The 1,133,332-nt window shown below is 46.9% G+C and overlaps 1 protein-coding gene across 4 annotated transcripts; it reads left to right on the forward strand.

Moving 5' to 3' along the window:
* Nucleotides 1–150,791: 150,791 nt before the first annotated feature.
* On the forward strand, nt 150,792–678,049 carry MBTD1 (mbt domain containing 1). 4 transcript variants are annotated; one of them, XM_069200036.1, is made up of 17 exons: nt 150,792–150,980; nt 184,571–184,772; nt 186,551–186,684; nt 201,250–201,364; nt 201,455–201,537; nt 236,494–236,611; nt 247,473–247,607; nt 265,303–265,391; nt 266,180–266,414; nt 295,876–295,931; nt 302,017–302,121; nt 335,428–335,575; nt 403,468–403,550; nt 472,576–472,810; nt 520,574–520,651; nt 592,083–592,271; nt 673,863–678,049. In XM_069200036.1, exons 1-17 carry the CDS (start codon nt 150,960–150,962, stop codon nt 673,979–673,981), a joined length of 2,145 nt encoding a protein of 714 aa, XP_069056137.1. In that variant the 5' UTR covers nt 150,792–150,959; the 3' UTR covers nt 673,982–678,049. The 4 variants fall into 4 exon arrangements, with proteins under 4 accessions (XP_069056137.1, XP_069056138.1, XP_069056141.1 ...); XM_069200037.1 differs by lacking the exon at nt 592,083–592,271; XM_069200040.1 differs by lacking the exons at nt 472,576–472,810; nt 592,083–592,271 and having other exon boundaries at nt 150,818–150,980; nt 673,863–674,026.
* The last annotated feature ends 455,283 nt before the right edge of the window (nt 678,050–1,133,332 follow it).

The raw sequence follows: 1,133,332 nt of genomic DNA on the forward strand, positions 1-1,133,332 counted from the left end.
TGGACATCTTGAGATTCCTGTTCAAGATTAGGAATTCATTTCAACTGATTGTTACCTGATCCTGCCAAATCTGATGGGTGCAGAGTCATTATGGTTATGGTTGATTATTTTAGTAAAGTGGCACATTTTGCTGCTGTGGTACCGGTACCAACTGCAGATCAGACAGCTTCAATTCTCCTTTCTAATACAGTGAAAATACATTAATTTCTATGGAAAATCATCTCTGTTAGAGTAATTCAACCTGTGTCCAAATTTTGGACTGCATTATGCAAGGCACTGGACAATATTAGAGGTCTTTCCACTAGACGTCATCCTGGAACAGGTCCAACAGAGAGACTGATTTAGACCTAAGAAAAATATTTGCAATGTTTTTAAACGCATCTCATCTACTGTTTGCAGAATTTGCCTTTGACAATACTAGAAATTCATCAACTGGATTTAGTCCATTTTTTTGCTAGTAATGGATACCATCCTCAGGCTATACCTGTATTTGTTAATTCAGAATTCTCAGTTCCAGAAGTACAAAATCTTTTAGAAAATCTAAATAAAACACATGAGGTTATTTCTAAAACTTAAAAATTGATTCAAGAGAGACACGTGAAACAGTTAAACAGGTTCAGATTCAGATTAAGTTTATTGTTTCAGTTAATTAAAACCATAACAATTTTGCCATTTTGCATGCTAAGAACAATCTAATGTAAGTTAAGGATTTTAATACAAAGTAATGTAATGTGGGTTAGAAAGTTATGTGAGGGACAATACAATTTTACATTTTGGTTTTCTTAGAAAAAATAAAACTATTTGCTTGTAATATAAAAAAAAAAAAAGTCCCTGTGAGTCTTCCAAAGTATGCGACTGTCCTGACCCTCTGGAGCAGACTCAGTTACTCTAAAACACTCTTTGGGCTTAGGAAAAACAGAAAGAAATGGCCAGTAGTTCCCTATGTAGCGAGCTAGCACTGTGAATTAGATTGGTCTATATGCAGTTAAGGTCAACTCTGTGAGAGCAGAGGGAGTTGATTACGCATGCTATTTTGGGAGTGCCCTTACTGACACTACAAACCTGGACATCCCTTTGTTTGCATAGCCTGTTTCAGGAATTTGGCAAGCTTACAGTTTAGCTGGGAAACAGGCTACTATGGCTCCCCTACGGGTCCTCACAGCTCTGTTGTTGAACATCCTCTTGAGAAGTCTCCTTCGACGGTCTAACAGACCCGGGCAGATGCAGATAATGTGTTGTAGATCTTTCTTGTGGCATGAACAGTGCCTACACTGTTATGAAGTGATGTTCCTCCATGATGGAGCATTGGCCAAGGCTGGTAAATTGCCAAGTCGCAATGTCATGAATTCACGTTTCATGTGCGGTGCATAGGTAGTGGAGAGATAGGCAGCCAGTTTGAGTTTGGTGTAGTACCTTATAGTCATCCACGCATGTGCCTGGAGACACAATTTAGCGTTATCTTCTATGAGCGAAATAAATTTACTGGCCTTATTAACCCCTCTTGAAAATTAATGATATGCTGGTGCTGCCCTCCACAGGGCAAAATCTTGCCGTACAAGTCCGAATTCAAGGCGTATCTGCACCAGTGAGGTGGAGTTTGGTAATTTAAAGATTCATCTGAATACTTTAGCTGTGTTTTGTCTGTCAGGATCTCGTCCAGACCATGTATAGCCACTCTTGCATAGGATAGTGTGAGAAGCAAGTTAGATGCAATAACTCTTAGCAGGGGGCGAAATGATGGACCGTGTAGCTGCTTGGCCAGGAGAGAGAAGGCATAAATTAGTGCTGGGGCTCTTTGCGCGATGTATCTCTTCTGTTGCTGAAAGGAACCCTCAGCATCTAAGATTACTCCAACATAGTTATACCTTGGCACCGCCTCTAGCGAAACGTTGCTTAGGGCCATCCTTGATCTGGTGGTGTACCTGCCGCCTACACACATTATTTTTGATTTAGCCAGATGTATATGGCTGTTTGCAGGTGAGTTGCTCCCTTTATACTCTCCGTTTCTACCTGCTGGGATGTGGTAGTTGGGCCACCACGGTCACATTGGTGGTGTGCAACTTCAAGCAGAAACACAAGCTCAGCCTGACTGTTTGTGCTGCCTCGTGACTGCAGCGGTTTGTTCTGTCTGGCGGTGCTGGCAGAAGCGCAGCAGTCTTTGCTCATAGGCCCGTCTGACTCACAATACAGTGGTTGACAACTGGGCTGATGGCGGTCAGTGCGCCACCGCCACCATGGCAGCCACGGAACACCAAACTCGTAATGAGGCCCTAAGTGTGAGGGGTACCTTGCACATATCCTCGTTAGTTCTTCTTTGAATAATAACATTTCTGCTCCATAGTTTTCTACGTTCCCTGCTTGGACAGACACATTGATAACAATCATACACTTAAAATGCATGCTCCTTTTATACAATTGAACACAGCTTTCCACAGTCCAATTGTTTCCTACTTTTATCTTGGTCACTTTGGGTGCTAGTTTTGTAGAGATAAACTACCAGACAATTAAGCACAGGTTTAGTTTAGTGGCTTTTGAGATTCACTCTGCCAAGGACTGTGTTTATTTTTTGAGTGGGGCTTCCACCCCTCTCAATTAATAACCAAGGGCCAGATGTAGGTAGGTAAAAAATAGCGACTCGCAAATTGCGAGTATCTGCGACTCGCAATTTCCGACTCGCTAACTGCAATGCAGGTAGAAATTGCGAGGACAATTTGAGACTCGCACACGGAGTCGCACCGCAGATAGCGAGTCCGCTGTTTGCGAGGTCGCTTTTTGCAACCGCGCCAAAAACGGACTCGCAATTTGCGAGTGGGCGTCACAAATAGCGACTGTGCTGAAAACTGAATGCAGGTGCTGCAGAACACTCTGGAAAACACTTCAGAACACTCAGGAAAACACTTCCTGGCACATGATGATGACATCACAGCCTGGAAGTTTACAAATACACCTGGGAGGAGACCCATTTCAACTCAGCACAGCTAACAAACAGAGCTCCTGCAACCATGGCTGACAATCCTAGGAAAAGGAAGCTAAAGTTTGCTGAAAAGGAGTTGGAGGTGCTGACTGATGAGTGCTGTCAGCACCACGACGAGCTGTTTGGCAGGGCAGCCCTCACCGTGCCAGACACAGAGAAGAAAAGAATTTGGCTGGAGATCCAGGACAAGGTCAACTCCCTGGGGGTCAGCCACCGGATTGTGGAAGAATTGAAGAAAAGGTGGTATGACCTGCGCTCCCGGACCAAGGAGAGGGTGGCAGAGCGGCTCCGGGAGATGAGAGGCACAGGAGGGGGACCATTGACGGTACCACCACCCACACCTCTGGAGGAAAGGGTAGAAGAGACCCTAGAGCCTGAGGCTGTAAGCGGGATGGGAGATCTGGACACCTCTGAGCCAGGACCATCAACCGGTGAGTACCATGTGACATGCATGTACCCTCATCAATGCCATACCCCCACCCACCTTGTACACAGAGGCATGCACAACCAAGATAGCTCCATTTCAGAGTAGCAAACACCAGAATGATGCATTATGGGCAATGTAGTCAAGTAGGCAGTTCATAGGCAATAGTTTATTAGGAAGTTGATAACAGATAGTAGACACTGACAGTGTGTTCCCTATGTCCCACAGGTCTCCCACAAGACACCCCCACCAGCCCAAGCAGCAGGGGGCCAATGGTTAGCCAGCACACACAGGAGACAACAGGACCAGCCACCACTGCTACCTGCACCACCGACACCATGTCCTCTCAGGAAACACCTGTTGCAGTAGTGGTGTGTGAGCCTGTACCAGGTACGAGCCAGAGTGCCACGGCAGACAACACAGGGCCTCCACCGCTTCGCAGGCGAAGTGGAATATCAACAGCAGAGCGGCAGGCAGAGTTAGGGCCTGCCTCCACATCACCAACCGAGGCCCAACTTCTACGGGGTCAGCGCCTGCAAAACCAACAATTAAGGAGGATTAGTGGGGTATTGCGGCGCTTTGAACGCAATCATGCCATCAGTATGCAGCAGGTACATTTGGAGTTACAGGTGATCGGTACCAACACAGGTGACCTTGCATTGTCTATGCGCCAACTAGTGGCAGGACTGCTAACGCAGAGGGACAGTGCACGGCGCAGGGACCGCCAGCTGCTGCAACGCCTGGACAGGATGTCCTCCTCTATAGTTAGGCTGGCTGTCAATACAACAGGGCTGTCTAGGCGCACAGTCAGCCTCCAGGTGGACATGGGCCACTTTGCTGGTGACGTGGCACGGGGACTGGGCTGTCTCAGCCATGCAATAGACCTCATGGAGGCACGGCAGGTGGCCAAGGGCACAGGCGACACACCACAGGACAGTGAGGAGGGCTCCACTGTCAGCAGTGTCTCTGCCGGTGACACCAGGGTGCTTCGTAGTGGAAGCACAAGGCAGAGCACTGCTGACCCCCCTAGTACCAGCCAGGCTGGCCGAGCCCGCCGTAGGGTGTGAGCTCCACACTGTCCTTGGGGTTGGGGCACATGATGTCAATGTGTCCCATGCCAGGTGGACTATTGAAGCCCCTGAACTGTTCCTATTGTACATAGTTTTGTTATTTGCACTTATTAAATCACTTGTTCTTTCCACTTAACACATGGACTCTTGGTGTGTTACATTGGTGAGTATGGTAAAAGTTGGCACGTACCTTCCAAAGTATTGGTTTGCAATGTGTTCCCGTCTCAGTCTGCCTTGATTTGCGATGCTCCTATCCCCATGATGGCGATGTGGTAGCTCTTGCTCTTCATCCTCAGAATCTGGGTCTTCAGGGGTGAGAGGTAGCCCACGTCTGGTGGAAATGTTGTGCAGTATAGCGCATGCAACAACTATTTTGAAAGTTGTAATGGGGTATACTGGAGGGCACCTCCACTTCGGTGGAGGCATCTGAACCTTGCTTTCAGCAGTCCGAAGGTACGTTCGATTATGTTCCTGGTCCTCTTATGTGCACTGTTGTATCGCCTCTCGCAATCATTGCTGGGTGTTAAGTACGGAGTTAGTATCCATGGTCGTAGTGCATATGCACTGTCACCTGTTTGGCACAAAAAGTACAATGTTAGCAAGGCATGGGTGGTTTGCACATTGACCTGTGTGCATGTCTTCAAGGTGTATTCAGCTCTACCTAGGAGGTATCGTCTCCAAACTCCCCACGTTCCAGGCGTTGGTGTATCCCACTGTGCCTAAATATGTAGGAGTCATGAGTACTGCCTGGAAATTTGGCAACCATGTCGGTGATGACATAATGGGCGTCACATACCACCTGAATATTGAGTGAGTGGGTACACTTCCTATTGCGGAACAGATATTCCAGATTTGCAGGAGGGCAGATTTGTATATGTGTCCCGTCTACACACCCTATGACATGGGGGAAGTTGGCAATCCTGTAAAATTCCAACTTGGTGCTGTTGATTTCTGCCTCATTCCTGGGTAGGTATATGTATCGGGACATGTGTGTGAGTAAGGCGTCTAGGAATGCCCTAAAGAACCATGATAGTGCACTTTGGGATACCCCACCTGCCACAGCAATGACCCCCGATAGCTACCCGAGGCCTAGAGGTGCAGTGAGCATAGCACTTGCACATGCGTAGGGATGGCGCAGCCGCGCACAGTATGGCGTTCTAGCTGTGGTTTGAGTAATTCTATGAAATCTAGTATAGCTGCGCTGCTAAGTCTATATTTATCATATATTTCCTCCTCAGTTTGCTGGAAGAGTGTCTGCCTTGTTCTGTATATCTTCTCCTGTCTCTGGCTCCTCCTCCTCCTCTGCTGGGCGGCGTGGGCTCTCCTCCTCCCTTCTATCAGGTATATCTCCGCCATCTTGAGTAACCCAGATGCCTTCTGGGTCTCCTTTTATACTTTGGTAATGGTTACCACCTGCTCTGAGTTAGTGGTAAATTGGAAGTGCAAAATGGGCTTTTTGCGACTAGTCGCAATTTGCGAGTTGCTATTGCATATGGTTTGCGACTACCTATTTGCGGGTCGCAAATTTTGCGAGTCGGTAACGGCTTGCATCGCATTTTGCGAGTCGGAAATGAGATTTTTGCATCCCATTTCCGATTTTGCGGGGTCGCAAATTGGGAATCGGGCCATTTGCGACTCGCAAAATTTTGCTACATCTGGCCCCAAATTTCTTATAAGTTCCAATACACCATTATAAGAATGCCAGACACTCCAAAGCACTGTATTATCAGCATCTTTGTACACTTCTTCACGGTACGTGAATTGCCCTGGATGGATGGTTCATAGATTCACATTACAGAGGTGCTATGATAAGGATACATAACTGTAGAAGAACATTTTGAAGCTGAGACCAAGTATAAAGTATGAGTTGTGTTATCTTGTAGTGAAGAAAATTACTCAAAACAAAAGATGATGACATTCACTGACCCTAAGGCACTCAATACTTACCTTGATTACAATGAAGAAAATGGAATGGAGTGAGAGTATCCTCATTTATAATGGCCAAATTGTCTTCATGTTAGGTTCATATATGTGAGTTCTGGTCCTGCTCTCTCCCTTTCAAACAATGCCGACTTGATACAGGCATTGAGGACATCCACCCCTCAAACCACTCGGGAAGTCCAGTACAAGACAACTTCATCCTAGAACCAGCAACTCAATCCCACAATGAATGCGAAACCAATATGGCCTCACCATCATCAGACTCTGTCAAAGGGGACCACATGCAGGAAACAGCCCCGCCTAGGAACACGCAGCTCTCACCCGATACAAAGAGCCTCATAGTTCATCTCCCAACGCAGGGAACACCTAAGCAGGACAGCAACGCGGCATGCCTACAAAATCTTCAGCAAACCTCTTCCCCACTGCGGAAGCCCAAACAATCTACTGGGAACGATCCAATCATGCTGCTGTGGTGGGACAGCCTACTCGCAACCCTGCAATCTTCTGTCGAAGTCTTACATTTCCAGTCGGACAAGTTGGGCACACAGATAGACATCATGAACCTAATGGCTGAGCAAATTGCAGGAATAAACCAAAAAATGGAGACCCTTACATCCTTAATTGTGAATTCACAGGCAGGCCTCATACCAAATCAAGAGAAATGTGCTTGCGGCCCAATTATTGACAAATTAGCTGTACTTCCAGCCATCCTATCAAACATCTTAAAATCACTGCAGCCGGCCAGAGACCAGGAAGTAATAATGATACCGTCAACTGCAAGCTCTCCCCAAAAACTTGAGGCAAACCCCATCCAACATGAGCTGATCAGTGACTCACAAACACCCACTACTCAGACCAACCCTGCCTCTGAGTTATCTCACAAGGAAGCGATATCGGCAGGGCCAATCGGGATCAGCAACGAAACCGCCAACCCAAAACTGACAAAAAGACAACGCAAAAGCCTAAGGAAAGCCAGGAAGAAGCAAGCTGAACACAAGGACGGGGCGGGTAAAACTTGCCAACGTAGCCCCAAAAAAGGCACACAAAGACACCAGCAAACAGGACTACAGTAACCTCTCTGATCAGGCAGATTCATCTCTCTCAGTCTTAATGTCAGACGACACTGCCCTCTCCAATATGAATCAACTTAAAAACAAGAACAGGCCATCACCAGCTCTCCCCCAGACTCGGGGTGCAATTGCATTACAAGAAGATCAACACTTACTGACTGCTCACTCCCAACCCCGAGCCACCTTGCAGGCACAACATGAACCAATCCCAAAACACGGGATGAGAACCCAAGACAACATGGACAATCAACCAGGCTCTGCTGAAGCAGGCCAAGATGTATCTTGCAATCCAGTCCAGGCCAAACCGGCCCAACAGAACCTAACTAATAACAGATGACAGCAGGGAAAAAACTGCTCCAGGTCACCAGATCTTCCCTCCTCACATTAGGAGCCAAGTGTTACAATCACAACAATACAACATAGCTCCCTCCCCTCAGAGAGGATATGCCACCAACAAGCCAATGCTAGACCAAAAACCCTAAACCCACTGGCTGCCGGCTACTCACCTGGCCAAGGATATCAACCTGCTAGTGCAGGTGCCCCAAGAACTAACACAGTTAAACAAGTATCTGGCCCTCTTTCAATCAGTGGACTAATAGTGAATACAGGAATCATGGCCACTATGTTGTGGAAAAACCTGCAACACCATCCAGACAAGACCCATCCTCGCACATAGTCACTTTCCTCCATTGGAATCAAAGCCCCCCATCTCAAGTCCCACCAATACCTGCTAAGGCACCCAACTCAGAAGGCTCCTCTTCCTGCCGTCGCACGTCACAAAACATGAGGGATGGTACTCGCACACAATGCATTGCCACCGCAATCACTACCATCAAAGGGTGAGGGATATCCCCCTAAGCTTTGCTTCAACCTCACTACACCTCTCAGGGTAACTACAACATTCTGAATAGAGGGAATATCCTGAGGCTCTTCAAAGCAATTCCAGAACTTACCACATTGTCCTCCGCAGAACTATCCTCTGTAGAATTTCAACCTGTCAAGGACAACACCCGACCAGAAGCCACACTAACAACCTGAGAATCAGTAGAAATAGTTGATTACATCCTGGAGTTTGCACCACACTTTGAGTCTTGGGAGATCACCATAAACAGGCCAGAGCTGGTCAAATATCTGTTTCCATTTTTAACCTCCAGTGCTTCCAGGGTAGCAGACGAACAACCTGCAACAGTCCTGAGGGGAGCCCTAGGTGCTTCCCCCATGCAAAACAAACAGCTAACCCAAATTCAAACATCACTCGCCGAAGCTGGATGGAAGTGGCTCTGGCAGCCTTGAATGCTCCTCGTCTAGGATGATCATCACAACCACTACAGGCATGTCCTCCTCAGAAACATCTAAGGCTCCTATCGTGGAACATAGCAGGTGCCGACTCCTTGTTGGAAACAGGTTCTCCACCTAAAGCCTGGCACAACATGGACATAACTGCACTGCAGGAAACCTGGTCACAACAGTGTCTTCCACTGTCGGCCAAGTGGGGGTCTAGCAGTCTACTTTTCAATAACCCTGAAAATGGATATAAAAGAGCTGCCACAAGACGGCCAAGACTGCCAAGAGTTCAAACTCAGCAACTGGACTACCAACAACAGGCCACGATGCTGCTGGTCAACACCTATATACATCTCGGCCTTTCCCTCAAACGGGTCACAATAAAAATCTTAACAGCAATCATCTCGCACTACCGGCAGACCCACCCTAACTGGGACATTATTCTGACAGGAGACGTCAACTCAAATGTAATCAAAACACTAGAGGAAGATGAAATACTAAGTGCTGACAACTCCTACTGAAATGACCCGACACAAGTGTCATCAAACTTTCCCCATTGTTACCAGATGGGAGCCCAGTTGGTGACATCACTGGAATACCTTAAACTACGGGTCCTAAATTGAAGGTTCCTCGGTGATTCCCCACCAAGTCACACCTTCTACTGCCCTAATTCGTGGTCCATCTTAGATTACACTCTAGTCACACTACCTCTGATCCACCTGGTATGGCAATTTGAAATAAAATACTTCACATCTAGTGACCACTCCTACCTATTAATCACCCTAAGGTCATCCTTGCCTGTGCACTCACCCGCCCCAGCACAAGTCGGACCAATAGAGTCCACGAGCCTAAAGAGACTACGTTGGTTACCTGATACATTATGAACCTTATCTCTATCTGCAAAGCTGCTGATGCTGGAGAGCTTCAAAAACCACAGACATATAATGGACACCTGGGAAGATTTCCGATTGAAAATGCTGGACCAGCACTCTCCTCGTAACCTGCCACAGCCAACCCGGTGAATCATCCCGGTCCGCCTGTCAAAACAAGCCTAACGCTTTAAAAGAGCACAAAGGAAATTGGCAAGATGCCTGCAGGCTTGCCCAGGCAAACTGTTCCCAGTTACTCTGGGAAAAACGGAAGAATTCAAAGAAAGAGTATAAAAGACAAATACGCAAAGAAAAGGCCATAGGCAAGAACTCTCTTTGGCTAAAATTAAAACACACGGCAAAAGGAAAAAACACCAGGTAATTCTGGGGCATTATCAACAACTTAAACACCAGAAGGAAACCAATTAATAACTCAAACATCCTTGAAGAGACCTGGGTAAGTCACCTCAAGACAAACTTTACAGCGAAGAGCCACCCCTGCAAAAACACCTCTCAATCACCATCATGGACACCCGCAAGGGGAAATATCCTGCCGCTGGACAACGGGGAGACGAGCACACTCACTCTGTCCACTGATAGGACACATCGAGTACTCCTCAATGCCTGTCGAAGAGGAGCCCCCACCCCAAATGGCCACCCTCAAGCCATCTTTAGGGAAGAGGTTGTCTTCTGGTCAGAAGTCCTAACTTCCTTATACCAGGTATCAAGTCTAGGTGGAGGCATCCTTGAGAGCTGGTGAGGCTCTATAATCAACCCAATCTTCAAGGGCCGGTAACAAAGACAACGCAGACAACTACAGGTTAATTGCCCTCATCGATGTTGAAGCTAAAAATTATGCCTCCCTGCTCCTTGCTGAACTAATAATATGCTCGGAAAAACATAAAATTGTTCCAATTAACCAAACAGGCTTCAGGAAAGGGGTGGGCACCACAACAAACATCTTAATAACTTCCTTTCTTGTAGAGCAGAGCAGACGGTGGCACAGGAAACTACATCTTTATTGACTTCAAGGCCGCCTTTGACCAAGTGAATAGACACCTGCTTTGGAGCAAGCAGAAGCTATGGGGTCTTCCCGACCCCCTTCTCAATGCATTAATTGCTTTATATTCAGATACATGGGTACGCATAAAGATCAGAGATGGTACAAGGCTCTCACGGAAAATCCCCACAACCCTGGGATTGAAACAAGGCTGTGTGCTCGCTCCGCACCTGTTTAACTTATTCATGGCAGACCTGACCCCAGCCATTGTCCAGTCCTTTCTTTTGGCCTGTAACACTGAGGAGTAGTGGTCTGTTGCATTTAATTTGCACCCACAACAAATATTACTTGATTGATCAAGGTACACAGCTGTATATTATCCTTGGAGAGCACATTTTTTGTGGATTTTACACAGTTGTGTCCTATGTCCCTGGGCAAATAGGCATGGCACATCAATATGCACCACATGACATGTCTACACAATCATTCATCTACTGTGTTACACATGGCTCATCCCTAATGGTCAGGGGGAGATGTCAGAACCAAACACATTAACTTGCCAATGTGACAGGCAGGAATATGCCCTGTATTCACTCCCTTGTGGCTGCTGTGCTGTCCTCAAAGGTCCAAAAAGATCGGGGTAGCCCACCACCAGAATATGGGCCATTAGGAGTCATGGTCTGACATGTGCCCTGTCCACGTTATGAGGACATCCCCAGCTGAATGTCTGTGATCTTCCGGGCCCAGTGTCTCAGGTCCTCCCACTTCTTCCGACAGTGGGCGCTCTGTCGGCTGTAGACCCTCAGAGTCTGCACCTTTCTGGCTATGGCTTCCTATACCCCCTTCTTCTCATATGTGTCAACCAGTATGGATGCAAGCGACAAATCAAGAGGTTACCTATTCTTAATCTAGTCAATGGACGGAGGCATTCAGGGCAAGTTTTGCCTTTGCAACTGCAGCATCATATTGTCCACATAACAGGGTCTGCTGGTGTACAAGGAGTGAGCACAGTGCCACAGTGACACATCCACAGCCTAAACTAGGTCCCATACAGGGAGAAACACTTGACAGGTCCTGGCCTCTGCACAATGAGCATATAGAACCTACATTACACTCCATTACCATCACTTCCATGCATGACAGTACATAATGTGGCCATCAACAATTAGGCAGGTGGTGTGTGTGTGGCAACCTGAAGGACAGAGTGAGTCAGGACATGGATTCCAGACAACAGCCTGGCAAGGCCAGATGTCGGTTGAAAGATCTGTGGTACTATACACATTGCTTACAAGATCCTCAAATACAAAATGCATACACAGCCCATGCTGTTGTGCACATACATGTTGCCCAATGTTTATAACCATCAGAAGACAATGTCATTGGATGGTAGTAAAGTCTCCTTGCCTTGTAATGAGCATCCAACACTAGGGGGATTTAGCACCTCCCATGCCTCACACAACACACTGTGACTGAACTTAACATATAATACTGGGCACCAATACCTGCTCAATGTACAGCCCATTGATGCCACACCGACTGCAACAGCAGGCACACAAAAAGTCTAACTGGCACACCAGGGCACACTATAGCCTGTGAGGAGGGAAAGGATGGTGAAGTATAGAGTACAGCTCCTCTGGTGAGCCGTAGAGCTGTCTATACAGGGGTAGAACCTCACTGATTAGCTTCTCCAGCTCCTGGAGAGAAGGCAGGGGCCTTATCACCTGCTGGATGTGGCATGATTGCTCTCAGAGGCAGCACACAGCTGCCAAGTCGTGGAAATGTTGCTGGCAGCTGTGTCAGGAGTCAAGTGAGCAAATCTGCACAACATGTCAGTCACGTCTGCCACATACGCAGTTACTACCAGCTGACACAGCCATTGGGCTGCGACTGCCTTTGATGCTATGTGGATTTCATCATCATTTGACCATCGACTCCATATTATCTGTGTGACTCAATTTTGTGTCCTGTGGCAGTTGCAGGGCAGCACAGGTGTTTTTCTTCACAGAAGTTGTTTTTCTCTTCACAAGTACAGAGCAGGAAGTTTTCTGTAACGCGGTATGTGGGATGAGCATATGATAAGGTTCACAAGGCTGAGATTGTTTTGCCAGAGGAATGTACGACTCTGCCTTGGAACTAACATGGGATTCTGGACAGCTTCTGTGAGTGTTCTCAACACAGACTAGTACAGCCAGCTTTAATTTCATAACAGAAGGGAGGGGGTTACTAAAATTCTCTCCTTGAGCTTACTTTAAGGTATAAAAGACGGGGAAACTTGGCCCTCAGACAGGAGCTCACCTGTAGAACGGATGCTTGGCCCAGGCTCTGTTTAAGATACCGATCGAGACTCCTGCCTGACTGACCTGAGGGATCCCCAGACGTCCTGGGCCAGGATGTTGACTCAAGCAGTGATGTATTTTAAAACTTGATTATTTAGTTCATGTACACATGCTCTGTTGTTGCATTGCACAATTCTTTGTAAGATCTGACCACCTGATGTATACACTTATATTTGTATATACGCATGTTACGTTGTACTCAAGTTATACACTTATTCTCATATATTTGTGTCTTTTATTTGATGTTTGGGAAGTGCCTTAATAAATACATGATCTAGACTAAGAGTGCTGAATTCCTTTGCCATCGTGTACTATTATTTTCAAGTAAAAAACAATACACTGCCACAGGCAACAACGTTAGCCAATGGCTGTGGTGCAACCGCCTCCCGCCATCACGACTTACGCCGGCGGTCATGGGCGGTTCCTAATGTCAGGTGAAGTAGGCCTGACATCTGCCATTTTGGCAGCCTGAAATGCTGTTTTGGGCTTTTTAAGCTGCGTCACACCTACAATACATGTTGTGTTGCATCACAAACATCCTTATTGTGTCTTGTCATGTAGGTCCTTCAACGTAACCACCATTGAAGTATGTTGCAGGGCACAGATGGTATTTTACTGCGGTGCATGGTCCACCACCACTGACGGTTATTTTGGCGGTCATAATATACAGTCACATTTCGATGGGTAATTGTGTTGCACATCTATGAGTTTTGTCAAAATCCATGTTATGGACAAGTTTTTTGAAAAACATGGAGATCATATGTGACCCTTCTGTAGTTCCCAGTAGGGATGTGCACTGGGTGTCATGTATATCCAATCAAAAATGCTTTGTCACATGATATTATTGGCATACATAATGTATGTTGCTGTGGACACACTGACTAATGTTACAAATCATGACTTGTCACACATATGTACCCTGGGAGAGGGAGGATGCGACAACTTCCTGTCTACCGCCACTGCCAGACCTTCAGACCATGGAAGAATGCCATATCATAATGTACTACCATCTGAATAGGTTAAACAATAGTGGACTTATGCCGTCAGTTGGAGCCAGATCTGACGCCAGCTATTAGTTATCCAACCAGCATACCACCATTGTGCAAGTCATGTCAGTTTTGCACTTCCTGGCCACAGGGCCCTTTCCAACATACAGTGGCTCTATCTGCCGGTATGTCCCAACCTATGTTCAGTCTGGCATTGAAGGATTTCCTCTCAGAGATGTTGAAACACATTGACAGCTATCAGGTTCCCCCGACCTGAGGATTTAGCCAATGCTAAGGCTAGCTTCTATGGTTTTGGCCTCATCCCATATGTGGTGGGGGCCATTGATGGCACACATGTTGGCTTGGTGCCACTGAAAAAGTCTATTGCAACCGTAACAACTTCCATTCCATCGAAGTGCAAGTTGTCTGTTTGGCAGATCTCTACATTTCACATGTCTGTGCCCGTTATCAGGCACCATACCCCAACTGATGTCACTACTGCATCCAGAGAAGGCCTGGATGGTTGGTAAGTCATATCTGTCCTAATTGTGTGTGAGTAATGTCAGGTGCTACAATCATGAAGTCAGTGACTCGTTGCACGTATGTCCCATTCCTTGGTAGGAGACTCTGCATATTCAAACCATTGTAGGTTGTTGACACCGGTGAGGAATTTAACTACGCCAGGGAAAGTACGCTTCACTGATGCTCATGGAAGAACACGGAGGTTGGTGGAGCGAGTTTTTAGGCTCCTAAAGGCCAGATTCTGTTGCCTTGACTGGACTGGTGGAGTCCTCCTCTACTCACACGGGAAAGTGTGTCAGATCACTGTTGCATGCTGCATGCTCCACAACATCGCCCTGCAGAGGAATATCCCATACGTCCCAGAGGAGGGGGAACCTACAGTGCCACTGGTTGAGATTCCTGAAATGCCAACTGAGGATGACAGTGGTAAAGAGAAAGGAGCTGATCTGTGGGAATAGCTCATCAATGGCTACTCCTCGTGAGTGTAAGAATGTCATGTGATGTTATGACTGTACGATGAACTGTAGTTGTGACCATGTGTGGAGTTGAGTGTCTTGGAAACAGCTAGGGAGCTGATACCCTGCAATATTCACTAGCTTTTGACACATTCCCACCTTGATGATGCTGCTTTATTTGTGTCAGTTTCCTTGCAATGTACTTTGTTTTCCAGTTGCTTGCTATGTGACTTGCATCATAGGTATTGTTTAAAGCCTATACTCCTTGTTTTGTTTTTTATACAGGTACCTTCACCATGTCATCTTCATGTGGGCATTTCAGAGTTGTGACATTGGCAGGTATTGGATGCTGTTCTGTAATGTAGGTTGCACGATTAGAATGAATGAGACCTGTACCATGAGACTTATCACAGTTTTTGGGTGGAGGTACAGAAGTAAATACTGGACATTTTGTGTGTGTTGTGGTGGGCCTGATGCATCATTTGTGTCATCATGTGGTCCTAAGGTATGGAGTCCTAGCTTTTGACCAAGTAATTTTACCTTCATATTGGCTAAACACTCTTTTTTCTCTGACCTGTATGTAGCTGTAGATGTTTTACATCATTGCAGGCCACAGTGCCTGTGCCAAAACACTGACATAGGTTTGTGTTGTGCCACCAGATGCATGGTATACCTGTATTATGGCGGGTCTGTGAACAGGGACTGTTGTACTGACATCTATCTGTATCTTGGATTATGTGATGGATTCCTTAGATGTGGTATGTGATAAGGTTCAAGTTGTTGACATCAACCACTTCAATGTTTGCCTATTCTACAAGACAATGTTTGACAAAGCCCATCCTACCGTGGTCTGTACCTTGAAATATGAACTTTGACTCAGTATGAGTCATAGATTCTTGTTTATGAATGTCCCGACATATTGACAGTCTATGTGCTGTACACTGGATTTAAATTTTCAGTTTGACCAGGCACTTGTACTAATGTGTTTGTGTGTAATGGTTGTAATTCTGAGATGGACACTGTGATACATTTGTGCTTTCACAAGTAGCTTGTATACTCATCATATCGTTTTGTGGTCTCACATCTCAACATAGCAGAAAGTTGAAAATTAAGCAAACAAACAATGAGTTTGTGATGGGTAAATTTATTACAATGCTAATGAAAAAATTAAAATTGAGAAACAAAAAAGTAACGTGAAGGGGTCAGCCATGGTGAATTAAATAATTGGAGTAGGTGCCTCACCATTGGGAGGCCAAAGTCCAGAGTACTCCTCCCATTGAAACTGGTAGGTGGTTGAGGATCAGTCAACAGAGTGAATGTGTGGCACACAAAGGAGGTCCTTTAGCAAGAGATCACTTGCTGGCAGTGGTCGGTGTCTTGCCATTCGCACCTTTTGGATTCTTCGCTGGACGTTCCTGCTTTGCGTGGTGGTGAGGTGGTATCTGCTGCTACAGAGGCAGGGGTGTCTGGGTCTGGTTCTTCCTCTGGCAAGACCTCCCTTCCAGTGGCTGGCACCGATGTAGATGTTCCTGGTGTTGATAAGCAAAATGAAGAGGTAGACTGTTGTTAGAAAGCCCTGCTCAGGGTGGTGTGAAAGTCCCTCAGCACCACTGTTAGGGAGGCCATGTTGGTATTGTGGACGGCCATCTGCTGTTACAGCATGTCTCTGTGCATGTCCCTCTGGTGCTGCTTGATTTCCCAGAGTTCGGTTAGCACCTGGCCAATCACGCCTTGGGACTCCTTATATACCTGATAGACTGCCAAGAGGTGGCTGATGCCCTGGTGTTCTCACCCCGCTGGCCCACTGCATCCCTCCCACGCACCCTTCACCCACAGGCCTGTGCTCTTGCCACATGGTGCTCTCGCCAACTTGTTCTTGGACACTCAGTTTTAAATAAAAGAGCGTTCTGATGGCTCAGGGAGCTTTTTTACCCTTAGTCCAATTGGCTCCCATGGGAGACATGCTTCAGTTCTCTGACTGACTGCTAGAAACATGAGAAAAATATTGCTGGCAGACAACACTCAGGCACCTAGTCTCCTCCCCTGAAGTAAAAAAAAAAAAAAAAAAAAATATATATATATATATATATATATATATATATAAAATTTAGATAGTTATAGTTGCGCTGCAATTCAGAATCCAGGACTGGGGGGCACCAGATGGTACACACTGTGCTAGGTACACAGGTTGGGGGGGGAGAATGGTTGCCTGTGATGTTGAGGCAACCAGGCTGGGAGGTGTTGATGTGGCCACAGTGAGACTCACTGTTGCCATCTGACCAGGTTGTCAAGATGGGCCAGAATCGTCCTCCATGTCCAGGAGTGTCTTCTTTACTGAGGGCTTCATGAGGGGGGAGGTGGCAGCCTGTTCTGTGGCCTCTGTGTGGCCAGTGGCAGCTCTACCTGTGGATGTAAAACGTTCAATGTTACTGGTTGTATTGTGTCATCTACTTCTAACAGTTTAGTGTTACAGTAAGCAGAGACCTTGTACAAAGTTAAGTTGCAGTTAATACAATTGTGGCAAGTACACATGGTTGTGGTTGTCTTGACAAGACATTTTTGATGCATGACAATTCTTTTTAAGGTAAGCAACTGCTGACGTGCAGTTCATTAGCACTTGAGAGGATGGCCTGAGAATGTCATCTTGCCATCAGTGCAGGCAAAACAGTGGCTAGGCAAGATATGGCTTTGCCCAATAGGAGGCCGAATTGAGTGTGATGCTGGCAGACCCAGGACTTTGTTGTATATGTGACTGGAGTCATCATGTGCCTAGTGCAGTGTGAATGTGTCTGATACCAATACCAATCTGGTGAGGCATCTTGAAGACTTATGAATACTTGTTATTCACACTGGGTAACGTCCTCCAATATTTCATCTTGGGCTAGCAGGTCAAGATGGATCTATTTTGACAGTTAGGTCTGTGATTTGGGGGTGGTATGGGCTTGATCACTTCCAGGTGAGTATACTTCATTTGAGAGTTGACACACAGATGTATTGTAGCATGTGACTAATGTGCTGGTCTTTGGAGTTACTAAAACAGTGCCTCCTGGGAGATGCAGCCATGTCGCTCTCTATACTACACAGAATTGACAAATGTTATCCTCCCAGATGAGTAAACTTCAATTGTGAGTTCACAAATAGCAGTATTTGGCAGGTGACTAATGGGTTGTTGGTGTGTAACCGGACGTCTCCCGACGCCGGTTCCCCAGAGAGTACGGCTGCCGCAGAAGCATACCCCCGGGGCACCCCAGAGGGGCTCGGGGGTATGACGTCAGACGCCTACTGCGTCTGGAGAGGGACCAAAAGAAAAGACGGACCCGAAAAGGAGAAAGGGGAGGAGACGGAAACAGACGTGAGAGGAACGCGACAGGAGAAAGAACCACGAACACGGAGCACCGACAACGAGGGACCCGCAGTAGGGGGAAGAGCCCACAGAGAACGGAACGGAAAACGGAAAAGCTCAGGGGACCTCCCGACCCTGTCCCAGAGAAGTCGGGAGACTGCCAGAAAGCCGGCCGCGTCCCTGGAGGGGCGTGGCCACCACAGGTACGTTTGTACCGCAACTGGGGGTTTGGTTCAGGGTGGTTATGGGGAATACGGGGGAATAAGGGAAGAAGAGAGAGGTGTTGTAGAGAAGGGGAGATCCTTTAAAAAGAAAACCCTAAAATAACTCTAACACCACGGAGACCCATACAGCTAAAGTACTTTATAAGAAAAGAAAGGGAACTTAAGAGAAAACACCTGAGAAGAAACACAAAGGAAAGAAAAGTTATCCCTCACCTCCCTTCACTTCTACCTATTCCCCACCACCCTACTAACCCAATATATATATTATCTTATTCCCCACTTACCTGTTTTTTCCTTCTTTCATTTCTTTCGAGAACCTGGGCCACTGCCGTATGGGAAGATCGGATCCCTTTCCAAAGCTGGACCACACCCGGACTGCCACAGAAACCCTGAAAGAGAAAAGGGATTTTGTTTTTATTTTGTTTTTTTGGACTAAAAGCGGACTATCATTGTGAACAAGAAACAACAGATAGAAATTCCGTCTTAAAACAGAGTACGAATAAATTAAATACCCCTCACTTCCTACGCCTGTCACCTTATTCCAATATCTCCTCTAAATTGGGATAAAGAACCCACTACATGGTGGTAATTAAAGACACAGTGCCTGCAGTCATGTCTGTAGGAAGGTAGCCTCTTTCTAGCCTTGTTACCCCCACTTTTGGCCTGTTTGTGAGTATATGTCAGGGTGTTTTCACTGTCTCACTGGGATCCTGCTAGCCAGGGCCTAGTGCTCATAATGAAGACCCTATGTTGTCAGTGTGTTTGTTATGTGTCACTGGGATCCTGCTAGCCAGGACCCCAGTGCTCATAAGTTTATGGCCTATATGTGTTCCCTGTGTGATGCCTAACTGTCTCACTGAGGCTCTGCTAACCAAAACCTCAGCGGTTATGCTCTCTCTGCTTTCCAAATTTGTCACTAACAGGCTAGTGACTAAATTTACCAATTCACATTGGCATACTGGTACACCCATATAATTCCCTTGTGTATGGTACTGAGGTACCCAGGGTATTGGGGTTCCAGGAGATCCCTATGGGCTGCAGCATTTATTTTACCACTGCACATAAATAACTTATAAGTCACCTATATGTCTAACCTTCACCTGGTGAAGGTTGGGTGCAAAGTTACTTAGTGTGTGGGCACCCTGGCACTAGCCAAGGTGCCCCCACATCGTTCAGGGCAAATTCCCCGGACTTTGTGAGTGCGGGGACAGCATTACATGTTTGCACTATACATAGGTCACTACCTATGTATAGCGTCACAATGGTAACTCCGAACATGGCCATGTAACGTGTCTAAGATCATGGAATTGTAACCCCAATACCATTCTGGTATTGGGGGGGACAATTCCATGAACCCCCGGGTCTCTAGCACAGAACCTGTGTACTGCCAAACTGCCTTTCCTGGGTCTCCACTGCAGCTGCTGCTGCTGCCAACCCCTCAGACAGGTTTCTGCCCTCCTGGGGTCCAGGTAGCCCTGGCCCAGGAAGGCAGAACAAAGGATTTCCTCCTAGAGAGGGTGTTACACCCTCTCCCTTTAGAAATAGGTGTGAAGGGCTGGGGAGGTGTAGCCTCCCCCAGCCTCTGGAAATGCTTTGATGGGCACAGATGGTGCCCATCTCTGCATAAGCCAGTCTACACCGGTTCAGGGATCCCCCAGCCCTGCTCTGGCGCGAAACTGGACAAAGGAAAGGGGAGTGACCACTCCCCTGACCAGTACCTCCCAGGGGAGGTGCCCAGAGCTCCTCCAGTGTGTCCCAGACCTCTGCCATCTTGGAAACAGAGGTGTTGGGGGAACACTAGACTGCTCTGAGTGGCCAGTGCCAGCAGGTGACGCCAGAGGCTCCTTCTGATAGGCTCCTACCTCTCTTGGTAGCCAATCCTCCTAACTTGGTAGCCAAACCTCCTTTTCTGGCTATTTAGGGTCTCTGCTTTGAGGAATTCTTCAGATAACGAATGCAAGAGCTCACCAGAGTTCCTCTGCATCTCCCTCTTCACCTTCTACCAAGGGTCGACAGCTGACTGCTCCAGGACGCCTGCAAAACCGCAACAAAGTAGCAAGACGACTACCAGCAACAATGTAGCGCCTAATCCTGCCGGCTTTCTCGACTGTTTCCAGGTGGTGCATGCTCTGGGGGTAGCCTGCCTTCACCCTGCACCAGAAGCTCAGAAGAAATCTCCCGTGGGTCGACGGAATCTTCCACCTGCTAACGCAGGCACCAAAAGACTGCATCACTGGTCCTCTGGGTCCCCTCTCATCCTGACGAGCGTGGTCCCTGGAACACAGCAACTCTGTCCAAGTGACTCCCACAGTCCAGTGACTCTTCAATCCAAGTTTGGTGGAGGTAAGTCCTTGCCTCCCCACGCTAGACTGCAAAGCTGTGTATCACATGATTTGCAGCTGCTCCGGCTTCTGTGCACTCTTCCAGGATTTCCTTTGTGCACAGCCTAGCTTGGATCCCCAGCACTCTGTCCTGCAGTGCACAACCTTCTGAGTTGTCCTCCGGCGTCGTGGGACTCCCTTTTGTGACTTCGCGTGGTCTCCGGTTCACTTTCCTTCTAAGTGCCTGTTGGGGTACTTATGCGGGTGCTGCCTGCTTCCGTGAGGGCTCTCTGAGTTGCTGAGTGCCCCCTCTGTCTCCTCCTCCAAAAGGCGACATCCTGGTCCTTCCTGGTCCTCAGCAGCACCCAAAAACCTGTACTGCGACCCTTGCAGCTAGCAAGGCTTGTTTGTGGTCTTTCTGCAAGCTTCATCGTGACGTGGGACATCCGTCTTCCAAAGGAGAAGTTCCTAGTCCTCTTCTTTCTTGCAGAACTCCAAGCTTCTTCCAACCAGTGGCAGCTTCCTTGCACCTTCAGCTGGGGTTTCCTGGGCTCCTGCGACTATTGGACTTGGTCCCCTTGTCTTACAGGTACTCAGGTCCGGAAATCCGTTGTCATTTTGTGGTTCTAAAAATTCTGGACCCATGTAATTTACTTTGCCACAGCAGTACGATTTTAGTATCAAAAGACCGATAATGACTAGTACACTAAGCATGAGCATTTTCCCTCAATTCCAGCAGCGTTTTCACCTCGAAATCGCCATTTTCGTCCTGCACTCGTGGCTCCCATTTTATACACGGCAGCCATTTTTAAAAGTTGCCCTCACATAGGCTTATAATACAGTCAGATTTGATTCCAAGGACACGTACACCTTGATTGACTTTTCTCTGACCTGGGCAAGCTGGAACCATTGCCTCAGGCCAAACCTGTTTGGTCAGTCCCTCTCCCAGTGGCCGAATCAGATAGCATCAAGGCACACCAGGCCATAAAACCCTTATTATCGCTCACACACCCTGCCTAACTTGCTCACACCTGCACCTGCTCTTTTCTTCTTCTTACTTTACGAGGGGGAGGTGCCCGTTTTTATTAGGGGTCCACACTTATCTGATGTAAAATACTAGGCCTTGCCGGGTAATTTATTATGGGTTGGATGACATGAAATATGAGGTTTCATCATGACACTGTTTTTTCCTTTGTAGTGAAAACATGTGAATGACCAACCAAAATGTCAAGAATGTTTGCCTGAAGCTTAAAAAACTGTATATAAGGAAACCTGACTTTGCATTGAAACACAGTCTCCTGAGAACATACAAATCGTGCTGTTGTACTTCTAGGACACTTGTCAATTGGTTGCAGCCAATAAATTCGATCTTTGACTTCACCTAGAAGACTCTGAGTTTCTGTAGTCTGAAACAGGAAAGTACCCGAGGTCTTTGGGTGTACCCTGGCACCGCTGGGTTACCGGAGCAGTACCGGTTCTGAAAAACCCAGTACCTCAGTTGGCGCCCAAACGTGGGGCGATACCAGCGGTACCGGTCCAAGCCTGAGGTCCGTGGGGAGCTTCGTGTGAAAATTCTGGAGGAAGGCCGCCACTTCATCGACCCCTGCATGTCGACGTGGTCCAAAAGTCTTTGTTGCGAGGTTCCCTGCTTCCCGACGGCTATGAAGGACTGCTGCCCTGGCTATCGCCCTGATTTGGACCCTTGATTTTTGGTAGAGCGAAACGATAAGACGAGTCTTCTGGTGACGTCATTGATATTTTCAGTTAAGTATAAGTGGAGCGTCTCCCAGTCCTTAGTTGGACACTTGGTTTGGTCCTTAGTTGGACACTTGGTTTGGTCCTTAGTTGGACACTTGGTTTGGTCCTTAGTTGGACATTTGGTTTGGTATCCCTTTGGGATCACTTTGATTTGGAACTTGCAAGTACCAAAGCCGAAGGACTCGTGTATTCACGAGACTATCGTAAACGATAATCCTTTGAAGTTTGAAGCTAGACTAGTGAGCGAAGATGCCTGGTCTTAGCAGACTTGGAAATTTGTTTTGTCTTGGTTGTAAAAGGGACTCCCGGTTGGAGGACTCATGTCCGGTTCCTCCGATTGGAACTCCAACCTTTGAACTATATGTGAAGCACGGAGTAGGCCCCATCACGTTTAATAAAGTATGGGTCCGCTATTCTTGGAAATAAATGTCTGTGAGGCTGTTGTTGCAGTTTTTTGGAAACACTATTGAGAAAAGTTTTCTTTTCTCTTGTAAATATGACTTACAACTAGGATCTGCAAACGGTTCTGTAAGTAAATTGCGACGGCGCTATTTATGAAAAATGGCTAAAGCGCGCTGTATTGTGTGTCCTGAGTGTTTTCTGTTTATATCTGAAATGAGCTCAATGTGTGTTTGTGGGTCTTCTTGATGTTTACAGTTTGTTAAGTAAAATGTTGGTTAATTAATATTAAGTAGAAACTTAGAAAAAATCCAGAAATGAACCATGTGATGTGCTAACATAGCTATATGTTGCTCTTTAATTTATAGAATGAGCAATTGTGCACATATACAAAACTGCTGTTAAATGCTTAATAAATTAGAAAACACATTCAATAGATATAAATAGGGCCCCCCAAAAAAAAAAAAAAAAAAAAAATTATCTATTTTCAATTCAACCAGCACTTTCCCAGTTAAATATGGGTGGAATTTTGCATAACCTTCCTTTTAAATGAAAGTGGCGCAAAAATGTGACGCATTTCAAGTTAGGCTTGTGCGCTTAGGCTTGTGAGTTAATGTATCCCAAATAATAGGCAAGGGATGCAGCTTGCTTTTATATGTGGAATTATCAACAAAAAAAAAAGAATAATTGGGTTCTTATTTTTTTTTAAAAAAAAGAAAATTATTAATTATGGAAAAATTATTTAAAAAATAAGTGCCTTTCAAAATCGTTTTTTAATATTTATAAAGCTTAATACCTATACTATGACCTCCTAACATTAAAATTTAATTTAAGTTATGTTGCACCGCTAAAATGACATTTGTATGTGCAATTTTCCCTTGGCGCAGGAGCAAACAAGCTCATTTCTATAAAGTATAAGTTAATATTTTCAATGGCTGACTCATGGATTGTGTAATAGACATTCTGGTAATGCATATTATGCAAGAAAATTGTAGGATATTGATTTTTTAATGCCTAAAATATCAAAGTCGATTTTGGGGAAAAGCACTGTTTAAACTGCATTTTCTTTCATTCAGAGTACTTTTTAAAGTGTCTCAGGCTTCAGTAAATGCATACATTTAGGTTTGATATATATTTGCAGGTTGTGCCTTCTTATGATTCAATGAGTCAATGTGCCAGTACAAAGGCTTGTTTTAATATCAAGGTTGAAGGTTCTAACTTCAGATGGGCCTACTGAGACGTTCATTCATTCGAGGTTGATGAAATATGTACCATTGCATGGGATTGCAACAAGCATTTATTCTAACAACTGGTATGTGTGTTATTAAGGTTTGTGAATTATTCACAGTAAATGTAGTTTAATAATCTGGAAATAGAGATAATTTTTTTAGCGCCTAAAAAGGAATTTTCTTTTTTTTTTTTAAATAGAGTGAATTATTGCAGGTTAGAAGGAAAATAGAAAGGCCTACTGTCTTTGACAGATTCAGAGTGGCAGAAGCTAGGAGAGCTACAGAGGCTGGCTCAAGTCACGCTGCTGAGAGGCTATCTTTAGTTTTCCCATAAACAATGGAGGAGGCTGTCATGTTGACACCTGTGGCCTTTTAACTTAGGGCCTTGTCTCTGTGAAATGCAGAATGACCCTACGGGCCTCTAAAAGTGGGATTTCTGGTTTCTCCAGAAGAACATCAATACAATTAAAGAACTTAATTCCAAAGGGAAAATATAAAAAAAAGAGGTTTCTTCGAATGTCCCAACATCATGTTAAATGCTCTGCAGAACTGATAAATTTGTGTCTCCGCTCTAAAAAAATAAAATGATGCCTGCTAGTTGCTTTTATTTGACAGAAAACGAAGTGTTGCATTAAATCTTAGACAGAAAATAAGATGCAGCCCTTTTTTTTTTTTTTAATTTTGAAGGCTACATGCCTTAATGAGAACGATTTGCCAATTAAGACTTATTTTTCACAGTGGAAATTGTCGGTGCCAAATTAATATGGAGTGTCAGTGTAACAATTTTTACTTTTAGAAAGGTAAAACTAAGGTGGCTTGATGTTGCGAAGTAACTGACAAGAGGGTAACAGTTAAGTAATGGAAATTTATTTTTATGTATTTGGTCCTATCATGAATTGTTCTTGCTGGTCCTGTATGTTAGAAGAGAAACAGTAAAGTTATATTTGACAGCAGATTTCCATTGCATGGTGATCTACTGTCAAAAGGAGGGTAAGGATTTTAAACCTGACAAATTAAACAGGCCCAAATATTGGGTTTTGGGCTGCAGGTTTACAGTGCATAAAGTACATGACATGGTGTTGTGTGTCACCGCTTATTCACACATGCTATTGTTTTGTCTATGCTTTTTGTGCTTGATACACAGCAAGTATATCTGATGGCTTGACGTTTTGTGCGTTTTTTTTTTTTTTTTTTTTTTGCATGTTTGTTGCTGCTTTTGATACTATTACAAGCTCCCCTGTGTTGTGAGGGGATGGTCATGACGATGCCCATCGCTACGCAACAGTTGGTTGAACTTGTTCTGGTTACTAAATTCCACAGATAATGATATTTCATGCTGTGAACATAAAAGACAACACTTCACCAGTGAATGTCTATTTGGCTATAATGGTATTGAAGGAAAATAAAAAGAGATATACAGGATCAAAGTGTGTCACCTGCAGTTAGTCACGTTACTGCCCCTTCCCTTAAAGGAACAGGCAGCCCTACATTTATGTATCCTTGATTGGACCTAAGGATGAAATTATAGATCTGTGACTCAAGGTGGCCTAATTTCTATATTACATTAGTTAATGATGTTCTGTTTCCTAAGTAGCATATGGCTTTCGTTCCTTAAAAGAAAACCAGGTTTTCATTTTTTCCTGAAGAAGGAACTGAAACATTAGCTAGGAGTACCGTATATGGTGTAGTCGCCAACGGTAGAGTTAAAATTTGTGTAACTTTGGCCTTTGTGTATCACCCGTACTCTCGGTGTTGTGTCACATGCCTGACTATCACCCAAATAATTTTTTTTGTTCTTCCTATAGATTTTTTCTTTTGTTACTTCCCCTGACCAATGTCGCATCATGCTTAGTTATTGAGATTTTAGCTATGTCCTAGTCCCATTTCTCTTTTTCAAATTCCTTTCACCAGTCAGACCTTTTATTATTATTGATGTATTGTTCAGGTTCACATTTCCAGACTGCAGTGATGTACCAGGGACCCCCATGTTATGTATAATTCCCTTTGGTATGACCAGACTGGTTTTCAAGAATTTGCCTTAGGCCTGCTTCAATGTTTTCCAGCCTGACTGTCAGAGTAGCGATAGACTGGTTAACTGACTCAATATTACAGTATAGTAAGACAAGTTTTCCATCTCAATAGGAGATATCTTATGTTTACCTTTTTGAACATGACGAATTTTCAATGTCTATTTTAATTTGGTTTTCGGTTCCCTTCTGTTCCTGCTACTTTAATTTTTGGTGGGATCAGATGTGTCCTAATCATGCAAATATCAGGACCCTCTAGTTCTTGTCTTTTTGTTTGCACATTTGACTATTAGCCTGTGTATTGCATAGTGCACCTGATGCACAGTTTTTAAAGGAAGGTTTCTACATGTCCCTGATAATCGGTATCATGTGATTTCTCTATTGAGATGTTCTAAGGTAAGGAGGAACACCTAGACTTAATCATTGAGGAAAATATGTGTTTACCCCATTAGACAATGCCACTGTGTGAGGAAATCCATTCAGATAGAATTCTCATGTAGCTATAGCTGGCAGAGAATTATGGAGAGAACCCAATTAAAGATGCTAGAGACCCTGTTTTGCCCTTCTGCCTTTGTCTTTGTATTTTATGCCCATGGTGTATGGCTACTCCTTTGAAGATTGCAGACCACCTGCTTGCAGTCCCCTTGTTAAAAACCATGAACTGTTTTTTTTTACTAAATTGAAGGAAACTAACAACTGTGGCACATTTCCTACGTCACTAGATTCTGCGGGTATCAAGTCATAATAACCTGCAGGACATTGATTTAAGCCTAATTCCCATCAGTGACAGCTACAAGTGAAAGACGGACGTCTTGGCCCTACAGTCTCAGCACCCAGAAAGTAGCAAAGCTGGACAGCGATCGCCAGCGCATGGTATCGTACTTGCTCCATCAGACGGCGTTGGACATCACAAAACCAAAGTTTCAGTGTAAAAGAGCTAAAGAGAAGGATTCCTGTTGTTGATGGCAGAGCTGTTTTGAGGTTTCATTTCTCTACCTGTCATGTGCTGGTAACCTCTGACAGTGTGCAATCCCTTGAGCCCCTTGGCCTGAGTTTTGGCCACACACCCCTTTTCTTTGCTCCAACGGAAGAAGGGCAGTGCACCGGAGATTTCAAGTTTGGAAAAAGGCACTATATTGTGGTGCCCATGAAAGAGCAGCTTGAGCGTCCTCTGACACTAAATAATGAGTGTTGGAGTCTGCTGAGCTTGAGCTATTTCCCAATTAATGGTGCTTGCGTCTGCACCGGATGATTTGTGCCCTTGATCAATGAAGAGCACATTGTTTGTAGTGTCTGCCAGAGAGGAGAGACACTGGTGCATTGCTTTAAGACATTGAGACTTTCGAGTGAGCTGTGGGTGTTTGCCAGGAGGGCACTCCAACAAACCAGTACTTTTCTCACGAAGAGGCCTGAATTGAGAGGCCCATGCGAGAGAAAACAACAAAAGAAAAGTTGATGGACAATAGAAGCCTGCTAGAGAGGCTTTTTGAACTGACTCTGGGCATAGTTGGTTTCACAAGAGGTTTCCGTGTGATTGTATAGACTAGGTGTTAGGAGACTGATTGTTTTGCTGGCATTGTTTTAAAGTACTATTCTGTTTAGTAAAAGCAGAATAAAGTCCATTTTCTGTGGAAAGAGTACCCCCTTTTCACCTTAGAGCATTGATGAGAGTCACCACTGTTCCACCTGAACATACAAAAATTACTGAAATGCAGAGGAGCCCTAAAAATGTTACTAGATAATTTTAGGATTTGCTTTTTGGTTAGGGTTGTGAAAAATTATTATTTCATTTGTAAATAGTGGTCACTACTTTCTCCCGTTGTCTATATGTTCTTAATAACGTGTTTTCTAGTGTCTTTTAAACATGACGTTGTCATTTATGGGTGGGATTGTTTTTCTCTACTCAATTGACTTCTGCACCCACTTCCCAACCTATGTCTTTTCCTACTATTGTTTCTTTGCACTCTTTTCACCCTTTTCCTGAACATGAGCAGGTTAGAAGATCAGAATTTGTAAGCAATTCTTTTGTACAGCTTCTGCATCAACACTAGTTAGTAGTGAACATCACTAATTGTTGGGTGTGTGGGTGTGTGATCTTATGCCACCTACTGCAGATAGAGGTATTCCTTATTTTGTCCTGCCATATGTGGCCTTTTGTGCTACTTCATGTTCAAGGAGACCTGTCCAGAGAGAGTTACCAAGTACTAGAATTTTGCTCCAGCAACATCTCCATGGCCTTATAAACATAGACCTGGACTCAGATTAGCATGAGAATAGGTTTATTGCCTATGTAAGGGCAAAAGGAGGGTTTGTGGTTCTAAAAATTCTGGACCCATGTAATTTACTTTGCCACAGCAGTACGATTTTAGTATCAAAAGACCGATAATGACTAGTACACTAAGCATGAGCATTTTCGCTCAATTCCAGCAGCGTTTTCACCTCGAAATCGCCATTTTCGTCCTGCACTCGTGGCTCCCATTTTATACACGGCAGCCATTTTTAAAAGTTGCCCTCACATAGGCTTATAATACAGTCAGATTTGATTCCAAGTACACGTACACCTTGATTGACTTTTCTCTGACCTGGGCAAGCTGGAACCATTGCCTCAGGCCAAACCTGTTTGGTCAGTCCGTCTCCCAGTGGCCGAATCAGATAGCATCAAGGCACACCAGGCCATAAAACCCTTATTATCGCTCACACACCCTGCCTAACTTGCTCACACCTGCACCTGCTCTTTTCTTCTTCTTACTTTACGAGGGGGAGGTGCCCGTTTTTATTAGGGGTCCACACTTATCTGATGTAAAATACTAGGCCTTGCGGGTAATTTATTATGGGTTGGATGACATGAAATATGAGGTTTCATCATGACACAGTTTTTTCCTTTGTAGTGAAAACATGTGAATGACCAACCAAAATGTCAAGAATGTTTGCCTGAAGCTTAAAAAACTGTATATAAGGAAACCTGACTTTGCATTGAAACACAGTCTCCTGAGAACATACAAATCGTGCTGTTGTACTTCTAGGACACTTGTCAATTGGTTGCAGCCAATAAATTTGATCTTTGACTTCACCTAGAAGACTCTGAGTTTCTGTAGTCTGAATCAGGAAAGTACCCGAGGTCTTTGGGTGTACCCTGGCACCGCTGGGTTACCGGAGCAGTACCGGTTCTGAAAAACCCAGTACCTCAGTCAGTGCACTGCTGGTGTGTATCCTTCCTGCAGAATCCCCCTATCACGACTTCTGTGCTCTCTGGGAGTAGTAGGTGCACTTTACTCCTACTTTTCAGTGTCTTGGGGTGGGGTATTTTTCTAACTGTCACTGTTTTCTTACAGTCCCAGCGACCCTCTACAAGCTCACATAGGTCTGGGGTCCATTTGTGGTTCGCATTCCACTTTTGGAGTATATGGTTTGTGTTGCCCCTATACCTATGTGCTCCTATTGCAACCTATTGTGATTCTACACTGTTTGCATTACTTTTCTTGCTATTACTTACCTAATTTTGGTTTGTGTACATATAACTTGTGTATAGTACTTACCTTCTTACTGAGGGTACTCACTGAGATACTTTTGGCATATTGTCATAAAAATAAAGTACCTTTATTTTTTGTAACTCTGTGTATTGTGTTTTCTTATAATATTGTGCTTATGATATAAGTGGTATAGTAGGAGCTTTACATGTCTCCTAATTCAGCCTAAGCTGCTTTGCCACCTTCTATCAGTCTAAGCTGCTATAAACACCTCTTCTACACTAATAAAGGATAACTGGACCTGGCACAAGGTGTAAGTACCTCTTGTACCCACTACAAGCCAGGCCAGCCTCCTACAATGTCACCCCCTCTTCTTCTCACCACTTGACAAATGGTATCCTCCCAGGTGAGTACACTCCAATTGAGAGTTACCAAACAGGGGTATATGGGCAAGTGACTACTGGGCGGGTGTTTGTAGTCAGAGAAACAGGGCCTACTTGGCTTTGCAGTCAGATCACTCCCTCTAGTACCCACCACTTGATAAATCGTATACTCCCAGGTGAACAAACTTCATTTTGGAGTTCACTAACAGATGGATTTTGGCAAGTGAACACTGTACTGGTGGTAGGAGTTAGAGTTACAGGGTCTACTGGCATTTGCATTCAGGCCACTCCCTCTACTTCCCAACACTTGACAAATGTTATCCTCCCCGGTAAGTACACTTTCTTTTGAGAGTTCACTAACAGATGGATGTTGGCAAGTGAACACGGTGCTGGTGGTTGGAGTGAGAGTTAGAGGGCCTATTGGGCTTTGCATTCAGGTCACTCCCTCTACTTCCCATCACTTGACAAATGTTCCCCTCCCAGGTGAGAACACTTCATTTGAGAGTTCACTAACAAATAGATTTTAAGAAGTGAACCCTCCTCTGGTGTTCGGAGTTACAGGCATGAGGGCCTCCTGGCCTGGGCAGTCATGCCAGTCTCTGTACTACACACACTATACAAATGATATCCCCTCAGGTGAGTTCACTTCAATTGAGTTACCAATCAGTGGTATTTGGAGAAGAGAACACATAGCTGGTGAGTGGAGTAAGAGTAACAGAGTCTGTTGGCCTTAGCAGTCATGCCAGTCCCTGTACTATACACACTATACAAATTATATCTCCCCCGGTGAGTCCACTTCTTTTAAGAGTTACCAAATTGTATTTGGTAAGTGACCACTGTGCTGTTGTTTGGAGTCACATAAACAGTGCTTCCTGGGAGTTGTAGTCGGGTCAGTCCCTGTACTACACACACTTTACACATGGTATCTTCCCAGGTGGTATAATGGTAACATGGTATCTTCCCAGTGAATACACTTCCATTGAGAGATAACAAACAGGAGTATTTGGAGAAGAGAACAGTGGTCTGGGGTTTGGAGTTATGGAAACAGTGCATCCTGGGAGTTGCATTCGTGGCAGTCCCTGTACTACAGACACTATACAATGTTATCTCCCCAGGTGAGTTCACTTCAGTTGTGATTTGCCAAATAGGGGTCGTTGGGCAAGTGAACACTAGGCTGGTGAGTGGAGTAACAGGAAAAGTGGCAAAAGGCGAGCTGTGGGTATGCATGACATGGTATTTTGGTGACATTCTTAGTCTTGTGACTTACCAGACTCCTCTCCCCCAGGTATTCCTGTCAAGCCCTCAGGATGCACGATGGCTAAGACCGTCTCCTCCATATAAAGAAATGTAGTGGGACACTGGGAGGGCCACCACCAGTCTTCTTGCGGTGCCTGGAGACCAGGGAACAGACCCTTCCCCTGAGGTTGTTCCACCTCTTCCTGATTTCCTCCTTTGTGCACAGGGTGGTGCCTACAGAATTGACTCTGTTGACTATCTTGCCCTACATTTCAAGTTTCCTACTGAGAGGAGTGTTTTGGACTTGTGCTCCAAGCAATTGTGGCTCTACCCTTATGATTTCATTCACCATGACTCTTAACTCATCTTGTGAAAAACGTTTTTTTTTTTTTAAACCTGACATGGTGGAAAAAACTACAAGTGACTGTGACTCACTAAGTAGGAAAAGGGTATGAATGAATAAAAGTGTATGCAGGAAGTTCTATGAGATGGTAAAAAGGTGTTTCTAATCTATGGAGAGTTTGTAAAAATATTCGCCCAGGCTTCTGTGTCTTGCTGTGTAAATGCAAAGGATTGTGGTGTGTGAAGGGGGGTGTTTTATAGAGTCCTTTGCAGGTGTGTCCACTGTGGCAATGTGTGTCAGCTGTGTTATTTTCAAATTAATCCAATGTGAAGTTGTGTATTACTTTGCTGACTGGGACTGCTGTGGCTCAGACTGCCTTTGTCTGATCACCATGGGGGACCTCCACAGTGACTGTGTGCTTGTAATAAGCTCGGTGGATGGTCATGGTGCTGTTGGAGTTGGAGATAGGACCACCTATTTCCAGGCTGCCGTGCTGCTGGCAGCCTGCCATTTTTGCTTGGCAGTCAGCGGTCTTGCCTGTGTCACTCGTAATAAGGTGGTCTGAAAGACTGCCAACATGACAGTCTTTTTGGGACTGCCAACATGATGGTCCGACCACCAAACTCGTAATGAGGCCCTTAGTCCTATTGTTGGGAAATTTTATTCATAAACTGGATCCACAAAGAAGTACCATTGTATAAAGATATTTTACCAGCATATAATATTAGATCTGCAAACTTCCCACCAAGTGTAACGTCACCACTCAATGTAGCACTGTCACATTTTTTGCCATCAAACAGGATATTCAGCATGAATGGCTGTATTGGTTTAGAACATTCAACAAGGCAGACCTTCATCAATGGGATTAAATGGTAGCCAATTGATTACATTTTTATGCATGCATTGTTCTTTTATAAAATTGAGAGTTTCAAGGTTCAGCAAATGTATGGAAGTGATCACCTTCTTTGCATTCAGAACTAAATACTGGGGCTATTATGACTAGAGAAAAGGTCCTTCTATGTCAAGTGGATTACCCAAGACCTCTTACACCCAGGATTGCAGAGAAAAATGTACTGGTGTTGGCTGATTTTCAACAAAGACAAGATGTAATGCAGGGGAATGAGGAACTGCACAATTCTATAAATTGGTATAATGAAACCATAAACCAGGTTGTTCAATGTCAAAAGGTGGATTTAAATACCAATAACCAATGAGAGAAAGTGGTTTGGGCTGATACAAGAAAGGAAAATATTTGGGACAGTAGAATGTAAAAACAAATAGAAAAATGGGCTAAAAGTCCTAACTCTCCTCCTTAGATCTAAAAAAGATTATAAAAGAATGAGAAATAATGAGAAAAAACCCGACAAGGAGAAATGTTGGCAAAATATGCTGAAGGTGATAGAAACGAAAGATGTAAAAAGTTTTTTGAAGTTTGTGCAACAGGGATCAGGAAAGGAAGTGGAGAAAATGAAGTGTTTAGTGGATGAAGATGCATGAGTAGCTCATTTAGAAGAAATGTATGGTGCTGGATGTGAAGAGGAGACACAGGAGGAAAGATTGATAGTAGATAAAGAGGTACGAATACAGTTCCTAAGATCATCTGTCATTTTTAACTAGAGGGGCTGGGCCAGATAACCTCTGCTGTTATAATTAAAACAAATGTATATTGGTAGGCAAAACCATAGTATCTGATGTTTCAAAGAAAACTACTGACAGGCCCGTTTCTGGAACTCTAGAAAAGAGCAATCATAATAACGATTCACAATAATGATGCTGCAAGATTGCCCTAAAATTAAAGGTTGATTAACTTACTAGATGTGAGTGAAAAAGTGTTCTCAAAAATATTTCTGGATGTTGTAGGGAGGAGTCGCATGAAACCAGCTGTGATTCCAAGATGGCTGCCACACATTGCTATATGGAGCTAACAGTTAGCAGTCTAGCAGGGTACTCTCACCCCAAACCAGAAGCAGATGGTGGCAGAGAGTTTAAAAGATGGCAGTGGTAAAGAGCATAGCACGACTAGAGGGATGCCAGAAAAGTACATGAATGAAGGAATGAGGAAGACAGGGGGAGCCAAAGGTGCAAGGAGGAGCAGAGAGGTCATGAGAGACAACCTGGCGAAAGTGGGCTATCAGGAGAAACTGGCGCGAGTCAAGTCAGCTGGAGGACATTGGGAGGAGAGAGACTGGCGACCAGAGAAGATCTGCAGCCTATAGACTCCAAGCAGAGGGAGAAGGAGACGACAGACCCGGCAGCCACGGTCTCTGTTCACAGCAGTGGGCTAAGACAAGTGTTTGTTAATACACACTATGCATGATTAAAGTGGGAATAGAGGGAAACACCATATTTTTGTGGAGCTCTAACTACCATCATTAAAACACATAATCAGTATTACAGCCAAAGGTGAAGGGCACTTTTCTTTTCTTTATTAGTCTTAGAGAGTCAGATAACTCAGGGTGTTTGTTTTGATCTCCCAAGGGAAATGCGGAGAACAATCCCGCTGGCAAGAGGTGATCCACAGAGAGCAGTGGCTGCAGCCAAAGACCCATGTAAAACAGAATCATTTTTGGAGGAGACTATTTGTTTAAAGGCACAAACCCTAGACACTGAAAAACGTTTATTTTATTTTCATTCACATCATAACAGTAGTTGAGTCGTGACTCTGCTTCAGATTACAGTGGCGTCAAAAGTGGGATCATTCCCATAATAAAGTGGCAGTTGTGACTCAACCCATTACAATGGAGGACATGCTAAAGCAGAGGGGCAAAGACATCTACATCTTGCTGTGGAACAACAGGAGGAGGTGGTGCAGCAGGACAGAGAGACATTTCAAACTTTCTTAGAAACCCAAGTTGATCTCATTGCTAGCAACCAACCGATTTAGAATGCGGCTATTCTGAAGTTAACACATGTAATAGCATCTACCAAGGTACATCCCACTCTGCCTAGTTCAGTACTGCAAAAATATCAAACTGGAGAAGATCCCGATTTTTTCTTCACCAATTTCAAACATGCATCCTCTGCTGTGGCTTGACCGCTAGAATGGAAGGACCAATATATTCATCACTATTGTCCAGAGAACTGCAGGTGGCCTAACAGGCCACTAATCCAGCTGGCACTACTCCATATGCTGAAATCCACAAAAAAAAATTGGAGAGGCTAGGTTGTGACCCTGAGTACTACATGTCCAGGTTCTGCAAAGAAGAGTGGGTTCGCCTAATCCTAGGGCATTATACTATAGGATTCAGGACTTATGGAGTTGATGGCTAAAGCTTCAACAACCAAAGAGGTGGTGGAAAAGATTTATCTTGAACATTTCCTTGAGGCCTTATCAGCCATTACCCGCAACTGAATTTGACACCCAAATGTCACAGTTAATATGGCTATAGAGTTAGCCTGTGCATATCATAAGTCATTTGAGCTCAAAACAGGGCCAAACAAAGATCATACTTTGACAAACAACAAGTTGGAAAGGCCCACGTAAGTCCAGCTCTTGGGGAACTCCTGAGAATAGTTCCTTCATGAAACTATAAGAAAATAAGTTGGTCCATGTCCCTAATGCTTTCAGTGTGCTGAATGGGGCCCTATAACAAGAAACTGTCCTAAATAATCTTAGGCCCCAGAACCTCTGGAGGTAGGCTATGCTAAAGGCTGGGTTTTTATGTAGAAGAGATCCCTCTACAGCATTTATAAGAACCGTACTTTTAGAGGAACAGCCTGTTAAAGCTTTCGTAGACAGACTTGGGTTGTCAATAGACAGTTGTATACTCTATACTCTAGATGGGTGGATCCAGACAAAAAATAAGAGCAGGATAAAGTGGTTATCACTTGCGTCAATGGAGACAGGAAGGTATACCCCACAGCCCAAGTACAAATGGGATGGAGTAGAAAGGTAGTTAAGATGCAGGTAGGAGTCACCGCCAGTTTGGTAGAGGATATTATAATATGTACAGGTCACCCCTGGTTCCAGCAGTTACTGTTAACTAAACCGATATGGGACTCAGGGGCAGACTGGATGAGAGACGCCACATTCCACAGAGTGGAATTAGAAAGGGGTTAACCAAGAAAGAGAAGATCTAAAGCTGAACAATAACAAAAGAAAAAGATTTTTAGCAATGTTTATAGTGGTAATGATCCTACTGTATCTTCTCGTACAGATGACTCCGAAGAACCACCTTGTAGCTTCAGAGCTACACAAAGAGAGCACCCCGACTTGTCTCACGCTTGAAAGCAGGCCAAGACAGAAGAACAGGAGCAGGTAGGACTCTATTTTTATATAAAGAAGGGACTACTGTATTGCATTGTCAAGTCAAGAGTTGAGGGAAAAATACAGCTTTTAGTCCCACTACCATTATGACAAAAGGTTTTGTCTTGTGCACAGTCAAGTGGAGGGAGGTCATTATTGCACAGAGAAGACAGGGGAATATTTGCTAAAGAGAATTTATTGGCCTGGTGTATATGGTGATGTTAGGCGATTCAGTACTTATTGTACTTGTTGTCAACTGGTGAACAGCCCAAGATAACTTAGAACACCACAACAACCACTCCCTGTGATTGATATCCCATAGGGATGGATATAGTGGGACCATTACTACCCTCCACTAAAGGACATCAATACATCCTGGCACTTTTGGATTATGCAACAAGATATCCAGTAAGCCATGCCACATACTAGCAGGAATGCAACAGAAGTAGCAGAGGCAATAATTTAGCTTTTTTCCCCAGGTTGGGTTCCCCAAAGAACTATTACCTGACCAAGGAACTCCATTTTTGTCTAGAAAGATAGGTCAGGTTTGCCAGATTTTGGGAATAAAACAAATCTGTACATCAGTATATCACCCCCCATTTTGCTAGATCTTGGTAAAACTAATAAAACAAATAATAATAAAAAAAGTATATCACCCCCAAACAGATGGATTAGTGGAGAGTTATAACCGTACAATGAAAACAGTTTATGATAAGGTGACAAAAGTTGGAGAGTGCCAACCGGGGGATAAAGTCCTCATTCTGCTGCTTTCCCCCGAAAAAAAAACTATTGGCCAAATGGCTGGTACATATGTCATTTTAAACAACGTCAACCTAGTAACATATTGGATATCTGTTCCCCATAAAAAAGAAGATGGGCAAACATATGTGAATCTTCTGAAAAAAAAATGAGAGGAACCAGTAGCTACTGAGAAACCCATTTTGTTACTCACAACCCTTATGAATATCTTTTATATCCTCCAACCCCACAAATGGCCTGGAGAAACTAAAGAGAGGTACCCAAATCAATGCTGCAAAACAATCACAGTTAATCAATGTCTTACATCAATATCCGGATCTATTTTCAAGGAAACCAGGGAAAACACATCTTATCCAACGTGACATAGCCACTGAGGAGAATATGGTAGTGCGTTTACAGCCTTATAGAGTACCAGAAGCAAGGCAAAAGGCAATAGAGATGGAAGTGGTAAATATGCTGCAGGATAAAATTATTGTCCCCTCAAACAGGTCATGGTGCTCTGTTGTTGTTTTAGTCCCTAAACACAACGGGTCTCTACGATTTTTCATAGACTTACGTCAGCTTAACAGCATTTCAAAATTTTATACCTATCCCATGCCAAGGGTGGATGAGCCACTTACCGCCAGCAGAGGAGTGCCGACAACGAAGGCAGAGCCCGCCCACAGGCCAACAGCAAGACCCTACCCGCCCATCAAATAATGAAGCACTAGACCGCCGTCAGTTCCGGGGGGGGAACCACTGCCATGCAAAGCCAGGAGGAAACAAACCAAATATAAGGAAACACTCACCGGAGGCTCACACAACATGCCGAAGCAGACATGGCTAGAGAGCTGCAGATCATACCAGCCCTGCTCCTTGCCATATACATCCACGACCGACACCGCCGCCGAAGAAGACGAGGGTAAGTACCGCAACCTATGAAACAAGGCAAGAAAGGGCACAGTTACATGCCCACCCACTCCACCCACCTTGCAATGCTCCCACAACCCTTCATAGCAGCACAAGCCATACACCCCACAGCAAGAGGTACTTACCCGACACAAGGCAAATCCAACCTGTCCAAAGTACATACATGTGCCCCACACCCACAAACAATTAAACGAGAGACCACGGATCCAGAGTGTGCCTCCAACAACACAGGCCACACATTAACTTTCATTATGCTCAATGAGCAACCGAAGTGGATATAAGGCTAATGGCCAGTCCGTCTGAAGACAAGTCCAATGGGCCACAATGGCCCCAACCTGACTCCCACAAGTGCTACGGTACTCCACCTCATAGGGGCAGCAATGGGGCATCCAGGCACCTCAGGGAACAGGGACAGAGGGGTGTGGGGTGGTGATTTAAAACAGGTGTGGGGCTTAGATTTTCGTTCGGAAGGTGGATGGGGGTTTGGGTTTGGGTTTGGCCTTGGAAGGTAGGGGAGTGTGCTTGGACCAGGTAGAGGCAGATGGAACAGGCTCAGCACAGGGCTTCTTCCGCTCTGGGAAAGGGGCACGGGAATGTGAAGGGCGGACTTGGGTAGGCTGTGACGTGGAAGGAGTGGACAGGGCAAGGAGGTGTGCACGTTTAGGGACGAGACAGGGTGGGCCAGTGGGTTGGAATAGGTCAGCACGGAAGAGGAAAAGTTTCTTTGGTGCAATTGGGTTGGACCTGGTGGAGGGTGTGGGAGTGGAGGTAGAGGGAGTGGTCGTAAGTGGTGTAGGTGTGGTGATGTGGGTGCAGGTGACTGGACAGTATGCTGAGGTGTGGTGGAAGTGTGATTGGTGGGTGTTTTGGTGCATTTGAGTGTCTTGGGAGGAGGGGGGGCAGACACAGTGGGACAAGACAGGCTGCCAGTGTGAATGTATGTTGTCTGGGTGTCTGCAAGTCTGGTGAGTGTGCTGCATGTGTCAACTAAAGTAGTTGTGGTGAGTGCAGGTGTGGTGTCTGAGGTGCATGTATGGATGTGTGCTATTATGGTGACTGCAGGAATAGGGTCAGCAACAGTGAATGAAGGTGCAGAGCCTGGGGGAGTGCATGTAGAGGTGACAGACAGGGAGGCAGAAGAGGTGGGCACACTCGGGGAAGTGGATGTTGTTGTGTGTGCAGGTGTATGTTGGCTGTGTGTATGCTTGTGGTGTGAGGTGTGGTGCTAGTGTTTTGAAATGTGCTTCTTGTGTGTTGAGGTGTGTACCTGCGTGTCAGAATGTGTGCTGTGGACGGGTGAAGGGAGTGGGGTGCTGGAAGGGGTGGAGGAGGTTGGAGGGGGAACAGAATGACCAGGGACACTGTCTGCTGTCCAAGAGGAGGCCAGAGCCTGAAAAGATCTCTGTAGGCCAGACACGGCACCGTGAATGCCATCCAGATAGGCATTGGTCTGCTGCATCTCTGATGCTAGCCCCTAGAAGGCATTGACGATGGTTGTCTGCCCTACAGATATGGTTCTCAGGAGGTCAATAGCCTCCTCCGTGAGGGCAGCAGGGCTGACTGGGGCAGGGGAAGAGGTGCCTGGGGCGAAGGAGATGCCCACCCTTCTGGGTGAGTGGGCACGAGCAACTCGGGGGGGAGCAAATGGGAGGGCGGTGATGGTATGGGGGTGGCAGAAGATGACACAGTAGGTGTGGGCCCACTAGGGTCCACCACCACCAGGGAGCTCCCATCGGAGAAAGTATTGGAGTCACTACCTCCAGTGGTAGTTGCCTCCCCCGTGGTACTCCCCTCGCCCTCCAACCCACTGATCCCCTTGGCGTTGGACGACTCTGCCTCAGAGGATCCATGGGTCGCTGCATCCTCACTCGCCGGTGCCTCAGCTCCCTTGCCAGCTCCCTCGCCAGATGATGCTGATGTACACAGACAACACAAGAGAACAGGGGTGGGGGAGACAATACAGGAGAGACACTTATAAATAGCTGAATGGAGGTACAATAGTGGTTTACACATAGACCAACCCAGAAGACCCTCCAACAGGCAGCACCTACCGCTATACCCATGGCTATGCCCCTGACTAGTGCCCAGAAATAACTTAAGGACCTGACGTGTAGTAGACATGATCAAAACACCCCTACTCCCCACGGGGGCCATAATGTAGATGGACATCAGTCATAGTCCCTGCAACTAGGCAGCATAAACCCAAATGCACACACACACACGTGCATCAAGGATCAAAAATATGGTATGTACTCACTCCCTTGTGACTGCTGTGCAGCTTTCAAGCACCCATCCGGGTACGCCACTGCCAGGAAGCGTTGCATAAGGGGGGTCAGGGTCCGAAGGACACCCCTTTCCCGTTGGGAGGATTTCCCCAGCTGGTCCTCGCTGATCTTTCGCGCCCAGCGCCGCAGGTCCTCCCACCTCTTCCTGCAGTGGATGCTCCGCCGGTTGTAGACCCCCAAGGTCCGCACCTCCTTGGCGATGGCATGCCAAAGTCCCCTCTCCTGGTGGGCGCTTACCTAAAAGGGACTGGCCAATCATATACAGCTGACTATACGTCCACTATGGGACGAACAGTACAAACCGACTAACAGCACATACACACGCATCCATGGCCCCCAGTTCTCCTACTCACCTGTACCTCTGGCCGTCCGTAGAGCTTGGCGTACAGGGGCAGGACCCCGTCCGCAAACCTCTCCAATTCCTCTTGTATGAAGGCCAGGGCCCTTTCCCCTGCAACACGTACCACTTCCATGACCAGAGGCAGGACACAGCAGTACACTCAGTGGAGTACCTGCTTGCATGAGATCAGGGAGTCAAGTGAAGTTGGAGTGACGAGTTCACGTACGCACCGCGGCGGTGTGCACCGTCACCGCTGGCGGCGATCATCATATGCTAGGATTCCCCATTAACATCCATGTTAACCAATGAAATTGCGCACGGCGGTAAACACCGCCTTACGCTGTTACGTCAACTGCTAGCGGTATGAGGTCACTTCCACAACAACAGTTCTGGATTTCATGGGGCAGACATTTTGGCTAAAACTACACATTTGTAAAACTCCCAACTGCACAATGCAGGCCCCATTGTTCCCCAAACACCCATAGGCATGTGACAATTAACATTACCTCACATGACCAGCCCTGATCTATCATTGTGGTCAAGTTGCTGTTATGTCACACCCACTTTGCATTAGTGTCAACGACAATCATGCCAGCAGTGTTGAATGACTAGCAATGTGTACCGATGTATGTGTGTTCCTCACACGTGTATTCAACTTCTCCTAGGTACAGACCCTTGTGGCGAGGAAGGGCCCCATTGGTATACAGACCACTTGTGGATTTGCGGACCATGGTGGAGCATCACATCATTATCAATTACAGACTCACTCGTGCAACTATTCTTGAAATTTGTGCATTACTGGATCCTGCACTGACTCCTGCAAATCGTAATCAGCATGCCATCCCTACTGAAGTGTAGGTGCTCTCGGCACTCCATTTCCTGACCACTGGCTCATTTCAAGTGACAGTGGGCATACGTGCAGGTTTTTCACAGCTAATGTTTAGCATTATTCTGTCAAGATTCCTGAATGCATTTGTACGACAGCTGCAGTCATATGTGAGGTTTCTCCAAAGTGCTGACCTCCCTGCCATCAAGTCGGACTTCTATGCCTTTGCCAACATACCCTATGTGATAGGTGCCATCGATGGCACCCACCTAGCTATCATCTCCCCAACAGTCAGTGAACAGGAGTACAGAAACAGGAAGAACTTTCATTCCATGAACATTCAATTGGGGTGTACTGCAGACCTGTTCATCACACATGTGAATGCCATGTTCCCTGGTCCAGTCCATGATTCATTTGTGGTAGTGTGCCACACAAGATGGAACAACTGCAAGAGGACAGAGGGTGGATCATAGGTAGGTGTTTCTATCACTCATTGCCACCTAGCAGACAGCCAGGATGTCTGCCTTGTGTTGTGCACCATTTTCTAGGTGATCCTGGCTATCCCAACTTTCGTTGGCTCCTGACACCAGTGAGTAATCCTGGAACAGATACACAGAGGAATTACAATGAGACCCATGGACGTACTAGGAGGGTGATAGAGCGCATAAGGGGTCTCCTGAAGGATAGATTTTGTTGCCTACATATCTCTGGTGGTTCCCTGGCCTGGGCCTGAAAAGATGTGTAGTATAGTGGTGGCCTGCTGCACGCTGCACAACGTGGCTGTGAGATATTCTATCCCCCTCTTGGAGGAGGAGGATGCTGTATATCCAGACCAGCTTCCTCAGAGAGGGGATGAGAGTGATGGTGATGATGAGGAAGGGGAAGATGTAAATTCCAGGACCCAACTGATTCAACTTTACTTCCAGTAACTATGTGGGACAATTGGATGAGATTGGTGTCTGTGCATCATACTGTCAGTGTGCCTTCTCATCTAGGGGGGTGTTGGGTCAATACTAATTGCCACTGTGACCGGGTCTGCATAGGACAGATTACAATTTAGTCTATTATTTCAACACATATTTAGGCACAACAACATGTAAGGCCTGTGGTGCTTTTTATGCTACTCAGATACAAATAAAGGAGTTATCAACAAGTTGCATCCATACTTCACTTTGTTCAAACGTAATGACAGGGGACATTGTAACAGGTGAAAATGTGTTTTATTTGGTGCAGGGATAAAATCATGCAGATTACAGTGATGGGAGTGGGCTAATGGTGGTTATCCAAAATGGCAACATGGTGGCAGTATTGTTGGCAGTATTGGTAGGGCCATCCATGTTCACATGAGTTTGTATTATTTGTAGCACTGTTTGGTGGTTGATTGAGTGGGACACTTGGTGGACAGTTTTTTGCAGAGTCACTTCTTACAGGGGGCCTTGCTCTTGGCAGGTGTTCCTGTGCCATATCTTGGCCTGAGGGTCCATTTGGGCACCTGTTGTTGGCCTGTAGGGGTTGAGATGGATGTCTCCTGTGTGTCCTCAGAGGGTAGTACATGTGAAGTTGATGCTGATGCTCTTGTTGTCCGGTCTGTATCCTGTGCTGTAATGGGGGCTTCCTGTTCTGTGTGGGCCTCAGGCTGTGTTTGGACAAGCTGCAGCAGCGCACCTGCTATGCTGGCCATTGTGGCATTGTGCAGTTTCCACTGCTCCATGGCCACTTGGTGGTGTGCTTGCTGCATCCTCTGACTCTGCTCCAGGGTGGATACTATCTGGGCCAGTCTGTCCTGGGTACGGTGGTAGGTTCCCAGGACCTCAGAAATCACATCCTCGGCTGCAGCATCCATCCTGTGGCCTCTCCCCTGGGCCACTGATGCCCTCCCACTGGGCCTAGCCACCTGTGCCCGTGTCCCCTGCACAGGTCTGGCGGTACCACTTGTACTGGGGCCATCGTCTTCCTGCCTGTTGGTAGGGGTGAGTGTGGCCTCTGTACTTGTGTTCCACCACTCTGTGGCCTGGGGACGGTTGCCCTGGGCTGATGTTATTGGCTGGGTGGTAGGGGTGCCAGTGGTCTCCTGAGTGGGGCTGCTGGATGGTGACAATCCAGGACTGTGTGAGGGGCCAGCCTGATCGTCAGTGTCCAGGGTTCCTTCCCCAGTGTCCTGTGAGGTGCCTCTGTCTCCCTGTGGGGCACTGCCACTCCTTGTCCTGTCAGTCAGGGTGGCATGGGTGGTGGTGCCTGTTGGGGGAAATGGACATGTCTGTTACATTAGCATGGTCGGATGGGGTGCAGAGGTTTGGGGGGGTTTGTGCAGCTTACACACTTTGGGGCCATGCAGGATGCTTTGGTGAGGTTAGCATTGCTTTTAGCTTTGGATGTGGAGGTGCATTGTGGGTGTTATAGGCCATTGTGTTTCCTTGCAGGGGTGGGTGGTTGTGCACAGGGGGAGGGGTGTGGGCCTGTTAGTGGGCATGCTGAGGGAGTAGATTAAGTGCTTGTGGGCTGGGTGGAGTAGTGGTGCTGGTGAGTGTTGGAGGGGTGGGGTGGTGCATGCATTACAGGTGTGATGGACATGGGGTAATTGTAGACTACTTACCATAGTCCATTTCTCCAGTGAGGCCCTAAGGGTGCAGGATGACCAGTACCTTTTCCTCCCAGTCAGTGTAGTTGGGTGGTGTTGGATGTGGGTGATGGATATGGGGTAATTGTAGACGACTTACCCGGGTCCATTCCTCCAGTGAGGCCCTCAGGGTGCAGGATGGCCAGTACCTTTTCCTCCCAGTCAGTGTAGTTGGGTGGTGTAGGTGGAGGTCCTTCCCCAGTCTTCTGGACTGCAATGTGGTGCCTAGATGCCATGGCCCTGACCTTCCCCCGCAGGTTGTTCCATCTCTTGCGGATGTCGTCCCTGGTGAGTGGATGGTGCCCCACTGCATTGACCCTGTTGACTATTGTCTGCCTTAGCTCCATCTTCCTGGCAATGGGTGTGTGTTGCACCTGTGCCCCGAATAGTTGTGGCTCGACCTTCAGGATGTCATCCACCATGGTCCTTAGCTCCCTTTCTGTGAAGCGTGGGTGTTTGGGAGGTGCCATGGTGAGTGTTGTGAATTGTGTCTTGTGTGGATCTAGATGAGGGTGCTCTTGTGTGGTTGGGTGTAAGTATCGTGGATTGTGGCGTTCGGTGTCTGCTTCTGGTGTTCTCTATCTTAGTTGGCCTACTTTTGTTACAAAGGATTGTGGGGTGTGTCTGTGAGTGTTTTATAGTGTTGTGGATGTGTGTCAGGTGTGTGTGTTACTAACTAATCCAATGTGTGCACTTCTTACTGTTGGGTCCACATGCCGTCCGTGGTGGTCTGCACCGCCAATGGTTGTTTGCCTTCCACCAACCGACGCAGTGATTTGTGCATCATTATTTGGAGGGCGGGGTATTGGTGTGCTCGGCGGTGATTTTTGACCTCCATTTGTTTCTTCTTCACTCAGATCTGTTTCTTCTTTTGCTTCTGCTTCATCATTTATGCTTGATATTACATCAGGAGCCGTTTTCAGTTGCATGCAGAGAAGGCCATTTCTCTTCTTTCACAGTTTTTCTAGACAGTGATGGCACAACTGGGCTTACAATTCTTCTTGGTTTAGCAGGAATTTGACAAATGTTTCTTTGGCTTTGACTTGTTTCATCTGCACCATTAGCCACTTCAGGAGGAGTCAAATCTATGTGTGACTTTGATTCAACTCAACTCTACTTTTGGCTAATTCAGGAAACAATATCTGCTTTATCTCTTTTTCTGAATTGTCTGCTTCTGGGAGAGTCCTCCAGCTCAGACTCGATTCTCCTGCTACATCCACTTCCACTTCTGCTGACAGAGGAGTATCAGGATTGTCCTCAATTTTAGCTGCCAGAGGAATACATGGATCTTCACCTGTCTGCAATGTCTCTACTTCTGCAGTCTCTTGTTCTGTCTCTGTCACTTGCTCTTCTTGAGGCTGTACAATTTCTGCTGGTGCTCTCAGGAACACTGGATCTTCATCATCCAAAGGATATGGCACTTTACGAGTGTGACTTGCATGAATCCAGTTTGGAATCCTAGCACATTTCACAGCAGTTGTCATCACTAATATGACCTGATAGAGTCTGATCCGCCTAGGCTCCAATCAAGTCTTCCGCACGTGCTTCCTAATCACCACCCAATCACCAGCCTGAAAACTATGACACTGGTCTTGGGATGGTGGCATGGCTGTAGCTTCCACCTGGTGAGGCAAAGAGTGAACAACATCAGCTAGAGCCTTGCAGTAATCCAGCACCAAGTCATCTGTACGCTTAAAAGTGCATTTGCAGGAACAGCTGGCAATCTCATGGCTCTTCCTATTAATATTTCATGGGGAGAGAGACCAGTCTTTCCACTTACATACTTCGCACGATCATCAGAAAAAAAGGTAAAGCATTATTCCATTTCAGAGAAGTAGACGCACACATTTTTCCCAATTGAGCTTTCTAGGTCCCATTCATTTGCTCTAGTAATCCAGAAACATCAGGACTGTAGCTAGAGTGCAGCTTCTGTTCAATGTTTAAGGCTAAACATAGCATTTTTATCACCTCTTGGCTTCCTCTATCTCATTCTAAAGCGGCCAGGAAAACAAATCTTGGGATCAACTCCCTAAGTAATAGCTTTGCTACTGTGAGGTTATAATTTCTACATATAGGGTAGGCTTTAATCCAATGACTAAATATACAAACTATCACCAACATATCTCTCAAACCACCACACACAGGCATTTCATTGAAATCCATCTGCATTCTGTTAAATGGACCTGATCTTCCGATGACTCAAATAGACAACAGTTCTCTTCCCCGCGTTCATTTGTAATGCATCTCTGACAAATTTCTTCAGCAACCTGTCTAAATTTTGGATTGAACCAAGACAACTTAAAAGTTCGAATCATTGCATCTCTGCTAATGTGAGTCTGACCATGATAGTATCTAGCCATTTGTGTGAGTAGACAATTTGGCAATACTACCTGCCCTTCATTTGAAATCCAAATTTCATCAATTTCCCTTTGGTTCCAACCCAATTTTATCAAGTTTCTTTTCCCATCTCCTGGAACTTTATCTTGCAATCTTTTAATTTCCTCCCAAGCATCAACCACTGTCAAAAGAAAACTTTGGTTTGTCTCATCAGTACTCGTTACATTTTTCCACTCTTCATTAAAAGTGGCACAATTAAGTGCACAGTATCTAGCAACCTGATCAGCATATACATTGCCACTGGAAATACAATCATTTGCTTTTCGGTGTGCAATAGACTTAACTGCAACTTTCTCAGGTAATTGTAAAGCTTCTAACAATTCATGAATCTTGTCCCCATTTCGTATAGGGGAACCAGAAGAGGTAATAAAATCTCTCTGGGACCACAACTGCCCAAAGTCATGTACCACACCAAATCCACACTGGCTGTCCGTAAATTTTTTAATTTTAAGCTGTGTTGAAATACAGCATACTCTAGTAAGAGCAACCAATTCAGCCACTTGTGCAGAAAATACTCCCTGAAGCCTTGAAGCTTAGCTTCGAGTGCACCAGAAATGGTGTACACAACATAACCAGATCTCAATGTTCCCGCATTGTCTCTTAAAACAGGAACCATCAATAAAAATTATTTGTTCATCTTTCTCTAACGGAGTATCCTGAATATCAGGTCTGGGTTTGGTGCACAGTTCAGTAACATCCATACAGTGATGTTCCACTTCATTTACATTTTCAGATTCAGCAGCGTCTATAGGCAACAAGGTAGCAGAATTAAGTACTCAGCACCTTCTCAGGGTACCATTCTGTGATCCCAAAATCAGTAACTCATAGTGGGTCAACTGAGCATTTGTCAAATATTGAGTCTTCGTCCTGATTAGCAAGACCTCAACTGAGTGAGGGACCAGAACAGTTAAAAAGATGTCCCATTGCAATGCTCTCACTCTGGGCAAGACTAGCACCAAACGCAGCCACCTGTTCCAGGCAGCCCGGTAAAGCAGCGGCAACTGGATCTTAGGTAGCTGAAAAATATGCTGCAGGATGATTAACGCCACCATGTACCTCTGTTAGGATAGAAAGAGCACAACAATCATGTTCATGACAAAACAGTGAAAATGGTTTTGTGTAGTCAGGCATTCACATAGCCGGACCTCTGCACAGGCTTTCTCTCAACTCAGTAAAAACTTTCATACAAGCTTCATCTAAAGGAACCAGATCAGTAATGTCTTTGTGGGTCAATCTTTGCAAAGGCTTGGAAAAAAACAGGCACTTCTTTCGAAACCGCTTGCTCAACTAAATCTGCAGTTACAGAATTAACTCCTTCAATTACATCTGGTGCCATGTGATATTGGGGAGCTTTCAGAAAAAAGTGCATCAGGTTTCACTGTGACTTTAACTGGCTCCACTCCTTTAATTAGACCAATATCTTTTCCAGGGGGGTCCCACACTTTTAAAATAACTATATCTTGTAGGTCATTTGGCAGATTCTGTACTGTAAATGCAGGGAAAAAGAGTAATCAATGGGAGTTGCTCATTATTCAAATTCCAATGAACTAGTGTGCATGATTCCTCTTCGTCACTATTTGTCTGAATGGCAATTCAATCATTTTTACAAGCAACTGAGCATTTTAATTTCCACAAGTCTCTTCCCAGCAGGCATACCGGACTTGAGTCACAGACACCTTTGTACATTCCTTCAAAAGTACCAATTTTGACAGGAATCAATTCTGCAATCTGATTTGTCAGGTGTTGATTTGCTACTCCTAGAACCTGTACTGTTTTCCCAGAAAGTGGCAGGTTAGAAATGTCTGCAGTTCTAACAATAGAGCTTGTAGCTTCTGTGTCAACCAGGAATTAAACTTCATGACCCATAACTGTTCCATTTAACCCCTTTGCTGCCAGGCCTTTTCCCCCTCCTGTGCCAGGCCTTTTTTTGGTTATTTGGGGCAGTTCGCGCTTAGGCCCTCATAACGTTTTGTCCACATAAGCTAGCCAAGGCAAATTTGCGTCCTTTTTTCCAACTTACTAGGGATTCTAGAGGTACCCAGACTTTGTGGGTTCCCCTGAAGGAGGCCAAGAAATTAGCCAAAATACAGTGATAATTTCGTTTTTTTCAAAAAAATTGGAAAAAGTGGCTGCAGAAGAAGGCTTGTGGTTTTTTCCCTGAAAATGGCATCAACAAAGAGTTTGCGGTGCTAAAATCACCAGCTTCCCAGCTTTCAGGAACAGCCAGACTTGAATCAGAAAACCCAATTTTTCAACACAAATTTGGCATTATACTGGGACATACCCCATTTTTACAATCTTTTGTGCTTTCAGCCTCCTTCCAGTCAGTGACAGAAACGGGCATGAAACCAATGCTGGATCCCAGACACCTAAACATTTCTGAAAAGTAGACAAAATTCTGAATTTGGCAAGGGGTCATTTGTGTGGATCCTACAAGGGTTTCCTACAGAAAATAACAACTGAAAAAGAAAAATATTGAAATTGAGGTGAAAAAAACAGCAATTTTTCTCTATGTTTAACTTTTTCCTGCAATGTCAGATTTTCGAAAGCAATATACCGTTACGTCTGCTGAACTCCTCTGGTTGCGGGGATATATAGGGATTGTAGGTTCATCAAGAACCCTAGGTACCCAGAGCCACTAAATGAGCTCCACCCTGCAGTGCGTTTTCATTCTATACCGGGTATACAGCAATTCATTTGCTGAAATATAAAGAGTGAAAAATAGCTATCAAGAAAACCTTTGTATTTCCAAAATGGGCACAAGATAAGGTGTTGAGGAGCAGTGGTTATTTGCACACCTCTGAAGTCCGGGGTGACCATACTAGCATGTGAATTACAGGGCATTTCTCAAATAGATGTCTTTTTTACACACTCTCTTATATTTGGAAGGAAAAAATTTAGAGAAAGACAAGGGGCAATAACACTTGTTTTGCTAATCTATGTTCCCCCAAGTCTCCCGATAAAAATTATACCTCACTTGTGTGGGTAGGCCTAGCGCCCGCGACAGGAAACACCCCAAAACGCAACGTGGACACATCACATTTTTTTAAAGAAAACAGGTGTTTTTTGCAAAGTGCCTACCTGTAGATTTTGGCCTCTAGCTCAGCCGGCACCTAGGGAAACCTACCAAACCTGTGCATTTTTGAAAACTAGAGACCTAGGGGAATCCAAGACGGGTGACTTGTGGGGCTCTGACCAGGTTCTGTTACCCAGAATCCTTTGCAAACCTCAATATTTGGCTAAAAAAACACATTTTCCTCACATTTCGGTGACAGAAAGTTGTGGAATCTTAGAGGAGCCACGAATTTCCTTCCACCCAGCGTTCCCCCAAGTCTCCCGATAAAAATGATACCTCACTTGTGTGGGTAGGCCTAGCGCCCACGACAGGAAATGCCCCAAAACGCAACGTGGACACATCACATTTTTTTAAAGAAAACAGAGGTGTTTTTTGCAAAGTGCCTACCTGTAGATTTTGGCCTCTAGCTCAGCCGGCACCTAGGGAAACCTACCAAACCTGTGCATTTCTGAAAACTAGAGACCTAGGGGAATCCAAGATGGGGTGACTTGTGGGGCTCTGACCAGGTTCTGTTACCCAGAATCCTTTGTAAACCTCACAATTTGGCTAAAAAACAAGTTTTCCACTCATTTCGGTGACAGAAAGTTGTGGAATCTTAGAGGAGCCACCAATTTCCTTCCACCCAGCGTTCCCTCAAGTCTCCCGATAAAAATGGTACCTCACTTGTGTGGGTAGGCCTAGCGCCCACGAAAGGAAATGGCTCAAAACACAACGTGGACACATCACATTTTTTCATAGAAAACAGTGCCTACCTGCGGATTTTGGCCTCTAGCTCAGCCGGCACCTGGGGAAACCTAGCAAACCAACGCATTTTTGAAAACTAGAAACCCAGGGGAATCCAAGATGGGGTGACTTGTGGGGCTCTGACCAGGTTCTGTTACCCAGAATCCTTTGCAAACATCAAAATTTGGCCCAAAAAAACACTTTTTCCTCTCATTTCGGTGACAGAAAGTTCTGGAATCTGAGAGGAGCCACAAATTTCTTTCCACCCAGCGTTCCCCCAAGTCTCTCAATACAAATGGTACCTCACTTGTGTGGGTAGGCCTAGCGCCCACGAAAGGAAATGGCCCAAAACACAATGTGGACACGTCACATTTTTTCACAGAAAACAGAGGTGTTTTTTGCAAAGTGCCTACCTGTGGATTTTGGCCTCTAGCTCAGCCGGCCCCAGGGGGGGCAGAAATGGCCTAAAATAAATTTGAACCCCCAACCCCCCCCCCCTGGAGCGACCCTTGCCTACGGGATCGCTCCCCCTGCGTGACATTGGCGCCCAAAAAAAAATCCCCGGTGCCTAGTGGTTTCTGCCCCCTTGGGGGCAGATTGACCTAAAATCGGCCAATCTGCCCCAAGGGGGGCAGAAATGGTCTAAATACAATTTGCCCCCCAGGGGAGCGACCCTGGCCTAATGGGTCGCTCCCCATCTCTGAAAAACAAACACACAAAAAAAAATTGCCTTGGCGCCTAGAGGTTTCTGCCCCCCCTGGGGACAGATCGGCCTAATAACAATAGACCCATTTGCTCCCAGGGGGGCAGAAATGGCCTAAAATAAATGTGCCCCCCCACCACCGCATCCCCCTCCCCGGGAGCGACCCTTGCCTACAGGATCGCTCCCCCTGTGTGACATTGGCGCCAAAAAAAAAAATCCCCGGTGCCTATTGGTTTCTGCCCCCTTGGGGCCAGATTGGCATAGCAAAAATCGGCCGATCTGCCCTCAAAGGGGGCAGAAATGGCCTAAATACAATTTTCCCCACCAGGGGAGCGACCCTTGTCCAAGGGGTCGTTCCCCATCTGTAAAACAAAAAAAACAAAAAAGTCCCCGTTGCCTAGTGGTTCCTGCCCCCCTTGGGGGCAGATCGGCCTAATCAAAATAGGCTGATCTACCCCCCAGGGGGGCAGAAATGGCCTAAAATAATTCCCCCCCCCAGGGGAGCGACCCTTGCCTAAGGGGTCGCTCCCCACCTTAAAAAAAAAAAAAAAAAAAAAGATCCCTGGTGCCTAGAGGTTTCTGCCAGAAAGGTTTCTGCAGAAAAGGCCTTCCAAAAAAATGTCCCTTGCCCAAGGGGTCGCTCCCTTATGCCAGTTTAAAAATAAATAAAAAATCCCTGGTGTCTAGTGGGCGTTTCAAAAGCCGGATTGCAAGCAATCCGGCTTTTGATACGCTCGGAGAGACTTCAAAGGGAAGGAAATACATTTCCTTCCCTTTGAAGCCTCTCCGGGCCTCCCCCACGTGATCAAAAGAGAAATGCAGAGCATTTCTCTTTCGATCGCGCTGGAAGCTCAGCTTCCAGCGCGATGTGGAAGACTATGTGATTGTCAAGACGTCACTACGGGGGTGGAAGGGGAAGGGCTTCCCCTTCCATCCCTGCCTTGGGGGGGTGGGTGGGGAGCACAGCGCTAGCACTAGCGCTCCCCCCAGTTCCCGTGCCTTGGACGAGGTGACCTCGTTCAAGGCACACGGGAACCGGTGCCTTGGACGAGGTGACCTCGTCCAAGGCACCCGAAAGGTTAAATAGGGGCCACTCTGATCCAACTCTAATGAAGCTCCTAGCACACATTCTCCTTCAGCCGAACTCTTATGCTCAATTTCATCATTCAATTCATCTTCACTGTGTAAGGGATAGTGTGTGACCAATTGACTGTTTTGACTTGAACTTTGACCCATGTACTGCAGAGGAACTACTACCTGTTGCTGTGCCATTGGATCTTAAGGTATTCGCATTTGCTGCTGTGATGGCACCAATTGTATTTGCTGTTGCATCTGCTGTTCTGGTACCTCAAAATGTGGCACCTGCTGTTGGGGAATTTGCATTTGTGGAATCTGCATTTGATTATTCACATTCTGAACATTTACATTACGATTACGATTTCTCAGTCCTCTCAAATTTGGAAAATGCTTATGATTGTTCATCTGCATAACACTTTCTTGCACCATCAAAGGACATTCCTGCTTCCAGTACCCGAGACTCTCACTCGTGTGACAATTTAACATTTTCTTCACTACCTGCAAATCACCTGGATTAACTTTAGTATTCAGATCCACACGATTTCAGTTTCCACAACCACCACGTCCTCTTCCTCTCACCAGTCTTTGTCCCTGAAACACTTGCATGTTTCCCTGTTGTTGTGGAATTCCCTGCATCCCTCATTGTACTGCTCTAATCTGCATCACCATTGCCTTTTCTTTCAATCTTTTCTGCTTCATTTCAATTTCGTCACGACAATACTTAGCAAACTACAATGCTTCATCAATCGGTTTTGCTTGCCAGAAGATCAAATGACTCTTAAGCATGTTACCAACTTCAGGTCTCAACCATTGCACACAGCTGAACACAAAATGAATCATGTTTTTGGGCTCAATTGTCTCCGTACCACTGTAATGCCTGAACGCCTGCAACAACCTTTCATAATATGCATTTTTTTACTCCTGTGCTTTCTAAGTTATCCTATCAATTCTCTGCCAATCAATATCTTTGGGAGAAATCCCCGTTTAAAAAAATTCAATCACCTTATAATAGCTTGTCATTACTTCAGGAGACGGCGCACCTGTAACCGGATCTCGTGGGTGCTCTCTCGTCGGCCAGTCAACGCTCCTCTTGCATTCAATTCATAAATCAGCTGTGACCACTATTTCTAAAAGAGTATTTAAATCCTCCCACAAACATTTTGCAAGTTTCACAAATCTGTCTGTCTGCTGATACCATTCCGCTGGTTTCTCTCTCAGTCTCAGGTAATCATCTGTAAATGATAAAATATCACTCCTGCTCCAAGGAACATGAACATAATTCCCTCCAGAAATTTCTCTGATTGGTAATATCTTTACTGGACTATCAGTCTGCTCAGCGTCAGCAGAGTGTGAAGTTGCAGACTTTCTTCTCTTTATCCATCTACCTTCCCATTTATCTAATGCTCCCCATGTTTGAATATTTTGGATTAATTCTCTATTGTGAATTTTCATTCCAGGTGAGCTCATGTTTCCAATATCTTTTGAACTGAATTCTAATCTGTAACTCCTCTTTAATGGCTTGGATTTTCCAATATCCACTTCATATTTCTCTGGAAGCTCTGATAATTTCTGATGTGCCAATCCTGCTCTGTTTGTGACATCCTTAAACATGAAGCATAACTCATCTTCATTATATGAGTCAATTCTGTTTAATTCAAGTGTTCCCTCAATCATTTAATTTAATTATAATCTTAATCTTGCCAGATCCTGTGTTCTTTCCCCTTCAGCAACTGTTTTCATTGCGGATGCAGCACTCAATTTCTCCAACCATTCTGGTAATTGCTGAGCTGTCAAGCCTTGTAAAAAAACATTATTATTCACATTAGGCACATATTGTGATGAATTACATGGCAGGTGACACCCGAACAAATTTGGAGACACCAAAGTTTGTACAATCCCAAGACAAGTTACGTCTATAAGCGAACCTGTTTTGTCAAAAGTCTGATTTATTGGAGACATAACCCCCGCAGTAGCATTGAGTTTCTCCATTTCGGCATTTGAGTTAAATGGTGAAAATATTGCAGCATAAATTAAAATTCTGCATCTTGCTCTATTATTTTCCTGAGCGTACAATGGAACAAACTGAACCAATTGTGACAGGCACTGTTAATACTTCTGGACTTGATGAAGCATTCTGATTTCATGAGTAAATCATTCCAGCACTCTGACCTGTAAATACTGAGGAACTTGATTGTGATATTGTTAATGGGGTATACCCTGGCACTGTCTGAGCTTGACTAACAACTTGCACAGGAGTAATTGAATTAGTTGTAGTCTCCACCTGAACCATCATTTGTTTCTGAATAATCTGTAGTGCCACCGGTACTAAAGGTGCAAAACTGACATCATGAACTGTAGAATACATCACAGGCTGAACTACAGTTTGAATCACAGCAGTCTGAGTTACTGTAATAGTAGGAACATTAGTTTGCACCTGTACTTGACTCTGTATTACCACAACTGGAGGTGCACTTGGACTTGCACTAGCACCTTGATTTGTCTCTTCTGCTGCATATGGAAGACAAGATCTCAATAACTGTGTTATAAATTCATCATCTGAATCATTATCATAAGTCAGTGATCTTTTAGCTTCATCTGACTTCAACTCAGTTTCATCAGGATTCTTTTTCTTTGACTTTAGTCTGACACTGTTCCCTTTCTCTTGTTTAATTGCAGGGAACATTCCAATACCTTGTAAGGTTTCTGTTCTCCAGAACGTCTTCTCACTATCCCATTTGGCTTCTAACAATATTTTCTCAGCTTTCTGCATTTGTCTCTCAAATTTTAATTTCTGTTGTTGTCTGGCTACTAGCTCCCAAATAGCTAAAGCTTCAAATTGTGCTGGTCTCAGAGGAGGCTTTTATTCATAAAGTACTCTTTTCACATTTTCTAAACTTTTCATATTAAATCTTCCATGAGCAGGAAAACCTAAGCATCCTTCCTTCCTTATTTTGACCACTGTTTTAACCAAATACATGCTGATGGACCTTTCTCTACAATTACTATGTATGCAGGTGTACCTTCTGGCGGGGCTCTTTCTCCTATTCTGACTGGAATTAAAGCATCTCCTCTTATCGCACTCTTTAATGCTTTAAAAAAGTAATTTTTTACCTTTAATAGGGCTTAAAACTACAAATTAAATTAAAAACAGGAAGTATTTCAATCCCCAGATCCTTTTTGCTTGCTACTCTTAACCAACAGCTATACACGGTTGTCCACTAATCCCATGCATTGCTCTCCTTTCGCCAACTGACCAATCCCAGCGCGGACCTAGTGGCATCACACTCACTCACACAGCGGCTGACAAAGCCTCGTGGCTCGTCCTTCAAAACTCAATTCACACAGAAAACTGCAAAAAACAACTTGTCTGCTTACTGCAGGTAGGACTCAATCACTTCAGAAGCTGTATGGAAATTTTGACTGTGGTCTTTCCCTCAAACAGCTACTCTTCCGGCTGTGGCTTCCTCTAATGCGCAAGTAAAATTCAACCTGCAAATTTCACTCTTAACAAATACCAGAGCCTCCTTCTGCACTCAGAAATCACTCAGTACCTGTAAAAATAACATTCACTTAACACGCACACTAGGAATACAACTACACCAACTGCAGACAAGTAAACAACAACAAATCTCTCATATATTTGTACAACACTCATGAGTCTTAGACCTTGCAGGGTCCTTTACAGCAACAACCATGTGGGCACTTTTTTAGCACAAAGCGCCACACTCATTTGAAGTTCAATGACTTCCCTACACTCACCCTTTGAAGTATGCAAATTCCTTACTCAACTACTTTGGAATACGAAACTCCATACTTCACTGATACATCACAATTCACCTGCGATTTGCCAAAGCATTGCAAGCGCAATCCCTACTCAGAACTCACAAAGCACTGGAAACATACCAAATCTCATCTAAACAAGCATTGGCAAAACCAAATCTCCCAAAACCAGGATGATCTCTCTCCTATTGAGATGAAACCACATCTAAACAGGCATTGTCAAAACCAAATCTAAAAAAATCAGGATGATTTCTCTCACATTGAGGCAAAACCACATTTAAACAAGCATTGACAAAACCAAATAACCAAAAACCCATAGATGATCTCTCTCCTATTGAGGTAAAACCATCCTCTGCTACCAAATTCTGTGGGTTTGTGACCTCCTAAAATTAGGCTAAGGCAACATGTAATAGGGCAGTGACAGCTACCTCCCTCAGATGGACGACTTAAATCTTTTGACTCAGACAGGAGTAATAGGATAATCAAATCAAACAGTGAAAACCAATAGCCATAAACGATCAAAGTATTCAATGAGGAGTCAATAATTTATAAGTACCATGACCTATGTGGTCATGAATCACCACACCATTTTAGTAAAGTTTAATCATTTATTGCCCTTATATTAACAATGCTAGGGTCACGTAAATACTGTGCAAAAGCAAATAATAGCAATACAGAAACAAGACAGGTTGTCCAAAGCGTCTGAAGAATCTTAGGGGGTCATTCTGACCCCGGCCCAGGGTCGGCGGGAGCACCGCCGACAGGCCGGCGGTGCCCCGCAGGGCATTCTGACCGCGGCGGTTCGGCCGCGGTCAGAAGAGGCAAACCGGCGGTCTCCCGCTGGTTTACCACTGCCCTTAGAATCCCCCATGGCGGCGCAGCTTGCTGCGCCGCCATGGGGGATTCTGACACCCCCTACCGCCATCCTGTTCCTGGCGGTTCGCCCGCCAGGAACAGGATGGCGGTAGGGGGTGCCGCAGGGCCCCTGGGGGCCCCTGCCGTGCCCATGCCAATGGCATGGGCACGGCAGGGGCCCCCATAAGAGGGCCCCGCAAAGTATTTCAGTGTCTGCTAAGCAGACACTGAAATACGCAACGGGTGCAACTGCACCCGTCGCACCCCTGCAACTACGCCGGCTCAATTCTGAGCCGGCGTCCTCGTTGCAGGGGCATTTCCTCTGGGCCGGCGGGCGCTCTTTTGGAGAGCGCCCGCCGGCCCAGAGGAAATGTCTGAATGGCCGCCGCGCCGGTCATTCAGCGGCGGTACCCTGGCGGACGGCCTCCGCCGTCCGCCAGGGTCAGAATGAGGCCCTTAGTCTTATAAGAGCAATTACCATTAAACACTCTAATAAAGATTCAATTTAATTGTTAGTCAGACATTGTAGCCACAATATTCTGATTCAGAAAGCATGTGTGGGGTTGGGCTTTGCACATGTAAAAATTCAAAATAAGATAAAAAATTAATTTGGAAAAACATCTAACTATGGGGCTAAAAATGCTATTGGATTTCTAAGGGAAAAACCTGCAAAAAAAAATACAAATGCACATTGGTTATACCTTTCCTAAAGGAAACAGCAGCCAGCATATCCTCCATCAGCACAGCACAGGAACAGCAGGTCTTCAGCAGTCAGCATCAAGAACAAGAAAAGGGTAACAGTTCAGTGATGTTGGGCCTAATGTAACTGAACTGTTAAAATCATGAGTAACTGGAATTAAGAGCTGCACAGAATTGAAACTATAAAGAACTGAGCAGAACTGAACCGAAAAGAAACTGAACGGAATCTGACTCACATCACCTAAACGTTGCCTAATTAAACTCCCAAAAGTTACTAGCTAAACGTCTATTGGACATGACTATGAGGTGTGCTAGCGAGCAACAAGTGAATTTTGTTCGTTTTCCATTTGTGTATTTCGTCATTCCTTCTTCAAGACAGGCTCATGTTAATGCTCCTCTCCGGTCTGCAGTTTTCAGAGAATTATTAACATTGTAGAAAACAGCACAGAACATGACATTTAGCTAACATTACTTCCAGCCAGTAACTAAGGCCCATTGTTGAAACTTGAAGTGTTTATCACAAGGAAGTACAGAATGAACAAAATAAAAAAACAGTAGATTTCCCCTGTTAGCTTTCAATAGGATGTCTAATATACAATGTTTGCCAAAGAATGTCACTAAAGTCAGCACAACATTTCAACACTGTGCTTCTGGAAAAATACTAAAATGTGGGCCTTTTTATTAATGCTAATACATGAAGAATAAAACAATTCTCATAATAATTTCACATTATTAGTTTCGCTCATTAATATTAATCATCTTTTGTCAGTACATGTAGTTATAATTTATCAAAAGACATTTTCACAGTCATTTATTTTTTCACATTGAACTCAAGGTGGCTCACACCATGTCAACCACATTTCAGACATGCACGTTTCACATTTCTAGTATGAGTTTCTCTAATAAAGCCTTTTAATACACATTGGTGGTCATTACAACCCTGGCGGTCGGTGTTAAAGCGGCGTTAAGACCGCCAACAGGCCGGCTGAAAAAAAAATGGAATCACGACTGTGTCGGAAACCGCCAACATAGACAGCCACTTTAACACTCCGACCGCCACGGCGGTACAAACAAACAGCATGGCGGTCACCGCCAACAGACAGGCGGAGGACAATGTACCGCCCACAGTATCACAACCTGCCAATCCGCCACCTTTTCCGGGGCGGATTCACCGCGAACAAAAACACAGCGGAAACAGGGCTTCGAAGGGAAAACGCTCACCTCTACACACCCCACGAGGAATCCGGACGCCATGGAACCCGAGCTCCAGATCCTGCCAGCCCTTATCTTCTTGCTCCTCTACCAGGAGCATGAACGCCGGCTGCGAAGACCACGGTGAGTACTGCACCTACGACACAGGGGAGGGGGGAGGGAAAAAACAGGGACACACACACGCAACACCCCCACCCCCACCATCACCCACTACAACACACACACTAATACAGCATAATACATTACAGTTACACCCCCCAAGCCCCCCGGAAGAATGCAAAGACAAAAGGAAATGAGTGTAACCATTGTAATATATTAAAATCCAGTACGCAAAAATATATATACACTATAAACAAATATATACACCAAGAATAGTAGTCCAGGTAGTGCTCCATTGAAGTCCATGGAACACTGGGCCCACACGGCATGGGCGAGGCCCACACTCAATCACCGAACATGACGGAGAGAACACTGCAGGGGCATCAGACAGCAATAAAACAGGCACCTCAGGGGGAAGGGAAAGGGGGGGTGATCTCAGCCGGTTGAGTGCACGACGCCAAATCCACGAGGGGGCCACATGCCCACTGTTCAATCCTGGGGAGTGCAAAGCCACAGTCTCTCAAGTCTCTACAGTGAGTGGGTTGCCCACTGTTCAATCCTGGGAGTGCAAAGCCACAGTCTCTCAAGTCTCTCCAGTGGGTGGGTTGCCCACTGTTCAATCCTAGGGAGTGCAAAGCCACAGTCTCTCAAGTCTCTACAGTGGGTGGGCTGCCCACTGTTCCATCCTGGGGAGTGCAAAGCCACAGTCTCTCAAGTCTCCACAGTGGGTGGGTCGCCCATTGTTCCATCCTGGGGAGTGCAAAGCCACAGTCTCTCAAGTCTCTACAGTGGGTGGGTCGCCCACTGTTCCATCCTGGGGAGTGCAAAACCACAGTCTCTCAAGTCTCTACAGTGGGTGGGTTGCCCACTGTATATCCTGGGGAGTGCAAAGCCACAGTCTCTCAAGTCTCTCTACAGTGGGTGGGTTGACGACTGTTCCATCCTGGGGAGTTCAAAGCCACAGTCTCTCAAGTGGATAACAGTCTCCACTGGTTCTGGAGGGGCCCTTGTGCCCAGAGTGCTTCATCCTGCCAAGGACTGAGGTAGTGGATGTATCTCTTCACTGGTTCTGGAGGGGGCCTTGTGCCCAGAATCCTTCATCCTGCCCAGGACTGAGGTAGTGGATGTGAATCTCCACTGGTTCTGGTGGGGGCCTTGTGCCCAGAGTGCTTCATCCTGCCAAGGACTGAGGTAGTGGATGTGAATCTACACTGGTTCTAGAGGGGGCCTTGTGCCCAGAGTGCTTCATCCTGCCAAGGACTGAGGTAGTGGATGTATCTCTCCACTGGTTCTGGAGGGGGCTTTGTGCCCAGAGTGCTTCATCCTGCCAAGGACTGAGGTAGTGGATGTATCTCTCCACTGGTTCTGGAGGGGACCTTGTGCCCAGAGTGCTTCATCCTGCTTGCGACGGACTTAGTAGTGTCAGTGCCCTTGGCGCTCATGGGCCTGCGGTGCTTGTTGCGGCGGTGTCCTTGGCAGCGGTGCTTGTGGCGGCAGTGTCCTGTTCAGCGGTGCTTGTGGCGGCGGTGTCCTTGGCAGCGGTGCGTGTGGTGGCAGTGTCCTGTTCAGCGGTGCTTGTGGCTGCGGTGTCCTGTTCAGCGGTGCTTGTGGCGGCAGTGTCCTGTTCAGCGGTGCTTGTGGCGGCAGTGTCCTGTTTAGCGGTGCTTGTGGCGGTGGGGTCCTTGGCAGTGACTCAGCTGCTGGCGGTCCTGTCTGGCCCAGCGGGCTGGTGCTGGCGGTCCTTTATGGCCCAGCGGGCTGGTGGTCCCTTATGGCCCAGCGGGGCTGGTGCTGGCGGTCCTGTCCTGGGCAGCTGGCTGGTGCTGGCAGTCCTGTCCTGGGCAGCTGAGCCGGCTGCTGGCGGTGGCCTCCTGGGCAGCGGAGATGATGGTGGTGGCCTCCTGGGCAGCAGGCCTGGTGATGGTGGTGGCTTCCTGGGCAGCGGGGATGATGGCGGTGGCCTCCTGGGCAGCGGGGATGATGGCGGTTGCCTCCTGGGCAGCGGGGGTGATGGCGGTGGCCTCCTGGGCAGCAGGGCTGGTGATGGCCTCTTGGGCAGCGGGGATGATGGCGGTGGCCTCCTGGGCAGCGGGGATGATGGTGGTGGCCTCCTGGGCAGCAGGGCTGGTGATGGCGGTGGCCTCCTGGGCAGCTGGGCTGGTGCTGGTGGTGGCCTGCTGGGCAGCTGGGCTGGTGCTGGCCTCCTGGGCAGCGGGGATGATGGCGGTGGACTCCTGGGCAGCGGGGATGATGGCGGTGGCCTCCTGGGCAGCAGGCATGGTGATGGTGATGGCCTCCTGGGCAGCGGGGATGATGGCAGTGGCCTCCTGGGCACCGGGGATTATGGCGGTGGCCTCCTGGGCAGTGGGGATGATGGCGGTGGCCTCCTGGGCAGCAGGGCTGGTGATGGCGGTGGCCTCCTGGGCAGCGGGGATGATGGCGGTGGACTCCTGGGCAGCGGGGATGATGGCGGTGGCCTCCTGGGCAGCAGGGCTGGTGATGGCGGTGGCCTCCTGGGCTGCGGGGATGATGGCGGTGGCCTCCTGGGCAGTAGGGCTGGTGATGGCGGTGGCCTCCTGGGCAGCAGGGCTGGTGATGGCGGTGGCCTCCTGGGCAGCGGGGATGATGGTGGTGGCCTCCTGGGCAGCGGGGATGATGGCGGTCTTCTCCACCGTGCTGCTCTTCCCAGACTTGTTGAGTTTCTTGTGCCCCTTCCCCACCTTGGAAGGTTTTGCAGCTGACTCCACACTCCCACTTGTACCCCTGGGAGCGGCTTTGGTGGCTGGAGTCTTCCCCCTCTCCCGCCGGGCACTGGCCAACTTTTGATGCTTGACAGGTGGGGGACTGTCTGTGCTGTGACTCCGTGCCACACTGGCTGCCCTGCTGCCCGGTGAACTCCAGATTCCGGTGACTACAGGCACCACTGGTCCCGGAGATGTTGTGGCTGAGGTGCTAGGTTGGGACCTGGAGAGTCGGGCCCTAGGAGACTCACAGGGTGGGGGAGGTGACGGAAAGAGGTCAAGGGTGGACAGGAAAAGTTTCTTGGGAACACTGGGACGGGTAGCTGGAGGGTTTGGGAGTGGAGGAAGAGGTTGTGGTTGTAGGAGGTTTTCGTTTGGTGACTTTGGGTGAAGGTGCATGCGCTGTAGGCTGTTGTGAGATGGATGGCTGTTGGGTGGGTGTGTGGCTGCATTTGTGTATCTTGGGAGGTGGCGTCACAGACACAGGGCACGTGTGAATGGTAGTGGGGGTGGTGACTGCACATGAGCGGGGTGTGGTGGTGTGTGTGCTGGTGATGGAAGTAGTGGCTGTAGATGTAGTGCATGCAGGTGTGTGTGGAGACGAGACTGGGAGGGAGGAGGGAGACGAGGAGGATGGGGACACAGTGGAGGCAGTGGAGGGAGCTCCCATCAGAGGACGAGTCCGTATCACTGGTGTCAGCTCCTGTCCCCACCGTGGAGCTCCCCTCGCCCTCCGTCCCACTGGTGAATTCCGAGTCCGTAGTGTCGCCGTCCAGGGCCATGTGAGATGTAGCTCCCTCCTGCTCCGGTGCCAATGCTTCTCCGCCTGATGATGCTAATGCACACAAGAACAGGGAGACCACAAAAAGGAGAGGAACGACAGAAGAAAGACATGTTGAGTGCATGCATTACCGCTACCGTTGGCGGACACGACAGACACAGAAGCCCCCTGCACTACGCCGCGCACTTGGGGTCCACTGTTCAATCCCTGGGACATGGCCTACAAGGCTATGGCCGACATCTGCACACATGGATGTCACAGGAGCCTGACTAGCTGTAGTTGGCACTGTACACAGGTGGGGTGGGGTGCCACACGGTCTGCCAGAACAAGGGGACCTAACTAGCACACTTGCCCTGGCCTAAGGAAACCCACAGCCCACCTCCCCCACCCAGACACCTCCACTGCGCGTAAAATCAGCAGAATGAGAGTGTACCGCCAGGATCCTGAACATCAGGGGGGTCATGGTGCGACGGGCACCCCTCCCATGTTGGGAGGCCATCCCCAGCTGGTCCTCTGCCGTCTTCTTGCTCCAGCGGTGAATGTCCTCCCATCTCTTACGACAGTGAGTGCTCCATCTGTGGTAGACCCCCAGGGTGCGGACATCCTTGGCGATGGCACTCCAAATATCCTTCTTCTGGTGGGCGCTGACCTACATGAATTGTACAGGGGAAAAAGAAAAGGTATTACCAACCTCACCATCACAGTCATTGCCCCGCATCCCTACCCTTGCCATGTGGCACATGCACTCACCGTTGTTTCATGCGCGCCTCAATCTCCCCCCCCCCCATCTTTCATCCATCCCACTCCACACAGGCATAGCCCATACAGCATGCTCACAGTGTACTTACCTGTTTGTCTGGAGGACCGTAGAGTAGCGTGTACTGGGGGAGGACCCCATCCACGAGTTTCTCCATCTCCTCCGCTGTGAAGGCAGGGGCACTTTCCCCAGACGCACGAGCCATTGTCTCTTCCAGACTGAGGTCACAGCAGCACTTGCAGTGTAGGTCCTCTCCTGTCGACGATCAGGTATGGAGTGATTGAACAGATAGAAAATGGCGGTCACGTCCGCAGCGGTGCGTACCGTCACCGCCGGCGTACATCGTCATTGGCTCCTTGGGCCCATAGGGTCCAATGTTAACCAATGCAGAATTGCGCCGCGGTCTTTGACCACCTACCGCAACGGTGTACAACACCAGCGCAGTTACCTCACATCCCATTGTCCCACTTTACAGGTCAGGCAGATGCCATTTCAGGGGCCCACATGGCTTAATTTTTAACTACGTCACACATACCTAGGCCTTGCCTCAACACTCATACATGCCAAATTTCGGATTATGATTCGTGTTCTGTGTAAGCTGTGGGTACGTACCTCTGAGTTGGTTGACTCTGTGCTCGCTGTTGTCCTTTATAGGCACTGTCCGCTGCGACATGTGAGGAGATGGCGGCATCCTCCGGTGTACAGACCGCTGGTGGACCTGTCGACAATGGAGGAAAGACATGTGATCATCACCTACAGGCTTGATCGTGCCACAATCCTGGAACTGTGTGCCCAACTGGAGCCAGACCTGATGTCAGCTATCCGCCATCCCACAGGAATCCCCCCTCTAGTGCAGGTGCTATCAGTACTCAATTTCCTTGCAAGTGGGTCATTTCAAACAACAGTGGCCATAGCATCAGGGATGTCCCAGCCTATGTTTTCCAACGTGTTGTCCAGAGTGTTGTCTGCCCTGCTGAAACACATCCAGAGCTACATCGTTTTCCCTCAGGTGGAGGATTTGCCTACAGTGAAAGGTGACTTCTATGCCCTGGGATATATTCCCAATATCATAGGTGCCATTGATGGGACACATGTGGCTTTGGTACCCCCCCCGCAGGAGTGAACAGGTGTACAGAAACCGGAAGAATTATCATTCCATGAATGTGCAGATGGTGTGTTTGGCAGACCAGTACATCTCCCATGTGAATGCCAAATTCCCTGGCTCAGTGCATGACGCTTACATCCTGCGGAATAGCAGCATCCCTTATGTGATGGGTCAACTCCAGAGGCACTGTGTGTGGCTATTAGGTGAGCACCTGGAAGCAAGTCAGTGGGAATAGTTGTCTGGGTCTGGGGATATCCCTACAGGTTAGTGTGTGTCTAACAGTTGTCCTCGCCATTTGCAGGTGACTCTCGATACCCCAACCTGTCATGGCTACTGACCCCAGTGAGGAATCCCAGGACAAGGGCAGAGGAACGCTACAATGAGGCCCATGGGCGGACTCGGAGGATTATAGAGCGGACCTTCGGCCTCCTGAAGGCGAGGTTCAGGTGCCTCCATATGATAGGTGGATCCCTATTCTACTCACCAAAGAAGGTGTGCCAGATCATCGTGGCCTGCTGAATGCTTCACAACTTAGCTTTGCGACAACAGGTGCCTTTTCTGCAGGAGGATGGTCCAGATGGTGGTGTTGTGGCAGCTGTGGAGCCTGCGGGTGGTTCTCCCTCTGCAGGGGGTGTGGTGTTGGTGTGGTGGTCCTGTGGTGGTGCCTCCTGTCCACTAGCGCCGGCAGAGGTGGTGGGCAGTTCATCTTCCAGGCTAGTGTCAGGGGCCCCTTGTTGTGCCACAGTGTCCCTCCTGGTGTTGAGGACTTCCTTCAGCACTTCTACGATGGTGCCCAGGGTGGAAATGATGGATCTGAGTTCCTCCCTGAAGCCCAAATATTATTCCTCCTGCAGCCGCTGGGTCTCCTGAAACTTGGCCAGTACCGTTGCCATCGTCTCCTGGGAATGATGGTAGGCTCCAATGATGTTGGAGAGGGCCTCGTGGAGAGTGGGTTCCCTGGGCCTGTCCTCCCCCTGTTGCACAGCAGCCCTCCCAGTTCCCCTGTGTTCCTGGGCCTCTGTCCCCTGGGCCGTGTTGCCCACTGCCACTGCCCCCAGGTCCCTGTTGTTGTTGGGGTGCTGGATTAGCCTGGGTTCCCTGTAGTGGTGGACACACTGCTGATTGACGTGTCCTGGGGACAGAGGTATGGGCCCGCTGGGTGGGTGCTGTGCTGGTGTTTCCAGGGGGGGAAGCTCTGTGGTGGCCTGTGACTGTGTCAGGGAAACCGACTGTCCAGAGGTCCCAGATGGGCCGGGCTGGTCATCTAGATCCAGTTGGATAGAGCTGCTGTCATCACTGTGGGCCTCTTCTGTTGGTGCTGTGGACATGTGTGGACCCTCCTGTCCGGTGACTTTGGGTAGGGGTCCTGCGGGGGTATAAAAGGATGTTTATTACATCTGTGTGTGCCATGGTATGCAATGGGTGGGTGACCCTGTACCCCAGTGCTTGCATTCCTGTGTGGGTCCTTGTGTGATGGTGGTTTAGGGGGGTGTATGGGTATGTGCAGTGGCCATGCTTTGGTGATGGGTGTCCATGCTTTGTTGTTGCATGCAGGGCTTGGTGTTAGGATGTGTGGTTTGTGATGTTGGGACATTTGTGAGGAGTTGGAATGATGGGGGTGAGGGTGGGGGTATGTGATAGCATGCAAGTAGGGTGGGTGATGTAATAGTTGAGATTTGACTTACCAGAGTCCATTCCTCCATCTACTCCTGCGAGGCCCTCAGGATGCAGAATCGCCAAGACTTGCTCCTCCCATGTTGTTAGTTGTGGGGGAGGAGGTGGGGGTCTGCCGCCAGTCCCCTGTACCGCGATGTGGTATCTTGAGACCACGGAACGCACCTTCCCCTGTAGGTCGTTCCACCTCTTCCTGATGTCATCCCTATTTCTTGGGTGCTGTCCCACTGCATTGACCCTGTCCACTATTCTGCGCCATAGCTTCATCTTCCTAGTTATGGAGGTGTGTTGCACCTGTGATCCGAATAGCTGTGGCTCTACCCGGACGATTTCCTCCACCATGACCCTGAGCTCCTCCTCAGAGAACCTGGGGTATCTTTGCCGTGCCATGGGGTGGTGTGGGTGATGTGTGGGGTTGTATGTGTAGTGATAAGTGGTGTGATATTTAGTGGTGTGTTGTGTGAGGTGCGTGGATGTTATGTGGGTGATGGTATTGTGTGCCTGTGGATGCTTGGTAGTTGTTTGTAGTGTCTCTCTCTGGCCTTCTCTTGGTAATTTTGTCATAGGGGTTTGTGGGTGATGTGTGTTTTATATTGTAATGGGTGTGTGGGAGTGGTGTGTGTATGTGTATCAGGTGTGTGTATTTCGAATTGTCGTGATAGTGTGGCCGTATTTCTGTTGGCGTGACGGTGGAGGTTTTGTTTTCGCCAGTTTATCACTGACCTTTGGTGTGGCGGACTTGTGTGGGTGTCTGAATTTTGGCGGATTCCGAGCAGTGGGTCATAATGACTGTGGCGGAATTCCGCTGCCGTGGCGGTGTGTTGGCGCTCTTCTGCACGGCGGTAAGCGGCTTTTACTGCCAATGTTGTAATGACCCCCATTATGTTTTATGTTTTAGTTACTCGTTCTTATTGATAATGTTTGCTCTCTAACACCCATGAAGTAGCTACACTGTACAAAGAGAAGTAACAATTTTCTTACATTTGTGTACAACAATTTTTTTCAATTCTATTAAGGACACTGAGGCAAGGATTATGCATTCTCCTTCTTACATTAATTTAACAGCAGTCACATATGAATGTAAATATAGACACTCAAAGAACTACAGCATCGGGAGTTCTTAGCAGAAAAACTACAACTCCCAACCAATGTTGAACTCTAATTATTTGTCTTGGTATGCAGCAAAGTAAACTTTGTGTGCATTCTTTTCTGAGTAATGTGTGTACAACAAACACTATGGCCAAGTGCATGGGCAGTGCAGGGGCCTCCAGGGGCGCCCCAAATTCCCCTTACCGCCAGCCTTTCCATGGCGGTGTTTACCGCCGTGGCGATTATGACCGCCAGGCAAAAGCCTGGTGTTATAGTGGAGGGGCCAGCAGTGTGGCCGTGGCTTTTGCACCATGGTCATAATAGCTATCGTAACACTGCCAGCCTGTTGGACGTGTTACCGGCAGCTTACCGTCGGCCGCCAGGGTCGTAATGAGGCCCTATGAGAGTAACAGTGTCAGTGTTACTATACCCTGAGAAAAGTGCATGGATAAATATCTAATAAGCAAACAGGTATCTAAGAAAATAATCATGGCATTCAGGTCTATTGTGCCACTGAACATGCACACAATTCTCTGGTATTTCTTTGATATTGTCCTTCATTCTACCACGCCTAAGAACATCTAGTGTAGTACGTGCTCATGGATGTGGCATTGGGGGGTGTTTCGGGTGTTGCACCCCCCTCAAATAAATTTATTTTCTGATAAATACTTGGGTACAGATGATTTCAGTCGGGTATGGTGATGTGTCTGTCGGAATTCTCAAGGAATTTTTACATACACACAGACAAAAAGACACAAACTCTCCCCTTTTCTAGTTTGAAAGTCCTTGAAAATGTTGCTTATTTTACAAAATATTGGGCCAGATGTATGAAACTTTTTTGCACTCGCAAATGGTGTGAATCGCAAAATTCGCCCGTTTGCAAGTGCAAAAACGTGGTCTGCGATGCATGAAAGGCATTCGCAGACCAAAAATAAGAAATCGCAAAAAATATCGATTTTTTGCGTTGCGACCTGGTTTTGCGAGTCGCATTTTGCGATTTGGTATTTCCAGAATAAATTGCGAGGCGCAAATTGCGAGTCGCAAAACCCGAGTCGCAAAGAGATGCATCAAAAAATCGCAAATTGCGATTTTTCGCAGAATGGCAATTTGCACATGTAAAATACCACTAAGTGAAACCAGGTGGTAACCAGGTGCAACCTAAATAAAGAGGCCCAGAATGCCTCAGACTCTTTTCCACAATGGCTGCACTCTATGTCATGGCGAGGAGGATGAGGATCTTGGCAGGTCTGAGGAGAGGGAGGAGGAGACAGGAGCGCATTTTCAGAGTGCGCATTACACTTTTTAACCTGACAGAAGAGGAAATATATGAGAGATATAGGTTGAACTCAGCCATGATACTTGATCTGATAGCTGAGCTACAACCCATACTGCAGCGCAGAACACTAATGACTCACAGCATACCCACCCATGTGAAGGTATTATGCTCCCTCCACCTACTCGCCTCAGGGAGCTATCAAGGGGTCATAGCAGCAGCTGGAGGGGTCTCACAGAGTACCCTCTCCAGATTTTTCAATGCATTTATCAACACCATGCTGAGCAAACTACACCAGTACATCAGATTCCCCCACACCCCACAGGAAATACAGCAGACAAAAATTGAATTTTACCAGATAGCACAGTTCCCCCACGTCCTATGTGCCGTAGATGGGACACATGTGGCAATCTGTCCACCATCAGCCACAGAGTATGTGTACTGCAACCGGAAATACCAACATTCAATGAATATACAGGTGATATGCAATGCTTCCTACATCATAACTGATCTCGTGGCCAGGTACCCAGGGAGCACACATGATTCGTACATCTTTCGCCATAGCGGCATACGCACAAGACTGCTAGCTGGGGAGTTTGGGGAAGGATATCTACTAGGTATTGTCCCTCTATACTATGACGCATTGATGGCGTGCTGATGTCAGATGGCTCACTTACTCATCATACCCTCTGTCCCTTCAAGGTGACAGTGCCTACGCAGTGCGCACCTACATGATGACGCCCTACCTCAATCCTGCAACACCTGCTGAACGGAGATACAATGCAGCACACAGAGCGACCCGCAACGTGGTGGAGCGCACATTTGGACTGCTGAAGTGTCGCTTCCAGTGCCTACACAAAAGTAGAGGGGCACTACAGTACAGTCCAGAGACCACATGTAGAATAGTGGCTACTTGTGCAATCTTGCACAATATAGCTACCACCAGGGGCATACCTGTAGAACTATGTGATACTGAATCTGATGAGGATGATGATCCCATACCACCCCCACAGCCAACAGACAGGACCAGTACAGCAGAGGGAAGGCAAAGGCGTGCTGACATCACACACAACCATTTCAGACGTAAGTATGAATGACACAAATCCACTGACAACTGTACCTGTAGTGAAATAAATGTATTACATTAAGTCAGGTAATTTTCGTTTGACGAATTGCAAAAAAAAATTAAGTGAAAAACTAGAAACAATGAAGGACCTGAGTAATGCACTATTACGTCATAGTGAAAACTTAACTCCACTGGCAGCGACAGTCATTTTTTGCAACCACCACACCACTCGGGTGCCCAGTTACCTCACTGGCACCTCTATTGTCCGCCTCAGTGGCAGTGCTGTGCCTGGCACTGCGCCGCCTGGTGTCCAATGCTGGTACAGCTACACTGCTGAGGCTGGAACTGTCCTCTGTGTCCCCCAGAGCAAGCTCACTAGGTGTGGCTGACCTCTGTCCCATTATGTTATCGATCACATTGGTGATCTGTACCAGTCCGTTCGCAACATCCCTGCTGCTGTGTGCTGCCTCCACTTGTGCAGCCACTGCACGACGTGCAATCAGTGACGTTGCATTTGCCACCCTGTTCACAGAACGTCAGAAGCCGCCAAACATGTTCATAAATCTGCGCTCCTGTCTGCGGTGGCTCACCCTCTCATGGTGCAGCTCCTGGCATAGTTCACGCACAGCACATGTTAGCTCTCTGGTGTCCTGTGATGCCTGCACCTGCCCCTCATGCAGCAGTTCTATGTTACAATTGAGGGACTCAAGCTGGCGATGCAGGCCCCCCATGTTGGTGTTACGTTGCCACAAATTCTTTTGTAATCCAAGGATCCTTTTATTTTGTAGGCGCTGCTGCTGCAACATAGCAGCTTCCAGCCCACCAAAGGAGGGACCCTCACCTGCCTCATGCTGCTGTGCACCTGAATTTGTCGCCATCCTGCGGGGTGATGTGGTCTGCTGACAACTGGCCTCCTGCATCTGGCTGCACCTGCCTGTTGGTGATGGGGAAATTGGCCCTTCCTGCTGCTCATCTGAGTCTTGGCTGAGCTCTGGCAGTGGCAGTGTCCTGGTCCTGCGTCGGACAGGCGCAATGGTGAGAGACCCACTTGTATTGGAATCAGAGGCTGGATGGGTGTCAGTCTCGCCTACGCTTGCTGATGCTGTGGCTGCTGGGCCTGACCCACCTGCAGCAACAATATGCAGCATGTCAGTTATGTTTGTTACAGCTACGGTCACACAATGGTAATAAAGGTAAAGGTACTTCTCTTCACTGTGTTGTGGGTGTTGTGTTCCTCTGGGTGTCGCTCTACTTAAATACATTGTATGTGCTACTTTCAGCTATGAGTTGTGGACTGCCACTCCCATAATGCATTGTTGTGCTGCTTCTAAGATGTGGACTGGACTACTTCTCACAATGTTTAACATTACTCGTTAATTCCTAAGGGGCTTTTGTGCATACACATATTGGGTTACAATTCAATATTGCACTTACCTTGGCTGGTACTTGGTGTGCCGGAGGTGTCTATCTCTGTGACCCCTCAGTGACACCTCAGTGTAAACTCCACTAGGTCCTCTAATGGGGTAGATGGTGCCTCTGTGGGTGGACCGCCTCCTGTCCCCCTGCAGTCTTCTTGCCACCCTCTCCTTCGCACGGGACCGCAGGTCATACCACCTCTTTTTTATCTCGTCGACCGAGCACTGTGCCACTCCAATTGCGCAGATTTTGGATTGGATATCTGCACTGAGTCTTCTTTTCTCACTCTCTGGCACCTGGAGTTAGCTTTTGATAAAAAGGCGGTCATGGCCCCTGACCACCTCTTCCGTCAGCACCTCAAGCTCTTGCTCACTGAATTTGAGCTTCCTCTTTCTCTCTCCCTTCTCCTTTCCTTGGGCTGAGGTGTCCATCCTTGCTCAGGTGTGCTGCCTCCTTCAGAGTGCTGCTCTGTGTGGCTGGGCTGCTCTCTCTCTGGATGCTGGTTTGGGTGTGGCACCTGAAACTGCCTGGGATGACTCACTTCCTGCTTGTGATGTCATCAGGCTCCTCCAGGTGTGCTTTCCCGAAATTTCTCAAACTCTGTTTACACCTTAATTTTGGGATATTTTTACACCTAAGAAAAGCCTGGTTGACTAGAACAGTATGTTGGCAATCATGTATTTGAATGCATTTTTAAAAGGGTTAACTGAACTCAATTGGAATTTTTAAATATGATTAGATAAAGTTCAACATTGCTAGTTCTACAGAATATTTGTGAATAAAATGCTTTCATTTTGGGGTCGTGTGGGGCTAGTGATTGTTTTCACAAAGGGGGCAGCATTAAAATATCTGAAGACCACTGCACTATGGGCAGGCACCTCCAGGGTGGGAACACTGCCTTTGATGCATGTGTGACAATAGAATTACTTGTTTAAAGCTGCTGATGCTATTTTCCGAGCCGAATGTTCTCTCATTTTCTCTAAAACATGTTCTCTACGTCTCACAGCCAACCATAGCAAAGTCACTCTTTCACTTCTTCTAAGTGCTTTCTCTCGTATTACCAAGCTCTTACTGTTTCAGGTCAACAATTTCTCTCTTACTCCTTCGTTCTCCATAGCTGTGTAACTTACTTTCTGTTTTGTTCACTCCTTCGCACTGATATGCTCTCCTACACACACTGTCTCAAACTCTTGAGGAATAAATAACCATGTAAAGTAGCAGTGGCAAGAATGACAAAGACTTGCATAATTGTGCCATTACATAATAGTGAAACTGCTAGGAAAATTCTGAACCTATCCTGCAGTCTAGCTAAAAATAGCTTTCACCTGGTAAGATAAACCAGGATGCTAGTGGTTTGAAAATCCACTTGGTTGAAAAAAGTGAAATACCATAAACTAAAATTAATAAACAATATTTTTTTTATAAGGCAATGAGGTCAGAAATCTGAGCCCCCAATAGTAATTTGGTGTCTGCAAACCAAAAGAAATCAACATGAAGCATGGGGGATTGATTACGATGGAAGAGTTGCAGAATATGGGGCAACAGACGTGCTGACAGAAGACACACACTGCTAACTGCTTCAAACAGTGAATATTCAGGCTGTGAGTATTTTATTATATTGGTACTTAAACAGTGTGTTCCATACCCATTGTCAAGCTTAAAGCGCTTTTGTGTATTGTTAAGTGTTGCTATGTGAAGCCTCCAGTTACACATGTGTGTTTCTGTGGAATTATCATGGGACAATCTGGACATTAATGGAGCAATAATTCAAACTCAGTAGGTGAGGCGAGGTGGACATACAAGTCTATTAAAAGGGAGAGCCTGGAAGGACCCAAGTCAGGGGCTAAAACTGTCCTGAAAAGCCAGGGTATAAGCCAAGCCATACATCTTTGACATGTACATCATGCAATTTAGATTACATTTTTCTTTTTAATGTGTATACCCTTAACATTTGTGTTTCAGTGGGGTACATTAGGTATTATCACTGAACAGAATGACATACTAAAATTGATTGTTTAACATGAATTTACAAATATTTATGTACTTCCTGTGCTCTGCCAAGGATGCAATTAGTGAACCAAGAACAACAAACCACTTTTCCAAAGGCATGGTACACATGTATAGTATTGTTATAAATTAACATTATCTGTTCAGCTATATAAAAATGAGGTTTTTGTAACACACACATGCCTAAAGGTGCTCTGAAATTGGGCGTCATGCAATATGAGATCCAGAGGAGTTAAGCGATTTGCTGACGATCATACTTTTTGGTTGTGCGGGTGAGACGGAATTTCAGTTCAGGTTTCCTGATCAAGCACTGCTCACTTCACCCATTGATATCGCCTTTTCTTCCCATTTAATAATAAATGGTAGTTGTTGGAAAATGGGTTATTGGTAAGGGCAGGTAAGTACCTACACTTAGCAATAGGCCACTAACCTCCACTTAGGTCCAGTTAGGTCTCAGTAAATTAAAACTAGCTCAACCCTTGGAAGCTTGGCAACGAGCGACAAGGCTTAACTTGGGAGACAAAGCATAAAGCATTCAAATATCACAAAACAGTAATTAAATAAAACACAGGAAACAGTTTAAAACCTTAAAATCAATTTATAAAAATAAGAAATATTTTTAGCTTACAAATGACACCAAAACAAATAAAATTGGATAAGGGGAACCGGAGCTATGAATTTTTAAAGAAGTATTGCTTTCTAGCGCATAGAAACAAAAAGCGCCAATCTGGTCATCTGGTCGCACCTCAACCGGGGCAAAGTCAAAGTTTAAGGCCAACCGCGATGGAGCCCGACTCGGATACAACCCGCGGAAGGCCTTGGTCAAAAGTTTACCTTAGGACTTAGTCGTTTTTCTGGAGATTTTCTTCAGCGGGACGAACCTGCCAGTCCAATCCGACCTCCTGGATCTCTTCCTTGGATACGCGTTGCGGGAGCCCTCGGTGGAGATTTTTACCTTCGGACTTAGTTGTTTTTTCAAAGTGAAAATCCTTCGACCGGGGCAAACCTGAATCTTGATCTGACGTCCTTGGAGCCCTCTTCAGATACGCTGTCTGGGAGGTCCCGGTCAACTTCCTACGTTCTGACTTAGGGCCTGATTACAACTTTGGAGGACGGTGTTAAACCGTCCCAAAAGTGACGGATATACCACCTACCATATTACGAGTTCCATAGGATATAATGGACTCGTAATACGGTAGGTGGTATATCCGCCACTTTTGGGACGGTTTAACACTGTCCTCCAAAGTTGTAATCAGGCCCTTAGTCTCTTTTTTGGAGAGTTTCTTCACTGGGATGAACCTGCTAGTCACGCCGGGTCACGGTTGAGGCAAGCCGGCTAGAGTTGTTGCAGCGGGTCGGTCCCTCTGTGGAGCTTTTTTTTCAAAAGTTCTCTAAAGTTCTCCAAACTTCTGGATCTTCTCCCAGATGGTCTTTTAAGGTTCTTTTGAGGTCCACAGTTCACCCCAAGGTTCCAGAAGCTCTGAGATGCTCCTTGGGGGTGCAGACTACAACTCACAGAATGCACCTGGCACAAACTCCTTTTTGGCCACTGGACAGTGGTCACCTGGTTGGTTTCTTTGGACGTTGGTGCAGGGGACTCTGGTTAGCACGTTTTCACCTGTAGCAAACAGTGAGTCCCTCCTTGAACCAGTCAGGCAAAGTCCTTGTGGTGAAGCCCAAGTGTGCAGCTGGTGCAGTCCTCCAGAGTGCAGTGTCCAGGTGCAGGCCAGGGGTCCAGCAGGGCAGTCCTTCTTCTTCTGTAGTTCTTCCTTGTTGGAATCTGATAGGGATCTGAGGTGTGGGTGAAGGTCTGCCAGTTTTATCCTTGCTCCTGGGTGTAAAACAGGGGGATCCTGGTTCTGCAATCAGGGGCAGGGTCCTTCCCCCTGTGATGACCACTTCCTGGGAAGTGTAGCAAAAATCAATCCCAGGGAGCAACATTCCTATAAAATCCTTCATGGCTAAAAGTGATTTTTGGAGGTTACATCTGGCTGAGCCCACCCACTGGTGTGGCTAAAAATCCTAAACACACCCCTCTCCTGCCCTCTCCTAACCTAATCAATGGGGCACCTAATTGTCTGGGTTTGCAGGAGGTGAGGGTATTGTTGGGTTCCTCCAAATGTCCTTCTCTGCCTTTCAAGACCAGTTTTTCAGCCCTCCCCCTTCCTGCTTTCCCATCTGCTGATGGGAGATCTTCTCCCCCAGGCACATCTCTTTGTGTTGGGCCAGGCCACTTCACACCTCATCAATGCAGCCTGGCCAGGCTGCCAGAGGCTGGCCAATCAGAGCACAGCAGCAACAACACTGCAGGGCTGAAGTTGGCAACTTTTCAGGTAAAGTTTAAATCTCTTTACCTGAACATGTTATATTAAAGCCCACGACTGGAAGTTGTGGGATTTATTATAACAATTAATTTGATACCAAGCTCGTAGTATCTATTACTTAAGGGGATTTTTAAAATTAAAATAAAGTCTCCCCATTCTAGCCTCTGGAAGCCATTCACTACAATAAGGGAAATACTAATTTGCCTGTTTTACCTCACCAGGACTTATAAAATTATTTTTATAAGGTCCCTGCTTATAGTTACATGGCACCCAGTCCTAGGGGCCCAGAGGCCACACCTTAGGGGTGACATTTGTAAAAATAAGGTAGTTTAAGACTTTGGAACTACTTTTAATTCAAAAGTCGAATTTGCATGTAACTTTAGTTTAAAAGCAGCCAGCCAGGCAGGCCTGTCTTTAAAATGGCACTGGGTACCTCAGCAGTGCACCTATGGGGGCACTACCTATGCTGGGGTCCCTAAACCTCCATGCCCTACCATATACTAGGGACTTATAGGTAGGTTAATTTTGCCAATTATAATTAGCCTAATTTGCATATCCACTTTACACAGAGCACTGGCCCTGGGACTGGTAAACAGTGCCCAGGGCATAGCCAAGAGTCAGTAACCACCAGTACCTGTCGAAAACGTTTGGGGGTGACCAGGGCAAAAAGGAGGACTTTCCTACAGTAGTGCTCTGGATTTAATTGTTTCGGGAGTTAAATTACTGCAGAGACGTCAGTAAATGCATGAATGGCATGTTAAATCAACACAACCCAAGAAGTCTTTTAAGTACAAAGATAATTGTGTAGGCAGGGCATTTTTTTATGTTAACATTACTGCCTTCATTTAACTTAGCAAGCACAATAAGTTTTAGGAGGCTTTCAACAAACTATGGAAATCAATTGTAAAATTTGGCAAAATTAAGAGGTCTGTTAATCCCCCGGTTTGTTCACAGGTTAAGGGTCATTAATGGGTGAAAAGCAAACTGAAGCAGAACATGGCAACAGACAAAGTCAGCTTTTAACTTTCAGAAAAATGTTAAAGCAGTAATGCATGTGGTTGGTGGGGCATGGCCAAGCATCCAACATGGTGGATGCCTAAATCCGTGGCTCCGGACCCGGGTCGTAAAATCTACCCAAGCTCCGTCCCCAGCATTGTGAAAATGCAGAATTATACATTGTAGAGGGCCGGAGAGGTGCTGGACATAAGGCGGCATCCAGATTGAGGTGTGGCGATGCCCGTGCGGCAAGAACGATGAGCAGCTCCGGCCTGCTGCGGGGCCTCACGCCCAACGCTCGCCTTCCCGCTACTGCAGGGCAGACCTGCGGGCAATCGAAGATGGCTGGAAAAGACCAGTGACCAGCGGTGAGTGGCCGGAGCTCGTGGGAGCTGGATGTGGTGCCTAGCTGCTGAGGAATGCTGAAGGAGGGTGGCAGTCGCGCGCCTCGGGGCCCGGGGCAGCCAGGCCAGGGACGCGGGAGGCCCTTCAAATGATGTGGGTCTTTGCACGTAGTGGGCTGCAGCCTGTCTGTGTCCCCTGGGGACCCCACGTGGCTGCCTGTTATATGGGATAGCCTGAAGGGGGGCCTGGCACCGGCATAGACTGACAATGAGTGATACTGACTGAGGGCTAATGCAGGGCCTGGTGTGGCTTGCTGGAATTGTGATGGGGACTGAGGGAGAGTCTGAATGCGATCCAATGGTGGAGAGTCGAACTGGGCGGTGAACTAAATAAGAGCCGGAACCCCCCAAGAAGCAACGGGGAGACCGCGCTGTGTATGCTGAAGGAAGGCACAGATATGGTGGCCATGTGGTGTGAGGGCCGGCGGAGTGTCATAAGGTGCAGATTTGCAGTAGGGCCCGGTAGCACAGACCCGTGGCCGCGACTGGAAGCATGGAAGACCGAGCGGCCTAGGAACTAGCCCCCGATCAGCCACAGAGACAAGACGGTGGACGAGGCTGCAGACTGTGGCGGGAAGTAAGATCTGGGATTCTACTTGTTCGGCCTGTGCTGGAGAGACCTGACCAAGCTGAGCACTGGCCAATTCAATCCGATCACACTCTGAAGGAACTAAGAGTGCACTGGGAAGTAATACTGTGATTTGAGGAGCCGGTCGGTGGTGATCAGTCCCCCACAAGTTTCTAACGGATAAACATCTGGTGCAGCGAGTATGGCCCCCAATGTTACAGTGCCAATTCATCGATAAGATGGAGCTCAACAAAACCAAGCCTCCTAGGATGGAGGAATATGCACAGACACGCTCCCCACCCTCGGAAGACTCGATTTCCTCCACATCGTCTCAATGTGTTCCCCTCACAAGAGCAGAGTAATCAGGGGACAACTAGATCTTATTTTACAGGAAATCCGGTACTCCAGAGTAATCATGGAACCAAGACTTAGCGCTATTACCACGGACCTAAATCTGCTGAAGGATGACCAGCACAAATTGGCAGACAGAGTCAAATCGACTGCGCAAGTGCTAGCTACCTTGCTGCCAGCACAAGCAGAGCACAACTCAATGTTGACACAACTACGCAAACAAGTGGAACAACTCCAGGACCACGGCGAAGATGCCTAAGGCAGAGCGAGCAGAAATAACATCTGTATAATAGGCCTTCCAGAGGGGACTGAGGGAGATCGTCCCACTAAGTTCATTGAGACCTGGCTACAGTCGAAGATGGCGCCGAAGGGCCTATACGCCCTCTTCACGGTGGAGCGGTGCATCGTGTTCCGGCCAAGAGACCCATCTCAGGGGCCCGTTGCGGCAAATAGTGGTGAAAATACTGAACTACAGAGACATGTTGCTCCGGGCGCCGCAGGAACGGGCAGCGCTCAATGTAGATGTTAAACAATGTGAGGCTGAGGGAGGATCCCTGGGGCACTCCGCAGGTGGTGGGGTCTGCAAGGAAGGGGGCGAGTCTCACTCGTTGAGTTCTGCCGGAGAGGAAGGATTGGATCCAGTCGAGGGCCTTGTCTCTGATGCCAGCTTCGTGGAGTTCTCTTATCAGGGTGTGATTGGAGACTGTGTCGAAGGCCGCCGAGAGGTCTGGTAGGATGAGTGCCACCATCTCTCCCTTGTCCAGCAGGGAGCGGATTTCGTCTGTTGCGGCCAGGAGGGCTGTTTCGGTGCTATGGTTTTTCCTGAATCCGGATTGGTAGATGTCGAGGATGTTGTGGTCCTCTATAAACGTGGCGAGTTGGCTGTTGACTGCTTTTTCAATTACTTTCAGAGGAAATAGGAGTAGGGAGATGGGTCTAAAGCTTCTGAGGTCGGTTGGGTCTGCCGAGGGTTTCTTAGGAGGGGGTTGATCTCAGCGCATTTCCAGTCATCAGAGAAGGTGGCAGCAGCTAGTGAGCGGTTGATGGTGAGGCGGAGCCTGGGGGTGATGGTGTCTGCGGCTCTGTTGAAAATGTGGTGGGTGCATGGGTCTGTGGGGGCCCTGGAGTATATGGATCTCATTGTTCTCAGCGTACCTTCGGTGGTGAAGGGGGTCCAGGTGGTGATTGTTGGCTTGTTGGTGTTGGGATTTAGTAGAGGGTGTTCTGTGCTAAGATTGTCCTTGCTGAAACTGTCGTAGATGGTCTTGATTTTGTGGTGGAATTAGGTGTTGAGTCTGTCGCGGTGGTGGCGGCTCTGAAGCTGCTGTGGATTTGATGTTTCTCCAGATTTTTCTGAGGCGGCGACATGTGTGTCTAGATTCTCGGAGTTTTGGGGTGAACCAGCTGGCTTTCTTTGCATGGGTGCTGTTGTTCTTTATGAGGGGGCTAGGGTGTTGGCGCTGTCGGCGATCCATTTGTGGAAGGTACGTGCTGCGGTGTTTGGGTTGTTGTTGTGTGCAATTGTGGGGGCAGCGAGGGCAGCAGTGAGCTGATCATCGGTTTTTCCTGTCCAGTTTCTTTGTGATGGTTGGTGTTGGGGTCTGATAACGATGGGAGTGTTGAAGGTGAAATGGATGCATTGGTGGTCTGTCCATGGGAGTTCTGTGGTGTGACTGAAGGTAGCAGAGGTTTTTTGTAGTGAAGAGGGGATCAAGGGTGTGTCCTGCTGGGTGTTTTGGCTCTGTCACGATTTGTTGGAGTCCTATGTTGTGGAGGTTGTCTAGGAGGGATGCGGTGTTGGGATCTTGTAGATTTTTTAGGTGGAAGTTGAGGTCTCCCAGTAGGGTGTAGTTGGTGGCTGTGATGGCTTGTGCGGAGATGCAGTCTGTGATGGAGTCTGCAAAGGGTGTACGTGGTCTGGGAGGGCGGTAGATGAGGGTTCCCCTGATGATGGATGTCGGGCTGGTGTGTAGCTTGAAGTGGAGGTGTTCCATCAGGCTTGTGGATTCTTCGGCGTGTGTGTTGGAACAAGAGGCAACCCTAGATGACACCAAGGCAGCGCAATTACAAACAGCACGGATATGCCATGCAGAACTCCTAGAACGCTTGCATGTTGTGGATTACAGATCCTATACCCAAAGGGTACATGCAGAGGCACACAAACCTGGAGCCCTTCTTGCCAAATTAATCAGTCCACAGCAATCTCTCACACCTATATTAACATTACAATCGTCACAGTTGGGAATAGTTAATAATCAGACTACCATCAACGATGCCTTCTGTAAATACTATACTGACCTCTATGCCACACCTCCGCCTTTAGACCACAACACCATACACATTTCTGCACCAACATCTGCTTCCGCAGGTGACAGGAGTAGAGAGAGAGGAACTGCGAGCTCCAATCGTGATCCCTGAGATCTGCGAGGCATTGAAGGAGATGGCCCAAATTAAGAACCGTGGATTGTCGGTGGAATTTTATGCCACATTCACCATTCGCATACTCCCCCACACAGAGAAGTTATATAATAGGTCTCTTGAAGAAGGAATGCTTCTGGTCACAACTTGAGAAGCTGTAATTACTTTGCTTCCTAGACTGGATAGATCTCCTAAACAGATGTCCTTTTATAGACCCCTGTCTTTATTAAATACAGAATATAAGCTCCTTAGTAAGGTGTTAGTGTGCAGACTCCTCCCACTTCTTCAGAGGTACATCTATGAATATCCGCCGCCTATTTCAGTTGATAGATGAGACGAAACACCAATATCCACATGCTGGCTGCATTTCATTAGATATGCGACAAGCATTAGACACTTTCAGCTGGAACTATATATGTTGACCTCATAGGAAGCCTATGGCACACCCCCAGCTTTTATACAGTGGGTGAAGCTCTTATACACGTCTCCGACTGCTAGAGCCAGACGGGTGTGCATATCTCCTCCTCTTACCCCATATACCGTGGAACTAGGCAGGGTTGTCCTCTGTCCCCCCTTTTATTTGTATTGGCATTGGAACCCCTCGCACAACACCTTAGCCACAGCATGAGTGAATGGGGAATTGTGCTCAATCCCACTACCCACGCTTGCTCCTTATACGCAGATGACATGATTCTCTATTATAGGGATTTGAGGCAGGGCACGGAGACAGCAGTGCAGATTTTTTCTCAATCTGCACATCTATCAGGGCTTCAAATTAATCCCGATAAATGCTATGCATACTCCTACCGAGGCACCTATTCGGAATCTTCGATCCGATTTGGACCCATGACCACTGCAATAGCAGCTGTATCCTTCCGTTTTATTGGTATTCACATATACTGGGACAAAGCGGCTTTGCTAGAAGATAATTTAAGCTGGACTATTACATCGCTCCGGTCCCAAGTCGATTTCTGGATCACTCTACCCCTTTCGGTGCCAGGGAGAGTAAAACTGGCAAAAACGGTACTGTTGCCCCATGTCTTATACCATTTTGTGAACCTGCCGCTAATGGTTACACCTGGTATATTTCGAGCATTGAACTCCTTACTGATTGATTTAATATGGGGGAAGGGGTCACCGTCGCGTCAGATTGATGAAATTACAGTTACCCTCAGATATGGGTTGCCTGGGAGCCCAAACTTCAAAAATTATGGGGGGGGGGGGTTACCTTGCAATTGTGTACAGTGTTGGCTTACTGGAAATTAGCTACACGTTACACAGCCTCATCAACCCCCTATGCACCCAACATACCACTGTACGGGCTCCCTACCCCCTCAGGGACTATCACAGCAGGAATGCTTAGAGTACGGGAACAGCGGGGACCGCTTACACTAGGGGACATGTTTGAAGATGGCATGTTAATGATGCACTCGGACTTTGTGCAAGTACATGGTTTGACTGAAACTATCTTTTTAACCCATGCTAAGATATTGAGCTATGTACGCAATCATTGGGCACCACAGGGCACTAAACCAGTAACACACGAAGACCTTCAGGCTCCTCATACACTGGGATACCGCAGGCATCTTATTAGATGGCTATACCGAGGGATCCGAGCATATCTCCACACATCTTTGGATACGCTAAAAACTAAGTGGGCAACTGATACAGGTAGAGACATTACTACTAAAAAGTGGACCTTCCTATTACAATATGCTAAAAAAGTACCCCCCAACACTAGATTCAAATTAATACAATTTTACCTTTTTCATTGAGCGTACCTCACTCCGCACAGGCTCAATATGATATATCACACGACAACAGCGCAATGTCCTCGGTGTCATACCATTGACCTTCATATTATCTGGACGTGTCCGTCCCTCTCACAGTACTGGAGCACAATAGGAGCCACGCTGATAGAGGTCACAAAGGAGACAATGGAACTGACACCTGCTTATTTCCTCTTGGGCCTACACCCTAAAACATGAGGCTCTAAGGTAACTTCACGCTTTATGGACCTGGCTATGCTCTTGGCGACATGGTAGCTGACGCAGCGCGGAAGTCTCCCTATGCCCCATCCATTCCCTCATGGAGGGAAGAAGGATTACGCTGGGGCCAGGCTGAAAGTTTGGCACTCAGGAGAGAATACAGAGGGATGAGCAGAAAACCAATATCCCTAGAGTGGGACACACTGGTGAAAGCGTTTAGGGCACAGAATGAGACACAGGAATAACAGTACTGAGGCTAGTAGCATCCCTAAAACAATTCTGTGTCCAGAGAGACAGTAAAAAGCCTGAGGTTTAGACAAATTACGACCCAAGGGGTTTTTATCCTCACCTTCCCCACATATGACTCATAAAGGATGGTATTGTTCTCGAGAAGACTACATATGTCGACCCTACCTTCTAGGAGATGTACCCCTGAGAGGGTCACTGATACTTGCAACCCATATGGCTTTACTCATATAATTGATGACAGAAGCGGGTTGGGGGGCAGGGAGAGGGTGGGGAGAGGTCTAGTTGTTAATGTTCAAGAATATAAGAATGCTCAGACACACATAAAGGTTTGAGAATTGGACCGTTTGTTTACATTTCTGTTAAGTATAATCTATACAATGTATGCTGAACATGCTAAGGTTGGAAATCAATATAATTTATTTTTTTTAAAGCAGTAATGCATGTGTAAGGGTGTTCAGGCAGAATCGGAGAGCTTGTCGACATACAGTGAAATCATTTCACTGTTTAACAAAATCCTGGCAAATGACAGGAACATTTTCTAAAAAGTAAAATCTCCCTTTAACTTTCTGTTTCTGACTTGATCCTTTGTTGTCTTGCCTGATTCCCAACTAACACAAGAGCTCTCCTGCGCTCCTAAAGCTTCCTGTGTGGGGAGAAATTGGAGACTAAGTGGCCGCCCCACAGCACACTTTGGAGTGAACAGTGCTTTCAACAGATGGGGTAAACTATTGATCTTAGACCCCCGTAACATATAAACTTTCCTTGCAGCCGAAGTCCTTCCTCTTACTGGCTGAGCACAAAGGGATAAAAGGAGTGAATACAGAGGCATCTACAGAATATAAATCATTACATTATTCACTGTAAAACTTAGGGTGAGATAATCCTGGCCTCGTTGTTCTTAAAAGAATTGGAGATTCGTGTTCACTAATGCTGGAAAATGTTTGATTCTTTGTCAGGACTTGAAGCTTCAGATTATGCAAGTTCGAAGCTGATCAATAATATTAAAAAAAGAGGTACTTACTGGTCTATAATAAAATTGTTCAAAGGTAGATTCTGATGACCAATCTGCCGTACGCATGATATCCTGAAGACTGTGCCTAATGAAAAGGATTTGGAGGCCATAGCACCTCTAACGTGGGAATCAAAACTGGTTGTAAGGCCTAAGAAATTAAATGAGACGTTGACCACAATTTTGAAGACTTCAAATCTTTTGTACAAGCCTAAGAAATTCACAACACACAGCTTAGGATTCATGGAAAAGGAGGAGAAAAACATTTATTTTGAATTAATTTTAGTTCATCAGGTCATGAATGTGACTCCTTCTGGAGTTAAGTATCTAACAACTAGGTCCAATGCCTTGACATCCGAGATTCTTCTATAAGAGGCCAGGCAGAACACAGTAAATTTAGCACACTATTTTCTGGATAGGTGATCATTATTTTACCACACTTGAAGAATGCAAAGGACAATAGAAACATCCCAAAGTGCTGAGCATTTGAGTTTGGGAGGAAAGCAAATCGAATTCCCCTGAGCAGCTTTGAAAACTAGGGGATGCTGCCCAATCACATGGTCACCTACTGGAGTGTGTCCAGCTGAATTGGGGGGCCTGAAAGAATTAACCTTCCTGTAAAATGGACCTTCTCCTGCCAAAATTGCTTAGAATTTGACTACAAAGGTCACATCTGCCCCCATGAGATCAAGATGCTGATCAGAATACCAGAGTGCCTATCTAGCCCACGCTAATTAGCAACGTTTGTGTCTAATCCGACCAGGCTTTATGAATGAAGAAGAGAGCCTGCTTCGAAAGTCCATCCACTTGAAAAAGAGACATGTTCTCTTGCTCTTGTTAATTCCTGAGCCGTTTTCCTCTGTAAATTGTTTTTCTTTCCCTAATGACCCGCACCCTACTGTCGGCATAATTTCTTAAACCAGCATCTTGTTGTCTTTTCCTTTGATAGGCCATGCATCAAATACCTCTGCATGTTAAGAATTTGCACTTGAAAAGAATTAGAGGGAGAAAATTGCACTGCAAATCAAGGTTTTTATGCCTGGAGATTTTTCAGAGATGCCCCTTTTACGTGCAGACAGTGGCGCTGTTGGGCCCAGCAGGTCTGCCCGGTGGGGGAGAGGTGTAACCAGTCCGTCCACATTTCTGGATTGTTCGCAGACGTCCAACTAACCCAGACAAAAACGACATTGGGTCAGTATCCCGTACTGAAAGTGGGGCGCAGGAGACGCTGTCAATACAGTAAATCACTCATTTCAATGTGTGTGCAGGCCAGGGCTGCCTTGCAAGCAGAGATTTACAGAGTACACCATGTCTGCTGTCCTCAGGGCATCGTGGGTCCAGTTTTTGTGTCCGTACTTCTATAGTTATATGGAGAACCGCTGGGATGGTTGTTCCTGGCGAAACATGATTTGGTTTTAATACTTTTTTTTACATTATACACCTACACAATGCAGCACTGTCTGTAAGTGCGCAGGGCACGTCCAAAAGTAAAGTGCTTTCAAAGTGTTAAAGCTTACAGGAAGGGTGATCGCTTTTTCAAAACCAACATTCGGGACATGCTGTAGACACAGATGTAGGACTTACTTGCCTGGGGCTACATTAACAACACTACTGATCTATTGATGTGTTAGGCCAGTGGCTCCCAACCTGTGGTCCGGGAACCCCTGGAGGTCCGCAAAGCCTCCTCAGGGGGTCCACAACTGCTTAGAAAATTAAATAATATTAAAAGATTAGATTCCCATCTTTAAGCAATGTGTTGGGGGGTTCTCTCGATTCCAGTAATGATTCAGTCGGGGGTGGGAGGGAGGGGAGTCCCGGAGTTCCAGTAATGATAAAGTGGAGGTCCACAGAAGTCGAAAGGTTGGGAACCACTGTTTTAGGCAGTTTCAGGGACATTGCATTATCAGGGGCGGCTCCTCCGTAAGGGCAGAGGAGCGTCGTCCCCCCGCCAGAGTGACATAATTCGCTCACATAGAACTATATGGATGATAATAAGGACAATAATAACAAGCATTTTCAATGCAACGGGTCTCGCATTTGTTCGAGTTAGAGCTATTAGCATTGTAAAGCAAAAACAAAACGCTGCGCAATCGCGCTATGTAAAATGCAGCGCGATTGCACTGCGTGGAATATAAACAGATAAGGTAGTCCGGACTCCAGGCTGAAAACATCGAGCCTCGTATGTTTTTGGTACTTTGCCGGTGCTGTGTAGGTGAGCTAAACACCGGAAAAGGCATGACGTATGTATGCCTGTCACAAATGAAAGCAAGCGGATTTTAAAAGACAAGTACACAAACCAATGTAAGTGACTGACGTGGAATGGGTGTGGTTTCAAGCCCAAAGAGAGATTACAGAATGGACGGAGCACTTTGTGCTTGCCCATAAAAGGGACTCCATTGGCTTAGAATTCCAGCCACCAGGAGCTTCCATCCTTCATCACCAATTTTTGATTGGCCAAGTGCGTCTAATTGCCATGGAGGTATCCCCAAAACAAGACGCTGTCCCTCAAAACACCAGCTTCGTTTACCTGTTATGACTAAAGTGCCTTACATGGCTTGGAAAAGATGTGCCATCCTTTTTAATGTGTTTTTCTTCTGGCTTTCCCTATATATTTCCTCTCAAAAGTTTGGGAATATGCTCTGGGTACATTGGAGGTACTCCATGTTTTCACGTTGATGTTTGTCAGTGGGTCCCCTAACCTGAGATAGGGTGGCGACTGTCCCCACATTTCAGGCTATGAGACCTGGAGTGGTTGCACATAATTCTTGTATAGGCATATTGAAAGTAATCTCATTGGGAAAACTGCCTGCTGGTTTGCCCCAGTACAAGTCTTTTGAGTGACAGATCAAACTAAAGAAAAATAATGAGAGATTGAGTGAGCTATAGAGAACTGTGGAGTGAAGAGGAGCTGATCTGCCCTGCAAAGAGATTAACTGAATTCCCTGTGCAATGAAAGAAGCAGTTCTGACCTTTTGAAGACCCACACATGACTCCACTGAAAGAGCAATCTGATTGTAGGACACCTCAAGAAACCAAGATGTCGCTGAGTCATGTGTTCCCTGTATACTAGCTTACCAGGAGAATCAGTCAAGAAAGAATATGGGGTGTGGATGTGCTGCTAAGATGCCTTTACTTCAAGTTAAATGAATTTCGTATGAATATACTGAGAGACAAGCTTGACTCTGCCCCACTGCGTGAGGAGAACATGGCGGGCTACGCGGAGGCGGTAGCCCGTTAGAGCGCTTACCCGCCGTTCCTTGGGAGGCGTGGTACGGACGAGTCAGCCTGCAGATGTGCCTGCCGGCGTTTGGAGGCACAGGGATTCGGTCGGCTCTGCTTGAGCAGGAAGGAGAGGCCCCCAGCGGGAGACTCTGGCACTGGGAGCGTGCCGCACTGGAGCTCCGTCGGGTGCACTGAGGTGCAGCAAGGATTCCCCTCCGGGGGAATCCAAGCAGAATCAGCACAAGCAAGTTTCCTGGGAGGAATTCCCAGGAACTTGGTAGCGCGGCAACGCGCGCGAAACAGGCAGCCAGGAAGAGGTTGCAGCGGCAGCTGAGCTCGTTGGAGGCTCATTTAGGCAGAGTGGAGGGGGTTTGAGCCCCCCCTCCCCTCTCTTCTTTAATCCATCTCAGGTAGGGGGACCAGGGTTGAGAGAGGGTGAGAGGGGAAGCGAAGTTTGTGGAACACAGGGCAAGAGCTGTGCAAACGTTTTGGAACCAGTGAGGAACCCTGTAAGGAGAGGAAGTGAGGGAAGGCAAAAAGTAAAAAAACAAACTTACACCCTCACTAAGAGCCTATTTCAGGGCGAGACCGGAGGGTATTGTGCTTATTCCTGGTCAGGGGAAAATGGATGATCACACCGTTAAGGCAAGTGGGAATGGTGTGGGCTCTGGCAAGGGGGAGGAAGATAATTCTTTCCCTCCAATCGATGACTGGGCTCGCCAGGAGGTGGTACAAGTAGGATCTGAATCCTTGCTGGCTAGTCAAAGTAGTAATGCGTTGACCTTGCGGCAGGAGGAAGAAGTTCTGGTTTCGACGGATTCCAGTCCCCCTCCCACCCAAGCCCTGGCCCCTGGTTCAACTTATAGTCCCTCCATGGAGGCTGTGATCCTTTCCATTTCGGAAGATATAAAAAAAGGCTTTGCAAGTTCTGAGAGTAATCAAGGGGAAATTAGAGAGGCCTGTGAGGCATTGGAAAAAAAAATTGACAGTTTGATGGAGAGGATCCAAGTTTTAGAGGAAACGGTGGGGGGGATGAAGGAGGACTTGAAACACCATAAAGAGGAGATTCGAGAGTTAAATGAAAAGGAGCAAGGATTACAATCCAGGATGGAGCAATTGGAGGACTATTCACGAAGGAACAATATTAGACTTTTGAAGGATCCGGAAGGAGTGGAAGGGGAAAATTTGAAGTCTTATGTGGTCTCCTTAATAAAATCTGTATGTGAGTTGGAGGAGAGTAAAGAAGAGATCGAGCAAGATATCCAGAGAGTTCATCGTGACCCTTTGACGAGCCGGCCGAATAGCAGCAGGCCACGAAAAATCCTGGTTAACTTTTTAACTTATCAGCTGAAGGAAAAGATTCTGATCAGTGCATTAAGGCAGAAGTCGCTAAGAGTGGAAAATGTGACATTTGAGATTAGGTCTGATTTCTCTAAACTTACTATGGATAGGCAGTGGTAGCTGGGAAAGTGTTTGGATGAGTTCAAGAAGTTAGGGGCTTCCGTGCAGCTGAAATTCCCTGCATTTCTCCGAATTATGCACAATAATAAAATGTACAATATAAGGGATGTGGGCAGGGCAGATGAATTGTTGGCTGTTATCAGGAGAGAGCAGGCTGACCATATGTGAAGGGGGATTTTCCCCTGATTGCACTAAAGTCTCCCAGGTAGACGGGCCGCTCTAAAATAAGGGCCATGTTGGCCGACAAAGTGGGAGGGTTCTCTACGGGAGGGTTGAGGGAGGTAGGGGAGGGTGGGTCACAAGGAGGGGGGCAATTAGGGGGAAACAACAAAAATGTTCCTTATTCACCGAGGCTTAGGGATAGTTCGCTAGTGAGGAATGGCTAGTATAGGCAAAGGTCTGGGGAAGGGAAGGTTTACTATGCAATTGCTCTCCTGGAATATCAACGGTCTGAGGACTAGTGCGATAAGGAATAACATTTTACAATATTTAAGGGACTCGCCAGCACAAATTATTATCTTACAAGAGACTCACCTGGCGGCAGATGAGTGTAAGAAGTTATTTGAGACGCAAAAATGGGTGCAAACCTATATTTGTACTAGTCATAATTTTCATACGAGGGGGGTGGCTCTTCTGGTCAAACATGACTTGCAAGTCAGGCTAGAAATACTCGAAGTAAGATCAGATCAAGCAGGGCGTTGGGTCATAGTAATAGCTCAGGTTGGGGGAGCAGTTTTTGTATTGGTTGGATACTATGGCCCAAATCGTGATGACATTGAGCCTCTTAAGCGGGTGTTCTCTCAGTTAATCGAATTTTCAGACCCAGTTATTATGATGGGGGATTTTAATGTGGTACTGGACAACAAATTGGATAGAACGGATACCTGTAGATCTTTAGGCACGCCACAATCTCAGCAATATCTAAGGAGAATGATGAAAGAGCAAGGCCTGTGTGATATATGGCAGAAAAGGGGAGGGGATGCAAGGGTCTTCTCTTTTATTAATAAGAAATATAGCCATGCTTCGTGCATCGACTATTTTTTCGTTGATAGTAGGCTGCTGGAGAACGTGGATGAGGTAGAATATTTACCGTCTCATTTATCAGACCATGCAGCGGTGGCATTGCACTTAACCTTGTCTCAGAGGAGAATGTATAATAGATGGACACTCGAGCGTGCATTATTAATAGAGGACGATATAACATCTCAATTACGTAGGGAAACAGAAGTCTTTTTTTATACTAACGTAGGCTCGGCATCATTATCAGTGGTATGGGATACTTTTAAGGCCATTATAAGAGGGAAGATTAAGAGCATTGCATGCTATAAGCGTAAAATGTTTAGAAATTAAATAAGCTTTCTAGAACAGGAAATGTTAAAAAAAAGCGAGAAGTTGGTCGGCAAAGAGGAAACATCTCAGTCAGAGGCAGTGAGGGTGGAATTGGCCGAGTTAAGACATCGTATGGAAAGTATTTTACAATCAAGAATTGTTAAAAGATGGGAGGCTAGCAAACTAAAGCACTTTGAATATGGTGAGAATTCGGGAAAGTTGCTTGCTTGGAAGAATAAATCGGACCAGGTCAGGAATTATATTAAGGAAATCAACTTGGATGAGTCAGGGGTGAAACTGACATGATGTGAGGATATTGAGTGTGGGTTCCAGGAATTTTTTGCATCTCTGTATACTGAAAGCATAGAGAGGCGAGAAGAGTTGGTGGATGACTGGTTAGCTCCTGATGTGTTACAGGAAATTACTTTACAGCACCAGGAGTTTCTTACTTAATGGCCCTATAACTATTGACGAAGTACGGGCGGTGTTGTTTGGAGGCACCTCTGACCTGTTTTTGGTCTAGAGCTCGCCCCCCACGTCCGCAGCACCACCTTGCTGTCTCGTGCCCCTGATCCCCGCCCACGCTGCTGCTAGCGTGTTCGAGGCCCTCCTCCACCCGCATGAATCCTACTGCGCCTCATCCCTGGTGTCTAGTGGGCTATGGTAACCTTCGCTAGACCCGTGTGCAATCTGCTGCTTTTGCCGTATCTGTAAGTGTTTTTACTTTTCAGCGCCTTGCCTCATTGCGCTCTTGCCCCCATTTGTGCCCCTTCTGATTGCTGTTTTCCGCTTGTACTTTGTGCCTTTTTACCGTATTTGTGACTGTTTTTGACTTGTGCTTATCGTTCACTTTTGTGCCTTTTTTACCTGGTTTTTCACCCCTTAGGCGCTCCCCCTTGCCGCTGCGTCCCTGCGGCCCCGCCCCCTCGCACCCCCATTCGCCGCTCCCTCCCGCCTCCCAGCTGCTCCTCCCTCCCCCCCCTTCTTAATGGCTGGCGCTGCGCGTCAAGGGTGAGCGACCTCTGACCTGTTTTTGGTCTAGAGCTCGCCCCCCACGTCCGCAGCACCACCTTGCTGTCTCGTGCCCCTGACCCCCGCCCACGCTGCTGCTAGCGTGTTCGAGGCCCTCCTCCACCCGCAGGCATCCTCCTGCACCTCATCCCTGGTGTCTAGTGGGCTCTGGTAAGCTTCGCTAGACCCGTGTGCAATCTGCCGCTTTTGCCGTATCTGTAAGTGTTTTTTACTTTTCAGCGCCTTGCCTCATTGCGCTCTTGCCCCCATTTGTGCCCCTTCTGATTGCTGTTTTCCGCTTGTACTTTGTGCCTTTTTACCGTATTTGTGACTGTTTTTGATTTGTGTTTATCGTTCACTTTTGTGCCTTTTTTACCTGTTTTTTCGCCCCTTAGGCGCTCCCCCTTGCTGCTTCCCCTGCCGCTGCCTCCCTGCGGCCCGCCCCCCTCGCGCCCCCATTCGCCGCTCCCTCCCGCCTCCCAGCTGCTCCTCCCCCCCCTCCCTTCTTAATGGCTGGCGCTGCGCATCGAGGGTGAGCGACCTCTGACCTGTTTTTGGTCTAGAGCTCACCCACCACGTCTGCAGCACCACCTTGCTGTCTCGTGCCCCTGACCCCCGCCCACGCTGCTGCTAGCGTGTTCGAGGCCCTCCTCCACCCGCAGGCATCCTCCTGCGCCTCATCCCTGGTGTCTAGTGGACTCTGGTAAGCTTCGCTAGACCCATGTGCAATCTGCCGCTTTTGCCGTATCTGTAAGTGTTTTTTACTTTTCAGCGCCTTGCCTCATTGCGCTCTTGCCCCCATTTGTGCCCCTTCTGATTGCTGTTTTCCACTTGTACTTTGTACCTTTTTACCGTATTTGTGACTGTTTTTGACTTGTGCTTATCGTTCACTTTTGTGCCTTTTTTACCTGGTTTTTCGTCCCTTAGGCGCTCCCCCTTGCCGCATCCCCTGCCGCTGCCTCCCTGCGGCCCGCCCCCCTCGCGCCCCCATTCGCCGCTCCCTCCCGCCTCCCAGCTGCTCCTCCCTCCCCCCCCTTCTTAATGGCTGGCGCTGCGCGTCAAGGGTGAGCGACCTCTGACCTGTTTTTGGTCTAGAGCTCGCCCCCCACGTCCGCAGCACCACCTTGATGTCTCGTGCCCCTGACCCCCGCCCACACTGCTGCTAGCATGTTCGAGGCCCTCCTCCACCCGCAGGCATCCTCCTGCGCCTCATCCCTGGTGTCTAGTGGGCTCTGGTAAGCTTTGCTAGACCCGTGTGCAATCTGCCGTTTTTGCCGTATCTATAAGTGTTTTTTACTTTTCAGCGCCTTGCCTCATTGCGCTCTTGCCCCCATTTGTGCCCCTTCTGATTGCTGTTTTCCGCTTGTACTTTGTGCCTTTTTACCGTATTTGTGACTGTTTTTGATTTGTGTTTATCGTTCACTTTTGTGCCTTTTTTACCTGGTTTTTCGCCCCTTAGGCGCTCCCCCTTGCCGCTTCCCCTGCCGCTTCCTCCCTGCGGCCCGCCCCCGTCACGCCCCCATTCGCCGCTCCCTCCCGCCTCCCAGCTGCTCCTCCCCCCCTCCCTTCTTAATGGCTGGCGCTGCGCGTCGAGGGTGAGCGACCTCTGACCTGTTTTTGGTCTAGAGCTCGCCCCCCACGTCCGCAGCACCACCTTGCTGTCTCGTGCCCCTGACCCCCGCCCACGCTGCTGCTAGCGTGTTCAAGGCCCTCCTCCACCCGCAGGCATCCTCCTGCGCCTCATCCCTGGTGTCTAGTGGGCTCTGGTAAGCTTTGCTAGACCCGTGTGCAATCTGCCGCTTTTGCCGTAACTGTAAGTGTTTTTACTTTTCAGCGCCTTGCCTCATTGCGCTCTTGCCCCCATTTGTGCCCCTTCTGATTGCTGTTTTCCGCTTGTACTTTGTGCCTTTTTACCGTATTTGTGACTGTTTTTGACTTGTGCTTATCGTTCACTTTTGAGCCTTTTTTACCTGGTTTTTCGCCCCTTAGGCGCTCTCGCTTGCCGCTTCCCCTGCCGCTGCCTCCCTTCGGCCCGCCCCCCTCGCGCCCCCATTCGCCGCTCCCTCCCGCCTCCCGCCTCCCGCCTCCCAGCTGCTCCTCCCTCCCTTCTTAATGGCTGGCGCTGCGCGTCGAGGGTGAGCGACCTCTGACCTGTTTTTGGTCTAGAGCTCGCCCCCCACGTCCGCAGCACCACCTTGCTGTCTCGTGCCCCTGACCCCCGCCCACGCTGCTGCTAGCGTGTTCGAGGCCCTCCTCCACCCGCAGGCATCCTCCTGCGCCTCATCCCTGGTGTCTAGTGGGCTCTGGTAAGCTTCGCTAGACCCGTGTGCAATCTGCCGCTTTTGCCGTATCTGTAAGTGTTTTTACTTTTCAGCGCCTTGCCTCATTGCGCTCTCGCCCCCATTTGTGCCCCTTCTGATTGCTGTTTTCCGCTTGTACTTTGTGCCTTTTTACCGTATTTGTGACTGTTTTTGACTTGTGCTTATCGTTCACTTTTGTGCCTTTTTTACCTGGTTTTTCGCCCCTTAGGCGCTCCCCCTTGCTGCTTCCCCTGCCGCTGCCTCCCTGCGGCCCCGCCCCCCTTGTGCCCCCATTCGCCGCTCCCTCCCGCCTCCCACCTCCCAGCTGCTCCTCCCTCCCCCCTCCCTTCTTAATGGCTGGCGCGCCAGAGGCAAGCCCGTCTGCTCCTGTCCGCGCCTGGACCGCGCCCAGCGCCACCCCCGTGGTCTGCACGCCCCGCGCACCACCAGCCTTCGCTACTCGGCCAGCGAACTCCTCGCCCTCAACCCTGGCTCCTCCACAGCCTGCTTCCAGGCCACTCCGAAGCACACCAAAGGACCCTTCTCCTGCCGCACCTGCAACTTCACCTGTAACAGAACAAGGAAGCCTGCAACAACCAACACCAATCACCTCCACTGCATCCTCCTCAACACACGCTCCGCACGAAAGCACGCCATCGAGCTCTGGGACCTGCTCGACACCACCGCCCCAGACGTAGCCTTCCTGACCGAAACCTGGTGGAACGACTCCTCGGCCCCAGACATCGCCATCGCCATCCCTGACGGCTACAAGATCACCAAAAGAGATCGCACCAATGGAATCGGTGGAGGAATAGCCATCGTCCACAAATCTACCCTCAAGATCCACACCCGCGACACCCTCAAGACAGCTGAACACCTTCACTTCCAGATCCACACGGACCCCAACACTACCCTCAGAGGAACTCTCATATACCGACCCCAGGACCAAGAGCCCCCTTCAGTGACACCATTTCCGACATCGCAAGCACCCACGCCCTCGCCCTCGCCTCAACGGACTACATCCTCCTTGGAGACCTCAACTTCCACCTGGAGAACAACAACGACGCCAACACCGCATCACTGGCCACCAACCTCTCCAACCTCGGACTCAGACAACTGGTCAACACACCCACCCACATCGCCGGTCACACTTTAGACCCACTCTTCACTGCAAGCAACCACATCTCCTTCAGCCACACCACCGAACTCCACTGGACCGACCACCACTGCGTCCACTTCACATTCAAGAAACACACCGAACACCACCGCACCCCACTACCACCGCACCGCCGCTGGGGCAAAGTCACTGAGGACCAACTAACCAGCACCCTCGCCAAGAACCCGCCGACAGACCCTACCGACCCGGACTCCGCCGCCATCAACCTCCAACAGTGGATACTCAACTGCGCCAACACCCTCGCACCACTCAAGAGGCCCACTGTCAACCAAGAAAAGAAAAAAGCAGCCTGGTTCACAGACGAACTGATCACCTCCAAACGCACCTGCCAGAAACTTAAGAAAAAATGGCTTCTCGAGCGCACACCCGACAGCCTGGCAACCCACAAGGAAGCCACCCGCAAGCACCACCAACTTATCCGACTCGCCAAACGCTCCCATTTCACAGAACGCCTAAACAACAACGCACACGACAGCAAGGAGCTCTTCTGCATCGTGAAGGAGCTCTCCAACCCCAGCGCCAACGTCAACGACGTCCCACCATCCCAGAAACTCTGCAACGCACTCTTCACCTTCTTTTACCAGAAAATCGCCGCCATCCATGACAGCCTCAACACCACACCTCCGCCAGACTCCACCCCAGACAACTCCTTCTACGCCGACCGCCTCACCACCTGGACCCACGTAGATGACGCCGAAACCCGAAAGACCATGAACTCCATCCACTCAGGATCCCCCTCAGGCCCCTGCCCACACCATGTCTACAACAAAGCTGACTCCACCATCGCCCCCCAACTTCGTAAGATCATCAACCTATCCTTCGATACTGCGACCTTCCCGGACAGCTGGAAGCATGCCGACATCCAAGCCCTCCTCAAGAAACCCAAGGCTGACCTCAACGACCTCAAAAACTTCCGCCCGATCTCCCTCCTCCCCTTCCCAGCGAATGTCATTGAGAAGATCGTCAACGCCCAGCTCACCCACTACCTCGAGGACAACTCCATCCTAGACCCCTCCCAATCCGGATTCAGACGCAATCACAGCACCGAGACTGCGCTCCTCGCCTCCACAGATGACATCAGACAGCAAATGGACAGCGGCGAAACTTCAGCCCTCATCCTCCTAGACCTCTCCGCTGCCTTCCATACGGTCTGCCACCGCACCCTACTAACTCGTCTCCAGGAAGCCGGAATACAAGACAAAGCCCTCAACTGGATCTCCTCATTCCTCTCCGGCAGAACCCAGGGAGTCCGACTCTCACCCTTCCGCTCCGAAGCCACCAACCTCATCTGCGGCGTTCCCCAAGGCTCCTCGCTAAGCCCAACGCTGTTCAACGTCTACATGGCACCCCTCGCACAACTGGCCCGTCAGCACAACCTCAGCATCCTCTCCTACGCCGACGACACCCAGCTCATCCTCTCCCTCACCAATGACCCACACACCGCCAAAGCCAACCTCCATGAGGGATTGAAATCCATCGCCGAGTGGATGAGAAACAGCCGTCTGAAATTAAACTCCAACAAGACGGAAGTCCTCATCCTAGGACGCACCCCCTCGGCCTGGGATGACTCCTGGTGGCCCACAGTGCTGGGACCCCCCCCTACTCCAGCCAACCACACACGCAACCTCGGCTTCATCCTCGACTCCGCCCTCACCATGTCCAAACAGGTCAACGCAGTCTCCTCCTCCTGCTTCAACACCCTTCGCATGCTCCATAGAATCTACTAGTGGATCCCGACGGAAACCAGAAAAACGGTGACCCAGGCCCTCGTCAGTAGCAGACTTGACTACGGCAATGCACTCTACACAGGCATCGCAGCAAAAGACATCCAACGACTCCAACGCATCCAGAATGCATCCGCCCGCCTGATCCTCGACATATCCCGCCGATGCCACATCTCCCACCACCTGAAGGACCTCCACTGGCTCCCCGTGGACAAGAGGATCACCTTTAAACTCCTCACCCACGCGCACAAAGCACTACACAACGCCGGACCCGCCTACCTGAACAACAGACTCAACTTCTACGTCCCCTCCCGCCAACTCTGCTCTGCCAACCTCGCCCTCGCCATCGTTCCCCGATTCCAACGCAAGACCTCCGGTGGCAGATCCTTCTCCTACCTCGCCGCCAAGACCTGGAACTCCCTCCCGACCCCCCTGCGCCAGACCCAGGACCTCCTCACCTTCAGGAGACTCCTCAAGACCTGGCTCTTCGACCAATAGCAGCTGCCCCCCCCCCTCAGCGCCTTGAAACCCTAACGGGTACATAGCGCGCTTTATAAATTTAATGATTGATTGATTGATTGATTGAGGCAAAGACGGGAAAGCCCCTGGTCCTGATGGCATCCCAGTAGAGCTGTATAAAGTATTAGGTGATATAATCACCCCAATTTTGGCAGAGCTGTTCGGGAAGATTTTTTTTAATGAAATAGATATCCCAACTACATGGAATGTCGCGATTATTACGCTGATTTTGAAACCAGGGAAAAATGCGACAAAATGCGCATCCTACAGGCCTATCTCACTACTAAATAGTGATTATAAATTGTTTGCCAAAATAGTGGCAGATAGGTTGAATAGAGTAGTGAATAACTTGATACATCCGGACCAGAAGGGCTTTTCGAAGGGTAGACATTTGTACGAGTTGACATATGATTTGATTGGGGCTATAGACATGGCAACGTCTTTTGATTCCCCTTTGGGGGTCATCACTATTGATGCAGCAAAAGCCTTTGATCAAGTAAGTTGCGGCTATCTAAAATCACTTTTAAAAAGAGCTAATTTGGGAAATAATTTCTGTGGGGTTGTTAATCAGATATATAGGGCTCCTACAGCTAGAATACTCGTGAATGGAAATCTTACTGGAATTATTACAATAACCAGGGGTACTAGACAGGGATGTCCATTATCTCCCGCACTATTCAATTTATACATTGAGCCATTTGCTAGAAAGATTCGGCAAAATGCTGTGATTTCTCCTTTTCATTGTAGGGGTTGGGAAAGGAAACTTGCTTTGTACGCGGATGATCTTTTGGTGTATACAGATAACCTATCATCTGCAATTCCTGAGATCTTTAGATTAGCCGAAGGATTTGGCAAGGTATCTGGCTATCAGGTAAATGTGGAAAAGACGGAGATCATGGCCTGGAATATGGAATATAAATCAGTTTACAGTAAGAAGGAAATAAGGTACTTGGGAGTCCTGGTGACCCAGGATGTCAAACAGTTAGTAGAGAGGAATCAGCAAAAGCTGCTATTGGAGTGTAAGGGATTACTGCAGGGTTGGGCTCATCTTCCCTTAACGATTATTGGAAGGGTTAATTTGGTAAAAATGTCTATTCTTCCAAAGTGGAATTTCTTGTTTTCTGCTTCTCCACTCCCCATGCAGAAAAAATGTATAAATAAAATGCAGCAGCTTATAAATGATTTTATATGGAACTCTAAAGGGGTTAGAATTTCTCGGAGAAAGCTGCGTAGCTGTAAGGAAAAGGGTGGTTTGGCATTACCAGATCTACAGTATTATGCTTGGGCTTTCCTCTTGAAAAATACCAGGATTCTATTTCTTTCTCCAGACTCTACGACAACGGGCCTTATGTTTAAGGTGATGGCCTCTACCATCAAGGGTGCGTCAAGCAATTTTATTTTTAAATTTGGTGATCCTAAGTTTTTAAAAAAGGTAAAATTGAAAATTATGCAGGGATTAGCAGAATGTTGGTATCAGCTTAGACAAGCTGCAAAGGTTGCATATTATAATTGTAACGCACCTATCTGGGATTCCCCAGGTACACCAGAGTTCTTTCAAGAAGTTCTGGCCTTACCAATCAAACGGGCAGGTATAGAGTACTGGGGAGATCTCTTTCAGGAGCGGGTACTCCTTTCCTGGGAAGAGTTGAAGCAACAAACGGGTGGCTCCCTGACTAGATGGAAGATTCTGCAAATAAGGGATTGGGCACAGGGGGTTAAGGGAGGAGTTGGTATGCCCAATGTTCTGGAAGAGGTTGTTCCGAGTCCATTGGTAGGCCCCCATAGAGTGGCAGCTTGGTATTGGGGGATTCTAGAAGGGGTGGATGGTGAGTTCCAACTTCCCACAGCTCTGTGGAGTAAATTCTTCTCTAACGAGTCAGTTCATATGTGGTGGAAGAAGTCATTAACTTTTCTGTTTGACACCGTTAAGTCAGCTGCTTTGAGGAAGAACCACTACTATACGATCCATAGAGCTTACATCTCTCCTGAGACGTTATCTAAAATGAAAGGAGGGCAGGAGGTGAAATGTCCAAAATGTGGTTCAACACAAGCAACTGACATCCATATGTTCTGGGAATGTCCGGATATTCGTTATTTTTGGGAAAAGGTATGTGAGACTGTCTCGAGTATACTGGAGTGGGAAATTGCAGCATCTCTACCTTTAGTAATTTTTGATCAACCACAAGATTAGCAGGGGAGGAGTGAAAGAGGTATAACCCTGAATCTCAAATTTGTATTTTATGTAATTTTGTTGGGGAGAAGGGAAATATGCAGAAAATGGATGTCGACTTCCCTCCAGTATATTCGGAATGGCTTAATGATGTGTTTTGTACCGCGGATTTGGATTTAAGGTTACGGGAAAATAACAGGATGGGGGGGGGGGTTTTGGGCCCCATTATTGATTTGGAAACTTTGATTTAGGTAATGGTAATTTGGCAAAATATTATGTGTGAATAAGTTATTTGTTTCTGTTATTTGTCCAGTGATTTTACCCCCTGCTCTGAAATCCTCATGGAATCTAGGTAGATGGAGGATTGTTTGAGAGTAAAGGGCGTCCCCTGGCCTGGATAACTCTATTACTCTACTATTGGTAAAGTAAGAGGGGTTCTTTAATAGCCACGGTGAATGAAGACAAAAAAAAAAAAAAAAAAGCTTGACTCTGCCCCTTGTTCAGCGGGAGGCTTCCAACGAGATATGTAAGTGATGAGGTATCTGTGAATGGACCAGTTAGTTTTCCATTCACACCCCAGCTTGGGTCCAGCCTTTTGATGTTCTGATTCTGGAACAATTTAGACCTTTTAGTTGCTTATTATAGTTCCAGAGAAGGCATAATTTAAAGTTTTGGTTGATCTTGGATCTTAAATGAGGGTCACAAAGGGAACTGGTAATGCTTTAGGATGCAGCTGTATACGTTTGGCTAGCTGGTTGATTCAAGATACCCCCCCTAACTAGGTACTGTTAGGGGACGTCAAAGTGAGTGCAGATCCACTTTTAGATTTTTTTCACCTGTTCAAAGAAGCCGGGCCCTAGTTGTGTTTCAAAACTACTGAACTGTGTCTTGGTCGGGCACTGGTAACCGGGCCTACAGTAGCCACTGAATAAAACACCCAAGACTCAAAAGGGGCTGTGGACTGAACCATTGATTTCAATGGGTGAGGGCCATTGTGATTGGGGTTTGTGTTTTTGGCTCAGGAATATTTTGCTATTCTTATTGCTGGAAACAACGCTGCTGTAGTTTGAGCCCTGTACCCGCCAGTAGCCTTATACCAGCATGCAGCTCCATTGAAAGAGTCGCCAGACCTCTTGTAAGAAGGTTGGCATATTCTATCATTTTAGTCTCACAACTCTGTCCATTGACTGAAGCATTAAATAACTACGGTAAACATTTTAGTAGATAGTCCGATGGATCATGAAGTTCACCGAGCAGCCCTCTGCACAGCCCCTTAAATAACACCGGGCATACAACCAATGTTCTAGTAAAGGTAGTGCCTTATGGATAACACAATAAAAACCTTTTTTATGTTTCTCGGTCCTCCAAGGTGTCGGACGTTTTCTTAGTAAATCAGATGAACTGCTTTTTTTACCTACCTATTAATACAACTCTTCTTATTAGCTGGTATGGAACTGGGTGTGAATTATGTTTATTCTCTGTTATTTGCTACATCCTGCTGTAATAGTTTTATTTTAACCAATACCGGTCTTGACTGATCACCTTTTCGGGAGAGTCAAAAGCTTAAAAAGTTTACTTCTGTTATCCAGTTGGAGTGCAGCTGTAGTGTTAAATCCATAACATATATATATATATTTACAAATAAAATAAAGAAATATGAGAAATATTACCAATGTACACACTGGGAGGTCCTACACAGCGGGAGAAGGCTGGCCTGTGAAGGGTTGGGCCAGGCGGTGCAGCCTACCTGTGCTGCACAGAGGAGGTTTCCCACCCAAGGGCAGGTTGGGCAAAGAGCCTTGCAACCAGCTCCCTCTGTGCACAGCTGGGGCTATGTGCATTGGGTTGGTCTGCCCTCACAAGCTGTGTGCAGGCCAGCCCCAGTGGCATTAGCAGTGCAGTTTGGTTGCCCATGTCAAGTTTGGTCAGAGCCTGGCTGCTGTCGGGACTAACCATGCTGCACATGACTGGGTAGCCGCCCACTTCATGTTGAGTGCAAGGAGCACTGGCTGGTAAGGCCCTACCTGGAAACCCTCACTGTGGATGACCAAAAGCCTTGCACAGCAGGTATTTGCTGTCCATTGCTATTTGGTCCATTGCTCTTTGGGTGCAGGGCGTAACCATAGGCCAGGCCCTGTCGCCAAACCCGCTGTGCACCGGCAAAGGCCATGAGCAATGGAGGTTAAGAATGGACTGCATCATAAACATCCTTGAAATTCACTGAAAAAAAAGAAGCTGAGGTGTGAGTCTGGCTCATAGCTGAAAAATCAGATATTCACCAATTATGTAATTTTACACTCACAATGCATCCTATAACTCATGTCACCCTACCATGCTCAAAATACTCATTCTCCCATTGCACAGGTCAAACAATCATTTGCAATGCAACGGGTCTCGAGTTTGCTCGTGTTAGAGCTAGTAGTGTTGTAAACTCCAAACCGGACTTTTCACTCATAATGAAACCTATCGGCAAAAGTGCAATTATGTACGTAACCGGAAAAAGTGCAATTAACTGTATAACAGGGTCAATATTATGCAAAGCGCTTGACTTCTGCCAAGCGATCGTGCTGCGAAAATAGAGAAAAAGTAGTCCACGAACCGGTCGGAAAACAGCGAGCCTAGTATGTTTTCTGTACTTGGTCGATGCTCTCGAGGAGGGCTAACCACCGGAAAAGGCATGAGGTATGCATGCCTTCCACTAATGAAATCAAGCAGATTCTAACAGGCAAGCCCACAAACCAATGAAAGACACTGACATGACGTGGACGGGGCTCCGAGCCCTTTTTAATTCCTAAAGCGTCTTGCTAGCGAAATGCATGCGCAAGCGTGTGCGACGCAGGATCGACCCTAAAAAGGATGTGGTTTTTCATCCAAATCACAAGGTTTTGTCTAGCTAATAGAAGAGATAAAGGATATTGCAAGTTGTTCGATGTCACAGGAGTAGAGCACTGTCTAGTTTGCCTTGAGTCCTGGATCGGGTAGTCTTTTATTTTTATTGATTAAAAACAAAGCCACAGGTGCTAGAAAGTGAATTGTAGAACCCAGGCTGGATAAGTAAACATAGGAGTTTCTTTGGGACATCAGTGGTGTTGAGAGACATATAAATCAGAAATCAGAACTGTTTTAATTCCCTAGGCATAAAACTAAAGAAAACACAGCTAGGGCCCTTTTTGAGTATCGTATAGCTATCAAAAATGTGCAAAGCATGCTTAAGGCTATTATGCTAAAACACGATAAATACACTTGTTTTATGATTAAATACCACTTCTCCCTCTTACTCCCCAATTGCCCATGCTGTGATGAAGTGCAGAGAAAGGCCCCTGAACCTAGATTTTGGTCCATCTCTTGCTGAATCACGGTAGTCAGAAGACAACTCTTCTGATGTACTCATTATGAGGGCAGCAGTATTTAAGAGGACTAGAGCACACAGCTAACGGTAAAAATCAGGACATGTTTAAAATGATTGAAATGGAACAGTCCTGAAAAAACTGGACTGTCTTGGACAATCCGGGACATCTGGTAAACGTAGCTAGATATGTACTGATTTGGGACTCCAAGCAAGGCGTTAACAAAACTGTGACAGTCCGGGGTCATTTGGGACATCTGGTCACCAAACTGCCAGTCATTACAAAACATAACGGTTGAAATTATTTCTGTGTCATGCACAATGGAAGGCCCTGGCAGCACAAGGCTACGGAATGCTTGCAGCCATGCCTGTAGTAAAAATGAATACTGCTTTGGATTCCATGTTTTCTCTCTCTCTCTCTTTACCTCTTCCTTTTCTTCCCCTCAGCACTCCCTTTTCTTTCCCTCACACTTCCTTTTCTAACATCTGCTCCTCCCTCAATGATCTTACCCCCTCCCGACCCATCCACTACTGCCCACCAGAAGAGTGCCTGTAATTCATACAATAGCCTCACTGTACTTATGCAAAGTAACACAAAATGAAAATGTGTCAGTGTTATATTTTAGCGTGAAATACATTCTTACATTCATTTTGGATGCAGGAGCATATTTTGCTCTAAATACTGCAAAAAACACAGCTGCCGTGAACAAGGGCTGCTCATGTTCTGGCCCTTGCATTGTTCTAATGCTCCATGATAGCATTTTTTCTTAAACAGTTTCTCAATAATTGACAATGACTAAGGGCCTAATTAAGAGTTTGGCGGATGGGAAACCCCGTCTGCCAAACTCTAGATAAGGTAGCTGCCGCCTTTATGGCGACCACCCTGCTGAAGTTATTAAGTTCCCGCCAGGAAACCTCAGCTGGCCTAGCAGGACATAGGCTACAGCATTGTCTCCATCTCATAATCGAGCAGGTGGCAATGCTGTAGCCTAGTCTAATCTGCCCCACTCCAGTTCGACCCATTCCAATCCAAAACAGTCTGCACACCTCTAAAACAATCTGCCCCACTCCAATCCAAAATATTATTAAGGCCCTCTCCAATCCAAATCAGTCTGCCCCACTCCAGTCCCCACACTCCCATCTGCCCCACTCCAATCCAAAATAATTTGCCCCACTCCAATCCGCCTCACCTCATTCTGTCCCACTCCAAACCAAAACAATCTGCCCACTCCAATCTGCTCCAATCCAAAACAATCTGCCCCACTGCAATATGCTGCACTCCAATCCAAAGCAAGCTGCCCCACTCCAATCCAATCAACCTTTCCCCATTCCAATCCAATCCACCTCATCCCAATTCACCCCACTCCAACCCACCCCACTCACTCCCGTTCAGTCCACCCACCTCCATCCAATTCACCCCTAGCACGCCAATCCAAACCACCCAACCTAATCTAATCCACCCCACTCAAATCCACCCCAATCCAATCCACCTCAACCCATTCAATCCACCTCACACAACTCCAATTCAATCCACCCCACTCGCTCCACCCCACGTTACCCCAATCCAATCCAATCCACCCTACCCTACCACAACCCAATTCACCCCACATCAGTCCCCTCCAACTCACTCCACCCTATTCCACCCCACTTCCCTCCATGCTACAGTACTCTCTGCCACTGAACTCTACTCCCCTTTACTCAACTCTAAAACACTCTACTCCTCCTACTACACACTACGACATTCCAACAAATCCACTCTACCCCCCACTCCACTCTGGTACTCCACGCCACTAACTTTTACCTGTGCTGAAAAGCAGCCACACTATTGTACAACCTGGCAAAACACATTGCCAGAGCCAATACCTCTTGGATAAACGAGACCTATTGGCTTTGCCAATGCTTGTTTAAATCTGATACTGTCTGATACTGGGCAAGCAGAGAGCTGCAGATACATCAGACCCTACAGTTATTGTAAAACAAAGCCCAAGAAACCCAGTAGGGGCAATGCTGGTTCTCCTACACATGCAGCAAGTGTAAACACTCTTGATGATATTAGCAATCTAATTAAGGAAGTAGAGCCTATACATAACACCAAGCCAACGACCATCACTAATAGTTCCAAGCTGACCACAATTTCTGACATGTTTAGAAAAACCAAACATTCAATGAATAATGCCATTATTTCTGCTGATAATCTTTGCACCACTGTTTCTGATGCCTTGGATGTCTTTGGTGCCTTTACGGAACATTTCACGTGCAAACTGATTTGAGTCCTCCTTACCATGGGGATACACTTGCTCTACCACACATTCAGCCTGTAGTTCAGACAGGTAGAGAACTTGTAAATGTCTCACCCTTGCCTACTTCTCACTCAGATTGTATTTCTTTACTAACACAGATGGATGATGTGGAAAAGTTAGTAACTCTTCTTATAATATTAATTACAGATAGCTCGAATAGTCAATGCTGCTGCAAGTGTCCATGTAACAAGGATACTGATAAGCAAATTTACAGTTGAGATGCACGATGAGTGACAGCAGAGAGGCAAATTATTTATCCACCTTCATAGCACCTAAATGAGCTGTGTCCTGATGGGATTTCTCAGCTTTAAATCAAATGCCTCTAAAGACATTGTGCAATACTGTGTCTACCCAAATGCGGCCCAGTTAGTTCCAGACTTAGATGGTGCTCATTCAATACAGAAACATACTGCATAAACCACTGTCATGCAACTTACGTTCTTCTTTTCATTGTAACTTTAATGCCAATCCTTCGTACTCTACCACGATAACAAGGAAATCCTTAGCGAGTAGCCATCAGTACCGCTGGGCACGGATAGCTGTTTTAATCACCCCTGGTTTCAATGATATCCTCTTAAAACCCTTGCACAAAAAGGTACTAAGAAAACATTCTACATGACCCGGATTCCTAAGCTAATTAAGGGGACCTGCGAAGATAATGATTTATTGATTAATAAAATTATACATTGGCTGAGGAGCAAGAGAAATTGTATTTCAATCATTCGCTCTGATATTGAATATGTTAAATGACATTGTCTGGCAACTACAGCTTTTGACTATATTGCTGTGACTTTGATGGATACTACATTAATTGATAACCTCATAAATGTTGAGAAGCTCACCAGCCATCTTGAGGCATCCACAAAGTTAGCTGTATATCTCAAATTGGCACCTCCTACTAATAGTCCTCCCCCTAATAACCGGTTTATCTCTTGTAATTCTTGTGGGAAACTGGCACTTTGTTGCAGTACCACCCCTCCCCCCCCAATCTCTTTCTGCCTGGTTTCTGGATGCAACTTGGACTGGAGTGCACTGGGATTCTTCTAACTAGTTTCCCAGATCCAGGGTTCTTTCCCTAAAAATTGCGAAGGAAATCGGCAACACCTCTAGCTGCCACTCTGGGGTACCAAGGGTAAGCCCAGAGGACAGCAGCACTGACTGTGCCACCCTCTAGGGCCATTCATCCATATATACACCAAGCACTGCCATTGCAGGCTGAGTGTCCTGGTCCAATCCCCAAATGCAAACTTGACACAGCACACAGCCTGTGTGCCCTGTCCACAATACACTGCATACCATATAGGTAAGTCACCCCTCTGGCAGACCTTTCAGCCCTAAGGCAGGGTGCACTATAATTTATGTGAGGGCATACATGCATCAGCAATATGCCCCCCATGTGTCCTTGCCAAACCTGGGATATAGTGAGTAAACACAGCAGCCATTTTAAATGCATGTGCTGGACACAGCTACATGATGGCCACTCTGAACCCTGGATTGTTAGGTATCAAACAACTCGGAATGTTAAGTCTAAACTGGTATCAGCATTGGAGTTTTATAAAGTGTACCCACTGGTCACTTTAGAGGTGCCCCCTATAAAAGCTAACTACCTTGGCATGGTTGCTGACTGGTTCTAACCAGCCTGCCACCACCAGACAGCCAATCTACAACCTTGGGGTGAGAGATTCTTCTTTCTGGGTTGCGGACAAAGCCCTTCCTGAATGCAGGTGCTAACACCCCCTCCCTTGGGAATGTTCACAGCCCTGGCGGAAAGCTTCAAAGGGCTTATCGCCTTCGAAACTCAAGACCCAGGCCCGCTGCTAGCAGCAGATGGCCACCCTCATTGCAAACCCCCACTTTTGGCGGGGGCAATGGCAGAAAAATACACACAGGATAGGAGGAGTGGCCCCACCTGGCATGTACCACCCCTAAGGTGTTGCCTGCGAGGTAGGCACTCCATTTCATTTTCCTCCATCTTAGATTAAAGGAAAATAGCAAATCAGGTATCGGGAAGTGACCGCCTCCCCACCGGAAGTGATCACTTAGTTGGTATAGTCACCAGTGGGTCACTACCAGGTTCCCCGTAAAACACCCACTAAATACAGTATTTAGGAAGAGATTCAACTGGGAAAAAAAGACCAGCACCAAGAAGATCCGAAGTACAATAACTGTGGACCTGCTGCACCAAAGAAAAGGTGCCAAACCCTGTCGGCTGCACCCATGACCAGACAATCGCCGCTGAGGAGTTGCTGGACAACTCTACAAAAAGCCCAGAGGACCTCCAGGTTTCACAAATCACCAGAGAACTCCCTCCAGAGTGGAGGTTCCACTCTACAACAGAAAGAAACCATCAAGCCAGTGCAGGTCACTTCACTGACCAGTTGCTAACTCCACAACCAAAACCGGACCAGAACCGGATGCTGCAGCTGAACCAAACAGCAACCCGCCGACTGCGAGAACAAACCCTGCCAGAGTGTCATGTTTGGTGGCACTGTGACCTCCAGCCGCCAAGCCATGCCAAAATCAGGGGTACCGGTCAACCCACGTCGGACATCAAGAAAAACAGCCCAACGGGGCTGCAAAAGGACAAGGAGGAAGCCCCAATCATGGGACTTCAGTAACACCCCCGACCTCCCACCAGAGTGCCTCCGTTGTCCTGCAAAAGGCCCTTGAACTAACTTACCTCCTGCTTCTGAGGGCATCCTTACGCACAGCTCCTTGTCCACCGATTCGCTCTGCACCCAGCTGCCCTGCATCCAAGAACCTGCTGTGCTCTAAGGGTCCCCCACCCATTGCAACCTCAACACTCCAAGGGGACCCCAATGATCTATCTTTAAATTTACCTGTGCAGTGCTTTTTCAAGTGGTCCCCCACAGTGGCCCTTCTCCACCAGCTCTAGAGACCTTCTCACACTGCTCCCGCCGGAAACCACCCAAACTTCTCCAGCTGACAAATAGTGCCCACCAATGACCTCAACCTACCTGCAAAAGAACTTGGTGAACCAACTGTGCAATTTTATATATATTTTTAAAAGTGATCCTCCATTGATTACTATTTTGCGTAATTACGCATTAAAAGACTATTTTTATTAAACTTCAGAAATTCATGTCTCGAAAAGTACTACCCAATTCCAATGAAATTGGTCTTAAAATGTATATAAAGCTTGAAGTATTTTTATAAATTAGTCTTGAGTTATTCCTTTGAGTGTGTGAGTTGCAAGATTGATGCTGTGAGTACAAGTGCTTTAAACCTCTCCAAGATTGGCCTAACTGCTTGACGAAGCTGCCTTAAAAATTACAGCACTGGGTCAGTGGTTCCCAACCTTTCGACTTCTGTGGACCCCCACTTTATCATTACAGGGACCCATGGACCCCTACTGAATAATTATTGGAATCCGTAGACACCCACTGAGTCAATACTGAAAGCTGGGGTCCTAATCTATTAATATTATTTAATTTTCTAAGAAGTTGCTGACCTCCGGAGGAGGCTTCACCCCAGGGGCTGCATGACCACAGGTGGGAACCACTGCATTAGGTGATCTAGTTTCTACCCCTGGAAAACAAAGTGTTTGCCTGGACCCCCTGCACAGTGTGCCTAGCTTTTCACACCACATTGGGGGCAGCCTCCTACACTTCTTTTTCTTTGGTGCCTGATACAATAGCCTGCAGTAAACCATCTCATTTAAACACCAAGGACTGGCTCTGTATTAAGGCTGATTCTGCTGCAGACAATGATCCTTCTTATTATACTCCTGATGATCAATTATGTGACAGTATTTTTAGAATGGATGGGTCTAAAGTAACACTTGGCCAACTCAATGGTAAACTCAATAAGCATCGTGCCAGCCATAATATAAGCAGGGCTTTTACTTTTTAGAACCACCATCTTCAAAGAGACTATCTGCCATGTCCTATGCTACCTCTTATTTCATGAAATTTGGCTGGCATTAAGAAGAAGATTATAGATACAAAGTGGATTTCCTATGTTAACAACTACGATGTTTGTTCATTTCAAAAGACCTGGGCTACTGATAAGGTTTATGTTAGTGGGTTCCTATCACTTAGCATAGAGGGTCAGTCCTCTGAGAAGCACAAATGTGCCAAGGGTGGTTTACTAATTCTGCTTAACAATGACTTAACCTGTGGTTTTGACAATTAATTACCCCGATATAATGAGGGTTTTACTTGATTTTCCCTCAGGTTTGAGATTGACTTTACTTAATATTTATGTTAGACTGCTACATGGGGCAGCCCGTGTGCTAGAGGTCTCTCAGTGTTACATTGCTCATAACAGTGCTGGCATTCCTGCGCCTTGAAAAAAAGATTATGGTCTATTTTGATTTCTCAAGGGACTGTGAATGACCAACATATATTGAAGTTTGGGGTTCACTGATTGATTTGGGAGAGATCGGGGTTATAATTTCTACCTCCTGGTGTCAGGTTTGTCTGCCAGAAGTAGAACATGGTGCCCATCTTGAGCACTGTCAAAGCACAGACACTGTTTATCCCTACTCCATTACTGAACTATACTCTCTCCAAGATTCAAGACATGGTTGTTTCAAACTCATGGGGTACTGCATGAGCAATCTGAATGGTCGGTCTCCCAGAGCCCTATTGACAACAAGCCAAATTAATTATAACAAGTGTTTTTATTAAACTCCGGTGGGGCAGCAAGGGGGAACTAACTGAGCGCATCTCAAATCTGTAAGGCGTACGTCAAGGGTGCATTCTTGCTCTCACTCTATTTACTCTAATTATCAATGATGTGGTCCAGACACTTCTAGACTGCCAGAATGACTCTCCCACTTTGAATAAGAGGAAGATCCCAGTACTACTTTTTGCTGATGATTCCCTTCTTATTTCTAAAACCACTAAAAAGATTTACAAGTAATACTTCAAATGAAAGGTATTTCACTTAGGTACTCTATGAACTTTGAATAATCACAATATCATGTACAGTCTTTGTAAAAATGGCAATAAGCTATTTTAAAAGTGGACACAGTGCAAAAATCAACAGTTCCTGGGGGAGGTAAGCAAAGGTTAGGTTTGCAGGTAAGTAAAACACTTACAAGTCTCAAAGTTGGGTCCAAGGTAGCCCACCGTTGGGGGTTCAAGGCAACCCCAAAGTTACCACACCAGCAGCTCATGGCCGGTCAGGTGCAGAGGCCAAAGAGGTGCCCAAAACACATAGGTTTCAATGGAGAACAGGAGTGCCCCGGTTCCAGTCTGCCAGCAGGTAAGTACCCGCGTCCTTGGGGGGCAGATCAGGGGGGCTTTGTAGGGCACCGGTGGGGACACAAGCAGGCACAGAAAGTACACCCTCAGCGGCACCAGGGCGGCCGGATGCAGAGTGCAAACAGGCGTCGGGTTTTAGATAGGAAGTAATGGGGAGACCCGGGGGTCTTTTCAATGATGCAGGCAGGCATAGGGGGAGCTCCTCGGGGTAGCCACCACCTGGGCTAGGCAGAGGGTCGCCTGGGGGTCGCTCCTGCACTGGAGTTCGGTTCCTTCAGGTCCTGGGGGCTGCGGGTGCAGTATTGGTTCCAGGCGTCGGGTCCCTTGTTACAGGCAGTCGCGGTCAGGGGGAGCCTATGGATTTCCTCTGCAGGCGTCGCTGTGGGGGCTCAGGGGGGTCGTCTCTGGCTACTCAGGGGTTCGCAGTCGCCGGGGAATCCTCCTTGAAGTGTTGGTTTTCCGCAGGTCGAGCCGGGGGTGTCGGGTGCAGAGTGGAAAGTCTCACACTTCTGGCGGGAAACCTGAAGTCTTTAAAGTTCTCTCTTTGTTGCAAGAAAGTTGCAGATTGTTGAACAGGGTCGCTGTTCACTGGAGTTTCTTGGTCCTTGGTTGCAGGGCAGTCCTCTGAGGCTTCAGAGGTTGCTGGTCCCTGTTGGATGTTTCGCTGTTGCAGTTTTCCACGAAGTTGGGAGACAGGCCGGTAAGGCTGGGGCCAAAGCAGTTGTCATCTCCGTCTTCACTGCAGGGCTTCAGTCAGCAGTCCTTCTTCTTGTTAAGATTGCAGGAATCTGATTTCCTGGGTTCTGGGGTGCCCCTAAATACTGAATTTAGGGGTGTGTTTAGGTCTGGGAGGACTGTAGCCAATGGCTACTGTCCTTGAGGGTGGCTATACCCTCTTTGTGCCTCCTCCCTGAGGGGAGGTGGGCACATCCCTATTCCTATTGGGGAAATCCTCCAAAACCAAGATGGAGGATTTCTAAAGGCAGGGGTCACCTCATCTCAGGGCACCTTAGGGGCTGTCCTGACTGGTGGGTGACTCCTCCTGGTTTTTCTCATTATCTCCCCTGGACTTGCCGCCAAAAGTGGGGGCTGTGTCCAGGGGTCGGGCATCTCCACTAGATGGATGCCCTGGGGCATTGTAACATGAAGCCTGAGCCTTTGAGGCTCACTGCTAGGTGTTACAGTTCCTGCAGGGGGGAGGTGTTAAGCATCTCCACCCAATGCAGGCTTTTGTTTCTGGCCTCAGAGAGCACAAAGGCTCTCACCCCAGGGGGTGCGTCTTTCAGCAGCAGGCTGGCACAGACCAGTCAGTCCTGCACTGAAGGAATGGGTAAAATACAGGGGGCATCTTAGAGATGCCCTCTGTGTTAATCTTTTAATAAATCCAACACTGGCATCAGTGTGGGTTTATTATTCTGAGAAGTTTGATACCAAACTTCCCAGTATTCAGTGTAGCCATAATGGAGCTGTGGAGTTCGTTTTTGACAAACTCCCAGACCATATACTTAATATGACCACAATGTATTTACAATGTCTAAGAATAGACTTAGACACTGTAGGGGCATATTGCTCAAGCAGCTATGCCCTCACCTGTGGTATAGTGCACCTTGCCTTAGGGCTGTAAGGCCTGCTAGAGGGGTGACCTACCTATGCCACAGGCAGTATTTTGTGTGCATGGCACCCTGAGGGGGATGCCATGTCGACTTTGCCTTTTTCTCCCTACTAACACTCACAATATGAAATGGCAGTGTGCATGTGTTAGGTGCGGGGTCCCTTAGGGTGGCACAACATATGCTGCAGCCCTTGGGACCTTCCCTGGTCACAGGGCCCTTGGTACCACTGGTACCTTTTACAAGGGACTTATCTGTGTGCCAGGGGTGTGCCAATTGTGGAAACAATGGTACATTCTAGGTGAAAAAACACTGGTGCTGGGGCCTGGTTAGCAGGGTCCCAGCACACTTCTCAGTCAAGTCAGCATCAGTATCAGGCAAAAAGTGGGGGGTAACTGCAACAGGGAGCCATTTCCTTACATTTGGTATCAAACTTCTCAGCACAAAAAACCCACACTGATGTGGGATTTACTGAACAAATGCACACAGAGGGCATCCTAGAGATGCCCCCTGTATACCAGTCCAACTACTAGTGTTAGGCTGACCAGGTTCTGCCAGTCTGCCACATCCAGACGGGTTTCTGGCCACATAGGGTGAGTGCCTTTGTCACTCTGTGGCCAGGAACAAAGCATGTACTGGGTGGAGGTGCTTCTCACCTCCCCCTGCAGGAAATGAAACACCTGGCGGTGAGCCTCAAAGGCTCAAGCCTGGTGTTACAGTGCCCCAGGGCACTCCAGCTAGTGGAGATGCCCGCCCCGCCGGGCACGTCCCCCACTTTTGGTGGCAAGTCTAAAGGACATAATGAGAAAAACAAGGATGATCACCCACCAGTTAGGACAGCCCTAGGGTGTCCTGAGCTAAGGTGACCCCTGCCTTAAGAAATCCTCCATCTTGTTTTGGAGGATTCCCCCAATAGGATTAGGGATGTGCAACCCTCCCCCCACAGGGAGGAGGCACCAATAGGGTGTAGCCACCCTCCAGGACAGTAGCCATTGGCTACTGACCCCCAGAGCTAAACGCACCCCTAAATTGAGTATTTAGGAGCGACCCTGATCCCAGGAAATCAGATTCCTGCAACCTGAAGAAAGAAGAAAGACTGCTGACCTGAAAGCCCAGCAGAGATGACAACTGACATGGCCCCAGGTCTACCGGCCTCTCTCCAGACTCAAAGAACCTACACAGTGACACATCCAGCGGGACCAGCAACCTCTGAGGACTCAGAGGGCTGACTTGCACCTAAAGGACCAAGAAACTCCATGGGACAGCAGCTCTGTCCAAAACTGCAACAAAGAAACCATCTTTAAAGAGACTCCAGCCTCACTCCAGAAGCATCCGACACCCCAGGCTCGTGTTCAGAGGAACTAACACCGCAGAGAGGACCCCCATGTGACTCCAACGACGTAGACACCCTGAGTTGACCTACCTGCACCTCCACAGCGACGCCTGCGGAGAGGATCCAGAGTCTCCCCCTCACCGCGACTGCCCGGTAACAAAGGAACCCGACGCCTGGGAGAAGCACTGCACCCACAGCCCCCAGGACCGAGAGGAACCAACTACCCATGCAGGAGTGGCCAGCAGGCGGCCCTCATCCTAGCCCAGTCAGTGGCTGGCCCGAGAAGCCCCTCTGTGCCCTACCTGCATCGCCAGAGTGACCCCCGGGTCTCTCCATTGATTCCTATCTACAACTGACACCTACTTTACACACTGCACCATGCCGCCCCTGTGCCGCTGAGGGTGTATTTTGTGTGCCTGTTTGGGACCCCCCCCCAGTGCTCTACAAAACCACCCTGGTCTGCTCCCTGATGACATAGGTACTTACCTGCTAGCAGACTGGAACCATGGAACCAGAGCATCCCTGTTCCCCATAGGCACCTATGTTATTTGGGTCCTACTTTGGCCTCTGCACCTGACCGGCCCTGTGTTGCTGGTGCTGGGTGTTTGGGGTTGACTTGAACCCCCAACGGTGGGCTGCCTATGCCCAGGAGAGTGAACTTGTAAGTGCTTTACTTACCTCAGAAACTAACCATTACTTACCTCCCCCAGGAACGGTTGATTTTTGCAGTGTCCACTTTTAAAATAGCTTATTGCTATTTTTGCCAAAGCTGTGTACATTACTTTTTTAATTCAAAGTTCCATACTTACCTGTGTGAAGTACCTTACAATTTATGTACTTACCTAAATTCTGAATCTTGTGGTTCTAAAATAAATTAAGAAAATAATATATTCCTATATAAAAACCTATTGGCCTGGAGTTAAGTCATTTAGTGTGTGTTCTCATTTATTGCCTGTGTGTTTACAACCATTGCTTAACAGTACCCTCTGATAAGCCTACTGCTCGACCACACTACCACAAAATAGAGCATTAGTATTATCTAATTTTGCCATTGTCAACCTCTAAGAGGAACCCTGGGACTCTGTGCACACTATCTCTCACTTTGAGATAGTATATACAGAGACAACTTTCTACAACCATTCATCATTTACAGTTTCTTTTGCACTGAACTGTTCATAGAATTTAAGAATTATTTGTTCTTTGGCTTGTGTGCTAAATATGTTAACTAATATAGAGGGAAAATGTAAATGTTGTCTGTTCTTTTTATGATTATTTATGATAGTTGCACTTTTAGCCGAATTTGATGATGATGATTTACACGAGTTAAGGTGACCGAGCTCAGGGAAGAAGCCAAGAGGAAGCTCAACTTACAAAAGCAGCACCGAGCCCACATCTCAGCTGATCTGAAGAACTGAGTGGTGAGAAGCAAACACTAGAGGAGCTGCTTAGTCTTCCTCAATGTGTGAAAGCATACAAAAAGGTGGATGCTAAGGTGATTGTTATTGGGGGCAAGGTAAATTGAAAACGAGCGTGCAACACTCCAACCAACTGAAGCCTGAGGATAACTGAACAAAGGGAGTGGCATTGACAACTTAAATCTGCACAATGCCATATCCCAGAGTTTAACCCCTTTGGGTATTAAGGCTTTTTCCTCAAGAATACCAAGCCCTTTATTGCCATTTAGTGTACTGCACATTTACACCTTCATACCTTTTTTCCACTTAAGGGATCCATGCCAAATTTGTGTCCTTTTTTCCAACATCCTGGGGTTTCTAAAGATACCCAGGGCTTTAGGATTTCCCTAGAGGGGGCCGAGCAAGCCAAAATAAGGCCACATTTTGTTATTTTGCAAAAAACGGGGGAAAGGTTCAACGCACAAAAAGCATATGATTTTGTATTCCTAGATTTGGCATCAATGAAAGGTTTGCTTTGCTTGGACCACCGTGTTCCCAGCTTTCAGAAACTAGCACAGTTTTTACCACGTTTTTTTAATTTCTTTAAGCGATTTGTCCATTTCCCCAAATTTTTATGGTTTCTACCTACTTGCAGTTTGTGGTGGAAACAGGTGCAAATCCGAGAAAGTAGACACAATAATGGATTCAGCAAGAATTTGTGTAGACCCCAAAATGTTTTCACAAAGAAACGAACTATTGAAATAAAAAAATAATGCAGTAGGGCCAGTCGCACAAGTGGGGTAACTCTAGTTAGTAGACATTTTGTGGATCCCTGTGGACTCAGAAAGTTTACATCTCAGAAATGCAAAGTTAGAGGTCTTCAGGGCACTGTGTGTGAGAAAATGTTGTTGGATCCACGTGAGGCACACCGCCCCAACTCTCCTGGGTCTAGTTTTCAGAAATGTCTGGATTTGGTAGGGTGCCCTAGGTGGCTGATGAGCCTGGGCTCCCTGCTACCTGCATTGCTAAATCAGGTCATTTTTTGATAGGAAACTTTGTTGTCTCTATAGATTGAGGAAAACATGAGTACCACCACTAGTTGCAAGGAGAAGTAGTTTTTACTGCTCACTTAGGCCTAGACATTGGCCCCCAACATGGGACAGACTTGCATCAGTTCAGTTCCCCTCCTGTGTGTCTCCCTGGTCTTAGGGATTTTCTCTCCGGTGCCATCTGGGAAGTGATACGGCCCTTTCAAAGGAGAAAATAAACATAAGCATACTGTATTAGAAGCAACTTCCCTTGGGGCTTTCCCCACTCAATGTCACCTGGTACTTCTGTCACCTCTCACCCGTGTCTGTGAATTGTTTTCAATGATTCATTGGTCAACCAACAGCTTGTCTTTATTTTACTTACTGCCTCTTTCCCCATGTGGTCAACCCTAACCACAGTTAGTTATACTATCCCCCGACTTGCCTGAAGCCACAACCCTTCTCCTGGGCCTTGGCATTGGGGACCGAAGTTCCTTCCTCCTCTCAGCCACTTGGTCTGTTTGCATTCTGATCATGTGCTGTTGAGTCTCCAAATTCAGTTCCTCTGTGTCTCTCACCTTGTCCGCATCACTCGCCGGCTCTGTCTTGTTAGTACACCCTGTTCCTTCGGCCTCTCTTCGATCCTCTCTGGCAATCCTGGGCTCTATTCAGCTCTCACACCTCTTTCTTCTCCATCACGCGCCCCACTCTTCCTTTCACTAGCCATGTGGGTTGACCTTCCAGTGATACCAGTGGCTGCCACCAGATCGCTAACATCCTGAGCTCCAGACCTTATTTTGTCAACCATTTTGGAATGTTCATCGTATCATGCATCCTTGCTACAATACTCCCTTTCCAGGAATGGCCAATCAGGCCATTCCGAGACAGGACGTTGATAAAGAAAGTCCACATTTGTTAGCAGGTTGCCTGGTCGTTAGTAAGTCTGAAACAAAAACAGTTACAATGCCAAGAACCATCACAATATTCTTGGGCTGGTGTTTTTATTTTGAGCCAACCAAACCAAAGGTGCATAATCCAATAATAAGACAAAGAAACATCCCAGAAGGTATTGCAGAACCTTCACTGTCCATTTCATGGCAAAACACTATTTCTCAATGTATGAATAATGAATTTCCCCTAAAAAGAATCTGCAGCTAATATAAAGGACAGGTCCTGGGGCTCCTGAGTCATCCAGCTGAGACAATCCTGCCCCACTCATGTCCTGATGCAGCAGTCTGAAGGATAAAGGGTCTCTGAAAATTAAGGCAAATCAACACAAGGTCACTGCACAGATTGTCCTTCAACTACTAGAAACGGTTAGCATAACTGGGCGTCCATGTAATAAGTCTGGTTGGGTTGTTCTTAGTAAGTAGATCCGTAAGTGGACAATCAATTTCCAAAACCACATGTAGTACTCAAATAGTCCCAGAGAGGATCAAACGTCTTTCTTTGTAGTGGGTCTTGGGATTGGTTGTAATGTTGCCAGCTTATCTACCTTGTGCCGAACAGTGCCGCTTGTATGGAAAATCCTAGACACTAGATATGGTCTGTAGCCAAGGTAGTTTTCTTCTGAGACCTGCTTGTTCTAGAGCCTTCAATATCCTTTCTAGATGGACCTGATAAATCTCCTAGGTTGGAATAAATATAATTATATCATCCAAATATGCTGCTGCATAGGTACGACAGGGCTTCAGTAGGGTGTTCATTTGCCTCTGGAAGGCCGGGGGTGCCATATGATGCCCAAATGGGACAACTTTGAACTAGTACAGACCTGAGGATGTGGCAATAGCTGTTTTCTCCCTGGCCTTAGGGGCCAAAGCAATTTGCCAGTACCCTTTTGTTAGATCAACTGCGGACATGACCCAGGTGTTTTCTAACTTTTCGACTAGCTCATCTCCTCGGGCAAGGGGTATGTGTCAAATTCTGATTTTCTTTACTTGCCTAAAGTCAATGCAGAATCTGAGGCTACCATCCAGTTTTGGTACAAGTACAACAGGAGAACGCCAGGCATTCTGGAGTGTTCAATGATGTCCTATTTCAACATGGCTTTCACCTCTTGTTCCACCGTCTCCCCCCTGGCAGCAGGAATCCAGTACTGTCTTAGCCTCACCACCTGCTTCTTTGCTGTAGTTATGTTAAACTAAAGTTGTTCTTCCCGGTTTCCCCCAAAAAAGTGCAGAATATTTCCCCAGCAACTGATGGAGCTTTATGGCGTTACCTCTAGAGACAGATACTTTTCCTGTTTCCTGAGCAGGATGTAAAGTTATCTCTAGGGGTCATGTACTTATAATATAATTGGCTGTACCCTCATGGATTTATCTTAATTGTTCTGGTGTTTCAAATTGTTTCAACACGTTGAGGTGGCATATCTGCCCTTCTCTGTGTTTGTGGGGGTCAGCTACAGGTAAGTGGCTGGGGTTACCTTCAGTAAAATCTCATATGGTCCCTGTCATTTTGCTAACAATTTGTTTTTGGCAGTGGGTAGTAGTATGTGTACTTGTTCCCTCACTCTGAGCTATCTTAACTTTGACCCTTTATTGTATACTTGTGTTTGATGAGCCTACGCCTTTTCCAGATTCTCATGTACTTGTTCCCGTACTTTGTTTGAGCCTTACTGCATACTCCAGAAGGGCCATACCCTCATCCTCCTCCTCCTCCCAATGTTCTGCTGCCATGTCCAGGAGTGTACAGGGCTAGCGTCCAAATAGAAGCTTAAAAGTGGAAAACCCTGTTGACCCGTGAACACTGGATGGAAAGAGAACCATGGAAACTTTACAGTTCCACTCTTTCCTTGATTGAGTAATGATTTTCTTTAGCATGGTTATGAATGTTTGATTATATCACTCTACTAATCTGTCAATTTGAGGATGGTACACAAATGTTCGTATTTGTTGTACTCACAAGATTGTGCTGATTTGACTCTTTAATTGGGACATAAAGGGGGCACCCTCGTCTTTTATTAATTGACTCTTCAATTGGGACATAAAGGGGGCACCCTGGTCTGTTATTATCTCATGTGGGAACCCTATTCTAGGAAAAAAGGTAATTATAGCCTGAGCCACCATGGGGGTAGACATGCTGGGTAAGGGAACTGGCTCCATGTAGCGAGTGATGTAATCTACTAGAATTATTAGAAATTGATGTCCTCGAGCTGAAGGGGTTAGAGAGCCCACTAGATCCATGCCTACTCTCTTGAAGAGAATGTCAATAACGGGGAGTGGGTTCAAGTGCATCCGTGCTACTTCAGGTGGGTTGTGAAGTTGGTGGTGCAAAATGTGGCTATATCTCTAAATACTCCTAGCCAAAAGAACTTTTCAAAGAAATATTTTTCTGTTTTATCTTTCCCATTGTGCACCCCCCCTCACTAGCCTGTGGGCTAAGTCTAACACTTGTTCATGGAAAATCCCCATGCACCAGTAATTGATACACTCGCTTCTCACAACTTTGTACCACTCAGTATATCAAAACCTTCTTTAACAAACAAATAGGGACCTACCTGGTCTTTGTGCACCTTGTGGACTTGGTCCTAAGCCTATCTCATGTAAAGTGTTCCCTCTGTGTGGCCCTGAAGCTACAATGGTGTTCCCAGGTCACTTCTGTGGAGGAAAATAGAGGTTTGTTACCCTAGTACGTTTAATTAAAAATTCCTCTTTCTCTCACCTTCTCTCCTTCTGGGTTTTCATTTTCTTAGGGGATTTCACTTCTAACTCAGATTCTGAAAAAGGGGTTTTTAGCCACCCGTTTTCCTGTACCCCTGATTTAGGTCTAGGACAACGACTGAAATCTGGGATGTTCTATCCCCACTATCAACTGTTCAGCAAATGCGGGGATTACTCCTACTTCATCAGTGTTTGTTCCCTGTCAATCCCTAACAGTACCAGGGCTACTGGGTATGTCCTATTATGCCTATGGACACAGGTAATTAAGATTATTTCTCCAGCTCGCATTTCAGAGAGGTAGACCCATTGCTGATTAATCACAGTGCAATTACAACCAGTATCCATCAACACTTGCACTGCCATATCCAGACTTGGATACATAGGGGTAAGGCCTCAAGGAACTGCTCTAAATAAACCTTCTTGACTATGTCAGTGATGGTAGCAGTAGTGGGTTGTAGCCACTGATTACCTAGGTCCTGTATCCTGTAAAACAGTGTCCTGGGATTATCCTCCAAAAGCCATTTTTCTTTACGAAATGTAACCCTAAGGAATTCTGGATCACACACTAGTTTTTATAATATGGTTTTCTGTACATCAGCATAAGGAGTTGTCCTGGCTGGATTGGCTGCTTGGTAGGCGGACTGCAAATCCCCAGACAACAGCGGTGCTATGTACTGTCCCCATTGTTCTGGAGGCCACGCCATTGTGGACGCTACGTCTCAAAACTGGTGAAGAAAAGAAAAATCAGGATCATCCCCTTTCTGGTATTTCTATAGAACCATGCTAAGAACGTTCAGGAGTACCTTGGAACTGGCAATCATACTGATTAGGCAGGATATGTCCGAGTCCTGCATCTGTTGATTAGCAGTCATCAATGTGGCCTGTCCCTTAAGGTCCACTTCTATATGTTCGGGGTCTTGCTGGGATGCTTGAGCCTGCTGTTCAACTACCAGCTGCAAATGTCTTTGGCCTTCGGCGAGTTGTTTGATCATATCTTCCACAGATATGGGTTGCGTCATGTTGGCTGACACAAATATTCCACTTGTAACATGACTGGTTTGAGGAAACAATGACCATAAAAACAAGTTGCAGGAAGAAGGAGTTTTATTGCTTATTTAGGCTTAAACTTTGGCCCCAACATAGGACAGTCTTCCATTAGTTCAGTTCCCCTCCATTCTGTCTACTTAGTCTCAGGTTTCAGGGATTTTCTCTCCGGCTCCGTTTGGGAAGTGATGCGGCCCTCGCAAAGGAGGAAACAAACATAAGGTTACCATATTAGAATCAACCTCCTTGGGGACTTTCCCCACTCAATGTTACCCAGCGCTACCATCACCTCTCACTCATGCCTGTGCACTGTTTCCACTGCTTTGCTGCTCATCCAATAACTTGTATTTGTAATTCACCTGCTGCCTCTTTCTCCATTTTAAAAAAATGTGTTTTAACTTGCCCTTTTTGCAGGGTTATCCCCAAATGTTTCCTCTTATTTTTTCCGACCTGTTTTTGTTGGCTCTGGGCACTTTACCACTGCCAACCAGTGCTAAAGTGCTTATGCTCTCTATCAGAATTGTATTGGTGATTGGTTTATCCGTGACTGGCATATTTGATTTACTAGTGAGTCCCTAGTACAGTGCACCAGGTGTGCCCAGGGCCTGTAATTCAAATGCTACTAGTGGGCTGTAGCACTGATTGTGTCACCCACATGAGTAGCCTTGTAAACATGCCTCAGGTCTGCCATGGCAGTGTCTGTGTGTGCAGTTTTAACCTGGCAAGTGCACCCACTTGCCAGGCCCAAACCTTCCCTTTCACTACATGCAGGTCACCCATGAAATAGGCCCAAGGCAGCCCCATGGGCAGGGGCAGTGTATTTAGGTTTAAGAGGTAAGGCATGTGTGTTTTACATGTCCTGATAGTGAACTACTCTTAGATTCAGTTTTCACTATTGCAAGGCCTATGGGTAACATGGGGATCACCTTGAAATACATTTTAAGTGTAATTTTCCATTTGGAGCAGATAGAGATTTGGAGTTTGGGGCCTCTGAACTCACAATTAAAAAAAATATTTTTGGGTGAAATTGGTTTTTGAATTTTAAGTTTGAAAATGGCACTTTTAGAAAGTGGGCATTTTTCTGCTTAACCATTCTGTGCCTCTGTCTGTCTGCTGAATACACGTCTAGGTCAGCATGACAGCCCGGCTGTTTGTGTATTCACTCTAGACAGTCACACAAAGGGGGTTGAGGTGTGCCCTGTATATCCTGATGGACCATCACCAGGCTGATTGGTCTTCCTGAGCTAGAGTGGTGGGTGGAGCATTTGAATAGGGTGGCGCCTGTCCTTACACAAAACAGTCTCCAACTCCCTGTAGTGTGTTTAGGGCCAATGCAGGGTCTTGTGCACTTCAAAAACTTTTTTTTTAAGTTTGCCTACTTCACTGACAAAATGGGTATAAGCACTGGGCCTCTGACACTACACAGTTAGAAAACTTCTGGACTGAGGACATTCTGCCAGGAAGAAGAGCTGGGTGCTATAGGAGGGATTGGCACTCTGCCTGTTGCTTTGTTGTACTGGCCTGCTGCTTCTGTCCTGGGAGTGAAAGGGATGGGCTCTGCTTTCTACATCCTTCTTTCCAAACTTCTCCACAGGCTTTAATTGAGCTTGCCTCCTGTTAAGAAGTCTCAGGGACATCAAAGACTTCACCTGTCAGTGCCTGGGCTCTCTTGCTGAGAGTCCTGACTTTCCAGGTGGTGCCAAATCCAGTTCCCGGGCCCTTGGAAGTGAGCCCTGGTGCAACCAAGAAAAAACTAAGCACATCGATTCCAGAGTGACTTTGGAACCAGTGCCGCTTTCTGACTCTACTCCGCTGGCTGCACTGCAGCCGTGACCTGCAAAACAGGCACAACAACACTGCAGCGCCTCCGAAGTCCTGCCGCAGAGTGAGTCCTGAGCTCTGTATCCCTGACGTCTGGGACACCCGACTCCGTTGCAGCACCTGCAGCCCCATGGTGTGATCATGATACTTCAAAGTCAACGCCTTGCATCTTGCCCTGCTGGAATCATCTACCCTGCAGGGTCGTAAGGAACTAAGGCCTTGCAACCGACATTGCATCACCGCCCCTGCAACCGTAAGGAACAAATGCCTTGCCTCCCCTGCCTAGCAGTAAGGAACCAACACCTCAGCTCCCTGGTAGCAGTAAGGAACCCATGCTGCACCAGCCCCGGCGACATCTCACCTTTCCAACTCTGGGCAACGTCTTTGCTCCCTCATTGTTTTCCAAACTACTGTACCTGGGGTCCGTGAAACTCCATGACCAGCCCACACTCCCTCGCGAGTGGCATCAGATTGTTGGGAATTACTCCGTCAAGATGCTGTGATAACCCCAGTTTGAGCTATTTGTTTCTAAGCACTACACTAAGATTAAATCTTTGAAAATGTGTATATTTACTTTGTATGTTGGATTGTTGTCATTTTGGTCTTGTTTTACTCAGATAAACATTGGCTATTTTTGTAAGCTGGTGTGGAGTGCTTTTGGGGTGTTTTAACTGTGTTACAGTGTATGTGTACAAATACTTTACACATTGTCACTGAGATAAGCCTGACTGCTTGAGCCAAGCTACCAAGGGGATGTGTCACGACCTACTCGTAATCTGTGTCTGTGACCCACAGGAAGTGTGCCAGGCTTCTTGTTCTTGTAAGTCCTACCTTGGCCCAAATAGGGTCGACCCTTTCTGGTAGACACGGTGCTGCTGACGGAGGGAAACGCCAAAGGCAGTCCGTGCCCTCCAGAAGGAGTCCCAGAGGGAAAAAAAACCAAAAGGGGAAAAACCTCAACAAGATGGAACTCCTGAAACAAACATGAGTAAAAGAAAATCAGAACAAAAGGAAAAAATGACCAGGAAAAAAGCTGGAACAAAATCAGAGTTTCAATAGCAGATGCAGAGAAACAGGAGCGAAGATCACCACCAAACAGGAAGTGGTGCAGCGCAAAGAGAACAAGAATCACACACCTCATATACCCCAGGAACAGGAAGTAACCGACAGGAAGTAAAAAGGTGCCATCTTGACTTGGGATCCAGTGTTAGAATGCTATAGAAAAAATACCATAGTGAATAGGGAACCAGTGCAGGCAGGGAAAAAAAGAAGCATGCTGGGAAAAGAGAAAGAAACATAGGAAAGATAGTAAGTATATAGGGAGCTTTAAACAAGGGCGACAGGAAAGAAAAAAAGAAAGAAAAGAGGTAAGTGGGGGGAGCAGGATCTACTGGGGAAGCGCCGCACTGAAGAGAAAACGAGGCCCCATGCCCAATGTGGGGCCTCAACAAATATATGCAAGGCTCGGCACATCCTGCTGCCGCGCGCCGCGTCCTGAGCTCAACCTCCGGCTTGCGGAGCGGCGACTCCCTTCCCAGCCTAGTGCGAGGGTCCCTTCTTGGAATGGGTGCAAACCACTGCCAACTAGCGACCCTATCTCTAACAATATGTTTATTATCATTTTTACAACTTTGCACAAGTATTTACCAGGGCATCATGTAAATGTATTCTTTACCATCATGCCTTTCCATGGGGGTTACAGGGGTTCACAGACTGAAAATGCCACACATACACAGTTGGATATGGGTTACAGAACAGTTATACCAGGAACTTTCACTCATCCCTCTCTCCCATCATCGGTGTCTCTCAAAGTCCTATTTAAAGGAGTCATCCAATATGCAGAGTATACAGAAAACAATAAAACCTTTATCACAACAGTGAAATCAAACCATGAGTTCCAGGTGGGGATGCATCTAAAGATCTAATCAGGGGGTTACATACAGGGAATATGCAGCGTGGGTGGCCTCCACCCACCCAGCCCACGGACGGAACAGACAAGGTATGCCTGCTCCCAAACCTCAATAATATCATACCTGGGGTAAGGCCAGTAGGTTTGGCCAGCTCTCGCCACCCTGTCCATCCAGCACCAGGCACTATCACCGTCTGCATCTGCAGTCGGATCCTTAAGCATGCCCAAGTCAGTTGTTTCATTTTCACTTTCAGATGCAGACTCCTCCGAGGACAAGTGGACATGGTCCACGGGGTTTTCAAGGGCTTCCAGCACCTCCCTCCACAGTGAGGCTATCAGCTGTCTCCTCACCCCCTGCACTTCCTCTCTACAGAGTGCCAGATCTTCTGCACATGCCCAATTTCTAACTGCCAGCTCCCATCTAGCTAGTACTGTGCCAACAGCTAATTTCCAAATCATGGCTATGTGCTGTATGGCTAATATGACAGCCAAATCTAAAAAATTGCTCCCCACCTTCCTGGAGATCGGGTGGGAAAATAACCCCCAACAATCATACCTCTAAGGTGCATGGCACCTCTCAGGCCAGCGTCACATTCATCCTCTGCACCTCTGTAGTCCAGAACACCAGCACAGTAGCACAGGACGAGCTCATATGGCAGACATCAGCCTCTGCCATTGCCCAGTGGGGACAGCGTTTACGTACTCCCCATAAACTGCGGTCAGTTTCTTTGGGGGGACGTAAGTCATGTGAAGGTAGTTAAATTGGATTACTTTAATCCTGGTGTTATGAAATACCTTCTACAGGTATACCAGGAGCCTTGCCGAGTTCAGATAAGTTACATCTCTATCCAGCAGCGAGCTCTATTTTTGCCAGAGAGCCTAGGTCCTTCCACACCATTTCAAAATGGTCACCATAAGGCCACTTAACCAGATGCCTCCCATTCCCCGGGTCAACAGCGGATGTAAGAAACCAGGTGTGTGGGGTTCAACTGTCCCCGCCTTCCAGAGCATCACAATAGTCTGGGCCAATGCCTCATAAGTGAGGAAGTGCTCAGGAGGCAAGACATAGTTGTCAATAAATACCTCCAGGGGTATCAACATGGAGGCCTTGTAACAGTCACCCATCTTTGCTAGTCCCGCCTCTGTCCATGCGGCCAACTGAGGTACTGTCAAGAACGCGGGGGTCCTCACACAGGAGCCCTACCAGGGGCACAGAGGGGGCATACAGCGAGCATGCCCACGTCTTCCAAATTCAGCGTCTCCAGCACTGAAGCACCATATCCAGTAGTACTGTTTCTTCCTCCTTCCCCGGTGTACATCTCAGCAATTAGGCCAGAGGTGCTCCATGATTAGGCACAGTCCCCAGCTCAGACACTCTGGTGCCATTCAGCCACAGTAAGACCCACTGCCGCTGGACTGCCAGATAGTACTTCTAAAAGTCTGGCACCCCCAGACCTCCCTCCAGGATAGGAAGTTTGAGAGTGTCTAGGTATACCCTATGCCTTCCCCCATCCCAAACCAGCTCTCTCACTAGCGAGTCTGGTTGTTTGAACCACGACTCTGGGAGCCAGGTTGAGAGAATCTTAAAGTAATAAAGCAGATGGGGTAACAAAATCATCTTGGTCAGAGCCATACGTGCCATAATGGGGAAATGGAGCAAACGCCAGAAGGCTACACTCCCCTGCAAAGAACAGAGGACACTCCCACATTACCCACCTGTATGTCCTCTAGGGTATGTTAAATTTGGATACTTAAGTACCAGAAAGTGCAGGGGGCCCAACTAAGATCCACCGGGAATGTCTATGTCTGGTCCAAACTGGGCAGGAGCGGAAAGACTCAAGATTCACCCTTAGTCCAGAAAGCTCACCAAACTCATGCAGCAGCTGGAGCATGAGTAGCTACGTCAGACACATGTAACAGCAAATCATCAGCATAAAACGAGATCAGATGTTCGGTGCCTTCCAACCGTATTCCTATCCTGCACCTCTGCTGCCTACACAATTTCACTAGCCGTTTCAATGGCAAGGGCAAACAGGAGCGGGGACAGTGAGCACCCCTGCATACGTAATAGGACTCAGACACAAACTGGCCAGTTCGGACCCAAGCATCAGGGTTGATATACAAGAGACAACCCCATGCCACCCACAAGGCCCCCAAATGCATTTGATGTATGACTGCATCTAGATAAATCCAGCTGACTGTGTCAAAAACCATTTCCAAATCCACTGCCAGCAGGCCTGCCCCAGCGCTCTCATTCTAACAAGAAGCAAACAGTCCCGAGAATAAGCTGCGTAGGTTAAAGGAGTTGGTACGCTTCAGGATAAAGTCACACTGGTTGGGGTGAACCAATGCCTGCATGTGGAGATGGAGACACCTGGCCAGTATCTGACTTATCTTAAAGTCCACATTTAACATGGAAAGTTGGCGAAACGCCATAGTGGGCGCTCCCTGCCTGGTTGTCTTGAGAAGGGGAACTACCACCACATCTCTGGTAGTGGCAGGCAGCTCCTTTTTGGTTAGTGTCATGTTGTAAATGGTAGCCAGATGTGGGGCCAATGTTCTGGCAAAGGAAGAATACAATTCCACCAGTAGACCATCTGGCCCCAGAGACTCAGAAAGCAGAAGTAACACTTAGATAAAATGCAGTAAAAATCAAAAAATTCCTCTCTCACAGTTCAGTTTCACATCCAGGAACCCTCTTCCTCTGTCAAAATCGATTAGCAGCTTGTCACATCCAGTTTTCAGTGTCAAATCAAGTTATCAATGTCTCTTCCAGTATTATTTTCAAACAGTCTCTTTTAGGATTTTTAGATTAGCTCAACAATTCAGCTTCTTGATCACTTTCAGGTTACATCAAAAGTCTGACTCAGAACTTCTCTATCAAAACAAAAAGACAAACTCGTGTTGCCATTATTCAGTAGCTGCATATGCCCATTCAGGACCTGCGCAACGTCGTCTTGCTATTCTCTTTCTTTTTAACCTTCGATCACCACTTAGTTCTCCTTCACTTAAATCTTCCTTTCTCGTAGTGTCTACTTCTTCTTCTATTGTTTCATTTATGACCAGTTCCTTTTCCTTCCTTATTTGCGATTCAGGCCAATTATCTCCTTTTCTTGTTTTTTCTGTTAATATTCTTCTCAAGATTGGAATCTTCTCCTTTTTTTTTCTATGGTGTCTTTTCTTGATGGACCTGCAACGGGCTCAGGAGGAGTCAGATTACTTTGACTTTGATCCGTCTCAACTCTTTCCCCCTCTTTGTCTGGCACTTGCTCTGTCTGCTTTTCAGCACCGTCTGCTTCTGGGAGGAACTCTGTTGAGCTAGGCTCTCCTGCTGTATCCGTCGAGATAGGTTCTTGTACACGCTCCTGTAATTCTTCACTTTCGTCTCTTACAGGGGTAATGGAACCATCTTCCAAAAGCTCTGGTTGAACTTCAGGCCCTATTGGCTCTTTTTCTGGCTCAGGTGCGGCGACCTGTTTCCCTGTTGTTGGTGCTCTCAACAACGCTTCTTCATGATCGGGTGGACATACCACTCTCTTTGTATGACTTGCGTGTATCCAGTTCGGGAGTCCTGCACACTTCACAGCTGTTGTAGTTGTTAACACCACCTGGTAAGGACCCCTCCAACGTGGTTCCAAATAGGTCTTGCAAACATGTTTTCTGACAACGACCCAGTCTCTGGCTCTCAGATTGTGACCTGGATCATGGATGGATGGCAGGGTGGTGGCCTGCACCTGCTGAGAGAAAGAGCAAAGCACATCAGCCAGACCCTTGCAGTAGTCCAACACAATATCATCTGTAATATTGACAAGTGCATTGGCTGGAACTGCTGGTAATCTCATCGCTCTGCCCATGAGGATTTCATGGGGCGACAGCCCTATCTTCCTGTCAGCTGTGTTTCTCATTGATATCAACACCAAAGGCAATGCATCTGACCATTTCAGATTTGTAGTTGCACACATCTTTGCAATTCTTGATTTCAAGGTACCATTCCTTTGTTCCACCAGTCCTGATGCTTCAGTGCAGTAACTACAATGCAACTTCTGCTCGATGTTTAGTGGTGCACATAAGAGTTTAATCACTTCGTTATTGAAGTGAGCTCCCCTATCTGATTCTAAAGAGAATGGAAACCCAAAACGTGGTATCAACTCCCTAAGCAACAGCTTTGCTATTGTGAAACTGTCATTCCTTCTTGTAGGGTAGGCTTCAATCCAGTGACTAAAAACATACACAATCACCAATGCGTACCTCAAACCTCCACATGTAGGCATTTCAATGAAATCCAGTTGCATTCTGCTGAATGGACCTCCTGCTTTTCCAATGTGGCTCAAATTCACCACTGTCCCTTTTCCCATGTTTAGTTGCTGACAAACTATACAGCGATGACATACTGCCTCTGCTGCCTGCCTGAATTTAGGGTTAAAACAATACATTTTAAACAATCTAACCATGGCATCCCTCCCAATATGTGCCTGTCCGTGGTAGTACCTGGCCATTTGCGACTATAAACTATTGGGCAGGACCATCTGACCTTCCTCCGAAATCCAAATTTCATCAGGTCATTGGACACATTTTAGCTTAACCGAAAGACGTTTCTCTTCGTTCTCAACATTATTCTGCAACGTTTTTAACTCTTCCAGAGTATCAATCACTTTCAATGCAAAATGTGTACATGTATTGTCTTCTTCAGGCATTAATTCCTACTTGTCTTTAAACGATATACAGTTCAATGCGCAAAACCTTGCGACTTAATCCGCACATCCATATCACATTGAAATGTAATCCTGTGCCTTTTGATGTGCACTACATTTCACTATGGCAATTTCTTCAGGTAACTGTATTACATACAATAACTCTTTTAACTTGTCGCCATTTCTTTCTGGTGTACCAGTAGAGGTCAGAAAACCCCTTTGCGAGCACAATTGACCAAAATCATGAACAATTCCAAATCCATATTGACTGTTAGTATAGATTGTGTCTCTCAGTCTTGCAGAAACATGGTATGCCCTAGTAAGAGCTACCAATTCTGCCACTTGGGGCAGCATATACACCTCAAAGCCGGGAAGCTTCTAATGTACCTGGAATTGTGCACACAGCATTTTCTGCTCTCAATGTCCCTGTACCATCTCTGAGACACGAGCCATAGACAAAGACAATTTGGTCATTTTCTTCCAGTCGAGTATCTCTGATATCAGGCCTTGGTTCTGTACACAGTTCAGTTACCTCAAGACAATCATGCTCGATGTCTTCCTCCTTTTCAATTTCAACAGTATCACTTGGAAGTAATGTCTCTGGGTTCAACACTGTACATCTTTTCAATGTTACATTTGGAGCACCTAGTATGTTTGTCTCATACCTTGTCAGTCTTGCACCAGTCAAATACTGTGTTTTCGTCCTTGTCAGTAAAATCTCAACAGAGTGTGGTACCATTACCGTCAAATGTTATCCCATCCCTACTCCCTAACATTGAGAAAGACTTTGACCAACTGCAGCAACTACACGCAGACAACCTGTCAAAGCTGCTGCGACTGGCTGCAAGGTAGCTGAAAAATAGGCTACTGGGCGATAAGCACCTCCATGGACCTGTGTCAAAACACACAAAGAACAAGCATCATGTTCATAACAAAACAATGTGAATGGCTTGTATAATCAGGCATTCCCAACGCTGGAGCTCTACACAAACGCTGTTTCAGTTCAGTAAACTCTTTCATCTGATCTTCATCTAACGTAATGGGATCTGCAACATCCTTGTGTGTCAGCTGTTGCAATGGTTTGGCAATCTCAGCAAAAATTTGGAATCCACTGACGACAATATCCTACCATTCCCAGAAACATTCTGACTGCAATTTCAAAGGTGACACCTTATGTCCGAATTTTCCCAAATGATTTAACAGGGCAATCGAGTCATACTTAAGCTCGTCCCTTATCTTGGATGTGATCAGCATATCATCAATGTACTGCACTAGAGTCGATTGGTACGGTAGTTCCTATGACTCCAAATTCTTTTTCAAGATCTGATTAAACAGAGACAGTGACTCAGTATACCCTTGTGGAAGTCTGCACCAGCTGTAGACTCTGTCTAGGAATTTGAAACTAAAATGAAACTGACTATCCTCATGAAGAGGCATAGAAAAGAAAGCTTGTGACAAGTCAACCACTGTGAACCACTCAGCATCACAAGGAATCTGAAACAGTATCACTGCTGGGTTCGGCACTACAGGACAACACTTGAACACCATGTCGTTCACTTTTCGCAAGTCCTGCACAATGCGCACTTTCCCACTCAGCTTCTTTAAGCTGATTATCAGTGAATTACCTGGACTTTCAAAACCCCTTGTTTTAGAAAATCTCCAGTTATCTGCGCCACTTTCATCAGAACATCTTGTGCCATGTTATACTGTGGAAGCTGTGGAAACACTGCATTTGGTTTCAAAGTAATCTTAATCGGCTCCACTCCTTTGATTAAGCCCACTTCTTTACCTGTCTGGTCCCACACATTTTTATGTACTGTTCCCTGCAAGTCTGCATGCAATTCTTTAACAGTAAACATCGGGAAAAACTCAATCAATGGGTACTCTTCATTAACATTTTTATCTGCTGTTTCAAGGGTCTGTTCTTCCTCATCATCACTATTAGTCTGAACCTCTATTCCAGCAGTCAAACAATTAATGGAACATTTTGTCTTACACAGTAAGTCTCTTTCCCATTAAGGATACTGGACCTGAGTCACAGACTACAAACTTATGCAGTCCCTGGAAGTTGCCAATCTCAACCTGTACTGGATCTGTGATCAGATTTGTCAATTGTCTGTTTGCTACACCCACAACCTGAACTGTTCTACCCGAAAGAGGTAAATTCAGAACTTCTGCACTTCTCACTGTAGAGCATGTAGCTCCTGTGTCCACAAAAAATGAGACTGTGTGGCCCATCACTTTTCCCTTCACAAATGGTCCTCTCTGATCTACTGCTAAGGACGCTGCAAGCATACATGGCTCTTCATCCGAACTCATACTCATACATTCATCGTTTATTTCATTCTCACTATGTAATGGGAATTGGTGCACTGTGTCATTACTTCTGTCTTATCTCTGACCAGTGACCTGCTGAGTAAGCATCATCTGTTGCTGTTCCGTGGGAACTCGAGGTATCTGCATTTGCTGACTAGGTACCATGGGAACCTGCTGCTGCATTGGTTGCAATTGTGTTACTTGTGCACGCGGCATTTGCACCTGCTGCATGGATTGAAAATTCTGCACCTGATTCTGAACATTCGGATTAAGTCCTCTCATTCTAGGGACTTTCACAGTTTGAAATGTATTGACAACACCACCTTGCTGAACAACACCATCCTGCACCATCATCGGACACTCCTGCTTCCAATGTCCCATGTTTCTGCACAGATGACACAGTAACATCTTTTTCATCCCTTGCACATCATTCTGAACCACTACAGTATTCAAATCTGGATCACAAGTCATATTGACCCCTCGACCACTACCTCTCATCTGAGGTTGGAACATGACAGTTCCCTGCTGCTGTGGCGTTTGTTGCACTAAGGCTCCCTGCACTCCTGTCTGAGCTGCTTTGATTCGCTTCACCATCGCCTTTTCCTTCAACTTTTTCTGCTTCAACTCAATCTCATCACCACAGTATTTCGCATACTGCAACACCTCATCAATCAGCTTTGCTTGCCAGCAAATCAAATGACTCTTAATCATCTGCCCTATTTCTGGTCTCAATCCTTTGACGAACCTGAACACAAAGTGCAACATGTCCTTCGGCTAAATTGCCTCTTTGCCACTGTACTCCTTGAATGCTTTCAACAAGCTCTCATAATAGGTATGTATTGACTCTTTCGTCTCCTGCACTGTCCTGTCAATCCTCTGCCAGTCAATATTTTTAGGCAAAATTCTCGTCTTCAGGAACTCAATCACCTTCTAATAATGTTTCATCACTTCTGGTGATGGTGCACCTGTAACCCTGTCCCTTTCCAGTTCACACGTCGGCCAATCCACTGCTCTCTTCCATTCAACCCATAAGTCAGCTGGAACCACTATTTCCAACAAAGTATTCAAATCTTCCCTCAGACATTTAGAAAGCTTCACAAATCTATCTGTCTGCTGGCACCACTCAACCGGTTTTTCTCTTAGTTTTGGGTAATCATTTGTGAATGCAGTATATCACACCTATGCCATAGGACATGAACAAACTGCCCCCCTGGAATTTCCCTCATCGGTAATATCTTTACTGGATCCTTTTCTTTCTGAACACCTTCAGACCCTTCTTGTGAATGTCATTTCCGTTTATCCTTCTTCTTTGACCATCTGCCTTCCACACTTCTCTAATGCTCCACAAATCTGAGCACTCTGCAATAATTCTTTTAGATGCGCTTTCATCCCTGCTGACCTCATGTGCTCGAAATCCTTCGCCTCAAAATCTAACCTGTAACTCCCTTTCAATTGTTTGGTTCTCTCAATCTCTATGTCATGTTAGTCTGCCAGATTTGCCAATTTCTGACGTATCTTGCTCACCTCCCTTGTAGTCCTTGGACACAAGTACCTCAACTCTTCTTCTGTGTAGGATTCCAATCTGTTCACTCCCACCGTTCCTTCAACTAGCTCAGCTATTTCTGTAGCTAATCTTACACGATTTATCTGCTGTTCACCCTTGAAAGTATTTCGAGGAGTATTTAAACTATCCAACCATTACCTCAATTGCTGTGCTGTCAATCCCTGTAATGAGATGTTTCTCTCATTCAGCATTGGCTTCTGTTGTACCACTGCACTTGGAGTCTGCGGTGTCAAAAGCTTTAAGCTCTGATCTGTACTTGGGCCATTTACCGCATCTGGAAGCGCAACAAGTGGACTGAGATCCATTAAAGGTCCAGATCCATCAAAGGTCTGACTCATAGACGATACCACCTGCCCCTGATCACTCACTTCCCTCCTCACGAGGTTCTGTGATATTTCACCCTGATCTCCTGCAATTGTTTTCTGTCATGACCACACAAACTTGCCAAGTCAAATCAAAGAAGTGCATGAGAAAAGCAAAGAGATATCCTCAGTGGAGACAGCAAAGCCCAAACTGGAAGAAGGTTTGCAGAGTAATCTTGCGCTTATTTCAAAGGAAGAATCAAGAAGAGAAGATCCAAGATGGCCGCTGTGAGTCCTGAAGGTTAGTTACAATTCTAGTCTTGCAATCGGTTGGTTGCTAGGTTACGAGCTCTCCAGCTGGAAGCCTTGCACTTCAACTGAGGTCTGACAGGAATCAGCTATGTGGAGAGAGCGCGCTTCAGAACAGAAACTCCTGTGAGGTAAAATTACATTTGAAGATTATATTACAGAAAACGGATAAATATTGTCAAGGTTTATTCGAAGAGTTTGATAGTAGACCGTTCCCGTGGAAGTCGGCAAGGCTACAGAGTTAATGTATGAATTAACCTTATGTTTACAAGGTTCTTGTTTAAGATATTAAAGTCAAAGAAAAAACGAACTTTAAAAGAGCAAGTATCTACAAATGTCAAGGCTATAAACAAAGGCCAAGTTTAAAGGAGAAAAGAACTGTTAACAAATAAGCATTTACAAATTCAATGGTAATAAACCAAAATAGAGTTTAAAAGAGAAACAAACTTAAATAAACAAGCATTTACAACTACAAGTTATCGACAGATGTCGAAGTAAGGAAGGAGAAACTAACTGTAATAAACAAGCATTTACAAATACAAGTTATTAACAAATGTCGAAGTAAGAAAGGAGAAACGAACTTTAATAAACAAGCATTTACAAATACAAGTATTGACAGAAGTCACAATAAGACAGGAGAAATTAAATAACATCAGCTGATTTGAAGAACGCATTATCACCAACTATATATATATACATAGCAACATAAAACCAATCTCTAACAAAGGTTGAGAAGTTCTTCTAGAATCAGTAATAAGCATTTTTTAAGAAGAGCTATCATTTATAGAGAGAAGCAAGGCTACAGAGAACTCAGGGTGAGTGAAGAAATAATAGAATTAAAGAGAATTAAGTGTTGAGAGTAGAAAGTGAAAAACTGATGTTGTATGTCCCTAGTAATTGCGACTGTGACTCTTGCAGGTGCTGTATCCAATCTTAGATGTGAAGAGGCAGACTGAGTACTGGCGTTCATCATCTCTGTGGCAGTCTCTCTACCATCCCATTCCCCTTTCCCCCTCCGGGGTACTCAGCACAAAGGATTAATATTCGTTGTGAGTAGCTCGGGTCGGGACTGAGGAGTTATCTTCTGCTTCTGAGGAAATCGAATTGAAGTATCCTGACAGACTGAAGTGCCATCACCCTAATTTTAGGGAAAAAACAGATTTCCTCCTGAGCAGAATGGCAGAAGGAATTGATATAAAAGCATTAGCCACCGTTTTGGAAGGGTTACAGAAACAATTAAATAACACCATAGAAGAAACAGTCCAAATAAAACAGCGAATAAATGAGTTAGGGAACACCGCTAAATCAAATGAATCTGTGTTTTCACAAATCCCTAGCCCTTCACAGTCTGCAGGTATATCCACTCAAGTAATTCATGCGGTTTCCCCTATTATTCCTTTGGCTCAACCCGAGTGCTTCCGTGGGGATCCAAGTAAGGCGCAGATTTTTCTGACCCAATGCTCATTGCATTTTTTATGTAGACCAGTCATTTTTTCCGAAGACCAGTCCAAAGTGGCATTTATATTGTCTTTTCTGACAGGAGATGCGGCCGCATGGTCCATGCCAATAATTTCCAGAAATGATCCTGTTTTATATAATTTCCAAAATTTCAAGGAAGAGTTCATAAGAATATTTGATCGGCGAACGGCAGCTCAAGCCACTGACGATGAACTACTGGAAATCAGGCAAGGTAATAAAGATCTAGTAGCCTATCTGGCTCATTTCAATAAACTCATTGTAGAGACTGCCTAGCTGGAGTCAAAAAGAGCCGCCATATTTTATCGTGGACTGAGAGATGAATTGAAAGATGCCTTAGCACAAGTTCCAAATAGACCCACCGAAATTTCGGAGTTAATTGATCTTGTGTTACAGATTGACCACCGGTTAACTGAACCAAGAGCAGAAAAGAGAAGAGAGTATCGATCATTTCCCCTGAGAATTGATTGTGTAAGAAATGATCATACGAGAGCCGGAGAAGGGATAACGATAGAAGAACCAATGCAAATTGGTTCCATCCGAGGTCCTTTATCTAAGGAAGAAAAAGAGAAAAGAAGAGTGAATCAACTATGTTTATATTGTGGTGCATCTGGGCATTTTGTTAAAAACTGTCCCAAGAAACCCAAAGCTCTTAAGTCGGGAAAAGGCCAGCTTCATCAATAGAGGGAGTTGCCCTGATGAAAGCAGAACCCAAGACAACTCCTTTAGATCAACGAGTGGCGAATACCTTACAAACCGCAGTGCCACATTTGGTACAAACAGTATCAGTTAAGACCCTTAAGAAGGAAATTCAAGGGATCTCAGTTATGATAGACTCTGGAGCTACGGGCAACTTCTGTGATATCAAATACGCTCGTAAAATGGGTATTCGATTTATCAAGAAATCTACTTTGGAAGTAGTAAGAGCTGTGGATGGAACCAATCTTTCTTCAGGACCCATTTCCCATGAGACCGAACCAATTCAGATGCAAGGTTTTGGTGGACATCAGGATCAGATAATCTTTAATTTGATAGATGCTCCACAATTTCAACTCATTTTGGGTCTGCCCTGGCTTACAGAACATAATCCACAAATTGATTGGAGCAAAAGATCGATCAAGATGAATTCCTTTTACTGCAAAGAGAATTGCTTTCATGATGGAGTGGAAGTGTCCACCAAGTCCCAAGCAGCCTATTTATCATCACACTCTTCAATGATCTGTGCACTAAAGACAGCAGAAATCCCAAAAGAATATGAGGATTTAGTCGCCGTTTTTGATGAAAAAGAGGCTGAGAAATTGCCACCACATCGACCCTACGACTGCAAAATTGAACTGGAGCCAGGTGCGATATTGCCATGTAGCAGAATATACGCATTGACCGAAGCAGAGAATCAACATTTAAAGGAGTATTTGGATCAATATCTTGCTAATGGTTTTATTCGTCCTTCTGAATCTCCAGTGTCATCCCCACTATTTTCCATACCAAAGAAGGATGGGAGTCTTCGAACTTGCATTGATTATCGAGCCCTCAATCAGGTTACCATCAAGAATCGATACCCACTGCCTTTAGTGTCAGTTTTATTAGATCAAGTAAAGAATGCTAGAATCTACACCAAATTGGACCTGCGAGGAGCATATCATTTGATTCGAGTGGCTTCAGGGGATGAATGGAAAACCGCTTTTCGGACTCGATACGGATTATTTGAATATCAAGTGATGCCTTATGGGTTATGCAATGCTCCCGCTGCCTTCCAGCATTTCGTTAATGATATATTACGAGAATTCCTCGACCGGATTGCCGTGGTTTATATAGATGACATTTTAATATTTTCCGACAATCTACAGGAGCACATTTCCCATGTTCGATCCATCCTCACAAGGTTGCAAGAAAACCATCTCTATGTAAAATTGGAGAAGTGTGCATTTCATGTGGAACGAGTTGAGTTCTTAGGATTCATTTTGTCACCAGAAGGAGTTAGTATGGATCCTGCCAAGATAAAGACAGTGCAACATTGGCCTTCTCCTTGCAATGTCAAAGAGATCCAGAGTTTCTTGGGGTTCGCTAATTTTTATCGAAGATTCATATCCAATTTTTCTCAAACAGTTACACCCATTACTCGATTGTTGAAGAAAGGAGTGAAGTTTGAGTGGACAAAAGAAGCTGAAAATGCTTTTAATTTTTTGAAGAATTCCTTCGTCTCAGCTCCAATCTTGCTCCACCCCAATCCAGATGAGCCATATTATGTGGAGGCAGATGCTTCAGATGTTGCCATAGGAGGTATCCTTTCCAAGCGTCATAAAGATACAGGTCAATTACATCCAGTAGCCTATTTCTCTCGAAAATTAACACCACCAGAGATAAATTATTCAATTGCGGATAAGGAGCTATTGGCAGTCAAAGAAACTTTTTGTGAGTGGAGGCATTACATTTTGGGACCTAAGCATAAAGTGACCGTTTACACGGACCACCGAAATTTACAGTTTTTAAAATCAGCTCGAACTCTAACAGCTAGACAACTGCGTTGGTCCCTATATTTTGCAGACTTTGATTTTGTTATCACTTTCAGACCAGGAAAAGTAAATGGGAAGGCAGATGCTCTATCTCGAATTGATACTGGTGCAGTTAAAGAGCCTCCAGAAAAAGAATTGATTATTCCACAAGAGAAGTTCATATCTGCCATATTGTATGAAAATTTAACCAAAGAAATTCAAGAAAACTTAACATTCGAAGGAATGCTGAAGTGGTCCAAAGAAGGCCAAGGAAGAGAAATCAAAAAAGGTTTGCCATACTTTAAAGGTGCACTGTATGTTCTGACTCTGGAGCTGCACGAAAAAATTCTTCAGGCTTATCATGACGATCAATTGGCTGGACACAAAGGAATTCAAAAGACTCAAAATCTAATACAACGAGAATTTTGGTGGCCAAAAATGAAAACTCAGATAAGACAATATGTGTCAACTTGTGACAAATGTCAAAGAGGGAAACCAAATAGAACAGCTTCACAAGGTCTGTTAAGACCTTTGCCCACTGCACCCCATGCCTGGCATACTGTTACTATGGATCTTATAGTGGACCTCCCTAGTAGCCAAGGTTTTAACACTATCCTAGTTTTTGTAGACACTTTCACTAAAATGGCGCATTTCATTCCTTTGAAAGAAATCCCTCGAGCCCCACAGGTTGCACAGTTGTTTACACAACACATAGTACGCGCCCATGGTATCCCAAAAATTCTAGTTTCAGACAGGGGGTCCCAATTTGTTTCTCGCTTTTGGAAGGCCTTTAGTAAAAGATTAGGAATTGATTCTCGTTACTCTACCAGTTACCATCCTGAAACCGATGGGCAAACAGAGAGAGTGAATCAAGAGTTAAAACAGTATTTAAGACTCAATTTATTCGATAAAGAGAAGGAATGGCCCGAGTTGATGTGGGCAGCTGAATTTGCTTACAATAATGCTGTTCATTCCACCACTGGGTTCACCCCCATTTATCTGAACCATGGTAGACATCCTAATGTAATGTTGGGTAAAGAAGATGATTCAGTGCCTGCAGTAGAAGAGATGGTGAGGGATTTGCAGACCACGTTAGTTAGGGCTAGAAAAAACATCATTCAAGCAAAAGACTCATATAAGATTCAGGCTGATAGAAAAAGAAGAGAGAGACCCATTTATTCGAAAGGAGACAAAGTTTGGTTATCCACTCGTCATTTACGTCTCAAAGGAAATCGCAAATTTCAGCCACGATTTATAGGCCCATTCAAAGTTGACAAGATGATCAATCCACTGGCAGTTAAATTGCAGTTGCCAGCTCATCTAAAGATACATCCTGTTTTCCATGTCTCCTTGTTAAAGAATAGTCCTCCACATTTACGTCAAAACTCCCCTCTAATTCCTATCCAGATTAGCTCTGCAGAAGAGTATTAGGTCAATCAAATCTTAGATTCCAAATTCCGTAATGGCCAGCTTTATTATCTAATTGATTGGAAAGGTTATGGTCCAGAGGAACGATCCTGGGAGCCGCACAAGTATGTACATGCTTCAAGATTAGTGAGAAACTTTCATAGAACCTACCCAAGCAAACCTAAATTGGAGAACTGTTCCTTGAGGGGGAGTACTGTCATGACCACACAAACTTGCCAAGTCAAATCAAAGAAGTGCATGAGAAAAGCAAAGAGATATCCTCAGTGGAGACAGCAAAGCCCAAACTGGAAGAAGGTTTGCAGAGTAATCTTGCGCTTATTTCAAAGGAAGAATCAAGAAGAGAAGATCCAAGATGGCCGCTGTGAGTCCTGAAGGTTAGTTACAATTCTAGTCTTGCAATCGGTTGGTTGCTAGGTTACGAGCTCTCCAGCTGGAAGCCTTGCACTTCAACTGAGGTCTGACAGGAATCAGCTATGTGGAGAGAGAGCGCGCTTCAGAACAGAAACTCCTGTGAGGTAAAATTACATTTGAAGATTATATTACAGAAAACGGATAAATATTGTCAAGGTTTATTCGAAGAGTTTGATAGTAGACCGTTCCCGTGGAAGTCGGCAAGGCTACAGAGTTAATGTATGAATTAACCTTATGTTTACAAGGTTCTTGTTTAAGATATTAAAGTCAAAGAAAAAACGAACTTTAAAAGAGCAAGTATCTACAAATGTCAAGGCTATAAACAAAGGCCAAGTTTAAAGGAGAAAAGAACTGTTAACAAATAAGAATTTACAAATTCAATGGTAATAAACCAAAATAGAGTTTAAAAGAGAAACAAACTTAAATAAACAAGCATTTACAACTACAAGTTATCGACAGATGTCGAAGTAAGGAAGGAGAAACTAACTGTAATAAACAAGCATTTACAAATACAAGTTATTAACAAATGTCGAAGTAAGAAAGGAGAAACGAACTTTAATAAACAAGCATTTACAAATACAAGTATTGACAGAAGTCACAATAAGACAGGAGAAATTAAATAACATCAGCTGATTTGAAGAACGCATTATCACCAACTATATATATATACATAGCAACATAAAACCAATCTCTAACAAAGGTTGAGAAGTTCTTCCAGAATCAGTAATAAGCATTTTTTAAGAAGAGCTATCATTTATAGAGAGAAGCAAGGCTACAGAGAACTCAGGGTGAGTGAAGAAATAATAGAATTAAAGAGAATTAAGTGTTGAGAGTAGAAAGTGAAAAACTGATGTTGTATGTCCCTAGTAATTGCGACTGTGACTCTTGCAGGTGCTGTATCCAATCTTAGATGTGAAGAGGCAGACTGAGTACTGGCGTTCATCATCTCTGTGGCAGTCTCTCTACCATCCCATTCCCCTTTCCCCCTCCGGGGTACTCAGCACGAAGGATTAATATTCGTTGTGAGTAGCTCGGGTCGGGACTGAGGAGTTATCTTCTGCTTCTGAGGAAATCGAATTGAAGTATCCTGACAGACTGAAGTGCCATCACCCTAATTTTAGGGAAAAAACAGATTTCCTCCTGAGCAGAATGGCAGAAGGAATTGATATAAAAGCATTAGCCACCGTTTTGGAAGGGTTACAGAAACAATTAAATAACACCATAGAAGAAACAGTCTAAATAAAACAGCGAATAAATGAGTTAGGAAACACCGCTAAATCAAATGAATCTGTGTTTTCACAAATCCCTAGCCCTTCACAGTCTGCAGGTATATCCACTCAAGTAATTCATGCGGTTTCCCCTATTATTCCTTTGGCTCAACCCGAGTGCTTCCGTGGGGATCCAAATAAGGCGCAGATTTTTCTGACCCAATGCTCATTGCATTTTTTATGTAGACCAGTCATTTTTTCCGAAGACCAGTCCAAAGTGGTATTTATATTGTCTTATCTGACAGGAGATGCGGCCGCATGGTCCATGCCAATAATTTCCAGAAATGATCCTGTTTTATATAATTTCCAAAATTTCAAGGAAGAGTTCATAAGAATATTTGATCGGCGAACGGCAGCTCAAGCCACTGACAATGAACTACTGGAAATCAGGCAAGGTAATAAAGATCTAGTAGCCTATCTGGCTCATTTCAATAAACTCATTGTAGAGACTGCCTAGCCGGAGTCAAAAAGAGCCGCCATATTTTATCGTGGACTGAGAGATGAATTGAAAGATGCCTTAGCACAAGTTCCAAATAGACCCACCAAAATTTCGGAGTTAATTGATCTTGTGTGTAAGGAAATGCCTCCTTGGCATGGTTGCCCCCTGACTTTTTGCCTTTGCTGATGCTATGTTTACAATTGAAAGTGTGCTGAGGCCTGCTAACCAGACCCCAGCACCAGTGTTCTTTCCCTAACCTGTACTTTTGTATCCACAATTGGCAGACCCTGGCATCCAGATAAGTCCCTTGTAACTGGTACTTCTAGTACCAAGGGCCCTGATGCCAAGGAAGGTCTCTAAGGGCTGCAGCATGTCTTATGCCACCCTGGAGACCTCTCACTCAGCACAGACACACTGCTTGCCAGCTTGTGTGTGCTAGTGAGGACAAAACGAGTAAGTCGACATGGCACTCCCCTCAGGGTGCCATGCCAGCCTCTCACTGCCTATGCAGTATAGGTAAGACACCCCTCTAGCAGGCCTTACAGCCCTAAGGCAGGGTGCACTATACCATAGGTGAGGGTACCAGTGCATGAGCATGGTACCCCTACAGTGTCCAAACCAAACCTTAGACATTGTAAGTGCAGGGTAGCCATAAGAGTATATGGTCTGGGAGTTTGTCAAACACGAACTCCACAGCACCATAATGGCTACACTGAAAACTGGGAAGTTTGGTATCAAACTTCTCAGCACAATAAATGCACACTGATGCCAGTGTACATTTTATTGCAAAATACACCCCAGAGGGCACCTTAGAGGTGCCCCCTGAAACTTAACCGACTGTCTGTGTAGGCTGACTAGTTCCAGCAGCCTGCCACACCAGAGACATGTTGCTGGCCCCATGGGGAGAGTGCCTTTGTCACTCTGAGGCCAGCAACAAAGCCTGCACTGGGTGGAGATGCTAACACCTCCCCCAGGCAGGAGCTGTAACACCTGGCGGTGAGCCTCAAAGGCTCACCCCTTTGTCACAGCCCAGCAGGGCACTCCAGCTTAGTGGAGTTGCCCGCCCCCTCCGGCCACGGCCCCCACTTTTGGCGGCAAGGCTGGAGGGAACAAAGAAAGCAACAAGGAGGAGTCACTGGCCAGTCAGGACAGCCCCTAAGGTGTCCTGAGCTGAGGTGACTCTAACTTTTAGAAATCCTCCATCTTGCAGATGGAGGATTCCCCCAATAGGGTTAGGATTGTGACCCCCTCCCCTTGGGAGGAGGCACAAAGAGGGTGTACCCACCCTCAGGGCTAGTAGCCATTGGCTACTAACCCCCCAGACCTAAACACGCCCTTAAATTTAGTATTTAAGGGCTACCCTGAACCCTAGAAAATTAGATTCCTGCAACAACAAGAAGAAGGACTGCCCAGCTGAAAACCCCTGCAGAGGAAGACCAGAAGACAACAACTGCCTTGGCTCCAGAAACTCACCGGCCTCTCTCCTGCCTTCCAAAGAACTCTGCTCCAGCGACGCCTTCCAAAGGGACCAGCGACCTCTGAATCCTCTGAGGACTGCCCTGCTTCGACGACGACAAGAAACTCCTGAGGACAGCGGACCTGCTCCAAAAAGACTGCAACTTTGTCTCAAGAAGCAGCTTTAAAGAACCCTGCAACTCCCCGCAAGAAGCGTGAGACTTGCAACACTGCACCCGGCGACCCCGACTCGGCTGGTGGAGAACCAACACCTCAGGGAGGACCCCCGGACTACTCTCCGACTGTGAGTACCAAAACCTGTCCCCCCTGAGCCCCCACAGCGCCGCCTGCAGAGGGAATCCCGAGGCTTCCCCTGACCGCGACTCTCTGAAACCTAAGTCCCGACGCCTGGAAAGGACCCTGCACCCGCAGCCCCCAGGACCTGAAGGACCGGACTTTCACTGGAGAAGTGACCCCCAGGAGTCCCTCTCCCTTGCCCAAGTGGAGGTTTCCCCGAGGAAGCCCCCCCTTGCCTGCCTGCAGGGCTGAAGAGATCCGTTGATCTCTCATAGACTAACATTGCGAACCCAACGCTTGTTTCTACACTGCACCCGGCCGCCCCCGCGCTGCTGAGGGTGAAATTTCTGTGTGGGCTTGTGTCCCCCCCGGTGCCCTACAAAACCCCCCTGGTCTGCCCTCCGAAGACGCGGGTACTTACCTGCAAGCAGACCGGAACCGGGGCACCTCCTTCTCTCCATTCTAGCCTATGCGTTTTGGGCACCACTTTGAACTCTGCACCTGACCGGCCCTGAGCTGCTGGTGTGGTGACTTTGGGGTTGCTCTGAACCCCCAACGGTGGGCTACCTTGGACCAAGAACTGAACCCTGTAAGTGTCTTACTTACCTGGTAAAACTAACAAAAACTTACCTCCCCCAGGAACTGTGAAAATTGCACTAAGTGTCCACTTTTAAAGTAGCTATTTGTGAATAACTTGAAAAGTATACATGCAATTGAAATGATTCAAAGTTCCTAATGTACTTACCTGCAATACCTTTCAAACCAGATATTACATGTTAAATTTGAACCTGTGGTTCTTAAAATAAACTAAGAAAAGATATTTTTCTATAACAAAACCTATTGGCTGGATTTGTCTCTGAGTGTGTGTACCTCATTTATTGTCTATGTGTATGTACAACAAATGCTTAACACTACTCCTTGGATAAGCCTACTGCTCGACCACACTACCACAAAATAGAGCATTAGTATTATCTATTTTTACCACTATTTTACCTCTAAGGGGAACCCTTGGACTCTGTGCATGCTATTCCTTACTTTGAAATAGCACATACAGAGACAACTTCCTACATTGGTGGATCAGCGGTGGGGTACAAGACTTTGCATTTGCTGGACTACTCAGCCAATACCTGATCACACGACAAATTCCAAAATTGTCATTAGAAATTGATTTTTGCAATTTGAAAAGTTTTCTAAATTCTTAAAAGACCTGCTAGGGCCTTGTGTTAGATCCTGTTTAGCATTTCTTTTAGAGTTTAAAAGTTTGGTAAAAGTTTGAATTAGATTCTAGAACCAGTTGTAGATTCTTAAAAAGTATTCCAACTTTTAGAAGCAAAATGTCTAGCACAGATGTGACTGTGGTGGAACTCGACACCACACCTTACCTCCATCTTAAGATGAGGGAGCTAAGGTCACTCTGTAAAATAAAGAAAATAACAATGGGCCCCAAACCTACCAAAATACAGCTCCAGGAGCTTTTGGCAGAGTTTGAAAAGGCCAACCCCTCTGAGGGTGGCAACTCAGAGGAAGAGGATAGTGACTTGGAGGAAAATTACCCCCTACCAGTCCTATCTAGGGAGAACAGGGTCTCTCAAACCCTGACTCCAAAAATAATAGTCAGAGATGCTGGTTCCCTCACAGGAGAGACCAACACCTCTGAAATCACTGAGGATAACTCCAGTGAAGAGGACATCCAGTTAGCCAGGATGGCCAAAAGATTGGCTTTGGAAAGACAGATCCTAGCCATAGAGAGGGAAAGACAAGAGATGGGCCTAGGACCCATCAATGGTGGCAGCAACATAAATAGGGTCAGAGATTCTCCTGACATGTTGAAAATCCCTAAAGGGATTGTAACTAAATATGAAGATGGTGATGACATCACCAAATGGTTCACAGCTTTTGAGAGGGCTTGTGTAACCAGAAAAGTGAACAGATCTCACTGGGGTGCTCTCCTTTGGGAAATGTTCACAGGAAAGTGTAGGGATAGACTCCTCACACTCTCTGGACAAGATGCAGAATCTTATGACCTCATGAAGGGTACCCTGATTGAGGGCTTTGGATTCTCCACTGAGGAGTATAGGATTAGATTCAGGGGGGCTCAAAAATCCTCGAGCCAGACCTGGGTTGACTTTGTAGACTACTCAGTAAAAACACTAGATGGTTGGATTCAAGGCAGTGGTGTAAGTAATTATGATGGGCTGTACAATTTATTTGTGAAAGAACACCTGTTAAGTAATTGTTTCAATGATAAACTGCATCAGCATCTGGTAGACCTAGGACCAATTTCTCCCCAAGAATTGGGAAAGAAGGCGGACCATTGGGTCAAGACTAGGGTGTCCAAAACTTCCACAGGGGGTGACCAAAAGAAAGGGGTCACAAAACCTCCCCAGGGGAAAGGTGGTGAGACAGCCAAAAATAAAAATAGTCAAGAGTCTTCTAAAGGCCCCCAAAAACCTGCACAGGAGGGTGGGCCCAGAGCCTCTTCACAAAACAATCCTGGGTACAAGGGTAAAAACTTTGATCCCAAAAAGGCCTGGTGTCGAAACTGTAGTCAGTCTGGACACCAAACTGGAGACAAGGCCTGTCCCAAGAAAAGTTCCACTCCAAACTCCAATCCAGGTAACACTGGAATGGCTAGTCTCCAAGTGGGATCAACAGTGTGCCCAGAGCAAATCAGGGTCCACACTGAAGCTACTCTAGTCTCTGAGGGTGGGGTGGATTTAGCCACACTAGCTGCCTGGCCTCCTAACATGCAAAAATACAGGCAGCAGCTCTTTATTAATGGGACAAGTGTAGAGGGCCTGAGGGATACAGGTGCCAGTGTCACCATGGTGACAGAGAAACTGGTTTCCCCTGGCCAATACCTGACTGGAAAAACTTATACAGTCACCAATGCTGACAATCAAACTAAAGCACATCCCATGGCAATGGTAACTTTAGAATGGGGAGGGGTCAATGGCCTGAAACAGGTGGTGGTCTCCTCAAACATCACATGCAATTGAAATGATTCAAAGTTCCTAATGTACTTACCTGCAATACCTTTCAAACAAGATATTACATGTTAAATTTGAACCTGTGGTTCTTAAAATAAACTAAGAAAATATATTTTTCTATAACAAAACCTATTGGCTGGATTTGTCTCTGAGTGTGTGTACCTCATTTATTGTCTATGTGTATGTACAACAAATGCTTAACACTACTCCTTGGATAAGCCTACTGCTCGACCACACTACCACAAAATAGAGCATTAGTATTATCTATTTTTACCACTATTTTACCTCTAAGGGGAACCCTTAGACTCTGTGCATGCTATTCCTTACTTTGAAATAGCACATGCAGAGACAACTTCCTACATTGTGTTACAGATTGACCACCGGTTAACTGAACCAAGAGCAGAAAAGAGAAGAGAGTATCGACCATTTCCCCTGAGAATTGATTGTGTAAGAAATGATCATACGAGAGCCGGAGAAGGGATAACGATAGAAGAAGCAATGCAAATTGGTTCCATCCGAGGCCCTTTATCTAAGGAAGAAAAAGAGAAAAGAAGAGTGAATCAACTATGTTTATATTGTGGTGCATCTGGGCATTTTGTTAAAAACTGTCCCAAGAAACCCAAAGCTCTTAAGTCGGGAAAAGGCCAGCTTCATCAATAGAGGGAGTTGCCCTGATGAAAGCAGAACCCAAGACAACTCCTTTAGATCAACGAGTGGCGAATACCTTACAAACCGCAGTGCCACATTTGGTACAAACAGTATCAGTTAAGACCCTTAAGAAGGAAATTCAAGGGATCTCATTTATGATAGACTCTGGAGCTACGGGCAACTTCTGTGATATCAAATACGCTCGTAAAATGGGTATTCGATTTATCAGGAAATCTACTTTGGAAGTAGTAAGAGCTGTGGATGGAACCAATCTTTCTTCAGGACCCATTTCCCATGAGACCGAACCAATTCAGATGCAAGGTTTTGGTGGACATCAGGATCAGATAATCTTTAATTTGATAGATGCTCCACAATTTCAACTCATTTTGGGTCTGCCCTGGCTTACAGAACATAATCCACAAATTGATTGGAGCAAAAGATCGATCAAGATGAATTCCTTTTACTGCAAAGAGAATTGCTTTCATGATGGAGTGGAAGTGTCCACCAAGTCCCAAGCAGCCTATTTATCATCACACTCTTCAATGATCTGTGCACTAAAGACAGCAGAAATCCCAAAAGAATATGAGGATTTAGTCGCCGTTTTTGATGAAAAAGAGGCTGAGAAATTGCCACCACATCGACCCTACGACTGCAAAATTGAACTGGAGCCAGGTGCGATATTGCCATGTAGCAGAATATACGCATTGACCGAAGCAGAGAATCAACATTTAAAGGAGTATTTGGATCAATATCTTGCCAATGGTTTTATTCGTCCTTCTGAATCTCCAGTGTCATCCCCACTATTTTTCACACCAAAGAAGGATGGGAGTCTTCGAACTTGCATTGATTATCGAGCCCTCAATCAGGTTACCATCAAGAATCGATACCCACTGCCTTTAGTGTCAGTTTTATTAGATCAAGTAAAGAATGCTAGAATCTACACCAAATTGGACCTGCGAGGAGCATATCATTTGATTCGAGTGGCTTCAGGGGATGAATGGAAAACCGCTTTTCGGACTCGATACGGATTATTTGAATATCAAGTGATGCCTTATGGGTTATGCAATGCTCCCGCTGCCTTCCAGCATTTCGTTAATGATATATTACGAGAATTCCTCGACCGGATTGCCGTGGTTTATATAGATGACATTTTAATATTTTCCGACAATCTACAGGAGCACATTTCCCATGTTCGATCCATCTTCACAAGGTTGCAAGAAAACCATCTCTATGTAAAATTGGAGAAGTGTGCATTTCATGTGGAACGAGTTGAGTTCTTAGGATTCATTTTGTCACCAGAAGGAGTTAGTATGGATCCTGCCAAGATAAAGACAGTGCAACATTGGCCTTCTCCTTGCAATGTCAAAGAGATCCAGAGTTTCTTGGGGTTCGCTAATTTTTATCGAAGATTCATATCCAATTTTTCTCAAACAGTTACACCCATTACTCGATTGTTGAAGAAAGGAGTGAAGTTTGAGTGGACAAAAGAAGCTGAAAATGCTTTTAATTTTTTGAAGAATTCCTTCGTCTCAGCTCCAATCTTGCTCCACCCCAATCCAGATGAGCCATATTATGTGGAGGCAGATGCTTCAGATGTTGCCATAGGAGGTATCCTTTCCCAGCGTCATAAAGATACAGGTCAATTACATCCAGTAGCCTATTTCTCTCGAAAATTAACACCACCAGAGATAAATTATTCAATTGCGGATAAGGAGCTACTGGCAGTCAAAGAAACTTTTTGTGAGTGGAGGCATTACATTTTGGGACCTAAGCATAAAGTGACCGTTTACACGGACCACCGAAATTTACAGTTTTTAAAATCAGCTCGAACTCTAACAGCTAGACAACTGCGTTGGTCCCTATATTTTGCAGACTTTGATTTTGTTATCACTTTCAGACCAGGAAAAGTAAATGGGAAGGCAGATGCTCTATCTCGAATTGATACTGGTGCAGTTAAAGAGCCTCCAGAAAAAGAATTGATTATTCCACAAGAGAAGTTCATATCTGCCATATTGTATGAAAATTTAACCAAAGAAATTCAAGAAAACTCTGAGTAGAGCTCAATAGTGTATCCCTGAACGGTGTTTAATACCCAAGGATCTGATGTGAGCGGCTGCCACTTTGGGAGGAACAATGAAAGACGACCCCCTACAACAGGAATGTGAAAAGGTTGACTTACCGGGCTGGGAACAGAACCTGAAGCCTCTGTTGCCATTGTTTCTGAAACCTCAATTCCTTTGGGGGTAAAACTGAGGTCTGTATTCTTGATAGGTGCTGGAATAAGCGCCACGGGAACCTTGGTTATTATATGTTCGGTCGGCAAAGCGGTTCCTGCCTATGCCGGCACTGGTGAAAACCCGACTGGAAAACATCTTCTTCAGTGATTGTTGCGCCTTCTCTAGTGATGCAAAAGTGGCAACATATCTGAGTTCCTTGATAAATGAATTGCCAAAGAGGCAACCTTCCGCTTTAACCCCCGGATCTGAGGAAGCCAGACTGACGAGCTTGGGATCCAGCTTGAGTAAGAGCCCTTTTCTGCGCTCATGGGTTATGGCACAGTTGGCGTTGCCGAATAAGCATACAGCACGTTGTACCCATAATGACAGCTCTGCAGGATCCACACCAGCATTTTCTGAACTGGCCGTTTCCGCCATATCAAAAATGCGGGTTAAGGGTCCCACAATATCCAATAATTTGTCCTGGCAATTGAACCAGGCCTTATCGGCTCCTTTGTGTGGGTCTTTACCAAAATTGGAGAAAAAAGTGATGAGGGAAGCGTCAACTGGAGTTGCAGAGATGTTTGCACGGAGGGATGGATGGGGACATTCAGATTACAACTTCGCTCTGACTTGTTTATCAGTAGAATGCGGATGCTGAATGTCATTGGGGTCGCACATGGGTTCCCCATCTGCATCTGTGATCTTGCATGACTTAGAAAGCTCGGGGTGCCTAATTTGGCTTTCTTAAGGTGAGGAGGGGAGACAAAGTCTCCATTATCAATGTCAGAAGTGTCCGAATCCGGGTCATTGTCATGCAAATCATCGTCATCAGTGTCCAAAATATTTGAAATTATGATAGGCGAAACATGTTTAGTTTTAGCTATGCATTTTTTAGATGATTTATTTGAGATTAACCCCTCCTTTAAGGGAGGACTTTGAGGAACCGCGTCCTCTGTCTTGTGTGAGGAAACCTCACTGCTCAATAGCATCGTTTTGGTATTTTTGGAAACACTAGGACGCTTTCTGCTATCCCCCACAGATTGGGCCAAAATTGTCTTGGACACAATTTTTACCACAGACTTTTCAAGTGTTTTTGACAATTTGTCTAAAGAAGCAGAAACTGCTTCGTCAACTGAAAGTTGAATGAAGTCATTCCAAGTTTTCTTTGACCATCTCCTCCTCCTCAATGGCAGCATGAGAAAAGGGGAAGCTGTCCATTGTAATAAATTCAGGAGTAGTAAGCAGTAAGGGCAACAAAAAACGGTGAGGAAAGGGTTAATTTTTTCCTTCACCAGAGTGAAAGACAAGGAAGCTCCGCCTATGGGCGTGGAATGCAGACAAAGGAGCAAAGGCTGGGAAGAGGCACGGAATAGAACCGCTGTCGGAAGAACCGACACTAAAACAATTTAAAAAAAGGTAAGAAATATGCCCAGAATTACAGAGCGCAATGAAAACCTGCCATTCCTTCACCGCGACCGTCAATGGAAAATGGCGGTAGCGCTGAGGGAAAAACGGACAGAACTTCAGAGAGGGGCGCATGCGCCGAGAGGGAGACGTGCGGCTACAAGCCGACTAAATTAGAACAGAAGCGCGATGCACATACGCGAAAGGAAACACGCTGCATAGAAACACAGTTCGAGCTAAATAACTGCGAGCAGCAAGAAAAGAGGGCTGTTCTCAGTCAAGATAAATATTATAGGGGCAGCCCGACGGTGATTGGTTTTAGGACATCCTCATTCCTCACTCCTCATCCCTACTTCTCATCCATCATCCCTACTTCTCATCCATCATACACCATCCCTACTTCTCATCCATCATCCCTGCTTCTCATCCATCATCCCTACTTCTCATCATCATATATCATCCCTACTTCTCATCCATCATTCCTACTTCTCATCCCTGCGTCTCATCCCTGCTTCTCATTCATCATCCCTGCTTCTCATCCATCATGCCTACTTCTCATTCATCATCCCTGCTTCTCATCCATCATCCCTACTTCTCATTCATCATCCCTACTTCTCATCCCTGCGTCTCATCCATGCTTCTCATCCATAATCCCTACTTCTCATCCATCATTCCTGCTTCTCTTCCAGCATCCCTACTTCTCATCCATCATCCCTACTTCTCTTCCATCATCCCTACTTCTCATCCCTGCGTCTCATCCATCATCCCTACTTCTCATCCATCATCCCTGCTTCTCTTCAATCATCCCTACTTCTCATCCATCATCCCTACTTCTCATCCATCATATATCATCCCTACTTCTCATCCATCATACATCATCCATACTTCTCTTCCATCATCCCTGCTTCTCATCCATCATCCCTACTTCTCACTTCTCATCCATCATCCCTACTTCTCATCAATCATATATCATTCCTACATCTCATCCATCATCCCTGCTTCTCATCCATCATCCCTACTTCTCATCCATCATCCCTACTTCTCTCCCACCATCCCTACTTCTAATCCCTCATCTCTGCTTCTCATCCCTACTTCTCATCCATCTAGGCTGTTCCTAACCAATCAGTTTGAAGGTGTGTTTCACAAAACTGAAAATGTGTTGGTATGACTGAGGGATGAGGAATGAGGAGTATGGATGATGGATAAGGAATAGGGATGATGGCTGAGGCATGAGAAGTAGGAATGATGGATGAGAAGTAGGGATGAGAAGCAGGGATGAGAAGCAGGGATGATGAAAGAGAAGTAGGGATGAGAAGCAGGGATGAGGAGTAGGGATGATGGAAGAGAAGCAGGGATGATGGATGAGAAGCAGGGATGATGGATGAGAAGCAGGGATGATGGATGAGAAGTAGGGATGATGGATGAGAAGTGAGAAGTAGGGATGATGTATGATGGATGAGAAGCAGGGATGAGGAGTAGGGATAATGGATGAGAGGCAGGGATGATGGATAAGAAGTAGGGATGATGGAAGAGAAGCAGGGATGATGGATGAGAAGTAGGGATGATGTATGATGGATGAGAAGTAGGGATGATGGATAACTAGCAGGGATGAGAAGTAGGGATGATGGATGAGAAGTAGGGATGATAAATAGGGATGAGGAGAGAGGAATGAGGATGTCCTAAAATGGATGCTGAAAGCCTGACGGTGATTGGTCCATTATACTTGACTACCTGTTGCTTCCCATTGGCCACTTTTGTTTGCCTGATGGGAGTTGTAGTTTTTTCTTGACAGCAGCTGCTATTTAAATAAACAAGAAAAGAATAGCATAATAGGAGCCTCCGGTCTTGTCATAAAATTCAGCATTTTTTATACTTTTCTAAAAAGTTTAGCTTTTTGGATCAACCATGGATTTGACAGTGGTCTCCAAAACAAACTGAACGTAGTTAAAAGAAAAAATAGGAAAAACAGGGTCTTACAAAAATGCTGGTTAAAACAGGTGGTTAAAAAAAACTTTTAGATTCAGAAAACAGAAGCAAATTTAGAGTAGAGCCCATATTTGGAAAACCCATGGAGTCGCAAGCGTGAAGTACTGCACACAGATAGCCAAAAAAGGGCTCAGCAAGGGGGGTGGAAACTCCCCAGCATTTAAGGAGTTAAAGACATACAAAAATTTGAAAAATGTCGATACTTTATAATAGTTTACATTAAAACACTGTCGTGGCTTGGCTTGTGTGTACTGACTTTCACAGCCAAACCAAACCCTTCGTTCTGCTCTGCGTTAGTTGTTGCTTCGCCCACTCTTAGTGCCAGAGTGTCAGATGTTATAGAGGTTATCAAATATTTCACTGAAATGCAAAAACAAAGACTTAGATACAATATACTATATCACAAAATACCGCTTATAAACCACGAAACACCTTCCACTGAACAAGCCTTCGGTAATTGGAATAACACGGCATTAATCGGCGGCAACATTACTAGTCACGAGTGGGGGCTATCAAAGACAGCAACAACGGACTAATATCGTAAAAGGCTAGCCCTCTACATAGATGTGAAGATTAACAGCATATACTTATATATATATATATATATATATATATATATATATATATATATCCATACATATCTATAGCGATACATTTTTACACGTACACACCCCTTAATGTGCCATTACTCGGGATTGTAAAAAAAAAAATACAATCTTTATACGACGAAGGTCTCCCCTGCCTTTTTTTTATTTGAAGCGACTACTAATACAAATTCTAAAACAAACTTTCAAACTTCAAAAACGTTTCTTGTTTTGAAACGTAAACAACCTGATTCAATATGGCCTCCAGTTGTCCACCATATGAGGCGGGTATTGTTTGTTTTTTTTTTTTTTTTTACGTGAGTGAAAGTCCTCATTCGTTCCTGTTTTTTTTTTTTTTTTTTTTTTTTAAAGGCCGTGCCGCATAAACTACGTGTTTGACGGCGCTTAGAATTGACGTTCTCCATTTCCCACCAACCAGAAGCCAGTGTTTCGCGCAAGCGTCGTGAAGAGCACAATAATCGTGTTGTTATGTTTTGAAGCAGATCTGGGGTTTATTTTCTTTTTTGTTGGTTGGTGCTAACAGGGCTACTATTTTAATTAACATTTCCGTGTAACTCCGTGAAGCCTGCACATGTTCTGCATGAAGGTCTGATGGAAAGAGCCAAGGATTTGGTGAGTAATATTGGTATTATGCTGGGGTAGCTGGGTCTACCACCCCTTTGTTGTTTTTGTCTGATTGATTCGCCCAAAGGTGACAGGACAGTTCCCCAAACTGTGCTCCTAATGCTTATGTTTGAATATGCTTGAAACTAGTGTCCAGATGTTTGTTATTGCTGGTGTATAGCAACAGTTTCTAGATGCTTAATTATGTACGCACGATAGCATGTCAAGTTTTTTTTGTTCAAATCTAGCATTCAGTGTAGATATATTTTGAAAAGGTGACAAACTACTGGAAAGGTTTTAAATAGCATAGTAAACGTATTTCCTTGATGTCTATTCCATTCCATTAGGAGTATAATTGTGACATAGTAATTAATTATCTTTTGTATGCCTGTTAACATGTGGGCGTGTTTGTTCAGTAATAGTGCAAGTGCTGTGTTTGCGTATGTGGTATGTTAAGGGTGGGAGGTTTCTAGTGGTAACGACTGCAAGCTCGGATGCAGCGGAGCTTTCCTCTTGTTCTCATTAAATTTTTTGGTGCGAACGACTGAGATCAGCGGTTGAAACGTATCATGAGAGTGATTCGCCACCGTTTGCAGAGGCAGATGCCTGACTAAAAAGTACTCTGTAAATATGTTGTTGGTTTTTCACCTATAAGTAACTGCTAATTAAATGTCTGTTCTAACTACGCACTCAATTGAGAAACATATTTGTATTTGATTTGTTACGCATACATTGTTTACATGCAAACACGTTTTAATCGGTGGTCAAATAATGTTTCACTTTATCAGTGTATTTCGGGGTGAGATATCTTCCTAGTGAAGATACCCGTGATTAACTATTAACACACAGCTCTCTGTAGTAAGTGCATTAACCCACAGCTTTGCCTCTGTGCTTGGAATCTGTAGCCAGAATCTGTAGCTATGTCTTATCTGGATACCCCACTGAACTCTCTTACTGAGATTGGAATTTGTAGCCTGCAGGATATGCGTTTACCCACCTCAGTTTTCTGAGTGGGCTAACAATCTGAGCCGCTGTCTTCCTTTGGGTCGCCGCAGCCGTATGGTAGGGGTAGACAAACGTGTTGCTAAAGGATAGAGGAGTGTACGGGATCGCTGACGAGTCTCTAGAGCTCTACCTAATTAAGACATTGTATTTGAAGGGGTTTCGGGAGCTAGAGATTTAAAGTCACCTTCTAAATCTTACCTATAACAACACTACTGGAAGAGGAGGAGATGATGGGTGTAAACTGAAGCTGGTAAGTGGAAAGTGTCAGGTCTCGGGTTCATTAACATTCATATAGTATCTTTGCCAGACTGAGGGAGTTGAGGGCAAAACGAGAAATACGGGAACCTTTGATTATACAGGGCATGTTGCAGCATAAAATAGAGGCAAAATAGGATAATAGTATACATGCTACATCGACTTCGAAGGGCAAAGAAGTTTGTCATCAAACTGGAACCGTTTTTAGCCTTAACTCAGGGTCTGTTTGTTATTAGAAACAATATCCTAAGAAAAACATGCAATGGCAAAGCCAGCAGGCGTGACTTTAACATCTTTAAACATGCTACCATGGGCATGCCCAAATGCAGTTTGCGTGCGTTGGCATACTAAGCCATATCTTTTTGCTTTGCTATTGCTTATTTTTGTATATTTATTGGGTTAAACCAATTACACTATGTGCTCTATAGTGAAGGGTGTAACTCAGTGAGGCGAGAGACTGACGTAGATAACCAGGGGCTCAGATTTTAGCAAGGTGGACCCATCTTTATTACCTGTTCGTGTACTCTCTCTATAGTTTGATTTTAAAATTAATACCAATAAGTTGTATAACAATGTAGCTTATCTTCCAACTCCCCAAAAGCCCTTCAGTTTGTGATGTGTAATACAGCATCTTGTCTTTCCTTTTCTAGCTGGTTTTGTATATTGGATATGTAACTCACTGGAAAAATGTGTTTGTGTTTATCCTGCAGACACAGAGCTCATTAATTCCAACTAGTTTGAGTACAAGCAGGACTTTGTTTTAGGCTTTCCTTACTCTTATTTTGATTTATTTGATCACTTGTTATTTGGAGGTATTTTCTCTCTGCATTGCTACTCCATTTATAGACACCGATTGATTTTAATGAGATATCCCTGCAGCACTGGGAAGCCTGTCACTGTAACTTCACTTTGGGACTGTGAGACTCCTAATCACAGGTGGTAGAGATGAGGCAAATTGCACACATAAGGAGGGCTTAATTGTTAATCAAGAAGACCAGTGCATCAAGGTGCACAGTAATGAAAAAGTACTACCTACCTTTTATTCATGCATAAAATATAGCTCCCAGATACAAGGTAGATGCTGCTTATGGCCTGTCGATGTTCTGTGACACCCAGAGGGGCCCTTGTGGAGCTTCCTTCCTCTTAACTGTACAGCAGAGGAGACCCCTCCATACCACCCACTTTGACCGTCTGATTGAGAGGAAGCCACTCCAAGAGTAGAGAAAAACTGTCTGATCAGTTTATTATCTGGATTGTGCATCAGCACCAACAGAACGTTAAAGATTGTATTGGAATGGGAGGACTGTTGACCAGGGAAGCAGAGAGCTGAGTGGATGTTAAGCTGCTCTTCCTCCTGTGAAAAAACTCTTATGCTTCACCCTTGTTTGTGTGTGCTTTACCACACAAATTGTGACAAGTGAGGAAGAAGAGCAGTGCACAACAGTTCTTGGCAACGTTCTTCACCTGCAAAGTATGTTTTCCCTTCAGTATTGGCTGCATTCCTTGGAGTGTCGTTCTTTTATGTTTTTCTCTTCAACTGACTTATCCGCCTGTGGCTGAAATAGCTACATTTTAGCTGCGGTACCTGGCCTGGGTGTGGAGCAGAATTGCTTGCAGGGTCTTCAGCTTATGTGCAGAATACGTTGTTTTGTGATTGGTGCGCACTCCCACAGGCATATTAAGCTTAATCAGAAACTCATTCTTGAACCATAATGCTTTGTGGTGACTTTTCTGCTGTGAACAGGTTGGCCATTTTGGATTGTGTATTTCGGGCTTTCTGCCGGTTTCTTTTTCTTTTTCAACGGCCATCTTGCATTGGAAGCCTGGTAACTTTTTTTTTTTTTTTTTTGTACCTTCTTTAAGAAGTATTTTATTGTCTATCTTCAGTATACTATTTATGCATTTTTTTTTTTTTCAACGATGTGCTCATTTGAACTGTGTTGCATGGTCCCAGGTCTGATTGCCATTTTGGATTGGGATAAGTTTCTGAAGTGCCAAGGATATTTCCTTCTAGTTTTTTGTCTATTTAATTTTAAAACCATTGCAATCATTGTAGCTTCACCTCCTTTTTAGCAGTCTTTCGGGAACCACAAATGGAATGGGAATTGTGGCATCCCATGTTTTTGGCTTGTGTAGAAGTATTTGAAGGAGAAGATTGTTTAGCTCAGGAGGAATAAGATTGAAGGAATTTAAGAATTTGCCTCTTTTGAATAGAGAAGGAGATATGAACATCGTTGATGATCAGCTAACAACAACAACACTGCATTAAAAGAATGAGCATTCGTTTTGGAGGGAAAATTGATACAACAGTGGAAAGATATACATTTTATTCCTTTTGTTCAAAAAGAAAAGTCAGTTGAAGACTATGGACCTCATTACAAACCTGGTGGTCGGTGATAAAGCAACAGTAACACCGCCAACAGACCGGCGGTAAAAAAAAAATGGAATCATGACCACTGCGGAAGCCACCAATACAAACAGTCACTTTAACACACCAACTGCTACGGCGGTAGCAACAAACACTGCAGAGGTAATTGCCAACAGCCAGGCGGAAGACAATGTACCGCTCACTACATTACAACATGCCTTTCCGCCACCTTTTCTGGGACGGTACCAACGCCATCAAAAGCACAGCGGAAACAGTACTCTGAAGGGAAACGACTCACCTCTCGACACTCACTCACGAAGATGCTTAGCGTCTTATTTTGATGCTTGAGGGCACTCCTACTACACTACTGACACTTTTTTCGTCCTCATTGACCGACTTCTCTGGAACAGTGTACTCTTCATTTATAGGTACCTTCTCATGTACCAGGAACACAAACGCTGGCGAAGACGATCACGGTGAGTACTGCACCTAGCACACAAGGGAGGGTGGTGGAAAAAGGGTGACACACACACACGCAACACCCCCACCCCCAACACCATATACACAAACAGATGCAACAACATCACATATACACTCGTAGCCCTCAGGAATAACGCATGGACAAAAGGAATGGAGTAAAATGAGTGTAACAGTACAGTGTTAGAAAAATACGTACTTAAATCAATAAACAGTATGTACAATATATACAAAAGGAGGGACAATGCCCACTCCAAAATGTCCGTGGCCCACTGGGCCAAAACACATAGGCCAAGGCCACACTTGACTCCTGCCTCAATACGGAGAGAACACTGCAGGGGCATCAGGTCAAAAACACACAGGCACCTCAGGGGGACAGGGAATGGGGGGGGAGGGGCACCTCAGCTGGAAGATGGTACAACGCCACTGGCCTGGACAGGGCTCCATGCCCACTGCTTGGTCCTGGGGAGTGCAAGACCACAGTCTCTAGTTGGGTGGTTTGCCCGCTTCTTGGTCCTGGGGAGTGCAAGGCCACAGTCTCTCTAGTGGGTGGTTTGCCACCCACTGCCTGGTCCTGGGGAGTGCAAAGCCACAGTCTCTCAAGTGGGTGGTTTGTCCACTGCTTGGTCCTGGGGAGTGCAAGGCCACAGTCTCTCTAGTGGGTGGTTTGCCCACTGCTTGGTCCTGGGGAGTGCAAAGTCACAGTCTTTCTAGTGGATGTTTTTTTCCACTGGTGGTGGAGGGGGCCTTGTGCCCAGTGTGCTTCATCCTGGCAAGGAGGGGCTGAGTGGATGCCTTCTTCCACTGGTTCTGGAGGGGGCCTTTTGCCCAATATGCTTCATCCTGGCGAGGAGGGGCTGAGTGGATGCCTTCTTACACTGCTTCTGGAGGGGGCCCTGTCCCCAGTGTGCTTCATCCTGGATGGGGCAAGGTCACAGTCTGTCACCTGTGTGTCACACCAACAGGTGTTGCAGGGGCCGGGACGCACTGCAGCCCATGTAGTCACCACTACACACTGCTCGCCGGCGGTGACGGCGGATCAGTGGATGCAGGTGGCGGTGCTGTCCGTGGTGGTGGTAGCCTCCAGGCCTTCACCTACAGCCTTGGACTGCTGCTCTTGCCAGTGGTGCTGCTGGCCGCGGTGCATTTGGCGGTGCTAGCCGCAGTGCAGGTGGCGGTGCTGGCAGTGGTGGTGGTAGCCTCCAGGCCTTCACCTCCAGCCGTGGTCGGCTGCCCACTGGGGCTGCTTCGGCTGGCAGTGGTGCTACTGGCGGCGGTGCTGGACGAGGTGCATGTGGCAGTGCTGGCCGCGGTCCAGGTGGCGGTGCTGCCAGTGGGGGTGGTAGCCTCCAGGCCTTCACCTGCAGCCTCGGACGGTTGAAGTGCCATGGCTGGTGTTGTGTGCCCCTTCCTGCCCTTGGCAGATGGTGGTGCCTCCTTGCTTCTGCCAGCTGGTGTTTTTTTTTTTTTTTTTCTTCTTGGCCTTGGCAGGTGGTGCTGGCACACTGGCTTGGCTGACGGGTGCCTCCTTCGAGCCTCTCACACCTGCAGTTGCTGCAGAAACCACAGTGGCCGTGGACTGGGTGGCTGAGGTGCTGGGCTGTGTTCTGGCCACCCTGGCCCAAGGTGAATGACGGGGGCGGGGGAGGGAGATAGGTCAGTGTTGGCAAGGAAAAGCTTCTTAGGGACAGTGGGGCGGGAGGAGGGTGAAGGTTTGGTGTCAGTCTGCTGTGTTTGGGAGCATGGGCTGGATGGTGTTGAGGTGGATGGCTGTTGGGTGTCTGTGTGCTTGCGTTTGTGTAGTTTGGAAGGAGGAGGCACAGACACAGTGGGAGAGGACACAGGGGATGTGTGCATGGATGTTGGGGTGGTAACTTCCAGTGAGGGGCGTGTAGTGGTAGACGTGCTGGTGATGGAGGCAGTGGATGAGGATGTTGTGCATGCAGGTGTGAGTGGAGACGCTGCTTGGAGGGAGGTGGACAACGAGAAGAAGAGGGACACAGTGGAGGCAGTGGATGTTGGTGTGTCTGCATGTGGATGGTGCTGATGTGAGTGTGAGATTAAGTGTGGTGCTTGTGTTTGCCTAAGCCACTTCTGTGTTTTGATTTGGGTGATTGCTGGTCTGAAGGTGTGCTTGGGGTAGGCTGGGGTTGAGGGGAATGGGACTGGGTAGAGGAAGCTGGAGGGGGGGAGGCTAGAGACAGGAACAATGGCTGCCATCTGTGCGTAGGCCATAGCCTGGAATGCTCTCTGTTGGGCCGCCACACCAGAGTGAATGCCCTCCAAGTATGCATTTGTTTGTTACAAATGCCCTGCTACACCCTGGATGGCATTCAGTATGGTTGACTGCCCATCAGAGAGGGATCTCAGGAGGTCAATAGCCTCCTCACTGAGGGCGGCAGGGCTGACTGGGGCAGGGCCTGAGGTGCCTGGGACGAAGGAGTTGCCCACCCTCCTAGGTGAGCGTGCACAGGAAACACGCTGAGGGGCTGCTGGGAGGGTGGTGCTGGTACGGGGGTGGCGGCTGTAGTTGGGGTGGGCACAGAGGTGTCCGCCAGGGAGCTTCCATCGGAGGAGGTGTCTCTGTCGGTAGTGTCCCCTCCTGTCTCCATCATGGTGCTCCCCTCCCCCTCCGTCCCACTGGCGTCCTCACAGTCGGTGGATTCGGCCTCCAGGCCCATGTGGGATGCAGCTCCCTCCGTCGCCCGTGCCTCTGCTCCTCCGCCAGATGATGCTAATGCACACAAGGACAGGGTTACAAAACAAAAAGGGGGGGGGGAGACCGAGTATACACTTGGTCAATGCCAGCAACAACACTACCGTTGGCGTACACAACTCACAGGTAACAGCACTAGGCCATGCACTACCAGTTACAAGGCTAGTCACCAGCCCATGGGGTACAATGCCTAACGCCAATAGCTGCACACCTGAAACCCACAGGACCCTGCACAGTAGTAGATGCCCACTAGCATTATTGGGGTTGAAGTGCATCTGAGATTGACCATCATGCAACATATCCTGCCATGTTGGCTCTGGCCTAGGGGCACTCACAGTCCACATCCCCCACCCAGGTAATACCTTAACGCGCAGAAAGTAATGAATCAGAATCTGTACTCACCCCTTTGTTGCCTCTGTGATGCCTTCAAGCGCCCATCGAACTCCGGTTAGGCCACAGACAGGATGCAGAACATCAGGGGGGGGCAGGGTACGATGGGCACCCCTTCCTCGTCTTCCTTGACAGCGGTGCATGTCCTTCCACCGTTTGCGGCAGTGGGTGCTCCGCCTGTCAAAGACCCCCAGGGTCTGCACCTCATTGGCCACCTCACTCCACCAACCTAACCGACAACCTCGGCCTCAAGCAACTCGTCCCCTCACCCACCCACTCCGCAGGCCACACACTCGATACCATCTTCCCAGCCAGCAACCACGTCTCCTTCAGCCACACCACGAACTCAGCTGGACAGACCACCGCTGCATCCACTTCTCCTGCCAGAAACCAGTCACTCACCACAAACGCACACAAGCCCCCTGACGCAACTGGAGCAAAATGTCAACGGATCAACTGATTTCCACCCTTGCCCCACCCACTGGGACCCCGGACCCCAACACAGCCGCCACCAAACTTCATTGCTGGATAGAAGACTGCACCAACACCCTCGCACCGCTCCAAAAAAAAAACAAACACTCCCCACAGAATCAAGGCCAGCTGGTTCACCCCAGAGCTACAAGAATCCAAACGGCTATGCCGCAGACTGGCAAAAACCTGGCACACCAAACCTAGCAACTCCAACCACATCGCCTTCAAGGATGCCATTCGCAAACATCACCAACTGATCCGCACCACCAAAAGGACTCACTTCAAAAAATGCATTTACACCAACTCCCACAACAGTAAGGAGCTCTTCTGCATCATCTAAGAGCTCTCCACTCCCAGGACCTGCTCCAACGAACCCCCGCCTTCGCAGGAGCTCTGCAACTCACTCGCAACCCATTTCCATCGAAAGATAGAAGAAATCCACTACAGCTTCAACCCCCAGACCCACCAGCTTACTACAAACACCCACGAACCCAACGCCCCATGCAACACCCACCTCCTTCACACCTGGACCCCCGCCAGCATAGAAGACACCACCAACACCATGGCCTCCATCCACTCCGGATTTCCTTCTGACCCCTGCCCACACTATATCTTCAATAAAGCCAACATCATCATCGCCCCCTACCTCTGCAACACCATCAACGGCTCCTTCGAGTCAGCCACCTTCCCAGAAACAGGGGTGTGGAATTTATTAAAATATCTACTTGTCCAGGGGACAGGTTGCTTCTCAAATCTACTTGTCCTATAAAATGATCTTCTTGTCCCTTTGGTGCCATGTAGTGTGGCGACAAGTTATGGCAGCAATTAATAGCCTCTCTGATTATGCCAGGGCTACTACCATAGTAGGGCTTGAATATTTGGAGTTTCAATCCCTACTGTAGCAATTTCCTTATTTTGCCACCTTTCTGCAGATCTGCATACTGGGGCTGGAGGAAGCAGTAAGCAATAGTTCCAGGGCTGGAATGCCTTTGAGTCTGCAAACCTACTAACCTGCATGTTTTAAAGATTTTTACCAGCTTCTCTCTAATATTTTCCCATAATAAGAAAGGTTGGACATTTACTCCTAACAATGGCAGAATTAGAACTTCTTCCAGGGTTGGGAAGAAAGTGGCTGGAGGGAAAATGAACTTGCAAATGCTCAATAGATTTTCACATGAGCAAATCTACACATCGTATTTACCCATGCTAAAATACAGTTCACAAATATTTTATAGGGGTATGACATATACCATGGGTGCACTTTTGTGACTTTCTTTAAGAATTTGGGGCCACAAGTAGGTAGGTTCAGATTTGTGACCTGCAAATTGCGAGTCGCAAATCCGAATGTAGTATGGTGTCCTTGACACCATCTGTTATTCGCAAGGGCTTCGCAAATGCCCACATCATGAATAATCATGAGGTGGGTCGCAATTTGCGACCCCCTCGCGAATGGTGGCCTGCTGGAGACAGCAGACCACCATGTCTGTGACTGCTTTTCAATAAAGCAGGTTTTTTTGGGTTTTTTTGTAATGCAGCCCGTTTTCCTTAAAGGAAAACGAGATGCATAACAAAAATGAAACGTTTTAGTTTCATTTTTTCAGAGCAGGCAGTGGTCCACAGGACCACTGCCTGCTCTGAAAAAATGTTTACAGTGACATTCACAATGGGGGAAGGGGTCCCATTGGGATCCCTTCCCTTTTGCGAAAGTGTTAGCACCCATTTGAAATGGGTGCAAACTGCGATTAGTTTGCGCCCGCGGTCACAAAACAATCCTACATTGCACTGCGAGTTGCAATTAGGAAGGGAACACCCCTTACTAATTGCGAGTCGCAAACCCGTTTTGTGATTCGGTAACCAGGTTACTGAATCGCAAAACTGGGTTTGTGCATCGCAATGTGCTTTTTGCACGTCGCAAACAGCGAAAGTCGCTGTTTGCGACATGCAAAAAGCTACCTACATGTGGGTCTTGGTCCCTAATTAGGTCTGGTGTTAACAAAGACATTTTGTTTTCATTAAACTTCTATTTCTCTCTCTTTCGGCTGGCTTTACTGTGAGTGATCGCATTCTGCTCTTCCACAAGGAGCATATTTCCACACAAAGTAGTTTTGTTCAGTGTCAGGAACTACAGTGGCAATCAGTGACGTAACGAAACTGGAGGGTGCCCCTTTGCAAAGAACATGGAGGAGCCCCCTCTCCAGACTCACTCAGGGCAGGTGCTGTGCAGAAGGGCCCCCCTGGAGGGCGGCTGCAGGGCCTTTGTTATGCCGCTGGTGGCAACGTGTGCTTTAAGAGTTCAAAAACTTTTTGTGGGGGTTTTGCCAATGTTTGTTACAATGTTGAGGGCCTGGTAGCTCCCACAACAATAAAGTGTTACAAAAGCCATGTCAAAACATGACACGCATTGATGAAACTAAAAGACTTATAAAAATATGTCAGATCAATTGGCTTTGTCAGTGTTTGTTTATTTTCATGCTTCCCATAATCGTGTTGAAAATGGTTACACTGATTTTCCATTAGTAATATTTTTGGGAAATACTAGCATGCATCAACACATTTTACTAAATGACACTTCATTTGCATATAATCAGAGAGCATTCTGGGAGCATTATACTTAGCCTCTTAGCCTAAACTTTTCAAACATGTGTGTACACGTTTTTTTTTTTTGTACTGGAACCAACGTCAGTAGTGAAGTGTGACCTTAAAACATTTATTTACAGCACGCACCCTAATAATGAAGGCTTTCAAATAATGAACCATAAATACAAGTTCGAACAGCATTATCTTTTGGAAACACATTACCTCAGCTGCAGAGAGTTCCACTCTTTGTAAACAGGCAGCCAAAGGGTTTGTGCTGCAGGGGGTTGGGCCTATTTGTCCCAAGGACAAAGTAAACATAAAAACTTGTTGCCCTTGACCCCAAACAAAATGTCCCGGGCGTCGGGCTATAGGAATTCCACATCCCTGCAGAAAGTTGTAAGCACGCAGAAGTCAATGCCCAGCTAAAAAAGCCTAAGTCTGACCCAGACGACCCCAAGAACTACCAGCCGATCTCCCTCCTCCCTTTCCCAGCCAAGGTCATCCAAAAAATCGTAAACTGCCAATTATCCCGGTTCCTGGAAGACATCAAGGCACTCGACCTCCCAATCCGGATTCCGCAAAAACCACAGCACTGAGACCACACTCATTGGTGCCACAGACGACATCAGGACCATGCTCGACTAAGGTGAAACAGCAGCACTCATCCTCCTGGACCTCTCCGCCGCCTTTGACAAGGTATGTCATCACACTCTCTGCACACTCCTTCACAGCGCTGGAATCCGGGACAAGGCACTCGATTAGATCTCGTCATTTCTCGCAGGCAGAACCCAGAGAGTCCACCTTCCACCGTTCCGGTCAGAAGCCTCCAGACTCATCTCCGGCGTCCTCCAAGGATCATCGCTCAGCCCCACTCTTAAACGGCTACACGGCCCCACTCTCCACCATCGCACAAACCCACCACATCAACATAGTTACCTACACAGATGATACGTAGCTCATCCTATCCCTCACGAAAGACCCTTCAACGGCAAAGAACAACCTCCACAACGGACTTCTCACCATCGCCAGCTGGATGGAATCTAGCCGCCTCAAGTTGAACACCCGGCAAGGCAGAAATCCTCATGTTTGGCACCAACCCCTCAGCATGGAACAACTCCTGGTGGCTCACCTCCCTGGGATCCGCACCCTCACCCACCACACACGCACACAACTTGGGATTCATCCTGGACTCCACACTCCGCATGACTCAGGAGGTCAACGCCATCTCCTCTTCCTGCTACAACACTCTCTGCATGCTCCGTAAAATCTTCAAATGGATTCCTGTCGAAACCAGGAAAACCATCACCCACGCATTGGTCAGCAGCTGATTGGACTATGGAAATGCCCTATATGCAGGAACAACAACCAAACTCCAAACAAAGCTGCAAAGAATCCAGAACGCATCTGCCCGCCTCATTCTTGACATTCCACGCCGCAACCAGATCTCCCCCCACCTCAGAGACCTACACTGGCTACCAGTACCAAAGAGGATCACCTTCAAACTCCTCGTCCACGCACACAAGGCCCTCCACAATACAGGTCAAGCCTACCTCAACGACAGACTCACCTTCCACACCCCCACCCGCAATCTTCGCTCCACCAGCCTTGCCCTCGCCTCCGTCCCTCGCATCCGCCACACCACCGCCGGAGGAAGATCCTTCCCGCACCTAGCCGCCAAGACCTGGAACTCCCTCCCACTCCACCTTTGCCAGACCCAGAACCTCCTGACATTCAGGAAATGCCTCAAGACATGGCTCTTCGACCAGTAGCTCCCCCCCCCCTCCCCAGCGCCTTGAGACCCTAACAGGTGAGTAGTGCGCTTCATAAATTCCTTGATTGATTGATTGTATGGCGATGGCACGCCAAATACCGTTTTTCTGATGGGCGCTGACCTGCAGAAAAAAGACAGCAGAAAAGGTATTAGTCCAGTTGTACTACTCATGGCCCAACATTCCCCCCCCCAACCCCCTTACGCACATACATTGCCCACCATACATGCAGTACTCTGTCAAGGATCCCTCAGACTCCCCCCATACACAAGGCTTACACACACAACAATCCATACATTCATGGCCCACGCATCATTCTCAGTGTACTGACCTGTTTGTCTGGAGGACCATAAAGTAAAGTATACTGGGGTAGGACCCCACCCACCAGTCTCTCCAACTCCTCCGAAGTGAAGGCAGTGGCCCTTTCCCCAGACACTCTAGCCATTGTCGCTTCCAGACACGGGTCACAGCAGCACTTGCAGTGTAGGTCCTTTCCTGTTGAAGGTCGGGTAGCAAGTGAGTGCACAGATAGAAAATGGCGGTCATGTATGTGGCGGTGCGTATCACCACCGGCTTACATCGTCATTGCCTCCTGGAACCCATAGGGCCCAATGATAACCAATGTGGTGTTGCATGGCGGTCATTGACCGCCGACCGCAGCAGCGTAGAACGCCAGCAGAATTACCTCTTTTCCACTTGTCCCTCCTCACAGGTCAGGCAGACACCATTTCAGGGGGGCACAGGCCATGGCACCTAACTGTGTCACAGTAGACATTGGCACATTAACTGACTTTTTTTGTTTTCATACTGATTCTGTAAAGGAAAAAATGCATATTAATGTTGGAATATGTGTGGATATGACCTTCTGCTCACCGTTTTTCACCCTAGAGTTTAATCACTGAGGATGAATAGGAGATGGAGACATCCCCCGTGTACAGTCCCCTGGTGGATCTGGCAACAATGGAGGACAGGCACATTATCCTCACCTACAGACTTGATAGGGCCACAATCCCAGAACTGTGTGCCCAATTGGAGCCAGACCTGATCTCAGCTATCCGCCACCTCACAGGTATCCCCCGTCTAGTGCAGGTCCTGTCAGTGCTCCATTTCCTGGCAAGTGGTTTCTTCCAAGCGACAGTGGCTATGGCATCAGGTATGTCACAGCCTTTGTTCTCAAACCTGCTGACCAGAGTGCTATCTGCCCTGCTGAAACACATACGCAGCTACATCGTATTCCCCCAGGTGGAGGATTTGGCCACAGTGAAGACTGACTTCTATGCACTGGGACATATCCCCAACATCATTGGTGCCATTGATGGTACACATATTGCATTTGCCCCCCCTGGAGAAATGAGCAAGTGTTCAGAAATAGAAAAAGCTTTCACTCTCTGAATGTGCAGATGGTGTGTTTGGCTGACCAGTATGTCTCCCATGTCCATGCCAAGTATCCTGGCTCTGTGCATGATGCCTATATCCTGAGGAATAGCAGCATCCCATATGTGATGTCTCAACACCAGAGGCACCGGGTATGGCTAATAGGTGAGCCCGTGGTCCCCACCCAGTTGATGTCGGTATGTTGGGGTGGGGTTGGCCCAAAGGGTGAGTGTGTGGCTAACCGGTATCCCTCGATATTTGCAGATGACTCTGGTTACCCCAACCTCTCATGGCTACTGACCACAGTGAGGAATGCCAGGACAAGGGCAGAGGAATGTTACAATGAGGCACACTGGCGAACAAGGAGGATCATTGAGCGAACCTTTGGTCTCCTGAATGCCAGATTCTGGTGCCTCCATCTGAATGGTGGATCCCTGTACTACTCACCCAAGAAGGTGTGCCAGTCATCATTGCACGTTGCACAACCTGGCCTTGAAACACCAGGTGCCTTTTCTGCAGGAGGATGAGCCTGGGGATGGTGGTGTGGCAGTGGTGGAGCCTGTGGACAGTGACGAGGAGTCAGAGGAAGAAGATGTGGACAACAGAACCACACTAATTCAACAGTGCTTCTAGTGACACACAGGTAAGACACTAACTTCACCTTCTATTGCAGTTTTGTGTTGGACATTGAACATGGGAGCCTGTATTCCCCATTTCTTTGGCCACTTACTGTACCCTTTGGCATCTCTATTTTCAGATCTCTATGCCCCACTCTGGCTCCTGGTGTGTTTACTGCTGCCCACTATAGGTCATAGCTCTGTAAATATTACAGTACATTTGAATTGCAATGTTTACAGTTTGTGTAACTAATACATTTGTCAAACAATTGACAGACTCCATATTTGATTTTGTTCCAAGGGTGTTTATTTAGTTGCTAATAAGTGGAGGGGGTATTGCAATGGGTTGGGTTGCTGATGGAGGAAGGTCGAGGGTAGAGCCCAGTCTATTTGTATCACAGGTGCATTGTCCAAGGGGGCATAGGAAGGGGCGCAATGGCAGTTCAAGGTGGACAGGGTGACAGAGTGGGACACAAGGGTGACAATCAGGAGAGTCTTATTTCCTGGTGGGGGTCTTGGCAATGTTCTCTGGCTTCTGCCTGGATCGCAGGGACTGTTTGCATGGTGGTTCTCCTTCTGCAGGGGGTGGGGTGCTGGTGGCCTGTTCCTGTGGCGGGGCCTCCTGACCACTAGCATAGGCAGAGGCGGAGGGCTGTTCTTTGGTTTGGCTAGTTTCAGGGGCCTGTTGGTGTGCCACTGCCTCCCTCATGGTGTTGTCCATTTCTGCCAGCACCCCTGCAATGGTGACCAGGGTGGTGTGGATATCCCTCAGGTCCTCCCTGATCCCCAGGTACTGTCCCTCCTGCAGCTGCTGGGTCTCCTGCAACTTGGCCAGTATCTGGCCCATGGTCTCCTGGGAATGGTGGTATGGTCCCAGGATGTTGGTGAGTGCCTCGTGGAGAATCGGTTCCCTTGGCCTGTCCTCCTCCTGTCGCACAGCAGTCCTCCCAGCTTCCCTGTTGTCCTGTGCCTCTGTCCCCTGAACCGTGTGCCAACTGCCACTGACCCCAGGTCCCTGATCGTCCTGTGTTTGTGGGGTGTCCTGGGGTCCCTGTAGTGGTGGACATATTGCTGATTGACGTGTCCAGGGGCAGGAAGGATAGGCCCGATGGGTGTGTGCTGTGGCAGTGTTTTCTGAGGGGGGGGGAGTCTCTGTGGTGGGTTGGGACTGTGCCTGGGTAACCGACTGTCCAGTGGTCCCTGATGGGCCAGGTTGGTCATCGTGATCCAGGCGTGCAGAGTTGCTGTGATCACGGTGGGCATCTTCTGGGGGGACTGGATGTGGCTGGCACCTCCTCTACGGTGACGTTGGTTGGGGCTGTCCTGTGGGGATGTAAATGCAGTGTTATTGTTTCTGCGTGTGCCATCTTGTGCATGGATATGTTTCCCTCTATGGTTATTAGCAAGGCACCTTTGGGTTGTGTGAGTTGTGATTGGTTTGGCTAAGTGATTGTTACTAGTGTGCATGCTGTGGTGATGGGTGTCCATGCAGGTCTATGATGGGGGTCCATGCATTGGTGTTGCATGCAGGGCTTGGTATTGGGATGAGTGGGTTGTGATGGTGGGGTATATGTGAGGTGGTGGAGTAATGGGGGTGAGGGTAGGAGTAGGAGTTTGTGATGGCATGCAGGTGGGGGGGGTGATAGTAATAGAGATTTGACTTACCAGAGTCCAGTCCTCCTGCTACTCCAGTGAGGCCCTCAGGATGCATGATTGCCAAGACTTGCTCCTCCCATGTTGTTATTTTTGGGGGAGGAGCTGGGGGTCCACCGCCAGTTCTCTGTACAGCTATCTGGTGTCTTGCAACCACGGAACACACCTTCCCCGTAGGTCGTTCCACCTTTTTCTGATGTCATCCCTTGTTCTGGGGTGATGTCCCACGGCGTTGACCCTGTCCACGACTCAATGCCATAGCTCCATCTTCCTTGCAATAGATGTCTGCTGCACCTGTGATCCGAATAGCTGTGGCTCTGCCCGGATGATTTCCTCCACCATGACCCTTAGCTCCTCCTCTGGGAATCTGGGGTGTCTTTGTGGTGCCATGGGTGTAGTGTGAGTGATGTGTGAGGGTGTGTGCTGTGAGGTGTGTGGATGGTGTGTGGGTGATGGTGTTTTGTGGCTCAGATTCAGTGGGTGCTCCTGGATTGTCTCTCCCTCACTTGCCAAAATCTTTAGGTTGTAAAGGGTTGTGGGTAGTGTGGGTGTGTGTTTTATATTGGTGTGGTGTGTGTATGTATGTCAGGTGTGTGTATTTTGAATTGTCCAATGGGGTGGTGTTTTGTTAGTGTTTGTGTATTTTGAGCGTGGTGGTGTGTACCACCAAATGGTTTAACGCGGTTGAGTGACCGTTGCTGTGATTTGTGAGTCATGATGCCGTGGGCGTAGTTCTGTTGGCGTAACGGTGTGGGTTTTGGTACTGACAGTTTATTACTGACCTTTGGGCTGGCGGACTTGTGTTTGTGTCTGTATAATGGTGGATTTCTATGTGTGGGTCATTATACGGGTAGCGGTATACCGCCACTGTCGCTGTGTGTTGGCAGCAGTCAGCATGGCGGTAAGCGGCACTTACCGCCAATGTTGTAATGAGGGCCTATGTTTCCATTTTATGGACATTAGCTGGGTCATGTGAACCTGAAGTTATTACTTATGAGCAAATGTTTAGGGACCAAATAATGATGAAGGACAAAGGTAAGAAAATTTAAGACGGGCTATATGGGCAGGAATAGAATCTTCATTACATGTGATCATAAAGATCGCCACAGGGATTAAAGAATCTCAGAAGTTTTTTAATTAAATTAGGAGCCAGAACATAATTGCTAGATACTAGTTCACAAGTTATTGTGTTGAAAAATATAATTTATTTTAAGAGCAAGAAAAACACACAATGTAGAAGTAATGAAAGAAACAGTGGAATCAGTTGTTTTAGATGATGTGTTCCATATCATGTGGGGAATTAAAAGAATAAATCAATTCATAAAATCAGAAGTATTTTTTTTGCATCAGTATTGATAAGTGCCATTTACATTTTTATTATTACTGTTCAAAGCAATCACATCAATAATCTCCTTACCTTTATTTCTGTTGAATCTTCATTTAAATGAAGTTTGATTTGAAGTAGTCAATAAATTAAGAAATAACTGTTACCAGCCACCAATGAAAGGTTTTAGCCGAACTCCTATCTGTTATGTAATGAAATGGGTGTTTAACTCATTTAATGTGTTGTATCCTTCCCTGGCCACGGAATATGTGTTATTAGAGCTATGCACATAGTATCTGAAATTTTCTGACAGTCTTGTCGTAATATGAATAGAACACTACAGGTATGATATCTAAAAATCTTTGTAGGAGTCCAGTGGGAATTTGTTATCTCACCATTTTCTTCGTCTCTCTCAGTCAGTTGTAGAAGGCATCAGTTCATTGTAGGGTACTGCAGATCATTCCTAAAGGTATCAAACTCAATGTGTGTTGGCTCCACTACACTTCAAAAACATCTGCAAGAGACAATGCTCATCTTTGTACTATGTATCAATTGACCAAGCTAGGTTTTTCAGGAATAGTAAAAGTGAAAATTACAATAGGTACTCTTTAACGTTTTAAAAAAAACAAAGGAAAACTATTAACACACTGTTAATCCCCCAGACTTTTACCTTCACCCTTCCTGTTTTTGCTGAATAGTTTTTTTGTTAGCCTTCATACTCTGTGCACTTTACTACTGCTAACCAGTGCTAAAGTCCTTGTGCTCACTCCCTAAAATGTGGTAAAATTGGCTTTAACCTGATTGGCATATTTAGTTTACTTGTAAATCTGTAGTAAATGAATAACATAAATGTAATGTTGCTAGTGGGCCTGCATGGTTATTGTGCCACCCATTTAAGTATCCCCTTAAAACATGTCCCAGGTCTGCCACTGCAGCCTGAATGCAGTTTTAAACTGCCAATTCGACTTGACATTATAACCCTTTGCCCAGTCTTAAAAATTCCCGAAATTGCACATAAGTCACCCCTAAGTAGCCCATAGCTCAGGATGCATTTCAGTTAAAAGGTTGGACATGTACTTTTAAGATTTACATGCTCTGGTAGTGAAAAACTCCTAAATTCAATTGTCACAAATGTGAGGCCTGCTGTCGGGTCTGCAAACCCAGATATGCCCCACTAAAAAACTTCTGAGTTGATAATTTGCCTTTGCAGGGACCAATGCTTTTTTACAGAGACCAATGCTTGTTTGTAGAGACCAGTGCTTTTTTGGGAACCCATGTTGCACAAGCCTTCAGCATCCCTATGGCTCAGACTGGGTGTGGATCTCTATGACTCAGACTGGGTGTGGCTGGATGTAGCAGGTATTTATACAATACCTGGCCTGAGTGAATTGCTTGCTGTACAGTTCACCGGCTGCAGAGAAGGAATCTCTGCGCCTCTGATTTTGATCTTCATGTTCTGGTCTGTCCAGCATCTTGGAGGCTGCTTCTGGAAGAAGAGACCAAGGCAATTAACCCTTAAAAAGGTGGCAACGCGCTGCACGTGATTTAAGAACATTTATTGCTAAAACTTGATACTTGCTGACTTGAAACTTGATAAGCGAATGCTCCAGGGTGCAATGTGCCTAAAAGGGCACATATTTGGGTTTTAAGGTAATTGGGATGTTCACCGCTTGTCATGCTAAATACGCTTATTGTAGTTGCTTTCACTATACCACCGAAAGGAGGTTCTATTGAACATTTATTATTAAAATGATATACTTTGAATATGTGTATTATCGCAGAGTTTAGTGAGGCATTACTATTGTGGTTTGCATTATGTCAAATTGTTGTTGGTGATGCAGAACATTCTGTGTCTGGCGCTCGAACAAAGTTGTCGTGCTCAAAATTACGCTGTGAAGCAACAGTGATAAGCTGGTTGTTCATGAAGTTGAACCCTGTTGATTAAACCTATGTTTTCATAGTAATACAATGAGAACCATATTCCTTGATATTAACTCAGAGTTTTTTCTTATTATTGTTGCCTATGTAAATGTCTTTGAGTCAAGTGAGTTGGCATCTTGGGAAATCTCATCAAGGTGAAACATGCACAATATCCACTGAACGTCAAGGAGCATCTAGGTAGGCTTAAATGAGGTGATGAGGGGCTAATCTGAGATCACAGTGGGAGTAGTTATAGACAGTATAGGAGTTTCAAGGCTCTTATTTAATTACAGGTAATCCACATAGTTTCTGAAAATTCCTAGAATGAGGGAGAGCCATCAAAAGCGGGAAAGGGGATACCAACAGGTACATCTAGCTTGTACATCATAGTTTAACAGTAGAGTATAAATGGGTTATGATGTATTAGTTATTTGATTGATGTGCAATTTATCATAGGAAAGACTGGCTCTTCAAGAACCATCACTAGGCATCTGGATCCTGCCCTGCGACTCCATTGTCTCTCTCCTTCTCTCATCCATCCCCTTTCCCCCGGGACATTGCGGTGTCTATTATGTGTATTTAATTGGGAGGCACGCAATGTTTTCGTAAAATTTGGGAACAAGCAGCTTGGTCAACATTGTGTCGCTGTGGGACAGGTTATTGCTTGACACCTACGTCTTTCATAGGATAACATTGAGTTTCCTTATTACATTTAATAAGTGCTAACTTTTGATTGGGACCAGGTGAGCATTTTATGTTTGGTGCCTGAGAAATTCTAATTTAAACCCCCTCCCTTAACGGCAAAGTCTGATTTTAAGTTAAAAGTTTGAAAATGTCACTTTCTGAAAGTTATGGAACACTTTTTCTGAAATTATTTAACCAATGCACAAATTTAGTCCTTAATGATCAAGAAATGTAATTAACTTCACCATGTATCATATACATAATACATTTTCAATCTTTATTTGAACTCATTTAGCATAGCCAATCATAAACATTGGATGACACAGCCAAAGGTGTTATTAGCTTGTTTAACCCACACTTAATTCAGAAATCCAAAGTCATTGCTTATACAAACAAAACAATTGTTTAACAGTGCATAATGTTTATAAAATATACCAGTCCACATTCTTAAACAGTAAGAGTTCTGTGTTGTATCCAAATTGTCCATACTCATAGTATGTAGCATGTACAGGGGTTGTATCAACTAATTAATTGTACCAAGACATGGCACCTTATTTTAGAATAAGGACTTTAAGAGCGAGTTCTCACTTGCTAGGGTTCATTTTGCATTAAAAAAAAAAATCAAGATTCTCAGGATTGAATTATAAGTAGCCATGACTGGTCCTAGAGGATTACTGAAATATAACAGAAAATAAGACATCATCTTATTATGAGGATCCCATTCAAAAGCTGATATCTACCCCCTCTCCTTTTACCTCACTTACATTATGTTCTACTGCGCAACAATAAAATGAAGTTAAGATAGTAACATGACTCATAAAAAAGCAAATAAGAACAGAGCTCAACAGTTATTTTTTACTAGAGAATCTTAAACCATACACAATTCATTGGGGCCTACAGGTGTTCAGCATTCCAGTAATCTGCATATAGGACCAGGACTACCATCAAGGATTCAGTGTAATTGGAAATAAATGTAGTTGTGAATGTATTGTTCTGTCTTTTGAAACAGCCCAGTGACTCTGTCAAAAACAATTGGATGAGATTCTGTTACTAGAACAGGTTATTAAAGACAACCAGACAGTATCTAAAGCTAAAACACTACTGGAAAAAGTTTGAAAACGAAATAAAATACAAGGATTTCACCATCAATAACAAAAGCACCACATTTGAAAGTGATAACATTTGTCATTTAATTTGGAAACTGTTTATTCTTATCTAAAGGAATATTTGTACATTAGACCGGATTCTAGAAGGGCACTTCCTGACTATTAAGCAAGATCCAAACAAAGATTTATCACTTTCTTAGAAACTTCCTCTTCAGAATCCCCAGTTAAGTGTGATCCTGGTGAAGGGTCATCCCACCAGAATTTTAACACTAAAAAACATACTACTTATTCAGCGGAGGCCAACAAAGAAGCTGAGGGAGACACAGACCGGACACTCAGACATGGAAAATGTGCACAAGATGCCAGTTCTGCCAAAATCAATGAAGATATATGTCCATTGTCAACCTGTCCTGAAGTTTCACCACTGAGGAGGTAGCTATACTTGAAAAGGGATTGTCCTTTCTCCCCACACGACACACAGATTTTGTATGTCTAAAAACTAATTCTCTTGAATTATTTCAGAAGGTCCGTTTTGAAAGCATTTTTCACGATCCATGAATACCATGAGGCCTGTTCAATAGATAAACCTTCTCCCCACCTCCAAACACTATCCCAAAGGAAGTGTCAGTTTTTGAACAGTCAGTATTTTCCGCCATCTGTCAACTAGAACTCCAAAAAATTAAACCATTGAAATCCAGTAATGTAAATTCTTCCGAAGATGCATAAAGATGGGGGGAAAACCCCCCACATAAATACACCGGGGCAACCGAACCTCTCCAGGTGTGACTCAGCACTTGAATGTATCTCAACGTACGTTCACACCTTCTTAAAGCCTTTCATAAATGAAGCACCATCATATCTGCTGGACACAATGGATTTCATCAATAAAACAGAAGGATTTAAATTTGATACCAGTACACAGTGGGGTTTCACATTTGACGTATTCTCCCTTTTCTCGCTTATTTCCTAAGATTATGGCCTGCAAGTATTCAGTTTTAGCAGCGCTCACATATGCAATAAAATGAGCTTGGCATTTACCAGGAGTAGTGTTGTAAGGCGGTGTTAGGTTCGGAAGGAATTCACTCCAGTAGATTTGCTGATCTTGTAGTGAAATGTCAATGCCAGAAAGTACATGCCAGAGAGATTGGGTGCTTCACAAGTTAGCAACTGGCCATGCGAGAACATGCAGGCCTGGAATCTGCTGCAATGTCAGGGTTATATAGTGTCCTTGTGTTTAAACTAGCTCTGAGCCATCTATGCCAGATTTTCAATGACAGAGCTCTGGATAGACAAATAGTCCTAAATCAGAAATCCCAAATAAGTACAGCAACTTGCTTGTTTTTTGGTCGAGCCTATCGGACAGCACATGTGTCTGGTTGAAAACAACTTATTGTCAGTTTAACAAGAAAGTATAGTAGCGTAAAGCCCACCCATTTGTTACTATTGGTTACTTTATTGTAAGTCACATTTGTTTGCTTCTTATTCATTGGCTTACTTTGTTTCTTTGGTTGACCCTCTCATGGTACATAGCCTGTACTTGTAATTTTCCACTACTCACTTTTAGGGAACTATTTTTTTTTTCTTTTTTGCTTAAGCACACCAAGAGAGTGCATGTGTTTAGGAAATCCACCTTTTCTGCGTGGCCATCATAGACTTCACCTTTTGCCGGACCCTATATTTTTGCTGACTTTAGAACTCTGTGCACTTTAACCTTGCTAACCAATGATAAAGTTCCTGTGCTTGCCCTTGAAACATGGTGGAAATTGCAAATTTCTAGTTGGTATATTAATCTTGCCTATAAGTCCCTAGTATATGGCACAAAGTGCACTCAGGGTCTAGAAGTTAAATGCCATGAGTGTACTGCAACACCTATTATGCCATCTACTATAGTGACAGTACAAACATGGCAAGCCAGTGATTATCATTTGAAAAGGTGTGAGTGAGGTGTGAAATTTCTCCCAGGATCTACAGAGTAGGTATTTGGCAGGTTGATAACGCTGAACTGAGAATAGCAGTATTTGACGCTGATGCAAAAAGGATGACCACACCCTGCTTAAAGTGTCAAATATTGTTTGACAGGTCTGCTGTGGTTTACATATAGCACTTGGGGTGCACGTGAAAGGAAGACAACTGGATGCCAAGACAGTTCTTGTGTATCCACTATCTGGTTGCTGGAAAACCCTGGTTTTGCCTGGGAACTTTTCCAAAATAGTTAGATTGCATCCAGCAGTCATTTTCACCCACTAGATAGGTCGACTTGTAAATGTGGCACCTTCAGACACCCGATTCAGGACATTCCTGGACCTGAGGAGGAACAGAAGTTGACTGGACCTGCTGTCAATGACCTGTGAGGAGCACTAAAGTAGTGGACCTTCTTCCTCTTGTACCTTTTGGCTGTTGGAAATGGCCCTTTCTGCAGGGTTTTCCCTGTCTTTTTGCGCCTGACCTCCTGTTTTGATCCTGTGCTGATTTTCGTTTTTGCTGGCTTTAGGACTCTGGGCACTTAACCGCTACTGTCCAATGTTAAAGTGCAAGTGCTCTCTGTCTAAATGGTACTGGTGATTGGTTTATCCATGATTGGCAAATTTATTTTACTAGTAAGTCCCTAGTATAGTGCACCATGTGTGCCCAGGGCCTGTAAATCAAATGCTCCTAGTGGGCCTGCAGCACTGATTGTGCCACCCGCATGAATAGCCCTGTAAACATGTCTCAAACCTGCCACTGCAGTGTCTCTGTGTGCAGATTTAAACTGCTATGTCAACTTGGCAAGTGCAACCACTTGCCAGGCCCAAGCTGTAACTTTTTCTAATGTAAGTCACCCCTCAGGGCAGAGTACAGTGTATTTAAAAGGTAAGACATATACCGGTGTGTTTTACTTGTCCTGATAGTGAAATACTTCTAAATTCGGTTTTTATATTGCAATGACTATCTTTCCCATAGATTAACATAGGATTGCCTTGAAATATCTTAAGTGTCATTTTCCATTGGGAGTAGACAGGGATATGAAGTTTGCGGAGGTCTCTAAACTCACAATCTAAAAATACATCTTTGGTGAAGTTGTTTTTTAAATTGTAAGTTTCAAAATGTCACTTTAAGAAAATTGGCATTTTCTTGCTTAACCATTCTGTGCCTCTGCCTGTCTGCATAATATACGTCTGGGTCAGGATGACAGTTGGGTTGTTTGTGAATCTACTCTAGACAGTCACACAAAGGGAGCTGAGGTGTGCCATACATATAAGAATATGTACAAGTACACTGTTCCAATTAAAGAAAAAGAAGCTAATTCTGCAGGAGCGAGAGCCCTCAAGCATCACATTGGATGACTGGCTTCATCATCGGGAAAGCTCCTCGTCAGGCTAGTGCTGCAATGCCTAATGGGCTCCCCTGAAGGGGGGCTCTTAACCGTATTGCTCTAAGTGTAGCACAAGAAACCAGGTCCTGTAGTGTAACTACCTAAATCGAAATACCTGAGCAATATGGAGAGAAAAATAAAAATAAAATTGGTTACCCATCTTAGATCTACATCATAAATTTAATCAGTTACCATAAGTAGGGGACCAAGGTTAAAATCACAGGGAGAGTAAAGGTGAGTACAATGCTCACTTACTCTGTACAAAAACACGAGAGGACCAGATAGGTTCTAGGGCCTCGGATCGTGGGTCTACATGTTTTGCGTCTATTGGTCCAGTCGGATCCGTTGATGCTTCATCAGGACCAATACTCAAAGAAAACACCTTCTCCAAACAATAATCTAATACCAACCCTTTTGGGGGGAGGTTAGAAACAAAAGGCAGTCACTTACATTGAGGCTACCTGCTACGTAAAAAAAAAAAAAAGGGGGTCGCCCATTCCCAGTTTCAGGATAGGGTTTCAAAGGTAACACGTCAGGAAAACGGGACAACCTCTTAGTTGAGCCGTAACTGTAGGCCGATTCACCTACCCTCCTGACAGCGTCCCTGTGCCATACATATCCTAATGGGTCTTCCTGGGCTAGAGTGGTGGAAGATGCTGACACTTGCACCTGAATAGGGCTGTACCTGTCCTTAATCAAAGCAGGCTCCAGCTCCCCTGGAGTGTGTCTGGTGCGAGGGCAGGAAAGGCAGGGCCTTATGCATTACAAATACATTTTACATTTGCCTATCTTTATAGGCCGAATTGGGTATAAGTACTGGACGTCTGACCCCACAAAGTTAGACTTTTTTTAGACTGAGGACATTCTGCCAGGAAGAAGAGCTGGATGCTGTAGGAGCGACTGCCACTCTGCCTGTTGCTTTGCAGTGCTGGCCTGCTGCTTGCTGCTTCTGTCCTTGGAGTGAAAGGACTGGGCTTAGCTTTCTGCATCCTGCTTCCAAAGGTTCTTCAAGGGCTTGGACAGAGATTACCTCCTGTTAAGAAGTCTCAGTAACATCAAATACTTCACCCATCCAGGACCTGGGCTCTCTTGCAGAGAGTCCTGGCTTGCCAACTGGTGTCAAATTCAGTTCCTGGGCCCTTGGAAGTGAACTCAGTTGCAACTAAAAAGAAACTAAGCATGTCGACTCCAGAGTGACTTAGGAACTGGCACCGCTCTTCAGCTCCACATCGTTGCATGCACCAGAGCCATGGTCCTCACTGAATGCAGTTACCGTGACCTGCAACTAAAACCAAAGAATATTTAGCTCAAAATTGTCAGACATCCACCAATCCACTTATTGCCCATTATTCACAAATATTCCTTCAACTCACCTATAAAGCAGATCTCACCCATCGTGGATTATGTATAGCAGCCCATAAGCAAATAATTAGATTACTTTTTCACAACAATAGTTATGCTAAGAAGATTACATATCTAAGTCACCAGTGACATCTTGTGCAATTTGGAAGAGGGATGTCTAATCCATGCTAAATAACTAGTGCTGTGTACTTAAGATGTTAAGTTAGCCCCATTCACAAGAGTTCAAAGCAGTGGAATGAACCTTTCTTAACATGAGGATCACACTTGCAGATAATGTGTTTTGCTACATTTCCTAAATCTTGCTTTGTATCGGACACGTCCCTCCTCTGTCTCCATCTATCTGTCTGATTGGACCTTGTCACTACTGTGCCCTTTCCTCTATGCTTTGCCTTTCCCTCTGTGGCTAAAGAAATGCAGTGAGTGTTGCTAGCCCTTTCCCTGTAAGATCTCACCCAACAAGCCTTCAACAGCCAGGAAGAGAGAAACAACCTTTGAGGCATATGATAGTCCGCTTGGCATTTTCTTCAAGCCTGGTCCCATGGGTCTTGTAGTGAGAGGTAAGTCACTATATATAGGATATTTCACTAATCTACCTGTTCTCTGCTGCTCGAACCATAGGAGGTAACCTGAGTGGAAAGATCCACTTCCTGGCCCTGCACAGCAGTAGGAGTGAGAAGGTACAATCTGTGTCCTTGTTGGACCTGGAAATGGAGAGAGCAAGGTCTGCTTCCTTTCATGTCTTAACTCGCAACACTCCAACTGCGGGAGTAGGGATTACAGCTCCCTGTTGGTGGTAGTGTAGCACAACAGACTTCACACTTCAGCCTATGTCCACAGTAGGAAAGCCATATACATTAGATAATGCCTAGCAGTGTGATAAACCCCCTTGGTTGTGTATTACACAGTTGTATGCTTTAACCTTATATGATAGCTAAAGAAATTTCCAAATGCACAATTGCAGATTTGTCCATAATTCTGCAGGTTCTTATGGCTGGTTGTTAACGGGGAGAAGGTCTTATGGCGTTTGGAAATCTGGTCCACTCCCATCAGTGCATATTTGTGCCCTCACAAGGTGTTTGGAAACAGCCAAATAGGGTACAAACCGATAGCGTCCAAGGGTTAATTATCATGAAGTTCCTTCAAAGCACATTTTCTTCTTGCTGATAAGGCTGGTTTTGTACGTGCCATGTAGGCATCACTGAATGGTATGTAGCTTAGCCTGATGCTGCCTCGGCCACATGATCCTCTGGGGCATACCTGCAATCCTTTAAGACTTGACTCCAGCTCCATTGGTCCAATATTAAACCTATCATCATACTGTAGCATTCCACACTGGTACAAAAATGATAGACTGTTTTTAATAACTATGTATAGGTTTTATGTATGTTATTAGGACAATGTTAACATGTACATTGACATGTTTGAACCCGTGTTAGTGGTTAGGTATAGTAATGCATTGTAAGAGTTCTGTTACAACATATAGCTGAATTCACTTCTGTGTCTAAAGGCTAAAATTTCTGTGGTCAGCATTAGACAATATACAATAATCAAACTTAACATAGATCTAGAGTCAACAGTTATTCTTCTTCCATATTGCTGTTGATGATAATGTAAAAAAACTTTGTTACGTTTTATGCTTCAATTGTTTATTAGGGAGCAGCATTGTGAACTGTCTTTGGAAGAGGATAACATATCAGTTGAGGTTGGAGAATGTGGAAGATTAATGGAACACTGTTGACTTTGGGTCTATTGCTGCTTGCTTTTAGGACTCTCCAATTGAATGTTCTTTTTGCTGCAGACATTTTTGCAAAGTCCTTGAAAGTTAGGTGTTTGTTTTTGAATTTGCACAGAGTTTTTTTTGTAGAGATGGGCCCGAAAGCTCAGAACTAGTGTCAAATCAATGTTGCTTGATATCAGACATATTCTTGTGGGTGCCTCTTTTCCCATGTTAGACAGTAATTTGTTAATAATGATAAATGGTGACCGGGCTCGAAAAATCTACTAGACCACTCGCTGTGGCAACTCCTATTTGATCAGGTCGAGTTATTTTTAAGATTTACTTACTGGCGAGTTTACAAAGAACGGGTGTTCTGTTCAGTCAGAAAGTGGAGGAGCAATAAAAGACTCCTTTAAATTATGTTCTTCCATGTCACATTTCCTGTGTGCTCACAGATAGAGGTCAAAAGTCAGTTTGTCTTGCAATTAATGTTTCTTTTTATTGCAGAATGACAGGACTTTGTTAGGTGAACTGTTAAACTTGCTGTTTAGAGTGTAAATAAAAGGTTATAGTGTGTCAGGTTTTTCCTGACACACAACATTTATATGACTAAGTCAACTGTACAAACATTTCTAAATATATTTCAGTAGTTGTGAAAGCCAATTTTTTGTATTTGTGTGTGATAATTTTTTGTTTAATAGGATGAAAACAAATCTGAATACTTTACTTGTCAATGTGCAAAGGATATGTTTTCTGAGACCCAATTTTCGCTGATTGTTAATACACTATGTAGTTTTATCAGTAAACCTGTAAGTTAGTAGAAAGGTTTTTGGACATTTCTTGCTAAGTTACAGTTTGTAGATGACAATGTTACCACATCATGGATTAGTACTATATTTATTAAAATTAAGTGTTTAAGCAAACTGAAAAACACTCCTGCCCTGATTGCAATGCTGTTGGTAAACTAAAAGCAAGTCATGTGTCCCCTATATGTGGGTAGATTCTTGTGATACATGCAGCAACCTTTAGTCTACTTAAGAGGTTTTTTTGTACTGCAGATATGCTGAGCTCACATATTTGCATGTGCAGTCATATGTGAGAATGAAGAAAAAGGCAACTCTGTAAACTATTTTCCTAGGATCACGCAATTTGAGACCTGTTTCAGGTCAAGTACATTAGTTAGATCGAGTAGATTATTCAAGTTACTCGACCTGCAGGTAACATTTTTATGTTTTTTGGAGGGCTGCGTAAGCACTTCCATGCCTCCTTGCTACTGCAACAGCAAGGAACAACCAAGGGTGATTGAGGAACACCGGGTAGGGAATTAGGAAGAAAAGGGAAACTGATATACAGATGGGTGTGGGTCTCTTGGAAACTGTTCTCTGTACATCTGAATGATGATTCTCAACTACATGAAACAGAACAAGCAACGAATATATCAATATGTTATTTGATTGATGGACGACTTTCTCTATATAAACATAAACCTAAGTACATGCACCACTGGACTCTCAAGGGTTCAAGTCTTTCACCTCAGATACTGCTTAAGGGTAACGCAATTTGTGATATTGGAAATCAGAACATCATCAATATCCATGATAACTCTCAAGGACCAACATCAATATTTTCAGGTGAAACAGTACTTTCTGGGGATGTAATGAGCCAGAACACCTCAGAAAGATTGTGGCACTATTCATGAGCATGGCAGACATGGACACCAATCTGGGATGCTGGTCAGTGTGTCACAGGAAGAGCTGCAGTACAATCGGGATGTAGGTGAGCCAAGAGCTGAGAGCTGCAGAGGGACCTGTGAGGCTAAAAGTAACCAGCAAGATAATTAATACAGAAGGTATCTAGTCTGATCAGGGTTCTTTGTGTTTAATACTCAGATGGCCATATTTTTATGGCACGGGTCATAATGTTGCATAGCTTAACTTCGGGAAGAGTTTGTCAGTACTAGATGAGGAAGTGGGACTGGGTGGTGGGGAGAGAACCAGCTTTCATTTTTAAAGATTGTGTCCAGAAACTGCGAAGTTGATAAAGTTTGTGGAAAGGAGGGCAGCAGCTCATGCATTGATGAACATGAAGGAGATAGTGTACCTGTTTTGTATGGTAATGCACGCTCCGTTTATTTGTGTGTAAAAATAGAGCGCTTCTGCCATTTGGGCTTTTGTGGGGCCTGGATTGTTTAGGCAGTCCTCTTAACTCACAAATACCTTGCCTCAGATTTTTTGATTATATGTGATTTGGGATAGTCAATCAGAAGGTCATAGATGCCTGCAAGGTGCTTTTTGTATGATGTAAGGAGGTTGCACACTTAAAGACTGAAGCGTGAACTGAATCGTTATCATACACTGCCTGTGGTACACCTGTCCAAAAAGCAAGCTTTGTTTGAGGTGCACACTTGGAAATGCAAGACTTGAATCTGAAACCCAGCATTCATTTGGTACGCCCCTGCTTTTGACAACTCTCAGAGCACGGTCCGTAATGCGGTACAGATGGCAAACATCCCACTGGTTGTTGATTGATGTAAACAAATTGCACACAGTTCATAGAGTTTGTACTCTCAAAGGTACAATAAATGTGTCCCATTTATATATAATTACATTTTAGATGAATTGTATTAAGTCAAACACCAGGATATGTACAATAGTAGAAAACAAGTTGACCTCTCGTGACTTCAACACTAAACTCTGAAACATAATCTTTGTGTTCAGAGCAAAGCTACTTACATAAATGCCTAACCGACAGAACAGGAATATCAACAACCCAGCATAACCATTAAACTCCATGTACAGCATCAGGACATCTTGTGCTTATCATGAGCAGGAGTGACACCTTGAAATTGTATGTGGGCTGTTTGTAGTGATAGGTTGTATGCATGTGTCAGATGCTGGTCTGGTGTTAAGAACCACAACAACCATCTCACTCCTTCTAAAGCCTTCATGTAGCTTATCCTTAAAATGCCCAGTACAAATTTCACACTGCTATACAACTCCAAATCAATTTACTGACACCAACGGGAACTGAAATTAAAGAGGATGCTTCTATCATGCCCCAGTAAATAGCCAGTTTCCAGCATAAGAGAATAAATCAAACGCATTCAGTTTAGATCTTCCACTTGACTCATTACTTAAAACTAATAACTATTTCTCACTTTAAGAGAATAATTCAAACGACCTAGGGAAACATTCAATTTAGAGATTCTCCTCTACTCATTACACAAAACGAACACCTATACATTTTCCTGAGTTTAAAAAAAAAAAAAAAAAAAACACATAACGTGAAGTAGGCTGTATAAACAATCACTCTATTAGAAACAAAATAAAATCAACAACAAAAAGGTGAAATGGCTTAAAACAATACAGTTCTTAAAGAGTGTTTTTAAGGCACATAAGTACAAGCAATATGCTTGATGGAGTTTCATACTTGAAGTAAAAATAATTGTTTTGTTTTTTTTCATCTGTAATCTGTAAAATAAATAGTATAATGCCATAGTCCGTATCGGGCCAATGGGTCAAGCTGACTGAACTAGATGCTCATTCTCTCTGGTGGCATGCTTGCATCAAAAGTAGCGAGGCTGCAAAAACTACTGATTATTCAAAGATACTTATCTTCGGACCATTTTGTCCCAGTTCCAAAAGCAAGGCACAATAAGAAACATTCAGCTTCATATCTCGAGTCACGCAAGGCATTAAGGTTCTGCATGTCTGTCTGAACTCCAGAACCACACGGAATCCCCTCTTCTATATATGTTGGATGTTCACAACTGGGTCAAAAGATGAAATTCACTTTATACCTCTTTATTCCAAATGGTCCAGGTACCAAAATTGTGGAAAGGTTCCATCTTGTTTCCCATCTACGGAAAGGGGGGTATTTCAAGTCCTGGCAACTACCACCTCATAGCTGTTTTAGATGTAGAGGCAAAAGTCTTTGCCAGAATCCTTTGCGAAGACCTTGAAAACTGGGCAGAAGTGGACTGGGTGAAAAAAAACATTTTATCATACCGACTTCAGGCCTAATTGCAGCATTGCTGACATTTTTTTTCACCCTGTCCTACATGGCTTATAAATGTATTACCTCTTCAGACTCTCCTCTCTTGGTGTGATTTCATATTCTCAGCCGCTTCCGATAAGGCCTACCAGAATATACATTGTGAGAAGCTGCGCAACTGGGAAATAATTATCAACGGAAATAAGAGGAACAAGAGGAGTACGCCACCCACCCGGAGATTGTGTATTTCCTAATATCAACAAAATAAAATGACAATTTGGACTAGAGGGGGGAGCAGATGGGCTTCCAAAGATTTTTGAAAGTGCTTGGGATGGCGTTTAAGTACCTCCTTATGGTATAGGGAATTATTCCACAGCTAAAACTCCCTATTGAAAGACCGGACTGTCTTGTTTTTTAGCGGATTCTAAGGAGATATTAAAGACAATGATATTAGGGGATGTTATGGATATTTCTTAATCCTGCACCCCTCCAGGTTGACATGTTTTGGCTGTTTTTCTAACCTTGACCCGCTGTACGACAATGTGTCTTCAGGGCGTGAATCATGGTGGTTGGTTTAGTGCTTTTAAAGAGTGTTTGTTTTATGGCTGGTACCACCATAGTCTGTCGCCTGTCTGTCTGTGGAGGTACCTGTTCTTAAAAAATAAATAAAAAATAAAAAAAAAACACTCAATTCACTAATCTCACAAGCAAATGACTTCTTCTTTTGCACAGACTAGTAAGACTGGTGCCATTCATGATTTAGATGATAAAATCCGAAGACAAATATACTAAAAAGCTCAACGCAGAGGGTATCATGGCCCACTGTAATGCAGCTGTGAATCCAGATGTTGCCAATTAAAGAATACGGAAGACACTTTTCTAGATACACTCATGAATCCTGTCAATGCATACTTTGCATAGACCATCAGTAGACATTTCTGCACCAACTTTATTGCTGTTTTGGAGTCAAAGACAAAAGCTTCTGAAAGCAGTCTTTTTAAATGGCGGTATCTCAACATGTGGGCATGCCTTGATATATGGCTTAAGCACTGAAGACGTTTCTGAGTTATTTCAATTTTCAAAGATTCTAACTTTAACTTTTACAAAACTGAAGGCAAATTCTTGACTCCTAAGTATAGTCCCCTCGTCAAAATATGATTGTAAACTTTTTTTTGTTTGTTTTTTGTTGAAAATGATGCTATATTGTAGTAATTTTAATGAAACAGTAAATCCACTACTCGTTATCATCTCTTGCTAACCTAATTACCAGTGCATTCAGAATGTGTCTCATTATGTTTTCAGCAGGCAGAAATGTAGAGGATCACAACTGATCTATACAAGCACATAGGCACTTTGCCTGCTGCAGAAATGACCTTCGTCCAATCAGTGGGAGCTGCGCTATCATACATCCACTAGTAGCTCGAAAAAGAAAATAGATCTCTTCACTTTACATATATGGACTTTCCATGTGAAAGCATTGCAGTGCAACTAACTAAACATGTATTAAAATTAAACACCACAGATGCAAACAGCTTCTTGAGAAATACCTGTATGTTGTGTAGAAGAAAGGGTTGGATGATGTGCAAAAAGGATGATGCTTATTTGAGCCAGGGAAGGTGGTGGAAATGTATTTCCATTTCATCAAGTTGGACAATGTTGGGGTGTATCATCATGGGCTCAAAGCAACTTATGTACAGGGTTTTTTGTTGGTGATGTGGCTTGGGGGGAAAACAGCACCTTTTGCAGAAGAATGATGCCTTCTGCCGTTGGTCTAACTTCTTAGCATAAACTGCCCATTTTCCAGAATGCATTTAGATTAAGTGTGCCCCTTTCAGGGCTAGCAGCGACTGCAGACTTGCCTTAGTGCCACACAGAAGGCAGAAAGAGTTGAGAGGAGGGAGAACCCGGCAGGAGACAAAGCATCATGGAAAAAAAAAAAATACTCAGATACGTGAATGCTTGTAACATTCCATTTGATAATGAGTTTTCTAGGAAAGGCACTATAAATTCCATGTTTTCCATAGTAAAACATGGGAATGTGAAATCCAGGCATAACGCAGGTGCTGAGTGGCTTCAAAATAATTTCCGATTTGCACTCTGAACTTGTGGGTCTAGTACACAATCCTCTACATTTTTAGTTCAGGTTTTTCCAGCCCTTGCACACTTGTATACTCTCAACTCCTGCTTAAGCCATGAGTTTGATGAAGCTGCCCTTGATAACTGGTTGCATGAGCTGAGGTCTCCATGATTATCACGGATAACTGGTTTCATGACTTTGGGTTTGGAATGTTTTAATGCACACTACAAGATGTTACCAATATCTGTCTGATACTTCTCTTTATGTTCCCCTGAATGTTCACTGGATTTTTCAGTTCTTACTTTCTTTTGCTCTCATAACATTACAGTAATTTAATAAAATGCAGTGAGTGACTGAACACAGTTTAAACTGTATTTTCCCTATCATTTCAGACAGAACGTCCTTCGAAGTCAGAAAGAAAGAGGCACGATTCTTTTGGAATGTTTGACGGCTACGATAGCTGTAGCGAGGATACGAGCAGCAGCTCAAGCTCTGATGAGAGTGAAGAAGAAGTTGCTCCTTTACCATCCAGCCTCCCAATTATCAAGAATAATGGGCAGGTCTACACTTATCCAGATGGCAAATCTGGAATGGGTGGGTGTGCATGTTCCTACCATGTTTATGTTGTGAAATATCACGATTACAATATTAATACAGGAGGCAGTTGCACATGAAATAATGAAATCATTTTAGATACATGAACAATAATTTAAATGACCAATCGAGAAAACACAATTTTGGAAATAGAATGTAATTGAAATATCACTGGAACTCAAGTTTAGGTAGAGAACCTGGAAATGTTATCTAGGGAAAGACCACCAGGCACAGTTTGTATATAAAATATTATACATTTCCATTCCAATCCAGAAAACGTTGTAGTTTAATTTTACAATATTAATCCAATTACATAAAATAAGTTATCATTCATCAACAGTACAAATCTCCTTCTCTGACGACATGAATTGTATTCATATAGAGTTTTCCATTATTTAAAAACAAATTCCCTGGAGGCACTAGACAATAAAAACAAACAAGCATTTGCAATGTAGCAGGTCTCGCGTTTGCTTGCGTTAGAGCTATTAGCGTTGTAAACTCCAAACCAGACCTTTCTTGCCACATAAACTAATAATAAAAACTAAAACAGTTTCACATATGCGTGCCTATGGTCGCCATGAGCGTGAAGGAGACACAGAAAAGGAAACAGAAGTTTGCTTGCAGTGTAACTTATTCACAACAGTGCAGTTATCCATGTAACCAGTAAAAGTACAATTATCCATGTAACAGGTTCGATGTCATGCAAAGCGCTTGACTTCTGCCCAGCGAGATCACGCTGCGCAGAAAATGAAAAAATAAAGTAGTCCAGAAACCATACTTAAAACATGGAGTCTCGTATGTTTTCAGTAGTTTACTGGTGTGCTCGAGGAGGGCTAAACACTAGAAAAGGCATGACGTAAGCATGCCTTTCACAAATGGAATCAATTGTTTTTTTAGAGGGCAAGCCCACTAACTAATGAAAGTGACGGGCGTGACATGGGAGTGGTTAGAAGCCCACAGAGATTACAACATGGCGCTTTTGACCCTAAAAATGTGTCACTCTCATAGTTGTTAATAGAATTCAGCAAATTTCTCACTTATGGCAATAATCAAAGGACAGTAGAAGGTCCCAATGAAATCACATTATTGAAAATCTGTACTGCTTCATTCAAAGGTAGCTTCTTGTATAGTGTTCCTAAATAGTGTGTTGCAGTTTCACCTTTTAAAATAGTTTCTGGGTTTCCAGTGCGGGAGCTGCAAAAGAGGATCCCATCTTTCCATTCTGTACTTAAGTAATGGGTCACGGAAGTTAATGGTTTTTAAATGGCATAAAGTTAATTTCTTGGCATAGTCCCTAAAAGCTACTAGCAACACCTTATTCAACTCTAAAACATAAATCAGAACAGAATGTCTATCAATGTGGGTTTGCTGAGAACAGTGATTAACACACAGGGAATGCAATTCTGTTTGAGTTACGCCCATGTAACTAGGGCACTCTTTAGCAAGAATAGGCACTGCTAGTATTTGTAATATTTTGAAAACTAGATTTGTCATTAAATACTAACATTTAAAAACACACCTCAAATTCAGCATTTTAAAGCTCTTGGCTAATATAATTGTGATGCTAATAGACCAGTTGTCTTGAATGCTTGGCATTATGATGCTTAGTGTAATGGTTTATAAAGACTGCCACGTGGTATCTGTTTTATTTGTAGCTGAGTTTTAAAATTCATACTTATTTTTGAACGTAGAATTGTGTTTTTTTTAGTTTTTTTTGTACTTTAGGCTATTTTCAGGAATTAGTATTATAACATTTTTACTTGCTTTCTTGAAAACAGCTACATGTGAGATGTGTGGCATGGTTGGAGTAAGAGATGCATTTTATTCTAAAACCAAGCGTTTCTGCAGTGTTTCGTGTTCAAGAAGTTATTCCTCTAACTCAAAGAAAGCAAGTATTCTTGCACGACTTCAGGTAATATTTTCAAATTTTGTGTTAACTAAAATGTACTTTTGAAATAAAATATGATATTTCATTTGCAAGGAAGTATTCAAGTGAGTTAGAAATAACGTTCTCTTATTTGAGAAGTTGTTTAGGTTTTTTACTTTCTGTGCTCAGTAAAAAAACAACAAAAAAACCTGACCATTTGAATTTATTCAAAAGTAAAATAAATGAATTTGTAACTCAGAGTCTTCAGTGCACTACCTGCTTAAAGTTATGCTTCTAGTGTTTCAGTATACTTAGTTCACCCTTAAGTCCCACACCTTTCTATCTCCAATGATCTGACCTTTTCCTATTGTCCATTGTTTACTAAATACTCTAGAATCTTGATTGTGATCTCCTGGTTCCATTCACAAAGGCAGCCACCACATTAAAGGTGAATTGACATTTTCTTGCTACAGAGTTCCTTCTAAGTACAATGGTCTAGCATTAAGTACTTGCTTCATTCTGACCACATGACTTCATTTGTTGTTCATTTGAGGTACCTACGATTTGTTCAGCATATTACATAATCATTTACAACTAGTTTTTTTTACATATTTTAGTAAGTTTATGTTTAATTTTAATTATAAACCCATTTCATTTTGTTTTTATTACCCTTTTTTGTTACATCAAGAATTGATTTTTCATTTTTGTTTTATTTTTCTTCAATTTTTTTTGATGTTTACTTTAACTTGTAATGGGTGCCAGAGTTATTTTGTAGCTGTGGATGCAGATGCCACAAGCCCAGTTAAAACCTCTTTAAAAATGCCCTTGATCCAGCATGGGGATCTAGTTGGCAGCTGAAATCCACACCATCTACCCCAAATGAGGGATATCACTGCAGACAAATGACTGATCAAGGTTTTCCAAAGGAAATATGCCCTCCCCCCTCCATCAGACCTTGACGTTACTTCCTCTGTCCCCAATCTGCAGATGGGGGGGACACCTTGCTCTGTTGTGGTAGGAAATACTGGCAATTCTAGCTAAAGGAAGCTTTGAGAGGGTACCAGAAATAGATTGTGGATTCTATTCCTGCTACTTTCTGGTGCTTAAGAAGGATTGAGGCCTCTGTTCTGTCTTAGACCTGAACCTTTTCAATTACTTGTTGAAAAAGGAAATATTCATGATGCTCACCTGGGCTCAGTTCCTATTTGCCCTCAATCCTGGAGACTGGATGGTAGTGCTATACTTGCAGAATGCCTATTTCCACATTCCTGTCCTGTCTGCCTACATGCATTACCTGCAGTTCATGGAGGGCCCACAAGTGTTATCAGTTTGTTAAGCTCCCTTTTGGCTGTACCAGTGCCCCCCGGGTGTTCGCCAAGATGATGGTGGTGTTTGCAGCACATCTGCTGAGTTTAGGGCTTCCAGTCTTTCCCTTCCTCGAGGATTGGCTGTTTAAGGTGAGCTCGCCCCAGGGAGTTCTCTCATTACAGCAGACCGCCTGCACTTGCTGGGGTTCACTGTCAGTGGGCCGAAGTCACACCTGACTCCTCAGATGCTCCCTCTCATCTGAGCTGTTGTGGATGCAGTGCAGTTTTGGGCTTATCCTCTGGAACAGTTAGTCCAGGATATTCAGATTATGGTACCAATATTTCATTCTCTATCCTGCATTTTGGTGACTGGACTTCTTGTGTTTGGCTGTCCTCTAGAGCATAGACCAAGTACTTGTGTCCACCCACTGCTACTGTTTTTGGAGCTACTTTATTGGTGTTTAAACACTCAATATGAGTGCTCGTGTTCACTTGCTCTGTCCCCTATCATCCACCCCTCTCCTCGTTGCTTCTTGCCAACCCTCCCACTCGAGGCCCCCAATGCATCTTGCCAACAATCCCTCCCCCTTCATACCTGTTGCTTCTTACCAACCTTCCCATCCGCCCCTTCCTCTTTGATTCTTGCCAATCCTCCCCTCCCTGTTGCTTTTTGCCAACACTCCCATCCTTCCCCTCCCTGCTGATTCTTGCCACCCCTCCCTGTCGCTTTTTGCCAACCCAAGAAGCCACCCCACCTGTTTCTTGACATCCCACCCCTTCCCTGTTGCTTGTGGCCCTCCCACCCACCCCCCCCACCCCCAGTTGCTTCGTGGCCCTCCCACCCCCCCCACCCCCAGTTGCTTCGTGGCCCTCCCACCCACCCACCCCCAGTTGCTTCGTGGCCCTCCCACCCACCCACCCCCAGTTGCTTCGTGGCCCTCCCACCCACCCACCCCCAGTTGCTTCGTGGCCCTCCCACCCACCCACCCACCCCCAGTTGCTTCGTGGCCCTCCCACCCACCCACCCACCCCCAGTTGCTTCGTGGCCCTCCCACCCACCCACCCCCAGTTGCTTCGTGGCCCTCCCACCCACCCACCCACCCCCAGTTGCTTCGTGGCCCTCCCACCCACCCCCAGTTGCTTCGTGGCCCTCCCACCCACCCACCCCCAGTTGCTTCGTGGCCCTCCCTCCCACCCACCCACCCCCAGTTGCTTCGTGGCCCAAACACCCACCCACCCCCAGTTGCTTCGTGGCCCGATCCACCCACCCACCCCCAGTTGCTTCGTGGCCCCCCTCCCACCCCCCCCCAGTTGCTTTGTGGCCCCCCCCACCCACCCCCCCCCCCAGTTGCTTTGTGGCCCAGCCAGTTGCTTTGTGGCCCACCCTCCCACCCCCCCCAGTTGCTTTGTGGCCCTCCCTCCCACCCACCCCCAGTTGCTTTGTGGCCCTCCCTCCCACCCACCCCCAGTTGCTTTGTGGCCCTCCCTCCCACCCACCCCCAGTTGCTTTGTGGCCCTCCCTCCCACCCACCCCCAGTTGCTTTGTGGCCCTCCCTCCCATCCCCCCAACCACCCACCCCCAGTTGCTTTGTGGCCCTCCCTCCCACCCACCCCCAGTTGCTTTGTGGCCCTCCCAACCCCCAGTTGCTTTGTGGCCCTCCCTCCCACCCACCCCCAGTTGCTTTGTGGCCCTCCCTCCCACCCACCCCCAGTTGCTTTGTGGCCCTCCCTCCCATCCCCCCAACCACCCACCCCCAGTTGCTTTGTGGACCTCCCTCCCACCCACCCCCAGTTGCTTTGTGGCCCTCCCTCCCATCCCCCCAACCACCCACCCCCAGTTGCTTTGTGGCCCTCCCTCCCACCCACCCACCCACCCACCCCCAGTTGCTTTGTGGCCCTCCCTCCCACCCACCCACCCACCCACAGTTGCTTTGTGGCCCTCCCACCCCCAGTTGCTTTGTGGCCCTCCTTGCTTCGTGGCCCTCCCACCCACCCACCCACCCCCAGTTGCTTTGTGGCCCTCCCACCCACCCACCCACCCCCAGTTGCTTTGTGGCCCTCCCACCCACCCACCCACCCCCAGTTGCTTTGTGGCCCTAAAGTTGCTTTGTGGCCCTCCCTCCCACCCACCCCCAGTTGCTTTGTGGCCCTCCCTCCCACCCACCCACCCCCAGTTGCTTTGTGGCCCTCCCTCCCACCCACCCACCCCCCCCCAGTTGCTTTGTGGCCCACCCACCCACCCCCCCCCCAGTTGCTTTGTGGCCCAGCCAGTTGCTTTGTGGCCCACCCACCCACCCCCCCCCCCCAGTTGCTTTGTGGCCCACCCACCCACCCCCCCCCCAGTTGCTTTGTCACCCCCCCCCCCCCCCCCCAGTTGCTTTGTGGCCCACCCACCCACCCACCCCTCCCAGTTGCTTTGTGGCCCACCCACCCACCCACCCCTCCCAGTTGCTTTGTGGCCCACCCACCCACCCCTCCCAGTTGCTTTGTGGCCCACCAACCCACCCACCCCTCCCAGTTGCTTTGTGGCCCACCCACCCACCCACCCCTCCCAGTTGCTTTGTGGCCCACCCACCCACCCACCCCTCCCAGTTGCTTTGTGGCCCACCCCTCCCAGTTGCTTTGTGGCCCACCCACCCACCCCTCCCAGTTGCTTTGTGGCCCACCCACCCACCCCCCCCAGTTGCTTTGTGGCCCACCCACCCACCCCCCCCAGTTGCTTTGTGGCCCACCCAACCACCCACCCCCCCCAGTTGCTTTGTGGCCCACCCAACCACCCACCCCCCCCCCAGTTGCTTTGTGGCCCACCCAACCACCCCCCCCCCCAGTTGCTTTGTGGCCCTCCCTCCCACCCACCCACCCACCCACCCCCAGTTGCTTTGTGGCCCTCCCTCCCACCCACCCACCCACCCCCAGTTGCTTTGTGGCCCTCCCTCCCACCCACCCACCCACCCCCAGTTGCTTTGTGGCCCTCCCTCCCACCCACCCAACCACCCACCCCCAGTTGCTTTGTGGCCCACCCACCCACCCACCCCCCCCAGTTGCTTTGTGGCCCACCCACCCACCCACCCCCCCCAGTTGCTTTGTGGCCCACCCACCCACCCCCCCCAGTTGCTTTGTGGCCCACCCACCCACCCCCCCCAGTTGCTTTGTGGACCTCCCTCCCACCCACCCCCCCCAGTTGCTTTGTGGCCCACCCCCAGTTGCTTTGTGGCCCACCCACCCACCCACCCCCCCCCAGTTGCTTTGTGGCCCACCCACCCACCCACCCCCCCCAGTTGCTTTGTGGCCCACCCACCCACCCCCCCCAGTTGCTTTGTGGCCCACCCACCCACCCCCCCCAGTTGCTTTGTGGCCCACCCACCCACCCCCCCCAGTTGCTTTGTGGACCTCCCTCCCACCCACCCCCAGTTGCTTTGTGGCCCTCCCTCCCACCCACCCCCAGTTGCTTTGTGGCCCTCCCAACCCCCAGTTGCTTTGTGGCCCTCCCTCCCACCCACCCCCAGTTGCTTTGTGGCCCTCCCTCCCATCCCCCCAACCACCCACCCCCAGTTGCTTTGTGGCCCTCCCTCCCACCCACCCACCCCCAGTTGCTTTGTGGCCCTCCCTCCCACCCACCCACCCCCAGTTGCTTTGTGGCCCTCCCTCCCACCCAACCACCCACCCACCCCCAGTTGCTTTGTGGCCCTCCCTCCCACCCAACCACCCACCCACCCCCAGTTGCTTTGTGGCCCTCCCTCCCACCCAACCACCCACCCACCCCCAGTTGCTTTGTGGCCCTCCCTCCCACCCAACCACCCACCCACCCCCAGTTGCTTTGTGGCCCTCCCTCCCACCCAACCACCCACCCACCCCCAGTTGCTTTGTGGCCCTCCCTCCCACCCAACCACCCACCCACCCCCAGTTGCTTCGTGGCCCTAACCCACCCCCAGTTGCTTCGTGGCCCTCCCTCCCACCCACCCCCAGTTGCTTCGTGGCCCTCCCTCCCTACCACCCACCCACCCACCCACCCCCAGTTGCTTCGTGGCCCTCCCACCCACCCACCCCCAGTTGCTTTGTGGCCCTAAAGTTGCTTTGTGGCCCTCCCACCCACCCACCCCCAGTTGCTTTGTGGCCCTCCCTCCCACCCACCCACCCACCCCCAGTTGCTTTGTGGCCCTCCCTCCCACCCAGCCACCCACCCACCCCCAGTTGCTTTGTGGCCCTCCCTCCCACCCACCCCCCCACCCCCAGTTGCTTTGTGGCCCTCCCTCCCACCCACCCACCCACCCACCCCCAGTTGCTTTGTGGCCCTCCCTCCCACCCACCCACCCACCCCCAGTTGCTTTGTGGCCCACACACCCCCAGTTGCTTTGTGGCCCTCCCTCCCACCCCCCCACCCACCCCCAGTTGCTTTGTGGCCCTCCTTCCCACCCACCCCCAGTTGCTTTGTGGCCCTCCTTCCCACCCACCCCCAGTTGCTTTGTGGCCCTCCCACCCACCCACCCCCAGTTGCTTTGTGGCCCTCCCTCCCACCCACCCACCCCCAGTTGCTTTGTGGCCCTCCCACCCACCCACCCCCAGTTGCTTTGTGGCCCTCCCACCCACCCACCCCCAGTTGCTTTGTGGCCCATCCCACCCACCCACCCCCAGTTGCTTTGTGGCCCATCCCACCCACCCCCAGTTGCTTTGTGGCCCTCCCTCCCACCCACCCACCCCCAGTTGCTTTGTGGCCCTCCCTCCCACCCACCCACCCCCAGTTGCTTTGTGGCCCTCCCTCCCACCCACCCACCCCCAGTTGCTTCGTGGCCCTCCCTCCCACCCACCCAATCCTCCCCTCCCTGTTGCTTTTTGCCAACACTCCCATCCTTCCCCTCCCTACTGATTCTTGCCACCCCTCCCTGTCGCTTTTTGCCAACCCAAGAAGCCACCCCACCTGTTTCTTGACATCCCACCCCTTCCCTGTTGCTTGTTGCCCTCCCCCCCCACCCCCAGTTGCTTCGTGGCGTTCCCCCCCACCCCCCCACCCCCAGTTGCTTCGTGGCCCTCCCAAACACCCCCCCCCCCCCCCACCCCCAGTTGCTTCGTGGCCCTCCCCCCCACCCCCCCCCACCCCCAGTTGCTTCGTGGCCCTCCCTCCCACCCCACCCACCCCCAGTTGCTTCGTGGCCCACCCACCCCCCCCCACCCCCAGTTGCTTCGTGGCCCTCCCTCCCACCCCACCCACCCCCAGTTGCTTCGTGGCCCTCCCTCCCACCCCACCCACCCCCAGTTGCTTCGTGGCCCACCCACCCCCCCACCCACCCCCAGTTGCTTCGTGGCCCTCCCACCCACCCCACCCACCCCCAGTTGCTTCGTGGCCATCCCACCCACCCCACCCACCCCCAGTTGCTTCGTGGCCCTCCCACCCACCCACCCCCAGTTGCTTCGTGGCCCTCCCACCCACCCCCAGTTGCTTCGTGGCCCTCCCACCCACCCCACCCACCCCCAGTTGCTTCGTGGACCTCCCACCCACCCCCAGTTGCTTCGTGGACCTCCCACCCACCCCCCGCCAGTTGCTTCGTGGCCCTCCCACCCACCCACCGCCAGTTGCTTCGTGGCCCTCCCACCCCCAGTTGCTTCGTGGCCCTCCCACCCACCCACCCCCAGTTGCTTCGTGGCCCTCCCAGCCACCCACCCACCCCCAGTTGCTTCGTGGCCCTCCCAGCCACCCACCCACCCCCAGTTGCTTCGTGGCCCTCCCAGCCACCCACCCACCCCCAGTTGCTTCGTGGCCCTCCCAGCCACCCACCTACCCCCAGTTGCTTCGTGGCCCTCCCACCCACCCACCCACCCCCAGTTGCTTCGTGGCCCTCCCACCCACCCACCCACCCCCAGTTGCTTCGTGGCCCTCCCACCCACCCACCCACCCCCAGTTGCTTCGTGGCCCTCCCACCCACCCCCAGTTGCTTTGTGGCCCTCCCACCCACCCACCCACCCCCAGTTGCTTTGTGGCCCTCCCACCCACCCACCCACCCCCAGTTGCTTTGTGGCCCTCCCACCCACCCACCCACCCCCAGTTGCTTTGTGGCCCTCCCACCCACCCACAGTTGCTTTGTGGCCCTCCCTCCCACCCACCCACCCACCCCCAGTTGCTTTGTGGCCCTCCCTCCCACCCACCCACCCCCAGTTGCTTTGTGGCCCTCCCACCCACCCACCCCCCCCACCCCCAGTTGCTTCGTGGCCCTCCCACCCCCCCACCCCCCCCACCCCCAGTTGCTTCGTGGCCCACCCCCAGTTGCTTCGTGGCCCTCCCACCCACCCACCCCACCCACCCCCAGTTGCTTCGTGGCCCTCCCACCCACCCCACCCACCCCCAGTTGCTTCGTGGCCCTCCCACCCACCCACCCCCAGTTGCTTCGTGGCACCCACCCACCCCCAGTTGCTTCGTGGCCCTCCCAGCCACCCACCCACCCCCAGTTGCTTCGTGGCCCTCCCAGCCACCCACCCTCCCACCCACCCACCCCCAGTTGCTTCGTGGCCCTCCCACCCACCCACCCCCAGTTGCTTCGTGGCCCTCCCACCCACCCACCCCCAGTTGCTTCGTGGCCCTCCCACCCACCCACCCACCCCCAGTTGCATCGTGGCCCTCCCACCCACCCACCCACCCCCAGTTGCTTCGTGGCCCTCCCACCCACCCACCCCCAGTTGCTTCGTGGCCCCCCCACCCCCCCCCCCCCCAGTTGCTTTGTGGCCCTCCCTCCCACCCACCCCCAGTTGCTTTGTGGCCCTCCCTCCCTCCCACCCACCCCCAGTTGCTTTGTGGCCCTCCCTCCCTCCCACCCACCCACCCCCAGTTGCTTTGTGGCCCTCCCTCCCTCCCACCCACCCACCCCCAGTTGCTTTGTGGCCCTCCCTCCCACCCACCCCCCACCCCCAGTTGCTTTGTGGCCCTCCCTCCCACCCACCCCCCCACCCCCAGTTGCTTCGTGGCCCTCCCACCCCCCCACCCCCAGTTGCTTCGTGGCCCTCCCACCCCCCCACCCCCAGTTGCTTCGTGGCCCTCCCTCCCTCCCATCCACCCACCCACCCCCAGTTGCTTCGTGGCCCTCCCACCCACCCCCAGTAGCTTCGTGGCCCTCCCACCCCCAGTTGCTTCGTGGCCCACCCACCCACCCCCAGTTGCTTCGTGGCCCAAACCCCCCAGTTGCTTTGTGGCCCACCCACCCACCCCCCTCCAGTTGCTTTGTGGCCCACCCACCCACCCACCCCCAGTTGCTTTGTGGCCCAAACCAGTTGCTTTGTGGCCCACCCACCCACCCACCCCCAGTTGCTTTGTGGCCCAATAACCACCCACCCCCAGTTGCTTTGTGGCCCTCCCTCCCACCCACCCACCCCCAGTTGCTTTGTGGATCTCCCTCCCACCCACCCACCCCCAGTTGCTTTGTGGACCACCCCCAGTTGCTTCGTGGCCCTCCCTCCCACCCCCCCCACCCACCCCCAGTTGCTTCGTGGCCCTCCCTCCCACCCCCCCCACCCACCCCACCCCCAGTTGCTTCGTGGCCCTCCCACCCACCCACCCACCCCCAGTTGCTTCGTGGCCCTCCCACCCACCCACCCACCCCCAGTTGCTTCGTGGCCCTCCCTCCCTCCCACCCACAGTTGCTTCGTGGCCCTCCCTCCCTCCCTCCCACCCACCCCCAGTTGCTTTGTGGCCCTCCCACCCACCCCCAGTTGCTTCGTGGCACACACCCCTCCCACCCACCCACCCCCAGTTGCTTCGTGGCACACACCCCTCCCACCCACCCACCCCCAGTTGCTTCGTGGCACACACCCCTCCCACCCACCCACCCCCAGTTGCTTCGTGGCACACACCCCTCCCACCCACCCACCCCCAGTTGCTTCGTGGCACACACCCCTCCCACCCACCCACCCCCAGTTGCTTTGTGGCACACACCCCTCCCACCCACCCACCCCCAGTTGCTTCGTGGCACGCCCCCCTCCCACCCACCCACCCCCAGTTGCTTCGTGGCGCGCCCCTCCCAATCCACCCACCCCCCCCAGTTGCTTCGTGGCGCGCCCCTCCCAATCCACCCACCCCCCCAGTTGCTTTGTGGCGCGCCCCTCCCAATTCACCCACCCCCCCAGTTGCTTCGTGGCACGCCCCTCTAACCCACCCCCACCCCCGTTGCTTTGTGGCACGCCCCTCCCACCCACCCCCACCCCAGTTGCTTTGTGGCACGCCCCTCCCACCCTCCCCCCCCCCCAGTTGCTTTGTGGCACGCCCCTCCCACCCACCCTCCCCCCCCCCAGTTGCTTTGTGGCACGCCCCTCCCACCCACCCCCCTCCCCAGTTGCTTTGTGGCACGCCCCTCCCACCCACCCCCCTCCTCAGTTGCTTTGTGGCACGCCCCTCCCACCCACCCCCCTCCTCAGTTGCTTTGTGGCACGCCCCTCCCACCCACCCCCCTCCTCAGTTGCTTTGTGGCACGCCCCTCCCTCCCACCCACCCCCCTCCTCAGTTGCTTTGTGGCACGCCCCTCCCACCCACCCCCTCCTCAGTTGCTTTGTGGCACGCCCCTCCCACCCACCCCCTCCCCAGTTGCTTCGTGGCACGCCCCCCCCACCCACCCCCCTCCTCAGTTGCTTCGTGGCACGCCCCCCCCACCCACCCCCCTCCTCAGTTGCTTCGTGGCACGCCCCCCCCTCCTCAGTTGCTTCGTGGCACGCCCCTCCCACCCACCCCCCTCCTCAGTTGCTTCGTGGCACGTCCCGACCACCCACCCCCCTCCTCAGTTGCTTCGTGGCACGTCCGGACCACCCACTCCCCTCCTCAGTTGCTTCGTGGCACGCCCCGACCACCCACAACCCCAGTTGCTTCGTGGCACGCCCCTCCCACCCCCCCGTTGCTTCGTGGCTCAACCCTCCCGCCCCTCTCCCCCCCCCCCACCCCCCCAGTTTCTTCGTGGCTCAACCCTCCGGGCCCCCCCCCCCCAGTTGCTTCGTGGCTCCCCCCTCCCACCCCCCCCCCCAGTTGCTTCATGGCTCCCCCCTCCCACCCCCCCCCCCCAGTTGCTTCGTGGCTCACTCGCCCCAGTTGCTTCGTGGCTCACTCGCCCCAGTTGCTTCGTGGCCCACTCAGCCCCCCCACACCCTCAGGTGATTCGTGACCCACTCACCCTCCCCCACCCCCCCAGCTACTTTGTGGACCCCCACCTCCCCACTTGCTTTGTGGCCCACCCCCCAGTTGCTTCGTAACCTGGCGTTTTTACTTTGGAAAAGTTTGGTGGCCAGAGTGATGACTTTAGAGTTGTAAGCTGAATCCTCAGTTGTGCTAATTATGGACCTATGTGAGCAAAGTGCATCGTCCAGGGCATCACACAACTTGGTAAATCAAGCCTTATCTGATTCTTTGGTCGACTTTAATGTTATAAGTTGCAGTACACAACTTTTGCAAAAAGGGCTATCCCCTGTACCCTTACTGGTGGCACACGGGATCCTGTAACCAAGACCACTTTCTGCCCTACTTGGGAGACATGCTAACAACTCCCAAGAAATTATGCAACTTGGGCCTCCTCTGGAAGGAGGTTTCACCTCTCTCCTACAGAAAGCCATGTGGATGTTGGCCCATAAGGTAAACTTCAAAGGATAAGTCGCTTTGAAGGGCAAATGGATAACACTTGAGAGAGGTGCTGCTTCATTGTTCAGGCAGACAGGCTGGCACTTGGGATAGGAGAGGGGAAACCAGTTACCAAACTGATTTTCCAGGGGTGTGTAGCCCCCTTTGTGGCCACACCTCTGGGTTAGGCTAGAGAGCTCCACACAGCAGCAAAGGGGTCCATCTATATTGGGAGTATGAGGAATGGTGCATCATGGGATGCTCAGGAGCCACACTTCACAGGCAGTGACCATCAGGTGGGAGGGAACTTGATAACCCATTGGCTACTAACTGCATCCTGTCCTTTGGGCATTTTCTGAGCATCACTAGGACACGCTTGGAACCTCAAACTCAGAACTCGGTTGGACTGGAAGAAGGACTGTCTTGCTGCACTGCGGAACCAGCAGAGAGGCTGCAGTGGCATGGACTGCACCTGCTGAGCCTGGTGTCTAGCAAAAGAGAGGGACTGTGCCTGAATGTCTTGCTCAAGGAGAGGCTTTCTCCAGAGCCCAGCCAAAGCCAAGAGACTCCAAAGGTCAGGGAGCTTTCATCCTGTTCATAGCACAGAGACACTACAGCTGAGAAGCCTGCTGGAGTAAGCTGGAACCTCAAAGTTTTTAAACCACTGCCAGCCGCTGCTGTGCAGCACTAGGCGGCCAGAACCCAACTCACAAAGTTGCACTCAAGTTTGCTTAGCTGGGGGGTGTCATCAAGCTGCAGCTATAACCCCCAGAGAATGAGTTATTGACCCAGGAAGGATAGGTCTGAGACCATATGCTGGGCGAGCTGTAGTCCAGTGGCTACTGGACTTCTGCCAGCACCAAGAGGATGTTGAGGGAAGTTGACCCTGTGACCAGAACTGCCTCACCCTCTTTGTGGACAGAGGAGTAGTCTCAGCAAGACACCCGTCCACCGCATTGCAGTCGTAGCATCTTTCAGTCTTTGCATCAGGGTCACATCCATAGGAAATCACTCCAAAAGATCTAAGTGCTTGATGACCGAGGACTGCTTCAACTACAGAGCCAAATCGGCCTCCAGGTCACAATTGAGGCCCAAAAGGTGAGATTCAGCAGAGACTGGTCCGAGATAACTCTAGGGAAGATGACAGCAGATTGGACTTTTGGGGATATCAATGGTATTCGGAGCAGGTCTTTTGTAGGGGAGGGTGTATGTACTGCACAGGTGTGAGTATATTCCCTGTCCTTCGGGTACCATGTACTCCAGGTGTCTCATAGGCCCAGTGGGTCCATTCTGTCTGGCCTTTTGTGTGTGGGACTCTACTGTCCTAATCCTGCCCTGAGAATCAGCTGATACCAACTGTCAATGTCAGTGCAAAAGTTACATTGATAAGTATGGTGGTACCACAGGCTCCTCTCACAAAGTTGGATTAAAAGACTGTCATAGCAGAACCTGCTTATGAATGTGCAGTGGGACCCCGACAAGTGTGTCTCTTGTAGCATGAGGACAGATGGGCTGGTATCTTTGGCATATTGGAGGACTGCAGTCATCTTAATGCCGTCCAGGAGGCCTTTTCGAAGTATGAGTGGTCCTGGAAAAATATTTTAAGTTTAGCCGGGAAGAGCAGCATGTAGGGAGGGTCAATGGCACAGTGTTTTTGTTTAACCGCAACAAAGGACTTCTGCTGGCGTTGGATGGCTGAGTGTAGTCCCAAAGAAACATGTTGGGGGAGATTTGGAACTTTGAATCTCCAGCTTTGCAATCCTCCTTCTCAGTAATTGAGTATCCAGAAGATCAATTGGTGTTAGGGGGGTGCCTGGTAGAGGGCACTGAGCTAAGGACCAGTGCACCCTTGTGATGATGAACCACGGGGAAAGCAGACCCTCAGGGACCCAGGAGGAAAGCCATGTCTCTAGAAATTTCTCTGGGTTAGTGGATTCGACTTCTTCAGGGAAGTCGACCAGATGAAGATTATGTCTGAACCAATTTTTTGTGTCCTCTGCACGGGATTCTGAGGTGGCCGCAGCATGTTGAGTTTCATGTTGTTGATATAGTCTTCCAGTACTGAGACCCAGGCCTCCACTTTAGAGACTTTTTTAGCTACATTTTGTAGCAGAGGAGAGACATGTTGATTCGTACCTCTTTGATTTTGGTCTCCACCACTTCCTGTGAGGTGGGAATGGCCTATAGGATGGTGTGTAAACTTTTAGGAGTTCATCTGCAATTTGGTCCCCCCGCTCTGCCTGCTGTCGGCTCCCAGGACGGGACCTCAAATATGTCTATTTTGGTTGGATGTCTGCATCATAGCCCTTGGCCTTTCCCACTGCAATTTAGGGGAGATCTCTTGTGGCACAGAGGGCCAGAAGGGTACTCCCCATCCCACCAGATGACGGTGTCTGGATCGTAGACCACTTGGTGTCCAGCAGGCCTGCAGAGGGTGAGAAGGGAGGATGGAGGCATCTCTAAAGGTTTGTAGGCTGGTCTCCGACCCTTTTTATAAAACTGTGAACTTCAGGTGGCATCAATAGCAGTTGGTGTAGCCGGGCTCCAGGCCTAATGGGAGTGGAAAAGATGGCGAGGGGTGAGACCTCGCTTGGAGTCCACGCAGTACTTCCAAGGCAGAAGCAGGCGTCATCACCCTGCACCAGTCCACACAACACTGGTTCCCTGGTATCATGGTTCCCGGCACCTTGACAATCTAGTGTTGTGGGGGCAGAGCAGCATGAGTGGTCTGGGTAAGTACAGGATCCGGGCCCATCCGCAGCATGGTAATCAATGAAGAGGGCCATTACCTGGGCAGCAGCGTTCCCAAGTTTGCAGTGTTTATTCCAGCTTCCACGTCTTCCGGGCTTCGTGATCAGAGGGGTGTGTCCACTTCAGGATAGCAGGGGAGGTGTGGCTTCACAAGAAGTACAGCAGCTGGTCCAGGCAGGCCAGCAGAAGTGTTCCAGACCAGGCATCTAAGAGGTGCTGACCCCAGGGAGAACAGGGGCTGCCAGGCGGTTTACAGCCTGGTATACTCCGGTTGTGTAGCCGCAGCACCACGTTGGCATTAGTGCCCTCAAGTCAAGTGGTCCTCCCTTCTGGCCAGTGCAGTAGTCCAGGGTCAGGGCCATGGTCAGCGGGCCTACCTGTGGACCTGAACTACCACTGCACAGTGCCAGCAGCTGAGAACAGGCCAGTGATAATTCATCTGAGTCAGATGATGTGCTGGGGACAGCCATGAGAGGAAGCAGATGCACCTATGTGCGTCGGTCGCAGATCTGTAGCAGCGAACCCTCATGCCCAGTTGGCTCAACGTTCCTTGCCTCTGGCCGGCGGGTCTGCCTGGGTCTGAGTTTGCACCCAGTTGAGTGGCCCAGGCTATCAGGCCACCATTTTGCGCTCCTGTTGGCCAGGAGTGCTACAGCCTCCGCTGGTCACCAAACATTCACCTCGGCTGGCCTAAAGCACCAGTTCTGGGAGGGTGATCTAGAGTGGACCCTCAGAGGCCTTAAATGGGGGTTGTGCTGCAGCAGAACCGGCAGGGTTGCACTTGATGGCTTAAAAGGCGCGGGACACCAGCAAAGTGCATACGCATCTTGAGCTGCTGTCCTTTCATCTACTACTCTGCCTCCTAAATATTATGATGAAGTTATCTTTTATATTAAATTTTTTTGTATTTTGCAAACGTTATTTCTTCGGACAAGGTAGTCATTGTGTATGCACTAATATGTTATGTCATTCCAGGGCAAACCTCCAACAAAACAGGCAAAAGTACTTCAGAAACAACCTCTGGTTGCAAAACTAGCAGCTTATGCTCAGTATCAAGCCACGTTGCAAAATCAAATTAAATCAAAGCCAGGTAATGCGATTTTTACAAATATCTTTATTATGAATAGATATAACTATCCAGCTTTTTCATCCTTTTAAAAATAAATGTGTTTTGTTTCAGCAATCCCGTTGGAGGGATTTACTTGGGGTAACTATATCACAAGCAATAACTTTATAGCAGCTCCTGTTTCGTGTTTCAAACATGTAAGTAATTACTAATGCCTCTGTGACTTTGTTCATGTATTAAGTTTAATAAATTGCGTGAATTGTTTTACCCTCATTGTATCTTGTGTTTGAATAACATAGCAAAAGCCAAATGTAGCTTTTCTGCTTCATACATTCCCTGTTCCCATTTGTGTTTTTCCTGCCAAAAAAAAACAGTCATTCATTTAGAACAGACACACTTGATGAACATGCTCAATTTGAAGTAGATTTTAACACCCTGGTTAGGTGCTTTGGACTTCGGCAAATAATAAAATGAAAACCTCTGTACTTACAAATTCTTTAAATATTGTAGCACAACAAGGAAAAAGTTTCATTCATGCTATGAAGGCAGAGTGAAGAGTGGTGGTGGAAGAGTCATTTCACCAGGGAAAAACGAAAATATCACGACGTGAAATAAATGGCAAATCTTAATAAATGATGATGCATTTCTTCAAAGTAGTGAGGCATGTGAAAAGAATGTGAGACAGAGAAAGGTATAGGCCGAAAAGTTGTACAAAGATGTCACAAATTGATTGCCCATTCTGTGACCATTTGGCGTGAGGGATGGATGGAATGATCAACCAATGGCAAAGAGCTTGATTATTTTATTTTAGCCTTTTATATTTTGGCAGTTGGTTTTAATATATCATTTGTTTACCCTTTCTTCAGGGTGCCAGGTCTGTCACATTGTGGGTAGAAATCAAGAAGGCTACAGGTCAAGGTTTTTCCGTTGTAGTCTTTGCCATTCTATAGGGTTCAGATTGTTTTTGTGAGATAGCTTTTTTTCAGAGACTCTGCTTTCAGAGTTATTTGTGTCATTAACTCCCCTGTTGTGACTATATTTAATGTCGGTTGGTATTGAAGTCTTAAGACCTTTGGTGACTTAACCCTTTCATCAATAATTGTTTTGCACTTTGGACCCATTGATCATTTAAATAACGCTATGGTGTGTGATGAGGATCTGTGTTTTAGTTGCCTTGATCGATGGCATCACCACTTTGAATCTTATAATGAGGTTTCCCTGACCATGCAAATGATTGATCCCGGTAGCTTTCGAACAGTTTACAGGTTTTTAGCCAATATATGCTGTCTACTAGTTCTGCATTTGAGATTCCACCAATTTGCTGAGTGTAGGAAAGTGCCCTTTTTGACATAGTCACTGCCACTTTTTTTTATCTTACCATTGATGCTTTTTGACTAAAAGTGCAGCCAGTGCTCTTTCTATTAAAACAAGGTAAATGGCTAATTGTAACACAATTAGCAAGGACCTTAGCACCCCAGTATGTCCCTCAAAATGGTATCCCTGGTTCCTAGAGCATGGGTATTAAAGAGGGTCCACTGGGGCTGGAGCATGTATCATGCCACCCTAAGGGACCCACACACAAACTCCACGCAGACTGCCATTGCATTCTGCCTGAAATGGTGCAAACCATTCTGCAAATACGACATGGCACACTCATTTTGTGCCATGTCAAGGTACACTGCACTTAGTATATGTCAGTCACCACTACATCAGGCCTTAGAGCCCTAAGACAGGGTGCATTATATTATATGTTAGGACACATCTCTATGAGCAGATATGCCCCTGTGTTGTTGTAGGAAAGCACCCTTTTTGCCATTTTTGGCCCCACTTTTTGCCCGGTGTCTGATATCAGCTGAAAGTGCACTTGGTTCCTGCTAACCAGGCCCCCAGTGCCAAATCTCTTTCCCTAAATTGTATATTTGCTTCTCCTAAACTGGCACAATCTTTAGCACTCTCTGTAAGTCCCTAGTAAATGGTACCCCTGGTGCCTGGGGTACTAAAGAAGGTCCCCAAGGCTGCAGCGCAAATTGTGCCACCCTCGGGTACCTTTCACCAAACGCACACGAGTGCTACCTTTGCAGGCTGTCTCTTGGTGCAGATAAAAGCAAAAACATGACCTGTTGCCCATCCCCGTGTGCCAGGCCCTCTACCACTGCATGGGATATTTGTAAGTCACCCCTACAGAAGGCCTACAGCCTTAAAGCAGGGTGCATTATATCTCCTGTGAGGGCATGTCTGCAGATATACCCCTGTTATGTCTTTGTCAATTGTTAGACTTAGTAATTGGACAGAAAAGCCATTTTAAGTACATGTGCTGGACACTGGTCAATACGAGTTCCCAAGCTACATGATGGCTTCTCTGAACATAGGGACATTTGTTATCAAATATCTCATATGAATAAATCCTCATTGAATCCAGTAATGAATTATTAATAAATGCACCTAGAGGGCGTCTTAGAGATGCCCCTTGAAAACCTACCTGACTACTAGTGTGTTGACTGACTAATCTAAACTAGCACAGCCACTCAAGACAGATTTCTGATCTCCTGAGGTGAGAGCCAGTGTTCTCGGAGGCCAGGAACAAAGACTGCTTTGGGCAGATGTATTTCCACCTCTTCAGGCAGATTGGACATTCTAGGGCGGGAAGCTTCAAAGGACCAGACACCTTTTTTATGCTTCCGGGTTTGCGGCCGCAGGGAAGGTCTCAGTGAAGGGGCTACATAGGGTAGAGTGCTACGGTAGTCCCTCTGCTCACATTTTCCAAAGGGGCCCTTTCCCTAATAGAGGAGGGCTCATACCTATTAAGATCTTTTTGCTTAGCTCTTTATGTAAGTTACATTATTTTCACATTCTTCACACTCATTTGAGTTCTTTAGTGTAGCTTAGGATTTTTTTTTTCCTGCGGTCTTGAAAAAACGCCACCTGATCCGCAGAGACAATAAAGGCGTGAAACATGTTGAGTACATAGGGTTGAAGGACTAATCATCCTTTACCCAATTTCATTTTGGTAGAGTGGAGGAACATTTCCTTCTTCACTCCCCCTTGTTTTTAACCTTGACCTAGATCCTTCGCGTAGAATAAACATACTGTTGGTAGGGTCTATAGCCAATTTTAATTCACACTTTCCAGCTTTTCACTTCTCCTCATAGTTCTGAATCTATCCCTAAACTCAACCATGGCACGCATTCTAAAAGATCTCTGGCAAAGAGCCCCCTCCAGGGGCCCGTTGGACATTGCAGTGCCAGCCTAACGAGGAGCAGGCCCTATTATGAAGCATGACATTCATTGGGTGTGTGAGTGCCCTCGCTTCTACTTTTAAGAGTGCCCTACTGATCTGTGGTATCCCTGTGGAACAATGTACCTTATTTATTTGTATTTACCTTTTTTATGCAACCCAGATTGCTCCAGATGCTGAAGAAGAGAATCCCCCTGTCCTGACCCCACTTCTTGGCAAGACAGGTGGAAAAATTAATACGTTTCGGAGGTGTGCCCACATCATGCCAGTCCCACTCCTAAGGTGGACCAGCTGATGTCGACAGCACTTTTCAAGTTCCTCAATCTTGTTTTGGATAGAATTGGTATTCTAAGGACAGGGTTATGCCCACTTACCTTTCGGAAGTGGTCATATAGAGAATATAGTTGCCCCAAAGGCAGGCACGCCATTGGCTTATACCTGGCACTCCCTGTAACACCCCTGAATTGAGTATTTAGGTGGCACCCCTGGCTCCAAGAACTCAGATTTGATCAATCAGTCAAACAAAAATTTTATAGCGCGCGCTACTCACCTGTAAGGGTCTCAAGGTGCTGGGGGGGTGGGGGGAAGGCGGGTGGAGATGCCGATTACTGTTTGAAAAACCATGTCTTGAGGTGTTTTCTGAAAGGCAGGAGGTCCTGAGTCTTGTGGAGGTTGGTGGGGAGGGAATTCCAGGTTTTGGGGGCGGGGTAGGAGAATGATCTGCCTCCGGTGGTGGCGCGTTGGATGCGGGGGACTGTGGTAAGTGTGAGGTTGCTGGAGTTTAACTTGAGGTGGTTTGCTGTCCTCCATTTGGCGGTGTCAAGGAGTCCGGCTTGGAGGTTGGTTTTGCCAGTGGTAGAGTTTCAGGTGAGGGAGATGACGAGCTGGGTGTTGTCTGCGTGGGATATGATGGTGATTCCGTGTGGCTGGACAATGTTGGCGAGTGGGGCCATGTAAATGTTGAAAAGGGTGGTGCTGAGGGAGGATGCTTGGGGGACTCCGCAGATGATCTTGGTGGCTGGGGAGTGGAAGGGAGGGAGGCGGACTTTCTAGGTTCTTTCGGTGAGGAAGGAGGCCAGCCAGTCCAGGGCCTAATGTCGAATATCTGCGTTGTAGAGGCGTATGGCGAGTATTTGGTGGCAGACCGTATCGAAGGCAGCGGAGAGGTCCAGGAGGATGAGTGCGACGGTCTCGCCCTTTTCGACTCTGGTTCTGATGTCGTCAGTACATGCAATGAGGGCGGTCTCAGTGCTGTGGTTCTTGCGGAATCCAGACTGGGAGGCGTTAAGTGCGTTGTTTTCCTATAGGAAGTGAGACAGGCGGGTGTTCACTAGTTTCTCAGCGACCTTGGCGGGGAAGGGGAGAAGAGAAATTGGCCTGTAGTTGGTGAGGTCATCAGGGTCTGCTTTGGGCTTTTTCAGGAGTGTGGTGTCTTCTGCGTGCTTCCAGAAGTCTGGGAAGGTGGTGGCGTTGAAAGAGCTGTTGATTACGGTGCGAAGCTTGGGGGCGATGGTTGGGCTGACTTTGTTGAATATGCGGTGGTGGCAAGGGTCCGAAGGGGAGCCTAAGTGGATGGAATTCATTGTTTGTTTTTTCAGTTTCTTCGTCGTTGGTAGGGGCCTGGGTGTGTAGTAGGTTGGGGGGGGTGAGTCGTTGCTGGTCATGTCGGTGGTGGAGGTGGCGCGTGCCTGTGGTGTGAAGCTGTTGTGTATGTCTAAGATTTTGAGGTGGAAGTGGTTGGAGAGGGAGTCGCAGAGGTGTTGTGTGTGAGTGGGTTCGATGTTGCTGGCTTTGGGTTTGGAGAGCTCTGATGATGGTAAAGAGTTCCTTGCTGTTGTGTGAGTTACTGTCTATGCGTTCCTTGTAGTATGCCCTTTTGGTGGTGCGTATGAGTTGGTGATGTTTGTGTATGGTGGTTTTGAGGGTGGAGAAGTTGGTGGTTGAGGGTTCCTGTCGCCAAGCTTTCTCTGTTTTGCGGCATTCACGCTTGGAGGCTTGGAGTTCAGTGGTGAATCAGGGGGCGTTCTTGATGTTGTGGGTGGTGATATTTCTTCTAAGAGGAGTGAGTGAGTCAGCGAAGGTTGTAATCCATTGTGTGAAGTTATGGGCAGCAATGTTGGGGTTGTTGGTGTTGGGGGGGGGGGTTGAGCGTTCAGGTGTTCTGTGGGGATCTTGTCCCACATGCGGTAGGATGTGGTGTGCTGGTGGTGGTGTGTAGGGGGTTTCGAGAAGGAGAAATGGACGCAGTGGTGGTCAGTTCGGTGGTGAGTGCAGTTTATGTGGTTGCTCGAGGTGAAGATTGCGTGTACTGTGTGTCCTGCTGAGTGGGTGGGTGATGCGACCAGTTGTTTAAGTCCTAGGTTCGTGAGGTTGTCTAGAAGGGATGTGGAGTTGTGGTCGTGGGGGTTCTCCAGGTGAAAGTTAAAGTCACCAAGGAAGATCTAGTCTGTGGAAGTGAGGGCTGATGGTGTCAGTGATGGCGTCACAGAAGGTGGGGGGGGGGGCAAGGACCTGGTGGTCTCTAGATGAGGGTTCCTCTGAGGGTGGTGTTGGCGTTTATGTGAATTAGGAAGTGCATGTGTTCTACGCTGTCTAGGGTGTCGTGTGTGTTGGTGGTGACCTTAATGGTGTTTTTGTGTATAATGGCAATGCCACCTTTGTGAAAATAATATCCATAGATGAAATGTATCATTGAGATTTTATTAAGTCCAAGGTAAATATCTAATCCACAACGATAGCTCCAACAGCTCTAATCCCAGCTTCTTCCTTCCATCTCTCCTCCAATCTCTGTCTCTCTCCAGAATCCCCAGGCCCAAACATTCTTTATACTCATAACATTCCATAGCTAGAAGTGAAGAGATATACACTGTACATGAAGATACCACACACCTTCCCCCCAAAAAAACAGAATATGCAGAAACAAATCAAACAATTGAAACTATATACAATATAATAATGAAAGAATACAAAACACGTTTGGAAAAGAGGAAAAGAACAAGAGAAAGAGTCCCAAATGGAATATTTAAACACATTATTTTTTTTTTAGAAATAACAATGCGATTAAGATTTCAAATTCTGCCATCACTGACTTTCACAGCATTTCTAAACAACTTAGTTACACTAAACGGACCCCAAAACTTGCTCCCACCCTTACCAAAAGTAGGTTTCTTTATCAGAACTTTGTCCCCAATCTCCACTTTCACAGCACAAGTTCGCTTCGTCACATCAAAGTAATCTTTCCTCTAATCCTCCAATTTCTTCTCATGCATCCTTCTACAGTCACCACCAGACCAAGACACCGCATTGTTCTTATCCCCAATAACCCAACCAGGAACCAGAATAGTATTAGCCTTCCTTCCTCTAAACAATTCAAAAGGAACAGCCCCTGTGGATGAATGTGGGGTAAAACGATAAGCTACCAAAAATTTCTTCAGCCCTTCTTTCCAACACCTTCCCGCTGCCTTTTCTAATTGCACACATTCCTTTACGCATTTGTTGAACCTTTCAATGATCACATTCCCTTCAGGATGATACAGCGAACACAACTTGTGCTTAATTCCCAATTTCTTAAGATACTCTTCCATTTCCTTGGATACAAATTGTGGACCATTGTCTGTGAGAATAGCATTTGGAAAACCTTCTCGAGCAAAAATTTCCTCCAGTAGAATAATTATCCTTTTGGTTTCCACACTATGCATAATACCAATTTCCACCCACCTGGAAAAATGATCGACTAAAACTAAGATGTAACTATTCCCACCTTTACCGCGAATAGGTCCCACAATATCCATAGCCACAACATCCCACGGTCTGTTAGATGGACTCCTGATACACATCGAGGGTACTCTCATTTTATAGATCTTGTCACTGTTGCAACAGTCAGGACACTCCCTGATCACCCTTTCTATACCAACATCCATACCTGGCCACCAATAATTCATACGTAGCCTAGCTTTGGTTTTACTTATCCCTTGATGCCCAGAATGTCCTAGTTGAATTACTTTCTCCACCAAAGTGCTTGGTACCACTAGTCTTTCACCACGAAGTAATAATCCATCAGAAACCGACAATTCCTCTCTTACCTTCCAAAACACTTTTAATCCCTCAGAATTCCTTAAACTTTCAAAATTCCACTTGCTCTTTAGGAAAGTACATACATTTTGTAGAATGGGATCATTGGCAACCTCACGCACCCACTCATCATGACTAATCACCCCTTCAGTAACACTACACACACTGAAACTTTCCTCTTGCTTATTACAATTGTCCTCCTCTGAAATCATTGTAAGTCTGGACAAGCAATCTGCTGTGTTGTTGCATGCTCCTGGAACGTAAAACACCTTGAAATTGAAATCTTGAAGATTGACCACCCACCTACTTACTAATCCTGGATGATATTTGGTCGAAACCCTTTTTCATGAACACCTCAACTAAAGGTTTGTGATCTGTATACACATGGAAGGGTCTTCCCCATACAAAGTTCTTCAATTTGCCAATAGCCCATGCAACCCCAAGAGCTTCTTTTTCAATCGTGGAGTAATTCTCTTCAGAACCCCTTAAGGTCCTTGAACAATACACAACTGGCTTCCACTCATGCTTATCTCCTTTCTGTAGAAGTACAGCACCCAACCCCTTTGCGCTCGCGTCCGTCATAATGACACACAACTCATTAGGATTGAAAGATTTCAAGCACCCCACCTTGGATAATTCATTCTTAACATCATTAAATTCACTTTCACATCCTTCACTCTATATATAACCTACTCCCTTTTTTAGTAATTTACGCATATTTTCTGTTTTGGCAGCAAGATTGGGAAGAAACTTTCCATGAAATTCAACCATACCAAAGAAAGCTTGTAGCTCTTCTTTGTTCTCTGGCGATCGTAGTTTCAATATATTTTCTACTAATTCTCGTTTAGGATACAACCCAGAAGAGGTAATTCTATGTCCTAAATACTCTATCTCCTCCTTCCCAAAATGACATTAATTCAGTTTCAACGTAAGCCCATGATCTCCCAATATTCTCAGGACTTTTTTAACCCTCCTTTCATGTTCCTCTTTAGTCCGTCCAAAAACCAGAATATAATCCTGAAAATATTTTACTCCTTCTACAGAACCAAACAAATCATGCATCAAACGTTGAAACACAGACGCAGCTGATACCAAACCAAAGGGCATCCTTACAAACCTGAAAGTCCCAAAGGGTGTAATGAAAGTCGTGAGGTCCCTAGAATCCACATGGAGCATCACTTGATGACAGGCCGAAGCCAAATCTAGTGTGCCGAAATATTTAGCTCCATGCAACAAAGTTACCATCTCAGTGATATTAGGAAGAGGAAAAAGATCACTAACCACAGCTTTGTTGAGATTCCTCAAATCAACACAGTCGTATTTCACCAGAGGGTTTGCATGCTACAACTATAGGGGAGACCCATTCCGAAGCTTCAACCGGTTCTATGATCCCACTCTGACACAACTTGTGTAGTTCCTTACACACTACTGGCACTGCATTCTCCTTGAGTTTGATACAATGTACATATTTAGTAAGACATCCCAATGTATCTTTGAACACATCCTTAAATTCACTCACAAAATCCGGTAATTCACCCTCACAAATATCTGTGGATATTTCACAGATGTCACTACCACTATTCATAAAATCTTTCCTCAGCAACACAGGTGTAGAATTATTGGGATCTAAGATAACTTCGAGTTCTTTCTGATGTGGCCAGCTTAAAGCGCTATCCCCTTTTACTGGAACATAGATTTTCCCCACAGTCAAATTAGATTTAAACACAATTTCAGATTCAAAGTACCCCCTCAACTCTATAGCTTGACCACCATACCCCCCTGGAATTACATCTGGGTCTTTCAACTTCACAGAATGACTTAAATATTTATCAAACAATTCATTAGACATAAGAGTTAACCATGCTCCTGAATCAAAGAGAACTTCACACTTAATTCCCCCAATGGTTACAATGTCTTTAGGATATGTCTTCTTTGCTCCTTGTTCATCCACCATCAAAATACAGTCTTGCACCACTTTGACAGAGGTGGAAGGTAAATCTTTTTGTGATCTACAGCATTTAGCAAAATGTCAGCGTTTGCCACACAATTTGCAAACAGCTCCCACAGCAGGACACTTTTTATATGATGCTAAATGCCCCGGGTTTCCACATCGAAAACATTTAGTATCTTTAAACTTAGATTTCTGAATTTGTGTTAACTTTGGTTCTTCTTTCCCTCCATCAGTCTCCAAAGTACTGTTCTCATGTAGATCGTTCTTCGGAAATATTTTATTTACCGAAGGATATTTATTTTTCTCTAATTCACCTACACAGGCCAAAGTGTGCTCTATACTCTTAGCTATTGTAACCACCTCTTGTAGAGAAGGATCATCCTTACTCCAAAGTTCTTGCCTAACTTTGTCACTGGAGCACTTCAACATAAATTGATCCCTTATGCGTTCTTCAAGAGTTAATCCGAATTTGCATGTTGCAGCCAATTTCCTTAAGGCTGTTATATATTCTTCTGTAGATTAATTCTGTCCTTGTTCTCTCATTCCAAAATGGTAGCGTTCCAAAATTGTACTAATTTTTGGAAGATAATGAAGATCCAACTTTTTTAAACAAAGTTCAAATTCATTTAAGTCTGCTCCATCGTCATCAGGTTCAGGTAGAGTCTCAAAAATTTCCAGGCCTTCACAGCCTAAACAGTGCATGAGGAGTGATACTTTTCTTTCGTTAGTCAAAGAAGAACCACATGCTCTCGTATAATGAAGAAATGATTTCTTCCATTTCGACCATATAATAGGTGCATCTCCTGGTACAGTCAAGAAAAAAGGAGGAGGTGGTATGTTCTGCATATTTGTCTGACTGAGTAAAAGCTTATTGTAAATAGAAAACTGTACAATGTATATTATGAATTGAACCGTGCTCTGACTGTCTATATAACTCCTTACTGCAAATAGAAAACTGTAAAACGTTTATTATGAATTGCACTGTGCTCTCCTCCATATGTAACAAAACATACATGCTTCAAACAACACAAGACATTTTGTAAATCCAAAACCATTGGGTTATTTTTTATAGTGAGTTCGCCTTGTTCCCAATGTAAGGATTTCCCTGTAGAGAGGAGAGCCCAAAAAAAAAAAATCGTCAATCACGCCCTGATCACCGCACTAGGAGCTCCGTGTAGAAAAACAAAAAAATCAGTCATAAATCAAAAGCGCAAGATGTTTATTTAGGGAGCGCGAAGGAAAATGCGGCGAGCGCTCGGGATTAAACGTGCAGAGCCAGAATAACTAAACACGCTAGAGCGCTCACGTGTGAATGCGCTAAACACGAGGTTGGAGCGCGATGAGCGCTCGCGGCGATGCTCAATCCAACTGTGGATTTGAAAACAAACAAACGCCGAGTGCTTGCCCATACTGTATTCAAAATAAATATCATAGATTGAGCTCCTTCAAATCCCACACGATCGAAGATAGAAGCGTGTTGTACAGTCTGTTAAATTACACACTTATTAATATTTCATAATAATATTTTTACTATATCTTTTTTTTTCCCAAAAAAAAAATAGAGACAGGGCTTACTGTAGTCAATCCAATTGAGAATAATGGAGATGGCTTGTATAAATGAAGAATCTTCTTATTTTTTCCACGTACCTTGTATTTTTGATTGTTGGATCAAAAGAAAATAGGCAGTCCAAGACCAACCGACATAAGAGCTCCAAAGTCGCTGATTGTTGCGTTGAGATATCTTAATCAACGTATCCCATCCTCGTCGCCAATGTGAAAATAATATCCATAGATGAAATGTGTAATTGAGATTTTATTAAGTCCAAAGTAAATATCTCATCCACAACGATAGATCCAACAGCTCTAATCCCAGCTTCTTCCTTCCATCTCTCCTCCAATCTTTGTCTCTCTCCAGAATCCCCAGGCCCAAACATTCTTTATACTCGTAACTTTCCATAGCTAGAAGTGAAGAGATATACACTGTACATGAAGATACCACAACCTCCTAGTTTGTTTAGACGGTCTCTACGATGGATTTTGTAGCCATCTGGGGTGGCTGTGGCTATGTCGGCTCAGATGAGGGATTCATCCAAGTTTCCGTGAGGAAGGCAATATCTGGTGAGTGTGATGTGATCAGGTCCCAGAGTTCGATGGCATGCTTGTGTACTGAGCGGGTGTTTAGGAGTATGCAGTTTAGGTGATTTGGGCGGAGGGGGGCTGTTGTTGTGATGGTGTTGGTGTGGGGGGTGTTAGTGATATTGCGGAGTGTGGTGGCATTGTGGGGTGTGTTGGTGGTGGTGTGGGTTGCAGTGGTGTTGTGGAGTGTGCTAGGGTTGCGGGGTTTGTTGGTATTGGAGTAGGGTCTGTTGGGGTTGGAGAGGACTGTGTGGGTATGTTTGGTGTTCATGTTGTGGTGTCTGGTGGTGGTGGTGTTGTGGAGTGTCAAGTGTGACAAGAGAAGAAGGACGAAAAAGAGTCACTGCCTGGTGAGAACAGAGGAAGAGCTGTAGATTTGTTTGCATGAAACCCTGCCTGCCTGCACCTCCCTCGACAGTTGCGGCAGAGTGTCTCGTCCTGCAAGCTGGAGAACTACCAAAACCTCGGGTAGCCTGCCAGCATCTTGCAAATCGCCACCAGTCTCCCTTGGAGTAGAAGACATACTTCCCTGCATTCAGAAGGCACTGAAAAGAAGTCTGGTTCACTGCCTTGCAGCTCCCCGGCCCTGACCGATGCTACGGATGACCAGGAGGAGGTACCCATACTCTGGAGGACCAGGACTGTCTTCCCACCAAGTGTGATGAAAGCAGGACTAACAAGAGTGTGCGGCACCAATCCCTGGGGTACCGGAAGCCCTGCACCAACAGCGATAGTGCATTCCGGATTCCAACTGCACCAGGACCATGCAGCCATTGAGGGACGTCGGCACCACTGAGAGCCACTTCATGAATGGCCCAGCAGTCTTGTTTTTGCCCCTGCCAGCTCTTGGTCCCTAACCGTGAGGAGCACCTTTGCGCACAAAGTCCAGTCACCCTATCCACTCTGCATCCAAGCCGCCTGGCCCGGATCCATAAGAACCAGCTGTGCCCCCTTGCTCTAAGAGCCCTTGTGACCTAAGCCCCTGTTTGGGAGCTCTCAGACTTGTCCCCAAGTCCCATTTTTACAGCCTATGTTAAGGTGGCCCCCCTGCTTCTCTGTAGTGCGCTCAGTTACAACCTCACCAGCACCCTGCTCCCAGTGGAATACGTGAAGCTCCTGATGAACTGGTGGCAGTACTTTGCACCTTGGGCACCTACATCTCTAAACTCAGAAGGTGAACCCCTGAAACCGACTGTACTTATCTTTATGCATTATTGACCTTTCTTTTCATAGGATTGCATTGTGCGTAAATTTTCAAACCTTTGAACTCCTTACTTACCTGTAAAAAAAATAACAAAAACAGTACTTACACTTTTATGAAGTTCTTTGTTCCAAAACATTTATAATTTTTTTTTTTTTTTTTTTTTTTTTTTTTTTTAAATTGGTCTCGAATTTATGAGGGTGTGTCTCATTTTTGTGCCTCTGTGAGTACAACAAATGCTTAGCACTGCCTTCTGATAAGCCTAACTGCTCACCCACACTACCACAAAAGAGTACATTAGTATTATCTACTTTTGCCTCTGTCATCCAGTTGAGGATCCACTGGAATCTGCACGGTGTACTTCTTTTTAGTACACTATATGGAGAGGTAGCTTCCTACATTGGTGGATCAGCAGTGGGGTCTGCGACTTGGTGTTTGCTGATACCATTTGGTCAGTAGGTGACTACATGAGTAAATCCAAAGATTGTCCTTAGTTAAAATTGCATCTTTGGTTGCTCATTTTTCAAAATTCTCAAAAGTATCCGTTAGGGCCCTGGTTAAGTCTCTATTGTAGTAGAATTTAAAAAACCTACTGTAGTTAGGACTTCTGTTAGGATTTTTTGTAGCCCCAAAACAGGTCACAACTTCAGTGCAATAATGAGTACCTCAGAGGTTGTGGCTAAGGAGCTTGACTTCACCCCTTATCTGCAGCTTAAATACCCGCAGTTAAGTACCCTCTGTAAAGGGTACAAGATAAAAACCTACTCACATCCTACCACTGAATAACGCTTCAGAAGCTGTTGGCAGAGTAAGAGCTGGCTTTGGATGGGGCTACTGACCCTGAGAATCAGGCCGGAGTGAGTGAGGAGGAAGACCTAGATATTGTCGTCCCCCCCTCCAACCCCCCCCACACACACACACACACACACACACACACACTCGAAGAATAGATTGTGGATCTTGCACCCTGCAGACCACACAAAGTACAAAGGACACCTGCCTCTAGCAAGAATGTTGTGGGAAAGTACCATCTTTTTGGCATGGTTACCCCCACTTTTTGCTTGTACTGCACGCTCTCCCTTTGGATTTGGTTATCCTTAACTTTTTACACCCCACAGTTGGCATATAAGTCCATAGTATATGGTACCCAGGGCAATATACTATGTCTATAGTCTCCATATAAGTCCATACTATATGGTACCCAGGGCATAGTGGCATCAGGGGTTCCCTGTGGGCTGCAGCAGGTATTATGCCAACCATGGGAGCCCATGTACAGTGTGTCTGCAGGCCTGCCATTGCAGCCTGCGTGAAAGGGTGCATGCACCCTTTTCACTACAGGTCACTGCACCAGGTCACTAAGTCACCCCTATGGTAGGCCCTCCTAGCCCATAGGGCAGGCTGCAATTACCTGTGTGTGAGGGCACCCCTGCATGAGCAGAGGTGCCCCTATGAGCTCCAACTCCATTTTCTTGGACTTTGTGAGTGCTGGGAAGCCATTTTAGACGCGTACTGGACATAAGTCACTACCTTTGTCCAGCTACATAATGGTAACTTCGAACCTAGGCATGTTTGGTATCAAACATGTTGGAATCATACCCCAAGCCCAGTATTGGTTGTATGATCCCAGGCACTCTGGGAGCTCCTGAGAGGACTCCCAGTTTTGCTCCTACCAGTTTGTAGGGTTTTCCTGGGCAGCCTGCGCTCCTGCCATCCTACAGACGGGTTTCTGCTCTCCTGCTGCTTGAACAGATCAAGCCCAGGAAGGCAGAACAAAGGATTTCCTTTGGGAGAGGAAGGCAACACCCTCTCCCTTTGGAAATAGATATTACATGGCTTGGGAGGGGTAGCCTTCCTAAGCCACTTTTTTGCTTTGAAAGGCATATTTTGGGCTCTCCTTGCATAAATAAGTCTGCACCAGTTCAAGGACCTCCTGTCCGTGCTCTGGTGCAAAACTGGAAAATGATAGTTACCACTCCCCTGTCCATCACCACCCCAGTGGAGGTGCTCAAAGCACCTCCAGGTGGCCACTTGATTTTGCCATCTTGAATCCAAGGTGGGCAGAGGCCTCTGGGAGCATCTGAGTGGCCAGATCAGGCAGGTGACGTCACAGACTTCTCCTGATAGATGGTCACCTGGCTATGTGATTTTTAGGGTCTCCCTCTTGAGCAGGACTCCTCTACAATGTTTACTTATGCTTCTGGCCTCTGGAACCACAACTTGACTTCACAGGAACCTACTATCGACAGCTACAGAGACGACTTAGCTCTGCAACATTGTTTCTCCAGCTCCTTCCAGCAACTACAACATTTCCCCAGCTGTGCATCCTCTGAGAACAGCAACTGTTCAGTCTGCACCAAGAAGCAAGAAGGAATCTCTCTTGAAGTGAAGGAGTCACTCCCCTGCATCCGCAGTCACCAACTGCAACGATGACTGGCTGTGTGAATCCTCTCTCCTGCAACTCTGCGTGGACCCTGCAACACAGGTGGTGGTCTTAAGTGGTTCCCTTGGTCTCCTCAACCAGCTGTCCAACTTTGGAGGTGGTGAGTGTAAGGAAATGCCTCCTTGGCATGGTTACCCCCTGACTTTTTGCCTTTGCTGATGCTACGTTTTAACTGAAAGTGTGCTGGGACCCTGCTAACCAGGCCTCCGCACCAGTGCTCTTTCCGTAAACTGTACCTTTGCTTCCACAATTGGCACAGCCCTGGCACTCAGATAAGTCCCTTGTAACTGGTACCCCTGGTACCAAGGGCCTTGATGCCAGGGAAGGTCTCCAAGGGCTGCAGCATGTCTTATGCCACCCTGGGGACCCCTCACTCAGCACATGCACACTGCCTCACAGCTTGTGTGTGCTGGCGGGGAGAAAAAGACTAAGTCGACATGGTGCTCCCCTTAGGGTGCCATGCCAACCTCCGACTGCCTGTGGCATAGGTAAGTCACCCCTCTAGCAGGCCTCACAGCCCTAAGGCAGGGTGCACTATATCACAGGTGAGGGCATATGTTCATGAGCACTATGCCCCTACAGTGTCTAAGCAAATCCTTAGACATTGTAAGTGCAGGGTAGCCATAAGAGTATATGGTCTGGGAGTTTGTCAAACACGAACTCCACAGTTCCATAATGGCTACGCTGAAAACTGGGAAGTTTGGTATCAAACTTCTCAGCACAATAAATGCACACTGATGCCAGTGTGCAATTTATTGTAACATGCACCCAGAGGGCATCTTAGAGATGCCCTCTGAATACCAGTCCGACTTCTAGTGTAGGCTGACCAGTTCCTGCCTGCCTGCCTGCCACAAACCAGACAAGTTTCTGGCCACATGGGGATAGTGCCTTTGTCACTCTGTGGCCAGGAACAAAGTCTGTACTGGGTGGAGGTGTTTCTCACTTCCCCCTGCAGGAACTGTAACACCTGGCAGTGAGCCTCAAAGGCTCATGCCTTTTGTTACAGCACCACAGGGCATCCCAACTAGTGGAGATGCCCGCCCCTCCGGCCACTGCCCCAACTTTTGGCAGCAAGGCAGGAGGAGATAATGAGAAAAACAAGGAGGAGTCACCCACCAGTCAGGACAGCCCCTAAGGTGTCCTGAGCTGAGGTGACCCCTGCCTTTAGAAATCCTCCATCTTAGTTTTGGAGGATTCCCCCTCTCAGAGAGGAGGCACAAAGAGGGTGTAGCCACCCTCCAGGACAGTAGCCATTGGCTACTGCCCTCCCAGACCTAAACACACCCCTAAATTTAGTATTTAGGGGCATCCCAGAACCCAGGAAATCAGATTCTTGCAACCTGAACTACAAAGAAGGACTGCTGACCTACAAGCCTGCAGAGACGATGGATGACAACAACTGCTTTGGCCCCAGCCCTACCGGCCTGTCTCCAGAGTCGAAAACCTGCAACCAGTGACGCATCCAACAGGGACCAGCGACCTCTGAAGCCTCCGAGGACTTCCCTGACCCCCAGGACCAAGAAACTCCCATGAGCAGCGGCTCTGCTCAAAAACAGCTACATCTTTGCAACAAAGATGCAACTTTTAAAGACTTCACATTTCCCGCCGAAAGCGTGAGACTTCCCACTCTGCACCTGACGACCCCGGCTCGAGATCCAGAGAACAAACACCATAGGGAGGACTCCCCGGCGACTGCGACCCCATGAGTAGCCGGAGACGACACCCCTGAGCCTCCACAGCGACGCCTGCAGAGAAAATCCAGAGTCTCCCCCTGACCGCGACTGTCTGTAACAAGGGACCCGACACCTGGAATAAGCACTGCACCCGCAGCCCCCAGGACCTGAAGGAACCGAACCTCAGTGCAGGAGTGACCCCCAGGCGACCCTCTGCCTAGCCCAGGTGGTGGCTGTCCTGAGAAGCCCCCCGTGCCTGTCTGTACCGCTAGAGTGACCCCCGGGTCCCTCCATTGAATCCTATCTGAAACCCAACACCTGCTTTGCACACTGCACCCGGCCGCCCCTGTGCCGCTGAGGGTGTGTTTTGTGTGCCTACTTGTTCCCCCCCCCCCCCCACCCCCCCAGTGCTCTACAAAACCCCCCCTGGTCTGCCCCCCGAGGAAGCCTGTACTTACCTGCTGGCAGACTGGAACTGGAGCACCCCTGTTCTCTATAGGCGCCTATGTGTTTTTGCCACCTCTTTGGCCTCTGCACCTGACCGGCCCTGAGCTGCTGGTGTGGTAACTTTGGGGTTGCCGTGAACCCCCAATGGTGGGCTGCCTACGCCCAGGAACTTAGACTTGTAAGTGTCTTACTTACCTCACAATCTAACCTTTACTTACCTCCCCCAGGAACTGTTGATTTTTGCACTGTGTCCCCTTTTAAAATAGCTTATTGTCATTTTAGCAAAGACTGTATATGATATTGCTTTTATTCAAAGTTCCTAACTTACCTGTGTGGAGTACCTTGCATTTTATGTATTTACTTGAATCTGTGGTTCTTAAAATAAACTAAGAAAATAGATTTTTCTATATAAAAACCTATTGGGCTGGAATTGTCTTTGAGTGTGTGTTCCTCATTTATTGCCTGTGTGTGTACAACAAATGCTTAACACTACCCTCTTATAAGCCTACTGCTTGACCACACTACCACAAAATTGAGCATTGGAATTATCTAATTTTGCCACTATCTTACCTCTAAGGGGAACCCTTGGACTCTGTGCACACTATTTCTTACTTTGAAATAGTATATACAGAGCCAACTTCCTACAGTGAGCCTTTGCCTTTCCTTTTATGACTGTTCCCCTTTGCACTGCGACTCTTGCAGCAACCAAGGCTTGTTGGCTCATCTTCTGAGGGATCTTCAGGCTCCATGTAGCCCTGGCCTCTAGCATTCTTCCCTACAACCCGTGGTCTCCTGCCTGCTGCTCCAGTGACGTGGGACACCCTTCAAGGTGTGCTGGGTGGGCCTCACTGCGACTCCTGTGCCTGCTCCCTGTGAGTTTCCTGTGGGGAACTGCATTCACAACTTTTTGCTCTCCTGAATTCTGGGAGACGCTTGGGACTCTCCTCCTTGTGTTGCATCCCCTCAGACCTTCTCGGTCCCCAGCAACTCTACAACTTCTTGTCTTCAACTCTTGCCTTTGCCAAGGCTTTTTTGTGTTTTTTCCACAACACTGACGGACTGCAACTAATTCTTCTTCCGACGTGGGACATCGACTGCATCACTTCTGGAACTCTTCCTCTGCTCCTGTGGTGCGTAGCCAAGTCTTGGTCTTCACCATCAACCTGGTCCTGCATCTCCATAAGGGTGGGTAGAGGCTCCGGCTCTAACTGTAACTGGACTTGGGCCCCTTCATTTGCAGGTCCTCTTCCGTCTGGATCGCTCTTATGTCTCTCACGGTCTTGCTTTGGTCTTAAACATTCCTTTCACAAAGTTTCTGTGTGCGTTTGGGAAAAATCTGATACTTACCTCTTCTCTACTGGTCGCTGGGGGGGCACTCTGGTACTTACCTTTTGGGGGTCCTAGTTCCTCCAGCTCCCCCATACAGATTCCACTTAGCTCAGTGGGGGTCTGACTTTGGCATTCCAGTTTTTTAGTATCTGGTTTGGTCTCCCCCTAGGGTCTCTATTGATTACTGTTATTTCACTGTTTTCTATTGCTTTCTATGCTCATTCCTGACAACTAAGGTATATATAATAGTGTGTTTACTCACACTCATCAAGTATTGGATATATTGTATTTTAGTATTAGTGTCATTAAAATAAAATACCTTTATTTTTGTGACACTGTGTGGTTCTTTCATGTGTGAAAGTACTGTAGGAAGCTGGCCTGGTGTGTGGTGGGTACCCAAGGTACTTGCACCTTATAGTAGGTCCAGGTATCCCCTCTTAGTGAAGTGTAGTCAGTGTCTAGAAGCCAGGCTCTCTAGAGGTAGCTGTGGATGAGCAGCAAAGGCTTTTCTAGGAGACCTGCAAAGCAATACCACCTATTTCCAAAGGGAGAGTGTGTTCCCTCCTTCTCCCAAAGGAAATCCTTTGTTCTGTCTTCCTGGGCTTGATCAGATCAAGCAGCAGGAGGGCAGAAACCTGTCTGAGGGGTGGCAGCAGCTGGGCTGCCTGGAAACCCTGTAAGACTGCCCGGAAAATCTTGTAAGACTGGTGTTAGCAATGCTGGGGTTCCTCTAAGTGTCCCCAGAATGCATGGCATCATACTTCAAATACTTGCAACACTATTGGGGTATGAGTCCCATATGCTTGATACCAAACATGCCCAGGCTCAGAGTTACCATTATGTAGCTGGACATAGTGACCTATGTCCAGTGCGCACATAAAATGGCATCCCTGCTCTCACATAGTCCAGGAAAATGGATCTGGCGTTTGTGGGGGCACCTCTGCTAGTGCAGGTGTGCCCTAACACACAGATACCTGCACCCTGCGCTGAGAGGGCCTACCATAGGGGTGACTTAGAAGTGACCTGGTGCAGCGACCTGTAGTGAAAATGGGTGCATGCACCTGTTTCACGCAAGCTGCAATGGCAGGCCTGCAGAACCCTTTGCATGGGATCCCTATGGGTGTCATAATAACTGCTGCATCCCACAGTGATCCTCTGGAACCCCAATGACCTGGGTACCTAGGTACCGTACACTAGGGACTTGCATGGTGGAACCAGTATGCCAGTTGTGGGAATTAAAAGGTAGAATTTACAGGAGAGAGCTAAGCTACTGGGTTCCTTGTTAGCAGGATCCCAGTAGACAGAGTCAAACACACTGACAACAGGCAGAAAATGGGGATAACCATGCCAGGAATGAGTACTTTCCTACACCGCTCTTCCTCCTCTCCCCCCCCCCCTCCCCCAAACGAAGGACAATGTAGGAAAGTGCCACTGTTGGCATAGTTACCTTCTCCTCCCCACACTTTTTGCCTAGTGTGTTGATGCCATCTTTGGTTGAAAGTGTGATGGAATCCTGCTAACCAGGCCCCAGCACCAGTGTTCTTTCTCTAATACTGTACATTTGTTTCCACAATTGGCACAGCCCTGGCACACAGTTAAGTCTCTTGTAAAAGGTACCTCTACCAAGGGACTGTGGCAAGGGAAGATCCCTAAGGGCTGTAGCCTGCATTATGCCACCCTCGGGGGCCCTCACTCAGTACATGCAGACTGCTTTGCAGCTTGTGTGCCCTAGTGGGCTACTGCCCTCTGACCCTAACACAGCCCTAAATTTAGTATTTAGGGTTAACCCTGAACCCAGTTCTTAAAATTCCTGACGACCTCAAGAAAGAAGGACTGCTGAGCTGAAAACCTCAAGAGAAGAGAAGGAGACACCAACTGTCTTGGCCCCAGCCCTACCGGCCTGTCTCCTGCTTCCAAAACCTGCAAGAAAAGAAGCAACTGGTTCTGCAGGACCAGCGACCCCTGAAAAGCCTCCAGGGGACTGCCTGCATCACCGAGGACCAAGAAACTCCCTTGGACAGTGGACCTGTCCAAAAAGAAGAGAAAGAAACCATCTTTAAAGGGACCCCACCTGACTCCAGAAGCGTGAGTCCAATGCCTCTGCACCCGACGCGCCCGGCTTGTGCCCAGAGAAACCAACTAGCCAGAGAGGATCCCCAAGTGACTCGGACGACGTGTCCACCCTGGGCTGACCTCTGCACCCCCATGATGACACCTGTTTGCACACTACACCTGGCTGCCCGGTGTCGCTGAGGGTGTGGTTTCTGTGCCTACTTCAGGCCCCTCCAGTACTCCAAATCTCCCCGTCATCTGCCCTCTGACAACGCGGGTACTTAACTGCAAGCAGCCGGAACCGGAGTACCCCCTGTCTCCATAGGTGCCCATGTTATTTTGGCTCCTGTTTGACCTCTGCACCTAACCAGCCCTGTGTTGCTTGTGCTGGGTGTTGGGGGTTATCATGAACCCCCAACGGTGGGCTACCTATGCCCCGGAGATTGAACCCATGAGTTTGTTACTTCACTCAAAAATTATACTTTACTTACCTCCCCCAGGAACTGTTGAAAATTGCAGTGTCCCCTTTTAAAATAGCTTTTTGCCATTTTAAAGAAAACTGTACGTTGTTGATTCCATTCCAAGTTCTAAGTAGTGCTGTGTAAAGTACCTTTCATGCAAGGTACTTACCTGCTAAATTAATCTTGTGGTTCTAGAAATAAATTAACAAAATAATATTTTTCCATATTAAAAACCTATTGGCCTGGGGTTAAGTCATTGAGTGTGTGTTTTCACTTATTCCTTGTGTGTGTACAACAAATGATTAACACTACCCTCTGATAAGCCTAACTGCTCGACCACACTACCACAAATAGAGCATTAGTATTCTCTATTATTGCCTCTGTCAAGCCTCTTGGGGAATCCCTGGACTCTGTATATACTATATCAAAATGAGATATAGTGCACAGAGCCAGCTTCCCACACCTCTGATAAGCCTAACTGCTTGACTACACTACCACAAAAGAGAGCATTAGTATTATCTACTGTAGCCTCTGTTAAGCCTCTGGTGAACCCTTGGACTCTGTGCACTGTATGTCTCACTTTTATATATTATATACTGAGACAGCTTACTACATACAAGAAGGCTAATCTTGCCCAGATGAATCTTCATTTTCTAAGCAGAAATATCTGGAGAGCCCATCTGCATTGGAGTGGTTACTCCCAGGTCTATGTTCCACTGTATAGTCCATTGCCGCCTCAACAATTTTGAGTTTTCTCCCTTCATCTGTTTGAGCCATAGAAGAGGCTTGTGGTCTGTTTGATCAATGAAGTGAGTGCCAAACAGGTATGGCCTCATCTCCCCCCCACCCCCCCTCCTCTCAGTGCCTTGAATCCCTAGCGGGTGAGTAGTGCGCTTTACAAATGATTGATTGCTGTTGTCTGGGCCTTGAAGAATCAAACAAAGGCCTCTCTTTCTATAGCTGACTAACGCCTCTCTCTGGGGGTCAACCTCCTGCTTATAAAAATAATTAGTTGATCCTGGCCCTCAGTGTTGAGCTGAGCAAGAACTGCCCCAACCCCCACCTCAGAAGCATCAGTATGGACTATGAATTTCTTGGAATAGTCATTTTTCTTTTTTTTTTTTAACACTGGTTCTGAGCACATGGCCTGTTTGAGGTCCTCAAAAGCTTTTTGACAGCTAGCTGCCCATAAAACCCTTTTTGGGATCTTTTTAGATGTGAGGTCATTAAGAGGGGCTACAATGTTGCCATCATTATTGATAAATCTCCTTTAGTACCCAGTGAGGCCCAGGAAGGCTCTCACCTGAGTCGGGGTAGTGGAGCAAGCCCTCTGACCTTGTCAGTGAACTGCTCTACCTCTGTTTTGCTCCTCCAGTATGTGCAGCCCTTATCTGTCGAACTCTGCCCCTGTCAGAAGTTCGAGGCCCCCCTCCTCCCTCAGGCTCCTGTGCCTCATCCCTGGTGTTTAGTGGGAGAGCTTTGTTCTTCTGCCAGGCTGCCCGCTGGCCCTCAGCCTCTTTTTCTCTGTCTTCTCCCTTTGTGCTTTTCTGCTTGCCCTTGCGCTTTCTGTGCTTTTTCTATCCGATTCCTCTATTTGCTAGGCTTTTTTTCTCTCATTTTTACGCTTTCTTCTCTTCCGATTCTGATTTGTCTCTCTTCTCTTTCTCACTTCCCTCGCCCCCGCGGTCCTGCCCCCTTTTTGCGCCATTTTTTCCACTCCCGCCCCCTCCCAACTGTCCTCTCCTCCCCCCTCTCCCTACTTAATGGTGGCCTCTGTGCGGCCGTGGCGCTGGCACACCAAAGGCAAGCCCGTCTGTGCCCGTCCACGAGCAGCGCCAGGACCCTTGGACTGCCCACCCGCCAGCTCTACACGCCAGCAGCACTCCACACACTCAATCCTGTACTGCACAACAACTGCAATCCCTCACCACTGGCTGACACCCACAGACCCTTCTGCTGCCTCCACTGCCGCGAATCCTACAGCACCACCAAGACCCGGCACAACCCACCCTCAACAACACACCCACACCGAAGACCCTTAAATGCATCCTCCTCATTGTCCGCTCCCTCCACAAACACGCCACTGAAATCTGGGACCTCCTTGACGTCTCATTCCTCACTGAAACCTGGACCAACGCACAAGCCATCACAGCCTTCAACTGCACCCTGCTGGGAGACCTGAACTTCCATCTCGACAACCTACATGACCCCAATACTAAATCCTTCCTAGACAAGCTCCGCAACAAGGGTCTCCGGCAGATTGTGACGGAACCAACGCATTCAGCAGGACACACCCTCAACCCCATCTTCACAACAGGAACCTCTGCCACCTTCAGCCACACCTCCGAACTTCCATGAACAGATGATCGCTGCATCCATTTCACCTTCAACACACCCACCATCATCAGACCCCAACACCAACCATGCCATAAACTGGGTAGTCGCCAACTGGATGAAAAGCAGCTGCCTACAACTCAATGCAGATAAAACTGAAGTACTCATCATGGGCCCTCAACCCGATGCGTGGTAAGACTCCTGGTGGCCCTCCACCCCTGGAAGCCCACACCCACCCCCACAAACCAAGCCTGCAACCTCAGAATCATCCTGGACTCCAAACTCACCATGGACCGCCAAATAAACTCAGTCTCATCCACCTGTTTCTGCACCCTCTGCCTCCAACGCAAGACCTTCAAATGGATCCCCCTCGAACACCGAAAGTCCGTCACACATGCCCTTGTCACCAGCTGACTGGACTACAGCAACGCACTGTACGCCGGAATCAACAAGAAACTCACCTGCAAACTACAGAACATCCAGAACACCGCCGCTAGACTAGTCCACGACTTACCCCAACACTGTCACATCTCCAAGTACCTGCGCACACTACACTGGCTCCCCATAGTGAAAACAATCACCTTCAAGATCCTTATCCACTCACACAAAGCTCTTCACGACACCGGACCAGCCTACCTGAACAGGTGACTCAATTTCCACGTGCCCTACGGGACCCTACGCTCAGCCCAGCTCTCTCTCTCGCCAACGTACCCTGCATCAGAAAAACAAAAGCAGTGGGACGCTCATTCTCCTACCTCGCCACCACAACCAGGAACACCCTACCGCCCCACCTCAGTTAGACTACACCCCTCCTCAACTTCAATTAGCCATGTCTTCAGCTTTTTTGTGAAGACATTAATATTTGAAGAACCACCGCACTGATGGACGCTCCACAACCCACCGCCCCCCACCCCCTGAGTGCCTTGAGACCCACATGCGTGAGTAGAAGCGATTGACAAACGCTGATTGATTGAGGGGGAGTCCAGTCTAAAATAGTCTGGATCTTCAGCTACAATGGTTAAATCTGGCCTCCACCTACCAGGTGGCCCAGATATACAACCTTCCCCTGCCCTATCTGGCACTTAGCGGCCTTGATAGTGAGGCCTGCTGTAGGAAGTTGGCTCTGTATATACTATCTCAAAGTGAGAGATAGTGTGCACAGAGTCCAAGGGTTCCCCTTAGAGGTTGTTAGTGGCAAAATTAGATAATACTAATGCTCTGTTTTTGTGGTAGTGTGGTCGAGCAGTAGGCTTATCAGAGGGTAGTGTTAAGCATTTGTTGTACACACAGGCAGTAAATGAGGAACATGCACTCAAAGACTTAACTCCAGGCCAATAGTTTTTATATAGAAAAATATATTTTCTTAATTTATTTTAGAACCACAAGATTCAAGAATTGAGGTAAGTACATAAAATGCAAGGTACTTCACACAGGTAAGTATAGGACTTTGATTCAAAGCAGTAGTACACACAGTTTTAGTTAAAATGGCAATAAGCTATTTTAAAAGTGGACACAGTGCAAAAATCAACAGTTCCTGGGGGTGGTAAGTTTGGTTAACTTTCTCAGGTAAGTAAAGCACTTAAACAGGCAGTCTTCTGGGCATAGGCAGCCCACCGTTGGGGGCTCAAGGCAACCCCAAAGCCACTGCACCAGCAACACAGGGCCGGTCAGGTGCATAGGTCAAAGGAGGGCCCAAAACATAGGCGCCTATGAAGAACAGGGGTGCTCCAGTCCTAGTCTGCTTACAGGTAAGTACCTGCGTCCTCGGACCAGGGGGGGTTTTGTAGAGCACTGGTGGTGGTGGTGGGGGGGGGGGCGGGGGGCTGGGGGAGTTCCTGAGTAGGCACACAAAGTACACCCTCAGTAGCACAGGGACGGCCGGTGCAGTGGGCAAACAAGGCGTCGGGATTGTAATTGAAATCCGTGGAGGGACCCGGGGCTCACCCAGACGTTGCAGGCTGGGCACAGGGGGCGGCTTCTCGGGTCAGCCACAGACTGGGTAAGGGCCGCCTGCTGGTCACTGTTGCACCGGTGGTTGGTTCTTCATGAGCCTGGGGGACTGCGGGCACAATGCTTCTTCCAGGTGTCTTGTTTCTTCTTTCCGGGCAGTCGCGGTCAGGGGGGTCCTCTGGATTCCTTCTGCAGGAGTCATCTTGGGGGTGCAGGGAGGTCGGCCCAGGGTGGACATGTTGTCTGAATCACCTGGGGTTCCTCTATGGCTGCTTGGTTTCTTGGGACACGGGCCAGGGGTGTCGGGGGCAGAGTGGTGGCGACTCACACTTCAGGAGTGAGGGGAGAGTCCCTGTCAAGATAGTTTCCTTCCTTCTAGTTGGGCATATTGCTGCCCACAGGAGTTCTTGATCTTCGGCGATGCAGGCAGTCCCCTGAGGGTTTGTCAGGGGGTTGGTCAGGGGTTGCTGGTCCAGCAGAACGCGTTGCTTCCCTTCTTGTAGCTTTTTGAAGTAGGAGACAGGTTGGTAGGGCTGGGGACAATCAGGTGTTGGCTCCTTTTCTTCTCTGCAGGATTTTCAGCTCAGCAGTCCTCCTTCTTGTGAGGTCATCAGGAATCTGATTTCCTGGGTTCAGTGTCCCCCCTAAATACTAAATTTAGGGGTGTGGTAGGGCTGGAAGGCAGTAGCCAATGGCTACTGTCCCTTTGTGCCTCATCCCTTTGGGGAAGGGGCACATCCCTATCCCTATTCCTATTGGGCTACGTTCTCCAAAGTAAGATGGAGGATTTTCTAAGGAAGTGGGGGGGTGGGGAGTCAGATCAGCTCTGGGCAGCTAAGGGGGTGGACCTGGCTGAGGGGGTTGTGATGCCTTGTTTTTCTCATTATCTCCCCAGACTTGCTGCTGAAAGTGGGGGCTGTGTCCAGGGGGCGGGCATCCCCACTAGCTGGAGTGCCCTGGGGCGTTGTAACAGGCTTGAGCCTTTGAAGCTCACCCCCAGGTGTTAAAGGTCCTGCAGGGTGGCGGTGTGAATGACCTCCACCCAGGACAGGCTTTGTTCCTGGTCACAGAGTGCACAAAGGCACTCACCCCATGTGGCCAGAAACTGCTATGGAAGTGGCAGGCTGGCAGACACCGGTCAGCCTAGCACTAGCAGTTGGGCTGGCATGCAGGGGGCATCTCTAAGATGCCCTTTGTGTGTATTTCTCAATAAATCCCACACTGGCATCAGTGTGGATTTATTGTGCTGAGAAGTTTGATACCAAACTTCCCATTATTCAGTGTAGCCGTTATGGAACTGTAGAGTTCGTGTTTGACAAACTCCCAAACCATATACTCAGTATGGCTACCCTGCACTTACAATGTCTAAAAATTGGCTTAGACACTGTAGGGGCATAGTACTCATGCACATATGCCCTCACCTGTGGTATAGTGCACCCTGCCTTAGGGCTGTCAGGCCTGCCAGAGGGGTGACTTACCTATGCCACAGGCAATGGGTTGTGGGCATGGCACTCTGAGGGGAGTGCCATGTCGACTTAGTCATTTTCTCCCCACCAGCACACACAAGCTGTGAGGCAGTGTGCATGTGCTGAGAGAGGGGTCCCCTAGGGTGGCATAATACATGCTGCAGCCCTTAGAGACCTTCCCTGTCCACAGGGCCCATGGTACCAGGGGTACCTTTTACAAGGGACTTATCTGCGTGCCAGAGTTGTGTCAATTATGGAGACAAAGGTACAGGTTTAGGGAAAGAACACTGGTGCTGGGGCTTGGTTAGCAGGGTCCCAGCACACTTTCAATCAAAGCTGGCATTAACCAAAGGCAAAAAGGTCAGGGGTAACTATTCCAACAGTGGCATTTTCCTACAGTATGTGTTTGGTCAATGTCAGCCGGAGAAGGAGCTAGAGTGTTGGCGCATTCGTTGATCCATGCGTTGAGATTGCGCGCTGCTATGTTGGCGTTGCCAGATGAGGTGAGGGGGAGATTTGGCTAGCGATGAGGTGAGTTGCTTTTTGGTGATTTCATTTTATTTCTTAGGTGGGGGTTCTGGAGGTGCGGGTGTTGCTGCTGGGTGCGGTGATTGTGAAGTGTATGCAGATGGTCCGTCCAGTCTGGGGTGGAGATGGTTTTGATAGTGATCCAGTCGCTTGAGGTGAAGATTGTGGTCCACTGTGTGTCCTGTGATGTGTGTGGGTGTGGAGAGCAGCTGTCTGAGGTTGTCGAGTAGAGCGGTGGTGTTTGGGTCGGTACGGTCTTCAAGATGGAAGTTCAGGTCGCCGAGGAGGAGTTAATTGACTGACACCAGGGCCTGGGAGGCAGCGATTACTACGACGTTGTCTATGAAAGCTGGGTGGGGGCCAGTTGGCCTGTAGACCAGGGTGCCACGGATGAAGGAGTTGTGGTTGGAGTGGACCAGGAAGTGAAGGTGTTCCATGGTGGCGCAGTGTTCTTCTTGATGGCCTTGACACGTGGTGAAGACTGGTGTATGAGGGTGAGTCCTCCACCCGTGCTGGAGGGCCGGTCCCTCCTTAGGATGCTGTCACAGTCCGGGATGGGGATGGTGATGGTGATGTCTGGCCCCAAGGTGGGTTTGGTCCAGGTCTTGTTGAGGAAGGCGATGTCCGGTCGGGTGTTGTTGATCAGGTCCCAGAGTTCGGTGGTGTTTGTGGAGGGAGCGGATGTTCAGGAGCAGGCAGTTGATGGGGTTGTTGGTATCTGTGTGTGTGTGTGGAGAGTACCTTTGGATTGTTGAGGTTGGCGCTGAAGTTGCTGTTCCAGGAGGTGAAAGGACCGTGGCTGTCCTTTGGGGAGATGGTGCAGCAGTTGTTGAGACGTCTGGTGTTGAGGCGGAGGAGGGTCTCGGAGTTGTAGCAAAGGCAGTCCAGGGTGTGGTTTAACAGAGATCCAGGGTTCCTGGCGCTGGGTGCGGTCCAGGCGCAGACGAGCTTGCCTTTGGCGTGCCTTCGATGTGCAAGTGGCCGCCATCAAGAAGGGGAGGGGGGCCTAGGGGGTGCAGTCAGCTGGGAGGCGGGAGGGTGGGAAAGGTGCTTCGCGGGGGAAGGGGGCAAAGGAAAGAGGGGAGAAAGGAAAAAGAACTAAGGAAAAACAAGGGATGACAGAAGGAAAAAGGCAGAAAATACAAGAGTGAAAGAGCGATAGAGCAAAGAAAATATTTACTTGTGATGGCCACTAGACCACCAGGGATGAGGTGTAGAAACGAGCCTGCGGGTGGAGGAGGGCCTCGAACTGAGAGTCAGGACATTCTCAGTTCGGCCCAGGCAAAAGGCAGAGGAAGCCGCCACAGGAGCTGGGGAGGGCAGCAGACGCTGACCCAGAGGTCCAAAGTGTTCACTCCGCTCTCAGGCATGACTGGTGTGTTTTTGCGACCATCGCCAAAAATGGCTATTTTGGGATGTACCCTTGATGTACAAAAGGATCTCCAGTGCTTCACTTCTGTTGCGCTGGTGCTAGCAAAGTGGCAGGTGGCTTGCAACTCCACTGATATTTCAGAGTATGTATCAGAATTTTGAAAGTACAAAAGAAGCGCATTTTATTGTAATTCTGAAGTGTGATGAAAACAATTTTTTTAATATGATCAAAAGAAATCAACACACTAGGTGATGACATTTCCATAAATTATCCTTTATGCATAGTAAAACTGAATACATGTACAATTGTAACGGCCATTTCAATTTAAAATGTGTTGTCTGTAATGGCAGACCGCTACCACAGCATGTATACTCTACATCATGCATACTCCACACTACACCACCCCACTCTACAACACTGCTTGTCTCTCTGCCTCTCCACTCTATGCTACTCTATGCCACACCACTCTACTCTGACACTCCACGTCACCCCCCCCCCGTTCATGACACTCCACTTCACTTTACGACATGCCACTCCACTCTACCCCCCTCCAGGACATGCCACTCCACTCTGACACACCCCTCCACAACGTGCCCCTCCACTCCACTCCACACCACTTGCCACACTCCCCTTTATCCCAGTTTGCCCATTCCACGCCACTCTATCCCACTCGGAAGACTCTGAAGAATCCACAAACCTGAAAGAACACCTCCACTTCAAACTACATACCATCCCGACATTCCCAGTAGGGGAACCCTTATCTACTGCCCTCCCGGACCACGTGCTCCCTTCGCTAATTCCATCACATACTGCATTTTCGCTCAAGCAATCTATCCTATTACAGTCTACCCCACTCTACCGCTCTCCAGTTTACCCCACTCCACTCTTTCTGAATCTACCACTCCACTTTATCCCAAGATACTCCACTCCAAAGTACCCTATTCCAAGCTATCCCACACACGGCACTAACTTTTAGCCATACTCTAGGCGGAGCCAAGATGCCTGACTGATCAGACACAGCTGAACTGAGCTGTGGTGGACTGCACAAGCTGAGGCTCCCCCACCCCTAGTATGTATAAGTGGCATCTAGACCTCCTCGTGTGCAAGGGCCCTCAGCTGCGATTGCAGAGACGTCACGGGCTGCTTGAGTACAGCCCGAAGCCTGGTGAAGTGCAACACAGCCAGAGGGCATGGCGGCCAGGCGAGGGAACCGGCAGGTGGCTGGATCCGGCCTTGCTGGCATCTCAGAAGGGAATGCAGATGCTTGGGGTGGACGTAGCTCGAGCTCAGAGCTGCGTTTGGCCGCAGAGTGAGGTGAATAGCGGGGCTGAGTGGCTCTTTGTGATTGCGGGGGGCCGGGTGTGAACCTGGAAGCTGCACTTTGCTGCAACCTGTGTGAAGAACCAAGGGTGGCCTGTCTCGCCTCCACGCAGAGTGCATCAGTTAAACATGGGCAGCAGTGTCTGAAGTGGAGGGCGATCAGCTACCCGAGATTCATCCCTTTTGGGGAGAGAGAATTTAAGTACTGTGAGGTCTACGGTGTTGCAGGAAGGGGCTGAGGCCTACATGTACACACAGGGGGGTGGGGGATCAGGATGCGCAGTCAAAAGGTTTAAGGGTTAAAGCAGTTCATATGCATGCTCCCCTCCCCCACACCCGTATTGGAAAAACTGGTATGGAGCAGGCACAATAATAGGAGTGCAGGGCCAGTGAAGGTGGACTGCCACGCTCCACAGTGAGTGGTCATTATCTTGTGAACTAAGACTATCTGCTGGTGGATAACTGGGGCGGTTGGGGCGCCTTAGAGGCCCGGGCTAGGGGGGTGGGATTGGGTGATATCCCTGCATGCAAATTCTCCCTAAAATTAAGGGGGGGGATCCAGAGCGGCTCCAAAGCGACCCCACACAGTAGAGGAGAGTATTGCTAGGATGGCGCAGGATGGTGCCCCAGAAGACAAACTACTGATGGGCAAGGTGGCGACGCCCTCTACCCTTGACATTAAGAATCTGATACTGGAAGGGAACACAGCAATAACTGAGAAACTTGATGGAGTGGCTGTCACTGTGACACTACCAGGACATGGAGAAAATGAGGAAGCATGTGAAAGACTTGGGCACCAGGGCTGATGGCGCAGAGGAGATCCTGATTGCACACACTAGTCATCTGGCAGGTAAGAAGTGGGAAATGAAACAGGAGACCGAACTAGCTGATTTAGAGGACAGGTCATGTTGAAATAATGTATGGATCCTAGGGGTGCCAGAGGGCACTAATCTGTGTCAGTTGAGCAGTTTTTGGAGAAATGTCTCCCAATAGTGCTTCCAAGGCTGGACACTGGAGATGAACTACATGTGGATAGAGCACATAGGACACTGGGTGGCACACCCATACCTGGTACACCTCCTCGCATGCTGATTGCCCAAATGTTGCAATACAAGGATAAGTTGGGCGCATTGGCGGCAGATCGCCGTCAAGGAGGGGTTGAATTCAACGGGAATATTTCTTTCTACTCTGACTGTAGAGTGGAGACCCAAAGGAGATGCAGAAAATGTATAGCGGTGAAGAGATAAATCGGAGATAAAGGATGGGCCTACGCTTTAGTACCGCCAGCATGATGCAGGGTGGATCTTCAAGCGCAAAGGCATTTCTTCGACCAGGTCGAAGATGCCATGCTTTTTATTGAGAATCATTAGTTGATGGGCGCTATATGGATTGATGCTTGCTTGTTACTAAAGTTAGCAGTTACGTTTACAGAGGAATGTGATACATGCTGAGCTGGACGGACTACCACCAGTATTAGTAAAGAATTTCTCATGATGGAACAGATAGAGAAGGAGGGATGCTTGCACTTTAGGGATCCTAGATGCACAAAGCTTCTGACACAGTAGATTCGGTGTTAATGGACCAAGTGCTACAATGGTATAACTTAGGCACGGATTACCTGAAATGTGTCCACCTCCTGTATATCAACAGTAGAGAAAGAGTTAAAATGAGAAGCAGTGTGTCTGACAGATGGCAGGTGGAGCGGGGAACCCTGAGAGGAATGTCCCCCCTCCCCCGCTTATATTCGCCCTGGTCATTGAACCACTGGCATGTATCATTGGAGCCAAACATGCAGGAGACAGAAATCATTTTCCTTTTGTCTCCCATCCTTAATCTATGTATGCAGACAACATACTTTTGACCATCCGGAACCCAGAGACTACTTTGCTGGAGGTTTATAACACAATTGCTGCAGTGGGAATGCACTCAGGTTTCGAGTGTAACACAGACAAATCAGTGTTATATCCCGTGGGACATGACTGGGTGATTTGCCCAACATAAGACTACAAATGTAGTGTACACCTGAGCTTGAACATGCTGGAGGTATACGAGTCGAATGTGGGAAATATGATTGCTTCATTGGTGAAAAGTATATGTAGATGGTTGAAATTCCAGATGTCTTTAATGGGGAGCATAACGCTGTGTAAAATGATCATGTTGCCTAAAGTCCTATATCCTCGTATCTAAACAGGGTCCCTGAGCTAGATACAGAGAGTAACACACAGGGAAGCAATACTATGAGTATAACGTAGTTTACTCTCCATTAACATAGGAATGGAAATCTTAAATTCAAATATACAACATACAATATATTTCAATTTAGATATTTATTATAGCTAATTAAACATTCAGTTCGCACATAATATAATCAACATAGAATCAACCAAAAAAATATATAATACAACCCCCAACCCCCTATTTACAACCGCCTCGTACATGAGAGGATATTGGCAAATTTGAAGCCCTGACCAGGATTGGCTACCGTCAGGCCTGTAACACGAGAATTTGAATCAGGAAATTATAACCTAGAATTGGCTGTTATTATGTTGAATTTTATACAATCCAAACTACAACTCATAATTGTAGCATCAAAGCAGTAACTTTATTGTGCTGTTTAAATATCCTCTCATGTATGAGGCGGTTGTAAATTTGTATGTATACTATTTTGTGATTTTGTTGGTTCTGTGTTATTTGTTTATTTTTGCGTATTTACTGTTATGTTATTTATGTTTTCATATATGTATGTTTCATTTAGGGTAGGGGGTTGTATTATATATTTTTTTGGTTGATTCTATGTTGATTATATTATGTGCGAACTGAATGTTTAATTAGCTATAATAAATATCTAAATTGAAATATATTGTATGTTGTATATTTGAATTTAAGATTTCCATTCCTATGTTTGCTATGTTAATGGAGAGTAAACTACGTTATATGCCTAAAGTCCTATATACATTGCATTACATGCCTATGGGTATACTGGAGCCCTTCTTTGGACCCTTAGATGAGTTACTCAGGCTACTTTACTGGGGTGAAGGGAAGGCTTGCTTTAGCTTACAGATACTACAATTACCATGGAATGGAGGAGGGATGCAGTCCCTGAACTTGCGTACATATTATGGGGCATCCCAATTACAGCATATGGTGCGGTGGTTTTCAGGAGGGGACACTGATCCGGTTACCGAGCTTTTGGTTCAGTTAATTAAACCGTGTAGGCTACTAGCATTACCTCTAGCTCACACAAAAAATGTGCACAGCTGCCACTACAGATCTAAATGATGGTGGATGTGTGGGAACAAGCTTCTCAGAGAGAGGGGGATGAATAAATACCTACACCAACTGATACCATGGTATGCAGGGATTAGCCCGGGGCTCCCCCTTTTCCTGCAACACAGGGAGGAAGGTACTGTCCCGCAGACTCTGGGTGATCTGTATGAGGATGGCCGCTTAATGGGGTATGCAACCTTCTCCTCTAAATTGGGCTTTGACGGAGGGATGCTTTCTAGTCTATGCAGGGCCTGCGGTGGCTGGGTTTTCATAGGAGCCGGACACGCACATATTAAACCAGGCTTTGCCAGGCATGGTGGGAGAAGGTAAATTTATTTCTCAGTTACATTCATTGTTGTTGCCACAAACTTCCCCACGTATGGGTGCACTGAAATTGCAATAGGAATATGACCCAGGGAAAGAATACTGGCAGCCAATACTGAACAATTGCAGAAAGGTGTCACCCAGTGTGAAATTGAAACAGATTCATTTCAAATGAATGCACAGAGACTTGCACCTAGCTGGCTCCATAGGTTATATCTTATTGAACTCGTAATACGGTGGGTGGGATATCGTCACATTTGGGACGGATTAACCCCCTCCGCCAAAGGTGTAATCAGGCCCTAAGTCTGAATGGTGCCCAAAAAGCAAGATATCAATTTAAACATATATACACCTGTGGGGAAATGCTCAGGGGTGAGGGGGTACTAGGAGGAAGTGGTAAAGGTGTTTGAGGAACTGACGTAATTCTCATCAACATCAATGATTCAACTTTGTTCACTGGGCCTGGTGAAACAGGGTGAACCTACTAAACTTGTTGAAAAAATATTGAAACTTGGTCTAGTGGTGGTGAAGAAATGTATAGCTGTGTGATGGATAACAGCTTGTCTGTCAGCACGCAAACAGTGGCTTTGTGATCCACTGATGTCCGACAGGGAGGCAGGAATGTGTGGGACAGGGCAGAAATTCAACTACAACAAGAAATGGGATTGGAAGCGAAGACACAAACTGAGGAGACTGCAGAAGGATGATTGTAGGTAATGTCCCCGATAATAAACTGTGATGGACATGTATGTCGATACCGCAAAGATGATTGTACTGTTATTAAACATTGCTTGTTTCAACTCTGGAAAGGTAAAACTATGTCTAGCTTCTTCTCAGTGGGAGAGGGGAGGTGGTAGGGGGTGTGTTGAAAAATGTTTTGATTGTTTGGCTGGAAACCAATAAAATAAATATATTAAAAAAAAAAAAAACTTTATCCATACTGAACAACAGCCACACTGGTGTATAACATAACTAAGACACATTGTCAAAGCCAATAGCTTGCACATAGGTGAGACCTATTGGGTTTGCTAACACTTGTTTTTTTCCCCCTTTGGTGATACTACACTTTTGAGAGGTGTTATCTGGCATTAGTTATGCAGTGCATGGATACAGATTTAGGGCCTGATTTAGGTACTGGCAGAGGGAATACTCCATCATAAACGTGACTGATATCCCCTTAGCTGTATTACAATCCCCATAGGATAGAATGGGATATGGTAGAAGGGATATCTGTCACATTTATGACAGAGAATTTCCCTCCACAAATCCTGAGTCAGGCCCTGTCAACATAGACCACTCTTGACGTACTCCTGCCAACCCCTCAACAGTTAAACATAATGAGTACTTTTCAGGCTCCTGAAAGCAAAATCTTTTTTACAGCCAAACATTTCTTTTATCAAGCCATTTGTTTTTCTTGTCTTTTTCTGTACCTCGTTCTAATAGTTGGAAGCATACCACATTTTGCAAGACGTGTCCTCTGAGATGTTCACTTTACTGCTCTAGTTTATAGCACATATATTTCAAGTTATAATGTATGAAAGCAGCATTGAAAGAAGTATTGTTATGAAATTGTAACTGTTTTATTTTACATCGTAGGCACCAATGGGAAACTGCTGGGGTGATATATCAGAAGGCGTCAGAGTAGAAGTCCCAAACTCAGACTGCAACCTGCCAACCAAAGTCTTTTGGATAGCAGGGCTAGTGAAATTAGCAGGTTGGTGTTTTCTGTGTTTGTGTGTGTGTGTTGTTAGACATGGAGTCTCTAGTTGGCAGTGGTTTGCACTCTGTCCAAGTTGGGACCCTCTCTCTAGTCAGGGTAAAGGAACCACTCAGCTAAGATAACCCCTGTTTACCGCCTTGGTAGCTTGGCATAAGCAGTCAAGCTTATCACAGAGGCAATGTGTAAAGTATTTGTACATACACACAGTAACAGTGAAAACACCACAAAAGTACTCCACACTAGTTTAGAAAAAACAGCCAAGATTTAGCTGAATAAAACAAGACCAAAACAAAAAAGATTCCAACGTACACAACCAAAGATATCTCTTCTAAAGATTAAGTGTAATTGTAGTTCCTTGAAATCAGTGAAGCACTTAACTGAGGCAAAGTACCTGAGATGGCAGAACATGATGTCAAGACTAGGGTAACCAAGACTTCCACTGGGGGTGACCAAAAGAAAGACCTAGAAATAAAGAAAAAGATTCCTCAGTAGGCCCCAAAAAACCTGTCAAGGTGGTTGGGCCCCAAGATGCATCCCTAAACAAAGTGGGTACCAGGGCAAAAACTGGGATGCAACTAAGGCATGGTGCTGCAACTGTAGACAGAGGGCACCACACCAAGGACACTTCTTGTCCCAAAAATAAACCCACTAGCAAACCCCCAGGGGTAGCCAGTGTAGCCATTGGGGATGACTCTTCAGATGAGGATGTCCTCAGCCTTTAACTGGAAAGTGTGCCCTACAGGTGAGTTGGAGATTACAGAGGGGAGCTCACTCGTCCACCACCTACTGGTGAATGGAATCCTAGTCACTACCCTGAGAGACACCTCTGTCAGTCACACAATTGTGCATGACAGGCTGCTGCTCTCAAACCAGTACATCCCAGGTGATACTGCCAATGTAAGGTTAGCCCAGAGGAGGTCACTAATAGGCCTGTACCTTTAGTGCCCCTAGAAGTGGGTGGGTTTCTTAGCTGGAGAAGGGTAGTAATCAGTACAGACCTCACCCCTTGACTGTCTCCTGTGAAAGGACCACCCGGAGGTTGTTCAGAGCCCAACAGAGATGCTGGTCCAGTGTCGGGGATTCTGGAGGTGCTGCAGTATCCATAGGTAAGCCCCCAAAGAAAAAAAAAATGCAGGAAAGGTGGGAAGCCTTTAGTCAAGGCTCCAGTAAGCCAAGGAGATTCTGCTCCAGTATGGGAAGATTCAAAAATTGACACTGGTGAAGTCCAGCCTGACCCACAAGAAGTCCGGACTAGCCAGGTAGCTATTAACCATGAGTTAGTGGTTCTTCAGCTAACAGAAGAGAGAGTGGAAAGAGGATGTTTACTACAAGAAGTAGCAATTCCCACACTCTAACACAGCAAATAAGCACCCTAAACCCAAAGAAGCCCATAACTTAGCCTCTTCCCTTGTTGGTGGAGAGCTAAAGGCGTGGTTCTGGGCACTGACAGCTGTCAGTGGCTTCTGCTGGCTGTTAGCCTTTATGGCTGCATTGTGCTTGGCATGGTGGTCTGACCTCATGCCAAATAGCAAGATAACCCTCCTGACCTTGTTGGTCATGGTGGGGTTACTCAAACTGTGGGTAACCTCTTTGGGTAATCTGGGGATGTCCCTGGCCAAGATCGGATTAGCAGAGGTGGATGCCTCTAGCCCAAAGATAAGATGGGCGAAGACTTTAAAAACAGTCAAGATGCAATTCAGATTGGGTCCCGTCACTGAGGAGGGAGGTCTGTTTCCCTGAGGGAATGACCTGGACAGGAGGATGTAATGTAGAGTAGACCCTGCTACAAACCAGCCTGTCTTTCCCTACTCTTCCTCGCCTGACAGACTAGGAAGACTTTACCGGGTTCGGCTGAGTTTCCTGGCATGTGGGGGTGGGTAGTAGGGGGTAGGTACCTGTGTAGGAAACTGGCCCTTGTTACAGTTACCCCCAGTTTTTGCCTGATATTGTTGCTGACTTAACTGAGAGTGTGCTGGGATCCTGCTAACCAGGCCCCAGCACCAGTGTTCTTTCCCTAAAACTGTCTAGAGACTTCTAGCTGCAGATTGCTTACCTTTGAATTTCCTGGCAGCAGCTTGGAATCTGAATTTTTTTGCTGAGCAATACCCTGCGTGCACCGTCGCGTGGCATCGTTTGGATCGGTGTGCGTCGTTTGGCCTCACATGGCGTAGTTGGAGCCGTCTGTGACGTCACGGTTGCCTGTAAAGGCACCACCCCGGCGCGTATATGCCAGTTCTTTTCCTTCTGCGCCGGTTAAGCGCAGGTACAGATTTGAGCTACCCTCTGCCTTTTTTGGCAGACCTTTTTGTACCTTTTTGTCAAGTCTTTTGCAGTCTGTGCAGGATGACATTGAGGAAGACTGGGTTCCAGCAGTGTGGTTGCTGCCATCGTGCCATGTCGGTGACTGACCCCCATCAGGTATGTCTCAGGTACCTTGACAGAGACCACGACTCGAAGTTCTGTTACGACTGCCATGCCACAGCCTTGAAAACTTTGAGAGAGCGGTCTCTGAAGCTCATGGCGGCCAGGCAGTCTACCTAGGAGGTCACGGTCCCGATCAAGGAGGAGGTCGCGGCACTGTTCCGAGAGCCCTAAGTCCTCCTCTTTGCACTCGAGGTCCTCTGGGCACTCGGAGAAGAGGCACAAGAAGAAGAGGAAGTCTGTTTGCTGACGAGGCGTCTCGACTTACTTAGTCCTCAGTGCCATTGGGACTCCAGGATCTGATACCGGATCAGGGATGACACTGAGTTCACTCTGTCGGCTTCCTCAGGTGTTGCCCACTGACATAGATGCTCCGCTGGCACCCACCGATGGAGCAAGCCCCATCCTTAGCCCAGATGATTTAGAGCCAGAACAACATCGTATGACACCGATTCAGAGTTTGACGGTGCCGGCAGGGGCCAGATCAGCACCTGAGGCTTATTCTGAACAGCCAGGTACAGGAGAGGAATGAGAGGGGTTCCAGACCCTTTAGAGTACAGATTGGAGCATATGGACTGGTCTGAGGAACAAGGGGAATCCAGTGGATTTGATACTTCTCCAGATACTGGCATGGTCTCACCTCCTACCATGGCTAGGGAGGAGGAAGCTTCATATGCTATGGTGGTTTGTTGGGCAGATGAGGTCTTGGACCTAGATTTGCCGAAGGTATCGGTCAGGACTAACCTCATAACTGAGGTGCTTCAGCTAGGGGTTTCCACATCGGAGCCTATGTTATCCTTCAGTAAAGCCCTCACTGATGTCCTGCTGGGGACGTGGTCCAAACCCAGCACAGTGGCTCCTCTTAATAGGACTATCGGCCGCCGCCATAGACCAGCTCCAAACGATCCTAGTTACCTCACCCAACACCCCACCCCGGAGAACTTGGTGGTCCAGGCCTCACCTTCCCATGTTGCCTCCTTTCCGCTCCACCGGATAGGCAATCCAAGAGGCTGGACCAGCTTGGAAAGAACATTTTTCTTCCTCCAGCCTGGCAGAGGTGCTGCCCCGGGTCCCAGAGGGCCTTTGGGACACTCTCACACAAGCTGTAAAAGATGAGAGAGATGCAGCCAAGTTTACGATATGGTGTGGTTTGGACACGACCGACTCGGTGGGTAGGGCGATTTAATCGACCATGGCCCCTCGACGCCACGCCTGGCTCCATACGTTTGGCTTTTCGGGCATGGCCAGGCAAACCTTATGGACATGCCCTTCGATGGCTCGTGCCTATTAGGAGAAAAGGCAGACTCTGCGCTTGAGCGGTTCAAGGACTCTCGAGCTACAGCCAGATCCTTGGGCCTCTTGGCGCCTGCTCCCCAGTAGTCTGCCTTTTGCCCCTTTCATGGGATCAGAAAGGATGTGGTACCACGCCACCCACAAGTCAGCCACCGCCCTCCGTCAGCTTAGCATCCAGTGCGGGGACGAGCTTGTGGTACCTTCAGACCCAGAGGGTCTAGCCAGACTGCGGCCACCACCCAGCCCTCCTTATACAACGCCCGAGTCCTCCTAGTATGATTCGGCAAGACCATACTCGTCCAGTTGGAGGGAGGATTCTATTTCATCTCCCTCTCTGGCGGTCCATAACATCGGACAAATGGGACTTGCAGATCATACAGAAGGGCTATTCCCTACCCTTCCAGTCTTTTCCTCCCATTATGCCTCCATTAAACGAACTTCTGATGGAGGGTCACTTAATCTTGCTCTGTAAGGAAGTTACAGCTCTCTTGGCTAAGAGAGCCATAGAAAGGGTCCCGATGTCAGAAGTACGCAGTGGTTGTTATTCCCGCTACTTTCTGATTCCAGAAAAGAACAAGGGTCTTCGCCCTATCTTGGATTTAAGAGACGTCAGTCTTTTCTTCATAAAGGAGAAATTCAAGATGCTCACTCTTGATCGGGCCTTGTCTGCCCTAGACCAAGGAGACTGGATAATGGCGTTGGACTTGCATGTTTCATATTTTCACATCCCCATCCTGCCTACCCAGGCACTACTTGCGGTTCAAGGTAGTCCACGAGCACTTTCAGTTGACCATGCTTCCTTTAAGTTTCACCAGTGCCCCTCGGGTGTTCACCAAAGTGATGGCCTTGGTAGCAGCTCATCTGTGCAGATTTCAGTCTTCCCCTACCTCAACAACTGGCTGTTGAAGGCTCCTACGCCCAAGGCTCTCGTTACCCACCTTCAGCCTACACCGAACCTCCTGCATTCGCTAGGTTTCACTACAAATGTGCGGAAGTTACATCTTTCATCATAGCCGTTCTAGACACAGTGCAGTTTCAGGCTAATCCTCCCGAGCAGTGAGTCCAGGATATTCAGGTTATGATACCGATGTTTCAGCCTCTACCCTGGATTTCGGTGAGACAGACTCTGAGGTTGCTGGACCTCAAGGCCTCCTGCATCCTGTTAGTCACACATGCCAGATGGCATGTGAGGCCTCTGCAGTGGGACCTGAAGTTCCAGGGTGTGCAGCATCAGGGTAATGTTACCAGCACGGTTCAGGTCTCGGAGGTAACTGCAAAAGAGATGCATTGATGGTAAGTGAACTGCAATTGAGTCAGAGGCAGACTCCTCTCTCTTCCCCAGCCAGATCTCACAGTAGGCACAGATGATTCATTTCTGGAATGGGGGAGCCATCTGGGTGAGGCGGAAATCAGAGGCCTCTGGTCTCTGGTGAAATTAGGACTCTATATCAACTTATTGGAGCTTCTGGCGATCCGACTGTCATTGAAAGCATTTCTTCCTGTTGTAAAAGGGAAGATAGTGCAGGTGTTCACGGACAACATCACCGCAATGTGGCACTGCAACAAGCAGGGTGGAGTGGGGTCGTGGACCCTTTGTCAAGAGGCTCTGCGTCTCTGGACATGGCTGGAACAGCAGGGCATAATCCTGGTGGTTCAACACCTGCCAGGTTCTCTGAACGCCAGGGCAGACAAACTCAGCCATTGGTGCCTAGCAGTGGAGAGAGCCTTGGTTAGAACTGTTCGCCTCCGCAGAGAACATCAGCAGTATTGTGCATTGGAGTTTCCAAGGCGGCATTAGCTCGGCAATGTTTTTTATCGTGAGTGAAATTCAGGCCTCCTGTACTCCTTTCAACCCATATCCCTTCTGCCCAGAGTTCTCAAGAAGATCAAGAACAACCGGGCCCAAGTAATCCTAGTGGCTCTGGATAGGACAAGCAGAGTTTGGTATCATGAGCATCGACCCTCCAATCAGTTTGCCCGTTCGGGAGGTTCTTCTGTTGCAGCAGCGGGGAAAGGTTCTCCACTGAACCTGTCAACTATGTGTCTACATACGTGGAGATTGAGCGGCGACAGTTGATGGCTTTTGACCTTCCTTCCAAAGTCTGTAAAGTTAATTTAGCAGCCAGGCGTCCCTCCACTAAATACGGTATACGCCTGCCCTGTCGTTGGAAACGCTTTGTATATTATTGTAAAGAAAGGTCTATTAATCCTCTTTCTGCTTCTCTTTCTGGTATCCTTCTCTTTATACTATCCCTTGCCGTATGAAAGTGCCCTTATTGGCATGGTTACCACCCACTTTTTGCCTGATATTGATGCCAACTTTGATTGAAAGGGTTCTGGGATCCTGCTAACCAGGCCAAGCACCAGTGTTCTTTCCCCAAATATGTACCTTTGTTTCCCCAATTGGCACACCCATGGCACACAGTTAAGTCCCTTTAAAAGGTACCCATGGTACCAAGGGCCCTGAGGCCAGGGAAGGTCCCCAAAGGTTGCTGCATGTATTGTCACCTTGGGGGACCTCTCACCAGGCACTTGCATATACTGCCTTTGCCTTTTTCTTATCATCAGTACACACAAACTGCAATGTCAACATGGCACCCCTCTCAGGGTGCCATGCTCACAACCACTGCCTGTGGCATAGGTAAGTCACCCCTCTAGCAGGCCTTACAGCCCTAAGGCAGGGTGCGCTATACCATAGGTGAAAAAAAAAAAAGGTTGAACCAACAGGCTGTTTTTCTTTGCTTTTTGGTTAGGTGTGAGATTGATTTTCTTCTCTTTCTTCTTGAAACACGAGCACCATTTCTTCTGACACTTTTTCTGTCCTTCTTATCATAATTTCTTGATAGGGTTATTTTCAGGTTAATATGTTTATCAGTTTTGTATGTAAATAAAAGGAGTTTATTTAACCCCTTCGCTGCCAGGCCTTTTCCCCCTCCTGTGCCAGCCCTTTTTTTGGCTATTTGGGGCAGTTCGCGCTTAGGCCCTCATAACTTTTTGTCCACATAAGCTAACCAAGCCAAATGTGCGTCCTTTATTTCCAACATCCTAGGGATTCTAGAGGTACCCGGACTTTGTGGGTTCCCCTGAAGGAGGCCAAGAAATTAGCCAAAATACAGTGAAAATTTCGTTTTTTTAAAAAAAAAATTGAAAAAGTGGCAGCAGAAGAAGGCTTGTGGTTTTTCCCCTGAAAATGGCATCAACAAAGGGTTTGCGGTGCTAAACTCAGCAGCTTCCCAGGTTTCAGGAAGAGGCAGACTTGAATCAGAAAACCCAATTTTTCAACACAATTTTGGCATTTTACTGGGATATACCCCATTTTTGCAATTTTTTGTGCTTTCAGCCTCCTTCCAGTCAGTGACAGAAATGGGCATGAAACCAATGCTGGATTTCTGAAAAGTAGACAAAATTCTGAATTCAGCAAGGGGTCATTTGTGTAGATCCTACAAGGGTTTCCTACAGAAAATAACAACTGAAAAAGAAAAATATTGAAATTGAGGTGAAAAAAACATCAATTTTTCTCTACGTTTTACTCTAACTTTTCCCTGCAATGTCAGATTATCGAAAGCAATATACCGTTACGTCTGCTGGACTCCTCTGGTTGCGGGGATATATAGGGCTTGTAGGTTCATCAAGAACCCGAAGAACCCAGAGCCAATAAATGAGCTGCACCCTGCAGTGCGTTTTCATTCTATACCAGATATACAGCAATTCATTTGCTGAAATATAAAGAGTAAAAAATAGCTATCAAGAAAACCTTTGTTTTTCCAAAAAGGGCACAAGATAAGGTGTTGAGGAGCAGTGGTTATTTGCACATCTCTGAATTCCGGGGTGACCATACTAGCATGTGAATTACAGGGCATTTCTCAAGTAGATGTCTTTTTTACACACTCTCCTATATTTGGAAGGAAAAAATGTAGAGAAAGACAAGGGGCAATAACACTTGTTTTGCTAATCTATGTTCCCCCAAGTCTCCCGATAAAAATGATACCTCACTTGTGTGGGTAGGCCTAGCGCCCGCGACCGGAAACGCCCCAAAGCGCAACGTGGACACATCCTATTTTTTTGAAAGAAAACAGAGGTGTTTTTTGCAAAGTGCCTACCTGTAGATTTTGGCCTCTAGCTCAGCCGGCACCTAGGCAAACCTACCAAACCTGTGCATTTCTGAAAACTAGAGACCTAGGGGAATCCAAGGTGGGGTGACTTGTGGGGCTCGGATCAGGTTCTGTTACCCAGAATCCTTTACAAACCTCAAAATTTGGCTAAAAAAACACATGTTCCTCACATTTCTGTGGCAGAAAGTTCTGGAATCTGAGAGGAGCCACAAATTTCCTTCCACCCAGCATTCCCCCAAGTCTCCTGATAAAAATGATACCTCACTTGTGTGGGTAGGACTAGCGCCCACGAAAGGAAATGGCCCAAAACACAACGTGGACACATCACATTTTTTCATAGAAAACAGTGCCTACCTGTGGATTTTGGCCTGTAGCTCAGCCGGCACCTGTGGAAACCTAGCAAACCAGCGCATTTTTGAAAACTAGAAACCCAGAGCAATATGTCCTTACAGTGCCTAAGTCCATTCTTAAGCATTGTAAGTGCAGTGTAGCCATACTGAGTATATGGTCTGGGAAGTTGTCATTAGAAACCCCACAGCTCCATAATGACTGGGAAGTTTGATATCAAACTTCTCAGCACCATAAACTCCCACTGATGCGAGTGTCGGATTTATTTAAAATGCACACAGAGGGCATCTTAGAGATGCCCCCCTGTATGTTAGCCAAACTGCTGGTGTCAGACTGACTGGTCTGTGCCAGCCTGCCACTTTCAGACAAGTTTCTGACCACATGGGGTGAGAGCCTTTGTGCTCTCAGTGTTCAGAAACAAAGCCTGACCTGGGTGGAGGTGCTTCACACCTCCCCTCTGCAGGAACTGTAACACGTGGCGGTGAGCTTCTAAGGCTGAATCCTCTTGATACAGTCCCTTTGGGCACTCCAGCTAGTGGAGTTGCCCACCCCTCAGACAAAGACCCACTTTTGGTGGCAAGTGTGGCAGAAAAATTAGAGAAAGCAGGAAGGAGTGACCATCCCAGCTAGGACCATCCCTAAGGTTTCCAGAGCTGAGGTGACAACCTCCCTGCAGAATCCTCCATCTTGGTTTGGAGGACCGGGATCAATAGGGTTAGCTTTGTGTCCCTCATCCCCAAAGGAAGTGGACACAAGAAGAGTGCAGCCACCCTCAGGGACAGTAGCCATTGGATACTGCCCTCGGACCCCTGTAGTACCTCTAAATCCAGGATTTAAGGGCCTTTCTGGAGCCAGCTCACCAGATTCCTGGTGACCTGACAAGAAGAAGGAATGCATAGCTGCAACCCCTAGCAGAGAAGAAGTAAGACGACAACTACTGGCCTGTCCCCTGCTTCAAAGAACCTGCGAAAGACCAGCGATGCATCCTGCGGGACCAACGACCTCTGCCAAGCTCCAGAGGACTGCTCTGAATCACAAAGGACCAAGTCCTCCCATGGACAGCGTTCAGTGCCTACGTGTGGCCTCCCCAGTGCTTCTCTGAACCGCCCCCCCCATGTCTGCCCTCTGAAGTCGCGGGTACTTACTTACCTGCCTGCAGATCTGAAACAGAGTGCCCCCAGGCTCCATAGGAGCCCATGATTATTTTGCCTACACTTTGACCTATGCACCCAGGCGGCCCCGTGTTGCTGGTGGTGGGTGTTCAGGGTTAACTTGATCCCCACCCTGTGCGCTTCCTAACCCCTGGAGACTGGAACTGTAAGTGTTGTACTTACCTGTTAAAAAACCTTAACTTTTCTTCCCCCAGGAACTGTTTCTGAAAATTGCACTGTCCAGTTTTAAAACAGATAATTGCCAATATTTCAAAAACTGTATAACGTATTGATTTCAAACAACATACTGCTGATACATGTGTGAAATACAAATCTATTGAAATACTTAGCTGCAACTTGAATCTTGTGATTCTAAAAATAAATTAAGAAAATATAGTTTTGCTATATAAAACCATTGGTCTGGAGTTAAGTCATTGAGTGTGTGCTTCTTCTGTTGTCTTTTTGTGTGTACAACATATGCTTTGCACTACCCTTTTATAAGCCTAACTGCTCGACCATGCTACTACAAAAGAGAGCATTAGTATTATCTATTATTGCCTCTGGGGAATCCCTGGACTCTGTGCACACTATATCTCGCTTTGCTATAGTATATACAGAGCCAGCTTCCTACAGTAGGCTGTTTATTTTACTTGCTCTTCAGGTACCCAGTTAGATGGTGATGTATTTGCAGTCTGCTTTTTGAATGTTTAATTAATATGACAGCTGCTTGAAATCTTGGTTGGGTGAGGATTTCTTCTTGTATCATTCAGAAATAATAGTAACATGCATGCTGCAAGTGAAAAGTGTTTTGTTAATTTAAAGCCACATAAGTGAGTGTTTTTTAAATTTACCATTTTTATTGCACGTAGGCGGTGGCCAAATTTAGGTGACAACCTCTTTCCTTATTTATATTTATTTTATTTACATTTATTTATATTTATAGTTTAATATTCTTGCATTAAAAATATTTAAAAAAATTAATCACACACTCCACATGCCGTGGACAGACCTACTGGTTTTACCAGTGTGTGTTTAGCTATGTTATGGCACTACTAGAATCTACTGTGATGTGATTATTTCAATTTATTTTGTAATGCTGTTAACTGCATCAAGACCAGTGAAATTAAAAGGAACCTAACTGAAGCAGAGAAGTTGTAAATTTTTTTTTAAATAGTCTTTTGAAATCATTTGTCTTGTGGTTGAAAATATTCCAACCAGGATGTGCCATATAAGATGGGGTATTTGTCTGAAAAGCAGTGATACATCTTATTGTTTTCCCCATGAGTGTCTTTATCTATTGAAACACACACACCCACCCAGAGGACTCCTTGTTGTTGTGGGCTTTGTAATCCAATGCTTGGGGTAGAAAAGCTTAACTGTAGGCATATATTTTAGGCCCTTCAGAGGGAGTGTTAAATTTCCTACTACGCCTTTTAAAATATTACATAGGATGTCTGAGTCTTTCTGGGAGTTACACAGTGTTGTTTTTAAAATCATAGATCTTGTAAGTGTATCATTACTCCATTTCAGGTTTTAATGCTTTGCTTCGATATGAGGGCTTTGAAAACGATTCAAGTCTAGACTTCTGGTGTAACATATGTGGTCCCGACGTCCATCCAGTTGGTTGGTGCGCAACTAGTGGAAAGCCCTTAGTTCCACCTAGAAGTAAGTACATTTAATTGAAACCTGCATAGTTGTCTTACTGAAATGTGCTGTTTCATTTGTCATTGAGCATGATTATTTTGTTAGTTATTTTAGACTTCTCTTGAAGATAAAAATATTAATTCAGAGACTTTAATGCTAAACATCCTTCGCTATAGTCTTAAAATAAACCAAATTCAGAAAGACGCATTTAGTGGAGAATAGCAAACAATATGGAATGAAGTGCAAAACAAAATGTAGGATTGGGATTTGGTGGTCATCAAGATGGTGTGTTCTGTGCATGTTAGGCAAAGTTGAAAGGATTCTCATACAGAGCGTGGGGTACATTGGTAATGGAAAAGTGAGTTGTGATGTAGATTGGAAGAGGCTGAATAGTGGAGGGTTGCCAGAGACAAATGGGAGGTAGGCATCAAAGCACGCTTGTGGTACCTATATGAAAAAAATGGATGGTAGGGTGTAGACTAAGGAGCATGGTGATAGTGGTGTGAGAGGCAGTTCTGCCCAAATCATGCAAGGGCTGATAGTGTGTACCCAAATGCTGGTTAAAGGGGGGGATAAGATGCTGGTGGAGTAATGTTGCTGCAAATGCAGGCAGAAAGGGAAAGTGCAGCAATATTATAATGGGAGTCGGTAGAAGAAAGTAAACTGGAACATGAGCCGGCGTGAGAGGAAAAAGGGAAGATAATGAAAGCATAGAAGAAAGTAGAGAATGGATATGTGCAATTTTTTTTTTTTTTTTTTTTTTTTTAAAGTTTTCTGGTCAGAAGTTATAGTGGCTCCTTCCTATTACTATTAATAGCCATTGGTTCCATTGTTAAATTATATTTTTTCCACCATCTGGTTTGTACATGCATTCTGCATGGTAGTGGTCGACGCATAATGCTGGTTATCTCTGGTGCCTCTTGGTTCTTCCACCCCGGTTAGCATGGAAAATGATCCTTCTGCTTTGTTTTTCGACCACAGTAACCTGTCAGCCTCGATAACTGGGTATCTTTTATCGATCACCCACCCCCCAAAGGTGCACTTGCTCCCTCACAGGGCCTTCCTCTCCTCGTCTTCTATAAGAATGCAGATTCCATGAAGGAAAGGACCCCTTCCCAGTACTGTCCATAGTGCCTTTCTAAATACCCCTAGACAGATCCCCATTGGGTCTGTAATTGGTGTCTTTCACTGCTCTGCCTGCCTTGCCTTCCATTAAAAAAAGATGCCCCGGTACCTACAAGATCAGTACCTGGCTTGGTTTGCCATTTTGCACTGCTAGGAAGAAGACAGTCCTCACCTCTGTGGAGACCAAGTGGAGCCACAGCCAGAGACCTCCTGCTCCAGACCCTTTACTTCAGCCCGAACCGGGCACTCAGCCATACTCCAAGACAGAGAAGCTTCATCTCATCCAATAGAAGATATTGAGCATGAGTACAACACCTCCCACTGCAATACTGCCCCTGAGGGGGTCAGACGTCCAGCCCTAAAACCCAGACTCAAGCTTCTGGCTCGCTGCTGCCTGAAGGCCAGGATTGGCACTGAACGAGGGCCTTTGAACCAAGTCTAAGATAGCCACTGGCACTGAAGCAGCCCTTTCACTCCTATCCGTTGGTCCCAATAACTCCTTCAAAACTTAAAATGAAACCCGCCTTGGCTTCCAAGATTCCTTCAGCGCCAAAAGACGATTCTGCAAACGATGTTCAAAAAACACCTTAGGCTGTAAAACATCCAGGGCCTAAAGCCCCATTTTCTGGAGTGTCGGAGGACCAAGAAAAGCTCATTCTTCTTTGGAGGATTAACACTAAGCCACCTTTTAAGGAGCATAACTTTCTTTCCCGAGAAAGAAGGCTGATTTTTGAGGAGGAGCTTGTTTGAGAACCTGCTGCTAAACCCAAATTGGGAAACATCGTGACAAGTGCACTAGTCCATTACCACTCCATCTACCCCTACCTCCTCCTCGTCTAAACCGCCACCTCCCTCCACCCAATACAACCACACGCCCCTGAACAACAATCATCACATGAGTCACCACACTTCTCCTATGGGAGAGAGCACCACGTACCCCCTTGATCCATAGCAGGCACTGCTTGACCCTGATCTCAGGGGTGACCCATTAGATGATTATACCATTAACCCACCTGGAAATACAGATCCAGACCCCTTAACTGCAAAACCGTCCCCTCACGATTCTACTACCTCTATCATAATATAATTAGCAGGGCTGCCACTTTCCACAAAGTGAAAATAAATGGGCTCAGCTAGTCTGTCTTCTGTTTCTACACTGCATGCTTTACCGAAACTGGAGGTTTCATTGGTCTGTCCAAACTTTAAGAGGTTCAACTGCTCCCATTAAAAGGTGCTGCCATCCCATACAGGATTGTTTAAGAGCCAAGGGCTAATGTTCCAGAATGGAATATCTCTATTTATAAGGGTCCAAAAGATGATATGCTCCAGATTGTCCTTTTCATGGAGCTGAAAGAGAGGCACTCCTACAGTAAACTTAGAGGTATCGGTTGCCACAGTAAGTTTCTCTGACTGATCCAGGTTCCTGAGAATGGTGGGTGTATGCCTTTGGGAGCTAGAGAAAAGCCTCCTTAAGCCTTTGGAGTCAAAGTAAAACATTTACTTAGGTTTGCCTCCTTCAGAGTGGCAGAAACGTGACTGGTGATTTTAGCAAACGTTTATTAAACTTTCTATAAAAGATAGCCAGTTCCAAAAAAACATTGGGTCTCCTTCATGGACTTGGGGGTTAACCAGTCCAAAATGACAAATATCTTAAGAGGGTCAAGGGTAGTATACCCTCTCAAAGACGATACCACAGGTACTCCACTTCTGATGGTCTTCCCTGAGACGAAGAAGGACTGAACTGACATGGATTGAATGCTCTTGAATGGAAGCATAGAAGATCAGAATATTTTCTAGATATACCAAAAGAAACAGATTTTGGATGTCAGAGAATATGTTAGTGATTAACCTCTGAAAAGCTGCCTGGGCATTTTTAAGGCCTGAGGGCACGACTCAATATTTGTAGTGTCCTGGGGTATCCGAAAAACCATCTTCAACATCATTCCCAATCATATGGCGCAGATGGTAAGCTCCACAGATATCTAACTTGAATTAATTTGTACCACAAAAAAATTCAAGTATGTCTGAGTGGTGGCAGGTAGCAGTCCTTAAAGATGATCTTATTTAACCCCAACAATGATAAATGCAAGGTCTCGTTCCTTTGGATGTCTTATGGAGAAAAAAAGGTGGAGCTCTAGCAGATGATGTAGACCGAACAATCTGACCGTTCTGAAGATTCTTGTCTTTAATATTCCTTCAGAACCTATTTCTCCTGCTAGGATGGAGAGTACATTCTACCATAGGGAATTGAGGCTCTGGGTATGGTCCTGATGGCACAGTCAAAATGTTTACAAGGAGGGAAAGACACTGAACCAGGTTTCTGAAACACAATAGAAAATTAATGTTAAGCCATAGTAGAAATGGACATCCCTGTGTGTGTTGGAGACTGCATCATCGGTGGGGTAGCCATTGGTGATGGTTGTGGTGAGCGATGTGGTGATGGTGGCGGAGTTACTTGTTTTGCCACCTTTGCCTGTGGTTGCTTGTCGTTTTCTTGGAAAGCAAGTTTCCTTTTCATTCGGATTGGAGGGAGAGTTCTGATTTTTCCTGTCTCCTTTTGAATGTGGAGCCTTCTCTGTGTGTAATCTGGCTCCCCTGCTTCTAGCTCCTGTCCGAATTTGTGTCCTTGCATTTGTGAGGACAGGCCTTGTTCCTCAGTGTAGGAACTTGGTTTCGACTCCGAAACCGGAGGTTTCGGTATCAAAACCTTTTCAACTGTCTTTTTCGGTTCCGAAGACACTTTTTTGGCTTTCGGTGTTCCCATATCTCAGTGGCGAGTTATTTCGGTGCCGGTATCTCGTTGTCGAGATTGCACTGACCCTGTGTCTCGGTGTCGAGTCTGTTCTGTGCCGCACATGTGTGCCCTTTTTCGTTGCCGATGGACGGTCACCTAATTTTCGGGTTAAGCCATGGCCTGTCGGCGGTGGCGTCCCCTGGGCTTTAATGTATTTTCCGTGAGTCTTGGCCAGGGGTGTTTTGCTCACGGTTTTCGGCGTCTGTTCGGTTTCGGTCCCTCGTCCGCAATGGAGAAGGTTTCTTCTTCCTCCAAGTCTTGGTGTCCTGACGGCGCCGACGCCATTTGAAGTCTTCTTGCTCTCCGGTCCCTTAGCGTTTTCCTCGACCGAAATGCTTGACAGGCCTCGCAGGTATCCTCTTTGTGTTCGGGAGACAAACACAAATTACAGACCAAATGCTGATCTGTGTAAGGATACTTGTTGTGGCATTCGGGGCAGAAGCGGAATGGGGTCCGTTCCATTAGCCTTGAAGACGCACATGGTCGGGCCGACCAGGCCCCGCCTGGGAATCGAAACCCCGAAGGGCCACCGGAGCTCTTCAAAATTCGGTGTCGATCTGCGTTATCTAACCCGATACCGAACGCAAACAATATCGTCGCATTTTCCGAGATTTAACTAACTTTCCGAACCGAAACACGGAGCGAAGAGGAACACGTCCGAACCCGATGGCGGAAAGAAAACAATCTAAGATGGAGTGGACGCCCATGCGCAATGGAGCCGAAAGGGGAGGAGCCCCTCGATCTCGTGACTCGAAAAGACTTCTTCAAAGAAAAACAACTTGTAACACTCCGAGCCCAACACTAGATGGCGGGATGTGCACAGCATGTGAATCTGCAGCGTCTCATTTCACGAACAGATGTACACTGGGTAAGTGACATTATATATATATATATATATATATATATATATATATATATATATATATATATATATATATATATATATATATATATATATACACACACACACACACACTCTTTCTCTTTCTCTTTCTCTCTCTCTTTCCCCCCCACCCCCCAGTTAACAGGGATTGTCTTTCCAGCCGGGCATCCCAAGCACTAAGGAATAATTAGTAGACGTGATTAGATTAGAAGCAACGATCTCCTTTTGGTTGCTTGAGGACACTAAGAGCGGAACCTTAATGGACGTCATGAGACTTGTACTCAAAGGAGATTTATCAGTATTTTTATTTATTAATTTGTTTTGTGTGTGATGTGGAGAGTGTAGGAAAGTAGCCTTCTTCTAGCTTGGTTACCCACACTTTTGGCCTGTTAGTGTGTTTGACTGTGTCTACTGGGATCCTGCTAATCAGGACCCCAGTATTTATGCTCTCACCCTTAAATTATGGTTATTGCCTACTGGTAACCCTGTATTTTACCCCAAAATGGCATACTGGAGCCCCCTATAAGTCCCTAGTATATGGTTCTGAGGTACCCAAGGCATTGGGGATCCCTATGGACTGCAGCATATCGTTTGCCACCCTTAGGGAGCCCATGCAAAGGCTTCTACAGGACTGCCATTGCAGCCTGCGTGAAAAGGTGCATGCACCCTTTCACTGCCATTTAAACTGCACCAGGTCACTTATAAGTCACCCCTCTAGCAGGCCTTCCAGCCCTGAGGGCAGGGTGCAGAGGACCTGTGTGTGAGGGCAACCCTGCACTAGCAGAGGTGCCCCCACGACCTCCTGAAACATTTTCCCAGACTTTGTGAGTGCGGGGAGCCATTTTACACGTGTATTGGACATAGGTCACTACCAATGTCCAGCTACATAATGGTAACCCCGTACATAGGCATGTTTGGTATACAACATGTTGGAATCATACCCCAAGGCTTTTGCAAGCATTGGTTGTATGATTCCATTTACTCTGGGGGCTCCTTAGAGGACCCCCAGTATTGCAATTGCAGCTTTCTGAGGGTTTCTAGGCCGCCCCAGCTGCTGCCACCTCTCAGACAGGTTTCTGTCCTCCTGTTGCTTGAGCAGCTCAAGCCCAGGAAGGCAGTACAAAGGATTTCCTTTGGGAGAGGGGTGTTAACACCTCTCCCTTTGGAAATAGGTGTTACAGGCATGGGAGGGTAACCTCCCGAAGCCTCTGGAAACGCTTTGAAAGGCACAGATCGTGCCCTCAGTGCATAATCCAGTATATACCGGTTCAGGGACCCCCAGTCCCTGCTCTGGGGCGAAACTGAAAAAAGGAAAGGGGGGTGACCACTTCCCTGTCCATCACCACCCCAGGAGGGGGGTGCTCAGAGCTCCTCCAGAGGGTCCCTTGGTTTTGCCATTTTGGATTCCCAGTTGGCAGGCACTCTGGGAGCATCTGAGTGGCCAGTGCCAGCAGGTTACGTCAAACCCCCCACTCCCATGGTAGGTGCTTACCTGTGTAGCTGACCAATTCCCCTTTCATTGCTATTTAGGGTCTCTCTCTTAGGTGGTTCTTCAGATTTGGATTGCAAGACTCCAGCAGGAAACCTCTGCATCCTTTACTTCACCTTCTTAACGAAGAACCTGCATCTAGACCCTCCAGGAACTCTACAACTGCAACAAAGCAGCAAAGATGGCTTCTGCATCATTGGATCGTCAGCTCCTGCCAGCAACTTCACCCAACTGTTTCCCAGTCGTGCATCCCCAAAGGATAGCCTGTCTTCAGCCTGCACCTGAAGAACAAAGGAATCTGCCTTGGAGGGAAGGAGTCACTTCCCTGCTTCAGCAGCCACCCCTCTGCAGCGATGACCGGTGGCGTGGTTGCCCTCTCCTGACAAAGTGTGGATTCAGCATCACAGGTGGTGGACTGAAGTGGTTCTGACGTCCTACTGTCCAACTTTGGTGGAGGTAGAGCTTGCCTCCCCACGCAAGACAGTACCCCTGTGCACCGCATGTTTTGCAGTTGCCAAGGCTTGTTGGCATCTTTCCACAAATTTCTTTGTGCACCATGAAGCTCCGGCCCCCAGCACGCCTTCCTGTGACGCACAGCTTCCTGCATGTCTCTCCAGCGGCGTGTGATCCCTTTGTGTAGTGCTGCCTAGGCCTCCTTTTGCACCTTCTTTGTCCCTGTGCTGTGGGACTCCTGTGAATGCTGCCTGGTCTTCTGAGGGCTCTCTGAGTTGCTGAGAGCCCCCTCAGACTTCCCCCTTCTGGGTAGAGTCCACCAGGTCCCAGGCAGCGCCATTTTCCGCAAACGGCAAGCTTTGCGTGTGCCAAGGCTTGTTGGCAGATTCCAGCGACGCAAACCAGACCGTAATCATTCATCCAGCGTGAGACATCTTCTGCACCAACCAGGAACCCGCATCCGTCTTCTTGGGTGCAGTACTCACTGTTGTTCTTCCCCGGTGGTTCTTCTTTTGCACCTTCATCTGGGTTAGCATGGGATCCTATTCTCCCTTGACTCTTCAGTGCTTCTTGGACTTGGTCCCCTTCTTCTATAGGTCTTCAGGTCCAGGAATCCATCGTTGGTGTCTTGTAGTCTCTTCTGGTTCTTGCATAATCTTCTTTCTCGTGTTCTCTAGTGTTCTAGGAAAGTTACTGTGATTTACTCCCGCTTTCCTGGGCTCTGGGGTGGGTTCTATCAGTTAACTTTGTTTTTTCCTAATACTCCCAGCGCTACTCTACACACTACACACTACACTTGCCTAGGTGGGAAACCGACTTTCGCATTCCACTGTCTTAGTATATGGTTTATGTTTCCCCCAGGCCCATTTCTAACTATTGTGATTTTCACTATTTGCACTGTTTTCAAACTGTTTTTCAGCTATTTCTGCATACTAGTGTGTATAAAATTTGGCTATTTCTTACCTCCTAAGGGAGTATAATCTCTATGGTATTTTTGGCATTTGTGTCACCAAAATAAAGTATCTTTATTTTTGTAACACTGAGTATTTTCTTTCATGTATGTGAGTACTGTGTGACTACAGTGGTATTGCATGAGCTTTGCATGTCTCCCAGTTAGGCTTTGGCTACTCATCCACACTACCACTAGAGAGCCTGGCTCCTAGAGACTGTCTACATTTCACTAATAAGGGATAACTGAACCTGGTATAAAGTGTAAATACTTTAGGTACTCACTTCAAACCAGGCCAGCCTCCTACATAGAGGGCTTCTTTATGATTTGAAATTTAGAGTCCATGGGCACAACTCCAGCCTATACACATGCCAGACGCACCGGAATCTAACAGAGCAGGAAGAGATACAGTTTGTCCAGGATGGGCCTGACAGATCAGCACTGACACAAAAAAGCATTGTTCTGAATCCTAAACTTTAGGGAGAGTGGAATCGCCCACCCTTTCTCTTTTATAAAAGACGTTTCTTGGCTTTTCCCTATGGCCTGTAGGGTTGAAAAGTACAGTTCTGCAGCAGATGGTTAGGACGCACATAATAGAGACACAGACCTCCCATATGTCTTCATTCCCTTTCAGCTTTGCACAAGGACACACTAGCAAATCTGAGCTGCATTATCTCATCGGACATTTCAGAACAAGGACTAACTGGCTAAGTAATTGGATTTGTCTGCCTGAAAACTCAGGAAGGAAGGAGCAAAATTGCACCTTTTGACTTTTACCATTTTTCTTTCCTTGAGTTTGTGTTCAATCAGGAGAAATTGGTCCAGAAATTAAAAAAACTAGGAAGCTCTGCCAACTCCTCCTTCAACCCACTCCGGAATAAAGTTATCTCTGTGTCTTCAACCCAGGTGGTCTCAGCAGCAATCTTGCAAAACTGAGTGCAATAGGTGAGTTGTTCAGAATTTCCTTGAGAGATTTCCCAGAGGGTGTCCTCAGCAGAAGCTGAAACTGATAACGGTTCACAATTTGGTCTCTCAAGCATCTTCTTAAGGTTTGTCATAAAATCTGCGTAATTATTCGGGCAAGTATCTTCAGTGTCAATCGTTGATAACCAGAGGAGTTAGCCAGGCCAGTGCAGCACTGTAAGGGCTTGTCAAATATTCCACTTTGGATCGGTCAGAGGGAAAATTATCCAGGTCAAATAGGCAAAATCAACCTCCAGGCTATCCAAAAACTCTTTAAACCCTGTAGAATCTCCAGATTACTTAAATGTCGAGGGGCTGATGGCTGGCAGATTGCTAGACCTTGAATGGATTGCTTGCCAATAGGTACACTTCCAGGGTTTGTTGCTGGAGGACAGCAACCAAGTCAACTCCAGGAGCCATGCAGGAAACAGTTGGACTTTTTTGGCATTGCAATGTGTTAGGGTCTGGACGCTTATCCATAATTCAGATAGGAGTCGTCTGTTGTCCAAGGTAAGGGTCGCTGGTTACAGGCCCCACAATGTCACCACACATTGGCGTATGTGTTAGCTAAGTGCCCTTAAGAAGCTGACGAGTTGCATGTTTTAGTTAGCCTTTTCTCGACATATAATCAGTACATTCTGCCCAAGGCAGAGAGCACAGTACACAATATCCTAGTGTGCCTACGTTGCCCGTTCAGGAGACGGCGTCTACCATCCAGACATAGCACCGCATCCCAGTTGTGCTTCTAACACAGTGTGGGTTTATTATATAAATTATGCACTTTGATTTGCAGCTCTACCTGCACTAATATACCACCATCCAGAGAGGATTGCCATCTACAATAAAAGCTAATCCTATAGCTCGGGCAGACAGAAGGGTACCCCTCCTATGCTCCAGTATACTCTTAGATTTAGATAGGAACATCTACAACTTCTAGAACACATCTACCATGGCTGGACTGTCCATTATCTTCACCTAGTTCATAATGCTAGTAACTTTGCTTTGTTTCATTTGCATAATTATTGCCGCTCATTCTCTCTATGCAAGATTAAGATTGTTTCAATAAATGTAAAAAAAAGTATCTCATATCTCTCGTGTTTCGCCTGACCTTACATGAGTAATGCAACAAAAGGGTGAGATCTTTTTCCACGATTTCCCTGGGGAGTCAGTATCCTGTTCACGTTACCACAATCACCTTTCACCCTGGCAGGGAGGGTAGATGAGGGTCGATGTGAGGTAGCCAGGAATTGAGTCAACAGTTTCTGATGGTGTGGAAGGACCAGTCCCCACATTCTGAAGTTATGTCATCCTAATACAGAGTCCTATTATCTTAGTAGGAACCGTATAACCAGTGCTGTTCATTTTGGACCATAACTTCTCTGCATCGTAGCAGGGGAGATAGGAGATGGGCAAATGTTAGGAGTGAACCTATAGATGGCATGACTTGGGAGGTCAAGGCATGGAGTAATCGGAATGGGACAAAGAGTAGGGGGCTTTGATGAGGTGGGATGATGGAGACATTAAAGAGAGCGATATGCTGATTTGTATGTCTTCTCATGAGGCTACAGCGTTCTTTTACTATTAGATTATCATTTTGCTAACTTTGCTTTATCCCCGAAAAGCTTAAGAAAAATGTATTGAAAAATAAACTGTTGCCCTCTTTTACAGTATTTGATAACTTGCTGCATTGCTCTATGATTATTTTAGCTTACTTCCTGTTTTAGGATGTCGCACCTTCTTTTTAGTGCTCGCCCATTCTTTTTTTCCCTTTTTTTTTCAAAGGCATCTTATAATGTACTATGGTGTTTTTATATTCCTCCTCAATCAAAGCGTTTCAGAATTTGTTTATACCACTTTTTCAATTCTATGGTTTTCTACTGCTTTCGCTTATTTTTTCACAATTTGGTTGTACTTCATTACTGCAAACTCCACATATTCCATTATATTCCTTGCTATAGACTGCTCAGGGATTACCCCAGAAATCTTTAACTAGTGGTAGCCATTGCCTGATGTTTTGTCCCTAATCACTGCCTTTTTTTGTCCTGGGAACTGCCTTTGTAAGAAACTCTTTAAACCATAGATCCATAGACGATATATTGTGAATTTGTTGCTCCCCTCAACTGATCACTCCATTCATTTGATAGCGGTGTCAATCATGCCATCGGGTAGCATTCCTCATTGCATTCATTGTGTAGTTACGGACATTTCCCGGTTTGCCAAGCCTCCAACATTTTTGCAAGAGGCCAGGCGATTGACAGTGGTTGTCTGCTCTACCTCTTCATCCTAATTCAAGATGGCAGTTTCCACGTGACCAAAGGATCTAGTAGCAATTCATCAAGGCACCCAGGTCTTGCCTCTTCTTCCTAATGAGGGGATCATGTAACATAGATATATATGTATATATATGTTCGATGGCATGTGTAGCTGCAGATACACATGCTGTGCATTATCCTGCCATCTAGTGTTGGGCTCGGAGTGTTACAAGTTGTTTTTCTTCGAAGAAGTCTTTTTTCGAGTCACGAGACCGAGGACTCCTCCCTTTCGGCTCCATTGCGCATGGGCGTCGACTCCATCTTAGATTGTTTTCTTTCAGCCAACGGGTTTGTACGTGTTCCTCTTCGCTCCGTATTTCGAATCGGCGAAGTTAGCTAAATATAAAAAATTCAACTGTATTGTTCGCGCTCGGTACCGGTTTAGTGTTAGTATATCGACAACGATAGTAGAAGCGCTCCGGCGGCTCTTCGGCGCTTCCACTCTTTACCGGGGCCTGGTCGGCCTGACCGCGTCCATCGGCGAAACTAATGGACCGGACCCCCTTCCGCTTCTGTCCGGAGTGCCACGCGAAAGTATTCTTATACAGACCAACACTTGGTCTGTAATCTGTGTCTATCACCGGAACACAGGGAGGATACTTGCGAGGCCTGTAGGGCATTTCCATCAAAAAAGACCCTACAGAAGACTGCAAATGGCGTCGACACCAAGAGAACAGATCGACGTGGAAGAGGAGGAAAGAATCTCCATCCAGGAAACTGACTCAGATGACTCCGAAAGTGAGCGACCGGGGACAACGCAGAAAACTGTGAGTAAAACTGCCCCGTCCAAGACTCACTCCAAGATCATAAAGGCCAAGGGGATGCCACCGCCAGCAGGCCATGGCTTAACCCATCGAAAACACGGTGACCAACCATCGGCACCGAAAAAGGCCACACAACTGCTGAAGACATCCGACTCCGGTCGAGATTTAGGCTCCGGACGATCTCTGCACCGAGAGTTCGACACACCCAAGGTGAAAAAAAATACCTCGGAACCCAAAAAAACTTTTTCGAAACCTTCGGTACCGAAAAAAGCAGCCTCGGAGCCGAAATTTGGCTCTTACACGGAAGAGCAAGGACTTTCCGGCCAAATGCATGTACATAGGTTTGAGCAGGAAATAAGTATGGGAGAACCAGACCATACCCAAAAGAGGCTGCATATCCAGAAAGAGACTGGTAAAATACAAACTCTTCCTCCAATTAAAATCAAAAGAAAGCTGGCATTTCAGGAGTCAGAAATGCAGCCAAAGGCAAAGGTGGCAAGAGATAAAACACCACCACCAAGGTTTTCACCACAGCCTTCTCCACTACATTCACCACAGCTGTCCCCGGTAACAACACCCCCAATGCAGTCATTGACACATACGGGGATGACACAGGATGACCCTGATGCATGGGACTTATATGATGCACCGGTCTCCGACAACAGTCCAGATTGTTACCCGACAAGGCCGTCACCTCCAGAGGACAGCACTGCATACACGCAGGTATTATCAAGGGCAGCTACATTCCACAATGTAGCAATGCATTCAGAGCCAATAGAGGATGACTTCCTATTTAACACCTTGGCATCCACCCACAGTTCCTACCAAAGTCTGCCAATGCTCCCAGGCATGCTGAAGCATGCAAAACAAGTCTTCCAGGAGCCAGTGAAAGGAAGGGCTATCACGCCTAGGGTGGAGAAAAAATACAAACCTCCCCCAACGGACCCTGTGTTTATAACACAGCAACTGACACCAGATTCGGGGGTGGTGGGAGCAGCAAGAAAGAGGGCAAACTCTCAATTGTCAGGAGACGCACCACCGCCTGACAAAGAGAGTAGGAAGTTCGATGCAGCGGGCAAACGAGTGGCAGCACAGGCAGCCAATCAATGGCGCATCGCAAACTTGCAAGCCCTACTGGCTCGCTACGACAGGGCACACTGGGACGTGATGCAACACATTATACAGCACTTGCCCAAGGAACATCAGAAACGTGCCCAACAGGTTGTTGAAGAAGGACAAGCTATTTCCAACAACCAGATAAGGTCCGCATTAGATTCGGCAGATACAGCAGCACGGACAGTCAACACTGCGGTAACCATTCGCGGGCATGCATGGTTACGGAGCTCAGGATTTAAACCGGAAATCCAGCAAGCTGTGCTAAACATGCCTTTTAACCAGGAACAATTGCTTGGGCCGGAGGTGGACACGGCAATTGAGAAATTAAAGAAGGACACCGACACGGCCAAAGCCTTGGGCGCGCTCTACTCCCCACAAAGCAGAGGCACATTTAGAAAGCCACAATTTAGAGGGGGGTTTCGTATGCAAACGCCAGAGCCTTCCACCTCACAAACCAGACCCACCTATCAGGTGCAGTACCAGAGAGGAGGGTTTCGAGGCTCATACAGGGGTGGACAATTCCCAAGAGCACTGGGAAAATTCCAAAGCCTGAAAACAAGTCAAACCAAACAGTGACTTCAATGTCGCAAACCACCAACACTTAACACCAGTGGGGGGGGGGCGACTTACTGCATACTACAAAAACTGGACAAACATAACTACGGACGCATGGGTCCTAGCCATTATCCAACATGGTTATTGCATAGAATTCATAAATTTCCCAACAGATGTGCCCCTAAGAGCACACAATATGTCCAAACAACACTTAGACCTGTTACAACTAGAAGTCCAAGCATTGTTACAAAAACAAGCAATAGAATTAGTACCCAACCATCAAAAAGGAACAGGTGTCTACTCACTATATTTCCTAATTCCAAAGAAAGTCAAAACGTTGAGATCCATATCAGACCTCCGAACGCTGAATCTCTACATCAAATCAGATCACTTCCTCATGGTAACACTTCAAGACGTGATTCCCTTGCTCAAAAAACAGGACTACATGTCTACGTTAGATCTCAAAGATGTATATTTCCACATACCCATACATCCTTTGCACAGGAAATACTTATGGTTTGTAATCCACGGCGTGCATTATCAATTCAAGATGCTACTGTTCGGGATAACAACAGCCCCAAGGGTGTTCCCAAAATGCCTTGCAGTAGTAGCCGCTCATATAAGGAGATAGCACATGCACGTATTCCCATACTTAGACGATTTGTTAATAAAAACCAGCACTCAGCAACAGTGTCTTCTTCACACGCAATACGTTATAGAAACTTTACACAAACTAGGGTTTTCTATAAATTACCAAAAATCACATCTACAACCATCCCAGATACAACAATACTTGGGAGCAACACTCAATACACAAAAAGCGATTGCCACTCCAAGTCTGCAAAGGGTACAAGCGTTCCAAAATATAGCATTAAATATGCAGCCAAACCAACACTACGAAGTGAGGTTTTAATGAAACTCCTAAGCATGATGTCTTCATGCATAGCCATTGTCCCAAACGCAAGATTACACATGCGGCCCTTACAACAGTGCCTAGCAAAAGAATGGACACAAGCACAGGGTCAACTCCAAAACCTAGTGTTGGTAGACCGCCAGACACACTTCTCGCTTCAATGGTGGAACCCTATAAATTTAAACCAAGGGTGGCCATTCCAAGACCCAGTGCCTCAAAACGTGATCACAACAGATGCTTCCATGATGGGGTGGGGAGCACACCTCAACCAGCACAGTATACAGGGACAATGGGACAATCAACAAAAACTGCACATAGTTCATTTAGAACTGTTGGTAGTGTTTCTAGCATTGAAAGCATTTCAACCACTGATAGCCCACAAACACATTCTTGTCAAAACCGACAACATGACGACAATGTATTACCTCAAAAAACAAGGAGGGGCACACTCGTCACAACTGTGTCTCTTAGCACAGAAAATTTGGCATTCGGCAATTCACAATCGCATTCGCCTAATAGCACAATACATCCCAGGCATTCAAAACCAGTTAGCCGACAATCTCCGTCGAGATCATCAACAAACACACGAATGGTAAATTCATCCCCAGATCCTACAAGATTACTTTCTACGCTGGGGAACACCAAAAATAGACCTATTTGCAACAAAATCAAACGCAAAATGCCAAAACTTCGCGTCCAGGTACCCACACCCTCAGTCCAAGGGCAATGCGTTATGGATCAGTTGGTCAGGGATATTTGCTTACGCTTTTCCCCCTCTCCCACTCATTCCTTATCTGGTAAACAAACTGAGTCAAAAGAGACTCAAACTAATACTCATAGCACCAACTTGGGCTCCACAACCGTGGTACACAACACTGCTGGACCTATCAGTAGTACCTCACGTCAAATTACCAAACAGGCCAGATCTGTTAACTCAACACAAACAACAGATCAGACACCCGAATCCAGCATCGCTCTATCTAGCAATCTGGCTCCTGAAGTCTTAGAATTTGGACACTTCGACCTTACACAAGAATGTATGGAGGTCATTAAACAAGCTAGGAAACCTACTACAAGACATTGTTATGCAAACAAATGGAAAATATTTGTTTACTACTGCCACAATAATCAAATTCAACCACTACATGCTTCCGCAAAGAACATTGTAAGTTACTTATTACACTTACAAAAGTCTAAACTAGCATTCTCTTCTATTAAAATACATCTCACAGCAATATCTACCTATCTGCAGATTACACATCAACATTGCTTTTTAGAATCCCAGTTATCAAAGCATTTATGGAGGGATTAAAGAGAATCATACCACCGAGAACATCACCAGTACCTTCGTGGAACCTTAATATTGTATTAACACGACTCATGGGACAACCATTTGAACCCATGCACTCTTGTGAAATGCAATACTTAACTTGGAAGGTAGCCTTCCTAATAGCTATCACATCTCTTAAAAGAGTAAGTGAGATACGAGCATTCACTATACAAGAACCCTTTATACAAATGCATAAACATAAAGTGCTTCTACATACAAATCCCAAATTCTTACCAAAAGTCATATCACCATTCCACCTAAACCAAACAGTGGAACTCCCAGTCTTCTTTCCACAACCAGACTCAGTAGCCGAAAGAGCCTTACATACATTAGACATAAACAGAGCACTAATGTATTACATTGACAGAACAAAACAGTTTTGCAAAACAAAACAATTGTTTGTAGCCTTCCAAAAACCTCATGCAGGAAATCCTATATCCAAGCAAGGTATTGCCAGATGGATAGTGAAATGTATTCAAACTTGCTATATTAAAGCAAAAAGAGATCTACCTATTACACCAAGAGCGCATTCCACTAGGAAAAAAGGCGCCACAATGGCTTTTCTAGGAAATATACCTATGACAGAAATTTGTAAGGCAGCCCCATGGTCTACGCCTCATACATTCACAAAACATTACTGTGTAGATGTGTTAACAACACAACAAGCCACAGTAGGACAGGCTGTATTACGAACATTATTTCAAACAACTTCAACTCCTACAGGCTAAGCCACCGCTTTTAGGGAGATTACTGCTTATTAGTCTATGCACAGCATGTGTATCTGCAGCTACACATGCCATTGAACGGAAAATGTCACTTAGCCAGTGTACATCTGTTCGTGGCATAAGACGCTGCAGATTCACATGCGCCCTTCCCCCTCCCCGGGAGCCCTTAGCCGTTATAAGTTGAAGGAAAATTGTAAATTTGTAAATAAATACTATTTTAATACACATTATGTACATACATACTTACTCCATTGCATTGGCACTTTTAGTATATTCACAACTCCTACCTCACCCTCTGCGGGGAAAACAATCTAAGATGGAGTCAACGCCCATGCGCAATGGAGCCGTAAGGGAGGAGTCCCTCGGTCTCGTGACTCGAAAAGACTTCTTCGAATAAAAACAACTTGTAACACTCCGAGCCCAACACTAGATGGCAGGATAATGCACAGCATGTGACTCTGCAGCGTCTCATGCCACGAACAGATGTACTCTGGGCAAGTGACATTTTCCATATATATAGTCATGTTAAACCACCAATGGTTCTTTTCGAAGCCTTTTATGTGGTTCTCTTATCAAGGGCTTACTCCTAGCAATACACCAGTGAAAGCCAGTATCTCTGGGTGTGTATTTTCTTGCATTTTCAAATATAAAAAACAACATTCATGGAGGACAGATACCTCAGAAACATTATGCACATTACACCAGATATCTAGGCTGCTTAACGTACTTTCTGTAATCACTACTCTCATAACACATCTTTCAGAAAAAAGTAGCCGTCAGCATGTTCGATGCTAAGTGTTCGGTTGGTGTATAGTTGGGCACCTTATTTCACTTCCTTTACGTCCCTCCGATAGTTATCAGCTGTGAATACAGTTTCACAGCCATTTGTAGACCAATGATAGCAACATGAGTGAGAAAGTAAGAATTGCCTTCATGGTGAGTCCAGTACTGTTAATCCATGCTCTCTCACCTTCAGAACACCCATTCGTAAATCCCCTCAAGTGAAACCTGCTGTCCTACACTTTGCATGGATCTTACACTTTGGATTTAAGATCCGAAAATGGGCAGTTCCTACTTTATAGATGATGGGCGGAACATCTTCTTGGAGTGACACTTGTAGGACACCAACATCTAGAAAAAAAAGAACATTGCTACCTTAAACAGAAGATTTTTTTTTTTTCTATTTCCAACCACTTGTGAAGCAGGGAGAGCAAGGACTAAGGGTACCAGCGTGACCTTGAAGACTAATTTTGCTTTGTAAAAAAATATAATTAGCCAAAAATGCCACTTCGTTTTCTTTAAAATGGGCCACGTTGTTCTTGACTTCTTTGTTTTGTTTAAACAGCTATACAACACAAGTACACAAATTGGAAAGTGTTTTTAGTAAAACGACTTACTGGTGCCAAAACCCTCCCTCCTGATTTTTCTCAAAAGGTAAGAAATTTGTTTTTAAATCCGTGTTTACGGAATGTTATATTTAAACCTTTTAAGTGTGAATGTAACTGAAACAAAAAAGACTGATTTTAGGTAGAACTCCAGTAATTAACATCTACTACGCATTGACCACATTGTAGCCATTTAATAGTTTTGCCATTCTACCACCCAATTATTTACTGTTTATTTTTATCACTCTGAAAATGTCTCAGTTCTTTAGACATTGAATCCATGCAAGGTGGTTAAAGATGATTGTACGAGAGAAGGGCAGGCTGACATAAGACAATAGGAGAATATAGCTTCCTTAATACATATTAACAAATGTAGTCCATGAGTGGGACTCTATCATTCTGTTTCATCTCATTCTGAAATACATAGAGAGTAAAAAACCAAACATTGCCTTTATTCTAGCTCCCATTTTTTAGTTCTGACACACTCTTCTTTGCAGGCTTCCTGTTAACTGCTGTGCTACTGTTGGAAATTCAGTTATCAAGAGCAGATGGGCTACATTTTTAAAATATTATTCCTGTTATTTTTATTAACATCATTAACTCTTGGCAGAACACAGCAGGCCAATCCTTTTTTTTTTCTTTTTTTTTTTTTCTTTTTAAATAAAGTGTCCCGGGTTGGTCCAAGAAATGTATGCATTTTGTGCTTACTATCAACCTATGCATCATGTCTGCTCAGCCATGTACGAACCAAACACTGAGAAAACTACATATAAAATTAATAATGTAATCACTGTGTTAATGCTGCAGGTACTGGACCATTGTGTTTTTGATTTTTAGGTATCCGAAAGTATGCAGTATCCCTTCAAGCCTTCTATGCGGGTAGAAGTCGTTGACAAAACACACCTTTGTCGCACACGAGTGGCATATGTAGACAGTGTAATTGGTGGACGATTACGATTAGTTTATGAAGAAAGTGAAGACAAAACAGATGACTTTTGGTGCCACATGTATAGCCCACTGATTCATCACATTGGCTGGTCCCGAAGTATAGGCCATAGATTCAAAAGATCTGGTAAGCATCTGATGACAAATACTATTTATGGCATTGTGCTTGTTTTGATGAGTAAAAAGTATATGGAACTTGTCTTTTTATTGTAGGCTATTGAAGATAAAGTGAATAACATAAGTGGCCTAGCCAGGGTTAGTTTACTAGGGTGGTCCCAGGGTCTATACTCTTATGTCCAGTCCCCTGCTTCGCCACCATGTAGTAACATCACCATCCATCCAAAGCTGCGGTTTTATGGGTTAACTTTCTTAGGCCTTGATTTTGAGCGCCTCCTTAAACTGTAGCCCTAGTTAAAAGCGTCATTGATTACAAGTGGCTCAATACAGTAAGTACCATCCAGACTTTTCTCTCTTTGCATTTCAGCCAGTCAAACCAGCTGAAATTCAATGGGTGAAAATGCAGCTGCTGAAATCCAAAGCTAGGGTTATCCATTTTCACTGAGTGCAATAAATCACACCAAATCTAAAGGGAGCTCTTAATCCGGGCCTTTGACTTTGCTCCCGGTCAACAAAATTGAATGGTGTTATGGGTACTGATTTGTTGAGCAAGTTTGCAAGGTCAGTTACGTTATTAAGCCCTTCACTACAAGTCTGATGTTCCTTTTTTGCCATCCGACGGCCTGGTGGTGCCTGCGGTCTTAATCCACCAGGGCAGTGCTGCCCTGGGGATTATTAGTCCCCTCTGCGCCAGCCTTTAACCGCCATGTAAAAGCTGGCGGAGACAGGGTGCCAGAGGCCCATGGGGACCCCTGTACTGCCCATGCACTTGGCATGGGCAGTGCAGGGGCCCTCATGCGTTTTTCACTGTCTGCCTGGCAGACAGTGAAAAGCGGGACGGGTGCTGCTGCACCCGACGCACCGCAACATTGCCGCCGACTCTATTATGAGCCAAATCAATGTTGTGGGCTGTTACCTGCTGGGCTGGCGGGCGGAAACTGTTTCGGCCCGCCGACCAAGCGGGAAAGTCTTAATAGCCCTCGTGGTCAGATCACTGTCGGTTTTCTGACAGCACGGCTTCAGCGGATGGGCGTTTCCATCCTCTTAAGTCTTAATGAGGGCCTAAATATTTTAAACATGCAGGATATGAGCTAATTTATTTTCAGAGCCTGTTCCTCTATCTTTGGTGTGTTTTGCATTGCAAAACAAAAGTCACATGTCAATGTTACCTTCCTCTCCAAAGGGGCAGCACAATTGTGAAACTTCCTTCCAGACCAGGTGAGAACATCTATGCCCAGATTAAATTCAGAGAAGCAGTAAAGACTCTGAGCAACTCAAGCCCTTTTCCTCAATAGATGATGCAGGCACATATTCTCCCTAGAACCAATCCCTCAGTCAAGAAGGGTATGCACCAAGACTGTGTACAGCTATCTCTCACACCAGGTCACTGTTCTTTCCTTGTGACTACCCTTGCTACCCACACCATTCTATCTTTCATTTCTCTTTGCTCTACTACATGCTGTAACACAGCTATGAGTGACCCAATATGAAAACCACTCAGCATAAAATAAATTTCCCTCGTAGGCTACATTGCTAACCCACATCCTTGCAACCAAGCACAACCTCCATTAAGGTGCTACCTGTAGTTAAATGCAGGTAAAATAAATTATAAAGCCAGTAATGACTGCATTATAAATAGGTCTTCTGGTTCTCTGGTATTTTTTAAAACCTATCCATCTGTATTTATCCATATTTATTTTTTGGCCATCTTATTGATATTTAGCCCCGTATATTTTGTACCTTCAGAATATGAAATTGTGAAATGGTAGTCCTACATTTAGATTGTACATTTAGATTTATTGAACAGTGGTGCAACTAATAAACAGTACAGTATTGAATCCCTGCTGCTAAAATTCTAGTGAAACAAAAAATGTATTAAAAACTTTAATTGCCAGTCTCCGACTAGTTGCAATTCGTGGTCATCAGAATCCAACTATAGGGCCAGTGTTGAGAGCTAGAACACAATACTTAGCAATTATTAAAAATCATTACAATTGAGACGCCACTGCTAAAATACTAATAAAAATAAATGTTCATTAAATAATTTTACATTAGCAGATCAGATGGAGCGTATGTTTGAAAAAACTTTACATTTATCAAACATAAGCCTTTTAACTTTAAGGCGGACTGTGGATCTGCTGTGATGTCTATATTGAAGGGGTTTACGGTTCAAGCAGTGCAAAACAAAAACCCCAAGGGCCATAAATGTACGTAGCAAACCCAGATAAAACCATATTTAAAAACAGCTGCGTAGATGATAAAACTGCATTACTATGTTGGTCATCCACAAGGGAGGATACTACTTGATGGCTACTGTAACGGTCTTAAAGTGCTGGGCATGCACACAGTTCTCATTGAAACATTCTCTGTACATGGCAGGGACATGAGGAATGGCTGCTGTGTGGGCTGTTGATAAAAAGTGCTGATTAAAGTGCAAATTAAGGTGCTTTAAGGACCATTTAAAGTGCTTTTGACACCACCCCTGTATCCCATAGGTAATTAAAAGGGGTGCCTAACTGCTGCCAGAATGAACATTTTGGGGTGCGTCCATACTGTTTAAAGTTGCAAGAAGTACCATGCCCGTATTCCCTAGCTGGTAATCTGGTGTCTAACTGCTGTCTCAATTGGGGGATGCTATGGTCATTCCCTGTATCCCCTGCATCACAGGCTGTCAGGCCACAGAAAGGATCATAACTCCTGAGGGGCCTGGGGCTTTTGGGACAGCCTGGAGACCTGGAATTGCTGCTTTTTGAAATTTCGGGAAGCGTGCGGACAACTCTGTGGATAACCCCTTAAGGCAACATCAGTTGCCTCCTTGTAGGCACATATATTCAGAGACTTAGGAATAGGGCAAAGCCAGAATTTTCTATGGGTAATAGCACTCTGCAGATGCACACTAGGTGAATAAGCGTTTCAGATCTTGTTTGACACAATATGCACTGTATATCCCTGTCACTTTACCAGTATGCTTTCTGAGGGTCAGCCCAAATCATTGTCTTATCAGTGATTTCTCAAGGCCCTTTACAGGGGGCTCAGCCAGAGATAATACTGATAGCAGCCCCGGTCATAAAGGTTGGCAGCCCAGCTGCCAAGGAATTTTACCTTCAGTGTCTTCCTGTCCAGACCTGCAGAGACGATTTCCTTTAATGAGTATTGAAGACTGCTTCAGCAGGAGGTAAGAGTACCATAAATCATGCGATTTTAAGTTATTCAATGACATGTTCAGATACTGTTTCCAGGTGGTATTCTCCTTTTCTGTTACAGCCTACAGAAGATGGTTTAATGTCCCCGTCAAGGTCCTTTTCACTTTTAGGCAATAAGACAGGCACTTAGCATTCAATAGCAGGGATGGTCTTGTCAGATTGAATTATAAGTGGACTTGGGCATGTGTGGTGCAATCCGGCAGAGACAGAAAATTCCTGAAGCAATTTATTTGAACCCCGTTCAGTCAGTTTGCCAGCCTACCTTTTGAAGACCATAATGCCTTAGGCTGTTGAAGGTGATAACCAGCATGTTACTGCCTTCAATAATGCCCTTAAATTGGGGGCACTGCAGAGCCCTATGTAATTGACAAAATGGCCAGAGTCAGGGAGTTGACTGAGTATTGTTGAGCCTTAACATATGGAGCGATTCAACCGCTTTCATCCAGCCATACGTAGAAATATTTATAAGATGCCACCTTTGATTGGGCTTGTTTGAATGAACCAAGCCTTACTTTTTATTAGTTTGCGGAAACTGCTTATGACCTTGGTCTTGGCTACATTAATCAGTAAATTATTTAACTTACATTATTTGGCCAATACATCTAATAATCTCTGTAGGCCAGATTGTATCTGATCAATTAGCAAGTCATCAGCGCTTGACCTTTATGGCTGACTAGCTTGGGGGGGCAGGGGCTCTTGCTTCATCCAAATGGACAAGGATGCACTCTTGTTTTAGCCTTTAATTAATTTATATTGTACCAGATGTAGCCCAACTTGAGCTGACGCAAATTTTTTCCCATGTCCTTATAAAGTGCAGTAATAGCATTGAACATAGATGGATGAATGCCTGATTTTTTTAAACTTTTTTTTTATTATTTTTTTATTTATTTATTTTTTTAAGTTGGCCAACAGTTTTTCACTACACATGTTATCAAAGACGATAGCAAAATCAATAAATGCTGTATATAATAGTCTATCTTATTTTTGCCAGGGTTTTGTCTGTAAGATGTATTAGACAGATCAAATTGCTGTTGATGTTACAGCCCCTTTGGAAGTCTGTTTGAATAAAAGGGATTCATTGACTGTTTCTGGACCATTTTCCCAGCTCCTGGTTCAAGATTCTTGCATAGCATTTGCCCTCTACATCAAGAGTAGCAATCAGTCTGAAATTCTCAGGCCATTTGATGTCTGCTTTTTTCAGGTGCCAATTTGAAGATAGTGGCCAGCAGGCCATTGTGGCCAGAGGGCCTTTGTTTTGCATGAGGTGAATTGCTTTTTCCACAGACGTTAGTCGCTTAAATGTTATTGCCCATTTCATCCCATTTCATCAAGGCAGGATGAAGCTGATGTAGAGCTCATAAGGTCTATATTGACGTAAAGTTACTTGATGTATTTTTCCCAACTTGTGGATCAGTGTTTGCTGAGAGAGGCTTGTCTACTGCCATGGCATTAATCAGGCACCCACATTTCTTATAGTCATTTGTTTTTGTTTCATGCAGTTGTGCACATTTGATTTCTATTTCTTCCTTATTTTTTACCTTAATCTTTCTCCTATATTATGTTAGGGATTTGATGTTGTTCTGATGGACTGGTTGCCTTCTTTATTACAGCATTGGGCTCTCAAGGCTTTACATTGTTGTCGTCGGGTGCCTTATCTCCTCATTGAGCGGGGCATTCTGTAAAAACGGTATTGGGTGATGCCTCTTCATTCTTAGCAGCCTCCTGGAGTTGTGTTATCAAGGCCGACTGTGGGTCAGGGCATGTCGAGGTCCCAGTGCCCTTAGCTGAGAATTCATCTAAGCACTGTTCCAAATGGGAGGTTGGATTGTCCTAGTCCATTATGCACCATCTAATCTACTTAATTGGTTCTTGAATTTCCTGGGTGCTAAGTACTACCAGCTTAGTTCGGCAAGCATCCATTATCCACCTCTGCATAGCATGGTTGCTATCAAGTATTGGTACTACACCAAAGGCCCTTATTAGGTGACATTTTGCGGTTGATATCCATATATAATCAAATGTGGCCAGCCTTTTGGGATAGAAATAGATGTTAGCCACCGGTGAGTCAGTCTTGCATCTGCCATTCAATCATCATAGGCCCATTTCGATAAATGGCAAGCCCTGTTATTGACCATACTTATCAGGCCTCTGATATTGAATATGAGTTGGGGGTTGCTCCAGCATTGGCTATCATAGTCTTGCCATATTATGCAGGGTATATTCCATTTTTAGTACAATGTGCCATTGATGTTAAAATTACCTATGATTACCCCAACATCCTTTGGATATTCCATCTTTTGTACACTGTGTCGACAGCAAGTTCGCTAATGTCTCAGACATTCCATTTTTGTGGGGTACAAGTAGATGCTTCCAATTTTCAGTGTCAGTGGGCTGTCGTGGTTAGGTGTGTTAGTGGGCTTATTTTGATGATGACGAAATTGCCCTTTCCTATGGTGATTATGATGGCCACCACGGCAAGCCTGTTTTTCACATAAATTGCTACACCACCTTGGGTATTGCCCCCACCTTATACTGATTGGAGGGGGGAGGTTCATAGACTATAAAATCAGGCTAAAGAAAAGTGTAAGCTCCCACGTTTCTTGGTGTGAGACGATGTCAGTGTTTCTGAGGTTTAGGATAGCCTCTCTTTTACCATCCCCTACATGGATTTAACTGATAAACATGCACTCAGGCTTTGACGCCTGTCGTGTTTAAGCAAATTTAGAAGCCAAATTTAACCAACACCATGCCCACAGGTAAATATTAGCATTATACCACAAACGTATGTTAACACTATTTAAGGAAATCTTATCCTGTTTTTTATCTCCCAATGCATTCTCTCTGCTCGGCTGTTGACTTGGAATTCATGAAAGACAGCATGAAGAGTCACTCACAAGAAACCCAATATTCTGTTTTTTTCTACTTTTATAAATATACACACAGACAGGAAACACATTGTTTTCTGTTTTTTTTAAATTTATTTTTTAAACATTATGTACAAATGGAAAACGGGGAATCTTAATTATAAACTCTGCATGTTTTTTTGGTCCCGGTCTTCATATTTGCCCCCTCTTCATTTGCCTCAATAAGGAATAGTCAAGTTGCTGTGGACACTTTTGCTGGCATACTTTCATTCTGTTTTATGATCACTGATTTTACTCATTGATTCAATATGTGCCACAATTCATGATCAAGATTTCTTAAGGACTTGAGCTAACTTGTCTCTAACTTGCTGAAGGAGAAGGATAATGCTGTGCATTCCAATCATTAGTTTACATAACTATTATTTATTGGTAAATGTCAACAAATGGTTGTTCTATGTTTGATTTCTAGCCATAGAATTTGATTACTTAAGCATTCCTTTGTCTTGCATACCACCTAAGGGTCATGAAAGTCGGTGTTACGAAATGAATCACTTTTCTGCACAATGAAGAAGAGTTGTAATTTGTCTGTCTATTGCTGGATAACCATAGCTAATTTGGTCTTATGCTAGGAATGTATTAATGATGAGCAATCAGATGTCCACCTTTCATTTTTCCTCTTAGTATTTCAATAATCCCAGCAAGTTCTTACGAAAGATTATTATGATCTCAGATGTTTTTCAGCTGGATAGTCACATATTGCTGTTCTTTAACAACATGGAGGCACATCAGCTTGAGAGGCGTGCCAATCCAGAGATGAATTATGGATTTGGTCAACTCCATCTGTTTCTATATCCTTAAAATAAAGAATTCCTTTAAATGGAAGAGATGTCAGCCAAAGGGTTAAGTGACAGTAACATCATCATGTATGAAAGGGCCCTTACATTATGGTAGTTCTGTCCAGAGCTACAAGAACCCAGGGCCATGAGTGTTTCTCGCCTTTACAATGTGCAGATGATCACCTGTTGCCCCCTTTGGTTGAACACGACTTACCACAGTATGCTTTATCATTGGTTTTAATGTATTCACTGTGCCATGTATTCTTTTTCCTTCGAGTAGCCACACCTCTTACAGAAATGCTTTGTGTAGAGGCTACTATCACATGGTAGCCCAACTGTTGCAACACCACCTTCCAGATAAGATGAATGTGAATTGTAGACACAACATTTTTAATTCAATTAAATGTACTCTTTTCTAACTTACCTCGTTGAATATGAACTTTAGACCATTCACATTCCATGTCATTATCCTGGTGTGATTAATTTTTACCTATGAGCCAAAAACTGGCAGTTTATCAGTCTTCACTGCTACTCCTAAAGGCAAGTCCCTGTTTTTCCACATTTTCCTACCTCCATAACACCGTTCACACAAGACTTCATACCTTGACCTAGCTCCTTCCCACATACCTCTTCAGGGAAGTCTACCTGTCCATTTCACAGCCTTTAGAAATGACGAACATCTCTCAGAGCAAAAAGGAAAGTAAGATTACACCTCTCTCTACCTGGTGTCCTTCTTATACAAATGTACATAAGGATCACCACCACATACAAAAAAAGAGGACTGGAATATATACAACATAGCATATCACCCCCCTTTCAAGCATCCAAAAGATTTTGATCTTTGATCTCAGAAGAACAGAATTAACTTTTTAGGATTTTCAGTTTGGCAGGTTTTTGTAAGAAAACTCTTGCATCATTATCCCACCTGCATGTGCTTTGCAATGTTTCTGAAAAGGAAATCAGTGAGCCGTCTGAATCCGACAATTCATTTCCTGTCTCTAACCCAGAGAGTTTCTTTCCACTCCTTCTGTATGCACAGAATCTGAAGTTTCATCAAAGCTGTTTTTCAAGGACCTCCAGCTTCCTCGGTACACCATTGGATATAATTTCCTGCTCTGTCATGTGCTTGGCAAACTTTAAAGAATATTGAAGATTCCTCTAGTATAGTAGGTCTCTGTGTGTTTCTCCAAACAGAGTAACCAGTGCTATGGAATTTTCGTACTGACCAGCTGGTGAACCCTCCTTTTGAACCCTGGCATCACAGTAAATTTAAAACTTCTGACTTTGTGTTGATTATTTTGGTGGTGAATTGTAAGCACAGTCACTAACTTCTTATTCATTTACATTTCCAAAGACAAAATTACTTTGAGATTGAAACATCTGTTTGTCCTTATGTTGAAATGCACTGCAACTTAAACTAATGTGCTCTGCTGCCAGTTTTCTTCTTCCTTCTTAAATGAATAATAGATCACATAAGTTAGATCTTGGATGATTGTGCAGTCACTGTAATTATTTTGTGTTGCGATGTGCTGAGTTATCTTGCTTGCGTTGGAATGTGGAATGAAAATGTTACTTTTGGAAGAAGCTTGTCAGGTAGCTCCAGATTAGGCACAGGATGCCTGCTCACAGGGTTTCCTACATATTTTTAAACTGAGTGGTTTCCCCAATTTGTCTTGTTTGACTAGCTTGATGATATGTTGTTGGATTAACACTGTAACTCTGTACTTGTCTGCCTGACAGTATAGTTATTTGCTCTATCGTGAATGCAGCTGGGAAAATAACTTTTATGGGAGGTGTACCTTTCCATTAGGTATGTACGGTTTTCCTGCATAAATTTACCAAATATTATTGTGTTGATTCTTGCACTAGAACTGATGCCTTGTTTGGAAAATCTTTGGTCTAGTTTCTTCTTTCATGTTAATTGATCGTATAAAATTCCACCTGGAAGCTATTACAAAGATGTAGAAAGCTGGCTTGGTGTGTGGTGGGTTCCTAAGGTACTCACACCTTTTACCAGGTCCAGGTATCCCCTCTCAGTGAAATGTAGACAGTGTCTAGAAGCCAGGCTCCCTTGAGGTAGATGTGGATGAGCAGCCAAGGCTTATCTAGGAGAGATGCAAAGCTTATGCAAAACCACTGTAGTCACACAGCACTTACACACATGAAAGAAAACACTCAGTTATACAAAAATAAATGTACTTTATTTTTTAAACACAATACCACAAAATACTAGAAGGGCATCCCTCCAGTAGGAGGTTAGTAATACACCAGATATATATGCTAGTAAACAGTAATAGGCATAGAAAAGGTTAGAAAACAGTGCAAATAGCAATAACCAATAGTGACCCTAGGGGAGCACAAACCATGTACTAAAAAATGGAATGCGAATAAGGCACCCCTGCCTAGGTAAGTAAAATGTGTAGATGGGAGCTGGAAGTACTACAAAACCACAGAGGTAAGTAACACAGTTAGCCCCAGTGACCTGGAAAGCAGGAGTAAATCACAGGAATTTCCCCAAACCACCAAAAAGGAAAGAAAAGAAGACACCCAGACAAGACTGCAAGAAACCAGCGGTGGATTCCTGGAGAAGACCTGTGGAGAGATGGGGCCAAGTCCAAAAGTCACAGTAGAGTCCAGGAGGAGTAGGAGTGTAGGAAGTTGGCTCTGTATGTGCTATTTCAAAGTAAGGAATAGCATGCACAGAGTCCAAGGGTTCCCCTTAGAGGTAAAATAGTGGTAAAAATAGATAATACTAATGCTCTATTTTGTGGTAGTGTGGTCGAGCAGTAGGCTTATCCAAGGAGTAGTGTTAAGCATTTGTTGTACATACACATAGACAATAAATGAGGTACACACACTCAGAGACAAATCCAGCCAATAGGTTTTTATATAGAAAAATATCTTTTCTTAATTTATTTTAAGAACCACAGGTTCAAATTCTACATGTAATATCTCATTCGAAAGGTATTGCAGGTAAGTACTTTAGGAACTTCAAATCATCAAGATTGCATGTATACTTTTCAAGTTATTCACAAATAGCTGTTTTAAAAGTGGACACTTAGTGCAATTTTCACAGTTCCTAGGGGAGGTAAGTATTGGTTAGGTTAACCAGGTAAGTAAGACACTTACAGGGCTTAGTTCTTGGTCCAAGGTAGCCCACCGTTGGGGGTTCAGAGCAACCCCAAAGTCACCACACCAGCAGCTCAGGGCCGGTCAGGTGCAGAGTTCAAAGTGGTGCCCAAAACACATAGGCTAGAATGGAGAGAAGGGGGTGCCCCGGTTCCGGTCTGTTTGCAGGTAAGTACCCGCGTCTTCGGAGGGCAGACCAGGGGGGTTTTGTAGGGCACCGGGGGGGACACAAGTCCACACAGAAATTTCACCCTCAGCAGCGCGGGGGCGGCCGGGTGCAGTGTAGGAACAGGCGTCGGGTTCGCAATGTTAGTCTATGAGAGATCTCGGGATCTCTTCAGCGCTGCAGGCAGGCAAGGGGGGGATTCCTCGGGGAAACCTCCACTTGGGCAAGGGAGAGGGACTCCTGGGGGTCACTTCTCCAGTGAAAGTCCGGTCCTTCAGGTCCTGGGGGCTGCGGGTGCAGGGTCTCTCCCAGGCGTCGGGACTTTAGGTTCAAAGAGTCGCGGTCAGGGGAAGCCTCGGGATTCCCTCTGCAGGCGGCGCTGTGGGGTCTCAGGGGGGACAGGTTTTTGTACTCACAGTCTTAGAGTAGTCCTGGGGTCCCTCCTGAGGTGTTGGATCGCCACCAGCCGAGTCGGGGTCGCCGGGTGCAGTGTTGCAAGTCTCACGCTTCTTGCGGGGAGCTTGCAGGGTTCTTTAAAGCTGCTGGAAACAAAGTTGCAGCTTTTCTTGGAGCAGGTCCGCTGTCCTCGGGAGTTTCTTGTCTTTTCGAAGCAGGGGCAGTCCTCAGAGGATGTCGAGGTCGCTGGTCCCTTTGGAAGGCGTCGCTGGAGCAGGATCTTTGGAAGGCAGGAGACAGGCCGGTGAGTTTCTGGAGCCAAGGCAGTTGTCGTCTTCTGGTCTTCCTCTGCAGGGGTTTTTCAGCTAGGCAGTCCTTCTTCTTGTAGTTGCAGGAATCTAATTTTCTAGGGTTCAGGGTAGCCCTTAAATACTAAATTTAAGGGCGTGTTTAGGTCTGGGGGGTTAGTAGCCAATGGCTACTAGCCCTGAGGGTGGGTACACCCTCTTTGTGCCTCCTCCCAAGGGGAGGGGGTCACAATCCTAACCCTATTGGGGGAATCCTCCATCTGCAAGATGGAGGATTTCTAAAAGTTAGAGTCACCTCAGCTCAGGACACCTTAGGGGCTGTCCTGACTGGCCAGTGACTCCTCCTTGTTAGTCTTATTATTTTCTCCGGCCTTGCCGCCAAAAGTGGGGCCTGGCCGGAGGGGGCGGGCAACTCCACTAGCTGGAGTGTCCTGCTGGGTTGGCACAAAGGAGGTGAGCCTTTGAGGCTCACCGCCAGGTGTGACAATTCCTGCCTGGGAGAGGTGTTAGCATCTCCACCCAGTGCAGGCTTTGTTACTGGCCTCAGAGTGACAAAGGCACTCTCCCCATGGGGCCAGCAACATGTCTCGGTTTGTGGCAGGCTGCTAAAACTAGTCAGCCTACACAGATAGTCGGTTAAGTTTCAGGGGGCACCTCTAAGGTGCCCTCTGTGGTGTATTTTACAATAAAATGTACACTGGCATCAGTGTGCATTTATTGTGCTGAGAAGTTTGATACCAAACTTCCCAGTTTTCAGTGTAGCCATTATGGGGCTGTGGAGTTCGTGTTTGACAAACTCCCAGACCATATACTCTTATGGCTACCCTGCACTTACAATGTCCAAGGTTTTGTTTAGACACTGTAGGGGTACCATGCTCATGCACTGGTACCCTCACCTATGGTATAGTGCACCCTGCCTTAGGGCTGTAAGGCCTGCTAGAGGGGTGTCTTACCTATACTGCATAGGCAGTGAGAGGCTGGCATGGCACCCTGAGGGGAGTGCCATGTCGACTTACTCGTTTTGTCCTCACTAGCACACACAAGCTGGTAAGCAGTGTGTCTGTGCTGAGTGAGAGGTCTCCAGGGTGGCATAAGACATGCTGCAGCCCTTAGAGACCTTCCCTGGCATCAGGGCCCTTGGTACTAGAAGTACCAGTTACAAGGGACTTATCTGGATGCCAGGGTCTGCCAATTGTGGATACAAAAGTACAGGTTAGGGAAAGAACACTGGTGCTGGGGCCTGGTTAGCAGGCCTCAGCACACTTTCAATTGTAAACATAGCATCAGCAAAGGCAAAAAGTCAGGGGGCAACCATGCCAAGGAGGCATTTCCTTACACAACCCCCCCCCAAACGAAAGAGGATGAGACTAACCTTTCCCAAGAGAGTCTTCATTTTCTAAGTGGAAGAACCTGGAAAGGCCATCTGCATTGGCATGGGCAGTCCCAGGTCTGTGTTCCACTATAAAGTCCATTCCCTGTAGGGAGATGGACCACCTCAACAGTTTAGGATTTTCACCTTTCATTTGCATCAGCCATTTGAGAGGTCTGTGGTCAGTTTGAACTAGGAAGTGAGTCCCAAAGAGGTATGGTCTCAGCTTCTTCAGGGACCAGACCACAGCAAAGGCCTCCCTCTCAATGGCACTCCAACGCTGCTCCCTGGGGAGTAACCTCCTGCTAATGAAAGCAACAGGCTGGTCAAGGCCATCATCATTTGTTTGGGACAAAACTGCCCCTATCCCATGTTCAGAGGCATCAGTCTGCACAATGAACTGTTTAGAATAATCTGGAGCTTTGAGAACTGGTGCTGAGCACATTGCCTGTTTCAGGGTGTCAAAGGCCTGTTGGCAGTCCACAGTCCAGTTCACTTTCTTGGGCATTTTCTTGGAGGTGAGCTCAGTGAGGGCTGTCACAATGGATCCATATCCCTTCACAAACCTCCTGTAGTACCCAGTCAAGCCAAGGAATGCCCTGACTTGAGTCTGGGTTTTTGGAGCTACCCAGTCCAGAATAGTCTGGATCTTGGGTTGGAGTGGCTGAACTTGGCCTCCACCTACAAGGTGTCCCAAGTAAACCACAGTTCCCTGCCCTATCTGGTATTTGGATGCCTTGATAGAGAGGCCTGCAGATTGCAGAGCCTTCAAAACCTTCCTCAGGTGGACCAGGTGATCCTGCCAGGTGGAGCTAAAGACAGCAATATCATCAAGATAAGCTGTGCTAAAGGACTCCAAGCCAGCAAGGACTTGATTCACCAACCTTTGGAAGGTGGCAGGGGCATTCTTTAAACCAAAGGGCATAACAGTAAACTGATAATGCCCATCAGGTGTGGAGAATGCTGTCTTTTCTTTTGCTCCAGGTGCCATTTTTATTTGCCAGTACCCTGCTGTCAAGTCAAAGGTACTTAGAAATTTGGCAGCACCTAATTTATCAATGAGCTCATCAGCTCTTGGAATTGGATGAGCATCCGTCTTGGTGACAGAATTGAGCCCTCTGTAGTCCACACAAAACCTCATCTCTTTCTTTCCATCTGTGGTGTGAGGTTTGGGGACTAAGACCACTGGGCTAGCCCAGGGGCTGTCAGAGCGCTCAATGACTCCCAATTCCAGCATCTTGTGGACTTCCACCTTGATGCTTTCCTTAACATGGTCAGACTGTCTAAAGATTTTGTTCTTGACAGGCATGCTGTCTCCTGTGTCCACATCATGGGTACACAGGTGTGTCTGACCAGGGGTTAAGGAGAAGAGTTCAGGAAACTGTTGTAGGACTCTCCTACAATCAGCTTGCTGTTGGCCAGAGAGGGTGTCTGAGTAGATCACTCCATCTACTGTACCATCTTTTGGGTCTGATGACAGAAGATCAGGGAGAGGTTCACTCTCTGCCTCCTGATCCTCATCTGTTACCATCAACAGATTGACATCAGCCCTGTCGTGGAAGAGCTTAAGGCGGTTTACATGGATCACCCTTTTGGGGCTCCTGCTTGTGCCCAGGTCCACCAAGTAGGTGACCTGACTCTTCCTCTCTAGTACTGGGTAAGGGCCACTCCATTTGTCCTGGAGTGCCCTGGGAGCCACAGGCTCCAGAACCCAGACTTTCTGCCCTGGTTGGAACTCAACCAGTGCAGCCTTTTGGTCATACCAAAACTTCTGGAGCTGTTGGCTGGCCTCAAGGTTTTTGGTTGCCTTTTCCATGTACTCTGCCATTCTAGAGCGAAGGCCAAGTACATAGTCCACTATGTCCTGTTTAGGCTCATGGAGAGGTCTCTCCCAGCCTTCTTTAACAAGGGCAAGTGGTCCCCTTACAGGATGACCAAACAGAAGTTCAAAGGGTGAGAACCCTACTCCCTTCTGTGGTACCTCCCTGTAAGCGAAAAGCAGACATGGCAGGAGGACATCCCATCTCCTTTTGAGTTTTTCTGGGAGCCCCATGATCATGCCTTTTAATGTCTTGTTGAATCTCTCAACTAAGCCATTAGTTTGTGGATGGTAAGGTGTAGTGAATTTATAAGTCACTCCACACTCATTCCACATGTGCTTTAGGTATGCTGACATGAAGTTGGTACCTCTGTCAGACACCACCTCCTTAGGGAAACCCACCCTGGTAAAGATACCAATGAGGGCCTTGGCTACTGCAGGGGCAGTAGTCGACCTAAGGGGAATAGCTTCAGGATACCTGGTAGCATGATCCACTACTACCAGGATATACATATTTCCTGAGGCTGTGGGAGGTTCCAGTGGACCAACTATGTCCACACCCACTCTTTCAAAGGGCACCCCCACCACTGGAAGTGGAATGAGGGGGGCCTTTGGGTGCCCACCTGTCTTACCACTGGCTTGACAGGTGGGGCAGGAGAGGCAAAACTCCTTAACCATGTTGGACATATTGGGCCAGTAGAAGTGGTTGACTAACCTCTCCCACGTCTTGGTTTGTCCCAAATGTCCAGCAAGGGGAATGTCATGGGCCAATGTTAGGATGAACTCTCTGAACAGCTGAGGCACTACCACTCTCCTAGTGGCACCAGGTTTGGGGTCTCTGGCCTCAGTGTACAGGAGCCCATCTTCCCAATAGACCCTATGTGTTCCATTTTTCTTGCCTTTGGACTCTTCAGCAGCTTGCTGCCTAAGGCCTTCAAGAGAGGGACAGGTTTCTTGTCCCTTACACAGCTCTTCCCTTGAGGGTCCCCCTGGGCCTAAGAGCTCAACCTGATAAGGTTCAAGTTCCAAAGGCTCAGTTCCCTCAGAGGGCAGAACTTCTTCCTGAGAAGAGAGGTTCCCTTTCTTTTGCTGTGTTGCAGTTGGTTTCCCAACTGACTTTCCTGTTCTCTTGGTAGGCTGGGCCATTTTTCCAGACTCCAGCTCTACTTTTTCACCCTGTGCCTTGCATTGTGCTCTTGTTTTCACACACACCAGTTCAGGGATACCCAGCATGGCTGCATGGGTTTTTAGCTCTACCTCAGCCCATGCTGAGGACTCCAGGTCATTTCCAAGCAGACAGTCCACTGGGATATTTGAGGAGACCACCACCTGTTTCAGGCCATTGACCCCTCCCCATTCCAAAGTAACCATTGCCATGGGATGTACTTTTCTCTGATTGTCAGCGTTGGTGACTGTGTAAGTTTTTCCAGTCAGGTATTGGCCAGGGGAAACCAGTTTCTCTGTCACCATGGTGACACTGGCACCTGTATCCCTCAGGCCCTCTATTCTAGTCCCATTAATTAAGAGTTGCTGTCTGTATTTTTGCATGTTAGGCGGCCAGACAGCTAGTGTGGCTAAATCCACCCCACCCTCAGAAACTAGAGTAGCTTCAGTGTGGACCCTGATTTGCTCTGGGCACACTGTTGATCCCACTTGGAGACTAGCCATACCAGTGTTACCTGGATGGGAGTTTGGAGTGGAACCTTTCTTGGGACAGGCCTTGTCTCCAGTTTGGTGTCCATGCTGTTTACAGCTATGACACCAGGCCTTTTTGGGATCAAAGTTTTTACCCTTGTACCCATTGTTTTGTGAAGAGGCTCTGGGCCCACCCTCCTGTGCAGGTTTTTGGGGGCCTGTAGAAGACTCTTTACTATTTTTAGTTTTGGTTGTCTCATCACCCTTCTGCTGGGGAGTCTTTGTGACCCCTTTCTTTTGGTCACCCCCTGTTGAAGTCTTGGACACCCTTGTCTTGACCCAATGGTCCGCCTTCTTTCCCAATTCTTGGGGAGAAATTGGTCCTAGGTCTACCAGATGCTGATGCAGTTTATCATTGAAACAATTACTTAACAGGTGTTCTTTCACAAATAAATTGTACAGCCCATCATAATTACTTACACCACTGCCTTGAATCCAACCATCTAGTGTTTTCACTGAGTAGTCAACAAAGTCAACCCAGGTCTGGCTCGAGGATTTTTGAGCCCCCCTGAACCTAATCCTGTACTCCTCAGTGGAGAATCCAAAGCCCTCAATCAGGGTACCCTTCATGAGGTCATAAGATTCTGCATCTTGTCCAGAGAGTGTGAGGAGTCTATCCCTACACTTTCCTGTGAACATTTCCCAAAGGAGAGCACCCCAGTGAGATCTGTTCACTTTTCTGGTTACACAAGCCCTCTCAAAAGCTGTGAACCATTTGGTGATGTCATCACCATCTTCATATTTAGTTACAATCCCTTTGGGGATTTTCAACATGTCAGGAGAATCTCTGACCCTATTTATGTTGCTGCCACCATTGATGGGTCCTAGGCCCATCTCTTGTCTTTCCCTCTCTATGGCTAGGATCTGTCTTTCCAAAGCCAATCTTTTGGCCATCCTGGCTAACTGGATGTCCTCTTCACTGGAGTTATCCTCAGTGATTTCAGAGTTGTTGGTCCCTCCTGTGAGGGAACCAGCATCTCTGACTATTATTTGTGGAGTCAGGGCTTGAGAAGCCCTGCTCTCCCTAAGTAGGACTGGAGGGGGGGAATTTCCCTCCAAGTCACTATCTTCATCCTCTGAGTTGCCATCCTCAGAGGGGTTGGCCTTTTCAAACTCTGCCAAAAGCTCCTGGAGCTGTACTTTGGTAGGTTTGGGGCCCATTGCTATTTTCTTTAGTTTACAGAGTGACCTTAGCTCTCTCATCTGTAGATGGAGGTAAGGTGTGGTGTCGAGTTCCACCACATTCACATCTGTGCTAGACATTATGCTTCTAAAAGTTGGAATACTTTTTAAGAAACTAAAACTGGTTCTAGAATCTAATTCAAACTTTTACAAACTTTTAAACTCTAAAAGAAATGCTAAACAGGATCTAACACAAGGCCCTAGCAGGTCTTTTAAGAATTTAGAAAACTTTTCAAATTGCAAAAATCAATTTCTAATGACAATTTTGGAATTTGTCGTGTGATCAGGTATTGGCTGAGTAGTCCAGCAAATGCAAAGTCTTGTACCCCACCGCTGATCCACCAATGTAGGAAGTTGGCTCTGTATGTGCTATTTCAAAGTAAGGAATAGCATGCACAGAGTCCAAGGGTTCCCCTTAGAGGTAAAATAGTGGTAAAAATAGATAATACTAATGCTCTATTTTGTGGTAGTGTGGTCGAGCAGTAGGCTTATCCAAGGAGTAGTGTTAAGCATTTGTTGTACATACACATAGACAATAAATGAGGTACACACACTCAGAGACAAATCCAGCCAATAGGTTTTTATATAGAAAAATATCTTTTCTTAATTTATTTTAAGAACCACAGGTTCAAATTCTACATGTAATATCTCATTCGAAAGGTATTGCAGGTAAGTACTTTAGGAACTTCAAATCATCAAGATTGCATGTATACTTTTCAAGTTATTCACAAATAGCTGTTTTAAAAGTGGACACTTAGTGCAATTTTCACAGTTCCTAGGGGAGGTAAGTATTGGTTAGGTTAACCAGGTAAGTAAGACACTTACAGGGCTTAGTTCTTGGTCCAAGGTAGCCCACCGTTGGGGGTTCAGAGCAACCCCAAAGTCACCACACCAGCAGCTCAGGGCCGGTCAGGTGCAGAGTTCAAAGTGGTGCCCAAAACACATAGGCTAGAATGGAGAGAAGGGGGTGCCCCGGTTCCGGTCTGTTTGCAGGTAAGTACCCGCGTCTTCGGAGGGCAGACCAGGGGGGTTTTGTAGGGCACCGGGGGGGACACAAGTCCACACAGAAATTTCACCCTCAGCAGCGCGGGGGCGGCCGGGTGCAGTGTAGGAACAGGCGTCGGGTTCGCAATGTTAGTCTATGAGAGATCTCGGGATCTCTTCAGCGCTGCAGGCAGGCAAGGGGGGGATTCCTCGGGGAAACCTCCACTTGGGCAAGGGAGAGGGACTCCTGGGGGTCACTTCTCCAGTGAAAGTCCGGTCCTTCAGGTCCTGGGGGCTGCGGGTGCAGGGTCTCTCCCAGGCGTCGGGACTTTAGGTTCAAAGAGTCGCGGTCAGGGGAAGCCTCGGGATTCCCTCTGCAGGCGGCGCTGTGGGGTCTCAGGGGGGACAGGTTTTTGTACTCACAGTCTTAGAGTAGTCCTGGGGTCCCTCCTGAGGTGTTGGATCGCCACCAGCCGAGTCGGGGTCGCCGGGTGCAGTGTTGCAAGTCTCACGCTTCTTGCGGGGAGCTTGCAGGGTTCTTTAAAGCTGCTGGAAACAAAGTTGCAGCTTTTCTTGGAGCAGGTCCGCTGTCCTCGGGAGTTTCTTGTCTTTTCGAAGCAGGGGCAGTCCTCAGAGGATGTCGAGGTCGCTGGTCCCTTTGGAAGGCGTCGCTGGAGCAGGATCTTTGGAAGGCAGGAGACAGGCCGGTGAGTTTCTGGAGCCAAGGCAGTTGTCGTCTTCTGGTCTTCCTCTGCAGGGGTTTTTCAGCTAGGCAGTCCTTCTTCTTGTAGTTGCAGGAATCTAATTTTCTAGGGTTCAGGGTAGCCCTTAAATACTAAATTTAAGGGCGTGTTTAGGTCTGGGGGGTTAGTAGCCAATGGCTACTAGCCCTGAGGGTGGGTACACCCTCTTTGTGCCTCCTCCCAAGGGGAGGGGGTCACAATCCTAACCCTATTGGGGGAATCCTCCATCTGCAAGATGGAGGATTTCTAAAAGTTAGAGTCACCTCAGCTCAGGACACCTTAGGGGCTGTCCTGACTGGCCAGTGACTCCTCCTTGTTAGTCTTATTATTTTCTCCGGCCTTGCCGCCAAAAGTGGGGCCTGGCCGGAGGGGGCGGGCAACTCCACTAGCTGGAGTGTCCTGCTGGGTTGGCACAAAGGAGGTGAGCCTTTGAGGCTCACCGCCAGGTGTGACAATTCCTGCCTGGGAGAGGTGTTAGCATCTCCACCCAGTGCAGGCTTTGTTACTGGCCTCAGAGTGACAAAGGCACTCTCCCCATGGGGCCAGCAACATGTCTCGGTTTGTGGCAGGCTGCTAAAACTAGTCAGCCTACACAGATAGTCGGTTAAGTTTCAGGGGGCACCTCTAAGGTGCCCTCTGTGGTGTATTTTACAATAAAATGTACACTGGCATCAGTGTGCATTTATTGTGCTGAGAAGTTTGATACCAAACTTCCCAGTTTTCAGTGTAGCCATTATGGGGCTGTGGAGTTCGTGTTTGACAAACTCCCAGACCATATACTCTTATGGCTACCCTGCACTTACAATGTCCAAGGTTTTGTTTAGACACTGTAGGGGTACCATGCTCATGCACTGGTACCCTCACCTATGGTATAGTGCACCCTGCCTTAGGGCTGTAAGGCCTGCTAGAGGGGTGTCTTACCTATACTGCATAGGCAGTGAGAGGCTGGCATGGCACCCTGAGGGGAGTGCCATGTCGACTTACTCGTTTTGTCCTCACTAGCACACACAAGCTGGTAAGCAGTGTGTCTGTGCTGAGTGAGAGGTCTCCAGGGTGGCATAAGACATGCTGCAGCCCTTAGAGACCTTCCCTGGCATCAGGGCCCTTGGTACTAGAAGTACCAGTTACAAGGGACTTATCTGGATGCCAGGGTCTGCCAATTGTGGATACAAAAGTACAGGTTAGGGAAAGAACACTGGTGCTGGGGCCTGGTTAGCAGGCCTCAGCACACTTTCAATTGTAAACATAGCATCAGCAAAGGCAAAAAGTCAGGGGGCAACCATGCCAAGGAGGCATTTCCTTACAAGGAGCTACTACCCGCCCAGCTGTACTTGCAGGAGTTGGTCGACTGTGAGAAAGAGCAGGTCAGCCTGCAGCCCTGGAGCTGGAGAGGAGTTCCTGATGGATGCAGAAGATGCCCCACGCTGGAGTGAAGATTGCAAGCGAGTGTCTGTGCAGGAATTCCACCAACAAGCCTTAGCAAAGGCAAACTTGCGGTTAGTGGAAAAGTAGTGCTGCTGGGGACCAGCAAGGCCCAGAAGGAGTAAACCCAGCAGGGGGAGTCACACGGGACCCTCAGCGACACAGAGGGACCCACGAGAGTGGAGGCACCACCCGCAGGAGTCCCACAGGACGAGAATACAGAAGTTGCAGAAGGAGACCACATAGCACTATAGAAAGGGATCCCACACTGCAGGAGAACCACACAGAGGGCTGTGCATCGCAAGAATGAGTGCTGGGGACTGGAGCTACACGTCTCTTGAAGATCCCTTGGAGGAGATGCAAACAAGCTTTGGCAGCTGCAAAAGACATGGTGCACAGGGGTACTGTCCTGCGTGGGAAGGCCAGGGTTTACCTCCACGAAACGTGGACAGCTGGCAGAGAGGACCAAGAGGACCACTCTGGATCACCACCCGTGATGCAGGATCCACCCAGCTCAAGATTGGGGAGATCCACGCAGCCGGTTTTCGTTGCAGCAGGTCCTGCAGATGCAGGGGAGTGACTCCTTCACTCCAAGGGAGTTTCCTTCTTACTTCTTGTGCAGACTGAAGATATGCCACCCTCAGTGGATGCACAGCTGGTGGAAATGTTGCAATTCCTGGCAGGAGCCCTGGAAACAATGTTGCAGAAGAGTTCTTCTTCTTGGAAGTAGATTGTACGATCCTGGAGGTTACAGTCGCAGTTCAGGAGGCCAGAAGTGAAAGTAGAGGTTGCAGAGGAGTCCTGTTGAAATCTTGCAAGCCGAATCAGAGGACCCACCCATGAGAGAGACCCTTAATAGCCCAGAAAGGGGGATTGATCAACTAGCCAGGTAAACACCTATCAGGAGGGGGCTGTGAAGTCACCTGCCTGGCTTGGCCACTCAGATGATCCCAGAGTTCCCTGCCAACCTAGGAAACAAGATGGCAGAACCCAGGTACCCTCTGAAGGTGCTCTGAGCATCACCCCTGGGGTGGTGACCGACAAGGGGAGTGGTCACTCCCCCTTCTATTGTCCAGTTTTGTTCCAAAGCAAGTATTGGTGGTTCCTGAACATGGTATGGACTGGTTTATGCACAGAGGGCACCAAAGGTGCCCTTCAAAGCATACCAGTGGCTTGGGGAGGCTACCACCCCCAAGCCAGACACACCTATTTCTAAAGGGAGAGTGTTTTACCTCCCTCTCCCAAAGGAAATCCTTTGTTCTGCCTTCCCGGGCTTGATCAGATCAAGCAGCATGAGGGCAGAAACCTGTCTAAGGGGTAGCAGCAGCTTGGGCTGCCAGTAAAACCCTGTAAAGGGTGGTGGTAGCCATACTTCCAATATGTACAACAGTATTGGGGTATGATTCTGACATGTTAGATACCAAACATGCCCGGGTCCGGAGTTAACATTATATAGCTGGACATAGGGACCTATGTCCAGTACACGTGTAAAATGGTGTCCCTGCACTCGCAAAGTCCAGGGAAATGGGCCTGGAGTTTGTGGGGGCACCTCTGATAGTGCAGGGGTGCCTCTCACACACAGGTACCTTCACCCTGCCCTCTGGGCTGAGATGGTCTACCATTGGGGTGACTTAAAATGACCTGGTGCCTTGGCCTGTAGTGAAAATGGGTAAGGGGGCGTGGCTTCGGGCGTCAAGATGGCGGTCGCACTTTGAGAGTGCTCTGGACCCCTCCGTCATCCGCCCTTAACCACCGTGGTCCAAGAGAGCGGAAAAACGCTGTACATGGCGCCCCGGTGTCCCGGGGACCCGTAGAGAAGTTTGTTGGGGCGAATCGATGGAAAGCCGGCGGCTCGCCCTCATACGGCGACCCGGCTGCTCCCGTGAAGAGGAGCTCAAGATGGCGGCCGCTGCGAGATGCACCCGGCGGATCTGAGGTGGGCTTGGGGGCCCCGACGAAGTTGACTGCCACGGGCTGAGAGGCGGCGAGAGGCCCGGTGAGAGCTGGGGGCGTGCCCCGGAAGTGGACCCCTGCCGCGGGGGCGCCGGCGCCCCCCCCCCCCCGGCGTGGAGGAGGACGCAGGGTGAGTGGCGCCGCACCGGCGCGAGTGTGACCCGGAGGACCGGGAGCCCTCCCTGACCGCCTGGGCGGCTTGCGGTGCCGCGCTGGGGCCGTGGCGGAGGCCCTGGCCCCCGAGGTCCCCCTGCTGGGGGGAGTTTAAATTTGGAGGCGAGAGGCCCGGAGAGAGCTGGGGCGCGCCCCGAAGGTGGATCCCTGCCGCGGGGGCCTGGGGGCTTGGCTCCGGCCTCTCTCGAGCCCGAGCCCGGGTGGAGCGCGAGCTGGACTGCGGCAAAATCTGGACTGCGAGCCGAGCGGTGGAAGGCAACACCTTGAGGCAAGTGGATACCCTGGGTTCCGGGTCGTGCTTGGTTGACTTTAGACCCTGGTCGGAACGACCTGAGAGTTCGAGAGCGTGATCGCAACGGCACGAGGCCTACAATGGAGGCGCAGAGCCCTTAAGGTGGAGAGACCTGGGTCTGGGTCTCGGACGGGTCCCCCCCCACTGGTGGAGAGAGCGAGAAAAGGAGCTGAAAAGAAGGGGCCAACGGTGTCATTGCCGGCCGTCCTTGCGTGATCAGACACAGCGAACCCCCCCACAGTCCATGGTACTTAACAACGCACTAAATTCTCAGGCTTGAAACCGCGTTAAGGAAGGTGTGGCCCACCTGACGCCCGCCTCAAGTGCCACGATGGGGAAGGATAAAACTAACAAACAACCCCCGCCCTCCCAACAAAAAATCGACCAGTTCACGACTGCGACGGGCCAACGAGGAGGGGGAGAAGTGGCTGGTGGGGGTTCAACCCCGGACGGGGTGAGTGCCATTCTCCAAGCTATTCAATCATCGCAGATAGCCGTGGAAACGAAAATTGGTGAGGTGCGAGTGGACATGGGCCTCATCAGACAGGACCTTAGAAATGCTGTAACCCGAATTACGGAAGTGGAAACCCGAGTCTCCCAAACCGAAACCGATTTGTCTGACCTCAAAGCCAAAGTAGCCCAGCTGCAGTCCCGAACCGGCGAGCTTCACCGTCGTGCAGAAGATGCGGAATCAGGGCCAGGCGCAACAACCTACGCTTCATAGGTTTCCCGGAGGGCATAGAGGATGACAAGGCCGCCGAATTCCTGGAGACGTGGATCAAATCTTGGATGCCTGACCAATCCCTCTCGCCCTTGTTTGCAATTGAAAGAGCCCACAGGGCGCTCGCGCCTCGCCCACCTCCGGGCGGTCCGAAGCGCCCGATGATCGCACGATTCCTTAACTTTAAGGACAGAGACAATATCCTCAGGGAAGCAAGGCGGCAAGATGGTACGCAGTGGGAAAACTACAAAATCCAAATTTTCCCGGACTACACCAGAGAAGTCCAGACCCGCCGTAGGTCGTACGAACATGTTAAGCAAAAACTAAGGGCAATGCAGCTCTCGTACATGCTCCTTTTCCCCGCTCGCCTCAAAGTCCTCATGACTAGGAAAGCTTACTTTTTTGATTCCCCGGAGGAGGCTTGGGACTGGCTGACGGAGGAGGGCATTGGAGCCCGAAAGGGTCCCCCCGGGACCACTGGAAGAACCCCACATGTCGGGCCCTCACCATCAGAGGGGCCCCGGAGGAGCAGGCGGCGCACCAGATCCCAGAGAGGCAGACAGAAAGACACGATCGCTACTGCAGAGGACGAAGCAGCCCGGGACTCTGGTCCTCATACTAAATCTAACATTGAGACTCTTCCGGTGGCCCGAACACAGTCCCAACCCGCCGAGGATGGGCGATTGAGTCAGTCTCCGGTACTCGGCTGACAGGAGATGTAGGACCCCTGCGCGAGACGTAGGGGGATTCGGGCTTCGCCTGATCCTCTCAGGCGACCCCTAGCGAGATTAACATTGATGACTCTGGAGGCTTCCTAGAGTATGGTGTTGAACGCTTGTTTTGGGACTACTAATTGCAATTGATCCGAAAGAAAGGAGGGGTCCACCACTCCACCCCAATGACAGTTTTACTGGCTGTCTGGTTTTGGTTGGGTACATGGGCGACAGATGCTTCCGGGGGGGGAGTATGGGGAGGGGGGAGTTTAGGGGGGAGGGGCAGTTTAAGTTAGGTTTAAGAGGCGACAAGTTGGTTAGCCTGGTTTGTAGATTTAAAATTTTACGGTCATGTCCGAAACGGTCATCCCTGGGCTTGCTCCCGCACATCCAAACATGCCCAACAGTGTCACACCTCACGCTTGGTCCTCAGTAACCCAGGTCCTCTCCTGGAATGTAAATGGCCTGTTAGACAAGATCAAACGATCGGCAGTATTTAACACCCTCCGCAGGTATTCTCCCTCAGTAGTTCTGCTACATGAGACCCATCTTCTTGGGTCCAGATGCCCTATGCTTGCGAGAGGAGGATACGATAGGGTATATCATGCAGGGTTTTCCAGAGGCTCTAGAGGAGTGGCCATTCTGCTCCACCGCTCTCTGCCCATGGTAATCACTTCCACGCAATCTGACTCACAAGGTAGATTCATGGTGGTCACGGGGACTCTTCACGGACAACCGCTAAACTTGGTGTGCGCTTATGCGCCCCCGGCAAATCACGACTCCTTCCTACTTTCGCTCCACCGAGTAACTTCAGGATTACCCCAAGGAACTACCCTGCTGAGAGGCGACTTTAACGCGGTCCTTGACCCAAGGCTGGACATTTCTGGGGAAGCTACCATACATAGATCCAAGCGGGCCTCAGCCCTAAGTAGTTGGGCGGAGAGCCTTGGCTTGTGTGAGGTGTGGCGCACCTGGCATCCCAGGGAGCGCCAATACACACATACCTCAGCAGCCCACCAGACGCAATCCAGAATAGACCTGGTGTTCATGCCCGCCCTAGATTTCTTAAAAGTAGCAGGGGCTGAGATTCTTCCACGGGGGGTCTCCGATCATGCGCCAATACGGATCCGGCTGGATAGAGCAGACCCTACCAGACGGCCTGTGTGGCGCTTGAACGCGTGGCACTTACAAGATACAGAGTACACCCAAGATATCAGGTTGCACCTCGACCAATATTTCGAATTAAATGAAGGCTCGGTTCGATCCCCAGGAATGCTATGGGCTGCTTGCAAGGCCACTATTAGAGGACATGCCAGAAGCATTCTTCGGTCCCGTGAACGAGATCATAATTCCCAAATCACCGAGCTAGAGAACAAGGCCCGGAGACTCGAATGCCAACATATAAACTTGGCATCGGCCACGACCATGAGGAAACTGACCAGGGTAAGAGAAGATATTAAACATATAATGCTGGATTCGGCCAAGCCCATGTGGAGAGCCTCAGCAAGCCGAATTTATGGATGGGGGGATAAAAACGGGAAACTACTGCATTGGCTGGCCACCCGCCCCATGGCTAACAGTATTATACCGGAGATCTTAGATGACTCAGGCACCCTTGTCAAAACAGCAGTGGAAATCGCACATAGCTTCGCCTCCTACTACGCCCGTCTATACGCCAGGCATCCACGCCCTGCTGTTGAGAGAGAGTCCCCCCTATTAAATGAGATTACCCTTCCCGTGGTAACTCTAGAGGCGAGAGACAGACTGGACGAGGCCATCGATCTTGTGGAAGTCTGCAGCGCAATATCGGGACTGGCATCAGGCAAAACACCAGGCCCCGACGGCTTTCCAGCGGAATTTTATAGTAAATGTAGCGATATTCTGGGTCCCCACCTGCTCAACATGTACGAAGAAGCGGAGAATCAAGGCCGCTTCCCAACAGAGATTGATCAAGCCACTATTGTGGTGATCCCCAAAACTTAACCCCCATCACGACAATGTTCAGCGTACCGGCCTATCTCGCTCCTAAATGTGGAAGTCAAGGTGCTCTCTTCGATCCTTGCTTCCAGACTGAGGGAGGTAATGCCCACGCTGGTGCACCCTGACCAGTGTGGTTTTATGCCCACTCGTAGCACAAGACACTGCATCAGACGATTACATCTTGCTTTGGCGCACCGCAAAGTGCTATCGCATACGCAGTTGGCACTGCTTTTACTCGACTTCGAAAAAGCCTTTGATACGGTAGATTGGTCCTTCCTCAATCAGGTCTTATATAAAAACGGGCTCGGACCTAAATTCCGGGGACTGGTGAAACTCCTATACTCTAACCCGACGGCTCGAATCAGGGTGAACGGAGTAGTCTCCGACCCAATCCCCATTGGTCGTGGGACTCGACAGGGATGCCCTTTATCTCCCCTGCTCTTTGCACTAGTGATAGAGCCACTGGCGATATTAATGAGAGGCGACCCACTGATCGAGGGCTGGCATTGGCCCTCTGGTTCGGAAGACAGAGTGGCTTTGTACGCAGATGATGTGCTCCTGTATATCTCCAATCCATCCAAAAGCGGCCCACGCGTCCTAGAGATCCTTAGACTTTTCGCGGAAGCCTCAGGGCTGACCCTGAACCCAGCCAAATCTTTACTGATCCCCCTTCATCGCTCGCACGACTGTATAGATTGGCAACGGAATATCCCGATACGGAGAAACAGCTTTAAATATCTCGGGATACATATCTCACTTCTCCCCGAGCTAGCGTGGGAACTCAATGTCACGCCGCTATCAAAGAAAATCAAAACCGACCTTCTGCGCTGGAGGGCCCTCCCCCTGAATCTACTTGGTAGAATAGCGCTGTACAAGATGATGATTCTCCCCAGGATCTTATACCTCCTGCAGAATTTTCCACACCCCTTCCCCGCGGGATGGTTCAGGGAGATGGATTCTTTAGCACGCCAATTCATATGGAGTGGCTCACGTACAAGACTGTCGCTAAAAACCTGTCAGAGAGATGTTTATGAGGGTGGACTGGGCATGTCGAATATTCAATACTATTATCTAGCGATGCATATACTTGTAATTAATGACTGGATGGGAGGTGGATGGACAGACCCCGCATACCAACTAGAATTGCAGACAATGGGCTACCCACAGATCCTTGACATACTCTACGGGAGCCCGATACCCCGGGGTACTCCAGATGTGACCAAAATGGTACTTCTGGGATGGCGTACAGCCCAGAAAGTGACGGGGTGGTGGGGGCGCCTAACCCAACAAACTCCGCTATGGCAGGGGAAGCAGCTGATACATGTAGCAGGTCTGGAGGGCTTCCAGAAATGGGACACCATAGGAATCTCCACGCTGGGAGATATTTGGAGAGGGACACATATACGATCTTTTCAAGACCTCCAGAAACAATATTCCTTAAACAAAACACAATTCCATCGATATCTCCAACTACGTCATGCCCTACTAGTTCACCTGCAGACAGGAGACACCATACCCGAGCACAGCCCCATGGAAGCCAAGGCACTGATGGGAGTCCTGGGAAGGGGAGGGGTTTCTCAGATTTACCGCACCTTAATCACCGCCACTGGGGGACCCCTGAGAGAGCTTCGCCAAAGGTGGGAGAGTTGGGTGGGACCCATGGAGGAAACGGACTGGACAGAAGCACTAATGGCCCCACGCTCCCTAATAATGGCCACACGCTTCCGTTTAATACAATCCTATTTCCTTCACACCGCATACCTCACACCCGCCATGTTACATAAAGCAGGCCTCCGCCTCACAGCGGAATGCCCCCGCTGCAGGTATCCTACATCGGATTTCTACCACATGGTATGGACATGCCCGATTATAATGGCCTATTGGGAAAGGGTGGTGCAAGAGATATCTGAGGCCCTACAGAAGGAGGTAAAGAGGTCGCCATTGCCCCTCCTTCTCGGGGTGATGGGAGATACAGAGCTACGAAGAGCAGATCGGTCCTTCTTAGGGGTGGCATGTCTGGTGGCCAAAAGGGACATAATGGCAGACTGGAAGGCCAGGGTGGCTCCGGCACTGGCTAAGTGGAGACGGGGAGTGGATTGGTGTGCGCAGCGAGAGAAACTTGTGTACGAGGCCAGAGGTTGCTTACACAAACACAAGAAGATATGGGGGAAATGGGAGGATGTAGCGGGCCTTTAAGAGGGGATGGTGAGTAACATTAGTGATGAAAGCAGCAGGGACCGAGGACTTGACCATTACTGTATTGTTTTGATGCCCGTTGGCATCATGTTGTACTGTATTCATAATTGTTCTATGCAAAATTTAATAAAATTTCTTTATCAAAAAAAGAAAATGGGTGCATGTACCTGTTTCAGGCAGACTGCAATGGCAGTCTTGCAGAACCTTTTGCATGGGCTCCCTATGGGGGGGGGGGGGCAGAATAACTGCTGCAGCCCATAGGGATCCCCTGGATCCCCAATGCCCTGTGTACCTATGGGGGTACCAGTTTGCCAAATGTGGGGTGAAAATGGTACAAGTTACCACGTTAGAAGGGAAAGAGCATAATCACTGGGTTCTGGTTACCTGGATCCCCGTCAAACACACTGAAAACCGGCAAAAAGTGGGGGTAACTCTGCTAGAATGAGGCTGCTTTAATACAAAAGATAACTAATCCGAGGAAAAAATAGTAATCTTTAAAAGTAATACCTTTGGTAACATTGATCCTTGCACACAACTGGTCCCCGTAGCACCTTCAAGACATGAAAAAGTATCTAGGGTCAGAGCTACATTTTTAGGTTACTTTGGAGATAAATACTCTGAAGAGTAAACAAATAATCCATGAGGACCAGCTCTATAAATGGTACGTCATTTTTGCCCCCAATGAATACTAATCCTTATAAACTTGTTGATTCTGGCGTTTTTTCCTTCACAGATCAAGCTGATATTTGTCTGAAATTGTCAGGTATTGAGGGTTCCGTGTCAGTTGTACCAATTAGAATATTTGGGTTGTTCTTTCCAGTGACTCTTCAATACATCACAAGGCATTGCTTGCCATTTTATCATTTTTTGATCTCTCGACTTTCAAGACTTAATTTCAAGACTGACAATGGCATTGTGAAACTGCATTCTGCGGGCTGAATGCTTGCAAACATCTCACCCACAGGCAATCACTCAAACTGTATTTTAGTCACTGCCTACTGCAGATGGGGAGCAGCCATATGTAAAACATTCTTAATCATTCTTCAATGTGTACGGTTGAGTCTGAATTCCTAGGCCATGTCACTTCTGAATGGGAACATGAGCAACCTCGCACTTGTTTCAGTTATGTAAAAACTGGTTCCGTGAATAAAGGTGTACTTTGTTTTAAGTAGACTAGCATGTTTTAAAATGTTTCATTTTGGTCTCATAGTTATATATTTTGTACTTGCATTTGGCTCCTAATGAGTACAACAATGTAATCTCTACAGCCACTTTTGATACTTGTTCTTACTGTTTACTGTAGCAAAAATCACTTTGTTCTTTTAGATATCACAAAAAAACAAGATGGACAGATGGATGCACCGCCACATTTATTCATTAAGGTAAAGATCTGAATGGACCTGTCTAATACTTGTATGCATTCATGTGACCTCTTTTAGTATTTAGCTTTATGAACGAGTGCCATTCTATCTAGGAGGGATGTAAATCTCCCCCAATACTCATGTTTTTCTTTATGCGAGATAGAAAGAGTTAACTCAATGAGGTATTTATTCATCGTGGTTCAGTACTGTAAAATGATATACGTTTGATTCTAGTTTTGCTGGAGTCGTAGCTTTTCATTAAATCAAGTGGACTACAATTGCATCAGTACTGAGTAACTGTCATCCCTACATGTGTTTTAGCTGTTAGTATTGTGGGATGGTTTATACCTTTCCCTGAAGGGTTAACACCCAGTACAGCTACCAAAGAGTTTTTGGTAATAGTCTCCTAGTAAGTTTCTCCCTAATAGAAAGGGATTGTAGTATTCTACGAGGAAAAGACAACCATTTCTGGAAGCCCACTTTGTCTGTAGTCTGGCTAAAATGTATTTTTAATGCAGCTTTCTATGCAATAAAATGACAATGTATCAACTTGCAAGCACACCTTCACATACAGCACCCTCACATATGTACAAAGAGCATGCTTCGCAAGACAGTGAAAGTTGCCAGCACTCATTGCACTCAAACACATCATCTAATATTACAAAAGGCATTCTTCCTTATTTAGCACCACTTCATTCTGCCACTAGTAATCTTTAAAAGTGGCAGAGTGTAAATATGCACCTTAAATAGCACTGAGCAACTCAACCAATTTCTTCTAGTATGGCTTTTACCATGCGAACATTTGGAAAATAAAATTAGGGCTAAATACTGCATTTTAGAGCATAATTTATTTAATGTAAATTTGCTAAAGGCCATTGGTTCTGAAGGAGGGACTCGTAAAATATATATAGTGTACCAAGCAAACCTCGCCCTCTCAAAGGGTATTGCATTGTATGTGCCAACACAATATTTGGAGAAGTTAATGGCTAAATGGTGCATTGTTCAGAAAGATTTCCTGATAAATGACTAAAAAACAGTAGACAATATAGGAAGTTCATAAAGGGCCACCTAGTATATCGTGTATCATAGCATCTATCTTCACCTATACCTTTGCCCTCCTTTTTCAGTCCTGTCCATTCCTAAACGATTCTCAGTTATGTTATATCAAAGTTAACTATTTTTGAAACACACGGAGTTTACAAAAAAATAATAAGCTAGAAAGTAACATTTGGCTCCCTTTGATGGTACTGGGAAGTTGGTTTTACTGACGAAAGAACAGCAGGTTGCAGCATATGAACTGTCACTACACTGCAGCTATGCCCTGCATAAACCTCTCCTCAGTTTGATAATTAGACTCATCTAAGATGACGGTTTCTTTTGCATTGAGTGCCATATCACTGCAAAGTTGAGAAATTTTTCTTTGAAGCTTGAGTCGAGGCCAGGCATGCAGTTCGGCAACAAAATGGAAGAAAGTGTTCTCCATTTACTTCACGGTCTCCAGTAGGGAATAGTCTGCATCCTCATATTGGGGAAAACAGAATTGCAACTAGGCAATGGCAACACTTCCCTGTTTTCTTATGTGTCTCAGTGTAATATTCTGATTCCATTTGGGACAGCGATATAAAGGTTATGATTAGATGTAACGGTAAGCCAAGATTTGGTTATAAAAAGAACCTCTAGTTAGCTTTCTTTATCAGGTGTAAGGACTTCCCTCTGTTTTTGGTTAGCTATCTTAGACCATCCTCCAAAGGACCCCGCATATGAACCGTGATAGTCAGCAAAGCGTTTCTACTGCGTTGTGGAGCTGCGCAACACGCTATCAAGCGCTCGCAATCCTGGCTCCACCCCCCTCAAGCAGCAGTGGTATCCTGGGACAGGGAGTCCCCAGCCGGGCGCCAGTCAGCAAAGCAGCGTTGATAGTTTTTCCTAACAGTACCATAATGTCCCACCTATCCTTTAATATATCCTTAACTAACGAAAAGGAGTCCAGATGAGCATTTTGCACGATCTGATAGTGCTTAGATTCAAATGTGGTTTGTTCAGTCCAAATCTTATTCTAGCGATCTTACTGTGATGCCTAGTGTTTGTCATATTTACTTTCACAGCACACTTACAGTTGTGTGTTTGCCATTTTACTATTTGTGTTAAATTCACTTGAGTGTATTTCACTGTATTCTGTATTGAAAATGTCTGAGATTTAGAAAACATAAGGCAAATGCCAAGTTAATTTGCCGACTTTTTCAATCCATATGCCTGATTTTTGATTCAGGAAATACATGCCTTAGGCAATCCGTTTCATTGAGGCGTATGACATTTCAAATTGTTTTCCAGATGGCAATTCATTTATCCTTTCAGTTCGTGAAACGTCAGGTATTTACCCTCTTCCTTCCTTGAACCTGGGTTCAAACTATTTTTAGGGTTTAACTCTGTTAATCAGGCAAACACAGTTTTCAAGTTTAAATTGTCTCAAAAATATTGCTGATTGTATCCTTTCCTCCTTTTATGCATTCAAAGGCTAAGTAGCGAGGCCTCAGGTTGGATTATATATATCAGTTGTCTGCTACCAAGAAAGCAAAGGCAGTATTTAAACAAAAAAAGAAAACAATTTCACACCGGATTGCTCACTGTATGCAATTGTTTACATGCCAGCAAGTAAGGTTTCCCAGAATGAGTCATAACTCACTTGACAAAATGAAATGTGGCTACTCAAACCCTTATTTGAGCAGGTAATGGTTTAAACCTCTGATATTGATCCAGTTACTTCACGTGCCTCTAGTTATTTCGTCATATGGTATTATATGGTGCTGTCCATCAACAGAATTGAGTTCCTCTGACCTTTAATACTGCTGTCTGGTTAGGGAGTATCTTTATAAGGAAGAACAATATATAGGAAAGTGACTCCACTACCAGCCCACATTTGTAAGCATGTCATTTATAACTTTAGTTTTTTTGTTGTTGTTGATATTTCTCTCATGTCAGTTTGACACTTGGGTGAATTGTTTTTTTTACCATTTGTGTAAATGCTTATTTATGAAATCCTATATTATGACACTTTTCTTATGGTAGTAGGACTTGTTTTCCCTGCTGCCCAATCCCTTCTGACTTTGAGGCTCCACATATATCTGCAAACAAATAAGTTTTGTCTAAGTGACAACAGAACTATAATCCTGTTCACCAGGATTGTTAAAAACATGGCTTTGAAAGAATATCATAAAGCTATTAAAAATAGTCCCTGCTCCTTTAATTCCCAACACATTGCAGAGGATGAGAATTCCTGGAGGAAGATTTTTTTAAAAGGGGTGTTGATGTCATTAGACCACACCCCTTCTCATTACAGAGATGCACATCACCTAGTATGCTTAATTGGTAGTAGGCTTTCGAGCCTATACAGCTTGGAGTAAGACAACATGCATAAAGAGGATGATGTGGTCAAAATACTCATTTGCCTAATAATTCTGCACTCCCTGTGTATGTATGTATATATGTATATATATATATATATATACTTTTTGACCCTTCTACACTGTCCAATTATTCTCCCATCCCTTTGCTGACTGCCATTACTAAAATGATGGAAGGATTTCTCAGTATACAGTTTTCCAATTATCTGGAGGTGATCAATCTGCTTTATCACATTGTCGGGCTTTTGCCCACAGCACTGACCCCACCCTTGTTGAGGTGGTGAAAAAGATTACATTTGTTTTGGAAGAAGGTAAATGTGCTGCCTTGATCTATCTGTAGCATTCAGTACAGTGTCTCACTCTATCCTATCGCATCAGGTCGCTTAGTTAGGAACCCGTGGATAAGCTTGGCTCTGGTTTAAATCCTTTTTAGAAGGAAAAAACTAGATAGTTGACTAGCACCCTATTTTCCTTCCAGCAAGTGGCTAGCTTTTGGAGTGTGACAGGGCTCTTCTATGAGATCTACTGCATTTAACATATACATGGACTCCTTAGCTAATCTAATTGAATCGCATGGTCTTGTGACTATTTCACACACTGATGACACTCATCTGCTCCTCACCTTTGACCACTCTGCTAAAGATTAGGCTTCGTCCTTATCTGCATGTTTGAAGGTTGTCCTGCATTGTATAAGGGACAATCACCTACAATGTAATGCTGATAAAAGAGAAATCTTGTTGTTTGGGAAGGTTAGGGATCATTGGAAAACAACACTTGCCCATGGGATTTTCCCACTACTCACTTCTTACTCATGTTCCTAAGAATTTGAGTTATGATGAACGACAAGTTGTCCCTGCATTTCCTCATCCTGTCTGCGACAAGTACCTGTTTTAGCATGCTCTGGTCCATCAGGAAATTTCTTCATGTGCTGCCTCTAGAAGTACACAGAGTAGTAGCCTATGTGTTAATAATATATAGGCTGGGCCATTGTAATAGCTTATATTTTGGCCTGCCAGAGTTCAGAAGTGGGAAACTTCAGGTGGTGGGAAAAAACAATGGCCCATCTTGGGTGTTTACTTCAGCTCCCTATTAAGAAAAGAATCTAGTTCAAGGTACTTGCTATCATCCGTAGGGCCTTGTAAAAGTGCATGCCGAAGTATTTGATTAGCAGGTCAATACACTAAAATCATTCTAGAACCTTCCAGTCCGGCTGGAGTGCTGCTTGTACAGGTATCCCGATTTCATCTGGCCAGAACTGGCAGCGTTCCTTCTCAGTACTTGCCAGCAAAGCATAAAATCTGCTTCCGCTATCACTTTTTGCATTATCTCAAGAATCGTTATTTAGAAAAGCGCTCACAACGTACCTATTTTCACTCTGTTCACAGGCTAGTTCACAAGTTTGCTTGTACATGTGTAGCACCACGGCCTTTTCTTGAACTTTAGAAATATATTCATTAGTTCTACTTTGATTTCAGATTTCACTGTATATACTAAAACTATAGCAAATGTCTGAATACATAATTCATTGCTGTTAATGATCCCATGGAATATGTACCACTAGAAATAGAGTTCTTGAGCCTGACATTGCCTACTTTATTTGGGAGACATGGTCCCCAGGACTGTCAGCAATAATATCTGAATTATAAATCCCTTCTTGATAAAACAGATGGGGATGTACCTTTGAGTTTGTTAGGAAGGAAACAAAAATTAAGACCCTATCTGAATGTATGTATGTGTTCTTCATCAGTTCATGTTATTTAGTACCATTTTACTCGAAAAATAAATAGGTTGATAATTGTCTAAACGTCTTGGGGAAAGTGATCCTGAACTAGCTGAAAGAAGCTGAGAAGGAATCTCAAGAATCATTGGGGGAGGCTGGGCTTTTCCTTGACTTTACAAGATATTTCCGTAATAAAGGACACTTTATTGTAAGTGATTCTTGAATGTTAGATTGGTGACAGCTAGGTTTTATTTATTTGCATTTGCGTAGCATCCGCTTTGTAACTAGAAGTTGCAGCTTCTCCATGCTTTCACAGCTCCTGCTGTCCATGGTTGACATTTCACTGTCAGTTACTACTATGGCTGAACATGCAGCAAATGCGAACAGCAGGACCTGCGAAAAGAGGAGCAAGCCTCTGCAACCCCTGTTTCTCACTCAGCCTGTTTCTCAAAGGATTTAAACCAGAGCCTGCTTCTCACCCAGCCCTTTTTATTTGTTTGGCGAGAGAAAGACTGAAGCTGAGGACAATTCTCCCACCTCTTCCGCACTCCATCTGTCACTTCATATCATTGACAATATGACCCATGGTTGTTCTCTTGGTGTTTAGTTATAGGTTTTACTGGCATCCTATATGTACTTACTTCTCTTGGATTAAGTAGTGGATGACAAATATTAGACAAAGAGACCTAATGATTTATATGTACACATATCGTAATCACAGTGGATTGCCTCATGCTTTTGATTTAGCCATCTGCATATGTGATGCAATGTTTGGTGGGCTCTACCTCAGTCAACATGTTTATATCAGAGTTGTTTAACCACAACAATTGTGCATCAGAGATGTGCTTTAAAATATTTTTCTGCTACTGTAATGCTGTATGAGTGCTGAAATAAGGTATCTGAAAATGAATGTTTTACATAAGTTTTAACCATATTTTAGATAAAACCATATGTAGCTGTATGTAATTGAATTATGCTTTTTCAGGTAAAGGAAGTGGAGCAAAATGGGGAATGGTTTAAAGAAGGGATGAAACTGGAAGCTATTGATCCCTTGAACCTATCGGCAATTTGTGTTGCAACTATTAGAAAGGTAAGTGATTTAAATTACTGTTACATCTTTGCACACAGGGGTCGACAGTGAGCTGATGTGGAAACGTAATCACTCTTACAAACCTTTTTCATTCACACCACTGTGTAGATGGGTATTTTGTGGTCTACAATTTTCTAGTACCATATGAGAACCATTGCTAATCAAACTTTTTACAGTATAGCCCTTTCATTTCAGACTTGTTTTTTAAAAATAAAAATCTGACAAAATATATTTTCTCTAAATATAAGTGATTACGTTATAGGCTTACTTATATGGAAGTCTCCCCAGGCCACATTCAGATGTTTCATATTGCTTCCATTATTTCGAGGTTTGTCCCCATCTTTATCTTCCTGCCAGATCTCAGCGGGAACACTCGATGTAAGCTGAGTCTGGTGTGGGAGCACAGGTTTCATGTGTATTTCCCCATGTATTTTCTCCTTTTAAGTGAATACTTGCAAAATATTCAGAAGACAGTTTTTGCCTCTTTTTGTTGTGCCTAGCTTGAAGGTTGTGATGGGCATTCCTATTGAAACTCCACAGCCATCCATCCTGCTAGGCAAGCACTTCATGACCCAAATCTCCTCAAAGCCTTGAAATTCAAAGACCCTTAAGCCCTTACACTTACACTGTAATGGCTCACAAACATCTTCTGTTCTGGTCCCCAAATTCAGAAGACTGGGCAGATGTGTGCCTTAGCAGGGGTAGCAACAGGCAGGCACAGTGGTATACTGGAGTCCCGGAACTGGGTCTACTACAGCATATTTGTTTGAGAGACAGTGTTCCAATATGGAGAATTGTACAGTGAGATGCCCAGAGGGAGAGGCTCCTGTCTATTGAAGATTGGCAGAGGGCAGGGGCCCTGGGGGACTGGCAGGTGGCAGGGGCTTTTGCTGACAGGGATGTGGTGGACAGGCAAAATCAGTGGTCTTATGGAGTAGGCAAAGTCAGGGGTCATAGGGGATACAGAGGGGCCATAGGTCATGGAGATCAGGAGAAGGTGGGGTGTGGAGAATGGGTCTTGTATTGGGATCCCAAAACACCTGGACAATAAATTACAAAATCTTGTGAAAAATAAATTATATCAGATACAGAAAGATCATGAATGAAATCTGAAATCAATCTTTCTTCAGTCAGAATTTAAGCTGCATTATCAGATTTTGTGAAGGGGGGAGGTGGTAGGATATCTTTACAGTACAGACTTGCAAGCTTTTTAACACGCTGCTACATAAAATCAGGAAAACCATGGATAGAATGTTATTAAAGACCTAACGTCTGTTTCCTTAAGCTTAGACAGCGAGTAGACTAAACTCTGAAGAACCCAGTATATTGAAGCTTTAAAATTCCAGAGACCGTGGAAACCGGTCTGAAAACAACTGTATTGTAAAACTCCTCTTTTTCAAAAGAAAGTGTTTCTTTTAATGCAGGGTTATATTTGCACTCATTCAAATATATCCAACTCTGAGTAGATTAGGACACTAAGTTTCAGCCCTGAAGAATTCCCACTGGCTCATTTTGTCAACATTATTTTTTAATTTTTGTCATACACACATAAACATCAGTGATTGCAGTTAACTCAAATCCTCCCATGTTAAACATACAGTTAGTGTTGTAACCCTTGGTAGATCCTTGGGGGAGATTTCCCAGTGTACCTATATAATATCACCAACTTTAATGATTGCTGTAGTAAATAACATTCCCCCACCTCTCCTCTCCCACCCCGAATCCCCAAAACCAAGAACAGAAAATAAAAAGTACATTGCCCTTCAGGACCGTGCAGTAAAAAGTTACTTTGATATCTGTGAAACATGTTGTGAGCTAAAGCATCAAGATATAAAAGCATTGTTAGAGGGGAGTACTGTCACACACCTGACTTCTAAGGGACCATCTCTGGGTCCAATTTCTCATCATTTCCACACTTTAAAATTGGAAAAGGTGGGTAACTCTTGTGCTGGAGGGGCATGCACAGAGGGGGAGGCCTCTAATTAGATAAAAAACTAAGGGGCCCCAAATTAATTCAACATCTTCATAATTGTCTAGAAATATGTCACCCAGCAATTCCATTGTAATTGCCTTCCCAAGTCTGGCGTGCCATTGCATAAGTGAATGTGTCGCTTTTTTCTTCCATGCCACTGCCAAGGTGACTTTAGCAGCTCCCAAGCACAGGCACAGAATGGCTCTATCCACCTTGGTTTCCCGCTTGAGGGTGCCGTCCCGGTGACCTTATAGAGCAAAAGCGGGACTGTCTGGAAGCGGGTATCCCAAGATCTCCTTAATCTGAGCAAGAATTTCAGGCCAAAAGGTACAAATAGTCGGGCAGTCCCACCAAATATCTAGAATGTTTCTTCATAGACCACAACCCCTCCAGCAGATCTGAAGTGACAGGAAACATATTTTTGAGTTTAGTGGGATTTAGATACCAATCAAACAAATGCTTATAATGGACATCTTGCATGCCAGTGGGGTGGTTAAAGAGAGGAATATCTCTCCAGAGTTTACTCTAGCTAGCTTCTGATATATCCTGCCCAAGTACCTACTCTCGAAAGCTTTTGTATCTGGGTTGCGCTGAGTATGTGGAGCAGGAGGGAATACAGAAAGGATATAAAACCTCAAGACGGTCCCGCCCTCCCTGCAAACCTTTCAATGGGAGTTAGGTGTCTACTTGCTGCTTCTCTGACATCAGGTTGAAGAATCTAATGCTTTAGCTGCAAGTAACAAAAGTTTTCGGTGGGGCTGGAGGACGATGAAAGTCCCTTTGACAGTGTTCAAAAGAGTGAGTGTTTCAACCATGGAATCAATCGGCAATTGAGACAGCCCCCCTCCCTCCAGGCATCAAAGGGTCCCAGGTGCAGTGCAGGTGGAAAGGTTGGATTAAGGAGAGTTGGCTTAAAGTCGGGGGAGGGAGGTATCCAGCCACGCGTTGGAAGTACCTCATCCCAAGTGTTGTTGGGGTGCTCAGATAGGCATTGGGTGGTCTTTTTGCCTTCGGTTTACACAGGTCATTATATATGTATTCACCCACCACCGACCTGTCCATGTAGAGTCTGTGTTTGTCCAACTCCCGTAAGGACCATGCAGAGATGACTCGTTGAGCTGCTTTATAATATAAATAAATGGAAGTGTGGAAGACCCACCCCTCTTGTGTCTTTCGGTTGTCTCAATAGTTTGAGATAGGCGTGCTCTATGATTTTGCCACAGGAAGTGTATTATCAGGGAGCGGATGGATGTAAGGGCACGGTCTAACTCCACAGGAAGTCCCACAGAGGTAAAGTAACCTAGGCAGAACTGATAGTTTGATAGCATGAATATATCCTAGCAAGAAAATATACACGGTGGGCCCAGCATTTAAAATCTACTTCAAGTTGATGTAGGAGAGGAGGATAGTGAGCTTTAAAGAGGTCTGAGATTTTGCATGTAGGTTTTACACCCAAGTAGGTAATTTCCTTTTTGGCCCATTGGAAGGGTGAGTTGGACACCAGGTTTCCCATATCTCTGTGGGGAAGCATTAGGTTAAGGAGAAAGGATTGATTTAAGTTGGTACGAAAACCCGCCACCTCTTCAAACGTTTGGAGTTCTCTCTATAGAGCCTTTAATAACGACTGTGGAGAGGTCAGTGTCAAGTGAATGTCGTCTGCAAAGAGGGAAATTTTGGGGAGCTGCAAACCAAATGGCTGCCAGGGTTTCTATACTGAGAGCGAATAATAATGGGGAAAGGCGACACCCCTGTTGCGTTCCTCTTTGAAGTCTAAAAAATCAGTACCCACCCTTGTGACGATTACCATAGTGCGTGGGTAGGCATAGTTTGCCTGGATCGTGGCAATAAATTGGTGTGGAAGAGGCAGTGCCAATCCACTTGTCAAAGGCTTTCTCTGCATCGAGAGCCAACAATATAGTGGGTATCTTTTTCTTTGTTGCCTTTTCGATCAAGTGGACCATCCTCCTCAAATTGTCATGTTTCAGCCGGTCTTTAATAAAGGCTGATTGATATGGATGGATCAAATCTGGCAAGAGGTCCTCTAGTCTGGAGGCCAATATCTTTGTGTAGAGCAGTGGTCTCCAAACTTTTTAATGCTGCGCCCCCCCAGTTGAAAAATAAAAATCATTGGGTCCCCCTCAGAATTTTCCACAATTATTTTATAAAGATGGCAATGTTTAAATATGCCTAGACCTATGTAAACATTGCAGTTAAGTACTGTTACCTTGTTAAAAATGCAATAACATGCTTCTGCTTAAAAAAAAGACCTGTTATCTGTATATTGCTTCTTTTGGCCAGAGTATGCCTCCCACCTCCCGGGATCAATTGAGGCCCCCCTAGGGGGACCCGCCCCCCAGGGTGAAGGCCTCTGGTGTAGAGTTTGACATCTAAACTAAGTAAAGCTATGGGCGGTAGGAGCCACAGGAGCGAGGGTCTTTCCCTGGCTTGGGAATTTTCGAGTTAAGGCATTCACCCGTTAAGGGTGGGCTGTCCCTGACTGGATCACATAGTTAAAAAGGGAAACCATGAGTGGGATGATGTCCTAGCTGAATGTTTTATTTAAAAAAAATAAAAGGGCCATATACCCATCGGGTTCTTGTGATTTATGGGGCTTCAAGCTTTTTAATGGCTTCACGGACTTCGTCTGCACAAATTGGTTGTGGCTAGGAGCTCGTTCTGATCTGCGGTCATTTGTGGGAGTTGCACAGAATCTAGGTATTGTTTTTGGGCCTGAGCATCTGTGAGACTGGCAGTTCTCTTGCCAGTCATGGTTCTGCTTTATTGTCGTGTTCGTAGGAGGAGCGTTTAAGTCATAATAGTTTATATTCAGCCCTGTTGTTATAAATCGCATTGAATTTCCCCCTAAGTCTCGTGACTTTTCGCTGCAGGAGAAGTGTGGGTTGCTGTTTGTGTGCTTGCTCAGTCTTACTAAGTTCCGCCTCTAGTGTCAGTCGATCTTTCGTTCTTTGTTTATTAAGTGTTGCGACAAGAGCAATAGATATCCTCTTAATAAATGTGTGGAATGTATACTGGGAGGTAGAGGGACTAGTGAGTGTCCTGGGAGGGTTTCATGTTAAAGAAGTCCTAATGATGTTACAGAGTTTGTCTCTAAGGAAGGTGATCCCTTGACAGGGTTGTGGGGAAAAAACTGCGATGCAGCTTGGTAGTGGGGGACACCAACCCATGGTTGACTTTAGTGGGGCATGATCTGAGATGGTAAATGGAAGAAAGGAAGTTGTGAGTAGTACTCACTTGAGTGTTTGGCTGATGAAACCATAGTCTATCCTCAAATACTTATGATGGGTATGAGAGAAGCGTCTGTAAGTCCTTTAGCCCCTTAGAAAAGCACCCTGTGAGAGATGTATTGGGGTGAGTGCTATCCATATTCAGGTCCCATGTGAGATTAAAGTCTCCTAGAAGGATAATCTCCCCCTCAGCTAACTCTCCCGGCAGTGTAAAAAATGTCTGGATAAAGGGGACCTGGTTAATATTAGGGACGTAGACTGAAGCAAAGGTACAGTCACCCCGCATGGCGACCCTTTACTATGATAAGTCGTCTGTCTTTGTCCGATTTATAATCCTCTGGGGTAAAGCCTAGGGAGGAGTGAAAAACTAGCGTCGCCCCATTATGTTTTGTGGTTGCTGAGGATTTTTACACAATAGGGTAACTTTTGTCATGCGATCTATATTCATCCCCTCATTTTAAGATGGGTCTCCTGGAGTGCTACCACATCATACCATTAGTCCGATAAATATTTCCATAAGTTGTGGCATTTATTGGGTGAATTGAGGCTTTTAATGTTTCAAGACAGTGTAGCAATTACCATATTAATGTGGGTGTAACATGGTCTGCTGCTGGGATCCCCATCAGTGGGCCCCCGTGGGATGATTATCTCTCCCCAGTCTCTCCATCGTTAGGAAGCACCTTACCTGCCCAAAAGTGCAATTATTCATGTAACCGGCAAAAGTGCAACTATCTTTGTAACAGGACCGATGTTATGCAAAGCGCTCGTTTACTGCCCAGTGAGATCACGCTGCTAAATAAAGAGAAAAAGTAGTCCAGAAACCGGACGGAAAACATCGAGCCTCGTATGTTTTCAGTAGTTGTTCGGTGCGCTCGAGGAAGGCTATACACCGAAAAAGGCATGCCGTATGCATGCCTTTTACTAATGAAAGCAAGCGGATTTTGAAAGGCAATCCCATGAACCAACGAAAGTGACTGACGTGATATGGGCTTGGTTAGAAGCCCAAGGAGAGATTACAACAGGGGACGGAGCGCTTTGCGCTCGCCCCTAAAAAAGATAAACAGCTTGGGGGACAACATGTGCCCAACTTCATATTTCCTTTGGAGTCAGATGGTGCATAAAGGGCATGTGGTCTGGAGCCACTATTGCAGAGCTTTAGATGCTATTCATATACAAGGTGTGTGGGGCATACCGGATCTCATCTCCATATGAGGGTCTCATCTGTACGTGCCTATGTAGAGTTCCATTGGGGTCCATGTGCCTCTCGCGAACCACAAGGGCAGCGTCTGATTCTCCGTCTGGGTTGTAGGGTTTCTAGCGGGATGAATCCCCCTGTTCCGTCAAATCATTACAGTCCCCTGAAGACGAAGGTTTGCTGAACGAGGCAACAATGAAGAGTCTCCAAAGTATTACCGTTTCCTCTCAGGTTTGGATCTCCTCTGCGAGTGCCACTGGTTTCCCTCTATTGGGCTGGACTGACAGGTGGTGGGGAGACCTTGCTCTTACCTGTTGGTAATGATCACTGGGAGTGGGATCTCAAGAATCTTTGCGGCTGATTGTAGATCAGTAACATGGTGAGTGGTATTGTGATATTCAAACACAAAACCAAATGGGTATATCCACCTGTATCGGATGCATTCTTGCCGCGATTTGTCAGTAGCAGGACTCAATTGTCTCCAAGCTAAGGTCGCCGGGTCTATAGCCTGAAAAGGGAGCATTTGAAGCCTTGAAAGGAGATGTCTTCTTTTGACCGTGCCTCTCAAAGGATTGCCGCTTTATGCTTAAAGGAGTGCAATTTTACTAGCATGTCGCATGTGCGGCCTCCTCCGGCGGCATTTTGAGCACCCACCCAATGGACTCTGTCAACTTTGTTCTTTAAGTTAGCTCCCCTCACGTTCTCAGCAAATAGACCCACCACAAAGGTTTCCAGGTCAGGGCCTTCTGTTCCCTCTTCAAGACTGCAGATGCGCATGTTCTCCCGCTGTGATCTGTTCTCAAGGTCTTCACACTTGAGTCTTGTAGTTGCAATTGAAGAGAGACATCTGTTTCTTCATTTATAGCTGAGTATCTGTCAACTTCAAGGATCTTGGCTTCCTTGGTCAAGGGTGTGTGTGTGTGCACCCTTGGAATCAATAACAAGTTGAAGTGTAGAGAACTAAGTGTTGATATCAGATTGAAGTTGGGTCTAAGAGTCCGTCAAATCCCCCTTTAAACCGTTGGGTGCCTGGGACGAGCTGGTCTCACCCTCACCCTCGGCCACAGTTGCCATGTGCTGAGGATGAGACTAGCTCGTCCTGCACCTCGCCCCCTCCCCTGGGCAGGGATGGAAGGGGAATCGGTTCCCCTTACACTCACAAACCCCTCACCCCCGGGCTGCAGAAATGCCCACCAAACCCCAGGGAGTTTAAAAAAAATAAAAATAAAAAATAATAAAGTGGGAGCGACCCCTTGGACAAGGGTCGCTCCCCTGGGTGCCTTTTTTTTATTTTATTTTTATTAGACCTTTTCTGCCCCACCTGGGGCAGATCTGCCCTTGGGGGTGGAGGGGCGCAGAAGCCACTAAGCACCAGGGATCTTTTTTTTTTTCTTCTTCTTTACACGTGGGGAGCGACCCCTTAGCCAAGGATTGCGCCTCTGGGGGACAAATTTATTTTGGCCATTTCTGCCCCGCTTGGGGGCAGATCACCCTATTTTTATTTGGCCAATATGCCCCTAAAGGGGGCAGAAACCACTAGAAACTAGGGATTTTTTTTGTGCCAATTTCCCGCAAGGGGAGTGACCCCTTAGTTTGGATTCATTTTAGGCCATGTCTGTCTCCTCCCCCCCCCCCCTGGGGGCAGATCAGCCTATTTTAATTAGGCCAAACTGCCCCCAAGGGAGGCAGAAACCACGAGGCACCAGGGATTTTAATTTTTTTACAGATGGGGAGTGACCCCTTAGGCAATGGTCGCTCCTCTGGGAGGCAAATTTATTTTTGCCAATTCTGCCCATTTAGGGGCATATCGGCCTATTTTAATTAGGCCAATCTGCCCCCCAGGGGGGCATAAACCACTTAGGCACCAGGCATTGGTGTGTGTTTTGTTTGGGGGGGGGGCGCAGCCCCTTGGGCAAGGATCGCTCCCCATGGGGGCACATTTCTGTTGACCATTTGTGCCCCCTTGGGTGGCAGATCACCCTATTCTTGCAAGACCCATCTGCCCACAAGGGGGGCAAAAAGCCCACTAGTCACCAGGAAGGAATTAAAAAAAAAAAAGAAAGAGGGTGAGGGTATGGCTGTACCCACACCCCAGATATATTTGGACAGAGTTGTTCTGCAAATCCACAATTACCCTGATCAACTCCCGGGGGGGGGGGGGAGAAAGCCTACTAGATGCCAGGGAATTTAAAAAATAAATAGTGGGGTGGTGGCTACCAACCAGTATGGGCATGGGTATGCCTCACCCCGCATACTAAAAGATCTTATCCCAACGGCAAGCAAGAGGGTCATTTGATTATTTGGGGTTTTGGTTTTACACTTGGGCCATGAGAGCTTGTCTAACTCTCAATCATCCTACTTGGAATGGCGAGGGCTGCACTTTTTGGACTTTGGGACGCTTCCATGTAGAACAATTTACGAGACCTAGACACATCTAAAAACAAAACATCAACTGCACCATTTTCTTACCCACAATGCCCTGCAAACTTCCAAATTTGCTTGAAATCACACATTTTTCCCACATTTTTGTAATGGAGCCTTCCGGAATTTGCAGGACTCCACAAAATTCCTACCACCCAGCATTGTCGCTTCTATACGGATTAAAAATTCTGCCCCACTTGTCAGCCTAAAAATGTTTGTTTTTAAAAAAAATTTTTTCTTCAAACTGCCCTTTTGGACCTGCATTGGTTCCCCCTCAAGTTCAACATGTTTTTGGCTCTTCCCTGTCACAAGCACTTGGCCCACCTACACAAGTTAGGTATAATTTTTATCGAGCCACCGAGTAGAACGGTGGGTGGTAGGAAATTTGTGTCAGTGTGGTGATCCCACACAGAAATATGGGGAAAATGTGGGTTTTTTTAAGCTAAATTTAAGGTTTGCTGAGGATTCTTGGTTAAGAAAACACGGTAGGATCCACGCAAGTCTGGGTAACAGAACCTGGTGAGAAAGCCACAAGTTACCTCATCATGGGTTCCCCTAGGTGTCTAGTTTTCAGAAATGTCCAGGTTTGCTAGGTTTCCCAAGGTGCAGGCTGAGCGAGGGGCCAAAATCCACAGCTAGGCACTTTTCAAAAACTAGGTCGGTTTTCTTTGGGAAAATGTGCTGTGTCCAATTGTGTTTTGGGGGCATTTCCTGTTGTGGGCACTAGGCCTACCTGCACAAGTGAGGTTTGGTAGGTTTTCCTAGGTGCCGGCTGAGCTAGAGACAAAAATCCACAGTTAGGCACTTTCCAAAAAACACGTCCGTTGTCAATGTAAAAATGTGATGTCTCGATGTTGCTTTTAAGGTGTTTTCCTGTTGCGGACACTAGGTCTACCAACACAAGTGAGGTACCATTTTTATTGGGAGACTTGGTGGAATGCTGGCTGGAAGGAAATGTGTGGCTCCTCTCAGATTCCAGAACTTTCAATCACCGAAATGTGAAGAAAACTTGTTCTTTTTTTTTTTGTGCCAAATTTTGAGGTTTGCAAAGGATTCTGGGTTAATACCTGAGTGGCAAGCTCACTGTGTGTGGAGGCCCTTTGTAGTGCAGCGTGTTGTGGGAAGCCAGTGGAGGCACCCCATTGACTTAAGGCTAAACTGTTGGTCCTTCCGCCAAACTGAACCTGGGTACCGCCATTAGAGGATCCGGCAAATGGAGTCTGCAAGCCTGGAGCAAGAGGGTAAGACAGACCTTCGTTTTTGTAGAAAATTAAGTCCCACAGTGATGAGCGCCGCACCTGGAGTATGATGCACGGTTGGCACAATGATGAAACCTTACCCCCGGTATCGCCCAAGCCTCGATCACTCCCTAGCTGCACTCCACATGCGTTCAGTTAGCCTGTGGCAGCCGCTTCTTCGGCCCTAAGTTTGTTTTTTAACAGTTCCCCTCTGGTCGCTCACCTCTTAAGGCCTCAGTGTCCCCTGTGTGTGGTGAGAATCCCGGTATCTCGGCTAGGGCGAGGCGCTCAGGGATGCCTCTGGATTGAACGGACCAGCGGCAGTCAACCTCGCCTCCTCTCCCCAAGCCATAATTTACCACCATCAGTCCTCTGGAAGTCACACAGTCGCCTCCAATAAATGGATTTACATTCCTCAGAGCCAGATCTGGGGTTTACTGCCACCGTCGAGGTACTATATCCCTGCACACCTTGATTTTGCTGAGGTTCGCAGTGGAGCTCATGTGGATCACATTCACTCAGCCATCTTGGCTGGCCATGTCCCCACTGGCTTATTTGGGCCACAACATGCAAGAAACACATTTCCTGCCATAAGAAACTAGTGCTCATTACTTCACCTTTTGGTTCACATGTTATTTTATTCTTGGCATGGGCAACCCCTAGTAATAAAATTGGAAACAGACTTCCCATAGTCATTTGTACTCCAGGCACATTCCCAATCTACTAGCAAATCTCGCAGAGATCAGGTGAAAGACACCATCCATTTTTCTGGCTAACATCAGACATTAAGATTAGAAGATTTGTGGCAGAGTCCCCCTGAGGGGCCTGCTGGCTAGAGCAGCACCCTTCTAGCGAGGAGCACTACTCGATGATGAAGAATGCAAGTTTGGTGGGTAAGGTTTAGTACATCCTATAAAGGATGCTCTCAATGACCGTCCACAATCCATTTACCTCAGTGTAGTGTTGGTGGATCAACAAAACAGCACACTACTTTGTTCATAATTACTGTGTATGGAGAGGACATGTACTGGACCATCTAATTCTCCATGATGATTCTTGTTTGATGACAGAATAATTAGGCTTCAGTCCCGACTCTCACACTCCTTTTGTTACACTCTGCTCACTTAACTGCTACATTATGTCTCTACTATATATCTTTATGTGCAGCAACACTTTTAGAGCGCGGCTAATCACCCAGGAGGGTCTCAAGCTGCCCGGGGAGTAGTAGGAGTTCAGTCAAATCAATCAATCAGTGTCCTTGTAGAACGCGGCTAATCACCTAATTGTTGTTCTCAGACAAGTCTAAAATACTTTAAAGACAGTGTGCTGGGGTAGATATTTCTCCGCCCCCCCCCCCCCCCCCCCAAACAAAATTACAGGATTCAAGCTTTGCCATGATTGCAGGAAACAGATGTTGGTTATGGACCGCACAGAAGGTGCCTTTGGTGTCTGTACTCTGGTCACAACTCAAAGTTGTGTGGGAAATGTGTCCTTATGCACAAAAAAGTGATCAAAGAACAGAAGAGAAAGCCTAACGTACCCAAGCATAATAAGAGATCTCATTCAAAACTGTGGCTCTGCTCCCTCTCTTGGTCATAAACTGGTCTTGCACAAAGTCCTTCTCTGGCTCAAGGTCTTCAGATAAGTTGAAAACGTGCCATAAGTGTATGAAAGCCAAGCAGAACTTAACTCAGCATGCTATTAGAAATCAGGCAAGAATTTACTTGGACGATACTCAAAGGGCTCCATGACTCCAACATCTTCCTAATCCCATCCAGTGTCACAAGCTGGTTATGGTGTGCCCCTCTTTCTCTTGGCCATCCTTGACTGAAATCGACCACGCCAACCTTACGTTGCACTATAGGGCTACCAAGGCATAGCCAGTGATCCTTTGACCAGATTCTTCAGGGTGCCAATGTTACCAGAGGTTGGCGGGGCCTATTCCTCCCTACTTCTGATGCGAACCAGGGCCTGCAAAACATTACCTACAGCACTGATGATGCTGAGAAGGCAGTCAATCTGCACCCCTGTAATTCCACTGATGAGGGACATTACCGAGCTGGTCTCTCCACCAATGTAAGAAAGCACTGCCTATAGTTGAAACCAAAGCAAATTTGCTGACTGAAATACTCCAACCAGAGCAGGCTTCATCAGAGCCTCTATTGCCCTTTAGTTAGGCACTGACAGAGATCCTCATGCCCACTTGGTCAAAACCATGCTCAGCTTCTTCCGTCAGTCAAGCTGTGGCAAGATGACCACCACCCCCCTTGATCTCCTCCCTCCACTGTTATGAGCCTGATTTCCTGACGTAGCACACAAAACAATAAAGCCTTTTAGTGACTTAGTAGCCTTCCTCACAAACCCCTAGACAGGTAATCGAAGTGTAGTGACGCTTTGCAAATAGATGTTTTCGTCAGTTAGCCTGGCCTTATACTATTGGCAAAAGGTTGACTTAGCGCTTGAGTGTCTTACAGATAATCAGACCACAGCAGCATTCTTGGGGTAATTGTTCCCAGCCCGGCAAGTCAAATAAAAGTAGAGGACATTTGGGGTTAACTCCAGAGACCCAATGCACAAGCCAAGCCCTGTAAATTATAACAGTCTATTCAAAATTAAATATATATTTGTATATTTCTTTAACTTTTGGAAAATCTGATACTAGTAAGGCACATTATGGCACTGTACTGTGAAGTACTTAGTAAAAACAATAGTTTTGTACAACTGGTAGTCTCAACTCACTTAATTAAAAAGTGCCTTCATACGTGATAATGAAGAAAAGAGTTTTGGTGGAAAAAATTCGTTGCCTATTATTTCTGGTTTCACTTTATAGAAAGTAATGAGCAAATGGGTATCTATTTGTCATTCCTTATGTTAAGGTTTTTTTTTTTTTTAACCTTTTAATGCACTTCTCAAAATATAGCAGAAACCTGACCCAAAAGTATTGCAGCTCTTTACATGAGCACCAGTTGTAGTACTCAAGGACACATGCATTATTTATAGGCATGGTGCGATTAAAGTAATTTGCCCAGAATCACAAAATGGTGAGCCAAGATTCAAAGCTGTTTCCCCAGTTCCACAGTTGGCAGCACTGACAGTAATGTCAAATCCTGAGTTGAGGGAGAGAGACAGGCAGAAGCCACACGAAAGCTCGGCTCATCCTGGGCTCGAGGGTCCATCAGGACCTCATGCTGAGGCAGAGCCAGGCTTCAGTCTCAAGCCTAGCTCGAGCCTTCAGTGCCTTGCCCACAGCTGGTAGGCAAGAGCTACTGGCTTTACCAATGCTTGTCTTTCTCACATACATTTTTTTTTCAGTCCTTTTTTATGTTCGCCTGCGCAGCGATTGCATCTTAAAAGGAGGTTAGAACCTGCCCTATCACCCCAGCACTTAACATCTATAGGCTTGATGGTCACTCACATTTTCTGGCTTCTTATTGTTCAGCAGCCTCAGGGTCATAGCATCAAGGTTTGTTTCCACTTTTTTCTGCTGTTCCTTGGAGCCTGGACCAAGTACAGTTTCCGGTTGGCAGCCATTGTCCTTCCACAGCCACATGCTTCTCAAGATACTCTTTTTTGTTTTTAATTACTTTCTAGCACTCCATAAGTGTGCCCATGATTTGAGACGGCCTCCCCTCCTTCTGCATAGTTACTTGTGTGGAGTTGTGTCCTGCAGGTTTCTATTGATGTCTGTATCCAGCATTTAACACATGGCCCTGCTTCTTTGTATTGGATATTTTAACTGAGAGGCAAGTACACACCACACTTAACTCCTAAATCTGCCTCTCTCTGGGTCGCTGCAACGTAACACCTCTTACTTTTGTGTGCACTTGTGACGGAAGCTCCCTCCAGGCATTTGTGTAAGTGTTGGGAACTCTCAGCCTCCCGCTGTTGTTTCTCACACTCCCTTGTTCCCAACCCCTTCTCGCTAATCATTCTTGTATTTTATTTTGTCAATTTGAGATAGTGCAAACTCGATCCATAGGGAAAAGAAGAAAGTGAAAAAAAGACTACAGTATGAAAAAGAGGAAGAAAGAGAAGTAAAACCTCTGGAGTGGAATACCTTTGGAAGCGAATAGCTAGACAATTATAATCAAATCACGGGCAAATGCTTTCATCTGGTGGACAGACAGCACACGTTGCAAAGGCTAATTGTTTGCAATGCTAACTTGCATTTATGTATTGCTGGAGCACATTTCAGAAATAACCGTTTTATCAGAAAATCCAACAGAAAAACCTTCATGTACTCTTCACTGAGTTATTTCTGCCCAGGTGGCATTTACATATTTGCAGCTGGTTTCTGCTACGTGAATTTATCTGTTCTTTTTGGATGGTTCATTTGCCTTTGTGTTTTTTCCTGCTAGACACAGTCCTATGTCCAAAAGCACATTTGCTATAACTGAACACAGTACCAACTACTTGTACTCTTCCACCAGGGTTTGCTTGCTTTACCAAGGACCAGTTTGCCAATGTTTTTTCACATGGTTCACAGCAGTTACTGTGGAAAATAACTTAAAGTTAATTAAAAAACACTGATGCGGTCAAGGCTGGCCACGTCATAGCGTTTTTTTTTTGTTTTTTTTTACTTTGAGCCATATTGCACAGCAGGTCAATACTGTCCACTATGTAAAAAAAAAAACATTGACAAAGACAGTAGCTTTTGCATAGGCAAAATCTGTTGATTTGGCCAATGCATGTTTTGTGGTGGATAGGATCGTGTGTAAGCTTGTTAGACTGTACAAGATGACACTGGCATTTGACTGCAACAGTAGTGTCACAACACTCTTTTCTAATTTTACATTTAGCTGTTATGCACAGCCACGCTTTTGTACAACATTACTATAAGACAATGGCAAAGCCAATAGCTTTCACGTGGGTGCGACCCATTGACTTTGCCAGTGCTTGTTGCCTTTACCGTTCGTAAATTTGTCACTCCGGCGTACAACACAGCATTACAAATAGAGCCATTTCTAAACAACACCAGTTTGCTGTCTTTCTTTGCTACCTGGTGGTCACTAGAAAAACTGCAGAAATGTGAAAAATATAAAGTCGATCTTGAAAACATTGAGCACTACTTTAAACAAGCAATGGCAATGCCAATCTGTAGCATTAAATGTAATCATAAGGGTGACCAGTTGGCATTGCCAATGATTATTGTACTGGACTGTAAAAGTTATTAATAGTATAATCTTGTTAACGACCAGAACCTGCCTTTTCAGTGAGAAGGCAGTTAGTAATGAGGTGAAGCAAAATTGTATGTTTATATCAAAGAAGACATTTTTAAATGTGTTTTTATTGTTTTATCAGCCAAGTGGAAACATTTAAATGAAATACAAGAGGTTACATTATGCTTCATCGAACATTATACATATAATTATTACGTATGAACATAACGCAAGTCCCGTGTGATTGCACCAATATCCGGGTTGGGCCTTGCGAGTTGCGCGATCACACTCGAGGTATATTCGACATGTGCGAGATTGTTCAAGAAACTTAGAGAAGAGAGAGTTAGATAGGAGCTGAGGCGGCTCCGGCGGTCACGCACCGATGGGAGGGGGGAAGGGACCGACAGCGGGGGAAGGCACCAGGAGGGGGGGGTGAGGGGGGGAAGGCAACCAGCCGCCAAGGGGGGGGGGGAAGGCAAGGCAAGAGGCGCCCCACACGAACCATGCATAACAATTGCGCGAGCATCCCCGCGATTTCGCCGCATCAGCACTTAATCAAGCCACCCCAGGACCGCAGGGGACCGGCCCATTGTTGGCTGTGGAGCGCCGTGCACGGGCATCGGGCCGCAGCCGGAGGGAACCAGCAGGGCGCGAGGACTCCCAGCCACAGTACCCCCCCGCGCACCCCAAGACTCCAGCGATGCGCCCAGGGGTACACGCGAAGGGCGTCGCGATTTTATATTGGTTCTTTTTTATTTTTATTTATTTTTATTTATTTTTTTTCCCCCTTCCCCTCCCCTGCCTGCCCTGATCGCCCCATGCACTAACGCCTCACTATGGCCATTGCAATAATGTAAATTATCCCTTACACATTTGTTTAGGGAGGGCGTTCATCGTCTTTATTTTCTGCAGCTGTCAAGAACGAGTTCCACATCTCTAGGCCTTTAACTAATATACCTTTATCCAGTAGATTCTGTAATGTCTGTGTTTCTGCTTTGGTCCAACGTATTACCTCTTCACGCCACTGGGCAACACTGGGAGCGCCGGGGGCTTTCCACTTCATGGCGATAAGGCGTCTATACAGCACCAGCACCAGTGCCAGGGCAATGCATTTATATGTATGTTTGCGTTTCTTGGGATGAGGTGTTATGCCCAGTAGGCACACCTCAGGAGTGGGAGATAATGTGGTATTTGTCCATTCAGCTAGCAACGTTATTATCTCTATCCATGTGTTCCGGATCGGGAGGCATTCCCATGTCATGTGGTAGAATGTGGCCTCTTCTGTGTCGCATCTGGGGCATGTCTGCGGTGATCGGGGAAACATGCGTGTTATGCGGTGTGGTGATAGATAGGTCTGATGCACATAATTAAACTGTGTGTATCGGAAGCGAGGGTTGCGTGAGTTAAGGGATAGTGGTTCCGGTAGCACACGATCCCATTTATTTTTTGCATGTTCCTGTTTGTGTTCAGCCTGGGCGGCGAGGATGTTGTATATATTTGAAATGTTTGATGGGGCGTTTGTGCACCCCATCAGTTCGTGTAGCAGAGGGGAGACATCCGGTTCAGAGTTGCCTTTTCTCCAGCACTCTCTCATTACCTGCCGAATTGCTCCATAAGCTATAAAACCTCCCCGGCCGAGCGCGTGCCTATCGGCTAGCGCTCGGCCGGTTTGAGTTTCCCATCTTGGTAGATGTCTCCTAGTATATGTATGCCCCTGCTTCCCCATGTGTTCAGGCCCACTTTGGCTGCTATTTTTGCTAATGTCGGCTGGGCCAGCAGTGGGATCCTCGGTGAGTACTGCGGGTCTTTTGCGTTTTTCAACGCGTATCGGCCCCAAGCCCAGTGTGCAGTGTACAGCAGCACATTGCTAGTTTTTACTGGATCAGTGCGATTCATGAGGTATTGCATTATTTCTGTGCCTTCGAGGTCTAGCAACACCCTCTGAGTTTCGGCCCCGGTTGGGTTTCCAACCCATGTGGATATCCATTGTATTTGGGCAGCTGCGTAGTACGCTTCAAATTTGGGGGCACCCAGTCCCCCCAGTTTGAGCGGTAGGAGTACTTTTGTTAATGCAACGCGTCTGCGGCCATTGCCCCATATTAGGTCCGTTAGTAAGCTATTCAATAGTTTAAAAAAGGAGCTCGGAAGTATCAAGGGTAATGCCATAAAATAATAGAGTAGTCGGGGCAATACTATCATCTTTGCAATAGCTACTCTGCCCATAGGAGAGAGTGGGAGTGATCTCCAGAAGGGCAAGGAGCCCCTCGTTGATCTGACCACTTGGCCAAGGTTACCATCTCTGAGATCTTGACTGTCATGGTATATATTTACACCTAGATATTTAAATGTTGTATAGCACCATTTCAAGCCTCCTGGACCCGTTGGTGTTCTCAGTGCCTCGGGGACCGGAAGCATAGGGAATATGCAGGATTTTGTCCAATTCACTGTTAATCCGGCCACCGAACTAAATTTTTCTAGGAGTTCCAGCAGGCCAGGTAGGGCTCCCACGTGATCACGTAGGAAGATCAGCGCATCGTCCGCATATAAGGATACTATCTGGTGCGTCTGGCCATCCAAGACACCCCACGTGGGGGCCATTATGCGAAGACGAGCGGCTAGAGGTTCAATAGCTAATGCGAATAACAGTGGTGAAAGCGGGCATCCCTGTCTGGTGCCTCTACTAATGTTAAATTTTTCAGAGATCGTGTCGCCCGTCTTAACCCTAGCTGTTGGGTCAGTGTATAATGTTCTCACCCAACCAATGTATACTTGCCCGAAACCCATCCGCTTGAGTGTCTCTGTTAAGAAAGGCCAGCCCAACGTATCAAACGCTTTTTCTATGTCCAATGATACTGCCACCTGGTGGCTGCCTTCTACCGGGGAGTTTCTCATTAGGCGCAGTAAATTCCTGATGTTGCCGAATGTGTTGCGACCGGGTATGAAGCCTGCCTGGTCCTGATGTACCAGCTCTGACACATAAGGAAGCAGGCGGTTAGCTAGTATTTTGCCGAGTAATTTGCAATCAGTGTTTAGTAATGATAATGGCCTATATGAGCGAACATCCAAAGGGTCACGGCCTGCCTTTGGTAATATTGCTATCAGAGCCTCACGCCATGTTTCAGGGAGCTGGCCCAGTTCCAGTGCTTCCTTTAGCATTGCTAGATATGGGGCTAGAATCTGAGATTGGAACGTGCTGTAGTATTCTATGGGTATGCCATCGCTGCCGGGTGCTTTGCCATGTGTCAACTGTAGCAACGCTCGTTGGATTTCAGCTATCTCAATCGGGCTGTCTAGCTCTATAGTTTGAGCAGCTGTCAGGCTGCTCAGGGTTATATCGCTGATTAAGTCGTTTAATTGGGTATTAGTAGGTGGAGGCCGTGCCTGGTACAACAAGCTATAATACTCTTTGAAAGCATTATTTATCTCTACCTGTGTATTGACTATCCGACCTGATTCCAGGCGGATAGCGCCTATGGGGGGGGTTCCGGTGTTCGCTCTTTATAAGCCACGCTAATAGTTTACCGGATCTGTCACCCTCCGCATGTGTACGGGCCATGTGATGTCGATAGTTGAAGTGTCTGAGGCGACTGTCTGTCTCGGACCATTTGGAGCGCATGTTAGTGAGCATGGCCGCTGTTATGGCACCTTTAGCGATCTCGCCCTCAGCTAACTGAATTTCTTGTTCTAATGCTCGGAGTTCGCGCATCAGTGTTTGCTGCACTCCCACTGTGGTTGATATGCATACCCTTCTTATGACTGTCTTATGTGCATCCCATTCGATGGCTCTTGAGGTGGCCATCCCTTCATTCGATGTGAAATATGCTGAGATGTGTGTAGCAATGTCCTTCCTAAAAGGGGGGTCTTGTAAGAGTTGCGTTTGCAGACGCCAGGTAGGAATGCATGAGCGAGGTCTGCCCCATCTTATTTGTACTATGAGTGGACAGTGGTCTGAGATTACCCTAGCGGAATACTCCGCTCTCGTTACTTTATGCGTTCGATTCTGTGAAGTGAGGATGAGTTCTATACGGGTATGTAATAAGTGTACTGGGGAATAATAGGAGTACACATTTTCATGTGGATGCAAGTGTCTCCATATGTTGATCAGTCGACGTTCTTCCATCCATGCGCCCAGCATTTGGGAGTTTTTCATTGTTGGTGCGGCCACTAGCGGGGGATGTGATCTATCCTTATCTATGTGTGGGACACAGTTCATGTCCCCCCCATATGCATGATGAAGTTAGATCATTGGTTAATTGTGAAGTCTTGGTTTGTAAAAATTCACCTTGTTTGATGTTCGGTACATATAGCCCATTTATCACGAGTTCCTCCCCATCCAACAAGCCCTTTAGTTGTATAAACCTGCCCTCCTTGTCTTTCGTGCTGTGTTGTACTGTGTAAGGGACACCTGGCGCTATCCAGACCAGCACCCCTCTGGCGAAGGAAGAGTCACCAGCGCTGTATATTGAGCCCATCCAGCGCTTTTCTAACCCAGCAGCCTCTGTGGGTGTAATGTGTGTTTCCTGTAGTATTGCTATGTGTATATGGTGGCGTTTTAGGTACGCATGTATTCTGTGACGTTTGCTAGTCCCGGCCATGCCCTTCACATTCCAAGTCATGAGATTATAACTGGGTACCTTATTCATTGTGTTATGCTGAGGCGCAGGGAGCTATCTGATCTGTATCCGCCACGCCCATCCCCCCTGGCCCCCCCCCCCCCATCCTCCCCCCTTGGACCCCAAACGCCCGCCCCAGCCCCCAAGCCCCGAAGAGTGAGGAGTAAGCCCGTAGTGAGCTAAAGATAGGAAAGAAAGAGATAGCTATAACAACCAAAAGGATATTACGGACTGTATAAGTCCGTTAAATAAAGTGGCACAACCGGTGCCTAAGGTGGCTTCCAGAGAAGTCAGTTCCATTCGGATACCGTTTAGATATAAGGGGTCGTGGGTTACTTGATGTCTAGCCCTTGGGTGGCCCACCTGTAGGATACTTCACGATTCTGCAGTCCCATTCGCCTTTGTACAGTTTTCGCGGATTCAGTTGTAGTTACTCATATTAATGGCTGTTATTCACAGTGGATCTCGGGGCGAGGGTCCCGATGTTGGTGTTTTGCAGCACCTTAATTGCTGTCGCCGTCGGTGAGGGGCCACGGATGCCAGAACTACACTTTTAAAGTTTGTCCGCCAATCGTGGCGTAAGGTCCTGGCCCACCAGCAATGGGGATGGAGATGGGCATGTATCTCCCCCATGTGAGGCGGTGTCGTTGGTGTCTGTTTCACTCCTTGAGTCCAGCGTCCCACGAGCGAATGAGTTTGTGTATTTTAATATTTGCGCACAGTCCAATGCCATTTGCGCTTTTGTGGGACGGGAGGATGTTTTGGTGTTTTTTTTCTTCTTTCTGGAGTTAGCAATGGTCCATTCTTCGGATACTGTATCTTCCTTGGCCGGGTCGGCCAATCCTTTAGCATGGATCCAAGTCCATGCGTCTTCAGGAGTGGGGAACATTAGGGTTTTCTCGTCCATAACGATGCGCAGTCGTGCTGGGAACATGAGGGAGTAAGTGATGCCTTTCTCTCGCAGCAACTGCTTGATCTTGCTTTACGCGATTCTCCTGCTTTGTACCTCCATTGTGTAGTCAGGGTAGGCAGTTACCCTGCTGTTCTCCATCATGATCTGGTCAGACGTTCTGAAGTGCTGAAGGACCAAGTCTCTATCCCTATAATTTAGGAAGCGAGCTATTAGTGGTCGGGGCGGTGCTCCCGGCCTAGGTGGTCTGCCCGGTATTCTGTGTGCTCTTTCGATCACTGGTGTTGTGGTAGGGTACTGCTCTTTAAGTGTGTTCCTCAGCCAGGCCTCTAAGAACACCTCTGCCTTAGGGTGTTCGATTCTCTCAGGAATTCCAAGGAATCTGATATTATTCCGTCTGGAGCAACTTTCAGCTTCCTCAGGCCTGCGTTGTAGTTGAGTTATGTCTAGTTCAATTTTTTGCATTCTAGTTCTCATTTCTACTACTTCTGGTTGGATAGTTTTCAGTGTCGTTTCAGTGTCGTGGACCCTTCCAGTTAATTTGCGGTGGTCAGCTCGCAGCAATGAGACTTCCTGTACTGCAGCGTCTATTTTCCCTTCTAACGAGGATTTAGTGTCCATTATTGCTTGCATAATTTTGTCAAATTGAAGGGAGTGCGTGCGTAATGTTTCATTCAGCTGTAGCTGTGTGAGCGATTGCGTGTCCACATGTCAAGTCGGTTCGGGAGGGTCGCCTTCTCCCGTGGACGCCGTTTTGGGGTGTTTTGGTTTGACCATGATTTCCTTACTATTCTACACCAGTGCGTTACGACAGAGTTACCGGTCAGCTGTTTGCCGGGAGTATCCTCCCACGACTTCGGGCTTCCTCCAGTGCGTCCCTTAGTTCTCTGAGGTTCAGGAGGGAGTTGCGTATCCTTTACTGATATTGGTGTCAGTTTAGTTTCACCGTTTTCTTACTCTGTCTTTGTTGTTTTAGCCCCAGTTTGGTGCCTAGCCGATCCACGCCGCATGGCACCCGCCGCTCCCGGTAGCCAGCAGGACCCAGATGGGCCCGATGTCACGCGTGGTGCTCCTCGCCAGGGGGGGGGCCAGCTCGATATTCAGTGCTCCTGGAGATTCCAGGTTGAAAGCAGTAATAGTGTCATTAGTGACACCGGATGTCTGGTGAAGATCAGCGTATGTCCGCTCGGCGGGAGCACCCGTTCTGCCAGAGAACCGCCTCCGGCCTCCCCGCCAGCGGAGCCCAGATGCGCAACCCAGCACCAAGATGTCGATGTAACCAGGGTGTGAAGAGTGCACTGTGCGGGTAAGGCAGTTGGCGCACCAGTTCAGTATTTCAATAAGCCGTGCATGCCGTGAGTCTACGGTGCGGGAGCAGGTGAGGGATGCAAGCGTCGACGAGGGAACGGGGCAACGCCGCATACCTGCCCATCCAGGAAAGTCATGGATGGAGTCTTCACCTTCCCCAATTCACTGTTGTCCACTTCGCATGAGCAGGCCTCAAGGGGGAAAGAGCGATTTATTTATTTTTTCATTTTTCCCCCCTCCCCCCCCACCACACCGCGACCCGATCCGTGTCGCCGAAAAGGGTGCTGCACTGGAAAGCGTGAGCGCGACGGCCTCTCGGTCACCGCTGCACCCAGGTCTACTGCTGATTTAATTTGAGTTTGGCTTTAATGGCCTCAGCTCAATCGGGCCGTGCTTATATTAGAAGCTGTGTTCCAGCGCCATGGGGGGCCGCAATTATTGTTACCTTTGCGGACCGGTTAGTACGCTGAGGAACGGGGCCCAGCTGGGGATGGAGCCCCGCTGGCCGAGGAGCCCCAGCGCCGCCGCAGTCCTTCAAATTGCGCGGCGCCGGGTGCCCCGAGAGATCCGGCGCCGCCGCAGCAACTCCATCGCAGGTAAAGGGCCGCGTGCAGGCGCACCGTCACGGTGCGATCCCCGGGGCGCGAGTCCCTCGATTCTCCGGTAGCCTCCGGCTCCCTGCGGGTCTCCCCAGACCAGCGCCGCGCGCCAGAGGCCCCGGGGGTGGAGACGGCCCCGGGCAGCAAGCTCACCAGCCGCGGCCACGGGCATCGGCTCGACAGGCCGCCAGCTCCTCCTCAAGTCCAGAGGCAACCCCGGCGTCACAGAAAGGGTCGCTGCATCGGCTGGTGGTGCTGAGACGTTGGGCGGGCGGCACCTTCATCAGGGAGGGCGATGGGCGCCGCACTCAGGATATTATTGTGGGCCAGGCACGGAGCTGCAGTATTATCCTGCCGCTCCGGTCGCCATGTTGGCCACGCCCCATCAAAGAAGACACTTAACCTTTTAGCTGCTGGGCCTTTCCCCCCCCCCAGTGCTGAGCCCTTTTTTGGCTATTTGGGGTAGTTCGCGCTTAGGCCTTCATAACTTTTTGTCCACATAAGCTATCCACGCCAAATTTGTGTCCTTTTTTTCCAACATCCTAGGGATTCTAAAGGTACCCAGAGTTTCTGGGTTCCCCTGGAGGAGACCAAGAAATTAGCCAAAATACACAAAAAAAATTGTTTTTTTTAAAAAAATAGGAAAAAAGGGCTGCCGAAGAAGGCTTGTGGTTTTTCCCCTGAAAATGGCATCAACAACAGGTTTGTGGTGCTAAAATCACCATCTTCATAGCTTTCAGGTACAGGCAAACTTGAATCAGAAAACCACATTTTTCAACACAATTTTGGCATTTTACTAGGACATACCCCGTTTTTACTATTTTTGGTGCTTTCAGCCTCCTTCCAGTTAGTGACAGGAATGGGTGTGAAACCAATACTGGATCCCGGAAAGCTAAGCATTTCTGAAAAGTAAGACAGAATTTTGAATTCAGCAAGGGGACGTTTGTGTAGATCCTAAAAAAAAAAAAAGAAATCATTAACATTTATAAAGCGTGCTACTCACCCGTGCGGGTCTCAAGGCGCTAGGGGAAAAAGGGGGGGTTTATCGCTGCTCGAACAGCCAGGTCTTTAGGAGTCTCCGGAAAGCGGAGTGGTCCTGGGTGGTCCTGAGGCTGGTGGGGAGGGAGTTCCAGGTCTTGGCACCCAGGAAGGAGAAAGATCTCTCACCCGCCGTGGAGCGGCGGATGCGAGGGACAGCAGCGAGTGCGAGGCCAGAGGAGCGGAGGAGGCGGGTGGGGACGTAGAAGCTGAGGCGTCTGTTGAGGTATTCCGGTCCCTTGTCGTGGAGGGCTTTGTGTGCGTGGGTGAGAAGTCGGAAGGTGATCCTTTTGCTGACTGGGAGCCAGTGCAGGTGTCTCAGGTGTGCGGAGATGTGGCTGCTGCGGGTTATGTCGAGGATGAGGCGGGCCGAGGCGTTTTGAATGCGTTGCAGGCGATTTTGGAGTTTGGCTGTGGTCCCGGCGTAGAGGGTGTTGCCGTAGTCCAGGCGGCTCGTGACGAGGGCGTGGGTCACGGTTTTTCTGGTGTCGGCGGGGATCCAGCGGAAGATCTTGCGGAGGGTGAGGAAGCAGGCGGAGGACATGGCGTTGACTTGCTTGGTCATGGTGAGAAGAGGGTCCAAGATGAAGCCGAGGTTGCGGGCGTGGTCTGTGGGGGTCGGTGTGGTGCCGAGGGCTGTGGGCCACCAGGATTCGTCCCAGGCGGACGGGGTGTTGCCGAGGATGAGGACTTCCGTTTTTTCAGAGTTCAGCTTTAGGCGGTTGAGCCTCATCCAATCTGCGACGTCCTTCATACCCTCTTGTAGGTTGGTCTTGGCGCTGGCGGGGTCCTTGGTGAGGGAGAGTATAAGTTGCGTGTTGTCGGCGTAGGAGGTGATGATGATGTCGTGCTTGCGTACGATGTTGGCGAGGGGGCTCATGTAGACATTGAAGAGTGTCGGGCTGAGTGATGAGCCTTGGGGTACGCCGCAGATTATCTCGGTGGGTTCTGAGCGAAACGGAGGGAGGTAAACTCTTTGGGAACGGTTTGAGAGGAAGGAGGCGATCCAGTCCAGGGCCTGGCCTTGGATTCCGGTGGAGCGGAGGCGGGTGATTAGGGTGCGGTGACAGACGGTGTCAAAGGCAGCCGAGAGGTCGAGCAGAATGAGGGCGACTGTTTCACCGTTGTCCATCAGGGTTCTGATGTCGTCGGTGACTGAGATGAGGGCGGTTTCAGTGCTGTGGTTGGTTCGGAATCCGGTTTGTGAGGGGTCGAGCAGGTTGTTGTCTTCCAGGAAGGTGGTCAGCTGTTTGTTGACGGTCTTCTCTATTACTTTGGCTGGGAAAGGCAGAAGAGAGATGGGGCGGAAGTTTTTCAGGTCGCTCGGGTCAGCCGTAGGTTTCTTTAGTAGGGCGTTGACTTCGGCATGTTTCCAGCATTCGGGGAAGGTAGCGGAAGAAAAAGAAGAGTTGATGACGGTCTGGAGGTGCGGGGCGATGATGTCGTCGGCTTTGTTAAAGATGAAGTGCGGGCAGGGGTCCGAAGGGGCGCCGGAGTGGATAGAGTTCATGATGGATTTGGTTTCTTCCGTGTTGATGTGGGACCAGTTGTTGAGGGTGATGGCCGTGGATCGCGGTTCGGTGGTGTTTGGTTGGGTCTGGTGTCCGAAGCTGTCGTGGAGGTCGCTAATCTTGCGATGGAAGAAAGTGGTGAGGGATTCGCACAGATCCTGTGAGGGTGTGACGGCGTTGGCGTTGGCGCTGGGGTTGGAGAACTCCTTGACGATGCTGAAGAGTTCTCTGCTGTTGTCTGTTTTTGTCCAGTCGGTCGGTGAAAAAGTTCCTTTTGGCAGCGCGGATCAGGTGGTGGGGTTCGCGGGTAGCGTTCTTGAGGGCGGTCATGTTGTCAGCGGTGCGGTCCTTGTGCCAGGCTTTCTCAAGGGCGCGACAAGTTTTCTTTGATTCTTTGAGGGTGTCAGAGAACCAGAGAGGTGTTTTGGTGTTGGTCTGTCGATGCGTGCGTTTGAGGGGAGCAAGGATGTCTGCGCAGTTGGAGATCCAGTTTGTGAGGTTGAGGGCTGCGTCGTTGGGGTCGGTGGTGAGGGTGGGTTGGTTGGCGGCGGGTGCGGAGAAGAGTTGCTCTTCGGGGATCTTGTTCCACTGTCGACGAGGGATGGGTTGGGTGCGGAGGTGGCGGGTCTCGCGTCGGAATGTGAAGTGGACGCAGCTGTGGTCGGTCCAGTGTAGGGCGGAGGCGTGGCTGAAGAAGACGTGTTTGCTGGCGGAGAAGATGGGGTCAAGCGTGTGTCCGGCGATGTGGGTGGCGGTGTTCACCAGTTGTTTGAGGCCGAGGTTGGCGAGGTTGTCGAGCAGGATGGTGGTGTTGGGGTCGTTGTTTTGTTCCAGATGGAAGTTGAGGTCACCTAGGAGGATGTAGTCCGGCGAGGCGAGGGCGTGCGGGGAGATGAAGTCGGCGATGGCGTCGCTGAAAGGGGCGCGTGGCCCGGGAGGACGGTAGATGAGGGATCCTCTGAGGGTGGTCCTCGGATCGGTGCGAATCTGAAAATGCAGGTGTTCAGCGGCGAGAGGGGTGTCTTCGGTGGAGGTGGTGACGCTGATGGAGTCTTTGAAGACGATGGCGATACCTCCTCCTACCTGGTTGGTGCGGTCTTTTCTGGAGATCTTGTAGCCTTCGGGGATGGCAGTGGCGATGTCAGGGGCCGAGGAGGCGTTCATCCAGGTCTCCGTGATGAAGGCGACGTCCGGTGCTATGGAGTCCAGGAGGTCCCAGAGTTCAACGGCGTGTTTGTGGACGGAGCGAGCGTTGACTAGGATGCACTTGAGGTGGTTGATGGCGCGTGGGCTGGTGGTCATGGTTGTTGCGTGGTGGAAGGTGCGTTTGCAGGAGTTGCAGGCGAAGGGTCCATGGGTGCGTTTGGGGTGAGCTTGGAAGCAAGTGTTGGAGCGTCCTGGGTTGAGGACGTGGAGGGTGGTGGGATCGTAGCGGGTCAGCGGGGGTTGGGAGAGCTGGGGTCCAGGGGTCGTGGCGCTGGGCGCGGGACGGGCGCGGACGGGCGCAGATGGGCGCAGACGGGCTTGCCTCTGGCGCGCCTGCTGCGCAATCGCGCAGCGGCCGCCATATGAGGTAGGAGGGGGGGGGAGGGGTCAGGTGGGGGCGAATGGGAGCTGGGGGGCGGGGGCGTGCAGGAGGTCGCGGCGGGAAAGCGCGAGGGAGGGGGGGACAGGTAGAGTGAGAAGAGCTGGGGAGGGGGGTTTAAGGGTGGAGGGGGGTGAGTGTTAGGAGGTTTAGGAGATAGGGGAGAAAGATAGGAGTAGGGTTGAGAAGATAAGGGAGGGGGGGTTGTAGAGGTGGGTGAGGGTGAGAGGTAGAGTGAGAGGATAGGAAGATAGGTAATAGAGGGGGTGAGGGAGGGGGGGAGAGATAGAGAAATAGATGGAGAAAATAGATAGGGAAATCGATAGATAGGGAAATAGATAGAGAGAAAGGAAGATAGGAGGAGGTGGAGAGTGAGGGAGTTAGATAGTGGGATAGAGAGATAGGTAGATAGGAGGAGTGGGGGAGGTAGATAGTGAACGGGTTAGATAGGGGAGATAGAGAGGGGGATGCGAGTGGGGGAGGGGGATGAGGCAGGAGCAGGAGGGCAGGCGTGGGGAGAAGAGGACGGAGGAGGCAGAAGAGCCGAAGTCAGAAGACAAGAAGAACAGAAGACAAGAAGAACAGAAGACAAGAAGAACAGAAGACAAGAAGAACAGAAGACAAGAAGAACAGAAGACAAGAAGAACAGAAGACAAGAAGACCAGAAGACAAGAAGACCAGAAGACAAGAAGACCAGAAGACCAGAAGACCAGAAGACCAGAAGACCAGAAGACCGGAAGACCGGAAGAACACAGAAGAACACAGAAGAAGATAAAGAAAACGAAGAACAGAGGGCAGAAGACCACAGAAGAAGATGAGGAAGAAGAGAAGTAGATGTAATGGCCACAAGGAAGGCTGTTTTCAAAGCAAAAAGCCTGAGAGGATAATTGTGGACAGGCCCGAAAAGAGCACACATCAGAAATGTCAAAACCAAATTCAAATCCCGTTGGGGCATTGTAGTATGCTGGCTCTCTTTATAGTGCACTAAAATCAAGTACACTGTGCAGAGCATCCAGTGAATGCACAGTTGGGTTGCAGAGGCAAAAGTGCTTTATTTTGTGGTACTGTGGGCAGGAAGTAATGTTTATCGGAGGGTAGTGTTAAGCATTTGTTGTACTCACAGAGTACATGAATGAGGCACACACTCAAAGAATAAATCCGAGACCAAATTAGAAAAATAGCACTTCTTTTTATATGTTTCAAACCCCAAAACTTCGTAATCAGGTAAGTAGGTTTTCAAGCATAAATACTTTTCAGATTAAAAAATTAACACTTGGTGCAATACTCAGAGTTCTTCAGTGTTAACCTATTGAGGAAAACAATGTTAAGCAAATACAGGGTTAATAACGAGTTAGAGGCGAATCTCAGGAAGTAAGTACTGGACACTGATCAGAAACACACAAGCAGGTTACTCTGGGCAGCACTGAGGCGGCTGGGTGCAGTAAGGTGTCTGGTGCCCAATTATTTCCTATGCAAGTTTGGTCCTCGTGAAGGCATGCTGCAGGCTCTAGCTAGGAAGGCAGTTTGGGAAAACAAACAGGTAGATAGTAGACATGGGGTGCTCGGAACGTAGGTGCACCTTTGGTCCTTTTCTTCAGGGCCCGGGGGTGTCCTTAAGCATTGGGTTTCTTCGTCTGGGGACACTCGCACTCAGGGGTGCTGGTCGTGTTGAGGGTACAAGTGTTGTTTGTGAGTCCAGATTGGGGGGGACCCAGGGTGGACGTCCGGGGACGTTGTTGGCACCAGTGACCCACCTCAGATGGGATCAGGCTTGATGGTGCAGTGGTTGCTGGAGGTGTCTGGTTTTCTCGCACCACAAGAATGTTGGGGAGGGGGCCTGCGTGCAGAAGCTGCAGGCGATCTGGGGGAGTTCAAGATGGGTTAGACCACACTGGACTCGGACTCTAGACTGCTGGGGAACCGTGCTGGGGCTGTTGGTTGGCTTCACCTCGGGTCGTGGACGTTCAGTGCAGAGGTCAAGTCTTTGCTGTTCCAGGGGCTGCAGAGTCCTTTCTTGAGTCTTTGTTGCAAAGCAGAGCCACTACTCAATGGAATCTTGAGTCTTTATGGAAGGCAGGCAGTCTGCCTGGGCTTCTTGGAGGCTCAGCTGCAGCTCTATTGGGCAGAGTCCGTCGAGTTTAGCAGGCAAGCCGGAGGGCCTGGTTCCAAGTAAGCTGCCTCTTCTTTTCCTCTTCTGCAGGTGTTGACTCTTCTTTGTCCTTTGCTTCTTAGGTCACCTGAGTTTTGGGGTTTAGGGGTGCTGCCTAAATGCTTAATTTAGAGGTGTTACAGGAACTGCCAGGTGGGAGACAATGGGCTGCCCACCTTTAGGGTTACTACATCCTTTCTAAGACCACTTCCACTTTGAAGTGGATATAACCCTCGAGACCTAACTCCTTCCAAACAAGATGTAGGAATTTAAAAAGTATCGTCCACTTCAGTTTGTCCACCTTAGGGGTGGGGCTGGAATGAAGTTGACACTGTCCCTAATTTAACTAATTTTCCCACCTGCACTGCTGCCAAAAGTGGGGTCAGGACAGGGAGGCCGGTCATCTCCACCATCTGGAGATACCTGGTTCGCATTGCATTACAAAGGCTAGTCCTTTGAAGCTCCCCGCCCTGTAATGTTCATCCTGCCTGGGTGAGGTGCTAACACCCATACCTAGTGCAGGTTTTTTGTCTCTGGCCCTCAGGAGCGCTGGCTCTCACCTTGGGGGGTGGGTGGGTCTAAAACGCATCTGTGGTGTCTAAACTGGTCAGGACCAGTCAGTCAAGCCACTAGTAGCTGGTGAGCTTTCAGGGGGCACATTGTAAGGTGCCCTGTGGGTGCGGTTATTAATAAATCCCTCACTTACATCAGTGAGGGTTTATCAATCTGAGATGTTTGATACCAAACATCCCTATATTCAGAGAAGCTGTCATATAGCTGGTAAACTCGTAGTGACTATTGTCCAGCATATGCACTTTAAATAGCTGCACTGGTCGCTTACTATTTCAGAGAATCGACAAAGACATAGCTTGTGCAGATATACCCTCACATGTAATATAATGCCCCCCTGCCTTGGGGCCGTAAGCACTGCTAGAGGGGTGACTTACATACTTTAAATGCAGTGTCAGAGCACATGGCACACTGGCTGTGTGCCAGGTCGTGTTTTAAATTTTGGAAGTCCATGTCCTGTCTTGCAATGGCAGTCTGCATAAGGTTGGTGCTGGGTCCCTCAGAATGGCCTAAAGTATTGTGCTTCAGCTCTGCGGGGCTTTCTTCAGTACCCCTGCCCTAGATACCAGGGATACCATTTATTAGGGACTCACAGGGGACTGAAGGGCCTGGTCAAATGGGGATCAAGTAACCAGGTGTCTTGTTATAGGGAAGGAACACAGGCACTGGGGACCTGGTTAGCAGGAACCCAGTGCATTTCAGTCAAAGGTGCATCTAAAAACAAGGCAAAATGTGTGTGGGGAGTGGGGTTCTGCAACCAGGATCCAGCTCCCTCTACACACACACACACACACTCACACTCACACTCACACTCGGGATGTTATAATTAGGTTCTGAATTTACTCGCACAAAACCATAGAAATTCAGCGGTTATACGTATGGTTATCTCAAGCAACTAAAACGCGTTCCCCAAGGTAACTATAACTCCCACCCCCGCCGTGCACAGTTTTCTCATCAATAATTTGAGTGCTAATATTTCATTTATTTTTAATGATAATGTAAAAAAATGTCATGAGTGCTGTAATACCTGGGGTAATTAAAAGTTATCTTAAGGCGCTAGTTATAGTTACTCGTGATAACCATAACTATAACTGCTGAATTTGTATGATTTTGTGTGAGTAAATTCAGAACCGAACTATAACGTACCTGTAATCTTAGTTTTTTTTAAGTGTACACAAAAATATATATATTGCTCTCATTCAAGTGTCAGCTTTGTGGTATTGGGCTGTTTTTTTAAAATTCTGTTTACTTATTATAACGCCCCTATAAACTATGGTTTCTTTTCAGTGCATTTCTATTTTAATTTTTTTAATTTTATGTAAAGTAATTGTGATTACTTTACATTATTCCAACCACTGCCATGCACAGCCTTAGACCTTGTGCGGTGAGGGATGGCCCCAGTCCAGGTCCTGGGGCCAACCCCTATAACCACCCAACCCCACGCCACGCATGGCTTTTGGGCATGCACTGTAGGGATTGTCCGCAGGATTGTAGCCAGGCCCTGCAGTCTATCTCCTAGATCCATCCAACCCTGCGCATGCAGCGGGGGCTGAACGCACTGGGCTGCGGCCTACCCCCTAGGCAGGGGGTTAGCACAGGGCCTGGCCTGCAACTAGGCCCTGCGGCCTACCCTCTGCCTACCCCATGTACTCATGAAGTGCTTCTTTGTTCGGTGAAGATGTGATCATATTTCTGTGCATCAATAACGTGTCTCCAAAATTGGTGGGAAACACACTAAGAAGGTCCTTTAAGTAAGCTGTCCTTCATCCTGTGAAAATGGCGGGAAGATGTTGCATACCTCTAATTTATATGGGGTGGGGCCAAAAGAGCGGGGCTTCTAGGCCATTTTTCATACGTGTAGTTTTTAAAAGTAAAAACATGGTCTCTGGCCTCAGCAGCAGATAAGAAAGAACCTACTTGCCACAGTCACTACATGAGGTTTCCAGATAACTTTTCAAGATCGAAAGGCAGAGAAACAACTTGATTTGTCTTGACCATGCACAAGAAATTAGGATGATTAGTACTTTACAGAAGTAGAGCTTGAACTTGGTCACCTGCTTTGCTTATATCAGTAAGTACTTCCTGCTGAGGTTTGATTTCTATGAAATGAGCATCATGCCAGAATGAATCCTGCCCTGTGTTTTTATCCTAGAAGAGGCCACCGCTTTTTGCAGAATGTCTACCCAACTGGAGTAATTTGTACTGGCTAATTAGTATGTGCTACCTCGTATAGTGCATCTCTTACAGTACTATTGCTAAAGGACTCTGTGCTAATGTATCCAGTGACCTTGTGTGTGTGTGTAACTTATCCGATGTAATTGTTCTTAGTGCGTTTTCTTCAGATAGCTTTTTGAGTTGGAACTGCAGAGAAAACATACTTTTTTAATATTATTGGGGTCCGAGGGGGTGAGCCTCAAGGTTCCAGCAGACTCCCCACATCCTGCAGGAGCCGGTATTGCTCCAGCACGTAGGGAACGGCTGGAAATGCAGCTCCCACGTGTGGAAGTAATACTCTTTACCTGCCCGCATATCCGTGCAGCCCCCAACAATAATTTTGTATTTGTATGGGGAGGCGTTGGGCCCTGGGGCCTCATACAGCCCCAGCAGGGAGGTTCCCTGCTGCCCCCTCCTTTCTATAAAAAGTGGTGGTCCCCAGGGCGGTCCACGTGCCCACCCCCCCATATATTTATTTAAAACTAGCCCCACAGAGGTGGTGGGCCCTGGGACTTAAGAAAGCCCTTGGAAACGGGCCCCGTGCACCTCTGTCCATTTTTCTAATATTATTCCATTCCCTCCGGACCTGGCCTACAAAGGAGCTTCCTTAAAAATAAGCCCAGGAGATAAAGCTTTTCTTGGTTTTTCTTTTTTTATTTTACATTTTCTTTTTCTTTTTACATTTACTTGGAAATTTGCAATGTGCAAATTTTGTAGTGAATTAAAAAACGTTTTTTGCCTTGGCAGGTCTCCAGGGCAACCCCAGGACTAAGGCTAAGGGTTTTGGACATTCGTACTCTGCCTGCTTTTCTTTTTTTGTCACTTTTGGGGGGGGGGGGGGGGGGGAATTCGACTATAGCCCAAAATGGCCACCAACACTTCCTGATTGAAGTGTTGGCAGCCTGTCAGATCCCTGCACGAGATCAGGAGTACCCGCGAAGTTGTCGCAACCCTAGATATGCACATTTGGATTTCCTTTAATTTCTCTATAACTCCTGAACAGATTTACAACAAATAACAAAAAGTGTGCTTTCTGGACCCAAAGCTAACTTTTGGTCAAATTTGGTGTAATTCCACCCCGCAGTTCGGGCTGTAGTCGTGTTCAAAATCCTAATGAGAATTAGAATGTGAAACACATTTTTTTGCCCATACACCCTCACCCCCCTTCTCTCAGCCCCTGCTTGATGAATCACTCTGACACTTCATGTACAACAAGACCCTTGAGCACACTTTTTTAGGAAAATTTCTTGAAGTCTCGTCAAACAGCAGCAAAGATTTAGCCGAGCCTAAAAACTTTTTCTGTGAAAACTAGGTCCTAACTATAGCTACCTACTGGCGGTAAAGAGAAAAAAAATATATATATTTATATATATATATATAATTTACAAACGGAAAATTCATGCTGGTTGACCAGAATTGCTGGATTTGCTAATGTTGCTCCTTTTTTTCATTTTTTTTTTCTTCAACTTAGCTTTCAGAATAGTTTCACATACTATGCTGTATAATATAAAATATGATGTTGTATAACAGCACACAGCTAAACGTTTTGCAAACATTTTTTGTTTCTTTGTTACAACAGGTATTAGCTGATGGGTATCTCATGATAGCAATTGATGGTTCCGAAGCAGCAGATGGTTCAGACTGGTTTTGCTATCATGCCACCTCTCCTTCTGTATTTCCTGTTGGGTTCTGTGAAATTAACATGATTGAACTAACCCCACCAAGAGGTATGTTGTTTTAGACAAACATAGGCAGAATGAGAAATGTTCTATGGCAAACAATCACAAAAGCTCTATTATTTAGTCTTTACTAAATGACATGGTTGCTACATGGAGACAGACACTTAAGTTCCAACTACGCACGTGTTGTTTATATTTTTGACATTCGAACCAGTTCCTTTCCTCATTTGTCCTCTATAAAAAAAGGCCCAATACCTACTTGCTTACTTGATGTCTTAACACGTGGAAAACTAATGGCCATTTCATTGGCAATGTTCGATAGATGTAAAACTGTGACAAGGAAGAGAAATACTTCGATAAATGAAAACTACCAGTAAGTATTTGGACTGTTCTATGTTCCTGTTAGCTTTGTCAGCTCTTTCCAAATTAATCACAGTCCGCAGTGAACCATATAGCCCAGATATTTAATTCCCACAAAGCTGAAAAATCCCAGGGGAGGAGAGGTTATCCAAGATTTACTTTCCAAGAGCAGCATTTCAAGTGTATATAACACTCCATACAAAACAAACTACTTAGAAAAACATAAACACCTGACTTACACATCTATGCACACCATGTGAAGGTACAACTCTTGTAAAAGACAAAAATATCTGGGCTCTCCAGGCAGGACTGTTGTAAATACCATTTGTGCCCAATATCAACAGGAAAAGAAAAAACAAAATCATAAAGTCTGATCTGTCACTTACCAGAGGAACCTGTAGTCCTGCATAATGAGGTCCACCCACTAAGGACTCTGTCAGGCTGCGGTGTTTAAGTGCATTCAAGACCAGTCACCAGGAACTCTTGTGTGACGGCCATACACAGACTTCATAAATATGGTACATTATAAGAAGCTGGCTCTCTATACAGTATACCAAAATGAGGTATATTCTGCAGATAGTCCAGGGATCTCTTATTAGATAACAGGGGCTTGCTTTAACAATCCTAAGGTATTATTTTTGTGGTAGTGTGGTCGAGCAGCCTTAGGCTTATCAGAGGGAGTGTTAGGCATTTGTTGCACACACAGAGTCAATAAATGAGAAATACTCAATAAGGAAATCCGAGACCAGTTTAGAAAATAACTTTTAATATATTTTTTGGACACCAGACTTTCGGGATCAGGTAATTATTTTAGGCGTTATTAGATTTTTACAGGTAAACAGTAGAAAATCACAGTTGCCAGATTTGAGGCATGAGCCTCGAATGCTTAATGTTATCCTATTGGAGAAACATACACTGCACAGATATACTTGCAAATGGTTGTAGAAGATCTCCTCTTGAGTTAAGGTGCTTAAGGCCAAAGGTCCAAGAAACCACCAGCAGTAAGAGTGGCACTGCCCTGTCGAATCTGGTGCAGAGCACTACACCATTGAGCTGTCAGCGTTAAAAGGGACCTGCCAAACAACAAAGGTCTGCAAGGGAGGGGGGGGGTGTGACTTAGGGGCATGTCTGGTTGATCCCAACAGGAGACTCGACCCCTGGGCCAAGGGGACACCAGCAGAAAACGAGTTGAGTCTTTGCGATTGTCAGAATAGGAGCTGGTAGGCAAGGTTTGGCACCAACGTCCGAAGCTAGTCCACAGTTCTCACACCAGTCGACTCTTCTTTGTCTGTCTTCTTCTTTAGAGAGTCAAATCTGAGTTCCTGGTGTCCGGAAAATACTGAATTCAGGGGTGTTTTTGGGGAGTGTAGGGTAGTAGCCAATGGGCTACCTATCTCTGTGGTGACTAGTCCCCCCCTATCGGACCACTTCCAGTGGGGAGTGGGCATACCCCTGTCCCAGAGTTCCTAATTCTACCAAATACAAGATTTTAGAACCCTTCTTTTGTGGAGCACATCAGGCAGCACACCTCAACGGTGCGACTAGCCTGGAGGTGCAACACATCACTGTATAGCTAATTGTCTGCCTGTCCTAGTGCTAAATGAGCCTCAGGGTAGGAGGTGGCATTCTACAGGTCTAGAGGAAGCCGGGCTGCATATCAAAGTCAGCACAAGCTTTGAAACCTGTGGCCCTGGTATGCAGATTTACTAGCCTAGTGATAAAACCTTCCTCCGGAGCAGACATTGTTTCTTGCCTCAAAGAGTGTGGGCTCTCACCTACAGGTGGTCTGAAACGTACCTGTGCTTGTAGGCTGGTCGATACCAGTCAGCCAGCACACGAGAGGACTAGTAGCTTTTCAAAGGGCACCTCTAAGGTGCCCTCTGGATACATGTCATAATAAATCCAATACTGGCATTAGTACGGATTTATTAAGTCGAGGTGTTTGATACCAAACACCATGAGTTTTAGTGAAATGATTGTGTAACTGGGTAACTCGTAATGACATTGCCATGACATGACATACCTTAAGATGGCTACCCTGTTCATTGGCATTATCTAGTAATAGAACTAGACATCACAGAGACAGATCTGCTCCTTGAGATATGCCCTCACATATATTACAATACACCCTGCCTTAGGGCTCCTAAGGCCTGTTACATGCAGTGTATTTGGGTGTGTGCAATGTCATGTTTTCACACATGGTTTGCACCATGTCTTGCAGCCTGCAATGGCAGTCTGTATGCAATTTCTAGGGTGGGTCCCTTAGAGTGGCATAATACATCCTGCAGCCTTAGGGGCACTCTTTAGTACTCGTGCCCAAGGTACCATGAGTACCATTTACTAGGGACTTACAGGGGTGCTGAAGTGTATGCTAATTGTTATACAATGAGACCATTTTACTCTTTTAGGGGAAAGAACACTGGCACTAGTTCCTGGTTAGAAGGGACCGAGTGCACTGTCAGAGTGGAAAGTCAGAATCTAGTAGTTCAGATGGGGGCAAAAAGTGGCGGAGCAACCCGCAAAAAGCCTGGTGTCCTACATACATTGACCCCAAAAGCTCATCTTGGACCACATAATTGCCAGTATTACCAGACTGCAACCCAGACAAGCGATAAAAGTGGAATAATAAAGAACAGTCCTGAAAGATCTTAAAACTGTGAAGTGTAAGTTCTGCTGGCTGCACAAGTTTATCATAAGAAATATGTACCATATGAAAGACTGGCATCTACCTGCTCCTAATAACTGAATGAAATAGTGTTGGGGGAACATGGCTGCCCCTGCATGGCCGGCTGAAGCTGTGTTCATCATGACAAACGTTGCCTTATTTGGGGGGAGGAGGGGTAACGGGCTAAAAAGGCAGTGTGAGTGACCACATAGTCACAGGAACCATATAATGCCACAATTGCACAAAGCAGTAGTTGTAAAAAAATGTCAGTCGTAAGTGAAAATAATGCCATCTGCTCCATCGAACCATTTGCCAGCCTGACCATTATGACACTTGAAAGCGCTAGAAATGAGGGGTCTCCTTCCAACCTTTCATGAAAATTGTTCATCATTGTAGTAAGCTGGGTTCTGGTTGTAGTGCCACCCACTTTTTTTTTTTGCCTGGTGTCAGTATGTTTGGCACTGTAGTGCACTGGAAACCTGCTAACCAGGGACCTAGTGCCAGTGCTCTTTCCCCTAAATTTGGTTGCTTGTTAACTTTTTACACCCCCAATTGACATACTGGTGCACTCATGTAAGTCCTTAGTATATGGTACTTGGGTACCCAGGGCATTGGTTCTCCAGGGGTCTCCCATGAGCTGCAGCATATATTGTGCTACCCATGGGAGCACGTGCAAACTGTCTGCAGGCTTGCCATTGCAGCCTGCGTGAAAGGGTGGATGCACCCTTTCACAATCAAATCTGGTTACTGCCCTTAGACATTAAGTCAACGCCCTGGTAGGCCCTTCAGCCCAAGGGCAGGGTGCCTGTCCCTAAGTGTGAGGGTACCCCCTCCACGAGGAGGTTGCCCCTACAAACCACAGCCCATTTCCTGGACTCTTTAAGTTCGGGGAAGTCATCTTAAGGTATGTGGTGGACACTGGTCAACACAACTGATCCAACTACATAATGGCTTCTCTGAACCTAGGCATGTTTGGTATCAGACGTGTTGGAATCATGCAGCTACACTGATTCCAGTGTTAGTTGCATGTAGTCTGGGTGTTCCTTAGAGGATCCCCCTGTTCTTCCTGGGCAGCCTTACAGGGTCTAGCTGCCAACCCATGCTGCTGCTGTCCCCAGACACTGTTCTGGCCTCCTGCTGGTGAGCCAGGCTCAGGCTAGAGAGGCAGAACAAAGGATTTCCTGCAGGGGACAGGTGTGACCACCTCTCCCTTTGTATTAGATGTCTAAGGGCTAGGGTGCCACCAGACTGCTTTGAAGGGCACATTTGGTGCCCTACTTGCTTAATCTGGTTTTCACCAGTTCAGGAACCCCTGGTTCCCGCTCTGACGCGAAACTACAGAAAGGACAGTGGAGTGACCACCCCCTGTCCAGCTCTTCCCCTAGGGAGGTTCACACAGCTCTGCCAGGTAGCCACTTGATTCTGCAATCTTGAATACAGGGGGGCAGAGGCCCCTGGGAGTATATGACTGGTTAGGCCACATCGATGACGTCTCTGATAGGTGGGTCACTTCAGAGAGTGACCAAACTCTTTTTAGTGTTACTTAAGGGCTCCCCCATGGGTGGATCCTCAGATTCATCGAGCAAAGCACTCCAAGGAAAACTCTGCAAGACATCTTCTGCTGCAGGCCTCTGGAACCACTGCTGGTCTGCGGTGGAACCGAAACTCGTCTGCTTCTGGTGGAAAAGCTCCCACTGCAATATTCTTTCGCCGTATCCTGCAAGAATTCTGCAACATCCAAGGCTGTGAATCCTTCAGGGTCACAAGCACTCTGTTTGCACGTGGAAGCACAAAGGAATCTCCCTTGGATTGAAGGAAACACTCCCCTGCGTCCGTAGGCACCTCAAGACAACGTCAACCGGCTGGTGGGGTCTGCTGTCTAACCAACTTGGGAGACTGTGGGCCCCTGCTCCTGCCACTGGACTGGAACCCCTGTGCACCGCGACTGTTGCACTTGCCAAGACTCGTTGACTCTTCCTCCAGGAGATCTTTAGGCGCCAAGAAGCTCTAGCGCCAAGAAGCTCTAGCGTCAAGAACTCTGCAACTCGAAGATCAACCCCTGTCCTGAAACTTCTTTGACGTGGGATTTCTGTTTTGTTGTGCCAGTAAGGCCTCCTTTTGACTCCATGTACATCACCTGTGGGTCTCTCGTGAGGGCTTCATCAACTTCTGGTGGCCTTCCTGTGTGCTGAGGGCCAGTCCTGACTCCCCCTCCTGCGGAGAGTCTCCTGAATTTTGCTGGTCCCCAAAACTTTGCCAATACTTCTTGAACTCCTGCTTGCCTTTGCCAGTGCTTGTTGGTGACCTGGCTGGCCTCTGACATTCTTGCAATCCAGCGACCGTCGAGGGACAGCTCGTAGGTGACTTGTCAATCAATCAATCAACCATGGATTTGTAAAACGTGGCTAATCACCCATAGGGCTTCAGGGCGCTGAATGTAGGTGTGCTGCTCAGTTGAAGAGCCAGGTCTTGAGGACCTTTCTGAACTGCTTCAGTGATGTGGTCTGCCCGAGCTTGAGCGGTAGTGTGTTCCGTGTCCGGGCTACTAGGTAGGAGGAGGATCTTCCTCCTGCTGTACTTTTCCGGATCTTGGGGACGGCTGCAAGGGCAAGCTCGGAGGATCGGAGACGTCGTTTGGGTATGTAGAAGGTAAGGAAGTGGTTGAGGTATGCCGGTTGTAGGAAGTTGGCTCTGTATATACTATCTCAAAGTAAGCGATAGTGTGCACAGAGTCCAAGGGTTCCCCTTAGAGGTAAGATAGTGGCAACATTAGTTAATTCTAATGCTCTATTTTGTGGTAGTGTAGTCGAGCAGTAGGCTTATCAGAGGGTAGTGTTAAGCATTTGTTGTACACGCACAGGCAATAAATGAGGAACACACACTCAAAGGCTTAACTCCAGGCCAATAGTTTTTATAAAGAAAAATATATTTTCTTAATTTATTTTATAACCACAAGATTCAAGATTTAGTAAATACATAAAATGCAAGCTACTCCACAGAGGTAGGTAAGGAACTTTGAATTAGAGCAATAACATACACAGTTTTAGTTAAAATGGCAAAAAGCAATTTTAAAAGTGGACAGCGCAAAAAAAAAACAGTTCCTGGGGGAGGTAAGTATTGGTTAGTTTTTCAGGTAAGTAAAGCACTTACAAGTTAAGTTTCCTGGGCATAGGCAGCCCACCGTTGGGGGTTCAAGGCAACCCCAAAGTCACTGCACCAGCAACACAGGACCGGTTAGGTGCAGAGGTCAAAGGAGGGTCCAAAACACATAGGCACCTATGGAGCACAGGGGTGCTCCGGTTCTAGTCTGCCAACAGGTAAGTATCTGCGTCTTCGGAGGGCAGACCAGGGGAGTTTTGTAGAGCACTGGTGGGGGGGCGACACAAGTAGGCACACAAAACACACCCTCAGCAGCACAGGTGCGGCTGGGTGCAGTGTGCTTAGCAGGTGTCTGGTTTTCAATAGGAATCAATGGAGGGACCCAGGGGTCACTCTAGTGGTGCAGGCAGGGCACGGGGGCTTCTCGGGCCAGCCACTGGCTGGGCTAGGCAGAGGGTCGCATGATGGTCACTCCTGCACTGGAGTTCGGTTCCTTCTGGTCCTGGGGGCTGTGGGTGCAGTGCTTGGTCCAGGCGTCGGGTTCTTTGTTCCAGGCAGTCGCAGTCAGGGGGAGCCTCTGGATCCTCTTGGCATGTGTCGCTGTGGGGGCCCAGGGGGGTTTTCTCCGGTTACTCATGAGGTCGCAGTCGCCTGGGAGTCCTCTCTGCAGTGTTGGTTCTCTGGAACTCAAGCTGGGGGCATTGGGTGCAGAGTGTGAAGTCTCATGCTTCCAGCGGAAAGAGTGAGTTCTTTGAAAGTTGTTAGAAAGTTGCAAAGTTGTTGCTGTTTTTGAACAGTGCCGCTGTTCTCGGGAGTTTCTCGGTCCTTCGGGTTCAGAGCAGTCCTCTGAAGCTTCAGAAGTAGCTGGTCCCTGTCAGATGCATCGCTGTGCAGATTCCTTGAGTCTGGAGACAGACCGGTTGGGCTGGCGCCAAAGCAGTTGTCGTCTCCGTCATCTCTGCAGGGCTTTCAGGTCAGCAGTCCATCTTCTTTGTGTAAGTTGCAGGAGTCTGATTTCCTGGGTTCTGGGGAGCCCCTAAATACTAGATTTATTTAGTGTTTATGTCAGGAGGGCAGTAGCCAGTGGCTACTGTCCTGGAGGCTGGCTACACCCTCTTTGTGCCTCCTCCCTGAGGGGGAGAGGGGGCACATCCCTAATCCTATTGGGGAAATCCTCCAAACTCAAGATGGAGGATTTCTAAAGGCAGGGAGTCACCTCAGCTCAGGGCACCTTAGGGGCAGTCCTGACTGGTGGGTGACGCCTCCTTGTTTTTCTCATTATCTCCTCCAGCCTTGCCGCCAAAGTGGGGGCAGTGGCCGGAGGGTTGGGCATCTCTACTAGCTGGGATGCCTTGGGGTGCTGTAACAAAAGGGATGAGCCTTGGATGCTCACCGCCAGGTGTTAAAGTTCCTGCAGGGGGAGGTGAGAAACACCTCCACCCAGTACAGACTTTGTTCCTGGCCACAGAGTGACAAAGGCACTATCCCCATGTGGCCAGAAACTTGTCTGGTTGTGGCAGGCTGGCAGAAACTGGTCAGCCTAGCACTAGGAGTCGGACTGGTATTCAGGGGGCATCTCTAAGCATCAGTGTGCATTTATTGTGCTGAGAAGTTTGATACCAAACTTCCCAGATTTCAGTGTAGCCATTATGGAACTGTGGAGTTTGTGTTTGACAAGCTCCCAGACCATATACTCTTTATGGCTACCCTGCACTTACAATGTCTAAGGTTTTGCTTAGACACTGTAGGGGCATAGTGCTCATGCACATATGCCCTCTCCTGTGTTATAGTGCACCCTGCCTTAGGTCTGTTAGGCCTGCTAGAGGGGTGACTTACCTATGCCACAGGCAGTGTGAGGTGACATGGCACTCTGATGGGAGTGCCATGTTGACTTAGTAATTTTCTCCCCACCAGCACACACAAGCTGTGAGGCAGTGTGTATGTGCTGAGTGAGGGTTCCCCAGGGTGGCATAAGACATGACATGCTGCAGCCCTTGGAGACCTTCCCTGGCATCAGGACCCTTGATACCAGCGGTACCAGTTACAGGGGACTTACCTGGGTGCCAGGGCTGTGCCAATTGTGGGAACAAAGGTCCCGTTTAGGGAAAGAACACTGGTGTTGGGGCCTGGTTAGCAGGGTCCCAGCACACTTTCAATCATAACTGGCATCAACAAAAGGCAAAAAGTCAGGGGGTGACCATGCCAAGGAGGCATTTCCTTACACTGGTCCTATGTTGTGTAGTGCCTTGAAGGTGTGGATCAGGAGTTTGTATGTGATGCGCTTATTGACAGGGAGCCAGTGTAGGTCTCTGAGGTTCTGGTGGTGCGTGGTGACTGCATGTTTGTAGGCTGTACAGTCTTCGGTAGATTTGCTGATCCTCGATTTATGTTTTAATCATCTGCAGGCACACTTGCATTCCTGTAGGTCTGACGTAAACCACTTGGGTGTTTTGCTGTGTTGATTCCCTGCTGATTTTCTTTGGGGAACTACGTTGTTGGTGCAGTTTGAGAGCCAGCCGTGTAGGTTCCTTACGGCTTCATTTGCGTCTGGTGGGAGGGAGTGGTTGAGAGAGTTGAGCTGTGCTTCTGTGATTTTGCCGGGTCCTGGGGGTGATGGAGGGATACTGGTGGCCTGCAGTGTTCTTTGTGCAGGTAAACTGGATACACTTGTGGTCGGTCCAGTGGTGTCCAGTGATGTTCAGAGGTGTGGGAGATGTTGTCCCTTGCTGAGAAAACTGGGTTGAGAATGTGCCCGGCTCTGTGGAAGGAGACGTTGACGAGTTGTTTGAGGCTGAGAGTTGAGGTTGTCCAGGAGGTTTGAGGTGCTGGGGGTCATCGAGGGTATTCAAGTGAAAATGGAGGTCGCCAAGTAGGATGTAGTCGGAGGAGGTGAGGTCTTCCCAGAACTGGGGTCTGGTTCCATGTAGCCTGTAGATAAGAGTGCCATGTAGGGAGGTGTTTGGGTTTGTCTGGATCTGGAAATGTAGGTGCTTGTGCGTTGATTGAGACTTTGACTCGATGGTGGTAGTTAGGCGGTGGTTGTTCTTGTAGATTATGGCAATGCCTCCTCCAGACGGGTTGGCTCTGTCCTTGTGGATGATCTTGCAGTTGTCCGGGATAGCCGTAGTAATTTCTGGGGCAGCGGTGGGGATGATCCAAGTCTCCGTGAGGAAGGTGATGTCTGGGGCTGTTGAATCAAGGAGGACACAGACTTCTACTGCTTGCTTGATGAGGGAGTGTGTGTTGAGGAGAATGCACTTGAGGTGGCTGTCTGAGCTTGGTGCTGGATCGTGGTGTGGTACTTGGAGAGTGCTGGAGCAGGCGCGGCAAGGAAAAGGTCCATGGGTTTCCCTGTGGTCGGCTTGGTGGCAAGCTGATGATGTTCCTGGGTTTAGAATGCGTAGAATGCTGGCATTGAACCGACGGAGGGGGTGAGAAGCAGGATCCGTGGCACAGGGCGTGGTCCATGTGTGGACGGGTGCAGACGGACTTGTCGTACCTTTGGTGCGCCAGCAGCGCGTCCACTCAAGGCTTGCCTTTGGCTGGCATTAAGAAGGGGAGGAAGATGGGGGGGGGGGGGTCTGGTCAGCTGGGAGGCAGGAGGATGAGAAAAGCACTTTGCTGGGGCAGGGCAGCAGTGGCACTGGGAAAATGCGAGAGGGTGAGAAAGAGACAGAGGTGAAAAAATAGAAGGAAAGGCAGGAGTAAAGAAAGGCAGAAGTTACTTAAGTTCAGATGGCAACTAGGCCACCAGGGATGAGGCACAGGCATGAGCCTGCGGGTTGAGGTGGGCCTCGAACTGAGAGTCAGCAGGCTCTTAGCTTGACCCAAGCAGAGGCAGCAGCTGGAGGAGCTGCACTGGGGAGGGAAGGAGGTCAGAGGAGTCGTTGGATCTCCTGCAGCTCCTGGACTCTATCTCGGGGTTTTGTTGGTGGAGATTTTGAGATGGGACAAGCTCCTGAGCCAGAGAGCCTGCAAAGTTGTGGGTATATTTGATTCAGTCTTCAAATTCTCATGGAAACTTGGCCATAAGCCTGTAAAAAAGCTAATTTTATTGTGTAAAAGCGAATGCTTTACCCTGGGTACATATAGGGCTTGTGCTTTCTGGGCTATATTTCACCATGGATTTTACAAATTATAGAAAATAAATGACTATGCAGGCTGCTGGCGTACCACAAGAGTACTGTGTCATATTGTCCATCTGGAACTTTGGCAACGTTTTTTGGAGGATACAGTTAAGTTGGCCCCTCTCCTCCCTGGGCTCAAGATTTGGCTCTCCCGCACACCAGATTCTCCCGATTGGCCCTTAAAGACTGCATCAGGCAAGACCATAAGGATTCCATTCCCTGGTTAGTTTTCGTTAAGAGAACTCTCACTGATCTTGGTCTGCCAAATTTGTTTTACTCACCTAGTGAAATTGATAACAACTTAACAAATCTGGTGACATTTCTAGTTTTTAAAAACACAGAAATGAGGCCAGATTCTTTAATTGTCCATCTGTGAACTCTGTTTATCATTACTTTGAGATAAAACCTACAGAAGAGATAGAATTATATTTATCTTGGATAGTGAACACCGAAGACAGATTTTACTAATCAAAGTGTACATTCAACCTAATTAACTTTTGTTTATGGTCTAAGACATGGGTTCTCACAAACATTTCCCCAGAGGCCACAAAGTTTGATTTGTGGGGTGACCGAGGGCTGCACTGATGCTAGCAGCGTGGCGATCAAAGGTAGAAGTGGGCTCTGGATGGGGAGGGGTTGTGGCGTTATGGCAGGTGTAGGGGTCAGCAAAGCATATCGATCTAGTGGCTGAATCGCTCAAAGTGAAACCAGAAGACCTGGTATTAATCCCAGCGTCCCCACTTTACCAAATTGTGTGATCCTAGGCAATTGTTTTATTTCACGTTCCCTTCATTTTCTTCATTATTGTATGTAGGGGGACCTCCAAATACATGACTTCAGTATGTGTGCTGTGCGAACCCTTCTCCTGTGTTTGATTTAATAAACTATAAAGTTGTTCATGTATAATAACAAATCCGGCCAATCAAAGAGTGCAGATAACAACTGACTTGGCTTTTAATTCACTATTGGCATGGTTATCAAGGTGGGGGTAAGAATGAATGTTTCTGATTTTATGTTTGAAATCAATTGTTCTAAAAAAAAATAAAAAAAAAATACTTCTCCATGCACTGATATGATCTGATGTATTAAAATTAAATGGTCCTGCACGTAAATGAAATACACTTTTTTAATTTTTAAGAACACTTATCATAGTTGCAGACATTTGCTGCAAGATACCTTAAAAAATTAAAGTGTTCTTGCAGCTAAGCCGTTCAGGACAAATTCCTTACTTCCTTTCTTTATCTTTTATAATGTTTAAATAAAGTATTGCCTGTTGAGTCCAGTAAACAGCGGCCTAGTGCTACTGCTGCTCCTGGGGGCCGCATGTAAAGGTCAAAAGGGCTGCATGCGGCCCCCGGGCCGTACTTTGAGTATCAGTGGTCTGAGACATAGAGAGTAGCATTACAAATGTTACATACCATCTTTATGATTCTCATTGAATGGGGCTGAGCAGCAAGTCCGTGCTCAAAGATCTATTTTCAGTGCTGATTAAATCCTATGACAGTACAATCAAAGAGGTGAAGGTGGGATGAAGTGGTGAAAGGCAGAAATTGTTCAGGGATTAGAGAACAAATGAGACAAAGAAGAACCTATCAGTTCAATTAATGGGGAAAAAAGAGCTGTGGAGAAGGCTTTGTATACTGGATGTGCCTTGCCACAGTCAAAGCCATCAAAGCTCAAAGAGAATCTTTAACCCCTCTTTAGAAGAACAATATTAATTGTTCCTGGCAAGGAAGAGACAGGGTACTGCTTTTAAATGGAAAAAGGCCTTATTCTTAGTGTACAATGAACTGGTTTGTGCAGTAAGGTTTATGCACAGGATGCTCAGCTTTCTGACACAAGTGCTTAAGGTTTTTAAAACCATATCTCCAAACCAAACTATGCTACACTGCGGCCACACAGACGAAGTCCTCTGTAAAGATACAACAAGATCCAGAGGAGAGACCAGTCAGTCGTTAAAAGCAGAGGAGGTAATGCATTACAAAATCTTACACAGATCCATCAAATCCATTTGGGGTTATACTTTTTATAAGAAAAGGAAACATTTTTGCCTAATAATTTCTTCAGTCTTTTCCAGGGAAAGTACATTTGTAGTTTTATTATGACTGCACCATGGGTGGTGCCAGACGGTGATGCAAACTATATATGGATGCAACTAGTCATTAACTGCAAGGGTGGAAAGGGTGTTCTCTGGAATAAGCAAGCTTCTTTGGCACAGAAGAACTTGTGAAGTAATGACCCAAAGGTAGAGTGGGTTAAGTCCCTACAATGCCATTTTAACTCTGAATGATTGCAGGAGGCTGGCTCGGTTTATGGCGTACACCTATGGTATTGCACCCCATACTGACTCCAGGCAACCCTTAGTGATAGTGAAAGGTGTCCAGATGGCAAATGCTCTATAGGGGCAGCTGAGGCGAGCAGCTAAAGCTTATCCAAGAGGAATGTAAAGCACTTGAAATACCACAGTAGTCAGACAGTAACTCACTCACAAGAAAGAACCACACCAGTGTTGCAAAAATAAAGGATACTTTATTACAGCACTACTACTAGACCAGTATTGGAATATCTCCCTTTGGAGAAATCTATAAAAAATACATACACAAAATACCCATCAGGAATAGCTTAAGAATACACAGGGTCCTATGCAAGAGCCAAACCATATACTAAAAAAGTGGAATGTGAAATAGTGACCCTAACCGAGGCAACTGAAGTAGTTAGCTAGGGGATGGGGGCAGACAAACACCAGAGGCAAGTATAGTAAGTGTCCCCAGCAACCAGGTGCAAACTCAGAGAGCAGTGGTTGGAGTTTGTGGGATTCAGGACCCTTCCTAATGGACCCCAAGGAAACCAGTAGTCAAGAGGAAGGATGGAGAGTGCCCATTCCCCAGGATACCTAGAAGATAGAAGTACCTACATCAGGGACCCGGATGCAGAGGGTAGAAGGGACTCTCTCCGGTGTCAGTGGAAGCCCCAGATTGTCCAACTGCTGTCAGAACCCTTGGACCAGGCAGATGGAACTCCGGGACAGATACCAGACGTGGAGGACCTGCAAAGGAAAGGGACAGAGTTCAGCACCCTTGGAGGTACTAAGGAGCTGGCCACCCTCCTGAAGGTGAAGTTCCTGCAAGTCTGTGGAAGAAGAAGTCCAGCTGCGATCGAGGGCCAGGAAATCCCACAAGACACCAGGGATTTCACTTGTGGGTGGGTTGGCCACACCGGCAAACAGGCCGGCCCCCTCGGGGGCATTGGAAAAAACATATATATATAGATTTATTGGGGGGGGTTGTCTGGGAGGTGCGTGATCGTGCATGGTCGCTCCTCCTGGGGTTTAAAATTTGTTTAAAAAATATATATATTCATTTAAAAAAAAAAAAGGAAATTGCCAGGGGGTTGCCCGTGAAGAGGGCGACCCCCTGTGGGGGAAATCACTATGGCTTTTGTCATTTTACAGCTCGGCGAGGATGACACAGTGTCAATCCTATGCTTAAAGATTTTGCTGTACAAACGGCAAAAGACTTTGTCATTATCTAGCTCGGCGAGGCTAGCATTGTGCTGATCCTATGCTTAAAAACATTGCTAGATAAGCAGACATTTGAGGTGAGCATATCTAGAGTGTCGCTGGTGTTGCAGGGTGCTCTTTACTAGAGCAGCTCTCCACCTAAAACTGGGAACTTCCCAGAGTTCTCCTTTGCTTTTTGTATATATATATATATAATCTATGTATATATAGCAATCACTTTTGTCAACACATGTGTGGTTGCCCTGGGGGCTGCGTTCGTCCCCCAGGAAAACCACACCCATATATAAAAGTCATTTTGTGTGTGTATATATATCTATGTATTCTCCACCAGTTCGCTTGCCGTTGCTGCTTGCGTCTTCAAAGCAATGCACATACTTCAACTGACGCGTTTTAACTGTAGCTTTTAGGTAGCAATAAAAAAGTCAAGTCAGTCTTACGATTATGTTTCTGCTACCAAAGGATCTAACTTTTGTGTAGTGGCAGTTTTGATGCCATAAAGTAGCGCAAAAGGTTTATATGCCTACTGCAAAGATAAATCTGTATTTTATGTAAATAGCTGAGTGGATTAGTAAAGTCAGCCATTACCTGCGCTATAATATAAATGAAATGTATGTGTGGGGGGCTATGGAGAGATGAAGGGCACTTTTGCTGGGTGGCAGCGAAGGAATCCGAGGACGAAGTCATGGGAGTGGGAGCACCAATAATGATTGTTGGGCTGGGCGCTAGAGGCGCTAAAGACTGTGACGATTGGTATGTGACAAGGTGAAGTAATGGTGTGTCTTTTTTTTTGAGTGTCTTGAGAGAACGTGCTGATTGAGGGAAGAAGCAAAGGTAAGGTGACCTCTACTGTTGCACGTATCACACACACACAAACCACACAAACCACACACACCAACACCAATTTTGTGACTGTCTACATAGGATAGTGTTTTAGAGCGACTTTGTAGCCAGTAACAGAGATTGCATCTCGTTGGATGACTGCTGCTCAAGCCCCAACTCGGGTTATAGAGGACAGCTCTTGTAAAGAAATGGCTCCCTGTTGCAGTTACCCCCCACTTTTTGCCTGATACTGATGTTGACTTGACTGAGAAGTGTGCTGGGACCCTGCTAACCAGGCCCCAGCACCAGTGTTCTTTCACCTAAAATGTACCATTGTCTCCACAATTGGCACAACCCTGGCACCCAGGTAAGTCCCTTGTAACTGGTACCCCTGGTACCAAGGGCCCTGATGCCAGGGAAGGTCTCTAAGGGCTGCAGCATGACTTATGCCACCCTAGGGACCCCTCACTCAGCACAGACACACTGCTTGCCAGCTTGTGTGTGCTGGTGGGGAGAAAATGACTAAGTCGACATGGCACTCCCCTCAGGGTGCCATGCCAACCTCACACTGCCTGTGGCATAGGTAAGTCACCCCTCTAGCAGGCCTTACAGCCCTAAGGCAGGGTGCACTATACCACAGGTGAGGGCATATGTGCATGAGCACTATGCCCCTACAGTGTCTAAGCAAAACCTTAGACATTGTAAGTGCAGGGTAGCCATAAGAATATATGGTCTGGGAGTCTGTCAAAAACGAACTCCATAGCTCCATAATGGCTACACTGAATACTGGGAAGTTTAGTATCAAACTTCTCAGAATAATAAACCCACACTGATGCCAGTGTTGGATTTATTAAAAAATGCACACAGAGGGCATCTTAGAGATGCCCCCTGTATTTTACCCAATTGTTCAGTGCAGGACTGACTGGTCTCTGCCAGCCTGCTGCTGAGAGACGAGTTTCTGACCCCATGCGGTGAGAGCCTTTGTGCTCTCTGAGGACCGAAACAAAGCCTGCTCTGGGTGGAGGTGCTTCACACCTCCCCCCTGCAGGAACTGTAACACCTAGCAGTGAGCTTCAAAGGCTCAAGCTTCGTGTTACAATGCCCCAGGGCACTCCAGCTAGTGGAGATGCCTGCCCCCTGGACCCAGCCCCCACTTTTGGCGACAAGTCCAGGAGAGATAATGAGAAAAACAAGGAGGAGTCACTGGCCAGTCAGGACAGCCCCTAAGGTGTCCTGAGCTGAGGTGACTCTGACTTTTAGAAATCCTCCGTCTTGTAGAAGGAGGATTCCCCCAATAGGAATAGGGATGTGCCCCCCTCCCTTCAGGGAGGAGGCACAAAGAGGGTGTACCCACCCTCAAGGACAGTAGCCATTGGCTACTGCCCTCCCAGACCTAAACACACCCCTAAATTCAGTATTTAGGGGCTCCCCAGAACCTAGGAACTCCGATTCCTGCAACCTAAGAAGAAGAGGACTACTGAGCTGAAAAACCCTGCAGAGAAGACGGAGACACCAACTGCCTTGGCCCCAGCTCTACCGGCCTGTCTCCCCCCCCTCGGAAGAAAACTGCTCCAGCGACGCTTTCCCCAGGGCCAGCGACCTCTGAATCCTCAGAGGACTGCCCTGCTCCTAAAAGGACCAAGAAACTCCAGAGAACAGCGGCCCTGTTCACCCAAGACTGCAACTTTGTTTCCAAAGGAGCAACTTAAAGACAACAGCGTTTCCCGCCAGAAGCGTGAGACATGCAACCCTGCACCCGGCGAACCAGACTCGACTGGTGGAGAAACAACACTTCAGGGAGGACCCTCCGGCGACTCCGAGACTGTGAGTAACCAAAGTTGTCCCCCCTGAGCCCCCACAGCGACGCCTGCAGAGGGAATCCCGAGGCTCCCCCTGACCGCAACTGCCTGACTCTCAGATCCCGACGCCTGGAAAAGACCCTGCACCCGCAGCCCCCAGGACCTGAAGGATCGGAACTCCAGTGCAGGAGTGACCCCCAGGAGGCCCTCTCCCTTGCCCAGGTGGTGGCTACACCGAGGAGCCCCCCCCCCCCCCCTTGCCTGCCTGCATCGCTGAAGACCCCTTGGTCTCCCATTGATTCCTATTGCAAACCCGACGTGTGTTTGCACACTGCACCCGGCCGCCCCCGTGCTGCTGAGGGTGTACTTCCTGTGCTAACTTGTGTCCCCCCGGTGCCCTACAAAACCCCCCTGGTCTGCCCTCCGAAGACGCGAGTACTTACCTGCTGGCAGACTGTAACCGGGGCACCCCTTTCTCCATTGAAGCCTATGCGTTTTGGGCACCACTTTGAACTCTGCACCTGACCGGCCCTGAGCTGCTGGTGTGGTAACTTTGGAGTTGCTCCGAACCCCCAACGGTGGGCTACCTTGGACCCAAACTTGAACCCCGTAGGTGGTTTACTTACCTGCAAGAACTAACAATTACTTACCTCCCCTAGGAACTGTGAAAATTGCACTGTCTAGTTTTAAAATAGCTATATGTGTTTTATTTGAAAAGTATATATGCTATTGTGATTATTCAAAGTTCCTAAAGTACTTACCTGCAATACCTTTCATGCAAAGTATTACATGTAGAATTTGAACCTGTGGTTCTTAAAATAAACTAAGAAAATATATTTTTCTATACAAAAACCTATTGGCCTTGAATTGTCTCTGAGTGTGTGTTCCTCATTTATTGCCTGTGTGTATGTACAACAAATGCTTAACACTACTCCTTTGATAAGCCTAATGCTCGACCACACTACCACAAAATAGAGCATTAGTATTATCTCTTTTTGCCACTATCTTACCTCTAAGGGGAACCCTTGGACTCTGTGCATACTATTCCTTACTTTGAAATAGTGCATACAGAGCCAACTTCCTACATCTCTGATGTAGGATCAGAGGCTGAGACAACATCTGAAGGATAAGACAATGGCGTAGACTCTGGGAGTGATTTTTCAGTCGGAGGAGTCCCATTCGATAATTCCTCTTCCATTGATTATGAGGGAGGTGATGAGGACAGTCCTGTTGTCCCTTCACAAGAACAGTCTGTGCAGCGGGACAATAGCGGGATAGCCCAACCAAGAGAACAGGTGCATGCGGCAGCAAGCACAGAGAGAGTGGTCTCTTTGGAGCTCCCCAATTTAGTTCAGCCCCAAATTCCACCGCCCAAATCGTATTGTGGAGACATCAACATTTTCTATCACAAAACAACCTGGTTTTGTAAGGCAGGCACCTGCGTTTTTGGTCCTGGGCTCGTCGTCCATATAGGGAAACCTACCAGCACCAGACATTTCTGGAAACTAGACGTCCGGGGGAGTCCACAGAGGTGTGACTTCTGTGGATTCCCCAAACCTTTCTTACCCAGAATACAATGCAAAGGTGAAATGTTGAATAAAAACTAAATTTTTTCGTGCGTTTCTCTCACACAAACTACAGGAATATACTGGGATCCACAAATTTCCTACCACCCAGAATTTCCCCATCTGTCCTGATAAAAACACTCCCCACTTGAGTGCCTGTACCTAGTGCCTGCGTCAGGAATGGATCGCCCCAGGGTCAACAATTGCCCTCATGTAAGGACCAACATTGACTGTTGTGTGATCTATTCCTGTCGCGGGCACTAGGCCTACCCCCACACAAGTGAGGTACCATTTTTATCGGGAGACTTGGGGAATGCTGAGTGGAAGGAAATTTGTGGCTCCTCTCAGATTCCAGAACTTTCTACCACTGAAATGTGAGGAACATGTGTTTTTTTTGCCAAATATTGACATTGGCAAAGGATTCTCGGTAACAGAACCTGGTGAGAGCGCCACAAGTTACCCCATCCTCTGTTCCCCTAGGTGTCTAGTTTTAAAAAATGCAGAGGTTTGTTAAGTATTCTAAGGTACCAGATTAGCTAGTAACCAAAACCCACAGCTAGGCACTTTCCAACAAACATGTCAGTTTTCAATGCAAAAATGTGATGTGTCCATGTTGCGTTTTGGGGCGTTTCCTGTCGCGGGCACTAGGCTTGCCCACACAAGTGAGGTGCCATTTTTATCGTGAGACTTTGGGGAATGCTGTGTGGAAGGAAATTTGTGGCTCCTCTCAGATTTCAGAACTTTACATCACCGAAATGTGAGGAAAAGGTTTTTTTTTGTTCTTTTGCCAAATTTTGAGGTATGCAAAGGATTCTGGGTAACACCTCGTCAGAGCCCCATAAGTCACAACATTCTGACTTCCCCTAGATGTCTAGTTTTAAAACAATGTATAGGTTTACTAAGTTTCCCAAGGTGCCGGCTGATCTAGAAGACCACAGCTAGGCACTTTGCGAAAAACAGGTTAGTTTTCCTTGGGAAAATGTAGTTTGTCCATGTTGTGTTTTGGGGCAATTCCTATCACGGGCACTAGGCCTGCCCGCACAAGTGTGGTACCATTTTTATCGGGAGACTTGGGGGAATGCTGGGTGGAAGGAAGTTTGCGGCTCCTGTCAGATTCCAGAACATTGCAGCACCGATATTTGAGGAAAAAGTTTTTTTGTTTTTTTGTTTTTTTTACCAAATTTTGAGGTTTGCAAAGGATTCTGGGTAACAGAACCTGGTGCGAGCCCCACAAGTCACCCCATCCTGGATTCCCCTAGGTGTCTAGTTTTCAAACATGCACAGGTTTGGTAGGTTTCCTTAGGTGCTGCCTGAGCTAGAGGCCAAAATCCACAGCTAGGCACTTTCCAAAAAACACATCAGATTTCAATGTATAAATGTGATGTGTCCATGTTGCGTTTCTGTGCGTGGCATTAGGCCTACCCACACAAGAGAGGTACCATTTTTATCTGGAGACTTAGGGAAACACAGAATAGCAGAACAAGTGTTATTGCCCCTTGTTTTTCTCTACATTTTTTCCTTCTAAGTGTAAGACCGTGTGTAAAAAAGACGTCTAATTGAGAAATGCCCTGTAATTCACAGGCTAGTATGGTATGGGCATCCCCGGAATTCAGAGATGTGCAAATAACCACTGCCTCTCAACACCCTATCTTGTGCCCATTTTGGAAATACAAAGGTTTCCTTGATACCTATATTCACTCTTTATATTTCACCAAATGAATTGCTGTACACCCAGTATACAATGAAAACCCATTGCAAGGTGCAGCTCCTTTATTGGCTCTGGTTCCTAGGGTTCTTGATTAACGTACAAGCCCTATATATCCCCGCAACCAGAAGAGTCCAGCAGACGTAACGGTATATTATTTTTGAAAGTATGACATTGCAGGGAAAAGTTAGAGTAAAATGTGGAGAAAAATTGCTTTTTTTTTTTAACCTCAATCTCAATATGTTTTTATTTCAGCTATTATTTTCTGTAGGAAAACCTTGTAGGATCTACACAAATGACCCCTTGCTGAATTCAGAATTTTGTCTACGTTTCAGAAATGTTTATCTGTCCGGGATCCAGCATTGGTTTCACACCCATTTCTGTCATTAACTGGAAGGAGGCTAAAAGCAGAAAAAAATAGTAAAAATGGGGTATGTCCCAGGAAAATGCCAAAATTGTGTTGAAAAATGTCATTTTCTGATTCAAGTCTGCCTGTTTCTGAAAGCTGGGAAGATCGTGATTTTAGCACCGCAAACCCTTTGTTGATGCCATTTTCAGGGAAAAAAAACACATACTTTCTTCTGCAGCCCTTTTTTCACATTTTTCTGAAAAAACTTTTTAGATGTATTTTGGCTACTTTCTTGGTCTCCTCCATGGGGAACCCACAAACTCGGAGTACCTTTAGAATCTCTAGGATGTTGGGGAAAAAAAGGACACAAATGTGGCATTGATAGCTTATGTGGACAAAAAGTTATGAAGGCCTAAGCGCGAACTACCCCATATAGCCTAAAATGGGCTCAGCACAGGTGGGGGGAAAGGCCCAGCAGCTAAGGGGTTAATATAAATGTCTTTATTTTTTTGAAAACTGGAGGTTGGGAGATTAGCTGTATATTTCTGCTTTGACCAGGGGAACTTATATCAATAGGATTACGGTCGCTAATGCTCGTAGAGAGAATATATGATTCCTGTACATACGGATTATATGTATTAACAACAAAATAACATCTGTTGTGGAACCTTTAACCTTAACTGTAAAGATTGGCAGTTAAATGTTACCTTCCTTATAAAATTCTGAGCTAAAAAGTAGATTTTGTTTAATTATAATCTGGTTCAGTGCAACCCCACATCGAATGTGTATAAAATGCTTTACATTTTTCGCTTGCCAGTCAGTAACCCCACAGACGTGTTCTCCTCTGAGAGGACAGCTTGGGATGCCAAGGGATGATGACCTCCTTATCGGTCTTACTCTCATGACAGTCTGTAATATAGTGGTCCAGATCATCGATGAAATAAATAGGCTGATTTGTAAAATAATTAAAATAGAACTTGATTAATAAAGTGTAAAAAAAAAAAAAAAAAAAAAAAACAGGAAATAACAATTGTAAAATTTGACGACAAGGGGAACACATCAGCTCCTCAACTTGTAAGTGACTTATTCTTATAGAGATTAGACCCCCTAGACCGTCCGTCAGTTTGTCTGGTGTGGTTGGCGTAGCTGCTACACAAAAGGAATGAAAAGCATTCACGTGAAAAGCTTCAACACTCAAGACTCTTGGCAACACACTATGGCCCTCATTACAACATTGGCGGTAAATCCCGCTTAACACCGTGTAGAAGACCACCAACACACCGCGGCGGCGGAGGAATACCGCTACAGCTATTACGACCCACAGCCCAGAATCTGCCAAAAAACAGACACCAACACAAGTCCGCCACACCAAAGGTCAGTGATAAACTGGCGATAACAAAACCGACACCGTCACGCCAACAGGAATACGCCCACACTATCACGACCCACAAATCAACGCGGCGGTCTTTCGACCGCGGTAATCCATTGGCGGTACACACCACCGCGCTCAAAATACACACACATTTACAAAACACAACCACATTGGACAATTCGAAATACACACACCTGATACACATACACACACCACTCCCACACACCAAATCCAATATAAAACACACACCCACATCACCCACAAACCCCTACAACAAAAATTGAGAAAGAAGCCCAGAGAGACACCACCCGAAACAACACTAGCATCCACAGGCACACAACACCATCACTCACACAACAGCCACGCACCTCAGACAACACACACAAACACATCCCCTCACACATCACAACACACACCACCTCACACATCACCCACACCACATCATGGCACTGCAAAGACACCCCAGGTTCTCTGAGGAGGAGCTCAGGGTCATGGGTAGAGCCACAGCTATTTGGAGCACAGGTGCAGCACACCTCCATAGCTAGGAAGATGGAGCTATGGTGCAGAATCGTAGACAGGGTCAACGCAGTGGGACAGCATCCAAGAACTAGGGATGACATCAGGAAGAGGTGGAACGACCAACAGGGGAAGGTGCGTTCCGTGGTCTAAAGACACCAGATTGCAGTACAGAGGAATGGCGGCCAACCCCCACCTCCTCCCCCCACAACAAAAAACATGGGAGGAGCAAGTCTTGGCTATACTGCATCCTGAGGGCCTCGCAGGAGTAGCAGGAGGAATGGACTCTGGTAAGTCAAATCTTTACTATTACATCCCCCACCCTACCTGCATGCTATCACATACGCCAACCTCACCCTCACCCCCATCACTCCAACACCTTACAAATGTCCCACTATCACAACCCACCCATCCCAATACCAAGCCCTGCATGCAACAGCAAAGCATGGACACCCATCACCAAAGCATGTCCACTACAGATACCCACTCAGATTACAAACCGATTATCACACAAGGTCCTAGACAAGAATGCAAGCACTGGAGTACAGGGTCACCCACCCAGTGCACATGATGGCACACACAGATGCAATAATCATGCCTTTACACCCCTGCAGAACCCCTACCCAACGTCACTGGACAGGAGGTTCCATACATGTCCACTCCCCCCACAGAAGAGGCCCACAGTGATGATGGCAGCTCTGTCCAACTGGATCAAGATGACCAGCCCGGCCCATCTGGGACCCCGGGACAGTCTGTTCCCCTCACACTGGCACATGCCACCACAGAGCCTACCCCCTCAGGAAACACCAGCACAGCACCCACCCAGCGGGCCCATACCTCCGTACCCAGGACACATCAAGCAGCAGTGTGTCCACCACTACAGGGAACCCAGGCAAACCCACCACCTCAAGAACAACAGGGACCTGGGGGCAGGTGCAGTGGGCACACGGTTCAGGGGACAGAGGCACAGGAAACAGGGGTAAACTGGGAGGACTGCTGTGCGACAGGGTGAGGACAGGCCCAGGGAACTCTCTCTCCACGAGGCCCTCTCCAACATCATGGGAGCGTACCATAATTCCCAGGAGACGATGGCAACGGTACTGGCCAACTTTCAGGAGACCCAGCGGCTGCAGGAGGAACAGTACCTGGGGTTCAAGGAGGAACTCAAGTCCATCAACACCACCCTGGCCACCATTGTAGGGGTGCTGAAGGACCTTGTGAACACCAGGAGGGACACTGTGGCACAAGGGGCCCCTACCACTAGCCTGGATGATGAACAGCCCACCACCGGCGCTAGTGGACAGGAGACACCGCCACAGGACCACGACACCAGCACCCCACCCCCTGCAGATGGAGAACCACCTCACAAATGCTCCCTGAGATCCAGGACAAGGACAGAGAACAATACCAAGACCCCTGCCAGGAAATGAGACCCCCCTGAATGTCATCCTTCTGTCCCACTTCATCACCCTGTCCATCCATCAACTGCCCTTGCTCCACTTCCTATGCTCCTTTGGACAATGCACTTGTGAAACAAATAGACTGGACTCTGCCATTGACAATCCTCCACCATCACCCTTGCCCATTTTACAACCCCCTCCACTATTTTGCACTGAAATAAACACCCTTGAATCACAAAACAAGCTGGAGTCAGTCTGTGCTTTCACAAATCTGTATTTGCAATAACTATGGAATATAGCAGTTTCGATTGTATTGTCAACATACCGATGTAACACAGCTCTAGTCCATGAGGTAATATAGCAGAGGTCACACAGTGGGACCCACATCTGTGAAATGGAAAGGCAAAGTGACAAGTCAGGGTCCATACACTGGGTGAAAGTGACAGACATATATGATAGGTCTAACAATTGTATGAGAGGTGTGAGGCAGTGACATCTTACCTGTGTCTCACTGGAAGTACTGCTGAATAACGTTGTTTCTGTTGTCGATATCCTCTTCTTCTTCACTGTCCACAGGCTCCACAGCTGCCACAAGACCTCCTTCTGGACCATCCTCATGCAGAAAAAGCACCTGTCGTCGCAAAGCCAGGTTGTGCCGTATACAGCAGGCCACCATGATCTGGCACACCTTCTTTGGTGAGTAGTAGAGAGAACCACCTGTCATATGGAGGCACCGGAACCTGGCCTTCAGGAGGCCGAAGGTCCTTTCGATCACTCTCCTAGTTCGCCCATGTGCCTCATTGTAGCGTTCCTCTGCCCTTGTCCTGGGATTTCTCACTGGGGTCAGTAGCCATGACAGGTTGGGGGTACCAAGAGTCACCTGCAAATGTCAAGGGACAACTGTTAGACACACACTAACCCTTAGGGACAACCCCAGACCCAGACAACTGTTCACAGGGTATAGGGTCCTTGTCCTCACCTATTAGCCACACACGGTGCCTCTGGAGTTGCCCCATTCACATAAGGGATGCTGCTCTTCCTCAGAATGTAAGCGTCATGCACTGAGCCAGGAAATGTGGCATTCACATGGGAGATGTTCTGGTCGGCCAAACACACCATCTGCGCATTCATTGAATGGTAGCTCTTCCGGTTTCTGTACACCTGGTCCCTCCTGCGGGGGGGTGGCGGGGGTGGCGGAGGGGGTTGGGGGGGTGGTACCAAGGCCACATGTGTCCCATCAATGGCACCTATGATGTTGGGGATGTGTCCCAGGGCATAGAAGTCACCTTTCACTGTAGGCAAATCCTCCACCTGAGGGAAAAGGATGTAGCTGCGCATGTGTTTAAGCAGGGCAGACAACACGTTTGAGAACATAGGCTGTGACATCCCTGATGCAGTGGCCACTGTTGTTTGAAAATACCCACTTGCCAGGAAATGGAGTACTGACTGGACCCGCACTAGAGGGGGGGGGGACTACTGTGGGATGGCGGATTGCTGACATCAGGTCTGGCTCCAACTGGGCACACAGTTCATGGATTGTTGCACGATCAAGTCTGTAGGTGACTATTACGGGTCTCTCTTCCATTGTCGACAGGGCCACCACCGGTCTGTACACCGGAGGATGCCGCCATCTCACCACCTGCCCCAGCGGACGTGCCCTATGGAGTAGAACAGTGAGCAGAGAGTCATCCAACACTGAGGTATTACTAAATGTTATTAGCAAACATTTCTAAATCCGCAATGTGCCTGTTACTGTGTGTATGCAAAGCCTAGATAGGTGAGTTAATATTAATGCCATGTGGCCCCCTGAAATGGCGGCTGCCTGACCTGCAAGGTGAGACAAGGGGATATGAGGTGACCGCGCTGGCGTTCTACACCGTCGCAGTAGCTGGTCGAAGACCGCAGCGCAATCCTGCATTGGTTAACATTGGACCCTATGGGTCCCAGGAGCCAATGACGATGTACGCCGGCGGTGACGGTACGCACCGCCGCGGACGTCACCGCCATTTTCTGTCTGTTCAATCACTTGATAGCTGACCTTCGACAGGAGAGGACCTACACTGCAAGTGCTGCTGTGACCTCAGTCTGGAAGCAACGATGGCTCATGTGTCTGGGAAAAGGGCCCCGGCCTTCACTTCGGAGGAGTTGGAGAAGTTAGTGGATGGGGTCCTCCCCCAGTACACGCTACTCTACGGTCCTCCAGACAAACCGCTGAGTACACTGTGAGCATGCTGCATGGGCAATGCCTGTTTGAAGTGGTTTGGATGGAAGACACGGGGAGGGGGACTGAGGCCTGCATGAGCGGCCGGTGAGTGTATGTGCGTCAGGGCAAGGGTGGAAACGTGGGCCAATGACTGTGACGGTCCGGACGGTTAAAGTTTTTCCTTTTCCCCTGTACTATTCCTCTAGGTCAGCGCCCACCAGAAGAAGGATATTTGGCGTGCCATCGCCAAGGACGTCCGGACCCTGGGGGTCCACAACAGACAGAGCACCCACTGCCGTAAAAGATGGGAGGACATTCGCCGCTGGAGCAAGAAGACGGCGGCGGCCCAGCTGGGGATGGGCTCCCAACGTGGGATGAGTGCCCGTCGCACCATGACCCCCCTGATGTTCCGAATCCTGGCGGTGGCATATCTGGAGTTGGATGGGCGCTTGAGGACATCACAGCAGCCACAAGGGGGTGAGTACCGTCACATCTATCTGACTGCGCGCATTACGAGGTGTCTGGGTGGGGGAGGTGGGCAGTGGGTTACCCTAGGCCAGGACGAGCTTTGTAGGCAAGGACCCTTTGTGAGGCAGGCTGTGTGGCACCCCAACCCCACCAGTGGTAAGAGCCATCTACACCTAGTCAGGCTCCTGTGACTTCCATGTGTGCAGCAATCGGGCATAGGCCTTGTACCCCATGGGCATGTGATTAATCTAGGAACTATAAGTGCATGGCGTAGTACAGAGGGCTGCTGTGTTGTAGTGTCCGCCAACGGTAGTGGTAGTGCATGCACTGAACATGTCGGTCTTCTGTTTTCCCCCCCTTTTTTGTGGTGCCCCTGTTCTTGTGTGCAATAGCATCATCAGGCGGAGGAGGAGTTGCACCGGAGCAGGAGGGAGCTGCATCCCACTTGGCCCTTGAGGGCGAGACAACGGAGTCTGAAGCCACCAGTGGGACGGAGGGCGTGGGGAGCTCCACGGCAGGGACAGGAGGTGACATCAGCGACTCCTCCTCTGATGGGAGCTCCCTTGCGGTGGCGGGCCCCTCTGTGCCCCCGCATAAACAGGTACAGCTGCCACCCCCACTACCAGCACCGCCCTCCCAGCAGCCCCTCATTATGTGTCCTGTGCCCGATCACCCAGGAGGGTGGGCAACTCCTTCGCCCCAGGCACCTCAGGCCCTGCCCCAGTCAGCCCTGCTGCCCTCAGTGAGGAGGCTATTGACCTCCTGAGATCCCTCACGGTTGGGCAATCTACCATTGTGAATGCCATCCAGGGTGTCGAGAGGCATTTGCAACAAAGAAATACATACCTGGAGGGCATTCATTCTGGCCATGCAGCCCAACAGAGAGCATTTCAGGCTCTGGCCTCAGCACTGATGGCAGCCATTGTCCCTGTGTCCAGCCTCGCCCCTCCAACTTCCTCCACCCAGACCTAATTCCCTTTACCTCAGCCTATCCCAAGCACACCATCAGACCAGCATGCACACACATCAACACACAAGGGTGGGTTAGGCAAACCTAAGCACCACACATCCACTCCTCCACGTCATCCTCCTCCCTCCCTATCTTGTCTCCATTCACACCTGCATGCACTACATCTTCAGCCACTACCTCCATCACCAGCACGCCCATCACCACACACTGCTCACGTGCACTCACCACCCCCACTACCATTCACACATCTCCTGTGTCCTCCCCCAGTGTGTCTGTGAGCCCTCCTGCCAAAGTACACAAACGCAGGCACACACCCACCCAACAGCCATCCACCTCACAACAGCCTCCTGCCCATGCACCTTCAACCAAATTCAGCAAATGTACACCTCCTACAACCACTACCTCTTCCTCCACTCCCAAACCCACTCCATCTACCCGTCCCAGTGTGTCTAAAAAACATTTCCCGGCTAACATTGACCTCTTCCCAACACCATATGCCTCCCCCCCCCCCCCCCACCCCCCAATCCCCTAGGGCCAGGCTTTCCAGTTCCCAACCCAGCACCTCAGCCACCACATCACTGGGCACAGTGGTGCCAGCAACAGCGGGCTTTTGGAGTGCGCCAAGCATCAGGGCAGCCAGTGTGCCACAGAGCGAGGGCAACAACATTCCGCCACCTGCGAAAGTAAAAAAGTTGCCCACATCCCGGAGGGAGAAGGCTAAAACACCTGCCACCAAGGGCTCAGGGAAAAGAAAAGGTGATAGTGGCAAGACAGCTGCGCCACCATCCAAGGTGGGGAAGGGCCAGAAAATAAAGGGCAGGTCAGGAGAGGGCATGGTGGCACCGACAGTGGGACCAGTGTCACACCTTCTGTCCATGTCGATGCCAACCTGTACGGTGGAGAAGACCGACACATGCACTGCCACCAGCACCGCAGTCACTGATGCCCGCCGGCAGCACCGCAGTCACTGATGCCCGCCGGCAGCACGGCAGCCACTGATGCCCGCCGGCAGCACGGCAGCCACTGATGCCCGCCGGCAGCACGGCAGCCACTGATGCCCGCCGGCAGCACGGCAGCCACTGATGCCCGCCGCCAGCACGGCAGCCACTGATGCCCGCCGCCAGCACGGCAGCCACTGATGCCCGCCGCCAGCACGGCAGCCACTGATGCCCGCCGCCAGCACGGCAGCCACAGAGCCCGCCGCCAGCACGGCAGCCACAGAGCCCGCCGCCAGCACCGCCGCAACTGACACCGCCAGCGGCCCGCGGCATCCTGAGCTAGTGACACCACCGCAGACATGGCTGCCATCCCCATTGGTCCTGGTGGTCAGTTCCAGGAGCCTGGGCAGTTTCCATGATGCACCACCTTCAGTGGAGAAAGGCATCCACTACCTCAGTCTTTGGCAGGATGAAGCACTCTGGGCACAAAGCCCCCTCCAGAACTAGTGGAGAAAGGCATCCACCTTAGAGACTGTGGCTTTGCACTCCCCAGGATTGAACATTGGGCAACCCACCCACTGGAAAGACTTGTGAGACTGTGGCTTTGCACTCCCCAGGATACAGCAGTGGGCATGGAGCCCCCTCGTGGAGCAGTGGCGTTGTGCACTCATCCGGCTGAGGTGCCTGTTTCATTTCGATCTGATGCCCCTGCAGTGTTCTCTCCGTTTGAAGTCTGCCTTGCCCATGCATTTTGAGCCCAGTGGTCCACAGACAATAATTGATGCACTATCCGGACTTGTGTAGTTGGTGTACATAATTGTATATACTGTATTTCGATTTTTGACTACTGGTTATTTCTTGACAGAAAGTTAGATTTTAATCCAGAAAGATCTATAGTTGTAATTTGCTGTAAATCTGTAGACTGTGAAGTTTTTAAAGAAAAATGATTTCTGTATATGTAGAGAGATGAATCCACTGTGATGGATCAGTGATTCCAAGTACCAACAGCAAAGTAATGATTGCCTGGTCACAACCGGAGAGGAAATTTGCGGCCACTATTTTGTGAATCAGGACACAGTTCCTAGGTAGGGGGGTGCAAATAAAAATAAAATAGAATATAAGGGGTCAGGATAGAGGTCTGACGGAGGGTTTTTTGAAGGACCCCTCATGGACAGAAAATTGCTCCCCCCAATATTTTTTTTTAGTTTTTATTTAAGGGGGGAAGGGTAGTACTCATTGATCTGCGGGTCCATCATGGCTCTCAGCGCAGACTGTGTGTGAATCTGCAATGTATATTTAGATCCAGAGACCAATTAAAAGAAAATACAACAACTCACAGACCCATTTACACACTCCTTAACACACACACACCCATTAGCCACTCACACACCCACTCATTCACACACCCACTCAAAGACCCACACTGCCACTCACACACTTATTTAAACACTCAAACACACACACACTCACCTATCACACCCTCACACACCCACTCACAGACCCAACAAACCATTAACTTACCTACTCACAGACCCACACAGCAACATCAGGTCTGCAGATCAGTCATGGATCCTTCCACAATACAGCAGCAGATCCCTTGTTTGGCTAGGGAATCCGTGATAAGGCTGCGGATCCGTGTGAGAAATTAAACAAGGATTTGGAAAAGAACAGAGAACCAGTGTTCTGGAAAAGAATTAGCTCTGAAAAGAGATTTTGTTTGATGTGAGATGATAATTACACATAGAACAGGATGCAGTCTTTTCAGTTGTTGAGGAACACCTTGTTGCCTCTGTCTGCGAAATGGCCTCTGTCTTTTCAATATATTTCTTGATGATAAAAGCTTAAGTTGTTATGGTACATAGAGCCCTTGTTGTGATTTCGAAGGAATGCAGAAACAGTTATATGGACATGTTTCCTGGATTTTTCCATCTATGGACGAAATTCGGTTTATTACTGCCACTGCTGTCTTTGGAATGTATCAGAGAACATGTCATTAATTTACCAAAGACATCCTTCATTAGGATTTCCTGACTTAATCCAGTAATTGTGCCTAGGCCATTGACACCACAGTGCACTATCATAAAGTCTTGATGTTGGCAGTCCACATTGGTTTAAACCATAGGCTGCAATTGATGCCGCTTTAACACTCTTTGGCCAACTCTAGTAATGTCTACCTCATACAAAGCTACATCCTAAATCACAAAACTATGGCTCACAATACAGACTCCAACCTTTTTGGAGACAAGCAGGAGTAGCACACAGAAAAGGGCTGCAGCAGAATGAGGCAGATTTGAAGATGAAAGGCAGTTAAAATAGAATCCAGCAAGTCAAAACTAAGAGGATATTTGATGGAGATGTGCAGGGAACTAAAATTAGGAGGTGGATTTATGAATAAAATCAGCTCTGAGAATGGCTTTGGAAAAATATGAGTTATGTTTATCAGGATATGCTTGAAATTGCAAACCGTCAACCACACCTGCTACAGTTAACATGAAGCTAGTATGCTGTTGAGAGAAAGTCTTGTGAACTTTTGACCTAGTAGTAGACAGAGACTATTTGAAACATGGTTACTATGGAACCGGAGCTAAGAAAGTGTGGGAGTAAAGTAGCAAAAGAGACTGCAGTGTGAAACTGAAAAGCAGACTGATGTTCACAAATTCCTTAGTAGGGAGTGTATATCTTGTAATTGACAATATTTGACAAAATAACAAATAAATTAAAAGCATTGATGACAGATTGCTGAATGCTTTTAGGGGCTGCCATGTGGATCCACCGTGGACCACACTGGGGCCGCACTGAGCCTTGTGGTAGATATGCAGAAAAAATACCAAATCTGGCTTGTTTACAGGAAACGTGGAAAGGGTTAACAAACAAGGACTATTTAGAAGTGGTAGAACACAAATAAAAGATGCAGGGAAATCTGTATTTGCTAAATAAAACAGTATGAGTGAGAGCACAGTGGGAATGGTATTGATGATTGGTACTTCTCTACTGAGAGTGGAGGAGAACTGCCATATTTTTGACTTGAGCTTTTCAGTGGAAAAACATATATCAAGAGATATTAGCATAAAGGTTCCAATACAGCAAAGATATTTTACAGGTATGTGAATTAGGTTGTACTGTAAAAAGTATACTTAAGAAACCTTTGAGTATATAAGCTGAAAGATAATGTGTAGCTTCTGGACACTACAGTAAAAGAGGGATAATAGAGGGGAGGAGAGCATTAAGTAAAAATAAAAATAGTGGGCAGCAAAGGGGGAAGAGCAATTACTATACTGAAAATATAGTTGTTTTATCACGCCAGTATGAATTAATGTGTTTGAAATGAGATGTGGGTGCTTGCTTATAGAATGTCATTTAATTGTATGTAATTGACACACAGTTAGGCAGGCACGTGCACCCAGTTACACACCAACAAAAGCAATAATCTACCCGCTAGTCATATACACAGATAGTCAGTGACACATTTGGTCACATACCCATAAACCCATTCACACACCCATTTACTTAACTATACATCAACTTATGTAGAAATTAAAACCCACCCGTACAGCTACTCAAAAACCTATTTACAGAAGCATAGAGCCACACACACCCAGTCAGACAGGGACGGAGGCACTTAAGCATCCATTCACACACACCCACACAGCACTTATGTATCCACCACTAACAGAGCCTCTTGCACACAGTTAACATCCAAACACCCACTAACACAGCCAGTTAGCAATCTTTACAGCCACTTACTTTAGACACCAGTACAGTCACTAACACACCTAATCACACACCCACACAGCTAGTTACATATCCAGTGACACGCCAAAAGAGGTGCTGCTACTCACTCATATATCCATAAACCACTGACTCACCCACCAGTACACCCATTTATGCAACCACACTCCGACAGCTACGCATCCTGTTACACACTGACATAACTACTTGTGTAGCTACCCACTTGCTTTTATAGTATGTAATAATTTTATAGTATGTAATGTAGAGGTAAATGGATTCTATACTTGCTCTTCAGCTATCCTCATGTTTTTATTTAAGAAAAATAGAAGATGGAATGGTGAGGTTGGAAAAAAAAAATAAGAATTATGCCTGTTTACAGAATCTGTACCAACTGATAACATTTTTAGTGAATATGGCATTTGTTACAGTGAGTGACCATTTCTTCCAGTTGTGGTGAAACAACGGGGATGGTAACCATCTTGTCAAGACATGAGGGTCCCTCAGATAGTCCAGCTGCTGATGATGCACCACCTTCCTTCTCACATATTATGTTGAAATATGTTCTTCTCTGTGTGGTTTGCAGGTGTTTACCAATAGAGTATGTGCCATCTGAATACTTATTCACTATAAGTCTTCGTCTTCTTCGTCCTTCTCTTTCTCTCGTCAGCAGAAGACATCCTAACTTTGAAACTTTCTTCCTTTGAAGGAAAGCCAGAAAAACAAAGGAGCGGTGTGTGTTTTTTTTTTTTTTAGAGAATGGTTTGGAAGTGGCTGGGTGGAGGCAGTATATCCAATGAGAAAATTATGTTTGGGTGTGTTCTTGAAATTGCATCGGATTCATGGTGGCATTGCAGCAGATCTGTGGATCCATAAATTGAATACAAAAATGAGAAAGACTTGCTGTATTGCATTAATATACAGTTTACGTAAGTTACCAAATGTAGCCTTAATTGGTAATTTTATATTATGTATGATGAGAATAAGTGTCAACAAAATGTATTCATAAACTTCTGTAAATCTATATTTCTGAATTAAATGTATGGATAAAATTGTAGTACAATTTGTTTAAAAAAAAAAAAAAAAAAAAAACGTGAAATTCACTGAATAAACCAAAGGTTATAGGGACGTTATTGTTGGGTAATGGAATAAAAAAACTTGAATATTAACAGATAAATCCAAAGGTTGCAGTGATGTTATAGTTGAGAAATAGAATTAAAAAGCAGTGAAATTAAACGAAAAAATGAAGGTTACAGGGAAGTTTGAATTGGGAAGTAGAATTAAAGACACCTTAGAAATTCTCCCAAAAAACAAAGGTTACATGAACGTTATAGTTAGGCTCAGATTTTACAGACACGAAACCATTGAAATTCAGCAGTTATAGTTATCTGCGCTAATTACGCCCCCGAAATGCACTGCTTATGACCTCACATATTACATCCCTCATGACATGGTCAGTGACATCACTGATGAAATCCACCCAGCAAAGTAAACTTAAATATACTTAATAAAATACTATTTACATTTCTGAAAATTAAGACACACAAGTGAGAGATATACAGCACAGAACTGACTGTAAGGTTATGAACTATTACACTTACTTATCACATAGGAGACAGTTGTCAGCGGATAGTCCTGTCCCTTCTAAACCACTTCTCTAAACACTAATAGGACCACACTAAAATGTTTAACCATATAGGCTAGTCCATTGTAAACCACAACAACACCATTCTTAATCCTGAAAAGAGGTTTTAGTGCAAGTGTCAGATTTCCACAAACGACTACAACATACAATCTGTAAAGAGGTCTTACTGGACAGGCCACTGTGTCGAAAACCACTAGTGAAATTATTCTTCACCCTGAACCCTGAAGAAAGGTGTGAGCAGAGATGTCAGTGTGTTTTAAATGTCTACTACACTGAGCTATCACCCTAGAGGTCTTAGTGAACAGATGAACTTATTGTAGTCTGCTACTACAGTCATTCATCACAAAGGAGAGAGATGTAAGGAAAATGGTCAGCATTTCATAAGACAAAACTATTTTGAGCCTTTACTGGGGAGTGAAGTCTCAATGAACAGCTTAGACTGACACAAAGCAATACCATACACATAGATCCGCAGGGGACATGTGTCAGTGTAGAGGGCAGTTCATTGATAAATAGTACACCTGCTTTAAAAATGGGATTATAGATCAGATGACATACGTTAGAATTAGTCACTTAGTAGGAGTACAGAAAGAATAGTAATTTAACTTATGCAGTAGCTTCATGTATATCTTTAAGTCTCAAACGTTTATGAAATATTTACACTCATTGCATATCATCAGTTACGTCATTGAAATGTCATCAGTGAAGTCACTGACCATGTCATGAGTGATGTCATATCTGAGGTCATAAGCTGTCCATTGTGGGGCGTAAGTTATAGTTGGCTCAGGTAACTGTAACTACTCAATTTGTATGGTTGTGTGTGTAAAATCTGAGCCTAACTATAATGTCCCTGTAACCTTTGGTTTCTTTAAGTGAAAATATGATTATATAGATATGTTCAATGGAATGTGTAGCTGCAGATACACATGCCTTGCATAAGTCCGCCATCTGGTGTTGAGCACGGAGTGTTAAAAGTTGTTTTTCTTCTATGAAGTTTGATCGAGTCACAAGATCAAGTGACTCCTCCTCTCTGATATTGCGCATGAGAATCTAGTCCTTTGTTATATTGTTTTCTTTCCGGAGTCGGGTTCAGACATGTTCCCTCTCGCTCTGGTAGATCACAGTTCAATAGTAACTGAACTTCTCTATCTTGCCATGAAACAAGCACACAATAATAACAGAGAGGCCCTTTTGGACACCCCTCCCCTGAAAGAAAAAGAGCATAGATACTGAAAGTAGGTCACAAATGCACCACGTGTGTTTTCTTGGAGGTGCCTCACTTTTTGAAGTGTGTTGTAGTGTTTCTTATGTGCAGTATGTCTTGTATTTGTTTTTCTATGTGGAGTACAAGTGCCATTTAGCTGGGTGATGGTGGCAATAGCACCACACCCCTGAGAGAAGCATTTATTATTTAATTCCTTTTTTCTACCACAGGTTGCCCAGCAGAACAACAATACTGATGGGTATTATCTGATTTAATTTAGTTGTATATATCACCATACCACATAGCAAGTAGTAATAGTGTTTTTAGTAGTAGGTGCACAAGGAGTGACACTAGGGAGGTCACCTTGGTCTGGATGAGGAATCTTGATGAGGAATCTGGGGGTAGACTCCAAAACATGTAGACCATCTAGGAGGTAAGGTACATAATATACCCACTCTCCCAACACCCCTTTCTAATCATACCACCCCTTTGAGATGTATTAAATTAGTAATATCATCCAGAGGCTAGTATTTTTAACTCACCACTTCTATCCCTTTCTAGCATTCACATTGTTGAAACCATCAGTGCTCTCAAGTATTCTGTCGGTTGCAGCACGCCCAATGATGAAGCATGTCACCAAGGGGTAACCCTGGTGGATGAAGGTTTTTCATACAAAAACACCTTTTTGCCTCCCTGTGGAAGTTTCTTTCCGGGCTGGGCCTTTATGTACGTTTACTGAAGCTTTAAGGAGGATAGACCCAGCCCCTTTAAACCCTCCTTCTCCCCCTTAGTTAGTATATTAAGGCAGCGTGCAGCTACAGGAGTTTTTCTCGTGAAACCTCTTCATAACTTACACGTGAAGGACTAGTACCACATATGGTGTAAATCACAGGACTTACTTTCTCAACTGTGGAAATAGAAGGGATTTTAGCATCAACATCCCCTTTTGGTGACACACCAACATCTGGGAATATAAGTGATAGCAAGGATTGGGATGAACTTAATACCCTTAAACGAGATCGAGTGAAGACCATGATCCATGGTATTATGATGGCTGAGTATCTGAGGGAGAGTGCAGCACCACAGGGCCTAATAGTGAATAATTAACCATTTATTCTTCAAAATGATGAAGTTTTCAAGAAGGATTGGTCACTTATATCATGGCATTGTACACGCTTATTTTTATTATAAAAACGGCCATGCGCTTTGCAGAGGAACTCAAGGGCGAAACTGTCACCGAAGAGGTTCGCCTAAGAGCGTACATGTCCACAGGGGCCCTTAAAAAATGTTTAGAGGAACTTAACCAATCCATCAATGATTAACGTGTATCTACAACAGACTAAAAACCAGAAACTCAAGAAAGATGTCAGTAAATTCTCCCATGAGAAGGTATACCCCTACATTAGAGAAGACTATGTATCTTCGGGGGAGGAACCCAGGGTATAACACTGACTCAGAATTAATCCGACTCAGGCTCTAGCAATTCTGACTCCAACACAAGATCATTTTTTTCAGGTAGGGGGGCGGAATAGGAGGGCCACCACAGGATTCAGATCCGGGAGAGGATGGCCTATGTACCCCATGTACCCACCGCATTTAACACAAGGCCCCTTTATGACATGCCCTTTTTCGCAAGGTCTCATTCCACCACACATGTATCCTCTACCTTTTGAGCACTGGGGTTCCCAGGGAGACCATCACCACAGTACTGTCCTTTTTTAGGGACAGGCCAAGGACGCCCAAAGGGAAAATCTAAGAGACAGTCACAGGTTCATTGGGCACCGGAAGCAGAGCAGTGGAGAATGCTAACCTGGAGCATGACAGTGGAGAACTCAGAGTCAGGACATCTAAGTGGGCCCAAGCAACCACACAGTTTAGTTGTTAACTTGAGTGATTTGACACTTAAACCTGCACAAACAAGTGTCCTGGAGAAAGGTTTAGGATTTGTTCCAACTGCCCCGTTAGACAAATTCAAGTTATATATGGAGGTCAATGAATTCATAAGGAACGTTAAGCTTAGATCCTTCTTTGCGGACCGCCCACCTACTGTGGGCCCTACTAAGGTGATACTGGTCTACTCAATAAATCCTTTTTTACACCACATAGTGCATCTATCCCTGTGGAAATCTTGGCTTTCGAACAAGCGGTCATGAACGATATCAATGACATTGATCCTACATCTCTGAAGGTATTCCATAATACGACAAGGAAAGAAAAGAAAGTGCTACAAGACCTAGCCAACAATACAAGCATAGTCATCAAGCCAGCAGACAAAGGGGGCGCCATTGTCATTCACACCATAGACAACTATAGGAATGAGTGCTTGAGACTGCTAGGCGAAGCACATAAGTATGAGAGACTACAGGAAGATACAACTATTTTCCTGAAAAATAAGATCAGCAGTATGGTTGAGCAAGCACTGGCACATGACTGGATTTCCCAGAAAGAGGGTTAATTTCTGATGAACAAGAATCCAGTGACCCCATATTTTTACACTATTCCCAAGGTCCATAAAAACCTGTAAGCATGACCAGGGAGACCCATTGTGTCTGGCATTAAATCAGTTTTTGGAACCACTGTCCCGTTTTGCTGATGCTTTCTTGAGACCCTTAGTCCAAAACACAGACACATACTTAAAGGACACAAAGGATGTATTGTGTCTCCTAAGATAGGCCTTTCGACCCTACCAATGAAACACTGTTTGGTTTAGATGTGGAGAGCCTGTACACCAGTCTACCTCACTACGCATTATGGAGGAGGTCATTTTTTAAATAGACTTGGATTACCAGACACCACACAACATGGTTCTGACTGCTTCTGGGCATTAACCAAGAACTTTTTTGGCTTTGAAGACAATCTGTACCTTCAGAAATATGGCACCAGCATGGGAAGCACCTTTGCTCCAAGTCTGGCAGGTCTCTCCGTTCACCATCTGGAGAAGGAAGTAATTCTGAAAACCGCCAACCAATATAGGGAAAACATCTCACAATGGAAAAGATATATTGACGATATTCTAGTCATCTGGAAAGGAGAGGAAACACAAGTAGCCCCTTTTTTGGCATGGCTCAATGTGCAGGATCAGTTCCTGAAATTCACTTTAACGAAGAGTAAGGAACAACTAGTTTTCCTTGATCTCAACATTATAGCAATCAATGGCACCCTAAAAACTACCACTCATGAGAAACCGACAGCTAAGAACTGTTTGCTACTATTTGACAGTGCACACCCTCGTCATTTGAGAGAGAATCTTCTCTTTGGCCAGTTCCTCGGGCTCCGGAGAAATTGTTCTGCGGTATCCGACTATAAGCAGCAAGCTCAGAACCTTGCATTAGAAATGGAGGCTAGGAAATACCCCCCAGAATCATCAATCATGCCATGAAACGAGCACACAATAATAACAGAGAGGCCCTTTTGGACACCCCTCCCCAGAAAGAGGAAAGGCCTATATGTATTACGACATTCAATGTAGCCTCCACCCTGGTGAATAAGATTATCAACAAGCATTGGCGCATTTTGAATAGTGGCTGTTTGGACCTTCCCAAACCTATGCTTTCCCATAGACGTGGCAAAAGCATAAAGGACATACTAGTACATATTCCGCTGCTCCCACCCAAGAGAAGGTTGATTACTACCAACTTCCTACCACCACCCACAGGACATTATCCATGCGGCAATTGCAGTTTGTGCCACTTGACAAGCGCAACTAAGAGGGTTATTTTTAATGACAATACCACATGGGAAATCAAGGGTTTCACTAACTGCATCACCCAAGGAGTAGTCTATATGATTACATCTCCATTAAATCTATATTACATAGGAATGACTACCTGCAAAAGCGAAAATTCACATTGGGGAACATCGTAGTAACCTAAGGTCTTTTCCTTTAGCCCTGACATATGGTAGCTATTTCCTCTTATTATCCTTTAAATTTTTTTTATATTATTTGCACTATCACCGAGAGGAGGAGTCACTCCTGGACTCGAAAAAGTTTCTTCATAGAAAAACAACTTGTAACACTCCGAGCCCAACAATAGATGGCGGACTTATGCAAAGCATGTGAATCTGCAGCACTACATGCCATGAACATATGTCCACTGGGTAAGTGACATTTTCTCTCTCTCTCTCTCTCTCTCTCTATAATATATATATATATATATATATATATATATATATATATATATTAGATGGCATGTGTAGCTGCAGATACACATGCTGTGCACTGTTCCTGCCATCTAGTGTTGGGCTCGGAGTGTTACAAGTTTTTTTTCTTCGAAGAAGTCTTTGAGTCACGGGACCGAGTGACTCCTCCCTTTCGGCTCCATTGTGCATGGGCATCGACTCCATCTTAGATTGTTTTCTTTCCGCCATCGGTTTCAGACGTGTTCCTCTTCGCTCCGTTATTCGAATCGGAAAACAACTAAAAATCCTCGACAAGCATAGGTATTGTTTGCGATCGGGAAACATCTGGTATTGACACATCTACACCGACGAGACAGAGTTTCTGTGGGCCTTCGGGGCTTCCGCGGCCAGCCGAGGCCTGGTCGGCCCGACCATAAACGTCGTTGAAGCCTAATGGACCGGACCCCTTTTCCCTTCTGCCCAAAGTGCCATGCTAAGCATCCCTATACAGACCAGCATCGGGTCTGTAACCTGTGTCTGTCACCGGAGCACAGGGAAGATACTTGCGAGGCCTGCAAGTCCTTTCGATCAAAGAAGACCTTGAGGGATGGGAGGGTGAGGCGGATGCAGATGGCGTCAAAGTTTGGAACACCTCAACGTCGAACAGGAGGAGATGGCTATCTCCATCCAAGGATCGGATTCGGACGACTCTGACGCAGACCGAACGACTACAGCAGGCCAACACGTGAGTACGCCTGCCCCGACCTAAGCCCACAGCCAGCCTAAGAAACATAAGGCCTCGGGCGCCACTGCCTGAAGGCCATGGCTCAACCCATAAAAAACAAAGCGGTGAACAAGCAACACCTTTGGCACCGAAAAAGGCAAAAATCGTGCCAAAGTCTTCGGACTCGAGCCGAGAACCCGTTGTTGAAAAAACTCGACACCGACTTGTCGAGTCGACAAAGCTTCAAAAGAGCTTTTCGGAACCGAGTCCTTCCATCAGCATGGGCATTCTGGTGCTGAAAAAAACAGCTTCAGAGCCGAAAAAACCCCCGTACACCGAAGAACATGGGCTCTCTAAGCAACTAAAAGAGAGGCATAGATTTAAGGAGGAACTTCAAATGGAGGAGTTTGATCAAACGCAAACAAGGATACAGATCCATAAGGATACTGGGAAGATCCAAACTGCCCCTCCTCTCAAATTTAAAAGAAAACTGGCTTTCCAGGAACAATCAGAGACTGAACAGCCAACAGCTTAAGTGGCCAGGGAGAAATCGACAACTCGCCATTTTTCACCAGAAATTTCTCCTCCACATTCACCACGAAGGACAGCGTCACCTACTACCACGCCCACTGCACAGTCACCCACACACACTGTGCAGTCGCAAGGTGATGCAGACCCTTGGGACCTCTACGATCCCCCTGTGTCGGACAATAGCCCTGCGTGCTACCCTTCAAAACCCTCTCCACCAGAGGATAGCACCTCATACACCCAAGTCTTGGCCAGGGCGGCTGCATTTCATAATGTAAGTATTCACTCAGAGCCATTGGAGGACGATTTTCTCTGTAATACCTTGACCTCCACGCATGCTTCCTACCAAAGCCTGCCTATGCTTCCAGGCATGCTTAAACTCGCTCAACAAGTCTTTCAAGAGCCTGTAAAAAGAAGAGCCATCACACCGCGGGTGGAAAAGAAGCACAAGCCACCACCGTCTGACCCAGTGTTCCTCACACAACAGTTGCCCCCGGACTCTAGTGGTTGGAGCTGCAAGGAAAAGAGCCAACTCAGTCATCGGGAGATGCACCACCTCCAGATAAGGAGAGTCGGAAGTTCGACGCAGCAGGAAAGAGGGAAGCGTCACAGGCTGCCCATCAGTGGCGCATTGCAAATTCTCAAGCCCTCCTTGCACGTTATGACCGTGCTCATTGGGACGAGATGAGTGATATCATCCAACATCTCCCCAAGGAATATCAAAAACGGGCTCAGCAAGTGGTAGAGGAGGGACAAGCAATATCAACCAATCAAATTCGTTCGGCATTAGTTTCTGCAGACACTGCTGCAAGAACTGTGAACCTGCCAGTCACAATTAGACGACAAGCTTGGCTAAGATCCTCAGGGTTCAAACCAGAGATACAACAGGCAGTACTTAAAATGCCATTTAATCAGCAAAAACTGTTTGGACCACAAGTGGACACAGCCATCGAGAAAATGAAGGACACTGATACGGCCAAAGCCATTGGCGCGCTCTACTCAGCCCAATATAGAGGGACATTCAGGAAACCGCAACATAGGGGAGGTTTCAAACAACAGCCTTCAGAGACATCCACCTCTCAAGCAAAACCCACCTACCAATCCCAATATCAGAGAGGGGGGTTTCGCGGGTCCTTCAGGGGACAGTTCCCAAGGTCAAGGGGAACATTTCAGCCCAATAAGCAGGCCACTAATAACAAACAGTGGCTTGCCCGTCACCCTCCCCAACACACACCACCTGTGGTAGGAAGACTGAGATTTTACCACAAACATTGGTGAGACATAACCACGGACACATGGGTCCTATCAATTATCCAACATGGTTACTGTATACAATTCACACATTTTCCACCAGATATTCCCCCAAGAGCGCACAAACTGCCGGCGCAACATCTACAAATGTTACAAACAGAAGTGCAGGCACTATTAACAAAACAAGCCATAGATCTAGTACCTCACCAACAAAAAGGAACAGGGGTTTATTACCTATATTTCCTGATTCCCAAAAAGGACAAGACACTAACACCAATTTTAGATCTCAGGACTCTCAACTTATTCATCGAATCAGAACACATCCACATAGTCACACTACAAGATGTAGTCCCCTTACTAAAACATGGAGAATACATGTCAACACTGGATCTAAAAGATGCGTATTTTCATATACCCATCCATCCATCTCACAGAAAATACCTCCGGTTTGTCATACAGGGAAAACATTACCAATTCAAAGTGTTACCCTTCGGGATAACAAAAGCCCCCAGCGAATTTACAAAATGCCTTGCAGTAGTAGCGGCCCATATAAGGAGACAACACATGCACGTATTCCCATATCTCGACAATTGGCTGATAAAAGCCAACACTCAACAGCGGTGTCAGGATCACACACAGTACGTAATAGATACTCTACACACACTAGGGTTCTCTATAAATTACCAAAAATCACACTTACAACTATCCCAACTACAACAATACTTGGGAGCAACACTCAGAGCAATTGCCACTCCGAGCCCACAAAGGGTACAATCATTTCAAACCATGGTACCAAACATACAACCAAATCAGCACTAAACATTCAGATTTGTCATGAAACTCCTAGGCATGATGGCATCGTGCATCGCAATTGTGCCAAACGCGCGGCTACACATGCAGCCCTTACAGCAGTGCCTTGCAAAACAATGGACGCAGGCACAGGGTCAACTCCAAGATCTAGTGTTGACAGACTGCCAAACACACTATTCGCTTCAATGGTGGAACCCTGTAAATTTAAACAAAGGGCGGCCTTTTCAAGACCCTGTGCCTCACGCCATTCTCACAACAGATGCATCGATGATTGGGTGGGGAGCACACCTCAACAATCACAATACACAAGGGCAATGGGACAGTCAACAGAAATAACTACACATAAATCACTTGGAGATGCTAGCAGTCTTCCTAGCACTTAAAGCATTTCAGCCTCTGCTAGCTCACAAACACATTCTTGTCAAAACAGACAATATGACAACAATGTACTACCTAAACAAACGGGGGAACACACTCATCACAACTATGCCTCATAGCACAAAAGATTTGGCATTGGGCAATTCACAACAACATTCGCCTAATAGCGCAATATATTCCAGGCATTCAGAATCAGAATTAGCAGACAATCTCAGTCGAGATCACCAGCAAACTCACGAGTGGGAAATACATCCCCCGATACTACAAAAATATTTTCACCAGTGGGGGACACCAGACATAGATCTGTTCGCCACAAAACAAAACGCAAAATGCCAAAACTTGGCGTCCAGGTACCCCCACCCTCAGTCCAAGGGCAATGCTCTATTGATCAATTGGTCAGGGATATTTGCTTACGCTTTTCCCCCTCTCCCACTCACTCCTTTTCTAGTCAACAAACTGAGTCAAAACAAACTCAAACTAATACTCATAGCACCAACGTGGGCACGCCAACCATGGTACACCACACTGTTGGACCTCTCTGTAGTACCTCACATCAAACTTCCAAACAGACCAGATCTGTTAACACAACACAAGCAACAGATCAGGCACCCCAATCCAGCAACGCTCAACCTAGCAATCTGGCTCCTTAAGTCTTAGAGTTTGGGTATTTAAATCTTCCAAATGAGTGTATGGAAGTCATTAAACAGGCAAGAAAACCTACCACCAGGCATTGCTATGCTAATAAATGGAAAAGTTTTGTTTTCTACTGCCAAGCAAACAAAATTACACCGTTGGATGCCTCCATACAGGACATTGTAGGTTACTTACTACACCTACAAAAAGCAAATCTTGCTTTTTCTTCCATTAAAATTCATCTTGCTGCAATCTCTGCTTACTTGCAGATTAAACACGCAAAATCACTCTTTAGAATACCAGTTATTAAAGCCTTTATGGAAGGATTAAAAAGGATTATACCTCCAAGAACCCCACCAGTACCCTTGTGGAACCTTAATATTGTACTTACACGACTCATGGGCCCATCTTTTGAACCCATGCATTCTTGTCACATCCAATTCTTAACTTGGAAGTTAGCATTTCTAGTAGCTATCACTTCACTACGAAGAGTTAGCGAGATACAGGCTTTCACTATTGAGGAACCATACAAGTACACAAACATAAAGTGGTTCTCCGCACAAATCCAAAATTTCTACCAAAGGTCATTTCACCATTTCATTTCAACCAAACCGTCGAACTTCCAGTCTTCTTCCCACAGCCAGACTCCGTAGCAGAAAGAGCACTGTATACATTAGACATAAAAAGAGCTCCAATGTACTATATAGACAGAACAAAACCATTTCGTAAAACTAAACAATTGTTTGTCGTATTCCAGAAACCCCATGCTGGTAACCCTATATCCAAACAAGGTATAGCCAGATGAATAGTTAAATGCATACAGACTTGTTACCTAAAAGCTAAAAGAGAGCTACTCATTACACCAAATGCACACTCCATTAGAAAGAAAGGGGCAACAATGCCCTTTCTAGGTAACATACTGTAAGGAAATGCATCCTTGGCATGGTTACCCCCTGACTTTTTGCCTTTGTTGATGCTATGTTTTGAATTGAAAGTGTGCTGAGGCCTGCTAACCAGGCCCCAGCACCAGTGTTCTTTCCCTAACCTGTACTTTTGTATCCACAATTGGCACACCCTGGCATCCAGATAAGTCCCTTGTAAATGGTACCCCTGGTACCAAGGGCCCTGATGCCAAGGAAGGTCTCTAAGGGCTGCAGCATGTCTTATGCCACCCTGGAGACCCCTCACTCAGCACAGACACACTGCTTGCCAGCTTGTGTGTGCTGGTGAGAACAAAACAAGTAAGTCGACATGGCACTTCCCTCAGGGTGCCATGCCAGCCTCTCACTGCCTATGCAGGTATAGATAAGTCACCCCTCTAGCAGGCCTTACAGCCCTAAGGCAGGGTGCACTATACCATAGGTGAGGGCACCAGTGCATGAGCACTGTGCCCCTACAGTGTCTAAACAAAACCTTAGACATTGTAAGTGCAGGGTAGCCATAAGAGTATATGGTCTGGGAGTCTGTTTTACACGAACTCCACAGCACCATAATGGCTACACTGAAAACTGGGAAGTTTGGTATCAAACTTCTCAGCACAATAAATGCACACTGATGCCAGTGTACATTTTATGGTAAAATACACCCCAGAGGGCACCTCAGAGGTGCCCCCTGAAACCTTAACCGACTATCTGTGTAGGCTGACTGGTTCCAGCAGCCTGCCACATCGAGACATGTTGCTGGCCCCATGGGGAGAGTGCCTTTGTCACTCTGAGGCCAGTAACAAAACCTGCACTGGGTGGAGATGCTAACACCTCCCCCAGGCAGGAGCTGTAACACCTGGCGGTGAGCCTCAAAGGCTCACCCCCTTTGTTCCAGCACAACAGGGCACTCCAGCTAGTGGAGTTGCCCGCCCCCTCCGGCCACGGCCCCACTTTTGGCGGCAAGGCCGGGGGAGATAATGAGAATAACAAGGAGGAGTCACTGGCCAGTCAGGACAGCCCCTAAGGTGTCCTGAGCTGAAGTGACTTCAACTTTTAGAAATCCTCCATCTTGCAGATGGAGGATTCCCCAATAGGATTAGGGATGTGACCCCCTCCCCTTGAGCGGAGGCACAAAGAGGGTGTACCCACCCTCCGGGCTAGTAGCCATTGGCTACTAACCCCCCAGACCTAAACACGCCCTTAAATTTAGTATTTAAGGGCTTCCCTGAACCTAAAACTTTAGATTCCTGAAACTACAAGAAGAAGAAGACTGCTGAGCTGAAAAACCCCTGCAGAGGAAGAACAGAAGACACCAACTGCTTTGGCCCCAGACTTACCGGCCTGTCTCCTGCCTTCCAAAGAAACCTGCTCCAGCGACGCTTTCCAAGGGACCAGCGACCTCTGAAACCTCTGAGGACTGCCCTGCTTCAAGAAAGACCAGAAACTCCCGAGGACAGCGGCACTGCTCCAAAAGAACTGCAACTTTGTTACAAAGGAGCAGATTTAAAGACCCCTGCAACTCCCCGCAAGAAGCGTGAGACTTGCAACACTGCACCCGGCGACCCCGACTCGACTGGTGGAGAACCAACACCTCAGGGAGGATCCTCCGGCGACTCCGAGTCCGTGAGTAACCAAAGTTGTCCCCCCTGAGCCCCCACAGCGACGCCTGCAGAGGGAATCCCGAGGCTCCCCCTGACCGCGACTGCCTGAACCTAAAGTCCCGACGGCTGGAAAAGACCCTGCACCCGCAGCCCCCAGCACCTGAAGGAACGGAACTTCTGTGCAGGAGTGACCCCCAGGAGGCCCTCTCCCTTGCCCAGGTGGTGGCTACCCCGAGGAGCCCCCCCTTGCCTGCCTGCACCGCTGAAGAGACCCCTTGGTCTCTCATTGAAAACCATTGAAAACCCGACACATGTTTGCACACAGCACCCGGCCGCCCCCGCGCTGCTGAGGGTGTCCTTTTTATGCTGACTTGGGCCCCCCGGTGCCCTACAAAACCCCCCTGGTCTGCCCTCCGAAGACGCGGGTACTTACCTGCTGGCAGACTGGAACCGGGGCACCCCCTTCTCTCCATTGAAGCCTATGTGTTTTGGGCACCTCTTTGACCTCTGCACCTGACCGGCCCTGAGCTGCTGGTGTGGTAACTTTGGGGTTGCTCTGAACTCCCAACGGTGGGCTACCTTGGACCCAAAACTGAAACCTGTAAGTGACTTACTTACCTGTGAAACCTAACAATACTTTACCTCCCCCAGGAACTGTGAAAGTTGCACTAAGTGTCCACTTTTAAAACAGCTTATTGTGTTTTATGTAAAAAGTATATATGCTACTGTGATTATTCAAAGTTCCTAAAGTACTTACCTGCAATACCTTTCAAATGAGATATTACATGTAGAATTTGAACCTGTGGTTCTTAAAATAAACTAAGAAAATATATTTTTCTATAACAAAACCTATTGGCTGGATTTGTCTCTGAGTGTGTGTTCCTCATTTATTGCCTGTGTGTATGTACAACAAATACTTAACACTACTCCTTGGATAAGCCTACTGCTCGACCACACTACCACAAAATAGAGCATTAGTATTATCTCTTTTTGCCACTATCTTACCTCTAAGGGGAACCCTTGGACTCTGTGCATGCTATTCCTTACTTTGAAATAGCACATACAGAGCCAACTTCCTACACATACCAATGACTGAGATTTGTAAGGCAGCCACTTAGTCCACACCTCATACATTTACCAAACACTACAGTGTAGATCTGTTAGCAACAGAACAAGCCACAGTAGGACAGGCTATACTAAGAACATTATTTCAAACAACTTCAACTCCTACAGGCTGACCACCACTTTTGGGAGGATTACTGCTTTGTAGTCTATGCACAGCATGTGTATCTGCAGCTACGCATGCCATCGAACAGAAAATGTCACTTACCCAGTGTACATCTGTTCGTGGCATGTTCCGCTGCATATTCACAAGCGCCCTCCCGCCTCTCCGGGAGCCTGTAGCCGTTTAAGTTGCAATTAGAAAATTGTATATATGTAAATAAACATTCCTTTAGACCAAACTATGTACATACATATCTATTCCATTGCATGGACATCTTGACTATTCTCATTCTACCACTCCTACCTCACCCTATGCGGGAAAACAATCTAAGATAGAGTTGATGCTCATGCGCAGTGGAGCCGAAAGGGAGGAGTCACTCGGTCATGTGACTCGAAAAGACTGCTTCGAAGAAAAACAACTTGCAACACTCTGAGCCTAACACTAGATGGTAGGAACAGTGCACAGCATGTGAATCTGCAGCGGAACATGCCACGAACAGATGTACTGGGTAAGTGACATTTTCCATATATATATATATATATATATATATATATATATATATATATATATATATGCATATTCCTTCTGACATCTAGTGTTGGGCTCTGGGTGTTACAAGTTGTTTTTATTAGAAGAAGTCTTTTGGGAGTCACTGGATCGAGTGACTCCTCTAGGTTCCCTTGCGCATGGGCATCGACTCCATTGTTAGATTGTTTTCCCACAGAGGGTGAAGAAAGGAGTGATAGAGTATAGAAATATAAAGAGATGTCCATGTAAATGTATATACATATGTACAAATGTTAAAAACTTAAACGACTACAGGCTTCCGGGGAGGAGGGAGGGTGCATGTGAATCTGCATCACTACATGCCACGAACAAATGTACACTGGGTAAGTGACATTTTCTGTTTGATGGCATGTGTAGCTGCAGATACACATGCTATGCATAGACTACACAGCAGTTAGTCCTCCCAAAAAGTGGTGGGTAGGCTGTAGTAGTTGAAGTTGTTTGGAATAACATTTTTAAGACAGCTTAGCCTACAATGGCTTGTTGCTGTGAGAACACATCAACACAGTAGTGTTTTGTAAATGTATGAGGGGTTGACCATGTAGCTGCTTTACATATGTCAACCATTGGTATGTTTCCTAAAAAAGCCGTTGATGCACCTTTCTTTCTTGTAGAATGTGCCTTTGGAGTGATCAAAAGTTGTCTCTTTGCTTTGATATAACATGTTTGTATACATCTAACAATCCATCTTGCTAAACCTTGTTTTGATATAGGATTGCCTGTATGTGGTTGTTGGAAAGCAACAAAAAGTTGCTTTGTTTTCCTAAAATCTTTAGTTCTGTCTATGTAGTACATAAGAGCTCTTTTGAGATCTATGGTATGAAGAGCTCTTTCTACCACAGAATTCCACTGTTTGATTGATGTGAAAAGGAGATACTACTTTTGGTAGAAATTTTGGATTTGTTCTTAGTACAACCGTATGCTTGTGCTCTTGAAAAAAAAGTTATTCAAGAGTGAATGCTTATACTTCACTAACTCTTCTTGAAGTAATAGTTACAAGGAAGTGATTGCTAGATAGCAACGCACTTGTATGTCTATGAATCAGGTGGCTCAGCCACCAGAATGGCAAAGATAGGTTTGTTAATCCTGCATGTGTCAATATGTCTACTCTGCTAACTGGGGCAGTGTCCATATAATTCATCTTCATAGTTGCCTCACCAAAGAAATCTGCACCATTTATTGCGTCCATTGCAGCCCGTGAACTTGTAAAGCCATAAAGGAATGTCTCGATTTATGGTTGTGCCAAGACACAAATCAGATAAGTCTTGCTCTGTTCCATAGTTTGCTCTAAAGATTATTTTTTAGTGCCACTTACTGATCCTCCAGTGCTCAAAGGTTATCCAGGACTTGGAGTTTATCATTCCTTATGAATCAGGGCCAGTTCTGCCTGAGAAGTCTAACAAGATTAGAAAAGATGAAACCCTGGTAGTGCCAAGAATACGTAAAATGAATCATGCAGCGTATAAAAGGTAAACTGCTGTAGAAATAGAAAACTTGGGGACCTGAGTGTGTTCTCACTTTTAATATTGTTACCTTTCAAGATGAATTGGTGAGAGGACCTTAATGTTCCTCTTGCAACACCACAGACCTCATGGAAACGTCACAGCTGAGTACCTCAGCTAGATCAGTGTTGCGTTGCCTGCCAGATTTTTAAGTGATGGCATTAGAAAAACTCTTTATCTACTGCAACGACAGACCCATCGGTCCCAAGATCCTTAAAAGATATAAGCCTCCAGAGCAAGACCCAGATTTCCTTAGAAAAGATGCTGGTTCTTTTATAGTATGTGCTATAAATAAACATTATGCATCAGTTCCATTATCTATGCCATCTGGCAAGTAGAATAAACTAATGTTTCCTGTTAGAAATAAAGTCAGGTGTAAGCAACCTTTCCTTCTGTGTCATAGATTCTTCCTTAGTAGTTATGAACAATAGAATAATAAGTCCCTTCCGTGCTAGAGAAACATTTTTGACTAAAATTATGACCATAATCCCAGGTGATCTTAATTCATGTTGAGATGAATTTACTGATGAAAAAACTTCTCCTGAAAAAGGTGATAGAGCTAGTTTCTTATGCACAAAGAGGAAAGGGAATTAATTTCTCATTCCAAAAAGATCCTCCAGGATAGATTTCATGCTGATTTTACAGTCTCAGATTGACAATAAGTGGGTCTAGAAGAAAACATTTTGAATATTGGCACTGACTGAAAGTTACTCACAGGTTGCAGAAGAATGATTTGATAAGCATCATATATATTCAAATTGCTCTATAGCTTAGGTCATTTCTTTAAGTGCTTCCTTTTGACATAACATAATTCCTTCAAATTTTCTCTAAGTGCATGCTAGTGGTATTGGCTTATTTGAGAAAGAGGATATTAGTATATACCTACTTGGCCAGTTAGTTTGTAAAGGCCAGCTCTCCATAGAGAGTCTCCTAAGATTCCATCATGATTTTAACACTCGTAACTCACTGATGTATAAGCCTTTGAATCATTTGATAAAAAATCTAAGTCTAGTTTAGAGATTGGATTATTTGTCAGCATACTAGAAATATAGTTAAAAGAAAAATACTCATCGCTAGAGGGTATTTTGACAGTTCTAAAGAAGCACATTCTTCATAGCCAGTGAAGTGCTCCAATAGCTGGTCAGACTTCAGAACTCCCAAGATCAGTGGTATTATGCATTTTCAGTGTTAGAAATGCCAGGCCTCAAATGAGACCATTAGAGCAGTTTATAGTTGACCAGAAGATTGAAGGGATTATAAACCAAATGAGAAAATAAGCTAGCTCTGTTACAAGAGCATCAGTAGTGCTGCATGTCACGTACTGCGCTGGACTTCTCACCTCTGGATTTTGGATTGGCGAATACACCAAGTCTTCTACAGGTCCTGGATACTCCCAGATAAGGGCGACCCCTTCTAGTAGCCATGGTGCCGCTTGACAGGATACGCCAAAGCAGACCGTACCCTCCAGAAGGAGTCCCAGAGGGAAAAAACCCAACACTGGGGAAAAAACCTCTAACAGGAACTCCTGAAGGAAAAAAATAAAAAACAGGACTTGACAACAGGAAACAAAAATAGGCAATATCCAGAGTAAAAGGCAGGAAAAAAGGAACAGGCAAAAATCTCCCAAGGCAAAAGCAGGAACAAAGAACAGGCAAAAAATCTCCCAAGGCAAAAGCAGGAACAAAGAACAGGCAAAAAATCTCCCAAGGCAAAAAGCAGGAACAAAGAACAGGAGCGAACAGCACAACCAGAAGGAAGTGTTTGCAACGCAAGGAGGAACAAGACTGACTGACTTATATACTGAGAAAATGAAAGTGACATCACAGGAAAGGGAAGTAACACCATCTTGGATTGGGAAAAGCCCATAGACCAGTATAGGGAAAAGGAAGTAGTATAAAAGAAAAACCGAGCATGCTGGGACAAAAACATGAAGAAGACAAGATGGACACAACATGGATAGAGACAGGAAAAAGGACCAACAAAAAACCCACCACCAACAACAAAAGAAGAAAAAAGTCTACAAGTAAGTGTAGCGTGACCAGGAGCGAAATATATGCTTCCCAGAAAGCATAGTCAAAAAACGCGGGGAACGGCGCTCCGAATATCGGTAGCACGATCCACCCGCGAGGACAGAAAGAGACGCTGCGTCAGAGCGCGGCTTTACACTGCAAGTGATGGCCATCATTTGGACCTTTCGACAAGTCATAATGGCTCTGGTCTTGAAAGGTGTCCCTAAGTTGTTGAAGTTCGGGGCTTTACCTGCGGGTATTTATTTTGTCTCAGGTGATAAACAGAATTCCTATTCAGAGAAACTGAACCACAACTGTGCATTACCTCAACATGCAATGCAGAACATAGTCCAGTCAACTGTCACAAGAAGCTCAAGTTAATTAGACATGGTTGCTGTTTAGAGAACTTTCTTTTAGGGCACTCAGCTTGCCTGGTGGTGAAAAGATTCAAGCACATATTTTGAGCATCCACATGTTGGAAAACACAAGAGTGTTGGGCAACAGTGTTCTTCTAAGCATATTTTGAGACTGAGATCTTTCATTAATAGATCTGTTTTGTAAATGCTGAAAATAATCATTCCTAAGCTTTGGCTGCAACTTTCAAAATATTATGTGTGTGTGCTGCTCTGGCAATGACCTTTTTACAGATTGGTCAGAAAGGTTCTTTACGTCTTACTTTCAATTTGCCTGATCTGTTTGACTTATAAAAATAAAAATCAGGGACCACGCATTATATTACCATACAAATCAACTTTTTAACCAGGGTGACGACAGAAATTGACCTTCATAACTTAAAATTGTTGGTTTTGCAGTGTGACTCACGAATTCAGACATTATGGACATTTTAATTCGTTTTCTAGATCACTCAGTAGAACACATTCCAGAATTTATTTTGTTAAATCCCCTGGCACTAAGGACTTGGGGCCATATGTACGAACACATTTTCCCATTGACACAGAATGGGAAAAACCCTTTGCTACATCTGGCCCTTAGTGTGCCAACCTGCGATAGAACCAGTTGAATTGTAACCACCCCACAATACTGTGCAATACTTGAGTGAGATGTTTCTGGTAGCAATCAATCCTATGAGAAATCATGAGGATAGGTAATGGAATCCATACCCTCTTTTGTTAAGGAATAACACAATCAAGAGCACTAGGAAACAAAGGATGTAGTTTAAAGATTAGTTTCTAACTCCAAAGGCTGTCCTAGTGCACACAATAAGAATTGTAACTACAGTAAAGATTAGCAGAATAACAGCTGCACCATTTACTAAAAGCACAAACAACAAAAATACTCTCACATATTTGATGTATAACTTTATAGCAGTTCTACCCTTATTCTGATATTTAATAAGATAATTTGAGTTGGAGATGATTCACACGTACATACCTATTTGAAAAATAGAGATTCATGTTTTGTATAGTACCAGAGCCATCTATTCTTGCCTCGTGCCACTTCATTTGAGCTTGCACCCCCCCCTTGCCTAAGCTGCGCTTCAGCCATGTGTCAAAACCTGTATGTATAATGCCAGTTTCAGACCATGATGCTAAACAACTTCCTAGTTTTACTTGCTAAGTGCTATTTGAAAATATTAATGCACTTCAAAAAAAAAAAAAAGTACATTTTTACTACCAGAGTACAAAATTATCGCAAACCGGTTCCAAAATTGCAAACCAACACCTATTAAACTTTCCTGCCAAAGTTGAACCTTTTCTGGGTGTGCTGTTTGGGAGTACCCCCTGCCTATGTCTCAGAATATAGTGATATAATGTTAATTGTTCTCAAACCTTTTGGTATGTTTAACCTGATGTGAAGCTAGCACTTTTTGAATTTGGCTGATATAATTTTATTGAAATCATTGACTTTGATTTATGCTAAACATATTGGTGCTTCTGCCTTCATTCAGCAGTTGTGTGGTATTTTGTTTGCAGTTAACACTTCTGAAGAAAATCGTGTTTTGTGTTAATGTTATCCTGGGGGCGGACCATGGGGCGACTAAAATGCATTGGGATCAATTTTCATATAGTTTGACAGACCATTTTGGAGAAGAAAGAAAGCAATTTTAATAAACACTGCTTCTTGACAAGAAAGAACATAACACATAGTGGAGTTTTCGTAATTATAAAGTGGGATCTGAAGAAGTTGAAGATAAACCATGTTTTAAAAAACAGCAATTTCCAGCATCCCTAATGGTGCATTTAGAGGGCTATTTGTCACCTGACAGAAAGTACACCACTTTCTATTCTTGGTCTGACCTAGAGACACAATACCTCTCTATGATTTATGTAATGAAAGAACATGAGGCTCAAAAAAAGGCACCATATATAAAGAGACTTTGGTTCAGCACCTTTCAACCATTGCTTGTTTGGAAGCGCCATTTAAGTTTTGGAACATGCTCACACTGCACTTCTTTAGGGAGCCATTCAGGGACATAAGTAATATAGGTGCTGCTCTGGGTAGATTTGTGTTAACTCTTCATAGCAGCATACCATGAATATAAGGGATCAGGACTGACAGGCAAAGAAAGGCATGCTTAGTGGGAGCCTACATACTTGTTTCTTTGTACTCTGCAATTGATGTGAATGCATAACGTGCCACGATTAGGTTACCCTTACCAATCCTCTGCTGTATATATCTGTCTGGTATAGAGCATAGGGAGTGATTACTACTAATTAACTAGTCTAGGCCAACTTATGACTACCTATACCTTTTTTTACATGATAAGGAGATGCCTCCTGAGATGCCTTTTCAGTTTATCAGATTGGCTTTTGTGCCATGCAAAAATGGCTGACGACTTTCCAGATGTGATATCACATCCTTGTTTCTGATTTACTATTAATGGAGTACTGGTTATCTAGATTACAAGAACTGAAATGATGAATGGTGACAGATGGCTGTGGATCTTGAACTGGAGAAGCAGGTTTAAAACATTAAAGATGGTACATGTGATGGCAGCTCATAGAGCATCCTAAGACAAAACTGGTGAGGAAAGGCAGGGTAATACTTGGTGACCCAGAGAGGGCAATCAGAGAGGGTCAGGTACATGTGGCCTATTAATAACAGGGTTTACAGTTCTCGAGATGGAGCTGGGATAATTTGCTGCTGATCCCTGAACATTACAGCCTGACCCCCAGGACCAAGAAACTCCCATGAGCAGCAGCTCTGCTCAAAAACAGCGACATGTCTGCAACAAAGAAGCAACTTTAAAGACTTCACGTTTCCTGCCAGAAGCGTGAGACTTCCCACTCTGCACCCGACGCCCCGGCTTGAGATCCAGAGAACAAACACCACAGGGAGGACTCCCCGGCGACTGCGACCCTGTGAGTAGCCCGAGATGACCCCTTCGATCCCCCACAGTGACGCCTGCAGAGAAAATCCAGAGGCTCCCCCTGACTGCTACTGCCTGTAACAAGGGACCAGACGCCTGAAACAGCATGCATGAGTATGCCCTGTTATTCACCATTACCAAACAAGCCGTCAAAATAGTTACCCCTGAGATTTGGCATGGAGCAGGATGGGCGTTTTAAGACTCTGATGCCTGCAGGAGCCCTGCCTCCCATGTCCGATCCTGAGCCCCTTTTTTATGGGCTAGGTTATGGTGATGAACACCCACCGACCACGCACGCAACCTGGGGTTCATCCTGGACTCATCGCTATCAGTGACCCAGAAAGTCAACGCCGTCTCTTCCTCCTGCTTCAACACCCTCTGCATTCTTCGGAAGATCTCCAAATGGATCCCCACCGGAACCAGGACGGTCACCCAATCCCTCGTAAGCAGCAGACTGCACTACGGCAACGCCCTCTATGCAGGAACCACGGCCAAGCTCCAGAAAAGACTGCAACGCATACAAAACGCCTCTGCATGCCTCATCCTGGACATCCCCTGCCAGAGCCACATCACAGCCCACCTGAGAGACCTGCACTGGCTCCCCATCAAGAAGAGAATCACGTTCAAGCTCCTCACCCACACTCACAAAGCACTGCACAACAAAGGACCAGAATACCTCAACAGATGGCTCGCCTTCTACACCCCGACCTGACAGCTTCGCTCCGCTGACCTTTCCCTTGCCACCTTTCCACGCATCCACAGAATGACTGCCCGTGGCGGATCGTTCTCCCACCTCACCACCAAGACATGGAACACTCTTCCTATCCAACTGCGACAGACACAGGACCTTCTAACCTTCAGGAGATACCTCAAGACATGGCTGTTTGAGCAGTAGCAGCATTCCCTCTCCCCCTCAGCGCCTTGAAACCCTCACGGGTAAGTAGTGCGCTTTACAAATGCTATGATATTAGTGATGATATTAGTCTCCTTCCGGAAGTGGCGGAAGGCCTCTTTCAGCAATGGGGAGAGCCTTGGTTAGATCTGTTCACTTCCGCAGAGTACTACAATATCAGCGGTTTTGTGTGTTGGAGTTTTAAAGGCGGCAATCGCTCGGCAACACTTTTTGTCTCAATTGGAACTCAGGCCTCCTGTACACCTTTCTGCCCATACTACTTCTGCCAGAATTCTCAAGAACGACCAGGCACAAGTAATCCTTGTGACACCAGACTGGGCGCGGGGACTCTGGTATTTCAAGCTGTGGAGCATTTTCATCTGTCCTCTAATCATACTGCCCCTTCGGTGATCTTCTCTCGCAGCAGTAGGGGAGGGTTCTGCATCTGAACCCAACTCGCCTCCTTCTTGCGTGGAGATTGAGCAGTGATGGTTGACCGCTTTTGACCTTCCGCCCGAAGTCTGTAATGTATTCTTGGCAACCAGGCATCCATCCCTCACAACGGAAAATGCCTGTAGTTGGAAGAAATTTGTGGCACAGTGCACAGACAAATCTGTTGACCCCTTTTCTGCCCGTATTTCTGAGGTCCTTTTTCTAGCCCATTACGGCTCTGCTATGGGCACTCTCAAAGGTTATTTGTCTGTAATTTCTGCGTTTTTGAGGCAGCCTGACCAACCTTCTTTAAATCACCTATTGCTAATAGGCTCCTCAAAGGCCATACACATCTTTTTCCTTATCCCCATTCATTATGCCTTAATGGAACCTGAAGTTGTTTTTGATCTTTCTAATGTGCGCTCCTTTTGAACATAGCAACAATTGTCCTCTAAGGCTTCTTATTTTGAAAACAGATTTCCTTGTGGATGTTACATCTGCTTTCAGGGTGAGTGAGCTGCAGGCATTGTCATCTAAGCCACCCTACGTTTCCATCTATCCTGAGAAAGGGGTGCTTTGCATTAGGGCTTCCTTTATTCCATAAGTGGTTACAACCTTTCATTTAGTCCAACCCATCACCTTGACTACTTTTTAGACACCCCCACATCCATCTAAGGAAGAGTAGAGACTCCCCTGCCTGAACCCAAGATGAGTGTTGGCGTTCTACCTTGATTGTACCAGAGAGTTCCGGATGGATGGTGAATCTTCGTCTGTTATGTGGGTGCGAAGAAAGGTCGCTCAGTGCATTAAGATCTGCTTCGCACTGGCAAAAAAGTAACCCCCTGAGGGTTTACGTGCTCATTCTACTCGAGCTACAGCTGTGACCACCGCGTTAACATGTGGCATTCCAGTACTCGATATCGGTCAGCTGGCACCTTGGGCATCCCCGCACACATTTCCAAACACTGCTGCCTGAACAGTCAGGTCCATAGGGATGGGTTCTTTGCCCGTTTGGTCCTGCAGGATTTTACAGTTGCTTTGCAGTCCCACCTCTGAGGACAGTATTGCTCGGGTATCTATTTAAAGGTAGAGAATGAGCTTCTAGAAGTCCTTATCAGATGAAAAGGTTACTTACCTACAGGAATGGTATCAACAGTCTGGTTGAGACAATATAAAGATGCAGATTCTCTACTGACCCACCCATCCTCCCTGCTCTGAAAACTGATTTCTAGGGACAGGGATCTTGATGCACCAGTAGTCGGTGTTCTTCATGGCTCTGAGCTTCTGGCTTGGGAAGTTGACAAGAAACTAATATCAGCATGTCGGAGTGTAGCTTTTATAGAAACTGTGAGGTCATATCCAGTGCGGCTGTCGACGCAACGCCTCCGAATGGTGCTCAGGGGTACTGCTCAAGAAAAATCTCCAGATCCAGTCTGATACCTGGGGGAAATTCAAAGGTAAGGTATCTGCAACAAGATATTGTCTATACCAGATAAGGCGTTACCAAAGGTAAAATAACTTGTTCATTTGGATCAGCCCCTATCGCCCTTAGTCTGTGATTGATATCTGATGCCATTTGTAGTTTAGAACCTGCACCTTGCTTTTCCTTGATAGCATTGCATGAGTCTCCACAGGTGGTGGCGGCATTATGAAGAGTGACCATAAATAGGCAAAGGAGTCTGTCTTATGCTGTGCAACTTAGCTGAGGCAAGCACATGGAATACCACTACCAGTGATCAACCCATTAATGCCCAACACTAGCTGTCTCCTGCAGGTCTCTTTCTGCCTTACAACTCGCATATTGTATCACTACCTGTCTTCATCTTCCTTCACTCCAAAATTCAGTCACTATCTATTATGCTTGATGTAAGGAAATGCCTCCTTGACATGGTTACCCCCTGACCTTTTGCCTTTGCTGATGCCAGGTTATGATTTGAAAGTGTGCTGAGGCCTGCTAACCAGGCCCCAGCACCAGTGTTCTTTCCCTAACCTGTACCTTTGTCTCCACAATTGGCACACCCTGGCATCCAGGTAAGTCCCTTGTAACTGGTACCCCTGGTACCAAGAGCCCTGATGCCAGGTAAGGTCTCTAAGGGCTGCAGCATTGTCTTATGCCACCCTGGGAACCCCTCACTCAGCACATGCACACTGCTTGCCAGCTTGTGTGTGCTGGTGGGGAGAAAATGACTAAGTCGACATGGCACTCCCCTCAGTGCCATGCCAACCTCACCCTGCCTATGGCATAGATAAGTCACCCCTCTAGCAGGCCTTACAGCCCTATACCACAGGTGAGGGCATAGATGCATGAGCACTATGCCCCTACAGAGTGTAAGCAAAACCTTAGACATTGTAAGTGCAGGGTAGCCATAAGAGTATATGGTCTGGGAGTCTGTCAAACACAAACTCCACAGCACCATAATGGCTACACTGAAAACTGGGAAGTTTGGTATCAAACTTCTCAGCACAATAAATGTACACTGATGCCAGTGTACATTTTATTGTGAAATACACCCAGAGGGCATCTTAGAGATGCCCCCTGAAAACATACCTGACTTCCAGTGTGGGCTGACTAGTTTTGCCAGCCTGCCACACACCAGACATGTTGCTGGCCACATGGCTGGAGGAGATAATGAGAAAAACAAGGAGGAGTCACTGGCCAGTCAGGACAACCCCTAAGGTGTCCTGAGCTGAGGTGACTCTGACTTTTAGAAATCCTCCATCTTGCAGATGGAGGATTCCCCCAATAGGATTAGGGATGTGCCCCCTCCCCACAGGGAGGGGGCACATCCCTAATCCTATTGGGGCCCCTGGCTCGACCAGCGGAAAACTAACACTACAGGGAGGACTCCCCGGCGACTGTGACTCCGTGAGTAGCCAGAATTGACCCCCCTGAACCCCGACAGCGACTCCTGCAGAGGGAAATCCAGAGGCTCCCCCTGACCGCGACTGCCTGCTTCAAGGAACCAGACCCCTGGTAAAGACACTGCACCCGCAGCCCCCAGGACCTGAAGGATCCGAACTCCAGTGCAGGAGTGACCCCCAGGTGGCCCTCTTCCTAGCCCAGGTGGTGGCTACCCCGAGGAGCCCCCCCTCTTGCCTGCCTGCATCGCTGAAGAGACCCCTGGGTCTCCCATTGAAACCTATTGCGAACCCGACGCCTGTTTGCACACTGCACCCGGCTGCCCCTGTGCCACTGAGGGTGTGCTTTCTGTGCCTTCTTGTGTCCCCCCTGGTGCCCTACAAAACCCCCCTATTCTGCCCTCCGAACACGCAGGTACTTACCTGTTGGCAGACTGGAACCGGGGCACCCCTATTTCCATTGAAGCCTGTGTTTTGGACACCACCTTGACCTCTGCACCTGACCGGCCCTGAGCTGCTGGTGTGGTAACTTTGGGGTTGCCTTGAACCCCCAACGGTGGGCTACCTTGGACCCAACTTTAAACCCTGTAAGTGCTTTACTTACCTGTGAACCTAACATTTACTTACCTCCCCCAGTAACTTTTGATTTTTGCACTGTGCCCAATTTTAAAATAGCTTATTGCCATTTTTGCCAAAACTGTACATGCTATTGTGATGATTCAAAGTTCCTACGATACCTGAGTGAAATACCTTTTATTTAAAGTACTGTTTGTAAATCTTGAACCTGTGGTTCTTAAAATAAGCTAAGAAAACCTATTGGCCTGGAATTGTCTTTGAGTGGGTGTGCCTCATGTATTGCCTATGTGTGTACAACAAATGCTTAACACTACCCTCTGATAAGACTACTGCTCGACCACACAACCACAAAATAGAGTATTAGAATTATCTACTTTTGCCACTATCTTACCTCTAAGGGGAACCCTTGGACTTTGTGCACACTATTTCTTACTTTGAAATAGTACATACAGAACCAACTTCCTACACTTGACATCTCACTCCTCAATCCTAGTCAGTAGCCGTCTGAGTCTCACCTCCTACTTCCAGTACCTGTAACTAGCTGTTGCCTGCTCTCCCAGTCCTAAAAATGTAAGAACTAACAGGCAAAAGAGCTCTGATTAGTGGTGTGTGCATGCTCATTTCTTCGTGCTCTGCAGCCGAGGCAAGCACACAAATTACCACTCTTAATCCATGATACATTAATGCCTGTCACTGGCTTATCCCTGCCCTCACAATCCTGAAAATGTAAGAATTAACAGTCAAAAGAGCTGTGATGAGTGGTGAATGCATGCTCATTTCTTCATACTCTGCAGCTGAAGCATGCACACGAATTACCACCCATAATCCATGATACATTAATGTCACTGGCTGTTGCCTGCAGGCCTAGGTCTGCCTTTTCACTCCAGATCCCATTCAATGGTTGTTTCTGCCTTCATGCCCCCTCCAGAGTCTTTTCAGAAGCTGTTTGCCCTGCGGTGTCTTTAGCTGTTTCCAAGTGTAATTTGCTGTTTCGTGTATCACCAGCCCTTATCACAGAATATTTTAGCTAAACTGTGTCAGCCTTCACAAACGTTTTATACATGTCTGATCTATACCTGCCAGATCTCTACTGCTTTTGTTTGTGTCCCCTCTGTCTCACTCAAACAATCCTTGCTTCTGACTGTTTGGTGGTCTCTGCACATGACACCCATCCACTAGAAAACAAGACACTGGCATACAGATTTCTACAAATAGACACTGTGCTCCTTCCAAATTATAACATCGAACATTTAACTAAAAGAGCCCAGAACTCTTGGTTTTGCTACGCTTGGTGTTATGGCTTCTTTTTAAAATACTTTTATTGGGTTTTTTACAATATAAAGACATTTGTTTCAAAGGAGCAATCTGAATAGGATGGGTAGAGAGAAGAGACTTGTTTTCAAACCACTTCAATACAGGAAAGGCAATGTGAGTGAGAGCTGCAACATGTGAGGATGAAGTGGTGAGCATGTAAACGTGGTAAGAGGAATGTACTCCTGAGAGCAGGTCTCAAAAATGGAGAAGAATTGAGGTGAGGAACTGGAAGGAGTAGGAACAGGAGGAAAGGGTATAACTGGGGTGGGGCACTAGAGGGGGGATAGTTCTTGTTTTGTAGGAGTGTGAGGCAGGCAGAGAACTGCCGTTCAGGTAGCATTGCTAGATTTCACTGTTGCGAAGAGGTGGTAGTGGGGCTTGGGGGTTTGGTTGTGGGAGTTTTCCCTGTGTTTGAACCCTGCAGCTGGAACAGCATAGTATCTCAAGTAGGTGAAATTGGGCATCTGCGTATGTGCCATGCTTCCTCCCAGGGTAGGGCAGCGCCTTCTGCTGTGCTCCATCTGATAAGTATTGCCCTCCATTGGGAGAGAGTGGGAGGGTGGGGGGAATGCCATTTCATGGTGATTAGGCGTTTGGCTAATAGGCATGCAAAGTTAACAAAAGGGGCTCTGGCTTTTTCATTGTGTGTAAACGTGATGGGCTGTTGATCCCCATGTATTGAAGCTTGAAAGTTCAGTGATCGTAGCTAGAGTGGGAGGAGGGCAGAAACCTGTCTGAGAGGTGGCAGCAGTGCGGGCTGCCCGGAAGCCTTAGAAGACTGGAAGGAAAAATACTGGGGGTCCTCTAAGGAGCTCCCAGAGTGCATGGAATCATGCAACCAAGACTGGCAACAGTATTGGGTTATGAATCTGACATGTTTGATACCAAACATGCCCATTTTCAGAGTTACGATTATGTAGCTGGACACAGGTAGTGTCCAGTAAAATGGCTTCCACACTTACGAAGTCCAGCATAATGGAACTGGAGTTCGTAGGGGCACCTCGGTTCATGCAGGTGTGCCCTCACACACAGGGACCTGCACCCTGCCCTCTGGGCTAGGAGGGCCTACCATAGGGGTGACCTGCAGTGACCTGGTGCAGTGACTTGTGGTGAAAGGTTGCATGCGCCTTTTGACACAGACTGCAATGGCATGCCTGCAGACACATTTTGCATGGGCTCCCATGGGTGGCTCAATACATGCTGCACCCCAAGGGGACCTTTGGTGTCCCAGTGTCCTGGGTACCTTATTACCATATACTAGGAACTTAAAAGGGGACACCAGTTATGCCAATTGTGGAGTGTACAAAGGTCCCAGGCAACCAAATTTAGACGTAGAAAACACAATCACTGGGGTCCTGGTTAGCTGGATCCCAGTGGGAAAGACTAAGCACACGTTAGGTGGCAAAAAGTGGTAACCATGCCAAAAAGAGGGTACTTTTCTACAGTAGCCATATCCTGGTTTGCCTCACTATGTGGGTGAGCTGGGCATTGCAGAATGGTTCATCTAGAGTGTCTTTGAGTAGGTGCCTGGTTGGGATGGGTGGGTGCCCCAGGTAAGATCTGCTATGTGAACGGCATGGTTGGAGAGGACTCAGCTCAAATAGTCTGAGTAGTACACTGCAGTAATAAAGTTGGGGAGCATAGATGGATGTATAGATTTGTGGGGAGGAGTAGTGGGAGTACAAGCATGTGTTTGGATTTCAGACCCTCCAGCTGTCCAGTAGGAACCAGTGCTGGGCCCACTTGGCCAGATGATGCAAGTGTTGGCGTGTTGGGATATGGGGTTAGAGTGGATGGGAGCAGTCCAGGTGGAAATCCAGGATGATGTTGTAATCACCCCCAGGAGCCAGGGAATGTTGGCCCAACGGGCGAGTAGGTGTTTGAGGGAGGCCCAGAAGGGTGATTGGTTAATGTTTAGGATATAGATGCAGCCAGGTAGTATGAGATCTCCATCCAGGCAACCCACCACAAAGACATACTGGTTATCTTTGTCAATTACTGTGTTGAGGGTCTGAAAGGGAGTGCTGGGTTGTATCCACAGCAGTGCGCCTCGGGCATAGGCCGACTATGTTGTGCCATAAATAGTGCCTCTCCAGCATCTGCAGAGGTGCTGTAGCTCGCGGAGTGTCAAGTGCGTTTTGTAGGAAGCTGGCTTAGTGTGTGGTGAGCACCTATGGTGCTATCAACTTTTTCCAGGTATCCCCTATTAGTGAGGTGTAGACAGTGTCTAGAAGCCGGGCTCTCTGGAGGTAGCTGTGGATGAGCAGCCAAGCCTTATCTAGGAAACATGCAAAGTTTATGCAATACCACTGTAGTCACACAGCACTCAAACACATGAAAGAGCCACACAGTGTTAAAAAAATAAAGATACTTTATTATAGTAGCACAATCACTAAAATACTGTATAGGCAACACCCCACTAGCAGGTGAGTAAACACACTATTATTTGCACATTAGAAGTCAAGGACTGACATAGAAAGCAATAGAAAACAGTGAAATAACAGCTAATAATGGAGCCTCTTTGGGGGGGGTAGACCAAACCATATACTAAGTAAGTGGAATGCGAAAGTCAATTTCCCACCCAAGGAATATGTAGAGGGGAGCTGGAGGAACTAGGAACCTGAAAGGGAAGAACCAGGGTGCCCCCGCGACCAGGAGAGAAGAGGAAAATACCTGGTTTTCCCCAAACCCACAGGTAAACTTTGGAAAATGACTGTACAAGACTGAAGCAAGACTAGAAGAAACCAAAGGGGGATCCTGTCAGAAGAGGCCCTGCAAATGAAGGGGAACAAGTCCAGTTTGAGTTGAAATGTCTGGTTGGGGTAGGAACCACTACTCACCCTTCTGGAGATGCAGGACCAGGTCGACGGTGCAGACAAGGAGTCGACTATGCACCACAGGAGAAGAGTTACAGAAGTGATGCCAACAATGTCCCACGTTGGAAGAAGTGTTGCAGTCAGTCAGTGGTGTCGAAAAACCACCAACAAGCCATGGCAAAGGCAAGAGTCTCATATGAAGAGTTGCAGAGCTTCCGGGGACCAGGAAGGTCCAGAGGAACTCAACCCAAAGAGGGTAGTCCCAGGTAACCCTCAGCAGTGAGGAGAGTTGGAAGACGAGGACGCAGCTCACAGGCAGCAGGCACAGGAGTGGCATAGAGGCCCACTCAGTACACCTGAAGAGGAGTCCCACGTCACTGGTGCAGCAGGCAGGAGGCTGTGCTTTGCAAGAAAGAGTGCTGGAGACCTGGACTACACAGAGCCTGAAGAGCCCTTAGAAGAAGAGCCAACAAGCCTTGGTAGCTGCAAGAGTCACGGTGCACAGGGGTACTGTCCTGCAAAGAGAGGCAAGGGCTTACCATCTCCTGAGTTAGACAGCAGGTAGAATGGACCGAGGGGACCACTCCAGACCACTACCTGTGTAGCAGGATCCATACAGTTTTTGCAGGAGAGATCCATGCAGCTCAACATCATTGGGGTTGGTGCCTACGGATGGAGGGGAGTGACTCCTTCACTCCAAGGGAGATTCCGTCTTGCTTCTTGTGCAGGCTGAAGACTCGTTGCCCTCAGAAGATGCAGTGTCAGGGAAATGTTGCAGTTGCTGGAAGGAGCCGGAGAAACAATGTTGAAAAGCAGAGTCATCGCTGGAGTTTCATTTTGTCGGTTCCTGGAGGGTCCAGTTGCAGTCCCAGTGGCCAGGGGATGAAGTAAACAATGCAGAGGAATCTTGCAAGTTGAATCACCTTGGAGGGAGACCCTAAATAGTTCAGTAAGGGGGATTGGTCACCTAGCATGGTGACCACCTACCAGGAGGGGGGCTGTAACATCATCTGACTAACCTGGCCACTCAGATGCTCCCAGAGACCTCTGCCCACTTTAGATTCAAGGTGGCAGATTCAAATGACCACCTGGAGGAGCTCTGGGCACCACCCCTGGGGTGATGATGGAGAGGGGAGTGTTCACCCCCTCCCCATTGTCCTGTTTCGCGCCAGAGCAGGGACTGGGGGGGTCCCTGGACTGGTGCAAACCGGTTTATGCAAGGAGAGCCCTTCAAAGCATACCGGTGGCTTAGGGTGGCTACCCCTCCCAAGTCTTGTAATACATATTTTCAAAGGGGAGGGTGTTGCCTCCCTCTCTCAAAGGAAGTCCTTTGTACTGCTTTCCTCTGCCTGAGCTTGCAAAGCAGCAGGAGGGCAGAAACCTGTCTGTGGGGTGACAGCAGCGCGGGCTGGCTGGAAAACCCTTGAAGACTTAGAGGACCCACAGCTTTGTTCCTATCAAGGAGCCCCAAAGTGCATGGAATCATACAACCATTACTGGCAACAGTATTGGGGTACGATTCCTACATGTTTGATACCAAACATGCCCAGGTTTGTAGTTAACATTATGTACCTGGACACATGTAGTGTCCAGTATCCTGTGGTGTCCAGTACACTGGTAAACTGGCTTCCCCGCACTTACGATGTCCAGGAAAATGGAGCAGGAGTTCGTAGGGGCACCTCTGCTCATGCTGGGTCGCCCTCGCACACAAGTGCTTGCATCCTGCCCTCTGGGCTAGGAGGGCCTGCTATGGGGTGTCTTATAGAGATAGTAAAAGGGTGCATGCACCTTTTCACGCAGTCTGCAAAGACAGTCCTACAGACGCATTTTACATGGGTGACATAATATATGCTGCAGCCCATGGGGGGTCCCCTGGTGCCCCAATAACCTGGGTACCAAATACTAGGGACCTACACGGGGTCACCAATATACCAATTGTGAGGTGTGCTAAGTTCTAAGTAACCAAATTGAGAGGGAGAGAGCACAGTCACTGGGGTCCTGGTTAGCAGGATCCCAGTGAACACAGTCAAAACACGCTGACAGCAGGCAAAAAGTGGGGGTAAACATGCCAAAAGGAGAGTACTTTCCTACACGTTTCTTGAAGGAAGCTGATTTGGGCTTTTTGTCTTTTTATGTAGGAGCAGACAGCATAATGACATCTGGTGACGAACATACCCCTGAGATTTAGGGTGAGGAAACTTATGTTGTGATTGGAGACCATTTAGTTCGACTGGGTGGGGTAGTGTAGGTGAGATGTGGATGTGGGTTTAGGGTTGATTTATGCACCTTTGTGCCCGCTAGGTGAATGGGAATATTCAGCTTATGCTAGTGAGGATAGGAAAACAGTGGTGAATAACATTAAAGAAACCAGAACTGGAGCCTACAGCATTGTGCTGCACGCCCAAAGAAGTGCTCTAAGAGCGAACTTGAAGTACAAGGATGACGGCCATTTCAGCATTGAGTCTTGGAGTGTTCTGTGGGTTGAGGGTTTCATGCCTGCAACCTGTACATACATTGCTGCAGGGATGTCAGCTATCCTTAGGAGGTTGCAAGCCTTGTGGGTTCTTGTTTGGTGGTGTGCTCGGTGTAAGGCAACATGAGTTACAGTAGGTCTTCTGCTGTCTGTTATGTGCTCTATGGGTTACCAAAGAGGCCCTCCAAGACCTGCTCATTTGCAATTGTATCTTCCTCACTATATGAGGCATTCGTGTCTCTTTGCAGTGGCAAGGTGGGGCGCCAGAGGGTGGACGGCGTATCTATTGCTGATCTGACTTTGTTGGTGCTACTGTGGAGAGGGGGGCGAAGGAGTGATTACAGGTTCTGAAAGGTTGTTCTACTGCATCCACGGCAGGAGTAGGTAGTGCGTAGGCCCCCATGGCCTTCTGCCACCGTTCTCTTTTTTCGTCTCATGGAGCCTGCCGCCAGCCCTCCTCTTGGCACGGATGGCCAATCATCCCTCTGTTGTTGGTGGCCCCCCAGCTGTGAGTAGGTATGGGAGTCATGCTGACCGCCCCTAAATCTGGCACACCCAGAGGCTGGGCCCTCACGGTCTGCACCGCCGCAGGCAGAGGCAGTCCACATCGACGGCAGAGCAGGCTGGGGCCGGAGGGTGTCCACAGCTTGCCCTTGTTGTATCTGGGGTAGGGAATGCTGTCCACAGGCTTCAGTGGGCGAGTCCTTGCTGCATTTTTGGATTGTGGTAGGTTTGCTAAGCTTGTGACGCGGGAGCTCAGCCAAAGAGCATTCCCCATCTTTGATGCCCTAGCCACAACCCCTGTGTTTGCTTTTGAGAACATTGCTGGATGTGTAAGTGAAGATTGTGACACAGCCTGCTTTTTTAAAATGGTTTTTAGCTCACCAATTCACTTTAACTCTATATTGATGTGGATTTTGAGACTTATGCAACTGACCAGTGATACTATTACTACCTTACCTTGTATACAAAATCGTTCAACTTTTGACACCTTAACAAATTAAACATGGAATAGTAGAGTGTGTGGTGCTGTATCTGTTACTGCTCATCTTCCTGATGAATACCACAAGTACTAAGTACTATTATTGTCGAAACATCAACATTTTATAGTATGCCTACAATTAGTTACATAGAATTTGGGCTTAGTTCACATTAGAGCTTTAGTTAGCAGCTTTTTATATTTGCATGGTTTACATTTATATTTTATTACACCTTTGTTGTAACTAATATCATTAGTTTTTAACCCACCAGGTACAGTACGTTTAAATATGTGTTTCACAGTTGCAGTGCAACTTGCTAAAAACAAGTTGTATCCCCAGTCCATGATATGCTCTCCACCTCCCCCATATCTTGTATTTCCTTGGACACCCATGTGCCATGTAAACAGATTTTTCATGTTGGGTGCAGCAGTCCAGTCCTGCCCTCCATTCCGCCAGGGTCAGGGCTCTGGGGAAATTACACCGCTGTGTGATGTCTCTTTTAGCCACAAGGTGGCAACACTTATGAATGTACGGTCAACTTGAGAACCACCCAGTTATGTTTCACTACACTTAAGGTGAAATAACACATATGAATCACAACTAGCACGGCTCTGTTTGCACAAATTGATGTAGAGCCTTTTATTCTTTAAAAAAAAAAAAAAACTTTTTTATTTTTTTATTTTTACATTTTAAACTCCAGTGACCATTGTATATTTCATGTGGCTTATAATGAACTTGCTACGCCCCTTTAGTTTTTTGGTGGTTATACCATAGTCCATGCTTGGAATTTACTTAGATACCACTGTATTCATACATACCCAGTTCCTCTAGAATACCTAGTTGTCTTGTGTTTGTGATATACAAACACACACATACAGCCATAAGAACTAGTGCCTAAAATGACCTATTCCTATTGGCTGTTGCCAGTGCTAGTTTAGTCTGCTTTTAATATCCATTTGATGTTGAGTAAAACCACCTATTGTACATTTGCTGACTGCCTTGTAGTCATACCCCACGTTTTAGATTTGGGTTTTGCCAGAACATCTGTCAAACAGTCCTGTTCCAAGCAGTATATGTAAATTTGGCTTTTGGTCCACCCAGCTCAACTATTGGCTTTCTTTGAGCAGCCTTTCTTAGCCATTTTGGTGAGGCTTTACAACCATAGCCCTCTCTGTCAACTTCTTTTGGCACCTTTCTCTGTGCCTCACTGTAATGTTTAAATGCTGAATGTATTAGCACATTCAACCCGGACCTATTTGCTTTACCAATGCTTATTGTGCTTGCATTTTTACAACTACCTGAAGACACCTGCATAGGCATACAAGTTACATTCAGTGGATATTTTATTTGAATAATTATGTATTGAGGTTGATTCTGAATTCTTGTTAAAGCACTGCTAAAATATCGCCTTCTGGATGACCTAATCTTTACTAAAAATGTTTTAAAAAAAAATACAAAGTCTAAATTTAAGGTATCCTAAAGACACATTGTTGTGAAACAGTTAATGTTCCTTTATAATGGTCTAATTTTATTATTTGTTTGTGCAGGTTATGCAAAGCTACCTTTCAAATGGTTTGACTACCTAAGGGAAACAGGCTCAATAGCAGCACCTGTGAAGTTGTTTTCTAAGGTAATGTCATGTACATGTTATAAAATATATATTAGCGAAAAAGTGGGGGGGTAACCATGCCAAAAGATGCTACTTTCCTACAGTCACCATGGTTACTGAGCAACTGGTGTCCTCAGGTCAGTATCTTTCTGGAGAGACATATACTGTCCTCAGTGCTAAATTTCAGCCTAAGGTCAATCCCATGACAGTGGTGTCCTTAGTATGTGGAGGTTTTACCGGCCAAAAGAAAGTGATGGCATCTCCTGCTATTCCTGTCTAATGTCTGCTAAGGAATGATCTGGAGTCCTCAGCCTGGGCTGAGGTAGAAAGAAAGACCCATGCAGCTATGCTGGGTATCCCTGAATGGGTCTGTGAAAACAAGAGCACAAAGTAAGGCCCAGAGTAGAGTTTGAGCCTTGAGTAATGGCCCAGCCTTCCAAAAGGAAAGGCAGGAAGACTGGGCGACCAGCTTCTCCCTGAGAAGACCGCGTGGAGAAGACCTAACGGCCCCAGAGGGAAGTGAGCCTCAGGAGCTTGGGACGTACACTGCAGAGCTCCTAGGGGCAGGGACCCTCTAGGGAAGATCTGAGCCATGGACAACAAACCTGTCCTACTCTTGAATGCCTGAGGCACTAGGCTGCACATGAAAAGTGGTGGGTTAGTGGTACCCACGGGACCTATTGGGAGGAGGAACTCTTGTATCCTGAGGCCAGAGACCTTAAACCTGATGCCTCCAGGAGACTGGTGGTGCCTCAGAAATGCAGAGAGTTTCACCTATCATTGGCCCATGCCATCCCCTTAGCAGGGCATCTTGGCCAGACAAAAACATGGAGTCAGTTGGTTAACCACTTCTACTGGTCAGGCACGTCGCAGAAAGTAAAGGAGTTTTGTAACTCCTTTGTCACCTGTCAGGCCGGTGGCAAGACAAGTGTACAACCAAAGCCCCCCCCACCCCCCCCTCCCTCTAGTTCTACCTCCAGTGGTTGGGATTCCCTTTGAAAGGGTAGGGATTGATACTGTTGGCCCATTTGACCCTCCAACAGCATCAGGGACCAGATTTATATTGGTGGTGGTGGAATATGTCACCGGGTACCCTGACTTAATCGCCCTAAGGCCTTCCACTGTCCCTGCAGTAGCTAGATCACTTGTTGGTATTTTTACCAGAGTGAGGTGTAAGGAAATGCCTTCCTTGGCATGGTTATCCCCTGACTTTTTGCCTTTGTTGATGCCAATTATGATTGAAAGTGTGCTAGGGCTCTACTAACCAGGCCCCAGCACCAGTGTTCTTTCCCTAAACTGTACCTTTGTTCACACAATTGGCACAGCCCTGGCACACAGAAAAGTCCCTTGTAAATGGTACCCATGGTACCAAGAGCCCTGTTGCCAGGAAAGGTCTCTAGGGGCGACAGCATGTCTTATGCCACCCTGGGGACCCCACACTCAGCACATGCACACTGCCTCACAGCTTGTGTGTGCTGGTGGGAGGAAATGACTAAGTCAACATGGCACTCCCCTCAGAGTGTCATGCCCACCTCACACTGCCTGTGTCATAGGTAAGTCATCCCTCTAGCAGGCCTTACAGCCCTAAGGCAGGGTGCACTATACCACAGGTGAGGGCATATGTGCATGAGCACTATTCCCTTACAGTGTGTAAGCAAAACCTTAGACATTGTAAGTGCAGGGTAGCCATAAGAGTATATGGTCTGGGAGTTTGTCAAACACGAACTCCACAGTTCCATAATGGCTACACTGAAATCTGGGAAGTTTGGTATCAAACTTCTCAGCACAATAAATGCACACTGATGCTTAGAGATGCCCCCTGAATACCAGTCCGACTCCTAGTGCTAGGCTGACCAGTTTCTACCAGCCTGCCACAGCCAGCTGAGTTTCTGGCCACATGGGGAGAGTGCCTTTGTCACTATCTGGCCAGGAACAAAGCCTGTACTGGGTGGAGGTGCTTCTCACCTCCCCCCTGCAGGAACTGTAACACCTGGCAGTGAGCCTCAAAGGCTCATGCCTTTTGTTACAGCACCACAGGGCATCCCAGCTAGTGGAGATGCCCGCCCCTCCGGCCACTGCCCCTACTTTTGGCAGCAAGGCAGGAGAGGATAATGAGAAAAACAAGGAGTCACCCACCAGTCAGGACTGCCCCTAAGATGTCCTGAGCTGAGATGACCCCTGCCTTTAGAAATCCTCCATCTTTAGATTTAGGGATTCCCCCAATATGATTAGGGATGTGCCCCACTCCCCTCAGGTGTAGCCACCCTCCAGGACAGTAGCCATTGGCTACTGCCCCCCAGACCTAAACACACCCTTAAACTTTGTATTTAGGGGCACCCTGAACCCAGGAAATCCGATTTCTGCAACCTACACAAAGGATTGCTGACCTGAAAACCCTGCAGAGACGACGGAGACGACAACTGACTTGGCCCCAGCCCTACCGGCCTGTCTTCAGACTCAAGGAACCTGCACAGCGACACATCCGACAGGGACCAGCGACCTCTGAGGACTCAGAGGACTGCCCTGAAACCGAAGGACCAAGAAGCACCCGAGAACAGCGGCACTGTTTACCAACAGCTAAATATTTTGCAACAAAGAAACAACTTTCAAAGAATTCTCCCTTTCCTCCGGAAGCGTAAGACTTCTCACTCTGCACCCGACACCCCCGGCTCGAGCTCCAGAGAGGACTCTCATGCGACTGCGATGACGTGAGTAACCTGAGTCAACCCCTCCTGCACCCCTACAGCTACGCCTGCAAAGAGGATCCAGTGGCTCCCCCTGACCACGACTGCCTGGTAACAAGGAATCCGACGTCTGGAGCAAGCACTGCACCCACAGCCCCCAGGACCTAAAGGAACCAACCTCTAGTGCAGGAGTGTGGCCCTCTTTCTATCCCAGTCGGCGGCTGGCCCGAGAAGCCCGCCTGTGCCCTGCCTGCATCGCCTAAGTGACCCCCCGGGTCCCTCCATTGCTTCCTATAGCAAACCCGACTTTAACTTTGCACACTGCCCCTGTGCCACTGAGGGTGTGTTTTGTGTGCCTGTTTGGGTACCCCCCAGTGCTCTACAAAACACCCCCCTCACCCCCACCCCTGGGCTGCTCCCCGAGGGCGCAGTTACTTACCTGCCAGCAGACCGGAACCGGAGCACCCCTGTTCTCCATAGGCGCCTATGTGTTTTGGGCATTCCTTTGACGTCTGCACCTGACCGGCCCTGTGTTGCTAGTGCGGTGACTTTGCGGTTGCCTTGAACCCCCACCGGTGGGCTGCATATGCGCAGGAGACTGACTGTGTAAGTGCTTTACTTACCTCAGAAACTTAACCATACTTACCTCCCCCAGGAACTGTTGATTTTTGCACTGTGTCCACTTTTAAAATAGCTTATTGCCTTGTTTAACCTATACTGGATGTATTACTGTTTTAATTCAAAGTTCCTTACTTACCTGTGTGGAGTACCCTGCATTTTATGTATTTACTTCAAATCTTGAATGTTGTGGCTCTAAAATAAATTAAGAAAAGATATTTTTCGATATAAAACCTATTGGCCTGCAGTTAAATCTTTGAGTGTGTGTTCCTATTTATTGCCTGTGTGTGTACAACAAATGCTTAACACTACCCTCTGATAACCCTACTGCTCGACCAAACTACCACAAAATAGAGCATTGGTATTATCTAATTTTGCCACCATCAACCTCAAAGGGGAACCCTTGGACTATACAGAACCAACTTCCTACATGAGGTTCCAAAGGAGGTCGTGTTAGACTACCCCATATCACCCACTGTTCAATGGTCTTGTTGAGAGACTCTTAAAGGCATCATTGGTAAGCGCCCTGAAAAAAAAAAGGGAGTGGGTTTCTCCCCATTTGAACGTTTGTTTGGGCATCCTGTTAGGGGACCACTCTGCCTCGAGAAGGAAGGGTGGAAGAGATCTTTCAGAGAACCCATGCAGCGCATAGTGGATTATGTGTTTGGCCTTCGTTCAAGAATGGCTGAGTACTTGTTGTAGGAAGCTGTCCTGGTGTGTGGTGGGTACCTATGGTACTTACACCTTATCCCAGGTCCAGGTATCTCCTCTTAGTGAAGTGTAGGCAGCGTCTAGAAGCCAGGCTCTCTAAAGGTAGCTGTGGATGAGCAGCCAAGGCTTATCTAGGAGACATGCAAAGCTCATGCAGTACCACTTTAGTCACACAGCAGTTGCACACATGAAAGAAAACACTCAGTTGTACATAAATAAAGGTACTTTATTTTTGGAACAGATCACCACCTAATACTAGACAGGTACCCCACCCATAGGAGGTAATTAATACACTAAATATATACACTAATAATCAGAAACAGGCATAGAAAAGGTTAGAAAACAGTGCAAACAGTAATAACCGTTAGTGACCCTAGGGGGAAGCACAAACCATATACAAATAAAATGGAATACGAACAAGGCACCCCCACCTATGTATGTAAGATATGTAGAGGGGAGCTTGAAGTACTAGAAAACCACAGAGGTAAGTAACACAGTAGTCCCCACTGCCCCCCAAACCCCATGCAACCAGAAATGCAGTAGTAAAATACTGGATTTTCCAAGAACCACCCAAAAAGAGGAAAAGAAGAAAAATAAGACGCCAAAACAAGACTACAAGAATACCAGCAGTGGATTCCTGAAGAAAGGACCTGTGGAGAGAGGGGACCGACTCCAAGAGTTAGTGGAGTCCAGGAGGAGCAGGAGCTACCACCCACCCAGCTGTGGATGCATGAGTTGTTCGGTGATGAAGAACATGTCAGCACTACGGCACTGGAGCTGTAGAAGAGTTCCTGATGGATGCCGAAGATGTTGCACGGTGAAAGAAGATTGCAGACGGTTGTCGGTGTAGGAATTCCACCAACAAGGCTTGGCAAAGGCAAACTCATAGTTTGTGGAAAAGAGGTGCTGCTGGGTACCAGCAAGGCCCAGGAGGACTCAACCCAGGTGGAGTTACAGCGGACCCTCAGCATCGCAGAGTCCACAGGAGCAGAGGCAGCACCCACAGGAGTACCATAGGATGGGGGCATAAGAGTCGCAGTAGAAGCCCACGCAGAACTTCAAAAGAGGGTCCCATGCCGCATCTGAATCACACAGGAGGCTGTGTTTTGCAGGATGGAGTGCTGGGGGCTGAAGCTACATGTCACCTGAAGATCCCTTGGAGGAGATGCACACAAGCCTTGGCAGCTGCAAAAGACACTGTGCACGGGGGTACTATCCTGCTTGGGAAGGCAAAGGCTTACCTTCACCAAAGTGGGACAGCTGACAGAGAGGAGTAAGAGGATCCACGCAGCTCAGCAGGAGAGTGGATCCACGCAGCCGTTCGTCATTGCAGCAGGTGCCTGTGGTTGCAGGGGAGTGACTCCTTCACTCCAAGGGAGATTCCTTCTTCTTGTGCAGGCTGAAGAGTTGCTGTCTTCTGAGGCTGCCAAGCCGGGGAAATGTTGCAAAGCTGGTAGGAGCCCTGAAAAAAATGTTGCTGAAGAGTCCTTTCTTCTTGGAAGCACCTGGTCGGGTACTGGAGGTTGCAGTCGCAAGTCCGGAGGCCAGAAGTCGAAGCAGAGGTTGCAGAGGGGTCCTGCTGGAATCTTACAAGCCGAATCTGAGGACCCACCCAAGAGATACCCTAAATAGCCCTGAAAGGGGGATTGGGCACCTATCAGGAGGGGGCTCTGACGGCACCTGCCTGGCCTGGCCTGGCCACTCATATGCTCGGAGTTCCCTGACACCCTTGGAAACAAGATGGCAGAACCCAGGGACCCTCTGGAGGAGCTCTGGGCACCACCCCTGGAGGGGGGGGGGGTTGGAGGGGGTTGTGGTGGACAGGGGAGTGGTCACTCCCCTTTCCATTGTCCCATTTCGTACCAGAGCAGGGACTGGGGGTCCCTGAACTGGTGTTGACTGGTTTATTCACAGAGGGCACCAAATGTGCCCTTCAAAGCAAACCAGTGGCTTGGGGAAGCTACCCCTCCCAAGCCAGGCACACCTATTTCTAAAGGGACTGGGTGTTACCTTCCTCTTCCAAAGGAAATTCTTTGTTCTGCCTTCCTGGGCTTGAGCGGTTCAAGCAGCAGGAGGGCAGAAACCTGTCTAAGGGATGGCAGCAGCTGGGCTACCCAGAAAACCCTGTAAGACTGGTGGTAGCAATGCTTGGGTTTCCTAAAGGACCCCCCAGAGTGCATGGAATCATACTTCCAATACTTGCAACAGTAATGGGGTATGATTCCGAAACGTTTGACACCAAACATGCCTATGTTCGGAGTTACCATTATGTAGCTGGACATAGGTAGTGACCTATGTCCAGTACACGTGTAAAATGGCATCCCCGCCCTCAAAGTTCAGGAAAATGGATCTGGAGTTTGTGGGGGTACATCTGCTAGTGCAAGGGTGCCCTCACACTCCGGTATCTGCACCCTGCCCTCTAGACTGAGAGGGCCTACCATAGGGGTGACTTAGTGACCTGGTGCAGTGACCTGTAGTGAAAACTGGTGCAATGGCAGGCCCACAGAACCCTTTGCATTGGCTCCCTATAGGTGGCAGAGTAACTGCTGCAGCCCATAGGGATCCCCTGGAACCCCATTGCCCTGGGTACCTCAGTACCACATACTAGGGCCAGTTGTGGAAAGAAAAAGGTAGAGATTAGAGGAGAGAGACAAACTACTGGGGCCCTGGTTAGCAGGATACCAGTAGACACAGTCAAACATACTGACAACAGGCAGAAATTGGGGATAACCCTGCCAAGAAAGAGGGTACTTTCCTACACATGTAAAAAGCAAACAAAAGCCTTGAGGCCAGCCAAGAGCTCCCGAAGCTCTGGTTTGGCCAAAATGCTGCACTAGTGGTTTACCAACGTTGGCAGGAGGTATGGGTGTTGGAGCCTGTGACCCCTAGGGCCCTCTAAGATAAGTGTAGTGGACCCTACCCCATCCTGGAAAAGAAAAGGGAAGTCACCTATCTGGTGGACTTTGGCAGTTGCAGGCACCCCAAGAGGGTGATCATGTAAATCGCTTGAAACCTACCATGACAGCTGAGCTGACTATGCTCATGGTCACTGATAAGGGACAGAAAACTGAGAGTGATCCTCTCTCTGATCTCCCCTCCAGCAATCCCAAAGATGGCTCAGTTGAGGGAGTAGTCTTTTCAGACACCCTCTCTGACCAACAGCAGACTGAATGCAGGCAGGTTTTGCACCTTGACCCCTGGCAGAACTACCTGGAGTACCCATGATGGGTCCATCTTACCTGTCAAAAATAAAATCTAAAGATATTCTGACCATGTCAAGGAGAGCCTCAAAGCTGAAGTCAGCAATATGCTGGAATTGGGAGTCATTTAGCACTCAGAGTCCCTGGGCCAGCCCAGTTGTTCTAGTCCCCAAACCTCATTCCCAGGGTGGAAAGAAAGAGATGAGGTCCTGTGTCGATTATAGGGGTCTTAATGCAGTGACCAAGACAGATTCCCACTCAATTCCAGTAGCAGATGAACTTAATGACAGATTGGGAGTGTGGGAGGTTGGCTCAGTTTATGGTGTCTACCTATGCTTTTGCATCCTAAACTGAGTCCAGGCAACCCTTAGTGATAGTATTTAGGAGTCCAGGTAGCAAAACCTCTCTAGGGGTGGCTGAGGCGAGCAGTTGACCCTTATCCAGGAGGTATGTAAAGCACTTGAAATACCACAGTAGTCAGAAAGTATCTCGGTCACAAGAAAGAACCACACAAGTGTTGCAAAAATAAAGGATACTTTATTACAGCAGTACTGCTAGATTAGCATTGGTATATCTCCCTTCGGAGATGTCTACATACCATATGTACACAAAATAACCACCAGAAATAACATACAAATACACAGGGCCCTATGGAAATGTGAAATAGTGACCCCAATCAAGGTAAGTGAGGTAGTTAGCTAGGGGCCTGGGGATAAGTAGAAATACCAGAGGGTAAGTGTTCCCAGCAACAAGGTTCAAGATAGTTACCCATCTAGTTGTTCCATAGGCTAACACAGGGAGTAGTGGTTGGAGTTTGTGGAATTCAGGACCCTTCCCAGTGGACCCCGAGGAAACCAGCAGACAAGAGGAAGGTTGGAGACTGCTCCCACCCCAGGTTGCCCAGAAGACTACCTACACAAGGGGACCCAGATGCAGAGGGGAGAAGGGACTCTGAAGTCAGTGGATGCCTTGGATTGTCCATCTTCTGTTGCGACACGTGGTCCAGGCCGATGGAACCAAGGGATGGATTCCGGACGTGAGGTACCTGAAAAGGAAGGGGACAGAGTCCATCATCCTTGGAGGTGCAGGTGCAAATGCCCACCCTTACGAAGGTGAAGTTCCTGCAAGTCAGTGGAAGAAGAAGTCCAGCTGCAGGGTCCAGGAGCTGCAGAAGATCCCAGGAGTCGCCTACGACCTATCCCTCGACAATTGCGGGTTGCCGGATGGTCATTGACTAGCCAGGTCACCAGCAAGCACTGGCAGATGCAAGCAGGAGGCAAAGAAGTATTTACGAAGTTTTGGAGACCAGCAAGGTCCAGGAGACCCTATCCTGGAGGGTAAATCAAGGCTGGCCCTCAGCATGCAGGAAGGCTAGCAGATGTCGATGGAGCCCCCACGAGTGACCCACAGGTAATGAACACAGGCATCACACGGAGGCCTCACCAACATGACAAAATAGAAGTCCCACGTCACAGGAGCTGCAGTATGGGCTGATACTTGGATTGCCGAGTGGTGGAGACTGGGGCTTTTGTTGCCTGAAGATCTCCCGGAGGAAGAGTCAACAAGCCTTGGCAAGTGCAGCAGTCATGGTGCACAGAGGTTCCAGTCCACTGGCAGGAGCCCACAGTCTCCCAAGTTGGTTAGAAGTCAAGCAGGACCCAGAGGAGGCCACAGACTCACCACCAGCATTGCAGGATCTTCAGATGTCTGTGGGACAGTAGACCACACCTGCTGGTCAACGTTGTCTTGAGGTGCCTGCGGATGCGGGGTGAGTGACTCCTTCACTCCAAAGGAGAGTCTGTGGTGCTTCCAGGTGCAAACAGAGTCCTTGTGCCCCTGGAGGGTGCACAGCCTTGGATGTTGCAGAATTCTTGGAGGATCTGGAGAAACAATGTTGCAATAGGAGCTTTTCCACCAGAAGCAGACGTGTTTCGGATCCAAAGCAGACCAGCAGTGGTTCCAGAGCCCAGGAGCAGATGTCTTGCAGAGAGTTCCTTGGAGTGTCTTGCTCAACGAATCCTAGGACTCACCTATGTGAGAGCCCTTAAATAACCCTAAAAGGGAGTTGGTCATTCTCTGAAGTGACCCAGCTATCACAGGGGGCCTGGGACGTCATCTTCCTGGCCTAACCAGTCAGATGCTCCCATCTGCCTCTGTCCATCATGATTTGCAGATGGCAGAATAAAGGGTTCACCTGGCAGAGCTCTGTGCACCTCCATAGGGGAGTAGCTTAACAGGAGGGTGGTCATTCTCCTGTCTTTTGTAAAGTTTTGCGTCTGAGCAGGAATCAGGGGCTCCTGAACTGGTGCAAACTGGATTATGCAAGAAGGGCAGCAAATTGGCCCTTCAAAGCAGTCTGACGGTGCTCAGAGGCCATCCCACCCCAGCCCTTAGATATCTAATACACAGGGGAGAAGGTCACACTTGTCCCTTGCAGGAAATCCTTTCTTTTGCCTCTCAGGCCTGAGCCTGGCTCACCAGCAGGAGGGCAGAATGGTGTCTGGGGTCAGCAGCAGCGTGGGCTGGCAGCTTGACCCTGTGAGGCTGCACAGGCAGAACTGGGGGGATCCTATAAGGAACCCCCAAAGTACATGGTATAATGCAGCTAACAATGCAATCAGTGTAGCTGCATGATTCAAACATGTTTGATACCAAACATGCCTAGGTTTAGAGACACCATGATGTAGTTGGACCACTCCGGTTAACCAGCCTCCACTACATACCTTAAGATGGCTTCCCCCCACTTAGACTCCAGGAATTGGCCAGGGGTCGGTAGGGACACCCTGCTCATGCAGGGGTACCCTCACACTTGGAGGCATGCACCCTGCCCTTGGGCTGAAAGGCCTACCAGAGTGGTGACTTATAATTTCTATGTGCAGTGACCAGGTTCTGTGGTGAAAGGATGCATGCACCATATGGCGCAGGCCTGCAGACAGTGTGCATGGGCTCCCATGGGTGGCATAATACATGCTGCATCCCATGGGGGACCCCTGGTGTACCAATGCCCTGGTTACCCAAGTACCATATGGTAGAGACTTACATTGGTGCAATTGTGGGGGTAAAAAGGTTACCAGCAAACAAATTTAGGGTAGAGAGCACTGCCACTGGGGTCCTGGTTAGCAGGATCCCAGTGCACTACAGTCTTAAACATACTCACACCAGGCAAAAAAGTGTGGGATACTGCAACCAGTGTCAGAGTCTCCAAATCCTCGGGGTTTGTGCACGTTCCCAACACGTCCTCTAATGAACAGCTCCAAGACTCTGATAGAGAATTTACAGAGACTGTGAGAGTTGAAGAGGGGATTAGGAAGGGTACAGCTGGGAAGGAGACCTTTAATAGGAAAAAAGGTTAGAACACACAATATAACCTGAAGTAAATATTAGTAAGCATAGTCTTTCTGAAAATATGAGCAATCTTAAATTGAAGTTTAAAAATGAACAGATTTTGTGATGATCAGATACCTGTAATGGAATCAAGATTAATTGAAATAAAACTTTTCTTATTCAAGCATGAATTAGAATAGTAAAAATATGCATATTAGGAGCATATAATATTACATTTAGAATCTCTGACCTTATATATAATTTCCTTGAGATGTTTTCAACACAGATTACACTCTTAAAACAGTAGAGGAGAAATATGTTTCAGTGGGTTCAAGAGTTCAAGAAATGTCAACTCGAAATGTACCAAACAATTATCCTGGAATGGTAATATGCAGTTCACAACATAAATAAACTCTAGTAGAAAAATGGCATGTTCTGCTGACTCGAATGCCGCCATGCAAAGTCAAGAAATGGTTGGAAAATAATAAGCGACAGGTTTTGAAATTATCTTAAATTGAATTACACATTGTGCCACTTTGAAATCTTCTTTTAAATGTCAATAAATAGTAGCACACAATGTATCACAAGCTTTCAAAGCTTCATAAACGAACCGCGCCTCTTGCCGATTCGTGAACATTCATGTACATGTCAATAAATGCCAGCGCACAATGCAACTCAAGTTTTCAAAGCTTTACAAACGAATCGCGCCTCCTGCCGATTCGTAAATATCCACGCGTATGTCAATAAACGCTGGCGCGCAATGTAACAGTTTTTTAAAGCCTTTCAAACGAATCGCGCATCCTGCCGATTCTTAAACATCAACGCGTATGTCAATAAATGCTGGCGCGCAATGTAACACAAGTTTCAAAACTATAAACGAATCGCGCTTCTTGCTGATTCATAAACATCCATGTACACACTTTAACAATAATAATCGAGTGCACTTTTTATGACATTAAAACAATTTGTTAACCTAAATAAAACGATCAGATCTTAGAATGCGATAATTCTAGAAAAAATAAACGGTGTTGGGAATAAACCCAACTACCGTCTTACCACCCAGGAACAAGATGCACCAATGAAGTTTTCAAAGCAGAGAACTGGGAGATCAAAAAGGCCACCGGAACAGGAGCTCTGGAAATAGCTGCTCTTCTGCACCAGGACCTCTGAATAGTGAGCACTGGGAGTTGGGCTGACTCTCCTTATATAGAGTCTTGGCCCAGCCCAGAGCCACGCCCAGGCATGTTGCAGGGAAAGTCTCTGGAAGGCCCTGGAAAGGGGCCACACCCTAACCCACTCTGAAACCTGTAGCAATACCTTGCAAAGAAACAGTATTTGTAAACATATTAAAAATAAGTGTTTAGGATTAAACTCTGCAATGCAAAAGGGTAAAATACAACATATCAACACAATGCATGAATCACGTTGTTTTAAAAGTGGTGTTTTTTTGCATTTCTTGTCGCCAATAGAGCGCGTACTGCTCCGGTGTTGACAACCAGAGCCCAGCTTACTACAAATAGCAGCCAGATGTCTGAGTACTTTTGATCTCACGTCAGGGTACTGACAGATAGGCCTGACTCCAGGAGCAAAAGAAAGATCTGCATTCTTCTCTTAGATGGGCATTATCAGTTCACTGTTATGCCCTTTGTTCTGAAGAATGCCCTTCCACCTTCTAGAGGTTGGTAAACAATGTCCTTGCCTGGTTAGAAGACTTTAGTGCAGCATATCTAGATGGTATTGATGGCTTCCTCTCTACCTGGCTGGATCACCTAATCCACCTCAGAAAGGTCCTCGAGGCCATGAAATGTGCAAGCCTCACTATCAAGGAAAGCAAGTGCCAGATATAGCAGGGTCAGGTTGTGTACTTGGGACACCTGGTTGGTGGAGGCCAAGTTCAACCACTCCAACTCAAGATCCATACAGTTCTGGACTGGTAGCTCCATCAACAGATACCCAAGTCAGGGCATTCCTTCGCTTGACTGGGTATTACAGAGGATTTCTGAAGGGCTATGGCACCATTGTGGCAGCTCTCGGAGAACTCACATCCAAAAAGATGCCCAAAAAGGTCACCTGAACAGTCAGCTGTCCACAGGCCTTTGACACCCTGAAAGAAGCAATGTGCTCTGCACCTGTTCTAAAAGCTCCAGATTATTCTAAGCAGGCAGACGCCTCTCAACATGGGTTTAGGGGCTGTCCTGTCCTAAATCGGGGATGATGGCCATGATCAACCTGTTGCTTTCATTAGCAGGAGGTTACTCCCCCGAGAGCAGTGTTGGAGTGCCATTGAAATGTAAGCCTTTACTGTGTTTGGTCCCTGAGGAAGCTGAGACCATACTTGTTTGGTTCTCACTTCCTAGTTCAAATTGGCCACAGGCCTCTGTGATGGTTTATGCAAACAGAAGGAGGAAACCCCAAGCTGTCAAGGCGGTCCATCTCCCTACAGGGAATGGACTTTACAGTGGAACATAGACCTGAGACTGACCATGCCAATTCAGATGGCCTTTCCAGGCTCTTCCACTTAGAGGATGAAGACTCTCCTGGGAAGGGTTAGCTTCAACCTCTTTCATTTTGGAGAGGGTCATGTAGGAAAGTGCCTCTTTTTGGCCTGCCCCCCCACCACCCACTCTTTTTTGCCTGGGTTCTGGTGTAACTTGGACTGCAAGTGCACTGGGTCCCTGGTAAAGATATCCCCAGTGTTGGATCTCTTTTCCTAAACTGCACAGTTGTTTTTCCCAATTGGCAAACCTTTAGTTGCCATTGTAAGTCCCTAGTAAATGGTACCCCTGGTACCTAGGGCATCAGGTACTAAAGGAAGGCCCCCTAGGGTTGCAGCACAGATTGTTCCACCCTCTGGGACCCTACCACCTAAGTTCACATAGTGATTCCTTTGTAGACTGCGTGTTCTCGGTGCAGACCAAAATGAAAATAGAGCATGGCACACAGTCTCTGTGCCCTCTACAGTTACATTGCAGGTAATATGTAGGAAGCTGGCTCTGTATATATGATAGGAAAGTGAGGTATAGTGTGCAGAGAGTCCAGTGGATCCCCAGAGGCTTTGCAGAGGCTAAAGTAGATAATACTAATGCTCTCTTGTGTGATGGTGTGGTCCAGTAGTTGGGTTTATCAGATGGTAGTGCTAAGCATTTGTTTTACACACAGTCAAGAAATGTGGCACACACTCAGTGACTAACTCCAGGCCAATGCTTTAGTAAAACAGTTTACAGGTAAGTAATGCTTTTCAGTTTCAAAAGTAGACACTTAGTGCAATTTCTCATAGAAAGCAATGCAATCCTAGATGAGGAAAAGTAACAGCACAATTTTCAGATAAATACTCTGCTTACAATCCCAGTATTCAGGGGTTAAGGAGTACGGTTTTAGGCTGCAGGTGTCATCGTTTTGGTCAGGAGGGATCAACCCAGGGTGGACTCGAGATCGGAATCGCCTGGGGACCTTCTCTGATCCAGTGTGTCACCTGGACACGGGCTATGGGCATCGGGTGCAGAGTGGACAGGACTTGCATATATGGGGAGGTTCTGGAGTCCGTCTTGGAGGTTTCTTTTTGGACAGGGCCACTGTCCTCAGGCGATCTTGGTCCTTGGGTAGGCAGACAGCCTTCTGGAGGTTTTTAGAGGTTGCTTGTCCTGCAGGATGAGTCTTCTTGTAGCAAGAGTTTTGATGCTGCAGACAGACCGGTAGGGCTGAGGCCAAGTCAATTGTCATTTGGAGTCTTCTCTGCTGGTACAGCTCTTCACTTCTTCTTCTTGTCAGGTCGCCAGAAATCTGAAGAGCAAGGTTCAGGGGTGCTCCTAAATACTAGATTTAGGGGAATTACAGAGGTTTGTGGACAGTAGCCAGTGGCAACTGTCCCTGAGGGTGGCTTCACCATTCCTTTGCCCACTCTCTTTGGCGAGGGGGGTAGCACATTCCTAACCCTATTGGCTAATGTCCTCCAAAGCAAGATGGAGTATTCTGCCAGGAGGGGTTCATCTCAGCTCTGGGTACCCTAGGGGTGGTCGTAGCTTGGGTGGACACACTTTCTGGTGTTTACTAATTTTCCCGCCCAGCCTGCCACCAAAAGTGAGTTTTGGTGCAGGGGGTGGGGGGCTAGAGGGTGGGAGGGGTCTGTGCATCTCCCTTAGCTGAATGGCCCTGTGGCAGTGTTACCCAAGGCAGGAGACTTGGAGGCTCACTGCCAAGTGTTTCGGTTCCTGCAGGGGGAAGGGGTGAAGCAACTCCACCCAGAGCAGATTAGGTTCCTGACCCCCGAGAGCACAAAGGCTGTCACCCCATGGGGTCAGAAACTAGTCTGTTAGTGGCAGCCTTACACTAGAGGGTTGGGTGAAATACAGGGGGCATCTCTAAGATTGCCTCTGTATGCATTTTTCAATAAATCGAGCTTTAGTATCCGTGTAGGTTTATTGAGCTGAGCCATCATGGAGCTGTGGAGCTTGTAATGACAAACTCCCAGTCCACGTACTTGATATGGCCACACTGCACTTACACTGTCTAAGAATGGCCTTAGACACCTTAGGGACATATGCTGATGCAACTATGTCTGAGAATCGACAAAGACATAGCAGGGGCATATCTGCTCATGCAGGTATGCCCTCACATGTAAAATATTGCACCCTGCCTTTAGGGCTGGAAGGCCTGCTTTTAGGGGTGGCTTGCATATATTGCATGCAGTGCCAAGATTACTGGGCACGCAGGCTGTGTGCCATGTTGTGTTTTCCTTTTAGTTTTGCACCAAGACCCGCAGTCTGCGAAAGAAGCACTGTGTGCACTTAGTGAGGGGGTTCCTGAGTGTGACAGAATTCTTACTGCAGCCCTCCGGGGCCTTCCTTTAGCAACCCATGCTGGAGACTTATAGTGGTACCATTTACTGATGACTTATAGTGGGATCTAAAAGTTTGCCAATTGGGAACGACGACACTGCAGTTTTTGGGAAAGAAATCTGGCGATGGGAACCTGTTTGGCACGAACCCAGTGCAACAGTCGAAATTGCATCTGAAGCCAGGCAAAAAGTGTGTTGGGGTGTGACCATGTCAAAAGAGGCACTTTCCTACATGACGCTCTCCCAAATGAAAGAGGTTGAAGCTAACCTTTCCCAGGTTAGTCGTCTTCTTCTAAGTTCAAGAACTTAGAAAGGCCATCTGCACTGGCATGGTCAGTCCGTGGTCTGTGTTCCGCTGTAAAGTCCATTACCTGTAGGGGTATCGACTACCTTAACAGTTTCGGGGTTTCACCTTTCATTTGCATTAGCCATCTGAGAGGCCTGTGGTCAGTTTGAACCAGGAATTGAGAAACAAACAAGTATGGTCTCAGCTTCTTCAGGGACCAAACCACAGTGAAGGCATCCCTCTCAATGACACTACAATACTGCTCTCTGAGGAGTAACCTCCTGTGAATGAAAGCAACAGGTTGGTCATGGCCATCATCATTGAGTTGGGGCAGGACTGCTGTTATAACCCGTTAAGAGGCATCTGTCTGCACAATTAACTGCTTAGAGTAATCTGGAGCTTTTAGAACTTTTAGAGCTTAGGCCTCCTGTATGTCTTTCCATCCGTACCACTTCTGCAGAGAGTTCTCAAGAAGATCAAGAATGACTGGGCCTAAATAATCCTTGTGGCTGCGTACTGGGCATGAGGAGTCTGGTATCCCGAGCTGTTAAGCATGATCATCGATTTTCTGCTCAGACTGCCTCTTCGTATGATCTTCTGTAGCAGCAGCAGGGTAGGGTTCGCCACCCTGTGGAGACTGAGCTGTGGCAGTTGACAGCTGTTGACCTTCCGCCCGAAGTCTGTAACATTACCTTGGTATCCAGGCATTCCTCCACCAAAATTACATAATGTGTTGGAACAAATTTGTGGTATGGTGCACAGAGAAGTATGTTGATCTTCTCTCTGCCCCTCTTTCTGAGGTCCTCTTGTTCATACTTTCTTTGACCCAGTAAGGCTCTGCTTTGGGCACCTCACAGGTTGTCTATCTCCGCATTTCTGTGATTACCTGTGACCAACCTTCTTTGTTTTAGTCTTCTATTGTTAGTAGATTCCTTAAAGGTCTTACCCATATATTTCCTCCTTCCTTTCATCATGCCCCAATGGGATTTGAACTTAGTTCTGACATTCCTAATGTGCTCTCCTTTTGACCCTCTCTACAATTGTCTTTTCAGGCTTCTGACATTAAAAACAGACTTCCTTGTGGCCATTACCTCTGCCGTCAGGCTGAGTGAGCTGCAGGCATTATCTAAGCCACCGTACCTTTCCATCTATCCTGCCAAAGTGGTGCTTCTCACTAGGGCCTATTTTTTCAGAAAGTGGTCCCTCGCCTTTGATGTAGGCCAGTCCACCTCCTTGCCTAATTTTCACGCACCCCCATATCCTTCTAAGTCAGAGGAGATAAATCACTACCTGGACCCAAATAGAGCATTGGCTTTCTACCTTGATTGTACCAAAGAATTCTGGGTGGATTATCAACTCTTTATTGGTTATGTGGGTGCGAAGAAAGGTCGGGCAATGCAGAAGAGAACCATCTCCAGATGGATTGTTCTCTGCATTAAAATGTGCAACATATTGGCTAAAAAGCAACCCTTGTAGAGTTTGCGCACTCATTCTACCAGAGCGACAGCTGCAAACACTGCATCTGATAGAGACTTCTAGCTGCAGATTGCTTACCTTTGAATTTCCTGCTGTCTGCTTGGAATCTGGAATTTTTTGCTGAGCAGTACCATGCACGTGCTGTTGGGTGGCGTCGTTCGGATCTACGTGCTGTTGGAGCTGTCTGTGACGTCACGGTCACCTATAAAGGCACCACCCCGCCGTGCGTACTTCAGTTCTTATCCTTTTGCGCAGGACCGGATTCGAGCTACCATCTGCCTTTTTTGCCCTATTTTCCTAATATTTCTGAGTCTGTGCTAGGATGACACTGAGGAAGACTGGGTTCAAGCCGTGTGGTGCATGCCATTGAGCCATCTTGGTGACGGACCTCCATTCGGTATGTCTCTGGTGCCCCGACAGAGACCACAAGTCGAAGTCCTGTTCCGCCTGTCGGGCCGTGGCTCGAAAGCATTGAGAGAGCAGTCTCTGAAGCTCATGGCGGGCCGGCATTCGACTTCGGTTGGCGCATCTCCTAGGAGTTCACGGTCCCAATCAAGGAGATGGTCGCGGGACTGCTCCCGAAACCCTGAGTCCTCTTCTTCACACTCAAGGTCCTCTGGGCACTCGGGGAAGAGGCACAAAAAGAAGTCCAAGTGGACTTTGACTTTGCCATGTCCGTCGGCTGAGGCGTTTCGGGCATGTCTATGTTCCAGGCATCGGTTCCGCAGAACCTATGCCAGGGCTGACTTCGAGCCTCCTCCCTGTATCTAAGAGCCGGAGCATCACCCCCACTAGCTCAGAGAGCTTTATGATACCATACGCCTCGTATTTGAGCGCACGCGGTGTTGGCAGAGGCCCCATCAGATTCCACGCCAGCGGCTTTGGCCTCGTTGCCGTTGGGGACTCCTGGATCCGATATCGGATCTGGAACGACACCAAGTGCACACAGTTGGCCTCCTCCGGCGTTGTTCCCAACGCGAATCAAACTCCAACAGGCTAGAGCATAATCGTTGAAGTTTCAACCCCCTTTACACTCTTGGGCCAAACTCAAAAGCATATTAAAATTAATTAACATGATCAAAATGCTGATAGATACTGCAGGAGGGAGATGTGAATGGCCATAAGGTAATAAGGACCATTCAAGGAAGAATACTAGAGATGTACCCTTGGTAATTGATTTACAACGAGTGAGAAGATTAATTTGGATTTGAAAATGCTGTCTGGAGATAAATAGGATGGTACAGATTAAATTGTAACAAGTGGGGTCCCTATTGGTTTGTCCTGAAGAAGACATGTGGAGGAGCTTTTGAGTTTGGCCCAAGAGCGTAAAGGGGGTCGAAAAGTCGATGATGATGCTCTAGCCTGTTGGAGTTTGTTGTGTGGATGGAGGTCTAAAATGGCAATTTAATGCCCTGTGGAATTAAGGATTGTTGAATGCAGAAACAGATTAACCAACAGGCTGTATATAGGGTTTAGTATTTGTTATATTAGATGGTGATGAGATTTATTATCTCTGTTTTCTTTCTCTGAACACAAGCACTTGATCTTTGCACTTTTTCTGTCCTATTTTTGGGTGTAGTGCAAGGGACTCCTTTTGATTTGTATGAAAGCGGTTTTATTCTGTATATACATTAATAAAATAAGTTTCTTTATTGTATTTATACCCATTCCGTTTTTTATTGTAAGAAAACCCTTGTGTTAACAATGTGGTCTCCTATGGGGACATTGTAGTGTTTTGAGAAAATGCAGACCCAGCACTTGAGCAATTCAAAGACTGTCGGGCTACGGCCAGATCCTTGGGCGTCTCGGTGCCTGCTCGCCAGCAGTCCGCCTTTTGCCCCTTTAAAGGCTTTGGGAAGGAGTGTGATAACACCCCACCCACAAATCAGCCACCGTCCTCTGTCAACTCAACATCCAGTGCGAGGATGAGTTTGTGGTACTTTCAGACCCAGAGGTCGGCCACCACCCAATCCCCCTCCTCCACAGCGCCAAAGTCCTCCTAGTATGATTCTGCAAGACCACTCACATCCAGTTAGGGGGAGGATTCAGTTTGATTCAGCTCGATGGCAGTCAAAAACATCGGACAAATGGCTCTTGTGGATCATACAAAAGGGCTATTCCCTCCCATTCCAGTCTTTCCCTCCCTCTATGCTTTCACTAAAAGAGTGGCTTATGGAGGATCACTTAATCTTGCTCCGAGATGAAGTTACGGCTCTCTTGGCCAAGGGAGCCATAGAAAGGGTCCTGATGTCCGAAGTAGACAGTGGTTGTTTTTATTCTGATTCCCAAAAAGAACAAGGGTCCTCACCCCATTCTGGATTTGCGGGGCATAAATCTCTTCCTCAGAAAGGAGAAATTCAAGATGCTCATTCTTGCTTAGGTCTTGTGTGCCGTAGACCAAGGAGACTGGATGGTAGCACTGGACTTGTAGGATGCGTATTTTCACATCCCCATCCTGCCTGCCCACAGGTGTTAGTTGTGGTTCAAGGTGGGCCATGAGCGCTTTCAGTTTATTGTGCTTCCCTTCGGTCTTACCAGTGTCCCTTTGGTGTTCACAAAAGTGATGGCGGTGGTAGCAGCTTGTAAGGAAATGCCTCCTTGGCATGGTTACCCCCTGACTTTTTGCCTTTTGCTGATGCCAGTTGTGCTTGAAAGGGTGGTGGGATCCTGCTAACCAGGCCCCAGCACCAGTGTTCTTTCCCTAAACTGTACCTGTGCTTCCACAATTGGCACAGCCCTGGCACTCAGATAAGTCCCTTGTAAATGGTACCCCTGATACCAAGGGCCCTGATGCCAGGGACGGTCTCTAAGGGCTGCAGCATGTCTTATGCCACCCTGGGGACCCCTCACTCAGCACGTGCACACTGCCTCACAGATTGTGTGTGCTGGTGGAGAGAAAGAGTACCATGCCAACCTCACACTTCCTGTAGTTCCTGTGGTATAGGCAAGTTACCCCTCTAGCAGGCCACACAGCCCTAAGGCCGAGTGCACGGTACCACAAGTGAGGGCATATGTGCATGAGCACAATGCCCCTACAGTATCTAAGCAAAACCTTAGACATTGTAAGTGCAGGGTAGCCATAAGAGTATGGGAGTTTGTCAAACACAATGAGTTCCATAATGGCTACACTGAAATCTGAAAAGTTTGGTATCACTGATGCCAGTGTGGAATTTATTGTGAAATGCACCCAGAGGACATCTTAGATGCCCCCTGAATACCAATCCGACTTCTAGTGTTGGGCTGACCAGTTTCTGCCAGCCTGCCACAACCATAAGAGGTTCTGGGCACATGGGGGAGAGTGCCTTTGTCACTCTGTGGCAAGGAACAAAGCCTGTACTGGGTGGAGGTGCTTCTCACCTCCCCCTGCAGGAACTGTTACAGCACCACAGGGCATCCCAGCTAGTTGAGATGCCCGCCCCTCTGGCCAATGCCCCCACTTTCGGCGGCAAGGCTGGAAGAGATAATTAGAAAAACAAGGAGGAGGCACCTACCAGTCAGGACAGCCCCTAAGATGCCCTGAGCTGAGGTGACCCCTGCCTTTAGAAATCCTCCATCTTGGGTATGGAGGATTCCCCCAATAGGATTAGGGATGTGCCCCCCTCCCCACAGAGAGGAGGCACAAAGAGGGTGTAGCCACCCTCCAGGACAGTAGCCATTGGCTACTGCCCCCCAGACCTAAACACACCCCTAAATTTAGTATTTAGGGGCACCCCAGAACCCCAGGAAATCGCCCTTAACCTAAGGACCAAGAAACTCCCGTGAGCAGCGGCTCTGCTCAGCAACAGCAACAACTTTGCAACTTTCTTGCAACTTCTAAAGACTTCACCCTTCCCGCCAGAAGCGTGAGACTTCACCATCTGCACATGACGACCCAGTCTCAAGCTCCAGAGAACCAACACCACAGGGAGGACTCCCAGGCAACTGCGATCTCGTGAGTAGCCCGAGACGACCGCCCTCGACCCCCACAGCGACGCATGCAGAGAGAATCCAGAGGCTCCCCCTGACGGTGACTGCCTGTAACAAGGAACCAGATGCCTGGACCAAGCACTGCACCCGCAGCCCCCAGGACCAGAAGGAACCGAACCTCTGTGCGGGAGTCACCCCAGGTGACCCTCTGCCTAGCCCAGTCAGTGGCTGGCCCGAGATGCCTCCCTGTGCCCTGCCTGCACCGCTAGAGTGACCCCCGGGTCCCTCCATTGAATCCAATACAAAACCCGTTGCCTGCTTTGCGCACTGCACCCGGCCACCCCTGTGCCGCTGATGGGTGTGTTTTGTGTGCCTAATTGTGTGTTCCTCCCCCCCTCCCCCCAGTGCTGTACAAAACCCCCCTAGTCTGCCCTCCGAGGACGCAGGTACTTACCTGCTGGCAGACTGGAACAGGAGCACCCCTTTTATCCATAGGCGCCTATGTGCTTTGGGCACCTCTTTGACCGCTGCACCTGACCGGCCGTGAGCTGCTGGTGTGGTAACTTTGTGGTTGCCTTGAACCCCCAACGGTGGGCTGCCTATGCCCAGGAACTGAGACTTGTAAGTGTCTTACTTACCTCACAATCTAACCTTTACTTACCTCCCCCAGGAACTGTTGATTTTTGCACTGTGTCCCCTTTTAAAATAGCTTATTGACATTTTAACAAAGACTGTATATGATACTGCTTTTATTCAAAGTTCCTAACTTACCTGTGTGGAGTACCTTGCATTTTATGTATTCACTTCAAAACTTGTGGTTCTAAAAATAAATTAAGAAAATATATTTTTTTATATGAAAACCTATTGGACTGGAGTTAAGTCTTTGAGTGTGTGTTCCTCATTTATTGCCTGTGTGTGTACAACAAATGCTAAACACTACACTCTGATAAGCCTACTGCTCGACCACACTACCACAAAATAGAGCATTAGAATGATCTAATTTTGCCACTATTTTACCTCTAATGGGAACCCTTGGACTCTGTGCACACTATCTCTTACTTTGAGATAGTATATACAGAGACAACTTCCTACACAGCTCATCTGCACAGGTTAGGGATTTCAGTCTTCCCCTACCTCGACGACTGGCTGTTGAAGTCTCCTACGCCCCAGACTCTCGTCACCCACCTTCAGACTACAGCGAACCTCCTGCATTCACTGGGGTTCACTATAAACATGCCGAAGTCACTCCTGACTCACTCTCAGAAGCTCCCTTTCATCGGGGCTTTTCTGGATACAGTGCAGCTTGCGGCTTATCCTCCCGAGCAGTGAGTCCAGGATGATACCAGTCTATCGGCCTCTATCCTGGATTTGGGTGAGACAGACTGAGGTTGCTGGGACTCATGGCCTCCTGCATCCTGTTAGTCAAGCATGCCAGATGGCATGAGGCCCCTGCAGTGGGACCTGAAGTTTCAGTGGGCACAGCATCAGGGGAATGTCACTGAGCCGGTTCAGATCTCGGAGGGAACTGCAAACGAAATGCAGTGGTGGTTAGTGAACTGCGATTGGGTTAGAGGCAGACTCCTCTCCCGTCCCCAACCAGATCTCACAGTAGTGACCGATGCGTCGCTTCTGGGATGGGGTCGACCATCTGGGAAAGGCCTCTGGCGGAATCCGTACTCCATATCAACTTACTGGAGCTCTGGGCGATCCAACTGGCATTAAAAGCATTTCTTCCTGTTGTAAAAGGGAAGATGGTGCAGATGTTCACAGACGACGCTAACGCAATGTGGTACTGCAACAAGCAGGGCAGTGTGGGGTCGTGGACCCTTTGTCAAGAGGCCCTGCATCTCTGAACATGGCTGGAACAGCAAGGCATAACCCTGGTGGTTCAACACATGGCAGGGTCTCTGAATGCCAGGGCGGACAAACTCAGCGGTTGATGTCTAGCAGATCAGGAATGGTGACTCCCCCCAGAGGTGACGTAAGGACTCGTTGAACAGTGGAGTGAGCCTTGGTTAGATCTATTCGTCTCCACAAAGAACGCGCAATGTCAGCAGTATTGCACGTTAGGGTTTCCAGGGCAGCAATCGCTCAGCTACGCATATAGCTGTGAGTGGAATTCATGCCTCCTATACGCCTTTCCACCCATATCTCTTCTGCGCAGTGTTCATAAGAAGACCAAGAACGTTCGTGCCCAAGTAATCCTAGTGCGTATGGATTGGGCACGGAGAGTTTGGCATCCAGAGCTTCTGAAAAGATCAGGTTGCCCCTTTGGGTGGATCTTCTGTCACAGCAGCAGGGAAAGGTTCTCCAGCTGAACCTGTCAACTCTGCGCCTCCATGCGTGGAGATTGAACGGCGGCAGTTGATTGTTTTTGTCCTTCCTCCCAAAGTCTCTACAGTTATTTTGGCAGCCAGGCGTCCAGCCACTACAATGGTGTACACCTGCAGTTGGAAAGGCTTTGTATATTATTGTACAGAAAGGTCTGTTGATCCTCTTTCTGATATCCTTCTCTTTATACTATCCCTTGCCCATCAGGGTTCTGCCTTGGTTACTCTCAAGGGCTATCTTTCTGCCTTATCAGCATTTCTTCAGCTCCTGATCAGCCTTCACTTTTCACATCTCCTATTGTACATAGATGTCTTAAAGGGCTTGTACATATGTTTCCACTTACGCCCTTTGTTATGCCTCAATAGGACTTAAATCTTGTTCTCACATTTCCCATGTGTGCTCCCTTTGAGCCTTTATACAACTGTCCGCTCCGGCTGTTCATCATCAAGACAGCCTTCCTAGTTGCAATAACTTCTGTCAGAATGGTGAGTGAGATGCAAGCTCTTTGGTTTAAGCAACCATATTTCACTATGTTTTCAGACAAGGTGGCTCTCAGAACACGTGCCTCTTTCCTTCCCAAGGTGTTGACCCCATTTCATCTGGGTCAGAGTATCACCCTGCCCACCTTCTTTGCTCCACCACATCCCTTATAATGAAGAGGAGCGACTCCACCGACGGGATCTAAAAAGAGCATTGTCGTTCTACCTTGACTGCACAAAAGAGTTCCTGGTAGGTGACCAACTCCTTTTGGGGTACGTGGGAGCAAAGAAGGGTAGGGCAGTGCAGAAACGAACCATTTTGTACTAGGTCATTCTCTGCATTAAGATCTGCTACGCACTGGCCAAGAAGCAGCCTTCTGAGGGCTTGAGGGCTCATTCCACCAGAGGCAAAGCTGCTACCACTGAGCTAGCACAAGGTGTTCCAGTCCTGGATATCTTTCAGACAGCAACATATGGATCCTTGCACACGTTTCCAAAAGACTACTGCCTGAACAATCAAATCCGGAGAAATTGACACTTTGCTTGTTCAGTCCTACAGGGCTTTCTAGTGTGAGAAGATCTATCCGCAGCCCCACCGCCAATAGGTTATGGCTTGGGTATCTATACTAATGTAAGGAATCTGCAGCTCTATCAAATGAACAAGTTACTTACCTTCAGTACACATTATCTGGTAGAGACTAGCTGCAGATTCCTTACACCCACCCATGTCTCCCCGGTCTGCGGATATGTGTTAGGGTTGATCCCTTCCAGGGCCCCAGTTTTTGCACAGATGAACTGTTAGTTCTATCTGTGACTCTGCGCTACTGGTGTGGAAGTTTGTGGGGAAAAAGAACTGACGTATGTGTGCCGGGGTGGTGCCTTTATAGGTGACCTTGACGTCCCAGACGGCTCCAGCAACGCCGATGACACCACGCAGATCCGAACAATGCCACCCTACGGCACGTGCAGGGTACTACTCAGCAAAAGATTCTGGATTTCAAGCTGACACCAGGAAATAGTCTCTGCCAGATAATGCATTACCAAAGGTAAGTAACTTGCTCGTTAGCACTCGGAGTTCCAGTCCTACACATCTTTCGGGCAGCAATGTGGGCATCCAGTCAGGTCCTAAGGGATGGGTACTTTGCCTGTTTGATCCTGCAGGACTTCCTAGTAAGATCTTGGTTCACAGACCCACCTCCGGGGCTGGTATTGCCTGGGTATCTATTCTGAGGTAAGGAATCTGCAGCTAGAAGTCTCTATCAGATTGAAAAAGTTACTTAGCTTTGCTAGTGTCTTATCTGATAGACATATTCTAGTTGCAGACTCCTCACCAGCTCACCCATCCGCCCCTCTCTGTGAACTGATTTCTAGGGACAGGGACTTCCCATGTAGGGCCCTAGTTTTGACGCACCAGTGGTCTGTTTTTCATGGTTCTGCACTTCTTGCGTGGAAAGTCGTGAAAAGAAACTGATGTCAGCGCATCGCGTTGGCGCCTAAGTAGTATCTGTGACATGTCTGGTGCGCACGACCCCAAAGACAGATGCAGAGCCAACCGACGCCACCTGACGGCAAGCAGGAGTACTGCTTGAGAAAAATCTCTGGATCCAGACTGATGCCTGGGGGAAATTCTATGCTAAGGAATCTGCAACTGGACTATGTCTCTGCCAGATAAGGCATTTCCGAAGGTAAGTATCTTGTTCATTTGTGGCAGATAGTGGGTAGATTCACATGTCCACTCTTCTACACGGGCGCCTTTGTTTGTTGCAGATGGTGTTACTTTTCTCTCAATCATTACTTTTCATGGTCATCTCTGATGTATCTCTCTGCTCCCTCTAAGTCCTGACACTTTCTGTGTTGGAAAAAAATATACCAATAGAGGTGATGCCTATGCACATCACCAGCATTAGGTGGCATTGCTATACCTTGTGACTCGATAAGATGTCTCAGAAGAAAAACAAGTTGCACACATCCAAGCCCATCACTCGATGACAGGAGTATGCACAGCATGTGCATCTACAGGACTTCATGCCCCACAAAGATGCTTGCTGAGTAAGTAACATTTTCCTTTTCAAAGAAGGAAATGTATATCGAGAATAGTAAGTGAAATATAGGACTATACTCTAGATTGTCTGCAACAGAAAGATGAAATCAATAAAGAAAGTACCCTGTATTGCTTAAAAACACATTTCTGTAGAAAGTAGATTGTTGAATCTGTTCACATCAGGTTGCAGCTAACAATGGACATTTGGAATATGAATGTTTAGGTTTTGTTTATAGTGAATAGACGATGTACAATGATACGTTCTAGTGAAAGTTTGCAGTTCTTTGACCTTTACTGCACAGTTATGGATTTACCACACATGCCACTCTATTTGCTTCACAATTTTGTAGTGTGAGTCTATTTTGAATTCACATGTTGTGCATTATTCCACCATTTAGTGGCCTTTGAACATTTAGTGCTTTGTCCCTTCTTGTGTGACGTCAGACTAATGCCCAAGAAACTCTTCATAGTAGCCACCATCTTCAGATTATTGTTTCCATTATTGGGTCTGGAAGCAAACGAATGAGCTCCAAAGCCCAAAAAAGTGAAGCTGCATTTCAGAAGTTGTTTTTCATTGAAAAGACAGAAAAAAACCCTAAGCGGATCATAACAATCGTCACTGGATAGGAGAAAACACCAACTACCACCAAAATAACAGGAGAATTTAGAAGCCAACACACATCGAGTCCCCATCTGTCGGAGAATGAGAAAGTGGTATAGAGCATAATCCTTTTAGATTTTCTCAGGACCGACACAAGTATGCGCTGAAACACAAGGACAAAATGTGCAGTCTCTGCCTCCAGAAGGACCAGCGTTTGAAAGACTGCAACATGTGCCCAGTTCTGACCAAAAAACTATCTGGACAAGGCAGAAACAGAGGTTGACACATTACGCCATGGCCATCACACAGCAGAAACAGGACTCCCTAAAGGGTCTGGATTGTCCAGCGAAGAGGAGGAAACACTTTAGGACACACTCAAGGACACAGGGGAAGCTCAAGAAGGAACTTGAGGACGTTATTGAGGCTCAACAGGGAAGAGGACCGAAGAAGGCACCGAAGGACGAAGTCACCAAACACAAGGTAACTCTGAAGAGACGCATGAGCCGAAAGAATCTGATTTGAAATACAATGAACCAGCAGTAACATCAATGTTTTTGTGGACACCCATTGCCAGAACAAGGTCGAAAATGCCTCATGGGTCCAAGACAAAGGACACCACAGAAGGCAAAATGTCAAAACCAGCTTCGGCCTGGAGATAGGATCAAAGACCTAGAAGGGGTGCAGGCACATCTGGGAAGAATGCCTTGATGCCACAAAGCGCTCGACACACGCAATGAAAATAGTTTTGCCGTCATAAGAGATTTGATGAGACAGAACTCAATGCCAAACAAAATTCTCCTGAATTAGAGAGAAAATAGAGGTGATTTGAGGATGACCTGAAAGCCCTCATCTGGAAGGAGAGTTAGATGACTCTATGCAGAGATACCGAATACTCTCAAGCAGTAAACAGAAACGCCCAAGGAGCATGAAATGAAGGAACACAAGTCTCTATTCCAAAGCCTCAGGAGGATATTGAGGAGGGGATCCGAGAAGGAGATATTCGACGTCAGGGGGAGGAACATCAGCTCCAGGAGCAAGAATCCTCACACACCAAAGAAGACTGGCAGGACATCCATGCGAACTCACCAGATGAAGAGGTAGACTCCTACCCATCTAAACCCTCGCCACCAGATGACATTACTGCATACAGCAAAGTCATTAAAAGGGCAGTTAAAACATAAGGGGTCCAACTGGAAGAGGATCAGACAGAAACATGCTTCCTCTTAAAGACATTGCTACCAGAACTGAAAAGAAAACTGTTCCTCCCCACGCTACCCAGCATACTAGACTGGGGATTGAGGCATTAAACGAGCCTTTTGCAGCTAAGGTTATTTAGTGTAAAAAAAATCTTTTAGCAGTTTTCCATCGGAGACCCTCCCCGCATCAAAGGTAACGTGCCAGCTGAATCCATAATAATGCAAACGGCTCTGAAATAGGGCAAATACCCCCAGGGGCCCTTCCAGACAAGGAAAGCAAGAGGGTGGACATAGTGGGGAGAAATATGGAGGTCAGCAGCAACACAGTGGAGTATAGCAAACTAGAACACCCTTCTCTGCCGGTATGCCCAAAACAGTGTGACGAGATGTAAGAGCTCATGCAACACCTACCAGATGAGATCAAGAAGAGAGCAAACAGTATGCTGCAGGAGGCCAAGACAATTGTTAAAACCTGCCTGAAGTCTGTACTAGACATAGCTGTTATAGCCAGTAGGCAGCTAGGCACCACTAAAACTTTGTGCAGGCATGCTTGGCTTAGAATCTCTGGATTCAAACGGAAATACAATCTGCGGTTATAAGTATGCCCTTAACTGAAAACAGCCTGTTTGGTGAAACAGTTGATCAGGCACTACAACGCATGAAGAAGGATAATGAGACTGCTAAGGCTATGGAGGCCTCATAATACAAAGGGCCTTTTTGAAGGAGCATAGCACAAAGAAAGAAAGCACCCACAAAGGTAGGCACAGCCAATCATCACACATGTGACTTTGTCAGCAGAGTACTGCTGCAACAACAGCACTACTATAGCAGTGTGGCTCAACATCAAGACAGCCCTTTCGGAGACAAGTCAGAAGAACAATAGGCTACTCCAGAGGGAGAAACCTCAAAGCCAAGTGACTCCACATGGAACACCATCCTATATAAATCAGCAGGAGGAGGAAGGATTGGATGGGTCCTTGAGATATGGAGAAAGATCACCTCTGACAAATGAATTCAAAATATAATAAAAGGTTATTGCACAGAACTAATAAAAACTACCCTCATTATACCACCAAAGAAAAGGAGGTAAACTGAGAGTAACAACACCACCTTCAAAAGGTAGAAAAGGACTTGTTAGGCAAAAGTGCCATAGAACTTGTGCCAACGAATAAAGAAACAAGAGGGTTTACTCTACTTCCTGATGCAAAGGCCAGGCAACACACAGAGACCAATACTGGATTTAAGAACACTCAACAGGTCTGTTGTAGGAAAGTACCCTCTTTCTTGGCATGGTTACCCCCCATTTTCAGCCTGTTGTCAGTGTGTTTGACTGTGTTCACTGGGATCCTGCTAACCAGGACCCCAGTGATTACGCGCTCTCCCTTCAACTTTGGTTACTTGTACCATTTACACCCCACGCCTGGCATACTGGTGCCCCCATGCACGTCCCCAGAATATGGCACGTAGGTACCTAGGGCATTGGGGTGCAGGGGATCCCCATGGGCTGCAGCATGTATTATGCCACCCATAGGAGCCCATGCAAAGTGTGTCTGGAGGCCTGCCATTGCAGCCTGCGTGAAAGGGTGCATGCACCCTTTTCACTACAGGTCACTGCACCAGATCACTGTAAGTCACCTCTATGACAGGCCCTCCTAGCCCATAGGGCAGGGTGCAAGTACCTGTGTGTGAGGACACCCCTGCACTAGCAGAGATACCCCCATGAACACCAATTCCATTTTCCTGGACTTCGTGAGTGCAGGGACGCCATTTTATGCGTGTACTGGACATAGGTCACCACCTATGTCCAGCTACATAATGGTAACTCCAAACCTAGGCTTGTTTGGTCTCAAACATGTCAGAATCATATCCTAATACTGTTGCCAGTATTGGAAGTATGATTCCATGCACTCTGGGGGCCCCTTGAGTACCCCCAGCATTGCTCCTACCAGCCTTTTGGAGTCTTTCAGGCAGCCCAAGCTGCTGCCATCCTTCAGACATGTTTCTGCCCTCCTGCTGCTTGAACAGCTTAAGCCCAGGAAGGCAGAACAAAGGATTTTTTCGTGGAAGAGGGGAATAACACCCTCTCCCTTTGGAAATAGGTTTCACATGGCTTGGGAGGGGTAGCCTCCCCAAGCCACAGGTATCCTTTGAACGGCAGATTTGGTGCCCTCCTTGCATAAACCAGTCTACACAGGTTCAAGGACCCCCAGTCCCTTCTCTGGCGTAAAACTGGACAATGGAAAGGGGAGTGGCCCACTCCCCTGTCCCTCACCACCCCAGGGGCGGTACCAGAGCATCTCCAGAGGGTCCCTGGTTCTGCCAACTTGAATCCAAGGTTGGCAGGGACCTCTGGGAGCATATGAGTGGCCAGGTCAGGCAGGTGACGTCAGAGCCCCCTCCTGATAGGTGGTCACCTGGCTAGGGCTATTTAGGGTCTCTCTTCGGTGGGTCCTCAGATGTGGCTTGCAAGATTCAAGCAGGACTCCTCTGCAACCTCTACTTTGACTTCTAGCCACTGGAACTGCGACTGGACCCTCCAGGAACCGACAATCTACATCCAAAACGAAGACTCTGCTTGCAACATTGTTTACACAGCTCCTTCCAGCTTCTGCAGCATTTTCCCCAGCTGTGCATCCTCTGAGGGCAGCAAGCCTTTAGTCTGTATGAGAAGGAAGAAAGAATCTCCCTTGGAGAGAAGGAGTCACTCCCCTTCATCCGCAGGCACCAACTGCAACGAAGACCGGCTACGTGGATCTCCTCTCAACCTAAGCTATGTGGATTTTGCATCACAGGTGGTGGTCCTCTTGGTCCTCTCTGCCAGCTGTCCTACTTTGATGGAGGTAAGCCCTTGCCTTCCCACGCAGGAAAGTACCCCGTGCAGCTACTAAGGGTTGTTGACATCTCCTCCAAGGGATCTTCAGGTTCTGTCTAGGCCCAGCAAAGGTGGAGCTCTCCGGCAGCTCCACTTTTGCTTTACCATGACTTCTGCCTTTGCCAAGGCTTGTTGGTGGCTCTTCCTCGCCACTGATGAAATGCAATCTGGTGTGGAACATACACTACATCCTTCAGGAACTATTCACGTGCTCCAGGGCTGCATTCCTGACCGTCTTCATCCTACCGTCAACCAACTGCTGCAACCACAGCTGGGTGGGTAGTAGCTCCTGCTACCCCTGTGACTTCTGGCCTTGGTCCCCTTCTTCCACAGGTCTTCCTCTTTAGGAATCCACCATTGGTTTATTGCAGTCTTGTCTGGGTGTTGCATTTTCTTCTTTTCCTTCCTTTTGGGTAGTTTAGGGAAAATTCTCCTTTCTTCCTGGTCGCTGGAGGCACTGGTGGCACTTAAACCTTTGGGGTTTCCTAGTACCCCCATCTCCCCTCTACACATTACACTTACCTAGGTGGGGGTCCTGCATTCGCATTCCATTTTTTTAGTATATGGTTGGGTCCCCCTAGCGTCACTGTTGCTTATTTGCTATTGCACTGTTTTCTATTGCTTTTTATGCTTCTTCCTGATTACGCCTATTCCTGATTACTAGTGCACATATCTATTGTGTTACTTACCTCCTATTGGAGGTTTGCTTCTCTAGTACTTTTTGGTAATTGTGTTACTAAAATAATGTACCATTATTTTTGTAACACTTAGTGTTTTCTTTCATGTGCTGTGTGACTTCAGTGATGTTGTACGAGCTTTGCGTGTCTCCTAGATAAGCCTTGGCTGCTGATCCACATCTACCTCCAGAGAGCCTGGCTTCTAGACACTGTCTACACTACACTAATAGGGGATACCTGGACCTGGTATAAGGTACCCACCACACACCAGGCCCTCTTCCTACATCAGTCAAAACACAAAAGTGCAAAATGAAAGCCCTGCACAAGTTCATGCCCCTAATAGATAAAGGAGACTACATATCAACCATAGGTATCAATGGCTCATAGATATACATACCAATAATAGAAAAAGAATCCTCAGATTTGTGATGGATAAAACACACTACCAATTCAAAGTGTTACAGTTTGGAATAAAATCAGCATCTTAAGTATTTACAAAATGTCTTGCAGTGCTAGCTGTACGCCTTAGGTGAAAAAGTAATACAGGTGTATCCATACCTTGATAACTGAGTAGGGGAGACAAGAACTTTCAGACAATAAAAGAACAAGATAAAGAAGGACATGAAGGTGATTACACAACCTGGGATTCTCCATCAACCTAGAAAAAAATCATCAACTGCCACAATAAAGGCAGAGGACATTTCTGGGGGTAACAGTTGCCTTACAGATGACAATGGCAGTTCCTATGACCAAGAGACTCAAAGAAATGATAAAGCAAAGTTAACTCTACTAGAAGTGTCATTGTTTGACAGTGAGGATGACCGTAGTCTCATGCAAGAATATGCATGAGACCACTACAGGAGTGGCTGCAACAACAATGGCCACAATGATTTGAGAGGTGGGACAATCTAATGGTTGTTACAGACAAAGTTTAGAAAGAAATGCAATAGAGTAACCTAAAGGACATCACAGTGGAGAAACCTTTCAAGACATCAACTCCCTCAATGATTGCAACAGACACATCCCTCAAGGAATGAGGTGCGCACATGCTCAACTTCAGCATCAGAGGACTCTGGAACTCTACAGAAGCAGTGAAACATAAATGTTTTGGAACTGAAGAATCTGTTTCTAGCACTAAAGGCTTTTCAAAAGCAACCAGTGATGAGACAACTCCAGATCTAATCTCCTACAACATCCAAAGGGCTCCTCAATCACTTATGGATTGTGCCCTTCTCCAAATGCTGGTTGTCTTTAGCCAAAATGATACGAACCAGAGTGGCACCACCCAAAACGACTGGCATGTTTAAGGGAAGCTCATCTGTGCTAGTCCATTATGTAATTCGATAAGAAGGCTTCTTCACAAATAATACTGGATTTGGCTTATGAGAACAAATGCAGGCATATATGTGCAACATACTCTGTATTTGTTGATAGTAGCCCTGAGGACGCAAGCTCTTAGTTGAAGAGCTAAATGTGTTGGCTGTAATTTCATGTTGACTATTCTTTTATGAACGAGCAAATAATGTTTGTATGGATATATTTGGTTTGAGAAGACGCATTCTTCTTGAATAACATATTAGACTACCACAGATGAACTTACCTTAAACATTTGAATCATTTTGCTTGGTGCCTGTCTCGTTTGTGTTGCTTTTAAAAAGCCCCTGACAGAAATAACGGTACTTTAGCTGACCCAAATGCAATTTTCTGCCTTAACAAACCGGGTAGAGCAAAGTCACAAACCTTGTCAAGACAGTTCGAGGAAATATGGGAATGGGCATTAGAATGCTTGTTATTTCCTCTCCTATCTCTTGTCCGTCTGTAAGGATGTATAGTACTTCTGGCAACGTGTTATATCTTGTGGCATTAACTAGACAGCACAAAAGGGGGTGTTGCAGGCTGGGCAAGAAGGCAGATGGACTTTAAGGTTGCTCTGTCTTGAGACCCACAATCCTGTTAAGCCTCCTGCCATCAGCTGCCTTGCGGGCCCTGTGCAGGACCGCATCATAAGAGGGATCCTGAGGGGAGGTGCCTGTTCAAGTTTCCTGAATTGAGCAACACTGGTCAGGACGGCCTCAACCCTCTGTGGCATGGGTTGGAAAGCCGTGTTGAGGACTGGTCGCCGGGAGGTGGGTCTCCCCCGCCATATCTTGGCAGCATGTCGGCCGGGCCTGGCTGCGACTCCTTTGCTACCGCATTCGGTGACATGGCAAACTCTGCAGTGGCTGGGAGGCAGAGCACAGAGCCATAGAGAGGGGCAGCAACCAGCAGTAAGTACTGTAAGGAGGAGCGGGCGGCTGCATGAACGGGCAGGGGGGCTGTGTGACACACTACCTATAACACTGATATAGCAGCCCCCCCCCCCCCCAACTTCCACCATTGAGGAAATGGCTTGTCTTGGTGTAGGAGGCAGGATCCACTGACTGCTGTCAGACCTGGACGTCACAGAGGTTCTCTGACCCCCGCCAACCCCTTTGCCTGACAGAGCGCCCAGATGCACCCCTCACTCTGCCCTCTGATGGAGGGAACACTGCTGGCCACACAACACAGCAACCACTGAGGCTGGCTTTCTGCTGGTCTATATGGTGAAGTAGATGGCCTGCACAATGTGGGCCCGGTCGCTTGCTGGAAACCTAGCGGTTTGAGATGGCCCTGTCACATAGCACGGACCTGGGATGCCAGCATCTTGAGGGATTGAGTGGGAGCTGGTTGCGGGGGGGGGGGGGTACCCTCGACTACGGATCCTGGATTGTGGCTGACCGAAAGAAACCCAGGACTGCACATGCCCCCCTGCCGAGCTGTGGTAGGGGCGAGGCGGGTATTGCATCACAGACACACAGGACAGCGACTCCAGTGTAGGAGGAGACTGTCCTGTAACTTGCCAGATGAGATTTCTACTACCAAGAGGCCAGTGAGAATGATTGCCTGAAAAAACATAAGAGATCCCACACAAGTACATCTACCTCCAACACTTTCTGTAAACAGTAGTTTGACCCTTGTGGGATTGCTCGTGCCACCTCACAGGAGAGTGGAGGGACTGGCGGGTCCCTTGACACAGGGTGCTGACTCTCTACCTGTGGGGGGCGAACACAGAGCGATCAATACGTATCCAGTAACAGAGCAGACCTACTTAGGGTGGGCCACAGAGGCGAGCTGGGTGCCCAGCCACAAAAACAGAGTTGCATCAACGCCCGAGCAATACGGTGAGTGATTCCTTACCTCCTGCGGCGGTGTCATCGTCCTACACTGACCTCAAATTGGACCAAATTCTTGAGGCTAAAGCGACCACCAAACAAGACCTCACCACCAAGGTGGATGCGGTGGCCATTGAACTGGGGCTATTGCGTGCTGACCAGCAGAAGTTAGCGGGAAGAGTCACTCAAGTGGAATGTAAAGATACAGAAATATGACCGACCGTTAATGCATTGAAGGGGCATGTACCCACCCTCACCTCACAATTTTGCGAGCTGGAAGCTAGGGCAGAAAACCTAGGGCTGGTCGCGCCACAATAACCTTCTCATAGTTGGCTTTAAGGAAGGTGCAGAGGGCACCGACCCCACACATCTCTTTGAGAAATGGATGTCGCAGAACGTGGCACTGTATCAGCTGTCTGATCACTCCCTCGTGGAGCGTGCTCATCGATTGCTGGTATTACACCCCCCCCACCTGGAACACTCACAAGGCTACTAGTAGCCCAAATCTTGAATTATAGAGAAAAATGCTCCTGCAGGCAGCCAGGTCAGTGGACTAGCTACATCATGATAATGCCAGAGTATTTATATTCCCGGACTATACCACCTCAGTGCAGCGCCGCGGGGCCTCTTTCCCCGGTGTGAAACGCAAACTGCAGCAAGTGGGCCTACGATACGATACTCTTGCTGGTTAACCGCATAGTTATGGCTGGTAACAAGAGCTTCTTCACAGAACCTCTGGATGCCTGGGCTGGGTGGAACAATGCTGAAATGAGTCCTCAAAGCCCTCCACTCCAGATTCTCAGCGTTGTGGCGCTTATAGTGAGAAACAAAGGCAGCAAGAGATGCGCAGCCGTCCTGGCACCCATTACAGAGAGCACCTACACCGGAGCAGGCAAAAGAGGAACAATTCCAGGCTCTGATTGCAGTGGGCTCACTTTGGACAGGTCACCGCTCTCCGCCAGAAACCCTTCTAGGGGACAGTAGGTCTGAAGCCAATTCCACTCACTCTACAGACAGTGCAGCTTCAACACTTTTACTTTTTTTGTTTTTAACATTTTTATTACACATTGCGAGCAGGTACTACATACAAGCTTTACCATTTCGAATCAAGATAACAAAATATGGGAGAAAATCAATACAATACAGTGCATTACTTTGTATTGAGTTTTGTTGTGCTTCTTTTACACAATATTACTAATCTAGTGAATCATAAAGGTGTGCTAAATCAATATCCATTGAATAGGCTTTAGTTCTGAATCATACTGAGGATGAAAAAGTCTCTTCCCAAATGGCATGGTATTTCCGTGTGGTCCCAGTACTTTGTGCATACAGACATTCTTTAGCTTGGACTGCTTTCATTTTCTTTTCTCAAAGATCATAATTTGGAGCTAGGGCGGTCGTCCATTGTTGTAGGATCAGGGACTTGGAAATCAAAGTTGCAATAAAAAAGTATTGTTTTGCGTACTTCGAGAGCCCTGGATGATTGGATATACCCAAAAGTGCCCCCAATGGTTCTGGTGCTAACGCTACCTGTAATTTCGAACTAATAACTAATCGATTGAACATTTTTTACCCAAAAAGTAGTGACAGCAGGGTAAAGATAGCAGACATGTAGCCAATCCCAACCTTACAATAACATCAGAAGCAATTGGTAGTAATTGACGGATCCATCTTGTTATGCTGCGCAGGGGTATAGTAGAGCATCCACTTAGTGAGGAATTACATTCTCTTAAATTTTGCACCTCGTAAGGCTTTAGAGGAAAAGTTATTATAATGTTTCCACGTCTGGGGATCAATCATGCAAGCTGTGGCTAGTCTGCTTAGAGCAGGAGGAAGAAGTTTAGCTGGAAGGATTCTATACCAGTTACCGATCCCTGTCTGTTTCTGCACCCAAATGGCTTGTGTAATTCTGAAAGATAGTGGCATAGCTGGATATTGACCTAAAAAAAAAAAACATTGATCGGATAAAGTGAAGAATCTAGAGGTACAAAAAGCTTGAACCTGAAGGAATAGCTGGTTTGCTATTTTGGAGTTGTGTCCATGATCTGACACTATCCCCTATTAAAAAATCTTGTAGCTTCCCAACCCCAGATTTTCTCAGTGGTTTAGGGCTTTGATAGCAAGAGGAAGCCCAAAAGCGACAGCTTCTCTTAGGGGAATAGTTGGATGGAAGTAAAATTATAGTTCAGTTGAAGTTTTACACCTCTGGACCAAATAAGATTTGGGATCTTGTATCTAGTGCGTTTCGGAAGCCAAGACATTTTAAGAAAATGAGACAAATATTATTCTCAAGAAGCATCTGTTTCAAATAAAAGTTAGAATCAACATGATTTGCGGAAGAAGCACTCCCAATCCAGTCTAGATAGGTCGCCTCATAATACTTTTTGAAATGGGGTAAGGCTAGGCCACTATCCTCTATAGAGAGTTGCACTGTCTCCAACCGAGTGCGAGGTTTTTTGTTTGCACTTATAAATTCACGTAGTATTACATTGAGATCCTTAAACTTTAGAGGAGCCTTGTGCAAAACGTTAGCAAATATAAATAAAAATGGAGGTAGTATCATTTTGATTAAGGCAATGCGGCTGATTATTGTTAGTGGTGAATTCTGCCATTTAAGCATGAAAGCCTGTGCTTTCTTGAGTGTAGCAAGGTAGTTCCGCGAGTAAAGGTCGGACATGTTGTGAGTGACAAACGCCTAAATATCTGATAGGATGAGAAGTCTGATAATTAGTTTGCAACTTGGCTGGCAACACCGAATCGTGAGCATTAAACCGCAAAGCCTCGGATTTAGATTTATTAATCTGATAGCCTCCCAGGTTGGAAAACAATTGGATTTTGCTAAAGGCCTTTTCAATATTCTGAGAATCGGCCGCAAGCTATAAGATTGCATTTCCGCAAAAAGTTTTAGCTTAGGGGATCATGCCTCAGGACTGAAGCCAATGGCTCGATAAAAAGAGCAAACAGGACCGGAGACAGAGGGCAGCCCTGCCAGGTCCCACTGCGTATTGAAACCTTGCCTATTACTTGGGACTTTATTAAAATGTTGGTCTCTGCCCCTACAGTAGAGATTAGAAAAAAAATTGAGCTCCCATTGTACAAGGTCGAAAGCTTTTTCCGCATCTAGCATTATTACAGCTACTTTAATTTTATTCATAGGGTAATAATTGATTGCCTGGAGCAGAAGGTTTGTGTTGGTAAAGATAAATCTCCCCGGAAGAAAACCACACTGATCATGGTGGATAAGCCCCTGAGCTAAAGGTGTAATACGAGCTGCCCAGATTTTTATAAGGACCTTATAATCATTATTAAGAAAACTAATAGGGCGATAAGAATCGGGTTTTTCTTAAAGCTGACAATAACTGCCCGGGTAAATGAGCTAGGTACTTTTTCACCATCGAGTATTGCATTAAAGAGTGCGGCTAAGATCACTGCAATCTGGTCGGACAGGATTTTATACAACTGCGCTGGAATGCCATCTTCCCCGGGAGCTTTGCCATTTGGAGAATCACTAATGGCTTCTGCCACCTCTTTTTTGATGATTGGCTGTAACAGTGTAGATTGGAGTTCCTGGTCGAGACTCGTAAAGGAAACTGATCCAAGATATTCATTGATGGGCTCATCGCTTGTAACTGACTTGGGAGTGTAAATATGTGTATAATTTGTTAGAAACACCTTCCCTATCTCCTTAGCCTGATCGACCATACGCCCCCTGGGATCCGTCAGAAATGGATTTGACTAGGGAAGTATTCTGACGTTTTTTAATATAATGTGCCAGGAATTTACATACGTGCTCACTCTATTCGTAATATTGCTGAAAGCATGTATTATGATTGACAATCTCTTGTTGTAAAAATAAATTCTTCAATTGAGTTTTAGTCTCATGGAGGCAAGTCCATGATGTTTGGTCGCCAAGTGACTGATGTAAGCACGTGGCATAGTTGAGTTCCTGCTGAAGGCTGTTAACTTTCTCCTTCTTGGCTTTCCTAAGAAAAACCTTAAATGCTATGGCTTCCCCTCTAATGTGTGCCTTACATGACTCCCAAATATCGAAAACAGAGGCAGTTGCTTAATTTCTGCTTAGAAACTCGGCCACTGATAATTTGAGAGCAGAAGTCCAGCCTTCATTATTAATAGATTTATCCAGAGACTACCTGGGTCTTTCTTGCTTCTGAGCAGAGAAAGATAGATGTACCAAGGGAACGGAGTGATCCGAAAAGGGGTTGGATATTATATCGGAACTGACTCTATCCCAAAAATTAGATACTAGGAGGAAGTCAATCCTTGATGCCAAGTTACACCTTTTTGAAAAAGGAGTGAAGCATTGTTCTTGTGGATGATCCAGCCGCCAAGGATCCTGTAGAGCCATATCACGAACACATTTTGTCAAAAAATCGATGCGCTCGTGGTTTGTTTTGTGACCGATTTTTGCAAGAGGCATCTAGATTCATATCTTGAATAATATTAAAGTAGCCACCGACTACAAAACGGCCAGGAAGTGTGCTAGGTCATATAGACTTTGCAGAGAGGTAGTTTCATCTTCTATGGGACCATAAAAACTTGAAATGTTCATTAATTGCCTTCCTACCTTAACGCTGACAACTATCCATCTTGCCTGAGAATCCCGATGAACCTCAAGGACTTCTCCTTGGATGTCCCTTTTGAGAAAAACTTCCAGCCCCCACACAGCTGCATTAGCGTAAGCAAAAAAGGAATGAGAAATAAAGTTTGGGATACTAGGACAGTTAGTCTGCTGTTTGAATTGAGTTTCCTGTAGTAAAATTGCCTGAGAGGATCTTAACCAATGGAATATTGCTCTAAATTTATGTGAATTATTCAGCCCATTCCCATTGCATGACACAATTTTAATGAAGCCAGAGGAGGACATACTAATCTGCCTATCACTCATCTGGTAAAAAATAAATGTTTTTAGAGGCCTGTTAGCACTGGACCTGACATGACAATTTATATTAGGTATATTCATGATGATTTTTGCCCTCAGTAAGCCCATTTTTCTCAGCAGAATCCTTATAGACGATGAGTTGCTAATTTCCTTGCATTTGCAACCTGCTCTTTTTACCAACTCCAGTGGAAAAGCCCACCCAGTAAGTGCTCCCACTCACCAATCTTAGGCCTACCTGTCCTGACCTCATCCTCCCAGTGAACCCTATCCCTCTCAAAAGTGGACCCCCCCAACTTCCAAAAATGAGTGCATTGGTGTGGCACCCCTTGAGCCTGTGTCTGGAAAGAATGGCAGGTATGGACCAGTGAGGAAAGAAGGGGAAAAAGCAAGGGAGAGGTGAGGGTTATAAAAAAAGTAAGTAATATGTGTAACATCCTACATCTTCATTTGTCTTAATAAATCATCCGGTACTTATCCTTTCCCTTTATGGCCATAACATTCCTGGCGAATATCTAGCATGCATATGACACATATGTTAAGCCTTCAGAGCAGCAAGAAAGTCTTTTGCCTGATGAATGCTTTAAAAAATATGGGCTTGGCCTTTATGAAAAGTCTTTAGCTTCACCAGTTGGACTATGCCAGCAGGGGCCCCCAGTTTTTTAAAGTCATCAATAAGGCTAACAAATTCACGAAGTTGACGTGCTGTAGTTATGGACTTATCAGAAAAGACCCTAAAAGAGAAATCACTTTCAACTTTGAACGTTCTTGTTTTAATGGCTTGAGATAAGATATGTTCCTTTATCCTGTAGTCCCCAAAATTGACCAAGATGGTATGTGGATATTTGGAATTCTGAGACTGTGTTGCCGGAACTCCATGGGCCCACGTGATGGTCAAGTCTGGGAAAGCCAAAGTCTTGTCAAGAAGAATATAGTTGTGTATCAAGTCGGTTATGACTTTTATAACTGAGGACGCAGTTTCAATCTTGTCTGGAATTCCAACAAATCTCAGATTAGAACATCAAGACTTATTTTCAATATCATCCAATTTGTACTACAGCACCTCTAAATCAGTCTGTGTCTGGCTTATTGCAGTTGTGGATCCATGATGCGTATCTTCAAGATCTGAGACCCTCTGCCACTTGAGAGATCTGAGACGTCAAATGTGATATGTTAGAGTTAAGCTGGAGACACCGCTCCTGGACTCCCGGATGCCACCACTTGACTCAGATCGCCTTCGAGTCCGATCACTCCTCCTCATGGCTCTTCCTGAGCCTCAAGCCACGGCACTCCACTTCGCCTCAGTTCGCTCACTTGGCCCATCAGCCTGCCCTCTGAGCAGGACACAAACGTAGTCACAGAGCATGACAGGAGCGCCATGTGACCCCATCCTTCAACACTTTTACCTGCAGTGACACTGCAGATGGCGGATGAACTCATGTTGACTCCCCTACCGTATTCGAGGTGGCTTGAGAGGGGTAATCTAGACATGTGTCCATCTGGCACATGTTGCTCGTTTGGCTGCCACCACAACTTCCTTCTTGCAGGAGCAAAATGCTTTTGACAGGACTGGTCAACCCCTCTCTCGTTCAGCTCCTAGGTGAAACTAGTGCACATGTGTGCATGCAAAAGAGCACCCCATCTACTTGCTTACTAGCGACAGGACCGGAATATCTGGGGAAAACTTTCTCTCACCACAACCTGATGCAGTTGCATTTGGAGAGGGATGCCTCATGGCCACTACCTGGAGACTATATCCAACCCTTTTGGGGAGGTCAGGATTTTCAGAAGGCGACAGGTGACACATTATCCCGCTGCTTTGCAGAAAACTAGGATTTATCCACTTCTAAACTTGCGGTTTGGGAAGCCATGAAGGTAGTGCTCCAAGGGCACTGCATTCGCACAGTAGTGGGAGTGAGGGCTATTTTACATAGAGACCTTAGACAGGTACAGTATCCTTGGGGGCCGTGGAAGCCGCGGCCAGGGATGACCATGCAAAGCAGGATGCCTTGACTGCAGCATTAGAAAAACATGTCAACCTGATAGAACAACTATGCTGTACAGATTTGAAGGTATATCAAGGTAAAATGCATGCAGAAGGCAATAAGGCCATCACCTGTTGGCTTGGTTATTGCATTGTGCAGAACCCCCTCACCCACCACAAGGATTTGAGTATCCCCGACAGTGACAGCCCTGCACCAGACAGCTATCCATGTGTCATTCACAGACCACTATTGCACCCTTTACGATCCCCCTAGGGTGAATCGGTGTGGCAGTGTGTGTATCTTTTTTGAGGCGGGGGAACTTTCATCATGAACCCCAATGGACCGAGAGGACCTCAGGGCTCCTCTCACGATAAAGGAAATTTGAGGATCATTGAGGCGCGGCATCTAATAAGACATCACGGTTAGATCAGCCCCCTATCGAATTTTATAAAGCGTATGAACACCACCTAGCCTCCAAATTACTGGAGCTTTATCAAGTAGCACATGTGGAAGGTCACCTCCCACCGGGAGTCCCTTCTCGTCTCCCTTCCTAAGCCAGGGAAAGATCCCATGGCGCGCGCTTCCTATTGCCCGCTGTCCATGTTGGGATCAGACTATAAAATATTGAGTAAGATCCTGGCGGGTCATCTTTATGATCATATGCCACTACTGATCCACCCAAACCAGAATGGGTTCATATCCGAAAGATCCACCACTATGAATATACGCAGACTGTATACAGTAATGGAAGCAGCCGCAACCCGTTGGCTGTTCGCTGCATGCCTGGTATTAGATCTGGAAAAGGCACTTGATATAGTGGAGTGGGGGTACCGATTCTGTGCTTTGAAGGCGTGGCTTTGTGAACAGGCTGCAGGAATTTATACGACTGCTATACGTGGAACCATTTGTGAGAGTAAAAATAGGGAAATGTACCCCTCTCCCTTTCAGGTGAGCTGAGGTGATGGAAAGGATGTCTGTTGTCTCCCTTACTCTTTGCCTTAGCCATGGAACCATTAGCTCAAACATTACATCAGGGGAGGGTGTGGGGCATCCCAATTTCTAAGGAAACACATGGTCTCATTATACACAGATGATGTCCTGGTTTATATCTGTGACATTAGAGGAGTCATCACACTAATCCAAACTATTCTACATGAGTTCCAGGCTGCATCTGGGTTATGTGTAAACTGGGAAAGTCCTGTTTATTTCCCTTAAACCCACATTGCCCCCAACAAGACTTCCTCATTGATGATAACCCATTGAAATGGGAGCCCTAAACATTTCAGTACCCTTGGGATTAATGTCTACTATGAGAGAAAAGACCTGGATGATGACTTCACAAAAGCTTTAGTGTCTTTAAGACCCCAGATGGCTTTTTGGAGTATGCTGCCAGTCACGGTGCAGGGCAGAATGTCTCTGTCCAAATGGTGTTAGTTCTCCGCCTGCTATATTATTGTCACAATCTGCCAGTCAGTATACCAAGATCCACATTTCATGCCCTACACTCAGCTTTGGGGACCTTCATCTGGAATAAAGAATGCTGCCTTGTAGCATTAAGGAAATTTCAGCTGCCCGCTACAAAGGGAGGACTAGGAACCCGCTATTTTGAACCTTATTATTTAGCAGTGCAGCTGCAGTGGTCTGCACATTGGTTGGCTGGGCATAGCACAGACTAACTATGGTTTCCCACATCTGCCCAGGCACTCACAAAATACAGTGTGCCTTTTTACGGCATGCACAGCTCGTACTGGGGGCGAACGGATTGCTGCTAATAGATAGCATTTGAGTTTTACCCACAGTCTAAAACTCATGCCAAGAATGCCTCATTACTCACCCGAAATCCTGTTGTCATCCATATCCACCTTCCATGAAATGTTGGGAAAAGCAGGGATGCACTCTTTGGTGGAAGCAGGAGTAGGCACATTAGGTGTGCTGTTTTAGGAGGGCGCACTCAAGCCCTACCGACTGTTGCAGGAGGAATATTGCCTCCCAGAGGGAAATGTCCTGGCACATGCACACTTGTTGGTGGAACTGATGAGGCTATTGGGCATCACAGACAGAGAACTGGATTAACATCCCCTGTTACAAATGCTACACCTTATGGGAGGGAGGGCGTAGACTCTCCACTTCGTTTGCTCGAGAGCTTGCACATGCCGTGCGAGACCCATTAGCAACAACCTGTAGAGGGGGACCTGGGTGGAGAACTCTCCAACAAAGCGTGGGAGAAGGTAGCAATTTCCCAGGAAATTATTGCATAACGTGAAATTCCAGTACATCCAACATAATATACTACACAGGTCTTATATCGCACCAGCCTCCCTATCTCGCATGTTTTGCGCCACATCAGCATGCCCCAGATAAAAGCATATGGGGGCTGTTATGATGCATTTGTTTTGGTCCTGTCTGGAAGTAGTAGAGCTGCGGTCCTCGATCTCTCATGAAACAGAGTAGGTAACTGCCCGCACTGACTTTTATGCAATAGAGGGGTCATTGCTTAGGCATTTTAGACGATCACCGGTGGCTTAAGTCGGATTCATAGGCGTAGCTTTATTAGCCCGCAGACTTATTGCTATGTATTGGAAGGCTTCAATACTACCTAGCGCAGTGCACTGGAGAGCAGCAACTCTAAAATGGGGACGTGCAGAGGCCATAGCATGGAGACAAGAGGAAGTTCATGCCTGTGCAAGTAGTGAACAGCAGCAGCTTGGGAAGCACTACTATTGAATATAAAAACAAATCAAGAGGTAACAGAAGATTCCTGGAGTGGGGTCTGATGGCCTGGCCATGATTGCTAACCCTATCCACCTCCCCACTACCCTCCTTGAGACTTCCCCGCACTGGTCTCTCCCAATGGCTGAGATTGAAGGGTATATTTAATTGGAGTTGACAACGCTCCACCTGGGTAACCCAATGCATAATGTCCATGTTTAGCATCTTTGTACACATCACATAATTTGTTATTTGTTGTTGAGTTAGAGAACGGTTTATAAGATTTGGACCACTCACTCATAAATTTGACTGGGTCATTCTGTGAAATACATGATTGGATCACTAACCATATACATGTGTGATGACATTGATCCACTATATATAATTTGTCTCGCCGTGAATACTGTCAATAAAAATGGTAAAAAAAAAAAAAAAACTACTCTGACGTGTGTCAATAGCATTTGGTCTTTTACTCTACACAAGCACAGGTGTAATAGGCAGCAAGCTATGTCTGGTGGTACTTCCTTCATGCAGTGAAGTATGTCTGAACTAGTAGTGTGGGGAGTCAAGGAGCACACGTGCTGGTACCACATACTGTCTGACATCTTTGCATGAGTGTTAGGGGTTACATTGTTACTAGAGACCTCTCTTCGGACAAGAAAGGTATCAGAGTTTGGGGGTACTTTTGCTAGGAAAGAGGAAAAATGATAGATTTAAGAGATAGAAGAGAAATAGAATAATAAAAATACATGTTTGGTATTGCTCATTCAAAAGATAGTCCAAAAATATAGTTGAAGGGGGGCTCTTTCACGGTGACAATCTTCATTCCTTCTCATGTTTCATTTCATCTGTCCATTATTTTTGACGAGCAGCTGGGCCGAGACACACATGGCTGTGATGGATTCAAGGTTTCCTGCCTTCCACTTTGAGAGCTGTTGTTGTAAATGTGGGGACTGTGTAGAGGCCCTGTGTATGTTTCTCTTCCATTTGTGAACAAAGTTCCATATGAACACCTGATCTGCTACTGTTACTTCTGGGAAGTCGACCTTAGCATTGGCGCCCTTCTCTTTTCCCTTGGTTACCTATTTGGAAATTAACTTTGTACATTTTGTTAATTCATGCTAATAGATTTGCATTTCATCACTCAGTGCTTGAGACCAACTTTCTCCCTGAATTTTATTTCTAGTGGCAGGGATTTGGACATTGATTGATCTTCCTGTCACTGTTTGGTGAGGAGTCAAGTGATGGTCTGAGCTCCGGGTATTCCTTATGTAGAACAGTGCTATTTGCAGGCAGTGTAGCCACTCTTTAAGAGGTTATTCAGGCGCTCTACAGTAGCATTATTTTGTTGGTGATATGCAGAGGACAATTTGTGCTTTATCCCTAATAATGCTGTTAGGTGTTAAAATATTGTATTAGAAAAATGAGTGCCATTGTCGAATCTTATGGCTTCTGGGATCCCCCATTGGGGGATTACGTACCGAGCTAGGTACGCTGCAGATTTGGCATCACACGGAGAATGGCAAGACCGCCACTATGAGGTACCTGTAGTTGTTGCACCAGTCAATCATATCCACAAAGTCCAAATGAAGGTCCTTAAAGGGTCGTAGAATGTTGGCACTTACCACTTTTAGAGTGCGATTAGGGGAATACTGCTGACAAATCGTGCAGATGTGTAAATAAGTGGTTATTGTATCATACAAATTAGGGGCAAACCAGCCTTGCTGTATTTGGGTTGCCAAATGGTCCCTGGAAGTGTGAGTTGGTAAATAAATTTGATTCAGGGCAATTGCAAGCAAACCTTGGGGCATAATTGGCTTTCCCGTAGATAGCTGTCAATACACTAGCTGGCTGCTGGATGTGACGCACCCTCTATTTTCCCATCACCGCTTTTCGTGTGGTGACACAGCTGCATGTAGTTCCCTCGGGTGTAACCTTGCGGACTGTGTAGTGGGGGTGTGTCCTTATTTATAGCAGTCTTTGCTTCGGCCTCCACTGGTGGGGTAGTATGAGCCACCAGGACAGGGGCAGGTTGTAAGTCTGATGGTACCTTTGTGGGTGTACATCTGACTGCGTCCCTAACTGCCTGATCGCCAGCTCATTACCCCAGGACAAAAGTTCCTGTCCGTTTGCGTGCGCTGCTCATTTCACAACTGCCACTGAACTGTAGCGCCAGTGCCTCTATTAGGGCTTCTAAGAGTTCTCTATGCATCACAGGACTACCATCTGATTTATGGAATCCTCACCTACTCCATCTCATGATACTGGAGTGTACAGTGGTTATGTATGCTGAGTATGATTATATTGTAACTATTTCTACCACTTCTGACTTAAGGGCTGGTATTAATGCTGTTAGCTCTGCTGACTGGCAGAATAGTGTGCGGGCAGGGCTAGTTGTTCTATGACCTGTAGTGTGTCCAAGGAGCTGTGTCGCTGAGCCCTGACTACCACTGCCCCTGTTTGTCTCATAACTGTTTCTTGGTCGATAGCGAAGGAACCATCCACAAAAAAGACAACGCTGTCTGGTATAGGAACCTCTGTGGCTTGACTGCATTCATGAAGACTATGTCGCAGAGTCATGTTTGTCCTCCTCGGAGTTTAAGACCGAGTGGACGAAGAATGTTGTAGGTTTGACCGTATGACACTTCACAAACTTCAAGGACGGTAGTGCCAGTGTCCCCTCATAACCTGACACTCTGAGTAGTCACAGTGGTATAATCCGGGGTCCTGTCCTTGAGGCATAAAAAATTATTCTTAAGCAATTGAAACTCCCTCCCCAATAGCTATAGTGTCTCTGCTGTGATGGTGTATACTCCTGCAGTAAATGCCTCCACATCCGCGGGTCATGCTCTAGTCTGGTCTCTGCTGGAGGAACTGACTGTTAGTACCATGAATCTGGAGGGTAGAACTCCAGGTGTAGAGCAAACCAAGCTACCGACTTGCTTAAAATGAATGGTCATATTTAATTTTGCCATCTAGTCTCTACCTCACAAATTCGCTGGGACAGCTGGTGTAAACAGTAAGCAGCTGTCTATATGCCTCCCCTGTTCCATTTCTACTGGTTTTGTAAAAGTAACCCTTATAATTTCCCCCAATAATTCATGTGTGTCCATAGACTTGTGGAAAAGTGGGAGTACTCCCTCTTTATTATAGGATGGGGTTGCTCTTGCATCTGAGGAATGCATATCTCTTATAATTTATGGACAATGTCACATAGGGGTCCTCATGCGATCTGTGTCTCACTGACAAGACTGGACACACAGAAATCCTCTACAGGCATCCTCATTGTATGTATCTTCTTGCAAGATTCACACAGATAGGATTACTCCCCACTGCCACCCCTCCTTGTCCAGGTTGGGGTGGGATTTCCATGGAGGCAACTTGCTAGCTCTGCTGAGGCAGTCCTTGCTGCGCTTAGGGAAGTCCTTGCTGCCCCTAGGGCATTCCTAGTTGCTGCACAATTTGTGGGGGTATGTAGGTGATCTGTCAATTCTGTTGTGGCTGCACTGTTATATTTCTGGATGGACCATCATTTCTCGTTCTTCCATTTTGCTCATCTGATCTCCTCACGTTAAAGTCTCTAATAAGATGCCCAAATCTCTGACAGTAATAACATGCCAGATCCCTTCTTGGAGGATCCATCCTACCTCTTCCTACTCCTCCTCGTTCCACTCTACTATTTCCTTGTGTCCTTATATCATCCTGCTGCTGTGGGTACTGTGGCTGGGTGACCATTGGGACCATTACCACAGGTATTACAGTCATCTGAGTGGCCGCTACCACTACAGCATTTTCCATTGCTCCCTTCTTCGCTACGTTCTGCTGCACCGACTTGGCTGCCACTTGCTCAGCTACTGTTGGTTTACTTTTTCTCCTTTTCCTGTTTCTGCTTGAAGAAATGGATGATGTGTGCTTTAATTTCGGTCCAGGACTAGACTTTCAGTCCCAATATGTTATCTAAGCTGTCCTGAACGTCTGAAGGTAATCCCTTCTTAACTACATTATAGAACAGCACAGCATTACCTCCTGTTACTTCCCAGCCCTGACCCACTTCCTGAGTCCCCTTTTCTTTCATCTTAATGTTGTATTGTGCGGGATCCTTATTCTGTTGCATAGACTGAGCCATGACTGATCTGATGTCTGGTCTGTCGGGGTACATTTTCCACAGCTGATCCCACACTACAGATCTGACCAGGTAAATGGTAATCCGTCACACCTGGTCTCAGTGACGGTATTATTTCTAACTCTAGCCTTTTGAAATACTGTCTCTGTTTCGTTCCCTAAGAGGGAGTTAAGCAGGCTTTTTACATTTCCTGCTGCCAGGGTGATGCCTGCAGTTTGCTTATTAAATGCTCTGATCCATTTCCCTGCTCCCTCTAGGTTTTCAGAGGTTTTCCTTGTCCATTTATGGACAAGAAACATAACGTGGTGCCCCATGGCCCTTATGTATCAGAGGCATCTGATGTAAAGGGCTGGTAGCACGCTGGGGATGATGCTGTCTGACGTATTGCTGCCATATATGCAGACATGTCCTCATTTCAGGGTTGGACCTATCAGGATCACCTTAACCTTACAGAATGAGGTCTTCAGCATTTGCCATATCATGTGGGTCAAAGGACCTCTCTTCTGGCCAGGGGCTCATCTGTGGAGCTAACTGCTCAGTCCAGTCTATGAAGTTTTCCACAAACGGCACAACAAAATGCCAGCCATCTTCTCCTTCAGCGACTGTTTCACTGGGGGTGAGGCCTGTACTGTGTGAATTTTCTTGTGCACTCATTGGCTGGGTGGGTCTGTAGTGGAGAGTTATCCATCCCATACCTCGCTTGATCCCATTCCGGGTTCTGGCTGGCCATGGCCGCTCAAGCTCTGTAGCTCGGGGCTTCCTACTTCTAGGGGTGCATCTCATTCTCTTCTCCTTGTATCAATTGTGTTAGGCAGTCTCCAGGTGCCCCTTGTGCAATCTAGATCAATGAGTAGGCTTTCTTCGAGACGGTAGATGTGGTGACTTGCTTCTTGAGTTGACTCATGCTTTCCATACACTGGTGTATGGATTCTATCCTGTCTGCTAATTTCCCAAAGCTTCTCTGCGTTTGCTCTATACATTCATCATCATGCTCTTCTCTTCTTACTTCACTTCTTTCTTTCCTGTCCTCACAGCATGATAGCAGCTTTATTGCTGATTAATTATCGGGCATCTCTATCCCCTGAACTCTGCTCTCTGCTTTTCTCCTCTCGGGGAAAGATAGGGTCTAGATGCAGTATGAACTGTGCCTCTAATTGCCCTGAAAATTGTGGATCCCCTATTCTGGTTTGCTGTCTAGGTGTGCTTGCCCTCGTAGGTTTTTGTGTTTGTGGGGTCACCTTGGGGGTCGCTTTAGGGGAGTGTAAAGGGGTTTCAATTTCAAATCCTACTGTGACTTCTTGCAGCTGCATTAATGGGTAGATGCTGGGCACTGTGGTTGTAGGATCATATGGGGGTGAGGGAACAAAAAGGGTACTCAAGATCTCTTCCTGTGAGGAATCTTTTGAATATTCACAAAATAATTTCCATAACGCTAAGGTGGCTTCCTGCATATTTACTTCGAAGGTACGTGACAACATTCTCAATTGCTGTATCATTGAACGTTCCTTCTTTTGGTCAAGGGTATGTATGCTTTTGGGTGGCTTTAAACCACTCCTAGTTATACTTTTGTAATTTCTTTCTGGCACTGTGGAATACTTTCTGCATATGTTGTTAGGGGTTGCCCATGTTCAGGTGTTCTTAATCTTTAAACTTACAGACCCCTGGTTGCGGAATAGGTTAAAGTGGACACGCAACCTTTTTGATGGGAAACAATGTCACCTACTTTTGCTATTGTGTCGTTTTTACAATAGATTTTCAATTGTTGTTTTGTTTAGTTCTGCCTAGTCCTATGGGACACATTACAGTAAGTTTTCCATTAGATGCAATGTACATTGAAAAAAAAGTTTGCAATTTTATACAGTATCTCACAATATATCACACTGTGGCCACACTTCGTTCTGCTGCACGCGGTTGCCATCATTTACTCAACAAACCAAAACTTTGATTTAAAAAGGTTTGCATGCTTTACCCTTACAGCCTTGCTGATTCACAAGGACATATTTCTGTTGACTGCCCACACACAGACGCAATCCTTGAACAATAAAAAAAACACACATTGCATGCAAACCGCATGCGTTACCCTCGGGGCCTTACTGATTTACAAAGAAAAAAACACAAATTTCAAACGTCGCTTGCGTTCCCCTTACATCCTTTCTAATTCACAAAGAAAAAATAAATCACAAATTGCATGCAAGTCACTTGCTTTACCCTTATAGCCCTATTGATTCCCAAAGTAAAAAACACAAATCACATGCAGTTATATTGCAGTTACTTCGGTGTTTAGTATTGCCAAGAAGAGCAAGCTTATTTAAAAGGAGTATCGTGGTTCATGCTGTCCTCACCTTTAAGGGACAGTGGTCCTTGGAGCCTTTCCACTCCCCCGTGCAGGACTTCAGTTAACTAGGCTTCTGCTCACTTAATCATGATGGTGCGCACTGGTCTCTCTGTAGCGGAGGTCAGGCGATCTTCCAGTGCCTGTTGTCTGGTGGGGACGCAAAGGAACATCCTGGGGTGCCTCACCAACTGTTGTGGGGTCAAAAAATATGCTCTCTTGACTCAGAAATGACCACGCAGACTCTTCTTAGCAGTTCAAAAGACAGTATTTACTAACTGTCGCAATAGGGAGAAAAACATAGTGGACTGCACCTCAGTCCTGCGTGACCTGTCTCAAATGCCTGTTCACAGACAGGCACTTATATACAAATCAGTGCAATACTTTATTACACATGATTAACAATTGTTAACTTGCAAGTTTGCAGATTAACGTGGAAAACAATCAAAACCCTGTGACCCCATAACCCTGCATTCCTAGGTTAAGACATTACTCACTCTTTATTATACATTCAATGAAGGTTTATGACAGAGCATTCTTTGACCTAGGAATCTGTACATGCTATTTTGTAATGCTATTTATTTGAAGTGTGTTGACAGCATTGTGGATCTGAGACTCCCCAGGGTTTGGAAGTTGGTTTCTTCCTTTCACCCATTGTAAACCGTGCACTTGTGTGCTTTGGGCTAATTCAGTTACGTGCCCAGAATCTAATCAGTTTGCAGTCTGTTTGTAGGTACAAGGAGTGTTGAGGACTTGTGTGCTAATGTTGTAAATACCTGCAGGTTGGTCAGACATGAGTTGGCCTTTAACAGATGACCCTTTTGTGTTTCTTACTCCGCTACTTCCTTGAATGAACCATTTACCTTGCTTGTGCTAGTGTGGGGATTTGGCCTAAACTGCGTTTTGATAGTGAACAGCGGTATAGCCTCTGTTGTTGCTTGATGTTGCGCAATGTTTTCACATTTTTGTAATCCGTTTGTTTTTCATATTTCCTCCAACAACATTCAAGCCAGCAAAAAGAGGCACAAGGTGGGGCAAAGAGTACTAAAACATTCATTTGCAACCACACACTCATGAGAACTCAGCCTGCCCGAGAGACAAAATAGCATAGCATGTGAATCCACAAAAGATTCACGCTACAAAATGGAAAAATAAGATTAGTTTTGCAGGTTGAAGAATTTTCTGGATTCACATGCAACCCATTCACCTCAACCAAGAGTGGTGTATTTGCAAAGAAATACAAGTGGAGAAATCAGCAAAGACAGCGGTAACAAGCAGATCAAAGGTCCCAAGGAGAGTTAAAAATAATCTGAAGATGGCAACTACGTAGAAGAGTTTCTGGGACGTACGTCTGACATCACACAAGGAGGGTATGCAAGACAGGTCAAGATAGTCGGAGGATCGAGGACAGAAAAACAGAAAGTTGTGGGGACTGTAAAGGACAATTCAGGACCCAACCACTAGATGGCCAAATAATGCAAAACGTGTTATGTGAATCCAGAAAATTCTTTAGCCTGCAAAAACTACTCCTACCGATAAGTAACCATTTAAATGCATGAAAATATAACTGCCAGAGAATGTGCCAGGTAATGTCTATTCCTTGCCGCGGGGTGTTTAGATAACCCCCCATAATTTGGTCTCACATTAACACATGTGGCTTTGACAATGTTCAAGCTCTGCTGATTGATTTGGCAGCTGTCACCGTGATGATGAGGCCCATATTTCTTTGGGGCTTGTAAAATAAAGTTTTTATACCATTACATTTTCTAAAATAAAAGCACCCAAACATGTAAAATACAGAGTATATGCAGTTGAGGTGAGTGTATTTGTTAGCATTTTGGGGACTGAGGATGGGCCATGACACCCAAGAGAGGCCTCAGTCCCCTGCCGTGTAAAAAGCAACACAAAAAAAGCACACACACAGGGGTGCAGGATAATGATACCCTGCCCTCCTAGGCCTGGTTCTACAAACGTAAGTTTTTTTTTCTCTGCAATGAGGACCCATGGAGGATTTGCAGCACAAGAAAGAAAAAATGTGGCTCTAATGCTTTTTTATTATGATCCCCGCTTGGTCCAGGGTCGGAGGAGATCATCAACTTTACTTTTTCTTTTTCTAGGGGACGGGTGTGTGCAGCCCCCTCCCCAAGTCTTATTTTGGTCCTGGGGACCCCACCCCCTCTGTCAGTAGTCCTGATAAGGGGAGGGTGGTTGTTAGGTCTGTCTCTTCGAGCCTCATTGAGGCCTCAGTTGTCGCCACCCTCCACCCAGACCCCCAGACGAATTTATAATTTAAGGGAGGATGGCAGGTGGCCCCCTTCCCTTAACCTGATGCAGATCCCAGGGAGCCCCTTCCCTGGGACATTTTTATTTTTTCTGACAAAGGTGCTTGTGCACCCCGTGGTTGGAGACCCTATCATCAGGGGTCTGATCCAAGCAGTGTCCCGAAGTTCCCATCCCCAGGACACTGCTGTTTCCTGCCACGGAGAGTGCGGACATTTCCTGCCCTCACTCTCCCGGGCAGGAAATAGAACTTTGCCTCCGCCTGGTGCTGAAGCACAGCAAAATTGTGCTTCTGTGCGGGCAGGAGCAAAGTCAAAGAGCCAGCTTCCACCATCACCACAGTGGGTGCTAGCTGAGAAGTCGGCAGGGGCCTTGTGGCTCCCAACAGACACATTTTGTGGCTGCTCCAAGTGGTCACCGGGACACCCATGGGGGAGGTGGGGTTGTGTAAAGCTGTCTCTCCCCTAACCACCCCCCTGCAATGTGGATACAAAAAAATTGTGCTTCCGTGCGGGCAGGAGCAAAGTCAGGAATAAAGTGAAAGAGCCAGCTTCAACCATCACCACAATGGGTGCTAGCTGAGATGCCGGCAAGGGGCCTTTTGGCTCCCAACACAGACACATTTTGTGGCTGCTCCAAATGGTCACTGGGCCACCCATGGGGTGCAGTAGGGGGGGGTAATAATGTCTCTCACCAAACCGCCGCACCCCCCCCTGCAATGTGGATCCTGAAAAATTGTGCTTTCGTGCAGGCAGGAGCAAAGTCAAAGAGCCAGCTCCCACCATCACAAAAATGGGTGCTAGCTGAGAAGCTGGTAGGGGCCTTGTGGCTCTCTACACAAGCACCTTTTGTGGCTGATCCAGGTGGTCACTGGGACATCCATTGGGGGGGGGGGGGGTGTAAAGCTGTCTTTCCCCAAACTGCTGCACCTCTCCAATTCCCCTCCCCCCCCCCCCCTTTTATAAAAATACATTTTTAAGCTTTGGGTTGGGTGCCAACAAAATGTAAAAATAAAAATCACAAATGAACTGCAGGAGAAGCTCATTTATTAGTTACTACTCCAGCATTGAGCCCTACATAATGACTTGCAAGGACACTACCAAGCAGTACGTCTCCTGTGTCACTAAATCCATGACCCAAAAGAGAGAGTACCACATTTTATTATTCCACTTCAAACTGGAGCTGTATACTCAAAGCTAGTTACTTTAGGGCATAAGTTATAGTAGATAACTAGAACTGATGCATTTCAGTGGTTTTGTTTGTTTAAAAGAGTATGTTTTAACTGACATTTTCACCTAACTATAACCCTTTAACCTTTGTTATTTTCTCTGTGTGTGTGTATATATTTATAAGTATATATATTTTGTATACATATATACATATATATATGTGTATATATATGTACGATGGCATGTGTAGCTGCAGATACACATGCTATGCATATCTCTTCCAACATCTAGTGTTGGGCTCGGAGTGTTACAAGTTGTTTTTCTTCAAAGAAGTGTTTTCGAGTCACGGGATCGAGTGATTCCTCCTCTTCGGTTCCATTCCGCATGGGCATTCACTCCATTGTTAGATTGTTTTCTTTCCGCGGTCAGCTTTGCACGCGTTTCCTTTCGCTCAGAGATTTCGATTCGGAAAACCACAGAAAACCTAACTCGTCGGTATTGTTTCGATCGCATTTCCGATCTAGCATTGAACTGGTAGTACCGTCGGAACCTTCATTTTGTCGCCCTTAGGGGCGCATGCGCCCAACTCAGGCTTGTTTGGGCCTACCGCGTGGAAAGCCTGATGGATCGGACTCCATTCCGATTCTGCCCTCGGTGCCATGCAAAGTACCCCTTTACAGATCAGCACTAGGTTTGTAATTTGTGCCTTTCTCTAGACAATCGGGAGGAAGATTGTGAGGCCTGTCTATCATTTTGATCAAAGAAGACCCTCTGAGATTGCAGAGCCCAAAGACTCGAAATGGCGTAAAAAAGCAGTGAACATCTCAACGTCATGGAGGAAGAGCAGGCGCAGACAGCAGTCTCCATCAGAGAGACAAACTCCGAACAAGAGTCGGAAGAAGACAGACCTATCATAGCTTGATAGCATGTGAGTACTCCTGCCCCTGGTCCCCTACACAAAAAACACGTAAAGGCCTTGGGTACACCACTGCCGGAAGGCCATGGTTTAGCCCGAAAAAAGACTATTAGCGACCGTCCTTCGGGGTTGACGCTGAAAAAGGCCAATCCTCCCTCTACTTCGGAGGCCAGTAAACCTGTTAAAGACACCGTTTCCGACTCCAGTAACCAAGCCCATCCTTCGGAGTCAAAAATTCGGCAGTCTGGTTCGGAGCCAAGACCTTCGACTACCTCTTCCGGACCGAAAAAACTATACACTTTGGAGCCTAAAAAATCCTCATATACAGAGGAACAAGGACTTTAGAAAAAAATTGAGAGAATCTCATAAGACTTCTGAGGAACAGCATGAAATTGAACCAGTTTTACAAGTTATGGATGAGAGACAGTCCAGAATACATATCCATAATGAGACAGGAAGAATTATCACTGCACCTCCTTTAAAGACAAAAAGAAAGTTGGCTTTCCAAGAGGAACTGGACTCTGTACAGCCACCAGCAAAGGTGCAAAAACAAAAGGAGAAACCATTACCTCTCCATACTTCTCCTCAAGCTCCACAATTATCTTTCTCACCTAGCAACAGCCCACCACCACTGCCTTCTCCAACACATTCTTTATATTCACAAGGAGGTACGGGAGACCCGTGGGATCTCTATGACCCTGATCCCATCCCATACAATGACCCAGATATTTCCCCATCAAAACCTTATCCTCCAGAAGATACCACTGCATACACCCAAGTAATATCCAGGGCAGGAGCTTATCATGTGGTAACCATGCATTCAGAGCCATTAGAAGAAGATTTCTTATTTAATACGCTGTCTTCTACACAATCAAGGTACCAGTGTCTCCCAGTGTTCCCAGGCATGGTTAAACACGCAGACCACATTTTTAGCGAGCCTGTAAATCCTAGGATTATTACACCTAGAGCTGACAAAAAGTATAAGCCTGCACTTTTGGGCCCAGATTACATTACTCACCAGGTCCCTCCTGACTCAGTGGTAGTCAGTGCAGCGAGAAAGAAGGCAAATAGTCAGTCTTCAGGAGATGCACCACCTCCTGATAAGGAGAGTTGAAAGTTTGACGCAGCAGGGAAGTTGCTACACAAGCAGCAAATCAGTGGAGAATTGCAAATTCTCAGGCATTCTTAGCCAGGTATGATAGGGCCCAGTGGGATGAAATGCAGGTTATTATACAGCATCTCCCAAAAGAGCACCAAAAAAGGGCACAGCAAGTAGTAGAAGAGGGGCAAGCGATTAGCAATAATCAAAAAAGATCCACCCTTGATGCTGCAGATACAGCTGCAAGGAGTATAAACACTGCCGTCACAAACGGACAACATGCATGGCTATGCTCCTCTGGTTTTAAACCAGAAATTCATCAGGCAGTACTTAATATGCCTTTTGATAAAAAGCACCTCTTTGGCCCAGAAATGGATACCACTATTGTAAAATTAAGAAAGGACTCTGGTACTGTGAAAAAAATGGGCGCTTTATACACCACCCCATATAGAGGCTCATTTCGCTGGCCACAGTTTCGAGGAGGATTTTTAGCCACAATCCTCAGAGGCTTCCACCTCCCAAACAAAGCAATCACAACAAACCCAGTATCAACGAGGTGGGTTTAGAGGATCATATAGAGGGCAATACTTCAGAAATAGAGGTAAATTCCAAACCTCTAAACAAACAACATCACAGCCCAAACACTGATTTTCTTCCCTCCCTTGCACTCCACACATCTCATGTGGGGAAAGACTACAACAATTCCACTCTCATTGGCAAAATATCACCACAGAGAACTGGGTATTATCAATTATCTAAAATGTCTATTGCCTAGAACTAATATCCACCCCTCCAATCATTCCACCACAATATCACAAGTTGTCCCCGAACATACTGTTCTGTTACAACAAGAAGTACAATTCCCCCTGTTAAACCAATCAATAGAATTAGTTCCACTATCTCAACAAGGACGCACTATGCTTCCTAATTCCCCAAAAATATGGCACACTCAGGCCCGTATTAGACCTCAGGCCCCTCAATCTATACATCTTGTCAGAGCATTTTCACATGCTAACTCTGCAAGTTGTTATTCCACTACTGCAAAACAAGATTTTATTACTACTTTAGATCTCAAGGATGCGTATTTCCACATACCCATCCACCCAGCTCACAGAAAATACCTCATAGCAGGAAAACACTACCATTTCAAAGTGTTGCCATTTGGCCTAACAACAGCTCCAAGGGTGTTCACAAAGTGCCTAGCAGTAGTAGCGGCATACTTAAGAGGACAACACATCCATGTCTTTCCATATGTAGACGATTGGCTAATAAAAACAAGCAATCTTACACAATGCCAAAAACATACTCGTTATGTGATAGAAACTTTGCACAAACTAGGATTTTCTATAAACTACCAAAAGTCACACCTTCAACCATCACAAGTACAACCGTACCTAGGTGCTATCCTAAATACTCAATTAGCTCTACTGTATCCAAATATACAAAGGATACAAGCTTTCCAAATGTAATACCACTCATAGAGCCAAATCAAAAATACACTGTAAGATTTATCATGAAGATTCTAGGAGTCATGGCATCTTGCATAGCAATAGTCCCACATGCAAGATTAAACATGAGGCCCTTACAACAGTACCTTGCACAACAATGGACACAAGCACACGGTCAACTTCAAGATCTAATGTTGATGGACCACCAAACACATATGTCCCTTCAGTGGTGGAATCGCAGCAATTTAATGAAGGGGCAGTCGTTGCAAGACCCTGTGCCTCAAACCATAATTACAACAGATGCATCAATGATCGGTTGGGAGCTAAACATTCAGACCATTCAAGGGAAATGGGATGCCAAACAGAAGCAGCTCCACATAAACCACTTAGAATTATTAGCTGTGTTCCATGCCCTAAAGGCATTTCAACCTCTTCTCAAACAGAAGAAAGTTTTCGTAAAAATAGAAAACATGATAACCATGTATTATCTCAACAAACGGGGAGGGGCACATTAATCTCAGCTGTCCCTTCTAGCCCAAACTATTTGAAAATGGGCAATTCACAATCAAATTCATTTACTAGCAAAATACATTCCAAGGATAGACAATCAGTTGGCAGATCTCCTCCGCAGAAATCACCAACAGACACACAAATGGGAGATTCACTCCCAAGTACTTCAAAAGTACTTTAAAAATGGGTAACGCCAGACATAGATCTATTCACAACAAGCGAAAACGCAAAATGCCAAAACTTCGCATCCAGACACCCTCATCCCCTATCCAAGGGCAATGCTTTATGGATCAATTGGTCAGGGATATTTGCTTACGCTTTTCCCCCTCACCCACTCCTTCCATTTCTAGTCAACAAATTACATCAAACGTCACTCAACATGATATAAATAGCACCAACATGGGCACGCCAGCCTTGGTACACAACACTACTAGACCTATCTGTAGTACCCCACTGCAAACTCCCAAACTGTTTTGCTTTCCCTAATGACCGAGCTGACAAACATCTCTGGAATGCACTTCTTAGTTTAAAGAAGACATTTATTATTACTTCACCACGAGGTTCCTAAAAAAATGAAGGAGATTAGTAGGTTGAACGCACACATTTAATAATAGCCACAGCAATGCAAGGGAAATATATCAAAGTGATTCTCAGTTACAATGCACACAGCAAATATATGTGATTATAGTATAGCATAATTGCAAAGCAAAGGATAAAGTAAAATTCATCTTTCTCATACCAGCAAGAAGACCACCCCTGTTCAACTGTGAGAAAGAGATCCTCACCCTCACAGGAAAATGTCAGGCATTTGACGTCCAATCCTGACCGAGGTCTCGGAAATTCCCTCGCTACTGAGCAAGGCCACCTCTTTTATAGTTTAAACAACCATGGAAATAGCCTTCTGAAAGGCGCTCCCCTCTCAGATGGAAATATTCAAACATGCTGGCTACTGTAGGTCAGATTTGGAAGAAAAATGTTGATAACTGGCCAGCCTTTTAAGGCTCTCCTTCCAAGGCCGCACCTTTCCCTGCACTGGAGAAAACAAAAAATATGTACTTTCTTATCATGAACTGTTCGTGTTCGGTGCGAGAAATACGAAGAAGCAAGCTTAGTTTACCATGTGGAAAAACACAGCTCAACTGCAATGTGTAATGCCACGATAAAGCCAATAGGCAGCTAAACTGCATACAAAATTTAATCTGCAACTGGTGAACACTGAATAACTAATATGCACAGTGGTGCAACACAGAGTCATTTGTCAAAAACATCTATTTTTACTACACAAACAGACCAGATTTGTTAACACAAAACAAAGGTCAAATCAGGCATCCAAACCTCAATGCTCCCAATCTAGCGATTTGGCTCCTGAAGTCATAGAATTTGGTTATTTAACTCTTCCATCAGAGTGTATGGAAGTAATTAAACAAGCACAAAAACCTACTACTGGACAGTGCTGCGCAAACAAGTGGAAAAAACGTGTCTACTATTGTCAATCTAAAACCATAGCTCCACTTACAGCATCTATACAAGATATTGTATGCTATTTACTTCATTTACAGAAATCAGATTTGACTTTTTCATCCATCAAGATACACCTTACTGCAATATCTGCATACTTACAAACTATTCAACATACTTTTCTATTCAGAGTTCCTGTTATCAAAGCCTTCATGGAAGGATTAAAATGCATCATTCCACCCTGAACACCACCTGTTCCATGATGGAATTTAAATATTGTACTTACTAGACTCATGGGGCCACCTTTTGAACTCATGCACTCTTGCCAAATTCAGTTTTTAACATGGAAGGTCGCCTTCCTTGTAGCTATTACTTATTTTAGAAGAGTTAGTGAAATATAAGCATTCACTCTTGAAGAACCTTTTTTTTTTCCAAGTGCACAAACATAAGAACAAGAACAAATCCAAAATTTCTACCAAAAGTAGTATCTCCTTTTCACATCAATCAAACAGTAGGATTGGCAGTCTTCTTTCCACAGCCAGATTTGGTGGCAGAAAGAGCTGTTCATACCCTAGATCTCAAAAGAGCTCTTATTTACTACATAGACAGAACTAAAGATTTTAGGAAAACAAAGCAACTTTTTGTTGCTTTCCAACAACCACATACAGGCAATCCTATATCAAAACAAGGTTTAGCATGATGGATTGTTAGATGTAAACAAACATGTTATATCAAAGCAAAGAGACAACTTTTGATCACTCCTAAGGCACATTCTACAAGACAAAAAGGTGTATAAATGTCTTTTATTTTTGTTTTTTTTTGTTTTAGGACAACCCCTCATACATATACAAAACACAACTGTGTTGATGTGTTCTCACAGCAACAAGCCACTGTAGGCCAAGCTGTCTTAAAAATGTTATTCTAAACAACTTAAAGTCCTACAGGCTAGCCACCGCTTTTTGGGAGGACTAACTGCTCTGTAGTCTACACATGCCATCTAACGGAAAATGGCATTTACCCAGTGTACATCTGTACATCTGTTTGTGGCATGTAGTGCTGCAGATTCACATGCTCCCTGCCTCCTCCTCGGAAGCCTGTAGTTGTTTAATTTTTTAACATTTGTACATATGTAGATACATTTACATTTGCATGGACATCTCTCTGTATTTCTATACTCAATCACTCCTTCCTTCACCCTCTGTGGGAAAACAATCTAACAATGGATTGATGCCCATGCGCAATGGAACCGAGAGGAGGAGTCTCTCAATCCCGTGACTCTGAAAAGCCTTCTTTGAAGAAAAACAACTTGTAACACTCCGAGCCCAACACTAGATGTCAGAGAAGATATGCATAGCCTGTGATGTACACTGATATATATAATATATATATACACACACACACACACACACACACACACACACACACACACCACCCCCCCCCCCCCCCCCCCCACCACACCTGATGGATGCTTGTAACCGCAGATTCCTCACCTTGTGAATAGCTCTAGGTGCAAGACGGTATTTGGAGATTTTTTTTAGAGACTTTCTATCTGGTGCTATTGCGTACCTTTGTGCCATTCGCTCCAGCTTCACTCCGCCCTGGAAGTGACTGGAACCACATATGATCACCACTCGGGCGTGCTGACATCAGTTCCTTTTTTGTGCGCCTTAGGCCACTGATCTAGGGCTTGCTCTCATCTTTTAACTCGTCTTTTGACAGATGTTTTCGTAAATCTTTCCACAGGGTTGAAATCTCGTGGGGACTAATGTCTGTGATGGATCTTCATCTAGTCTGCCTCTGGTGTGTAGCGTCGTTGCATGACTCCCATCCTCATGAGGGCACTGCCCGGATGAATTCCTGAGTGGTCCTGGACAACAAAGCCAAACACTGCAACATTGAACGAAGGTGTGCATGTGCCTCGCCCAATGTTGAAGTTAGAAGGTGCGAATTTGCTCCTGAGGCCATTACCATGAACGATCATCCTCAAATTCGAAATAATCAGATGAGTCCAAGTCCAAAAAAGAAACATAAGGAAACTAAGCAGGATGTTCCTCCACCCCGCAACTCTCAACCTAAGAAGTAGCAGCAACATCAAGGTGGCTCCCTATCTCCTACTGAGGAACCAATTCCTCAACTCATCATGATGTATCCCCAATTCCTAGGCCTCTCTGCAACATCGCAACATAGATAATGTTGTTGATTCGTGGCACCCTTCTGGCTTCCTCTAGTGAGCCTTCGATTCCCCAACTATACAAGGATGCCTCCAGTAGCTTTACGAACTGCAGTCCTCAATGTTTGTGCCTCCTGACCAGTCTGTGGGGCCCACCCTGACTTTGAACCCAGCACCACAACCCACACTGCTACCTGCAAAGTCGATGCCATAATAAGAGTAGATTGTTCTATCTGACTCAGAATTTAATCCAACCTCCCCTCGACCGAAGTCTTGTCATGTACTAGCCCCGACACAATTGCTCCAACCTCACTCCGATTCATACAGGTTGCTGCCCCTGCTGATGTCATAAAAATTCCTTTAAAACTTGGTTGGGGGGCTGGGTCAAAGTTAACCTACTTTAGCAGATAACATTGGATATTATGAAAATTTTATGATCACAACAACCTATAGAAGGATTTACAGGAAGCCAGTGGATTAGGCAGCTCCCCTGACACTAGGTTGATTTTCCCGCATGGTCCCTCAGTGGAAGAATGAGCCTCCTTTTCCGGCATGCAGCCAAAGTTTTTGACCTACAGCTACCATCCATTGAGATAAAGGCTAATATGCTCACAGAAACTCTGTAGCTTGAACAGGCAGGTCTGAGCATCAATAATAAATGTGCTATTTGATTGCACCCATCTCTTCATAGATAAAGCAAACTTGGCACTGGAACGCTTCAAGGACATCAGAAGAAAGAAGGCTTTTCAGCCCTCGTGCAGCTGTATCCACAATAATTTTACCCTTTTTAATGTTTCTGAAGGGCTTTGGCTCAAAGACATTGCCAAGGCACACTGCCCCAGCAGCAAACCTCCCAGTCCTTTCGAAGCCAAAGTTGATTTACCATATGAGAACGTCCCAGCAATGAGGGACCAAGTACTGCCCAGTTCCTCTCTTCGGTCTGGCTTTAGCTTCAAAGCTGCTTTAGTTTGCCTTTGTTTGCATATTGACACACTTTTGGAGGCAGAATAGGTTATTACTGCCAAAGCTGGCAGGGCATCTTATCAGACAATTGGGTTCGCCAGATGGGTGCTTCAAATAGTCCAGCAAGGGTACATTCTACCAAACCTGTCCGACCTGCTGCATATTCCACACACACACCAGAGTGGATCTCCGAAGACCATTTGTCCTTTTTGTGGCAGAAACTCCAGCCTCTCTTAGCTGAAGGAACCGCAGAGTGGGTTCCGGCATCAGAAGTAGTGACTATATCTTACTCACATTATTTCCTGGTGCCAAAGAAGGGTGGAGGCATTTTACCTATTTTAGATCTTCTCCCCCTCAGCTTATTTCTCAAGAAGGACAAATTAAAGATGCTCAAGCTGATCCAGTTTCTGTCTGCCTAGGATCCAGGAGACTGGATAGTAGAAATGTACCTGCAGGGCACTTGTTTTTCATATTCCTGTCCTTCAGGCCCGCAGGCGTTACCTGCGATTCAGCGTGGATCAGGAGAATTTCCATTTTTTTCCCCCTTCTACCTCACAGATGCCATTCAGGTATTCATGAAAGGGATGGTGGTGGTCCGCATCACATGTTCAGAGGTTGGGTATACTAGTCTGCTCTACATTGACGACTGGCAGCTGAAGGTGGGCTAACCACAGCCAGTCATTGATCACCTGTAGATGACTGCGAGCCGCATAACATCTTTGAGGATCTCAATCAAAGTGCCAAAGTCATACCTGACTCCTTTGCAGAGGCTCTGTTTCATCTGAACCATCCTGGATATGGTCTGCCTTCAGCCTTCCCTCCCAACAAGTATAGGACATTCAGGCTATGATTTCGATGTTTTAGCCTCAGTCCTGGGTTTCAATGAAAGAGGCTATGTGACTTTCGGGTCTCTTAGCTGCCTGCATCCTGCTTGTTGACAACATCAGATGGCAAATACTGGCTCTGCAATGAGATCTCAAGTCTCACTGGGCTCAGCACCAAGGGAACATGTCAAATTCAATCAAAGTGTCAGAGGAGACTGGAAAAGATCTGCAGTGGTGGATGCTCGCCCACAATTGGACTAATGGCAGGCCCCTCTCTCTACTCCAACCAGAGCTGATGGTGATTCCAGTTGCGTTGCTGCTGGATTGGATTGGGGAGATCATCTGGGGGAGTTGGCAGACAGAGGACTCTGGTCTTCAGTGGAGACTCGGCTCCACATCAGATTGTTGGAGTTGCTGGCCATTCGCTTAGGACTGAAGACCTTCCTGCCAGTCATCAAAGGAAGGCTTGTTCAGGACATCAGACAGCACCAACGCTACACAATACTACAGCAATCGGGGCAGCTTGGGGTGCAGGCCTGTTCCAAGAGGCTCTGTGCATATCAACCTGGCTGAAAAGTTAGGGCATCTCCCTGACTGGTGGTTGTAAACCACTATGCAGGATACCTAATCACCAGGGTGAATGACCTCAACGAGTGATAGTGGATCATGAGTGGCTGTTATGCCCTGAGGTGAAATAGGGCATCTTCAAGCAATGGGTAGGGCCCTGGCTCGATCTCTTCTCCACCACGAGAACACATTGCCCACACTTATGCACACAGGAGTTTCCAAGAAGGCTCTCTTGGAGGCACTTTCCGCATATAGTGAATTTTGGGTCTCCTGTAAGCTTTTCTTCCTCCGCCTCTCTTGCCTTGAGTTCTGAAGATCTGGAACGACTGCGCCCAAGTCATTTTAGTGGCTTTGGATAGAGCCAGAAAAGTATGCTACCCTGAACTTCTGGGTATGAGCTTCTGTTCTCCGCTCAAGCTGTCCGTTTGAAGGATCTTCTGTTGCAGCATCATCATCAGGGCAGGGTCTTGCCCCTTGGCCTGCACAATCTACACCCCTATATGTGGAGTTTGAGTAATAGTAATAGACTGCATTAGACCTACCTCCCAAAGGCATGGATTTCATTCTGTCAGATACGCGTCCGCCCATAAAATCTGTTTAAGCGGGGCACTGAGATAGATTTATTGTGTGGTCTGGTTCTCGCTGTACAAAATCATTTTAAGCACATTTGCAGAATGTGTGCCTTTTTGTGCTGTCTTTAGCCGAGCAAAGACTTGCTGTCGGTACTATTAAAGGTTATTTATGAGCACTTTAATATTTTTATTTTTATGTTTACCAGACCAACTGTCCTTGTTAAAGTCACCAATTTTCCTGAAAGGTTTGTTACATATGTTTCATCCTAAGCTATTTGTCATGCCACAAAGGGATCTTAAATTAGTTCTTACTTTTCTGATGTACACTTAATTCAAGCCAGTGCACAGCTGTCCTTTGCTTTCTAACTTGCAAGACTGTGTTTCTCCTTGCAATAACTTCAGCTCTTCAAATAAGTAAGCTGCAAGCTCTGTCTACTTAACTGCTATACACCTCCTATCCAGGCTAAACTATAGTTGAATAGGGTGGCATTTCTGTCCAAGGTTTGACACTCTTTCATGTCAAACAATCAGTAATTTTTCTGTCATTCTGTGCTCAAAGAGCCTTGAGCTTTTACATGGATCATGTCAAGGGACATAAGGTGGATGGTCAGCTCTTTGTGGGGTTTTTTCAGGCCATCAAACGTAATGCATTGCAGAAAAAAAGCCATACCAGAGGTTAGACCTTTGCATTAATCTGCTATCCAATGGCCAAGATGCAGCCTCTAGAGGGGCTGAGGGCTCATTCGTTTAGAGCCAAAGCTGCTGTCACTTTGTTAGCAAGCGGGGAGCCTGTTCTGGGCATTTGTATGGCTGTTGCAAGGGTGTCACTACTTACATTCATGAAGCACTACTGCCTTGATAGCCAGGTTCAGTGGGATAGGCATTTCGCCCTTTGGTACTACAGGAGGTTTTGTGTTCTGTCATACCACAGATCTGCTACCTTGAGAAGTACAGCTTTTGTATCTGCCCACAAGGTGAGGAATTTACAGTTAGAAGTATCGATCAGAAGAACAAGTTACTTACCTTCAGTAATGCTCATTCTGATGGAACAATCTATCTAACTACATATTCCTCACTGACTTGTCATCACCCTGTTCTGTAAAATAATCTCTTTTCGATCTAAAGAGGTATCAAACTAGGAATCTGCACACTGTGATGTCTGATCACTTGTTAAGCTCCGTGTCTGATGGCGAGGACAGTTAGGAAAGAAACTGATGTCAAAACACAGGGGTGGGATTATATGAGGCTCTAGAGTCACATGTGGAACACAGTTTAGCTATTGCGAAGCCACACAACCAGCATGCAGGAGAAGTGTTCTGAAAAGTCTGTAGATCGAGTCTGGCATGTGGGGGTATTGACATGCAGAGGAATCTGCTGTAGTAAGCTGGGTTCTGGTTGTAGTACCCCTCTCCCCCCACTTTTTTTGTCTGGGGTCAGGGACCCAGCCCAGTGCTCTGTCCCCTAATTTTGGTTGCTGGTAAACTTTTTACAGCCGCAATTGGCATACTGGTACACCTATCTAAGTCCCTAGTACATGGTACTTAGCTACCCAGGGCATTGGTACATCAGAGGTCCCCCATGGGCTTCAACATGTACTGTGCCACCCATGGGACCATGCAAACTGTGTCTGCAGGCCTTCTATTGCAGCCTGCACAGAATGGTGCAAGCACCCTTTCACCACAGATAAAAGGCTTGCCTTATATCCTGGTCACTGCACTTAGACACTGTAAGTCACCCCTCTGGTAGGCCCTTCGGTCCAAGGGCAGGGTACATGTCCCTAAGTGTGAGGGTACCCTTGCAAGAGCAGGGTACCCCTACAAACCCCAAACTCTTTTCCTTGGGCTTTGTAAGTGCAGGGAGGCCATCTTAATGTACGTAGTGGACACTGGTCAACACGAGTGGTCGAACTACATAATGGCGTCTCCAAACCTAGGCATGTTTGGTATCGCACATGTTTGAATCATGCAACTACCCCAATTGCAATGCTAGTTCCATGATACCATGTACTCTGGAGGTTCCTTAGAGGATCCCCCAGTTCTGCCTGTGCAGCCTTACGGGGTCTAGCTGCCAGCCCACGCTGCTGCTGACCCCAGACACTGTTCTGCCCTCCTGCTGGTGAGCCTGGCTCAGGCCGGAGAGGCAAAAAAAATGATTTCCTGCAAGGGAAAGGTGTGACTACCTCCCCCTTTGTATTAAGTGACTAAGGGCTGGGGTGGGTTGGCCTCTGTGTACCACCAGACTGCTTTGAAGGGCAAATTTGGTGCCCTCCTTGCATAATCTGTTTTGTGCCAGTTTAGGAACCCCTGGTTCCCACTCTGGCGCGAAACTGCACAAATGACAGGGCAGGGAAGTGACCACCGTCCTGTCCAGCTCCTCCCCTAGGGAGGTGGACAGAGCTCTGCCGGGTGGCCACTTGATTCTGCCATCTTGGAAACAAGATTGGTAGGGGCCTCTGGGAGCATCTTACTGGGTAGGCCAGGTAGATTACATCCCTGAACCTTTCTGATAGGCGGATCCCTTCAGAGAGTGACCAACCTCCTTTTAGGGTTACTTAAAGGCTCCCCCGAGGGTGGGTCCTCAGATTCGTACAGCAAGACCCTCCTATGAACTCTCTGCAAGACATCTTCTGCTCCTGGCCTCTGGAACCGCTGCTGGTCTGCTTTGGAACCAAAACATGTCTGCTTCTGGTGGAAAAGCTCCCATTGCAACATTGTTTCTCCAGATCCTGCAAGAATTCTGTAACATCCAAGGCTGTTCATAATCACAAGGACTATGTTTGCACCTGGAAGCACAAAGGAATCTCACTTTAATTGAAGGAGGCACCTCAAGACCACATCAACCGGCTAGTGGGGTCTCATGTTCCACGAACAACAAAAGGCTCTGCTTCACAGGTGGTGAGTCTGTGGCTTTCTCTGGGTCCTGCGCGTCTTCTGGCCAACTTATAAGACCTTGGGGGCCCTGCTCCTGCCACTGGACTGGAACCACTGTGCACCACAACTGTTGCACTTGCCAAGGCTTGTTGACTTCCTCCAGAAAATTTTCAGGCGGCAAGAAGCCCCAGGCCCCAGTACTCTGCAACTTGAAGGTCAGCCCCTATCCTGCAACTCCTGCGACGTGGGACTTCTGTTCTGTTGTGCTTCTGAGGCCTCTTTGTGACTCCCTGTGTCCATCGCCTGTAGGTCACTCAGTGGGGAATCCATTGACTTCTGCTGGCCGTTTTGCATGCCGAGGGCCAGCCCTGACTCCCCCTTCAAGAGTAGCCTCCTGAACCTTTCGGGTCCCCAAAACTTTGCAAATACTTCTTCAGCTCCTGCTTACATTTGCCAGTGCGTGTTGGTGACCTGGCTGGTCACTGGCCCTCCTGCAAACCAGCGACCATCAAGGGACAGCTTCTGGGTGACTTCTGGGCTCTTGTGCAGTTCCTGGACCCCGCAGCTGGACTTCTTCCTCCACTGACTTACAGGCGCATCACCTCTAGGAGGGTTGGCATTACCACCTGCATCAACTGGGGACCTCCAAGGGTGCAGCTCTGCCCCCTTCTTTTTCAGGTCCTCCATGTCCGGAATCCATTCCTGGGTTCCACCGGCCTGGTCCAAGAGTCAAAACAGCAGCTCGATAATCCAAGACTTCTGAGAGAGTCCCTTCTCCCCTCTGCATCCAGGTCCCTGGTGTAGGTACTCCTTTATTCTGGGTATCCTGGAGTAGGGGCACTCTCCAACCTTCCTCTTGACTGCTGGTTTCCTCGGGATCCACTGGGAAGGGTCCTGAATCTCAAGAATTCCAACTCTACTCCCTGTGTCAGCCTTTGGACTGACTGGGTGGGTAACTACCTTGCACCTGGTCGCTGGGGATACTTTCTGTACTCATATCTGGCGTTTTCATCTACCCCCATGCCCTAGCTAACTACTACACTTACATTGGTTGGGTTCACTATTTCACATTCCAATTTCTTAGTATATGGTTTGGCGCTCCCATAGGGCCCTGTATATTTTATGCTAATTCTGTTGATTATTTTGTGTATATATTGTGTGTGGATATCTCCAAAGAAAGACATACCAATGCTAGTCTAGTAGTGCTGTAATTAAGAATCCTTTGTTTTTAGTACATGTGTGGTTCTTTCTTGTGAGTGAGTTACTGTCTGACTCCTGTGGGATTGCAAGTGCTTTACATTCCTCCTGGATAAGCTTCAGCCGCTTGCCTCAGCTACCCCTAAAGAGCTTTTGCTATCTGGATACCTAATCACTATCACTAAGGGTTGCCTGGACTCAGTATAGGGTGCCACACCATAGGTGTTCTCCATAAACTGAGCCATCCTTCTACATCTGCTGTTAAGAGTATCCCCCAGAAAGATGATCACTGAAGCTAAATGACTTGTTTAGATACCAGTGAAAATATATCTGACCCATTAACACTTTTTGTTTGTAAGTAGTGTTCTGATAACACAGGTTCACTCGTCTCTTACTGCAGTGCAAAGGTCAAATTCTGTTATATAAGCACAATGCAACGTAACTAATTTCAGGTTAAAACTGCTATTTTGTTTCTCTTCTGGGAAAGCCTGTTTCTTTACATTATTATACATTTATTTGATTTATTATAGGACGTTCCAAATCATGGATTTCGTGTTGGAATGAAACTGGAAGCTGTTGATCTTATGGAACCCAGACTAGTGTGTGTTGCTACAGTTACACGCATCATCCACCGCCTTCTAAGAATTCATTTTGATGGATGGGAAGATGAATATGATCAGTGGGTAGACTGTGAATCCCCTGACCTTTATCCTGTAGGCTGGTGTCATTTAACCGGGTACCAGCTACAACCCCCTGCTCCACAAGGCAAGTTGATATTTATGGGCAAACACTGTCCTAGCACAAAACATTGAATACCTGTTAATGTTGTAATCACTAATCCATAAATGAAAATGAAGACATTTTATAAAAATGTAAATTCTATCAGTTGCCCTTATAAGCAATTCTCTTGCATGAGGACAACACAGATATTAAGATATGAGTTCATTGTATCATCTATCTTCAGCTGAGCTACCGTATAGTATGTCACAAAATCTGAAAGTACAGTTCACAGCAAGCATTAGTTGGCACACAACTCTTTGTGCAAATCTGTCATAACTCTTTCCATATGAATTCTAAGCTCATTGTTTGAGTTTCCTCCAAAAATCCACGTTGACACGAAAAATAGAGAGAACTCTAGATAGTACATTTATTTTAGCAGTGTTGCTTCTACCTAGCCAAGAGATTGATCAATAGATCACCATATGTGAAAGTCTCTATGTAAGTATTTTAAAAATGTTGATAAATGGTCCTGTATAGGTCTGATGGATTTTGGGTGAAATGGGCTCCCAGCTGTATGATTTAGCATCTTCCTGTCAGAAAGGAATCTTAGGTTGTAATGATTTTTTAATTGAATTTTAACTTCTCAGAATCTCATAGTCACAGACATGTTTGTGACAGAGTAACCCGTCTGCCGAACCCTAAATCAGGCCCATAGTTTACAGTGTAGCATTCACAATGGTACGGGTTGCAAGAAAGATATTTTGCTTTCTGGCAACTAATACGTCACATTGACAGACTGAACATTTTTTTGTTCATCATGGCCACAACAAGGTCATAAATAGCCGATTTGTAATATCCTAATAGATTTTATGCTGACAGACAACATATGTTGCTAGGTGTAGGAAAGTGCCTCTTTTGACATGGTTAAGCCCCGCTCCATCCCCCAACACACCTTTTGCCTGGTATCTCATGTAATTTCGACTGAAAGTGCACTGGGTTCCTGTTAACCAGGCCCCCAGAGCCAGATCCCTTTTACAAAACTGCACAGTTATTTCCCCAAATAGCAAAACCTTTAGCACCATCTGAGAAGTAAATCGTACCCTTGATACCTAGGGTACTAAAGAAGGTCCCTAAGGGCTGCAGCATGAATTGTGCCACCCTAAAGCACCCCTCACCAAGCACATCACAGGCTGCCTTTGCAGGGTGTGTGTCTTGGTGCAGACAAAAGTGAAAACACAGCATGGCACACAGCTTCTGTGCCATGTCCCCTAATACGGCATGCAGTATATGTAAGTCACCCCTCTAGAAGGCCTTAAAGCCCTAAGGCAGGGTGCACTATATTAAATGTGAGGGCATATCTGCACAGCAGATATGTCCATGCTATGTCTTTGTCAATTCTGAGACATAGTAAATGACCAGGGAAGCCGTTTTAAATACATGTGCTAGACACTGATCACTACTAGTTCCCCTGCTACATGATGGCTTCATTGAAGATAGGGATATTGGGACCTCCTGTACTCCACGACGACACCTGCAGCCTCAGACCACAGGACCCCTCAGCTGCGAGTGCTGCTGAACATAGAAACCCAACGTCAAATGACACCCCTGCATCCATCACCCCTGGGCCTTGGTGAAGAGGACCAAAGGTACACCTATGCCCTCGAGCAGACCATGTTTGTTACCTACCGGTTGGTTTTACTAAACTGGCTTCCTAGCCAGAGCCTGCAGCATATTTCCATGGAGACCAATCCCTATTAAAATACAGTGGGCACCCGATGCTGTACTACACCTCTACACCCAGCCACCCCAGTGCTGCCTGGAGTGACCTGTTGGTCACCACTAAGTAGATCGTTAGTACTATCTACTTTTGCCTCTGTAAACCAGTTCGAGAACCACTGGACTTACTGTACAGTGTACTTTTTAGTGTACCATAGAGAAAGCCAACTTCCTACACTAGGGTCAACAATGAAGCACATGATCAAAGTGAAGGGGTGTTAGTTTGTGTCCTATGAAAGAAAGTAGGTGCACAGCAGATGTCAAATATCTTTTAGCCTGGTTGTAAAAAGCAACAGTTTCGTGTAAAATTCAAGTTGCTGATTGTGGTAAATATAGCTTGGTGCTCGACTCTACGGGCAAGCCCTTGTTTTTTTACCATAAATAGTGCCAAGGCAGTAAAGTTTCTAAGCAAACTGGAAATGCTTTTCACCCGCCTAATAGTGCAACCCGAGGATCTTGTGGAACTTTAGAATCAATCATCTTAGAACATGATGCTGACACTTCTCGCCATTATGCTTCAATTTGGTAATAGGACCAGGCTTGAAGCCGCAAGCAATATGGGTGTACATTTTGAGTCTTTCCTAAGCGCATTTCTCTTCATACTCATAGGATATGATCAAATTATATAGAAACTTAAAATGGAAGATGTGGCGTCAGGTGTTGGACAAGAGCATACCAATTTGCGTGCAACAGAATTTCCATTCCTCTTCAGCAGTCTTGTAACAACTCACCCCATTTGATTCTGGTGGTGGAACATATAATTGGAGGTTAATATTGCTTTGGTTTCAACAGCAGGCGCCTTATTAAATGCTGTATTGCTTTAGCAGCTTCAGAGTTAAAGCTTGGGGATTATAGAGGTGTAATAAGGATTCAGTTTTACACACTACACTAAGGTAGTTGAACAGAAAGTTATCCAAAGGTGTATTGTTCCCCCTTTTGGTAAGGACATTGTGAACAATAAAACTTGCATCATTATGTGTAACCGATATGTGTTTCAATAAGCTAATAGATTTCATTTGGGTGGCTACTTTCTTCTCTTGGTTCAAAAGCAGTCTTGTATGGTGGATCAATGCAAATGGCGGAAAATATAGCAATTCTTGTTGTTTTTTAACAACTGTATTCAAATCTTTTTCATTAAGCCATACCTTTACGCAAACCTATACCCATCATGCTTCCACATACCTTTTTTGAAAAATAATGAGAAAAGCCTTGTAGTGTTTTGCATCCCATCCCTGGTCAGCATATAAAGCCTTAATTTTAGTCTAGTGGTGTACAACCCTCCGGTTCCCCAAGCCCCACAAGTTTTATCTGTTAAAAATGTCAATTCTAACCCCATCCTAGCTCTCATTTGATCTCGGTCTCATGTGGTACACACAGTTGTGTGAATGGTCACCAAGTAACGTGGAGCGTCAATGCGTATCTGTGACATGTTAGGTGTAGAGGCTGTATTGCCTGTTTCACCTTCTATATGTGGTGTAACCAATACTACACAAGATGTGCCTGCACACATAACTGATCAAGTTTGAGATCCGGGGACTCAAATCCTCCTTGATGAACATAATGTTCTCGTTTTCAGCTTGAGGCTGTGTTGCTTACCAGCCCATGCCTGAGTGGTTGAAAAAAAGACTTGATGGTTGGAATGGGAATAGTCACAAAGCAATAAAACAGATTCTTCACCTTGTGAATACCCCAGACACCACACTGTATCCGAAAAATGTTCCCACTAATTCTCTTGAACGCTAGTAGGTGAAATCATGCAGCACCTCATTGTGTTCATCCCAACACTGCCATATGTAACCACCATTATGTGTGATGACATCAGCCTTTTTTTCCACGCCTTTCAACATGAATCTGGAGTTCACTCCCTTGATTCTGTCGCTTGACAGAATTTTTGTTCTTGAATTCTAACAGCATGCATGGGACATCTCTTTCTGGATCCTTCGTCAAGAGAAATTATGTGAACATCGAGGTACATCACAGTATCTGATAGAGAATTCTAGCTACAGATTCCTGACCTTAGAATTCCTTGGGATCAGCTTCAAATCTGGAATTTTTCTGCTGAGCAGTACAATGCGCGCGCCGTCAGGTGGCGTCGTTCAGTCGCATGTGTCGTCCAGGTCCACGTGGCGTCGTCAGCATCAATGTAGCCACCTGACGTCACGGTTGTCTATATAGACACCACCTTGGTGCATGTACGTCAGTTCTTTTCCTTCTGCACTGGTTAAGCGCAGATCCGGATAAGAGCTACCCTTTCTTCGACGAACGTCAAGGCTTTTTCACCTTTTTGATTGTTTGAAGTCATGTCTACGAGAAAGACTGGGTTCAAGCTGTGTGGTGCATGTCATCGCACCATGTCGGTGATGGACCCGCACTGACTTTGCCTTTGGTGCCTTGGGAAGGATCATGACTCCACCTTGTGCTCCGACTGTCGGGCCATGTCTCCAAAGGCCTTGAGGTAGAGATCTCTAAAGCTTCTTGTGGCCCAACAGCCACAGCCGTCTTCAGTGGGCGTGACTCCTAGGAGGTCACAGTCCTGCAGTAGGAGGAGGTCGCGGCACTGCTCCCGGAGCCCCAAGTCCTCTTCCTCGCATTCGAGGTCATCTGATCATTCAGGTAATAGGCACAAGAAGAAGAAGTCCAAGAGGACTTCGACTTTGCCACGCGCGTCGGCCGATGAGCGCGGTTCCACGGAGCCGTCGCCAGGGTCGACTCCACGTCTTCCCCCTTTTCCGTGTACCGGATCGACCCTCGCTCAAATAAAATAATTTTACAAGCCCATGCGTCTTGTTTTTGAGTGGGCTGCCCCCTCGGGTGGGTCTTCGGGCCACGCAGGGTCAGCAGGGGCCCCTTTGGGTTAAATGTTGGCAGCTTCAGCCTTGGCGACGTTGGGGACCTCAGGATCCGATACCGGATGCGGACCAGCGACGGTCCCTCACAGTCGACCTCCTCCAGCGCCGGGTCTGACGTCGACACTTCCTCCACCACCGGCGCCCACCTGTGGTAGCCCCATCCTCATTCCGGATGATCCGGAGCAACATCGTACGAGGCCGACTACGACTTCAACTGCGCCAATTCGGCCTAGATCATTGTCTGAGCATAATTCAGAACAGGAGAGGAATGGGAGGGATGGGAGGGGAGGGGTCTGAGGACCCTTTAGAATATGACCTAGAACAGGACTGGTACGAGGATCTAGGGGAGACCAGTGGACTCGACACATCTCTAGATACTGGTATGCTCTCTCCTCCTAATGTGGCTATGGAGGAGGGAGCTTCGTATGCTGTGGTGGTGCGTAGGGCAGCTGAGGTCTTGAACCTAGACTTCCCTACGGGGCCAGTTAGGACAAATCTCCTGACAGAGGTGCTTCAACTGGGGGTGACAACATCAGAGCCGATGTTGCCCTTGAATGAGGCCCTAACAAGCGTCCTACTGGGTACATTGTCAAAAGCCAGCACAGGGGCTCCTGTGATTAGGAAAGTCGGCCGCCACCATAGACCCGCTCCGAGCGACCCTAGTTTCCTGACCCAACACCCCACCCCGGAGAGCTTGGTGATCCAAGCCTCTACTTCCCGTGGTGCCTTCCCTTCCGCTCCCCCGGATAGGGAATCCAAGAGGCAGGATCAGCTTGGAAAGAAAATAGTTGCTTCCTCCAGCATGGCATTGAGGTCAGGAAACACCTCTTGCCTGTTGGCACAGTTGCTACCCCAGGTCCCGGAGGGCGTACGGGACACTGTCACCCAGACTGTCAAGGATGGGAGAGATGCAGCCAAGTTTACGGTCAGGTGTGGATTGGATACAACCGACTCGCTGGGCAGAGCGATTGCATCGTTAGTGGCCCTACGTCACCACGCCAGGCTGCGTTCAACTGGCTTTTTGAGGGATGTCCAGTCAAGTTTGATGGACATGCCTTTTGATGGCTCTCGACTTTTTGGTGAGAAGGCAGACTCTGTGCTTAAGAGGTTCAAGGATTTTCGAGCTACAGCCAGATCCTTGGGCCTTTCAGCGCCAGCACGACAGCAGTCTGTGTTTCGCCCTTTCGAGGCTTCGGAAGGGATGTGGTACCATGCCAGCTGCAGTTTAGCCACCGTCCTCAGGCTTCACAACATCCCATAAGAGGATGTGGTCGTGGTTCCATCAAACCCAGAGGGTCTGGCCAGAGGTCGGCCACCACACAGCCGCCCTCCACTGCGCCCAAGCCCTCCTAGTGTGGTTCTGCAGGACCATGTCCGTCCAGTTGGAGGGAGGATTAAATTTCATCTCCCTCACTGGATTTCCTTCACAACGGACAAGTGGGTTCTGCGAATCATACAGAAGGGCTATTCCCTTCCCTTCCAGTCTTTCCCTTCCTCTATCCCTCCGACAAAAGAACGGCTGACGGAGGATTATTTGGTTTTGCTCCAGCAAGGAAGTTACGGCTCTTTTGGCCAAGGGAGCCATAGAAAGGGTCCCGATGTCAGAAGTAGGCAGTGGTTGTTATTCCCACTACTTTATGATTCCCAAAAGAACAAGGGCCTTCGCCCTATCCTGGATTTAAGGTATGTCAATCTCACCTCAAGAAGGAGAATTTCAAGATGCTCACTCTTGCTCAGGTCTCGTCTGCCATAGATCAAGGAGACTGGATGGTAGCGTTGGACTTGCAGGACGCGTATTTTCATATCCCCAACCTGCCAGCCCACAGGTGTTACCTACGGTTCAAGGTGGCCACAAGCACTTTCAATTTGCCATGCTCCCTTTCGGTCTCACCAGTGCCCCTCATGTGTTCACGAATGTGATGGAGGTGGTGGCAGCACATTTGCGCAGATCAGGGATTTCAGTCTTCCCCTACCACGGTGATTGGCTGTTGAAGGCTCCCACGCCCCAGGCTCTGGTCACCCATCTCCAGACGACGGCGAACCTCCTGCACTCGCTGGGGTTCACTATCAATGTTCCGAAGTCACACCTGACTCCTTCTCAGAAGCTCACTTTTATCGGAGCTGTTCTGGACACAGTGCAGTATCTGGCCTATCCTCCCGAGCAGAGAGTCCAGGATATTCAGGTTACGATACCGATGTTTCGGCCTTTATCCTGGATTTTGGTGAGACAGACTCTGAGGCTGCTGAGAATCATGGCTTCCTGCATCCAATTATTCGAGCATGCCAGAGGGCATCTGAGGGCTCTGTAGTGGGACCTGAAGTTCCAATGGGCACAGCATCAAGGGAATCTTACTGACGTGGTTCAGATCTCGGAGGGAACTTCAAAGCATCTGCAGTGGTGGTTAGTGAACCGCAATAGGGTCAAAGGCAGACTCCTATCCCTTCCCCAACCAGATCCCACAGTAGTGACAGATGTGTCAGGTGGAGGTCACTGGTCTCTGGCGGAATACGGGCTCCATATCAACTTATTGGAGCTTCGGGCAATCCGACTAGCATTAAAAGCATTTCCTCCTATTGTGAAAGGGAAGATTGTGCAGGTGTTCACGGACAACACCACTGCAATGTGGTACTGAAACAAGCAGGGCGGTGTCAAGAGGCTCTGCATCTCTGTACATGGATGGAACAGCAGGGCATAACCCTGGTGGTTAAACACCTGGTAGGTTCTCTGAACGCCAGGGCGGACGAGCTCAGCCGAAAATGCTTAGCGGATCACGAATGTTATCTCCATCTGGAGGTGGCGCAACGACTTTTTCAGCAGTGGGAAGAGCCTTGGTTAGATCTGTTCGCCTCCGTAGAGAACGTGCAATGTCAGCGCTTTTGCACGTTGGAGTTTCCAGGGGGTGGCTATCGCTAGGCGATGCTTTTCGTCGCAAGTGGAGTTCAGGCATCCTGTACGCCTTTCCGCCCATACCATTTCTGCTCAGAGTTCTCAAGAAAATCAAGAACGACCGGGCCCAAGTAATGTTAGTGGCTTCGGATTGGGCATGGAGAGTCTGGTATCCAGAGCTTCTCAAAATGAGCATCAGTCCTCCCAATCAGGTTGCCTCTTCAGGAGGATCTTCTGTCGCAGCAGCAGGGGAAGGTTCTTCTCCCGAACCAGTCAGCTTTGCGGCTTCATGCGTGGAGGTTGAGCAGTGGCAGTTGATGGTTTATGACCTCCCTTCGGAAGTCTGTGATGTCATTCTGGCAGCCAGGCGTGCCTCTACTAAGTCGATTTATGCCTGCCGATGGAAACGTTTTGTTTCATATTGTACAGAGAGGTCTATTGCTCCTCTTTCTTCTTCTCTTTCTAATATCCTTTTGTTTATTCTATCTCTTGCCCAACAGGGTTCCTCTTTAGGGACTCTTAAGGGCTATCTTGCTGCCTTATCAGCTTTTCTACCCTTGCCTGATCAACCATCTTTGTTTAAGTCTCCTATAGTACAAAGATTTTTGCAAAGGCTTGTGCATTTGTTTCCACCTGTGGCTTTTGTCATGCCTCAATGGGATCTTAACCTTGTTCTTACCTTCCTAATGTGTGCTCCTTTTGAGCCTTTTCATAATTGTCCTCTCTGGATGCTCACTATTAAAACTGCTGTTTTGGTAGCAATTACATCTGCCAGGAGAGAGTGAGTGTGTGATTGAGCTGCAGGCTTTATCTTCAAAACCACCGGATCTCACGATATATCCTGACAAGGTAGTAAGAATTTGTGCCTCTTTCCTCCCCAAAGTGGTGACCCCTTTCCATCTGGGTCAAAATATCAACCTGCCTACCTTCTTTGCACCACCGCATCCCTCTAAGGAAGAGGAGCGTCTCCATCGGCTGGACCCAAAAAGAGTGTTATCTTTCTACCTTGACTGCACAAAGGAGTTCCGGGTGGATGACCAACTCTTTGTGGTGTACGTTGGTGCAAAGAAGGGTTGGGCAGTCCAGAAATGGTCCATTTCACGCTGGGTCGTTTTCTGTATAAAGATCTGCTACGCTTTTGCCAAGAAGCAGCCTCCAGAGGGCTTGAGGGCTCGCTCTACTATTGGGAAAGCTGCTACCACTGCGTTAGCTCGTGGTGTGCCGGTACTTGACATCTGCCAAACGGCAACGTGGGCTTCCTTGTACACGTTTGTGAGACACTACTGCCTTGATAGCCAAGTGAGAAGGGAGGGGCATTTTGCCCGCTCAGTCCTGCAGGACTTTCTGGTATAAAATATATCCTTCAGACCCACTGCCAGGAATTATAGCGTGGGTATCAATGCTAAGGGAAGGAATCTGCAGCTAGAAGTCTCTATCAGATGAACAAGTTACTTACCTTCGGTAACAAATTATCTGGTTGAGACTCTATCTAGCTGCAGATTCCTTACACCCACCCATGCTCCCCGCTCGGTGGATATTTTTATATGTATATATGTTTTTAGCATTTTTGCCTTTCTTAAAGGAATGTATTTTTTTCTTCAAACAATCAAGTGAAAAAGCTAAACTAAATACTTCCATGACTCTGCGCTTCTGGCGTGGAAAAAAACTGACGTACACTCGCCGAGGTGGCTTCTATTTAGACAACTGTGACGTGATAGAATGCGCCAACGATGCTGATGATGCCATGTGGAGCCGGACGATGCACGCAGACCCGAACGACGCCAAATGACGGCACGCGCAGGGTACTGCTCAGCAGAAAAAGTCAGGATTCCAAGCTGATGCCAAGTCAGGATTCCAAGGTAAGGAATCTGCAGCTAGATAGTCTCTACCAGATAATTTGTTACCGAAGGTAAGTAACTTGTTCCTCTGTCTAAGACTTCTGCCACAGGACCGATACCTAAGCTCCTCCCAATGCATCCCAAACTTCCGGGGGCATCAACCACACTACAGCAGATCCAGGCCCTCAAAGAGGCTATGTTGCATATCTTTTCTTGCCCTTTTAGCTCCCTCTGGCATGCCTCAGGCTCCAAGGAGGCCTCCAGTCATGCTACTGTTGGTGGATTTGTCCCTGATGCCTACCGTGCCTCTCAAACCTGTTCCTGAATCCGTCCGACTCCGGAGCTGACACCCGCTTCAACTCTTCACCTAATGCTGAGACCCTTGCCGTTTCCCCGTGCATCAACACCAATGATGCCGACAGAACCTATTGTCATTCAAGACTCTGAAGTGAACCCACTGTGAGTTTGGCACAGCCTCAACCTAAACCCCAGCCTCATTCGGTCTCAGAATGTACGCTTCCTTTGCCACGGTGCTTCGCAGAGCCGGAACACATTAATAATGATAGTGGTGATAAGGGCCAGTTATATGACTGGCCTCAAATCTCTACCTAGCCTTTCTATTGGAACAATCAGCATCTTTTGCCATGGTTATCAGGCGGGATGAAGAAGTCCTCGATCTACAACTTCCCTGGATGGAGATTAAAACAAACATCCTTACAGAGCTTCTGTTCTGCAGCTCAGACAGACTTCTTCAGAGTTGCTTCTCCCTTTTAACACCTAGATGGGCAATGGAACAACAGACAAATTACGATGTGGGCACTATGAAGGATTTATATTTCTTTGTCCACCATCCCACACGAAGAGAACAAGCACATACAAGCAGGTTCAACCCTAACTTGCTCCAAGCCACACCTCCACAAAGCAAATCCAGCCACATGGAGCCCTTTGAGAGGAGGCCATTGCGGGACGTGGTGGGCGAAATCTTGCCCGCAGCCCCTAATGACCTCTGGGGCAGTTTGGTACAGCTAATACAAGACGGCCAAGATGCTGCCAAGTATGTTATGAGGTCAAGCCTGGACACTATGACTGCTTTGGTAAGGCAATTGGCACCAGTGTGGTCTTTTGGTGACACACATGGATAAGATCCATGGGCTTCTTAAGTGATGTCCAGGCATCACTGATGGCAGTCTCATTGGATGGCACTCGTCACTTCTGAGACAAAGCAGACTCTGCCCTCGAGCAATTTGAAGAAAGCAAAACTAGAGCATGCTATCGTGGCCTTTGAGCATCTGAGTGGCACTTTAAAAAAATATGTATATCTTTTTGAGTCTTCAAAGCATGTGAAAAGTGTGCTTTCACAACTGCAGACCTCCCAGTCCTGTCAAGATCGAGGTGTGTATCCTGCAGATGCCATCCAGGCTCTCCAGGGTATTGCACTATCTAGTCCCATGACCACCCCACCTGCTGCTTCTAAGCCTTTTCAGTTTGCCTTTGGCAGCACATTGACACCCAGTTAGTAAGTTATTACCTCAACGGGCGGCAGAGTGTCACATCGGACAAATGGGTGATTGAAGTCATGCAGGATGGATACATCCTAGCTTACTTATCCACCCCTCCAAACATGCCATCTTCATAGCAACAGCTTCTAGAGGACCACTTATCCATCATTGCCTAGTAGACCGCAAATGGTGATTACAATTTGAGGTGCGAAAGGCGTCTTTTAGTGATGGGTAGAGCCTGGGCTCGATCTTTTTAACACTGCTGAGAATGCACATTGTAAAAAAAATTGCACGTTGGAGTTACCAAGGTAGTTCCATCTCACAGATTCCTTTTGGCTGTAATGGAGCTCAGGGCTCCCCTCTACGCCTACCCGTGTCTACGTCTCCTGCTCAAAGTTCTCAAGAAGGTCAGGAATAACTGGGCCCATGTCATTTCAAGTAGCTGTGTATTGGGCCATTAGAGTGTGGTATCCAGAATGCCTCACCATGAGCATCAGTCGTCTTATTAGGCTGCCACTCCTGGAGGACCTCCTGTTGCAGTAGAAGGGCAGGGTCCTACACACTGGTCTGCATAACATACACTTTCATGTTTGGATATTTAGCAGCCACAGTTAACTGCCTTCAATCCTCCACCCAAGGTAGTGAATGTAATTGTAGCAGCCAGGTATCCATCCACCAAATCCATCCATGCCGGATGTTTGGAAAAGTTTGTTGTTTGCTATTTTATCAGCACACCAACTTTAACAAGCCCATTTTTCGGATGTTTTACTTGTTTCCCTATCTTTAGGCCAGTAAAGCCTTGCTGTGGCTACAGATAAAGGTCATGAGTTGCCTTATCCGCTTTTTACGATAGCCTGAGCAGCCGTCTCTGTTTAAGTCTCTTGTTATAATGTACTTTGTGGAAGGGCTGAACCAACAAATCCTTTTGTGATTACTCAGTGGGACCAGAATTTGGTTCTCACATTCTTGATGTGTACCTCATTTGAACCAATACACAGATGCCCTCTAAGGTTGTTAACCCTGAAGGCTCTATTCCTCATACCGATCATGTCAAATAATCATGTGGGTTCTAAGCATTATTTGTCCAGCAAATTAATACCTTACACACAAGGAGAGTAGAGTGGTACTCCCCACCACACGTCCTCCCAGGAATAAATCTATATACACATATAGGTTTGGGGGTAAGTTGGAGTGGAAGAAATCCTACAGTTTTCCTGGTAGAATGTCTCAATTAGAGGTTCCACCCATCAGGGACAGATCTCGTACTATTACCAATTGAAGATGAGATTAATTCACCAATACCATTTATTATAAAGAAAAGCTCCTTGATTATATGTAAAATCACTCTCTGCCTAGAAGTAACTGGGAAAAGTTCCCTTTTTGGAAGGGGTGGTCTCACATATCCAGTAGTGTCATTTTTCATCATATACCACCCCTACCCACCCATATAGAATATTATCACAAGGTTGGACTCAACCATCTGCATTGGACCTGCAATAGGGAGTTTTTATATAAAGTAAGCTGGACAATAGCAGGATCCAGACACTTGAAAATACCTAGTGGAATACCGGTATTTCACCTTTATTATGGTATCCACTGGTATGATTAAAAAACTAAGAAGAGAAGAGATGAGCTTGAGTGCAATGGCCCACTCCTCTATAGATAAGCTAACATGTTTCTGCCCACTTTTCAAGCCTCTGCTGGTCTGGGGCATTCATCAGGGCTACGGATCCCTATTGAACCGCACACTGGAAAGGTGTAGAGTTAGTGAGAGTCTGTGAATAGAGATAGTTGCCTACCTGAGAATGTGTCAGTTATTTAGGACCTGAAATTGGCACTTTTTTAGGACCTAGTAAAAAAGAGAAACACAGAGAGAAATTTCAAAATCAAACCATTCTTTTCTTAAAAAAACAAAAACAAATCAATGATAGACCAAATGGTGAGCATGCAAAGGGAAAGAGTGCTCTTCAGACTCCCACATTCTGTGTAAATAAAGAAAGTATTTAAAGCTACACATACATCTCAATAGTGGTGTGAGCTTGTTACCACAAGTGCCCCACTGTAGAAACACTGGGTGGTTAAAAAAAAATACTTTACTATCATGGCATAGTGGGAAAGGTAAGGACATACTAGACATACACTTACCCATGTCTTCAGGACCGCGGACCTCATGTCTGGAACCAGGGCAATGCCCCTTGTAGTCACCCACTACATCAGAGGAAAAAGTTACGAATTAACCGTGCTGCTACTACGAATCTAGGGAGCAGATCTTTTGCAGTATCTTATCCTATTAATATTGGAACAACCCTTACTCACTGTCTCTCAGTGCTCCAGACTAGCCAAGGTATCTCCTATGAGTATTACATATTTTAATTAGTTTCATTCCTATCATCACTGTGGTATCCTATATCTTACTGGAAGTCACTTGTCCATATACAATTGCGTTTGGCCATATTAGTATATCTTTTCTTAATTTATTTTTAGAACCACAAGATTCAAGTTGCAGGTAAGTATGTCAGTAGTTATACAGTTTTTGAAATATTGGCAATTATCTGTTTTAAAAGTTGACACTTTGCAATTTTCAGAAACAGTTCCTGGGGGGAAGAAAAGTTAGATCAATTTGCAGGTAAGTGCAACACTTAAAATTCAAGTCTCTGGGGGTTAGGAAGTCCACAAGTTGGGGTTCAAGTTAATCCCAAACACCCACCACCAGCAACATGGTGCCGGCTGTGTGCAGCGGTCAGAGTGTAGGCATGGGCTCCTATGGAGATTGGGGGCACCCGGTTCCAGATCTGCAAGCAGGTAACTACCTGCATCTTTGTAGGGCAGACGTGGGGAGTTTAGAGGAGCACTAGGGGGGCCACATGTAGGCAGCAAACATACACCCTCTGCGGCGCTGGGGCGGCCGGGCGTAGGGTGCGAACAAGGTGTCGGGTCTCCAATGATTCTCTATAAGGGGACTCCGGGGGTCACTCAGAGGCTGCAGGTGAGGTCCAGGAGGTCGTCTCAGGCGAATTGCAGGCCAGACAGCGAGGAGGGCCGTCTGCTGAACATTGCTGCACCGGAGGTCGGGTTCTCCAAAGCCTGGGGGCTGCGAGTGCTGTGTGTCTTTAGGCGTCGGATATCTTCATCCTGAGCTTTCGCGGTCGGGGGGTCCTCTGGATTCCCTCTGCAAGCATCATTGTGGAGGGGTGGAGAGGTCAACCCAGGATGGGCACTTGCTTGGAATCACCTCAGGATTCTCTCTAGCTGGTTGGGCCACCTGGACATGGGCCGTGGACGTAGGGTGCAGAGTGGTTAGGACTCACACATTCAGAGTGGGGTTGGAGTCCATAGGAGTTATTGGTCCTTTTGGGTGCAGGGCAGTCCTCTGGAGCTTGGCAGAGGTCGCTGGTCCCACTGGACACGTCGCTGTGAGTGTGCAGGTTCTTTGAAGCAGGCTGGTAGGGCTGGGGCAAAGTTATTTGTCGTCTTCCTTCTTCTCTGCTGGGGGTTTCAGCTATGCAGTCCTTCTTTTTGTCAGGTCGCTAGGAATCTGGTGAGCTGGGTTCAGGGAGGCGCTTAAATCCTAGATTCAGGGGAGGCTACACCCCCCTTGTGCCTACTCCCTTTGGGTAGGGAGGCACAAACCTAATCCTATTGGTCCCTGTCCTCCAAACCAAGATGAGAATGCTTCAGGGAGGAGGTCACCTCAGCCCTGGTCACCTTAGGGGTGGTCCTGGCTGGGGTGGCCACTCCTCCCTGCCGTCCCCAATTTTCCCGCCAGACTTGCCGCCAAAAGTGGTCCTTGGTCCGGGGAGCAAGCAAGTCCACTAGTTGGAGTGCCCTGAGGCACTGTAACCGGACGATTGAGCCAGGTGTTACAGTTCCTGCAGGGGGGAGGTGTGAAGCACCTCCACCCAAGACAGGCTTTGTTTCTGACCACCGAGAGCACAAAGGCTCTCACCCCATGTGGTCAGAAACTTGTCTGAAAGTGGCAGGCTGGCACAGACCAGACAGTCCTGAACTAGTAGTTTGGCTAATATACAGGGGGCATCTCTAAGATGCCCTCTGTGTGCATTTCACAATAAATCCCACACTGGCATGTTGGGGGTCTATTGTGCTGAGAAGTTTGATATCAGCTTCCCAGTATTCAGTGAAGCCATTATGGAGCTGTGGATTTAGTCATAACAAACTCCCAGACCATATACTCAATACGGCTACACTGCACTTACAATGTCTAAGAAAGGACTTAGACACTGTAGGGGCATATTGCTCATGCAGCAACGCAGTCATCTGTGGTGTAGTGCACCCTGCCTTAGGGCTGTAAGGCCTGCTGGAGGGGTGTCTTACCTATGCCACAGGCAGTGGTTTGTGGGCATGGCGCCCTGAGAGGTGTGCCTTGTCAACTTTGCCTTTTTCTCCCCACCAGCACACACAAGCTCCAAAGGCTGAGAGGTCCCCTAGGGTGGCATAATACAAGCTGTGGCCAGGGACCATCCCTGGCAACAGGGCCTTAACTGTGTGCCAGGGGTGTGCCAATCGTGGACACAAAGGTACAGATTTTGTGAAGGAACACTGGTGCTGGGGCCTGGTTAGCAGGATCCCAGCACCCTTTAAACCAAAGTTGGCATCAACACTAGTCAAAAAATGGGGGGGGGGGTAACCATGCCAACAGCGGCACTTTCCTACAACATGCATCCGTCAACACCCTGCCATACCATCAGGTGAATAGATAATGATAGTAGTAGGTATGCTCATATGCACGTAATGTGTCTTAGGCTCACCCTTGAAAATACTTATAAGTATTCAAAGTAGTAGACACCCCCTATATGCGTTCAGGGAAACAGTATTTGCATCATCGGGCTTTTCCCCGGGGGGTACCTTACCCATCTTAATTGCATCAAAATGCCCTGAGGCATTTCACTTAATTAGTCAAAGGGTGGAACGTGGGGTATCACCTATGTAAAATACCTCCTCCCCGCCGCTATGACGTCTGCCCCCGTTAGGAGATGAATAAATGCTGTTCTGAATTGGAGACGTAGCATCTGATGGGTATCACTCAGGGTTGTGAGTGGCTTCATCGGCATATCCCGAGGGTATTGGGAGCTGTCGTTTTTTTTTTTTTTTAAATTAGATGCGAAACTACATGCATGCATAAGATCATGTGTACAAACTTCTCAGGAATGCTGGGATCCGTAGTGCACAATGGTTCCTTGTCGTTATTTAAAATCAAGTAAGGGCCACTGCACCTGATAGGCACGCCCTGAGAAATGTTGAAGACTGTAGAGTTTAAGGATTTAAATGGTGCGATGTCATGAATTAATGTGCACATGTGCCTCAAGAATGCTGGGATCCTCAGTTCACAATGGATCCATTAAATTTTTTTATGAGAACTACATAGCGTCAGCTAGCTTTACCAGGTAGCGGACAATGCACCTGAAAGGCGCGTCCTGGAGAGTCAAATATACATGTTTATATTTATTCCCATGGGTTGGAGAAAGTCAATGTTCTTGTAAGGGAAACTAAGAATTGTTAAGAGACCTGTGTGTAATGTAATTAACGATAATACTTATAAGGCAGTATGATGAATAGAAGATGTTTAGTACGCAAAGGAAAAAAGGGACCCGAAAAAACATTGAATGAAATTCTATGAGGTACACGCTGAGGCATTGATCATACAGATCCCCTCTTGACCCTGTATATGAATAAAATCCATCTTGTGATGGTAATTAGTTCATCTTAACCCCGAAATGGATCACTATGTGTTTTCATTATTCTCCACTCCTTATGTACCGGGTGACTATACTTTCCTAGTTTTCATGTCACCCCAGTCCCCACGGAGCTCTCAGGGAAAATATTAGAGAAGTACAATAGGGACCAGTTGCTTGAACCTACAGAAAACCTGAGGAGGAGAGAATTATTTGTGTATCCACCTTCTGGTTTAACACTCTGTTGCACACAAAATAGCAACTAGGCCTAGTAAACAGAGGGCGGGCCAAAAACAGTAGCCACCAATAAAGTCACCATCTAGTATTAAAAAAGAATTGGAGTATACGCCTCACCCGCTAATAGTGGCATGCATCATTATTGGTGCCTATCCACACCCTTGTAGGATGATACCACCAGGGCAGACTCATCCAAATCTTGGGAGTGCTGGATAGAAGCAGGGAACCAGAATTAATGGTTAAAATACCTCCTGGTCTATTGTTGTGCTTTCCTTATCTTATGACCGAGCTGACAAAACTTCTCTGGAATGCACTTCTTAGTTTAAAGAAGACATTTATTATTATTACTTTACCACGAGGTTCCTGAGAGTCGAGATTAGTAGGTTGGAAGCACACGTTTAAAAGTAGTCACAGCAATGAAAGCAAGATATATCAAAGTACTTCTCAATTGCAATGTACACAGCAAATACATGTGATTATAGAATAACTTCAAAGCAAACAATAAAAGTCAAAATGTCATCACCGTAGGGCCTATCACTCCGCTTCATCTTTCTTATGCCTGCAAATTGATGACTTCTGTTCAACTGCGAGAAAGAGATTTTCCACCCAAACGGGAGGTCAGGCAGCGGACGTCTGTTCCTGACTGAAGTCCTGGAAAATTCCCCTCGCTGCTGCCCAGGGACACCGTTAAAAAGCCTGCTAACAGGCCCCTTAGTCTAAACATGCTGACTCAGTGGGGGAACCGAACATGAGTTTGGAGAGTGGCCAAGTCTCCAACCTTCGCTCGTTCCCAGGCTGGATTGAGAGGTGAACACAAAATATACGCTCTCTTATCACGTCAAACACAGCTTGGTCTATCATGTGGAAAAACACAGCTCATCTGCAATGTCTCAACTGCAATGTCGAACTCCCATGTTAAAGCCAATAGGCAGCTAAACTGAATACAAAATGTAATGTCTAATGCCACGTTAAAGCTAATAGGCAGCTAAACTGAATACAGAATGTAATGTCTAATGCCATGTTAAAACCAATAGGCAGCTAAACTGAATACAACATGTAATGTGCTACTGGTGAACATTGAACAACTAATATGCGCAGTGGTGAAACACAAAGTCATTGGTCAAACACAATTAATGGAATAACATCTCCACCCTATGACCAACGACTTTTGTTTACATTCCTCTTATTTCAAACAAAAAAAACAAAAACACTATAAGCAAATCAGATTTGAATGATAAAATAAATCAATGTAAAGCAATGGAAGTGGATTAACATATTGATCTCATAACCTTTCACATCAGATACACCTACAATGAAAAGACTGCAGCTTATATACTCTGATTGGGATAATAACTGATTGAATAGTGTATCTAAAACAGCAAGTTGATGTAGCATGAGTTCTACTCATGTAAAGGTACACGGTCCACCTGAAAGGTTTGCTGGAATGTAAGTGAAAGTCAGGGTTCCACACGAAAAAACACAGACAGTTAACTGGCAATGTTTCTTAGTTCCAGTGGAAGAATGTAATCAAACAAGTTGACAAAACTTTATATTGATCCCATGTAGAACTTGAACTGATGGCGCCAGTTGCGCAAAATGGATCCATGGGGTTTGTACTTTAATCAGTCAGGTTCGGGGTGCGTCCCTCCCCCGACCCCACACGCAAACACCCGAAGGGAGACTGCAGGAGGCTGGCCTGGCTTATAGTGGGTACCTTGTGGTAATTACACCCTGTGCCAGGTCCAGTTATCCATTATTAGTAGAATAGAGGTGTTTCTAGCAGCTTAGGCTGATAGAAGGTAGCTATGGCAAAGCAGCTTAGGCTGAACTAGGAGACATGCAAAGCTCCTACTATACCACTTATATCATATAGCAAAATATCATAAGAAAACACAATACTCAGAGTTACTAAAAATAAAGGTACTTTATTTTTATGACACTATGCCACAAGTATCTCAGTGAGTACTCTCAGTAAGAAGGTAAGTAATATACACAAGTTATATGTACACAAACCCAAAACAGGTAAGTAATAGTAAGAAAAGTAATGCAAACAGTGTAGAATTACAATAGGATGCAATAGGTGACCATAGGTCTAGGGGCAACACAAACCATATACTCCAAAAGTGGAATGCGAATCACGAATGGACCCCAGACCTATGGGAGCTTGTAGAGGGTCACTGGGACTGTAAGAAAACAGTCAGGGTGTCCAAGATACCCCACCCCAAGACCCTGAAAAGTAGGAGTAAAAGTACACCTTCTACCCCAATAGGACACAATAGTCGTGATAGGTGGATTCTGCAAGAACCACAAACACCAGCAAAGCACTGAAGACAGATTCCTGGACCTGAGTGCCTGCAAGGCAAGGGGACCAAGTGCAAGAGTCGCGATAGTGCCCGGGGGGGCAGGAGCCCAGGAAACCCAGGATGAAGGTGCAAGAAGGCTGCCCCCGGATGGAAGAAACCTAGGATTCTGCAACAACGAAGAGAGCTAGGAACTTCTCCTTTGGATGGAAGATGTCCCATGGCGTGCTGAAGGTTGCAGAAGTGTTTCCACGCAGAAATACTGCAAAGAAGCCTTGCTAGCTGCAAGGGTCGCGGTAGAGGTTTTTGGGTGCTGCTGGGGACCAGGATGTTGCCCCTTGGAGGAGGAGACATAGGGGGCGCTCAGCAACTCAGAGAGCCCCCACAGAAGCAGGCAGCACCCGCAGAAGTACCGGAGCAGGCACTTAGAAGATTTGTGAAGCGGAGCTGGCTCAGAGTCACAAAGGAGGGTCCCACGACATCTGAGTCCAACTCAGAGGGTTGAGCACTGCAGGACGGAATGCTGGGGACCCAGGCTAGGCTGTGCATGAAGGAATCCTTGGAGAAGTGCACAGAAGCCGGAGCAGCTGCAAATCACGCAGTACACAGGTTTGCAGTCTAGCGTGGGGAGGCAAGGACTTACCTCCACTGAACTTGGACTGAAAGATCACTGGACCATGAGGGTCACTTGGATAGAGTTCCTGTGTTCCAGGGACCACGCTCGTCAGGATGAGGGGGGACCCAGAGGACCGGTGATGCAGTCTTTTGGTGCCTGCGTTAGCAGGGGGAAGATTCCGCCGACCCACAGGCGATTTCTTCTTGGCTTCCAGCGCAGGGTGAAGGCAGACAGCCCCCAGAGCATGCACCACCAGGAAACAGTTGAGAAAGCTGGCAGGATGAGGTGCTACATTGTTGCTGGTAGTCGTCTTGCTACTTTGTTGTGGTTTTGCCGGTGTCCTGGAGCAGTCAGTGGTCGATCCTTGGCAGAAGTCGAAGAGGGAAGTGCAGAGGAACTCTGGTGAACTCTTGCATTCGTTATCTGAAGAATACCCCAGAGGAGAGTCCCTAAATAGCCAGAAAAGGAGGTTTGGCTACCAAAAAAGGAGGACTGGCTAGCAAGACAGGTAAGAGCCTATCAGAGGGGTCTCTGACGTCACCTGCTGGCACTGGCCACTCAGAGCAGTCCAGTGTGCCCCCAACCCCTCTGAATCCAAGATGGCAGAGGTCTGGGACACACTGGAGGAGCTCTGGGCACCTCCCCTGGGAGGTACTGGTCAGGGGAGTGGTCACTCCCCTTTCCTTTGTCCAGTTTCGCGCCAGAGCAGGGCTGGGGGATCCCTGAACCGGTGTAGACTGGCTTATGCAGAGATGGACACCATCTGTGCCCATCAAAGCATTTTCAGAGGCTGGGGGAGGCTACTCCTCCCCAGCCCTTCACAACTATTTCCAAAGGGAGACGGTCTAGCACCCTCTCTCAGAGGAAATCCTTTGTTCTGCCTTCCTGGGCCGGGGCTGTCCAGACCCCAGGAGGGCAGAATCCTGTCTGAGGGGTTGGCAACAGCTGCAGTGGAAACCCCGGAAAGGCAGTTTGTCAGTACCTGGGTTCTATGCTAGAGACCCGGGGGATCATAGATTGTCCCCCCAATACCAGAATGGTATTGGGGTGATAATTACATGATCTTAGACATGTTACATGGCCATGTTCGGAGTTACCATTGTGACGCTATACATAGGTAGTGACCTATGTATAGTGCACGCATATAATGGTGTCCCTGCACTCAAAGTCTGGCGAAATTGCCCTGAACGATGTGGGGGCACCTTGGCTAGTGCCAGGGTGCCCACACACTAAGTAACTTAGCACCCAACCTTCACCAAGTGAGGGTTAGACATATAGGTGACCTATAAGTTAATTATGTGCAGTGAAAAATGGCTGTGAAACAACGTGGACGTTATTTCACTCAGGCTGCAGTGGCAGGCCTGTGTAAAAATTGCCTGAGCTCCCTATGGTTGGCAAAAGGAATGCTGCAGCCCATAGGGATCTCCTGGAGCCCCAATACCCTGGGTACCTAAGTACCATATACAAGGGAATTATATGGGTGTACCAGTTTGCCAATGAGAATTGGTAAATTTAGTCACTAGCCTGCAGTGACAAATTTAGAAAGCAGAGAGAGCATAAACACTGAGGTTCTTGTTAGCAGAGCCCCAGTGATACAGTTCGGCACCACCCAGGGAACACATACAGGGCACATACTATTAGCACTGGGGTCCTGCCTAGCAGGATCCCAGTGACACAAGGGCTAAAACAACATACATAGAGTGAAAAATGGGGGTAACATGCCAGGCAAGATGGTACTTTCCTACAGAGACCACACAGCACACTTGTGGTCAGTGGTGAGTTGTGGTAGGATCTGTGTAAGGAAATGCCCCCTTGGCATGGTTACCCCCTGACTTTTTGCCTTTGCTGATGCTAAGTTATGACCTGAAAGTGTGCTGGGACCCTGCCAACCAGGCCCCAGCACCAGTGTTCTTTCCCTAAACTGTACCTTTGTCTCCAGAATTGGCACAACCCTGGCACTCAGGTAAGTCCCTTGTAACTGGTACCCCTGGTACCAAGGGCCCTGATGCCAGGGAAGGTCTCTAAGGGCAGCAGCATGTCTTATGCATGTCTTATGCCACCCTGGGGAGCCCTCCCTCAGCACAGGCACACTGCCTCACAGCTTGTGTGTGCTGATGGGTAGAAAATGACTAAGTCGACATGGCACTCCCCTCAGAGTGCCATGCCAACCTCACACTGCCTGTGGCACAGGTACGTCACCCCTCTAGCAGGCCTTCTAGCCCTAAGGCAGGGTGCACTGTACCACAAGTGAGGGCATATGTGCATGAGCACTATCCCCCTACAGTGTCTAAGCAAAACCTTAGACATTGTAAGTGTAGGGTAGCCATAAGTGTATATATTCTGGGAGTTTGTCAAACAAGAACTCCATAGTTCCATAATGGCTACATTGAAAACTGGGAAGTTTGGTATCAAACTTCTCAGCACAATAAATGCACACTGATGCCAGTGTGCAATTTATTGTAAAATACACCCAGAGGGCATCTTAGAGATGCCCCCTGAAAACATACCCGACTTCCAGTGTAGGCTGACTAGTTTCTGCCAGCCTGCCACACACCAGACATGTTGCTGGCCACATGGGGAGAGTGCCTTTGTCACTCTGTGGCCAGGAACAAAGCCTGTACTGGGTGGAGGTGCTTCTCACCTTCCCCTGCAGGAACTGTAACACCTGGCGGGGAGCCTCAAAGGCTCACCCCTTTTGTTACAGCACCACAGGGCATCCCAGCTAGTGGAGATGCCCCCCCCCCACCCTTTTGGCAGCAAGGCTGGAGGAGATAATTAGAAAAACAGGGAGGTGTCACCCACCAGTCAGGACAGCCCCTAAGGTGTCCTGAGCTGAGGTGACCCTTACTTTTAGAAATCCTCCATCTTGTGAGTGGAGGATTCCCCCAATAGAATTAGGGATGTGCCCCCCTCCCCACAGGGAGGAGGCACAAAGAGGGTGTAGCCACCCTCCAGGACAGTAGCCATTGGTTACTGCCCTCCCAGACCTAAACACACCCCTAAATTCAGTATTTAGGGGATCCACAGAACCTAGGAAACAAGATTCCTGCAACCTTAACAAGAAGGAGGACTGCTGACCTGAAGCCCTGCAGTGAAGACTGAGACGACAACTGCTTTGGCCCCAGCCCTACCGGCCTGTCTCCCAACTTCGAAGAAGACTGCAACAGCGACGCATCCGGCCCTGTTCAACAACCTGCAACTTTCTTGCAACAAAGAAACAACTTTAAAGACTTCACGTTTCCCGCCGGAAGCCTGAGACTTTCCACTCTGCACCCGACGCCCCTGTCTCAATCTGCGGAAAACCAACACCTCAGAGAGGACTCCCCGGCGACTGTGAGCCCGTCAGTAACCAGAGACGACCCCCCTGAGCCACCACAGCGACGCCTGCAGAGGAAATCCAGAGGCTCCCCCTGACTGCGACTACCTGTAACAAGGGGCCCGACGCCTGGAACCAACACTGCACCGCAGCCCCCAGGACCTGAAGGAACCAAACTCCAGTGCAGGCGCGAGCCCCCGTGCCTTCCTGCATCGCTGAAGTGACCCCCGGATCCCTCCATTACTTCCTATCTAAAGCCCGACGCCTGTTTGCACAGTGCACCCGGCCGGCCCTGTGCCGCTGAGGGTGTACTTTCTGTGCCTTTTTGTGTCTCCCCCACCCCACCCACCCCCGCTTAGGATACGGGTACTTATCTGCTGGCAGACTGGAACCGGGGCACCCCTGTTCTCCATTGAAACCTATGTGTTTTGGGCACCTCTTTGACCTCTGCACCTGACCGGCCCTGAACTGCTGGTGTGGTAACTTTGGGGTTGCCTTGAACCCCCAACGGTGGGCTACCTTGGCCCCAACTGTGAGACTTGTAAGTGCTGTACTTACCTGCAAAACTAACCTTTACTTACCTCCCCCAGGAACTGTTGATTTTTTTTGCTGTGTCCACTTTTAAAATAGCTTATTGCCATTTTTACAAAGACTGTATATGATATTGCTTTTATTCAAAGTTCCTAAAGTATCTAAGTGAAGTACCTTACATTTAAAGTATTACTTGTAAATCTTGAACCTGTGGTTCTTAAGATAAACTAAGAAAATATAATTTTCTATACAAAAACCTATTGGCCTGGAATTGTCTTTGAGTGTGTGTTCCTCATTTATTGCCTGTGTGTGTACAACAAATGCTTAACACTACCCTCTGATAAGCCTACTGCTCGACCACACTACCACAAAATAGAGCATTACTATTATCTATTTTTGCCACTATCTTACCTCTAAGGGGAACCCTTGGACTCTGTGCACACTAGTTCTTAGTATATACAGAGCCAACTTCCTACAATCTGCAAAAGAAAAAAGTATGACTTTTCTTGCAAATAACATTTGTCATCTGAAATGTGCCCTTCTTCTTCCTTTCCTTGTTTTATAATCAGCAGGACGTTATTGGGGCCCTTTGTTATGATTTCTGGAGGGTCACCTGGGGATTCAACCCACACCTTAGCGCTGAGGTTTTTATCTGAGGCACCTCAGCTTCCCTTTCCCTACACTGTCAGAAGGGCTGGGGCAGACTCCTTCCTTACCAAACCTCCAGTCACTGCACTTAAGACAAGTTGGGCAATTCTGTCTCCAATCTGCATGAATAAATCAGATTCTCTTCTAGTTATCTGAAAATTTTTGATTTCGACTTGGTAATCTGCAGCAATCACTCTCCCTAAAACCTGATCAATTTGCCATATCTGTCCTGGTAATTTTCCTCTCCCCAACTGATCTTTGACTGTTTGTGGGACAGATCTCTGTTGTGTGTGCTGACAAATAGGACATTGCAAAATCAGTTTTTATCAAATCTAAGGGGATGTGCACCTCTCTAATCTCTGCCCACCTGTAAGTGGCTTTTTCTCCCAGATGTCCACATTTCTGGTGCACCCACTTAGCCATCCCCACCAAGTCAGAATTCTTGGTTGACACTTCTGTCTCTGAAATCTTGGCTTTAACATCTGCAAGGGAATTGAACCAGTTATATACAAGCCATGTGGAAAACCAAACGGCGAATCCATTGGCAGTGAACCAAGAATCAGTGTAAAAATGATACATCTCAAGCAGCTCTTGCTTTAAAGTCTGACACACATTGTACAACTCTGCATATTGGTTACTTTTTCCTTCTCCTGCGGTAGGCAACAACTTTTCAGTAACTGGATTATATAACTCTGCTTTCCACTGTCTTTAGTATTCATGCATTTCAATTAATTATTAGTCAAACAAACACTCTTTCTATCCTCAGGGGAGAAGAATTCAAATGGTGCACTCAATTTCACTGGTGACTCTTTTACCTGTGGTACTCCCTGCACCCTCTCCTCATCCTGTAATGGGGCATGTGACACCTGTTCATGTAGGGCTGCAATGACTCGAGCCCTGTTTTGTATGTACCAGATCCAGTGTATGATACTGCCTCCTGTGCCTGTCCTATATTGTGAGATTTGGGTGAACTCATCACCCACTGCATGATTTATAGTTCAGGTTTCAGAATTACATTATCATTTAATGTCATTTGCTCAGTATTCACTAGAGCCCAATAACAAGTCAAAAACTGTTTTTCAAAAGGAGTACAGCGCTCCACAAAGTCAGATAGATTTCTAATACAAAGCTCAGGGGCACTCTTGTCCTCCTCTGTTCCTGGTTTACATGTAAATCAGTGTTTCCCTCTTGCACTTCGCACAAATCTAAAGCCTGTTGAATTATTTCATTTGCCAAATCAAAAGCACGCAGCTCTTTCTCACTTCCTTCAAACTCATGTTTTTTCCTGGTTACTTTAACCAAAGTGTTAAGATTTTACTCAGATGAGGGCTATACGGTTTCCAAAAATCAAACAAGCTTGTGAAACTCTGTGTCTCTTGCTTAGTGCAAATAGTAAGAAACTCTCAAATCTTTTGTTTTACCTGTGACAACATCTGTCTATTTTCTGGATTCCACTGAATTCCCAGAAACTGCACATTTTGCGACAGTACTTCTGCCTTGTCTGAATTAATTTTACACATCGTACTTTGCAAAAGCGGTCTGAATATAACATTCTCAACTTCGTGCTCAGTGTAATCTTTTAAGGAATGCATTTGAACTCCTGCCAACAACCGCGGGCTGCTCTGCACACGGAGATCTACGCTCTGCTCAAGAGGCTCACACTGGCCCCCACCTTTTTTAACCCCCTCATTACTGAATGGGAAAAGCCAGATTCTCCTGCAACAGCTTTATAGATTTCAGTTTTATCTCGGAACAATTTGTTCTGGCTAATTTGCTCACGTAAATTCTAATTTTCATGTTCTAACTGCCTACATCTCTCATGCATTTTTCTGTAAGCAGACAAAAGTATCCAAACCCTTCTGTCAAGAACAAAAGGGACATCATTTTTTTCAAAAAGCACATTTTCTAAATATGAAAACACTTTTGCTTTATCCAAGCACTCATCCCAAGACTCACAAAGTCCTGATAAACAAGAAAACATGTTTCGCACAGCACCATAAGGCAGTTTAACTTCACATTCATTTTCAAACATGGTTTGACATGCTTCTTTAATTCTCTAAACAAAAAAAACAATTACACTTTTAAATCATGCACCTCCAATCTGCAATTCGACTCCCAGACTGACGACTAACGCCAAAATGTTATTGCTTTCCTTATCTTATGACCGAGCTGACAAAACTTCTCTGGAATGTACTTCTTAGTTTAAAGAAGAAATTTATTATTATTACTTCACCACGAAGTTCCTGAGAGACGAGATTAGTAGGTTTTAAGCACACGTTTAAAAGTAGTCACAGCAATGAAGGCAAGATATATCAAAGAGCTTCTCAATTGTAATGTACACAGCAAATACATGTGATTATATTATAGCATAACTTCAAAGCAAAGAATAAAAGTAAAATATTCATCTCCGTAGGGCCTATCACTCCGCTTCATCTTTCTTATGCCTGCAAGTTGATGACTCCTGTTCAACTGCGAGAAAGAGATATTCCACTCAAACGGGAGGCCAGGCAGCTGACATCCGTTCCTGACTAAAGTCCTGGAAAATTCCCCTCGCTGCTGCCCAGGGACACCCTTAAAAAGCCTACTAACAGGCCCCTTAGTCTAAACATGGTGGCTCAGTGGGGGAATCAAACAAGAGTTTGGAGAGTGGCCAAGTCTCCAACCTTCGCTCGTTCCCAAGCTGGATTGAGAGGTAAACACAAAATATATGCTCTCTTATCACGTTAAACACAGCTTGGTCTATCATGTGGAAAAACACAGCTCATCTGCAATGTCTCGACTGCAATGTCGAACTACATGTTAAAGCCAATAGGCAGCTAAACTGAATACAAAATGTAATGTCTAATGCCACGTTAAAGCCAATAGGCAGCTAAACTGAATACAGAATATAGGGCCAGATGTAGGAAGCCGTTTGCATGGTGCAAACTGTGAAAATCGCAGTTTGCGCCATGCAAACAGCCTAACGCGATGCTCATTCACAAATTGCGAGTCGGTACCGACTCGCAATTTGTGAATGCGACTCGCAAATAGTAAGGGTTGTTCCATTCCTATTTGCGACTTGCATCGCAATTTAGAATTGCTTTGTGACCGCGAATGCGGTCGCAAATCAACTCGCAGTTACCACCAGTGTCACACTGGTGGTAAATCATTCGCAAAAGGGAAGGGGTCCCCATGGGACCCCTTCCCCTTTGTGAATGTCGCCAAAAATATTTTTTCAGAGCAGGCAGTGGTCCTATGGACCACTCCCTACTCTGAAAAAACGAAACCAAATGTTTTCGGAAGTTTTTTCATTTTGCAACTCGTTTTCCTTTAAGGAAAACGGGCTGCAAAATGAAAAAAAAAACAGCTTTATTTAAAAAGCAGTCACAGACATGAAGGTCTGCTGACTTCAGCAGGCCACCATCCCTGTGATTGCAGGGACTCGCTATGGGGTCGCAAAATGTGACCCACCTCATTAATATTGATGAGGTGGGTCTTTGCGACCCCATAGCGAGTCGCAGACAGTGTCTGAGACACCGTTCTGCATCCGATATTGCGACTCGGAAATTGCGAGTCAGACAGACTCGCAATTTCCGAGTCGCAATATCGGACTTTGCTACATGTGGCCCATAATGTCTAATGCCACGTTAAAGCCAATAGGCAGCTAAACTGAATACAACATATAATGTGCTACTGGTGAACATCGAACAACTAATATGCGCAGTGGTGAAACACAGTCATTGGTCAAACAGAATTAATGGCATAACATATACCCACAGCAATGACCTTTTATTAAGTAGTACTAAGGGTATGGATAAAAGCAAAACAATTCAGGTTTTGTAATGGACTTTGTGTCTGAAAAGACCTTGTGTTATGCTGACATTTTTTGGCCCTTACTGAGAGCCCATCTAGGTCTGTGGTCTTCATCAGGGCTGTCAAACTGTCTCTGCCTGTCTAAGCATGTAGTTCATGCATAAACATGCATAAAAGTGAGACCTATTGTTCTCATCTGAACAAGAAGCAGCTTCTCATTGGCGAAATACCTAAGAGAAACAACACAAAACAAAAACAAAAATCATTAACCCAACAAAAAAAAAAATGCATATGGGGGAGGGGGGATAATCATGGGGAACCATTATTATGAAAGACCCAGACATGCTGTGGTCATGACAGGTGTTTCTGCTTTCTTAATTGGAATTAGCTCTGTTTTCTAAAAGGGAATTGTAGCTATTAGTATTTTTCTCCTGACACCAAACTCCTAGATGAACCATGTAGGAGGCTGACTCAGTTTATGGTGTACACCTATGGTGTGGCACCCTATACTGAGCCCAGGCAACCCTTTGTGATAGTGAATAGGTGTCTAGACAGCAGCAGCTGTCTAGGGGTAGCTGAGGTGAGCAGCTAAAGCTTAGGAATATAAAGCACTTGGAATGCCACAACAGTAACTCACGCACAAGAAAGACCCACACAAGTGTTGCAAAAAGTAAGGATACTTTATTACAGCTCTGTGACTACACTGACATTGGTATATCACTCTTTGGAGATATTACACACAATATATACACAGAATAACCATCAGAAATAGCATAGAAATAATCAGGGCGCTGGGGGAGGGCCAAACCACATACAAAAAAGTGGAATGTTAAATAGTAACTTCAGCCAAGGTAAGTGTGGTAGTTAGCTAGGGACTGGGGCAATTAGTAACAACATAGGTAAGTACAGCAAGTGACCCCAGCAACCAGGAGTAAGGTAGTTACCCAGCCAGTAGTCCCACAGACTAACAGAGAGAGTAATGGCTGGAGTCTGTGGAATTACCAAACCTTTTAGTACCAACATCCTGGTTTGGAAGCAATATATAGTTGATGTGTTTGTCATCTGGTGAGGTAGTAAAGGACAGGCTCTGGAGTTTGACAGGTGGCTTCACTCCAGAGACACGTACCTGCATTTCACGATCACAACCAATAAGAAATCTTTCGCCTTTCTGAATCTAAGGATTTGGGCCAAAGGAACTACATTACAAACTGAGGTCTACTATAAACCCTATGACTGTAATAATTTACTCAGTTACTACAGTTTCCACTCAAAAGCCTTAAAGGACAACTTACCAGTAGGACAGTTTGTGATGCTATGCAGAAACTGCACAGACAAAAGTGATTACGAAAAATACGCTACATTTTTTATCTGACAAACTAGAGACAAAATTATATCTGTCCCTTTTAATAAAAAAAACTAGTAAAAGAGCCCACAATAATCCCAGAGACCAGCTTCTACAACCCTTGAAAAACTGTAGAATGACTTTATGATGTGTCACTACCTTTGGCACACATTCAAACCAGATGAAAAGATTCATTTTGAGACACTGGAGGATTCTGAACTCGGTACTACTGAGGTTTGAAAAATCTTTATTTGCCTTCCAGAAAGGAAAGTCTCTAAGGGACCATCTGGTCCACACAAGACCAAAGAAAAAGAACATACCAAACCATTCAAGCATTGTGGAAACTTCCTCTAGTTGTAGACCATTTTCCATGCAGCCTCTGTAATATCTGCCCCCGCACCAAACCGACAAAGGAATTGGTTCTTGGTTTAAGGACACCATGGGTCCCGAAACACCATACACCCTGTGAGACCACTAATTGTGTATACTTATTGATTTACCCCATGGCTTAAAATATATAGGTATGACAACAGGGAACATAAAAGTACGTGTTACTGAGCACAGGAGTACCTTTAGATGCAAGAAGACAACCACAAGACTTGTCAGCCACTTCGTGTCCACAGGCCACTCTCAAGATGACTTTACATGGCACATCGTCGAGAGATTACAAACAGCCACAGAAAAGCAACTTTTTAAGTGCGAACAGAGATGGATTCATAGGTTGTCCAGTAAGACCTCAGGTCTGAATGATGAAATCCCTTGGATCCAGTTAACTTGCAAATGATTTCCATAAGTGAAAAGAATGCAAGTACGGTCCATATATGCACTGTTTTGGTACCACCTATCCTCTTATAGCATATAGTAGCGAGCAATAACAATATTGCTCTCAGATAAGAAGACCCTAATTCTCTATGTGGGCTTTCAAAAAAGAAGAAATCACAATAACAGACACCCTCCTTGTCTTGAATGAGGTTTTTGATTAAAAGCCAGAGCGACTTTGTCTTCCTTAACTGACCCTATCAGTTTCCTGGCTAAATGGCCTGGGGATGTGTTCAGGCATCCATCTATATTCATCTCCTCTCATAAGTCTGTTTATAGATGTAAAAGTCATCCACCTAAGCTAAAAAATCTTGCAGCTCACATTTAAAACAAAATCACTATCTAAAGCTTAGCCCTTCCCAGTATGTTCCATATTAAACAAAAGGCTTCCTTCCCCCTAATAAATTAAGTTGGTTTCACATAAATGTAACCCGCAGTACACAAATTCAGAAAATTATGCAGATAGAAATGTTTTTCACTGCTTCATTATGACTCCATGAGGTATTGTTTTGGTATCTTTTCTAAGGTAAGAAATCTGGAGCAAGAAGTCTCTATCAGATAAACAAGTTACCTAGCGTTGGTAATGCTTATCTTTTAACTACTCTATGTAGTAGGAGATTCCTTACCTGACTATTCCATCCTCCCCATAACTAATCCTACTGATGAGCCTTCAGGCCCCAAGGAGCCAAGAGCCCTTCCATCTGGAGTACTGAGAATGAGTTTACCCTCACTGCTACACGGACCCTCCAAACCCATCTTGCCTCTGGCTTTAGATGCAACCCTGCTTCTTGCTCATGACCTACGACAGCCCCGGATACTTCTGTGCCAATGCCAGTTGCATCGAAGATGGAGAACCTGATAGTTCTCCAATTCAGCCACGGCCAAAGTCACACCCAATTTAGCCCAAGGCTCCACATCTCTCACTTGATTTGCCACTTCCACATTCTCCGCATTCCACATTTTGTGATGCTCCACTTTGGTCTCACCAGTGCCCTTCAGGTGTTCATGAATGTGATGGCGATGGTGGCAGCTCACCTTCCGAGGTCAGAGATGCCAGCCTTCCCCTATCTCAGCGACTGGCCTTAAAATGCGGGTTTACACCAGGCAGTAATCACCCACCTGCAGGCTACGGCGAACCTCCTGTCATCTTTGGGGTTCACCATCAATGTGTTGAAGTTACACCTGACTCTTTCACAGAGCTTTCTATTTATCTGAGCTTTCTGGACACAGTCCATTTTTGTGCCTTTTCCCCTGGGAAAGAAAGTACAGGACTTTCATTCCCAAGATTCCTAAGTGTTACTCATTGAGCTCCATCCAGCCTGCTGCGGCTTGTTAAACAACCTTGGGGCTTCCCAAGGTTGTTCTTTGGTGGTCTGCAGCAGCACTTGTAGGGTTCACCTGCAGTGTGTGATCCCTGACAAAGTAACCATAGGTTGACAAAAAAACTGGAGTCTGTTACATGACGCCTGTAATGTTTAAGTATGTTTCCGTGGGGGGGGCTTTAAAACTGGGTCAATTAGCTCACGCTTATAGAAAGATGACACATGCAAACATTGGAATAGAATTTTCTGGTGGGACCTCTAAAATAGCGCGATTTGGTATCTTTTAATACAAAAGTCACTTTTTATCACACCTTTAACATAGCAATCACCTGGACCTTGGCAGGAGCTATGTTTACTTTAAAATTGCTAAGCCTCTCAAATGTTTTTTTTGCAAAAAAGTGATTGTAGTGTTAAGAATGTCGAACCAAACTTTTTGCAACCCTTGGCGGGAACTTAGATGTTTTCCATTGTTACGGGGAACATTAGTAGCACACATTATTTACACATTACGCAAAAGCCTGGATTGCTTAAAGTTGTAATATAATTGACCTGGAATCCTGTTTCACTCAGGGTATGTTGCAAAAAGGTTTGTCTTTCAAGGCGATTAGACTAAGCTAGTGGTGACTCCAAAATGTAGCATAAATGCATATGGAACCGACCCATAAGGTTTTTGAAGATGGGTTAAAAGCATTTGAGGAGAATAAAATGTGTGCACCGCTCACTGTAAGGCACAGCATAAGACCAAGATACTATATGGCGTACAGATCTTCTTGACACTTTTAATGAATCTTTCCCTTCACAACTGTAATATGATTCCAAGGCATAACTGTTAGCCATGAGTCTGCATGGATGCTCCACCTTAAGATTCAGAGGTTGGTCCCATCACCATAAAATAGTTCAGTGAGTAAACAAACAAGTTACTTACCTGTGAATTTCCCAGGCATCAGACTGAACAATGAAAACTTTTGCTTGAGCAGTACCCCTGCACACACCGTCGAGTGGCTTCGTTCGGTTCTGTGTGTGGTGTCATTGGCGCCGGATGTGACTTCACGGTCATCTGCATAGTCGCCACCAAGGCGTCCGTTACTTTTTTCACGTCTTTCCACTCCAGGACCGCCGAGCCATGAAATTAACTGACGATTGTGTGTCCAAACTAGAGTCCTGAAAAGGATCACCCAAACCTTAGTAAATTAGTCCACAGAGCAAGGAGGCGTGGGTGGGTGAAAGGAAGCTGCAGCTAGATTGAGTCTCTACCAGTTAATGCGTTGCTGACGGTAAGTAACTTGTTCATCTGATAGAGACTTCTAGCTGCAGATTCCTTACCTTGGAATAGATACCCAAGCAATACCATACTGGCGGTGGATTGCGGACTCATTTTCCTACACTAGGACGTCCTGCAGGACTGAACAGGCAAAATTATCTGTCTCTATGGACCAGACTGTCTAGGCAGTAATGTTTTGCAAAACTATGCTGGGATGACCACGTTGCTGCCTGACAAATGTCCAGGACTGGATCACCATGTACCAATGCCATGGTTACAGCTTTTCCCCTGGTAAAATGGGCCCCCAAGCCCTCTAGAGGCTGCTTTTAGGCTAGTGCATAGCAGATCTTCATATAGAGAACAACCCAGCACAAAATGGTTAGTTTCTGTACTGCCCAACCTTTCTTTGCTCCCACATATCCTCAAAGAGTTGGTTGTCCACTGGGAACTCTTTTGTGTGGTCAAGGTAGAATGACAGTGCTCTTTTTGGATCCTGTTCCTTAGAGGGGTGCGGGGAAGCAAAGAGGATAGGCAGGGTGTCAGTCTGTCCCAAATGAAATGGTGCCACCACCTTTGGGAGGAAACAGGAACAGATGTGAAGCACCACTTTATCAGGAAATACTGTTAGGTATGGAGGCTTGGATGATAAAGCCTGCAACTCACTTGTAGGAAGCTGGCTCTGTATATACTATACCAAAGTAAGGTATAGTGTGCACATAGTCCAGTGGATCCCCAAAGGTTTTACAGAGGCTAAAGTAGATAGTACTAATGTCCTCTTTTGCGGTGGTGTGGTTGAGCAGTTAGGTTATCAGAGGGCAGTGTTAAGAATTTGTTGTACACACACAGTCACAAAATGAGGCACACACTCAATGACTAACTCCAGACCAATGTTTTTATGCATCAAAATATACTTTGTTACTTTATTTCTAGAACCAAAAGGAACTTTGCTGCAGGTAAGTACTGTTTTAGGAATGTATCACTTTCAAATATCAAATGCACTTTGCTTAGAATTCACAGTAAAACGATTTATAAGTAAGTTTCAAAAGTGGACACAGTATCATTTCTCATAGAAAACAATGCTATCCTATGGGAGGAAAAGTAACACTGCAGTTCACAGGAAAGTAGTTGACTTACGATTCCAAGTCTTCGGTGATTACGGTGTCCACAGGGCAGAGTTTAGGTAGAAACCAATAGTGCACCACCAGCAAAACAGGGTTGTGTGCCAGAGGAGTGCCAATTGTGGAAAAAATGGTTCAGTTTTAGGGAAAGAAAACAGGTGCTAAGACCTTGTTAGCAGAATCATAGTACACACTCAGTCAAGTTAGCATCAAACAGGCAAAAAAGTGCGGGGTACTGCAACAAGGAGCCAGTTTCCTACATCATTCACCCTCCAGGCAGATGTTATGGCTACGAGAAAGGCTGTTTTGATGGTAAGCAGCATGAGAGAAAATTATGTGGTGGATCAAAAGGAACACATATAAGAAAACTAAGTTCAGGTCCCACTGACGCATCGTGAACGATGAAGTTGGAAACGTATGTACATGCCCTTTAAGAAACCGATATACAGTAGGGGACTTAAATAAAGAGGGTTGGTCAGGCAGCTGCAGATAGAGCCGACAGATGTCCCTGTCTGGGCAGGATACAGAATGAAAAGAAGAACATCAGATAGAGAAGCATAAAGAGGATCTATAGACTTCTCTGCACTATATTTTACACATTACTGCCAATGGCTGGCATATACCATTTTGGTGGAGGAACACCTGGCTGCCAGAATAGCATTGCTTCAGCCTGGGGCTTCCTAGTCTGAACCACTTTTGCCCTTTAATGAGGCTCTAACTGATGTCCTGCTGGGAACCTGGTCCAAGCCCAACACAGGGGCTCCTGCCTACCACCATACCCCTGCACCAGATGACCCTAGATCCCTTAGCCAACACCCTCACCCCTGACAGCTTGGTAGTTCAAGCCTCAACTTCACATGGTGGGTTCACTTCCGTCCCCCCCTGACAGGGAATCTAAGAGTCTGGACCAACTAGGGAAGATGTTTTCTTCTACCAGCCTGGCATTGAGGTCAGTAAAACCTCATGCTTATTGGGGGGTTTCTTGCACACCTTATGGGAAACGCTTGCGTAAGTGCTGCCACAGGTCCTGAAGGAGGCCAGGTCCATCCTCTCCCAAGCAGTGAAAGACGGGAGAGATAGAGCAAAGCTCACTTTTAGGTGTGGCCTGGAGAGGACTGATTTGCTGGGCAGAACAAATTTGTCAATGTTGGCCTTATGGAACATCTGGCTTTTTCAGTGATATCCAGGCAAACCTGATTGACTTTCCCGTCAATGGAACATGCTTGCTTGGCGACAAGGTTGACTCTGCGCTCGAGCGATTTAAGGACTCTTGGGCTACGGCCAAGCCCTTGGGCCTCTGGGCAATCCACCGTCAGCCTTTCACCCATTTCTTGACCACTGTGCTGGCCCTATGTCAGCCACCGTCCTGCACAACCACCCCTAAGCTCTGCGAGGATGGGGGCATGGTGCTTTCAGACCTAAAGGGTCTTGAAGCCAGAATTTGTCCACCACCCAACCCCCGGCAGCGGCAACCTCCAGGCCCTCCTAGTTTGATTCTGTAATACCATGGTTGTCCATTGGAGGAAGAATTCAACATTATCTTTTCCACTGGTAGTCCGGTATATTGGACGCATGGGTTCTTCAGATCATTCAGAAGGGCTATGCCCTGCCTTTCCAGTCTTTTCCTCCCCTAATGCTGCTGACACATGAACAGCTGGTGGGGGATCACATGGCTTTGCTCCGATCAGTAGTTACGTCTCTCTTGGCCAAGGGAGGCATAGAAAGAGTTCAGTTGTTAGCAGTAGGCAGTGGTTGCTATTCCCACTACTTTCTGTTACTCAAAAAGAACGATGGTGTTTGCCATATTCTAGACTTACGGACTGTCAGTCTCTTCTTCAAGATGCTCACTTTGGCTCAAGTCTTGTTTTGCAAATCCAACTCTTGCTGTTGAAGATAATAGGCAATGATCTGGCACCCATGGGCGCTGTTGGCACTGAAATTGGCATTGTACGACACCATTCCAACACAGGATTGTCAGAAATCAGAATGGGGCTGGTGCTGCTGGTGGGCTTCAACGGCGCTCGGAGCATCAGCATCTGGATTGCCACGGGATAAGGTTGCATGTGTATGACTGCCTCCGATGCTTGAAACCCCATCACAGCTGAAGCTGCGGGCGCGGAACCTGATGGGACCTCCTCCGACCCTGCAGGGCCGGAGGTGTAGGAGGCTGGCCTGGCTTATAGTGGGTACCGGATGGTACTTACACCTTGTGCCAGGTCCAGTTATCCCTTATTAGTAGATTAGTAGTGTTCTAGAAGCTTAGGCTGATAGAGGTAGCTATAGCAGAGCAGCTTAGGCTGCACTAGGAGACATGCAAAGCTCCTACTATACCACTTATATCCGGTACTATATCATAAGAAACACAATGCTCATGGTTACTAAAAATAAAGATACTTTATTTTAGTGACAATGTGCCAAAAATATATCGGAGGATATACTCCCTTAGGAGGTAAGTAAAATATACAAAATATACACACAAACCAAAATCAGGTAAGTAAAACTGTCAGAAAATAGTGCAAACACTGTAGAATACAATAGGATGCAGTAGGCCTGGGGCAACACAAACCATATACTAAGAAAGTGGAATGCGAACCACGAATGGACCCCTAGGCTAGTGTAGTGTGTAGAGGGTCGCTGGGAGTGTAAAAAAACACCAATGGTGTCCCAGATACCCCACCCCAAGACCCTGGAAAGTAGGAGTAAAGTACTACTATTTCCACAAAAACACACTAAACTTATGATAGTGGATTTAGCAAAGACCACAACAGACTGCAAAGCACTGAAGATGGATTCCTGGACCTGAGGACCTGCAAAGGAAGGGGACCAAGTCCAAGAGTCGCGAAAGTGTCCAGGGGGGCAGGAACCCACTAAACCTCGGATGAAGGTGCAAAATGGCTGCCTACGGATGGAAGAAGCTGAAGATTCTACAACAACGAAAGGTGCTAGGAACTTCTCTTTAGTGCAGAAGATGTCCCACAGAGTGCTGGAGGATGCAGAGTTGTTTCTTTGGCAAAAGATCACAAACAAGCCTTGCTAGCTGCAAGAGTCGAGGTTGAAGAAAAAGGGTGCTGCCGGGCCCAGGGAGGACCAGGATGTCACCACTTGGGAGAGGAAACAGAGGGGGCCCTCAGCAACGTAGAGAGCCCACGCACAAAGTAGCACCCACAGAAGTACTTGAACACTGGTTCAAGAAGACTGAGCACGGCGGTCGTCTCAACACTACAAAAGAGTGTCCCACTAAGCCGGAGGTCAACTCAGGGAGTTGAGCAATGCAGGACGGAGTGCTGGGGACCTGGGCTTGGCTGTGCATGAAGGATTCCTTGGAAATGTGCACAGAAGCCCTAGTAGTTGCAGTTCACGCGGTGCACAGTATTACTGCCTTGAGAGGGGAGGCAAGGACTTACCTCCTCTAAATTTGGAAAGTTGGACCATTGGACAGTCTGGGTTACTTGGGTCCACCACCTGTGTCCCAGGGGCCACGCTTGTCAGGATGAGAGGGGTCCCATAGTACCGGTGACGCTGAAGTTTGGTGCTTGCTGGAGCAGGGGGAAGATTCCATCAACCCACAGGAGATTTCTTCATGGCGTCCAGTGCAGTATGAAGGCAGGCAGCCCCCAAAGCATGCACCGCCAGGAAACAGTTGAGAAAGCCACCAGGATTAGGCGCTACAATGTCGCTGGTAGTCTTCTTGCGACAGTGGTCGATCCTTGGCAGAAGTCGAAGAGAGAGGTGCAGAGGAACTCTGGTGAATTCTTGCAAGTCGTTATCTGAGGAAAAGCCCACTGGAGAGACCCTAAATAGCCCTCCGAGTAGGATTGGCCACCTAGTCAGGTAAGCACCTATCAGGAGGGGTCTCTGAGATCACCTGCTGGCGTTGGCCACTCAAAGGCCTCCAGAGTGCCCTCCGATGGCACACAGTTAAGTCCCTTGTAAAAGGTACCCATGGTAAAAAGGGCCATGGGATGCTCCGCAAGGACTGTATCATGTATTCGGCCACCCTGAGGGACTCCTCACCAAGCACAAATGCACACTGCCTTTGCAGCTTGTGTTCTGGTGGGGAAAAAAAAAGTCAGTCGACATGGCACTCCCCTCAGGGTGCCATGCCCACAAACCACTGCCTGTCGCATAGGTAAGTCACCCATCTAGCAGGCCTTACAGCCCTAAGGCAGGGTGCACTATATCACAGGTGAGGGCATAGTTGCTGACCAATATGCCCCTAGAGTGTCTAAGTCCATTCTTAGACATTGTAAGTGCAGTGTAGCTGTATTGAGTATATGGTCTGGGAGTTTGTCATTACGAACTCCACAACTCAATAATGGCTTCACTGACTACTGGTAAGTTTGATACCAAACTTCTCAGCACAATAAACCCACACTGATGCCAGTTTGGGATTTATTGAGGAATGCACCCAGAGGGCATCTTAGAGATGCCCCCTGTATATTAGCCAAACTGCTTTTGCAGGACTAACCGGTCTATGCAGCCTGCCACTTTCAGATGAGTTTCTGACCACATGGGGTGAGAGCCTTTATGCTCTCTGTGGTCAGAAACAAAGCCTGTCCTGGGCGAAGGTGCTTCACACCTCCCCACTGCAGCAACTGTAATACCTGGTGGTGAGCCTCAAAGGCTCAATCCTCATGGTACAGTGCCCCAAGGCACTCCAGCTAGTGGAGTCCCTGCCCCCCAACCCTCCCCCACCCCAGACAAATCTCCACTTTTGCGGCACGTCCACTGGGAAAATTAGGGAAAATAGGAAGGAGTGACCACTCCAGCTAGGACCTCCCCTAAGGTGTCCAGAGCTGAAGTGACCCCCTCCCTGCAGAATCCTCCATCTTGCTTTGGAGGACAGGGACCAATGGGGTTAGGTTTATGTCCCCCTCCCCAAAGGGAGTGGGCACAAGAAGGGTGTTGCCGCCTTCAGGGACAGTAGCCATTGCCCTCTGACCCCTGTAACACCCCTAAATCCTGGAGGTAATGGCCTTCCTGAACCCAGGTCACCAGATTCCTAGCAACCTGACAAGAAAGAAGGACTGCTAAGCTGAATCCTCAACAGAGAAGAAGGAAGATGCAAGCTGACTTGGCCCCAGCCCTACCGGCCTGTCTCCTGCTTTAGAGAACCTGCAACAAGAAAGCGGTGCATCCTGCGGGACCAACGACCTCTGCCAAGCTCCAAAGGACTGCCCTGCATCACCAAGGACCAAGAATTCCCGTGGACAGCGGCCCTGTCCAAGAAGAAAAAATAAACAAGTGACTCCAGAGCCTCCCCGGGTCCATGAGTCCTGTCCACCTGACACCTTTGGCCGGTGACCAGGTGGCCCAACCAGCTAGAGAGAGTCCCCAGGCGAATGCGAGCAAGTGTCCACCCGGGGTTGACCTCTCCACCCCTCCACGATGTCACCTGTAGAGGGAATCCCAAGGACCCCCTGACCGCAAAACCTCCGGTCAAAGATATCCAACGCCTAAAAGACCACTGCACCCACAGCACCCAGGGCTTTGGAGAACTCGAGCTTCAGTTCAGCAGGCGGCACTCCTCCTTGTCCAGCCTGTGGTTTGTCCAAGCCGATCCCCTGAACCTCGCCTACCTTGTTTGCACCCTGCACCCGGCCGCCCCAGTGGGTGTGTATTTGGTGCCTACTTGTGGCCGCCTCAGCCCCCCAGTGCTCCTCTAAACCTCCCAGGTCTGCCCTCCGAAGCCACGAGTACTTAACTGCAGGCAGGCCTGATTCTGAGTACCCCCCGACTCCATAGGAACCCATGTTACCTTTGCCTCAACTTTGACCTCTGCACCCGGTTGGCCCAGTGTTGCTGGTGGTGGGTGTTTGGGGTTAACTTGATCCCCAACCTGTGGACTTCCTCACCCCGGGAGACTAGAACTGTAAGTCAGGTACTTACCTGTAAATCATACTAACTTTTCTTCCCCTCCCAGGAACTGTTTCTGAAAATTGCACTGTTAACTTTTAAAACAGATAATTGCCAATATTTCAAAAACTGTGTAACTTATCGATTTCAAAGTACTGTTGATACATGTTTGAAATATGAATCTATTGAAGTATTTACCTGGAACTTGAATCTTGTGGTTCTAGAAATAAACTAAGAAAATATGTTTTTTTATATAAAAAACATTGGTCTGGAGTTAAGTCATTGAGTGTTCGTCTTCTATTGTCTGTGTGTGTGTACAACAAATGCTTTGCACTACCCTCTGATAAGCCTAACTGCTCGACCACACTACCACAAAAGAGAGCATTCGTTTTTTCTTCTTTAGCCTCTGTTAAGCCTTTGGGGACACCCTGGAGTCTGTGCACACTATATCTTATTTTGATATAATATATACAGAGGCAGCTTCCTAAAAAAAAGTATTGGAAAAAAGTGAGGACTCTAGGGGAGGGCCAAACCATTTACTAAAAAAGTGGAATGTGAAATGCAGTCCTCCACCCAAGGAAGTGGAATCAGTAGAATGGTGCTGTAGGAACTAGGACCCCCAAGAGGTGAGTACCAAAGTGATCCCCAGCGACCAGGAATGCAGAGGTGAGCACCTCGTTTTTCTCAAAACCAACAGAAGGACTTTGGGAAAGGATTATGCAAGACCCAACCAAGATTGGAATATCCCAAAGGTGTCCCCTGACAGAAGAGGTCCTGCAAATGAAGGGCGCTAACTCCAGTTCAAGCAGGAGCTGCTACCCACCCTTCTGTGGATGCAGAGCCAGGTTGACGTTGGATGAAGAAGGTCAGCAGTGCAGCACAGGAGCAGAAAAGGCATTCCAGAAGTGATGCAAGTGATGTTCCATGTCTGCAGTGGAGATACAGTCGGTCAGTGGTGCTGGAAAACCACCAATAGGCCTTGGCAAATGCAAGAGACGGAGAATAAGGTTTACAAGGCTGAAGAGGATCAGCAAGGTCCAGGAACTCAACCCAAGGAGGGGAGTCCGCGATGACCCTCAGCACCTGGGAGAGTCACAAGAAGAGTAGGCAGCCCCTACAGGAAACCCTTTGGCAGCAGGCACAGGAATCTCAGTGAGTCCCACTCAGCACACCTGAAGAGGAGTCCCATGCCGCTGGAGCAGCGAGCAGGAGACCGGGCTTTGCAGGAAGGAGTGCTTGGGGTCGGGCTACGCGGAGCCTGAAGATCCTTTGGAGGAGGAGCAAACAAGCCTTGGTCTGGAGGGTGGCAGCAGCGTGGGCTGGCTGCAAATCCTGAAAGACTGGTAGGAGCAATATTGGGAGGGGTCCTCTAAGGAGCCTCCAGAATGCATGGAGTCATGCCACAAATACTGGCATTAGTATTTGGGGTATGATTCTGACTTGTTTGATACCAAACATGCCTAGGTTCGAAGTTACCATTTGTAGCTGGACGCAGGTAGTGTCCAGTATCCTGTGTCCAGTACATGGGTAAAATGGCTTCCCCGCACTTACGATGTCCAAGGAAATGGAGCTGGAGTATGTAAGGGCACCTCTGCTAATGCAGGGGTGCTCTCACACACAGGTTCCTGCACCCTGCCCTCTGGGCTAGGAGGTCCTACCATAGGGGTGACTTAAACTAACCGGGTACGTTGACCTGTAGTGAAAGGGTGCATGCACCTTTTCACGCAGGCTGCAATGGGAGGCCTGCAGACACATTTTGCAGGGGCTCCCATGGGTAGCATAATACATGCTGCAGCTCATGGGGGAGAGCACAGTCACTGGGGTCCTGGTTAGCAGGATCCCAGTGAACACAGTCAAAACACACTGACAGCAGGCAAAGGGTGGGGGTAACCATGCTAAAAAGAGGGTACCTTCCTACACCATATACGCCCTGAATCAGGATCAACTGGCCTTCCTCATTCGCTGTCGACACTGCCGGGCTTGTTACTACAGGGGGATCTTTTACTGGGTGGCGATTTTAACTGTTTGGGAGATGTCACTCTGGACCGATCCACTCCACCCCTCGGGGGACCCAGCCCACAAGCTTGCTGTGGGGTTTTGGGATTGGTTAATCTGCTGGGCACTAACAGATGTGCGGCGGCTCCAGCATGGTCACGAGTGCGATTTCTCCTATTACTCGCACCCACACGATCTGCACACTAGAATAGATGGAGTGTTTCGTTCTGAGAGGCTTTGTAACTATGTGATGCTCACTGAATATTTGGGGCTCACTCTCTCAGACCACAGCCCTCTTCTCATAGCCTTGGGGAGTCGTTGGTCGATAGACCCGCGACTCCAACCCAACTTACTGGAAGATAATAGTTATAGGGAATTGCTGCGCAGAACGATAACTTAGTACTTTGAATTGAATCAAGGGTCTGCCTCATCTGTGCTTGTGGAATGGGAGGCCTTCGATATATTGGTTAGATGACAATGCCCAAGTCAGTCCGGGGGTGTTCGCCGAGAGCTACACAAAGAATTACACATGTTAGCGACTTCCATTCACACTTTGAAAACAGGCAAGCGAACAGACCCCACCATTGGGTTAAAACTTAGAGAAGTCCATAAACAGTACAATGACATTTTGCACATACTGAAATGTTGATTACAAAACTTACCTAACCAAGGCACATGCCGAGGTAAGCAAGTCAGGACTACTCCTAGCATGGCTGTTACGCCCAGAATCCTGATGTGCCGCCATTACCTATCTGACCTCTTCCAATGGGTCACACGTTCATGCCCCGGGCCCATTAATGAAGAGCTTTGGGAGTATTATGAGACCCTGTATGGACATCCTGGTACCCTACCTGCCAAAGCACAATCTGACTTTCTTCTGTGTATATGCTTATCACAGCTGCCTTCCATGGCTAAAGAAATATTGTTGGGGGGCCCATTAAGAAACAGGAGATAAAACAGGTGGTCAAAAAGTTGGCCTCTGGCAAAACGCCAGGCCCAGATGGCCTCCTGGCTGAATTCTTCCTGGACCTACATAGGCCTAGTGGCCCCAAAGTTAGTACTTCTATATCCAACTGCCCACATGCAGAAACTGGTGCATGAAGACCAGAAAAGATTTATTACAAACAGGAGTATGGCCCTTAATTTATGCTGGCTGTTCCATGTCCTGTATCACCAGGACATGCAAACCCAACCACATGCTGTGCTCATGTTGGTAGACCTAGAAAAGGCGTTTGTATCAGGTGGGACTTCCTAATCAAGGTCATGCAAAGATGGACTTGGGGGATGGGTGGATTAGGTGAGTCACGCTACTCTACACAGACCCGACCGCTAAGGTCCAGCCTAGAAATATGATCTCCTCCAGATATGACATTTATAGGGGCACAAGACAGGGCTGCCCTCTATCGAGTTTGCCCAGTCCATAGAACCCCTAGCACTAGTCTTCGGCATCGAGGGAGATGGGGATGGAGTACTTGTAGATGGATTCCTGCACACAATATCGCTTTACGCCAATGACCTTCTAGTATATGTAGCACAGGGCATGAGGGGGGCAAATAAAGCGGTAGCACGACCTGGTGTTTGGGGAGACGTCAGGCCTTTGCCTGAACCAATCTAAGGCCTACTTGTTCCCCTGTGCCGCTGATATGCCATGCCCCCAGGACCAGCCAGAGGGTCTTAGTTGGGAGGCCTCTTTCCTTAAATACTTGGGGTTACATGTTTATCGTTCAGTGGACGACCTATGCGAAGGAAACTTGGGGAGGGCATATTGGTCCTAAACAAATGGATGTGCTGCTCAGAGACCTGGTTTGGGATGGGGCAGACATAGGGTTTTGCTTAATACCTTACAACGCCCACAGGATGAAGGTGGATTGGGGGACCTGGATTATGAGCTATATTATTTGGCAGCACAATTGCAGTGGATCCCGAAATGGCTCGATGACTCGACTCATAGCCTCAGATTATATGGACCTTCCCCCTTACCAAAGCCTCCTTTTCCCAAGGCCCCTTAGACAGGATGTTAGGATCTCCCACCCCACTATTCTACTGCAGGTGGCATTATACACCTGGAGGCACTTCCAAGTGAGAAATCATGGGGAGATTCTGTACAACCCAGAGCTCTCCTTGGTGGGTCTACCACAAGGTGATCCGGTTACTTTGTTTATTGCAGTCGACCTGACTGCTTGGACGACTGCAGGGTTGACACTGGTAGGAGATTGCTTCCAAATGGGGATGTTCATGTCTTTGGGAGATATTATTGGGCAGTATTCATTGCCAGCAGGCTAATTCCTGCATTATGAAGCCTTACATAGAACGTTTGCAGCCCTATGGCAGTGCTGCAGAGAGGAACCCAAGACGCATGATACTATGAGGTTAATACTAACACCGGGTACTTCACGCCAATAGGTCACGTGGTTCTGTAGAGCCTTAAGCAGCATGGAGCGCCAACCTCTGAACTACTCTGAGGGCCTAGTGGAATAATGTTTGTGGAAAAGTCTTTACAGACCGGCACTGGGACAAAATATTGGCATATCCCAAGATGGTCTTCCAAACCACCAGGCTTAAATACACCCAGTTTAACTTCCTTCACATGACTTACCTCACTCTGCACAGACGGAGTAATATATGGAACTGATACAAGGAGATGCCCAAGGTGCGGACACGTGGATGCAGACTTCTGCTATATGACCCAGAGCTGCTAAGTTCTCCAGGTGTTCTGGACGATGGTTTTGCATACGCTGCATCTCACACTGACGAACTATTCCAGAAGGAATACTGACCTGCATTTTTGGTACCATTAAGGGTGGGATGGGATCTAGATTTATGGAGCCCTAACCGTGGCTCTTGCTTAGCACCGTATCACAATGGCCTGGAAGGCTAGAGCTGGTCCTATAGAGATAGATAGAGATAGATAGAGATAGAGAGAGAGAGATAGAGAGAGAGAGATAGAGAGAGAGAGAGATAGAGAGAGAGAGAGATAGAGAGAGAGAGATAGAGAGAGAGAGAGATAGAGAGAGAGAGAGATAGAGAGAGAGAGATAGAGAGAGATAGAGAGAGAGAGATAGAGAGAGAGAGATAGAGAGAGAGAGATAGAGAGAGAGAGATAGAGAGAGAGAGATAGAGAGAGAGATAGAGAGAGATAGAGAGAGATAGAGAGAGAGATAGAGAGAGAGATAGAGAGAGAGATAGAGAGAGAGATAGAGAGAGAGAGAGAGATAGATAGAGAGAGAGATAGAGAGAGAGATAGAGAGAGATAGAGATAGAGAGAGATAGAGAGAGATAGAGATAGAGAGAGATAGAGAGAGATAGAGATAGAGAGATAGCGATAGATAGAGATAGATAGATAGCGATAGATAGCGATAGATAGCGATAGAGATAGATAGAGAGAGATAGAGAGAGATAGAGATAGATAGAGATAGAGATAGATAGATAGAGATAGAGATAGATAGAGATAGAGATAGATAGAGATAGATCGAGATAGATAGACAGAGATAGATATAGATAGAGATAGATAGACATAGAGATAGACATAGCGATAGATAGAGATAGATAGACACAGAGATAGATAGACACAGAGATAGATAGACACAGAGATAGATAGACACAGAGATAGATAGACACAGAGATAGATAGACACAGAGATAGATAGACACAGAGATAGATAGACATAGAGATAGAGATAGAGATAGAGATAGAGATAGAGAGAGAGATAGAGAGAGAGATAGAGATAGATAGAGATAGACATAGAGATAGACATAGATAGAGATAGACATAGATAGAGATAGACATAGATAGAGATAGACATAGATAGAGATAGAGAGAGATAGAGAGAGATAGATAGAGATAGATAGAGAGAGCTATATATAGATATATCTATATATAGATAGATATATAGAGATCTAGACAGATAGATATAGATAGATATATAGAGATAGACGGATATAGATAGACAGATATAGACTGGGTACAAGATGTCACAAGGTGAGCAGAGGAGGGGGTGTTCCGAACTGAAGACAAAAGGGGGATACGTAGGTAGTCTATGGCTGATATTTGAAGCAAAATATCGGGTTCTTGGTCGTGCCCTACAGATGCCACTGATTTAGAGCAGGGCAGTGATTCTGACGCAGAGCATTAATGTCAGGGAGATACCCGGAGCAAGAGACCAAACTTAAACTTGATGGTCTAGACGATAATGTGCAGCTAATTACATTCTTCCTTCAACAGTCATTTCTACTGGGGATCTGATCCCTCCACATACCACACCACTGGGCAGGAAACCTGATATGATACTAATTTAGTCCGACCCAGGACCATCCAAATAGATGCTGTCTCCTCGGATACGCTGCCTACCTTAGTGTTAATCAAGTTCTGGACGCCAGAGATCCTTCAGTTAATTGTTACACTGATTATTTTTGACTTTGTTTTTCACCAGTTGCTTCAGTTATATTGGCTTAGACGATGGTATCTCCGTTCCCTTTCATAATGCAAGGCTTCTTACATTGTATGAAACTGGCTCTCCTCACTCATGAGCAATGTCTGAAACTGGATACCACGATAAAATGCACAGAATTTGATGTTGTCATCACGTTTGAGAGGTACAATGTAATGGATTGTCATTATAGTTGTCTGTTATCCTTGTCACACCACATCTGTCTATTCTCCGCAAAAGTATACATGATGTACGCCTACAACCACCTGATAAATTCTGTGTACCCAAACTCGGACTACAGAATAACTGTTGTTGTTATGTCGAAAATGCCAATAAAGATATATATTTTTTAAAACTTGGTGCCAAAATGTCAAGGTTTTAAGAGCAAGTGTCCAAATACTGAAGTAATAATGATGAGTGGACAGAGGCTAAGTAGTTACCCTGCACTCTGGCAATTTAGTTCGGTCTTCGCCTCATCTATCTACAAGCTATCTACACAGAACATATCCTGCAGAAAGACGACGAAGGTTAGGTACTGGAAGCCCCCTCGCCCCGCCCCCCTACACACACAAACTGCCACTACATAGTTGGCACCTCTATAAATATTTTGTGAGAAATGCCATCTTGCAATGATATTTCAACCAAATACAATGCACCCTCACAGTAGTGCTGAACAAGCCCACAGTCCTTACTACCAAGCTGGCCTTCCTTGATAAAATGGAGTGGCTGGCAAGGTTTCACGCCATGTGTGCACCCATTGCGCAGAGGTGATGTAGCCTTCACCCCTCTATGAAGCAAGTGTAGCCAAATCCCACACTCACATGCCTACACTCTTTGGAAGGAACCTCTTCTTGATGGTTGGATTGTAAGGGTTAGACAATGCTACTGAATTTGGGATACTCCGTGTTTTTGTATGATTGATTATCATGTATAGTTAGTCAAGGTGATGGCTAACTGTTTGTGTCTGCATCAGTTTTTGAAAATTTAATGAAAATGTTCTGGAGAATAAATAATATACCGCAACACCTCTATATTTGGGGTGTTTTACAATTAAGTTCTTGACATACTGGATATTTTCCAGATTGATGAAGAGAAGAAAAATAAAAACTAGATATCCAGATTTCCTGTGAATTTTCAGCCCAGTTAACAGTTTTTATTGGCTAAATATGGGACTGAGGGAGTTCTGAGGGAAATCTATGAGTTGCATATGTTTCCATGAGAAGTCTTGGAGATTTTTGTTGACCTTTAAAAAGATTAAAATCAGTTAAGGCATAGGAGAAATTCTATGATGATTAAATTAATGACTTTGAAAAGCAACTTTTTGACAGCTCTGATGTTTGAAGTGTTACTGTAGAATACGTTTCAGTCATGATGAGTGGAATGAAAAGCTTTTGGAACTAAAACTGATAAAGAAAAATATTTGGGAAGCTGAAAACAAGTCCAATATAGATGTTTAAATCATAGTAAAATGGTGTCTTTTATACTAAATACAAATATTAGCAAAATACATGTCTTAAAGGACCAAAGGGTAAAAAAGAATTGTTTGTGCACAAAAGATAGCTATTAAAGCCTAGCTGTTTCTATTGATAATGCTTTTTGTAAAGTGTGCATGTTAAAATTAACATAATTTTCCTGGAAATTAATATTTTGAAAGTGCTTATTAAAAATATATTCTCTTATTATTTATTAGCTACGAAAGACAGCCAATCCACCGTGCCAAAGCAGAAGAAAAAGGCCAAGTCACAACAGTACAAAGGACATAAGAAAAGTAGGTGCCTAGACTTATTTTTTACATTACCTTTTCTAACTCTTCTTGCAAATAAAATGTGGACTCATCCATTTAAGACCGTGAGACAATTCTAGACGCCAGTTGCCATTAGTGCACTGAATTAAATTTCCAATCCCCTATTTGTGTGAAGGCTCATGGAAGGGAGTTTCAGCGAAGAGGAAGAGGTTGCAGGATAGGGTAGAGAAAATGAATGGTAAAAGAGTTTTCCAGGTATATAGAAAGAATGAAAGAGTAGGGTAGATGACGGGAGGGACAAGGATAATTATTTGTGCACGTCTGAATGGACATGTACATGCACAATGGACAGAGTGGGTAGGAGCATGTAATCTGGATATTATGCACTTGCAGATTGTACTGTTTACACATCTATAGATTTATATATATATAGATATATATGTGTGTGTGTATATATATGTGTGTGTGTGTGTATATATATATCTATATATATATTCTAAACTATGAGCAAGACCGTGAGGTCAAAACGCGTTGGTGGTGGTACAGTTCAAAGTACACTTCTGGATAAAGTAACAATATCTCCTGGAGTCCTGCCATCTAGTGTTGGGCTCGGAGTGTTACAAGTTATTTTTCTTCAAAGAAGTCTTTTCGAGCCAGGGGACCGAGTGACTCCTCCTTTTCGGCTCCATTGCGCATGGGCATCGACTCAATCTTAGATTGTTTTCTTTCCGCCATCGGGTTCGAACCTGTTTCTTTTCACTCCGGTTGTTTGAGTCAGAAAAGTATTATGAACTCACTAAATACATCGCTATTGTTTTCGTTCGAGTACCATCTATCATCGACACCTCGGTACCGGCGGACACAGATCTCTACTTGCCCTTCGGGGCACCCGTGCCCAACTTGGGCCTGGTCGGCCCGAACAAAAGTCTTGTTGAAGCCTCATGGACTGGTCCCCATTTAGATTCTGCCCTTGGTGCCACGCCAAGTATCCTTACACGGACCAACATCTAGTCTGTAACCTGTGTCTGTCTCCAGACCACTGAGAGGATATTTGTGAGGCCTGTAGAGCCTTCCACTAGAAAAAGACTCTGAGAGACGGAAGGGTACGAAAATTAGAGATGGCGTCCAGAAGCACTGAACGTCTCGACGCAGAAGAAGAGGAGATGATCCACACTGCAGTCTCCGTTCGGGGGTCCGACTCCGAGCACGAGTCCGACAACGACAGACCGATAGCAGCGGGCCAGCACGTGAGTACGCTTGCCCCGACCCAATCCAAGCCCAAATACAAGGCCTCGGGGACGCCAATGCCAGAAGGCCATGGCTTCACCCGTAAGAAAGCTACCGGTGACCAAGCAACATCTTTGGCACCGAGAAAAGCCACACCAATGAAGCCTTCGGACTCGAGCCGATGCACAGGCTCCGAAATTTTCAAGCACCGACCTATTGAGTCGAAGCCCCGAAAATCCCTCTCGGAGCAGAGGCCAACAAGTACTTCAGGCTTTCAATCCCGAAGAAACCGGCTTCGGAGCCGAAAAAACACACATACACAGAGGAGCATGGACTTTCCAAGCAATTTAAAGAAAGCCGTAGATTTGAGGAAGAACTTATGCAAATGTAGGATTTTGACGAAAACCAGGCCAAAATCCAAATTCATAAAAACACTGGCAAAATCCTAGCTGCACCTCCTTTAAAAACAGAGGCAAGTGGCCTTTCATGGACATTTGGACCCTGATCAGCTACCGCCTAAAGTGCCAAAACCGAGACAAAAATCTCCACCTCCTCAGTTTTCACCTCACCAGTCTCCTCCTCATTCTCCTCACCTAACTGTCTCCCCACCTGCTACCCCCACTGCACAGTCTCCAGCACACTTTGTAGAGTCACACCAGGATGACACTGACCCATGGGACGTTTATGATGATCCCATTTCAGACAACAGTCCAGAGTGCTATCCATCAAAGCCATCACCTCCAGAGGATTGCACCTCATATACATAGGTTCCAGCTAGGAAAGCGGCATTTCATAATGTAGCCATGCACACAGAATCTCTTCAGGATGATTTTTTATTTAACACGTTGTCCTCCACTCATGCCACCTACCAGAGTCCACCCATGCTTCCTAGCATGTTAAAACATGCCCATCAAATCTTCCAGGAACCAGTTAAAGCAAGAGCAATTACTCCAAGGGTAGAAAGGAAATATAAGCCACCGCCTTCAGACCCAGCTTTTATTACCCAACAGCTAACCCCAGATTCCATAGTGGTCAGCACAATAAGGAAGAGGGCTAATTCCCAGTCCTCTGGGGTCACACCCCCTCCAGATAAGGAAAGCAAAAAATGTGATGCTGCAGGTAAAAGGGTGGCATCACAGGCAGCTAACCAGTGGCGTATAGCCAGTTCCCAGGCGCTAATGGCCAGATACGATAGGGCCCACTAGGATGAGATGAAAGACATTATCCAGCGTCTCCCCAAAGACCAACAAAAAAGAGCCCAGCAGGTAGTAGAGGAGGGACAGGCAATTACCAACAATCAGATCATGTCAGCGTTAGACTCCGCAGACACAGCCGCAAGAACTATTAATACAGCTGTCACCATTAGGCAACACGCCTGGCTTAGGTCATCAGGCTTTAAACCTGAAATTCAGCAGGCTGTTCTGAACATGCCTTTTAACAAACACCAACTGTTTGGCACACAGGTTGATATAGCCATTGACAAAATGAAAAAAGACGCCGACGCTGCCAAAGCTATGGGGGTGCTTTATTCCACTCAATACAGAGGCTCATTTCGAAAACCTCAATATAGGGGAGGCTTTAGACCCCAACCATCTGAGCCATCTACCTCCCAATCCAAACCCGCTTACCAGACACAATACCAGAGAGGGGGGTTTCGGGGAACCTACAGAGGACAGTTTCCCGGATCTAGAGGAAAATATCAGCCCTCAAAGCAACCCACACATACCAAACAGTGACTTCATCCACATCTTCCCTCACCACACTTCCCCTGTGGGAGGAAGACTACAAAAGTTCCACACTCACTGGTTACCCATCACAACAAACAATTGGGTCGTATCTATTACCCAGCATGGTTACTGCATAGAGTTCACACAAACTCCTCCAGATATACCCCCAAAACCACACAAACTCTCATCTCAACACATTTCAATGTTGCAAACTGAGGTTCAGGCACTATTACTCAAACAAGCCATAGAGCTTGTGCCACATTATCAAAAAGGAACAGGGGTTTACTCCCTGTATTTCCTCATTCCCAAAAATGACAAAACATTGAGAACAATACTAGATCTCAGAACTCTCAATCTTTACCTCCTATCAGAACACTTTTACATGGTAACACTACAGGATGTAGTCCCACTGTTACAACAACAAGATTGTATGGCAACACTGGATCTAAAAGATGCATATTTTCACATACCCATCTATCCAGCGCACAGAAAATATCTCAGATTTGTAATACAAGGAAAACATTACCAGTTCAAAGTGTTACCTTTCGGGATAACAACAGCTCCCAGAGTATTTACAAAATGCCTTGCCGAAGTTGCAGCATACATAAGAAGACAACATATCCATGTCTTTCCATATCTCGACAGCTGGATAATAAAAGCCAACAGTCAAACACAGTGCCAATATCATACACGGTATGTAATAAACACCCTACACACACTAGGGTTCTCAATAAACTACCAAAAATCGCACCTACAACCAGCGCAAATTCAACAGTATTTAGGAGCCACATTAAACACCCAAAGAGCACTTGCAAGCCCAAGTCCACAAAGGGTACAATCGTTCCACAACATATTGCAAAAAATCCAGCCAAACCAACAGTACACAGTCAAATTTGTCATGAAACTGTTGGGCATGATGGCATCATGCCAACGTCATTGTCCCAAACGCAAGATTAAACATGCAGTGCTTACAACAGTGCCTTGCAAAACAACGGTCACAGGCACATGGTCAACTTCAAGATCTAGTGTTGTTAGACCGCCAAACACACATCTCGATTCAGTGGTGGAATTCCACAAATTTATACAAAGGGCGGCCATTTCAAGACCGTGTGCCTCACGCCATTCTTACAACAGATGCATCAATGTTTGGATGGGGAGCACATCTCAACAATCACAATATTCAGGGACAATGGGATACCAAAAAAAAAAACTTCATATAAATCTCTTAGAACTGCTAGCAGTATTCCTAGCACTAAAAGCTTTTCAACCTCTTCTTGTTCACAAACACATTCTCATCAAAACAGACAATATGACAACAATGAACTACTTGAACAAACAAGGAGGAACCCACTCATCACAACTTTGCCTTCTAGCACAAAAATTTTGTCATTGGGCAATTCACAACAACATTCACCCTGTAGCTCAGTATATTCCAGGGATTCACAATCAATTAGCAGACGGCCTCAGCCGGGATCATCAGCAAACACACGAGTGGGAAATTCACCCCTAAGTGCTTCACAAATACTTTCGCCTGTGGGGAACACCAGACATAGATTATTCGCCACCAAACAAAATGCGAAATGCCAGAACTTCGCGTCCAGGTACCCACACCCTCGATCCAAGGGCAATGATCCATGGATCAACTGGTCACGGATATTTGCTTATGCTTTTCCCCCTCTCCTGCTCATTCCATTTCTGGTCAACAAACTGTGTCAAAACAAACTCATACTTATAGCACCAACGTGGGCACATCAACCATGGTACAAAACATTGTTAGACCTGTCACTAGTACCACACATCAAACTACCAAACAGGCCGGATCTGTTGACACAAAACAAACAACTGATCAGGCACCCCAATCCAGCAATACTCAATCTAGCAATCTGTCTCCTGAAGTCTTAGAGTTTGGATATCTACATCTTCCACCAGAATGTATGGAAGTAATCAAACAAGCAAGAAAACCCACTACCAGGCAGTGGTATGCAAACAAATGGAAAAAGTTGGTCTTTTACTGCCAATCCAAACACATAACACACCTTGCCGCATCCATACAGGACATTGTGAGTTATTTACTTAATCTACAAAAAGCAAAATTAGCTTTTTCATCCATTAAAATACACCTTCATGGAAGGTCTAAAACATATCATACCTCCAAGAGCACTACCAGTACCTTCCTGGAATCTCAATATTGTACTCACACGACTCATGGGTCCACCGTTTGAACCCATGCATTTGTGTCAAATTCAGTTTCTAACATGGAAGGTAGCATTCCTCGTTGCAATCACTTCATTACGAAGAGTTAGTGAAATACAAGCATTCACTATTGATCACACCTTTATACAAGTACACAAACATAAGGTTGTACTTCGCACAAACCCAAAATTCCTACCTAAAGTCATCTCACCGTTTCATTTTAAATCAAACAGTGGAACTGGCAGTCTGCTTCTCACAGCTAGACTCAGTAGCAGAAAGAGCGCTCCATACATATAGATATTAAAAGAACTTTAATGTATTACATTGACAGAACAAAATCATTCAGCAAGACTAAACAGCTGTTTGTCGCATTCCAAAAACCCCATACTGGTAATCCTATCTCATAACAAGGCATAGCCAGATGGATAGTAAAGTGCATCCAAACCTGTTACCTAAAGGCTAAAAGACCGCTATTAGTAACACCAAAAGCACATTCCACCAAGAAGAAAGGAGCAACAATGGCATTTCTAGGAAATATAACAATGACAGAAATCTGTAAAGCAGCCACTTGGTCAACCCTCCATACATTTACCAAGCATTACTGTGTAGATGTGTTAGCAACACAACAAGCCACAGTAGGACAGGCTGTACTAAGAACACTATTTCAAACAACTTCAACTCCTACAGGCTAACCACCGCTTATGGGAGGAGAACTGCTTTGTAGTCTATGCATAGCATGTGTATCTGCAGCTACACATGCCATTGAACGGAAAATGTCACTTACCCAGTGTACATCTTTTCGTAGCATGTTCCTCTGCAGATTGACATGCGCCCTCCCTCCTCCCCGGGAGCCTGTAGCCATTTAAGTTATATTTGAATTTGTACACATGTATATATATATATATATATATATATATATATATATCTATTCCATTGCATGGACATCTCTTTCTTTACACTCTATCACTCCTACCTTACCCTCTGTGGGAAAACAATCTAAGATGGAGTTGATGCCCATGCGCAATGGAGCCGAAAAGGAGGAGTCACTCGTCCGTGACTCGAAAAGACTTCTTTGAAGAAAAACAACTTGTAACACTCCCAGCCCAACACTAAATAGCAGGACCTGTGCAAAGCATAGAATGTGAATCTGCAGCGGAACATGCCACGAACAGATGTACACTGGGTAAGTGACATTTTCCATATATATATATATATATATATATATATATATATATATATATATATATATATATATATATATATATATATATATATATATATATATATATAGAAGCAGTAGTTCATCAAAGCACAGCAAGTGTGAAGAATCTATTCAAAGAACAGTATTTCCCTATTCCTTGCTCCTTGTCCCCAGGTTCTCATACACCTTGTGGGTCAAACAAAGAGGTGGTCTCACCCACGTAATATCATGCTTCATCATGGGCCACCTCATCCCACCGTGGTTAGATGGAGTGCTAACCCTGTGCTTAAAAAGCCTACTAGGAAAACAGACATTTGAGATGAGCAGATTCAGAGTGTTGGCTGTGCTGTTGGGTGCTCCATATTAAGGAGCTGCTCCCACCTAAAACCTGGGAACTGCCCAGAGTTTCCTGTTGCCTTTTTGTCAAAATGTATGCTTTACTCTAAGTCTGAAAGGGTACTGTTTTGATTGATATATATATATATATATATATATGTGTGTGTGTTTGTGTATGGGGAGTGTAATATTCTATTTATTACCTTCGAAGTTGTCACAATTCCCCCTTTCCACCATCCACAATGTTCATAAAAAGCATAAGCCCCTGAGTGGATCTGCATGTGTGGTAAACACAATGCTGTATTTTAATGCGCATTCATTTTAAACACAGGTTCAAGTCAGTTAATTTTATCAAGCGCAGAAAGTGTTAAATCTGTGCAGTGGATTGATTCACAACTATTAAGGTTAATGATCATAAAATAGGATCTGTGTGACCATGAAGTTTTACTTTCTCAAGTGAGTTAAGTATACTGTGGTAATAACATCGAACTTGCTGTGTTGCTCTCTAGTAATTAACGAGTTGAAGGTGTGTACTAGTACACTTGTTTCAAATATTTCTTTTTTGGATAAATCTATTTTCTCTGGATTGGTCTAAATATTTATATTACATAGCTTAAAGACTGTATTTTAGTGTTCAAGCAAACTAGGGGACACAGGTTATTGTACTAAACACCCATGATACAAGCGTGCAAGATAGCAGTGGCAAATTTCGGTGACCTATGTGGATGAAATAGAATAATATAACTTTAAAGGAGAGGGAAGGCGGCAACTCTGTTGCCCTTGATTACTGCCTTTTGGGATCTGGAATATATCTAGGTGGCTACTGTGTCATAAAAATATTGTTACATTGCTAGATTTCTAAACAAGAATGCAAACTTCCTGGTAAACCACACTGTTGAAAAGAGGTTGCATGGGCTATGAAAGTGATTAACGGTGTTCATATTTTTTCGCATTGGCTACATTCTCCATGGTAAATTATTTTCCGTTCCAATAAATATTAATAAGGCAGAGGTAGCTGTTTACTCATGCGCATTATCACAAGTCTTGCTGTAACCGGTTTATTTGAATTTTCTGGAACACAAACAGTATGTCCAGTAGATAAGTCAGCCAGTGTAAGGGAGCAAGAAGGCCTTTTATTGTGAGATGAGATTTCCTCGAATAATGTCCTTATAGAACTACCAGATAAGAGATATTGTACTTTTACTAAGCCCTTGGTAACATACCTGATATTCTGTCTAGTGCCTAATATAATCTATTGCAAAATATGCAAATATGTTCATTGAAATGGGTACAATGCAAAATGTACACATTCATCCCAAGATATGAGACAAACAGGTCTCGAATAAGTTTTTACTAAGGTCCTCCATGCTTACCTACAGTTGGAAATTAAACAAAAGATAACACTGTCTTGGGTCGCTTCACAAATACATTTCTGGGTTCAGCTGGATAATAAATCTCAATCTAGTCCTCTGGGTTCTTCCCCACTATGGGAGTTGATGCTGTTTGTGCTGTCAACAGCCCTGCAAGGTCTTGCTTTGGGACTGTTAAAGATTACTCTTCTTCCATTTAATCTTTTTTGCGATTGCGGGATCAGTCCTCTGTGTTCAAGTTGCTGTTTTTTTACACATTTTCTAAAGGGCCTACAAAATGTGTTCCCTCCTTTCCCTATAGTTTTGTCCCATAGGTTTCTTAATTTAATGTTGACCTACCTTACTCACATTTTAAACCCTGCCCTAACCCCAAGGCACAGGGTGAAGAAGGCAGACATCTAGCATGTGTGGCAAGATTGAACGGTCATAGCTGACCTCTGGTATGAGATAGTTTTATATCTCTGTGGGTTCATGCATGGACACTGGCAAGGCTTGCAAAATTATACTCATTGGGGATGCTGGCTGTTTCTAGGAGAATTTATCCCCAGCTCAGCTTCCTAGCACTATGCTATAATTGGCTAAATGCCAAGTAGCCTTAATATGGGAAAGTTGCAACACTTCCACAGTACACTGTCTGGCTTACTTACTTGCAAAAATGGGTCAGCGTTAAAAGCCTGTTCTCTAAAGGTACTGGGCATGGATGTGATGTACGAGTATCTGAAGACAATACACACTGAATCTGATCATTTTTATGGGGACAGGTTTGTTACAGTACTTCAGTGCAGTGTAGACAAAATAGTTTGATTGCTATTGCGATACATATTTTAGAGATTAAGCTTTTTTTATTTTTAAGTTATTCCTTGCCTGTTGCAGGGAATATCTAACTACTGATGTCAGAAGTATCCCTTCTATACCAGTTATAGACTGAATATAGAATTCATTTTTGTCTTACAGAGTACTTTAAAGAAACACCTGTATATACTGTGAGATGTTATGTACTTGTGCTGTTCTTAATATTAATATGATAGCATGTCCAGCCTGAGCTTATGCTTTCAGTATACATCAGAAAACAAACAAAATATTGGTAAAAATGCAAACCCCAAAAACATTTGTCACAGCTAGTTATATTGCTGAAACTACTATTAATTCATGAATTTCATATGTGAAAAATGTCCGTTATTTATACATTGAACAGTCTCTAACATGTAGTTGCAGATTCCTCCCTTAGAGATTCCCCAGGCATCAGACTGGATCCGTAGATTTTTCTTCGAGCAGTAACCTTGAACGACTTCAGGTGGTGTCAGTTGACTTCGCGTTCATCATCGGCATCGTGGTCACCATGATGACGTGGTCGTATATAGGCGCCACCCTGGCGCACTGAGGTCAGTTTTTTGCTTTCCACACCAGCCTGCGCACAGATATAGAGAAGAGCTGTCTTCCGTAACTTTTTGACCTTTTTGTCAAACTTTTATTTCACTTTCTTGTTGCATTGAGATGTCTTCACATAAAACCAGATTCAAGCCATGTGACTTCTTTCATCGCATGATGTCTGTGACAGACCCGTACTTTGTGTGCTTGTGGTGTCTGGAGTGCAACCATGACCTGAAGTTGTGCTCCGACTGCTGGGCCATGAACCCAAAGGCTTTGAGGGAGCGGTCCCTAAAGCTCATGACGGCCCGGTGGCACCACATCGCTCCCAGTCTTTCTCTAGAGAAAGGTCACAAGACCGTTCGCAGAGCCATCACCATTCGTCCTCGTCCCACTCCAAGTCCTTGAGACATTCGGGTCATAAGAAGAACAAGTCGAAGAAGAACAAGTGTTCTTCAACTTCACACCATTGCTCAGCCATTGCAACACTCCTTGGGACATTCTGTTCATAAGAAGAACAATTTGAAGAAGAACAAGTGTTCTTCAACTTCACACCATTTTCTCAGCCAATGCGTCACTGGAGGAGCGCTGTCCTTCTAGGCCTCTGTCCTTGGAGCCTGCTTCTGGTTGGGCTTCACCTCCTCGAGTTTCCGGGATCCAGAGCCACTCCTGCCCAACTCAGTTTTATGAGGCCTTGTGCCTCATATTTGAGCATACCGACCCTCCTGTGATGCCCTCTGGCCCAAAAGGGTTGGCAGGGGCCCCCCTTGGGGCTGGTTGCTTCAGACTCTTCTCAAGAGGGCATCCCAGGATCCGTTTCCAGATCTGAGCCAACACCGTCATGTCATTGTGAACTTCCCTGGCGCAGAAGTCGACACTCCCAACGTCAATTGAGCCCATAATAGATGTCGATCCCATACTCATTCCTGACACCAACCCGGAGCAAGAACGATGTTGTCAGATGCCGATTCAGACTTCGAATGGGACATTTCTCCTCAGGTTGGATCCTGAGCCTCGTACATATGGGTATGGGTACGGTGAGAGTTTAGATCCTTTAGAATACCAGCTTGAAGACTGTTATGTAGACTGGACTCCGGAATTGGGTGAAGCCTTGTGGGTTGGACACCTCCCCTGACTCTGGCATGGTTTTTCCCCCTACCGTGGCTATAGAAGAGGGAATCTCCTACTCAGTGGTGCTGGGAAGAGCAGCCAATGTCCTGGGCTTCAAGCTGCCTTCAGAAGCAGTCAGGGCTAACTTCCTGATTGATGTGCTTCAGCCCGGGGCTTCCACATCTGAACCCCTATTACCCTTCAATGAGGCTTTCACTGATGTCCTGCTGGGGACATGGTTTAAACCCAGCACAGGGGCTCCCGTCAACAGGACAATCACCCGTCGCCATAGGCCTGTGCATAATAATGCTAAATTTCTGACCCAACACCCTACACCCGAGAGCTTAATCATTCAGGCTTCTTCCTCTTCTGGCGCATTCTGTTCCGCACCTCCAGAGAGGGAATCAGAAAGACAGGCCTAACTTGAGAAGAAAATTTTCTCTTCCTCCAGTCTGGCATTGGGGTCCATAAACACTGCATGCCTTTTGGGCTGGGGAGACCCACAGACCATTCTCTCCCAAGCAGTTGCTGACAGGAGAGACCCAGCCACGTTCATGATTTGATGTGGACTGGACACCTCCCACTCACTGGGCAGATCGGTTGTGTCGACCGCGGCCCTTCGTGCCATGCTTGGTTGAGGACATCTGGCTTTTCAGGGGATGTCCAGCAATTGCTTATGGACATGCTGTTCGATGGCACCCATCTCTTTGGAGACAAAGCGGACTTGGTGCTTGCGCGCTTTAAGGAGTCCTGGATTCCAGCTTGGTCCCTTGGCCTTGCAGCTGCTCCTTGCCTTCCTGAATCTGCTTTTCACCCCTTTCGTGGCTACGGAAGGCACCCAACCGCATGTCCATTTCACTCCAGCCACTGTGCCCTGCATGCTGTCCAACCTCTGCGTGGCCAAGGATGCGGGATCCAGCATCTCTGTGGATCTCGGAGCCAGCAGTCGGCCCAGTTCCCCAGCTCACCATTGCAGCCTCCAAACCTTCCTAGTCTGCCATCACCTGCCCCACTGGGAGTCCATTACGATGTACAGGCCGGTTTTGCGAATAGACCAAAAGGGCTACTCCCTCCCCTTCAAACCTACCATCCTGCTAAGGCACAATCCTATGATCGGATGACGGAGAATCACTTGGCATTTCTTCGCAAGGAAGTTACGGCAAGCCTGTGCCTCTCCTTGCAGGACAGTACCCCTATGCACTGCGACTCTTGCAGCCACCAAGTCTGGACTCCTGCTCCTTGGAAGCTTCAGGCTCCCAAGTAGCCCCGGCTTCTAGCACTTCATCCTTGCAAGGTCAGTCTCTCCTTTACTGCTCTAGCAACGTGGGACTCCTCTCCAGGTATGCTGATTGGGCCTCACTGTGCCTACTGCTACTAGGTTATCTGTGGGGGATGTGACTGCTTCTGCTGGCGCTCCCAACTGCTGAGGGTTTGCCCGGACTCCACTCCAAGGGTTGAGTCCCCTTGACCTTGCAGGTCCTCTTCAACTCTGCAACTCTATTTTTGCTGCAACTTGCATTTGCCAAGGCTTTTTGGTGGTCCTCTTGACCACTGATCGACTGCGACCCGGCGACCGATGTAAGACATCATCTGGATGGCTCAAAGGACTTCTCTGCAGCTCCTGGGCTTCACAGCTGATCTTCATCTTCCCTGTCGACCTGGTTCTTTATCCACAGAGGGTGGGTTGTGGTGGCTCCTGCCCCGTCTGGACACTCCTGTGTGGACTGGACTCTGGCCCCTTCTTTTTCAGGTCCTCTTCTTCTGGAATCCACCACTGGGTTCCACCGCACTGGTCCTGGTCTTGTAATCTTCCACTTTCTAAGTCCTCTTGTTAGTCCTTGGGAAGACCAGGTATTTACCTCTGCTCTCCTGGCCTCTGTGGGTCACTTAGGTACTCACCTCTTGGGGTCCCGAATTCTCCCAGTTCCCCTCTAACTACGTCATATTGTTGGATGGGGGATTTACTTTGCATTCCACTATTTTAGTATTATGGTTTGGCTCCCCTATAGGGCCCTTACTATTTTTCACTGACGTTCGCCAATGCTTGTTGTTTCTATATGCTAATTCCAAATAATTACTGTATACATATAGTGTGTACTTACCTCCAGCTGGGGGACTGCCTATAAATAATTTAGTTCACTGCTAGTGTACTAAAGTACCTTTATTTTTGTAACACTGTGTGGTTCCTTTCAGGTGTGATAAATTGTTGTGTGACTGCTGTGGTATTGCAAGTGCTTTACACTGTCTTCATTCATTCATATGGGTTGCCTGGACCTGGTATAAGGTGTAAACACCATAGGTGTCCACCACACACCAGGCCAGCTTCCCACGTGTATTGTAAAGCGTACCATAGAAACCATATTTAGAGGAGAGAGCACAATCACTGGGGTCTTGGTTAGCAGGATCCCAGTGAAAACAGTCTAAACACACTGATAAACAGGCAAAGAGTGGGGTTAACTTGCTTTTAAACAAATCTAGTATTTTTGATGGGTACTTCTTCATGCAAAGCCCCACCTTATGAATATATTTCAGGCACCAGATTGGATCGGGAAAACCTTTTCCCCCCAGTAATTGTCTTTAGCGCTCAATCACAGTTCCAGCCATCCTGGATGTAATATCATTTGACGATATGTGGCGCACTTGCATCAGCTCTTGTTTTCCATTCATTTTTTGCATGGGTCCAGAGCTCTTTTCTCTTCAATGAAATTCCTCATCTAAGCAACAACAACTTGATCAAATGAGATATTTTACCCCTTTTGACAAAATCGTAACAAGATGTCATTTTCCAATTCCCCGAAACATCTTGATGTAATGTCATGGATCTGACCATGCCACTTGACCTGTCTTTTTGCTCTTCCGAGGATCCAAAGGCCATCAAAAGCTGGTGGCTATGCTTATAGATTGGTTAGGCCCCTCAGTGATACTCCATAGTGGTCACTTTTCCCTTACTCAAGTAAGTCACAGGCAGGGATCAATCTCCTTAGGAATCTTTTTACTTGAAAAATAGGAATCGTCATAGGAAAGAGAAATTGCCTTCTTCAGTCCCACTCCTGCAACCATTTGAGAACTCATTGCCTGGTACAGTGAAAAATGAAGCATGAATTCCCAGCTCAACCTGCTAACCCTTTCAGCAGGCAGTGATGGACATATGAGACTTCTAGCCGTGGATTCCTTACCATAGAATTATCCCCAAGCATCAGACTGGATCCCACAATTGTTTGTGATCAGTACCCCTGCCACCACCAGGTGGCGTCGTGCGGCTCCACGTGGCATTGTCAACTCCAGAAGTTATGTGCACAGTGCCTGTATAGACACCATCTTAGTGTGCTGACATCAGTACTTTTCTTTCCACTCCACAGTCAGTGCAGATCTGGAAAGACCTTTTTGTCAGTTTTTTTTTTTTTTAATATCTTTTTCCTGGTGTTGTACGGATGGCCACTAGGAAAGCTGGCTCAGGAACTGTGGCACCGGTGACTGATGCACCCCTAGGCCTTGATGGAGCAGTCCCTAAAGCTCCCTGCTGCTCAACGCCACAGTGGTCTCGATCCTGGTCGAGAAGAATGTCCCAGGATCAGTTGCAGAGCCATCCATATACGTTGAAGTCGTCCAGGCATTCTGATAAGTCCCACAAGAAGAACTGCTTTAAGAACTCTGAGGTCTTCGGCCTCACCCCGTCCGACAAAGTCATCTGACAAAGGAGAATCGTCATTCATGGCCTGGCTCCGTGGAGTGACCTTCCACCCCCCACCCAACTCGGCGATCTTTGAGCCCATGCACCTCATATTTGGGCAGCCCATCCCTGCTGGTGTTCCTTCGACCTCCGCGGCTTCAAGAGGGCACCTTCTGGTTTCCTGCATACGGGTCTGCTCATAGCGCCAGCTAGACCCCTTGGATCCAGGGATGGATCCAGACTGGCGCCACCTCGACCTTCCCCGACGACTGTCCTAATATCAGTGCTCCCACCACTGCCCCCTTTCTCATCCACAACACAGACACAGCTGGTGAGGTATCGACTGGAGCCTTGCTCGTCAGAGTAGAGCCTGAGCCCTATTCCTACAGGCTAAGGAGGGGCCATTGAACCCTGAGGAATACCAGCCACTGCACCCCATAATGGAGTGGTTTGAGGAATTGCCAGTTTCTGGCATGGTCTCTCCTCCTACCGTGACTATGGAGGAGGGAGCTTCTTCTGCTATGGTAGTGAGAAGGGTGGCAGACGTCCTAGACATTAGCCTGCCATCGGTGGCAGTCGAGACTAACATGTTGACAGAGATGCTTCAGATGGGAGTGAACTCATCAGAACTGCTTCTCCCATTTAATAAAGTTCATATGGATATCCTGCTGGGGACCTGATCCAAGACCTGCACAGGGGCTCCTGTGAACAGGACAATTGCCTGATGCAATCTCCCCACCCCAGAGAACCTCAACCAAACACCCTACCCCAGAGAGCTGGTTGTCAAAGCTTTGACTTCCCATGTAAACCCTGGCACATTCCCAACCACCCCACTAGATAGGGAATCCAAGAGGCAGGGGACACCTTAGTCAAGAAAATGTTTTCTCTGACCACCCTGACTCTACACTGCATGCCTTTTGGGCCATTACTCCTATGCACTGTGGGATTTGGTCGCACAGGTGCTGCCCATGGTCCTGAAGGAGCCTGAGCCACACTCCCCCAGATTATGGAAGGAAGGAGAGATGCAGATAAGTTCACCATCAGATTTGAGAAGGACACAATAGACTTGCTTGGCAGAGCGGTTTCATAGTTGGTGGCCTTGCGGCGCCATGCCTGGCTGTGAACGGCTGGCTTTTCAGAGCTTGTCCAGCTTATCGATATGCCTTTTGATGGCTTCTGTGACAAGGCAGACTGAGCGCTGGAGCGCTTGAAGGATAACAGAGCTACGGCCAGGCCTTTCTGTGGCCCCGCCAACCCCAGTACTCCTTTTGCTCCTTTTGTCGGCACGAAAGGGGCTTCCAGACGCATCTTTACCCATCCAGGCACCACCGCATGCAAGCTTCCCAGCCTCTGCGTGGCTGAGGACGCTGTACCCTCAGACCGTGCGGGTCAGGCAGCCAGAGGTTGGGACAGTTCACCACTCCCCTGGCAGCCGCAGCCTCCAAACCTCTTTAGTTCATCCTCCAACTATCACTGGCAACCAGTGAGAGGTGGGATGTGCCATCACCTGCACCACTAGAGGTTAATAACATCTGACCACTGGGTTCTCCAGATTGTCTGAAGGGGCTACTCCCTCCCTTTCGTGAGTACCCCTCCACCCATGCCACCAACTTGTGACAGGTTGACAGAAGAACAGCACTCCTTACTGAACCAGAAAGTGGCAACTTTCTTGGTCAAGGGATACATAGAGAGGGTGCAGATCCCATAAGTAGGCCTTGGTTGTTAGTCCAGCTACTTTCTGGTGCCCAAAAAGAACAAAGGCCTTCATACTATCCTATCCTAGACCTACGGCCTTCCAGTTTCTTCCTCAAAAATGAGAAATTCAAAATGCTCACACTCACTCAAGTCTTGTCTGCCCTGGACCTGGGAGACTGCATAACAGCGTTGGGCTGGCAGGATGCATATTTCTTCATTCTCATCCTGCCTGCCCACAGATGTTACCTGTGGTTCACAGTGGACCACAAGCCCTTTCAGTTTGCTGTGCTCCCATTTGGCCTTACCAGTGCTACCTAGGTGTTCACCAAGGTGATGGCGGTGGTTGCAGCTCATATGTGTAGATTAGGTGTACCAATTTTCCCCTATCTTGAGGACTGGCTGTTGAAAGAAGGCTCTCCCCTCTCGTCTCCAATCTCCAGACTATGGCGCCCCTCCTGCACTCGCTCGGGTTCACTGTAAGCATGCTGACATTACACCTGACTCCCTCTCAGACGCTTCCTTTCATCGGAGCTGTTCAGACACGCTGCAGTTCAGGCTTACCCTCCTGAACATCAAGTCCAGGATATTCAGGTTAGGATACTGATGTTTCGACCTCTATGCTGGTTTTTTGCGAGACTGACTCTGAGGCTGCTGGGCCCATGTCCTCCTGCATCCTGCTTGTGACACATGCCTGCTGGCATAGGCAGGCTCTGGAATGGGACCAGAAGTTCCAGTTGGCTCAGCATCAGGGGAATCTTTCCAACATGTTCCAGATCTTGGAAGGTATTGCAAAAGATCTGCAATGATGGTAAAAAAACAGAACAAAAAAAATACGATTGGATCAGCAGCAGAATTATCTCTGCTCCCCATCCAGAACTGACAGTGGTGCCAGATGCATCACTCCTGGTATGGGGAGGCCATCTGGTCTTGAGAGGGAGAGTTTAGAGGCCTCTGTCTCCGGCAGGATCCGGACTTCACATCAGCCTACTGGAAGTCAAGGTGATCCATTTAGCATTAAAAGCCTTTCTTCCCTCCATCAAGAGAAGGCTAGTGCATGTGTTCAGACACCACCATGCGGTACTGTAACAAAAACGGTATGTTGCATCCTACTGGAACTCCAGGCGATCTGGCTGACATTGAAAGCCTTTCTACCCTCCATCAATGTAAGGCTAGTGCATGTATTCACAGATACCACCATCAACATGTGGTACTCTTAAAAAAAAAAAAAAAAAAAAAAAAAAATAAAGGCATGTTTGGGGGGTCGTTGGCCCTTTGTCAAGAGGCTCTGTGCTCTTGGGCTTAGAACATCAGGGAATATCCCAGGTGGTTCAACACCTGACGGGCTCTCTGAATGCGAGGGCGGATGAACTCCGACAAAGGTGCCTAGCAAATCTTGAACGCATCTCCATCCAGAGGCGGTGCAATGTCCCTTTCAGCAGTGGGGAGAGCCGTGGTTAGATCTGTTCGCCACTGTTGGGAAAGTGCAGTGTTGACACTTCTGCGCACTGAAGTTTCCAAGGCGGCTCTTACTCGCAGACTGACTCTTCATCTCGAGTGGAGCTCAGGCTTCCTGTAGCCCTTTCTGCCCATACCACTCCTGGTCAGAGTTCTCAAGAAAATCAGGAACGACAGGGCCCAAGTCATCCTTCGGACTCCGGAATCGGCTCAGAGAGTTTGGTATCCTAAGCTGTTGCGCTTCGCCACCTGTCCTCTGATCAGGCTGCCTCTTAAGGAGGATCTTTTGCCTCAAATAGAAGGCTATGGTTCTCCACCCGAAAATGTGAATGCTGCACCTAAATGCATGGAAATTGAGCTGCGATAATTCACATCTTTCAACCTTCTGCCCAAAGTCTTCAGTGTTATCTTGGCAGCCAGGCATCCCTCCACCATTACAGTATAAGCCTGCAGCTGGGGCAAGTTTGTGGCATGGTGTGCAGAAAGGCAGGTTGACCCTCGTTATACTCCCCTTTCTCAGGTCCTTCCGTTTATTCTTTCTCTTGCCCAGCAGGGCTTTGTTTTGGGCACCTTATAGGGCTATCTTTCTGCTATTTCAGGCTCTATGTGGTTGCCAGATCAGCCATCCCTGTTTAAATCCTCTATTGTAAATATGTTTCTGAAAGGTCTTAAGCATATGTTTGCTCTTTCACCCTTTATCATGCCTCAATGGGACAACCTCTGTCTCATCCTTATATTTCTGATGTGCGTGCCCTTTGACACGCTACGTAGTTGTCCTCTCAGGCTCCTTACCATCAAGACAGCCTTCCTAGTGGCAACAACATCTGCCTGGAGGGTCAGTGAGCTCCTGTCTTTGTCATTTAAGCCTCTATACCTAACCATCTTTCCAGATAAGCTGTTTTTTGACACTAGAGCTTCCTTTCTGCTGAAAGTTGTCCCTCTCTTTCATGTAGGCCATTCCATCATACTGCCTACCTTTTTTGCTCTGCTGCATCCCTCTAAAGAAGAGGAGTAACCTCATCGACTGGACCCAGAAAGAGCGTTGTTGTTTTACCTTAATTGCATAAAAGATTTCCAGGTGGAAGACCAACTTTTCATGGGATATGTCAGAGCCAAGAAGGGGAAGGCTGTGTTGTAACGGACCATCTCCCGATTGATTGTGGTCTGCATTATAATTTGCTATGCACCTGCTAAGAGGCAACCCGCTGAGGGTTTCCATGCTCATTCTACCAGAGCTAAGGCTGCGACCACCGTTAGCACACAGAGTTCTTGTCCTACACATCTGCCAAACAGCAGCTTGGGCGTCTTTGCACATGTTCACCAAGCACTACTGTGTGGACAGTTAAGTCCGCCGGAATGTGCACTTTGCCCATTCGGTTCTGCAAGACTTTCTAGTGTGAATTCATAACACAGATCCACCTCCTAGAAGGTATTGCTTGGGTATCTATTTTAAGGTAAGGAATCTGCGTCTAGAAGTCTTTGTCAGATGATCAAGTTACTTACCTTGGGTGACGCCTTATCTGGTAGAGGCTTTGTCTATCCGCAGATTCCTTACCGTCCAACTCATGCTCCCCACTCTGGGAACTGATCTCTAGGGACAGGATTTTCTCCTTTCATGGCCCTAACCTTCCACACCAATGGTCCGTTTTCTTCGTGGCTCAGCACTCTTGGTGTGGAAAGTAGCACAAAGAAACTGACATCCGCACGCTGGAGCTTATATAAGCACTCTGCATGTCACTTGTGGTGCGGAAGACGTTGATGACTCCAATTGAAGCCGAATAGCACCACCTACCTGGTACTGACTTACTGCTCAGAAAAGTTTCTGGAGCCAATCTGATGCCTTGGGATCCTTCTAGGATAAGGAATGGGCGGCTATATACAATTTCTACCAGATAATGCGTTATCAAAGGTAAGTAACTTGTTTTCAGGGCAACCTGTTACTCTCCAGGCCACTTCCCAAGGGTGGGACTCTACTGTGTGGGCGTTGGTGATTTTAGTGGCTCTGACACTGCACCATCCGAATTTGTGCTCACACAGCCTTTGGTTTTTGTGTTGCTTCTGAAGATGATCCCACCCACTAAGACAATGGTCCTCAGGCTTACTGTGACTCTATGCCATTTCTGGTGCCTCCATCTGACCTGTATATGGCACTGTTTCCCCCTCTGAAGACAGCAGATAGTATCCAAGCAGTGAAGGAAAAGGTTTGTGCCTGCCATAAGGATGAATCCATCTCAGTACACCATCTTAGTGCCCACAGAGTCGCCCAATTGGAGGAGCTTTTCAGATTGATCCTGATGCCCTGTTAATGCTTCACAGGGACTTTGGGTGCACGAAGGAAGACTTTTTGAAGGTTTGACAGTCTCTTCCCTCCTTTTAATAGACATGGTGGCATTTACCTAAAGTTGTGAGTGGCCTTGACGTGGTGCCATAAAGTAATCAGAAAATGCTTGTTACTGTGCTTTTGTGGTATGGAAAGCAAGAGAAGCACTGTAATTGCACTTATCCAGTACTGAAATAAGATCCAACATCCTGACTGATGCCTTACGTCCATCCTCTGTGCCACCAGGACACTTGCTGCCATCTACTGAAGTGCTCTCTAAGCCATTTCTAGGTTCCTTGGAGTAATCCTTCTCAAGCCCAGTAGTTCACAGACAAATTGCATGACACCATAGATCTGCACCATCTGACCCAAATGTTTGTCTTCTCACCCATCACCAGAATCTGGTAGGACATGCCTCTTCTACAGAGTTCAATCTTGGCACTTTCTCCACAGCTTCTTCATGTTGTGAGTCTAAAAAGATTAGTTTTACAGGCATCAGTGGCTTCTTCACTCCCAAACAATGGCTTTGTCCATGACCATGCCATTTAACCAACCCCATTCAGCCTGGATGTGTTTTAACAGATTGACATGCCCTATGTTGGTGAGTGGATCTTTGGGGAGAAGGCTGTTTCCTCCCTGAAAAACTTTGTCATGCCACAGCTGCTAGACTTCTTCAGGCGCAGAAAAGGTGGTGGGAGGAATGCTTACAATATGTCTAGCCACTGGCAATCACTTGAGGTAGCATTCAAACCCATAATTTTGTTTGCCCAGTATTCCACCTAGCTTTGGACCCAGGGTTATGCAAATACGTCGTGACTCTGCACCAGTAAGATCAGTCCTGCCCAAGTGGCTAGGCCAGGTCTTTTTTGAACCTGTATCCAAGCATCCCAAAAACCATTTCATCCTGATAGGGGCTCATCAGTTAGGTATAACTTGGTTTCAGTGGCACAATGAGAAAATAAAAATGCTCTGGAATGCTCTGGGTGAGATAGGTCTCCCACTTGGCCAACAAATGGAAGAGAATCTTGACATATCACTGGGTGCTCCAGCTTATCTGCAAGGACTGGGTCCTATTTATTCTACTCCCCAGCACATGACCCTCCTCCTGTCAAGAGGTGATTCCCAGTGCATGCTTTGATTTTAATAGTGGTGATTCTTGCCTTGTTGTGCAAAAGGGCCATAGAAGTTGTGGCCTTGGAGGAGGAGAAGGCCATGGTATTTTTCCCTCTTTTTGCTCCCTAAGATTGACATGTCTCAGACCCTTTCTTGGACATACAGCTCTTAAGTCTCTCAATTTGATAGGACACGTTCGAAATGGTGTTCATGAGCCAGTTTCTGCTGGTCTTCAGTGCACTGGATTGGTTGGTGTCCTTTGATCTCCAGGGCACATCTGTTTCCATCTACTGATCCTCCTTGCCTGAAGATGTTACCTCTAGTTCACCATGGGGTTCCAAACCTACTAGTTCTTGCTGTTCTTGCTGTGCCGCCTTTTCGTTTCACTTCAGCCCTCTGGGTGTTTACCACAGTGTTTGCTTTGAATACTGTAAAAGCCATATGTTTCCATTTTCTAAATGACTAGCAGGTGACGACAGGGACACCTGTGCTAGTCCCAACCCTTCTGCATGACTTGGTCTTCTCCAGCCCACGCATAGAAGTCCTACTTCATCTCCCAACAGAGACTGACCTTCATATATGCAGTGTTGGTCATGACTGGGATGAAGAATTTGAGAAATTCACTGTACGATCTTGACATTTTTAGCTCAAAGGATGCTCTAGCTCAGCCCTTGACTGTTTTTTGCTAGTCCTATGCCTCCTGGGCTTTATAGCCTTGTGCATTCTGTTGGTACTACATGGCAGATAGCATTCAGGAGCCCTTTGGGGTGCTTGAGATTTTGATGACTTCAAGATCCGGAGATCCTTTAATCTCTAGTACATCATTTTATATCTGTACTACTGGATTTTCATAACCGGATGTGCTTTTCGATCCTCACAACGTGTTCTCCCTTTAGCCCTTTGCATCCTCAGGCTGCATCATTATGGGTGCCTCTTAGTTGGTTGATGCGTTCATTTTGACAAGATGACAATGAGGGACCTTTGATCTGCATCAGAGAAACATCTGCTCATAAATGTGCTTGAGTTGTAGACAGTATCTTGGCTCTGACTCTGCGCTTTTCCTCTGGTCGCAGAGTGCCATCTAAGAACTGTTAGACAACACAACCAGTATCCATTCCATTAACAGGCAGGACAGTGTTGTAATTGACCCTGTTTTGTGACACTACATGCCAGTAGTGGTGGTGGATGCTGCATGGAGGTGGGGGTTTTCAATTTTAGTACACTTGCAGGTATCCTCAATGTAAGGCTGGATGCACTGAGCTGCATCTCATTCAAATATGATGATTGTCTCGATACTGGAGGATCCACTTTGAGATATTGCCACAGCTTTGAAAAGGAAGTCCTCTGTTTTGTGCTATACACTTAGGGCCAGATGTAGGTAGGTATCAGATTGCGAGTTGCAATTTGCGAGTCATAGCGACTCGCAAATTGCAACTCGCAATCCGAGATGCAGAAAGGTGTCTCAGACACCTTCTGCGACTCGCTATGGGGTCGCAAAGACCCACCTCATAAATATTCATGAGGTGGGTCGCAGTTTGCGACCCCATAGCGAGTCTAGGCACTCACGGGGATGGTGGCCTGCTGGAGACAGCAGACCACCATGTCCGTGACTGCTTTTTTAATTAAGCAGTTTATTTTTTTCTCTTTGCAGCCCGTTTTCCTTAAAGGAAGACGAGCTTCAAAAAGAAAAAATTCCGAAACCATTTGGTTTCGTTTTTTTCAGAGTAGGCAGTGGTCCATAGGACCACTGCCTGCTCTGAAAAACTGTTTTTGTGGGCATTCACAAAGGGGAAGGGGTCCCATGGGGACCCCTTCCCTTTTTGCGAATGAGTTACCATCCACTTCAAGTGGATGGTAACTGAGATTTGATTTGTGACCGCTTTTGTGGTCACAAATCAACTCTACATCGCGATGCGGTCGCAAATAGGAAGGGAACACCCCTTCCTATTTGCGAGTCGGAATCACATTTTGCGAGTCGGTACCGACTCGCAAAATGTGACTCTGAATTGCGGAAGACCTTTTGCCCCTTGCAAACTGCGTTTTTCGCCGTTTGAAAGGCGCAAAAGGCTACCTACATCTGGCCCTAAGTTCTAAAGCTTTGACTCCATGGATGGAGATTGAGTGGTGCCAGCTAGAGCCCTTCTGTCTACCACCAGAAGCGGCAGAACTAAGTAACCTAATAACCTGCCACAAAGTGGAATCTGCTGGTCAAGATGTGTTGCATAGTTTGAGACTGAGGGTTTGAACGAGTTTTACCATTCTGATGTTCATCACCTAGGTTTTTGTCTTACCTAGCAGGGCTTGTTGGCCACAACTAAAGAGATACATGGCTGTCTTGACCACTTTCATGTGTCTCCCTGATCAGCCCTCTTTATTTAGACTGCCCCTAGTGGTGCTTTTTCAGAAAGGTCTTGTACGTTTTTTTCCTCCCACACCCTTCATTGTTGCCCAGTGAATTTTGCTCTCCTGTGGCTTCACCACTTAAATCTTTACACAGTTACGTGATTCATTTGATTCCTTTGAAGACTGTTTTCTTAGTGGCAATTATTTCTGCTCATAGGGTGAGCAAATTACAGGTCCATTGTGTCCAGCCACCTTTCACTGTGTTGTTTCCAGATACTCAGCACATGCCCTTATTTCTCAACACAGTTTGTGTCCACCTACGACATGAGCCAGAAAACCTAGAAAGACCTGATGCCAATACATCAGTCGCTATCACATGTAGCCAAATATTGTCAGATCCAGGGTGATTATAGCAGTGAATTAGGTTTGCTTCAGCATCCAGTGGTGATAGTAAGCCATTGGGGTTGAACAAAGTTTTCTGGACACAGCCTAGACCCTGGAGGATATTCATAAGGTGAATAATCTGCTCAAAGGCCAGGTATGCATCTGTTGTTTCTAAAAGTAGCTTTTTCTTTATGACAGTTAAGCGATTTGAATACAGACATGGTTTTATATTTGTGGTATTCAAGTAAATCACTTAGAATATGTGCTTTTAGGTTGAGCTTAGCAGCACGCAAGCACTGCTCTTTGACTTGTAATCTACTGTGTGGGCTTTAACCACTTCCCTTCACGCCCATCACTTTAATTCGTTCCTGGGCCTGCCTTTCAAAATTCCCTTGATTTCCTAGGTGAATGCTTTATCTTTGTCCCACGTTGAGAATGCTTTGTTATGCCTTGCAGACTGACCCATCTACATGGATTATTGCATGATTGGCCAGATACCTTAGTGTGGTGCACTACTTTTGTCTTTTGCCTTGCTGCTTTGGCCGTATGATGTTTCTTTCTCTTCCTTAGTTTGGGAATGCTGCTGTTTCTTTGTGGCATCTACACACAAAGGCTACAAGCTGAAGGGGAGGTTTTTTTCAATTTATTTAATTTTATTTTTTTAAAGGCTCAGATAGCGCAAAATCAATCAGAGAAGCGCTGAAGTTTCATATAGCTGGAACTTGGAGGAGCGCTTTACGTGACTACGTGAAGTTTCATAAAGCGCAACCTTGATCAAAGGAACCCTTTACATGAGGACCACTTTACAAGTTTAGCGGGTGAAAAATTTACAAAGTGGAGCATGTCCAAAAGAAATAAAAACTCAAAGTGGCTCTCCCAGCTTAGCGGGAGAGCCATCACTACAATATTTACTGCTCTCAGAAACTCATGGTATAATGCTTTGCAGGACATTTATTTTTCAAGACATGTTTGCCCATAACTCAGCATGTGGTGGTCTGATGACAATGGGACCACCATCAAAACTTTCAGCACAACATGGTCCTTCTACCTAGCTCATCTCTGGGACCCCACTCTAGGTTGGGAGGGAATAGTAACCTCTCCCATCATTCAGTGTATTTGTAAGCTCTCTACTGGCTGGAACTTCTGTTTTACAGCTGAGAGTATTTTGTGTTTTAAGGGCCTTGTTTGTAGTAGTATTGCATTTAGGCCTGCTTGGCCTGAAAATGTGTAAGGCACTACATCCTTTAGATGCTACATATATGGTTACACTGCATTACTTTCTGCCATTCTGTTTTCATGTCGCTATGCTCTCTAGGGGATGATTATATGGTTTATGACCATTTTTCTAACAAATGCTATTTTTATAATGATGCCCTCTAGGGGCTGTTCTCAGCATTACAATCAAGATACTACAATATTTGCTGCACTCGGAAAATTGCCCCATAATGCTTTGCGGGGCATTCCTTTTACAAAACATTTTAGCCCATAACTCACCGTGTGGTGGTCCTAGGCCAGTGGGACCAGCATCAACATGTTAAGTACAGCACACTCTTTTTGTCTAGAACATCTCTGGGTCCTGACACTAGGTTGGGGGGGGACCCCAAAATAGTAACCTCTCCCACTGTTAAATGTCTTATTAAGCTCTCTCATGGCTGAAACGTTTGTACTACAGCTGGGAGTAATTTGTGTTTTAAGGGCCTTGTTTTTTATAGTATTGTAGTAGGCCTGCTAGTTCTGAAAATATTTAAGGCACTACACCCTCTAGGGGCTACATATATAGTTACACCACTTTATTTTCTGCCTTTCTGTTTTCATGTTATGCCATCTAGGGGCTGATTGTAGGGTTATATGACCATGTTTCTTACAAATGTTATGTTTATATTGTTGCCCTCCAGGGGCTGCTCTGAGTATTGCAGTCAAGATATTACATTATTCGCTGTACTCCTGTTTGTAGGGCATTTCTTTTAGAATTTTTTTTTGCCCAAAACTCACAGCACAACCTGCTCTTTCTGACTGGTCATTTCTAAGTCCTCATACTAGGTTGGGGGGGGAACCTAAAATATTATTAAAATATATAATAAATAATTGCATTATTTGCTGCAGCTAGAGAAAGAAGGTAAATAGAAGTACTTTAGTTAAATGCAGGACCACTGGAATTATGTGGCAGAGAAGACCAAATTATGTGGCAAGAAAAGTCTAGTTATGCAATTATGACACTAATAGCTCTAGTGTGGGCCAGCAGTGTCTAACTCTGTTAACCTTCTTGCGGCCTATTTTGTCTTTCTTCCAGTCCCCTGTCTTTTCTTCCAGTAATGATCTTTTGGGTTAAGGGTGGCTCTACACCCAGTGTATCTGTCTGCCCTCATTCTTTCCTCTTGCTTCTGTGTTGTTGCCCCTTTTTCTGTGTCACGCCACCCCAGAGCATGCACGCAGTCCCAACTCCTTTCCCTCTCTGTCAGACTTCAGGGCTCAGGTCATCAGTCCCCAGAGACAGTTGTGAAGCCACCCCAAAATGATTGCTTATTTCCCTTTCTTGGGCCTCCTGATGGCGTCTTAAATGGCCATTACTCAGAGCATTTCAGGTTTGCATCTCACCTAGCTGCCACTTAGGGTGCCACCTGAAAGCCTGTAGGACCTTGCCAGGTGACTTTGATTCTCATCTTAATGTATCCCATTTAATGGTGATCTGACTGGTTGCTTTAAAGAGGCACGGGCTAGTAGGCTTAAAATGACCCCAGGTAGCATGGTTAACAATCACAGTTATCAGGTTGAAGCCGAATTACAAGCAATCATGCTTTTGCCTGATATATATGTTCTGAGTGTCGCACCAGGGCTGATTTAGCCGCTGAAGTTGCATAACATTCAGCTTTGAAACAATCGATTATATTCTGCTCAATACGTGAGTGGGTACTGCCCTAGATGGCGCAGAGTGATAATGGCCTACTGGTGGTACCAGAGAAGTGGGATGGAGTTGGCTGCAGCCTAATGTTATATTGCATTCCTAGTACAGCTAGTATTCTGGTTTGTCTTTCTCTACGGGAGCAGAAACCACAACATCTTAAGCTAAACAACACATTTATTGCCAAATGCTATACTTCCAATGAGATCTAGTTTCTGCAATGTTTCCCAATCCATGCCTCAGTTAGAAAATTATTTGCATTCACATTACATTTTCTAGGCATCAAATCACTCGATCCAGTTTTATAAACAACATTTCTTAGACATCAGATTACTCGATCCAATTACATACTCAGAGAATCAAATGGTCAGACATTCCTAAGAATATCCAACATACTTGAAAACATCAATATATTACAATTAATAAATTGCAATCAAAAAACTTCAGCCAACGTATGTTTCGTGGCTATATGTCGCTTCTTCAGGGCTGAAATTATAAGAACAGGACAAAAATATTGGAATCAGGCTGTATACATACAATAACAAAAAAAGAACGAAAAGGATACCAATTCATAAATCACATCCCACACATTATTATCACATAGCTACATTTTGTAATACCTCAAAACATCCACATTTATGTTTCTATAGCTTCATAGTGAATGAACGGACTAGTCTTATACTTGTGATTAGTGTCTATCATCATTTTAAGGCACCCTTCTTGGCATAATCTAATTAGAAATACATTAAAATGATTAGACATTGAAAGAACCATACTGAGTCGTGCAGGTCTCAGTTGCTAAGGCAGACAATAACGCCTTCTTTGGATGTAAAGATGCCCTGGTAAAAGTACCAGCGGCAAGTGACTTTAATGATTTTGAAAGGTAATTGGAAGTATTATCAGAAGTTCTTTCACTTTTCTTTTCTTCACATTTCTCTGAACAATATTGGTTGTCTCAATTGAAAGCAGTTTTGGCAGACTGGTTATATTTGTGGCCTATCACTGCTTGATGTAGAAAATATGCTAAACACTGGCTTGATTCTATTTATTTTATGTAACATTGCTTGTGTTCCTTAGGTTCATCATCCTTCTACATTTTAAAAGATGTTGATATTTCTGAGTTATCTATTGATGGTTCCGAAAGCTTTGAAATTACTCAAAAAAATGTTGCTCAAACATACAATCTAGTTATGATATTCGTGCTTCTCTTTCCAGCTAAACTGAATATACCAGATAATAGCGTTCTTTGAGATTCAGCAGTGGATTTGCACATAGTTGAAAATGGTTGCTGATGAGTAAAAGTAGGATTATCTATGGAATCAGATTTTGAGTGGTTTAGTAGGTGACAAGTGAGATGGATGAATTGTCATATAGTATACTGGAAAGTCATAGGTCCACTCAGACCGAGGCAGATGAAGAGCATTGTCCAAGGCTGGTAAATGACTTGTTCTTTGGTCTGGCTATTCTGAGTGTTTCTGGTCATTGATGAGGCAAGAGCTAAAGGGCAGGGGCAGAAGTGATATGGTGGTGATATAAAGGTTTTTTTCCTGATCACACCTAAATAGTTATTAAAGCCTGATTAGGTTTATGAATTTCCTGGTCAAATGCCAAAGGAAGTGTACATCAAAAATGATTATATCTACTTAGCCATATACTTTGGTGGGGCTCACTGAAAACACAAAAATGGGGAGGAATCTTGTTTGTTTGTTAGGTACTCGAATCAGAGTGAGGTGTGAAGGGTTCTTGTTTCACACAGATGTCAAACCTTGTCTCACCTATCAAGGTCTCTCTCTTCCTCTATTTGTAGTCTGTGCATAAAGTTATAATGTTTTTTTATGGTTTAGTGTCATTTGGAGGACAGACAGCTAGTGAGAGGCAATCCTGGCTTGAGGTTGAATGTTGGCTTTGTTCCTGGGGAGTGGGGCAAATCACAGCCGCAAAGGGTCAGGGTCACCTCAGTGAGATATTAAGGTTTGGGGGCATTTCTCTGAAAAAGCTGGGGATTTAATTAGACCCAATGGGTCCCAGAATGCATTATGATGCTAACTTCATAGTTTTTAGGATCAAACTATTGATAGATATATTTTAATCGCTTGGAACATCTGAGGCATGACCTCTTATATTTAAAAAAAAAAAAAAAAACGCTGGGAGTATACCTTTAATGCCACCAGGTGCCAAACGAGTTGTGCCTCTCTTCTGTTGGTCAGGCTTTTACAGCTCAGGCAACAACGAGCCACTGAGGCATGAGTACCCCAATTAACAATGTTCAAATGACAGTGTTCATTTTCTTATTCAGAACTAAATGTATGTAGCAGCACCACATCATTAATCGACTGGCTTGCATCCCAAAGATCCTACTTTCAAAGTGTTTTTATTCTTATGTTCTCATGTTCTTCTGTGGTACAGCCATCTCACTCTCTAACATTATACAAACAGAATTGTGGCACCATACCAATAGGAGTTCTTCCATGAATTTACATTGGTTGTCTTGTTAATATAACCGTATAGAATTAAACGCAGTTCATAAAAGACAAATGCATAACATTGGCTTGGCAATTGATGGTTTCATATTTTTATGCTTGATACTACTCTTATACATGAGGGGTAGCCGTATTCATTGCTTAAAGGGACCCTATTTAGAATAGACCGAGGATTACAGATAAAAGTATCATCCTAGCCAGTAACTAAACTCACTTCAACAAACATAAAATATTATTAAGTAGGCTTTTGCAAACCATTGTCCATATTGGGATTGGTTGTTTATGGCAGGCCTCACTATATGAGAAGTGCTTTTGGGGAGTTCACAGCCACAGAGAGATACTAATGTGTATACATATAAAGAAGATGTCAGTGTTGAAGAACTAGTGTTACAGATATGCAACATTGTCTTCTAGGTGCACTTTTTTCAATTGTGCCTTACACTGGGCAACCATTTATAAATATGACGTCCCATATTTATTCTAGATCAAAGAAAAGGGCTCAATTAAACCAATGGCAGCAGTAGCATTAAATCATGAAAAAAAGCTTTTAATTCAAATGGTGTGGTGTTTCTACACTTAAATTGAAGATGTCTTCCAGGAAATTCATCTCTGAATGTGTAAGGCACAAATATGGCGTGAGACAGGAGTGTCACTTCACTCCTTTTATATTTGTTCTTTCAGTCATAAGACATTTGGTACCTGGATCCCAAAGTTATAGAATTTGCAATCTTTGTGCTGCTGTTCTTTAGATTTGTACAAACAATCTTGTTAAGTCATACTAGTTTTAGTAGAAATGATTTAAAGTTTCTGGGAGATGTTTGTACTTTATTTTATGACACATTGTATCTGTTATCTTGGGGTAATTACTAGGAGCTCACAGCATAGCATCCCCTCTTTCAAGTTGGAGATACATTAGTGGCCTTGTGGAATAATGTTCAGTTTGAAACCCTGCTACTTCTGCTGGTTATTGACCATATAGCACTAATTAACATGAGATTCCTTCCCAAGCTATTGTACTTGTTTCATAATTTGCTCTTACATGTAGGCAATTAAATCATTTTTTGCAAAACATTTTATTCTTGCAATAAGTGTACACGTCATACAATAATGGCAAGTAAAGCATCAGAAACTTATTTTTTTTTTTTATAACACAATGTGTTATAGTGTGTTTACAACATGCAAAAAAGCTTATAAAGCATGTATTCCCTAAGATATTTCACCCCCATCCCCCAACAAACCACAATTCCACCAGCAAGCACACCAAGTCTCACTTGTAGGTTTCTTGGAGCTACCTCCTCAAGCAATTCCAGCAATACTTGGGGTCAAACCACCTCCATTCAAAAACAGTCCACCTCAAATAAGCCCAGAGCTCAAGCTTTGGATGGGTAGCCCCACACCATAGGTAGTGAGGTGAAGTAGAGCATCATTGGATCTCACACATTCTCAAAGATTTTGATGGACTGTTGTATGTTGCGTGAGCTTTTCTAGAGCAGTAGTTTGCTCAAATCTGTAGTCCAGTGCCAGATTCAGAGGCACTGACACTATCCTTCAAAATGAGGTTCTTTAGTAGAATACACATTCCTAGTCTCCATCTTTCATATGTTTTATCTTCCACAGCTGGTTAAACTTAGGGTTCAAATGCAGTTAAGTGAATAATGATGGAAGTGTGGTGAGGCCTACTCTAATTTCTACCTTGTCCCATATTTCAAGGGTTATTTGCGTTACGTCCCAAATCAAATCAAATCAATAGTTTATTCGGTCCAAATTTGGGCCATTTAAAAGGTTTAAAAATATATACATACATACAGAAAGATAAAAACCATAAACCAATACACAGTAAAAGGAACAATAGTAAAAAAAGTAGGGGTCCAGTAGCTGCCTGAGAAAGATTTCATAAATAGGTGGGGTGAAGGAGGTGCTCGGAATAGTCTTTGGATCTTACCCTGTACATAACCCTGAACAGTAAAATAACAATAACGTAAAAACTGTTGTGTGGCACATCTCTATATAAAATCAGGCATTGAAACTCCAGACAGTAAAACCGATTAAAAATTTAAGAAGTCAGACAGTGGTAGATGATGCTCTAGGTTAATTAGTTCTTTTGGGTTAATTAATCCAATAAATTGCATCTTGACAATTATAAAATTAAGTATAATTTTAAATTTATAAAACACTTTAGTTAAAATAACTCAATGTAGCACTTATTCAGAGATACGGTCTTTTGGGCTCAATAAGTCGCGGTTTACAATTAGAGCCCAAGGCTAATATAACAGGATGCGTTACGTCCCAGATGTATAGGTTACTGGGCTTGTGTACTTTGGGCAACCATGGGGTATCCCGGAGCAGTCTCTCTCCCAGGTAACACCCACTCCGTGTGTATCCAATGTTTCCCCATCTTACAGCAAGACCACTCAACAGTGATTTGCAAATTAACTGCATAATAGTACTTAAGTATGTCGGGGAATGCAAGTCCCCCTTTATACTCTGATGCCATAAGTATATTTTTGGTAATTCTGTCTTTCTCTTTGGCCCACACAAAAGACAGTAATGTCTTCAGTGGGGGCTGTCTTTCAGATATTGGCATCGCAGTAGGTAGTGTCTGAAATAGGTAAGGTAAAATGTGTAGTAGGTTCATTTTAGTAACATTAATGCTCCCTGCCATAATCAATAGAATCCCCACTCCATCTAGCCAGGTCTGCCACGATTTTTGCTTCTCAGGATGGGCGAGTTTAGTTCACTCTATGACTATGTTCGAAATCTCAGGATTGTTTAAGTTCATTTTAAAACCTGATAGCATCACAGACGGCTCAAAGGCTTCAATTACCTCCGGGAGAGTGGTGTCTGGTTCAGAGATTGTGAGGTGCACTTTGTCTGCAAAAAGTCTCATTTTATGTTCACCCTTTTTTGGTGAGAGGTCAGTGACTGGATTGCAAGAGCAAACAATGGTGGGGGTAGGTGACGGCCCTTATCTCGTGCCCCTTCTCAAATGTTTCTCCAGTGAGCTGACATTGTTTATTCTCAAGCTGGCTGTAGGTACGCGATAGTTGGCCACAATCCAGCCCTTCATCACCCTACCCACCGTATTCAGGATTTCTTCTTAAGTCTTCTAACTCACACTCTTAGGCTCTCTTTCAGCACCTAGCAAAAGCAGGGAGTCTGGGATATGCATCTATTGTGGTTTTTCTATCAAATGCACCACTATCCAGACATTGTATGCTCCCTTTTTTCCTGCTCGAATCTCACTTGGTCTCTATCAACCATAGCTAGTAATATTTTCTCTATTCTGCTAGTCAGTACCTTAGTAAATAATTTTGCATTTACATTTAATAGGGCAGTAGGATTTACAATCAGCAATATCTTTCCCTGTTTAGGGAGAAAAGCAATATCTGTTTAACTTATAGAAGGTATGATTCTGCATGTGGCAGTGGACCAAGCAGTAATGTTAGATTTTCCCAACTCTGGGTGCCAAACTTGCTCCTCTTTGCAGCTAGCAGCATTGCTCTCGCTGTACCATCTCTACTACTGGCATTTTGCTAGAGTGGTGGGGCTCTGTCCTTGTATCAAGCTGCCACAGCTGACTCTAGTGGACTTGTACATGTGTATGGTGCTACTCAGTATATCTAATTGATGCATGCGTACTCCTTATCACAGGTATGTGTTTGAAGACATCTCATAAGGAAAGCACTCTTTGCCCCAGTGTCTGCTGAGTGTTAGGGTTATGAACGGAGTCTTAGTATGCCCCAGTTCCACATAGTCCATCATAGGGCTCCCCAGCTTCTAAATGGGTTTCCCTAGCTCCCCTGGGTGGGGGGGGGGGATGATGTGCCAGGCCCCCCATGTAATGGATGGAGTCCTCTATTTTGTCCTCCCCCACCTGGTTGTGGAATAATGGCACCTGTAGCAGAAGGGGACCCCCTCCTCTCCTATGTTGACTCTTCTGATTGGCTGCACAGGTCCTGGGTTTTATTCAGGCCCCAATTTCTGTGACACTCTGCCTCCATCTTACCCCATGGTGCTATCACTGATGACTGGACAGCTGACCCTTTATCTGTACCAAGAGCGCTCTCCTCCTACTGTTGGACTAAGTTGCAGACAGAAACCATCCCACAGTGCCTCGCGCCTCTTTCACCACTTGACTGACCCCTTTGTTCTTAGGCTGTTTTGGGAAGCTTGCTGGAACACTGGGGTCCGAGTGATTGGGGCTTGGACTGTGATCACCATCCTGGGACGTAGTCCTTGTTAATTAATATTTTTTTACATGAATCGGCTTGATGATTAGGTTCACATGGTTCATATCTAGAATGAGAATTTGATATAGCTTGAATATGCAATCTGTCATATGAGCAGGAGGGAGGGAAAGGTTGAGCTTTCAGGATAGGTAATTGTACTCTAGCTGTGCTGTCTTGAGTTAGCAGCACAGTGGTAGTTATATATGTGAGGGTGACAGTGGATTCCACTCCATTGTACTGTATGCCTTGAATCCATACACCCAGTCTTAACTTTACTGTGGGTAAATAAGAAGCTGGAAAAAATATTACTTTTACTTTCTATCTTTTAGACACTGTACCTTCGCTTTGGATTCTTAAATATTTTTCTCTGTGAACCTTGAAAATGGTTTTCAGGACAGTCAGAAAATTTAGATTCTATGAAAGACACAAATCTTGCAACAGTCATGCATCTTGTTCTTGTTGCAACTCCTCTGCAAAAAAACAATGTAGGTGTGTGTGTGCGTGTGTGTGTATATATATATATATATATATATATATATATATATATATATATATATATATATATATATATATATATGTTCGATGGCATGTGTAGCTGCAGATACACATGCTGTGCACATCCCGCCATCCAGTGTTGGGCTCGGAGTGTTACAAGTTGTTTTTCTTCGAAGAAGTCTTTTCGAGTCACGAGATCGAGGGACTCCTCCCCTTTCGGCTCCATTGCGCATGGGTGTCGACTCCATCTTAGATTGTTTTCTTTCCGCCATCGGATTCGGACGTGTTCCTCTTCGCTCCGTGTTTCGGTTCGGAAAGTTAGTTAAATCTCGGAAAATTTGACGGTATTGTTTGCGTTAGGTATCGGGTTAGATAACGCAGATCGACACCGAATTTTTAAGAGCTCCGGTGGGCCTTCAGGGTTTCGATTCCCCGGCGGGGCCTGGTCGGCCCGACCAGGTGCGTCTTCAAGGCTAATGGAACGGACCCCATTCAGCTTCTGCCCCGAATGCCACAACAAGTATCCTTACACAGATCAGCATTTCGTCTGTAATTTGTGTTTGTCTCCCGAACACAAAGAGGATACCTGCGAGGCCTGTCGGGCGTTTCGGTCGAGGAAAACGCTAAGAGACCGGAGAGCAAGAAGACTTCAAATGGCGTCGGCGCCGTCAGGACACCAAGACTTGGAGGAAGAAGAAACCTTCTCCATTGCTGACTCGGGCGAGGCCGAAACTGAACAGACGCCGAAAACCGTGAGTAAAACACCCCTGGCCAAGACTCACAGAAAATACATTAAAGCCCAGGGGACACCAACAGGCCATGGCTTAACCCGAAAATTAGGTGACCGTCCATCGGCACCAAAAAAGGGCACACATGTGTCGATGTCATCCGACTCCGGTCGAGATACCGGCACAGAACAGACTCGACACCGGGTCAGAGCAATCTCGACATCGAGATACCGGCACTGAAATAAGTCGGCACCGAGAGATCGGAACACCGAAAGCCAAAAAAGTGTCTTCGGAACCGAAAAAGACGGTTGAAAAGGTTTCGATACCGAAACATCCAGCTTCGGAGCCGAAACCAAGTTCCTACACTGAGGAACAAGGCCTGTCCTCACAAATGCAAGGACACAAATTTGGACAGGAGCTAGAAGCAGGGGAGCCATATTACACACAGAGAAGGCTCCACATTCAAAAGGAGACAGGAAAAATCAGAACTCTCCCTCCAATCCGAACAAAAGGAAACTTGCTTTCCAAGAAAACGACAAGCAACCACAGGCAAAGGTGGCAAAACAAGTAACTCCGCCACCATCACCACATCGCTCACCACAACCATCACTAATGGCTACCCCACCGATGATGCTGATAGCACCAACTTGGGCACGACAACCTTGGTACACAACATTAATAGACCTGTCAGTAGTTCCTCATATCAAACTGCCAAACAGACCAGATCTGTTAACTCAACACAAACAACAAATCAGACACCCGAATCCAGCATCACTAAATCTAGCGATTTGGCTCCTGAAATCTTAGAATTTGGTCATTTAGACCTTACACAAGAATACATGGAGGTCATAAAGCAGGCTACGAAACCAACCACAAGACATTGCTACGCAAATAAGTGGAAAAGGTTTGTTTATTACTGCCATAATAATCAAATCCAACCATTACGCGCATCTGCAAAAAACATCGTAAGCTACCTACTACACTTACAAAAGTCCAAGTTAGCTTTTTCATCCATTAAAATACATCTCACAGCAATTTCAGCTTATCTGCAAATAACACATTCAACTTCATTATTCAGAATCCCAGTCATAAAAGCTTTTATGGAGGGTCTGAAAAGGATTATCCCACCAAGAACACCACCAGTTCCTTCGTGGAACCTCAACATCTTATTAACACGACTCATTGGTCCACCATTTGAACCCATGCACTCATGTGAGATACAGTACTTAACATGGAAAGTAGCCTTTCTAATAGCTATCACATCTCTCAGAAGAGTAAGTGAACTACAAGCCTTTACCATACAAGAACCCTTTATACAGATACACAAACATAAAGTAGTTCTACGCACAAATCCTAAATTCTTACCTAAAGTCATATCACCGTTCCACTTAAATCAAACAGTGGAACTCCCAGTGTTCTTCCCAGATTCTGTAGCTGAGAGAGCATTACATACATTAGACATCAAAAGGGCACTAATGTACTACATTGATAGAACCAAACAAATTCGCAAAACAAAACACTTGTTTGTTGCTTTCCAAAAACCTCATACAGGGAATCCAATATCCAAACAAGGCATTGCCAGATGGATAGTTAAATGTATTCAAACCTGTTATATAAAAGCAAAAAGAGAACTGCCTATTACACCAAAGGCACACTCCACTAGAAAGAAGGGTGCCACCATGGCCTTTTTAGGAAACATACCAATGACTGAAATCTGTAACGCAGCCACATGGTCTACGCCTCATACATTTACCAAGTAATATCCTGTAGTCTACCAAATTGCTATGTTGTTTTTTGTTAAAACAGCATTTTGAAAACCTCCAACCTTGCATCCGATGCTCAACTGAGGCCAACATCCATCCAATTAAAATTTTTACTTGTATATATTTTTTGTTTGTGATTTAAATAAAATATTATGCCATTTGTTATATACTTGGTCTACATCAGCAGCACTGCTTAAGGGCCAGGAAGTCTTCAACCTGAGTGGAGCAAGATTCAGTGGTTGCCAGGTGTGCGTTGTTTAGTGACGCCGGGATGTCATTGCTATGAGTTAGTTTGGAATTCGATTAATCCTGATTTGGAATTTTAGGGCGCTCAAAGATCTGAAAGAGTGAATTGATAGATAGATAGATAGATAGATAGATAGATAGATAGATAGATAGATAGGATAAGATAGATAGATAGATATCCCTCAGCTAGACACATTTGACCTCAGCTTTGCCAGTATGTCACAGTTGCAGGGATGAAGATCCCATCTGCCAAGCACCATCAGCTTCACAAGATAGTCTTTCCCTTATTTTGTGGACTCTGGCAGAGATTAAACCTTAAACCTAAACTTACTGACTCTGATTGGACTTTCTTTATTGGAAACCATGATATGTTTATTTCAAGAGACCCAGCAGTGGAGAAGGTGTTTATAAATGGTTAGGTCTTATACAGCTTGGAAGCAAAGCCACCAAGGAGCTTTTGGAGAGTGGCTAAGGGGTTGTTTATCTTGGTAAAACATAGTGTTGCATGCTCACACTCTCTACTGAAAATAGACTACTCCAGTCTAATGGAGGTTTCATTAAAATTCCCTTCAGGCTTGCACATGATATAGTTTAATGTTTATTTCTGATGGATACATCTGCCTGTGGATTCCTCGCCTTTGAATATCCCAGTGTGACAGCATTCCACAGAAACTTTTCTTCATAGCTCTCCACGTCAAAGAGGATGTCACAATGCCATAACTCCGCATGCAACTGTGTGACATCATCAGAGCCACAAGAAGTCCTCCGACGCACTGACGTCCGTTCTGTTTTATCTGCGCATTCAGCGTATAATGTTTTTTTCATCTTTCCTTATGTTTGCAGTTGGTGACAGGGTTTCAGGTTTGAAAACAGTAGAGGTTTTTCTGCAACAATGTCTCCACCACAGAAGTGCAGATTCAAGCTCTGTCCGGCAGTGTGAGGGTCAGATGTCGATCATCGACCCTCATGACAACTGTCTCTGGTGTCTCAGTTCGGATCACCACATTGACGCCTGTTCTTCATGTCAGAAGATGAACCTTAAAGCTTTGAAAGAAAAAGCGGCAAAGTTCTTCGTGGCCAAGGCAAGAAAGGAGAAAAAAAGTAGTCAGAATCTACTTAGGAGTCGCTGTCTCCTCATTCCTCAGTCATCGAAGAGGAAGCACATAAGAAGCGCAGTTGCAGTTCCCAATGTCTATCTTCGAGAGGTGTTTCTCTGTCATCGGTCTCTCCATGTCCAAGATTGAAGGAAGGCTCTCCTGCTCAATCTTTTATAGCTAGTCCGGCATCACCTTTGAGTTCTGCGAGAACTCAGATGTCACCTGTGCGACCTGATCAAGAGCCAGAGGTGGTTCAGCCAATTCCAGTTCTTCCTCCACCTCTGGACAGAAGCAGGAGTATCCAGCCTTCCCTGCTCCTGAAACCAGCTTCTTAGCTGGGCTGTGACTCCATGTGATGCGCCTGCAAGCCCTATGGATCCGATGCCTTATTCTCTGGGAGACTTCCTGGTGCAGTACCACCTTCTGTGGTGCTGAGGAAGGTGGCTCCTTTGCCAGATGAGACTCAGCAGGAGTCCGAGGCGCCGATCGCAACCTCACCTACATCAGATGGCTCCATGTCGTTGTTGCATCTTCCGACTCCAGTTCCAGTGGGTTCTGCTGTTCAGGTATCGAAGCCTCTGACTCCGTTACCGACGTCGCCAGTGCCAATTCAATCTTATTTGGTGCCACAGCAGTAAAACTTCGTACTTGTATAGCGCACTACTCACCCGTTAGGGTCTCAAGGCGCTGTACGCATACCGCTGTGGAACCCCTCCTGTCTTTTCCCTGTGAGGTGCCCACTCCTGGGCAACCTCCAAGGTGAAGCCATGCATCCCAGTGCTGTTGGGGCCGTTGTGGAGATTAAGCAAGCTATTGCCCAGAGTTACAGAGTGGGACCCATGAATTAGATTAGGCACTGATGCGAGAATTATAAGGTCCGAGGAAATTGAGCCCAATACCCGCCGAGGCAGGAATTGAACCCTGGTCCCGGGCCAGATTTCTGCATCAGGGTCTGCCGCTCTAACCATTGAGCCACACTTCTCCACACTGAGTCACGGCATTGTTCCTGAAGGGAAGATAAACAATACAGGAGGAACAATATTTGTGTACCCAGCAATATCTTGACCTGGAAGAGGGTGAGATTCTTTTAAATGATCCATATTTTGAGGGACTGGACATTGCAAGTGGCTTAGTCACTTCCCGAGAATGGGAGTTATTACCAAAAGGCATGTCTCCTCCTGAGGTCACGTAATATCATGCCTTCATAAGGAAGGTTGCGAACGTGTTGGAGTTACTCCTTCCTACAGCTGAACTTAAGCCTAATCTGTTGACAGAAGTACTGCATTCTGCTTCCTCTGCATCTGAACCATTATTTGCTTTTAATGAGGCTCTAACTGGGCCTGTGTTGGGGTGAGGAGCACATCCGGAATTTTGTCTCCAGAAGAGAGACTGTTTTATATCAATCTGTTGGAATTGCGGGCAATACGTCTGGCTCTCAAGGTGTTCGTTCCTTCCATTTGCAGTCAGACAGTGCAGATCTTGACTTACAATACTACAGCAATATGGTACATCAACAAACATGGAGGCATAGGGTCTTCTCTGCAGAGAAACTCTACGACTCTGGTCCTGGGTCAGGATAATCGGTTTTACATTGTCGCTAATTGCTTGACCGAAGTGCTGAACATTTGTGCGGAAGTCTGTCAGCATTTTTCAGCCGATCATGAATGGTTTCTCTATCTGGGGCGGGTGCTTTTCAGGCTACCAGCTGCTTTCCCCCCCATACCCTTGATTCCTCGAGTTCTGAGGAAGATTTGACAAGACGGGGCTCAAATCATAGTAATAGCCTCGTATTGGCCGGGAGGCTGTTGTAAACAGACTTTCTTCACCTCTCACTGTGCCCTCTGCTCAGCCTCCCTCACAGGGCAAACTTCCTAGCTCAGTCCCAGGGACAGGTTCTACAATCCCACCTCCAGAGCCTTCACCTACATGCCTGGAAATTGAACGGGACAACCTAAGTTCCCCCCACCCCCCTCCCCCCGATGTGGTGGATGTTATTTTATTGGCCAGGCAGCACCCCACCATGGCAGATGGGCCTTGTTTGTAAAGTGCTTTAAAGAAAATGTGATTGACCCTTTAAAAATCCATTCATCTGATATTTTAAATTTTGTGCTTTCCCTGGCATGTCACGGTTGTGCAGTTGCAACAGTTGAGGCTTATTTGTCTGGCATTCCTTTGTTTATCTAATCATCCTTCTCTGTTTAAGTCTCCTATAGTGCTAAGGTTTATTAAGGAACTTAATAACAAATATTCTCCCAATCCGTTTAGTATGCCTCACTGGGATCTTAATTTGGTACTAACCTACCTTAGGGGTACGCCGTTTAAACCCTAAAATAGTTGTCCTTCAAGATTACTTACTTTCAAAACTGTTTTTATCTTTCCCCTGTTGTCAGCTAGACGTGTTAGTGATTGGCAGACATTAAGTGTGAAATCCCCTTTCACGCCTTTTTATGCAGTTAAGTTGGTGTTGAGAACCAGTGCTGCTTTCCTGACAAAGGTGGTCACTTCCTCTCACTTGGGCCACTTCCTACTTCCTATCCTACTCTCCATCCATCTAAAGAGAGGAAAGGCTTCATCATTTCGATCCTAAAATGGCTGTGAGCTTTTATGTGGACTAAACTCGTGAAATCTGACTGGACGATCAGCGGTTTGTTGGCTATGTGGATAAGATGAAGTGAAAAGCAGTGCATAAGAGGACATTATTCAGCTGCACCATCCTGTGAATAAATACCTGCTAATCCGTGGCTAGCAAAGAACGACCTGAAAGTATTAGACCTCATTCTGATGGTGAAGTCTTCTACTTCGGCTTTAGCTAGAAGTGTCCCTGTAGTTGACATTTGTAAAGCGGCAGATTAGGCCTCCCTCCACACGTTTGCAATGCATTTTTGCTTAGAATCCGAAGTTAAGAGGGGGCGGTCATTTTGCCCAATCCATTTTGCAAGATTTTTGGTATAGGCAGACAGGCACCCACCTCTGAGTGCGAGACTGCTTGGGGATTCTATTCAAAAGGTCAGGAATCCACAGGTATATGTATCCATCAGAAGAACAATTTAGCTTTGGGAATGCTTTTTCTGGTGAATACATTATCTACCTGTAGATTCCTCACTGATCCACCCACCTCCTGTTGCTTGTCTGCATATGCCAAGAAGAAATCTGTTTATTATGTATGTACTTCTTATTTCATATACTTATTTGTGAAGATATGTGGATTGCAACATGTTGTTGCATTTGCAGTGTTGATTTCACCCGCTCGCCTCGAAGGCACATAAAGAGTGGGTCGGAACACACGTCATTACGCCCCCAAGGACTTCTTATGGTTCCGACCACATCAAACAGTTGCGTACAGATCCATGCTATTATGACGTCGTAGTCAAAGTGGAGAGCTATGAAGATAAGTTTCTGTGGAATGTTGGCACATAGGGATATTCAAAAGGTGAAGAATCCACAGGTAGATAGTGTCCACCAGAAAAAGTGTTACCGAGGTAAGTAACTTGTTCGTTAGGTCTGTTTCTGCCAATATTGATTCACCAGCTTTGGTTCTGCTGGATGAACTAATAGACTCATACCAGCACTTAGCGAACATTTTAGTTGCAGGAGGTTTTAACATATCCTTTGAGCTTTAACCTTAACATTAATGACCTAGTTGAGCTTGAGGATGAACAACAGGGGCATTCCCTGTCTCACTGGTTAATTCCAGCATCACTTCTCTAATTCTGCTTTTCAGTTGGCAACTATAGCGGTCCCTGGGGACTTAGGGCATGCATTGAGTGAACCACTCTGATCCAGAAAGAACATTTACAATTGAAAGGGGATCTTACACAAGTCTCATCAATTATATTCTTGGGGTTAGACTCTGGCCACTGCTTGCTGACGTGAAAGTGACCACCAGTATTGATAGTGATCACAACTCTCTGATCACCACACTAACAGGGAATGTCCTTAAAAGGATCTCATTCCCTTGCAGTACTATGGTTTTGAAGCCCATTTTAGCTAATAGGCATTAGAGAGTCTCCTGCCCATAGGTCATTTCTAATCCTAAATTGCACTCTGAGATCTACCACTGATTTGTGTTTTTTATCTCTGAATACGAAGATGTACCTGTCCCTGCACTGTCTATCATTGGCACCCACAAATGTTTTTGAAATATTTTACAGAGTATCTTTTACAAAACATTAACTGTAATCAGATACTCAGTGTGAGCGAACAGAAGTTGTTGAATCCTGAGTGCAAATTAACAAACAAAATACCCGAAGAATGGCTGTTACAGGAAGTAAATGCTCAGAAATTGTTGAAGCCCAGTACAGTACAAAGCTGCACTCAGTAAAGCCAAATGCAGTTGGGAAGATAAGATTTGGCAGAATCTGTTGCAAGCTGTTCAACCAAAGGATAACAGATCCTTTTGTTACATAATCTCCCATGGGAGCTCAGATAGCATGAATAGCTATCGTCATCACATACAGCCCGAGAAATGGGTTGACCACTTCTCTGCAGTGTATGTTCAAAATACATCTGACATACATCCTGCTGAAGAGAGTTCTAGTACTCCCAATGAGGATATATCAAGTCTAGTTCCCCAGATACCCAGTGAGACTTTTCTTTTTTAGTTTAGAGGACACTCACTCTGCTGTATGTTGATTAAAATTAGCAAACGTCCCTGGACCAGATTGAATACCGGGCAACTTCCACAATTCTGAACCTCAGATATGGGCCAGTTATGTCAATCTTTTGTCAAACGCGATTGAGGTTGGGGGAGAAATTCATGATACTTGGAGGGGGCGGAACTAGTTATTGTTTTCAAGAGGAGTGATTCAGGCAGTCTATTCAATTGCATGCCCATAATCCTAATTAAAAACCTTTTTCTAGGTAGATTCTCGATTTGCGAAGCTGGATCAACTGTGAGCAAAATCTATATCCCTCCAAACAGTTTTTTTGTGCAAAAACTAGCACCTCTCATTATGTTTTCAGATTTCCACTCTTATATTGGAAGTATGTTCTGCTCAGCAAGCAAAAGCTTGTCTCACGGGGAATCTTTGGAGAGTGGCAGCTGAAATAGGGGCCTTGACATTATTATTAGTCTTATGACTAGACTACATGGTAAAACCTGGCCAACCGTATCCCTTTTTCCTGTGGAGTTTGGCAGGAGTGTGTTCTCACCCCACCTTGTTTACGCTGTTTATCAGTGGCATGGTGGAGGAACTTATGGCCTGCAAGAATGACTCTCCTGTTTTGAATGGCAAAAAGGTACCCATCTCCTTTACACAAAGAGTTCCCTTCTGGTCTCAAAGACTCCTATGGGTCTTCAACACTAGATAGATAAGTTTGTGAAATTCTGTGCAACCAGGGGTTTAGAGCTGAATATGAACAAAACAAAATATATGATATTTGGGGAATGAACAGCTAAAAATTGTGCTGTAAAGGTTGCTAGTGAAACTCTTGAAAGTAATTTTGGCTTTGATTATCTGGGAGTTAATATAACAACAAGACAATGTAGATCCATGGGATCTGTATGATCCAGATCCCATTTCCGATAACAGCCCAGACTGCAATCCCTCCAAACCATCACCACCAGAGGATAGCACCGCATATACTCCGGTTTTAGCTAGGGTGGTATCCTACCACAATGTTGCCATGCACACTTAGAGGTTGATTTTTATTTTTAAGACATTATCCTCTACACACACTACCTATCAGTCTCTTCCCATGCTTCCAGGCATGTTAAAGCATGCACACCAAATATTCCAAGAACCAGTCAAGGCTAAGATAATTACTCCCAGAGTATAAGCCACCTCCCTCTGATCCAGCCTTTATTACACAACAACTGCCTCCTGACTCTGTAGTCGTAAGCGCGGCCAGAAAGAGAGACAACTCCCAGTCATCTGGGTATGCACCCCCACCAGATAAGTAGAGCAGAAAATGTGATGCTGCAGTCAAAAGGATAGCAACGCAAGCAGCCAACCAATGGAGGATAGCCAACTCCCAAGCACTATTGGCTAGATAAGATATGGCCCACTGGGATGAGATGTAGGATATCATACAACATCTCCCCAAAGACCAGCAAAAAAGGGCACAAGAAATAGTCGAGGAAGGGCGGGCTATTACAAATAACCAAATCAGGTCAGCCCTAGATTCATCAGACACAACAGCTAGAACGATTAATACTGCTGTTACTATAAGGAGACATGCATGGCTTAGGTCTTCAGGATTTAAGCCTAACATTCAACAACCAGTCCTTAGAGTGCCGTTTAATCAAAAACAGCTTTTTGGCCCGAGGTGGACACGGCTATTGAGAAAATGAAAAAAAAGTTGTGGACACTGCTAAAGCCATGGGTGCTTTGTATACAACGCAATACAGGGGGTCCTTTTGGAAAACTCAATACAGAGGTGGATTTAGAACCCAAACATCTGAGGCATCCACCTCGCAATCAAAGTCAACCTACCAACCTCAATACCAACGAGGTGGGTTTAAAGGTAATTACTGAGGCCAATTCCCCAGAGGCAGGGGAAAATATCAATCAACCATCACAGCAGCCAAAACAGTGACTTACTCCATCTCTTCCCAACTCACACCTCACCTGTGGGGGAAAGACTGCAAAGGTTCCACAACAATTGGCTACCCATTACAACAGACAACTGGGTATTATCTATTACCCACGATGGCTATTGCATAGAGTTGGCACAAATTCCACCAAATATTCCACCAAAACCACACACTCTCTCCACCCAAGATATCTCAATGTTGCAAGAAGAAGTAAAATCTCTATTACTCAAACAAGCAAAAGAGCTTGCGCCACAAGATCAAATAGGAACAGGAGTTTACTCACTGTATTTCCTCAGCCCCAAAAAAGACGGAACCTTAAGACCAATATTAGATCACAGAACTCTCAATCTTTACATCCTGTCAGAACACTTTCACATGGTAACACTACAAGATGTGGTCCCACTGCTACAGCAGCAAAATTTCATGGCAACATTAGACCTCAAGGATGTGTATTTTCACATACCCATCCATCCAGCGCACAAAAAATACCTCAGGTTTGTAATTCAGGGAAAACATTACCAGTTCTAAGTGTTACCCTTCAAGATAACAGCAGCTGGCAGAGTATTTACAAAATGCCTGGCAGTAGTAGCTGCCTACCTAAGAAGACAACATATTCATGTCTTCCCATATCTCGACGATTGGCTAATAAAATCCAACAGTCATACACAGTGTCAAAACCATACCCATTATGTAATACAAACCCTACACACCCTAGGGTTCTCCATAAATCACCAAAAATCGCACCTAGAACCTGCGCAAATTCAACAGTATTTAGGAGCCACACTAAATACACAAACAGCACTTGCAAGCCCAAGTCCACAAAGAATAAAAGCATTTTACAATGTATTGGCACAAATACAACCAGGCCAATGACACACTGTCAAATTCGTAATTAAACTGTTGGGCATGATAGCATCATGTATCGCCATTGTTCCACATGCAAGATTAAACATTCGGCCTTTACAACAGTGCCTTGCACAGCAATGGTCACAGGCACAGGGTCAACTTCAGGATCTAGTGTTGATAGACCGCTGTAGGAAGTTGGCTCTGTATATACTATTTAAAAGTAAGAAATAGTGTGCACAGAGTCCAAGGGTTCCCCTTTGAGGTAAGATAGTGGCAAAAAGAGATAATTCTAATGCTCTATTTTGTGGTAGTGTGGTCGAGCAGTAGGCTTATCAGAGGGTAGTGTTAAGCATTTATTGTACACACACAGGCAATAAATGAGGAACACGCACTCAAAAGACTTACTCCAGGCCAATAGGTTTTTATATAGAAAAATATAATTTCTTAGTTTATTTTAAGAACCACAAGTTCAAGATTTACAAGTAATACTTCAAATGAAAGGTATTTCACTCAGGTATTCTATGAACTTTGAATAATCACAATAGCATGTACAGTCTTGACAACAATGGCAATAAGCTATTTTAAAAGTGGACACAGTGCAAAAATCAACAGTTCCTGGGGAGGTAAGTAAAACACTTACATGGTTCAAAGTTGGGTCCAAGGTAGCCCACCGTTGGGGGTTCAAGGCAACCCCAAAGTTACCACACCAGCAGCTCAGGGCCCGTCAGGTGCAGAGGTCAAAGAGGGGCCCAAAACACATGGGCTTCAATGGAAACAGGGGTGCCCCGGTTCCAGTCTGCCAGCAGGTAAGTACCAGCGTCTTCAGAGGGCAGACCAGGGGGGTTTTGTAGGGCACCGGGGGGGACACAAGCAGGCACAGAAAGTACACCCTCAGAGGCACAGGGGTGGCCGGGTCAGAGTGCAAACAGGCGTCGGGTTTTGTATTGAAAGCAATAGGGAGACCCGGGGTCTCTTCAATGATGCAGGCAGGCACAGGGGGGGCTCCTCAGGGTAGCCACCACCTGGGCTAGGCAGAGGGTCGCCTGGGGGTCGCTCCTGCACTGGAGTTCGGTTCCTTCAGGTCCTGGGGGCTGCGGGTGCAGTGTTGGTTCCAGGCATCGGGTCCCTTGTTACAGGCAGTCGCGGTCAGGGGGAGCCTTTGGATTTCCTCTGCAGGTGTCGCTGTGGAAGCTCAGGGGGAGGTCAACTCTGGCTACCCACGGGCTCGCAGTCGCCGGGGAGTCCTCCCTGAGGTGTTTGTTTTCCGCTGGTCGAGCCGGGGGCGTCTGGTGCAGAGTGGAAATTTTCACGCTTCCGGCAGGAAACAAAGTCTTTAAAGTTGCTTCTTTGTTGCAGAAAGTTGCAGATTGTTGAACAGGGCCGCTGTTCTCTGGAGTTTCTTGGTCCTTGGTTGCAGGGCAGTCCTCTGAGGCTTCAGAGGTTGCTGGTCCCTGTTAGATGCGTCACTGTTGCAGTTTTCCTCGAAGTTGGGAGACAGGCCAGTGGAGCTGGGGCCAAAGCAGTTGTCGTCTCTGTCTTCACTGGAGGGCTTCAGGTCAGCAGTCCTCCTTCTTGTTAAGGTTGCAGGAATCTAGTTTGCTAGGTTCTGGGGGGCCCTAAATACTGAATTTAGGGGTGTGTTTAGGTCTGGGAGGGCAGTACCCAATGGCTACTGTCCTTGAGGGTGGCTACACCCTCTTTGTGCCTCCTCCCTGTGGGGAGGGGGGCACATCCCTAATCCTATTGGGGGAATCCTACATCTTGGATTTCTAAAAGTAAGAGTCACCTCAGCTCAGGACACCTTTGGGGCTGTCCTGACTGGTGGGTGACTCCTCCTTGTTTTCCTAATTATCTCCTCCAGCCTTGCCACCAAAAGAGGGGGCAGTGGCTGGAGGGGCGGGCATCTCCACTAGCTGGGATGCCCTCTGGCGCTGTAACAAGGGGGGTGAGCCTTTGAGTCTCACCGCCAGGTGTTACAGTTCCTGCAGGGGGAGGTGAGAAGTACATCCACCCAGTACAGGCTTTGTTCCTGGCCACAGAGTGACAAAGGCACTCTCCCCATGTGGCCAGCAACATGTCTGGTGTGTGGCAGGCTGGTAAAAATTAGTCAGCCTACACTGGAAGTCGGGTATGTTTTCAGGGGGCATCTGGAAGATGCTCTCTGGGTGTATTTTACAATAAATTGCACACTAGCATCAGTGTGAATTTATTGTGCTGAGAAGTTTGATACCAAACTTCCCAGTTTCCAGTGTAGCCATTATGGTGCTGTGGAGTTCGTGTTTGACAAACTCCCAGACCATATACTCTTATGGCTACCCTGCACTTACAATGTCTAAGGTTTGGCTTAGACACTGTAGGGGCATAGTGCTCATGCACATATGCCCTCACCTGTGGTATAATGTACCCTGCCTTAGGGCTGTAAGGCCTACTAGAGGGGGTGACTTACCTATGCCATGGGAGTAGAGTGCCATGTTGACTTAGTCATTTTCTCCCCACCAGCACACACAAGCTGTGAAGCAGTGTGCATGTGCTGAGTGAGGGGTCCCTAGGATGGCATAAGACATGCTGCAGCCCTTAGAGACCTTCCCTGGCATCAGGGCCCTTGGTACCAGGGGTACCAGTTACAAGGGACTTACCTGAGTGCCAGGGTTGTGCCAATTGTAGAGACAACGGTACAGTTTAGGGAAAGAACACTGGTGCTGGGGCCTGGTTAGCAGAGTCCCGGCACACTTTCAAATAATAACTTAGCATCAGCAAAGGCAAAAAGTCAGGGGGTAACCCTGCAAGGAGGCATTTCCTTACAACCGTCAAACATGCATATCACTTCAGTGGTGGAATTCCACAAACCTAAACAAAGGGCGACCTTTTCAAGACCATGTGCCTCAGACCATACTTACAACAGATGCATCAATGATTGGCTGGGGGGCACACTTCAACAATCAGAACATTCAAGGACAATGGGACGCCAAACACAAACCGTTTCATATAAATCACCTAGAATTGCTAGCCGTATTCCTAGCACTCATAGCTTTTCAGCCTCTTCTCGTTCACAAGAACATCCTTATCAAAACAGACAGAATGACAACAATGTATTACCTAAACAAACCAGGAGGGACCCATTCAACTCAACTGTCCCTCCTAGCCCAAAAGATTTGGCAATGGGCAATCCACAACAACATTCACCTAGTAGCACAATACATTCCAGGGATACACAACCAATTGGCAGATGTTCTCAGCCGAGATCATCAACAAACACACGAGTGGGAAATTCATCCCCAAGTGCTTGAAACGTACTTTCACCACTGGGGAACACCAGACAAAGATCTATTCGCCACCAGCGAAAACGCAAAATGCCAAAACTTCGCATCCAGGTACCCACAACCTCTATCCAAAGGCAATGCTCTATGGATGAATTGGTCAGGATATTTGCTTACGCTTTTCCCCCTCTTCCGCGCATTCCATTTCTAGTCAACAAACTGTGTCAAAACAAACTCAAACTAATACCTATAGCACCAACGTGGGCCCGTCAACCCTGGTACACAACACTATTAGATCGGTCAGTTGTACCACATATCAAACTCCCCAACAGACAAGATCTGTTAACACGAAACAAACACCTGATCAGGCATCCAGATCCCAAAATACTCAACCTAGCGATTTGGCTCCTGAAGTCATAGAGTTTGGATATCTACAACTACCAACTGAGTGTATGGAAGTAATTAAACAAGCAAGTAAACCCACTACCAGAGCATGTTATGCAAACAAATGGAAAAGATTTGTGTATTACTGTCAATCTAAACAAATTACCCCTCTTTCAGCGTTAATACAAGACATTGTAAGTTATTTGCTTTATTTAGAAAAGGCAAATTTAGCATTTTTGTCTATTAAAATACATCTCACTGCAATATCTGCGTACTTGCAAACTATACAATACAGCTCTTTATTAAGAGTCCCTGTTATCAAAGCCTTCATGGAAGGATTAAAACGCATCATCCCCCCAGTGCCTTCGTGGAATCTAAACATAGTGCTCACACGACTTATGGGTCCACCATTTGAACCTATGCACTCATGTCAAATTCAATACCTAACATGGAAATTTGCCTTCCTAGTTGCAATTACTTCATTAGGAAGAGTTTGTGAAATCCAAGCTTTCACTATTCAAGAACCGTTCATACAAGTACACAAACATAAAGTTGTGCTTCGAACAAACTCAAAATTTCTCCCAAAAGTTATATCACCGTTTCATATCAATCAAACAGTGGAACTACCAGTCTTCTTCCCACAGCCAGCCTCTGTAGCAGAAAGAGCCCTACATACATTAGATATTAAAAGAGCCTTAATGTATTACATAGATAGAACAAAATCATTTAGGAAAACCAAACAGTTATTTGTGGCGTTCCAAAAGCCACATACTGGTAACCCTATTTCAAAGCAAGGGTTAGCTAGATGGATAGTAAAATGTATCCAAACATGTTACCTAAAAGCTAAAAGGCAGCTATTAGTTACACCTAAATCACATTCCACACGTACAAAAAGGGCTACACTGGCTTTCTTAGGTAACATACCAATGGCCTAAATTTGTAAAGCAGCCACTTGGTCAACACAGCATACATTTACCAAACATTACTGTGTAGATGTGTTAGCAACACAGCAGGCCACAGTAGGACAGGCTGTACTAAAACACTATTTCAAACAATTTCAACTCCTACAGGCTGACCACTGCTTATGGAAGGTAAAACTGCTTTGTAATCTATGCATATCATGTGTATCTGCAGCTACACATGCCATTGAACGGACAATGTCACTTACCCAGTGTACATCTGTTCGTGGCATGTTCCGCTGCAGATTCACATGCACCTTCCCACCTCCCTGGGAGCCTGTAGCCGTTTAAGTTCACTATTCACTTGTACATATGTATATATATATTTATTCCATTTGCATGGACATCTCTTTTCTTTATACTCTATCACTCCTACCTTACCCTCTGCGGGTAAACAATCTAACATGGAGTCGATGCCCATGTGCAATGGAGCTGAAGAGGAGTCGTCACTCGAACCCGTGACTCGAAAACACTTCTTCAAAGAAAAACAACTTGTAACACTCCGAACCGAACACTAGATGGCAGAATATGCATAGCATGTGAATCTGCACTCATCAGAAACATCCACCTCTCAACCAAAACCCTCCTATCAATCACAATATCAGAGAGGGGGGTTTCGCGGGTCCTTTAGGTGACAATTACCAAGGTCCAGGGGGGAAAATTCTAAACCACAAAGCAGGCCACACTAATACCAAGCAGTGACTTGCCCGTCACCCTTCCCCAACACACATCCCCGGTGGGAGGAAGACTGTGGAACATTCCCAATCAATGGTCAAACATAACAACAGACACATGGGTTCTATCAATTATCCAACATGGTTACTGCATAGAATTCACACATTTTCCTTCAGATATTCCCCCAAGAGCGCACAAACTGTTGTCGCAACATCTAACACTGTTACAAACAGAGGTGCAGGCATTATTGACAAAACATGTCATAGAACTAGTACATCATCAACAAAAAGGAACAGGGGGTCTATTCCCTGTACTTCCTTATTCCCAAAAAGGACAAAACACTAAGACCAATTTTAGATCTCAGGACTCTCAACCTTTTCATCAAATCAGAACACTTTCACATGGTGACACCACAAGATGTAGTCCCATTACTAAAACAGGGAGAATACATGTCAACACTGGATTTAAAAGATGCGTATTTTCATATACCCATCCATCCATCTCACAGAAAATACCTCAGGTTCGTTATACAAGGAAAACATTACCAATTCAGGGTATTACCCTTCGGGATAAACACAGCCCCCAGAGTACTTACAAAATGCCTTGCCGTGATTGCGGCATACATAATGAGACAACACATGCATGTATTCCATATCTCGACAATTGGTTAATAAAGGCCAACACTCAACAGCAGTGTCAAAATCACACACGTTACGTAATAGATACCCTACACACACTAGGTTTTTCTATAAATTACCAAAAATCACACTTGCAGCCATCCCAAATTCAACAATACTTGGGAGCTACACTCAAAAAGCGATCGCAAGTCTAAGCCCACAAAGGGTACAATCATTCCACACCATGGTGCCAAAAATACAACCAAATCAGCATTATACAGTCACATTTGTGATGAAACTCCTAGGCATGATGGCATCATGCATCGCAATTGTCCCAAATGCAAGGTTACACATGCGGGCCTTGCAAAACAGTGGTCACCGGCACAGGGTCAACTCCAAGATCTAGTGTTGATAAACCGCCAAACACACTATTCGCTTCAGTGGTGGAACCCCGTAAATTTAAACAAAGGGCGGCCTTTTCAAAACCCTGTGCCTCACGCCATTCTCACAACAGACGCATCAATGGTTGGGTGGGGAGCACACCTCAACAATCACAATATACAAGGACAGTGAGACAACGAGCTAAATCAGCTACACATAAATCACTTAGAGCTGCTAGCAGTCTTTCTAGCGCTAAAAGCTTTTCAACCTCTTCTAGCTCACAAACACATTCTTGTCAAAACAGACAATATGACAACAATGTATCAAATCAAATCAAAAAACATTTATAAAGCGCGCTACTCACCCGTGAGGGTCTCAAGGCACTAGGGGAGGGGGGTTACTGCTGCTCGAAGAGCCAGGTCTTGAGCTGCCTCCGGAATGCAGGGTGGTTCTGGGTGGTCCTGAGGTTGGCGGGGAGGGAGTTCCAAGTCTTGGCCGCCAGGTAAGAGAAGGATTTCCCACCTGCCGTGGTGCGGCGGCTGCGAGTGCGAGGTTGGCGGGTGGGCATGTAGAAACTGAGGCGACGGTTGAGGTATTCGGGTCCCTTGTTGTGGAGGGCTTTGTGTGCGTGGGTGAGGAGCCGGAAGCTGATCCTTTTGTTGATGGGAAGCCAGTGCAGGTGTCTCAGGTGGGCGGAGATGTGGCTGTTGCGGGGTAAGTCGAGGATGAGGCGGACGGAGGCGTTTTGTATTCGCTGAAGACGTTTCTGGAGTTTAGCTGTGTTTCCTGCGTATAGGGTATTTCCGTAGTCCAGGCGGCTTGTGATGAGGGCGTGGGTCAGTTTTTCTGGTGTCGGCGGGGATCCAGCGGAAGATCTTTCGGAGCATGCGGAGAGTGAGGAAGCAGGAAGATGATATGGCGTTGACTTGTTTGGTCATGGTGAGAAGTGGGTCCAGGATGAATCCGAGGTTGCATGCGTGGTCTGAGGGGGTTGGTGCAGTGCCAAATGCCGTGGGCCACCAAGAGTCGTCCCAGGCGGACGGGGTGTTTCCGAGGATGAGGACTTCCATTTTGTCTGAGTTCAGTTTCAGACGGCTGCGTTTCATCCATTCTGCGACGTCTTTCATTCCATCTTGCAGGTTGGTCTTGGCGCTGGTGGGGTCCTTGGTGAGGGAGAGTATCAGCTGAGTGTCATCGGCGTAGGAGGTGATGGTGATGTTGATGTTGTGTTTGCGTATGATGTCGGCGAGGGGGCTCATGTAGACATTGAAGAGGGTCGGGCTGAGCGAGGAGCCTTGTGGGATGCCGCAGATGATCTCGGTGGGGTCTGAGTGGAACGGTGGGAGGTAGACTCTTTGGGAGCGGTTAGAGAGGAAAGAAGTGATCCAGTCCAGGGCCTGTCCTTGGATACCGGTGGAGCGCAGGCGGGATATTAGGGTTCGGTGGCAGACGGTGTCGAAGGCAGCCGAGAGGTCGAGGAGGATGAGGGCGACTGTTTCTCCGTTGTCCATCAGAGTTCTGATGTCGTCTGTGACTGAGATAAGGGCGGTTTCTGTGCTGTGGTTGGCTCGGAATCCGGACTGGGAGGGGTCGAGAAGGTTGTTGTCTTCAAGGAAATTGGTCAGTTGCTTGTTGACGGTCTTCTCAATGACTTTTGCAGGGAAGGGGAGGAGCGAGATGGGGCGGAAGTTCTTCAGGTCGCTGGGGTCCATCGTAGGTTTCTTCAGGAGGGCATTGACTTCCACGTGTTTCCAGCTCTTGGGGAAGGTGGTAGAAGCAAACGAGCTATTGATGATAGTCTGGAGATGAGGGGGGATGATGTCGTCGGCTTTGTTGAAGATGAAGTGTGGACAGGGGTCTGAGGGGGCACCGGAGTGGATGGTGTTCATGGTAACTTTGGTCTCCTCTGTGCTGATGTGAGTCCAGGTGTTGAGGGTGATGGCTGGGGTTGTAGGTTCTGTGGTGGTTGGCTGGGTCTGGTGTCCGAAGCTGTCGTGTAGGTCGGTGATCTTACAATGGAAGAAGGTAGCGAGGGAGTTGCAGAGGTCTTGTGATGGTGTGATGGAGTTGGAGTTGGCGTTAGGATTGGAGAGCTCTTTGACGATGTTGAAGAGTTCTTTGCTGTTGTGAGTGTTCTTGTCCAGACTCTGTGAAGGAAGTTCTTTTGGTGGCGCGGATCAGCTGATGGTGTTCGCGGGTGGCGTTTTTGAGGGCAGACATGTTTTCTACGGTGTGCTCTTTGCACCAGGCTTTCTCGAGGGTACTGCAGGTTTTTTTGGATTCCTTGAGGGTGTCTGTGAACCATTGAGGTTTCCTGGTGCTGGTCTGTCTTGGGAGGCGTCTGAGGGGTGCGAGGTTGTCCGCGCAGTTGGTAATCCAATGAGTGAGGCTGAGGGCTGCGTTGTTGGGGTCAGTGGAGAAGGTGGGCTGGTTGTCGCTGAGAATGGAGAGAAGCTGTTCCGTGGGGATTTTGTTCCAATGTCTGCCTGGGATGGGTTGTGTGCGGAGGTGGAGAGTCTTGCGTCTGAAGGTGAAGTGGACGCATCTGTGGTCGGTCCAGTGTATTACGGTGGAGTGGCTGAAGGATACATGGTTGCTGGCGGAGAAGATGGGGTCGAGCGTGTGTCCGGCGATGTGGGTGGGGGTGTTCACTAGTTGCTTGAGACTGAGGTTGGCGAGCAGGGTGGTGGTGTTGGGGTCATTGTTCTGCTTCAGGTGGAAGTTGAGGTCTCCGAGGAGGATGTAGTCCGGCGAGGCTAGGGCGTGCGGGGAGATGAAGTCAGCGATGGATTCGCTGAAGAGGGCGCATGGTCCAGGGGGTCTGTAGATGAGAGTTCCTCTGAGGGTGGTCCTGGGGTCGGTGTGGATCTGGAAGTGCATGTGTTCGGCAGCGAGGGGGGTGTCTTCGGTGGAGGTGGTGACGTTGATTGAGTCCTTGAAAACGATGGCGATTCCTCCACCGACTTGGTTGGTGCGGTCTCTCCTGGTGATCTTGTAGCCGTCGGGGATGGCTATGGCGATGTCGGGGGCCGAGGAGGCGTTCATCCAGGTCTCAGTGATGAAGGCGACGTCCGGTGCGGTGGAGTCCAGGAGGTCCCATAGTTCAATGGCGTGCTTGTGGACGGAGCGTGCGTTGATGAGGATGCATTTGAGATGATTATTGGCGCGTTGGCTGGCGGGCAGGGAGCAGTCGCGGTGGAAGGAGTGTTTGCAGGTAAGGCATGCGAAGGGTCCATGGGTGCGTTTCAGGTTGGCTTGGAAGCAGGTTCTGGAGCGTCCCGGGTTGAGTGCGTGGAGGGAGGTGGGGTCGTAGCCGTGCTGCGGGGTTTGGGAATGCTGGGGGCCAGGGGTCGTGGCGCTGGGCGCGGTCCAGGCGCGGACGGGCTTGCCTTTGGCACGCCAGCGGCACGCCCGCTGCGCGCGGCCGCCATAAGAGGGAGGAGGGGGGGCGACGAATGGGAGCGGGGGGCGGGGCCGAGCGGGTGGTGGCGGCGGGAAAGCAGAGGGCAGGGGGGATTAGATAGAGGGGAAGGGGAAGGAAGATAGGGAAGGGAGGAGATGGATTACAGAGGAGGAGAGGAGTCAGAAGAGAAGAAGAGAAGAACCCAGAAGAAGAGGAGGAGAGGAGTCAGAAGAAAAGAAGAGAAGAACCCAGAAGAAGAGGAGGAGAGGAGTCAGAAGAGAAGAACCCAGAAGAAGAGGAGAGAAGAGTACAGAAGAAGAAGGGAAGACCACAGAAGAACACAGATGAAGAAAAAACACGCAGGATGGGGTGCAGAAGAAGAGGAGTAAACAGAAGAGGAGCAGAGCGCAAGGAAAGACGCGGTGAGGGAGAAGAGGAAGAAGAGAGTACTACTTAAACAAACAGGGAGGAACACACTCATCACAACTCGCCTCCTAGCACAAAACATTTGGCATTGGGCAATTCACAACAATATTCGCCTAATAGCGCAATACATCCCAGGCATTCACAATCAATTAGCGGACAATCTCAGTCGAGATCACCAGCAAACTCACGAGTGGGAAATACATCCCCAGATACTACAGAAATACTTTCGCCAGTGGGGGACACCAGACATAGATCTGTTTGCCACAAAACAAAACGCAAAATGCCAAAACTTCGCGTCTAGATACCCACACCCTCAGTCCAAGGGCAATGCTCTGTGGATCAATTGGTCAGGGATATTTGCTTACGCTTTTCCCCTCTCCCACTCATTCCTTTCCTAGTCAACAAACTGTGTCAAAACAAACTCAAACTAATACTCATAGCACCAACGTGGGCACGCCAACCGTGGTACACCACACTGGTAGTACCACACATCAAACTACCAAACAGACCAGACCTGTTAACGCAACACAAACAACAGATCAGTCGCCCCAATCCAACAATGCTCAATCTAGCAATCTGGCTCCTGAAGTCCTAGAGTTTGGCTATCTAAATCTTCCAAAGGAGTGTATAGAAGTCATTAAACAGCCAAGAAAACCTACCACCAGGCATTGCTATGCTAATAAATGGAAAAGATTTGTTTTCTACTGCCAAGCAATACACATCATTCCATTAGATGCGTCCATACAGGACGTTGTAGGCTATTTACTACACTTACAAAAAGCAAAACTTGCTTTTTCATCCATCAAAATACACCTCACTACAATTTCGGCTTACTTGCAAATTAAACACACAAAATCACTATTTAGAATACCAGTCATTAAAGCCATCATGGAAGGACTAAAGCAGACACCACCAGTACCCTCATGGAATCTCAATATCATACTTACACGACTAATGGGTCCGCCTTTTGAACCCATGCATTCTTGTCAAATCCAATTCTTAACTTGTAAAGTGGCATTTCTAGTAGCTATCACTTCACTACGAAGAGTTAGTGAAATACAGGCTTTCACTATTGAGGAACCCTTTATACAAGTACACAAACATAAAGTGGTTCTCCGCACAAATCCCAAATTTCTACCAAAAGTCATTTCACCGTTTCATTTAAACCAAACAGTGAAACTCCCGGTTTTCTTCCCACAGCCAGACTCAGTAGCAGAAAGAGCACTGTATAAATTAGACATAAAAAGAGATCCAATGTACTATATAGACAGAATAAGACCATTTCGTAAAACTAAACAATTGTTCGTCGCATTCCAGAAACCCCATGCTGGTAACCCTATATCCAAACAAGGCTTAGCCAGATGGATAGTTAAATGCATACAAACCTGTTACCTGAAAGCTCAAAGAAAACTACTCATTACACCAAAGGCACACTCCACTAGAAAGAAGGGAGCAACAATCGCCTTTCTGGGTAACATACCAATGACCGAGATTTGTAAGGCAGCCACTTGGTCCACACTCATACTTTTGCCAAACACTACTGTGTAGATGTGTTAGCAACACAACAAGCCACAGTAGGACCGGCTGTATTAAGAACATTATTTCAAACAACTTCAACTCCTACAGACTGACCACCGCTTCTGGGAGGAGAACTGCTTTGTAGTCTATGCACAGCATGTGTATCTGCAGCTACACATGCCATCGAACGGAAAATGTCACTTACCCAGTGTACATCTGTTCGTGGCATGTTCCGCTACAGATTTACATGCTCCCTCCCACCACCCTGGGAGCCTGTAGCCGTTTAAGTTGCAATTTGAAATTGTGTATATGTAAATAAATACTACTTTAGCGCAAACTATGTACATACATATCTATTCCATTGCATGGACATCTTTACTATTCTCATTCTACCACTCCTACCTCACCCTCTGTGGGAAAACAATCTAAGATGGAGTCGATGCCCATGCACAATGGACTCGAAAGGGAGGAGTCACTCGGTCCTGTGACTCAAAGACTTCTTTGAAGAAAAACAACTTGTAACACTCCGAGCACAACACTAGATGGCAGGAACAGTGCACAGCATGTGGATCTGCAGCGGAACATGCCACGAACAGATGTACACTGGGTAAGTGAATTTGTCCATACATATATATATATATATATATATATATATATATATATATATATATACACACACACACCACACACCACAACCCCCCCCCCCCCCCCCCCCCCCCACTGGCAGTCGCCAGTAGCTAGGTATAGTAGGTAGTTATAGTTAGGACCTAATTTCCATATGAAAACTTTTTTTCCTTTGCCAATAACTTTGGCTTCGTTTGACAAATCTTCACCAAATTTTAAAAACTGGTACAACAGCCATTTCAACTGCTGTGTTGTACGTTTCGTGGTGATTTGTCAAGCAAGAGCTGAGAAAAAAATGGGGGCGTTCCAAAACGCTTTTCCCCCATGCAATTTCCCATAGGGATTTAGAACACGACTACAGCCCTAACCACTGGACAGAATTACAGCAAATTTGGCAGAAAGGGAGTAGGTCTTTGTCCAGAAAGAGTCCTTTTTGTTACTTGGTGTAAATTTGTTCAGTAGTTTTAGAGTTATTAAAGGAAAATGAAATAAAGATATCCAGGGATGCGGATCCCCCACAAATCCAGCTGTCCCCATGCTGATATCTGATTGGCTGCCAACACTTAAACCAGGAAGTGTTGGCAGCCATTTTGGCACTCTGACTCAGCTGAATCACTGTTTGTGCTACCCCAGGTGTAACAAAGTACAAAATGGCTCCCAGCCTCCCCCTGCAGACTTAAAGGACAGTGTTTACACGGCCAGCTTGACTTTGCCATTAAAACCAATGACAAAGCCACCCTTTACCCTAACAATATATGCAAGATTCACCTAAGTAAGGCTTATAGAGCCCTATGGCACTGAGCTGTGTATTGTTAAGTAGAACATATAATTTCTGTATGTCTTAACATCAACACTTGCAAATTATCGTTTTGCTATGGATAGGTTAGTAGCCCCATTGGATAACACATGGTTACCTCTTGTCACCCTAGAATTGCTAACCTCTAAATGGGACTACCTAACTGGATCAAAGGAGTCAAATGCATTGTGGCATTAAACCTGACAGGATGCCAAGGTCGTATTTAATGTCACAATTAAAGTTTAGCAACTTTTAGAAAGTTGCCCCTCTACTCCACTTCTGCCTGCCAGGGAAAACATGGGAGAAATGTGAACGACTTTCAGGCTTAAGAACAAAGGCAGTTGCTGCAGAGTGAGGTGTTACCTCCTCTCCCATGCTGGCCACTTGGGGTGTTTGCCCCGAAGGCAAGCTTCAAAGAGGAAGCCACCTTTGTGAGGGAAGTATTGGTAACACCCCAGAGCAGGATGCCTTTTGTTCCTGTAGACAAAGTGGAGACACAGCAAGGGAGGGAAATCCACCCCAAACCATTTCTTTCCGTGGTCCAGTAGCCCACTGGTAACCACACCTCTAAGGGGGCTACCAAGCTCCTGGTGACCAAAGAATTGTCGTTCTATCTTGAAAGGGGCAAGAAAATAGCCAAAAGTTGCACCTCAGTTTACTGGACCCAGAAGTGCTGTCCAAGAGTGATTGTGTTGCACCCAAGGGACACTTGCAAAGAGACTAGTAGACCAGCATCGGCTGGGCTGGTACTGCATCATTGAGGACTTCGCGGGACCTGTTCTTTCTGGCCAAAGTCTCCCCACTTCATCCGTTGACCGGGGAACAACCTCCAGGACACCCCCATGAACCCCACCACAACTGGACCATCTTTTACCTGTATCCTCAGCATCAGGACCACTCCAATTATGTCTATGGCTGTCATCCTGTAAAGTTTGGAACTTGCCCTAACAATACTCTGGTGGCCAGGTAACTGGCCAGAATGTCCACTCTGCCCCCCTGGACCTCTGGCCAGCCGTAATTGGACACCCAACCCAGTCCAGAGTAGTTGGACTAACTATTTCAAACTTTTTAAAGTCATTAAACTTTATGTTGACTAGTGCTTGTTTGCTGTTGTGTTTAGAAGTGATAATATCTTGTAAAATTGTTATCCACTGAACCTTGCAATAGATTTTGTTCATAGTTGTCTCTAAAAACTTCATAAAGTAATCATCTATTTTTAAGAATTTTTCATGTTGCGTGATTTTTTTTATTTTGCTCAATGGTTTACACTAATTTCTTTCGCCGAGCCTTATTGCCCGTAGCCACAGCAACCCAGGGTTGTGCTTAAGGTTAAGTAAACAAGCCCGACTGGACACATGACAGTATTTGAAAGTGTACTGCACGATAAGCCCCCACAGGCCTGTCATATAGTGCACCCAGATCATCGCCTACAGCAATGTCTTTGCCTCGACTTTAGTATTATTGGTGCCTTGGACATTGTTCATTTGAATACAGAACCTTCAGAATGTTTCACATAATGAGGATTAGGCTGACACTGTCAGTATTTCACCCACTCACTCTACTGATGCTGGCTTGTATTTAGAGCTTCAAAATGCTAATAATGCTTGATAATTCACCTGTGACTGAATTGAACTTCCTATTGGAGCCACCCACTGAGGTAAGCACCCTCTTTGTAGTGGTGGTCTGTAGCGCCACAGAGGTGTTGGAATTGTAGTTGCCAGTTGTGGAAACTAAGGCTAATTTGATTGCAGACATTTAACAACCTGGCCCAGCTACTTCAGAACCTTTTCTGCCTTTCAGTGATTCCCTCACAGAAGCTCTGACGACTATGTCATTGGAGCCATGTTCAGTGCCGTTGTTAAGCTTCCCCATCACTAGACATCGTAGGCAAGTCTGAGTGATATGGCTGTTGTGATACAGCACCCAATGCTGGAAAGCCTTGTAGTCCAGGCTTTAGCCAGTAAAGTAAACCTAATTTTGCTTTCACTATGGTCTCCTTAACTTTGAAAGCAGTTTTCCTTACTACCATCACCTCAGTCTGCTGTATGGGTGAACTGGAGTCGTTTTCGATACAGTAGCCCAACACCACATTATTTCTAGACAAGTTGGTACAAAGGACATAGGCGGTCTTCATCCCTAAAGTTATGACTCAATTCCATTTGGCCATTCGGTCACTCTTCCATCATTCTTTGATCTGTAGCATTCCTTGAAGGAGGGGAAATCTTCTTTTGCCTTGATCAAAAGAGGGCTTTCAGTTTTTACATGAATGAATGAATGATTGACACGACTTATGGATCGCACAGCTACTCTAGCAGTGTCCAGGTGCTAAGACATCTACTAGGTTGGAAGAGTAGGGAGAGGTTTTAATAGATTACGAAAGGTGGTCTCATTTGACAAGTTCCTAAATTGAATCAGGAGGAGGTTCCAGATTCTTGGCCACACGGACCAAGAAGGAAGAACCACGAGGCTTGCTCTTTTAAAGTGAGGAACCATAATCAGACGAGCCTTTACAAAGCGCAAGTCCCTCCCCGGATGGTAATGCTGGATAGATAGCGTAGTTCTATGCCGTGGAGAGCACGATGGACGTGGAGCATTGGACAGCATGTTACATCAACAGCATGAAATACCCATCAGGTAGGTGATCAACTTTTCGTCAGTTTTTCAAGTGCAAATGAGGGTAAGGCACTGCAAAAGATGACTCTTATGGTGGAGCGTCCTCTGTATCAAGATCTGCTATGCGCTTGTCAAAAAGCAACCTCCTGGGGGTCTGAAAGCCAATTCCATGAGAGCCAAGGCTGCTACAGTAGTGTTGATATGAGAGGTGCCTGCTAATTATATTTGCCAGGCTGCGACATGAGCATCAGTACATACTTGGAGGAACTACTACTGCCTTGACAGCCAGCTCCGGTAGGCAGACCATTTTGCCTTCTGTTATGCTGAATGTTTTGGTCTTCAGTCCCCTCCCCAGAGCCAGCACTTGTGAGCACTACTTGCCTTGATGTCTATTCTAGGAGGGAGGACTCTGTGTTTAGAAGTATACAGCCGAGGAGCAAGTTCTGCTTGCCTTTGGAAATGCTCTTTCTGGTGGATATTATGTCTAACCATAGATTCCTCCCCATTCTGTGAATTTGTAATCTTTAACATCTAAAAAGGTCCCAAGTTAGAGATCAGCATACTTGTCATCAAATTGTTTAACGATCTGCGTCTTAAGGCACAGAATGAGAAAAATGAATGAAATTTATGTCAGCAGGCAGGTGTTGCAGTTCCACTCCTTCCCTTGCAGAGCCTAATGCGGTCAGGAGTAATGTTGAAAAAAAAATCTACATCCTGTTTTAAACCTGTGGTTATCGTAAAGGTGAGCAATCTGTATAAGTAGATAAAGTATTAATAGATAGGGTTTTGTTCTTCAGAACCTAACCATGCTCCTGAAGAATGTCATACACGCCTAAAGCCTGCAGACATGACCTGGTTAAAAGTTCTCTCTTTCTGCCTAATCAGGTGGGAGACCAAACGGTCTGTATGGTACCAGGCGCATCTCACTTGCATACTAGTTCTGCTAGCTTCGTGGAGCGTGTGCCATTTAAGTAGTTCACATTTTGAACCGTGGAAATGTTGTCTTTGTTGAGCAGAACACAGCAGTGTTCCCTGTTTTTTGGGTGGGGCTCTAATTGAAAGTGAACATCTCCACAACCCCAGTTGATGTAAGTCCATCTCTTCACTTCATCATTTATCTCCTGTTAAGAACTCACTGCAACCAACTCTCACGGCCGAGCAAATGACCTCCAACTCTGTCACTATGTACTGAGCCACCTCAATCATTCCGTGCATTTGTGTTAACTAGCCACCAACTATATTCTGTCCAGGCCATCCGATATTTATCAATCATCGAAGCATATGAAAAAATGTCATTCTTTAAAGTGCCTTGTAAATTATCTTTTGAATCAAAGAGGAGTACAGGCCCACTAGCTTAGCCTGTTTTCCAAGATATATTTTGTGTCAAGATTTTCTGTATCTACAAAAGGAAATCTATACCTGCAGCCCTTCAAATAAGTTTTTCTGCATGCACCGAAACTGTTGAAACCATGGGTGCAGAGCAGATTACAGTAGGCTCCCCTGTTGCTCAGGATATAAAAGAGCATATTTAAATTCTTGTGCCACGTCAAGGATAGTTATCCAGTGCCCAAGGGAGTAGTCAGTACTTTAAAGTACCCCTCACTTGAACCACACCTCTAAACCACATTGAGCAGGGAAGCAAACCTGACTGTACTTAGAAATTTCGATTCACCCTTTCATCCTCCTTACATTGATATGTCCATAAATCCTTTCACTCTTTTAGTTATTCAGCCATTCATCTCTCAGTTCCTTCACTATTCCATCCATTTGTCTGTCCTTTTATCTGTTGGAAAGTACCCTCTTTTGGCATGGTTACCCCCACTTTTTGCCTGCTGTCAGTATGCTTTGACTGTGTGCTCTGGGATCCTGCTAACCAGGACGCCAGTGATTGTGCTCTCTCCCTCTAAATTTGGCTGCTTAGGACTTTTGCAAACCCCACAGTTGGCATACTGGTGCCCCCATATATATCCCTAGTATATGGTACTTAGGTACCCAGGGTATTGTGGCACCAGGGGTTCCCCATGGGCTGCAGCATGTATTGTGCCACCCATGGGAGTCCATAAAAAATTTGTCTGCAGACCTGCCATTGCAGCCTGCGTAAAAATGTGCATGCACCCTTTCACTACAGGGCACTGCACCAGGTCACTGTAAGTCACCCCTATGGTAGGCCCTCCTATCCCAGAGGGAGCAGGTACCGGTGTGTGAGGACACCCCTACATGAGCAGAGGTGCCCCGACGAACTTAAGCTTCATTGCACTGGACTTCGTAAGTGCGGGGAAGCCATTTTAACAGGGTACTGGGGTCACTACCTGTGTCCAGCTACATAATGATGACTGCAAACCTGGGCATTCTTGGTATCAAACCTTTCGGGATCATATCCTGATACTGTTGCCAGTATTGGTTGTATGATTCCATGCACTCTGTGGGCTCCTTAGAGAACCCCAAGCATTGCTCCTAGCACTGTTCTGGGGTTTTCCAGACAACCTGCGCTGTTACCACCCCACAGACCGGTTTCTGCCCTCCTGCTGCTTGAGCAGCTCAGGTAGAGGAAGGCAAAACAAAACCAATCCTGTGGGGGAGGGAGAAAACACCCACTCTCTTGGAAATAGGTGTTACATGGCTTGGGAGGGGTAGCCTCCCCAAGCCACCCATATGCTTTGAAGGGCACATTTGGTGCCCTCCTTGCATAAACCAGTTTGCACCAGACCATGGACTCCCCCACCCGACCTCTCCACCCCACCCACCCCCCGCAAATCGATCTCACATTTCTTCCCCCCCCCCAGAACAGTTTCTGAAAATTGCTGTGTCCATTTTAAAAACTGTTTATTGCAAATAATTCAAAAACTGTGTATCTTATCGATTTCAAAGTACTGTTGATACATGTGTGAAATAGGAATCTATTGAAGTACTTACCTGTAACTTAAATCTTGTGGTTCTAAAAATAAATTAAGAAATTATATTTTGCTATATAAAAACCATTGGTCTGGAGTTAAGTCATTGAGTGTGTGCTTCTGCGATTGTCTGTGTGTATACAACAAATGCTTTGCACTACCCTCTGATGAGCCTAACTGCTCGACCACACTACCACAAAAGAGAGCTTAAGTATTATCTACTTTAGCCTCTGTTAAGCCTCTGGGGAACCCCTGAAGCCTGTGCAAACTATATCTCATTTTGATATAGTATATACAGAGCCAGCTTCTTACACATGTCTCCCAGAGAGCCCCGTCTTCCTAGACACTGCCTACACTTCACTGATAGGGGGTAGCTGGACCTGGTGTAGGGTGATAACACCATAAGTGTCCACCACACACTAGGCCAGCTTTCTAAATCATCCACGTATCTATTCAGCTATCTCTCCTTCATTTTATATTTCCATCGACTCACCCTTCCAACCACACATTCATCATTTCACACGTTTATATACCCTTTCACTCGTCACTATCTGTCTATTTTTCATGCTTCTATCCATTCACCCTTTCACCGATCTATCCTTTCACTCTTCCATCCATTTTATGGCCCTCTGTCTGTGCATCTTTTCATCCTTTAACTCAGTCCTTTCACCCATCCTTTCAGTCTTCCATACATGCCTTCTTTCACCCTTTCTTTCACAACTACATCTTACCTTTTACATTTACTTTCTTATTTCCTTGCAAAATGTCTTTCTTCCTTTTACCTTACATTCTTCTTCTCTCCATCCTTTGTCTCTCGTCCTTTTTTTATTTATTAGTTTTCTCTCTCTGGAAAACTTGTACTATTTCTGTCCTTCTCTGTATTACCCCCATTTCATGATTCCACTGTTCACTTTGTTTCCTTTCTCTGTATATCAGCCTGTGACCCGCACTCGTCTCTGATGGTATTCCCTAGCTATTATTTATTAGTAGTTTGTCTGCAAACGGAAGAGGCCCACAAATAACTAACATTTTATTGGAGCCCAGTTCGCTAGCCTATGGTCCCAGTAGTAGTCCCCCTGCGATCCCCCACCCCATCCCTTAAGCTGGGGGTTCACTACACCAATGTGCCCCACCACTCGGCACTGAAAAACATATAATCAAATACCCCAAGCAATGCTATCTAAAGTCCTAAAATCTATCGGGAGCAGCCCCCCCGCCAACATTCAGGCCTAACAAACTGGAGGTTGCTGAAGGAGTGACTTAAAGGAACTTAGAACATGGCCAAATGAAGCACTGCACTCTTCACGCTTGGGCAGCACAGTAAGGTAGAGTACAATATGTTACTGAGAGAAAACTTGAATCTTGCAGGATCTTTTTCTGTGGTGACAAACCGAAAGCAGAAAACACTCATCACGTACACATCGAGTGGTGGCAGACTAGAAACAGAGATTGGCTGTTGGAAGTCATCTCCAAAGCCGGAGAGGAAAGATTCTGCCAACAGTTTGACTTTTTTAATGAAACTGAAATGCACTTGTTCCTGCACTGAGGTGGTTAAATAGGCACTTGAGAAACATACTTCCCCACACCTGACAAGTAAAATTAAGTCTTTGCTGGTAAGTCTGAAAAAAGTGAAAATTCTTAGATGTGCCAGAAGCAATAAGAGAGCAGCAAAATATATATTTGGATCTCATCAAAAGACTTTGTCCCTGAAACATGGACCAAAATAATTCGGGAAAATGAAACAAGTTCTGGAATGAGTGCCGTATTTTTTATTTACTCAATATGATTATTTTGGCACCACTTGTTTGAATTGTCACTTCAGTTAAGTATTTTGTACTGCATTTTATCGCTCTCTTGTGTGGATCTTTCTCAAAGGAAACATCCTTATTACTTTCACTTTCAGTGAGTTGTCCCTGAAGTCCAGGAATTCCGAGGATTGCACCAAGGAATTCTACGCTCCATTTTGACAAAAGCCAAGTCCTAGAATAACATTACTAGAACAACGATATTGCTACACTAAAATGTATTCAGCTATCTTTAATTTATAAATGACCTCATCTTGTCTACCTATTTATTTGTTTATTTTAAATCATACTTATTAGCATTTTAGTACAGATTGAAACAAGACATTACTGTAGTGAGTAAAAGGCAATTGGTGTTCGTATGTTCTTTTATGCATGTTAACTGGTAATAAAAGGTAGATGCAACTGCGACAATACTTAGTGCAGTAAATACAGCTAGACGTTATTGAGCCCTGGAGCCATCGGTCAATGCAATGTGAGACAAAACACTGGGAATAACAAAGCAAACTTAAAATTCAAACATTTAACATAGAAAACAAGTTAGTGCATATCCCAATTCATAGCATAAAAGCAAAGCAACTTTATTGATGTTACCACTTGGTGAAAACATAACTATTATACCTGTGGGTAGCACTACAATGATAAGGAGAAATGGGTATAGTGCAAAATTACAACTGTTCGGGAGCTTTCAACCCTATAGACTCATACTGGTGGTCATTATGACCTTGGTGGTCCTGCCCCGCCACGCCTGTGGTTGCAGTCATACCGCCGGCAGCGTGGCAGTGCAGGACTGCCAAATAATGACCGCGGAAGTGGATTGGCTGCATCGCCTGACCACCTTCGACCCGGCGGTCCACCTAACACCGCCTGCGGTATGAGTATCCTTACCGCCAGGGATTCTGTAACAGCAGTCCCACCACAAAATCCCTGGCGGCAAGGATACTGGCGACAGGAATACTAATTTCTGTCGCCACAACAGGACTCCACAAACTCCCCTCCATTTTGGAGACCCTCCCGACCCCATCAGAAGCCCGCCATCCCCCCAAGCAGCGACACCCCCGATCCCTCTGCCCACGATCTCGTACTGACCCCCCCGATCTCCATATTGACCCCTCGATCCCCGTACTGACCCCCGATCCCCGTACTGACTCTCCCGCCCCTGTACTGAATCCCCCACCCCCTGATCCCCGTACTGACCCCCCTCGATTCTCACTCTCGCTCTGTCTGTCTCTCTCTCTCTCTCGCACAACCCCCCCTCTATTCACACACACACACACACACACACACACACACACACACCCATTCATGCACTGCCAAAGTCATAATGTGGACCTTACTGTCTAGTGTCATACTATACAGGTAACAAAGTGCTTGGGGCTCTTGATAGTGCCACTAGAGGCCAAGGGAGTAGAGTGTCACCTAGTTTTGTCTATTAGGGTGACCTTATCCCAGTCATTAATTATAGATTGTTTTCTCCCCCCTCTGGCCTCTTCCTTTCAAAGAAGCTTTGCTTTCTCCTTAAGTCTACCTTTATATGACATGACAACAAGCAATGCATAGTCTGGAGCTCCACAAATTTACATTTCATAGTTAATGTAAGATGCTGGCCTGGTATGTGGTGGAAACCTATGATGTTGGCTCCTTATACCAAGCCCAGGTGACCTATGTTAGTGTATGTAGGCAGTGTCTAGGAAGCTAGAGCTCTCTAGGGGTAGCTGTGGATGAGAAGCCAAGACTTATCTAGGAGACATGCATGGTCCAGGGGACTTGACCATTGAAGGGGAACCATCAGCAGTCAGGAGAGTCGGCAGAATCAGTCTCAGCCCCCACAGGCAAACCACTGGCAGCAGGCACAGTAAGTCACAGTGAGGCCCAATCAGCACACCTGGAGAGGAGTCCCACGTCGCTGCAGAAGCAGAGAGGAGACTGTACTTGGCAGGATAAAGTACTGGGGGCCGGGGCCACTCAGAGCCTGAAGATCCCTTGGAGCAGGTGACAACAATCCTTGGTAGCTGCAAGAGTCGCAGTGCAGAGGGGTACTGTCCGGCAAGGAGAGGTAAGGGCGTACCAACTCCCAAGTTGGACAGAGAGTACCAAGGGGACCACTCCAGACCTCCACCTGTGATTCAGGATCCACGCGGTTTCAGAGGAGAGCAGACACACGCAGCCGGACGTCATTGCTATAGGCGCCTGCATGCAGTGACTCCTTCACTACATGGGAGATTGCTTCTTGCTTCTTGGTGCAGGATGGATCTCGCTGACCCCAGAAGATGCACAGCTGGGGGAAGGTTACATTTGCTGGAATGAGCTGGAGAAACAATATTGCAAAGCAAAGTCGTCGCCGTAGTTGCAGTCTTGTAAGTTTCTGAAGAGTCCAGTTGCGGTCCCAGTGGTCAGAAGTAAAAGTAAACGATGCAGAGGAGTCTTGGTGGAGTCTTGTAAGTTGAATCTAGGGACCCACCCGCAAGGGAGTCCCTAAATAGCCTTAAAAAAAAGGGGTTTGGTTACCTTACAAGGTGACCACTTATCAGGAGGGGTCTGTGATGTCATCTGCCTGACCTAGCTATTCAGATGCTCCTAGGTGCCAGAATCGAGTGCACACTTGGAGGAGCACTGAGCACCACCCCTGTGGTGGTGATGGACAGGGGAGCGGTCACTCCCTTTTCCTTTGTCCGGTTACCCGCCAGAGCAGGGATCACGGGTCCCAGAGCTGGTGCAAAACATTTTATGCAAGGAGGGCCCTAAATGTGCCCTTCAAAGCAAATCAGTGGTTTGGGGAGGCTACCCCAACCAAGCTTTGTAGCACCTATTTCCAAGGGAGAGAGTGTTGCCTCCCTGTCCCACAGGAAATCCTTTGTTCTGCCTTCCCTGGCCGATACCTATTAGAGTATTAAGCTCTATGAGGTTATCCGCTGTCTGAAAAGTCACTTTGGGAAGAGCTTCTGAACATTACGGAGACACCTGCAATAAAGAATCTTTAGCATCTCTGGGTAGACACAGCAGTCTCAGCTGATTTCCCGTTTGTGGACATGGCAACAAGAGCTGAGCTTCTGCTGTTTGTGCCTGCTGTATGGATGGAGTTGCAGCAAGGCTTAGCCTCAACTCAGAGGTCTTCTTGGGTCCTTTGCTTCAATGCTTGTTTGTCTGCTGCTTCCATTATTGAGGTGTATTCACATGTGATAAAGTCCTCTATCATTCAGCTCAAATGTGTTGTGGCTTGTTGGGATATTAAGTTTGTCAGTGAGAAGTAATGAGTGCATTAGATCCATGTCTGAGTTTTTGCTTGAGTCCTGTAAAAGAGGCTATCTGCACTGCTGCACTGCTAAAGTATAATGCGGATGTCAAAGGATAGTTGTCCATTTCCATTTGGGTTGCCTGCCTAACTTTCACACAGTCTCTTTCTTTGAAATGTAATAACAAAAGACAAAGCATACACAAATCCATCACGCTTGATAAGTAGAAATGGACAAAACATGCTAAGCATGACTATTTAATTAATCTCCATTGTAAGCATGTGTTGCAATTATGACATCTACATTCCCCCCTACACCATATATAGATTAGTTTTAAGTCTTTGATTTTAGACAGTCAACATGGAGCATTCTCAGGGTAAGGCAGGGTTCAGCCAGGAGCCACATTTCAGCCCATCACATTCATCCACCTCAAAATCTAGCATGTTTTTGTCTCAATGCTGTTGTAGACATCTGAGGTTGCAGCTTCTGCAGTGTGCTGTCCAAAGGAGAGAGAGACTGTCCGTTTTTTTTAAATTCTCTTGCAAGAGACCCATATTGATAGCTACAGCGTCAGTTTTCGTCTTAAGGCCTTGGTCATTGCAATTGCCGCCGAGTTGGCATTACGTCTATCAATACTGAGCTTCACTGTCTGAGTGGCAGGTAGATGTTTCAGTTTTTCAGTAGCAAAGGAATCTGTAACCTACATACTATGGTTCTCTGCGGAGTACTGGGATGTCAATTAAGCTGTTTTAAGTCTCCAACTTTCCAGCAGCAGTCGATGTTAACATAAGGGTGATGTCACAGTATTATATACTGCTAACCAGGGGGGCAGAGAGACAGCGAATCTGATGCAGGTGTTGTGGCAAGCAGTACTTTTAGCTGGCCCCCATCAGACCCACTTTGTGTCACCAGCAGCTCTGCAGGGTAGTACTCAATAACTGCAGTACAGGCAGCCTGAACATGTCACAGGTGAACCTCAAAAGTAAGGCATTAGCATTGTCCATGAGGTGGGGTTCTCCCTCTAAGTATATCACCCTTTGCAGCTGTAGAATGTTAATAGCTTCAGCTGTGAGGTTGTGCCTTACAAGTGTTGCCTTTCCATGGCCATGTCCAGAATTTCCCCTCTCCAGCTGCTTCCCATCACCCCTGTTAAGCCAGCCACGAGTTTCAAGGCTTAGTTGTAGGTAAAAACTTTGAGGGTACCAGTAAACGCTTAGAGCACGAGCAGTGAAGTCTCTAAGAGTCTTTGGTAAGACCATGCATGTACGACTGTCCCTCACTGTTTGGTGCCCCGTGGATAAGCAAAGGACACTGTTAGGAGAGTGTTAGTGATGAGGCATAGGGGATGTTCAAAATGTCACAGATGTAATTGGCTGCTGCAACCTTCATCTTTGTGCCCTGATAGTTTAGAATGGCTGTATCATTGAGGTGGTATAGTGTATAGAGGGGCTAGAGGAGAGCCAAGCTGGAGGAGAGCTATTCTGTGAGTCAGTAGGCTACCATACTGTCACCCGTGCAGACGAAGCATGCCTTCTTCATGGGCCACCTCCTTCTCACTTCAAGTTCTGATCCTGATGGATCAATATGTAGCACTACATCCTTCTTACAAAGTCTGATTTAATCTTGTCAGCAGCTCATTACCTGGGCCCACTAGTAGGCGCTCTGAGTCTTCAGTTGCTCCAAGTGTAATGCTCCATGGGGATGGGAGGGGTGAATGGACAGCGCTTCCCAAGTCAGGTAGCCACACCACAAATGAGACTGGCATCTGCCTGCAGGCAGTGGGTCCGCAGCGTGTGGTATTCCTCAGAGGTTTTCTGCTGCTGTTCCCCAGGTGTTGCTGCCAGTATCACAGCATCTGGCAAAGAGCAGGCAGGTAGCACTCCACACTCTGGTCATGCAGGTAAGCTGCATCTGCATGCTGCTCACTCTGCTGACTCCAGCCCGTTCTCCGAATCACCACACTCCACTGCAGCACTGGATGCAGCCTATGGTGGCTTTAAGGGACAGGAGGCAAGCATATTGATGAAGCATTAAGTTTGGACGCTAGTCTGAAGTGCTTCAGACATCTCGCCTATCAATGTATGGCTGACTACAAAACTATTGCTCAAGTCTTGCCTGCACTCTATAAAAAAGTGATTACTTACATATATTGGGCGTCAGTAGAACTTGAGATGAAAACCCTGAATGTTTTGAAGAAACCAGGTATCTTTTGATATTCCACTTTTCAAAAATAATTCACATTCCCCTAACAAGCGTTTTTTGTGCACCCATGCTCATCTTTAAAAGCCTCTGCTTCATATCTTTGTTTTCCTCTCCGTGACTTAGATCAACCAAGCCAGACTCTCAAGGAGCTGAATGAAGTGAGCAACCTCTTGTCTTGCCACTATTTATATCCTGTGGCTTCCTTCCTAGAATCTTTGTAATCTTCAGCTGTCCATACAGCCACTTCTTGACCACACCAGAAAAGACGATAAGGAGCCGATGTTGTGGGTTGCATCTAGACATATGATAGGTTGTTGTTTGTTTGTTCAACTTATTGGTCTCAGCAGTTCTAGCTTTGTCATTTTGTATTTAGTTTTTTACTGCAGGCAATATCACGTGACTTATTGGGTTTGAAGAGAGACTACCTTCCAAGTAAGTATCTAGTTTGCTCATTTCACTCAGTGTGAGTCTATCAATATTTTGTCTGAGGACCACTTGAAGGAAAAGTCTTTTATGGACGCAGTTATAAGATCTTGAATGAATTCCCTTTCCAAGAAAAAGCTCGACACTGGGCTTTGAATGAGATTTTTTTTATGTACATTAGCTTTTTTTTGTTGTTGTTGTTGCTTACTCGAGATCTCAATTAACATTTTAATTAAATCTGGAACTCCCATTTTAAACTTCAGCGGTAAACATTGTGCCATGATTTTATTTTAGATAATTTAATTTATTTGTCCATAAAGCAAATGATTTAGTGCTATCCAATTGCAACACAGTATTTTGATTATTATGCTGTAACTTGCATGTATAAGTAAACCTCACCATAGTTTGGCTTAATGTTTAGAGAGGAAGATTCCTGTTGAGAAGAAACCTATCAGTTTGATGAGCCTGCCCATGACGGGCAGCTTACGGAGGAGCTTCTCTGGTGATGAAGAGTTGACTCCTCCCTATCGAACCCTTCCAACACAGACAGCCCCTGAGGCCTTCCAGCCTCCCAGCACTAGCAGAGAGTTCAGTCCCAACCTCCTCACAGGTAATTAGTTTCATAAAGGTGGCACGGAGATACTACAAAACAAGACAGTTTGTAGGTGATATATGAGAAAATCTTGTCTTACTGACAGATTTTGCTGAGTAGATGTTATTTGATGTTTCTGTTTTGGGTAGAGAGAAAGGTGTTGACAGTATTTTTTTTTGTTCTTGCAACCTCCCATTTTCCTTTCAGGTGTATAACATTACACTTTTTCTATTCTGGGTACCAAACCTAACATTTTAGACTTCCCCTTACATCTCTCCATTGTTCTGTAATTCTAGTCCCTCATGTGTGCCCATTACTATCCAAAACTAAACACTCTTTTCTCTAGCCTTCTCGGTCCTAATTTAGTCATCATAGCTTTATAGAGGCATAAGGTGTTGGGATGTCCCCAAGTGTATTTGTTCGTGTGTTTTTTCTTCTTTGACACTAAGGTTTCTCTTAGTGAGTGCTCATTATGTCAGGACTTCAAAGATAGCAGGCCTCTAACAGTCATCAAATAACTCTTGCCTGCCTTCTGATTGCAAACTCTAGACATTAGGCCATGTAGTCTAACTTTGTCGAATTTAACCATTGTTTTACCTTGTAGTCGAAATACATTTACTTTTTGACTGACTTTTTTTCTGTAGACATTTTAGAATTTGATTTTTGCTTAAGCTTTGTTTTATCCTTGAGTAACTCATGCATGACATTTGAAAGCAACTTTGTAATGTGGAAGAGGTAGTTGAATATCGGTACGATAAACAAATATTGTCAAATTCTCAAGACCGGTGTACTGGTACTCTTTTGTCTATGGTGAAAGAGTATCAGCCTCCCTGCTAAAGTAAAGGGGGGCTGAGAAAGACTTGTAGTGATTCCACTTTCACCAAGAAGGTAAATGAGGTTTCAGCATTGATTAATATGTGACATTGCGGTAGCAGTTCTGCAAGGATAGGAGATTATCAGAAAGGTCCAGCCACACCGGGATGGGGATAGATGAGTGATTATATTTTGCTCCTACCTTACCATGGTCATATTGGTCTGCCCTTTCTATGTACTATCAGACACTTTATTCGGATGGAAATAGTATCCAACTTTTTTATTGCTGGCCTTCGTTTTTTTTACCAGCATCCTTGTCTGATCACAAAGTCTGGCTCTGCTTTCACTGAGTTTATTCTCCATGTGTTCCCAGATGTTCCAGTTTCTGGGTAATTGGTGACTGCATTATCATGATGTAGGCTACAGACTGCACAGACACCATCTCCCTTTCAGACTTGTCTTTTCGTGGTCTCTCTCAGCTAATCTTCTCTCCTAAACATGCAGTGGGTCTTTTTATGCTTATGACTTTCCTGTTTATCCTGCCTTCTGCTGACTTGTGCGAATCTGTATCAGTATATTTTGAGGATGACACTCGCATTGCTTATTCAAAGGTACAGCCATTGTTTTAGAGAAAGCTAGAGAACACACAATGTTTTAAAGCCACACTTTTGCAGATTTCCTCTGGTGCTTCAAGCAGACATTGTGCATTCCTGTACAATTAAGGCTGGATCTCCTAATGATCCAGGTCCCCAAAACATTTTTCGGATGGTTGTGGCTTTGGATGATTTTGCACAAGTGCTTCAATACGTATGTAATGTATCTCTGGTCCACACCTCAATGCCATCTCTCCAGAAAGAAGCCATGGTAGCTCTCTTCTGAAGACACTATCGGCAGTCACTATAGCCCTCAGAAATTACCGTTCTCTACTTCCTTTTGCTTCAGAGAATCTGGAAAGTGGAGCAAAAGCCCAACTCTCCTCATTTATGGAAAATAATATTTTAGGTTCTATTCAAGCTGGATTCCCCCACCTCCACAGTACTGAAATGGCTTTGCTGCAGTCACATATGGTATTCAGGATATAGTGTGCATTGGAGGCAGTGCTGCCCTTGTGCTGTTGTACTTTAATGCTGTATTTGACACTGGATCAAATTCCACAATCTGTGGGAATCTGCGATAAGGCACTCACCTGGCTTCCTTCCTGGAACACCTTTCCCACTCTGCTCTTTTGATCCTTTTCATTACGTTATTCCTTGAGGACTTTGGTATGATATGTATTGTTCGGTAGGATTCTCTCTCATCCAGACTCTTTTTTAATATCCATCTCACTCTTCTGGGCAACCTCATGTGTTGCTTGAGTTTCTACTTTGTGTCCTTTTTGGATGATACACAGATTTTAATATCGTAACCTATCAGTCATCTGTCTCCACCATTAACGTCTATGCTTGCTTGTCTGCTTTGCCCTCTGAACGAAGAAAATCTCCTTTCCTGTGAATGGGGATAGAACCGAACAGCTGTCATTTGGTAGGTTCTATTTCATCTGATCCATTTATATAGCTGGTTTTCTGAGATTTCTCATCTTCTTCTGCCACAGACTCTGTAAAAAAAAAAACTTGGTAATCATCTTGGACGTCTCTGACTTTCCTGAAACAATCAACATATTGTCGTCTTCTTGCTTCTGATATGTATGTATGTTACTAAAATAATACTGCAACTTTCTTCAGATTCTCTTAGGTCTGTGATTCAAGTTGTAGCTCTATCATGAACTGACTATCTCAATTCACTCTACAAGTGTCTTCTTAAAATGGTCCTACAATGTATACAAATTCTCCAGGATTGGATCTTTCATAGAATTACATGCTTGGATCATTCCTCATTGTCAAACTGGAAGTTCTGCTGTTTAACTAGATAGCAGTACAGTGTTATACATACCTTAGAAAAGCTAGAGCACATTCACTGCAGACTCTTATCCGCATCTTTATAAAAGAACCAAACTCCTGACAATCAGGCTGCAGCACTCTATAGAACACTTCCCTCAGAGGCTTCCTTCCCTCAGATTGTCTACTGCAAGTTGAGTGATGGGAGTCTCCATTAGCTCTGTTTATCTTATCTAGATTTAACTCCTTTTTGAGAGTGTCTTTTGGTAATAAATATCCTATCTTCAAAAATAAAATAACATCAGAAATGGAATTCTAGCTGCAGATTCCTCACCTTTGAATTTCGCCAGGCATCAGACTGGATTCAGAATTTTTTTTTCTGAGCAGTACCCATGCGTGCCATTAAGTGCTGTCATTTGATTCCGTGCAGCATCAACGGCGTTGTTCACCCGGAAGTGGTGTCGCAGTCCACCTATGTAGGTGCCACCCAGGCCAGTCAGCACTGATCCGGAGAAGAACTACTCCTCTGTCTTTTTTGACAGTTTTTTTTTACTTTTTGTTGACCATTTTTGGAGTGTGTTGCAAAGACAGGTATCTAATACAGACTTCTAGTTGCAGATTCCTTACCTTAGAATTTCCCATTGGTGTCCGACTAGATCTAGAGATTTTTCTTCGACAGTACCCCTGCGTGCTGTCAGGTGGCATCGGTCGACTCTGCGCACGCCGTTGGCGTTGTGGTCACCCTGATGATGTCACGGTAATATATAGGTGCCACCCGAAGCGTCCGTTCTTTTCTTTCTGCACCAGCCTATACGCAGATCCGGAGAAGAGCTTCCCCTAGTCATTATTTGACTAACTGCAACACTTTTGTCGAATTCTTTTTGATGAGTTTTGGATGAGTCAAGGGATGTCCCGGAAGACCGGTTTTTAACCCTGCAGCTCCTGTCACAGAATGATGTCAGTGACAGATCCGATTCTCATCTGTCTTTGGTGTCTAGAGTGCGTCCACGACCCAAAGTCATGCTTAGAGTGTCGGGCAATGAACCCGGAGGCTTTGAGGGAGCGGTCCATAAAGCTCATGGCGGTCTGGAGATTGACTCCGCGTTGTTCCCGATCTCATTCAAGAGGAAGGGCAGGTAACCGCTCGCGGAGTCATCACCATTCCTCTCGACTCTCTAGGCCTCTGTCCTCGGAGCCTGAGTCTGGGTCGGCTCCATGCCTCCCTGACTTTCCGGGAGCCAAAGCCACCCCTGCCCAGTTGAAAGAGTTCTATGAGGCCATGCGCCTCATATTTGGACAGACTGACCCGTCCTCAGTGCCTTAGGGCCCAGGAGGGTCAGAGAGGGAGCCCCTCGGGTTCTGTGCCGACGACTTGGGTCTCGGCTCCAGAGGGCACCTCAGAATCCACTCTTGTGTCCGTACGGATGCCGGTCATGCCAACGCGACCTTCTCTGGTGTCAGGACAGATGGCGACTTTCCAGACTTTAGTTGGACCCGCAATCAACGTCGATCCTATACTCATCCCCAATGACCCAGAGCCAGAACTGCGTCACTCAATGCCAATTCTATTTTCCATGGGCTCTACTGGGCCCAGGGCGTATCCTGACCTTCTTTCTATGGGTATGGATTTGGGGGACACTATAGAGGGGTAGCTGGACCCTTTAGAATACCAGCTTGATCCTGACATGGACTGGGTTCAAGATTTGGGTGACCCTAGCGGACTACACACCACTCCTGATGATGGCATGCCTTCTCCCCCTCCCGTGGCTACGGAGGAGGGAGCTTCATACTCCATGGTGGTGAGAAGGGCAGCTTGAGGTCTTGGACCTCGAACTCCCTTCTGTGGAGGGGAGGGCTAACCTCCTGACCGAGGTGTTTCACACTGGGGCTTCCACTTCGGAATCCCTCCTACCCTTTAATGAAGCCCTTACGGACGTTGTACTGGGTACCTGGTCCAGACCCAGCACAGGGGCTCCTGTGAATCGGATGTTTGCTCGACACTGTCGGCCCTCGCCAACCAACCCAAAATTCCTGACCCAACGTTCTACGCCTGAGAGCCTTGTAATCCAGGCTTTCTCTTCTTCTGATGCATTCCCTCCTGCTCCCCTGGATAGGGAATCAAAAAGTCTAGATAACTTTGGGAAGAAATTGTTTTCTTCTGCCAGTCTGGCACTGTGGTCCGTGAAGACTGCATGCCTTTCGAGCCGATAATCCTATACTCTCTGGGATACGGTCACGCAGGTGCTGCCTCGAGTCCCAGAATGAGGCCCGGGCAGTTCTCTCCCAAGCTGTTGCCGACGGGGGACACACAACAAGGTTCATGATTTGTTGTGGGCTGGATATGACCAACTCACTAGGCAGATTGGTTGCATTGACGGTGGCCTTGCGGCACTACACCTGGTTAAGGACATCTGGCTTTTCAGGAGATGTCCAGCAATCTCTAATGGACATGCTCTTTGACGGCACCCGTCTCTTCTGAGAAAAGCAGACTCGGCGCTGGTGTGCTCTAGGACTCGAGGGCTACGACTCGGTCCCTTGGCCTTGTAGCTGCTCCTCTCCCCACAGTCTGCTTTTTGTCCCTTTTGTGGCTACGGAAGGGGCACCCAGCTGCGTCCATTTCCACCCGGCCACCAACCTGCACATGCTTCACAGTCTCTGCATAGCCATGGACCCGGGATCCCACGTGCTCGTGGATCAGAGAGCCAGCGGTCCACACCCACCGCCTCCGAGCCTTCCTAGTCTGTTGGAACATCCTGGACCAGTTGGCGGCAGGATCTGCCATCACCTGCCCCACTGTGAATCCATCACCACGGACGCGTTGCAAATTGTCCGAAGGGTCTACTCTCTTCGCCTCCTCTTCAAGACTTCCCTATGGCCATGCCACCATCATACGATCATCTGTCAGAGGATCATTTGGCACTTCTCCACGAGGAAGTCACAGCTCTCTTGGTCAAGGGAGCCATAGACAAGGGCCCTGTCCCAGAAGTAGATAGTGGTTGTTGTTCCCACTACTTTCTGGTGCCCAAAAAGAACAAGGGCCTATGCCCTATCTTAGATCGCCAGTCCCTCAATCTATTCTCCAAGAAGTAGAAGTTCAAAATGCTGACTGTAGCTCAGGTCCTGTCTGCTCTGGACTCTTGAGACTGGATGGTAGCGTTGGACTTGAAGGATGCCTATTTCCATATTCCTGTCCTGCTGGCCCACAGAAGTTACTTGCGATTCATGGTAGGTCACGAGCACTTTCAGTTCACTGTGCTCCCCTTCAGCCTTACCAGTGCTCACAAAGGTGATGGTAGTGGTTGCACCTCATCTACGCAGGTTAGGGGTGTAGGAAAGTACCCTCCTTTTGGCATGGTTACCCCCACCTTTTGCCTGCTGTCAGTGTGCGTTGACTGTTTTCACTGGGATCCTGCCAACCAGGACCCAAGTGATTGTGCTCTCTCCCTCTAAATTTGGTTGCTTAGGACTTTGCACACCCCACAATTGGCATACTGGTGCCCCCTTTTAGTGCCCAGTAAATGGTACTTAGGTACCCAGGACATTGGGGCTCCAGGGGTTCCCCATGGGCTGCAGCATGTTTTGTGCTGCCCATGCAAAATGTCTGCAGGCCTGCTGTTGTAGCTTGCGTGAAAAGGTGCATGCACCCTTTCACTACAGGTCACTGCACCAAGTCACTGTAAGTCACCCCTAAAGTAGGCCCTCCTAGCCCAGAGGTCAGGGTGCATGTACCTGTGAGAGGGCACCCCTGCATGAGCAGAGGTGCCCCTACGAACTCCATCTCCATTACACTGGACGTAAGTGCGGGAAGCCATTTTAACCGTGTACTGGGCACAGGTCACTGCCTGTGTCCAGATACACAATGGTAACTCCGACCCTGGGCATGTTTGGTATCAAACATGTTGGAATCATACCTCAATACTGTTGCCAGTATTGGTTGTATGATTCCATGCACTCTAGGGGCTCCTGAGAGGACCCCACCATTAACTAGTCTTCTGGGGTTTTCCCGGCAGCCCGCGCTGCTGCCACCCCTCAGACAGGTTTCTGCCCTCCTGCTGCTTGATCAGCTCAGGCAGAGGAATGCAGAACAAAGGATTTCCTGTGGGAGAGGGAGGTAACACCGCTCCCTGTCAAAATAGTTGTTGTTTGGCATGGGAGGAGGTGCCTCCCTGAGCCACCGGTATGCTTTGAAGGGCACATGTGGTGCCCTCCTTGTATAAACTGTTTTTCACCAGTCCAGGGACCTCTGGTCCCTGCTCTGGTGCAAAACTGCACAACGAAAAGGGGAGTAACCACTCCCCTGTCTATCACCACCCCAGGGGTGCTGCCCAGAGCTCCTCCAGGTGGCCACTTGATTCTGTCATCTTGAATCCAAGGTGGGCAGAGGTCTCTGGGAGCATATGAGTGGCCAGGTCAGGTAGGTGACGTCACAGCCCCCTCCTGATAGGTTTTCACCCTGCTAGTTGACTAATCCCCCATACTTGGCTATTTAGGGCTCCCTCTTTGGTGGGTCCTCAGATTCGGTGTTAAAGTTTCCAGCAGGACACCTCTGCATCGTTTACGTCATCTTCTGGCCACTGGGACTGCAACTGGACCCTACAGGAACCGACAGTCTGCAACTTCAGCGACAACGTAAATCTGCAACATTGTTTCTCTGGCTCCTTCCAACAACTGTAACATTTCCCTGGCTGTGCATCGTCTGAGGGCAAAGAGTCTTTAGCCTACACAAAAAGTAATAAGGAATCCCCCTTGGAGTGAAGGAGTCACTTCCCTGTATCTGCAGGCGCCAACTGCATCAACGACCTGCTGTGTGGATCTGCTCTCCTTCGGAACTTTGTGGATCCTGCATCACAGGTGGTGGTCTGGAGTGGTCCCCTTGGTCCTCTCTACCAGCTGTCCAACTTGGGAGGCGGTAAGCCCTTGCCTCCTGTTGCAGGGCAGTACCCCTGTGCACCGGGACTCTTGCAGTTACCAAGGCTTTTTTTTTTTGCCTCCTCCAAGAGATCTTCATGCTCCGTGTAGCCCTGGCCCTCAGCACTTCCTCCTGCAACACACAGTATCCTGCTTGCTGCTCTAGCGACATGGGACACTTCTTCAGGTGTGCTGAGTGGATCTCACTGCGACTCCTGTGCCTGCTGCCGGTGGGTCGCCTGTGGAGGCTGCCTCCTCTTCTTGTGACTCTCTCAGCTGCTGAGGGTCACCCCGGACTCGTCTCCTTGTGTCGAGTACCCTGGACCTTGCTGGTCCTCTCCAGCCTTGCAAAACCACCTTCTCTGACTCTTGCATTTGCCAAGGCTTGTTAGTAGTTTTCCAGCACCACTGACCGACTGCATCACAACTGCCGACATGGGACATCACTTCTGGAAGTTCTTCTGGTCTTGTGCTTCACTGCTGATTTTCTTCAACCACCTGGTCCTGCATCCACAGAAGGGTGGGTAGTGGCTCCTGCCACAACCTGAGACTCCATCACAAACTGGACTTGGTCCCCCTCCTTTGCAGGTCCTCTTCTGTCAGGATCCACCTTTGGGTTCTTCCAGTCTTTTCTGCATCTTGCACAGTCCTTTCCCAAAGCCCTCCTGTTGGTTTTGGGGAATGCCCGTTACTTAGCTCTGCTTTCCTGGTCACTAGGGGTCACTCTTGTACTCAGCTCTTGGGATTCCTAGATCCTGTAGCTCCCCTCTACTGATTCCACTTTTTTGGCTGGGGGGCTGCCTTCCACATTCCACTTTTTTAGTATCTGGTCTGGCCGTCCCCTAGGGCTCTCACTATTTGCTATTGCTTTTACCAGTGCCTAGTGCTTTCTATACTATTTACTGATTGCTGATGTGTAGATAATAGTGTGTTTACTTACCTCCTGGTGGGGGAATGTCTGTTCAGTATTCTAGTATTTGTGTTATTATAATAAAGTACCTTTATTTTTGTAACACTGTGTGTTTCTTTCATGTGTGATAGTGCTGTGTGACTGTAGTGGTATTGCATAAGCTTTGTATGACTCGTATATAGTTTTGGCTGCTAATCCACAGCTACCTGTAGGGAGCCTTGACTTCCTAGACACTGCCTACACCTCACTAATAGGGGCTATCTGGACCTGGTTTAAGGTGATAACACCATAGGTGCTCACCACACACCAGGTCAGCTTCCTACATTTGTGTTGCAGCGGTGGGATAAGACACTTGCAAATTCCTTGCCACTCTGTCACTAGTAACTTTCCACAGGAAACACTTGCACTAGCTATTAGGTACATACACTTAGTTGTCAGGTTTTCTAGTCTCCTAAGTTTGGGTAAGCTAGGGTTTTAGCATAACCCTTGCTCCAAACTTTCCTAGGGAGCCTAGCTGTGAGGGTTGTTAGGTACACCTACACCACTCTAGCAAGAATGTATTCAATAGAGCACAACTCTCAAGCCCCAGACTCCCACTATGAAGGTCTTACATTCCAGGAGCTGAGGGAGATGTGTGCCTCTAGAAAACTGATAACAGGGAGGAATCTCAATAAGAGTCTGGGTAGGAAGTTGGCTCTGTATATACTATTTCAAAGTAAGAAATAGTGTGCACAGAGTCCAAGGGTTCCCCTTAGAGGTGAGATAGTGGCAAAAAGAGATAATTCTAATGCTCTATTTTTTGGTAGTGTGGTCGAGCAGTAGGCTTATCAGAGGGTAGTGTTAAGCATTTGTTGTACACACACAGGCAATAAATGAGGAACACACACTCAAAGACAATTCCAGGCAAATAGGTTTTTATATAGAAAAATATATTTTCTTAGTTTATTTTAAGAACCACAGGTTCAAGATTTACAATCAATACTTTAAATGAAAGGTATTTCACTCAGGTATCTTAGGAACTTTGAATAATCACAATAGCATGTACAGTTTTGGCAAAAATGGCAATAAGCTATTTTAAAATTGGACACAGTGCAAAAATCAACAGTTCCTGGGGGAGGTAAGTATTTGTTAGGTTCACAGGTAAGTAAGCACTTACAGGGTTCACAGTTGGGTCCAAGGTAGCCCACTGTTGGGGGTTCAAGGCAACCCCAAAGTTACCATACCAGGAGCTCGGGGCCAGTCGGGTGCAGAGGTCAAAGTGGTGCCCAAAACACATAGGCCTCAATGGAAATAGGGGTGCCCCGGTTCCAGTCTGCCAGCAGGTAAGTACCCGCGACTTCGGAGGGCAGACCAGGGAGGTTTTGTTGGGCGCTGGGGGGGGGGGACACAAGCAGGCACAGAAAGTACACCCTCAGCGGCACAGGGGCGGCCGGGTGCAGAGTGCCAACAGGCGTCAGGTTTGCAATAGGTTTCAATGGGAGACCCGGGGGTCTCTTCAGCGATGCAGGCAGGGGGGGGCTCCTCGGGGTAGCCACAACCTGGGCTAGGAAGAGGGCCACCTGGGGGTCGCTCCTGCACTGGAGTTCAGTTCCTTCAGGTCCTGGGGGCTGCGGGTGCAGTGTCTTTACCACGTGTCTGGTTCCTTGAAGCAGGCAGTCGCGGTCAGGGGGGAGCCTCTGGATTCCCTCTGCAGGCGTTGCTGTTGGGGAACAGGAGGGGTCAACTCTGGCTACTCACGGGCTTGCAGTCACCGGGGAGTCCTCCCTGTAGAGTTAGTTTTCCGCAGGTCGAGCCGGGGGCGTCGGGTGCAGAGTGGAAAGTCTCACGCTTCCGGCGGAAAACATGTGGTCTTTAAAAGTTGCTTCTTTGTTGCAAAGTTGCAGTCTTTGTGGAACAGGGCCGGTGTCCTCAGGAGTTTCTTGGTCCTTTCAGATGCAGGGTAGTCCTCTGAGGCTTCAGAGGTCGCTGGGCCCTGGGGGACACGTCGCTGTGGCAGTTTTTTTTTTTTAAGTGGGGAGACAGGCCGGTAGGGCTGGGGCCAAAGCAGTTGGTGTCTCCGTCTTCTCTGCAGGGCTTTCAGGTCAGCAGTCCTTCTTCGTCTTCAGGTTGCAGGAATCTATCTTCCTAGGTTCTGGGGGCCCCTAAATACTCAATTTAGGGGGGTGTTTAGGTCTGGGAGGTTAGTAGCTGGTGAGGAGGGGGTCACATCCCTAATCCTATTGGGGGAATCCTTCATCTGCAAGATGGAGGATTTCTAAAAGTCAGTCACCTCAGCTCAGGACACCTTAGGGGTTGTCCTGACTGGCAAGTGACTACTCCTTGTTTTTCTCATTATCTCTTCCAGCCTTGCTGCCAAAAGTGGGGGCAGTGGCCGGAGGGGCGGGCATCTCCCCTAGCTGGGATGCCCTGTGGCGCTGTAACAAAGGGGATGAACCTTTGGGGCTCACCGCCAGGTGTTACAGCTCCTGCAGGGGGAGGTGAGAAGCACCTCCACCCAGTACAGGCTTTGTTCCCGGCCACAGAGTGACAAAAGCACTCTAACCATGTGGCCAGCAACCTGTCTGGTGTGTGGCAGGCTGGCAAAACTAGTCAGCCCACACTGTAAGTCGGGTATGTTTTCAGGGGGCATCTCTAAGATGCCCTCTGGGTGTATTTCACAATAAAATGTACACTGGCATCAGTGGGCATTTATTGTGCTGAGAATTTTGTTTCCACACTTCCCAGTTTTCAGTGTAGCCATTATATGGTGCTGTGGAGTTCGTGTATGACAGACTCCCAGACCATATACTCTTATGGCTACCCTGCACTTACAATGTATAATGTTTTGATTAGACACTGTAGGGGCATAGTGCTCATGCACCTATGCCCTCACCTGTGGTATAGTGCACCCTGCCTTAGGGCTGTAAGGCCTGCTAGAGGGGTGACTTACCTATGCCATAGGCAGTGTGAGGTTGGCATGGCACTCTGAGGGGAGTGTCATGTCGACTTAGTCATTTTCTCCCCACCAGCACACACAAGCTGGCAAGCAGCGTGTCTGTGCTGAGTGATGGGTCCCCGGGGTGGCATAAGACATGCTGCAGCCCTTAGAGACCTTCCCTGGCGTCAGGGCCCTTGGTACCAGGGGTACCAGTTACAAGGGACTTACCTGAGTGCCAGGGTGTGCCAATTGTTGAGACAAAGGTACAGGTTAGGGAAAGAACACTGGTGCTGGGGCCTGGTTAGCAGGCCTCAGCACACTTTCAAATCATAACTTGGCATCAGCAAAGGCAAAAAGTCAGGGGGTAACCATGCCAAGGAGGCATTTCCTTACAGTCTGCATCTAGTGTTACTCCTCCAGGCTGACCAGGACAATGCAGGCAGCCAGGAGGAGGAGGAAGTGGAAACTGACCCTCTAATCCTAGACGGAGTAGATTTAGACCTCACTGAGGAGGGTCAGGAAGAATCTGGAGAATACCACAGCCCTGTTGGGAGCACTGCAGGCAGTGAAAAGGGGGGTCATGACAGTAGGCCAACCATTACACCTAGAGGGTTGTTTCAGAGAGTTCCTAGAAGGAGGGATAGGTCCTTGTCTGTCAACACCCATGTCTTCTCAGTATCTTAGCGGACCCAGTGCTCCAACACAGGGGCAGATTCCTTAGATAGAGAGCTTAGAAAACTGATATTGGAGGAGGCCATGTTGAGGATGCAGCAGCTAGCCCTAGATAGGGAGGCCTCAGCAGTGGAAAGGGAGAGACAGGAGTATCTCCCCATGGTGGCAGCAATCTTACCTTTAGTGACACCAGGGTCAGGGAGGACTCCCATGATTTTAGGAACCAGAGCAAGATAGACCCACCCTACAAAGTGGGAGATGATATTCCTAAATGGTTAACTGCTTTGTAGAGGGCCTGTAAAGTACAGGGTCCCTCCAAAGACAATTGGCAGCAACCTTGTGGCTCTCCTTCTCTGGCAAAGGTAGAGACAAACTCCTCACTGTCAGAGAGGAAGATGAAGATAATTATACGGAACTCAAAAATGCACTCTTAGATGGATTTGGCCTAACCACTGAACAACATAGGATTAAGTTCAAGGAGACTAAAAAGGAGACCTTCCAGGATTGGATAGATTTTGTGGACTGCTCAGTTAAAGCTCTGGAAGGCTGGTTGCATGGGAGCAAAGTTAGTGACTACCAGGGCTTATACAATCTTATTCGAAGACAACACATTTTGAATAACTGTATTTCTGATCAGCTGCATCAGTACCTGGTGGACTCTGCTCTGGCCTCTCCCCTAGAATTGGGAAAGGAGGCAGACAAGTGGGTCCGCACCAGGGTGAGTAGAAAAACTCATGCAGGGGGTGACCACAAGAAGAAGGAAGCAGGTAAGCATCAGGACAAAGGTGGGGACAAAGACAAAACAAGAGTCTTCATTAGGGCCCACAAAACTCTTCTGGGGGTAGGACTAAATCCTCTTCCTCATCCTTTAAGAAACTGTGATGCTATATGTATAAACATAAAGACTGTAGGGCAGGTGACAGCACCTGTCCTAAGAAAGGCACCAAGCCCCAAACTACTACTAATACCACTTCAACCCCTAGTGCCCCTAGCAGTAGCAATAGTAGTGGGAACAATAATAGTAGTCAGTCCAAAAGTGTAGCTGGGCTCACCTTGGGGACTGTAGGAGGCTCTGGGCTAGTCAGGGAGACCACTGAGGCTGTGTTGGTCTCTGATGGGAGCATTGACTCTGCCACCCTAGCTGCCTGTCCTCTTAATATGCGGAAGTACAGGCAGCATCCCTTAATAAATGGTGTTGAGGGTGACGTCTAGAGGGACACATGTGCCAGTGTCACTATGGTGACTGAAAAACTGGTGTCACCTGAGCAACACCTACTTGGTTACACATGTCAAGTGACTGATGCTCACCATAACACTTTGTGCCACCTTATGGTAGTTATTGACTTTAACTGGGTGAGGGTGGTGGGTACTCGCCCTGAAAGGTTGTAGAGTCCTCCGATCTACCTGTAGACTGTCTTCTAGGAAATGACTTGGAGACTTCAGCTTGGGTTGAAGTGGACTTGGAGGCCCATCCAGCAATGCTGGACATCCCTGGGCATATCTTTGCCCTGACTAGAGCACAGGCCAAAACGAAAAAGGAACAGGGAGCCTTAAAGCTTTGAATATTGGCCCAGGAGACTCCCAACAAGAAGGGCAGATGAGAAAAAGCTACTCCCTGCTCCAGCCTCCAGTGAAGATTCTACTCCTAGGGGAGATAAATCTACTCCTTGGATGTAACCTACATCAGAGGAGCTCATAACTGACACTGCTGAGCTCTTGGGTGCAGGGGGGCCCACCAGGGAGGAACTCGGTTTGGAACAGCAAACCTGTCCCACACTGGAGAGCTTAAGGCAGCAAGCTGCAACACAAGAGGTACCCATAAGGTGTACTGGGATAACAGCCTCCTTTACTCAAAAGCAACGGACCCTAAACCTGTTGCCACCAGGAGACTGGTCATCCCTCTGAAGTTTGGGGATTTCCTCTTGACTCTGGCACATGATATTCCCCTTGCAGTCCACTTGGGGCAGTGCAAAACTTGGGAAAGGCTTGTCTGTTACTTGCACTGACCGCACATGTCGGAACTCACTAAGGAGTTTTATTGTTCCTGTATCACCTGGCAAGCCAGTGGCAAGACAGGTGGCATTCCAAGGATACCCATAATTGCACTACCAATGATTGGGGGGTACCCTTTGAAAGGGTTGGGATAAATATTGTTGGCCCCTGGACCCTCCAAAAGCATTTGGAAATAGATTTATACTGGTGGTGATGGATCATACCACCAGGTATCCAGAGTCCATTCCTCCTAGGACCACTACAGCTCCTGCAGTGGCTAATGCCATCCTGGGAATCTTCTCCAGGGTGGGCTTTCCTAAAGTTGTACTATCAGACAGAGGTGCATACTTCATGTCTGATTACCTTAAAGCCATGTGGAAGGAGTGTTGTGTCACTTATAAGTTCACCACCCCTTACCACCCACAAACCACTGGTTAGTGGAAAGGTTTAACAAAACCCTCAAAGGCATGATAATGGACTCTCTGAGAAAATCAGAAGGAGGTGGGTTGTACTGTTACATTGCCTCCACTTAGACTACCGGGAGGTTCCTCAAAAGGGAGTGGGCTACAGCCCCTTTGAACTTTTGTTTGGACACCCTGTTAGGGGCCCACTTGCCCTTTATGAGGAAGGCTGGCAGCAACCTCTCAAGCCCCCAAAACAGGACATTGTGGATTATGTATTAGGCCTCAGATCTTGGATGGCTGAATATATAAAGAAGGCTTCCAAAAATCTTCAGGCCAGCCAAGAACTGCAGAAGCAGTGGCATGACCAGAAGGCTGTGCTGACTGTGTATCAGCCAGGACAAAATGTGTGGATCTGGAGCCTGTGGCTCCCAGGGCACTCCAGAACAACTGGAGTGGCCCACACACTATTTTGGAGAGAAAGGGTGAGGTCACCTGTCTGGTTGACCCAGGCACTCGTAGAAGCCCCCACAGGGTGCTTCATATGAACCTCCTGAAATCCTACTTTGATAGAGCTGATATGATATTGCTCATGGCAACAGATGAGGGGCAGGGAGAAGAGTGACCCGCTCCTTCACCTCTGCTCACACAATACAGTGAATGGCTCAGTACTTGCAGACTACTGCTCTGAGTTACAAAAGGAAGAATGCAGAAATCTCCTAGGGCAGTTCTCTGAACTGTTCTCCCTGACCCCATGTCAAACTACATGGTGTGAACACACCATTGAACAGGTCACAGCCTACCTGTCAAAAGTAAAATTTACAGGCAGCCTGATCATGTCAGAGTGCAACAAGGCAGAGGTGTAAAAAATGCTAGACCTAGAAGTTATTGATCCTTCCGGACAGCCCCTGGCTAGTCCTGTAGTCCTTGTCCCAAAACTCAAAATTGCAAAAGAGTGATGAGGTTCTGTGTGAATTTTAGAGACCTAAATACTGCAACCAAAACAGTTGTTCATCCCATCCCTAGAGCAGATGAGCTAATGGATACACTGGCCTCTGCCAAGTATCTAAGCACCTTTGACCTGGCTACTGGCATATCAAGTTGTCCGAGGATGCCAAACCAAAAACAGCATTTTCCACTTCTAGTGGGCACTATCACTTTACAGTGATGCCCTTTGGACTACAGAATACACCTGCCACATTCCAGAGTTTGGTGAACGAAGTTCTCCAAGGCCTGGAAAGCATCAGTGCAGCTTACCTAGACAATATGGCTGTCTTTAGCTCCACCTGGAAGGATCACCTGGTCCACCTTGGGAATGTATTAGAGGCTCTGCAAAAAGCAGGCCTCACTATCAGGGCCTCAAAGTGCCAGATAGGGGAGGGAAAAGTGGTTTACCTGGGCGACCTGGTAGATGGCGGCCAGATTTAACCACTGAAGGGGAAAATCCAGATAATTCTGGATTGGACTGCCCCTACCACCCAGACCCAGGGCACAGCCTTTCTAGGTCGGACAAGGATATTATAGGATGTTCATTAAGAACTATGGCTCTTTTATAGTCCCCTTAAATGACCTCACATCCAGAAGGATGCCCTAGAAAGTGTTTTGGCCAGCTAGCTGCCAAAAAGCTTTTGATGACCTCAAACATGCCATTTGCTCTGCTCCTATACTAAGAAGCCCTGATGACTCAAAGCATTTTATTGTTCAATTGTGCAGACAGATGCTTCTGAGATAGGGATTGAGACAGTACTGTCTGAACTTGAAGAAGAGGGCCAGGACCAACCTGTAGCTTTCATTAGCAGAAGGTTGGTCCCTAGGGAAAAGTGTTGATCAGCCATAGAGAGGGAGGCCTTGAGTGTGTGGTCTGGGCTTTGAAGAAGCTGTGGCCATACTTGTTAGGCACCCACCTCCTTGGTCAATCAGACCACAAGCCCCACTTATGGGTAAAGCAAATGAAAGGTGAGAATCCAAAATCGTTGAGGTGGTCCATATCCTACAGGGAATGGTCTATGCAGTGGAGTATAGACCTGGGAGTAGCACTCCAGTGCAGATGTACTCTCCAGATAGTTCTACTTATTGTTCACCGTTGGGGGGGGGGGGGTGTAGGAAAGTACCCTCTTTTTGGCATGGTTACCCCCACTTTGGGCCTGCTGTCATTATGCTTTGGCTGTATTCACTGGGATCCTGCTAACCAGTACCCCAGTGATTGTGCTCTCTCCCTCTAAATTTGGTTGCCTAGGACTTTGCACACTCCATAATTGGCGTGCTGGTGCCCTTTATAAGCCCCTAATATATGATACTTAGGTACCCAAGGCACTGGGGCACCACGGGTTCTCCAAGGGCTGCACCATGTAAGTCACCTCTATGGTAGACCTTCCTAGCCCAGAGACCAGAGTGCAGGTACCTGTGTGTGAGGGCACCCCTGCCTTAACAGAGGTGCCCCTACGAACTCTAGTTTCATTACAGGGGACTTCGTAAGTGCGGGTAAGCCATTTTACCTGTATCTAGCTACATAATGGTAACTCCTAACCTGGGCATGTTTGGTATCAAACATGTTTGAATCATGCCCCAATACTGTTGCCATTGTTTGTATGATTCCATGTACTCTCTGGGCTCCTTAGAGGACCCCCAGCATTGCTCCTACCACTCCTCCAGGGTTTTGCAAGCAGCCTGCACTGCTGCCACCCTCCATACTGGTTTCTGCCCACCTGCTGCTTGACCAACTCAAGCAGGGGAATTCAGAACAAAGGATTTCCTGTGGCAGAGGGAGGCAACACCCTCTCCCCTGGGAAATAGGTGTTACATGGCTTGGAAGGGGTAGCCACCCCAAGTCACCGGTATGCTTTAAAGGGCACATTTGGTGCCCTCCTTGCATAAACCGGTTTGCACCAGTCCAGGGACCCCCAATCCCTGCTCTGGCGCAAAATTGGACAAAGGAAAGGGAAGTGACCTCTTCTCTGGGTGGTGACCAGAGCTCCTCCAGATGGCCACTTGGTTCTGCCATCTTGAATCCAAGATGTGCAGAGGCCCCTAGGGACATCTGAGTGGGCAGGTCAGGTAGTTGACGTCACAGCCCCCTCTTGATAGGTGGCCACCCTACCAGGTGACAATCCCCTGGGCTAATTAGGGTCTCCCTCCTGGGTGGGTTCTCAGATTTTACATGCAAGATTCCAGCAGGACTCCTCTGCAACATTTGCTTCAACTTCTGGCCACTGGAACCACATCTGGACTTTTCAAGAACCAACAATCTGCAACTCCAATGATGACTCTTCTTTGCAGCATTGTATCTCTGGCTCCTTCCAGCAACTGCAACATTTCCCCAGCTGTGCATTCTCTGAGGTCGACAAGACTCCAGCTTGCACCAAGAAGTAAGAAGGAATCTCTTGGAGTGAAGGAGTCACTCCCCTGTATCTGCAGACACCAACTGCAACGATGACTGGCTGTGTGGATCTGCTCTCATCCAGAACTGCATGAATCCTACACCACAGGTGGTGGTCTGGAGTAGTCCCCTTGGTCCTCTCTGCCATCTGCCAAAATTAGGAGACAGTAAGCTGTTGCCTTTCCTTGCAGGACAGTACCCCTCTGCACCACCACTCTTGCAGCTACCAAAGCTTGTTTGCTCCTCCTTCAAGGGATCTTCAGGCTCTGTGTAGCCAAAGCCCCCAGCACTTCTTCCTGACAAGCATAGTCTCCCCTCTGCTGCTCCAGTGACTTGAGACTCCTCCTCAGGTGTGCTGAGTGGGCCTCAGTGTGACTGCTGTGCCTGCTGCCTGTGGGGTCTGCCTCCTCTTCCTGTGACTCTCCCGACTGCTGAGGGTCACCCCGGATTCCCCTCCTTGGGTCGTATCCCCTGGGCCTCACTGGTCCTCTTCAGCCTTGCCACTCGTCTTCATCCTCTTTTGCAATTGCCAAGGCTTGTTTGTGGTCTTTCTGCACCACTGACCCACTGCAATCCGACAGCCGACATGGGGCACAGTCAACATTACTTCAGGGATTTCTCTGAATCTCCTGTGCTGCACAGCTGGTCTTCTTCATCCCCATCAACTTGGTCCTGCATCCACAAAAGGGTGGGTAGTGGCTCCTGCCATGACTAGACACTCCATCACAAACTGAACTTGGTCCCCTTCCTTTACAGGTCTCCTATGCCAGAATCCACCTTTGGGTTCTTCCAGTCTTGTTTGGGTGTTGCACTATCCTTTTCCAAAGTACTCCTGTTGGGTTTGGAAAAACCAGTTAGTTAACTCTACTCTTCTGGTTGCTGGGAGTCACTCTGGTACTCACCTCTTGGGGTTCCTAGTTCCTCTCTCTCCCCTCCCCTGATTCCACATCCTTGGGTGGGGGACTGTATCTCACCTTCCACTGTTTTAGCATATGGTTTCGCCCTCCCCTAGGGCCTACGCTGTTTTCTATTGCTTTTGCCTATGCCTTTTGCTTTCTGTGCTTTTTACTGATGGCTAATGTGTACATAATAGTTTGGGGACTGCCTACTAGTATTCTAGTATTTGTGTTACCATAATAAAGTGCCTTTGTTTGTGTAACACTGTGTCGTTCTTTAATGTGCGATAGTGCTGTGTGACTATAGTGCTAATCCATAAGCTTTGCATGTCTCCTAATTAGGTCTTGGCTGCTCATCCACATCTACTTCTAGAGAGCCCTGGGTACTGCCTACACTTCACTAATAGGGGGGGTGCCTGGACCTTGTATAAGGTGATAAAACATTACTTGCTCACCACACACCAGGCTAGCTTCCCACACCCATCCGGCCTGCCCACAGACATTACTTGTGGTTCAAGGTAGGCCAGAAGCACTTTCATTTCACCCTGCTCCCGTTTGGCCTTACCGGCGCCGCTCAGGTGTACACCAAGGTGATGGCAGTGGTTGCTGCTCATCTGTGAAGATAAGGGGTGTAGAAAGCTGGCTCTGTATATACTATATCAAAATGAGATATAGTGCGCACAGAGTTCAGGGGTTGCCCCAGAGTCTTAACAGAGGCTAAAGTAGATACTGCCAATGCTCTCTTTTGTGGTAGTGTGGTTGAGCAGTTAGGGTTATCAGAGGGTAGTGCAAAGTATTCGTGGAACACACACAAGCAATAGAAAAGCACACACTCGATGACTTAACTCCAGACCAAAGGTTTTTATATACCAAAGATATATTTTCTTAATATATTTCTAGAACCTCAAGATTCAAGTTGCAGGTAAGTACATTAATAAATACGCATTTCACATATGAATCAATAGAACTTTGTTTGGAATCAGTAATATATACAGTGTAAGAATAAATGGCCATAATCTCTTTTAAAAGTTGACAGTGCAATTTTCAGAAACAATTCCTGGGGGGAAGAAAAGTTAGTACGATTTACAGGTAAGTACACTTCCAGTGTCCATGGGTTAGGACGTCCACAGATTGGGGTTCAGGTTAACCCCACACACCCACCACCAGCAACATGGGCCTGACCGGGTGCAGAGGTCAAAGTTGAGGCAAATTTAACATGGGGTCCTACGGAGACCCGGGGGCACTGGTTTTCAGATCTGCTGGCAGGTAAGTACCCGCGTCTTCGGAGAGCATATCTGGGTGGTTTAGTGGAGCACCGGGGGGTGCACAAGTAGTCCCCATGCTTTCCTATGAGGAAACCCCGGGGGTTACTTAGATGCTGCAGGCTGGGCCCAGGGGGTCGGTTTGGAAAAACCACAGGCTGGACCGGTAGGAGGGCCGTCTGCTGAATGTTGCTGCACCAGTGGACGGGTTCTCCAAGGCCTGGGGGCTGCGGGTGCAGTGTACCTTTAGGCATCTGATATCTTCGTCCGGAGCTTTCGCGGTCCGGGATGTTCTCTGGATTCACACTGCAGGCATCATTGTGAGGGGCAGGAGAGGTGGGCACTTGGTCAGAATCACCTGGGGATCCTCTCTAGCTGGTTGGGATACTTGGGCACGGGCCGTGGGCATCGTGTGCAGAGTGGTCAGGGCTCGCCGATCCGGGGAGGCTCTGGAGGCTCTGGAGTCCTTAAATGTAGTTTCTTCTTGGGCAGGGCCGCTGTCCATGGGAGTTCTTGGTCCTTTGGGTTGCAGGGCAGTCCTCTGGAGCTTGGCATAGGTCACTGGCCCCGCAGGATGCGTCACTTTCTTGTTGCAGGTTCTTTGGAGCAGGAGACAGGCCGGAAGGGCTGAGACCAAGTCAGTTTGCGTCTTCCTTCTCTGCTGGGCGTTCAGCTTAGCAGTCCTTTCTTGTGAGGTCGCCTGGAATCTGACTATCTAGGTTCAGGGGATCCCTTAAATCCTGTATTTAGGGGCCTTACAGAGGGCCTGAGGGTGGTTACACCCTTCCTGTGTCCACTTCCTTTGAGGAGGGGGGCACAAACCTACCCCTATTTGTCCCTGCCCTCCAAAATAAGATTCTAAAGGGATGGGGTCACCTCAGCTCAGCTCTGGTCACCTTAGTGGTGGTTCTAGCTGTTTTTCCTGAGTATCCTGCCGGACTTGCTGCCAAAACTGGGGCTTTGTCCGGGGGCGGGCAAGTCCACTAGTTGGGGTGCCCTGGGACACTGTAACAGGAGACTTGAGCCTTTGAGGCTCACTGCCAGGTGTTACAGTTCCTGCAGGGGAGAGGTGTGAAGCACCTCCACCCAGGACAGGTTTTTTTTCTGGCCACAGAGAGCGCAAAGGCTCTCACCCTTGTGGTGAGAAACACGTCTGGAAGTGGCAGGCTGTTACAGACCTGTCAGTCCTGTACTAGCAACTTGGCTAACATACAGGGGGCATCTCTAAGATGCCTTTTAGGTGCATTTTTCAATAAATCCCACTATGGCAATGTGGGTTTATTGTGCTGAGAAGTTTGATACCAAACTTCCCAGTATTTAGTGGAGCCAGTATGGAGCTGTGGAGTTCATAATGACAGACTCCCAGACCATATACTCAATATGGCTACACTGCACTTACAATGTCTAAGAATGGACTTAGACACTGTAGGGGCATATTGCTGATGCTGCTATGCCTTTACCTGTGGGATAGTGCACCCTACCTTAGGGATGTAAGGCCTGCTAGAGGGTGACTTACCTATGCCACAGGCAGTGGGTTGTGGGCATGTCATCCAGAGAGGGGTACCATGTCGACTTTGTCTTTTTCTCCCCACCAGCACACACAAGCTGCAAAGCAGTGTGCTGGGTGAGGAGTCCCCCACGGTGGCATAATACATGCTGCAGCCCTTGGGCACCTTCCCTGGCCACAGGGCCCTTGGTATTGGTGTTCCAATTTTGGAAGCAAAGGTACAGATTTTGGGAAAGAACACTGGTGCTGCGGCCTGGTTAGTAGGTTCCCAGAACACTGTTACTCTTGGCATCATTGTCAGGCAAAAAGTGGGATGGTAACCATGCCAACAAGGGCACTTTACTACACAACCCGCCCACCCCCAGCCAAATGAAAAAGGATGAGACTAACCTTTCCCAAGAGAAAACAGTAAAGTGAGTACCAAACAAGTATGGCCTTGGCTTTTTTCAAGGACCAAACCACATCAAAGGCCTCCCTCTCAGTGGGACTCCAACTCCGCTCCCTGGGGAGTAACCTCCTGCCAATGAAACAGGCTGGTCAAGGATATCATCATTGGTTTGGGACAGGACTTCACCTATCCCATGTTCATAGGCATTGGTCTGCACAATGAACTGCCTTGAATAATCTGAAGCTTTGAGAACTGGTGCTGAGCACATTGCTTCTTTCGGGGTGTCAAAGGCTTGTTGACAAGCAAGAGTCCAGTTTACCTTTGTGGACATTTTCTTTTAGGTCAGTTCTGTGAGGGGGGGTCACAATGGATCCATACCCCTTCACAAAACACCTGTAGTAACAGGTCAAGCCAAGGAATGCCCTGACATGTGTCTGCGGTTTTGGAGCTTCCCAGTTCAGAATTGGCTGGGTCTTGGGTTGTAATGGTTGCACTTGGCCTCTACCTACAAGGTGGTCCAAGTAGACAACTGTGCCCTGTCCTATTTGGCACTTTGATGCTTTCATAGTGAGGCCTGCAAAACCTTTCCTAGGTAGATATGCTGCACTAAAGGACTCCAAGCCAGCATGGACTTGATTTACCAACCTTTGCAAGGTGGCAGGAGCATTCTTTAAGCCAAAGGGCATAACCGTAAACTGATAATGCCCATCAGGTGTAGAGAATACTGTCTTTATTTTTGCTCCAGGTGCCATCCTAATTTGCCAGTACCCTGCAATTAGGTCAAAGGTACTTTAGAATTTGGCTGCACCTAACTTGTCAATTAATTTGTCTGCTCTGGGTGTAGGGTGTGCATCTGTCTTTGTGACAGAGTTTGACCCTCTATAGTCCACACAGAACCTCATTTCTCTCTTGCCATCTTTGGTATGAGGTTTGGGGACTGAACCCACTGGGCTAGCCCAGGGGCTATCAGAGTGCTCAATTACATGTAACTCCAGCATCTTGTGGACTTCCACTCTGATGCTCTCTTTGACTTGGTCAGACTGTCTGTATATATTTTTTTGACAAGTGAACTATCCCCTGCATCCACATCATGGGTACAGAGGTGTCTGTCCAGGGTTCAAAGAGAAGAGCCCAGCATATTGCTGTAGGACTTGCCTGCAGTCAGCTAGCTGTTGGGCAGAGAGGGTGTCTGAATAGACAACTCCATCCCCTGACCCATCCTTAGGGTCAGTTGAGAGGAGGTCAGGGAGAGGTTCACTGTTTACTTCCTGATCCTCATCAGTAACTATCAGCATGGTTATATCTGACCGATCATTATAGAGTTTCAGACGGTTAACATGGATCGCTCTCTTGAGTGTCCTGCCTGTGCCCAGTTCCACCAAATAGGTGACCTCACTCTTTTTCTCCAGTATTGGGTAAGGGCCACTCCATCTGTCCTGAAGTGCCCTGGGAGCCACAGGCTCCAGCACCCATACCTTCTGCCCTGGTTTGAATTCTGCCAATGCAGCCTTTTAGCTGGCCTCAAGGTCTTTGGATGCCTTTTCCATGCACTCAGCCATCCTAGAGCGGAGGCCAAGCACACAGTCCACCACATCTTGTTTAGACTCATGGAGAGGTGACCAAACAGAAGTTCAAAGGGGGTAAACCCTACTCCTTTCTGAGGCACCTCTCTGTAAGCGAAAAGCAGGCATGGCAGGAGGACATCCCATCTCCTTTTGAATTTTTCATCGAGCCCCATGATCATGCCCTTCAGTGTTTTATTGAACCTTTCAACAAGTCCATTGGTTTGTGGATGGTGTGGTGAATTTGTAAGTCACTCCACACGCATTCCACATATGTTTCAGGTAAGCTGACATGAAGTTTGTACCTCTGTCAGAAACCACCTCCTTAGGAAAACCCACTCTGGTAAAGATACCAATCAGGACCTTAGCTACGCAGGAGCTGTAGTAGAGCTAAGGGGAATTGTTTCAGGGTACTTGGTAGCATGGTCCACTACTAGCAATATGTACTGGTTCCCTGCGGCTGTGGGTGGCTCAAGTGGACCCACAGTGTCCACACCAACCCTTTCAAAGGGAACCCCCACCACAGGAAGTGTAATGAGGGGGGGTCTTTGGGTGGCCATCTGTCTTGCCACTGGCTTGACAAGTGACACAGGAGCTATACAACTCCTTTACCTTGTGGGACATATTGGGCCAATAGAAGTGGTTGACAAGCCTACTCCATTTTTTTGTTTGTCCCAAATGCCCTGCTAGGGGGATGTCATGGGCCAAAGTTAGGATAAGCTCCCTAAATGGCTGAGGCACTACCACTCTCCTGGTTGCACTAGGTTTGGGGACTCAGTGCAAAGTAGTCCATCTTCCCAATACAACCTTCGGGGGAGCCACTGACATCTCCCTTCTCCTGTGCAGCAGCTTGCTGCCCCAGGTCTTCAAAAGTGGGAGAAGTCGTTTGTCCCTGGCACAGCCGTTCCCTTGAGGGTCCCCTTGGGCCCAAGAGCTCTACCTGGTAAGGCTCCAGCTCTATGGACTGAGCTCCCTCATGGGATAAGACATCTTCCTGAGAAAAGAGCTCTTGCTTCTGTTGCTCTTCAGATGCTGGTCCCTGAGTCCTCTTACCTTTTCTCTTGGCAGATTGGGCCATTATTACAGGCTCCAACACTTCTTTTTCACCCTGTGTTCTGCTTTGTGCTCTAGTTTTCACACACACCAGTTCAGGGATTCCCAGCATGGCTGCATGGGTTATGAGGTGTACCTCAGCCCAAGCTGAGGACTCCAGATCATTTGCTAGCAAGCATTCTGCTTGGTTTGCAGAAGAGACCACTACCTGTTCCAGGCCAATAGCCCTTCCCCATTCTAAAATCACCATAGCCATGGGATGGACCTTAGTTACATTGACAGCATTGGTGACTGGATAAGTTTGTCCAGCCAAATACTGTCCTGGGGAAACCAGTTTCTCTGTCACCATGGTGACACTGGTACCTGTATCCCTCGGCTCCTACTTTTGTCCTATTGATTAAGAACTGCTGGCTGTATTTTTGCATGTTAGGCGGCCAGGCAACCAGTGTGGCTATATTCTTTCCACCCTCAGACCTGATTTGCTCTGGGCACACTTTTGATCCCACCTGGAGACTGGCTTTACCAGTACTAACTGGAGCAGTGCTAGGGGGATTCTTTTTGGGACAGGCCATGTTTCCAGTTTGGTATCCATGCTGTTTACAGGTGTGACAACAGGCCTTCTTGGGATCAACGTTTTTACCCTTGTTCCCACTTGTGGACTGTGAAGAGGCTCTGGGCCCACCCTCTTGTGCAAGTTTTTGGGTCCCTTGTGAAGACTGTGTCCTCAAGTGTTTCACCACCCTTCCCCTAGGGAGGCTTTGTGGCACCTTTCTTTTGGTCACCCTCTGTGGAAGTCTTGGTCACCCTAGTCTTGACCCTGTGGTCTGCCTTCCTTCCCAATTTGTGGGGAGAAGTTGGACCTAGGTCTAACAGATATTGATGCAACTTGTCATTGAAACAGTTTCTTAACAGGTGTTCCTTCATAAACAAATTATAAAGCCCATCATAGTCATGCACTCCACTGCCAGTTATCCATCCATCTAGTGTTTTCACTGAGTAGTCTACAACATCAATCCACGACTGGCTCGAGTTCTTGTGAGCCCCCGTGAACCTAATTCTATACTCCTCAGTGGTGAATCCAAAGCCCTTAATCAGGGTAGCCTTCATGTGGTCATAGGATTCAGCATCTGTAGCAATGAGTGTGAGAAGTCTAACCCAACACTTACCCGTAAACAGTTCCCAAAGGAGAGTTCTCTATTGAGATCTGTTTAATTTTCTGGTTGCTCAAGCTCTCTCAAAAGCTGTGAACCATTTGATGATAACATTACCTTCTTAATATTTTAAGACAATCCATTTGGGGATTTTTAGGATATCCGTAATCTCTCTGACCCTATTTATGTTGCTGCCACCATTACTGGGTGCTAAGCCCATTTCTGCTCTCTCTCTCTCTTTCTATAGCTAGGAGTTGATTCTCCAAAGCTAAGCTTTAGGCCATCCTTGATAAAAGGAGGTCCTCTTGATTGAGGCTGCCCTCAATGTTCCCAGAGGAGCTGGACTCCCATATGGAAGATCCAGATACTGTGAGTACTATCTTTGGAGAGAGGGACCTTGGGGCCCTGGCACTTTCCTACAAGCTGCATCAGGCTTTTCTTATCTCAACAACTTCCTGTTGAAAGTGAGGTCACCCCAGGAAGTTGTTTTTCACCTTCAGACTACTGCAGACCTCCTGCATACTCTTGGGTTCAGTATAAGCATGCCAAACTTACACCTGACTCCTTCTCAGACACTCCCTTTCATCAGAGCAGTTTTGGCTGCAGTGCAGTTTCGGGCTTATCCTCTCAAGCAGCGAGTCCAGGATATTCAGGCTGTGAAACCGATGTTTCAGCCTCTGTCCTGGATTTCGGTGAGAATGACTCTGGGGCTGCTGGGCCTCCTGGCCTCCTTCACCCTGTTGGTGAATCATGCCAGATGACATATGCTGGCTCTGCAGTGGGTCCTGAAGTACCAGCGGGCACAGCATCGGGGAATGTCTCCGGCATGATCCAGATCTCGGAGGAAACTTCAAAAGACCTGCAGTGGTGGCTGACAACCGTGATTGATTCACAGTCAGACTCCTCTTCCTTCCCTAACCAAATCTGACCGTAGTCACAGATTCGTAACTCCTGGGATGGGGCGGCCATCTGGGTGAGGTGGAGATCAGAGGACTCTGGTCTCCGGCAGAGTCCGGACTTAACATCAACTTGTTGGAGCTCCATGCAATCCGGCTAGCATTTCCTCTTTCTGCCAAGGGGAAAATGGTGCAGGTGTTCACAGACAACATCAACGCTGTGTGGTACTGCAAAAAAGCAGGGCGGGGTGGAGTTGTGGACCCTTTGCCATTAGACCCTGCGTTTCTGGACAAGGCTGGAACAGCAGGGCATAATCCTAGTTGTTCAACACCTGGCAGGTTCTCTGAATGCCAGGGCAGACAAACTCGGCAGTCGATGCCTAACAGATCACAAGTGCCATCTCTATTGGGAGCTGGCGTAAGGACTCTTTTCAGCAGTGAGAAGAGACTTGATTAGATCTATCTGCCTCTGAAGAGAACGCGCAATCTCTGCAGTTTTGTCTGGTGGAGTTTTCAAGGCGGCTGTCACTCAGAGACGCTTTTTGTCTCCAGTGGAGCTCAGGCCCTACTGTACACCTTTCCACCTATACCACTCCTGCCTAGAGTTCTCAAGACGCTCAGGAACAACGTCTGCCTTGTGACTGCAGACTGGCAAAGGAGAGTTTGGTACCCTGAGCTTCTAAAAATGAGCACTGATCCTCTGATCAGGCTGCCCCTTTGGGAGGATCTTCTGTCGCAGCAGCAGGGGAGAGCCCTTCACCCAAACCTGTCAACTCTTTGCCTTCTTGAATGTAGATTGAGCAGTGACAGTGGACTACCTTTGACCTTCCTTCCAAAGTTGGCAATGTTATTCTGGCAGCCATGCGTTCCTTTACATAGATGGTATATGCCTGCTGATGGCAAAAGTTGGTATTATATTGTACAGAAAAGTCTATCGACAATAGTGCACAAATAATTTCTATTTAAAGGAAGCCCATAGTCCGATTCTCAAATTTAGTAATCCTTCTGCTTTGATGAGGTCTAAAATGAAGCATTTTCCATTCATTGGAGCAGTGCATAGTTAATAGAGGTTGATAGTAGGAATGTGGAGAGCTTTATTCTCACTTTTCTTGAGGATATTTCCAATGTAGTAACAATGTAAGTTGAGGCTTCTGTTGTATATATCGTAACTTGAAGAGAGAAGAATTTGAGAAAGTTTAGTTTTTTTCTATGAAGATTGATCTACCATGTGAATGGTAGGTGACCTTGATCTCCGTTGGAGTTCAGTGTAATGTCATTATTTTGGCCGACAGGCATTGAAAGGTCATGAATTGACCATTCATTGGGAACCTTCTCATTATTAGGTGTTTATGAATGTCTTCAGCCCCCCTCAGTCCAATCTAGGTGAATGATTGAATAATATGGAAGAAAGAGAAGATTGAACATAGCTTGCGAGGATTGATTCAGTTATGTTTCAGTAAGTATTAGTAGGTCAAGGTAGCTGAACATCAGCTCCTTACTCTCAGTAATGCTATGTTATGTAATATGCTCTTGAGGGAGAGTTGAGTATGACTGCTTTTGGTTATTATTATTTTTGTTTGTGTCAAGTTATCTAGGTTGGCATATTTGTAAAGGCATCGAGGAATTTATTTTCTTATACTCTAATAATGTGGATAGTAGAAAGCCCTTGTGAACAGCGTATTCTGGAGCCTAGTTCTATATTAGGGCCTTGATGTAATTTTCGGTTAGAGTGTTGTCACTATGCTATGTCAGCTCTTTATTACTTCCAATAGAGTCTGGTTGTTATCATCTCTAGGGAAAGTGGTGAGAGGGAGGGCTTCCCTAAGGGGATAGTGCGTTCTTGCCAATAACTACTCTTTCGCGGATGAGCCTAAGGTCTGTAGCAAGGAATCTCCCCTGGAATCTTTATTCATGTGCTTGTAGAGTAGATTGATAAATAATACAATCTGCATTTCGACCTTAAGATTTGTGAAAGACGTACTTGTTCCTGATAGCTGTTCCTCTCAAGGATTTGAGTGCAAGTATCCCAGCCTATTATTGTGCATAATGCGTCAACGTCAAGTGTGATGGGTAGGTAGTAGGAGCTAGTTCAACAGTATTTTTAGTGATGCTGGATTGTCCTTGTGGGTGGCTTGTGAATGTTGTGGAAAATTTGGGGATTACATAGGAGTCGGGGTGCTTACTGTAAGGAAATGGGGTGTATTATATGGTGTAGTTGTGCAACCTCACGGTGTAATACACTTACCCAAGCCCTTTAGGCCTAGTAGGTTTTGTCTGTAAAACTCTCAGCTCAACCCTGGGTAGCTGTGGCATTGAGCAGCAAGGCTTACACAGAGGAAAAAGTGTAAAGCATTTAAACAAAACCAGATCAATTGAAAAGGAAATATACACAACACTCAAGAAATCTGACACCAATTTATAAAAATAGACTGTACTTTTATAAGAATTTAGACACTCGAGTGAAAAAGATCCAGAGGGTTCTTAAGATATGGCTTTTACAAGCCAATAATAAAGCAATTTCACTCCTCTGCGAACAAGCCTTGACAAAGTTGAGGAACTGAACATTTAGAATTTTATTCTGGGAAAACGCAGGTAAGTGTCAGTGCAGTTGGTCAGAAGTACTTGGGGTGACCAACTCCAGCAGGGATCTAGTCAACTGGACCAGCAAGATTCTACACAACAGTTAGCAGTCCTTCAGCAGTTCCAGGAAATGTATTCCCTTTGTAATGGATTCCTATGTAGTGGTCCTGATTCAAGGGATGAAGGATGCTGAAGTTGCTCTAAGGATGCTGTAGTTGCTCTGTGGATGCAGTGGCTGCGAAACAGTCCACAGGGGTGTTCCTGCAGGGATTCTGAAATCCACAAGATTGTGATGGGGTCATGGTTGCAGGGTTGACGCCCCACAGTGTCCTCCACTATCTGGCCCAAGTCCAGTCGCCGTTGGACTACCAGTCACCCATTGCCGTGCTTACAAGTATATCCTTCCTAGGTCGATAACTCACCTTCTGAGGGTCCTAGAGAGACTCTCCAACAGCACTGCTGTGCTCAGCGAACTCGGGTGCAACTCTGTGCATCGGGTCTTGGTCCTCGGTGCTGCATGGCAACAGTGGTAGAGGCTTTTAGACTTTGGGCTACCAACTTACCCTAACAGGCTTCTTCCCTGTGCTGCGAATGGAGGCCAGTCAGCCAGCCCTTGGAGTTTTCTTGACTTGACTCCGCTCTGGAGATAACGCCGCTTTAAGCAGGACACAGTAAGCCAGTCCCTCTCTTGGCTATGCAGCAGGTACAGTCCTTTTCGGTGTAGTCTCTCTTAGTTGGTCCCTCAGTGCAGCAGGGCAGTCCTTCTTCCAAGTTGGTCGAGATCTGAGGTCTGGGTGCCAGGAGTGCCCCCTTTATGGTTGGAAAGTGCCCACAGGGCAGGATATTGTTGGTGGCCAGTGGGCTGCTAGGTTCCCTCCCACTTGGTGACCAGTTCCTGTGGGGTGTGGCACCTGATTGTCCCAGGAGGCACCCTTCTTTCCACTCCCAAGATGGCGAGAACCCTCTCCTGGTGTTCAGACCTCCCTAGCCCACCCCCGGGGTGTGGCTACCTCTGGGTTACACTCCCCTAGGGAAAACAGTTTGGCAACTAGTTTTCCCTCTTGACTTTCTGTGCCAGCATGTCTACCTCAACTATGCGGCAGCCCTCATCCATGGTGTTACACATCTACCCTTCAAAGGTGACTTCACCTTTTAAAACCTGCTTCTTGGGGCTACACGCAAGTGTCTTCCTATAGGAGGAAGGTAACATCTCCTACAGTCCTTTGTTGTTCTCCTTCCTTGGAGTCCACGTCTCTCCAGGGGGGCAGAAAGATGTCTCATGGAACAGGCTTTGTGTGCCCGAGAAGGCACAGTAGTTTTAAAGGTGACAAAGTAGCAACTTTACAAAAGCACACTGCAACAAGCTACATTAATTTCACCTTGCGATACAAGTCGCACTTATTATAACAAGTTGTTTGATACCTTGGTGTGCCTACTTTGGTTGCACCGTTCCAGAGTTAGCACAGCTGAGGGGTCAGCGTGTAACCCTGTACTCACCAATTGGGTGACCAATTCTTTCCTCAGTAAAACAACAGGTTTTACTGTTAGGGCATGCAAAGTACATGTTATGCCTGTGTCATATGTTGCACCCTGCCTTTAGGGCTCGGTAGGCCTGCCAGAGGGGTGACTTACACACATGTCCAGCGAAGAGGTGGCTTTGCGATTGCATTCAATGGCAGAATCTGGCTAGCAGTACACAACTGCTCTACCAGTCTGCAGTGGCGGTCTGAGGGACTTGTTTTACTTGAGGGACCTCCATGGTGGCATGAACAGTGCTACAGGCTCTGGGATATCCCTCTAACTCACATGCCCTGGGTACGAGGATACCTTTAAATAGGGACTTACAGGTAAGTTAAAAAATTCCAATTGAGTATAGCCAATTCAACATACACTTTTGAGTTCAGGGCACTGACACTGATGTCTGGTTAGCAGGTCTCAGTGCACTGTCAGTCAAAAAAACAGCAGCATCAGTCAAAAAACTAGAGGATGGCCATACACAAAGATGCATTTCTTTACACTTACCTATGTGGACAGCATGTTGATTTTCGGCTGGAAAAAGATCCTTCTACAATGCACACGTTAGTTGTGGAGGAGCATCTGTTACTCTGAGTGTGTCAGAAAGTGGGGATCTAGGTTTACTTTGCAAGGCACAGAGTTTTAAGATTTGGTCCATGGTACCTATCTCAACATTACTTATAGAGGGTTGAATGTTAGCACTGCGTCACTTGGTTGGATTTCTATGTAGTAATGGTCTGACCTGGAAAGACAACACAGAGATGATTTCATTAACCTAGTTTTAGTTGTTAGTGTAAGTTGATGCAATAGGATGGTGCTTGTTTATGGTTGATTATTTTATGTTGAATAACATGAAGGAAGTGACAGTCAAAGAATTACAAATTAGTGTCTTATGCTTGGATTGAGATCATTATTGATATGGACATCTCAGCCTTGGGCCAGTTTAATGGAGAAATGGTGAACCTCTTGCCATATGTGTGAAAGAGCAGGAGCCCTCTTGCTTCAGACTGTTAGATGTGTAGTTGTATAAGATATGTATAAGATATTATATCTGATAGAGACTTCTAGCTGCAGATTCCTTACCTTAGAAGTTCCTGGCGTCAGGTTGGAATCCAGAATTTTTTGCTGAGCAATACCCTACGTGCACCGTCGGGTGGCGTCTTTAGGATCTGCGTGCCTCCTTCAAATCCGCGTGGAGTCCTTGGAGCCTTCTTTGACGTCACGGTTGCCTATAAGTCCACCACCCCGGCATGCATAAGTCCGTTCTTTTCCTTACGCGCCGGTTAAGTGCAGGTCCGGATTCGAGCTACTCTCTGCCATTTTTGGCAAGCCTTTTTTGACCTTTTTGTCTAATCCTTTTGAGTCTGTGCGAGGATGACATAGAGAAAGACGGAGTTCAAGCCGTATGGTCCATGCCATCATGCCATGTCGGTGACGGACCCCCATCAGGTATGTCTCTGGTGCCTCGATAGAAACCATGACTCGAAGTTGTGTTCAGACTGCCAGGCCATGGCCCGAAAGCTTTGAGAGAGCGGTCTCTGAAGCTCATGGTGGGCCAGCAGTTGACTTCGGATGGAGTGACTCCTATGAGGTCACTGTCCTGATTGAGGAGGAGGTCGCGGGACCGCTCTAGGAGCACTAAGTCCTCTTCTTCGCACTTGAGGTCCTCAGGGCACTCGGGGAAGAGGCACAAGAAGAAGGAGAAGTCCAGGTGTACTTCGTTACATCCGTCGGCTGACAAGGCATTTCGGGAACGTCGACGATCCAGGTATGGTAACGCAGAACCGATGCCAGGGCCAACTTCGAGCCTCCCCCCCCTTTCCGGGAGCCAGAGTGACCCCCGCTTATCTCAAAGAGTTTTACAATGAATGTGCCTTGTATTTGTGCAGGCTGCCCCAGCTGGCACGGCTTTGGGCCACCCGGGGGGTCGGCAGGGACCCAATCGGATTCAGCGCCGGCAGCTTCGGCCTCCGTGTCGTTGGGTACTTCAGGATCCGATACCAGATCAGCGGTGATGCCGAGTACACACAGTCGACCTCCTCTGGGTACTTCAGGATCCGATACCAGATCAGCGGTGATGCGAAGTACACACAGTCGACCTCCTCTGGTGTCGCTCTCAATGTCGACACTACGCCGGCGCCTACCAGTGCAGCGAGCCCCATCTTTATCCAAGGTGATCCGAAGCCAGAACAACATTGTATGACGCAGATTGCGAAGGTGCCGACAGGGGCCAGATTAGTGCCTGAGGCTTATTTTGCGCAGCCAGGTACATGGGAGGAATGGGAGGGGTCCTACGACCCTTAAAAGTATGGATTGGAGCATATGGACTGGTATGAGGAACTATGGGAAGCCTGTGGACTGGATACTTCTCCAGATACCGGCATGCGCTCACCTCCTACTGTGGCTACGGAGGAGGGAGCTTCATATGCTATGGTGGCTTGTAGGGCAGCTGAGGTCTTGGACCTAGATTTGCCTACCGTGCCAGTCAAGACTAACCTCCTGACTGAGGTGCTTCAGCTGGGGGTTTCCACATCGGAACGGATGTTAACCTTAAATGAAGCCCTCACTGATGTCCTGCTGGGGATGTGGCCCAAACCCAGCACAGGGGCTCCTGTTAATAGGACAATCGGCCGCCGCCATAGACCAGCTCCAAATGATCCTAGTTTACTCACCCAGCCACCCCACCCTGGTGAGCTTGGTGGTCCAGGCATCCACTTCCCATGGTGCCATCCCTTCCCGTCCGCTCCTCCGGCTAGGGAATCCAGGAGGCTGTATCAGCTTTGAAAGGAAATGTTTTCTTCCTCCAGCCTGGCATTGAGGTCTGTAACACCTCATGCCTATTGGCCCATTTTTCCCATACTTTATGGAATACCGTGGCACAAAGCTGCCCCAGGTCCCAGAGGGCGTGCAGGACATTCTCACACACGTAAAAGATGAGAGAGATAGAGCGAAGTTTACGATACGTTATGGTTTGGACATGACCGACTCGCTGGGTAGGGCGATTTCATAGACGGCCCTTCAACATCACGCCTGGCTCCATACGTCTGGCTTTTCGGGGGATGTCCAGGCAAACTTTATCGGCATGCCCTTCGATGACTCTCGCCTATTTGGAGAAAAGGTAGGCTTGCGCTTGAGCGGTTCAAGGACTCTCCAGCTACGGCCAGATCCTTGGGCCTCTTGGCACCTTCTCACCAGCAGTCTGCCTATCACCCTTTTCGAGGCTCTGGAAGGGGTGTGGTTCCATGCCACCCACAAGTCAGCCACCATCCTGAGTCAACACAGCATACAGTTCGAGGACGAGGTGGTGGTACCTTCAGATCCAGTGGGTCTAGCCAGAGGTCGGCCACCACCCATCCCCCCTCTTTTACAGCACCCAAGTCCTGCTAGTATGATTCCGCAAGACCACACGCGTCCAGTTGGAGGGAGGATTCAATTTCATCGCCCTCACTAGCAGTCCATAACATTGGACAACTGGGTCTTGCAGGTCATACATAAGAGCTAATCCCTCCCCTTCCAGTCTTTCCCTCCCTCTATGCCTCCATTAAAGGAACTTAATCTTGCTCCGCGAGAAAGTTGCGGCTCTCTTGGCCAAGTGATCCATAGAAAGGGTCCTGATGTCAGAAGTAGGCAGCGGTTGTTATTCCAACTGCTTTCTGATCCCAAAAAAGAACAATGGTCTTTGCCCTATATTGAATTTAAGGGATGTCAAGCTCTTCCTCAAAAAGGAGAAATTCAAGATGTTCACTTTTGCTCAGGTCTTGTCTGCCCTAGACCAAGGAGACTGGATGGTAGCGTTGGACTTGCAGGATGTGTATTTTCACATCCCTGTTCTGCCTGCCCACAGGCGCTACTTGTGGTTCAAGATGGGCCGCAAGTACTTTCAGTTTACCATGCTCCCCCTCAGTCTCACCAGTGCCCCTCGGGTGTTCACCAAAGTGATGGCAGTGGTAGCAGCTCATCTGTGCAGGTTAGGGATATCAGTCTTCCCCTACCTCGACAACTGGCTGTTAAAGGCTCCTATGCCCCAGGCTCTCGTTAACCACCTTCGGATGACAGGGAACTTCCTGCATTCGCTGGAGTTCACTATAAACATGCTGAAGTCACACCTGACTCCCTCTCTGAAGGTCCCTTTCATCTAAGGCCGTTCTGGACATAGTGCAGTTTCGGGCTAATCCTCTCGAGCAGCGAGTCCAGGATATTCAGGTTATGTTACTGATGTTTTGTCCTCTATCCTGTATTTCAGTGAGACAGACTCTGAGGCTATTGGGACTCATAGACACTTGCATCCTGTTAATCAAGCATGCCAGATGGCATATGAGGGCTCTGCAGTGGGACCTGAAGTTCCAGTGGGCGCAGCATCAGGGGAATCTTACCGACATGGTTCAGACCTCGGAGGGACCTGCAAAAGACCTGCAGTGGTTAGTGAACTGCGATTGGGGTCATAAGGCTTGGGGCGGCCATCTGGGATAGGCAAAGATCAGAGATCTTTGGTCTCCGGCGGAATCTGGACACCATATTAATTTCACTGGAGCTCTGGGTGATCTGACTGGCATTGAAAGCATTTCTTCTTTTTCTAAAAAGGAAGATAGTGTAGGTGTTCACAAACAACATCTCCACAATGTGGTACTGCAACAAGCAGGGCTGTGTGGGGTTGTGGACCTTTTGTAAAGAGGCTCTGCGTCTCTGGACATAGCTGAAACAGCAGGGCATAGCCCTGGTGGTTTAACACCTGGCAGGTTCTGTGAACGCCAGGGCGGACAAACTCAGCTGTTGGTTCCTATTGGATCACAAATTGTATCCTCACCCAGAGGTGGTGCAAGGACTCTTTCAGCAGCAGGGAGAGCCTTGGTTAGATCTATTCGCCTCCGCTGAGAACGCGCAATGTCAGCAGTATTGCACGTTGGAGTTTCCAAGGCGGCAGTTGCACAGCAAGTGGAATTCAGGCCTCCTGTACACCTTTCCGTTCATACAACTTCTGCCAGAGTTCTCAAGAAGATTAAGAACGACCGGGCCCAAGTAGTCCTAGTGGCTCCTGAATGGGCTTGGAGAGTTATCTCGAGCTTCTGAAAATGAGCATCAATCCTCGAATCAGGTTGCCCCTTCAGGAGGATCTTGAGTCGCAGCAGGGGAAGGTTCTCTCCACTCCAGCTCTGTGTCTACATGCGTGGAGATAGAGCAGCAACAGTTGATGGCTTTTGACCTTCCTCCTGAAGTCTGTAAAGTTATTTTGGCAGCCAGGCATCCCTTCACTAAAACGGTGTATGCCTGCCGTTGGAAACGCTTTGTATATTATTGTACAGAAAGGTCTTTTGATCCTCTTTCTGCTTCTCTTTCTGATATCCTTCTCTTTGTTCTATCCCTTGCCCAGCAGAGTTCTCCCTTGGGTACTCTCAAGGGCTATCTTTCTGCCTTATTGGCATATCTTCGGCTCCTGATCAGCCTTCACTTTTCAAATCTCCCGTTGTACATAGATTCCTCAAAGGGCTTAGACATATGTTTCCCCCTATGCCCTTTGTTATGCCCCAATGGGACTTAAATCTGGTCCTCACATTTCTTATGTTTACTCCTTTTGTGCCCTTACACAACTGTCCCTTCCGGCTGCTCACCATCAAAACAGCCTTCTTAGTGGCAATAACATATGCCAGGAGGGTGAGTGAGATGCAGGCTCCTTCATCCAAGCCTCCATATGTCACTATGTTCCCTGACAAGGTGGTTCTCAGAACTAATGCGTCTTTCCTCCCTAGGATGGTGACCCCTTTACATCTGGGTCAGAATATCACCCTGCCTACCTTCTTTGCTCCACTGCATCTCTCTAAAGAGGAGGAGCGACTTCACCTGCTGGACCCAAAAAGAGCTTTGTCGTTCTGCCTTGACAGTACAAGAGAGCTCTGGGTGGATGACCAACTCTTTGTGGGGTTCGTGGGAGCCAAGAATGGTCGGGCAGTGCAGAAGTGAACCATTTTGCACCAGTCATTCTCTGCATCAAGATCTGCTACTCATTGGTCAGGAAGCAGACTCTTGGGGGCTCATAGTACCAGGGGCAAAGCTGCTACCACTGCGCTAGCTCTGGCGTTTCAGTCCTGGATATCTGTCAGGCAGCAACATCCTTGCACACGTTTGCAAAACATTACTGCCTGGACAATCAGGTACGGAGAGAATGACACTTTGCCCATTCGGTCCTACAGGACTTTTTAGTGTGAGTACAGGTATCCGTAGCCCACCGCCAGGAGGTTATGGCTTGGGTATCTAGCTTAAGGTAAGGAATCTGCAGCTAGAAGTCTCTACAGATGAACAAGTTACTCACCTTTGGTAATGCATTATCTGGTGGATACTCTATCTAGCTGCAGATTCCTTACACCCACCCATGCCTCCCTGCTCTGTGGACATGTCTAGTAGGGTCAGAGTTTATCCCTTTTAGGGCCTCAAGTTTTGCACAGACTAACAGTTGGTTCTATCTATGTCTTTGCGCTTCTGTCGTGGAAGTCCATGGGTAAAAGAACTGACGTACGCGTGCCGCGGTGGTGCCTTTATAGGCTACAGTGACATCACAGACGGCCCTAGCGATGGTGACACCGCCATGTGGATTCGAACGACACACGTGGATCCGAACAATGCCACCAGACAGAGCACTGCTCAGCAAAAAATTCCAGATTCCAAGCTGACTCCAGAAAATTTTAAGGTAAGGAATCTGCAGCTGGATAGAGTCTCTACCAGATAATGCTTTACCGAAGTGCTGAATGATTTGCAGTCCGGGGTGATGACACAATGTATTTTCATGTACACTAGATTAGGGGGTGCCAATCATTTGCTAGTGTTGCGTTACACAAAGTCACAACACAAATGTATTCTTCACTTTCGTCCTCCGCCTCCTGATCCCCTTTTGGTGTGGTAATTCTTTCCATTTTCATGAGTGTGTTAACCTAGTTATGACTCAAGTGCCGATCTCCCCCCGTACTCAGTCTCTCACAGTTCAGTTTTTACACTGTGATGAAGTAGTTCTTCCGGCCGCCCTCTGGCTTTCTTCTCAGTTCACAAGCCATTTTCCTACTACTTGGAAGTAGCACTACTGGTAATTTGTCTGGGATCTCCATTCTATCTTCTAAGGCAGCCATTCAGCAATCCTGGTTTGGCGCAGTCCCCAGTGACCTTCTGCAAGTGTCAAGAGGGGAAGGATTGATCTTAGTGCAAGCAGTTGAGCTCAGCAAGGGCTGATTTTCTATTCTTGGTGTGGCCATGCCCTGGCCTACTCTATGGGCTTGGTTAAGTCAGGCACAGGGTATCTTTAAAAAGAAGCATATCCATGCATCTTCTGATATTTTGATGGTGATGTGGCTATGCACAGGCCGTTTTTCTTTTGACAAACTGGCTTCACAGGCCAGATTTCAACACCAAATCAAAGACCCAACTGGGCCTCTGTGATCAGTCTGAGTCTTCAGTGTTCCTGTGCAGAACAGCGCCTCACTGCCCCTGAACGCATATTCCTCTGGCCTCCATTCCTCTCTTAGCTCCATCCCTCTAAGCACACAGGCAGGCTTCTAGATGCTTCATGCCATGTATGCAGCTCTTCCAGCAAACTCAGGTGACATCTTAGGTTAACTGTTAATTCTAGGTTGCTCTCCAGACACAGCCTTTTTGTAGAGTGATGCTTCTAATAGCAAGTTAGTCTTTATCCTGGAGCACCCACAACAGAGGCACTAAGAGGTGTGATGTTTCTGCATCTGGCTGTCGTCACCAAACTGATCAAACAAAGTAGAAACCGGCAACACAGAATGCAGCAAGCTCAGACACAACGCACAAAATCCCCAAGAATACCCTGTTAGTTACAGTAATTTGTAGAAGAATATTTTGCCACAAAATCAGATAGCGTGCAAAAAACACCAAGGCCCCTGCTGCATACAGAGCCTGTGAGGCGAAAAGGCCCCAAAACAAAGAAACCAAAGTGGTGATGCACCGCTAGGAGAGCAACTATTCAGAAATGGTAAATAAAGAGTCCAATACTCCAGTGATGAAGAGGATGCAAATCTTCCATTTAATACTGTTCAAATCTTGGCATTCATGCAGAAGACTGTGTTACATCACAATATATATAGGTTAGACAGCCAATGCATTTCGCCCGTCAACAAAGGGCTTCTTCAGGGCTGTAATGTAATGTAAAACCTTAATATACAATGTACAGAAAAGAGAGGAAAATAATAATAGCATGAATATGAGGACAATAGTGTACTACATGACAAAATGACCGAAATCCCTGCTGTAACAAATGCAGAAGTACAGGGGAACATGTAATCATGGGTGGGTCTTATCAAATATCACAAAGAAAAGTATCTTAAGTTAATTTGAAATATATGGCGTATAGTATATTGAGAACAACCGGCAAAGAGAAACCGCAAAAAGGTGCAAGAAGGTAGTCCAAAGTCGTAAAGGACCCGTGGAGCACAGTTTTCACCAAGTTACAGGTCAGTATTCAAAATCACAAAAGGAAGAATGTGAGAAAAAATATATGTATATAAAGGAACATAGACATGGCAATACAGTGTGCAGGAACCAGATACCCGGAGAGACAAAGTTTCTATCTAGTGCGAAGCAAGGGTCAGTAATGAAAAAGACGGGAGAGACAATAATGAGAAATAATGTCAAGTAATGTATAGAAAACATACCAAAGTGATGTCCAGTCAGTCATAGTGATTAATGATGTAGTCATGGATAAAAGTACCTAGCAACGGAGAAAGGTGGAAGGTAGGTAAGAATACCAAACAGCAGTTCCTGATAGGTGTAGAGTCAAGTATCCAAACGATTTAAAAGGGAGAAAAACGAAAGTCGCAACAGTAACAAAACAGTAGAAAAATGTCAAAAAAACAGGTGAAAAGGGAAAGCTAAAATATGGTGTGCCCGTAACCAAGTAGATGAAACATTAGCCACAACATACTGCAAATAACCGTCAAGCATAACGGTGCAGCCCAAGAATAATGTGTCCATAACATGAAGGCAACAAAGAAGCCACTGCCCCCCCACGAAGTGAAAAAGAAGAAAGGAAAAGATCCTCTTCACTTTGCACAATGTTGTCTGCAGTTCCACCCTTCAAACTTAACATCACAAATAGCAATATTTAGTCAGGCTAATCTACACCTCCTTGCCAAGTAAAAAGCCTGATTAAATTTCTAAAGAAGCCTTGTCTCCACTCTGACTTCAATGTCTAAGTCTCTACCCTCCATCTTCAGGAATGTCAACAGTACACTTCCATTGTTTAGAAACCAACTTTACTCCCATTTTGTGCAAAGACGAGGCATGTGGTATCCAAAATTGATCCCACAGGCCTCCATTACTCTGGCTCACTCACACATACTGCATGCATGTTCCAGACACAAACAACATACACGCAGAGTGTCACTGCTAAGAACCCGTAAAGTGAATCTAATTGGTACTTTACACGAGTGGACCAGTATGCCTCCACTCAGGTGATACAGATAAAAAGGTCTGGTTATTCTTACAGTTTCACAAAACCTGATACACTGCCACCACCGCTCCATGTGCTAAACCCACAACCAGGACAGTAGTCCACTGTATTTCAATAAGGGCACACTAGATGCACCCCTTTAGGTCACAGGACAGAATCCCAGGACCTCAAGCAGGTTAAGGGGTAGGCTATATTAGTGTGACATCAAGGCCAAAATCTAAAACCAGGGTACCAGATACACTCAGTCGGGCACTCAGGACAAGGGAACACAACTGAACATCATGCAGGGGTCATGACCATCTGAACACTCTTAACAATTTTGAAATCAGTCAGAAAAATGACTTATACTTGCCACTAAAACAAACCCTAGAACAGTAGCTGCAAGAATTCATTGCTCGAATTTCCTTCAGAGTCTGTCACCTAGCAGGCTTCACTTATTTGAAGGAGCAAATAAGAAGTGACCATTGCTTGATTCTTGCCTAACTTTAAAGTGTGAATACAAGCCTAAACAAGTCAAGAGAATGATGTAAAGTCTCTAACAGAATGATGATTTGTGTAACAGGACTTGTACAAACCTGACTGGGGAAATAGTCTTTTATTAGTGGTGGTAGGATAAAGCCATGTCTTAATCTGTAGCCCTAAAACCGTGCTGTCTTGGGCATAAAAGAGCTTCAATCCTATGTAAACTCTGTTCCACAAAAACATAATGGAGGAGACCACTAAGTGAAAAAGTTGAAAAGCCTTTCTTTGAAAAGGAGATTCTGGTCATCATGCTCCTGAGGACAGTGATGTTATTGAGGCTGTTTCCGCCTAGCTGCTTACTCATCTTGGGTCCAAAGCCTTCTAGTCGCCTACCTCGACTTGAAGCTTGATGTGACTGTTAAGAAGAGTCACTAAAAGGATGGCTCCAAATATTCATGTTGTTCAGCAACGGCCATGTGCTTTACATTTTCAGATTGGTTTGTCCCTGCCATTCAAGGAGACTGAATTGTTGTCATCCCCACAAGGGGGGCAAATTGATTTACTGCTGAGAGGGTGAAGGGAGCAAAGCCACTTCGCATTATGTTGCTGGGGTGTGTGGCTGCAGAACGCCTTCATTAGACTCAGTACCTTGCAGTTCTCGGTTTCAAAGGTGTTAAGACACCCCTTGAATTCTCGTTGTATAAGGATGGTTAATTAATTTTCCTCTCCAGATAATACTGCCCCTGCATCACAGGGGTCTGCTTACCATAGGACATGGGGTGGCTCCTCCATTAGGGTGGAGGAGTGTAACCCCCACCCCCCCTCGAACTAGCAGCAGGAGCTGCAAACATTTAAAAATAAAAGTATAATAAGCATAGTTTATTATACTTTTATTTGTAAAGGGGGTGGGCCATGGGGTGACGAGCACCGAGGGAAGTGCACAGAGCACTGCCCTCAGTGCACATGTATGTTTGGCCAGCCATCTCGGGCCAGCCAAACACACAAGGGCTCTCTCCAACCCGGCACTGTTGCCGAGTTGGAGAGAGCCGTCCCACGCTCCCAGTCTGTGTTGGAGCACCCAGGCAGGGCTCTGATCAGCATCATGATTGGCCCCAGGGCAGGCTGGGAGTCTGCAGTGCAGCAGAGAGTGGCGGCGACGTCCAGGTTCGTTTTTAATTTAAAAAAAAAAATTATTTAGATTTGATTTTTATTTTATCTCCCCACCAATCCCCCCCCACCCCACCCCTTTTCCAAGTCGCCAGCCGTGACTGCATAGGACTGAACCATTGCTAGTCAGTAATGTTTAGCATGGGAGACTCATCTTGTGTAGCCTCTGCTACCGCTCCCAGCCAGTGATACCCATAGTCCTGCCATGGGGCCCAGCACTAAAACCTGATACTTTATGCAGGCACCAGTCCACCCACAGCACTCATGTAGGAGTCTGTTGATATGCTGAGGTGTATGGCATATGAAGAGTAATTGCTGACAACTTGATCCTTCACTGTTGGAGCACACTCCATATCTCACTTCACACGTCCTTTGCTGATTAAACTTTCTGAGTATAATCCTAATTGTTTCTGATTAAATCTAGAGCTATTTGACAGTTGTGATCCCCGGCCTCAGGAGCTCTTGATGGAAAGTGTGAAGTCAGCAGCCATTTTACTCCAGAGTAAAGTTAAGGTTATGGTTAGGGCAAGCTTATTTAAATTATGTTAATGTGAAGATTAGGATTTATTTTAGGCTGAACTTAAATATAACCCTAATTTAAATGCAGTTAACTTCATGTAGTTTTAGAGATCGGTCAAAGTGATGGTGTTGAACTAATGGGCAAATTAGCATTTTCATGTATGATAATGTATTAATATGTTGAGTAGAACTGATGGTATTTTACAGTAATAAATGGCAAGCTAATATGTACATGGTATGTTCTATGGCATGTACAGTTGCAGATACATGTGCTTTGCATAAGTCCGCCATCTAGTGTTGGCCTCAGAGTGTGTCAAGTTGTTTTTCTTCGAAGAAGCTTTTTTGAGTCACGAGATCGAGTGACTCCTCCTCTCGGTGACAGCGCGCATAGGCATCGGGTCCTTTGTTAGATTGTTTTCTTTCTGCCGTCGGGTTTGGACGTGTTCCCTGTCGCTCCAGTAGATCTCGGTTCGGTACTATCTGTACTTCTCTATCTTTCCTTTAGACGTCGGTATCGTTTTGGAACACGTTTTACATACTACTGTCGATCCGATTGTAGTGTCGGGATCGATTAAACGCCTTTTCCGGTACCCGTGCCCTTCTCGGGCTTACTGTGTCACAGGCTCATGGATCGGAGTCTGTTTCGATTCTGCCCTCTGTTGGTTGGTGTAGGGGAACTTGGCATGGCACACTCAGTGTGCAACCTCTGCCTCTCTCCTGACCACAAGAAGGAAACCTGTGAGGCGTGCTGATCCTTACACTCCAAGAAGACTCTGCAGGATTGAAGAGCGCATCAGTTAGAGATGGCATTGAAGTCGGCCCAACAAACGCCTGACATTTTCAGTGAGGAAGAGGCGCAGACTGCAGTTTCCATCGCAGACTCCAATTCCAACCACAACTCAGATGGGGACAGCCAAGTTATTCCTGCAGCACAGTACGTGAGTACGCCAGCCCTTTCCCATCACCATAAACATTCCAAGAAGTCAGCACAAATGGTCTTGGGTCCACCACTGCTTGCCAGCCATGGTCGGACCCAAAAGTTACATCTCGATGACCGGCTCTCGGGTTTGACCGAACAGACTGCCACCCCTGTTTCGGGATCGAGTCGCAAGGTGGAGGCTTCCACTTAGGAACTAAAACGTTTGCATACCACCTCGGAGCCGAAGCATCCAAGCTCCTTTTCGAAGCTGAAAAAACTCCACATTTTCGACCCGATTAAAGCAGTCACTCACCAAGCTTTCAGAGCTCGCAGCTGTAGGAAGTAAATATGCTCCATCTGCAGAGGAGTCAACAGACATTAGGCCCATTCTTGAAGTGATGGACCATAAACAGTGGAAAATACAGATCCAAAAAGACACTGGGAAAATGTTTGCCTCTTATCCTTTAATAACCAAAAGGAAACTGTCTTTCCAAGAAAGTTTGGAAGCTGTGCCTTCACCTGCAAAAATATTTAAGCACAAGTAGAAGCCAAAGGCAGTACAACAGCCTTCTCCACCGCATTCTCCATTGCTTCCTACTTCTCCACCACCTGATATTCCACCACCACCTTCACCTGCACAGTATTCTATGCAATCTCCTGTCTCTTCACATGGGGATTATGTGGGTGATAAAACTTATACTGTTGACCCATGGGATGTATATGATCCAGACCCTATCCCATCTAATGACCTTGATCTATATCCCGCTAGACTATCTCCACCTGAAGATACCACAGCCTATAATCAGCTGATTGCTAGAGCAGCCACATTCCATAATGTACAGCTGCGCTCTGAACCCATAGAGGATGACTTTCTATTCAACACGCCTACACGCCATTCTCTACACATAAACAGTACCAATGTTTGCCAATGCTATCAGGCATGCTAAAACATGCTGATGACATTTTTAAAGAACCAGCAAAGGCTAGGGTACGCATACCAAGGGTGGACAAGAAATATAAAGCTGCACCATCAGATCCACTCTTTATAACACAACAATTGCCACCTGATTCCATTGTTGTCAGTGCAGCTAGAAAGAGAGCCAATAGTCATTCCACTAGGGATGCTCAACCCCGATAAAGAAAGCTGCAAATTTGATGCAGCAGGCAAAAGAATGGCAACTCAAGCTGCAAATCAGTGGAGAACTGCCAACTCTCAAGCTATTAGCCATGTACGACAGGGCCCATTGGGATAAGATGCAAGAGTTCTTCCAATATCATCCATCAGAACACCAAAAAATGGCACAGCAGGTAGTGGCAGAAGGACAGGCTATCGCCAACAATCAAATTAGATCCTCCCTAGATGCAACAAACACCACAGCTAGGGGTTTAAATACTAGTGTCATGATCAGGAGGCATTCTTGGTTGCGATCCTCAGGATTTAAACTTGAGATACGGCAAGCAGTCCTTAATATGCCGTTTAACAAACAGCAGCTATTTGGACCACAGGTGAGTACCACCATCAAAATTTTTAAAAAGGACTCAACACAGCAAAGGCCAAGGGTGCCCTTTACACAACACCTGTTTGGGGTACTGTTCGCTAACCCCAATTCAGAGGGGATTTTAAACCCCAAACACCAGAGGCCTCTATGTCTCAACAAAAGCAGGGACAACAGTATTACTCCAGAGGGGCTTTCAGAGGATCCTATGGAGGGCACAAATTTGGAAGTAGGGGGAGATCCACTGCCACAAGAGGTGCCTCCACCTCATCAAAGCAGTGACTTTCTCTGCATCCCCACACAGCACACACCTCCTGTGGGAGGAAGACTGCAACTTTTTTTACCATCTATGGCACAACATTACATCAGATCAGTGGGTACTGTCAATTATCCACAATGGTTATTTACTAGAACTCATCTCCACTCCACCAAATAGTCGTCCCCCTTGCTCACACAGGCTTTCTCCAGAACACCCCATTCTGCTAAACAAGTGGTCCAATCACTTCTACTCAAAGGTGCAATAGAGGTAGTACCTATAACTCAACAAGGGACAGGAGTATATTTTCTTTACTTCTTCATAACAAAGAAGGATGGCATTCTCAGACCAATCCTCAATCTCACACCTCTCAATCAATACATTCTCTCAGAGCATTTCCACATGGTCACTCTTCAGGATGTCATTCCTTCGCTACAAAAGCAAGACTACATGACAGCATTAGATCTAAAAGATGCTCACTTCCATATATCCAGCACTTGGCAAATACTTTGGGTTTGTCATAGCAGGCAAGCACTGCCAATTCAAAGTGCTACCCTTTGGAGTAACAACAGCACCAAGGGTATTTTCAAATGTCTAGCAGTGCTTGCAGCAAACCTCAGAAGACAGGATATACATGTCTTTCCCTATCTGAATGACTAGCTCATAAAAGCCAGCACCATTCAAACCTGTCAACAACACACACAATACACACTCGATACCCTACACAATCTAGGGTTCACAATCAATTACCAGAAATCTCACCTTCAACCAGCGCAATTACAACCATATCTGGGAGCAATTCTGAACACTCAGTCAGCATTAGCTTACCCAAACCCACAAAGAGTTCAAGTGTTCCACAGTCTCATATCTCAGCTACAAAACAATCAAACTTACACAGTAAGGTTTATTCTGAAACTATTTGTTGTGCATATCAATAGTACCCAATGCACGTCTAAACAAGAGATACCTACAACCGTGTCTTTCACAACAATGGTCTCATGCACAACTTCACAATCTAGTGTTGTTGGACCGCCAGACTTATAACTCTCTTCAATGGTGAAATCACACCAACTTATCAAAAGGGTGGCCATTTCAGGGCCCTGTGCAACAGACCATAATCACCACAGGTGTATCAACGACTGGTTGGGGAGCCCATCTCAACAATTTTACTATACAGGGAGAATGGGACTCAATCCAGCAGACTTATCACATAAACAAGTTGGAATTGCTAGCAGTGTTCTTAGCACTCAAAGCATTCCAGCCGCAGATCACCCACAAGACATTGTTAATAAGGACAGACAACATGACAACAATGTATTAGCTGCAAAAACAGGGGGGGACACACTCATCCCAATTGTCCCTTCTAGCACAGACAATTTAGAAGTGGGCAACTCACAGTTGCATTTACCTACTAGCAGAGTATCCCAGGGATACACAACCAACTAGCGGACCTCTTAAGTAGGACACAGCAATACACGAATGGGAGACTTACCCACCAGTAATTGAAAAGTACTTTCACATGTGGGGAACACCAAGCATAGACCTTTTTGCAATAAGCGAAAACCCAAAATGCCCAAACTTTGCATCCAGGTACCCACACTCTTGATCCAAGGGCAATGCTCTATGGATCAATTGGTCCGGGATATTTGCTTACGCTTTTCCTCCTCTCCCACTAATTCAGTTTTTGGTCAGCAACATCCGTCACACTTCACTCAATATGATACTCATAGCTCCCACGTGGGCACGCCATCGCTAGTACACAACACTATTGGCTCTGTCTGTAGTACCACATCACAAGCTCCCAAACGGACCCGACCTATTGACTCAAAACAACGGTCAAATCAGGCATCCCAATCCAAGCATACTCAACCTGGCAATTTGGCTTCTAGGGTCATAGAGTTTGGATATCTACAGCTTCCATCAGAGTGTATGGACATTCTAAAAGAAGCACGTAAACCTACAACCTGGCAGTGCTATGCAACTAAATTCAAATGTTTTGTATGTTACCGTCAACCCAAAAACTATGATCCACTTAAAGCATCAGTACAGGACATTGTATGTTATTTGCTTTACATACAAAAAGCAAATCTTGCATATTCATGTATTAAAATTAATTTAACAGCAATATCAGCCTACCTCCAGAACAAACCGCATACTTCTCTGCTTAGAATTCCTGTCATAAAAGATTTTATGGAAGGCCTTAAAAGAGTTATTTCACCTAGAGCTCCACCAGCTTCTGCCTGGAATCTTAACATTGTGCCCACAAGGCTTATGGGTCCACTATTTGAACCCATGCATTCTTGAGCTCTTCAGTTTGTTTCATGGAAAGTTGCTTTCCTGGTAGCAATTACTTCCTTAAGGAGAGTTAGTGAAATTCAAGCATTCACTGTAGAAGAACCTTTCTTCCAAATTCACAAACGCAAAGTTCCTACCCAAAGTGGTTTCACCATTTAACATCAGTCAGTGGAATTGCCAATCTTCTTCCCACATCCAGATTCAGTTGCTGAAAGTGCTGTCCACACTCCTGATCTTAAGAGATCTCATGTATTATATAGACTGAACAAAAGATTTTAGAAAAACTAAACAACTTTTTGTGGCTTTCCAACAGCCTCATAAAGGTAATTCTATTTCAAAACAAGGATTGGCCAGATGAATAGTAAAGTTTATTCAAACGTGCTATCTTAAAGCTAAAAGGCAACTATTAGTAACTCCTAAAGCACATTCCACTAGAAAGAAAGCAGCTTAAATGGCATTCTTTGGAAATATACCAATGGCAGACATATGCAAAGCAGCCACATGGTCCACACCGCACACATTTACTAAACAGTACTGTGTGGATGTGCTCTCTCGCCAACAAGAAAATGTTGGTCAAGCAGTGCTTAAAACACTGTTTCAAACTACTCCAACTTCTACAGGCTAGCCACCGCTTATTTAGGAGGACACTGTTTTTCAGTATATGCAAAGCATGTGTAGCTGCAGCTACACATGCCATTGAATGGAAAATGTCACTTACCCAGTGTACATCTGTTCATTGGATGTAGTGCTGCACATTCACATGCGCCCTCTCTCCTCCCCGGAAGCCTGTAGCCGTTGTAGTATTTTCTTTATGTACACATGTATATACATTGCATGGACATCTTCTTTTCTTATATATATATATATATATGTAGATATACATTTCTTCACTCCTTACTTCACCATCCTGCGCGAAAACAATCTAACCAAGGACTCAATGCCCATTCGCACTAACACCAAGAGGAGGAGTCACTCGATCTTGTGACTCGGAAAAGCTTCTTTGAAGAAAAACAACTTGTAACACTCTAAGCCCAACACTAGATGGCGGACTTATGAAAAGCATGTGAATTTGCAGCACTACATGCCACAAACAGATGTACACTTGGTAAGTGACATTTTCCTTCTATAGTGTGAGCCAAACAGCAGTGGAACACTGTACAGGGTCAATGTCAAGCAATAGGAGACTTAGCAGGAGTGTGGATGGTTAATGCTTTATGATGTAGTGTTTAAAGGGATGACTTTCTTCAATAACATTGTGTACCTTAGTAATGTGCATTTTCTTACTGAAGAAATATCTAGCTGGTCTTTAATAGTTTTAATAAAACCCATTCTCCGTTTCCTTTGAATTATTCATTTTCCTGCACCATCTCTTGTTGGTTCTTCTTAGGTCTCTTTCCAGCAATGTTAGTATTTGGATCCCCACACCCCCATATGGGATAGAGGAGAGATAGCGAGCTGCGGGTTATATATTTTTCCTTGTTTGTCTAATTTTGTCCCGAGGTAGTTTATTTCAGTGTTTCCATTTATTTAAATATATCATTGTAGCCTTTTCAGCCATCGTTTTTTGTTATAAGATAGTAAATGACTTGCATGCAGTTTATGCTGAAACATGTTGCCCTGTTTTTTAAAATTTACCTTATAATGACTTTGAAACACATTTCATCTGGAAATTGAATTCTTTTGAGCATCGGTATGCTCCACCAGTCAGACCAGTCCCAACAATTTTCTTACCACACCACCCAGACTTGAAATTAAAGCAAGTTGAGGCATTTTGAAGTGCCTTTTGTCTTTAGCCAGTTAGGCCCTGTAATCATACAACGCCTCCTGTTTTTTGGATTGTTACACTCATCCCCTCTTTGTGGCACAACTCCTCCCTGGTCTATCATAAGACCTTTGCCTTGTCCTTTCGCAGGCGATTCACGATGGTTATAAAGTGGCTCAGTTCACAATTTGTTGTTTCTTGGACACCTCTGACTCAGTTGTGTGAGCCATGGGCAGCTGCGTTGCCATTCATCCCCATTCATGTATACAATCATCTGGGTTCCTAGAAGTCGTCAAGTCCTCTCTGATAGACATGCCCTGTGATGGGACGCGCCTGTTTGGGGACAAGGCTGACTCTGCCTGTGAGCATTTCCAGAAGAGTAGGGCTACTGCTCACTATCTGGGCCTCTGTACTCAGCTTTGCCAGACACACCACTTCCACCATTCCTTTTCTGGCTTTGGCAGAGGTGCCCTTTACCACCAGCCTGTCCCGCACTAACAGCGAACCCAGCGATGTCGCTGGTGAGGCTGAGGTGACCTGTGCCCCCGTGTCCAAGGTAAGCATGCTTCTCAATCCACCGTAAGCCCCATCCTCTACCTCCACCCTCTCTAAAACTCTTCCTCCTCCTGCAACCCCACTTGTCCAGCCTCTTTAGTGTAGCCTGACTGGGTCTCGGTGGGAGGCAGAATCTACAATTATATCTGGGTTGGCCTCTTTAGTATAACCTTACTGGGTCTCGGTCTCTGGGTTGACAGGCCACGGTGAACAGGTGGATCCTGCAGATTGTCCACAAAGCAGATCCCTCTCCCCACCCAAAGCTGACAGTGGTGACCGATGCGTCACTTCTGGACTGGGATAGCCACCTAGGAGAGGTGGAGGTCAGAGGCCTCTGGTCTTCGACACATTCCCGGCTCCATATCAGCCTTCTGGAGCCGAGGGCCATCTGCTTAGCATATTGAGCGTGTCTCCCATCCATCAAGGGGAGGCTGATACAGGTGCTCACAGACAGCACCTCTGCAATGCGGTACTGCAACTAAGAGGGTGGGTTGGAGTCACATATGCTGTTTCAGGAGGCCTTGCACCTCTGGAAATGGCTGGAACAGCAGGGAATTTTCCTGAGTGATCAACAACTAGTGGATCATGAATGGTAGCTGCACCCGCAGGTGGCGCATGGTCTCTTCTGCGAGTCAGGAGAATATTGGCTCAGTCTATTTGCCATCACTTAGAACCCACAATGTTGGCACTTTTGCGCGTTGGAGTTTCTGAGGTGTCTCTGATTCCGCCTCAAGTGGAACTTATGGCTGCTGTATGCCTGTCCGCCGATACCACCCCTGCCCTGAGTTCTCAAGAAGATCAGGACAGGCCAGGCCCTCAGGCTGGGTCCAGTGTCTCTGGATTGGGCATGGAGAGTATAGTATCCAGAACTCTTGGGCTTGAACATTGGTTCTCCTATCAGGCTGCCCTTCTGGGAAGATTTGCTGTTGCAGGGCAGGGTTCTGCACCTGGACCTTTGCAATCTCCACCTTCATGCTTGGAGATTGAGTGGCAGCAGCTGAACGACTTCGACCTTCCTCTGGAGATGGTTGATGTTATCTTGGCAGCCAGGTGCCCCTTGACAAAAACTCTCATTAGGACAGGTTTGTGGTTTGGTGCAGCGCGCAGGATGGTTCCCCTCCAGGTCAACTGTTTGACTTCCTGTTATTTGTTTTATCTCTTGTCTGACAGTACTTGCTTTGGGCATGGTTAAAGGTTATCTTTTGGCCTTCTTACGGTGGCCTAATCAGCCTTCATTGTTTAAGCCACACGTTGTGGTTCAATTTTTGAAAGAGCTATAGCATATGTTTCCCCCGTCTTCTTTTGTGATGTCCCAGTGGGACCTCAATCTCGTTGTTACTTATCTTCCTTTGCGCCCGCTTCACAGCTGTCCCTTGTGGCTTCTAACCTCAAAACAGTGTTTCCTGTTGCTATTTCCTTGGCATGTGCGTGAACTTCAGGCTGTGTGTGTTAATCCTCTGTACACCACCTTCTTCCTCCCAACATTTGCAGGCAAACCACTCTATTTAACATACAGTCCTTTCTTCAAAATTTTCTTTGGAGGGACAGAAATTATATGCCTACGAGCTCTATCTCTGGGAACTATCTGGTGTATTCCATCGAGCCACGGGATGAGAGTTTTATTACTCTGTTGAAGACTGATTAGAACTTTGTTGGGCTAGTGTCCCTCCTCCTAAGCAGGCACTGAAAGGTGATGGAAAGACAATGGCACTGACCACAAAGCAAAAGCCAGCCTCTGTGCTGGCATTGAAAACACAATCTTTGATGCCAGAAAAGCACCAAAAGGCATCAGACGTAAAAATAACACCTTTGAAACTGAAAACACCTGAAGGATCCTCTGCATCCCAATAAACCATCACCTCTGAAAATGCCTTCCACTACTAAACCATCTATGTCAAAAGTACCCTTGGTGCCGAAAACAGCAAAAACTGTTGGAGCCAAACAGCGACCTGTTGAGCCAATACTTGCAAAACTGCAAGAAAAACTCTCCGGCAAAGAAAAAACTGTGTGCATCAATTTGGACACTGGAAGGATAGTTGCAAAACCACCTTTCCCCACTAACAGACATGCTCCCATTTGAAGAGGAGATCATGGGGCCAGAACCACCCAAAGTCCCACAGAAAAAAAGAAAAGACATAGGCAAAAGCCACATATTGTTTCCTCAGTCTCCTCCTTCACCTCCACTACACTACTTCCTCTACCTTCTCCTCCACCACCTATCACTCCCATTCTACTAGCACCTGCTGCACCACCAGTTCATCCACCATCACCTCCACACTCCGCTCGTGACTAAGCACGAGTATCCACCACAACATCATCTATAGGGGACCTTAGCACAGGGGATAACGTTGACCCCTCTGAGGCACCATACTTTTGTAATCCACAGGGTGATCCAGAGAATGTTGATGAAGCCTGGTAATATTATGACATAGACCCCCTCGATGACACTAATCCTGATCTATCTCCTCTAAACCCCCACCGCCAGGTGGCACAACAAACTACCATGAGGTCCTGCGTAGAGCTGCTTGCTACCATAAAGTACAGATGCCCCCACAATAGAGGATGAATTTTTAGTGGAAACATTAAGCAGGTCTCCGTGTATGGCAATATTCTGGCCCATGCTAAAAGGTACGCTTAAACCCACAGTAGAAATCTTTAAGCAACAGAGCCCAAACCCCAAGGCTACTCAAGAAATAAAAGCCCCCCCCCCCTTCAGGCCCAATATACATCAAAGGCCATGTTGCACCAAATTCTTTGGTGGTAAGTACTGCCAGAAAACAGGCCAATTCACAAAGAACTGGAAATACTCCCCAAACCGATAAGGAGATCAAAAAGTATGATATGGGAGGAAAATGTTTTGCTGCACAGGCAACCAGCCATCTCAGAATACCAAATTCTGTAGGCCTTCTCTCAAGGTACAACAGAGCCCAAGGGGATGAGATGCAGAAACTACTCCAGCATCTCCGAAACCAATACCGCCAAAAAGGGGCAGAGCTAGTGGAGGAAGTCAGACTTGTTTCTAAGGCCACCATTCAATGTGCCCTAGACACAGCAGATCCAAATGCAAGGGAGGTTAATACCACTGTCATCATCAGGAACTAGACAAGGCTTAGAGTCTCTACTTTTAAGCCTGATGGCCAGCAGCATTGATGGTGTACATTTGTTTGGACCACAAATAGCTGAGATGCTGGAACAATAAAGCAAGATGGTGATACCACCAAGGCTGTGGTTGCACTACAAACCTACCAACATAGGGGTTCCTTTTCTAGAGGACACTATAGAGGGACATCAGAAACAAGCACAGACACAGCCACTGCGCAGATGCAGCAAGGTTCTAATACATTAGACAGACATATTATAGTCCACAGTACAATAATAATAGAGGAAGGGGTTGTGGATCCACCTCCAGAGAGACCACTAGCATTAAGCAGTGACTCTACACCTCCCCCTCCACACTTAACACTAGTAGGGGGCTGCTGCAGCACTACCACAAAGACTGGGCACATACTGCAACAGATAAGCGGGTCCTTTCCATCATAAAATATGGGTACTGTCTAGAACTCACAGCTACCCCACCCACTATACAACCACATCCGTAGACTATGTCAACAGAATACCTGTCAATCCTATGAGAGGACATCCAAGCTCTGCTTCAAAAAGGGGCCATAGAGCAGGGCCCAAACATCAAGAACATGGGGTGTACTCAAGAAAGGATGGAACTTTAAGGCATATACTAAACCTCAGGCCACTCAACAAGTACATTCTGTCAGAACATTTTCACTTGATAACACTCCAAGAAGCAATACCAGTGCTACAGCAAGGAGACTTCCTCACAACCATAAACCTCAAAGATTCCTATTTCCACAGTCCAGTGCATCCAGCATATCGCCGCTACCTCTGATTTCAAGTAAGTGACCAACATTACCTATTCAAGGTGTTGCCATTCGGAGAAACTACTGCACCAAGAGTTTTCAGAGAATGTCTCTGAGTAGTAGCAGGTCATCTCAGAAGGGGGACGGGTGCACACATGTTCCCATATTTAGGCGACTGGCTGATTAAAAGTGCAAGCAAGCAATGTCTGTGGGATACTAAAAACAGTAATCAGTCTTCTACTTAAATTAGGCATCAAGCTTATTACAACAAAATCTCACCTTACCCCTTGCAAGTGCAGCCTTTCTTAGGCACAGCACTAGGCTCTATTGCAGCCAAAGCCTATCCCAGTCCTGCAAGAGTACAGAAGTGCCAGTAAGTATTACCTCTTTTTGAGTCACCTCGTCAAGTTACAGTCAAAACAGTGATGACTTTTCTCAGAATGATGGCATCATGTATCTCCATAGTGCCACACGCAAGACTGCACGTTTACCCCCCTTCAACTCTGTCTTCAATCTCAGTGGTCTCAAGCAAAGGGACATCTACAAGATCCAGTGTTGGGAGGGCCAGTGACGCATCGCTCTCTGTAGTGGTGGAAAAGCAACAATCTGTTGCAGGGTCAACCCTTCATAGCCCCAGTCCTGTAAATGACCATTACAACAGACACATCCCTACAGGGTTTAGGGGAGGGGGTGACATATGCAGGACCTCACAGTACGTGGCCTATGAGAACGGGAGGGTAAGCTCAGTCCAAGCCTTTGGAGAATCTTCTCAAGCAGGAATATACCACAAAGTCTTTGTCCCCTTTTACAGGCAGAAACAGCAACTGCAGGATAGCCCAACAAAGCAGTCACAGGAAGGGGCTGCACTTCTCTTCAGCTCTTTTCCTTGGCAGAGGTTCCTCTTGGTTCCAGAAGCAAATCTTGAAGAAATCCAAAGTCTGGGGTTTTGGGTCCACTACTTATACCCCTTTCTGCCTTTGAAGTAGGCAAACTTCAAAGGAAAGTCTCTGCTGTTTACGGGATCCTGCCTTGCCCAGGCCAGGCCCCAAACACACACCAAGGGGTTGGAGACTGCATTGTGTGAGGACAGGCATAGCCCATTCAGGTGTAAGTGACCACTCTTCCCTCCACTCTAGCCCAGATGGCTCATCATGATATGCAGGCTAGACCCCAGCTCCCTTTGTGTAACGGTATAGAGGAGATTCACAAACATCCCAACTGTCATTCAGACCCAGAGAGGGAATCCACAAACAGGCAGAGTCACAGAATGGTGTACGCAAGAAAATGATGACTTTTTAAAAGTGGCATTTTCAAACTAACAATCTAAAAACCAACTTCACTAACAGAGGTATTTTTTAAATTGTGAGTTCAGAGACTCCAAACTCCAGATTTCCATCTGCTGTCAAAGGCAAACTGCACTTTAGAAATATTTAAAGGCAGCCCACTTGTTAACCTATGAGCGAGATAGGCCTTGCAACAGTGAAAAACAAATTTGTCAGTATTTCACACATCACTGCATGTCCTGACTTTAACATACACTGCACTGTGCCCATGGGGCTACCTAGAGCCTACCTTAGAGGTTCCGTGCATGTATAAAAAGGAAAGGTTTGGGCTTGGCAAGTGGGTACACTTGCTAAGTTGAATTGGCAGTTTAAAGCTGCACACACAGACACTGCGGTGGCAGGTCAGAGCCATGTTTACAAGGCTACTCATGTGGTGGCACAATCCGTGCTGCAGGCCTACTAGTAGCATTTGGTTTACAGGCCCTAGGCACCTCCAGTGCACTTTACTAGAGACTTACTATTAAATCAGAAATGCCAATTATGGAAAAGCCAATTACACATACAATTTCACATAGTAAGCACTTGCACTTTAGCACTGGTCAGCAGTGGTAAAGTGCCCAGGGTAACAAAAACAGCAAAAACAGAGTTCAGCACACAGCAACAACCTTGGAATTAGAGCCAAAAAGTTAGGGGAGACCACTCCAAGGATGCCAGGTCTAACACGGCTTTTCTAGGAAACATCCCATTAGAAGATATCTGTAAAGCAGCTACATGGAATACCCCATATACATTCACAAACAGTATTGTGTTGATACCTTAGCTAATCAACAAGCCAGAGTGGCTCAAGCAGTAACATTTTTCATTCATCTACATCAACCACTAGCTAGCCACCGCTTTTGGGGACTACTGCTTTACATTCAATGCTAAGTATATGTAAGGGGATGCCTCCTTGACATGGTTACCCCCTGGCGTTTTGCCTTTGCTGATGCTAAGTTATGATTCAAAGTGTGCTTGGGACCCTGCTAACCAGGCCCCAGCACCAGTGTTCTTTCCCTAAACTGTACCTTAGCTTCCACAATTGGCACAACCCTGGCACTCAGATAAGTCCCTTGTAACTGGTAGTTAGGGCCCTGATGCCAGGTAAGGTCTCTAAGGGCTGCAGCGTGTCTTATGCCACCCTAGGGACCCCTCACTCAGCACATACACACTGCTTCACAGCTTGTGTGTGCTGGTGGGGAGAAAATGACTAAGTCGACATGGCACTCCCCTCAGAGTGCCATGCCAACCTCACACTGCCTGTGGCATAGGTAAGTCACCCCTCTAGCAGGCCTTACAGCCCTAAAGGCAGGGTGCACTATACCACAGGTGAGGGCATATGTGCATGAGCACTATGCCCATACAGTGTCTAAGCAAAACCTTAGACATTGTAAGTGCAGGGTAGCCATAAGAGTATATGGTCTGGGAGTTTGTCAAACACAAACTTCACAGCTCCGTAATGGCTAAACTGAAAACTGAGAAGTTTGGTATCAAACTTCTCAGCACAATAAATGCACACTGATGGCAGTGTGCAGTCTATTGTAAAATACACCCAGAGGGCATCTTAGAGATGCCCCCTGAAAACATACCCAACTTCCAGTGTAGGCTGTCTAGTTTTTGCCAGCCTGCCACACACCAGACATGTTGCTGGCCACATGGGGAGAGTGCCTTTGTCACTCTGTGGCCAGGAACAAAGCCTGTACTGGGTGGAGATGCTTCTCACCTCCCCCTGCAGGAACTGTAACACCTGGCTCTGAGCCTCAAAGGCTCACCCCCTTTGTTACAGCGCCACAGGGCATCCCAGCTAGTAAAGATGCCCGCCCCTCCGGCCACCGCCCCCACTTTTGGCTTCAAGGCTGGAGGAGATAATTAGAAAAACAAGGAGGAGTCACCCACCAGTCAGGACAGCCCTTAAGGTGTCCTGAGCTGAGGTGACTCTTACTTTTAGAAATCCTCCATCTTGTAGATGGAGGATTCCTCCAATAGGATTAGGGATGGTCCCCCGTCCCCTCAGGGAGGAGGCACAAAGAGGGTGTAGCCACCCTCGAGGACAGTAGCCATTGGCTACTGCCCTCCCAGACCTAAACAGACCCCTAAAATCAGTATTTAGGGTCCCCCAGAACCTAGGAAACGAGATTCCTGCAACCTTAACCAGAAGGACTGCTGACCTGAAGCCCTGCAGTGAAGACGGAGACGACAACTGCTTTGTCCCCAGCCCTACCAGCCTGTCTCCCAACTTCGAAGAAAACTTGCAACAGCGACGCATCTAACAGGGACCAGCGACCTCTGAAGCCTCAGAGGACTGCCCTGCAACCAAGGACCAAGAAACTCCCGTGAACAGCGGCCCCGTTCAACAATCTGCAACTTTCTTGCAACAAAGAAGCAACTTTAAAGACTTCACATTTCCCGCCGGAAGCGTGAGACTTTCCACTTTGCACCCGACGCCCCCGTCTCGACCTGCAGAAAACCAACACTACAGGGAGGACTCCCCGGAGACTGCGAGCCCGTGAGTAGCCAGAGACGACCCCCCTGATCCCTCACAGCGACGCCTGCAGAGGAAATCCAGAGGCTCCCCCTGACCGCGACGGCCTGTAACAAGGGACCCGACGCCTGGAACCAACACCGCACCCGCAGCCCCCAGGACCTGAAGGAACCGAACTCCAGTGCAGGAGCGACCCCCTGGTGACCCTCTGCCTAGCCCAGGTGGTGGCTACCCCGAGGAGCCCCCCCCGTGCCTGCCTGCATCGTTGAAGAGACCCCCGGGTCTCCCCATTACTTTCTAACTGAAACCCGATGCCTGTTTGCACTCTGCACCTGGCCGCCCCTGTGCCGCTGAGGGTGTACATTCTGTGACTGCTTGTGTCCACCCTGGTGCCCTACATAACCCCCCTGGTCTGCCCCCCCCGAGGACACGGGTACTTACTTGCTGGCAGACTGGAACCGGGACACCCCTGTTCTCCATTGAAGCCTATGTGTTTTGGGCACCTCTTTGACCTCTGCACCTGACGGGCCCTGAGCTGCTGGTGTGGTAACTTGGGGTCGCCTTGAACCCCCAACGGTGGGCTACCTTGGACCCAACTTTGAGACTTGTAAGAGTTTTACTTACCTGTGAACTTAACCTTTACTTACCTCCCCCAGGAACTGTTGATTTTTGCCCTGTGTCCACTTTTAAAATGGCTTATTGCCATTTTTACAAAGACTGTACATGCTATTGTGATTATTCAAAGTTCCTAGAGTACCTAAGTGAAGTACCTTACATTTAAAGTATTAACTGTAAATCCTGAACCTGTGGTTCTTAAAATAAACTGAGAAAATATATTTTTCAATATAAAAACCTATTGGCCTGGAGCAAGTCTTTGAGTGTGTGTTCCTCATTTATTGCCTGTGTGTGTACAACAAATGATTAGCACTATCCTCTGATGAGCCTTCTGCTCGACCACACTACCACAAAATAGAGCATTAGAATGATTTCTTTTTGCCACTATCTTACCTCTAAGGGGAACCCTTGGACTCTGTGCACACTATTTCTTACTTTGAAATAGTATATACAGAGCCAACTTCCTACAACATCCCATCCTGCCTGCCCATAGACGTTACCTACGATTCCTGGTAGGTCACGAGCACTTTCAGTTTACTGTGCTCCCCTTCGGCCTTACCAGCGCAGCTCGGGTGTTCACAAAAGTGATGGTGGTGGCTGCAGCTCATCTGCGCAGGTTAGGGGTATCGGTCTTCCCCTACCTCGACGACTGGCTGTTGAAGGCGTACTCGCCACAGAAAGTAGTCTCCCACCTTCAGACTACGGTGAACCTCCTGGAGACGCTGGGGTTCACTATAACTATGCCGAAGTCACACCTGACTCCCTCTCAGACGCTCCCCTTCATCGGAGCTGTTTTGGACACAGTGCAGTTTCGGGCTTATCCTCCCGAAAAGCGAATCCAAGATATTCAGGCTATGATTCCGATCTTTCAGCCTCTGTCTCGAGTTTCGGTGCGACAGACTCTGAGGCTGCTGTGCCTCATGGCCTCTTGCATCCTTCTAGTGACACATACCAGATGGCATATGTGGGCTCCGCAGTGGGACTTGAAATTCCAGTGGGCAAGCATCAGGTGAATCTCTGACATGGTCCAGATCTCGGAGGGGACTGCGAAAGACCTGCAGTGGTGGATTTCGAATCCGCATTAGGTCCACAGCAGATCCCTCTCCCTTCCGCAACCTATAGTGACAGATGCGTCACTTCTGGGTTGGGGCGGCCACCTGGGAGAGGTGGAGATCAGAGGCCTCTGGTCTCCGGCGGAGTCTGGGCTCCATATCAATCTTCTGGAGCGCCGGGTGATCAGGCTTGCGTTTAAAGCATTTCTTCCCACTCTTAAAGGGAAAGTAGTGCTGGTGTTCATAGACAATACTACTGCCATGTGGTATTGCAACAAACAAGGCGGAGTAGGGTCCTGGACCCTTTGTCAGGAGGCCCTAGGCCTCTGGACCCGGCTGGAACATCAGGGCATTACCCTGGTGGATGAACATCTGGTGGGTTCTCTCAACGCTAGAGCGGATGAACTCAGTCGTCTATGCACAGCTAATCACAAATGGTGTCTCCATCAGGAGGTGGTGCAAGGTCTCTTTTAGCAGTGGGGAGAGCCTTGGTTAGATCTGTTTGCCTCCGCAGAGAACGCGCAATGTCAGCTGTTTTGTGCGTTGGAGTTTCCAAGGCGGCAGTCGCTCAGAGATGCTTTTTCGTCTTGAGTGGAACTCTGGCCTCCTTTACACCTTTCTGCCTATACCACTTCTGCGCAGAGTTCTCAAGAAGATCAGGAACGACCAGGCCCAAGTCATCTTGGTGGCTCCGGACTGGGCACGGAGATTCTGGTATCCAGAGCTATTGAGCATGTCCATCGATACTCCACTCAGACTGCCTCTTCGGGTGGATCTTCTGTCACAGCAACAGGGGACGGTTCTTCACCCGAACCTGTCCAACCTCCACCTTCATGCGTGGAGATTGAGCAGCAACAGCTGACAACTTTTGCTCTTCCACCCGAAGTCTGTGATGTTATCTTGCCAGCCAGGCGTCCCTCCACCAAAACTGTATACGCCTGTCGGAATAAATTTGTGGCATGGTGCACCAACAAATCTGTTGATCCCTTCTCTGCCCCGCTATCCAAGGGTCTTTGGTTCATTCTTTCTTTGGCCCAGCAGGGTTATGCTTTTGGCACCCTTAAAGGGTATTTATCTGCCATTTCGGCCTTTCTTAGGTTACCTGATCAGCCCTCACTCTTTAAATCTCCTATTGGGAGTCAATTCCTAAAAGGCCTCACCCATTTATTTCCTCCAACTCCATTTATCATGCGTCAGTGGGACCTCAACCTTGTCCTTACTTACTTAATATCTACTCCCTTTGAACTGATGCACAATTGTCCATTACGGCTCCTCACCTTCAAAACTGTCTTTCTTGTTGCCATCACCTCTGCTCGCAGGGTGAGTGAGCTTCAAGCCCTTTCATCAAAACCTCCATACTTGTCTGCGCACCCTTACAAAGTGGTGTTGCGTACTAAGGCTTCCTTCCTTCCAAAGGTGGTTACGCCTTTCCATGTAGGCCAGTCCATCACCCTGCCTACTTTTTACGCACCCCCCACATCCTTCTCATGAGGAGAGACTCCACCGTCTGGACCCAAAAAGAGCATTGGCGTTCTATCTTAATCGTACTGAAGATTTCCTGGTGGACAATCAACTCTTTGTCGGGTATGTGGGTGTGAAAAAAGGGAAGGCGGTGCAAAAACATACCATGTCTCGATGGGTACTGCTTTGCATCAAAATGTGCTATGCTTTGTCCAAAAAGCAACCCCCTGAGGGCTTGCATGCTCATTCCACCAGAGCAACTGCTGCTTCCACTGCGTTAGCACGCGGAGTTCCAGTCCTGGATATCTGCCAGCAGCTATGTGGGCGTCCCTGCACGTTTGCTAAACACTACTGACTGGACAGTCGGTCCTGCAGGACTTCCTAGTATGATCTTGGTTTGCAGCCCACCACCGAGGGTGGCATTGCTTGGGTATCTATTCTAAGGTAAGGTATCTGCAACTAGAAGTCTCTATCAGATGTACAAGTTAACTTACCTTCGGTAACGAAATGTTCGGTGGCATGTGTGGCTGCTGATACACATGCTATGCATATTGATTCCGACATCTAGTGTTGGGCTTGGAGTGTTACAAGTTGTTTTTCTTCGAAGAAGTGTGTTAGAGTCATGGGATCGAGTGACTCCTCCTCTCGGTTCCATTGCACATGGTCATCGACTCCATTGTTAGATTGTTTTCTTTCCGCCGTCGGGTTCGGACGTGTTTCCTCTCGCTTTCGATTTGAAAAACTTTAGAAAACCTTCCTTTTCGTCTGTATTGTTTCAATCGCGTTCTCCATCTAGCATCGAACCGGTAGTACCGTTGAAAAAACACTTTGTTCACCCTTCGGGGCACGTGCGCCCAAATCTGACCTATTCAGGCCAACCGTGTGGAGAGCCTAATGGATCGGACTCCATTCCGATTCTGCCCTCGGTGCCACGACAAGTACCCATAAACAGACCAGCATTTGGTTTGCAACCTGTGCCTTTCTCCAGACCATCGGGAGGAAAATTGTGAGGCCTGTCAATAGTTTCGATCAAAAAAGACTCTTAGAGACCGAAGAGCAAGAAGGCTGGAAATGGCGTTGAAGATCAGTGAACATCTCAATGTCACCAAAGAGGTGCAGGCGCACACAGCAGTCTCTATCCGAGACAGAGTTTGAGCAGGAGTCCGAAGACGACAGACCCATCACAGCTGGCCAGCATGTGAGTACGTCTGCCCCTGCACCCCCACACAAGAAACATCATAAGGCCTTTGGTACACCACTGCCAGAAGGCCATGGTTCAGCCCGAAAAAAGACTGTCGGTGACCGACCTTTGGGTTTAGCACCGAAAAAGGCCAAACCTCCGACTACTTCGGAGTCCACAAAGGGCTCCATTTCGGACTCCAGCAAAAACCAGCAATTTTTGGAGTCCAAAATAAGAGACCGTTTCAGAGCCGAGACCTTCCACAACATGTTCGATACCGAAAAAAACATCAAACTTCGGAACCGAAAACGACAGGTTATACAGAGAAGCAAGGACTTTCCAAAAAACTATGAGAAAGCCATAAAGCCTCTGAGGAAGAGTCAGACATTGGGCCCATTCTACAAGTTAAGGATGAGAGGCAATCTAGGATACACATCCATAAAGAGACGGAGAATTATTACAGCACCACCTCTAGAGACAAAGAGAAAGCTGGCATTCCAAGAAGTACTGGACACTGCACAGCCCCCCGCTAAAGTGCCAAAGCAAAAAGAGAAGCCAGTACCTCCTCAGTCTTCTCCTCCTCATTTTCCACACCTATCTACCTCTCCTCCCACCAGCCCTCCTCCAATGCCTTCTCCAACACATTATTTTGATTCACAAGACATTGTAGATCCATGGGACCTTTATGATCCTTATCCCATCCCAGATAACCACCTAGACACCTAACCATCTCCACCTGAAGATACTACAGTATACAATCAGGTCGTAGCAAGTGCTGCAGTTTACCATGGGGTAACAATGCACATAGCACCATTAGAGGAAGATTTTTTATTTACAAGTTATCCTCAACACATTCTAGGTACCAATGCCTCCCAATGTTACCAGGCATGGTAAAACATGCAGACCAAATTTTTAATGAGCCTGTGAAATCAAGAATAATCTCACCCAGAGTAGAAAATACATATAAGCCTGCACCCTCTGACCCTGATTACATTATCCATCAGGTGCCTCCGGCTTCCGTGGGGGTTAGTGCTGCACGAAATATGGCAAATAGCCAGTCTTCAGGAGATGCACCCCCTGCCTGCTAAAGAGAGCAGGAAATTTGACGCTGCAGGGAAGAGAGTTGCGTCCCAAGCAGCAAATCAATGGAGGATAGCTAATTCCCAGGCACTACTAGCCAGTTATGATAGAGCTCATTGGGATGAGATGCAGGATATCATACAGCATCTCCCAAAAGAACACCAAAAGAGGGCACAACAGGTAGTAGAGGAAGGGCAAGCCATCAGTAACAACCAGATAAGGTCTGCCCTTGATGTGGCTGATACAGCTGCAAGGAGCGTGAACACAGCAATTACCATTAGAAGACATGCATGGCTGCGCTCCTCTGGTTTAAAAAAAAAAAGAAACACCTCTTTGGGCCAGAGGTGGACACTACAATAAAAAGAATTGCAAAAAGACTCCAATACAGCAAAGGGAATGGGTTTTCTGTATACTACACCATATAGGGGGTCATTTTGTAAGCCTCAGTTTCGAGGAGGTTTCAGACCACAATCCTCTGATGCATCAACTTCACAAGCAAAACTAACTTATCAAACCGAGTACCAGTGAGGTGGGCTTAGAGGAACATACAGAGGACAATACTGTAGAAATGGATGTGAATTCCAAAACCTCTTAACAACCAGCAACACAACCAAAACAGTGACTTCCCTCACTCCCTTCCACTCCACACATCTCCTGTGGGGGCAAGACTACAGCAGTTCCACGCACAAAGGCAAAATATCACCACAGATAACTGGGTGTCATCAATTATCCGCAATGGCTATTGCCTAGAACTGATAAACACTCCTCCAAATATTCCACCAAGATATCTCAAATTAACCCCAGAACATACAGTTCTGTTACAACAAGAGGTTCAATCTCTGCTACTCAAACAAGCATTAGAATTAGTTACACAATCTCCACTAGGAACAGGAGTTTACTCATTATACTTTCTAATTCCCAAAAAAGATGGCACCCTCAGGCCAATATTAGACCTCAGGCCACTCAATTTTTACATCCTATCAGAACATTTTCACATGTTAACTCTGCAGGATGTTATCCCACTGCTCCAAAAACGAGATTTTATGACAACCCTAGACCTCAAAGATGCGTATTTCCACATACCCATCCACCCAGCTCACAGAAAATACCTCAGGTTTGTCATACAAGGAAAACACTACCAGTTCAAAGTGTTACCTTTCGGCATAAAAACAGCTCCAAGGGTGTTCACAACGTGCGTAGCAGTAGTAGCAGCTTACCTAAGAAGACAACACATCCATGTCTTTCCATATCTAGACGATTGGCTAATCAAATCAAGCAATCGTACACAATGCCAAAATCATACACGTTACGTGATAGAAACTCTGCACAAGCTAGATTTTTCTATAAACTACCAAAAGTCACACTTTCAACCAGTACAAGTACAACCGTATTTAGGTGATACTCAACTAGCTCTAGCGTATCCAACTACACAAAGGATACAAGCTTTTCAAAATCTAATTCCACTTATACAACCAAATCAACAATACACCTTAAGATTTGTCATGAAAATCTTAGGAATGATGGCATCTTGCATAGCAATAGTCCCACATGCAAGACTAAATATGAGACCCTTACAACAGTGGCTTGCACCACAATGGTCACAGGCGCACGGTCAGCTTCAAGATTTAGTGTTGGTGGACCGCCAAACACCTATGTCCCTTCAATGGTGGAATCGCAGCAATTTAATAAAGGGGCGGTCGTTCCAAGACCCTGTGCCTCAGACCATAATCACCACAGATGCATCAATGATTGGTTGGGGAGCTCACCTAAACAATCACAATATTCATGGGCAATGGGATGTCAAACAGAAACAGCTACACATAAACCATTTAGAATTATTAGCTGTATTCCTTTCCCTAAAAGCATTTCAACCTCTTCTCAAACAAAATAATGTTCTTATAAAGACAGACAACATGACAACCATGTATTATCTCAACAAACAGGGAGGGACTCATTCATCTCAACTGTCCCTTCTAGCCCAAACAATTTGCAAATGGGCAATTCACAATCAAATTCACCTAATAACACAGTACATTCCAGGGATAGACAATCAGTTGGCAGATGTCCTCAGCAGAAATCACCAACAAACACACAAATGGGAGATTCACCCTCAAGTACTTTAAAAGTATTTTCAAAAGTGGGGAACACCAGAAATAGATCTATTCGCAACAAGCAAAAATTCAAAATGCCAAAACTTTGCACCCAGGCACCCACATCCCCTATCCAGGGGCAATGCTCTATGGATCAATTGGTCAGGGATATTTGCTTACGCTTTCCCCCTCTCCCACTCCTTCTGTTTCTAGTCAACAAGTTGCGTCAAACTCCACTCACCATGATACTCATTGCACCAACATGGGCATGTCAACCGTGGTACACAACACTACTAGATCTATCTGTAGTACCTCACTCCAAACTCCCACGCAGGACAGATTTGCTAACACAAAACAAAGGTGAAATCAGACATCCAGAGAGAGCTCAATCTAGCAATTTGGCTCCTGAAGTCATAGAATTTGGATATTTAAAACTCCCATCCAAATGTATGGAAGTCATTAAACAAGCACAAAAACCCACTACTAGACAGTGCTACGCAAACAAGTGGAAAAGATTTGTCTACTATTGTCAATCTAAAAACGTAGATCCTCTTACAGCATCAATACAAGACATTGTATGTTACTTACTTCATTTACAAAAATCTAATTTAGCTTTTTCCTCCATAAAAATACACCTTACTGCAATATCTGCATATTTACAAACTATTCAACATAGTCCTTTATTTAGAGCTCCTGTTATTTAAGCTTTCATGTAGGGGTTAAAACCCCTGATTCCACCAAGAACACCACCAGTTCCATCTTGGAATTTAAATATAGTGCTTAAAAGACTTACAGGACCACCTTTTGAACCCATGCACTCTTGCCAAATTCAGTTTCTAACATGGAAAGTTGCCTTCCTTGTGGCAGTTACTTCTTTAAGAAGAGCAAGTGAAATACAGGCTTTCACTCTTGAAGAGCCTTTTTTCCAAGTACACAAGCATAAGGTTATACTAAGAACAAATCCAAAATTCCTACCAAAAGTAGTCTCACCATTTCACATCAAACAAACAGTGGAATTGCCAGTCTTCTTTCCACAGCCAGATTCCGTGGCAGAAAGAGCTCTGCATACACTAGATCTCAAAAGAGCTCTAATGTGTTACATAGACAGAACTAAACAGTTTAGGAAAACAAAACAACTTTTTGTAGCTTTCCAACAACCACATACAGGCAATCAAATATCAAAACAAGGTTTAGCAAGATGGATTCTTAGATGTATACAAACATGTTATATCAAAGCAAGGAGACAACTTTTAGTGACTCCTAAAGCACATTCTCCTAGAAAAAAAGGTGCAAAAATAGCTTTTATAGGAAACATACCAATGGCTCATATATGTAAAGCAGCTACATGGTCAACACCTCATTCATTTACTAAACACTACTGTGTTGATGTTTTCTCACAACAACAAGCCACTGTAGGACAAGCTGTCCTAAGAACATTATTTCAAACAACTTCAACTCCTACAGGCTTGCCACCGCTGTTTTTGGGCTGACTAACTGCTTTGTAGTCTATGCATAGCATGTGTATCTGCAGCTACACATGCCATGGAGCGGAAAATGTCACTTACCCAGTGTACATCTGTTCGTGGCATGTTGTGCTGCAGATTCACATGCACCCTCCCTGCTCCCCGGAAGCCTGTAGTCGTTTAAGTTAACACATTTGTACATATGTATATACATTTACATTTGCATGGACATCTCTTTTCTCTTATATACTTTATCACTCCTTTCTTCACCCCCTGCGGGAAAACAATCTAACAATGGGGTCGATGATCATGCGCAATGGAACTGAGAAGAGGAGTCACTCGATCCCATGACTCTAAAACACTTCTTTGAAGAAAAAACAACTTGTAACACTCTGAGCCCAACACTAGATGTTGGAATCGATATGCATAGCATGTGAATCTGCAGCATAACATGTCACAAACAGATGTACACTAGGTAAGTGACATTTTCCATCTGGTAGAGACATATTCTAGAGACCGATTCCTTACTGCCCACCCATACTCCCCGCTTGCGAACTGATTACTAGGGACAGGGATTTCCCCTTTAGGTCCTTAGCTCTGGCGCACCAATCTCAGTGTTCTTAGCGGCTCTGCACTTTTGCATGGAAAGTCATTAAAAGAAGCTGAGGTCACTGCACAAAGGTGACGTCTATGTACTATTGCCAATGTCATCACGGCGACTACGACACCCGCAAAGTCGACCGACGCCATCCACCAACGCGCAGGGGTATTGCTCAAAGAAAAATCTCCTGATCCAGTCTGATGCCTAGTGGAAATTCTAAGGTAAGGAATCTGCAACTAGAGTATGTCTCTACCAGATATTTCGTTACCAAATACTCTTTGTACCAAAAACCAACAGAAGCCTGTAACCTATTTTTGACGTTCGGCCCCTGAATACTTTCATATAGAAGGACACATTCAGAATGCTCTCTGGCCAAGATCTTGGTTGCTCTGGACTTGGGGAATAATGTCTTTGGATCCGTAGGATGCACTTTTTTTTTTTTTTGTAAGTCTCTCCTGCAGCCCCACAGATATTAGCTGTACTTCAACATCTGTCAGGAGCATTTTCAGTTTGCAGTTCTTCCCTTCAGCCTCACCCAAGCACCTCATGGGTTCACGAAAGTGATTGTGGTGGCCATGGCAGTCCTTTGTAGAAATGGAAATTCTCGTTTTTTCTCCTACCTCAACAACTGGCTGTTGAAGGCAAGCTCACCACAGTCAAACTCCCCCTCCAGTTGACTGCAAACCTTTTGACATCATCAGGGTTCACATTCAATGAGACAAAGTTGCACCTGACTTGTTCGCAGAGCTTCCCTTCTGCCTCACCCCAGCCCCTCAGAGATTTGATTAAAGTGATGGCAATGGTCATGGCACACCTCCAGGAGTATTAGAAATGCCAGTTTTCCCCTAACTAACCTAATGGATGGTGGAAGCAGATATGCCACAGCCAGGCGTATTGCCCCTCCAGATGACTGTGAACCTTTTACCATCACTGTGGTTCACCATGAATGAGACAAAGTTGCTCATGACTGCTTCACTGAGGCTACCATTTATTGGCTGAGCCCTGGACACAGTGCTGTTCAAGGCCTTCCCTTCACCACAATGAGTTGGGACATCCAGGTTATGATCTGATGATTCAGTCTTGATCTTGGAGAGAGCATGTCTGTGACTTCTTAGCCTCCTACATCTTCCTGATCGATCAAGCCTGGTGGCACTTGTGGGCTTTGCAATGGAATCTGAAGTTCCAGTAGGCCCAGCACCAAGGTAATCTATTGTATTTCAACCATAATTAGGAAGACATGGCTTACGATTTGCAGTGGTGGCTGCTGAAACGCATTCGGTCCAGCACCACGGCCATCACCCTTTCCCACCCAGAGCGGACTGTGATGATGGACGCATCATAACTGGGTTGGGGTGGTCATCTATTTGAGGTGGCGATCAGATTACTCTGGTCTCTGACAGAAGCCCTGCTTCATATAAAGGTGGTAGCGTTGTGAGACAATTATCTGGGGCTGAAGGCTTTCCTGACATCTGCCAAGGAAAGGCTGGTGTAGGATATCACAGACAACACCACCACCATGTAGTATTGCAACAATCTAGGTAGAGTAGGGTCCTGTGCCAAGACAAACGGCTCCTCTGTGGTTGGTTGGAGGGCATTTCCTCCGTCACAAAACACTTGATGGGATTCATGAATGCTAGAGTTGACAAGCAAGAGGTCTTTGGCAAATCGATGAATGGGATCGACATTCAGTTGTGCAGGGCACCTTCTGACAGTGGGGAGAAACCTGACTGGATCTTTTCGCCACATTCAACACCTTGCAGTGTTGAAGCGTTTGTACTTTGGAGTTTCCACAAGAACGCTGACTAGAAGATGCATTCTGGCTGGAATGGAACACAGGGTTATTGTATACCTTCCCACCCCTGCCTACCTTGCCCTGGGTTCTAAAAAAAATAAAGATCCGGAATGTCCTGACCCACTTCATTCTAGTGGCTCTAGACTGGCCGAGGAGAATGTGTTTCTAGTACTTCTGAGCATGAGCATTTGCCCCCTTGCACCACCCGCCCTGATCAGGCTACCTCGTTGGAATTATATTTTATCGCCGCAACAGGCAGGGTCCTTAACTCAAATCTGTGTGATCTCATCCTCCATGCATGGAGATTTAGTTGCAGCATACATTTGATCTGCCACATGAAGTGATGGATATCATCATTGCTGCCAGACTCCCTTCCACAAAGTCCATTTATGCTGGGCGCTGGAACAAATTTGTAGTCTATGTGGTGTCCGCCACACTGATGCTTAACACTCAAAACTGTTCTTTTTTTTCTTTTGTTTGTGGTCCAGCAAGTTCATGCATGAGCACTATTAATGTTATTTACCAGCCCTTTCTGCTTCCCTTCCTGTTTGAACCACCTGTTGTGATGAGGTTTATAAAAGAATTGGCACATGTCCCTCTCTAACCTTTTCTGATGTCTCATTGGGACCTTAACTTGCTCCTGAAGCTTCCCATGTGTATGGCCTTTGAGCTGATGCATAGCTGCTTGCTGCATCTCCTGACTTTGAAGATCATCTTCCTGATTGCTGTTACTTCAGATCGTCACATGAAGAATCTTCAGATGCTGTCGGTGCTTACACCACGTTTTTCCCGGACAAGTTGGTGCTGAGTTTTTGAATGGCATTTTTACCAAATCTTGCGTCTCCTTTACATGTAGGGAAAACCCTCACTCTACTAGTGTCCTTTACTCTACCTCAACCCTCAAAAGACAAGGAGAGGCTTTATCAGTTGGACCCCAAAAGGGCTTTATGCTTTTATATTGAATGTTTTGAGGAACACCGTGTGGCCGATCAGATTTTTGTGGTGTTCTCCAGAGCATGGAAAGGGAAAGTTGTGCAGAATAGGACTCTTTCAAACTGTATTGTCCTCTGCATCAAGATTTACTACGCAGAGGCCAAGAAGTAGTCTCCAGAAGATCTGAGAGCCTATTCCTCCAGGAACAAGGCTCCTATGAGTACACTGCACATCCTGTCCTTGCTATCTGCTTGGCTGTGATATGGTTGTCAGTGTACAGGTTCACTAAGCACTACTGCCTTGACATTCGCATCCAATAGGAAGGACATTTTGCACGTTCAGTCCTGCAAGACTTTTTGGTCCATTCCACAGACCTTTCACCTTTGGTGGGGTACAGCTTTGGTATCTATTTTGAAGTAAGGATCTCCAATTATACCATTCTATCAGAAGAACGTATTACCTTCGGTAATGCTCTTGCAGGTGGATACTTTATCTAAGGGCAAATTCTATACTGCGGTCCCACCTCTACGTGCCGTGACCTCTTTTTACCATCTAAAGAGGGTGCTAAAGTTAAGAATCTGTATAACGGTACTAACAATTACTTGAGCTCAGCCTCTGGGGGTGCGATAAGAAAGAAACTCATTTCTGCTAGAGACTTTTAACTGCAGATTCCTCACCTTGGAAATTTTGGAGGGCACCAGTCTGGATCCTTAAACTTGTGATAGCAATTCCCTTATGCATCAGTAGGTGACATCTTATGGCTCTGTGTTGGATCCAGCCCACCCCGGATGTGACATCAGAGGCACTATATCTACACAACAAACATATGCTGATATCAGTTCCTTCCTTTTCACGCCTTCTCGCACCGATCCAAAGCTTCATCAAATTTTGTTAGTCTAACAGCATTTATTCCTGCAAACTGTCTAGTCCCCTTCAAAACAGTAGGGTTTAAACCTTGCAAGGACTGCAACTGTCAGATATCAGTAACAGACACCCACAATGTCTGTGTCTGGTGTTTTAGAACCAGGCATGACTCTGCATTCTGAGACTGCTGCACAAAGATGAACAAGAAGGCAATCCATGACAGCAAAGCCAAATTTGCTAAAGTCAAAGAAGGCCCGGTCTCTGTTGAAGTAGTGGACATGCTCTCGATCCCAGAACCAATCTAACAACCATTCATTATTGAATTCCAGGAGTTCAAGTAAGTCCAAAAAATGACAAACCACGGGTCTCCATTGTCCAGCAACTCCCATCATTTGGAGTCAGGCAACCTCTTGGGTACATTTGGGCCACAGAGTTATTCTGCTGATTAAAGATAATTTCCTCATCTGGTTCCGGTGTGCCTAACTTCCCTGGGCCTCCGGCGATGTCTCAGCAGATAATTGAGCTGACACTAGCCTTGGACAAAATCTTTGGTCCCTCACCAGATCCCTCTGGAGTGCCTTTTGGCGCTAAGGATTCAAAATGGCCTCCAGTTGGGCTACTGCCAGCAGATTGATCCGAGACGCTGACTGCACCACTTGACCTGTCTGCCAGCTTGGTTCTACTGGCTCCAACTCAGGTGCCCGAGTCTGTGCCGGATCTGACGTTTCCTATGCTAGAAACTGAGCTGATCGTTTAACCCAACTCTGAAACTGTTACCCTCTCTAGCATCTCAAACAACAAGGCTGTACTCTAATTCTGACCCAGAAATCTACCGTCCTCATGCTGACGACATTAATGATGATACTACTCCTTAGGGTGATGAAAACCCCTTTTTAGATCTGCAAGATGCCGTTAGGTTAAACACTTCACCAGATATTGGTCTGTCCTCCCCTAGCCAATCTATGGGGGACAGAGGAGTCCACCTCCTTTGCCACAGTGATCAGGAGGGCTGCGGAAGTGTTGGACCTTACCCTCCTCACAGCAGCTGTAAAGACAAATATTTTAACTAGGGGGCTTACTCCAGGTCAAGCAAGCTAAGAACCTCTACTTTTCTTCAATGAACCCCTCACTAACATCCTGGTGGGTACCTGGGCGGCGGGAGGATCTTGCCCCCCAGTTAATAGACAGGTGTTGAGGTGACATAGACCTACTTTTGGGGATGTAGGCTCTCTCCTTCAACATTCCACCCCAGAGAGCTGGGTGCTGTGTGCGTCCATGAGTCACATTAACCTTAATGGATTTCCCACAACTCCTCCTGGGTTGAAACATGGGGATGTTTGCCAAACGTATGTTTTCCTCTGCCAGCCCTGCCCTCAGATCGGTCAATACTAATTGCCTCCCAGAGAGGTATTTGCATGTGTTGTGGGACAGAGTAATAGACATCTTTCTAGCTTTCCCAAAAGAAATCTGACCAACCATACAGCGTCCTAGAGCAGCTTGCTAAGATATAGCAAAGTAATCAATTTGCTCTGGCTTAGATGCGACTGACTGGGTAAGTAGTCGGAACGAGTGTGGTGCTTTGGCGCCATGCCTGGATTCGCTCTACGGACTTCTGTTGTCATCCAACAGTCTTTGATGGACTTGCCTTTGACAGCTCTAGACTGATTGAAGCGACGGTGAACTCAGCGTTAGAAAGATTTAAAGAAAGCAAAATCTCTTCCTGTTTTCTAGACCTAGCACTACCTGTTAGCCAGTTTTTGTAGGACTTGTCCTCTATGTTTGTGCAAAACTAGGTACACTGTGCAGCGGGTCCAGGCAGCCACACGTTGGTTTCCACCTAATGCTCCAGTTTTTAAGGTAGCTGGTCGAACATTTAGGCTAATCCAGAAGATGTGTTGTACTCACAAATCCAATCATGCACCACACACTCAATGAATAACTTGAAACCAGAATTTATAAAAATACTTCAGGCTTTTATATACATATCTGATAAAGACTTCTAGTTGCAGATTCCTTACCCTAAAATTTTTCCCCAGGCGTCAGACTGGATTCGGAGATTTTCCTTCGAGCAATACCCTTGCGTATCGGAAGGTGGCGTCGATCGATTCAGCAGGCGTCATAGGCGTTGTGGTCGCCGTGATGATGTCGGGAGTAGTACATAGACACCGCCCTCGCGCAGTGATGTCAGTTCAGTATTTCCGTGCCACGCGCTGATCCAGAGAGAGCTACCCTGGCTATTTGTGGGCTGAATTCGACCTTTTTGTCAAAGTTTTTTGTGTACAACTTTGGTGCGTTGAGATGTCAAGCCTTGTGAGGACTGCCAACGGACGATGTCAGTGACAGATCCTCATTGCGTTGTCTGTGGTGCCTCTAGCGCGACCACGACCCAAAGTCATGCTCCAAGTATCGGGCCATGCCCCCGAAAGCTTTGAGGGAGCGGTCCCTAAAGCTAATGGCGGCCCGCCACTTAAACCGCATAGGTCCCGGTCTCGCTCGAGAGTAAGGTCTCGAGATCGGTCGCAGAGTCATCACCACTCATCTTCTTCGAAGTCCTCGGGTCAAGGTAAGAAGAAGTAGAAGAAGTCCCATCGCTCTCTGACTTCACCCCGTCCCTCGGCCGACGCGACGCAAGACGAGCGTCCACGCACTAGGCCTCTGTCCTCGGAGCCTGGGTCTGCGCTTCCCCGAATTTGTCGGAGCGCCCCAGCCCAACTGAAAGAGTTTTACGAGGCCATGCGCCTAATCTTTGGGCGGCCGACCCCGATACGGCTCCCTCGGGCCCAAGGGGTTTGGCTGAGGGGCCTTCGGGTTCCGCGCCGGTGGCTTCGGCCCCGGCCACCGACGCCGGTCGCACCTTTGAGACCTTCCCGGCGCTGGGTCGCATGTCAACGCTCCCGACGTCGGTGGTGCCCACTATCGACATCGACCCAATTCTTATCCCCAAGGACTCAGTCGGAGCGGCGTCGACTGATGCCACCGTCGGCAGGCCCTATTCACCCTTGATCGGAGTCTGACCCTTTTTGCTAAGGGTACGAATACGGGAAGGAATTGGAGGGGTCCCTGCACCCTTATGAATACCAGGATGACCCTGCTATGGACTGGGCACAGGATTTGGGCGAAGCCAGTGGTCTGGATACTTCTCCTGATGCTGACATGCTGTCTCCTCCTACCGTGGCTCAGACAGAGGGAGCTACTTACAGTATGGTGGTCAATAGGGCAGCTGAGGTCCTGGGCCTTGAGCCACCTACTGTGGAAGTCAGGTCTAATCTCCTGACAGAGGTGCTTCAGCCTGGGGCTTCTACTGTAGAACCCCTTCTCCCATTCAATGAGGCCCTCACTGATGTCCTTTTGGGTATGTGGTCCAAACACAACACAGGGGCTCCTGTGAACAGGACTATCGCTCACCGCCATCAGCCCGCGCCGAACGACCCAAAATTCCTGTCCCAACACCCTACGCCTGAGAGTCTTGTAATCCAGCTTCCTCATCTTCTGGCGCGTTCCCTTCCACACCCCCGGATAGGGAATCCAAATTTGCCTGCCGCGTCCTCTACCCAGCCACCGTGCCAGGCACGCTGGACAAGCCTATGCTTGGCCATAGATGTGGAATCCCACGTGGCTGTGGGACAGGGGACCAAAGGTCTGTCTAGTCTGCCTCTGCCCCCGCTCCAGCCTCCAAACACTCCTAGTCCGTCCCAACACTCCCACCTAGTTGGAAGCAGGATCCGCCATCACCTGCCCCACTGGGAACATATCACCAAGGAGGGTGGGTTTTGCAGATCATTCCGAAGGGCTACTCCCTCCCTTTCGTATCTGCACCACCACACATGCCACCATCCTTCTATCTTCTTCTGTAGGATCATTTGGTGCTTCTCCGCCAGGAAGTCGCGGCTCTCTTGGCCAAGGGAGCTATATAAAGGGTCCCTGTGCCAGAAGTAAGTCATGGTTGTTATTCCCGCTAATTTATGATGCCAAAGAAGGATAGGGGCTTACGTCCTATCCTAGATCTTCGGGAACTGAACTAATTCCTCAAGAAGGAGAAATTCAAAATGCTCACCCTGGCTCAGGTTCTGTCTGCCTTGGACCCAGGAGACTTGATGGTAGCATTGGATTTGCAGGACGCTTATTTCCACATCCTCATCCTGCCTGCCCACATACGCTACCTCTGATTCGTGGTAGGTCACAAGCACTTTCAGTTTACCGTGCTTCGTTTCGGCCTTACCAGCGTCCCTCGGGTGTTCACAAAAGTGATGGCGGTGGTTGCAGCTCATCTGCGCAAGTTAGAGGACTCAGTCTTCCCCTACCTAGACGACTGGCTGTTGAAGGCACCTTCGCACCAGAAAGTTGTCTCCCACCTTCAGACTACTGCAAACCTCCTGCACCAGCTGGGGTTCACTATAAATGTGCCGAAGTCACACCTGACTCCCTCTCAGACGCTCCCCTTCATCGGAGCTGTTCTGGACACAGTGCAGTTTTGGGCTTATCCTCACGAAAAGCAAGTCCAAGACATTCAGGCTATGATTCCGGTCTTTCAGCCTCGGTCTTGGGTTTCGGTGAGACTGACTCTGAAGCTTCTGGGCCTCATGGCCTCCTGCATCCTGCTAGTAGCACATGCCAGATGGCATATGCGGCTCTGCAGTGGGACCTGAAGTTCCAGTGGGCGCAGCATCAGGGAAATCTCTCCGACATGGTCCAGATCTCGGAGGGGACTGTGAAAGACCTGCAGTGGTGGCTTTCAAATACCGATTGGGTCAACGGCAGATCCCTCTCCCTTCCCCAACCAGATCTCTCTATAGTGACAGATGCGCCACTTCTGGGTTGGGGTGGCCACATGGGGGAGGCGGAGATCAGAGGCCTCTGGTCTCCGGCGGAGTCAGGACTCCACATACATATGCTGGAGCTCCAGGCGATCAGGCTTGAGTTGAAAGCATTCCTTCCCTCTCTCAAAGGGAAAGTGGTGCAGGTGTTCACGGACAACACTACTGCCATGTGGTACTCCAATAAACAAGGCGGTGTACCAACAAATCTGTTGACCCCCTTTCTGCGCCTCTTTCAGGGGTTCTTCTGTTCATTCTTTCATTAGCCCAGCAGGGCTCTGCTTTGGGCACCCTTAAAGGGTATTTGTCTGCCATTTCCACCTTTCTTAGGCTTCCTGATCAGCTCTCACTCGTTAAATCTCCTATTGTGAGTAGGTTCACCCACTTATTTCCTCCCCTCCCTCCATCATGCCTCAGTGTGATCTTAATCTTGTACTTACTTACTTGATGTGAACCCCCTTTGAGCCAATGCATAATTGTCCCTTGCGTCTCCTCACATTCAAAACTGTCTTTCTGGTCGCTATCACCTCTGCTCACAGGGTGAGTGAGCTTCAGGCCCTTTCTTCAAAGCCTCCATACTTGTCTGTACACCCTGACAAAGTGGTGTTACGCACTAGAGGCTACGACGCCTGCGGAGTCGACGGCGCCACCCACTGACGCCTGGGGGAAAATTCTAAGATAAGGAATCTGCAACTAGAATATGTCTCTACCAGATATTTCTTTATCAAAGGTAAGTAACATGTATTTTAAGACCAAGATCTTTAAGATACATTAAGTACTTTTTGTGATATGACTTTTCAAAGTTTTAATAAAGTTAGTCTTTCTGTGCGTAATGACGCACCATAGGAATCAATAGGCAGTCACTTTTAAAAATGCATTAAAAATCCTACAGTTGGGTTACCAGTCTCTTCTTTTGCAGAATGGTCGAAGCAGTTGGTGGGCACACTGTGCCAGCTGGAGAGCCTCGGGCGGCTCCTGGTTCCGGTGGGAGCAGAGCTGGAAAGTCTCTTAGCACAAGCACAAGGCCACTTGGAGGGGCCACCTGGAAAAGGAGCTGGTTTGCAGATTTAAGGGTGGTACCTTTGGGTTCCCTTGAACTGTTGAGTTCGCGAGAGGTTAGGGACCCGGAGCACACAGCACGTTCTGCGATGCAGGGCTCAGGGAGGCCGGATGCAGGGCAAGTTGGAGATCTTGGATGTTGTGCGCAATGGAACCCTTTGGAGCTGGAGGTAAGTCTTCTGGCGGCCTTACAGGACGACGAGGGCACTCTGGTGGGAGGTCCAGGGTGTCACTGAAGTCCCTCAACTGGGGCTTCCTCCTGGTCCAGTTACAGCTTTGGGTGAGCTGTTTTTGGTGGTGTTCGATGTGCACTGACCATTACCTAGGGTACTGGCACAACTCGGCCACAGTACGGCACTGTGCCACCAAAGTTGGCACACCTGCAGTTCTCGTCCGAGCTGTGATTGGTGTGTCGTCTGGTCCGGCTGAGACTTCTGGTGGCAGAGATATGGTCCGGTCGGTGAAGTTGCTGGTTCCTTGTAGGTTTCTTTGGTTTCTTGAGTGGTGCCTCCACTCAGGAGGGAGATCTCGGGCTATTTGCGAAACCTGGAGGTCCTCGGGGTCTTTTGAAGTCGGTCCCGTGGTCATCTCCTCCGCATCGGCGAATGTCGGAGCTCTGCTGCAGCAAGCAGGGGTCTTGGAGCCTCTTCTGGTGCAGCAGGTCCTCTGTTCTCGTCCTGTCGGGTTCTTTGGTGCTGTCTTTTCTTCCTGATAAAACTGATTGCTTGGTCTAGGGGAGCCCACTAAATACTAAATACTGAATTTAGTGGGCGTTTTAGGGGGAACCTGGTAGTTTCTAATGGGACACTTACCCTTAAGTGGCTACACCGACTACAGTGACCACTTCATGTGGGAAGGGTCACTCCCCTAAACCTCATTGGCTACTTTCCAGCCACCCAACATGGAGGAAATTGAAATGGAGGATCTACTTCGCCTGCAAGCCCCTAGGGGTGGTGCATGCTCAGTGAGACTCCCTCCTCCTACCCTTTGTGTGGTTTCCCACCTTTGCTCCTGCCAAAAGTTGGGGTGGACAAAGGGAGAAGCCCTCTGATGACAGTTGACGGCTTTGGATATTCCTCATGAAGTTGTTGCCGTCATTCTGACAGCCAGGAGTCTTTCTACCAATACTATGTATGCAGGATGCTGGTAGAGTTCCTCCTGTGACATTCAACCCTTACAAGCCCAGTTATCCAATATCCTAATGTTTTGTCTTTCTATAGCCCACAGTGGCAACAGTGAAGAGTTATCTTTTGGGCGCTTCTGCCTTCGCACGTTTGCTAGATTAGCCATCATTCTTCAAATCACCTATTACGATGTGCTTTTTTTAAAGGGTTGATCATGTTCCTGCCAACACTTTTTGTGATGCTGCAGTGGACCTTAATTTGGTTCTCACATACCTTTATGTGTACATACTAGGAACTGACGCACAGCTACTCTCTCCACCTGCTAACCATCAAGACAGTGTTTCTTACTGCCATAAAATCTTCACTGCGAGTGAGCAAATTCCATGTTTTGTTCATTCAACAAACATAGACCTCTTTCTACCATGACAAGGTGGTCCTCTGGACAGAAGAGTCACTCCTGCCAAAAGTAGGCACTACCTTCCACATGGGCCACATAGTCCCACTACCTTGATCCTAAGAGGGCCATCAGCTTTTACATCGATCAGACCAGAGACCATTGATTCATCAAGTTTTTGTGAGCTTCTCTGGAACTAAAAAGGGGGAAGCAGTGCAAAACAAAGCCATCTCCCAATGGATTGTTTTTATGCATTAACATCTGCTGTGGGTTAGCCAAGAAGCAGCCCCCTGAAGGTTTGCATGCTCATTCTACTTTAGCAAAGGCTGCAGCCATTGTGCTGTATCTCTTTGTCCCAGCACTTGAAATGTGCCAGGCTGCAACATGGGCATCCCTCCATACGTTCATGAAACACTACTGCCTGGATAGTCATGTTCGGCGGTTCGGACATTTTGCCTAGTCTGTATTGCAGGATTTACTGGTCCGAGCTATTCCACAATCCCACCACTGGAGGTGGAATTGCTTTGGTATCTATTCACAAGGTGTGGACTCGATCAGACGAACAAGTTACTCACCTTCGGTAACACCTTTTCTGGTCCCGGACTCTATCAAACCAGATTTCTCACCGATGCACCCTTCTTCCATTCTGTGTATTGAACTCATAGAATACACTGGTAAGATCCCAATCTAGAGATCTGCACAGTGGAATTCTGGTTTCTATGGCCTCCACGTCCAGCAGCACAGAGATTGGAAAGAAACTGACATCAGCACACGGAGGTGGTGTGAATATAGTGGCTCTAATGTCACATCCATGGCGGGAAGGTTACGACTTGGAATCTTGTGATACCACCTACGGGCATGTGAAGAAATTGCTATTAAAAGTTGTGGAAGGTGAGGAACCGGAGGTTAGACTCTCTACCGGAAAAAATGTTACCAAAGGTAAGTAACTGGTTTATCAACATGTTGGTGTGGTGCATGTTTGTGGCTCCACTCTGTCACTTCTGGGGTGGTACAGAATCGCCTAGCGACATGTGAGGGAATTGCTGGGAAAAGTTTTCAGATCCAGTCTGGCACTTGAGAAATAATCTAAGGTGAGTGTAGAAAAGTGCCCCTTTTTGCATTGTTACTCTCTCTGCACACACTTTTTTGCGTAGTATGGATGTTTCCACAATTGGCAGCCTCCTGGCACACAGCTAAGTCCCTTGTAAAAGGTACCAGTGGTATCAAGGGCTCTGTGGGCTGCAGCATGTATTGTTCCACCCTAAGGGACCCCTCACCAAACACATGCACACTGTCATTGCAGATTGTGTGTGCTGGTGGGGAGAAAAAGGCAAAGTTGGAATGGCACCGCTCTCAGGGTGCCATGCCCTCAAAAACCACTCCCTGTTGCATAGGTAAGTCACCCCTCTAGCAAGTCTTACAGCTCTAAGGCAGGGTGCACTATACTACAGGTGAGGGCATAGCTGCATGAGCAATATGTCCCTATAGTGTCTAAGGCCATTCTTAGACATTGTAAGTGCACTGTGGCCATATCAAGTACATGGACTGGGAGTTTGTCATTACGAACTTCACAGCTCTATGATGGCTTCACTGAAGGCTGGGAAGTTTGGTATCAAACTTCTCAGCACAATAAACCCACACTGATGCCAGTGTTGGATTTGTTACACAGTGCATACAGAGGGCATCTTAGAGATGCCCCCTGTATTTTACCCAACCCTTTAGTGTAAGGCTGACCAGTCTGTGCCAGCCTGCCACTAACAGACATGTTTCTGACCCCATGGGGTAGAGCCTTTGTGCACCCTGCGGTCAGGGACAAAGCCTGCTCTGGGTGGAGATACTTCACATCTCCCTCCTGCAGGAACTGTAACACTTGGCCTGCTATCACAGTGCCCCAGGGCACTCCAGCTAGTGGTTATGTCCACCCCCACCGGGCCAAGCCCCACTTTTGTTGGCAAGTCCGGTGGGAAAATTAGGAAAAACAAGGAGGAATGACCTCATCAGCTGAGACCACCCCTAAGATGTCCTCCCTCCCCCAAAGGGAGTGGACACAAGAAGGGTGTAGCCACCCTCAGAGACCATAGCCATTGGCTCCTGCCCTCTGACTGTAATGCCCCTAAATCGAGTATTTAGAAACACCCCTGAACTTTACTGACCAGATTGCTTGCGACTTTGGAAGAAAGAAGGACTGCTAAGCTGAACCCAGCAGTGAAGACTACAGACACCAACTGACTTGGCCCCAGCCCTACTGGCCTGTCTGCAGCTTCCAAGATTCCTGCTCCAATAAGGCAGCCCATTCTGCAGGACCAGCAGCCTCTACAAACACCCAGAGGACTGCCTGGCCAGCAGAGGACCAAGAACTCCAGAAGACAATGGCCTTGTCCAGAAGAAATCAACAAAAGGACTCCAGAACCGGCAAGGGTCCGCAACCCCTACCGTCTGTGCGCCAGACGCACACAGCCCGAGTTCAGGTGGCCCACCGATCCAGAGAAGGTCCCCAAGCGATTCTGGCCTCGAGTCCACCCTGGGTTGACCCCCTTCTGCCCAACACATCGACGCCTGCAGCTTGAATCCGCAGGACCCCCCTGAACGCAGTCAGAACTGATGAAGATTCCCAATGCCCAAGGAGTCCCCTACACCCCAAGCCCCCTGGCCTTGGGGAATCCGACAGATAGCCCAGCAGTGTCTAGCGGGTGCTCCCCTACTTCGCCAGCCTTTGGCATCCCAGAACTGACCCCCCTGGACCCAGCCTGCAGCATCTTTTGTGACCCCCTAAATCCCCGTATTGAAAAGCATTGGGCGCCCAGCTCTGTGTTTGCACCCTGCATCTGGCCACCCTTGTGCCGCTGAGGGTGTGTGAATAGTGTGATCCTTTGCCTCTCCTCCCGCCCCCCGTGCTGAGCTACACCCCCAGGCCTGTGTCCTGGAGCTGCGGGTACTTATCTGCTTTCTACTGACCACCACCAGTGCTCATAGGATTCCATTACAAACCAGACACTAACTTAAACCTCTTCCCCCGCTCGGCCTCTGTTGCTGCACTATTGTGGTCAGCCAGAACTGAATCGTAGGTCGTGTACTTACCAGTTTTCTGTGCTAACACTTTCCCCCCCATGACTTTATATACTCCTATGGAAAATTGCACTGTCAACTTTTGAAATAGAATATCGCTGCTTACTTGTAAACTGCTTTATCTACAGAAACCAAAGTACATTTGATATATATGCTTGATACCTATTGACAACTGTACTTACCTGCAACAAAGTTATTCTGATTCTAGTAATAAGGTAACAAAATATGTGTTTGCTATATAAAAACAATTGACCTGGATTAGCCATTGAGTATGTGCCTCATTTCTTGGCAGTGTGTGTACAACAAATGCTTTGCACTACCCTCTGATAAGCCTAACTTCTCAACCACACTACCGCAAGAAAGAGCATTAGTATTAGCTATTTTAGCCTCTGTTAAGCTCTAGAGAGCCCCTGGACTCTGTGCACAGTATACCTCATTTTGGTTTAGTATATACAGAGCCAGCTTCATACAGTGAGGAGTCTACGGTTGGATTATCCACCAGAAAGAGGTTTACGTAGATAAGTTACTTTGTCTCAGTAAAGCAGCTAAGTTTTACTGTAACCTGTATCGTGTAAGAGTTAATTATGTTTTCAGATTGTGGAATTTCATATGGCTTTTGTATACATGAAAACTTTGGAAGTTTGCAGTTTTAAAGTAATGTTTATTAATGTTGTATTCTGTGGTAATTGCATCCCTAGGCATTTCTACAAACACCCTAACCAAATCATTAACATGTTGGATTTAATTACAAGAAAGAGATGTCTTTACAAATCTATGTTTTTTTGTGTAGCAACTACACTGCAGATGAAGGAAGAGTTGCTGGAAGGAGAAGAATATTCTTTTGTTCAAGGGACTTCTGACCAGGAAAGTAATGGATCTGGCAGCTACTATATCAAGCAAGAACCATAAGAGACCTCAAAACCTATTTGAGAAAAAAAATGATCAAATTGGAAACAATGTTGAACTGGTGTTCTTGGCTACCTACGAGAGTGATTCAAGTTCTGAAGATTTGGTTTAGAGGACTATTTTAATGAAACGTTTGTTTCAATTTATACAGAGATTTGGCAGTTTTGTGTTGTCGTATTTGAAGTTTTGGAAAGAATTTTGTAACGTTTTCCACGTCCAGCTCTGTTGTTAGATGTTAACAAGAACACAAAGATAATAATGTTGAATATATATTAAGTTTTAAATGACAGCATTACAGAAAATTGTTTTCAAATGTTTTGTGCAAATTCACAAGTGTTACCAAAAGTAACATTACAGTGCCACTGAGGCAATGCGGTTTTTGTAAAATAAAACAATCACATGTCTACTGCTTTGAGTACACATTAATGCAACAGGTTATCTGTACAGTTTTATAAATACGTATATATTAATTTCTATTTCTTGCAAATGTGAGTAAAAGTGTTGCATTAGTACATCATTTTCTTTCAAAGCAAACGCCATTGGGATCTGTGTGAAACTGAAACATCTGTGCTCTTGTGTACAGCTTTTATTTAATAAGCAGCCCAAGGAAAAAATGAACAAGTAAACATTTAAATTTAAAAAACTGCACTCTAAGCTTCTAACTGATGACCTCTTCAGTCACAGAAGTATTCTTTCTCTGTTCAGTGTGCCATCTAGAAAGTGAAAAATATACATGTTTTAGGTGGAAGGGTCGATTGAAATGTGTCCTGATTTTTATTTTGTGTTGACATTTACTTTTGCCTTACGTGGCCTATTATGTTCCACGTTGTTCTCTACTAGTGTGACCGCTGAGGGGGAGATAAATTATTATCTGTCTGGACAGCAAATTAGTGACAAATGACCTTGCAACAATATGGACAAAAGCAAAACAGTCCTCTTTGAATCTGTAACAAGAGCTACAACCTATCTATTTGTCTGTGTGCTCCTGTGGAATTGCAGCAGTATGCCATGGAATATAATGTGCTAAGCACAATTCTGTTGCCATCAGCTCTAGTGCTGCGAGAGTGGGGAAGAATGGCAACATATTGGGTGGACAACTCAAGTAAAAGACTAAAGAAGGAGGAGGTGTGGACTAAGGCACAAGAGGCCCAATCCTTTTTAGTACCTCCTTAGGCCCTTGAATGTTCTCCTGTTCACCACTGTGTTGCCCCATGTCCTTACCTAATACTTTGCTATTCCTTGTGCGGCTGAAAAGAGAACAATGTAGTAGTTGCAAGAATGGCAAGGGAATTTGGGGACATCACACAGAATACAATGGGTTGGCCATGCTAGCAAAACTGGTAACTCAATAATGCATCTTTGTGTTGACATGGTCTACTGTTTTAAAATGCATTGGTCATGTCCGATGAATATTAGAAATGTCTGTAGAACTTGGCAATCTGCAAAGCCCGATTTGCTGAAAGGTATCATTAGCAAATGATGCAATAAAAAAGAAAAATACAAAGGTTAAAAAAAATAATGTGAAGTATTTATAGGCAGGGTATTTTCTCTGAACATCTATATTACAAAGGCATAGAGAAAGAGAATAATGGTGGAGCTAGGCAATCTCTCAAGAGCCTTTTAAATCTGTTTTACATCAAAATAGTTAACTTTTTTCATGTTTAGATGGTGGAAACATTACAAATCATTTTTGTACAACCTTTTTTTCAGTTTAATATATTAGAATGCTCTAATTTGCTTCAGTGATATTCGGGTCATGCTATGTGACTGATAATCAGGGTAGAAATATATAGTTCTTGTTTTATGAAATATTGCTTCTCTGCCATTTATTCTGTGGTCATTTTGGATTTGTAAATTACCACTTAATCTCCATTATTGGGCATGTCTTGAGGAAAACCTGACGACACTTCTCAAACATTTGAAACTAAAAGTCTATTTGAGAAAGGCATGTACTTAATATAGTCTATCCAGAGCATATTTTCTTTTAGAACCAGGCATAAATGTGAATATTTGAAATATTCCAGCTACCGATCTCATCAGAAGTCGTCTACTTTAGCCATCAAAGCATATATAACTGATATGGGTGTGTCTGATATTGAGCCTGCCTCCAGGGGATTGTAACTGCATCTCACATTAGCTTTCTCATGTTTTATTTCAGGTTTATAAAATTTTGAGTTGAATCCAAGATATGGTTACCAGGATGTGCACAATGTAAGCCATTTTAGGGCAAATTATTCTCCTGGTTACAAGTGTACTGTGTTTATATGCATGGCCACGTTTTGTTAAAATGTTCATATACAAAGCAAATTTAAGACAAACAATCCTATGCTTGTGACCTGAATACCTAAATGCTGTCAAGCCAGAATTCATGTGAATTTTGTTCTTGGGATCCTAATTTCTATCATTTGTATACTGAAATTCTTCCTCTTTGAGATATAACAAACTTTAGGAACGCTATTACTTCAAATTTCAGTATCTCCCATTCTACTGTCAGATAGCCCTAACCGAAAAGTACTTTGTCTGTGAGTTGAAAGGTGGTGCATGACATTTTATTTTTGACTGTCATAATTTCTGTTTTTTTCGAGTATTGGTTAGTGACTTTCATTCAGAGCATGTAACATCACATTTATATGTAATAAGTATATGAGAAAAATAAGAGCTTTACCTTTTACCAGTAAGACAAATGCAAGGAATCCTCAGGAATTATTGTTGTATGTTGTAGAGTGCTCAGCAGTGCACAATATTGATAACCAGCTGTTTGACCAGGGACATAGTGTATTTATAAAACTGAGCCAAACACAGTAATACAACCCTGCATCTCTTTGCATAAATAGCTAGCATGATAAATCAAATTACAGACACCATATTTGGTGTATGTTTTTCTTTAAAATCAAACAAAACAATGTGCATAACTATTTGAAAACCAGCAAGTTAATTTTGTGTTGTAAGATATAGCTAATTGTATGGATAAAACAATATGCACAAGTTTGTCATTCTATGCAAAAGAGTTAATAGTGTAAGAAATTCAATGGGGGTGGGTTTATGACTGGATAGTAATTTAGGATTTGCACATTCTCATTCAAAGTATATATCATTCCTTGTCAAGAAGCATACATTGAACATAATAAACTTTATATTTTTATCACATAAATAAAAATTGAGCTTTGCTTAAAAGATATTGTGTACAAATGACTTTTTTAAATAAACACTACAGTCTACTTAGAACACCTGAAATTCTTTGCCACCAGTTTAAGTATTTATGGCACTGAAGATGTAGCTGTGCTGTTGGCAGCTATGTTATTCAGGGAAAAAGGTGATGGGAGTACACTTCCCACGCAGAGCAAATATAGTACATTCATTTGTTTACATAATAAATTACTAACCAAGAGACTGCACAAAATGTCTTTTATCGGCTCAAAGGTTTTTCCAGATCTTTGTTTTATTATTTTGAAATGTTTATGTAGAAATATTGCATCTTCTGTATGCTTCATGTTAGAAAGGCTGCCGCTGCTACAAGCACTATTCTACAGATACTAACACGGGTTTCAGTATTTGTTTTTTCTGTATTATGTGATCAACCTTTCCCATCAATATTTGTATCATGGTGCTATATATTTGATAACAATTTTTTATAAATGGGAAAGGATAATAAACTGTGACTAAATGTTTCTTTTTTCACATTTTAGATAAAGCCACAAAATACATTTATACCAATAACTATTGTTTTACTCTTAGCAACATATATGGCACTGAAGAAGAAAAAAAGAAAATATTGGGATTTTACAAACCTTCTGTATGTATTTTTAATAGAGATTAAAATCTGTATAGCCTTAAAGATTCATTTTCTTGGCAGTTCCTGTGGCCATAAAATTGGCAACATTCACAACAATTTCATCAATGTATATACCCACATAACCATAAGATATTGAAGAATGTAATGTTACTTTCTTTTTTCCAAAATAGCAGATTTTCCGCATGGATGTGAATAGCATTGATGTTATGACTGTGTATAAGATGAAAATATTTCACTCATTTTGCCTTTTTTACACAAATAAAAACATTACGCATTAAGTGAATGAGTGTTTTTGCATGTATATATAGCTTTCTGTTATATAGTGTCCTAATGATTTTCAAAGTACTTTTTCAGATTTGATGTTGGTATAGAAGAAACAGAGTACTGAGTATAGCCCAGAGTTTGTTTTCGTAATTAGGAAGTATGAATTGAGAGCATGGAGTAGTCCATTTTGCTTCATTAGCCATTAAATATATGCTAGTGCTTGTTTTAATTTAATTCTGTATGCATGATCATGCAACTGTGAATTTATTGACCTCTAGCTGGCATGTGTACTTTACCAGCTTCATGAAAATGCTAGTCTTATTGTCATCATACTTCTGCTAGTAAATGTCAGAGTTTGATTTGAAATCCGGTAACGTAACATATCAGAATGCTCTCAAGAACTACTGCCTTCTGAGGTAAAAAGTAATTGTAAATAATCATGGTGCATTTTGGATAAACTAGGTCAGCAAAAAACACCGACTATTAGTCTTCAGATCTGTGACGCGTATGCAAAAATTTAATTAGGTGCACCAGGCTATCTTTCTCGTTTCTTGAAGATGCATACTTACTTCCTTGGGACGACCCACTCTGTATCCAATATTAGAAATTCTGTTCTAACCAGTAGTATCAAATACCTGAGGAACTATAAGCTCAGTTGTAGTCCTGAGCTTTGGTTGGAAATCTAAATAAAACCTTAAGCTTGTTTACTTGTAATTTTCTTTTTGTGGTTATCTCTGCTATTGTGTCACTTACAGGCTTCAAGCAGTGTTCGAATTTAGAAGACGGGACAGCTCTTTGCATATTTTTTGAGCATTCTAAATGACCTTTGTTGCATCTCATCTTCCCTTCTTTGTTTCATTTTAACAACTTGGCCAGAGACCAGAATAACTGGTTTGTGACAAAACAATGTTTTCTTCCCTTTTATTGCTATGTGACGACATTAAGAAGAAAGAAATCAAACACTTGACATTTATTTGCAACTATATTGTCTTAGACTCTTCAGTTAATCAAACAATGTAGCTTTTTTAGGCAGTCAAAAAAAAACATACAGCATGACCTAATTTAAATAGAAAACATGCGTTAAAAGTAAATGTAAAAAACAACAAATGATTGCCATGTCTAAAAAGCAGATTTACACTAATAAAGTAAGAGTGTAAAAACTAAGTAGCATTTCATATTTAATAAATAAAGGTCTTAAATATTGAGGATGCACCGTGACAATAACAAAGGGCAGATGATCAGGCTATAACAGCAGTACATTTGCAGTATAAGGAGCATGTGTATTTATCCATATTTCTGTAAGTCATTGCTGCTACAGTAAAAAACAGAAGACCAGTACACAGCCTGAATTTGAAAATTCCAGAGCAACATGGTGGAAGCTAATTGACAACAGGGAAAATATCATCACCGCCCAAAGAATTAACTTGTCGTATTCAAGAGTGTCCTGCTCAATAGTACAAGTCCCTTCATTGACACAGTACCTGAGCTGATTTAGAATGAATTTCAAAGGGAGAGAGACCCACTGGTGAACGAAACCAATAATCATAGCGCAGACTTTTAATAAATCTATCCTGCATTGAGTTGCTCCTTGCTCATAGTCTTTCTCTACTTAATACCAAACTCCAGCATACAACTGAGATTTTACTTTGATTCTCAGAGCCCAAACAATTGTTAAACTTTAGTAATCTGGTGTCCACCACAATAGATCTAGATGCGCGCTCCAGGTCTTACCTGAATCATTGAATTAGAGGGAAGAGTTTAGGTTGTGTTTCATGTGAAGAATCTCAATGGAATCATCGTATTCTCTGCTGTCGGAGTCTAATAGTAATAATAAGCAAGCAGTGAACACAAATACCATATTATGATTACTTTTTAGTACACCAGAATAGAATACCGAAGTCCTAGAGGGGACTTGCTGAAGATACTCTGCCTATCATAAAGTACTTGGATTTCAAATACTTTGTATTAAACATATACCGAATGTTTAAGTTTAAAACCTTTTATATGACTTCCTCACCTTCTATACCTATTTTCAACTCCGGAGTTAACACATTTTCTTCCATGTTACTTAACATTTCTACCCAAGTAATATCTTGGTGCTTAAATGTTGACAGCGCTTATAGTAAAAAAATGTTCTCTTTCCAACATTTTAAAACTGCATTACCACAGAGGTCCCCCTCCCTAGTTAAACAGTTGGCCTGATGTAACAGCTTGCTAAGTGCGGTCTGTGGAAATTCCCCAACCCCGAAAACGTTTTCAAATTAGAATATATAATCCTGCACCAGGCATTCCCATGCTGAGAAAACCACCTGCAGTTTTTGGGGGCAATCATTGCACTCAATGTTTCCTAAGATCCCCTTTTCTTGTTTAAGTAATGTGTTAAAATCCAACTAAAACATTTTGTACAACAGAAATGTCTGAGGAAAAGATCAATGAAAAGGCATAACCTAGTTCAACAGAAGTTCACCTGAAGGATCAGGAATCCGTTTTTGTTAAGAGTAAAGAGCATTCTGAAATCTCAGGCCTTAGTCTCCCAATCTATACTACTTTCCACTTCAATCTTGCCTTTGGGGCTGAGACCAATGCCTAATTACTAGATCTGAGGTAGCATCTTGATTTACAAAATATGGTTTTGTGTTGTGAAGACATTTGAAGATTGGGTATATAATATTGTACGTCATTTGTAGCAGCTGAAGCCCTTTATGAGCTCTTATTAATGAAGTTAAACTTTCTGAGCCTCAATATCAAATTAATGGTCACCTTATGCATTTTTTTTTTAACATGGGCCATGTGGTGTTTTCGTACGCCAGCAGAGTGGGTTTTGGATGCGCTAGTGAGCATTGAGGAATGCTACGCTAGAGTATGTCCATAAGGAGTAATACACATTTCAATTAAGGGAGGCAGAAGAGGCCTGAATTATAGAGATGGGATCAACTCACAACCCCAGGGGACCCCCAGATTACACATTTTGGCGACAACCATGTAGTAGAAAGTAACAGTATGGGTGGGATGAAAGAGATTCTGTGGGGCTCCACTGAATTTGAACCAACTGCATTCCACCTGTTTTTGTAGACCTAGTGAAGCCAATCTCAGTCTAGTCACCCAAAGAACTGGATAACATTGAAATCAGCATGAATTAAATATTTTTTTTTTCCATGAGCTTGTAAAACCTGGTTTGAATAAATCTATTGAAGTGTAAGGGGGGAAACTGGTGAATCTGCAAGTTTCAATAGACAGTCGGTGAGGATAAGATGACATTACCCATTTTACCTCACTGTGAAAGAACTTCAGACCATACAAGAAGCTGACTGAAGTGCACAACAAGTATCCTAAGATGCTTTTTTAGAAGACAGTACTCTACAGCTCTAAATGCACCAAACTGGCTATTAGTATCCAAAACCTCTTGCAACTGTTTCATTTCCACCTTTCCTAGTGATTTCAAGGGTCAGGAGAGGCCAGTTTTAATTTAATTACTCTTTGTGCTGCAGACTAGAATGGGTATTTTTCATTAGTGCAGCCAATGCAGAAAATGTTAGTGATTAACCAAGTTTGCAACAAACAGCTAACCAGCTTGACAAAAAGAAGCAACATCTGCAAATTTCATCAGCTTCTGTTACAACTGATGTCTCAGTAAGTAGGCATAGTGTGTTTTTTTTTAGATCAGTAATGTAGTTTTTGTCTTCATCATACCCAAAGCAAGGGGAGTCTCTGTTTTATGACTGATTCAGACAAATAATTGATCTTTTAATCGAAGCAGTTAAAAACTGAATATTGTTTACCTTTTTAACATACAGCATGAAAATGTTCGCAAGTATCAGTGGAAGATATAAATTATGGTATTTGATGACTCGTTTGAAAATTAACAATATTCACAAGTAGAAGCTGAGTGCACTACTAAATATTGCACTACTAAATATTGAAAACACAATTACCCCCTCCCCCGATACACATCTGTCATTGTGATGTCCTCATTCATTGCAGAATGAGTGCTGGCACCACAATAACGGTACACTCACAGGTGTGCGCATTGAAAGGGTACCTTTATGGTTATGTTTGTGCTATCTGTGGGGTCTGTGAGTCAGTACGTATGTGTGTGTGGGGGGGGGATTGGCTGTTTGAGCTGGAGGGAGCTGGAGTGGGTGCTGTTGTTATTTGTCACTTGGATTTGAGACCGATGTTGTGTATGTTGTGTTGCCGTGTGACACCTTCATAACTTTAGGGGTCTTCTCAGAATGCAGTTGTCCGTCTAGCGTGTCTCTCGGTTCAACCAATGCCCCATGTAACTCACTAATCCATACTTCAGCATGAATGCAACAAACGTTATGGAAACCAATAGTTGTAAATATCAAGTGGTGTGCGGCCACCGAATTGCATCACCTAGGGTGGTGTAGAGATCCACCTCAATACTCTCACTCATGCTTCTCACTTGCATCATCTGGACAGCATTGGTGGGGCACTTGATGACCTGACATACCTATAATAATATAACCATTGGTGACTATACAGCGCATTGTTTTTGTGTGTCATTTGTACGTTTTGTTTTATGTGAGCACTGCGTCATCTGCGCTGTTGTTTCACCTTTTCACACTTGATATTTTGATTGTCTGTACATTGAAATATAAATTAAATTAAAAAGAACATATATGGATGAATCAATGTGTCAAGCACTAACATGTGTTCAAGATCACCATTATGAATTTGATGTATGTGCATACAAAGTGAATTGATTTCGAATAGTCTAAAAGTTGATTACAAAAGCTTGCAGACCTTAGGGGTTGCCAGGTCTGGCGGAATGAGCCCCATGTGACTATTGTTGTGATATTGATTGTTTATTACCCCTGTCCCGTGGGCATGTCAGGTGGTCCCTGTTGTATTTATGTGCTTTAATTTGTAGTCTGCAACATTGACATAGTATACTGGGTAGGGAAGTGTTAAACCAAACTGAACTCCTTGCCTCCAAGGTACAGTATATTGGTAAGTCTCAGAGTACCCCATCTCCTTTCACAAAGCAAATTCTTTGACTTTAACCAAGAGAGCCTTCTCCTTTTATTGCCAAAATAAGGTTATTCATAGTAGGTTACACATCAACTGTTCTTGTTTCACTATGTTCAGGTAAATTGCTTCAAAACAGAATCTTATGTTGGTCAAAACAAGTATTTCAATAGCATTTTGATGCACTTTTCAGAAAAATGGAAGACTATTCCACTGAGCTAAAATGGGTTGCATTTTCTTAATGACCTTTCTGACAACTGAGCAAGATATCTATTTTGGTTGTGATACCCATCCTGTTTGTAATCCCCATCACTGTCTAACCTGTAATCTAAGCTATGGAGAGTCTACAAATCAATTCACTTTCTTTATATCAATGTGTTATCAACCTTGGCTAATATAAAAAAAAATCCACAAAATTATTTTATATGTTTATCCAACAATATCTGAGATGTATTAGGATCTAAAATGGAGTCTGTTGGACTGTGTATGTAGATCATACAATGCTGTGTGAAGAAGCATTCCTCTCACCATCCATTGTTAACATTAATTTCCTATGACAGCCACTTACTAGTATTCTTCCCTTGGGTTCCACAATGACTTTTATAAAAAACAATAGTACTTTTGCAAGCATTTCCACAGGTAGACACAACTGACTGGAAGTCTTAGTGGTGTTGTGCGAGTAGATGGGTAAGGCTTCTCTGCACAATGAGCAACATTTTCAAGGATTACACCCTTAGATTGTTTCCTTCTTGATTTTCCAAGGAAATGGTGATTCCTCAGCTTCAAAGATGCCACTCTGCACAGAACAGTTCATATGAAAGGTTTTGTGTCTCATGTAAAATGTCTTGTTCAGGAGGAAAAAGTCACAAACGGCAGACAACCTTCTTAGCTACCTTATAGTTCTCGATTGAATAAGAAAATGATTGCAACAACAAACAGCAAAGCATCAATCTCTCTCTGTCATCAGGAACGAGCTAAGTCATAGAAGGATTCCAACTGTAAGGAGTAAAGGTTAGGAACAAAAATAGCAGCAAGAGAGTGATCAACTGTGAAAACCCTCAGCAATTTTGTAAATGCAGCGTCTTGCAACATGCTACCTAGCTGCACTGCATGTGCACCATCGTCTTCTATATTTGAAGCATAGATGTAAAATGCAAAGATCAGACCTGTTTGGTCATGAGTAAACTCAAGCATGTGCCTACTGAGGATCAACCCTTTTGGGTTCAGTTATATTGGCTTTCCAGTTAATTTCAGTTTCAGGGGCAGGATATTTGAGAGAATCATAATCTCATATATTAATAATGGACTTGTTAGGACTTGGCTGTCTAGCGCCTACCTGAAGCTCAACCAAACCAAGGCATAATTCCGGTTAACAAATCAAACCATTTCTTTCAGAAAACTGCTTCAGAGACGTGGACTGTGGTAATGCCTAATGCTCTACTTGATGGCTTCTCAGACCCCACACTGGCACACCTTGGGGGCATCCTACATGCTGCAGCACGTCTCATCCAGAGCCTAAAAAATATGATCATGTCATCCCTATCCTCATAGAGCTTCACTGGTTTCAGCTGCTGTTCTGCACCATGCCAGCCGCATCATTTACAGAGCTAATAAAAACAGCGCCCCAGCTTGTGCTGCAGACAAACACATCATGTCTGGTGGATACCTTCACCAAGAACACTATCAGAATGCCTTTTGGTAAGTTCACACTGTAGAAGTACCATTTCTGATGGATACAACTACCTGTGGATTCCTCACCTAATGAATTCTCCCCATGCGCAGCATTCGAGGGAAGCTTCTCTCTCTAGCTCTGTACGTCGGCGAGGACGTCACAATTGCCCGACTCCACGCGGCTCCATATACATACATACATGAAATGTAAAATTAGGCATACTGAATAAGGTTTTCCCCTGCTATAGAATGAGACAAATACTTACCCTTACTCATGATTTAGGGGTATTTTTGCCTAACCAGACAAGATTAAGTGGTTCTCACATGAACGGAGAGGCAACCACTACCGAGTGCTCCAGACATTTCAACTAGAAGGCCATCATGAACTGTTGCCTTTGTATTTTTCTGGATCTGTTGTTAGTTGTAACCTGTAAGTGGACAAGTGCTGTGACTGCTTATTTTCTATAAGTACTTACTTGTACAGCCAAATCTATTTTTCTCACATACCTAAGGGCCTGATTAAGATTTCGGCAGATGGGGTGACTCCGTTACAGCAGTCCTGGATATCCCATCCGCCGAAATCTAAATCCCTTAGGAAATAATGAGTAACTTGTCCACCAATATCCAAATCAGGCCTTGAAGCTTAATAAAAAGAGTGTGGAAATTTGCATAAAGGTCTACATTCCTATCCACTCCTTTTTTACCAGGAATGTTTGTATTGTGTTTATAATGAAATTTAAACCACAACGTATCATAAGGCGGCTGTGATCTTATTTTCCAAACCAAATTGGCATCTACCTTTCCCTCCTTATTCAAACTTCATTTTATTAATCATATTCAAAGCTTACTGTAGCTTTTGGAAACATTTATTTTGATAGAGACTTCTAGCCACAGTTTCCTCACCTTTCAGGTATACCCCAGGCATCAAACGGGATCCACAAAGTTTTCAGCAGCACCTCTGCTCGCCAGTAAGTGGCGTCATATGTAGGGGGCTGGCTCTGTTTATGGTGTGGCACCCTATACTGAGTCCAGGCAAGCCTTAGTGGTAGTGAAGAAGTGTCCAGATAGCAAAAGCTGCCTAGGGCTAGCTGAGGCGAGCAGCTAAAGCTTATCCAGGAGGAATGTAAATCACTTGCAATACCACAGTAGTCAGAAAATAAGTTACTCACAAGAATGAACCACACAAGTGTTGCTAAAATAAATAATTCTTTATCACAGTAGAACAACTAGACTAGCATTGGTATATATCCCTTTGGAGATATCTACACACAATATATACATAAAATAACCAGCAGAAGTAGTCCAGCACCCTTGGAGGTGTCTAGGTGGTGCAGGTGGCAAAGCCGACCCTTCTAGAGGTGAAGTTCCTGCAAGTCAGTGGAGGAAGAAGGTCCAAGGGGTGACCTTCGAGCTCTCCCTCGATGGTCGCAGGATTGCAGGAGGGTCATTGACAAGCCAGGTCACCAACAAGCACTGGCAAATGCATGCAGGAGCTGAAGATGTATTCGCAGAGTTTTGGGGACCACCAAGGTCCAGGAGAGACTATCCTTGAGGGGGAGTCAGGGTGGCCCTCAGCATGCAGGAAAGCCAGCAGAACTCATTGGAGCTCCCACAAGTGACCCACAGGAAATCACAAGGGTGCCTTAGCAGCACAACAAAACAAGTCCCATGTCGCAGGAGTTGCAGGACAGAGGTTGATCTTTGAGGTACAGAGTTCTGGAAGCTGGGGCTTCTTGGAGCCTGAAGATATCCTGGAGGAAGAGTCAACACGCCTTGGCAAGAGCAACAGTCGCAATGCACTGGGGTTTCAGTCCAGTGGCTGGAGCAGGGGCCCACAGTCTGTCTATTTGGTCAGAAGACAAGCAGGACCCAGAGGAGCCCACAGACCCAGCACCTGTGATGCAGAGCCTTTTGATGTCAGTGGGACAGCAGACCCCACCAGACCGGCAACATTGTCTTGCGGTACCTGTGGATGCAGGGGAGTGACGCCTTCACTCCAAGGGATATTCCTTTGTGCCTTCAAGTCCGAACTGAGTCCTTGTGACCCTGGTGGATGCTCAGCCTTGGATGTTGCAGAATTCTTTCAGGACCTGGAGAAACAATGTTGCAGTGGGAGCCCTTCCCACCAGAAGCAGACATGTTTTGGTTCCAAAGCAGACCAGCAGTGGTTCCAGAAGGCAGGAGCAGAAGATGTCTTGCAGAGAGTTCCTTGTAGAGTCTTGCTCGACAAATCTGAGGACCCTCTCCCGGGGCTGATCATAAATAACCCTAAAAGGGGGTTAGTCACTCTCTGAGGTGACCCTTCTATCAGAGGGGTTCAGGGATGTCATCTACCTGGCCTAATCAGTCAGATGCTCCCAGGAGCCTCTGCGCATCTTACTTTCAAGATAGCAGAATCAAGTGGCCACCTGGCAGAGCCCTGTGGACCTCCCTAGGGGAGGAGCTGGGCAGGGGGCTGGTCACTACCCTGCCAGAGTGCAAACTAGGGCTTCTTGAACTGGTGCAAACAGGATTATGCAAGGAGGGCACCAAATGTGCCTTGTAAAGCAGTCTTGTGGTGCTCAGAGGCCAAGGCCACTAAACCCCAGTCCTTAGACACCTAATACACAGGGGGAGGTGGTCACACCTCTCTCTTCCAGGAAATCCTTTGTTCAGGAGGACAGCAGAACAGTGTCCTTAGTCGGCAGCAGCGTGGGCTGGCAGACAGACCCCATAAGGCTGCACAGGCAGAACTGGGGGATCCTTTAAGGAACCCCCAGAGTACATGGGATCACGCAGCTAGCACTGGTTGTATATTATTGCAGGATTCCAACATGTTTGATACCAAATGTGCCTAGGTTCAGAGAAGCCATTATGTAGTTGGACCACTCATGTTCACCAGTGTCCACTACATACCTTACAATGGCTTCCCCACACTCACATTGCTGAGGGAATGGAGTTTGTGGTTTGTAGGGGTATTCTGCTCATGCAAGGGTACCCTCACACTTAGGGACATGCACCCTGCATTTAGGCTTAAGGGCCTACCAGAGGGGTGACTTACAGTGTGTAATTGCAGTGACCAAGATGTAAGGCAAGCCTTATATCTGCGGTGAAAGGGGTGCATTCGCCACTTCACATAGGCTGCAATGGCAGGCCTGCAGAAACAGTTTTTATCGGCTCCCATGGTGCAGCCCCTGGTGTTACTATGCCACAGCTCATGGGGGGACACCGGTGTACCAATGCCCTGGCCATCCATGTACCATATACTAGGGATTTACATAGGTGCACCAGTATGCCAGTTGTGGGTGTAAAAGGTTTACCAGCAATCAAATTTAAAGGAGAGAGTACAGCCACTGGGATCCTAGTTAGCAGGATCCAAGTGAACTACAATCTAAACACACTGACAGGCAAAAAGTGGGGGGTAACTATGCTAGCAAGATGGTACTTTCCTACACCGTACAGCTCTGCACTAATGACTTTTCTCTCCAGAAATGATGTGCGAAACCTTCATAGATGTCACTCCTGTGTGCTGGTGCCAGTTCCTTTCTTTCTGCTTCACTATACGCAGCTCCAGAGCTCCCTTGCATCTCTTTGAGACACCGTTACCTCTTCAAAATTATGTGCAAAGGAAATGTAACCTCCCAAAACCACAAGTTTTAAAACTTGTAGTGAATGCTGCAAAAAAATGTCTGACAGACCTTCATCCGGTTTGCTTGTGGTGCATGGATCGAGCCACAGCTCTAAAGCCTGCAGTCTTTGCATGTTAATGAACCCAAAGACCATCCGAGACCACAAGGCAAAACTCTATATCACCAAGCACCGGAAGACTCAACAATGGGATCTATCCAAATTGAAAGTTCCACCCCAACCATTTCCAGATCTAGAAGTCTAAGGAGTGGTTCATGTTGATGAAAGTCGTGTAAGCTGAAGAAAAAACACAAGAAATCGAAGTGGGACTCGGTCCCTTCCTGCCACTTGAACTCTTCTGAGAAGGTGTGGGGACCGCACCATATATCTTGATCTTGCTCCTGCTTTTGACTTTGGAGCCTACCCTGCAACTTGTTCCGGCACAAACTGAGTTTCTGGGGTTGTCTACCACACCCAAACAGATTGAAGAGTTCACCAAGGCCGTCCTCTGACTCTTAGAATCTTGAAGATCCCTCTGTCGTGTCTCCAAGTCCCACAGAGCTGAGAGGTCCTTCATCTGGAATACTTCCAGCAGGTTCTCCCTTGGTGCCACATGGACCATCTGAGCACACCACGGCTCCAGTACTGACTACACCCAGGTGCCGAAATCAACACCTGTTCAATGCCGGATGATGAAGTACTTCTTGCACTTTCTAACTCGGAGTCCGCGCTTCTTGGAAAACAACTGAAGCAACACCTGACCTCTGTCAACTTGATGCTTCCTTGACCCCAGCTTCCACAGGGCACCCAGCATATTTGCAGTCGAGGCCAACAGGCATCCCAGTCAGCTACCCCCCTGCAGCCCCACTTGCTAAATCCCTTTATCGTGCACTTAGTGGAGCACCTCCACCTGATGGGAAGCAGAATCTGATGATTCATTCCAGGTTGGCAAGCCCTAAAATCAGACAGGTGGGTCCTGCAAATTGGGTGGCATGGATATGCCCTATCTTGACTTGCTTTTATGAACCGTGAACTTTAAAACGTTATAACTCTGGTTCTACTAATTGGCTTTTGCTGGGTTTGGTGTTAATTTAATATTTTCTCTATTTTAGCATATTGGTTGGGGATTTTTCTGGTGCTGTGTTTTCACTTTATCACTGTTTGTGTGCTGCTTAAATACTTTACAAATTGCCTATAAATTAAACCTGACTGTGTTGTGTGCTAAGCTACCCAGGGTTAAGCACAGGGTGATTTAATGACTTTGTGGTTGACCCTGGAAGGGATTGTGGCTGTTGCTTGAACATGGCTCACACCCCAGTCAGCCAACAAGCCAATTTGTCACATTGGTGGCAGGGGTGGTATCAGGACATGTTTGCGCAGTACCTTACAGTGATTTGTTACACAGAAATCTTAGATAATTTGTTATCAAAATGTATTTTTAAATTGTCATTTTTTCTCTGAGTTGGTCATTTTTTCAAAATTTTACTCCTGCTCCACCTTCAGCATCTTGGGACTCTCTTTTGGTTTGGTAGTTGCACCTGTCACACCTTGACAGAATGTCAATGGATCTTAACTGCTTGGCATCCTACACTAAGAAGGAGTTGACAAGGTTCTGCAAGGAGAGGGGTCTGCCTGTGAAGAGAGAATTCACTAATCTGGGCCTAAGGCAGGCCCTACATGCATTTGAGTTCACTGGGATGGAGCAACAACAGAGGACTCTGGGGAAGAATCTAAGGAGCAGGAGGAAGACCCCTTTGGAACTCTAAAGAACCCAAAGCCCTGGAACCTCCTGGATGGTTCAGAGAACCAAGAGAGCAGTGGGCCTGAGAAGGAGGCAGAGGAGAAGAAAAATTACTTGATAGAGACTCCAGTGCAGGGAAGGGCGCTCACAGAGAGGGACCCCAATGCAGGAAGCAGTGTCTCCTCCCAAACCTTGTCTCCTGAGGAGTTAAAGGACAATCTGATAGAGATGTCTATTTGCAGATTCCTTACCTTTGAATTTTCCCCAGACATCAGACTGGATCCGATTTCATGCGCAGTATCCCTGTGCGCAATGTGGCGTTGAACGGCTCAGCTTATGCCATTGGCATCGCCTGTGTCAGATATATCTGATCAAGACTTCTAGTTCCAGATTCTATACCTTAGAATGTCCCCCAGGCGTCAGACTGGATCTGGAGATTTATCTTCGAGCATCACCCTTGCTCCATCAGGTGGCGTCTGTCGACTCTGCGTCTGTCTTGGTCGCAGTTGTATGTAGGTGCCACCCACATCAGTTCTTTTCTTTCTGTGCCAGTTTACGTACTGATCTGGAAGAGACCTACCCTCAGTCGCTTTTTTTAATTACTTTTCAACCCTTTTATCGTAGTTTATTTGACCTTCTTGGTGCGTCGAGATGTCTTCCCACAAGACAAGATTCAAGCTGTGTGACTCCTTTCACCGCATGATGTTGGTAACAGATCTGCACCTTGTGTGCTTGTGGTGCCTGGAGTGCGACCATGGGCTGAAGTTGTGCTTCGAGTGCCAGGCCATGAACCTGAAGGCTTTGAGGGTGCAGAGCCATCACCACTCGTCCTACTCCAAGTCCTCGGGACATTCAGGTCACAAGAAGAAGTCGAAGAAGAACAAGCGTTCTTTGACTTCACCCCATCGCTCAAACGATGCAACGCGAGAGTGGCGTCGTCATTCTAGGCCTCCGTCCTCAGAGCCTGTTTCTGGGTTGGCTTCATACCTCCCCGAGTTTCCAGGATCTGGAGCCACCCTTGCTTAACACAAGGACTTCTATGAGGCCATGTGCCTCATCTTTGGGCAGTCAGACCCTCCTGTGATACCTTTGGACCCAGTAGAGTTGGCTGGGGCTATCTCGGGTTCCATGCCAGCAGCTTTGGCCTTGGCTTCCAACAGCACCCCAGTATCCATTACCAGATCTGAGCCGATGCCAGTCGTGCTGTTACCACCTTCCCTGGCGCTGGTACAGAAGTTGACGCTCCCAACCCCATTCTCATTCCCGACTCCAACCCGGAGCCAGACCGACATCGATTCCGACTTCGATGGGTAACTCATCCCACAGTTGGATCCTGACCCTCATATCTATGCGTACTGGTACGGTGCGAATATGAATTGGGTAAAGCCTGTGGTCTGGACACCTCCCCTGACTCTGGCAGGCTTTCTCCCCCTACCGTGGCTACAGTGCAGGGAGCCTCATATACAATGGTGATGTGAGGGGTGGCTGAGGTCCTAGGCCCCTACTGCTCTTCAGTGAAGCCCTCACTCATGCTCTGCTGGGGACGTGGTCTAAATCCAACACAGGGACTCCTCTCAACAGGACAATCGCCAGCCGCCACAGGCTTGTGCCTAAGAGCCTAAATTCCTGAGCCAACATCATATGCCTGAGAGTTTAGTCATCCAGGCTTCCTCCTCTTCCAGCGCATTCCCTTTCACACCCCTGAACAGGGAATCAGAAAGACTGGACCAACCTGGCAAGAAAATATTATCTTCCCCAGGTCTAGCATTGCGGTCCGAGGCTGCTACTCCTATACTTTATGCAATATGGTTGTGCAGGTTCTGTCACAGGTCTCGGAGGAGGCCTGGGCCATTCTTCCCCAAGTTGTTGCTGATGGGAGGGATACGACCGACTCACTAGGCAGATAGGTTGTGTTGACCGTGGCCCTACAGCCCCATGCTTGATTCAGGATATCTGGCTTTTCAGGGGATGTGCAGCAATCGCTTATGGTCATGCCCTTCGATGGCACCTGTCTCTTCAGAGACAAAGCGGACTCGGCGCTTGAGTGCTTTAAGGAGTTCTGGGCTCCGGCTTGGTCTCCTGGCCTCGCAGCTACTCCTTGCTCCCCCTTCAGTCCACTTTTTGCACCTTTCATGGCTACGGAGGGGGCACCTGACTTCATCCATTTCCCTCCAGCCACCGTGGCGCCCACGCTGCTGAGTCTCTGTGCAGACGAGGATGTGTGATCCAACATTCCTGTGGTTCAGAGAGCCAGCGGTTGACCCAGTCCTTCCTCCCTCCCGCGCTTCAGCCTCCAAACCATCCTAGTCCATCACTCCATCACGGACCACCAGGAGGCAGGTTTTGCACCACTTGGGATCCATCATGATGGACATGTGGGTTTTGCAAAATGTCAGAAGAGGCTACTCCTTCCCCTTCAAGACTACCCCTCTGGCCATGCCACCATCCTATGATTGGATGTCGGAGGATCTCTTGGCACTTCTCCGTGAGGAAGTTACAGCTGCCTTAACCAAGGGAACCATAGAGGGGATCCCTGTGGCAGAAGTAGGTCCTGGGTGTTATTCCCAATACTTTCTGATGCCCAAAAAGGATAAGGGCTTCCGCTTTATCCTACACCTCCAGTCCCTCAGTCTCTTCCTAAGGAAGGATAAGTCCAAAATGCTCTTTCTGGCTCAGGTCCTATCTGCCCTAGAGACTGGATGGCAGCATTGGACTTGCAGGACACCTACTTTCATATTCCTTCCGGCCTGCCCACAAATTTTAATTGTGGTTCGTGGTAGGTCACAAGTACTTTCAGTTTATAGTGCTCCACTTTGGCCTGACCAGTGCCCCTCGGGTGTTCGCCAAAATGATGGCAGTAGTCGCAGCTCATCTGGACCGGCTAGGGGTTTCAGTCTTCCCCTACCTCGATGACTGGCTGTTAAGGGCGGGCTTGTCCCAGGCTGACATCTCCCACCTCAAGACTACGGCGAACCTCCTGCATTCACTGGGGTTCGCTATAAACGTGCCGAAGTTGCATCTGACTTCCTATCAGACACGCCCTTTCATTGGAGCTGTTCTGAACACAGTGCAGTTTTGGGCCTCTCCTCCTGAGCGGCGAGTCAGGCTATAATACGAATGTTTCAGCTTGTGTCCTGGGTTTCGATGAGAATGTCTCTGACGCTGCTGGGCCTCATGGCCTCCTTCATACTGCTGGTCACACATGCCAGATGGCATATGCAGGCTCTATAGTGGGACCTGAAGTTCCAGGGGGCGCAGCATCAGGGGAATCTCTCTGACCTGGTCCAGATTTCTCAGGGAACTGCGCAGATCTGCCGGGGTAGCTAACGAACCATGATTCAGTTAGAGGCAGGTCCTTCTCCCGTCCCCAACCAGATCTGACAGTAGTAACAGATGCGTCACTCCTGAGACGAGGTGGCCACATGGGAGAGGTGGAGATCAGGGCTCCACATCAACCTTCTTGAGCTGAGGGCAATCAGGCTTGCATTGAATGCATTCCTTCCCCCTCTCAAAGGGAAAGTGGTGAGGGTGTTCTCGGACACCATGGACAACACTACAGCTATTTGGTACTGGAACAAGTGGGACGGGGTCGTGGACCCTTTGTCAAGGGGCCCTGTGTCTCTGGATGTGGCTGGAATGTCAGGGCACATCCCTGGTAGTTCAACTTCTGGCGGGCTCTCTGAACGCTGGAGCAGACTAACTCAGCCATCAATGCATGGTTGATCATGAATGGTCTCCATCCATCCTGAGATGGCGCAAGGTCTCTTTCAGCAATGGGGAGATCATTGGTGAGATTTGTCTGCCTTTGCAGAGAACGTGCAATGGCAGCTGTTTTGCTTGTTGGAGTTCTGAAGGCGGCACTCGCTCGGCAAAGCTTTTCATTTCGAGTAGAATTTTGTCATCCTATATGCCAATAATACTTTTGCCCAAAGTTCTCAAGAAGATCGAGAATGACTGGGCCCAAGGTATTCTTGTGGCTCCCGACTGGGCACAAATAGTATGGTATCCAGAGCTTCTGAGCATGGCCATTGATCCTCCACTCAGACTGCCTCTTTGGGAGGATCTTCTGTCCCAGCAGCAGGGGACGGATCGCCACCCAAACCTTTCCAGTCTCTGCCTTCTTGCATCAAGATTAAGCAGCAGCAGTTGACACCTTTGACCACCCGCCCAAAATCTGTAATATCTTGGCAGCCAGGCACCCCTCCACCAAAACAGTATATGCCTGTCATTGGAATAAATTTGTTGCATGGTGTACCAACAAGTCTCTTGATCCCCTTTCTGCTTCTCTGTCTGAGGTTATTTTTTTTGTACTCTATCTTGCCCAGCTGGGCTCTGCTTTTGGCACATTTAAGGGTGATGTGTCTGCCGTCTCTGGTTTCCTCAAATTATCTGATCAACCCTCCCTGTTTAAATCTCTCATTGTTGGGAAATTCCTATAGGGTCTTACCCACATGTTTCTGCCCATCCCGTTCATGAGGCCCCAGTGGGATTTGAACTTGGTACTTACTTTACTCATGTGTCCTCCTTTTCAGCCTCTTCATAATTGTTCTTTTCAGCTCCTCACTTTAAAAACAGCCTTCCTTGTGGCCATCACCTCTGCATGGAGAGTGAGTAAGCTGCAAGATCTTTCTTCTAAGCCACCCTTCATCTCTGTCCATCCTGACAAAGTGGTGCTTTGTACCAGGGCCTCTTTCTTACATAAAGTGGTCACGCCCTTTTATATAGGCCAGTACATCACCTTGCTTACTTTTTACACACCCCCACATCCTTCTCATGTAGAGTAGAGACTCCACCATCTGGATCCAGAAAGTGCATTGGCATGCTACCTTAATCATACCAAAGACTTCCAGGTGGACGATCAACTCTTTGTTGGTTATGTGGGTGTGAAGGACGGGTGGTGCAGAAAAGGACCATCTCTAGATGGGTTGTCCTCTGCATCCAAATGTGCTACACTTTGGCTAAAAAGCAACCCCCTGAGTGTTTGCGTACTCACTATCAGAGCAACTGCTGCAACCACCGCGTTAGCATGCAGAGTTCCAGTCCTGGATATCTGCCAGGCAGCAACATGGGCGTTCCAGCACATGTTCACAAAACACTGCTGCCCAGACATTCAAGTCTGCAGGGACAGTTTCTTTGGGCATTCGGTTTTGCAGGACTTCTTGGTATGATTTTGGTTCACAGACCACCTCCGGGGACAGTATTGCTTGGATATCTTTTCTAAAGTATGGAATCTGCAACTAGAAGTCTCTATCAGATGAACAAGTTACTTACTTTTGATAAAGAATTATATAGTAGAGATATATTCTAGTTGCAGATTCCTTACCAACTCACCTATCCTCCCCACTCTGCGAACTGATTTCTAGCGACAGGGATGTAGAAAAGACCCCTCTTTCTGGCTCAGTTACCCCCACTTTTTGCCTGATGTCAGTTTGCTTAGACTTTTTTTTTACTGGGATCCTTCTAATCAGGACCCCAGTGATTGTGCTCTCTACTCTAAATTTGGTTTTCTTGGTACACCCCACAATTAGTGGGTAGGTACCCAGGGCATTGGTACACCACGGGTCTCCCATGGGCTGCAGCATGTATTATGCCACCCAATGGAGCCCATACACACTATGTCTGCAGGCCTGTCATTTGCAGGCTACGTGAAATGGTGCATACACCCTTTCACTACGGGGTCACTACACCAGGTCACTCCTATGGTAGGCCCTTTCAGCCCATGGGGCAAGGTGCAAGTCTGTGTGTGTGGGCACCCCGCATGAGCAGAGGTGTCCCTATGAACTCCAATTCAGTGGTCGGGGAAGCCATTATCTGTGTACTGGCCACTACCTGTGGTCCAGCTACATATTGGTAACGCCGAACCTGAGCATGTTTGGCATCAAACATGTCAGAATCATACCCCAATACTGATTCCAGTATTGGTGGTGTGATATCATGCACTCTGGGGGTTTCTTAGAGAATCCCCCAGTTCTGCTTCTACCAGTCTTCAAGGGTCTTCAGGCATCCCGTGCTGCTGCAGCCCAACAGACATGATTCTGTCCTCCTGCTGCTTAACCAGCTCAAGCAGGGGACAGCAGAACAAAAGATTTATTGTAGGAGAGGGATGCAACCGCCTCTCCTTTAGAAATAGGTTTTACTGGGGTGGGGAGAGGTAGACTCCCCAAGCCACTGGTATGCTTTGAAGAGCATATTTGGTGCCCTCCTTGCATTATTTAGTTTGCACCAGTCCAGGTACCACTGGTTCCTGCTCTGGCAAGAAACACTGAAAGGAAAGGGGAGTGCCCACTCACCTGTCCAGCTCCACCCCTAGGGTGGTACCCAGAGCTCCTCCAGGTGGGCACTTAGTTCTGCCATCTTAAAACCAAGATGGGCAGAGGCCTCTGGGAGCATCTGATTGTGTAGGCCAGGTGGCAGACATCAGAGACCCCTCTCGATAGGTGGTCACTCCAGAGAGTGACCAAACCCCATATTTGGGTTATTTAGCTACTCCCTTGAGGGTGGGTCCCCAGATTCATCATGCAAGACTCCACCAGGACCTCTCTGCAAAGGCATCTTCTGCTCCTGGCCTCCGGAACTGCTGCTGGGCAGGACAGGAACCGAACAAGACTGCAACGCCTGAGAAGACTTCTCCTTACAACATTGTTACTGCGGCATCTGTTGGCAATCTGCAACATTTCCAAAGCTGTGCATCCTCTGGGGCTGGGAAGACCTCAGCTGCACCAAAGGAGGACTCTCCCTTGGAGTGAAGGAGTCACTACCATGCATCTGCAGGCAATTAAGGCAGCAATGTCTGACTGGTGGGATATTCTTTCCTCCCAATCTGCAAAGATTCTCCAACAAAGGTGGTGGTTCTGAGGGATCCCATGGGTCCTCTCTGCCTTCTGTCCAACGTTGGAGACCGTAAGCCCTTGCCTCTGCCACCCAGACAGAATCCCTGTGCACCTTAACAGTTGTACCAACCAAGGCTTGTTCACTCCTACGCTGAGGGATCTTCAAGCTCCAAGTAGTAGTCTCCTCCCTGCTGCTCCAGCGATGTGGGACTCCTCTTCAGGTGTGCTGACCGGGCCTCACTGAGACTTACTGTGCCTGCTGCCAGGGGTTGCTTGTGAGGGCACTGATTGCTTCTGCTGGCTCTCCTGTCTTCTGAGGGTCAACCTGGACTCTCAACCCCCCCCCCCCCCCCCCAAGGGTCGAGTCCCCAGGACCTTGCTGTTCCTACAAAGCATTGCAAAACGTCCAACAGCTTCTCTTGCATTTGCTTGTTGGTGGCCATCCTGACCGCTGACCCATCTGCAATCCAGCAACCATTGAGGGAAAGCTCGTAGGCAACTTCAGTCAACACTCTGCAGTTCCTGGCCCCCGCAGCTGGACTTCATCCATCACCGTCGACCTGGATCTTCAGTTACAGAAGGAAGGGTATTGGCTCCTGCCCCACCTTGACACTCCTGCGCGTGTACTGGACTCTGTCCCCTTCTTTTGCAGATCCTCATCACCCGGAATCCGCCCTTGGATTCCACTGGTCCTGTCCTGCCTCGCCTCTGCATTCTCCAACTGGGACATCCCCATGTTAGCCTATGGGAACACTGGGTAACTTACCGCTCTGCACCTGCCCACTGGGGGTCCTCTAGGTACTTAATTTTGGGGTTCCACTCTCCCCTAGCGCTTGTCTAACTAGTCCATACACTCTGGTGGGGGACACCTGTTCCTATCCCATTTTTATAGTATATAGTTTGGCCCCCCTATAGGGCCCTTGCTAATGTATGCTTTTCCTGAGTACTTACCTGTGAATATCTTGTATGTTCATACCTTGAAAGGGAGGTATGGCAATTGTAGTCTAGTTTGATGTGCCTATAATAAAGTACCTTTATTTTTGCAACACTGTGTGGTTCCTTTTATTTGTGGTAAGTTACTGTGTAACTACTGTGGTATTGCAAGTGCTTCACATGCCTTCTAGATAAGTCTTGGCTGTTCACGGCAGCTACCCTAGAGAGCCCTGGCTGTCTAGACACTGAAACACTATCTAATTTGGGGTTTGCCTAGACCCAATATAAGGTGTAACACCATAGGTGTCGACCACACACTCAGCCAGGTTCCTACAAGGGACTTCCCTTTCAGGGCTCAGAGTGTCAGTTAAGCATCTGAAGGCTTTGAGGGAGTGGTCCCTGAAACTGATGGCAACCCAATGCTCGATTTCACGCAAGTCAAGATCTCAGTCGAGAGGAAGGTCCAGAGATTGGTCGTGGAGTTCTCCTTCATCATTGTCCCACTCCAAGTCCTCGGGACAATCTGGTAAGTCGAGGTATAAGAAGTAGTTAAAGTGTTCTTTGACTTCTCCTCAGCCGACGAGACAAGGGTTTGTCTTCGTTCTAGGTCTCCCTGCAGCCTGCAACTGGGCTGACTCCACAGCGCCCTGAGTTTCATGTATTTGGAGCAACCCTAGCCCAACTCTAAGAACTTTACAAGGCTGTGCACCTCATTTTTGAGTAGCCTGACACCGCTGGAGTGCATTCTAGTCCTGTAGAGTCAGAAGGGGCCCCTTCGGGTTCTGCACCTGCAGCTTCAGCCTTGGTGCCAAGTTGCACCCAAGGAACCAGTCCTGGATCTGAACTGGTGTTGGTAATACCACTCCAACCTTCCACAACGTCAATGCACCCAGCCCTGTCTGCTCCCACAGGCATTGCCATCCCCACTGTAATCCCTGACTCTGCCATGGAGCCAATTCCGACGCTGGCAGGTGCCTTGCCTTCTAGGTCAGATTCTGAGCTCTTTTCTTCTGGTTAGGTTTTGGAGATGAATGGGAGGAGTCACTGGACCGCTTAGAATACCAGCTCCACAAACTACCAATGGACTGGCATGCAGACTTGGGTGAAGCCAGTAGACTAGATACTTCTCCAGATACTGTCATGCTTTCTCCCCCTACTGTGGCTAAGGAGGAGGGAGCTTTTTTACTCTGTGGTGGTGAGGAGGGTGGCTGAAGTCCTGGACCTTGAGTTGCCCTTGGTGGCTGTTGGGATTAATCTCTTGACAAAGGTGTTACAATTGGAAAGCTTTCACCTTAGAACCCCTACTCCTGTTTAATGAGGCCCTCACGGACGTCTTCTCATGGGTACCTGGTCCAAACCCAGCACAAGGGCTCCTCTGAACAGTACAGTTGCCTTCCACGATCGCCCTGCTCCAGGGGACTCAAGTTTGGTTACCCAAGCCTCTACCTCCCACAGCACATTTCCTTCGGTTCCCCAGGATAGGGAATCCAAAAGGTCGGACTCGCTTGGGAAGATGTTTTCATCTGCCAGCCTTGCAATGCGATCTGTGAACACTAAATGTCTTTTGGACCTTTATTCCCACACTCTATGTGATACAGTTGCGCAATTGCTGCCACAGGTCCCAGAGGAGACCCACGCTGTATTCTCTCAGGCTGTTGCGGATGGGAGAGACTCCGTGAAGTTCCCAATCCGTTGCAGACTGGACACGCCATACTCACTGGGTGGAGTTGTTTCATCGGCAGTAGCCCTGACAGACCATGCCTGGCTGAGGACCTCTGGCTTTTCATGGGATGTCCAAGCTTCCTTGGTGGACATGCCCTTTGATGGCACCCATCTCTTCGGAGACAATGCAGACTCAGCGCTCGAGTGCTTCAAGGATTCTTGGGCTACGGCCATGTCCTTCCGCCTTGCGGCAGCCCTATGGCTCCCCAGTCCACCTTTCACCCCTTTTGTGGCAACGGATGGGGCCTCCAACTGCGTCCATTCTGGGCCAGCCACCGGAGACTGAATGGTAGCTTTGGACTTGCAGTACGCTTATTTCCATATTCCCGCCCTGCCTGCCCACAATCGCTACATGCGGCTAACAGTAGGACACGAGCACTTTAAGTTCACTGTGCTCCCCTTTGGCATTACCAGTGCCCCTCAGGTGTTCACCAAGGTGATGGCGGTGGTTGTAGCTCACCTGAACAGATCAGGGGTTTCACTCTGCCCCTATCTCGACAACTGGCTGTTGAAGGCAGACTCCCTCCAGGCTGTCATCTCCCACCTCCAGACTATGGCGGACCTCCTGCATTCGCCGGGGTTCACTATAAACATTTTGCAGTCACACCTGACTCCTTCTCAGATGCTCCCTTTTATGGGAACTGTTCTGGACCCAGTGCAGTTTTGGGCTTATCCTCGCGAGCGACAAGTCCAGGATATTGAATCCATGATAGCAATGTTTCAGCCTTTATCCTGGATTTCTGTAAAAATGACCCAGCCAGCTGGGACTCATGGCCTCCTGCATCCTGTTGGTGACATGCCAGATAGTATATGCAGGCTCTACAGTGAGACCTGAAGTTCTAGTGGGTGCAGCAAAAGGGGAATCTGTCTGACAAGGTCCAGATCTTGGACGTGTAGGAAGCTGGCCTGCTGTGTGGTGAGCACCTATGGTGTTATCGCTCTATACCAGGTTCAGGTATCCCCTATTAATGAGGTATAGTCAGTGTCTAGGAAGCCAGTCTCTCTAGTGGTAGCTGTGGATGAGCAGCCAAGACTTATCCAGGAGACATGCAAAGCTTATGCAATACTACTGATAGTCACACAGCACTTACAGAAAGAATTGACAAGGAGCCTGAAAATTCCCTTGGAAGGAGAGCCAACAAGCCTTGTTAGCTGCAAGAGTTGCAGTTTACAGGGGTACAGTCCTGCAAGGAGAGGCAAAAACTCACCACTCCCAAAGTTGGATAGCTGGTAGAGGGGACCACTCAAGACCACCAACTGTGTTGCAGAGTTGCAGGAGAGAGTACCCATGCAGTCGGTCGTTATTGTAGTTGGTGCCTGCAGATGTAGGGGAGTGACTCCTTCACCCAAAGGGAGATTCCTTCTTGCTTCTTGGTGCAGACCGAAGACTTGCTGCCCTCAGACGATGCACAGCTTGGGAAATATTGCAATTGCTGGAAGGAGCTGGAGAAACAATGTTTAGAGCAAAGATGTCGCTGCGGCTGCAGATTGTAGGTATTCCTGTGAAGTACAGTTGCGGTTCTAGTGGCCAGAAGTCGAAGTAAACATTGCAGAGGAGTCCTGCACATCGAATCTGAGGATCCACCCAAGAGGGACACCCTATAAAGAGGGATTGGTCACCTAGCAGGAGGGTGTTGTGATGTCACTTGCCTGACCTGGCCACTCAGATGTTCCCAGAGGCCTCTGCCCACCTTGGATTCAAAATGGCAGAATCAAGTGGCCACCTGGAAGAGCTCTGGGCACCACCCCTTTGGTGGTGATGGACAGGGGGGTGGTAACTCCCTTTTCCATTGTCCAGTTTTGTGCCAGAGCAGGGACTTGTGCAAACCGGTTTATGCAAGGAGTGCACCAAATGTGCCCTTCAAAGCATACCAGTGGCTTGGGGTGGGTATCCCTCCCAAGCCATGTAATACCTATTTCCAAAGGGAGAGGGTGTTGCCTACCTTTCCCAAAGGAAATCCTTTGTTCTGCCTTCCTGGGCTTGAGCCGTTTAAGACGCAAGAGGGTAGAAACCTGTCTGTAGGATGGCAACAGCGTGGGCTGCCAGGGAAAACAGTAGCCCCCAGAGTGCATGGAATCATACAATCAATATTGGCAACAGTATTGGGGTATGATTCTGACATGTTTGATACCAAACTTGCCTAATTTGGGAGTTACCATTATGTAGCTGTGCATAGGTAGTGACCTATGTCCAGTTCACAGGTAAAATGGCTTCCCTGCGCTCACGAAAATGGAGCTGGAGTTTGTGGGGGCACCTCTGCTCATGCAGGGGTGCCCTCACTCACAGGTACCTACACCCTGCCCTCTGGGCTAGGAGGGCTTGGCATAGGGGTGACTTGCAGTGACCTGGTGCAGTAACCTGTAGTGAAATGATGCATGCACCTTTTCACGCAGGCTGCAATGGCAGGCCTGCGGACACATTTAGCAAGGGCTCCCATGAGTGGCATAATACATGCTGCAGCTCATGGGGAGCCCCTGCTGTCACAATGCCCTGGATACAATATACTAAGGACTTAAATGAGGGCACCAGTATTCCAATTGTTGGGTGTACAAAGTCAGGGAAAACAAAATTTAGAGGGAGAGAGCACAGTCACTGGGGTCCTGGTTAGCAGGATCCCAGTGAACACAGTCAAAACACACAGACTGCAGGCAAAACGGGGGGGGTAACCATGCCAAAAAGAGGGTAAATTCCTATAAGAGAGAGCTGCAAAAGATCTGCAGTGGTGGTTAACAGATTGCGATTGAGTCAGTGGCAGATACCTGTCCCTTCTCAAATCTGATTTGACAGTAGTGACAGATACATCACTACTGGGATGAGGTGTCCATCTGGGAGAGGTGACAATTAGAGGCATCCAGCGGAATCTAGACTGAATATCAACCTGTTGGAGCGCTGCGCGATCTGGGTAGCATTAAAAGTCTTTCTTCCCTCTATTAAGGGAAAGATGGTGCAGGTGTTTACAGACAACACCACTGCCCTGTGGTACTGCAACAAGCAGGTCAGGGTGGGGTCGTGGACCCTTTGTCAAGAGGCTCTGGAAGGGGCTGGAACATCAGAGCATTTACCTATTGGTTCAAAATCTGGCTTGATCTCTGAACGGTAGAGCAGACTAACTCCTCTGAAAATGTCTAGTGGATCACAAATGGTGTCTCCATCCGGAAGTGGTGTAATGTCTCTTTCAGCAGTGGGGAGAGAACACGCAATCTCAGCAGTTTTGTGCTTTGGAGTTTCCAAGGCAACAATCTCTTGGAGATGCTTTTCATCTAGAGTGAAACTCAGATTTCTTGTACACCTTTCCGCCCATACCACTTCTGCCCAGAGTTCTCAAGAAGATCAAGAACTACTGGGCCCAATTAATCCTTGTGGCTCCGGACTGGGCATAAAGAGATCCTGCAATCAGACCGCCCCATTAGGAGGATCTTCTGTCACAGCAGCAGGGGACGGTTCGGCACTCGATCCTGTCTGCTCTCTGCGTTCTTGCGTGGAGATTGAGTGGCAGCAGTTGACAGCCTTTGACCTTCCTCCCGAGGTCTGTAACCTCATCTTGACACCTAGGCATCCCACCACCAAAACAGTATACACCTGTTCCTGGAAGAAATTTGTGGCATGGTACACAGACCAGTCTGTTGACCCTGGTTATGCCCCTGTCTCTGAGGTCCTAGTGTTTATCCTTTCCCTGGCCCAGCAGTACTCTGCTATGGGCACTCATAGGTTGTCTGCTATTTTTGCCTTCCTGTGTTTGCCTGATCAACCTTCTTTGTTCAAGTCCCCTATTGTACATAGATTTCCCAAAGGTCTTAAACATCTTTTTCTTCCATCCCCATTCATTGTGCCCCAAAGGGAGCTGAACTTGTATTTGACATTTTTGATGTACACTCCTTTCGAGCCTCTCCACAATTGACCTCTCAGGCTTCTCACTTTGACAACAGTCTTCCTTGTAGCCGTTAGTTATGCCCGGGGGATGAGTGAGCTGCAGGCATTGTCCTCCAAGTCACCCTCCTTTCCATCTATCCTGCCGAAGTGGTCCGTCAGCACTAGTACCTACATTCTGCCAAAAGTGATTATGTCCTTCCATTTAGGCCAGCCCATCAACTTGCCTACTTTTTACACCCCCCCACATCCTATTCTATCTTAATCATACAAGAATTGCGGGTGGATGATCATCCCTGTCGGTTTTATGGGTGCGAAGAAAGGTTGGGCAATTCTGAAGCGGACCATTTCCAGATGGATCGTTTTCTGTATTAAGATCTGCTATGCACTGGCCAAGAAGCAACCCCCTAAGGGTTTGCATGCTCATTATACCGAGCTAAAGCTGCAGCCACTGCTGAACATGGAGTTCCAGTCCTTGATATCTGACAGGCTGCAAAGTGGGCATCTCTGCATGTTTATCAAACCGTACTGCCTGGACAGTCTGTCCTTAGGGGCAGGCACTTTCTGTTCAATCCTGCAGGACTTTCTAGTATGGTCTTGGTTAGCAGACCCACCTCCGGGGATGGTATTGTTTGGGTATCTATTCAGAGGTAAGGACTATGCAACTAGAAGTCTCTATCGGATGAACAAGTTACCTACCTCGGTAACACGTTATCTGCTAGAGACAACATCTAGTTGCAGATTACTTACTGACCCAACCATCTGCCCCACACTGGGAACTGATTTTTAGGGGCAGGGACTCCCCTTTTAGGGCCTTAGTTTTGATGCACCAGTAGTCAGTTTATCTGGCGTGGCCAAAGACGAACACAGAGCTGATCGAGACCCCCTGGCACACAGGGGATACTACTCATGAAAACCTCCTGATCCAGTTTGATGCCTTGGGGAAATTCAAAGGTAAGTAATCTGCAGGTAGATATTGTCTCTACCAGAGAAGGCATCACGGAAGGAAAGCAACATGTTAGACAGGTTGAGAGAGACTTGTGGCTCAGCTGGCTGCAGAGGAGAGAAGTGCTGACAAAACCTTAACAGGAAAACTAGGACCTAGAGGAGAACCCAGAGCTGCTGCGGAACCCCACTGCCCTCAGGGGGAGAATCAGGATACCCAGGATGGGGGCAGGGAGCAGTGTGTTGAACAGAGGTCTGTCTTATCTGGAGTTGGAGGATAGGGGGGTGTTGAGGAAGCTCAAGCTGGAGCTGCCCAAACTGAAGTTGGAGAAGGAGAATACTGAGACTCAGAGGGACTTACCTGAAAGCAAACTAAAGATGGAGGAGGAAAAGATTATGCTGGCTTCATGAACTGAGCCTGAAGGAGCGGGACGTAAAAGCGGGACGTAAAAGCCAAGCAAGTGGAGTCCATCTGCACTGGTGGCAGCAAATCATCAGTGCCTACTGGAGAGGTGAGATGCAGCATACCCAAAAGACAGACCTGGTGCCCAGTTATGGGGTAGGGGATGATACAGCTAAATAGTTTCATGCCTGTGAGGTAACCCTGAGGGTACAAAAGGTTCCAGAGGAGTACTGGGGGATAACTTGTGGAGGTTTATGTCCAGGGTGGGGAGGGTCACACTCCTGACACTAGAGGTAGCCATTCTTATGTCCAAATTTGGGTTGACCCCTGAGAAATACAGGTAGAGGTTTAAGGACAACCACAAACTTTCAAACTATTCTTGGATGGACTTCATAGATTATGCCAGCAATGCACTGAAGGGCTGGGTGAGCGGCAGCAAGGTAGATTATTTCAATGGGCTGTACAACCTAATCTTGAGGGAGCACATGCTCAATACCTGTTTTACAGAGCTGCATCAACACCTGGTAGATAGCAAGCTTGCTAAGGAGGCAGACCTCTGAGTCAGCACCCGAGTGTCAAAAAGGTTACTTGCGAGTGACTCCAAGAAGGGTGGCTCAGGATCCCTGAAGCAGGAGGGGGAGGTCAACAGAGACCCAAACAAGTCTCAGAGTAAGGGGGAAGCAAGGAAGCAAAGAGATCTCATATCCCTTTTGAGAAGAAGGAGGGAGGTACTGGTGGACAGTGGCCCAGGGCTTCCCATTTCCATCCCCACTGCTTTGATTGTTCTCAACTAGCACACAAGCAGGGGTACGATGTCAGTCCAAAGAAACCAATCACTGGTGGGAACTCTACAGGCGTGGCCTATGTGGACTTAGATAGAAGATGCCCTAGTCTCCCTTAGTTGGGGAGTGAACTCGCAGAGTAGACTGGAGATCCCAGAGGTGGAGAGTTGTTACTTCTATGGGGTTAAACTTAATGGGGTACCTGTCACTGCTCTGAGGGACATTGTGGGCCAGCCGGACCATGGTAGTGGAAAGGCTGGTTTCCCCAGAGTAGTATACCAGCCAGGTGTGTAGGGAAATCGTGCCCCAAGGGCATGTCTTTGTCCACCCCATGGCCCTGGTATCTCTGAAGTGGGGTGGGAAGGTGACCCAGAGAAGTATCATAGTTAGTCCCCAGATGCCCATAGACTGTCTTCTGGGGAATGAGTTGCCATTGGTGATAGAAGAGCCAGGAAGGGCAGCTGCCCAGGGCACCCTGAAATCTCAGATGTCTGGACATAGAGGAATTAAGGGCTCACCCCTGACTCCTATTCAGCCTCAGGATTCAGACCCTGGGTTGAAGGACCTGTTTCAGGGTACCACCCCGGAAATGGTGCAAGGGAGAGTGGAGAAAAGTGCCTAACACCTGGAGCTACTGCGCACTACTCTGAGAAACTACAGAGGTCAGAGACCCCAGGGAGGACTGGGGCCTGGTTCTTAACACTGACTACTGTCAGTAGCCCATGTGTTTGATGTCCTTGTTGTCAGAGTTTTCATTTGGTTGGGGACAGAGGTCCGACGTACGGGGTGGAATGTGGCACATCAGTCTGTTGGCCATGGTGGTATTGTGCCTACTGGGATACATCTGTGAGTAAATTATGCTTAGGTGCTGCACAGATGGAGTCTACAGATGAGGGGAAGGGTTCCCTATGGGTCAGTTCGGTGGCTCAGGAGTGAGTAGACAGTGGGGTCCAACTGACTTCAGAGTGGCTGAGGATTGCCCCTGCAGTAGAGGGTCATTGTCTGCATTCTATCGCCTAAGCAGGGAAGTTCATCAAGGAATTGATCAGTCTACCCTAGCTTTTTAGGCTGGAGAGGGGGGGCACATTGGAAATGGCCCTTTCTACAGGGTCTCCCAAAAACTTTTTGCTTTCCTCCTCCTACTTTTTGCTGAATTTTTACTCTGTAGGCCTTAGTACTTTACCAATGCTAACCAGTGATTAAGTGCTTGTGCTCACTTCCTAAACATAGTTTGATTGGCATACACATGATTGGCATATTTAATGTGCATGTAAGTCCCCAGTGCCTGTAAATTAAATGCCACCACTGGACCTACATCACCTACTGTGCCACCCACTTAAGTAGCACTTTAAAATATGTCCCAGGACTGCCATTGCTACCTGAGTGCAGTGTCCCACTGCCACATCGACTTGGCATTTAAAACACCTTGTCAAGCCTTAAACTTCCTTTTTATTACATTCATGTCACCCTTAAGGTAGGCGCTAGGTAGCCCTTAGTGCAGGGTGCTGTGTAATTTAAAGGTAGGGCATTGCCTTTATAGATATACATGTCCTAGAAGTGAAAAACTCCCAAAATCGTTGTTTGCTACTGTGAGGCCCACCCCTCCAATAGGAAACATTGAGGATTCCTTATTACATTTAATAAACTGTATTTCCCAAACCAGAGGTGGTAGATGTATCATGTTGCTGTCTATGAACTTGTAATGATAAACCCTCTCATGGTAAAGTCGGATTTATCATTACAAGTTTGAAAATGCCACTTGTAGAAAGGTGCAATTTTCCTGCCCTTAGCCCTCTCTGCCTGCAGCCTGTCTTAAGTCACGTGACTGGGTGTAACTGACAATTAGGACTTTGTGAATTCCCTTCAGACAGTCACACAGTAGTGGGATTAGCTGAGCCTGAATGGCCCATTAACTAGCTTGATGGGGGGTAGAGCTAAGCACAGCCCCACTTGCACCTGGATAGGTAGTGCTCTGCTACCATACAATAGGATTAATGACCTGGTATTGTCGGTGCAGCCAGCTTGGAGATGGGGCGGGGCGGCAAGAGACTCCTGGATATTCAAAGACTCTGTCTGGAAACTTCACCTTCGTTCTAGGAGCAGGTTACCAGGATATAAAATAAGGCTCTCAGGCTCAATCTTCATTTCACTACTGGGTGTGCGGAAGGACTCTGAGGACGGACTGCTGCTGCTACCTGCTGTGCACCCTGCCAGACTGCTGCTGCACCTAGAAGGACTGCTTTGCTGCCTGGAGCCTACCTTAAACCTTCAGAGGCCAGCCGTGCATCTTCACCTACACCCAAGACTTCCAGAAGTGACACCAAGGGCTAGTTTTACTGGCCTCATGTTCAGAGCTACACGGACTTCACAGGTTTCCATGATCTTGTACCTCCACCTGGACCCAGTCTGTGTGAGTCATAAACCCCCAAGAGGTCTTTATCCGCTCCTGGACCCTTAATTTGTGGTGCTAAAGGTGCCCAGGTGGCCATTTTCCAAAACGGAGGACTTGCTATTTTGAACCTTAAACTTTAAAAATCTTGACCTCTGGTTCCACTAATTGGATTTTGATGGTTTCAGTGTCAAATACATTATCAAAATATCACTATTCTAAATTGGTTTGGGATTTTTCTTATGTTTTCACTTTACTACTGTTTGTATGTTGCATAAATACTTTACATTATTATAGTTGTAAAAATATAGTTTTAAACTAATTTAATGTGTTTCAGTTAATATTTACTATTTAGATGGTAATATTGTTTAATGTAGTTTGTCATTTTAAGTGTTAGTAATTTATTTTCAAGTGTAATTAGTAATTTTAAGTTTAGTAGCGGGTGGATTTCAAGAAGAATAGAGTGGAAAGTTAAATTATCATTAATGTATATTTAATGGTATTTCATTTTGTAATTCACTATATAATGGGTTAATAATTACGCCAATTGTTTAATTGTTAGTTTACATTGTTTAAATGATTTTATTAAATTGAATGTATATTTTTATTTTATAACTACTAATAGTATGTTATATTTTAGTAGCATGTTGGGTTTGTAGGCGAGAAGGGTGGGAAGATAAATTATAAATGTAATGATTATTGTTTTAATTTAATATTTAAGTGATTCATTATTGTAATTATTTGTTTATAGTTTAAACATATTTTTTATGATTTTAAAGTATACTTTAATTTTAATATTACTAATATTATATTATGTTTAGTAGCAGGTTGTTGGGTCATTAGGAAATAGAGTGGAAAGATAACTAGATCATAATTTTAATTTAATGGTAAGTATTTATTATGTATGTTGGTTCTCTATTTGATTATTAATTATGTTACTTGTGTAATTGTCAGTTTACATGTTTTGCTTCATTTAAATGTCAATGTATATTTGAAGTTCATTATTAATGGTAGTATGTTATATTTTAGTAGTAGGTTGCTGGTTTTGTAGGGATATACGGTGGGAAGTTAAATAAATGAAAATTATTTTATTTTAAATGGTTATGTTATGCAAACTTGTAGAGTGCACTATCACCTGGGTGGGTATCCTCGTACTGAGCAGGTATGAGTCTAGGCACACCTAGGGCCTAGTGGGAATACTAGAAAAGCCAGGGCCCCAACTTATTGAAGAAGTAAGAAGGAGGCTCCTATGTGTAGCAGCAGCTCATTCAATGCTTTAGGAGTGATGTAGAAGAAGGCTTGACTGCCAGATTTGTTTTTCTGTATGCATCAGATTTGTGCAAGTAGGAGATCGGACGAGCGGAGGTTTCTGGAATATTTGTGAAAACGGATGCTATTGTTGAGGTATGCTGTGAGTGTTATGTAGCACATTGAAAGTGTGGATGAGGAGTATGAATTGTGCATGTTTGTGAATGGGGAACCAGTGGAGCTCCTTCAGGTGTGGTGTGATGTGATTGCAGCATGGGAGGTTGAGAGAGATTCTGGCCACCTAGTTCTGAATGGTTTGCAGCTTGTGTATAGCTGTTTTAGCTGTGTTTCTATACACATTATTTTAGCAACTAGGCCTGCTGATTGTGCACTTTAGTCCAGTTACATTTTATTCAGCTTCATTTTGTTATTTTAACACAGGCCACATTTGCGGTGCTGTTTTATTTTCTTAATCTAGTTGTTCTTTCGCCTAGGTAAGCACTGCATTTCTAGCAAGACATTCTTTTCACTTTGTACTTTCCTCAAGTCTGTTGCCAGCTGTAGGAGGCTGTACTGGTTTGTAGTGGATACCCAAGGTACTTACTCCTTATACTAGATCCAGTTATCCTTATTAGTGAAATGTAGGCAGTGTTCTAGCAGCTTAGGCTGTCTAGAGGTAGCTGTAGCAGAGCAACAGTGTAAGAAAAAACCAAAGGCAAGTAAAGTGCTCCACCCCAGAGCTCAGGAAAGTAGGAGTAAGGTACTGCAAGTTTCCTCAGGACACACTACAAGTTGTGATAAGAGATATTGCAAGAACCAAGCAAGACTGCAATCAACAAATGGTGGATTCCTGGACCTGAATACCTGTGAAGAGAGGAAACCAAGTCCAGAAGTTGCAGAAGATTTCAGGAAAGAAAGGAGCCCCTGCCAACCTAGAAGATGGTGCAAAAGTGGATTCTCCGGTTAGAAGTCATCTGCAGAAAAGCACCAAGGAAGATGGCTGCAGGTTCCTGCATGGTGCAGGAGATGTCCCACATCGAGATGTTGGATGCAGGCTGTTTGCGTCGCTGGATTCGTCCCACAAGCCTTGGTTCAAGTAAGGTCGCGGTTTGCATCAAAATGGCGCTGCCTGGACCCAGGAGGGTCCTGGGGGCCTCAACTCGGACTCAGGGGGCTCTCGACACTGGAGAGAGCCCACAGAAGATCAGGCAGCACCCACAGGAGTCCCAGGACAAGGGGACAAAGAAGATGCAAAGTGAGGTTGGTGCACCACAACAAAAGAAGGTCCCGTCCCACCAGAGAACAACTCAGCAAGTTGTGCGTCACAGGATGGAGTGCTGGGAACTTGGGCTATACTGTGCACAAAGGATTTTTGGAAGAAGTGCACAGAAGCACAAGGAGCTGGAGATGACTTGGTGCACAGGGGTACTGTCGCAAACAGGGAAGGCAAGCTCTTACCTCCACCAAAGTTGGACAGCTGGACTTTAGGGCAGTATGGGTCATGGTGGTCCACCACCTGTTTTCCAGGGAGCACGCTCGTCATCAGGAGAGGAGTCCCAGAGAACCGGTCGTTGTCGCAGAAGGTGCCTGCAGGAGCAGGGAAGTGACTCTGTCACTCCACCGGAGATTCCTTTGGTTCTTCTGGTGCAGGGTGAAGACAGGTAGTCCTCAGAGCGTGCACACCTTGGAAACTGTTGCAGTTGCTGGCTGGAGCTGAGGATTCCTGGAGGAATCTTGCAAGCTGAATCTGAAGACACACCTACAGGAGAGACCCTATATCGCCTTGAGAGGAGAGTGGCTACCTACCAAGGTATACAGGTATCAGGAGGGATCTCTGACATCACCTGCTGGCACTGGCCACTCAGAAGCCTCCAGAGTGTCCCACACCTTGGAATCCAAGATGGCTAATGCCAGGGACACAGTGGAGGAGCTCTGGGCACCACCCCTGGGGTGGTGGTGATGAACAGGGGAGTGATCACTCTCCTTTCCTTTGTCCAGTTGCACGCCAGAGGAGGGACTGGGGGGTCCCTGAACCGGTGTAGACTGGCTTATGCAAGGAGGGCACCATCTGTGCCCTTCAAAGCATTTCCAGAGGCTCTGGGAGGCTACCCCGCCCAAGCCTGTAACACCTATTTCCATAGGGGGAGGGTGTAACACCCTCCTCCCAAAGGAAATAAATTGTTCTGCCTTCCTGGGACTGACCTGCTCAGACCCCAGGAGGGCAGAAACCTGCCTGTGAGGTGACTGCAGCTGCAGTGGAAACCTCAGAGAGCTGGGTTGGCAGTACTGGGGGGTCCATGGTGGAGCCCCCAGGATGCATGGGATTGCCCCCCCAATACTAGATTTGGAATGGGGGGACAAGTCCGTGGTCTTAGACACCTCACATGGCCATATTCAGAGTTACCCTTGTGAAGCTACATATATGTATTGACATATATGTAGTGCATGCGTGTAATGGTATCCCTGCACTCACGAAGTACAGGGAATTGGCCCTGGACAGAGTGGGGGCACCTTTGCTAGTGCAAAGGTGCCCTCACACTTAGTAACCTTGCACCTAGCCTTCAGTAAATGAAGGGTAGAAATATAGGTGACTTATAAGTTACTTAAGTGCAGTGAAAATGGCTGTGAAATAGTGTGGGCACTATTTCACTCAGGCTGCAGTGGCAGTCCTGAAGAAAGGTTTGTCTGAGCTCCTTATGGGTGGCAAAAGAAATGCTGCAGCCCATAAGGATCTCCTGGAACCCCAATGCCCTGGGTACCTATGTACCATATACTAGGGACTTATAAGGGGGGTCCAGCGTGCCAATTGGAATTGGAATATGAAGTCACTAAACTATAGTGACTAATTTTAAAGTGGATAGAGCATAAGCACTGGAGTTCAGGTTAGCAGAATTTCAGTGATACAGTTAAGCACTACTGACAACACACACATTAGGCTACAAACTATGAGCACTGGGGTCCTGGCTTGTAGGATCCCAGTGAGACAGGCAAAACATACTGACAAACAGGCAGAAATTTGGGGTAACATGCCAAGAAAGATGGGACTTTCTGACACCGGCAAACTGGTACGCTGTGTCTCTAACATTCACAGAAACATCCACATCCTTGCGTGGGGACATTTTCTCAGAACATCAGCTGTTTTATTATAAAAACACTTCTCTGTCCCATACACGTTAGCAAGATATTCCAGCTAGATAACCACGACTGCATGCTGATTGCCTTCAGTACAGCTGCTTGCTTAGACTACCGGATCCCTGTCCTATATGGGGAGGGTGTCTTTCTAGGCAACAGGCTTCCTTGCTCAGATATGGGAGATGATGTCTTCCTGGGGGGAAACCTGAGGGGTGGATTAGGGTTTATCATGCTGTGCTCTAACACAGCTTAGGTAGGAACCACATATATAACTCCTAGTGACAATATGGTGGGACTTTTTCTGTGTTTCACTCTTGTCACCATTTTGCTTCTAGCATGTTTTATTATCCTAGTTATTGCAATTCATGCAATTTTATCTAAGATGCGGTTAATTCAATAAACCTTATTGAATCATTCTCTGCCTCTGTTTGTCTTTGCATATGTGAGACTAATGTAACTGAGAGAAAAGAATGAGATCTGATCGACCACAACTTCCCAGAGGAGTCATTTCTGTCATGCGCCCGGTTGCCACAATCATCCCTGCTCTTGGGCAGAGGTGAGGCGCTGTTAGTTAGCTGGAAACCTGGATTAGGCTGACAATTGTCACATGGTATAGGATTGGACTCAGTTCCCCACAATTCAGGTGATTCTGTCGCCCAAATCCAGTGTCCTCATTAGGATAATGAGAGCCTACGCAACATTTACACACCCTGTCGGGTGTGGAGACACGCATATTCTCAGTATCAACTTGTAAGAAGTCATCAGTTACTTTCACCTCCAGATGCTCTTGAAGACTCCGGCGAACTATTGTGACCTCTGCTGTGCTGTCTAGAAGTGTCAGTGCTAACTTCCTGTTCTTCTGTAAAGCTCTCTTCCTGAGTGGCATGTCATATGGCAATCGCTGCCACTTTTTTCTTTTTGAATTGGGGTTTTTGTAGGGGAAGTTTCTATTCTTTCTTAACAGAAACTTCAGACGGTGCTAGGTGAGGTGTTAGGTGAGGTGTCTGTTGATGATTTTCTCTAGGACCTTGGCCAGGAACAGTTGATTTGAACTCGGTCTGTGGTTGTTGAGCATTGAAAGTTTCACAGAGGGGTTCTTTAGCACATTTGTGTGTTTCCAAGCATTTAGGAAGATTGTGGAATAGGTGGAGTCATTCAGAAGGGGTGTGAGCATGGCGCTGATGGGTTGCAGGCCTCTGGAGAAGATGCGGTCGGGGGCAGGGGACTGATGGGGCCCTTTGGTGGATGAATTTCATGGTGGCGGTGGTTTCTTCTGGGGTGATGATGGTCCATGTGGTTAGTATTGGATTTTTGGATATGATCAGGAGGCATTTGGCGAGGTTTGTTTGGTTAAGTTGCAGGCTCTTCACTGTAAATGACAGTGTTTTCGTTGCTGAAGAATTGATAGAGATTATTGCAGAGGTCCTGCCAGGGGGTGATCGAGTTGGAGGTTGCTAATGATGGAGTGAAATCTTGCACAATAGCAAAGATTTCTTTGAGTCTGCTGGTGCTGGCATTATTGTGGTCTGTCAGAGTGGTGCATTGGTGGTCCGGATCATTTGTTGATAGTGTCTTAGGGTAGATGAGTGTGTTTCTATTTGCACAGTTGTAGCTCATTCACCAGTTGTTTGCGTGAGGTCTCATCAGTCTGAGTTTCTCCATGTACCAGCTGGCCTGGGGTCTGGATCTTGTTGCTGTTTTTGAAGGGGGGCAAGTAGTCAGCACAGAAGGTCATCCAATTGTTGAAATTCTTGATGGCTTTGGGGAGGCCGTTGTATGTTTGCGTCAGTAGGTGTTGCAAGCGATGTTCTAGTCCTTGTCTGTGTTGCTGTTCAAGTTTTGGCAGGTTGGTCTGATGGTGGTATGTGGGTCAGGGATGCTGAATTTGACAAGGTTGTGGTCTGTCTAGGGGATTAGTATGGGCTTGTCGACTCGGTTGTTGCTGATGTCGGTGGAAATAAGGTTCAGTAGGTGTCCAGCGACATGGGTTGGTCCCTTTACTCATTGGGTGAGGCCGATTTATTTTGTTAATTTAAATGTATTTTAAAAAAAAAATCATTATTTATTTACATTTTAATTTATATTTCAATTTTCTTAGATTTTTGGTAATACTTTAAGTAGGTTAATTTATTTTGTTTCAATCCCTGTTAAAAAACTTGTAATATTCTGAACTTTTATTGCAGTATGTAATTCTATCTAAGTTTTATCGCTTCCCCTACTCTTGGTTACACAGGAGTTGGAATAGTAATTCTAACCCCTCCAAGGTCCAACGCTTTCCCTACTGTTGCTTAGACTGGAGCAGGATTGTAAATCTACCTCCTTCATAGTCCAACCCTATCCATAGTGTTGCTTAGACTGGAGTGGGAATATTTCTATAACCACTCCGGAGTCTGACGCTTTCCCTTCTGTTGCTTTGACTGGAGTTGGATTAATAGATCTATAACCCTTCCTAAGTCTAACACTTTCTCTACTGTTGCTTAGACTAACTTCTCCAAAGTCCAACACCTTAGCTATTGTTGCTTAATCCATTGTTATTTTTCTTGCCAGGTCACCCCAGTTTGGACCAAGCCATATACAAATAATTCTTGACCTTGTTCCCCATGGGAACAGTCCAGCCCGAACTTCCTGGACCGGAAGCAAGCATCCTGGGACCTGTTTAGGGTTTTCACCTGTCATCAGCCAGGCTAGCTTGAATCCAGTGGTGCAGCGAGCAAGAAACCCAGGTCTGGGCATTCCCTAGCCACTTAGGACGCATATAGCAACAACACAAAATAAAATGATGGACAGATTGTTGAAACTTTTCAAACACTCACCATCAGTCACAGATCTGGGTATAATCCATCGTTATTTTGCCTGCCACATCACCCCAGTTTGGACCCAGCCATATGAAAATTAGTCTTGACCCTCCTCCCCATAGATACAGTCCTAGGACCGGTTTTGGGGCTTCACCCCTCATCAGCCCCGCTAGCTTGAATCCACTACCACCCATCAGACTGTTCCCTGCAGAGATTTGCAAGCTTTTCACCATTTTCGTTCATGTCGCTAAGGGCATGGTTGCCCATGATTTCTTCATAGTCAGTATTGTTGCTTCCAATCTTACATTGAGGTCCCTCATCAGTATGGTGATGTCTCTCTCAATGCATTTCTGAAGGATGGACTGGAATCTGTGGTAAAAATGTTATTTTTCTTTGCTGTCATTTGTAGGTGCATAGCACTGGATAACATTCATATTGATCCTCGTTTTCTTTATGCTGAAGGTTGCTATGCCAATTCTGGGGCTGTGGGCTTCCCATCCAATCAGAGCTCGGTTGGCTGCTGGCGCTAGCGTCAATGCTACTACCTTAGTATGTGGGGTGATCTCTTCCTCGTGTCTAGAATACAGCAGCAATTCCTCCTGGAGCTAGTCTTTTCTATCTGGACTGTGTCCATCTGGTCCCGCTGATGCCAAGCAGGGCAATGCTGTATTTTTTTTATCTCCTCTACCACTTGGGCTGTCTTGCCTGTCTCATCCATGAGTCACACGTTCCATGTCCCTATGGTAATGGTCTCGGTTGAAAGCAGGTTGATTGGCTTTGTGGCTTCCAAGGATCTCTGGCTTTCACCACAAGGCATCACAGATCTCTGTGAAGGAGATTCCTCACTTCCCAAGGCAGGTACGTCTTTTGGTTGATGTTTCTGTAGCTAGGATTGTTTACATGATGGGGTAGCTATCCCCGTGCATAATGCTTCTTTTGCAGCAGGGCTTGATACTGGCCACAATCCAAAGTATTAGCATAGATAGAGGAGACTTTTGAGGTTGGAGAAACTGAAACTTAACTTATTTTTGAAGACTTGAGGCAGAATCCTAAGTCAATCAGCCCAGTGAAGAGGAAAGGTGTATTCCTCTAGGATAGAGTTAGATGGGATTCCGTTTGACACACTAATATGTGAACAGTGTTTTATGTATTTCTTGTCATATCTTATTGTATACAGCCAGCAGAACCAAGTTCACACAAGTAATGTTCCATCAGCTCACAGAACTCAGTTCACACCACTGATGTTGCATCACCCAAAATAACCCAATACCTGCAATGGGGAAAATATATTTGCTTCAGTTGATGGTGGCATCAATGCAGTCCATCAGAGCAGCATGTTTGGTGGTCCAGATCATTTGGTGGTAAGCATCTCAAGGCACATTTGACAGTGCTCCTGTTGCATTGTCCTGGCTCATTCTCTAATTGTGTTCCAGTTGTTTGCACTGTTGTTTTATCAGTCTGACTGCCTGCCTGTATCAACTGGCGGGGGTCTAGATCTTGTTGTATTGCTGTGTTAGAGTGCGGCCAGGGAGTCGGCACAGGAGGTGATCCAATTGTTGAAATTCTTGATGGCTTTGAGAAGGCTGTTGCTGTGTTCGGGGTGCTGGGCGTTGAGAGCAGTGTCCCATTCCTTGTTAGTGATGCTGCTCCAGTTTCAGCATGCTGGTTTGGCAATGGTGGCGTAAACATTGGACTGGGTTGGGTATGCTGAGCTTGATGAGGGTGTAATCTGTCCAGGAGAATGATGTGGGCATTTGAACTCCGATGTTGCAGAAGGCCCTTTTACCTGTTAGATGAGGCCCAGGCTTCTAAGGTCTTCGATAAGTGCTTAAGAGTTGGGGTCGGCGTGATCTTCCAGGCAGACGTTCAGGTCTTAAAATAAGAAGTAATTGCTAGCATTGAGGAGGAGTTGTGTAATGAAGTCCATGATGAAGAAGATATTTCACAGTCCAGGTAGTCTGTAGGTTAGAGTGCCACTTATGGGGGAGATAACTGTGACATGAAGCTTGAATGACTGCAGCTTGATTTTTGAGGAACATATGTCCATGGGGGAGGTGCAGCTGACAGCATTTTTATGGATGATGTCTTTTCCGCCTCTGAGCTTGTAAAGTCTGTCCTGCATGACAATCTTGTAGTAGGTAGGTGGCTGTAGTGATGTCAGGTCCTGATCAAGGTTCAGCCTGGTTCATGTGAGGAAAAGTAGGTCCTGTGTATTGTTGTGCAGCAAGTGCCAGATGTCTGTGGCATGTCTGGTGAGCGAGCGGGTGTTGAGGAGCATGCATGTAAGTGCTGAGTGTTGTGTGGGTGGTTGCAGGACAGTGATGGAGAGAGAGAGTGGGGTGCTGGGTGCAGCTGATGTGGATCCAGTTAGTGTTGGGTATAAGTACATCAAAACTTGCAGGGAGTGCAGGAGAATGATCCTCGGTGGTGCAGGGAGGCAGCAACATAGGGAGCTCTGCAGCTTGGGTTGAGGGTGTGGAGGGTCACAGATAAGAGTGGGGTGGGACCAGTTTCTAGGACTGGGTACAATCCAGATGCAGATGGCATTCCCGTTGGAACACCTTTGGCCCATCAGTGGCACGTCCGCTTTGCGACCACCTTTAAGTAGGTCCTTGGAGGGGGAGTAGTGATGTCACTTCCTATGCAAAAGGAAGATGAGAAGTCCACTTCACTTCCTATACAGATGGATGATGAAAAATCCATTGATGTCACTTCCTATACAGATGGAAGATGGAAATGAGTCCTCTTGCTTGGCTTCTTTTTTTAAAGACAGTTTGATGGGAAACCAGTGATATTACTTCGTCAGCAGATGAATGATGGGCGATCGAGTGATGTCACTTTCTATGCAGCTAAATGATGAGAAATCCAGTGACATCACGTCCTGTGCAAATGGAAGATGGGAAATCCAATGATGTCACTTCCTCTGCAGATGGCTGAAAGGAAGGAAAAAAGTAGTCACTGTAGTTATAGATAGGGGAGTAGAGTGTTTCTATGACAAGACTGGTGATACCCATGTTTTTTTTTTTTACAGATGACAAAGATATGCTTGATTTGTGTTTATTTATTTTATTCATTGTTTTTCAAACTCTGGGTTGTGAGCCGATCTCTGGTGAATTGGGAATGTCAAAAAAATAAAGAAAAATGCCTAAAGATGAAGAAGATAAATAAAGACACTGTTTCATTCTGTGTTTCTCTTGTCACATTTGGCGGTGCTTCAAAGATGGAGGTCAAACTTCAGGCTATATCTTCTGACAAATTGCTGTTTAGTCTTTTAACACGGGGATTGGTGTTTACTTTTCTTTCTCTGACTGCAAAGTGAGAGGCATTTTTAAATAGAATTAGGTAACAATCTTTTGCTGAAGTTCAGGGTGCGTGGAAAGAAAGACTGTAGTGTGTTATTTTTTGTAAAATACAAAATATAAACAGTTGTAAATTAACTCTATGCATTCAACAGTTAGCAAAACAAAAAGTAAGCACTTTTTTGTAATCCTGAATTGTGCTGAAAACAGGAATTTTAATAGTATCAAAACAAATCAAGACACATTACTTAATGATGCACACATGATACATTTTCACAGAAACCAGATTTCTACAAATCATTTGTGTGCTAAATAGTTTTAGCAAGGAAATATTGTTTGTGCAAAGTTAGTGGCCAGTTCAATGGAACATGTGCTGTCTGTAAATGACAATGTATTATCACATGATGCTTTAGTTACATAAAAAAATCACCCCTCCTGATGTCCACTAAAGGTATGTGTGTTGCAAATGTTTATCATTCGAAAAAGTAGGTAGTGATTCTGAAACATTTGGGAACCACTGTTTTAGTTTCTTGTGTGCTCCCTTATGCCGTTCATTGAGATCACTAGGTGTCACTGTTTTTCTTAATATCAGTGGTGGCTAGGATTGCCATCTGATCAGTTCTCTACCGGCATTTTGATGACCTGGTCTGTACAAAAATTAGCAAAATCATCTAAAGTGGGTATTTTTAACCTTTACCTGTACATACTTCAAATATAAGTCAAAAGAACTTTTGAACATGTGGTAGAGCTGTGTTAATGACTCATGTCTAACAGTTAAATTAAACAAAGACAGAAAAGCCATGTGTTTGCACTGTGGGATCAGCGTGGAAGCCACATGCTGGGATAACTCATGCAACAGAGGCATTGAATCAGTTCTGCTTGTATTTGCATAGCACAGCCGAGGAAATGCACCCATTCTGCTAGATTCACAGATAGCCTGGCAAAGTGGGAATAACAACCATGTCAAACTTCTGGTATGGACACCCTCTCAATAGCCTCTTTGGCCAAAAGAACTTGCACTTCCTGGTGCTAAATGGACAGATGGTCCTCCATCTGTAGTTGTGGGGGGGGGGTCCCCCATATCGGGCATGCACCTCCTCATGTAATAATCATTTCACAACTAAGGTACTCCTTTGCCTAAACCAGGAACTACTCATGTTTTGGTATTAGTGACCCTCATGAGTACTGTCACAGTTCAATGCATCCCCCATGATAGTAAAAATAGGGTTCCTCCCATTCCCATGTAATACCACTGGCCCGGGGCACTGTTATTATGTAGCAACCTTTCCCGAAACACTCATGAAAAAGACTATTGTATTAGTAGCAAGGTTTTTAGGCTTGCTGGCTGAGAATATGGATCCTACTAATACAATAGGCTTTATCGTTTCAGCTGAAGGGACTGGGAAAATGGACGTTCTGTAATACATTTTTTATTTTGTTCCATGTTTGTTATTTGTTGATTCTTGTACAACAGCCTTCTTTGACTTGAATTTTCATACTACTGCATAACTTCAGTGTATGAATATGAATACACTGATTAACCACAGCCCTGTGTCTTGTGTCAATTATTAATTGAGTCTTCTTTAAAAAGTTAATTGATATGAGTATTGACTCATATCGATTGTGTCAATCATTCCTTGATTTGTTCAATATTATCTGATATGAATATCATAGTTTCACAAAGAAATTGTGTTTCCCATCAGAACCCAACGTAGCTTTATAATATAGCAGTTGAATACTGGCAGAAGAACTGTAGTGACAATAAGTCATTATAGGGAGATCAGGTGGTCCTTTCAATTGCATGCAACTTGATTTAATGGAGATGCCCACATACAATGGGCTTTGTTACATCCTAGATGTAGACTGTATTTTTTCACTTTGGAAAGACCATGAGGTCTCACTCTGGTCAAGCTGTTATTGAGGCAATTTGCCCCTTATTTTGGCCTGCCGGATACTTTGGAGTCAGATCGTGAGAACCGTTTCAGTAATTAGGTTATTCTTATTCATATGCTGTGTGTAGTCCTGCTGGTGGACCAAAGGCTTCATTGTAGCTAAAGGCCTGAGGCATCCGGTATTGTCAAGCAGATCATAGGGATGCTGATGAGTCTCTGAAGCACCCCTGACTGGAGAACAGGACTGTCAACACAAGAGATCCTCACAGAAAGAACCATGAGACTTCCAGCCATTCCTGCAGCTGCACTTGTGAATATTGCAAGTGATATTGTTCTTGGCTGCTACAATGAACTGGCTGATATGGTGCATTCTATTTGCTATGAACTGGTTGATGTGGTGCATTCTATTTCTCATCGGGTCAAAGCAGTGATTCACCTTCCGAGTCAAGAACAATGTCATGACCCAAATCCAGGAGATTGGGTCCTGGTAAACAAACACCTCAGTAAAAGTTGTACCACCTGGCATGGCCCTTTCCAAGGCATCCTGGTAAACATTGCTGTGAATTCTGGTGGTAATCCGAGCTGGATACATGCTTATCGCACCCAGAGAGTAAAGCAAGCCAGTGAAGAGGTGGTAACCGCAACCAGTGATTTGCAGAGTTAAACACAGTGCACCCAGAACGACCAGAGGAGAAGGAAGAGTGTGCCAAGTAATCCAAAAGTCAATTGGAGCCGAATGTTGAGCCTGTGGTGAATAAGCCAAGAGTAACCACAGTGAACCAGGTTGAAGAGACTGTGAACAATAACTCTGAGACAGTTGAAGGGCCAAGCAGTGCTGCCAGAAAAGGGCCAAGAGAAAGATGATCAAGGATGGTGAGAGACTGAGCGCTAGTGTGTCAGTGTAATGCATCCCAGAGACAGTCAAAGAAGAAACAGAGACAACTGAACAAAATAAAAAGTGATATCTAGCAGCCAATAATCAGGAGATCAGAGAGAACACAGGTGCTTAGCCGAAGGTACTCAGTTCCTGAATGGCCATACTTTGCTGAAAGTGAGCCTGATTCAAGAACCAATAAGTCTGAGGATCAATGAAAAGTGTTTGAAAAACCTCTGTGAATAGGACTACCATGGGGAAGACTGACAGATTTTAATTTTAATTCAAGTGAACTGTAAAACCTTGTTGAACTCATGAAACTTCTTAGGGCCCAGGCTCTAGTAGAAGATTAAGGTTGTCAATTTCGAAGAAGCTGATTAGTTAGGACCAAGTTTCCATATAAAAAGCATTTTTTGACATGCCTATATCTTTGGCACCATTTGACGAATCTTCATTAATTTTTCCAAACAAATGCCCTTGTGACACTTGTTGTGCACAGAAAGTTTTGGGGTGATCCGTATAGCCGGGGCCGAGAAAAAGGGTGAGGAGGTCAAAAAAGTTGTGTTACACATGTTAATTCCCATATGACATTTAGAAACTACTACAGCCTGAACCGCTAGACTGCGCGAATAATGATGACTTGTGCAAGGAAATGCTCAGCTCTGATTGGCTGTCAATACTTCAAACCAGGAAGTGTTGGAAGCCATCTTGGGAGTCAGCTTCAGCTGAGTCCCAGGAAAAAAATGCAATGAAAAAGAAAAGGGATCAGGCAAGGGATACCCTGATCCTTTAGCAAAAAGCATTTAAAAAAAATAATAATAATAATTCAGAGAATTTGCTGCCAAAACAATTCAAAATGAACATGTGCAGGGTCCCATGCTTGTTTCTTTTTTTTTAAAGCCCCCGGGTGGGCCAGGGGCATTTATATTTTTGAATGAGGGGGGGTCTCCTGGCCCCCCCACAGCCCCGGGGACTACTACTTTCCTAGGTGATTTTTATTATAGGTGTGAGGGGGCCGCATGGGCACCCGCACCCCGGGGGCCACCACCCCCGGGGCATTGCTAAATTCAATGCAGGGAGGGCCGCGTGCCCCCCAGCATTCCCAGGGACTACCACCTCACCAGGGCAGAAATTACAATGAAGTGCAGGGGAGTGATCGGCCCTCCCCCCCCCCACAGCCCCAGGAACTACCACTTCCCCGAGGCAAAACAGATTGCTGACCCTCGTGGAGCCACTGATGGCCCTGTGGCCCACCACTCCCCCAGTGCCGGCTCCTGCTATGTCCCGGGTCCCCATCCCTGGGACATAGCTGTTTGCTTTTGGTTGTAGGATCTGACCTTTCCCACCAAGCAAAAGCAAATATAACTCTGCTTTCTGACAATGGGACCAGTCAAACAGGTCTCACTGCCAGAAGCCAGAGTTTTCATCCGTCTTCCCTTCACGCATATCTGACAGATGAAAACATTCCTCCAGCAAGCAGGGAGCTGCTATTAAAAGCAGCTCCTTGCTTGCTGGAGCAATACCGTCTGGGACTAATGGGGAGGCCTTGAGGCTCCCCTCACCATGGTCCCAGATAGCCCGTAAAGGGCGCAAATAAAACTAAAACAAAATCGGCAGGGACCATAGGGGTAGGTCTTGAGGCTACTCCCATAGTCCCAGATAGCGCCTAAGGGGCAAACATGAAAAAACTTTTTTTTTAAAACCTATTGCCTAATGGTCAAGGTCTCAGACCCTCACACTGGAAGTTGAGGGTTCTACTCCAGACGTAATCAATTCCCTCCTTTAATTCTTTTTTAACTTCAAACGTTTAAGGCTCATACCGAAAGGTGATCTCACTCTTTTTAATTGACAAATACATTTTTTCTTTTCAGTTTGTCCAGAAATATCTCATTCTAAGTATATCATCCATCGAAGCCCAAAAAACTCCCTCTCCTTCTCACTCTCTCTTCCAATCTCTTTCTCCCACTCACAGACCCACACAGACCCTTACGCACCCATGCACAAACCCACTCAGACCCTCATGCACCCACTCACAGACCCTCCTGCACCCACACAGCCCTAGTCAGACCCTCACGCACCACTCACAGACCCACTCAGACACTCACACAACCATTCACAGATCCACTCAGACTCTCACAGACCCACCGGCACCTTCATGCACCCACTCACAGATCTTTGTAGACACTGACGCACTCACTAAGACACTTATGCACACACTTTCACTCCCAGTCTCTCACAGCCACTCTCCCCCGATACACCCTCTTACACCTATTCTCACACCCAGATAGACTGCAGCCAACTCCTGCTGCACATAGCCAAAGGGTCGTGTGAGGAGTAGAGTTGGGTGGCTACGTGGGTTGGCCTCAGGGAATAGCTGTGCATGAGCGAAGGTCATGCACAGTGCAAGGTTGGGTGCTTATAGGGGCTTGGCCTCAGTGGTCAACTGCTACCGCACACAGCTAAAGGCTGTGCATGGTGGAATTAAGGTATAGTAATGATAATCACTATATGTTAAAAAAAAAATCATTTTACAGGTACATTATAATTAGGAAATAGAATTTTAAAAGACATAGAAATTAACTGAAAAAAACTAAAGTTCCAGGGAAGTTATAATTAGGCTCACATTTTAAATGTACAAAACCATAGAAATTCACCTGTTATGGTTAGAGTTATCTCAAGTAACTATAACTTGTACCCTGAGGTAACTATAACTTACGCCCTCCCTATGTACTACTAATTACCTCACAAATTACGGCACCCATGACAACTTTGATAACATCACTGATAATATCAATGTAATAGTTGCAGTAACTTTTTTGATGAAAAAACTGTGCATGACGGGGGCGCGATTTATAATTACCTTAGAGCACGAGTTATAGTTACTTGAGCTAACTCTAACTGTAAGAGGTACATTTCTAAAGGCGAATATATATGTGTATATATATATATATATATATATATATATATATGTATATATATACTCGCCTTTGAACTAATCAATGTTTATTCCAATGTGCACAAGTAGAGCATGACAAATAGAATTTGCTTTGTTTTTTTATTTTTGTGCAAGCTGTTGGAAAGTACCTTCTTCTTGGCATGGTTACCCCCACTTTTTGCCTGCTGTCAGTATGCTTTGATCCTTTTCATTGGGATCCTGCTAACCAGGCCCCCAGGGATTGTGCTCTCTCCCTCTAAATTTAGTTGCCTAGGACTTTGCACACCCCACAACTGGCATTCGGGAGCCCCCATATAAGTCCCTGGTATATGATGCTTAGGTACCTAGGGCATTGGGGCACCAGGGGTTCCCCATGGGCTGCAGCATGTATTATGCAACCCATAGGAGCCCATGCAAAATATGTCTGCAGGCCTGCCATTGCAGCCTGCGTGAAAAGGTGCATGCACCCTTTCACTACAGGTCACTGCACCAGGTCAATGTAAGTCATCCCAATGGTATGCCCTCCTAGCCCAGAGGGCAGGGTGCAGGTACCTGTGAGTGAGGGAACGCCTGCATGAGCAGAGGTGCCCCTCTGACTCCAGTTCCATTGCACTGGACTCCATGGAAGCCATTTTACCTGTGTAGTGAACACCTGTGTCCAGCTACATAATGGTAACTCCGAACCTCGGCATGTTTGGTATCAAACATGTCAGAATCATACCCCAGTTCTTTTGCCAGTATTGGTTGTATGATCCCAGGCACTCTGGGGGCTTCTTAGAGGACCCCCAGCATTGCTCCTACCAGTCTTCTGGGGTTTTCCGGGCAGCCAGCGCTACAGCCACCCCTCAGACAGGTTTCTGCCCTCCTGCTGCTTGACCAGCTCAGGAAGAGGAAGGCAGAACAAAGGATTTCCTGTGGGAGAGGGAGGTAACAACCTCTCCCTTGGAAATAGGTGTTACATGGCTTAGGAGGGGTAGCCTCCCTAAGCCACCGGTATGCTATGAAGGGCACATTTGGTGCCCTCCTTGCTTAAACCGGTTTGCACCAATCCAAGGACACCCAATCCCTGCTCTGGCGCAAAACTGGACAAAGGTAAAGGGGAGTGACCACTCCCTTGTCCAGCACCACCCTAGGGTGTTGCCCAGAGCTCCTCCAGATAACCACTTGATTCAGCCATCTTGAATCCAAGGTAGGCAGAGGCCCCTGGGATCATCTGTTTGGCCAGGTCAGGTAGGTGATGTCACAGCCCCCTCCTGATAGGTGGTCACCCTGCTAGGTGACCAATCTCCCTTCTAGGGCTATTTAGGGTCTTCCTCTCGGGTGGGTCCTCAGATTCGACGTGCAAGATTCCAGCAGGACTCCTCCGCATCATTTACTTCATCTTCTGGCCACTGGGACTGCAACTGGACCCTCCAGGAACCGACAATCTGCAACTACAGCCAGACTCTGCTCTGCAACATTGGTTCTCTGGCTCCTTCTAGCAACTGCAACATTTCCCCGGCTGTGCATCCTCTGAGGGTGGCGAGAATTGCATGGATCCTGCATCACAGGCGGTGGTCTGGAGTAGTTCTCTTGGTCCTCTCTACCAGCTGTCCAACTTGGGAGATGGTAAGCCCTTGCCTCTCCTTACAGGACAGTATCTCTGTGCACCATGACTCTTGCAGCTACCAAGGCTTGTTTGCTACTTCTATAAGGCATCTTCAGACTCTCTGTAGCCCCAGCCTCCAGCACTCCTTTCTGCAAAGCACAATCTCTTGCCTGCTGCTCTAGCGATGTGGGACTCCTCTTCAGGTTTACTGAGTGGGCCTCATTGCGACTCCTGTGCCTGCTGCCAGTGGGTTTTCCTGTGGGGGCTGCCTCCTCTTCTTCAGACTCTCCCAACTGCTGAGGGTCTCCCCAGACTCTCCTCGTTGGGATAAGTCCTCTGTACGTTGCTGGTCCTTTTCAGCCTTGCAAACCTTCTTCTCCGTCTCTTGCATTTGCCATCGCTTGTTGGTGGTTTTCCAGCACCACTAACCAACTGGATCTCCACCGCCAATGTAGGACATCACTTGCACCACTCCCGAGACTTCTCTCCATCTCCTGTGCTGCACTGCTGACCTTCTTCTTTTATCGTCGACCTGGTCGTGCCACCACCGGACACCCAAACCCACATTGGACTGTGTTACCTTCCTTTGCAGGTCCTCTTTTGTCAGGATCCACCTTTGGGTTCTTCCAGTCTTGGTTGAGTCTTGCATAATCCTTTTCCAAAGTCCTCCTGTTGGATTTGGAGAAAACCAGGTCCTTACTTCTGCTCTGCTGGTCGCTAAGGGTCACTCTGGAACTCACCTTTTGGGGTACCTAGTTCCTCAAGCTCCCTTCTACTGATTCTTCTTCCTTGGGTGGGAGGCTGCCTTTCACATTCCAAATTTTTAGTATATGATGTGGCTCTCCCCTAGGGCCCTCACTGTTTACCAATACTTTTGCCAATGCTTATTGTTTTCTATGCTCTTTACTGATTGCTAACATGTATATCATAGTGTGTTTACTTACCTCCTTTTGGGGGATTGCCTGTCCAGTTTTCTAGTATTTGTGTTACTATAATAAAGTACCTTTATCTTTGTAACACTGTGTGGTTCTTTCATGTGTGATAGTGCTGTGTGACTACAGTGGTATTGCATAAGCTTTGCATGTCTCCAAGATAAGTCTTGGCTGCTCGTCCACAGCTACCTCTAGAGAGCCCTTACTTCCTAGACACTGCCTACACTTCACTAATAGGGGATACATGGTATAATGTGATAACACCAGGCCAGCTCCCTACATTGGTGGTGCAGAAGTGGGATAAGACACTTGCAATTGCCTTACCACTTTGTCACTAGCCACTTTCCACAGCAAAGACTATTACTAGTTGTTAGGTACACACTGCACTTAGTTATCAGGATTTCTAGTGTCCTAGTTTGGGTAAGTTATAGGTCTAGCATAGCCCTTGCTCCAAACACTTCTAGGGAGCCTAGTGGTTAGTGCAGTCAGGTGCACGCACACCACCCTAGCAAGATGTTTTCAGTGGAGCACAGCACTTAGGCCCCAGACTTTCACTATGAGAGTCTTACTTTCAAAGAGTTGAGGGAGATGTGTGCCACCAGAAAACTAAACACCAAGAGAATTCCCAATAAAAGTCTACTTCTGGGGTTACTCCTCCGGGCTGACAAGGACAATTCAAGTAGCCAGGAAGAGGAGAAATTAGAAACTGACCCTCCCATCCTGGGAAAGGTAGATTTAGGCTACACTGAGGGGGCGAGGAAGAATCTGGGGAACACCACAGCCCTGTTAGAGCACTGCAGGTGGTGAGAAGGGGTGTCATTCCAGTAGACCGACCTTTACTCCCAAGGGGTTTGTTCAGAGAGTTCCCAGAAGACAGGTCCTCCTCTGTCAATACCCATGTTTCCTCAGTATCTGAGGGGACTCACTGCTCCAACTCGAGGGAAGATTCCTTAGACAGGGAACTTAGGAAACCGAGGTTGGAGGAGGCGTAGCTGAGGCTGCAGCAGCAAGAGCTAGTCCTAGACAGGGAGGCCTTAGCAGTGGAAAGGAAGAGAGACAGGATTTGGAGTTAGCTCCCCATGGAGGGAGCAATCTTAGCTTTAGGGACACCAGGATCAGGGAGGACTCCTATGAGTCTAGGAACCTGAGCAAGATAGTTTCACCTTACAAGGTGGGAGATGACATTCATAAATGGTTCATTGCTTCAGAGAGGGCCTGTAAAGTACAGAAGGTCCCACAAAGACAGTGGGCAGCAATCTTGTGGCTCTCCTTATCTGACAAAGCAGAGACAAACTCCTCACTGTCAGAGAGGAAGATCAGATGATTATACATGACTCAAAAATACACTTTTTGATGGGTTTGGCCTAACCGCTAAATAATACAGGATTAAGTTCAGGGAAACCAAAAAGGAGTCCTCCCAAGATTGGATAGATTTTGTGGACTGCTCTGTTAAAGCTCTGGAAGGCTGGTTGAATGCAAAGTGAGTGACTACCAGGGCTTATACAATTTGATTCTGTGAGAGCACATTTTGAATATCTGTATTCCTGATCAGCTGCATCAATACCTGTTGGACTCTGATCTGACCTCTCCCCGAGAATTGGGAAAGAAGGTAGACAAATGGGTTCGCCCCAGGGTGAGTAGAAAAACTCACACAGGGGGAGACCATAAAAAGAAGGAAGCAGGTAAGCTTCGGGACAAAGGTGGGGACAAAGATAAAACTAAAGTCTTCATCGGGCCCAAAAACTCTTCTGGGGGTGGGACTAAATCCTCTTCCTCTTCCTCCACTTTTAAGAAACCTTGGAGCTACATTTGTAAGTAAAAAGGCCATAGGGCAGGTGACAGGACCTGTTCTAAGAAAGGCACCAAGCCCCCTACCACTACCAATACCACTTCTACCTCTGGTGCCCCTAACAGTAGTAGTGGTAGCAGTAATAGCAGTAATCCTTCCAAAAGTGAAGCTGGGCTGAGTTCACCTTGGGGACGGTAGTGGGCTCTGGGCTAGTCAGGGAGACCACTGAGGCTGTGTTAGTGTCTGATGGGGACATTGGCTTTGCCACCCTATCTGCCTGTCCCCTTAATATGGGTAAGTACACCCATAAGGTGTACTGGGATAACAGCCTTCTTTACTCAGAAGCAAGGGACCCTAAACCTGGTGCCACCAGGAGATTGGTCATCCCTCTGAAGTTCAGGGAATTCCCGTTAACTCTTGCACATGACTTTCCTCTTGCAAGCCACTTGGGGAAAAGCAAGACTTGGTACAGGCTTGTCCCGCACTTTCACTGGCCCCGCATTTTGGAAGACACCAAGGAGTTTTATCGCTCCTGTGTCACATGCCAAGCTAGTGGCAAGACAAGTGGTACCACAAAGGCCACCCTAATTCCATTACCAGTAGTTGGCTTGCCCTTTGAGAGGGTTGGGATGGATATTGTTGGCCCCTGGACCCTCCAATAGCATCTGGAAATAGATTTATACTGGTGGTGGTGGACCATGCCACCAGGTATCCAGAGGCCATTCCTCCTAGGACTACTAAAGCTCCTGCAGTGGCCAAAGCCCTCCTGGGAATTTTCTCAAGAGTGGGCTTTCCTAAAGAGGTGATATTAGAGGTGCTAACTTCATGTCTGCTTACTTTAAAGCCATGTGCAAGGAGTGTGGTGTAACTTATAAGTTCACCACCCCTTACCATCCAAAAAACAAATGGATTATTGGAAAGGTTTAACAAAACCCTCAAATGCATGATAATGGGACTCTCAGAGAAACTCAGAAGGAGGTGGGATGTCCTGTTATTTTGCCTCCTCTTTGCCTATAGGGAGGTTCCTCAAAAGGGAGTGGGTTACAGATACTTTGAACCTTTGTTTGGACACCCTGCTAGAGGTCCCCTTGCTCTTGTGAAAGAAGGCTGGGAGGAACCTCTCAAGCCTCCAAAACAGCACATTGTGGACTATGTATTAGGGCTCAGATATCGTATGGCCGGATACATGAAGAGGGCTTCCAACAATCTTCAAGCCAGCCAAGAATAGCAAAAGCAATGGAATGACAAGAAGGCTGTACTGACTGTTTATCAGCCAGGACACAAGGCCAGAGGCTCCCAAGACCCTCCAAGACAAATGGAGTGGTCCACACACTATTGTAGAGAGAAAGAGTGAGGCCACCTATCTGGTTGACCTAGGCACTCCTAGAAGCCTCCACAGGGTGCTTCATGTGAACCGCCTAAAACCCTATTATGATAGAGCTGACATGACCGTGGTCATGACAACTGATAAGGGACAGAAAGAAGAGAGTGACCTTCTCCCTGATCTCTTCACCCACAATAGAGTGGATGGCTATGTAGATGGGGTTGTACTTGCAGACTGCCTCTCTGAGTCACAAAAGGATGATTGCAAGAATCTCCTAGGACAGTTCCCTGAACTGTTCTCTCTGGCCCCTGGTCAAACTACATGGTGTGAACACACCGTTGACACAGGTGAGAGACTGCCTGTCAAAAGTAAAATATACAGGCAGCCTGATCATGTCAGAGAACACATCAAGACTGAGGTACAAAAGATGTTAGACTTAGGAGTTATTGAGCCTTCAGACAGCCCCTGGGATAGTACTGTAGTGCTTGTCCCAAAGCCACACTCTCAAAATGGTAAAAGAGAGATGAGGTTTTGTGTAGACTACAGAGGCCTCAATAGTGTAACTAAAACAGATGCTCAACCTATCTGTAGGGCAGATGAGCTAATAGATACACTGACTTCTGCCAAGTACATGAGCACCTTTGACCTGACTGTTGGCTACTGGCAGATCATATTTCTTTGGCACTCACTTCCTTGTTCAAACAGACCACAATCTCCTGCTATGCCTAATGCACATGAAAGGTGAAAATCCCAAACTTTTGAGGTGGTCCAAATCCCTACAGGGAATGGACTGTACAGTGGAACATAGACCTGGGAGTAACCACTCCAATGCAGATTGACTCTCCAGATATTTCCACTTAGAAAATAGACTCAACTGGGCAAGGTTAATCTTATTGTCCTTTGTTTGGGGGATTATGTAGGAAAGTACCCTCTTCTTACCATGATTACCCCCACTTTATCCCTGCTGTCAATATGCTTTGAGTGTTTTCCCTGGGGTCCTGCTAACCAGGACCCCAGTGATTGTGCCCTCTCCCTCTAAATGTGGTTGTCTAGGACTGTGCACACCTCACAATTGGCATACCGGTGCCCCCATATAAGTAGCTTGTATATGGTGCTTGGGTATCCAGGGCATGGGGACACCAGGGGTTCCCAAGGGGCTGCAGCATGTATTATGCCACCTTTGGGAGCCCATGCAAAATGTGTCTGCAGGCCTGCCATTGCAGCCTGCGTGAGAAGGTGCATGCACCCTTTCACTACAGGTCACTCCACCAGGTCACTGTAAGTCACCCCTGTGGTAGGCCCTCCTAGACTAGAGGGCAGGGTGCAGGTACCTGTGTTTGAGGGCACCCCTGCATGAGCAGAGGTGCCCCTTCGAGCTCCCACTCCATTGCACTGGACTTCATGAGTGCAGGGAAGCCATTTTACCCATGTACTGGACACAGGTCACTTACCTCCAGTTGGGGGTTTCCTATCCAGTATTCTAGTATTTGTGTTCATATAATAAAGTACCTTTTTTTTTTAACACTGTGTGGTTCTTTCATGTGTGATAGTGCTGTGTGACTATAGTGGTATTGCATAAGCTCTGCATGTCTCCTAGATAAATCTTGGCTGCTCATTCACAGCTACCTCTAGAGAACCCTGGCTTCATATACACTGCCTACACTTCACTAATAGGGGATACGGGGACCTGGTATAAGATGATAACGCCATAGGTGCTCACCACACACTAAGTCAGCTTCCTACACAAGCTAATTTATATTTACTAACACATGAATCACTGACATAATAACGAGGTAAGCACTATAGTTCAACACAAATATTGTGTCAAAAATATAATTTACCAAAATATTGTGTCCCCATAATCATAATGATTAGTTGAGAAATATTGGAACTAAAATATAATTTAATACTAATATTGTGCAAAAACATAAAAAAATATATATATTTTAAAATATATATTTAGTTTAACATAGTAAATCTTAAATATTTAATATGACATTAATATAATGTAAATTACATAGCTACTGATAATACATATTATTAGTATATATAAATATATACTTATATAAACGCACACTTGTTAATATACATATATGTGTGTGTATATATATATATATATATATATATATCAGAGCATAATTATTATATTTTACATTAGATTTATATATTTTTTTACATTTACTATTATGAAAAGCACATATGTAAGTAGAAACGCATATATATCAGAGGCAAGACGGTCAAATAGGTTATGACGGTGCACTCAGCTGTCGGTGCAGGCAGCAAGGGTAGACTGGTTCCCCTCATTAATTCCTGACAAAGTAGAAAAAAAGTGATGTTGCACTGCAACCTGCTGTTACGAAGGCAATTGTACTTAAACTTGAGCAAACACCAAAGTGTTTTGACTCATGCGAGTCTTGATCACGGTTTATTCATATATGTGTATATATATATATATATATATATATATATATATATATATACACACACCATATCTAAATAAAATGTAAAAAAAAATATTAATAGTTCAATTACAAAGTATTAAATAAATTACCAATTTAATAAAATCTAAAAAATGTAAAACCCAAAAAAACTAAATTACAAAAACATTTATAAAAAACTTTTAAACATTTAAAATGTGAAAAATAATAAAAAAGTTGAAAAAATAAAAAATACAGCTAACCAATATTAGGAAAACCTTTCGAATCTGGGAGCCATTTATACAACAGTAGGGAAAGTGTAGGACGTTGGAGGGGTCAGATTTACTATTCTCACTCCAAACATTGTAAAAGTAGGCAAAGTGGTGGATTTTACTATTCCCACTCCAAAAAGGGAAACAGTAGGGAACATGTTGGACTTAGGAGGGGATATATTTACTATTCCCACTCTAAAAAGCACACTAATATGTTGGACTTTGCTGCCATTAGATTTACTATTCCCACTCCAGACTATGTAATAGCAGGCAAAGGGTTGGGCTTTGCAGGAGTTAAATTTACTATTTCCACTCTAGTCTAAGCAACATTAGGGAAAGCGTTAGATTTTGGAGGGGTTACATTTAGTATTCCCACTCCAAACAGCACAACAGTAGGGAACGTTTGGACTTTGGAGGTGTAAGATTTACTATTCCCACTCCAGTCTGTGCAACAGTAGGGAAAGTGATGTACTTCACAGGGGTAGGATTTACTATTCCCCGTCCAGTCTGTGTAACAGTAGGAAAAGCGTTGGACTTCAGAGGGGTTATGTTTACTATTCCCACTCCAGTCTAAGCAACATTAGAGAAAGTGCTACACTTCAAATACGTTATACATTTGAATAACCCTTTTAATTTAGAAAAAAATATCAAACTCTTCATATAAACATTAGTTAACATCAAAATGTATATTTATTTTTTAAAAGAATTAAACAATGTATATATTTAATAATCAATTAAATAATTGATTATCAATGTATTATGTTACTTAATTATTACTTACTAACTTCCCACTCTATGCTCCTACAAGCTTAGCAGCCCAAACCTACAATAAAACTAAAATAAATAAGGATAGCGCAATTTATATAATTGATAATAAATTAAATAATTAACAATTGATAGCTGATTGTTAAGTAACTATTACTTAATTAACGACCCACCCTATACCTCTAAAAACCTAGCAGCCTGCACCTAAAATATAACTAAAATCACATTTAGCCGTTTAAACACAAGGCATCCAGTGCACCCAATGCAAGTTTATTTTTGGCAAAGGCACCACATAGCTTCGGACTTGAAGTATAATTTAAATATATAAGTATTATACAAATTACACAAATAATAATCAATTAACTGATTAATTCCAAATGCATACCTAATTTTTTATTATTATTTAATTACTACACAATATATCCCCCTAGAAACCCAACAGTCCGCTATAAAACTACAAATTACTATTAACAATTAATTACAAAATTCTAAATCACTTAAAATTATACAAACAATGGTAATACATAAAATTAATATATGAACTAAAACAATAAAATAATTAAAAACACTATTTTTACAATAGTATTGAAAACGATATTAAAAACAACAAAATACTTTAAAATAATATTGCTTACCTAAAATAAAATATTCTTGACACCAATATTCTTGCATCGCAATATTTTGATATTTTTGTATCACAATATTTCATTTCCAATATTTCTGTCTCCTGATATTTACAACTCAATATTTTGCCCAAACACCAACTCACACTCATTCTCACCTACTCACTCTTACTCAGTCATTCTCACCCCCTTGCACTCATTCATTCTCACTCTTTTGTGCTCAGTCCTACACTCACTCACACATTGTCACTCATTCTTACACTGATCAACTCACACCTACTCATTGACCATGACTTACACTAACTCTTACTCTATCATTCTCAATCGCCCTGACTCACTCATACTCACTGGCTGACCTTTAAACTCATTTATTGCTACTCCTATCACTGATTGTCACTTTCACACACACACACAAACACACACATACACACAAACATATGCTTACACATAAACACTGCCTCTCTCACACACATTATCACCTGCAAGCATGCACACAACATCCATTTCAAAACCTTTTCTATTTTCCTGATGCTCCAGTTTTTATTACATTAATAGTGAATACTATACAATTATTCACTGTTAGCGTAAATACAAATGAGGTGAAAACGTGGAGAGCGAATCCGCTCCTGTCTTCTTGCCACTGATGTTGCCACTTCTGAGGCCCGGGTTGAAAAGGCAATGCCAGGTGTGGCAGGGAGAAAGCCAGGGTTAGCAGTTGTGAATCCTGGTTACCCCTAACTGACATCTATGGTCTGACCCTTTAATAATGATAATAGGCCCACTTATTTTTTAGTGTTCTGACCCTTTGACAAAGCCAATAGGTCTGGCTTACTTAAAAGGATAACCTGTTAGTTTACGTCAAAAAGTAACTATAACTCATGCCCTCGTTTTTTCTCAAGGTGTTACCTCACTTCAGCCCAACTTCAGAGTCTCCATTCTGGCTTCTTTCGACAGGTGTCTTTTTTGTTAACAGTTTTTGTTGTTCATTTACCGAAATATATCATGATATCAAAATTAACGACACAGTATCAGCAATGCAGAAATGGAATACAATCAATCAACAACGCTAGTGCCATCATACACTTTACGCAGTACGAAATTTGCCCACCTAACTCCCCAATGTCCAATCCTGATGTCTTGTTAATCACCCCCACTTGATCATATAATGTTGTCCAGGGTTTGTTGCCAAGACTCATGTCCCTGAGTGGTCTGGGACTGCCAGTCTATTCCATTGAGGGCCCGTCATCCTCTCCATATCTTCAAGAACTCATTTTGCAGCCTCTCTCTCATCAACTGCCCTTTTCACCTCCATGAAGAGTGTCATTCCCACTAACCACGTGTGTTTAGATAGGGAGTCCGAACTGCTCTACATTTTAGCTATGTCTCTTTTTGCGACAAACAAAAAACAAAAAGCAAACAATAGTTGTCTTCTAGGAGGTCAGCATCCAATTGGATACCTAAAATTATGAAATGGGGGGCTATTGGGTATGGGAACCTCAAGAACTGGTGACAAGTCAGCTGGTATCTTGGCCCATCAGTTATGTGCCTACGGATAGCCCAGATAGTGTGAAAAAACGTTCCCTCTGTTTCGTTGCATCGCATACATTTTGGAAATTGCTTCCTCTCTGTTTTGTGCAGCCTACTTCAATTGTAGTAAACTCTGTGGAGTCTTTTTCAGTTGAATTATTCTCAGCTGGGCCTTGGTAGCTGCTTCTCATGGATGCATCAATGCTGCCTCCCAATTGCTGGCCTAGATCTGCCTCCTACATCGCCCTAAATCTCATCACAGAATGTCTGGTGACCAAAGCGTTTTTTGTGAAGGGGAGGAGTACTGAAAGCATCAGCAATCATTACCAGCTAACTGTCTTAAAGTGTGACTGAATTTGACCTATATTACCCCATGACCCCCTAGACCTCGCCCGACATCACAGGCACTCTAGTTCCCATTTAACATCGAAGAAGTCTACTCCATGCACTCTACGTTGCGACACTCAATAATATCTGGAGCCTCCGATTCAGTATTATTATACTCCTCTTGGTTAACATCCTTCACGTCGAGAGCCGCATGATCACTAGGGGGGCGGAGTCTCCCTAATCACCTTTGTTACCCAATATAAAGGTTGAGACATGGAACAGTATGCCAAATATTACCTCTTCCCCAAAGCCGGGAACCTCTGCTAAGCGCTGTGGCCCTTCTAAGTGAGGAAAGAGCACTTTCAGACCTCAAAACTTCCAGAGCAATCAGCTTTCCTAGCAGCTGAAATACCCCCTGCAGATCTGCCAAATCCTTGGGCCACAATACTGGATTCTCTTCCTCCTCCACGTTTATAAAGTACAAAAGTGTTGATTCGAGGAGTCATAATTGTTGGGGCAGTCATCCTAACATGTCTGCAAACTGGACCTTCTCACCAGGATGTTGAGGAACAGCCTTCATTCCAGTCGCAAATTGTTGAACTTTGCAGTCTGACTTCTTAGTATTTACACACCTGCTATTTTTACCATCTAAATTACTGCATGAATATTATGAGAGCATCAAAGCTTCCTTTCACTCAATCATCATATGCTTTTAAGTGGAAGAGGTTCTGCATCTGGTGTTCACTGAAAAAGGCAAACCCAAGAACATGTCAAGAAGAGACTGCCTTATTTTATTGGTCGTCCTCACAGTTTAGCCTTCTACTGTGCAGGCAGCAGCAAGATGGATTGTGTCTTACATGATAGAATGTGAATAGACCTTTACTATACCAACCTACAGCCCATTCTATAAGAGGCAAGACTATTAGTGCTTCTCTCTTCAGAAATGTTCTCATTCCACATGTATGTAATATGGCAAGTTGGAGATTGATTCATAAAGACAACATACCGTGTCAGTCCTCCCTTCATCGCCCTGCGACTTTGTTATTTTGCTTTTTGTGCTGTTAGATTTCACCTTCGAGGCATGTGATTTCTTGAGATATCCACAAACAGTAGAACAGACTAGCTATCAGAGAATCTAATGACAGAAAGAAAATGTTGTGATTATTCTTTCAGAAACTATAAACACCTCACCCACATTCCTTTGTTTTCCAAAACCCTAGCTGGGAAATGTTAAGGTTGTCAACATTGATTCACAGGATTGCCTTCAGACAGGAACTGATGCATTTCCAGGTTGAGGGAGAAGAGGCAGATGGAGAGATAGATGGAGCGAGAGAAAAAACTGTACACTGCCTGTTGGTACAGAAAAGTCCTCGGCATGGTGCGAGACGTGTACCCCTGCCTTGAGTGCCCAACTGTATTGTTATCTGAATCCTCAATGCTGATGTATTTTCATAGACAAACACAGATCCTGGGTGTGCGCCCTGACATAGGCCTGTCTCATGGATTGCGGTCTTGTTGGATTGGGAGGGGCACCCAAAGAACTACCCTCATAGTGTTGGAAGGCTACTGTCTTGACCAGGAGTTAACACAAGCGCAGCATACCATATAGTGATCCAGTAGTACTGAACATGTAATTTCTACCCTGTGTCACTGGAGTGAACCCTATAGGTCACTCACCATTTTAAATGTTCCGCTGCTATATATTTAACTCACCCCTGGCCTACATCAGGTTGATGTGGAAGTGTGTGCGGGCTTTCCATGGTGCAGGGTGCCTGTGTTGTTGTCAGATTGTTTTTGTGCAGGGAGGGACACTTTAGTGCACAGAAACAATCCATAGAGATGTTTTCCTCTTTCTTCGGTGCAAACTTTGGTGACCCTGTTTGCCAGGAGAGGGAGGGGTGCCCCAAGGACATGTGCTGCATCGATTGGGCCGTCGCCCGAGTGCAGTGTCCTGAAAGTTTGGGGACCCCGTATGACAGGAGGGGCTGCTGGGTGCCAAGGACTGTGTTGCATCAATCGAGCCATCGTCCATGTGAGGGGAATTTACAACGACCCAGAATGCCAGGAGGGGCTGCGGGAGAGGCACCCTAAGGACAGCATGACAGTGAGGTTCGTTGGAGCGACACGATATGCAAGGAGTGGCTGCTCGAAGCACTGAGGGCAGATGTCCGGATCATTGCCGTGACCCAAAAACTGATGCTACGACCTAGACAAGGGAAGCTTTGTATCTGAGGAGGCCTGAGTATAGAGAAGAAACCGTCGGAGCACCACCAGGGCAAGGAGACTGCCCCCATCCCAGAGCAAGGAAGAAAGAGGACTTACCGCATGCGGCTGGAGCAGGAGCAACTGCAATCATCAGGATGCTGTTAAGCGCGGCTCAGGAGAGAGCCGGCGCCTGCCAGGAGCTGCAAGTGCAAACATGTGCAGCCTGACTTTGCTGCTCCAGGCCAGGACTGCATTCCACTGCTGCCAGGTTTCATACTGCCGGAGCGGGTAAGTTAAGAAATGGGCCTACTGGGCCTGAGGGATATAGCATCTTTGTTTTTTGCAACCCTAATTGACTCTAAGCACCTCATTATGAGTTTGGTGGTCTGACTGCAAGATCTCTGCGGTGGCCGCCACCAAAAAAACAACCATGTTGGCGGTTATACAGACCTCCGTATTGTGAATTACACAGCCAAGCCCTCCAAAAGACAGACAAAATCCTGACTCTGCCAAGACCCTGGAGGGTGGGAAAGATGATGTCTTATCCCACCAACCTGACAGCCAACCACCAAACCTTTACAACTCACAAATTGTCATGGCGGTCTTCCAATGGTGGTGAGAACTGGGGTGCTTGGCGGTCCCCACAGTAATACAAAACACCACATTGGATACACCTGAAAACAACACAGCTGAATGATATACACACACTCAACTCACCCACCAACCACACTATAAAACACATCCATTCACACACCTCAATCCTTTGCCTCCACAACGCAGAACACAGCAACGGTAGTACAAACAATAGGATAGGCACAACTCCACCTCAAATAAGCCCCACATCCCACATCCACACTGCATCTCCCCCAACACATATCTGCACACTATCACATACTTCACTGCACACCACCCACTCATCACACAACACTTACAAATGTATTTCTACCCATTCCCTCACTTTATATACACTACCGTGTCACCACAAAAACACCCATGATTCACTGATGAGGGGCTAAGGTTCATGGTGGATGATATCATTAGAGTAGAGACACATATATTTGGAGCCCAAGTCCAGCATACCACTATCGCTAGGAAATTGGAAATGTGGCAAAAAATAGTTGACAGAGTGAATTCTGTAAGCAGCTACCCCTGCACATCAGAAAATGGTGGAATGACCTCAGGGATAAGGTCCGTTCCATGGCCGGCAGGCACCAGCTGGCGGTGGTCCCCCACCTCCTGCCCTACAGTTCACATCATGGGAGGAGAAGGTCTTGGCTATTCTGCATCCTGAGGGCATGACAGGAATACCTGGGGGAGTCGAGTCAGGGAAAGTCACATCTACAAAATGTGTCTCCCAAATGTATTGTCATGCATGCCCACCGCTCACCTTCACTCACCTACGTCACCCCTCTTAAAAACCCAGTGTCCATAGACCCCTGTCTGACCTACAACATTTTAATGAGACCAACCTGAGGGATAACATACCAGTAAACCGGGTGTACCTCAGGGATTGACAACACCACAAATCTCAGCAGGCACTGTGCTACTATCAGTAACACCAGAATACAGTACTATGAAAAAAATCATACATTTAACGACTCCACATTGGAGTGTACCAACCTGAGGGGCATTCAAATGGATACTGTATGATGAGGAGATAACATCAATGCTAAGGCCAGAAGGCACTGAGAAGGTCAGTCCACTCAGCCACAACTGTGTACTCACATAATATGAACCTCCTCCCTCTTCTCAGCTACTGAACTATACTGATCTGAGGGGATCCCATCTGTATACTGTGTGGGGAGGACATGCAACAACAGCAATGCTAAGGCCAGAAGGCACTGAAAATGTCACTCTACACAGCCACAACTGTGTACTCACCTAATATGACCCTTCTCCTCCCTCTACTTAGCTACTGAACTGTACTCACCTGAAAGGATCCCATCTTTAAAATGTGTGGGGAGGACAGGCTGAGATAGCGATGCTAAAGCCAGAAGGCACAGCCTACCCAAAGTAAAATACCTGCCCAATGTACATCTGTACAAACATCCTCCCACATCCACTCACAATGACAATGAACACACCTGATAGGATGACTTATATATGCTGTTTGTAGTAGTTGGTGTAACATCAGTTGGAAGCCCAGGACAGCCAGTTGCTGACATACCATACACCAGGCTAGTGTCCGCAATGACATTGGGCCTCATTACAAGTTTGGCAGTCTGATGGTAAGACCGCAGCAGTAGTGGCTGCCAAAAGACTGCCATGTTGGCGGTCATACGATTGGCGTATTAAGGGGCACACAGCTCAGACCGCCAAAAAACAGCCAATTTCCCAAAACCATCAGAACACTGGCGGATGGAAAAAGGGTGGTTCGACCACCAGCACCGCCAGCCCAACAAAAATCAACTGATCAAATCATGAGTTCTTCCATGGCGGAAAACCCTTGCATACTGCAACAGTCTGAACTCGAATCAGTCAGAGCACTACACCACATTGGATAGTCTGAATACCCGACAACTGACACACATTCACACACCCGACACACCTAAACACTGCACTATAAAACACACTCATACATACATAACTCACAATCTTTTACAACCAGAACGCCACTCACAGCCAGACACTAGCAAAGAATTCATAGGCACCCCTACACATTACACTCAGCACACACCCCACACTTGCACAACACACACAACACAATTCTCAAAACCACACAATACACAACCGTCACCCACTCACATCACAGCATCCACACCTCATCACAAACATTTTTCATACTTTTTTCCATACCTCATCATTTTTACCACCACTACCATGTCCCCACAAAAACATCCATGATTCACTGATGGTGATTTGAGGGTCATGATGGATGAAATTGTCACGTTACAGCTGTATGTATTCTGAGCACAGGTCGAGCAAACATCAATATCCAGGAAAATGGAGTTGTGGCAAAGGACAGTTGACAGGGTGAATGCAGTAGGCAGCTACCCACACACAAGGGAGGACATCAGGAAGAGGTGGAACAACCTCGGGGGAAGGTACGCTCCATGGCTTCCAGGCATCATCAGGTGGTCCTCAAGACTGGCGGTGGGCCCCCACCTCCTCCACCACAGTTCTCATCGTGGGAGGTGAAGGTCTTGGATATCCTGCATCCTGAGGGCCTGACAGGAATACCTCGGGGAGTGGAGTCAGGTAAGTCACCAAACAGTTTTGTTTTGCATGCTCACTCATCACCTTTCCCCACCCAATGACCAAACCACCCACCACCCTCTGTCCAAATCACCTAATATCCCTCACTGCCATGCCACATGTCAAGTAAACTCACCTTGGGCCGCAGTGTTTGGAAAGAGCATGTGAAGTCCTGGGAACTGACAGCACTACAACTCCTAGAAGGCACTGTTCCACCATTAACAAAACCAGAACAGTGCACTAAATTTGAAATGTCTTGGATGTGAAACTAACAATCAAAGTAATCCATTCTGAATGGTCGACCATTTAACAGTTCATGGTAATGACAGCTATGCAATGGCCCACTACCAATACCATTACAAGCAAATCACAGCTACAGCTGTGTTCTATACCAAACTGTTCTCTGAGAAAACCTCCCTAATAATGTTATATACTCACCTGGGGGGACACTTAAATAGCAAACCTGACACACATGCAGTACATCCAGACAGAGGGCCAGGTCAAATAGTAAATCCTATATTGTGCGCCAGCTCTGACAATATTGTGCATTGTTCAGCTTCTAGTTGACTTAATGTTGACATACACTTTACTAAGAGAGAAATGTACATTGTCATGTCTTTATTCAGACAAGATATGAGGGTATTAGCAGCCAGCTAAACACCAACCTACTTCAAAAGCTTGGAGCATGCTGTTTGCAATTGCAAACCTCTGTGTCCCACATTGCACTAACCCAGAATAAATAGCAGCTGTCATTGTCATTTCAGGGGGATCATGTAAAGGCAGTGTGTGCATCTAATTTACCATGTTTAGTTATCTAATGTACACATCACTTGTATCACTTACACCAACTGTGTGTTCCACTTCTCCTACATGTAACCTTGCCATCTCCAACATGGAGAGGACACCAGAGGCTGGCACTACCACTCTGGATGAAGGCCCCAGTGAGAGAAAACACCCCTGGATGTCTGGACACTGAGGGCAAAGCTGGCCCATCAGGGATACCTTGTCATCAACAACTGTCAGACTCACCATGCCTACAATGACTCCTCCCAGCCCTGTTGCAACTACATCACAGGCAACCATTTGCCCCCAAACCTGTCTCCCAAGTGCAGTCTCTTCCATCGTGTGCCCCCATACAGGTACCTGAGTCTGCTAATGTCCCCCTGGACAATGATGGTCCTGCCACCAGTGGGACTGGGTACACTGTGCCAGTGGCATGTGGGGGTAGGGTGTGTGGGAGGGAGGGTGTGGGCCAGAGGATGGGGGCTTCAAGGGACACAACCGACCAGGAGACCATCTCCCAAGTCTTGGGAGCCTACCAAAATACCGAAGGCATGATGAGCCAGGTACTGACCATGATGGGGGAGATCAGACAGTTGCAGAGGGTCAACCACCAGAAAGCCATGCAGCAGCTGCAGGCTCAAAATGTCACCCTGGTTTCCATTGCTGGGGTGCTGACGGACATGAACACTACTCTGAGTAGTTTTGGCACCTAGCATCAGGCCTCTTCCACTAGCAATGATACATCACGCCCCTCAACATCTGTGGCTGCTAGTGGAATTGAGGCCCTGCCAGGGGAAGGGAATGCCTCAGACACTCCACCCTCTGTAGCAGAAGAACCCCCTGCAATTGTGGACGTCCACTCAGATATCCAGGAAGGGCAGATGCCAAGACTAAACCCACTGCCAGGAAGTGAACCTCGCCTGGTTGGTTCCCCTTGTGTGCGTGCCACTGATACGCCCTGTTGACTGTTCTGATACCTAACTCCTTTTTCTGTGGTGCAAGGACACTGGACTTGTTTTTCCAAATGGTCTAGCACCTACCCTGATGATTTCATCCACCATGACTGAACCATTCACTGTTAACTTGTTGTCACTTCTGTTTCAAATCACTCATTTTGTTGTGCACTCCCTAATAAGTACCACTTAACCACAGATCATATGTAAGTGTGATGTATCAACCACATACAACTGTCATGCATGACCACTATTGTACCAACATGTTCCTCTCCAATTTTATACCTTTGTTATGGTCATCACACATGTACTGGACAACAGGATACATATTGAATTGGGATTGTAACATAGACATGGCACAAGTCACCTGTATTGTACATCTCTAGATATTTATCTGGAGAATAGCAATCAGCAAATTGTGAAGTCATGCTGTGGACTTCAGTGTTTCAGCGTAGGTGTCATTCACTACCAACCCACAGAATACAGAAGATGGGGGCATGTCAGTCCATCACCATCCCAGGAGGCAGGCAGATTGGTTCAATGTATCATCAGCTATGTCTTATCACATACCCATACCTTATCCTTCCAAATGGCCATACCCCATGAAACAGAGAGGTCACTACTAATCTCTCCTGTTATGTAACCTTCCACTTACCATGGTCGGGTATCTGTAGGCTTCTCACCTATGTCAGACTTCGGACACATGCACATTGGTTTGCAATGAGGAAACACACTGACAGCTATGCACAAGTGAGGTCACATACAACACAAATCAAGATAATGGTAGAGGGTCTGGATACTACATTATGACATGTGTTAGACAAACATGCCTATTTTGTAGAAAATAATACTTCCAAACCACTGTCCAGACAGTCTGGGCATAGAACTCACACACCACAAATCTCATGCTACAGAGTACCTGGTTTAATCCATGTCCACGTCTCATGTCAGTCTACAAATCAAATCTGCCTGTGACAATGTCTGAGATTGCCAAATGAGGAGCCAAACAGCCAATATGTGATTGACAAAGATAAGATATAGGCCAGAGTAGAACACATACATCACATTGTCTATTCATAACTACAAATCTGACATTGATTGCACATTTTCTAAACAATAGTCTATGGCTCTCATTACAACCCTGGCGGTCGGTGATAAAGCGGCGGTAATACCGCCAACAGGCTGGCAGTAAATACTGCCAAATTATGACCATGGCCGAAACAGCTCAGACAGACAGCCACTTTAACACACACCGACAGCCAGGGCGGACTCAACAGGCACCACAGCGGTAGCCACCTACAGCCAGGCGGAAGTCAATGTTCCGCCCACTGTATTATGAGACAGGAAACAGCCACCTTTTCCGGGGCGGTACCAATGACATCAAAAGGCTGAAACACTGCACAGAAAGAAAACGGCTCACCTGTGGAGACTCAGGAAAGAACCACGCCACCATGGAGCCCGAGCTACATATCTTCCCCATGATCTTCTACGTCCTGCTCCAACACAAACACCAACTATGGCGAAGAGACCATAGTGAGTACAGCGGCCTAGCAAGCAGGGGAGGGGGGAGGAAAAAGAGAGTGACACACACCCTACAACCCCCCCACACCATACACACAATCAGATGCAGTAACGTAACATATTGACCCAGTACCCCTCAGAAATAATGCACGGACAACACCAATATATCAAAGTGAGTGTAATAAGATGAATATAGTAGTAATACATGCATCCAAATCAAAAAGTATTTACATATGTACAAATGAAGGGACCCTGCCCAGTCCTCAATGTTTGTGGGCCACAGGGCTACATTACAAAGTCCAAGGCCCCACTTGACTCCTTCAACAACACGGAGAGAACACTGCAGGGGCATCAGGTCAAAAATAGGCAGGCACCTCAGCCGGCAGATGGAACACCACCACTGGTCCCGGAGGGGGCAACATGCCCATTACTCTGTCCTAGGGAGTGCAAGGCCACAGTCTCTCAAGTGGGTGTCATTCCCCCTGGTTCTGGGGGGGCATTGTGCCCTGTGATCTTCATCCTGGGGAGGAAGGGGTGAGTGGATGGCATCTCCACTGGTTCTGGAGGGGGCATCGTGCGCAGTGATGCAGATCTTGGGGAGTGCAAGATCACAGTCTCTCAGCTGGGTGTCATACCCACAGGATTTGCAGGGGACAGGCCGCACAACAGCCTATGGAGGCAGGTCTATTGAATGTCCGCCGGCGGTGACGGCTGCTCAGTGGTGGTGATGGTGATGTTGCCGCTGGTGGTGGGGAAGCTCCAGCCCATCCCCTGCAGCCTCAGACAGCTGCCCACTGGTGCTGCTGCTGGTGGTAGTGGTGGGTGGAGGCTCCTATCCATCCCCTGCAGCCTCGGACGGCTGTCCACTGGTGCTGCTGATGGTGGAGCTGGTGGTAGTGGTGGGGAGAGGCTCCTGCCCATCCTCTGCAGCCTCATACGGTTGCACCACCATGGTTGTTGGTGTGGGCTCTGACTGAGTCCCAGCACCAGGCCCCTTGTCCTTTCTGCCTGCTGGTGCAGGCCTGTTGCCCTTCCTGGCAGCAGCTGGGGATGGCTCCTTGTTCCTTTTGGCAGCAGCTGGGGATGGCTCCTTGCTCCTTTTGGCAGCAGCTGAGGTTTGCTCCTTGTCCTTCCTTTCAGCAGCTGAGGGTGGCACCTTGCCTTTCCTTGCAGCAGATTGTGTTGGCTCCTTGCCCTTCCTGGCAGCACTTGGGGCAGGGACCTTTCCCGTGTGGCTGCCTGGTGCCGGGGATCCTTTCCCACCATGAGTTGTTGTGGACACTCTGGGCGGTTGAGGTGCTTGCCTGGGTTTTACGCACCCTTGCCAGACGTGAAGGACGGCGGGGACGAGGGATAGAGAAGAGGTCAACGGTAGATAGGAAAAGTTTCTTAGGGACTTTGGGGTAGGAAAAGGGAGAAGGTTTGGGAGTGGAGGAAGAGGGAGTGGTTGTAGGAGGTGTCTGCTGTGTTTGGGTGCAGGTGCATGGGCTGGATGCTTTTCTGAGGTGGATGGCTGTTGGGTGTCTGAGTGCTTGCGTTTGTGTATTCTAGATGGCGGACAGACACAGTGGGAGAGGACACAGGGGATGTGTGCATGGCTGTTGTGGAGGTGTCTGCCAGTGAGGTGTGTGGCGATGCTGGTAATGGATGATGATGTAGTGCATGCAGGTGTGAGTGTGGACGGAACTGGGTGGGAGCTGGAGGAGGAGGAGGAGGAGGAGGGGGAGGAGGGGGAAGACAGTGGAAATAGTGGATGTTGGTGTGTCTGCAACTGGATGGTGTTTGTGTGAGTGTCTGTGGGATAAAGTGTGGTGCTTGTGTTTGCCTGTGCCACTCTTGTGTGTTGTCCTGTGTGCATGCTCGTCTGCCTGTGTGCTTGGGATAGGTTGGGGTTGAGGGAAATGGGACTGGGCAGTGGAATTTGGACGGGGCACAGACACAGAGGGAGAGGACACAGAGGACATGTGCATGGATGTGGGGGTGGTGACTGCCAGTGAGGTTTGTGCTCTGATAGGTGTGCTGGTGATGGTGGTAATGGATGAGGATGTAGTGCATGCAGGTGTGAGTGCAGATGCAACTGGGAGGGAGGTGGAGGACAAGGCGGAGAGGGACACAGTGGAGGCAGTGGATTTTGGTATTTCTGCATCTGGATGGTGTTTGTGTGAGTGCTTTTGGGATGAAGTGTGGTGCCTGTGTTGCCTGTGCCACTATTGTGTGTTGTCCTGTGTGCTTGGGATAGGTTGGGGTTGAGGGGAATGGGACTGGGTAGAGGAAGTTGGGGGGAGGGTGGAAACAGGGACAATGGCTGCCATCAGACAGGAAGCCAGAGCCTGGAATGACCTCTGTTGGGCCACCAAGCCAGTGTAAAGGCCCTCCAGAAATGCATAGGTTTGTTGCATTTGGGCTGCCAGCCCCTGGATGGCATTCACAATGGTTGACTGCCCAACAGAGATGGATCTCAGGAGGTCAGTATCCTCCTCACTCAGGGCAGCAGGGCTAACTGGGGCAGGACCTGAGGTGCCTGGGACAAATGAGATGCCCACCCTCCTGGGTGAGTGGGCACGGGCAACCCGCTGAGGGACTGCTGGGAGGGCGGTGCTGATACGGGGGTGGCAGATGTACCTTTAGCTGGGGTGGACACAGAGGTGTCCGCCACCACCAGGGAGTTTCCATTGGAGGAGGTATCCGTGTCCGAACTGTCCCCTCCAGTCCCCGCTGTGGTGCCCCCATTGCCCTCCGTCCCACTGGTGCCCTCACCGTCGGAGAACTCTGCCTCCAGGGTCCTGTGGGATGCAGCTCCCTCCCTCACTGGTGCCTCTGCTTCTCTGCCAGATGAAACTAATGCACATAAGGACAGAATGACAAAAGAAAAAGTGGGGGAGAGACAAAGGATACACTTGGTCAATTGCTGCACCAACACCACCGTTGGCGTACACAACACACTCACACACAGGTAACAGCCCTACGCACTAGGCAATGCACTACCAGTAACAATGCTAGTCACCAGGGCATGGGAAGGGACACATACCGCCAACTGCAGCATACCTGGGAACCAGGCAGCCCTGCCCAGTAGTGGATGCCTACTAGCTAGGTAGGAGGAATTTCACATCAGAACCCTGCCTAACATGGGACCTACTCTGGAATGTCAGGCCTGGCCTAGGGGCACCCACAGGCACACATCCCCCACCCGGATAGCACCCCACCAGGCGTAAGTTGTAATGATGAGCAGTGTATTCAGCCCCTTGTTGCTGCTGTGATGCCCCCAAGCGCCCATCCAGATCCGGATAGGCCACCGCCAGTATGCGGGCCATCAGGGGGGTCGGGGTTTGATGGGCAACCCTTCCTCGTTGGGAGGCCATCCCCAGCTGGGCCACCGCTGTCTTCCGTGCCCAGAATCTCAGGTCCTCCCAACGTTTTTTAGAGTGGGTGCTCCGCCTGCCGTTGACCCCCAGCATCCGCACGTCCTTGGCGATGGCACACCATATACCCTTTTTTGATGGGCGCTAACCTGCAGAGAAAATATACACAGGGAAAGGTATTAGTCAGACCATCCTGCCTGTTACACTCATGGCCCACCATAGCCTTTCCCATCCCCTTACGCACAGACATGACCCAGCATAGATGCTGCACGCTACCCAGGGCCCATCCACCAACCCCGTCCACAAGAGGCCTTCACACACACCACTCCATGCATTCATGCATCGTGCTCACAGTGTACTCACCTGTTGGTCTGGAGGCCCATACAGCAGTCGGTACTGGGGTAGGACCCCCCATCCATCAGGCAGGGGCCCTTTCCTCAGTCACATGAGCCATGGTAGGTTCCAGACACATGTCACAGCAGCACATGCAGTGTAGGTCCTCTCCTGTTGAAGGTCAGATATCAAGTGAGTGAGCAGTTAGAAAATGTTAGTGACGTCCGCAGCGGTGCATACCGTCACCTGCGGCGTACATCACCATTGGCCACTGCACCCTATAGGGCGCAATGATAACCAATGAGGAGTTGCACGACGGTTCCCGACCTCCTCCCGCAACGGCACACAATGTCAGCGGAATTACCACACTTCCACCTGCCCCTCCATATAGGACAGGGCAGGGGGATGCCATTTCAGAGGGGGAGGCCATGGATCCTAACTGCGTCACAGTTCACAATTGTACATTCTGGACATGTGCCATCAGTAAATTGTAACAATTACATCATGCATTGTACTGTAGTAGTTACAAAGTACAGATTATGACCGGCTCCTCACTCTTTTGCCCCATAGATTGCAACCGCTGCGGATGAATAGGAGATGGAGACATCCCCCCGCGTACAGACCCCTGGTGGACTTGGCAACAATGGCGGACAGGCACATCATCCTCACCTACAGACTTGGCAGGGCCACAATCACAGAGCTGTGTGCCCAATTGGAGCCTGACCTAATATCTGCTATCCGTCACCCCACTGAGAACCCCCTCTTGTGCAAGTGCAATCTGTGCTCCATTTCTTGACAACTGGTTTTTTCCAAGTGACAGTGGGCATGGCAGCAGTGGAGGATTTGGCCACAGTAAAGGCTGACTTCTATACAATGGGACATATCCCCTATATTAGTGGGGCTATTGATGGAACACACATTGCATTTTTGTCCCCTCCCCCCAGCAAAAAAAAGCAGGTTTTCAGAAATTGAAAACGTTTTCACTCGATCAATGTGCAGATGGTCTGTTTGGTGGACCAGTACATCTCCCATGTCAATGCTAAGCATCCTGTGATCGGTGCATGATGCCTTTATTCTGAGGAATAACAGCATCCCAAATGTGATGGGCCAACTCCAGAGGCACAGGGTGTGGCTAATAGGTGAGCCCAGTGGATGTTGGTGTATGGATATGGTGTGGGACATAAGGGTTACTGTGTGGCTAACGGTTGTCCCTCGATATTTGCAGGTGACTCTGGTTATCCCAACGTATCATGGCTACTGACCCCTGTGAGGAATCCCAGGACAAGGGCAGAGGAATGTTACAATGAGGCATATGGGTGAACAAGAAGGATAATTGAACGTTCATTTGGTCTCCTAAAGGCCAAGTTTCGGTGCCTCCGTCTAACAGGTGGATCCCTGTGCTACTCAACCAAGAAGGTCTGCCAGATCATCGTGGCATGCTGTATGTTGCACAACCTGGCCCTCACACGCCATGTGCCTTTTCTGCAGGAGGAGGAGGCTGGAGATGGCCGTGTGGCAGCAGTGGACCCTGTGGACAGTGAAGATGAGGAGGCAGAGGATGAGGATGAGGACAACAGAAGTGCAGTGATTCGTCAATCCCTTAAATGACACACAGGTAAGACAGTGTAACATCACATTTCATTGACAGTTTAATGTTTGACATTGTCATGGCAGGCTGTGAATTCCTACTTCCATGCCCAACACTCTACCCTTTGGCATCTCTTTTTGCAGATGTTGATGCCCCACTTTCGCTCCTGGTGTGTTCACTGCAGCCAACTACAGGTCTTTCCTATGTAAACATTACTGTACAGTTGAATTGCAATGTTCAAACCTTGTTACACAAATACACATACTTAAATAATTTGACATACTCTATACTTGTTTTTTTTTCAAAGTGTGTTTATTGCTGTGGTCTGACGAAAAGGGGGAAGTGCAATGGGCTGGGGGGATGATGGAGGAAAGTCCAGGTTAGATTCCAGTCTATTTGTAGCACAGGTGCAATGTCCAAGGGGGTATAGGAAGGGGAGCAATGGCAGTTCACGGTGGACAGGGTGACTGAGTGTGGGACACAAGTGTGACAATCAGGAGAGTCTCATTTCCTGGTAGGGGTCTTGGCAACAGTCTCTGGCTTCTGCCTGGATCACAGGGAACGTTTGCGGGGTGGTTCACCTTCTGCAGGGGGAGGGGTGCTGGTGGCCTGTTGGTCCTGTGGCAGGGCCTCCTGTTCACTAGCGGAGGTGGAGGGCTGTTCAGTAGTTTGGATAGTGGCAGGGGCCCACTGGTTTGACACTGCCTCCCTCATACTGTTGGCAATGTCTGCCAGCACCCCTGCAATGGAGACCAGGGTGGTCTTAATAGACTTCAAGTCATCCCTGATCCCTCAGGTACTGTCCCTCCTGCAGCCGCATGTTCTCCTGCAACTTGTCCAGGATCTGGCCCAGCGTATCCTGGGAATGTTGGTATGCTCCCAGGATCGCAGTGAGTGCCTCCTGGAGAGTCGGTTCCCTGGGTCTGTCCTCCACCTGGTGCACAGCAGTCCTCCCAGCTTCCCTGTTGTCTTGTGCCTCTGTCCCCTGAACCGTGTGCCCACTGCCACTGATCCCAGGTCCCTGATTGTCCTGGGTTTGTGGTGTGCCCTGGGGTCCCTGTAGTGCTGGACACACTGCTGATTGACGTGTCCTGGGGACAGAGGTATGGGCCCGCTGGATGGGTGCTGTGGTGGTGTTTCCTGAGGGAGGAGGCTCTGTGGTGGTGTGGGACTGTGCCTGGGTAACTGACTATCTGGAGGTCCCTGATGGGCCAGGTTGGACATCCAGATCAGGCGAGCAGAGTCGCTGTCATCACTGTGGACCTCTTCTGTGGGGGGACTGGATGTTGCTGGCACCTCTTCTCCAGTGACATTGGGTGGGGTACCTGTGGGGATGTAAATGCGGTGTTATTGTTTCTGCGTGTGACATATTGTGCATGGGTGCGTTGACCTCTATGGTTGTTATTGCCCTGGCAGCTTTGCCTTGTGTGAGTTGTCATTTGGTGGGCTAGCTGATTGTCTCTAGTGTGCATGCTTTAGTAATAGGTGTCCATGCAGGTCTGTGAGTGGTGTCCATGCATTGTCAGTGCATGTTGGGCTAGGCATTGGGATGAGTGGGTTGTGATGGTGGGGTGTGTGGGAGGTGGTGGAGTGATGGGAGTGAGGCTGGGGTGGGGTATGTAATGGCATGCAGGTAGGAGGGTGATAGTAGTAAAGAGTTGACTTACCAAAGTCTAGTCTTCCTCCTACTCCGGCCAGGCCCTCAGGATGCATGATTGCCATGACTTGCTCCTCCCATGTTGTTAGTTGTAGTGTCCACCGCCAGTCCTCTGTACAGCGAGTTGGTGTCTTGCTGCAATGGAACGCACCTTCTCCCATAGGTCGTTCCACCTCTTCCTGATGTCATCCCTGGTTCTTAGGTGCTGTCCACGGCATTGACCCTCTCCACGATTCTCCGCCATAGCTCCATCTTCCTAGCAATGGATATCTGCTGCACCTGTGCTCCAAATAGCTGTGGCTCTACCTGGATGATTTCCTCCTCCATGATCCTTAGCTCCTCCTCAGAGAATCTAAGGTGTTGTTGTGGTGCCATGACTGGTGTTGGTGAGGGTGTGTAGGGTGAGGTGTTAAGGTGTGTGATGTAAAGTGCATGGGTGATGTATAGGTGATGGTGGTATGTGGCTCTGGTTGTGTGAGTGCTCTTGCTGTCTCTCTCTGCTGGCAATTGTTTGTATTCACAAGTGGTTGTGGGTAATGTGTGTGTGTGTGTGTTTTATATTGGTGTGGGTGTGTGGGTGTGATGTGTGTATGGGTGTCAGGTGTGTGTTATTTAAATTGACCGATGTGGTGTTGTTTAGTTTGAGTGTGTGTATTTTTACCTCATTTATCACAGAGCTTTGGGCTGGCGGAGTTGTGTGTGTGGCTGAATAGTGACGGATTGATATGTGTGTGTCATAATATGGTAAGCGGATATCTGCCATGGCGGCAGTATGTTGGTGGCAGTCAGGGTGGCGGTAAGTAGGATTTACTGCCAATGTCATAATGAGGGCCTATGTACATAACAGTTCTGTACACAAGTCCAAGTAACATTCTGCATCCATATCTGAGTCGTGAGCTTTGGAGCCACGTCTGACCCCACTGATGGTAAAGAGAACATTACATAGCATGCATAACTTCAACAATACCCCATGGAATCTCAATTTTAACATCACATACCTTGAGTCAGTTGAAGTACTGATCGATTACATCTACCCTGATGTCTCCAGCTTCATCCTCATCATGCTCATGAGCCTGACTTGGCAAATCTGCATTTCCACCCACAGGATCTGCTGGCTCTCCCTCATTTGGTATAAATGGTATCTGATGTCTCAGGGCAAGGTTGTGGAGCATGCAGCAGGCAACAATTATTTGACATACCTTGTAGGGTGAGTGGAGGAGGGCTCCTCCAGATTTGTCTATGCTGCAAAATCTTGCCTTTAGGAGTCCAAAAGTCTGCTCCACAACACAGCTTGCCCTTCTGTGGGCCTCATTGAAGTGGACTTCCCCTGGTGTGGTTGGGTACCTCACTGGAGTCAATAACCAAGCAAGGTTTGGGTAATCAGAGTCCCCTGTACGGTATAGTTACACCAATCCAAACTTTAATCTTGGGCATCCATATATATGGTAGCTTAAAAAAAGGTACAGACACACCTGACATATATGACGTACCAACCAGCCAGGCCATGTCTGTGTATATCCGTGTCATCAGCATTGGGATTTTGCTAGTCCGCATGATGAAGGAATCATGTACTGATCCAGGGTACCGTGCACAAATTTCTGAAATGTGTAGGTGAGCCAAACAGACCACTTGGATGTTTATGGAGTGGAAGTTTTTCCTGTTCCTATATACCTGTTCATTAGCACTTGTGGGATCAAAAGCTACATGGCCATTTATGGTTCCAACCACATGTGGAATGTGTCCCAAAGCATAGAAATCTGTCTGCATATGGGCCAAATCCTCACGTTGTGGAAATCTGATGCAGCTGTCCAAGTTTTTTTTAACAATGCAGACAGACCAGCCTTCAAAACCAGACTAAACATGGGCTAAGACAACCTGCAGTTAGGGCCACTGTATTCTGACAGGACCCAGTGGCCAGGAAGTGCAGCACTGACATGACTTGAATGATGGGAGGTATGCTATTGGAATTGTGAATGGCAGGTATCAGACCTGGCTCCAACTGATGACATAGATCCATAATTGTATGCCTATTAAGGTAATATATTTGGATTTCATATCGCACCTCCATGGTCTGCAGGTCTGCTAGTGGATGGTATACTGGAGGTTGTCTTGCTCTCCTCAGGCCAGGGTAACTATGTGGAACAACACCTGAATGTATGTGAATGACACAATCTATACATCATGAGTATAATCACAAAAACTTCACACATATATCTAAATCATGTCACATGAAACAGTGAATATGTGGTGTTCAGCACATAGCGAGGCAAAATATGAAAGTGTACCACGTTCAAATACCCTAAACCCATGTGTGCTGCCTAAATGGGGATACATGTCACAGACAGGGAACGATACATCAACCTAGTTGACATGTAACATTTGTTGCACTTATACCATCTTCTGATTGTCATTTCTATGTTGACAACACTGGTTCATGTACATAACCCAAAATACCTGATATCACTTCCTCCACTAATGACATGCACATTGTCTTGTAAACAGTAAGCCAGGACGTAACACATTGTCATAGATAGAAGTTTACCATAAATGAGGCAACTTTCATAACGTAATCATATATATTTATATATATATACATATACATATATACACACACACACACACACACTGGAAGATGCAGGATCACAAGAAAACAACAGCCAGCCAGGGCAAAAATCTGGATCCCAAAGGATATAAAGAGCCACAAGAAAATGTAATATCCAAGAAAGAAGTGACTCAAACAGATGATCTCATTAAAGAACAAAAATATATTTCTACTACAACGTTTCAGCTTCCGCCTTCCTCAGGTAGCACTGAGCAAACCATCTTGTACTACCTGAGGAAGGCGGAAGCTGAAACGTTGTAGTAGAAATATATTTTTGTTCTTTAATGAGATCATCTATTTGAGTCACTTCTTTCTTGGATAGATAGATAGATATATATATATATATATATATATTGTAGGAAAGTGTCATCTTGCCTGGCATGTTACCCCCATTTTACTTGTATGTATGTTTGTTTTTGCCTGTGTCACTGGGATCCTGCTAGCCAGGACCCCAGTGCTCATAAAGTGTGCCCTGTATGTGTTCCCTGTGTGGTGCCTAACTGTATCACTGAGGCTCTGCTAACCAGAACATCAGTGTGTATGTTCCCTCTGCTTTTAAAATTGTCACTGCAGGCTAGTGTCTAATTTTACCAATTCTGATTGGCACACTGGAACACCCTTATAATTCCCTAGTATATGGTCCACGTTATTTCACAGCCATTTTACACTGCACTTAAGTAACTTATAAGTCACCTATATGTCTAACCCTGACTTAGTGAAGGTTAGGTGCAAAGTTACTAAGTGTGAGGGCACCCTTGCACTAGCAAAAGTGCCCCCACATTGTTCAGGGCAATTTCCCAGGACTTTGTGAGTTCGGTGACACCATTACACGCGTGCACTACATATATGTCACTACCTAAATGTAGCGTCAAATTGGTAACTCCGAACATGGCCATGTAACATGTCTTGGATCATGGTATTGGGGGGGGGACAATTACATGCATCCCCGGCGCTCCAGCATAGAGCCCGGGTACTGCCAAACTAACTCTCTGGGGTTTTCTCTGCAGCTACTGCTGCTGCCAACCCTCAGACAGGTTTCTGCCCACCTGGGGCCTGGGCAGCCCAGTCCCAGGAAGGCAGAACAAAGGATTTCCTCTGAGAGAAGGTGTTACACCCTCTCCCTTCGGAAATAGGTGTTAAGGGCCTGAGAGGAGTAGCCTCCCCTGGCCTCTGGAAATGCTTTGAAGGGCACAGATGGTGCCCTACTTGCATAAGCCAGTCTACACCGGTTTCAGAGATCCTCCCAGACCTGCTCTGGCGTGAAACTGGACAAAAGAAAGGGGAGCGACCACTCCCCTGACAAGCACCTCCCCAGGGGAGGTGTCCAGAGCTCCTCCAGTGTGTCCCAGGACTCTGCCATCTTGAATGCAGAGGTGTGAGGGCACAATGGAGACCTCGGAGTTGCCAGTGCCAGCAGGTGACGTCAGAGACCTCTCCTGATAGGTGATTACCTCTCTCTGTAGCCAGTCCTCCTCTGAGGGCTTTTTAGGGTCTCTCCTGTGGGTTTCTCATCAGATAACGAATGCAAGGGCTCACCAGAGTTGCTCTGCACTTCTCTCTTCGACTTCTGCTAAGGATCGACCGCTGACTGCTCCAGGACGCCTGCAAAACTGCAACAAAGTAGCAAGAAGACTACCACCAACATTGTAGCGCCTCATCCTGCCTGCTTTCCTGGGGGTGCATGCTCTGAGGGCTGTCTGCCTTCACCCTGTACTGGAAGCCAAGAAGAAATCTCCTGTGGGTCAACGGAATCTTCCCCCTGCTAACGCAGGCACCAAACTTCTGCATCACCGGTCCTCTGGGTGCCCTCTCATCCTGACGAGCATGGTCCCTGGAACACAGGGGCTGGATCCAAGTGTCCCCGACAGTCCAGTGGCCCTTCTGTCCAAATCTGGTGGAGATAAGTCCTTGCCCCTCCCCACGCCAGACAGTAATCCTGTGTACTGCGTGAACTGCAGCTGCTAGGGCTTCTGTGCATTTTTGCAAGACTTCCTTTGTGCCCAGCCTGGCCCAGGTCCCCAGCACTCCGTCCTGCATTGCCCAACTCGCTGAGTTGGACTTCGACTTTGTGGGACCCCATTTGTTGTGCTGAGATGACCGCCATGCTCAGATCTTCTGAATGCCTGTTCAGGTGCTTCTGTGGGTGCTGCCTGCTTCTGCATGGGGTCTCTGTGTTGCTGAGCATCCCCTCTGTTTCCTCCTCAAAGGGGCGATCTCCTGGTCCTTCCTGGGCCCTGGCAGCACCCAAAATCTTCAACCGCGACTCTTGCAGCTAGCAAGACTTGTTTGCAGTCTTTCTGCATGGAAACAACTCTGCGTCCTCCAGCACGCTGTGGGACATCTTCTGACCAAAGGAGAAGTCCCTGGCACCTTCTGTTGTTGCAGAATCTTCAGCTTCTTCCACCCGGAGACAGCCCTTTTGCACCTTCATCCAGGGTTTAGTGGGCTCCTGCCCCTCCTGGACACTTGCGTGACTCTTGGACTTGGTCCCCTTCCTTTGCAGGTCCTCAAGTCCAGGAATCCATCTTCAGTGCTTTGCAGTCAGTTGTTGTCTTTGCAGAATCCCCTATCCTGACTTTACTGTCTTTCTGTGGTAGTAGGGTAACTTTACTACTACATTTCAGGGTCTTGGGGTGGGGTATCTTAGACACCCTTAGTGTTTTCTTACACTCCCAGTGACCCTCTACACACTACAATAGGCCTGGGGTCGATTCGTGGTTCGCATTCCACTTTTGGAGTATATGGTTTGTGTTGCCCCTAGGCCTATTTTCTCCTATTACATTCTATTGTGTTCTACAGTATTTGCACTACTTTGCTAACTGTTTACTTACCTGATTTTGGTCTGTGTGTATATTTTGTGTATTTTACTTACCTCCTAAGGGAGTATATCCTCTGATACTTGTGGCATATTGTCACTAAAATAAAGTACCTTTATTTTTAGTAACTCTGAGTATTGTGTTTCTTATGATATAGTGCTAAGTGATATAAGTGGTATAGTAGGAGCTTTGCATGTCTCCTAGTTCACCCTAAGCTGCTCTGCTATAGCTACCTCTATCAGCCTAAGCTGCAAAAACACTACTAATCTACTAATAAGGGATAACTGGACCTGGCACAAGGTGTAAGTACCACAAGGTACCCACTATAAGCCAGGGCAGCCTCCTATATATACAGTATATATATATATATATATATATATATATATATATATATATATATATATATATGCCCTAAAATGGGAGATTCTTGACCTACTGTACAGGACATCAGGAATTGACTCCACCGGTGGATGTCATCATGGCGATAAGCAATTACAACCGCAGTGGACATTGCCATTGGAACACATTGCTGCCTTTGGAGGACTTGGGCCAATGACAACATCCGCCGGCGGTGACGGTCCTGTACATGGTAGGCGTGACCGCCATCTTGTGCAGGATCCCTCACTTGACTACTGACACTGGTGTCAGCAGGACCTCCACGACCTGAGCTGCTGTGTACTGCCTCTGGGAGCAATAATGCCACATCCTGCAGGTGATAAGGTCCCTGCCTTCTATCTGAAACAAGCTTGTGGAGGACATCCGACCCCTGTATGAACAGCTATATGGTGCACCAGAGGAGTAGATGAGTCCAATGCAATACCGATGGGTGAAAGGTAGATTGTATGATAATGTAGACGAAATGTGCAGGAATGAAGGATTGAGCTATTGTGTGGGTAGATGGTTAGGTGCACAGGTTCGTTGCAAGACTGTTACCCATGGTAAAAAGTAGGTAGTGTGCTATGTATGTACCCTGATCCTCATATGTACATTACAGCATTTACCTCAATGTTGGTGTGACAAATAGTTGTAGAGATGTACCATTTTAAGGACATACATGTGGTCTGGTCATATGTTTCTAGTCAATACTTGGTATTGGGTATGCATGTTGTATGGCTGACTCCACTTCACACATGGCCTGACTGCAGAGGGTGACTAGTACATGAGTTTAAAGTGTGAGGAAGGGTATGTTTGGCTACTTGTACTAACTTGATCGTTCACCATACTTGTTTTGGGATGGAGCATATGTACATGACTTTCTCCCCTTGTTTGTGTCATCCATGCAGGTCAACTCCCATCAGAAAAAGGGGATCTGTCCTGCCATCGCCAAGAAAATGTGGACCCTAGGGGTCTACAGCCGGCGGAGCACCCACTGTAGAAGGTAGTGGGAGGACCTGAGACGCTGGGCCATTAAGACCGATGAGGCCCAGCTGGGGATGTCCTCCCAAGGAGGAAGGGGTGCCCGTTGGACCTTGACCCCTCTAATATCCTGCGTATTGGCGTGGCTTACCCGGAGTTTGTGGTCGATTGAGGGCAGCACTGCAGCCACAAGGGGGTCAGTACTGACTACCCTCATTTTCATTCCTCTCAAGGTCAGAGGACAATGTGGTAAGTGCAAAAGGATAACTGTCTCCTAGGAACATCTAGATGTAGACTCTTCAACATGGGTACATAGGTGTATAGGGACATATTACTCACCTATGTCATCCCTTCTGTACAGTAGCATATGATGATGCACATGTGAATGTGTCATGTGTGTACCACTATACTGCTCTTAATACCCTGCTGTTTGTTCCTTGCCACCTACAGATCCATACTACTACTATCATGATGGTGAGTTGTCCTGTCTTTGCCCTCTGTCCATTCAAATGTCCCTTGATACATCTCTATGTGTAACATACAGCCTGACAAGTTGACAACATGCCTACTATTCCTGAGGTTTCCAATGATGTCAGCTTATTGTGGGGCTGTGATCTCAATCTGATATTTCATATGCCACACTTGCTACACTTACTTATTCCTGGTAGGAGATGTCCACATCAGTAAATGAGGACTAAACATTGGCACCTGTGATGTTTCATCAATATGGACATCCTGCCTGTACTAAACCATGGTAGTATAACTAGACTCCTGGTGCAACCCATATCATTTATATGAGAGGTCAGAATATTAGTACCATGAACATGTTCCTTGGATCGTAAGTGGCTTCACAGCAATTTCCTATTCAATTGTGTTGTGGGCATGCTAACTAGTCCACAACATCCTAGTATTAAGTACAGTCTACACTGGTTTTTGCCAACATCATGTGTACATTACTAAGTTCAGACGTATATCAACATTTTGATGCAACTTCACATACTTACTTTTGCTATTGTGGATATGTTTTGAAGGCTTTTGGTATTGAATCCTATTATATGTACTGACATTTGTGTTGCAGGTGTGGTAGTTCACTTTTACATGTTGTTGGAATGGTGATTGTAGTCAGTCATTTGGCTTGCCTCTAGGTGCATGTCTTATTCATGTCAAGTTCAGGAGTGTGTTGTGGAATTGTAATCTTCATATACAGATGTAAGATTGCTCATGTCTGATTTGTGGATAGTGATGTTGCCACTTGTATGATGGGCTATTGAGGTTGCCACTCATCATGATTAGTTGTACTTTATGTGGCCTTCATGCACATGACAGGTGTACATTGTATTTAATGTGTTGGTATGGTACCTGGGGTTGTCTGTGGGTAGATCCTGTGGGCTAAGTTGGTCCCTATAAGTGTACATGACTTAGTTTACAGGTAGAGAATGACTACGATGAGTACCTCCACAAAGTATGTCTCATCCTTTCCTACATGACTTCTGGGGCATGTGTTTGTGGGACGTGTTTAGACTCTAGTCTACGAAAAGGCAAATATAGGTGTGGCATGTTTGCAAATGTCAATCGTGAAGGTTGTGGACTTGTGTTTGGCATTTGATGAGGTTCTTTTCCTGGTACATTACATCAGCTACAAATGTAGGTATGTGTGGATTTTGTGTAAGTGGTATGTTGAAATGAATGTTACCATTATTTCCCATTGCTTGGTTGTTGGTTGACTATGTTGCTGTGGATGGGGACTTAGATTCATGTAGGCAAGTGTGATGGCTCTACTGACATTATGGTATAGTAGGTGGGCGATAGGTGGCTTGGCTGGTGCGTGACGTTGTAATGTATGGGTGTAGATGCTATCTAGTTGTGGCATGATGTTAGCACTAACCCGTTTTTACCTGGGGGTGTAGTACAAGTGGTAGTAATGTGATTGATGTGTACAATGTGATGTTAGTGTTTGAAAAGAACATCATCATCTTACCTCTCTTTCTGTTTTCAAGCATCAGTATCAGCAGGCAAATCAGTCAGAGCACAGCCGAGTGGGGAAGCTGCTGGCCACATGACCTCGAGTCATGATACTTCTGACTCTGAGGGACCCACTAGCCTGGAGGGTGAGGGTAGCGCCATGGGGGAGACAGGATCCACTTTATCATCTTTGGATTCCTCCTCCAGTGGACACTCCCTGGGACCACCCCAGCACAATCTCTGTCTGCCACCCCCTTTCTACCACCGCCCTCCTTGTAGCTCCCCACCCAGTTGGACGAAGCCTGCTTGACAAGACCTTGTCCACTCACCTGAATTCCAGTTTCAGCTGGAGAGAAAATAATAAAACCCTCACCCATAAACACTATTCTCTCATATCTGAACTGAACAGGGAACGAGCGAATAGTCTCTGAGGGATAGGGAACAGGGATTAGGAAAGCGAAACAAAAACACTGGTTCACAAAGGAGCCTCACTGTTGTTCTAAGAAAGTTGCCTCAGGGTTTGGTGCAGGAAATTCTAAGACCAAAAACAAATTAAAAAAACAGAACTACAAATATCAGAGTCTTTCAGCAACATAACAATAATTATTATCATTTGATTGAACAATCACTGAGCTTTTCAGCAAAATCACAAAAATTATTAGCTCTTGAATGCTCAACTATTAAACACGCTTTTGTAACTCACAACAAATCGTTACAAAATCAAACATAAATTTGTCTCTGTTATTCGTTTTTACACAATAGACTCGCTCCAAAAATAACCAGAATAAACATCTAATTTTCCATAGATATCGAGCAATGCTTTCAGGAGTTCACAACACTTAACTTCAATGCTGGCTATAAAAATACTTCTCAAGCTGTCTTTGGAAAATAGTCTTGTATCATGGTTTGTAGCATCGAGGAATGTTTTTCATAATGCACCAAAAGATCACTAACCTTGGGAAGGTTGAAAACAGGGGAACAAGAGGGGGTTATTCAAGAAGCAACATCTCCTGGAACGTTTTCAATTATTTGAGGGGGATGGAATACTGCAGCAGCAGCCTGTGCTTGAGGGCGCTGGGGCTCCGCCCACCAAGGGTATTCTGCCATAAATTAAGTTAGTTACTTAGACATGGTAAATGTAGGTCATGCCTGACTGCTTCGCTCTGAGACAGAGAGATCAGCAGTCAGGCACTTTCAGCAGCTGCACTCACTGCACCTCTGAGTGCATTTTCATAGCAGAAACAGGGCGTATGCACAGTCAGCCCTTGTGATGCCTCGGATTCCAGGTGACGTTGTTTCCCAGCGATATAGAAATTAGCATTGGGCATTTCACTCTTCAGCTCAGGCTCCAGGAGGCTGAACGTCAATCAAGAACACTTTCCACACCCTTCTCCATTTTGTCAAAGGGTGGTGGTGTCTGTGGAATCAGGAAATGGAATTGATAACCCCAACCCACCCTGTGACGAAATGGAAGGGGCGAGATTAAAAACAGTTTGAAATACTGCATACTTTTTATTCTCTAATGTCAGGCCATATCTGCTTTTATTTTTTATTTTGTACATGTGACAGGAAATGCTTATCAGGATCTCAGCATGTCAGGCCTGCCATCAGTGCAAGTGAAATGTCTGTGTTTGACTCTATAGTACACTTTCAAATGATTCCTGGTAAGTTCAGTCAACAGTTCCTCCTGCTGAGGTCGATAAAATGAATACCACTGACTTTGGCTTTACATGATGTAATTCCATGTATTGACTTAAGCCCTACCCCTTTTTGCAATCACCAGCCGCCACCGGAATACCGTTTGTGAATTCTCCAGCTGCTGAGAAAGTAATCTGCTCCAGAGAGGGAAGATCTGATGAAGCCTCACACTGAAATGATGACTCCAGAAAGAATCAAGGAAACTCCATCTGAACCGGGAACACCTGCGAGCGAAGGAGGACTCAAAGCCAAGCAGTTCTATTTATAGACTGGTGATGAGTCATCAGACACATGCTGGTGATGAGTCATCAAACACTTCTGATGATTCATATGAAGGAATTCGATGTCTCCATAAACCACTTGACACACAGTTCACAAATGGAACAACACTTGCTTTTATCAATATAAACAAACATGCAATGTGGTGTTTCTCACAAGTTACAGGGAAGTGCTGTGCTGTAAACACAATCATGACATGTTTCATTGTTCTTCATGCATGCGGATTTATTTTGTGAGGGTGAGGCAAGAAGTGTGCATGTGTGAGTGCGAGTCCTAACACTGCTCACCCAAGAGGGCAGGCATCTCCTTTGCTGCAGGCACCTCTGCCCATGCCCTGTTAGCCCTGCCACCCTCAGTGAGGAGGCTATTGACCTCCTGAGGCTGATCTCTGTGGATCAGTCAACCATTCTGAATGCTATCCAGGGATTGGCAACTCAAATCCAACATGCATTCCTGAAGGGTATTCACGGTGCACTGGCTGGCCTACAGGGATCCTTTCAGGCTTTGGCCTCCACACTGATGGCAGCCAGTCACCCTTTGTCTACCGTCCCCCCTCCACCTTCCTCTTACCAATCCAAAACCCCTCTTCCCAGACCTAGCCAAAGCACACAAACAGACAGGCATGCATCCACCTCAACGTCCAAGGGTAGCTCGGACAGACATAAACACCACAAGACATACCACCAGCATGCACACAAGTAACATTCAGAGGCATACACAGCACCAGTCACAACCTGCTCTGACACCCCCACCACCCCAACATCACAGACAGCACACCTGACACACATGCAGACACCACACCAACATTCACAGATTCAGCCACTATACCTATCCTACCCACAGACAGCACCACAGCAGACCCACAGACATCCACCCTAGTCACCACACCCACAGATACCACAATCAGTGACACTCCTACACACAGCACATCCACCATACCTGCAGTCACCACGACAACAGTCACCCACCCTTCATGGCATCCCCCAGCACCTCTACCCTCCTGTAGGAGGCTGGCCTGGTTTATAGTGGGTACATAAGGTACTTACACCTTATGCCAGGTCCAGTTATCCCTTATTAGTGAAATGTAGACAGTGTCTAGAAGCCAGACTCTCTAGGTGTAGTGTGGATGAGCAGCCAATGCCTAACTAGGAGACATGCAAAGCTCATGCAATACCACTGTAGTTACACAATACTCACACACATGAGGAAAATACTCAGTGTTACAAAAATAAAGGTACTTTATTTTGGTGACACAAATGCCAAAAATACCATAGAGACTAAACTCCCTTAGGAGGTAAGTAATACACAAATTATAAACACTAGTGTGCGGAAATAGCTGTACAAAACAGTTAGAAAACAGGCAAATAGTTAAAATCACAATAGTTAGAAATGGGCCTGGGGAACACAAACTATATACTAAGAAAGTGGAATGCGAAAGTCAGTTTCCCACCTAGGCAAGTGTAGTGTGTTGAGGGGTGCTGGGAGTATTAGAAACCACCAAAGGTAAGTGATAGAACCCACCCCAGAGCCCAGGAAAGCAGGAGTAAATCACAGTAACTTTCCTAGAACACACAAGGACACGAGAAAGAAGATTATGCAAGAACCAGAAGAGACTGCAAGACACCAACAATGGATTCCTGGACCTGAAGGCCTGTGGAAGAAAGGGACCAAGTCCAAGAAGCACTGAAGAGTCCAGGGAGAACAGGAGCCCCTGCTAACCCGGATGAAGGTGCAAAAGAAGAACCACTGGTGAAGAACAACAGTCGCCCGTGCGGTCAGAATAACCGCCTAAGTGATCTTTTAGCTTATATTTAGTAAAATTGTATAACAACTATTTTTCTAATACTTATAGTGACCTGTTTGAGGAGCTCTTTAGCTTTATTGGAGGTCTAAGGTTTCATGGGAAGAGCATCACCGAGCAATCGAGTATTTTAATTTGCGGCGATTTTAATGCTAAAATGGGCATTGATAGGATGGATTGTGGGCTAATTAGTAAGGTTACGGAAGAAGTACCCCGTGATGTGAGATGACTGTATCTGCGGAACCTAGTAGCCTAAATACGATGTGAGAGATATAGTTAATTCTTTCCAAGGCTCTGGCCCCGATAAGCCAACGTACAGAGGAGGGGGTCATGGTTCTGCTATTGATTATATATTTGCCACAAAAAAACTGTCTTCAGTGGTGTAAAAATAGCATGGTGATTGAAACTTCATGGAGTGACCATAATGCTATCCACCTAGATGCTTGTTTTCCCTTGAATAAGGATGCCAACCCAAAGGTGTTTGATGGCATCAATAAACAAATGAGGGGTGGCTTAAGGGTAATGTGGCATCTAAAGGACCTTATAGTAACACTAATGGGCCTTATAAGAGACAATCTGTTGATTATTTTGGGTTGTTTAGAGGAAGGGGCTGAGTTGTTCCAGTGCTATATGCCATTGTGTGAATCAGTCAAGAATATGTTATCACAACCTTTTAAACCTAAAATGAATAGCCCCCGTTGGTTCAATGCAAAGTGTTCTAATGTTAATCGCCATTTGAGATCAGCGCCAGTGAAGCTCCCAAGGGGGAAAAAACTGATGGTTCAGGAGGTAAGACGCTTTTACAATGCGGTCATAAAAGAAAGGAAGCACTCTCTATTTAACAAGGGCTGGGAAATATTGGAACAGGCTGCTGCTCAAAGCAATAGCAGGGTGTTTTGTGAGAAAGTTAATAGGCTCTATCAAGGGGATGTGCCACAAACAAACCATCTAAGCAGCAGTATTTCAGGTCGTGATTGGGTAATACACTTAAAAAATGTTTACTTACAGGTGGTTGATAGAGAGCTAGGGACCGTTTTGTGGAGGGCACTTGCATTTGCTGGCCCACTCCAAGTGACAGTTCGGGAGGTTGAGATGGTTTCAAACGCAGGTGGAAAGGTGCCAGGCCCGGATGGCATCCCTATTGAGCTATTTAAATGTCATCCAGGTCTTTGTGGACCCCAACTTACGAACTTATTTAACAACTCATTATGCAAAAAGATACCCGAGTCTTGGTCACTCTCTACAATTGTTCCAATTTTTAAAAAGGAGACAGGCGATCGCTTAAATGCTACAGGCCCATATCTTTAGTTGATAGCTCTGTTAAGATAATAGGGAGAGTTATTTTTAATTGTTTGCAGGCTTTGACCATAGAGAAAAAAGCATTGTCCCCCTGTCAAGATGGTTTTTGACCTGGTCTTGGAACTGTAGAGCAGTGCTTGAATTTACATCTCATTGTAGGTAAATATACTGTTGCTTAGCGTGGCCCAATGTACCTGGCATTTATAGATCGGTCTACTGCATTCGAAGGGGTAAATAGAAGTAAGCCCTGGATGATGTTAATCAGCTTAGGAGTGGATGTTGCCCTAGTGAACTTTTTGTATGGTTTACATGAAAATGTAGGTGCTAGGGTGCATTATGGTCAGCAGGGTGAACTATCGGACACCTTTTCTTTAGAAAGTGGTGTCCGGCAGGGGTGTGCTTTAGCATCTCTCCTTTTGGTCCTTTATATAAATGAATTAAATGCCAGCATGGATGCACTGTTAATTGCTAATCTTCCTGTGCCAACTCCGCTGTATGCCGACGACACAGTCATGTTGGCCAGAACGCTGCGCACCTTACGAATTTAAGTTGATGCTTTTGTGACCTTTATGCATAACCTAGACATGAACATTAATGTCATTAAATCATATATTATGACCATTGGACATGGAAAAAGACCAGGAGTGGGCTTGAGAGTGAGAGAAAATTCCCTTAGTGCTGTCAGGAATTTTTGTTATCTGGGACTGGATTTTTCTACAAACAATTCCTGGTCAAATCAGGTATCTATAGCTTGCCGGAAAGTGGGTAGATCTGCTGGTTTTCTACTTAGTTTAGTAAGGAAAGACAGAAGGTCCACGATCATACCATTTATGAAAAGTTACAAAATGCAGTGTATACCGACTGCGGCTTATGGTACAGGAGTATGGGGTTATCAAAATCCCTCAGCAATTCAGATGGAAGAAAATAGAATTTGTAGGCGCATACTGAACCTCCCGCCTTCGAGTGCCAATTTTATTTTACACTCTGAATTAAATATGGAATACATTACTGATGTGATAAAGCGGGCACCTCTCTTGCTCTGGGTTAGTGTGTGGTGCAATAATAAGGCAAGCCTCAACAGGGAAATAATTAGGGATTGTTTGAAATTGGATAAAGGGCCCACTATCCCATGGCTAAAGTACATAGCTAATTCCCTGACCAATATTTGCCGAGATTTGAGGAGTACACCACCCAACAGAGGATTCATGATGCTCTTAGCAAACCGAGCACCTGCAATTTTTATTTTACTCTGGCGGTTGGCGATACTCCCTTGTACCTTACGTTAGAGAAATATATATATACACCATGTACAAAATATATAACAGGCATAGTAGTCCAGGTACTGCACAAAGAAGGTCAGTGGAACACTGGGACCACACGGTATGGGCGAGGCCCACACAAGATCCCCGACCATGACGGAGAGAACACTGCAGTGGCATCAGACAGCAACTAAACAGGCACCTCAGGGGGAGGGAAAGGGGGGGCACCTCAGCCGCTTGAGTGCACGATGCCAAATCCACGAGAGGGCCACATGCCCACTTTTCAATCCTGGGGAGTGCAAAGCCACAGTCTCTCAAGTCTGTACAGTGGGTGGTTTGCCCACTGTTCTATCCTGGGGAGTGCAAAGCCACAGTCTCTCAAGTCTCTACAGTGGGTGGGTTGCCCACTGTTCCATCCTGGGGAGCGCAAAGCCACAGTCTCTCAAGTCACTACAGTGGGTGGTTTGCCCACTGTTCCATCCTGGGGAGTGCAAAGCCACAGTCTCTCAAGTCACTACAGTGGGTGGTTTGCCCACTGTTCCATCCTGGGGAGTGCAAAGCCACAGTCTCTCAAGTCTCTACAGTGGGTGGTTTGCCCACTGTTCCATCCTGTGGAGTGCAAAGCCACAGTCTCTCAAGTGGATAACAATCTCCACTGGTTCTGGAGGGGGACTCGTGTCCAGAGTGCTTCATCCTGTGTAGGACAGAGGTAGTGGATGGATGTCTCCACTGGTTCTGGAGGGGGACTGGTGCCCAGAGTGCATCACTCACCCCGTGACGGACCCAGTTGCGTCAGTGCCCCTGCCGCTCATGGGCTAGCGGTGCTTGAGTTGGCGGTGCCCTGTTCAGCGGTGCTTGAGTTGGCGGTGCCCTGTTCAGCGGTGCATGAGTTGGCGGTGCCCTGTTCAGCGGTGGCTTGAGTTGGCGGTGCCCTGTTCAGCGGTGGCTTGAGTTGGCGGTGCCCTGTTCAGCGGTGGCTTGTGCTGGCGGTGCCCTGTCCAGCGGTGCTTGAGATGGCGGTGCCCTGTCCAGCGGTGCTTGAGATGGCGGTGCCCTGTCCAGCGGTGCTTGAGATGGCGGTGCCCTGTCCAGCGGTGCTCGAGTTGGCGGTCCTTCATGGCCCAGCGGGGCTTGTGCTTGCGGTCCTTCATGGCCCAGCGGGGCTTGTGCTGGCGGTCCTTCATGGCCCAGCGGGGCTTGTGCTGGCGGTCCATCATGGCCCAGCGGGGCTTGTGCTGGCGGTCCTTCATGGCCCAGCGGGGCTTGTGCTGGCGGTCCTTCATGGCCCAGCGGGGCTGGTGCTGGCGGTCCTTCATGGCCCAGCGGGGCTGGTGCTGGCGGTCCTTCATGGCCCAGCGGGGCTGGTGCTGGCGGTCTTTCATGGCCCAGCGGGGCTGGTGCTGGCGGTCCTTCATGGCCCAGCGGGGCTGGTGCTGGCGGTCCTTCATGGATCAGCTGGGCTGGGGCTGGCGGTGCCCTCCTGGGCAGCGGGGCTGGTGGTGCCCTCCTGGGCAGCTGGACTGGGGCTGGCGGTGCCCTCCTGGGCAGCTGGACTGGGGCTGGCGGTGGCCTCCTGGGCAGCGGGGATGATGGTGGTCTTCTCTGCCGTGCAGCTCTTCCCAGACTTGCCGGGTTTCTTGTGGCCCTTCCCCACCTTGGAGGGTGTCACAGCTGACTCCACACTCCCACCAGGACCCCTGGGAGCGGCTTTGATGGCTGGAGTCTTCCCCCTCTCCCGCCGGGCACTGGCCAACTTCTGATGCTTCACAGGTGACTGTGCTGTGGCTCCGTGCCACACTGGCTGTCCTGGTGGCCGGTGTACTCCACATACCGGTGACTACAGGCACCACTGGTCCCGGAGATGTTGTGTCTGAGGTGCTAGTTCGGGACCTTTGAGATGGACGGGGTGGGGGAGGTGTGGGAAAAAAGGTCAAGGCTGGACAGGAAAAGTTTTTGGGACACACTGGGACGGGTAGCTGGAGGGGGTTTGGGAGTGGAGGAAGAGGTGGTGGTAGTAGGAGGTGTACGTTTGGTGACTTTGGGTGCAGGTGCATGCGCTGGAGGCTGTCGTGAGGTGGATGGCTGTTGGGTGGGTGTGTGCCTGCGTTTGTGTATCTTGGGAGGGGGCATCACAGACACACTGGGAGAGGACACAGGGGACGTGTGAATGGTAGTGGGGGTGGTGACTGCACGTGAGCGGGGTGTGCTGGTCGGTGTGCTGGTGAGGGACGTAATGGCTGTAGAGGTAGTGCATGCAGGTGTGAGTGTAGACGAGACTGGGAGGGAGGAGGGAGACGAGGAGGAGGGGGACACAGTGGAGGCCGTGGATGTTGGTGTGTCTGCATGTATGTGTTGCTTGCATGAGTGCCTGTGGGATGTGTGGTGCTTGTGTTTGCCTGAGCTTCCCTTGTGTGTTGAGGTGTGTGCATGCTGGTCTGATGGTGTGCTTGGGATAGGCAGAGGTACAGGGGATTGGGTCTGGGTGGAGGAAGTTGGAGGGGGGAGGCTAGAGACGGGGACAATGGCTGCCATCAGTGCTGAGGCCAGATTTTTAAAAGCTCGGTGAAGGGCCGCCTGACCAGAATGAATGCCCTCCAGGAATGCATTAGTTTGTTGGAACTGCCTTTTTACACCCTGGATGGCATTCAAAATGGTAGACTGCCCAACAGTGAGGGACCTGAGGAGGTCAATGGCCTCCTCACTGAGGGCAGCAGGGGTGACTGGGGCAGGGCCTGAGGTGCCTGGGGTGAAGGTGATGCCCACCCTCCTGGGTGAGCGGGCACAGGGCGAATGCTGAGGGGCTGCTGGGAGGGCGGTGCTGGGAGCTCCCATCAGAGGACGTGTCCGTGACGGTGGTCTCAGCTCCTGTCCCCGCCGTGAAGCTCCCCTCGCCCTCCGTCCCACTGGTGAATTCCGAGTCCGTAGTCTCGCCCTCCAGGGCTATGTGGGATGCAGCTCCCTCGTGCTCCGGTGCCACTGCTCCTACGCCTGATGATGCTAATACACACAAGAACAGGGAGACCACAAAAAGGTTGGGGACGACAGAAGAAAGACATGTTGAGTGCATGGATTACCGCTACCGTTGGCGGACAAGACAGACACAGAAGCCCCCTGCACTACGCCGCGCTCTTGGGCTCCACTGTTCAATTCCTGGGAAATGGCCTACAAGGCTATGGACGACATCTTCACACATAGATGACACAGGGGCAAGAATAGCTGTACTTGGCATTCTACAGAGGTGGTCTGGGGTGCCACATGGCCTGCCTTACGAAGGGGCCTTGCCCTGGCCTAGGGAAAGCCACAGCCCTCCTCCCCCACCCAGACAACTCCACTGCGCACAAAATCAGCAGAATGAGAGTGTACTCACCCCCTTGTGTCTGCTGTGATGCCCTCAAGTGTCCATCCAACTCCGGGTAGGTCACCGCCAGGATCCTGAACATCAGGGGGGTCATGGTGCAACGGGCACCCCTCCCACGTTGGGAGGCCATCCCCAGCTGATCCTCCGCCGTCTTCTTGCTCCAGCGGCGAATGTCCTCCCATCTTTTCCGGCAGTGAGTGCTCCGTCTGTGGTAGACCCCAGGGTCCGGACGTCCTTGGCGATGGCACGCCAAATATCTTTCTTCTGGTGGGCGCTGACCTACATGAAATGTACAGGGGAAAAAGAGAAGTTATTACCAGCTGCACCGTCAAAGTGATTGGCCCCCATCCCTACCCTTGCCATGTGGCACATGCATTCACCGTCTGTCATGCACGCAGCACTCTGCCCCCTTCATTCTTACATCCAGCCCTCTCCACACAGGCATAGCCCATACAACATGCTCCCTGTGTACTTACCTGTTTGTCTGGAGGACCGTAGAGTAGCGTGTACTGGGGGAGGACCCCATCCAAGAGCTTCTCCAACTCCTCCGATGTGAAGGCAGGGGCCCTTTCCCCAGACCCTCGAGCCATTGTCTCTTCCAGACCGCGGTCACAGCAGCACTTGCAGTGTAGGTCCTCTCCTGTCGAAGATCAGGTATCGAGTGATTGAAGAGATAGAAAATGGTGGTCACGTCCGTGGCGGTGCGTACCGACACTGCCGGCGTACATCGTCATTGGCTCCTGGGACCCATAGGGTCCAATGTTAACCAATGCAGCATTGCGCCGCGGTCTTCGACTGCCTACCGCAAAGGTGTACAACGCCAGCGCAGTTACCTCACATCCCATTGTCCCACTTTACAGGTCTGGCAGCCGCCATTTCAGGGGCCCACATGGCTTCATTTTCAACTGCGTCACACATACCTAGGCTAGTCTCAACACACATACAGGCCCCCTTTTTTGTATGATTGGTGTTCTGGGTAAACTGTGGGTACGTACCTCTGAGTTGGTTGACTGTGCTTGCTGTTGTCTTTCATAGGCACCGTCCTCTGGGACATGTGAGGAGATGGCGCCATCCTCCGGTGTACCGACCGTTGGTGGACCTGTCGACAATGGAGGAGCGACATATGATAATCACCTACAGGCTTGACCGTGCCACAATCCAGAAACTGTGTACCCAGTTGGAGCCAGACCTGATGTCAGCAATCCGCCATCCCACAGGAATCCCCCCTCAAGTGCAGGTGCTGTCAGTGCTCCATTTCCTTGCAAGTGGCTCTTTTCAAACAACTGTGGCCATGGCATCAGGGATGTCCCAGCCTATGTTTTCCAACGTATTGTCCAGAGTGTTGTCTGCCCTTCTGAAACACATGCAGAGCTACATCGTTTTCCCTCAGGTGGAGGATTTGCCTACAGTGAAAGGTGATTTCTATGCCCAGGGACATATCCCCAACATCATAGGTGCCATTGATGGGACCCATGTGGCTTTGGCTCCCCCCCACAGGAGTGAACAGGTGTACAGAAACCGGAAGAGTTATCATTCTATGAATGTACAGATGGTATGTTTGGCAGACCAGTGCATCTCCCATATGATTGCCATGTTCCCTGGCTCAGTGCATGACGCCAACATCCTGCGGAATAGCAGCATCCCTTATGTGATGGGTGAACTCCAGAGGCACCGTGTGTGGCTATTAGGTGAGCACCTGGAAGCAAGTCAGTGGGAATGGTTGTCTAGGTCTGGGGTTATCCCTCCAGGTTAGTGTGTGTCTAACAGTTGCCGCTCACCATTTGCAGGGGACTCTGGTTACCCCAACCTGTCATGGCTGCTGACCCCAGTGAGGGATCCCAGGACAAGGGCAGAGGAACGCTACAATGAGGCCCATGGGCGATCTAGGAGGGTGATCGAGCGGACCTTCGGCTTCCTGAAGGCCAGGTTCAGGTGCCTCCATATGACAGGTGGATCCCTATTCTACTCACCAAAGAAGGTGTGCCAGATCATCGTGGCCTACTTTATGCTTCACAACTTAGCTTTGCAACACCAGGTGCCTTTTCTGCAGGAGAACGGTCCAGATGGCGGTGTTGTTGCAGCTGTGGAGCCTGTGGACAGTGATGAGGAGGAAGCAGAGGAAGAAGACATGCACAACAGGGACTCAGTGATCCAGCAATATTTCCAGTGAGACACAGGTAAGAATACAACCCTGCCTACTACATGTACTTTAACACTACTACCTCTCGCCTGACTATCGCTTTCACCCAGTGTATGGTCACTGAGTTGTCACTTTCCCTTATGGTTTAACAGATGTGGGTCCCAATGTGTGACATCTGCTTAGATTCCTCATGGACTAGAGCTGTGTGACATAGGTATGTTGACATTACTATTTCACAAACATTTTGTCACTGTAATTGCAAATACACTATTACGAAATCACAGACAGACTCCAGATCATTTTGTGCTTTAGGTGTGTTTATTTAAATGCTCAAAATTGGAGGGGGTAGTGAAATGGTGAGGGGTAATGGCGGAGGAGTATCCATGGCAGAGTCCAGTCTATTAGTCTCACAGGTGCATTGCCCCTATGAGCATAGGAAGTGGAGCTGGGACAGTTTAATTATGGACAGGGTGACAAAGTGGGACAGTAGGATGACAATCAGGGTGGTCTCATTTCTTGGCGGGGGTCTTGGCATCGTTCTCCGTCCTGTTCCTGGATCTCAGGGACCGTTTGCGGGGTGGTTCTCCCTCTGCAGGGGGTGGGGTGCTGGTGTGGTGGTCCTGTGGCGGGGCGTCCTGTCCACTAGTGCCGGCGGAGGTGGTGGGCAGTTCATCATCCATGCTAGTGTCAGGGGCCCTTTGTAGTGCCACAGTGTCCCTCCTGGTGTTGAGTACTTTCTTCAGCACCCCTACGATGGTGCCCAGGGTGGAGCTGATGGTTCTGAGTTCCTCCCCGAAGCCCATATACTGTTCCTCCTGTATGCGCTGGGTCTCCTGAAACTTGGCCAGTACCGTTGCCATCGTCTCCTGGGTTTGGTGGTATGCTCCCATGATGGAGGAGAGGGCCTCGTGGAGAGTGGGTTCCCTTGGCCTGTCCGCCCCCTGTCGCACGGCAGCCCTCCCAGTTCCCCTGTGTTCCAGTGCCTCCGTCCCCTGGACTGTGTGCCCACTACCACTGCCCCCAGGTCCCTGTTGTTGTTGGGGTGGTGGGTTATCCTGGGTTCCCTGTAGTGGTGGACACACAGCTGATTGATGTGTCCTGGGGACGGAGGTATGGGCCCGCTGGTTGGGTGCTGTGCTGGTGTTTCCAGAGGGGGGAAGGTCTGTGGTGGCCTGTGCCTGTGTGAGGGGAACCGACTGTCCAGAGGTCCCCGATTGTCCGGGCTGGTCATCTAGATCCAGTTGGACAGAGGTGCTGTCATCACTGTGGGACCCTTCTGTTGGTGGTGTGGACATGTGTGGACCCTCCTGTCCAGTGACGTTGGGTAGGGGTCCTGCAGGGGTATAAAAGGATGTTTGTTAAATCTGTGTGTGTAATGGTGTGCAATGGGTGGGTGACCGTGTACCCCAGTGCTAGCATTCCTGTGTGGGAACTTGTGTGATGGTGGTTTAGGGGGGTGTATGGGTATGTGCAGTGGCCATGCTTTGGTGATGGGTGTCCATGCTTTGTTGTTGCATGCAGGGCTTGGTGTTAGGATGTGTGGTTTGTGATGTAGGGACATTTGTGAGGAGTTAGAGTGATGGAGGTGAAGGTGAGGGTGGGGGTATGTGCTAGCATGCAGGTAGGGTGGGGGATGTAATAGTTCAGATTTGACTTACCAGAGTCCATTCCTCCACCTACTCCTGCAAGGCCCTCAGGATTCAGAATCGACAAGACCTGCTCCTCCCATGTTGTTAGTTGTGGGGGAGGAGGTGAGGGTCTGCCGCCAGTCCGCTGAACCGCAAAGTGGTGTCTTGAGACCACGGAACGCACCTTCCCCTGTAGGTCGTTCCACCTCTTCCTGATGTCCTCCCGATTTCTTGGGTGCTGTCCCACTGCGTTGACCCTGTGCACTATTCTTCGCCATAGCTCCATCTTCCTTACAATAGAGGTGTGCTGCACCTGTGGTCCGAATAGCTGTGGCTCTACCCGGACGATTTCCTCCACCATGACCCTGAGCTCCTCCTCAGAGAACCTGGGGTGTCTTTGCCGTGCCATGGGGTGGTGTAGGTGATGTGTTGGGTGGAGTGTGTGGTGATAAGTGTGGTTATATGTAGTGGTGTGTTGTGTGAGGTGCGTGGAAGTTGTATGGGTGATGGTGTTGTGTGCCTGTGGATGCTGTTGTTCTTACTGGTGGTGCTCTCTCTCTGGCCTTCTTTCTGAATTTTTTGTCGTGGAGGTTTGTGGGTGATGTGGGTGTGTGTTTTATATTGTAATGGGTGTGTGGGAGTGGTCTGTGTATGTGTCTCAGATGTGTGTAGTTTGAATTATCCAATGTGGGGATGTTTTGTAATAGTGTGTGTATTTTGAGCGCGGCGGTGTGTACCGCCAATGGAATACCGCGGATGAAGGTCCGCCACGTGGATTCGTGTGTTGTGATAGTGTGGGCGTATTTCTGTTGGCGTGACGGTGTTGGTTTTGTTTTAGCCAGTTTATCACTGACCTTTGGTGTGGCGGACTTGTGTGGGTGTCTGACTTTTGGCGGATTCCGAGATGTGGGTCATAATAGCTGTGGCAGAATTCCGTGGCCGCGGCGGTGTGTTGGTGGTCTTCTGCAAGGCGGTAAGCGGCTTTTACCGCTAGTGTTGTAATGTGGGCCATAGTGTTTAATGAATGTCGTATTTACAGAGAATTAACTGGATGACCTCTAATAGAGTCCTTGGTATCAGAAATATATAGTAAGTACTGGTCAAATTATGCTGGTTGAGGTTTGCTGAACAAACCGCAAAACTGAAATTTTGTATGAATTTTAACTGACTATTTTTTGTATACTTTTATGTTTTTTTGATAAGCAGAATAAAGGTATTTTTTGACTTGACTTGACTCCTGTAAATAAACACATTGAGCACTCTATGTCCAGTAGTGATTGTGTTTTGGAATGTTTTGAGATGTACAATGTGAAAAGCATGCGATGTTAATGAGGTACATCTGAGAATGTCAATGTAAGGAGGGACAGATCAGTGGCTGGCTCAGGCTGAGTATCACCACCAACACCACAAGTGGCCTGTCACCCAAAAACTATTTATTTGCAATGTACAGCCTATAGGCAGAAAATATGTCTGGACTGTGATAGCCAAGAATGACTGAAAACTGATTCACTTGTATAGATATCCCAAAGTACAGTCCACCTGACCATAGGAAAATGGGCCATGTCAGACCCAATACCATAGGATAGGCAAACAGATAGGTTGATATTGTCTCCAGCTTGACCCTTATCCCATACCAAAACCATGTCTATCCAAATTGACATACCACATGACACAGACAGAAGATAGTACTTTGGTCCATAGTCTGAGGCCCCTCCTATTAAAATGTTTAGCCATCCGTTGACAAATCACACAACTGTGTCAGTGTAATGGCACAGCCACCTTGGCCTGCAGTGAGGAAACGCACCAACAGCTATATACAGGGCACAATGTGGAGGGAAAATACAAGGATTGGCCACAAGGACGTCACAAGGGCACATCACCAGACACATGAGACCATTGGATAAACATACCAGGCCAAATAGGTCCATTCATAAGCTCAGGAACCCCCCCCCCACTGTAAGGCAGCCAGACCATGGTACCCACACAAACCGCATTTGTACCAAACAGTACCTGAATCCATTTCATGGCCAATTCACTTGTCAGATTAACCACTTCTACCTGCCAATTACACAACTCAGAAATGTCCACTTGAGGATGGCGTGGGGATGGGACCTGGTAGGAAAAAAGTCACATACAAGGAGTTTAGACAGGCAAAGGCATTCATTAAACAGAAAAGTCAGTTACATCAGTTGTAGTATCACTGACAGTGCAATATGACCGCACATATCAAAGGAGGTGCTCAACAGATGGACATCATCAAGTCTGATGTAGTCAGCAACCCTTTGCTCTATGATGCATTGCATAATATGTCCTAACTCACGGTAAGATACATACCCATCACAACATATCATGACCTGTACTGTAGAGTGCAGTCAGAGTAATCACAGAACATCAGGTACTTACACTCAGTGAAGTACTGATTGAGGATATCTTCCTGCAAGTCTCCACCTTCATCCTCATCACTGTCATTCTCAATTGGCATTTCTGGATTCTCGCCCGTGGCACTGCCAGCTCCCCCTCATCAGGAATGTATGGGATGTTATTCCTCAGAGCAAGTTTGTAGAGCACGCAGCAGGCCACAATGATCTTATAAACTTTTGTGGGTGAGTAGAGGAGGGCTCCACCTGTTTTGTCAATGCTATAGAATCTTGCCTCAGGAGCCCAAAAACCCGCTCCATGACACAGCGTATTCTCCTATGTGCCTCGTTTAAGCAGACTTACCCTAGCATAGTTGGGTTTCTTACTGGTTTCAACAACCAGGGACCAGGGTAAGCAGAATCCCCTGTAAGCAAAGGCAACATGTGTTCAACCATGCGTGCAGAGCAAAGCATCACTAATAGCAGACATGATACAGACATACAGACATGACATATGTGACTTTCCAACCAGCCAGGCCCTCTCTGGGTACAGTTGTGTCATCAGCTGTGGAGTAGTGCTGCTCCGCATGATGAAGGCATCATGGACTGGACTTGGGTACTGAGCACAGATTTGGGAAATGTGGAGGTCCACCAAACACACTACTTGGACATTGACAGAATTGAAGCTTTTCCTGTTCCTATAGACCTATATAGTGGCAAGCGGTGGAACCGAGGCTACATGGGTACCATCAATGGCTCCAACAACATGTGGGATGTGTGCTAAACCATAGAATTCTACTTTCACATATGCAAAATCCTCACGTTGTGGAAGCCGGATGTAGCTGTCCAGGTAATTCAACAATGCTGAGTACATCCTTCAAGACCAAACTGAACATAGGCTGGGACATCCCAGCAAATAGGGCTACTGTATTTTGGAAGGACCCTGTGGCCAGGAAGTGCAACACTGATATGACTTATACAATGGTTGGGATGATATTTGGATGACAGATGACTGGCATCAGATCTGGCTCCAACTGACAACATAGATCCATGATTGTCTGCCTATCCAGGCAGTAGATCTGAATCACTAATCTGTTCTCCATGGTCTGCAAGTCAGCAAGTGGATGGTACACAGGAGGTTGTCTGATCCGTATCCTTCCAGGGTTACTATGTGGGTCATAAAATAAGCAAGTCCTTCACTCAATGTGTCCATTACATTTGATATGTAGAGTGTGATATGTGAAATCACTTTATGTGTGTCACTGTAAACTTTATGTGCGAACACATCAGGGCTAAGCCTTGCACTTCCTGGGACATTAATTCCCTCATAAGTAACGTATATGTGGCAACCATCCTTATGGACAGGAAGCTCATGGTCAGATGACTACTTGAACTACCTAGGAGTTAATGCACAATCTCCTAGGTCATGTATGGGAGAGGGTGATGGCTGTACCTACAAGCATGTTGTCACATCAGCATAACTAAAAACTCACATGACCTGACTAGGACAGTACTCAATATCCCCCAGAACATGTAACATACAAAAAAAGAGAAGGTGGAAGATGCCACAACGCTCGCACATCAACATAGGTTTTAGAGCAGTGTCCATAAACAGCAATCTTTAAGCAGAATAAATAATGGAAATACGGTGGGTGCCAAACTGGCCGGGCACCTACCACCCCAGGTGTCCAAAACTGCTGACTGGCGAACGGTCAGTGGTTACATAAACTATGTGAACAAAAGGCCAGGGTACGCCAAAGCAAATTTTGTGTGGTTGATCCAAGTGGTCATTCGATCAAAGTCGTAGTCCAAAGAACAGGTGTAACTGTATATTTATTGGCGGATGAAAAGGTGTGGTCAGTATTCAGGTCATAGACCACATGTGTCACAATCAATCCAAACAACAGCCAGCAGCCGACACGTGTTTCGTCTCCTAGACAAAGTCAAGGCTGTGGGATAGATAGACAATATGTACAAATTGGTAAAATGGGACATTCACTTATTCAATGTCTACACACACTATCAATTGAAATATCAGAACTAAAACGTCTACCCCAAAGTGACTATATATCTGGCATGAACAAGATGATATTCGTTTAAGTATGTTTCTATTAGTGAAATATAACACAATAGCACGGGATGCGCACCGTACCGTGATCCTCAAAGCACAAAGGAAAAATGTGCAATGTGTAGGTAAAGGGAAAAGTGAAATATTAAACAAAAAAAGACCCAATAACATGTAATGCGAACACATTAATATGAAAACAGGCAAGTGACCAGTACCACAAGCAGCCCATGCATATAGAAAACACCAGAAAAAGTGTAAGCAATTGACGAAAAATCATATACCTTCAGAAAAGCGAGGATGTGAAAGTAGAAGTATATACAAGGAGTTCCATGAAAGTGTGTCTGCGTTTCAGTCTCCAAGAAGATCAATGACATCCAGAAAATGGAAGTAATGGCAGGCCATGATAAGCCTGAAGGCAAAGCATAGAAAAGAAACACTCAAAATTGGCGGCAACATGCAGCCCAAAAATAATTAAAAAACAGCATAAACCGTACAGTAAATTAGAGAAAACATTTACAGATGGTGGGGTGGAGAATTATATGTGGACAGCAGTTTAAACAAGCTAGTAAGGTGAAGATATAAAATAGTAAAAGTGTAGGTGCAGTGTTTAGGCCGTGAGACCCGTAGTAGTCAAAATAGGACCACGTCACACTGCATGTATAAGCAACTCCCATCAAAGAAGTGGCGAAAAGGCCATAAACTATCATAGATGACAAACTACAGAAGGCGAATTGTCTAAGTGCTGACATCAAATTTGCTGGGGAACCAGAAAATACAAGGCAGGAGTGTATGTAACAAAAGTCTGTACTTAAAAAACACTTGGGAATGTGGAAGTCATGTGTGGTCAAATGCACGCTTGCAATGGACGAAAAAGATAAAATCGCCGCTAAGCGAGACTCGTGTGTAACATCATGTCCCAGGGATCGGTAGCACTTGTTTATAAGATTAAATACAACGCATCTGTCATTCGACATCAGCAAAGTTACTAAAACATACAATACACGTATGTACAAAAGTATACGCCAAAGGTATCTCTAACACAGTAAAAGAAAAACAAAGCGAAGGCTGGTCGTTAGGCGAGTGAATGGTTCTTACCCAAACTGCAAATTAAGCCGTGCCCGAGGTGTCGGTATGCCGCATGAACGCCCGTCGTTCATTGAGGCTTACTAAAAGGGTGCACAGGGACTGAGATGGAAAAAGGACTAACATGCAAAAGGAAGAAGTGAAACAAACACGGGTGCCATTTTGAAAAAGAAGAAGAAAGTGCAAAAGTGTGCACAGAACCCCTATGGCCAAGCAGAATGTATTAGGAGGGTATAGAGGCAGCATTTAAAAGGCATAACTACAAATTGTAAACATTATAGATGTATCACATGAGATAACGTAAAGCATTATACAAAGAAACAAATGTATCAAACTTAAGCTAAGTAATACATTAACCGTGAATTGCCACAAATTGCACGGTTTTCATATGTCATGAGCACAATCAAGTTGCCATATCAAAACACAAGTAAAAGACATACACATGTAGATTAAACTACCATACAGATCATATAAATAGTGGGTGAAATTAGTATATTATAGGAAAGTATGCAGATCCTTATCGACGTTAATGCCATGCTCCACTGCTCTAAGTCTAATAATCCAACTACTTTCCAAACGTCTTAGCATCAGAGTCCTGTTGCCACCTCTGGGTAATGGATTGACCACATCAATACCATGTGCGTTGATGCCTAACACTTCCCGCTGTCCATGGTTTGAGTTGTAATGTACCGCAAAGGGGTAGTTCACATTGTTATTGTGAATAGCTCTGATGTGTTCCTGTAGTCTCTCCTTAAGTGGTCGAATGGTGCTCCCTACGTAAATACGATTGCAGATGGAGATCAAACAGTAAACAACAAATTTAGTATTACAGTTGATGAACTTATCGATCCTGTGTACGACTGGCGTGTTGTATTGAAAATTCACCATTTTGTCTTTGATGTAACAACACATGTTGCAGTGTCCACATTTGTGTGATCCCCGTGGTGGTGTAGGTAACCAGGTGTCTTTCGAATCTGGTGGTAGAAAACTGTGACAAAGGTATTTGCGTAGGGCAGGTCCCCTACTGTAAGTGATACTGGGTTTGGATGCAAGACTCTTATTAAGATGCCCATCTGCTAGCAAGAAAGGCCAGTGTCTCTGGAGAATTTTATATATGTGAACTCAGTGCATTGTAAGGAGTGATGAGAGAAAGGGGTCTGTGGGACTTTTTCTTAGTGGATGGAACCAAAAGATCAGATCTTTTCACATGGCTAATTCTAAACTTAGCTTGGAGCAGAATATTTTCGGCTTAGCCCTACGTGTGAAGCGTGTGTTCATTTGTTTCAATTCTTCCAGAAAAACAGTATCTTCACTGCAATTCCTCCTAATCCTAGTGAGTTCCCCATAGGGTATTGCATTGATTTGTGCGGCGGGATGGGAACTCTTGGCATGTAGGATGGAGTTGCAAAATGTTGGTTTCCTATACAGCTTGGAGCAGATTTTGTCACCCTTAATGTATATGGTGAGATCTAAAAAGTTGACTTGAGACATACTGTGTTCCCCGGAAAGAGTTATGTTGAAAGTATTCGTATTAAGATGATGTAAAAAACTCCCAAGTTGGTCAAGGCTGCCTGACCAGAATAAAAGGACATCATCAATGTATCTGCCCCAATATAGGATGTGTTGGGTCAAATCTGGTGAGCACTCCCTCCATATGTGTGACAATTTGTAGAACCCCATGTATAGGTTAGCAAAGGACGGGGAGAATTTAGCCCCCATTGCAACCCCTTGGATTTGTCTGAACCATGTCCCGTTATGGACAAAAATATTATTGTCCAAGACCAATTTAATTAGGTCAATGAGCATATTAGAGTGTTCCAAAAAAGAAGCATCACGCGTGTCTAAGAAATGTTGAATGGCAGCCAGGCCAATGTCTCTCGGTATGCACGTGTAAAGTGAGGTGACATCTAGAGTAACTAAAAAATGTCCCTCAGTCCACTCAAAGTCACTCAATTAACTGAGAAGGTCTTTGGTATCCCTTATGTAAGAGGGAAGGTTGATAACAAATGATTGTAGGAATAAGTCAATGTATTCCGAGATTCTCTCCGTGGGTGAGCCTATACCCGAAATGATGGATCTACCAGGTGGAAAAGGACCTGATTTGTGTATTTTGGGTAAGATGTAGATGTAAGTGGCAGTCAGAGTGGGATTGAACATATACTTAAATTCCAAATCTGTGATGAGGCAACTGTCCCTCCAAAAAGTTAATCTTTGTTGTATGCGTTCATTGACATCCCTCAGTGGGTTGTGTGATAAGGCCAAGTATGGATTCATGTCATTGAGTTGACGGTCTATTTCCCTGATATAGTCCAATTTGTTCACCAGGACAATGTTGCCCCCTTTATCGGCTTCCTTAATGATTATGTTTTTCATATTGGTAAGGGAATGGAGGGCTTCTCTTTCAGGTCCAGTAATGTTATGTATAATGCTTTTACGACCTGCACAGTATTGATCTTCTAACCAGTATAAGTCAGATGTGACACATTTGTAGAAGATATCGATGACATTATCACTTGCTAAACTGGGTGCGAATTTGGAAGAGGTTTTGAGACCACTATCAATATTCGGATACAGGCCAATATCCAGGTCAGATAAGATCGCCATCAGTGAAGGAGAAAAACCCGACATGTGTTCCAAAGAAAGCAAAGTCTGGATATCTTTTATGTCCTTGATGGCCAAGTTACTAACAGGGCACAGGGACGGTATGTGGGAATCCGTCAGAGCTGTTTTACCTTCAAAAAATGTACAAAGTTTACATTTACGAATAAATTTAAACAGGTTGACATGTAACTCAGTAAAAATGAGTAACGATGAAGGCACGAAACCCAAACCTTTGCTCAAGATATTTATTTGTTGTTCACTAAGTTTGACATCTGTTAGGTTAACAATTGCGATCTCATTGTTCAAATCTAAGTCAGTATAGGTAATTTCTGGTTGCAGGCGGTGGACCTCGTGACCATCCCTTCTCGTCCTCTCGTTAAGTCTGTACATTTTTCTCTTGCCTCTCCTGGTGGGTTTGTGTAAGCCTCATCCCTTTTGCGATTTAGCATTCGTCTTTTCCTGTATCTTTCTAGTTCCAATAAAAAAGGAGATTTGTGACTAAAGAGGTCATAGGCTGGTGCGTTATGTTGCTGGTGTCACTATCACTAACACTAGATGAACTCGAGAGGTCTGTCTTACTCATAGAAGCAATGGAGGTGGCACCCACAGTAGGCATGTGTGGACTACCCTCATGTTTATCCAATTTAATATTGTCAAATTTTCGTGCATAGGTGAAAACCCTCCCATTTTGTAATCACTATCGTCTCTTCTGAGTTTTTGTATTTTTTTGTCCTTAATGTATTCCTGGTGTTTGTGTAAAACTTCTTTAAGTATCTTGTCATTCTTTTCTTTGGCTTCTGGAAGATTAATTTCTTTGGTTTCCTTTTCTAGGGTGAGAATGTCCTCTAGAAGTTTATCTCTTTTAGCCCGTGCATCACAAATTAGAATATCCATCATACCAAAGGAAGAGGTAACCAGAAGGTGTTCCCACTCTTTAAGAAGTTCGGGACTCAAGTCTTCAAATGAGGGGAATAGAATAATGCATAGGCCCCTAGGGATTTGTTTGTTGTCTATATATTTTTGTAAAATGGTGTAATCCCACAATCGGGATAACTCTTGTTTTTTCAAACGTTCTAGTTTCACAAATTTCATTCTTAGACCTTCTTGCTTGGTGGGCAGTGAATGTGTGGTTGATATGCTTGTACCTGTTTGAAAGATCTCCTCTAACAGCGCATCCCTATTGTCATCAAATGTATCCATGTTCATAGACCAATGGCAAATATCAAACAAAGAAAACTTCGTATAGAATGAAATATCAAATACTTGAAACAGAACATGACTTACTTCATTAGTGACGCATCAAAATATTTCATGTAATTGCTTGAAATGGCTCAAAAATGGCTGGTGCCTGACCCACTCCACTGGTCATCAGGAATCGCCTGCGACCGCTGACATAAGTCATCATGGCAGTAGGCGGATGCTACTTGTGGATAATTTTCCTACCAGTGGCGCTCTTGGCCCAATGGCAGTATCTGCTGGCAGAGGCGGTCGTCTACGTGGCGGACGTCACTGCCAATTTCTGCAGATTTCCTCACTTGACTCCTGATGCTGCTGCCAGCAAGACCTCCAGGACCTGAGCTGCTGTGTACTGCCTCTGGGACCAATCATGCTGCATCCAACAGGTGATAGGGGTCCTGCCTTCTCACCTGAAGAGCTGGAGAAGCTGGTGGAGGAGGTCTTACTCCTGTATGGACAGCTCTATTGTGCACTAGAGGAACAGGTAAGTTCACCATGTGTACACTTACCATCTACCTCTACAGATCTCAGGTTTCATTAGCATGTGTTTGAGGCCAGTTAGTCAGCTGGTGTCTGCAAAGACCTATTTTGTGCTGTAAATGTGTATGTATGGTTGATTGAATGGGCAGGTATCTATGTCAGGTGAGAGGTTTGAGGTTGAGAGAAAATGTGGTGAGTGTGAATTGAGTGTTGCCTCTATGTTTGCCCCACCTGTTGCTCCCTTCAATGTGGTAAATGCACAATGGATCTGTCAGTAGGCTTATTGTTACATCAAATGACTTTTAGCAGCATGTGTCATTTGGAGGTTGTGTATCTTTTTGTGCATTGCTTACAGTCAGCTGTAACTAACACTTGCCACTTTGTGGGATGTGTTCCATCTTGCACTTAATCAATATCAGTTGATAACGTAATGATTCACAAAAGTTACCCTATTGACAACTGGTCAGTGGAGGGCCTGAGCTGTGGTCTAGTGCATTCTAATGGTGACTGTTTGCAGTCATGTCCCTGTGTACAATGACTACTATGTGCCACAGGTAGACAGGAATGTTTAGACAGGATGTTCTAGGCTTGGTACACTAACATTTATGTGATTCTGCCATTTTGTCAATGGACTTGTGGACATCATTTTTGTCTTCTTTTTATAGCCCATCAGAAGAAGGGGATATGGAAGAAGGGGATATGGAAAGCCATCGTCAAGAAGGTGCGTACTTTGGGGGTCTACAGCCGGCGAAGTGGCAACTGTTGTAAGAGGTAGGAGGACCTGAGAAGCTGAGAAGACCACAGAGGCCCAAATGGGGATGTCCTCCCAACCGGGATGGGGTGCCCGTCGGACAGGGACCCTCCCCAATAGTTGGCATTTTGGCGGTGGCCTATCCGGCCATGGATGGGCATTTGAAGGCCCAGCCACAAGGGGGTAAGTACATATATGTATGACATGGTAGACCCTTTGCCAAGTGATTGAGTGAGGAAGACTGCTCCCCCTGACAGTGTGGCATGTGTCACGTGTCATATGTCACATATATTCTGGCATCCAATTTTTGAGAAAGGCCATGTCTCCGCTAACGGTGTTTTCATCCTTTAGTACTTGGGACCTAGTACTATACTATGGTGTACCCTCAGTATGCTTGACCATCAGTGAGCACATATGTCAGTGTGAGGTGTTCAGCTAAATGTTGCAAAAACCCTGCTGAATGTGACTTTACACACAAGAACCACTCCAGACAAATGTTATAGTCTAATGGTGAGTTGGGTACGGGCCACTGCCCTCTGCCATGTGTCCGATGATATGTGTAAGTTGACATCTGCAAGCCAGGAAGAAATCTTCTTCATTGTATGTTGTGTGCTGTGCCTCACAACAGTCTGTGGTGCATTGGTGTCCATCATACACGTTACATTACTTACATGGCAAATGTATTGGCAGCTGTAGGAAGAGACATCCACATGGTCAGTGGGGAATGTGCATTGTTATGGTTGATATGTCATCATTGTAGCCAACATGTCTTTTGCCTACGTGTCTGCATCTGGTCCATTTCCAAGATGGTACATATCTGTGTATGATATGTATGCATGTGGTAGCCATAGACATGGCATATATCCCAGATCCCTCACATATGTGTCCATTGGGTCCTTTTGTAGCCAGAGTACTTACTGTGTCCCAGACAGAACTGTGCCACCATCATATGTCATCAGTCAGAAACAATCATTCCTCATAGTATGTTGTTAGCCATTCTGTAACAGCAGTAGGCATTATGGACATGACAGGTAGGGGCATGGTGTTGATCCAGTTGATGTTGATTAGTAACCTTGATGTGGTATGATGTTTGTGGGTCCCCAGAACTTGTGTATTGTTTGGGAATTGTGCACTGACTGTATGGATGCATCATAGACCAACTTGTTGAGATGTCAGCATGACATGTGTATTGGGTCAGTGATTCCCCACAGACAGAAGCCATGCTTATCAAGTCTGTGAAGTGGGTAGTGATGTTGTTTATCTTTGTAAAATGATGTGGTGTCCTCCTATTAGTGATTGCAAGGTATGTGTCCCTCCTTCCTGCATGGTACAGTTACCTACTACAGATACACTCAGTAGTACAGTTGGTCATGGGTGGGAGAAATTTAAGGGGCCTACTCTGGGCCTTACTAGACCATTCTTGTGTGTATTCAGGAGACATCTCTGCATGAGCAATGGGACCTGACATCCATGTAGTTAGCACCATCAGTTGTCCATGAGGCATAACATCAGTGCAATTTAGATGTGTGTATAGGCATGTGGCAGTGTACTGAGTGATCCTTAGTTTGGCTACTGGTTCCATGTGGTGTGCTGGAAGTTGCACAAGTTTGCTGTGGAGTGGTCACTTAGTTGTGGTGTGTTTGGTATATTAGGTAGACTAAATCCATGCCATTGTAGTTATGTGAAACTGGAAATTGATATTGTGTTTCAGTGGAGACCGGCAGCTTTAGGAGGGAGGGGGGCGGGCGGGAAGCACATACACACACACACACATACACCCAGACACGCAATCTTTCACACACGCACTCACGCACATCCATTAGCAACACTCATAACCTTCAAACATGCACACATGCACCAAACATTCATTTTAAAACGTCACACACACACTCATTCTTTGTCAACATCAGGGCAGTGCGCGCTCTACGGGCGACTAGAATGCAAAAACCTAACAATTCCAAGCTAACATAATTTATGCATTGTGCTGATATGATGATGTTTAACCTTTTGCATTGCAGAGTTTAATCCTGAAGACTTATGTTCAGCATGCATATAAATACTGTTCACATGTAATGTACTGCTGCAGGCTTTCAGACTGTGTCAGGGTGTGGTCCCCTTCCAGGGCCTACTGGAAGCTTTCCCTGCAGCATGCCTGGGTGTGATTGGTGGGCTTGGCTAAGCCTCTATAAAAGGGAGCCAGCCCAGTTCCACGTGCTCACTATTCAGAGGTCCCGGTGCAGAGCAGCAGCAACTTCCTGAGCTCCTGTTCCGGAGGCCTACTTTGATCTTCCAGGCCTCGCCCTTTCACTTGGCTGGGTGATCCTTGATCAGGGCGGTAAAACGGAGGTCAGGCTGGGCCCCCGATCCCGTTCTCAAAGTATTTCTAGTTCTTGTGCCTAATTAGTATGATAAATCTATTTGCTCTTGTGCGTGTGAAAGTGCGCTTGATATTTAATGCCATTAACATGCTGACATTTGAATCGGCTAGACACGCAATTCTTTGCTTGTGGGTAACTCTTGATATTCATTGTGCGCTACCATTTTATGGCATTTACAAGGTACCATTCGAATCGGCAAGACCCGCAATTAATTTCTCGTGCTTAATTCATGGTATTTATTGTGCGCTACCATTCCTTGGCAGTTACATGGTGGCATTCGAATCGGCAAGACGTGCGATTCCTTTCTCATGCTTTAACCCTTGATATTCATTGTGCGCTACCACTCCTTGGCAGTAACATGGTGGCATTCGAATCGGCAAGACGCGCAATTCCTTTCTCGTGTTTTAACCCTTGATATTCATTGTGCGCTAACACTTCTTGACAGTTACATGGTGGTATTCGAAACGGCAAGACACGCGATTCATTTCTTGTGTGTAATTCAGGTTATTCATTGTACGCTACCATTTTCTGACATTCATATGGTGACCTTCGAATCGGCAAGCTGCGCGATGACTTTTCTGTGTTTAAAATCACGGTGTTCATTATGCGCTACCATTTTAAGGCATTTACTTGATGGCTTTCGAGTTGGCAAGATGCATGATTTATTTCTCGAGTCTAATTCATGCTATTCATGGTGCACAATCATTCTATGGTATTCACAATCTTTGTACAAATCTGCAACATGCGCAATTCATGTTCTGGCAATTTTGAGAGAACAAAAAAGCTAGAGTTCTAGATGTAATGTTGTGTGTACATAATAAGTTTCTCAAACACGATTCATATTATGGTTTAGAAATCATTCAGATTATTTCCTGATCCTCATGCAAAAGATAATACTTGAATTTGAAAGTTGCATTTAACCTTTCTTGATTCCCTCAAAGGTATCCAGCCATCTTGAAGCCTAGTCATTTTATGTCTATGCTTAGGTTGTCCATGTTTTCAGAATGACAATCCTTAGAGTCATAGCCTAGTATTGATTAATATGATATAATCTTGATATTGTGTGTTTTAACCTTTTTGCTTCCCCCAGCTGTTCCCTTCCTAATCCCCTTTTCCCCACTTGGACTCTCTTAGACTCTGTGACAATTCTAATCAGAGTATTGGAGCTGTGTTGTGGTGGAAGTGTTGGGAACTTGAACAGACCCTGAGGATCTGGTGACTCTGACATTCTTTCACACATGCACGCATGCACATCCATTAATACTCATAACATTCAAAAATGCACGCACGCACCAAACTTTCATTTTAAAAGATCACACACACACACACACACTTACCTTCAGCCTCGGAGGTCCCAGGAGGGTTGGGACTGCTACCTTCCCTCATTGGCTGACCCCACTCTGTGATGAAGTGTCACTGATTGACACTCACCCTGGGCGCTTCAGGGCTTGAACCTGAAGCACCCAGGTCGAAGTCAATGGGTGATGCTTTCCTCGTCACCCAGGGGAGGGCCTCAAGGCACCTTTGCTGAGCCGAGGAGGTCATGCCCATAGGAGCTGTAACCTCCTCAGCAAAGCAAAGTTCAGCTCAGGCAGCCAGGAGTCTGCGCAAATTGCGCATGTCTGCTCCTGGCTGCCTGATCTGAGAATGAAGAGTGTCTGTCAGGCTGACCTTTGTTCAGCCTGACAGACACTCTTCATGAGGGGCAAAAGGTGGGGAGGTGTGACCCCTCCGCCCTAAACGACGGGCCGCGCCGCACCTGTTGTGTTTATTTTGGAATTCCATGTGGCATGCATGTTTTAGTATTGGCACCTGATGATGGCACTTTGCTGTCCCTTCATGTGGGTGGTCAGATGACTTGATGGTATGTTTTTGCCACTCTGATTTGTAATTGCACTGTCTTCATGTTGAGGTCATAACCTTAATTTTCAATTTTTCTGGCAGCATCAGCACGGGCAGGTGAAGGAGATGGAGCAGCACCAAGTGGGGAGGCATCTGGCCAGGGGACCTCAGGTCACAAGACCACTGACAGCGAGGGACCCAGTGGACCAGAGGGCGAGGAGAATGCCGTGGGGGAGACTGGATCAATGTCTTCATCCATGGACTCTTCCTCCAGTGGCCACTCCCTAGTGGTGGTGGACACATCGAGGACCATACCTGTACCATCTTTGTCCACCACGCCCCATTCCATGACTGCCCTCCCAGTTGCTCCCCACCCAGTTGGCCGTGCCCGCTCACCAACGAGGGTGGGTGTCTCCTTTGCCGCAGGCACCTCATCCCCTGCCCCTATTAACCCTGCTACCTTCAGTGAGGAGGCTCTTGACCTCCTGAGGTCTATCTCTGTGGGTCAGATGGCCATCGTGAATGCCTTCCAAGGCCTGACAAGCCAAATCCAATAGAGCAGTATGTTCCTGGATGGCTTTCACAATGCAAACTTTGTCCTACAGAGATCATTTCAGGCTCTGGCCTCCACACTGATGACAGTCAGTGACCCCTTGTCCACCGTTCCCCCTTCACCTTCCTCTTCCCAGTCTGAATCCCCCCTTACCCTACCCAGCCAAAGTACACAAACAGACAGACATGCATCCACCTCAAAATCGAAGGGAAGTGCAGACAAACATAAGCACCACAAGACACACCACCCGCACACACACAAACACAAACAACATTCACCTGCAGACACAGCAACAGTCACGACCTGCCCTAATACCCCCACCACCCCCAGCATCACAGACCCAACACTTGCCACACCTGCAGACACCACACCAACATTCACTGATCCAGCCACCACACTTATCCTACCCGCAGACAGCACCCCAGCAGACCCTCAGACATCCTACTATTCCCCATCCCTGTGACACCCCCAAAAGATCAGTTTCCCTTCCCAAGGCCATCCTTTCCACCTCTAAGGCCTCCCCTACCCCTCTGCCAGCACCCATGCTTCTCCCCCCACCAAGAAGTCCACCACTCCCAACTAGGCTCCCCCCTTCCCAAATCTAAGCCAAAACCCACCCCACCCAAGTCCAAGCCCAAACCTCCCCCGCCCCATCCCCCAGTACTCCCTGAGGTACCTGCCTGCCCCCTTCATGCCCCTCCCTGTGGAGGTTACATGGCAGTGAGGAGTCAAGTTGGGGCATCATTTAGTGCCTTTGGTGCAAAAACTGTGATAATTATGGACTGGCCAATGGCCTTGGACTTTCATATTGTTTTGCACTTTACCATAATTAACGCCAGACAGTTGTTATTTTTTGGTGACATCTTTGTCCTGCATTTCCTTTCCTAGGTTTGAGTTGTTCCTGGCTGACATTGGCTGTGTGCTAGTATTTTGTTGTGCATGCTGCTTGCTGCTTCATGTATTGTTTGAGCAGTTTGTGAGGTTGTGTGCAGTGCTGTTGTCCCCCGGGGAAATATCTATTGTAAAAGTTGACAGTGCAATTTTCAAAGACAGTTCTAGAGGGGGAGAAAAGTTAGCACAGTTCCAAGGTAAGTACAAGACTTACAGTTCCAGTCTCTGGGGGTTAGGATGTCCACACCCACCACCAGCAACACAGGGCCAGCCAGGTGCAGAGGTCAAAGTTGTTGCAAGATTTAAAATGGGTTCCTATGGAGTCTGGGTGTTCTGCTTAGCTTCAAACTAAGAGGAGAGGGAACAAAGCTAAAGAAGGCAAAGAATGCAGAACTCTTATTCTGAGTAATTAATTTATTAAGGCGCTTGCCAGATCTCAAACAGAAGCACACAAAAATATGAACATGAGCATTTAACTTGAATGCAGTAAAACATGTGTAGATACTAAAATAGTCCCAGCAGCTGAACAATGATAGGCAGAAAAACCAACAATGAGTATGTATGCAGTGAATATATATATATATATATATATATTTATGTGTGCACACAGCTAAGATAGATACTTAAGAATTAAAAATGCATCACCTTGGGGATCGAATCCAACAACATCATCCTGGTGCCAACTTCAAGCTGTGGAACCCTGGACAGCTGAGACAAGCGAAACCATATCCCGATGGGACTTTGTTCTGGGCAGTGCGTCCACCCCCAAAATGAGTTACTTCTACCTCAGCGCCAAGCTTCTCCACCTTACCTACCTTAAACAAACCCAAGAGGAAAGTTCTGGCAACCTCCCCCTCCCTCGCATAAGTTATGAAATCCAAGTGCTGGCTGTACTTGGCCGCATCGAAAACAGCGGCCCCTGCCCCAATGCGCATTCCCATGACAGAGATGCAGTACTTTTCCATAATGGAAACATTCCCAGGCTGAAGTCTACTCTTATCATGTACCTTCCACATCCCCCATGTTTTGTTCCAACACAGTATAACCTTGAGCTAGGAAGAAGAGCATAAACACGTGTTGTGTAGAAAACAAGCTGTGTGTGAAAAACTACCTGCGCCGCTGATGTGACAGCATATGTAGCTAAGCTAAGCACAAAATGGAGTCAGTGGTCAAAATGGAGTCAGTTGTTAAATACAGATAGCATTACACTCCACCCTTTGACCAGTGACTCTCATAACATACTGGTCTAAGAGTAACCCTTTTCAGTCTAAACATTGTAAGTAGGTTAAGTATGCATTGCACGAAGCAACATAGCATTATTATACTACAAATCACTATGAGAATTCTATCTAAAATAATGTGCAGTTGTCTGAAATCAGGTAAACAGTAAAATAACCAATCCCACCACCCTTAATCAACATATTGGGGGTCATTACAACATTGGCGGTAAAAGGCGCTTACCGCCGTGCAGAAGACCGCCAATACACCGCGGCGGCGGCGGTATTCCGCCACAGCTATTATGGCACACATCTTGGAATCCGCCGAACTTCAGACACCCACACAACACCGCCACACCAAAGGTCAGTGATAAACTGGCGGAAACCAATCCTCCACCTCCACGCCAACAGAAACACGCCCATGCTATTACGATACACAAATCCACGTGGCAGTCTTTCAACCGCGGTATTCCATTGGCGTACACACCGCCGCGCTCAAAATACACACACATCTCCAAAACACTGCCACATTGGACAATTCCAAATACACACACCTGATACACATACAAACACCACTCCCACACACCCAATACAATATAAAACACACACCCACATCACCCACAAACCCCTACGACCATAATTCACGAACGAAGGCCAGAGAGAGAGCACAGAATAGACAACCCCATCACACATAGGCACACAACACCATCACCCACACAACATCCACGCACAAAACACCACACACCACTACACTCACCACACTCATCACCACATACACCACCCCACACATCACCCACACCACCCCATGTCACGCCAAAGACACCCCGCTTCTCCGAGGAGGAGCTCATGATCATGGTGGAGGAAATCATCCGGGTAGAGCCACAGCTATTTGGCTCACATGTACAGCACACATCAATAGCCAGGAAGATGGAGTTATGGCGCAGAATAGTGGACAGGGTGAACGCCATGGGACAGCACCCAAGAAATAGGGACGACATCAGGAAGAGGTGGAACGACCTACGGGGGAAGGTGTGTTCAACGGTCTCCAGGCACAACATCGTGGTACAGCAGACTGGCGGCGGACCCCCACCTCCTCCCCCACAACTAACAACATGGGAGGAGCAAGTCTTGACCATCTTGCACCCTGAGGGCCTCGGAGGAGTCGGTGGAGGATGGGACACTGGTAAGTCAAATCTTATCTATCATATCCCCCACCCTACCTGCATGCTATCACACACCCCCACCCTCACACCCTCCCCTATCACTCCAAATCCTCACTAATCTACCCATAACACAAACCACCCATCCCAACACCAAGCCCTGCATGACACAACTAAGCATGGACACCCCTCACTAAAGCATGCCCAATGCACATACCCAGAACACCCCCCCAACCATCATCACACAAACCCACACACAGGAATGCTTGCACTGGGGTACACAAACACCCACCCATTGCACACCATCACACACACACATGCAATAATCATGCTCTTATGCCCCTGCAGGAACACGAAGGACCGTCACCACACCAGAGGGTCCAGACAACACCACTCCACCCCCAGAAGAGGCCTACAGTGACAACAGCAGCTCTGCCCTACTGGATCCTGATGACGAGCCCAGACCATCGTGGGCCTCGGGGCAGTCGGTTCCCCTTGCACAGGCACAGCCCAACACCAACCTTCCACCCTCTGGTAACACCAGCACAGCACCCACCCAGCGGGCCCAAACCTCCCTACCCAGGACAGGTCAATCAGCAGTGTGTCCACCACTACAGGGAACCCAGGCTAACCCGCCACCACAACAACAACAGGGACCTGGGGGCAGTGGTAGTGGGCACACGGTCCAGGGGACGGAGGCACAGAAACACAGGGGAACTGGGAGGGCTGCTGTGTGACAAGGGGCAGACAGGCCAAGGGAACCCACTCTCCACGAGGCCCTATCCTCCATCATGGGAGCATACCACCACTCCCAGGAGACGATGGCGACGGTCCTGGACAAGTTGCAGGAGACCCTGCGCCTGCAGGACGAACTGTATTTGGGGTTCAGGGAGGAGCTCAGGACCATCAGCTCCGCCCTGGGCACCATCGTAGGGGTGCTGAAGGACATACAGCAGACCTTGAGGGACACCGTGGCACTCCAAGGGGCCCCTGACACTAGCCAGGATGATGAACTGCCCACCACCTCCGCCGGCGCTAGTGGACAGGACGCCCCGCCACAGGACCACCACACCAGCACCCCACCCCCTGCAGACGGACAACCACCACGCAAGCGGTCCCTGAGATCCAGGAACAGGACAGAGCAAGATGGCAAGACCCCCGCCAGGAAATGAGACCAACCTGATTGTCCTCCCACTGTCCCACTTTGTTACTCTGTCCATACTTAAACTGCACCAGCTCCACTTCCTATGCCCAGATGGGCAGTGCACTTGTGAGACTAATAGACTGGACTCTGCCATGGACATTCCTCCGCCATCACCCATCACCAATTTACAAACCCCTCACATTTCAGAGCACTTCAATAAACACTCCTGAAACACAAAACAATCTGGAGTCAGTCTGTGATTTAGTAAATATGTATTATCATTGACAGTGGCATAATGGGTTTACCATTGTAAGGCTAACATACCTATGTCACACATCACAAGCCCTTGAAGGATGCAAGCAGTTGACACGTAGGTAACCACACCTGTGAAGCCGTAATGGAAGGGTACAACTCAGTTACCAAATAGTGATTTAAATCGAGAAACAGGATAGAGGGAGACGTGTGAAAGTTAATGTAATGTTAAAAATGAAAATGTTCTCACCTGTGTCTCACTGGAAATATTGTTGTATGACTGACTCCCTGTTGTCGTTGTCTTCTTTCTCAGCTTCATCCTCATCACTGTCCACAGGCTCCACAGACTCCACAACTGCTACAACACCGTCATCTGGATCATCCTCCTGCAGAAAAGGCACCTGGCGTCGCAAAGCCAAATTATGGAGCATGGAGCAGGCGATGATGATGTCGCACACCTTCTTCGGTGAGTAGAATACGGATCCACCTGTCATATGGAGGCACCTGAACCTGGCCTTCAGGAGGCCGAAGGTGCGTTCGATCACCCTCCTAGTCCGCCCATGGGCCTCATTGTACTGTTCCTCTGCCCTGGTGCTGGGATTCCTCACTGGGGTCAATAGCCAGGAAAGGATGGGGTAACCAGAGTCCCCCAATAGCCATACGCGGTGCCTCTGGAGTTGACCCATCATATCAGGGATGCTGCTATTCAGCAGGATGTAGGCGTCATGCACTGAGCCAGGGAACATAGCATTTACCTGGGAGATGTACTGGTCTGCCAAACAGACCATCTGGACATTCATGGAATGATAACTCTTCCTGTACACCTGTTCACTCCTGTGGGGGGGGACCAGAGCTACATGGGTCCCATCAATGGCACATCAACCCAGGAGGGGTTCCGGGCCGCGGAGGCAACGAGGCGGGGAGTTCCCTACGTAAAGGGACTTCCGGACGCCAATAGAGAGAGAGAGGAGAGCAACGACGGAGAGGAGGACGAGGAGAAGGAAAGCCACGGAGGACAGGAGGATACTGGAGAACCGGAGGAGACCGAAGAGGAGGAGGAGAAGAACGAGCAGGGGAAGCGACCCGAAGGAATAGGAGACTCGAGGGGACCACAGAGAGACGAGGAGGAGAGGATTATTCCGGTGAGCACCCCAAAGGAACACCCCAGCTCCAGCCACGACCCTGGAGGGTCGTGGCTTAACAAGGTACGGTCCTTGTGGGAACATAAAAGAGGGGGTCACAAATAAGAGGGCACTGGGGAAGGGGAGGAAGACCAAAGGGGAGGAAAGGAGTTGGAAGGGTCTGTAAGGAGCACCAGAAAGAGCACAAGAGTCACAAAAGTGCACTATTTTGGCTTTATTCACCTAACTTCACTCACCATCGTCACCCCAGGTCCCCTCCTTCCCTTTACTTTAATAAATCATAAAATACATGTAAATACCCCACTTACCTTAGCGTTTTTCTTTTTGTCAACACGGTACCACCCATTGGAGACTGCCACCAGACAAGAAGAACACTCCCCTAGAAGAAGAAGAGACAAGACAATAAAGGAAAGAAGGAACAAAAGACAATATTGAACCTTAAGAGAAAGAAAAGAGACAATTAGAGACATTTCTATAAAAACTTCAATAAACCTTTTTTCTGAAATCATACTTACGCTTTGTGGGTTTATACCGTTCGACCTACTACAGTGGTGTCAGAAGTGGGATCTTGTAAAAAGTAACCCACGGGTAACCGAACGGTATACAACAATGAGTGACAATCCATCCTTAGAAGATATGATTAAGCAACTAGCAGAAGGCCAACGCCATCTGCAGTTAGTTTGGGAAGCCCATCAACGAGAGGCGAAAGAGGACAGGGAAGCCCTGCAGTCAGCCTTGAAGAGCCAAGCAACAATATTAGCAAACAATCAATTGGTTCATGAGACGGCGATGAAAAAACTAACGGAAACAATCGCCGCTAGCAAAGTACACCCCAATGTACCAAGTTCCGTATTGCAAAAATATCAGGAGGGAGAAGACCCAGAATCATTTTTTACGAACTTTGAAAGGGTTGCGTCTTCAGCCCAATGGCCGGAGGATAGGTGGGGACAATATGTGGCACCCTTACTTACAGGTCTCTTACAAGCTGCTTATCAGGCTGCTAATCCCGGGGGAACAACACCATATAAAGACATTAAGACCAGCATCCTAGAACGAGTAGGCCACGACAGCGAATATTATCGAGTTAAATTCCGGAAAGTAAAGTGGGGACCAAATGAGGACCCTCGCACTTTCTACTTCCGCGTGAGAGATCTGGCTTTGAAATGGCTGGGTCCAATTGGGAATAGCAGAGAGGAGATTATACAGACTATTGTCCTCGAACAGTATCTAGACTCTTTACCCACGTTAACGAAAAATTGGATTCGACAACATCCAAAGGTGGATACTGAGATGGCCATTGATCTAGCCTGTGCATACCACCGATCCACAGATGTGAGAGGTATGCCACCACGACCTCCCCTTAAACCGGTTGTAACCCATCCAAAACCTTTACCAAGATTTCCCCTGGAAGACCCGGGTTCTCGCCGAGTACCAGAAGGTCCTCCGTCACAGGGACCACAGTGCTATAATTGTGGGGAATGGGGACACATAGCTCGTATGTGTCCGTGGAAATTAGAGGAAGGTGAACCTATGGAAATAGGAGTGACGAGGAGACGTGTACTTTGTACAGGACAGGGAGACGTTAAATTCAAACAAACTCTTAGAATAAATGGCCATTCTGTCTGTGCACTAATTGACTCAGGATGTAGTCAATCAGTGGTTCGTGAGGATTTAATAAGCCCACTCGATAGGGAATCCGGTAAGTGGGTCACGATTTGTTGTATCCACGGGGATAAGGAACAATACCCCGTTACAAGAGTTAACATAGAATGGGAAGACTACAAGGACTTCCATCCAATGGGAATACTGCCCCAACTGATTGAGGAATGTATTATTGGTACTGACTACAGACATTTCCCAGAACTTCTGGATTATGTTCGTAAACCGAAAATCCACCAGGATTGGTGGTTTGAAGCTCCTTTCTCAAACAGTAATATTGAAGGCCCTTTACCACGAAGGAAATTATCACGTAAAGAGAAACGAGATATAAAAGGTCAGTTCAGATCTCAGAATAAGCCAGAGCAAACTCAAAGACTTATCGCTGAAATACATGATGCCCCTCTAAGTTTCCACCAACAACAAAGAGAAGATCCCTCACTCGCTCAAGCATGGAAATCAGCAAAAGCTGAAGAAACAGAGGAGGTGGGTCCTTACTTCCTGGTTAAACGAAATCTACTATATAGGGTGACCCATACCAGGGAAGGGGATCATAAACATCAGCTAATAGTTCCCGAATATTTTAGGAATCAAGTCCTAACTCTAGCTCACAGTCAACCAGGGGGCGGACATTTTGGGAGAGAAAAAACTGAAGAATATCTCCTCAGACGATTTTACTGGCCAGGGGTTTTCGCACATATCAGGAGGTTCTGTTCCCAGTGTCCCCGATGTCAACTGACAGACCCTGGGAAACCCAGGAAAGCCCCCCTTTTACCCCTTCCTATCATAGATATACCATTTAGTGTAGGAATGGATTTAATTGGACCATTGGTGCCGTCATCTAAAGGGCACGCATACATATTAGTGATCGTTGACTATGCCACCCGATACCCAGAGGCCATTCCCCTGACCAGCATGACCACAAAATCCGTGGCCCAAGCAATGATAACTGTTTTCACCCGAATAGGATTTCCACATGAAATACTCACGGATCAAGGGACCCCATTCATGTCTAATCTCATGAAGCAAGTTTGTAAGACTTTAGGTATTTCCCAAATAAGAACATCCGTCTACCATCCACAAACAGATGGATTGGTGGAACGATACAATCGGACCATCAAAACTTTACTAAAGAAAGTAGTCACTGATTCAGGGAGAGACTGGGATCAAAAATTACCATTAGTATTATCTGCTATCAGAACTCATGAGCAGGCATCCACAGGACATAGCCCATTTGAATTAGTATTCGGTCGACAACCCCGCTCCCTGCTAGACATGGCCATAGAAACGTGGGAAGAAGAAGCTGAGGAGGGGGGTAGACCATTGTTGGAATACATTCACAACTTAAAATCCAAGTTACAAGGGCTGTGGGAGGAGGTACGAGAAAATATGGAACAGGCACAACTAACACAAAAACACTATTATGACAAAGGAAGTAAGTTGAGAGTCTTACAGACAGGAGATCAAGTTCTCATCATGCGTCCCACATCGGATCAAAAATTACTTGCCAGATGGCAAGGTCCTTATCGAGTGATCCGCGCAGTCTCTCCCGTTACTTACCTGATTGAGTTATCGGCTAACCCTAAAAAAACACAAATTTACCATATAAATCTCTTGAAAAAATGGGAATCATCAGAGAACTCAGACAATGCCGTAGAAATGGGACAGTTTCTATATTCAAGCAAGGAATCACACATTGAGTGTTACCCTCACCATCAGCTGGGGAATAATCACATACCCGCTATCAATGAGTCTTTAACCAGGGCTGAGAAAGAGCAGTTAATTCCCCTATTGAATCACTTCCAACAGTTCTTTTCAGAAAACCCCGGTAAAACCTCTTTGATTTATCATCACATACGGACTTCTCCGGATAAAATAGTCCGTTTACGACCTTATCGTATTCCAGAGGCAAGAAAGCACATCATAGAAGATGAGGTCCAGAAAATGTTAACTCTTGGGGTGGTGGAGCACTCCCATAGTCCCTGGTGCTCCCCGGTAGTCCTAGTACCAAAACCCGATGGGGCGGTAAGATTTTGCATAGACATTAGAAAACTTAATGAAATCTCTCTGTTTGACACCTATCCCATTCCTAGAGTAGACGACGTCCTTGAGAAATTAGGGAAAGCAAAATATATGTCCACAATCAACTTGACTAAAGGATACTGGCAGATTCCTCTGGCTCCTGAGGATAAAGAAAAAAACGCTTTTTCCACCCAATCTGGGCTTTATCATTTCACTGTGTTACCTTTTGGCCTACATGGAGCCCCAGCTACCTTCCAAAGGTTAATGGATAGGTTACTTAAGCCCTTCCAAACATTCGCAGCAGCATATTTGGATGATGTAGTCATTTTTAGCAAGTCATGGGAGGAACATCTAAAACATCTAGCAAATATTTTCCATACCCTAGCCACAGCAGGATTAACTGCCAATCCCAAGAAATGTGTCCTAGGGAACATCGACATATCGTACCTCGGGTATAATATTAGTCACAGCACCCTCCAGCCCCAAATGAAAAAAGTAGAAGCCATAAAGAATGCCCCTACGCCTAAAACAAAGAAAGACCTTCGTTCTTTTCTGGGTCTTGTAGGATATTATCGCAGGTTTATTCCTGGATATTCCACTCTTGCTGCGCCCCTTACGGATCTTTTGTCTAAATCCCACCCCAACCAGTTGCTACCCTTTTCTGAGCTACAGAAGAACAGTTTTGAGGAACTAAAGTCTTATCTCACTAAAGAACCAATACTACAATGTCCAGACTTTACTAAACCATTCCATCTGTATACAGATGCTTCCGATGTAGGCTTAGGAGCAGTTTTGAGCCAACCGGACGAGGAGGGCCGTGATCTCCCTATCCTATTTCTTAGCAGAAAGTTATTCCCTCGAGAGCGACATTATCCTATTATCGAAAGAGAATGTCTGGCTATTAAATGGGCAGTGGATAGTTTACAGTATTATCTATTGGGCCGGTCTTTTGTTCTATATACGGATCACGCTCCCCTCACCTGGATGGCTGCCCATAAAGATTCCAATTCACAGATTTTGAGATGGTTCCTTGAACTGCAGCCTTTTTCCTTTCAGGTTCAACACATTCCTGGGTCACAACAAGGCCCTGCTGACTTTTTGTCTCGCTACCCTTGCGCCTCTTCGGTCCTCGAACAGGACCCATCTTGGGAAGGGGTGTGTGAACGGGCGAGCCCGTTCCCGAGCCGCGTTACACCAGGAAGTGACGTGTCGGAGTTCTCCGACACGTCTCTTCCGCGTTCCCACATTGCCGTGGGAACGCCGGCGAAGGACGGGTGGCGGCCTTCGGTTGCCTCGGAAACTCAGGAGGGGTTCCGGGCCGCGGAGGCAACGAGGCGGGGAGTTCCCTACGTAAAGGGACTTCCGGACGCCAATAGAGAGAGAGAGGAGAGCAAATACGGAGAAGAGGACGAGGAGAAGGAAAGCCACGGAGGACAGGAGGATACTGGAGAACCGGAGGAGACCGAAAAGGAGGAGGAGAAGAACGAGCAGGGGAAGCGACCCGAAGGAATAGGAGACTCGAGGGGACCACAGAGAGACGAGGAGGAGAGGATTATTCCGGTGAGCACCCCAAAGGAACACCCCAGCTCCAGCCACGACCCAGGAGGGTCGTGGCTTAACAAGGTACGGTCCTTGTGGGAACATAAAAGAGGGGGTCACAAATAAGAGGGCACTGGGGAAGGGGAGGAAGACCAAAGGGGAGGAAAGGAGTTGGAAGGGTCTGTAAGGAGCACCAGAAAGAGCACAAGAGTCACAAAAGTGCACTATTTTGGCTTTATTCACCTAACTTCACTCACCATCGTCACCCCAGGTCCCCTCCTTCCCTTTACTTTAATAAATCATAAAATACATGTAAATACCCCACTTACCTTAGTGTTTTTCTTTTTGTCAACACGGTACCACCCATTGGAGACTGCCACCAGACAAGAAGAACACTCCCCTAGAAGAAGAAGAGACAAGACAATAAAGGAAAGAAGGAACAAGAGACAATATTGAACCTTAAGAGAAAGAAAAGAGACAATTAGAGACATTTCTATAAAAACTTCAATAAACCTTTTTTCTGAAATCATACTTACGCTTTGTGGGTTTATACCGTTCGACCTACTACAGGCACCTATGACGTTGGGGACATGTCCAAGGGCATAGAAGTCACCTTTCACTGTAGGCAAATCCTCCACCTAAGGGAAAATGATGTATCTCCTTATGTGTTTCAGCAGGGCAGACAACACTCTGGACAACACGTTGGAAAACATAGGCTGGGACATCCCTGATGCCATGGCCACAGTTGTCTGAAAAGACCCACTTGCAAGGAAATGGAGCACTGAAAGCACCTGCACTTGACGGGGGATTCCAGTCGGATGGCGGATTGGTGACCTCAGGTCTGGCTCCAACTGGGTACATAGTTCCTGGATTGTGGCACGGTCAAACCGGTAGGTGACGATGACATGTCTCTCTTCCATTGTCAACAGGTCCACCAGCGGTTGGTACACCGGAGGATTCCGCCATCTTCTCATATATCCCAGCTGACGGTGCCTACGAAGGACAACAGCGAAGAACCAGTCATTATTCCACCAGGTATGTACCCACAGTTACACAGAAGACTACACCACTCACAAAACCCTTCCTGTATGTGTGTTGAGTGTAGGCCTAGCTATGTGTGACGCAGTAGTAAATGAAGCCATGTGGGCCCCTGAAATGGCGGCTGCCTGACCTATAAACTGGGACAATGGGATTGTGGGGTAACTGCGCTGGCGTTACACACCGTTGCGGTAGGCGGTCGTAGACCGCGACGCAATGCTGCATTGGTTAACATTGGACCCTATGGGTCCCAGGAGCCAATGAACAGGTGCGCCGGCGGTGATGATGCGCACCGCCGCGGACGTCACCGCCATTTTATATCTGTTCAATCACTAGATACCTGACCTTCGACAGGAGAGGACCCACACTGCAAGTGCTGCTGTGACCTCGGTCTGGAAGCGACGATGGCTGCTGCTTCTGGGGAAAGGGCCCCTGCCTTCACTGCACAGGAGTTGGAGAAACTGGTAGACGGGGTCCTCCCCCAGTACAGGCTACTCTACGGTCCTCCAGACCAACAGGTTAGTACACAGAGAGCACGTTGTATGGGCTATGCCTGGGTGAAGAGGGCTGGTTGGAAGAGGGAAGGGGGCAGAGTTCTTAGAACAACAATGCATGTGAATGAATGGGACACATGGCCAGAATAGGGAGGGGGCCACTCACAACGACGGTGCAGTTGGTAATGACTGTTCCTCTTCCCTTGTGCATGTCATGTAGGTCAGCGCCCACCAGAAGAGGGACATTTGGCGTGCCATCGCCAAGGAGGTCCGGACCCTGGGGGCCCACCAGAGACGGGGCACCCACTGCCGTAAGAGATGGGAGGACATTCGCCGCTGCAGCAAGAAGACGGCGGAGGCTCAGCTGGGGATGGCCTCCCAACGTGGGAGGGGTGCCCGTCGCACCCTAACCCCCCTGATGTTCCGGATCCTGGCGGTGGCCTACCCGGAGTTTGATGGGCGCTTGAGGGCATCACAGCAGACACAAGGGGGTGAGTACAACCTCATTCTGCTGACTTTGCGTGCAGTGGAGGTGTCTGGGTGGGGGAGGTGGGCTGTGGGTGTCCCTAGGCCAGGGCGAGTTAGGTAGGCAAGGGCCCTCTGTAATGTAGGCCATGTGGCACTCTACCCCACCTCAGCAGAGTGCCAAGTCGAGGTACAGTTGTCCCTGTGACATCCATGTGCGCAGATGTCCACCGTTGCCATGTAGGCCATATCCCAGAAATTGCATGTGCAGAGGGCAGGAGCACGGCGTAATGCAGGGGGCTGCTGTGTCTGTCCTGTCCGCCAACGGTAGCGGTAATCCATGCACTAAAACTCTCTTTCTTCTCTTTTCTACTCTCGCTGTCCTTTTGTACATCAGCATAAACAGGCGGAGGTACAGTGGCACCGGAGCACGAGGGAGCTGCATCCCACATGGCCATGGAGGGCCACACCACAGACTCTGAATGCACCAGTGGGACGGAGGGCGAGGGGTTCACCAAGCAGCGACACGGACTCGTTCGCCGATGGGGGCTCCCTTGTGGTGGCGGCACCATCTGTGCCCCCCACCTCTACAGGTACAGCCGCCACCTCCCCTCCCAGCACCGCCCTCCCAGCAGCCCCTCAGCGTTCGCCCCGTGCCCGCTCACCCAGGAGGGTGGGCATCACCTTCGCCCCAGGCACCTCAGGCCCTGCGCCAGTCACCCCTGCTGCCCTCAGTGAGGAGGCCATTGACCTCCTCAGGTCACTCACTGTTGGGCAGTCTACCATTGTGAATGCCATCCAGGGTGTAGAACGAGAGTTGCAACACAGTAATGCATTCCTGGAGGGCATTCATTCTGGTCAGGCTGTCCTTCAGTAAACCCTGCAATCTCTGGCCTCAGCACTGATGGCAGCCATTGTCCATGTGTCTAGCCTCCCCCCTCCAACTTCCTCCACCCAGACCCAATCTCCTGTACCGCAGCCCATCCCAAGCACACCTACAGACCAGCATGCACACAAGTCAACACACACAAGTAGCTCAAGCAAACATAGGCACCACACACACCACAGGCACTCACGCGAGCCTCACCCACGTACAGACACAGCAATATTCAATGCCTCCACTGTGTCCCCCTCCTCCTCTTCTCCCTCCTCCCTCCCAGTCTCGTCTACACACACACCTGCAAGCACCACATCTACAGGCACCATGAATCGCACAAGGACACCCAGCACCACAAGCCGCTCACCTGCACTCACCACCTCCACTGCCACTTACACGTCCCCTGTGTCCTCTCCCAGTGTGTCTGTGACGCCCCCTCCCAAAGTACACAAACGCCGGCAATCACTCACCCAACATCCATCCACCTCACGACAGCCTCCAGTACCTGCACCTGCACCCAAAACACCTCCTCTTCCTCCACTCCCAGACCCCCTCCAGCTACCCATCCCAGTGTTCGTCAGAAACTGTCCCTGTGTAAAGTTGACCTTTTTGCCCCCACCCCACCCCCTCCAATTCATCAGTCCCGTTGTTGCGCCTCAGCCAAAAAGCCTCCAATAACAGTGGTGCCTGTTCAAGGTTTGTGGAGTGCACCGGCCACCAGGGCAGGCAGTAGGACCCGGAGCCAAGGCACTGGCAGCCCACCCCCTGTAAAGGCTCTAAAATTGGAGAGTGGACGACGGGACCGTGTTAAGACTCCTGGTGGGAAAACAACTGACATGGGCTCCAAGGGGATTGGAGAGTCAGCTGTGACTCCACCAAAGGTGGGGAAGGGCCAGAGGAAGTCTGCCCAGCCTGTTGTGAATGTCACGGCAGAGAAGTGCGCCATCATTTCCGGCGGTCGACACACAACCGCCAGCACCGTCGTCACTGGTCCAGAGACCACCGCCAGAGTCACAGCCCAGGAGGGCACAAGTATCGTCACTGGTCCAGAGACCACCGCCAGAGTCAGTGCCCAGGAGGGCCCAAGTATCGTCACTGGTCCAGAGACCACCACCGGAGTCACAGCCCAGGAGGGCACAAGTATCGTCACTGGTCCAGAGACCACCGCCAGAGTCACAGCCCAGGAGGGCACAAGTATTGTCACTGGTCCAGAGACCACCACCAGAGTCAGTGCCCAGGAGGGCCCAAGTATCGTCACTGGTCAGGAGACCACCGCTGGAGTCACAGCCCAGGAGGGCACAAGTATCGTCACTGGTCCAGAGACCACCGCCAGAGTCACAGCCCAGGAGGGCACAAGTATCGTCACTGGTCTAGAGACCACCGCCAGAGTCAGTGCCCAGGAGGGCCCAAGTATCGTCACTGGTCAGGAGACCACCGCCGGAGTCACAGCCCAGGAGGGCACAAGTATCGTCACTGATCCAGAGACCACCGCCAGAGTCACAGCCCAGGAGGGCATAAGTATCGTCACTGGTCCAGAGACCACCACCAGAGTCAGTGCCCAGGAGGGCCCAAGTATTGTCACTGGTCAGGAGACCACCGCCGGAGTCACAGCCCAGGAGGGCCCAAGTATCCTCACTGGTCAGGAGACCACCGCCGGAGTCACAGCCCAGGAGGGCACAAGTATCCTCACTGGTCAGGAGACAACCGCCGGAGTCACAGCCCAGGAGGGCACAAGTATCCTCACTGGTCAGGAGACCACCGCCGGAGTCAGTGCCCTGGAGGGCCCCGGCTGCCACAGTCATGTCAAAGCACCGCTGAACAGGGCAAAGACCGCCATGGCAAAGCACCGCTGAACAGGTCATGCACCGCCATGGCAAAGCACCGCTGAACAGTCCGGAACCGCCATGGCAAAGCACCGCTGAACAGTCCGGAACCGCCATGTCAAAGCACCGCAAAACAGGGCAAAGACCGCCATGTCAAAGCACCGCTGAACTGGGCAAAGACCGCCATGTCAAAGCACCGCTGAACAGGGCAAAGACCGCCATGTCAAAGCACTGCTGAACTGGGCAAAGACCGCCATGGCAAAGCACCGCTGAACAGGGCAAAGACCGCCATGGCAAAGCACCGCTGAACAGGGCAAGCACCGGGTAGGAATGAATGGACCGCCACATCAGGCATCCTTATCCCATGTGCAGCTGGGACAGTGACAGGACAGGAACTTTCATGGGGAGACTCATCCAGTCTGGGCACCAGTCCCCCCAGTACCAGTAGAGACCTGCATCTACTTGAGAGACTGTGGCTTTGCATTCCCCAGGATGGTCCAGTGGGCAAACCACCCACTGTAGACACTTGAGAGACTGTGGCTTTGCACTCCCCAGGATGGTCCAGTGGGCAACCCACCCACTGTAGAGACTTGAGAGACTGTGGCTTTGCACTCCCCAGGATGGTACAGTGGGCAACCCACCCACTGTAGAGACTTGAGAGACTGTGGCTTTGCACTCCCCAGGATGGTACAGTGGGCAACCCACCCACTGTAGAGACTTGAGAGACTGTGACTTTGCACTCCCCAGGATGGTCCAGTGAGCAACCCACCCACTGTAGAGACTTGAGAGACTGTGGCTTTGCACTTCCCAGGATACATCAATGGGCATGGAGCCCCGTCGTGGATCTGGCTTTGCAGTCATCCGGCTGAGGTGCCCCCCTACCCTTCCCCCTGAGGTGCCTGTAGTATTTCTATCTGATGCCCCGGCAGTTTTTAAATCAAATCAAATCATTAACATTTATAAAGCGCGCTACACACCCGTGCGGGTCTCAAGGCGCTAGGGGGAAGGGGTTACTGCTTCTCGAAGAGCCAGGTCTTGAGGAGTCTCCGGAATATGGAGTGGTCCTGGGTGGTCCTGAGGATGGTGGGGAGGGTGTTCCAAGTCCTGGCCGCCAGGTAGGAGAAGGACCTCCCACCCGCTGTGGAGCGGCGGATGCGGGGGACGGCAGCAAGAGCGAGGCTGGTGGAGCGGAGAAGACGGTGGGGGCGTAGAAGCTGAGGTGGTGGTTGAGGTATTCTGGTCCCTTGTTGTGGAGGGCTTTGTGTGCGTGGGTGAGAAGTCGGAAGGTGATCCTTTTGCTGACGGGAAGCCAGTGCAGGTGTCTCAGGTGGGCGGAGATGTGGCTGTTGCGGGGTATGTCGAGGATGAGGCGGGCGGAGGCGTTTTGAATTCGTTGCAGACGTTTCTGGAGTTTTGCGGTGGTCCCAGCATAAAGGGTGTTGCCGTAGTCCAGGCGGCTAGTGACGAGGGCGTGGGTCACGGTCTTTCTGGTGTCGGCAGGGATCCAGCGGAAGATCTGACGGAGCATGCGGAGGGTGAGGAAGCAGGAGGAGGACACGGCGTTGACTTGTTTGGTCATGGTGAGGAGAGGGTCCAAGATGAAGCCGAGGTTGCGAGCGTGGTCTGAGGGGGTCGGTGCGGTGCCAAGGGCCGTGGGCCACCAGGAGTCGTCCCAGGCAGTCGGGGTGTTGCCGAGGATGAGGGCTTCCATTTTGTCTGAGTTCAGTTTCAGACGGCTGAGTCTCATCCAATCTGCGACGTCCTTCATACCATCTTGCAGGTTGGTCTTTGCGCAGGTGGGGTCCTTGGTGAGGGAGAGTATAAGTTGAGTGTCGTCGGCGTAAGAGGTGATGATGATGCTGTGCTTGCGTACGATGTCGGCGAGGGGGCTCATGTAGACATTGAAGAGTGTCGGGCTGAGCGAGGAGCCTTGAGGGACGCCGCAGATGATCTCGGTGGGGTCTGAGCGAAAAGGTGGGAGGTAGACTCTTTGAGAGCGGTTGGAGAGAAAGGAGGCGATCCAGTCCAGGGCCTGGCCTTGGATCCCGGTGGAGCGGAGGCGGGTTATTAGGGTGCGGTGACAGACGGTGTCGAAGGCAGCCGAGAGGTCGAGGAGGATGAGGGCGACTGTTTCACCCTTGTCCATCAGGGTTCTGATGTCGTCTGTGACTGAGATGAGGGCGGTTTCAGTGCTGTGGTTGGCTCGGAATCCGGATTGTGAGGGGTCGAGAAGGTTGTTGTCTTCAAGGAAGTTGGTAAGCTGCTTGTTGACGGTCTTCTCTATGACTTTGGCAGGGAAGGGGAGGAGCGAGATTGGGCGGAAGTTCTTCAGGTCGCTTGGGTCAGCCGTAGGTTTCTTCAGTAGGGCGTTGACTTCAGCGTGTTTCCAGCTTTCGGGGAAGGTAGCAGACGAAAACGAGGAGTTGATGATGGTCTGGAGGTGCGGGCGATGATGTCATCGGCTTTATTGAAGATGAAGTGTGGGCAGGGGTCCGAGGGGGCACCGGAGTGGATTGAGTTCATGGTGGTTTTGGTTTCTTCTGTGTTGATGTGGGTCCAGGCGTTGAGGGTGATGGCTGGGGGTGTGGGTTCAGTGTTGGTCGGCTGGGTCTGGTAGGTCGGTAATCTTGCGATGGAAGAAGGCGGCGAGGGAGTTGCACAGGTCATGTGAGGGCGTGATGGCGTTGGCGTTGGGGTTGGAGAACTCTTTTACGATGCTAAAGAGTTCTCTGCTGTTGTGGCTGTTTTTGTCCAGTCTGTCTGTGAAGAAATTCCTTTTGGCTGCTCCGATCAGGTGGTGGTGTTCGCGGGTAGCGTTCTTGAGGGTGGTCATGTTGTCAGCGGTGTGGTCCTTACGCCAGGCTTTCTCGAGGGCGCGACAGGTTTTCTTTGATTTTTTAAGGGTGTCAGAGAACCAGAGAGGTTTTTTGGTGTTGGCCTGTCTTGGAAGGCGTCTGAGGGGAGCGAGGTTGTCTGCGCAGTTGGTGATCCAGTTCGTGAGGCTGAGGGCTGCGTCGTTGGGGTCGGCGGTGAAGGTAGGTTGGTTGTCGATGAGCGTGGAGAAAAGCTGTTCTTCGGGGATTTTGTTCCACTGTCGACGAGGGATGGGTTGAGTGCGGAGGTGGCGGGTCTCGCGTCGGAAGGTGAAGTGGACACAACTGTGGTCGGTCCAGTGTAGAGCGGAGGCGTGGCTGAAGGAGACGTGTTTGCTGGCGGAGAAGATGGGGTCAAGCATGTGTCCTGCGATGTGGGTGGGGGTGTTCACCAGTTGCTTGAGGCCGAGGTTGACGAGGTTGTCGAGCAGGGCGGTGGTGTTGGGGTCGTTGTTCTGTTCTAGATGGAAGTTGAGGTCGCCGAGGAGGATGTAGTCTGGCGAGGGCGTGAGGGGAGATGAAGTCGGTGATGGAGTCGCTAAAGAGGGCGCACGGTCCGGGGGGGTGGTAGATGAGGGATCCTCTGAGGGTGGTCCTGGGGTCAGTGCAGATCTGGAAGTGCAGGTGCTCGGCGGCGAGGGGGGTGTCTTCAGTGGAGGTGGTGACGCTGATGGAGTCTTTGAAGACGATGGCGATTCCTCCTCCTACTTGGTTGGTGCGGTCTTTCCTGGAAATCTTGTAGCCTTCGGGGATGGCTATGGCGATGTCGGGGTCGAAGCGGCGTTCATCCAGGTCTCCGTGATGAAGGCGATGTCTGGTGCTGTGGAGTCCAGGAGGTCCCAGAGTTCAACGGCGTGCTTGTGGACGGATCGAGCGTTGACCAGGCTCTCCGATTGTGGTCAGGTATCCTTTGTGGGATTCGCCCATGCATTTTTGGACTGTTGGTGCACGGACATTGTTATGTACATATCTGCACTACTTCTCGTATTGTATATAAATATAGCTGATTTTCAAATATATATCTGTATATTTTTGTATGACATATATATTGCCACATTACAATGTTTGACCGAATTTCGCATTGTCTTTTCATTCTTCCGGGGGGATTGTGGGTTGTTACTGTGATTTTTGTGAATGCATTGGGGTGTATTTTGTAATATGCGCGGGTGGGGGTGGGGATGTTTGGTGGGTGTCCCCCTAACTTTTGCCTCCCCCCTCCCCTGTGTCGTAGGTGCAGTACTCACCGTTGTCTTCGGCGCCTACGTAGCTGTTGGTCGTAGAGGAGCAGAAACACAAGGGCAGGGAGTATTTGGAGTTCTGGCTCCATGGAGTCCTCGTTCCTTGTGGGATGTGTTGAGGTGAGCGTTATCCCATAGCAAAAGCTGTTTCCGCCGTGATTTTATCCGCGGTGAATCCGCCCCGGAAAAGGTGGCAGATTGGCGGGTTGTAATAGTGTGGGCGGTACATTGTCTTCCGTCTGTCTGTTGGCGGTGACCGCCGCGCTGTTTGTTTATACCGCCGTGGCGGGCGGTGTGTTAAAGTGGCTGTCTTTGTTGGCGGTTTCCGCCAGGGTCATAATTCCCTTTTTTTGTCCGCCGGCCTGTTTGCGGTATTACCGCCGCTTCAACACCTTCCGCCAGGGTTGTAATGACCCCCATTGTCTTTCTCCTTTCACCAATTCATGTAAAGTGTCATTATGAGACTGGATAGATTTAGAGTGGTCTGACAGGTTAAAGCAGCATGTACCCTCAAATTCTGAGCAGCCATGATTATGCTTTAGAAGCAAATAGTCAATGGCGACCCTGCTTTGCAATGCAGCTTTTCTAGTGCCTTGTATATAAAGCAGTAATTCAGCCAAGGCAATAGATGTGTTATTAATATTCTTGATCATCAAATGTACTAACTTGTTATTAACTCAAGTATTACAAACAGCTAATCTTGTAACTCCTACCATAGAAATACTTAAACTTACAGATTCTGATTTAGATAATAACTGAATTTCAGAGTCATAGTCTTCGCTTAATGGAACAGTTTCCCTTGGATAGCAAGTATGTACAGAGTTAAATGGAAACATCATGAGTCCTAACCGCATAAAAGCACACAGTCCACCAGTTATATTGGCAGGAATGTACGTATAGGTGGTATTTCCACAAGAGAACAACCACCTCACTGGTAGTTTCACATACTTGATGTGGCTAGCGACAGTCACAATATGTTGGCAAGACATGCGAATATTCATATTTTTACAAGTTCATCGTTTATATGCTGACACAGTACTCTTTGTTTCCACAGTATCTTTTGAGGAGACCCCATTGTTGCCTCAAAGCGCATTTGAGCACATTTTCCGATTTTGTAAGTATAACAAGTTAAGTTGTAGCAGACATCACCGGTAGTAATATTGTAAGTAATCACATGGGTCAGGTTATTCCATTTTTCATCCGTTACCTCTTGGCAAAACCTGCAGTACTCATAAAGGGTAAAGTGTGACAATACGTCACTGTCTTGAATTGCTCCATCTTTCTTGGTGGCATTAAAGGTTTGCAGCAAAACAGTGTCAGGAGTCGGTATTGTGACCAAACAGGGCAAAATTACATCAACAGTACTCTTTATGTTCATCATTAGTAATCCGATCTGTTAAGCACAGCTTGTGCCAGATCGGTCCAAACGTTTTCATTCAAATGGAGTAAAGGTGTTGATCGGCGCAGTCGGTCAATCACTTCAGAACTGGGGGCTTTTGGTCCCTGCTGACCCCACACGCACACGCCCGAATACTGACCAGGTGGTACAAGCAGCACACATATACCGTGTAGTATGATCTGTAAAAGAAACTAGCATGATCATTCTTGAAAATAACATTTATCAGCTGTTACATGTTCCCACTTGTCCTGTCCTGGTTTCATGACTAGTAATATATTGTCCCTGCCTTTTGCTATGACTTCTGCTGGTTCAGGAGGACAATTTGGGGATTCTACCCACACCTTAGCACCAGGGTTTTTGTCAGTTGAGCCAAAACCTCCCTCCCCACGCACTGTAAGAAGGGCTGGGGCAGTCTCTTTTTTAGCTATTCCTCCATACACTGGAATAATGATGATCTGTGCAATTCTGTCTCCAGGTTGTATTATCAAGTCAGTGTCTCCACTGTTCAAAAGGATAACCTTGAGTTCTTCTAGGTAGTCAATATTGTGTTTGAACAATAACCTTGCACCAATTTACCTTTAAAATGTGACCCATTGTCACTCTGGATTTGGAGTGGAACTCCATAATATAACACTAACAAGCACAGTTTTTTAGTGTTAAATTGAGTGGTACATTTGCAAGGGACAGCAATCAGGTAGCCAGAATAAGTGTCCACTACTGTGTAAGCATATTGACACCCTAACTATTAAGTAGTGACCCAATGTGATCAATCTGCTGTACGTGCCCTGGCAACTTCCCTCTCCCCTACTGACCTTTGACCGTTTGCGGTACAGATCTCGGTTGTGTGTGTTGACAAATAGGACACTGCATTATCACTGTTTTTATCAAGTCTAGGGGAATGTGCATCCGTCTAATCTCTGCCCACCTGTTGGTGGTCTTCTCTCCCAGATGTCCGCATTTTTGGTGCACCCACTTAGCCATCCCCACCAAGTCAGAATCCTGTGTCACAACTTCTGCCTCTGAGATTTTGGCTTTGTCATCTCCAAGGGAATTAAACCATTGTTCTAGTGAGTCGGTGGGACAGAGGGCATGTACATGATACACAGTAACAGTACTTTGCTCTAGCATTTCCCAAATATCTTGCCACAACTCTTTGCCCAATGCCTCCTTGGAATGTATTTACCAGTTATGTGCATGTCATGTGGGAAGCCAGGTGGTTAACCCACTGACGGTAGACCAAGAATCAGTATAAATGTGACAGGTCCCAGGCAATTCTTGTTTCAGTGCCTGATATACAGCATACAATTCTGCATATTGACTACTCTTTCCTTCTCCTGTAGTGGATAGCAACTTCTTGGTGGCTGGGTTATATGACACTGCCTTCCAATGTCTTTTGGCCCCCATATACTTGGCTGAACCATTGGTAAACCATACATGCTTCCTATCCTCAGGGGACAAGGATTCAAATGGCTCGCCTCACCTCACTGGTGACTCTTTTATATTGGGTACCTCCTGCATCACTTCATTGTCCTGTGTGGGGGCTTGTGCCACATGTTCATGCAGGGCTGCTGTTCTTGCTGGTCCCACTCGGGCCCTGTCCTGTATGTACCACTTCCATCTTATAACACTAACTTCCTGTGCATGTCCTATTCGGTGAGTTTTGAACTCATCACCCACTGCATTATTGGAAACTCAGGTCTTAGGATCACATTATGATCCAGGGTCATTTGCTCAGTATCCACTAGAGACCAGTAACATGCAAGTAACTGCTTCTAAAAGGGAGAATATAGTTCCCCAGCATCTGTTAGCTTTTTGGTTCAGATACCCAGGGGCACCCTCTTTCTTTCCTGTTTTTGCCACGCACTCCAGTTTGCATATTGCCCCTGATTGGTTACATGTAACTCTAAGTCTCCTTCCTGTACTAGCCATAAGTCTAAATCCTGTTGAATCGCCTCCTTTGCCATTTCAAAAGCACACTGCTGTCCCCATTAACACTCAAGCTTCTTTCTTGTCAATTTGTGTAAAGGGGCCAAAATCTAACTCAAGTGAGGGATATGCTGTCTCCAAAAACCAAACAGTCTAATGAATCACTGAGGCCCTCATTATGACATTGGCAGTGAATCCCACTAACTGCCACGCTGACTGACGCCAACTTACAGCCGCGGCGGCGGATATCAGTTCAACATATTATGACACACACACACCACTCCGTCAGTATTCAGCCACACACACAAATCTGCCAGTCCAAAGATCAGTGATAAAGTGGCGGTATCAAAACCCACACCATTACGCCAACAGAACAATGCCCATCACATTATGACCCACAAATTACCACGGGGGACATTCAACGGCAGTAAACCATTGGCGGTACATACCGTTGCGCTCAAAATGGACACACACAAACAAAACAACACCACATTGGACAATTCAAACAACACACAGCTGACACCCATGCACATACCACACCCATACACCCACACCACTATAAAACACCCCCCACATCACCCGCAACCATTTCCCATTTCAAACCATTGCCAGGAGAGAGACATCAAGACCACTGACACAACTGAAGCCACACACTATTCACACCTATACACCACTCACGCACCCAACATCACACACCCCAACACATTACCTAACACTCCCTCACCAACACACCTCACAGAACACCCATGGCACCACAAAGACACCCCCGTTTCACAGAGGAGGAGCTAAGTGTCATGGTGGAGGAAATTATCAGGGTAGAGTCACAGTTATTTGGAGCACAGGTGCAACAGATATAGATAGCTAGGAAGATGGAGCTATGGCAGAGAATCATGGACAGGGTCAACACCGTGGGAGAGCACCCAGGAACTAGAGATGACATCAGGAAGAGGTAGAACGACCTACGGTGGAAGGTACATTCCATTGCAGCAAGACACCAGCTCGCTGTACAGAGGAGTGGCGGTAGACCCCCACCTCCTCCCCCACAACTAACAGGCCTGAGGGCCTGGCCGGAGTTGGAGGAGGACTGGACTCTGGTAAGTCAACTCTCTACTACTATCACCGCCCTACCCGCATGCCATCACATACTCCCACCCTCACCCTCACTCCCATCAATCCACCACACACCCCACCATCACATCTCACTCATCCCAATGCCAAGCGCTGCACGCTTTACCAATGCATGGAAATCACTCACAGCCCTGCATGGACACTCATCACTAAAGCATGCACACTATAGAGAATTAACTATCCCACCATACACCAATGTACAGCAGTGAAAGTTGCCAGGGCACTCCAACCAAGGAGGACAAGCCACAGATGCACAATATGTCAGACACAGAAACCATAACACATCATTTACATCCTCACAGGTACCCTAGCCAATGTCAGCAGAGAGGAGGTGCCAGCAATATCCAGTCCCTCAACTGAAGAGGCCCACAGTAATGACAGCAACTCTGGTCTTCGAGATCTGGATGACCTACCTGGCCTATCAGGGACCACTGGACAGCCGGTTACCCAGGCCCAGTAACACACCACCACAGAGCCTCCCCCATCAGGAAACACCACCACAGCACCCACCCAGTGTACCCACACCTCTGTCCCCAGGACACGTCAATCAGCAGTGTGTCCACCTATACAGGGACCCCAGGCCACACCTCATACCCAAGACAATCAGGGACCTGGAGTCAGTGGCAGTGGGCACCCCGTTCAGAGGTTAGAGGCACAGGTCAACAGAGAAACCGGGAGGAGTGCTATGCGCCACGGGGAAGACAGGCCCAGGGAACCGACTCTCCAGGAGTCACTTGGAGAGATCCTGGGAGCCTACCAACATTCCAGGACATGATGGGCCAGATCCTGGACAATGTGCAGGAGAACAGGTGGCTGCAGGAGGGACAGCACGAGGGGATCAGGTAGGACTTGCAGGCCATCAACAACACCTGATCTCCATAGCAGGGGTGCTGGCAGATGGCCAATATTATGGGGGAGGCAGTCTCACACCAGCGGGCCCCTGTCACTAGCCAGACATCTGAACAGCCTTCCACTTCCACTGCCGCTAGTGGCCAGGAGGCCCCACCACAGGACTCACAGGCCACCAGCACCCCTCCCCCTGCAGAAGGTGAACCACCCCGCAAACGTTCCCTGCGATTGAGACAGAAGCAAGAGACACTTGCCAAGACCCCTGCCAGGAAATGAGACTCTCCTGATTGTCACCCTTGTGTCCCACCCCGTCCACCTTGAACTGCCATTGCTCCCCTTCCTATGTCCTCTTGGACAATGCATCTGTGCTACAAACAGACTGGAACAATACCGTGGACTTTCCTCCATCATCACCCCATCCCATTGCACTTGCCATTCCATATTTTAGCACTTCAATAAACACCCTTGGAAAAAAATAAAAGTTTGGAGTATGTCATGTATATCAAATATGTATTGATTGAAACAGGTACAAACATTGCAAATCAACTGTACAGAAAATGAGCATAGATTAATGACCTGTAGCTGGCCTCAGTGATCACACGAGGAGTATAAGTGAGGTCACCAACATCTGCAAAATGAATTGCAAGAGGGAACAGTAAGTGGGCATAGAAGTGGGAAATATCAGCATGCCATTGCGACACAAATAAAAAAAAAATTCATTGCAATGTGAAGTAACACTGTCCTACCTGTGTGTCATTGGAAGTATTGTCGGATCACAGATGTTCTGTTGTTCTCATCCTCATCTTCTGCCTCCTCATCCTCACTGTCCGCAGGGTCCACTGCTGGCACACGGGTTTCTCCAGCCTCCTCCTCCTGCAGGAATGGGACATGGCGTCTGAGGGCCAGGTTATGCAACATGCAACATGCCACCACTATCTGGCAGACCTTCTTTGGTGAGTAGCACAGTGATCCACCTGTTAGATGGAGGCACCGGAACTTGGCTTTCAGGAGGTCAAAGGTCCTTTCTATTATCCTTCTGGTTCCCCCATGTGCCTCATTATAATGTTCTTCTGCCCTTGTCCTGGCATTCCTCACAGGGGTCAGCAGCCATGATAGGTTGGGGTAACCAGAGTCACCTGCAAATATTGAGGGACAACATTTAGCTACACACTATCTCATATGGCCCACACCATACCCATACACCAACATATACTGGGTGGGAACCAGGGATCACCTATTAGCCACACCCTGTGCCTCTGTAGTTGGGCCATCACATTTGGGAGGCTGCTATTCCTCAGGACAAAGGCATCATGCACTGACCCAGGATACTTAGCATTGACGTGGGAGATGTACTGGTCCGCAAGGCACACCATCTGTACATTCAGAGACTGGAAAGTCTTACAATTCCTGCACACCTGTTCATTCTGGCGGGGGGGACAAATGCAATATGTGTACCAATTATGTTGGGGATATTTCCCATTGCATAGAACTCGGCCTTCACTGTGGCCAAATCTTCAACCTGGGGGAAAACAATGTAGCTGCACATGTGTTTAATCAGGGCAGACAATACTCTTGTCAGCACTATTGAGAACATTGGCTGTGACGTTCCTGCTGCCAAGCCCACTGTTATTTGGAAAGAACCAGTGCCAGGAAATGGAGTACAGATAGCACTTGCACAAGAGGAGGATCCCAGTGGGGTGTGATGGATAGCAGATATCAGGTCAGGCTCCAATTGGGCACACATCTCTGTGATTGTGGCCCTGTCCAGTCTATAGGTGAGGATAATGTGCCTGTCCTCCAGTGTTGCCAAGTCCACCAGTGGTCTGTACACAGGGGTATGTCTCCATCTCCTATTCACCCGCAGCGATAGCAATCTAAGGGACACAAGAGTGAGGATCTGGTCACAAACTGAACAATGGAGCTACAACAGAACTTTGCATCCTGTAAACATGTAATGGATCATTGTGATTTGTCCAGTATGTTCTAATTCCTTGTGTGACGCAGCATTATTTCAGGGCCTGCCCCCCCTCCGAAATGGCGTCTGCCTGTCCTGTGTGGAGAGACAGGTGGAAGTGAGGTAATTCCGCTGACGTTGTGCGCAGTTGCGGGAGGCGGTCAGGAACCACCATGCAGCTCCTCATTGGTTATAATTGGGCCCTATGGTGTACAGTGGCCAATGGTGATCTACGCCGACAGTGACGGTATGCACCTATCACATTCTCCACTTGTTACCTGACCTTCCTTAGGAGAGGACCTACAGTGCATGTGCTTCTGTGACCTGTGTCTGGAAACTACCATGGCCCTTGTGACCAGGGAAAGGGCCCCAGCCTTCCCTTCGGAGGAGTTGGAGAGACTGGTGGATGGGGTCCTACGCCAGTTCGGACTTCTGTATGGGCCTCCAGACCAACAGGTGAGTACACTGTGAGCACGATGCATGTGGCATGAATGCATGGAGTTGTGTGTGTGAAGGCCTCGTGTAAGGAGGGTGGGTGAATGTCTTCTGGTCGGCGTACAGGCTGTGTGCTGGGCCATGTGTGTGTAAATGGTGATGGAAACGGGTATGGTGGGCCCTATGTGTAACAGGCTGGACTGTTTGTCTAAATCTATTTTTCTGTGTGTATTGCCTCTGCAGGTCAGCGCCCATCAAAAGAAGAGTATATGGCGTGCCATCGCCAAGGAGGTGCGGACCCTGGGGGTCTATGGCCTGGGGAGCACCCACTGTCGCAAACAGTGGGAGGACCTGAGAGGCTGGGCACAGAAGACAGAGGAGGCCCAGCTGGGGATGGCCTCCCAACGAGGAAGGGGTGCCCAATCAAACCCTGACCCCGCCAGATGGCCCACATACTGACAGTGGCCTATCCTGAGCTGGATGGGCGCTTGAGGGCATCAAAGCAGCCACAAGGGGGTGAGTACAGTGCCCATCATTACAACTTACGCATGGTAGGGTGGTATCTGGGTGGGGGATGTGTGTCAGTGGGTGCTCCTAGGCCAGGCCTGACATTGCAGCATAGGTCCCCTGGCGGCTAAGGTGAAGAAGGGCATATTTAGCTACCTAGCTGGTAGGCATCCACTACTGGTCAGGGCTGCGTCGGTCCCAGGTGTGCTGCATTTGGCGGTGTGTGCCCCTCCCCATGCCTTTGCCGCTAACTATTTCTCTGGTAGTGCAATGCATATTGCTTAGGGCTGTTTCCTGTGTGTGAGGGGTCTGTGTACGCCAACGGTAGTTTTGGTGCAGCTATTGACCAAGTGTATCCTTTGTCTCTCTCCCCCTCGTTTTTGTTTCGTCATCCTGTCCTTATGTGCATTAGCATCATCTGGCGGAGGAGCAGAGGCACCGGCGATGGAGGGACCTGCATCCCACAGGACCCAGGAGGCAGAGTCCACCAGTGAGGAGGGCACCAGTGGGACGGAGGGTGACGGGAGTACCACAGCGGAGACTGGAGGGTAAAGTTCTGACACAGGTACCTCCTCCGATGGGAGCTCCCAGGTGGTGTCGAACACTTCTGTGACCACCCCAGCTACAGGTACAGCTGCCACCCCCTGTATCAGCACCACCCTCCCAGCAGCCCCTCATCGTGTTGCCCGTGCCCGTGTACCCAGGAGGGTGTGCATCTCCTTCGCCCCAGGCACCTAATGCCCTGCCCCAGTGAGCCCTGCTGCCCTGACCTCCTGAGATCCATCTCTGTAGGGCAGTCAACCATTGTGAATGTCATCCAGGGGCTGGCAGCCCAGATACAACAATCTAATGCATTCCCGGAGGGCATTCACACAACAGAGATCGATTCATGCTCTGGCCTCCTCTCTGATGGCAGCCATTGTCCCTGTTCCTACCGTCCTCCCGTCATACTTCCACTGCCCAGTCCCACTTCCCTCAACCCCAATCTATCCGAAGCACACATACAGATGAGCATGCACACAAGACAACACCTAAGAATGTCACAGGCAAACACAAGCACCACACGTCATCCCACAGGCACTCACACAAACACCATCCAGTTGCAGATACACCAACATCCACCATTTCCACTGTCTCCCTCTACTCCTCCTCCTCCAGCTCCCACCCAGTTCCATCCACACTCACACCTTCATGCACTACATCATCATCCAGTACTAGCATCACCACACCAAACACAACACACACCTCACTGGCAGACACCTCCACAACAACCATGCACACATCCCTTAGTCCTCTCCCACTGTGTCTGTCACCCACCTAGAATACACAAACGCCAGCACTCAGACACCCAACAGCCATCCACCTCACAACAGCATACTGCCCATGCACCTGCACCCCAAAGCAGCAGACAGACACCTCCAACAACCACTCCCATTCCTTCTCCCTCTTCCTGCCCCAATATCCCTAAAAAACTGTTCCTATCCAACATTTACCTCTTCCCTACACCTCCCCCCCATCCTGCACGTATGGCCATGGTAGGAAGAACCCAGCCAAGCACCTCAGCCACACAGTCCATGGGCCCAGACATCACTGCACCCACTCATGGTGGAAAGGGATCCAGGCCACATGTCCTGAAGGGGAAGGAGCCTGCACCAGCCAGCCTAAAGGTGAAGGAGACTGCCCCAGCAGGAAAGAAGGGAAAGGAGCCCGCACCTGCCACCCTAAAAGCCAAGGAGCCTGCACCAGCAGACAGGAAGACAAAGGACACTGCCCATGCAGGCAGGAAGACCAAGGAGCCTGCCCCAGCAGGCAGGAAGACCAAGGGGCCTGTGACAGAGCCCCCACTACCTACCATGGTTGTGCAGCCTCCCCCTACCAGCACCACCACCACTGTGCAGCGGTCACTGTTGGCAGACAGTATGTAATCCTGCCTCCATGGTCTGCTGTGCAGCCTGCCCCCTCCAGAACCAGTGGGTAAGTCACCTACCTGAGAAACTGTGGCCCATCACTCCCCAGGACGAAGCACAGTGCATGTTGCCCCCTCCAGAACCAGTGGGTATGACACCCAGCTGAGAGACTGAGGCCCATCACTCCCCAGGACCAAGCACAGGGCATGTTGCCCCCTCCAGAACCAGTGGTCTTGTTATATCTCCCGGCTGAGGTGCTCCCTCGTCCCCCTGAGGTGCCTGCCTATTTCCAAACTGATGCCCCTGCTGTGCTCTCTCCGTGTTGAGGCAGGTGACATGTGTGGCCTACGCAAATTGTGGACTGGGCTGTGTCCCTTTTCCTGTACATATGTATATACCTATTATCTTGCCTAACTTATTTTTCATACTGTGTTGATCTCATTATATTCACTTTTGCGAAATCGTTTTGTCCTTGCATTATTCAGCCGATTTAGGGGGAGTAACTTGCTTTCTTGTGCATCTGGTTGAGTGTATGGGGTGTGTGTGTGGGGTGTGTGTTTTGCATGTGTGTAGCACTCTCTTCCTCCTCTCCCTTGTGTTCTAGGTGTCTGTACTCACCGTTATCGTTTTCGCCGGCGTTAGTTTTCGTGGTGGAGCAGAACATAGAATATCATCGGGAAGACATGCAGTTCAGGTTCCATGGTGGCGTGGTTGTTCCCTGTGTCTCCATTAGTGAGTCTTTTCCCTCCTGAGCTCAATTTCCTCCAGGCTTTTGATGTCGTTGGTACCACCCCAGAAAATGTAGTGGTTTGTAGGGTCATAATATGGTGGGCAGAACATTGACTTCTGCCTGGCTTTAGCCAGCTATCGCTATGGTGGCTGCTGTTTCCGCCCTGGCGATTGGTGTGGTACATTGGCTGTCTATCGGAGATATTTCCGCCCTGGTCATAATTTGGCTGTAGTTTCCACCAGCCTGTTGTCGGTATTACAGCCACTTTATCACCGACCGCCAGGGTCATAATGAGGGCCTGAGCCTCCTGCTTATTAAGAGGAGTAGCAAATTCTAATGTCTTTTGTTTTGCTTGCGGCAACACCTCTCCTGATTCTACTGGATTCTTAGAAACTTCACACTTTGAGAGGGTCCTTGTGTTTTATCTAGATTAATCATCCACCCTTTGCTCTACAAGAGTTCCACAACCCTGTCAAAATGAGTATGCACCTGTTCTTGTGGCTCTCCCTGAATCATCACATCATCAATATAAGGAGACAATTGTACCCCTGGAATGACAGATGCTTCATCCAGGTGTTCTGCCACCACCCGGTGACAGATAGTGGGGCTATATACATACCTTTGGGGGAGCCTTAACATCATAAATTGTCTACCTCAATGGGAGAAGCTAAATTGCTCCTGACTCTCAGGGGCCAATGCTATAGAAAATAAAGCATTGGCAATATCAATGGTTGCATACCAGGTCCCTTTATGTTTTTGTATTCTCTCAATCAAATGATGGTGTTGGGGACCGCAGCCATCAACGGGGTGTATATTTCTTCAATGTGCGGTAATCAATAGTCATTCTATAGCTCCCATCAGATTTGGTAACTGGCCACAAAGAATTGTTCCACTCATAGGTGACTGGGGCCACCATACCTGCCTCCCTCAAATCCTGTATGGTCTTACTTAGCTCCTCATGCCCTCCTGGAATTCAGCACTGTTTCAAGCGAACCACCTTGGTTGCTGGGGGCACTTTCACTGGGGGTATCTTTAGATGACCCACCTTCATGGCTGCCACTGAAATGTGTCTTTTTGATGCAAACTGATAACAACCATCATTCAAATATAAAGTCATCCCCTTCAGAATGTCAATTCCCAGTATATACTCTAGGAGGGGAACAATCAAAACAGAGTATTCTCTTTTTGGCGTTCTCCTTAGTTTCATTTGAAGAGTAGTCTGCACTGCGGGGTTTGCTTTCCACCCAACCCTGTGATGGTGAAGTGCTGGACTTTGAACTTTTTCAGATTCCCATAATTTAAAAAGGCCTCCACTCCGGTGTCAACTAAGGCCCGGACCCTTTGAACATTTTTATGCTTCTAATGACTTTCTAAATCAAAATGGGGTCTGTTATCTTTACTATCCCATCCCTGTACCAGAGCTTCCCTGTTTCCTAATCTGATTTAAACCTGTCAACCAGTCAGGTCTGGCTATATGCTCGCATATCTGCGGGGAGATTCCTCTCCTTCCCTGTTTTCAGCAGTTCACCAATAGGTGTCCAAATCATCCTACTCCTTCCCCCATGAAGAAACATTTTTCTCCCTCTCTGTTCCTCCCTCCTGCATCTGTGACTTGCCCCTAGTCACTTGTTTGTTATCTGACTAATTCCCTTTTCGGTTGCCCTCTTTTCTGTCCAACCCTCGCTTACGGTACATCTCCCACAAACTCTTAGGCCCGTATTTATACTTTTTTAGCGGCGCATTAGCGCCACTTTTTGACGCAAAAACGGCGCAAAGTTACAAAATACAATTGTATTTTGTAACTTTGCGCCATTTTTGCGTCAAAAAGCGGCGCAAATCCAGCGCTAAAAAAGTATAAATATGGGCATTAGTATCTATCCCATCTAGCTGCTCTTTATTGACACCATCCTTTAACAATGCCATAAACATATCTCTCCTAAAAACTCTGTTATTGTCTATGCGACCCTCAGACCTTGAGGCTCTCAGGTTTCATCCAATCTCCAAGCTTCCCTAATTCACGAACTGCCTTCAGCACATCTTTTAAAGGATTGTCTGTCTGATTGATTAATGGAGTCATTATCACATGTTTGTAAGCTGGAGAAGCAAAGGGAATTATCTTGTTTCGCGATGACACAGAGAGCAGTCCCTCTAGCAGACAGTGAGCATCACGCAGAAAAATAGCAGTTTTAATTCCCTCCTCCTTCTGCATTGCATCTCTTAATGTATACCAAGGCTCATCATTTTGTGGCCAGTCTGACTCTGTAGGATACTTTTGGTTACACCCCATGACTGCTAGCTGCAGTAGAGTGATCTGCTGATTACCCTGATAACCCCTAACCTACTCCTGTACAGTGGGATGTGTGCTCAGTATGCAAAACTTGGGAGCATCTCCTACATCTAGCACTACTCCAGAGGCTCCAGTGTCAAAAAATCGTATCATCCAGGTGAGTAGTGTTTCTCCAGCTCCCTGCCTGAATCTGCCTATTATGTCATTAACTTCTTGTTGTGTATAATCATCTAAAGAATCCATAGCCTCACCCCCAGCAAGGAATTGAGGCCCCTGCTGTAACTTTCATCTGTGTATGGGCTTGTGACTGGGGTAGGTCAATGATGACACGAAGGTAGTGGTATATGAGGTCAGGTGAGTTTTATTTATTTTATTACATCCTGCGTGACATATAAGTGACTTCTGCTGTACTGTTCACTCTTCGTCTGTCTTTCACTGGGTTTCACGTCTCCTTCTGTTTCTCTCTCTTACAGGGCTCCCAGGAGGCACATGTGGGAAAGAACAAGATAAGGTATCGGTAAGTTCCTTTCCTTTATCCCCTTGTTCTTTATTTCCCTACTCTTCTCTATGGTCTGAAGTGTTTTCCTCTCCTTCTCCTCTAGTGCTTTTCCTGTTCTTTATCGTCTGATTGGGACTTGTCTGTCGTTCGTTGTGGGCTTCTGGGCTGTCTTTCTCTCTATGCACAACTTCCTGTTGTATGGTTCTCTTTTATTCTTTATCTTAACCGTCTTGGGTTGTCTTTTCCTCTCTATCTTTAGCCTCTTGGTTCTTTTCTCTCTCTTGCTTCCTGCCCCTTCTGTCTCTTATGCCTGCTTCCTCTGTGTGTTGGAATTCCTGTTTACTTTCCTGTTCCCTCGTATTCTTTTCACGTTGTCTCCCTTTTGCTCTCTCCTACCCTTCCTACTCTTTGTTGCCTTCCCGCTCCTCCCTCTTTGTCCTCCCCACGCCCCCTTGTCCTTCTTTCCCCCTTTTCCCTTACTTACTCCCCTTTCCTCCTCCCAACCGCCCTGGTTTCCCACAGCCGGTTTCGGACGCACCTGAGTGTGCCACGCTTCTCCTGAAGCGTGGCTGGAAGCTTTGCGGTGCGCCTCTTGCGCCGCTGTCGATGCTGCAGATACCTCCGGGAACTTTCCTACTGGTTCCCGCCTCCGCTCGCGTCCTTGCTCCTTGTCGGTTGCCGTGTCGGTCGTCCGTCTTCGTCTCCCACACTCCTGCTTCTTCCGCTCTCCTCTCCTTCCCCGCCGTCCGTCTTCTTATCCCCGTCTGTATGCTCCGGCGCGTGAAATCCTCCCGTCGGCTTCTTCGACACCGGAAGTCCCAGCGGATTGGCTGCCTCCTCTTTCAGTTCTGGGGCAGATCCGGCAGCGCCAGCACAGGTTGCGTTTATGGACGGGACGTGCAGTGCCGGCCCGTCACTCCCCCTAGCGAGCAGCTGATAGAGGCCCTTTGTATCCGGATATCTGGACAGGTAATCGGCATTCGTCATGAGGGAGCCAGGGGAATGACGAATCTGGAAGGAAAAAGGCTGGAGTGAGAGAAACCACCGGAGTACTCGAGCGTTGGTGTCTTTGTTTTTGGCAAGCCAGGTCAATGGAGCATGGTCTGTCAACAGTGTGAAAGTTCTTCCTGCCAAATAATACAGTAGGGACTCCACTGCCCACTTGATTGCCAAACATTCCTTTTCCAAGGTGGGGTAGTGCTGTTCCGGAGGAAGGAGCTTACGACTAATGTAGACAATGGGATGTAAAGCCCCATCCTCTATTTCTTGTGATAGCACGGCCCCTAGTCCCATATCTGAGGCATTGGTCTGTACCACAAAAGGTTTGGTGAAGTCGGGACAACATAGAATTGGTCCGGACGTCAAGACGTGTTTTAACATCTCAAAACTCTTTACTTCAACAGGAGAGAGAGGGTGTAACTTGTTGGGATATGTTTTCTTCAATAAGTCCGTAAGAGGCCCGGCTATAGTGGAAAATTGGGGTATGAACCGACGATAATATCCTACGAGGCCCAGAAATGCCTTTACATCCTTTTTTTGTACGGGGATGGGGTATTTGGGTGATCGCTTGGATTTTTTCTATTTGTGGTTTGACATGTCCCTCTCCTAGTACATAGCCCAAGTATTTAATTACTGTGAGGCCTAACTTACATTTCTCTGGATTCGCTGTGAGGTTGGCTTCCTTTAGTGCCTGTAAGATGTGCTGTAGGTGTTCTAAGTGTTCCTTCCAAGTAGTGCTGTAGACCACTATATCATCCAGATATGCCGCAGCATACTGGTGCTATGGCCTAAGAATTTTATCAATAAGTCTTTGATAGGTGGCAGGAGCTCCATGGAGTCCAAACAGAAGAACCGTGAAGTGATACAGGCCAGAGGGAGTAGCAAACGCGTTTTTTTCTTTATCCTCTGGACCTAACGGAATCTGCCAATACCCTTTCGTTAAGTCCAGGGTGGACATATAGCAGGCTTGGCCTAACCGATCTAGGAGTTTGTCTATGGGTGGCATTGGGTACGAGTCAAACTGTGATAAGGCGTTGACCCATCTGAAATCAACACAAAATCTGGTACTTCCATCCGGTTTTGGCACTAGCACCACTGGGGAACACCAAGGGCTAGTGGATGGTTCTATTATACCAGCTGCTAACATAGCTTCTACTTCTTGCTCTATGACTCGTTTTTTTGCCTCAGGTATGCGGTATGGACGATGTCGGGATACAGCGTTTGTACTGGTGGAGTGTTGGACTAAGGATGTTCTTCCCAGAGTTTTTGAAAATACGTCTCAATTGTTATTGACAAGGATGTTCAACTGGTTAAGTTTGGATTCAGAGAGGGCAGTGTCTACTTGAGGGCTAGAACTAGTAATCCGTGAACTAGGTGGGAGGGGGTGGAGGGGAATGTCTTCATCAGGTTCTTTTGCTATGTAAAGTGCGGGGTGTTCGTCCATTGACTCACACCACTTCTTCAGAAGATTAATATGGTAAATTTGTTCCTGGCCAGTACCCGGGGGTATTGCGAGTCTATACATGGTGGGATTGACTTGTTCTATCACTTCGTAGGGTCCTTGCCAACGGGCCAGTAATTTGTTTTCACAACTGGTCAACAATACCAATGCTTTTTCTCCCACCTTCAGACTACGGTAGGAGCTTTAGGAGTCATATATTCTTTTCTGTTTGTTTTGGGCCTCTCTTAAAGAGGTGTGGGCTTCCTCCCATACTGTATGTAGGTTTTCCCTCAATTCTCTGGTGTATGTCAAGATATCTTTGACCTCTTCCTCTGATTCCTCCCACTGTTCTGCCAACATTTCTAAAAGTGTATAGAGTTGCCTCCCAAACAGCAACTCAAAAGGGCTATGTCCTGTGGAGGCCTGGACATGTGTGCGTATTGCATAGAGAAACAATGGTAGCTTCTTTTCCCAGTCCTTGCCTGCTTCGGAAATGATTTTTCGGAGTTATGTTTGATAGTCTTATTATACCGTTCCACTAAACCGTCTGTTTGAGGAAGATATACCGAGGTTCTTATTTTTTTGACCCCTAGGGAGTGGCATATTTCGTCCATAAGTCGTGACATAAATGGAGTTCCCTGGCCTGTGAGTATTTCCTTTGGAAAACGTATGCAGGAGAAAAACTGGATCATGGCCTGCGCGATGGTTTTCATATGCATACTGGGGATAGGTATGGCCTCGGGATACCGGGTCGTGTAGTCGACCAGGACCAGGAGGTACTGGCGCCCTTTCACCGACGGGGTTAGGGGTCCTACAATGTCGAGCCTGACCCAAGAGAAAGGGGTTTCAATAATAGGGAGTGGTTGTAGAGGGGCTGGCCCATGAGAGGCTGGATTTATTAGTTGACACTTTGGGCATTCAGAACAATGTTTCCTTATATCCCCAAATATCCCCGGCCAATAAAACCGCCGTAATATCGCGGCCTCAGTCTTTTCTCTCCCCATATGTCCCTCCCCATTATCTCCATATGCTAAGTGTAGGACCTGTTGTCTATGTGTTTGGGGGACTACCAGTTGAGGTGCGTTTCCTATTGTTTTGGGGGTACATCTACACAACAAGATATTTTCTATTGTGAATGTAGGACCTACTGATCGTCTGTACGGGTAGAGGGCCTGTTGCCAGGCGTTTTTCAGGGTGGGGTCCTCTCGTTGTGCTTATCTAAAGTTCCCTACAGTTGTCAACACCGTGGCGGTCTGTAATGCGGGTCCAGGTTTCTCAAGAGTATGGGGGTTTCAGTGTTCCCGTCGTTGTTCTCTCTTCTGTTTTCCGCTAAGTTTTTTTCTCAGAGTTCTTGCTTCTATCTCGCTTGTGCCAAAGGGTGCTTTTTCCCACCAGGTGTTGTTTATATTTTCTTGGCAGGCCTTTTCCAAGAGAGGGGTGAAGTTGACATAGTCCCTACTGAGGATAAGATCCTTGCCCAGGTTTGGCATCATCCCTACAGTAATTGTTTAATTGTTCCCTCTCCAACTGAGACGGACCATAGCTCCTGGATAGAGCCGTTGATCTCTGTGGACGCACGTTATCAGGACTTGGACTAGAGGGGTCCATTGTTCAGGTGTCACCAACTCCTGTCAAACCACACTTTGGCTACACCCTGAATCTACTAGAGCTTTCCTTTCTACGCAATTAAGATAGACCTTTAGAGTGTATTTGGGCCTCCAATCACCAGCGCATAATACTCAACCCTTCATCATTCCGAGCTCAATGGGCTCCTCAGGTTCTTTCTTTAATGGACAGTTACGGGCAATGTGTCCCCATCCTGAGCAATGGAAACAATGGGGTCCAGTTATGGGATGACTTGGAGCCGCGGAGGTGGTAGGGAGTGTCTGATCTGAACCATGTAGCGTCATGGTTCGAGGATGTATAGGTTTCACTAGCCCTGGACATGGGGTGGTGGTGGTCTGTGGTTTAGAGGGGACACTGCAAAAATCTGTGGCCCGATGATAGGCACCGGCAAGGTCTATAGCGGTGTGGTTGGTTAAACCTGGGTGTTGTCGAACCCAATTACGCGTGCTGGGTGGAAGGGCTTCTAAATACCGTTTGAGTATGATAGTATCGAACATCTCGTCTTTTGTGGTCTCCGTGGGATGTAACCATTTTCCCCCGGCATGGTGTACCCGGTAATACAAAGTGCGGGGATTCTCCTGGTGTAGCCACTTAGGCCCTCATTACAACATTGGTGGTAAAAGCCGCTTACCATCGTGCAGAAGACCGCCAACACACCGCCGCGGCCGCAGAATTCCGCTACAGCTATTACGACCCACTGCTCAGAAACCGACAAAATCTAGACACCCACACAAGTCCGCCACACCAAAGGTCAGTGATAAACTGGCGATAACAAAACCTCCACTGTCACGCCAACAGGAATACGCCCACACTATCACAACCTAAGAATCCACGCGTCGATCTTTCAACCACGGTATTCAATTGGCGGTACACACCGCCGCGCTCAAAATACACACACATATACAAAACACGACCACATTGGACAATTCGAAATACACACACCTGATACACATACACACACCACTCCCACACACCCAATACAATATAAAACACACACCCACATTACCCCCAAACCCTTACTACCCAAAAAAAAGAAGAAGCCCAGAGAGACAGCAAAGCAAAGACAACACCAGCATACAGAGGCACACAACACCATCACACATACACATCCACGCACAAAACACTACACACCCCTAAACATCACACCACACATCACAAAACACACCACCTCACACATCACCCACACCACCCCATGGCACCGCAAAGACACCCCAGGTTTTCTGAGGAGGAGCTCAGGGTCATGGTGGAGGCAATCATTCAGGTAGAGCCACAGCTATTCGGATCACAGGTGCAGCACACCACCATAGCTAGGAAGATGGAGCTATGGCGCAGAATCGTGGACAGGGTCAATGCAGTGGGACAGCACCCAAGAACACGGGATGACATCAGGAAGAGGTGGAACGACCTACGGGGAAAGGTGTACTCTATGGTCTCAAGACACCACATTGCGGTTCAGAGGACTGGCAGCGAACCCCCACCTCCTCCCCCATAACTAACAACATGGAAGGAGCAGGTCTTGGCTATACTGCATCCTGAGGGCCTCGCAGGAGTAGCTGGAGGAATGGACTCTGGTAAGTTAAATCTTTAACTACTTCATCCCCCACCCTACCTGCATGCTATCACAAACCCCCACCGTCGCCCTCACCCCATCACTCCAACTCCTCACATATGTCCCACTAGCACAAACCACACATCCCAACACCAAGCCCTGCATGCAACAACAAAGCATCAACACCCATCATCAATGCATGTCCACTACACATACCCACACAGACCCCGAAACAATTATCACACAAGCTCCTACACAGGAATGGAAGCACTGGGGTACAGGGTCACCCACCCATTGCACACCATGGCACACACAGATACTAAAACTATGCATTTACACCCCTGCAGGACCCCTACCCAACTTCACCAGACAGGAGGTTCCAGACATGTCCACTCCCCCCACAGAAGAGGCCCACAGTGATGACAGCAGTTCTGTCCAACTGGATCTAGATGACCAGCCTGGCCCATCTGGGACCTCAGGACAGTCGGTTCCCCTCACACTGGCACAGGCCACCACAGAGCCTCCCCCCTCAGGAAACACCAGCACAGCACCCACCCAGCGGGCCCATACCTCTGTCCCCAGGACACGTCAAGCAGCAGTGTGTCCACCACTACAGGGAACCCAGGCTAACCCACCACCCCAAGAACAGCAGGGACCTGGGGGCAGTGGTAGTGGGCACACGGTTCAGGGGACAGAGGCCCAGGAACAAAGGGGAACTGGGAGGGCTGCTTTGCGTCAGGGGGAGGACAGGCCCAGGAAACCCATTCTCCACAAGGTCTCTCCAACATCATGGGAGCCTACCATCATTCCCAGGAGACGATGGCAACGGTACAGGCCAAGTTTCAGGAGACCCAGCGGCTGTAGGAAGAACAGTATTTGGGGTTCAGGGAGGAACTCAAGTCCATCAATACCACCCTGGGCACCATTGTAGGGGTGCTGAAGGACCTCATGAACATCAGGAGGGACAGTGTGGCACATCAAGGGACCCCTGACACTAGCCTGGACGATGAACTGCCCTCAACCTCCAATGGTGCTAGTAGACAGGAGGCACCGCCACAGGACCACGACACCAGCACCCCACCCCCTGCAGATGGAGAACCACCCCGCAAACGGTCCCTGCGATCCAGGACAAAGACAGAGAGCAATGCCAAGACCCCGCCAAGAAATGAGACCACCTTGATTGTCATCCTTCTGTCCCACTTTGTCACCCTGTCCATCCTTAAAATGCCATAGCTCCAATTCCTATGCCCCTTTGAACAATGCACCTGTGAGACAAATAGACTGGACTCTGCCATTGACATTACTCCACCATCACCCCTGACCATTTTCCAACCCCCTCCACTAATTTGCACATAAATAAACACCCTTGAATCACAAAACAATCTGGAGTCAGTCTGTGCTTTCACAAATGTGTATTAGCTATAACTAAGGAAAATACCAATGTCCATTGTATTGTCAACATACCTATGTCACACAGCTCTAGTCCATGAGGTTACATAGCAGAGATCACACAGTGGGGCCCACATCTGTGAAATCGAAAGGGAAAGTGACAAATCAGGGTCCATACACTCGGTGAACGTGACAGACAGATGAGAGGTGGAACAATTTTACCAGATGTAGGTGGCAGTGATGTCTTCTTACCTGTGTCTCACTGGATGTTTTGATGGATCACAGTGTTTCTGTTGTCTATGTCCTCTTCTTCTGCCTTCTCTTCTTCACTGTCCATCTGGACCATCCTCCTGCGGAAAAGGCACCTGTCGTCGCAAAGCCAAGTTGTGCAGCATACAGCAGGCCACAATGACCTGGCACACTTTCTTTGATGAGTATTATAGGGAACCACCTGTCATATAGAGGCACCTGAACCTGGCCTTCAGGAGGCCGAAGGTCCTGTCTATAACCCTCCTAGTTCGCCCATGTGCCTCATTGTAGTGTTCCTCTGCCCTTGTCCTGGAATTCCTCACTGGGGTCAGTAGCCATGACAGGTTGGGGTACCCAGAGTCACCTGCAAATGTCGAGGGACAACTGTTAGACACACACTAACTCTTAGGGACAACCTCAGACAACTATTCACACTGTATAGGGTCCATGTCCTAACCTAATAGACACACACGGTGCCTCTGGAGTTGCCCCATCACATAAGGGTTGCTGCTATTCCTTAGAATGTAAGCGTCATGCACTGAGCCAGGAAACTTGGAGTTCACATGGGAGATGTACTGGTCGGCGAAACACACCATCTGCACATTCATTGAATAGTAATTCTTCCGGTTTCTGTTCACCTGTTCACTCCTGCGGGGGGGACCAAGGCCACAGGTGTCCCATCAATGGCACCTATGATGTTGGGGATATGTCCCAGAGCATAGAAGTCACCTTTCACTGTAGGCAAATCCTCCACCTGAGGGAACACGATGTAGCTGCGCATGTGTTTCAGCAGGGCAGACAACACTCTGGACAACACGTTTGTAAACATAGGCTGGGACATCCCTGATGCTATGGCAACTGTAGTTTGAAAAGACCCACTTGCCAGGAAATGGAGTACTGACAGGACCTGCACTAGAGGGGGGATACCTGTGGGATGGCGGATAGCTGACATCAGGTCTGGCTCCAACTGGGCACACAGTTCCTGGATTGTGGCACAATCAAGTCTGTAGGTCTCTATTACATGTCGCTCTTCCATTGTTGACAGGTCCACCAGCGGTCTGTACACCGGAGGATGCCGCCATCTCCTCACTTGCCCCAGCGGACGTGCTCTATGGATGAGAACAGCTAGCAGAGGGTCAGCCAACACTGAGGTACGAAAACACAACTTTATTGCACACATTTGTCAATCCGCTATGTGCCTGTCTTAGTGTGTATGCAAGCCCTAGATATGTGTGATGCATTTAAAATTTATGCCATGTGGCCCCTGAAATGGCAGCTGCCTGACCTGTAAGGTGGGACAATGGGATATGAGGTAACTGCGCTGGTGTTGTACACCGCCGCCTGCATTGGTTAACATTGGACCCTGTGGGTCCCAGGAGCCAATGACGTTGTACGCTGGCGGTGACGGTACGCACCACCGCGGACGTGACCGCCATTTTCTGTCTGTTCACTTACTTGATACCTGATCTTCGACAGGAGAGGACCTACACTGCAAGTGCTGCTGTGACCTCAGTCTGGAAGCGACAATGGCTACAGTGTCTGGTGAAAGGGCCCCTGCCTTCACATCAGAGGAGTTGGACAAACTAGTGGATGGGGTCATCCCCAGTACACGCTACTCTACGGTCCTCCAGACAAACATGTGAGTACACCTAACCACCATACACATGCTGTATGGGCAATGCCTGTTTGGAGTGGTGTGGATGGGAGATTGGGGAGGGAATGAGGCGTGCATGAAACAACAGTGAGTATATGTGCGTCAGGGCAAGGGTGGGAATGTGGGCCAATGACTGTGATGGTCCGGACGGTTATATTTTCTCCTTTTCACCTGTGCTATTCCTGTAGGTCAGCGCCCACCAGAAGAAGGATATTTGGCATGTCATCGCCAAGGAAGTCCGGACCCTGGTGGTCCACCACAGTCGGAGCACCTACTGCCTTAAAAGATGGGAGGACATTCGCCGCTGGAGCAAGAAGACGGCAGAGGCCCAGCAGGGGATGGCCTCCCAACGTGGGAGGAGTGCCCGCCGCACCATGACCCCCCTGATGTTCCGGATCCTGGCAGTGGCGTATCCGGAGTTGGATGGGTGCTTGAGGGCATCACAGCAGCCACAAGGGGGTGAGTACAGTCACATTCATCTGATTCAGAGCGCATGGGAGGTGTCTGGGGGGGTGGTGGGCAGCGGGTTCCCCTAGGCCAGGGCGAGTTTTGCAGGCAAGGTCCCTTCGTGAGGCAGGCTATGTGGCACCCCACCCCACCCCACCAGTGTTAAGAGCCATCTACCCCTAGTCAGGCTCCTGTGACTTCCTGTGTGCAGCATAGGCCTTGTACCCTATGGCCCTGTGATTAATTAGGGAACTCTAAGTGCATGGCGCAGGGCAGAGGGCTGCAGTGTCTGTAGTGTCCGCCAACGGTAGCGGTATTGCATGCACTGAACATGTCTTTCTACTTTCTTTCCCCCCCTTTTTGTGGTCTCCCTGTTCTTGTGTGCATTAGCATCATCACACGGAGGAGCAGTGCCATCGGAGCAGGAGGGAGCTCCATCCCACATGGCCCTGGAGGGCGAGACTACAGACTCCGTATACACCAGTGGGACGGAGGGTGAGGGGAGTTCCACGGTGGGGACAGGAGCTGAGACCAGCGACACCGACTCCTCCTCTGATGGGAGCTCCCTTGCGGTGGCGGGCCCCTCTGTACCCACCACATCTACAGGTACATCTGCCACCCCCCCCCCCACCAGCACCGCCCTCCCAGCAGCCCCTCAGCGCGTACCCCGTGGCCGCTCACCCAGGAGGGTGGGCATCTCTTTCGCCCCAGGTACCTCAGCCCCTGCCAGCCCTGCTGCCCTCAGTGAAGAGGCCATTGACCTCCTCAGATCCCTCACTGTTGGGCAGTCTACCATTCTGAATGCCATCCAGGGTGTAGAGAGGCAGTTGCAACAGACAAATGCATACCTCGGGGGCATTCATTCTGGTCAGGCAGCCCAACAGCGAGCTTTTCAGACTCTGGCCTCAGCACTGATGGCAGCCATTGTCCCTGTGTCCAGTCTCCCCCCTCCAACTTCCTCCACCCAGACCCAATCCCCAGTACCTCTGCCTATCCCAAGCACACCATCAGACCAGCATGCACACACCTCAACACACAAGGGTAGCTCTGGCAAACATAAGCACCGCACATCCCACAGGCACTCACACAAGCATCATACACATGCAGACATACCAACATCCACTGCCTCCACTGTGTCCCCCTCCTCCACATCTCCCTCCTCCCTCCCTGTCACGTCTCCACTCACACCTGCATGCACTACATCTTCAGCCACTACATCCATCACCAGCACGCCCATCACCACACACCGCTCACGTGCACTCACCATCCCCACTACCATTCACACATCCCCTGTGTCCTCTCCTAGTGCGTCAGTGAGCCCTCCTCCCAAACTACACAAACGCAGTCACACACCCACCCAACAGCCATCCACCTCACGGCAGCCTCCAGCCCATGCACCTTCACCCAAAGTCAGCAAACGAACACCTCCTACAACCACTACCTCTTCCTCCACTCCCAAAACCCCTCCATCTATCCGTCCCAGTGTGTCTAAAATACTTTTCCTGCCAAACCTTGACCTCTTCCCTACACCTCCCCCACCCCTTCCATCCCCTAGGGCCCGCCTTTCCAGGCCTCAAACCAGCACCTCAGCCCCCACATCACCGGGAACAGTGGTGCCAGCAGTAACCGGCTCTGGAGTGCACCAAGCAGCAGGGCAGCCAGTGTGCCAAGGAGCCAGGCCAAGGACATTCCCCCACCTCAAAAACAAAAGAAATTGGCCAGAGCCCGGAGGGAGAAGGCCAAAACACCTGTCACCAAGGGTTCTCCCAGGACTACAGTTGGGAGTGGCAAGACAGCTGCGCCACCATCCAAGGTGGGGAAGGGCTAGAGAAAGAAAGGGAAGTCGCCGCCAACCTGCACGGCGCACAAGACCACCACCGGCAACGTCACATGCACCACCGCCACAGGCACTGCCGCTCAGGACACCGCCGCCAGCAGCACGCTCACTAAGCCCCCCACCAGCACCGCCGCCTAGGACACCGCCGCAAGCAGCACGCTCACTGAGCCACCCACCAGCACCGCCGCCCGGGACACTGCCGCCAGCAGCACGCTTACTGAGCCACCCACCAGCACCGCTGCCCAATGAGCGCTGCAAGCACTGCCGCTACTGCGGCCGCAGCCAGCATCGCCAGCGGCCACACCACATCCTGTGCCAGTGGCACCACCGCAGACATGGTTGCCATCCCCAGTGGTCAGTTGTATGTGGCTGGTGGTCAGTTCCAGGGGCCTGGACAGCTTACATGTTGGCCCACCGTCAGTGGAGTATCACATCCACTACCTCAGTCCTTGGCAGGATGAAGCACTCTGGGCACAAAGCCCCCTCCAGAACCAGTGGAGAAAGGCAACCACTACCTCAGTCCTTTCCAGGATGAAGCACTCTGGGCACAAAGCCCCCTCCACATCCACTACCTCAGTCCTTGGCAGGATGAAGCACTTTGGGCACAAAGCCCCCTCCAGAACCAGTGGAGAAAGGCATCCACTACCTCAGTCCTTGGCAGGATGAAGCACTCTGGGCACAAAGCCCCCTCCAGAACCAGTGGAGAAAGGCATCCACTACCTCAGTCCTTGGCAGGGTGAAGCACTCTGGGCACCAAGCCCCCTCCAGAACCAGTGGAGACTGTTAGCCACTTGAGAGACTGTGGCTTTGCACTCCCCAGGATAAAGCAGTGGGCACACCACCCACTGGAGAGACTTGAGAGACTGTGGCTTTGCACTCCCCAGGATAAAGCAGTGGGCAAACCACCCACTAGAGAGACTTGAGAGACTGTGGCTTTGCACTCCCCAGGATACATCAATGGGCATGGAGCCCCCTTGTGGAGCTGGCGTCGTGCACTAATCCGGCTGATGTGCCCCCCCTTCCCTTCCCCCTGAGGTGCCTGTTTTATTTTGATCTGATGCCCCTGCAGTGTTCTCTCCATTTGGATCGGATATTGAGTGTGGGCCTCGTCCATGCATTTTGGGCGCAGTGTTCCACGGACTATGTAGGTGCAGTACATGGACTTGAAATCTTGGTGTACATATTTGTTAATAGTGTCTATATATTTTTGAATAATGTATTTTTCCTGATTACAATAGTTCAACTCACTTCCTTTTGTCCTTGCGTTCTTCCAGGTGGGGTAGGGTGGTGTAAATGTAATGTTTCAACATGTATTTGTGTGTATGTTGTTGTGGGTGAAGGTGGGGGTGGGGGTGTTGCGTGTTGCATGTGTGTGTCACTCTCTTTTCCCTCCCCCTCCCCTGTGTCGTAGGTGCAGTACTCACCGCGGTCGTCGCCGCCGTCGGTCATGCTCCTGGTAGAGGAGCAGGAAGAGAATGGCAGGTAGAATTTGGAGTTCCGGCTCCATGGTGTCCTGGTTCCTCATGGGGTGTGTAGAGGTGACCGTTTTCCCTTCCAAGTCCTGTTTCCGCTGCATTTTTGTTTGCGTTGAATGCGCCCCGGAAAAGGTGGCGGATTGGCCTCTCATAATGATGTGGGCGGTACATTGTATTCCGTCTGTCTGTTGGCGGTGACCGCCATGCTGTTTGTTTGTACCGCCGTGGCGGTAGGAGTGTTAAAGTGGGTGTCTATGTTGGCGGTTTCCGCCATGGTTGTGATTCAATTTTATTTTCCGCCGGTCTGTTGGCGGTCTTACCGCCGCTTTACCACTGACCACCAGGGTTTTAATGAGGGCCTTAGTCTGTCTAAACTTAGCCCTATAACTTTCTTTATCTAATCCTATATGCTCTGGGATTGCCTTCTTTACCTCAGCGAAGGGGGTGGTCCCTCTGGGATTTACCACTTGATAGGCGGCTTGTAGTTGCCCAGTTAGCAAGGGTGCTATGTATTGTCCCCATTTATCCTCAGGCCAGTTGGCAGTACTTGCTACCCTCTCAAAATTCGTAAAAAACGAATCGGGGTCCTCTTGTTCTTGGTACTTCTAAAGAACACTGCTAGGCACGTTGGGATGTACTTTGGTGTGTGCAATGGTGTCAGTCCCAAATATTGGCATCCCAAACATCAGGGTCCCAATTTAACCCTGCTTTCCCCGGCAGTCTCATGGACCAATTGGTTGTTGGCCATGATGGCAGCCTGACTTTTCAGTGCTGTTTGAAGTGCCTCTCGCTCTACTTTGGCTTCCTTGAGTTGTTGTTCCCAGACCAACTGCAGGTGACGATGTCCTTCGGCCAGTTGTGCTATCATGTCTGCCAGCGTGGGTTTTTCCTCCATGGCGTCAGGTTTCATACGTCACTAATCCCACTTCTGACACCACTTGTGACCGGGGTAGGTCAATGACGACACAAAGGTAGTGGTATATGAGGTCAGGTGAGTTTTATTTATTTTATTACATCTGGAGGGACATATAAGTGACTTCTGCTGTACTGTTCACTCTTCGTCTGTCTTCCACTGGGTTTCACGTTTCCTTCTGTTTCTCTCTCTTACAGGGCTCCCAGGAGGGAAAGAACAAGATAAGAGATCGGTAAGTTCCTTTCCTTTATCCCCTTGTTCTTTATTTCCCTGCTCTTCTCTGTTTCTTCTCTCTGGTCTGAAGTGTTTTCCTCGCCTTCTCCTCTAGTGCTTTTCCTGTTCTTTATCGTCTAATTGGGACTTGTCTGTCGTTCATTGTGGGCTTCTGGGTTGTCTTTCTCTCTATGCACAACTTACTGTTGTACGGTTCTCTTTTATTCTTTATCTTAACTCTCTTGGGTTGTCTTTTCCCCTCTATCTTTAGCCTCTTGGTTTTATTCTCTCTCTTGCTTCCTGACCCCTTCTGTCTCTTATGCCTGCTTCCTCTGTGTGTTGGAATTCCTGTTTACTTTCCTGTTCCCTCGTATTCTTTTCACGTTGTCTCCCTTTTGCTCTCTCCTACCCTTCCTCTTCTTTGTTGCCTTCCCGCTCCTCCCTCTTTGTCCTCCCCACTCCCCCTTGTCCTTCTTCCCCCCTTTCCCCTTACTTCCTCCCCTTTCCTCCTCCCAACCGCCCTGGTTTCCCTCAGCTGGTTTCAGGACGCACCTGAGTGTGCCACGCTTCTCCTGAAGCATGGCTGGAAGCTTTGCGGTGCACCTCCTGCATAGCCGTTGATGCTGTAGATACCTCCGGGCACCCTCCTACTGGTTCCCGCCTCCGCTCGCGTACTTGCTCCTTGTCGGTTGCCATGTCGGTCGTCCATCTTCGTTCTCCCACACTCCTGCTTCTTCCGCTCTCCTCTCCTTCCCCGCCGTCTGTCTTCTTATCCCTGTCTGTATGCTCCGGCGTGCACAATCCACCCGGCGGCTCCTTTGACACCGGAAGTCCCAGGGGATTGGCTGCCTCCTCCTGCAGTTCTGGGGCAGATCCGGCAGCGCCAGCACAGGTTGCGTTTACGGACGGGCCGCGCAGCGCCGGCCCGTCACAGGGCTGCACCAGAATTATTTTCTATTCACCTGCCTCAAGCTGCCCCCTACCATTTTTAACAAATTAATCACTGGAATTAAAAAAATTAGCGGAATCCCAAATATTGGCATCCCAAACACCAGGGTCCTAATTTAACCCTGCTTTAGCAATGGCTAAATGAACATTGATTTACTCTACCACTAGGTTTACTGTATCTGTCTTGGGCAACGCAAATAGCTGCCTTTTTTAGCAACAGATTGATAAGTATCCACTTTAGCCTGCAATAACTTATTCTGACAAGACAGCATGGTTGTGTTATTCTTAGCTTCAACTAGCTGCCTCTCGTATTGCTGAATTTCTTGTTCTAACTGTGCACATGTTTCATGCATTTTTCTATAAGCAGATAACAGGATCCAGCCCAGTCTGCCTAAAATAGATAAATCACGTCTCCGTTCTGGTAGCACCTTCTATAAACAGAGTAAATCTGTTTTTGGTTCAGCATCGATAAGACATCTGCCCCAATTTTTACATAGCTCTGCTCCACAAGACCATTTATTCGCAAGAACATCATAGGGTGCTTTTTCCCACCCTGGTATGTCATTTGGCACTGGGAAACTACCTTTGACTTTTTGCCAAACATTTTCACTTTAAAATCTTTCACCTCGTATCCTGCCGACTACGCCTAATTGTTATGCTTAGCTTCAAACTAAGAGGGAACGAAGCTAAAAAATGCAAAGAATGCAGCACTGTCTGATTAATGAATTTATTAAGGCATTTCCCAGATCTCAAATGAAAGTACAAAAAAGTATGAACCTGAGCATTTAACTTGAATGCAGTAAAACACATGTAGATAATAAAATAATCACAGCAGTTGAACAAGGATAGGCAGAAAAAGTGTAATACATCAACAATAAATATGTATGCAGTGAATATATATATATGTTTATGTATGTGCACAGCAAAGCTAGATAATTAAGAATAAAAAATGCATCACCATGGGGATCGAATCCAATGACATCATCGTGGCGCCAACTTCAAGCTGTGGAACCCTGGACAGCTGAGACTGGAGAAACCTTCTCCCGGTGGGTCTTTGTTCTGGGCAGTGCGTCCACCCCCAAAATGAGTTCCTTCTACCTCAGCGCTAAGCTTTCCCCCCGTATACACCTTAAAGAAACCCAAGAGGAAGGTTCTGGCAACCTCCCTCACGTAAGTAATGATATTCAAGTGCTGACTTGGTCTATGTCAAAAACATGCAAAGGAATGGGCTCTGTCCTGATAAGCATTCCCAAGACAGAGAAGCAGTACTTTTTCATGATGGAAACATTCCCAGGCTGAAGCCTTCTCTTATCATGTACCTTCCACATCCCCCAAGTTTTGTTCCAACACGGTGTAACCTTGTGCTAGGAAGAAGGGCATAAACATGTTCTGTGTAAAAAACAAGCTGTGCATGCAAAAATACCTGCTCCACCGATGTGACGGCATCTGAAGCTAAGCTAAACACAAAATGGAGTCAGTGGTCAGAATGGAGTCAGTGGTAAATACAGATAGCATTACAATGGGGGCACTCTGAATCAGGCCTGCTTGTAAGTAAGTACCCACGTCTCCGGAAGGCAGACCTGGGAGGTTTAGGAGAGCACCAGGAAACCACAGGTCAGCACCAAACACACACTCTCAGTGGCTCAGGGACGGCCGAGTGCAGGTGCAAACTTAGCATCGGGCTCCCAATGCTCTTCAGTAGGGGGGCACCGGAGGTCACAAGTAGGCTGGGTTAGGGGGTCAGTTCGGAGAAACCACAGGCTGGACAGTAAGGAGGGCCACCTGCTGCACATTGCTGTACTGGATGTTGGGTTCCCCAAGGCCAGGGAGCTGCGGGTGCAGGGTACCCTTTGGCATCGGGTATCTTCATCTAGATCCTTCACAGGCATGGAGGTCCTCTGGATTTAGTCTCCAGGCATCATTGTAGTGGACAGGAAGGATCAACCAAGGATGGACACTTGGTCAGAAATGCCTGGGGACCAGCTCTAGTCCATTGGGTCACCTGGACACAGGCCATGGGCATCAGGTGCTGAGTGAGCAGGGCTCGCAGATCTTTGGCAGTTCTGGAGTCCTCTGTTGGAGTTTCCTTCTAGACAGGGCCGCTGTCCATGGGAAATCCTGGTCCCCTGATGTGCAGGCAGTCCTCTTGAGGCTTTTAAGAGGTCGCTGGTCCTGCAGGATGCATCACCTTTTTGTAGCAGGGGCTTCAGAAGCTGGAGACAGGCTGCTAGGGCTGGGGCTAAATCAATTGGTGTCTTCAGTCTTCTCTGCTGGGGATCAGCTTAGCAGTCCTTCTTCTTTCTTATTGTCATCTTCTTGAGGTCACTAGCAAACTGGTGAGCTAGGTTCTGGGGTGCCCCTTAATACTAGATTTAGAGGTGTTACAGAGGTCGGAGGGTAGTAGCCAATGGCTACAGTCCCTGAGGATGGCTACACCCTTCCTGTGTTCACTCCCTTTGGGGGGAGCATACTTCTAACCCTATTGGCCCCTGTCCTCCAAACCAAGATGGAGGATTCTGCAGGGAGTGGGTCACTTCAGGTCTGGATACCTTAGGGGTGGTCCCAGCTGAAGTGTTCACTCTTCCTTGTTTTTCCTAATTTTCCCACCAGACTTGCCATCAAAAGTGGGCTTTGACTGGTAGGTGGGCATCCCCACTAGCTGGAGTGCCCTGGGGCACTGTAACAGGAGCCCTGAGCCTTTAAGGCTCACCGCTGTTACAGCTCCTGCAAGGGGGAGGTGTGAAGCACCTCCACCCAGTGCAGGCTTTGTGTCTGGCCTCAGAGAGCACAATGGCTCTTACCTCATGAGGTCAGAAACTTGTCTGGAAGTGGCAGGTTGGCACAGACCAGTCAGTCCTTCACTAGAAGTTTGGCTAAGATACAGGGAGCATCTATAAGATATCCTCTGGGTGCATTTTTGAATAAATCCAACACTGGCATCAGCATGGATTTATTGTGCTGAGACATTTGATACCAAACTTCCCAGACTTCAGTGAAGCCATCATGGAGCTGTGGAGTTCGTAATGACAAACTCCCAGCCCATGTAATTTATGTGGCCATACTGCACTTACAATGTCAAAGGATGGACTTAGACACTGTAGGGGCATATTGCTCACGCCGCTATGCCCTCGCCTGTGGTATAATGCACCCTGCCTTAGGGCTGTAAAGCCTGCTAGAAGGCTGACTTACCTATGCCACAGGAACTTGTTTGTGGACATTGGACCCTGAGAGGGGTGCCATGTAGACTTTGGCCCTCATTACGACCTTGGAGGTCTTACCGCCGATGGGCCGGTGGTGAAAACTGCCACATTATGAGTGTGGCAGTTTGGCCTGTGCCAAACCACCACATGCCCGGTGGTACTGCCAGGGCGGTTGGACAGCCAGGCTGGACATCAGCATCTCCGACCCAGCGATCCACCCAATACCGCGGGGGTATTACGAGTCCCCTTTCCGCCAGGGATTTCGTGGCGGTAGCACCGCCATGAAATCCCTGGTAGAAAGGCTACTGGTGACAGGAATTTGCATTCCTGTCACCGGTACACGACTTCCTCACCCCCCATCTACCTAAGAGCCCTGCCACCCCCCCTTCCCTTACAACATTCCCACACCGCACCTCCCCAAACCCCCCAGTAAACCCCTCACCCCTGCTCCCATTAGTGATCCCTTCAGCCCCCTGCATACAGGTACTCACTCCCCATGCCCGATCCCTGTACTTACCCCCGCATACCTGCACACACCCACAGACACGCACACCCTGACACTTAAACTCAGGCACACACATTTACAACACCCTTATACTCAAACGCAACACCCCTCCAAATCCATACACACATACACATGCACAACACCCCACTCACACACACACTCACTACATTCACCCCCATTGACAGGCATACACACTTCGTCCCCCCACCCCCTCCTTTACTCAACATATAGACACACACAACCCCCACCCATGTCTACATGCATGCACACATGCACCCCGACACTTCATTCACATTCACCCTCACATGCATCGCCATCACCACATTTACACACATACACACACGCACACACACACGAACACTCCCTCTCCCTCCCCCTATTCATGACACGCATACACACACTCACACACATCCATTTACACACCCCTCCCCTTGCGGAGGACACTTACTTCATCCAACGAGGTGCTCCTCTCTGAGGGGACGGGACCTGGCGCTCCTACAGCCGGCAGTGCCCCAGCATCAGGACACCGCCAGGGCGTATTACAGGTCGTAATATGGCTGGCAGAGTCCTTTTGGCAGGGCGGGGACAGTGGTGGAACTGCCTCTGCACCTCCGACCGCCAGCACGACTACTGGAGGATTTCTGCCCAAATTGTGGTGGAAATACTTCAGTAATTGTAATATGGTGGTCTTCTGGCGCCGGTGGCTTCGGCGGTCTTAGGAAAAGACCACCAAAGTCATTACAAGGGCCTTAGCTGTGTGCCAGGGGTGTGCCAATTGTGGGAACAATGGTACATTTTTAGGGAAAGAACACTGGTGCTGGGGCCCGGTTAGCAGGAACCCAGCACACTCTCAATCATGTCAGATTTAATATTATGCAAAAAGTGGTGGGGTAACCATGCCAAAAGGGGTGCTTTCCTACAGTGTATGAACCTAAAATTATGGTGTCATGGTATTGTGTTGTGTTTGTAGTGATGTGGAATGTGGTCCTGTATGGTGTATGCCTTGTCCCCCGATATGGCTATTGTGTACATGTGGTGTGTGTTGTGGAGTTTGGTCATAGAAAACATGGAGTGAGTTGAGTTGTGCAAGTGTGCTTTGCTTTTGAGTGCATGTGACTATTTAGGTGTGTATCCCTCAGAGCTGGCTGGTGTCTTGCATGGTGTTTGGAGTAGTGTATTCTTTCTAGCCTTGCACTTCCCCCATATGTGTGACTGAGCATTACATTTGTTGTTGGTATTGCTTGCCCATGAAATCTGAGAGGGGCCTGTTCATGTGACCATGCTATTTTGGTCCTTGATCAACATGAGATGTGTCCCAGTACAACCTCCTTCCATGTATGGTTTTGCTGCTCACCTCGCTGCTGTGCTGGTCTTGTTGTGATGTGTTTTGCTTTGTGTGTTTTGTCTGCTTGTGTCTGCGAGTATTGTGTATGCCATGATAGGTTCGATATGCTGTGTGTGTGTCTATTCCCGGGTTGCATGATGGTGTTGTTGTGTGTGATCAATTACACATGGATGTTAATGTGTGTTGTATGTGTGTCCAGTCCCTGGCCAGTGTTGCATGTGAGCATGTGAAATGGTATTGTAGTTGTGCAGTTGTTATGTTGTTACGAGTTTGTATGTTGTATGGAATCTGTGCGCCTAGGCCTGTGCTGTGTTGCCATGCGTACATGTGTGGTATTGATGTGTGGTGTGTGTGCTGGCTGAAGTGTGTGTGATGTGTATGTGTGGGTGTCCTTTTGGCAGAATGTGAGTGTGTGTGTCACTATGCTGTTATGTGTGTTTGCAGCGCTTTACACCCCCTCCCTATATTATGTTATGTAAGTGTACAAATGTATACATTTCACATTTGTAACAGGTCAGTGTGTGTACTTATGGTTGTTGTCATCCTCATCGGCAATTATTCTGTTGTCTTTCGGCGAGCAGGAGCAGCAGGATGATGGCTAGTTGTGGCTCCATGGCGGCTCCTGATGTTTATGACTTCCTGGAGGTGACTGTCTCCTTTTACACTATTCGTTTTCACCTGGTGTTCCGTAGTGGTTAGACCACAGTGGTCACATTGGCGGTGTGCAATCTCCTAATATATCTGGAGGAAACATGGTCTCCGCCAGACTGTTTGTGCCTCCAGATGACTGTCACGGTCTGTGCTGGCTGGCGGTGGTGGCGGACTGCTGGTGGTCTTCTGTGTGCACCAGCTCCAAACTCATAATTTGGCGGTCCGCTCCGCCAGCCTGTTGACAGTCACGGAACCCCCAAACTCCTAATGAGGCCCCAAGTGACTACACCTCACTAAGTCTGAGATGGGGATACCCCATAAACTGGGCTAATAGTTTACATTCCCTGATTGATGCCACATGTGAATGGGGAATGACAACACAACCGTTACATGAGAACTAGGTAAACTGGGAGTGGCCTGCCAACTACTAGTCAGCCTACCTCAAGGGGGGAACTATGGTATTGCTTTATGAATTTTTTTATCTTTGCAAGTGTAGAATTAGAATTAAAATACTTCTTTTATTCAAAATAAGTGTTTGACCGGACATTGATTTGTTGTGTGCGCTGCTTGCATGTTGAGTTATGAGTTGTGTTCACTGATCTGTATCTACGCTTCTGAAAAACATAACTTGACTGCTATTTTGCGATCCAGAAGAGGAAATAAAATGTACTCAATAACATTTATAATAATGTATGCTTAAATGTATTCAAGCAAACAAAGAAAGTCATGAACTGAAGTATACTTATAAGTAGAAATGTAGAATGATCATATGCAATGCACTTGTATGCAGTATTATTCAATGCATAAATATTATGGTAATCTAGTTTATTGATATCTCCATAGTTATTCCCCATTTACAGTACTTATATGAAATGCACGTATAACCATGTATTTGATTGTGCATTGAGATCTATGTTAAGTTAACCGGAGTTAAGGCCTGAAATGTTTTCCTGTGGTTAACCTTCAACATGGAAGTTTTGCATTTTCTGTATATTTCTTTTTTTGCAGGTGCATCTGCAGAAGTTTTTGTTTAATTAAAAGCTTATTGTTAGTTGTAGATAAAGGGGTATGGGAAGACAGGTTCCCAAAGATGGGGAGTGTTAACAAGGAATTGTGAAGAAGAACTCCCCTCTGGATTCCTAGATATTGAGGCTTATCCAAGCTTATCCTCCTGATGCTTGGATGAGAGATAAAAGTCTAACGAGAAGACACCATTCTCAATCATGTTCAGACCATGGAAAGTTACTGGCAGTGATATCAACTATCTGAGTTTCGGTGGGATAAGAGTGTTTTAGCCAGTTAGAGATTCAGATGCCTTTTTACTAGAGAGAAATCTCAAGGACTGTTACAGAGGTACAGATCTCTGTTTTCCCTTGCTTTGGCTGATGTGGCTTTATGCTACGGACTTCTCTCTTACAGAAACTTTGACTGAGGTCTCTGTAATGCTGACACTCCTAACTAATTCTCTATTGCCTTGAACTGAAGAATTCTTGGGATTTCCTATAACCAATTAACATAGTTGGACTTTCGAACACCATATATTGTTCCTTATCTTCTGTATCAATGCTACTGAGGTTTTGGTATGCCTCACGTTGGTGTGTTTTAACCTTATTTGACGCTTTAAATCACCTTCGGTCATTCTATATTTGTTTAGTAGGTTCTTGAGACTCGTTTGCATAAGTTTAGCTTTGAGTTTGTAATAAACCTTTTGAACTTTGATTTCACCCCTGAGATTCAATATGTGACCACACGGGTTGCACTGTAAATTGATCTGAATGGTTTAATGTGTTTCTCCTCACCCCTTGGAACTTTCAAAAAGATTCATTGAATCCAGGAAACTAGTAAGATAATTTGAAGTGAGGAGCACTATAACTATATTATAGATTAGTTAGTCCTCAGAGTCTAGTCCTTTGTGCCCATGTCCAGACCTTGTAGGATCGGCGGAGTTGTGGAGATTCGGAAGAAAGTCATATTAGCGACAGAAGTGTGAGTATCAACAGGCTTGTAAATTGCAGCAGTTCATGGTAGTTTGTGGTGGTTATGAGATTGGGTGGTATCTTGCGGAGATGTTTTGAATGTTGTGTGAGCATGGTGATTTGTAAAGAAGTTGAAGATGTTATCGGGTCCGACGAGGCCTCATATCCAGGGATAGTATTAAAAGGTGCACAAGACACCATATTATAATTATCTGTTAAGTGGTTGTGCTCATTGTGAGACATCATCAAGACACAGTTGAGACAGGGACCTATCTATTTGTGAATGCGATATAATTGTTATAGTGGATCTTAATGCACAGAGTGAATCTATACTAATATGGATGATACCCAGTAGGTTGAGGTTTCATTTGAGTGTTTGGAAAACTTATTGCGTGACTGAAAACTGTTGATTCTTTAGTGGAGCAGACAAAGGTTATTGTATTTGTTGTATGAGTGCAACATTGAAAAGAGGGTGTTCATGCAGATTGTAGAGGAGGGTAAACTGCTGCGGGGAGTGAGTTGGACGTCATAGTGTGCCGCTCTGGTATAGGTTGCTGGGTGTGTTGCTGGGCTGCTGATCGGTATAGGGAAAGGTGCGGAAGACATTGTGACGTGACGGGTTAATTAGCTTGAGCAGTGTAGATGAGTGTGATGCCTGCTGAAATCACCAAACAACGTGGAAAAGTTCATGATATTATTTTCAAGCTTGTTTGTGTAGAAGACTCCGTCTCAACCTTGAGAACGAGAGTACAGGGAGAAGATGGAATGAAAACAAAGGCTGAGGAATGGCAGAGCAGCCAAGTGCTGATAACATAGCTAGGAAATGCCAGAAAGAGATAGAATCCAAGCTTCGAGTTATTTAAGCACTGAAGTGCGGGTGAGGGATCTGAAGCTCGCAGATGGGGTTGTGAAAGCTGCCATGGCCCTGCGCTGCCTCCCTGTTTTGCTGTTCAGAGACCGTGATGCTTGAGGGAGAGAGAGGTCCAAGCAGGCGGTAGAGGGCTTCCCAGCATTTCGTGGACTAAGTTAAATTCCACACAGGGATGAAATGCCTTTGTTTCTCTGCTCTATTATTGTGATTGATTATTATGCTTGCACTGTGTTTATAATCTGAAGTATTCAGCTCATTTATATTTTGCTTTCTAAACATTGTAGTGTGAGCCTGCTACAGTAATTGAAACATACATTTTGGTATGCAGTTAAGCAAAGCTAATCTGAAGAATTCAGCTAGTTTATATTTTGCTCACTGAACATCGTAGTGTGAGCCTGCTGCAGTAATTGAAACATGCATTTTGGTGTGCAGTAAATCAAAGCTTATCTGAAGTATTCAACTTGTTTATATTTTACTTCCTGAACATCGTAGTGTAACACATTTTGGTATAGTTATTCCAAGCTTATATCTGTCAATGAACTCTGTGCTCATATGTATACATAGGTGCTCTTTGTAGTGTACTTATATATAAATAGATGCTTTTCATTGCTATTCTTATTCCACTATTGTTAATATGCCAAATGCCTACATTTACCTGAAATTCTAGTAAAGCTAAATTGTATTCATAATTGGCGTGTGGTCCTTCATTGAGCGTCCTTATTGACTTATACCGAACAGGTGTCAACCAGTCACCTGGATAAGACAGCTGCTATTGGTTGAAGACATCTTAAAGAGTTGCGCTGCGATAGGTAGTTGTTTCGGAAAACGGGATTGTGAATATGGTGTTGTTTTTTTAATCAAAACGGAACTCTGTGGTGATTATTGATATTTGATTGGGGGAAAATGAAATGTTTCTAAATCATGTGAGATTTGTTTAGAGGAGATGTTCCTATACATAGTAGAGAGGGAGAAGAGATGCCTCACGTAGATACCCATAGTCACTATATGGTGATTAACATAGGGCTCCATACATGTGTTTGGCTTCGTCAATGGAACAAGATCACAGAAAAGGAAAAAAACATTGAGGTTTCCACGATATGGCACATTCAATTTCAGAATTATTGAAAACTTGAGGAGTGTGTTGTATGAGGTAAAACTGCCTCGTAGACCTGCACAATATGCAACACTTAATGCTTGGAAACGTGCTACTCATGCTAGAGAGTGAGTATTAGGGTAGAGCACTATAAGTTGTGCACGTTATTGCAGATGCTAGATGGGATGTCAAGCAGAAAAGGTGGAGAACTGACACGATAGAAGGAGTTAGGTTGTACCCAGCCCTAACTACTGAAACAGCTGAAGGAGAAAAAAATAATAAAAAGACTAAGAAACAGAAAGAGGAAAAACAGAAAGAACCAAATGACATGAGTGAGGTAGCGATTCTGGAGATAGTCTTTTGGAAGTGTTGCTGTATGAACATCCACCTCCATATAATGAAGTTAGGGAAGAAGGTTGAAGTGGTGGTATTAGTGGCAATGGAAAGATCGTATTTGCTACCACCACGACAAATGTAACGTTGAGTCCAGTGGGAGCCAGTTCAGCTAATATGCCTTATGAACCAAGAAGTGAGGGTTCAAGAGTGTGTGCCCCAGTTGACCTGACTGTGAGTACTGTTGATGCTCTTACTGTCCCAGTTACTATTGGCCAGGTAAACCTTATGTATAAACTTGACAGCTCAGGAAAGACCACTTATAATTTGGTAGTACCAAATGCTGTCGGTGGACAGAATGGAGTTCCAACCAGTCCTGATGCTAGAGAATGTGTTCCCTTGGTCCAGACACATACAAGTACTCTGTGCGGCGTGTAAAGAATTCAACTTTGAATATTTCTGGGTGCACATCTATAGGTACTTACCAGAAAATGAGATTGTAGCAATGGTGCACAAGGAAATCAGACAATGTCTAAGTTTCTGGTGGTGACTCGAACTATCAGTGCTATGGAATTAGATGACTTAGCAAAGATTTTTAACTAGGGTACCCCTTCCAGAGAAACTGTGAGTGCGGAGTTGAGTCAGGGAACAATTCAATCACCCCGAGGGAGAACTTGGTGGATGTGGCAAAACTTAAATTAGACTTGGATGAAATGATTAGTGGGAACCTTGGACTGGAGCGATTAGAGACTTATCATGAAGATGAACTTGTATTTATGTGCAGGGACATCCCTAAGTGAGCAGGACAAGTTCATGATAAATTAGAGGAATTGGCCCAAAGGTCTGAGGTGGATTTGAATAAAACCAAAGCCTTATAGAGGAGTTATTGAGTGTGCTTCACCGAAAGTTACATTAATGACATAATAATTCCGGGGATGAAAACCTAGATTACAGAATTAATTAAAAATATTCAGAAGTGGAATAAATTGGATAAGTGGGAAGCTAAATGGGAGAAAAAGAAAGATGCAAAGAAACCCTCAGGAGAACCGCTGCCAGTAACAGGAGAGGGGTGTATGACAACTTTCCAGTTAAGAGACGTGCCTGGTGGAGGTTATGTATTTGGCCATGGAGTAGAAGTGATTTTGCATCATTTACTAATGATTTCCCAAAATTGACAGAGAAACCAGTGGAATGGTGCAAGCAAGTTGATCAATTTGTGAAGATATCGCAGGTGTTGTGGGTCAATTTGAACACCTTGTTTGACACTGTTGTTCCGAGTGATTTGTGGGCAGAATGTAAGGTGGCTGTTCAGTGGCCTGAGACAGAGCTGACTAGAAGTGCAGTGACGAAAGGTCCCTCACCGTTGGTAATGAAAAAGTATCAACAGGTTATGGCATTTTTGAAGGTGAAGGTACCACCCCAAGATATAGATTGGGCTAAGACTGACAGAATGACGCAGGAACCAAACAAGTCAATCATGCTTATTTTGAGAGATTGTTGCAAGCATTCAAGCAGTATAGTGGAATGGAGACGCTTGAAGCTAAAGATAAGGGACACTTTGTGTCAAGGTTTGTGACAGGATTAAGACCTGAGATTAGCATGATGATTCAGCAGCATTTACTTTGTTGGTAGAATAAGTCAGTTGAAAAACTTTTGAGGTAAGCTAAGTACTGCAGCAACAAGATTGAGATGAAACAGAAAACGTTAAAAGAGAAGTTAATGGTTGCTCAGAGTAAAGCAGCACAAAGAACTAATCAGGTTCAGCAATTTGTAGGAAATGTTGATACCATGCAAGGTGTGTCTCAGCAAGAACCTTATTCCATGCAGGGTAGAGGTCGAGGAGCCCCAAATGATCATAATACAAGAATGGATATCAATAGTTTGAAAAGGTCAACCCTGTGTCATATCTGTAGTAAGCAGGTACATTGTAAGGGGGAATATTGTTTAAATCCAGCTAATCAATTCCAAAATTCTGAATTTGTACCTTCTCAGAAAAATACCTCTGCGGAAATACAGAATGTTCAGAGACCTATGAGTCAAAATTTGAATGTACCCCTAGCTCTAGTGATACAAGTCGACAACCTCCAATGCCGCAGCAGAATGCTGTAGGACCGCGACAAAAACTGAATCAGGGTTCAAGAATGAATACAAATGTGGCTCATGATAATAATCCTTTCCAACAGTTTCCTCTGTTTGAAACTCATGAGAGTTAAGGCTCTGATAAGTCAGCCTGACGGTGCGTGAGAGGCGAAGAAGACTGCGTACCAGAGCTGGCCAATATAGATAGTGAGGTGGATGGCCACCCTGTGTCATTTTTGGTTGACACTGGTGTTACTCATCCTACTTTAAGAACAGTAGCACTCCGAAACCAACCCGTCTCGGGTAAAGTAGTCCAAGGTGTAGGTATAGCAAACAAACAAATGACAACTCAGGAAACCACCAATTACAGTCAAAATAGGGTCCTTTGAGGATAAACATAAGTTTGTGATACGTTTTTACAGCCCAGGAAACCTCTTAGGAAGGGAACTGCTTTGCAGATTTTCCTGTTTCATCCTTGTACGCTGACAGGCATAGAGCTACAGACACATGATGAAGATGCAGCTTTTAAATTGACTAATAATGGGTCTCATTGTACAATTCTAACTCTGCTGACAGAGGATGATTTACCTCCCCTGATTTGAAGGAGACAGTTAAATTTGAAGTGAGGGATTTTTCAGGAAAGGATATTTGACTGATTGAGCCTGTCCAAATTTCTATCAAACCAAACCGAGTTCCCAGAAAACAGCACAATACAATTTGACTCCTGAGACATTTGCTGAGATAATTACTGTATTTGAGTCTATGATTCAACAGGGAATACTGAATGAAATAATGGGCAGTCCTTGTAACTCTCCCAATATGGGCTTACAAAAACCAAATGGGAAGTGCAGGATTGTACACGACCATTGAAAGGTATTGTTGTTCCTTGTTGCCCCGTGGTACCGAATCCAGCTGTGAAAGTGTTTCAGATTCCATGTGAGGCTGAGGGGTTCATTGCCATCGATTTGTGGCAAGTCTTTTTCTCAATACCATTGCATTGTGATAGCCAATTCCTCTTCTCATTCTGGTTCAGAAATCGTGTTTTGGCATGGAGCCAAGTCCCACAGGGGTATACTAAGAGTCCTTCCATTTTTAACCAGATTCTTAAGAAAAATCTGGAGTCTCTAGACATGCCTCAGTTATGATACAATATATTGATGAGCTATCGGTGGCGCTGAATATTCAGGAAGCTTGCAGTTAGAACACTATTGCACTTTTGAACCACTGGGTTGAGAATGGAAACACAGTATCCCTAGGAAAGTTACATGATTGTCAGAAAGAGGTTCAAAACCTTCAACACCACATTGAGAAAGGAGCAAAGAAAGTGTCACAAGAATTTCAGCCATTTTGAGAATGAGTCTGCCAGTCACGCAGAGAGAAGTCAGGATGTTTCTGGGAATGGTGGGCTACTGCCGTCAGTGGATCCCCAACTTTTCCCTATTGGCCAAGCCTTTACAGAGGCTGACACACAAGGATGTATCCAATCCGGTACCATGGGACAACAGTTGTTTCAATGCCTTCCTAGAGTTGAGAGAAAGTCTGTGTTGTGCCCCAGCAATCAGAATGCCCAATTATAACAAGTCATTTGCACTTCTCTGTAGTGAGAGGGAGGGCTGCGCTTTCTCAGCGCTAAAGCAAACCCATGGAAATGGCAAGAAATCTGTGGCCTATTTCTTAGCTACATTAGATCCTGTAGCTTCTGCGTTGCCTGGCTGTCTTAAAGAGGTAGCAGCAGTCAGCGACCCTTAACGAGAGATGTGAAATATAGTTATGGGTCAGCCCTTAACTGTGTATGTTCCTCGCTCGGTAGAGTTGTTGTTACCAGAGACTAGAATCCAGCACTTGCCAAGCAGCCATCTTACCAAATATGAACACATCATATTGGTTGCTGAAAATGTGACTGTCAAACGCTGTGTTTTTTAAATCCTTCTACTTACTATCTATACCCGGCCATGAAAGTGATGATGGATATGAAGTGGACCATGATTGTCTCTATGTTACTGAACTATGGACCAAGCCGAGACCAGACATACAAGATGAACCACTGTCTGAATCTGAATTTGTCCTTTATGTTGATGGTTTATGTTTGCGAGACAGTGGAGGAAGTCTGAGAGTGGCTTATGCTGTCTGTACCCTTTCCGGAGTTGTTGAAGCATCCTGGCTTCAAGGAGCATTCCCCGCACAAGTGGCTGAACTGATTGCTCTTACTAGGGGATGCTGTGTCTCTGATCAATTGGAAGATACAATCTTGATGGATAGTCAATACAGCTTTGGTATCGTTCATGACTTCGGACAATTATGGTCCTAGAGGGGGTTTATGACATCTTTTGGATTGCTGATCCGGAATGGCGTACGAGTAAGAAACCTCCTTGATGCATTGCAGTTGCCTTAACAAGTTGAAGTGGTCAAGTGCTCTGCACATCATTCTAGAAATGATCATGTGGCCTCAGGCAACAATTACGCAGGTGAAGTTGCTAAGTACTGTGCCTCAATGTCTGTACCTTTAATGGGGAATATAATAAAGAAAGAATCAATGAGACTAACTACAACCATTTGTTGACTACAGCTGATACCTGGGAGGAGGTGAAGAGGCTTCAAGAGGAAGTATCAGAGGAGGAACAGCAGAGTTGGGTTAGAGCAGGTTGTGTCAAGAGAGATGATGGCATTTGGGTTTCAACGGATAAAAGGCCAGTGTTGCTAAATAGTTTAACCCTTATGGCAAGACATTTCCACGGTCCAACTCATGTTGGTAGGGGCGAGTTTGTTTAGGCAGACCGGTTTAATCCTTAGCTCAGACTGATGGCAGAAGGGCTTTGTCATAGGTGCATTGTGTGCCAACAAAACAATGTTGGAAAGAGAACTGCAGTTATACTGAGTCACATAGGGAGATCAGGAGGGGCTTTTAACAGGATGCAGTTGGATTTTATTGAGATGCCTGAGTGCAATGGGTTGAGGCATGTCTTGGTCATTCTGTACATCTTCTAGTGTTGGGTCGAAGCTTACCCAACCAGAAGGAATGACAGCCTCACTGTACCAAAATTGTGGTTGAGGAACTCATACCCAGGTCTGGCTTTCCAACTTCTTTAAAATCAGATCACAGGAATTAGTTCAATAATGAAGTCCTGAAACTGTTGTGTGCGCACTGCAAGTGGAACAGAGATTACACTGCAGCTATAGACCTGAGGCTTCGGGTCTTGTCTTGCAGGTGAATGGAACACTGAAGTCCAGACTGGCAAAGGTGTGTGCTTCGACATCTTAGAAATGGCCTTATGCTTTGCCTCTCATGTTGAGGAGCCTTCGGAGAGTAACTGATCAAAAGACTGGATTGTCTCCCCACTAAATCATCATGGGGAGGGTGATGAGATTGCCAGCGATTGCTGCGAATGCATTTGTGAACATTACAGATGATATGGTCCTTGATTATTGCAAAAGACTAGCTGGTGTTGTGCGTTCTGTCTCATCAGGTTGAAGCAGTTACCACATCAGGAACAGTGCCATGAGCTCAGTCCTGGTGATTGGGTCTTGGTGAAGAAACACGTAAGGAAGACGTGTCTGGTCCCCCGGTGGCACGGACCATACCAAGTAATCCTGGTCACAATGAATGCTGTGAAGTATGGAGGTCTCCCCAACTGGATTCATGCTTCTCATACTCGCAGAGTTGAATGTCTCTTTGATACGACAGCACCTGTTGCAGAAGAACCAGTAGTGAGAGAGAGGCGACAGAAGCAGGTTAGTCAAGCTGTTGGGGATCAAACTGAGCCTGTAACAGCACTTGATTGGACTGAAGGGGGTCTTAAGTGAGCCACAGATGAACCTGAAGCAGGGTCAAATGAACCTTGGCCTGTGGTGGTAAATAAGTTGAGTTCAGAGTCAGAACCAGACCAAGGACCTAGTGCTGTAAGAAAGCGAGTGGAAGCTGGAGAGTGATGGCCCAGAAGGGGAGAAAGAGAGAAAGTGAGCTTGCCTAAAGAGCGTGTGCCAAAGACAATTCCTGAAGATACTGAAAACTCTGATAGAAGCGGAAGTGAGGACAAGGGTGCAGCTCTAATGAGGTCTAAAACAAAGGGAGTGCCCGGTGGGAGGTACACTTCACCTGAATGGACTTACTTTGCTTCAAATGATTGAGATAAAGAGTTTTGGGAGTATTGGAGTGACAATACAAATTTGATTCAACCTCCATGAGCTGAGTATCTTGTTTGAATTATATCTTGAATTCTTGTTGCCTTCAACGTATTTGAACTGTATAGTTATTAGAGACATTCACTTTGACTTTGATAGGGAATTAAGGAGAGTACCTAGGCCCGAGTAGTAGAAGAAAAGAGGGCTATGCTACCTTTTAGAAGAACATGGAGTAGGGCTATGGAAGTCTCATGGAGGTTGTACATACCTATTATTCATCGCTTAAACTTTGCTTTGCCGTTTTGTACAGGTGATATTTACGGAGAAGAAGAACTCTTGCTGCTACATTTCACCTTGAGTAGATCTGGTTGTAGGGCAGTCATGGAAACAAATCAGAGAAGTAGACACAAGTACATAATAGGCTTATTTCCTTTGTAGTATTAGTAGTGCTATTAATAGGAGTATTTTCATCTAGCCCCACAGTAGAGAAGACATTATCTTCTAGTGTTCTCCCGCACACAGTAAGCCGTAGAATTAGAAGAGACATAGATGGAAAAGCTTTACATAGAGATCATTCAAGGGGCAATTAATCTGCCAACGTATATTTTAGGTTACTCTACAAATGTGTTGATACTATGGATGCGAGGGATTACTATGTGTGCACACAATTGTCTACATTCGCTGCAGAGGGGATTACATATCATCATAGTCCTGTGATTTATGGGATTACCTTGGTCTTTTGTTGAGTTTGGTTTATGGGACAGGGCATTATCAATATTATTTCTAAAATTTTGATTTAGTTCTTTCAGAGATTCCTATGATTGAACACCTGAATCGCTATCCTGCCCCTCTGGATTTAAAAATAATTGCCAGATTCTTTAAATCTGTTACAGCATTAGACACAGTTTATGCACACCAATACAATTTAACATGTGTTTTGAGAGAGGCTGAGAAGACATATCTAAATTTAATTGAAGACAGGAGAAGAGAATTAGAAGGTAGTTAAAAAATAGACAAAAGTTTTAGGAGCCAACATAAGTGGACTAAAGAGGAGACTGGACATCAGAAGACTTAACATGTTATCAGAGGTTGAGTTGAGAGAGCATAACTTGGCTGTGCAATTATGCGTTCCAGACAGAAAAATTAAATGTACTCATTGGCATATGTAATGTGTGCTTAAATGTATTAATGCACACAAAGAGAACTGAAAGTTGTGAACTGAAGTATATTTATAAGTAGAAATGTAGAATGATCATATGTAATTCACTTGTATGCAGTATTATTTAATGCATGAATATTATGGTAATCTAGTTAACTGCCATCTCCATACTTATTCCCCATTTACAGTACTTATGTGAAATGCATGTATGACCATGTATTTGAATTTGCACTGAAATCTATGTTAAGTTGGCTGGAGTTAGGACCTGAGATGTTTTCCCGTGTTTAATCTTCAAAGTGGAAGTTTTTCTTTTTCTGTCTTTGCAGGTGTGACTGCAGAAGTCTTAGTAAAAAGCTTGTTAGTTGTAGGTAAAGGGGTGTGGGAAGACAGGTTGCCAAGGACATGGAGTGTTAACAAGGAGTTGTAAGGAAGAACTCCCCTCTGCATTTCTAGATATTGATGTTGATCCCAGGTCATCCTGATGCTTGGACCAAGAGATGAAAGTCTAATGAGAAGATACCATTCACAGTCGTGTACAGACCATGGAAAGTCAGTGGTAGTGATGTCTACTATCTGAGTTTCGGTGGGATAAGAGTGTTTTAGCCAGTTAGAGATTCAGATTCCTCCTGGTCTTTGACTAGAGCGGACGTTTAGAGGCCAGATGTTTCAAACAATTTTGCATTAGCAAACGGTGCAAATCGCAAAATTCCACCGTTTGCGAATGCAAAATAGCCTTTCATGATTTATGAAAGGCATTTGCAGTGTAATTTTAAGAGATTGCTAAATTAGCGATTCCCTAAAATTGTGACTAAAATTTGTGAATCGTAAATTGCGATTCCTTAAATAGGAAATCACAAATAGGGAATACCTATTTGCGATTACCAATGTACATGTATCATGCATTTCCTAAATGCAATTACCACCAACTCCAAGTTGGTGGAGACCATGTGCAATTTTAAAAAATGCATTGAAAATTAATTTTTTTAAGTGACCCTAGGGCATGTGTGTTCTTTACATGTGCACAATTTATTTTGAGGGTGGGTGCATCAAAGGGGGCCCTAGGCCCCCAGCACCCTTGGATTTGCATTACCTGATTTGGAAATTCCTAAAAGGAGTTCGCAAATTAGGAAATGCAAAACCATTCACACTTATGGGCCTTCAGGCCCGTAGGGATGAATGGAGTCCCACTCCCTAATAGCGATTCCCTAATTGCGATTGCAAATTTAAAGAAATCACTATTAGGGAATTGCTATTTTCTTCCATATCATTTTGCAATCCTCAAATAACGGCTTCTTAAAATTCCCTATTTAGGAAATGCTAAATGGTACTTTGATACATCTGGACCTTAAAGAGGTACAGACCTCTGTTTTCCTTTGCTTTGGTTTACAGAAACTTCTACTAAGGTCTCTAGTGTTGACATTCTTAATTCATTTTCTATTGCCTGAAACGAGAGAATTCTTGGGGTTTCCTGTAGCCACTTGGAGTAGTTAGACTTCTATAGATTAAATGGTTTGTCAGAAGAATCAAAGCTTGGATTCTGAGCACCAAATATTGGGCCAGATTTACAAGGCCCTCTCGCCTCTTAGTGCCACACTAGCATAATTTTTTAAAAGTTAATATGGCGTTAAGGAGGTTATTCTCCTTTGCCATATTAACAAAGTAACCCCTTGTGCCAGATTATACCTGCCTTGTGCCAGATTATACCTGGCCCAGGTATAAGGTATGCAAGAGGGGGCGTTCCCATGCATGGAGGCCGCAAAAAATGGCGCAGTGAAATCTACAAGATTTTTTCTGTCATTTTTAATGCCTGCTCTTGGCAGGCATTGAAGTGACGGGCCCATAGTAGCCTATGGGCTTCCCTAGTTCTTTGTTACACTAGTGCCACTATTGAGTGCCAGGGTGTGCCGTATAGTAAATATGGCGCACACATGGTGTTGTTGGGGGGGCAAGAAAAGTGGTGCATCAAAGCGGATGCGCCACTTTCATCTGGACAATTGTTTCTTATCGTCTGTATTGTTGCTACTGAGGTTATAGCATGCCTCATGTTGGTGCCCTTTAACCTAATTTGACACTTTAATTCACCTGTGGTCATTCTATATTTGTATAGTATGTTTTTGAAACTCATTTACATAAATTTAGCTTTGAATTTGTAATAAACCTTTTGAACTTTGATTTTGCCTCCCAAATTCAATGTGTGACCACATGGGTTGCAAGGTAAATTGATTTGAATCGTTTGTGTTTCTCCTCACCCCTCAAAACTTTCAAAAAGATTCATTGGATCCAAAAAACAAATAAGAGTGCCATGAGGGGCATGGCCACACAAGATGGCTGACAGGATGCACTTCTGAAGGGCTCCTCCCAGACCTGGCGACATCCTGCGGAATCCTGCCCTACCCGGTGTTTAAAATCTAGGGATTGCTAATGCTGCTTGTTCTGCGCTGCACTGGCATTCCAGGTGTGTGCCTCTGTGGTGGATCAGAGCAAGAGGGGGACATCTGTGCTGTGTCAGCTGATGCGGCCTGCAGCAGCTGTTGGAGCCAGAGCCTAGGCTTACGCGGGCCCCTGCATTCATGAAGGCCTGGGAGGCCACGCTGAGATTGGCAATGGCAGAGTAGAGTGCTGGAGATGACGCACAGCACTGTGGGCTGGGTTGTGGCCCATTCCTTGCAACCGCGCGGGAGCCATGCCTGCTGCCCGGATTGACACCATCGCTGTGAAGTAACTCTGCAGAGCGGACATCCCCTGTGCTGCCTACTGGGTGCGGGAACAGGCCCCTGGACGTCGGCCCAGCAACGGAGCGTTGGCTCTGCAGTAACTGTCTCCTTTCTACCAGTGGTGTTAAGTGAAGGCCGCCCTCAGGTGAGTGGCCGTGTGGGTATTATCCTGGGCCACAGGATGCTAGTGGCGGTTATTGTGCCTCTGGGGACCTCCCTTAAGGATTGTACCTCACACTGTGGGTGGATGCTGCATGGGTAACTTCCCTGACGTGCCGGGCCTCTGCTGCTGATGCCTGCGGGCTCTCATTGTGTTCTTGCAGGCCTAACTGAATACCTAAATCCCAAGGGCCCGATTAAACTTTGCTTTCCACTTGAGCTCCTAGGTGCATGGAGGGACTGAATTTGGTCCACACATGAGGGATCGGAACTGGGATTGAGCCCCCTCCCCCACGGTAAATTCCAGATAATCGGAGGGGGACAGTATGCTGTGGGGGCTAGCGCGAACATCTGAGTCTCCCCGCTCTCCATTTGTTCCCTTGGTGACTCCTCGAATAAAGAGAAGTCAGGGGCGGTGGTGGTGCTTTTATGACAACATTAGGGGGCAGTGGTCGGACTCTTGCATATCCATGCTGCTCAGTAGATACAGCTATGCCTTCTTGAGTGCAGGGGTGCTGGTGGAGGCCTCCTTAACCATTTATAAGGAAACTGTTTGGGGAGTGGGTGTCTCTCTTTGTCCCGGGAGGTGACGGCCTTGGTGGTCCGTGTGTTGGTGCGGAGCAGCTGTTGGGTGCCTTGACTTCTCCTCATGGAGAGAAATAAAGAGTTGCACCCCTCTCAGGGGAACACCATGGAACAGTACACCGTGTCGGCGCCCCATTCACAGCATCAGATGCCACAGGCTGGCTGGTCATGAGAAGGATCTGGTTCTGGGACCCTCTGCTGAGGAGCCCTATCAGGCATAGTTGCTTGCTGTGATACAAGGCTCCAGAGTAGCTCTTGAAGCAAAGATAGAAATGGTGGTGCTTGAGGTGAACCTCCTCCGAGCAGACTTCCCCAAGGTGTTGGACAAGGGACAGATCGCAGAGGGCTCTATCTATGAGCTCCAATCTGAGATGCTGCATTGCAGAAACAATTGGTAGTCAACACTAGGAATGGGACCCAGGAGGCTCGAGTGCAGGATGCAGAAGGCAGGTCCCGCTGCAACAATGTCCGTTTCCTTGGATTTCTAGATTGAGCAGAAGGGAATGCATCTGAGACTTTTGTGGAAAGATGGATTTGTGATGTGCCAAAGCTGCCTAGGCTATCTCCAATGTTTGCAATCGAAAGGGCTCAATGGACCTTGGTGGCATCCCCTAAGCCTGGAGAGCCTCTACAAGCTATCATAGCCCACATTTTGAACTATGTGGACAGATTTCATCCTTCATGCTGCTCGGAAGACAGTAGCTGCCCACTTTGAGCATCACAGGATTTCTATCTATCCGCACTACTCTAACAAGGTCTAGGGATCCCACAAGAGTTTACTGGAGGTGAAACTTAAACTACGATCAATGGGCTGCTGCTACATGCTCCAGTATTTGACTTGATTGAGGGTCTTGTCCGTAGGCAAGTCTCTCTTCTTTGACACTCCAGAAGATGCTTGGAAGTGGCTGGAGGTGTGGGATAAGCTTCCCAGAGAAAGGGTTGGACCATGGCAGACTGAACCAGGGACTGCCCATGGGGCTCGCAGCCCGAATTGGAGGTCACAAGGTGAATCTGCAATGGTAAACTCTCTGCCACAGGGAGGAGAGAGTCCTACGAGGGTTGTGATTCAGGGAGGTGGAACCATGGCACTTTAGCCCTAGGACACTGTTTTGAGTACTGGAGGGGCTTTGTTCAGCCTGGAGCCTACTATGGGCTTGGGAGACAGCTGCTGACAGGGCCTGAGTCCACTCACCTGAAGACCAGGTTTTCCGCAGGAGCAAAGAGCAGCACTCACACCTCTATGGCCTAATCCTCCAGGGGTGGCTCCTCCATTAGGGTGGAGGAGCAGGGGCAGCCACAAAACCTTTTCAAGAAAACAATAATAAACTGTGTTTATTATCACTTTCTTGAAAAGGGGAGGGGCAATGGGAGTGACAAGCGCTTGAGGGGAGAGCACAGAGCACTCCCCTCAGAGTGCTTGTGTGTTTGGCCGGCCATATCGGGCCGGCCAAGCACACATGGGCAGTAGGCTCTCTCCAGCCCAGCAACACAGTTGCGGGCTCAAGAGAGCCTGCACAGGCTCCCAGTCTGCCTGAGAGTGCCATGGCTGGGCGCTCCCAGCCAATCCTGACACTGCTGTAAGCAGCGTCAGGATTGGGCGCAGGGCAGGCTAGGAGCCTGTGCCTGCAGCTGGAGCGACCAAGGACAGAGGAGCGGCGGCAACGGAAGAGGTACGTTTTTTCCTTTCTTTCTTTTTTTTGTTTTTTTAAATAAATGCTCCCTCCCCCATGCTCGCCACACTCTCCCCATCCCTTTAAATAGCAGTGAGCCGTGACCGTAATCCTCTACAGCTGAGAGCAACAGACTGTGTGCAAGTAGCCCCAGTGGAGGGGTGGGAGGAGGTAAGGGATTGGGAATGGCTTAAATGTCTTTAAAGAAACCTTGCTTTTGTAGTTTGTGGCTTTAAGTCAGGTTTTTCCAAGGCTAGTATTGACCTATCAAACAACATAGGTAAATAATCAGAATGGGCACAGAAGTCACTTAGCCTCGAGGGTCTTTTAACAATAGTGATTTGCCCCGGGGTGCATTCAAAACCTTACAGTTATTTTCCCTTCTTTGTTTTTCCTTGCAGATCCGCTGTGAAGAGTGCTGAAATTCGGGAAACTGAGGAAATCGGACGAGCTGCTGTGAAGGACGAGGGACAGGAAGAAGACACTGCTAGAATCCAGAGGCGGGACGTCGGAATGCGAAATGTAAGAACTTGAAGCCAAGCAAACGCGAGGCATTGTAATGTGGTTTAACCCCTTCTCTGCTAGGCCTTTTCCCCCTCAGGTGCCAGGCCTTTTTTTGGCAATTTGTGGCAGTTTGCGCTTAGGCCCTCATACCTTTTTGTCTACATAAGCTACCCATGCCAAATTTGCATCCTTTTTTACCAACATTCTAGGAATTCTAGAGGTACCCAGAGTTTGTGAGTTCCCCTGAAGGGGACCAAGAAATTAGACAAAATATAGTGACAAATTTAGTTTTTTTCAAAAAAAGGGTTTTATTCTATACCAGGTATACAGCAATTCATTTGCTCAAATATAAAGAGTGAAAAATAGGTATCAAGAAAACCTTTGTATTTCCAAAATGGGCACAGATAAGGTGTTGAGAAGCAGTGGTTATTTGCACATATCTGAATTCCGGGGTGCCCATACTAGCATGTGAATTACAGGGCATTTCTCAAATAGACATATTTTTTACACACTGTCTTACATTTGGAAGGAAAAAATGTAAAGAAAGACAAGGGGCAATAACAATTGTTTTGCTATTCTGTATTCCCCCAAGTCTCCTGATAAAAATGGTACCTCACTTGCGTTGGTAGGCCTAATGCTCGCAATAGGAAACGCAACATAGATACATCACATTTTTACATTGAAATCTGACTTGTTTTTTGCAAAGTGCCTAGTTGTAGATTTTGGCCTCTAGCTCAGCCGACACCTAGGGAAACCTACCAAACCTGTGCATTTTTGAAAACTAGACACCCAGGGAAATCCAAGATGGGGTGACTTGTGGGGCTCTCACCAGGTTCTGTTACCCAGAATCCTTTACAAACCTCAAAAGTTGGCCAAAAAACTTTTTTTTTTCTTCATATTTCGGTGACAGAAAGTTCTGGAATCTAAGAGGAGCCACAAATTTCCTTCCACCCAGCATTCCCCCAAGTCTCCTGATAAAAATGGTACCTCACTTGTGTGGGTAGGCCTAGCGCCCACGCCAGGTAATGCCCCAAAACACTATCTGGACACATCAAAATCATCAAATACAAAACTACCTTTTTTTGCGGGAGGATGGGGGCACATGCATTTTCGGTCCTGGGCTCAGCAGCCATCTAGGGAAACCTCCCAAACCCAGACATTTCTGAAAACTAGATACCCGAGGGAGTCCAGGGAGGTGTGACTTGCATGGATCCCCCAATGTTTTCTTACCCAGAATCATCAGCAAACCTCAAATGTAGCTAAACAATCACATTTTCCCACATTTCTGTGTGGGATCAGCGGGACAAATTTCCTACCACCCAACGTTCCCCTCAGTCTCCCGGTAAAAATGATACCTCACTTGTGTAGGTGGGCCAAGTGCCTATGACAGGGAAGAGCCAAAAACATGTCGAAATTGAGGGGGAACCAAGGAGGGTCTAAAAGGGCAGTTTGAAAAAAAAACATTTTTAGGCTGAAAAGTGTAGCAGTCGTTTTTTTCGGTATAGGTGAGACAATGTTGGTTGGAAGGAATTTTGTGGATTTCTGCAGATTCCGGAAGGTTCCATCACAAAAATGTGGGAAAAATGTGTGATTTCCAGCAAAGTTGGAGGTTTGTGGATAAGAAAATGGTGTGGCAGCATGTGAAGCACACCACCCTGGAATCAACCAGATGTTTAGTTTTCAGAAGTGTCTAGGTCTTGTGGATTTTTCTACATGGCTGCGTCCCAAAGTCAAAAACGTGCATCCCTCACCATTCCAAGTGGGACAATTTTGAGAGTTACCAAGCTCGTGGGATAAGATGTTTTAGTGTGCAGGGGACAGCTGAAAGACTGTTACCCCCTTCAGTTGGGGTGGGGGCATAACCAGGCCCATAGTGGTTGGTAGCCAACACCCCACAATTTATTTCCCTGGCATCTAATAGACTTTCTGCCCCCGGGGTGTGGATCGGGGGTAATTGCCCAGTCTGCCCACTGGTGGGCAGAACAACTTTGGCCCCATTTATTTGGGGTGGGGGTATGGCCATACTCCCACCCTCCTATTTTGAAAAAAAATATTCCCTGCTCTCTGGTGGGCTTTCTGCCCACCTTGGGGGCAGATGGGCCTTCCAAAAATAGGCCGATCTGCCCCCAAGGGGTACAGATATGGACAACAGTAATGTGCCCCCATGGGGAGCGACCCTTGCCCAAGGGACTGCCCCCCCAAACAAAACACACACACATACACACACACCATTGGCCTAACAAAAATAGGCCGATCTGCCTCCAAGGGGGGCAGAAATGGCCTAAATACATTTGCCCCCCAGGGGAGTGACCCTTGCCTAAGCACATGAAGGGTCGCTCCCCATACTTAAAAACATAAAGTAAATACAAAAAAATATATATCCCTGGTGTCTAGAGGTTTCTGCCCCGCCCCCAGGGGCAGAGCAGCCTTAATATATTAGGCCGATCTGCCCCCGGGGGGACAGAAAAGGCCTAAAAATATATTGCCCCCCCCTTTCCCAAGGGGCCACTCCTCTTATGCGTAAGTATGATAAAAAAAAAATCCCTGGTGTCTAGTGGTTTCTGCCCCCCAGGGACAGAAATGGTCTAAAAATAATTTGGCCCTCCTAGGGAGCGACACTTGCCCAAGGAGTCGCTCCCTTTATTGAAATACATGAAAAAAAAAATCCCTGGTGTCTAGTGAGCATTTCTGCTGCCCGATCGCATTGCGATCAAGCAGCAGAAATGCTTCAAGAGACATGAAATGAAAGGTGTTTCCTTTCCTTTCCTATCTCTCCCGCCCCACCTCCCGGTCTGAAGAGAAATGCTTTTGCATTTCTCTTCCGGGATTGCGCTTGAAGCATGCTTCCAGCGCGATCCGAGGTGACCTCTGATGAGGTCAGTGCGTGAATTACGTGGTGACGTCATAAGATATCACTGGGGGGGTTGGGGTGGATGCGGAAACGATTCCCCTTCCATTCCCGACTGGGGGGTGTGGGAGGGAGGCCCACGGGTTGAGCGCTAGCGCTCCCCTCATGGGCCGGTTGCAGGACAAGCTGGTCCCGTCCCAGGGACACGGGAACCGTGTGCCAGGACGAGACCAATTCGCCTGCGGCACCCAGGGGGTTAAATAGGAAGCTCTCACGTTTGCTTGAAATGGGGCAGTGGAGCCACAGAAAAGCCCAGATGCACCTGCATATTGGCACGTTCCAGGCATTATGCAGCAGCACGGCAAGAAAGGAGCAGTTCTCTTTAACATGTGTCGCCTTGACTCTTGTTCAAAATGTAATTTAAATAAACAAAAACAAACAATGGTGTAATACAAACCCCTCTCCTCACATGACAAAGAAATACACAGATCTGCACGGGGGAAATACCTTGATACCAAAGGAAGGCTGGGGGGAATATTTAGGAGGTCACTTTAGTCTTTTTTGGAGCTTAGCACCCAGATGTGTGTGTGTGTGTGTAGGGGAGGATGGTATGGACAGCACATGAAGCACGCACCATGACAGCTGCTTGAGATGTGGGTCCTGACAACATGGACCTTGATGGATATGCAGTATGTGTTTGTAGGAAGCTGGCCTGGTGTGTGGTGGGTACCTAAGGTACTTACACCTTATACCAGGTTCAGGTATCCCGTATTAGTGTAGTGTAGGTGCTGTCCAGAAGCCAGGCTCTCTCGAGGTAACTTTGGATGAGCAGCCAAGGCTTATCTAGGAGACATGCAAAACTCATGCAATACCACTGTAGTCCCACAGCACTCACACACATGGAACAAAACAGTGTTACAAAAATAGAGCTACTTTATTTTAGTGATACAATTATCAAAAAGTACTAGAGAGGCAATCCTCCAATAGGAAGTAAGTAACACACTAGATGTGTACAACAGTAATGAGAAATAGGCATAGAAAGTGTTACAAAACAGTGCAAATGGCAATAGACAATAGTGACCCTAGGGGAAGCCCAAACTATATACTAAAAAAATGGAATGTGAATGCAATACCCCCACCTAGGAAAGTTAAGTGTGTAGAGGAGAGCTGGGGAAACTAGGAAACCCCAAAGGTAAGTACCACAGTGCCCCCCAGTGACCAGGAAAAAAGGAGTAATTTACTGGATTTTCCCCAAACCACTCAAAATGAAGAAAAATAAGATAATGCAACACCCAGACAAGACTGCAAGAAACCAGTGAAGAGAAAGACCTGTGGAAGAAGGGGTCCAAGTTCAGAAGCCACAGAAGAGTCCAGTGGGGGGGCAGGAGCCACTACCCACCCAGCTGTGGAGGCAGGAGTTGGTCGGCAGTAGGAAGAAGACGGTCATCAATGCAGCCCTGGAGTCAGTGAAGAGTTCCTGGAGGATGCAGTCAACGTCCCAAACTGGATGGATGATTGCAGTCAGTCAGTGGTGTGGAAAAGCCACCAACAAGAATTGGCAAAGGCAGAAGTCGCAGTGAAGCAAAAGAGGGGCTGCCAGGGACCAGCAAGGTCCTGGAGGATTCAACCCACAGGGGAGTCCTGGGGGGACCCTCAGCAAGGCAGAGAGTCCACAGAAGAAAAGGCAGCCCCCACTGGGAGAGGAACCAGGAGTCGCAGAGGAGCCCATGCAGTACAACTGGAGAAAGGTCCGATGCCGAAGGAGAATCACACAGAGGGCAGTGCTCCACAGGAAGGAGTGCTGGGACTGGGACTACACGGAGCCTGAAGATCCCTTGGAGGAGATGCCAACAAGCCTTGGTAGCTACAACAGATGTGGTACAAGGGGTACTGTCTTGCGTGGGAAGGCAAAGGCTTACCTCCACCAAAGTTGGACAGCTGGCAGAGAGGACCAAGGGGACTACTCTGGACTACCACCCATGATGCAGGATCCATGCAACTCAGGATGAGAGGATATCCACACAGCCAGTTGTTGTTGCAGTTGGTGCCTGCGGATGCAGGGGAGTGACTCCTCCGCCCCAAAGGAGATTCCTTCTTCCTTCTCATGAAGACTGAAGACTTGCCATCCTCAGAGAATGCACAGCTAGGGAAATGTTGAAGAAGCTGTAAGGAGCTGTGGAAACAATGTTGCAATCAGAGACTTTGCCATGGATACAGAATGTCGGTTCCTGGAGGGCCCAGTCGCAGTTCCAGTAGGTAGAAATCAAAGCATAGGTTGGAAGGGAGTCCTGCTGGAATCTTGCAAGCCAATTCTGAGGACCCACCCAAGTCAGAGACCCTAAATAGCCCTGAAAGGGGGATTGGTCACTTAGCCAGGTGACCACCTATCAGGAGGGGGCTCTGACGTCACTTGCCTGACCTTGCCACTCAGATGCTCCTAGAGGTCCCTACCCACCTTGGATTCAAGATGTCAGAACCCAGGGACCCTCTGGAGGAGCTCTGGGGACCACCCCTAGGGTGGTGATGGACAAGGGAGTGGTCACTACCCTTTCCATTGTCCAGTTTTGCACCAGAGCAGGGACTGGGCGGGTCCCTGAACAAGTGTAGATTGGTTTATGCATGGAGGGCACCAAATGTGCCCTTCAAAGCATACCAGTGGCTTGGGGAGGCTAGTCCTCCCAAGCAATGTATCACCTATTTCCAAAGGGAGAGGGTGTTACCCCCTCTACCAGAGGAAACCGTTTGTTCTGTCTTAGTGACCTATGTCCAGTACATACGTAAACTGGTGTCCCTGCACTCACAAAGTCGCAAAAATGGAGCTGGAGTTCATTGGGGCACCTCTGCTCATGCAGGGGTGCCCATACACACAGGTACTTGCACCCTGCTCTCCTTGCTAGGGGGTCTGGCCATAGGGGTGACTTATAGTGACCTGGTGCAGTTACCTGCAGTGAAAAGGGTGCATGCACCTTTCACGCAGGCTGCAATGTAGGCCTGCAAATACATTTTGCATGGGCTCCCCATGGGTGGCATAATACATGCTGCAGCCTATGGGGATCCCCTGGTGCCCCAAAGCCCTGGGTACATGGGTACCATATACTAGGGACTTACATGGAAGCACCAGTGTGCCAAATGTGGGGTGTTTGTGGTTCAAGTAACCAAGTTTAAAGGGAGAGAGCATAATCACTGGGGTCCTGGTTATCAGGATCCCAGTGAAGAGAGTCAAACACACTGACAAGGGCAGAACAGGGGGTAATTATGCCAAGAATGAGGGTACTTTCCTACAGTGTTGATGTTTTACTGTTTATCCAGGGAAGGGGGGATTTGAGGGTGTTGAAATGTCCTGTACTCCTTCTGGTTCAGGAATGCGAGTTATTGATTGCAGTGTGTGTGTGTGTGTGTGTGTGTGTGATTCTGAGTACTTGTTCTACATCAACTGGGATCCTCTCTGGTGGCAGTCGATTGAGGGGGAAGCTGAAACTGATCCCTGAGGCATGGAGATCTAACGTTCCGAGGCTGCCTGTACCAACGTCTTGGCATGGAATGTTAGTCAACAGAAGAGCTATTCTAACAGATATAGGATCATAAGGTGCTGATTGCCTGTCTGCAGGAAACTCATCTAATGGGGGGAGAGTCACAGACGCTGGGAAAGAAATGGAGCTGTAAGTTGTTTTCGGCTACAAACTCTTCCTATGCTTTAGGGTGGCCATTTAGATTGCCCTGGATTCCCATTTCGGCACACCTATAGTGAGGCAGATATGGAGGGTCATTATCTCCTGCTCCAGGGGACACTAGATGGAAAGGACATTACAATTTTGAACATTTTCGTTCCCTCTGTTGATGATAAATGCTTTTTTGAGCGAATCCAAGACCACTTGGACGACAGTGTGGGGTCCCCAATGGTCTGGGCCGGAGATTACAGTTGTATTTTGGATGGCAGTAGTAATTGCTATCCGCCCAAGCAGAGTACCAGACCCCTGATGACTTCCTTCCTTGCTGCGGTTATGCAGAACTTGGGTTTCTGTGATAGCTGGCGTGTGTTATATCCTGAGGATCAAAAGTATACCTGTCATTCACTTACTCATAATACCTATAGCCATCTGGACCACATTCTGGTAGCTGGGGTGGACCCTCAGAGATTGGCAGAGGAAACACACTTAGGGCAGTTTTTTTCTGACCATGTACCAGTGCTGCTTTGTCTACAATGGGGCATAGTCATGTATGTAGTTGGCAGATGCCCTCCAAACTCCTGATGAGCAGAGTGTGTAGGGTTTCACTGGTGACTTACCTTACCGACTATATAGATATTAAATAGAGTGTTTACCGACTATATATATATTAAATGGAGTGTTTAAGAGTCCCACAAACAATGGCTACACATGTATAGAGCTGTCGTGGGGTCCGCAATGTAGGATCTGATTAAAAAGCCTAAATGCAACCACCCACTAAACACATATCTCAACACAGCCACGACTCTCAAGACTTAGGTTGCCCTAAATAGAAGGCAGCACTTAACTAGATAGCCATCCCCTATATCTCAATAGATTTCAATCCTGCATTTACCCCAGCCCTCAGCCCTGGCCCCTAAGAGACTTGGCACAGCAGTGATTGCCACTTGATAACTGATCTCTTTCCAACTGGCGTGATTAGGTCTTTTGACCAGTGCAAGCTACATTTTTGTATGGAAAAAATAGGGAGTTTTCATTATAAAGAGTTGAGACACTAGAAGATGCACCAGATTTTAGGGAAGCAGCTATGAGGGATTTTACACCACTGGAAAAATGGATAAGACAAGCCAAAGGGTCGATAGGTATCATATCACCGCTCTGCATGCTCATATCGCAGACTACTCCGTAAGATTATAACAAACGGCACTGACAATCTCAAAAAGTAGCAGAGATACCTCTTAACAAGACTCTTCATGGTTTGGAGAGACCTTAACCTAGTTGTATATAGTATTGCTAGCAGAGAAGCCCACTATAAACGTCTTTTTCATCAATACTGCTCTTCATCCAAGGTCCACAGGTCTTATCCCAGTGTTAGCCCCAAGACCTGGAGATGCAGCCATGATATAGGTGACACAAAATCTATCTGGTGGGACTGCCTTTGAATTTCCTGGTTTTGGTCTGAAATCATTGAGGCTCTTAAATTGGTTCCGGGCTACCCTATAACTCAGGACAAAGCTACAGTCCTGCTAGGAGTCAGACTGCCCACTTTAAAATATCAAACTAGAACCGACAAGATGACGCTGTGAAAATGCTTGGGGGCAGCTAAAGTTACAGTTGTCTCACACTGTAATATGCCCCATTCTACACCGGCATATACGTCTAAAGGACCTCCTAGTAACGGAGAAGGTAACAGATAACATAGCAGACAGGACAGAGGATTTTGAAGTGTTTGGGAGGCTGGTACTTAATTACTTTTCAGAGGGAGTTCCATCTGGTTCTCTGCCACCGACATTGAAAACATTGAACCTGTCGACTATGTAACACATGGGGGAATAAACTGACAATTTATGGTTTTCATATTTGTGTAGGTTGTTTGGGGCACAAACACAACAGGCCCTTAGATCTCGCATATTGTTTTATTGTGGGTAAATGATGTGAGATTACGATGCGGATATGTGACGTATTATTTTGTGAAGTGGGGAAAATAGGAGAGAGGGAGGGAGATGGGAAATCAGTTGTGGGTGGGAAGTTATGTCACTATGTACTTTCTATGTGTTCAAAGCTTTTTTTATATTTACCTGCAGCCGTGCCGGTCCCACACTCTGTTACTACAAATTTGATGTATGCTAGATTCAAATTATGGTAGATCTATATATTCTATGTTCTTTGGTCTCTGTCATGATGCCTACAAGCTAACCAAAAATTGTTAATGTTAAAATGTATTTTTCACTTATTGGGTCTTGCCTCCCATACAGCTTTCAGCACTTCCCAGATCCACCAGTAACACTGCACTTGCAAGCAGATCCAGATCATTCCATACTCCTGTCACTTTACAATGAATACATATAAGAACCATACACCGCTCTTTTTCAGCCCACCAAGCCTTTTGACAATTCCTCTCTCACACATGACACCAATGATCAGTGTAGAGAGAGAGGGCTGGGTACTTAATGCGTCTGTGACTGTAGAGCCATATGTGAATGCATTTGGTTCTAAAGAAGTGTCAGGATCCGAATTAGACTAGTCAAATACAATCAAACAAGTTGACATCCTAGGAAAGGTCTGATATAAGCCAACTTAGCAAAAGATCTTGGCCCTATTCAGTGTGTATTTTTTAACTGTTTTCTTCCCACACCTTTTTATGCCTTTCCTCCCAATAAACATGTCTTGAATGACAAAGCTTAATGGTAACATTAGAAAATGAGGATTGGACATGATTACCATCCCATCTGCCTCTACTGCACTGAGGACTACAATTTTTTTTAATGAATACTTTTTCTACTTCCTCTCAAATTATTGGAGATTAAGACTAGGTATCTTGTAAACAGCATTCAGGAGGCACCAGGACCCTTTGCCAGGAAGCACAGCTGAAAGTACTTTTTACTGCTTAGTGTAGCACAGGTGTGGCAATGTGGTACTCCAAACTGTCCGCCACTAGTTCCTTTCAGTGAAAGAAAAGGCTCTGCTGTCATCACAGAGTGACAGTGCTGTATGAAATGAGACTGCATGTGCGTGAGGGACATGTGGCAACGAACTATCATTCACAGCAGGGCACAAACTCTTGTGTGCTTTGAGGAGATGGTGAACATCTTGGATTATCTGGTGTAACTTACTTTGCGGTTCATGGCATCCTTTGTTAGACAATCATGATACAATGGAACTTGGATTGTCCTTGCCAAAACATATTTCTTCCTAAAGCACTCTTTTGATTTACGTTGGAGATACAGAATAATATCCTGAAAGTCAAGTTGTTGATGGAAATAAACTTTGGACTATTTGTTTTCAACATTTATCTGAACTCTTAAGACTCGTATTATGTATCCTGCTAAGGATATCCCACAAGGAAAAAATAATATTTCTGAAGTGGACTATACTGGAAACATGAACAAATTTAATGTACAAAGTTGTGAGAAATTGGGTTGTTGGTTGACTAGAGTACAGGCCCTGGTCATGCAACAGCCACAATCCCTTGCAGGACGACCCACAAAAAGCCACTAATTTAACCTGTGCTTAATCCTGGGAAGTTTGGCACTAAAAAAGCAGTCAGGCTAAACGTAGAGGCAATGTGTTAAGTATGTATGCAGTACACAAACAGCAACACAGTGAAAACACAAAACAATAAAAATCCCAAACCAATTTAGACAAATAGAGAAACATTTAATAAATTATTTAGCACCAAAACCATCACAATTGAATTAGTTGAACTGGAGTTAGGAATTTTTGAAGTTTAAGATTCAAAATAGCAAGTCCCCAGTTGTAGAAAATGGTCACCTAGGTACCTTTAGCACTGCAACCAGGGGCTCAGGAGTGGCTGGAGACGTCTTGGGGGTTCAAGACTCACCCAGGCTTGCTCCAGGTGCGGGTTCAAGATGGTGGGAGCCTGTTATGTCCCTGTGGCTCAGAACAGGAGACCAGCTAAACTAGCCCTTGGAGTCACTCCTGAAGTCCTGGTTTCAGGTGGTGATGCAGGGCTCCACAACAGGACAGGCCTCTGAAGGTTGTAAGCAGGATCCAGGCAGTAAAACAGTCTTTCCAGTTACAGCAGCAGTCTGGCAGAGTGCACAGCAGGTCACAGCAGCAGGCAGTTCTCTGAGAGTCCTTCTGCAGGTCTAATAGTGAACTGAGGAGGTCTGAGAGCCCTATTTTTACACCCTGGTGCACTGCTCCTAGACATTGGTGAAGGTTCCAGAAGGGTTCTCTGAAATTCCACGAATTTCCTGCCTTCCCTGGCTCATAGCTGCCTGGCCTGACACTACAGCGTTGTTAAGCCTATTGTGCGGTGGCAGAGCTCAGCCTGTTTAGCTGCAAGTGGGGCTGGGCTTTGCTGTGCCCCTGCACCAAGTCTATTATTGGCTCATTCAGCCTCTGCTAATCACATTATTGTGTTTTAGGGAGAGAGCACTTTAGCACTGGTTAGCAGTGGTAAAGTGCACAGAGTCCTGAGGCCAACAAGCAAACATCCAGCAAACATAGGAGGAGGAAGGCAAAAGGTTTGGGTGTGATCCTGTAGAGAGGGCCATTTCCAATAAAGGTATTAGAGTTCTATATGCACATATAATTTGTTGGGATTCAGAAGCAACAATGTGTGTCTATATGAGAATTACACTCTTACCTACAATCAGAGACATGGCAAGACAAGGTGGAATCAAGTAGAACTGTTCCCATAACACTAGGGAAAAATGCCCAGCGAATACAGTATACACTGATTTTGGTGCATTTTAAAGGACACAACTTGTGATAGATGATACTTATCACACCTTTTCCAATTCCAATTCCCATGATATAAGATTTTGAAAGGTGCACTAATTATGTGTCTCCAGCTGGGCCACTGGTAATGAGGACCTTGGTGTTTGGTTTCCACTGCACCAGAGTTATTCTCTCTGCCTATGTTGTTATGGCATAACACCAAGATGTGGAAGAAGTTAAGTTTTTACACCGTCGATTAGCCAAAATCACAGTCTATAAATAACAACACTATCCATAGTCCTTCCTCTTTTTTTATTGCAAAAAGTGTAACATAAGCCAGATATACAGATGTGAAGCAAAACTCCAATGATGGTTGATGAAAAACGAAAAGGAACTTTCCATCCAAGAGATTCTTGAAGCAAGAACAATGCTTGATCACTTAGAAGATAATAATCAATGGAAGTCTTCACTAACTAGAGAAAACCTCTACATTGTATTGTCCATATAAGTCAGAATATCAATAGTATGTGAAGAGAGGAAAACAGTGCAGCAACATTTGTCTCTGTGTTTTGAATAAAAGTATGATTTTCTTCCACAAATACCTAGGTAAATGTACATTTTGCATCATAACACAGAGCTAACTCTACTGCATGCTCAAAGTGCAATAACGATGACTGAAAAGCATGCACCAGTATAAAGTTCTTTCTAAGCAACCAAAACTAAATATTTGGAGGCAACAGCCCATCAGCCCTGGAGAAGGAAGTGTCAATGCTTGTTCATAATCCATTTAACCCAACTGACAATGGTCCGGAAAGAAACAGAAAAGTGAGCTTTTCTAAATAAAATCAGAAGATCTGCTGAACCAGGATTTTAAAGATTAAGGGCCATATTTATACTTTTTGACGCAAAACTGCGCTAACGCAGTTTTGCGTCAAAAAAATTAGCGCTGGCTAACGCCATTCTGAAGCACCATGCAGGCGCCGTATTTAATCAATGACGTTAGCCGGCGTTAGCCGGCGGCGCTGCCTGGTGTGCGTGAAAAAAAACGACCTACACCAGGCAGCGCCGGCGTAGGGGGGTATGGAGCTTGGGCGCCAAAAAATGGGGCAAGTCAGGCTGAGGCAAATTTTTCGCCTCAACCCGATTTGCGCCATTTTTTTCGACTCCCAACCCCCATAGAAATGACTCCTGTCTTAGCAAAGACAGGAGTCATGCCCCCTTGCCCAATGGCCATGCCCAGGAGACTTCTGTCCCCTGGGCATGGTCATTGGGCATAGTGGCATGTAGGGGGGCACAAATCAGCCCCCCCTATGCCACAATTTTTTTAAAAACAAATACTTACCGGAACTTACCTTAATGTCCCTGGGATGGGTCCCTCCAGCCTTGGGTGTCCTCCTGGGGTGGGCAAGGGTGACAGGGGGTGTCCCTGGGGGCATGGGAGGGCACCTATGGGCTCCTTCCGAGCCCACAGGTCCCTTAACGCCTGCCTTGTCCAGGCGCTAAAAAACGGCGCAAAAGCGTCCGTATGTCATTTTTTTTGACCCGCCCACTCCCGGGCGTGAATTTTGCCCGGGAGTGTAAATACGGCGCACATGCCTCGGAGTCAATTTTTTAGACGGGAACGCCTACCTTGCATATCATTAATGCAAAGTAGGTGTCCACGCTAAAAAATGACGCAAACTCCATGGACTTTGGCGCTAGACGCGTCTAACGCCAAAGTATAAATATGGAGTTAGTTTTGCGTCGGAATTGCGTAAAAAAAAATGACGCAATTCCGGCGCACACAGAGTATAAATATGCCCCTAACTGTTTTGTCTTCATAGGCTTTCAAATATTTCAATGATTCAAAACTTATCATCATTGTAAAATTTAGGATAACTTATAGTGATGAAAACACATTTAGTATACCTCATTAAAAATAAGCAAATACCATCAGATGTAAACATTGGCTATTCACTTCCAAGGCTTTTACATTAAAAACCCTTTGGAAAGAATTCAACATGGTTCATTTGCCTGACAGTTTGTTTAAAAGACAAGGACTCAGTTTCTGGTGAACAGATAAGGAAATTTAGAACTAAATTAACATCCCATATGTATTTTGAACTGTGGGTCATTTGAACACTTTTGTCTCTATTAGCAACCCACATACACGTGCTTGGCATTCAACTGTGATTCCACCGACCAGTTAATGACTTGCTGATATTGTTCACTTAAACAAATTGATGGTTCTAAATGCTTTACCTGCCTCAAAAAGAAATTTACAAACATTTACCACCTCTACAACATTAGCCATTCTAAGATCTAAGTAGTTGGCCACACAACAGCAAATCCAAATTTCCAAAGCTGCTTGATAGCCTTCAGAGGTTCCAGGTGGCCTGAGATTCCCTAAAAATTCCCTAACAATATTGAGAGGTGATGTTGAAAATCCTAGGTGAAATCAGATACCACTGAAATCCTTCATGCCACCAGTGAATGCAGCAAAGAACTAGAAGATTGTAGGAACTGCCATCTAGATCCGTGGGGAGAAAGGGTATACCTGGAAGGAGAAAGGAAATATATGTGCCCATTTCTTAAAACACTGAATATCATGGCTTAGACCACTACAGAAGAGTCACAAGAGAGTCACAAGAACTATGGACACATTCTGTATCCTCTCTTCCTCAACAAGTTGAGGAATCATTACAAAGTTCAAAAAAGCATACACCAGAAAACCCAACGAATCTTGAGACAAAGCAACCTGAGCCACTGTCTGAGTCTGGCCTCCACCTGACGATGTTCAGTACTATCATACAATCTGGTGTCAAAGTGATCCACCTCCAAGAAATTCTATAAATGTTAGAATCTTGAGAAAAATGTCCCTGCTGAACTTCCAGTTGCTGGAATCTCTCAGGAAGCTTGAGTTCCAATCTGGTGTTGTATTGTCAAAGACCATTACAAACAAGGATGCCATCTTTTAAAGGCAACAGTCCCAAAAACCCTTTGCTATGTCCATCAAATTCTAAGATAGGAGACTATCCCATTTGTTGATATACTAGACTACTGAGACGTGTTTCCAGAAGTGGTTATGACAACAGTTAGTCTTAAGCTAAATTCTGTACCACAAAAATCCTTTGTACCCCTGTTCAATTTATGTGTAGAGTTTTCTCTCAAATACTCTTATTTTCTACCTGTGGATGTATTGTGCCCCTCAACTTCGACATCTGAGTCTATGACATTGTCTGGTAATTAGATTGAAAATAGCAGTTCCATTCCTACTACCAGAATAGTTCACCTCTCGTTTGTTGCAAAAGGAGAACTGATTATAGACTCACTATGCAAGCTAGTGTACTCAACAAAATAACTTGTACTTTCAGTCCTGATCTTATTTTCTTTTTTTACATTTCTCAATTTGAATGTGGGAAGTTGTAGTGACACTGAAGGAGTATCTACCTCGAAACCCAGTGACCCTGTTTTTGATTCAGTACAATAGAAGTCTTTTCCCGTTGCGTAGGTTCTCATTATCTTAATGAGACTACTGGATTTGGTCAGCAGAATCACCTTTACTGCGGGGGACTGGGTCTGATCCCGCACCATGTGACACCTGTCGGCCCAAGACGGGTTTGTTCTGACTAACTAGCAGTGCCTCATCTTCACCCAAGAGCAGGGATGATTGGGCAACCTGGTGCATGACATACAGGACTCCTCAGATGAACCATGGTCACTCAGATCTCATCTGTTTCTCTCAGTTACATTAGTCTCACATATGCAAGGTCAATCAAAGGTAGAGTAAAGTTCAATAAGGTTTTGTTGAAGTAACTGTATCTTAGATATTAAAGCATGTATTGCAATAACTAGGATGATGAAGCACGGTAAGATTAAAATTGTGACAAGGAGAGTAAAACACAAGAATAATGCTACCATACTGTTACTAAGGTTTGTAGGGATAGTTTCCTCCTAAGCTATGTTAGAGCAAAGCATGTTAAGCTCTAATTCTGCCTTTCAGGTTCCCCCTGGGAAGACATCATCCCTCATACCTGAGCAAGAGGTCTGGTGTCTACATAAGCAGCTGTAGCGAAGCAATCGGTAATCAGCATACAGTTGTAGTCATCTGGCTGGAACCTCCCTCTAACATTCATGGGTCAAAGTAGTGTTATTATAATAAAACAGCTGATGTTCCAAGAAAGGATTCCCACGTAAGAGTGTGTATGTTTCTGTGAACATTGGAGACAAAGCGTACCACTTTTGCCAGCAACCTATCTCACTGCAGCCTTGGCAAAAGCACAAAGTGAAAGAAATGTCTTGTTTAAGAATGCAGTGCTGACCTAGGCGAAGAACAGCTAGATTGAAAAAATAAAACAAGACCACAAATGTGGCTAATGTTAAAATAATAAAACAAAGTGAATAAAATATATCTAGGTTAAAGTGCCCAGCGACAGGCCTAGTGTGCTAAAATAACGTGTATAAACTATAGCTAAAATGGCTACACAACACCCTTCCCATGCCGGTTTAAAGGTGGTTCAAAGCCTAATTGAATATATAAAAGCTACTAAAATTAATCTTATAGCCTGTATATAGAAATCTCAATAATGACAAGTTAAAAGACACTTGAGCATGTATTAAAAGGACAATTTGAAATGTTAATTGTGACATCAAGAAAAAGCAGAATTTCAAAAGTCAGAGAAATTTTTAAAGTCACCAATTGAATCCGGGATAATTGAAGATAGGAAATGTTCCACTTCGGCAGGTGGTAAAGTTGGAAGTTATTCGACCAAGGAAAATCAAGCAGCATTTGTGTTCCAAAGCCTGAGCTCCAGCAGAGGTAGCAGCATTCTGTGGTGTGCCCAACAGCGAGTTTAGAGCTGTAAGATCCACAAAGGAGAACTCATAAATGGCTTCCCGTAGCAAACGCACCCTCAACGCGCATGCCTGGTAATGAGCCCTCAGTGAGAACATCAACAGATCAGCGTCCAATGAAAGCATGCGCTGCGTAGAAAGACAAACTTTCAGTGCACATAAAGGGCAACAGAGGCACCGACATACGGGCTGCACACATTGCAAAATCGGTCTGAATGACAAAGACCAGTCACACTACAATCGCTCCAGGGGTGGTGCGCCAAAGTACTGCATCATGCGTTCACGACACAGCTGCGCTGGTGGAAGCGCTTTCAGTCCTCCTTGTTGTAACGGGACAGCCATTGTGCAGAAAAAGTAGTAATAGGAAACTGCCACCTATTATAGCCAAAGTAATCGGAAATCCCCCCAAAATACTGGAAAATATTGACTGGATGGCTGAAGGTATCAAGCCAAATATAGAGGAGAAGGTGTGAACAAAACCAGAACCAACAGGCTTAAAGAAATGTGAGATTGCAGTAGTACTGGACGCATTAAATATCCGTCCCACAAGTTCACCAAAGTGTCTCGGAAAGATAGTACTTAAAAGGGACTGTATCTCTGCGGATGATCTCGCGCCCTGAAGTGCAGAGGTCTCTCATGCAAATATAAGCAGCACATGTTTTTGAAACAATAAAGCCTTGAGTCTGCTCAACTTGTCAAAATTCACATTTGAAGTAGCAATATGGGGCCAAATCTCAGTTACTTCCCTCTGTTGTGTAGGAGGAAAAAGTACATTCCCGCAGCATGTAACAATTTTGGAGACCGAAACGACATAAATTATTCCGGCTCGCATCCCACAACAGCTCTCACTATTAAGGAGCACATAGCTGCCATTCTAGAGCACCTGGAACGCAGGTATAATCAAGAGGACTGGGACTCCCTTCAGATAACAAGCCAAGTTTGCTGCTGAAGTGTTGCACGCCCCATGCAAAGACAGCTGTTTACAAACCATTGAATAGCTGACAGAAGTCTTGCATTCACTACCAGTAAGAAAGACCTCTTTCATGCAACTGAAACATTTGTACGAGAAGGGTAGCTCCAAGACCTTGTGTATCTAACTATCTCCTAGCCTTTCAAATCTGCCCACTGGAATGTGTTTTAAGCAGGATGTGAATTGAAGTGCTGAAATAGGCAGATTGATGACCCAATGTATTAACCACTCAGCAGATGGTATTTCAGCCACAGTAAAAGGCAACTTTTCTAATTTCTCAATTTTTAACATGACATAAGTTGCTTCTTTTTTAGCCATTAGTTGTTGTCACGTTAAATTAAACGTAGAAAATATGTCCCTCGCACTGACGTGTTGCCAGGGAACGGGGCCTGCTTTCAGTGTTTGTAGTGTCCAACCTAACTGCACAATGGATCTTAGTTGACTCTGTCCATGGTGTAAAGAAGACATGTCGCTCTGTACTATGTCTATTGCAGAGGAAACAATGTTGTTTAAGGTGTATATCCGGTCAAACAGGGAATTAATCCCATTATCTACAACAGCTAATGCCTACTGTAAATTTTCCTGATCTATTTGCCTTAACCGGGCTGCAGCTTCTTGTTGAGAAAGCTTCCAAATTTCATTATAGACTGCATATAAGAAGCGCTTTCTGTGTTGTTTTCCTGGACCTAGCAGAAAATCCTGTAAGCCAGTATTATTAGACAGGAGACTGAGGTATTCTTTAACAGTGATGAACTCTTCAACCATTGTTGGTATAGTTTCCCTACACTGTATGTCGTCACCTATACCTGCGTGTTCAGATGACACATAGCGAGGGTCAGGCCTACTTGTTCTAAAACCCTCAGAAGAGTTTACAAAACGTTTATGACACCCATTGGTATCTGTTGGCCACAATAACCACCCACCAAGATGTAAATGTGAAGCATTAAATGTGCCATTTTGGACCCATTCATTGAGCTGATGTTCTGTAGCATTGATAAACTTTTGCCATTAGTAACATTTTGCAGGGGCAGGATTACTAGGCGCATTCAAATCCTTAATTTTTGCTAAGCCTAAACAACTTGTCTGTTGTACAGTTTCATTCAAAAATATAATTTGAACAGGTATCAGGCATGCTCTAAATAAAGCTTCCTTTCCACTTATTTGCCAATGTTTTGTTCCCCACACACTTTTTAAGTCAATCGACTTCAACCAATATTCAAAGCCTTCTACAAAGCCTTCTACAGCCAATCGGGAAACAAAGGAATCTGAATAAATTAATTTTGTATCTGTCAATAATATATGTAAATTTCCATAAATGGCAATTTGAAATAATATGACTTAACATTTTTAACATTGTGCTCCCTTATGGTGGAATCGGGCAATGCTCCCATTGTGTGTAATTAAAAATAGTCTTTGGGGTACTTGCTCTATGAATGAAATGGTGTCCATAATAATTATAACAGAACATGTTTCCATAATTTTCTTTGGATTGATAAACATCCTCACTTTCAAATACAGTAAAATAATGCAACACAGTCATCATAGAATCAACTGTTTCCACATCCCAGTCATCAGAAACAACTCCGGTTATTATTACATCATTCATTGAAAGTTTAAACACATATGGTATTTGAATGACCTCGGTCGAGCTGAATATATCAAATGTGACTTTATCCCACACAATCCTATCAGGAATTGGTATAGAAGAGATGTTCACAAAAGACAAGTCTCTGTGGTCTTTGTGAGAAATAAAATGGGGTTTTAGGACCTCATCCACCAATTCAACTGTTGGTAGTTCAGGAAGGTAATGACCATCTATCAGTAGAAAGAAAGTAATAACAAAGCCATTCCATAAGAAGAAAGTTATGATAGTCAAGGAAAGCCACAGATAGTTCCATGGGAGAACAAAATAATTTGTTTTGAACCAAATTATCAACTTACGTGTTTTTGACAATTCAGATGCAGAAGAGGCAGATGAGTCCGAAAAGGTGTCAGTGATGTCGGCAAAGTATCCAGAAGCGTGCGTACAAAAACTGGAGCCGTATTTTGAAGAGGAGAATTAACAGTGGTCTCCCGCAGTGGTTTGTAATAAACAACGCCATCCGTTTGTGTAGAATTTGAGAATGATCGGTCAACATTTTCTGTGTTGCTTGTTGTAAAAGATGTAAGTGGAACTAATGAAAGATCATTTTCCACCCTCCCCAAGCTTGGAGAGGCGTCAGCGTTGCTACTCAAATCCTTTAGAGGGACATCTTGGCCAGTAGTAAGAGGGATTCGGGTACTTCTGGTTGTTCCTCCTTGTCTGCTGTGCAGGATCAGCCACATGGTATAACTTGACATTGTTGATGGAGACAAAGCGGTTTTCTTTAGAACCAGGCAGTTCTGGTACTGTGTATTCCCAGGACTGGAACTGGTGCACGATAGGAAGGACCAAACTCCTTTTTCACAGCAACTTTTTCACGTACTAGATCCCCAACCTTTGGAATCCAGCTGGTAGATGTTATTAGAACATCCTTAACTCCTAAGGAGGCAGCACTGGTAAAAGCGTTGTCATCACGGAACTGTTATAATTCCTGCAAGACAGTGACACGTTAATTTATGTCAAAGGATTTTTCTGCCGTCTCTAAGGAAGGACCATCAGGTTCTGGAACATACATTTGAGTTCTAAACAGGCACTCGTATGAAGTACGACCCCTCCAGGGACCATATAGGCAGATTATTAAGTGCTCTTTGGACTCCATACAAGTGGTTAAGCCAACTACGACCCATACCTAATACTCTGGCTGTTAAGGATTGCTTTAAATCTCAGTTTCATCGTTCCATGACACTATTTCCCTCTGGATGAAATGGAGACGAGTAATGGAATTGGACCCCTAACAAAGCCATGGTGCCCCTGAATGCCCTTGAGGCGAAAGCAGGGCCCAGGGCCGAGTGGAAAGCCGCAACTGCATATGTACTGATAAAGACTTACAAATCTTTAATAATAGTCCAGCGTCAGCCGAGCATTGTGGCCACACCCATAGGAATCTAGAGCAAGAGTCAACAGCGACTAGAATGTATTTGTATGCACTGTCAAGAGTCAAAGGACCGCAATGGTCCAGGTACACACATTGTAATGGTTTGTTAGAAATGAAGAGGGGTGTCTGTGGTGGGTGTTTAACGGTGGACCCCTTAATTTGTTGGCATATAACACAACAAAGGACATAATCTTTGGTCTGTTGGTATAGACCTGGCCACCAAAACGAGCCTGCAACAATTATATTGTAGCCGCCACACCTGCATGGGCAGAACCAACTCCCTCATACGCCGCTTTGATCAACTCTGGTCTTTATTGGGAATTACTCGAACTCCCACGCCTGGTATTTTTACTTTTGCGTCAAGCATGCCTCCCATCTGGTAGGAATATTTAGTGGGATATACTTTAGGTAAAGGTGTGCCATCAGCTGAGGCTTTCACAGCAGCCAGTATTTCATCATCCGGTTTTGTCCTAGAACAAGTTACTGCAGCAACAGAAGCCGTAACTACTGCTGATTTGGCTGCTTCATCAGCCAGTGTATTTTCAGCAACATGTATTCCAATGCGCTGGTGTCCAAGTGTATGTACAACATGGACATTTGGTAGTGTTTTCTTCGGATCCACTACTTTCCCCCACAGAAATCTGTGTTTGATGGTGTTACCTTCGGAATCTCTGAACCCATTCTGGTGCCAGTAATGCAGATATTCATTGAAGGACTGAACACAATAGTATGCATCACAGACAATCAGCGTTAGCTGGTCAGGATCTGTATGTTCCAGTGTCATCACCAGAGCCTTTAGCTCTGCTGCTAGTTGTGCAGTGCAATGCCCTAGGGTTTGCGTAAAGGTATGTTGTGGATAGAATTTACTACCCTCCATATAGCCGCTTACAACTGCGCAAGCAGCGGAGTGTTGATGCTTTGTGCCTGTTGCAAGTTGTGCTGAGCCATTAGTGTACATGACTCTTTGATATTGATCAATAGGCAATGTATTAGCCAGAACTGGGTATTCTAGTTCATATTGCAAATATTCTTGAGTTTGTAACTTTGGATCAAAAATATAGTCAACATCAGTGGCTGTCAAAGACGTTGCCCATTGGATTCAACGTGGATGTAATGCTTTAGCGTTTAGAACGCTGGCTTTGGTAATAGCCTCAAGGGCTGGTCTTTCTTTAATGACAGCCGTCTAACAGCAGTAAGAATTTTCTCAGTGGGAGCAAAACGTTGTTCTGTTGTTGAATACAAATGTGATTTATATGGAATCGGGACTACCTCGCCCTCATGGAATGTTACATAGGTGAAACCAATGGCACCAGCAATTACTCTGAAGACCAGATGTTTTTTATTGTCCCTTGTATGTAGGTGTTGTGCTGCAAGCATGTCTTTTTGCAATGCTCTGAGGATGTGTGTCTGTTCGACTGTCCAAAATTTACTGGAAAAGTTAGGACGTATCAAGTCATATGAGGGTTTGATGTGTGATGCATAATCTGGAATATATGTTCTGCCAAAATTTAGAAAACCCAATAATGATTAGATTTTTTTAATGGTATTTGGAGGTTGTAACTGTGCGCATTTTTCTAAGAATGGTGGTGCTAGGCTCTTCCCTTCACTTGATAATTCGTAACCCAGAAACAGGACACTAAGGAAGGCTATTTTTGTTTTTTTAAATTGAATTTATAGCTGAACTCTGCAAATCCTACAACAATGCGGGCTACCTGTCTTAAAAGTTGCAGTAATTCATCATCCGTAAGTTAGATATCGTCTACATAGGACAATGATTCAGGGTCAATGTCGTGCAATATTGAAGTTACACAAGCCGCGAACAGTCCTTGACTTTTCTGGTACCCCTGTGGTAAATGACTGAATTTTTCTGGGAGCCTAGTGCACTGAAACTTGTTAGGTCTCTACTCTAAGGCACTATGTTCTGGCAGAAGAAGACATTGGAAATATCCAATGTTGTTTTGTATTTTTTGCGCACTATGTTGTTCATAAGTGCTGTGCTATAAGAGTTTTGTATAGCATATGTGCATGTATGACTATTTAAGCATCTGTAGTCCAATACTATTCTGTATGAAATGTCCAGTTTAGCTACAGGGAATAAAGGACTATTCATTGTTGAAACACAGGGTTCGATTACGCCCTGGTACTTTAGTTGTGTGAGGATTTTCCTCACAAGTGCTTTAGCATCATGTTTTATTGGGTATTGGGGTTGAGGTTGGGGTTGGTTTTTAATTAGAATTACATGAGTTGGGGAATCTTTGTCCCACCCTACATGGTTGCGGTATAACGCGGGTGCCTGTGCCAATGCCCAATCAATGGCGTACGATTCTGCGAGCTCATCAGGAACAAGAGGGGAGAAAGAAGGTTTGATAACTTCTTCCCCATATGGGACACCACAGACAAATTCAGGTGGCCAATCCTTTTCGGGCAGTAAAATATCATAAATGTTAACGACGTGGTCCCAAAAGATTGCGTCTATTGTGTGTTCAATTTCTTCTTCTAACTGTATTGTTACTTTGTAGGCGTGGAGACATGCATGTCCGCAATTTTAACTTGTAAGAAATCATCAGTTGCTTTCACCTGCAGATACTCTTGAAGATTCCAGCAAACTATTGTGACCTCTGCTGTGCTGTCTACAGAGCTAGTACCCACGTCTTGTTCTTCAATAGAGCCCTCTTCTTGAGTGGCATGGCGAATCGCATCTGCTGCCACTTTTTTGTTTTGAAATTGGGTTTTTTGTTGGGGCAGTTTCTCTTCTTTTTTAACAGAAACTTCTGTTGATCGTTGTGATTCCTGTCTCGCTTTCACGTACTCAGTTCTTCGCTCTGACCACCCACCCCTCTCAATGTGTTTTTCCGGTGAGTCCTGAAAGGAACGAGATTGGCATGTATCATTATATTGATATCTGTCCAGTGTTTTTATATTATCTATATTTCTGAGATTATATCTATTCTGTGGGGTCTCCGTATGCGAAGATTCTCCCCTTTCTTTTATAGTTGTTTCTTGTTTTTTATCCCAGCGTTGTTTTAGAACCCTCAGGTGCTTGCTTGGTAGAATCTTTATTAGATTTACCCTGAAATTTTGGTTTTATGGGTCTGGCCCCCAGACTATCCCGACCAATACGGGAATAGGTCTCCACAATAATCTTTGACAGCTCACGTTCTTGATTCTGTGGAGGAACGTCTCGGAGCCACATACGCAATGATAGTGCTACTGCTTCCCCTTTAAGGTTACTCAGTATAATGGAAGATACAATGGCAAAATTGTCCACAAGTTGCATCCCCAAGTCTAGGGTTGGGGCAGCCCCGTATTCATCTTGAATTTATTTTAACACTTCTGGAAGATTGGCAAATGTCGGTGTACCGTGTATGGTAGTATCGAGCGTGGCAAATGCCGTGCCCCAAGTATTGCAGTTATCTACTGTGGAAACCATCCCAAATGGCACGCACATAGTTAATATTCTATGCTTATCCTAAGGTCCCGTATCAGGAAATACTGCTTCCAGTGAATTTTTTTTTTGAGCTAACCAAAACGGAATCTCTTCCTGTTTGGCGGGTACCTTATCCATAATCGAATGTACAGTCACAGGATTAATACCTGGCGTTGCTGCATGTGGTTGCACCAGGGAAGCACGTGCTGGGTTTGTATTTGATGTTTGCATTACAAACTGTACTAATAGTCTGTATATTGCCGTAAGCTCAGTATATAAATGGTGAACCTCAGCTACCGCCAAGGTTGCTGCATCAGGGTGCGGTGTATATGTAGCCAATACAGGCCAGGTAGGACCAACATTACTTAGAGGACCTAACCTAACATGGAGGATTGTATGTGGTAGGGCGCCATAAAACCAATTATTATGGTCTTGATAAGATAGAGTTGTTTCTAAATATGCATATGCTCAATATTGTGCAGGTCTGTTTGCAGGTGTATAGTGGTGAAATGTATTTGTATTCCCATCGGCTGCTGGAAATGTGACCCAAGAATAGAACATTTCTGTTCTGTATGCTACATGCGCTCCAACAACAAATGTAACTGGACCACCCTGGGCTGTGAGCCTGTGTGCTAATAAATGTACAGTAAGGGGTGGTCGCATATTAACTGCAATTTCTACCCGTTGCGGGTTTGCCATAGTAAATGGTAAAATGTGTTCAGAGATAGGCACACCGAAAGGGGATTATCCTTTTAGGGTTCAAGCTTAAACAACCTGCAGCGTTAGTTAGGTACTACCTACTTAGCTGAGGAGGAAAAATCCTCAATACCACGGACATCTCCATAAATAGTACTGAGGTGTCTTTGCATGTAGTGAGACGGAGATACTCAGGGGGACCCGAAAATTAGTGCCTGACCAAACGTTGGCAGTGCCATGTCGTGTAGGTTCTCATTATCCTAATGAGACTACTGGATTCAGGCGGCAGAATCACCCTTACTGTGGGGGACTGAGTCTGATCCCGCACCATGTGACACCTGTCGGCCCAATCCGGGTTTGTTCCGGCTTACTAGCAGTGCCTCATCTCCACCCAAGAGCAGGGATGATTGGGGAAACCGGGCACATGACATACAGGACTCCTCAGGGGAATCGTGGTCACTCAGATCTCATCTGTTTCTCTCAGTTCTCTCAGTTACAGTTAGTCTCACATATGCAAGGTCAATCAGAGGCAGAGTAAAGCTCAATAAAGTTTTATTGAAGTAACTGCATCTTAGATAATAAAGCATGTATTGCAATAACTAGGATGATGAAGCACAATAAGATTAAAATTGTGACAAGGAGAGTAAAACACAAGAATAATGCTACCATACTGTCCCTAAGGTTTGTAGGGATAGTTCCTACCTGAGCTATGTTAGAGCACAGCATGTTAAGCTTGAATTCTGCCTTTCAGGTTCCCCCTGGGAAGACATCACCCCTCATTACCTGAGCAAGAAGTCTGTAGTCTACATAAGCAGCTGTAGCAAAGCAATCAGTAATTAGCATACAGTCGTGGTCATCTGGCTGGAATCTCCCTCTAACGTATATGGGTCAAAGTAGTGTTTTTATAATAAAACAGCTGATGTTCCAAGAAAGGATCCCCACGTCAGGGTGTAAGAGTGAATGTGAACATTAGAGACAAAGCGTACCACTTTTGCCGGCAACCTATTTTACTGCAGCCTTGAAGCACAGAGTGAAGAAATGTCTTGTTTAAGAACGCAGTGTTGACCTAGGTGAAGAACAGCTAGAAGAAAAAATAAAACAAGACTGCAAATAAGGCTAATTTTAAAATAATGAAACAAAGCCGAATAAAATATATCTAGGTTACAGTGCACAGCAACAGTAACCTAGTTTACTAAAATAATGTGTATATGTAGGAGGCTGGCCTGGTTTGTAGTGGGTACCAGAGGTACTTACACCTTGTGCCAGGTCCAGTTACCTCTTATTAGTGTAGAAGAGGTGTTTCTAGCAGCTTAGGCTGATAGAAGGTAGCTATGGCAAAGTAGCTTAGGCTGAACTAGGAGACATGTAAAGCTCCTACTATACCACTGGTGTCATATGCACAATATCATAAGAAAACACAATACACAGAAGTACTAAAAATAAAGGTACTTTATTTTTATGACAATATGCCAAAAGTATTTCAGTGAGTACCCTCAGTATGAAGTTATATACACAAGATATATGTACACAAACAAAAATTATGCAGGTAATAGCAAGAAAAGTAATGCAAGCAGTGTAAAGTTACAGTAGATTGCAATAGGAGCACATTGGTATAGGGTCAACACAAACCATATACTCCAAAAGTGGAATGCGAACCACGAATGGGCCCCAAACCTATGTGAGCTTGTAGAGGGTCGCCGGGACTGTAAGAAAACAGTGAGGGTTAGAAAAATAGCCCACCCCAAGACCCTGAAAGGTAGGTGTAAAGTACACCTACTACCCCCAGATAGCACAGAAGTCGTGATAGGGGGATTCTGCAGGAAGAACAAACACCAGCAATGCAACAACAGTTGATTTCCGGACCTGAGTACCTGTAAGACAAGGGGACCAAGTCCAATAGTCGCAACAGTGTCGAGAGTGGGCAGGAGCCCAGGAAATGGCAGCTGAGGGTGAAAGGAAGCTGCCACCTGTTGGATGAAGCTTGGAGTTCTGCAAGAAAGAAGAGGACTAGGAACTTCTCCTTTGGAGGATGGATGTCCCACGTCGCGATGAAGCTTGCAGAGGTGTTCCCACGCAGAAAGACCGCAAACAAGCCTTGCTAGCTGCAAGGGTCACGGTGGAGGTTTTTGGATGCTGCTGTGGCCCAGGAGGGACCAGGATGTCGCCACTTGGATGAGGAGACAGAGGGGGTGCCCAGCAAGTCAGGGAGCCCTCACAGAAGCAGGCAGCACCCGCAGAAACACCTGAACAGGCACTTGGAAGAAGAGTGAACCGGAGTCCACGCAAAGTCACAAAAGGGAGTCCCACGACGCCAGAGGACAACTCAGAAGGTTGTGCACTGCAGGTTAGAGTGTCGGGGACCCAGGCTTGGCTGTGCATGAAGGAAATCCTGGAAGAGTGCACAGGAGCTGGAGCTTACCTCCACCAAACTTGGACTGGAGAGTCACTGAACTGTGGGAGTCACTTGGACAGAGTTGCTGAGTTCCAGGGACCACGCTCGTCGTGCTGAGAGGGGACCCAGAGGACCAGTGATGCAGTCTTTTGTTGCCTGCGGTTGCAGGGGGAAGATTCCGTCAACCCACAGGAGATTTCTTCAGACCTCCTGGTGCAGAAAGGAGGCAGGCTACCCCCAGAGCATGCACCACATGGAAACAGTTGAGAAAGCCGGCAGGATGAAGCAATACAAGGTTGCTGGTAGTTGTCTTGCTACTTTGTTGCGATTTTGCAGGCATCCTGAGCAGTCAGCAGTCGATCCTTTGGTAGAAGGTGAAGAGGGAGATGCAGAGGAACTCTGATGAGCTCTTGCATTCGTTATCTGAAGAATTCCCCAAAGCAGAGACCCTAAATAGCCAGAAAAGGAGGTTTGGCTACCTAGGAATAAGGATTGGCTACCAAGAGAGGTAAGAGCCTATCAGAAGGAGCCTCTGACGTCACCTGCTGGCACTGGCCACTCAGAGCATTCCAGTGTGCCACAGACACCTCTGTTTCCAAGATGGCAGAGGTCTGGGACACACTGGAGGAGCTCTGGGCACCTCCCCTGGGAGGTGCAGGTCAGGGAGTGGTCACTCCCCTTTCCTTTGTCCAGTTTCGCACCAGAGCAGGGCTGGGGGATCCCTAAACCGGTGTAGACTGGCTTATGCAGAGATGGGCACCATCTGTGCCCATCAAAGCATTTCCAGAGGCTGGGGGAGGCTACTCCTCCCCAGCCTTCACACCTATTTCCAAAGGGAGAGGGTGTTACACCCTCTCTCAGAGGAAATCCTTTGTTCTGCCTTCCTGGGCCAGGGCTGCCTGGACAACAGGAGGGCAGAAACCTGTCTGAGGGTTGGCAACAGCAGCAGCTGCAGTGGAGACCCCGGAAAGGCAGTTTGGCAGTACCCGGGTTCTGTGCCAGAGACCCGGGGGATCATGGAATTGTCCCCCCAATGCCAGAATGGCATTGGGGTGACAATTCCATGATCTTAGACATGTTTCATGGCCATGTTCGGAGTTACCATTGTGACGCTGTACATAGGTAGTGATCTATGTACAATGCACGCGTGTAATGGTGTCCCCGCACTCACAAAGTCCGGGGAATTTGCCCTGAACGATGTGGGGGCACCTTGGCTAGTGCTAGGGGGCCCACACACTAAGTAACTTTGCACCCAACCTTCACCAGGTGAAGGTTACACATATAGGTGACTTATAAGTTACTTAAGTGCAGTGGTAAATGGCTGTGGAATAACATGGACGTTATTTCACTCAGGCTGCACTGGCAGGCCTGTGTAAGAATTGTCAGAGCTCCCTATGGGTGGCAAAAGAAATGCTGCAGCCCATAGGGATCTCCTGGAACCCCAATACTCTGGGTACCTCCGTACCATATACTATGGAATTATATGGGTGTACCAGTATGCCAATGTGAATTGGTAAATTGAGTCACTAGCCTGTTGGTGACAAATTTGGAAAGCAGAGAGAGCATAACCACTGAGGTTCTGGTTAGCAGAGCCTCAGTGAGACAGTTAGGCATTACACAGGGAACACATACAGGGCACATACTTATGAACACTGGGGCCCTGCCTGGTAGGGTCCCATTGACACATAGACTATGAAATATGGGGGTAACATGCCAGGCAAGATGGTACTTTCCTACAGTATAAACCATAGCTAAAATGGCTACACAACACTCCAAATGTGTGTGTGTAACATTGTTGACTGTCTTATCTAAGACATCAGAAGGATGTTGTCTAGGTACACAATGAAATGGATGCCCATGGCTCTCAGAGATGCCACTGCTGATTTCATCAGTTTGGTTAAACACCATGAACTGATAAGAGGCTAACGGTAAGAGAATAGAATTTTCATTTTTTGTTCCAAATTGGTTGAATGCAGTCTTGATGTTGAGGGTGAATGATTGGCACAAAATAGAGAAAAACAACCCACCTCAACCCAAAGCTCTATTTTAAGAGTCTAACACAACTATTCAAAAAAAGAAACTTTTTAATATCACTTCATTGTCGTCACCAATATATCAAAACACAATACTTTAAACATAGATTATTTAATTAAATTTCCTCTCTGACAAAAAATTGAACATTGAGGTCTATTGAAATTATTAGTTGTGATAAAATGTTTCAATATTACAAATCATATGTGAATGTGTCGCAATACTATCCGTGATTGTTTGTGAGGTTGTGATTTTTCGGATAATGTATGGCAAAATATTTTGTACTATACTTTGTATTTAAAAATCTAACTTCTTTTTAACTTGGTTTTGGTCTATGTCAAAGGGGATAGTACAGCACCTTTTTATATATTCTTTGGGTGACGTTTGAAGTATGAGTGGTATGGATGAAGCTGTAAGTATGATGAGTTTTAGTTGGTGGGGATGAAACAGTTATCTTGAGTTAAATAATCCATGTTTAAAGTACTGTGTTTTAATATAATGACTACAACAATGAAGTGATAAAGAAAACCCAGTATAAGACTTATTTTGTGTCTATTACAAAGTTTAATTTTGAATAGTTCTATTAGACTCTTAATATAGAGCTTTGGGTTGGAAGCCGGTTGTTTTTCTCTATTTTCTGCTTTGCTCCCTGTCCCACTCCAATATCAGGCTATTTAGGGAACCCTTTGTGTGAGTAGGGTGAATGATTGGCATCAAGTATCCATCCTTGAGGTCCAAACAAGTCAAACAATCTCCTGGCATTACAAGTGGGTGTGAAAAATCTACTGAAATTGTAGGATAAGTAAATGCTAAAATGAAACCTAGTAAAACACTTTAGGAGGATGAAACTATGGTTAAATCTAACAGTAGTGGTGGTAATAAATGGTATGGCTGTGGAAGAAGGAGGCATTTAGCCTCAAATAAAGGGCTGCCCTTCGAGCAATGTGATACGTAAAATTGTGGTCTTACTGGCCACTTTGTGAGTGAGTAAGAACAAAAAAAATCACCATGGGAACATCTATATGAGATTATGTCAAAAAGTATCTATCATAACAATAGTTTAGAAAAGGATGTGATGTGAGTTGCTGACTCTTTGCACACACTATACTTGAGGGAATGGTGCAGAAGTAAGAGTTTGTAAGGAAAATAATGGAACTTTTATTTTTATTGGATATTAGTTATCCCTAAAAGTTACAGTGAAGAGACGATTAACATAGGAAGATATCACATATTGATCTTCTAATTTGAGAACAAGTACACCAAAGAAACATTGTATGTGGAAAGAGGACCCCATGTGTCATGGAATGCAAGGATCAAATGGATTTCCATAGCGTGCTTGATCCCAGCAATAAATAGCACATTTTTGGTATGTTACGCTGTACATGTAGGAAAGAATATGCCTGATAACTTTACCAAAGTATTTAGTGGTAAGACTGGTTGACCGAAAGTTTCCAAAATTGTATTGTCCTCAAAAGTGAGTCTGTGGCAAAGGTTCATAAGGCATGTAGTGTACCGATAGCAGAGATCAATTAATGACTGAGTCACAAACTCAAGGAAGTTGGCATCATAAAACCTATGGAACTGGCAGTGGTTGACTCCCCTTGTGATTGCATGTGGTGCAAATAGCAAAATGAGGTGAGTTTGTGTGCAGATCTCGGAGAGGTAAACATCAACATGTTACTGTTGTCTGATATAAGTGAAAAGTTGACAGTGATTAGGGGAGAAAGTTGGTTTAGTACTATTGATTTATCTTCTTCAAATCACCCATTACGTTTTTACAAATAAATTAGGAACTTTAATAGCTAGCATTACACAAGAATGTTGGTTCCAATTCCTAAAGATGCCCTTTGGGTTTGCATCTGTGGCGCTGATTTTTCAGTGGTTAATGCTTCAATCAGTTACTTTTAACCTGCATCTCTGATACAAGTCCTACTTGTCACATGATGCGATTCCTCCCGCAACAGAAAGGAAATTCAATTGCCCCCCAGAAAAAAGATAAAAACCCTCTCCCAAAAATGTTTTTTTTTTCTTTTAAAGTATTGACTCCTTCTCTTTCTATTCCCATACCAACCCCAAGGGCTCCCAAGACAACCTTTTCACTACAAATCAGAATGTAATCTAGAACAGGGCGAAACAGGTACTTGGGAAGGGAGGAAATCTATAGACTAGGACAAGGGAGATAAAGATTCCTGGTAAATAAATGGAACTTTACAACCTCATACATCTTTTTGGTTTTTGTCCTTACAAAATAGGATGCACTGAGCAGTGCACGAATCTCAGCCTTCACAGTTACAGAGAAAATATGGCCCCACACAAATCACAAATCACCATCCTAAAGACAATGAAATATACTTGTTGACAGCCAGAACACAGAAAGACAAAGTATAGCAAGGTAAAAATGAAGGTTGTGAATCATCCTAGATGACATACGCCGAGACTGATAAAAGAAAGCACTGTATCTTGGCTCATCCATGAGGTGGCTCCCAAAAATCAACTATGCCAACAACAAAGACAAGCTGAAAAAGCGGTCATTTGGGACATGCCAACCCAAAGAAACAGATAACAGAGGTGTGCACTGAACAATAACCCAAATCACAAACTGGGAAAAAACAAGGAACTTCCCTAAACCAAACTTAGACATCCCATTGGTCCACACATGAAATCCCCCTAAGGCAGCAAGCCAAAGATGGTGAAAAACAACCAATCATACCTGAGAGAGGGCCCCTTGGCGAAGAGGTCAATAAATCGGACATGAAGGACAAAGTAAGCTCCAGTGTTAGTAAGGACACAACAATTTAGACTTCTAGTGTTATTTATTCATGAACCACAGTCATCATATCCTTGGTTGGACTTTTATGCCACAAGCATCTCTAGATAATTACATTCCAACTGACTTCCTTGGGGGTAGAAAATCAACCAATAAAAACATTACAAGGCAATAAATATTCCAAAATATATAAGGATAACTACCACCATGTTCCCTGTAGCTACAAGAAGTAATACACATAAGTGTTTAAGTGAGAAACTGTACATTCCACACATCAAAATTAGAATTAGGTGTGTGATCAATCCATAATCACAACAAAATAAAAAATCCAAACATAATAAAATTCTGGTAAATTACCCAAGTGTGTTACAACATAGGTGTTATACATAATGTGGCACACCAATGCAATTGACACCAACTGGACTTGAGTAAAGACACTCACTGGTCTTGAGTAAACATACGACCTTAAGTGAAAGAATGGAGACACAGAAACAAACCCTGATCAAACTAAGAGCTCACATGATATATTGTATCACTCCAGTTTTTTTAACTTTTGCACTAGCACTCATGACTGTTTATCTGTCATAGCCTCCTGCCGAAACAAAAATCTCTCCTCAATGTCATGAATATTCTGTATGAATTCCCTGTCTCTACTGCAGTTCCTCCTGGCATGCACCATTTCCCCAAATTGATTAGCCATCGATTGGCTTTTCGAGTGTGCACTAGGTGCATACAACAAGTTGAAAGAGGTTGTTTTCTGTATATCTGAATCTGAAGTGTCATCTTAACATTCAGTTCCATATCCACAAAATACTTCCATAACTATTGTTTAAAATGAAACTCATAATTAAAGGGGTTAGAGTTCAACTTTGCAACAAATTCAAGAAAGTAATTAAGAGATCCAGTCCATAAAAATACAACATATTGTCTATAAATCTTCCCCAGTAATGTATATGCTCTACCCATTTAGAGGCACCCAGGCACCAGAATTGCCTCTCTTTAACCCAACTGATACATAGTGTTGGAAAATGGGTTACTGGTAAGGGCAGGTAAGTACCTACACTTAGCAATAGGCCACCAACCTCCACTTAGGTCCAGTTAGGTCTCAATAAATTAAACCCAGCTCAACCCTTGGTAGCTTGGCAACAAGTGACAAGGCTTAACTTAGGAGACAAAGCGTAAAGCATTCAAATATCACAAAACAGTAATTAAATAAATCACAGGAAACAGTTTGAAAATCCCAAACTAGTTTATCGACATAGGAAATATGTTTAGCTTTGAAATGACCCCAAAGCAAATACAATTGGATAAAGGGAACCAGAGATATGAATTTTTAACGAAATTATGCTTTTTAGCGCTTAGAAATCAATAGTGCCAATCTGGTCATCTGGTCACACCTCGACTGGGGAAAAGTCAAAGCTTAAGACCGATGGCGATGGAGCTCAGCTACAGCCCGCGGGAGGCCTCAGTCAAAAGTTTACCTTCGGACTTAGTAATTTTCTTGAAGATTTTCTTCATCGGGACCAAGTCGCCAGTCCAATCCGACCTCCTGGAACTCTTCCTAGGATAACCGCCTCGGGAGCCCTCGGTGGAGATTTTTACCTTTGGACTTAGTCGTTTTTTCAAGACGAAAATCCTTCGACCGGGGCAAACCTGAATCTTGATCTGACGTCCCTGGAGCCCTCTTCGGATACACTGCCTGGGAGGACCCGGGCAACTTTCTACGTACAGACTTTGTAACTTTTTTGGAGATTTTCTTTACCGGGATGAACCTGCAAGTCAGGCCGGGTCGCGGTTGAGGCAATCCGGCTGGAGTTGCCGTGGCAGTTGGTCCCTTTATGGAGCTTTTTTCCAAAAGTTCTCCAAACTTCTGGATCTTCTTCCAGGTGTTCCTTTAAGATTCTTTCGAGGTCCACAGCTCACCCCAAGGTTCCAGAAGCTCTGAGATGCTTCTTGAGGGTGCGGACAACAACTCCCAGAATGCACATGGCGCAAACTCCATTTTGCCCACTGTCAGTGGTCAACTGGTTGGTTTCTTCAGAAGTTGGTGCAGGGGACTCTGGTTAGCAATTTTTCACCTGCAGCAAACAGGGAGTCCCTCCTTGAACCAGTTGAAGCCAAGCAAAGTCCTTTTTGTGCTGAAGCCTAAGTGTGCAGCTGGTGCAGTCCTCCAGAGTGCTTTGTCCAGGTGCAGGTACGGGGTCCAGCAGGGCAGTCCTTCTTCTTCTGTAGTTCTTCCTTGTTGGAATCTGGTAGGGATCTGAGGTGTGGGTGCAGGTCTGCCAGTTTTATCCTTGCTCCTGGGTGAAAAACATGGGGGTCCTGGTTCTCCAATCAGGTGCAGAGTCCTTAACCCTGCGATGACCACTTCCTGGGAAGTATGGCAAAAATCAATCCCAGGGAGCAACATGCCTCAAAAATCTATCATGGCTGAAAGTGATTTTTGGACGTTACATCTGGCTGAGCCCACCCACTGGTGTGGCTAAAAATCTTAAACACACCCTTCTCCTGCCCTCTCCTAATCTAATCAGGGGGCATCTAGTTTTCTGGGTTTGCAGGATGTGAGGGAGGTGCTGGGTTGCTTCAAATGCCCTTCCCTGGCTTTGAAGACCAGTTTGGCAGCCCTCCCCCTTCCTGCTTCCCCATCTGCTGAGGGAAGATCTCCTCCCCCAGGCACATCTCTTTGTGTTGAGCCAGGCCACTTCACACCTCATCAAGGCACCCTGGCCAGGCTGCAAGAGGCCGGCCAATCAGAGCAAAGCATCAAAACACTGCAGAGATGAAGTTGGCAACTTTTTAGCTGAAGAAGTTATATTAAATCCAACAATTGTAAGTTGTGGGATTTATTATAACAATTAATTTGATACCAAACTTCAGATATCTGATACTTAAGGGGACTTTAGAAATTAAAATAAATCCTTCCCTTTCTAGCCTATGGAGGCCATTCACTACAATGAGGGAAAAACAAATTTGGCTGTTTTACCACACCAGGCCTTATAAAACTATTTTTTTAAGGTCCCTGCTTTTAGTTACATGGCACCCAGCCCTAGGGGCACATAGGGCACAGCTTAGGGATGACTTATATGTCAAACTAAGATAGTTTAAGACTTTGGAACTACTTTTAATTCCAAAGTCGAATTTGCAGGCACGCCTGCCTTTAAAATGACTCTGGGCACCTCAGCAGTGCACCTATGGGGGCACCTCCTATGCTGGGGTCCCTAAACCTACATGCCATACTACATATTAGGGACGTATAGGTAGGTTGACTTAGCCAATTTTAATAAGCCTAATTTGCATACTCATTTTATGCAGAGCACAGGCCCTGGGACTGGTTAGCAGTTCCCAGTGCACCATTAAAGTCAGGAAAACCCCAGCAAAAAGTGAAAAATGGGGGCAAAAAGTCAGGGAGACTCTGCAATCAGCCGTGTTTCCTCACAAATAGGTTTGCACAAGAGTGAGAAATCTGGATCTCCTGGCAGTCCACACAGAGATGGACAATAAATTTGCTGTGAATGTCCACTGAGTAAGGATTCCTGCAATGGTACATTACATGGAGGACCCTGGGTTCCATTTTGCGAAGCCAAGGCCTGCCTGGTGAGGACATGAGGAGGGGAGGAATCCCCCAAACAGATATGTTTATTGCTGCGTTCCTGTGAGGTGGGTGGGACACACAATGGAGGGAAACGGAAGAGACTCCCTTTACACTTCAAAAGAATGCTCTTTCATTCAGTGATAGATTACAAAGAAGAGACCTGGACACATCTCAGGAAATAGAAGACTGGGTTGATCAGGGGATCTTAAAGAGCAGGGCTTGAGGGCTGGGATTAACTTTTTGATGCACATATCTCTGTGACTGACATCCAGGTGTGAAATCTGGTCACTCCATGAATTGTATTGTAGGGCAATCAGCTTTGGAGTCTTACCTGCTGCGACAGACTGTCTTTGATGAAACCCCTAAAATCCGGTTCGGATGTGCTGAGAACTACATATTCCCGGGTTCTCTATATTCAGTTTGGGATGTGCTGAGAACTACATATTCCAGGTCTCTCTCACTCCTAACATCTACTTTTAGCTTCACTGCAAGATTACGAATTTGTGATAGGCCATGTTAAGGACGGTTTATTGATGTCCCCATCAGTGATTCATAAATGTATAGAATAACAGATTTAAAAAAAAATGATGTTGGGACAAGTGGGGCATTACACTTCCCATGCTGCATGTGCCTCTGTTATTGCTTTTCCGTCTCCCCAAATCAATGTAATTTGTGTTGAGTGGCAGTTGACTGTTGATTACAGATAGAGCAGCAGGGGCGGCTCCCCCATAAGGGCAGAGGAGCATTGCCCACCGTCAGTAGCGACAGCTGAAAAACTTTTCCACAAAAACAATAATAACCTTTGTTTATTAGCGTTTTTGGGGAAAAGGGTCGGGCCACAGGGGTGACAAGCACTGAGGGGGAGTGCTCAGCAGTCCCCCTCAGAGCGCATGTATGTGTGGTCAGCTGTCTTGGGCCGGCCAAACACAAATGCGCACAGGGCTCTCCCCAGCCCAGCAACACGGTTGCTGGGTTGGAGAGAGCTCTGCACAGGCTCCCAGTCTGCCTAGGAGCGCCCCCTGGCTGGGTGCTCCCAGCCAATCCTGATGCTGCTCTGAGCAGCATCAGGATTGGCGCAGGGCAGGCTGGGAGCCTGTGCCTGCAGGAAGAGGTGAGGAGCAGCGCGGTTCTTGTGGCGGCGGCCCAGGTACGTTTATTTTGTTTTTAATTTTTAATTGAATTCGCCCCTCCCCCGTGCTCCGCCCCTCCCCCGCGCTCCGCCTCTCCCCTTCACCGTCGAGTGAGCTGCGTTTGTAGAGTAGAGGAGAATGGGGGAGGAATGCATCTCAGAGTAAGTTACCCCACAGTAAGTATTTTGCCACCATTCCAACTATAAGGCTGGGGCATGTGCGGAATTACGTCTCCCACGTTTCCTGTGCGATTACATTTCCTGCCATGGGGCTTTTAATTCAGGAGCAGCTGAACAGTATTCAAAAGGCTGGGATACAAGCCGGTGTCAGGATCTCACCTGGCATTTCTCGCAGAAGTGAAAAGCAGCCACTGGAAATAGTCCCAACTTCTCTGTTGGACAAGAAAACCCAACAGAGTCAAAGTCTGTCCTATCCCAGCGGGAAAAGGGGGAAGGAGAGCATTGTTAGTTGTTGAGCAAGGATCACTATGCCTGAGTCATCAAGATTCCTCTCATTTTTTTCCTGTAATTAAAAAAACAATATTTACTATGGATTGGTGTATGAGTGTGTATAGCCCCTATGCCAAACTTAACCCTGATACAGTGAAGTACCCGGTAATCCCCTCCTTCGTCTAAGGGTTAGTATGGAGCTGCTCAACAGTGTTATCTTCCTTTCTAAAACATAAGAGAATATTGTAAGTCTAAACATGCTGTTGTAAGTTATAATACTAATTCATAATTGTATATCTGCTTTCTGGGGTTATCAAACTTGTAGATATCAAACATAAATATACGTATAAAGAAAAATAAACATCTACATATGTAGGGATTCAATGCATTCCTTCATGCTTCTATTAAACTATGTTCAAAACTCTGCATAACAAATCTCATGCTTTATGCAGCTCAACAACTTATTCCTTCAGTCATTAAATATTTGTAGTGTGCAATATGTTTCCTGTTAACATCTTGAAACTAATCCTTCCTTCATTCACTGAAGTATATGTGTCTTTTGTTACAGAATTCATCATCAGCAGAACATTGTACTAGTCTACAAAGATCGATCAATAATCAGATAAGTGTCCTTAATACCGCCATATGTAGCACACACATGGCGTTACCCCAATTAAAGAGCGTCTGTTGCTTTTCTAATATGTCTCTCTCTTCTATCGTCCTCAGGAAATGTACAATCCTCTGGCGCTGAAGAAACTTGAAGAATGACCTGACGCAGACGGACACAGATGAGCGAAGAAAAGCAAGTCCACGAAGATGCTAGCGAGCCCGGGAAAAGAAGGAGAGACATCGGAGCAGAATATGCACGAACAGGTCAGTGTAACCAGGGAGCTGTTGCAGGAAAAATGACGAGAATGACAAGCAGGTTCCTACAGTGCAGCATGTTGCCTTAAAGGCTACGCCCTCCACCTCTTGAAGGAGCCACACTGTTCCGGTCTGCATTTGGGCAGGCCTGACAATACACCCCTCCTATAGCACCCCCACAGATTTGGGGTTGTTAGGGTATCTACAATGAAAAAGTCGTAACAAGCAAGGAGTGTGTACATGACCTGCGGGTTCCCAGGTGCGATCCTCTGGGCCGTGTCCCTTCCAATGAATCAGGTAGTACAGCCTGCGTCATATTCATTTGAAATCCAAAATAGCTTCAACTTCAGATTCAGGTTCGTTGTCAATTATGAGAGCTGGAGGTTATGACGGGATAACAGTTCCTGGAGTTAACGGTTTCAACAGGGATACATGGAATACTGGGTGCATTCGCACGTTAGGAGGTGGATCCAGTTTCATTGCTACATCATTAATCCTTTTTACAATACTGTAAGAGTCAATATACCGTGGTTCAAATTTGCGAGGTCCCTTTAAGTCAATGTCTTGTGTGGACAGCCATACCTTGTGACCAATTTGATAATCAGGACTAGGTCTGTGAATTCGGTCTTCATTCCTTTTGTTTGTGGTTTTGGACTGTTCTAATTTTTTTTGTAATCTGTTGTAACTCCTTTATCTTTTCAATATAGTTCTGTACTGCCTGTACTTCAGAAGCAGAAAAGGTTGGATCATTATAAAATGAGGACTAAAAACCATAATTGCATTGTTAAGGTGAGACTTTGGTAGAACTGTGCACCAAGTCCTCATAAGCAAATTCTGCTGCCCAGGTAAAATCGTCCCAATCCGCTGTACTATTTAACACTTGACACCTTATGTATTGCTCAAAACACTGGTTTACTCTTACCGTCTTTCCATCTGTTTGACAATGATAACCAGTGGAAAGACACACATTAATTTGCAATACCCCACAAAGAGCCTTCTAGAACTTAGAAACAAGCTGAGGGCCCTGATCAGACACTATAAATGAAGGCAATGCAAATTTACAACAAATCGCAAAATGACATCTGCAAGTTCCTTGGATTATAGTAAACCAAGTAGAGGGGTGAAGGGGGTTACTTTTGTTAGAAAATCTACAATTACCATGATTGTAGTGTGTCCTTATTCTGTCTTAGGCAGTTCTGCAATAAAGTCCATGGAATGTATGTGCCATGTAGCGGGAGGAGTAGGTTATGCGGTTAACAGCCCTGTGGGTGCTTGATGCGTATTCTTGCTTTGAGCACTAATACTACATTTTCATACAACTGTTTGGTATCATGAGTGTGTGGGGGCCACCAAAAGTGTCTTTTAAGAATCTCTAATGTTCTCTGTTCACCAGGATGACCTACAAAAACCGGTGTGCGACACCATCCTAAGGCCGGTTGCTGTAAGGCATTGGTGGAAACAAACAACCCTCCCTGTATATAATACAAATCATTCACCCTCGGACTGTCATGACTGTGGATGATGTATTCTGCTTCTTTAGTAGCTTGTGCCCCAGCTATCTCCATTATAAATTCCTCTTAAGTAAAAAAGAGCCCCCAGCATTTGCTCTGTATGGATTATAGGTGGATGATCTCTTTCCTTGTCTAGAACTTCATAACCCTAGGCGTGGCAGTGCATCTACCTTACCATGCTGTCGACCATGTTGAAATAGTTTTACATAGATGTAATCATTAAAAAACTGAATCCACCACAGTTGGTGCATTGACAAAGCTTGGCTGACTTAAGGAATTTCCGATTTGTAGAATCTGTGATAACGGTGACTGTAAGTAAGGAACCCAATAAATAATTCCTCCATTCTTTGAAAGCCTTTTTTATAGCTAGCAATTTCCCAGTCTCCCACAGAGTAGTTCTCTTCTGCTGGACTTATTTTATGTGAAAAGTAAGCTACGAGATGGAGTATTCCTGTCTCAGTATTTCTCTGTGAAAGGACCCCTCCCCAATGTCAACTTGAGAGGCATCTGCCTCTACAATAAAAGGTTGTGTGATGTCAGGATGTTGAAAGATGGGTGCGCTAAGAAACGCATTCTTCAATTGTTGAAAAGCCTTTTCTGTAGCATCATTCCATTGCAAAGCTACCCCTTTTTTTAACAACATGGTAATTGGAGCCACCAGGGTTGAAAAGTGGTCAATAAAATGCTGATAAAAATTGGCGAATCCCAAAACGCTCTGTACTTCTTTCGCCAATTTAGCGGTCTTCCATTGCATGATGGCTGAAACCTTTTGGGGATCCATACTAGCACCCTGTGCACACAGAGCATATCCCAGAGAGGAGGCCTTGGTGGCATTAAAATCACATTTCTCTAATTTCACAAACAATTTATTGTCCCGCAATTGTTTTAGAATGGTGTTTACGTGGTTCCCATGGTCTGACATAGAAGAGGATAATACTTGGATATTGTTGATATAAGCCACAACACAAACATCCAAAAACTCTCTCAAAACCTCTTTAATTAAATATTGGAATGCTGCAGGGGTGTTGCACAGGAGCCGCACTGTTCCTGGCCTGCACTCAGGCAGACCCGACAGTCGAGGGAGTAAAAGAAAAGTTATGTTCTTATTTCTACCCCCCACCAAGACTTGTTGCAGAATGAGTACCACTCAGGAACACTGGTATTTACTCTTGTTTCCGTCCCCCGTTTCTTTTAACATCGGGAGAAAGAACACTGAGGTTTCATTTTGGGAGCGACCTTTCTGATGTGCCGTGTGAGCCTGTTCAATGTTGAATTGAAAAGTGGAGGTATGTGACAGGACAGTATACGAAGGGGTGGACAGCAGGACTGACTATCCTCTTCCAATAACTTAAACACACATTGTATATTCACATAGATACAGTTACCCACAATAAAGGTTCCTGTTTAAGACTGGCTCCCAGGAAAGAAGGAACTAAAACCGCGCTAAGACAAGTATGGTCCTTCTTTACCCTAAAAAACGACATTGCACTACTAATATCCGGGCCCCTCAGTAATATTTGTGCATACATGTTTTTCGTCCTTCTCCAGAAATTGATCTTGTGGCAAAGCTCAACACCATCTTCCCTCTCGAAACGTTCTACACGAGGAACCACACAGGTTGACACCAATCAACTTTATACTGCACCGCCTTATTAATACTATTTTGGGATTCGTACACTCCAAGGCATGACATACATTTCTTTTTTATTTTTATTTTACACAGTGTCCTGCACAAAATAAGCACATCCTTGAGAAAGATCGTCATTATTCAAATTTCAGGCCCACAGAGAAGGTCGAAATGCATTGGCATATTAAAGTGTATCCGGAGAGCAGATACACCCATACTAGGTCAGTAAGGCCATCTAACAGCTCCCACCACATAGGGCCATTTGGTATATTTGAAACCGCATAATAGGAAGACAATAATGTATCCCCATTGATATAAAATCTTTATGTTGGACACTTATTCATGTTTAAAAAATATATGTGTATTTATATGCTGGACACTTATTTTTGTTGATAAAGAGATAGAAATATAGCATGAAGTAACTACTGTACACATTGGAAAGTCATGCCATGTGTTTGTTCTTTAGTAATTTTAGGTAATTTGTCATTTACGTCATGTTGCTGTGTGTATTAATGTAAATATATGTTGTTGACATAGACCCACAAGTAAAATGAAAATGTGTCTTTGATTCAGAGTGTTGTTCGTTGAATAATTATACATTTATGTATGCAGACGTGAATGTATGTCATGAAAGTACAGCAGGCTTAGAGGTGTAGACATAAAAGAGATGTCTTAAAGTAATAGTGACCAATAGTTGTCAAGCATCGCAAAGACGCATTGCAAGCATCACGCAGAATATCCATGTAGCCTTTATTTATTTACTTCACAAATCCAAATCCATGGTATCTAGGTAACATTTTGTATGCTAACTACTTTTGGATCCTGCCTACCTTCTCAACAGGATTAGTCCTCATAATGATAGACATTGTCAGTATGGACGCCAGGCCACGAGGGAGCCCTCCCTTCCGTTCAAGATATATTTCTCTATCATCCCGGATTAAGTGGGGGTAAGTATATCAAGCGGCATATTACCACCTTGTGTCACCCTAATGTCATTTTTTTTTTAAGCTAAGGCGGCGTTAAGGAGACCTTCCTCCTGCGCTGTATTTACAAAGTGGCGCGATGCTTGCATTACACCACTTTGTAAATCCTTGCACCACATTATGCCTACGCCAGGCATAATGTATGCAAGGGAGGGCCTTCTGACTCAGGGAGGCCCCAAAAAAATGTTAAATTTCCAACATTTCACTGTGCCATTTTTTTCATCATTTTTAACACCTCCTCAAAGCAGGCCTTAAAATGAAACACCCAGTTGAATCAATGGGCCTCCCTTCGCTTTGCTGCACTAGCATCAAAATATTGCCACAAGTGTAGCAAAGCGCCACAATAGCGTCAACATTTTTGATGCTATTGTCCTAACAGCTGCCATGGTGCACTGTATTGTAAATACGGTCCAACCATGGTGTCCTTGGGTGGGGCAGGGAATGGTGCAAGAAAAGTGGCACATCAGGACAGATGCACAACTCTCTTGTAAATATACCCCTAAGCGTTTTCAAACATTTTTTCCTTACACCTCTACAAAGTACCTGGTAAAGGCTATAGAGTGTAGAACAAACCCCACACATAAGTATGCCAGATCCCCAAAACTTAAGAATTATTATGAAGACTATCTACTCTAAATATTGGCACTAGTGCACAAAGTATTTTACAACAGTCTGATATAGAAAAGATCACTAGACTAAAGAAAAAACAAATAAGAACTGCACTACACCGCAAGGCCCTGCAGGAACACCTCAGAGCAGGAACAATACCCCTTGGATTACAAGTTATGAACATCCCTGCCATCTTTACTGAAGATCCGAAGTACACAAGGGCCCGAGGAAGGAACAGAGGAAGGAGATGGTTCAACCAGAACGCAGGGTAAATTAAAACCAGACAGCAAACCCACAGGTGGGTGTACTAGAATTAATCCCTATCTGCAATCTTTCAGACAACTTTACCAAGAAAATACAAGATTACTTAGTAATTGTCTGTTCTTCGTCCCTACCACCAGACAGGCTTTTATGCAAATAAGACAGGAAATATGAAAGTTTTACCGGAAAATGCATTTAAAAGTTTTTTCTCAGACCACTAGACTCCACAAGGGAGAAATTATTCAGGACTAAAGAGGTTTTCTAGCTTCTACCCATCAACTTTGAACATGCCTATAAAATTACAAATATTTGAAAAAACAGTACTAAGAGACATAAACGCTATTGAGAGGAAATGGTAGTGCACCAGATACAATTTGTCAAAAGCCGAATACAGTAATAATTAAGCCTGCAGCTAAAGACGGTGCTATAGTCATCATAAACCGAGTATCATATAATCAAGAGATAACAAGACAATTGCAAAATGAAGATCACTATAGGAAAACAGATAGAGATCCTAGTTGGATGATTATCAGGGAAATCTCCTTGGTCATTGAACAGGGGATGTGTGAAGGTTGGTTATCAAAACAAGGAGAGAAGGGGCGTGGCTGGAGGTCACGCAAGATGGCCGCTGCTCTTTAGAGCTCCGTGAGGCATCAGCACTTCCTGGAAGGAAGGAGATGTTTTCACATCAAAATGATTAATTTCTTCAGCATTTTTTAGCACTGGAGCTCTGCCGCTGCATAAATATGCCTTTATCTTACAGAGACATCGAGTTTTGAAGTCATTTCAGAGACTTCATGTGAGGGCCTGAGGTAATTATTTATCTGCTACATTTGCGTTTCACTCCGTAAGCCTCTGCACAAACCTAAACTTTCACAGAGATGTTTCTATTTGACTTTTAACTGCTTGCCTGGATGTCATTCTACAAATCTAATTTCCTCTGCAATGGAATATTTATTACCTGCTGACAGCCAGCTGAACTTTTGACCTCTCTCTTCAAACACATTTAGCTGAGGTTTTCAACTTTCAGTATTCACTGGCAGCTCTTGTCAAGGAGCTCTTTCAAATTGCTGTTCATAACATGGTAAATGCTTTCCTTTGACGAGGGGATTTTTCCTTTTCAGAAGGTTCCCTTAAAACTAGTCACCAATTTTTTGACTATGTGCAGTGAAGTGCTTTGCTCTTGTGGTATTCTGTAATGCCTGTTCTGAGAGAGTAATTTAGGATTTTCTATTTATATATTCTTTATTATATTTTGCTCTGTTGTTGGAAACTTCTTGCAGCAGCTTCTCATCGTAATATAATTTCATCATCACCTCACATTGCTGGCTTCCTACTACCAAATTGCTGCTGGCTTTTATGGGGAGACCACATAATCCTCAGAGCAGCCAGTCATCCTCTTCCTCCAAGTCTAATAATCCCCTTCGAGTGGTGTGCACTCATATAACTAAATCTTCTCTACCATCAGCTTTAAGAATGGATAGTACTACAGACTTTTTAAAGGATAGCGCCGCTTCATCTCATGCTGCTGGCGCAATTGCGAAAAAGCCATCTAACACCTCCTCCGTCAAGCGCCCCAAAAAAGACCTTGATTCTCCCTCATAATCACCTACACCTCTTACCCTTGATAATGTAATGGAGGAATTGCGTGCATTAAAGCCCTTTATGATGGACACTAATGCCTCCTTGCAACGTATTGAGGAGCAATGGTCCCAACACAAACAACAAATTTGTACTCTAGAACAGAGAGTCAGTAACCTTGAAGATTGTAGCACTGTCAATCCTCAGATCTCCAAAGACATAGCTCAACTTAAAAGGCTTACTGAAAACTTAGAAAATAGAAATAGGAGAAATAATCTTCGCCTTTTTGGGATTCCAGAAGGTTTGGAAGGCTCTAACATGATTGCATTCCTTCAAACAGCAAAACCTTCAATTCTTCACTTGCCTTCTACCTCTCCCCTCTCTATCCAACGGGCACATCGTTTAGGTCCACAGACTTCAACTGGCCCTCATGCACATCTTGAGGCATTAATATTCGCTTTCTCCAATTTACTGACTTGATGCAAATACTCTCAGAAGCCAAAAAGATGGGCTCTACGCTATGGTCAGGTCATAAAGTGTTTTTCACACAAGACTTCTCTCCTGCTACAGCTGCACGTCGCAAACAGTTTTTGGACTTACGTCCACAACTCAAATCCTTGAATATTCGATATGGTCTTCTTCACCAATGCCTTTCCAAAATTACATCCAAGGACAAATCTTACAAACTTTTATTAACCAACACAAAACAGAAGCAATGGAACTAGGAGCATCTGCAGTTACTTGAAGATACAATTTAATTTGTCTTTAATGTCCTTTCTTTTTTTTTTCTGGACAGTTTAATAGTAATGGTTATGTTTAGTATTTATATCCCTGGTTTTCCTTCTCTGCATCTTGTTATTTTCTTATTTTTTTTTTTAGATAGTGTTCTGTGTGCAATCCTCACGTTCCTTTCCCAACCGTATCCCTTTCTCATCATCCAAATTGTTCTCCTACACGTTCCACTGGTAAGGTTTGATTTTTATTGTTCTTCATATCACACCCCTTTACTGTAGTTATTACATTATTTGGTCTCCTGAATGGTACATTTTTCATTTGTATGTTTTCTTTTTCTTCCATGAAACGCGCCTTCATATGTTTTAATATCTAATATCACTTTTCTTGTGCTGAAGCAACTCTTGCCTGTCTTTTCAGGTTCTCCGCTGTCCCTCTACCTTTCGGGGTATTCACTTTCTATGTTGTCTTCTTTAGTTTTCATGGACTTTAGTCCCTGTATTGCCACATCCATGTATATACAACTTCTGGAGGTCATCTTCCTCCTTTTCTTTTTTTTTACTATCTTGTTTCTTTCCCATTTCTTTGCTTTTGCAAAATTGATATGCCTAGTTTTTTCCTTGTTACAGCAGTTGTTTATGAATACTTCTTGTTATGCAACTTAGATCTGTTACTTGAAATGTTAAGGGGCTTAAAACCCCCATTAAATGTCAGTGTGTCTTATCTCACCTAGCTTGTTTGAAATGCTTCATTGCTTTGTTGCAAGAGACTCACCTCAACGACTCTGAGGCAATTAAGCTTAAAAAACAATGGGTAGGGGATATTTTCTACTCCCCTTCGACCACCAACAAAATTGGGGTAATCATACTCTGTCATAAATCTCTCAAACCTACCATAATTTCACAGCATCAAGATACAGAAGGTCGCTGGGTACTTGTTACATTTACAATTGACAATATTTCTCTTACTATCCTAAATATATACGGCCCCACACATCCAGATCCACATATTATCTCTGAACATTCCTCAAACAACTTACTTATAGGTGGTTACTGCAACCAATTTCTCGATCCATGTTTGGACAGACGTTCCACGTCACGTTTCATTCCACATGCCTCCCACAAAGCTTTTAAAAACTTTATTTTACAGCATTCTCTCTCTGATTCCTGGAGAATATGCAATCCGGGACCTCTTGGAATACTCTTTTTATTCTCCTACCCGCCATTCCCATTCTAGGCTTAGTTATATCTTTCTGAGTAAAGGTTTATTGCAACATATGGTCAACTCTGAAATCGATGCTATTTTGATCTCAGATCACGCACCTGTGGTTACTGACCTTACTGACCTTGATCTTTTTCTTAATGGTTCTAAAACATCTTCATGGAGGTTTAATAACTCTCTACGTTCAGATGCTACTTTTATCGCTTCCTACAGTAAGTTTATAGAAGAATACTTCCACATCAACAATAGTGATCAACTATCATTTTATTTTGTGTGGGATGCATTCAAAGCAGCCTCTAGGGGTTTCATCATAAGTTACGCTCACTCAAAAAAAAAGTCTGCTCAACAAAAATCGACTTCCATCCTTGAAAATATAAAGTCCCTAGAACATTAATACTATAGTCACAAAACTAGTAAATCACATCTTGAAGCACTAGTCTCAGCTAAAATGGAGTTTAACCAATATACCACTGAACAAGCATGCGGCACCCTTCTGAAAATAAATGCCAGATATTATGGTGGGAACAATAAAGCTGGTTCTCTTCTAGCTCGATATTTGAAACAAAGAAAAGAAAAAACAACTATTAAATCTATCACAGATAACAATGGTGTTAAACACTTTAGAGATAAAGATATACCATTGTGTTTCGCTTCTTACTATAAGGACCTGTACACTCCAGAACACACACCAACAGTTGAATCTCTCAACCAATATTTCTCTAATCTCAAACGAAGAGACCCATTGCAGATTGACCTCTCATCTTTAGACCAACCCCTACAACTTACCGAACTATATACAGCTTTACAATCTCTCCCCAAGGGTAAGGCTCCAGGCCCAGATGGCTTCACATTAGAATTCTTAATTCAGTTTGCTAAGTCTCTCTTCCCCAAACTCTTTCAATTACTTAATCACTTTATAATGTCAGGTTCTGCATCAGGCTCATTTACGGAGGCCATGATCTGCCTTATTCCTAACAAAGATCGGGATGCGACTGACTGTAAAAATTATAGACCCATATCTTTAATTAATACTGATTATAAACTCTATGCCAAAGTTTTAGCTCTCCGTTTACTCCCATATATACCTGACCTTATTGATTCGCATCAATCTGGTTTTATCCCTAATAGAAATGTAGCAGATAATTCCCTTACTTTTTTAAATATTATTAACACAGCATCTAAACTTAAGATTCCTCTGGCAGCTTTATCATTGGATGTGGAAAAGGCCTTCGATAGGGTCTACTGGGGTTTCTTGTCGAAGGCATTAGAATGGCATGGACTAGGTACTAAATTCCGAGATTTTATTTCCATTCTTTATTCCTCACCATGTTCCTCGATTATAACAAATGGTATCCGATCTCCTTTTTTCCCTCTTAAAAGGGGTACTCGTCAGGGATGCCCATTATCTCCTTTACTATTTATTTTGGCTTTCGAACCTTTTCTATACCAATTGAAAATCGTCTGAACAATTTACGGGGTTTCAAATTAATAATGCACACATCAAATTTATGGCATATGCTGATGATATTCTTTTGTTCATGTCTCACCCTGACACTTCTCTTCCTGCATTCCTGCATGAGCTCAACTTATATTCTGATGTATCTGGCTATAAACTTAATATAGACAAACAGTGGTCTTACCACTTAATGCTCATTGCACTGGCTCTGTATTCCTTGATGCAGGATTATCTTGGAATTCTTCTAAGATTAAACGCTTAGGGGTATGGTACTGCACTACTCTCAAGGATACATTAAAGACTAATTTAGAAATCGTATCTGCAAAGCTTGTAGATCTCACACAGAAATGGTCTCCGTTATATCTCACATGGTGGGGCTGCTTGGACACCATTAAGATGATGCTTCTCCCTATCATTAACTTCTTCCTTATGATACTTCCTATTAAGATACCTAAACTATTTTTTAGTTCAATTGATAAAATTCTATCCAAGTTCCTGTGGAACAGTAAACAATCCCGAATCTCTCTCTGGAAATTAAAACTTCCTGAAGTACAAGGTGGAGTTAATTTTCCTGACTTTTTAACTTATCACAAATCTTTTGGAAATAAGCAAATACATCCCTATTTATCTACACTCAATGATGCCCCTCAAAAGCTATGGTTCTCTTTGGAAGAAACATTTATTTCTCCTGTTAATCATAAACACATTATATTTATGTCTAACCCCCCAAAAATTCTGGTTGCCCAGCACTATCTCCCATTCAGTCAACTTACTGAAACCTTTTTTTAATTCGCATCTTACCCCCATTAATCAGTTCTTTAACAGACCTATTTGGCACAATAGTTCTCTTAGGAAACAAGGTAAAACATTGTGTTGGAAGGCTTGGATGACTAAAGGTATTCTTCTCATTTCCCAATAATCTCCCTATTCGCATGAAATCCCAATATATCATTCGTTCTACTCTGGTCCAAGAGGCCCTCAATAAACTTATACATCATAATCATTCTTCTCTTGCATCATCTCCACACCCGATCGTAACTTCTAATTATCCCAGGGCAGCTGGAATTTATAAACTTTTAAGAACGTCTGTTTCACCTAGACTCAAATCACCTATTGAGACATTGTGGGAATCAGATTTGGTGTTGTTTGGCCAACTTTTTTATGGGATAGAATATGGTATAAGATACATTCCACTGCACACACTGCAAGCCTCATGCAGACCCTATATTTTTTTATAATAGACTTTTCTACACTCCTGTACGCTTTTACAACTCAAACTCGCACAAAATGACAATTGTTGGCGCTGCCACACTCAGCAGGTTACTGACTTTCACATGTTTTTTTCTTGTCTATCCCTATCTACTTTTTGGTCCTCAATATGGTCTCGCATTTCAGCAATAGCTCAGATCTCCTTACCAATGTCATATGAATTACTGTTTTTGGGTGGCATACACAATATCTGGAGTTCATTCAGGCCTCTTGGAAAATTGGTGGACCTTTTGCTTTCTATTGCAATCTCTATTATTACTTCTAACTGGAAATCTTCGGAGAACATTACTCTCAGACAGTGGTGGAATTCTGTATGTTATCATCATAGACTTGACAGCTACAAGCTTGAATCAACAGGAACTTTTTTCAAACGTCATCAGCTATGGTTGCCATTAAGTAACTATCTCTCACGCCCTGCAAGGAAACTGATTTTTCTCCTCCTTTTTAAAAATGTCAATATATTTCCTGTCTTTCTTATTATATACACTTATTTCATCTTACATCTGCTGTAACTAATGTCTATTACCTCTCTCTCCACATGGCTATCACTTGATTCCCTTTTCTGTCCCTTTAGCTCTTCTTCCTCTCCCTTTCTCTTCCTTCTTTCTTTATTCAAACTTGGAGTCTTTGATACTATATTGCTGTATATGCCTAATTCATTTACATGTTTAATATGCATTTATAAGTATAATATTCTTTATGCATATATATTCACAACTGCATATCTCTGTCCTGGCAATGTTAAGTTAATGTTCTTGTATTTGACTCAATAAAAAACATCTTTAACAAAAAAACAAAAAACAAGGAGAGAAGTATTTATGTAATAAAAACTCTTGCACACCGCTCATCTATAACCTTCCAAAAATCCATAGGGACCCATTGAATCTACCAGGGAGTCCCATGGTCTCAGGGGTAAATTCCACTCTAGAATCCCTGGCGAAATATGTGGACGTATTCCTTAAACAATTGATAGCAGACATACCAAGTGATTTGAAATACACCATGGATGTAATTAACAACTTGGAAGGCATGGGATTCGATGAAGCTATAGATACATTTGTAACCCTAGATATTGTGATCCTCTACATGAATATCCCTAAAAAAAAGTGCTTTAGAGGCAACAGTGCACTTTTTCAACAAGAGCCAATGATGGTATCAAATCCCCACTGAAAATATAATGGAAATTGCAGAAATCTGCCTTAGATTCAACTGTGTGAGTTCAACAAACAGCTCTACTTGCAAATAAAGGATACTGCGATAGGATGCCCCTTTGACTCGTAAATGGCCATAATGTTTGTGGCCCTACATGAGGACAAATGGATCTTCAACAACAATCCATTCAGGGAACACATCCACATATGGAAGAGACACATTGACAATGTTTTAATAATAATACAAGGGCCTTAACCAAAAGATCACGGCCTTCAGTACTAGGCTAGACTCCAGAAGCCCTGACATAAAATTCTCTATGGCAAGCAGCAAATAGGAAATTAACTCCCTAGATATTACTCTGCAATACGAGAATAATAGAATATGCACCACCTTGTACATGAAAGAGACACAAAGGAGCAATTTTTTTTCACTACTCCAGTTTCCATCAAAGAAATTTAAGAGATAGCCTACCCTGCAGTCGGTTTCTAGGGACACGGAGGAACTTCTCGAAATGGAGGACTACTTCACTAATGCTGGGAATTTACTGTCTAAATTACAACAGCGTAATTATCAGAAGAAACTACTGAAACACACAATGAAGTGTGCCTGGTAAACCCCAAAAGAGAACCTATTACAACTGGGAACAAACGACAAACAAACTTGATGGTGTGTTGTAATGCTATCTGCATTTAACCACCGGCTCCATCTTGACCACTGACTCCATTTTATGCTTAGCTTAGCTGTAAACACTGTTACATTAGTGGTGCAGGTATTTTTCTGTGCATAGCTTGTGTAACATGTTTTCGCTCTTTCTTACCAAGGATGGGCACATAACAAGAGGGAGTAGTAATTATAAGATGTACTGGCTGAGGTTTACGGTAAAGCAGGGAACAGCTTGGCCTTGGAAGTGCACCTTTGGATTTGGTCAGTCTCTAAATGTGCTCCTTCAAACTGACCTGGTACGGCCAGCATTTGAACAACAACTTACCCAATGGGAGGAGGGTTTCTAGAAGTATATAAGGTAGTGGTGGCTTGACGGATGGGAAGAAGGAGCTCATTTGAGAAGGGACGCCTTGCTCAGAAAACAATCCCCTTGCGGGCATTCTCCCTCTTTTCGGTTGTTCGGGTTCCATGACCTCAAGTTGGCAGACAAAGGGATGATGTCGATGTCAAGCCCCATGGTGATGCATTTTTCATTTTTATTTTTAACTTTGCGTTGTGAATGCATGAATACGTAGTCTGTAGATATATCTATATATATATCTATATATATATCTATATATATATATATATATATATAGATATATATATAGATATATATATATATAGATATAGATATATATAGATATATATATAGATATATATTTACATATATATATCTATATATATATATATATATATATATATACATATAATATCCATTGTTTATGTATTGCATTTCCTCTGTTTCTGTGATCATTATTATTCTATTGCTGTGATCAGTTTTAGACTTGCATGTGTATTGCTACACTTAAAATAAAAGCTCATGTTATTCTTTCTGTGTATGAAACCTGGGAAGTGCCTTAATACATTCATTACTCAGACTAAGAGTACTGTATTATTTACATTCCTTTCACTGCGTCCCCTTTCAGTCTGAAGCAGAACAAACTGGCGTAGTTGGCAGGATGAAGGGGGAAAAGTGTAAGATTTAAAAGTGAAAAATGTTTGGCAAGAAGTCAAAAGCAGCCTCACAAGCCATTTCCCAAGTTTCATGTGAGATTCCAGGGTGAATCAAAGAACCTTATATTGTCCTTGTGAACAAATGGTCTTATGGTTCAGGGCTTTCAGAATGTTGGATGAATGTCTTGGTGAAGCTGAACCCAAGAATGTACTAATGTGTTTATAAAAAGTACCTCTTGAACAGGCCTGTGATTTATCTGTTTTAGGCAGGAGAGGGTGGATTTTACTGACTGCTTATAGAAAATTGCATGAAAAATGTAAGCAGCTGGAACATGAAATGTTGCAATTAGAGAGGCAGCGAGTTGAAACTAAAAACATCGTAACTATGGTGTCCTGTCAGAATAAGCTATTGCAAGATAAAGCCAATACTTATCAGTCCATGACAGAAAAGGAAGCGATTAAAGTCGCTCAAAACAGGTATTGGAAACAAAGGAGTACAATCAATCACAAGAAAGTTAATTTAGCAACTGCTAAAGCTGGGTTGGACTGGATCCCGATGAATGGGATGTGAATATTTGGGAGAGTACTGATTTTTCAAATTCCAGTGATGTAGCGGTTCAAAAAGGTGGGGGCCAGGTTGAGCCATGTGAGCCAAAAGTGGTTTGCGCACAGCCAATATCTAGATAAAAAATATAGGGCACTCCAGAGAATCCGTCATGAATTGAAATGCACTCTCTAGAAGATTACACCCAGCAAGAAGTTAATGATATCATAGACAGATTCAAACAGAAATCTGGGGAAGCACTGCTTACATGGATGGTGATGTTGTTTGACAACACGGGTGCCCCTGGAGTGGCACTCGATCAGGAAGTTTTGTACTCTTAGCTGTGACCTCCTAATACAAGAACAGATTGCTAGTTATGAGAATCAAGGAGCAACTAGTTTGTTACATTTGGCAGTCATCGGATATAATCAAAAATATCATACTGAATCTGATTGGCCGCCAAATCACAAGCCTTGGTATACGTTGAGAGATTCCATGCAAAGAATTAAAGAAAAAAGTAGGAAAACTGCTGTTCTATTGAGTGAAGCTCACAATTTGTTAGATGCTCCACTGACAATTTCAGTACAAAATAAAATCATTTGCCTTGCTCCTCCACCTTACAGGCAAGTAAAAATGACTTTCCTAATTAGACAGGGCAGAGAATAAAAGATGCACTGGAGGCAATTCGTGAGCTAGGAGAGCTTGGAGACTGGAATAAACCTGAGAGAGCCTCAAGGTCAGATGATAACAGAGGCCCATATTTATACTCTGTTTGCGCCGGATTTGCGTCATTTTTATTGCCGCAAATCCAGCACAAACTTAACTCCATATTTATATTTTGACGCTAGACCCGTCTTGTGTCAAAAATAAGGAGTTGATGTCATTTTAAGGATGCGTGAAACCGCCTTGCGTCAATGAGATGCAAGGTAGGCGTTCCTGTCCCAAAAATGACTCAAACACCCTATTGCTGTATTTATCCAACAGGCCAAAAATTACGCACGGGTAGGAGGCGGACCCAAAAAATAACGCTAAACCTGATTTGCGTCAAAATTTGACTCCTGGGTCAAGGCAGGTGTTAAAATGAGACACACCACTACTTAAGGAAAACATACACAAGCAACATTACAGACCAACAGGACAACATGGACAAAATGGAGGTGCTACTGATGCAGCTTGCAAGACAACGCCGCGAACAGGACTAACGGTGGCAGCCACCACCACCCGAATGTGGCCCACAAAGGCAATGCAGAAGGCAGGAGAGTCTTTTCAGAAACAGGACAACCCTCCATGGCCTCATGGAACAGGACATCATTCGGAGGTATCGACTCAACTGGCAAGCCATACAGCAGCTGCTGCACCATACTGAGCCACAACTAACAGCTAACCTGCAGACACCACACAACATAGCACCGGTGCCCAAGCTGCTAGCTATCCTGCATAAGTTGGCAAGTTGCTCCTTCCATGCAACGGGTGCCCTGGTCGCTGGGGTATCGCAGCCCTCATTCTCGGCCTTCCTTCCCAAGTTGTTAGATGCCATAATCTACCTCACACCCCACCAAATCAGCTTCCCCAGCAGAAGGAGATAAAACAGGGCTTTTATCAAATCCATGGCTTCCCGCCTCGGTGCAATTGACTGCACCCATGTCTGGATCGTACCACCTTCAGCAACAGAGCACCTATTCAGAACAGAAAGCAGATGCATTCTATCAATGTGCAGGCCATAGTTGACCACCAGGGATTGTTCACAAACATCTTGGCCAAGTATCCTGGGAGTGTCCATGACTCATTCATATTCCGCCACAGCAGGATCAATCTGCGCTTCCAGGATGGACAATATGGCAATGGCCTTCTTGTCAGTACGTCAATACACCTAGCAATATACACTAGCAATATACACACAGCACAACAACCCTGTAGGACACACAAAACATACGCCACTACATTGACACGTGGGCAGAGTGACACTGAGGCGTGACACTGGTAGTTATGTTGTACACCTTGACACAATGGGATACACACTTCTGGACAAAGGATGGCTGCCACAAACATTAGCTGCCACTCTAGAGCACCAAGGGACCAATGTCAATGCCCACAATGACATGGCCTGCACTGTAAGTACAACTTGAAAGATGAACCATTTACAATTACATTAGGCCACATAGTCAATCGGCCACTCTCCCAAACAGTATGTAGCGTGGAAGGGGTGTGCAATGTGTGCTGCAGCAGGTCTAACACCATGAGACACATAGCATGATGATGCTGACTCAGATGTAGGTGACACGGAAATACTGAGGCATTCCCAACATCATACATCACTGTTGTTTCCTGCTTGAAATAAGGAAGTGGACTGTGCTATGAACACATATTGAAGAGCCAATTGTCCATCAAAATAGCATATGTACAGGGAGATGGCCCTTCCTTCCCAGATACATCCACCTCCACAAAGCAGTTTGCCAGGTTCCCTTGAGCAAGTTTGGTAATGTAGGTGCACGGTTGCACATGAGCTACTGGCAGAGGGAACAACAAAGGCTTGCCTAGAAACAAGTAACACATGGGACAATTGTGCACTGCCAATACTAAACAGCTCAGTGCTGCCAGCTTATGGAGATGTGTTGTGCATTGCCACCTACCCAAATCAAAGGGCCTCAGTGTCGCATTTCATCTCAATGACATATGTCTAAATGGATGGGATGTCCAGGCCAGGCCATGTGGTGCAAACATGTTACCACCACATCTGAATCCATTGTGTGTGTGTGGATGTATCATGCCTCCTCCAGTGAAAGCACACTAAAACATGTTGGACACTACACAACGCATGGTGCATACATACTGACCAACAGTTTGGAAACCAAATCATAGATCCCAGGTCAATGAGCCAAACACAAGTTGTCATGTCAAACAACCCTGTGCAGATAAAACCTCACAGAAGCCCAGGATCTCACACAATACCACAAGCACATATGAGTCACAGACGACCCAAGATATAAACTGCCATGCTACATGACATTCCTGTTGCAAGCACTAACAAAATACTCACTCCTATTATCTTTTGCAGCAAATCAGGGTTACGGGATCCAGCCATAGATCATGACCTTGTCGCGTGGGCTTTCATTATTCTAAATGAGACTACTGGATTTCTAGGTAGCAGGATCTATAACGGTGTGGGGGACTGAGTCCGACCCACATGTAAAGAAGTCTGTCACCCTAAATCCGTTTTTTGCTCCGGCTAACTAGCAGTGCCTCATTTCTCCCATGTGGAAGGAATGATTTGGCAGCCGAGCGCATGACATCTTTGGAACTTCTCAGGGAAGTCGTGGTTACTCAGACCTAAACCAACTCTCTTATTTCCAATATGATCTCATATACAAATGACAAAGACAATATAAGTTTTATATAATGTTTTTAATAAAACGACTGTATTTTAGATATTAAGGCGTGAGCCGCAATAACCAGAACGATACAACACAGTAGGATTGAAATAGTCACCAGGAGAGTAAAACATAAGAACAAAGCTATCATATTGTCTAACAGTTTCTACTCTCCCTCTGCTTGTTCTATTTAGAGCACAGCATGTTAAGCTTCTAGCTTGCCTATTAGAATCACTGTGGAGACATCAGCCCTCATACCTGAGCAAAGACCTGTGATCTTGGTTCAGCATCTGCAACGAGGCAGTCAGCGTCTAGTTGTGGTTCCCTGGTCGGAATCTCCCTCTTGCGTGTATTGGGACAAGGAAGTGATTTTATAACTAACATGTCATTGTGATCACAAAATGTCCCTACGCAGGAATGCCAAGTCTAAACTCCTACCACGTCTATCGGCAATGTACCAGATTGTATCCTTGACTGAAGCACAGAGTAAATATGTTATGGAGAACTCCAGTGCTGAAGTAGGCAAAACAGTGTGATATGAATAAAAAACAACACCGTAGAACTGGCTATTTGAAAAATAACAGTATGAAGCCTAATAAAAAGCATGTAGAGCAAAGTGCACAGAGGCTCTAAGCTGTCAGCAAATGAATAAAATATATTCAGGGCAAAGTGCACAAAGGCCTAAAGCCTGAAGCTAAAGCGCAATGAATACGTAAAACTAACCACACTACACCCTCCCCTTGTCGGTAGCAAGTGGTTCCAATAATATAAAAGGATGCCCCAAATATAAACAATACCTAAAACAATTATTTCGACAAGGTGAGAAGACAACAAAGTCATAAATTTAGGTAACATGTGACCATAAAGCCAAATTCAATATAGTGTCAATTTCGTAAAAATCCAATCGTCAGATAGAAGCAATAGAACGCAGGAGTTCCTCCACTTCGATATATGTCAATATCGGAAGATCCACGCCACAAAGTACTATGGAGCAGGTGTGATCCAAAGCCCCAAAACCATTCAGGGCGGCACCCCGTGCAGGGCCTATGAAAGAGACAATACCATCTTCCTCCAGGAAGGGAATCTCATAAACTGCCTCACGAAGCAAGCGCATCCGTAGTACACAAGCCTGGGAATGAGCCCTAATCGGGAACATCAACAGATCAGTATCGACCATCGGAGGGCGCTGCAGTGAGAGACAGAGAGCTAGTGCATGTTCAAACGAGCACCAAAGGCATCGAAACACGGGTTGCACACAATCCAAAACCGGTCTGAATGACAGAGACCAGTCACACTCCAAATGTCCCAGGAGTGTCGCTCCAAAATGCTGCATCATGCGTTCACGACACAGCTGCGCTGACGGGAGTAGCAATACAGGATCTCGTCGTGACGGGACAGCCATTGCGAAAAAATAGCAACAACAGCAAGACTCCAGCCAATAAACCCAAAGTAATCGGGAAACCCCCAAAAATGCTTCAGAAAATAGAATGTATAGCCGAAGGTATCAAACCGAATATGGAAGAGAAGGTATGGGCAAAACCAACACCAACGACTTTGAAAAAATGTGCAATACCAGCAGTGCTGGATGCATTAAATATACGTCCCACAAGTTCACCGAAGTGATTTGGAAAGTTAGTATTCAAAAGGGACTGTATCTCCGCCGATGACCTTGCCACTTGAAGTGCGTAGGTCTCGCTAGCAGATGTAAGGGCCACATGCTTTTGAAACAATAAAGCCTTTAGCCGACTCAACTTGTCGAAATCAACCTTGGAAGTAGCAATATGAGGCCAGATGTCCGCTACCTCCCTAAATTGAGTGGGGGGAAACAACACATTCCCGCAGCACGTAACGGCCTTGTTGACAACGACGATGTAAACTATTCCGGCACGCATGCCACAGCAGCGTTCGCTGTTAAGAACAATGTAACTGCCGTTAGAAAGCACCTGGAAAGTGTTTTTAATAACCGGGACAGGAACTCCCTTCAGATAACAAGCTAAGTTAGCAATCGAAGCGTTACACGCCCCGTGCAAGGACAGCTGTTTACAAACCATTGAATGGCTGACAGAAGCTTCGCATTCGCTGCCGCTAAGAAAAACCTCCTTCAAACCATTAACACATCTGTACTGAAAGGGAAGGTCCCACACCTTGTGTATGTAACTGTCTCCCAATAGTTCATATCTACCCAACGGAATGTGCTTCAAACAAGAAGTAAATTGCAAAGTAGAGATAGGCAAATTAATAACCCCATGTATCAACCATTCAGCTGACGGAATCTCAGCTACCGTGAAAAGCAGTTTCTCTAATTTCTCAATATTTAACATAACATATGTCGCTTCCTTTTTAGCCATCAGTTGTTGTTGACGAGTCAAATTAAAAGAGATAAAGATCTCTCTGGCACGAACGTGCTGCCATGGAACGCGACCCGCCTTCAAGGTCTGAAGAGTCCAACCCAGCTGCATGATGGACCGCGTCTGACTCTGCCCATGATATAAAGAAGACATGTCCGATTTAATAATGTCAATGGCAGAGGAAACAATGCTGTCAATCGTGTAAACACGGTCAGAAAGGGTATGCATGCCATTATCAACAACAGACAAAGTCTGCATCAGATTTTCCTGATCAATCTGCCTCAACCGGGCTGCAGCCTCTTGTTGTGAAAGCTTCCAAATCTCATTATAAACCTCGTATAAGAACCTTTTCTTCCGTGGTACTTTGGGACCTGACAAAAAATCTTGTAAATCAGTATCATTAGACAGTAACGTGAGATGTGACTTAACTGCATCCAGCGTGGATGACTTCAACCATTGCTGACAAAGCTTCCCCACACTGTATGTAGTTATAATATCAGCATGTTCTGGTGATGCATAACGAGGGTCCGCCCTACTAGTCCTGAACCCCCCTGAAGAGGTGACAAAACGTTCATGACACACATTAGTGTCTACAGGCCATAATAACCACCCGCCTGGATGTAACGATGAAGTGTTAAGCGTACCATTCTGGACCCAATGTGTAAAGTCACCAAAAGTAGCATTCACATAGTGCTGCCAATTTTTTAATTTAGATGGGACAGGTATACTAGGCAAAGTCAACTCCCTAATTGTCGCTAAGCCCAAACAGCTAGTCTGTTGTACTGTGTCATTGAGGAAAATCATCTGCACAGGGATAATACATGCTCTAAATAACGTGTCCCTGCCTTGCATTTGCCAATTTTTCGAACCCCAGACACTTTTCAAGTCAACAGTTTTAAACCAGTATTCATATCCCTCGACCGAAAGTTTAGATACAAACAAATTGGAATACAGTAATTTAGTATCGGTCAATAACATTTGCTTATTAGAATACGGTGCAACTTTAAAATAGTAGGACTTAGCATTACGTTGATCATGCCCAGAAAAATATGCAAATTTATCATAATACGTTTTCGAACTCCCCTGTGGAGGAGTCGAGCAATGTTCCCATTGCACATAATTAAACATGGGCCTAGGGCTACTAGCTTTATGAATAAAGTGGTGTCCATAATAGTTGTAACAAAACATGTCACCATGATTATCTCTAAACTGGTAAGCATCATCATCGTCATAGACAGTATAATATTGCAAATCCGTTAGCATAGAATCTACTGTCTTCACATCCCAATCATCAGAAACAATGCCAGGTATAACAATATCATTCATTGATAATTTGAGGACATACGGTATTTGAATCAATTCAGTGGGACCATATATATCAAACATTACTTTATCCCACACAATTCCATCCGGAACTGGTATTGCAGAAATGTTTACAGTGGACAAGTCTCTTCGAACCATATGAGACGAAAAATGCGGTTTTAACACAGTCTCCACGTGCTCAATGTCAGATCGATCAGGAAGAAAATGACCATGTATTATCAGAAAAAAGTAACCACAAATCCCAACCATAATAAAAAAGTAATCACGGCCAAAAACAGCCAAAAATAGTTCCAAGGAAAAACAAAATATGTGCGTTTAAGCCAACCCAGCAGCCGTCGTGGACCGTGGACAGAAGACATCGAGGACGAGGAGCCGGACACATCATTATCAGCGTCGTTGAAGCAGCCAGAAGCAGTTTTAGCAAAAGGTGCCACTGTGAACAAAGAAGCAGATGGAGGCTCTCGCCCTGGCACACTATAAACCACATGTTCAGAAACATCAGTAGAACGTACAGCAATTTGATCAAAAGATTCCATATTAATCGCCGTCGGTGGAACAATCGCAAGATCATCATCCACCCTCCCCAAGCTCGGAGAGGAAACAGTGTCGGTGAAAATCACCTGCAGCGGGACTTCTTCCCCAGTAGTGAGAGGGATTCCGGAACTACTGGGTGTCCCTCTTGGTCTGCTGTGCAGAATCGGCCACATGTTGTAACTTGACATTATCAATGGAAACAAAGCGATTTCCTTTGGCCCCTCGCAGCGGCGGTAAAATCACAGTTCTCGTGCCGCTCACCCCCAACACAGGGACAGGTTCTCGATAAGAAGGACCAAATTCTTTTTTAACTGCGACCTTTTCACGCACTAGATCCCCAATCCTGGGTATCCAACCAGTAGGTGTTACTGGCTCATCCTTAATTCCTGAGGAGGCAGCACTGGCAGAAGAGTTATCTTCACGGAATTGTTGTAAATCCTGCAAAACAGTGACACGATCATTTATGTCAAAGGGCGTATCTGCCGCCTCCACACCAGGACCATCTAGATCAGGAACATACATTCGTGTTCCAAACAGGCACTCATATGAAGTACGACCCCCCAGTGACCTTCTAGGCAAGTTATTAAGCGCTCTCTGTACTCCATATAGGTGGGCTAGCCAACCACGACCCGTACCTATAACTCTGGCCGTTAAGGACTGCTTTAAATCACGATTTAAACGCTCCACAACAGAATTTCCCTCGGGATGAAATGGAGACGAGAAATGGAGTTGGACCCCCAACGAAGCCATGGTGTCCCTGAATGCCTTAGAGGCAAAAGCAGGGCCCTGGTCCGAATGAAAAGCCGCAACTGCAAATATATCGATAAAGATGCGCAAATCTTTAATAACAGTTCGAGCGTCAGCCGAGCGTTGTGGCCAGACCCACACAAATCTGGAGCACGAATCTGCAGCAACCAATATATATTTGTATGCACTATCTGGTGTCAGCGGACCACAATGATCCAAGTACACACACTGTAATGCTCTATTTGAAATCAGAAGGGGCGTCTGCTGAGGGCGTCTAGCCGACGATGCTTTAATTTGTTGACAAACGTCACAACAAAGGACATATTGCTTTGTCTCTTTATAGAGACCAGGCCACCAGTAACGAGCCTGTAAAAGTGAAATCGTGGCAGCCACCCTAGCATGTGCAGAAGCCACCCCCTCATGTGCTGCAGAAATCAATAGAGGTCTCTCAATTTTATTGGGAATTTCACGTACACCAATGCCTGGAATTGTAACAGTAGCATTCACCGCACAATTCAAGTAGTAACTATATTTTGAAGGAAATCCTTTAGGAAAGGGCGTGCCATCAACCGTAGCCTTTATGGCAGCCGAAATTTCTGTGTCTGGTTTGGTACTCGAACGAGTCACTGCGGCCACAGTGGCGACAGCCACTGCCGATTTCGCGGCTTCATCAGCCAAAGTATTCCCAGCAACGTGTATTCCAACGTGCTGGTGTCCAAGTGTTTGACAACATGGACTTTAGGAAGAGTTTCCTTCAGATCCGCAACCTTACCCCACAACATTTTATGTTTAATGGTGTTGCCTTTAGAATCTCTGAACCCATTCATCTTCCAATAGTGTAGATATTAATTGAAAGACTGAACACAGTAGTAGGAGTCACAGACCAGCAAGGTTAAAGTTGCCGGATCCGCGTGCTCCAATGCTAATAATAGAGCTTTGAGCCCAGCCAGCTGTGCCGTGCAATCTCCCAAGGTTTTAGTATAAGTATGTCGGGGCAGAACACTTCCCCCTCCATAGTGCCGCTCACCACCGCACATGCAGCAGAATACTGTTGTTTAGTCCCAACCGCTGGTTGCGCAGAGCCATCGGTATACATGACCACCTGATATTGGTCAATAGGCAACGTACCAGCAGGAACAGGGTATTCTATCTCATATTGAAGAAATTCTTGAGTCTGCAGTTTAGGGTCAAATATGTAATCTACATCAGTGGCTGTCAAAGACGTAGCCCATTGTATCCATCGCGGGTGCAAAGCTTTCGAATTTGGAACACTCGCTTTTGTAACTGCCTCTAAGGCCGGAATTGGGGAAACGACAACGATGCGTTGACCCTGGGCCAGCGGTCTTTCTTTAATAACAGCCATCTGTACTGCAGTGAGAATTTTCTCAGTCTGTGCAAAACGTTGTTCTGCAGCAGAATACAAGTGAGACTTGTATGCAATCGGGACTGTCTCCCCCTCATTAAAGGTGACATATGTAAATCCAACAGCCCCAGGTATGACCCTGATGACTAAATGTGTCTTATTGTCCCGTGTGTGTAAGTGTTTAACTGCTAAGAGATCACTTTGTAATTCTCGTAGTATGTGTGTATGTTCAATCGTCCAAAATCTACTCGAAAAATTCGGGCGAATCAACTTGTATAAGGGTTTTATACGTGACGCATAATCAGGAATGTAAGTTCTGCCAAAATTCAGAAACCCCAACAATGACTGGAGCTTCCGAACCGTATTAGGAGGCTGCAATAAAGCACATTTCTCCCAAAAATGTGGCGCTAAGCTCTTGCTCTCACTCGACAACTCATATCCCAGGAAAATGACGCTGAGGAAGGCAATCTTTGATTTCTTAAAATTAAACTTATAGCCAATATCAGCAAACCCCACAACAATGCGCGATACACGCCTTAGATGTTGCAGAATCTCATCGTCTGTCAGATATATGTCATCAACATATGATAACGCTTCAGGGTCGAACTCATGCAGCATTTCAGTTACACAAGCCGAAAACAGTCCTGGGCTATTCGTATACCCCTGAGGCAAACGACAAAAAAATTTCTGAGAGCCAAACGCACTGAAACAGGTATAGTCCCGACTCTGGGGCGCTATATTCTGGCAGAAAAATCCATTCGAGATATCTAATGTTGTCTTGTATTTTTTACGCACTATATTATTCATAAGCGCTGCGCTGTGTGAATTCTGTATTGCATATGTGCGTGTATGACTATTCAAATGTCTATAATCCACCACTATCCTATATGAATGGTCCGGTTTAGCAACCGGAAATAAGGGATTATTCATCGGCGAGACACAGGGCTCAATTACACCCTGATACTCCAATTGTGTAAGAATTTTTCTAACCGATGCCCTTGCTTCAAATTTGATAGGATACTGCGGTTGTGGCTGAGGTTCGCCCTTTATCGGAATTACACGATAAGGTGATTGTCTGTCCCACCCCACGTTATTTCTATACAAGGCGGGAGCCTGTGCTAGAGCCCATGATTTACTATAGGACTCCACTAGTTCTCTCGGAACAAGTGGTGAGAAGGAAGGTGTAATAACCTCCTCACCGACTGGAGAGTCGCGAACAAAGTCAGGTGGCCAATCCTGTTCGGCCAGCAGAACATCATATGATTTTACCACATGGTCCCAAAAAATGGCGTTTATAATACGGTCAATGTCCCCTTCCAATCGTAGAGTCACTGCATATACTCTATCAGAGACTCGCATGTCCGCCGTCTCGACTTGTATGAAGTCATCAGTTGCTTTCACCTCCAGATGCTCTAGAAGACTCCGGCGAACTATTGTGACCTCTGCCGCGCTGTCTAACAGTGCTAACGCCCACGTCTTGTTCGTCAAGAGAACTCTCTTCTTGAGCGGCATGTCTAACTGAGACTGCTGCCACTTACTTCTTTTTAAATTGCTGTTTTTGTTGCAGCGGTTTCTCTTCTTGTTTAATAGAAACCTCCGCCGAGCGTTGTGAATCCTGTCTCGGTTTCACGTACTCAGTCCTCCGCTCTGACCGCCCACCTCTCTCACTTCTCTTTTCCGAGGAGTCCTGAAAGGAACGAGATTGGCGTGTATCAGTATATTGATATCTATCAGGCGTCTTCGAAGTATCCCTATTCCTGAGATTATACTTATTCTGTGGGGTCTCCGGTTGCGGAGACTGCCCACCATCCTTCTTAGGTGTTTGCTGTTTCTTTTCCCAGCGCTTTTTCGAACCCTCAGGTTGTTGCTGTTTAGCATTATCTTTATTATTTTTACCCTGTAACTGGGGTTTTTGTGGTCTAGCCCCTAGGCTATCACGACCAATACTAGAATATGTTTCCGCTATTATTCTCGGAAGCTCCCGCTCCTGATTAAGCAGCGGAACATCCCGAAGACGCATTCGCACTGCTAGTGCTACTGCCTCTCCTTTGAGATTACTCAAAATAATAGAAGAAACCGTGGCAAAATTGCCCAGCAACTGCATGCCCAAATCTAAGGCAGGGGCAACCCCATATTCATCCTGAATCTGTTTAAGCACGTCCGGTAAATTAGCTAATGTCGGTGTACCGTGTGCCGTAGTGTAGAGCGCGGCAAACACCGTGCCCCAGGTATTACAAAGGTCCACCGGAGGAACCATCCCATATGGCAAACACATCGTCAAAATTCTATGTTTATCCTGAGGTCCCGCATGGGGAAATACTGCTTCCAGCGTATTAATTTTTTGCGCCAGCCAAAATGGAGTCTCCTCTCGTTTAGCCGGTACCTTACCCATAACAGAGTGTACAGTGGCCGGATTAATACCCGGAACCACTGCCTGTGGGTGCGCTGGAGCAGCACGCGCTGCATTCGTATTTAGTGTCTGCATTACAAACTGAACTAATCGTCTATATGTAACCGTTAATTCCGTATATAAACGACGAACTTCAACCACTGCCAATTGAGCAACCGCAGGATGAGGTGTATATGTAGCCAGTAAAGGCCAGGTAGGACCATCATTACTCAGCGGACCTAACCGAACTTGTGCTACTGTGTGTGGGAGGGCGCCATCAAGCCAATTATGGTGTTCTTGATAGAGGTATTTCTAAATAAGCGTAAGCCCTGTATTGTCCAGGGACATTCGCAACAGTGTATTCGTGAAAAGTATTTGTTCCCCCATCCACTGCTGGAAATCCGACCCAAGAATAAAAAAGTTCAGTTCTATAGGCTGCATGGGCGTCCACCAAAAAAGTGACTGGACCCCCCTGGACTATCAGTCCATGTGTCAACAGATGTCCCGTGAGCGGGTGACGCATATTAATTGCTATATTCACTACATTAGGATCCGCCATTTTATAAAAAATAGCTCCAGGTCAGAGAAGGCACACCAATATCGGGGTTTTCCTTTCAAAGTTCAAGCTTGAACAACCAACCACTAAGCAATAGGAAACACCTATGCCGTGGCGGCGGAAACCCTCAGCCCCACGGACGTCTCCGTATACGGAACCGAGGAGTCAAAATATATATGAGACCAAGAGAGTCAGTCGGACCTAATCATTAGTGCCAGACCAAACGTTGGCGGCGCCATGTTGCGTGGGCTCTCATTATTCTAAATGAGACTACTGGATTTCTAGGTAGCAGGATCTATAACGGTGTGGGGGACTGAGTCTGACCCACGTGTAAAGAACTCTGTCACCCTAAATCCGGTTTTTGCTCCGGCTAACTAGCAGTGCCTCATTTCTCCCATGTGGAAGGAATGATTTGGCAGCCGAGCGCATGACATCTTTGGAACTTCTCAGGGAAGTCGTGGTTACTCAGATCCAAACCAACTCTCTTATTTCCAATATGATCTCATATACAAATGACAAAGACAGTATAAGTTTTATATAATGTTTTTAATAAAACAACTGTATTTTAGATATTAAGGTGTGAGCCGCAATAACCAGAACGATACAACACAGTAGGATTGAAATAGTCACCAGGAGAGTAAAACATAAGAACAAAGCTATCATATTGTCTAACAGTTTCTACTCTCCCTCTGCTTGTTCTATTTAGAGCACAGCATGTTAAGCTTCTAGCTTGCCTATTAGAATCACTGTGGAGACATCAGCCCTCATACCTGAGCAAAGACCTGTGATCTTGGTTCAGCATCTTCAACGAGGCAGTCAGCGTCTAGTTGTGGTTCCCTCGTCGGAATCTCCCTCTTGCGTGTATTGGGACAAGGAAGTGATTTTATAACTAACATGTCATCGTGATCACAAAATGTCCCTACGCAGGAATGCCAAGTCTAAACTCCTACCACGTCTATCGGCAATGAACCAGACTGTATCCTTGACTGAAGCACACAGTAAATATGTTATGGAGAACTCCAGTGCTGAAGTAGGCAAAACAGTGTGATATGAATAAAAAACAACACCGTAGAACTGGCTATTTGAAAAATAACAGTACGAAGCCTAATAAAAAGCATGTAGAGCAAAGTGCACAGAGGCTCTAAGCTGTCAGCAAATGAATAAAATATATTCAGGGCAAAGTGCCCAAAGGCCTAAAGCCTGAAGCTAAAGCGCAATGAATACGTAAAACTAACCACACTACAACCTCATTCCCCAACCCAAGCACAGCAGCAGAGCGTGCCTATAATGAGGCACATTGGAGGACACGCACCATTGTGGAAAGGACCTTTGGCATCTTGGAGTCCAGATTCAGGTGCCTGGACATCACAGGAGGCAACCTCCTATATGCCCCACACATTGTGTGTAAAATTATACTGACCTGTGCTATCCTGCACAAAATTTGTGTGAGGAGGAACATCCAATTAAATGAGCCCGACCAAGAACTGCCAGAGGAGGAGGGGGAGGAGGAGGTTGGTTGGTGGCAGGGAAAATGAGGGGGAACAGAAGAACACAGCTGCAGAAATGCACCGCAGACAGCAAATTGTTCACAACATTTTCACTTAATATTCTCTCTCCACACCTTGTGAAGATATGTAAAGAAACATCTTACTTGATCACACAACCCTGCTCTGGTTTCTTCATTCTCCATCACATGTACCTTAGGAATATGAGTATTACCTCAGGGAGCACGTTAAAAAAACAAATTTGACTACATCTGATGCAACATCACATCTGATGCGTATGATTGTACAGCAAACATCACACACATATACAAAATACTCATCTTTTGAATGCACATCTGAAGGACACAATCAATGGACCACAACATATGAGTCACATCCACATTGCCAACATGGTCTACTGTAGCACATGACACACAACTATGACATCTCCAATCATAAGGTAAATAAGCGCCCCATACATGAGGCAGTGGATGTGAAATATTAGAAGTACAGGAATGTATGAACAGAGCCCTGACATTACTAAATGTGACACTTGCAATGTCGGCAAGGAGCTTTTGTGACAAGGGGGTCATCATTTGTGAAAATGGATAGCTTAAGTGTCCCAGGTATGACAAGCAATGTTCACAACTCATGTCCTGCGCAGTCTATCCCTGGAAATCAGTCCTGCCACCGCCATGTGTTACGTATCTGCCATCCCATCTCTAGGAGGTGCTGTAAACGGACTATCTGTAGCCAGGGAATCATCATTAACACTCACCCAGAGTTCCTTTCTGACTCCTGTTTGCTTCCCTTTTCGATATGGCATGCTTTAGAAGAATTACATTAGCTCCCATGGACTTCAGGTCCCGTAATGCACTGCCTGGGAGTTGGTAAGACCTCTAATCTTCTGTCCCTAGCTTCATATGGAAAAAGTCAGGTTGTCACTATATACTGTATTCTCTCCACCAGGACTTGTGAGAGACTGAAGCTGCACACACCTATGACCTCTCTTGTGCAGCCCAGTCACGTGACTCTGCCCTGGGCTTGCTGACGCCTGGAACTGCTTATAATCTGCCATTCTCTGAAGCTCCTCGTCGTGATTGGAGTACGAATCCTTTGTGCTCTAGACCCCTTGTTGGATTGTGTTACAGTCCTGATTCAGCCTGAACCTGCTCTCTGTTTTCCCAGTCCTGTTCCTGATTGTTTCAGTCAGTCTGCTCAATGTTTCTTAGCCTTGTTCCTGTTTGTTTCAGCCAGAGCCTGCTTTCTGTTTCCCAGCCCTGTTCCTGCTTGTTCCAGCTGTCTGTTTCCCAGTCCTGTTCCAGCCTTTACGTCAGCCTGAGCCTGTTCCCTATTCCTGCCTTTGCCTCCTAGTTTGTTTCTTCTGTTTCTGTTTCCTCTTGGTTTATCATGTCTGGTAAGTGTACTATCAGTGCTCACCTGTGTAGAAGTGTTTTCCTTTGTATTTGGGTTGGCACCTGATTTCCACGAGACAAATCCAGCTCCCATCCTTTGTCTAGTGTTGCATGTAGTCTTTAGCGCCTAACAGTGACAGTGTGCTATGGCTGTTTTCCAGGAAATGCCACTGTCTCCAGCTGGACCCACAAGGGCTAGTCTTGTGTATGTAAGTACAATCCTTGTTTGTGCCCTAAGGGTCCAGAGACAGAATCACTTCTGCTGCCTCCTTTCTATGGGGCTTGCATGGTGACTGATCTGTAAGAGCAATCTGCACAGAGGCATTGACGTTCCCTATTGCTGTGGGAAGTTCTGAGCCTTACCCTGTGTACAACCTTAGTGATAACCCCAGCGTGTTTATCCATTACTGATCCGTTCCATGTTTGTTCACACTAAGGTTGCTCTGCCTTCACTTTCCTCTTTTCTCTGCCTTCCCATAGCTGTCCTTTCCCCTTGCATGCCTTTAGCTGCTCTTCTGCTTTGGTACACTACCTCCTTGCGAGATACTCTGTGAACTCAAGGGATGCCCCTAACAGAGTCCTGACTAGACCGGCCAGAAACTGTAATACTATGGAGCCCAATCCTGACACAGGGTACACATGTCCACATACTTGAACTGGATGCTTCTGTGGAGTGCATATCTGAAAATATGTGAACACATGCAGCCGGGGCAGCAGGTCCACCATAGCAACACAAGTAACATAGGTAATTGTAATGAGTCAAACTGATGTGTACCAAACATTTTAGGGGTGGAATTAAGGCACAGTGTCTCAAACACAGTACGTACCAAATAAGCACACATGTCAGACATTTGTGTAGTTCACACACAAGTCACCATGAAGTCGTAACCAACAATTAATTACATATGAGGGATAACATATCCTACATAGCACTCATCAGCCATCCTCAATGATACCTGAGTTTTGTTTGTCGTCTGAAATGTAATGTCCCCTAAGTCAAACAACTACACACATCACATGAGTCAACACATTTTACAAACACATACCATGACTGTTGCAGATCACTGATTGCCATCAGTTGTAGATATACATTTGGCACACATTCATACATTTGCATGACGTGGAAAGTATTGCATGCCGTTCCTTCAGAAACACACACTTGTTACAGATCAGTCACACCCAAAACACAAAGTTGCATGCTCAACCACATGTGGCCACACTATATTACACACTGTAGGCCATACCATTCTATCTTCAAGTTGATACAGGGTGCATTCATGTTAAATATTAGAAAATCACACAATCACAGTGTGCCAGGTCGTTCCTCCCAAATCCGGCCCATCTGTGCCCCGGGGGCACTGTCGCGTCTCAGGGGAATGACCTGGATGTGATTCAGCCACAGACCAATCCTGAGTCGGCTGAATTAAGGGACATCCGGGCGGAATACCGGAAAAGGAGAGCATCAGCAGCGACACAACACACACACAGATGCCAGAGTGAGGGAGAGGAGCGGAGGGCTATCCGGACGGGACCATCGGCTGGTTGATTCCAGCGACAGGAGGAAACAGAGAGAAGACGCCAAGCAGGGAAGAGCAGGAAGAACGACTCCACCTTTGTCGTGGAGACCAAGACGTCCAGCTGAAAGGCAAGGAGGTGGTAAAGTGCACAGACTAGCCACTCTGTGGGGCGAGCATGGCCTCAGCAGGTATGTCCCGCTAACAAAAACCAGGGGAAGCCCAGAGATTTGAAACGGGGACGGTGGGAGGAGGAACAACTGAGCCATTGAAAAAAGGTTGGGGTATTTACATTCGTGTAGGACATTTAGTCTGATTTGTTGTTATTTTCACATATTATCAGTAAGGTCAATAAGAGAGAGAGAGGTGAGACAGAATAGAAAACCCCAGATCAGTGCTATGACCTATACTTAACGAGGCACAGGAGGTTATTAAGAAAACAGAACACACAAAACAGGAGATTGGAAAAGGGGAAAATAGACGTAGTAACCAGCAAGACAGAGGGCTACAGCGCCAGAACTCCTACAAAGAGAGGGAAAGGACAGCCAAGACAGGTGAAGAGATAACCAAGGAGAAGAAAGAGAATAGCGGAAGGGAAGAAGAGGAAAAGAACCAGTAAGAGTAGGAGAATAAAAAGAGAGAAGAGTGAGACAGAACAGGGAAAGAGTGAAAATACCACTTACCAGTCCACCAACGATCTTGTCTTCTTCTTTTCTCCCACACGCCTCCTGAGTCACCATCTGGGAAGAGGAAGAAGAAGAACAGCAGATGAAAACCCCATGAGTGATCCAAGAAGACGGAAGGCAAAACACCTTAACAACCAAAGTTAGGAAAAGGAAAAGAACTGCAATCCTATTATTTGAGAACCTAAACTTAATAAAAAGCATACAAACAAAAGCACCTACCATTACTCAGACCCTACGGCACACAGAGTAAAAAACAATTACGCAAAGGCGTCGAAAACTCCAGCAAACGCAAACTAACCATACATGGGCCCTTAGCGTGAATTCCACCTGCGCACCACAATCATGCGGCTATCCATTGAAATTAATGTATACAGGTAGTGTGTGGGATTTTGCCTCACATGTAGGTGGTGCATCGAAAATATTCACTCAAACATTGTATGCGTCAAACAAATTACACACATGACGGAAAGCGTACAGAAAGGGGACAGGAAGTGATGTAATAGGAAATCATGTTTACAGGCATGGTACAGTGGGTGTACTTTCACTTTACAATCTGTGCAATTTGTTGACTGTGTGGCTGTGTCTCGGTGTTGCTGGTGTGTCGATTGTGTTTATTGTATCTTGTGGTATCTCTCTTGTTGTGTTTTTTGTGAAATCTGTTTGTTTCATGTACCAGTGTATGTAATTTTGTGTAGTTTAGTGTCTTTCGTATTGTATTTGTACTGTTGGGTGTCTGTTTTGGGCTTAGATTAGTTGGGTTAGTTGGGGTTCCTAGATTTGGGCTGTAAGTTTCCTTTATTTTCATTTCTTTTCCTCTTTTTTCTACAGATACTGTTTGGATTTGTTGTTGAGGGGCATGTCAGGAAGAGCGAGGCTGACACGCATGGGAGGGAGGCGCTTGGGGGCTTTGTGTGGCTGGTGTCCCACTTCCTACCTGTGATGCTGGAGATGGGTGGGTGGGTGATACAGGGGTATCACACAGAGACAAGGCAGCTGCGGTGGGGCAAGGTGCGCTACCACCTCAAGAGGGTGTACCATACCAGCCAGAATGAGCACCAGCTAAAGCATTGCTGGGCTGACCTGTTGGCCAGAGAGCAGGATGTGCTGGACCACCTGGTTGTGGTGATCGGTGGCCCTGTTGGTGAGTATCACATTGACAAATGTGTACAGTAGAATGATCCTGAGTGACAGGAGCAGATGTGTTGACGTGCTGCATGCAATGTTTGTGGCCAGGTTGAATGCAAGCAAAACAAAGTGTTAGTGTCCCAGTACTGAGATGGAGTCCACATGTCTATACACGTTAACAATGCAGGCCTGAGGTTTGTTGAGTCATGTACGACTATCACTTAGGGTCACATGTACGAAGCCTGTTTTTACTGTCGCAAACGGCCTAGTTTTCTGAATTGGTGCGTTTGAGTCAAGAAAAAATATTTTTTCCACTGCACATACCCAATTTTGCCATTCTGCAATCACATTGCCAAATCACAAAACAGGGTTTGCTAGTGTCATTTAGGAAGGGGCATTCCCTTCCCTATTTGTGAGTCGCAGTCCAATGTATGAATGTTTTGTGACTGCGAATGCCGTCACAAAACAATTGCAGTTACCACCAGTTTCAAGCTGGTGCTAACCAATTCGCAAAAGGGAAGGTGTCCCCAGGAGACCCCTTCCTCTTTGTGAATGCATGCAAAAACATTGTTTCAGAACCGGCAGTGGTCCCATGGACCACTGCCTTTTTAAAAAAAATGAAAAACAAAAGTTATAATATTTGTTTTTGACATGCATTCTGTTTACCCTTCATGAAATAAGGCTGCATTTCAAAAAGAAAATACAGCTTTATTTTAAAGCAGTCACAGACATGGTGGTCTGCTGAGCCCAGCAGGCTACCATCCCTGTGAGTGTTGCCATTCCCAATGGGTTTGCAAAATGAGACAACCTCATGAAAATTCACGAGGTAGGTCATTTGCTACCCCATTTGTGAATTGCAAACAGGTTCATTGACAGTATTGTACATTAGATTATCCTACTTGCAAATTGTGGATTGCTAAGTCTCGCAATTTGTGACTCACAAAACTTGATCTTCGTACATGTGGCCCTTAGCCACGCACTTCAGTTGCTATGGCAACACCTGTGCCCATGCATTCTGTCAATGATGATCAGGTAAGACACTGTCAGCATACCACATTTCAAGTAGGCAATCCATGTTTACATGTTTAGTGCTACACTGTAATCATTACACACACATGATCCCTGCCATTATGTTGGTAAAGGGGGCATACTCAGCTTAGGGGACACTACTACCAAAGGGACATGTGTTACCTACATACAACTGTGCCACATCTGTCATGGACCACTCTATGCATGCTAATTGCAGACTGAAAATTGAGCCACATGTCCATCACACAGTAAAACAGTGTCCCTTGATGCACAAGCCACAATACCTGAGTCACTTGTAATGCAGTGCACCAGGGAAGTGCCATTGAAATGTTCACCCAAATACAAATCATGCCATGGAGTACCATCTGAAATGGATTAGCCACATATGGTTGTAGTAGGGTTTAGCACCAGATGATTGTTAGGTCCAGTGCATGTGTGCAGATGTGTGGCTATCACTCACTGGAGTGTCAGTGTCAATGTGAGTTTGCAGTGGTATGTCTGTTGTACTGTCTACATGCAGGATCACCAGCTAACTCATGTAAAATGTTACACACTGTGATATGTTGTCCACACGTATGTACAGTGAGATGACATTGAGCATATATTTTCTTTCTATGTCTTACAGGTGGATCTGCCCACTATACCATCGGGGAAGTGGCAAGATTTCAGGAGCCAGATGTGTCCAGTAAGTGGGATGATATCTGTCCCGTGTAGTGATTGCCGCTGTTGTGTGAGTGACTCTTGTGTGTTGCACTCATTGCAAGATATGATGAGCTGGCACAAGATCTGATATTTTACTAGGCTGGATGGTAACATAGTGTTCCGTGCAAGGGTTACCCGTTCACAAGCAGAGAGTCATATCTTGGGAGTCTTGTGCTCGCAATAGGGAGCAGCGCATGAACAAGGGGATTAGTAGCCACAGGTAGGCCCACTTGGAAATGCACCAGTGTCAGTATATTGACACTGGGTCATACCCTCATTCTCACAACACAGTGATGCATCAGTTTTCTACACAAATTGGTGCATCCCTGTATTGTAATGTACATGTAGGACTGTATGGGTAACTGTCCCCCAGCATATAGCCCCATAGGTTGTACTCCATTTACGTGACACTAATGTGGTTAGTAATAGGCATGCATGCAGGCCATGTGCTGACATCAATGTGGGTGTTTTGGGAATTGTGTTGGCAGATCAGGTGTTGATGGGTGTCCACAACTGGACTTATGAATGTAGATGTGAATGACCTATGGACACTGTTAGAAATGGGGTTTTTGGTTGGCAGTCAGGTTGCCCTCTGTCCAAGCAAGAACCCTCACTCTAGTCAGGGTAAGTCACACACAATCCAAAATCAGCCTGTGCTCACCGTCCGGTAGCTTGGCACGAGCAGTCAGGCTTAACTTAGAAGGCAATGTGTAAAGCATTTGTGCAATAAATCATACAACACCATAGCATAACACCACAAAAATACACCACACAGTGTTTAGAAAAATATATAATATTTATCTGAGTATCTTCAGGTCAAAACGATCAAAGTTGCAATATGAATTTGTAAAGATATCACTGAAAAGTGATAGAAAGTGTCTTAAGTCTTTAGAAAGTAACCAAAGTCTCTTTCAAACACAAAGTACCTGGTTTCTGGTGGAAAATCTCCTCAGAGGGCCACAGGAGAAGAGGTGCGTGGAAAACTGGTGTGTGCGTCGATTTCTCCTCAGCACACACGGACTTGCGTCGTTATTTTCCACGCGGGGAGTCGTGCGTCGTTTTTCCGGCGCGCGGTCAGTCTCTTACTGTGGTTTGCAGGGAGTACCAGATGTCCCGGGTCTGTGCGTGGATTTTCCTGCTCGTTTTCCGGCTGCGCGTCGTTCTGCGGGGCTGCGCGTCGAAGTTTCGATCTCACGGCAGGCGTCGCGTCGATTTCTCCTGCGGAGTCGGGCGGCGTTGTCCTTGCGAGGCCGTGCGTCAAAGTTTTGATCTCACGGCAGGCGTCGCGTCGATTTCTCCCGGGAAGTCGGGCGGCGTTGTCCTTGCGAGGCCGTGCGTCAAAGTTTCGGTCGTCCCGAAGACGTCGCGTCGATCAGCGTCGGTGTGCGGCGTTTTTCTTGCCGCGGAACAAGCTGTGCGTCGAAAAGTTCAGCGCACGGAGCATCCAAGAGTAAGAGAGAAGTCTTTTTGGTCCTGAGACTTCAGGGAACAGGAGGCAAGCTCTATCCAAGCCCTTGGAGAGCACTTTTACAGCCAGACAAGAGTTCAGCAAGGCAGCAGGCCAACAGCAAGGCAGCAGTCCTTTGTAGAAAAGCAGACAGGTGAGTCCTTTGAGCAGCCAGGCAGTTCTTCTTGGCAGGATGTAGTTTCTGGTTCAGGTTTCTTCTCCAGCAAGTGTCTGATGAGGTAGGGCAGAGGCCCTGTTTTATACTAAGTTGTGCCTTTGAAGTGGGGGTGACTTCAAAGAGTCTCTAAGAAATGCACCAAGCCCCCTTTCAGTTCAATCCTGTCTGCCAGAGTCCCAGTAGGGGGTGTGGCAGTCCTTTGTGTGAGGGCAGGCCCTCCACCCTCCCAGCCCAGGAAGACCCATTCAAAATGCAGATGTATGCAAGTGAGGCTGAGTACCCTGTGTTTGGGGTGTGTCTGAGTGAATGCACAAGGAGCTGTCAACTAAACCTAGCCAGATGTGGATTGAAGGGCACAACAAGATTTTAGTGCAAAGAAATGCTCACTTTCTAAAAGTGGCATTTCTAGAATAGTAATATTAAATCCGACTTCACCAGTCAGCAGGGTTTTATATTACCATTCTGGCCATACTAAATATGACCTTCCTGCTCCTTTCAGATCAGCAGCTGCCACTTCAACAATGTATGAGAGCAGCCCCAATGTTAGCCTATGAAGGGAGCAGGCCTCACAGTAGTGTAAAAACGAATTTAGGAGTTTTACACTACCAGGACATATAACCACACAAGTACATGTCCTGCCTTTTACCCACACAGCACCCTGCTCTAGGGGTTACCTAGGGCACACATTAGGGGTGACTTATGTATAGAAAAAGGGGAGTTCTAGGCTTGGCAAGTACCTTTAAATGCCAAGTCGAAGTGGCAGTGAAACTGCACACACAGGCCTTGCAATGGCAGGCCTGAGACAAGGTTAAGGGGCTACTGAGGTGGGTGGCACAACCAGTGCTGCAGGCCCCCTAGTAGCATTTAATCTACCTGCCCTAGGCACATGTAGTGCACTCTACCAGGGACTTACAAGTAAATTAAATAATCAATCATGGATAAACCAATCAGTAGTACAATTTACACAGAGAGCATATGCACTTTAGCACTGGTTAGCAGTTGTAAAGTGCCCAGAGGTCAAAAGCCAACAACAACAGGTCAGAAAAAATAGAAGGAAGGAGGCAAAAAGTTTGGGGATGTCCCTGTCAAAAAGCCAGGTCCAACATGACCCCCTACCAGCCTAAAGCCAGGGGAGAACAATCACTATCCTGATGTACTTCCCTGTTTGAGGCGACAGAACAAGGACCCAGGCCCACAACAGCAGGGGCATGCTCCAGTTCTTCGCCTTCCTGACTCCAATTGGATCCCTCTGTCCATACTCTCAGGGCGCACTAAGCCAACCCATGGGGAACCTTTCTCCTTACCTGCGGATCCCATCTGTGCAGCACCTAACCTTACTTTGCTTACAGATGTATCCCAGGAGCAGGATAGTACCACCATGACCAACACAGTGGTGTTGCCCACTCTACCCCCGGGGTGTGACACTTGTCCCCTCCCCAGGGATAACTCTGTCCACCCGGACAGCAAGCCACAGTGATTACTGACAACTGCCAGGGATGAGAGCCAGGCCCCAGGCCTCTGAAAGCTCTCCAACCACTGTGGTTGTGGAGAGTGGGGGGCAGTAGCCCCAGGTGCTGGGCACCCTTTAACCACTCTCCCTTCCACCAGGTCAGGGATGACAGCCTGAACCTGGTCCTCCCCTCTGGGGCTCTGTACCCTCCATCCTGGAGCGGTACCCCCAGAGTCCAACATGGTCAGGGTGCTTACAGAAGTCGCCCTGTACCATTCCTCCACCAGTGCAGGGCTGTTAACCTGCAACTGGCCCTCCAACCTGGGGTCTGTACCTTCAGGTTGGACTAGGGCCTGGGGTGAGGCTTCCCTCCCCCGGCCCTCCCTTCTGGGGTCCAGCACCCTCCAACTCGGAGTGGCCTCCTCAGAAGACAACATGGTAGGGGCACTGTTATCAGTAGCCCCTCCCTCCAGGTCCGGGGGGACACCCTGAACCTGGTCTTCCAGCCCAGGGTCTGTACCCTCAGACTGGATCACTGCCTGGCAAACCAGGACTTTCTGGGAGGCACACCTACCCCCCACCAGGTCAGAGTTTAACCTCTGAAATTGGCCATTCAACTCAGAGTCACCACCCTGAAGTTGAACAATTGCCTGGCACGCCAGGACTTCCTGGAGGGCACACTGACCCTCCACCAGGTCAGAGTTTAACCTCTGAACCTGGTTCTCCAACCTAGGGTCACCACCCTGAGGTTGGGCAACTGCCTGGCACACCAGGACTTTCTGGGAGGCACACCTACCTCCCACCAGGTCAGAGGTTAACCTCTGAACCTGGTTCTCCAACCCAGGGTCACCACCCTGAGGTTGAACAATTGCCTGGCACGCCAGGACTTTCTGGGGGGCACACTTACCTCCCACCGGGTCAGAGTTTAACCTCTGAACCCGGTTATCCAACCCAGAGTCAGCACCCTGAGGTTGGACAACTGCCTGGTACACCAGGACTTTCTGGGGGGCACACCTACCTCCCACCAGGTCAGAGTTTAACCTCTGAACCTGGGTATCCAACCCAGAGTCACCACCCTGAGGTTGGGCAACTGCCTGGCACACCAGGACTTTCTGGGAGGCACGCCTACCTCCCACCAGGTCAGAGGTTAACCTCTGAACCTGGTTCTCCAACCCAGGGTCACCACCCTGAGGTTGAACAATTGCCTGGCACGCCAGGACTTTCTGGGGGGCACACCTACCCCCCAACAGGTCAGAGTTTATCCCCTGAACCTGGTTAGCCAACCCAGAGTCACCACCCTGAGGTTGAACCATTGCCTGGCAGGCCAGGACTTCCAGGGAGGCACACCTACCTCCCACCAGGTCAGAGTTTAACCTCTGAGCCTGGTTCCCCAACCCAGGGTCACCACCCTGAGGTTGGGCAATTGCCTGGCACGCCAGGACTTTCTGGGGGGCACACCTACCCCCCACCAGGTCAGAGTTTAACCTCTGAACCTGGTCATCCAACCCAGAGTCAACACCCTGAGGTTGGACAATTGCCTGGCACAGCAGGACTTCTTGGGAGGCACATCTACCTCCCACCAGGTCAGAGTTTAACATCTGAACCTGGGTATCCAACCCAGAGTCACCACCCTGAGGTTGAATCTTTGCCTGGCATGCCAGGACTTCCTGGGGGGCACTCTCACCCCCCACAAGGGACACACCGTCCCCAAGGGCCACACAAGAGTCTGGTTGGCGCAGGTCTCCCGACCTCTGCCCATCCGGCAGAGTCTGGGTTTCCCCCAAACCAGAAACGGTTTCACCTGGGTCATTCCTGGGGGGCTCTGCTCTCAGAGCTGTCCCCTGACTCTCAAGGTCCTCCACTGGGGTCTGCAACCCCCTCTCAACCCTATGTCTGGACTTCTGCACCCCCTCACTAGGAGGGGTACTGCCAGATACCAGAACTGTTGGGATGCTGGCTACAGTCACCCCCCCCAAGTTCTTCTGACACTGCGGGGCTTCCCTCAAAAGGTGGCCCTACGGTACAGGCTAGGCTTCCCTCCTGGTGTTCCCTCATGGAACCCTCTAGGACCTGGGACCTACCTGGGACACTACAATCCTTTCCCATCTCACTCGGTTGGGAACCACCTAGACCACTCCCTTCAGGAGCACCCCCAAATGCCTCTTCAGACTCTCTGGTACTCACCCAGAAGTCTGTCTCCATTGTAAGTTCCCTGGGGTCAGAGAACTCACACTCCACCTGGTGTTGGCGTAGCTCTGGAAAATAAGTACCAGACATATGCTCTCCAGCAATTACATCATTCTGCCCTTCACATGTATTAACCACAGTACCCTTCACCCAACCACCCAGTAACTCAACCTTGGAAAAGGACTCTACCTCACCCTCCTGAGACTGGTGAGACAGTATCTGTCTGTCCCTGACACTCAACCCATACTCTTCTGGGATGTCTCTACACTCTATATCCAGGACGTCCACCAGGGGGGAACCCTTTTCTCTGTCACTCTCTGCTAGAGTCAGTAAAGTGTCCCTCCCCCCAGTAGAAATATGACTCCCTGTGCCAGTTTCCCAATCCTTCTCAGGGACCCTGTGCATAACGGGAACTACCTCATACCCTTGAACCGCCTGGGGTGTGTCAACTCCCTTCTTCAAGTTGGGCACCACATCTCTGGGCTTGTGCCCTTCTTCAGCAGTACTAGATGCAAGATTTTTGCTGCCACCATCTGAACTGGACCCAGCCCTTCCGGCCTCCAGTTTCAGCTCTTTACAGCTCAGCTCTTGAGCTGCAATCTTTTCTTCTTCCAGGGCTAAGAGTCTTTTTGCCTCAACCTCTGCAAGATACTCCTCTAATTGTTGCTCCTGTCGCCTTTGATCTCGGAGCCATTCATCTATTTCTGGGTCACTGTCCAAATCTGAGTAGTCTTCCTCCTCAGGTGCGTAGTCCTCCTCCTCATCTGAGGGGTACTTAGTCATTTGGTTTCTTGCTGCCTCTCTCTCTGCCCATCATTCCTCCCCCAAGACTATGTAGTGATGTAGCATCTCCGCCTTAGTAGATCTCCTTGCTACTGGAAGGCCCCATTTTCTGCAAAGCTTCCTTAGGTCAGCCTTAGTGAGGTGGTCAGTACGAACAAAGAATGAGTAGGTACACAATCCCATTCTGATAAGATTTTACCAGCAAGAATCAAAATCCCAAGTCCAAAAATATCAATAGTATATCCAGGAGGACATCAGAGAACCAAAAGCCAAAAAAGATGAAAAATCAAGTTGACCTTCAACTGTGGGTAGGTAGTGAAATACTTAGCTACTGTATGTCACTGCACAAACACAAGTCCTATCCTCACCGCTGATCACCAATGTTAGAAATGGGGTTTTTGGTTGGCAGTCAGGTTGCCCTCTGTCCAAGCAAGAACCCTCACTCTAGTCAGGGTAAGTCACACACAATCCAAAATCAGCCTGTGCTCACCCTCCGGTAGCTTGGCACGAGCAGTCAGGCTTAACTTAGAAGGCAATGTGTAAAGCATTTGTGCAATAAATCATACAACACCATAGCATAACACCACAAAAATACACCACACAGTGTTTAGAAAAATATATAATATTTATCTGGGTATCTTCAGGTCAAAACGATCAAAGTTGCAATATGAATTTGTAAAGATATCACTGAAAAGTGATAGAAAGTGTCTTAAGTCTTTAGAAAGTAAACAAAGTCTCTTTCAAACACAAAGTACCTGGTTTCTGGTGGAAAATCTCCTCAGAGGGCCACAGGAGAAGAGGTGCGTGGAAAACTGGTGTGTGCGTCGATTTCTCCTCAGCACACACGGACTTGCGTCGTTATTTTCCACGCGGGGAGTCGTGCGTCGTTTTCCGGCACGCGGACAGTCTCTTACTGTGGTTTGCGGGGAGTACCAGATGTCCCGGGTCTGTGCGTGGATTTTCCTGCTTGTTTTCCGGCTGCGCGTCATTCTGCCGGGCTGCGCGTCGAAGTTTCGATCTCACGGCAGGCGTCGCGTCGATTTCTCCTGCGGAGTCGGGCGGCGTTGTCCTTGCGAGGCCGTGCGTCAAAGTTTCGGTCGTCCCGAAGACGTCGCGTCGATCAGCGTCGGTGTGCAGCGTTTTTCTTGCCGCGGAACAAGCTGTGCGTCAAAAAGTTCGCCGCACGGAGCGTCCAAGAGGAAGAGAGAAGTCTTTTTGGTCCTGAGACTTCAGGGAACAGGAGGCAAGCTCTATCCAAGCCCTTGGAGAGCACTTTTACAGCCAGACAAGAGTTCAGCAAGGCAGCAGGCCAACAGCAAGGCAGCAGTCCTTTGTAGAAAAGCAGACAGGTGAGTCCTTTGAGCAGCCAGGCAGTTCTTCTTGGCAGGATGTAGTTTCTGGTTCAGGTTTCTTCTCCAGCAAGTGTCTGATGAGGTAGGGCAGAGGCCCTGTTTTATACTAAGTTGTGCCTTTGAAGTGGGGGTGACTTCAAAGAGTCTCTAAGAAATGCACCAAGCCCCCTTTCAGTTCAATCCTGTCTGCCAGAGTCCCAGTAGGGGGTGTGGCAGTCCTTTGTGTGAGGGCAGGCCCTCCACCCTCCCAGCCCAGGAAGACCCATTCAAAATGCAGATGTATGCAAGTGAGGCTGAGTACCCTGTATTTTATGGTGTGTCTGAGTGAATGCACAAGGAGCTGTCAACTAAACCTAGCCAGACGTGGATTGAAGGGCACAACAAGATTTTAGTGCAAAGAAATGCTCACTTTCTAAAAGTGGCATTTCTAGAATAGTAATATTAAATCCGACTTCACCAGTCAGCAGGATTTTATATTACCATTCTGGCCATACTAAATATGACCTTCCTGCTCCTTTCAGATCAGCAGCTGCCACTTCAACAATGTATGAGAGCAGCCCCAATGTTAGCCTATGAAGGGAGCAGGCCTCACAGTAGTGTAAAAACGAATTTAGGAGTTTTACACTACCAGGACATATAACCACACAAGTACATGTCCTGCCTTTTACCCACACAGCACCCTGCTCTAGGGGTTACCTAGGGCACACATTAGGGGTGACTTATGTATAGAAAAAGGGGAGTTCTAGGCTTGGCAAGTACCTTTAAATGCCAAGTCGAAGTGGCAGTGAAACTGCACACACAGGCCTTGCAATGGCAGGCCTGAGACAAGGTTAAGGGGCTACTGAGGTGGGTGGCACAACCAGTGCTGCAGGCCCCCTAGTAGCATTTAATCTACCTGCCCTAGGCACATGTAGTGCACTCTACCAGGGACTTACAAGTAAATTAAATAATCAATCATGGATAAACCAATCAGTAGTACAATTTACACAGAGAGCATATGCACTTTAGCACTGGTTAGCAGTGGTAAAGTGCCCAGAGGTCAAAAGCCAACAACAACAGGTCAGAAAAAATAGAAGGAAGGAGGCAAAAAGTTTGGGGATGTCCCTGTCAAAAAGCCAGGTCCAACAGACACCATATTCCTAGGTGGCAGCCCTCCTCACATGTGTTCCACTCACTAAATCCATGTATAAGTGCACATGTCTTCGTGGTTATCCTCGACAGTTGTGATGATCTATTGCATTCCCATCACCTCTGAGACACAGGGGTAGGTGAACAACATATATGTAGGTAGATGTGATGGTCACACTGTCGATGACAGTCATCTCATTCAAGCGTGCATGTGTCCCAAACAACACTGACCCCTTATGATTACCAAATGCATACCATCCTGCCAATTACATCTACCAGTCACTGGTCTTGTGTGCTTTGAAGTTGAGTCAGATGATAAGATTTGTGGGCCTGGCCCATGTGAAGTAGTTGCTGCCTTTGCATTGTGACACATTGCACTAAATCAATGCACAGATCACTTTATTTGGTCCAACTATTGTTGTGCTTTGCTTCGGTGTAAATTACATGATGGGTTGGCAGCGTTGCCATTACATTCATCAGGGACATTGTATTATTTGGACTGTCAATTGGACTGCATGTAGAAATCGAGGCCGAGTGTTAGATAATCATCTGTACATGCATCACAGTGATGACACTGATGGTTGCCTGTCTCATTTTTACAGCTGCCAACATGGATGTTGTGAAACGCAGGGCATGTCAACGCCGTGTCCTCCGCCTGCTCCATGACCAAGCAAGTCAACGCTGTGTCCTCCGCCTGCTTCCTCACCCTCCGCATGCTCCGCAAGATCTTCCGCTGGATCCCCGCCGACACCAGAAAAACCGTGACCCACGCCCTCGTCACAAGCCGCCTGGACTACGGCAACACCCTCTACGCCGGGACCACAGCCAAACTCCAAAATCGCCTGCAACGCATTCAAAACGCCTCGACCCGCCTCATCCTTGACGTACCCTGCAGCAGCCACATCTCCGCACACCTGAGACACCTGCATTGGCTCCCAGTCAGCAAAAGGATCACCTTCCGACTTCTCACCCACGCACACAAAGCCCTCCACGACAAGGGACCGGAATACCTCAACAGACGCCTCAGCTTCTATGTCCCCACCCGCCTCCTCCGCTCCTCTGGCCTCGCACTCGCTGCTGTCCCTCGCATCCGCCGCTCCACGGCGGGTGGGAGATCTTTCTCCTTCCTGGCGGCCAAGACCTGGAACTCCCTCCCCACCAGCCTCAGGACCACCCAGGACCACTCCGCTTTCCGGAGACTCCTAAAGACCTGGCTGTTCGAGCAGCGATAACCCCCCCTTTTCCCCTAGCGCCTTGAGACCCGCACGGGTGAGTAGCGTGCTTTACAAATGTTAATGATTTGATTTGATTTGATTCCAAAAGCGGGCAGTGCGATAGCACCACATCTTGGATATTGAGTCTGGGTACCGTAAGATGGCACAACGCTATCAAAGAGAGCGAGCCACAGGGGAATGGCGGGCATTCAGCCAAGGGAGACCCGTATTGGACACAAAGAATGTAGCCAGCACCACACCTACACAGGGGACCACAGCCGCCACCGTCATATCTCCCCCACCTGATGCACCATCAACATCAGCACCACAGCCCACCACGCCTGCTGCAATGGGCATGTTGGCAATAAGGGAGTTCCACAGGGACATACAAAAGGTCCTCAAAAAGCTGGACAGCATACAGAGGGATGTTGACAGGAATACAAAGAGACTGAAGGCCATCAAGAAGACACTCAGGAGGGACAACCCCTGAACTCTTGCCTCCCCTCACTCCTAGTTCAGTCCCCTCCCTCCTCATTCCTCATCATGTTTTGTAGTGGGTTTAAGGGGTTTAGTGATAGGTTAGAGTAGGGTAGTTGTTTAGATAGGATAAGTAGGTGTGGGAGGTGGTTTATCATATTATTACATGTTAGTTTGTGGGTGGGTGGATGGGGTTAATGTTGGGGCTTTTGCGTGTATGAAAAATAAAATATATATATATGGATATAGATATATATATTTGTTTAGGATTAGGTAGTATATGTTTAGGTTAGTATATGTTGTCCTGCATGTGTCTCATCATATAAGGGGAGTGGGGGGCACATGTTTAGAGTGTGTTGTTAAATGTAGTAAGTAAGCCTAGCATAGGGTAGTTAGGGCCAATTGTGGGTAATGTATAGTTAGGATAGATTAGGTTAGTATAGGTGTGTTACATAGTTTTAAGTAGTTCAGTTCCATGAAGAGATAAAAAATGTAGGTACTTCCTTACTGCATGTGTCATATGCTTAGGGCTCAGTGTATTTGCATGAGTGTACAGTGCCAATTGTCTGTTGGCCTGTGGATTCCGTCATGCATCCATATCCCTCTCTTGGCCTGTTAATTCTCCCTTCCAACTGAGATGTCACGTTAGCAGCTACAACAAATATACATTTCAATGCATCTGCCATCCATTGCATCCGCCACTCAACATGACTATGGCTCCCATGTACTGGACAGGTAGTTGTGCTTTTTAAGCTGTAATTGTTTGGATCCTGTGTCGGAATGTTGGCACTGGGGGACGTCTGCCTGCAGCCTGAAGTTAATTTCAACACTGCTAAACTGAGTAGTGCCAATTTCAGATGAGGTTGAGTATAAAACTTTCACACCAATGTGTTTTACTTGTACTCCCAGCTGACGTTATTGGCCGAGCACTCTTACACAGCCATTCCTGCTGTATGTAGTGGGTGAGGCATGTAGGTTTTAAAACAAATGTCACATACACAGTGACTTGCTTGTAGGGGATGTGGCCAGCATTGATGCTCATCATGTAGATACCTTGTGCGTAGATATCTGCCCACATTATTTCTACACTCTTGTATTGACGCTCTGTGACCATAGACATGTTACACGCATCACAAATCTCCAGCAAAGTAGATGTGTCACATTACACAGAGACAAAGTGGTTGTGTAGGTGCTGTTTATTTTAAAGTGCTGTAGTGCAATATTTACATAGTCCAGGTCTGTGACCCCATTAGTGTAAACCATTCTATTGTGACACAACTCAAGTGCAAGATTGAGGGACATGTCATTGGACATGCTGAGGTGAAGTGTTGTTCAATGCAGGGAACATGAATTGCCAATGGAGTAGTGAGAGGCAATTGCAGTCCATAGTGGAAAGGTTAACAGTGTGCCAGTGAAGAGTGCATGTCACCAACTGTAGCAACACTGGCATGTTGTCAAGCACAGGACAAAGGGAAATCACTGCCCATGTGGCATGGGCTTGTGCTTCCGCGTACTCCTACGGGTGAAGATGATCTGTTCCACATCTTCATCCTCTGATGCGTGTGTTGTCTTCTCTGCCCTTGATGGTGGTGCTGGTGGGTTTGAGGGGGCCACACACACTTCACTGTTTGGAGAAGTGGACACCAAATTCCTGGCAGCTGCTATCAGTGGAACTACATACGGCATCACTGCCACAAGGAGGAGGTATTGATTATTGAGTATGGCAGCAACATCCCTGTGGTAGGCAGCCATGTCTGCCCTGAGGGAGACCAGTTCCCGGTGCATGGAGTCCTGCTTGTTGTCATGCATGCAGCAGCAAGATTGGGAGGGCAGGTGTTGTGGTAACTCCCTCATGGCAGTGGTTAGATCCCTCACACACTGTTGGACTCCATGCAGTGGGGATTGTGTGCCTTGTTTGGCTGCTGTCTGTTCAGCGGATGTTATCATGCACATGCTCATCCCCTCAAAGCTGGCTGCCATAGGTTACATCCCACCCACACCTCCTTGGCCAGCTCCCGTTGTACTTCCACTACTGTCCTCTCAAAGGTCGTCCCTGTGTCATCAGAGACCTCAGCCGTGTTTGAGCTGGCAGGTCGTACTATTGGGATAGTGGGTGGGTCCTCTGGGATGGTTGCTACATGAATGCTCCTCCTTGCAACTGGAGGTGGTGTCTTTAGGGTTCCCAGGACACCTTGGAGGGTTTCCTGGCTGATGTTTGTCAGCAGGTCATCAGGGTAGTTCAGGACAGGCAGATCCACAGGAGAGTCATCGTCCAGCGCAATGAGACATTGCACAATTAGTGTGTCTGTGTTGTGCCAGTTGTAATGTGACGTCACTGACTTCCTATTGGTGGTATATTGTCATCTTGGTTCCCATGCATTGTTCCTGTCATTAATGTTTGCAGTCTCTCAGCCCTATGCCTCACCTGCATGTCACATGTAGTTAAGGGCAGTTTGGGCAATTGTCTGCATCACATCTTCTAGGTGTGAGTTGTGTCCAAATTGTGGATTGACACCTTCTTATCCTCATCAACCCTCCCTCTGCTTCCGTTTGCATGGTGAGGCCTTGCAATGAATGTTGGTGCGCTGATGCCGCAGCACCACACATGACAATGTGGCCCTGTCCCAGTCTTTCATTTTTCACATACACCTATGCGGTGCTGAGACCTAGCACCACACCATGCATGGCATTTCTATGAGACAGTGCACGTGTTACCATTGGTAGTTTCTCATGTTGATGTTTCCGTATGTGTGCTACATTGCTTTGCACTGATGGACCTGGTAGATTTCCATTTCCTCTCTTGTGACTTTGCAGGTATGTTTGCCTTCCTACACACATATGTCCTCCCCCCAATGCAGTTGTCTTTGCACTATGATACCTGAGATGTTGCATGGTGGCATTGCAGCTATTGTGACACAAACCCAGGGATGGCCAGCATGGGTGTGAGATTACTGGTGTATACATCATTATGTATGTGACAGTGCCTGATGGTTATTGAGTCTATGGACATGACCAGTTGACAGGAGTAGCACTTGTATAGGGAATGATCATGTAGTCATACTGAACCCTCATTTCGAGTGGGTTTGTTCCATGGGCACCTAACTGCCATTTCCTAATTGACAAACGCAAACAGCACAGGTAGTTGTGTCAAATGTTGTCAATGGGGAATGCCGCTTGAGTCAATGACCTGAGACTGGACATTGTCCTCTAGTTGACATTCTAACAGTACCAGCTGTCCTGTGACACCAGATCAGTTTTACATTCTACCCTACCCTCCTGGTCTGCTTCAGCATTTCCACCAGCCTTGGCATGGTGGTATATCCATGTAAAGGTTGTTGGTGTTGTGTGTCAGGGTGTGGTCCCTAGATGCCTCTGCACAGCCCATGCACCTGGTATGGGCAACACAGTGAGTCCCATGCCCTGCCTCTTTGCCCTTTCCACTTCCTGATTTGCATGTCTGACATGCATTGCGTAGTAGGTATGTGCCTTCCACCTTCTTGCACTTGACATTTTGGTATTTTTGTCCCCCATGCAACTTACCCTGCATATTTGTTGTTTCCTGGTAGTCTGCGCTGTCCTGTCCTGAGATACCAGTGAGAATTTCCTCCGGGATAACGGCTGCAACCATCTCCTCCATCTCGTCCAGGTCCTCTTGTGGTGCTGGACTCCCACCTCCAGTCTGCAGTGCTGCCTTCCTGTTCCTTGCCATTTTCTTCTTTGTCCTCTGCTTGCAGTCATGCCAGCCTTTCTTGCACTCAGTGACAATTCTCCTGACCTCTGCCACACTGTTAATCTTGTCCACAATATGCTGCCAAATTGCCTCTCTCCTTCCAATTGGCAATTTAGAGGTGTTGAAGAGTTGATGCTAGTGTTCTGACACCTCTCTCACCAGTATTTCATGCTCCTCTGCACTGAAGTGACACTTACTCTTCTTCTTGTCTCTCCCCTGGGTCTTGCCAGTGTCCTCCTGTCTGGTTCCTAGTTGTCTGGGGTCTCCCTGGGGTCTCTCCCGGCTTTGTGGATCCATCTAGCCTCTCCTTTGCACTGTTTGCATTTCTTTTTGCTGGACCGAAAAGAGGGCAGTAGAAAGGTAAATAAGCAAGAGAATAAACGGGTGAATCAGGGCCAGCAACAGATGCAGGAGGATGGAAAAGAAAAGGAAATAAATGTTTCTTCACGTGAAAAGAGGATGAAGATTTGGACAGCGAGTGGTTAACTGTTGAGAGCAGGGAAGGAGAAGAATCTACTCGCAGATATGAAAGCATATATCCAGACCTGACTTGGGCAAAAATTGACAGGTTTAAATCAGATTAGGAAACAGGCCAAGCTCCAGTACAGGGATGGACTCATAAAGATACCAGACACCATGCTGATTTAGAAATACACTGGAAATACAAAAATGTTTAACGAGTCCGTGCATTAGTTGACACCGGAGCAGAGGCCTTATTAATTAATGAAAATCAAAAAAAGTTTACCAGTCAGCACTACACCATCACCAAGTTGGGTGGAAAACAAACCCCTGCCGTGCAGACTACTGTTCAGATGAAAATAGGAAGAACACCAAAAAGAGAATATACTATTTTGATTGCACCCCTTCTAGAATATATTCTTGGAATTGACATACGAAAGGGAATGACTTCATAGTTGGTTGATGGTTGTTATCAATTTGGATCAAAGAGATACATTTCAGTGGTAGCCATGAAGGTGGGCCATCTGAAGATACCCCCAGTGAAAGTGCCCCCGGCAACCAAGGTAATTCGCTTGAAGCAATACCGCATTCCAGGATGGCATAAGGAAATAAGTAAAACTATACAGGAATTGACTGAGGCTGGTGTGATAGCTCCAACCACCACTGAATGGAACAGTCCTCAGTGGCCCGTTCGTCGACCTGATGGTCGCTATAGAATGACGGTTGATTATTGTGAGCTGAATAAATATATACGCCCTTTGACAGCTGCGGTCCCCGACACCATCACTTTGAAAGAGTACAAAAATAAAGAGGGACCTGGTATGCTACCACTGATCTTGCTAATGCTTGCTTTTCAATATCATTGGCCCCTGAGTGATTTGCTTTCTCACATTGTGACAGACAATTTAAAATGCAATCTTTGCCTTTCGGGTATAGACATAGCCCCTCCATCTGTCGCCGGCTGGTGGCAGAGCACCTGGATGAAGTATCTGTCATCACAGGGGTGCAATTGACCCATTATATTGATGATGTGATCATTCAAGGAGAGACACATGAACAGGTGCAGACTCAGTTGGAGGGGGTTGTGGAACTCTTGAAGAATAAAGGGTGGATGATTAAGACACAGGGACCTTCTCAAATGTGAAGTTCCTAGGAATTCAGTGGAATCATGAACTTATAAAGGTGCTGCCGCAGGCAAAACAAAAGGTTTTACAGTTTTCTACTCCCCGCATTAAGCAGAAGACACAGTGATTCATTGGGCTGTTTGGATTTTGGAGACAGCATATCCCTCACTTGAGTCAGATTTTGGCCCCTTTGTACAAAGTGATATGAAAGAAACATGAGTTTGAATGGGGTGAATAGCAGCAGTGTGCGTTTGATTTAGAAAAGGAGGTGATTCAACAGGCTTTAAACTTATGGCCAGTGCAGGAAGGAGACATTGAGATGCATGTAACCGTTCAGGGGCAATGTGCCAATTGGAGCAAGTGGCAAAAACAGGGAAGAACAAGGGTGCCCCTGGGTTTCTGGACTAAAAAGCTACCTGATGCTGAGAACGATATACTCCTTTTGAGAAACAGTTACTTGCTTGTTACTGGGCTCTGATAAATAATGAGCAAATTACCCTAGGTCATAATGTGATTCAGAGACCTGAGATTCCAATCATGCAGTGGGTGATGAGCTCACCTAAAACTCACCATATAGGATAGCCACAAGAAGCTAGTATAATACATTGGAAATGGTACATACAGGATATGGCCCAAGTGGGACCAGCAGGTACAGCTGCTCTACATGAACAGGTGTCACAAGCCCCTGTACAGGATGAGGAGAGGGTGCAGGAGGTACCGCAAATAAAAGAGTCACCAGTGAGGTGGAGTGAGGCATTTGAATCCTTGTCCCCTGAGAATAGGAATCATGTATGGTTTACCGATGGTTCAGCCAAGTATGCGGGGGCTAAAAGACATTGAAAAGCAGTGTCATATAACCCAGTCCCCAAGAAGTTGTTAACTACTACAGGGGAAAGGAAGAGTAGTCAATATGCAGAATTGTACGCTGTGTATCAAGCATTGAAGCAAGAATTACCTGAGACTTGTCACATTTACACTGGTTCTTGGTCTACCGCCAATGGGTTGGCCACCTGGTTTCCCACATGGCATGCGCATAACTGGAAAATACATTCTAAGGAGGTGTGGGGTAAAGAGTTGCGGCAAGAAATTTGGGAAATGCTAGAGCAAAGTACTGTTACTGTGTATCATGTAGATACCCACTGTCCCACTGATTCACTAGACCGATTGTTCAATTCCCTTGTAGACGACAAAACCAAAATCTCATAGGCAGAAGTGGCGACACAGGATTCTGACTTGGTGGGGATGGCTAAGTGGGTGCACCACAAATATGGACACTTAAGAGAGAAAGCCACTTACAAATGGGCAGAGATTAGAGGGATGCACATTCCCCTAGACTTGATAAAAACTGTGATCATTCAATGTCCTATTTGTCAACACACGCAACAGAGATCTGTTCAGTAAACAGTTGAAGGTCAGATGGGATAGGGAAATTACCGGGACAGATATGGCAAATTGATTACATTGAGCCACTACCGATCCAGCGGGTGTCAATATGCTTGCACAGAAGTGGTCACTTATTCTGGTTACCTGATTGCTGTCCCTTGCAACGTGCCATTCAGTATAACACTATCAAGACTCTGGACTTTTTAATGTTATATTATGGAGTCCCACTCCACGTCCAGAGTAACAATGGGTCAAATTTCAAAGGGAAATTGGTACAAGACTATTGTTTACAACACAATATTGAGTGGATTTATCACAATCCTCATTATCCACAAGCTGCAGGACTGATTGAGAGAATGAATGACTTGCTGAAAGCCCGATTATGAAAATTATCAAATGGAACTTTGTAAAAATGGAGAAAGCATTTAAATGAAGCCCTCCAAATTTTGAAACAACAGGCCACTAACAAATGCAGAGACTCCACTGATAAGAATGTTAACCTCAGCATTCCAGATACAACCCCATGTGGCGATCAACACTATAATGTATTGGGAAATAAGACCTGGAGCCCTAGCTCCTTACCGAGCCACACCCGAATCTGCAGGTCTTGATCTACATACTTTAAAAGCTTACACTTTGAAACCTCGAGACATGGCACGCTGTGATACAGGTGTTGGAATACAGATTCCCCTGGAGTATTTTGGATTGATTTCTCCCAGTTCTGGGTTGGCACTCAAAGATATTCAGGTCTTGTGGGGAGTAATCAAAGCAGATTACCAAGGAGAAATTAAAATCCTTCTCCTGAATAGTGGAGACACTGACTTGATAATACAATCTGGAGACCGGATTGCACATATCGTAATTATCCCAATGTATGGAAGATTCATGAAAAAGGGGACTGTCCCAGCCCTTCTTACAGTGCGAGGGGAGGGAGGTTTTGGTTCAACTGACAAAAACCCTGGTGGTAAGGTATGGGTAGAATCGCCAAATCGTCCTCCAGAACCAGCAGAAATCATATCCAAGGGTCAAGACAACATTCTATTAGTTATGAATCCAGTGAAGGAGAAGTGGGAATACATACCAGCTGACATATGTTATTTGAGAGAATTATCATTCCTGTTTCTTTTACAGATCATACTACGAGGTGTCCGTGTACTAGCTGTGCTACATGGTCTCCTTTCTGGCATGTGCATGTGGGGTCAGGAGGGACCGAAATTCCCCAGCTCTGAAATGATTGATTAACCACACCGATCAACACCTTTACTGCACTTGACCAAACATGTATGGACACATGTGGCACAAGTCACGAACAACAGGTCGGACTTTTGCATGGGAGCTATGCAAAGTACTGTGGATGTCATATCCACCTGTCTGGCGGCCATCCCAACACCTGCAAAGATTTTACTGGACACTTATAATGCCACCAACAAGGATGGAGATGTCCGGGAGAGTGATGTGTCATCCCGTTTATTCCCTACGAATACTATAGGTTTTGCCAAGAAATGACTAATGGAAAATGGGACAATTTGACCCAAGTGATTACTTACAACACTACCGCCGGTGGTGTATGTTTTGAATTTACTTGTGATTTACATCAAATTGGAAAATGCGCTCAAGTGCGCCTAGAGGCAACAACGGGGTCTCCTCAAGAGATCATGTGGGAACAACAAACTCTATGTCACTACGGAACTGAGAAACATTGCAAAAGGATGACGAATGACATGTCCTGTCTCCACATTGTGACTGCTGCTAGTCACATCAAGCATGTCAAACTACCAGTAGGATCGGTATTCTCTTGTGGAAATACCACCTTTACATACATTCCTGCTAATGTAACTGGTGGACCGTGTACCTTTGCACGATTAGGACGCATGATGTTTCCATTTCATTCTGTACATCCTCGCTATCCAGGAGAAACAGTTCCATTGAGCGAGGGGTGTGACTCTGAAATTCAATTATTATCTAAATCAGAATATATAAGCTTACATTTTTCTGTTGTAGGAGTGCCTGGATTAGCTGTTATAATACTCAAGTTATTAATAGATCATCATGTTTAATGGTTAAGAATATCAATCATACTTCCATTGCTTTAGCTGAATTATTGCTAGGTATGTGAGGTGCTAGAAAAACTGCGTTACAAAACAGAGCCGCTATTGATTATTTACTGTTAAATCACAATCATGGTTGCTCAGAATTTGAAGGCTTATGCTGTTTTAATCTGTCAGACCACTCTAAATCCATTTAGGGCCCGATGTACGAAGCATTTTTCAAGTCACAAACGGCGAATCGGGCTGTTTGCGACTTGACAAATGCTATTTGTGATGTACAAAGCCCAAACTGTGAATCAGGAACTTGTAACCAAATCGCAGTTTGGGTTTTGCAATTCAGTATTAGGAAGAGGCGTGACAAGAGCGTCCCTTCCTAATACCGAATCCAGATGGTATGTATGATTGTTTTGTGACCGCGAATGCGGTTGCAAACCAATCGCAGTTCGCACCAGTTTCAAACTGGTGCTAACCCATTCGCAAACGGGAAGGGGTCCCCATGGGACCCCTTCCCCTTTGTCAACATCAGGACAGTGCGTGCTCAACAGGCGACTAAAATGCAAAAACCCAGTCTTTATGCAAAAGCATAATTCATGCATTGTGTTTATATGCAGTTTGTTAACCTTTTGCATTGCAGAGCTTTACCTTGAAACCACTATTAATGATATTTGCAAATAATGTTCATTTGCAAGGTATTGCTGCAGCCTTAAAGAGTGTGTCAGGGTGTGGTCCCTTTCTAGGACCTTCTAGAAGCTTTCCCTGCAGCATGACTGGGTGTGGTTTGTGGGCTGGGCCAGACTCTATATAAGGGAGCCAGCCCAGCTCCACGTGCTCACTATTCAGAGGTCCCGGTGCAGAGCAGTAGCAACTTCCTGAGTTGATGTGGCCTACCTTGATGTTCCAGGCCTGCCCCGCATTATATTGGTGATCCTTGAGCAGGGCGGTAAGGCGGAGGTCGGGCTGGGTGCCCGACCCCGTTCTCAAAGACTCTCGAGTTTTGGGCCTACTTGTGAAACTTTCAGAGTGCGCGATTCATTCACCTCATGTGAACCTTGGCATTCAGATCGGCAACAGCTTGCGCAATCATTTAATGGCAATGTGCATATTCTTGTTCAAATCGGCAGTGTGCGCGATTCATTTCCAGCATGTAAAACTTTATGTTCATATCGGCAACAGCTTGCGCAATCATTTCATGGCATTTTCATATTCTTGTTCGAATCAGCAGTGTGTGCAATTCATTTCCAGCATGTAAAACTTGATGTTCAGATCGGCAACAGTGTGCGCGATCATTTCATGGCATTTGCATATTCTTGTTCGAATCGGCAGTGTGTGCGATTCATTTCCAGCATGTAAAACTTGACGTTCAGATCGGCAACAGTGTACGCAATAATTTCATGGCATTTAAAACTTTGGTGTGTTTGTTAAGGTGCACACACTTATCCCGAGCTTTTGGATTTTCTGTGAAGATGCTTAATTCAAAGTGTGACATTCTATGTGCATGTTAAGTCCCTAGTACAATTCCTATTGTTTTCCAGGGAATGTTTCAGATAGCCTTTTGTCCTCATGTAAAAATGCAATGTTTGTTCTGAAACATTATTCTAGAAGGTTCTTGTATTCTAGACAGTATGTGATATTTCATGAAAAGCTCGTATGAAACATTGTATTAACCCATTCTTGATTTTTTCCAGGTACCTATATTTTTTTAGGCCTAGTTGGTGTCTAGTTCTAGGCCATTCATGTTTCTTCAGTATAGAGGGTTATTTCATGTTCCGAGTATCATTGAACCCTAGATTCAACAGAGTGTTATTTCATGTTCCGAGTATCATTGAACCCTAGATTCAACAGAGTGTTATTTCATGTTCCGAGTATCATTGAACCCTAGATTCAACAGAGAGTTTTTATGAAAATCAATGTGAATAATCTTGGTATTGTGTTCTATATCTTGCTTCCACAGGTCTCCTTCCCGGCAGTCCCCAACCCAAACCCTATCCCCCACTTGACCATTCCTAAACTCTATGCTATGATAGGCAGTGGAGTTTGGAGCTGCCTAGAGGTGGACCTATTGACAACAGGTGCAAACACTGAGGATCTGGTCTCCCTGACACCCTTTGTGAATGGCGTTCAAAATATTTTTTCAGAGTAGGCAGTGGTCCCACGGGCCACTGTCTGCTCTGAAAAAATGAAAAGAAAACTTTTCATTTTTTGTTTTTTAAATGCATCTCGTTTTCTTTAAGGAAAACGCGCTGCATTAAAAAAAAAACTGCTTTATTTAAAAGCAGTCACAGACATGGTGGCCTGCTGTCTCCAGCAGGCCACCATCCCTGTGAGGGCGACCATTCCCAATGGGGTTTAAAATTGCGTCCTACATCATGAATTTTCATGATGTAGGTCATTTGCGACCCCATTGGGAATCGCAAACAGTGTAATGTACACTGTTGTACATTCGGTTTTACGAGTCGCAAATTGCAAGTCGCTAAGACTTGCAATTTGCGAGTCGCCAAACCGTACTTTTGTACATGTGGCCCTTAGTCCTGTCGCGTTGGCTCACATTATCCTAAATGAGACTACTGGATTTCTGTGTAGCAGGGTCGTTCCTGTTGTGGGGGACTGTGTCTGGCACACTAAGAAGGACCTCTGTCACCTTCAATCCGGTTTTGCTCCGGCTAACTAGCAGTGCCTCATCTCTCCCAAGAGGAAGGGATGATTGGGCAGCCGAGCGCATGACATCTTTAGAACTTCTCAGGGAAGTCGTGGTCGCTCAGGTCCCAACCAACTCTCTTATTTACAGTATGATCTCATATACAAATGACAAAGGCAGCTTAAGTTTTATAGATTGTTTTTAATAAAACGACTGTATTTTAGATAATAAGGCGTGAGCTGCAATAACCAGAACCATACAACACAGTAGGATTGAAATAGTCACGAGGAGAGTGAAACATAAGAATAACGCTATCATAGTTTTAATAGGTTACGTTCTCTCTAAGTAAGTTTTATTTCGAGCACAGCATGTTAAGCTCTAAGCTTGCCTTTCAGATTCCCTGGGAAGACATCAACCCTCATACCTGAGCAAAAACCTGTGATCTGGATCAGCATCTGCAACCGGGCAGTCAGCGTCTAGTTGTGGTTCCCTGGTAGGAACCTCCCTCTCTCTTGTGTTAGGACTAGGAAGTGTTTTTATAACTAACATGTCGATGTGGTAACAAAACGTCCCTACGCAAGCTGCAACCCAAAGACTAAACTCCTACCACGTCTATCGGCAATGTACCAGACTGTATCCTTGACTGAAGCACAGAGTGAGCAAGAATGTGTTATTGAAAACTCCAGTGCTGAAGTAGGCTAAACAGTGTGATATAAAAAAATAAAACAAGACCGTAGAACTGGCTATGTGAATAATAACAGTACGAAGCTGAATAAAATGCATTTAGAGCAAAGTGCACAGAGGCCCGATGCTGTGAGCAAAGGAATAAAATGGATCCAGGGCAAAGTGCACGAAGGCCTAACGCCTGAAGCAAACGCGCAAATGATACATAAAAATGACCACACTACAGTCCCAGATTGACACATTACATGAATTGGTGAATGGCATAAGACAAGATGTAGACAAAGGGTGGTGGGACTGTTTGTTTAACTGGTTACCCGATTTTGGGCAGTTACACAATGGTTTAGGCCGGATACTTGTAGTAATTTCCATCATAATAATGTTATGTTGCTGTGTACAATGCATACCTAACCTGCTTACAATGTTTAAACCAAAAAGAGTTAAAATGCAAAACTACTTACTTTGAAGCCTATGAATTTCTATAATCTACATAGGGGAACCCTCGCACATTCAGGATTAGGCTCCTTAGGACACAGCAGACCTTTGGACTAACGTCGTCTTGGTGTAACGTCGTCTCACGCCATGGACCTACCTGGCGTCCGCGATCCCGGAAGTGATAGGCTTAAATGTAAGTAGTTTTGCCTTATATTGCCCTGATATTATTTAAGTGTGTAGTGAAAGCCTAGGCGCCTTAGTTTTTTTGTGTGGTCCTGACGAAGCGCCACCTGATCTGTAGAGATACCCAGGGCGCGAAACATGTTGACCGTTTTTTCATCATCAACAGGGATAATTTCCCTATCTAGTCTGTTTTTGGTTGCAGATTGGTGGAACCTCATTCTTTTTCCACTTCCCCTTGTTTTTAATATTGACCTAGAGTCTCTATACCAATTAAATTAGTTGTTAGGAGACTTCAGACCCAATTTTAATTTCTTTCTTTTTCTCCAACTTTCTTCTGAAGGTAGGCGTGAATATACTCCTACTACTTTAACTGCACTTTTTCTGATTCAAAAGATCTCTGGCAAAGTGCCCCCTCGTGGGGCCCGTCAGGCATTGCAGCGCCGGCCTGACAAGGAGCTGGCCCTATGATGAAGCATGACATCCATTGGATGTGTGAGAGCCCTTGCTTCTAACAAGCAGTGCCTTTTTTCTTGAACCTGTGAAAAAAAAACCATAGGAACAGTGTACTCTTTTTGGTATAAAGTATTTGTACACACACACACACAGTAACACACTGAAGACACCACAAAAGTACTCCACACCAATTTTAGAAAAATAGCCAATATTTCTCTGTTTAAAACAAGACCAAAACAACAAGCAAAATGATAAGCAAAGATACAAATTTTCAAAGATTAAATCTTAGCTTTGTACCTAGAAACACAATAGCTCCAACTGGGGCTATCACAACTTCTTGACGGGGTCATTTCTAATAGTCCAATGCCACTCATGAGGGAGTGCAGGCCAGCCACCGAGTCGCATGGACCCAGAGTACATACCCTTGAAAGACCATGAGGAAACAAAGATGTTGTTTGGAGTCGGGGAGGTGAGGCATCGCTGGGGCCGGCGCGGCATCGGTTCCTTACTGCCACCGTGGAGGTGAGGCATCGGTTCCTTACGGTTGCAGGGGAGGTTATGTGGCATTGGCGGAAAGGCAGCAATTACTTAGGAGGTCAAGACGTGAGGCATTCACTGTGTGGTGTCACAATCACACCACGGGGCCACAGGTGCTGCGAAGGAGTTGGGTGCCACGGATGTCAGTGACACAGCACTCTGGACACCCGCCATGGCAGGACTTCAGAGGTGCTGCAGTGGCATCTGGCCATCGGTGGCAGTCGCAGTCGTTGCACTCAGTGGGGACCACAGCTCTGGTACAGGCAGGCATGGGGTCAGAGAGCAGCACCGGTTCCGAAGTTGCTCTGAAGGTGGATGCACTTGTTTCTTACTTGTTACACCAGAACTCACTCCTAGGAGCCCAGGGACTGGATTTGGCACTACTAGGCAAGTCAGGGCTCTCAGCAAGAGAGCCCAGGTGCTGGCAGATGAAGTCTTTGATGTCCCTGAGACTTGTTAACAGGAGGCAAGCTCAGTCCAAGCCCTTGGAGAACCTTGGAAAACAGAATGTAGAAAGCAAAGTCCAGTCCTTTCACTTCCAGGACAGAAGCATCAAGCAGCAGGCCAGCACAACAATGCAACAGGTAGAGTGTCATTCCTACCTACAGCATCCAGCTCTTCTTCCTGGCAGAATGTCATCAGTCCAGAAGTGTCCTAACTATGTGGTGTCAGAGGTCCAGTACTTATACCTATTTCTGTCTTTGAAGTAGGCAAACTTCAAAGAGAAGTCTTTGTAGTGCACAAGACCCTGCCTTTTTCTGCCATGGCCCCAGACACACTCCAGGGGGTTGGAGACTGCTTTGTGTGAGGTTAGGCACAGCCCTATTCGGGGGCAAGTGTCAGCTCCTCCCACCACTCTAGCTCAGGAAGACTCATCAGCCTGGTGATAGGCCATAAGGATATGCAGGGCACCCCTCAGCTCCCTTTGTGTGACTGTCTAGAGTGAAACCACAAACAGCCCAACTGTCATCCTCTCCCAGACATGTATTCAGCAGACAGGCAGAGGCACAGAATGGTTAAACAAGAAAATACCCACTTTCTAAAAGTGGCATTTTGAAACTCCCAGTTCAAAAACCAACTTCACCAAAAGATGTATTTTTAAATTGTGAGTTCAAAGACCCCAAACTCCAAATCTCTATCTGCTCCCGAAGGGTAATTACAATTTAAAGATATTTCAAGGCAATCCCCATGTTACTCTGTGGGAGAGATAGGCCTTGCAACAGTGAACACCGAAATTAGCAGAATTTCACTATCAGGACATGTAAAACATGCCATTACATGTCCTACCTCTTAAATAAATACCCTGTACTGTGTCCATGGAGCTACCTTGGGCCTACTTTAGGGGCACCTTACAGGTAATAAAAAGGAAGTTTGGGCCTTGCAAGTGGGTGCCCTTGCCAGGTCAACATGGCAGTTTAAATCTGCACACACAGGCACTGCAATGGCAGGTCTGGGATGTTTAAAGGGCTGTTCATGTGGGTGGCACAATCAGTGCTGCAGGCCAAGTAGCAGCATTTGACTTACAGGCCCTGGGACACCTCGTGCACTATACTAGAGACTTACAAGTAAAAGAAATATGCCAATCATCGAGAAACCAATCACCAATACATTTTACACAGGGCACACTTGCGCTTTAGCACTGGTCAGCACTGGTAAAATGCCCAGCAGTCCTAAAACCAGTGAAAACTAAATTCGGCAAAGGATCAAAACAGGTCAGAAGAAAAAGTTTGGGAATAACCCTGCTAAAAAGGGCCATTTCCAACAAACTCTGTTAGAAATAAACTTGAAAATTGTTGCAGGTTTACGACAATTCAAGGAACTCCCCCTATTTGCATTAAAAAGGCAACAAAAATATCAGAGACTGCCTTGTTAGATCCAACACTGCACTGAAGAGCCAAGTTCCCACCCTTAGTAGGTAGGATGTTGAATTTACCCCCAGTGAGAGGCCACAATAAGTGTGGGAACTGTTCTACTTGCAAAAGTACTACAAAAGGAGAAGAGTTTGCTTACAGAAATATTAAAATCAAACACTGACTTTACAAATTGCAAAATAAAGAACGTAATCTATTCTGTAGTTTGTCGATGCGAGAAAGCATATATAGAGGAAACGAGTTAGGAAGTAATAAAACACTTTGTCCAACACAAATCACAAATTTGTTGTAAAACCTTGAATGTGCTATCATTCACTGACGGATTTTAAATGGACGTTGCTGGGACATGTGAACATCACCAATGGGGAACCGGCACTGCTACGCTTAGAAGCACACAATGATTTTACCCATGCGGACAACAGAAGATGGTCTGATTGAACTATCAGAAATCATCAGTTTCTTTTCTCGCTAGTGCCTAATCTACACGTACGTACATTTGAACACTCCAAGACGGGGGAAACCCGAAGGGAGTCTATTAATTAAGGTTAAAAATAACTTTGTTTAGGAGAAATAGATACACCATATTCACGTAAAACATAGACAGGGGGCGATATGGAGTTGGATGCTGTATTACTGATGGATTTGTTTAAATTTCAGCTACTAAATTCTGAGACGTAACGATGAAGGTGTCGTCAAAAATCAAGTGGGGAAATGGATTGTTTGAAATGTATATAAGCGAGGCATAATTTTGAGGCCTTTTGTATTAGGCCACTCGTGATGTTTCATATGAGAGAGATGCAAAATGATGATTAACCACACCATATCACCCACAATGCATTGGTGGAGTATTATGTTAAATAGAAAGGATTCCCCCGTCTTTTCAGCCTTGTCTGCCCAATTATGAGTATGTTTTATATGAGGGGCACAAAATGAAGATTACCACACTTCATTAACTATAATGCATTGGTGGAGTACTATGTAAACATAACGGGATGTCCCCCCTTTTCTCCGGCCGTTTTTCAGCCTGGCCTGTACATCCATGAAGTACCCCTGTTGGTGTTTTGGTTACCTTTATGTAGACATGAAGTTGAAACTTTGAAACCCCTAAAATAAGGTCAGGATGTGCGGATAACTGTACATTTCGGGGTCTCTAAAATCAAGAAGGGATGTGCTGAGAACCACACATCCCAAGGTTGCCTTGCTCCTTAATTCTACTTTTAGATTCACTCCACGATTACACAATTTGTTTAGGCCACGTTAAGGACGGTTTATTGATGTCCCCATCTGCGATTCTTATATACATGTGTTTAGAATAATGTCATTTTTTTAAAATGATGTTGGGACCGGCGGGGAACTACACTTCCATTGTTTCGAGTCCAGCTGTGAATGTTTTATGGCCGAGGCCCGCATATCAATGTAATTTGGGTTGAGCGGTGTAGTGTTTTGGGCCCTAGGTCCACATGTTAGGTAAATGAATGACCACACAGACACTAGGATAGGGAACTGGCAACGAGCACGTGCACTCTGGCTTCTATATTGGCTTGGTCACCTGACCGGTGACATCTATGTTGGATGGATGTGGGCTGGGTGTAAAGTCCAGCCCTCAGGGAGTGGCTGGCAAAATACTACGTGCAGAAATGCATGTGTGTCCAGCAGGACACTACATTTCTCCCAAACTTCATTGAAAATGGAACAAAGAAACATCCATAAAACACCAGCTAAGCTTCTCAGCCTCAAGAGGCAGTTCACAGGCTGGCAGTGGACAGGTGCAGCTGGGAGCACCTGGGCATCTCCGCACGCAACCATGATTTCACCAGCTGCTGCTGGGCACGCACGCTGTGTGGATGTAATCCAGATTCAGTGACAGCTGGTTGGTTGGTTCAGTGTCCACTCACACTTTGTAGGTCAGTTCTGCATGCTCACGTGGTGATGCAGTTGGTGTAAACAGTTCAAACATGGTGCATTAAGAGCCCTTGTGGAGTCGGCTGCAGAGATTCCTCATGAGACATCCCGACTTTATGATGGCCAATCCCGCAAAGACTGGATGACATCTGCTGTGATATGATGCCATCATCTGAAGCCCTGACGCATCCTGACACCTTGTTGTTGGAACAGCTTCCAGACCACCTATTGTTTACGGATTCCTCCTTTAGGAACTTCCTTGAGGCCCTTTCTATGGGTCACTATGGGACCAACGTGGACTATGCTGGGGTGCGTGTGAGTCATCTGCGGGCTGCTGCAGGCTCTCTATCAGGAGTCTTAGCCACGTCATTCATGCAACTGCAAGGATGGATGATACGTGGGCAATGTGCTTAACAACAGGAACCAGGTGCTGGTGGGCTCTCAGGTAATTTTTGAGCAATTGGTCTCACACATTGCCAGGAGTGCCTCAAAGGTCTCTTGATGCTTTGCGGAGATACAATTACACTTTGGTGTTCAGTTGGTCCTCTTTTGGATCAGGTGATGCACATGGCAAAGATGATGTTTGCCGTTAGGTGACCTGGACGACAGGTGTTGATGTTGCTGGAGTGGGGGTGACTGGAGGGACTTTGCCACCACATGGCTGATTGCGTAGTTGGTGCAGTTCTTCTTCTTTGGCATGTGCAGGTGCTAGCAGGGATGCCATCTGCTTCAAGCAGCCGGTGACAGGTGGCTGGGCGGTCGCACTGTGAAGCGTGAGGCAGGTATGCTGTTCGCATATGCAGGCGGATTACATTTGGTACTCTAGCTGAGCTGTTTCCAGTGACGTTGCTGAACCCCAGTGGCTGGCTTGCCTGTGGGTGCACTCTGGTATTGGCATGAGCTCTCCATCTCTTCCCTTTTGATCTTCCCCTTCTGCGTATCTGTGGTCGCTAGGTCTTCCAGTGAGACAGGTCTGTCACATGACCTTCTCTCTTCTCTTCCTTCCTTGCGACGTGGCATCGTGCTATGCTCACATCTTGTCTTTTTGCTTGGTGGTGGCAGCTTGCCAGTCGGGGTGTGTGACTCTCTGCTTGTCTGTTGTGAGTCTCTAGCGACTCCGTCTTGAGGCAGTTTGGGGGAGGACACTTCTTGAGCAGTCTCTGGCCCACTGTGGGGCAGTGATGGTGGATAGCCTCCTTTGTGCCTTCTCTTCTCTCGAGAGTGCAGTGCTTGCGCCACAAGGCTGCGCCATCACAGTGTAAGGTCCTGCCTAGTTTTGTGCTGGAATGGCAGGGTTGATCACTCTTTATGACATTCTTATTGATGGGCCAGCAGTCGCCATTTGGTGCTGGGGGTTGCTGGCTGGTACAGCCTCTTTACGTGCAGCCTTCCCTTGTCTCTGAGCACTTTGGCATTTCTGGTCGCAGTGCTGCGTAGGGCCTCTCCTGTTTGACAGCCAGGCTTGTAGCTCTGTTCTTGTTTTCTTGGCAGTAGAGCTCAAAATTACATGGGGCAGTTCCTATCCTCCCTCATGGCTAGAGTAGTGGCTGAAGCAGGTAGTGCAAATGCTCAGTGGGCCTCGCTCCCAGTGTCTCTGCTTTACTGTTTGGGGCAGTGGCGGTTTCTCTTCAAGGGCGTCGGGGCTCCGCCCCCTTTACATTCTCGGTGAAAAATAATGCATGGAAGCAAAGCTGAAACTGCTTCCTTAAAACAACTTAATGAACACAGTGTATATACATGTTGAATTCTCTTTCTGAGGCTGCTCTACACTACAGAATGACCGTACTCCTTGCAGTGGTGACAGTGGAGTGACGCTTTCCTGGGCAGGCACAAAGTCTAGAGAATTTTGCTGGGCCGACAATCTCACAGCCCTGAGGCCTGTGAGGTCAACAACTCGGCAAAGACACTAAATCAAAGGTTCAGTCTCCACCCCGTGATGACGTGGAGGTAGAGTTAGCTCTGGGCGTTTCAGATTCAAGCCCTGCAGCTCTCGGCCTCCACGTCAATCAGTGAGAGGAGACCATTGTCACCACACCCTTTTCCAACTTGTCACAGGGTGGGGTGGTACCAGACCCTGTGACGAGTGGGGTAGAGACTACAAGCAGGAAGCCACGAAATCGAGTGTGCGCAGTGTGTGAGCTGGACTTTTGAAGACACACTGCGCAGACTCGAGGTGCTGCTTCCCACGCTGCAGTTCATGCTGGATGCCTTTTGAGCTCTGGTATGCCTTATATTTACTGCCAGCAAGCAGACTCGTGGGGACAGTTCAGCAAAGAGCAAGTTGTTGCACATTGCATGTGCGTGTGTTTATTTGAATTAGTCAGCATCCCTGAGTCCCGACTCGCCTGAAGCTTCCCTCCATGTCACCAGGTGAGGCAACAAAAATGTCAGCTGGGGGTCATAAATAACGTGAAAGGGTGAATGGGTGTATGTGTGAGTGAATGGATGGATGGCTGATGGATGGATGTGTGAGTGAAAGGGTGGGTGGATGGATGTATGAGTGAAAGGGTGGATAGATGGGTGAGTAAAACAGTTGGTGGGTAAAAGTGAAAGGATGGATGTAGGATGGATGAGTAAAAGAATGGATGGATGAGTGAAAGAGAGGATGGATGGATGGGTAAAAGGGCAGATGGATGATTAAGTTCAAGAATGGATGATGGATGGATGAATGAAAGAGAGGGTGAAAGGGTAGGAGGATAGATGAGTGAAAGTGTGGATTGATGATGAGAGAAATTATGGATGCTTGAGTGAGTGAAAGTATGGATGGTTGAGTGAAAAGAGAGATGGATGGATGTGTGAGTGAAAGGGAGGATGGATGGATGGATGAATGAAAAGGTGGATGGATGGGTGAGTAAAAGGGTGGGTGGGTATATGAGTGAAAGGATGGATGTAGGATGGGTGAGTAAAAGAATGGATTGGTGAGTAAAGAAAGGATGAATGAGTGAAAGAGAGGGTGGATGGGTGGATGGATGGATAAAATGGTGGATGGATGAATACGTGAAAAAATGGATAGATGCATGAAAGAGAGGGTGAAAGGGTAAATGTATGGATGGGTGGATGAGTGAAAGGGTGGATGGATGATGAGAGAAAGTATGGATGGGTGAATGAAAGGGTGGATGGATGATGAGAGAAGGTATGGATGGTTGAGTGATGGTATGGATAGATGGAGTGAAAGTGTGGATAGATGGATGAACGAAGGAATGCACGGATGAGTGAAAGGATGGATGAGTAGACGAATGAATTGATGAGTGAAAGTGGGTTGATGCATAGATTAAAGGGTGGATGGGTGGATGAGTGAAAAAATGGATAGATAATTGAAAGGGAGGGTAGATAGATGGATTAAAGAGTGAATTGATGGGTGAGTGAAAGGTGGATGGATAGGTGGATGAGGGATGGATGGAAAGATTACGAGAGATAAAATGATGGATGGATGAGTGAAAGGATGGCTGAGTGAAAGTATGGATGGATGAGTGAAAGGGAAGGTGGATTGATAAATGGATTAAAGGATGGAAAAATGGATGAGGGAAATAACGGATGGATGAGTGAAAGGTAGGGTCGATGGATTGATGAAAGGGTGGATGGATCAATGAGTGAGTGACTGAAAAGATGGATGTGTGAAAGGATGGATGAATGATAGGTGCGTGGATGGATAGGTTTGATGGCTACATATTGAGATGAATGGATAGACTGGAAATGTATGGGTGGACAGACAGAATGGTGAAAGACTGAATGATGGATGAAAGAATGAATAAATGACAGAATGAAATGGTGGATATCAGCAGGCGAATGGAAGGAGGAAATGGGGAATGGATACAATTTAAACAGGAGCGCTCTTTTGGGAAGGGATGTGATGACTTGCTTTGTTTGCTTGGTGCCATATAGTAAGAGCTTTTGTTCGAAGTGCGTGGTGTTTCAATTTTCTGGCTTCTCCCTAGAACCAGCCACAGAGCAGATATAGTTAACGCTGGGCCAGAAGTCCCCAAAGGGCATGCAAACCCATTAAAACTCCTGCAGGGGAAGGTGCCAAGTGTGCGCACAGTTGTGACCGAAACGCATGCCAAACACGGTATATGTTGAAACTGCCCATTAACATGTTTAGGGGGCAGTGATGGATTCATCTGTTGGTGCAAACATGTTGTGTGGCCAGGGAGACAGATTCTCTCCAGACACCATCTTAGTGTTGGTATAAAAACAGACAGTACAATTAACATGATATATGTGATTTAAAACCATGCTAGCCACTGTAGTGCACATAATACGCTATACGATAACATGTAGGGGGTTTGGGGGTGGAGAAGGACTCAACCACTAAAGTAATCACGTAATATTGCAAAGGAAGGCTAATTCTTCACTAGTCCCCATCCGCTGATCAGTGTTAAGTAGCCCACAATAATGTGGAAATAACATGGATTGTACTTAGAAAAATGGGTTGGTGCCACATTGAAAACACTGAAATGGTGACTAGCATCCCAAAAATTGCCATGCTCCCCACCCCCCAAAATGTGAACCTCTTCCTCCCCCCACCCCGGGTCCAAGCCCAGCCCCACCACTCTCAAACTTCACTGGTTTGGGGTAAGGTTGCGGGACCCTGCAAAAGTGTTCAGTTGGAAGCCATTTATTTTCAGACTGTGTGCTTTATTCTGGTGCAGTATCACAGTTGGTCACTATGTGACAATGCAGACACTTCTCCATACAGGTCAGACTTTCATCCAACTGCGGGCCTTGGCACTCACTGGAGATACCGTTGCTGTTCTGCCCTTGATGCTGGCTGGCTTTGGGCCTTGCTCCCTTTGTTAGCGGGGTGCCGCAACAGACCTCCTCCTCTCACCAAACTGCCACAGTCTTAAACGCGCTATTGTGGGGAGGGGGCATGGGACGAAGGTGCAGTAAGCCAGCTCATCCTCTAATACTGATAACCCCGGTGGGGGCGGCCGCATACCAGTCACTCTGGTCAGTGGGGCTGCCACTTCACCTGTGGGGGCCTCAGCAGCCTTCCTAGCACTTCCTGTGGGTGCTGCAGGTACAAACAACAGGCATTGCAGGCTCATGTTCCACACTGGTGTGGTGAGGTGTGGAAAAGTCAATTTGAATGGGCCCCTTTTTACGAGTCACTCGTCTTCTTGGCCGGGGTTTTCGGTGCTGTGCAGCTAGCTTCCACCAGGTGGGGCTGCAGATACTGTCCTCACTTGGGGTCGGCCCTTGCAGGTTGGCTGTCTGGGCACACATTGTATATTCAGATGGCTGCAGGTACCCACAATGAAGGCTCCTGTTTAAAACTGGCTCCCAGGATGGAAGGAACTGAAAATGCACTAACACAAGTAAGATCCTTCCTTAACCTAAAAAACATTCTTGCTATACTAAAATCCAGGCCTCTCATATTATATGTGCACCAGTGCTTAATTTGTAAATAAAAACGTGCCGGTGCTCAAAGCCCTCCTCTTAAACATGCAGCTGCTGCAATTAAATGTGCGAGCACAGAATACTGAGGCAGCATAATCCTGAAGCCATCTCGGGCCTCTTGAATCCATTTAAAGCACTCACTGCCCCTACATCTCACTTTTGCAGACTTATGCTTTCTCCCATTGTGACACTTTTTCATTTTTCTCTTCCTCCATCTTCCCCATATGTACAGTAAATGCTTGGGGCAGAAGAATAAGCGCAAGCCCTCAAAAATAAGTGCTGGTGCTCAGCACCGAAAACAAGAAACACAAATTAAGCACTGATGTGCACACACGTTTTTTCGTCCTTCTTCAGAAATCGATTTTGCAGCAAAGCACCCTACTATCTTCCCTCACAAAAAGATATACACTATGGACTCCACATGTGAGGCCAATCAACTTCATACTTTAAGGGTATGTGGTTTTAGGGGCATCAACCCTTATTAATACTATGTTGAGATTTGCACACTCCAAGGCATGAAATACATTTCTTTTTTATTTTTATTTTACATATTGGCCCTCATTATAACCCTGGCGGTTGGTGATAAAGTGGCGGTAGTACCGCCAACAAGCCGGCAGTAAAAAAAAAATGTATTATGACCACGACGGAAACCGCCAACACAGCCACTTTAACACACCGACCACTACAGCGGTAGCAACAAGCACCGTGGCGGTAACCGCCAACAGCCAGGCGGAAGACAAGGTTCCGCCCACTGTATTATGAGACACCAATCTGCCACCTTTTTGTGGGCGGTACCAACGACAACAAAAGCACGGTGGAAACAGATCTCAGATGTTAAAAGACTCATCTATGGAGACTCAGGGAACAACCACGACGCCATGGAGCCCAAACTGCAGATCTTCCCCATGCTGGTCTACCTCCTCCTTCACCAGGAATACCAATGCCGGCGACGACGACCACGGTGAGTACTGCTGCCTAGCACACAGGAGAGGGGGGAGGAACAAGAGAGTGACATACACATGCAACACACAACACTCCCACCCCCAAGACCATGCACACAAACAGATGCAACAACATTACACATCCACACCGTACCCCTCAGGAATAATGGAAGGACAAAAGGAAGTGATTAAAGTGAATGTAATAAGAAAAAAATCCCGAAATACGTTCTCAAAATTCAAAACAGTATTTACAGATATACAAATGGAGGGACACTGCCCAGTCCATAATGTCCGTGGGCCACAGGGCCACATCACATAGGCCGAGGCCCCATCTGACTCCTGCATCAACATGGAGAGAATACTACTGGGGCATCAGGTCGAAAATACACAGGAACCTCAGGGGGACGGGGAATGTGGGGGCACCTCAGCCAGAAGATGGTACAATGCCACTGGTGCTGGATGGGGCTACATGCCCTGTGCAATGTCCCGGGGAGTGCAAAGCCACAGTCTCTCTAGTGGGTGGGTTGCCCACTGCTTGGTCCTGGGGAGTGCAAAGCCACAATCTCTCTAGTGGGTGGTTTGCCCACTGCTTGGTCCTGGGGAGTTTAAAGCCACAGTCTCACAAGTGGGTGGTATGCCCACTGGTTCTGGAGGGGGCCTTGTGCCCAGTGTGCTTCATCCTGGCAAGGATGCTGTGAGTGGATGGCTTCTTCTACTGGTTCTGGAGGGGGCCTTGTGCCCAGTTTGCTTCATCCTGGCAAGGAGGGGGTGAATGGATGGCGTGTTCCACTGGTTCTGGAGGGGGCCTTGTGCCCTGTGATGTAGATCTTTGGGAGTGCAAGGTCACAGTCTCTCACCTAGGTGTCAGACCCACATGATTTGCAGTGGGCAGGATGCATTACACTCCATGGAGGCACGACTACAGACCATCCGCTGGTGGCGATGGCTGCACACTGGTGGCAGTGCCGGTGCTGGTGTTGGTGCTGTCAGTGGTGGGGGGAGGCTCCAGCCCTTCCCCTGCAGCCTCGGACGGCTACCCACTGGGGCTGCTGCCAGTAGTGCTGGTGGCAGTGCATGTGGTGGTGCTGATGGCGGTGTAGGTGGCAGTGATGCCAGTGGTCGGGGGAGGCCCCAGCCCTTCCTCTGCAGCCTCGGACGGCTTCCCACTGGGGCTGCTGCTGCTGCCAGTGGTGCTTGTGGCGGTGCAGGTGGCGGTGCTGCCAGTGGTGGGGGGAGGCTCCAGCCCTTCCCCTGCAGACTCGGATGGCTGACGCACCATGGTTAGTGATGGGGGCTCAGATTCTGTCACAGCACCAGGCCTCCTGTCCCTCCTGCCTGCAGGGGCAGGCCCTTTGCCCTTGCTGTGTGATGGTGCCTCCTTGCCCTTCCCCTTGCTGTGTGGTGATGCCTCCTTGCTCTTGGCAGCTGGTGGTACATCCCTGCCCTTTCCCTTGGCAGCTGGTGCAGGCACACTGCCAGTGCTGATGGGTGTCTCCTTGGAGCCTCTCACACTTGCAGTAGCTTCTGAAACTACAGTGGCCATGGACTGGGTGGCTGAGGTGCTGGCCTGGGTTCTGCCCACACTGGCCCGACGTGAAGGATGGGGGTAGGGGTAGGGAAGAGGTCAAGGGTAGAGAGGAAAAGCTTCTTAGGGACACTGGGGCAGGAAGAGGTTGAAGATTTGGTAGTGGAGGAAGAGGAAGTGGTTGTAGGAGGTGTCTGTCTGCATGGTTTGGGTGCAGGTGCATGGGCTGGATGCTGTTGTGAGGTAGATGGCTGTTGGGTGTCTGAGTGCATGTGTTTGTGTACTTTGGGAGGAGGGGGCACAGACTGCCAGTGAGGGGCATGCAGTGATAGGCGTGATGGTGATGGAGGCAGTGGGTGTGGATGTAGTGCATGGAGGTGTGAGAGGAGACGCTACTGGGAGCGAGGTGGATGGCGAGTAGGAGGGGGACACAGTGGAGGCAGTGGATGTTGTTATGTCAGCATCTGGATGGTGTTTGTGTGAGTGCCTGTGGGATGATGTGTGGTGCTTTTGTTTGCCCGAGCCACTCCTGTGTGTTGTCTTGGGTACCTGCTGGTCTGAATGTGTGCTTGGGATAGGTTGGGGTTCAGGGGAATGGGACTGGGAAGAGGAAGTTGGAGGGGGGAGGCTAGAGACAGGAACAGTGGCTTCCCTCACGGAGGAGGCCAGAGCCTGGAATGATCTCTGTTGGGCCACCACACCAGAGTGAATGCCCTCCAGGAATGCATTTGTATGTTGCAAATGCTCTGCAAGGCCCTGGATGGCATTCACAATGGTTGACTGCCCAACAGAGATGGATCACAGGAGGTCAATAGCCTCCTCACTCAGGGCGGCAGGGCTCACTGGGGCAGGGCCTGAGGTGCCTGGGGCGAAGGAGATGCCCAACCTCCTGGATGAGCGGGCACAGGAAACTTGCTGAGGGGCTGCTGGGAGGGTGGTGCTGGTACGGGGTGTGGCAGCTATACCTGTAGTTGGGGTGGCCACAGGGCTGTCCGCCACCACTAGGGAGCTTCCATCGGAGGAGGTATCACTGTCAGAACTGTCCCTTCCTGTCTCCGCTGTGGTGCTACCCTCGCCCTCCGTCCCACCGGTGCCCTCACTGTTGGTGGATTCGGCCTCCTGGGTCCTGTGGGATGTAGCTCTCTCCATCGCCGGTGCCTCTGCTCCTCTGCCAGATGATGCTAATGCACAGAAGAACAGGGTGACAAAACAAAAAGGGGGGGAACAGACAGCGGATACACTTGGTCAATGCCAGCAACAACACCACCATTTGCGTACACAGCACACGGGACAGCCCTACGCACTAGGTGATGCACTACCAGTCACAATGCTAGTCACCAGGCCATGGACACTAATACCTAACACCAGTTGCAGCATACCTGAGACCCACAGAGCCCTGCCCTGTAGTGGATGCCCACTAGCTTGTTTGGAGGTGGAGTTGATCAGCCCCTACCCAACATGGAACCTACCCTGCAATGTCCGGCCTGGCCTAGGGGCATCAACAGGCGCACATCCCCCACCCAGAGACCACCCCACCACGCACAAGTAGTATATTGGGAACTGTATTCAACCCCTTGTGGCTGCTGTGATGCCCTCAAGCGCCCATCCAGCTCCGGATAGGCCACCGCCAGTATGCAAAACAACAGGGGGGTCAGGGTTCGAGGGGCACCCCTTCCTTGTTGGGAGGCCATCCCCAGCTGGGCCTCTGCCATCTTCCTTGCCCAGCGTCTCAGGTCCTCCCACCGTTTGCGACAGTCGGTGCTCCGCCTGCCGTAGACCCCCAGGGTCAGTACGTCCTTAGGGATGGAACGCCATATACCCTTTTTCTGATGGGCGCTGTCCTGCAGACAAAAATACATGGAAAAAGGTATCAGTCATACCGTCCGGCCTGTTATACTCATGGCCCACGATATCCCTCCCATACCTTTACGCACATACATTGCCCACCGTACATGCAGCACGCTACCCAGGACCCCTCAACCACCCCCCCTTACACGAGGCCCTCTAGTACAGCACTCCATGCATTCATGCCCCATGCATCATGCTCACAGTGTACTCACCTTTTGGTCTGGAGGCCCATACAGCATTCTGTACTGGGGTAGGACCCCATCCACTAGTCTCTCCAACTCCGCAGCGGTGAAGGCAGGAGCTCTTTCCCCAGTGACTTGAGCCATGGTCGGTTCCAGACACAGGTCACAGCAGCACTTGCAGTGTAGGTCCTCTCCTGTTAAAGGTCAGGTAGCAAGTGAGTGAACAGATAGAAAATGATGGCCACGTCTGTGGCGGTGCGTACCGTCACCGCCGGCGTACATCACCATTAGCTACTGTAACCCATAGGGCCCAATGTTAACTAGTGAGGAGTTGCACAGCGGTACTCAACCGCCTCCCGCAATGGTGCAGAATGTGAGCTGCATTACCTCATTTCCACCTGTCCATCCACACAGGACAGGCGTCTGCCATTTCGGGGAGGGGGCAGGCAGCAGCACCTAACTGCGTCACAGCACACATAGGCACATTTTGGGGCTAAACATCAACATACTGTTTCTGTCACAACATGCAATGCACTGTACATTTAGGAAATGTTGAAAACTGACCAGATGCTCATCGTTTTGCCCCCTAGATTACAACCGCTGAGGATGGAGACATCCCCCCGTGTACAGGCCCTGGTGGACTTGGCAACAGTGGAGGACAGGCACGTTGTACTCACCTACAGACTTGATACGGCCACAGTCCAAGAGCTGGGTGCCCAATTGGAGCCAGACCTGATCTTAGCTGTCACCCCACTGGGATACCCCCTCTTGTGCAAGTCCTATCTGTGCTCCATTTCTTGACAAGTGGTTCCTTCCAAGTGACAGTGGGCTTAGCAGCAGCAATGTCACAGCCAATGTTCTCAAACGTGCTGACCAGAGTGTTGTTTGCCCTGATGAAACATATGCGCAGATACATCGTTTTCCCCCAGGTGGAGGATTTGGCCACAGTGAAATCTGATTTCCCTGCAATGGGACATATCCCCAACATTATTGAGGCAATTGATGGTACACATATTGCCTTTCTCCCTCCCAGAGAAATGAACAGGTGTTCAGAAACAGAAAGAGCTTTCACTCTATGAATGTGCAGATAGTGTGCCTGGCGGACCAGTACATCTCCCATGTGAATGCAAAGTATCCTGGGGCTGTGCATGATAACTTTATCCTGAGGAATAGCAGCATTCCATATATGATGGCTCAACTCCAGAGGCACCGGGTGTGGCTAATAGGTGAGCCCATGGTCCCCACCCAGTGTATGTTGGTATATGGGTATGGGGTTGGCCCTAAGGATTAGAGTCTGGCTAACAGGTATCCGTTGATATTTGCAGGTGACCTTGGTTACCCCAACCTCTCATGGCTACTGACCCCAGTGAGGAATCCCAGGACAAGGGCAGAAGAACGTTACAATGAGGCACATGGGCGAACAAGAAGAATTATAGAGCAAACATTTTGCCTCCTGAAGGCCATGTTTCGGTGCCTTCATCTAACAGCTGGTTCCCTGTGCTACTCACCCTAGAAGGTGTGCCACATCATGGTGGCATGTTGCATGTTGCACAACCTCGCCTTATGTCGCCAGATGCCTTTTCTGCAGTAGGATGAGCCTGGAGATGGGCGTGTGGCAGCAGTGGAGCCTGTGGACAGTGACAAAGATGAGGCAGAGGATGAGGATGTGGACAACAGAACAGCAATCATTCAACAGTACACAGGTAAGACACTGTAACTTCACCTACCATTGCAGTTTTGCGTTGTAAATTTTCACTGGAAGGCTGATGTTCCCACTACTATGGCCACTTACTGCACCCTTTGACATGTCTATTCACAGATATCCGTGCCCCACTCTGATTCTTGGTGTATTGACTGCAGCAAAATACAGGTCTTACCTATGTATACATTACTGTACAGTCTAACTGTAATGTCTACAGATTATGAAACAAATACATAGTTCAATCACTTGACAGACTCAATACTTGTATTTTTCACACAGATGCTTATTTATGTGCTAATAAGTGGATGGGGCATTGCTTATAGATTGGGGGGTGGTGGAGGAGAGTCCAGGATAGAGTCTAGTCTATTTGTATCACAGGTGCATTGTACAAGGGGGCATAGGAAGGGGAGCAATGGCAGTTCAAGGTGGACAGGGTGAAAGAGTGGGACACAAGGGTGACAATCAGGAGAGTCTTATTTCCTGGCAGGAGTCTTGGCAATGTTCTCTGGCTTCTGCCTGGATCGCAGGGACCACTTGCGTGGTGGTTCTCCTTCTGCAGAGGGAGGGGTGCTGGTGGCCTGTTGTTCCTGTGGCGGGGCCTCCTGTCCACTAGCGTAAGCGGAGGTGGAGGGCTGTTCATCGGTGTGGCTAGTGTCAGGGACCCGTTGGTGTGCCACTGCCTCCCTCATGGTGTTGGCCAAGTCTGCTAGCACCCCTGCAATGGTGCCCAGGGTGGTGTGGATGTCCATCAGGTCCTCCCTGATCCCCAAGTATTGTCCCTCCTGCAGCTGCTGGGTCTCCTGGAACTTGTCCAGTATCTGGCCCATCGTCTCCTGGGAATGGTGGTATGCTGCCAGGATGTTGGTGAGTGCCTCATGGAGAGTCGGTTCCCTGGGCCTGTCCTCCCCTGTCGCACAGCAGTCCTCCCAGTTTCCCTGTTGTCCTGTGCCTCTGTCCCCTGGAACCGTGTGCCCACTGCCACTGACCCCAGGTCCCTGATCGTCCTGTGATTGCGGGGTGACCTGGGGTCCCCGTATTGGTGGACACACTGCTGATTGACGTGTCCTGGGGACAGAGGTATGGGCCCGCTGGGTGGGTGCTGTGGTGGTGTTTCCTGAGGCTCTGTGGTGGTATGGGACTGTGCCTGGGTAACCTACTGTCCGGAGGTCCCTGATGGGCCCTGTTGGTCATCCTGATCCAGGCGAGCAAAGCTGCTGTCTTCACTGTGGGCCTCTTCTGTGGGGATGCAAATGCAGTGTTATTGTTTCTGCGTGTGATATCTTGTGCATTGGTGTGTTGGCCTCTATAGTTGTGAGTGCCCTGTCAGCTTTGCCTTGTGTGAGTAGTTATTTTGTGGGTTAGCTGTTTCTCTCTAGTGTGCATGCTGTGGTGATGGGTGTCCATGCAGAGCTGTGAGTGGTGTCCATGCATTTTTGTTGCATGCAGTACTGGGTAATGGGATGGGTGGGTTGTGATGGTGGGGTGTATGTGAGGTTGTGGGGTGATGGGGGGTGAAGGTGAGTGTGGGGGTGGGGGTATATGATGGCATGCAGGTAGAGGGGTGATAGTAACAAAGATTTGACTTACCAGAGTCCAGTCCTCCTGCTACTACTGCCGGGCACTCAGGATGCAGTATTGCCAAGACTTGCTCCTCTCATGTTGTTAGTTGTGGGGGAGGAGGTGGGGGTCCACCACCAGTCCGCTCTACAGCTATCTGGTGTCTTGTAACCACGGTACGCACCTTCCCTGGTAGGTCGTTCCAACTCTTCCTGATGTCATCCCTTGATCTGGGGTGCTGTCCCACGTCGTTGACCCTGTCCACGGTTCTCCGCCATAGCTCCATCTTCCTAGCGATGGATGTCTGCTGCACCTGTGATCCGCATAGCCGTGGCTTTACCCGGATGATTTCCTCCACCATGACCCTTAGCTCCTCCTCTGAGAACATGGGGTGCCGTTGTGGTGCCATGGGTGTAGTGTGAGTGCTGTGTGTGAGGGTGTGTGTGGTGATGTGTTGGGGTGCATGCTGTGAGGTAAGTGGACGGTGTATGGGTGATGGTGTTCTGTGGCTCTGGTTGTGGGGGTGCTCTTGCTGTATCTCTCTCTAGTGGCAATTTTTGTTAGTCGTAAAGGGATGTGGGTAGTGTGGGCGTGTGTTTTATAGTGGTGTGGGTGTGTGGGTGTGGTATGTGTATGTGTGTCAGGTGTGTGTAGTTTGAATTGTCCAATGTGGTGTTGTTTTGTGTGTGTGTGTATTTTGAGCGCGGTGGTATGTACCGCCAATGGGTTACCGCGGTTGAATGTTGATTTGTGGGTCATAATGCTGTGGGCGTAGTTCTGTTGGCGTAACGGTGTGGGTTTTGCTACCGCCAGTTTATCACTGACCTTTGGGCTGGCAGACTCATGTGTCTGGCTGTGTAGTGACGGATTGCTTTGTATGGGTCATAATACGGGTAGCGGTATACCGCCCCGGTCGTGGTATATTGGCAGCAGTATTTCTTACCGCCAATGTCATAATGAGGGCCATAGTGTCCTGCACAAAACACACACAGTCCTGAGGAAGACCTTCATTATTTAATTGCCCAGCCCATAAAGAAGGTTGAAATGCCTCAGTGTATTAGAGTGTGTCCGGAGGGAAGATACATCCATACAAGAACAATAATAGACATCTAACAGAGACTGAGAAGATTTATATCCCCAGGAGAATCATATTAGGGTGTAATGTTGTGCTCCCACCACGTAGGGCCATATGGTATCCTTCAGACTATATACTACGAGGACAATAATGTATCCACATTGGTGTAAGATATTTATGTTGGACACATTTTTGTTGATAAAAAAATGCAAATATTGTATGAATTAACTACTGTACATATTGGAAAGTTGTATCATGTGTTTGTTCTTTAGTTATTTTAGTCAATTTGTCATTTACGCCATGTTGCTGTGCATACTAATGTAAATATATGCTGGTGACATTGACCCACAAGTAAAATGAAAAAGTGTCTTTGATTCATACTGTTGTTAGTTGAATAATTATACACTTATATTTCCAGTCATGAATGTATGTCATGAAAATGCAGCAGGCTTAGAGGTGTGGACATAAAAGAATTGTCTTAAACTAATAGTGACAAATAGTAGTCAAGCACAGGCATGGAATAATCACATAGCATTTATTTATTTATTTAATTTACAAATCCATGGTATGATGGTAACATTTTGTACACTAAAGAGGATGTCGTGGATGGCATCACACCATCGATGGGCTCCATTCGGCAGCTGAAGGAAGGATTATACATCCCGTCCCCCCTGAGGCTGGGTACAGACAACTTACTGTACTTTCGAGAGCTGAGAGTGGCTCCGAAACTGAGGACTCCTTCAGCACCGTTCAGAGGAAAAGCCTGCTCTGCCAGGAGCTGTTGTGTGGTCCGCAAGCATCCAGCTTCTCCAAGCAGAACCAGCCTTGTGGGTTCTCAGACTGATGGCAGCCACTGCACCGCTGAACTCTTCCTTGGCCAGTTGGGCACTGCTAACGGTGACTAAAGAGTCGAAGGGGTACTCTTACGTAAAGCCTAACAGTGAGCATTCCCTGGCTGTGGCCACCAGTGAATGGGTAATAACCCCAAACACATTACACAAATCAGGGTAGAGCAGGGATATGCCTGTCAAGTACTAGAGCCGCGATGTCAAGGGGGATTGAGGTGTTTCTACTGAATATCATATACATTTGCATGTGTAGAGTCAGAAATAAAATACTTCCTTTTCGTAAAAAAAAAACAATTTTTTAACTGGACATTGATTTATTGTTTGTACTGTTCACACTTTGAGTTATGTCGTGTTCCCTGACCTATAGCTACATTTTACCCTGAGGGAGACTTGACTGCTCGATCACAGCGACCACTGAGAGTCAAGTACAGAAGCAGTACTTAGCCAGTTGCCCAAGATGCATAGTAGGTTGGGCCCTAGATGTTCAGGAGTAAAAGTCAACCACCACGTCTGTGCCCAGTAGCAACTGCGTGCCCCATGGCCCTGTCAAAGGTGCCTGAAACAGCATAATAGAGGACTCACAACAATGGTAAGCTGGTTCAGACAAGAGGATGGACCATGGTGTGCATGTGCCGCAATCCAGAGCCAAGAAAAAACAGTGTAAGATTGACACCAGACATCTACAAATATGATGAAATCATAGAAAAAATAATTGCCTTTGTGAAAAATTATTAAATTATGAAAAATTTGCACGGCAACAAAGGGACCAAAATATGTGTACCATAACAAAATCTCTCAGGAAAGCATGCATTGCTGCTGCAATAGATTGAGCTGCAATCTAGCAAACCATAAAAGAGCAGGTGATCCATGAGGCACCAAAAGAGATGACTTGCTGATAGCACCTTGTGCCATGGAAAAAAAATCTCCATGCCAGACAATGTGCTACCTGAAGGCCAGCCATGGCAACCATGGCAAGTCCTGACGGGCAGCTGAAATGGACGTGTAGCATTATAAATGAAAGAAATTAAAAGACAACAGACAACAGCATGAAACTTGTCCAGAAGAATGGAAAAACAGAGGTGAACTTTCCTGTGTCCAAAGCCCCTCTGGCTAGTACAGGCCAACAAACAGCAAAGATGGATAAGCAACGGGGATCGATTAAATCATTAACACATTGATTCCATTAAAATAATTATATACATTTTTTCACAAATTCAAAACTTGTAGTGCAATACCTGGAATGCTGTTTGTTGTACAACAGACCAGGAACTGGGGGTTATATGTTTGTTACCCTCTTCATTCATTGCAGTGGACAACTCAACAGGACAGATAAAGTGCTAAATTGGCCATACTAAGATATGAACCTGGTACACCGGCCACACAGTGCTGTGAAAAATGTAGCACACAAGTCTGTTGGCCATCAAGGCCGTAATACCCCTTACCTAGACTGTGAAAAGAGGCAGAGTAGTTTCCACCAGTGAGGGGCATATCCTAAATGGCTGGTAGGAAGAGCAGCAAATATAGTACACCCATGGATGTGACAACAACAACTTTTAGGTAAAGAAGGAATATCTTTGCCTGACATGTAGCAGCTGATAAAATCCTAAATCCCTTTGAAAGGAAGTCACAATTCAGCCTTAAACTATCTGTCAAACACCAGTACAGAAGCAAGCACATACTGCAGCAACAGAAGCAATCTTATGCCAAGGTGTGACCTACAATGGAGGTGGTGGTTGCACCATGCTCAAAATCATGGAAGATGGAACTAAGACATGGTAAGCCTGCAACACTGCAGCCAAAGCTACAGGAACCACTGAACAAAATAGCACGTGGCTAGGAATGAGTGCACCTGGCCACTGTGGGTCCTGGAGCAGTTTATAAAAAATCTACTGAAGTAGGAAGAAGTGTAAATATCTCTTATAATCATACTACAAAGTCAGTTGTATGAAGCCCAAAGCAAAGGCATCCCAGGCATGAATCAAAGCCCATGAAGTCAATTCAGGAGAAAGAGCACATTGCTTTATATTAATCATCTACAAAAGTAAATTAAAAAAATATACAATCAGAAAGATAAATTGTGTCTTAAATTGTTGTGAACAGATGCCAAATACCAGTAAGAGGAAAGTTAAAAAAAGGTGAAGGCACGGGGTACACACTGCAACTGAGTTAGCACTTCACGCTGAAAAGATGGCCACATGAAATGAAACATACCAGAGCCCAAAACTATGTTTATAAGAGCTAACAGTAAGGGCCACAGGGTTGTAAGACACAACACATAAAAATGCCATATTGTGAGAAAGTGGGTTGTTGGTTGAAGGGTTTGTGAGCCCTTCTAAAGTAACAGCCATAATTCTTGTCAGGATGAACCACAAAAAGTCACCAAATTAACCTATGGTTAGCTGTCTGGTACATTGGCACAAAAGCTGTCAGGCTTAACCTCGAGGCAATGTGTAAAGTATTCATGCAGCACGTGAACAGTAATAAAGTGAAAACACAAAACAAGAAAAGTGCCACACCAATTTAGAAAAACAGAGTAAATTTTAATTAATTATTTGACACCATAATGACAGAAATCCAATTATTAGAACTGGAGTTATGAACTTTTAAAGTTTAAAGTGAAAAAATAGCTCCTAAAGCATCAAAGCGCCAACCACAGATAGCTTGTTGCAGAAGACCAGGGCAAAGTCGAAACTTATGATGATCTCGATGGAATATATTTTGGATTCACAAAGTGGATTGGGACCGGTCGCCGCTTACCTCTGAACTTAAAAGAATGTTTGAAGAAAAATGTCTGAGAAGGTAAAGTTCGACAGGGCAAGGCTGCTGTGGTGTCCAAGGAGGAGGTTTCATCGTCAGAGAGTCGTTGGATGAAGTCGTGGTGAAGATTTCTATGTTCAGACATAGGGGGTCATTATGAACCTGGCGGTCCTGCCCCGCCATGCTGGCGGTGGCGGCAAGACCGCCGATAGAGTGGCAGTGCAGCACAGCCAAATTATGACAAGGGAAGTGCAGCCAGTTCACCACCTGTACCGCCAGAGGGGTAGGACCGCCTGGCCGAAGGTTGACCACCTTTGGCCCGGCAGTCCACCTAACACCGGCCATGATATTTTGATTCTTCTTACCGCCAGGGATTCCGTGGCGGCAGCCCCGCTACAAAATCCCTGGCGGGAAGGATACTGGTGACAGGAATACTAATTCATGTTGCTACTACAGGACTCCCCAACCCCCTCCCTCCCTGTAGGAGCACCTCCCTGCCCCTGACCCCATCAGGTGCCCCCCAAGCAGCGATGCCCCCTACCCCGATCCCCGTACTACCCCACCTCCCCCCGCACCGACCCCCGATCCACACATGCACACACTGTGTGTGAGCCACGCACACATCCAGGCTCACTCATTCACACACACATACACACATGGCCACAACACTCCCCCGCCCCTGCATTCACACAAGCACACAGACACTTGCACACACACGCACACAAACACACACAACCCCCACCCCACCCCCCTCCATTCACCCACACACACCCATTCACGCACACAACACTCAACATCCCCCTCCCCTGTCGGTCGATCACCTTACCTGGTGGTCATTTAGGAAGGTTGGGGCCCATGGGGCTTGCTCTGCCGGCACCGCCCTATCACCACAACACCGCCACGCCGATTACAAAGTTGTAATACAGCGGGCAGTGTTGTGATGGCGTGGCGGTGCCAGCGGAGCAACCAATTTATGGCAGAGAGCTGCCAGGAATCATAATATCACTTGCGGTCTCCTGGTGGGCGTGAACTGTTTTGACAGCCGAAGTCATAATGAGGGGCTTAGTCTCTTTTATGGAAGTTGAACAGTAGGACAAAGTTGCAGGCTGTATTCGATGAATGGGCAAAGATGGGGTATGATTATATAACTAATTAAACCAATTGTTGGTGTTTGCATTTTCAGCCTTGAGAAAGCCCCAGCCTAACAGGCATTGTAATGGGGTGAAACACGTGCTGGCTGTACCAACCTGGTGTGAACAGTATGCAGGAAACTCTGTAAATACCATGGAATCAAGAAAAGGAATTTGACAATATCAACACTTATTTCCTAGTGGACTATTTTGTTGTATTTAGGACAATTAAAAGAAAATAATGTTTGGAGAATACCAGAAATATTTTCCGAAAACCTGGCATCCAACACAAATACAGTCTTACCAACGAGGAAGAGTGGGCCCAACCCCTCAGGAGTGTCATCAGTGTTTTCAATAAGAAAATAAATCAAGTATTTGAAGGCCTAGTTAGAAGTATGAGAGAGAGCTTGGTCTGTGACCTGTGACATCATTCACAATATTAAGAATAGAGCCTGCAGTTTTTGGAAGGACCTGATCGTCGACCCTTCCCATACGTACCCCAACTATGAGATCCCAATCTTATCCCATTTGATGAACCCCTCCAGATGAGCTGAGTGGTGTAGCCAAGTGCCCTTTCAGAGTGCAGTGAGCTGTGTGGGTTTCCCCATCTAACTCAGCAGACGGTTCGCCTGTCTTCATATACTAAGGACCACTTTTGTCAGGTCCAGTAGGGACTGCCATATTAGTCTCCTATAGAGTACATGCAGGACATTATTGAGCATAGGAGTGCAAGCTCAGTCACAAAGGCCTGATCTCCCAAAATACAGCTAAGCCAGTCATTAATTACTAGGAGGTGGAAAGCCCAGTAATACATCTTAATGTCTGCCATCCTTAGCCCTCTGTCATATGTCGGCTGACATCAGGTAGCAAGTGTTATTTGGGGGCACTGGCCCCACCCATAAGAAGAAGTGAACCACTGCTGTGATATCTCGGAACCAGGTATTCGGGATTGGGAGTGGGAAATTCTGTAAAGCTATTGGAATCGGGTAAGGACTTAAAGAGGTCTAGTCGGCCTAATATGGAAAGAGGGAGGGTCACCCATCTCTGGAGGTTGTACTTCATACATGTCACCAGTGGCTGCAAGTTGAGGTTCCAGATGAGGTTTGTCTTGAGGCAGATAAAGATTTTCAAGTATGGAAACAGAGTCATTGAGCTGGTATAGCAGTGCTACAATTCTACAACTCTGATGCCGAGCAGATAGGTATGAAGAGCAACTTGGAATAGATGAGCTGTAGACCAGAGACCTCACCAAAAAGTTTAAGCATCTGAATGCATGGGGGCTGGATTCCTAGGGTTGGGCCAGGTACAGAAAAACATTGTCTTCATGGAGAGTGATCTAGTCCTCACATCCACCTCCCTCCCACCACCAACCACAGAATTGGGTATCAAATGGAATGCAACTAACTATGGGCTCAGTAGCTAGGGTGAAGTGGAGGGAAGAAAGTGGGCAGCCCTGCCTCATCTCCATCTAATAGAGAACAGGGCCAAGACAACCCCGTTAACACTGATCTGAGCGGCCGGGAAGGTGTACAGGAGTCCCACCAATTGAAGGAAACGAGGACCCAACCCCATTCTGACCTGCACTGCATTGAGATACAACAAGTTGACCATATCAAATGCCTTCTCGAAGTCAACTAGGAACAGTGCGCCCGACTCTTAAAGTTCATGTCTGAGGGCTAGTGCCAAATGAAGGCACCTGATGCAGTGCTGGGTGCTACCGGAGGGTATGAAGATAGGGAGAGTAGGCCAGAAGGACTTGACAGGTCAGGATCATTGCAAAGAGCTTAAGCTCTGTATTGATTAGCAATATCAGCCTATAAGAGGGGCAGAGTTCCAGGGATCTCCCCAGCTTGTGGAGCAGATATACAGTAGCCAGATCCAGCTCTGATGGGAACCGTCTGCCGGTAATCGTCCCTAGAAAGAGGTTGAATAAATGGGTACTCTACTGGAAGCTGTCCGGACCTGATGCTCTTCCAGTGTTAAGCCCCAATAGGCCATCCTCCACCTCCTCTAGGGTGAAGGGTTCTCTAGCCCTCTGGGCTTTCGAGAGGGCTGGTAGAGGGACATCCAGGAGGATGGGGTTTGTTTCTTTCACAGGGGCCCAGGGGGAGAAAATGTACAGGGTTTGATAGTATTCAGCAAAGGCCTGTGCTATTTGGATTGCAGTGGTTTGGTAATGCCCTTTCTCATTGATTATAGCTGTACTATTTTAGTTGTTTGGTCTGCAGTAGTCAGCCAATAAAGGCGCTTGCCAGATTTATCACTGTGCTCATAGACTTGAATGGTCACTGTCCAGCACTGGTGGGCCTCCTCGAGGGTCAGCTGTCAAAGAGAGCTCTTATCTAACTTTAGTTGGCGGAATGTGGTGGAGCTTAGGTCGAGGGGATATTGCCTCTCCAATGCCAGGACCTTAGTTTCAAACTTCAGTAAGTAGAGCTGCTTCACCTTCGCTTTACCGTGGACATATGCTTTGGCATATCCTCTGATTGTGGCTTTTATCGCCTCCCATAGAGTGACAGTAGAAGTGACCTTACCTTGATTATCCTGGAAGTAAGCCTCGATCTCCGAAGCCAGCAAATTGGTACACTCTGGATTGGTCAGATACCACGCTCTGAGCCACCACATTGTTCGTCAAGTTGACACCGGGGACCACAGAATGAGGTAAACCAGGGATGGATCAGAAATGCTATGGGGAAGGATGTATACCTTGACAACCTGTAGCACCTCTGGGGTAAGTGATAGGGTCTTTTGGGCTGCTGAAATGTGAGTGTATTTCTGGATATGTGAGTGCCACGTCATCCAGATGTCATAGAGGCCAAAAGTGTTGATCCAGTTCAGTAGTATTTTGGTCATAGTAAGCCTGGGGGATGATGTTCCAGCTGCTTTATCAATGCTCGTGTCAGTTACGGCATTAAATTCACCCGCCACAAATGTGCATCCCTGTGTGAACCTTGCCAGCATCAGCCGGCAGGCCTCAGATCCTTTGCTAGGAGCTTGCTGGCGGATGTAGCTACTGAAACAGTTAAGCTGTCACCCTCCATCCCAACATATTTACCAAGGGGGCTCAGGTGGGTCTTTGTGACTCTCAGGGGAAGAGTTTTACATAGGAGACTGGTCACACCCCTGGACCCTCTGGTGAAACCTGAATGGTATACTCTGTAATATCCGTATCACCCCAAGAATGAACATTGGGTGCCCAGTGGGGGGGCTTCTTGAAGCATGATTACTGCGGGGGCTACACATTTCACGTAATGAAGGACTGCTGTTCCTGAGACTCCTAGTTTTATACCTGGTGTTAGTTTTGAGGTGGAAGATACTGCTGGATTTCTCCCCCCCACAGGTATGGACAGGTGTGTCTGGAATTTCCAGCCTCCTAGCCCTGATCTCAGCCTGTTCTCAGTCACAATAGGCTAGTGCGAAGTTCTTTGTGTGTGATCTGAGGCAGTGTCTTTGAAGTGTAAGTGGGGCTGTGCACAGTTCTTCCCCCACACCCTCTTCCTGCTTGGAGGGCCCATCCTGCCAACACCCAGTCCATCTATCATGGGGAAGTCTGCGAGGAATACACAAGACCCAAGTGACAACTACACCTAGTCACGTGACCCAGGAAACAGACTGCAGGAACTAAATGGTTAGGAGAAGGAAATTCAAATTTTCTAAAAGTGGTATTTTCAAAGTTGTGACTTAAAATCTGACTTACCTTTAAAAAGGATTTTAAATTTCAATTCCTTAGACATCAAACATGATATTCCTACCTGCCATCGAACAAAAGTTATCACTTCTTAAACGTAAGGTAACCCAGTGTTATGCTATGGAAGAGGCAGGCCTCACATTAGTGAAAAACACATTTGTGAGTTTTTCACTATTAGGACATGTAAAACTTAAACGTGTATGTCCATCTTTTTAAATAAAATGCACCCTACCCTCTGGGCTGTTTAGGGCACACCTTAGGAGCGCCATATGTAATAAAAACAGAGTTTTAGGCCTGTCAAAGGTTTATTTTGCCAAGTCAAATTAGCAGTTTAAAACTGCTCACAGGCTGCTGTGACAGGCCTGGGACATGTTTAGGGGCTACTTAAGTGTGAGACGAGGCCTCTTTTTGCATGGTTAGCCCCCACTTTTTGCCTGATGTTGATGTGTTCTAGAAGTTCGTAGTGCCCACGGCCCCTGCTAAACAGGTTCCCTGAACCAGATCTCTTTACCTAAACCTGTTGCGATGCTTGGCACAATTGGGTATATTCTTAAATACCCCTGTAAGTCCCTAGTAAATGGGTACCTAAGTACCAAGGGCAAGAGATATTTAGAGTAGGACCCTGGAGGCAGCAGCACTGATTGTGCCACCCCCAAGGGCCCTGCACCCAGCATTGCCAATGCAGGCTGAGTGTACTGGTGCAACCCTAAAAAGATAAACTCGACATGGCACACTCTCTGTGTGCCCTGTCCACCATTCACTGCATATGTTATGGGTAAGCCACCCCTCTAAAAGGCTTTTTAGCCCCAAGGCAGGGTGCACCATACTATATGTGAGGGCATAGCTGTATGAGTAATATGCCCCCACTGTGTCCTTGCGAAACCTAGGACATAGTGAGTGAACAAGGCAGCCATTATAATGTATGCACTAGACACTGGTCAAACACGGGTTTCCCCAGCTACATAATGGCCACTCTGCACCCTGGGTTGTTTGGTATCAAACAACTCAGAATACGAAATCCAAACTGGTACTTTAACCCTAAGTGTACCCAGGAGCCACTTTAGAGGTGCCCCCTGCAAACGCTAACCCTAACTGACAGAGTTGCTGGCTAGTTCTATCCAGCTGACACTCCAAACAGCCAATATACAAACCTGGGGGAAAGCCCTGGCTCTCTGCTTTGTAAGGCAATGCCTTTCCTGGGTGGAGGAGCTAACTCCCCCTCCCTCAAGAATGTGAAACACCCTGGCGGTGAGCTTCAAAGGGCTACAGCCCCTGAAACTTAAGCCTCCAGGCATGCTGCTAGCAGCAGAGGGCTTCCCCCTTTTCAAATCCCCACTTTTGGCGGGAGCAAAGGCGGGAAAAAAGACAAAGGGTAGGAGGAGTGGCCTCACTGAGCATGCACCACCCCTAAGGGCTGGCAAGCGAAGTGGACCCTATGATTCAGATTTATCCATCTTGGAATGGAGAGAAACAACCAATGAGGTTTAGGGAAGTACCCCTTCCCACAGTAAGTGGTCACTGTAGTGGGTGTAGCCACCCAAGGGTAAGTGCCCCATTGGACTCTACCAGGTTCCCCCTAAAACGCCCACTAAATTCAGTATTTAGTGGGCTCCCCTAGACCAGATGTTAGATTTGAATAGGACTCGAAGAAGATTCCAAGAAGACAAGAAAACCAGCACCAGAGAAACCGCCAGGATGAGAACAGAGGACCTGCTACACCAGAAGAGGCACCAAGACCCCTGTTTACTGCACCAGAGTCCCAACAATCGGGACAGCAGAGGAGCTGAACACTGGACTGACCCCAAGAAACCGAGGGGACCTCCAGGCTTCAAGGATCACCCCAGTTCTCCCTCCTAAGTGGAGGCATCACTCAAGAAAAGCAAGTAAACTGCAAAAGACCAAAAAAACAGTGAAGGACACTTCACTGAATCGCCGCTATCTCTGAGACCGAAAGTCACAATTGGACCCAACGACATACATACGACAGTCCGGAAGCGCCCCCCAACTGTACCAAGTTTGGTGGCGCTGTGACCCCTAGTGGCCAAGATAGAGGAATATCCTTGGTCCTAGTCAGCTGACGTCAGACCAGGAGAAGACCACTTCCCCCCAGAGCTAACAAAGGATCAGGAGTAAGCCCCAGTCAATGGACTTCAGGAACACCCTGGACCTCCAATCAGAGTGCCCCAGTTGTCCTGCAAGCGACCCCCAAAGAGACTTACCTCCAGCTCCAGAGAACTCCATTGTGCACAGCATCCAAGACCTCCAAAACGCCCTGCACCTGGCCACCCTGCATCGCGGGTTCTGCTGTGTGCCCAGGGTCCCCAACCCCTTGTGATCTTGACAGCCAAACGGGACCCCCAAACACCACTTTGAACTTGCAAACCAGCTCCTTTTCCGAGAGGCCGAACCAGGTGGCCCTGTGCGTGTGCCAAGAACTTTGCTAACGCTGCTCCCACCAAAACCGGGAGCTGCCCGAAGCTCTCCAGCTGGCGCAAGTTGCCCACCGACCCATGCGACCATCCTGCAAAAGAAGAGTCTGGTAACTCAATGTACGATTTTTAATGCATTTTTAAAAGTGACTGCCTATTGATTCCAATGGTGCGTAATTACGCACAGAAATACTAACTTTGCTAACACTTTAAAAGTCATAACAAGAAAAGTACTTAATCTATTCTAAAGATTTTGGTCTTAAAAATTATATAAAAGTCTGACGTATTTTTATACATTCTGGTCTCAAATTATTCATTGAGTATGTGTGGTGCATTATTGGATTTGTGAGTACAGCAAATTCTTAGCACATCTCCTGGATTTGCCTAACTGCTCAACCAGCTACCTTAAACATTAGAGCATTAGGTGGTCTGATTTTTACCCCTGAAAACTAACATGTGGTTGTTCAGACCCTCTGCATAGTGTACTTGGTTTTGTACACTACACAGAGGGCCAGCCTCCAACATTAAGTAGGTGGCACAATAAGTGCTGCAGGTCCTGTAATAGAATTTAATTTACTAACCCCGGGTGTATGATAAACCATGTAACTATGGACGTATAAGTAAATATGATATGCTAGTCAGGTGTAAGCCATTTAACCATGTTTTAGGGAGTGAGCACAAGCACTTTAGCAGTTAGCAGTGGTAAAGTGCGCAGAGTTGTAAGGCCAATACGAACAAATTCAGTAAAACAGGAGGGAAGAAGACAAAAGGTTTAGGGGAAGACTACCCTGTGACTGACAGGTCTCACACACTATATAGGTAAGCAGGAACATTAGAATGTTCCCAGCAGTCAGTATTTACTGGTACACCCTTCTACAGTGCAAGGCAGGCTTTGAGGTCAAAACTAACACTGATGCAAGACATATCTTCCTATTACATGAATAGTAACAACTTCACTTTCTAGAGCAAAACGCTGAAAAACCTTGTGATAGAATAGGCCTTTAAGTAGTCACAGAACAATGGTTTCTGTGGGACATAAGTGTTTCACCTTCAGAGTGATAGTCAGAGTTCCTAATCACTGGAATCCAAAATGGAACACATCTTCCATGCTACCAAGCTACTGCTTCTAAACGAAAAAAAAAGCTTGTATATGGAGAACAAAATATGTTTTAGAAATAAGATCAGAACCCAAGGTTGGAAATCTTCACCAGACACAAGACAAATGTGGGCATGGAAAGCATAATAATCGAAACAAGCATTTGCAATGCAACGGGTCTCGTATTTGCTCGAGTTAGAGCTATTAGCGTTGTAAACTCCTAACCAGACTTTTCTTGCCACATAAATTACAAGAAAAAAACACAGCGCGATTGTGCTATGTAAAATGTAGCGCGATCGCGCTATAATTGAAAATAGAAAAAACAAGCACGATTGCGCTATGTAAACCCCAGCGCGATTGCGCTGTGTGGAAAACAAAAAGATAAAGTAGTCCGGAAACCATGCTGAAAACATCGAGCCTCGAATGGTTTCAGTAGTTTACCGGTGCTGTGTAAACACCGGAAAAGGCATGACGTATGCATGCCTTTCACAAATGAAAGCAAGCGGATTTTAAAAGGCAAGCCCACGAACCAATGAAAGTGAATGACGTGACATGGGCGTGGTTAGAAGCCAAAGAGAGATTACCGCTTGGGACGCAGCGCTTTCCGCTCGCCCATAACAAGTGCACATTTTAGTCACAACGTGGTTTAAAGTACTGATTAAGGAGAAGGAATCATGGCAGCTATGTAAATAAGGCCTGGAAGAAAAGCAATACAAAATCATTTCAAAGGTACTTAAATACCATAATAAAACATTAAAAACTGGCTAACAAGCTTGAAAGGGATCTCTAGGAGCCAGTGCTTTTGTCTGATCATCTTCTTAAAGAATCTACTTATTTCATTTCTGTTAGTGAAAACTCCGTCCACCAAACTCCTGACAGGGTGGCTACGGCCTAGGTGGTGACCTCCCAGCTGGAGCTATTATGGGTTTCCTGATAGGTCCGCGGGTCGGAAACCTAAGGTTCCGCCTGCTGGCCAGCGGAAAACAGGCTACAGCATTGTCTCTGGCTCGTAATTGAGCCGGTGGCAATGCTGTAGCCTGCAGGCTGCTCTAGCACCGTTGCAATGTTCACTGTCTGCCAAGCAGACAGTGAACATTGCAGTGGTGCTGGCCAGGGGACACTTGGCATGGGCAGTGCAGGGGCCCCCATGTGGCCCCCTGCCCCTGTTCTCCACCAGCCTTTTCATGACAGTGCTACCGCCATGAAACCGTTGGCAGAGAACGAGGTCGTAATCCCCAGGGCAGCGCTGCCCTGGCAGATTAGGACCTCCGCCATCTACAGAATGCCAGGATCCAAGATCCTGGCAGTGCTGGCGGTTCCCTGGCAGTCCGACCATCAGAGTTCTAATGTGGCGGTCTATAGACCGCCACACTCGTAATAAGGTCCTTAGTGATTACAGCTTCTCACACTCAGAACTATAAGTCCCAGAATGGAAAGAAAACACACAGACCGCAGGGAACCTGAGTGCTCTATCATTCAACAGAGTTTAAAGTATTCAATGTCAAACTGTTGATAATGATCATAGAAGGGTGGAACTGTGAAGCACTTCATAGCATTAAACAAGTTTTTCAGAATTCTCATTAAAGGTACAAAGGCTTTCCAGGAGAATGCAGGAGCATCCTCTCCCTAGCAGGTTGAAACTAGGTGGTGAAAGGTGTGGCCAGCTGACCCACAACCAGCAACACGCACTACAGCGCATTGCTATGAGCCCCACACTAGTGTGGCACATTGCCTGAGAAGGCCCCAGGTCTGGCACGAGCCTGACATAAATAATTCCTCAACCAATTATAAATGGCTCAACGTAAATAAATAAGATAAACAAGATAAAAAAATCATACTTAACCGAGCAGGACAAATGTGATTTCATGCTGGAAAATAATGAGGCACACAAAGGCCTGCCTCCGGCACAGCCAATCAAGGATTTGCAATTGCAATGCGATAGGTCTTTCATTTGTGAGAGTTACTGCTATTGGGTAGCCTTGCCAAGTACCATGCATCAGATGTTAGACTAACACATGTTAGTGGGTGTAGGAAGCTGGCCTGGTCTGTGGTGAGCACCTATGGTGTTATCACCTTATACCAGGTCCAGGTAACCCCTATTAATGAGATTTAGGCAGTGTCTAGGATGCCAGGGCTCTCTAGAGGTACGTGTGGATGAGCAGCCAAGACTTATCTAGGAGACATGCAAAGCTTATGCAATACCACTATAGTCACAAACCACTTACTCATATGAAACAACCACAAAGTGTTACAAAATTAAAAGTACTTTATTATGGTAACACAAATACTACAATACTGTATAGACAATACTCTATTAGCAGGTGAGTAAACACACTAATATATACACATTAGAAGCCGGTGATGAGCATAGGAAGTAATACAAATAGTAAAACAATAAAAAGTAATGAAGGCCCTGGGGAGACCAGACCATATACTAGGTAAGTGGAATGTGAAAGTCAGTCCACCACCCAAGGAAGTGGAATCTGTAGAGGGGCACTGGAGGAACTAGGAACCCCAAAAGGTAAGTACCAGGGTGCCCCACAGTGACCAGGAGAGAAGAGGTGAGTACCTAGTTTTTCCCCAAACCCTCAGGTGAACTTTGGAAAAGGACTGTGCAAGACCCAAGCAAGACTGGAAGGAACAGACGGTGGATCCTGACAGAAGAGGACCTGCAAATGAGGGGGACCAAGTCCAGTTCGAGTTGAAGTGTCCAGTTAGGGCAGGAGCCACTACCCACCCTTCTGGAGATGCAGGACCAGGTTGACAGTGAAGACAAGGAGTCAGCTATGCAGCACAGGAGCAGAAGAAGACTTCCAGAAGTGATCCAGTCAGAAGAGTTGCAGTCAGTCAGTATCAGTGGCGTGGAAAAAACACCAACAAGCCTTGAGAAAGGCAAGTGTCGCAGAAGAAGAGTTGCAGAGCTACCGGGGACCAGGAAGGTCCAGGGAGACTCAACCCAGGTGACCCTCAGCAACGAGGAGAGATGGAAGACGAGGATGCAGCCCCCACAGGCAACTCACAGGCAGCAGGCAGTGGAGCTGCAGTGAGGCCCATTGAGCACACCTGGAGAGGAGACCCACGTCGCTGGAGCAGCCGGCAGGAGTCTGTGCTTGGTAGGGTAGAGTGCTGGAAGCTGGGGCTATAAAAAGCCTGAACAGCCCTTGGAAGAAGAGCAAACAAGCCTTGGTAGAGGCAAGAGTCGCGTGCACAGGGGTACTGTCCTGCAAGGAGAGGCAAGGGCTCACCGTCTCCCAAGTTGGACATCTGGTAGACAGGACTGAGTGAACCACTCCAGACCACCGCTTGTAAATGATGCAGAGGAGTCCTGCTGGAATCTTGCATGTTGAATTTGAGAACCCACCCTGGATGGAGACCCTAAATAGCCCAGGAAGGGGGATTGGTCACCTAGCAGGGTGACCACCAATCAGAAGGGGGCTGTGACGTCCCCTGCCTGACCGTTACCACTCAGATGCTCCTAGGGACCTCTGCCCTGCTTGGATTCAAGATGACAGAATCATGTGGCCACCTGGAGGAGCTCTGGGCACCCCACCTGGGGAGGTGATGGACAGGGGAGTTATCATTCCCCTTTCCATAGTCCAGTTTTGCACCAGAGCTGGGACCGGTGGTCCCTGGACTGGTGCAAACTGGTTTATGCAATGAGAATACCAGATGTGTCCTTCAAAGCATACCGGTGGCTTAGGGAGGCTACCCCTTTGAAGCCAAGTAAAACCTATTTCTAAAGGGAGAGGGGGGTTGCCTTCCACTCCCAAACGAATTTCTTTGTTCTGCCCTCCTGGGCTTGAGCTGGTCAAGCAGCAGGAGGGCAGAAACCTGTCTGAGGGATGGCAGCAAAGCAGGCTGCCTGGGAAAAACCTGCAAACTGGTAGGACAAAGCTGGGGGGCCTTTAAGGAACCCCCAGAGTTCATGAAATCATACAAACAATACTGGGAACAGTATTGGTGTATGATTCTAACATGTTTGATACCAAACATGCCCAGGTTCAGAGTTACCATTATGTAGCTGGACATAGGTAGTGACCGATGTCCAGTACGTGGGTAAAATGGCTTCCCCGCATTTACGAAGTCCAGGAAAATGGAGCTGGAGTTCATAGGGGCCCCTCTGCTCATGCAGGGGTGCCCTTACACACAGGTACTTGCACCCTGCACTCTGGGCTAGGAGGGCCTCCCATAGGGGTGACTTACAGTGATCAGGTGCAGTGACCTGTAGTGAAAGGGTGCATGCACCTTTTCACGGAGGCTGCAATGGCAGGCCTGCAGACACATCTTGCATGGGCTCCCATGGGTAGCACAACACATGCTGCAGTCCATGGGCAACCTCTGGTGCCCCAGTACCCTGGGCACCTAGGTACCATATACTAGAGACTTGCTTGGGGACACCAGGATGCCAATTGTGGGTGTACTAAGTCAGGAACAACCAAATTTAGCGGGAGAGAGCACAGTCACTGGGGTCCTAGTTAGCAGGATCCCAGTGAACACATTCAAAACACACTGACAGCAGGCAAAAAGTGGGGGTAACCATGAATCACTGCACTAAAATGCACAAGTCATGCATTTATAGCACCTCCTGACACCACTGGCGCTGAGGCAGATACATGTGATACTGCTGCTGCACTCACTGCACATTGTGCAGGGCTACCTTGTGCAGTTGTTGAAGTTCACTCATGGCAGTGGGTTGCACCGGCTTAAGCGGGGAGTGTCAGCTATACTATCGGTGTTCATTATCTGATGACAGCTGCTGCTGAGACTCACTCAGTCCAGGCCGGCCAAGGCAGCATCACATGAGATGGCGTCACCTAACAACAATCACACAGTGTGTCCATTTGCTGCACCACTGCCTGTGCCACCAGTTTGGTGCGTGCCATGCCTCATCATGGGCAACTATTAGGAGACCCGAGAGGTCGCACAGAGTCATCACTGCAAAGGCAGGGATTAAGTTTACAAACAATTTGATTGCCTACGTATGATGCCCTGCTGCAAGACACTTTAGCCGCTGAGGTCTGTGGAGTTCATCACTGATGTTTATAATTTACATTATAAATATATACAACTTAATTTTAGCAGCCAGTGTGCCTGCAAGTAGTGAGGGAGGTGATGATTAGCCCACCTGAGGTAGTGGACACAGAGGTGGCAGGCGTGTTATAGAAAAGCCCAGTGTGATCGGCACAAGGTGACTGACTGTAGAAATTTTTACTCTGAATCTGTAGTTTCCTTTTTAGGTTGAATGTAGCTGTGGGCATTTTCCCACAGCGTGAACTCCATTGGACGTATTGGAGCACTTTGCATGACTATCAGTTACTTTGTCTCTCCTGGTCAGTGACGGCCATGCCGCTTTGAACTTTCATAAAGCTCGACCGACAGCACGAACTCCATCAGCAGTATTGAAGTGCTTTGCATGACTATCAGTTACTTTGTCTCTCCTTTTGCGCTGTGGCGGGCATGCTGCTTTGAACTTTCATAAAGCGCAAAGTTGTGTTTTGTTGTTGTCCTCTGGCCACTTTTTGCTGGCCCCACTCGGCGCTTTACAATGGATATGCTCTCTAACTTGGATCCCCTGACTGGATAGAAAATGGTAGACATCTACTGTCAAATTCTTCTTTCTGTTTACGTGCAACCCCCCTAAAAATTGTATTTTAGCTCAACTAAAAAAAGTTTTACTTTTAATTGCAGTTACACACCTCAAAAACTGACTTGCATGCCTTGACATTTTCTCATTGGGCATGAGCGCAAATACAAAATTACGCGTACACAATTTCATTAACACACTTTGCCGTTATTTATTCTCGTTGGAGCACACACACACAATACCATACCTTCATATACTCACATACGCACTTACACACGCACTTATCTCACAAACATCTCTCACGCAGTCTGGTGCAGTCTCACACACACACATCCACGCTCTCAAACTCATTATTCTGCATGCATGCACTCGCAGGCCTTCTCCCACATTTACCTTTGCTCCTTCACAGACACCGTTGCCTGCAGATTTGAAGGGTTCAGGTTTTTTTTTTAACTATGCCTACGTCCTTCCGTTAATGTCATCACGTTTGCAAGTCATACTTGTGCTCTTTTCTGCCTTGGCAGTTGCAGTTTCCCTCTTAACCGTTCTTGCCCTTCTGTTCACTAAATCTGTTTTCAGAGAAGCAACCTTGGATCTGCCCCTGTCGTTTCTTATGTTTTGTAATCGAGCCAGGTTCGCCCGCTTATGCAGAGCTTTGCTGGTTTCCTCTCTGCTTTTGAATTCAGCTGCATATTCACATATTACGACTCTCACTCTTTCCACTGCCAGTAAAAGACTGTTACCCATAACAACAGAGCCTGAAGATCCTACTTTAAAAAGCACATTTTAAGTTATGGGAAGCCGTTCATGTAAAAATTACAGCACCCTATATAGGACACCTCCTGGAATGCATAGCGTGTTGCAAAATGAATATGACATACACCAGAATGAATGTACTATGGTGGTCATTCTGACCTCGGCGGTAAAAGGCGCCCACCGCCGGTCAGAAATCCTCCATAATTCCGCTGCGGTCGCGGTAACCCGCAACGGTCATTCTGACCCGCAGCAGCCAAACCTCCGAAAATTCGACAGCCACAACAGACCGCCAGACCAGCGGTCGGCGGAAAAGTGGAGGTGACCAAACCTCCACCGTCACGCCAACAGAAATACGCCCATGCCATTACGACCCACGAATCCACGCGGCGGTCATTCAAACGCGGTTTTCCATTGGCGGTACACACCGCCGCGGTCAGAATACACACAAACGAACAAAACTCAGCCACATTGGCCGATTTGAATTCCACACACCTGATACACATACACACACCACTCCCACACACACAATACAATATAAAACACACACCCACATCACCCACAAACCCCTACGACAAAAAATTCAGAAAGAAGCACCGAGAGACACATCATCGAACACAGAATACCATCACACAGAGGCACACTACACCATCACCCACACAATATCCACACACAAAACAACACACACCACCACACTCAACACACTTAACTACACATACTCCACCCCACACATCATACACACCACTCCATGGCACCCCAAAGACAGCCCCGCTTCTCAGACGAAGAACTCAGGGTCATGGTGGAGGAAATCGTTCGGGTAGAGCCCCAGCTCTTCGGCACACAGGTCCAATACACCAGCATTGCCCGGAGGACGGAGCTATGGCAGAGGATTGTCGACAGGGTCAACGCTGTGGGACAGCACCCCAGAAATCGGGAAGACATCAGGAAGCGATGGAACGACCTACGGGGGAAGGTGCGTTCCATGGTATCCCGGCACAACATCGCCGTGCAGAAGACTGGCGGAGGACCCCCACCTCAACCCCCACAATTTACAACATGGGAGGAGGAAGTCTTGAACATCCTGCATCCTGACGGCCTCGCAGGAGTCGGCGGAGGAATGGACACTGGTAAGTTGAAGCTTCACTACTGCTTCCCCCCCACCTGCATGCCAAATCATACCCCAACCCTCACCCCCATCCTCGAACCCCACCCTCACCCCCACCCCCATCCTCACCCTCACCCTCACCCCCACCACCATCCTCACCCCCACCCCCAGCACACCTATTCCCTGCCAATGTCTCACCATCACAACCCACACATCCCAAAACCTAGGCCTGCATGCGTCCACTAAGCATGGACACCCATCACCAAAGCATGCCCAATGCATATACACATCCCCCCCACAAGCCACCCTCACCAAAGCCCCCACACACGAATGCCAGCACTTGGGGACACGGGAACCCACAGATACACCCATATGCCACACATTGAAACTATAACCATACCTCTATACCCCTGCAGGACCCGACCGCCAACACACCGCCACGGAGGGCCCAGAATTCTCCACACCCCCCACCCAAGAGGCCGTCAGCGATGACAGCAGCTCTGTCGACCTGGACACCGATGACCAGCCCGGACCATCGGGGACCTCTGGACAGTCGGTTCCCCTCAGACAGCCACAGGCCACCACAGACCCAAACCCCTCTGGGAACACCAGCACAGCTCCCACCCAGCGGGCCCATGCCTCTGTCTCCAGGGCGCGTCAATCTGCGGTGTGTCTACCACTACAGGGCGCCCAGGATAACCCACCACCCCAACAACAACAGGGACCTGGGGGCAGTGGTAGTGGGCACACCGGCCAGGGGGCAGAGGCCCAGGGAAACAGGGCAACTCGGAGGGCAGCTGTGCGACAGGGGGGGGACGGGCCCAGGGAACCCACTCTCCACGAGGCCCTCACCACCATCATGGGAGCATACAACCGCTCCCAGGAGACGATGGCGACGGTACTGGCCCGGTTCCAGGAGATCCAGGTACTGCAGGAGGAACACTATCGGGGGTACAGGGAGGACATCAGAGCCCTCACCTCCACCCTGGTTACCATGGTCGGGCTGCTGCAGGACCTCATCAACACCAGGACGGACACTCAACACCAACAAAGGGCCCCTGCCACTAGCCTGGACCAAGAACAGCCAACCACCTCCGCCGGCGCTAGTGGTCAGGAGGCCCCCGCACAACAGCAGCCCACCAGACCCCCACCTCCTGCAGGAGAAGAACCACCCCGCAAGAGGGCCCTGAGATCTCGCAAGAAGACAGAGTAGGATGTCAAGACCCCCGCCAGCAAAGGATACCACCTGATGTCATCCCACTGTCCCACATTGTCACCCTGTCCATCCTTGAACTGCCCATGCTCCATCTCTCCACAGGCCTCTGGACAATGCACCTGTGTGACTGTTACTCTGGACTCTGCCATGGACATTCCTTCACCATAGCCCCCACCCACTTGAAACCACCCATCCCATTTTGAGCACTTAAATAAACACCCATTTAGCACAAAACTATCTGGAGTCTGGCTGTGATTTAAAAATATTGTAATTGACATGACATTGCAAATATGTCCTTGTACATAGTGAAGTCAACAAACAGCTGCCACAAAGCTGTAGTCCATGGGGAAACGAAGCACAGGACTCGTAGTGGGGACCCCAGATCTGAAATAGGGAGGGAAAAGCCACAACTCAGTCATCATACACTGGGGCAAATAGACAGGCAGCAGAGATGCAGGAGAGTAGTTCACATTCACTAAATTATGTTTGAATTGTTACCTGTGTCCTATTGGAAGTACTGTTCAATGATTCTGTCCCTGTTGTCTGTTTCAGCCCCGTCGTCTTCCTCCTCGTCACTCTCCACAGGTTCCACAGCTGCCACTACACCACCGTCTCGACCATCCTCCTGCAGGAAAGGCACCTGGCGGCGCAAAGCCAGGTTGTGAAGCATACAGCAGGCCACGGTGATGTGACACACCTTCTTAGGTGAGTACATTAGGGATCCACCTGTCATATGCAGGCACCTAAACCTGGCCTTTAGGAGGCCAAAGGTGCGTTCGATCACCCTCCTAGTACGCCCATGGGCCTCATTGTACCGTTCCTCTGCCCTGGTCCGGGGATTCCTTACTGGGGTCAGTAGCCACGACAGGTTGGGGTACCCAGAGTCCCCCAATAGCCATACACGGTGTCTCTCTAGCTGTTCCATCACGTAAGGGATGCTGCTATTCCTCAGGATGAAGGCGTCATGCACTGACCCAGGGAACTTGGCATTTACATGCGAGATGTACTGGTCAGCCAAACACACCACCTGGATGTTCATGGAATGGTAACTTTTTCTGTTCCTGTACACCTGCTCCCTGTCTCTTGGGGGAACCAAAGCCACATGGGTCCCATCAATGGCACCAATGACGTTGGGAATATGTCCAAGGGCGTAGAAATCACCCTTCACTGTAGCCAATTCGCCCACCTCAGGGAAAATGATGTAGCTCCTCACGTATTTCATCAGGGCAGACAACACTCTGGATAACACCTTCGAAAACATGGGCTGAGACATCCCAGAAGCAATTCCCACTGTTGTCTGAAATGACCCACTTGCCAGGAAATGGAGTACTGACAGGACCTGCACCAGAGGGGGAATCCCTGTGGGTTGGCGGATGGGGGACATCAGGTCGGGCTCCAGCTGGGCACACAGTTCATGTATAGTGGCACGGTCAAGCCGGTAGGTCAGGATAATGTGGCGTTCTTCCATTGTCGACAGGTCCACCAGCGGTCGGTACACGGGAGGATTCATCCGTCTCCTCGCCAAACCCAGCGGACGGTGCCTAGGAAGGACAACATGGAGCACAGAGTCAAGCAACCCACAGGTACGTACTCACAGCTTGCACAGTAAACGATTCTCTATGCAGTGAATGGCGTGTCTGAGTGGCTATGCAAGGCCTAGGCCTGTGTGACGCAGTTGAAATTGAGCCATGTGGACCCTCGAAATGGCGGCTGCCTGACCTGTGAAGTGTGACAATGGGATGTGAGGTCAATGCGCTGGCGTGGCACACCGCGGCGGTCGGCGGGCGAAGACCGCGGCGCGAAGCCGCATTGGTTAACATTGAAGCCTATGGGTTTCAGGAGCCAATGGCGAAGGGCGCCGGCGGTGGCGGGACGCACCGCCGCGGTACGCACCGCCGCGGACGTGACCGCCATTTCCTATCTACTTATCCACTTGCGACTTGAACTTTCACAGGAGAGGACCTATACTGCAAGTGTTGCTGTGACCTCGGTCTGGAAGGGACAATGGCTGCTGCGACTGGGGAAAGGGCCCCTGCCTTCACTGGAGAGGAGTTGGAGAAACTTGTGGATGGGGTCCTCCCCCAGTATGCGCTACTCTACGGTCCTCCAGACCAACAAGTGAGTTTAATTCAATATGGATTTGGGGCCACTGGCTGGCTTGGGGGCCTGGCGGGGGGCCTGGCGGGGGTGGGGGGCATGTTGGGCCTGGCGGAGGGCCTGGCGGGGGGCCTGGCGGGGATGGGGGGCATGTTGGGCCTGGCGGGGGGCCTGGCGGGGGGCCTGGCGGGGATGGGGGGCATGTTGGGCCTGGCGGGGGGCCTGGCGGGGATGGGGGGCATGTTGGGCCTGGCGGGGGGCCTGGCGGGGATGGGGGGCGTTGGGCCACTGGCAACGATAATGCAGACAAACTTGAACGTGGTATTTCTCCCTCCCTGTACGTGTCACATAGGTCCGCGCCCATGAGAAGATCGGGATTTGGCGTGCCATCGCCAAGGAAGTCCGGACCCTGGGGGTCCACCATCGACGGGGCACCCACTGCTGCAAGAGGTGGGAGGACATCTGCCGCGGGACCAAGAAGACCGCCGAGTCTCTGCTGGGGATGGCCTCCCAACGTAGGCGGGGTGCCTGCCGTCAACTGACCCCCCTGATGTTCCGGATCCTGGCGGTGGCCTACCCTGATTTGGATGGGCGCGTGAGGGCAGCACAGCAGACACAAGGGGGTGAGTACAAGCATCATCTACTCTGTTGTCGCGCAGTGGAGGTGTCTGGGTGGGGGAGGAGGGCTGTGGGTCCCCCTAGGCCAGGGCGATATCTGTAGGCTGGGCACCCCCGTAAGCCCCTGTGTCCCCAGCCACCACCCTCAGTAGTGTGTCAGTACAGCCATCCCTGGGCCGTGTCATCCATGGGTGCAGTTGTCAACTCTAGGCGTGTAGGGCATGTTCCACGGAATGCGTAGCGGACCCCAAGTGCGCAACTTAGTGCAGGGGGCATCTGTGTCTGTCATGTCCGCTAACTGTACCGGTGATCCATGTACTCAAAATCTCTTTATTTCTCTCTCCCCCCCCCCCCTTTTTGTTTGTCCTTCTGTGCTTGTGTGCATCAGCATCATCAGGCGGAGGAGAAGTGGCATCGGGGCAGGAGGGAGCTGCATCTCACATGGCCCAGGAGGGCCATGCCACAGAGTCTGACTGGACCAGTGAGACGGAGGGCGAGGGGAGCTCCACGACGGGGACGACTGGACTCTGCAGCGACACGGACACGTCCTCGGAAGGGAGCTCCCTTGCGGGGGTGGCACCATCCGTGCCCCCCGCCATTACAGGTACAGCCGCCACCCAGCGCACCATCTCCGCCCTCCCAGCAGCCCCTCAGCGTTCGCCCCGTGCCCGCTCTGCCAGGAAGCCGGGCATCTCCTTCGCCCCAGGCACCTCAGGCCCTGCCCCTGTTACCCCCGCTGCCCTCAGTGAGGAGGTCATTGACCTCCTCCGAACGCTCATTGTTGGGCAGACTACCCTTTTGAATGCCATCCAGGGGGTGGAGAGGGAGGTTCATCGCAGCAATGCGTACCTGGAGGGCATTCATTCGGGTCAGGCTGCCCATCAGCGATCGTTCCAGGCTCTGGCCTCAGCACTGACGGCAGCCATTGTCCCTGTCTCCTGCCTCCCTCTACTAACTCCCTCCTCCCAGTCTCCTGTTCCTCTGCCTGTCCCACCCACACCATCAGACCAGCCTGCACACACCTCAACACCCAAGAGCAGCTCATCCAAACATAAGCACCACAGATCACGCAGACATTCACACAAGCAACATTCCGATGCAGACATGCCAACAGTCACTAACACCTCTGTGACCCCCACCTCCTCGTCTCCCTCCTCCCTCCCTGTGACGTCTACACTCACACCTTCATTCACCTCACCATCAGCCAGTGTTTCCATCACCAGCATACCCTCCACTCCAGTCCGCACACGTGCAGTCACCACCCCCACTGCCATTTACACGTCCCCTGTGTCCTCTCCCACTGTGTCTGTCACCCCCTCTTCCACACCACACAAACGCAGCCACCCACCCACCCAACAGCCATCCACCTCACGACAGCCTCCCGCTCCTGCACCTGCACCCAAAGACAGCAAACTTGTCTCGCCTACAACCACATCCTCTCCCTCCACTCCCATACCCACTGTACCTTCCACTCTCCATTGTCCCAAGAAAATCTATCTCTCTACTGCTACCTTCTTTCCTGACCCTGAGCCCCCCCCTCCTTCTCGTCGGGGTAAAAAGAGCACCTCAGCCACCACCAGCCCTGCAGCCCCCTTGACAAGGGTGCAGGGGTATTGGAGCCCACCAGCCCGCAGGTCTGGATCTTCGCCCAGCAGCAAGGGGACAGCCAGCCCACCCCCTGGGAAGAGGAGCAGATGGCGGAAGGGCCGCCGCCGGAGCCCGGATTCGATATCCCCCCAGGACACTAGCCAGCCACCGTCAACAGCCACAACTCCAAAGGGAGGAAAGGGCCACAGACTCCCGACTAAGGAGGGCAAGGGCAGCAAGGCGGAGAAGTCAGGCAGCAGGCCTGCTGCCCATGGAGGACCCGTCACAGCTGCCCAGGAGGAGCCCGCAACCCCCATAGCCGCTGCCCCGGGAGGAACCGGCACAGCTGCCCCGGGAGAGCCCACCACCCCCATAGCCGCTGCCCAGGGAGGACCCAGCCCAGCTGGCCAGGAGGGCCCCACCACCCACAGCCCAGGTGGGCATTGAAGGAGCACCATTCCCGCTGCCCAGGAGGGCACCACCAGGCAATGAGCAGTTGGCCATAGAATGGCCGCCGTCTCCAGCACCGCTCCGCTGGGGCCCGCCTTCTCAAGAACCGCTGAACTGGGCCCTTCAAGGCAAGAACCGCTGAACAGGGCCCCGCCGTCTCCAGCACCGCTCCGCTGGGGCCCGCCGTCTCAAGAACCGCTGAACTGGGCCCTTCACGGCAAGAACCGCTGAACTGGGCCCTTCACGGCAAGAACCGCTGAACTGGGCCCTTCAAGGCAAGAACCGCTGAACTGGGCCCCGCCGTCTCCTGCACCGCTCCGCTGGGGCCCGCCGTCTCAAGAACCGCTGAACTGGGCCCTTCAAGGCAAGAACCGCTGAACTGGGCCCTTCAAGGCAAGAACCGCTGAACTGGGCCCTTCAAGGCAAGAACCGCTGAACAGGGCCCCGCCGTCTCCAGCACCGCTCCGCTGGGGCCCGCCGTCTCAAGAACCGCTGAACTGGGCCCTTCAAGGCAAGAACCGCTGAACTGGGCCCTTCAAGGCAAGAACCGCTGAACTGGGCCCTTCAAGGCAAGAACCGCTGAACTGGGCCCTTCAAGGCAAGAACCGCTGAACAGGGCCCCGCCATCTCCAGCACCGCTCCGCTGGGGCCCGCCGTCTCAAGAACCGCTGAACTGGGCCCTTCACGGCAAGAACCGCTGAACTGGGCCCTTCACGGCAAGAACCGCTGAACTGGGCCCTTCAAGGCAAGAACCGCTGAACAGGGCCCCGCCGTCTCCAGCACCGCTCCGCTGGGGCCCGCCGTCTCAAGAACCGCTGAACTGGGCCCTTCACGGCAAGAACCGCTGAACTGGGCCCTTCAAGGCAAGAACCGCTGAACTGGGCCCCGCCGTCTCCAGCACCGCTCCGCTGGGGCCCGCCGTCTCAAGAACCGCTGAACTGGGCCCTTCACAGCAAGAACCGCTGAACTGGGCCCTTCAAGGCAGGAACCGCTGGCCCTTTGGCAGACGTGGCAGGGCAGGATCTGTCTCGGGCAGGGCTGCAGGATGTCCTCTGGCCAACATGCCTCCTCCAGTGGCAGTGGAGTCTGTTATGGACTGCTTGGACTGTGGCTTTGCTCTCCCCAGGATGGCCCAGTGGGCAGGCCACCCACTGTATGGACTGTATGGACTGTGGCTTTGCTCTCCCCAGGATGGCCCAGTGGGCAGGCCACCCACTGTATGGACTGTTTGGACTGTGGCTTTGCTCTCCCCAGGATGGCCCAGTGGGCAGGCCACCCACTGTATGGACTGTATGGACTGTGGCTTTGCTCTCCCCAGGATGGCCCAGTGGGCAGGCCACCCACTGTATGGACTGTTTGGACTGTGGCTTTGCTCTCCCCAGGATGGCCCAGTGGGCAGGCCACCCACTGTATGGACTGTATGGACTGTGGCTTTGCTCTCCCCAGGATGGCCCAGTGGGCAGGCTACCCACTGTATGGACTGTTTGGACTGTGGCTTTGCTCTCCCCAGGATGGCCCAGTGGGCAGGCCACCCACTGTATGGACTGTATAGACTGTGGCTTTGCTCTCCCCAGGATGGCCCAGTGGGCAGGCCACCCACTGTATGGACTGTTTGGACTGTGGCTTTGCTCTCCCCAGGATGGCCCAGTGGGCAGGCCACCCACTGTATGGACTGTATGGACTGTGGCTTTGCTCTCCCCAGGATGGCCCAGTGGGCAGGCCACCCACTGTATGGACTGTTTGGACTGTGGCTTTGCTCTCCCCAGGAAGGGCCAGTCGTCATGGAGTCCCCTCGTGGATCTGGCGTCGTGTACTCAAGTGGCTGAGGTGCCCCCCCTTCCCTTCCCCCTGAGGTGCCTGTCCTTTTTTCTTTCTGATGCCCCTGCAGTGTTCTCTCCGTGGAGTTCTTGTCGTGGGACTGGGCCTTGCCCCTTTGCTCAGGACCCCTGTGGTCCACGGACAGTGGTTGGACTACATTTAGTAGATGTATATATTTTGTACATAGTTTATTTATTTATTTGGATTACTGCTGTCCATTTTTCAATATATCTGCCCGTTTGAGATCTCTTCTTTTGGTCTTTGCATAATTTCGGAAGGGGGGGGTTTGTGGGTTGTGACAGTGATCTGTGGGAATGCATTGATGTGTGTGTTGTAGTGGGTGTGGGTGGGTGGGTGTGTGCCGGTAATCTTTGCCCTCCCCTGTGTCGTAGGTGCAGTACTCACCGATGTCTTCCGCGCCGCCGGGCGTGCTCCTGGTACAGGAGCAGGTATAGGAGTGCGGGGATGACCTGCAACTCGGGTTCCATACTGCCGGAATCTCGCGTGGTGTATGTGAGCGTTTTCCCGTTCGTAGTCTGTTTCCGCCGTGTTTTTATCGGCGGTGCTCCCGCCCCGGAAAAGGTGGCGGATTGGTGGGTCGTGATAGGGTGGGCGGTACATTGTCTGCCGCCTGGCTGTTGGCGGGGACCGCCGCGCTGTTTGTTTGTTCCGCCGTGGCGGGCGGAGTGTTAATGCGGCGGGCTGTGTTGGCGGTTCCCGCCAGGGTCAGAATTGCATATTTTGGACCGCCGGCCTGTTGGCGGGTTGGCCGCCGCTTTATCACCGACCGCCAGGGTCAGAATGAGGGCCTATGTGTCAAAATAAATATGATACCTGGCAGAGTGAATCTGACTTGAACCAAAACAAATATGAAACCAGGCAAAGTGAATATGCTACTTAGTGATTATTATGAATAACTCACACTCAGAATTGAATAAGAGATATACTGAAATATATATCAATCATACTGAAATAAATATGGCCCCACTGTAAATACTAAAGCAATCAATGAAACACATACAATATTTGTCAAAAAGAATGCAATATTTCTTGAAATGACTGACATATGCCAAGAGGAATATGACACACATTGGAATGAATATGAGAGCTTGAAATGAATATAAGGTATTGAAATGAAAATGCATTATTCTGAAAGGAATATAATGTGCAATGAACATTACATTAATAAAAAAAATGAATATAGTTTGCATTGAAAGTAATATGACACACATTGACATGTTGCAATTGGAATGAGTCATGTTAAATTCAATATCATGCGTTAATATGAATGAGACATCTATTGAAAGGAATATGACACATGCTAAGATGAATATGACATTAAATAAATATGAACCCTTTTGAAAATAATTCAACATGCCTTAAACTGAATATGACCAATGCTGACATTAAAATGAAACTTGTCAAAATGAATGTTATGCTTTGAAATCAATATGATACACATAGACATGAATATTGCATATATTGACATGAATTTGACCTATGTTGAAATGGATATGACCCATGTTAAAATGATAATGTCAGGTGTTAAGATGAATATGACATCCACTGACACGAATATACCATTCATTTAAAGCAATATGACACATGTTAAGATTTATATGAACCATTTTCAAATGAATATAACATCTGATGAAGTTGATATGACCCATATCAAAATTAATATGACATTCATTAAAATTAATATGACACTTATTAAAATGGATATGAAACTATATGAGATAAATATAGCATGCTTTGAAATGAATAAAGCACATATCGAAATGAACACAAGCCACGTGTAAATTAAAATGCTCACTGTTTAAATATGGCTTGCCTTGAATCGATGTTGATTGGCTTTAAAATTAACAATACATATTGAAATTAATATTACATATTCTGAAAGGATATGATATGAACACAAATTAATTAACTAAAATAATGTGTTTTTGACTATGTGCTACATTTCGTTTTTGCCGGCTTTCAGACCCTGAGCACTTTACCACTGCTGACCAGTGCTAAAGTGCAAGTGCTCTCTGTCTAAATTGACCTGGTGATTAGTTTATCCATGATTGGCATATTTGTTTTACCAGTAAGTCCCTAGTATAGTGCAACATGTGTGCCCAGGACCTGTAAATCAAATGCTACTATTGGGCCTGCAGCACTGATTGTGCCACCCACACGAGTAGCCCTGTAAACATGTTTCAGACCTGCTACTGCAGTGTCTGTGTGTAGTTGTAAACTGCCATTTCAACCTGCAAGTGCACCCACTTGTCAGGCCCAAACCTTCCCTTTTACTACATGTAAGGTACCCCTAAGGTAGGCCCAAGGCAGTCCCATGGCCAGGGTGCAGTGTATTTAAAAGGTAGGTCATATACAGGGGTATTTTACGTGTCCTGATAATGAAATACTGCTGTAGGAAAGTACCATCTTCCTTGGCATGTTACCCCTATTTTTACCTGTATTTCAGAATGTTTTTGCTTGTCTCACTGGGATCCTGCTGGTAAGGACCCCAGGGCTCATAGTTTATGGCCTAATGTGTGTGTCTGTATAGTGCTTGACTGTGTCACTGAGGCTCTGCTAATCAGAACCTCAGTGCTTATGCTCTCTCTGCCTTTAAGTGTGTCATTGTAGGCTAGAGACTTGATTTACCAATTTCAATTGGCACACTGGACCCCCTTATAAGTCCCTAGTATATGGTACCTAGGTACTCAGGGCATTGGGGTTCCAGGAGATCCAAATGGGCTGCAGCATTTCTATTGCCACTCATAGGGAGCACAGACAAACCCTTGCACAGGCCTATCATTGCAGCCTACGTGAAATAGTGCACACACTATTTCACAACCTATGGGGGTCATTCCAACCCTGGCGGTCGGTGTTAAAGCGGCGGCCAACCCGCCAACAGGCAGGTGGTGCAAAAAATGGAATTCTGACCCTGGCGGAAACCGCCAACACAGACCGCCACTTTAACACTCCGACCGCCACGGCGGGACAAACAAACAGCGCGGCGGTCACCGGCAACAGACAGACGGGAGACAATGTACCACCCACCCTATCATAACCCACCAATCCGCCACCTTTTCCGGGGCGGGAGCCCCGCCGATAAAAACACGGCGGTAACAGACTACGAACGGGAAAACGCTCACCTCTACACACTCCACGAGGAATCTGGACAGCATGGAACCAGAACTACACATCCTACCAGCTATTGTCTACCTGCTCCTCTACCAGGAGCACTAACGCCGGCGCAGAAGACAACGGTGAGTACTGCACCTACGACACAGGGGAGGGGGGAGGAGAAAAGATTACGGGCACACACATACGCGACACACCCACCCTCACCCACAACTACCTACACATCAATGCAGAGCAACAACTCAGAGTGACACCCCCCAAACTCCCCGGAAGAATGCCAAGACAAAATAAAATGATCATGAAATTCAAATATATTGTAAGGCTACGTTAAACTTTTTGTACAAACATCTATAACTATATACACATATGTAAATTGTCCTGTCCAAATTGGGTTTCAGTCATTGTACGTGGGCCGATGGGCCTCAACACATGGGCAAAGCCCACACAGGAGACCCGAAGCCATTGGAGAGAACACTGCAGGGGCATCAGATAGAAAAACTACAGGCACCTCAGGGGGAAGGGAAGGGGAGGCACCTCAGCCACATGAGTCCACAACGCCAGATCCACGAGGGGCCTCCATGCCCACTGTGCCATCCTGGGGCGTGCAAAGCCACAGTCTCACAAGTCTCTACAGTGGGTGGCTTGCCCACTGTGCCATCCTGGGGAGTGCAAAGCCACAGTCTCACAAGTCTCTACAGTGGGTGGCTTGCCCACTGTGCCATCCTGGGGAGTGCAAAGCCACAGTCTCTCAAGTGGATTACAGACTCCACTGGTACTAGAGGAGGCATGGTGCCCAGAGTGCATCGTGCAGCCCTGCCCGACACAGATCCGGGCCTGCCCCTTCTGCCAATGGGCCAGCGGTGCTTGAGAAGGCGGTGCCCAGCGGAGCGGTGCTTGAGATGAAGGGCCCAGCGGAGCGGTGCTTGAGATGAAGGGACCAGCGGAGCGGTGCTTGAGATGAAGGGCCCTGTTCAGCGGTGCCTGTCTTGAAGCGCCCTGTTCAGCGGTTCTTGAGACGGCGGTGGCCTGTTCAGCAGTGCCTGTCTTGAAGGGCCCTGTTCAGCGGTTCTTGAGACGGCGGTGCCCTGTTCACCGGTGCTTGTCTTGAAGGGCCCTGTTCAGCAGTGCTTGTCTTGAAGGGCCCTGTTCAGCGGTTCTTGAGACGGCGGTGCCCTGTTCAGCGGTGCCTGTCTTGAAGGGCCCTGTTCTGCGGTGCTTGTCTTGAAGGGCCCTGTTCAGTGGTTCTTGAGACGGCGGTGCCCTGTTCAGCGGTGCTTGTCTTGAAGGGCCCTGTTCAGCGGTTCTTGAGACGGCGGTGCCCTGTTCAGCGGTGCCTGTCTTGAAGGGCCTTGTTCAGCGGTTCTTGAGATGGCGGTGCCCTGTTCAGCGGTGCCTGTCTTGAAGGGCCCTGTTCAGCGGTGCTTGTCTTGAAGCGCCCTGTTCAGCGGTTCTTGAGACGGCCGTTCCCTGTTCAGTGGTGCCTGTCTTGAAGGGCCCTGTTCAGCGGTTCTTGACACAGCGGTGCCCTGTTCAGCGGTGCCTGTCTTGAAGGGCCCTGTTCAGCAGTGCTTGTCTTGAAGGGCCCTGTTCAGCGGTTCTTGAGACGGCGGTGGCCTGTTCAGCGGTGCCTGTCTTGAAGGGTCCTGTTCAGCGGTTCTTGAGACGGCGGTGCCCTGTTCAGCGGTGCTTGTCTTGAAGGGCCCTGTTCAGCGGTGCTTGTCTTGAAGGGCCCTGTTCAGCGGTTCTCGAGACGGCGGTGGCCTGTTCAGCGGTGCTTGTCTTGAAGGGCCCTGTTCAGCGGTGCTTGTCTTGAAGGGCCCTGTTCAGCGGTGCTTGTCTTGAAGGGCCCTGTTCAGCAGTTCTTGAGACGGCGGTGGCCTGTTCAGCGGTGCCTGTCTTGAAGGGCCCTGTTCAGCGGTGCTTGTCTTGAAGGGCCCTGTTCAGTGGTTCTTGAGACGGCGGTGGCCTGTTCAGCGGTGCCTGTCTTGAAGGGCCCTGTTCAGCGGTTCTTGAGACGGCGGTGTCCTGTTCAGCGGTGCTTGTCTTGAAGGGCCCTGTTCAGCGGTGCTTGTCTTGAAGGGCCCTGTTCAGCGGTTCTTAAGACGGTGGTGGCCTGTTCAGCGGTGCCTGTCTTGAAGGGCCCTGTTCAGCGGTTCTTGAGACGGCCGTGCCCTGTTCAGCAGTGCTTGTCTTGAAGGGCCCTGTTCAGCGGTGCTTGTCTTGAAGGGCCCTGTTCAGCGGTTCTTGAGACGGCGGTGGCCTGTTCAGCGGTGCCTGTCTTGAAGGGCCCTGTTCAGCGGTGCTTGTCTTGAAGGGCCCTGTTCAGCAGTTCTTGAGACGGCGGTGGCCTGTTCAGCGGTGCCTATCTTGAAGGGCCCTGTTCAGCGGTTCTTGAGACGGCGGTGCCCTGTTCAGCGGTGCCTGTCTTGAAGGGCCCTGTTCAGCGGTTCTTGACATGTGTCTCCAGGGCACCATATCCGGCCAATATATGGAGTTCACTCGCCATCCGACTTCTCGCTTCCGGGGCCCTCCTGTGCTGGAGTCCCGGGCCCGTGGGTGTCCTCCTTCACACCCGGAATGGGGCTGGTGGGGCCCTCCTGGGCAGGTCGCCTGCTGCCGGACGTGTCAGCCGTGCTGCCCTTGCCATCCTTCCGTGGTTCCCTGTGGCCCTTGCCTCCCTTTGTAGATGTGCCAGCTGGCACCCCACATCCTGACGGTGCCAGGGTAGTGCCTTTGGAGGCTGCCGTCTCTGGCCTCTCGCGCCGTGCCTTGCCTTTCTTGGTTTTCTTCCCAGGGGGTGGGCTGGCTGTCCCTTTACTGCTGGCCGATGTTGCTGCCCTTGAAGGTGGTGGACTCCAATATCCCTGTACTATGGACCTTGTAGGTCCAGGGGTTGTGGTGGCTGAGGTGCTGATTGGACTCTTACGAGATGGAGGGGGTGGGTCAGGTGATGGAAAGAGGTTAATTTTGGACAGGAAAAACTTTTTAGGAGCAGTGGGAAGGGTAGGTGCAGTGGGTATGAGAGTGGAGGAAGAGGATGTAGTTGTAGGAGAGTTAAGTGTGGTGTCTTTGGGTGCAGGTGCCTGTGACGGAGGCTGCTGTGAGGTGGATGGCTGTTGGGTGGGTGGCTGCCTGCGTTTGTGTGGTTTGGAAGAGGGGTGACAGACACACTGGGAGAGGACACAGGGGACGTGTAAATGGCAGTGGGGGTGGTGACTGCACGTGTGCGGAGTGTTCTGGTGGGTGTGCCGGTGATGGACGTAGTGGCTGATGATGTTGTGCATGCAAGTGTGAGTGGAGACATCACAGGGAGGGAGGAGGGAGACGAGGAGGAGGGGGACACAGAGGAGGCAGTGGCTGTTGGTATGTCTGCATGTGGCTGTTGCTTTTGTGAATGCTTGTGTGATGTGTGGTGCTTATGTCTGGATGAGCTGCCCTTGGGTGTTGAGGTGTGTGCAGGCTGGTCTGTAGGTGTGTCTGGGATAGGCAGAGGAACAGGGGAGTGGGACTGGGTGGAGGAAGTTGGAGGAGGGAGGCAGGAGACAGGGACAATGGCTGCAGTCAGTGCAGAGGCCAGAGCGTTGAACGATCGCTGATGGGCAGCCTGACCCGAATGAATGCCCTCCAGGTATGCATTGCTCCGGTGCACCTCCCTTTCTACCCCCTGGATGGCATTCAAAAGGGTAGACTGCCCAACAATGAGCGTCCTGAGGAGGTCAATGACCTCCTCACTGAGGGCAGCAGGGGTAACTGGGGCAGGGCCTGAGGTGCCTGGGGCGAGGGAGATGCCCGCCTTCGTGTGCGAGCGGGCACAGGGCGATCGCAGAGGGGCTGCTGGGAGGGCGGAGCTGGTGCGCTGGGTGGCGGCTGTACCTGTTGTTGCGGTGGGCACGGATGTTGCCGCTACCACAAGGGAGCTCCCTTCCGAGGACGTGTCTGTGTCGCTGATGTCTCCACGTGTCCCCGTTGTGGCCCTCCGTCTCACTGGTGAACTCCGAGTCGGTTGCATGGCCCTCCAGGGCCATGTGAGATGCAGCTCCCTCGTGCTCCGATGCCACTTCTCCTCCGCCTGATGATGCTAATGCACACATGAACAGGAAGAGCAGCAAAAAAGGGGGGGGAAATGAAGACATGTTGAGTGCATCCATTGGCAACACAGTTGGTGGAGAGGACAGACACAGAAGCCCCCTGCACTACGCCGCGCACTTGGGGTACACTACTCAATCATTGGGACTTGGCCTACAAGCCTATGGACGACTACTGCACACATAGGTGACACAGGGCCATGGATAGCTGTACTTGGCACCCTACAGAGGTGGGGGACGGGGGCACAGGGCCATGCCTTTCAGAGGGGCCTAGCCTACAGAAATCGCCCTGGCCTAGGGATACCCACACCCCTCCTCCCCCACCCAGACGCCTCCACTGCGCGCAAAGTCAGCAGAATGTGTTTGTACTCACCCCCTTGTGTCTGCTGTGATGTCCTCACGCGCCCATCCAAATCGGGGTAGGCCACCGCCAGGATCCGGGACATCAGGGGGGTCAATTGACGACTGGCACCCCTCCTACGTTGGGAGGCCATCCCCAGCAGAGCCTCCGCGGTCTTCCTGCTCCCGCGGCGGATGTCCTCCCACCTCTTGCGGCAGTGGGTGCCCCGTCAGTTGTGGACCCCCAGGGTCCGGACGTCCTTGGCGATGGCACGCCAAATGACGATTTTCTGGTGGGCGCTGACCTACGTGACATGTACGGGGAGAGAAGAATAATCATCACCTTCTGCATGCTCGATGTGAGTGGCCCCCCATCCCCACCCTTGCCATGTGGCACATGCTCTCATCCGTCGTTTGATGCATGCCTCAATCGCTCCCCTCCCCACCATCTTTCATCCACCTGACTCAACACAGGCATTGCCCCCAAAGCATGCTCCCAGTGTACTTACCTGTTGGTCTGGAGGACCGTAGAGTAGCGCATACTGGGGGAGGACCCCATCCACGAGTTTCTCCAATTCTTCAGAAGTGAAGGCAGGGGCCCTTTCCCCAGTCGCAGCAGCCATTGTATCTTCCAGACCGAGGTCACAGCAGCACTTGCAGTATAGGTCCTCTCCTGTGGATGATCAGGTCTCGAGTGATTAAGCAGATAGAAAATGGCGGTCACGTCCGCGGCGGTGCGTACCGCGGCGGTGCGTAGCGCGACCGCCGGCGCACTTCGTCATTGGCTCCTGAAACGCATAGGGTTCAATGTTAACCAATGCGGCTTAGCGCCGCGGTCTTCGACCGCCTACCGCCACGGTGTGCCACGCCAGCGCATTGACCTCACATCCCATTGTCGCACTTCACAGGTCAGGCAGCAGCCATTTCAAGGGCCCACATGGCTTAATTTCTACTGCGTCACACATGCCTAGGCCTTGCTTCGACACTCATACAAGCCATTCAATGCATATAGAATCGTGTACTGTGCAAGCTGTAGGAACTTACCTGTGGGTTGATTGACTCTGTGCTCGCTGTTGTCCTTCCTAGGCACCGTCCGCTGGGACTTGCGAGGAGATGGAGGAATGTTCCCGTGTACAGACCGCTGGTGGACCTGTCGACAATGGAGGAACGACATGTCATTCTGACATACAGGCTTGACCGAGCCACTATACATGAACTGTGTGCCCAGCTGGAGGCAGACCTGATGTCACCCATCCGCCAACCCACAGGGATCCCCCCTCTAGTGCAGGTGCTGTCAGTACTCCATTTCTTAGCAAGTGGGTCATTTCAAACAACAGTGGCCATTTCATCAGGGATGTCTCAGCCTATGTTTTCCAAGGTGTTGTCGAGAGTGTTGTCTGCCCTGCTCAAACACATGCAGAGATACATCGTTTTCCCTGAGGTGGGGGATTTGCCTACAGTGAAGGGTGATTTCTATGCCCTTGGACATATTCCCAACATCATTGGTGCCATTGATGGGACACATGTGGCTTTGGTACCCCCCAGTGAAAGTGAACAGGTGTACAGGAACGGAAAAAGTTATCATTCCATGAATGTCCAGGTGGTCTGTTTGGCTGACCAGTACATCTCCCATGTAAATGCCAAGTTCCCTGGGTCAGTGCATGACGTGTACATCATGCGAAATAGCAGCATCCCTTATGTGATGGAACAACTACGGAGACACCGTGTGTGGCTAATTGGTGACTCAGGTTCTCAGGTGGAGAAGTGTGGCTCAATGGTTAGAGCGGCAGACCCTGAAGCAGAGATCTGGATCAAGACCAGGGTTCAAGTCCCGCTTCGGCAGGTCTTGGGCTCAATTCCCCTTGACCAGATAATTCTCGCCTCGGTGCCTAATCTAATTCATGGGTCCCACTCTGCAACTCTGGGCAATAGCTTGCTTAATCTCCACAACGGCCCCAACAGCGCTTGGATGCCTGGCTTCACCCTGGGGGTGCTCAGGAGTGGGTGCCTCACAGGGAAAAGCCAGGAGGGGTTCCATAGCGGTATGAGTACAGCGCCTTGAGACCCTAACGGGTGAGTAGTGCGCTATACAAGTGCTAATTTACATTTTTACATTTTAGGTTACTCCAACCTGTCGTGGTTACTGACCCAGTGAGGAATCCCAGGACAAGGGCAGAGGAACACTACAATGAGGCCCATGGGCGAACTAGGAGGATTATAGAAAGAACCTTCGGCCTCCTGAAGGCCAGGTTTAGGTGCCTGCATATGACAGGTGGATCCCTAATGTACTCACCAAAGAAGGTGTGCCAGATCATCGTGGCCTGCTGTATGCTTCACGCATTGCGACGCCAGGTGCCTTTTCTGCAGGAGGATGGTCCAGATGGTGGTGTTGTAGCAGCTGTGGAGCCTGCGGAGAGTGAAGAGGAGGTAGACGAAGAGGACGACACAGACAACAGGGACACAGTGATACAGCAGTATTTTCAATAACACACAGGTAAGAATCAACACCGGCATTTTACATTTACTTACAGTCTCCTGCCTCTCTACTGTCTGTCCTTTTCACCCAGTGGATGCTAACAGAGTTGTGACTTTCCCTTCCAATTTCAGAGATGTGGGCCCCACTGCGTGACCTCTGCTTTGTTTGCCCATGGACTACAGCTGTGTGACAGTGGTATGTTGTCATCACAATGTAACTGGGCATTTTTGCACGTTTATGTCTGATACATATTTTCAAAAAAACAGGCAGACTCCAGATTATTTGTGTGCAATAAGTGTGTTTATTAAAGTGCTCAATTTTGGGACATGGTTGAAAATCTGTGATGGGTGATGGTGGAGGAATGTCTATGGCAGAGTCCAGATTCTCAGTCTCACAGGTGCATTGTCCATATGCCTGTGGAAGGTGGAGCAGGGGCAGTTTAAGGTTGGACAGGGTGACAATGTGGGACAGTGGGATGACATCAGGGGGTATCCTTTCCTGGCGGGGGTCTTGGCATCCTACTCTGTCTTCTTCCTAGATCTCAGGCATCGCTTGCGGGGTGGTTCTTCTTTTGCAGGAGGTGCGGTTCTGGTGGCAGGTTGTTGCTGTGTCGGGGCCTCCTGTCCACTAGCGCCGGTGGAGGTGGTAGGCTGTTCCTGGTCCATGCTAGTGACAGGGCCCCTTTGTGGTGCCACATGGTCCCGCAATGTGGTGACAATCTGGTTGAGAGCCACAACGATGGTGCCCATTGCGGAACTAATGTTCCTCAATTCTTCCCTGAACCCCATAAACTGTTCCTCCTGCAGTACCTGGATCTCCTGGAACCTGGCCAGGACCGTCGCCATCGTCTCCTGGGAGTGGTGGTATGCTCCCATGATGGAGGTGAGGGCCTCGTGGAGAGTGGGTTCCCTGGGCCTGTCCCCCCCCTGTCGCACAGCAGCCCTCCCAGTTCCCCTGTTTCCCTGGGCCTCTGTCCCCTGGACCGTGTGCCCACTACCACTGCCCCCAGGTCCCTGTTGTTGTTGGGGCGGTGGGTTCACCTGGGTGCCCTGTAGTGGTGGACACACCGCTGATTGACGTGTCCTGGAGACAGAGGCATGGGCCCGCTGGGTGGGTGCTGTGCTGGTGTTCCCAGAGGGGGCTAGGTCTGCTGTAGCCTGTGGCTGTCTGAGAGGAACCGACTGTCCCGAGGTCCCCGATGGGCCGGGCTGGTCATCTGGGTCCAGGGAGACAGAGCTGCTGTCATCACTGGGGGCCTCTTCTGGGGGTGGGATGGACATTTCTGGACCCTCCTGGGCGGTGTGGTGGCGTTGGGGTCCTGCAGGGGTATAAGAGTATGGTTATTGCTTCTGTGTGTGCCATAGCGTGCAATGGGTGGGTGCCCGTGTACCCCAGTGCTGGCATTCCTTTGTGGGGGCTGTTGTGACGGCGGTTTGTGGGGAGATGTGTATGTGCAGTGGGCATGCTTAGGTGATGGCTGTCGATGGTTTGTGGTGGCATGCAGGGTTTGGTGTTGGGATGGGTGGGTTGTGATGGTGAGACATTAGCAACGAGGATGTGTGATGGTGGTGGGGGGAGGGTGGGGGTATGAGTTGGCATGCTGGTGGGGTGGGGGGGATGAAGTAGTGGAGATGAGACTTACCGGAGTCCATTCCTCCGCCTACTCCTGTGAGGCCCTCAGGATGCAGGATGTTCAAGACCTGTTCCTCCCATGTTGTAAATTCTGGGGGTTGAGGTGGGGGTCCGCCGCCAGTCCGCTGCACCGCGATGTTGTGCCTGGATACCATGGAACGCACCTTCCCCCGTAGGTCGTTCCACCGCTTCCTGATGTCGTCCCGATTTCGTGGATGCTGTCCCACAGCGTTGACCCTGTCCACTATTCTTTGCCATAGCTCCATCTTCCTGGCAATGGTGGTGTGCTGCACCTGTGTCCCGAAAGGCTGGGGCTCTACCCGAACTATTTCCTCCACCATGACCCTGAGTTCTGCGTCTGAGAACCTGGGGTGTCTTTGGGGTGCCATGGGGTGGTGTGGATGAGGTGTGGGGTGGTGTTTGCGGGGATGAGTGTGGTGAGTGTAGTGGTGTGTGGTGTTTTGTGCGTGGTTGTTGTGTGGGTGATGGTGTAGTGTGCCTCTGTGTGATGGTGTTCTCTATTCTGTGCTGTCTCTCTCTGGGCTTCTTCTCTGATTTGTGGTCGTAGGGGTTTGTGGGTGATGTGGGTGTGTGTTTTATAGTTAATTGGGTGTGTGGGAGTGTTGTGTGTATGTGTCTCAGGTGTGTGTATTTCAAATTGTCCAATGTGGCTGTGTTTTGGAGCTGTATGTGTATTTTGAGCGCGGCGGTGTGTACCGCCAATGGAATACCGCGGTTGAAAGGCCGCCACGTGGATTCGTGGGTCGTAATGGCATGGGCATTTTTCTGTTGCCGTGACGGTGGAGGTTTGGTCTTCGCCAGTTTAACGCTGGCTGTTGGTGTGGCGGACTTTTGTTGATGTCGGGTTTTTGGCGGTTTGCCTCTTGAGGGTCAGAATGACCGTGGCGGTTTACCGCGGCGGTGTTGTGGCGGCCTTCTGACCGGCGGTAAGCGCCTTTTACCGCCGAGGTCAGAATGACCCCCTATATGTCTAACCTTCACTTGCGGAAGGTTAGGTGCAAAGTTACTAAGTGTGAGGGCACCCTTGCACTAGCAAAGGTGCCCCCACATAGTTCAGGGCCATTTCCTGGGACTTTGTGAGTGCGGGATGCCATTACACACATGCACTACATATAGGTCAATACCAATATGTAGCTTCACAATGGTAACTCCGAATATGGCCATGTAACATGTCTAAGATCATGGAATTGTGCCCCCATTCCAAATCTGGTATTGGGGAGCCAATTCCATGCATCCTGGGGGTTTCAGCATGGACACCCAGTCCTGCCAACCCAGCTCTATGAGGCTTGCACTACAGCTACAGCTGCTGCTACCTCACAGACAGGGTTCTGCCCTCCTGGGGTCTGAGCAGCTCAGCCCTAGGAAGGCAGAACAAAGCATTTCCTCTGAGAGCAGGGTGTAACACCCTCTCACAGTGGAAATAGGTGTTACAGGCTGGGCAGGGTAGCCTCCCCCAGCCTCTGGAAATGCTTTGATGGGCACAGGTGGTGCCCTCCTTGCATTAACCAGTCTACACTAGTTCAAGGACCCCTTGTCCCCTGACCGCTCCCCTGTCCATCACCACCCCAGGGGTGGTGCCCAGAGCTCCTCCAGTGTGTCCCAGACTTCAGACATCTTGCTTTGCAAGGTTTGGGGCACTCTGGAGGGCTCTGAGTAGCCAGTGCCAGCAGGTGACATCAGAGACCCCACCTGCTAGGTCCTTACCTGATGAGGTAGCCAATCCCCCTCTCAGGGCTATTTATGGTCTCTACTGTGGGTTCTCTTCAGATTCTGCTTGCAAGTTTTCTTCAGCAATCCTCTACAACTACTACTTCACCCTCTGACCTTAGATCAACCACAGCCTGCTCCAGGAACCACAAGGGATACTTTTCTTCTGCAACTTCAGCTCTGGCCAGCAACTGCAACAGTTTCCACAGTGTGCACGCTCTGGGTACTTCCTGTCTTCATCCTGCACCAGAAGGACCGAAGAAATCTCCTGTGGGATGACAGAGTCATTCCCCTGCTCACGCAGGCACCTTCCAAGATGACGACCGATACCCTTGGACTCCTCTCACAGCGACGAGCGTGCTCATATGGATACAGAGGGTTGACCCCATTGACATAGGCTGCCCTGAGGTCCTGCTGACGCAATTTGGAGGAGGTAGGACCTTACCTTCTCTGAGAGCGACAGTACCCCTATGTACTGCGTCTTCTTCACCTCCTGAGGCCTCTGTGCACTATTTGCAAAATTCCTTTGTGCACAGCATGGCCCAGGTCCCCAGCACTCCATCCTGTGACGCTCAACTCACAGAGTTGCTCTCTTTGTAGGTTAGAAACATATGTTTAAAGGAGTGTTTTGTGGTACAAGTACATACCACCGAAACCTACTCTGAAGTGACATGAGTCTGCATTTGGTAGGCCACATGTCCACACATGCACAGGGAAGATACTTTCCGTGCCCACCATGCCAGCCCTTTCATTGTCACTCAAGTGTGAGGGTGAACTCTGTACTATGATAGTTGCCTGTGGGGACTGTATGCATTGAGTCAGTGTTGCAGAGTGTAACTGTGTTTGTCCAGTCAGGCCTAACACGTTTACACTTCAGAAACCACATTGCTGTGTGGTGTTTCATTGTGGCTCACATCACAGTACATGTTGCTGAAGCATCAAATACCTGATGTCATTAGGCTTGCTTAGTCATTGTAGGCCTTGATCAGGGTAGTGGGTTAGTCTGCAGATGAATCTGAAAGTGTGTACTCATGTCCCTGTACTTATTGGCATGTGCTACACACTTATGGTGTGTTGACAAATTGCCCATTTTATGCTTGGTGTTTCTGATGTGTGTGACACAATAATTTGAGCAAAAACATGTGTTTGTAATCGTTTGATTTGTCTCTGGCATCCATATAGGTAAACACCCATTAAAATAAGGAGATTTGGAGAGCCATCGCCCAGGAGGTGCAGACCCTGGCGGTCCATAGCCAGCAAAGTGCCCACTGTTGCAAGAGGTGGAAGGACCTGAGGTGCTGGGCCAGAAGATCTCAGAGATAAAGATAGGGCTGTCCTCACAACGTGGGCGGGCACACCTCGAAGCATGACCCCCTAGGGGCCTGCATTCTGGTAGTAGCATACCCGGACCTTGATGGGCATTTGCAGGGAGCACAGCAGCCACAATGAGTACAAGACATATTACTGCCTGTCACACAGCCAAATTAATGTGTTAGGTTCTGACATCTACTCCTGATAACTGGGGATGGACCATGTGTAACACACAAGATGAGTAAATGTTTGTGTAGATAAGTAATTTGGTGCATATTGATGTGCCTTGCCTAGTAGCCTAGGGACCTAGGACACAACTGAGTACAATCCACAAAACAATTGTTATCCACGGACAACACATTGCTTTGTACAGTGATCAATCAAGGAAGGTTTGTTGGTGTAGTGGCTCTAAATTCTACACAACAGACCACTACTCCTCAGTGTTACAGTCCAAAGAAAAAGAAGTGATGGATCACTGTCCTCAGCCATGTGTCTGGTCAAGTGAGTAAATTGACATCTGCTCCCAAGAGGCCACTTGTTTTCAGTGTGTGATGAGTGCTGGTGCCTCACTACTGTCTGACATGTGAAGGTGGCATCACACATGTGACAGAGCATACATTGTTCTTTGGGTGCAGCTACAGATCAAAACTTTCCCTTGGTAAGTGGGGAGTGTCCATTGACATGATTTATGGCCCATCACTGTTACCAAAATTCCTTGTGCTGACATGTTAGCATGTGTCTCATTCTCTTTTGACAAAATGTGTACACTGCTGTTTCATGCTTCGTCTACCTGTGTTCACAGGAAGATTTCTGTATTCCCTCACATATAGTTGCATGCCAACCTGTCTTTGGAATTGGACATATGCGATGAGGCTACATTTTATGTGGTGCCACAGACAGGAGTGTGTCACCATTGATTGTTGGCTCACACATACTCTCAGTAGTAATGAGAGATATAACATGTAGGACTAGAGTTTTTACACACAATGTCCATTTCCATGGCATTGATGTGGCATCAAGTGGCAAAGTGCACTGCACATGTGAACTGGGAAAGATTTGTTGCCTGACTGTTGGCACACATCATGGAGTGACTTGCAGTTTTGTTGGAATCATATGTGGTTGGGTAGAACCATTCGTCCACGGACATCTGGGTTTTCAGGACCAAAATGGAGCCAGTGATGTAGCTTCCCATTGGGCAACATGTCCAGGGCCTTCTACAAGTGCTTGTATATCCCTGGGCCTCTCCAATATACAAAGAACTAATGGCTTCTACTGATGCGATCAGAGTATGTCATTGTAAGGGGTCCCATATAGTAGTGGTGATTTGCCAGGGGCTAGCTGTTTCATTGTGTTATGTATTTTAGCAACATATATCCCTGTCAATTTGCACATTTTGACTACAGTGTACATTTCCATGCCAAATATGTAGTATATCTGAGCAACATTAGTACTACCTCCATGACTCAATTAGGACACTATATACATGGTGAAGTGTGCATTGTTGACATGTTTCCAGTGTGACATGAGTATTTCCATGTCACCTTCTTCAGGATACTGTACTGCTGTCAGCAACATGGCAGGATTTGGAGCATCATTTCTTATTGTTGTGTTATTGCGAATGTGACAAATAGATGTCTGCATGACCTTGCGTAGGATCTGTTGGAATGAACTTGACATTGGCCTACTATTGTATGACAACAGGTAATAGGTATGCTCCATGAGGCAAAGCATTGAAGGTGATATGGTGTTCTACTTGTTCAATGGTTATTATGATTGCACAACTTCACCCATGCAATTGGAGATCTGAGAACTGATTTTCCTGTGGGCAACTGTTGACAGTTCATATGACATACATGCATATGTATGATTCACGTAGGAGCCACCTTGAAGTAGTTTGTTGCTGGGGCCTAATTGACATCATGGTACTGTTTGTAAATCACAGCTTTTATTCAGGTGTGATCAGGTACATGTAGAGACCCTTTTCCCCTTTGTATTTGGAGCATCATCCCAGTCAAGTGAAGGAGGCAGGCCGAAACCAAGTGGCGAAGCATCTGGCCACGGCACCTCCAGTCATGACACCACCGACAAGGATGGATCCAGTGGCCCGGAAGGTGAGGGTAGTGCCACCGAGGACACCGGATCAACCTCGTCATCTTTACATTCTACCTCCAGTGGCCACTCCCTAGTGGTGGGGGACCCATTAGGAACTGTTCCTGTACCATCCTTGTCCACCACCCCCAGTACTTGCACCACCCTTCCTCTTCGCTCCTCCCCACCCAGTTGGCCATGCCCACTACCTAAGAGGGTGGGCGTCTCCTTTGCCCTAGGTACCTCAGTGCCAGCCCCTATTACTCCTGCTGCCCTGAGTGAGAAGGCTAATGACCTCCAGAGTGAGAGGAGTATCAGGAGGTCAATAGCCTTCTGTGGGGCAGACTTCCATTGTGAATGCCATCCAGAGGTTGGTAAGCCAACTTCAGACAAATGCTTTCCTGGAAGATATTCATAGTGACATGTCAATCAATCAATGAGTCAATCAGGAATTTGTAAAGCGCACTACTCACCCGTGAGGGTCTCAGGCACTGAGGAGAGGGGGGAAAGAAGGGGGTGTTCCTACTGCTCAAACAGCCAGGTCTTGAGACGTTTCCTGAAGGTAAAGAGGTCTTTGGTCTGGTGCAGGTAGGTGGGAAGAGTGTTCAATGTTTTGGTGGCGAGATGCGAGAATGAGCTACCGCTGGTTGTAGTTCTGCGGATGCGTGGGACGGTTGCGAGGGCGAGGTCGGCAGAGCGGAGATGCCGGGTCGGGTGTAGAAGGAGAGCCGTCTGTTGAGGTATTCTGGTCCATTGTTGTGCAGTGCTTTTTATGTGGGTGAGGAGTTTGAAGGTGATTCTTTTGTTGACTGGGAACCAGTGTAGGTTTCTCAGGTGGTCTGTGATGTGGCAGTGGCAGGGGATGTCCAAGATGAGGCGAAGAAATCTCCCGTGGAGTGACAGAGTCACTTCCCTGCTCCAGCAGGCACCTTCTAAGACGACGACCGGTTCTCTGGGACTCCTCTCCTGATAACGAGCATGCTCCTTGGAACACAGGTGGTGGACCCCTTCGACACAGACTGTCCTAAGGTCCAGCTGTCCAAATTTAGAGGAGGTAAGAGCTTGCCTTCCCCGTTTGCAACAGTGTCCTGTGCACCACGTCATCTTCGCCTCCTGAGGCCTCTGTGCACTATTTGCAAGAATCCTTCATGCACAGCCTGGCCCAGGTCCCCAGCACTCTATCCTGTGATGCTCAACTCGCTGAGTTGTTCTCCGGCGGCGTGGGACCTTGTGTTGTAGTGCTGCAGCAACCGGAATTTGCACCTTCTTTGTCCCCATGTCCTGGGACCTCTGTGGGTGCTGCCTGGTCATCTGTGGGTTCCCTCCAGTGTTGGTAGCCCCCTCTGCCTCCTCAGCCTGAGTTGAGGCCCCAGGTCCCTCCTGGGTCCAGGCAGTGCCATTTTGACACAATCTGCGACATTGCTTGAACCAAGGCTTGTTGGACTAATCCAGCGCAACAACTCGCTTGCATCCAACATCTCCAGGTAGGACATCCTTTGCATCATGCAAGAACCCACAGCCATCTTCTTTGGTGCTCTTCTGCAAACTTCTTCCAACCGGAGAATCCTCTTTTGCACCATCTTCTAGCTTTGCAGGGGCTCCTGTCCTTCCTGGAATCTTCTGCGACTTCTGGACTTGGTCTCCTCTCTTTACAGGTCTTCAGATCCAGGAATCCACCATTTGTTGCTTGCAGTCTTGCTTGGTTCTTGCAATAACTCTATTCACGACTTTTAGTGTGTCCTGAGGAAACTTGCAGTACTTTACTCCTACCTTTGTGGTTTTCTTACAATCCCAGCACCCCTCTGCACACTACACTTGCATAGGGGGAAATTTGTGATTTGCATTCCACTTTCTTAGTATATGGTTTGTGTTGCCCCAAGGCCTATTTCTTCCTATTGCATTTTATGGTATTTTCTATTGTTAGCACTATCCTATGGCTATTTACTTACCTGATTTTGGTGTCTAGTGTATATATTGTGTATAATACATACCTCCAGAAGGAGTATTGCCTCTAAGATCATTTTGGCCTTGTGTCACAAAAATAAAGTACCTTTATTTTTGGTAACACTGAGTATTGTCTTTTATTGTGTAACCATAAGTGGTATTGCAGGAGCTTTGCATCTCTCCTAGTTCAGCCTAAGCTGTTCTGCTACAGCTACCGCTATCAGCCTAAGCTACTAGAACTCTACTACATTTCACTAATAAGGGATAATTGGACCCGGTATAAGGTGTAAGTACCTAAGGTGCCCACTACAAGCCAGGCTAGCCTCCTACAACAGCTCACAACCCAAAGCCCCACACACCTCAGTCACCATACCCCCAGACACCACCACAACACCCACAGACACATCCACCACATTTGCTGTTGTTTTTCAATATCTGACTTTGTGGGAAGTGTTGGTCACCCAAGACAAGGGTAGATGTTCACTGTATGGATATGCGGGTGTTGATCCAATTGGGGTGTCATTGCATTGTGTTATGCTTGCTAGGGTACGTATTTCATCTTGTGTTGGCCAATGTCAGCATGTATGGTGTAGATTTGTCGCTGATATAGATTGTACTTTCGTCTCATGTGCGGGAGCTAGAGTTTTGTTTGCCTACACATGGAGGGTGTTAAATTGCGGTAGCTTCCTTTGGATCTGACTGACTATATGCCCACTTTGATGTTTGTACCTTACAGCTACATCATCTAGATGTCTGGACCATGCTGTTGCTGTTGTGTGTGCTTTCTTGACTTGCGCTTACACATTTGGCAGCTAGGCGTATCACTTGGCTCAAATATTGTTTGTCCCTGAGATACATGAAGGGTCAGTTCCTATGCAAATGCTGCTTTAGGGGTATGTGCAAAGTGAAATGTGTCCATGAATGCTCCTGATGTCGCCATCACTATTATGCAGGTATTGTTTGCATTGTGAGCTTTGGATATTTGTTTCACAACCTATTGTACATCCCATTGACCTTCCATTGTGTTGCAATGTGGGTACTGTGTGGATCCATCGATGAGCAGCACCTGTGGCAGGACGTGTGTGTGATGGGCTCCATGGCGGCACAGGTCATGTAACACTGCCTGCAGGTGAGTTGCTTCCTTTATGCTTTCCGTTTCCACCTGCTGCGATGTGGTGGTTGGACTGCCACGATCATGCTGGCGGTAGGCAACATAATAATGTTTCCATCCGAAACACTGGCTCCGTCTGCCTTTTTGGCCTGTCTCGCCACCGTGGTGGTCTACGCTGCCTGGTGGTGCTGGCGGGACTGCGGCAGTCTTTCCCTATGGGACTGCCAGCATAGTAATACTGTGGTCTGACTACCAAGCAGATGGCGGTCACACCGCCGCCATGGTGGTGCACAAACCGCCATACTTGTAATGCGACCCTTTGAGAATATGTAACACTGATTTCAATATGTAATATTAATTATAAAGCAAATCAACATAAGTTCAGAGCAAGCCATATTCATTTAAACAGCAGTCGTATTCATTTAAACATGGCTTGTGTTCATTTCAATATTTGCCTAATTCATTTCAAAGCATGTTACATTTATCTCACAGTTTCATTTTCATTTCACAAAGTGTGATATTCATGTTACAGAATGTCATATTACTTTTGATGTGGGCCATATTAATTTCACCAGGTGTCATATTCATTTCAAAGTGGCTCATATCCAGCTTAACATGTGTCATATTCCTTTCTATCAATGTCATTCATTTCAATGGATATCATATTCACCTTAACACCTGTCATAATAAGTTTAACACGGGTCATATCCATTTCAACTTAGGTCATATTAATTTCAGTATATGCAGTATTTATTTTGCTGTGTATCATATTAATTTCAAGGCATAACATATTCACTTTGACAAGTTTCATTTTAATTTCAGCATTGGTCATATTCAGTTTAAGACATTTTGAATTCATTAAGGTGGACCTCATATTTGTTTCAATGCATGTCATATTCATCTTAGCATGTGTCATATTTCTTTCAATGGATGCTTCATTCATATTAACACATCTTAATTTTAACATGAATCATATCCATTGCAACATATATCATAAGCATGTCAATGTATATCATATCACTTTCAATGCAAGCCATATTCATTGTGATAAATGTCACGATCATTTTAACGTTACTCGAATTAATTTTAAAACTTGTCAAATTCATCTCAATGAAGGTCATATTCAATTCACGACATATTCATTTTAACACGTGTTATATTCTTTTCAATCAATGTTAAGTTTATTTCAATGGATGTCATATTCATATTAACACTTGTCATATTAATTTTAAGATGCAACTTATCAATTTTAACATATATCATATTAATTTGAATATGTATCATATTAATTTGAATGTGTGTCATTTTAATTTCAAGGCATGCCATATTCATTTTAACAAATCTCATGTGAATTTCAGCTGTGGTCATACTCATTTGAAGGCATGTCAACTTCAATTCAATGGCATTGCATTAATTTCAACACAAGCCACATTAATTTTCAATTATCTCCTATTCATTTCTGTGTGTCTCATATTCATTGCCATCTCAGAAATATTGATTTCAACACAATTCAAATTGATTGCAACATGTTTAATGTGCATTTCAATGTACATTGTATTAGTTTCAATGTGCATTGTTTTCTTTTCAGAATATAATATATTAATTTCACCACTTTACATTATTTTCAATCTGCCATATTAATTTCAATGTATGTCATATTTCTCTTGGCATAAGTCAATCATTTCAAGAAATGCCCCATTCTTTTTGGTGAATATTGTATTTGTTTCAGTGATTGCTTTATTGTTTACAGTGAGGGCCATATTAATTTCAGTATGATTTATATATATTTCAATATATTCCTTATTCAATTTGGTGTGTGTGTAATTCATATTAATCACTAAGTAGCATATTCATTCTGCCAGGTTTCATATTTGTTTTGGTTCAATTCAGAATCACTCTGCCAGGTATCATAATTATTTTGACACATAGTACATTCATCCTGGTGTATGTAATTCATTTTGCAGCACGCTTTGCATTTCAGGAGGTGTCCAATATGGGGAGCTGTAATTTTGACATGAATGGCTTCCGATATTAAGTCGTGTAACTTTGGCTTGCTATGAGTTTTGATAAGTCAGTTTTAGATGCCTTTGTTTCCTGCTTGTTTCTTTCCCTGATCTCAAGTCTATTGGGCGAGAAACTGCTCTCCAAATCAATTGCCGATGGGAAGAACGCGGGGTCTATTATTTACATATTCCAAGGCAAGAAAAGTGAAGTTATGCATTTACACCGCCAATAGCTCTAACTCAAGTAAATGCGAAACCAATTGCACTGTAAATGTTTGCTCCATTTTGTACTGGCAGAGAAACGGAAACTGGGACCATGGAAAATAGCTTTGGAGGCCTTCTATAAAATGCATATAGTCTATGTATACAATGGGTGTTCTTACCGGTTAGTGTGGGGTCTCAAGGTATTCATTCCCTGCCTGCTGGCAGCGCACAGCCCCTTCTACTCCTTTCCCACTGTTCGACGCCTCTCGGGTGCTGCTTATCAGAGCCCCAAGCTCTGAACAGTGGGCTCATGCATGCCATGTGCATCAACTCAAGTCATTTTTTTGGGGGGCACATTGTGTTGTTAGGTTTGAATTTTGTATTAAACAGTGTAATGCGCATAGGCATTATTTATGACTCGCCTCGAGGATCATGATAATCTCGGTGGCACAGCCTGGCAAGATATGAGGGCGGAGTTTGGGATGGCGCAGAATACCTCAGGCTTGCTAGTTCTGCTCCATGCCTAAATGCCTAAAAAAGCTATAATGGTGTGTAGCGCAGTGAGTCTGATTGGAAGACTGCCTAGCAGTCAGTGGGCACTTGGCGCATAGAGGTCCATGACATGATGTCATATGACACTTGTCATCTTAGGACAAACACAAGCTTATTAATGTGTGCTAGGGAGGGTGAGGCCCATTTTCCAGCATGCAGTTGGTAACATTTGAAGGTTTTTTTTCTGTACATTTAAGATTTTTTAGAATTTTTTATTGCTCTCAGGAACTTCATTACTTTGTTTTACTTGTGACAAAGTGTCACTCTAAGGGCCATATTTATAGGCCCCTAGCGCCACAGGAGTGTCACTTTTTGTGATGCTCCTGTGGCGCTAAGCACAGTGCTGTATTTTCAAGGTGGCGTTAAGCCACTTTTTGTGGCTTAATGCCACCTTGTAAATACAGCCCCTTCCAATGCAGCACTATGCGTGGAAGAGGCGTGCAATGGGTGTTGCTGTGGGCATGCCACAGCAACACCCATTGCATTTTGATGCTGCCTCAGGTTTATGAAATTTTGTAAACCTGATGCAGCTCCAAAATCTAACTCCACGCCAGGGGTGGCGTTAGCAGGGCGCAACGACGAGGAATACTTTTATTCATCCTCGTTTTTTGCTTTTTCTATGAGTGCTGCATTCTGCCGCAAGCATTGAAAAAGCAAAATGCCCGAAATTATTGTTTATGTGCAGGAAGGTGTCCCTTTCTGCACATAAACAATCATTTACAAATGACGCTTTGGCACTTCTGTGTGTTCTGCATTGTGCAGCGCACACAGAAGTGCCAAAGCGCCATTAGTGATTGTTTATGTGCAGGAAGAGACACCTTCCTGCATATAAACAATCACACCCCTCAACACAGACATCCTTACATGAGGGTGGAAGGATGCCTGCGTTAGCGCTGGCAGCTAAATTTAACCAGCGCAGGGGGAAACACAGGGCTGTGCTGTATTCCCCTAAATACGGCGCATCCATGCGTTTCTAATGTGATGCAGCGCAGCCAATTTTGGCGCAGCACCGCACTGCACCACTTTTCTTTAAATCTGGCCCTAAGTGTCACATATTTTGCCATAGCATGTCACTCATAAATACCCTGAAACCATGGAAATGTCACACATAAGCAGTCTGCGAACTTGGCAGCTATATATTTTCCCTTGCCTTCATTGTTTGATTTTGCTTGCGAGAAAGTGTCACTCATAGTCGTTGGAATGTCACTCATCATTACACTGAAATTAAGAACATGTCACACATAGCAATCTAAAACCTTGGCGGCTCTGACTGGCGTTGTAAATGACAATGTGTTTTGGTTTGGAGTGTAGTGGATGTATTGCAGGTGCCACAGCAACCCTCCCAGGTCTGTCGCTGCAGCAGAGAGGACACAGCAAGGCCACCATCTTGGGAGTGTTTTTGCCTCATTCCTACAGACTGGCTGTGATACCCTAGAGATGCAACCTTTTCTAGTGTATTTACCTAAACGTTGATAGCACCAAACAAGCCACAAAGAGGCACATTTGTGGCATTTAACGCAGAGAATGAAGGGGTCAAAAGACTTAGGAGCAAAGAAAAGGGGGCAACCAGATATTTCTGTGTGTTAAACTTTTAAATTAATTGTTCCTCTACATTGGCAATACGTAGGAGGCTGGCCTGGCTTATAGTGGGTACCTTGTGGTACTTACACCCTGTGCCAGGTTCTGTTATCCCTTATGAGTAGAATAGAGGTGTTTCTAGGAGCTTAGGCTGTTAGAGGTAGCTATGGCCAAGCAGCTTAGGCTGAACTAGGAGACATGCAAAGCTCCTACTATACCACTTATATCATATAGCACAATATCATAAGAGAACACAATACTCAGTTACTAAAAATAAAGGTACTTTATTTTAGTGACAATATGCCAAAAGTATCTCAGAGAATACCCTCACTTAGGAGGTAAGTAATATACACAAATTATATGTACAAAATCCCAAAACAGGTAAGTAACAGCTAGAAAAGTAGTGCAAACAATGTAGAATCACAATAGGATGCAATAGGTATACATAGGTCTAGGAGCAACACAAACCATATACTCCTAAAGTGGAATGCGAATCACGAATGGACCCCAGACCTATGGGAGATTGTAGAGGGTCACTGGGACTGTGAGAAAACAGTAAGGGTGTCCAAAATACCCCACCCCAAGACCCTGAAAAGTAGGAGTAAGGTTACCCTACAACCCCAGAAAGACACAAAAGTCATGATAGGGGATTCTGCAAGAACCACAAGCACCAGCAAAACACTGAAGACGGATTCCTGGACCTGAGGACCTGTAAAGGAAGGGGACCAAGTCCAAGAGTCACAAAAGTGTCCAGGGGGGCAGGAGCCCATTAAACCCCAGATGAAGGTGCAAAAGGGCTGCCTCAGGGTGGAAGAAGCCAAAGATTCTGCAACAACAAAAAGGGCTAGGGACTTCTCCTTTCGATGGAAGATGTCCCACAGCGTGCTGGAGGCTGCAGAAGTGTTTCCTGGCAGAAATACCACAAACAAGCCTTGCTAGCTGCAAGAGTTGCAGTTGAGGGTTTTGGGTGCTGCTGGGAACCAGGAAGAACCAGGATGTCACCCCTTGGAAGAAGAGACAGAGGGGGCGCTCAGCAACTCAGAGAGCCCCCACAGAAGCAGGCAGCACCCACAGAAGTACCAGAACAGGCACTTAGAAGTTCTGAGGACAGCGGTCAACTCAGAGTCACAAAGGAGGGTCCCACAATGTCGGAGTCAAACTCAGCGAGTTGGGCAATGCAGGACAGAGTGCTGGGGACCCAGGCTAGGCTGTGACAAAGGAATCCTTGGTAAAGTGCACAGAAGCCGGAGCAGCTGCAGATCACACAGTACACAGGATTACTTCTGGCGTGGGGAGGCAAGGACGTACCTCTACCAAATTTGGACAGAAGGGCCACTGGACTGTGGGAGACACTTGGACCCAGCTCCTGTGTTCCAGGGACCACGCTCGTTAGGATGAGAGGGGACCCAGAGGATGGGTGATGTAGAAGTTTGGTGCCTGTGTTAGCAGGGGGAAGATTCCGTCGACCCACAGGAGATTTCTTCTTGGCTTCCAGTGCAGGGTTATGGCAGACAGTCCTCAGAGCCTGCACCACCAGGAAACAGTTGAGAAAGCCTGCAGGATGAGGCGCTACAATGTTGCTGGTAGTCGTCTTGCTACTTTGTTGCGGTTTTGCAGGTGTCCTGGAGCAGTCAGCGGTCGATCCTTGGCAGAAGTCAAAGAGGGAAGTGCAGAAGGAACTCTGGTGAGCTCTTGCATTCGTTATCTGAGGAACAGCCCAGAGGAGAGACCCTAAATAGCCAGAAAAGGAGGTTTGGCTACTGAGAAAGGAGGCTTGGCTACTGAAAGAGGTAAGCACCTATTAGGAAGGGTCTCTGACGTCACCTGCTGGCACTGGCCACTCAGAGCAGTCCATTATGCCCCAGCACCTCTAAATTCAAGATGGCAGAGGTCTGGGACACACTGGAGGAGCTCTGGGCACCTCCCCTGGGAGGTACTGGTCAGAGGAGTGGTCACTCCCCTTTCCTTTGTCCAGTTTCGCGCCAGAGCACGGCTGGGGGATCCCTGAACCGGTGTAGACTGGCTTATGCAGAGATGGGCACCATCTGTGCCCATCAAAGCATTTCCAGAGATTGGGGGAGGCTACTCCACCCAAGCCCTTCACACCTATTTCACACCTATTTCCAAAGGGAGAGGGTGTAACACCCTCTCTCAGAGGAAATCCTTTGTTCTGCCTTCCTGGGACTGGGCTGCCCAGACCCCAGGGGGACAGAAACCTGTCTGAGGGGTTGGCAGCAGCAGCAGCTGCAGTGGAAACCCCGGAAAGGCAGTTTGGCAGTACCCGGGCTCTGTGCTAGAGACCCAAGGGATCATGGAATTGTCCCCCCAATACCAGAATGGTATTGGGGTGACAATTCCATGATCTTAGACATGTTACATGGCCATGTTCAGAGTTACCATTGTGACGCTACACATAGGTAGTGACCTATGTGTAGTGCACGCGTGTAGTGGTGTCCCCGCACTCACAAAGTTTGGGGAATTTGCCCTGAACAATGTGGGGGCACCTTGGCTAGTGCCAGGGTACCCACACACTAAGTAACTTGGCACCTAACCTTCACCAAGTGAGGGTTAGACATATAGGTGACTTATAAGTTACTTATGTGCAGTGAAAAATGGCTGTGAAATAACATGGACGTTATTTCACTCAGGCTGCAGTGGCAGTCCTGTGTAAGAACTGCTTGAGCTTCCTATGGGTGGCAAAAGAAATGCTGCAGCTCATAGGGATCTCCTGGAACACAAATACCCTGGGTACCTAGGTACCATATACAAGGGAATTATATTGGTGTTCCAGTATGCCAATGAGAATTGGTAAAATTAGTCACTAGCCTGCAGTGACAATTTTAGAAAGCAGAGAGAGCATTAACACTGAGGTTCTGGTTAGCAGAGCCTCAGTGATACAGTTAGACACCACACAGGGAACAAATACAAGGCACACATCATGAGCACTGGAGTCCTGCCTAGCAGGATCCCAGTGACACATGGGTAAAAACAAACATACATACAGTGAAAATGGGGGTAACATGCCAGGCAAGATGGTACTTTCCTATACAACCCCTCCACCCCCAAACGAAGGGCAATAAGGCTAACCTTGCCCAGATGAGTCTTCATTGTCTAAGTGGAAATATCTGGCGAGTCCATCTGCATTGGAGTGGGTACTCCTAGGTCTATGTTCCACTGTATAGTCCATTCCCTGTAGGGATATGGACCACCTCAACAATTTAGGGTTTTCACCTTTCATTTGTTTTAGCCAAAGTAGAGGTTTGTGATCTGTCTGAACAATAAAGTGAGTACCAAACAGGTATGGTCTCAACATTTTCAGTGCCCAGACCACAGCAAAGGCCTCCCTCTCTATGGCAGGCCAACGCTTTTCTCTAGGAATCAACCTTCTGCTGATAAAAGCAACTGGTTGATCCTGGCCCTCAGAATTCAGTTGTGATAGTACTGCCCCAACCCCTAATTCAGATGCATCAGTTTGAACAATGAATTTCTTGGAGTAACAAGGGCTTTTTAGGACAGGTGCAGAGCACATGGCCTGTTTTTGCTCCTCAAAATCTTTTTCACAGCTAGCTGTCCACAATACCTTCTTAGGCATCTTCTTGCTAGTGAGATCATTAAGAGGGGCTGCAATGGAGCCATAATTATTTATGAATCTCCTATAGTACCTTTTGAGGCCTAAAAAGGCTCTCACCTGTGTCTGAGTTGTAGGGGGAACCCAATCCATGATAGTTTGGATTTTCCCCTGTAGTGGTGCAATCTGTTCTCCACCTACCAGTGGTCCAGGTAAACCACTTTCCCCTGCCATATCTGGCACTTTGAGGCATTGATAGTGAGGCATGCCTTTTGCAGGGCCTCCAAAGCTTTCCATAGGTGGACCAGGTGATCATCCCAGGTTGAGCTAAAGACAGCAATATCATCTAAGATATGCTGCACTGAAAGCTTCCAACCCTTGCAGGACTGTGTTCACCAACCTCTGAAAAGTGGCAGGTGCATTTTTCAAACTAAAGGGCATTACTGTGAATTGGTAGTGCCCTCCAATGGTAGAAAATGCAGTCTTAGGTTTAGCATCTTCGGATAGTCTAATCTGCCAATACCCTGCAGTTAGATCAAAACTGCTTAGATACTTGGCAGATGCCAGTGTATCTATGAGCTCATCTGCCCTGGGTATAGGGTGAGCATCTGTCTTGGTTACTTGATTGAGCCCTTAATAATCTACACAAAACCTCATCTTTCTCTTTCCATATTTGGTGTGAGGTTTTGGTACAAGCACAACTGGGCTAGCCCAGAGGCTTTCATATGGCTCAATCACACCTAAGTCCAACATTTTCTGCACCTCTTGTCTAATGCAGTCACTGACATGGTCATGCTGCCTACAAATCTTACTTTTGACAGGCAGGCTGTCTCCATTATCGATTGTATGTTCACACCAGGAAGTTATACCAGGTACAAGTGAAAAGAGGTCTGAAAACTGACTTAAGAGATGGATACAGTTGTCTTTCTGTTCTGCAGTGAGACAATCTGCTAAGACTACTCCCTCCATAAGCCATCAGCTTCAGTGGTGGAGAAGAGATCAGGGAGAGGGTCACTCTCTTCTTCCTGTCCCTCATCTGTTGCCATGAGCAGGGTGAGATCAGCCCTGTCATAGTAGGGTTTTAGGCGGTTGACATGAATCACCCTAAGGGGACTCCTGGCAGTGCCTAGGTCTACCAAATAGGTATCCTCACCCTTCTTTTCAACAATTAGATGGGGTCCACTCCATTTGTCCTGGAGTGCTCTTGGGGCCACAGGCTCCAATATCCACACCTTCTGTCCTGGGTGGTACTGAGTCAGGACAGCCTTCTTGTCGTGCCATTGCTTTTGCAGCTCCTGGCTGGCCTGAAGGTTTTTACTGGCCTTTTTCATATACTCAGCCATCCTGTATCTTAGGCCAAGTACATAGTCTACTATGTCCTGTTTAGGAGCTTTTAAAGGTTGTTCCCAACCCTCCTTCACAAGAGCAAGTGGACCTCTTACAGGGTGCCCAAAGAGGAGTTCAAAGGGGCTGAAGCCCACTCCTTTTGGGGTACCAAAAAACAAAAAGGAGGCAAGGTAACAGGACATCCCATCTCCTTCTGAGTTTTTCAGGGAGTCCCATTATCATACCTTTGGGAGTTTTATTAAACCTCTCAACCAGACCGTTTGTTTGTGGATGGTAAGGGGTGGTGAACTTGTAGGTTACACCACACTCCTTCCACATTGCTTTTAGGTATGCAGACATGAAGTTGCTACCTTTGCCTGACACCAGTTCCTTAGGAAAACCCACTCTGGAAAAGATTCCCAGGGGGGCCTTTGCCACTGCAGGAGCTGTAGTGGTCCTTAAGGGGATGGCTTCAGGGTATCATGTGGCATGGTCCACTACCACCAAGATAAATCTATTGCCTGAAGCTGTTGGAGTGTCAAGGGGGCCAACTATGTCAACCCCTACCCTTTCAAAGGGCATCCCAACCACTGGAAGTGGAATTAGGGGGGGCCTTTGGAGTGCCACCAGTCTTGCCACTGGCTTGACAGGTCACACAAGAGCGACAAAACTCTTTTGTGTCCTCTGACATATGAGGCCAGTGAAACAGGGGGACAAGTCTTTCCCAAGTGTTCGTCTGGCCCAAATACTCAGGCAAAGGAATGTCATGTGCCAGGGTGAGAAGAAACTCTCTGTACTGCAAGGGAATGATCAATCTCCTGGCAGCTCCAGGTTTAGGGTCCCTTTACTCTGTGTACAAGAAGTTGTCTTCCCAGTACACCCTATGGCTATCACTGACATCCCCATTCTGTTGTTTGACAGCTTGCTGTCTTAAACCCTCTAATGTGGGACAGGTTTGCTGTGCCACACTCAGCTCTTCCCTGGCAGGTCCCCCAGCACCCAAAAGCTCAGCAGTGTCTGCTGCCAGCTCTTCTGGAGTAGGTTCTGCACAGGGAGAGGATTCCTCTTCCTCAAAAGGGGAATCATTTGTAGAGGGAGGGATAGTGGGCAGGGATTTACCCTTTCTACCCCTAGTTTTTGGGAGCACTTGGTCCATTGTTCTAGGATCCAAGTTTCCCTGTCCTTTTTGCTTCTTGGCCTGAGCCCTTCTCAAAGCAAAAATATGCCCCGGAATGCCCAGCATTGCTGCATGAGCGTCAAACTCCACTTCTGCCAAGCTGATGTTTCCAAATCATTGCCCAGTAAGCAATCTACAGGTAATTCAGTGGCTACCACAACTTTCTTTGAACCAGTAAATCCCCCCCAGTTGAGATTCACAACAGCCATGGGGTGGCTAAGAGTGTTGTTATGAGCATCAGTCACTTGGTACTGCTGACCAAGTAGGTGTTGAGCAGGGTGGACCAGTTTTTCTATCACCATAGTTACACTGGCTCCTGTGTCCCTGTAGGCCTCAACCTCAACACCGTTGATTAGGGGTAGTTGCTTGTATTTACCCATATTAAGGGGACAAGCAACCAAGATGGCAAAGTCAATGCCACCATCAGAGACTAAAACAGCCTCTGTGGTCTCCCTAACAAGACCAACCCCAACTACATTGCTAATAGTGAGCCCAGCTACACCCTTGGATTGGCATTTAGTAGTAGACTTCCCACCACCACTGCTATTACTAGGGGCACTAGAGGTTGCAGTTGGGGTTGTGGTGATGAGAGGTTTGGTGTTTTTCTTAGGACAAGTGGAATCACTTGCCCAATGGCCTTTTACTTTACATAAATAACACCAAGGCTTTTTCCGATTGTTTGAAGAGGATTTGGACCCACCACCCCTAGAGGTTTTTGTGGGCCTGATGAAGACTCATAATGTTTACTTTTGTCCCCACCCTTGTCAGAAGACTTACCATCCTTCTTCTTGCCATCCTTGTCACCCCCTGTGTGGACTTTTCTGTTCACCCTTGTTCTGCCCCATTTGTCTGCCTTCTTTCCCAGTTCTTGGGGAGAGGTCAGATCAGAGTCTACCAGGTACTGGTGTAACAAATCAGAAACACAATTGTTAAGACTATGCTCTCTCAGGATCAGATTATACAGGCTTTCATAGTCAGAAACTTTACTGCCATGTAACCAACCCTCCAAGGCCTTCACTGAACAGTCAACAAAATCTGTCCAGTCTTGAGAGGACTCTTTTCTGGTGTCTCTGAACTTAATCCTGTATTGTTCAGTGGTTAAGCCAAATCTATTTAAGAGTGCATCCTTCAAAACTTTGTAGTTATTGGCATCACTTTCTCTGACAGTAAAGAGCCTATCCCTACCCTTTCCAGTGAAAGATAGCCACAAGATAGCAGCCCACTGCCTTCGAGGGACCAACTGTACCATACAGGCCCTCTCAAGTGCAGCAAACCACTTATTAATGTCATCCCCCTTTTTGTAAGGGGGGACTATTTTATGCAGATTCCTTGAATCTTGCTCTCTTACAAGATTGCTATCAGAAATACTGCTGCTGCCACCATGGGGAACTAACCCCACTCTCTGTCTTTCCTTCTCTATGTCTAGGGATTCCCTGTCTAAGGCGAGCTGCTGCTGTTTAAGCTTCAGTCTGGTCTCTTCCATCCTCAGCTTTCTGAGTTCCCTTTCCATTAAGTTATCCTCAGGGTGGGAGGCTTGGGAATGTTTGGACACAGAGGAGATTTGGGAATTGGCAGAGAGAGACCTGTCCCTAACTGTCTGGACCCTAGTAACCTGGCCTCTAGGAGTGAAAGATGCCCTATTGATGTGTGACCCTCTAACACTACCAGTGTCACTAGGTGGCCTGCTAGGGGGGCAGGACTTTGTAAGAACCTTCCACAGCATCTTCAGGGAACTCCTCTGAGTCTGACTGGGAAGACTCCCCTTTTTCTACCCTCTCCTGAGATGGGCCAGACTGGTTCTGGTCATCCTGTAAGAGCAGGTTAAGGAGAATCTCTTTTGTTGGATTCTTACCTATGCTTAAAACTCTATCCTGGCAGAGACCCCTCAAACTCTTGTAGTTTAAACTTTCATAAGTTGCCTGAACAACTTTGGAAGTAGCCTCTACTGTAGACATGATAGAAAAAGGTTTAAGACAGAGAGAGAAAAAGTTTTAGAACTTTTGAAAGTACAGAGAAAAAAACGTTTTCAAACTTATGGAAAACTTTAAAAGATTTTCAGAACTTTTCAGAAACTTAGTAGTAAGTTTTAGAGTAGAAAAGTAAACTGTTTTGTTTAAATGTACATATACTGAACTATTTGGTATATGATTTTCTTATGAAAAGCACTAAATGACAAAGTGGTAAAGCAGTTACAATTACTTATCCCACCGCTGCACCACCAATGTAGGAGGCTGGCCTGGCTTATAGTGGGTACCTTGTGGTACTTACACCCTGTGCCAGGTTCAGTTGTCCCTTATGAGTAGAATAGAGGTGTTTCTAGCAGCTTAGGCTGTTAGAGGTAGCTATGGCCAAGCAGTTTAGGCTGAACTAGGAGACATGCAAAGCTCCTACAGTACCACTTATATCATATAGCACAATATCATAAGAGAACACAATACTCAGTTACTACAAATAAAGGTACTTTATTTTAGTGACAATATGCCAAAAGTATCTCAGAGGACACCCTCACTTAGGAGGTAAGTAATATACACAAATTATATGTACAAAATCCCAAAACAGGTAAGTAACAGCTAGAAAAGTAGTGCAAACAATGTAGAATCACAATAGGATGCAATAGGTAGACATAGGTCTAGGGGCAACACAAACCATATACTCCAAAAGTGGAATGCGAATCACGAGTGGACCCCAGACCTATGGGAGATTGTAGAGAGTCGCTGGGAATGTGAGAAAACAGTAAGGGTGTCCAAAATACCCCACCCCAAGACCCTGAAAAGTAGGAGTAAAGTTACCCTACTACCCCAGAAAGACACAATAGTTGTGATAGGGGATTCTGCAAGAACCACAAGCACCAGCAAAACACTGAAGTCGGATTCCTGGACCTGAGGACCTGTAAAGGAAGGGGACCAAGTCCAAGAGTCACGAAAGTGTTGAGGGGGGCCAGGAGCCCACTAAACCCCAGATGAAGGTACAAAAGGGCTGCCTCCGGGTGGAAGAAGCCAAAGATTCTGCAACAACGAAAAGGACTAGGAACTTCTCCTTTGGGTGGAAGATGTCACCCGGCGTGCTGGAGGTTACAGTAGTCTTTCCAGGCAGAAATACCACAAACAAGCCTTGTTAGCTGCAAGAGTTGCAGTTGAGGATTTTGGGTGCTTCTGGGGACCAGGAAGGACCAGGATGTTGCCCCTTGGAGGAGGAAACATAGGGGGTGCTCAGCAACTCAGAGAGCCCCCACAGAAGCAGGCAGCACCTGCAGAAGTACTGCAACAGGCACTTAGAAAATCTGAGGACAGCGGTCAACTCAGAGTCACAAAGGAGGGTCCCACGACGTTGGAGTCCAACTCAGCGAGTTGGGCAATGCAGGACGGACTGCTGGGGACCAAGGCTAGGCTGGGCACAAAGGAATCCTTGGTAAAGTGCACAGAAGCCGGAGCAGCTGCAGATCACGCAGTACACAGGATTACTGTCTGGCGTGCGGTGACAAGGACGTACCTCTACCAAATTTGGACAGAAGGGCCACTGGACTGTGGGAGACACTTGGACCCAGCTCCAGTGTTCCAGGGACCACGCTCATCAGGATGAGAGGGGACCCAGAGGACCGGTGATGCAGAAGTTTGGTGCATGTGTTAGCAGGGGGAAGATTCTGTCGACCCACAGGAGATTTCTTCTTGGCTTCCAGTCCAGGGTGAAGGCAGACAGCCCTCAGAGCATGCACCACCAGGAAACAGTCGAGAAAGCCGGCAGGATGAGGCGCTACAATGTTGCTGGTAGTCGTCTTGCTACTTTGTTGCGGTTTTGCAGGCGTCCTGGAGCAGTCAGCGGTCGATCCTTGGCAGAAGTCGAAGAGGGAAGTGCAGAGTGGCAGAGTGCAGAGGAACTCTGGTGAGCTCTTGCATTCATTATCTGAGGAATAGCCCAGAGGAGAGACCCTAAATAGCCAGAAAAGGAGGTTTGGCTACTGAGAAAGGAGGCTTTGCTACTGAAAGAGGTAAGCACCTATCAGGAGGGCTCTCAGACGTCACCTGTTGGCACTGGCCACTCAGAGCAGTCCATTGTGCCCCAACACCTCTGAATCCAAGATGGCAGAGGTCTGGGATACACTGGAGGAGCTCTGGGCACCTGCCCTGGGAGGTACTTGTCAGGGGAGTGGTCACTCCCCTTTGTCCAGTTTTGCGCCAGAGCAGGTCTGGGGGATCCCTAAACCGGTGTAGACTGGCTTATGCAGAGATGGGCACCATCTGTGCCCATCAAAGCATTTCCAGAGGGTGGGGGAGGCTACTCCTACCTAGCCCTTCACACCTATTTCTAAAGGGAGAGGGTGTAACACCCTCTCTCAGAGGAAATCCTTTGTTCTGCCTTCCTGGGAGTGGGCTGCCCAGACCCCAGGGGGGCAGAAACCTGTGTGAGGGGTTGGCAGCAGCAGCAGGTGCAGTGGAAAGCCCGGAAAGGCAGTTTGGCAGTACCTGGGCTCTGTGCTAGAGACCCGGATGATCATGACCTTAGAAATGACCTTAGAAATGTTACATGGCCATGTTCGGAGTTACCATTGTGACGCTACACATAAGTAGTGACCTATGTGTAGTGCATGTGTGTACTGTTGTCCCCGCACTCACAAAGTTCGGGGAATTCACCCTGAACAATGTGGGGGCACCTTGGCTAGTGCCAGGGTACCTACACACTAAGTAACTTGGCACCTAACCTTCACCAAGTGAGGGTTAGACATATAGGTGACTTATAAGTTACTTATGTGCAATGAAAAATTGCTGTGAAATAACGTGGACGTTATTTTACACAGGCTGCAGTGGCAATCCTGTGTAAGAATTGTCTGAGCTCCCTATGGGTGGCAAAAGAAATGCTGCAGCCCATAGGGATCTCCTGGAACCCCAATACCCTGAGTACCTAGGTACCATATACAAGGGAATTATATGGGTGTTCCAGTGTACCAATGAGAATTGGTAAAATTGGTCACTAGCCTGCAGTGACAATTTTAGAAAGCAGAGAGAGCATAAACACTGAGGTTCTGGTTAGCAGAGCCTCAGTGATACAGTTAGGCACCACACAGGGAACACATACAGGGCATACATTATGAGCACTGAGGACCTGCCTAGCAGGATCCCAGTGACACATGGGCAAAAACAAACATACATACAGTGAAAATGGGGGTAACATGCCAGGCAAGATGGTACTTTCCTACACAATAGCAGCCTAACTTTTACAAATATTGACTGTATACAAAGAGAATAACAGAAGAGACAGATTAACTGCAAACAAATGCTACCAAAAATTAATGTGTTTTTGTGTAACATAACCGATGCTCATGTAAAGCGCTGTAATACCATTGTATCAAGTTTGCACTAAATAAAACTGCAAAAAGAATAAAAATAAGTAAAGCACACCAATACCTTTGTGTCGAGTTCATGCTCCATAAAACTGCAAAAAACAAACATAATAATCCTGACAGCTTTTTCACCTCTTTATCTCTGCAAGCTCAATGCAAATGAATTATATTGATTTTGTTAAGAATGTCATCTGCTTTGCATAGCTATGAAATGGCAGAACCTGTATTACCAAGCGCTATGTAAAAAAAACGAGATATTCCCAGACTGCCCCAACACACACCAGACAAATACCCCTAGGGGAGAGGATTTGGCATAAGGGCCACCAAGGTGGTAACAAAACAGCCTCAAGGCGGGACAAACATAAAGCATTTACCAACGACATCAAGGGATTTTTGAAAGGCAGGCCCATGAATGAATGAAAGTGATGGGTGTGAGATGGGCTTGGGGAAAGCCCTCAGAACAGATTACAACATGTCGAGAAGAGCAGCGCTGGTACGCTGCTATGCTCGACCTAAAAAAGACGGGACGCCTAGTGAGTTCCTGTGGGTTTTATGAGAACAGGAAGAATGAGCAAAAATATATGCAAAAATACATTTTTGAGGTGTTTTTGTTCGCTTTTTCTAAGTGGCTCATTAAGTAGATTGCCTATTTCCTGGATGAAAACTCATCCTATTTTGTAAAGACAGCAACATAAAAATAAAAAGTAATGAGGTGATAATGCATGAAATATTGAAGGAACAGCATGGAATATTGTATTTCAAAGATGACATCTTAGTGATACAGGACTCGAGAGAACAACATTATCATAGGTTGACAAAAGTGACAAAGTTCCTAGAAAGCAAAAGGCTTATGGTGGAGTACTCAAAGTCTAAATTCAAAGAGCAAAGTGAGGCGTATTTGAGTCATGAAATTAGTAAGGCAGGTGTCTGACCTATGAGAAAGCATACCTTGCCTGTGATGGATGTCTTTTGTCCAAACAATACTGAGGTATGATCATTTTTGGGGCTAGATTAATTCTATAAAAAATGTATGTGTAACAAAACCTTTCAAGCATAACATGTCCTCTGACGAAATTGTTAACAAACGCTCCAAGATTCGGCTGGGGCGATGAGTGTTTGGCGGGGTTTTTGAAGGTGTGATGGAGGTTGTATGCAAGGTTCCAGTTCTACAAGTGCTCATTTGCAAAGGGGCCAGCAATAATAACCACAGATGCCAGTGGAAAAACTCTAAGGTATATTCTCTGCCAGATCACAAATAGACAAGAAAGTGTTATACCTTTTGTTCTAGGTTGTTTCTTCTGCATAGGAATGTTACTGTGTGATTTAGAGAGAAACGTGTGTGTCTAAAATTTAGAGCATTTCAGATAGTATGTGTGGGGGAATAAATTCTTCCTGAGGAGTATTTATAAACAACTCGCAAATTTTTTGACAAATGGTGGCATCGTCAGAGAAACTATTAGGATTGCCAGCTTGGCAATGAGAATGCAGGATTACTCATATAAAGTTGTGTACATACCAGGGGCAAAAAATGAAATTGCTGGCTATATTACAAGGATGCTGATTCCAAAGACAAGGAACAGGGAATGTGATTGGGAAAAGTATGGGGAGCAAGGGGAATAGCAGAGTACCCTCCATGTCAAAGTAGGAATGGGTTGCAGGCTACAAAGAGGATACATTATTATTTGAAATTTGTGATGAAAAAATGAAGTGTTGCTCTAAGAAATTGTTGCATAGGCCAGAAATTAAGCCCTTTTGGGATTTGAGAAATAAATTAGCAGCCAATGACTTAAAATAAAAATTGAACTAAGGAAAACATATTAAGTTGTGTCAAAAGGGTAATTCAGGCATTCAACACTGTAAAAGAAGACTCAAAGGTGATTTTTTGTGGTGTGGATATTAAAATTAAGAATAGAGTTAAAATTGTGCCGATGATGGACGGAATGCTAAACAATGCAAACATTCATCCCAGTCACAAAGATGTGGATTCAATCTATTGTTTTTTCCCCCACCACTCCGCCCCCATTTGGGCCCAGCCATTTGAAAATCAGTCTTGACCCTATTCCCCAGAAGAACAGTAGAACCTGAACTGCCAGGTCCTTCCAGGACAGGCACCAAACATCCTGGGACTGAGTTCAAGGTATCATCCCTCATCAGCCAGTCTAGCTTGAATCAGGACATACCGTTCCCACTTAGGGAGACAAAAGCAAAAAGAACAGATGATACATGGAATGCTGAACAATGCAAACATTCACCCCCAGTCATAAAGATCTAGGTTTAATCCATTGTTTTCTTGCCCACCATGACACCCCGGTTTGAACCTGACTGTATGAACAGATGATGGGTGGGATGCAGAACATTGCAAACATTCACCCCCAGCCACCAAGATCGGGTTTTAATCCATCTTTTTTTTGCCCACCACGCCACTCCAGTTTGCACGCAACCATATGCTAATCAGTCTTGACCCTGTTCTTTGTGGGAACAGTCCAGCCCAAACAGCTAGGCCAGGTCCTCCCTGGACCAGAATCAAGCATCCTGGTACCTGTTTCAGAGTATCATCCCTCATCATCCAGGTTAGATTGAATCCTGTGGTGCAGTGAGCACGGGATCCACATCTGGATAAACCTTTCCCACTTAGGGCGACAAAAGCAAAAAGAACAGATGATTGATGAAATGCTGCACAACACAAACATTCACCCCCAGTCACAAAGATCAGGGGTTAATCTATTGGATTTTTTCCTCACCACTGCACCCCAAGTTGGACCAGGCCATTGCAAATCAGTCTTGACCCTGTTCCCCATAGCAACAGTCTAGCCTGAACTGCCAAGCCAGGTCTTTTCTGGATCGGAACCAAGCATTCTGGGACCAGGTTCAGGTATCACACCTCAACAGACAGGCTAGCTTGAATCCTGTGGCGCTGTGGGCATAGGACCCACATCAGAGCATACCCTTCCCACTTAGGGTGACAAAAGCAAAAAGAACAGATGATGGACGAAATGCTGAACAATGCAAACATTCATCCCCAGTCACAAAAATCTGGGTTTAGTCCATTGTTTTTTTTGCCCTCTACACTATCCTAGTTTGGACCCAGCCATATGCAAATCAGTCTTGAACCTTTTCCCCATGGGAACAGTCTAGCCCAAACTGCCAGGCAAGGTCCTTCCTGGACTGGAATCAAGCATCCTGGGACTGGTTTCAGGGTATCACCCCTCATCAGCCAGGCTAGCTTGAATCCTGTGCTGCAGTGAGCACGGGACCCATGTCAGAGTATAGACCTTTTCACTTAGGGCAACAAAATGAAAAAGAACAGGTGATGGACAAAATGCTGAACAATGCAAACATTCACAAAGATCTGGGTTCAATCTATCTTTTTTTCCCCACCACTTCACCTTTATTTGGACCCAGCTGTTTGCAAATCAGTCTTGATCCTGTTCCCCATAGGAACAGTCCAACCTGAACTGCCAGGCCAGGTCCTTCCTGGACTGAAACCTAGCATTCTGGGACCGGATTCAAGGTATCATCCCTCAACAGCCAAACTAGCTTGAATCCTGTGGTGCAGTGGGTACAGGACCCACGTCAGGACAGACAGTTTACACTTAGGGTGACAAAAGCAAAAAGAACAGATGAAGGACGGATTGCTGAACAATGCAAACATTCATCTCCAGTCACAAAGATCTGGGTTTAATCCCTTGTTTTCTTGCCCACCGTGGCACCCCAGTTTGGACCTAGCCATATGCAAATCAGTCCTGACTTTGTTCCTTATGGGAAAAATCCAGCCCAAACTGCCAAGCCAGGTTCTCCCTAGACCAGAATCAAGCATCCTGGGTCCTGTTTCAGAGTACCACCCCTCATCAGCCAGGTTAGATTGAATCCTGTGGCACCAATGAGCATGGGATCCACATCTGGGCATACCTTTCTCACTTAGGGTGACAAAAGCAAAAAGAACAGATGATGGACGGAATGATGCACAATGCAAACAGCTTTTTTCTTTGTCATTTTTGGCCTTTTGTTCAGATTAACTTTTTACTTTTTGTTTTTGTTCCAGGAGTTCCTATTCGAGTTTTTTTCCCTTTTTGGGTTTTTTCCCTCGGGGACTCCTTCTGGAGGGCACGGACTGCCTTTGGCATTCCCTCCGTCAGTAGCACAGTGGCTACCAGAAAGGGTCGCCCCTACTTGGGTCAAGGCAGAACCTAGAAGAACAAAGACCTCAACACATTTCCGGTGGGCCACAGACAATGAGTAGGTCATGACAGATTGCAGTGCCAAACGAACCAGACTTCGTCAAGCAGAATGGAAGATACTGCAACGGCTGCTGCAGACCCTAACTAGTCCCTACTCGTAACTATTCAGCAACAAGCCCAGGAACTGCAACAATTAAGAAATGAAAATGTGGCTCTAAGACAAGCCTTGGCATCCCGAAGTACTGATGTTCCTACTGTCTCTACTACTACACCTCGGTTTTCAGGAGACCCAAACAAGCTGTGAGAATTCCTTGACGCTCTGACTGTTTACTTTGCCTTTAGACCCACGCAATTTTCACAAGATAAAATGAAAGGGTTATCTCATCAGTGCCTTGTCAGGTCCTGCCTTGGCCTAGGCGACTCCGACGGTAGACAAATGTTTGAACGCCCAGGATTGGAAGCATCAGCAGAAGAAGTGCTTTGTGATATTCAACAAGGAACTCAAGATGTTCTCCAATACATCACACGTTTCAGACAATTGGCTGCCGATACAACATGGGTAGAGTGTACTCTGGTAACTCTTTTTTGCACAGGTTTACGAGAAGACATTAAAGACGAATTAGCACACTCTGCCAGAGTAGAAGATCTTCGAGGTTTGATGGATTTAGCTCTCTCTATAGAATACTGTCTCCAAGAACGTCGTCTAGAAAAAAGAAGGAATCGTGGACCTTCCCAGTCAAGCAACTCACGTGTCTTTGTACATCATCCTGAAGAACCTCGACCTGTATCTAGAGAGACAGAAGGAAAACCTATGCAGGTAGATACTGCTCGTGGTCCACTCTCAACTAGCGAAAGTGAGGACAGATGGAGAAGAGGATTGTGCCTATATTGTGGTGCAGCTGGTCATTTGCTCTGCACTTGTCTAGTTCGTCCTATGAAGACCTTGGGAAACGCCACTTCCCGTCCTCTGTGAGAAGGGAGGGGACGGATCTTCTGCAATACCTTCTATCAGTTCTTCCAAGGAAGATGCCACTATTCTATTTATGTTATCCTGCAATTACCTGATTGTCGTGAAGAAAATACCCTGGCATTATTAGATTGTGGAGCTGGTGGCATTTCTATGTATATGACCTGGGCTAAAAAACTACAAATTCCTATACTGCCTAAAGATGTTCCAGAACAAGTGCATACTGTAGACAGATCCTTATTATCCTCTGGTCCTGTTATTCATACCACTTCGATTTTAGGTCTACACTTTGGAAAACATCAGGACATGTCTCCTTTAATTTAATTTCCTTCCCCAATCATTCTATAATCCTAGGAATCCCATGGTTCATAAGACACAATCCGTATATATTAACTGGGAAACCAGAACCATTTCTTTGTCTTCTAAGTTCTGTCACTACCATTCCTATGCTTCTGACCCTATTGGTCTCCCAGAAAAATAATAACCTTAGAACCTAACGTAGGACATTCCATAAATTCAGTCCAGGAGGTACGAAGCCAATATCTGGAATTTATAGACGTATTTCAAAAACCATCAAAGCCCGTACTACCTCCACACACAGACTATGGCCCTCATTACAACCCTGACGGTCGGTGTTAAAGCGGCGGTAAGACCAACAGGCCGGCGGTGAAAGAAATTGAATCACGACCATGGTGGAAACCGCCAACATAGACAGCCACTTTAACACTCCAACCGCCACAGTGGTACAAACAAACAGCTTGGCGGTCACTGCCAACAGACAGGCGGAAGACAATGTACCGCCCACACTATTATGAGGGGCCAATCTGCCACCTTTTCCGGGGCGGAACCAATGCGGAAAAAAACACGGCGGAAACAGGACTTGGAAGGGAAAACACTCACCTCTACACATTCCACGAGGAACCAGGACGCCATGGAGCCAGAACTCCAAATACTCCCTGCGAGGGGGGCACCTCAGGCGGATGAGTGCACGACGCCACTGCTCCACGAGGGGGCTCCATGCGCATTGATGTATCCTGGGGAGTGCAAAGCCACAGTCTCTCAAGTCTCTCCAGTGGGTGGTTTGCCCACTGCTCTATCCTGGGGAGAGCAAAACCACAGTCTCTCAAGTCTCTCCAGTGGGTCGTTTGCCCACTGCTCTATCCTGGGGAGTGCAAAGCCACAGTCTCTCAAGTGGATAACAGTCTCCACTGGTTCTGGAGGGGGCTTTGTGCCCAGAGTGTTTCACCCTGCCAAGGACTGAGGTAGTGGATGTGATATTCCACTGGTTCTGGAGGGGGCTTGGTGCCCAGAGTGCTTCATCCTGCCAAGGACTGAGGTAGTGGATGTCTTTCTCCACTGGTTCTGGAGGGGGCTTGGTGCCCAGAGTTCTTCGTCCTGCCAAGGACCAAGCTAGTGGATGTGATACTCCACTGACGGTGGTGCAACATGCAAGCTGCCCAGGCTCGTGGAACTGACCACCAGCCTCGGACGACTGACCACTGGGGATGGCAGCCATGTCTGCAGTGGTGCCACTGGCTCAGGATGTCGCGTGGCCAGCTGGTGGTGCTGGCGGCGATGTCAGTAGCGGCGGTGCTTGCTGCTGCCTCAGTGTCATCGGTGCTGGTGGCAGTGTCAGTAGCGGCGGTGCTTGCGGCTGCCTCAGTGGCATTGGTGCTGGCAGAGGTGTCAGTAGCGGCGGACACTGTGGCATCGGTGCTGGCGGCGGGCTCTGTGGCATTGGTGCTGGCAGCGGTGTTTGTGGTGGCGCTACTGGGGGCGGGCTCTGTGGCATCGATGCAGGTGGCGGGCTCAGTGACTGTGGTGCTGGAGGCGGTGCGTGTGGCGGTGCAGGTGGCGGTGCTGGTGGCAGTCTTGTCCGCCGTGCAGGTTGGCGTCGATGTGGACCTGCCCTTGATTTTCTGGCCCTTCTCCACCTTGGATGGTGGCGCAGCTGACTTGCCACTATCCACTTTTGTTTTGCCTGAGCCCTTGGTGGCAGGTGCTTTTGCCTTCTCCCTCCGGGATGTGGGCAACTTTTTTACTTTTGGAGGTGGCGGAATGTCCTTGCCCTTGCCCTCGCTCCGTGGAACACTGGCAGCCCTTTTGCTTGGCGCACTCCAAAAGCCCACAGTTGCTGGCACCACTGTGCCCGGTGATGTGGTGGTTGAGGTGCTGGGTTGGGACCTGGAAAGGCAGGCCCTAGGGGACGGGTGGGGGGGGAGGTGTAGGGAAGAGGTCAAAATTAGATAGGAAAAGCTTTTTAGACACACTGGGATGGGTAGATGGAGTGGGTTTGGGAGTGGAGGAAGAGGTAGTGGTTGTAGGAGGTGTATGTTTTCTGACTTTGGGTGAAGGTACATGGGCTGGAGGCTGTTGTGAGGTGGTTGGCTGTTGGGCTGCATTTGTGTACTTTGGGAGGAAGGCTCACAGACACCCTGGTAGAGGACACAGGGGATGTGTGAATGGTAGTGGGGGTGGTGAGTGCACGTGAGCAAAACTTCCGACCGATCTCTCTCCTCCCTTTTCCAGCGAAGGTCATCGAGAAGATCGTCAACGCGCAGCTCGCCCACTTCCTAGAAGACAACTCCATCCTAGACCCCTCACAATCTGGATTCAGACGAAACCACAGCACTGAGACCGCACTCCTTGCCGCCACAGATGACATCAGACAACAAATGGACAACGGCGAAACCTCAGCCCTAATCATCCTCGACCTATCAGCCGCTTTTGACACAGTCTGCCACCGCACCCTGCTAACCCGTCTCCACGAAGCCGGCATCCAAGACAAAGCCCTCAACTGGATCTCATCCTTCCTCTTCGACAGAACCCAGAGAGTCCAACTCTCACCCTTCCGCTCCAAAGCCACCAACCTCATCTGCGGCGTCCCCCAAGGCTCCTCTCTTAGCCCAACGTTGTTCAACGTCTACATGGCCCCCCTCGCACAACTGGCCCGTCATCACAACCTCAGCATCATCTCCTACGCCGACGACACCCAGCTCGTCCTCTCCCTGACCAAAGATCCGCTCACCGCCAAAACCAACCTCCACGAGGGACTAAAATCCATCGCCGAGTGGATGAACAACAGCTGCCTGAAGCTCAACTCCGACAAAACGGAAGTCCTCATCCTCGGACGCACCCCCTCGGCCTGGAACGACTCCTGGTGGCCCACTGCCCTCGGACCCCCACCCACCCCAGCCAGCCACGCACGAAACCTCGGCTTCGTCCTCGACTCTGCCCTCACCATGTTCAAACAGATCAACGCCGTCTCCTCTTCTTGTTTCAACACCCTCCGCATGCTCCGCAGGATCTTCAAGTGGATTCCAACAGGAACCAGGAAGACGGTAACTCAAGCCCTCGTCAGTAGCAGACTTGACTACGGCAACGCACTCTACACAGGCATCCCAACGAAAGACATCAAACGACTCCAACGCATACAGAACGCATCCGCCCGCCTGATCCTCGACATACCCCGCCGATGTCACATCTCCCCCCACCTGAAGGACCTCCACTGGCTCCCTGTGGATAAAAGGATCACCTTCAAACTCCTCACCCACGCACACAAGGCACTACACAACACCGGACCCACCTACCTAAACACCAGACTCAATTTCTACGTCCCCACATGTCAACTCCGCTCCGCCAACCTCGCCCTCGCCATCGTCCCCCGAATCCAGCGCAAGACCTCTGGCGGCAGATCCTTCTCCTTCCTCGCCGCCAAGACCTGGAACTCTCTCCCCACCTCACTACGCCAGACCCAGGACCTCCTCACCTTCAGGAGACTCCTCAAGACATGGCTCTTCGAACGCTAGCAGCACCCCTTCCCCCACCCCCAGCGCCTCAAAATCCTGTCGGGTACATAGCGCGCTTTATAAATTCACTGATTGATTGATTGATTGATTGATTGAGCGGTGTGTGGTGATGGGTGATGAGCGTGCTGGTGATGGAGGTAGTGGCTGAAGATGTAGTGCATGCAGGTGTGAGTGGAGACGAGACAAGGAGGGAGGAGGACGACGTGGAGGAGGCGGACACAGTGGAGGCAGTGGGTGTTGGTATGTGTGCATGGGTATGATGCTTGTGTGAGTGCCTGTGGGATGTGTGGTGCTTATGTTTCCCTGAGCCACCCTTGTATGTTGAGGTGTGTGCATGCTGGTGTGATGGTGTGCTTGGGATAGGCTGAGGTACAGGGGGTTGGGTCTGGGTGGAGGAAGTTGGAGGGGGGAGGCTGGACACAGGGACAATGGCTGCCATCTGTGCTGAGGCCAGAGCCTGAAATGCTCTCTGTTGGGCTGCCTGGCCAGAATGAATGCCCTCCAGGTATGTATTTGTTTGTTGCAAATGCCTCTCAACACCCTGGATGGCATTCAGAATGGTAGACTGCCCAACAGTGAGGGATCTCAGGAGGTCAATGGCCTCCTCACTGAGGGCAACAGGGCTGACTGGGGTAGGGCCTGAGGTGCCTGGGGCGAAGGAGATGCCCACCCTCCTGGGTGAGCGGGCACGGGACACACGCTGAGGGGCTGCTGGGAGGGCGGTGCTGGTAGGGGGGGTGGCGGCTGTACCTGTTGATGCGGGGGCACAGAGGGGCCCGCCACCGAAAAGGAAGCTCCCATCAGAGGAAGAGTCGCTGTCGCTGATGTCACCTCCTGTCCCCGCCGTGGAGCTCCCCTCGCCCTCAGTCCCACTGGTGGCTTCAGACTCTGTTGTCTCACCCTCACGGGCCATGTGGGATGCAGCTCCCTCCTGCTCCAGTGCCACTGCTCCTCTGCCTGATGATGCTAATGCACACAAGAACAGGGAGACCACAAAAAGGGGGGGGGAGACAGAAGAAAGACATGTTCAATACATGCAATACCGCTACCGTTGGCGGAATCTACAGACACAGCAGCCCTCTGCACTACGCCATGCACTTAGAGTTCCCTAATTAATCACAGGGACATGGGGTACAAGGCCTATGCCCGATTGCTGCACACATGGAAGTCACAGGAGCCTGAATAGGTTTAGTTGGCTCTTACCACTTTTGGGGTTGGGGTGCCACATAGCCTGCCTCACAAACGGACCTTGCCTGCCAAGATTGCCCTGGCCTAGGGGAACCCACAGCCCACCTCCTCCACCCAGTCACCTCATAATGCACGCAGAGTCAGATGGATGTGACTGTACTCACCCCTTTGTGGCTGCTGTGATGCCCTCAAGCGCCCATCAAACTCTGGACAGGCCACTGCCAGGATCCGTAACATCAGGGGGGTCATGGTGCGACGGGCACCCCTCCCACGTTGGGAGGCCATCCCCAGCTGGGCCTCCGCCGTCTTCTTGCTCCAGCAGCGAATGTCCTCCCATCTTTTCCAGCAGTGGGTGCTCCGTCTGTGGTGGACCCCCAGGGTCCGTACGTCCTTGGCAATGGCAGGCCAAATATCCTTCTTCTGGTGGGCGCTGACCTAGAGGAATAGGACAGGGGAAAGGGATAATATTTAACCGTCCGGACCGTCACAGTCATTGACCCACGTTCCCACCCTTGCCCTGACGCACATACACTCACCGTCCGCTCATGCAGGCCTCCGTCCCCCACCTGTATCTTCCATCCACACCACTCCAAACAGGCATTGCCCATACAGCATGCTCACAGTGTACTCACCTGTTTGTCTGGAGGACCGTAGAGTAGTGTGTACTGGGGGAGGACCCCATCCGCTAACTTCTCCAACTCCTCCAAAGTGAAGGCAGGGGCCCTTTTCCCAGACACATGAGCCATCGTCGCTTCCAGACTGAGGTCACAGCAGCTCTTGCAGTGTAGGTCCTCTCCTGTCGAAGGTCAGGTATCAAGTGAGTGAACAGACAGAAAATGGCGGTCACGTCCACGGAGGTGCGTACCGTTACCACCGGCGTGCATCGTCATTGGCTCCTGGGAACCATAGGGTCCAATGTTAACCAATGCAGGATAGCGCCGCGGTCTTCGACCGCCTACTGCGACGGTGTAGAACGCCAGCGCAGTTACCTCATATCCCCTTGTCCCACCTTACAAGTCAGGCAGCCGCCATTTCATGGGGCCATATGGCATTAATTTTAAATGTGTCACACCTATCTAGGCCTTGCATACACACAGTGACAGGCACATTGCGGATTGACAAATGTGTGCAATAATTATTTTTTTAATACCTCAGTGTTGGCTGACTCTCTGCTCGCTGTTCTCATCCATAGGGCACGTCCGCTGGGGCAGGTGGTGAGATGGTGGCATCCTTCGGTGTACAGACCGCTGGTGGACCTGTCGACAATGTAAGAGAGACACGTAATAGTCACCTACAGACTTGATTGTGCAACAATCCATGAACTGTGTGCCCAGTTGGAGCCAGTCCTGGTGTCAGCAATCCGCCATCCCACAGGAATCCCCCCTCTAGTGCAGGTCCTGTCAGTACTCCATTTCCTGGCAAGTGGGTCTTTTCAAACAACAGTGGCCATTGCATCAGGGATGTCCCAGCCTATGTTCTCAAACGTGTTGTCCAGAGAGTTGTCTGCCTTGCTTAAACACATGCGCAGCTACATAGTTTTCCCTCAGGTGGAGGATTTGCCTACAGTGAAAGGTGACTTCTATGCCCTGGGACATATCCCCAACATCATAGGTGCCATTGATGGGACACATGTGGCCTTGGTACCCCCCGCAGGAGTGAACAGGTGTACAGAAACCGGAAGAGCTATCATTCAATGAATGTGCGATGGTGTGCTTGGCCGACCAGTACATCTACCATGGGAATGCCAAGTTTCCAGGCTCAGTGCATGACGCTTACATTCTGAGGAATAGCAGCATCCCTTATGTGATGGGGCAACTCCAGAGGCACCGTGTGTGGCTAATAGGTGAGGACAATGACCCTATACCATGTGAATAGTTGTCTGGGTCTACGGTTGTCCCTAACGGTTCTTGTGTGTCTAACAGTTGTCCCTTGACATTTGCAGGTGACTCTGGGTACCCCAACCTGTCATGGCTACTGACCCAGTGAGAAATCCCAGGACAAGGGCAGAGGAACGCTACAATGAGGCACATGGGTGAACTAGGAGAGTGATCGAAAGGGCCTTCGACCTCCTGAAAACCAGGTTCCGGTGCCTCCATATGACAGGTGGTTCTCTCTACTACTCACCAAAGAAGGTGTGCCAGATCATCGTGGCCTGCTGCACAACCTGGCTTTGCGACAATAGGTGCCTTTTCTGCAGGAGGATGGTCCAGAAGTAGTTCTTGTGGCAGCTGTGGAGCCTGTGGACAGTGAAGAAGAAGAGGCAGAAGAAGAGGATATCGACAACAGAAACAACGTTATCCAGCAATACTTCCAGTGAGACACAGGTAAGACGATGTCACTGGCTCACACGTCTCATACAATCGTTAGAACTATCATATGTCTGTCACTTTCACCCAGTGTATGGACCCTGACTTGTCACTTTGCCTTTCCATTTCAGAGATGTGGGTCCCACTGTGTGACCTCTGCTATATTACCTCATGGGCTAGAGCTGTGTGAAATAGGTATGTTGACAATACAATCAACATTGCTATTTTCCTTAGTTATTGCAAATACACATTTGTGAAAGCACAGACTGACTCCAGATTGTTTTGTGATTCAAGGGTATTTATTTCAGTGCAAAATAGTGGAGGGGGTTGTAAAATGGGCAGGGGTGATGGTGGAGGATTGTCCATGGCAGAGTTCAGTCCATTTGTTTCACAGGTGCATTGTCCTAAGGGGCATAGGAAGTGGAGCTAGGGCAGTTGATGGATGGACAGGGTGACGAAGTGGGACAGAAGGATGACATTCACAGTGGTCTCATTTCCTGGCGGGGGTCTTGGCATTGTTCTTTGTCTTGGTCCTGGATCTCAGGGACCGTTTGCGGGTGGTTCTCCATCTGCAGGGGGTGGGGTACTGGTGTTGTGGTCCTGTGGCAGTGCCTCCTGTCCACTAGCGCCGGCAGAGGTGGTGGGCTGTTCATCATCCAGGCTAGTGTCAGGGGGCCCTTGTTGTGCCACAGTGTCCCTCCTGGTGTTCACAAGGTCCTTCAGCACCCCTACAATGGTGACCAGGGTGGTGTTGATGGACTTGAGTTCCGCCCTGATCCCCAAATACTGTTCCTCCTGCAGCAGCTGGGTCTCCTGAAATGTGGCCAGTGGAGAGTGGGTTCCCCGGGCCTGTCCTCCCCCTGTCGCACAGCAGTCCTCCCAGTTCCCCTGTTTTCCTGTGCCTCTGTCCCCTGAACCATGTGCCCACTGCCACTGCCCCCAGGTCCCTGATTTTCTTGGAGTGGTGGGTTTGGCTGGGTTCCCTGTAGTGGTGGACACACTGCTGCTTGACGTGTCCTGGGGACAGAGGGATGGGCCCGCTGGGTGGGTGATGTGCTGGTGTTTCCTGAGGGGGGAGGCTCTGTGGTGGCATGTGCTAATGTGAGGGGAAACGACTGTCCTGAGGTCCCAGATGGGACGGGCTGGTCATCTTGATCCAGTTGGACAGAGCTGCTGTCATCACTGTGCGCCTCTTCTGTGGGGGGAGTGGACATGTCTGGAACCTCCTGTCCGGTGACGTTGGGTAGGGGTCCTGCAGGGGTGTAAAGGCATGATTATTGCATCTGTGTGTGCCATCGTGTGCAATGGGTGGGTGACCCTGTACTCCAGTGCTTGCATTCTTGTGTAGGACCTTGTGTGATAATTGGTTTGGGGTCTGTGTGGGTATCTGTAGTGGTCATGCTTTGGTGATGGGTGTCCATGCTTTGTTGTTGCATGCAGGGCTTGGTATTGGGATGGGTGGGTTGTGATAGTGGGGCATATGTGAGGTGTTGGAGTGATGGGGGTGAGGGTGAGGGTGGGGTATGTGATAGCATGCAGGTAGGGTGGGGGATGTAATAGTTAAGATTTGACTTACCAGAGTCCATTCCTCCTCCTACTCCTGCGAGGCCTTCTCCTCCCATGTTGTTAGTTGTGGGGGAGGAGGTGGGGGTCCTCCGCCAGTCCTCTGAACTGCAATCTGGTGTCTTGAGACCACGGAACGCACCTTCCCCTGTAGGTCGTTCCACCTCTTTCTGATGTCATCCTGTGTTCTTGGATGCTGTCCCACTGCGTTGACCCTGTCTACGATTCTGCGCCATAGCTCCATCTCCCTAGCTATGGAGGTGTGCTGCACCTGTGATCCGAATAGCTGTGGCTCTACCCGGATGATTTCCTCCACCATGACCCTGAGCTCCTCCTCAGAGAGCCTGGGGTGTCTTTGCGGGGCCATGGTGTGGTGTGGGTGATGTGTGGGGTGGTGTGTGTTGTGATGTGTGAGGGGATGTGTTTGTGTGCCTGTGGATGTTAGCATTGTTGATGGTGGTGTCTCTCTCTGTGCTTCATTTGGAATTTTTGGTAGTAAGGGTTTGTGGGTGATGTGGGTGTGTGTTTTATATTGGATTGGGTGTGTGGGAGTGGTGTGTGTATGAGGTGTGTGTATTTCGAATTTTCCAATGTGGTTGTGTGTTTTAAATGTGTGTGTATTTTGAGCACGGCGGTGTGTACCGCCAATGGTATACCGTGGTTGAAAGACCGCCGCGTGGATTTGTGGGTCGTGATAGTGTCGGCGTATTCCTGTTGGCGTGATGGTGGAGGTTTTGTTATCGACAGTTTATCACTGACCTTTGGTGTGGCGGACTTGTGTGGGTGTCTGGATTTTGGCGGATTCTGGCCTGTGGGTTGTAATAGCTGTAGCGGAATTCCGCCGCCGCATCGGTGTGTTGGCGGTCTGCACGGCGGTAAGCGGGATTTACTGGCAATGTTGTAATGAGGGCCTATGATTGTATCATTCCCCTGGAACATGGAACAATTGTTCCTTTTGGATGAATGCATTCTCTCACTGAACCAGAAAGAAAGATTCTCCAGGACTATCTTCAAGAAAATCTACAGAGTGGTCTTCTTATACCATCTTCTTCTCCTGCAGGGCCTCCCCTCTTCTTTGTACCTAAAAAGATGAAAGATCTTCGTCCCTGTATAGACTTCCGTGGATTAAATAAAATCACCATAAAACAGCAATATTCACTACCCCTCATCAAAGACATTTAGGAGGCTGTCAGAGGGACACAAATGTTCACAAAATTAGATCTTTGCGGAGCCTATCATCGCTTGCGTATTAAGGAGGGAGATGAGTGGAAAACTGCCTTTCGGACCCCTTTTGTAAACTATGAATATAAGGTAATGCCTTTTCGCTTAACAAATGCACCCTCAGTGTTTCAAAGATTTATGGATTCAATATTCTCCGACTTATTAAATCACACTGTAGTGATTTATTTAGACGATATCCTCATATATTCCAGATGCCCATAACTTCATCCTACACACGTTAAGCAAGTCTTAAATAGACTCAGGCAACATCAACTGTAAACCAGAGAAATGCGAATTGGATTAGACTGAGGGGAAATATTTAGGCTATCATATCAGTCCAATTGGTATCTCTATGGATCCAGAAAATGTTCGAGCCATTCCAGATTGGCCATCCCCTTTGTCAATCAAGGAAACTCAATGTTTCTTTGGGCTGGCCAACTTCTACCGTCAATTCATCCTGGACTTTGTGAAACAAGCCAGTCAAATTACACCAACTCTCAAAAGAGAGAGTTTGCAAAACGGTTTCATCTGGACAGACATGACTGAGACTGCTTTCCAAAACCTAAAACAGGCCTTCACTCAAGCACCCATACTGAGACATCCGGACACCAATAAAAAATTCCTAGTTGTTACTGACACTTCTGAAATAGCCATTGGGGCAGTATTGCTACAACAACAAGATGACGATGGATTAGAACATCCGATCTTTTATCTATCCCATGTGCTCTCTGATTCTGAACAAAATTATTCAGTACTGGAAAGAGAACTGTTGGCTCTAAAAACTGCCTGTCAATTCCTCATGGGTTCAAAGGAACCTTTTAAAGAACAGACCATCGTAATCTGCAATGCTTACGCAATTTTCAGTGTCGAAACAGTCGACAAGCTTGTTGGACCTTTTTTTTTTAGTCAATACGATTTTTCCATTACCAATATTACAGGATCTCAACATATTTTGGCCGATGCCCTATCTCGCCGTTATCCTGACAATTCTAAAACCCCGTCACCATATCTACTTGAACCAGACAAGATAATTGGTGTAGTCACGTCATTCCTAGATGAAGTGCAATCTGAATACTCAACCCTTTCAGAACAAGAACTAAAGGATCTGCCTCCCAAGACACACAAACATAAAGAATACTACTATTACAAGGACACCTTATTTCTACCTTCTAAAAAAGTGCAAGAAAAGGCACTTCAGATGTGTCATGATTCCCCAGTAGCCGGTCAGTGAGGTATTAAAGCCACGCAGGAATTACTTCTCTGCTCTTTTTGGTGGCTTATTTTGAAACAAGACGCCGAAAGATATGTGGAATCTTGTCCCATTTGTGCCCAAGTGAAAGTACCCCGTACTAGGCCCGCAGGACTACTTCAACCATTACCAGTTTCACCAGCCTCTTGGCATACGATATCAACCGACTTTATGTGCTCATTGCCTCCATCAGCGGGAAACCGAGTTATAATCGTGACAATAGATTAATTTACTAAAATGGCTCATTTTACAGCTTTGAAATTACCCACCTCACAAGAATTGAGTCAGATCTTTATTCAACACATTTTGCGTCTCTAAGGTCTCCCACAAAGTATTGTGTCAGACAGGGAACCTCAATACATATTACAGTTCTGGAAACACTTTTGTAAGATCTTGAACATCAATGTAGTGTTATCATCTGGATTGCATCCCCAAACTAATGGGCAGACCGAATGTCTCAACCAGGGACTTGAGCAATATATTTGTTGTTTTTGTAACTCCACTCAGAGTAACTGGAGCACTTATCTTCCCATTGCAGAGTTTTCTTACAATAATACAGTTCATAGTGCCTCCAAAGTCACTCCTTTTTTCTCTTCATATGGATTCTATCCCACATCTTTTCCTACTACTCCCAAGACCTCCTCTACACTTCCTGCTATCACCTCTCTTTCCAAAAGACTACATAGAATTCAAAGCCTTATTCGATCTAATCTATTAGTCACTAAAAGATACATGAAAAGACTGGCTGATAAGAAACAAAGTGAGGCTCCATCTTATCACGTCCAAGATAAAGTCTGCCCCTACGTCTTTCCCAAAATAAGTTTAAGCCCTGTTACTACAGACCCTTTTGTATTCTTCAGAAAATTAATCCTGTAACTTTCCATCTCCATTTACCTCGAACCTGGAAAATCCATCCAGTCTTTCATGTCTCTCAGTTGAAATCCTATACACCTGATCCTTTTTCCTGACATTACACATGTCCTCCTCCTTTGTTGGTGGATAATGAACCTGAAAATGAAGTACAGGAAATATGTGACTCTTGTATATTCCAGAACCATCTCCAGTATCTTATTCATTGGAAAGGCTATCCTCTTAGTGAATATTCTTGGGAAGATGCCTCTTCCGTTCATGCCCCTCTTCTGATTCGTCACTTTTTTCGGCTGTTTCCACACAAACCCAGGGCGCCAGGGGGGACCTACAAAAGCGCCCCTGTAATTTACTATTTTTATCGAGGCCCCAAATTGGGCATGGGGCCTCACTACATTAATGGTGCGACGCACCCCTGATAGTTTCTTGCCTCCCCCCACTCTCCATTTTATCCCACTTACCTTCTGCTTCTTTTTCTTTCTTCTTTTCTACCTTCCTCGTTTCTTCCTGACTTTATGCCTTTCTTTCATGTCCATGATTATTTTCTCTTTCCCAGCATGCCTTCCTTCTCCCTGCATGCCTATGGAACCTTACTTAACATGGTGACTTTTACTATGGATATCTCAGTTATGTTCCTAATCCAATATGGTGTCTTTTGCTTCCTGCCGGTCACTTCCTCTTCTTTTGGTATATATAATGTGTGTGATTCCTATTCTCTTTGCGCTGCAACACTTCCTTTGGGTGGTGATCTTCGCTCCTGTTCTTCTGCGTCAGATATATGATTTCTGAGCCTGTTCCAGCTTTTTTCTTTGTCATTTTTGCCTTTTGTTCAGATTTACTTTTTACTTTTTGTTTTTGTTCCAGGAGTTCCTATTCGAGGTTTTTTCCCTTTTTGGGTTTTTTCCCTCGGGGACTTCTTCTGGAGGGCACGGACTGCCTTTGGCATTCCCTCCGTCAGCAGCACAGTGGCTACCAGAAAGGGTCGCCCCTACTTGGGTCAAGGGAGAACCTATAAGAACAAAGACCTTGCCACATTTCCAGTGGGCCACAGACACAGACAACGAGTAGGTTGTGACATGACATGCTGCCATGCTGGGTGTAGAAGTAAAATTAATGAAACAACGCTTACCCTCCTCTATTAGGGACGGGGCTCCATAGGAACGTGGTTTTTTGGTTTGTTGTGGGGTGGACTGGAGTGGGACAGATTGAAGTGGGGCACATTGTCTTGGATTGAAGTGGGTCAGATTGGAGTGGATCAGATTGGAGTGGGGCAGATTTCAGTGGGGCGGATTTGAGTGGGGTGGTTTGGAATGGGGCAGATTGTTTTGGATTGGAGAGGGGCAGAGTGTTTTGGATTGGAGTGGGGCAGAATGACATGGGCCAGAGTGTTTTGGATTGAAGTGGGGCAGATTGGAGTAGAGGAGATTATATTTGGATTCGAGTGGGGCTGATTGGAGTGTGGCAGATTGCTTTGGATTGGGGTGGGGCAGATTGTAGGTTGGAGTGAAGCAGATTTTGGGTTGGAGTGGGGCAGATTAGGGCGGGGCTGACTAGAGTGGGGAAGATTGTTTTGGATTGGAGTGGGGCAGATTGGAGGGGGACTGATTGGAGTGGGGTAGATTGTTTTGGAGTGGGGAAAATTGGAGTGGGGGAAATTGTTTAGTTTGGAGTGGGACCGATTGTATTGATTTGGAATGGGGCAAATTGTTTTGGATTGGCTTGGGGAAGACTGCAGTGAGCAGATTGTTTTGGATTGAAGAGGGGCAGAATGTTTTAAATTGAAGTGGTGAAGATTGTTTTATTGGAGTGGGACAGATTGTTTTGGATTGGAGTAGGACAGTTTGTTGTAGATTGGAGTTGTGCAGGCTGGTTTTATTGGAGTGGTGTGGATTGTTTTTATTGGAATGGGGCAGCATTTTTGGATTGGAGTGGGACAGATGTTTTTTGATTGGAGTGGTGGATTGGATTGGAGTGGATTGTGGTGGAGTGGGGCAGATTCAATCTTGGTGAGGTGGACTGGATTACAGTGGGGGTATTGGAGTGGGGTAGATTGGAGAGGGGCAGACTGGAGTGGGGCACATTGCTTTGGATTCGAGTGGGTCAGATTGGAGTGGAGTGGAATGGAGGAGGGCAGATTAGAGTGAGGCAGATTCTTTTGGATTGGATTGGGGCAGATTCTTTTGGATTGGAGTGTGGCAAATTGTTTTGTATTGGAGTGAGGCTGATTGGAGCGTGGCAGATTGTTTTGGACTGGAATGGGGCAGATTGGAGTAGGCCAGATTGTTCTGAATTGGAGTGGGGCAGATTGTTTTGGACTGGAGTAGGGCAGAGTGTTTTGGATTGGAGTTGAGCAGATTGTTTTGGAGTGGGGCAGATTGTTTTGGATTGGCGTCGGGCAGATTGGAGTGGTGCAGATTGATTTGGATTGCAGTGGGGCAGACTGATTTGGATCGGAGTGGTGCAGTTTGTTTTGGATTAGAGTAGAGCAGATGTGGGGCAGATTTGGGTGGGGCAGATTGGAGTGTGGTACATTGTTTTTGATTGGAATGGGGCAGATTGTTTTAGATGAGAGCATGGCTTATTGTTTTGGATTGATGTGGGGCAAATTAGAGAGGGGCAGACTAGAGAGGGACAGATTGTTGTGGACTGGAGTTGGTCAGGTATGAGTGGGGGTAGACTGTTTTGGTTTGGAGTGGGGAAGATTGGAGTGGGTGAGATTGTTTTTATATTCGAGTGGGGCAGCTAGTTTCGGATTGTAGTGGGGGAGGTTGGAGTGGAGCAGATTGTTTTAGACTGGAGTAGTACAGATTGTTTTGGATTGGTGTGGGGCAAACTGGAGTGGGCAGCTTATTTTGTTTGGAGTGGGGCAGATTGTTTTTGAATGGAGTCAGGCAGATTGTAGTGGGGCAGATTTGACTGGGGTGGGTTGGCAGGATTGGAATGTGGTTTAGAGTGGATTGGGGTGAGTGGTTTGGTTTGGAGTGGGGTGTTTGGATTGGTCTTGGGTGGATTGGATTGGTCTCAGGTGGATTGGGTTGAGTGGGGTGGATTGGATTGAATGGGATGTATTGGATTGAGTGAGGTAGATTGGGGTAGGTGAAGTGGGGTGGATTTGCATGGATTGGGGTAGGGTGAATTGGATTAGAGTGGGGTGGATTGATGTGTATCGCACAATTATGTGTTAAAGCATAATTTAGGAAATTATGCATAAGAAAGAAACAATGGCCCTCATTCTGACCCTGGCGGTCGGTGATAATGCGGCGGCCAACCCGCCAACAGGCCGGCGGTCCAAAATATGCAATTCTGACCCTGGCGGGAACCGCCAACACAGCCCGCCGCATTAACACTCCGCCCGCCACGGCGGCACAAACAAACAGCGCGGCGGTCCCCGCCAACAGCCAGGCGGCAGACAATGTACCGCCCACCCTATCACGACCCACCAATCCGCCACCTTTTCCGGGGCGGGAGCACCGCCGATAAAAACACGGCGGAAACAGACTACGAACGGGAAAACGCTCACCTCTACACACTCCACGTGAGATTCCGGCAGTATGGAACCCGAGTTGCAGGTCATCCCCGCACTCCTATACCTGCTCATGTACCAGGAGCACGCCCGGCGGCGTGGAAGACATCGGTGAGTACTGCACCTACGACACAGGGGAGGGAAAAGATTACCGGCACACACCCACCCACCCATACCCACTACAACACACACATCAATGCATTCCCACAGATCACTGTCACAACCCACAAACCCCCCCCCCCGAAATAATGCAAAGACCAAAAGAAGAGATCATAAACGGGCAGATATATTGAAATATGGACACCAGTAATCCCAATAAATAAATAAACTATGTACAAAATATATACAGCTACTAAATGTAGTCCAACCACTGTCCGTGGACCACAGGGGTCCTGTGCAAAGGGGCAAGGCCCAGTCCCACGACAAGAACTCCACGGAGAGAACACTGCAGGGGCATCAGAAAGAAAATAGGACAGGCACCTCAGGGGGAAGGGAAGGGGGGGCACCTCAGCCACTTGAGTACACGACGCCAGATCCACGAGGGGACTCCATGACCACTGGGCCATCCTGGGGAGTGCAAAGCCACAGTCCATACAGTCCATACAGTGGGTGGCCTGCCCACTGGGCCATCCTGGGGAGTGCAAAGCCACAGTCCATACAGTCCATACAGTGGGTGGCCTGCCCACTGGGCCATCCTGGGGAGAGCAAAGCCACAGTCCATACAGTCCATACAGTGGGTGGCCTGCCCACTGGGCCATCCTGGGGAGAGCAAAGCCACAGTCCATACAGTCCATACAGTGGGTGGCCTGCCCACTGGGCCATCCTGGGGAGAGCAAAGCCACAGTCCATACAGTCCATACAGTGGGTGGCCTGCCCACTGGGCCATCCTGGGGAGTGCAAAGCCACAGTCCATACAGTCCATACTGTGGGTGGCCTGCCCACTGGGCCATCCTGGGGAGAGCAAAGCCACAGTCCATACAGTCCATACAGTGGGTGGCCTGCCCACTGGGCCATCCTGGGGAGAGCAAAGCCACAGTCCATACAGTCCATACAGTGGGTGGCCTGCCCACTGGGCCATCCTGGGGAGTGCAAAGCCACAGTCCATACAGTCCATAAAGTGGGTGGCCTGCCCACTGGGCCATCCTGGGGAGTGCAAAGCCACAGTCCAAACAGTCCATAACAGACCCCACTGCCACTGGAGGAGGCATGTTGGCCAGAGGACATCCTGCAGCCCTGCCCGAGACAGATCCTGCCCTGCCACGTCTGCCAAAGGGCCAGCGGTTCTTGCCTTGAAGGGCCCAGTTCAGCGGGTCTTGCCTTGAAGGGCCCAGTTCAGCGGTTCTTGAGACGGCGGGGCCCAGCGGAGCGGTGCTGGAGACGGCGGGGCCCAGTTCAGCGGTTCTTGAGACGGCGGGGCCCAGTTCAGCGGTGCTTGAGACGGCGGGGCCCAGTTCAGCGGTTCTTGAGACGGCGGGGCCCAGCGGAGCGGTGCTTGAGACGGCGGGGCCCAGTTCAGCGGTTCTTGAGACGGCGGGGCCCAGTTCAGCGGTGCTTGAGACGGCGGGGCCCAGTTCAGCGGTGCTTGAGACGGCGGGGCCCAGCGGAGCGGTGCTTGAGACGGCGGGGCCCAGTTCAGCGGGGCTTGAGACGGCGGCCGGTCTATGGCCAACTGCTCATTGCCTGGTGGTGCCCTCCTGGGCAGCGGGGATGTTGCTCCTTCAATGCCCACCTGGGCTGTGGGTGGTGGGGCCCTCCTGGCCAGCTGGGCTGGGTCCTCCCTGGGCAGCGGCTATGGGGGTGGTGGGCTCCTCCTGGGCAGCAGGCCTGCAGCCTGACCTCTCCGACTTGCTGCCCTTGCCCTCCTTAGTCGGGAGTCTGTGGCCCTTTCCTCCCTTTGGAGCTGTGGCTGGTGACTGTCTCTGGGTGGTGTCCGGGGGGGATGTAGAAGCCGGGCTCCTGCGGCGCCCCTTCCGCCTTCTGCTCCTCTTCCCAGGGGGTGGGCTGGCTGTCCCCTTGGTGCTGGGCGAAGATCCAGATATGCGGGCTGGTGGGCTCCAATACCCCTGCACCCTTGTCAAGGGGGCTGCAGGGCTGGTGGTGGCTGAGGTGCTCTTCTTACCCCGACGAGAAGGAGGGGGGGGCTCAGGGTCAGGAAAGAAGTTAGCAGTGGCGAGGAAGAGTTTCTTGGGACAATGGAGAGTGGTAGGTACAGTGGGAATGGGAGTGGAGGGAGAGGATGTGGTTGTAGGTGAGTCACGTTTGCTGTCTTTGGGTGCAGGTGCAGGAGGGATAGGCTGTCGTGAGGTGGATGGCTGTTGGGTGGGTGGGTGGCTGCGTTTGTGTGGTGTGGAAGAGGGGGTGACAGACACAGTGGGAGAGGACACAGGGGACGTGTAAATGGCAGTGGGGGTGGTGACTGCACGTGTGCGGACTGGAGTGGAGGGTGTGCTGGTGATGGAAACACTGGCTGATGGTGAGGTGAATGGAGGTGTGAGTGTAGACGTCACAGGGAGGGAGGGGGGAGACGAGGAGGTGGGGGTCACAGAGGTGGTAGTGACTGTTGGCATGTCTGCATCGGAATGTTGCGTGTGTGAATGTCTGCGTGATCTGTGGTGCTTATGTTTGGATGAGCTTCTCTTGGGTGTTGAGGTGTGTGCAGGCTGGTCTGATGGTGTGGGTGGGACAGGCAGAGGAACAGGAGACTGGGAGGAGGGAGTTAGTAGAGGGAGGCAGGAGACAGGGACAATGGCTGCCGTCAGTGCTGAGGCCAGAGCCTGGAACGATCGCTGATGGGCAGCCTGACCCGAATGAATGCCCTCCAGGTACGCATTGCTGCGATGAACCTCCCTCTCCACCCCCTGGATGGCATTCAAAAGGGTAGTCTGCCCAACAATGAGCGTTCGGAGGAGGTCAATGACCTCCTCACTGAGGGCAGCGGGGGTAACAGGGGCAGGGCCTGAGGTGCCTGGGGCGAAGGAGATGCCCGGCTTCCTGGCAGAGCGGGCACGGGGCGAACGCTGAGGGGCTGCTGGGAGGGCGGAGATGGTGCGCTGGGTGGCGGCTGTACCTGTAATGGCGGGGGGCACGGATGGTGCCACCCCCGCAAGGGAGCTCCCTTCCGAGGACGTGTCCGTGTCGCTGCAGGGTCCAGTCGTCCCCGTTGTGGAGCTCCCCTCGCCCTCCGTCTCACTGGTCCAGTCTGACTCTGTGGCATGGCCCTCCTGGGCCATGTGAGATGCAGCTCCCTCCTGCCCCGATGCCACTTCTCCTCCGCCTGATGATGCTGATGCACACAAGCACAGAAAGACAAACAAAAAGGGGGGGGGGAGAGAAATAAAGGGATATTGAGTACATGGATCTCCGGTACAGTTAGCGGACATGACAGACACAGATGCCCCCTGCACTAAGTTGCGCACTTGGGGTCCGCTACGCATTCCGTGGAACATGCCCTACACGCCTAGAGTTGACAACTGCACCCATGGATGACACAGCCCAGGGATGGCTGTACTGACAAACTACTGAGGGTGGTGGCTGGGGACACAGGGGCTTACGGGGGTGCCCAGCCTACAGATATCGCCCTGGCCTAGGGGGACCCACAGCCCTCCTCCCCCACCCAGACACCTCCACTGCGCGACAACAGAGTAGATAATGCTTGTACTCACCCCCTTGTGTCTGCTGTGCTGCCCTCACGCGCCCATCCAAATCAGGGTAGGCCACCGCCAGCATCCGGAACATCAGGGGGGTCAGTTGACGGCAGGCACCCCGCCTACGTTGGGAGGCCATCCCCAGCAGAGACTCGGCGGTCTTCTTGGTCCCGCGGCGGATGTCCTCCCACCTCTTGCGGCAGTGGGTGCCCCGTCGATGGTGGACCCCTAGGGTCCGGACTTCCTTGGCGATAGCACGCCAAATCCCGATCTTCTCATGGGCGCGGACCTATGTGACACGTACAGGGAGGGAGAAATACCACGTTCAAGTTTGTCTGCATTTTCTTGCCAGTGGCCCAACGCCCCCCATCCCCGCCAGGCCCCCCGCCATGCCCCCCACCAGGCCCAACATGCCCCCCATCCCCGCCAGGCCCCCCGCCAGCCCCAACATGCCCCCCCATCCCCGCCAGGCCCCCCGCCATGCCCCCCGCCAGGCCCAACATGCCCCCCATCCCCAGCAGGCCCCCCGCCAGGCCCCCCGCCAGGCCCAACATGCCCCCCATCCCCGCCAGGCCCCCCGCCAGGCCCCCCGCCAGGCCCAACATGCCCCCCATCCCCGCCAGGCCCCCCGCCATGCCCCCCGCCAGCCCCAACATGCCCCCCCATCCCCGCCAGGCCCCCCGCCATGCCCCCCACCAGGCCCAACATGCCCCCCATCCCCGCCAGGCCCCCCGCCAGCCCCAACATGCCCCCCCATCCCCGCCAGGCCCCCCGCCAGGCCCCCAAGCCAGGCCCAACGCCCCCCATCCCCGCCAGGCCCCCCGCCATGCCCCCCACCAGGCCCAACATGCCCCCCCATCCCCGCCAGGCCCCCCGCCAGCCCCAACATGCCCCCCCATCCCCGCCAGGCCCCCCGCCAGGCCCCCAAGCCAGGCCCAACGCCCCCCATCCCCGCCAGGCCCCCCGCCATGCCCCCCACCAGGCCCAACATGCCCCCCATCCCCGCCAGGCCCCCAGCCAGCCCCAACATGCCCCCCCATCCCCACCAGGCCCCCCGCCAGGCCCCCAAGCCAGCCAGTGGCCCCAAATCCAGATTGAATTAAACTCACTTGTTGGTCTGGAGGACCGTAGAGTAGCGCATACTGGGGGAGGACCCCATCCACAAGTTTCTCCAACTCCTCTCCAGTGAAGGCAGGGGCCCTTTCCCCAGGCGCAGCAGCCATTGTCCCTTCCAGACCGAGGTCACAGCAACACTTGCAGTATAGGTCCTCTCCTGTGAAAGTTCAAGTCGCAAGTGGATAAGTAGATAGAAAATGGCGGTCACGTCCGCGGCGGTGCGTACCGCGGCGGTGCGTACCGCCACCGCCGGCGCCCTTCGCCATTGGCTCCTGAAACCCATAGGCTTCAATGTTAACCAATGCGGCTTCGCGCCGCGGTCTTCGCCCGCCGCCCGCCGCGGTGTGCCACGCCAGCGCATTGACCTCACATCCCATTGTCACACTTCACAGGTCAGGCAGCCGCCATTTCCAGGGCCCACATGGCTCAATTTCAACTGCGTCACACAGGCCTAGGCCTTGCATAGCCACTCAGACACGCCATTCACTGCATAGAGAATCGTTTACTGTGCTAGCTGTGAGTACGTACCTGTGGGTTGCTTGACTGTGTGCTCCATGTTGTCCTTCCTAGGCACCGTCCGCTGGGTTTGGCGAGGAGACGGATGAATCCTCCTGTGTACCGACCGCTGGTGGACCTGTTGACAATGGAAGAACGCCACATTATCCTGACCTACCGTCTTAACCGTGCCACTATACATGAACTGTGTGCCCAGCTGGAGCCCGACCTGATGTCCCCCATCCGCCAACCCACAGGGATTCCCCCTCTGGTGCAGGTCATGTCAGTACTCCATTTCTTGGCAAGTGGTTCATTTCAGACAACAGTGGGAATTGCTTCTGGGATGTCTCAGCCCATGTTTTCGAAGGTGTTATCCAGAGTGTTGTCTGCCCTGATGAAATACGTGAGGAGCTACATCATTTTCCCTGAGGTGGGCGAATTGGCTGCAGTGAAGGGTGATTTCTACACCCTTGGACATATTCCCAACGTCATTGGTGCCATTGATGGGACCCATGTGGCTTTGGTTCCCCCAAGAGACAGGGAGCAGGTGTACAGGAACAGAAAAAGTTACCATTCAATGAACATCCAGGTGGTGTGTTTGGCTGACCAGTACATCTCGCATGTAAATGCCAAATTCCCTGGGTCAGTGCATGACGCCTACATCCTGAGGAATAGCAGCATCCCTTACGTGATGGAACAGCTAGAGAGACACCGTGTATGGCTATTGGGGGACTCTGGGTACCCCAACCTGTCGTGGCTACTGACCCCAGTAAGGAATCCCCGGACCAGGGCAGAGGAACGGTACAATGAGGCCCATGGGCGTACTAGGAGGGTGATCGAACGCACCTTTGGCCTCCTAAAGGCCAGGTTTCGGTGCCTGCATATGACAGGTGGATCCCTAATGTACTCACCTAAGAAGGTGTGTCACATCATCGTGGCCTGCTGCATGCTTCACAACCTGGCTTTGTGCCGCCAGGTGCCTTTCCTGCAGGAGGATGGTCGAGACGGTGGTGTTGTGGCAGCGGTGGAACCTGAGGAGAGTGACGAGGAGGAAGACGACGGGGCTGAAACAGACAACAGGGACAGAATCATTGAACAGTACTTCCAATAGGACACAGGTAACAATTCAAAGATAATTTAGTAAATGTGAACTACTCTCCTGCATCTCTGCTGCCTGTCTATTTGCCCCAGTGTATGATGACTGAGTTGTGGCTTTTCCCTCCCTATTGCAGATCTGGGGTCCCCACTACGAGTCCTGTTCTTCGTTTCCCCATGGACTACAGCTTTGTGGCAGCTGTTTGTTGACTTCACTATGTACAAGGACATATTTGCACTGTCATGTCAATTACAATATATTGAAATCACAGCCAGACTCCAGATAGTTTTGTGCAAAATAGGTGTTTATTTAAGTGCTCAAAATGGGATGGGTGGTTTCAAGTGGGTGGGGGCTATGGTGAAGGAATGTCCATGGCAGAGTCCAGAGTAACAGTCACACAGGTGCATTGTCCAGAGGCCTGTGGAGAGATGGAGCATGGGCAGTTGAAGGATGGACAGGGTGACAATGTGGGACAGTGGGATGACATCAGGTGGTATCCATTGCTGGCGGGGGTCTTGACATCCTACTCTGTCTTCTTGCGAGATCTCAGGGCCCTCTTGCGGGGTGGTTCTTCTCCTGCAGGAGGTGGGGTCTGGTGGGCTGCTGCTGTGCGGGGGCCTCCTGTCCACTAGCGCCGGCGGAGGTGGTTGGCTGTTCTTGGTCCAGGCTAGTGGCAGGGGCCCTTGGGTGTTGTTGAGTGTCCGTCCTGGTGTTGACGAGGTCCTGCAGCAGCCCTACCATGGTAACCAGGGTGGAGGTGAGGGCTCTGATGTCCTCCCTGTACCCCCGATAGTGTTCCTCCTGCAGTACCTGGATCTCCTGGAACCGGGCCAGTACCGTCGCCATCGTCTCCTGGGAGCGGTTGTATGCTCCCATGATGGTGGTGAGGGCCTTGTGGAGAGTGGGTTCCCTGGGCCCGTCCCCCCCCTGTCGCACAGCTGCCCTCCGAGTTGCCCTGTTTCCCTGGGCCTCTGCCCCCTGGCCGGTGTGCCCACTACCACTGCCCCCAGGTCCCTGTTGTTGTTGGGGTGGTGGGTTATCCTGGGTGCCCTGTAGTGGTAGACACACCGCAGATTGACGCGCCCTGGAGACAGAGGCATGGGCCCGCTGGGTGGGAGCTGTGCTGGTGTTCCCAGAGGGGTTTGGGTCTGTAGTGGCCTGGGGCTGTGTGAGGGGAACCGACTGTCCAGAGGTCCCCGATGGTCCGGGCTGGTCATCGGTGTCCAGGTCGACAGAGCTGCTGTCATCGCTGACGGCCTCTTGGGTGGGGGGTGTGGAGAATTCTGGGCCCTCCGCGGCGGTGTGTTGACGGTCGGGTCCTGCAGGGGTATAGAGGTATGGTTATAGTTTCAATGTGTGGCATATGGGTGTATCTGTGGGTTCCCGTGTCCCCAAGTGCTGGCATTCGTGTGTGGGGGCTTTGGTGAGGGTGGCTTGTGGGGGGGATGTGTATATGCATTGGGCATGCTTTGGTGATGGGTGTCCATGCTTAGTGGACGCATGCAGGCCTAGGTTTTGGGATGTGTGGGTTGTGATGGTGAGACATTGGCAGGGAATAGGTGTGCTGGGGGTGGGGGTGAGGATGGTGGTGGGGGTGAGGATGGTGGTGGGGGTGAGGGTGGGGGTGAGGATGGGGGTGGGGGTGAGGGTGGGGTTCGAGGATGGGGGTGAGGGTTGGGGTATGATTTGGCATGCAGGTGGGGGGGAAGCAGTAGTGAAGCTTCAGCTTACCAGTATCCATTCCTCCGCCGACTCCTGCGAGGCCGTCAGGATGCAGGATGTTCAAGACTTCCTCCTCCCATGTTGTAAATTGTGGGGGTTGAGGTGGGGGTCCTCCGCCAGTCTTCTGCACGGCGATGTTGTGCCTGGATACCATGGAACGCACCTTCCCCCGTAGGTCGTTCCATCGCTTCCTGATGTCTTCCCGATTTCTGGGGTGCTGTCCCACAGCGTTGACCCTGTCGACAATCCTCTGCCATAGCTCCGTCCTCCGGGCAATGCTGGTGTATTGGATCTGTGTGCTGAACAGCTGGGGCTCTACCCGAACGATTTCCTCCACCATGACCCTGAGTTCTTTGTCTGAGAAGCGGGGGTGTCTTTGGGGTGCCATGGGGTGGTGTGTATGATGTGTGGGGTGGAGTATGTGTAGTTAAGTGTGTTGAGTGTGGTGGTGTGTGTTGTTTTGTGTGTGGATAGTGTGTGGGTGATGGTGTGGAGTGGCTGTGGCTGCTAGTTTGTGGATGGTGGTGTCTCGCTCTGGCCTTCTTTCAGAATTTTTTGGCATAGGGGTTTGTGGGTGATGTGGGTGTGTGTTTTATATTGTATTGTGTGTGTGGGAGTGGTGTGTGTATGTGTATCAGGTGTGTGGTATTCAAATCGGCCAATGTGGCTGAGTTTTGTTCGTTTGTGTGTATTCTGACCGCGGCGGTGTGTCCCGCCAATGGAATACCGCGTTTGAAAGACCGCCGCGTGGATTCGTGGGTCGTAATGGCATGGGCGTATTTCTGTTGGCGTGACGGTGGAGGTTTTGTCACCTCCACTTTTCCGCCGACCGCTGGTCTGGCGGTCTGTTGTGGCTGTCGGATTTTCGGAGGTTTGCCTTCTGCGGGTCAGAATGACTGTGGCGGGTTTCCGCGACCGCGGCGGGATTATGGAGGATTTCTGACCGGCGGTAGGCGCCTTTTACCGCCGAGGTCAGAATGACCACCAATGTCTTTTTGCAATATTTAGAACAAGATAATTGTCATCTTTTGAGAATAGTGACCGTGAACAAAAACAAAACATGAGTGCAAAGTGAGAAAAGAAGACTTGGCAAAATAAAAGAAACAAGTTAACTATAGAAAATAAAGCGGGACATAGCCAAGCAAGATGGTAGACAGGGCACGCGCCTCAGAGGCTCCCCAAGGACCCTGAGTAATCCTGCATGATCCTGCCAAACAAGGGCTCACCCAAACCTGAAAAGTGAGCTCTGCACTTCACGCTTACGCTGCCTCTCCTAATCAATAGGCAGGAATAGCAGAGGCACCACAGGCGATGGGGATCGGTTACAGTGGGCCCGGGCGCGGCCTGCGAGCAGAGTGGGTTGTGACCACCAGAGATTCAGATTCCGGGTAGGGCTGAACCTCTCCTGCTGCTGGTGGAGCTTTGTGCTGGCGAAGGGAGGAGACCCTCTCACTTGGGATGACAACCGTGGAGGACAGGCACAGAATGGAGACCTGTGCCAAAGGAGTGGACCTGATCCCAGTCCGGGTAACGGCCTGCTGTGGTCTACGTGGAGTGGGCTGGGCTGGCCAGATGGTGGTCTGCTCATACGTACATCGATTGGGGTCGAGTAACCATATATCAGGACAGAGTCGACTGACACCTTGGAGGTCCCTGTCCCTGACAGCAGGTGAAGAGGAAGAGCGACCCGTGGTCGCCGACCCATGGTCGCCGACCCTGTTGGCACTGTCAGGGCGGTGACCACGCCATTGGGGTGGGCTAGTGTCGGGTCCAGGGCCGCACATATTCAGTCGCTTGTTTGCCTGGGACAGAAGGGCTTACCGGGCCAAGGGATCCCGCTTGGCTGATTGTGGCCTACAGGAGGCAACAAGATCTTTGGAGCCCGCATGCAGGGATGCACTGTTCTGTGGGAGGAGCTGCCCAGACACACAGTGGTGAACTGTTCCCTGAGGAACGACTAGGGTCAGGAGGTGAGTGACTGGGCCTGTACAGCATTGCAGAGGACTGGCAGAGGAACTGAACCTCTTGAGAAGGTACTTGACTATATTGGGGCCTTTATTCCTTGGCACATTTGGTGAAAAATAAGCATCAAGGGACCCCAAGGGTAATATGATGAAGGATTATGCGATTCCGGCCTCGGCATCGCAGTGCACTATGCACCATACTTCTGGCCAGGTGGGTCTGGGTGCTGACCAAGAGACTGGGGTGCCCTGGAGAGCAGAGGTGTTGCAGGTCATACAAGGCTCCCGGTTAACCCTGAAAAATAAAATAAAAACTGTGGTCCTCAAGGTCAATCCCTTGCGCACTGGTCTCTGTAACATCTCTGATAAAGTCTGTCTGGTGGAGGAATCCAATGAAGGACTTCAGACGGAGGTGGCCGCTCTGAAGAAGCAGGAGGCGGTGGCTTCGTCTTGCTCTGGGGCTCTGGAAGCTAGGGTGGAAGATGCAGAGGGGCATTCTCTTTGTAATAATGTGAGATTGCTGGGAATTCCTGAGCAGGCTGAGGGAGTGCTCCCTGAGCAGTTTGTTGAGGCCTGGATCAGAGACACTCTGAAGCATAATGGACTGTCTCCCATGTTTATCATTGAGAGGACACACCATGGGCTGGGGGCCCACAACGAGCTATAATTGCTCATATTTTCAATCATGAAGATAGAGACAGTATCCTCAGATTAGCCAGAGACACAGACACTGCCACATTTGAGAATCAGAGGATCTCCATTTATCAGAGTTATACAAACAAAGTCCAAGGTGCATGGAAAACTTTCTTAGAGGTTAAGGCCAAGCTTCGCTCCATGGGCCTACGTTATATGTTGTTGTACCCAGCCAGGCAGAAGGTACTTTTGGGAGGCACATTGTGTTTCTTTGATACACCTAAGGATATGAGGCAGTGGCTGGAGGCAGGGGACAAAATGCCTAAGGAGCGCAATTCTACATGGAGCCCTGGATCACGCAAACTGTCTGCACAGGAGGGTACTGGCCGGAGGGCAAGAGAAGTATCGGAGATTGCCCACCAGCAGTCCCCTGAGGTAATTGAACCTGGTAGAGTGGAGATACAGGTGGATGGTACCATGGCACTTGCCCTTTCAGTGCAGACTGGATGCCACTTCATTGATGCAGGATGAGGCTGCACTCCAGGTAGAGTTCACGGCCAGTGGTGACCTGCCATTACGGCCTTGCCTTCTATACATTGGTTATATAATCCCCTTGTGTGTTTTTCTTCAACAGGTAGATGGACAGGCTGCGCTGCTGCCACATAGCTGTCAGGCAGAGGTGACTTCAGCGTGATGTGTTAGATATAAACATTAGCATATTGGGGTGGAAGGCCATGTTATTGCTGTTCTACTTTGATTGTATTCCCTGATGGCGAAATATGTTGTGGATGGGTCGAGTCTATGTGGGTAGGCTCTCCATGTATGTGATAGGAACCAGTTGGGGGGTGGGTAGGCTGTGAGTCCTGACAGCGAGAAGCCATTGGATTTGCAGTGAGAAATGTTGTTATGCTGTTTTTCTGGGGAGAGCGGGTTGTTCATAGCTCACAAAGTTAAAGAAGATCTGTTAGTTATTGTTGTAGTGTGTGTATCATGACGGCGCAAGAGTTTCGGGGAGTGGCTATTTTTGACCGGGTCCACTGGGGAGGCAGCAGTGGGAGTGGCATTTAGAGTGGTATATTATTATACCCATGGCTGAGATCTCAATATAGTAACAAGGAATGTCCATGGGCTCCATGGGTACACAAAATGTTACAGAGTCCATACTTTGTTTAAGCATCATGAGATCCAAATTGCTTGCTTACAGGAGACACATCTGGAGGTGGATGAGGCACAGAAATTGAGTAGAAAATGGAGAGGTCAATTGTTCTCTGCCTCGTCCTCCTCTTGCGCTGGGGGGGATGATCATATGGGTGGCTCCCGATGTTCCGTTCTGACTCACTTATAGCGAGGCAGGTGTGGAAGGGAAGTATGTCCTACTTCAGAGTACCCTGGACGGGAAGAAATGACACTCTTAAATTTGAATGCCCCAAACAATGATGCCATTGATTTTTTGAAGGGTTACAGGACTTGTTAATAGACAGTGTGGACAGTCCCATAATCTGGGCAGGGGACTTTAATTGTGTGCTAGCCAGGTAGAAGGATCGTCACCCACCCAGGGGTGACACCATGCCCCTGATGACTGGTGTGTTACAGAGGGCAATAAAAAATTTGGGGGTGCTGAACGGGTGGCATCTGTTACATCCGGATCACTTGGAATATACGTGTTGCTCTCAGACCCACAATACTTGCAGTCAACTGGATTGTTTCCTGGTGGGAGGATTAGATCATGCCTGGATAGGTACAGTGCTGCACATGATGAGGTTCCTCTCAGATCATGCCCCTACTTTACTGACCTTGAATTGGAGCGAGAGGCTGAGCAGAAGGCGGACATGGTGCAGGCCAAATTGGGCAACTGTGGATACTAGAGGTTAGAGTGGGAGGCATTAAAAGCGGTAATATGGGGAGAGTGCATAGGTAAGGTCTGTGGAACCTGAAAAAATGGAAGGACCAATTGGTTGATCTCCAAAGACAGGTGCCCCCTACGACAGAGGTGTATGGGGAAACCTTAGCAGCTTTCTAGAGCAATTCATTCCTTTTGGGTTACCCTAGACAAGACGCCTTAAACCATGTTGCCAAATTTTACACAGGGGAGATAAATCAGGGAGACTGCTAGTGTGGTTTCTACGATGAAAGACAGAGATAACCCCCATGTTGACAATACGTAATGTACAAGGTCAGTTACTGTCTCGGCGGCGGGACATCCTGTTGGCGTTACAGGATCACTTCACGTCAGTTTATAGAGTAGGACCACAGGATTATGAGGATAGGCTGGAGGAATTCCTGGCTCGGGTGAGGCTCCCTCGCTTACAAAAGGAAGCTGCACAAGAACTAGAGGAGGATTTCTCCTTGGAGGAATTAAGTACAGCCATAAAGGCACCTAACAAATCCAAAGCACTAGGCAGTGATGGCTTTGCGGCTGAGTTCTATCTCGCCTTTGCTCCTTCCCTGGGGGACAAACTACTGGATGTCTACCGGGAGATGAAGGCGAAGGGCCTACTTCCGCAGACCATGAGAGAAGGGGTGGTGTGTCTGATGCTAATGCCCATAGGGGACCCGGTGGACCCTGTTGCATACAGGCCTCTCACTATGCTCAACACCGGCCTTAAAATCCTATGTGTAATATTGGCAAGAAGGTTGGCTGGGGTGATTCGGGAACTAGTCCATGAAGACCAGTGACGTTTTATGCCAGCACGTAGCACCATTCACAACCTTTGTGGACTAACACATGTGCTTCATGCAAACTCCAGTGGGTGGGGGTGAGAAGTCATTGGTATCCCTAGATCTTGAAAAGGCATTTGACATCATGGAGTGGGCCAATTTGATTGCTGTGGGGCATGGAGTTTGGACCCAATTTCTGCACATGGAGATGCCTCCTATACACAGCTCCTTCTGTGCGTACCAGGGTGGGAGGGGAACTTTCGAATGCTTGGCCTGTGGGGCAGGGTACTAGACTGGGGTGCCCTCTTTCACCCCTCTTTTTTGCCTTGGCCATTGAACCCCCTGCATTTTTTGCTACGAGCTGAGATGGCACCCTGGGGGATTAAGGTGGGTGAAACAAATCATGTTATCTGTGGGAAGGTAGAGGCAGCCATGTGGCGCTTGCAACCCTGAATAAAGATATGCAGGACAGGGATTGGCAGTCCTGGGCATACAATTCTATTACCATGCGGCACACTTGCAGCATGCAGCCAAATGGCTTGCCCCGTCGGACAATTGGGAGAAGCGGCTTTTGGGGAAGGGGTTTGGAGGAGGCACGTTGCCCCAACTGTTAATGCAAGGCTGCAGGTCGGAGTTCCCGGTTCCATACCTGGTTACCCACACAGCCAGTATATGGGAAAAAGAGGTCGACAAAGTCATACGTAGAGCCCCCTTCAGTAGGGAATTGAATTTATGGGATTTAATGCTTTTTCAGAATATTGATTCAATCATGTCCAAGGCACAGTGGCGGGAGGGAGGGGTGTATGGAAGCAGGAGATATATACCTGGGGGATACCTTTATCACATTTCATGAGGTTCAAGACACTTTTGAGATAGGACCACATCATTTCTTACATTATGGAAAACTGAAAAGTGTTGCAAGGGAGCTCTTGTTGGATTTTCCTGCAGCACAATGAGTCTCTGTGGTTCTGGAGGGTCTCCTCGGATGGGGCGGAGGATGACACTTAATTTCTCTTTTTTTACAGAGTCCTTAGATCTGATATGTTACCGCACCAGTACCCCGTGTGAAGAGCCTAGGAGAGGGACTTGGGTACAACCATCTCGGATTCAGACTGGACGGGTGCATTAGGACTGGTCCGCACTGTGTCCTGTAACAACAGGTTTAAACGTTTGCATTTTCATTGCTTACAGCATACATATGTTACCCCACAAGGTCTCAATAAATAGATATCACCAGGCGGGCCGCTTGTCCACACTGCGGGGATGCTGGAGCCAATTTTTTGCATATGGCGTAGGGATGTATGCAGATTTGGGCTTACTAGGCGACGTGGTGTTGTGTCTTGAGTCAGTCACCAGACTTCATGTTCCCTCGACCCCTCTTGCTTGTCTTCTGGGAGTGGTGATGTGCCCCAGAGGGCATGGGATCCACTATAGGCTAGCCAAGTTAGCCCTATTGTTGGCGAAGAGATGGGTGGCTTTTGGCTGGATAAGCACAAGGATCCCACTGTTTACACATTGGCTTCATGACATATTGGAAGGGGGAGTGACAGAGAGGACCATCACATGAGAATATCACACACAGATGAGAGGGCGTCTATGGCCATACTGCTCTGGGCCCAATTACTGGGTAGGTTTCCAGAGGACGATGACACAACCTCAGGGAGGGATCTGATGGGGAGGGTTGATGTCCCCTAGGATTATTGATCTATGACATCTTCCTAGTGACCAAGTGTGAAATGCTGCACCTTAACACACAGATCCGTTTGATGTGCTTGGCTTATATCCATTGGCCTGAAAGTATCACTGGAAATATAGGTGTTTTCCTCTTTGCTGAGTAGCTGATTTTACCTGATGTATTCATTGATTGTACCTGCCTTTGAACTTTGATTGACATTGTATTCTGAGCAACATTGTTGACACGCACAACGTGTATTTGTTCTTTGTTTAAAACCAATAGAAACAGTTTTAAAAAATACTTTAGAAAATAAAACTTTACAATTTTGTTTGTCCTGATGGGCTTTTTTTTGCCAGTCACACAGCTATTTGCAGATTTGCAGGGCCCTAGAAGTTAAAAAGAAGTACCTCAATCATGCCGGAATCAATGGACGGGCACTGATTAATTGAAATTAATCAGTGCTTGGTCTCTGCTCAACAGACAGGAATGGAAATGATGCTAGGCCTGCAGTGACCAATTAGAAGGCTGTAAAGATGAGTGCCATGCAATCCAGCAAATGGTAAGAAACGGACAGGCTCTAAGCCCACTGTAAGATTAAAATAGTCTTGAAGAAACAGAGCATGCGCTTTCTAGCCAAGACCAAAAAACATCAGGGGACAGAAACCAACACGAGTCAGAAGGGCAAGGTGAGGTCAAAGTCACACTGAAGCAGAAGAGAGCTACCTGGGCACCTACCTGTGCTAAACCAGCCCAGCATAGGTTTCTTCTGAACCTTCCCAAATGTCAAACAATTCAAATGGAAGATCTGGTGTTCATAGGACCCAAGTTCCAAACAGATTTGGACAGAGTTTTTCTACCAAAAGAAAGAATTCTTCAACTACACGATTTGTTGACTACTCTCTTTTATCTGAAGGAGGTTCCATCAACAATGTGGTTGAGGATTCAAGGCGATACATCTTCATGCATTTTCACAGCCCCTGGGCAAAGTTACACCTGCAGCCTGTAAACAGGTAACTTGTTGAGATCTGAAGACAATAATACCAGTGACACCAGAGATTAAGAAGAGTGAATCGTAAATAGTTACTCTGTTGAGTACCAATGCCTCCAAACCAGCCAAAGGTTTTGACCACAGATGGAAGCACAATTGGTTGAGGAGGTGCTTTAAAAGGACATTCTTTACAAGCAAAATGGAACTGGATGGAAGCTTCAAAATCTTCCAACTAGAAGGAACTGACAACAGTATTGTGTGTACTGACGTTCCAGCAGCATCTTGCTATGGGCAATGTGCTGGTGAGGAGTGACAGTACAATGAATGTGGCGTTCATCAATCACCATGGCAGTACTCATTCAAAGTCACTCAACAAAATAGCATGCTCTCTGGGAACATGGGCAGAGAACCATTCACTCTTAATTCCAGCAAAACACACAAGGAGGAAGACAATGTGGAAGCAGATTGCCTAAACGAGTCTTCATTAAAAAAACTAGCATCATCACAGAAAGTATTTAACAAGATTTGCAGGAAATTCTGCACCTCATTTCTAAACCTTTTTGCTTCTATGAAAAGCCATCTACTTCCAGGATTCCACATTAGATTCCTGGAGGAAGAAGATCTGCTACTACAATTGTTAATGAAGCTACTTCAGGAGAAGGAGAAAGCAGATACTATCCCAATGGTTCCATTCTGGCATTGCAGAACTTGGTTTCCTCTCCTCAAGTTGATGGTCCCTCAACCTCCTTGGATTCTATCTTTGCTTCCTCCTCCACTAAGAGGTGTGAATCTATTGAGTCACCTGAAACTCACCCTCTTGGACTGGAGGTTGAAAGGCTGAACCTTTTACAAAAGGGCCTTTCATTAAAGGTTGTTGAGGCTAAGGTTCGAGAAGACCTTTAACCCTAAAATCTTACACTAGACACTGGTTGTTTTTCAACTCATGGATCTCTTCCACTTCTTGCACAATTTCTTCTATTATAATATTCTTTATTGGTTTTCATCACACACCTTATCATTATGCATATCAATATATCATTATGCATCTCAGTTATAAAACCATGGAACTTTCTGCTCAGACCGCTACAATGGAATGATATTTTAGCCACATACTGCAGACGTTTATGTGTTTTTGGGCAGAGCCCTATGATTTCCATGTATATCCCTTTGTCTTGGCATGCCAGTCCATACCGTGCAACCACTTTTGTATGGGGGGCCCTTTCCTTTCTCCAATGAGGGCCACCTCGTTTGTTTATCAGACCAAGAAATGCCATTTTCGGGTCAGCCACAACTGCCCTGCCCACTTCTTCTGTGAGAACTGAATGAATACGGGGCCAATATCACTGTATAATTGGACAGACCATGTGGTAAAAGGTACCCGTCCTAGTTTTACATCTAAGGTAAGAAGAGTCTAGGCCCTTCTTCATTTTACTTAGTCTGGATGGGCTACAATGTACCCTGTGAAGTTATTTTAACTGGATACGTTGTAATCTCAATCTCAATGCCAATATTCAAAGGGCCAGTATTGCCTCCACCCGGTCTGTATTCTCTAGAGGGCCAACATCTTGTGTCCATCTTTCCCTCAATGCCACCATAAAGTACCAGTCTACTGTAAAGTCTAGAAATGCCCTTAGCCTTTGTAGCTGTGAATGTAATTTGAACCTCTAACAGGTTATATTTAGGTTGGTTTGTAAGGGTGTCTCTGTGTGCCTCCAATGCATGGCGCAGTTGCGAATATTGATATAATTGCACTAATACATATTATGCATCTCCACCAAGTAAGAAAAGGGTCTAATGTGATCTTCCTCCCAAACATCTAAAAGCGCAGCGATACCAATAAGGACGTATGCTCAAAAACCATCCAGCTTCCAAGGATTAGCTGGAACAAACTCACGTTACCCTATGCCAGCGGGGGCTTTAATGCACTGGATATCTACTGAAATTATTTGTGAGCTCAGGCACACTTCGCCCAGTATTGGTACACATCACATGACTACATTCTGCATGTCGCTATTGAGCACAATGATGCATATCCAACCCACCTTTCAGCTCTGTTGCCACACAAACGGGTGGGAATTCCACGCATGGAAAAATACAATGTACTCCACTGTGGCATCTTGGCACAAACTAGTGTGTTGGGTGGGGAAATTTCCACTGTACTTTCTCACACTACCATTAAAGCACCTCCCTGATACATCAGTCTTTCACAAAGATACTGACTAACGTGGGCATAACCAGTATCGAGATGCATACCCCAGTGACAAATTTATAACCCCGGAGACCTTGCTGAATCCCAGCAGAACACCCTGTTATTGGCATTTACCTACTAACGCCTCCGCGTGGCCCTGCCGATAGAGCCATCATTTCCAGATGAGAAACCTATACTCACTGCCCTACAGGTTTTACTCACAAGTACAACACAGAGGCACCTAATTACTATCCTTTACACTGCCACACAGGCGGACACAGGGCACATAGCTAGTAAGGCATTGGCAGACTAGAATGATGTACTCCTACTGCCCCTAACAGATGCAGACTGGCATGTTAGTTGCAAAACTTGCACACACTGACTTCCAACTTTAATCTGAGAATAATACACTTTAAAATTTTGCATAAAATATACTATACTTCTGGGAATCTTCACAAATGTAGACCTAAAGATTATGCAGATTGTGTGAGATGTGGACTTTGTGAGGCAGATTTTCTGCATTTGGCCTGGATCTGCTCTCATGTTTTGCAATACCGGCTATAAAACACAGAGGCCCTAATCAATATGGTATCAGAAAATTGTTAGATGTGACCCAGCGGTCTGCCTCTTGGGATTGATTAAAGACCTCCAATCTGCAAACTGAAGATCTGTGTTGGTGGACATCCTATTGTTGGCCAAGAGAAGGATCGCACTTTACTGGGGCACTAGGGCCAGCCAGGCCCACCGGCCATGCCCGGCTCTCAGATATGGCTTACTGTTAGTCTCAATTTGATTTTATACACAGGAACTGCCAAAAGTATGGAGGCCTAAATACATTAGGAGTCCTCTGACTACATACTTAAAGTCGATGTCGGACGACACTCATGCAGTGGCTGCTGTTGGTGACTTATAAATATATGTGTGGGCGGGCAATATGCAGACAATTTTTGCGTGAAAATGCTCCTTCTCATGTGGCCCTTTTCATGTGGGGATGTGGGAATGGGTATTATGAATGTATACGATGTTCCTCACCTGAGTGTAAGCTGTTAATTATTGCAAAGCTAAATAAAAAATAAAAAAATAAAGAAATCATCCAGCTTTACTGTTTGTCTAATTCATGTACCTTCCCACAGTGGCATTTCGGCAGAGGGGATTCTGTCCCACTTAACCCATCAAAGGGCTAGATGCCAGCAAGCCAAAGTTGTCCTGATGTTCGGGGAAGATCTAAGTGTGTGTGTGTGTAATTTGGGTCATCAAGTAAGATAGCTGGGCGTCTGCGAGCCCCAATCCCCCATCAAATGTTGGCAAAACACATTTTCTAAATCCAGTTAGTGGTTGCTTTCCCTTGTGGACAGAAAAAAGTGGGCACACATATTACACATAGGGCTAACCCAATCTTTTATTTTTCTACAGGTTGCAGGAGTGCAGACCTTACCGTTGGCTGTAAAACGTTTCAAACCACAGTAGTGTCTTTGTTCAGGTGACACTAGTTTTTCAGACATTGCCACCTGTGTCCCTGTAGGCCTCAGCCTCAACACCAATTATCAAGGAATGCTTCTTGTACTTACCCATATTAAGGGGACAAGTAGCGAGTGGCAAGGACACAGACACCCTTAGGGACAAAGGCTGTCTCAGAGGTTTCTATGTCTACCCCAGGTCCCACTACAGTCCCAAAGGTGAACCCAACTACACTTTTGGGCTGGCTACTGCTACCACTGCTGTTGCTACTACTAGGGGTGCTAGGGGGTACAAGTAGTAGTGGTAGCAAACGTGGTGCTATTTTTAGGGCAAGTGCTGTCACCTGCCCTGTGGCCTGGTTGCCTACAAATGTAGCACCAAGTTTTCTTACTGGAAGAGGAAGAGAACTTAGACCCACCCCCAGAAGAGTTGTGTGGGCCTGCAGAGAATTATTTTTGTTTGTCTTTGTCCCCACCCTTGTCTTGGGACTTACATGCTTCCTTCTTTTTGTGGTCACCCCAAGTTCAAGATTCCCTGCTTACCCTGGTGTGGACCCACTTGTTCGCCTTATTTCTATTTCTTGGGTGAGGTCAGATCAGAGTCCACCAGGTACTGATGCAGCTGATCAGATATACAGTTATTCAAAATGTGGTCTCCCAGGATTAGGTCGGATAAGCCCTGGTAGTCACTTACTTTGCTCCCATGCAACCAGCCTTCCAGAGCTTTCACAGAACAGTTCACAAAATCTACCCAATCTTGGGATGACTCCTTTTTGGTTTCCCTGAACTTGATTCTGTATTGTTCAGTGGTCAAACCAAAACCATCTAACGGGGCACTTTTCAAAGCTGCATCTTCCTTTCTGTCTTTGACAGAGAAGAAGAGCCACAAGATTGCTGCCCACTGCCTTTGGGGGACCTTCTGAACGTTATAGGCACTCTTCAAAGCAGTGAACCATTTGTAGATGTCATCTCCCACCTTGTAAGGTGGGACTATCTTGCTCAGGTTCCTGGAATCATAAGGCTAGAATCATAAGAGTCCTCCCTGATTTTGGTGTCCCTGAAACTTAAATTGCTGTAACCATGGGGTGCTAACCCCGAAACCTGTTTTTCCCTCTCCACTGCCAAGGCGTCGCTATCTAGGGCCAGCTGTTGCTACTGCAGCCTCAGCTTGGCCTCCTCAAACCTTAGTTTCCTAAGCTCCCTGTCTAAGGAATCTTTCCCTAAGGTGGAGCAGTGGGTCCCCTCAGATACTGAGGAGACATGGGAATGGACAGAGGAGGATCTATCCTTCCTCCTGGGAAAGCTCTGTATCAACTCTCTAAGAGTAAAGGTGGGCCTACTGGAATGACCCCCCCCCTCTCACTACCTGCAGTGCTCCTAACAGGGCTGTGGTGTTCCCCAGGTTCCACCTGACCTTCCCCAGTGTAGTCTAAATCTACCCTGTTTAGGACTGGAGGGTCAGTTTCTACTTCTTCCTCCTCCTGCCTGCCAGCATTGTCCCGTTCAGCTTGGAGAAGTAAGCCAAGAAGTAGACTTTTATTGGGATTTCTCCCCGTCTTCAGTTTTCTACTGGCACACAACTCCCTAAGCCCTTGGAAGGTGAGACTCATATTGAGAGTCTGGGGCCTGAGAGTTCTCCTCTACTGAAGACATTTTCTTCCTAGAGTGGAGTAGGTGTACCTAACTACTCTAACAACTAGGCTCCCAGAAAAGTTTGGAGCAAGCGCTATGCTAGACCCATAGCTTACCCAATTTTAGGAGACTGTCAATCAATTTCAAGTCAATTTTGGTAAAGTGCGGCTACTTACCCGTGAGGGTCTCAAGGCACTGGGGGAGAGGGGAGGAGCCTCATCTGAAGAGCCACGTCTTGAGGTTCTTCCTGAAGATGGTGCGTGATGGCCTTTGTCTGAGGAGCAGGGGGAGGTTGTTCCAGCTCTTTGCTGCAGTGTAGGTGAAGAATCGTCCACCGGCTATGGTTTTGTGGATGTGAGAGATGGTGGCCCGGGCCATCTGAGTGGAGCAGAGGGATCTGGCGGGACGTGGAAGAAGATGCTGTGATTCAGGTAGGCTGATCCTGCATTGTGTATGGCCTTGTACATGTGGGTGAGTAGCTTGACGGTGATTCGGTTCTCAACAGGTAGCCAGTGGAGGGTCCTCAGATGTTGGGAGATGTGTTCTCATGAGGGAGGTCCAGAATGAGTCTGGCGGCGGCGTTCTGGATGAGTTGTATTTTTTTAATGTTTCTAGTTGAGGTGACGGCGTAAAGAGCGTTGCCATAGTTGAGTTTGCTAGTGACTATGTGGTGGGTGACTTTCCTGTGACAGTCTGCTGGGATCCATCTGAAGATCTTCTGAAGTTTGCGGCGTGTGCGCCAGAAGGAGGAGGCGACTGAGTTTACCTGGCGGGTCATTGATGGGGAGGAGTCGGGATGACTCCTATGTTGCGGGCGTGCTCAGTTGGTGCAGGGGGGATGCTGAGAGATGTGGGTAACCAGGAGTCGTCCCGAGCTGAGGTGGCGTTTCCGAAGATGATGAGCTCAGTCTTGTTGGAACTAAGCTTGGGGCACCTTTCTCTCATCCAGTTGGTGATGGCTTCCATTCCTGAGTGGAAGTTCCTTTTGGCCATGTCCGGGTCTTTGGTGAGGGAAATGATGAGTTGTGTGTCATCAGCATATGACAAGATGTTCATACCGTGGCTTCTGACGATGGCAGCAAGAGAGACCAGGTATACATTGAACAGTGTGGGACTCAGTGATGATCCTTGGGAGACTAGAATCCTGACAACTAAGTGTAGTCTGTACCTAGCATTTAATAATGGTCTATCTTGTGGAAAGTAACCAGTGACAGAGTGGGCAGGCAATTGCTAGTGTCTTATCCCACTGCTGCACCACCAATGTAGAAAGCTGGCCTGGTGTGTGGTGAGCACCTATGGTGTCAACACCTTATACCAGGTCCAGGTATCCCCTATTAGTGAGGTGCAGACAGTGTCTAGGAAGCCAGGGCTCTCTAGGGGTAGCTGTGGATGAGCAGCCAAGGCCACTACAGTCACACAGCACTTACACACATGAAAGAACCACACAGTGTTACAAAAATAAAGGTACTTTATTATGGAAACATAAATACTAAAATACTGAATAGGCAATGTTCCACTAGAAGGTTAGTAAACACACTATTATATACAAATTAGAAGTCAGTGATTAGCATAGGAAGTAATAGCAAGTAGTAAAACAATGAAAAATAATGAAGGCCCTAGGGGAGACCAAGCCATATACTAAGTAAGTGAAATGTGAAAGGCAGTCCCCCACCCAAGGAAGTGGAATCTGTAGGGTGGAGCTGGATGAACTTGGAACCCCAAAAGGTAAGTATCAGTGTGCCTCCCAGCAACCATAAGAGAAGATACAAGAACCTGGTTCTTCCCCAAACCCACAGGTAAACTTTGGAAAAGACTGTGCAAGACCCAAACAAGGATGGAAGAAACCAAATGTGGATTCTGACAGAAGAAGACCTGCAAAGGAAGGGGACCAAGTCCAGTTTGTGATGGAATGTTGGGTTGTGGCAGGAGCCACTACCCACCCTTCTGTGGATGCAGGACCAGGTGGACGGTGGACGAAGAAGGTCAGCAGTGCAGCACAGGAGATGAAGAGAAGTCCCAGAAGTAATATAAGTGATGTCCCACTTCGGCAGTCGAGATACAGTCAGTTAGTGGTGCTGGAAAACCACCAACGAGCCTTGGCAAATTCAAGAGACAGAGAAGAAGGTTTGCAAGGCTAAAGAGGACCAGTAAGGTTCAGGGGACTCGACCCAATGAAGGGAGTCCCAGGTGACCCTCTGCAGCTGAGAGAGTCACAAGAAGAGGAGGCAGCCCCCACATGCAACCCACTGGCAGCAGGCACAGGTGTTTCAGTGAGGCCCTCTTAGCACACTTGAAGAGGAGTCCAATGTCACTTGACAGCAGGCAGGAGACTGTGCTTTGCATGAAGGAGTGCTGGAGGTCAGGACTACACGGAGCCTGAAGATCCCTTGGAGGAGGAACAAACAAGCCTTAGTAGCTGCAAAAGTGACAGTGCATGGGGTACTGTCCTGCAAGGAGAGCTAAAGTTTTACCATTTCCCAAGTTGGATAGCTGGTAGAGAAGACCAAGGTGACCACTCCAGACCACTACCTGTAAAACAGGATCCATGCATTTCCGGAGGAGAGCAGATCCACACAGCCAGTCGTTGTTGCAATTGGTGCCTGCAGTTGCAGGGGAGTGACTCCTTCACTCCAAGGGATATTCCTTCTTACATCTTGTGCAGGCTGAAGACTCGCCTGCCTCAGAGTTTGCACAGCCGGGGAAATGTTGCAGTTGCTGGAAGGAGCCAGAGAATCAATGTTGCAGAGCGGAGTCGTCACTGGAGTTGCAGATTGTCAGTTCCTGGAGGGTCCAGTTGCAGTCACAGTGGCCAGAAGATTAAGTAAATGATGCAGAGGAGTCCTGCTGGAATCTTGCACGGCGAATCTGAGGACCCGCTCAAGAAGAAGACCCTAAATAGCCTAAGAAGGTAGATTGGTCACCTGGCAGGGTGACCACCTATCAGGAGGGGGCTGCGAGGTCACCTACCTGACCTGGCCACTCACATGCTCCCAGGGGCCTCTGCTCACTTTGGATTCAATATGGCAGAATCAAGTGACCACCTGGAGGAGTTCTGGGCACCACCCCTAGGGTGGTGATGGAAAGGGGAATGGTCATGATGGACAGGGGAGTGGTCACTCCCCTTTCCTTTGTTCAGTTTCATGCCAGAGCAGGGGCAGGGCATCCATGGACTAGTGCAAACTGGTTTATGCAAGGAGGGCACCAAATGTGCCCTTCAAAGCATACTGGTGGCTCGGGGAGGCTACTCATTCCAAGCCATGTAATACTTTTTTTTCAAAGGAGAGGGTGTTACCTCCCTCTCCCAAAGGAAATCCTTTGTTCTGCCTTCCTCTTCCTGAGCTGGTCAAGCAGCAGAGGGGAACAACATGTCTGAGGGGTGGCAGCAGCGCAGGCTGCCCAGAAAACCCCAGAAGACTGGTAGGAGCAATGCTGGGGTTCCTCTAGGGAACCCACAGAGTGCATGGAATTATACAACCAATACTGGCAACAGTATTGGGTTATGATTCCAACATGTTTGTTACTAAACATGGTCAGGTTAAGAGTTACCATTATGTAGCTGGACACAGTTGGTGACCTGTGTCCAGTGCACGGGTATAATGGCTTCCCTGCACTTACGAAGTCCACTGTAATGGAGCTGGAGTTCGTAGGGGCACTTTTGCTCATGCAGAGGTGCCCTCACACAAAAGTACCCTGCACTCTGGGCTAGGAGGAACTACCATAGGAGTGACTTACAGTGACCTGGTGCTGTGACCTGTAGTGAAATGGTGCATGCACCTTTTCACGTGGGATGCAATGGCCGGCCTGCTGACACATTTGCATGGGCTCCCATGGGCGGGACAATACATGCTGCAACCCATGGGGAACCCCTGGTGCCCCAATGCCCTGGGTACCTAAGTACCATATACTAGGGACTTATATGGGGGCACGTGTATGCCAATTGTGAGGTGTGCAAAGTCTGTACGTGCCTACACTCTCTAGTTACCCCTACTTTCTCTTAGGTTTCAACATGTTTCTGCCACTTATGTTTCCAAATGATTGTGGTTTTCGTCAGGACCGATTATACTACCACAGTACATATACTACCACAATACACATCTACTCCATAATGCTGATGTAACTGGTGATTTTACCACACATACCTCAAGCACACATAAACCACCTACTTGGTGCCCGTCGATGGGTTGTCACACAGATTCCAAGGTCAGCAGGCATGGACGGAGGAATTTTCGCCGCGGACACCAAGCGAGGACCTTGGAGTCTGTGTGACAGCAAGCACGCCTCTCCTCCTTGTAACTATGGAGAACTATTAAGTGCCTTAATATATACCCATTTATAGACAGCAAGTAGGTGGGTTAAGTGTGCTTGTCTCTAAAAATGTCTGTAAACATTTACCGGTGGCACATATGGCTTGGAATATTTGAGAGGACAATACCTGATTTTGCAGAGTTGCCACCTGCTCCTGCTGTTCCTCAGTCTGCTGAGCGGCTGTCGATATTACGGCGTATTTGTTAATTTTGTTCTCCTACAGAGGAGTAGCTGGCTGTGGATTCCCCATGGTCGTGTTTGAGTAACGGCGTGTTTTTGAAACTTATAAAACTAGTAGCATAGGTCAAGAGCAAAAGCAAGGCAGGGTTGGAAAGGTGTGTTCCAGTCTTCTGTGTACAAATGATTATGCTAAGTGGTTTGCTTCAATAGTGTCCTTAGATCCGGTTGGGAGAGCGTCACTTCAACTAGGATGAGTGGCGCCAGGGATTATAAATCAGTTTCCTGAGCCCCTCGGCTCATGCAACCCACTGCTGCAGAAGTGGGTCTCAGGAGGTCAGCGTGTGTATTTAATAGTTGGTCCCAGGGCCCTGGACTTCCTTTCACAAGTTTACCATACGGGGTCTAAATTTCAGTGCGGCTCCTGCCACAGGTGCTGCTCCAGTCACTCTTCAGGCACAAGCTGTCTCTGAGAGCCAATTACATCACTCTTCCCTACCAACAGAAATGGGGCTTGCCGCTACTCCCAGCCGCTCTGAACTGATCTAAATCAGTGTAAATTGGCTCACCACCTGTCATTCTCCGATATAACACAGGACCCTGCCTCGGCTTCACTGTCTCAGCTCTGGACTCATTCTGTACAGGAACTTCCTCTATGCAATCTGCATCACTGCTTTCCCCACAGAGCCTCAGTCCAGTCACACGGGTCCCTGTCCAGCTCAGTAGCCGCTGCTCAAAGTTTCTCCGGTGGCACTGTCCAGCTAAGTGGCCTTATCGAAGCAAAGGCATAGCTTTACTCCAGGAGGGCCGAAGCGATTGGTTGGATCAACCTGATCAATGCCATATACAAGAGTGCTCAGCAGAGTTCCTCTAAAGTGTCTCTGCCATCACAGGTGTTTGTCCATGCCCCCAATTTTCTTCTGTTCATGAATTTCTGTTAGAAGTTTTCATAAAAACATCTCTTTATCAATACTTAAGTTGCAATGGTTCTCGATAAAGGCTTTCCATGGTGATCACCTCTCTCTACAAGGATCAGACTCTCTTGCTTCAAGGCTTTTTGAGAGTTTCTTCATTTCTAGACCTTCATCTCACAATATAGCTCTTTCTTGGGATTTTTCTTTGGTTCCGAAGTGCTTGCAATCTCACCCTTTTGAACTTTTCAACAAGTGGACTTAAATATCTTTCTCTAAAAGCAGCTCTTCTTCTGGCTATCACCTCTGTCTTCAGTTCTTCTGTGTCATCTTCCTATTCAGGTTGAGCGTGCAAGCGCTCTGACCTGTTTTAAGTCTTGTGGGCTTTTAACCACGCTCACTGCACACCCATCACTATCACTCGTTTGTGGGCTTGTCTTTCAAAAATCCTATGCTATCATTGGTAAATGCTTTACATTTGTCCCTTCTTGGGGAGGTTTGGTTACTGCCTTGGACCCCGACCCTGTTACATGGATAATTGCACTTTTGCCGATACATTTGACTGCAAGCAAACTTCTTTTTCTTTTTGTGTCTCTACTTCGCGCTCATGCATATGGTGGCCGTGGCTCTTTGAATTGGCTCCTCTATGTCAACTGTTTTACTTTTCATTTTCAATTTAAGTGGCAAGAAAAGTCCAGTTAGGAATTTACAACGGTAACAGCTTTAACTTGAGCAAACACAAGACCCATTACCATACCTTTGCTTTCTACCTAAGGTAATTTCACAGTTTTATACTTCTCAAGAGATTCTTCTTTCTTTTTCCCTCTATCCTACTCCTGAGAATGATAAATTGTTGTATTTACCGGATGTTAAAGGTGATTTGTCTTTTTATGTTGACAGATTGAGAGAAAGTCACCCTTTTAGGTTGATCACCCCAATATTTCTGACTGATACTGATGGTAACTGACCCTGACTGCGCCCTGGGCTCTGTTTAACAGGCCCAGGGCCAGTGCTCTGAATAAAATATATATGATCTAATAATGATGTTATAATTCCAATTAGCAATGACAGACCCTGTAAGTTCCTAGTAGATAATGAGGCAAGGGGGATTCAAACTACCTATACGTCTCTAGTATATAATAGGGCCTGGAAGTTTAGAGGCACAGTAGATTTCCTTCACTGGAGTGTGAACTGCTGTGTGCTCACTGTCCTTTTTAAAGGCAGGCCTGCTGTGCAGACTGTCTTTAAAAAGTAAGATGTATGCAAATTTGACTTTCGAATTACAGGTACTTCCAAAGTACTATTCTACCTTATTTTTAAATATAATACACCCCAAGGTCTCCCCTAGATGCCCCAGGGGAGGGGTGCCATGTAACAATAAGCAGGGAAATTATAAAATAAGTTGTACAAGCCCTGGTGAGGGGAAACTGCACCTTTTTCATTCCCCCCCCATTGTAGAAAGTCAGCTCCTTAGGCTATGATGGAAATATGTTTCATAAGCCTAAGTATGGCTAGGAAAAACATTAAAATGTCATAAGTTGACTCAAATGAATGGTAACGATAAATGCAACAGTTTGCCTTTGTTGAATTTATCATAACTTATTCAGAAAATAAGTTATATGATTTTCTTTTCTGTAAGCCAAATTCCAGCATGCTAGGCATCTCTCCCGATTGGTCAGCCTTGACAGGATTAGCCAGGCTGCTTTGATTAGGTGATAAGTGGCCTGCTCTGAGCAGAGGTTATATGATGGGGGAGGTAGGCAGATGGGGATACAGGCCAGGAAAGTGGCTGGGTGAAGCAAGCGAAGGCTTCAAAAGGATACCAGTCAGAAAGGAATGCAACCAGACATGCCCTCTCACCCGTGTACCCCACAGATAGACTGTAGGTTTAAAGAAGGAATTTGTAGTTGTGCAGAGGGGCAGTTAATGGGAATTAGCTACACCGGGAGGAAGTTTAGCCAGCTCTTGCTCCTCTGAAGAGAAATACTCCTTCTTGGAATATTAAAGTGCAGTGCTTTATGGGCCGAGAAGATGCCCCACTTTAGAGGAAGGTGTCATACTCTAGGTGGCACCCTGCAGCTCATTGGACAGTGGTGCCCACTGACTGTCCCCCCAGATGACAAAATAAAAGTGGCTGATCTACATTGGAATTCAGATCTGCTGCCTGAAACCACAAGAAGAAGATGCACTTCCCTGCTGAAACCCTGGTTTGCAACGCAAACGCCTGCACCCCTACGGACTGCCTGCACACTGGAACCACAGGACTTTGCCTTGGTTAAAAAAGGGCTTGAGTGGATTCCCTGAAGAAAAAGGTTAAAAGAGCTTCCATGTACCAACTACCACAGCCTGGATTGTGTCTAGTAAACTTGCAAGGATTTGGCCAGGTGCACTGTGGGAATTGTAGTCCCAATGTCCCTAGGAGCAACTCAGAGATTCTGTAACCTTGGAATGGGGTTGTGGATCACTTTCCTGCGTCCAACTTCCACAAAAGTTCCCAGCCTGGAGTGCGTCCAGTGGACTTGCATTAGAAACTGGATTTCTGGTTGGCTAGGGTTTGCATCTAAGCCAGGCAGAACCCACCACTCTAGTCAGAGTGAGTAAGTTATACACCAAAGGCAACCTGTGCTCATCCCCAGTAGCTTGGCACAGAGCAGTCAGGCTTATCCCCAGAGGTCATGTGAAAAGCGTTTGCACCATACACACATATCAGCGACACAATAAATACACCACAAAAGAGAGTCTACACCAAATTATATGAAAATAATCTGTATTGCATATAACACATAGACCAAAGTGACGTAAATCAGTAATGCTTTTGCCAAACTGGCAATTGTCAGACCATCATAATAAGTGCAGGTATAAAGAGAAGCATTTCCCTACTGCATATGTCATTACACATTACAAGTGAAACATTGTTGTGTCCTATGCAATTATCATGTATGATCTAATAACACCTCAATGGAAGGCACAAACAATATGGATTATCGCCTCAGGATATGAAATAGTGAGGTGAAATATCTAGACCCCATTATAGCATCAGGATATGAAATAGCGGGCGGGAATATCTAGACCACCAAACAACAGCCTAACCATAAGAGGCCTGGTATTGGGGCACAATACGTGGTTTTTGTGGAGAACTCGTGGGTCTGGCCCCAAAACAACAGCCATTCGCAAGGTGCACAGTATCGCAGCAAAGCACTAAAGTTATTATAAACCCATGAAGTCTTCCAGGACACACTAATGGTAATACCATTCCCAAAACAGTGGGTGTAGTGCATGTGCTCTTATATGAAAGGTAATACAGTAAATCTTAACCTCAGCGGAGATGGGGCCTCTGGCCCGCTAAGCACCGTACCTGTGCCCCCAAACACAAGGAGGGCGCTGAAACATAGGGGGGTGCACCGCCCTGTAGGAAAAGACGGGGAAATCCTTCTAGGCTTCTCAGTGTAATATTTCCAAAAGTGGGGGGGTGCAAGGGAGCAGCCCGCAGCCGTGCGGCACAGCCGGTACTTCTCAACATGTGCTGCCTTACTCTAGGAGCGTAGCCAGGGCCCTGCAGGGCCTCCTGGGTCACTATCTTCTTCCTTCCAGGGCGGCCCAGCCCAGGGATCTTCCCAGCTGGCTCCTCTCCTTGTATCTACAGGGTCGCGGCGGTGAACGCACATAAGTTGGTGCCTCCTGGCAAGGTGAAGCATGTAGAGCGAGCAGTGTCTGGTTACAGGTCCAACACAGTGTCTAGGGGAATCAAAGTCAGGGGGCAGCTGGCAGCAGGACAACAAGCAGAAAAGTAATCTAGATGATTCCTTTGTGCCACCCAGCAGACACCAGGCAGCAAGGCAACAAACAGAAATTGTGAAGTTCAGCAGTCCTTCTGACAGAGGTTCGGTCCCAGTTCCAAAGGTGCTCCAAAATCAAGGGGCAAGAGCCTTTTTTAGTTATGCTCAAAAATGCCTTTGTTCAGGGGGTAACTTCAAAGGAGTTCTTTCAAGTGAAGCACAACACCCTTTTAACCCAGCCCTGTCTCCAGACATCAGTAGGGGATAATCAGTCCATTGTGTGAGGGCAGGACACAGCCTATTGACATGTAAGGTGTGAACACCCCTCCAGCTCCCCAGCCCTAGAAGACTATCAGCATGCAGATGCCTCTTCTGTCACACCCATCCCCTGCTGTGTGATGGCTGTCTGCAAAGTATGAACCAAGTGGAGCTCTCACTGTGCCCCAGATGTGGATTGGAGTCAGGCTGAAAGAGCACTAGAGTTATAAGCACAGAGAAATGTCCACTTTGTAGAAGTGGCATTTCTAAAATAGTAATGTAAAATCCACCTACCCCAGTAAGCAGGTTTTCTCACTTCCATTCCAAACATGCTAAACATGCCCACACGATTCCTAATAGATCAGAAGATACCACTTAGACATATGTCAGGGCATTTCCAATGCAATCCTGTGAGAGGAGCAGCACTCACGGTAATGAAAAACAAAATAAGTTTGTCACTAAGACATATGTCCTACCTTTTACATATACAGGACCCTGCCCATAGGGCTACCTAGGGCCTACCTTAGGGGTGACTTGGGTGTAGTAAAAAGGGAGTTTAGGCCTTGTCAAGTAGTTTGACTTGCCAAGTCAGGGTGGCACTAAACTGCACATGCAGGCCCAGCAGTGGCAGGCCTGAGACAGATTTGAAAGGCTACTTCTGTAGATGGCACAATCTGTACTGCGGATCCACTAGTAGCATTTAATTTACAGGCCCTGGTTACATGGAATACCACTTTACAAAGGACTTATAAGTAAATTAAATAAGCCAAACAGGTGTAAACCAATTATACCAAGTTGCAGAGGAGAGATCACATAAACTTTAGCACTGATTACCAGTGGGAAAGGGCCCAGAGTCCTAAAGCCAACAAAGGGGGTCAGAAAAATAAGAGAAGAAAGGCAAAAGGTTTGGGGATAACCCTGAAAAAAGGGCTATTTCCAACAACTTGCAAGGATTTGGCCAGGTGCATTGTGGGAATTGTAGTTCCAAGGTCCCAAGGAGCAACTCAGAGATTATGGAACCTTGGATTGGGGTTGTGGATCACTTTCCTGCATCAGGAAACACTTTTGAAAGTAAGTGTAAAAGTGTTAAATTGCGGACGGATGCAACTCTTGACTGTGTCCCAGTCCAGTGCAACCTACCCTTTGAGAGCTATTTGCTTCTAGGAACTTTTAATCTTTAAAAATTCCTATCTTTGGTTCCCTACATTAGATTTATGTTGTTTTGGTGTCATTGTAAAGATAAAAATATTTACTATTTTTATAAATTGGTGTACAATTTTCATTGTGTGTTGTGTCTTCCTTATTTACTCTAGTGGTTTATTTAAATGCTTCACACACCTGTCTCCTAAGTTAAGCCTGACTGCTCACTGCCAAGCTTCCAGGGGTTGAGTTATGGGCTACTTTGTGGGACCGTGACTAGGCACAAACCTGTTTTGGGGGTGGACTACCAGTGGTATGTGTTTAATTACCTCTACCAGTACCCAGCTTCTAACACAGATCCTGTAAATATAGAGAGTCCAAAAGTCTGTGCACTTTTAGTTTACCAGCTGAAGGTAAGAGAATTGCCAAAATGAGTTGGAGTTGCTGGATAAAAGATACAATTTGTTTTCCTTACACAAGTCAAGATTGCAATGCTCAAGTGTCATTCAGGGACGCTCCACAAGGGAAATGCCGTGCCGTGGGCTGAATTCCAAGGTGTACCACTTGAAGAGATTTGTAGAGCAGGGACTTGGGCATGTTATCACAGGTTTATTTAATACTACCGACAAAACATGCTCCCGGAACAGAAAGGGTTTGGTGTGGGAGTTTGCAGCCAGCAAAGGAGAAATAATAGGATGTTTTTTTTGTTGATAGAGATTTTTCAGTTACAAAACATAGGCCCTCATTCCGACATTGGCCGTCGGCGGTCGCCGCCGGCCTGTCGGGGGCCGCCAGAATACCGTTCCGCGGTCGAAAGACCGCGGCGGTGATTCTGACTTTCCCGCTGGGCTGGCGGGCGGCCGCCTTCAGGCCGCCCGCCAGCCCAGCGGGAAAGAGGCTTCCACGATGAAGCCGGCTCGGAATCGAGCCGGCGGAGTGGAAGCTGTGCGACGGGTGCAGTTGCACCCGTCGCGTATTTCACTGTCTGCAAAGCAGACAGTGAAATACATTTAGGGGCCCCGCGACCCCCCCTACCGCCATCCGGTTCCCGGCGGGAGAACCGCCGGGAACTGGATGGCGGTAGGGGGGGTCGGAATCCCCTCGGCGGCGCAGCTAGCTGCGCCGCCTTGGAGGATTCCTATGGGCGGCGGTACACTGGCGGGAGACCGCCAGTGTTGCCGGTCCGACCGCGGCTTTACCGCCGCGGTCGGAATGCCCATTGGAGCACCGCCGGCCTGTCGGCGGTGCTCCCGCGGTCCTCCACCCTGGCGGTTTGAAACCGCCAGGGTCGGAATGAGGGCCATAGTGTACCATTATGTGGTTTCAATACATTAATTTGTTATGAAACTGTATACATTTATGGATATCCAGTTTTTTTAACTGAAGGGATTCATTGGATTCAATATTGAAGGACTCGTATGCTTTGGTATACCTCAAAAGGTGATTACTGGAGCAAGGATGAGCAACATAGAGACAATGGCCTGATATAATCTTCATTAAGCTTAGTCCTGCCTGTTCTCAGTTATCACATACCTACCCACCTTTCCCTGGATCAGGCCTTTGATGAAGCTTGCTATTACAGGAAGTGCTGATGGGAGGCTCGTCTATTATAGCTGCCAGAGGTTTTTGTTTTCTACCCGGAAGTGGGGTGAAACCTCAAAAGCGATGACTGGGCGGAGGACAAGTAGGACTAAGAGTAATTAAGATTACCGGTAAGTAACCAGGCTATTAGTCACCTAGTATAAGAACATAAGCAGGATAGCTTATACTAATACTTATAATACTTATAATATAATACTATTTTTGACAATAATATTGAATTTAAAATTGTAATATCTCAAAATGACGTAATTTCGCAGACATAACTGCCGGGATAAGGCACATAATTCACTGTAATGTCATGCATCAGCACCTTGAAAATGTATCAAACTGAAAACTTGGCAACAACGTGAAAGTGACAAGAAAACGTGTCATCATATAGTAGCACCCAAAGAGAGCTCACTCGATTCAGTGGCCCTCGAGACAGAAACTGCAGCAGTGTTAGTGCGTCAGATCTTATTAAGTAAATTTACAAGGGAGATGCAAGACCGTTTGACACGCTTTTCCCACCATATATCCTGTACCAATACAGATCAATAACATCAACAATCAATAAGATCAAAAATCATTAGGAGTCAGTGATTTACACACACCATGACCTTTCGGCCATGAATAACCACACCTTTATGTATAAGTTAGAATGTTTATTTCCCTATATTACCAATGCTAATGTCACATAGCTTAATCTCAAAATCGAATGATAAACATACAGAAACAATACTGGCTGTCCATAGTGGCATAAGAATCGCAATCTAATCTTGAGCTACTACACATTCTAATGTTACAGTACAAATTAATAGCAAGAATAACTGTGCAAATGATATTACATACATTTAGATTCAGCAAAGAAAAGACATCAACTGTTATTACATGTAGCGATCTTCATCAGTGAGAACCCTAAGTAACATCAGAGTAGCATAGCATGTTTGGCCTTCTTGCAAAACAATTTAGTCACACAAATTTGGAAAATATATAACTATGGCTCTATCAAAATAGTGGTTGGTACCTAGAAACAAGAACAACTAGACATAGCAGTCAGTAAAGTCATGGTATACCTGCCCTCAGTATGGTTCAGCAAGCTGTGATAGTCTTTGACAACAGGACATCAGTTTGGTCAGCAATACATCAGGATTCAGCATCAAAGTTCAGAAAAAGCAAAGTCTCTCTAAGTAGTTCAAAAGAATATAGCTAAATTCTCAAGAAGAAAGGGAGAGTGACGTATCTCCTCTCGGTGCAGTCCGGCTAAATTAGATTTCCTAAAACTACTTCCCACATCCTAATTGGTCAGGGGATCGCATGTTCACACTTAGGCCAGTAAAATTAAACCCTTAAGTCTACAATTTTACGGGGGAGGAGCCAAGATGTCGACCGGGAAGGACGCTTCGTAAAGCGCTCCGTCTCGGGCTCGCCTCCAAAACGATTGCGGGGCACCCCGGGGTCGCCAATATCCTCGTACAGAGGAGTAACCCGCTCTAGGAGCCTCTCTCCCCTAGCTGACGGCCGCCATTTTGCCTCGGTGCGAGGCTCGGAGCTCCGTCCCGGAGCCCCTGAGGTGAGGTGGGGGTGCGGCGGTGGGGGGATCCCGTTGCAGGAGGGCAGCGGACCTGCCTCGGGGCTCTCCCCCCCCCCCTTCTACCGCTGGACAACCCTCTCCACTGCCGTGGTGGGGAGGGGCGGAGGGGCGGTGAAGCCGCGATTGGGGACCTTTGGCGGTTCCCCCCCCCTTGGCCTGCGTTCCGGCTGCAAGGCGTGCCCCCCCCTTCGATTTAGGGGGGTCGCGCAGTAAAAGTCACGGGGCTGAGCGGAGGAGCCGCCGAGGGACGACATCGCCTCAGGACTGCGGCCGCCATTTTGCCTCGGTGCGGGGCTCGGAGCTCCGTTCCAGAGCCCCCGAGGTGAGGTGGGGGAGCGGCGGTGGGGGGATCCCGCTGCGGGAGGGCAGCGGACCTGCCTCGGGGCTCTCCCCCCCCCTCTACCGCTGGACAACCCTCTCCACTGCCGTGGTGGGGAGGGGCGGAGGGGCGGTGAAGCCGTGATTGGGGACCTTTGGCGGTTCCCCCCCCTTGGCCTGCGTTCCGGCTGCAAGGCGTGCCCCCCCTTCGATCTAGGGGGGTCGCGCAGTAAAAGTCATGGGGCGCATCTGGAGCCCTGGCGGTTTGCTCTACACGCCCCCCTGGACACTCCTAGTGGCTCCTGCAATTCATGAACGTCTGCGGGCTACGTGTGGGGCCCCCCCGAAGTATATTATGACTCCACCATTCCCCCGGTAAGAGGAGCAGAACCCTGCATGGAAGCCCAATTGGAAGTGAGTGCATATGGCAATTGACCTTGTGAGGGGGGGGACCCACGCCCAGGCCCTGAATCGTTGGAGCCGGCATGATGGGCATATTGGATTGACTTCGGAGATCATCCCGCTATCCGCCGCCCTCCCGCTGGTGCCGGGTGAGGGACCTGGAAACGGGCAACCAAGCAGGAACTCATCTCGTGGAATATTAGGCAGTTTGTAATCCAAAAAACTTAAAGCGCATGACGGTGGGGATCCGTGAGTACACGCAGCCCTCCATATCCGTCCAACCTGGGGCTCGAGGAGTTCATGTAAGCGCAGAAGAAACAGAGACCCATAAATCGAGTCAAAATGGCCGGGAGATCAAAATCAGCGAGGAATCAGGACCGGGGCACGCAGGGACCAGCGCTTGGGGACCAACAACCTACTCCTACCTTACAATCACTGGAATCTACACTTTTGGCCCATTCTACACAATTCGAGAAAGTACTCCAAGCAATTATGGACACTAAAATTTCATTAGAAAATAGAATAGATACGGTATCGCAAGATCTAAATATTCTTAGAGCGGACCACCGCAAATTATCCGAAAAAGTGAAGTCAACGGAAGAGACGCTAAATGACATGTGCCCCAAAGTAACGGACAACCAAAAACAAATTCTCCGCCTGGATCTAGAGGTAAAAACACTGCTGACGAGAGCAGAAGAGGCGGAGGGAAGATCACGCCGCAACAACATACGGTTTCTTGGACTCCCGGAAAAATCAATAGAACAAAACACAGAGATTCAACTGGAACAATGGTTAGCCAAAGAGGTCCTGAATGGAGTCCCGTCGAAATTCTTCTCAGTTGAAAGAGCACACAGGACTCCTGGGCGCCCCCCAGTACCGGGCCAGTCCCCAAGACCGCTGATAGCCAGGTTCCTGAACTTTAGAGACTGGGATGCGATACTGCAACAATTCCGCAGCAAAGGTCCATTTCAATATGAGGACTCAACTGTTCACGCTTACCCAGACTTCACTCAGGAAGTGCAAAGACAACGCAACTCCTTTGCTCAAATAAAGCAACGTCTCCGTGAACATGACATAAAGTATGCTCTGCTATTTCCCGCTAAATTAAGAGTACTAACAGATGAACGCACCCACGTGTTCACATCTCCGGAAGACGCTTGGACATGGCTACATGCCAAGGGGTTTGCCCAACCCCGAGAAGAAACCGGTATTAACGACAACTGGTCCACACCATCCAATCGGAAACGCTCCAAAAGACGACCCGGGGGTCAACCTACGGAGAAACAGGCTGCGGAAGAGAGAGCCAGGGTCCTGAAGGAAACTCCCCTGCTGACACAAAATGCTTTTGAGACACTCAGAACCCATCCGGAGGAGGGCTCGGAATCGGATTCAATAAGCTCGGATTCCACACTGACGGGGTCGCTGAAAGGCCCGGAGATTACTCCCCGGACCGCGGACATACTCTGAACAACTGATGCTGACCTACCACCAGGGCGGGACCCGCTGCCACAGAAGGAGAACAGGATTGAATATTGTGTGTCCCGCCGACAGCGGCTGGATATATCGCTTGAAATTAGGTATCCTTGTTTCTCTGCTCTCAGAGTCAACTCCTGTATTTAGCCTGCGTGTAATTGGAGGTGACGCGCGGCAGGGGAGGGTTGGTTTGCTGCACCCCGGGGATGCCCCACACAACTTGCAGGCTGAATCTGCAGAAGGATGCGAGCCCCTATAATGAGCCGCACCCGGATAGTATTATAGCTCCCCCGCAGACATCCACATGGACACTGCCCAGGTCGCACCTCTCTGGGGTGTGCGTTTGTTTTTTTGTTGGTTCACAGTTGGGGTTGGGATCCAGTTGGGGAGGGAGGGAGGGTAATTACCAGTTTGTACACCGCGGGTCTGCGCATAACACAAGACACATAGATGGAGGTTGGGGACCGGGCTGTAGTGGCGAAGGGGAGGGGGAGAACTGCTTGGACCCCATCAGGGGCCAGACTGTTAGATGCACCACTACGAAACAAACATGGCCCAACAAACAGCCCACAACGTAAGCAAATATATCATAGTCACCTGGAATGTCAGGGGCCTAGGGAACCATAGCAAAAGGTCCAGGGTGCATGCAAGACTCAAACGCCAGGGCACACACATTGCAATTTTACAAGAAACCCACCTACTGGACCCAGACTTACAAGAACTGCGGAACAGATGGGGAGGTCAGATCGTAGGCACATCTTATTCAACCTTTGCGAGGGGGGTCCTGATATGGATGGCAGGGAGTGTTCCATTTCTTCTAACATCATACAGGATAGACCAGGGAGGTAGGTACGTGGTGGTGGAGGGTAAATTAGACGGAAAACAATTGTCACTCATAGGAATATACGCCCCTAACACTGCGTTGCCTGAGTTCCTGAACACGCTCACCCCAGCTCTATTGACTAACCCTGCAGCACCTGCAATATGGGGTGGTGATTTCAATAATACGCCAGACCTGACATTGGATAGGTCAAGCCCCCCCACACATTCAGCGGCCAACAGACGCCCCGGGTACCCACTGGTGACATGGGCCAGTGACATGGGTCTCTGTGATTTGTGGCGCATGAAGCACCCGCAGCGCAGAGAATACTCATTTTACTCAGTACCGCACAAAGTATACACTAGGATAGATCTGCTATGGGGTACCCGGGACATTTGCACAGTAACCAACGGGATTGAATACTTAGCTAAGTCACTATCAGACCACTCACCGCTTAAAATAACTCTAGATTGGGGCAGGAGGCGACAAGCGATCCCAACCTGGAGATTACAAGTGGAAGCGTTGCAGGACCCTGCATTTAAAGACGCTTTGAGTACAGTGCTCAAACAGTACTGGGAATTGAATGCTGGCACTACAAGCTTAAGAGCAGTAGAGTGGGACGCACATAAAGCAGTGACCCGCGGGCACTGCATTTCCACTACATGGGGGGTAAGACGCACACTCCATGCAGAGGTTACCAAACTGGAAAAGAAACTAAGAGCACTAGAAAACGCAGTGGCCCACAGCGAAACACCATATACGTCATTAAAAGATGCGCGCGCAGAATACGCAGCTGCAGACTCCACACTACGCCTTCATGACTACAAATACCACTTGACCAGATTACAAGCGGAAGGCGACAGATCGGGTAGGCTGCTCGCATGGCTCCTGCGGAAGGAACGGCAATGCCCCCCAATAGGGGCAATAGTGTTAGGCGTAGGCGCAATAGCAACCACACAGGATGAAATTAATGATGCGTTCAGGAAATACTGCACACAGCTATACAGCACACGCACATCATGCACCCCCCAACAACTCGAGTCCTTTTTGGTGGAATCCTCTCTGCCCCAACTCACACAAAATGACAGGGAGACATTAGAGGCCCCCATCACACTAGGAGAACTAAATAAGGCTCTTGAACAACTACCTAGAAATAAAGCTCCAGGGGCAGACGGCCTGCCATCAGAATACTACTCCACTTTTGCAACACACCTGGTCGCACATCTCCTAAAAGTCATGGAAGAAGCAGAGATCAAGGGAAGTCTCCCCCCCACAATGAGAGAGGCAATGATAGTGGTCCTCCCGAAACAGGGGCGAGACCCCACTGACGTTAGGTCCTATAGACCCCTGACTCTACTAAATCTAGATTGCAAACTACTTGGCAAAATACTAGCCAACAGGCTAGCTCCTCATATGCACACTTTAGTACACGAAGACCAGAATGGATTTATCCCAAAACGCAACACCTTTCTCAACATTCGTAGGCTACTAAGCGTAATGGGCGATACCCCCCGAGTGCATCTGAGGAAGCGGTGATCTCGCTAGACATCGAAAAAGCATTCGACACACTAGAATGGGACTTCCTGTTTGCCACCATGCAGCGAATGGGCATAGGCCCAAAATTTATAAGATGGGTACGCATACTGTACACCAACCCGCAGGCCAGGGTGAAGACAGGAGGAGTCATATCAGAGAGCTTCCCAATTAGCAGGGGAACAAGGCAGGGCTGCCCCCTTTCCCCCCTGTTGTTCGCCCTGGCGATGGAACCACTGGCCGCGCGTGTCCGTGCAAAAACAGAAGAATGGGGGGTGGTAAGGAACGGCACATCCCACGTCATATCATTGTATGCAGATGATGCTTTGATCTATATACGCAGTGTAGGGGAGGCACTGCCCCCGGTGATGTCATTGCTACGCGAGTTTGGAGAGATATCGGGCTTGATAGTTAATTGGGGGAAATCCTGTATATTCCCACTGGTTGGCCGGTCCCCAGCGAGACGAGAGAACACTTCATCAGGCCCATTAAAATGGTGCTTCGACACATTCAAATATCTCGGGGTTAACGTCTACCACAGTGCTGAAGACCTCAGGGATGGCAACCTGGGGAGAGCGGTGACATCTATAAAGAGCTCATTGCGTTTCTGGAATAAATTACCGCTCTCACCATTGGGAAAAGTTGCCATAGCCAACATGCTAGTGCTGCCCAGGCTGCTATACTACTTCGCTGCCCTGCCGATCATAATTCCTAAAAGCTTCTTCAACAGTTTAAATTCTGCATTGGTGCAGCTGGTATGGGGTGATGGCAGAAGGCGAGTCGCACTCAACACACTATATCACCCAGTGGCGGCGGGTGGACTGGGAGCCCCTAACTTTGAGCTCTATTCTGCGGCAGCACAGCTGCAGTGGATCTCAAATTGGATTCATAACTCGGGGTCGGCGGAAGCTGCCTGGCTGGTAACCCGACTCCGGGGAGTCCCCCTGCTTGAGTGGCTCTCGAGCAAGCAAACTAAAAGCACATGCGCAAACCCATTGATGGCAGCAGCACATGCATACTGGAAGAAGTATATTCAAAAAGATGCCAAAAAAATTCCCTACTCACCTCTCATACCACTAGAACGAATCCCTGGATGGGTGACAACTGGATCTCACCTATCCGCAACCTGGATAGAAGCGGGCATAAGCACGGTAGGAGAATGCTTCGAGGAAGGAAAACTAATGTCCTTCGAAGATATACAGGCCCTCACAGAGATCAGCCCAGGGCAATTTCTGACATACCACGCTATATGTCATGCAATTAGAGGTACATGGGGGCCCGGGGACGCTGAGCCAGACACCTCAATGAACCTACACCATATGCTGAGCTACGACACACGTGAAAAAGTAGTCTCAAATACATACAAACTACTAAATAATCCCCCGGAGTCTAATCTGCAGAAAGCCCGAGAAAGGTGGAATGCCGTACTGCCTGACCCGATCACAGAGACAGAATGGCCAAAAGCCCTGAGCCACACACGCGAGGTCTCAAGAAACCCCAGATTCCGATACACACAATTTAATTACTTACATCAGACTTATTTAGCGCCAGCCAGAATTAAACGTATGTTCCCTGGATCGGACCCAACTTGCCCTAGATGTAAAACCCCAGCAGCACAGTTTTATCATATGGTCTGGGAGTGCCCGCAGGTAAGGGGGGAGTGGACCGCGCTGACCACTGCACTGTTGGAAATGACTGGCCTGGGCTTGGACGCGAATCCCAAATCCTGTCTACTTGGCCTCAGGACCAGAACAAAAAGGAGCAAATTTATGCATAGATTCGTAGACCTGGCTTATGCAATGTACAAAAGACTAATAGCCATGAACTGGAAGGCCTCTAAGGCCCCTGACCATGGAGCTTGGCTCGCCCTTACGCTTCGCTGGACACGTGCTGAATATCAGGTACTAACGAAACTGGCGCGAGGTGGTCCTCGACACTCGGGCTGTGAAACCTGGGGCACATTGGTCTCCAAACTAGAAACAAAGAATGACGAAAAACCCCCCTGAACAGCAGATAGACGCGATAACCTAGACAATTGTAGGTTTCACCCCGGTTGCAATACCACAGTAATCATGAGTAGCGCACACACTTGCCAATGGTGCCTAAGCACAGATATAAATACACTGCACCCCCAAATACACACTAGCCAATTAATACACACAGCCCATCGTCCCCAACTAGTAAACTCAGGGTCTTCAGAAGTTAAGTTGCCCCTTCCCCCGCCCCCCGCTCTCTCCCGCCCATCTTAGGGTTCGCCCTGAACTAGAACTCTTGCTGGCATCGAAACCTCCGCACGAAAGATAGTCTCAAATGCGCGAACTAGCATTGCCTGTAAGTACAGACATAATAGCGCGGATCTAGCGGTGTACGAAAGTTATTGGTTGTTTGTTAAATCTAATAAATAAGCGCCCAGCAAACTACTGTAACTGTAAACATCCTATCACTGCTGCTAAATGGATGCATCGAAATGTTTGATTTTATTGAAAATTTAATAAAAATATGTTAAAAAAAAATAAAAAAAGTCTACAATTTTACTAGTACATGGTCCACATGTCGATGATTGGCTCCTCTTGTTCCGCTCTTGTAATTCGTCTTGTCAGATATCAATATTGTTGCAGCTTATTCTCCAGTCAGTATGTTCATGGTCTTTTCCTGGGAAGGTCAGTCTTACACACATTGCACTAAACATTTTCACTAGCAAGCACATCATCTTCTAGCAAACTGTTTCTCATGAAAACTAACTTCAGCTACGAGCACATGGACAGTACAATGGAAAATCATAATTTAATTCCCTAAGCAGACATTTTATTAAACGCCTAAGCAATGCAGCTTGACATGAGGCCGTGCAACTAGGCCAAGACCTCGCTAAGTTAAGGCCTACAATTGATAAAGCTAATGCATAATGCATAACCTTTAATAGGACATATTACTACATTAATTAAACATAAGCTCAACATTTCATATTAATAAGCCATTAATAAGTACACTTCGTGAACATTGGCGGCCACTAACGAAAGCCCACCTTCGACTGCATACATTATTTTCTCTCAGTTAATACATTTTCTATGCAAATTCAACACTCAAAATACATGAATATTCATTAGTAAAACTCATTAAAATTCTGCATCGACAATCCCTCCACTGATGACTACATATGTCATAACACCAAATCTTCCCAAACAAATTTTTGCATCAGCTAAAATTCTGTCATCTCTAACCCCTCGAATCGTCGTTCCCTTCTTGAATTTCCCCTAAACAATTTTTCTCTTTTCATTTCTTTCTTCCTCAAATAATTTTCCATTTTCTTCATTTTAATCATTTTACACAATTTACATATTCCCCATTCTCCTATTATGCAAATCACAATAATCAATATCCCTTGCATTATTTTCATTAATATCCCTTTCCCAATGTTGGTGAGCCAAGCAGATCCTTTGCCAGCATTCTCCCAAACACCTGGTTCCTTCAACTCTTTCAAATCAGCACTCTCATTAGTCAGATTAGTAAGTAATCTTTAAATTTTTTATTTTGTTACTATTATCAGGAATGAACTAACAGCAATGCTTTGAATTACGCATTTTGCAAACTCTGCCATCCTTTGCTAAAAGAATGTCGAAATCAAGGCGGTTCTGAAAAGTCATAGCTTTCCGCAGCCAATTCTGTATCTATCAGGATCATGGCTCTTGAAAAATTTGTTAGCATGTTATCCACAATAGTAGACAACTTTTGAATCTTTATCGAATTCAGAACAACTCCTATTGAAGGAATTATTGCTTCAAATATATCTCCTACTATACCAGATGGAAACTCTCCCCTGTCTCTACTGTGATGTAATTCAGTGAATTTCGGAAATCTCTTTAGGTCATCCAGCTGGAAAATCTTTGAGAAAATTATTCCCAAATAACATGTCATATCATCCTCTTGGAATACGGTAATAAGCATTAGGTCCACAAATATAATATATGCCAAGAATCGCTGGATCCTGTCCATTCAACATAAATGTCAATTTATTCTGAAACAAAAACACATGTCTCCATTCACTTGTTCCCACAAACAAAATGTCAGTACTAGATTTAGGCCTATATACACAAAGCTTCCATACGTGTTGTGCATCTAAAGCTAATTTCCATTGTGTTTTTATTGCACTATGAGCATAATCATTTCTAAAAGTCCTTTTCTCCAAGCCCTTTTCTAATTTCTCCTTCAATTCCATTCTCCTGTCATCGGTGTAATCTAAGAAGCTCTTTTCTAAAGGTGTAAGCAAGCATGTCAGATTGTTTCTGTGAGCATAAGCTGTGCCAAAAGTTAATGTAGGCCTGAAGAAACCCCTTACTAATACTATGGGCCTGATTCTAACTTTGGAGGACGGTGTTAAACCGTCCCAAAAGTGGCGGATATACCACCTACCGTATTACGAGTTCCATAGGATATAATGGACTCGTAATACGGTAGGTGGTATATCCGCCACTTTTGGGACGGTTTAACACCGTCCTCCAAAGTTAGAATCAGGCCCTATGTCATTATCCTTAGCTACTCTACTCAGGTACCTAATGATGGGGACAAACGAAAACACAACATCATGATTGGATTAGAAATACCGAGTGTACTCCTGGTTACAGAATCTTGTTAGTAACAGACTACAACTTGTCTGATAGGTAAGAGGCAAACTATGATAGGTAACTCCTTCTTCGACTGATGAAGGAATCTGCGTACACACAAAACAACTCTTTGCATCCATCGTTTCAACATACTCACCCATTAAGCGATAGAACACATTAGAAGAAAGTTCCCCTTGAGCATTATCTACGTGCAGATACTTCTCATCTAACCTGAACTTCTCTATTGCTGTTGCTGCAGTAGTTGTCTCTGAAGCTGAAGTATGGTTGGCTTTATCCTTGCCAAGAACAGTCATACCCAAAATCAATATCACACACAATATCACACATACAATTGCCAAACCAACACTCATATTTTTACAACACCTGTTCTTCCTACCCTGCTGGCTAATGTTACCCATGATCTGTAAAGAATCAGAAAGTAGAAGAGAAAATTTAGAACTTATGCAGCAAAAGTTCAAAAACAAAAAATCTTCTTTCAGCAGTTATTTACAGCTTTCAGTCTCACTTCCAGGATCCTTTTTCTCAAAGTCAGTAAGTTTGTAAAAAATCAGTTTGGCAGCTTGTTCAGGTTATATTGCCAAATCAGGTTATCAAAGTCTTTTCCAGTTACTTTCAATAGTCTCCTTTCTCTTTGCACTTTTCTCAATTTGTCTCAACAGTTCAGTTCATTAGCTTCCTTCAGGTGCCAAAATATTGACCTGGAATGTCTTGATCAAAACGAAACAACAAAACCTAAACTCTCTTTGCCATCCATGTGTAGTTGAAACATCCATTCAGGACCTGCATACCTTCAACTTGCTATTCTCTTTCTTTTCAACTTTCGATCTCCATTTAATTCTCCTTCACTTAGATCTTCTCTCCTTGTCGTATCTACTTCTTCATCTATTGTTGTCTCAACAACTGCTTCCTTTCTCTTTGCTTGTAACTCCAGCCCCTTAACTCCTTTCAGTGGACCTTTGGCCAATGCTCTTTTCACTTTTGAACTTGAACCTTCTTCTTGCTCTGCACGATTTTCTGTTGACGGACTTGCAACTGGGTCAGGAGGAGTCAGATCACATTGGCTTTGTCCGCCTCAACTCCTTCCTCCTCCGGGTCCAGCGTTTGCACTGTTTGTCTCTCAAATTCTTCTACTTCTGGGAAAGCCCCCCCTCTGACTAGGCTTTCCTGCTGCCTTAATTAAGATTGTCTCACTGTCACCCTCCTGGAGGTCTTCTCCTTTGTCTCTCACAGGAGTGACTTAACTGTCCTCAACATGCTCAGATCCGGTCTCAGTTCCTCTTTCTTCTCTTGTCGGCTCTGAGGCTTGTCTGGTCGTTGTTGGTACTCTCAACAACTCCTCTTCATCATCCAAAGGACATGCCACTTTTCTTATGTGGCTTGCATGTATCCAGTTCAGAACTCCAGCACACTTCACAGCTGTGGTAGTGGTCAGAACTACCTGGAACGGGCCTTTCCACCGAGGCTCCAAACACGTCTTCCTCACCTGTTTCCGGACCACCACCCAGTCACCCGGCCCCAGGTGGTGTCCTTGACCTTGGATCAGTGGCAGTGTGGTGGCTTCCACCTGCTGAGAGAAAGAGTGAACCACATCAGCCAGACCTTTGCAGTAGGCGAACACCATATCATCTGTAATGCTCACAAGCGCATTTGACGGGACAGCTGGCAACCTCATTGCTCTGCCCATGAGGATCTCGTGTGGTGACAATCCTGTCTTCCGGTTTGGTGTGCTTCTCATTGTCATCAGAGCTAACAGCACTGCGTCAGGCTATTTCAGATTTGTGGATGCACACATTTTCGCCATTTTTGATTTCAAGGTACCATTCATCTGTTCCGCTAGTCCTGATGCTTCAGGGCGGTAACTACAATGCAACTTCTGCTCAATGTTCAATGCTGCACATAGTAATTTAACTTTTTCATTGCTGAAGTGACTCCCCCTATCTGATTCTAAAGAGATTGCCAACCCAAAACATATCAGTTCCCTAAGCAGTAATTTGGCTAATGTGAGGCTGTCATTTCTTTGTGTACTGTAAGCTTCAATCCAGTGACTAAAGATGCAGACAATCACCAACACATATCTCAAACCTCCACACACAGGCATCTCAATAAAATCCACCTGTATTCTGCTGAATGGACTTCCTGCTCTTCCAATGTGGCTCAAATTAACCACTGTCCCTTTTCCTGTGTTCATTTGCTGAAAAATGACGCAACTATGGCAAACTGCTTCAGCAACTTGTCTAAACCTTGAATTGAACCAACTAAGTTTGAACAGGTGAATCATGGCATCCCTCCCAACATGTGCCTGACCATGATAATACCTAGCCATTTAAGACAACAGACTATTGGGGAAAACCAATTGTCCCTTTTCTGAAACCCACAATTCATCCTGTCGCTGTACACATTTCATTTTGCGTAAACATTTTTCCACCCTGTCAACACTATTCTGCAATGTTTTCAATTCTTCCACTGCATGTATTACATGCAATGCAAAACTTTGACATGTTTCATTTCTTTCTAACAATTCCAACTTATCTTTGAACAATATACAGCTCAATGCGCAAAACCTCGCAACTTGATCCGCATATCCATTTCCCATTGACACAAAATCTTGCGATTTCAGATGTGCACTGCATTTCACCATGGCAATCTTTTCAGGCATTTGGATAGGATGCAACAATTCCTTTATTCGTATAGATGTTAACTTTTAGCTGATCAGAAACATGGCACGCTCTAGTAAGGGCTACCAATTCCGCTACCTACGCAGAATATTCTCCTCCAAGCCAAGACACTTTCAGTACACCAGTAATTGTACACACAGCATATCCTCCTCTCAGTACTCTTGTATTGTCCCTTAGACAAGAACCATCAACAAAGATAATTTGGTAATTTTCTTCCAATCGTGTATCTTTAATATCAGGTCTCGGTTTTGTGAACAGATCAGTTACTTCAAAACAATGATGCTAAATGTCTTCCAATTTTTCAATTTCAACATTTTCATTAGGAAGTAAGGTTGCCGGGTTCAGCACTGTACATCTTTTCAATGACACATTTGGTGACCCTAGAATACTCGTCTCATATGTGGTCAATCTTGCACCTGTCACATTTTAGGTCTTAGTGCTTGTAAGTAAAACTTCAACTGAGTGAGGGACCATTACTGTTAGGGGATGTCCCTTCACAACGCCTTCACACTTCGCGAGGCTCTGACCAACCACTGCAACTGCACACAAACAGCCGGGTAAAGCTCCCGCAACTGGGTCCAAAGTAGCTGAAAAATATGCTACTTGGCAGTTTATACCTCCATGGACCTGAGCCAGGACAGACAAAGAACATGCATCACGCTCATGACAAAACAATGTGAAGGGCTTTGTGTAGTCAGGCATATCCAAAGCTGGAACTTTGCACAGACTCTCTCTCAATTCAGAAAACACTTGCATGAAAGCCTGGTCTAACACCAAGGGATCAGTAACCTTGTGAGTCAGTTTCTGCAATGGCTTGGAAATGACTGAAATAATTGGAATCCACAGGCGGCAGTAGACAAACATTCCTAGGAACATCCTGACATCTCTCTGTGTGGCTGGGGGACTCATTTGCAATAGGGCTGGGACCCTTTCTCTGGATATTTTCCTGACCCCTTCTCAATCTGGTGACCCAAGTACTTCACCTCTTTCTGACAGTATTGCAGTTTCAGTGGAAACACCTTATGACCATTCCTTCCCAAATGGCTCAGTAATGCAATTGTGTCACACTTCCACTCATCTCTCGTTTTGGACGCAATCAGTAAGTCATCAATGTACTGTACCAAAGTCGATTGGAAAGGCAATTCCAACGACTCCAAATTCTTTTTCAAGATCTCATTGAATATGGAAGGTGACTCTGAAGACCCTTGAGGAATTCGTAACAGTAAACTCAGTCTCAAAATTTGAAACAAAAGAGAAATTGGCTATCCTCATGAAGAGGCCAAGAAAAGAAGGCTTGTGACAAGTCTATGACAGTGAACCACTCAGCATCACATGGAATCTGAAGCAGAATCACAGCAGGATTTGGTACAATTGGGTATCATTTGATCACAATGTCATTTATTTTTCTCAAATCCTGGACCATTCAAACTTTCCCACAGGGCTTTTTCAAACCCATTATCGGTGAATTACATGGGCTGCTCAACACTTCTTTCAAGATCCCCTGTTTCACAAATTCTGCAATTATTTGGGCAACCTTTATAAGAATATATTGTGGCATGTGGTACTGGGTAATCTGAGAAAAAATCATGTTCGGCTTTACAGGAATTTTAACTGGCTCAACTCCCTTTATCAGACCTATTTCTTTCCCTGTCAGACCCCACGCCTTCTCCTTAACCGTTCCCTGTAAATCAGGAGATAGCACCTTCACTGTGAACACCGGAAAGAAGTTAATCAGGGGGCACTCCTCATTTATCGTCTCACACTCAGTCTCTGGAGCTGGGTCATCCTCATCATCACTATTCGTCTGTATCTCAATACCATCACTTGAGCGAGTAATTGAGCATCGACGTTTTACACAGCAAGTCTCTTCCCAGTTAGGATACCGGACTTGAATCACAGACTACAAATTTGTGCAATCCTTTAAAGTTTCCAATTTTAACCTGAACCGGTTCTGTAATTGGGTTGGTCAAATACTGATTCGTCACTCCTACAATCTGGACTGTCTTTCCTGAAAGGGGCAAATTCAGAACTTCAGCGGTTCTCACTGTATAGCGTGTAGCTCCTGTGTCAACCAAGTATGAAACCTTGTGACCCATTACCTTTCCCTTCACATATGGGCCTTTCTGATCTACTTCTAGAGAAGATGAAGCACACATTTCTCCTCATCCGAACTCTTGCTCACCCAATCATTGTTTATTCCATTCTCACTGTGTAACGGGAATTGGTGAACTGTGTTATTACTCTGGTTGGACCTGTGACCCGTTGAGAAAGCATTACCTGCTGCTGTTCCATTGGGGCTTGAGGTATTTGAATTTGCTCTCTAGGTACCATTTGAACCTGCTGTTGCATTGGCTGCAACTGTGTCACCAGTACACGTGGCATTTGTACCCTCTGCATGGATTGGGAATTCTGGATTTGATTTACATTATGAAAATTCAGATTATGACCTTTCATTCTCGGTCCTCTTATGCTTTGGAATGAATTGATGTCACTTGTTTGCTGAACGACACCTGCCTGCACCGTCATCGGACATTCCCACTTCCAATGTCCGACCGCTCCACAAGCATGACAATGCAACACTTTCTTCATTCCCTGCAAATCATTCTGAACCACTATAGTATTCAAATCAGGATTACGGTTTATATTGCCAATTCCTGCGTGACTTCTAGTCCTCATCTGGTTTTGAAACAACAAATTTCCCTGCTGCAGCTGTGGAAAACTTCCCTGCATCCCTGTTTGTGCCGCTTTAATCTGCATCACCATCGCCTTCTCTTTCAGCTTTCTCTGCGTTAACTCGATCTCGTCACTACAGTACTTTGCACACTGCAACAACTCATCAATAGGCTTTGCTTACCAGCAAATCAAATGACTCAAACATCTGGCTAATGTCAAGTCTCAACCTTTCCACAAATCTGAACACAAAATGAATCATATCTTTTGGCTCAATTGTTTCTGTATCACTGTGATGCTTAAACGCATGCAACAGTCTCTCATAATATGCCTAAATAGACTCTTTTGCTTCCTGAGCTGTCCTATTTGTTCTCTGCCAGTCAATGTTTTTGGGCAAAATTCTCGTCTTCAAAAATGAATTCATTTTATAGTAATATTTCATTACCTCAGGAGATGGAACACCTATAACCTGATCTCTCTCTGGTTCTTTTGTTGTACAATCTATACTCCTCTTACATTCAATCCATAGATCAGCTGGAACTACTAGCTCTAATAGAGTGTTCAAGTCTTCCCACAGGCCAAAAGGCTGGCGGTAACTACCACCAAATTATGACCATGGTGGAAAGATCTCCGAAATACAGCCAATGTACCACACCGACCACCAGGGCGGAAACAACAGCCACCACGGCGGTAGCTGCCTACAGCCAGGTGGAAGTCAATGTTCCGCCCATGTAGTGCTTTCCTCTTATCTAGTTTTTAAGCACTAACATAACACAACAGAAATGCACTTCTGAGGTCAAAGAAGACTTTTATTGTTGTTAATTCTTCCCCAACCACAATATTTATGAATGACGAATTAGTAGCTTTCAAGTCCGCGTTAATCAAACAAAATATATCAGTTTGCAATATACACAGCAGGTTATATTTATAAGATATTGAATGCAAAGCAAAACAAATACTTCACCGTGTGGGAACTATTTACAGCTTCATCTTTCTAAGGTCTGCAAGCTGATGACCCCTGTCAGCCGCGAGAAAGAGATTCATCTACCCACACGGGATTGCTGGCAGCTGGCGCCAAGCTCCAGCACGAGGTCCGGCAGATTCGAATCTGAATCTCTGCAGCCTGTTACATTTGTTACAACGGTGTGCCCCCTCCCCTCAGACCTGGGAAACTGAGCAAGCCTTTTGGAGACTGGCCAGGTCTCCAAGACTACTCCTGTTCCCAAGCTCAAGCGAAGAGAAAAACACCCATGTACTCTCTCTTATCAGGTCTAGTCTACTGTGAGAACAAAACATCTTGGTTCATCTTGTGCAAAAACACAGCTTGGAAAAATACAGCTTGGATTCTCAACTGCAATGTCTAACTCCACGTTAAAGGCAATAGGCAGCTAACCTAAATATCAAATGCAATGTCATGTTAAAGGCAATAGGCAGCTAACCTAAATATCAAATGCAATGTCTAGTGTCATGTCAAAGCCAATAGGCATCTAAGCTGAATACAAAATGCAATGTCTTATATCATGTCAAAGCCAATAGGCAGCTGAGCTGAATACAAAATGCAATGTATAATATCATGTCAAAGCCAATAGGCAGCGGAGCTGAATACAAAATGTAATGTATAATATCATGTCAAAGCCAATAGGCAGTTAAGCTGAATACAAAATGCAATATATAATATCATGTCAAAGCCCATAGGCAGAATATCTAATAGCATGTCAAAGTCAATAGGCAGCTAAATTGAATACATCATGTCAAAGCCAATAGGAATGCAATGTCAAAGCCAATAGGCGGCTAGACTGGATACAACATGTCAAAGCCAATAGGCAGAATACAGAATGTAATGACTAATGCAATGTCAAAGCCCATAGGCGGCTAAACTGAATACAGAAAGTAATGGCTAATGCCATGTCAAAGCCCATAGGCGGCTAAACTGAACAAAACATACCATGTGCTACTGGTGAACATTGAGCAACTAATATGCGCAGTGGTGAAACACAAAGTCATTGGTCAAAACAAAACTTATCAAATGGCAGTACAGCCCACCATATTATGACCCTGCAAACCGCCACCTTTTCCGGGGCGGTATTAACAACATCAAAAGTCTGGCGGAAACTGAGCTCAGAAGTGAAAGGACTCACCGTTGGAGACACAGGGAACAACCACGCCGCCATGGAGCCTGAATTACATGTCTTCCCCATGATCTTCTACGTTCTGCTCCACCACGAACACGAACGCCGGCAAAGATGACAACGGTGAGTACAGATGCTTAGCGCACAAGGGAGGGGGGAGGAAAAAGAGAGTGACACACACACGCACAACACGCACACACACCCACCATACACACGATCAGCTGCATTAAACAAAACAATGTTATCCCATAACTCGGATGAATAATGCAAGGAAGAAACAATTTCTCAAAACATGAATGTAATGAGATCAACACAGCATGAAAAATAAGTTAGGAAAGATAATAGATAGATACATATGTACAGAAAAAGAGACACACCCCAGTCCACTATTTGCGTAGTCCACATGGCCACAGGCCAAAGTCTAAGGCCACACATGTCACCTGCTTCAACATGGAGAGAACACTGCAGGGGCATCAGTTGGCAAAGAGCCAGGCACCTTAGAGGGACGGGGGCACCTTAGACAGGAGATGTAACAAGACCGCTGGTTCTGGGGGGGGCAACATGCCCAGTGCTTGATCCTGTGGAGTGCAAGGTCACAGTCTCTCATGTGAGTGTCTCACTCACTGGTTCTGGAGGGGGCAACATGCCCTGTGCTCTTGGTCCTGGGGAGTGATGGGCCATAGTCTCTCTCGAGTGGGTGTCTTGCCCACTGGTTCTGGAGGGGGCAGCATGCCCTGTTCTTGGTCCTGGGGAGTGTTGGGCATGTGGCTGTCTTACCCACTGGTTCTGGGTGGGGCATCTGCCCTGTTCTTAGTCCTGAGGAGTATTGGGCATGTGGGTGTCTTACCCACTGGTTCTGGAGGGGGCATTGTGCCCTATGCTCTGGATCCTGGGGAGGGTTGGGCTTGTGGGCGTCTTACCCACTGGTTCTGGAGGGGGCATCGTGCCCTGTGCTCTTGATCCTGGGGAGTGTTGGGCATGTGGGTGTCTCACCCACTGGTTCTGGAGGGGGCAACGTGGCCTGTGCTCTTGATCCTGGGGAGTGCAAGGTCACAGTCTACCAGATGGGTGTGATACCCACTGGCTTTGCAAGGGGCAGGCCGCACAGCAGCCCATGGAGCAGAATCACATACCGTCCGCCGGCAGTGACGGCTGCTCAGTGGTGGTGCTGCTGTTGCTGGTGGGAGGCTCCTGCCCATCGCCTGCAACCTTGGACGGCTGCTCAGTGGTGGTGCTGCTGTTGTTAGGGGAGGCTCCTGCCCATCCCCTGTAACCTCGGACGGCTGCTCAGTGGTGGTGCTGCTGCTGGGGGGAGGCTCCTGCCCATCCCCATCAACCTCGGGCAGCTGCTCAGTGGTGGTGCTGCTGCGGGCGGGGGGGCTCGTGCCCATCCCCTGCAACCTCAGATGGCTGCTCAGTGGTGATACTGCTGCTGGGGGCGGGGAAGGCTCCTGCCCATCCCCTGCAACCTCGGATGGCTGCACAACCATGGTTGGTGGTGGGTGCTCCATCACAGTTCCTGCCCTAGGCCCCTTGGTCTTCCTGCCTGCTGGTGCAGGCTCTCTGTTCTTCCTGGCAGCTGGGGCAGGCTCCTTTCCCTTCTTTCCTGCTGGTGCAGGCTCCTTTGTCTTCCTGGCAGGTGGGGCAGGCTCCTTTCTCTTCTTGCCTGCTGGTGCAGGCTCCTTTGTCTTCCTGGCAGCTTAGGCAGGCTCCTTTGCCTTCTTGCCTGCTGGTGCAGGCTCGTTGGTCTTTCTGGCAGATGGGGCAGGCTCCTTTCCCTTGAGGCTGCCTGGTGCAGGCTCCTTCACCTTCAGGACATGTGGCCTGGATCCTTTTCCACCACAAGTAGGTGTGGTGACGACTGGGCCCGTGGACTGTGTGGCTCAGGTGCTTGGCTAGGTTCTTCCTACCCTGCCTATACGTGCAGGATGGGGGTAGGGGTAGGGAAGAGGTCAATGGTGTATAGGAACAGTTTTTTTAGGGACATTGGGGTGGGAAGAGGGAGAAGGAATGGGAGTGGAGGAAGAAGGAGTGGTTGTTGGAGATGTCTGCTGATTTTGGGTGCAGGTGCATGGGCTGGATACTGTTGTGAGGTGGATGGCTGTTGGGTGTCTGAGTGCTTGCGTTTGTGTACCTTAGGAGTGGGGGGACAGGTAGAGTGTGAGAGGACACAGGGGACGTGCATGGCTGTTGTGGAGGGGTCTGCCAGTGAGGTGTGTGTTCTGCTTGGTGTGGTGATGATGCTGGTAGTGGATGATGATGTCGTGCATGCAGGTGTGAGTGTGGACGGAATTGGGTGGGAGGTGGTGGAGGAGGAGGAGGGGGAGACAGTGGAAATAGTGGATGTTGGTGTGTCTGCATCTGGATGGTGTATGTGTGAGTGCCTGTGGAATGAAGTGTGGTGCTTGTGTTTGCCTGCACCACTCTTGTGTGTTGTCTTGTGTGTATGCTCGTCTGGCTGTGTGCTTGGGATGGGTTGGGGTTGAGGAGAATGGGACTGGGCAGTGGAGGGGGGAGTGTAGAAACCTGGACAATGGCTGCCATCAGAGAGGAGGCCAGAGCTTAGATCGATCTCTGTTGGGCCGCCAATCCAGTGTGAATGCCCTCCAGAAATGCAGTAATTGTTGCATCTGGGATGCCACCCCCTGGGTGGCATTCACAATAGTTGTCTGCCCTATATAGATGGATCTCAGGAGGTCAATAGCCTCCTCACTCAGGGCAGCAGGGCTAACTGGGGCAGGGCCTGAGGTGCCTGGGGCGAAGGAGATGCCCAACCTCCTGGGTAAGGGGGCACAGGCAACTCACTGAGAGGCTGCTGGGAGGGCGGTGCTGGTATGGAAGTGGCGGCTGTACCTGTAGCTGGGATGTCCGCCACCACCAGGGAGCTTCCATCGGAGGAAGTATCTGTATCAGAATTGTCGCCTCCAGTCTCTGCCATGGTGCTCCCCTCGCCCTCCGTCCCACTGGTGCCCTCAGCATCTGTGGACTCTGCCTCCTGGGTCCTGTGGGATGCAGCTCCCTCCATCACCGGTGCCTCTGCTCCTCCACCAGATGATGCTAATGCACATAAGGACAAGATGACAAAACAAAAAGGGTGGGGAAAGAGACAAAGGATACACTTGGTCAATGGCTACACCAACACCACTGTTTGTGTACACAGCACCTTCACACACAGGGAACAGGCCTATGCAACATGCCATAGCACTAGCAGAGAAATAGTTAGCAGCCAAGGCATGGGGAGGGGGACACACTGCCAAATGCAGCACACCTTGGACCCGCGCAGCCCTGACCAGTTGTGGATGCCTACGAGTTAGGTAGCAAGATTATCCCTTCTGAACCCTATCCATCAGGGTACCTATGCTGCAATATCAGGCCTGGCCTAGAGGCCCACACTGACACACATCCCCCACCCGGATACCACCCTATCATGCATGAGTTGTATTGATGGGCACTGTACTCACCCCCTTGTGGCTGCTGTGATGCCCTCAAGCGCCCATCCAGCACAGGATAGGCCACCGCCAGTGTGCAGGCCATCAGGGGGGTCAGGGTTCAACAGGCAACCCTTCCTCATTGGGAGGCCATCCCCAGCTGGGCCTCCACCGTGTTTCGTGCTCAGCGTATCAGGTCCTCCCACCGTTTGCGACAGTGGGTGCTCCACCTGCCATAGACCCCCAGGGTCTGCACCTCCTTGGCGATGGCACGCCATATACCCTTCTTTGGATGTGCGCTGACCTGCAGAGACAATAGACACAGGAAAATACCATTAGACAAACAGTCCAGCCTGTTACACATATGGCCCACCATACCCTTATTCATCACCATTTACACACACACACATGGCCCATCACACAACCTATATGCCGCCCAGAGGACATTCACCCCCCCTTTCATGAGGCCTTCACACACACACAACTCCATGCATTCATGCCACATACATCGTGCCCACAGTGTACTCACCTGTTGGTCTGGAGGCTCAAACAGTAGTCCGTACTGGGGTAGGACCCCATCCACCAGTCTCTCCAACTCCTCCTCCTCCGGAGGCTGGGCCCTTTCCTCGGTCACACGGGCCATGGTAGGTTCCAGACACAGGTCACAGCAGCACATGCAGTGTAGGTCCTCTCCTATGGAAGGTCAGGTAGCAAGAGAGGAATATGATAGAAAATGGCGGTCATTTCCATGACAGTGCATACCGTCACCGCCGGCGTACATCCCCATTGGCCACTGTAACCCATAGTGCCCAATGTTAACCAATGAGGAGTTGCATGTCGGTACCCGACCGCCTTCTGCAACAGCACCCAACGTCAGCAGAGTTAGCTCACTTCCACCTGTCCCTCCACACAAGACAGGTGGACGCCATTTCGGGGGAGGCAGGCCCTAGAAAATATCTGCGTCACTGGTGAAATTAGGACATACCGGACAAATCACACTCACCCATTACAAGTTAACGGCTTGCAAAGTTCTGTTGTAGCTCCATTGTTCAGTTTGTGATCGGCTCCTCACTCTTTTGCCCCATAGATTCCTACCACTGCGGATGAATAGGAGATGGAGACATACCCCTGTGTACAGACCTCTGGTGGACTTGGCAACATTGGAGGGCAGGCACATAATACTCACCTATAGACTTGACAGGGCCACAATCACTGAGCTGTGTGCCCAATTAGAGCCTGACCTGATATCTGCTATCCGTCACCCCACTGGGATCTTGTGCAAGTTCTATCAGTGCTCCATTTCCTGACAACTGGTTATTTCCAAGTGACAGTAGGCTTGGCAGTTGGAATGTCACAGCCAATGTTCTCAATAGTGATGACAAGAGTGTTGTCTGCCCTGATTAAACACATGTGCAGCTACATTATTTTCCCCCAGGTCGAAGATTTGGCCACAGTGAAGGCCGAGTTCTATGCAATGGGACATATCCCGAACATAATTGGGGCGATTGATGGAACACGTATTGCATTTGTCCCCCCACGCCAGAATGAACAGGTGTTCAGAAATCAAGTTTCCACTCTATGAATGTACAGATGCTGTGCTTGGCAGACCAGTACATATCCCAGGTCAGTGCTAAGTATCCTGGGTCAGTGCATGATGCCTTTGTCCTGAGGAATAGCAGCATCCCAAATGTGATAGGCCATCTACAAAGGCACAGGGTGTGGCTAATAGGTGAGCAATGGTTCCCACCCAGTATATGTTGGTGTATGGGTATGGTTTATGGGTATGGTGTGGGCCACATGGGATAAATGTTGTCCCTCAATATTTCAGGTGACTCTGGTTACCCCAGCCTCTCATGGCTGCTGACCCCTGTGAGGAATGCCAGGACAAGGGCTGAAGAACGTTATAATGAGGCCCATGGGCAAACCAGAAGTATAAATGAAAGGACCTTTAGCCTCCTGAAGGCCAGGTTCTGGTGCCTGCATCTGAGAGGTGGATCCCTGTGCTACTCACCCAAGAAGGTCTGCCAGATAGTGATGGCATGCTGCATTTTGCACAACCTGGCCCTCAGACGCCATGTCCCATTCCTGCAGGAGGACGAGGCTAGAGATGCCCGTGTGCTAACAGTGGACCCTGTGGACAGTGAGGATGAGGAGGCAGAGGATGAGGATGAGGACAACAGAACATCAGTGATCAGACAATACTTCCAATGACACACAGATAGGACAGTGTTACTTCACATTTCAATTACATTTGTTTGAATTTCTGTGGCACTGGCATGCTGATATTTCCCACCTCTATGCCCACTTACTGTTCCCTCTGGCAATTAAATTTGAAAATGTTGGTGACCTCACATAGATTCCTGGTGTAATCACTGCAGCCAACTACAGGTTATTAATCTATGCTCATTTTCTGTACAGTTGAATTGCAATGTTTGTATCTGTTTCAATGAATCCATAATTGATATACATGACATTATCCAAAGTTCTTTTTTTTCCAAGGGTTTTTATTGAAGTGTCAGATTATAGAGGGGCAAGAGCAATGGGATGGGGTGATGATGGAAGAAAGTCCAGGGTATTGTTCCAGTCTGTTTGTAGCACAGGTGCATTGTCCAAGGGGACATAGGAAGGGGAGCAATGGCAGTTCAAGGTAGACAAGGTGACTGAGTGGGAGGGACACAAGGGTGACAATCAGGGGAGTCTCATTTTCTGGTGGGGGTCTTGGCAAGTGTCTCTGGCTTCTGTCTGGATCGCAGGGAATGTTTGCAAGGTGGTTCTCCTGCAGGGGGGGGTGCTGGTGGCCTGTGAGTCCAGTGGCAGGGCCTCCTGTCCACTGGCGGTGGTGGAGGTGGAAGGCTGTTCAGATGTCTGGCTAGTGGCAGAGGCCCGCTGTTGTGTGACTGCCTCCCTCATAATATTCACCATGTCTGCCAGTGTAGGAAAGTACCATCTTGCCTGGCATGTTACCCCCATATTTCACTGTATATATGTTGTTTTAGTCTATGTCTTACTGGGACCCTGCCGGGCAAGGCCCCAGTGCTCATAAGTATGTGCCCTGTATGTGTTCCCTGTGTGATGCCTAACTGTCTCACTGAGGCTCTGCTAACCAGAACCTCAGTGGTTATGCTCTCTATGCTTTCCAAATTTGTCACTAACAGGCTAGTGACTAAATTCACCAATTCACATTGGCATACTGGTACACCCATATAATTCCCTAGTATATGGTACTGAGGTACCCAGGGTATTGGGGTTCCAGGAGATCCCTATGGGCTGCAGCATTTCTTTTGCCACCCATAGGGAGCTCTGACAATTCTTACACAGGCCTGCCAGTGCAGCCTGAGTGAAATAACGTCCACGTTATTTCACAGCCATTTACCACTGCACTTAAATAACTTATAAGTCACCTCTATGTCTAACCTTCACCTGGTGAAGGTTGGGTGCAAAGTTACTTAGTGTGTGGGCACCCTGGCACTAGCCAAGGTGTCCCCACATCGTTCAGGGCAAATTCCCTGGACTTTGTGAGTGCGGGGACACCATTACACGCGTGCACTATACATAGGTACCTATGTACAGCGTCACAATGGTAACTCCGAACATGGCCATGTAACATGTCTATGATCATGGAACTGTCACCCCAATGCCATTCTGGCATTGGGGGGACAATTCCATGATCCCCCGGGTCTCTAGCACAGAACCCGGGTACTGCCAAACTGCCTTTCCGGGGTCTCCACTGCAGCTGCTGCCAACCCCTCAGACAGGTTTCTGCCCTTCTGGGGTCCAGGCAGCCCTGGCCCAGGAAGGCAGAACAAAGGACTTCCTCTGAGAGAGGATGTAACACCCTCTCCCTTTGGAAATAGGTGTGAGGGCTGGGGAGGAATAGCCTCCCCCAGCCTCTGGAAATGCTTTGATGGGCACAGATGGTGCCCACCTCTGCATAAGCCAGTCTACACCAGTTCAGGGATCCCCCAGCCCTGCTCTGGCGCGAAACTGGACAAAGGAAAGGGGAGTGACCACTCCCCTGACCTGCACCTCCCAGGGGAGGTGCCCAGAGCTCCTCCAGTGTGTCCCAGACCACAGCCATCTTGGAAACAGAGGTGTTTGTGGCACACTGGACTGCTCTGAGTGGCCAGTGCCAGCAGGTGACAGCAGAGGCTCCTTCTGATAGGCTCTTACCTCTCTTGGTAGCCAATCCTCCTTCCTAGGAAGCCAAACCTCCTTTTCTGGCTATTTAGGGTCTCTGCTTTGGGGATCTCACCAGATAACGAATGCAAGAGCTCATCAGAGTTCCTCTGCATCTCCCTTTTCACCTTCTGCCAAAGGATCGACCGCTGACTGCTCAGGACGCCTGCAAAACCGCAACAAAGTAGCAAGACGACTACCAGCAACCTTGTATCGCTTCATCCTGCCGGCTTTCTCGACTATTTCCAGGTGGTGCATGCTCTGGAGGTAGCCTGCCTCCTCTCTGCACCAGGTGCTCTGAAGAAATCTCCCGTGGGTCAACAGAATCTTCCCCCTGCAACCGCAGGCACCAAAAGACTGCATCACTCGTCCTCTGGGTCCCCACTCAGCACGACAAGCGTGGTCCCTGGAACTCAGCAACTCTGTCCAAGTGACTCCCACAGTCCAGTGACTCTTCAGTCCAAGTTTGGTGGAGGTAAGTCATTGCCTCCCCACGCTAGACTGCATTGCTGGGTACTGTGTGATTTGCAGCTGCTCCAGCTCCTGTGCACTCTTCAAGGATTTCTTTTGTGCACAGCCAAGCCTGGGTCCCCGACACTCTAACCTGCAGTGCACAAACTTCTGAGTTGTCCTCCGGCGTCGTGGGACTCCCTTTTGTGACTTCACGTGGACTCCGGTTCACTCTTCTTCCAAGTGCCTGTTCAGGTACTTCTGCGGGTGCTGCCTGCTTCTGTGAGGGCTGCCTGCCTTGCTGGGCACCCCCTCTGTCTCCTCCTCCAAGTGGCGACATCCTGGTCCCTCCTGGGCCACAGCAGCACCCACAAACCTCTACCGTGACCCTTGCAGCTAGCAAGGCTTGTTTGCAGGTTTTGTGCGTGGGAATACCTCTGCAAGCTTCATCGCGACGTGGGACATCCATCCTCCAAAGGGGAAGTTCCTAGTCCTCTTCTTTCTTGCAGAACTCCAAGCTTCTTCCAACAGGTGGCAGCTTCCTTGCACCCTCAGCTGGCATTTCCTGGGCTCCTGCCCACTCTCGACACTGTCGCGACTATTGTACTTGGTTCCCTTGTCTTACAGGTTCTCAGGTCCAGAAATCCACTGTTGTTGCATTGCTGGTGTTTGTTCTTCCTGCAGAATCCCCCTATCACGACTTCTGTACTCTCTGGGGTAGTAGGTGCACTTTACACCTACCTTACAGGGCCTTGGGGTGGGCTATTTTTCTAACCCTCACTGTTTTCTTACAGTCCCAGCGACCCTCTACAAGCTCACATGGGTTTGGGGTCCATTCGTGGTTCGCATTCCACTTTTAGAGTATATGGTTTGTGTTGCCCCTATACCTATGTGCTCCATTTACCATTTATTTAATTGTTATTAGCCTATCCGGCCTTAACAATAATCACACAGTAGATATCAATCCCTCGAACTCAATAAAAATCACATTAAGATAAAAAACATCTCAATACAAGGAACTATGCTTGAATTTTTGATTTAACATGTGCCGAAATGTATCCAATTTACCATGCATTATCGTAAAACCTGATTTGACCATAATTTACATAAAAACTTAACTTATTCTAGAAAAACATTATGAATCTAATATTTAAAATGTCTTATTATGGGACGAGTCATTTGGGGCCTTGCATTGCCTTCCAGTCATTTAATAAAAGACCGAGGCCTAACCCAGTTTACATTGCCCTGCACCGATTTCCCAAGCTAAATAGGTACGGGATAACATAGGCTATTGTGCCTGTGCCAACTGTAGGTGCATTGATAGACGTAATTTCCATGCTTCCAAGATATAAGTTGAGACCTTTGTCACAATGTATTTCTCATCTGAACGCATACATAGCGCTTCCGCCTCCTTGCACTTCCTAACTCCGAAAGTTCTGAAAAGTGGACAAAGGTACAATTTACGGAGTCTGAGCGTAAAGTGACATAGTAAAAGGAAATGGGAAAGTGTTTCCGGACCACCATGAAGACATGGACAACATTCTAAACTACCCGGAGGAGCGGATTGCCATCTGTTGACCACCGCTGTCACTGGTAGGGTGCCCATACGGAATTTAAAGTAGAGAGCCCTTTTTGACTCCGGATAAATACTGTCTATGAATATTGCTGGTTTAAGCTCTTGGTTAAACAAAATATACCGTTTGAATAAAGGGCTAAATGACTCGCACATAATCTCTGTCTTTCGCTCCCAATATGCCTTTTTTTATCACAGCAAGACTAGGCCTTCCGATTTTTTCAGGATGGAGCCAAAAGTCATCCTGGCCAATAGCAGCCAGGATAGTTGAAATATGTTTGAACCAGGGCAGTTTCCGATGGTTTTGCAACTTCATGATATCCTTGAGTATGTCTCTGAATGGTTTGAGAGCCTCTTTTGTCCAAATACGGATCCAGTATCTTACTGGAGCCAGAGCGATGTAGTCCTCAACCTTTCTCATCTGTAGATCAATTCTTATTGCTTTCATTGGTGTAGCATTACCTAGACAAAGTAGTTGGCGTAAGAATTTGTTCTCGGTTACTTGTATTGATGGAATCTTTCTGAATCCCCAAATCTCTGCGCTGTAAAGTGCTGCGGCTCTTGCTTTTGTTTTGTATGCAAGCAGCGCGGAGCTCACGGAGTGATTGCCTGTAGCCTTTGCAAATCTGAGTACTGCTCCGGCTTGTTGGGCCAAGGAAATTCTGCTTTTGTAGATTTGTGGTTTCCATGTCTGTTTTTCATCTAATCTGCAGCCCAGGTAATCATAGGAGGCCACTCGGGCCAAAGGCTTATTATTTACCCTAAAAGTCGATTGCAACGTCTGTTTTTGGTTGAGAATCATAAACTTTGTTTTCCCCTCATTGATTACCATGCTCCTTGAGGTACAGAAAGATTCGAAGCCCCTAAGTAGACCATGCATTGCTATCTCTGTTCTTGCCAGTAATACGGCGTCATCAGCAAAGAGCAAGATAGGTATGCTTTCATTGGCTAGTTTTGGCACATCCAGATTTAATTCCTTCAAAACTTGACTTACTTTATTTATATAACAATTGAATAAGGTTGGGGCCAAAACGCAGCCTTGTTTTACACCTCGCTCAATTGGAATTTTGGCCGTGTAATCATTTCTCGTAGAATATCTGACCCTGGCAGTGTTTCCTGTATGCAATAGAATTAGCAGCCTTAAGATTTTTCCCTGTATACCCATGTCCGACAATAGCTGCCATAATGTTTGGCGATTTACGCTGTCGAAGGCTGTTTGGAGATCCACAAAGACCAGGTATAATGGACAGTTTTTAAGGGTGGCGTATTTAGCACAGATCATGTTTAGCTTAAAAAGTTGGTCTGTTGTACTTTGGCCTCTCCTAAAACCAGCTTGGTGTGTTGATATTAAATCTCCGTCCTCTAGCCATTGGTCTAGACGCGACTGAATCAATTTGGCAAAAATCTTTCCAACACTATCAAGCAGTGAGATAGGTCTATAATTGCTCACCATGTCCCGAGGCCCTTTTTTGTGAATTGGAACGATTATTGATTCCTTCCAAGAAAGAGGGATTACCTCGTAATGCCAAACACTGTTGAATAGACGGGCTAGAGCAGGTAACCATAACGTTAGCTGGTTACGGTAAGCATCTGAAGGGATGCCATCTGGGCCTGCAGCCTTATGCGGCTTTTGAAGGAGGATAACTTGTTTAATCTCTTTTTCACTAAATTCCGGTATTAACTTCATTGCACGTGGAATGACGTGGGCTACTTGCGTGGAATTTGTGCTGGAAAATTCGTTAGAGACTAGTACGTTCTGGGTTCCGTTTACCAATCTAAAAAGACAATTTGAAGATGCTGCGTGGGTCTTTTGAAGAGGAAATACTTTGCTTGATCTTTGATTTCTGCCTCCCAGCCCTTGAGTGAGGATGTTTGAGTTAGTGGTCATCCCTGGTTCTGTCTTGGCCACTTCCTGATACAAGGCAGTAAAGTGCTTTACCCAAAGTTGAGGGTTAATATTCAGTTCTAGGTTTTTCGGGGGGCCTTCGCATCCCCACCTGACTATCTCCCAAAACTTTTTGGAGTTCCCTGCCGTTATTGCTTTCAGTAGAGTTTTCCAAAGTTTATGTGGAAATATCTTTCTTTTGTATCTTAATAATTTTTTGTACTGTTGCCTACATCCATGAAAATGTTGCTCGTTGGAATCATTCAAGTGCCGGTTCTTCAGTGCTTGTGATAAGGTCTTTTTTAGCTTTATACCTATGTGCTCCTATTTCAATCTACTGTAACTTTACATTGCTTGCATTACTTTTCTTGCTATTACCTGCATAATTTTGGTTTGTGTACATATATCTTGTGTATATAACTTATCCTCATACTGAGAGTACTCACTGAGATACTTTTAGCATATTGTCATAAAAATAAATTACCTTTATGTTTAGTACTTATGTGTATTGTGTTTTCTTATGATATTGTACATATGACACCAGTGGTATAGTAGGAGCTTTACATGTCTCCTAGTTCAGCCTAAGCTGCTTTGCCATAGCTACCTCCTATCAGCCTAAGCTGCTAGAAACACCTCTTCTACACTAATAATGGATAACTGGACCTGGCACAAGGTGTAAGTACCTCTGGTACCCACTACAAGCCAGGCCAGCCTCCTACATTGGTTGTGCAGCGGTGGGATAAGTAATTGTAACTACTTACCACTTTGTCATTGTGTACTTTTCATAAGAGAATAATATACAAAACAAGTTCAGTGTATGTACACCTAACCAAAAAGTTTTGCTTTTCTCCTCTTACACTTTCTACTAAGTGCTGAAAAGTATTCTAAAACTTCTAAAAGTTTCTAAAAAGTTAGAAAATGTTTTTTTCTCTGTTCTTTAAAAAGTTCTGAAACGTTTTCTTCCTTCTCACTATCTCTAAACCTTTTACTACCATGTCTGATGTAGAGTCTGCTTTTAAAATGGTCAATACCACCTATGGCAATTTAAATTACAAGAGCCTATGGAGTCTCTGCTTAGATAGAGGTTTAGTGACAGGAAAGAACCCTACAAAAGAGTTTCTATATAACATGCTTATTGTGAATGATGAGTCTCTAGGAGGCACTTCAAATGAGAAGTTAATAGATGGCTCCCATTCTGACTCAGGGGATCTTCTTGAGGGAGCTGGGGAGGGTTCTGTTCCAAATCTGCCCCCTAGCAGGCCACCTAGTAATGCTGGTAGTAATGGAGGTTCCCATCATAGTAGGGGTATCTTTATTCCTGGAGGCCAGGTTATTAGGGTTCAGTCAGTTAGGGACAGATCTCCCTCTGTTGTTTCCAATTTATCTTCTGTGTCCAAGCATTCTCAACCCACCCACCCTGAAGACAACAAGTTAGAAAGGGAAGTCAAAAAGTTGAGAGTGGAAGAGACCAGACTGAAGCTTAAACAGCAGCAGCTGGCCTTAGATAGGGAATCCCTAGACCTGGAGAAGGAGAGACAGAGATTGGGGTTTGGACCCCATGGGGGCAGCAGCAGTATTCCTGATGGTAATCCTGTTAGAGAGCATGATTCCAGGAATCTGCACAAGATAGTCCCCCCTTACAAGGAGGGGGATGACATCAACAAGTGGTTTGCTGCACTTCAGAGGGCCTGTATGGTACAGGGGGTCCCTCAAAGGCAGTGGGCTGCTATATTGTGGCTATCTTTCAATAGAAAGGGTAGGGATAGGCTCCTTACTGTTAGAGAAAGTGATGCTAACAATTTTGCAGTTTTGAAGGATGCACTCTAGGATGGATTTGGCTTGACCACTGAACAATACAGGATTAAGTTCAGAGACACCAGAATAGAGTCCTCACAAGACTGGATACACTTTGTTGACTGCTCAGTGAAGGCCTTGGAAGGGTGGTTACATGGAAGCAAAGTTTCTGACTATGAAAGCCTGTATAATCTTATTCTGAGAGAGCATATTCTGAATAACTGTGTGTCTGACTTGCTACACCAATATCTAGTGGACTCAGATCTGACCTCTCCCCAAGAATTGGGAAAGAAGGCAGACAAATGGGTCAGAACAAGAGTGAACAGAAAAGTTCATGCAGGGGGTGACAAGGATGGCAAGAAGAAGGATGGTAAGTCTTCTGACAAGGGTGGTGACAAAAGTAAAACTGAGTCTTCATCAGGCCCACAAAAATCCTCTGGTGGGGGTGGTGGGTCCAAATCCTCTTCCAATAATCAAGTTAAAAAGCCTTGGTGTTATTTGTGTAAAGTCAAAGGCCATTGGACAACTGATGCCAGTTGTCCAAAGAAAAACACCAAAGCTCCCACTACCACAACACCTACTCCAAACTTTAGTGCCTCTAGTAATAGCAGTGGTGGTGGGAGCAAACCTACTAATAGCCAATCCAAGGGAGTAGCGTAGCTGGGCTCACTTTTGGTAATTTAGTTGGGGTTGGTCTTGTTAGGGAGACCACAGAGGCTGTGTTAGTCTCTGAAGGTGCCATTGATTTGGCCACCTTGGTTGCTTGTCCCCTTAATATGGATAAGTACAAGCAACTTCCCCTAATAAATGGTGTTGAGGTTCAGGCCTACAGGGACACAGGTGCCAGTGTTACCAAGGTAATAGAGAAACTGGTGCACCCTGAACAACACCTACTTGGTCATCAGTACCAAGTGACAGACGCTCATAACAACACTCTTAGCCACCCCATGGCTGTTGTGAATCTCAACTGGGGGGGGGTTACTGGTCCAAAGAAAGTTGTGGTTGCTTCAGATTTACCTGTAGACTGTCTACTAGGAAATGATTTAGAGACATCAGCTTGGGCAGCAGTGGAGTTGGAGGCTCATGCGGCAATGCTGGGCATTCCTGTGCATATTTTTGCTTTGACAAGGGCTCAGGCCAAAAAGCAAAAAGGACAGGGTAACTTGGATCCTGGAACAATGGACCAAGTGCTCCCTAAAGCTAGGGGTAGCAAGGGTAAATCCCTACCCACTATCCCTCCCTCTACAGATGATTTTCCTTCTGAGGAAGAAGAATTTCCTCCCTGTGCAGAACCTTCACCAGATGAGCTGGCAGCAGACACTGCTGAGCTTTTGGGTGGAGGGGGCCCTGCCAGGGAAGAGCTGGGTGTGGCACAGCAATCCTGTCCCACATTAGAGGGTCTCAGACAGCAACCTGTCAAGCAGCAAAGTGGGGATGTCAGTGACTCACATAGAGTTTACTAGGAGGACAGCCTCTTGTACACAGAGGCAAGGGACCCACAACCTGGAGCAGCTAGGAGATTGGTCATTCCCCTGCAGTACAGAGAGTTCCTCCTAACTCTGGCACATGACATTCTTTTGACTGGGCATTTGGGCCAGATCAAAACATGGGAAAGGCTTATCCCCCTGTTTCACTGGCCTAGGATGTCAGAGGACACAAAATATTTTTGTAAGTCTTGTGTGATCTGTCAAGCCAGTGGCAAGACTGGTGGCACACCAAAGTCTCCCCTTATTCCACTACCTGTAGTTGGGGTCCCCTTTGAAAGGGTTGGGGTTGACATAGTTGGCCCCCTTGACCCTCCTACTGCTTCAGGCAATAGGTTTATCTTGGTGGTTGTGGACCATGCCACAAGATATCCTGAAGCAATTCCTCTAAGGACCACTACAGCTCCTGCAGTGGCAAAAGCCCTCCTGGGAATCTTTTCCAGGGTGGGTTTCCCAAAAGAGGTTGTATCAGACAGGGGTAGCAACTTTATGTCTGCTTACTTGAAAGCTATGTGGAAGGAATGTGGTGTAACCTACAAATTCACCACTCCTTATCATCCACAGACTAATGGACTGGTAGAGAGGTTTAATAAAACTCTCAAAGGTATGACAATGGGACTCCCTGAAAAACTCAGGAGGAGATGAGATGTCCTGTTACCTTGCCTCCTTTTTGCTTACGGGGAGGTACCCCAGAAAGGAGTGGGCTTCAGCCCCTTTGAACTCCTTTTTGGACACCCTGTAAGAGGTCCACTAACACTTGTGAAGGAGGGTTGGGAACAACCTTTAAAAGCTCCCAAACAGGACATGGTGGACTATGTACTTGGCCTAAGATCTAGAATGGCTGAGTACATGAAAAAGGCCAGTAAAAACCTTCAGGCCAGCCAAGAGCTCCAAAAGCAATGGCATGACCAGAAGGCTGTTCTAATCCAGTACCAACCAGGACAGAAGGTGTGGGTATTGGAGCCTGCGGCCCCAAGAGCACTCCAGGACAAATGGAGTGGACCCCATCTAATTGTTGAAAAAAAGGGTGAGGTTACCTATCTGGTAGACCTGGGCACTGCCAGGAGTCCCCTTAGGGTGATTCATGTCAACCGCCTAAAACCCTACTATGACAGGGCTGATCTCACCATGCTCATGGCAACAGATGAAGGACAGGAAGAAGAGAGTGACCCTCTCCCTGATGATCTTTTCTCCTCCACTGAAGAGGATGCTTTAGTGGAGGGAGTAGTTTTAGCAGATTGTCTGACTGCAGAACAGAAAGACAACTGCATAAATCTCCTTGGACAATTTTCTGAACTCTTTTCAACTGTGCCAGGCACCACATCTTGGTGTGAACACACAATTGATACTGGAGACAGCTTGCTTGTCAAAAGTAAAATCTATAGGCAGCCTGACCATGTCAGGGATTGCATAAACAAGAGGTTCAGAAAATGCTTGATCTAGGAGTGGTTGAACCTTCTGAAAGCCCATGGATGAGCCCTGTGGTGATTGTACCAAAGCCTCACTCAAAAGACAGAAAAAGGGAGATGAGGTTTTGTGTTGATTACAGAGGTCTCAATCAGGTAACAAAAACTGATGCTCACCTTATACCCAGGGCAGATGAGCTCATAGATACACTGGCATCTGCCAAGTATCTAAGCACCTTTGATTTGACTGCAGGGTATTGGCAGATCAAATTGGCTGAGGATGCTAAACCTAAAACTGCATTTTCAACTATAGGAGGGCACTACCAATTTACAGTGATGCCCTTTGGTTTGAAAAATGCACCTGCCACTTTTCAGAGGTTGGTGAACACAGTCCTGCAAGGGTTGGAGGCTTTTAGTGCAGCATATCTTGATGATATAGCTGTCTTTAGCTCCAGCTGGGATGAGCACCTGGTCCACCTTTGGAAAGTTTTGGAGGCCCTGCAAAAGGCAGGCCTCACTATCATGGCCTCAAAGTGCCAGATAGGGCAGGGGAAGGTGGTTTATCTGGGACACCTGGTAGGTGGAGAACAGATTGCACCACTTCAGGGGAAAATCCAGACAATCATGGATTGGGTTCCGCCTACAACTCAGACCCAGGTAAGAGCCTTCCTAGGCCTCACTGGGTATTACAGGAGATTCATTAAAAACTATGGCTCCATTGCAGCCCCACTTAATGATCTCACCAGTAAAAAGATGCCTAAAAAGGTATTGTGGACAGCTAGCTGTCAAAAAGCTTTTGAGGAGCTCAAACAGGCCATGTGCACTGCACCTGTCCTAAAAAGCCCATGTTACTCCAAGAAATTCATTGTTCAAACGGATGCATCTGAATTATGGGCAGGGGCAGTCTTATCACAACTCAATTCTGAGGGCCAGGATCAACCAGTTGCTTTTATCAGCAGAAGGTTGACCCCTAGAGAAAAGTGTTGGTCTGCCATAGAGAGGGAGGCCTTTGCTGTGGTCTGGGCACTGAAGAAGTTGAGGCCTTGCCTGTTTGGCACTCACTTCATTGTTCAGACAGACCACAAGCCTCTACTTTGGCTAAAACAAATGAAAGGTGAAAATCCTAAATTGCTGAGGTGGTCCATATCTCTACAGGGAATGGACTATACAGTGGAACATAGACCTGGGAGTACCCACTCCAATGCAGATGGACTCTCCAGATGTTTCCACTTAGACAATGAAGACTCATCAGGTCATGGCTAGTCTTATTGCCCTTCGTTTGGGGGGGGGGGTTGTGTAGGAAAGTACCATCTTGCCTAGCATGTTACCCCCATATTTCCCTGTATATATGTTGTTTTAGTCTATGTGTCACTGGGACCCTGCCAGACAGGGCCCCAGTGCTCATAAGTATGTGCCTTGTATGTGTTCCCTGGGTGATGCCTAACTGTCTCACTGAGGCTCTGCTAACCAGAACTTCAGTGGTTATGCTCTCTATGCTTTCCAAATTTGTCACTAACAGGCTAGTGACTAAATTCACCAATTCACATTGGCATACTGCTACACCCATATAATTCCCTGGTATATGGTACTGAGGTACCCAGGGTATTGGGGTTCCAGGAGATCCCTATGGGCTGCAGCATTTCTTTTGCCACCCATAGGGAGCTCTGACAATTCTTACACAGGCCTGCCAGTGCAGCCTGAGTGAAATAACGTCCAAGTTATTTCACAGCCATTTACCACTGCACTTAAGTAACTTATAAGTCACCTATATGTCTAACCTTCACCTGGTGAAGGTTGGGTGCAAAGTTACTTAGTGTATGGGCACCCTGGCACTAGCCACGGTGTCCCCACATCGTTCAGGGCAAATTCCCCGGACTTTGTGAGTGCGGGGACACCATTACACGCGTGCACTGTACATAGGTCACTACCTATGTACAGCGTCACAATGGTAACTCCGAACATGGCCATGTAACATGTCTAAGATCATGGAATTGTCCCCCCAATGCCATTCTGGCATTGGGGGGACAATTCCATGATCCCCCGGGTCTCTAGCACAGAACCCGGGTACTGCCAAACTGCCTTTCCGGGGTCTCCACGGCAGCTGCTGCTGCTGTCAACCCCTCAGACAGGTTTCTGCCCTCCTGGGGTCCAGGCAGCCCTGGCCCAGGAAGGCAGAACAAAGGACTTCCTCTGAGAGAGGGTGTAACAACCTCTCCGTTTGGAAATAGGTGTGAGGGCTGGGGAGGAGTAGCCTCCCCCAGCCTCTGGAAATTCTTTGATGGGCACAGATGGTGCCAATCTCTGCATAAGCCAGTCTACACCGGTTCAGGGATCCCCCAGCCCTGCTCTGGCGCGAAACTGGACAAAGGAAAGGGGAGCGACCACTCCCCTGACCTGCACCTCCCAGGGGAGGTGCCCAGAGCTCCTCCAGTGTGTCCCAGACCTCTGCCATCTTGGAAACAGAGGTGTTTGTGGCACACTGGACTGCTCTGAGTGGCCAGTGCCAGCAGGTGACCTCAGAGGCTCCTTCTGATAGGCTCTTACCTCTCTTGGTAGCCAATCCTCCTTCCTAGGTAGCCAAACCTCCTTTTCTGGCTATTTAGGGTCTCTGCTTTCGGGATCTCACCCGATAACGAATGCAAGAGCTCCTCAGAGTTCCTCTGCATCTCCCTCTTCACCTTCTGCCAAAGGATCGACCGCTGACTGCTCAGGACGCCTGCAAAACCGCAACAAAGTAGCAAGACGTCTACTAGCAACCTTGTATCGCTTTATCCTGACGGCTTTCTCAACTGTTTCCAGGTGGTGCATGCTCTGGGGGTGGCCTGCCTCCTCTCTGCACCAGGAGCTCTGAAGAAATCTCCTGTGGGTCGACGGAATCTTCCCCCTGCAACCGCAGGCACCAAAAGACTGCATCGCTGGTCCTCTGGATCCCCTCTCAGCACGACGAGCGTGGTCCCTGGAACTCAGCAACTCTGTCCAAGTGACTCCCACAGTCCAGTGACTCTTCAGTCCACGTTTGGTGGAGGTAAGTCCTTGCCTCCCCACGCTAGACTGCATTGCTGGGTACTGTGTGATTTGCAGTTGCTCCGGCTCCTGTGCACTCTTCCAGGATTTCCTTTGTGCACAGCCAAGCCTGGATCCCCGACACTCTAACCTGCAGTGCACAACCTTCTGAGTTGTCCTCTGGCGTCGTGGGACTCCCTTTTGTGACTTTGCGTGGACTCCGGTTCACTCTTCTTCCAAGTGCCTGTTCAGGTACTTCTGCGGATGCTGCCTGCTTCTGTGAGGACTCCCTGACTTGCTGGCCACCCCCTCTGTCTCCTCCTCCAAGTGGCGACATCCTGGTCCCTCCTGGGCTACAGCAGCACCCAAAAACCTCTACCGCGACCCTTGCAGCGAGCAAGGCTTGTTTGCGGTCTTTCTGTGTGGATGTGGGACATCCATCCTCCAAAGGGGAAGTTCCTAGTCCTCTTCTTTCTTGCAGAACTCCAAGCTTCTTCCAACAGGTGGCGGCTTCCTTGCACCCTCAGCTTGCATTTCCTGGACTCCTGCCCACTCTCGACACTGTCGCGACTATTGGACTTGGTCCCCTTGTCTTACAGGTACTCAGGTCCGGAAATCCACTGTTGTTGCATTGCTGGTGTTTGTTCTTCCTGCAGAATCCCCCTATCACGACTTCTGTAGTCTCTGGGGTAGTAGGTGCACTTTACACCTACCTTACAGGGTCTTGGGGTGGGGTATTTTTCTAACCCTCACTGTTTTCTTACAGTCCCAGCGACCCTCTACAAGCTCACATAGGTTTGGGGTCCATTTGTGGTTCGCATTCCACTTTTGGAGTATATGGTTTGTGTTGCCCCTATACTTATGTGCTCCTATTGCAATCTACTGTAACTTTACATTGCTTGCATTACTTTTCTTGCTATTACCTGCATAATTTTGTACATATATCTTGTGTATATAACTTATCCTCATACTGAGGGTACTCACTGAGATACTTGTGGCATATTGTCATAAAAATAAAGTACCTTTATTTTTAATACTTCTGTGTATTTTGTTTTCTTATGATATTGTGCATATGACACCAGGGGTATAGTAGGAGCTTTACGTGTCTCCTAGTTTAGCCTAAGCTGCTTTGCCATAGCTACCTTCTATTTCTATCAGCCTAAGCTGCTAGAAACACCTCTTCTACACTAATAATGGATAACTGGACCTGGCACAAGGTGTAAGTACCTCTGGTACCCACTGTAAAGCCAGGCCAGCCTCCTACAGCTAGCACCCCTGCTATGGAGATCAGGGTGTTGTTGATGGCCTGCATGTCCTCCCTGATCCCCTGGTACCGTCCCTCCTGCAGCCATCTGTTTTCCTGCACATTGTCCAGGATCTGGCCCATCGTGTCCTGGGAATGTGGATAAGCTCCCAGGATCTCTGCAAGTGCCTCCTGGAGAGTGGGTTCCCTGGGCCTGTCCTCCCCCTGGCGCACAGCACTCTTCCCAGTTTCCCTGTTGGCCTGTGCCTCTGTCCCCTGAATTGTGTGCCCACTGCCACTGACCCAAGGTCCCTGATTGTCTTAGGTATGAGGTGTGGCCTGGGGTCCCTGTAGAGGTGGACACACTTCTGATTGACGTGTCCTGTGGACAGAGGTGTGGGTATGCTGGGTGGGTGCTGTGGTGGTGTTTCCTGATGGGGAGGCTCTGTGGTGGTGTGTGACTGTGCCTGGGTAACCGGCTGTCCAGAGGTCCCTGATGGGCTAGGTTGGTCATCCAGATCTTGAAGACCAAAGTTGCTGTCATCACTGTGGGCCTCTTCTGTTGGGGGACTGGATATTGCTGGCACCTCCTCTCCGCTGGCATTGGCTGGGGTACCTGTGGGGATGTAAATGATGTTTTTATGGTTTCTGCGTCTGCCATATTGTGCATCCATGGCATGCCCTCTTTTGCTGTATTTGCCCTGGCAGCTTTCACTTGTGTACTTGTGTACGTTGGTGTATGGTGGGATGATTAGTTCTCTATAGTGTGCATTCTTTAGTGATGGGTGTCTATGCAGGGCTGTGAGGGGTGTCCATGCATTGGTAGAGCATGCAGGGCTTGGCATTGGGATAAGTGATGGGGTGTTTGGGAAGTGGTGGAGTGATGGGAGTGAGGGTGATGGTATGTGATGGCATTCCGGTACGGGGGTGATAGAAGTAGAGAGTTGACTTACCAGAGTCCAGTCCTCCTACTCCAGCAAGGCCCTCAGGATGCAGGATTGCCAAGATTTGCTCCTCCCATGCTGTTAGTTGTGGGGGAGGAGGTCGGGTCCACCCCCAGTCCTCTGTACAGCGAGCTGGTGTCTTGCTGCAATGGAACGTACCTTCTACCGTAGGTCGTTCACCTCTTCCTGATGTGATCCCTAGTTCTTGGGTGCTGACCCTGTCCATGATTCTTCGCCATAGCTCCATCTTCTTAGCTATCGATATCTGCTGCACCTGTGCTCCAAACAGCTGTGGCTCTACCCTGATGACTTCCTCCACCATGACCCTTAGCTCCCCCTCTGTGAAACAGGGGTGTCTTTGTGGTGCCATGGCTGTTGTGTGAGGTGTGTAGGTGAGGGTGTGTTGGGTAATGTGTTAGGGTGTGTGATGTGGGGTACGTGAGTGGTGTATAAGTATGTATAGTGTGTGGCTCTGGCTGTGTCTGTGATCTTGATGTCCCTCTGCTGGCAATGGTTTGTAATCGTAAAGGGCTGTGGGTAATGTGGGTGGGTGTTTTATAGTGGTGTGGGTGTGTGGGTGTGGTGTGTGCATGGGTGTCAGGTGTGTGTTGTTTCAATTGTCCAATGTGGAGTTGTTTTGTTTGTGGGTGTCCATTTTGAGCGCAGTGGTATGTACCACCAATGGTTTACCGCCGTTGAATGTCCGCCATGGTGATTCGTGGGTCATAATGTGATGGGTGTAGTTCTGTTGGCGTAACAGTGAGGGTTTTGATACCGCCAGTTTATCACTGACCTTTTGTGTGGCGGATTTGTGTCTGTGGTTGAATACTGACGGATTGGTGTGTGTGTTATAATATGGTGAACAGATATCCGCCGTGGTGGCGGTAAGTTGGCGGCAGTCAGCGTGGCGGTAAGTGGGATTTACCGCCAATGTCATAATGAGGGCCAGAATGTCACACCTGCTCCATGGGACATGAACAAAATTCCCTCCTGAAATATCCCTGATTGGTATGATTTTCACTGGATCCTTGGCCTACTGCACATTTGCAGTCAGCGCCTCAGAATGCCTTTTTCTTTTATCTTTTTTCTTTGTTGATCTGCCTTCCCATTTGTCTAAGGCTCCCCATGTTTGGACATTTTGGAGAAACTCCCTAAGATGTGCCTTCATCCCTGCAGATCTCATATTCTCAAAGTCTATTGAGTCAAACTCTAACCTGTAACTCCTTTTCAAATGTTTCGTTTTCTCTATTTCTATGCTGTACTTTTCTGCCAGGGCGGCTAGCTTCTGGTGCACATTGCTCACTTCCCTCATAATTTTCGGGCACAGATATCTCAACTCTGCTTCTGCATAGGACTCTAATCTGTTCACACCAATAGTCCCTTCAATGAGCTCACCCACTTCCATTCCTAGTCTTATGTAGTTCAAGTACTCCTCTCCTTTAGGAACACTCTGCGGGGTATTCAGCTTGTGTAACCATTCAGTCAATTGCTGGGCAGTCAAATCTTGCAATGAGATGTTATTGGCCTGGGCATGTGGCACCTGTTGTAGCACTGTATTCGTAGACTGCAGAGTCATTAATTTCAGGCTCTGACTAACATTCAACCCTATGACAGTATCCGGAGGACCTCCGCATGGAGTAAGGTCTAGCAATGATCTTAATCCGTCAAATGTCTGTCCCACAGGAGAGACTACTTGGATATTCTCATTAAGTCCTCTCCTCATTGAATTCTGACTCAGGACTCCCTGTCCATCTGCACTGGTTTTCCCTTTTGCGCACATAGGCACTATCGGATCAATGTTAACAGGTACAGATACAGCATCTGGGCTTGGTCTAACATTTAAGTTCTGTGGTTGCGAAGTTCCCATATTTTGGCTCATCAATACAGACATATGTCTGTGTCCCTGTTATTAGAGTGTACTTTGGCTCATCAAAACAGACATATGTCTGCATCCCTGTTATTGGAGTGTACTTTGGCATTACTTCTGGCTGCACTTCAGGCAGTAAAAGTGGAGTTGGCTCTGTCTGAACCAACATCGGTTTCAGAAAAACCTGTCCTATAGGCACTATTAGGTTTGTGGCTGTTTCCACCGCTGGGACATCAGGGTAAATTCTCTGGACACTCAGATGTGGCACCTGAATCTGTGGTACCAGAGTAATAAGTGCATTAAGGCTACTCTGTAATGGCCTCTGTGTCATACCCGGATTAACCTGCACTGGACTCTTAGTCATGTTAACCTGGGTCGGAGCTGAAGGATTCACACTGGTGCTCGG

Source organism: Pleurodeles waltl, chromosome 7 (genome assembly GCF_031143425.1).
Source record: "Pleurodeles waltl isolate 20211129_DDA chromosome 7, aPleWal1.hap1.20221129, whole genome shotgun sequence".
Taxonomy (NCBI): Eukaryota; Metazoa; Chordata; class Amphibia; order Caudata; family Salamandridae; genus Pleurodeles; species Pleurodeles waltl.

Coding starts and splice junctions, on each gene's coding strand:
- MBTD1 (XM_069200036.1), top strand. CDS start 150,960: ATGGAAAGAGCCAAGGATTTG. Junction 236,612..247,472: donor AGGGCTAGTGAAATTAGCAG/GTTGGTGTTTTC, acceptor ACTCCATTTCAG/GTTTTAATGCTTTGCTTCGA. Junction 520,652..592,082: donor GTACAAAGGACATAAGAAAA/GTAGGTGCCTAG, acceptor CTTAATGTTTAG/AGAGGAAGATTCCTGTTGAG.